The following is a 1,153,433-nucleotide window of genomic DNA, read 5'->3' on the forward strand; positions in this document are numbered from 1 at the left end:
GACAAACACAAATTTCCAGACTTCTTGTTACTTGAAGAAAATTACACTTTTTTTGGTTTCAGCCACTTTCATGAAAGCATGCCTAATTGACAATGTGCCATAAGACTATTACATGAAGTATTTTATATGTCTTACTTACTAATAGTGGCTGGGACTTAACTTTTTCCTGGCATGTAGTAGATGTTTAGTAAATGAGTATCAATGTTCTTTATGTCATGTTATATACTTTATGAAGCTGTTAACATCTAACCAATGCAGGCTTAATTATTTTGCCAAAACCCTGAGTACATATGGATAATCCAGCAAGAAAATGTTTTTATGATCTCAGCTCTGGTGGCCATTAGTAGTAGTCCCCAAATATTTCATAGTCCACCATACAGGCGCCATGGCAGAATTGCACTTGTCTACCCTATTTTAAATTAAGCATATGTATAGCACTTGCTTCAGCAAATATGAGTGGAAGTGATGTGTGTCACTTCCAGGCTTAAAAGCCAGTGCAGGATTTGTGACTATCTCTTTTTATCTACCCTGGCAATGGCAATGCTGCCAATGTGGGCTCCCTAGGAGCCTGGGTCCCAGGATAAAATGATACGAAGCAGAGCTCTTGGCTGACACCTGATGGACTTTTGATGTAAATGAAAGTTGACTTTGTTCTAAGCCACAGAGATTTTTGCTTCCCAGTAGTAACCTAGCCTGACTAGTATATAAAACAATCTTATCTTCTGAAACAAGACTGCAGGTTGATCTGAACACTAAAACCTCCTATGACCACCATTTTGGCTTCAGTGATCTGTGATTTAGGTCTTTTTCTATGCCTTTTATTAACATTCATATAGTTTTGTAATACTACATGGTTCTCACCCAGAATGGTTATGAATAATTTTATTAACCCAGGTCCTGCCCTCGAGGCACTTACAAGATCTATGGTGTATTGAGTTTCTCTATAAATATTCAGTACATGCACAAACCACTGGCAAAATGTAAAGCAAAAACAGCATTAAAAGAAAAATTACCAAACACACTTGGAAACTGAAGATTTAAGGAAGGAAAAAATGGGGTAAACAATTTATTTTTCAACACTTTCAGCTTTCAATTCCATAAAACACTTTATTTTTACGTGTTACTGTAAGTGTTATTAATAGTCATATCTGAGTTCAGAGCACCTCATGGCAAAATTGCAAGGTCAGTAAGGTTTGTGTTATGGCCGCAAGCGTTGGCAGTAGGAACTGTGTCTCCATTTTCATAAAACTGCTTTCTCCAAACTCTATGCCCCATTTCTAGTCTCTGTTTCTCCTAGTATCTTTTGCTCTTCCTTTATCAAAATCCAATCCAGGAACAAATATGTTATTCATGGCTTAAAATATATTATAATGGCAGATAATTTACATTTTGAATCTTTCCTGCAATCATGACTTGATGGGCTCTGTTACCATTTCAATGATCTAGAAGACTGATGATCTGGTAGAGATGAAATTGTAAGTGTTGTTGGACAAACTTGCTTCTTATCTCTGAAATCATATACTAGAGTTGCTTTATCCAACATATAAGTAATTAAGATTTCCTCACACTACACCAACCAGTGGACACCACAGTCATAACAATAACTAACAACATTCCTGAGTACTGACTATGTGCTGGGCACTCTTCAGGGTATGTCCCATGAATTAATTTATTCAGTTCTGCCAACTATTCAATGGAATATATTACAATATTTGGCCCTTGTTACAAATCATTTAAGTAAATGTCCCAAGGTTGTGTGATTAGTATGATGCAAATATAGGGTTTAAATTTAGACAGTCTGGCTTCAGAGCCCCCCACCTCACTTCTCCTTCTTTCTACCTCTTTGTTATTTTAAGCATAGCTTAAATAGAGAACTGCTAGTCTGGCATTATCCATGAGGCTTCATCTAGGTGTACCTGGAAGATGAAAGGCAAGAGAAAGATTGTGTTTATTGCATTTTTTACTTCCCTACTCATCTCCTTACCCTTACACAGACATAAACATTTCAGGCTAGAATGTGTAGCACCAACTGCTCTACCATCTCCTTAGAGGCCCTGTTGGCATTTTGTATTGTTTCCACACCTGTTTTATTGGACTGAAGAATAAATTTAGTCCTTATCTTCACATTCATTGGCCAATTTCCTAACTGAGATTTAGCTACCTGCCTCTCTCCCTCTTGAAAGTCAGTTTTCTTGTTTTCCCATCCTATCACTACTTTTCGCAAATATGAAACAGAATATTCTGATTTGAGAATAATGCCTTACATTTGTGATTGGGCTATCCATGTCAGAATTTTTATTTTTACTGTTGAGAGTGGTGCTTATAGAATTCTCAAGATACAAAAGTTTGGAGTAGGTGGGATGATACCTTGAAGGGTTTTATGTATAACCATGATGGTCATAACATGGTTTAGAGAAAGACTGCAGGCTTCTAGCCCTCTTACCTCCCACAACGATGTTATGACAGGGCGGGGCATACAATAAGAAGTCAATACATGCTATTGATTGACTTCTTAAATTCTTTGCAAAATTTTTTGAGGATTCTTTCTTCTTTAATTGTGGAACTCAAATTTATTTCAGGGAGAGTTAATTGTGTATTGGTCTGATTTATTTGCAATTTATTTTTTGAAGAAATTATTTGATGTCTAAGGGCCTTAAAAAAAGGAAGCCATTTCCTTTTGAACAATGAAATCATGTTTCACTGGCATAATTGGACTGGAACACAGACAGGCTCGAGTTTAGCTCTAAACTCAGAACCCATGAAGGTCGATTGGAAAAACGCAGTCGCCCATCCCAGTCTTAAGTGGCACTTTTTTTTTTTTTTTCAAATTGTGTCACAAACATGCATACAAAACAAGAGCTAAGTGTTACGGATTATAACCTAAAGCTTTCCAGCCATGCCAGTTAGGAGAGAAAATCAAAGGAAACTTGTGACACTTCAATTTAACTTTCTCCGTTCACAGCGTGTAGGAGGATGAGGGGAAATCAGATAGATTTAAGGTATAGCCTACAATATGATCAAAAGAAAAAAAATCTACTACCATGCTTTGCTTTCATTTCAGAGTCCTATCATTATGGCTACAGCCTGAACAAACAAAATCTGTCTAAGAAACATCTATTCTCATAACTACCTAATAAATCAGCAACAATAAAAGGTGTGTCCAGCTTACCGACCAATGTTCAGCAATTGTATCAAGCTCTCTCACCTCGTACCTTCTTTGTTCAGCTGTCCGCACTTACCTAGTTCCTACTGCTTACAGCCCTGTCTTTATTGCCTCTGCCAACGCTATCTGGCAGGTGATTTTACTGGCCCTAAGAGCTCTGTGAATACCATATGCATCCTTTGACTCTTCCTACTTCTGGGTCTGAGAAACTCTCCCCTAAATTCACAATTGCCTATGTGATTGGCTTGTCTATCAGTACCCCAAAAGGATTTTCCTGACACCTAGCATGGAGAGATTCTACCGGACCAAAAGAGAAAGAAGCTATATGAAATGATAGAAAAGAGATAAGTCAATAGGATTAAAGAGACCTCTCAAGGAATTAAGTGGCAACACTGGCAGTAAGTGCCTTCAGGGTAGACAAGTAGAACAACTAGACAAGTAGACAAGTAGAAAGACTACACAAATAAAAATAAATGTGCATATATATACACACACACATATAAAGATAGATGCATAGATATATGCATATATCTATGTATGTGTGTATGTATCTTATATACAAACATACATAGATGTATGTATATATCTTATATACATTCTAGCCTGAAATGTTTATGTCTATCGAAGGGTAAGGAGATGAGTAGGGAGGTAAAAAATTCAATAAAGACAATCTTTCTCTTGCCTTTCATCTTCCAGGTACATCTAGGAGAAGCCTCACGGATAATGCCAGGCTAGCAGTTCTCTATTTAAGCTATGCTTAAAATAACAAAGAGGCAGAAAGAAGGAGAAGTGAAGTGGGTTGGCTCTGAAGCTAGACTGTCTTATATAGATATGTGTCTCTGTGTGTGTGTGTGTGTGTGTGTGTGTGTGTATGTGTGTGTGTATATATATATAAAGATTGTTACCCTTAGGAGGGCCCTAATTTAATCTGGTCCAAATGTTTTATTTTATAGGTATTGATATTTATCCCCTAAAGTCAAGAGAATTAGTGAAGTTTATATAGTGAATTAGTGACAAAACTGAGGTTAAACCTAAAGTATCCTAAATTAAAGGCCAGAGTGCTTTTCTTCCCCAGTTCTCCAGGGATCCTTGTACCATTTTGTGCATTAAAGGGACTCTCTATATATTGAAGGTAGCAAACTAGGAAAGCAGAGATTGAGAGAGGAAGTAAAGAAGGAAGATAATGTATTCTGGATTCTTGAAGCAAAGAAGAAGTATTTAGATAATGCTGTGTTTTCTGGCATAGCAGGAAGTGGAGCAGAGTCAAACAGTGAAACAAGAAATACATACCAAGACTCATTCTTCAAATGCAAAAACCCAATAGGAACACACCTGGAAGCACAGGAGAAGATATCATCAAACAAAGTGGGGATGCTCCCAATCATGACTGAGAATGAAGGACAAGAATTAGGGAAGAACAAGACAAGATAAGAATTAGGACAAGAATTAGGAAAAGAAAACAGTTACATAAACCAAAAAACAAAAATATACCACAGTTGCTAAAGCAAAGTGACCAATTCTGTCTAGTGTGGCTTTTTGCACTTCTGGCCCATTGTAACAAGCCAGATCTTGCCCCACAATATTTGAAAAGTTGCTCATCACTTCATTTTCTGGACAACTTCAGAAAAGTAAGTGGAAGTTTAACAAAAATATGAATCAAAGTATGGGAAATCTGAAAAAGTATTCTGGTGTGCTGTGTTGCTTATAGTATTTCAAAAATGTAAGATGAAATTGTAGAATATCAAGTTCCTAAAGTTGCTTGTAAGTGCAGATGAAAGTAAGAATCCTTCCACTGGACAGCATCTTGAAAGCCTGCAGACATTTTTCTTTTTGCTATTTTTCTTTTATTACTATACTTTAAGTTCTGGAGTACATGTGCAGAACATGTAGGTTTGTTACATAGGTGTACATGTGCCATGGTGGTTTGCTGCACCCATCAACCCTTCATCTACATTACATATTTCTCCTAATGCTATCCCTCCCAACCCCCAACCCCTGACAGGCTCCAGTGTGTAATGTTCCTCTCCCTGTGTCCAAGTGTTCTCATTGTTCAACTCCCACTTATGAGTGAGAACATGTGGTGTTTGGTTTTCTGTTCTTGTGTAAGTTTGCTGAGAATGATGGTTTCCAGCTTCATCCATGTACCTGCAAAGGACATGAACTCATCCTTTCTATGGCTGCATAGTATTCCATGGTGTATATGTGCCACATTTTCTTTATCCAGTCTATCGTTGATGGGCATTTGGGTTGGTTCCAAGTCTTTGCTATTGTGAACAGTGCTGCAATAAATATACTTGTGCATGGGAGACATTTTTAATGAGGAAAGCAGAAAGAGCAGTAGGAAACCAAACATAATCATATGTGATGCCTATATAGTGCCCAGCCAATGGATGGCTCAATTTTGATGTGGTGCAGTGCACAAAGAAAACAAAAACAAAAACAAACAAGAAAATCACACACACAAAAGCATCTGGCAAGCAAAATAACTTAAGAAAACAATTTAATGTTTATTATATTCCCTCATGAAAGTACTAAATGGAAAAATATTCATAATAAGGAGTAAAACATTTAAATCTTTCTCTCTCCATCAACTCTTGGGCTACGGTAGAGGCCCAAGGAATAAAAAGAGAAGAGAATTGCCACATGCTGCTCAGAGTGTCCAAGCTTGTCTGACACCCCCCAGCCTCAGTTTTCTATGATTCTAAACCACTGACTCTGCCCCTCGTGCCTCAGTGCTTCCCAGTCTCTGTAATTTAAATCCAAAAGCAACATACTTTCATCAAAGATCATCCATCACTCCAATCAACAACCTTTCAGCCTAACCATGCACTATAAACTTCACTCTTGCAGCTCACTGAAATTCTTGCTATTCTTCAGAACTTGACCTGCACACTCCCACATCATGGCCCCAAAATCTTCCCTTGGAATACCCTTCTGCCATTTTCCAGTTCTTAATAGTTTGCCTTAAATACCATGCCTTTTCTGAAGGTGCACTTAGTGCCCCAGTCAAATCAAATTATCTCTCTTGTGTGGCTATCCACACTGTGCTCCTACATTACAGGCTTATATATTTTTCATCTCATTCAAAAGAGACTTGTGGCACTTAGTAGCGCTATTTGTGAATATGCCTGTCTTTCCCCACCAGGTTCTGAGTTCCTCATGAAAATGGATGCAGCTTTATTTATCTAAAGCCTCTGTAAAATCCATTAAGGGCCCCTTGAAACAATTATGAACCTAAACAAAGTTTATTCTCTCGAATGACCTGGCCTTATCTTACCCAACTTACATTCTGTAATCTCCTAAGTGAATGGCAAGAGTTGTTTTGTTAAATGAAATTAATGCCATTAAGGTGAAATTAATTTGTTCATGGGAAAAAAATGTAGTCTCCAGGTTGTCTCCAAGCCAGTTGCCAATATTGGAGAACCACTATTTAACAATTACCAGTAAACTAGATCAGGACTGCCTAGAAATTACCATCTGCTACCTTAGCATGGTCAAATCAGCATTTATTATGGATTTGGATGCATATAATGATTGTTTTCAGGTTAAATAAAGGAAGAAGAAAATTAAACAGAGTGGAAGAGAAGTAATCATGGTCAACAAATGATGCCTCCAAAGTAACATCAATATAATGTAATTAAAGGTCAAGAAGAAATCTTTTCATTCTGAATGTAGTTAAATTCCTTATCTCTTTGCTGGTTTGAAACATTTCATCAAACTTACACAGCAGCTATTCCCTGTGGGCCTTTACAGACACATAATAAATGTGAGGTTTGAAATTTCTGCTCTTTTGAGTTATTTTAAATACTTTTGGTTGTTTTGTGTGTATGTGTAAGCAAGCATGCATGAACACACAGACACATGCATACACACACACACGCACACATACTCTGGAAAGAGCAGTGAACATTCAGTCAGAAACCAACACTGGCTCCACATCTAAACCTGACTCACTGGTGAAGTACCTTGCCTTCATGAATGGATGTCTCCTTATCTTTATAATTGGGACACTGAAAAAGATGATGTCTACATTATTTTCTGATTTTTAGATCTGTGGGTTCTATGCAAATGCACACCATTTAAACAACTGCCTAATGTTGAACAGGAAAACACTTTTTTAAAATTACACCTAGTAAACTCTCTGGTAGAACCCTTAGGTTCCATGGATGGCCCTTACCCATGAAACTGTAAAAAGAGCAGGAGGAATGTCTGCTCCTCAATCACACAGGAAGTCTGATGTCTAATCTAGATCAGAATTCAGAGGATGCTATCTCTGGCCCTAAAATTAATCAGAGTCCATTGCTCTCAGCCATAAGATTAAAAGGAAGGATGTTTTAACTGAAACAATACTCTGATTTAATCTCATATCAGGGGTTGCCATACAATCTTATTTTGTCTTCTCTCAGTTTGGTTTCACACATGAAAAAGAAAGCCCTTGCAAAATGTGTGCAAATTGTTAAATGTCAGCTGAATGTCATTTTCCAAGTTTGGCACTAAAATAGGGCTCTCTGAAAATTGGCTGTCATCTGCTGAGACTTAAAGGAAAGATCTTTGAAAAGGTCCTGGGAGGCTTCATTTCCAGAGGTTTTTAAGGTCCCACATGAGCTGACTGCTTCCTCACGTAAGTCATTTCCCCGTGGTCTGCAATGTCGCAGTTCTTCCCGCCTCTGTGCCTTGGATTTTGTCACTCCCCTGCCCATGAATGCTCTCTCTTTGCACTCTGTCTATCCAAATGTGACAATTTCTCAAAGACAACGCTAAGGTACTTCCTCCGCAAAGCAGTGTTGACTTCTTCTGCCATACACAATCTTTCCACTCTACAACCTGACCGCCTGTATTTGAACCCTGCACCAGTTGGTCCTGGTTTAGACTAGTACCGGTCTAGATAATGTTTGCATATACTACGCTGTACCCATTTCTCTTGTCTTACTACTTGTTTGAAAATTCTTTAAGTAAAAACCCAATTTTATTCTACCATTTGTATTGTTCACCACAAAGCTGTTCATACAAGAGATGTTCCAACACACAATACTACTTCTATTTCATCTCCTGTTGTCCTCAAAAAGTAGAGAAATTTAAATGGGCTTGTTGCCTTTAAGGGTAGACTTACATAGCTGTTATTATTTTTTTAAGTTGATGGGTTACAGAGGCAGGGAATGAAGGCAAGTAATCAAATAATCAAGAGCAGAACTTACATGAGCATTTCAGCACAAAGCAACATTTGGACCTAAATTACCCCCCAAATTAAACTTACACTCCCTAGAAGCATTTTCTCATACCTTGACAACCTAGATAGAGCTACTACGGCTCACTGGGAAACGTAAATATCACCAATGCCCAAACTGAGTACCATTAGGGAACGAGGTGTGAACTGCCTAAGGACAGACACGAGTGTCTGATGGCACTATACCCTCTCAAAATCCTGGGCATTTGTCTTACTGCCAGACTGACCTTCTCTTGAGAAATACAGTTATTTTTCTCTCATTGAGGTAGCTTAATCGGTGTGTTGACTCTTGTTTTTCTTCCAGGTAAATGGGACAGAGACAGATGAAGAAAAACACAGAGGGAGCTTTGATGAATCTATGCAGTGTTTTATTGCTGCTGTAGGCTGATTCCATACATTTCTGGAAATATAACACTTTAGAAGAAGAGAGGGTGGGGTCCTGATTGAGTGAAGGGTGATGTAATAGAAGTTGATGCATCTTATCAGTAGTTGGGCAGACACACTTACTCTGCAGATGGACCTCGTCACATAGGAAAAATCAGATGACATAGAATAGAGCCTAATGTTTTCATTAAAGTGAGAACAGACCTTTACTAGCCTAAGAAAAATGTCTTAACTAAAAAATAGATTTTTCAAAGACCACAGACAACAGCAAGGTAAAATGTGTCTGATTTATGGCAGGTTTAAAAGGTCTTCTTCCCACATGTGAGTCTAGAGCCACAGTAGGTGCCACAATAGGATGATAAATGAAGAAATACCTCAACAGGAAAGCAACAGGGCAGTGGGCTCTGGGGTAGTGACGGCTGCACCACTCAGCCTCAGAGTGGGATCTGAATGCTGAAGGTGAGCAACTATAGTGTGAGGTGGAAGAGGTAGATAAAGAAAAGAGGGTGACACTAGGAATCAGAAAGCTAGAATTTTTTTCCCAAGTTTCCCACTAATTTTTTTGCATGACCTTGGAGGAAATCACTTTACCTTTCTCTGCCTGTACTATTGCATCTCTGAGTGAGAATAACAAGAACATGTCCCACTACTCTCTGGGATGTTATAAAAAATAAAACACAGTGTGATAATAGATGAACTAGTGCTTTGAAGAGCTCTAAAGCACCGCACAAATGTAAGGTATTAATTATGTTCTAAAGGTATCATTTCAGTGAGAGAGATAAAAAAAAGAAGGAGCATATTATTAAATTACATATTTGAAAAGATAAGAGACATATTGGGAGGGCTGCTTTCAAGAGATATTATAGAAGCTGGCATTCGATCTTCTAGACACCAGCCAGTCCTCACACAAAAACACAGATCTGAGATGAGAAAGAAATAGATGATGGTGTACAGGGGATGAATCGTGTATTAAGGTGAATTGCAGAAATGTACTGACAAAATAAAATTGGTGACTTACATAATGAGTATCAAAAATTAACAAGCATACAAAAGACTTAACATTACAAAGAGGAAAAGATAGAGGTTTAGGGTAAATTCAAAGCTACAAAATGAGCTTAAAAGGACAATTACTAAGAAGTACTTCTTCCTTCCCAAAGAAGGGGAGCAACAGAACAACACGTTGTGAAAAGCCAGGCCTTTAGGAAGTCCATCCTGCCAATGCCTGAGCAATAATTTCAGAAGATAACTACCCTCAGGACCAAGAAAACAAATCATTTAGTAAATGACTTATGCATTGGGCTTGGGGGAGACAAGAGAAGGAAAATCTGGGAAATTCTGCCCTTGTGGACACTAGAAAGAAAGGATGAGAATATAAAAAACAGTGAAGTGAGGCTTAATTGCTAAACACAGGCGATGAACATTCTAGTTGGTTAGAAAAGAAATATAATGAGAGGGTTTGCTCTACAAGATATAAAAACATTTCTAGTCCTAAGATTCTAAAATTCTAAGAGCATTTTCTTTGCTAGAAATAACATTCAAAGACTTCTGCCTCCTGGCTCTTGAAAAAAGACTAAAAAACAACTCTGAAGAGGTGGAAGCTGTGTGCTTTGTATTCAGGAATACCAGGCCCAGCTAAGAGTGAGAGTTCATGTTGAAAACAAAGAGAAAGTAAATGAAAGTCCATATACTGAAAACTGATGTCCCTCTCCTAGCTTTCAGAACACTGGCAACCAGGCTTATATCCCCTCAAACTCATCTCTTTTGTTACCTTCAGAAAAAGAGATTGGAAGATACTTTTGGGGGAAAATTCACAAATCCAAGAGGAAATGTATATGCATATATATAGATTTTGGCAGATAAGGCTCAAGACCTGCTTTGGACCTTACAGTAGAGTTCACTGCTAGTAAGGTTCATCTATACACAGTCTTGACAGCTGTAGATATGAGCAGATAGCCTGGAGTTACCAGCCAGCAGAGGACAGCCTTCACCAGAAAAGGTAAAGGCCAAAACCAAAACTCAAACAGAAAAAATTAAAGGAAATAGAAGATAGCAGAAAACTTCAGGTAGAAGAAAACTTTCTTTAAAAATCATTATAATTAACATTCTTAGAGGTTAAAAAAATAAAGTTGAACCCCCTTTGAAAGAAAAACAATGATTATGAAAAATTAGCATGGTAGCTCAAGCCTGTAATCTCAGCAGTTTGGGAGGCTGAGGTGAGAGAATTCCTTGAGCTCAGGAGTTCAAGACCAGGCTGGGCAAAATAGAAAGACCCCCATCTCTACAAAGTAAAAAAATTAGCCAGGCATGGTGGCACTAGCCTGTAAACCCAACTACATGGAAGGCTGAGGCAGGAGGGTCATTTGACCCTGAGAGGCCATGGCTACAGTGAACTATGATCATGTCACTTTACTTCAACCTGGGTGACAGAATAAAACCTTGTCTCAAAAAATGAAAAGAAAACAAAAAACAAAAAAACAGAGACATATATCAAAGGAAAGAGAGTAATATAATGGACCTTGCGTACTTCCCAGCTAGCTTTCAAAATTATCAATATATTGTCAATTTTTTACCTCTAAAACATCACCTACTCTCTATCCCAGATTATTTGAAATAATTCCTAGATTAATAGCATGTCATCTATAAATATTTTATAAGTCTCTAAAAATTTAGTACTTTACAAAGTACATACCTACCACATAACTATCACACCAAAAAATTATTATTATTATTTATATCATCAAAAAAATCAGTCAGATTTTGGATTTTCCTAATTGTATCATTTATTTCATTTCAGGTTATTTATGGGTTGCTCAAGTCAGGATTCAAATTGTGACATTAATATTTTCATCAGATTGACTAAACCCTTAATCTACAGGGTTCCTTTCCTTTCTCTCTTTCTCTCCCTTTTTACCTCCCTTGCAATTTATTTTGGCAGTTATTGGTTTATTTTCCTATAGAGTATTTCACAGTCTAGATTTTTCATCTCTGTGGTATCATTATTTCTGATAATTCTTTCTTTCTTTATTCCTGATAATTCTTATTAATTGCTAATTATATTTAGAGACTTAGTAAAACTTAGGTTCAATATTTAGGCAAGAATTTTCTGTAGTGGATTATAAGTATTTCAATCAGCAGGGACATGTTGTCTGGTTGTCTATCTTTTTGTGACATTTTAAGCCTTGAAAATCACGCTTAATCACTAGAACTAAGTGTATTATTTCATTTAGGGTTACAGAATATTCTAATTCTATAATTCCTTTATCATTTTATTAACTGGAATACTTCTATGAAGAGAGACTTCTTTTTATCAAATATGTGTTCCCTGAGATACCTTTGCAGAAGAAAGGCATAATAAGTATTTCACTTTTACCTCTATTAATGAACTTTTACAATAAGTTGGTTCTCTAGCATTCTCTAAAATGATGAATGAGGTTTTTTATTCAAATATCATTATAAACACACAGAATTAGATGTCATTAATTTGCAATCCTCAGTCACATTTGCTGTTGTTATCAGTGCTCAAAACCTCTTCCAGTTGGCCTCTGAGTTGATCTGACATAAGATGGAAGTCTCTGCTTTTTGATTTGGTGAGGTGTTCCAGGCTCATCTTATACATTCCCAGCCTCACACCTACATTCTTTTCACTCTCCAAAGTCATCTGGTTCTTTTCAGTGGAAAGTGGTATTTCAAAACCATAATTCTTTTTTCTCATGTCAGCTCTTTTTTTTGCTTCTCAAGGATATTTAAAAATGTACTTATCCAGAATGTTTGGTTATTTGAGAGAGAGGGTTGGCCCAAATAACCTAGCCCACTATTCACACCAACTCATACTGAGACCTTTGCTAAATCCGTTCACTGGCAAGTGCTTCCTCTGGTTATTTGCATGGCTTATTTCCCTAATTCTCTAAAGGCTTTGCTTAAAATTCAGATTCTCAATGAATAGTTCCCTGATTGTACAGAGTGCAAAGAAGTGAGTGTTGAATGAAAGACTAAATAGTGCCTAAATAAAACACAAGGGAAGTTTGTTAAAAAGGAACACAGAAAGGTCAGAAAAAGAGATCTTAAAAAATTTAGGTATCATAACAAAATGAAGCATTCAGATTTATAAATCTAGAAGCACAGTTATCTAAACACAAAGAAACAAATAAAAAATCTAATGATAAAGAATTATACAAAAGGGTTTTAAAACATCTTAGACATAAAGAATACTAGTTTCTAGAAAGTATTAAAAGAAAACATAGGAACAATTGAATGCCAGCATGATGGATTGAAATAAAGACTCCCATCAAAGCATATTATAACAAAATTTCACAACACCATGGACAAAGCGATGACCCTACAAGTGCTTATGCAGAGGCAAATGCGCTAATTAACACATAAGTTCAGGAGTTACAATGCCATCCGACTTCTCTATAGTAACATACCTTTGCTAAATCTTGAGAAGAATGATTCTTAATCTAGAATATATTATTTATCAAGTGTAAGGAAGAGAATAAGGACATATTCAAACACAGATTCTCATGAAGACAGATTTCAGAATGACAGCAAGCATAGGAAACTATGAGCCTGAATAGTAGAGTAGGATGAAGACTCACGTGGAATATCTCCTAGCAGTTAAGAACAGAGGGAGAAAGGAGGGGGGAAAAGAGGAAAAGAGATCTTAAAAATTTTAAATATCATAACAAAATGAAAATTTCAGGTATCAATCCAGAAGCACAAATATTTAAAAACAAACAGACAAAAAACTACCAAACAGAAAAAGTACTACCTGACTCAGTTGAATTGATTGAAAGATTTCCACAACTTTCAGATTATTCGGCGATGAATCATTGATACATAAAAATGAAACAAATAAAAAATTATTCAATACAAACAAAAATTTAAAGAGGATGTCAAAGAAAGGAAACAAAACTAGTATACCACATGACTCAGCAATGACAATGTTTACAAAGTCATAACGAAGTAACTATTATACAATGATTTCAGAATTATGGCTTACTTATACTGGGAGAATTGGGAAAGAGAATAGTCTGGGCTGGTGTGTGTATACAAAGAGTAGTACATAAAAAAGTTCATTTTTGGAAAATGAGGGAGGCATCAGAAAATACTGTATTTAGCTGGAGATTTTAGAAATAACAGAATAAAAATGATATCTCTAAAAGTTAAAGTGAACACTAAAAGACACAGTTAAAACTGTTAAAAATAATACTTTGGGGAAGCAGAAAGTAGAGATGAGGAGATACTTTATTAACTAAGAAAAAAAAGCTATATGACTTTTTAAAAGTTTATTTATTTATTCATTTGTTAAGAAACAAGGCCTCACTCTGCTGCTCAGGCTGGAGTACAATGGTGCAATCATAGCTCACTGCAGCCTCGAACTCCTGGGCTGAAGCCAACCTCCTGCCTCAGCCACCAGAGTAGCTGATACTACAAGCGTGTGCCACCATGCCCAGCTAATTTAAAACAAAAATTATTTTACAGATGAGGTCTTGCTATCTTGCCCAGCCTGGTTTCAAACTCCGGGCCTCAAGCCATCCTCCTGCCTCAGTCTCTAGAGTACATTGATCCCCCTGCCTCAATCTGTAGGTGTGAGCCATCACAACTGGCTTCTTGGCTTTTTAAACTAGGTAAACGTACATCTTTAAAGAAAATGATTTTTAAATGTGTTTTAGAAAGTGAAAAGGTGTCTAAAGTGTGCATTAAGGAAATGAATTAGTCTGCTTATTAACGATTTACATAAGGTAAACACATGTCCTGTAGTCCAGGAGCAGGACGGTGACAGCTTGAACTATGTGGGACATGTGCATCCAGAGGTTTTCACACCTGAACTGATGTGTGCAGTTTCAAACACAGAAACTGAAATTTCCTGTTGGCTTGGATCCCCGGGTCTCTCTTGATCTTTCCAAAGAATAACTTAGCAGTCAGGAGAAGTTCCTTACAGGTTCAGATGTCCCCGGAAAACGACTGAAACTTCTGGGACATTGTCAATCTGGAGAGAAAAGTAGTGTACAATCATGAACACTGGGTATAGCGACACTGATTGAGACCAGGTCAGTACAAGAAGTGATAGGCAAGGGCCAGGCCCATGACCCAGATTAAAACATAGATGCAAAACCCTTCCTATCATCCAAAAGGTAAACTCTTCCCCTTATATCTTTAGTCATTACCTCAACTTCCTCCCAAACTCTACCATGCATCCTCGTAACTCTTCTATGGTAACGAGAATGTAATGTTATAAAATCTCCTTCCCTTTATCCTTATGACACCATTTATGTATATTCAAAAAACTTATCACCTAAGATGTTCCTCTAATTCTATATATTTAATATATTCTCTTTTTGCCTGCAAAAAACACTACATAAAAATTATCTCCAAATATTCATGAGCATACATAGAAACCCTCAAAATGTACCTTTGTTATATATATGTGTTATTGATATTCACGTTTCTTGGGTTTTAACACAATAAAATACTCCCTTGGTAAGTACTCTTTCTCCCTTTTGCTGTCATCTTTAAAATCTTCTGGTCTTCTTAAAAAGTGGGGCCCACTTCTGCATTTATCCACATCCTTCTTGTCTACTAAGAACTATCCTTCAAAATTTCTATGAAAAACCTGAATAAAAATTATTACCTATTGAGAGTTTATCAGTAACAAAGGCAGTGCCATACATAAACTATATTGGGTGGAGGATTTCAGCAGCATGATAGAAGGAGATATTGTGAAGTCTCCTGCAATCCAACAAAGTCTACATGTCCAATGTGTCTGCATTTTCTCAGAAAGATGATTATATTTTGGAATTAAAGAAGAGCATATTTTATAACATGCAATTTTTATGCATGCTAAGGGTGAATATAAAACTCTCAGACTTTTATCTATAAACAAATTTGAATAGTGGAAGGAAAAATAAATATAACTATCCCAGGTAACTAGGCAGGGGCAAGTATTACCAAAGGGATAGGAACTTCAGGAGTTTGAGGATGTTGACCATAATTTGCAACCCAATGTTCACGCATGTCAGCCACAGTATAAGAAATCTGATTTCTGACATGGGTGGGAGCACATGCAGAAAGTAAGTTACTGATTTCACATCTGTCATGCTGATATATGGAGACCAGTGTCACGTGTCCAATCCTATAGTGACTATCTTGGGTCTGGTCTCACAAGGACATCTGTGCTGATGCCCTTTCTTTATCCTCCTTTGCACATGGCCAAACTCAGGCTCAGCAACACAGAAGGCTAAACGAATCAAACACATCTATTCACATATGGTGAATGACTGGCAGGGCTCAATGGACCCTTTGCATAGCTGTTTACAATTTATCAGTGAAAACAGAACCATAAACTATAATTTTTTGAGTTACTACCATATGGTAGGGACAGTTCTTTCAATGAATTGTTTAAACTCAAACATTGCCAAGTCAATTATTTCCCCCATTTTACAAGAGAGGTAACCGAGTCACAGGATCACCCAGCTAATAAATGGCACAGATAAGAATCACAGCCAGTTCTGCTCAGCTCAAAAGCTCACGCTGCGTCTACTGTGCTGGTTGCTTCTCACAACAAAGCACAATTTCTAACCTCAGTGACAGACTAGTGGAGAACATCATTTGGAAAAAGTGGCCCTCAAATCAGACCAAAGTGACAATTATATAAACTGCCTTATGTGTAAGACTAGTCCTAGAGAAGAGGGTGTGTACACATATGTAGATGTGAATGCATGTAAATACTGCAAATCCATGAGTGCATTGTATACATTAAACTTTACTATTCACTTAATAGATAATAATTTGGGGCTACTTTGTAGGATATTTAAAGCCCAACTCCCCAAATTTCCTTCACCTTTTCCTCCTTTTTATTGCTTTCACACTGTGAATGCAGCATGTGCGGACCCCTTGAGCTACCTAGATTAGTTATCTTCCTGCATAAATCCCTTAGACTTTGGACTTGGTATGGGATTTAATCCTGAGAGCCTAGAGCTAAAATAGTGAAAAAGAGATAATAAACAATAGTAAATAAAGAAAGAACAAAAATATGCCAATACAAGAAAGCAGCAATTTCTGCTTCTGCATTAACACCGTCCAATATTGGAAGCATTACCCTCCTTTAAAGTATTAATCAGCAGGGAGATTTTTAGAACTCAAAATTAATAAGTTTTTTTTCCAACCTGACATAAAGAACAGTCTCCCCACCCCTATGTTCATGTTGCTGACATTCGGTAACTTGATGGACATTAATAAATAGCCCAAAATGATTAACTCAGAGATTTCCAGACAAACTTGGCAGGACTTAAAGTACTGGGCTTTGGATGGGCAAGAAGAATATTAGACCTTCTGGGGTGTTATCCACCCAGTCAGAACATTTTACCATTCATCCGTCATTACTTATTTCCTCACTCCAACATGGCCGCTTGCCATGACAGCCTGCCACGAGCCACCTGACAATCGTTTCCATACACATTGCACCTTTGGCAGGGAGACTGCCATTTTTGTTTAAGGCAGTTATTGGTCTCACATTTGCGATAATTTATCAAATGTCTTGCTGAAATTCTATTTTCTATGAGGGTATATAAAAGACTCATAGCATCTTTTCTCTATTTGGCGAAAATTAAAAGCTTTGAAATTTGGCCTCTTTCGAGAAGGAAGCTTAAGGCAAATCCATTCCTCATATCTTCTGAAGGGATTGGCATCACCCTCAGGGCTGTAGGGATTTCTGATGCCAAGGTTGGCATGCTGAATCGTTATTTTCTGTAATCTATTGCATTAAAATATGTAAAATTCTGACAGTTGCATTTGGAATTGGGTTGTAGTCTAACAGGCACTACAGCACTCCTAAGTAAGTCACTCAACTTCCAACCCCACCATCTAATACATGATTGCTGTCAACTCATCTTGTACTAAGTGTGTCTAAATGCATGAATATAGAGAAGAAAAGCAAGAAAGGAGAGAGGTCTAGGCTAGGCATCAGGAGAGTGATGGGGCCCTCCAATAAAATGAAGATTGACCCATATTAGAGATGGGTTAACTGAGTCTAAGAAAAAGTAAATAATTACAAAATGATCACAAAAGTCAAAAGTGTCATGTTTCATATCAGGACTCTCTGGCTTCAAAGACTATCTTATGTCCACCTAGTGATGTGTGGGAAGAGAATATATACATTGTTCAGAGTAAATGTCAAGTCAAGAAATCTACATTTTTACACAATTGCTTGACATACAGTTGAAAAAGATTTAAAGACACCCTCCTCTTCACCGTCAATTTATGCTGAAAGAATGCATTTTCACACACACACACACACACACGCACACATATTCTAAGTACCAGATTAGTAACAGGGAGAAGCAGCATCGCATAGCCACGTTGTATAACTAATGCAACAGAAATTAGCATTAAGGACAGTATAACTGAAGAAAAAGTTTTCTATAAGCATCAATTTCTAAAGAATCAGGACACATACTAACAAAAACTTGACAGCCAATCTACTTTTAGAACATGGAAAGACATTTTCTTAATTTCAAAGGCACAGCCACGTTACTAAAACTGAAAATAGTAAAACTTCTATTCACTGCTATCCAATATAATCCACAAATGCGGATCACAAATAAAATTTTAGATTTCATAGTAGTCACATTAAAAAATTAAAAAGAAACAAGTAAAATTAATTTTAAGAATATGCTTTTATTAGCTTAATATGTCCAAAATACTATAAACTTCAAGACATAATCAATATATAAGTTGAATAAAATATTTTACATTTAAAAATAAATTTAGTCTGTATTTTATACTTTAAAGACATCTCAATTCAGATTAGGCACATTTCAAGTTCTCAGTAGCCACATTGAGCTAATGGCTACCATTGAAAAGCACAGCTCTTCACTCTGCGCCAAGAAAAAGAGATAGATGGGTCAGAATGCTATTTATTCTTTTCCTAATTGGTCCTTGGCTTATGAATAAAAGATCCAGACTAATTAGAAAACTGGGGAGTGGAAGAGAAGTAGAAGGGGCTGGGGAGAAGTTTCAAGGATAACTACAGGCAATGGCAATTGGTAACTTAATGACAGAAATAGTCCATTTACAAGTAAAATGCTGACATGGATGGGTGAGTGGGGGAGAGAAAACGAGAAACCTAGGAACCAGGGCTTCTTATAATGTGCAGATTTCCATATACCTAAGAGTATCAGTGAACTAGGCAGTGGAAAAAGTCAAAGAGCCTTGAATGACCATCTGTCTCCAAGAATAATAGAGTAGGAGCTAGGCACATGCCCTTGAGGCTGAAGTGTAGATCCCGGAAGAAGATTTGCCCCCTGCTCAAGTTGATAAAGCCATACCTTTGATTGACACGTATTTTGGTTGACAAAGATTTCTTTCCAGAAAGCAAAGCAATAAAACAAAAAAACTGCACAGAAACAATAATAGCAATAATTTAAAAATAAAAACAACACTATAAATCAGTAGCAAAATAAAATATTTTTTTTTAAAAAGTGGCATTGAGAACGTGAATTAGAAAAACTCTATGTATATCAAAGTGTTAAACTTTTCTTTTTAATAAAACAACAAAAAGCCAGAACAAAATATCAATATTTTCTCATGACAGGAAAAATGTTTCTAAGCATAGAATTTATGAAAGAAAACCATTTGGGGGTGTGAGAAATAATCAATATGTTGGTATCAAAAATAGAACATCTCTGAAACTCAACAAACACCCTAAGCCAAATTAAAAACATGATGGGCCGGGCACCGTGGCTCACACCTGTCATCAGGTTCAGGAAATGTATCCTTTCTACAGGGTCTCCACCTTCCAAAGAGAGATCCAAGCCATGAAGGAGTTTTGGTTTTTTGTTTTTTTCTTGTTTGTTTTATTTTGTTTTTTTTCAGTCTGGATGTCTTTGTATCTAAGGTTGGGTAGTGGAAGACAAACTGTATCAAACTCTTAGACTTGTAGTTTAGAGACTCTGGTATCTTTCAATAAAAGAATTATCCTCTAGAAGAAAACTTCTAAGAATAAATAAGCAACAATTTCAGTTTAGTTCATTTAATTCATTCTTTGCTTGAGTCTTAGCCAAACACACAGATTACTTATTTGGCCAAAGTCTCAGGCTAAATAATTATTGTACTTTAATTGACTTCTTCCTGGACAGAGGCTGGATTCAAGTTATACTATTAATATTTACTTCTCAACTTCTAAGAATGTGTTCTTACTGAAATAGACATTCCAGTCAATTGCACACAGTTTGATTTTACTTATCTCAATCATTATTTTCATATCGCAGGTGTCCATTCCCTCTCTTTCATTTCTGTACCACTTGCATTCCCAACAACTCTTCCTCTTGGAGATAGTTTTCTCTTTGTACCTAACTCTTTCACTTACTTCAGGGAATTGTATCTGTCTAGTATTTATCTCCTAAATGTGACCCACACTGCAACCTAAGGAGTCCTCAGCCTACATTAGAGTAAATAATCCAGGAAAAAGTCTTCTTCAAGGAAGTATCTCTATGCGAACACATGGCACATTTCCCTTTGGTTTGGGACACTGAGAAATGCCAAAATAAAAGAACACTTTTATTTCTAGTAAATCCAGAGCCTAAACCTTACTGTTTGCCCATTTCCAGACACAAGTATCCTGTATGTTCTGCTGTTACAAAACCTTTTCCCCTGAACCAATCCTCTTTCAATTAGTTGCAAAGCAGATTTCAGAGGTATAATCCAAGCAACACCAGGGACCTAGCTGGGCACCCCAACCCTTGTAACTTGTTGATTCCTCAGGTGAACTTGAATTCTCTTCCTGAAGGTGAAATCTGTCTTCAGAGTCCACCGAGCCTTTTAGTCCCTTGAAAGTTCTTACAGTGTCTATAAAAATTTCTGCTCTTAACCTTTCTTGTGTTATAAAAAGCACAGCCACGTTCCTCATAACTATTTGATGTCTTATATAAAACCCTTTATAAAATAAAAAAAAAAAATCTCCCCAGATAGCCTCAAAAGAAAAGTTGCCCGCCGTTGTCTTAAAACGGCATGCTTATTTAATATCGGCATGAAGACAGAGTCAGTGCTCTGAATTCTGGACTGCCCATGCTGGCATTGAGGAGCACTGTTAAAACCTGCCAGTTGCTAAAATATCCCTTCTACTCCGTGGGGAGATAGTGTCAAGAGTAAAAGCCAGAAAGGGAAAATTTTGGCCGGCATCCAAAAACAATTGTAGAAAAGAAGGTTCTCTCTCCGACAGCATTCTGACATGCTTTCTTCAGTCTTGCCACGAAGTTGAAATCTTTCCTCAGGAGAGATGAGTGTATATATAAAGACAGCATGCACGTGGTGGGCTCAGGAATTTCAAACATGGCCCAGTCTGACATGAAGGAAGGAAAGGGAGAAGGGGTGGGGAAGAAATCGCTGAAGTTCCAGAAAGGCTTGTCAAAAAGTAAGCCATTTCAACAGGTTTGTCTTTGAAATATTTCTTCTGAGTGATTCTAATGTAATTTGGACCCAATCCTTGTATGATTTTATATGAGGCTACTTGTTTGCTTGATTTCTGAAAGTCTGAATTTATCATATACATGAAGATATATGTGACATACATGATAAAAATAATTTTGCATTTATGCACTCATTAGAACACAACACATTAGCATCCAAAGAGCAGCTAAGATATACAGGCAAAATTTTAAAAGCACAACTAGAAGGAAGAAATGGGAAGGGATAATAGAAAAATATACAGAAAAATTCCTCCAACCTCAACTGGCAATGCCACTGTCACAGAGAAGACGATGGTAGGCCTTTGTTATCACTTGGCTTACAGAGTCTGTGAGGAGGAGGATGGCAGGAGGGTATGTCTGTGCATGCACATGCCAACATATACAGGCAGAGAAGGCCTGGAGAGCCCTTCAAGCAAAATAAAACTTCAAAAAAGATACATATGCACCTATTTTCTACACTCAAGGCTATATCTCTACAGAGTAAAGAATACAAACTTGGCAATCATCTAAATAATTTCATGAATAACTTTAATATTAATAGCAGGGAATGAGTATATTAGACCTTGACCAACGGTGAAGGTTTATTGCAGCTGTATTTATTTCATGTTTTCTTATGTTTTGAATTGTAAGAAAGGCCAGAGGTTCTAATCTTAAGGACCTTCTGAATAAATGTTAATAGGTAAGCAAAGAAACAGGCCATTGTATAATTGCTAAAAAATATTAAATATTAATTAAATTAAAAATATTAAGAGTCAACTTCTAAATAAGCCTATGTAGCCACCAAAATCCACAATAAAAATATAAAGCGTCATTTTCTCGATTTGCCTATACAGTACATTTCTAATCTCGTCTTGATTCTTTCTCTGGCTAGTTGTTGATCTTCTTTATGGAAAACAATTCCTCTGAATGTCAATTTCCTCACTGGTAAAATAGAAATAACAATAATACCTACTTCTTAGTGTTATGTGATTTCAAATGGTACAATGTGTGTATCTTTAGCAGACTATAAAATGCTGGACACATGTTGATCATCATGAATAGTAGTAATATCTCTGATCATTTCACCCACAAGATTGAAGAGAAGGGTTATTTCATAGTTTCTTAGATTTTAATCAGTTTCTAATGAACTCATTTCATGGTCATAAAATATTAGAACTGAACGAGATCTTAGATATTATCTCATGCAAACTTCCTCATTTTTAAGGACCACAGAGTTTGTGGCATCATGCTTAAAGTCAAACATCAGCATGTATGGAATACAGATAGTTTTAGGATACATATATCTGGAATGCAGGCTATTGTGAGCTTGCTAAGTATTTTCTTTGATAAAATTCTCTGACTGTTTCAAAAATATTAGGTTAACAAATCTGGCCTTAAAGGAAATTTCTGTAAACTGAATTTTCTGTTTACCATTAGTTCTTATAATGCAATTTAGAAAAAAATGATCCCATGGGAACAGCAGTCAGAGACATCTTTTAAAGCTATAAATCCAATCCTCTCATACTCTTGCTTAAATCTTTCTATTGACCCTCTCTGGTCCTTATTATAAAAACCCCTCACCATCTTCTGTAAGGTTTATATGCTGTAATTCCTACTGGTATAGACAAATTCATCTCTAATGAAACACCTCCTTCACGATTACACTTTGACTATACCTGCCTTTTTTATTTTCCTCCGAAATCTGAGGTTTGGGCTGTGATTTTTCCTTATATCATTGTATGCCAAACCTTTTGTCAGCGTAAGCGTCATCTCCTTAAAGAGAAATTTGTGACTGCCCCAGTCTCTTACCTATTTCTCCTTATTTCACTCATGGTGCTCAGCCCATATGGAATGGTCTTGTTTAGGGATATTTTGCATGTTTCAGATCAGCCTCAGCCACTGGAACATAAGCTTTATTAGGGCAGCAATTATTCTGTTTCTTACACACCATTGAATCCCCAGTATTTAGCTAGACTAGCCAGGACTAGCTACACATAATAGGCGGCACTTAATAATTAGTTGTTGGATGAAAGAATAAACGGATGAATTAATAGATAAATGAGTCCACCACTGTCACTTTTGATATGAAAGATGCTAAGATGATGATTAGGATTGCTTTCATAGTAGAATGCAATACTGACCCAATTAAAACACTTTGGCAACCAGGACTGTGTTGGAAGAATTCTGTGAGGAAGCGCTGGCACTTGATTGCAAGATGAAAGAACACCAAAGACAAACTTCACTGGCATCAGAATTTCACAGGAAACTAGGCCTCAGTATCAGGTAGAGTCATTAATTGTATGAAAAATAAAAATGTTTCAAGCACTGTATTCTAGCTATATAGCATACAGGAGAGTTAAAAGGAAAAAAGATATGTAAGACACACTCTTTGACATAAATTTCAAATTTGCTTTGTGATATAAAGTATAAATGTAAAAGAAATTGTTTGAGAGTGAGTCAGATAGAACAGCTAATAGGTACTCTGAATTTAAGAGAGAAGTTTTACCAACTTGCACGCTGGTAAGGTTTTATTTTGAAGGAATGTTATTAAGTCATCTGCATTCATCATTTTGGGAAATAAGGGCTGTTTGGACCTCCTGATACTTATTTTAGTCAGATACATAAAAGCAGAAGTGTTTATTTCCCTTTATTTCACCATATACAAATATACCCAGTGATTATCCAAAATGACAGTAGAAGCCATGTAGGTACAGGACACAGAGCTTGTTTGTGAAAAAACTGAGACATGGGTAATCTGTATGTTTTATGGCTCTTATATTACTTTTTGGGGTTTCCTATCTCCTGGTCTATTTGCAAATAACAGAAGGACTAAGGTGATCAGATGTGTTTAATTGTAGGTGACCAATTAACAGTATGAATGAGACCAGAATGATTTCCTAGCTAGAATACGAGTAAAACTAAGTCTCCTTACAGCTTTCTTCCAGTTGGTTACACTTCACATGTGATAAAGGAATAGTAACAGAGATGCAGTAGAGTATAATATTTTAGCCCTTTCCTCCAATATTATCTTGGCACATCTATCACAAATGGGGCTGGGTTGCACTGGAAGCTTCTGTCAGAGATCAAAGCTTCAGGTCTCAGAAACACTATATCTGGCAAAGGACAAGCATCCACAACTGTAGGGTCAGGGCCCAATTCTGCTGGCTTGGGTTCTGATGACCCTTTCACCTTTGCAATTCTGAGTCCTGCCTGCTAGATCTGGGTAAAATGTAGCTTGGTACAAAAGTAATTGCAGTTTTTGCCATTACACCAACCTAATACATAGTCTTCTTTACTTTGGCTCAGTTTTGTGAGCGAGCACTTTTCGTGGTATTATATATCAATGGTGTTCATCAAATATTTGGGTGGTTAGATAAATGAAGGAATGCTTGGATTTATTTACAACCTGACCTATAAATACATACAGTATCTGTCAGATAATTTTTTTCCTAAGCTATAATCCCTCTTTACTTTAGAAATCTGGGGAAATGTAGTTGAAACATAGGTATTGGAATGACTTGAGGCTTGGATTTAATGCCTGCTCACCACTGCTAGCTTTGAGATCCTGAACAAAACCATTAATAACAATGAATCTCAGTCTCTCTATTTTTAAAAAGCAAGATCATACATTTACTTTCCCGTTAAGACCAATAAATGAGATGTTGTACATAACATACATTACTTTTCTTTTCCTGGCTATTTGACAGAATTTTTTTACTCCTTGGTCTTAAAATTGGACTTTTGTTTGTTGGTGGTTTTACTTTATTTTTGTTTTCCCAAATCTAAGATTGTATTAAAGTATCTGATGCTTTTATCTACACATAATATTGTCTTGCTATTTTTTTTTCTAACGCTGACCTCTGCTGGGGGCAGGAAGCCAGGCAAAGCACTGGAGTAGGGGAGTCATCTTATCCCACACCTTAATATATATAACAATATACTGCCTTTTGGTATAATACGTCATGAATAAATTTGAAAATGAGATTTTATTTATTTTCTATTATCTGCATTGTAACATTAATTGTGTAAAAAATATTCCCCCTAGTCACTGTTTACTGTTCTCTAAAATAAAACTGCAAAATTGGAAAGGTGGTTAAGCTATTTATTTTAAAGCTAAGACTCTCTCATCATTCATATCTTTCTCCAATTTCCGTCATTCTATGACTCAGGATCTTTCTCCTTATCACTGTAACACGGCACCCAGGCTTGGGGGCCGTGAAAAATCTCATCACTTCCTGGACAAGAGCATCCATATCTCTTAGCAGCAGAACTAGGTTGGATGGTTCATTATCTGAGGAGAGGGGAATGAGCACAACATTTATAAATGCTACTGTGGCGGACTCCGTGCAAATCAAAGATTTGTGCAAATGATCACACTTCTACCACTCTCCTTCCCTCCATGGCACATTCTGCTCATTAATTCATTAATCTTTATACCACCCTGCAGCGAAGGTAACTATTATTAGCTTGGGTTTTTAGATGGAGAAATAGAACTAAAGTACAATGAAGTTCAGCAACTTGCCCAAGATCACAGTGGGAGATGTTGTTGGGAGTGGGATCTGAGCCCAGGCATTTTGTCTCCCAAGTGCCTGCTCTAACACGGAGAAATCCCCCACCTACCCTGTCCATTAGCATAATGGTTAAGGGAAGCTGTCATTTTATTTCCTGGAGTTGCATTCACCTAAGCTGCTGAACTCTCCTGAACACACATACAGTTGAGTTGTTCTAACATTTACACTGCCAAACGTCTGCATAATTCCTCTCTTTTCCTTGCCTAGCTGTCAGCAGCTGCCCTGCCTGACAGAATGCAGCCACTTGGTCAGGAAAATATAATTTTGAAAAGAAAAAAAAAAAGTACTGTTACTTTTCAGCCCAGTGCTATGAAAGAAGCATGATATTGTCACCTAGTGAAACAGCACATTTCCTTCTGAAAGGAAAGGCATATCATATTATTTTTACGCACTGGCCCTTTCTGCGCATCCTATCCCGAGGTGCAAATGACATTTTGGCTTATCACCACGATGCTGATGATGAAAATGATCTGACAGTCAAGATGTTTCACCTGATCAGCTTGTAACCCTTGATTTGATTTCAGGAGACCTGTAAAGATATAGATCAGAGAGGAAACCACTGGGGGCTGAGGGCCTGTCATGTGCCTACCACTGTGCTGGGCTCAATGATTGTCACAAAACTACAAGGTGGGTACCGCTGCTCTAGTTACATAGCTGAAAAAAAAGAAACTTTGAGAGGTGAACTAGCCCCTGATTGCTCAGCTACCAGCTGCAACCAAGATTTGAACCCACTTCTATCTAAATCACTCTAAATCATGTTGAATATATATATACACACATATATATTCATATTTCATATATATTTTCATATATATATATAACATAAGCAATAAGCATGTATCAATGATACTTTTATTTCAGCTGAACTCACCTAATAGAATCTTTACTTCTGAAAGAGAAGGCCTTTGCATTGGAAATTATTTGCTGAGCATGAGCAGATGGCTGTGCTGGGTTATTGGGATTTCGTGGATGTGTACATAGTTGATTATCAGGTCAGACTGTAATAACTGTTATTCTTGAGGTAGAAGCAAAATGCACTAAAAGCGAGGTATCCCAGCCTAGGCTGCTGAGTAAATGAATCTAGAGGCTGGATATGTGGAAAGGAATTTAGGGTTTTGGTCTATTAGAATCAAGGTATCCAAGTAGACAAATGTGTATTCATTACCTACCAAGTGCCAAGCAATGTGACAGATCATCTCTCCATTCAGAGATGTTGAAACAGATCAGAGGGAGGAGGTGAGTTGTTCAAGTCACTAAGTTAGCTAGTGACCAAGCTAAGGCTGAGTCCATGTTGTCCTGACTTCTCAGCATAATTGTCACTGTGTCTCATGGTTCTGTCCTCTATAACACACCTAAATTTTCTGCACATCTGCCACCCAATTAGAAACCGTTCTCCTTTCTCTATCTTTCCTCTTTGTTTCTCTGATAAGCATACTGTGAGAGGAAGGACAATTAGTCATTCCTGGACAATTGTTTTTAATTTCATATGTGAACTTGGGTGAAAAAGTTACTAAATGTAGTGATTTTCAGGATATTTATTTGAAAAACACATTCAGAAACATTTGTACGCCTATTTTACTATTTAGCATTTAGATATGAAGCAAGCACCATTGTAACTGCAACTCCAGTTAAGAAAATACAATAAGTCTTTTTCAGCACCTCAAAAGTTTCCATGTCACTCTTTCCTTTCCTGATAAAGGTAACCATTTTCCTGACATATCAAATAATACCCCCTATTTTTTTCTCACAATCCTAATATTGAACAAAACTGACAATATACCAAAAAACTTGTACAATGCAATTCTATTCATAAAAATCAAAATATGAAACTCTCTGGTTTAGAAGCATATATGAGGGTGGCAAAACTACAAAAAAATAAGAAGTGATGTTTTAAATAATGTAAATCAAAACCTGTCCTCTCTCTGCTATAGTTCATCAGCAACTTTTCATTACACATAAAATAAAATTGTATTTCCTTACCCTAACCCAGAAATGTGTGTGAAATCTGGCCCTGCCCACTTCTCTGACTTGACCTCAATACATGCTCCCTGTCTAGTCTTTGCCTTCCAGAAACAACTTCAGACTGTTCCAAAAACAGAGCAAACTCACTGGTGCCCGGGGTCTTTCCCAGCCACATTCTGAGGACCTTCACATTGCTGGTACCTGTCACTCAGTTCTCAGTTTAATGTCTCTACCTAAGAGGGGTCCTCCCCCTCCACCTCCCATCTAAATTACCATCTATTCACCTTCCAATATTTTCATCATAACATTTATCATTACTTAATATTTTGTGTTTTGGTTATTACCTATTTTTTGGATTATGTCTGTGTAACTCCACTGGAACATAATTTTCATGAGGGAAAGGTCCACATCTGTCTTGTCTGATGCTGTTTTCTTAGCAACAAAAACATTGCCTGACCCATAGTACATGCTGAATAATGCCGGTTGAGTGAATAGTCAAAGAACAAATCGTTCCCTGCTTAGACTGAAATATGGTTAGGTTTTATGTCCCCACCCAAATCTCATCTTGAATTATAATCCCTGTAACCCCCATAATCTCCACATGTCAAGGGAGAGACCAGGTGGAGGTAATTGAATCATGGAGGTTATTTCCCCCTTGCTATTCTCATTATAGTGAGTGAGTTCTCACAAGATCTGATGGTTTTATAAGAGGCTCTTTCCCCTTCACTTGGCACTTCTCCTTCCTGCTGCCTTGTGAAGAAGGTGGCTTGCTCTCACTTTGCCTTCCACCATAATTGTAAGTTTCCTGAGGTCTCCCCAGCCAGGCTGAACTGTGAGTCAATTAAACCTCTTTCCTTTGTAAATTACCCAGTCTTGAACAGTTTTTTATAGCAGCGTAAAAATAGACTAATACAGATGGGAATCAAACATCAAGAATACATACATGCTTCACAGAATTCTGAACTTTGGGCTGAGAGTTGGCCAGTGAGAAGAATCAGCCAGATGAAGAGGACGAGGAACACTCTCTAAGAAACTGTGCGCCGGAGGTGAGGCTGGGGCATGGAATCTCATCTTAGGATTCACAGGCAAGTAACGGATTCTACCTACTTTTTATAAGTCTCAATCCCACTCCCACCTTCTCGGTTATGGAAAGAAGCTTTTGATTATACCATCCCCTGCCCATTCTTTCTCGCCTCGCACAGCAATAACAGGGAACGGGGAGCTAAGGAATAGAAGAGGAATGTAAGAACTCAGTCCAGGCGAGCTGGGACTTTTGAAGACTCATCCTTCTCTGTGTCTGGTCCTAACTCATGCTGCAGCCGTCACCCAGCTGTGTTATCAATGGACCACAGGTCCTATTCAGGGTCAGGTGACCTTGTGAAGCAGAAATAATATGTCACAAAGATACAGTGTAACAAAAGATGCGTGCAAGGCTTGGCTGGCAAGCCAGCTTTTCTAAATAACATTCTGATTGCATTCGATGCCTCAGCAACCCCTCTATTCTTGCTGCCCAGGCACTCTGCAGCCAATATATGCACTGGATGATGAAAAGCCCGGGCACCCACTGGGCAAAAACCAAATCACATATCAGCAACATCGGCATAAGAGCATATAAAGCAATCCTGTTAAATATTTAGATGTGTAGGGTCCCAGAGCATGACACACACTCAACTAAAAATGTACTATTTTTAAAAACCAGGAAACTTGAGATTATAAACCAGTATAATATTGTGCCTTTAAAAGGAGAGTGAATATAAGAAGGATTTGTTGCATATTGACCTATGGGATTTAAATCATCGCCACCAAATCACACCCTGGTCTGGGACTGGGCTCATTGAATCACAGAATTAATCCCATACATTTACATTTTACTTTTTTGTTGCAAATCACTTTCACAAGCATTATGTTGTCTGATGCTTGAAACAAAAATCCATGGAGATAAGTTTGTTAGCAAGTTTATTTGATCCTTTACTCAGGACTAGGCACCAGATTATGCACTAGGAAACATACAAAGAATAATTCACAATTTGAGAAAGAGGACACATGTAGAAATAGACAGGTATTATCTCCTTGAGGGAAACTATAATGAAATAAGCATCAGAAGCATATCTAAGATAAAAGTAGAGTTTAACAGCAAGAACAAGCATTCATCATATGCCTGTTATCATCAAGAAACAGTCCCAGGTTTTAGGCTTACAACTGACACCCTACACTGACACCCTGTATTTGTGCTCAGGGCACAAATGAAAAGATAGAACACTTCAATAGCAGAATAATTACAAGTACATTAATATAAGTAAGTGCCCACTGAGCAATCCAAATTATGAGCATGTAAGCATTTGGAAGAAGATAGGCTAAATAGAAGAATTGTAGAAGAATTGGGATTTGAGTTAATATTTGAAGGAAAGGTGATACAAGAATAGAAGTGTGAGTCTATGTTTCTGACAATGTGTTAAGGTGTTTTATTAGTTGAGAGCTTACTTTTCACAAGGAGAACAATGTGAGTTTTCAAGGATTATAAAGCTAACCAGTTAGAACCCAAATACATTGACATCCCTGCTACAAAATGCTACCTCCAAATAAGTGACATGACCTGTTCATTGCAGAAATGATAGTCCCACTGACAAAGTAGGAAGCAAGAAACCTCCAGGGCAGGTAGGTGGAGATCCTGGATGAGGTATCTGAGCTGATTTAGAGCATCAATAGGAGTCAGCAAGAGAAGACACGGAATAAGGGGATTTCTGATGGAAGAAAGAAAAAAAAATGAAAGAAGAAAGTCTTCCATGTGAAAAGCAGGGCACCTTCCTTTTGGTAGTAAGTACTATCCAGGCACTGAGCCCAGCAGGGTCTTAATCTCTCTGCCTTTGTGGTAAGGTAAGGAAGGAAGGTCACTATGCACAGCCCACCATGAGTGAGTGCTGCAGGAATCCAGAAGCAATTGTCAGAACCCAGCAGAGGAAATTACAGCACAGGTCCTCCCATGGCCTTAATCACAGGGGCGAACCCTGAGGACTGTGCTTGTGACAAGATCCTAAGGATGCTGCAGCTGGGAGCACAGCTGGGGCCTCTGTGAGGCTCCTGTCCTCACCAGTCAGAACTCCCTGGGAAGGTCAGACACACTGACCCCACTATGTCCTCCAGGCCACACACTTGATCACACTTACCTTGGTCCAGAAGATGCTGCTCTTCAATTTCTAGTCAAGGTCAAAACAGAGGTTTAAGAGTATCTGGGAACTGACAGCAAATAATGAAGATGAACTTGATATAAAACCTCAAGTATAAGTACATTTCTTCAGCCTTCTGTATTCTTCCTTTATCCTCTTTAATTTTCTTTGATGGTTCTTGAAGCTTTGGTCAAATAATTAAGGGTAAGTATATTAGGTTTCATTGAACCACTTTTGTTCAAAGTTAAAAAATGACAGTTATACTTCTCGAACTTCTCTTACTGAACCGGCTAAAGCAATGCTTTGAAGAAAGGGAATAGTCTGTAGCCATAGCTCACCACTAGGGACAATTACTCACCGAAACTTTCTTTGAAGAGAAACCCTCGGATGATCTCACCTCTTATGTTATTGATAAGACATTCAGAATTAAAAAAGTGAATAACTCATGTAAATAAATGTGACACTGTTATTTTTCCCCCATTGTAATGTCAGAGAAACAGTTACTAGATGGACACTAAGTACAAAAGATATAAAAATTAGGAAAAATCTGAGCAATCCATTCAGTCGAACATCACTAAGTACATCAGAAGACACAGAGCAGGGCACTAGATTCGCCACTTCTAAGTTGTGACTTTCTCAGAATCATCACTGTTTAATGTGGATACCCTAATGGGAGCAGATCAATATGAAACGTGTATGCATGATCAGAGTGTGCTGAAGGTCTCCCACAACCACCAGTGTAGTTATCGCTAAGCTATTAAGCCAGGGCCCCAGTGTTAACAGAGTCCTGTCCAGACCCACACAGGAAAGCCAACTGACTGACAGATGGGGCTAGGTTAGTTTAAGACAAAGAGAAAACATAAAATTGTGTATTATTTTTACCTGCATGAAGAAAAACAACTTCTGAAATTGCCATTGTAGAAAATAATGTAACCATTTCTTCAGACTGGCTTTCATTTCTTTTTCTCTGTCTGAGGTTTTTCTGTAAATGGATTATTCAGGTAAGTAAAAAAGCAAAAATAAATAAATAAATAAATAAACACTGCTACTGTTTTCAAATTACAGCAACTAACATGGCTGTTAGTAATCCTTGATCAGTGCGGCCACACTTCAGTAACAGTATCCCATACACTTCCTTCTTACCAGTAATCCTTAAAGTATGGGATGCATATATATGTATAATTTTTATCAGAGCCTTCAAAACTGCATTTAGGAGAGAAGAAATCTGCTATATGAATTTGAGGTTTAGCTCTCCTGGCAAAAACACAGGAAAAAAAATAAATCTTAAAAAACAATTGTGACAGTATTGTTAAAAATATTGAATCCAGTTGACGTCCTTTCTTCTGCTTTTTTTTTTCTCCAAGCACTGGGATAGGATACGGCTGTTGAGTCTGTCAACTGGAAAATCCTTCCTAAAGGGCAAAATGCAACATTATGGATCACAGTCAACCAAAAGGGGAAAAAATAAAGTAGAAAATTGTCCTCCGAGCTGATAAAAACCCACCTGCCTCCCATAACAAGGCAGGGCCATTCTTCACCACCTCCCATCCTGAAGACATTTAGAGGGTCATAATTTTCAGTTCCTTTTTCTCTTCTTCTTCTTTCTTTTTCTTGGTGGGAGGAGGCAGGTCTGAAAGAAGCTACTTGCTGAAGACTGAGAGAAGATGGCCTGAACTAATTCATCTTGTGACCTTTTAGTGCCTTCACACTAGGGTGATTTAATAGCACTTAATCTGTCAAAAATCTGAAGCTTTGTAATAACTGTATATTAAACCAGTTTTTATGGAGCATTAGTGAAAGTCCTTTCAGTTTACAAAGAAAGAGAGAAAGAAGAGAGAAAACTTGCAATGTTTGTCCTCATTAAACTTCCAGAGACTCCCTACTGTATTCCCGGGCCATGCAGTGACTGACCCACAAGGCAGTCTTGTCCCTTCATTATAGGGTGTCCCAAGGAGGGCTGGACCATAACTGGCCTGACCAGAGTAGTGTAGGCTGGGTCATTCTGCTGACTTTGAAAATGAATTTCTTATTAAGAGCCATTGTGAAGAGGCATGGGCAAACTTCACACCATTGGGCCTTGTGACTGTTTTCAATCCAGAGTACTTTGCTGCAAACTGAAAGGTGTTGTGATTGGTTTGACTTGGTGTGTGGTTTTTTCCAATATTAACAACCAATTCTCCAACACCAGTTGGGTGTCCAATAATTCAATTTCATTCTGACATTATCTAATGAGAGTTATTGTTAGAACCCACAAGTTTAAGAGAGAAGTACCACAACACTGCCCTTACTTTGGATGCCAGCCACAAGTCCAGGTGACCAATACTTTCCCCCAGCTGACTACAAATTTGGGGGTTCCCATGATCCTTCCATAGGTTCAGTAGTTCACTAATGACTCGCAGAATTCGGGGAAGTGTTTTACTTACGATTACTGGTTAATTAGAAAGGACACGACTCAGAAGCAACCAAATGGAAAGACACATGGGGCAAAGTACAGGGCTGGGGGGCACAGAGCTGCCATTCCCTCTCTAAGTATGCCACCCTCTCAGCACCTCAATATGTTCACCAACCTAGAAACTCCTTAAATCCCATTGTTAAGAGTGTTTATAACCCAAACTCCAGCTCTCTTCTCCTCTCTGGAGTTCAGGGCATGAAGCTGAAATTTCCCAAACTCTAGTCACCTGTTTGGTGTTTCTGGTGACCAGAACCATCCTGAAGCTATATAGCAGCACCTCCCTCAACCCCACCACCTGACTCTACTCAGGAATATAAACTCACGTGTAGTGAAAGGATTAGAGGTTGGGAAATAAAATAAAATAAAATAAATATTTTATTTTACCACAGTCTGTGCAGTCTGAAAAAGCCAGGTTAGAAATGTTATCTTGAATGGACCTAAAATTTTACTTCTTAAAATAGTGCACTTAAATCCACCTTCTGTTCATGCTCCTGTTTGTCTCCTTGCCGTTAAGCCAGATTCTTGTTTCCAAATCTGTTTAATACCATCTCTATCAACCATCCCCTAGGATTCAGATTCAGCTCACCCTTCATCCCAGCCTTCTTTTCCTGACCTCCCAAACCTTACCACCTTTACCTCCCTTCCCCTTTTCTGAGTTCCTGTGTTACCTGGAATCTGCAACATTAGCTCCATTCACGTTAGATTGTCCCACTTGAATCATAACTTCTGTCTTGTTTGATGTCAAATTAGTAATAGATGGCACATTTAAGTCAGAATAAATTGAGGAAGATTTAATAGAATAATTATTTTAAAAAGTGGTGATCAGGTATGGGAAATCCAAAAGGACACCAAGGCTAGCAATGGTCCTGTTACCATTCCTAGGCCTGAAGAGATGGAGGAAGGAACTAGTGCCAGACCTGGACAAAGAGGGTTATACAGAGACAGATTCCTTTAAAGGTGTGATTTCTGCTAGAGAAATAGAATTAACCCCAGGTAATACCATAAAGGGGGATGAGGGAATGATTATCTCAAACCCATTCTCTAATTTCTCACTAGGGTTTGCCATTGGCTGAATCAAACACGGAACCATGGGCAAGTAAGCCCACTGATGAGTTCGTACAGGTAGGTCAGCCCCAAGGACAGAGAGAAGGCGGAGAGCAGCTCTGAAAGTACAGTATCACAGAATAGTTTAATAAACAGTCTCTGAGGCATAGATGCAGAGGCCTATAGAAACTTCCCAAATCCAGATAGACTCTCTTCTATGGTTGTCATGCCCCAGTGCATCTTTGTATCCTCTGTCTGCCTGGATAGCAGAAAGAAGCTCAGCAGAAGTTCAGCTTGCAACACCATATTTTCATATGACTCTCTTTCATCTTTTTTTTTTTTTTTTAGAGAAAGAGTCTTGCTCTATTCCCTGGGCTGGGATTTTAGGTATGTGCCACCACATCCAGACATTTCTAAAGAATTTTTGTAAAGATGGGGGTCTCACTAAGTTGCCCAGGCTGGTCTCAAACTCATGGCCTCAAGTGACCCTCTCATCTAGGCCTCCCAAATGATCTCTTCATTGACTGACATTTAGCACAAAGATCAAAAGCAAAAGGGTCTATCAAGGATTTAAAGTAGCACACACAAAGGCCAGGGAACAATACTCTGCATGTCTTCTGTCTTTAAGATGCTTTTTCTCTTAGTTTCCACAAAGCTGCCTTCCATTTTTTCTCCTTCCTCACTGCAACTCCTGAGCTCTTCTGCTAGTTCCTTCTCCGTCATCTTTGGGCTCTTCTTTTTGTTGCTGTTTTGTTTTTTTAATTCTATATAGATATTTTTTCTTTCTTTCTTTTTTCTTGAGACAGAGTCTCACTCCCACCACCCAGGCTATAGTGCAGTGGCACAATCATGGCTCACTGCAGCTTCTATCTCCCAGGCTCAAGTAATCCTCCCACCTCAGCCTCCCGAGTAGCTGGGACTACAGTTGTGCACCACCATGCCCTGCTAATGTTTTGAACTTTTTGCGGACATGGAACCCCATGTCATCATATTGCCCAGGCTGGTCTCGAACTCCTGGGCTCAAGGGATCCTCCCACCTCGACTTCCCAAAGTGCTGGATTACAGACTTGAGCTACTGTACCATGCTACACTTTCTTTCTAAAAGAGGACTCAGTTGTCATGACTTTATTACAATGGATATGCTTATACCATGGAAAATTTTTAAATCTCAAATCAGACCTTTGTGGTAAATTTGAAGCAAGTATATAAAGCTCCTGACCTAGTAGCTCTTGTTGAATGTCTCACATACATCTCAGGACTCATCTTTGCAAATAAACTAATTCTTCATTTTTTTCCTAACTCATTTAACACTAGCTCTAGACAGGGAGCTGTCCAAGCCAGAAGCGGGGGTCATATTGTGTCCTTCCTCCTCTATCTCCCACCTGGAAACTATGCCAGATCCTGCAAACTCTCCCTTGCTCAGAGGATACATATTTTTTCTATTCCAACACAGCTGTTTTCTCATTCAAACAAACAGCATCTCTCACCGAACTAGCAACTGACCTATCTTTCTGCTTCTTCTCTTTGTTCTCTGCAAATCACTGTCCTCACTGCTGGCAGAATGTGCATTTTAAAGGGCTAATCCAATTCTGTATTCTTCTTAAAGCCCTTTACTGGCTTCCCCATGCACTTGGAATCAAATCCAAATTCCTTCCTCTGGTCTACAAGACCCTACATAATCCATGATCAGGCTCTGCCTTTCTCTCCAGACTAACCAGCCTGATTGGTCCTGTAACACTCTATCTACTCTTCTCTCACTCTTTGACCTACCAAACTCATTCCTCTCAGAGAAGCTTCATTGTAGGTGCTGAATGTTCTTCCTGAAGAACATTATAGGTTGCAGTTCAATGTTACCTTCTCAGAAAATACATTTACTGATTGTTTCATGTAAAATAAATCTCTATCCTGTTGACTCTTAAATCTCCTACATGAGAAAATGGCTGTGTTGGAATAGAAAAAATTATGTATCCTCTGGGCAAGGGAAGATTTGCAGGATTTGGCAGAGTTTACAGGTGGAGAATAAAGAGGAGGATGGGGACAATATGACCCCTGCTTCTGACTTGGACAATTCCCTGGCTAGAGCTACTGTTAAATGGGTTAGGAAAAATGAAGAAGTAGTTTATTTGCAAAAACGAGTTCTGAGATGTATGTGACACATTCAACAAGAGCTACTAGGTCAGTAAGTTTCATTCTTTCAGAGCCTTGTCACTAACTGAAATTATGTAATTATCTGTTAATAATCTTCTCAGCTAGAAGGAGAATCCCTAGAAATCATCAGTCCTCACTGCCTAAGTAAAGGCTAGTGCATAATAGTTCCTGAATAAATAAATATGTCTTATTCTGAAATTAGTAGATGAATGAATAAAATAAGTCAGGAATAAAAGGAAGTCCTTTCTCTCTGTAGTATTTCTTTAATTCAATTAATTAAGCACCTGTCTATAATAACTTAGTATATATAGCTCATATAAAATATGTATTTTTCCCAAAAGTATTTCCAAATACAATGAAAGATTTTGAAGGCTGGATAATGTTTTATATAAATTTCAGTCCTTATGGCTTTCAGCATATTATTTGCAGCCTAAGTGTTGCTGAGTAAATATTTGTTGAATGAATAAGTGGAAGAATCAAATGGGAGGGAATGAAGGAACAAAGTACCTTTCTTTTCATGTGATAATAAACTCAGCATCCAAAATAAGCAGCTCTAGCCAACAGCAGCTTGAACACATCTGCTCATGGCTACAATCTTCTTCATGCTTAATATTCTCCCCTGGTGTTCCTTATTTCTTTATCATTTTAGCCTTTGCACAAAATCCAAAGAAACAAAGAGGCACAACTTAAGCCCTCAGAGAAGCTTGGTTAAAGAGTAAGAAACAGAGGTAAGTGGTGGATATGATTTAAGACAGGTACTTCAGACTCCATAAATTTTCTCAGTCAGCATTAGAGCTGTTTAATATTTTATACAGCATTACTTGCCTAGGTGTGACATCCAGAAAACCTCATAAATGCATAAGCTTTCTCTTTTGATTTGGTTTTTTCTCCTGGCGTTGGGGATGATTTTTGCCCAAACTACCTAAATTCTCCTTCTTCCCTTTGTACTTGTTCACCTCAATTATAAATATCTGCAGTTTTCTTTGATTACAGTTAAGAAAAATATTCTAGATCATTATCTTTGTTAATTTAAAGTAACACATGGAGATTACAACAGAGATAATTGCTTTATGCCACATGAACATGGGACATCTGATGAGCCCTGCATTCATTTACTCATCCCTCAGTCAGGATCTACTGTACTAAGGGTGTCGAAATAGAAACAAAGATTAATAAAAACAGGTCTACCTGCATTTTCTTCTCATGACATAAGTGTTGGACAAAGATTTCAAACTGGATTTTAACACAACATCAAAGTCCAGTTTGTAAACTTGAGGCTTTCTTTTTCCCATAACCAACCCATATTCAACTCTATCCTATGTTCCATGCTGGTTTCTTACTAAGTGGGAGAAGTGTGTGTATATGGTAAGTGTACGTGTGTGTGTCTGTGTGTGTGTGTGTGCGCGCATGTGTGTGTGAGAGAGAGGGAGAGAGAGACAGTTCTGCTTCCTACTGGACTTTAAGTTCCATTGAAAGAAGAGGTAATTCCTGCACATTTTACATACCTCCTGCATGTTTCCCAAATACAGTTTGGATATGTGGTAGGCACAAATAATTCTGTAACATTTCATTACATTTATATATTTTTGCAACTCAATTCAATTTGACTTCAAGCTTTCATTTGCCAAGTTGGTGAGCTCCATTAGCAGCCACGTTCTATGCATCAATTTTACTCTCTGAGGTCCTCATAGGACCATGGGGGTTACAAAGTTTTGGAAATGAGGGCAATGCTCTGGTCATCAACCTAAGCTCTCAGTACTCACTGAAGGTTCTATTGCTAGTTGGACCCTCACCGCAGGGCTGGCTATAGGCCCCCTTGTACTGTTCTATTAATTCTAGTACTTGTGATCATCCTCCATACGCATTCACCAGACCGAAGCATTTCCATCCAATAACCTGCTCCACCCTGTAAATGCTGCATGTAAGCAGGCCACATGCCTCTAGTAAAACAAATAAATCCCAGTTTTTTCCCTCAATCTTAAGAAAGTCAGCCCTTGGAGATAAATACTCTCCTCTGATACTCTAACATCTCCCCAGTAGTCCAGCCCCTACCTATTCATTCCAAAAATTACCTAACTGTTGGTTCTCAACCTTATCAAGTCTAACACATCGATTTATGAGAAATGATACATTATTATTTGTAATAAATATTTTATAATGCATCATTTTTATACTGAAATAAAATTCATAGCCTACTTGTTCACATGATTTCACATAAACCCATAATAAAGTTAAAAAATCAAAGATTTGCATTGACAAAAGGCTAGACTTGGTCAGATAGAGATGTAGAGAAATGCAAGATAACTCAGGAGAAAATACTTTGATTATGGTAAACTGTAGTGAAAAGATGGAAATATAGCATAGAACATAAAAGGCATAGAAGACACAGTAAGAGGCATACATGCTTTCAACTTGAGTCCCGGAAGAAGAGAAATAATATTGACAAGAAGTAACATTTGTGGAGAAAATAGCTGAGAATTTTCTAATACTGAAACACACACACACAAAAACACGTCACATAAAATTCAACAATTGCTACAAACCTCAAGAAAGATAAGTAAAAGAAATAAACCCTAAAAACATCATAGTAAACTGTTAAAGAAATAAAAAAGAAAAAGAAAAATCTTAAAAACATCTAGGCAAACGAACTCTACTACCTTCAAAGGAGCAACAGCCGATCTCTCTTTCTCTCAGAGAAAGAAAAGTCAAGAGAGAGTGAAATGATATCTTCAAGGTGGTGGAACAAATCCTAATAATTCATAACTCTATGTCCATTGGGGAAAAAATAATGCCCAAGAAATGACGACCAAGTAAATAAATTTTCAGAGAACCGAGAGCTAATAGAGTTTGTCACTGTCAGTCTCCTCATAAATAAAATATTAAAAGCAGAAGGAAAATAATCCACCTTACAAGAAAAATTGCAACACATTAAACAGCTTAAATATATGGGAAATATACATTATATATATATATATAATTTCTTTTATCTGTGTGTATATGTATATATATATTTGTATAATATGTATTGTACATAATATACAGTATGTAGGTCTTAGGTTGATGACCAGAACATTTCCCTCATTTATTAGACTTTGTAACCCCCTGGTCCTATCAGGACCTCAGAGAGTAGAACAGATGCGTAGAACATGGCTGTTAATGGATCTCACCAGACTTGTCAAATGAAAGCTTGCAGTCAAATTGACTTGAGTTGCAAATATATGTATATATTTAAACACACATACACATATACACATGTACATGTATATATACATATATACATATATATACATGTACATGTACACACACACACACAAAGAAACAGAAAAATGTATGAGAGAAATGTTGGTAACTGCCATCAGGGTCAAGAAAGCCCTAGAAATCAAGAACTCAACGGGCTTCTTGCTTGTCTTACAAAATGAATAAGAAAAATTGATTTTCATTTTTTTAGTTGACAATTGCATGATGAGAAAGAGAAAGAGAGAGAGAGAGATCACTTAATTTCTTATAAAGTTTCACAAATGATGGTTAAATACATAAAATAAAGCATTACTCTTGCATTCAAAGAGACTCAAGCCTGGAAGCAATAAATCACAGCCAAAAGTCACTGAAATAGAATAGAGAACAAGTGCCATACAAAGGTAATGAAAACAATTGCAAGTGGGATTAAAAAAAATAAAGGTCACTCTTATTTTTTGTTTTATATATATATATATATATATGTATATATATATACACATACATACACACATAAACACACACACACACATACACATACTCCCTGATTAGTCATAAGTATTTTTTAAATGTCACAAAAATGTTTCTAATACAATGTGAGCGACTAGAGTCAATGCTTTCATGTTCTCAAGTTGGAATATAATTGTGCACTGGTATCCTAACTATATAATTTTTACTTAAAACTTTATGCCACAAAGGTTCTTAGTATGAGGTTTGTTAAAATGGAGATCTTAGGTGCTACACAGAGATTCTGATTTGATTAATCTGGAGACTTATGCAGAAGTCTTCATTTTATAAGGGCAACAGAGAAGTTTGATGCAGGCAAAACTTAGGACTACACCTTTAGAAAGGCTTTTCTGAAGATACTTAGCATATTTATTCTGATAAGATGTATTTCCTAACTTAAATGAAGAGGGGTGGCTCCTCTCAGAAAAGCCAAGTATGTGGAGTGTAGAGAGAATCATCTATAGAGAATGGTTTACTTTAAGAGGGGAGGTGTGCATCTTCAGCCCTAATCTGGTGAGATGCCAGGCTCACTCTAGTATTGCCGAAGAGCAAAGTAAAAGGAGTCTATTTAGGGAATCAGTTCTTGGAGAGCTTCACATGTTGGGGCCTGTGAATATTGAAAGTTGTGCCTTCTTTTTTTTTTTTTTTTTTTTTTTTTTTTTTTTTTGTGATGGAGTTTCGCTCTTGTTGCCGTCTGGAGTGCAATGGCACGATCTCAGCTCACTGCATCCTGTGCCTCCTGGGTTCAAGTGATTCTCCTGCCTCAGCCTCCCTGGTAGCTGGGATTACAACCTGTGCCTTCTTTTCTGCAGCAGTCTGAAGATGGGAAAAAGAGGGTGGAGGGTGCTATGCCAGTTTCCATTTGCCTGTAATGCATTCAAAATAATTCCTCTGTGGTTCCTGGAGCTGATTCTAAAGGGAGGCAGGTCTAAAAAAAACCATAAGTTGGGAGTGGTGGGGCTGCCCGGGGAGCTATAGGCCAACCAAAACTAAGACCCGGTAGGAGTGCTACTGGGGACATGGATCGCTTCATAATAAAGTAAAAACAAGATAATACTCTGTGATAGAGATTCAGTAATAGCGAGGGCTAGGGTGAACTGGACCCTGCACCAAGGAAACTCATATGCCATCTGAGCATAAGTCTACTCACTGGCAGAGAAAAATAGCCACTTACAGACACAGAACAAACTATAGAGAGACTGCTGTGATCTCCACACCTCTGAGTATGTGACCAACTTTGAAAGATCTCAGCCTCCCCATTCCCTTTACCCAGGTCCCACTCCAAAAAGAGGTAGACCCAGAGTCCGTCAAGAAATGAAACTGGAGACCATGCTCAGAAGGAAAGTCCCCCAGAGCAACAGTTCAAGTCTCTACTAATGGGAAGGTGAGGAAAAAAGTCAAGGCTGGGGATTAAAACCGTTCTGATTTAATTTTAATAACAAAGTGACGATGAAGTTTTGGAATCTGCTTCCCAGAGGGAAGGGAGTTGAAACAGAGAAGAGTTGAAAGAAGTATGAGTTGGGTACCACTCAAGTGAAAATTCGAAATCTGAAAAGCTCCAAAATCGGAAACATTTTGAGTGCCAACATGACACTCAAAAGAGATGCCCAATGAGGCATTTCAAATTTCTGATGTTTGGATCATCGGATTAGGAATGCTCAACCAGTAGGTATAACACAAATATTCCAAAATCCAAAAACATTCAAAATTCTAAACACCTTTGGTTCCAAGCATTTTGGATGAAAGATACTCAGCCTGCATTTGGATAAACAAAACCTTTTTAGTATTTGAAACTCCACTTAGCTGAGACCCCTCGATATATTGGTTCATAGCTGTTCAGTGGCAGAAGTGAGACTTAAAACTGACCTGAATCCCTCCCTCCAAGTGTCTGGACACTTTCAGGTCTCATTTTCTTCTTAGGCCTGAGTAATTCCTCTTATACTCATACCCCTTGTGATTTCAAAAACAAAAAACTATCTTCAGCAGGTCCTGAGTGGAACCTGCCTTTTCTTTTGTTTTCATCCTTGTTATCTGAGAAAGATCTTGAGCCTAAATTTCAAGAATACAACAGAGTCCATGAATTGGCAAAGTCTTGAAACACCACTGACTGCAACTGACACCAATTTGGAGCCATGGGATCACCAGATGACTGACCTTGGCTTTTCCAACACAGGCAAAGTTGGGCTAGGACTGGCTGTCCATCAACCTGGCTTTCTTTTCTCTTGCACTCCTCGGGGTGCTAAGAGCTGCCTTGCAGGTGGGGAGCAATTGCATTACCATAAGCCTCCAATTAGAGAGCCTCCCTGGCAGGCTGATCTGATTCCTTTCAAGAGCTACTGATGATGGCCAAGTTTTGCCACCACCGATCTGCATATTCACTTGCACAGAAGACACAACAAGTAGCAGAAAAGAGACATGGGAAAGGCATTCTGCTGAATGAATTTGGTACCTAAGGGTTGCTCACAGACCTACCTCCTAGATATGGGAAGGATTAGAAATTAGTAAGCATCTCACTGTCCACTTTTACTGAGAAGACACTAATTCTCCCCTTTCTGAAACTACTTTGACTTAGGGATACTCAGAATCATCCGGGACATTTTTAGTTCTGTTGTTCCTAAGAAACTACTTGGAAGATCAGTGGGAGGACAGCCCAGCCTCTAGAAAACTAATCATACTTCTCTATTCATCATTTTCCTTATACATAAAGAGCTAATACTGGTAATGTAGTCTCTACTGAAATAATAATAAGATCAGCATTTACTGAAAATTAAATAAAGTTTCTCTTCCAGTTCCAGCTATTTGATTCTAAAACTTAGATTCTACTATATCATAAACAAGAGTTTGTGTATAAATGTCTAAACACACATAAACCTACACACACTTTAATAAATACATACATGCTTTAATTATTTTTAATTATTAATTATATTTCATTATTAAATATTGCTCATTCATCACCTCATGTGTTTCAGTGCAATACAAGAAATACATATGAAGTGATGAATGAGGAATAACCCTTAATGTATATCACAGTAGGTAACAAATCATCCAAATTCAGATGTAAAGGTCAATGACAACATTTTCTATTTTATTTCCTTAAGTCCAAACATACCTGATGCAATAGTTAATCTAGAATAGTCAAGAACTTATCAAATCCCAGCGTTTAATAAATGTGTGCTTGAATGATATAAATCTTCCGTGAGCCCAGGGTCACTTTGATCCTTTTAGTGGCTCGTAAAGCAGCATGTAACCTCGTGCAGACAAAGGAGGCAGCCACCAAGTCAGAGGAGAGAGCTGCAGAAGGGTCTTTGAAGGGAAGAAAGGGATTTGGTTGATTCTCAGATTGCCTCCAATACTGAGACTGCAGTTTTCTACACTCGGTTTGGAAGAGAAAGACAATGAAAACTGGAAATTTTATAATTTGAACTCATCTTCTGATCCTACCCCATTGCTATCTACACGTTGGGGGTATGACATCTAATATTCAGTGTGGTGTTCTGATGCAATCAAATTCGTTGAATGGAGCTTAAGTGCCCACTGAAGGATCGTCCACCTAAGGTCAGAAACTGAATGGTCAAAACAAAGGACTGTTGAGGGGGAATACACATGGCCTAAGCTATTCGGAAAGTGTTTTAGCAAAAAAAGGTTTTCTCATTCATTTGCTGGTAACTAATTTGTTTGATACTTTTTTAATTTCTAAAACTTGAGGTAGGTGCAGTTTGTAAAAGTAAATAGGACTTTTACATTAAGGACTGGTTCAGATCTGAGCTGCCAGTTATCTGAGGAGACTGTGACACAGGCCAGTTAAGCAAAAGTCTAAACTGTCACACAGGCTGCTGGGAACCACACTCTCCTTGCTTACATGTAAATATGAGGTAAAGAAGCCATTTTTGCTTCCCAGAGCCCAGAGGAGGAATGATGAGATAGTGGATTTTAAAAGCCTTTTGTTGTTTTTTAGTAAAGACAGTGTATGAAGCCAGGGCATAAATATTATTGTTCTTCTTATTCTGATGCCTACTGAATAACACAGCCTTGCTGAAGGCGTGTTCTCTTAGTAAACTCCCTCTAGAGATTCCACCAAGGGTCTGATAGGTGAAAGGCCAGACTTTTCATTAGATAACCCCCAAGCAAGGTTGGAAAACATGTTTTTAATAAGATGAGCCTTTTCCAGTCTAAGTTTTCAGTATGTTGATGTAGTGTCTCATATTGCAATTTCAGAATAAGTGCTTCTGGCAGGGCTGTAGCCAGAAAGTCTCCCTCTACTATTCTGGAAGAGGAACAGTGATAAGCAGCATATCATCGCAAAGGCAGGATTCCTTCGGTCAAGGCAGGGTGAGGTGTCTAATGCTTCCGGCAAATCTACTACCAGGCAAGACAAACTTGCTATGTTACTAACTTTTCTAAAACTGGATAAAAGTTGTTATTGATGTTTGTTTCTATCCATTGATTTAACCGTAATTTTTAAAAATATAATGATTTCAACAATTAAGTGGTTCTTGTCACCATTGCCTCGTGTAAGAACTAACATACAAACATGGAAAGAGATGAAGAGAGAGTCTCTATGTGGTGTATACATGGTTAGAAAAAAATCATATGCTCATAATGCTTGTTTCATAAAATATCTAGAAAGCAGGAACTCTATGAATCCATGCATTTCACTGTATGCATTTTTAATTTTTATTGTAAAAATAAATATCCAAATAAGTGTGTAAGATTTATCAATAATCAGTGATTTATCACAAAATTAATGTGTTACCACCTCCCAGATAAAGAAAGCCCTCTCTGACCCCTTCCAATCATTACCCTGCTCTTCCAGTAACCACTAGCCTGGTTTAAAAGTAATCATATTAGTGTATTTTTTTCTAGGATTTGTCCTAAGCATGCATCTCTGAATACTATAGTTTGGGTTCATTTGAGTTTTGAAATTCATGTAACTGAAATTATTCTGTATGCATGGAATGCCTGCGTAAGTTCCCTTAGCCACCCTGTCTTCAGTTCTTGCAGAAGCGAAAAGGATACAACACAGATCAAAGTTTCAGGCATACCAAAATAGGTGTTTGCCATAAATCACATTGTTAGCATAAACAACATGGTGCAGCCTGAAGCCTCACATACACAAAACACTCTTATCACGCAGGAGGGGGTAAATGGAGTTAAATCTAAGGTTTTTGCACTTTCTGGGAAGATGGTAAATTAAAAAATTAAAGATTTGGATAATTTCACTCCACAGATCCCTAAAACACCATTGCAATGCGAAAGACAGATACCTTGGTACTCTTTAGGGAGGTTGTGGCCAGGAGGGATTCTTACTTCAGTGGGGTGGTCTGTGAAAAATGGAGAGAGAGGGGCAGAAAGAGTATTGGTGGATGCCTATTTCTGTAGTCCAGGCAAGCCGATCCTCCCGGTCGGCTCATATTTTGGGTTTGGAATTTGATTTCTGGGTAAAAATATCAGGGCAAAGTCAATATGTGTTCTTGCAGTATGTATCTGTGTGGGAGTGTTGGAGCAGAGAGCATGCAGCAGGTGGGGGTTAGGAGGTATACATGGCTGCTGTCCAGTCGATGAGGACACCCAGAGGTCATCCTCTGAATCTATGAGCAAGGACAAAAGGAGTTGGCAAAGAACTCAACAGAATTTTCAACCCTATGCACCTAAATCATTGCTTCCTGCTGGAAGTTGTAGAATGTCAGGATAAGCATTATGAAGTAAATATTGTGCACAATGGGGAGGGAATTAGCTGTGCAATTCCCATTAATGCTAATGAGACTTTGGTGGTTAATTTCCCATGCCTTGTGCTGAATATTTGCCCCAATTAGTTATGTCAAGCTTGTGCCACACTCCAACCAAGTTTTCACTTTTGGGGAGGGGTGACAAGGGGAGTGGGTAATTGTCCTCATCATTTAAGTTCAGATGGTGAAGGCAAGGCTGGAGTCATCTAATCTTATGTTTGCTTCTTCGGATGAAAACCCTCTGAGAAGCTAGCATTTTGCCAAAACTTGTGAAATGCACAACCCCTTGGAAATCATTGTTTTCATTAGTAAGCTACCTGCTGGGGCATTCTCTTATAGGAGACGGGTTTATTTTAGCTTATTTATTTTACTCCAAAGAATAATTTCATCTCTATTCTCATTAGACCTACAGTTTGGTTTAACATCCCTATTACTTCCATGATGATGCTCCAGATAATAGGAAATTAGAGGAGATGTAGGAGTGATTTTTACAAGAGTACAATCAGATGGATCAGTCCATAATAAACTTTGATTCTGTGTGCAAAATCGGGTTTTCTTTTTTGTTCCAAATAAATGTGTGTATCCCTCATTTAAGGTACCTCTCTCACACTTGCCTTCTATACTATATATATTTCTCATACTTTACCTACTGAAGTGTAAACTCCTGAAGAGTTGAAACAGTGTTTCATGTGCCTTCACATCTCCTACTAATATCAAGCAAAGCATTAGACACTTAGTTTACATTTACTAATGAATGAAAATATACACATACATAACAGATATAAGTATGGAGTAACATCAGATGGTGTCAATATCCAATAGAAATTCCCTTTAAATCAAATCTTAGAGTACATATTAGCCACATTATACACATTTTCACAACTCCAAAAAATATGTTCTTATGAAAATTGATCTGGGAGTAATTTGTTAAAAAGGAAATAAGAGTGTGTTTGAAATAAAAATCAGAGTCAGAAATGAGGGTGGAAAGAAGAGACATTTTTGCAGTACGCTTTTGGGAAAGATATATGGAAATGAGGAGAAATCAAATTCAACTTTTAAACTGGATTCAGATGGCTTTTGTGGAGTGAGGAGAGGCTAGCTTATCTATACACTACAATGGCACAATGCCACAATGGCAGGTCTTCTGTAACAAAGAGAGTGAGAACTATATAGCCCTGGGTGTTGAGGAAAGGAGTTGATGAATATAAACTCAAAGAGGCTGCCTCGAGGCTTTCAATATATCAAACCTCCCTGTTAACCCTCATAGTTCTTCTGTGGGAAGGAAGTAAGACTTGGTAGACATAAGAGAAAAACTTCTGGTCAAGAATCAGAAAGGAACTTTTAAATTTTAATTAAAAAACATATGTAGGCAGAAAACTATAAACGATTCCTCTGTAACAAAACAAAACACCCTTTAAGTGTTCCATTGAAGCCTGAGGAAAGTAAATCCCAAAACAATATTAATAAGTACAAGAAAATAAAACTAATAGCACAGTATCTCATCTTATAAATGTAAGCTATTTAAAATGTCATGAATGCAGCCTTTAATCTTTACTCAGTAGATGCTCAATATATATGGACTGAATAAATGAGTAGATTGTCCCAAAGCATTACCACCCCTACACTGGTCTTGGAAGATATTAGATTTTCTGTCCTTCAAAAGTAGGTTAAGAAAAGTAATCTTCCTAAGAAGCAACTTCTGCCTACCAGGAAAGAAGTATATCCATGTCCTAGCCATCGGACTTTCCTTTTTGTGTCATTGTGCATAAAATAATCTCAGTGTTTCCTGTGTTCCAAGTGATACTGTAAGCATCTTATGGGTATTAACTCATTTAATCCTCCCAATCACCCTATGATGCTAATATTAATATTACCATTATTTTACAATTGTAGAAAATAAGGCATAGAGGGTCTTGATAATATCCCCAATGTCACTAGTCATTAAAAGGACCAGGATTTGAACCCCAGAAACCTGGTTCCACACCTTGCTTACGTTCTGTCCCTTTTTTCTTTCTTTTGTTTTTCTTTCCTTTTCTTTCTTTTTTCACAAAAAAATCTGTAATTTCTTTTTTCCCTTCTTTCCTTCCTTCTTTCCTTCTTTCCTTTCCTTTCTTCCTTCCTTCCTCCCTTCCTCCCTCCCTTTCTTCCTTCCTTCCTTCTCTCTTTCTTTCTTTTCCTCTTTCTTTCCCTTCCTTCCTTCCCTCCCTCCCTCCCTCCCTCCTTCCTTCCTTCCTTCCTTCCTTCCTTCCTTCTTTCCTTTTTTCTTTTCTCTTTTCTTCTTTCTTTCTTTCTTTCTTTCTTTCTTTCTTTCTTTCTTTCTTTCTTTCTTTCTTTCTAACTTCATTGAGATGTAATTCACACACTGCTCTGGGTTTCGTTGTGCCTTCCTCCCAAATTCATGTGTTGAAGTTCAAACCCCCAGTACCTTAGAATGTGAGCATATTTGGAGATAAGGTATTTACTGAGGTGATTAAGTTAAAACTTAGGTCATTAGGGACAGCCAAAATTCAATATGACTAGTGTCCTTATAAGAATAAAAGAGGCCAGGTATGGTGGGTCACGCCTGTAATCCCAGCACTTTGAGAGGCCGAGGCGGGCAGATCACTATGTCAGGAGATCGAGACTGTTCTGGCTAACACGGTGAAACCTGGTCTCTACTAAAAATACAAAAAATTAGCCAGGCGTGGTGGCGCCCACATGTAACCGCAGCTGCTCTGGAGGCTGAGGCAGGAGAATTGTTTGAACTCGGGAGGCAGAGGTTGCAGTGAGTGGAGTTCGCACCACTGCACTCCAGCCTGGGTGACAGAGCAAGACTCCGCCTCAAAAAAAAAAAAAAAAAAGAAGAAGTGATTTGGACACACATAAGTACAGAGGAAAGAGGATGTGAAGATACTGGAAGAATATGTCCATCTACAAGGCAAGGAGACAAGCCTGGAAGATTTTTTCCTCATAGCCTCAGAAGGAGCCAACCCTGTTGACACTTTGATTTTGGACTTCCAACCTCCAGAACTGTGAGAAAATTAATTTCTATTGTTTAAGCTGTTCATTCTGCATCATTTTATTACAGCAGCCTTAACAATCTAGTACATATACCATACACTTTACATAGTTAACTTTGCCTATTTAACATGGACAATAAGTGGTTTTTAGTATATTCACAAAGTTCCGCAACCATCACCATAATGAATTTTAAAATATATGTCATCTCCTGAAAACTCCATACTCATTAGCTGACATTCCTCACACCTTGCCCCTGGCAACCACCAGTCTACTTTCTATCTCTGTGGATTGGCCTATTCCAGACATTTCATAAAAATGAAATCATATAACATGTGGCCTTTTGTGTGTGGCTTCTTTGACTTAGAGCCCACTTACTTGACCCCTATCTTACTGTACTATATTATTTTACTATCTTACCTCTTTATTCTTGTTTTAATCAATATATAAAAATCTAACAATTACTTCTAATTCATATAAATTCTCGATAGCACTCTGAAACGGTACATTTTAAGATAAATTACTAAAACATATAACTACATGGAAGAATGGTGGTGAACTACAGTGAAAAAAATGCATTAAAAGGTAAAAATGCACTATAAAAAGGAATTAATCTAGCCAGGCACAGTGGTCCATGCCTGTAATCCTAGCACTTTTGGAGGCTGAGGCAGGCAGATCACTTCAGGTCAGGAGTTCGAGATCAGCCTGACCAATATGGCGAAACCCCATCTCTACTAAAAATACAAAAGTTAGCTGGGCGTGGTGATGGGTGCCTATAATTCCAGATCCTCGGGAGGTTGAGGCAGGAGAATTGCTTGAACTCAGGAGGCAGATGTTGTAGTGAGTCGAGATCATGCCACTGCACTCCAACCTGGATAACAGAGCAAGACTCCATCTTAAAAAAAAATTAATCTAGATAATATTGTTCCTTTTTCCTATGAATTATGTAAATAGTTCTGTCTGCATTTCTTTGGCCTTTAAATGTCTCCAAAGCATTTTTCCATGCCTCACTTTCTGTTCAACACATATCAATGATGTAAACAAAAAAAAAAAAAAGAGAGAGACATTTCAACCCACCATTTTAAAAAGTCTTTCCAAGAGCCTCCTGGAAAAGAGAAACAAATGAAATATGTCGTTTATAGATCCTTAGGTTCACCTTGGGTAGCTCTGCCACTGCAACACTTCTATCCTCCAAAATCTAGCACTTAAAGATTAATAAGCATCCCAGCATAGAGGAAGTAAAGTAAGGCATTAGCTCTGTGGGTGTTTCTGGACTGGACATGAGGCAGAAGGAAATGAATGGTACCCTGATCCTCAGCATTGGTTTCGATCCCATTGCATCAGCCTTGCATGAAGGAGCATTCAAATGTGATGGTGCTCCCAGAAAGAGCTTTGGTTGCTCACTGGATAAGCATGTTTCTGAAAACATGAGGTGAATTCGAGTGCACCTTGGAGGGACCTTGGGACCTGAATTGAAAGGGCTTCTGTAGTTTCAGGGGTCCACCAGGAAACTGAGGTCCATTCACCCTGCAATGTAGTGTGAATAGATAGATAGATAGGATAGATAGATAGGATAATTTTTAAAATTCATTTCAAAAGGGTAAATAGAAAGATATTGGTGTGTGGGAAAGAGAGACACAGATGGCCAGGTAATGTAGAGAATTCAACCATATTGCTTTGATTCAAACTTTCCCTTTTTTAAAAATACATAAATGCAAGTTCAAAAATGTGTATTGAAACCAAGCCTCCCACCCCATCCCCACTATATACCTAGATCTGTGCTAGGTACTCAGTGAGTGTTTACCATAGCAAAAAGGCAGCAATGGAGCATACATACCCTAAGACAGGTTTCTTGTCATATGCAGATCACCATCTACTTGAAGGTGCAACTGCACACAAATGAATCAATGCACAAAATAGATGGTGCATGAACCAGAAATAAATTACATAGTTCAGATTGCACTGTTAAAGGGCTTCTTGCCTTTATCTTTATTTGTTATTGCCTCTAATTCGCTTCCAAACATAGATTATAATATTCTCCTAAATACGTGCCTGTTTCAAAATTGTTTTCCTTAGATTATAAACAAACAACTGTACAGGATCAAGTTTTTATTTTATTCGTGTTTAAATTTTAGAATCACCTCATCTGAGTGTGAAACTTGCACCTAGATTTAAAAAACTCCGTTAGGAGCCTGGGTTTGGTCACGGTGGGTGAGGCATGTAGCCAGAGTGTTCTCATCTTATCTAGATACATAATAAAGTCATGGGCATTAAATTCCATTAGCAAAAGTGTGGGAGAAAAAAAAAAATCTAGAACACAAGATACAAAGTAAGGAACCATTGCTATTCTCATCATACAGCATCACATAGTTTATGTCCCAGAGTTTACAGGGATTAGATTTTGCCATCTTTATTACATAGAAAGAGTTTCCGAGTCCTACCCTCTAGAATTAGTATTAACTTTTCTAGTCCTCACTCTCAGGAAATGGCATAACCACTTAAGCAGCCAAATCTCTATTGGACATTTATTATATAACACTGTCCCATGTCAGAAACCAGGCCAGAGACAAACAGTTGAGAAAAGACTGTCCAAGAACTTGAGGATGATGGAGAAAACACCAACACATTCAATACAAATAGATAATAATTACATCAAAAGAGCAAGCCAGAGAAGGAATGGAACCTTATAAGCTGGACAGTGGATCAGGGAAGGCTACAGAGAGAAGACAGATGAAATTTGACACTGACATTTGAAATGGTCAGGAGTCTTTCAGTCAACCAACAAAACCAGGAATTTATTGGTTGATGAAAACTCCAGGCATGGTGCTGATTTTAAGCATGCCTCGGTCCAAGTGCTCAAATAATGTTTTTCTCGTTTTTTGTCACACTGTCTCCTGCCTGGTCTCAGCACTCCTTTCCTAGGAGTTTGTTTTCTTTCTCAGGCAACTCTTTTCACAGAAGAAAGAGGCCCCTTCCAGCTTCTGGTTTCTATCAGTCCTCACTGTTTGGTATCCCAGCAGCAAAGCATTTTTCCTCTCTGGTTTCTGTCTGTCTAATGGAATCTCGGTAGGACACCTATTGGCTCTGCATGGCTGGGAGCTCACCTTGTAGGCAGAGTACCATGGACAGAGGTGCCACAAGTATCAGATGCCCACCCCTGAGGCTGGGAGTGGCGAGGTAATATGAGTGACAGTCCTCTCGTAATCCATGAGATGGGGAAGGGCAGTCACCTAATAGAAATGAGAGTAGGTAGGTAGACATGAGCAATGACTGTCCCTGCATCTTCAACAACTGAAAAAGAATGTCCAGACAGAGAGAAGAGGTGGAAAGCTATAAAAATGTATTGATAATATATTAATTAAGTTTTACAGAAGGAAATGAGCATGGTACGTGTGTTTGGGGAGGAAAGGAGGATGTGGTATAATATATGCAGAATATATTGATTACAAAGCAAAGTCTAAGCATGGATATCATAACGTTTCTTCTTTCTCCCACTTTCCACTCCTCCTCTCTTTACAGAGTAAACCAAGCAACTCTTTGTGGAATGCCTGATGAGAAGAAAAACTAATCTCGTTGATCTGATATAAGATGTGATTTCAAACTTCGTGAGTTCATGTCCCAACAGTAGAGGCAATATATATACACATAGAAAGATGTCTAACGATGGATGCTCACAGATTAACACACAACCAAGTCCAACATTCCAAGATAAATCTGCCTTTACAAGGCAGCCCCCGGGCTTGGGGTTGACACTTCAATATGAAGAAACCAGGTCCAGTGAGCTCCCCGTAGGGGTCCCGCTAGACCAAAGTTGGCCTCAGATTGCAGCCTCTTCCTCACCCTGTGAAGGTCGGATTGTAGCTCAAAAGGAATCCTGGCGACATAAATTATGTAAAACAACCACTTCAGGGTGTTAAACTGAACTGAAGTCTGAATTTAACTGCCCAGCAAATCACTGAAAAGGGACTATAGCAATATCTTTAATAGATGATATAAATACTTGGGGCATAAAACTGCCTATTTTACTTATTTCTATTACAGCAATTCCCCTCCCCTCCAAGACCTGACTAGGACAGATAAACAGGCTACCAAGCTACTGTTTTCTGGGTATGTGCATTTTTCTTAAGTTTACCACCATCTTCCACAACACCCAAACTTATTTGTTTGGGTTTTATCTGAGATTCATACCTGGGAGACCAGAAGCAGGGGACAAGACCTGCTGTTTTGGACAGGATACTTGGATTACTAAGGTTCGTAAATTCCAGTGTTGGGCACAGTTTCAGTCTGATATAAAACCTGTCAAAATCTAGTCTGGTTCTATGTCATCCTTTAAGCTCCATATCCTTACTGCCCAACCCAATTCCCACCTCCTTTGATGACCCCTGAGCACATGAATCTGTCTTACCTCCTGTTGTGACAATGATGCCTGTGTGCTCATTTTCCATGTCTGCATCTTTTCTCTCAAGTTGAAAGAGTAAAGGTTTCTCTGAATCAGAGACCACCTTTGATTTTCATTCTCCAGAGCACAGCAAAATGTCTTCAGAGGCAATATGAGGAGTTGGGGGGATCGGCAAGCAGTGTTTTGAAACCATAGAGTTTCAGGGATGAAACCACCTCTGCCACTATTTTTTCTGTGCCACATTTGCTCCTTCTGTAAAATAAGGATAACTACCTAACTCCTAATTGTTAGAGTTAAAACAAAAGAGTAAATGTTTGCTTCTTTCTTACTGTTCTTTTTCCTTTTTCTTTTCTTCATGTTCATCAGTGTACCTTCTGGATCCTTTGTGATTGTTGTTGACAGGTCCAGCTGTTCGTCCAACACCTGGAGTCACACCTCACATCCTTTCTGCCTCTCAAATTCTACCAGCATTTCAAAGTCCAATTCAAGTTCTGATTTTCTCATTGTCTAACTGTTCTCACTGTTACTATTTTCTGTTGTCTCCAAGAGCCCTTTGTACTCTATTTATCCCAATAGCTAAGTACTTACTAACTTTTTCACATTTGTTATTTTCTCATTCCCTTCAATCTCCTTGATAGCAGGGGTGACACTTTTTTTTTTTTTTTTTTTTTTTGCCTTTTTTTGTGTGCCTCCTTATAAGTAGCGAAGTACTGGCCTATTAGTAGAAACAACATAAATAGGTGTTGATAACATAGACAAGAATGATGCTACAATCAATAATGTAGCAAGAAGAAAATGATCAATTATAACAGTAAGGCTACAAAAATCTGGTAGGAATCAAACAGTCTTCTAACACATTTTGCACATATTAACTTACTGAAATGAAGGCCTAAATGTATGTTTTTCAAAAACATACATACTCAGGAAGGGGAGATAGTTGAATTACTTAAATTTCTCCAGAAAAAGCTTCTGTACAAAAAACACAACTTCTGAAGAAATTCAAGTGGTTCTAGTGGCAAGGCTACAATTAGAAAAAGCTTGCAGAGGTTGGATAATGTTATTTTCCTATAATATATGGTCTATCAATCAGCCAGAAAATGTGTAAAATATGACTAATTCCTCAGGGGCCACTTCTCCGGCTTAATTATGGTGTTTCTTGTGTTGCTGTGATCCCTCCCATCTGTGACCACATAGATAAGCACTTCTGTGGATACTTCTGCCTTCTTTGTGGTTTCCTGTGTGTGTGATTTTGTTTCTAACTAAATCTTAACTTTCTTTCAGAGAGAGACATTTTCCATCTTCAAAAAACCTAATACATACCTGAGAATACAGACAGCATGCAACACATTTTTTCCATTAGACTCACTCAATTTCATCCATTCCAAATATCCCTGCGAAATCCAACTACATCTCCAAAGCCTGCTATCTTTCAGTAAGGAAACACATGACAGAGTGCCACTACAAACAGCAATTCCTTTTCTAAACTCCTCTAGGAAGTCAAACCATGTTGCACAGTAAAGCATAACAATTTGAAATCCTGAAATACAAAGCAAGGCTGCACACCCAGAAATGAGGTTCATCCCCCACACTGTGGCATCTGGTTACTAACAGAGGACTAATTTCTGTCCTTGGATGCCTGAGTACACCTCCTATTACACTGACTTAAATGAAAACCCCCAGGGGGGAACTTGACCCTAACGATTTATCTGACAGTATGGCCATATTAGATCCTTTCAAATCCTTTAATTTGCAAAAAGTCCCAAAGTCAGTGAACTAAACAATAGCAGCTCTCTCCCCATGCTGTGTAACTTGGGTGATATTTATGGACAGGGAAAATTCTGTGTTCAGCAATTTCCTAATCAAGTAAGAACAAATGGAGAAAGCAAATCCATGAAATAGGAAAGGGCAAGCCCACCGAGCTATGACTCAAAAGGTGGCAGAGAAAAGTTAGTGCCATTATGCTGCTGAACCTCCTGCACCAGTCAAAATGCATCCATCAGAGATGTTACAGAGGCTGGAACTTGGGGAAATGGCTGGACTATGTTTAAGCTAGAGCCGCGTGAAGCGTCCCTGTGGAAAAGGGCCCTGCAAATCAAAATGGGCCTGCATCTAACCTCAAATATCAATTGCATGTCTCACTGGATTCATTTTTTTAATAGAGTATAATTCATCATTGGCTGTTTCTGAGAATCTCACAAATTCAAATCCGACAAATCTTTCAAAAATACTTATTATTTGTATGTCAATACCCGGGAGAGACTGTGTAGAACCTCCCAAACAGAAGAAACAATGGTCCCCATGAAAATGGAATATTCTAGGAGCTGGCTTTTGTTTGTGACGTTGCTGTTGCTTGTGCCTGCAGATGATGTGCCCTTCACTTGGAAGCCCATCTCTCTACTTTTCTGCCTTCAGCGGCTTTACATATGAAGTGCTTCAGGCCGATGAACCATGTTCCCTGTTGTTTTCCAAAAGCTCTTGCAAGACCCGGTTTCACACCATGAAATCCCCACTGCCAAGAAAATCTTCCCTGAAATATGACCGAACTGCCTCCATGCTGAATTTCCCATTGTTTCTTCTCTTCCTTTCATTCACAGGAAAGAGCATAACCCGTCTTCTTTTTATGACTCTGTTTATATTCACAGACTCGGACGTATGGAATCATACTTCTGAATCTATAACTGCAGAATTTCTCCACAGTGAGCACCAGAAGGTAAAACAATGGGAGAAAGTCAGTGCTCAAGGGATTGCAGAGTGGCTCCCTTTCCGCTCAGCTTCCTGCTGTTTCCCTCTTGGTGACCGGAAGTTTGGGTCATCTGCACAGCATCCAGTTCTCTCTTCCTCTGCAGATTCTGGCAGTAGAGAAAGGTTGGCCCCACAGACCCTACATTAGTTTCTTTTCCTCTTCTTCCATTTCGAGCAGTTTACAAAAGAGCTAAGACAAGTATGAGTTGTCTCTCATGAAAGGCAAAAACAATCTTAGAATAAAGCAAAGCTGTCAATGTCACACTGAACAGATTTTTAATTTTCTTTGAGACTTATATGCATGTATTTCAATTTTATGTAGATTACTTTGAAACCTATTTCTTCATCTCTTTTTCTCTTGTTGGCCCTAAAATCCCAACTCCAACATCCCTATCCTTAGACTTATCTTTCTTAATTTCTTGATTTGATATGCTTATGAATCAGTACATTTTCTTGACAAGTTTCAGCAGTGCCAAGGTTTCTAGACTCTCCATGAAAAGATGTGTCTGATTTCCTCCTGGCCTCAAATAATTAAAATAGGAACCAGGTGCAGTGGCTTATGCCCGTAATCCCATCACTTTGGGAGGCTGAGTTTGGAGGATTGCTGGAGGCCAGGAGTCTGACAACAGCCTGGGCAACATAGTGAGACCCCATATCAACAAACAACAACAACAACAAAAAGCTGGATGTGGTGGTGCATGCTTGTAGTCCTGGCTACTAGGGTGGCTGAGGTGGGAGGATTAGTTGAGCCCAGGTGTTTGTGGTTACAATAAGTGATGATTATGCCACTACACTACAACCCGGCCAACAGAGGGAGGTCCTGTCTCTTAAAAAAAATAGTAATAATAATAATACAAATAAAATAAAATAAGACTAGGCTATTACCCAAAACTTCCATGGTAATATCTAGTCTGCTACTCTACATGTTTGTTTTTATGGAGGGTTGTAGGTGGAAGCAAAGGGATTCAAAACATGGCTACCTTGGTGAAATAATCAGTCAGGTTTTCTGAAACCTCTAGACCAAAAATGCTTATGGAGATGGAGCACAGCATCTCCAGTGGACTTGGATCTAAGCAACAGTGAAGTTCAAATATGAAAGGTCCTGAAGTGAAAAATAGTGGTAGCAGTCACCCAAGATAAATGTTTGAGACTGGAAATGTTTAGACGATCTGGAAACCTAGACAATAGCAGAGCCAAAGATTCTCACTCATCCAAATATAAAGATCAACCTCATAAATTCCTAAAAAATTAAAACATATTGAAAAGAAAAACAGGAAAGGGTCTTAATTATAAGAATGTTTTAAAAAAATGTTTAAGGAGCTTGGTAATGGGAAAAATATAATAAAATAAGGTATTGTGATGAGGAAAATAGAAGCAAAGTCAGTTATGACCACAGACTAAAGTAAAGAGAAGCTGGTAAGTACTGAGCTATGGCTTCCCATGTTCATGACAAGAGCACTCCAGCCACCCAAGGTTCCTTCCCTCCTCCAGATTGCTCAATTATCTCATGACCTGGAATCATGGTTAAGGACACTTGGTCACCAGGCTAAGGATAGCAATTTGCTACACTTCTTATCTCTGATTTTAGTGGCTGAACATTCTGACCAAGGCATGTGTGTCAAGGAAAGCTATGAACAGAATCATGATGGACATCTAAAAGAGTTCCACAGAACAACAGAAGCATTTTCTAAAACAAAGGTTATACTATAGGACTAAAAGAGGTATTGTGATCCCTTGCTTCATCAGTTAAGGAATTGTCATGTTATAGCTGACAGCAGCTAAAACCCAGACATATTCACAGGGTGAAGGATGGAGAACAGACTAGAATCAGAACATCCCACCACTCGGTGGAGGCCAGAAAGACTTCCCAGAATGCCACACTTCCCCATCTTAAGTGTGTGGCAAGAAGTCCTCCCAACATTTACAGAAACTTTAAAATCAATTAGTGTGTTGGCTTCTGAGAAGATATTGTAACCTGTCCAGAGTAATAAAGTCAGCAATGCACAGCATTACTTTTCTCTATGAAGAGCTTGAATAAATAAGACATTTATAAAAATGAATGGAAAATCTGAAATGAATATCCCAAAAACCATGAAAAACTAAGCTAAAAGAAATTGAATTTTCTTTTGAGTCTCTAAGAGAGAGGCAGCAGTTGAGTATTTTTATACATAATTTATAAGGAAAATTGTCCCGTTCACTCAGGTATACACTGTATCAGTTTGTGGGAAAGATTAAGCAAGCTGTCTTCTTTTTAATTGAAATCAAATATAGGTGTGGAAGAAAATGAATTCTGACTGAGGCAGAATGCAATGAGTCACATGACCAAAGGCTTTCTGGAGTTTACATGAGAGTTCTGTATGTGAGTGTGTGTGTGTGCGCGTGTGTGTTTAACAGAGTAACTTTAACCTTATTTTACCTTCTTTATAGATTACTAATAAGAAAAGGCCCCAAAGTGAAATCCTACTTCATGCTAAAGCTTCCTGTTCTTATTTTCTTTCCATTCCAAGGAAAGGTGGGCCTTAGCAACACATTTCTCACTGGATGCCTATGATTTTGAATGGCATCAATAAAATACCCTGGGATGTTTATTATTGTTTCCTAAAATGTTATTATAAACTATTCAGTCCTTGGAATTTCTTACCCAAAGATAACTGTCTAAATTGTGAATACTCCCAGAAACACCACACTAACTCCTAGTAATGCAAGGTAACTCCCTCTAAGCATCAAAGTAAGAGGATTCAGGGAGGTTGGGCCGACAAAAAGAGAACAATTTTGGGCCAGGTGCAGTGGCTCATGCCTGTAATCCCAGCAATATGGGAAGTTGAAGCAGATGGATCACTTGAGGTCAGGAATTCAAGACCAGCCTGGCCAACATGGTAAAACCCCATGTGCACTAAAAATACAAAAACCAGCTGGGTGTGGTGGCAAGCACCTGTAATCTCAGCTACTCCTGAGGCTGAGGCAGGAGAATTGCTTGAAACTGGAAGGTGAAGGTTGCAGTGAGCCGAGATAACTCCATTGCACTCCAGCCTAGGTGACAGAGTGAGACTCTGTCTCAAAGAAAGAAAGAAAGAAAGAAAGAAAGAAAGAAAGAAAGAAAGAAAGAAAGAAAGAAAGAAAGAAAGAAAGAAAGAAAGAGAGAGAACAACTTTGGGGGAAAGCCCTAAGGCAGTGATGTCACAATTTTGCTACCAGGATCCGGGATAGGCCAAGAAGATGGATTCTAGCAACCCCTATAAGAAGCATTAATTATATTCTGTGTGTCTCTTTGCCTTGAGACCCCCTGTCATGACTTTTCCTCATCCCGAGAACATCATTCTGATACGCTTTGGATCACAGTGAGTTCCTCTAGCACCAGTGGCATGTAGGCGTTCACCTATGTACCGTTCTTATGTCACATGTTCCCTTGCCATTGTTTTCTGGGTATTCAGTATATTTTTGTTCTGGGCCCCAGTGTGACGGAAGAGCTAATGCATCTCTGTTTTTGAGAGCCCTACAGCAAATGCAACAAACCTACTCCTACTAAGCAGATTCAATATTAATAATACTAAAATGAAAAAACGGATGCAGTGCTTTAGTTTCCAGAAACCATTTATTTCTGTAATTGTTTACTTATATAAACTAAGAAGGAAATTAAGCAAGAAGGTATTATTATCCCAGGTTAACAGAGGAATAACCATTGAAATAACAGCCACCACTAGCTAACTTTCGTAGAAAATTACACTATGTTAGACACTCTCTTAGGCAACCTTTTGAGTACATGATAATATTAACTAATTTAATAATTTCAACAGTGCTGTGATGGAGCTATTGTTATTATTCCCATTTTATTAAGGAGAAAACTATAGCTTTAAGAATTTGAGCTATTTTCTCAAGATCACACAGGCAGTAGGTGGCAGAAATTGTCCCTTGAATCTAGTTCCATTGAATCAAAACTCAATTATCTTAAATACTGCTACTCTAAAGAAGTCTTAAAGTATAGATGTAATTGGTCTCAAGGTCATATTTCCTAAGTGGCAGGATATGGACTCCTTCTGTATCTAACTTTTTATCAAATGCAGTTTCAACACTACCTTGATATTTATGAAAATTCAGGCAATTTGGCTAAGGAGCAGAATGTTAAGGTACACTTGATCCTGTACCAAAACTTCAGCAAACACTAGTTCCTCACCTAGAGACTCTGCTTGACAGTGGAAATTTCCTATGGCTCTATTGGATGGCTTCAAGACATTCTATCTACAAGAAATGCAATGGATTTAATGGTATCCATTAAGCTTATGGTAATTTTAGCCTTTCCAACTTCTGGCAAAAGAACATACATTGTGAGCACAGGGTAAATTCCAATCTAAGGCTGCAATTTTGATCCTCCTATGTTATTAGCAGAGTGAGTCACTCTAAGCAGCAGTTACAGGGTACATTTATTCTGGTAACTTCTTAGAATATGACAATGAATGGATGTGAACCCGAGCACACTCAGATTTTAGAGTTCTACTCCTAAGTATTTAGACATGGCAACAATGTTAAGATCTGGTCATTTCCTTAATTATAATGATTATTCTTCTTCATAGAATAGTTTTCCTTTTTCCAGTACATACATTTGGTTAAAGAAGAGAAAGCTGAATTAGATTTATATTTGTTACTTTAAAAATCAAGTCAACATATTTAACCAAATTGCCAAGTGGGGTGCTGTGTTCTAGGTCTATGCTCGAATTTGAAGAATTGGTGAATAGAGAAAGTTTAGATCAGGAGCCTCCTCCCACTTATGCAATGTTACTTTTATTTGTTCATAGGGAAGATATTTTTTGTACAGTTAAACCACAGGCTGTCAAGTGCTAGTTTGTACATTGTAGTCTGAGATTACTCCAAAATATGAAATTCATCTACATAGCACCAAAGAGAAGAGACGAGAAAGGAAATTATTTAATAAATTATATCAAATTATCTCAACTCCCTGGTCCAAATACAAAATTTGGAATGGTGAGTCTAGTGGTATGATATAAATTCACTTATGGAATTGGCTATTTTTTCTTAGATGAAATTCAGTGTTTGGTTATACTTTTCTGTCAATAACATCATTCAATAAAATTCTATGAAAAAAACAAACAAGAAAAAAAGCAGAGCTATTTATAGATGTAATATCAATGGCTCTTTAGGGCCTAACAGTATTTCTCAAAGTGTGACCCTAAAAACATTTACATTAAGAATCACCTGGTGGTGGCTGGTCACAGTGGCTCATGCTTGTAATGACAGCACTTTGGGAGGTCAAGGCAGGAGGATCACTTGAGTCCAGGGGTTTGAGACCAGCCTGGGCAATATGGTGAGACCTGATCTCTAGAGAAAAAAAAAAAAAAAAAATTAGTCAGGTGTGGTGGCAGACACCTGTAGTCCCAGCTACTCAGGAAGCTGAGATAGGATCACTTGAGCCTGGGAGTTCCAGGCTGCAGTGAGTTAGGATCCACTGCACTCCAACCTGGACAACCTTTATGGGAACACCCTGACATCGACATTTGTGACATACTCTGTAAGTGATGGCTTTATATTATAGTTTGAGAATCACTAGTCAGGTTCCTAAGAAAGCTAGATATCTATGGAGCACAGAGAGGCAAAGGAGAGGGAAGGCCGCAGCGGCCACAGTGGAAGAGGAAGAAGGAAAGGCCTCCTGGCAAGAATTCCTCAGTTGTGTTGGCTCTGGTGTAACAGCTGGCCCAGGATCTTGGAGCCCTGTGAAAGGGGAGCCCCTCTGAGATAGGAACACAGGCGCAGGGAAGCTTTTGTCTTTGGGAGCATGGATGGTGAAAGGAAGAGAAGAGGAAGAGCAAGGTTAAACTCTTTGCTCAGCTCTCCCCATCCTGGGATTCCTCCCCAGGGAAGAGGCGAACTGCTTGTTTCCAAGAGAATGATTTTGAGACCAGGTAACTTGGGCCGTGCCCTGTATTTGGAGCTCTGGAAAGAGGTCAACTATCTGGTTTCCTGAATAACCTCTTATGGCCATTACCAGATGTACTCAGCAGCACGATAGGGTCAGTCAGAGGGAACAGGGTAAGCATGTGGAATGGTGCCCTGAGTTTCCTCTTTGCCTGTGAGTGGGGCATAGAAGGCAACTGAATGGAGAGCAGTGGCCTTGCCCTAAGCCCGTCCTGGTTTGAGGCATCATTTCCTACCCAGGCAGCTGAGACCAAGACAGATAAAATGAGATAATGTATATAAAGCATTTATGAATGTGCTATTTTAAAAGTTAGCTAATAGTATAAAGTATTTTGGGACTCTATAAACTGAACAAATGAAGTGTATAGAATTAATAGAGAGAAGTTTGTAGTTCCAAGAAAATTTAAAATTGCTGTTCATCTACCGAGTTTACAGTGATTTCAGAATTGAGCTTCATAAACCCTAGCAGTTTCTCTGAAGTCCCCTCCTACTACTTCTTTTGTCCACTGTGGGGAGATGAGGCCCTAGGAGAGACTTCTCATCATCCACTTCACCTCTACTTTACCATCCTGTTGCTGGTCCTACTTCTTACTATAATTTGTTTGATGAAAGTTTCTCAACTAAGAAAGCGTATGAAAAGTATTGTTCTCGAAGATAAAAATGATAAAGTCACCGAGACTTCAGTAAGAAAAGTAGTAATATTCTAAGATACATACCAAACATAGGCAGCCTTAAAACCCAGAGCTGTTGTCAGTCTTACCCATAATTTCTTTCCTATTTTATTTAATAATAAATGGAATTGGAATCTCCAACTATACCTCCATTGCATGCAATAGTTTATAATGCCATCAGCCCTCATCTGTTTCCAATAAAGAAAGGACACTGCATTGACTCCAAGAGTTTACAATAAAACCCACTGAATCCCTGGGTTCCCTAAGCACTGTCTTGTCACAAGCACAATGAATTGCCTCACAAAGCACTAATACTTTGAATTACTGTCAGCACCAATTCTTATCTTCTAGAAACTGATAAAACAATCAATAGAGGTTTTTTTGTGTGTATTTGTTTCCAAGGAGATAATGATGTGCTCAGGGTTATAGGGAAGGCTTCCTGGTCTCCAGAGAGGAGTAAGAACTATAAGACAAAAGCCGTGAGAAAAACCATTGGCTGTGCTTGGTATCCTTGGGTAATTTTTTCACCCTTCATTCAAAAGTTCTCAATCTGTAAAGTGGGATAATAGTTGGCCCATTTTCCCAACACAGAGATAGGTCAAATATAAAATCTAGATTCATAGAAGACAAAAGGGCCCTTAATTATTTAGATACCATTACTTTGTGATCTCAATTAGCATCAACACTAGATTTTTATTATTCTCCACCACTGTATATTATAGTTATCCACTTACCTGTATCACCCCTAATTCAAACATGATTCTGTTGAGATTCAGGGTGATGCCTTAATCATCTTTGTCTCCACAGCACCAAGAAGATAGCATCACATATCTTAGAGACTCATTTATTACTAATCATTTATTAAATGAATGAAAGAAGAAAATAAATTAATGTATAGATTAATACATAAAGGTATTGAGCCATTTAGAATTCCACTCACACATCAGAGTTTTTATAAAATATCCACAAAATGGTCCCTAAGCCTTGAAACATGTGTACCAAGGAAGATGACCAGGATGGCTGGGGCAGATGTAGGAACAATGCCAAAAAGCATAACATTCCATTATTAATGGAGTCAAAACTGCATATATTTGTTATTGGTAATCATATCCTATTGTCATACCAAAATTAGGTAACGTCAGCCAGAACGCCCCAATATTTTCCACGTGTTATGAATTCATTTCAGTTCAGGTACCTTTTGAGTCCAGAAGCAGAAGTATCTATGAGTCCGTAACACACGTTGGTATGTCAGCTTGGGCCCATTTTTAACTTTATATTGATATATGACATACATACAAGAAAGTAAAAAATCAGGTGTCCAACTTGATGAATTTTCAATAGAACAACCCCAGTAACTAGTACCCAAATTAAAAAAAGAATAAAACATTACCAGCACCCTAGAAGCTCATTTTTTTGCCTTCTTCCTGTCACCATCCCAGCAAGTGCAAATGCAACCTGTATTCTGACATTGCGCATTAACTCAGCCTGTTTTCAAAAGGTGTACCCATGAAATAATATTGAGTGAATTCTGATGGCTTCTTTTATTCCTTTTTTTCCTCACTCTTCACCACCACCTTTTATTCTCATTGCTGGTATAGTATTCCATTGTGTGAATACCCTATAACACAGTTAGTCATGCTAGTGTTGATGAATGTTTGGGTAGTTTCTCATTTGGTGCCAGTAGCAATAGTGTGCTATAAACATCTTGTGCAGGTTTTTGTGGATATATGCTTAGTATTCTATTACACTCAATAGCTTTTTGAATCATAAATCTATTTCAGTCTTATCAGCTCCACCTCCAAACATATTCAAATCTATCCACCTCTGGCTTCCCTGCTCCCAAGTTAGTCTCAACAACCTCACCTCTGATTGTGGAATATGGCAATAAATCCTAACTCATCTCTGCTTTCATACTCCACGTAATCTGTTCTACACAGCCAGACATTGTTATTTTTTAAATAATGTAAATAAGATTATATCCCATGACTGCTTAAAACTCACCAGTGGTTTGTATATTTTTTATTAAAATAAAAGAAACACACCCTAGCATGTCCTATAAGGCTCTATTCGAATGACCTCTGCCTACATCTGTGGATGGATTTGGAATATTTTGAATCGTTCTCTCTCTCCTCCTCACTCTGCTCCAGCCACGCTGGCTTTCTTGCAGGAATCGACTAGGCTAAATGTCTTCCTTCATTCTAATGCACCTGACCTAGAATCTTCACATAGCAAAATATTTTCCTTCATGCAGGACTCATATCAATGTTATCTCCTTCGAGAGACCTTCCCTGACCCTTCCTACCAATCTAAAACAGCGCCTCCCTCTAGGTCTTTTTCCATCTGGTTAAATGGAGCTCATTTCTCTGCCTAATGTGTCTGTTATCTATTTCCTTGCTTACTGACTCTCTTATTGTTTATAACAGTTTTATTGAGATGTAATTTACATACCATAAAATTCACCCTTTTAAAGTGTACAATTCAGTGGGTTTTAGTATATTCACAAAGCTGTACAAGCATCATCACTATTTAATTTCACTACATTCCTATCCAAAAGAAACTCTGTACCCATTAGCAGTCACTCCCCATTCTCCTTCCCCTCAGCCCCTGGCAACCACTAACCTACTTTCTATTAGTATGAGATTGACTATTCTGGACATTTTATATAAACAGAAATATATAATATGTGCCTTTGTGTCTGACTTCTTTCACTTAGCATTATATTTTCAAGGTTCATCATGCTGTAGCACATAACAGTACTTCATTCTTTTCTTTTGTCAAATAATATTCCATTGTATAGATATATCACATTTTATTCAACCAGTTTTCATTAGATGGACATTTGAGTTATTTCCTTTTCTGGCTATTCTACATAATGCTGCCATGAATGACTTTGTATACATTTTTCTATGAATGTAAGTTTTCATTTGTCTTGAGTATATATCCAAGTGTGGATGACTGTCTTTTGATATTAGAATAACATCTCATCTCTAGTAGCAGACAGTGCTGGCACTAGCATATGGGAGGTACCCAACACATTTTGTTGAATTAATTAACCTAGGATCTCAAAGCAGGATTAACCAGAACTAATTAGCTTTTATAGTTCCTCTTAAAAATACGGTATCACTTAGGCCTCAACTGCCTAATAAAAATGGGCCAGACGTGGTGGCTCATGCCTGTAATCTCAGCACTTTGGGAGGCTGAGGTGGGTGGATCACCTGAGGTCAGGTGACCAGCCTGGGCAACATGGTGAAACCTCATCTATAAAAAAATACAAAAATCTTCTGGGCATAATGACTGGTGCCTGTAATCCCAGCTACTTGAGAGGCTGAGGCAGGAGAATTTCTTGAATCCTGGAGGCAGAGGTTACAGTGAGCCGAGATTATGCCATTGCACTCCAGCCTGGGTGACAAAGCAAGACTCCATCTAAAAAAAAAAAAAAATTCAGGGAAAAGCTAGTTTTTCCATGCTAGTTTTCACATTAATCAGCACATCCTGAGAATCGTGTGTTCAGAAGGATATTTAAACTTAAACACACGGTACAATTTGGAGGAGGGAGCAGATTCATGGGTAAAATAAAAATACAAAAGAAGAAAATTTAACTATGGCCACTTCTATAGATGAATTTGCTTGCAGGAACCTTGGTAAAGATTCTCTGAGACCAAACAAAAAAATTACTCTAGGCCAAACAGGTCACATCCTTTAGAATGCGCTGATCCAGTTGAGAAAATAAATGAAGCAACTGACTTTAAATATCTGGGGCTGCTGCTTTTATCAAAACTGGAGTCAAATGTTTTTATCTTCATAGCTGTGGGAATGTATCTCAAAATCCTCTTGGAACCACATTTATCTCTCAGCAAGGTTGTTTAAGACCATCAAAGCACAAGAATTGCCCCAGTGGAACCAGACCAATGGCCCATCCAGCCCAAGATCTTGCCTCTGAGAGTAGCCAGTGTGGAATAGTATTTAAAGAAAAAAAAAAAAAAAAGTAAAAGTCCTTACTGAAATGCACCTAATTGTGCAATGTCAGAGCAGGGGGCTTGGAGCAATCTCTTCTGAGCCCAGCTGGTGACCAGCTTCTGCCCTGAAGCAGAAGGTCTGACGGCCCTTGTAAGACTTAGCCTGGCAAGTGTAACTGCCGGCTCCATTTCAGATCATGATTTCCTTCCCCTGGTGTCTTTAGAAAAGAAGGTTGGATATTTACCACCCAACAAGTTTGCTGCTATCACATTATGGTGGGCCATTAGAGTTAATCCATTAGCAAAGGGAGAAAGATCTTCAGGGAACTGGGGAGTTTAAGTTGAACATTGAGATAATTTGCTGCCATTTCTTCTAAAATAGTTATTTTATTCGTAGGCTTTTTTTTTTTTTTTAAGAGAAATACTCTTTTCATTCTGCCTTGCTTGGATGTGTTCCCTTAAACAAAGCTGATATCTTCAGCTATCTGTCTGTGCATCATAAACAGGCCAGCTAGAATAGGCAAAGTAGTTAAGATTTGGAGCTGAATGGTTTCTCTTTAGCTTCCTGGCTGACACAATGCTTGTATTTCCAGTCTTGATGAAAGAAAAGCAAATTATTCATTCATTAATTCTTCATTAAAAATTGAGTACACAGGCCAGGCACAGTGGCTCACACCTGTAATTTCAGCACTTTGGAAGCCCGAGGCGGGCATATCACTTGAGGCCAGGAGTTCGAGACCAGCCTGGCCAAAATAGTGAAATTCCATCTTTACTAAAAAAGAAATACAAAAATTAGCCGGGTGTGGTGGTGTGTGCCTGTGGTCCCAGCTGCTTGAGAGGCTGAGGCAGGAGAATAACTGAAACCCGGGAGGCAGAGGTGGCAGTCAGCAGAGATTGTGCCAATGCACTCCAGCCTGGGCAACAGGGCAAAACTCCATCTGAAAAAAAATAAAAATAAATAAATAAATAAGCACGCAGAGTTAGGCTAAACCCTGGGAGTACAATGGTGAAGGAAACAGATCCTATGCTGTAGTTATAGGGTTTCTATTATAGTGTGATGACCTGAAAAATAAATGTGAAGAGACAAATTAAAAATATATATACTTACAAATCAGAACGCAATTACATAATGGAAACAAAGAAGGCATTGAAATAAAAAGAATAATTTGGCAGCCAGGAGAGGGCTTTCACTTATGTTAGAGGTTTAAACAGAAATACTGCAATAGTGAGGAGTGAGCTCCAGCAGAGAGAAGCATGGACTGGGCTGTGAGGCTGCAATGAGGTTGGCATGCTCCTGAACTGGGCAACCACACATCTCACAAGAGCATTGTCTATGAAGAAGCAACGTGACATGAGAGTTTCAGCGATTTAGGCAAAGCCTATATATAGTCTTCTATGTAATGAGAGAAAGTTTGAATTGTATTTTCATGCAATGGAAATGTTTAACTCTTGAGGCCACTATTTAACAAGTTAACAGTTACTAAATAAGTACTGACAATACAGTCAGGTTTCCCTGGGACCAGCTGACCAGACTGCAGAGCAAACCATGCATCTGACCCTTCTGAGGTTCTCTGGGTGTGGTCCTGCTAGAGAATGACCACGGAGTAAGGTGAAGACTGCTGAGTCCATACAGCTCCTTTATGTACCTGAGATCTTGATCTTTGACCTGGCTTGATATGCCGCCCTTCTGCTTGACATGACCCTTGAACTTGATCGATGTCTCTGTTGGATCTTGCATTTCATTCTCTTTGTTTAATTGTTTTCGTTTTGTTCTGTTTTGTTTTGACAAAGTTTCATTCTTGTTGCCCAGACTGGAGTGCAGTGGCGCAATCTCAGCTCACTGCAACCTCCACTTTCTGGGTTCAAGCGATTATTAAACCTCAGACTCCCGAGTAGCTGGGATTACAGGCATGGGCCACCACGCCCAGCTAATTTGTATTTTTAGTAGAGATGGGGTTTCACCATGTTGGTCAGACTGATCTCAAACTCCTGGCCTCAAGTGATCCTACTGCCTCGGCCTCCCAAAGTGCTAGGATTACAGGCATGGAGCCATCACACCCGGCCTTGTCTAATGTTTTAGCAAGGGTATCACTTCCCCAAATCGTTCTCCCTCATTATTAGCCACTTAATTTGGGGCACCTAATCCTGATGGGTAAACCCTTTTAACGCCATGAAATCTGGCTTCCTCTCTGGGGTAATCAGTTACACCATGTGGAACACATCATTTTAAGCTTTGGAATCGTCAGGGAAAGTTGCATTGAGATAGAACCCAGGGTTAGAGATAACAATAAAAGAAGAAACTTCAGAGACTGGGAATTTGGCTAACAGCATGATAAAGTCAGGACAGCACTGATTGAGTGCTTACTAAGTGCCAAACTCTATGCTATAAACTTGATATGCATCAACTTATTTAATGCTTCCTAAAATTCTATAAGAAAATTTTCAATCCATGTTTTGCAGAAGAGAAAACTGTGGCACAGAAAGGAGATGTAAAATGTTCAAGGTAAAAAGATGTTGGAGCCAGGATTTGAACCAGAGAGTCTGATACTAGAGCCATTGTTTAGTAGGGAAAGAGCATGGAATGAAAAGTTGGGCGACTTCGGTTCCAAGAGCAGTGCTGCTGACTCACTATGTGACATAGCGTCATGCACCCCACAGCTCTTTATAAAGAACATAAAAAATTCTGCTGATCTCCATTTCCCAGTGACTTGGGGATGTGTCTTCATAGTATGTATTGGGCACCTGTGAGCAACCATTGGCTGTCTCTGCATATTTGGGAGGGAAGAGAAAAATCACACACAAACATTCACCAGTCAAGTATTTAGTGAGTATTTGCATAATGCCAAACACTTTGTTAAACACGGGGAGAGACATGTCAGTAACTTAGAAGACATTCCATGTGTCCCAAAGGACTTGCAAAGTAATTGGCATAGTTAATGATATAAAGCAGGATGAGGGATACCAATGATGAGAGATATCGAAGATCAAAAGAGACAGAAATTAATGCTACCTGGGATACGCAGTGGAAATAGCAGCAGGGCTGAGCCTCGGAAAAATGAACAGGCCTCAAACAAGTGTGGAGGAAAGCAAATTCTGATTTCCTTAATTAAAGAAAAAAAGAATTTACATGTATTATTACTTTCAGATTTCTGTTATCAAGTGACTGAGACCCAGAAAATAATTCAAAGTATACACACACACACACACACAGGCTGCCCATGCTGTCTTATTTACTATTTGAATTATTAAACTAGCCTATTGCATACAAACATATTTCTCAGGGTTTAAAAGTTGGGAGTGAAGGCAGGAAATGGAGGGACGTAAAGCCACTCTGTGGTTTATACATCAGGGCAGTTGTCTTTCAACTCACCAGAGGTGCATCAAAATCACCTAGGGAACTTTTTCCAGATATAGCTTCCTATACTCCACCTCAGGCTTGAAAAGATGAGCCTGGGAATATGAAATAGATTTCTAGAAGATCCCAATGACCACAGCTCTAAGAAAGTGCTGTTCTATGAAACAATAGTGGGAGGTACGCCATAGAAGCCTGAAGACCCAAAAGACAAGAAATCAGAACCTGTCCTCATAGGACTGCCTCTCAAAGGAGCTTTGATTGGAAACAGGCAGTATTTAGGAACTGAATTTTCAAAATTTGCAAAGCAGGAGAATGTCAGAGACTATGGAAAACCGTATCTCCCCATCTTTCTGTCCTTCCATGTACCATACAAATATCAAATACAAATTGGTATATTCCAAGCATCTAATTTCACATTCCAGGCTTCTAATTTCACATCTTTTAAAACCAGGAATCAGTCCTGGGTCCAATCATACAAAATCCTACAACAAAAGTCTAAAGAGTATAAAGGAAAAAACACATTTCCCGCCTTAAGGAACTTAGAAATGGGGCAGAAAATTTGAGTATATGAGATATTTAAGTAACAATATAAGTGACTGAATGACACAGTAAATGGTTATCAGTATTGCTCTGTATCAAAGATCATAAAATGGTAGCCTATAGATCTCATTCACACATGTTTTGTTTAGTCTGAATGGTGTTTTAAAAATAAAAAATGAATTTCTGTTTAAAAATTGGGAGTTTTCACCTATTGATCAAGAATGTTTAACTTCTCTTGAAAACGTTGAGGGCTCTGGCCTCATGCTGGGATCTGCCATCTTGCATGGTCACAGAGATGCTGAGTAGTGGTGGCAGTTCATTAACCAACCTTAGAGTATCCTGTTGGCCATAGTCTCCGCTACTTTTCCATGCTGTCCGATCCCACCTTCCTAACTCATTCTTGTTTCTTGCCTCGCCTCTGTAGGTATTTGTGTCTCTGTGTCTGGCTACATAAATTGAGAGGAAAGGGAAGGCATTATGTGTCAGAATGTTGAATTCCTGAAGGACAGGAATCTAGGTCTTGAAAGAGAATAAGGCACTGTGTAACTGGACTTTCGGTCAATGCAAAGAAATAGACCTTAATGTCATCACTCCCAAATAAGAAAATGTTTATTTCACCTATCCTATTTCTTCTTGAACTCATGTCAGCAGGATTCATTTACAGTCATTAAAGAATACAACCCAGGCCCGTCATGGTTGCTCATGCGTGTAATCCTAGCACTTTGGGAAGCTGAGACAAGAGGATCATTTGAGCCCAGGAGTTTGAGATCAGCCTGGAAAACACAGCAAGATCTCATTTCTATAAGAAATTTTAAAATTAGCTGGAAGTGGTGGTGCATGCCTGTAGTCTCAGCTTCTCAGGAGGCTGAGGCAGGAGGATCACTTGAGCCCAGGTGGTTGAGGCTGCAGTGAGCCATGACTGCACCACTGCTCTCCAGCCTGGATGACAGAGCAACTGTCTCTTTCAGAGCTTATAACTTTAAGAATTCAGGAAAGAAATAGAAATGCTTATGGAAATGTGTTCTGAGATTTGCCATCCTCTACACACTTGCATAAGTGAAGGGTACAGGCATTGTTAAAGGAGATGGTATTCATCCATCCAGAGAGTAAATGGTTGGGTAGAAAATGCTAATACTGAGACCTGACGCCCTGGAGAAATTGAGATTCACAGTGGGAAAAATGGCCAGCAGGTGCGTACCCCTCTGTCAAGCCCTTAGAAAGGAATTGGGGAACAGGTAGCTCTCACAGGGCTGGAACTCTAAGACATAACTACTCTATTTGCTTTTGACAAAGTGTAATCTAATTGTAATCTAATGACCTCAAAGGGGACTCTTCGATGATTAAATTCAGGAGTCAAGAACCATGTACCTACTTTTTCCTTTTCGTTTCCAAACCCTAAAACTTAATGAGGTAAATTCAAGACCTTATGGAGGATTAGAGTTAAAAAAAAAAAAAAAAAAAAAAAAAGCCTTAAAAATAAAGAAGAAAAGCCCAGATGGTCTGATCTGGACTTTTTAAAGTTGGCTGCAGACAGCATTGCTGAGGACCCAGCCATTATTTTTTAATCTCTCATTGACAAGGCAAAGCTTCCCTGCAGACTGGGATTTGGGACTTGTTATCTCCATTTTATTGGCCTCTTTGCCAAGAATAGCAGGGCCGATAAAACGCAGACTTCAGTCAGCAGGGAAAGAGGAATGGACACTGAGGCTCTGGGGACAGCAGAGAGCAGCCGCTCACATTCCCTGTGGAGTCGGGGAAGGTTGCTTATTTAGTATCTGGCAGTGAAAAAGAATAAAAGGAAAGAAGGGTTGGTGTAGTGCAGGAGAAAGAAGGTAAGACAAAAGAGAGACAGAGAGAGAGAGAGAGAAGGAAAACCAGAGGGAGAAAGAAAAGAAAAGAAAGGGAAGGGAGAGAAAGTGGAAGGAGGAAACAGGAAGAATGCGGGGAGGAAGGATAGAATAGCTTTACAAATGGAACAAAATTCTATCTCAGTTTTTTTTTAGCTGCCTTTATTTAAAAGCAAATTATCAAGTGACACTGTAAGACAATTCTTCCTCACTTCTCCTTGTGATGTTTATAAAGAAAATTGGAGGGGCTTCCTGTTACTCTTAGAATAAAGTATAAGACCTCTATATGTTTTACGAGGTACTGTAAAATTTCTCTCTAACCAATCGCACTAGACCTTTGTCACATAGTGTCCCCATGTGAAACCCCAACCTCTGAAATTCCATTAGTTTTTCACGTTAATTCTACCCATTCTTGCCTTTCTGCTTTATTTAAGACATTTCCTCTGCCTGGAACCCACTCCCCTTCCTCTCCAATATAACTACATTGCTTTCAATGTCAAGCAGTGGGTTTCTTCTGAATGACTGAGGAGGGCTGGTCTTTCAGGACAATGAGATATTCTTCTGAAATGTATAGGCAAGCATTATCCTTGGATGTGGACAACATGCTTTGGGAACCAGAGAATTAAGGGAAAGGCTAGGAAATGGCGATGGGAGAAGGACTTGGGCAGGATATCTCTGAAACAATCTGTGAAATAAAGATAGGTCCGGAGGCAGAAAACATGTTGACCGTGTACAACCATAACTGACTCTAACTCTCTACACAAACGTTCTCCCTTGATCAGAGATGCAACTATGTGATAGCCACTTGTGTGACGGTGGTAGAAAATGAAAATAAAAATTGTATTTTCTATGCTTGGCCAGACTTCCTGCAAGACTATCTTGAGGACTCTGTTCATGGCTTATCCAGTAGCCTTTGCATTTTCCCAAGGAAGTGGCTCTGGGATATTCTCCTGGTCAGATGGTGCTTGTGAATCATCCATTGGAGGTTGCACAGTAAGTTCTAACTTGGCGTCTTGAAATCTGTAAGAGATGTCCCTCAAACTCAAACACCTGGGACCATCTGTATTAGTCCGTTCTCATGGGGCTAACAAAGACATACCCAAGACTGGGTAATTTATAAAGGAAAGAGGTTTAATTGGCTCATAGTTCAGCATGGCTGAGGAGGCCTCAGAAAACTTACAAACATGGCAAAGGGGGAAGCAAACATGTCCTTCTTCACATGGTGGCAGCATGGAAAAGTGTCAAGCAAAAGGGGGAAAAGTCCCTAATAAAGCTATCAGATCTTGTGAGAACTCACTATCATGAGAAAAGCATGAGGGCAACTGCCCCCATGATTAAATTACCTCCCACCAGGCCTCTCTCAGGACATGTGAGGATTATGGGAGCTACAATTCAAGATGAGATTTCGGTGGGTACACAGCCAGACCATATCAGCATGTATAGGAGGCAGTAGCAAAACAGGGTCATCGGGCCTTAGGAAAAGTGGTCATCAGCAAAAATGGCAACAATCTTCTAAATCACAACCTGGAATATCCTGCTCTCCTGATGAACTAGCTCACCTGTTGAACTGTTCGTTAAAAACAATAAATCTGCTTTATTCAGTTTTCTAATCTCTTGGCTTTCTTTCTATCTGAACTCTCCTGTTTCTACTTTCCCCCAAACCTTCCTAGAGTCCATCGCTCCTCACTGTGCTGACCTGCTTGCAAAGAGCCCCAACTCCATCACTTCTTTTTCCCTCATTCACATTTTTCTCCCCAAATCCCAACCCTAGATAAACTGAATGCTCTTCTCTCCCCTTTTGCTCTCATAAATCATGTAACTTGAAAGACAATTTACTATGAAATCATGATAACCAACTTCAAACATATATCCATCTTCACCTGCCATTCTCACTGCATTGCTCTACAATGCTCACTCTTTCATTCTCATCAAAAATTTCTTTGCTACTTGGGAGGGAGAAGTGGGAGCACTGCTTGAGGCCATCAGTTGGAGACCACCCTGGGCAGCATAGTGCACATAGACATCATCCTTCCTACATTTAAAACTAAAGATAACAATTAGCTGGGCATATGTGCGTCACATAGCTCTATAGTTTCCCAGCATACTACAGTACGTTTTCTTTGTTTTTCTTCTCAGGTGAACTTGTGAACAGAATTGCCTGACACACAGTGTCTACTTCTTTTTTATTATTTTTAGAGACAGGGTCTCACTCTGTCACCCAGGCTGGAGTGCAGTGGCACAATCATTGATCATAGCCACTGCAGCGTTGAACTCCTGGGCTCAAGTAATCCTCCCACCCCAGTTTCCCAACTAGCTGGGACTACAGGCATGCACCACCATGCCTGGCTAATTTTTCCTCTTTTTTTTTTTTTTTTTTTTGTAAAGACAGGGTCTCCCTATGTTGCCCAAGGTGGCCTTGAACTCCGGGCCTCAATGGATACTTTCACTTCAACCTCCCAAAATGTTGGGACTACAAGTGTGAGCCTATAGTCCCACACCTGCCCATGCCTCCATTTTTTAAGCTCTTTTTCATTTTATAATCCACTCCAGTGTGACTTTTCTCCCTATCATTCCACTGAAACTGCTCCTTGTGGTGGCAGCATTGAACACAGCTCCTTATTCCTGTGTTTTTTCTCTCTTGACCTTCAAGACATCATCCTCCCATTGTTTTCCTCCCTCCTCCCTAGCTGTTCCTTCTATCTTTTATAGTTTTCTCTTCCTCTCCCTGACAGAAGAGTGTTGGAGTTCCTTCGGCACTTCACCCCCCTTTTCTATTTTTTTCTAGACCCTTTTCCTTTATTCTCACAGTTTTAATTGACATTTATATTTTGATACTTCCCAAATTTATATCCTCAGTATGGGCTTCTCTGAGTTTCACACCCATATATCCTGCTGCCTACTTAACGTGTTTGAGACAGAATTTTTGATTTTATCCTAAAAATTGTTCTTTCCCCAGTCTTTCCCATCTCAGTAAATGGCATCACTATCCACACATTTTCTCAAGCCAGAAATCTTAGAGTGTGGCATTCCTCATCCCGCCCCCCTCTGAATTTACATCTGATGTTCCTTCCACAAAACTATACGTTAAATCCTTTGAGCTCTCCTTATTCCCTCACCCAATATCCTCATCCCAGACACCATCATTTCTCCCAGAGCTACCATAAGAACCATCTTACAGGTCTCTCAATTCTTTTGTGGTATTTCAAATCCACATTTTCTCCACACACATTTTAAAGTTGCTCTTTAAAACAATATTAATTGTATCAGGCCACTCTCAAGATGAAAAGCTTTCAATAATTTCCCATTCCACTTTGAATCCAATGCAAATTCCCTATCGTGACGCACACTATCCTTTTTATTGTCCGAATCTTATTGCATGCTACATTCCACTTTATCTTAAGAGTTTCATTCATGGAGCCCTCCATCCAGTTTCCCAAATATTCAATTATTCTTTAAGATCTCCACATCCGCCATTTTCTCAACTGGATATCTCTTCTAAATGGCTGCCTCTTTTCATCCATTCAGCTATAATCATTGCCTCCTTGGAGGTCTTCCTTTACCAATATATGTAATATGATAGTAATAGTTAACTGTACATTGTTCAACCAATACACAACTAAGTACTTTAAATTGATTATCCTACTTAATATTCTTAACAAACCTATAAGTAATGCATTATATAAAAAATTAAGGCATACAGCATACAGAAGTGAAATAACTTACTCAAAGACAACATAATTTATAAACAAAGGCTCTAGGATTCAAAACTAAATAACTCTAGAACCAAAATCTTAACCACTGTAGTATATTAATTTATGTTTCCTCCTCTTATTTCTCACATTTTATAATGTCTAATTAAGCATTAATTCATTTACTTCATTTATTCATACAGCTAAAATTTATAAGGACCTACTATGTGTCAGGTCCTGTCCTAGGTAGAAAAGGAAAGATCTCCCACCTTGTGGGAACTGTGTCTAAATGGGGATGATTGACAGTAGCCAAAGAAACAAATTTATAAAATATGTGAGGCCAGGAACATGCTTTGAGATTCATGTGCCTGCTGTATTCCTGGTACATGAGAGACAAGTGCTTAATAATATTTTTATTAAATGTGAGTTTTGAGGAAGTCTTTGTTTGGTTTAAATATCAGAAGGAGAGTATTAGTTTTCTGTGGCTGCCATAACAAATTACCACAAACTAGGTAGCTTAAAGCATAAATGGAGTCTCTCACAGCTCTGGAGTCAAGAAGCCTGCAATCAAGATATGAGCTGGACTGCACATCCTCTGGAGGCACTAAGGAAGAATCCAGTTCTTGCCTCTTCCAGCTTCTGGTGGCTATCTGCATTCCTTGGCTTGTGGCCACATCTTGCTCAGCTCAGCGTTCATGTCACCTTCTCCTCTGTGTTTCCGTGTTCCCCTCTTGCCTCTCTGTTAGAATGACGCCTGTGATGGCATTAAGACCCACCTGAATAATTCAGCTAATATCATCACATCAAGACCTCAACTTAATTATCATTTTTTGCTGTATGAGGTATTCACAGGTTCTAGGGAGTAGGATGTGGACATATATTTTTTGCAACCACCATTCAGCCTACTTCAAAAAATATAGGTCTATCTGCTCTTGTAAAGGATTATCTCCCAGTGAGGTACTATGATCCTGTTTCCTCAACTGTCTACATTATTGGAAATAAGTTCAGATCTTATCAAAACCCAGATTCACTTTTGAAACTATTAGAGAAGTGGTCTCAAACTCCAATGTATTTAAATATCATTTAAAAGTTTATAAAGTTTCTATTGGTACCTTTGTACCCAAAGATTCTAACTCTACAGTTGTCTGTTTGGCATTGCATTGTAACAAATACTCAGGTGATTCTGGTGCTGAAGATCACACCTTGTGGACAGTGCCCAAGAGAAAAATGTAAGATGGATTCAGACAGAGATCTCTAGAGATGACATCCGTCTTTTACTATAAGATCAATAGGCCCAGACATTCTAGCCAACTCTTCAGGAAGTTAAGACTTGTTTCCTGAGTAGAATCTGAAATGGCTCCCATCTCTCAGGTACCTGAAGCACTTCGTTTCTTTGGGGACACACTGATGGCTTATTTCATTTTTTCTAGAGTATAACTAGTGAGAATGTATTCTTCTCAACTTTCTATGAGGCCTCTCTCAGGAACTTACCTTTTGTCTTCTCCCATCAGGTTGTGAATCTCAGGTGCATTTGAAGACCTACATGTAGGATGAAGGGCACAGCTTCCAAGAATTGTAATGATAAATTTTGTGCTATTAGGTAAAGAGAGTATCATTTGTGTCATTAAGCCAAATACATTATTTTATTTGGTTGTATAAGTGGACACAGTATCAAATGGTTTTTCAAGTGTCTGTCTTCAAGAGTCTTACACTGGTCCACTAATGCTATGTGAAACATTATCCTAATAATTTTTCTTGGAATAACAACCTCTTCTCTCCATGCAGGTAAAATGGGTGTATGATCTTGTCTAAGGTGAAATACTTGCCTAACACCTTTAAAGTCGTATTGTATGTCTATTTTCAAAAAGGAAATAAAGAAGCTTAAAAATTAAAAACATATAAATGAGATAATCAGTTTTTGTGTACATTTGTTTGCTTTTATAATTGCAGATAAATTAGGGATTAACTAGTTTGGAGAAATAACTCTTTAGGTTTATTAAATCCCCCCAAAGATATCAGAATTTCATTCAACCTAAAGATTGTTTTCCAAACTGTTACAGTCTGTTTTTCCAGCCCCTTCAGTGGTTCCTCTGCTCATAGGCTCTAGTTCAGACAATGATGGAAAGTCCATAATAAACCACTAAAAAATGGAATAACCCACATATTTCAGTTGCTTCACAGAGCTCAGGTGAAGTTGTGCCTGCAGAGACACAGGTGTGTTCTCTATGCTGTAGAGTGAATCAATGTATACATAGGCTATTTTGGAAGTATTCCATAACCCAAATTCCTGTATGTCGATTTAAGTTTACATCCAGCTGGGTAAGCAGTTTACTAAATGGTGCTTGAAGAGATCTGATGGTGAGAATCTCCTCACTCCTCTGGCAAGGGCATGGAATAGCATCCTCCATTTCCCTCCACTACCTCCCATCAAGAAGCAGTCTGCTTATTATATATGATGACCTCTCTAAATTCTCTTTCAAAATTCTAAATCGTCATTTTGATTTGATTTATTCTGGCCTACACATATGGCAAGAGGCACACAGAATTTACTTTGGCACCACACATACCCTGATAAGAGTACTTTCATTCATTTACTTAGCAAATATTAGTTGAATATCTAGCATCTTTCAAGAATACAGCTGCTCCATGATTTACCTGTAAATAAATTGAAAGCCAGAGAGTTTATTTTTTCTTGGCTATACATTTATGTATTTATATTTGCATTAATACATACGGATAGAAAAGATTAATTTCAAATTTAATGTTAGCTATCAAATGTGTGGATGAAGTATATATTCACAGAGTTATTCAAAATGCTAGATATTAGCATCTTTAATTAAAAGTGTCTACTTTCACAATGGACATTAAAAACGAAAAGTGTGTTTTTATGGCCCTGTGGATGAATTCATACCACAACATTTGGTATTTCACTCAAATAACCAAGTTAGGAAATGTTACCATGTGTTAGCAGCACTACGTCAGCAAGACCACAGACCTTAGTGAAACAAATATTTAAATTTCAGCACAGAGATATAGATTGATATTTTTTCATGCTGTAGCTAGTAGTTGTATTTGGTGATTAACTGCACGCTTCCTCTCTCTGTTTCACACACACACAAACACACACACACACACATACATCATGTGCCTATTATTTTCCCACAGATAACCAGAGGACAGATATTTGCCGTCAAGATAGCACAGGCTTTTGGAAGCTCAGCAAGGCAGTTTGTGTGATGCCTGTGATTCCATTTGTCACAGGAGACTTTATGAGGGAACAGAAGATACAACTTTGCTTCATTTTTCATTTCCTGTTATCTCTCAGATTTTGGTCTTCAGCTGCTCTGTTTTCCTGTACCTCAACTGGAGTCGATGTTATCAGAGCACCACCTGCTACCACCGTTGCAGCTGAGGCTCTGTCAGCAGCTCCAGGAGGAGAGTGCTTCCTTCCAGAGCAGCTGAGAAGCTCCCTCTGGGCCAGAGCAAACCAAGTCCATGATGAGGTCTCCATATGCAGAGCAAAGTGAAAACACTCACTGATTAACTAAATAATTCTACCAGAGAAACATTCTTAGATTTGTAAAGCACTTTCCATTTTATGGAGAACTTTCCCATCTATATTTCACTGGATATTCAGAGCAGCCTGTAAGACAACTGGGCTCGTACAATTATGCCCATTTGCACTTGAGTGGAGATCATGTTTTCCATATCCCCTGAATTTTGAAATGCCTAAGCTGTGGGGTGCAATTCAAGGATAAGTAATGGAGTCAGTGAGTCCGTGGTAAAGAAGTCAGGCCAAAGATACACAAGAAAAGGTAAATGGTTGCCGTGAGGCAGGAAGAAAAGAATGGTGAACTGCTGTGATTCAGCTATAATATGACTCTCAACATGGAGAAAGCTAAAGAACAGGAGAAAAGAATTAATGGGGAAAAGGAAGACAAAGCACATTACTTAGGAATTGTTGGAGGCATGCATTACGAGGAAGGACAGGAAGTTGATGGCAGTGGACTGTCCCAGCCTATTCTTCTCTGATGCCATTTCTTAGAGTTGGCTCCTCCAGGCTGGATCCTAACAAATCTTTCATTGGCTTCTAGGTGCCATTCACTGTCCGCCTCCTTCTCTGGAAATTACTTTCCCCTTGGTCAGAGTTCTTTTGATTGGAGATTCTCACTGCCTCCCGAGACTGTAAAAACAGAGTGAGAGGAGGTGTTATGGGGTCTTGCCTAGTCCCAGTCTTGACAAACACATCTCTTCATCCTCCCATCACTGCTCCTCCTCAGAAACACAATCTTGCTCCCATATCCAGTGATAATTCTAACCTTGTTTTAGGATTGCTATTCAATGATATGCCTCAGTCAGATCATTGGATCCCAGTCATTATTATATACCCATACCTCTGAATCATTTAGGACCGTGGCTCTGAATAATTCCCAACACTCCCAACAGTAACCATGGGAACCTGCAGCTTAAGGAGCTGGGATTCACCAACTACCAAGAAATGATCTCCTGGTGCTGGCTGCCTGCCAATCACCTCATCCACCAAAACTTTAAATGTCATCTGCTTGTCTTCTCCAACCTGATGTTTCTCCAGCTTGTTGGGAGACCTTCCCATTTGTTTTAAATCTCTCTAAAATAGATGTCTTGCTTGGATTGTACCCCATTGCCCTACGTTTTCAAGTATCTAGTTTTACCTACTCTAGTGGAACCTATAGCAAAATTTATTCTTACCAGCACTTATCTAACCTAAGTGGGACCTGGGCATCTAAGTTTTAATCTTACTTCTTCTAGTCTCCCCAGGCTCTTGGACTTAAGCTTTGTTATATCATATGAAGGTTATAGACCATCACCAGAGTGATTGGAAGAAAGTCAACATTTCAGAGAATATGTGCCACTAAATAGGTTAGGCCATGAGCAAGAAACAAGTAAGACCTGAAAAAATGATATTTTAAGAATCCATATTTGGCTGGGCACAGTGGCTAACGCCTGTAATTCCAGCACTTTGGGAGGCTGAGGCGGGAGGATCACAAGGTCAGGAGATCGAGACCGTCCTGGCTAACACGGTGAAACCCCATCTCTACTAAAAATACGAAAAATTAGCTGGGCGTGGTGGTGGGCACCTGTAGTCCCAGCTACTCAGGAGGCCGAGGCAGGAGAATGATGTGAGTCAGGGAGGCGAAGCCTTCAGTGAGGCAAGATCGTACCATTGCTCTCCAGCCTGGGCAGCAGAGTGAGACTCCATCTCAAAAAAAAAAAAAAAAGAAAAAAATCCGTATTCATAGAGCCTTGAGAAACTACCTTACAGGTACAGGTGGGTAAAGTCTGGCAAAGGGTATGACATGGGGCTCACTGGGATATCCTTCCATGCCTACGGTCTCCAGAAGTCTCAGTCCATGTGGCTGCTATAATAAAAACACTATAGACTGGGTGACTTACAAACTACAGAAATATATTACTCACAGTTCTGGGAATTCCAATGTCAAGGTGTCCTCCTGTGAGAGCTTGCTTCTTTGCTCATTAATAGCTATCTTCTTGCTATGCCCTCATGGTGGAAGGGAGGGAGGAGCTCTCTGGAGTCTCTTTTATAAGGACACTAATCCCATTAATGAGAGCTCCACTCCCGTAACCTAATGACCTCCCAAAGTCCCCACCTTCTAATAACATTGTATTGGGGGTTAGGATTTCAGATTGAATTTTGCACGGACATAAAAGCATTCAATCTATAGCAGCAGACTTCTGTAAGCTGTTAACATTTTGCTTCTTTGAAATGTATTGGTTCTATTATCACACATGCTACCCTCTAGTTGTACATAATAAAATTTATGACTAATTGTGGTTTGATGCACTACTGATATTAAAGATATTTGACAACTTGCTATAGAAAGGGCCCAAAAGGAATAATTCTTTAATGAAGCATTTTGCAAGGTGCTGAAGGCTTTGGAATGATGATGAAGGAGAGATTATATGTATGGGTTGCACCCATGATAAGGCAAGAGGATGAAGAGAAAAAATATTTAGCACGGAGGAGCTATAATTGAACCTTCCACAGAAGTGACTATAACCATTAGAAGCTCCACTCTGTGATGGCTTTCACAAGATACCCTCCCTGAAACAGAAGGGCCTCTTGATTTCCAAAGTGTGCTATTTATTCCCTCCAGTTGCTTCATTCAAAATCATTCCTGGCTGGGAGCAGTGGCTCACGCCTGTAATCCCAGCACTTTGGAAGACCAAGGCAGGTGGATCACCTAAGGTCAGGAGTTTGAGACCAACCTGTCCAACATGGTGAAACCCTGCCTCTACTAAAAATAAAAAAAATTAACTGGGTGTGGTGGCACGCGCCTGTAGTTCCAGCTACTCAGGAGGCTGAGGCAGGAGAATCTCTTGAACCCGGGAGGTAGAGGTTGCAATGAGCCGAGATAGCACCACTGCACAGTCTGGGTGAAAGAGTGACACTCCATCTCAAAAAAAAAAGAGTTTTTTCTTGGAACTTCTGATAAGTTTAGAACTCTGGTGACTTAGAGCAACATTTTCCCAAGTGTGAAATGCTACAGATAATTTTAGGTGGTGCACGAGTTCGGCAAATAAAACTGAATCACATAGTGAGAAAGTTATTCCCTTTTCAATTCTCTTTTGATCCTTCTGATGACACCAAAGATAAATTCTCAGTCTGGAATTGTACATCTTTAACACCTCTCTAATGCTTGCTTTTCTCCTTTTTTAGCAAAGAAAGTACATGTTTGAAGCTCAGAGCCTTTGACAGGTAATATGTTTCCAGAAATTAATAATGTCTAGTTATATTGTATGTATTTTCATACTTACTGTCCTTTAATGGAAAATAATATTGGTCATATATTTGAGATAATGAAATTGAGATTTCTTTTAAAAATAAGTTTCTAAGTTAAAAAGAGTGAATATATTTAAGAAAAAAACTTTAATAGCTGATAGTACTGATGTTATGTGGCAATAGACATTGGAAAGATATTAATGGTGATATGCAAATGACTAGTAGTCAACACCAGCTTGGGTCATACTCCCAACATTTTCACTGGGCTGCAGAATTCCTCTTTCTTATCATTCCTTACCTTTTTGCTATCCTTTTGCCCAACATAATATTTTAGTTGAAGTGCACCTTGATTGACTGGATGGCAAGCATACAACCTTCTAATGTTTATTCATTTCATGGTGGTACTACAAGTCTCACCAAAAGTTCAGATGTAGGCAAGGGAATGAGAAATTTAGTGAAGGGAAAGCCAGCATCCTCTGCCTTCAGCACGGGGGATGATAGAACAGGCATAAGGGAAAAAGCATGTCAACACAGGATGGGATATATATGCCCCTTGTAGCCTCCCCACCACCCTGCCCCTTAATGTCTCCTATTGCACAGGGGGACAGAGGGAGAGGAGAGGGAAACCATACACCATGTATTTGGGTAATTGCTTTCTCAAAATGAAATGGCATCTTCTTTTTATTTCCCTTACTCTCGCCTAATAACACTAGCATATTATATTCCCCACACTGAAATCTGGGTATATAAATCTTTGCAGGCACAGTGAGGCCTTGTTGGGTTTGGCTGTTGTTTCTGAATAGAGTATAAGGGGACATAAAATGTAAGTGAATCAAGCCCTCAGCTAGCATTTAATTGATAAGAACTAAAGCTAATATTAGATAACAAATAAATGGTCTGTTGCACAGGCATTTAATTAAACACCAAATTAATGCAGTAATGACCTACTGGAACTAACAGCCAGGAATGCTTTACTGCACTCCAGCATCTGGACGCTTTCACCTTCCAGTCCCCCTCCTCCTTCCCCCGCCTCCACGGACAGATACATTATAAAGAAATACATTCACTCATAGCCCATGTCCTCATGTTTTCATGTCCCAACTCATCACATATAAGAATCTACTTTGCCCAAGAAAGCTTGACTATTTAGTTTACTCTCTACCTCATCTTTCCCATCATACGTCCCAAATCTCAGCACTTGAGACTATTTGAAACCCTAGTCTTGTAACCCTTGGCTGATTACATGCTGCCTTGAAGATTAATTGCAGACAGTGTTTTAGTTAATGGTTTCAGGGAAGAGCATGCAAAATCATGAAGGAGAGTTGAGGAATCAATACGTGGCTTTGTCTGGACCTATCCAGGAGCTTTCAGTCATACAATAAAACACATAATTAGAACAGGAGATTAACTCCACTCAGATTTACTCAACTCACCCTTGTTGACTCATCTGGGCTGCAATCATACAAATCAACATCTTCATGTTGACTCATATGCACAAGTTAGAGATAAGCACTGGAGACATTTTGTGAACACCTTTTGCATACAGTGTCCACACACATCCATGTGAATGCTACGTCTTTCTTATGGTCCATGAGACTTTGCAGTTCCCTGCTGGACATGTGAACAGACCCTTTTCTTTTTCTTTTTTATTTTTTTATTATACTTTAAGTTTTAGGGTACGTATGCACAACGTGCAGGTTTGTTACATGTGTATACATGTGTCATGTTGGTGTTCTGCACCTGTTAACTTGTCATTTATATTAGGAACAGACCCTTTTCAAAGATGTCCCTTAAGGGTTTCTGTTTTCCTACACTCCAGTGTGACTTCAGTGAGAAGAAAGTGCTCTCTCGGTGCCAGCAGCCTTGCATCCATGCATCATTCCAATGCGGGGCTTTAAAAGTGAATGCAGGTGACTTTACTGGAACATTTCTATAGAATTCTTCAGCCCCATATGGCTTAATTCCTCCTGCTCTGAATGCTGAGAAAGCAAACCTGTACTGTGTGGCACATGCTATGCACTTACAAATTTGGAATCTCTATCCATAATTCCTGAGGTGAGGGATTCCTGTATCAAAGTAGTTTTCAATGAGTTTGGAATATTATTTTTCCTAAACTAGCACCCATCCCCTTCTCCAACATGATTGTAAATCAAACTGATTTTGACAAGCTGAGTTAAACCCTATTGACTCTAGAAGGACAATATAGAAAAATCTATATTTATATCTATATATCTAACATATACACATATATTTTATATATATATATATACACACACACATATATATATTTACAGGTTTTCATGTTAGATTTTCTTTCCTGCAGGATTCTCCTATATACCTTACCATACTCTACTCCTTTTACATCACAATATCTCTTCTAATCCCACCTTTACCCAATTCCCATCTCCATCGCCTTTGTGGGACCCTCATTATCTCATCCTTCCTCAGAACTCCCCATGTATATCTCCTCATACGTACAGACCATTTCTGCCTCTGGAACTTGTGAGTCTGAAAGTCAATAGCAACTTCAATGAACTCTTTTAAGGTTTTGTTTTCTTTTGTAAGGAAACTGAAAAAAAAGTAAATCTCTAATGGTGAAGTTTCCTGAAAAATTCAAGGTGAATAGGGGAGATATCAGGGGCCTAGGATAGAGCTTTCCTGCATTTTTTAATAACATCACACATGTTCCCCTTTCCATATAGGGTCAAGCCTCTGTGGATGGGACAGATAGATTCAAGGGAATCTTATCCTACAACTTTTGGTACCATTTGCACCTGTAGTATGTATGAAGTCTTCTGAGTGACCTAGAATTTATAATAACAGCTCATATTTATTGAGGACTTACAGTGTGTAGGACACTGTTTTAACTTTGTGAGAAATGTATTTTAAAAAAATCTATGTAATATTTCTGGATATTTGCCCAACATCTTGCTTTCTCATTAATGCATTAATCCTAAGATTTATTGTGCCATTAAATAGCTGACTAAAAGATTTCCCAAATTATTCTCCACATCAGTTGTTGTATGCAATACTCTTCTCACCCCTGTGAAATAAATTGGGCCGGTATAACTACCCCTTTTGAAATGAATGTGTTAAACTCGGAGAAGTTGAAAAAATCACACAGCAATTTAGGGCTGGAACTAGAGAAGAAATCTGACTTTCAGAACAAGGTGTTTTTCATGATACCACGTTGTCCCTTTTCTTTACAGGCTGCTATGCACAGTGTTGAAATAAACTACCTGGGAAAAGACAACCATGCAATAAACTTTAAAAATAAATAAAGAGATATTAAATTGTCTCCTCTAATTTTTGTTCTTCAGTCATATGTTTTATCCCGGGATAGCAAATTGTTTACAAGCAATTACAGTAATTAAGCATAAATACACCCCAGCGAGGCAAATATTATTATCCACTTTTTAACAGATGGGAAAGCAGAAGTAGAGAAAACTGGAATGACCTGCACAAGGCCAAACAGGGTGTCTGCTACAAAAAGAGAGAGAGGGCCTGGAACCTCAGACACCCCAGCTTTATCCTCAGACTTCTAGATGGTCCACACTCTTTAAGGAGGTTTTGACATTTTAAAAAAAGAAAACAATAAATAAAGGATGAAGGTGGTTGGTGACAATGCCAGGGAGAGAGATGGCAGAGGTAACAACGCCAACAGGGAAAAGGCTTGAAAGACGCGATGTGACATAGCCCAGTGCCTCAGAGATAGCTGAGACAAGGTCCAGGTTCATGTTCAGGCTTCCTAGGTTTAGCAGCAACATTTATAAATAGAATATAACAGTCTACTCTTAGAAATAAGGTGGCCAAGCTTTTTTTTCCTTTACATGTTCAGAATGAGTCTGAGCCCATAAAATGAAGATTACTGGAACTACAGAATAAAACAATGTGGTCGTGATGAAGACACAATCACCCTTTCTGAAGGACTTTGGGATTTATGAGTCAAATGCAAAGTTGCATTAATATTAAGAAAATTACATCCATGGGAAAATGCTGAAAGACAAGAAGGCTAGCTTCTCATGCTGCATCTTTCTGCCCATTATCACATTTGACAAACAGATTGAATTCAAGCAGGAAGTGGATGGCCAAATGGAGTTAGACAGGATTGAAACAATGGCATTAAGAGTTAACAAAAATGCATTTGAAATGAAAAGTTGGCAGACGAGGTTCATGTCACATTCCCGAAATCCAAAACAGTAAAGCCAAGACAAATACTTGTTTGATTTTTCTGTTGAAATATTTAGGAGATTTTTTTCTATCCTATTTGTCATCACTTATCAATGTAAGATGGATTCGGCCTGCAATAAAACAGAGGGGATTTTAATATCTCCCTCAGACAGCTTTATGAAGTTGTATGTATAGGACAGAAAAGTATCCAGACACCCATTCCTGCAAAGAAGCAAAAAGTTATTTATGGCACTGGTTATTTCTAGGAAAACTTATATAGTCACCATGTACCAACCACAAGAGAGTGAGAAAGAGAAAGAGAAAGAGAAGAGAGAGAGAGAATACAAGCTAGAGAGTACAGCACTTCATTGTCAAAGTTACTGATCTGCACACACCTCAGGACAGCATCTAGGCATCTCCAATTTTCTTAGAAGAGGCAAGAAGATATTGAGAAATGTATGCACCTTCTTGGAGAATTCTTCATACAAAAACATTTTGGCCACATTAGAACAATCATGGAATATCACTACGTATAATGAGATGATGTTAGTTGGTTCCAATAGATTCTGAAAGTTTGCTGAGGGAAAAATAACTTCAAATATTGGCTGAAATAGGCAATTCTAAGTCCTTTTTTATTGTGACTCTTACTCAGAATATTAAAAAATTATGTTTCTATTTCAGTGGTGCAGGTCTTTCCTCTCTGACTTCCACCATTCATGAGATATTTCTACATGAATCAGCTAATTTAGGAATAAAAAAGAATAGAGAGACAAACAAGACAGTTAAGCTGTGTAGTTTATCACTAATTTAAAAATATTTCCACTCAATAATAAATCTTTAGATGTTAAATGAAAATGCTCTCAAAGACCAAAATGTGAATAAGTAGGGCGAAGTAGGATGTTTGGAATAACAGAAGTTGACTGTCAGTTCTTTTTTTTCTATTTTTTTGCCGACTTGTGAACGTGGCTATTAAATTCAGCAGTGTGAATTCCAGTCAAACAAGGCCACCAGCCTGAATGAAGGGATGAATGAATGAACGCACAAATGAATGAATTGCATGTAACTTATACCAATGTTCTATTTGCATTAGCTAGTCATTTTAGGAAGTGTGATGTTTAAAATCTGAAGTTTTCTTATCCCTGTCTTAGACTGTTCAGTCATCCCACTCACAGGTGACATGTCAGTTGGTGGTGTGCAGACTGAGACATCATGCAATTCCATACAACATTCAGCTATGGTGTTGGTAGGCCAAAATGTCCCCACAGACTATTATCACTCACAAGTCTAGATTTAGGCTGGTTTTGATTTTCACTTTATATTCTACCCACCAAATAACTTCTGGGTAAGAGGATTCATCTGCCATTCAAAACACTGGACGCTGGTCTGGATGGCATCATTTTTCCCATTTTGAATACAAGTGCTTGATGAGTAATGGTGTTGCTGCCTTCCAACACACCGGAGAAGAACAGGCCCCTCTGGAAGCAATTAATAATCCTGGTGGTCAGTAGGTGAGCTATAGCTCCTGTTCTCAGACCTCTAATTCAACAATATGACCAAACATACCTGTTCTGTAGAGTTTGCAATCCACTGCATGCTTAAAAGAGAATAGCCTGGTGAGGTAGTATTTAATGACCTCCCCAGCTGATGAATCTCCAAATTTTCAATATGACATTTGAGCAAAGTCACATTTGTACTCTGGAAATTTTTCCAGGTCCAGATTCTAGTTCACAGGTCAGTGAGTCAGCTTTATTGGGTCTCAAATCTCTCTTGTACTTTCCTGCTTCTCCAAACACTCTATAATCATTAAAATCACATAGTGACACTATATACTTTATGGACAACAAATGAAAGAAACTACCTATAGCAAGTTGCTAAACTATTTCTCTCAATCTCCCAATTTGACATCCAGAGGATTGAGGTGTTGTAGGACAGGTGCCACTGGCTAGGTAATTATTAGGGTTTAATTAATTTATTTCTAAGCCAGCTGCCACATCCTCCTTCATTGGTCAGTATTTTAAACTTCCTTTAAATTCCTCCTGCCTTAAGCAGCAATAACAGGGATTTAAGGAAATAAAAATTAATGTTTAATTAGGAAAGAAATAGGATTTGTTTGTTTGTTTGTTTTCCTAATGGGAACACAAGACAAAAGTCCTTTGTATTTTTTTTTTTATGACTCATTATCTTTCCATTTTTGAAATGTGAGCATCAAGTGCATTTAGGATTCTAGTTTCTTTTATAGTTTTAGCAGTTCTCCCGCCTAGACAATATACTTCTCTCCCAACTTTGATGGAGAAAACATCAAGATGATTTTCAGTAATTAGCCAATGCATATGGATGGTTTGAGAATATTACACCTTTTCTTACATAGTAATAGTTCTTTCCAAGAAATGTGATACTAGTCACAAGCCCTGATACCCTAGATGGATGGACATTGCACCTAAGTGGATTCATGACTAACAGTGTCATGGCCCACACACCTCAATTGAGAAAATAAGCCAAAAATACCCACCACAGAGAGTGGTCTGAATCCAACCCTGACACCCTCCACTACAGGTTGCAATGATTTTGCTGCTTAATGGGGAATCATCCAGGCTTCTCTTGATTTGGCTCCTGCCTCCACTTTGGTCTTACAGCTCAAGGTTTCTCAGTCCTACCTCTGTGTGCTAACACCACCAAACTGCACACAACCCACTGCTCCTCCAACATCCCTAAACACCCCCGCCCTGTACCCTCACATGTTCCATGCTGCTTCCACATCTCTGCTCTGTTGAACTGTCCCTTCAGTCTGGAATGTTCTAAGTGCGTTTCATTTAGGTAGTGATAATGCACATTGTGTGTGTTGCAATTTACAGTCCCTTACTAAACAAAGTTGATACAGAACTCCATGAGGTTTGCCTTAAGAAACACTGAAAGCCTACTTTTTGATATAAAATTCAAGTTTCCATATCATATGGATCTATAATTCGAGAAGCAAACTTTTAATAAAAGGTTTCTTGAATATAAAATTCAAAATGAGCTTTCTCAGCTCATAGCTTTTTAGGAAGATTTGTTTGAAAGTACCAAAAAAAAAAAAAAAAAAAAAAAAACTCGACTGGAAGGTTATTAAACAATTATTTGTTCTGTCTAATCAATGCATTTAATAGGCAAATTGAAAAACACAGAGCTGAAAGCCATAGACTGTGCCCTCAAAAAGCTTAGTCTAGCTAAGATAAAATTCCCATTAATTGTAATGGGAAATTACATTATAAAATGGCAAACTTGAAGTGCCAAATGGATGACAGGCAATCAATGAGTGCAACTGGAAGAAATAGAAAAGAATTTAGGCATTCCTTAATGGAGGAACAGCGTCATCACAGATGAGGAAATGTTCCCCTGGTAGCCTTTTTGAAAGGAGTGTGGATGGGTTAATGAATTTAGAACACATCACTCTAACTAAGCAGAGGGAATGTGTTGGGAAACAGTGATGGTAAGTTTGGAAAGAAGAAACGCGACTGTCCCTGTTTATTTCATGCAGTGTCTACTCATATTTTTCTATAAAATAAGACAGTACACACTGAAGATTATTTATAATTCCACTTTTGTCTAGCTTTGACCTCAAAATGCACCTTCTTACCAGCATGTGATTGCTTAGGCGTGTAACAACTGCATGTTCACTAGCTGATGACTCTGCTGCATCTGACCATCTCTAAGGGTTAAGTTGATTATTACTAAGCAACCTGAAGGGCTTAGCAGTCACAGCATAACAATTCGTGGAGGAGGGAATAGCAACAACTTTTGCCCTTTGCATTTTTTCTTCTCTGTTTATGGGTTAGTTCAATTTACCATTAGTTTCCCCGAACTAATGTGCCTTCTAAGGGTACACTGAGACTAGCCATGTATTTCAAGTCCAGTTATGTTTTTGTTGGTCACCCCATCTTATTACCCAACTTTCTAAATTTCCAGGATGAGATAAAGCAAATATACATCAGAAACACAAACACTCAACTATACGTACATGGAGGAAAAAGAATGTCAGGTGAAGAGTTTTGACTACTGGTTGAAAAAACTTAACTTAGAATCAGGAGCCCTCTATGAGCTAAATGTACTTTAAATTAAAGTCAATAAAATGCACTGTACTTTTCTGCAAATATTGACAACTAATAATCTTTAGTCACGTTCAAAATATGGACTGAATACAGAGCCAGTGAAAGTGAGTCAGCACCTATGGCATGATGTTCATGATCTGAATTATGGCTTAAATGTATAACTTTATATTTCCTAATGAGACAAAGAACAGGAAACTAACATCTGTAATGATGCATACTATTACTTAGTATCCAAAATAAAAATGGTCTTAGTTTTAATGCTACTCTTTTTTTGCTCTGAGATCCTTTTAAAATATTACATCATATTTCAAGATACTATATTTAAATTATTTTCTTAAAGTTTGTAACAGTTGGGCACAGAGGTGTGACTCTTAGAATTTTCTTTCCACTATCCCATTTTCCATTTTCCAGGAGTATTTCACATCTGCTTCTTAAGATTCCTTTTCAGTACACACTACAAAGACGTTCTTGAACTTGTCCACAGCTATTTCTAATTTGTCTGATCTTCATCAGTCAGTTTAAAGGGGCATAAAATGTCATCTGCCTCATCCGTCACTGTGTGTGTGTGTTAATGTATTTATCTGATTCACTTCCCCTGAGTCGTCTAAGCTTGATGCAGTTCTGAATCTTTCCCATCTCCTAATTTATTTCAGTCACTCCTCGGGTGTACTGGAGCTGAATTTTTCAGGTAGACTCATCTGAAAAGATGCCATGCTCTAGCAATTCTATAAGCAATTATCATCCTAATAGCTTGCAAATCCTACATTGTATATTCACTGTTGGTCTACTGCCAGACAGAGGTCCATTTTTCCCTAAGCCCTTGACATAGTATTTTCAGAAGCCTTCCCAATGGAGGAGTTGTTTGACTCCTTTGGGATGGTTAGAAATAGTTAATGATGCTGTATCATCATAAGAGATTGGTAAGAACATTTGGTGGTAGTATGACCACAATTGCTACTACTGAAAATTTCAGCTCAACCTCCTACTGTAGCTGACATGGCATAATGGAATGGTCAAACCTACTACTTTTCAGATAAGGCTAATATGGCTCAATACAGCGTCAAGAGAACCTTCTTCATCACCACCATCATCAAAATCTATTATGATCATAATTATTTCATCAGAATATAACATTTACTACAGGCTTATATCACTTAGAGTCTTACATTCGGTTTTATGCATACTAATGGGGGAGTGATATAATAAGATAAATATCAATTTAAAGTAGCAGATGTTGTTTCTCAAACGAGTAATATGATAGTGATTCTCGGACAGTAATGGAACAGTAAGAAAAGACACCAGGACTGTTGGGTGTTGGGAGCTGTTGGAATACCAGCTGGGCCTGAAAAGACAGGCATGAGTATGCATAGAGAAGATTGGAGAATGGCCTGGTCAGTGGTGTGGCAGTCATTTTGTGCTGGGAATAATCTAAGCCAAATCAACTGATATGAAGGGCTCATGGAGAAGAATGTTGAAAATTAATGCTGTATACTGAAAACTCAAGTCACAAAAGGTTTTGAATTGTGTGAACTTTTACTTTAGGCTAGAGGAGAAACTGAGAGCCACAACATTCCAAAGAGGCCCCTTGTTCAAAGACTACTATTTCCTTGATATGATTGCTTTTCTATCCTGTGTCTCATTCAGTCTTTTATTTATTCATTCAGCAAAGGGTTCTTGACTGTACACTATATGCCAGGAACCTTTCTATATGTCATACACACAGCAAGAAACAAAATACAAACTTCACTGTTCATTGTGGAGAATATTAGTTTGCTAGGTCTACTACAGCAAAATACCACAGACTGAGTGGTTTAAATAAAAGAAGTGTATTTTTTTTTTTTTTTTACATTTCTGGAGACTACAAGTCCAAAGTCAAGGTGATAACTGGATTGATTTACTCTGAGACTCCTCTCTTTGTCTTGCAGATGGCAGCCTTCTTGCTGCCTCATCACGATGGCCCTTTCTTGTGCATGTGCTCCCCTGGCGTCTCCATCTTTTAATAAGGACATCAGCCATATTCAATTAGGACCCCCTCTCAAGGCTTCATTTTAACTTAGTCACCTCTCTAAAGACATTTTTTATAAATACTTTTACAGTCTGAATACTGGGGTCTGGAACTTCAACATATGAGTTGTGCAAGTGCATATTTCAGCCCACAATGTGTAGCTAACATTCTAGTGGGGAAAACAGATACCCACTCTCATAAAAATGAGCTCCTTGGGGACCTCCTCGAGGGTTTCCCTATCACACTCACCATTCATGAACCCAGGAGTGGACATAGCTGATGCTCAGCCTGAGCTCCCTGTTACCTACACACATATAACCCCTCTCCCACTTTCCTGGCACCATCCAGGCAAAGGGAAGGGGGCAGCAAGGACCTGTCTCTTCTATGATGTGCCTGTTGTGACTTAAATTCTCCAAATCCTTCTCGTAACCTGATTTCTCTTGACGATGATAAGGACAAAGAACCAACACAGTGAGATTTGGCCTTAGATCCACATACCCCCGGAATGGTCCTGATCAGAAGGCTCAAATGAGAATATAAAAAGAAACAAAAATGCTTAGAAAAGAGATATACTATGTGTAACTTGAATTTTCCAGTCTCAGCAGTCTGTGGGTAAAATAAGGTCACATTAATATTAATAATCAAATTGTCTGGCCTGCAGCCACGCCTGCAAAACCACAGATTCTCATTCTTCATTCTCCTGGCCTACACCCCAAGGTCTTTGATTATCTCTCAGTTATTTCTTGGAGGCCCCAGGGTGAGTCTCACCTCATGTTTGTTCAAGAATAAGTGCACATCTGTTCTTTCTCTCTAAGAGCCTTGTAGAAGTCCACTGACCGGGACATTTGGGGGCAGCACTTCTCTAACACCACAGCTGATGATGCCTTCTGAGAGAGCGCAGCTCCCTACCACTGTGCCTCACCACTCCCTAGTTTCTGCCAAGTTTGGCCAGGCTGTCCCTTAAACTAATGCCCTTCTCCAACTTGGCTTGCCCTTCTTCACCTGGATACTCTCAGGCAATACTGCTATTGCCGCCAGTCTCAAATTCTGCTAAAAGTGACCCCTGGAAATGGAGAAATGATTCATTCCAGTCCCTGAATACAACCCGTCAAGCATACCAATTCATGAAAGCAGAAGACCCCACCAAGAGCGAGGCATGGTGGATCAGGCATAACTTGCTCTTACAACCAAACTTCACTTGGATCCACTGACATTAACCATACCATTTTCCACAGGAAAATAAATGTCATCTTCATTCGTGAAGATGAACAACAATTATTTGAATAAATAATGGTAAAATTGATGAAAAACATCAAAATTACAGATCTAAAATTTCTGTGAATCCCAAGCAGGGCAAACACAAAAAGAACCACACCTAGATCCATCAAAATCAAACTGCTGGAAACTGGAAATAATCATAAAAGCAGCCAGTGGGAAAAAGACACATTGCAGATAGGAGAATAGCAACGCAAAATGATGGCAAACTTATTATCAGAAACAATGAAACCCACAAGACAATGAAATGGCAGCTTTAAAGTGCTTTAAAAACAACACAAAACAGAAGAATCAACCCAGAATTCTCTATCCATTAAAAATAAGGATGAAATAAAGACATCTTCAGATATATAAAAGTTGAAAAATTTTATTGTAAGCATACCTCAATGACAAGTAATGCAATAGAGTTATTCATCCTGAATGCAAATAACATCAGATGGAAACTCAGATATATAGAAAGTTAGTAAAAGATGATAAATATATGAGTAAATATAAAACGTTATCTTTTTTTCTTTTGCCAATTTCTTGAAAAGACAACTATTTACAGAAAAAGTAGTGTTTAATGTGGGGTTTATAATGCATGTAGATGTAAAATATTTGACAATTATAACACGGAACATAGAGTGGGGGGACAGAATAAATGAAGTAATACTTCTATAAGATTTCCACATCTTACTTGAAGTGGTGTGGTATTAATTCTAGGTAGACTGTGACAAGTTGAGAAAACATATTATAATTCTCATCAACCACTTAAAAGACACAGAGCTATAGCTTAAAAGCTTGTAGACAAACAAAAAAGAAATACTATAAAAGATTATATTAAACTAAAAGAAGCCAAGAAAAAAGACAGAGGAATAGCAATAGATTAGTCAAATAGAAAACAAACAGCCAAACAATATCAACAACGACATGAAATATAGTGGACTAAACCCTCACCTCAGTTATATGGTTAAGTGATTTTTGGCAAAGTCTCAAAGACAATTCAATGAAGTCTTTTCAACAAATGGTACTTACATAATTTGAAAATACATGTGCCCCCACCCCCAAAATAAGAGCATTATATCACATACAAAAATTAGCTAAAAATGAATTGTAGACCTAAAGGTAAAATATAAAAATATAAAACAATAAATCTTCCATCAAAAAATCATGACAGAAAATCCTTGTGACCTTAGTTTTAACAAAGATTTTTTTGCTTGCAATACCAAATGCACTATTCATAAAAGAAAATAAATGAACTAATTTGACCTCATCAAAATTCAAAATTTGTCCTCTTTGAAAGACACTATAAAGAAAATGAAAAGATGGCCAAGTGCAATGGCTCACACCTGTAATCCCAGCACTTTGGGAGGCCAAGGTGAGAGGATGGCTTGAGCCAAGAATTTGAGACTAGCCTTGGCAACACTGTGAAACCCATCTCTATTTAAAAATAAAATAATAATACAGGAAGTATTACGAGCCCAGGAGTATATACAGAAAGGATCACGAGCCCAGGAGGTCGAGGCTGCCGTGGGCCAAGATCATGCCATTGTACTCCAGCCTGGGTGACAGAGCAAGACCCTGTTGAAAGGGAGGGAAGAGAAGGGAAGGGGAGGCAAGGGAAGGGAAGGGAAGGGGAAGGGAAGGGAAGGAAGGGAAGGAAGGAAGGAAGGAAGGGAAGGGAAGGGAAGGGGAAGGAAAGAAGGAAGGAAGGAAGGAAGGAAGGAAGGAAGGAAGGAAGGAAGGAAGGAAGGAAGGAAGGGGAAGGAAGGAAGGAAAGAAGGAAGGAAGGAAAGAAGGAAGGGGAAGGAAGGAAGGAAGGAAGGAAGGAAGGAAGGGGAAGGGGAAGGAAGGAAGGAAGGAAGGAAAGGAAGGGAAGGGAAGGGAAAAAGAAGGAAGGAAGGAAAGAAAGGAAAGGAAGGGAATGGAAGAGAAAAAGAAGAAAGAAAGGAAGGGAAGGGAAGGGAAGGGAAGGGAAGGTCTTGTTGGGGCTAATGCAGATGGTCACCTTAAGTTGAAGCCAATGCACATTTACCATTCTGAAAATCCTGTGGCCTTTAGGAATTATGCTAAATCTCCTCTGCTTATACACTAGAAATGGAACAAGGAAACCTGAAAGACAGCAGATCTATTTACAAGATGGTTTACTAAATATTTTAAGCCTACTGTTGACACCCACTGCTCAGCAAAAAGATTTTTTTCAGAATATTACTGTTCATTAACAATGTACCTGGTCACCAAAGAGCTCTGATGGAGATGTACAAGGAGATTAATGTTGTTTTTATACCTGCTAATACAACATGTATTCTGCAGCCGATAGATCAAGAGTAATTTTTACTTTCAAGTCTTATTTTTTAAGAAATAAATTTTATAAGGCTATAGCTGATACAGATAGTGGTTCTTCTGATGGAAACGGGCAAAGTAAACTGAAAGCCTCCTGGAAAGGATTCTCCATTCTTAATGGCATTCTAGGTGCCACTAAGAACATGTGTGATTTATGGGAAGAGGTAAAAATATCAACATTAACTGAAGTAAGTTGATACTAATCTTCGTGTATGATTTTAAGGGGGCTCAAGACTTCAATGGAGGAGGTCACTGTGGATATAGTGAAAATAGCAAGAGAACTAGAATTAGAAATAGAACGAAAAGATGTAACTGAATTGCTGCAATCTCATGATAAAACTTAAATGAATGAGGAGTTGCTTCTTATGGATGAGCAAAGAAAGTGGTTTCTTTAGATGGAGTCCACTCCTGGTGAACATGCTGTGAACATAGCTAAAATCACAGCAAATGATTTACAGTATTACATAAAGCAGCAACAGAGTTTGAGAAGATTGACTCCAATTTTGAAAGAAGTTTTATTGTGAGTAAAGTGCTATCAAACAGTGTCACATGCTACAGAGAAATCATTGGTGAAAGGAAGAGTCAATTGACACAGCAAATTTCATTTTTGTCTTATTTTAAGAAATTTCCACCGCCACTCCAACCTTCAGCAAACACCATCCTTATCAGTCAGCAACCATCAACAATGAGGCAAGACCCTTCACCAAAAGATATGACTTGCAGAAGGCTCAGATGATCATTAGCATTTTAGAAATGAAGTATTTTAAGTTAAGGTATGTACATTATTTTGGGGGGTATAATGCTGTTGCACACTTAACAAACTGTGGTATAATATAAAGGTAACTTTTATATGCACTGGGAAACCAAACTATTTGTGTGACCCACCTTATTGTGATGATATTCACTTTATTATGGTCATCTGGAATAGAACCCATAATATCTCTAAGATATTCCTATTCTACTCAGCAATAAAAATGAATGAACTATTTATACACACAATAACATGAAGGAATCTCAAAATAATCATGCAGAGTGAAAGATAGGCAAAAAAAGTGCATGCTATATAATGCATTTGTAAAAAAATTTCTAGAAAACGCAAACTAATCTATAGTGACTGGAAGCAGATCAGTGTTTGCATGATAATGGAACAAGAATGGTACAGAAAAGAGTGGGAGGGAAGAATTATAAGGCCATAAGAAAACTTTTGGGAGTGATAGATATTTTCCAAATCTGGATTGTAACCATGGTTTCATGGGTATATACATGTATCAAAACATCGAATTTTGTACCTTAATATGTGCAATAGCTATACTGCTTGCAAAAGCAGAAATATAAGCAACAGAAATGTTCATCAACAGTAAGACACATATTTTGTTTTATTAAATTTATTTACATGCAGCAATAACAATGTGAAAAAACCCACAACTACATGCGACAATATGAATGAAACTTCAGAACACACTTAGAGTAAACATAGTAAATCATAGAAGCATAAACAATAACATTATTACAGTTGTCAAAATTGGAAAGATAGCAGACTAAATGATATGTTGTTTTGGAGCACTTCCAAATGTTATTAAACAATAAAGAGAAAATCAAAGGTGAAACGACAACCACACAACTCAAGAGTAGTGGCTCTTCTGGGCAGGTGGAATGGAAATGGAACTAAGGAAGGGCACTCAGAGTGCTTCCAAAGGTAATTGTGATGTTTTATTTTTAAAATTGGGTAGTGACCAACCTGGGTGTTCCTTGGATTGTTATTCTTTATGCTGTAGAAATGGTTTGTATATATCCATTTTTATCTACTCAGTATTTAATGAAATATGTTGGGAAGCCTTAGAATACAAACACTCCATTTGAAAGGTAGACATTGTCAGATGGAATAAACAAAGCATGGCCGAGCATACACGTCTAGAAAAGGTGAATTGAAAAATATATAGACTAAAGAGGTTGGAAGTACAAGAATGGGGGGGAAATCACAGAAAAAATAAGCATAAGAAAGCTGGTGTGGCTACATTTCTACCAGTCAAAGTAGACTTCAAGAGTATCATCAACAACAAGGAGAAACATTTCACAGTAATCAGAGTCAGCTCAACAAAGTTATGAGAAATAAGTGAAATAATCATCTGCAAAAGCCAAAGCAAACTCACTAAATAGTGGGGACCCTGAGTATATTCTTTGGTATCTCTGAAGTGGTGGCATGATAGGACTCTGGTTCTTGTCAACTTCATAGACCGTCATTTCAGTTCTGAATTCCCTTCTTCCAGAATTCTTTTACTTTCTATTCATAAACTTCTATCCTTTCCAAAGAGAGAGAGGGGAAAAAGAGAAAATCATCAACAACAATAACAGGAACAAAAAACAGCAAGAAATAAAAAGTAGGGTTATTAATAAAGCAATCAATGTTACACCTATTAACATTAATAATTCACAATGATGCCTTAATATTTTCTCAAATTATAAAGACAAGTTGTTTAGGCTATAAACTTTTTATTTTTGGCTCTATTTGCAACTTGCTTTTTTGCTTAGCTATGTTTTCTCTATTTGATTTTGTTTGCACTTAAATCAGAAATACAAATATTGAACTTAAAAATAAATTGATACACGGTTGAGCCCATGTGTGATCAGAAAAATCGAAATCATTTTTCTTTTCAGACAAAAGTATTAAAATGAATTGCCATCCTGACTAACTGGAGACATTACAGTGACATGAGTAATATTCCAAGTTGCTGCAAAAGGCTGCAGTGTTTGCTGATTACTCTATGGTAAGTGTGTCAGAAACAGAGCTTTGGGACAGATTTCATTTTCTAAAATTATTTGCACTCAGGAGGAGAAGCAGGCATCTTGATGACTGTGAAAGAATAAACAAAATAAAATATCTCAGGCAGCTGACACAGGCTGGAGACCAGCACAAACTACCAACTTTACTGGCCCTTGTCCATCCCTCCTTCTCTCTTAATTTACTTGTTGATTTATAGCATAAATGGATTTATTCCCTTTTTTCCCCAGCTTGTACTTCAGTTGTACAGAGTAAGAATATGTTTGCTAGTTCCTACTCCCTCAGGTAGGAGCTGCAGATCCACTTTGCCTGGGGTTGGTCACAGAGGGATCTCTGTACCCACAGGAATCTCCTTTCTTCAAGCTTTTATGACTGTGACAATCTGAAGGACTATAGGCTAGAGCTGAGGGTGTTAGTAAAACATTAACATTATTTCTAGAGTGAAAATGTATTTATTCAGGCAGTGCATAACCATTGTTTAAATATTTTCTGACAGGTGAGGTATATAGGTTTGTGTGTATTTGTGTGATTTGCATAAACCACACACAAAAATTCATCACATCATTTAATGTTAGTACACACATGTGCTCACATATGGAGAGGAACTTTAGCAATATAAATATTTTCACCATTCATCATTTCAACAAACACTGATTCATTAAATATTTATTGAGCATCTATGATATACTAGGCCATGAATTAGATGCTATGGGAGCTACGAAGATAAATCAATCATAGACTATCCCCTAAGCAGCTTATTACCCAGGGTCAGAGATAAACCAAGGACTCGAAACTTTATTTCCAAATACAAAGTGATATATTCGACCAAGAAGACAAAAAAAAATTGCCAAGGGAGTCTTAGAGGGGGGAAACTAACTCTTCAAGTACAGACTGTGGAAGAATAACATCAAATAATGCTTTTAAATGGGCCAGATAACCTGGTCAGATTTTGATAGGGGCATGTGGTGCAGACAATAGTTACATTAAAGCAAACTTTGTGAACCAGAGCTGCAGAAATAAGAGAGTGGGGTGCATTGTCAAACAATGCATAAGCTTACAAAAAGGAGTCTTGAGATATGAAGTCTGTGATACAAGGGTTGCAGTAAATGTAATGGACAATGGAGAGTCATTCAAGGACTCTGAGTATGAAGATGACATGCACTGAGATGTGAGCTTCTTGTTTCATTTACTTTCAAACATCTCAGTACTCAGTAGAGAGCTATGCTCTTAGCAGATGTCCAATAAAGAATAATAACATTTATAGTTTCCATTTATTGAGCTCTTATTATGTGCCTGACTCTTTTCTAAATACTTTAGATGTAGAACTTAATTTAATCCTCACTACAACCTTATGAGGTTTTTGACATAATTAGCTCTGTTTTATAGATGAAGTAATTGAGATGCAGCCTTTAAGTTAAAAACGTAACCAAGGTCACACAGCCTGTAGATAACAGAATGAGGACATAAGCCAAAGTCTCTACTAGGTTTCTCTATTCCTCAACAAACAAATATCTATCAAATAAATAAGGGCCTTAATACACTGAAGAGCAGAACATTACACTCTTTTATCATATGATTAAATGGCAGATGAAAGTAGACACAACCCACTGAACTAAATTACAGCTTTAGTTGTTACGTTCTCAGGGACATAAAAGAGGAACTGTTGGTTTGGGTCAGGTTTCTGCTGTCCTCAGGGGAATGTGACATGTGGTTTTGTCCCCGGTGCTACTGCCAGGCAGCAGCCATCAAGACCTGGCCACCCGTTATGATGTGGCTGCAGCATGTGTCATCCCGTGCTGGGCACTGTGCAGCTTTGAGAAAAACATGGCAGAATCTGCAAATGACCTTTGTGTGGAAAGGAGAGTAAAACAGAACCGCTGGGGTCCTCAGGATGTGTGAAATTGCCTCCTCTCCTGTAAGCAGAATCAAAATACTTCCTTACACTAGGATAATAAAATTATTCTGCAATTCATTGAAGAGCTGGGAGAGGGAAGTGGGTAGGCTATAGAGTCATTTGAGGTTGGTCTACACCAGTCAGGCAAAGGGGAAATAATTATGTGCTCTTCATAATTATAAAGACAGCTTAGCTGTAATGTGTGAAGTTCCAAAAAGTCATCTTTGTCTTTGAGGTTAATTTTTCTCTTCCCAAATGATATAAATGCCTTAAATCTTTCTATGAAGACAAGGCCTTAGGGTTTCTGAAAAGTGACATCAATCCAGTCTGGAAGTACTTACTAAGCACTTATTACGAACCTGTCCAGGACCACCATGTAGGGCATTAGAAGACCATGAGGTAGCGTGTGAAGGGAAGAGAGTGTGCTTTGACACCAGATCAATCTCACTCCTGCCTTTAGTGGCTGAGGGGCCATGGTCCAGGCATTCCACTGGTCTGAGCTAATTTTTTTCATCTCTAACATGGGGACAGCAATAGCATCTATATAATTGGGAGGTGGTTGGTTGGTGAGATAACATAAATAAAAAAGTCTTATATAACCACTAAAGTACTCAATACATCCTTGTGTGTGTGTGTGTGTGTGTGTGTGTTTCTAAGCATCAGTTGAAATATATTTCCAGTTAAGCTATTGCTGAAAATATGTTTCTTTCACATTTACTCAGATTACAGAGCCAGGTCATCCAGGTTTAATATAATTCCAGATGCACTCATTTATAACACATTCATTGGTGGAATGGATTATCCTTTCTCAACTTTTAACAGTCAGAAGGATGAGTGAGTCAAAATTTCCCCAATTGTTTCTTACTCTTTTTGTGGGTTCATTGGAGAGGACGAGATAAGACTAAATACATAATAGTAAGGACACCAGAGTCTTTCGGGGAGTATTAGTTTAGAATTTTAGAATTAATTTGGATGAGATTACACAATAGGATGGCATTGTATAGTGATTCCACAGTTCTAGTTACATGTTTGTTTAAAGCGTATTTATGTATTAGTTTGCTGTTGCTGCTGTAACAAAGCACCACAAATGTAATCATGCTTTCTTCTATAGTTCTGAAGGTCAGAAGTCTTATTGATCTAAAATAAAGGTGCAGGCAGGGGTGTGTTCCTTCTACAGCCTCTAAATGAGAATCAATTCTTTGCCTTACCTGGCTTCTAGAGGCTGCTCACCTTCCTTGGCTGGTGGCCAAAGCCAGCAATTACATCATCAATTTAGTCTCTGCATTTTTCTCTCCTGCCTTTTTCTTCCCCTGATAAAGATCACTGTGATTCCAGTGTGTCCACTCAGATAATACAAGATGATCTTGTCTCAAGATTTTTAAGTCAATCACGTCTGCAAAGTGCAAAGTCTATTTTGTCAAGTAAGGTAATGAGGGATTAACTAGTTTTCTTTACTGCCGCTTAACAAATGTCCATTAAACAAATAGATACGTGGACATCTTTGAAGGCCATTATTCTACTGGTAACAATTTCGTGTTGTTTTCCAGCCCTGACCTCCCTCTCCCGAGGCCAGCATTGTCACTGGGCCACAGAGATATCATATTAGCCTTTGAAATAACTCTAACCATGAGCAAAGTTGCTCACCTAGGAAAGGAAGTATTCTGAGGATGCTCAGTGGTAGAACAGGTTTGGTCCAGCTACATAGGTTTGCAGAGCTGTTTCCCTTTGTATCTCAGCTAGGCAAGTCTTCACACTGGCTTTCTAAAAGCGGCCCCAATTCAGGCAGACATATAATACATTTTGAATTGTTCAGTTTGAAAATGTAGCCACCCCAAAGGACAGAGATGACAGTGACCTGCTGTCCTTCCAGAAAATTGGACTTGTGTGCAACACTGGCGCTCATTGAATATGGGTTGTTTAATAAACCAGAATGGTCGTGTTTCCTTCAGACATATTCCTATAACTGCGGCCAAAGAAAAATAGTGCTGAAGAAAAGGCTTTTATTATCTTTTATTTTACCCTCTAAAATCTAATTCGGAGCATGAGGAGAGATGTATGCACAGAGCCAAATTTCATGTTCATTAATGTAATTGGACATTAGTGCTGTAGCCACGTCCTCTCACTCAGCAGCGAAAATGACCCTCTTCCTGTATTATCATCAATAATGGCATGGTGATGGCCTGGCTGGGACTGACCAGACTGTAACAGAGCTCTCAGTCCCTTGGGCAACGGGATGATTTTTATTTACAGTGACAAGATGATCTTTACACTTGTTTCTCTTTGGACTGTACACACACAGCTCTATCCATAAGCCAAAATACAGCCAGGCTGGCTCTTTCTGCCCTGCACTTTACTTAACTGACGAGGTGTCAGCATTAATTTCTTGACTGTTGGAAAGTCTCATCTCTCTTGCCCTAGGGATGTTTTCTTGACCTCTCTAGTCCTGTGATTGGAAGCGGTTTGGTCTTTTCTCATAAGCTCCAAACATTTTCTTTCTCTTCCATTGCAATTATTATCTCCTGTGACATTTACAAGGACCGGTACTGCTGTAGCTAGAGCTATAAACATACAAGAAGTCTCAGCGACCCAGAATTCTTTTCTGCTTGAACATGCCAGTTAATAACTTTAGGGGCTTTCAGCATGAATTTGTGATTGGAGCTCTCTAAATAAGTATGTAGCTTTAAAAGCAGTCTTTGTCAGTAGAAATTTTCGAGAATATGTTTGAAAAAATTGTAGTCAAGCATAGTTCTGTAAATAAAACATTTAATTATTCAACTCTACAACCCTCATATAATTATTGTTTTTTTTTCTTATAGCTGCATGAGGTTCACACAACAGCTGGAAATGGCTTTGCACTAGAGTTGATTTTGAGACCCAGGACAATGGTGAAAATAGTGCTGAGCTAGAAATGGGCTGAACCTGGACCACTAATGAGTTGTATCATCTTCAGTGACTCACCCACTTCCCTAGAACTCCATTACCTTAATTTGCAAATAATAATAAGAGTTATAAGCTTAGTTCATCCAAAAGTTCTCTTCCAGCTCTAACATTTGGGAAATAAATAAATAACCACCCAGCACCTCTCAACCTTTATTAATATTTTTCTGTAGGAGTGCTGCTTGCTTGCAATAGATGAAGGATTAAGCAGAAGGCTACCCCTTTTGTGCTTAGTGCTGCTGACCTCAGTTCTCACATATTTTCACCACCTGACTGTAGACAAGAAGAACAAGCTGGAACCAGCAGGTGTTTGTCCTCTTCCATGGAGAGATTCATTCAGAGGCCCAGAGGTTTTGAAGCAAAGTAACAAGAGCACCCGGTAAGTCTCTATTTTCTAAGGTGGGTTCTCCAAGTTGCAATGATATCAGTTAACTGCTAGATAATTTTTAATATTCTGAAGAGATTTTGATTTTAAGTTTTGTACTTGGAGAGTGAAACTTGGTGTTCAAGCAAGAAAAACATTATTTGTCAAGGCCAATATAGCTATCCATTTTCAAAATATCTGCTGAATTTCCCTGTCACTGCTTTATTTCTCTTAGGTTCTCCTGAAGTTAAAGCAGAAATTTGCCCATATCTGCTATCGGGAATTCACAACCAATAGAACTCACTCTGGTCCTTGGCCCCTTCTTCTGAGTGTTAATATTTGTTGTGTCCATTGCTCAGGCAATATAGATCCTGTCCCTTATGCAAGGCCCAATGAATCTCTGGTTTGCTTCCACTCTGACCCCAGCCTCTATGAACTCCATGCTCTCATCTATAGCAGAAAGACATGCACCATGCAATTTAACTTCTGATATACTTTCAAAATATTGCATTTTAAAAAAAATTCTTTTCCATTAGATTATGAAGGCATTGATAACAGACAACATACTGCACTCTTTCTAATTTGAAAATAGTAAGTGATCAATGAATATTTAATGGACACTCCATAATTTCTGCCATATGGGAGGGATAATTGTAGATAAATATTTGTCGATATTGTTTTCAAAGTGGGATTCCTGAACCAGCGGCATCAGCATCATCTGGGACCTTGTTAGAAACAGATTCCCAGGTTTACTGATTCAGAGATTCTAGAGGTGTGACCAGCTCTGTGTTTCAGTAATTCTTCCAGATGATTTAAATGCATGTCAATATTTGAGAATCACCGTCACAGGCCAATTTCTAAGTCTCAGAAGTCTATCTTCTGAGATAGACTTCTCAATACAATACAATTTTGTTACTTGTAACACATATGCAATGCATTTATTTGTGTTTGCATTCATTAATACATTCATTATGTTGGTGGAAGTTTATTTATGTGGATGCAATGTTTGCCACCCAGTCCCTCACCTGCGGTAGAGTGCACATAACAGAAATCAGTAAAGGTTTTTCTCCCCACAAAAGATCATTGCTTTTTATAAATGAAAAACATGACTAACATCATCTTGCTAGAAAGTTAATTTTTATTCACTCTCCTGTCGAATGTGGCTAAAGCCACCAAGATCCAATGCTATTCTATGGGTTACTGCGTGGAAACTGAGGTGGTTCGACTGACTTAGGTGGAGAGGTGGATGCTTCCTCTTCTCCTTTTAATCTTGAGATTTGTTCCCACCTGAGCACCCTGGAAAGAAGACATGACATGTGGTCACCTATAAAAAAAATCCCAATATATGATCAAAGTCCATTGTTCAGAAAATATTGAATTCTCTAGATTCATCCTAATGAGGAGTTGCATGTAGCATTTATTACTTTATTTTATTTATTTATGCCTTTATTGTACAGATTATCTCGTTTCTGCCAGTGAATCTTTATTGATGTACTATTAGGGCCAATGACCCCGAATAATGAATATAGTTACAAACTGAAAAGACCCTGAGAATGTGTGGGTTTAGATTTGTGTGTTTGTGCACGAACAAACATTATTAAGGACGACAGTGAAGAGAAAGATTTATTCCCCTAGAATACATCGCCAAGATTCCTGAGGTGTAATTACTTCTTTTGAGAAATTAGCTCCAATCTGTCACTGGCTTACTGACAGGCACTGATTTCCTCTGGTAAACACCTGGAAGCAATTGCCTTCAGCTGCTTACCTGTGATTCAGGTATATATAGGAGTATACACAACATAGGAGTTTCTACTTAAAGTTATGCAAATTTATTAACTGGGCAAAGCACATAATGCTCGAGAGATTTGAGAGGTTTCTACAAAAATCAAGGCATTAATTGATACAACATGTTTAAGTACTTTTCTACTCACCCCATGTTAAGCAGACAATAGACACTTTCTTCCCTGCCATTCTGGGAGCATGCCATGTAAACTGGGAGTGCAGACACAAGAGGCACAGGAAGGAGGAAAGGAAAAAAGGAAGAAAGGAAAGGAGGAAGGAAGGAAAGAAGGAAGGAAGGAAGGAGGGAAAGAAGGAAGGAAGGAAGGAAGGAGGGAAGGAAGGAAGGAAGGAGGGAAGGAAGGAAGGAAGGAAGGAAGGAAGGAAGGAAGGAAGGAAGGAGGGGAGGAAGGAAGGAAGGAAGGAAGGAAGGAAGGAAGGAAGGAAGGAAGGAAGGGAGGAAGGGAGGAGGGGAGGAAAGGAAGAAGGAAGGAAGGAAGGAAAGAAGGAAGGAAGGAAGGAAAGAAGGAAGGAAGAAAAGAAGGATGGAAGGAAGGGAGGGAGGGAGGGAGGGAGGAAGGGAGGGAGGGAGGGAAAAAAAGAAAGAAGGGAATACATGAGTAGAAGAAACTTAAAGGAAACAAAAATTAAAGAAATTGTATAGAAAGGGTTATATATAACACAGAAATTCAAGGAAAGAAGATTTTGCATAAGGTGAATAGACGGGTAAAATTTCCTAGAGCAGTGAGACTTGAGTTGGTCCTAAAGGAAGAATAGATGGCAGCAAAAGGAAAATGTTTTCTACCAAACAATGGCCTCTCCAATAATCTGTTCTCTTCTGAGTAGGCTGGAAAATTAGGAGAGCAGACACACGCATCTTTTATTTAAAGCATCCTGACTATTTAGCTCCTGTCAGTGAACAAATAAATTATATCACCATTTATTTCCAATCTCCCAGTGGATTCAATACTTCAGAAAGGACATTTTTACTGCAGGCAAATTAATCCATTCCATTTTTAAAAATAATAGGTTTATATTGATATATTTAAGGAATCTGTCAATTCCTGCACAAACTGCCAAATCATGTGTGAAATTTAAAAATAGAGCTGAATACTTAAAACTCTTCAGACAGTAATAAATGGGCTTAGACTTGAAGACAGAAATATGAATACATGGAAGGCATGAAAACTAAGTTAACCAGATTTCCCTAATTTTGTGGATCTATGTGGATTACAAACACTTTATGGAATGGAAACCATACATGGCTTTCCACCAATTATGCCATGACTGGCACAATGCACAATGAGAAAATTACATTTCTGTGATAACTAATACAGTTAGAAATGGCAAATAAGAAGTTAGGCAAAATTCTTTCTCTTCCATAGTGCTAGAAAACTATGGGACTCTACCTACTTCAGAAATAGCAGGTGTTTCAACATTTCTAAGATCCTTTGGTATAGAATTTAGCAAATTAGTACCTTTCACTATAGAATTTTAACTTGAATCCCATAAAGATGGTCAATATTATATTTCTTCCCTCTATCTATTCATTGTGAAGTCACTCCCTCCTCATTGCCTGGTCAATAAGATAGCAAGAAATAGGATTTTAACTTAGAGTCTTAGTTTTTTAAGAACAATAACTCATATTACTTTATAATCAATTACTAGTATTAGCATAATTTATCTATTATATCAACTAACATAAGAGTTATTAGATGCCACCTCTGTGCAAATCAAGAAATGGTTACACACGATCTTCAACTTCACAAGATTTAAAATTTAGTCTTGGAAAGTAGGTTAGTACTTATGAGACATGTTAAAAATACAAATGAAATTGAGTAATAATTTGTGATCTAAAAGCTACAAATTGTATTATAGATTAAAAAGTTAAGTGACTACATAAGAGCTTTAAGAGCAAGCATCTTTTGCAATGCTTTGAACATAGCATGCACTCATTGAATATGTTTTGAATGATAATACCAACAAAGATGCTAATGCAAAAGATAAAACTTTTCTAAGTAAGCTAAAATGATCCAGGGAGGCCTCATTAAGGAAAAATGACCTAGACCTAGGAAGAACAGTTTTTTAACAAGTAGAAGTTAGAAAACAAACAAACAAACAAAAAATGCCAAAATAGGAAGCATAGATGAGAGGAAAGAAGGGGAGTGAAGCCTTGGACCTGCACTGTCCAATTCCACAGCCACCAGTCAGATGTAGTTCATTTGGCCACATGAGCCACACTTCAAGTGCTCAATAGCTACTCTGGCTAGTGGCTACCATATTGGAGAGAGCAGATACAGAACCTGCACTTCTATCATTGCAGAAGGTTCCATTGGGCTGAGCTGGCTTAAACTCAAAAACACACTGAGAGAGAGAGTGTGTGTTGAGAGCAGGGAGAGTTGGATCTCTGTGAATCTATTTTCTTATCTATAAAGTAAGTAAGAAAATGATATAAACTTTGCCACTTACAGTTCCAAAATTCTGTGTCAACATATAAATTCAGCAGAGCAGCTGGTGTACATAAAGGAGAGTGAAAGTGAAATTTTAGAAAGAAGAATGAAAAGAGATTGTTGAGGGTACTTAACAAGGCTTGTATTCATCCTGTGGGCAATGATGAGACATCAGAGGCCTTTGAGGAGAGAATTGATAGTCAGTGTTGCTTTCATTTGCACTTTAAAATGTACCTTTCATTTATGTAACAGTTTTTGTCTCAACCCTCAGCTATCATTGAAAAATCTTATCTCCTTACTTTAAGCAATGATATGTTCCTAATTTCCAGATGTGTCAGTTGCATCCTCTGGGAAGCAGATACTTAGACTGAGCTAAGAGTATAAGCAATTTATTAGGGGACTAATACCTATGAAAGATAAAACAAAAGAGAAGACAGAACTAGGGAAAGCCTTCAGATTGTGATGCGCCTGTGAAAGAAAAGAGCAGTGAAAGAAGAATGGGGCAGGGAGAGAGCCTCAGATCATGATACACATCTGAGAAATTCTCAGCCAACCCAAGGGGGAGCTCAGAGCAAAGTTGGACCATTAAAGGGGTCCCTCTCTGGGCAGAAATAGCCAGGCCCTAGTACCTCTGCTGGGCTCAATTATTGGCTGGGTAGTATGTATGAGGAGAGTGGTCTTGGTTCAAAAAGGGAAGCAGATCCTGCTGGTGCTGCAACTCAAGGATGTTTGGTAACTGCACTCCTTGCAGTTGAGTGGTCAGTTCCGTAGGAAGTGGTATCTGAGTGGCACACCTCCATGACTGCAACCCTGGCTTTCAATGCCAACAGGCCTCACAACTATTTCTCCATTCTGAAACCTCCCATTTGATTCTGTTTCGGTTCATTCTTTCCCCCAGAACAGCAAAAGGAAGGACAGATTGAAAATAGGCTACTGTTAACAAAAGATGTGACATCAAAGAAGGAAAGGATCTTTTGGAGAATTCTCATGCCTGTGGTCCCTAAGCCATTCTTGTTAACTTGTGGTGAGCCAAAATTTTATACCCATAACCTTTGCTCTGCTACTGGGAAGTCCTAGGTGGATTGTTATAAGGAGCAAAAAGTACATACGATGTGAAAACGGTTTAAAATTTAGTTATATAAAGGCATACCTCCTCTCTATTCACATTTATGTAATAAAGCCTTCCGTTTCCAGCAAAATGCCATAGCTTCCAAATATCCATTTCATTTGAACTGCTTTTTAGGTGATAGAGAATAACTCTTCCTCTTCCAGTTATCAAGGAAAGAAAAAAAAAGTCACAAATATGCATTCCTAACATTACACCAAGGGTCCAACCTGGAAATTTTAATACATTCAGACTTTGGGCATTATAAACAAGTTCCCCAAACATAAATGAGATTGCACAGTATTTTTTGGTTGCCTTCTTTTACATAACATGAGTATCTTGAGATTCATCTACATTGCTGTGAATATCAATAATTCATTCTTTTTACTAATAAGTAGTATGCCATTATATGTTTTATTACAGTTTGTTTACCCATTTACTTATTGAAAAACACTTGATTTGTTTCCAGGTTTTGGCTAAACCTAAAAACAGGTGACTAGCGACTAATGATGCTGATCATTTTTTTCACATACTTGTTAGCCATCCATTTATATTCTTTGATTAAAAAAAACTATCCAGATCTTGTTTTTATTTTTTAATTTGGTGGTTTTTTTCCATTATAATTGAAGGTTGAGAGTTATCACTTTATTCTGAATACAAATTCTTTATTAGATCTGTATTTTAAAACATTTTCTCCCAGTTCATGGCTTATCTTTTCATTCTATTATCAGTGTCTTTAAACGTCAGAAATTCCTAATTTTGGTATACTTTATTTTATCAATATTTTTATGTCATAAATTACGTTTTTAGTAACAAATCTAACCCAAGGTCTTGACAATTTTTTAGTATGTTGTCTTCTAGAAATTGTATCGTTTTAGGCTATACATTAGGTCTAAGATCCATTTGAGTTAATTTTTGCATAAGATATAAGGAGGTATAAATTAAAATTATATCTTTTCCTTTTTTCTTTTTTTCTTTATTTTTCTTTCTATTTTGCAATATCCCATTATGCCTTCATCCACTTGTTTTAAATGGATATCTACTTGTTTTAAAACCATTTACTAAAAAGGATAAACTTCTTCTGCTGAATTGCTTTTGTAATTTTGTTGAAAAGCATATTAATATGTGTTTAGATGTATTTCTGGAATCTATATTCTGTTCCATTAAACTTCTTATCTATCTTTACTTCAATATCACCATGTATTGAACACTTTTGTTTCATTAGAAGTCTTGAAACAAGATAGTACTAGTCCTCCAACTTTATTCTTTTTTTCAGTTATTTGGGCTGTGCTGATTTAAACATTCAAATTAAACTGAATAAGAAAAATTTAAGAAATTACTGAAAAAATATGAATATGTAGAGCAATTATAGCTCAACGATTTGTTTAAGAAACTTTTTTTTTTTTTTTGGAATATCAGTAATAACATGAAGAAGAGTTTTGTTATCAAAACCCATTGTGAAACTCCTCTTTAAGTGATGTAAACATATTTCCTTGCAGAAAGACTTCTCAGGACCTTTAACAGGGTAACACATGTTAGGACTCTCCAAGAAAAAGATCCAGTAAGCTGCATTTCACAAAGATCTTCCACTACTGGTGCTTTAATAATCTGATGAGACAACATTCCACAGAACTTCTTTAGGAAGCAGTTAGTAGACAACAGAGAGTCACACAACATATAGTTGCTGTTTCTGGAGAGCATCTAGTTGGATTAGCCCAGTGAGAGAGAGAGACTGAGCTGGGTAGAAAAGACAATTTGAGAGGAGCAGAAAAAGGAACAATAACTTAAGCTTTGGAAACAGGAAGTAGAACATTTAGACACATGTTATATCTCTGGTTGTTTGTTCTATTTGCAGACAGATCATTCTGGCCTTTGTACCACAGGAGCAGGTCTCTTCTGGACACACTTCTCTGTGCCTCTGGCCTTGTCACTCTTTCCCTATCATTATGAGCCTAACAGGTTTGCACTGGATAATTCCTTCATTTTTCATTTTTCTTCTGTTTATCCTTCATACCTTCTCAACCCTCAGCTTCCATGGTGCTTCAATATGCTGTAAGGGTTGGGTTTAGAAGTGCACAGAGGATGATTTCCCGTTCAGGTATGGGGTGGGCTAGATTCTCCGTCTGTGGCTTAGTGGCAGCTAAGCGAAGGGAAGCTTACATTGATCATAACTTTATATAAGTAAGAGAATGTCTTTAGTCTTTATCAGGTTCAAAGCAAAGTTACCCCAAGTAAGAGAAACAAGAAGGGATCATAAAATACCATGATATGGGGAGTGTTAGAAGCTCAGTCCAAGAAGGAATGGAAGAATTCAAAACTTTGAGCTTAACTGAGTCAGACAGGTAATATTAAACACACAAAGGGAATATTAAGGGCTGTGAAATACTCAAGAGCTCATGCCTAGCCTAAAAGCATTTCATTTCATGTTGTAAAGCCCTCCTCCAGTGAAAAGAAAACACCTCCAATGGCTCACATCTCAGGTCAGAATTAAAAAGAGCTGGGCAACAAATCCGGTCAGAACCTTTACCATGCCATCCCATTCAATAAGCAGGCATTTATTAAGCAAGATCTGTGTCAAACGCTAGGGATCTAATGTTAAATAAAACCCAATCCCCAACTGCAAATAGCTTACAATCTACTTGAGGGACAAATATCTGTCTGAGAAATTAAAGTGAGACTTCCAGATGAGATGACACTTGATGAGATTTTATATAACTAGGACTTTCTTAGCCAATCAGATTTTAGTATTTAACAGCAGGTATGAGAATTGCTTTGCAGACAATGGGCTGTGATAACATTGTCCCATTCCTTGTGAGTGTTCCTATACTGCTTGTTTTGCTACAAAAATATCCTAAGAGCACATGAACACACACACACACACACGTTCACATGATCCAATAAATATCTAGGCTCCATTGGAAGTGTAGCAAGGAATACCAAACTTTACCTTTTTCATAATTTCTTCTATATCTAACCATGAAGCGCATGAGAAATGTGAATATCAAGAATGTGAAGTGCTTTTTTCTTTGACACCTTCAGAATCTAAACAAGACAATGAGTTTTGATATATTGGATAGTTATATCTATAAACAAAAAGTAGACTTGAAATTCATGATGGTTTGAGCACACCAAGATTAAATTGGATCTGACTTTTCTTATTCTTCCCATCCTTCTCTGCCTTTGACCTCCAATGCCATGAGGAATGTTCTGGACCCACGCTATTGGGAACAGAGTCACAGAAATGCCTCTGGACCCTTATAATGGCTAGTGAAATATTACTACCGTTCTGCTGAAGATATGAGCTTGTGAGGAGGGGTGGACTTGCCTGAGAACTTATTTTGTAACTAGAGCAGCTTAATAGACATACAGGAATTACTGTTCTCCTAAACAGTCTCGGAAAAAATTGAGAAACCCTCATTCTCCTTGTTTGCCTCTTGTCCTCATGGATTTTGAGCAAACTTTTTGCTCTTGCCTTCCACTCAGGTAAAGTCTTGGCAACTCTGCTGCCGTTTTGCCATCTTTTCACTTTGGTTTGGGGTTGGGGAGCAAATCCAAATTATAAGGATGTGTAAAAACAGAGCATAGCACATTAGCATTTCCAGTGTACCACTCCGGGAATCTCAGCATTTTCAATATATATTTAAAATAACGGAGTGAGACAAGCTGCTGCCTTCCCTCAAAATTGCCAACGTATGCTCCGAGATCTCCTGCATTTTGCATTGTGTCAGTCTGTGTCAGAGGTTTCAGGAAAGGTAATATAGAAGATGAATGAAAGTCTATCATTGCAGTGCCAAGATGAAAAAGTGACAGCTCATAATGAAAAGAAAAATAGTTTCCATTTTGGGCCTCTGTAAGTAAGAAAGTGACAGAGTCTTGGGAACTGTGAGCCTGAAAAATGGTCCCTTTGACAGACATGCCTGTAAGTGAGAGGGCCCCGGATATAATACCACCTATAATAGAGGGAATAATGATTATTTTAGGCATTGCATGATTTTGAATAAATCCTTGACTACTCCCCAGAAAATGGAGTTGAAAGGAGTCTAGCAAGAGTGGTGGGTTAATTTAAGGAATAAATGACCACTTTTTTTGTCTTTTATGCCTAAGTTGGTTAAATATATTTTTGTCAAAAATGACCAAAAGCCAATAGTATTAATAAAAAAAAAATTTGCCTCCACAGGGATAAAAATTTTCCTTCAGGGTTTTGTTTCTTTGTGGCCAAATCTTTTAGAATTAAGTTCTAGATTGGCTATTGTAATTCAGTGTTTGCAAACTAATTGAATTGAACTAAATTCAAGCTGAGACAACAGTGTAAAATACTAATATATTTTTAAGTTCAATTCCAAATTTCAAGATGCTTCGTATTATCTGAGAAACTATTTTCATTTTTCTTTAATAGCTGGTATTGCTTGGATGTAGCCTCAGATGTTAGCCCATTTGCAACATTTACAATTACTTACTCTGCATAATTTCTGTATCCGTCTTAAAATAAATACAACCAGAAACACACTTCCAACTCATTTAACAAATGCTAGGTCAGTGGCTCTTCCCTGTACATTTGCTCTAGTGAGAGCACAGAGTATTGTATTGATTTCTTAAACTAGGCTATACAAAATCTATCTAGGAATTGGAGCTCCGAGACTTTCCACTCTCTTGGTTTCAACCATCAACTAAAAGAAATAAATGATCACTAAAAAAAAGTGATTGCTACCCATTGAGAGCTCAAAGTGGAGCCTGAGGGAGAATGTGAATTTATTTATCACAAAGCCTTAGACCTGTAAGGAACTATAGTGGCCTCCAGCCTGGGCTCTGCTCAGCACTCCTGGTGGCAGGGAATTGGATGCTTCTCACACGTCTATTCCATTTCAGAGCAGCTCTAACTATCAAAAGAGCTTCTTGATTTCAAGTCCATATCAATCTTCCTCCAACAGGTGTTTTTTGTCCTGTCTGCCCCCCTGAAAATACAGAGAAAGGATCTATCTTTGTTCTGAAGAACAGCCATGTGCCTATTAGTAGATACGTTGTCCACCCTGGACAACCCTCTTACCAATCTTTTCCCCAAAGGAAAGTTGAGTTATAAAGATCACTGAGAGGAGCCACAGAGGAGAAAAGACACAGCTAGGCCGGGTGCAGTGGCTCACGCTTGTAATCCCAGCACTTTGGGAGGTTGAGGCCAGCAGATCATGAGGTCAGGAGATTGAGACCATCCTGGCTAACATGGTGAAACCCTGTCTCTACTGAAAATACAAAAACAAAATTAGCCGGGCGAGTTGGCAGGCTCCTGTAGTCCCAGCTACTCAGGGGGCTGAGGCGGCAGAATGGCGTGAACCCAGGAGGTGGAGCTGGCATTGAACCGAGATAGCACCACTGCACTCCAGTCTGGGTGACAAACACTCCGTCTCAAAAACAAACAAACAAACAAACAAAAAACAAAAAACAAAAAACAAAAAACACAGCTCATGTCTTCCCTCAGTGTTCTCCCCATCCGTTGTTCCCTCCAACACTCATCGTGCTATGCAGTGACCATGTGCATATCCACGTGGTGGCCTTGGCCACAAAAGAGTGGAAAGCACAGGCTTTCTGAGGAACTGAGTTGCCGTCCGGGTCAGCCTCTTGCAGTTTTTGTAGTCATAGTCCAATTATTTTACTTTCTGAGCTCCATCTGTAGAATGGCAATACTTTCAATCTGTTCCAGTTGCAAAAATTAAGTTAGTTAGAATGTATAAAACTCCTGGAAAATAGTCAGTATTCAATAAATAATAGTTCTTGTTTCCCCAAGGCTTATGGTTGAATTTTAGTTACCTTTGTTTTCTGGATAAATGGTGCATAATAGATACTCTGAAAATATTTGGGGAAATGGGAAGGGAGGAAGAGATGGAGAAAAGAGGTTTCAATTTGTTTCACAATGGGGATTGTGGAGACAGGGCAAAGTCATAGCATATAAATGGGGCTCTCAGCTTTCTTTTATTTGGCTTTTAAATACACCATGTCCCTAAGTCACAGCAGTGTTGGGTGCTTGAATACAGTGTCTGGAATAATCACTGCGGTCCATCTTCCCAGAGACTACTTCTGAGCAAAAGTCAAAATAGGAAAGTTCATGAATAACACTGGAGAAAGTGTATTTTGGTATAATAAGTCTCAGAAAAATAAAGTCTAAAATTCTGACTTAGTACAAAGAAGCAGGTCCTGATGCTAAGATTTATTAGTAAAGGACAATCTGTCCAACTAAGTGCAGGCAGCTTCCGCTCTCAAAATAAAAGACCAGAATGGACAAAAGGCAGAGGAAGAGACTGTATTATTCTGGGAATAATGCAACTCTGAAAAGATGGTGAAGAGATGCCCTAATAGATCTTTCATTCCTCACACTCATTCACCAAGAACAAACAGCACAAAGAGAACCAGCATTTTCTCGGGGTGCTGAGAATAAGGAGAATAATTTCCTGCATGGAGCTTAGTGTTAATCAAAGCAGCTTTTTTTGGGCACTCATAAGGATATAATATGCAAAAGCACTGGCTTATGATTTTGAGAGGGAAAATGAGACAAGAATATGTCTCAAATACTTGGTTTTTGCACCATAGTCTACTGTCTGCCTCCTATTTGTTTGCTCATCTCCAGCCCGTAAATTAGTTCTTGTACTCACCACTATGCACTCTGCTTTCATTGTTTAGAAATGAGAACCACCTTACTATCACAATCAGCACACACACACACCCCCCCTTGTGAGAGTACACTCACACATGCACAAACTCCTTTCTATCAAAATTCAAATCACTTGCAAAGTGTGCCTCAGATTTAAATATCAGATCCTCTTCATAAACTTCTAACAGAATCAGTGAATTCGCAAAGCACAGATTGCCACTTCCATTGAGCATGACAGTTACGGGACAAGGTGTTTATTTTAAGGAACCAACAATCAGATTGGTGAATGAAAACTTATTGAACACACACAAAGGCACACACACACACACGAGAGAACAGTGAGAGAAAGAGAGAGAGAGAGAGAGAATGAATGAATGAGAGAGAAAGAGAGAGCAAACTAGGCTTTTTCAAATGGATGGTAATGAATAAAAACACCATAAAAAAAAGAGTTGTGTTGAGGGAGAGATGATGTCAGACTGAGGAGGGGGATAGGATTTCAACTGAACCTTAAAGCAAGGATCTGACTTAGATAAGCAAAGAGGAGAGGAAAGCAATTTCCTAGGTTTCTACTTGAACATTCTGCCCACAGACAGGGGAATTTCCTCTTGTTGATTCAATCAAGATAGACTCCATATTTAGCAGCCTTTCAGTGTAATGAATCATACCTGGTGGAGGCTCTCAAGACTCATATAGAATATCCAAAGCCGCACACATTGCTGCCTGCAGTTTCAAATTTAATCAAATGTATGGATTTGTATTTGTCTTGAATTTTACCCCTAGATGACAGCTTAAATGGTAAAATGGCAAGACTTAAACTCTGCCAATGAAAATCTAAATTGCTAAGCTTCAGCAGTGTGCCAGTTATTAATTAATTGCTTCTCTGCTGCAACCCCACCTTGTTTTTGTCTTACTTCATGATATTTAAGCTGTCAGCCTGCAAAGGACTTCATTTCCTTTTCAGCTGGACCAAAGAGGCTGGGTCTCACCCTCAGGAGTCCTCCTCTGAATTTCCAAGTTCCTTCTTGACCACTTTTTCTTCAACCTGAGAGGTGGTAGTTAGTTACTTTTGAGATCGGAGTCTCGGCCTCTGTCGCCTGTTGAGGTAGGTGGGCGTATCCTGGCTCACTGCAAGCTCCGCCTCTCCTGGGTTCACGCCATTCTCCTGCCTCTCAGCCTCCCGAGTAGCTGAACTACAGGCCTCTTCACCACGCCTGCCTTTCCAGGGCTTTAGTAGAGACTGGGTTTCACCCATGGTCTCGGGATCTCCTGACCTTGTGGATCCTCACTCACTGCCTCCAAAGTGCTGGGATTACAGGCTTGAGCCACCGCGCCCGGCCTAGTTAGTTACTTTCTACAGTTGCCACCTCTGTTAGCCGCTAGAGCTCTTCTTCATCCCTTTTAGTAGTGAATTGCTTTTACATACTTATCAATCCTTCATATTAAGTTTTGCCTGGTCAAATTACTTGTAGGTTTCTGTCTTCTAACTGAACCCTGACTAATAACAGAACTTGCTTTTCTTTAGGGGACAGCACCCTTCCTTTCATCTGTGAGATAGAGGTAAGTATGGAGGTAGTGATGAAGAGGAATGGGAGAGAGAAAGTTTTAGCCATTAGTATAATCCTCTAACCTCTTGGGCATGTTATTTGTTGGTATTAGAGATATTGTGTTGCTAATTCTAGCTGTGCCATCTATTCACCTGTTTGCTCTCAGATTCATTTTCTGCCCTTCTCCTTCTCTAGTGTGTTTCACAGGGGCTTATTCACAATTTTTGCAAACCAGTTTTTTACTAAGTTCAGTCAGTGGTGGTAAATGTTATGAAAGGAAAATGGAAAAATTCTGGTCACACCCCCAGCCTCACCACCTCATGCCCCAAGGCAGCCATTTTGAACGTTGTGGCCTCTGCCCTTTGTTTCAACTCTTAGCATAAGTTCAATTTCGGTCAGACAGCCCTGACCCTTAGTCTCTGATAATACCACCTTTCCCTTTGGTCTCTCCAGTCCTAGGGATAGTAGCATCTTCTTAGCATCTTCTTACAGGTAGTAGCCTGAAATAAATTTCTACTACTGACCTACCTGGTAGAAAGGCTCTGTTTTGCTAATTGCTAAGTAGAAAGGCTCTGTTTTGCTAATTGGACTCTGACTGATAATGCTATAGAGGTACCGCTCACATAATCTTTATCAATTCATATATTTGAAAGTTTTCTAATATAACCAAATACATTCTGTTTCTTACTTATCTAGATAGTATCATGGTTGTGACACTGACATTCAAAAGAAATGTCAATTTGTTTCTCATATAGGTCTCCTTTCTTCTTCTTTCTAGCTTCTTGTTTCAAGGATTGTGAAAATGAGTAAATAATGTAGTCGATAAGGGTGTCTTCATGAAATTCTACATCATCACAACACACCTTCATATGCTCAAAGAAAATAAAAATATATAAGAGTCTCCATTAAAGCCACCTTTGTCCTAACATGTCTAGGTAATTGGGGCAAATACATTCCTTCCTCTTTCATTTATGCATCACTGGTCTAAATTCTCACTTAAGATATAAATTTAAAAAGGGAAAAAAAGAACCGGAAAAGAAGGAGAGTAGGTGGAGGAAGAGGACAATGACATCAACTAGAATTAATTGAATGTTCTTCATATAAGTTCTTCCTTTAATTCACACAGGAAGCCATGAGTTGGATATGATTCTTATTCTCATTTTACAAATAAGATAACTGAGGTATAGAGATGTTAAATAGCTTGCCCAACGTTACACACTGGGTCAGTGTGGTAGACCTGGAGTTTGAATACAGGTCTGCCCAACTTTAAGGCCTAATTCATACACTTTGAAAGAGGATCAGAAAAAGGGAAATGCCTGCGGCTGGAGAGAGAAAGTAAAGTCCTCAAAAGCCTTTATGGGTCATTGTGAAGGCCTAAACATGCAAAGATGAAATCCAGAAGGGAGAGTCCTGAAGGAGAGGAGGAGAGGCTGAGAGCAAATCCTGCCTACTTCCAATCTTTGTCTGGCTGCAAGTGGTAGGGAGAGAAGAGGTGAAGTGATAGCAATTGCACAGAAAACCTTCTGAACCGGAGAAGTGGTCACACGTGAGAAATGAGCTTGAACTCCAAAATGGCATCCACAAGGCCAAAGTGTCTTTTTAGCATATGCCATCCCCCTAATAGGCAGGTAATTGCTTCGGTACTCTGGTGGAGAGGAGCCTTCAGTTTGGGGTACCTTATTAAGATATTGACAGACCCTGGAGAGTTCAGAGAGGATCAGGGAGATGATTACAGGGGCTGGAGGGGTTGATTTATGAGGCAAAATGGAAAGACTGGTGCTGTTACCGCTTGGAAAAATGATAGCTAAGAGAGGCATAATGATATCTATAAATATTAGTAGGGCGGAAGCAGAGAGAAGAGAAGGGATTCATGTGCTACAGATGGAATACAATACCCTCTGTTTCCCTTTGCTGAACTGCCAGGAAAAACTTTCTGACAGCAATGTCATCAGAAAGCAGAAAAATCAGTCACAGGGGAAGGGGTGAAAGTGACAGCCCAGGAACACTGAAGACCGAGCTCCAGAAAAAATCAGTGTGTTGAAGGGCATCCTCTGCCCTAACTTAGGATTGGACTGGAGAGGCCATTGTAGAACAAGGAGGCATTGCAGAGTCCAGGGTTCATCTTGTTCTCCAACCTTCCTTCTCATCCATCCCCTTCACACCAGTCAGGTTTATGCATTGTGCCTTTGTTCAAACTTTCCCCTTACTGTAGAAACCTCCTTACTACTCTGAATCTACCCATTCTATGTCCACATTTAACGAAAGCCTCCAGTAACCATGGTACTGAGGTAAGGGGATGGATACAATGGCAAGGAGAAAATCATGATCTTCAAACTGATGGTTAGCTGGAAAGCCAGTCAAGTAATCACATAGGTAAATATAGTGTAATGAGTGGGATGATTGATGTAGGGCCAGAGTGTTCTGGAAATAAGGAGGGGAGATCCTGATACAGACTGAAGGCATGGAGTGATAATTGCCAAAATGTGACAATGTTAAACTTCACCTGAGCCATAAAAAGACAATGGTCAAGAAATCTCCCTACCCTTTCGTGTTCTGGGAAGCCAAAGCATCATCCTTTCCCCTATGACTTGGAAAAGACTTTTGGTCCACTCTTCTCACAACTCCCCATAAGATTCACAAACAACTCTCTTGTTTATCTGTGACAAAGCCAAACACAGACCTTTCTTATTTTGCCTGAACTTGCTGAAAGGTCAGAAGCGGACCTTGCAGCTTCCTATTCTTCTCATGAATTAGTAACTGAGGTTAAAAGTTGTCCCCATGAAAGTAGAAACATTTCGTGTTTGGTTGACTAACTGAGACTTTCCATTGCAAATCACCCCACCTGTAACTTGTCCACTCCTTTCTATAAAAATCTAAGACAAAGTCACACTGCTGAGGCACTCTGATCTTCAGATCTGAAAGGTTGTCCCTGTTGCAGTAACCTGAATAACATCAGTTTCCTTATTAATCTGATATTTATCTCTGACAAAAGAATCTGGAGTAGTGAGTTACAATTAAGGAAAGAAGAAGAGGAGGCATATGGAAGGGAGTTACACAGAAAGGAAGCAACTCATACACAGGCCTGGAGATGAGAAACAGAAGACTATGTTACTGCACTGCCGTGGCTGAAGTGGGAGAGGGGTAAGGTGAGGAATTAGACTGGGAGAGGGGTAAAGGATAAAGAGGAGATGGGTAAAGTGAGGAATTAGACTGGAGACGCATCTTTTGTCACAGAGCACGACCCTAGCCAAAAATCTTTCCTGACTTAGATTCTTTACTATAAAAATGAGGAAAATAATAATGAAGGAGGTCACGAGGGCCAAACTCTTGGCACGTGGTAGATGCTCAAGAACAAAGTGGCATTCTCAGGACAGTGCCTGGCATGTGGTGGATGGAGAAGTACTGCTTCCTAAATGGTTGGTGGACTGATGTTCCCATCTTACCTCCTACATTCAAGTGAATTATTGTAGCCAATTCTGTTGCCAAGTGGATTAGAAGCCAGTACAGATGTTATCTCTTGATGTCACATTGTGTATGATGATAATTCCATCCTGCCTTAGGAGGCATCACCATAGTTTAAGCCTCTTTGAATAGAAACAAAAGCAGAGCATGTTTCACTGGAGAGCATAAACCCACAGTAAACTCTCAGAGCAGGTTGGTCAGATTGTGCACCTTAGAACCTGAGCAGGGCTGATGTAGTATGCAGACCCAAATGGTGCACACTGGATGTGATATGGCTCTGGTAAGCCTAACGATGCTGCAAAGCCAACCCCAGCCCACCACACAGCCACCTGTGGCAGCCACAGTTTGTATGGACCGGTTCAGAGGGATAAAAATGCATTTCCCAAACCAACAGTACTCAATGCAACGTATTTTTCACATGTCTAATGGAACAGAAATTTTTATTTTAACTGACATTTATGGGCATTATAGTGTTCTGTGGAGAGAGCAGAAACCTGGTGGGGAGAGATAGCAAGTATACGAATCATATTATTTTTATCATAAGATTAGTGTGTTCTGTGTTTTCCTCCCTTAAGGCTCCTTTTTCCCCCTCCCAGCCTAGAAAAGCAAGTGATTATCTACGGAGGCTCCTACTATACAAAGCCCCAGCTTAGTTAACCCTTTCTCCATTGCAATCCAGGCACCAGAGATTCCATTATTTAATGCTAATGTATTGTTTTCCCACTGCCTGGCTCTGAGAGATCCAGATTCTTGGCGCCACAGACTCAAGCATCAGCCAAAGCAATAAAGAGGAGACAATTCTTCATTATCATCCCTGGAAGCTACACAGTGACAATGAGGGTTCGCTAGTGTTTCTGTATACATTCAGAAAGCATATCCTAAAGTTGTGGTTTTAGTGACAATCAGCTTTAACTATTCTGGCCATCTTCTTCCCATGTTTTGCTTTTAAAAACTGGAGCAGCCAGGCTCACTGACTCATGCCTGTAATCCCAACACTTTGGGAAGCTGAGGCGGGCAGATCACGAGGTCAGGAGATTGAGACCATCCTGGCTAACACGGTGAAACCCCATCTCTACTAAAAATACAAACAAATAGCCCGGAGTGATGGCACACCAGTAATCCCAGTTACTCGGGAGCTGAGGCAGGAGGATTGCTTGAACCCGGGAGGCGGAGGTTGCAGTGAGCTGAGATAGCGCCACTGCTCTCCAGCATGGGAGACAGAGAGAGACTCCATCTCAAAATAAATAAATAAATAAATAAACACATACATACATACATACATACATAAACAAACTGGGGCTTCCAGGAGGTCAACAGAGATAACAAATTTGAGAAGGAATAAGGGGTCTTTGAGACAAGTATGCCCTTTCCTAGTTCTCTTTTTCCCTTTTGTTCCCACTACACCCCAGATTAATCTCTTTTTCTTGTCTCCTCTTGTCCTGCCATCTCTGTTTCAACTGTTGTTTTTCTTCAGATGTAAGGAAAACCCTGGCTGTAAATCAAGGTTCTAATCCTTGCTGTAACCTTACCAAGCTGTATAAACGTGACTATGTCAATCAAGCAAGGCTGCAGTTCCCTCTCCTATGGAAGTGGTCCTGAGACCTTTCCAGGTTCTCCACAGACTAAAATTCCATATGCTTCCTGTGTTCCTCAGTTTCCATGGCTTTAAAACCAATTCATACACTGAGTAAGAACTTTTATGTCATTACTTCATTGCTGATAAGACAATGTAAAGTAATGTCCAAGTTTCTGGTGGTGCAATTGTCTTTGTAAATTGCATAATTCAATATGCATCTCAAAGTTTAATTTCTAAATAGTGTTTAGTATTTGCACAGCATAATTTGCTAAGCTTCTATGCAGCTGGCCAAACACACTGAGCTGACCATTCTCCTTGACATTGTAAATAAATGACAATTATGAATCAAAGAAATATGGACCAGTACTTGAAAAGCCCGGGGCAGTCCTGCTAGAGCAGTATCATATCTGTAGCAAAATCCAGATAAATGTTTCCTATGATGAGGACAGGCAAGGAAGTTTGTAAGACTAGGTTGGCACAAATGATAAAATCCCGTGGACACCCCATCCTCTCAGCCCTGTTCCCATCATATTCTGCTCTTTTTACACGAGTTTCAATCAGGATGTGGAGTCACAAAATATACTACCTGGCTCAGAAAACTGCAGAAAAGCAGCCTAAGTTCTTTTCAGCCTGGCTCTGATGCTTGAAAATTATACCTATTGGAACTTGTGAGCATATCACAGATGCTGAGCAGGTGAGCTTTAAAAAATGGAGTTTCATCTGAATAATCTGTCAGGCTACTGACAACAAAGAGCTATTTCTGACTGTAGCTGGAATGAGTGATTACTTTGATAACAAATTAAAACAAGCTTGGAAATTGGAAATTACCAGAATTAAGCTATCTCCAGTGAATGACTGAGCTCCCCACTTCAGTACATTTTCTTCTGTATTAGCCGTAAACATGAGCTCTTCATTAATAGAAATTGGCTCATTGCTACTAACCACAAGGGGAATCTATAGGATGTGTGGCACTAACTTCCAACCTGATCAAGAAGACAACTTGTTCTTAATGTGAGTGCTTTCTTGGGAACTTAAAAATTCTTTATGTCCCCTTTGGCTTCTTGCATATGAAGCCAATTGTAATGTTCAACTTTTAAATGTTCAAATATTTTCTCTGCATGGGATGTCTATGACACCAAATAATTTCTGGATGATTACTGTTTTTAATAACCATCTAATTACCGTATTAATCAGAAATGTCCTTTTGGCTTATAGAAGGCACAAGGGACAGAGGTAAGAAACAAAGATATTCCTGTTGCAATCCACTTGTACAGAACTTCCAAGCTTCCTATTCAGATGATACACAAATGTTGCTAAATTCTGGGCTCAATCTATGGTAAATAGAAGATGTTCCAGTCTTCCTGTACCAGTTATTCAAAGCATTCCAACTAAATGGGTGTCTCATGACCTCCCAAACGCCTGTATGCCTTGAATACTTAATTGAATCACCCTTTTGTATTTTAACTTTATAAAGTGAAAAATGTTGTCACTTGGAGGAAATTTTATTCAGATATTTTCTGTTGACTGCTTTTTCTCCTGATCCCTGATCTATACATGATGACCTTATACAGCAATGAATCGGAGAGGTTAACATTCCAAATAGGCTGTGTTATTTCTTTGCATTTATCTTAGCTTTACCAACCTTCCATTTCATCAAATGACCCTTGCCACCTATTTAGCTAGTAAATTTTGTGTAAATCACAATAGACGTCTTCTCTGCTGCCCTCTCATCTCCTCCTCCCCTAGTGGTTTTTCTTGGAAGAGATGGAAATGCTAGTGATACCTGTCTCAGCTCTTCTTCATCCCTCACTTACTTTTCTGGCAGGAGTGTGTGTGTGTGTGTGTGTGTGTGTGTGTGTCTGTCTGTCTAAAGAAATAATGAAAAATAGCCAGAGAGAATTTTCTGAAGTCTTGGGAGTTTCATTAAAAGAATTGCACTGATTTTTTTTTTTTTTTTTTTGCATTTGATGAAATGGTAATTTTCCTGCCTCTCTTTCATACTGAGCTTGATGGACAGGCCCTTCTTTCATGTACAAATAATCTTTATGACCCTTGTAAGCAGGTCTGATGATACTCAGCTGAGTAATGTACCAGAACTGAAATTTCCATCTACTTGATGTTTTGCACAGGGGTTTTGATGAAGTCACTGTCACCTGCTATTAACTTAATATCAAGTCTTAATAGGGTCCCTTTCTCACCATCTCCACGCTGTTGGGGTCCAAATTAATTACAAAGTAAAAATTCTGCCACATAAATCCTCACTTCCCATGGAGGAAAAAAAAAGTTTCTAACCTCATTTGAAGGGCTCAGAGAGCAGCCTGTGCAAGAAAATTTGCCTTCAAGACACGTCTATAAAGTCTGTACACCAGTGTGAAAAACAGAGGACCCTGCAAAATGGGGCTCACTTCCTTCCGCTCAAGCACTGTGTCTTCTTTCTCGGCATCTCATATTTATTCTCCTAAATTGTTTGACTCTTCACATAGTGCTCCATGGTACTGAGCTATGGCTGGAGATAACAAAATCTTCCCTAAAAATAACCTATTCTGTAAGTTTCCAGTGTATCAAAAATATTCCTATATCCAAATGAATATAGGATAAAATGAGCTAAATCTATTCCAATCCTTATGTTCTGTAGAAAGTTGTAAAAAATAAAAAATATAAGAATTTTTTTTAAAAAAATTCTACTCAATAGTCATCTGGTATTACCTAAAATTTTGCTATCAGAAATAAATTTGTTATTAAATGATAACATCTCTAAAAGGTCAGGAGAAAGGATGAAGAGTTTGAAAGGATCAAAAGAACTTAATCTCTATTAGGCACATAAAACTTCACATGAATTTGTTTAGGATATCACTGTGAGTGAAGACAGGGTGTCATGGTGTTTGGGAGAACATGGGGGCGAGGGTCATATATACAATAATAGTTGAAAAGATGGGAGGATCTTTCCAAAGGTATGGTAGAGCATGAAAGATAACTCTGCCTAGGTCACAATTCTGTCTGCAGATATCCAAGGGCAACAGAAGAAAACAGGAGTAGGAGTAATATTAGTGTCTAAACATTGGAAAAATATGCAAAGAGAGATAATAATTAAAAGCTCAGATATACTTATACATTTCATTAATATACAGAACCCTTAACTTTAATTACTTATTAGACACTAAAAAACAGATTATTCATTTCACCCTTCCTAAAATCAAAAATTGTACTTTTGAAGCTTCCCTCAGATTCCATCGTATTCCTTTTGCTGTTTCTAGCCCCCAAGTTCCTGATTCCAGCTTACCACACCTGCAGCTCTTCTTTAGCTGCATTTATATACTTGGTTCCTAGAGTAAATTTGCCAGTTCAGGCAAACCTAAAAGTTTGTGTTCCCTAGGCTCTTAGCCAGCGAGTGAATACTAGGGCTACTCGAATATGAAAACCTGGCACCCTCACTTCCTGTAGAATGAACACAGAGGCATGACTTAAAATTCAGAATTTTCCTGGATCAGATTGAGGTTATCCTCCACAGGTCCTTAGCTGAAATCTCAGCCTTGCTTGGCCTCTTTCCTTTTTCTGTGCTACTTCCCCGCTTTCTTACTGGATTATCTTTAAAAAAAAAATCATTTGCACACCATCTCAGAGCCTTCTTCTGGGTAACCCAACCATGACATGCCATTTCCAGATATATCCACCTGAAGGTCTGGACAAACTCGAATTTATCATGGCCAACACCAAATGCATCATCATGTCCCACTTACCACTTCCAAGAATCATTCTTGTTAGGAATGTAACATTCTCATAGTTACTCAAGCACAGAGGTTTGGAGGAATGTGTAAATGTTTTCTTTTTACTCCATGATTTAACTAACACCGGTATTACATTTTACAGTTTACAAAACGTTTTCATTTACTTAATATAATTTGATCCTCAAAATAAACTTTGTAAATCTATAGGTTAGATTTGATCATCTCAGCCTCAAAGGGAGGTTTCAAAGGATAAAGAAAATTAAACAGTGAGTAAATTGAGTAATTGGTATGAGGACCTGCGCCTTTGACGTTGATTGACTACTTTTCAACAAAGCCAGATGTTCTTCCTTCAGGGTATCTTTCAGATGCCTCTCTTTTTTTCTGTGTCTTTGATGTAACCTTGGTTTAGACCCTTGCTATCCTTTCTCTGATTATAACAATTATCTCCTAAATGGTTACTCTACCTCTACCTCTCCTTGTTTTATGCCTGCATTCCCCTGCTAAATCACATCTCTTTCTCACTTTACTGTGATCTGGATCCTGCAGTCATTTCTAGGTTTAACTCTTGCTTGTCCCTTCTATCTAATTCTAGGGTTTATTTGTATACTGAATTATAGCATAGCTATACTCATGTACAGACATGAGTACCTTTAAGTGAGGTGATGCTATAACAAACATCTAATGTGTGTGTGTCACTGACTTAGAAACTGAATGATTAAAGGCAATAAAACTAATAAAGAAAAAGAAATTTAAAGGATTGGCCAGGCACGGTGGCTCACGTTGAGAGGCCAAGGCAGGCAGATCATGAGGTCAGGAGATTGAGATCCTTCTGACCAACATGGCGAAACCCTGTCTCTACTAAAAAATACAAAAATTAGCTGAGTGTGGTGGTACATGCCTGTAATCCCAGCTACTCAGGAGGCTGAGGCAGGAGAATTGCTTGAACCAGGGAGTATGGGGTTGCAGTGAGCCAAGATTATGCCACTGCACAGTGGCTATGCATATTACGCAGTGAATAAACTTTGGTAGAACTGTTGCCTGCTAGAACTTGGACGTGAGATTACATGTCTAATTAGCTTATTGTACTGGGAGAAGAAGTTGAAAAACTGAGCTAGTACAGTTGACCATTGAACAATATGGGAGTTAGGGGAACCAACCTCTGTGCTGTCAAAGATCTGTGTACATCTTTTGACTCCTCTAGAACTTACCTACTAATGGTCAACTATTGACCAGAAGACTTACCAATAATGTAATCAATTAACACGTGTTTTGCATATTACATGTTACATGCTTTATATACTTTATTGTTACAATAAAGTAAGGTAGAGGAAAGAAACTGTTAAAATCACAAGGAGAAGAAAATATATTTGCTGTTCATTAAATGGAAGTGGATCATCATAAAGGTCTTCATTTTCACTGTCTTCGTGTTGAGTAGGCTGAGGAGAAGGAGGAAGAAGAGGGGTTGGTCTTACTGCCTCCAAGGTTGGAGAGGTTGAAAAAAATCCTTTGATAAGTGGACCCATGCTATACAAATCCATATTGTTCAAAGGTCAACTGTAGTGTGTGTCGGAAAGGTGATTAGGCTTTATTCAATAAAATGTTCACAGAAGCAATGAAGCTGCCTCTAGATCTGCACTGAAATTCACCCTATGCAGCCCTCTAGCTCTTTTCCTCTACAGGAACCTTGGAGATCCTGTGTAGAAGATAGCAGAATCTAGAGACAGTAGGACATTGGACCTCTAACTCAGTGCTAGAGGATAGTCTCCAAGAAAAACAAAAAAGGATCTACACAGGACTCTGAAATGAAAGAGAAGTAATCTGTTGTGTTACGTTCTGAGACACTGGAGTTTATTTTTATACAAAGCATGCCCTAGAGTGTTGTGTTTGATAGCCCACGATGTCTACACCTTCGATTCCAGCACCTAGCACAGTGCTATGCATACAGCTAAATGTTCAATGCTTATTAAATCAAATAGAAACAAAAAAACTCATATTTGGAACTGATTTTAATGAGTAAAAAGTATACAGCCATTCATAGATACTAGTGCACAATTACTATATAAATAACATAAGAAATAAACATCAAGGAAGAAAATGGTAATTATGTTTAATATCTCAAAATCATTATTCTTAACAGCTATGAGTTGAATTGTTCAATTATAACAAAGTGAATAGAAAATAATAATTAGTTGAGACATTTTCAGAAAATACTCATCACAATGCCCCCAAATTGTTTTTTATTTACATAAACCATTAAGTGGATGAAATATATAGCTACACTCTTTATTACAAATTTATTGTTTTCTTAGTTAACACAATTAAAAAATCCTGGTGATTATTTATTTCCTCAGGGGGTAGAAAATATTAGTCAACAATTTTAGCAAACAGTTTAGAGCAAGGGAAGTCAGGTTAACTGGGGTTTGTGACATTTACAGCACTAGAGCCTATGTTCACAAATGGCTTCTTCGCTTCTTCAATTGTTCTGGTCTATATTGTCAGGTTCTGGTGGCCCCATCCACTGCATTAGTCAAGGTGAATTCCCTAAACATGACAAAGTCTGACACAGTGACAGTGTTGCAATCCATCACACACTGTGGATCACAAACTTCTAAAGTGGCTTTTAGAGACAGAACCTTCCCCATCCTACTGGCCTCCACCAGGTGCCAGTTTTGACTCAGCAGAATGTATCAGCCTCCTTCCCCAAGTCCCACTGCTGAGAATTCAAGGATCACTTGTAGTAAACTCAACCTAACACATTCTGGGCCACTATCATATGACGTCCCTCTACTCACACCCTCTGAGTGGCCTCTTCTCATTCCGTTCATATCCTCATGTCTATCTGGTTCATTTGTACCCATGTAATGAGATCATGGCTCTGTGTCAGTAGAATCTCTTCCAACTTCTCTTCAAGCTTCCCTGCTCAGCCTCTGGAACATTTAGAATTCACCCTTTTTCTGCTGCTTCCACTCATCCCATTCCTCCAACAGTATGACAGATCTCCCATCACTGCTGCAGGATACCTGTATGGAGCTGTCCAGAACCAATCCTGGCTCCAGAATGCTGATCCTCTGCCTCTGCTCAGACCTCCATTTAATCCTCTAACATTAAAATTCTTCATAGGCACACACCTGTGCCTCACATTCATGTCCTTTTTGATGTAGTTAAAGCAAATACTTAAAACACAGAACATCAAAGCCAGTCAAGAGGATGGAAATGGATGGGTCTACTTCTGAGCTGTCCCTTTCAGTGCCCCAAAGCAGAGTCACTGTGTCAAGCAAGGTTTCTGCTACTCTCCTAAGACACTCTCCTAGGCCCAAATGCAGGAAACCCCAAGCCTCAGTCTTTCCTACATGTTTCCCACTCAGTCTCCAAATGCAACCCCTGTCCCACAAGATACTTGGTATTTCTTATGTAAATGGCATTAGAGAGGGGACAAGTGTGGAAATTATCTCAAAATTTGACTATTAGTAATAACAAAATACACATGAATCATCTTAGCGGAGAGATAAAGAATGATGCTATACCAATTTTGTACACAATTATTTATTCCAAGAATTAGGGAAGATAAAGAGGTAAATATTTTCCAGAATTTCTGGAAAACTGTCTCCATAAACAGCTGAGCGACTTCAGCCTAGGTAATTAGCCTGGGGGATTAACCTTAATGGACATAGCACATTACTAAAGCTCTGAAATGGTCTTAAATTTATTTCATCGTGCTTCCCATTTGTAAAAAGTTTATGTGCGCATATCGCTCCTCTTTTATATTTAGAAATAATATCCAGATACTACTGTACAAATACATTATGTACACTATAAAATCCCCATAACAAATAGAAATTTTAAAGGATGAGATGAAAGAGAAAAGGAAAGAAGTGGGAAAAAAAAAAAAAGAAACTCTCATATTTTCTCCTCTCCCAGTTGAGAGTCCTATACATTGCCTCAGTGACAGAAATCTCACTTTGGCAATGACTGTACTAAGAAAAGCATGTGGTAAGCTCACTAAAAGGATGAGTGGTATGACATGGTGAGGAAGAGATATAGGTGGGCAGAACTTTAAAGGCCTAGTTCTGAATTCCTGCTCATTAAATTTCTCTCTGCAGCTGGAAGATGCATTACTTGTGTCTTTATTTTATGAATATAAGACAGTGTATATTGTTATGGATGCCATGGATGGATCTATCGTCATAAAGAAACCTATGGGATAGTCAACATTTCCCAGTTGACTTTGTTCTCTGATTCTGTGGCCCGAATTGTTCTGGTCTGCTTTGCTTCCTTGAAGAATTCTTCCTCTCATTCCTTACAAAACTTCCTGCTTGTGGATCCATCTACAGGAATCCTTCTATGAGAAGATGTGGAGGTGTTTGAGGGGAGAGAAGATCCAAGTGCCTTGGCATTTTTGTTTCCGTATACTAGGCACCTACTAAAACCAGCTAAAGGGCATCGTGAGCTGTCCTTGACTCTCTAGAGCACAAATAGCATTTATCTCTGGGCAGCGGGCAGCGCCAACGCGGGTTTTTGTCAACCTGTCAATTTTTTTTTCCTTAAACAGAAAGCAGAGTTCAGTAAATAAAGATAAATGATTGTGCTCCTTCTCTGCAGACCCTGGAGCTAAACTGAACAGGCCTCTTATGGTTTGGCCCTGCTTCATTGACTGTTCAGACAGCCCAGTAATACGACAGATGTACCCAGCCGTTCCCTCTTCCCCGCTGTCCATTAGATTATGTTCATTTTGTCTGAGATGCCATTAGAAGTCTCAAGGTCAAAGAAGTCGCAAGGAAGAAAAGAGGATGACTAATTTTTTCCTGCAGCCCTTCATTGCCCGAAGAGCCTCCAGACAGGTGGGCTCCTGCTTTGTGAGGGGCACAAAGAGGGGGCCTCATGCAATTTACTTAGAATAAAGGTGGTGTGTGCAGTGTAGCAGACACACTTCCTTCCAGCCTTGACTTGGCGGCTTTCAGGAGTTTATTTGAATCAGGGGAGAATATTATTTGAGATATTTTCCTAAATGACAAATGAATGATTTACCTGCAGCAATGTGTTAAGGAGAAAGAGTTTGTGGAGCAGAAAAGGCTTATATTTTCCTTTCTGTCTTGTCTTTCCTTTTCTTTCTGTCTTGTCTTTCCTTTTCTTTCTTTCTTTCTTTCTTTCTTTCTTTCTTTCTTTTCTTTCTTTCTTTCTTTCTTTCTTTCTTTCTTTCTTTCTTTCTTTCTCCTTTCCTACTTTTTCTTTCTTGAAAAAGTGGTAATAGTGTTTTGCTCCTAAACAGTGTTTCCCTTGGGATTTCTTGAGAATATCATGCAAATAGGGAATTTGTCCCTGCTAGCAGCTATGATTATGCATGTAATGGTCCTTGAATTTATATAGTGTGTTATTCCTGAGCTCAAAGCACTTAACGCACACGGCCACATCATTAACACTTAGAGTCACAGAATGTGAAAACTGGAAGAGACTGTGAGGATTACCTGCTTCAACACCTCCATAGACAGGAAAATACACAGTGCTGTTATATGGGGTCCTCTACTTGCTTTGTTCATGTGAGTCAGGTTATCCTTCTAAATAGGGATAGGGACTATATTGTCTTCATCTCTAAAAGCCCTCACAGCATCTAGTTTAAGCCTGAGTACAAGAGAATCAGAGAGCTGTATGTACACTGGCAATTAGAATTATATAATCAAAAAGTTAGAAACTTAAACACCTAATCTCTTCAGAAATGTAAGAATTCTGCTCAATGCTTAGAAAGAGGCACAAAGAAAAAGTTATGTAAGAGGACTCCGAGTTCCATCACTATTAACAGATCCACTCTCATTTAATTTTTAAATATTTTGTGAGATGTGATATGAGAATATTATTTGAAGAAAAGTTTTCCATTGCTTAGAAAATAAATTAGATAAATTTTTATATAGCACCCCAAGATTATCATATAACATTTCCTTAAGCAAGCCCATGAAAAACAACAGACTTTAATTCCTATTTCACAACACCTTGTTGAGTTGGGGCCATGAAAGGCAACAGTATGTATGACACACCAGCAGAGTGACCACATGTAAGTTTGTGATGCTTTTGTTTCTATTCAATTGCATTCAACAATTATGTATTGAGCATTGTCTTGTGGTTTTCATTGTACTAGGCTGAAGGTTATGTTGAGAACAAAATACAACTCTATGAGCTTTTCAATTTATTTCAGCAGAGAAAACTCACAAAATCCATAAATGACCCTACTTTTAAGAATATGAATGTCAATAAGCACAGTTAAGAACATAAGAGAATTGTAAAATGACAAATCAGATGAAAAGAGGAAAAACTTGAATTGGAGCTTATTGGAGTTATAAGAGACTTTGTAGACCATTTCTTTAATGGATGAGTAAGCTGAGGCCCAAAGAAATAATGTGACTTGTCCACAATTGCCCAAGTCAGAGGAAACATAATTGATACTGTTCCACATATCTCCTCAACCTCCAGTTTACTGTGCTTTTGTACATTGTGCTGTCTTCTCTAGACTAGGGAGAATTAGACTATTAGAAGAAATGAGGGTTAAAACCAGGAAAGGAGAGAGCAATTATCCTTCGATATAGTAGGAAGAACTAAGATATGGTGCTCTGTGGGCCATGGACCAAGATACCTGAGACAGGAAGGTCTTACATTACATTTAGCAAGCAAACATTGAGTGAGTTCCCAGTAAAAAGCACCATGCTAGACTCAATGGGAGTGACAAAAAATAGATAATACAGTTTCTGAGCTTAAGGAACTCTCTAGAGTAGGGAGATGAGAAGTACTCAGAGATGTCTATAAATCTGATAGAGGGGCAATCACAATGCTTCAAAGGCTGAGAGAATTTACATACAAATGACTGTCAAATCTCTTCTAGATTTAGCTTCTGTGTTCCAGATCCATACATTCACCTGCCTGTTGGCATTCCCAACCGGATGTCTCATAATCTCCTCAGGGTCAAAAATTCAAAACTGAATTCATAACTCCCACCCCCCTGCATCTTCCATCTCCAATCCTCCTTCTGAGTTCCCATCTCAGCAACACACTTTAGTTTTCCACCTTAGTAAGTGGCAACGCCACCGTGACACCACCTCCCATGTTACTCAAGCCAGAAACCTGGAGGTCATCCTTGACTCTTCCCATCCCTTCATGTTTTACATCCAGTCAGCTCTGAGTGGTTTCCTGTCTTAGATGGCTCTAAAAATTCAGGACTCAGTGCCAATGACCTAGTCCAAGACCCCATTATCTTCCTCCTGGATGATGGCATGAATGTACTAACTGCTATCTTTGCTTCCTAACTCTTCTCCTCTTCCAATTAAATATATAATATACACTCAAACATAAATGAACATTCTGTAACTCACATCTAGTTGTATCTTTCTTCTTACCATTGCTCTTAGCATTAAGTACAAAACTGCTTAACATCTTGCAAATCTTCTTTCCCATTTTTCCCCTGCTCATCTTCCCAATCTCATCTCCCACCGATTTTCTATCCCCTTACAATATCCCATCTTCTCCATTAATATTGGGTTCTCTTGACTCCTTCATGTTGTCATATTTTCTTCCTTTTGTACATACTGTTTCCCTATCTGAATCCCTGTTACATCTTCCCACCCAGTCACACAGCCATACACACGAAAACAATGCAGACATGCATACACATTTCACATGGCTAGCTTCAACTCATCTTCAGATTTCAGTGTAAGCCTCACTTCTTTTAGAGTTTCCTTGACCCCCTAGACCTTGTTTCCATAGTATTTTATTTGCTCAGACCCTGTTTCTATAGCATTTTATTTGCTCCATCACAATATGTGCCTCACTTTATACTAATTTCTTAAATGTCTGTCTTCTCCATAGAACTGAAAGGTCTAACTTGTGCCTCAAATTGTCCCTGGTGCTTAGCACAAAACATGCACATGATACTGAATAAATATTGAATAAACGAATGATTACTCAATGATAACCAGAGAATTTAATCTGAGGCAAGCAAGTTCCAAGAGATAGAAAGGAGGACACTGTTTAAGTAAGAATTAGGCATATTGGAAGCAATTTAAAAGGTCCTTAACCCAGCAGGATGGTGCCACGCCTGAATCAGACCACGGGTGAGATCATCATTTTCCTGAGCATTAAATTCATTCACAAATGTTAATGGGTCTGATAAAAATAATTACAATGGTAACAAATTAGGGGTCTGTTACACTAACTAACTTTTCTCTATTAACACAGAATTTACTTTGAAGAACAGAAAGAGCCAAGTGAGCAGATTTCATAATTGCAGAACTTTATTTTCACTTTGCTCTAACTTTCCCAGTGAAACAGAACATAAAGAAAGCTTTTCGCAAATGGATAATTACACACCACATCTCTGGATTATGAGATACTGTGTAACCTTTTCTCCTCCTTTTGTAATGTGATCGAGCACCATCATAGAGCTATTTTTGCCCTTATGGGGAAAGAAAGCACTTCAAGTCACTCTTTATGTCTACTAGCATGATTTCAGGTTTATTAACACATACCCACAAAATTTGTAATTTTTTGCAGTACCTGAAAAGATTATGTAGATCAGCTAACACAAACTTCTATTCTAAGAAGCTGAAACTAAGGTCAAGAAAAGTTAAACAACTCCTTGTGACCTGAAAATCCTGGAATAAGAGAAACTTACATCAAATGAACAGTAATGGCTGCCTTTGTAGAGACATGAAATAGAGTGTCAGCCTTAGGTGTGGGAAGAGAGGATGTAGTGGAGACAGATGTCAAATCAAAAACAAATAAAAATAAATAGCAAAAGTGTACTTATTTAGCTCGGATGGCTTAAGACAAACCATTTATTTGACACTTAACCCCTGCACACACAGAAAAGTAAGTTACCATAATGTAAGGAGCACAGAAAACGGAATCATACAGACTTACCTCCAACCCAAAATGCATCCCAACCCCACAACTACAGAATTTCTCTTAGTGTATGCTCCGAGTACTCATCAAGCCCACCAATATATCATGTTTGGGCAACTCTGGCAATTAAGTCCATTTTCATAACTTAAGTGTTCAGAACTTAATCATGCATGTGGGAAAACCCCCAGACAGCTCTGTAATGATGACTTTTCATATGGTTTCTTTTCCTGTCATCCAAGTGCTAAGAACTATCTATTTTGAGTCACTTCAAATATTTAGATTCAACACCCTGTCTCTCAAGGCCTTTGATTTGTATCTGGGTGATGGCTACCTGGATCATTGTGGGCAAATATGTGGTTCAATTGGTCGTTTGAAGTGATACAGACCAAACAACAGGTTGACTACCTCTTATCTTTTCAACATGTATTGTTTAACCTCATTCATTTGAAAAGTTTTCCACAGTCAAGGAAATTAGTTCATATGTCTTACTAAACTCAAAAAACCAAACCCCGATCAAAGATTTTAGAAGATTCATCCACAGAATTCAAGGAATGAAAGATTCTTAAAGGATCTCTGTTTCATTCACCTGTTTAAGGAAATAACATGCATATTTTTTACAAAGTAATTCAACTTTGAAAACCTTTGATAAATCCACTGAAAAAACTCTTGCTGAAGTCAACAATGTCCTCTGTGTTGCTAAATGCAATGATCAAATGTTAAGCCTTGATCTGGCCCCTTCCATCAGTAGCATTTAAAACAGCTAACCACTCCCTTTTCTATGAAGCCCTTTCTTCTTTTGTCCTTTGCAACACTGCTCTTATTTCATCCTGGCACACTGGCTGCTCATTCTCATACTCCTTTTTGAATTTGTCTTCATTTACCAAACTTTAAACTTTGGGCTGCTCCATCTAAGATTTTAGATATCTTTATTGTTTACACACATGCCCTGAGCAGTTTCATCCAAGTGTATGACTTCAGATATTATCTAAATGTTCTTGACTTCCATCGCATACCTCTATACTAAATTCCATAATCTTATAACCAACTGCCTTCTCAAAATCTACAACTGGAGAGCTAAGAGGCATTGGACTTTAACCTGTATAAAGTAATAATACCGATTTTACCCCAACCCTGATCCTCCTGCTGCCTTCTCCATCTCTAAAAATGATTGTTGCATTTTTTCATGCACTCAGGTTAAAAACTTGAATTCAACATCTCATCCTCTATTGAACTCATAACTTACCTCCAACTCAAAAGAAAATCCCATCATCTTCACTTTCAAAATAGAAAACAGAGTGTAACCATTTTTCTGCCTCCAACTACTCAGTCCAAGTTATCATCATTCCTTAGCAAAAACATTGCCATAGCTTTTTAGTTGATCTCCCTATTTTTACCTATAGAAACTCAAATAATTTTTTTAAAAATTTAATTCTGGTTATAACTGTCCTCTACTCAAATTCTTATAGGGGTTCCCCATTTTATCAGAGCAGAAGGTAAGTCTTCCCATGACCTATAAGGTTCTGCATAAGTGAGCTCCCCACTATCTCACTGGACAAATCTCTGACCTGTCGTTCTTTACCCTTCTGTAGCCACCATGGCTTTTCTGCTATTTTTCAAAGGTACTAAGCCTTCTCCTGCCTTGAAACTTTTCTCTTGCTATTTTTTCCTGGACAAGAAAACAAATGTTTCTTCTCCACTTCTCTTCGTTTCTCCACTAATCTTTCCCCCAAAATAGCATGACCTTATTCTGAGTTCTTCCTATCCTCATTTTTCTGTTATATTTATCTCCAGACTCTTGTCTCATCCAGTTTACTGCCTGTTATTTATGATCTATCTTTCCTCGTCGACCCCACTAGAAGGTAAGTTCCACATAAGCAAGAAATTTATTTTGTTCACCATCAATCCTCACTGCCTAGAATAGTACCTGGTGCATAGTAGGGAGACAATAAAATCATCATATTTGAATGAATAAATAAGTAAATAAATAAATGGTAATTGTATCAAATAAGTGGTAAGTCTCAAAAAAAAACATGGCTACTTTATAGTTGATGGTACAAAGACTCACAGGAATAGGGGCTCAAATTATTAGTCAAGATACCAGTGTTATAATTTGAAGAAAGCTAAGCAAGTTATTCAGCACAAGAAAACCCCTTAAGTTGAGTGGTATTGGAACTTAATTTTTTGCCTAAATATTAAAGCCCCAGTGGAAAAAAAAAACAAAACAAAACTGTATCTCACTTATGAAGCCACAGGAGCAAAAACTGACACGTTGCCCCACATTCTAGTGAGCTTATCACTACTTATACCAGTCAGGAAAAAAAAAAAAAAGTCAGGGAGGCTGAAGCAGGAGAATGGTGTGAACCCGGGAGGCGGAGCCTGCAGTGAGCCCAGATCCAGTCACTGCACTCCAGCCTGGGCAACAGAGAAAGACTCTGTCTCAAAAAAAAAAAAAAAAAATCTAGTTATGGTCCCCCCAAAAAAATAAAAATTTAAAAATTTTCAAAAAAATAAGACCTAAAAAAAAAAAAAAAAAAAAAAAAGAAAAAGAAAAAGAAGAAAAAAATTTTTTTCTGCTTTTTCAAAGCTGGTAATCTTGGTTAACTTTGTATTTATTTTTCTTTTAGATATTTCTGTCAGTTGATTTGGTGAGCAGGTTTTGCAATCTGATTCTCTTTATAAGTAAACATTTCCTTTTCTTTTCTCTGAGTCATCTTATGATCAAGCTTTCCCTGAGAGTGGTATCACCATTAATCAATCATTCCTCTGAACCCCTCAGCACCCTGGTCAGTACTATACAATTGAGTACCTAATAATGTAACTTTGATGTTATTTGCTGTAATTTTATACATCCCTACCACAGCAGTTAGCACATTATGCTTCACATACTAGACATACAATAAATGTTTGTTACTTTATAGGCACAATGGTATTATTTTACAAGTCCTGGATATGAAAGTTGAAAGAACCACATTTACATCCAGGGTTTGTTGCTTATTAGCTAGAAAATCGTGATCAGGCGGCTTAATCTCTCTACATTGAGTCTCTTTATCCATAAAAGGTAATAATGTCTCTCTCCCTTCACAGGGAGGAGAGTAGAGCAAGTCATTCATGGGAAGCCCAGAGAGCTGCAGCTTATATATTGCAGATGTCTCTGCTGTTGGCTGGATCTGAATCCAAGTTAGTTTCCCGTAAGAGTGCAGCTTCTGGAGCCTGAGTTCACAATCCTTACCAGGTTGTAGAATCACCTGAAAGGACTTAAAAAAAAATCACTGATTTCCAGGCCCCATTCCAGATTAATAGCTCCTTGGAGAAAAAAATCTAATCATGGGTAATTTATCAAAATTGTCCAGGTGATTCTAATGTACAACCAAGATTGAGAATAGTATCTCTGAAGTAGTTCTGCCTAAATTCAGATCCCAGCTCCACCACTTATCTTTCATGCAACTTAAGGCAAGTAAATTAATCCCTCTAGGCTTCATTCTCTCAGTCTGTAAAATGGGGTTAACAATGGTACCTTTCTCACCAAGTTGTTATGAGGATTGAAAGAGATAATCCATGGAAGGTGCTTTGAATACCATCAAAGACACAGTTAGAGCTCAACAAATGAAAGCTAAGGTTATTAATAAAAATCAGTTTCATATCATTCTCCTCAAGGGCAGGGACTATGCCTTATGTTCATGCCTCATCACAGAAATGAGACTGTATAACTAGTGCACACTCCATTCGTGCTTATGGATCAGTTAGAGCCTTCTTTCAGCTGTGTTACAATGCAAAACCATGCAGAGTAAAAATCATAACCTAAACCATTATCCACTCACAGCTTGAAAAAACCAACTGGGCACCACTTACAGCAAAATATACACCTGGGGAAAAAATGGGAACAAGAGTATCACAAAGAAAAATTAGATAACATGCTACTTAAGTTTTGCTTTTAGCTGGTCTTTATAGGGAGCAAATATGAAGAAGAGGAAAGTCTGGGTTTTAACATATTTAAATTATGAAAAAGTGCAACTTGGAGGAATCTCAGTCTTTAAGATGAGAGAAATATCAACTGTGGGGTGGGAAAACCCTGGCAGCTTACCTGTACCTCTTTGACATAAAGATTGAGTATTCTATTACATAAGTAAAGTATTAAAAAGACAACATTAAAAATCCAGTGGTCATTTGTGCTTCAATCTTCAGAGCAAAACTTATCAGAAGGATAAGCTGTAAAATGGCTAAATGTTTTCTTTATTATATTGGCACTTTATAAATTCAGAAAGCAGCACTTACCTCACATCATTTATTTTCCTTAGACAGTTCTAAGAAGAAAAATGTTAAATATTTATATTCTTGTTACTCTCTAGAATTTTCATTTGATATTCAATATGAAGAGTAATATGTGAAGATGAAAAATAATTTCTTTACCTATCTGATATAGTTTACTTTTATTACCCAAGCTCTTTATTGGAAATTTAATAATCTGCTTATAGCTTACCTTTTAATCTATGAACTTTTCATTTTGTTAATTCCCACATTAGCTATACAATATAGGGAGAGAGATTTTCAAAAAATGAGTTTGTAGTAACAATAACTAAGCTGACATACAGTGAATTGTTCTGTTTTCTGGCATTTTTAATAGAAAAAAAAAACATGATACTTGCTACATTATAGTAATGATGATGATTATTTCCAACATATTTAATAAAGTGCTTTAGATTTGAGTATTTCTATTAAATTAACCAGATGGTGATAGCACATAATTTCACCCAGAAATGTACATTAATTATTAACAATAAATGTAGGGCAAAACAACAGACTTCAGTAATATTACTGCACATCTGCAAAGGAGATTGTTGGCGATTTGGAAATGCTAATTCTGTGATTAATCTTCCATTTGGCTACTGAACAACATAAGTCATGCAAAAAAGAGTGCTAAGATTAATAATAGAGCATGCAGACTTCAAATCAGATTCGGATCTCAGACACCAGAAGGACACTTTGGTAGGCAGTAGAAACTTCTCACCAAAAAATATGTGTATCTTTGTCGTAAAACAATTGAGAGAAAGTTGTGTTCTTTTGTCTTTATTTGAGGCATCTGGTCCTGGTAAAATAAAGGATACCTTTTCCTCCTTCTTTTCAAAGATCTCAAAACCATCATCCTACCACCTCTCTCTTTACAGAATTACTACTGTCATATAGCCTGAAATCGCTTTTCCATAACACAAATAAAATTATCATCTACTGTTCCCAAACCACGGCATTTTTACATCTGGAATACAGCATGCAATTCTGGGCACTCCTCCTCAAGACAGACATAACATGATGGAAAAGTTCCAGATAATCAAGGGGACTGATTAAGGAGCTTCTGTGTGAGGACAGTTTAAAAGAAGAGGACTGAAGTCCGTAAACCAAAACAGAAGGGAAATACAAGCAAAGTCTTTAACACTAAAAATGATAATAGGTGAAATCTGTGTTGAATGAACAAGTCTCAGATGTTAAGGACACAAGGAATCAAAATAGAGTTCATATTGTTAGTCTTTTAAGATGGACATAACATGATCTATAGCTTAAAAACGTGGATTGGGGCAAATTTAAGAAAGTCTAGTTTGTAGAACTTACTAAATTTGTAACCCAAGAAATAATATAAATTAAAAGTATAATTTTAGAAGTTTTAGTTTTAATCTCCAAAGAATACATCTATGAGTTGTGAGCTGTTTTAGGAAAATGGTTGGCTAATGATAATAAATAATTTACTTTTATAAGGAAATAGGTGAACATGTTAGGCTCTGACAGTCAGTCATAAGGGATATTCCACAAAGTCTCTGCATTTCTTACTAAGGAGAAATCTTGATAATAATTACAAGCAACAAAATTGACAAAACTATAGCTGAGCTGACCAATTTAAAGAGATAAAAGACTCAAATTGCTAATATCATAAATAAAAGAACAGACATTACTACCATTCAGTAAAAAGAGTTCAATGCCTATAAAAAGAATGATAAAGTAATATGAAGTACAATTTTATATCAACAGATTAAATGACCTACATAAAATGAATGAATTCATAGAAAGAGAAAAATATTAAAGCTGACTTAAGACGAAATAGAAAATCTGAATAGACCTATAACAAGTCAAGAAACTGAATTAGTCATCAGAAAGCTTCCCACAAAACAAAAACAAAAACAAAAACAAAAAACAGCCCACGACCGATGGTTTCACTGGTGAGTTTTACCAAACATTTAATGAAGAATTAAGTGCAATCCATCACAAACTCTTGCAAAAATAATATAGGAGGGAAAACATACTAACTCAAATTAAAGCCAGCATTATCCTGATATCTAAACCAAAGATATTGCAAAAAAAAGAATACTATAGATAAATATCCAATATAAATATAGATGCAAAAATTCTCAACAAAATACTATCAAACCAAAGCTAGCAACATATAAAAAAGCTTGTACCCTATCACCAAATAGTATTTGTCCCAAAATGCAACATTAGTTCACCATATTAAAGTTAATCAATGTAATACAATTATATTGTAAAATTAATCAATGTCATCAATTTTATTTTATATTAATATAATAAAAACAAAAAAAACAAGATAATTTCAATAGATGCAGAAAAAGAAATTTTAAAAAATCCAACATTCTTTCATAACTTAAAAAAATAAAACTCAACAAACAGAAACAGAATAGGAATATCCTCACCTTGATAAATGACATCTACAAAATCCCACAGTCAACATCATACTTAATTATGAAACACTGTAAACTTATGATTGAAGATTAGCAACAAAATGGACATAAGAATGTCCATTTTCATCATTCTGTTCAACATTGTACTGAAGCTACTAGCTACTAGCCAGAAAAACAAGACAAGAAAATTAATAAAGGGAATTGAAAGAAAGAAGTAAAGTTATCTCTATTCGCAAATGACATACTCTTATTTATATAGAAAATTCTAAAGAATCCACAATAGTAATAACACTTTTATATTAAAAAGCAAGTCCAACAAGGTTGCAGGATACAAGATCAATATACAAAAATCAATTGTACTTCTATATATTGTCAATGAATAACCTAAAGGATAATTAAGAAAGCAATTCAGTTTATAATAGTATCAAAAAATAAAATATTAGTAATAAATTTAACCAAAGAAGTTCAATACTTGCACACTAAAAACTACAAAACATTGATAAAAAGCATTAAAGTCCTAAGTGAATAGAAAGACACCCAAGTTCATGAATTGAAAGTCATAATAGTGTTAAGATAGCAAGCCTCCTCAAATTGATTTAGGGATTCATTGCAATCTCCATTACAATTACAGCTTAATTTCTTGCAGAAATTGACAAGCTGATTATATAATTTATACAGGCATTCAGGGACCCCAAAAAGCCAAAATAATTTTGGTAAAGAATAAAGTTGGAGGACACACATTTTCATATTTCAAAACCTTCTACAAAACCATGGTAACTCATAGAATTTTATACCACCATAAAGATAGGCATCTAGATCAATGAAAAATAGTTTAGAAATTACCCTGAAATAAACCCTGACATTATGGTCAATGATTTTCAACAAGGGTGACAACACAATTCAATGGGGGAAAGAATAGTCTTTTCAAGAAAACAAAATGAACGACAACAAAAAAAAGAAGTTAGACATGTACATAATATAGAAAAATTAACTCAAAATGGATCATAAATCTAAATGCAAGAGTTAAACTATAAAACAGTCAAAGAAAATGTAGGAGTAAATTTTTTGACCTTGAATTAAGCAATGACTTCTTTTATACGACACCAAAAGCATGAGAAACAAAACAAAAAATACATAACTTGGACCTCATCAAAATGAAAAACTTTTGTGTGTGCTTCAAGGGATACCATGAAGAAAGTGCCACTATAACACAATGAATCACAGAAAGTATTTGCTAATCATATATCTGATAATGGTCTAATATGCAGTTTCTACACAATGAATTAATATTTGGCAATCAAAAGGGATTAAGTATTGACACATGCTATATAATAAATTAACATTGAAAGCATTATACTAAGTTTTTATAAAAAGCAAAGACTAAAGTCTAAATAAAGTATAGTACCATTTATATGAAATATTCACAGTAAGCAAATCCATAGGGACAGGAGGTGGATTAGTAGTCACCAGTGCTGTAGGGATGGGACAATGAGGAGTGACTGTGAATAAATACAGGATTTCTTTTTGGGATGATGTAAATGTTCTATAATTACATAGTGGTCATAGTTGTATAACACTGTGAATATACTAAAAACCACTGAACTGTACCCTGTAAAGTGGTGAATTTTATGGTATTTGAATTATATCTCAACTTTTAAAAATAATCTCATATTACTTATGCTGTTTTCTAAGTTCACTGTTTCATGAGTACGAATAGAACTGCAATTCCTTTCAGACCATTTATTACTACCACCACTTCCTCTTTAGGCAACTGGGAAAAAAGAGGCTTGTCCAAAGTCCAGCTCTCTGAAGTGGCCTGTCTTTAAAGGTGTCTGCTGCAATTGCTATAACCAATAAGAGTGACAATAATCACACCCAATTACAACTTTTTACATTAGGGACATTGAATAATAGAATTCCTGTATCATTGGTTACAAAATAGAAAATATTTTAAAGTGACACAATTTAAGACATAAAGACTTTAGAATATCTTCTGCCTGTATTCACTTTTCTTCTTATAAATTTTAGGTACTCTAAGGGGAATGAAATGGCCCATATTGTGTTGTTTTGTGTTGTCATAGTATGGGTCATCAAATCTATTGGCTCATATAGCAAAACAGTTTCTTTGACTTGCTTTTAAAATTTTTCCTAGGGCTCCTGACAAGTGGCTATTAATACACAGTTCTTGAATAGAAAGGGTAATAGAAGGGAGGCAAAAGCTACAGTTATCCCAAAACACCTGTTAAAACAAAACTGTAGGCAATGTTATGTTATCTGAGCCTGGTTAAGACACAGAAGTTACTTCTGTCACCTCTCACCCTTGCATCTGGCCCCCTCTCCCTGTTGTTCAGGGTTTAGTAAGGAAGTTCTGCTTATTGCTGGAGTGCTTGGACTAGAGACAGAAGAGTCAAGCCATGTATTACTTAAAAGACACTAAATTATGCTGCAATATTGGACAACCTTAAAATGTCAGTAGCTTAAAACAACAGTTTATGTCTTGTACATGCTACATGTCCATCACAGATGAGCAGAAGACTCCAATCATTATAATAACTCAGAATTACAGGCTGATAAAGATACTGTCTCAACTCATGGTTTCATGATCACAGGAACAAGATTTTAAAAACAAAGAAAAGAAAAGTGATCAAGCTTCCATTGACACCTAAAATTTGTTCTGAAGTCAGTTCTGCTCACATTCTACTGGTCAAATCAACTTTTGTGGGCAAAAAGAGTGAAATAATGTTCTTTGCAGCAACATGGATGCAGCTGGAGGCCATTACACTAAGCAAATTAACACAGAAACAGAAAACCAAATACTGCATTTTCTCACTTATAAGTGGAAGCTGAACATTGGGTCTGCACAGAAACACAGATGAGAAACAATAAACAGGAATTCCAAAAAATGGGAGGAGGGGGACAAAGGTTTAAAAACTACCTATCAAGTACTATATTCACTACTTGGGTGACAGGATCATTAGAAGCCAAACCTCAGCATCACACAATATATCCATGTAACAAGCCCGCATGTGTATCCCTTAATCTCAAATAAGATAATTTTTAAAAGAATATCAAAGATGTCTTTCTACTTTTGAGTGAAGCAAGCAGATTATAGGCCAGTATATATGGTATGATCACATTAATATAGAGAAAACAACAAGAATAGTATGTTGTAGTAAAAGCTTAGATGAAAAAAAGGACTAAAATAAAAAATTTTTTTAAAGTTTCAATGTCAAGAAGAGGAACAGATATTAATGAAGAATAACACTGGATACCATGCCACTAAGAAGCCTACACAATATTTTTCTTAAGTCCTGCTCTGTCCAGTGGCCTAGACAGAAGTTCTAGCACTAACTTCCTTCCTCAAGGTCAGAAAATTAGTTGGTGATGATGCAAATGGGGATTGAGGTGACCACTTAATAAATGCTAAGCAAAAGTAAGAAACTACTGCCTTTTTAGTCATTTATTCAAAAAATGTATGTATGTGTACTATACTTCAGATACTCTCCACGTATCTTTAGCTGCACTAAAGATATTAGATAGTCAAATATCCCAAATGTGGTGTAGTAATGGTTGATTTTTTTAAAAATTCTCTAGTCAAGATAATCATGAGTTTTCTACATTGCTAGTCTTCCGGAGTTGAAGATAAAGGACTGTCTTCCTTAATTGCTAGAAAACCCCCATGATGTTTTATAATGCACATTGTCTTTGGACAAGAAACATCAGGAACAATGCAGGAAAAAGAGTAATATAAGGACAAGGGGAAATTAATTAATATAAATGTTGATCTCTCTGAGGATAGTCAGCAGTTCAGTGAGTTGTGTTCTAAAAAGGAGGTAGGTTTTGTACTGGTTTGGCTGGCTTCTATTTTTTCCATCTATCCATCCAGTCAACTAGTCATTCAAAATCTCACTGTGATATAGGCACTAAACTAGAAAAGGGACATTCAGTGGCTAAAGAAATAAGAAAGATATAAAAGGAGACATTGTAGGAGGAATGTAGGTAATTATTAAGCTAGGCATACGTAGATCTAAATAATAAATGCCTTACTGCATGACCATGTCAATAATTGGCAGCCAAAAAATGTCAAGCACTGTGCTTGCTGCATTTTATACATTAACCCATTTAACCCTTACAGAATGTGAAATGGACATTATATTTTACAAATAATGAAACATGATTATTATGTAAGTTAAGTAACTTGAGATAGTGATTCAACTTGTAAGAGACAGAATATGGATTCTGATTCCAAAGACCATTATCTTTCTATCATTCCATGCTAGGCACAAAATTCCCCCATGCCGCAGGGCAGGCAAACCTAGCCAATCTGGAGTTCAATACAGAGCTATAATATTAGAAGGAAGAAGGAATGCTATGTAGTAAAAATGAGTCCATCATCCTATAGATTACCTAGCATAGAAGCACACCAGAAATCAGGTGCCACCAACTGGTCAGCCACCTAAAGGCACTGACACAAGCCTCTGCTTGTCCAGATCATCTCAGGAACCAAGTAGAGGTGATCTTGATGAAATAGGGGCATCATTAACTCCAGCTGAGGAATGTTGACACGGTGGTACTACAATTCCAGCTGAGAAACAGAGCTTGAGATATAAGTTATTCAGGGTCCATATAGCATGTTTTTATATTCTCAGGAGAAGCTGAATTTTTTTTAACTGAAATGTCTTCCAATATTAAGAGGACCATCTACCTTTCTGTTCCCAACATAGAAACAATGCGTCTTCAAGCTGGCAGCCAATGAGTAAATACAAACCTATTTTATCTCGTTTCCTGGGTACAATAAACATTATTTAATTTGAAAACTTCTAATGAGGACAGCACACATCAGTGATACAGACAAACCATTGGATTGAGAACAGAAATACCAACATAGGCACAATCTCCTAATTTTCTCGTCTTTGGTGTACATTAGTTGTTTAATGGACTCAAGCCAGGATATCTACACAGACAAAACAAAGTGGATAATTGCACAATTATCTGATGAATTGAAACACCAAAGGAAGTGACTTTAGATAATTAAGATTTTGTTCTAAACTGCTGGAGCAGCTTTCTTTGGAGAAAAGTTGTGGAGACAGGAGTAGAAGTATGTTTGTGGATTTGCCTTTCACATTTGCACTGCATTTTAGAGCTGTGTAGAGAGACTTAGCAGAGCTAGGAGAGGGACCCAGTCTTTGGGCTATTTGCTGTAAGCTGCATGACTAGGAATGCCCCCTCTGCTGCCATTATTAGAGGCTGGTACATAAATAGAAATAAAACATGACCAAATCTTAGCCCTAGCACTTTCCTGTGAGCTTAGCGTTCATGATTTGAGAGAAAACCAGAACCTACCCTTTCGCAATCTGGGGTCCAAGCTTTGTGATTGCACTGACACGATGTGCTAATACAGTGATAGGGTTCATCAGACAAGAATCCTTTGTTGGAGAAACACAGCCCCTTTCATGGTAAGACGGATGGAGGTAGGGAGAGCAGTTGTTGGGACCTAAGCCTTGTTATATGGCACTGGTCCATAACTGATTTCCATGAGGCTTTGAAGGCAGCCAACTGCTTTGTAAGGGATCAGGCTTGGGCAGGTTAGCACTTATCTGCAAGTATTATTATCTATGTTTGATAGATGAGAAAACTGAGACATAGAGAGAATGAATAGCTAGCTCAAAGACATATATTTAAAAAACAGGTAGATCCAGGGCCAAATCTGAAGTCTATTTGACACCAAAATTGCTGTATTCTAATGACCTCGTATACCCTTAAAAATCTTATTCCACAGAAATGAAAAGGAACTGTGTCTTTTAATTTATTACGTCCCTAAGGAATGTTTTCATGGGATAAGACAATAAGCTTAGTATGCTAAAATAGCATCCCTCTAATCCCATCATAGAGTATCTTGTCATGACTGGCTCATTGAACCACAATGATTCAAAATATTAAAAAGTGTAGCAGAGATTGTCCCTCAGAACTCAAGATAAGAATTAAGAATTGAAACCAGATAGAGATTATGGAATATGCTAACATTCTTATAGAAGGCAATTACTTGAATTATTTAAGTATACACAATCATATGTACATATTAGTTAAATATTCAAAATATATGAAAATATATATCTAACCATATTTTCATGGGTCAAAACAGATTGAACATTGATAATTCTATGTAATGAAACTGTATGCTTAAAGGGAAAATTTAAGTATCTCATTCTCAAGGCAGTTTACAGGCAAGTTCAGCTCTGTGGATACGGCCTTCACCAACACAGCCAAGATTCCTCAAAGTTTGCATACCCCTCCAAAACAAACAACGAAAGCCTAAACAAAAAAGATAACACATGACATTGTATTTATGCAACCCTTTAATAAAGACTTTTTGTATCTTCAATAACTAATAAGAAATCATGTAACAAAAGTAGTGAAAAGTAGTGAAGGTAGTAGTTAGAGCTCAATATTAATTCTGAGAAAAAAGTTTTCTACCTTCTATAACTTCCTAGGGAGTAAAAGTAGCTCCAAATGGCACAAGTATATGTCTAGCACCAAGTATAATAAATATCAAAGTGCAAATACTTTATTTAAAATTGAGAAATGAAGGGTTTTGAGTGATTATAATAACATAGGTCTTTTCATATAAAGGAGTCATGTTATAGAACTTCTACATTAAAATCTGCTTTCTAATAGCTCAGTAGTGCTCTCATTGGTAAAATATGGGCAATGATTTCAGCAAAAATTAAAACATTCCTACTTGAAAAGCAAAGCAAGAAATGAATCACACATAAATTTCAAGAATGAGACGAAATTATGTGTCATATGTAATATCAAGTGGCAATACCAGGACACTAGACTGGGCAAGAATTACTATGAAAAATTGCCTGGTTTAAATAGCAATTAAGGATTTAATGGGTGAAAGTAATCAGGAATATGGGTGATCTAGCCAGTAAAGGAGCATTAAGTGGGTAATACAGTACTCAAAATATGCCCTGTGAATATTCATGAGTTGATCTTATTGTGACTTATCTACGTGGTGACATTTTCCAGTAGGAAAACATTTGACTATAAGAAAATAGCTCCTGAGCTTCTGAACAGTATAAAATTCATATTGTAAAGGAAGCAAAACACAGTGCTATGCGTAAAGCTATGAGTAAATGACAGACAGTTAGATAAAATGCTGGAGAATAAGGACTTTGCGATCTGAAATGATGATTTACCAATTCAGGAAAATCCATGCAGTTTTTATGTTCTTTCCAATAAATAGAAAACACCTGAAAAGTGATTGGTTTAACAAGATGGAAATATCTTCCTGGCTTAGTTCTCAGCATTTTTGCGTATGCTTATTCACTTGAGATCATTGCTTTCATTAAAAATTTTTTTAAAACTACAAAGAAGTTTCAGAATAGAAAAAAAAGTTTAGGTCCAAAATAAGAAAAGTCAGCTCTTTGTTCTTGTGAAGCTACCTGGAAGGAAACAAACAAATAACAATAACAGCAACAGGAACAGCAACAAAAATCCATTCAGGGAATAAAGGATCAACTTAGTTAAATGATAATTTCAGAACCCCCAGTGGATATGGAAATCAGAAGAACTAAAATATGTGTGTGCAAGTGAAATGTTAGCTGCACTTAACTCATACAAAAGAACCTGCTGAGAAAATGCATTGAGTTTGACCTGAATTAGCCAGATGGCCTGTCTAAGGCTGTTTCTGCACATCACCAAATAGTAAGAGAAGATTAAATAAATACATATGAATTTTGTTGCCATAGAATTTCTCATGAACAGACTGTCAACACTGTTTTGTTTTTTTTTTTAATATATATCTATTTTGGCCCGCAACATAACCATCAGCCAAACTGAATGGATTTCCCATACACAGTTTTTCGTCTTTAGGTGGTAGCTGAGCATGGTTTCAGAATCTGCAGGAGGGTAATCCCCCTGCTTTGGTCTGTTCACAAACGCAATACCTGTTTCTGAAACTTCACCTTACAGAGATGATAATGGCTACTTTCCCTTTCTGGCATCAAAAACATGAATACATTCAGCATCCAAGATTTAAACAAAGAAACACTTCTCCAGCTTCTTAATAGGAAGAAAAATATTGATTCTATCCTAATAAATTTTGCTCCTTTCAGCCACCAAAGTCCAAATTTTACCCATTCAGATTAACCGAACTTTGGGTTCACCCCAAGTTCTGTGCAGTTCCATGAGAAAAAGGAAGTGCACATTTTCCACCTCTGCTCTTTTTATCTCTAAGTTTGAGATATGCAGATCTCTAAAGTTAATGTGAAGATGAATTTAACTTAAATGTATTGAAACTTAACAAGAACTCCAAACATTCTTCATTTCCATCAAAAGTGAAATTTTTGGTCAGCTTGCTTCCTGGGGAAAAAAAAAGGACGTGATCACTAGGGAGATGGATACTTATAATTAATACACCCTGTGAATGTCAGCTTCAGCATAACTTTTCCCTCCACACTTGTCATGGTGTCGCATTCATCCTTGAGGGATCCATCAATTTACACAGAAGCATCAGGAGACCAGAAGGAAAGTTTGTCTTCATTTCTACCTTCCTTCCAAGGTTAACTACCATCGGATCACATTCAGACTAAAATAAGAAACACAATTTTTTTTTCCTAGGGTTTTAGTTCTTTAATGTAAAAAAGAAAAGAAAGAAAAATTAAGCCTAAAATGAGTGTGATGCATATTCATAAAGGTCAAAGCAATACTCAAGCTATTGCAGTGTTGGTGACCTTGAGCTATATCAACTTACTAACCTTGATCTGTAAAGGATCTGAAGAAATGTACAACAAAGATAGTGAATACTTGCAAATATAAAGATATATCTATACACCTCTACTTATTTAAAAAAAAAAAAGTCTGTGTAGGCATACAATTATACAGGTATTGAACACAGCAAAACAAGGACGGGGCTATGTCGCTATACTGAAGATCACAGTCTAAGGAGTGAGTCTAAGAATGAATCTGATAGTCAAAAAATGTGAAAGGCAAACAGAAGCTGAGCAAAAGTCGATCTTCACTTGCTATCTTCTACCTTTTTATTTTTGTCCTCGAGCCTTACATCAGCTCTTTCCTTACTCTTGATTTGTATACAGCATTAAAAATCCTGTATACTATTTTTTTAAATATTACTTTTTTCAGCCTCAGTTTAGCCTGGGATTTATGTATCCTGGGATTTTTAAAAATAATTGTGTGGTTTTCTGTTGCATTTGTTCTTAGTCGTGTGTGTGTGTGTGTGTGTGTTTTCTTCTATCTTTTTACGTTTGGGCTTCATCTGATTTTAAAACCAGCACAGTTACATTTTCTCTAAAAGAATCTTCATGCTCAGAATGTATAATCTTAATTTTATTTTTAAGACTTTTCCATCTCCTTTTTACCCACACAACTTTCTCAGTGATGTTTGTTTAGTCAGTATCAAGATACTCTTTTAGTTCCTTCTCTGCTTTATTATTTTTCCATCTTTTTTCTCTAATTGTGCTTTCTCCTGTTCTTGATATTCCAACACCAGCAGCAATGGCTACAGCTGCTCTTCCTGGATCTATCTTTGTCCTTGATGTGCTCTCTACCTTGGCGATATTGTCCAGTTCCGTTTCTGCCTAGATACCCACCAGCAACTTAAAATTCTTATGTCCAAAACCTAGTTTACCAACCCTCTACCCAAATTATCTCCCCTTGTAGATGATCAAATATCTTTTGCAACTGGCATAAATAGCTCCAAAAAAATCAGGTTACAAATATGTTCAAATAGGGAGGATCGTAAAGAGCTCCAACATGCTTGCATAAAGAGAAATTCAGCATTTCTGTTTTAAGGTTCCCTTTTCCTACTGAATAGTTGAAAAATGCCCAAGGGTATTTAATGTCCAAAAACTGTATCATTCCAACTTGCACTCCCATTGGAATCTAATAAAACCTAATGCTGACATTATTTCTCTTGTTTATTTTGTTTGTACAGAAACCTAAAGTTAGGTATCTCCAAGCAAGTGTTTGTTGTAGCTTCGATCAGTAAGACAGAGAGATCTGGCATTGTGGAATCTCTAAGAGAGAATGAACTCACCTTCAGGTCTTTCTTTTGCCCTTTGCCACCCCAGAAATTCAGATACATTATCAGTTAAGCATGAGAAATGTATGTGTGGTCTACTATGCCCTCTGAGTGATTCTATTTTTACTTTCACTTTGACCCGCCACATTTGGCACTTTCAGTTTTTCTTTCCTCTTTATTAGAAATTCCAGGATGCCATGATCCCTTTGTCCCAAGGTTTTTGTTACTCTTCTTAAAATCAAAAATAGCCCATAATATCAGTTTCCTTTAACATCTCATAAAAATTAAATGATTACTACGTTATATTAAGTATGTAGTTTCTACTTTTAGCAAAATAAGTTATTCCACATATATGTATATCCAATATAGACATTCTATGATCTGTATTTGAAAATCATTTCCTACTTAATTATCTGCATGAGTTTTACAGCATACTACTCCTACACCACTGATTCTTTGTTTTATTCCTCTTACTTTAGTTCAAATGCTCCCCATCATTTCTATCACTGCATTTTTATTGATTTTCTCAGTTATAGACATTTTGAAGCTATAAAACTTTTTCTCTTCTCTAAACATTAAACTATCTTAAGAACAAATTATGTCCTTTCTTTCATAAATCTGGCCCTGCTAAGTCTCAACAGAAGCTTTGGCAATTATATTTTGTGTATGTGTGTTTAAATATAATCCTGGTTCTCTTCCCTGTGCCGCAAATAATTTATTTACCTTGAATTATCTACATTGTCTCAGATTAATCTTATCTCTGGTTTCCCTCATCAGTAACTTTTTAAAATTTAACTTAATGATACTTCATTCTCTCAACCATACTGGAATGCAGATAGTCTCCAAGTCCTTTTAATATTTCCTCTAGCAGAGGGTACAATTTCACTTGTAGCAGATTAAACTAGTATAAAACTTGGGGTAAAACAGACATCTTAAATATATGCTTTACACATTCCTACAGCAGTCCTCTAGTTTCCAGTATTTACTGGAGTGTCAGATGAATTATATGTCTTCATTAACACCCTGTAAACATCACCTACAAATTTCCATGAAGATTTTCCTATTTCCAAGGCTTTGGGATGCAGATCCTAGGAAAATAGAAGGAGGGAGTTGTTCAATATATGCAATTTCTGGTTCCCTCTCCCCTTTTTAGGTTGCGATAACATAGTTTACCAGGCACTCAGGGCAGGATGTTTAGTCAAGTATTTACTTCAAGTTGTCAAAGGCAAGAGGCTAAGGAACAGATTAAATTTGTTGCACAAAGGAATGTTTTTACATAATCTAACTAGAAATTCCTTGAAAACAGACACATACTGTTAAAAACAATAACAACCACACAAACACACACAAAAATACTTGAACAGAAGACATTGGCTGCTTCTTCTACAACTTACCCCAGCATTTTCTCAAAGTGAATAGAACCATGGGCAAGTTTGCAACTAGGCATCTAAGATACATTATCATGAGCAAGTTAAAGTCTGCAAGTCAAAATTCAAGTCTTCAAAGGTCTGAAGCAATCACCATGCCTATGGTTAAAGAAAATGTATATCTTGATTCTTGGAGATTAGATAAGCGAGACACTAACTCCAGTCATCACGCAGAAGAAGTGAGTTTAACCCCAGGGTAAGGCTGACTTCCTCTTTGACATCTGATCTGTCATATATGCTCTCTGCCTACTTGTAGATGTCTCAAGGCCTGAAAAACATACACCTAGGTAGGCCAGGGTACTGTTGCCCAGGCACATTCTGTCTATGGATAAGGTGGGCATAGAAATTTTATATCCCCAGAAATTTTGTATACAATTACTCCTTGTCATCAAGGGGATTTATGTCACTATTTGGTGAAATAAACAGCACACATAAAACAGAATTGCTACTGAAGTACTAGTTTTGAATAGGTTCAAAGAAAATGATGAAGGTGGTCTGACATAAACACAACAACAATAACAATAATATTTACTGAACACATTCTATATGCCAGACTTCATACTAAGTGTCTTATATCATTTATTTCTCACATTACACCTGTGAGTCAGATACTATCACTTCTTTTACTTACAGATCAGGAGAGCACATTAGATTAGATTACATGAAGTTAGGCAGGTAGTAAGAATTGGCACAAGTCCTGTAACCCAGAACAGTTGGACTCACAACTTGAACCCTCATGGACATCCTCAGCAGGATCCTAAAGGTAGACAGGTAGAGAGAATAGTAAAGCCTGTATTTTTAAAAAGCAGTGTCTATTAAAGGTCTATTACAATGTCTATTACAGGTCTCCATGTTGAAGCCTTCTTGATAGAAGGGTAAAATAGACATCTTAAATACATGCTTTATACATTCCTACAACAGTCCTTGTAATTTCCAGTATTTATTGGAGTGTCAGATGAATTGTATATCCAGGCTTCTTGATAGAAGGCTTCAACATAGACCTGTAAATGCAGAACTTCATAAATTGTTGTCTTCCCCACAGATTCAGCATAAGGAATTGATAGAATTATTTCCCTCACAAGTCCAGCGGGTACTCCTTATCGGACAAACCTGAATTTAATCCTGGTCTTCATATTTCAGGATAAGACCTTTGAGAGGCCATTAAACTATTCTAAGCCTCAGTGTCCACATCTGCCAAATGGGCATAATAATAGCAAATATGTCATAGGATTATCATGAGGATTAAATATTTCCTACAGCACATTTAGCTCTGTGTCTAACATACAGCAATCACTCAATAAATACTAGTTATTTACACTGTGCAAGGCACTGTTTTAAGAATTAAAAAACACAAAGTAAGATACGAACCCTTACATTGTTTAAGTTGAGAGGGAGAATAGAGATGTGAATGGATACAGATAGAATGACATAGGAGAGTTGGTTCACCTTTTCCATGAAGGCTTCTAGTAATTTCAATCGAGCGAAGATTCTGTCCCTTCTTGGAATCTCATAGCATTCAGTAGGTATAACAATATGTTTATTTGTTATACCTGCAAAATGAAATATGTTCTGTGAAAACTGGGCCTGCCTCTCCTCTGAGCAGGTTACTGAGGAAAGCAGAAAACAGCATATCAAAAAGAAAAGCAGGTTTGATGCTAGAGAAGGTGCTACCCAGGGAGTGGAGGGAGATGAGAGAAGTTTAATGTTGCATCTACCAAGTTGGCAATGTTCCCCTGGGAATAGTCTCCAACGGGGAAAGGACAGAGTTAAACTAATTTAATTACATCAATTAGATTGGGGTATCCCAAATGCCTATAGTCCTCCTCCAAAATGAGAAATTTCAGAAGTTGGTTTGGAGTGACCTCTCTTCTATTTCCACACACGTCTCCCTCCTTCTAGTGAACTCACCACTATATTTTTCCAGACACTCAATACCCTCACAGTCCTTTGTATAGAGAATACTTTTCAGTTTGCTTTCTTAGAGAGTTACTTGCATAAAACAACTTTTTGCTTTCTTACTAATTTCCTCTCACCCAACTGATTGTTTTCCAGATGCATTGAGCTATAATTGACAAATAAAAATGGTACATATTCAAGGTGTACAATGTGATGATTTGATATACATATATATTGTGTATTGATTATCACGATCAAATTAATCAACACATCCATTACCACACATAGTTACTACTGTGTGTGTATATATGATGAGGACACTTAGAAGGAGATGTTGGTCAAAGGATACAAGATTGTCTCACACGATTAACTGCATTTTTCAGTGTAGCGAGTGTCTGCTGTACATCAGAAGTGAAACGATGTAATTAAACACATTTTTCTAAGGTATGAATGAGTGATGCCTTCTTGATCTTACCAGTATTATACATACTTTAAAAAAGGTATGCTTAAAATATGTATGTTGAATCCTAGGGTATGTTTAGAATCTAAATTAAGCCCTAGTTTGTAGAAATCAAGCTCTTTTGTATGTTGAAGGGAAAATGAGATTTTAGGCAACATGAGAGATTATAGAGTTTTTATGGCAATGTGGACAAGTATCCATTCTTGTGGCATGCTTGACCAAGAGCTTCTCTGTTTTATTGGGAAAGACCATCTTATAGAACACTGTTAAGTAATGCATGCATTTACAACTATAAGGAATTCTGGTTTGAAAATATTTGCCAATGGTTTTGAGTTTCCTTCTGGGAAGATGGTGACAATTCCAGAAAAAATTCAGCAACAAGAAGGCACAAGAACCAACGCCATTTGAATTGGTTTGACATAAAGAAAACCAGGTAGATGGAAAAATTCTGACTTTTCATCTCAGCTAGGGACTTACAGGCCCCCTGATGAAAAGGACTCAAGCTACAGGATTGAGGACTGCTCAATAAAGATGTTTTCCCAGTATGTGGCAGCAGTTAAAAAGCAAATAGGTTTCCGGGATATAACAAAAAGGGTTGGAAGATACAGTGGCACAATGAACAATGAAGGCTTTCTCTTCAGAAAGACTGGACGCCTGCCATCTTAGCACCTGAAAGCTATGAGGCAGGTTGAAAGAATCCTGAGCAATGCGTCGGAGACAGCTTGAAGTGAGGATGATCTATTTTGAATGTCTGGGAAGGTGAATTACTGGCAGTCAGATGGAAGGATTCACAATTATGAAAGCCATGGCAAAAGCTGATCAGATTCTGCTTTCTACTAGGCTTCATGCTTCAAAACAACCAGAACTTCATTTTATTAAAATGCTCATCGCTGTCAGTTAAGGAGACAGGAGTCTGTTTGACAGCATTGCCTAAAAGGCATTGTTAGGGATGCTGGCAGGACTCTCAGGCCACCTGACCTAGACAGGGCTCTTACTTATGCATCCTCATAGCACAGCCCTGGAAGCTAAACTACATTTCCAAGACAAGTCAGGCTGATTTCTAGATTAAATTCCCCTGTCCACTGCTGTGTGCTTCACCGAATGTGGTAAGCTGAGCGTGAACTTGAGCAAAGGGCTGTTGAGCAAATAAAGGCAGATAAAGAATGTTAAAAGGACTAAAAAAAATTATAAATTGCAAACTGTCAGATCATCCATAGCCTCAGCCAAGTCCAAATGGCTTCATTTCTCTTTTCTACCCTGGCCCTTCCGCTTGAGTCTCTCCCGCTGGTGTTTTTGGGATACAGTCCAGGCCATTATGAACAGATCCAACAATGTGCAATGATCTTGAAGCTTGCAGAAAAGTTCGAGACTACTTAAATTACACCCTATTTATCTTTACCAGGGGATCTTGTAGTTCTGTCAAAAGTGTCTTTAGGCCCTGGTGAGCTAACTTGCCATAGTTCTACCATTTGGGAAATATTTAGAGGTACAGCTCATAACAAATGCTGAGGATTTAGTATTTCTTTTTAGTTGAATCTTCTGTCTACTCCCATTTCAATGACTGGAACCTCTTTCCTTCCATAAATTATGCCTATTTTCCCTTTGGTGTCTTTTCAGCTAGATGTGAAAACATACCCCTTTGACAACCTTGTCCTTCACCCAAACTTAAGAAGACTCCATACTCAATCAAGTCATTTATTAAATGTTTAATTGCCTGGGGTATAGGTGGTTCAGTTCCCCAAGTTTCTTCATATGATGTCTTTCCCTCTCCTATTAGCATTTAATAAAACAATGTTTTAGGGAAACTACTGGAGTTTCCAAGAAATCAAGTAAAAGAGTGTGTGGTGGTATGACAAGAACCCTGGATCTAGAGTCAGCGGAGTTGAACTGGACACCAAGCTCTACCCTTAAAAACTGTATTTTTTTAGAAAATCTGTTTGGCTCAGCCTTGGTGTCTTCATCTGTGAAATGAGGATAATGTCCGCCCCCATGATGTTTGCTAACTACCTGATGTGATACACATCAGAGCTATTTCATCCAATGCCTTGTGTTGAGTAATTGATATTTCCTGTTTCTCTTCCTTTGCTTCACTTTTTAACTTACTGCCTCTCCACTCTCATGCTCTACCTGTGTCATTCCCTCTCTTCCTTTCTTCCTTCCCTTTTCTGTAACCCACTATATCTGCCATGTTTCCCACCTGCCCCTTCTGCTCTTACCAGGAAGGTAATTAACATAGTCTACACATGCAGTGCACTTTCCTGTAGATTTTTTGCTTGAATGTCCCTAGATCATGTCTACAATCACCTCTCCATTTTGGTGCTCCAAACATGTTCCAAATACCAAATGCTGTCTGTCCTTCAAAAGATTCTACCTCAGTTTTTCCTTCACCAGGACCTTGTCTGTTAATTCTACCCAATGTTACTGTGTTTTTGTTGTTGTTTTTGTTGTTTGGTTGGTTGGTTTTTTTTTTTTTTCAATTTTACTCTACTTACTGTATTTTCCTTTAATATTTTATTCGGGTTCTGTCTATTTAGTTACATTCTAAGCATTCTAAGCTCTCAAATGGTGAGTTTGTATATCTTTTGCATTTCCTAAAGTACCTATTATATTTGTGGGTATAGTTTAAGTTTTATATAAAATATGTTAAATGAATGGGGACTATTAGTCCAATTCTCTTAACTTTGGTTCTATTTATTTTAATAGCTCCCCTTACATTCCCAGGTGAAAAGAGTCTCTCATTCTCCTATAAGGGCTTCACTTCATAGGTCTATCATTGTCATGTCTCTGTTTCATAAGCATATATTTTACTGAAATGATTTTTGGAGAATAATTTTAAAAGGAAGTCAGGTGTGGTAGCTCACGCCTCTGAAATCTTAGCACTTTGGGAGGCCAAAGCTGGTTGATCGCTTGAGGTCAGGAGTTTGAGACCAGCCAACATGGCAAAACACTGTTTCTACTAAAAATAGAAAAATTAGCCAGTAGTGGTGGCAGTCGCCTGTTATCCCAGCTACTCAGGAGGCTGAAGCAGGAAAATCACTTGAACCTGGGAGGCGGAGGTTGCAGTGAGCCGAGATTGCACCACTGCACTCCAGCCCTGGTCCAGTCTGGGCCACAGAGAGAGACTCTGAGTCAAAAAAAAAAAAAAAAGGAAAAGAAAAAAAAAACCACCTTCTGTATAAAATGACTGTTATTGTCTGTGGTTTTAATGTTAGGACACTATAATGTCCAGTGATATCTGGTAAATGTTTAATAGCCATCTTTCTGTAGAAAACAAAACAAAACAAAAAATTTCAAAACCTGATTTGTGATGTTTGCCAGTTCCCATGGTGTAAATTGTTCCATCATGGCTGATTTCAAGCTTCCAAAGTGATAACATAAAGCACAAAGAGAAGAGATGTGCACACTTAACCCCTTAATCCAGTGTGTGGCAACTCCAGCTCACTACTGAATATACTTCTATCTTTACTATGGGTGATTTTTTTCTGTTTTGAGATATTGTACAATCTTGTCTCTCCCAGGAGCCCTAAAATAGACTTATTCTGTAAATACCATTCAAATTGACAAATATAAACCAAGAACCATCAGGGACAAATTTGAACTTTCCACTTTAGGAAATTCATCTTTGGAATTCCTTCCTAGGTTTCTTCAAGAGAGATGGACATGTTCCTTCTTCAGCGAACTTCAAGAGAACTTTTTTTCCTAAAAAGGAGGCTGGCCAACTTTAGCTCATGGGCCATAGTATACCAATTTCTGCATAACATGAATATAGCCAAATTTAGTTATGATGAAGAATAGGAATTATCTCTCTTCATCTCCAGATCAAAGCTCATCTCTACAATCATAACTTTGCTCTATTAGGTCCCTAATAGATGGTGCCATTTTTATAAGCATCTGTTAAAGGAGTAGAATTCACTAAGCGTTTCTTCTATGTTGAATAGGTGTTTGGCATATAGTTTTAACCTGGCACATTTGCACAAGCAAACACTGCATTTTTCATTCCATGTATTAGTCCTTGTTACTGAAAGTTCCTCCATCATGGCCAATTTCAAGCTTCCAACATGATATCAATCAGCTAACAAAAATTCTGAAAATATGTGAGCTGATTCTCATGAGCTGAGACTCTAAGGCAAAAACAAGCCAGTTTCACCACATTACTGACCTAAGCGCACCTATAGTGGTACACATGGCAAAGTAAGTAAAGCCTTGCTTCATTTCTCATATTCCATTCAGGCCATACTTGTGATCATTGGCCAAACTTTAAGGAGCATTTGGATTGCACTCAAGGGTCCAAAATTCCAGTCTTCAAGATCTCCCATGGTTAGTTATAGGACTTTATGTCCATCCCTTAACCTTCTTTGTTAACAGCTTCTTCTTCTGAGGAAAAATAACTATAGCATATTTGAGGTGCTTTTCCAGCTCCAAGGTCCATTTTTCTAGTAGTCTAAGGATAGAGAAATGAGCTGTGCAACAGCAAGCAAGTAACTGCCTTTGGCATTTGTGTCAAGTCTTGCCATCTATAATATCTTCAAAGGCTATTTGAAACTCACCGAAAGACTCAATTGAAGTATAAATTGTCAATATATATTGGTTCATCAATTTGTTCTGTAGAAAATATTTCTAACTGGCATTCCACTCTCTTTCTGCTCACTTCTGCTGTCATTTCCATGACTCATTCCCAGTCAGGGCTGTTGTTTTGTTTCTCCCACTTAGACTCTCAGTGATAAAGAAAGACCTGGGAAATGGGTTTAATCAATTGCAGGAATCCATGTTACCAGCCCCCATTCCATCAGACGACTCACATGGATCTCAAAACATTTGGATCACTGCCTCTATCCTAAGTTTATATTTCTTACATACCTGGGTCTCCTTTGTCAGATAATTCTATTATTTAATATAATATGTACTAAGAGGGGTTTTTTTACACAATAAAATGTTTAAAATACTGGCTGTCTCTAGCAAATATAGAGAAATTAGTTGTTTTTAGCAGGGTTGGCATCACTTTATATGACCTCTTTACTTGCCATATAGCAAACAACAACTTTGGACTAATGCAAATCAAGAACTCAACTCAGGCAACTACCCTCATACTGTTCACATCTCAAATGTGAGCACAAGCAGCAGGAAACTGGCCTGCTCTTTCTAATTACAATCATGATAAGAGTTTAGAACAAGTCTACTTAAAATCGTAAAACCTTTTGGTGCAAGATTGGTGTTTTATTTCATTGTGTATTCATATGATTAGGTTTATTTGACTGCTCAGATTTTAAAAATGCCTCTCATTGTCCAACATCTTCTTGTTTAGGATGCTATGAGAAGTAACCCATGTGCAATCACACAATGTCTAGTCCTCATGCAAATGACACAAGCATGAAAAACAAGATGATGGGAAAGGCTTATTTTCCTCCTCTCTAAAATTAATCTCTTCATTCCAGGGGGACAACAAATCTCAGGTTCAAATAAAAGTCCTTTAATTGGGTAGAATTTCTATGCAAAAACTAATGCTATTTGGACTAGCAGGCAAGTGCAATCCTCCATCTCACCAGGGAACCGCATTTTCCTGACCAAGCTGGGTCCCATTGGCAGAGGCAAAAAGTGTTCCAATTAGTGAGGCTGATTTTTTTTCCCTATCACTCTTCTCTCATGTGCCACTGTGGGGTAAGTGAGGGTAGGCATGGGAAATTGCTTCAAGTCATTGATGGAAGAACCAACTGATTGACTGATATTGCGCTGAAACAATCTTTCTGTTCGTCCATTGGTTTGCTACTCATCAGGAAGCCAGGAGCACTGAAAGTGAGCCAAGCCTGTCAGATGTGCCACTGAGAACACTATTCTTTGCAGAATATTTTTGGATGCCAGATGCCAATCACTCATGGGACTTTGCTGCTCAATAAGAATTTCAGATGTGGACTTTAATTATAGTCAAGCAGAAAAAAGATGATGGAGGGAGCAGAAGCAGTTTTATTTTTAGCAAACCCAGCTCTTAGCCACCACAAACCCTGTGAATCTATTTTAGGGGCTTGTCATTGTTGTTCGGTGGTTTTCATCAATGTTGTTAAAAACTATCAGGTTTACAAATTTAAGGAGTTAACGGTCCTCACTCTAGGGAAACTCAGAGACATAATGGTCATATTTGGGAGGAGCCCTGATGCCCTAGCACCGACCTTACTGAGCCACTTCTAGGAGATACAGAGAAGTTGGAATTTCAAGAATCATCTGTTTGCTTTAAGGTCAGCCTCAAAATGCTTTTGGGAGAGAGAGAGAATTAGTCAAGTAGTCTACAACTGCATGAGAGAACTAAGTAGAAATTAAAGGACAGAAGAGTTCCGATTGTATTAACACTTTAATTTCCGTATGGACTCTTTCATGGACCAGTGATTTCTGCTGAAACAGACATTTGAGGATGAGGGAGTCAGAAAGGTATTAATACTGATTGAACACAAACCTCACCCTAGGTAAGAAGAAGAAAGAGACTATTGTGAATGGCTCTTTCCTCAGGGATTTCACGTATGAAATTTAAGAGCAACTTGTCAATAGGTAGAGATGTATAACATACATACTTCCACTACATCTTCAAGATATAATAGAAGTTTCACAGAAATGTTAACTGAGTTCAGCGAAATAGCAACCAATTAGTGATATTTAAGAAGTTAGTTTTAAAAATATAGCTATGAGATGTCCCACCCCCACCCTGTACACACACACAAACTCCTTAGCTAGGAGCTAGACTAAAGCCTTCTTTTTAGACAATGAAGCAGCCATCAAAAGATAAAGATGCTTTGTTCTTGTTGTTGTTGTTTTGTTTTTATGGATAATTTTGTATTATCCATAGAAGACCTAAAGAGTATGTTAAGGGGTTAGAAGAACAATCAAATTCTATTATTTAAAAAAAATCCATTTGATACTGGACAAGGGCCACTCATAATACATGGAAAGGATCTCCTATAAAATCTCTTTCATGGTGTTTATTTAATTTTAGCTTTATAAAAAAAATGTTTAATTGACCAAGATTTAAAATGTCCAATGCGATGATTTGATATGTGTATACATATATAATATAATAATGATCAAAATCAAAATAATTAAACATCCATCACCACCTATTTTGTTCATTAAATCCCCAGAATATGCTCATATTATAACTGAAAATGTGTACACTTTGACCAATATCTCTCCATTTTTCCCACTTCCAAAAAAGTTGAACTCATAGAAGCCAAGGTTAGAACTATGGTTGTCAGAAGGTAATGACTCGATACTTGCGAATTTTCAACCAACCAGCAAGAGATCCCCTCAGCCCATTACCATTTCCTGTGCTCTGCAGCTCACTTTTTTTTTTTTTTTTAGCTTAATGTGTTATTTCTGTATTTATTAGATTCAATGTGCTGTCTCTAGATAGTCCCTCATCTTAAAAACCATGGTCTTCATAGGCCATGGATATGTACTAAACCAACAATTCTTTGAGGTTATTGCTTTGGAATTATGAAAAAATATATTACGAACAGAGGGAGAGCCTTGAAAAGCTTGTCATCAAGTGAGAGGGGGCAATTAATTTAGTGCAGGCTTCAAAACAAATGTAAGGACTCCCACAGCTTAATCCATGTTTACTATTTATTTTAATTCAAAAATGAAACATTGAACACTTACTGCATTTAATCTGTGCTGAATGATTCTGGGGATATAAAATAGACACAAGATATAGTACTTGCCATCTACTGTAATGTACGAGATTATAATATACTACAAATACAATTACATATAACTAAATGTCAAAATGAGTGGTTCAAGTAATATGTATTACATGAGATCAAATGATAGTGATACCAGTATGGGCTGAAGTATTAATAAAGATTTCAGAAACTCTATGGAGATAAGTCAGTAATCTAGCTAATAGTATAAGAATAGATAAGTTGGAAAACTTACCCTAAATAATAAACTTTTTGGACTGAATTATCTACTTTACCATGGTGATTTGATCACAAAAATGAGATATTTGCCAATAGATTTCAGATAGTAGCAAAAACCACTATTAATGAGATGGGTTTAAGTTTGAAGACATTTCATCATATTATAATGGTAATAGGCCAAGATGGCCTTTGCTAGAATGCCTTCTCAGTGCTACCTAAATAAGAGATACAGTTCCCTTTCGTGAATGGGTCACTGTCATCTGAGGTGACCATAATGCGGAGTCCAAGTTCCACGGCTTACCTTTTAGCCATGCCTGGGATAGTTTCTGTTCTCATCTATGTCCACATGAAGTGAGCAAAACCACTACCATCTGTTCAAAACAGTTACAGTCAGCTCACAGCAATGAGTCCTAATGACGTGTCTCGATCAATCCATCACAAGTATTCACCTTGGGATGTATAAGACAATCTTTATAAGTGGTGTGGAATGCAAAGAAGATTTAGACAAGACCTCTACCCTCAGGAGCTTACAATAGAATAGGAAATTAAGATATGTATACATGAAAGCTAGCTAACTATATACAATGTGTTACCCGTGGAGAGTGTCCAGGTTCTTGGCGACTTAAACAAAAAATGCACAAAGCAAGGAAAAAAAGAAGCAACAAAAGAAGAGATTTATTGAAGTTGAAAGTACACTCCGCAGTGTGGGAGCCGCCTCAGCACAGGGGCTTAAGGGAACCTTTACAGAATTGTCTGGGGTTTAAATGCCCTTTAGAGGTTTCCCATTGGTTACTTGGTGTACACCCTATGTAAATAAAGTAGTGGCCTGCAATCAGTCTGATTGGTTGCAGAAAGCAACCAATCAGAGACTGAAGTGAAGTTACAAAATTACACTCCTATGCTAACGTCTGATTGGCTATAGAAAGCAACCAGTCAGGGATACTTTCAATTCTCCATCTGCCACGCAGAAAAAGGGTGGGGAGGGGGAGTGGGGACTTTGTAAAGGGAGTAGCCTCTGGTGCTTTTGTTACTTAGGTGTGGAAAGTTAGCATTTTTCTTTTGATTTAGTTCCAGGAAGTCAGCGTGAATTGCCCTTAGGTTCCCTGCCTTCAGACCGTATTCTCCTGCCTCAAATGTAGTAAATAATAAAGGCTACGTGAATAATACCAAATATACTAAAGTGAAGAAAGGGGCCAGTTTGGAAGAAATAGCTCTCCTTTTTCTAGCCCTTTAAAATTGCCAGCACATCTTGGCCCTTTCCTGCACAACAGTCAAAGGCCAGCTATAGATAGAAATTCATTTACTGATTATTGCCTAGGTTTGCTCTCAAATTGCTTTCCTCTTTAGCCTGATAAGCTGCCTATCAATATTTATTTCTACCTCCATAGTTGGGCAACTTGTTCAAATTCTCCTCTCTGCTTTAGTGAAATTGTTGCCTTCTTGACTTTCTATTCTTCACTCCCCCCTGAGTTCCATATCTTTTATATCTTCAGATAAGATACTATCATTTTCCAGACTAAGGGAGTCTAAAAGCAAGGTCAGCTCCTGACCACTCCTGACAAACAAAAGGAATGGAAGAATAAAAATAAAAGAGCAATTAATATGTGCACAATGTGTCAAGGCACAGGATGGCCAAATTAAAGTCAATATCAAGCTGTCAAATTTTGGATTTAGAAATGGACAGGATGATTTTTCCCCAACTTGATAATTTCCAAAAACAGTCAATGAGAGGAAACTCTAAGTCACTGTCATGAAATTCCTTTTAAAGTCATTTAATGCTGGTCAATGAGTATTTGTTGAGTTAGTTCCCAGGGCTTTGTGGCTCATCCACCTACCCCTGCTTCATTTAATCTATGTCTAATTAGCCCATGCCTTAGTTAATGGACATAGTGTCTATGGTCTTCAGCCTGCTGCATTCTCTGCCTTCATGGTTTTAACTCAGATTATTTATTGGTTCCCATTAAAGACAGAATGAAGTGGCTCCTAGAGCACAGCACAGTTCTTAGGCACTGCAGATATTCATGTCTTCTCAATAAGTTGTAGCTTCTAATGAAAGTAACTGTGCCTTTGGTTCTAAGTCTTGAGAAGAGGAGAAAAGTGAAATGAGAACATTTAATCTTATACCTTCGGTTACCTTTCTTTTATAACCAAATGTTGTTATTCTTAATCCTCGAGGACTTTAGGAAATTGCTATGGGCATGCTCACAAGGAGTAGGAGGGCAAGGAATGAAAAACCAGTGGGTTCATTGAAGTTGCTTTTAGGAGAATGGAATAAACACATCCCTAACTGTACTTCTCAAGTAATCAGTTATGGGTGATGACTGAAGGACTTGCTCTGTGACTGTCTTGTGACCACTCAGAAGGTAACTCAGGTGATCAAAGACCAAGAAGACAGATGCTGTAAGATATTCTAATATGTCTGGGAATATCTCTGGGGCCAGGTGCTCAGCATGGTTGATATGCTGACATAGTGCCTTAGAGTAACACCAACAGCCCCTGTCTCCTAAAAGCAAAGCCTCTACAACAAATTATTCGGTTATTTTGCTACAGTATATAGAGTCACATGGAAAAATAAAATATGTGATCCATTTTTACTTCATATTATTACTATTTTGATGACTTCTTATATGTCCTCTGTACACTTAAAAGCATATATTTTGGAGCCAGATACCTGCATTTAAATGTATGTGTGATAATCTCTTTGCATCTTTATTTCCTCATCTGTAAAATGAGGATAATAATACCTATTTCACAATTTTTAAGGATTAAATGAGATAATATGAGTAAAATGCTCAAAGCAGAGCCCGGAATATGATAATTCTAGTAAGCAGTAGCTATGAATATTATTGTTATTATTACATCCTGCTGGTTGCTTCCAGATAAATCCTCACAACACACTCTGCTCAGAAACCTTAAACAACCTTTCCATTTAAAAAAACTCCTAGTCCTTAGATGAAAATTGTATTCAAGCCAACAGACATTACTGAAGATCTCGTTTGTTCAAGAAAGAGGAATTGAAAGAAATGAACACAAACGGTTCTGAGCTGCTGCAGTCAAGGAAGTTTCCAGTAGAGTTTTTATAGGAGAGAGGATGCTGTCCATACTTGAAATCTTAGCAGTGCAAAACTCAATTTTTGAGTTATTCTTTTTATAGGAAGACACAATATAAGCACCCCTGCCTTTCATTTGCATATATGGACAAAATAGATGGGCATCTGCCTAGAAATGTAGGGTACCTGCAACAGAGGGATCAACAGTGAACCACAGCACCTACAAACAAACCAACAAAAAAAGATGCATTATCCTGTCAGGCATTTGTAGAACATGTTACAAAGAAGCCAAACCCTCTGAAGCTTTGCTTTACCTGCAAACAACTTTGGGCATTTTTACTTATGCTGCAATTGATTTTTCCTGCCTATGGGAAAAAGACCCCAATATCAATAAATTATACCCAATATAAAGTGCCATGGGACAAGGGCATAGAAAAGGATTAGCAGAATTTGAACATTGAAAATTTCAGACTGGATGTAAACAGAAAACAAAATGTCTTAATTATAATAGGCTAAAACTTCTCACAATTTTTTTCTTGGAGAGGTCATCAGAAATGAATATCAGAGCTGTGCTATATCCTATGTATAGATTACAGCATTCTCTCTGCTTAAGTGAGCAATAAATTAAGAGAGTTCAAATATTATGTTGTAAATTTTGTTAATCTCAGATTAACTTATGTGTGTTCTTAGGAAGTTCCAAATTATAGAACCTTCTTAAGGGGTGTTAAAGGAGCCATCTGAAACAATAGGATGCTTCCTTAAGACTGGAGCCAAGATCTTGATATTTAAAATGGATAAAACTATGTAAAAAGCATTGGCTACAAAATGTTCCCTTAACACTGTGGGAGCACTAACAAGGGACTTCCACAGAGGCCTTTATTTTCTTTCTGCAGTATTATCTGCCATTTTTCCTCTACTTCCCTCGTAAATTCTATAAAAATAAACTTAGTTCCCCTCTGTGGCTTAGGTCAAAATTTCTCAGGCCTGGAATATCCTCCCATAGTCTTTATCACTTACTGAAATATTCTCTCTCCATTGGTACCCAACTCCTACCTTTGCATAACATCTTTCTTGATCATCCCAATCTAAAGTTTCTCTTATCCTCTAACAATTGTGAGCCAGTTAAAAGAAGTCACCGTATTGGTTTATCTTTGCCCTTTCCCCACCAAACCTTGCATAATGATGTTTGTTAAATAAATTTTATCACTTAAGATAAATAAAGTTATCTTAAGTGATAACTTAATCTTTAAAATTAAAAATTGAAAATTTGCCTAGAGAGAATTTATAAACTAAAATAGGTCCTGTGTGAAGTTGTGAGCCAGCTGAAGTTATACAAATGCTACCACGTTGTGATCTTTTTTTTTTTTTTTTTTTTTGCACGTATGTATATCTCATTTTGCCAGAAATATGTAAGATCTTTGAGAACAAGAACCATTACTTAAGATTTTTGCAACAGTTCAGTCTTTGGTTCAGTTGGGTTTTCGTTAGGTTACTTTGTTGATAGCCCTCAGAAATGCTTAGGCCAAAATGTAGCAGTGAAAGACAAGCCATCTCATGACAAAGGTGAAGTTTAATAAATCTTGCATGTTCATATAAGAAACATTTCCTGGGGCCAAAATCTTGAAGGGCAAGGTCAAGGATGAGGTGTAAGATGAGCAGGCTATTGTACTTTCTGCACCTATAGCCCTGCCTAAGGAGAAATTCAACCCCAGCTCCTTGGAATAAATCGCCTGAAGCTGGCACATCTCCTGTTGATTCATTACTGCTTCTCAACCCCTGAAGTTACAGACAATTGGCTGCCCTGGGGTAGGGACTGGACCACAGAGCAGCCAGTTCATGAACTTACCAGTAACCAGTGGAAAAATTCCTGAGCTGGGGTTCAGATTCTCTTTCTCAGGAGCCTTTGAGAGAGAATCAGGCAGTTAATAGGAATAAATAAAACTGAAAGTTTACCTAGAGAGAATTTGTTAAGTAAAATAGGGCCCATGTGAAGTTGTGAGCCAGCTGAAGTTATACAGAAGCATAAACTGGGAAAGTAGGTGTTATGAAGAAAAGCTCAGTCGATAGCAACAGGAGAACAGAGGGAACACAGTGAGGTGCCACATCCCATTAATGGCAGAGTTGTAACTTAGCAATTTGAAAACTCTTGCTACCTAATTCCTATAACTATCTGCAAGCTCCAAACTCAGAGAGGTGCTGCCCTGAATGCATCTTCTTGGATGTCTATGAAACAACATATCCCTTGGAGCTCCCAAAGACTCTTTGAAGTGGCAAACTTCCCTGATCCCTTCTTCTTGAAGGAAGGCATCAATTGTTGCCAAAAAGCTTAGCTAAAATTTCTGGAAAAAACACAAGGCTGTTAGAAATTGTCTGTGGTGTCCCCGATGTCTGCCTCTTTGCCTTTGTCCTAATACAGACGTATCCTCTGTCTTCCATGGCTATTGTTTCCTACTCGTTATAGCCAAGAAATTTCCCATAGAAAAAAATCTTAAATTCATTCACACAAAAATATAAATGACTTAGGGCCAGGCACGGTGGCTCATGCCTGTAATCCCAGCACTTTTGGGAGGCTGAGACTAGAGGATCACTTGAGGTCAGGAGTTTGAGACCAGCCTAGACAACATGGTGAAATCCCGTCTCTACTAAAAATACAAAAACATTAGCTGGGCGTGGTGGCTGGTGCCTGTAATCCCGGCTACTCAGGAGGCTGAGGCAGAGAATCACCTGAACACAGGAGGCAGAGGCTGCAGTGAGTCCAAAAAGCACCATTGCATTCCAGCCTGGGCAACAAGAGTTAAACTCTGTCTCAAAAAAGAAAAAAAAAAAGTATAAATGGCATAAAAACAGCACCAAGTATTGGCTTAAAAATAACACCAAGTATTGGCATTTAAAAACAGAGCAGAGGTCTTGCATTAAAAGAGTGAAGTGCTTATGGTGGAATGCCAGATTCTCCCGAAGGTGTGTGCTGCACTGACTCTGAGACAGACATTAGTGTGCCTGGGGTTTAGGAGGCAGTGCTCCTGGGAACAGCATGTATGAAAGAGATGGTAAGGAAGCAGGTTTGGGCAGAGGGAGAAGTTGAGCCTTGATGAGGTCTCAACACAAACCTCAGACTGTCTATTAAGGGGTTATGAAGATATGATGCTCTTCCAGAGGTTGCTATGAGTTGGTGTGAAAAGACCAAGCTTTATATCACTTATTGATCAGTCATTGACACCCCAGTAAGCAGAGGTTGAGACAATCTCCAGCGGGGCTGACAAGTGAATATTGTCTTTCAACAGTGCTCTTACCAGCTGGAATAAACAATCCTTTATTCTGGAAGGGCCTCTGGACACCATGACTTCCATCACATCCAAAAAAATTCATCAAATATCTTGGGGTTGGAAAAAGGAGGCAGGCAGAAGGATCTTTATGCAGTAGCACTAGAAGATTGCCCCATTTACATTGCCTGTAAATATACGTGTAATAAAACTGTTTCCTGACTGTATTAATGGTCCAAATGAGTAAGATATAAAGAGAAGAAATGTAAAGGGCTTTAGGACCATTGTGATACCCAAAGAAGTTTTCACTTTTAAGCCACATGCACTGAAAATTGTGTACCTTTGACTTCATCCACTTTATCAGCAGTGTGATTTTTCTTTCTGTTTGTTGTTGTTGTTGTTAATGGCATCATCTTTAATTAATTAATGAGTCACAAAACTAATATTTTATCAATAAAACCAAAAGAAGAACTACTTTATGTTAGGTATAAAATTTTCTTTCATTTCTCCTTTGATGTCTCTATTTAGTTTGCCTTTTCTAAATGTGTTGGGCAAATTCTACCACTGTGAAGTTGAGGTTATGAGACAGAGGGCCTGGCCTTCTTCAAGTAGCCTTTGCTCACCCCAAAAAACTTATCTGGTGGTTCCAAGGAACAAATGGCTTTTGCTGGGCTCTTCAATAATATGATTTGCATGCTTGAAATGAGATCGCCAAAGTAATTGTAGAATATTGCTTGCCATTACCGTCATTAAAAACAGGCAGATGTAGGAGCACTCCCAGGGAAAATCTTCCTGCTGGGTTTTCATGGAGATAAGTGCACAAAATCCACTTTTGAAAAGATGTTGAATGGAATGAATTTGCCATTCACTGGCTGTCTGATGATGATTTGCTTGTTAATTGGAAGTTTAGGCTTTAGAGAAGCCTTAACAAATTTGATTGCTAAATTCAGGAGGTTTACTCCCTCCTTGCAAGTCATATTCAGAGGCATAAATCCTGCTTTTTGCATGTGTGTCTATGTACTCATTTAGAATCTCTGTGAAAAGAAACCAATCCCTAACCCTTTTGTCAGCGGCACTTTCCAGAATGACTTTACCAACAAACAAGGACAAAGCATTTTGTCCCTTTGTAAGCATCTCTAAGGCCCAAATATTTCCTGGGAGGGGAGAGGACAGACCTATGAGCTAAGCTGAGATAAAGGTTATCTGCACACATATGTCTGACAGTTGTCCCACACTATAATGCTAACAATGGTTAGGGTGGACCCCACTTGTGGACACAACTTCATTTTTATTCTAAATCAGCTCTACCGCAGTTAATAAATTCAAGTAAAACTTAAAAAAAAAAAAAAGCATGTTTGGAAACCCTGCTGTTTTCCTTCTCTGTTCAGACACAATGCTAAGTGTCCTCTAATCTAAACAATGCCAAGTAGCTGGCAAGGTTAGCAGCCCCCTAAGAAGGGTCTTACTTTATTTTTGATGGCCATCATTGGTCATCTACAAAGTGACTTTATTCATCCCTGTCATCACCTATCCAGATTAGTTTCCTCTATGTAATGACAAGTTTATTGCCAGCTAAGGAGAATGACAATTGCCATGTGGAACTACATGAGCAGTTATGTAAACAGTATATATAAGAGCACTCACGTGGTGTCATATAGCATTTCCCAGATCTTACAGTTCAAGAAGAGTAGCTACACAGCCCTTTCTTCTTATCATCCTCAGGAATTTCAGTGTGTGCATTGCCTAATAAACCTGTGCCAAATGTTATTTATATAGCCAATGATACTGGCATGGAATTATACATACCATAAATATAGGATGAATTCCAGGCAGAGCCCTACAAATAGTAACCGTGTTTTAAATATTTAGTAAATTAAAAACCTCTCCATGATCCTTGGTCCTCTGAATCTCTGTGTCATCTCAAACAGCACATGTAGGCACTCCTAGGCTGTAACAGCCAGGAGGAGGTAAAACTTGCCCCTCTGAGAATTTAAAACTCTAGTCTAAGACTCTTCTTCAGCGTATGAGACAGAGACCATTGCCGTTTCATTCATTTATTTAAAAGTATTTGTTAAGTGTCCTCTATGTACCCATGTTTTTGTAAATGCTGGGAATATAATGGTGAGGATGGCCTCCGCTTTCATGGAACCAGCAGGGATGAAACGCAACTGAACAGCTGTAGCAGTAAAGCTTAACAAGGACCCACTGTAGCAGAAGAAAATCCAATCTATTCAAAGAGGTTTAGGTTAAGCCTTCCTGGAGAAAGTGTCCATTCAGTGGGCACCTAAAGAATGACTACATGTGAGTTGAAAGGAGAGGAGGGGCAAAAGACAATTTTGGCAGAGAAACATCACGTACAGAGGCTCAGATACAAGAAAGCATGTGACCCATTCAAGAACTGGATGACGTTGGTAGAGCTGAAACATAGCATGGGCATGGGGAAATGGTGGTGCTGGTGATGGGGATGAAATGGGGGGTGAGGAGGTAACAGGTTGGTGCATGAAGAGTATTGGGTTGCATCATTGGCTCTTCACGGAGTGATTGTTCAATAAATATACGTCAAATGAATGCGCGCATGTGGTTGAATGAAATATCAGGACATACATGAGATTCTAGGAATAATAATGACCAAGAAGAAATGCTTACTGTGCTCAGGGTTTAGGGAGATAACCAGGTCCCCTACACACCATTCCCGTAACTCTAAAAAGGGACCAAAACTAATCCTATGAGGCAAAGCATGTATTTACATCAGAGATCTCAGTGGAGGTCAGTCATCAAACTGCACTATGAAGCTTTGCTGAGACCATGGAGACAATGCCTTAATGAAAATGGGACTCAAAGTCTTTGCCTCTGACTTGCCCTTAGCACATCCCAGAGTGCAGCTTCTCCCTGTAAGGACCCAGCTACTTACTCACAGAGTGTCCAAATGCATCATTTCTGATTATCACGTGGGAAGTTAAAACAGATAAGATAAACACTATTTCTAATTGTTTCTAATTATATAGGGAAATTGAAGATAATTTTAAAACCTTTTAAATTTTATAACTTAAAAAAGGGAAGAGCATTTTCCCAGAAGACTTGAAAAAAAGAATAAAAAACCCCACAAGGGTAGAGAATCACAGAAGAGAAAAAGAAAAGAATTTCTCCCTTCTGCAGGCTACCCCTCTATGTATCTCTAATAGACCGTTTCTTACACCACAGCTCTCTGAATGACGCTAGTCCTAAAACAAGGAATTTAATCACCTCTGAAGTCTCAGCCACACCCCAGAGGCACAGGGACGCATCCTATCACAGATACACACTGCTGCTTGCCTCGGATATGAAACAACCGATCACTGATGTGGTTTGATATGAAAATAATGCTAACGAGACCCTTGGCTGCAAAGCAGTGACTCCAGGGAAGCAGGGTTTGGAGACAGGGTCTCGTGCCATTTGAAAGCAAAGCAGCTCTCTGTCCCCTCACAGTAATTGAGTTTAGTTTCTTTTGAATTTCAAATTATAGGAAAGTAGTGCATAAGATTTTTATATTTATCAAAGAGAGGCGGAGTCTTATAAAGGCTGAGAAACCACACACAAATCGTGCAACAATCCTGGTATCCTTCTGAGTTTCTTTCCATGGAAGATTTTTAAATAGACATCAATGGCTCCCCAATACAACACATACACATACACACACCCCCCCCCCGACACACACACCCTGTACAATAATGCCATTTTTAAGGCATCGTTTGCTCCATATAATGCTAGAGCAAATTAGTTCATTCCCTTTAATTCTATAGTAGGTAGCTGCTCTCCTGTAGCCTATGGATTTAGGATAAAACAGAGAGTTTATTCACCAGCCTTGAGGGGTTTTTAATACAGCAAGCAGAGCTAGAAAAGAGTTACAAAGTTTTATCCAAGGTCAGCTTCGCCTGTTAGTAGTAGAGCTGGAAATAAAAGCCAGGACTCCCCTTCTTTTTCCTGTCTTGTGTCCATTGGACCAAACTGCTTTCAATCAATAGGCAGCCAGTTATGACGGATTCACATTCTACCCGGTGTCAATAAAAACAAAAATCAAGTTTTAATCAAAACACATAACCAAGATCTACATTTCTCTTGGCCTCAATAAATCTTCCCCAAAGGAAGCAGGCTAAAATTCTTTACATTTAAAAAATGAGCTCCGCTGGGACTCCAAATTCCAGTTCGATTTTTGAGCCAAGGCATTTTTTTTCTTTATCATGCACTTGGTGCTGTAGTGTGATAAGAGCCCCATGCAGACCATAAAACTAATTTATCATCTGTAAGGTGTACAAAGAAAATGGTAGCTGCCTACTTGTCTGCTTGACATATGAGGTCATTTTTGCCGCTAGCTTTCTAATACTGAGCAATTTTATCAGCTATTTATATACATTAATTGTGGGTACCCATATGCTCAATGTTGTATTTAATAATGCATTGCATTGAATATGCATTCCTTAAGTTTTAGCATGCAGTGAACATCTTGCATTTAACTATTTGATTTGCCTATTAAAGCCCATTATTCAGCTATGCCATGTTACCTTCTCTCTCAACTGAATTTATGTTTCTTTAAATCTGGCTCACCCTGCTGAAACCCATTGAAATGGACAAGGCCACCTCACATGTCCCAAGGGCTCCAAGCAAAAACAAGCAGCGGAAGTGCCATGGTCCACTTAATAATACTCAAGCAAAAGGATTATTTGATGAATCCCTTTCCCCAAAGGACGGCAGCATATTCACGCTTCGCAGTGTAAATATAAATACAGTTCTCAGGCAACAGAGACACAGAATGCTAGATAAAGTGTGAAAAATACCGCGGCAAACAGCTATGCCAGAGTGATTTCTTAACTAGCAAGGGGGAATCAGTTCAAACATCCAAAGCAATCCCAACTCCCTCCCCTCCCAGCCCTCCCCAGTTTCATCCCCCAGGAAAGAAAGCAAAGTCCAGTTCAGCTGGATCCTTGGCCAACTGATTACCCTAGCCATCCCTTCTTACCGTGAATACTCACTTCCTGATAGGAGAAAAGAAGCCCAAATCATCATCCATCTCAAGAGATATCACACACACAAGCTCCCCGTCACAGGTGTTAGCATTTGCATCATAAAATTAACTGTTTTAGAACAAGACCTTAAATGGCCCTGATCAAAGACAATTTTTATGGGTATACTAATCTATAAAGTAGCGTCCCTTGAATGCTTTGGCTCAGAATAAATTTTCAGAGAGGATTTTGTTACCCAGCAATACGAAGGAAAAATATAGTTTTTATCCCAAAAGAAAAAAAAAAGTCAAGGAAGCCAGGCTCCAGTGAAATGCAGCACAAGTTCTGGAAAGGGAGTGCCAATATAGGCAAAACCAGCTCAAGAGCCCAGATGGTGAGGTGGGCAGCTGACCAAACAGTAAAGAAGTCCTGGAGCTTGCGGCCTGGGCAGGCAGACAGTCATATTCCTCCTCTTGTATAAATCTGTGCTGTATAAGGTATGTATCACATAATCTGACAATAAAGTATGTATGGAGGTCCTGCTAAAACTGGGTAATTTGAAACTACACACAAAATAACATGGTTCCTTCCAAATCCTTCACTCTAGGTCAATGTATGTGTCCTGATTCTGTATCTGCTGCTGCCACCTATATGTACAGAAGACTGTCTATAAATTCTGAAATGTTCTCATTTTGTCTACACCTATAGCTTTCATGTAGGATAAGTAAGATATAAAGAGCAAACTGTGATGAACACCCATATGTATTCTAATTATGAAGCCACCAAGCAGGACTATCTCACTTTGCTCAGCCTTACCAGATATTCTAGTGCTAAATCTTTTTATTTGACTGGATAATGAGTTAAATCCCCCTTGGCTAGTTCCTGTGATACTGTTTTTATCAGCATGATTCATAACAGCCAAAAAGGGAAAGCAACCCAAGTGTCCATCCACAGACGAATGGATCCACAGTGGAATATTATTCAGTCTTAAAAAGGAGTTAAATTCTGACACATGCCACACATGGATGAACCTTGAAGACATTATGCTAGGCGAAATAAGCTAGACACAAAAGGAGAATTATTGTATGATTCCACTTATATGCAGTACTAGGGTCATCAAATTCAGAGAGACCGAAAGTATAATGGTGGTTTCCAGAGGTTGGGGGAAATAGAAAATGGGGAGGTAGTGTTCAAGAAAATGGGGAGGTAGCGTTCAATGAGAACAGAGTTTCACTTTGTGAAGATGAAAATTTTCTGATATAGATGGTGGTGATGGCTGTACAACAATGCAAATGTGCTTAATACTACAGAGCCATATGTGTAAAAATTATTAAGTGGTAAATATCACATTATGTATATTTTACCACAATTTTTTTAAAATTGAGGGAAATTAGGGCACAGACTCACAGGCCTAAGCTATGAGTCAATTCCTGTATTTTGATAGGAAGCCTGAAGATAAAAACTATAATCATTTATCATGGGAACATTGTGTCACTTCCTTGTGATTGGTGGACATTGTAAATCCCATTTTTCAGATAACAATACTGAACCACAGGAAGGCTAAATAACTTGCTAAGGTCTAATGTAATTTGTGATTCCTTTCCAGTATCCTTACTGGGAAAGCAACAGAAGCACTGCCAAACGTATTGTGCACAAACACTGGTCTATGTCTATGTCGTACCATGACACCCTCCACAGTAGCATGATCTCCTCCCTAGTCTAACTGCCCATTCCTTCCTCCCTTCCTACCCATTCAATGAGTAGATCCATTCAGATGTGTAATCTTTTGTCTAATCAGTTTGCCTTTTCTCACGTCTCCCTTCAGACTTAAGTCAAAACTGTACCTTCAGGGCCATTTTATGTGATTGTGGTATCTGAGAGCTAAAGAGAGTTCTTGCTCAATGACTGCTCATGATTCAGTTGACTTTGATCCATGATGCCCTTAGCCAATCACTTCCCAGAAAGGATGGAGAAATAGACGTGCACTTGCCTCAGAAATGATACCCCGTTCTCCAGTTTGTCACTGCAATCCATCCAGTACCATACAGAGCCACACTGGACCCTGAAGTAAAAGAAAAAATCAGTCATATTGATCCTGTCTTACTTTAAATTTTTGATATTTTATTCATGTTGGATTTTGGCATTGATTTTTGTTAAAATATTGCATTAAAACATTATTTTTGATTATTAGGGTTTGGGGTGCTCCCTTAAATGTATTTGAGACAAGTGTCCCTCATTCATCTCACTCTAGACCCAGCCCTAAATCCATTTTTCTTCATGACCAAAAAAGAAATGAAGGACAGAAGGAAGGAAAGAAGAAAAAAACAGAAAACATCCTTCCCTGAATCAGCTACTAAAGTGAAGTCAGGTGCCAGTCAAGTGTTCTGCGGATAAAAGATGAGAAAAGGATCAGCTATAACCCTAAGTAGAAAAGAGCCCAGCATAAATGTCTTTCATGTACATTTTTGACAAGATCGTTTCAACCTAAAATCAAAAGCTTATATTTAAACACCACAAATTGCATATCTATGAAAAATGAAGTCCCTACAGGCTAACTTTCTGCATTTTTGTTCTCTTTAAAGAAGGTATTAGAGCAATTTGGGTCGTCTTCTTAAAAGATTTTTATTGTTTTGTGATAGGTAACAGGAAGCTATCAACTGAGTATGTAGCCAACAGGTCAGAAAGAAAGCAATGTGGCTTGACTGCTAAGTATGTCAGTTCTGCCTTCAACTGACCAGAGTCTGTGTGAGTGTGTATGTGTGTTTTGCATCTCTCACCCCAGGCCTTGTTTATCAGCTCACAGCCAAGCAACCTGAAATAGCTTTGTTTTCTAAGCACTACAGAGCTTTTCTCTTTGACTAGGAAATCTGTCAGGAGACCTGGCAGAACATTCCCCCACTCAATGACAGTGGGGATGAGCAAGTCTGCTATCCCCTTTCCAGGGAATGAATTTGGAATCAGCTTGAGAACGCTCTGGTCAGATCTCAACGTGCAGGATTGTTGAGAGAGAAAAAACTGTCTCTTCATTCCTCAGGCAAGGCAAATGCCATCACATTGCAGACTCAGTGGGAGAGTGGAGATAATGAGGTATTTTGAAACAGCGGACATTGTCAGAAAGACAGAAATTGGGAAAAGGGCTGAGGTGGTGAGTGATTATTTCTCAAAGGAGCAATGGAACACAAAATGGGTCTCAGTTTGGGTTAAGCAAGGGAGATGAGAAAGGGAAGTGTGTTATGAATTATTTACCACTGGATATAGTTTAGCTTTGATCCTAGTCCTAATTGTGGAGTTGTCTTGGTGTGTAGGAACTGAAATAAAAAGAAGTTGCCAACTTTTCTGGCTGTATATTCCCATGGACACACACACACCCCGGTGTTCCTGAAAGGTTATCCATAAGCCAAGTTTAGATTCATTTATGAAGTGTATAATTCAACAGGCACTGCTAATGTGATCTACCTATAAATATTTTCTATATCCTGGAATAAAGTATCTAAAATTCTATCACTAGAGATGTGTCAATTTGGGTGAATCATTGTCTTCTCATTTGGTCTTTTTATTTGTGAGTTAAAAGGGCTCAAATCTAGAGGTAGCTCTTGTTAAATGCACACTGAAGTGTCTCTAAAAGACTATATATTTAATCTTTAAAATTTAGGATGACCATACACCCTGCCTTGCCCCAGACACTCTCTGTTTGTCTATTGTCCTGTAATAATTACTAGGAATTCATTTCATTTGTGAAAGTTATATTAAATAATGAATTATATACTCACCCTATGAAAACCATATTTTTAATAAAATCCATATTTTCAATCAGTCTGTTGGTTTGTTATTCTCAGTAACAGTAGATACTCTAGAGAAACACAACGACAACGGGTCCTTGGCTACTATGAATTTCTGGAAAGGGAGGACTAAGAGCACTGAAGATAAATGTATTCTATAATTTTGCTTTAGCCCTGTTCTAATCTGGAACAGTTAGGCTGTCCATATCTGGTTTCCAGCTTTCCTTCATCCCATGTGGAATGTAATGCAGCATTTCTCATGCTTCAGTAAAATCACTCAAACTATCAATTACAATGAACTGAGAGAAGCACACAACAATTAAACAACACAGGTGTGCAGGAGGCAGTACCCATCATCCATGAAGCAGAAACTCCTGAAGAGTTTACGAAAGGTCAGAATGGCCACCATTGCTGCTAACAGAAAAAGAATTAGGAGAAGCAAATGGGAAAAACCTGGAAAGTTTTCCCACAAGGAATGGAAGCTTGCTATTGACATTCATTCAGTGGCATTAATTGATGAGGTCTCATAGCAAACTTGATTTCCTTCAGATAGGAGGAACTTTGACCCTTAGACTACGTCAGGTGCTTCTGTGGGATTCTTCCATAATACTTACTCCATACTATCTTTCTCATAACCTTTGTCACACTTTCATGTTGTTATTTTTAAATTATCGATCCTTTGGCTAGAATTTACAGACCCCATGGTCATAAAATAATTGTCATATAGTCATAAAATCATTAATATGTAATAGGTCAGACAGGGATCAAAGCACTTTGCATGAATTTAATAAATTCTCCCCACCAATAACTTCTCAATGTTTTCTCCGCTCTCTTCTGATTTTAAAAAATTGGGGCTCAAGTAATTTTCTCAAGATTATACAGATTCTAAGTGGTAGAACTAGTATTCAAATTCACATTGTTTTGAACAATATGCTAGGTTATCTGCCTTGGATAGGAGCAATCAGGCTGTCCTATTCTTTACCGATGTTCCCCCAGAGCCTAGCATAGTGCTAATAAGGCTCAAAAATATTTACAAAATAAATGAATGTATGAGTACCTTTTACATGCTGGCTACTATGAAGGCACTATTCTCAAAGAGATAAATAAGTCATAGCTTCTGCTATTTGATAAACTCCCACTCCATCAAGTCCCAATGAAACAGGTAAAGCCTCATCAATAAAATAAAGATATTGAGTGGATGTTTTAAACTACTACCTCACACCACGTATTTTAAATTCAACAGCATTGTTGCTAGCTTTAAAATATTAGTATGATTGAGCTGAAATTTAGTGTGGTGTTTTGCAAAATTATCATGTTAGGGGGAAATACAGGAGAATTACAAGAAATGTACTAGGCTCAAAAGTTACTGATATTGCAATACAAATGCTGAAAAAATTAATAATTTTGCTGTTTGTTATTCCTCTTGAAGGTGCCAGTTTGTCTCTCAGGAGCAAGTAAGTAAGCAGAGGGAGTTTTGGACAAGAATCGTTGGGACAACTCAGGGTAGGAAGTGGAACAAGCCTGGATAGCTGGAAACAAATGATATACCTTGTAATGATAGCTGTGATACTTCAACACTTTAAAAATATGGTACATTTTCAGTTTTTTTAATCTTAAGTTTAATAAATAACTAGAAATTAGGTATAAGAACATTTATAAATGGAAGAAACAATACATGAAGACAAGATATCTATGTCTTTCAAGAACTTTGAAAAGGGCTGACTATATTCAATAGTAAAGAGTTGTGAGGGAGAAAATGAAATGATGAGAGTAATACTTGGCTTAAATGAATGAAAAATGAGAAGCCTCCAATTAGAGCTTGTCTGTGGGAAGGGGCTCAGTATTATGGCAGATGAGTATTCTTTTATGATTAACGTAAGAACTTTCCCAGTCATAAACATGCTGAGAATTATGTACTATGTCTTAAATCGTCTCTTGCTTGCCAATACTCTATAAGATGAATTCTCAACATTTAAGGAGACCTTTCACTTCCTCCAATCTCCAGCTGCATGTCAACTCCATCTCCACCACACTGACACCATGATGACTGACGTTGGTTTTGATTTGACATTTTAGCCGTTGAAATACACAGACACACTCACACTCACACGCACAGAGCCTTCAACTTGAGATTTGATTGGCATCAGTCATTTCATAACCTGTCTCTTGGGGATCGGACCAATGGACCTTTTTAAAGCTTGCCTTATTGAACTGACCCTTCTGATCTTGACGCATGATTCATACTTGCTAATCTTCTTGGGAGCCTTCCTTCCTCTTAACAAGCCTGCCATTTCTTTCTCTTGAAAATATTTTTCTCAAGGTGCGAGATGATTTAAAATGTTATTTTTATTCCTGTTCATGACTTTTGGGAGGAAAAAAAATCACATAAATGCATCAAAGAAGTAGCTATTCAATCTGATTCGTGAATTTTCCCAAAGGAATATAGACATCACCATATTTGTAGATTATATCCTAAAGGGACATGAGGATCCGATTCAACTCAACAAATTTGATACCATTAAAAAATGCATTTGGAAAGGTCTTCAGAGTTTAGTACAACTTTCCACCCAGTAAAAAAAATCTCTATGTCCTCTGTCAGAGTTAGCCTCTATGTGAATACTTTTTATTAATATAAGTTCATTTGAAAGCCAACCTTACTCAGCGTACTTCTACCTCTTGAAATTTCTTCCTTCGTTAATTTTGAAATCAACTTCCTTTAACTTCTTCCTCCCAAATGCTAGGTTTGTTTTTTTGTTTTTTGTTTGTTTGTTTGTTTGTTTGTTTGTTTTCATCTGGAACCACAGAAAGTTAAGTCCCATCTCTCCTCTACATGATACCTCAGGGCTGACCTAAGCTGGATGTCCACAGTTTCAAAGATGTATGTTTTTCTCTTCCTAAACCCAGAACAATTTTCTTCCTGCCCTCATTCTTTTTTTATTATATACTTAAATTTAATTCTTTCTAACTGAATTTTCTTTTTTTATTATTATACTTTAAGTTCTAGGGTACATGTGCACAACGTGCAGGTTTGTTACATAAGTATACATATGCCATGTTGGTTTGCTGCACCCATTAACTTGTCATTTACATTAGGTATTTCTCCTAATGCTATCCCTCTCCCTGCCCCCCACCCCATGACAGGCCCCCGGGCTGTGATGATCCCCACCCTGTGTCCAAGCGTTCTCATTGTTCATTTCCACATATGAGTGAGAACCCGCCCTCATTCTTTACCACCTCTCACGTTCTCCATGGAGGCTCAAAGACCCACCTTGTGAGAGGCTCTGTGACCATACTTATAGGTTCTTTTAGTACCCTCAAACATGGTTCATCTCTTGCTGTCTTGTCATCTTTATTATACTCTAACATCCTCTTAGTCGCAATGTGGTCTTCTTTAAATTCAGTTGGAAGATCTCTTTTTAAAGTGGAAGCAAAATATTGCCTGAATAGAAAAGATAATTGTCATTTATTGAGAAAATGTTTCAGAAACTGTACAAAATTCAAGGATGGTAAAGATACAAAGATGGGAGAAATACTATATCCACAAAAAATTTATACTATATTGGGGGAACAGAAACACCCTTAATATATAAGTAAATACAGGGCAAAATGATGCCATTCTCTCAAATGACTCAAGCTATGTACAATCATTTAGGAAGACAATGTGGTTTCTCTTCAATGGAGGAGAGGGAGGAGGAAAATATCCTCTGCCATGTGGAGTCAAATAGCAAACATAAAAAGCCACAACATGTGGAATTATCAATTACCTTTTATGTAATAGTTATACCATATATGCAATTTTGATATACTAATGGCCTCCCCCTCTATGATTCTAAATACCACCCCAGGCTATAATTTATCCCATAAAACTCTCTTACGATATTTCTTGCATGTAATGCACCCCAAATCAAAACCTATCAATGTGCCCTAATTTCTTAGGGGGTACAATACAATAATATACATTTTCAAGCTATCTTCATTCTTAACTGACTTTATTTTCCTACTTACGACTCTCAATATAGTACACTGAAAAAGATTTCAATTTCAAGGGGTTCCAGTTTTGTCTTTTATCCTTTTAATCCCTGTGTGCTAAAATTTCCAAATTATTGCCTCTCCCACCTCCTAAGAAGTTGCCTCCTCCTGAGAACCTGGAAAGGGCAGCTCATAACTCTAGCCCAGGGGATGAATATCCAGATCATGCTAGCAATGCAACTGTATCTCGTCAGAATTTAGACAAAAGTCAGTTGGAAGGTAACTGGCTCTTACACTGGGAAATTGCGTTGTTAGGAAACAGTAAGCAATGAGGTAAATGGAAGGCAAGCACAAAAGGAAGTTAAGGGGAGTAGGCAGACCATTGGTACTGTAAGCCAGCTGAAACAAGTAACAGAATGGTTTAGGCATGCAAAGGACCTAATAGAAGCAGAGACCATGTGGCTCCACCAGTAGCTGAGCGAACACATTCTACTCATATCTTGTCTATTCCGATCCTTGTGTGTCCAGAATTGGTGGGTTCTTGGTCTCGCTGACTTCAAGAATGAAGCCATGGACCCTCGCGGTGAGTGTTACAGTTCTTAAAGATGGTGTGTCTGGAGTTTGTTCTTTCAGATGTTTAGGTGTGTCCGCAGTTTCTTCCTTCTGGTGGGTTCGTGGTCTCCCTGACAGGAGTGAAGCTGCAGACCTTCATGGTGAGTGTTACAGCTCACAAAGGCAGTGTGGACCCAAAGAGCGGCAGCAAGATTTATTGCAAAGACTAAAAGAACAAAGCTTCCACGGTGCAGAAGGGGACTTGTGCAGGTTACCCCTGGCTGGCTCAGGCAGCCTGCTTTCATTCCCTTATCTGACCACCCCCACCCCCCCCACCACACACACACATCCTGCTGATTAGTCCATTTTACAGAGAGCTGATTGGTCCATTGGTCCAGCTGATTGGTGTGTTTTCAGTCCTTTAGCTGGAGGCAGAGTGCTAGACAGAAAAATTCTCCAAGTCCCCACTAGGTTAGCTGGATACAGAGTACTGATTGGTGCATTTACAAACTTAGAGCTAAACACAGAGTGCTGATTGGTACCTCCACAATCCTTTAGCTAGACACTGAGTGCTAGACAGAAAAGTTCTCCAAGTCCCCACTAGGTTAACTAGATACAGAGTACTGATTGGTGTATTTACAAACCTTGAGCTAGACACAGAATGCTGATTGGTGTGTTTACAATCCCTTAGCTAGACATAAAGGTTCTCCAAGTCCCCACTAGACTCAGGAGCTCAGCTGTCTTCACTCAGTGTATCCTGCACCCGGGCTGCAGGCCAAGCTGCCCACCAGTCCCCAGGAGTGCCTGCACTCCTCAGCCCTTGGGCAGTCCATGGGACTGGGCCCCACAGAGCAGGGGGTGGTGCCCATAGGGGAGGCTCCACTGTGCCGGAGCCCACCGCAGAGGGAGGAGCTTGGCCACGGAGGGCTGCAGGTCCGAGACCTCCACGGTGGGGAGGCAGCTGTGGCTCCTCAAGAATTCCAGCGGGGTGTATGCGGGCGGCAGTGCTGGGGGACCCGGCACAACCTCTGCAGCTGCTGGCCTAGGTGCTAAGCCCCTCACTGCCTTGGGCCAGCAGCGCTGGCCCGCTGCTCTGTGTGCGGGCCCACTGCCCCCATGCCCGCTGGAACTCGCGCTGCCCTGGTTCCCGCCCAGGCCTCTCCCTCCACACCTCTCCACAAACAGAGGGAGGTGGCTCTGGCATCGGCCAGCCCAGAGAGGGGCTCCCACAGTGCCCCTGCGGGCTGAAGTGCTCCTCAAGCTCCTCCAGAGTGGATGCCGAGGCCGAGGAGTCCCCGAGAGTGAAGGCTGCTAGCACGTTGTGACCTCTCACTTTCATGGATGCCTGAGCAAGACTTAATTTTATGAACTTTGCTAGCTGCAACAATGCCTATTATGGCCTTCCATTAAACTTCTTTTCTATCTGAGCCAGTTTTGGTGGGTTTCTGTTCCTTGTAGCAGTCTTCCTTGAGGAAGAAACAGCTGTAGGTTCTCATCACATTTCTCTTTGAGTCCAGCTTGCTGTTAACCACACTATACCAGCACAGCTTTGAGAACTTTGTACAAACCAAAAATTATGGGTAAGTTTATACAAATAGTAATATTTTGGTTTTAAATTTTTTTTATTCACTGCTTAAGGTTAAGTAATAAGGGAAGGAGAGTTGCGTGTTATTTCTTTTGCATAACAAAGAAATGGAAGTGCTTAAATCTAGAGACTGATGAAAAAAAGAAAAAAAATGAAGTTGAGAGATCTGTAAATGTTATCCCTCAAAGAAATAAAGTAAGTAGGATGTTATTTGAGTGTTTAGATATAGCGTAAGATAAAGTCAGGTGAGTCCTGAGCTACATAAAGAAGTCTTGTGCTCTGCATGTACCTGAAGTGATAACTAATCCAAGTGGTCAAAAATAAAGTCTTAAACCAGTGGATTTTCTTTTTTTCTTTTCTTGTTGGCTATGGTGTTTACTTACTGCAAGCGTCCCATTAGAGAGTCATCATAAGCCAAAAGAGAAAGCACAAGTGAAACAAATAGGAGGAAAAAGGATTTTTTTCACCAGAAGATACAAGCTTATTATGGTTCCCTCATAAATTATTCCATACTTCTATCTTTCCAAGCAAGAAGTCAGTATACTCACAAACACACATGATGGAGAAAATTCATTCCAGTAAAAAGTAGAAAGCAATAAGTAAAAGTCAGAGTCCAGGGTCATACTCTCATTCCTCATCTGTAAAAAAAAAAAAAAAAAAGAAAAAGAAAGAAAGAAAGGAAAGAAAAAGAAGAAAATGAGAAAAATGCCTGCATGGCCTCTACCCATGGGTTGAAACCTACAGGTTAAATTAGACTCAGATATGAATGTGAAAGAATTCTCTAAAATTAAAATATGCTTTAAGAATGTAAGGTACTGTTAAATGTTAAATATGTGCATGTGTGTGTTTGTTATATATAGAGAGAGAGAGAGCAAACCAGGAAACAGTAGGTAATAAAATAGTGTAATATGCTTCTTTTATCCTCACCCTTTCCCACTTCCTTTAAAAGTTTGAGAAGTAGTTATTAAAACTTCAGATGAATTCAAAGTTTGCTCATCCATAATGTCTTCATTGTCTCCTGGCTCTTTGAATGTCAATGAGTATATACCTCAAAATTACTCCTGTCAATTATGAAGGTCCTTATCTTAGCATTGATTTTTACATGCTCAAATCAATAGCAGGATATGGCCCAATAATTAATATTGGGAAACTAAATTGTTTTTTCCCAGGCATTTAGCTTTAGCCACAGAAATATTCCTCTTTTACTAACACTATGTCTTTATATTTTTCTCCTTTTCTTTATGTTCTTAAGCCAAATGCTCCCAAATAACAATATTAAATATTTTTAACTCGTCAAATGGTACCTACTGCATTTTTGTAAACAAGGCTGACACCTGAGTACTTATGAACACAGTATCATGTATAAAAATATTTTAAATGTATATTAAATTCTTTAGTTAAGACTGTCAAATTCTCTAGTTTTCCCTATTCATTCTCTAATTAACACAAAAGTGATATTGCTTAAAGAATTTTTTCAATAAATATTACTATATGCCCACCGTTGTTCGAGGTGGTAGGGAAACAAAAATGAACAAGACATTGTTCTTTCCTTTAATATCTTCATAACCCCTTATGTTGGAAAGAGACAGGCATAATGAACACATTGTGATCTATACAGTGAAAGATGTAAGCACAGCATGCAGTGCAGGTAGTTAGGGGTGCAGCTGGCTCGTACTGACTTGAGAGAGCTAACTGCATTTCTCTTTCCAACTGTGTTCAGTGACAATGAGATCTTGAAATTGGCTATGGTGACAATATTTACACTACAAGAATAGGCAAATGCTACAAATCAGCATTTTTATTTCCTCCGGAGAAAACCAGTTGTTAAACATTTAACCACAAACTGTCCTTACCCGTTCCCGGGGTAATAAGGAAGGGTAGGGGCTGAACAGGGAGACTGACCTTAAAATCCCTTTTTTATGGTGGGTACCATGGTGTGATTGAACAAAGCCTTTTATAAATTAAACTTTTGTTTATCTGTAGCAATTTAACAATTGTGGGACAAGGTCAATTGTTTGGAAGAACAGAACTGTGTTAACTTTAATTCTTTGAACAGATGACCACACTGGCCAAGAGGCAGTGTTAACTGACCATTTAAGTGTACAAATAAATATAATAAGTACATGTTCAACAGATAAGTTTTATCATTGAGTTAATTTCTATTACAGCATTGTCAAAAAAAATGACAATAATATTTTCTAGTGCTTTTAAGGCTTTACGTTATGAAAGTTTGAAACGTGTAGAGAATTACTGCAAAACAAACTTTAGTGATATTTTGTCTTTGAAGAGGCACAATCAGGTAGTTAAATAACAGACTGATTGTTCAAATTCAAATGAACTCCCATTAGGATAGAAAATCAAATACAGGTCAATAGATGATAAACCTCTGAGTTTGCTGTAAGTCAAAAGTCATGAGTTTCATGTGCACCCTAAGAGTAAGCCAGAATAAAAACTTCACCGTGGTGATCCAATTTCCTCTCCCTAGGGAGCCACAGCCAGTGATCTTGTCCGTGCCACCAAGTTTTTATTATTTTTTGTATTATTACAAAATATAGAGTCAGTTCCAAAAACCTGAAGAAGATAGTTCAGAAGAAATAAAATAGGAGTATAAACCTGTCATCCATACATTTTCTATAACATTATAATGTACTTTCATTCACGCCTATATTTATTTCTATGCTTATGTGTGATTATGTTTCTGTAGACGTAGACAACACAGTAGAGTTAAATTTGAAACAGCGTTTGTATATTGTACATATCTTTCTGTATTATTATACATTATAAGTTAAACAAGTTTTTATGACTCACAAATTTTTGAGTGTATCAGTCACTTGAAATTCTTTTTTTTTTTTGGTGCCGCTTTCTGTTTTTAAAACATTTTTAATTTTTATTTCCATAGACTTTTGGGGAACAGATGGTGTTTGGTTACATGAATAAGTTATTTAGTGGTGATTCCTGATATTTTGGTGCACCCATCACCTGAGCAGTGTACACTGTACCCAATTTGTCCTCACCCCATTCCCACCCATTTTATCCCTCATCCACTCCCACCCATTCCCCCGAGTCCCCAAAGTCCATTGTATCATTCTCATGCCTTTGCATCTTCATAGCTTAGCTCCCACTGCCGAGTGAGAATATATGATGTTTGGTTTTCCATTCCTGAGTTACTTCACTTAGAGTAATAACCGCCAATTCTATCCAGGTCACTGTAAACGCCATTATTTCATTCCTTCTTATGGATGAGTAGTATTCCATGGCGCATATGTATGTGTGTGTGTGTGTGTGTATATACATACACACACATACGCATACGCGTATATGTGTATATACACACACATACACGTATGTGTATATGTGTATATGTGTGTATACACACACATACGTGTATGTGTATATGTGTGTATACATACACATACGCGTATGTGTATATGTGTATACATACACATATGTATATATACATACTCTGTATAATACATATATACATACGTATATACAATTGTGATATATACATACAAATACATGTATACATATATATGTATATGCGTATGTATATATGTGTGTATATATATCATAATTTCTGTATTTCTTTACTCGTTGATCGATGGACATTTGACTGGTTCCATATTTTTGCAGTTGCGAATTATGCTGCCATAAACATGCGTGTGCAAATATCTTTTTTGTGTAACGACATTTTTTCTTCTAGGTAGACACCCAGTAGAGTCACGTGAAATTCTTTGTGAATTTTCTATTCATGTTCTTTGTTCAATTTTTTTTGAGAGGGATAAGACCTTCTTATCTAGTAGGTGTGCAAATTATTTTGTTTATATGTTACAAATATTTCCTTAATGTGACATCCTAATAAATTTTAGGGTCAATCCTGCTACAATGTTATTTTCCTTCAGACACTTCCCTATTGTAAAACAAATTCATTTGTTCTCTCTTACAGAAAAAAATCACCTCCTCAACTTATGAATTTTATTAGTAATAATGACAACAGGGATGCTTATTATGTTAACTTGTGTTTCTACAATGCATTGAGCTTATAGTACATTTATAAAGTACCAGTGAGCCCTTAGCAGTGTTATGTTCCCCATGTAAGTTGACATATATTATAGGAGTATCATAAACTAAATACACTTTATTATACTTAAAAATAATTTAAAATTATCTCTCAAAGTTAATGTCTATTATAGATGAGGCAGTTGAGACACAGAAAAGCTACATGACTTGCTCAAATCCACAGAAAGTTATTGAAAATAATCTCTACTAACTCCAGACTCATTATAGTGTTATTATTTTTACCCTACCACAAGATGATCCCCCAACTGGACCCAATCTGTATTTCTGGCATTATTTCTAATTTCTCCCAATGAACAAGTCTGATTTCTCATCAGCATGACTAGGACTTTAACACCATTTTTGTTTCCAGCAACCTGAACTTGCTCAGGCTGCAACTATTCCTCTAGCCATGCCTTCTCACAACCTCTCCACATACCTGTACCATTCATTTTTACAGATGATCTCAAGTTCAACTGTTTCCGTAAGGTCTTCCCTTATTTCTTAGATCTGAAATAACCTAGGACTTATTTTTATTCATTTTACATACAGTTAGGTGAGGAAATTGAAGCACATTACATATCATAGGACTATTTTAGGCTCTGTATATGGATTGGTATAAACCTTACAGAAACATATTTTGGCTTATTTATGTTTCTCTCAGCAACAAGGACAGTATTGCACATACCCCAGACATCTTATAAATGCTCGTTGAGCAAAGATTCTCTATGCTCACTGTTACCAGATTATTATTTAGCTTCTCTATCACCTGCATAAACATATTCATTATGTGAACCAGTTAATGATTGTACTATGGCAAAGATAATAAACAATAGTTTAAAATCCTTTAGTTTGTTAACTACCATTATCTTATTACCCAAGAATAGATTTATCTATGTTTAATATTGGGATAATTTAGTTATATGATTAGCATAAATTTTCTCCATCTCTGCCCTTGCTAGAACTACCCTATGAAAATTGATCACTATAAGCAATTGCTTGTTCATATTTGTTTTTGTGAGTCATGGGCAAAGTATTTCCCTTAGCTGATGAGAACACATCATAACTGCCCCAGATATGTTGTTCGAAAGAAGTTATATCAGTTTAAGTTTCCACAGAGGATGCACTAATCATATAAATAAATTATACATAGGTACAGGAAATTGCATTATAGCAAATTGGACAAATTGAGTTTAAGAGAAGAAAACATAATTGTGTAATTTTAGAAAGAAATAAATATTGACCAAAATGAACATTTTTACAAGTAATGTTATCTCTGATCAGCAACAAACATGTTTCTGGATCAATATTTGTAGTTTGATTCATTTCCTGCCATATAGAACTTGATGGGCTTGTCAATATATCCAAAGGTTTAAAAAAAATAAAAAGAGGGTTGTTTTTAAAATAAGCTTTTCTAAAAGTTTTTTTTTTCTTCCTTTAATAAGTTTTCTAAATATCTACAGAATAATGAGTGCAGTGGGAGGTGGAATCTGCTGAAAGAGAGGAATTTTCTTAAGACACGGTTAGGGACAGGAACAGTGGCATTCTTCTCTGGGTGAGCAAGACAGCAAACTACAGATTTTCTTCAAATGTCAAACCAGCTGAGAGATGGGTAGACTATCAGCAGAGAAAGAGGGCCAATTAGAAACAGTTTGTTATTGAGTAGAAGGTGAAGAAATTTTAAATATCTTGGATTTGCACATTGCTTTCTATTTTTCAAGGTGTTCTCTTGCCCATTCAATTCAAAACTCATTTGGTATTCTGCATCAGCAATGTGATAGATGCAATTGGGGTGGAACCTGAGAGAAGGCACAAAAATGGCAATGTATGTTTCTGTCTGCAAAAACCTCATAACCTAACTAAGAAAACAGACATGTATGTATCTTATGATGTTATAGGCATGGTTGCCAAAGCACTAGGAAGAATGCAAAAGCAAAATGCAGTAGGGAAACAGAACAGAGAGACAGTCATTCTGAATGGTGAGTTCTATAAAGGCTTCCTGGAGAGCAAAAAATTTCTGAGATTTTGGACAAGAAAGGCTTCCAAGATTTTGAATCTTGGTGAAGGATATTTTGGACTAAGATAATAACATGGGACTGAGACTGAAAATATACGATCTCATTATAAAATTGTGAGGAGTCTGGTGAATGACGTATCCAGAGAGTATAAGAAAAAAGATGGATGGGAAGTTTTTGAAATTTTTAAATGCACTGCATTGATGATAAGACCTTATTTTTTATGAAATGAAAAGCCAGAGAAAAAATAACTAGCACAGAACCATCAACATCACCACAGCCCCAGGAAGTATGTAGATTTCTTTTTGTCTGCAAATATACAGTATAGGGAGGTAATAGACCCAAGGACAGCAAAAGAATAAAAATTATATAGAAATTTCCAGGCATCTGGCTTAGTACCTCTTCCAAAGGACTATAATTCCCATTGATTTTTCCAGAATCCAGAGTTTCAGTGTTGAGAAATAATTTGATGACAAAATGCAAACCTAATTAAAAACGAATGACTTTTAGAAGTTGTCTTCAAGCATTGAACCAGGTATCCACTAAGGTCCTATCATATCCATCTGTGAACCAAGACCCATGATTAAAATTCCTTTGTTAGCAGAGATTCTTTGATCGATACAATATTTCTTTAAGAATGGGGCTCAGGTCCAACTCATTGGGATTCAAGGGAGAGGCTGATCACTATCACCATCAACATGCATGTGGTGACCTGTGGACCCCACAAGCAGAGGAATTTCTGCTCAGAACAAGGGGCAAGAATGGAAACTCACCTACAAGTCAAGCTGTAAAAAATCATATTGATTCCTGTAGGGATATAAAACTTAACATCAGCAGATACCATACAATAAAGAATATAGAATTATATAGGAATTTTAAAAAATAGTCCCAACATATGAAGCTCATATGGGGTGATCTCTGAGCATAGTTAGCAAACCCTAGCATCAGAGGCAGTTCAGCATGTGAGCAGAGGGTAGAAGACAGACAAAGCCCTGGCAGAGAATCCCACAACATCTGTCCTCATTAAATTGAGTATAAACCTAAACCTGACTTGAGCAGCTGAAAATCTGCTTGTTGGACACTATTTTTTGTGATAATCTGTCTCTAATTTTAAGACTACTGAAAGTATCAAACCTGTTGGAGCCCAATAGTTTAGATGTGAGATTTAAATTTTTTTTTTTTTTTTTTTTTGAGACAGTGTCTCACTCTGTCATCCAGGCTGGAGTGCAGTGGTGCAGTCATGGCTCACTTGACCTCCTGGGCTCAGGTGATTCCCCTACCTCAGCCTCTTATGTAGCTGAGACTACAGGTGCATGCCACCAAAGCCAGCTAACTTTTTAAAGTATTTTTTGTAGAGACAGGGTTTCATCTTTTGACCCAGGCTGGTCTGGAACTCCTGGGCTCAAGCAATTCGCCTGCTTCTGGCCTCCCAAAGTGCTGGGATTACAGGCACAAGCTACTGTATGCACCCTGCAGAGCAATTCAGTAGAGAGAGCTCCTTCTTTACTTGAATCTTCTTTGTACATTTGAAAATGTTCATTTTCGAAATGAATGTTCTTTGTATTGAGATGTGTTGGCTTCTTTATTGTAAAAGTAGTTACGCTCTATAAAAAATTTGCAAGACACCGAAAAAAGTAAGGATGGAATTTAGAAAATAACCTCTGATTTGATCACCTAGAGATAATTGTGGTAAATACATTGAGATGTTTTCTTCCATTTTTTAAACTTTACAAATACCTACAATTTCTAGCAGATTTGGAACCTTGCTGTTGTGCCTTCGTTTTGTTCACTTAACAGTGCAATGTGATTTTCCTCTATCATTAAACAATCTTCAATAAAAGTGAAAATCAAAATATAGTTATAGAAATTTTGGGCAAACAACCAAATGAGGTTGAGCCTGCTTTGGTGCAGCATGACTGATCTACCCGGGATGTCATTTCACCCTTAAGTTAGTCTGGTAAACTCCTGTCTCACCTCTAATACTCAACTAACCCTTCAATTCTGAGAGACTAGCTGACAGACTTCCCGACAGCCTCTCTCACCTCACTTGGCCAAGCAGAGCCAGTCGTCTATCCTTTGTGCTACATCTGTACCTTGCACTTTCCTTAATTAGAGTGTTCCCTTCATGAGTTAGGCACTGTGTTATGAGCTTTCCTAACATCTGCTATCTCATTTCTCTCTCATCCCAATCTTAGTGTTGTGTTGCATTCGCTTCCAAATTTTATAGATGAAGATAGTGAAAATCAGTATGTTCAACCTGACAAAGTCTCACACCTCTTAACTGGCAGAGCCATTATCCAAACTCCTATCTAACTGTTGCTAAGGTTCTATCATTCATAGCTGCTATACAGTCATGTGCATATGAAACTGCATTACTTACCTAAAAATTTAGAATTTCTGTTTTTTAAAGGCTATCATATACTCTGGTTATCTACTGCTGCATTATAAAAGTATTCTGAAATGTAATGACTTAAAAAGACATTTTATTGTAGTTCATGATTTTGTAGGTCAGGCATGCAGGAAGGGCTCAGCTGGATAATTCTTCTATTTCACATTAATTGGATGAATTTATTTGGTCGTACTCAGCATATAGGCTGGCCAAGAGAACTTCTCTAAATTGTCTGGTGCCTCAATAGAGATTGCTGGTAGACTTGGCTCAGATAGTACTGGTAACCAGAGCACCTGCATGTGACCTCTCCAGCTCTGTTGTTTCAGAGTAGTCAGACATAAAGACCCAGGGCTCCCAAAGAGATTGCTCCAAGAGACAGAAAGTAGAAGCTGCCAGTTGAGTATATCTTTCACCAAAGAAACTTACATAATGTCACTTCTACCCTATTCTATTGGTAAAAAGAGTCCCAGATCCAAGGCAAAGGGATATACACTATACTTATTATGAGGATTGTCAAAGAATGGACAACCATCTTTAATCTGCCACATCACAGAATCAGTTGATAGACTTGGAGAAAATATTAATCACGTCTAAAACAAACAAGAAACTAATATCTCTAGAAGAGCACTGTCCAAAACAACTTTGTATGGTAATGGAAATATTCTGCACTATGCAATATGGTAGCCATGTAGTAAACATATGTGGCTATTGAGAATTTGAAATGTAGCTAATGTGAGTAAGGTACTGAATTTTAATCTTATTCAACTTTAATTTAAATTTAAATAGTCACAAATGGCTAGTTGCTACTACAATGGATAATATAGTTGAATATATGAATGATATTCCTGAAAATCAACAATAAAAAGACAGGAAAGTTAAATGAAAGTGGCCAAAAAATGTACAGATAATTTACAGAACTGAGTTCTAACTGATTATCAAATATATGAAAGGATATTCACGTTCAAAAATAATCAAATAAATATAAATCATAATGATGAGATACTGTACACTTATCTGCATAACAAAAACTAGAATGTTTGACAATACCAAGAGTTACTGGGACTATAGAGAAAGAAGTACCCGCTCGCACTGTGAATGTGGAGAGATGTTAAATTAAGTAAACCTATAGTCTATGATTCAGCATAATGTCTACGACACCTATAAGGATATTCATTGTAGCAGAGAAAAGGAGACAACTTAGGTTTTCATAGCTAGAGGAAGAAAAAAGTAAAATGTGGTTAATGCACATTATGGAATATTACGGTGCCATTAGAAGCAATGACAACAAAAGTACATGTAAGCAAAATAGATGCATCTTTTAACACAATGTTGAGTTTAAGAACTGAGAAACATTATCAATTCCATAGCACAACATTCTTGAAAAGTAAAATTGCATATGCAAATCAACAATGTGTATTCTACAAAGATGCAAATTTAAGGATATTTAATAAATACTTTTTCATGGTTGCCTAGGCAAGGGAATAATGTGAAAATGAGGACAGTTGGAAGGCAGGAGGGAAGGAGGGAAGGAAGAGGAAGAAAAGAAATTTGTGACAATGAATTATGACAGTTAATAATACACTAAATAATGTGTTTATTGCAGTCTTCTGAATTTGAGGTCCCTAAACTTTATGTTTGTATTCCAGTGCTTACACAATACTGTATGTTCATACTTGACACAGAGTGAGTGCTTCATGAGTGACTTCTGGTGGGTGGGTGGATGGATGGATGGCTGGCTGGCTGACGGATAGATTAGTGAATGATAAATACTATTTGTAAGCCCAGATGAAGAGGATTAGAAGAAATTAGATTAAAACTATTGGCAAAAGAAGGCTCATAAACAGCTATTATTACTTTATTCTTTTTCTTTCATTTTACCTTGAGAGATTGAATTCGTTTCCATGGCTGCTGTCACAAATTACCACACACACAAAAAAAAATGCATTGGGTTACAGAAATAAATTTGGGGGACCTCAAGTTCAGGCGACTGCAATAATCATAGTATTTAGAGTACCACTAACTGTCACAATTCATTGGTACAAATTTATTTCCTTCCCCTTCCCTTCCTACTTTCTTTCCTCCTTCCCCTTCTTCCTCTATCCCTCCTTTTCTTCCTCTCTCCCTCCTTCTCTCCCTCCCTTCCTTACTTCCCTCCTTCCTTTCGTCCGACACACATTCTACTCTCTCCCCTAGTAGGTATGACGATCCCTACTATCCCAACATCCAGTACTTTCCAGCAGCTCCGTTCCCATCACTTAGGCAAAATTGGAGGAAGAAAATGGTTCAGGTGAGTTTCACAGTCTGAGAAGGCATCTGCTTAACAGATGGGGAAATTCTGAGCTAAATGATCAAATACATTAGCCTTATATGGCATAGCAGCAAAAAGAACTCATAGACCTCTGTGGTAGACTACGTAATGGCCCAAAAAATATTAGATCCTAATCCCTGGGGTCAATTAATATTACTATATATGGCAGAGTCTTCCTTTATGTGATTAAATTATCTTGTGGTAGAGAAGATTATCCTGGACTATTCACATGGGACCTAATGGCAATCACATGTATCCTTACAAGAATAGGCAGGAGGAGGCCAGGCACGGTGGTTCACACCTGTAATCCCAGCACTTTGGGAGGCCGAGGCGGGCAGATCACGAGGTCAGGAGATCGAGACCATCCTGGGTAACACGGTGAAACCCCGTCTCTACTAAAAAAAAATACAAAAAGCTAGCCGGGCGAGGTGGCGGGCTCCTGTAGTCCCAGCTACTCGGGAGGCTGAGGCAGGAGAATGGCGTGAACCCGGGAGGCGGAGCTTGCAGTGAGCTGAGATCGAGCCACTGCACTCCAGACTGGGCGACAGAGTGAGACTCCATCTCAAAAACAAACAAACAAACAAAAAAGAATAGGCAGGAGAAGTGACATACACCCAGAGAAGAAAGCAATGTGAAGACTGAGTACAAAGAGATTTGAAAATGCTGGCCTAGAAGATTGAAGTGATGGGGTCATAAACCAAGGAATGCCAGTAGCCACAAGAAATTGGAAGAAGCAAGGAACAGATTCTCCTCTAAAGCCACTGGAAGGAGCATGGTCTTGCCAACACCTTTATTTCTGTCCAGTGATACTTACTTTAGACTCTAGCTTCCAGAATTGTAAGAAAACAAATTAAATGTTTCTAAGAAAACAAATTGTGACCAGCCATAGGAAATTAATAAAATCTCCCAAGATAAAACAAAGGATATCTTGAGAAATTAAGGGATTTTCTGAAGTTCAAATGCACCTACCCCAGACTGGTCTAAGACATGAGCTCATTAATCAGGGCGGCATTTCCTGGTGAGAATTACCCAATGATCATATTAGACATTTCAGAGGTACAGTGGTATAGAATCCAGAACATTTCAGATATTTTCACCCTTCTCACTCTAAACAAAGAGATCTGAGTCCCCTCTCTCACTCATCTAGGACTCTCTTTCCAATACTCAGTTCTTAACTCTAGTCTAAAAAATAACTATTTCCCTAAGCCACTAGCACAATAATTACATTGCCTTCTAATAAGCCTGCATTCTCTGCAAACTCTCCCTTTATCTCTTAGAGAAGTTCAAAAGTATCACATTAAAGCACAAAATAATTATACTACAGGCATATCTAATTTTACTGTGCTTTACTTTAATACTTCACAGATACTGCGTTTTTTTACAAATTGAAGGTTTGTGGCAACCCTGTGTAAAGCACCTCTACTAGAGTTATTTTTCTCAACAGCATGTGCTCACTTTATGTCTCTGTGTCACATTTTGGCAAATTTTATTATCATTATTATTATATCTGTTTTGGTAATCTGTGATCAGTGATCTCTGAAGTTACTATTGCAATTGTTTTGGGGCACCACGAACTGTGCCCATTCAAGAAAATAAACTTAATCAGTAAATGTGTGTGTATTCTGACTGTTTGACCAACCAGCCATTCCCCCATCTCACTCCCTCTCCCCTGAGACACAATAATATTGAAAATAGGCCAGTTAATAACCCTACAATGTCTTCTAAGTATTCAAGTGAAAGAAAGAGTTGCAAGTCTCTCACTTAAAACCAGAAGCTAGAAATGATTAAGCTTAGTGAAGAAGACATGTCAAACCAATATAGGTTGAAAGTTGTACCTTTCACACCAAACAGCCGAGTTCTGAATGAAAAAGAAAAGTTCTTGAAACATGTTAAAAGGGCTATGCCAGTGAATACACAAATGATAAGAAAGAGAAATAACCGATATGGAGAATGTATTAGTGGTCTAGATAGAAGATCAAACCAGCCACAATATTTCCAAAAACTGAAGCCTAATCCAGAGCAAGGCCGTACCTCTCTTCAATTCTGTGAAAGCTGTGAGAGGTGAGGAAGCTGCAGAAAAAATGTCTGAAACTAGTGGAGGTTGGTTCATGAGGTTTAAGGAAAGAAGCTGTCTCCATAACATAAAAGCACAAGATGAAGCAGTAAGTGCTAATGTAGAAGCTGCAGCAAGTTATCCAGAAGATCTAGCTAAACTGATAAAGGTGGCTACACCAAACAACGTATTTTCAATGTAGACAAAACAGCATTCTGTGGGAAGAAGACTCTGTCTAGGATTTTCATGGTTATAAAGAAAAAGTTGGCCAAGCACAGTGGCTCACGCCTGTAATCCTAGCACTTTGGGAGGTTGAGGAGGGTGGATCATGAGGTCAGTAGTTCAAGACCAGCCTGGCCAAGATGGTGAAACCCCATCCCTACTAAAAATATAAAAACAACAACAACAACAACACAATTATCTGGGCGTGGTGGCAGGCACCTATAATCTCAGCTACTCGGGAAGCTGAGACAGAGAATTGCTTCAACCTAGGAGGCGGAGGTTGCAGTGAGCCAGGATCGCACCATTGTACTCCAGCCTGGACGATGGAGCAAGAGACAAAAAAAGGAAAAAAGAAAAAGAAAGATGGAAGGAAGGAAGGAAGGAGAGAGAAAGAGAGAAAGAGAGAGAGAGAACGAAAGAAAGAAAGAAAGAAAGAAAGAAAGAAAGAAGAAAAGAAAAGAAAAGAAAAGAAAAAAGAAAAAGTAAAGAAAAAGGAAAAGACAATGACTGGCTCCAAAGTTTCAAAGAGCAAGCTGACTCTAGTAGTGGCAGCTAATGTAGCTACTAACTTAAGTTGAAGCCAATGCATTTTTACCATTGCAAAAATCCTAGGGCCCTTAAGAATTATGCTAAATCTACCCAGCTCATGTTCTGTAAATGGAACAAAGCCTTAATGACAGCTCCTCTGTTTATGCCATGGTTTACTGAATATTTTAAGCCTTCTGTTGAAATCTACAGCTTAAAATAAAAGATCCCTTTCAAAATATTACTATTCATTTGCAGGGCACCTTGTCATTCAAGAACTCGGAAGGATATGTACAAGGGATTAATGTTGTTTTCATGCCTGTTAACATGTTTATTCTGTACCCCATGGATCAAGAAGACTTTCAAGTCTTATTATTTAAGAAATACATTTTATAAGGCTATAGCTGCCATGGATAATGGTTCTTCTGATGGATATAGGCAAAGCAAATTGAAAACCTTCTGAAAAAAAATTTACCATTCTAGATGCCATTAAGAACCTTCATGAATTATGAGAGAAGGTCAAAATGTTATTAACAGGAGTTTGGAAGAAGTTGCTTCCAACCCCCATGGATGATGCTGAGGGTTCAAAACTTCAGCAGAGGAAGCAACTGCAGATGTGAGGGAAATAGCAAGAAAACTAGAATTAAAAGCGGATCTTGAAGATATGACTAAATTGCTAAACTCTCTTGATAAATCTTGAGCAGAGAGCATTACTTCTCATGAATGAGCAAAAAAAAGTAGTTTCTTGAGATGAAATCTACTCTTGGTGAAGATACTATGAACATTGTGGAAATGACAGCAAAGAATTTAGAATATGACTTGAACTTAGTTGATAAGTTAGCAATAGGGAGATAATTATTAGCATTTTTTAGCAATTATTTTTAATTGAGGTATGTACATTGTTTCTTTAGGTATAATGCTATTGCCCACTTTGTAGACTTCAGTGTAGTGTAAACATAACATTTTTTTTTAGATGTAGTTTTGTTTTTGACGCCCAGGTTGGAGTGAAATGACACGACCTCGGCTCACTGCAAACTCCGCCTCCCAAGTTCAAGCGATTCTCCTGCCTCAGCATCCCAAGTAGCTGGGATTACAGGCAGGTGCCACCATACCCGGCTAATATTTTTTTGTAATTTTAGTAGAGGCAGGGTTTCAACATGTTGGTCAGGCTGGTGTTGAACTTCTAACCTCCAGTTATCCACCCACCTCGGCCTCCCAATGTGCTGGGGTTACAGGTGTGAGCCACTGTGCCTGGCCAAACATAACTTTTATATGCACTGAAAAATGAAAAATTGTGTGACTCACTTTATTATGGTGGTCTAGAACCAAACCTGCAATATCTCCAATACATGCCTCCAACGTATCTCACATGCTGTTACAGGAGAGATGCTCTCTTCTAAACTGTTTTTCTCTCTAGTCCATCCTTCTCAACCTTGACTGCACAGCAGAATCACCCAGAGTATTTTACAGTTTACTGATGTGTGAGTCCCACCCTCAGAGATTCTAATTTAATTGGGGTGGGGCACAGCCAGAGAACAGGGAGTACATATATATATATATATATGAACTTTTGGGTATATTATTTTATTGGTATATGTCTTAGAATACTATGGTCCGCCAATTACACTTCTAGATATATATCCAAGGAAGACCAATGCATGTGACCATCAAAAACATGTACAATAATGTTTACAGCAGTTTCATTAACAATAACTAAAAGCTAGAAACAACCTAAATGTCCACCAACAGGAGAATGGATGAATAAATGGGATAATATACAGACAGCAGCAACAATAATAAAATCCCTACTGATATGGATACACATGGAAAAATCTCACAACCATTATGTTGAGCAAAAGAAACTTCACATAAAGATACGCATACTTTGTCATTCTATTTATATAAAGTTCAAGAACAGGCAAAATTAATCTTGTGGGTCATCTGACATCCTTCCCAGATCAGATGGCACCTAACGTCTCAAGAGATAGCCATTCGTGAACCCAGGAGGCGGAGCTTGCAGTGAGCCGAGATCGCGCCACAGCACTCCAGCCTGGGCGACAGAGCAAGACTCCGTCTCAAAAAAAAAAAAAAAAAAAAAAAAAGATAGCCATTATGACTTTTTTTTTTTCCTTCCTGAGATGGCGTCTCACTCTGCCACCCAGGCTAAAGCGATCCTCCCACCCCAGCCTCCCAAGTACCTGGGACTACAGATACATGCCACCGCGCTCAGCTAATTTCATTTTTTTTTTCTTTGTACTTTTAATAGAGACAAGGTGCTGCTTATGTTGCCCAGGCTGGTTTCAAACTCCTGAGCTCAAGTGATCTGCCTGCCTTGGCCGCTCAGATTGTTGGGATTATAGGCATGAGCCACCACACCTGGCCCTGATTTTTATTACAAGCTTAGGGAGTTTTGTTTTGTTTTGTTTTATTTTCTTTGAGACGGAGTCTCGCTGTGTAGCCCAGACTGGAGTGCAGTGGTGCGATCTCGGCTCACTGCAAGCTCTGCCTCCCGGGTTCACACCATTCCCCTGCCTCGGCCTCCCAAGTAGCTGGTATTACAAGCGCCCACCACCACGCCCGGCTAATTTTTTGTATTTTTAGTAGAGATGGGGTTTCACCGTGTTAGCCAGGATGGTCTCGATCTCCCGGCCTCGTGATCCGCCCGTTTCAGCCTCCCAAAGCACTGGGATTACAGGAGTGAGCCACCGCGCCCAGCCTAGGCACAGGGAGTTTTAAACATTCCCTAGGTGATGCTCACTTGGAGCCAAGACTGAGGATCACTGTTCTAGCTTCTCTTTCCCTTCTAAACTAGTCTTGAAGAGATATGCTCTCAATTCAGTACACTTAAAAGTGGAAAGAATTCACCACATTTTTTTTCCAAAAATGTTCATGATTTCAACCTAACTTTCATTTGTAAGTTGAACAGCTTTGAAGCCCATTAAAAGATGCACAAACCCTCAGTAGATACAGAAAGACAGGGGTCATCTTGGAGCCTTCTGGTCATGCCATAACTGAGAGGAAGCCCAGCTTCACGGAGAGCTGCTTTACCTGAAAGCGTGTCAATGATGCTGAAAACCCAAAATCACGCTGTCTGATGCAGCTAAGGTTATTTACTCAATAGGAAATCCACCTCCCTTTCTCTCCCCAGCCTATTGTAGCCATAGCCATGCAGCATGAAATTTTCAAAAGGAAAACAGCTTGCTACCTGGTTTGCAGCACCAATGACTTAACTACATTTACAAAGGGTTGTGGAACTTAACATCTACATTTTCCCTCCTATGTTCTGATTTCCTGTTTCTCCACACTGTTTATGTTCACCTATTACCCAATTAGCACCCCAGTAAGCTGAACTCCCATAGTTGTTTTACCCTAACAATTAACCCTCTCCAGCAACCCCCTCTGAAAAGAACTCCTGATTAAAATTAACTGCTCAATTATTCTCCTAACAACAGGAAGCGAGCCACAGTAGACCAGAAGGAGAACGATTTATTTTTTCTTAGATCTCTAAATGTGTCCAGTATTGGCTTAGAAGAAAGATTTCCCTGGAATAGTCTAGAGGACTTGGTTGAGGTTTATGGTAAGGGCACAAATTTATAAAATGTCAGCACCTATCTACCAGTTTCCAAACTATCAGCATCTCCAGTTTAAAGAAAATGCTAAGACGAGAAAGGAAAATCACTGGTTCTCCTTTTTTATTTGATAAACTGCTGACATAAATTTCTCATTAAGAACCACAGTGGCGAATAGGAAAGACATAAAGAGAAAAGTAAGGACAAAGGGAAGTTAAAGAATGGAAAATAAAAGAGATGGGAGGATATTAAATATCGAGTCACCCAACATCTTTAAAGAATAGGATGTTCTGTGTAAGCAGTATTTCTTTACAAATGAAAATAATGTGCATACTATGTATAGCTTTCCTATTATTAGAAATATAAGATATTTAACAAAGAAACTCCAATTAATATAACTTTGTCAGAAATGTTTGAAAGAACTTCAAATCTCAAGTGCCTGAGATATATTAATGACTATAAGAAACAATTTCGCAAAGCAATAAAGGGAAGAATAATATTGAGTTGATATTATTAGTAAAATGTAAAACTTGTGGTGGATCAGAGATGTGAAGACAACATAATTTTCCAGAAAACACCTTTATGTAAAATATCGAAGTGGGTCATAACCATATTTGCACATGATGTAGAACTGCATATAATTGCCTACGCATTTCATATGTAGGTTTTAACGGGGAAGATCGTTTTTAAATCTAGATTGCAATTTATTGGGGAGCTTTTTTGTTTTATTTTTTCTACCCGTACATTATTCCCAAGGCAAGAACCAAAAGAGAAGATGGCACATTCAACCACAAAAGCCTGTGGGTGTAATTAGACTGAGGAACAATCAAGAATGTAACTTTACTTTTATCTGAAAAGAAAATACATTAAAAGCTACAATTTTTGGTACAGGATTGCCTGCCAGGCAACTGAGGCAGAAGATGCTGTAAAGAATCTCATTCTGAAAATGTAGTCAAACGGTCCTCGGCTTGCACTGATTTCCTGAAATCTTTCCACTGCAGAAAACTGCAGAATCCAGGCATCTTGGAAGACTGCTAGAATCTCAGTTTTCTCTGCCATGAATGGAGTCACCATTTTTCAGAAGCCTTCATTAACTGAAATTCTAATCCTGCTTAAACTTGAATAAGGAAAACAAACAAACAAACAAATGAAAGACCTTCCTGCATACGGAGTGTGTAAATCCTGGAAAACGTTTACAGACAAGGAGTAGTCAGCCAGCTCATAGCTGTGACTTTTCTGTTCCGAGAGAAAGCAGCTTGCGAGCTGCAGTGTCCAGGAGCAGAGAAAAGCACAGTCACTGCTCCCTATGAAATTTTAACAATTCATTAACAGAAAAGGGCCGCATAAAGGGATGCAGGATCAGAGGCAGTTCAACAGCATCAAATTCTGAGAGAATGAAGACTGAGAAAGGGGAGATGTGGAAATTCAGACCGAGGAGAAAAGGGAAAAGAAAGACGAGGGAGATTTGACAGAAATAGGAACAAAGACAGGAGAGACAGGAAGGCAAAAGAGTAGGAGAGATTAGAGAACAAGGGAGAGGAAAGGGGAGAAAGGATTTGAATAAAATTCAAGTCTCTAATCTGGTTTTACTTTTAATCTTCCTTCTGAGGGAGGGTATGAATGTAAAATGCTTATTGTTCCACTTTTCTTTTTTGAGTTTCCCTAACTGACCAAACCGTGTGTTAAAAACAGTTTCCCTCCTGAAAGGGATTATGCCCTTTGACTTTTAAAAAACATCCCTCCCCTTCCCAGCCTCAATAAGGCTGGGTGGTGGTGTGTGTCCTGGTGTGGAGCCAGTGGGGTGTGCGGAAGGACCCGATCTCAAAGAAGTCAGCCAGGTTGGCAGAGGGAAAGCATTGTTTCATAAACACCCTTATCTCGGACAGTGTAGGCATATTTGTTTGTAAATATACGTGTTATGTATGTGCTCATGTAAATAAATAAGTTTAAATATAATTTCCAAATGAACAACATGAGAAAAATTGTCGATTTTTGAGTGTGTCAAATAATGACTGCAAACAAGGTGTTTCGCAGCCGCCAGCAGTGGGTCCATCCCTGAAGCCACCCTGCCATCTAGTGGGGTGCTGCCCAAATGAACGCCTCTTCCAGCCACAGTTGGCCTCATTTACCCTCACAGCTGGAGACAGGGAAGTGGATTCTCCTAAATGTGTTAACTTAGCAGTGCTATATGCTAGAAACAAATTAATATATAATTCTTCTGTGTCTTAAGGTCATTACTGTCAAAGCATAAATTAATAGAGCTATTCCAGTTAATTCATTTTGGCGTTTCCTTCTGCATGTCTGAGCACATATGTGAAAATAGGCCTCCCCTCCATGCCAAGGGGGGAAGAAGGAAGGAGGCCTAAAAGTAGCTTAGCCAAACAAGCAGACTATCTGACCTAAAAGCGAGTCAAGAGCAAGGCCTTTCAAATGCTGCTGCTTTGCCCTTCTCACTTGTTGGAGCCCAGACTAACAAATCCTCAGAACAGCCAAGCTCAAAGAGGAGTGGGTGGTGGATGGTCTCTTGGGAGTCTAGGAGGAGGTCAGGGGGCACTGTTATCAGAAGGCAGTGTTTGGAAAAACACCTGGTTCTGCTTTCTAGGGCGAAGGGGATCCTGTTACAGGAAAATAAGGGCTCCTCTTTCTGACCAGGAGATGGCATGTCCATGCTCACCTGACCAGCCTGGTTGCAGAAGAGACTGTGAGAACGGTCCCCTGCCCTTACTCCAAAGATGGCTGCATCTTTATCACCACTCCCTAAATCAATGGGAGATCATATACAGAGGAACACAACAATGCTCTGCTACTATGAGAAGGAACAAAACAACCCACAGCAATAGAAAGGGAAGACCAAGGCGTGCCGGGGAAGATGACATTTTCCGCCACCCAATCTCAATTCTTTTAAGAATCCATAAGGGTAGAAGGCTTGAAGAATGGGCTACACCCACTGCTGTTTACCTCCTTTCAGTCTATTCTGAGATTCTGATAAGAATCTGAAATGCCACCTTTTTCTGAAGTAAATCTCAAACAACCAGGGTTAAATGTAGATTCGAAGATCAGATCATCCTAGATTTTAATTTTCATCAGGAGTTATTGTCATGCGTATAAATTCTGTATTCTCAAACAAAAATATCTAAAAATGCCTTCAGGCTTCTGCTGCTAATAAAACAATGTTCTCTTGGTGTGTGTGTGTGTGTGTGTGTGTGTGTGTGTGTGTGTGTACGCATGCACTTGTGTGTGTCCTGAGAGAGCTGGGGGAAAAGGGAAGTCCTTGCATGTCTGTCCTGATAAGAACTGCTTGATAACCACCCTAGAGAAGCACTTCTGGGGTCAGAACCATATCTTCTCCCAGCATCTCTGCAAAATGTATTAACTGAAGCAATATACTATACTATTGATAATGCAAATGCTGTGAGAGAAAATTCTCCACCATCACTGCAGTGCCTCCTAATCTAGTTACAAAAAAGAGATTGACTCACATAAAACAAAAATAGGCAATGATGCAGAACATATCAAAACAAAATTTCTGAACCTTAACTATGCCTCTGAATCACCTGCAAGACTTCATACAAGTGCAGATCAGGCCACCCAAAATCACAGTCTCTGGGTGCAGCTTCTCTATTTTTGCAAAGTTCCACATCTAATTCTGATGTGGAGTGAAGTTGAAAGCCAATGACTCAAAATTTAAAAATAAAAATAAAAAATAAAAAGATTCTTGCATGGGTGATTCTTTTGAGCAGTCAGAAATGAGAACAAGCATACAAAATGCAATTGCAGATGGTGCAGCAGGACCTTAGCCACTGTGGGTGGTTGAGAAGAGAAACCAACAAGAGAGGGGGTTAGCACAGACACAGAAAGGTGTCCTGGAGAGGGCAGACCTTCAAGAATGGGTGGGACATACCTACAGCAAGAACATAGGAGAAGATATTCCAGGTGAGGATATCAGCACTTCTGCTGGAAAACATGCTGCAAGTTTTAAGGATCACAGAGACCTGCCTGGTAAAACTGAATGAGTATCTTGGAGAACAGTGAGTGCAGCTCACATCTGAGCCAGAAAATAGCCAAAGAAATAGCTATCGAAATAAAACGAAGTAAGTACCAAGCAGTCTCAAACATGGTCCATGTTCTGTCCCAACAAATGTCCACATTTCCCTTTTGTCCAAGGCCTCCCTAATTGCCCCACTTCTGCATATGTTGAATCTCTAAGAAGTACATGGTTGGTTTTTCCCGTTGTGCTCCTATCCGAGAGTTAAAGATTTCCACTTATGAGTAAAATAATGCAGTCAGCTGCATTAAGTAATTAATTTATCCCCTTGGCTGCCTACTACCCATCCTTAATGTACTTTAAAAAGGAAATAATGCTTACCTTGCTTTAACTTGCACAGTGTCTGGAAGGAAAAAGGCATGCAGGAGATAAGACTAAAATCACTGCACTAAGAATCACCCTGATCATCATTGGATCATCATGTCAAATAGAACTTCATAATATTGTTACAGAGACATCAAAGCAGATGGGTAAGAAAGAATGTCATGTGAGAAAGTGGAGTGTTATTACTTCATTTCATCTTCCTGTACTGCAATTATAAAATGTGCTGAAATTCAGCAGGGTGACCAGTATCTCAACCTCTGACAAATGCCAGGCTTTTAAGTGTCTGAGGTAATCAAAGATACCCCATAAATGTGTCCAAGATAAACATGGCTAGGCCCTGATTCTTGAAAATTTGATCTGTTCAAGTGGGATTGCAAAGAGTCCACATCTTAATTGAAAGAACATAGTAATCTACTTGGCTAGGGAGTTAGAATGTTCCACAAGAAATGCTATCTATCCTGGTTGGTATAATACTTTTTTATATGAGGACATAGGCTAGAAGGTGATGGTCTCACAAGACTCCTATTAGCTCTTCAATACATAATCCTGAATCATTTAACTTTATTTTACTCAAATAAACTTTTTTTAAAATTATTTTTTATTATTATACTTTAAGTTCTAGGGTACATGTGCATAACGTGCAGGTTTGTTACATATGTATACTTGTGCCATGTTGCTGTGCTGCACCCATCAACTCGTCAGCACCCATCAACTCGTCATTTACATCAGGTATAACTCCCAATGCAATCCCTCCCCCCTCCCCCCTCCCCATGATAGGCCCCGGTGTGTGATGTTCCCCTTCCTGAGTCCAAGTGATCTCATTGTTCAGTTCCCACCTATGAGTGAGAACATGTGGTGTTTGGTTTTCTGTTCTTGTGATAGTTTGCTAAGAATGATGGTTTCCAGCTGCATCCATGTCCCTACAAAGGACACAAACTCATCCTTTTTTATGGCTGCATAGTATTCCATGGTGTATATGTGCCACATTTTCTTAATCCAGTCTGTCACTGATGGACATTTGGGTTGATTCCAAGTCTTTGCTATTGTGAATAGTGCCGCAAGAAACATACGTGTGCATGTGTCTTTATAGCAGCATGATTTATAATCCTTTGGGTATATACCCAGTAATGGGATGGTTGGGTCATATGGTACATCTAGTTCTAGATCCTTGAGGAATTGCCATACTGTTTTCCATAATAGTTGAACTAGTTTATAATCCCACCAACAGTGTAAAAGTGTTCCTATTTCTCCACATCCTCTCCAGCACCTGTTGTTCCCTGACTTTTTAATGATTGCCATTCTAACTGGTGTGAGATGGTATCTCATTGTGGTTTTGATTTGCATTTCTCTGATGGCCAGTGATGATGAGCATTTTTTCATGTGTCTGCTGGCTGTATGAATGTCTTCTTTTGAAAGCTGAAACTGGATCCTTTCCTTACTCCTTATACGAAAATTAATTCAAGATGGATTAGAGACTTAAATGTTAGACCTAATACCATAAAAACCCTAGAGGAAAACCTAGGTAGTACCATTCAGGACATAGGCATGGGCAAAGACTTCATGTCTAAAACACCAAAAGCAATGGCAGCAAAAGCCAAAGTTGACAAATGGGATCTCATTAAACTAAAGAGCTTCTGCACTGCAAAAGAAACTACCATCAGAGTGAACAGGCAACCTACAGAATGGGAAAAAATTTTTGCAATCTACTCATCTGACAAAGGGCTAATATCCAGAACCTACAAAGAACTCAAACAAATTTACGAGAAAAAAACAAACAACCCCATCAAAAAGTGGGCAAAGGATATGAACAGACATTTCTCAAATAAACTTTTAATGGACTCCTATAATCTGCATGGTATAAACTTCTTAACAAGAGATTCAAAGCCCTTAATCATCTAGCTCAAATCTAGTCAGGCAAACTTTTTTCCACTGTCCTCCCATGTAAATTCTGTTGCATTCACGTTGATCTGCATAAGGCCCTCTGAACACACATTTCTGAAACTTGCCCCCATCCATTGCACGAGATTGGCCACCCACTACAACATTTTACCATAAAAAAAAATGTAACAACAAAAAATAACAACATTTTACTCATCAGCCAAATCTTCCCCAACATCCAAGTTGGTCCCTTCCTCTCCCATGGAGTCTTCCTTGAAAGTCTAATTATGAAATATCTTCCTCTGAGGATTGGCAGTGCTTGATATCTCCACTGCTATGTCACACGCTACATTATCTGGCTAATTATCTGTTTCTATGAATAGGCCTTTCTCCCTTTCTAAATGACAATTTCATAAGATCAACACCTGTGTTTTAAAACTTTCACATTTTTACAGAATCTGGTACTGTACCTGCCCTAGACTTGATGCTCAGCAGGGTCAAGAATCAGGTCATGTGTTTGCTACTATATTCCTAGACCTTGGTGTAGAATCTAGGGAGCTGTGAAAAGGAGAGCAGCACTTTTCCTTTTGGATTCCTCAAATACAAAGAACATCTGCTCCTCTCGACTCTGTACAAGTGCAGGCCACGTTAGATAAATGTCAGGAGAATGGAAGTATCTACAAGTTATTTTAAGTATGTTAAAAAAGAAAACCCCATTCATCCTTTAAAGAGTAAAACAAACATTATAAATACAGTGAATTTCTATTTGGCTAACAGTCTCCAATGAAATATAGAGATAAAAATCAAAAATAATACAGAAACATAAAAATAGTTTAAGTTGTGAGATTTATTCAATAATTGCATTTGATTTTAGGGTGTTTTTGTTTTGTTTTGTTTCATTTTGTTTTGTTTTGTTTTTCTTGAGATGGAGTTTCACTCTTGTTCCCCCTGCCAGAGTGCAATGGCACAATCTCAACTCACCGCAACCTCCGCCTCCCAGGTTCAAGCAATTCTCCTGCCTCAGCCTCCCAAGTAGCTAGGATTACAGGCATGCACTACCATGCTCAGCTAATTTTGAATTTTTAGTAGAGAAGGGGTTTCTCCATGTCGGTCAGGCTGGTCTCGAACTCCCAACCTCAGGTGATCTGCCCGCCTTGGCCTCCCAAAGTGCTGAGATTACAGATGTGAATCACTGTGCCTGGCCAGGTGTTTTTTGTTTTTTTTTTTTTAAGTGAAATAGTAGTTCATAACCCACTAAAAGTTACTCTTTCAACTAATCACTGTTTATGGGACCTATCCTATACTGGGGACTGAATATCAAATTCATATTCTTTGTAACATACTGAGAACAGCCTTAGCGGGAAAAAAGGGGACGAGGACAAGAATTTTTTTTATGAAAAAGTTGAAGGAAATACTCTGAAACTGAGCTCAACTTTGTACCAGTCACCAACTGCGATGGCTTTCAACATATTTCTTACAAAGTGTATCGGCATGGATTTTGTTGCATCTTTGGTAACTATGTAAATGAGAAATTTTATGTAACCCACAATAAACACAAAGCCATGATATAGTAATGTGTTTTCTTTTCAATCTAGCCATACCTCTTTCACTGCCAGAAATGAATTTCTGAAAGAAAGTATACCCGTGATCAGTGGGTCTGCAAACCAAGACCTTGGTTATGAAGGTTGCAATGCATTACAGGAGCCAACGATGCTAAAATCTGAAATTGGGATGTTCTCATCACATTTTAGATCTTCAAAACAAAAAAGAACACCTGACTCTTATGCCTTTTCTCCTCTCCCACTCTCTCCCAACCTCCGCGCACTGGATAAAGAATTTGTAATGTTGCCAACCTTTCCACTTAATGATCTGGATGCATCTACATAATGGCCTCCTGATACTGGCCATTATAAATGAGATTCACGTTATTTATAAATTAGCTCTCTTGTTCTGCATATTCCTGAGTTTATCATCATTAAGGAGCAGAAATGTTTCTCAACAAAAGGCCCAGGTACTATGGTGATAGACACAATAGTAACGCTTAGATACACAGATAGGCATGTTGCCGTTTTGGTCTTTTGTATCCATCTTCACTTGTCCCAGATATGCCATTTTCTGATTCTCAGGGTGTAGAATGTTTTGAAATACATTTGCGTATTCATGGATTGTTGGCTGTATTCACATTTTTATATTCAGCTAATATTTAAATGTATTTAGGAAACAGGCCTCAATTTAGATTTGCAATGTGGTATGAAATATCATAAAGGGAAATCACTTTCAGGCTGTTAGATCTGGTGCAGCTGGGGAGATAGAGAGGTTCAAAACATCTGTCAGCCCACAACATTTTCACAAACCCTTTCCATACTCAACAATACTGAGCAATACGCCTGCTAACCCAGAAACATAAAGACCTGTAGAAACACTAGAGTGAGGGAAGAAATATGATTTTCAACCATTTTATTTAAATTCTTGTTGGTTCACAGGCTGAGTTCTTTTGGGCAGACTAATGATGTCCAGGTGTGGGCCTGTGTCTGTGCCAGTTTTAAGACTGGTTTAGTCTATGGCTGAAAAAGACAGAGAAGGGCTTCCTATAAAGAGGAAATACATGAAGAAAGGTTTCAAGGGAGCAAGCTGTTTTGAGAAGATATCCAGTGCCTTCATCAGCACCTAATACATAAACTGTCAGTTCCTTATTTGCCTCTAGGCAATTAGCCCAGTGGATTCATGTACAGAGCGAACAAGATCTAACCCATATAAAAGTATAGGTCCCAACTTTACACATGTTATATCCTGTGGCCTCAGGCTAAGCTCCTTATCCCAGTTAATCATCTTGCAAAGTTAGCTGGACAGGAGCGCAACCCACTTCTACTGCTGTCAGAATAGTCTATTGATATAGAGATGGCATCTCCTGTCCATAAAAGATTCTAAATGTCTCCCTTTTATAGAGAACAAAGTGTCCTAACATAAACACTACTTATGGGTAGTACTTAGTAAAGTTTTGATAATGATGTTGATAATGATAGAAGTGATGATGGTATTGATGGAAACAAAGATGAAGATTTTTTTTCAAGGTTCCCACCAGCAAAAGGCAAGCAATTTATTTGTGGTCCTGCCCAAAAATAAAATAAAACAAGCAAAACACAAAAAACAAAACCAGAGCTGTCTGTATCGTCAACGCGTTTGTGTATGTGCGTGCACACATATACGTGTACCTACTGATAAGGAACTAAACAAAATTAACAGCTGATATTGGTCAAAGCACCCAAATTCCAGCTGTGACCTGAGATAAATGGGACATTGTGGTAGTGTTCCGCTCTCATGATATAGTCAAACAATGAAGTCACTGCCCGTCTCTGGCAAAATTTACATTGATTAGAGAAGCAATCACTCAACAAACATCCCTGGCCAACTCACATGATTCTGGAGACACATAATCTGTATTCATAAAGCATTTTGGGATAATTAAATATCGGGTTCTAGGACAGTATAAGATACAATTAATTACTGAGAAAAACAAAGAATCTCCATTCAGCTAGATGTACGGCACAGGTGAGGAGAGAGGGGGACTTAGGAGATTTTAAATCCACTTCACAAATCCACTCAGGGTCGTGGGTTTGAAGCACTCTAATTTACTATATAATGCCCCTTTTAGAAGTAACAACTTAGAAGTCAGCTAATAGATTACAAACTGAGAACAAAGAGACAATCTCGTAACAAGCCATTTCAGCATAGAAGATTCAAGATTTCACTCAATAGAAACCAAAATAAGGATTAACAGTGCCACTATTTATATCAATTATAAAATAACTCAATAGTTCATTATCTTTCTTTGAATATGGCATTTGTTTCCTTAACCCGAATGTAGGATCTTTAAATCAGGGATTATGTGATATGTTTCTTTTGTACCAAACCAGCATTTAGCACAGTGCCTTGCAATGAGTAGATACTCAATAAATTTCTGTTCATTGATAGCTTCACTAGTATTCTCGACACAGGGCTCTGATTATTATAACATTACCATACACACACACACACACACACACACACACACACACACAAATTGTCACTGACTCCCTATTAGCTGTACATTACAGTCTAAGCCTTTGAACTCATTCCACACCTTGTAACTGAGCCCAAACTGACCTTTCCAACTTTAGTTTCCTGCTATGTCCCCATACAGCTCACAGTTTTCTATTTATGTGCCTCACTTCCTTGCATTGCTTGGTTCAGTTTGTTTTCTTCACATGAAATATTCCTTTTCTCATCTTTTCATATTTTCCCTGGCCAAATGTTACTTCCTTCCTGTGCCCTTCCCTATTTCTCCCTGAGACCTCCAAATTGAAGCAATCACCGCCTTCCTTGAACCTCCGTAGAATATTAGACATGTCTCTCATGTGGATTCGCACATTCTGTAGAGTCATGCTTGTGCTTGTCATGTTTACTCTGCCATTCCGTAAATTCTCTGAGAATAAGATCTCCAAAAGTTTGATTCATCTTTGAAAATTCCTAGGCTTTTAGCATCCTTGAAACCCCTACGGCACTTAACACAGAGAGGTTCCCAGTAGATATTTGCTGAATTAATTTGCTGTTGATTAATTTATTTATAGAAGAAGTAAAACTCCGGGTAGAAATTCTGATGAAGTAAATAAAAGTGATCTCTTCTCTTTGATACAAATTATTACAATCACATTCTGAGTTGTTCTGAATGGTGATTTAGCTCAGGAGGCATTTACTCAATACTGTGTTTAGTAACTTTAAAGAGTCATCCTAGCCACAGCAGACATATTTATATCCTAACTCACACTCATCTCATTTTGTGCACACCCTACCTCACCTGGTATTTCATAGTTTTTCCTTCTTCATGCCTTTCACCCAACTTCCTTCCTGTCTGGCCTCACACATACTCTAACCTTTTGCTTTTTGGTTAACCATGTAATTAAGTAGCTCATAACCTGGTTAGCTTTTTGACAACTGTTTTGTCTCCTCAGTTTTACCCAACCCATTGGCTGCTTGACTTCCAAAGAAAATTTTTAAATCATAAGTTCACTCCCAAGATGCATAAGTTATCAGTCTTCTGCTTCCTGGCAGAGAAAGGAAAACAAAGGCAAAAAACACAAAAAGCACTTCCAACATAGGTAGTCATTTTTACATCCAGTGACAAGAAATCTATCCCTTCAAAACAACACACTTACTCTGCTTAGAAGATGCCTTATAGTTTCCCAAATTTCTAGACTTTTGGAGGATATATGACTATTTTTTTTTTCCAGGAAGACTTTCCAGAAAGTGGTAGACTGACATCTCCATGAGGATGACTATATATTATTTACCACATCCTGTATGTCTAGTGCAATTCCTATAATACAATGGGTCCTCTGTAAATATCTGATGAATGGGTTTATATATAAATGAATGCACAACTTTCCTCTGTAGTCCCTCACATAAATGAAGCTGGTCCAAGTGGTCCCAACATTTCCTTCTCCTGATGAGCTCTCTAAGGGGTCTATGAGAGCTCTACGATCTGTTTGTGACTCACTCCTCGCAGACAGATGTAGCTCTATATGAAATGGGAAAATGTTGAACATAGAAGAGAATACAGGAGGAGAGGGCTTAGAGAAAAGACAAGCAACAACAAAAAAAATTTAAAAGCCATAAAATGTCTCTATTTACACAGCAATTTGCTACATTTTACAATGATCTTTCATGTGCATTTTCTCGACTGAGCTTCTTGATACTTCAGCAAGGCAGCCAGAGTAGGTATCATCCCCACCTCACCACTGTAGCTCCATGCACACAGTACATGTTATATTACAGAAGAGAAACCTAATGTCTATGGAGAGGATCCAGCTGGTGGGTCACAAATCTCCTAATTCCAGCATCCAAATCAATATGTGAAGTAAGCTTATTTTTCAGCTGTAAATCTGACTACAATTCATTGCGCTAAACAGATATACTATGTGGAACCTTCTCAGCTCATCTCTTCCCAGTTCCTCTTTTTTCCTCTTAGTCTAGATAGATGAGGGTTTCAAAACAAACACCACACATCCTTCCCTGAAATACTCTTATTTTTCCTTACAGCCAAGAATCTTTTCAGTTGTCTTGCCTGTCAATTCTGAGGCAATGACCCCCCATGTCTACCCCATGTACTCCCAGTCACTCAGCTCATTTGTTGGGAATGAATAATTGAGTCCAATTACTACACTCTTGGCTAGGCAAGTTCTGAGCAATCCCAGTGAAGCGTTTGTAGCCTAGCAGTCAAGCGCTGTCTTTAGCACAGTGTGGTCAAAAAGGGTTTGGCTAAATCAGGCAGAGAAAATGCCTGCTTTCCACAAGAGTACTATGTTCTCTAAATGAAATTTCTGAGAAAGTCTCTTCAAACAGTTTTGAAAGAAGAGCATGGGTTCTTTGCCTTGCATCCATTTTGCAATTATTCTGGGATGCCTAGTGGGCAGTAGCAGATGGAAGAAACACTTGAGGGTAGACTCAGAGTCCAGGATCTTGGTTCCTGGTCTTGAGCCTCGCTCTTACTAATTAGGAGACCCTGGTTGTTCAAAATGGGCCTGGATAGGGAAGCCCATATGACCCGTTTGCCAAGACAAAGACCCTCTCATTCCAGGGCTGTAGCCTACCTTAGGGAGCCAGAGTGGCTGGCATTCAGTCCCTGCTTAGCCGCTGTCAGGCACCTTTGCTCAGGATACACACACCACCACCATAGGAAGTAGCCTTGCCTGGTTGTCCTTCACCAAGCTCCCCTTTTTATTTTTATTTTATTTTATTTTTGAGACAGAGTCTTGCTCTGTTGCCCAGGCTGGAGTGCAGTGGCACGATCTCGGGTCACTGCAACGTCTGCCTCCAGATTCAAGAAATTCTCCTGCCTCAGCTTCCTGAGTAGTTGGGACTATAGGCATGAACCACCACACCCGACTAATTTTTGTATTTTTAGTAGAGATGGGGTTTCACCATGTTGGCCAGGCTGGTCTTGAACTCCCGACCTCGTGATCCCCCTGTCTTGGCCTCCCAAAGTGCCCGGCACAAGCTACCCTTTTACAACTTCAAGTATACCCAGGTGGCTCTAGGAGCCTCTGGTATTATAATGATAATTGAGAAAATTCTTCCTGATCTCTCCTTTTCACTCCTCCTCCCCTCTTTGCTGGGCTGCATGTTGCAGACCCCTCAGCTTTGCCCCGACTCATCTGGCCCCATTGAAACTTGGCATCAAAAAGATGCTATTCCAGACTGCCAATTTTTACCCCCAATTTTCAGGCTCTGGAAATCACTGTTAATTTTTATCCCCAGTTTCCAGGCTCTTCAGTATATAGCACTTCTCTCCTTTCAAACAGCTGAGAATCTCTTCATCCGATGCTTAGGCCAATGACCAAAACTAAAAAAAGGGGAATGTGCTGTGTAAAGGAGTTATCATGAAGACAAATATCAAATTGTAGCTATGAAATTATTTTGGCAAATATATAAAGGTGTGCTATAGCAATGCAATGCATGGAATTCCAGGCAGATCAGATCTCTGGAAAGTACCCTAGGTGAACAAGTGTCCAAATGCGCTTGCATACTTCTACACCACAGCCCTGGAGAGGCAGGGAGCACCCAGATGGCTGCTGGCCTTCCCGCATCCCTCCATTTCCTCACCCACATAGTAAAACAGCAAAGTTTATATTCTTTCCATTTGTGTCTGTAAAATTCCCAAGGAAAGTACTTGGCAAAGGAAGAAAGACAGCTAAAATCAAACATCAATTTTTTTTCCTCCTTCCTTTCAGATCTCCTGATTTATTCACTCCAGAAGACAAGTGGCATTTGGAATTTAAACCTTCAAGCCCAGAGGAATAAAGACTAGGAAGATGGGAAGATAAGTCAACCAAAATAGAGTAAGCTAGAAGAGGTAAAGGAGGGGGAAGTCAGGTGGAGAAAAAAGAAAGAAATGAATGAAATAAGAGAAGGAGGGGTGGAGCTATGGAGAGAAAGAGGAAGAGAGTTGGAGGGAAAAATGTGGGAGAGAGATCAAATGCAGGAGAGAGGGAAGGGATAAAGGAATGAAAGGAGATGTAGAGGAGTGAAAGCAGAAGAAGTAGAGGAGGAGGAGAAAGCTAAAGGAAACAAGGAGAAGGAGGGGGAAAAGAGGGGGAAATATGATGGGTGAATGATGCTTAATTTGATACAAAGGTAAGCTGTCATTGAAAGCACCAGATGTCTTCATTTGCCACAGCTAAGATTTAAAAGACAGAAATTCAATTTAGTTGTTCGTTTCTCTAATAAAAAAAATATGTTTTATCCCAATGGGAAAACGTGTTTCTTTCTGCCAATAAGTGTCAGCACCTAATCTGAAGCCTTCAATAAAACAATGCCATTAAATAATTTAACATGGAAAAAAGCCACGGATGTCTGTGAAATAATGTATAGATTTCAGATGGATCAAACTGTAAAATGGAAAAACAAAGTGTAAGAAATGAGCTTTGGGAAACAAAGGGGCATCTGCCACCAAACAAAAAGGAAATGCATCAGGCCTAGAGCATTGGAAGTAGCCACAGCAAGCATCTACACTAGCACAGCGTTGTGTTAAAGCACACAACAGCCTTCTTTCAATGCTCTGAGAAATATGTGCAGAACAGAGAGCATGCAGAATGAAATTCGGGCACCAAGTCAAATTGATTATTCTTCCCCCAGAATGCAAACATTCAGTGAGATCTCTCAGAAATGTCCATAGAGGGTGGTCACCACATGGGGGCGTCTTCCAGGATTTCCAGAATAACAGAGAAAGAACCTGGATTAGATCTTAGCAGTCTGAAGTTCTAATTCAAGCTTGCCACTAACTAAAACATAGTCTTTTTAAGGTATTTATTCCCAAAGGATCTTCGTTTTTTTTTTTTTTTTTTTCCATTGGTAAATTTTGATGATGCTACTTTAAAAACCATAAAAGTGTCATGGAAACACACAGTGAAGTTACTCTCCGCACAAAACTTCCCTCTAGTTACTCATTTGCTTATCCTTTCGCTCATTGGTGTCTCATCAACAGCAATGCAATTATCTCTACTAATTCTGAAGAGACCTATTTCCTTCAACACCCCCATAAAATGGTCTATAGACCAAAAGGTTTGAGGACCACTCACTCTGGAGCTCTCTCTTTCCTTCCCTCCATTAGTACCCCTATTAATCATCTAGGCCAGTGGTTTTCTACTCAAGCTCAGCATTAAAATCACCCAGGGACCAAAAATAAATAAATAAACAAAATGCAGCAAAACAACGACAACAACAACAACAACAAGGAATACCTTGATGCCTGAGTCGCACTCCGCACCAATTAAATCAGAATCTCCGTGGATTGGCACAGGCTTTCCTAGTTTTTCGGGCTTCCAAGGTGATTCGAATGTGTAATCAGTGTTGAGCAACACTGCTTCAGCTATACCATGGCAGTTTACTGATAGAAACACGTTTGACCAGTCCTTTCAAAACAAGAGGCAAATCAAAGGTGGACGTGGAGAATCTTGTCATGAATAAAAACTGTACCTTTAGAACAAAGCAGCTAGGGAAAGAGGATAGGGAGAAAAGTTAAAGTTATTGAAACTCTAGTCATCATCTGCCTAATGATTGAGGAAAGACTCATCTAGCATAGCTTCAATTTTTGCAAACTTTGGAGTTGGCCCTTTATAGTCATTACCCAAATTGAGGTAGTGGATGAATGATACCTGAATTCATGGTTATAGTTTTCCCAAACAGGGTCTGGGAAGTAGATAAATACAAACTTCCTTCAATGGCACAGGAAAATCAGCACAGTCCTCTGAAAACAAAGCAAAACAAAACAGCCTTTGGAATGGACAAAAGCAGCTTTGAATTTATTCTGCCACCTTCCAGCTAAGTGGCCTTGTACAAGTCATTTCACTTTTATCTGAGTCTTAGCTTCCTTATTTGTAAAAAGGGGATAACAATAACTTCTTTGAAGTATTGTAAAAATGAGAGACAGATATAGAGACCCCATGTGTCAACAGCACAATTAAATGTTGACAATTAGAAAGATGATGATAATCACCATCCTGACTGAAAACAGAAAATTGCTGGGAAGGCAGTGTACAGGAAAATTGGTCAGCTTCTTGGAAGAAATCTTATGTTTGCATTACAGTGCTTCACCAAAAAGGAGATACACAAGGGAAAATGTGAATATTTATAAAGTTATTTGAAATTATAAACCTTGGATGAACCAACCTCAGTTGGTTGCTATGTAAAACTAACATGTGGGCATTTGGGAGCTACCATAGGCTTTGTTTGTACAGGTGCTTTCACATTTAAAAGATACAACAAAGCTTTTAATCACTAGATAAATACCCAGATGATCATAGCAGGTATTTTTGGCAACAAAAAATCTATTTCCATCTTTTTTCTCCATTTCCATTCCATACCTCACTGAATTGGCAGGAAGCCAGATGCCACCTTTCCCAGCTTTCTCTTTGACTAAGGAAGAAGCAAGACTTCTTGTCCCAATCTTGGCATTCTCCTTTCTCTTTTCTTTCTGACTTGATTGCAGATATAATGGCTAATGCCAGCTTGAAACAATAATGGAAAAGCCAAGAGAATCACAGAGAATGCAATCCCGACATCACTAAACCACTGACCCTATACCCGCTTAACTCTAGATATTTTGTTATGTGAGAAAAATTTAATTCTATTTGCATAATAAGCCTCCATAAGCAAGTTGTGTATTACTTGCAGCTGAATACAATCCTCACTGATAGAGTATAATTGACTAAATCTAAAAAATTCACAACTTATAGAGTCTGAGTAGCTGTCACCCACAGATCTCAAAATCAGTAGAGTTGAACACATAATGTTAATCTATACTCAAAGAAAGGACCTTTTATACAACACAGCAGAAATGAATTGGAAACTGTTTGTGAAATGCAAAGCAAACTTTACTAAGAGAGAAAATGCATGCTCTCCAGCTTTGAATACTCTAGCTTACTACAGCAAAGTAAACTGTAGTAAGAAGAGGCATGCTCTCCAGCTTTGGATCCAGCATCAACTCACAGGCTGCTTTTAGCCTGTGTGCTCAGGACGCCAGTCTTTCATCCTGCTATGTAAAGCCTTTCCTTAACTGAGACTTTTTACTCAATTTTGATATAATTAGGGTTTCCCAACTGTCATCTGTGCATACCATGACTTTTCATGCCTTCGAGCTTATTCCTACCTTTCTCATCTGGAGGAATGTCCCACCTCATGTCTCTCCATCTGTTTAAACTGTCCATATTCTTCTAATGTTATGCCTCCTCCCTGAAGATATCCCTGATTTCTCAAATGCATAATGCTCTCTTCTTTTAGTTTTTAATTAAAAACACATTTATGAGTGCTCATGCATATTCACACACACATGCATACACAAAGTCTTCTACCTTTGTCATACATCTAAATTTGCTTCCCCCAGGTTGTGACTTTGCAAAAAAAGCAGGGCCCATCATATACTCAGCATCTCCAATCTTACTGCCCATATTTATTGTTGGATCTGCACTAAAGTTACTAAAGTTAATGAAAAACTTTGAGAACTCTCAGGCAAGTGATCAGAATTTTTATGGAATCTTCAGAAGATACCACCCCTGAATTTATCTAATACGTCTGTTCAGAACATCAGACATTCAGGGCAGTCCCCAGGGAGACATTTTAGAAAGGTAGAATTGACCTGGCAACTCTCACTCTTGCGTAGCCTTAAAGAAGCCAATTAATTGAAGCACCAGAAGAATCAGTGTTATCTGGTCATATGTGGCACACTGGCCAAGCTGTCACTCTGTGACAAAGAGAGTTCCCACCATCCCGGGGAACTCCAAAAGTTTCCACTGCAGAAAGTCTTGCTTCTCATTCTTATCTGTTCCTCTTCTACACATACTCACCCACTTGTTTTCTTTCTCCTTTCTTTTTCCTCCTTTCTTTCTCAATGCATCCCATCTCTTCTGTTTGCTTTCCCATTTCCCTAACATTTCTGGTTCTGCATTGCCTTTGCTTTTCTCTGTAAACTTTCACTCATTGATCATTGCTTTGAATATAACTGTGGGTTTTTTTCCATTCTATGTGTTCTCATTTGTTCAAAATTCTCAAGTTTGATTTAGCAGTCTCTTATTTACCTGTTAGATGGGGAAGGACAAACTAGGTTTTTTTATGATGATGAAAACTAAGGCCCTGGCAGGAGAGGCATTTGCTCAAGGTCACAGTAAGTTCTTATCAATGAGGACAACCACACCCCATGAAGTTCATGGCACCAACTGTACTACCTCAGATGTAAAAATCAATTATCTGACAGAGAGCGACCAGACATCACAAACTTCCGAATAGTGATGGAAGACCTGATTAATTCTTCTCACAAAGAAATGACAATAAAAAGAGAAGAGAGTTAAGAAACTTAGAAAGAATGAAGAAATGAAGAACAAATGCCTCTTTTCCCAAAAACAGTGTTAGCAGGATATTGGATTTAGTAGTGAACGTTAACATCCATTTCTACACCTGCCCTACCATGCCTTTCTGTTAGCTGGGGATTTATTTCAAGGCCTTACCAATCATATGCTAAAGCTGGAACATCACTAAAACATCTTCTGGGAGGACAGGGAGAAATCCAATCTAGGATTGAAAGCTGCAACTGTCATAGATAAAAAATGCCCTCTGAAGACTGCTATTGAGTCAGACAGGTGGAAGAATTACTACAAAGTTGTCTGAGCTTCACGTAAGTTACTGGCTAGTACTCAGCCCAATGCCAGGGGTATCCATTTCTAGGGACCCTCAAGAAGAATGTAATTTTGGGCTCTTCGTATAATCACTTTCCAATGATTCAACAGTGCTCTTAGCAGGGACCCCAGAAGGAATTGGCTGAAAAGACCAGAGTTGTAAAGAGTTAGACCTTTTTACTCTGAATTGTGCATTAACAAAACTCCCAGCACTGTTCAGAAACGTTCCAGCCAGAGAAGAAATACCTTTTGAATAAACTATTCTGTATACTTCCACATACTAAATTCATGATACCATTGTCATCAATAAACTGTTACATGAGCCCATGGTTCAGTAAGCATGCATTTGTACATTTATGTCCTGTTGACAAGAAACTCCCAGTTTTTAATCATATAATCTCAATTTTCCTCATTAGAATCCCATATGCCAACTGACAGCCCCAGTTAGGGCCGTATTCCCTAGAATCCTCAGCCTTATAATCTCAGTATCTCACACACACACTCACAAATACTCACACACACAAGCACACTCATACCTCACACACATATACAGAAATGCTTACTAGTTATATATTCTGTATCAAATTATCCAGGTCCAGCTGTTGCCTATGATCATGGATACTTCAATATGTAAATCCTTAATTCACGTAGAACAGCCTTACCTTTATTCAGTAAAAATTATAATTGTATGACTTTAACAAGAGACTAAATGATTCTTTACTTCCTCTGGTAGCTGAGTGGTAAATCAGAATGCTCACTCAGGGACATAGCCTCTGGACAAAATTACCTAATATGCAATTACAAAATCTCTCGTTGAGGAATTTTATTGTAAAAGGGCAAGTCACTCACTGGGAATGCAGACTCTTCAGAATGCTTTCTTTCATAGTCAGGGTCATGGCTTTTATTGTTCAAGAAAAGCAGAGTGGCTTACCTCTTCAAGTAAAGAGTAGCTTAACCAATTATTAAAAAGAAAGAAATGTTTTTGTGTATCTTTGAAAGAGATTTTTTGGTATCTTTAAAACCTGAAAGAATATGTGGGGCTGCATTTAAGTCTTTAAACTGACAGCTCCAACTTGAAACTTCAGTATTCTTAATATAATGTGCTATGCCCTCAAGATGTTAAACACAAAAGGACCTTCATGTACTTTCAGCTGTGAGGTCTCTCTCAACATACCTATATACCTTCACTTCCTCCCTCTTTTTACTAACCTACAAATGCCACAACCTTTCCTTTTCCTGTACAAAAGGATATCAAACAAATTGCACTTCTTGATATATGTTGGTCCCTTCACTCAGGAAAAACGACATGGTTATTTTATTAGACAGGAGGTCTCAAGAGCTCCTGAACCCCACAGACAGTCTCATAAATTACCAAGAGCCACACCACTAGAACAACAATAAACTTGAAATGGGTTAAGTGATTTTGTTCCTGGCTTGTCCCTCCCCCTCCGCCATCTCTCTGTGGAAAGGCCTGTAACCATATAACTCTGTGGATGTGTAATCATTGATACCTGGATACCTAATACCCGGATGCAAGAACAACATCACCCCGACCTTGATCTACAATCAGCAAATTGATTGCATCTTTGGATAATATTCCCTAAAAAGAATTGATAGTAACTATCCATGGATTTACATGTCCCTGTAAATACATTTCACTCCTTGAAGTTATTCATATGTTCTACCTCTACAATGATGGCATTGTGTCTAAAAATATGTAACCTTTTCAACTTTTGTGTGTAATAATGTTTTCTTTTATTTGACTTCAATGTATACCTTTAAGAAATGACCTCTGGTATGAGTATTCTGTATTGATCTAGTTGAGATCGATCAAGAAGACAGCTGGAATCAGATCAGCAATGTTGCAGTCAGTGTGCCTGCTGGGTACAACTGCAACTCCAACTTAAAGAGCAAGCACAGGATTTGCAGAAGAAAAGCTCACCTGTGAATGCTGAGGACTTCCACTTCCTCTCTTTGGCTTACCCCTGAATATGAGAGATGTGTCTGCATTCAGACCTTAACTACACATGCAGCAAAAGACAGCCCTATGAAATACGCAGTGATCATAAGACCTCTAAATCGTAATTTTGTTTTCAAATTTGTGGCTCTTGCCCACTGCATTCATTTCCAGCCACAACAGTGTAACACACAGAATTCATCTGGAAAAGGATGACCATTTGGTTTGCTAGCAAATAAATGAACCACACCGTAGGACATGTGCTAACCTTTCAGATGTTTCTTTTTCACTCTTCACTTTCCCAAAGCTCAAAACTTACAGCAGAAAGTCACTTTATGCAGGGACATCCTCCTTTTCCTCTATGTCCCGAAAAGGATAATTTGGTATGATGGGATTTATTGAAAATGAGTGATGCAAATGGAAAAAAAAATTGAAAATAATAAGCTTTGAAAAGAATTGGGTCGGAATGTGAATACCACTTCTACCTTGGTGCTGCTGAGCAAGTACATCTATCTCTCTGAGCTTCTGATTCCTCATTTGAAAAACTGGAGAGACTAATAATACCTACAGTGGTGGGCGGTTGTGAGAATGGAATGGATAATGCATGCAAAGTGCTTCCTCACCCAATGCAAGCACACGGTAGATCCTCACAAGTGTCTTCCCAATTTTGTTTCACCCACTTCTTCCCCTAGCAGAAGTAGTAACTCAGACCAGGCAAATTACTAACAGGCTGAATTTATATTTCGATCTGTGTATTATGTAGCAGAAGGTGGGTTATTACACCAAACTTTTGTAAAATAGTAAGACTTTTCCTTAGCAGATGAAACAGGGTCTCCACGGAGCTTTCCCACACAGCATTTTTGCAACTTATTCATCCATCATTTATTGAATAGTTATTATGTCTAAGTAGATCACTAAACATAAAAAGATGAATAAGACACAAGTTCTCACTCATCAAAAAGTTTACATACACCCTCTTATTTCAAATTTGCCAAAGAACTTCATTGCCTGTTTGTTACATCGGGGCTAGATAAAAAAAACTGGGGAAAAATGCATATGCCCAGTTTTATCTGAAATCTCAAGTACAGTACATTTTGTGAACTATTTAAACCAAACTTTACCAAAATCAACCTGATCCTCAGTCTTGACTCTTACAGGAAGAAACATTGAATGCCAGCCCATGTCAAACTAATGAATCCATTACTGTGTTCCTAATTTTGGATCTCGTAAGCCTGAGCTTTGGGAAAATTAAATGATTATATCTGTATTCAAGTTTGGAGTTAAGAAAACAGACAAAAGAACAAGGAGAGAGCTTTGAGGCAGCTGGGGAGATAATGAGGAGCAAATGCCAAGTAACAGTCACAAAATTAAAAGAAAATGTTCTTTCATGAATGTGACAATGGGATCATTTAGGTTTGCAATATCTTTTTTTTAAATGCAATAATTTGGTGAAGATGAAGTCACAGGGCTTTGAGGGGAGCATGGTGGCCTGCAGGAAAGCACAGATGGCTGGAACCAAGCTCAGCAAAGGCCCAGCCCCACGCAGCCACTTCTCTGAAAGGCCGCAATCACCTCGCACCAAGGCCAGTCAGACTTGTCAGGCAGATGAGCGGGAAGCAGCTGGAGGAGCTGAGATTAATGAGGAAGCACAAAATGAAAAAGAGCAACAACTGGAAACCCTTGTGGTGACATCAGGAACAGAGCCAGAGAAGACAACCTTGTTATCACATCTGCTCCATCATTATAATTAAATGGTAATGCGCCTCTCTTGTTGGGTTACCAGGGTGGAATTCCAAGTGAGGGAGCCCCTCACCACTCACCCGGACCCCCAGCCACTGCCCTTCTCGTTGAAGCTGAGGAATCATTCTGGGGCGCTAATAGGCTGGGTGTCTGGAGCAAGTGTTAATTTTGGATTACATCTGAGTGGAAATAAGATGAAGGTCTGGGGAATGCTTTGCCTTCACTCGGATGTTTCATTTCCATTTACTAGCATTGCAGGATACCCAGGGAGATGTTTCTACTCCAATTTAGAAGATTTCATAAGCCTTCAAACTTTTAGGTATCGATCCGAGCTCTTGAGCTTTGGAAGTGCGCAGGCACACTCTGTGGAGGAAGAGGGTAGGTGTCACAAAGCCCACCTGAGAAGAGCTGCCCACTCTCAGGTGGGCACACCTCCCTGCTCATGCCGAAATTCGCCCTGCCTGACCCGGAGGCCCATCAGAGGCACTCAGAACCATTAGCTCTGACTGGCTCTGTGCTGAGTAAATACTCTCGTGTCCTAGTAGAAACTAGGGCAGCTGCCTGGGCTTTTTTTTTTCCCCCTTCCTTCCTTTCTTTCTTTCAAAATCAGCAAAGCATGGTTCTTAACCCCAAACGACTCAAATGTGCCTCTTCATGAGTATACTGGTTTCTGTACTCTGCTAGTAGGGGTTAGCCTTAATTTGGCTACACTCTCAGTTCTTTTTAATTTGGTTTTGAATAGCTTCAGTTTTTATTTGATTTTGGACAGACTCATTTGCAGGGAGTATGCCAATAATCAGATTTTCACCATTAGAAGGTAAACTATCTGTACCTGCAGGAGAAGGCCACTGTCGATCATCTTTGGAATCTGTGAGCTAAATAGCTGTTGTTTGTGAAGCCTCTCAAAGGAGGTTTTGAAAAACAAAGCACTTCACTCAATGAGAGCAGGGAGGTTATGGAGTGACGCTGTGCTCATGCATTATTCAGCTCAGCCTCCACCAGTGAGTATCCGGTTATCACAATGCCCCAGTACCTGGGCGTTACATGCTATATCCTCAGGGCAAGAAACAGATATAACTGAACCTAAAAGGGATTTAATTAAGAAATAACATTTGTGTTTTCCTTTACATTTAGGGTTAATAGTTTAGTGAATTAGACAATAGAAAATCGATTGAAGAAGTTTTCCTTTTGATGAAAAATTATCCCGACACCTTGGTGAGATTTAATTACTGTCACAAAACAATGACACACCAAGTGGCACAACCATGGGGTACCTTACCTGTTTAGTTTCTAGCTAGCATTTAGGCCTGCTGTACTAGAAAAGGTGTGTTAAAATTAAACACCTAGACAAGAGTTGGGAACACACTGAGCGCTCAAAAAATGCTGATCGTATTGAAATTCGGGGGGACCCAACGTAGGTTCTTTGATTCCCTCTACACTTCTTCCCCTACTTTTATACCAGTGTCCTCTTCAGAAACAACTGGGGGCAGCTGGGGACAGTGGTTCATGACTGTAATCCCAGCACTTTGGGAGGCCAAAGTGGGCAGACCATTTGAGGTAAGGAGTTTGAGACCAGCCTGGCCAACATGGTGAAACCCCATCTCTACTAAAATACAAAAATTAGCCGGGCATGGTGGTGCATGCCTGTAATCCCAGCTACTTGGGAGGCTGAGGCAGGAGAAGCGCTTGAGCCCAGGAGCAGAGGTTGTAGTGAGCAGAGATTGTGCCACTGCACTCCAGCCTGGAGAGACAGAGCAAGACTCCATCTCAGAACAAAACAACAACAAAAAGAAATGACTTGGGACAAAGTCATATTTACTCTTACCATAAGTGAAATAAACAGATCACTGGCAGAAACCATTCTAGATGCTCACCCGTCCCATTGCCTTTTTGTGGACATACTGTTAAATTATATTTCCCAGTCCCCTTGTGTCTCAGTGAAGCAGAGGTATGTACGGAGAAGTGATGGGTCACTTCCAGCTGAGGTAGCCGAGAGCAGGTGGTCCTTCTCTCCTCCTTCAGTGGAGAGCTGAGAGATCACAGGTTGAAGATGACAATGTCAAAAGATGGTAGAGTCCTGAGTTCCTGACTGACCACGTAGAGCAGAGCCTTGTACCTCACCTCCCCATGCTAATCAAGAATAAGGAATAAACTTTTAACGTTAAGCCACTGAGAACCAGGAGATTTTATTACAACCACTGGCATGGATTACCCTGTATGGAGTAATCCATTGAAATGGAGTGCTGTTATAACAAAACCAAAAATGTGCACATCGGCTTAGCAGTCAGGTAGCAGATAACAGTGAAGCTGCTACCAGAGGCTGGAAAGGTGGCAATTCATGTTATACAGCATCAACAGATGCCATAACCTGGAAGAAAGATCTTATTCTACCTCTTGAGCCTGTGGCTCTAAGGAAAATGGTTGGAAAGAGAGTAGGGTATTGGAATATGTTTGCAGTTATTGCTAAATTTGACTAGTATTATAATAAATGGACGAGTTCAAGAGAAAACTGACCAGCTTATGAAAATAAAGAAAAAGTAATAGAGTCCAGCAATATGGGGTTTTGAAATGTTACAAAAATTAACATCTTCTACACCCCAAGGGGCAGGATTAAAAAAAAAACAAAAAACTAAGCCTTTGAACAATAGAATCTCACTAAAATTCAGCTTTGTGGGATGAGATTAAAAGTAGAAAAGAAAGAAATCCTGCAATATGCAACAACATGGATGAACCAGGAGGACATTATGCTCAGTGAAATAAGTCAGTCACTGAACAATAAATACGGCACGATTCCACTTACAGGAAGAATCTAAAATAGGCCCACTCAAAGAAGCAAAGAATAGATTTGTGGTTATCGGGGATGGAGTGGGGAGGAGAAAATGAGATTGCTAATCCACGAGTATAAAATTTCAGTTGTGCAAGATAAATAAGTTGTAGAGATCTGCAGTACAACATTGAACCTATAGATAACAATATTGTATGCTTAAAAATTTGTTAAGAGAGTAAATCTCATATTACATGTTCTTACCGCAGTAAAATTAAAAATAAATAAATAAATAAGTAAATAAATAAAACCAAATAACTTCAAGGTGGCTGTCATTAAACCAAAAGTGGGAGACATGACTGGAAAAAAAATAGAAAATAAATAAATAAAAGCACATTTGGGCTATATCTAGGAAAGAACCTTGGGCACCACAGTCACCGGCCTGTGGAACAACTGACTTTAGGCAAATAGATCAGAAGCCTACTAGGTTTTCAAGGAAATTGTGTTGCGACAGAAACTATAAACCGGTCAATCCCATGACTATTAAGGATTTAAAGCAATCCTTATGAGCCCAACCTTCTAAATTGGCTTGAAAGTTCCACGGCCCTAAGAAGGATATATTTCCCAATGTCTATTTCAAATGTGGAAGGGAGAATAATAAACAACAAGAGGCGCTGTCTCCAGGGAGTGGTGACAGCAGCCATGAAGATACATTAATTGAGAAAACACTCTCAGAGGGCAGGATCGTAGAGTCTTATCAAGGGACTTCGCCACTGCCAGAGCAGACAGTTCCAAACACTAGGCCTAGAGAATTTTAGTTTACTATGAGCCAGGGATATCTGCATGTTTTCTATTTCATTCTTTCTCCAAAAAGGAGTTTTAATTAACGCAATTCTGTTCTTATTCCATCACTGTGTATCGATCTGATGTAGGTGGGGTGCAGATACTGTTTCTTTTCATATACAAAGAAAAGCCCTATCAATACTGAGGGGGCTTAACTAGGCAACCAGTTATGGTTGCAATAATTGTATGGGGCTTGGAATTGCCTTCCTTAAGAAAAGGTATCATAAAACGAGGGCACATGACCAACCACCCCCTACAAGTAATTGTGCCCTGAAATTGGCAAAAACTCCTAGAGACAGAGGCAGTATGAGTGGTAGGTACTGTAGCCTCTTCATTCTAGGACAATGCATAGACATTTAGCAGGACCATAAATCAGACACTGGGAAACACCAGATTCTTTCCAATACGATCAGGAGACAGCAAACAATTGCAGTATGATATGGTAGATACTTGGCCACAGCCGTTTCCGGCCAGCTTGACATTATTCATGGTTGAAAAACATTGGCTCCTTTCTTGGGGTGATTGGGGTCCTGGGTTTCTAGCCTTGGAGTTTTAACAAGATTAATTCCCCTAAATCTTCAGAGGTTTTGAGAGGCCAACCTTTTTTTGTGGAGGGAGACAGTGTTGTGGGTTGAACTGTATCCCTCAAAAGATATGTTCAAGTTGTTAAGAGGGTAGATCTAGTATCTGTAAATGTAATCTTATTTGGTAATAGTCTTCACAGTTGCAATCAAACTATGATAAGGTCATAGTGGATTAGGGTGGGTCCTAATACAATGACTGGTATTCTTAGAAGAAGAAGAAAATCTGGACACAGAGACAGGGGAGAAGGCCAAATATAGATGAAAGCAGAGTTTACAGTGATACTTTTGTAAGCTAAGTAATGCCAAGGATTGTCAGTGATCATCAGAAGCTATAAGAGGCAAAGGATTCCTTCCTAGAGCTTTCAGAGGAAGCATAGTCCTGCCAGCACCTTGATTTCAGGCTTCTAGCCTCCAGAACTGTGAAAGACTACATTTACATCGTTGTAAGCCACCCAATTTGAGATATTTTTTTATGGCAGTCACAGAAAACTAATACAGTCAGCCAGCAAGCAACTTGTCTTAGACAGATTACCCCTCCCCCTTAAGACAGAATATGTTTTAGTATAGGAGCGGGTGAGACAGCTGGGCAGATAGGTTACCAGAGGTCAGTCTCTGTCAGGGACAATGCTATATTTCTGTTTACTGCCGAGAAAACAGCTAGACTACGCTTCCCAATCTCCCCTACAATTATGTGGTCATATAATTAATTCATGGTCAAAGGAAAATGGGAAGAAATAGTGTTGCCACCTCCAGGCTTGATAGGCCAAAGGGGCCATAATCTCCCATGATCTCTCTTGTCCTCAGCCTTACAGCAGGATGTTAACACCCTATATTACCTAAGGGGCAACATGCCGAAAACAGAGCTTCTGTCAACCTGGATCTTTGAATGGTTGCAAGCATCAGAGCCCCATTCTGCATCACACTCACCACATTGAACTGAGACATGAATGAGAAATAAATTTTATCATTTGGCCCAGTGGTGTGTGGGAGACAGTCTTACCAGTTCAGAAAAGACAATTGTTAGCCTCTCTTCCCAACTCCACATTCAGTGACATGACATTGTTAAATCTTAAAATCAGCCATAGGGGAAGTATTTACACCACAAAAATCAGCAAATGTTACAAGTCAAGTGTTTTTCCTCGCATTTGTTAGGATAGTTAGTTGTTAAATACTTACCACCACACAACTGGTTAAGCCTTGGGAAAATAAAGGTGTCTGTTACAACAGCTAGCATCAATCACACGAATTAATGAAACTCTAATTATTTTAACTCTGGCAAGATGGCTTTTGCATCATTGTGGCATCCTTCCATTTGGTCTGACCAACATTCACATGTCCTAAACTTCTGTCATCCAAACAATCTCTACTGAGTATTTACTATGAAAAAGAAACCGTCCTCAGTGCTAGGAAATCAGCAGTGAAGGAGCTGGTCATTATCTGCAGATTACTTTATCTTGGACAAGGCAGGAAAGTGGAAACAAGAAACTAAACAAATACTTATTAAATTTTGATTATGAAGAAGCAAATCAGAGTGGTATGAGAATCATACCAGATGAGGACTTGACTTAAGAACCTATCCCATTGAACAACAGCATAGATGTTCATGAGATGTTCTTAAAGAAATTCTTGTTTTTAACAGCGAAAGAAATTGCAAGCAACTTAAATGGTCATCAGTGGTGAGTAGGCTAGTTAATTTGTGATGCACCCGTATTTAGTCTGTTATTTCAACAATTGAATGCCTACTGTGTGCCAGTAATTGTGCTAGTCATGTGGAATGCCAGAAACATATGGTCCTTGCCCATATGGAACCTAAATTCTACTGAAGCAGGGAGGAAACAATTATCAGATGAATAAATAAATGCCAAATATAATCAATTTTATGAAGAAAATGAGAGAATAATCACAGTGTGATTTGATATACCTAGATCAAGTGGTAAAGATACCTTTCAGAAACAATGGGTAATACAAAAGCAGAGAAAGAAACTAGCAATGAATTAAGTCTCAGAAGATAACATGTGGAAAGCCAAGAGGAAAGCAAGAACTTCTCAGACTTTGGGAAATTATAAGGCCAGAGTGGCTTGGGCAGAGTGAAAAAATGGGAGTATGATAAGAGCTGAAGTCTGAAAGACAGACAGGGCTGGGTCATCCATGAGCAGGGACCCTTTAACGAGGATTTTGGATTTTACCCTAGGTGAAATGAGGAGCTCCACACAGGTCTTCAGCAGGGAAATGACATAATTAGATTTACATTTAAATTTAAAAGAAGGATTCTGACCACTGGTGGAGAACACATTGGAGAGGACCAAGGTATAAGTGAGAGACTGGGTAGGAGGTTACGGTAGATGCTGAGGTGAAAGGTGCTGGTTACCCAACCTTGGATAAGGCACCAGAAAAGGAGAGAAGGAAACAGGTCTGAGATGTGTTTTGAAGTCAGAATCAGCACTCATCATGCTTGATTCTCTTACTTGCTTACAATTCTACATTCACTGCTGGAGGTAACTTTTAGGGATGCAAGAACCAAAAGTAGCTAGTAGAACTATGAGCTACTAGAACCATGAGCTAGTGGGGCTTAACAGGTATCTTTGGTGGGTGGCGTGAAAGCTACCCTGATGAGCAATCAAAATTAAACCCTACCAAGTGACTGATACTGTTTTATTGCCTGCTATGTTTCAGGGATTTTAAATATGTTAGTTCTAACTAATGAACAGACCCAAAGATAGGTATTAACATTCCCATATTGAAGATGAGAAAACTGAGACTCAGTAAACCTAATTTGTTGAAAGTCACACAACTACTAAGTAGTGAAGCTAAGATTCAGCCAAGGGTCATCTAACCCGACATGTTTTTATATTATAGTATCACCCTCTTTACAAAGAGTTTTCATTTCAATCAAGACTAGAAGGGAACAAATCAACCTAAGCAAGAAAGTTTACAAGAGAGAGATATATCAACAAGTGGTAAAACAATGAGAGGAATATTGTTAACCTAAGTATACAAATGCACCTTTTAAAATGTTATGAAATTTCCTTTTCTTTTTACAATAAATGTGATTATACATAAAAGTATTCTATATATGTTGACTATTGTTCCAATTTTAACAATAATGAGATTAGAGAACACTATCAACATTAACTATTCAGACTAGTTAGCAATTAACAAAATACTTCTCTTTCTTTTTTTTCTCACTCCATTCAAAACACATAGCACATCATCAAAAAAAAAAAAAAAAAAAAAAAAAATGTAACTGTCTGGGTTGTCTGCTAGGGCAGGTCCAGATTCATTAGCAAACGCACATGTACCCAGTAGCCTCTCACCCTAAAGTAATGAGCCATGTATCATCTAGATGTGAATGTAAACACATCTGTGACTATCTAACCTGGGAACTACCCAGTGCAGTTCTAACTCCATTTCTTAACTACGCTTTCCTTCTCCTAGTAGACAGAGGATGTAGCAGTGGTAGCAGCTGGGCACTAGATTTAAAAGCTTGGATTCCTCAAATTTTGCAGATTTTCTTTTCTTCGCCAGGGTTCTGAGAGCTACAGACCACCTCCTGAGTGTTCACACCTAAGGTGTTTGAAATGTACACATAGTTTGGCAAAGTAGAATCAGCCTGAGCTTCAAAGAACTGATGCCAGATAATTTTTTGAGTGTTCACAAGATGCTAGGCACTCTTCTAAATGTGTTACTTGGGTTGTTTTATTTAATTATCACAACAACTCAATGCAGTGAGTGCTATTAGTAACTTTATTCTACAAAGAAAGAAATAAAGGTTAGACAGATGGGCCACTTTTCTAAGCTTTACGACTAATGTCAGGAGCTACCCAAGGTGATCTCCAGATGTACCATGTAACCCAGTAGTCCTCCTCCTTATCTTGGCTCTAGAAACTCCACGTATTCCATCTCCTGCTTCTCTCCCCCTCCTCTCTTGACAATGCCTTTCCTTCCCCAGTGCCTAAAATTTTCTATACCTCTAGAAAGCTAAAATTAGGTCTATAAAGTTTTATTAAGTATCACCTTTAGATTGCTTTATGAAAGTGGGCTTTATTAGCCCTTCTCTGCAAAGTTATTATAGATTTTTTTCCTGAGACTATTTCTTAGAAGGACAGCAATAGCATCCACAGCCCACTATGTTAATAATAAACACATAATATTAGTATCAATCAGTCTTAGTATCAATCAGCCAGTATTTACCATAACCCATGGCAAACACTACTCATAGACACAGGAGAAATCCACCAGGAAAATAAGGAATGGGTCACACATAAAAACACAAAGTAAATAACAATGGAAAGAAATACACAACCAAGTACATTTTTAGGAGAATATTTTGAGAGATTAGCATTTTATGCAAATTGTTTTGGAAAAATTTGTAACCAATCAGCATTGTATTAATACTATAAATTTAACAGACTGGGGCTTAAGGGTGGTGAAGGAAAGGTTGTAAGGAATATTCAGTCAGTCAGGGGAGATTTCCAGATCTTCTTCAAGTCACTCTGTAAACATGATATGTCTTTCTTTCCAAATGTACAGCAGTCTTCACTCTGTATGGTGTTGGAGGAGATAATTGGATAGAGTTTCAAGCTCCCCTAAAATTTATTATTTATTTTAATCCCAGGTGCCTTTGAAGAACATATTGGTAAAGAAAAAGTATTTTCTGTATAGTTGCTCACAAAACACCTTTGATGATTCCTTCCAAATGCAAGACACTTTGTGAAACGTCTTTCAAACCCAAACCTGTCCCAGTTTCCCAAATTACTCAGGAATGATTCTTTTGTTGGCTCTTTCTTGATCATGTACATTAAACACAAAAAGATAAAGCATGCTCTCAAGCCTTGCATAGTGGATAATTCTATTTCTAAGGCGCTTCAGTTACATTATTTTAACATCTGTGTAATTAAACCAAAGTGCGATTCTCCATTAACAGGTTTTCCTTTAGTCTCTTGGATGTAATATCTTCATGAACAGGAAAGTGTTTCCCCTCTTTGAGCAGCTATATTTATGCCCATTAATCCAGGGTAACTGCTGTGTGGTCTTTAATGAAGAAGTCCATCCATGAGGCGGTGAAGCCGAGGGGAAGCATCGAGGTTGTCCATCAACCCCTATTGAGCACTGCAAAGTAATAACGCTTTCTGGGGAGAGACTGACAGCAAATAGCAAAGGTGTGAAATAAGAGATGAGATTTTCTTTGGAGCTTGTCCAGATTTTGATACTCTTCTAACCCGCCTCTCTCCCCTACCAGTTTTTCCCCATCTGTAGACACTGACCTGGCCAGCCGTCAATGTTATTCCCCAAGAGCATGCCTGATGATTAAACACCTGTGGCGTATGGAACCTCCAGACTTTCTGCCACATTTGTCTGAAATTTCCTTTCAGCCATGGCAGAAAATTAAAGTCTAAATTTTGATACTAACCAAATGATCCACCATGATTATAGGAAGCATAATATTATATTTTGATAAGCCTGCATCCACTCCTTCTGATACCTGCAGTTTTTATTGGAAAATTACTGCATTAAAGGTACACGTCTTCACTAATTAATGACTTTGAGGCAGCTGAAAAAATAGAGATATGACTTCTGAGAAATGGTAGAGCATACAGTTCAGAGAGTTATTGTCCCCAATCTTATCAATAACTAAACTAGTTATTAAGCAAGGGAGGGATTTGATTGCAAAGATCTTGCATACACCTACAGTGCATTTTCTTGTTTTGGTGAAAGAGAAGTAGTGTTCAACTTTTTTGTCCCTTGAGATGAATAATGCTGTGTAAATTCTGGAATGGAAAAAAACATTATCTATTCCATGCCAGATCATTTTCAGGATTGAGGCTTGTAGCCTTCACTCCGTGAATAAGCTCTGGGAAATGGCTTATTACAAATTTTCCCAAAGAATTCTGCATAGAATGCTAATCTCTGAAAACAGTCTGTTTAAAAAAAAAAAAAAAGTCTATGGGAAAATAACTTTGAGAAATGCAGGGATTTGCACAGAAATTTTCTATGCGAAATATAGAAAATTGAGAAGTTCAATGTGTTTAAGCTGCCTTTTCAAACTTATTTGAGCCCCAGGGGAATATATATGTAAATTATTGTCTAAGTAATACTTTTGTAAAATCTTGCCTCAGAATCTATCAGACTTGGTACTAGAATTTGATTTCTGATGAAGCTAAATATTTGTGAAAGGTAAAACCATCTGCATTCAATTATTAACACCACCATAGCAACTATATCTTCAGGTTGTCTCCAACAGGACAGCCAAGTCCATGTAAAGTGGGAAGGTGGGTGTGGAAGAAGATGAGCAGTCAACCTTCTGAACCCCAGACAGAAGGGATTAGAGCCAGGGCTTGGCTGGGGTACTGAGCAGGAGTCAAAAATGTATTCCCTTCTCTTTCCTACTCTTCAGGTCCCATGCAGGAGCGTGTCTCTAAAAAGAAGAGTCAGAACCAAAGAGTGTCCTCCATTGGGCCTTTCTGCTCCCTTCCATCTGGCCTACCTTTCTGACATTGCTATCTTGTTACCCGTCTTTATTTATTCAAAAAGTAAATAGTAAACACCTGCCATATTCTAGACAATGTGTGTTACTTAGAATACAAAAGCAAATTAAGACAAGATCTCTTCTGTTCAGTCAAGAGAGAAAAATGATTAAAATCCATAACTAAACCCTAGTCCATGCTTTCCAGGGTCCTCTCAATGTCCAAGAAATAAAATACCTTTTTGGGGACGTTAATAAACAACATTTCTTGCCTCTGCTTCTGTTCCTGGCCCTGCTAGTTATTATATTTCAGAAACTCTGATTTTTTTCTTTTAAATTATTCATTCCTCAAAATAAAAGCATTTGGAAATGGTTTCTTTTGAGATGTGAGCATAAACCCATTGAATTAGGGACTCAGATTAAAAGGATACTAAGCATCATCTTTATAATTTCAGGCGATATAAAGGTGCCTGAATGAACTGATCTAGGATGCTGGATTTGTTTATTAATTCACTAGTACATTCATTTATTAAAAAGAGACTTATGAAGTCCCACTTTGTGTAAGCATGGGTTCTCTGTGGTCTCATAAAGATGACTTCACTATTACCCCTTAAAAGAAGAGGCTTACGGCTAGGTGCAGTGGCTCACGCCTGTAATCCTAGCACTGTGGGAGGCTGAAGTGAGCAGATCGCTTGAGATCAAGAGTTCGAGACCAGCCTGGCCAACATGGTGAAACCCTGTCTCTACTAAAAATACAAAAAACTGCTGAGTGTGGTGGCGCACACCAGTAATCCCAGCTACTTGGGAGGCTGAGGCAGGAGAATCACCTGAACCCGGGAGGCGGAGGTTGTAGTGAGCTGAGATTGCGCCACTGCACTCCTACCTGGGCAACAAAGTGAGACTCCATCTCAAAAAAAAAAAAAAAAAAAAAAGGCTTACAGTGGAAAATCACAGGCAGATGGGCCAAGTTTGCTTAGTCATTAACCAGTGTTCTTTTCCATGCAACCAAGTTTTCTTGATCTGAATAGTTGGCTCAAGTTCATCTGGATTACTAACACAATGACTTTGAAACCATTTGGAAACTTAAAGTGGATAGAATTCCCTAATAGGTAAATGGGCAGGAGAAGCAGTTCAAAGAAAATAAATAGACATCATGTGGATTTGGAGTTCACCTTTAGCAAAAATTAGCAGACAGACTATGACTATTTCAAATACCTTTTCCCTGCAACATGCTGTGCCAGAATCATGAGTGGCCCCAAGTATAACTTGGAATTCACAAAATTAAATTTTAGTTTGAGATATTAAAAATACACACAGATAAAGAAACAAGCCAACAAACAACTGCTCTAGTTCTGCACTCAAGCTGCAGACCGGGAGTTAGGTTAAGCAGAACCGGAGACACTTAAAAGAGGAAAACAGTTCTCAGGCTGGAGAGATCAGAGGCAGTAGTGGTGGGGTGTAAGCTGGAACTTCAGAAATGAAGCCTATTTAGAGAAGAGATTGTGGCATTTGATTCAGAATAGTTGACCAGTCATAACAAAATTGCTGTGGTTCCAGTGATTTTGCATTGTTTGTAAATCACTGTGGGGAGTTCAAGGAGAGTTAAAAAAAGCCTTGAGACCTTCCTCATACCCACTCAAATCATAGTCACTGTTTCAGGAGTGACAAGTGAATTCCCAGGAAATAAAGAAATCCTTTTTTTTTTTTTTTTTTTTTTTTTTTTTGAGGCGGAGTCGTTCTGTCGCCCAGGCGCTGGAGTGCAGTGGCGGGATCTCAGCTCATACGGCTCGCGCCAGTTCCACGCCATTCTCTCTCAAGCCTCCCATTAGCTGGGACTACGAAACCCATACACCTCACAGGCTGGTTATTTTTGTATTTTTTGTAGAGAGGCGGGATTTCACGTGTTAGCCAGGATGGTCTCCATCTCCTGACCTAAGTAGTCCGCCCGTCTGGGGCCTCCCAAAGTGCGCTAGGATTTACAGGCTGAGCTTCCTTTACTGACCAAGAAATCCTCTTTATCCATTAGGACTGATTATACTGGAAATAAAAGCAGAGTGACTTCATCCCTGGCTTTCTTAGAGTCACCACTGAACTGATTGACCAGGTGTCCCAGCAAATAGCAAAAGGTGGAGAATGAAACTACAAGAGAATGAGTTCAGTCTCTCTTTCTCTCTCTCTCTGTTTCTCTACTTCTCTTTTGTTCAGTGTCAGCACTTTTTTCTTTCTCTCTGAAGAAACTTTATTTCCCTTTAAGAGTGGCCTCAAAATTACTGTTAATTTTCTACAAGGAAACTGTTCTTTGAAATACATCATATACCATTTTCTTTTCTTTTTATTCCTCCGTCTCTTTGTGATGATGGCAATGCATTGGCTGTGAACGTGTAAGTATAGTTGCTTTTGAATGCTGCAAGGTAAATGCAGAAAATGACAGTTTAAATGGAATCATTTAAGTAGATGTAGGTAATATCTGAATGCTACCAAGCCTTCTTTGCAAGGCAATTTTTTTCAGTTTTGGTGCCTTGCACCTTTTCAGGGAAGCTGACAACCTATCATTTCTTACTTTTTTCCCCCATTTCCAGCATGAACTCAGGGGCCTCATTTCTATCGTAAGTTACAACTTGTTGATTGGTGGAAAAAGCAAGAAATGTATACTGTTCCACCCTAAATGGTTATTTCCCGGCAGTACAGCAGTGAGCTCTGTCAGCTCATTCAAAGACATTAAGTGTGAGAAAGTCACAACAAAATTGCTACCTGTTCATGTGCTGGGTGAACCACAAAGTACAAGTTTCAGAGTGGTTTAGGACAGTCCCAAGGAACCGCATCCCAGATTTGAAGAAGGCCAGACGTCCTACAAGGGAATTATAGTAAAATTTTGCATTTCTTTAAATTTGTACCATCTACTACAGTTTTTATTGTACTTTCCTAGCCTCCTCATTAAGAAGGCAGTGTGGATGTTTTTATCTCCAATAAGGATCAGGAAATGGCAAATTATTAAAATATTATTTTTCAAAAATACATTAAAAATAATTTGTTGCAATGTTAGGTATTCAGAACATGTCATTGGTTTTTCTGTTGTTGTTGCTGCTGTTGTTTTAATCAAAGACCTATATAGCACTATGCACCAAGCATTTTCAAAGTTCTTTCCAATATCAGCTCATATAATTCTTGTAGTAACTCCCTAAGGTCAGTACTATTATTATCCCTCACTTTATAAATGAGGGAACTGAGGCCCAGTATCATAGAGGTGGACGTGTTATGGAATGAGGACTCAAATCCACACTGTCTTATCTCCAGAGTTCATTCTCTCAACATCTTCCCTATGCGCCTTTCAACATACTAGAAGGTATGCTACAAAAGAAGGAGAAATAAATCCAGCTGTTGCTCTTTGATTCTGGGACTGCTAACTCTTTCATTCAACAAACTTTATAGAGCAATTATTACCAGCAAAGGACTGTGTTCAGTGTCTGGAGCATCCAAAGTAATATGACAAATGGTCTAGCCTCATTATTCACGAATTCTACATTTGCAAATTTACTTGCTGTTTAATTGTATTTGTAACTCCGAAATCAGTACTTGTGGAATTTTGCTGTCACTCATGGACATGTGCGGACAGGCCTGGAGCAGCAAAGAATTTGAGTTGAGGATCCACTTTTCCCAGCTGAGTTCAAATAAAACGATGCTGTGCTCTCCTATCCTGTTTCAACTTTCATACAGAAATGACCAGAGGATGAAAATGGTAGGCAACAGTGCAGTGTATAAGCAGTGTGGGAAAGAAAAGGTGGGTCATGATATTGATAATTCAGAGTACTCCCTAAATCACTTTGACCACAATGACATAAATATTTCAAGCAAGAAATACACAAACACACACACACACAGACACAGACACGAGAAAGAGAGAGAGAGGAGAGAGAAAAAGAGAGAGAGAGAATATGCATGTAGGTGCATGCACAGCAAGTGTGAATGCAGGTCATGTAACTAATTCTTTTAATTATTTAATCAATTTGTTAACATAGATCTTCTTTCGGTATGCTGCTATTAAGTACATAAAATAAAGTATGGGCACAGAGGTATGGTCCTGGCAGAGTAGTCATAATAGAAAATGAGGTGATCTACTGATAAAACAACATTGTGCCCGAAACAACAAATCAGAATCACAGTGCAATTACTGTTTTCAAACCATGTACAGCAAACCGGTTCCCCAGCAGCCAACAGACAGCGCCACATCATTATCTCCTCCGCTCACTTGGCTACCGAGTATCAGCATCATGTCTTACAACCCTGGAGACTAAACCAATTAAGGTACAATTTAAACAAGGCACTCATAAATATTGTACCAGGGTGGTATTGACACATCTAAATATTTTAAAAAATAGAATAAGGCTTCCAAAAATAGGCAATCCATCTTAGGAGAAGAGGTTCCATGGAGTGACTTCTGCATTATGAATAAATATGCATAATCAAAACAGTAGCCCAGCTCAAATCTCTCTCCAGCTCATTTGATATACCTCTCCATGTCAGATCTATTTTCGTATAAACAACACAATAATATAACATCTGCATTGCTAAATAACACTACTATGTTCTAATTTCTTTAGGATGGCATGAATAAAATCTTTCTACTCCTGTTTATTAGAATTTATTGTTGACAATCCCTTGCAAAGTAGCAGAAGGTGTAATTAATTCTGGTACAACCCTAAGTTGGATATAGAAACTCAACAGGGTTTCCTTTTGACTTCAAATGATCCATCACTTGATAATGTGGAGAGGAGGCAGCAGGAGGAGGGTGTGAGCCTCCATAACTTCACTCTAAACTGCTGCCATGGTGCCCCATGCAGTTAATGTTATATACACACACTATTAGTTCCATAATACAATTGTAGTTTTCTTTATTCTGTGTAGATCTTTGGATACAATGTTCCACAGGGAGAAAAAAACAAAACAATCTTTCAAGATTTGGGCAGAAATTGTACTAAAGCAAGTATTTAGAAATCTCCCTAACTCAGCATGAGGCTCCTCCACTTGCTCCTACTATAATACATTCAATTCTCTTCTTTCTGGACATCTCCTAAATTGGGGAAAGGATAATTTCACAGTTATGCTAAATTAAAATTAAGGCATCATTTCAGGAATTCTCTCACATAGGCTATTAATATATGCACACTTCTCATCAATAGAAGAATTGATCTAATTATGTTAAATGTACAGTTACTGATGAACTTTTAGCTCATTATGTGGTTGCTCAGAGGAGGATAAAGCAAAGAGGGAAGTTGTTATTATGGGCTTGATTCTGACCAATGAAAATAATAAACTAATAATTCAAAAAGAAGCCAAAACAGAAGAGAAAGTGATTGTATCAGCCTGGAATTCATGACATGAAAGAGAAGAGCACTTGGATATGAATTATTGGGAGGGGAAAATTTAATATCAGGAAAATAGAGATATGGTACCCTGGTGAGTGGCTTTTTAAGGGAATAAGACTTGCAAGAGGTGGAAATGTCCTTAAATTGCAATTTATTATGTCTTTGAGAATTATCTCAGTTTTAAAGGTGAGCAAGCGGTACAATCCAAAGAAAAAGGTGTAGCAGTAATGATGACTCTGATAAGGGCAGATTACAAACATGAAAAGAGAGACACATTTCAACTCTCTAAAAACTATGCTATCAAAGCATGAAATGGGCTGTCTCGGAAAGTGTAGGAGGAAGAATATGAAAGTGGTCTATAGAATTTGTAAGGTTTCTTTCACTTGGAAGATTCTGTTATTCTGAGTTCTGTGGAAATCGATTTTCATTCAACATTTAAAAAGTGTTTTTAGGCAGTGATGTTAAATAATAATAACTTACATATTGAGGTAGTGCCTCACAATTTATGAAGTGCTTTGACAAGTATGATCAATTCTCATCACAGCCCAGAGAGATCATGATCTTCATCTTATAAATGAGCAGACTGAGTCCTGAGGAGGTTAATTTGCTATCCCAGGGTTACATATTTGCAGATTTCAGGGCAAGAGTACAATTGGAGGAGCGCATACTTTATGTCTTAATATCTAAAATTTATAAACCAAGTAACAAACAGTTAAATATGTCCAGCCTCCTACCTCAGATAATATAACTTCAAAGAACATTTTCAAACAATATGCTTTTTTATGACTAAAAGTTGGCAAAATATAAAAGATGACTAAATTTAATTATTTTAAATAATACTATTGTAGGGCTGGATGTTCTATTGATGGGATTGTGGTGTTTAAAAATAGATTTATAATTTATAATTTAGAAGTTATATAAATATTCCCCAAATTTATTTTCTTTATTTAATAAAATCACAAATTATGCTGTTCCCATATTTTATATAACTTGGGTTTTATTAAATGTATGATCTATAATTTTAAAATAAAATATAATTGTATTCAAATTATATAAACTTTGTATGCATTTTGATAAAATGTAAATAGATGTAATATAAAAAGCAAAGACAAATTATTTTCATATATTCTTAAAGTTTATTTTCGCCTACAATATGAAAAAGTAAGAGATTAAGTATAGATTATAATTAATGAATTAAACATTTGGAACTTTTTTCTATAAGCTCAATTGTGTAACAATTTGAAAATATAATAAGATATTATTAAACATTTTTCTTAAAAAAATTCACTGTACTAGTTTTCAATATCCATCTAATTGTCAGCATAAAGAATCAGTAGTACCCTTCATGTGTTTTACACCTAGCTAAAACCATATATATACAAATTTGAAAATAAGAAAAATTGTTTAATGTTACAAAACTCCTCGGCCACCATGGCAATTTGTGAATACCTCCAGAACCATGAAGTGGAACATGAAGAACAAGAAGAAATGGACCCAACCTTATTGCAGGAATTGTTTGTCCCTACGCCCTTTGAGAGAAAAGATTTGAGACATTAATTAATTTGTCTTTCATCTTAGCTACATGCTTTCTCTGCTCAAATCCTTCCCACACTCCAAAGCACTGTCTGGCTCGGGCTTCCACAGTGTTCAACCACCAGGTCCTCATGGCACTCAGATACAGGTGTTTGTATTTTGAGTGTTTAGGAAAAGAAATGTGGAAAAGACATTCCCTGGGGCCTGAATGGTGTTAGTCATCAAGTGGATGTTTAGAGTTATAGGTGATAGTGCGTCAGCACTAAGCCCCAGATCCTAAGAAACAAAGGCACTCAAACACTTCTTTTAAATAAATGCATTATGTTTGCGTATATGTGATATATAAATCCCTCTAAAGCACATGGCCTAGGCCAGAGGCCCCTCTTTCCTGAACTAAGAGTGATATTAATTGGTAGAGTCAGGAGTTAATCTAAGTGAACACCCTTTTAATGAAGTCAGCAATCTTCAGGGATACAGAGATCCCTTTAATAGATATTAAAGTAGAATTTTTATTTAAGAAACTTATGGAATCAGTAAACTGATTTTTATTACTTATTAAAAGAACTGAATTTATTTTATATGTATATTTTTGTTTCCCCACCATTTCCATGTCTGACCACCACTACTACTATGTCACATCATAGTGTTTTATATATACCAAAAACCAAGCAAAGAGTGGAGTTCCATCTTTAAAAACTAAACAGGCATTTTGAACAACACATTTTTGGCAATGGAACCTGGACAACATTTATCAAACATGGTAGGGAAAGTTCTCACTCTGCGTTATAAAAAGAACAGCCAGATATCAACTGTTACAGAAATGAAATAAGATAGAAAATTTCAACAAGCTGTTTAAACTATTTTCTTAAAGAAACTTTCTTCATTGCCAGAGATCTTGAATAGCCTCCTGCTCAGTCATCAGGAAGGAATTCTTCACATAATTGATTAAGTTGGCTTCCGTTTTGGGAAGAGAACCACTTTTTTCTATACTTGCTGTCATTTTTGCTTTAATGTCTTCTACAGAACTAGGGCCTTTTGGTGTTAAGGTGAATAATGATGAAAATGGGCACAAGTTGTCTTTATGAATGGTTAGTTTAGAGGCTGGTCCAAAGGATGAATTGCACATGGTTGAAGCAGAGGCAATGAATTATGAAGAAGACAGTCCAATTAAAGTGATTTCTAATTTGGGTTGAAATATATGATGTGTAAAGACCCTGAGATGCTATGATTAAGAAATAGTTTTAAATGTTTTCATCTCATCATCAGAGAATATATGCTTGTATAACTCACATTGAAAGATAATTTGGATTAAAGTTCTGAATTAATTCAGTGGTCACCTACAACCTAGTATAACAGTCAAAATGGGAACATTCACAATTTTAGTGGACGTGGACCCAGTAGAGCCAATGCACTGAGTTGGGGAATTCATTTTTCAGGTTGGACATCTGAAGTAGATCCTGCTTCATGGAGAGACTCTTCTAATCTATACTTTATCCACTTACATGGAAATTCTTCTGAGCTGAAAGAGGAGTTTCAGAGTGGACCTGAAGGACCCTTTGTAGGGTCCTAAGGACCTGAAGGACCCTTGTAGACCTGAAGACCTGAAGGACCCTTACTTAAACAGATAAAAACACAGTTCACTGAGGATCTGTCTCATTAGAGCAGGAGAGTCAACAGAGTCATTTCAGAAAACTTTCAAAAACATTTGTTACAACAAAAAGTTTTATGATTTTCAGTACCCAGAATGCCTAACCAAACAAAATCTTCTCTTTCCCAGATTCTATGAACTAGAGAATAAAGAGGCAGTATCATGGGGGAAGCTCACGGAATCTGGAGCCAGGCCACCTGAGTTTGAATGCCAGCAGGTATTACCTGCAGCAGTGTGAGGTTGGGCAAGTTACTTAACCCCTCTGATTCTCCATTTCCTCATCTTTAAAATGGAAGTGATGCACGGATCCAGAGATGCTACTCACATTGCCTCTGTGTTAATGGTGGCTTGCAGGGATGCAGTGCATGCCAGGAGAGACTATTCTCTGCTGCCCTGAATAGACCCTATCATATAGGGGTGTAGTGCGGATTCCATGAGTTAATCATGTAAAGCACTTAGACTGGAGGCTGGCACCCATTAAACACTCAATGAGTTATTGTCAATCCATTTGATAAGAGAATGGTGAGGAGGAGGAAATAGAAAATAGCAAGAAAAACAAAACCAAAAAAGAGTCACTGCTCTAACTGGACACCTAAGAGAAAAAAAATAAACGAAGTTGCTTATCTTTTCTAATCTGTCAAAGGTCAATTCACAATAAGCATAGAAAGGAGTTTGTGCCCCATCATGAATGATCCACATTTTCCTCTGAGAATACAGATATGTAAACCCCTAGGAAATCAGAGAGCCTCCTGCTAAAGTGAAAAATCAAATGACCAAATAATGAACTTTTTAAATCATAAGAGCAGAAAGTGGCCCATCTGAATCTCCAAGACTTGGGGAGGCGAATTTGACCGCTACAGCTAATGGGGAACGATTTATGACCAGTGCCCATCACCGGCAAATTATTCACCAACTGCTGACAGGGCCAACCCTTGACAGTGAAATGAGTGGGGATGATATCAGTCACTCTGTCACTGGAGTTGCAAATCTTCCAGTCAGAGTGAGAGACCTAGAAGCAGAAACGGAAAATGGAGACGCCAACAAGTTCAGCCATGGCTGGAGGCGCCCCTCATAGGAGGTCAGCGAAGTGAAATGGAGACAGCATCATTAATTGCGCCAGTGTTGAACGTACGAGTCAGTACTGGCCGTGAACTATACCAGAGGATCTGAGGAGGTACACCAGGAGACAAGCAAGGGCTGGAGTGTCAGAGAAAGCTGGTTTCAAATCCTTGCTCTACCACTTAACAAATGGCCTTAGGCAAGCTACTTAATATCTCTAAGTCACCATTGCCCATCCCTGAAATAAAAATAATACAATCCCCCTTACAGGGCGGGGTGCAAAGATGTATAAGATAATGAATAGGACACATCTGGCACACAATGTCTGGCAAGTAGAAGGTACTCAGTGAACCTGACTCCCCATTCCAGAAGCTGCCTTAGGGGATACTCACAGCCAGGAGAGTAGGATGGAATGCAATTAAATAAGTAGTTAACAACTACCATGCTAGAGATAAGAACAGGACCTCAGGAGACACAGGGGGATACTTCCTTACCCAGCCTAACAAAGGCAGGAAACAGCAGAGAAAAAAGAGATGCTCAGGAAAGGCTCAAGACTAGGTGGGTGTAGACCATGGAGTTCAAGGTAGCCAGAAGGACAGAGAGCATAAGGCACAAGACCAATGCCAAGGCCTAGAAACAAGAGAAAGCACTGGACTGGCTGGATCTCAGACCTACTTCAAATTCTTGAAGTCACAGCTCCAAAATCCACTTTTTCTCTCCTTGACTTTCGTCTAGCTGATTTTCTCTGTTGGCTAATTAATGTTTAACACACTGTTAGGAAGCATTGCCTGTCCTTCTACCACCCATAACACAGTATTACAATGACAAACGCACAAAGGTGAGGCCGGTGGGCCATGCTGGGATGGCTTAGACTGGGATGAGGGTAGCAGGCTGGGGTGACTTGCTCATTGCTGGACAGGAAAAGTCCCATGATTCCAGGTCATAGTGCTGCTGCACCCTAAGGATCAGAAAATAGCTGCTGCTTTCTCTATTCTCCTTCTCAAACAAGAAAAAATATATATAAATGAATAAATATGGTTGATCTGCAAGTTGACAGGGAAACGCCAGATATCCCCACGTTCTGAATGGAGTCTTCAGCAAGCAAAGACGAATATTTGGAATGAGTACTTATTGTCAAGGATAGTTTCACCCAGGCCTCTATCCATCATCCTCATTAATTTCTAACAAGGAAAGAGAAGCTCTCAGTCTGATTATTAAGAGTCAGAGACATAAAGCCATTTTTTAGAAATGTCTTACTAGTGGTTGAGGTCACCATGTGTTACACCTCAGTGTCCAGGTATAGAGACAACATTCCCACTTCCTGCTCCATGTGCTAAACCCTACAGGACTAGGTTTGTTCCTTTGCAGCCCAACCAGTCATCCTGTATCTTGCCTACCTTTTGGACTTTCTACGTGGGTAGTGTCTATGCAGTCATATTCAGGGCCTGCTTTCCAGAAACAGGCCTCCTGTCCTTCTCCAACTTCTTTCACTGTATCTGCTACAACCAGGGAAAGGAAGGAGAAAATTGGGAAATATCGTAGGTACAATATCACCTTGACAATGCTTGACCATTTGCTATTCATAGAAAAGAGGGGGAGAAAAAAGGACTTCATTGGCCCAAGTCGTACTTAGTGTTTCTTAGACTATTACACTGGAAAAAGAAGGGTGTAGGAGCCTAGATACCTACAAAATAATATTTTGTCTTCTATTCTTACTGTGATTTTTTGTGTGTAGCTCTCTTTTTCAGTAATTCCAGAAAGAAGAGAGTTTAGAGTTATAAATGAGACACAAATACTGCACCCTGCAATCTCTAACAATGATACGGATATCTTAAACTCATGGAAGTTAAGCACGAAGAACTGGAGGAAGAAAATGTAATGTATATATTTAAAGAGATAATCCAAAGCCTAGAAAAAAGAGTGATAATAAACAATGTTTTTATGATTAATAATAGAATATGTTGACTTTTATGAATAGCCAGTATATGCACCTCAAAAATGTATATCTGTGAATATTTTTAAATTACGCAGAAAACTCAATAAATGCATTCATAAATTGATTTTATTTAAATAGGCACCAATTTTGAAATCACTGGGATATTGGAGAACACAGAAACAGTCAACAAGGATGTTTAGATACTTCCTATATGCAAGGTGCTATGCTAGATATAAATCATCCAAAAGAACAACTTTTTCCTCTAGTAGTATGCAAACTGTTTGGGAACAAGAGCAATTGTTTTGGTGTCAATAGACTGTGTATCAAGTCCAGATAGTCTCACACCCTATGAACTTCAGTTTTCTCAACTTAGAAAGGGGTTAATGAGGCCGGGCATGGTGGATCATGCCTGTAATCCCAGCATTTTGGAAGGCCTACGTGGATGGATCACCTGAGGTCAGGAGTTCGAGACCATCCTGACCAAAATGATGAAACCCTGTCCGCACTAAAAATACAAAATTGAGCCCGGTGTGGGGGCACACACCTGTAATCCCAGCTACTCGGGAGACTGAGTCAGGAGAATCACCTGAAACCAGGAGGCGGAGGTTGCAATGAGCTGAGATTGCACCATTGCACTCCGGCCTGGGCAACAAGAGTGAAACTCTGTCTCAAATAAATAAATAAATAGGTTAATGAGACCCACCACATCCAGTTGTTGTTAGGATTAAAGAAGATAATCTATGTGAAGTTCCTGACACTGCCTGACATGTGGTAGAGGATCACACCAGTGAGTTTTTTTCCCCTTTTCTTCCCTAGATACCTTAATCTTACCCATGTGAAAGCTGATGAACGGTGCAGTACAGAACATGGCAAGGGCCAAGATTACCAAAGCAGAGAAGTCAGAGATGCAGAATTTGACAATGCCAGTCCATTGGGAGCAGTAAGGAAAGGATTCTGCAAATTGGTGGAAACTGAACTAGGAATAAATCAGGAGAGAGGGTAAGAAACTTGTGGAGATAGGACAAACCCTGTAGCTCTTAGAGAGAGTTGATCCAAATTTAGTCTGTTTGAAGCATCAGGGAATTCACATTGTTTGTCATGGTTTATGGATTAAAGGCAATCATCATCAAGGATATCATGACTGCCTGCCATGTGACTTAGCAAAAAGGGAGGAGAAAGAAAAAAAGGCAGTAAGAACAAAGAGGAAGAGAAGAAGAATGAAGAGGAGAGGAGGTTTAAGAGGAAGAGGAGAAAGAGGGATGGGAGAGAAGAAAAATGATTAGTGTCACAGACACCAAAACTATAGTTTGAAAGGGTAAATCTGAAATGATGTCATTAAATCCAGTAACTTCATCATCAATGCCACCAGATTGAGTTGTTCTAAGCAATATTTTGTTATGATATATGAGCTGGGTGAAGCTGATTAGCTAAGCCTATATCATACAGTACATGAAAACTCAACAAAGGTTTACTCATTTGAAAAGAAAACATTGAGTCTTGGCCAAGTTAGAAATGAATATTCCATGTGAAAAAAAAGTGTTAAATACAGTAATGATGGAAGAAAATCTTGCTATAATTATTGCTCCATATGTTACCACCTTCTAGGGAAAATATACACATATAATCACCCATATGAATTTCCAGATCCATTTTTTAAAGTGAGCAACCCCAGGTTAAAAGCAAAGGAGCATTATTCAATGATTGTCAGTTGCAAGTCTTGCAGGGGATCATCCTTAACTCCAGAATAAGCCTGGAGAAAACCAGGGAAAGATAATCAGCTCTCTGGGATTCATGGATCACAGAAGGCTGGAGAGCATCATGGTTTTCTCAGGATGGAAGGAGCATTCAGAGATCATTATATCCATTCCCCTTCCTCTAGGCAACTCCATTTGCTCTTTCATGACAAGATAATATTTTACATGCAAGATAGAGCTAGAGGCACAATGAGTATTATAAATAGGTGATGGAAAACAGGAGGAATGTAGAGGTTTCTCCCATTTAGAATTATGAGAAGTCCCAGCTGCATCTGTCTAGTACATTTCTGCCTCCCCAGTAATTACTGTAGCATCTGACACTTCATAAGTACTCAGTAAATATCTGTGACAGGAGTGAAAAAATGTCCTATGCTGCCTGGAATTTCTCTTCACTTTTGTTCTTTGAGATCTCTCAGGAAATTCAGGATTCAACTAACCTCTCTCTGGACTATAGTTTTCAAATTTTTTTATAAATGTTCAAAAATTTCTTCTGTATGATGAGGATTTTGTGTGTAGGTCAGATTGCCACATACCCCAAAGGCCACATAAAATTCTTTGTGTCATTCTGACAAAGCATGTTCTATTCGTCCATCTGTATTTCATCAATGCATCTATAATAAAACTTTAGAAAATCCATCAGCCATCCAGATGAGCCAATGCCACTTGTTACTAAACATCTGAATGACACTGAGGACCTACAGCTCACCTTCAGAGAATCAGGACTGGCTTCTTAGAGACACTGGAAGATGAAAAATCCTGAAGATGAACCACAGGGGAGCCAGGAAGCCCAAGTGAAAGTAGTCAGAGGGTGCAGCATTCTCAGATACTCAGGAAGGAGACTTGAGAATTTGGCTGGGGTAAGACAAAGTGGAACAAGAGAGAAAAGGAGGATCTATTATGAAAGAACAAAAAATAAAATAGATTAAGCCAATTAGTTCTTTACATTTACAAAGATTATTAAATCAAAGAGTTCTCTATCATTTAGAAATATGAAGACTAAAGAAGAGAAAACTCACATCTGCCATTAAACCATATTTTTGTATGAGATAGAATATAAATTGATAAATAAAATATTGTTGATAGGGAGTTATGACAGATAGTGTAGAAAATTTAATGGAAACTCTAACAGATTTTCCCTCATATTTGTTTGAATACTAGGGAGCAGCTCACCTACTCCATTTCAACTGAGACCATTTTAGTTGATAGACTTTTTTTTATTTTGAGATTAAAGTGTCCCCTGGGTCATACTGGTCCTGGTTCTGTCTTCAGGGATTATTCAATACAAATTCACAAAGTGGTAATTACTACAAACTTTCTGTAAGAAAGGCTCTCTCCATTTCTCCACCAAAGCATTAAGGAGGTACTTCTAGGGGAAGCAGAACACGGTCATTTTAACCCCATCATTTGACTGCACCCTACAAGGCCTTTGACCAATTAGGGCTTTTTATTCCAAGAAATAAATAAGTACTGTAAGAAATAATCAACAGAGATAAATTGAGAAAAGCTAAAACGGCACTCAGCAAAATTAAGAGAAAAATTGAAGAATCCCATCAAGTTAATAACTTCCAAAACTACAAAAATTGACCTGAAAGTTTTAGACTTAGAAGAAATAATCATTGCAAAATGAAAATGGCAATGGCTAAAACTGCATTGTGAAAAAAAAAAATGTGTTATTGACTGAAATTGACACAATTATCTAATCTTCTTGCCCAAATTTCGATCTGTAGAATCTGATCTAGGACAATTGGACCTAGTAGAAATAACTATCCAGAAAGAAAATACAGACTGGTAGAAGCATTCTTGTAACATTTTATATAGATGATTGATGAATCAAATCATGTTTCTACATTTTATCATGAAGAATTGTTTCTGAATGAAATAATTTTAATTACATAAAATAAAATTGGATAAAAAGGAAAAGAGTAAATAGTTTAATTGCACATAAAGAAAGTTGGCCAAGGCATTAAATTGGCTTAACTGAGTTCAATCCTAAAATATTTTTCAATGAAAACTCATCCATTAAAATCTATTATATCAGCATTTGTATAATTCTAATTTAGCCACTAGGAGTTCAAATGTTATTACTGCCTAAATGTTGAGGTCAACAAAGCACTGGATTGTCTGCAATGTTCTTCAAAGAACACTAAAAACTCATATTCCTATAAACAGGCTTCTAGCAAAGTTTAGACCTATCTATAATAAATCCAACATCTATGTTAAGGGAATATTAGGATCTTTGACATCTAACTCTTATTCAAAAAGAGAAAGTTATATTAAATAGCACTAATACTGCTCCAGGGTGGCCCCTATAATGTTTCTTATATTTGAATACCACATATTCAATAAACAAATATTTACTGTGTATCTACTTTATGGCATATCCTGGATTAAACACTGATGATACAGAATTGAGTCATGCAGTCTGAGCCTTGCCCTAGGAATTTATGAAGAAGCTTGCTCCACAGAACAACTGCAAGAGATAGCCCCAGGAACATATGAACTCAGAGATGTCCTTACCCAAGTCATGCTGTGTGAGTCTCCTCCCACCCACTCCTTAATAAGAAGAAATATCTGTGCAAATTAACATCAAGAGCAGGCTCAGTTGAGTCAAGGTTTCTAAAGGAGAGAGTAAGGCTTCACTAGACATGAGCACCCTGAGGACAGAGATAGGACAGCAGAGCCTGAGAGTGAACCAGAGAGATACTTTCACCAATGACAAAGTCTGCTATATAGTAAACCTGAAATCCCCCATTGGTGGTAGCTGCTTTGGTATGATGCTGGTGGATAGGCAGTTAGGGACCTGCATATTGTACATTCTGAACTCAATCCCATGGAACCAGAATAAGTGTCAGTTACATAAATATCTCTGTCATGCCAACAGAAAGCTATAGGATCTGCTCACAAAGCCTATCAGTAACAAAGGGAGAGAAAGAAATTATTCGCAACTCTTATTTATTTAAAGTCTTATGGGGAAGACTGCCAGTGGTTCTTCATTATCCATTCTCTTCTTCTTCTTACATTATAGTTGATTTTTTCAGCTGGGCAATTGGCCATCTAGCTGGAACTGCATTTCCCAACCACATGGCTAAATTCTGGGCAATGGAACATTAATGCAATAGATATTGGCAACTTCTGGGTCATGCTATTAAAAGAAAGTTAAAGCCCATTCCTATGGCAGTAATAAGAATATAGATGACTGGCTTGAAATATGTGGATGAAAGAGATAACTTGTATACAGGGACAAATATGCTTTCTCAATAACATTTCCCAGTTACAGGGACTTGTCCCAATCATTCTAGGCACCTTGCAGATTTGTGGATAGTCTAAACTCCCAGAAGACCTTAGACTTTCATGTGAGAGAGAAGTTGACTTCTATCTTCATTGAACCAAAGAAAGTTTGGCCCCTTGTTAGAATGAAATGTATAGAAGATTCAATAAAGACATATTGTATTTTTTAATGGCAATGATTATATCTGAGGAAGTTTTTGTGTAAGGAAGAGGATATTGCAACGTTTCCATATTTGTTCCATCTTGTTCATATGCCACCTGACAGGAAATCTCAGCGCTTCAGAATTTAACAAACTCCTCATTGTTTGCACAGTTTGTTTGGAGTGAACTGTTTCAGTTCATCAGACTTTCTAGTTGACTGAATTATTTTATGCTCTTTAGGAATTAAAAGGCCTCAATAAAAGATGGATAATACCTTTTCACCCAGATATTTCACTGGATATCATTTAATCTTTAAGAAATCATGTAATACTTCACAGACTTGTTATACCACAAGAACATGATTTTAAACAACAATAATTTTTATGTTATAATTAGTAGGATTCTAATTTTTAAAACAGTAGAAGAATGATGAGAACAGAGTTAATCCTACTGTATGCACTTGTTAAAGCTGCTAGTTTATCAGATATTTGTTGAGTGTTCAATAGATCCTATGTCTGGTTTTACCACTTAACTCCTGCACAAACATGGGCAGCCTATTCATTCTTTTTGGAACTTCTGATTTTTCTTCAGTGAGATGAGAGGGCTGGGTTGATAATTCTGAGCTGAAGTCATTCTAGTTTTGAAAGACTATGATTCTAAGAATGGGGCTAAGGCCACAGAATGATGGCTCCTGTCGCTGTCAGACTCAGCCCTCTTCTTCTGAACTTTTTCCAGAACTCTTTCTGGAACCAGATGTCCACAGTTGGAGATATTTCCCTGGAAGCAACGTCCTATAATGGCTCCTCCACAGCTTCCTCTACAAGTTTAGTTGACAGCAGTAGTGTTGCCTCAGGGCCAAGCCTTTCTCCTGCTGAGGCTATAAATGGGTGTCTAAGCCACCAGCCCTCACTGGACACTATCTCCTTACACACGCATGTGTGCTCTTGGAATGGAGGCATTTTTGAATTCCAAATTCCCTCCCTCTGTTAGAGAAATTGCTCACCAATAATTCTGCTGACCTCCAAACAAGGCCTTTCCAGGGTGCCCAACCTCTTTCCTGCATTTCAACAGGCCGGAGGTGCTTCTCTGCTCTGCCAAGGCTGTGTTCATCTGGTCACAGTGAGAAGACTTGGCAGGTTAATTAGATACTTCAGATGGGGTGGGAATCCTGCTGCTGAAGATGAAGCGGATTTGCGGGTGAGTCAGCCAGACTCCTCTGTTGAGGTTTATTATTAAGATCAGAACTTAATAATGCACGTGTTGACAAACTGGATCCATCCAGGCCAGAACTCTGCCTCCAAGAGTAGCCCTGCAGGGCGTGTGGAGGGAAGAGTGTGACAGTTGCACAGCACAACAGTGTTGCCTCAAGATCAACATCCCTGTAAAAACAGTTTGCAGAGTTATAATTCACCAATTAACCAAAAGTCTTTTAAACACATTTACGTTTCTGGACAATAGCATCTTTGGAATCCCAACCTCGCCACTTACTAACTAGGAGAATTTAGTCTAGCTATTTCATTTATGATTCTTCATCAGAAAGTGAATATTATAACTATCTCATAGAGTTATAAAGATTAACTGAGTTAGTTTATGTAAAAAGCTTAAAATGCAGTCTATGCAGCAGGTATTGCATGTTGGTTTTGTGTTTATTAATGTCAGGTAACAATGGCATAATTCTGAATGCATAAGTATGGAAGGCAGGATGGGAGGTAGTGGGCTTTGGGTTTAGACAAACCTGAATTTGTGTCTTACCTCTGGTACTTTCTAGTTACGTGATTTATGACACATTCTTAATGAATCTGAGCCTCAACTGTTGAATCTGAAAATTGGGATATTAATGGCTACTTGAGAAAGCTGAACATATACATGAAACATCCAGCATGTAGTACTTACTAGGAGATCCGTAGCTATGATTACCACTCAACCACCTGCATTGTCTCTGGAGGAGTCTGAGCTTTACTGTGGAGTGAGTATGGCTTATGAAGGTGACACCAGCTTTCTTAGGATGCAAGAGCAATAACATTCCTCAGGAGATTTTTTTTTTTAATGACATTCACATTCAACTAAATTGACTTCTTGTTTCCAAAATTGGAAACAATTTTTTAAATCCTGGTATTAGAGATTCACTCTTATTAGAGATTCTTTGTGATTCTCTCAGGAGCCTATTGATGTCAATAGAAAAACTGAAAGAATAACTCAGAACAGTAAAATGGGACTATAGAATGGAATTAGGGCATTCTATTTTTAGCACAAAGCAGGTAAAAGATAACTCAGACCTGGAGCATGTGGTTAATGAGCAGAGGTATTCCTTAAGTGCTACTGAGCGCCTTTCTTACTCTGACAACCTTGTCCTCTTCCAGCCAGCTTCTGATAAAGATTCACATATGCTAAATAAGTATGCTAACATCCCTAACCTTTAAAGACATCAGCAAAAGCATTTCCCATTCTAACCACGAGATTTAATTTCTGAGCGGAAAATTAAAAACATGCATTTAGATGACATGAAACTGGTCAAGGTATGAAGCATTTAAGCATTTAAGAATGTAGAGAGAAAACATGGGCCAGCAGGCATGAGCTCGGGGTCTTTTCTGATTATTTACTTTCCCTATTTTTATGTAATATCAATAGATTAAATATTTAAATATTAAAACAAAGCCATAAGTAACATTGGAAGAATATAGAGGAAAATATTTGGGTAGGAAAGATCTTTCTATGAAAGAACAAACCCAGAAGTCATAAAGAACACCACCACCTGTGTCTTTATAATACGACTACGTGAGGCAACTTACAAACTTCTGTAAGACAAAAGACACCATGAGCTAAGTTAAAAGACAAGTAACACACTTGGAGACAAATAGAACATAGATGATAAAGAAAGGATTAATATCTGTAATATATTAAGAGCTCTTTCAGCCTATAATAAAAAAGAAAAGGAACTCAATAAAGACCAAAATATATTAGTGAATAATTCACAAAATAAACACAAATGGACAGATTCAAAAGATAAAGCACATACCATCCATCCAGAAGATTTGTGGGTGATGGATGGGATTCATCCATGCATAGGAAGATCTTTCCTACACAATATTTCATTGAATGGATACAGTCAAGGAAAAAGACTCAATCGCTCCAGAAATCAGGGAAATGCAAATGTTAAAACAACTACCAGAATCTGTTTTGCACATTGGATACGCAAAAATCAAAAATATTTTTGCCTATGAAGACACAGAGAAACAGGCCCTCTATACACTGTGGAAACACAGTTTAGTACAGCTTTTATGGAAGGCAATTTTATACTATCTGATATGTATAGCTTTTGGCCCAGAATTCTATTTCTAGGATACAAGTCTACAGAAATACACAGATGCCCAAAATCACATGAGCAAAGATATATGCTGCAACATTTCTAATACTGACCAAAAGGGGGACCATCAAAATATCCACTAATAGGCAGAAGGTCAAATAAATTATAGCATATGGGTAAGACGGAATACTATAAAACCATTTACAAACACTCTACAGAACTCTGAACTGATATGGAAATACATCTAAGCTATTGTAGCAGATTTGTTTTCTCTAAATGTAGGCAAAAATATCTTCCATTCCACATGCTTCCCTCGCAATATAACTGACTTTCCTCCTACGTAGACATGGAGTTTGTGTTCCCTCCCTTTGAATTTGAGTGGATTTGTGACTCTTCTAACCAAGAGTTTATGGTGGGAGTGATGCTATATGACCTCTAAGGTTAGGTTGTGAAAGAAGACATGGCATCCACCTGGCTTTCTCTTTTTGTGGGGTACACTCAACCTGGAGAAGCCACCATTATCCTGTGAGGAAGCCCAAGCTAGCCCACGCAGAGAGACTAAATAAAGAAGGCCACATGAAGAATAACTAAATCCCCCAACCCACAGCCATACTAATTCTCCAGACACGTGAGTAAACCAACTTGCAGATGATTCCAGCTTCCAGCTTTCAAGTCCTTCAAACTCCAGACATTGGGAAGTAGACACACACCTTTCACAATGTGGACTTTTCAAATAAGGGCCAAAATGTATTAGTGAACAATTCACAAAATAAACACAAATGGACAAATTCAAAAGATAAAGCAGATACCATCCATCCAGAAGATTTGTGGGTGATGGATGGGATCCACCCATGCACAGGAAGATCTCTTTTGTGGCCTTTTCCAATTACCTGATCCACAGAATTCATGAACATCATAAATAATTGTTTTATGCCACCAAGTTCTGGAATAATTTTCTATGTGACCAAATAACTAGAACAGATACTTTACGCAAAAGATATAAAGTCTTATGGAAATATATGTGGTATAATTCCATGAGAGAGAGAGAAAGAGAGAGAGAGAGACAGAAAGAGAGAGATGTGTTGGGCTATGGTGCTCCCCGTCAAATTCATATGTTAAATCTAACCCCCAAAGTGAGGGTATTAAGAGGTAGAGCCTTTGAAAAGGTGATTCAGTCTTGAGAACAGAGCTCTTATGAATGGGATTAGAATCCTTAAAATAGGCTCAAAGGAATTAATTCATTCCTTCCACCATGAAAGAATGCAAATAGAAGGTGTCATCTATGAGAAAGCAAACCCTCACTAGACACCAAATCTGCTAGTATCTTGATCTTGGACTTCCCAGTCTAAGATTGTGCATGTATGTGTGTTTATGTGTGTGTGTGCATGTGTGTGTGTGTGTGTGTGTGTGTGTATTTGTCTACATGCACGGACAGTTGTTTGGAAAGGGACACTAAGTTGCAAAGTGTGATCCCAAGTGACGGAGGGAAAAAAATGGGGCAAGTAGGAAAAAGATACTTGAAACTCTGACTCTATATATTTCTAGATTGTTTGAATTTTGTGCCAACAGCATATAATTTGAAGGGAAGAGGAAAGGAGGAAGGGAAGAAAGCATAAAAAGAGAAAGAGCAGGCAAATACTTTTGTTCAGGAGCTAAAAAATCTAGTTAAATCCATGAACAAATAAAATATACATAGGATTTAGGGCAAAAGGAGAACATGACTGAACCTTGATAGAGATTTGGGATCCTGACTCTACCACTTATGAGCTGTGGGAACTTGAACAATTTATTCAATCCTTTCTAAACCTCACATTTTCCAACTGTAAAATGGGGAATGAACTACTTCATATTTTTAGGGTGGCTTAAAGGATAAAATAAGATGAAGTTTGTAAAGCTCCAAGCACAATGCCTAAAACATATGTTTTCAATGAAGAGGGAGTTTTCTTTACCTTCTGTTTGAAAGAATGGATAAAAGGGAATTCAACTGAGCAAAAGAGGCAATTCAGGTGACAGGTCCAATGTACAGATCAAAGTAAATGAAATGAAGCTGATTTAAAGTATGTCAGAGGGTTAGAAAGGAAAATTTGAGCTGGCCATACACAGATATGTACATACCATTGTAACCTACCCTTTCTTCCCATGCAGCGCAGCCATGCTCAGCTATAATCGCACCTGTATTAGTCAAGTTGTAATTGTTAGTTGGTGTTGCAGGGTGCTGAGCACATGGCTTTCTTGATTAAGGAAAAATTCACATTTATTTTTCTCTTACACACAAATCAGTACTTATGGCATTCCTTGGTTTCTGACCCCCTCACAATAATACAGCAAATTTCAAATCTAGGTATTCTGATAGAGACATAATCTAGGGGGAGCAGGATGTACTTGAAAACCCATTAGAAACACATGCAGGGTGTCCTTTGAAGGCTCAGCTCCATCATCCCCTGTTCTGCCCTTATTCCAAAAGGTTGAATGAAAAGGGAAGGTAGACTAATGACTGAAAAAAAAAATCAGATACAGCCTTGCCCCGATAGCCCACCCATCATACTTTCAAATAAGCTGATCATTTACAGTAGAGGTTATTTAGAACAAAGTGGAACTCCAGAGTCCATTTATTTGAATGTATTTCCATTTCAATTACCCTGTTTCAGAAGTTGCCTCTCCTTCCCATCACATAAGGTGAACAGATGTGATTTTAAGGACTTACTTCACAAACTCCTGCTCTGAAAAAAAAAAAAAAAAACCCAGAGCTGTCTGTAGAGAAGAAATATTGCCACTTTTGGGGCATATAATTCAGAAATTTTTAATAGTTCATTTCTAATCCTACTTTTGTGAGGGAATCATACTAGTTATCTTTCAATATCCTTAGTCATAGGTTCTGAGGTGAGTGACTTTTTTTCCCATTCTGGGCTTAAATAGAATTAAGCTGCCTATTCAAGTGAGAAAGCAGAAATCAAGACAACTTTTTGAAATTTTTCATTTCAGTTATCATAATCATTGGTATACAAAGGAATCCCTCTAACATGCGTTGAAGTTCCTTTTCCAGAAATTAGGAAAGGACAGACAAATCTGAAGAGAACCAAACACATAATTTCTTGTGCAATATGTACTCTTGTGACAAACAGTACTTTATTTCAAATGATTAGCCAAGATGAGGGCTGTTGTCTGCCTTGAGAGTAAATATGGATAGGGTTATCATGCATTGTGGACATTTTAGCCATTTGTTCTTTATTTGCAGTGTGTCATAAGAACAGTAGAGACATCAGAAAGCAAGATACAAGAAAAATAACAATGTCCCATAATTTCTCACCTTTTCTACCACTAAGAAAAAGCAATGTCTTTATCAACCAGCATATCATTTTTAAGCACTACTTATGCACTAGTATCACCTTGGGCACTCTGCAAGAAGACAGGACTCCTACCCTTACTAGGAGGAAAATAAAACTCACACACACAAAAATGAAAGCTCAAAAAATGTGATGGTGTTCTTATTTTTTTAAATGCGGTGCATATGTGGGAACAAGGGATGTAGGGGAACTATCTGTATCTTCTGTTCAATTTTCCTTTCAACATAAAATTACTCTTCTTAAAGAAAGTCCATTGTAAATAAACAAATAGGAAGATAGAAAGTCTTCTAGAATAAAACTAGGCAGAGGGTCATAGAAGGCTTTCTAGAGGTAATAAACCTAGAGATGGACCTTGATTTGGTGCTTGAGACAGGGTTGAATGAGGATGCACTTAGTGGAATCAGAAAACTACAATGAGCAGAGGCCAGGGGCCCAGAATGTTTGGTCTTCCCAGAACCCACCGTCATTCTACCAAAAGGAGCATGAGGGAAAGTACTTGAAAATAAGTCTGAAGAATGAAATAAGTAGACGATAAGGTCCTTGTTTTAAATTATAACAAGAATCATCATGCCTATATGATGATACCCATATATGCTACATATATGCATATATAGCTATATGTTATATGCTATAACATGCCTACTCAATAGATTCAAAACGAAGGACTAAGTAACTCCGAGACTGAAGCTCTTAGAGTCAAAGCACGTGATTTCAGAAAACTTGGAAGTAGCCTTGCACAATACTCACCTTTGACTCTAGGTGCCCAGGCCAGCCTGCGACATCTCTAGCACAATAAAGTTGAAGATATATAACGATCACATTTCTGTTCAGCAGTCCCAAGGAAACAAGGTAGTTTTTCAGAGGAAAGAAAAAAGAAAAATAAATCCTGAATCCTGCAGAACTTTTGCCTGGAGGGAGGGGTTTAAGAGGAGAGGTGTCAGGAGAAACTGAAGCAAACAGGAAAAAATAACCTCGGGTAATGATAATTTGAAGAGTAGAAGGAAAGTTTGTGCATTTAATTATGATAACACCAGTTTGTCAGGAAAGCTAAACTCAACAAGAAAATCCATAATCATTAACACTGTCATCCCCAAAAAAGCACCTTCTCATAACTGCCTGTTTGACAGATTCTGGAGGACAAAGGGAGCCTGCAGACAGGAACCTGTCAATCTTGCTGCACAGAACATCAGAGAATTCCCACAAATAAGGTTAGTGAGCATGAGCATGCACCTGTGTGTGTGTGTGTGTGTGTGGTGTGTTGTGTTTGCAGAGTGTATATTCATTTTTCCTTTTGCTTACCTTTTGTCCTTGAAGATTCTTTCCTCTAATTCTGTAAAACAAATTGGCAATACCCCATTTGCTCCATGGCACTTTCTCTTCTCAGTGCCTTCTGCTCACTTTCTTTCCCAGAAGGTTTTAGTCATCCTCACGGTCAGCTTCCAAGGGAGCTATGTTATTGAGAACTATTCTTAAGCCATGGTTTCTTTCCATATGCCCTTCCACACCGTCTTCATCTAACCTCAGAACAGAAGCTTCGAGACAAGGTGCATAGGTTGAGAAGTAGTTAGAGGCCACGTGCCTTGCCCAGATACCTGCAGCCAGGACCCATGCTGGCTAAGAGGTCAGACTCTAATTGGTCTCTTGCTGATTCCTGCCATATCTCCCCTCCTCACCAGCTGGGCAAGATGGCAGGTAGTTCACCAGACACACACAAATCATTCACCTCTGCTGGCTTGCAATTCACTACTCTATATCAACAGCCATTTCTTGTTCCCTTCCCACTTCTGTCAGCTCACAGTCTTAAAAAGTAACCTAGTGATTTGGAATTTGACTTTGGAAAGTTTATACTAATACCAGAGCTCAGGCATCGAGATGGGGTGGCAGTGATGGAGAGGGGAGCATGGGCAAACATTGAAAGATCACGAGTGCCAGAAGAGGTGGGAAATAGCTCTATGTCACCCAGGGAGGTATTAGAACAATGAAATGAAATTGAGAAGAAGAAAACATAAGCCCTATGGCAAGAGAAGGGTTCCTAACCAAGAGTCAATTCGACTGTGGAATGGCTTCCATGCGGAAATGGCCAGAATGGCAGTAGCAGTCATTGAAAACCAACCCTACAAAGTGCCCAAAATAAACTAAAAGAAGCATTCTATATGAAGGGCCCAATTTCATCAGCACGTGGTAATGAAAGACATTCCAGTCTGGACATCTGTCATTCTTAGATTTTAACCAGGGGAAAAACTGCTATTCATTTTCTGTACATTTGAGGAAGAATCCCTGATACTTGTGAGAGGAGAAATGTTTCTTGCTGTCATCTTCCAAAAATATATTTCTAAGATAAAGTCTAGTTTATCACAGAATCACAGGTCTTTGCTGGTTCTTTGCTTTATTTGGATTCATAAGACATTTGACAGTTAATCATACCCTGGCTTGTACCATCTTTCCAGTATACAAATATTTTACTTTTATATTGTTGGTTATTTGTATTTCTTAGCTCCTTCACAAGTTAGTAAGTTCTCTGAAGACAGAGGACACTTTATTCCTCAAAACTTTTAGCACTGAAATTTCTGTATAGTAGCCAATCACAAATATGTTCATAAAATCACAATCATCAAATGCTATTATAAATCAACATCAATACACTTTATTGTCCATGTGCTGTATATCAGATTCTGTGGTAAGAAATTTATGTCATCATTTCATTTAATCTCTGGGACAATGTAATAGGTTTTATTGTCCCCATTTTATTAAAAAAAAAAAAAAAAGACCAACCTAGAGAAATAAGAAAAAAAGTTACTTAGAATCACCCAGTTAGGCAGTACGTAACTGCCTAGGCAGAGCCAGAATTTCAACCCATCTAATGCCACTGTTTCAACGCCAAAGGTCAGAGAGTAAAAACTTTATAATTGTATAGCACCTACTAATAGCTAACTTTTTTGAACGTTATACAAGAGGCATTGGGCTAAGTGCTTCACATACGCTAGTTAGTACATAATGCAGTCACTATTATTACACAAACTACATCCATGTTACAGATGAAGAAACTGATGCACAGAGACATTAAAGAACAAGGCCATACAGCTAGTGAGGAGCAGAGCAGGGATTTACACCTCAGTGTTCTCCTTCTAGTGCCCAGGCTCCTCGCCATGTGTTGTACCACCACTCAGATGAAGGGACTGAAAATTCCAGAGGAAAACCCTCTGCGTTCAGGCATCTAGCCCCATGCCATGTTCACAACTGCATAATTTGTCGATTCAATCTTTGTTTGGAAGTGGCTTTTCCTTGAATCTCGTTTAATGTCTGCCCCTGAGTCCAGAAAAGCCTCATCCAAACTTACCAAAACAAATCAACACTGTCCCTGTACATTTTGAATTCCAAGGTACACTGAAAGTGGTCTTTGATGAGGACCAGCAATAATGCTACTGTCCAAGCATTCCTTCCAGGAATTGGTGGTGAGCTCCAGCAAGGCCATCCCTGAAGCCCTGCTCAGGTTGCATGAGAGAAGATGGAATGGAGAGTGTGTAAACTGAAAGGTTGTGTTTGAAACTTCCAGTTACAAACTAAATCATTAATTCAAAAAAACACAAAGTCTATTTTCCAACGTTTCTGACCATTTCCTTTGTTGAGTCGTATCATGAACTAATATTGAATCCTAACAGGGCAAACTTTAAAACTAATACACTATAGAAAGAGCATTCCATTGAGCAACAACCAAACCACAGTCTCCTTCAGGGCAGGCATCGTGTTCTCTGGCTCTCTTTTGCGCCCATCAGAGTCTTGGCATAGCAATAAACACATAGAAAATGCTTGACCAATGAAGGCTGAATTTAGCTGAATGGGACTCAGTGGAGGCAACAGAACCCGAGGCCCAGGATAAAGGAGGACATGCCCCACTTCAGTTCATGCAAGGAGGTCACAAATCTATTGGGCACTAGCATTGACTATAGCCTGAAGAAATAATCTATCTTGTATATACATTTTATGATCATTTTTCTTCAAGATAATATAGATGTGGAAATGAACAAAATTCAGATGCATTTGGCAATGTCACTGAATTCACAGTTGCTTTTTGTAATTATGAATTATTATTTTTTTTTTTTTGAGACAGAGTCTCACTCTGTTGTCCATGCTGGAGTGCAGTGGTGCAATCTCTGCTCACTGCAGCCTCGACCTCCCAGGCTCAGGTGATTATCCCACCTCAGTCGCCCGAGTAGCTGAGACTACAGGTGCATGCCACCATGCCTGGCTAATTTTTGTATTTTTAGTAGAGGACAATTTCACCATGTTGCCAGGCTGGTCTTGAACTTCTGGACTCAAATGATCCTCCCATCTTGGCCTCCCAAAGTGCTGAATTTACAGGCATGAGCCACAGTACCTGGCTGTAATTATGAACTTGTAAACCATTATGAATGCAACTGTTACGTGGGGAATCTGGGACATTTTGTGGCACTTTTACAGAAGCTTCATATTGGAAATATTAGACTAGACAACTCATATATTTTTTTTTTCTATTCTAAACTTCTTTATTTTATGATTCTCTGACTTGAAGTAGGGTGAAATGATTTGACAATGCCTTCCACCAGTCGGCTTCATTCTTAGAAATTGCCATGCAATGGTGACAATCTCCGCAACTTACCATCAAAACATCAGGAATTTTTCATATTTCCATATCTGGTTCTATAAACATTGTTTTCTGAAAATTTCCTGAATTAGAAAGGTAATTATTGTATTTAATTAGATTTCCTTGTCTTCTTCCAAAAGAGCTAGGTCTTTGAAAGGACACAATGAGATTTTCGACAGTGATGCAAATTTATCAGTCCCATCTGTCATTATAGTCCTCTACACATTATTTGCTCTTATCACACAAAACCATTGTTTTTCTTTTTTCTTGCAATTGCCATTCACCTTCTCACTCCTGCTGATGCATTAGCTGGGGATACAACTTCACCTCTTCTCAGCCCAACCTAGCTACCCTTGGATCTTTTTCCCATTGCATCACTACTATTAGTCACTCTTTCCCACAGCACAGTGGTGTGTGTCTAACCCCGGGCACTCACTCTGCCAGCTGTTTTAGTTCTTCTTTTGTATGGCTCTGCACTATCTGGCCCGAAAGCCACTTCAGTACTAGAACTGCCTCTCATGTGTCTTCTTTCCTCCAGATAACCAAGCTAAGGTGATCTTTAAGTGTTCATTAAATGTCCTGAATGAATGAAATGATAAATGCAGTCACCATGGAAGGCAAATATCTTTGATTATGAAAAAAATTACACTTGAATTCAAAAAGTTCAAATTGGTTTCCAACTTGTACCTGACATGGTTTAAAATAAGTTTAAATTAAAAAAAAACTTAACCTCCTACTCCTAATTACCTGATGTTCTTTACACTTTATCGAAAGAAAAGTGAAAGGATATAAATTCTTTCTGCAGAGTTTCTACAGAAAGAATTAATAAACCAATATTATTCCTGGAATTAAAATGATATAAATCGATGGCTTCAGTACCCAGACCAAGATGTGCTGGTAGGATAAGACTCTGAGAGCATACAGTTTTGTTAAAGGGAGAAACTACCTTAATTATATCACCACATATAACAAACCAAAAATTAAAAAAAAAAATAGAAAAGAAAGAAAATTACATTTCCTTTGTTGGGGTGAGCATAGACAAGGGAGAAAAAAATACGTTTGTTCTTTTAAGTGGTTTCTAAACCAAGCAGAAGAAATTAAAATATACAAATAAGAATGAAGACATTTGCTAAAACAGAGTATATTGCATTGTTTGTTCTCCTTCTCTAACCTGCAGAGGGATAGTATACCATTCAGCAGAGAGTCCAGGACATAGAGTTGATAACTGCTAACATGGACAGATTACTTCATCTTGGTCAGGTACTGTGCTAAGCTCTTTACCTGCTTATAATATTTCATCCTTACAATAGTTCTATGAGCTGTAAATTGAGTACTTGTATTATCTCTATTTTACAGACGACCCTTAATAAGATTAGTTTGCCCAGGACGTCAGAGTTACTAAGCAGTGAAGCCAGGATTCAGACTCAAGTAGTCTGATTTCAAAGTGCTAACAACTTTCTATTTCCAGTATGGCTGGAGAATAGAAAACGGGGAATCTAATCTCAATTTTATATTTAATCTAGATTTTGAATATTAGGCAGAATATTGACAAAACTGGATGAAGGATAAGATTTTCCAGTTTGAGAGACCAATGTCCTCATAGATGTGTGTATTGTGTGTGTGTTTTTAAATTTCCTATGTATTGTAATATATTGACATTTTATGAAACATTTCTGGCTGGGGAAGAGCCTGCTCATCCAAGAGCTAGCCAACTCTTAGAGATAACAAAGTACCAAACAATGATGGACCACCTCCACAGCCCAAAGCCCACTGAAATTCTTCAAACTGCCAGTCCTATGCTTCTCTTGCCCTGTGTTGCCTTTTTTGGGAACCCCAGTGAAGGCTGCAGCCTGAGGGCTCCCTGGGCTTGTTTTCTGCCTCCTGTTTACTCTGATGTCTTTCCCATGTGTCATGTCATGCCTCCTGTCTTGAGGACCTGTACATATAATAAACTTTGCTTTCCTGAGCCTCTCCTCTGTCTGCACTTGTGGCAGCACCTAACTGACCATCATGTAAAAAATAATAATAATAATAATAATCCAAAACAATGTAGCAGTGAGAAAACAAGAGGTATCCCCGGGGTATGGAAGTGGCTCAGTGGGACAAGAGCACAATATCTATGCGGAGCAGAGGCTGGTAAACTGGGCCATGGGCCAGATCTGGCTTAACACCTGTTTTTGTATAGCCTGTGATTAAAGAATGAATTTTATAGTTTTAAGTGACTGGAAAAAAAATTTAAAAAGAAAAGAATGACATTTCATGATGTGAAAATTATATAAAAATTTGTAAACTTATATGAAATTTCAGCATTCAATAATCAAGTTTTATGGGAACATAGCCACAATCATTCATTTTCTATTGTTCGTGTCTGATTTCAGAGAATTGAGTAGTTATGACATAAACTGTGGGGGCTGTGAAACCTAAAATGTTTATTACCTGGCCATTTACAGAGTTTACTAACTCCTCATTGAGGGAATTAACAGGGGGATATTCAGAAGGGTGGGTAAATGGCAACCAGTCTTCAAAAACATGCTTGATGATTTATAATTGGAAAGGCACTAGAGAACATTGAAAGACTTTGAGGGATATGTGGCATAATCAGGATACTAGGCTTTTAAAATTGCAAACAAAAGACATTCCCAGATGCCCTATGTAGTAATAACTTATTATAAGGTCACAAAGCGAAGCAGGACAGGTGGAGCCATTCTGAGCCCCAGGACTTCCATGCCTCAAGAAAAGTAGCTCATCCACTGCAGGAGTCATCACGACCTCAGGGGAACCACCAACAGAGACTGTCTGGCTAGACTGATTTGACACCCTGTAATATGGAGCATGCCTTATTGCACAAGGTATGATGGCTGGCCTCTTGTATGCCCAGCCTGTCCATGGTCAAGACAATGGTAGAAGAGCATGTTCTTTCTTTCTCAACACTGAACTGGAGCCCCAGCAACTGTACAAGAACTGTTTGAGGGGATTTTCCTTTGAAGGAAGATGTGAGCACAGTAGCTCCTTAGCATTTAAAGGATTCTTTCTCAGTGTTAGAGTAAAAATCCTGCCCCCATAGGCCCTGGTGCTACCTTGGGGGATACACCTACCTTGGCTGGAGTGGTGGGGGGAGCTGGGAGATGGGGAGATCTTCACATCAGCCTCTTTGCTCTCATTATCCTGCTCTAGGCTTCACAACTACTCCAAGTATCTTGTTGGTTCAAAGGATCCAAAGGTAGGTATATTAGTCAATTTTCATGCTGCTGATAAAGACATAGCCATTTAATGAATTTGCAGTTCCATGTGGCTGGGGAGGGCTCACAATCATGGTGAAAGGTGAAAGGCATGTCTCACATGGCAGCAGACAAGAGAAGAAAGCTTGTGCAGGGAAACTCCTTCTTATAATAGTTATCAGATCTCATGAGTTTTACTTATTATCAGGAGAACAGCATGGGAAAGACCTGCCCCACAATTCAGTTACCTCCCACAAGGTCCCTCCCACAACATGTGGAAATTCAAGATTGGATTTAGGTGGAGACACAGCCAAGCCATATCACTCCACCCCTGGCCCCTCCCAAATCACACGTCCTCACATTTCAAAACCAATCATGCCTTTCCGACAGTCCCCCAAAGTCTTAACTCACTTCAGCATTACTGCGAAAGTCCACAGTCCAAAGTCTTATCTGAGACAAGGCAAGTCCCTTCCACCTATGAGCCTATAAAATCAAAAGGAAGTTAGTTACTTCCTAGATACAATGAGCGTGCAAGCATTGGGTAAGTACAGCCATTCCAAATGGCAGAAATTGACCAAAACAAAGGGGAAACAGGCCCTATTCAAGTCCAAAATCCAGTGAGGCAGTCAAATCTTAAAGCTCCAAAATGATCTCCTTTGATTTCATGTCTTACATTCAGGTTACACTGATGCAAGGGGTGAGTTCTCATGGTCTTGGACAACTCTGCCCCTGTGGCTTTTCAGGGTACAGCCTCTCTCCCAGCTGCTGTCACAGGCTGACATTAAGTGCCTGTGGCTTTTCCAGGAGCACAGTGTAAACTGTCACTGGATCTACCATTCTGGTTTTTGGAGGACAATGGCCCTCTTCTCACAGCTCCAGTAGGCAGTGCCCCAGTAGGGACTCTGCATGGGGGCTCCAACCCCACATTTCCCTTTTGCACTGCCATAGCAGAGGTTCTCCATGAGAGCCCTGCCCCTGCGTAAGACTTCTGCCTGAACATCCAGGCATTTCCATACATCCTCTGAAATCTAGGTGGAAGTTACCAAACCTCAATTCTTGACTTCCATGCACTTGCAAGCTCAACATCACATGGAAGTTGCCCAGGCTTAGGGCTTGTGCCCTCTGAAGCCATGACCTAAGCTCTATGTTGGCCCTTTTCAGCCATGGCTGGAGTGGCTGGGATGGAGGGCACCAAGTCCCTACACTGAATGCAGCATGGAGACCCTGAGCATGGCCCACTAAACCACATTTTCCTCCTAGGTCAGTGGGCCTGTGATGGGAGGGGCTGCCATGAAGACCTCTGACATGCCCTGGAGACATTTTCCCCATTGTCTTGGGGATTAACACTCAGCTCCTCATTACTTATGCAAATTTCTGCAGCCAGCTTGAATTTCTCCTCAGAAAATGGGATTTTTTTTCTATCACATTGTCAGGCTGCATATTTTCTGAACTTTCCTGCTTTCCTTCCCTTTTAAAACTGAATGCTTTTAACAGCACCCAAGTAAGCTCTTGAATGCTTTGCTACTTAGAAATTTCTTCTGCCAGATACCCTAAATCATCTCCCTCAAGTTCAAAATTCCACAAATCTCCAAGGCAGGGGCAAAATGCTGCCAGACTCTTTGCTAAAACATAACACGAGTCACCTTTGCTCCAGTTCCTAAAAGTTTCTCATGTCTATCTGAGACCACCTCACCTTGGATTTCATTGTGCATATTATTATCAGCATTTTGGTCGAAGTCATTCAACAAGTCTCTAGAGAGTCCCAAACATTCCCACATTTTCCTGTCTTCTTCTGAGCCCCCCAAACTCCAACCTCTGCCTGTTACCCAGTTCCAAAGTTGCTTCCACATTTTGGGGTGTATTTTCAGCAGCACCCCACTCCTGGTACCAATTTATTATATTAGTCCATTTTCATGCTGCTGATAAAGACATACCCATTTAGTGGACTTACAGTTTCATGTTGCTGGGGAGGCTTCACAATCATGGCGGAAGGCAAACGGTACGTTTCACATAGCAACAGATAAGAGAAGAGAGCTTGTGCAGAGAAACTCCCCCTTATAATAACCATCAGATCTTGTGAGAGTTACTCACTACCACAAGAACAGCACAGGAAACACTTGCCATCATGATTCAATTACCTCCCACTGAGTCCCTCCCACATCACATGGGAATTCAAGATGATATTTGAGTGGGGACCCAGCCACACCATATCAGTAGGTAAAAGCTTCAGCTCTGAATTCTAATGTTGTGTCATAAAAACCTAGTCTGTTTTATCTGTTGCTTTAATGACTACTTTGTCTTGTAGAATTCTGTGTCTTTTAATGCAGGCACTTCTGTTCTTTTTCAAAAAAAGGAACAGGAATGAAGGAGAAAGGAAGAGGGAGGGAGGGAGGAAGGGAGGAAGGAAGGAGGGAGGGATGAAAGGAGAGAGGGAGGGAGGGGAGGAGGGAAAGATGGAAGGAAGAAGGGAAGGAAGGAAGGAAAGAAGGAAGGAAGGAAGGAAAGTGGGAGGGAGGTAGGGAGGGAGGGAGGGATGGGGCAGGGGAGGGGAGGGGGGGAGAAAGAGAGAGAGAGAGAGATGCCCTTCAGAGAGTATCTCTGCATTAGCAATTAAAAGCTGGCAAGGAGCTGGTCATCTATCCTCCTCTGAAGATATTTATTTGTGTCACAGTTACTTTGAATAAAATAGTAAAAGATTATCTTTTTAACCAGCTTAGCAAGTCCCAACCATTTTCAAATCTGAGTTTCTGAAAGGTCTTTGTCCTTCTCTTTTCTAAAGCATTTTCATTATACGAATAGAGTAGCCAGAAACCAGAGTTTTTCAGGAAACTCAAAACCTGAAAAACGAAATAGTTCTTATATAATTGGCAGGGATCCTATACTGAGTGTTGAGAATTATAGAACATGCTCTTCTACCATTTTCATAGCCATGGACAGGCTGAGCATGCAGGAGGCCAGCCATAATACCTTGTGTAATAAGGCATGCACCATGTTAGAGGAAAACAAATCCATCCAACCAGACAGTCTCTGTTGGTGGCTGCCCTAAGGTCATGACTCATCCTACAGTGGATGAGCTACTTTTCTTGAGATATAGAAGTCCTGGAACTCAGAGTGTCTTCACTCCCCTGAGCCAATTGCCTTGCTGTCCCGCTTCCACAGATGGAGAAAATAGTAAAGTGAACGTGGTGAAATAACCAGGGAGAGAACCTGAATTCTTATCCTTACTCCATTACTCAACCTGTGAGATCTTGAGTGAAATCAAAACCCTTCGGGGACTCTAATTGTTCTGATAGGAGATATGAATAATAACACTTCTGTGACATACATCACAGCTGGCATTGGAGGTCAAGTGGAAATATATACCTTCCAGGCTTTAGAAATTGTCAAATATAGGATAAATCAGAATAAAGGATGTAAACATTAGTATGCAAAATGATATGGTTTTGCTGTGTCCCCACCCAGATCTCATCTTGAATTGTAGTTCACATAATCTCCACATGCTGTGGAAGGGACCTGGTGGGAAGTAATCGAATCATGGGGGCAGATTTTGTCCATGCTGTTCTTGTGATAGTGAAAAAGTCTCATGAGGTCTGATGGCTGTATAAAGGGCAGTTACCCTGCACACCCTCTCTTGCCTGCTGCCATGTAAGACATACCTTTGCTCCTCTTTCACCTTTTGCCTTGGTTGTGAGGCCTCCCCAGTTATGTGGAACTGAGAGTCCATTAAACCTCTTTCTTTATAAGTTACCCAGTCTTGTGTATGTTTTTTAGCAGCATGAAAATAACTAATACACAGAATAAATGTGACCACATTCATATTGCCAGAATAAGTGTTCTTAGCTGCAGGAGAATGAGCCCTCATGCCAGGCCAGATTGATGAGGGGTTACTTTGTGATGATTTAGAGTTTCATGAGGGTCTTGAAGACAAGAGAAAGAGAAAGCATTCTAGGCTACAAGAAAGGTGCGGAAATAAACTTGGACGCCAAAATGTTTGATGTATGTTTAAGGAGCAGTAAATAAACTAGATTACTGGCTGGAGCAGACCAAGTGTGTTAGCAAAGTTGTGGGACATGAATGTGGAAAAAGTAAGTTGAAAACACACCATTGGAGGCCTTGAATGGCAAGTTTAGATATTTGGGTTGTTCAGAAGAAAAGGGCCAGTAATTTTAGAGTAATGACTTGGCAATAGTGTGCAACTACATCAGGGAGAGATGGGCAGCAGCCAGACCCTACTAGCAGCCATTGCTTTCATGCATCTAGGGACAGGATAAGGAATTAAGCTGAAGCTATCATTGTGTTGGCTGCTCTGAAGGACCTGGTAGCTGAAGAGGCTGTAGGGAGAATGAAGAACCACTTCCTCTGAGTTTGGCTGGTATAAGGAAATGAGATACTATTGTTGGAAATGGCGAACATATAAGAGGGAATTCTCATCCTGGGAGGAAAAATTAACTCACTTTTCAGCCTCAGTGTTTGAGGGGAGGAACATATGGGTCTTGAAAGGATTCTAATTCACCACACAGAAAAGGGCTTTGAGGAAAGAAGGGGCATGAGGGGGCTTGGACCCCCTCCCCCGCTCCCAGAGAAAGACAGGTGGTAACCATTGCCAAACATTGATAGACTGAGAAGGCTCTCCAAGAAAGGCATGACGAAGGCTTAGAGAACTCCAGCAAGGAGGGAGACAGCTTCCAGAGGAACCTGAATAAGGGAGAAAGAAAGGCTGAACTCTCACATTCAAACCCTTGGTGGTCTGAGCCTGACCTTCCCTGTAGGTCTCCCACACAGAGGAAAACTGCAATTCAAGACAAATGTTTCTGAACTAGGCAAATGGGGAGTCAGACACCAAGGAGTGCTAATTTATATTTAAATACAACATTTTTATTACTTTTCTAGAAATTTGACACCAACCCTCATTTTAAACTAGACAAAGCAGCATAACTTTTTTCTTTCAAAATGATTGACACTCAAAAGGTAATACCCTTTAAATTCCTCCAATTAAAGCAAATTTAATTTTAAGTTTAATTAAAGGAAACTTTAATTAGAAAGAAGATTAAATTTTAATTAAATTTCTCTAAAATCTTCATACCGGCCTTTACAGCTAATATTTCTGTCAGAAATCAAATCCCTCCTTAATATTCTAAAATTCTTTTCTAGCATTTTCCTTCGTATTAAAACAGCATCTCACCAGCTGTACCTGCCACTGTGAAAATTATTCCCATCTTAAAATACTGGAAATACAACGGAGAAACCAAAGTCTCCCTGGGCAGAGAAGGAAAAACAACATATTCTATTATTGATGAGATTTTTATTTTCCATCTCCTCCCAGTCCTTTCTGAAGCGATTAGGTGTGATGGGCCTGCTGTGAGCCAGTTGTACTGCATCCACAGCATCAACAAATATTTATGGAACACCTACTGTGTGCATGGCCCTGCACTAAGTTTCCTGTCTAACAGGGAAATGTTAAAATCCTAGCTCAGCCAGAGACACTAGCCGACAGAGCCTAGACGACAAACTACACCTAGTGGTTTCTTGACGGCTGCTTCGTTCCCAGAGTCAGGAAGAGAAATGCCATCTCCTCCCAGCTGGTCCAGCATCTTCCCCCTGCCCCAAGCTGCTTGATGCTAGCGAGAAAGGCCTTGAATTAAGAGACATAAGTCTCAGATTCTAGACTTAAATCGTCATTAGATAACAATATTATCTTTGGGAAAACCCTAAACTTTCCATTTTTCACATTTCTCTTTTGTAAAATGGGGTAATAAAACCCAAGGATGTCATAAGGATCAAATGAATTAACATAGATAGAAAAAGATTCTGAGAACGGCAAATTGCCGGTTGGTGTAACTTATGAGGATATTGCTGACTGGCCTTCCCCTTCACCCCGCAGATTCTGCCTGCTTTAAACACTCTAGCTGGGTCCTCAGCCGTCCCCGGATGTCTTCCGGTTCATTGCTTGCTGTTCTCACATTCACCATGCTGTAAAGGTGGTTCTGTTAATCTTCCTTCCCACAACTACCTCCTGTTACCACATTGCGTGTCCTCATTCCTTTCCTCTCAAGACCTCTTCTTGCTCTCTGTCAACCCATAACCAAGCTCACCTCCTCCCAGAAGCCAGCACTGAGCAGAGCCCCGGACAGGGAACATTCCCTTGCTCCTGATACTCCTTTAGACACGCACCCTCCCCCAGACTGCTCTACGCTCTGGATACTGACATATAGCAGAGCCTCTGCCTCCAGAAATGTGGAACATACTTCAAGACCCCCAGCAGAAGAGTGAAGTTAAAATAAAGTGAGAATAACGAATTTCATTAAGGCCTCCCCAGGCAAGGATGCCGGGGCTTGGCAGCGGGCTGAGGCAGCTCAGGGCAGCATTGAGTACTCGGGGCTCCACTCGGCTCCCTCTTGGCACCAAGATGCAGAGGAAAGCTGGCGCGATGACGAAGGGTAAAAGCCAGATCAAAGAACCAGAGAGACCACTTCCTCCCTTAGGTCCTGTGGCAGTTGTTTCTGAAGGTTGTGTCACCATAGCCATCCATGCCAAACCTGGCTCCAAACAAAATACTGCAACAGATTTGACAGCAGAGGCGGTACATGTGGCTATCGCCAGCGCCTCCATTGGAGAGGGAGGATGATGCTGAGCTTTACAGCGTATCTGTCCAAGGTTTTAGAACTCAGGAAGAGTGAGGTGGTTTTGGATAAGGGTGGTACCTCGCATGAAAAGGTAGTGAAGCTTTTGGCCTCCACAAATCTAGAAGAAATCTTGAGGAAATTTACAAAGAAAGCTGAAAACAAAGCAAGAAATGGAAACTACATCCTTGAGAAACTTTTATTACTAATGATGAAGAAGTCGTTACATGCACATTCAAATACATATATGACTCCAAAAAGTAGACATTTGAAAAATAATATATATTGAACATATATATTATGTTCAATATTGAACATAGGTTCTAAAATCCCTGACCCCAAACAGCCTGGAACCTGTTACTCTGATTTCATGGCATTATAGAATAACAGAGCTGGAAAGAATATTCAAAGTGACCTGATTTAACACCTTTCATTCTCTGGTGGGGCTTCTGATATCCAGGAGTTGACAGACTTGTTCAAGATCATAACATGCAAGATGGCAACTCAAACCCAACACCCGTGACTCCTTGTTGAATGCAGTTTATCCAGCTTGTAAATTAAAATGACCATATCTCCACGACAGTTCTGGAATTCTGGGGATTGCCTTCTAATCCTGTTTACAAGTAACAGAAAACCTGTTACACTGTTCTGTAGTGTTACCTTATATTTTAAAATGCTTATGTAAATGAAAGAAAATAATTTTTTACATCTTTTAAAGACTATATTGACCATTTTATTAAAAAGTAATGAATAATCATGACTTGTAATTAAACATGAATTATATGTTTGAGAAAAAAAAAGAATTTCATTAAATGAAAGGTATCATGAATTTACTTGACAGGAAGAAAAATCTCATCTTCACATGTTTCTAGGTTGAGTTTCCCATCCCTGTAAAGAAACTGTGCTAAGCTCTGTGCCCTGTACTCCTTGTACATGTCAATCACACACCCCATTTCCTTCAGTTCTAATACGTGCAAGGGCCTGTGATGCATGCTCTGGAGAGAAGTTTTCTAACTTTATGTGTTATTATCCCCTAACACGCTAGATGCCTCCTCCTCAGGGTGCCTTTCACCCTGGACCTGGAACACCACTGTCTCCTAAATCCTATCCTCACCCAATCTTCAAGATCTCAACCAAACCCAACCTCCTGGAAGTGTCTGACTCCTCAGCCGTTTCTTCTGAATTCTTGAATTCCTAGGGTTTGGTGACACAGGATGAAGTATTTGATACAGGATTTGGTGTTGTTCTTTGCTATACCCTGTGAGTCCTGTCTGTCTCCTCACCTCGCTACAGCTTTTCCAAAGAAGGATCTGTGTCTTTTGCTCTTTCTGAAGCTCTTGCTGTGCTCAGGCTGCTTCTGCAGGCATACTAGGGAACCAATAAACACTTCTTCCTTAACTGTTTTTTAAAAGGGAATAGAAGCCGTATTCTATTTTGTCTACTGGTGCAGGGTACACCAGAGATGTAGTAATTCTCACAAAGCCGCAGAGACAATGATGACATGAGCCTAGAAGCAAGCAAAAATGAGTGATAGACGGAAATAGAAAATGGAAGAACAATGAAGGTTGCTTAAATCAGTAAGTTTAGCACAAGATAGAAGTGAAAATACGGAGGCTGACTTCTTCTAGAAGTGTGTGGGAGTTTAAGAGACCCCCAAAGTGAGATATATAAGCCAAGGGCAGAGACCACAGAGAAGATTGTGTTTCCATGGCCAGCTCTTGGCCTGGAGCTCCATCATTCAACTGCGAAATGGGTACAATGTCATTCTCACAATCCTACTTTAAGGACTTTTGCAAGACCTAATTATTTATTATTCATAAAGGGCTTTGAACTCTTCACATGAAAGACACCAAGAGAAGTTCAAAGAGTGAGTCAGTATCATTATTAACTATAGTTCAACTCAAAGCGAGAGGAAAAAATATGACCATTTTCAGTGCACCTGTCAGCTTGGTCTTTTTTATCATTTGTAAGATTTTTGTGGCTAAATCAGAATTGCTCTTCATTACTTTTTCACTGGCAATTAAAAAAAGATCAAAATGGGACTTGTAACAAGGAATCTGAATGCTCATTTTTGCTCTCTGTAAAAAGGTAAAACATACGTCTCAGAAATATCTTGGGAATACTTTTCTATTTAGACTATCAAGCATTTCAGGGAATAGGTGACTTTACTGCCTCGGAAAAACTGGAGCTCAGAGAACTGGAGGAAGAAGGTAAAACTCACCAGTTTTAAATGTTGATTTTTTTTTTCTTTTTTATACCAATTGCCAAACCTCCAAACTGCCAAAATTGTGGAACACTTTTGTTTAAGCTGAAGTTCTGAATAGAACTATCGTTCTCATTATCATAATACTGCCAACAGTAAGTCCTGACATATATTCTCTCTCTCCTTCTATCCACCGTCCCCCTGCCCCTGCCAACAGCACAGTCTTTGGGAGGTGAGTTTCTCAAAGTTCCAATGGCACTGGAGTTTGATCATTTTCTTTGCTGTTCCATCTCAAGCTTTCTTTGGGGTTTGTTTTCCATCAGGGGCTCATGTCTGCGGGTCATGTCCTTCTCTTGCTGAGGTCTCTGTTTGCCTCTGGCTTTCTTTATTTCTTGCCTTTTTCTTGACCTGTTTGCTTTCAGGAACACTTTTACTGAGAATCTGCTCACTTCAGTCGTTAACAAAGTGAGAATTAGGACCAACCACAGTCATTGCTCTCACTTCTTTCTAGCATTTCTCCTTTCTCTCTGACATACATTAGTTCATTCACCAAAGTGAACATGTGTGTTGGAGTTGCAGATGGAGATTAGGGATGAGCAAAATGTGCCAGTTACTCAAACACCCTATTTTCTTCTCTGTCTTAGATTAATCCTTCCTGGGAACCTGAATATGAATTTTTAAATAATGTTTAAAGATGACAAGTGGAGAATAAGTTGGCTTGAAAATAAACTGCCAAACTAGAAGACTTTCTGCTTTGCCTGCCAAAACTGGGAGTTGAGATGGCTCTGCGCATCATTATCCTTCCACAGTAGCAAATGCTGTCTAAACAACAAAAGGAGGTGAGGTGGCCCACCTGGATGGACTGCTAGGTAACAATCCATATTGTCCCTGACCCAAAAGAGTCGTAGGATCTTGAACTGTGCTGTGGGCTTATTAGTAATTCACTAGAGGCTTTGTATCCATATTCAGGGTATTCACAAGTATTCTTTAAGGAGCTTTTCATCCCATAGCAATAATTGGGTACCACATGACTACTCAATCTAAAATATCTTGAATATGTGTTTAATAATTTCTCTCTTTCTATAAATTATTTCTCCAGAATTTGTTGTTGTTGTTTTGTTCTTGTTGCTAGGGAGATTTATATAATATAAACAACAAAAAGACCCCCATTTCCATAATACTTCCTTAAACATAATAATTTAAAAACAACACTTAATGCTCAGAGAGATACCAGGGATAGTAACAATGAGAAATGGACCTTTTAAAAGACTCCATGATATTCTTCTTTCTTTATTATCTGGCTCAGAATTCTATTTCTAGGAGAATCTCTATCTAAATGTTCCACTTTAAACACACATACACATGCAAATACCCTGTCCACTCTCACACCCTATACACAGATAAACATGGTACTTCTTATTAGCTTCATTTTTAATACCAGTCCTTATTTTCAAATTTCCTCAGACATTATTTGTTCCCTTACAAAACACTATACTCATCTCCGACTTATCATCCATAACCAAACATTTGAAAAAAAGTTACTCAACTATTATATCCAGCACTAGACTGGAGATGGGTGACCTATATTCTGATCCCAGCTTTGCAAATAATTAGTTTAGTGACCCAGAATAATTTACTCTCACTAAGTCTAATTTCTTCATCAGTAAAATACAGAACTTAACTGTCTTGTCTATTTACAAGGTTGTTGTAAGAAATACTTGAAAACTGAATATAAATTTGAAGTGGAATGCTTATTATTGTCCATATCTACCTTATGGCATCTCTGCTTCTGCCATCCTCTCTGATAGTGTCTCTGTTGATTGCTACTTCTCCCATTTATTATTCACTCGTTCATTTATTCAACACACGTTTATCATATACTAACTCTACGCCAGGCAGTGGGAACTCGCAGGCACATGGAGAAGACTGGTATCTCAGCTGAATATGGCACCCCTGTATGAGAAGTACCCAAAGTTCTGGAAGGCACCTACCCCAGAGGATGAAAACATAAAAGAATTCGAAGCAGTTCATCATTATATATATTACGGAACAGACATGTGCCTTATCGTGCTTTCCATCTCAGTCACTCACCATTCATTCCTCTTTCCTAATAGGATTTTCTTTTGAGGAATTTGCTCTTTCTTCATTGGCCAAGGAGCAGACTCAACCAATGCTAATTGGGTTCTGACCTAACACACAAAATTTGTTCTATGGTGGTAGAGAACCTTCAAATAGTAGTAATTTACTGATTATTGACACGGCCTTTGACCCAGCTTTCTCTGACATGAGACTGTTGCAATCATTACACATCTTGCTCCTCCAGAACTGGCTCCATTTCTACCCTCTTCCAAGCCTGGTTCTCAGTCTTTTATGTGAATTAGCAACATACTCCACTAAATATGATTTTTCCTTTAGGAGCTGGAGTTGCCTACAACACAACAAAATTATATGTTAAAAAAATACACCTATATGCTAAATGTACTGTGTCTTTGTGAATATATCTGAAATATACAATCCTAAGGGCTCAATCCATATTTATCCATTCAACCAACAAATATTCATTGAGCATAAACTATGCATCTGGCACTGTACCAGCTCACGGTCAGGAGAGGAGGACAAACAGTTAACAGGTAATTAGAAGGATAATGTGTGGGAAGAAAAAGAAGCTCCTATTGAAGATTGTGGTGGCAGACTGGAACTGAGAGAAGGCTTTCCATGAAGAAGTCATGTTTTTCCTCAGACATAGGGGATGAGGAGGAGTCTGCTGGTTAGAGGAAATGGGGATGGAGTTCTAATGCGAGGGAACAATAGCTCCCCCAAGGTAGAAAAGCATGCACACAGCTTGCTCCTCTCCATTTCGTGCATCACCAAGCTGCAAAGCAAAGGGATATCAAGAGGAAGCCAGGAAGGAGAGTGTTATTCCTAGTCCTACAGCTAATTCACTGTGAACTTGAAAAGACAATACTTTTTCAAAAAAATTGCAATAGTTTTGGGATACCAGTGGTTTTCAGTTACTTGAATAAATTCCTTAGTGGTGATTTCTGAGATTTTATTGCACCTGTCACCTGAGTAATGTACGCTGTACCCAATAGGTAGTCTTTTTTCCCTCAACCCCTCCCAAGCTTTACCTGCTGAGTCCCTAAAGTCTATAACACCACTTTTATGCCTTTGCATCCTCATAGCTTAGTTCCCACTCATAAGTGAGAACATAGATATTTGGTTTTCCACTCCTGAGTTACTTCACTTAGAATAATGGCTTCCAGCTCCGTCTAAGTTGCTGCAAAAGACATTATTTTGTTCCTTTTTATGGCTGAGTAGTATTCCATGGCGTCTATATACCACATTTTCTTTATCCATTCATTGATCAGTGGGTACTTAGGTTGGTTCCATATCTTTGCAATTGCAATGTGCATGTGTCTTTTTCATAATGACTTCTTGAATACCCAGTAGTGGGATTGCTGGATCAAATGATAGTTCCACTTTTAGTTCTTTAAGGAATGTCCATACTGTTTTCCATAGTGGTTGTACTAATTTAGATTCCCACCAGCAGTGTAAAAGTGTTCTCTTTTCAGCACATCCAAGCCAACATCTGTTGTCTTCTGACTTTTTAATTATGGTCATTCTTGCAGGAGTAAGGTGGTATTTCATTGTGGTTTAATTTGCATTTCCCTGATGACTAGTAGTGTTGAGCATTTTCTCATGTACTTGTTGGCTGTTTGTACGTCTTCTTTTGAAACATGCCTATTCATGTTTTTGCCCAGTTTTTGATGGTATTATTTTGTTTTGTTTGTTTGTTTGTTTTGCTGATCTGTTTGAGTTCCTTGTAAATTCTGGATACTAGTCCTTTGTCAAATGCATAGTTTGTGAATATTTTCTCCCACTCTGTGGGTTGTCTGTTTACTCTGCTGATTATTTATTTTGCTGTGCAGAAGCTTTCTAGTTTAATTTGCCCTCATATATTTATTGTCATTTTTGTTGCATTTGCTTTTGGGGTCTTAGTCATGAATTCTTTGCCTAAGCCAATGATCAGAAAGGTTTTTCCAATGTTATTTTCTAGAATTTTTATGGTTTCAGGTCTTAGAGTTAAGTCTTTGATCCATCTTGAGTTGATTTTTGTGTAAGGTGAGAGATAGGGATCCAGTTTCATTGTTCTACATGTGGCTTGAAAAGGCAATTACTTTTTTATGCCTGTTCTCTTGTCTGTGAAATTAGGTTGGAGAGAAACATAATTTGGATGGTTTCCACTATTTTATGATTTCGTATATTTCTAATGTCTAGTATTAGATGAATAAAGGATGGGGCGTCAGTCTCCTTTCTGCTGCTCCCTGTGACATAAGAAGGTAATATAGGTACAGAAAATTTGCAGAAGTAAAAAGAGGACACAAAGGTTAGGATGAGTGGAGTGTAAAAGGAAGAAAGGCAAAAAGTTGTCAAAGATGCCTGCACTGGTTTTTGGTTCATCAATAACTAATCCTACATAGTATTTGTTTCTTTCTTGCTTGCTATTCATTTTAAGACAGCACCTCTTTCATGCTGCTTACACAATGCATTATATCTCTGTGTGGTGTGTCTCTGTGTTTGTACTCCTGTGATTTTTTTACCACTAATTTTTAAAATGGAATGCAGTTATAAGTAGGCCCAATGCCTCAAATCATATCCAAAAATTGGCAGAGTTGGTGATTCAGCATAACTGATGTTGATCCCATTGGATGAATTAATTACCAAAAATCCTACCTACCTGTTTAGAGAGAAATTCTCTGGGAAGTAGGGGGCATTCAGCCAAGAAATCTACCTATTGGTCATCAGTGAGGATGTGCATTTTCTCAGTTCATAGTCCTTTATCCCTAACACCATTCTCCTCTGAACGACTAAAGAGATCTGAGCAATGGACAGGCCAGAGCCGGAAGATGAGATAAGTACACGCCAGGGAGGACAGCCCTATGACCAGAGAAGAAAGAAAATGGTCTGAAAAGAAACCACCCTAATAAGATCTGAACTTCCTTTGAGTTCCAAGACATAAGAAATCCTTGCAAATCACTTCCCTTGTAAAAAAATGTAAGCACAAGACTGTAAGGAAGTCTGCTTTCCAATAAAATTTACTGAAAGAAAAATGAATATTTAAAAAGCTTTGTTGATAGCTATGTACTATTCCCAGGTGTAAGAAGTAAAATCGAATTCAAACACGAGGTGAGCTGAGTTCCTACAAGGAGTTGATATAACCTCAGTAGTGTTAAGAAACACAACTTCCCAGACTGTGCAGGAAAAATATCTCACCAGAGGTCAGGAAAGCAGTGCCTCTCCAGGCATACTGTGGTGCACTCAAGACTGGGGAGCAGGACCTGTGGGGTCTGAAATGTAGCTTCATTCTCACTGCTTTCATTCTCAATATTGCTCTTCTCATACACAATACATATCACTATCATTAAATCTTAGCTCACCCCTTTCCTACATGTTGGAACTCCCTCTCCTTTTCTTCCCACTTGACTATGTACTACCCACCCCAAAGGTCAAGTTGATGTTTGGTTGGCAACCACTAGGAAGCTTTTCCAATTCAAACTAACCCTGTGTGGCATGTTTGCATCTAAATTCCTATGGCAACCACTGTATAATTCACTTATTTGGCACTTAAAGCTTTCTTATTTTATTATTTTGAATTAAATCAGGTAATTAATATGAAAATTCATTGAAACTTATAAAGTGATAACCCAGCATTTTTCAAACCATATTCCATAATAAAACAAATATTACTTTTTATTGAAAAAAAAAGGGTTGCCTAGTAAGTGTGAGGAACGGGCAAAACTATTTATGGGGATAGAAATCAGATTTGTGACTGCCTGTGAGAAGGGAAGTGAGGGGGAAGAGGATTGACTGGCAAGGATTATGAGAAAACTTTAGAGAGTGATAGAAATATTCTATACGTCATTTGGGGTTTTGGCTACAAGAGCATATCCATTGGTCAAACTCACCAAACTGTATATTCTTCTGTATGTAATTCTATCTCAGTGAAAAAGTTAAAAAGGTGTCTTTCTCACAAAACTTCAAAAAGCTTCTATCAGATTATTATACATTATAAACCTCCAGAAAGTGGATGCAGCACCTTATTTGTCCAAAGTACCCTTCTTTTCTAAAGTGTTCTTGAGATAGCAGTAATCTATGAAAAGCTCTATTCTATTATATCACATCTATTTTCTATTACTCAACTTGATTCTCCAGGGCAGAGACTGGTTTCACGACCCTCTGTACCCACAATTCCTGGCACAGGATCCCAGGGACATCCAGTAGATGTGCCTTGTTTCTGCTCTGGCTGAAGATGATGATACAGATGATGATGCAAAGTCTTATAATAAAGGTAAGCATAACTAGCCCCAGGTCACAGCCTCAAGACATTGACCACAGGCACATGCTACCATGCCCAACTGATTTTTTAACTTTTTTGTAGAGATGAGGTCTCACCATGTTACCCAGGCTGGTCTCAAACTCCTGGGCACAAGCAATCCTCCTACCTCGGCCTCCCAAAATGCTGGGATTATAGGCGGGAGCCACCATGACTGGCAAGAGCAAAACTATTATCTCATGAAGTAAGCAGTGACATTCTGAGGCCACACAAAATGTGCTTGATATGTATGTCTTAATTAATGCTAATACTCTTACCTAGCTTCTTTCTAGATATCTTAATAGCATTTACAAAGTTTAATACTGTCACATTATAAAGCAGAGATCAGAAATCCTAGAGCACAGGATTTTGTATTTTATACACTTTACAAAGAGACATAGTTTTTATTTTCTGAAAGCCTTTACATTCGCCCTGAGAACATATAGGTGGGTCACTGTTGGAGAAGACTAGGTAGTGAATGAGAAGGGCTGCCAATCAAAAGGTCAAGGTGGAATTGGGGAAGAGGAACCACTTAAGTGCAAGAGATCCCAAGAAAGTATATTATAAGGCAAGGAGAAACAAGAATGTGGGGAGAAACTAAAAGTTGGCAGAGGGAAAAGAATAGGTAGAACTGATTAAGATGATCTTGGTTAAAGATCTATTTACTAGTGAGTACAAATTCTTCTTCTGAGACCAGGAGATTTAGTGTTCAAAGGAAAAAACGAATACACAACTAAATTGAGAAAAATCAATGATGACTTTGTAAACTATTTAAGACTTGACCTGAGTGAGTTATTTTGTTTTGTTTTCTTTTGTTAATCATTGCCTATAAGCAGAAACACATAACACAAACACACTTGGATTCTGATGTACCTCGGCCCCTCTTAGGATTCACAAGCCCTGTATATTGCCCTCTAGGCCACACAATCCTTCTTCTCCCTCACGAAGATAAATTTCATATCAGTCCGGCAGTCAGCCATCATCTATTCTCAGGGGAAGAGTATATAGCATGACCTCCCTTGAAATATTAGCTCTATTTACACGGGTTTGCGTGGACCAAATTACTTATGAGTCACCAAGGGGAAATGGGGCCTCCAGTAGATAAAGTGATCAGCACAAACCTCTGTAAATAAATCGGAGATTTCAATGAAGGTCATGCCAGGCCTGATTTATTCCTCAGCACCCTATGAAATAATGTTGACCAGGTAAGTGGTTTTCATTTTTTTCCTCCATCCACATAAGGGAGAACTTTTTAGCTCTAAGGAGCTTGTCTTTCGTGTTACAATGAGCATCTCGCTAGAGAGATAATATACCCTGAAGGAAATAACCTTTCATTATTATATTAGATACTCAATAGTGAAAGGCCAGATCATCTAGCAAGAATTTTGTTAATTCAATCTGGTGGTACAAGTTCTCATAACAGAATTTTATGGAAGAGCTATTGCTTAACCACAGAAACTGTTTTTTATTCAATAAACAGAAGTGGAGCACCTTCCTTTAGGAAGCATGTAAAGAGTATGAGGTTAGGCAATGTAAGGAAGATGAAGACGGCTACACCACAGTCCCTGAAAGCCTCCCCATGTGTCCATTGGAAACCCCCAACTATTCTGAAACGTCAAGAAAATGTCTCTGGCATGTTGATAAACCAATTTGCTAAATAAATAATCATTCAGTCAACCTACATGTATTGGGCGTTTCCTGATCACAAGACTTTATGTTAAGTATTGGGGCAAGGAAACAGGAGATGTGAAATGAAAACTGAAGAAATAATTTCTTACATTCAGAATCCTACAAGGCAGTCAAGTTTTATTGTATAAATAATCATTCCAGTGAGAAAAAAATAGCCAATCAAATTAGGTGTTGTTTTTGTTTTTGTTTTTAATTTTGAAGCTGAAAAGCCATGTATCTTTTTTAAACTGAATTTTCTACTTTTCCATCTGTCTTATTACACATTTCCCATATGTAGCAAAGAGACTTCAGGACTCCAGAGAATTGCCTTCTAAGAAGGAAAAAATAAATTCTTGAGAGAATTGTTGAGAAAGGTAAAGAGAAGCCTTGAAAAATCAAAGATAAGAACTAGACATTAATTAGTTCTTCACAGAAGAAGATAAGATGTCAATAATGCTGAAAGTATGCATCAGGAATTCTCATTCTCTGTATGACTCTTCCAGGTTTGGTTGGAATTTGTAGCATTAATGGTAACAGCCCCTGCTTTGATTTATACCCAGAATCATGATAAAAGACATCGCTTCAGTATGTGAGGGTGCCATTAGAAACTATAGCTTAGGAGAAAAGGAAGATGTCCATCCACCCAGCGTTCATAGAAACACCAATCAGACTCATTTTGAGAAAGAATTCTCCAGCTCCCTTTTAAAAACTCATTTATATGCAAACAATTGATAAGTTCCTTGGAAGATGCTTCTATCTGTTCACAAAACCTCCTCATATTAAGGAGCTCATTGTGTACCCAAGAATTAAAAATGTGGATTTTGTGGCACAGGCTAGTTCTTATTTATACAGACTTTCTTATCTTCGACCTCTCTTATAGTTTTCTAACTTTGTGCAGTTTCACTTTTCTTCTAAAAAATATCTCTTCTGTTGGGGCACGGCCTCATACCCTGTAGAAAAAAGCACAAAATGTTGGTCTTTCTGTCTGTATCAACTATGATGTCCTGTAGGGTGTGAGCACCTATTCTGGATTTTATATATATAGATATATATCCTCTCATATATATATATATATATATATCTTCATATATGTATATGTATAAAATCCAGGCTATATATATATTTATATATGAGATATATATCATATATATATATGATAATTTTGTTGGATTTTCAGTCCCTGCTTACAAAGGTTTCAGAACATTTTAACCAGTTAGGACATTAGCAGAAACCTGAGGGCTGCTAGTTGTCATGCTGCGGCACTTGCCTGTATCTTCTGCCTTTTTTTCCATTCGATCAGGCTTTATGTGTGCTTTGATCCAGGCAAAACATAACAAAGATATTTTTCAGTTTCAAAACTCCAACTATATATCCACCGAGGGCAAAGCTGAAAACCATCATTAGGCAACAATGACGCTTTGAAATTCTGGCTGTAGAATTTTGTGGAGCATACTCTCCTTCCCCTTTATGTGAATAAAACTCTTTATAATGCTTCAAATTCACGATGCCTCCCGGTTTCCCTGTAATGCAGCCTTGCTTTGTTATTCCCTCCTTGCTGCTAAAGAAACAGAGGACAAGAGTGGCTAAATAACTCGCCCAAAGTTATTCACATGGATTAAAATGAGAGTATTAAAACTATTGTAAAGAATGAAGTGAATGTTCGCTACAGTCACAGATTCTTCCTGTGGCAATGCTAATATCTATTACCTGAAATAAGTATTAGCATCAACTACCACCTGCCAGTTCAAACCTCATGCCTTCTCTAAAACTAGCTCAGGTCTCACTTCCACAAGGTCCACTTCTTCCAAATTGGCCTTTGATGAATCTCTCTAAGACTTATTAATGTCACAACTGAGCTCTTGAGCCTTTACTATGTCTCTTTCTATAAAGTCCATATAGTCGAAGTCTTAAAGTTAGTAATGTATCCCCTATTTCTTTCATTGTCTACAATGATACTCATCCTACATTGTGGTAACAGTAGTAGCTCAATAATTATTCCATTGATTAACCAAAAGCAGTAGATTAAAAGTGGGAAAAAAAAACATGGACTTGAATTGCCATTGATACACTCTTTTGTACAAGTCTAAGTTTCAATTTTCCATTCTATAAAATGAAAATGTTAAATGATACGCTTTCCAATAGTGATCCTAAAAGTAAAATTCTATGATTGTATTGTTCTGCTTGCACATACCCTTTGGAAGTGCCCAAAGGAGGGAAGTTTTCTTATGTTTTCCCATTTCTTGCCCTTCTGCATTCCACATATTCCTTCAACCCTAACCCAACTAACTCACCACTTCCAGAAGGGCTTAGAGAGGTGTTACTGAATGACTACTAAATTAGCTACTTCTAGTGTATTTAACTTGTCTACATTTTAAAACATATATTTCAAGACATACTGAAGCAAAGCTGAAGACTCTAAACAGGGACTCATTAGTTATATGTTGCTCCCTGTCTCCAGTATATGGAGAAGGAGCAGAGCCAAATACATTGTTCTAGAATCTGGAAATAAAAATAGGGCAAACAGATTTTTTAAAAGACATTGAAATTGCATATAAAAGTCCTCAGTCATTGAATGAGGAAGTTTGTCTCTGACATTGGTTATTTCATGATACACAATGTGCATTCAATTTGACATCATGAGATCTGACTTTTGGTTCAACTTCTGCTATCTAAACAGATATTTGGCAAATTGAAAATAGTCTTTCATCTCCCTTCCAGCACTGACATTGTAACATTTGAGAGTCTGATGCGGCCTCCTCTATCTCCAATAAATAACTCCAAACCTAAGTTCCCAAGATCCTCTTTTCCTCCTGGGTAGTGTTCTCTTCCTATAAAGCATGCCCTCCTAAAACAGCTTCTAAAGGATGAACCTGTTCTAACAGATTCCATCTATATCAGTGTCACACGCATGTGCCTCGGCTCTTCAAAACACTGATGTAAAATACTTGACACATGAAGTAAGTTCATGCTGTCCATTCACATGCATGTGCAAAAATACAGGATCTCCATGAAATCTGTCTAGCATGGAAAAAAAAGCGACTGTTGGATCACAGGAAGGAGTCACCCATGTTCCCTCTCTGTTGACCAACTTCCTCAGTTTTCACCATGTATCTGTTTTGCCTTATAATCTGGTATGTTAAAAATACCAAATGGTGTACCAGAATTAAGAAAACCCACCTCACAAAACATTTTGCCAATAATTTTCTATCAGTTAAAATTCTCATCTTCCATAAGAAAGTGATGACATAGGACAGGTGCAGTGGTTCACACCTGTAATCCCAACACTTTGGGAGGCCAAGGCAAGTGGATTGCTAAAGCTTGGGAGTTTGAGAACAGCCTTCCAATATGGCAAAACTTCACCTCTGCAAAAAATAAAAAAAATTAGATGGACATGCTGGTAGTCCCAGATACTCAGGAGGCCGAGACAGGAGGATCGCTTGAGCCCAGGAGGCAGAGGTTGCAGTGAGCCAAGATGGTGCCACTGCACTGCAGCCTGAGTAATACAGTGAGACTGTCTTAAAAAAAGAAAGAAAAAGAAAGAAAGTGATGATGTAACATAATGCATGGATTCACAAAGACCCAAAACAAGAACTCAGTTTCTTCATCTATACAGTGAAATGGTTGCCATGTCCAAAATTACAGAAATGATTTACTAACTTAAGGTGAATCAAGATAATAGACTATCATGCAGCCATTAGAATAAAAATTACAAAAACCTTGTAATAACATGGAAAAAAAATTTCTAAGTCAATGTTACATAGTGGTAGAAAAATATTTTATTGCATTTTTGCTTCAGTAACCACACAAATAAAAATGCATACACTAGAAAAAAGGTGAGAATAACTATTTTAGAGTAGTTTAATAATGGGTTATTTATATGACTGATAGCAGCTCGAAAAATCAGCCTTTTCAATAAATAATGGAGTGGTTAGAATGATTGCTGCAGTCTCATCCAGCTATCGAACTCCATGATCCTTTGATAAACGCATTCATGTTAATGTGTTCAACAAGTATAAATGAGATAAGGAGCTCCTCATCAAGATAAAAGATCCATTTAAAAGATCTAGAGAAACTGCCTTTATGAAAATGCCAAGACTATATAGATTTGTTTATTTCATATAGTTTTAAAATAAGGGAAAGATCATATGTCCCTTCTCCAAAGTTTTTCCTGAATCCAGGAAGGATTAGGCACACATAGTTCCTTCTTTGTATCTTTAGTAGAGACATCACTTAACACATGGCACGGGGACTGTCTGTTTGTATGTCTGACCTTCTTTGGAAACTGTGACCCCCATGAAAGTAAAGATAGGACTTTGTTCAATTTTGACTCTCCAGAACCCAGCACAGTTCTTGGCATACCGATGGGGCCAAATTCAATGTTAGCTTTAAGAAATGAATAAATGAATAAGAGAAAATGAGTATAGGTGGATTAGCATCCTTCCTTTCAGGACAGATATACCACAGGTGCTGAAGGACTTGGGTCCTATCCCAGTGACAGTGGTTTTCTTTCTGTTTGTTTTTGCCTCAAGCCATTTTCATATACATTGGCCACTAGGGTATCTTCTCATTGCCGGAGAAACATGATTTACACTTCACCTCACAGGCTGAAGGTTTCGCAGACCAGACTCATTAAACTTGAGAGTGTTACATGTTCCCCTTCTTTGCTTATTGTTTTAGTAGGCATTGCTAATAAACCACCCTTGCTCCTGTTGACTTATTCTCTAGCTGGGCTCATCTGTACAGGGTATACTAGAAGGTCCTCCAACAACCTCTTTCACTCCCATAGAGAGGAGCATGAGTATATTGGGGGCTGTGTTGGTCCTTTGGTTCTCTTCAGAGAGAGAAACTATATTCCCTTAAGCACATTAATATATCATTTCTATCAGTGCCTCTGGGGCACCAAAAGAAGTACTCCTAGACAGGAGTTCAATTGGGTTTCTAGATACAGAAGCATATATAAAAACAATTGGATTTTTAACTTATTAGCGTTTTTATTTCATAATCTTTTTTTATTACTCAGAATACTCCCCCTCCATTCTTTATCTTTAAAAGTTCTACTTGTGCTGGGAACAGTTGCTCATGCCTGTAATTTCAGTGTTTTGGGAGCCTGAGACAGGAGAATTGCTTGAGGCCGGGAGTTCATGACCAGCCTGGAAAACATAATGGGACCCCATTTCTACAAAAATTAATTAATTAATTAATAAACTAATTAATTAATTAAAAAGTCAGGCACAGTGGCACGTGCCTGTAGTCCTAGCTATGCGGGAGGCTGAGGTGGGAGGATTGCTTGAGCTGAGGAGAATTTGAGGCTGCTGTGAGACATGATCATACCACTGCACTCCAGCCTGGGTGACAGAGTGAGACCCTGTGTCTAAAATAAATAAATCAAATTAAATTAGAAGTCATAAATAAATAAATAATAAAAGTCCCCCTGCTAATGGCTTTTCTAATCAGCATTAAATATTCCCAAATCTGTTTTTTCTAGATATGTCCTTGTCTCTCTCTTACTTCACAACTCAGCACATTCAAACTGTTGTCCACAATCACTGTCTTCATTTCCTCTCAGCTTTCACCTTCCATTCCCTCTTTAACTCGCTGCTCCACTGACACTGTTTTCCCAAAGGCCAGTGATGATCTCTGCTAGTAAATCCAGTGACCCTTTTACTCCACACGTATTATGTGGCTTGTGCATCTATGGACACTGTTCCCACTCCCTCACTGAAACATTTGTGTTCTCTTTCCTTGGCTTCTGGGAAACTCCAGTCATTTGGTTTTTCTTCTACCTCTCTAGTGATTTCTTCAGGGACTTTTCTTTTACCCACACCTTAAATGTCAAAGTCTATCTGAGTTCTGTTTTTCTTTACCTTTGTCTTCCTGGGTAAGTTCATCTATTCCCATGACTTCAGAATTTCCTATGTGCTGAAGATTTCCACCCTGGTCTTTTTCCTGAGCTCCAGAACCACCATACAATATAGTGAACACCTCCATTTGAACATCCTAGAGGCAACTCAAATTCAACATGTCAAAAACAAACCCATTATTCTACTTCCACAGACATTTACCCCTTTTATATTCTTCTTTATCTCTGTGAATGGTCAGACCATCTACCCCCTTACTTGAACTAGAAACCTAGTAGGCTCTCCAATTCTGTCTTTTCCTGCTCGTTTTTCTTTCCTACATCCAATCGCCAAATCCTGTTACTTCACCTTCTTCAGTAGCTCAAATCCATTCACTTCTCTTTTTCCCACTGCTGAAAACTTAATTCAGGTTACCATCACCTTTCATCTGTACAATTTTGCTTATTTTACCCCTAAGATTAAAATATACAGTATGAGGCCGGGCGCGGTGGCTCAAGCCTGTAATCCCAGCACTTTGGGAGGCCGAGGCGGGTGGATCACGAGGTCAGGAGATCGAGACCATCCTGGCTAACATGGTGAAACCCCGTCTCTACTAAAAATACAAAAAACTAGCCGGGCGTGGTGGCGGGCGCCTGTAGTCCCAGCTACTCGGAGGCTGAGGCGGGAGAATGGCGTGAACCCAGGAGGCGGAGCTTGCAGTGAGCCGAGATCGCGCCACTGCACTCCAGCCTGGGCGACACAGCGAGACTCCGTCTCAAAAAAAATAAAATAAAATAAAATAAAATAAAATAAAATAAAATATACAGTATGAGACCCATAATACAATAATTACTTTCTCCTTATAGCCAAATTTTTTCCATCAGCCTAAGTGTACCATAGTTCCGTGTGGTTACTTTGTCTTGATCTTCACATTGGTTACAGTTTTAAAATGTGGTCTTTCCTAGAAAAACATTGCATCCTTAAGTATGCAGTACATGGACTAGATACTCAAGAATGCCACAATAGTGCAATAGTTTTCTCTACTCCCTGCTATCCTTAACTTTGCAATTGGAATTCACTTTCTGCCTCAATCAAAATTTCAGCTCCAACATGGTATTAATCAACCAGGACTCAGAAGTACAGAGTATTACAAGTGCAGGCTCTAGAACCTATATGCTTAAGCTAGAATATTTACTGCATGACTCAGGGTAAAACATTTAACATCTCTTGGCCTAGTTTACCCATCAGTAATATAAGGATATTAACAGCATCTATCTCAAAAGATTATTAGGAGGATAAAATTTGTCACAAATGAGCACCATACAAGTAAAGGAATTAGGTAAATGTCTGGCACACAGCAAAATCTGTTGGCCTTTTCTATAATTTTTTTGATTGGCTTATCTCTTCCCCTCTAGTTTTCCTGAGCCCACTGCTCATGCCCACAACTAAATTGCCCTCCTTCTATCACTAGGAGCACATATTCTGGCATCCCCTCTTCTCTCCAGGCCAGCCTCACATCTGTACCCAAAAGTAGGTTTTATGATCTTCTTTTAGAAATGAAATCAAAGAGTTGAGGCACAGATGTGATCCTAACAGTGAAGGAGTCAGTAAATGTCAGTGATATGGTTTAGGTCTGTGTCCCCGCCCAAATCTCATGTCTAATTTTCAGCCCCAGTGTTGCAGACAGGGCCTGGTGGGAGATAATTGGATCATGGAAGTGGATTTTCCCCTTGGTACTCTTACGGCAACAGTGAGTTCTCATGAGAACTGGTTGTTTAAAAGTGTGTAGCACCTCTCACCCTCTCTTTCTGCTCTGGTCATGGGATGTGCCTGCTCCCCTTTCACCTTGTGCAATGATGGCAGGTTTCCTGAGGCCTCCCTAGAAGTCAAGCGGATGCATCTTGCTTCCTGTACAGCCTGCAGAACCATAAGCCAATGGAACTTCTTTTCTTTATAAATTACCCAGTCTCTGGTATTTCTTTATAGCAGTGTGAGAACAGACTAATACAGTCAGAGACAGGACCAGATCCCAGCAGCTCAGAAATTTGCATTTAGGGCTCTTCTTAGCTCCTGGAGGAGATTTTTCTTTTTTGTTGAAAAGAGAATACTTCCGTGTGCTCTGCATGAAGCATTATTTCTAGATGAGAGAAAAAAGGTGGCTGTCAAATGATGGCTCCATCCTGCCATGGTGCCTGCAATTCTCATCATTAAAGAAGCTTCCTAAAATATCCTAGAGAAACTTTCTGAAGGGAGGTCATTCTTACTATCTTCCTTCCATGTCACTTTTTTTTTGTTACCTCAGAGTACCTTATCTAAATTTCCATGAAAACTTAGCACATTTTATTATAGTGAGTTGTTTCTGTGTCTCTCCCTAAACCCCATCCAATAGATTGTGAACTGAGAAGGGAAACACATCTCACTAATCTTTAAGTTCCTAGAGCCCATCTTGAGGCCTATCCCACGGGATATAATTCAATAAAAGTATATCTTATGATTTAGTAAATATATTCTTGAACTGAATCAAAACACAAAGTATTGGAAAAATGGCAATATCCCAAGGGAATGTTTTAGATGCTGCTGCACAAACCAGAATACATCAGAACTCTCATGGGATTAAATCTAGACCAGCTGGTTTTGATGGCAGGACATGTTCGGCTGCAAATAACAAAATATACAACTAAAAGTGGCACAAATTTTAAGGGTGCTAGATATTGCTTATTTAACAAGATGTTCAAAGGCAGATGGTCCCTGGGCATCAGTGAACCAAAGAAGAGATGACAAGGGTACAGAAAGATCAACTTTTTCTTCTCTGAAGCATAATCCAAATTGCCTTGCCAGCTTTTTTCTCCTCCTTTTAAACTTCCATGGGCTGGGCGTGGTGCCTCCCGCCTGTAATCCCAGCACTTTGGGAGGCTGAGGCAGGCAGATCACAAGGTGAAGAGTTCAAGACCATCCTGACTAACACAGTGAAACCCTGTCTCTACTAAAAATACAAAAAAGTAGCCATGCGTGGTGGCACGCATCTGTAGTCCCAGCTACTCAGGAGGCTGAGGCAGGAGAATCGCTTGAACCTGGGAGGCAGAGATTACAGTGAGCCGAGATCGTGCCACTGCACTCTAGCCTGGGCGACAAAGCCAGACTCTGTCTCAAAAAACTAAAATTAAATAAATAAATAAATAAATATAAAAAATAAACTTCCATGAAACTTTCTCCTAATACTACATCTCCATAACTTGCTTCTGTTTTATGTGCATAGCTCATCTTCCCAAGTGGATGTTCAACTGGCGAAGAGGAAGAATAGTGTCTTATATGTATTTGTATCTGCCCCCGTGATATTTATTCTGCCTTGGTTGGCATTTACAGCTTAGTCATCATTTCAGTAATTGATTGATTCAAAGCTTTACTCATGTCCCACACACAAGGGATTTCCACAACAAGTAATGTATGTCTCTTATTATGGAACACAGGCATGAGGTGGTGAGGGGGCAAAGTGTGCAACTGTTCACCCAGCAAACTAACCCAAACCCACTTTCATTTTCTTGATCCTCTGGATGAATCTCTAGTGAGGATGCATTTCTGGTGAGCTCCTCGGAGCATGCCTTTATGCTGCCAACATTGCCACAATTTTATCTGGACTGAGTTGAAGCCTTGTTGATTTAATCCAGAAATTTATTTCTGACAGACAGCTGGGTAGCATTTGTCACTGTGTTTTGAATCCAAAGTCAAAGAGATTGAGAGTCGGTGTCATCACTGTTTGGGTGGTGGTGAACCACAAACATGGTTTATTTCCACCATAAATTGTTATTTGTTGTTTCTTACAATGCGCATAAACCCATAGGCTAAACAACAATAATACTTTGTACATTTTACAAATAAAGACATGAATGCTCTGGAATGAATACTACGTTGCTATCCGAGTTTGGGTGCTTCATTCAGACTAACTGTTCTCTTTAATCTAAACATTTTCCCCACTTATATCAGTCAATGGTGCAAAAATTAAATATATGTGCCATCGAAACATCTCCCCTCTCTCGGCACATATTTAGTAGAGGACACTGCTCTTGGCCTCACATCTCACAGATTCCCTGACAGCCTCAGCAGGGAAGATATGTGAGACTATCCATAAAAAATGTGAGGTTAGTGTAGACATTCTGTCAATGAACAGAAAAGTAATTCAGAGCTCCTGCCAGAATTCTGCTCTCTATAATATTTACCAACTGAAGTCAATTTGGAAGAAAAGTCCCCACGCAGAGAAGCCAGGAGCCCTAACCACATGAGCACATGATTTTTCAAATAATTAGATGTTTCATAACCCATCACAACCACCACCCATTATTCAGGGTGAAGGCAAACCAAACATGTTTTATCTCACCTTAAAGATTAATGAACTTGTATCTCAAGTTCAATCTCAAGGAGAGAGATTGTAAATTCATAATTTTCCAGTATTCTTAGGAGGTTGATGTCCATATGTAGAGTCAAGCAATTGTTGCTGTAAAGGAAATCTAAAAAAAATCAAATTGAGATTAGTTATTTGGGTAATTATTCATTTCTGTACCTGTTTGTCCCTAGAAGGATTTAAAATAGAATTCAAAAGTATATATGGTATAATACGGTGCATTTATTTGGAGTAGAAACACAAATTTGTCTCTATGCTTTCAGAGAACGCAACAACAAAAAAGAAGCTAGCAATCACATCATTCAGTGTTTGAAAGATAAAAATCAAGTCAGATGCACAGGAGAAATGTGATATTTTGATTCTAAGAGCAGAAGAAAAACAGTCTCATGTAGTGAACAAAATCTTTTTTAAAAATGCATCCAGAGTATGACTGCATTAATGATTTTACTAGGGTTATTTCTTAGAAAGTCTATGTGGCCATTGACATGACAATGAAGTTAAACATAGTAGTAACATTTTCTGCTGTTAATTGTATAGATAAATTAGGCATCTGATTGGGAAATTAGCGAGTGATGACATTTGTTTATCACCTGTCAGGGGAGCCTGCTGTGTAATTTTCATTACAGCTTAGAGGTGGGCATAAAAATCGAAAGCAATTTTTCTTTTTAAAAAAATACTCTAAAATTAAGAGACAGATGGGCTGTTACTGACTGTGCTGTGGCTTTTTGAAAAGCTTCCTAAGATTTCTTGGACCCAGAGGCTGTACCTATCTAAGTATCCTAAAGTAGAGATATAATTATTCAGAAACTTTGGCAGGAGAAAAAAAAGGAACTTTTCACTAAAATGGCAGTTGCATCTAAATTTATATAGTCTGGCTATGTCATCAACCAAATCACTATATAGCTTTCTTAAATTTCTAGCCCCTCTGCCAATGCATTAGCTTCTCCCAGGGTATCAATTACTGCAAGCCATTTTTGGAAGATATTCAGAGACAGCTATCCTAGCAGTTCAGTAAACTGTAACCATCACCCAGTGCAATCTGTTAGTTCCATAACCCCTACCTGTGTACTAAATTTCAGTGAAATCTATCAAATATTACAGAAGATATGCGTGTTTGATAAGTTTGCTCAGTTTCCATTTTGTCTTAAGATGAATAACACTGATAAAAATACATCTTGATATCCATCCCATCATACACTACTAAATTTCAGCAGAATAGGTCAATGTAGAACAAACTCATGCTAAAACAAAAAGTTTCATGGAATTCAAAGACAGCATTATTTCAGCAGGATGAAAAACCCCATGAATCGCCTGCTGATAGAATGTTACACCTTTTAGTAAAACTCCAACGAGATTGTGCACTCAAAGATCTCTGGGCTCAGGTCAACCTTCGATACTGTGGAAGAGCCCATATTGCCCTTTCTGTAACATACACAAACTCCTTATTTTTCCCAGGAAAAAGCCTACGGTAGGGTGTATTTTCCAAGACAGCTGCAGCAATGTCCCCCATCTTTTTGTCCTTTCACAGTTTGATTTTGACCCTCCCCAACAAGAGGCAGGGTCTATTCCTCTACTCTCTAAACCTGGTGGGCTCTATTGTGGCTTTGATTCATAGAATAGGGCAAAGTAATGCTGTGCCCCTTCCTGGTATAACCTTTAACTAGCCAGGCATCTTCCAACTCCTGCCTCTTGGAGCCCTTGTAAGAAGCCTATGACAGATAAGCACTTGGAGGAATACTGAGGCTCCCGACACATGAGTTAAATGTTCACCCTCTCATACATCCTGCTCCACTAAGCTTTCAGGTGATGTAGCCCCAGCTATTCTGAGTACAACTGTTTAAGACACCCCAGCAGAGCCACGTCAACTCACAGAACCATGACAGATCATTCTAAATTGTTTTTGAGCCACTAAGTTTGGAGATAATTTGAAACCAGCCAAATTGTCTGGCTCTGTGCTTCTTCTCATGCCGGTTCCAACTGCTTAGAACTATATTCCTCCTTATTTCTGTCTCTTGAAATCTCACCCACTCATCAAAAGTTAACTAACTCAATTCCCCTAGCCAGCAGTAACCTCTCTCTCCTGTCTAGGTCCATAATAGTTTGTTCATATTTCTCTTCTATGGGTTTTTCACTGACAAGATATAAAACTCTTTATTCATGGATTCATTCACTTCAAAGTATTTACAGAGTGCCTCCCAAGTGCTAAGCAAAAATGAATACAATACAGTGCATGACATCAAAGAAATTCCTGACTCAGAGGAGTGACACAGATACACAAGATGGAGGTTCAGTGACTGTGGTACATACCGACAGCCTTACATTAAGAAACTTTGAGAAGGGAGGGCAGGAAGAGAAGTAGGGAAATCCTGCAGGGAATAAGTAAGCCCAGCAAGAAGGGGCAGAGCATTCCCTATAAAAAAGACCACATGTGCAAGTGAAATTTCCTAGAGGTAGGGGCAATGCGGTGCTTCTGGAAACTGCAAATATTTCAGCACTACTCAGGTGCAAAACAGGAATCAGAGTGGTCGGAAGAACAGAGAGGAAGGGCATACAATGATAGAGAGCCTCCTACACCACGTTAAAGAACTGGGATTTTGTCCCCAAAGAGACACCCTATGGAGACCTTCAAGAGTTGCTAGTGTCATGGTCAGATTAGTTTTATAATTTATTTCTTAGAATGTATATGAAGAGTGAAATTGAAGAGGCCAAGTATGAGAGGAGAGAGTTAAATTAGTCATCCATGGCGATAGGCCATTCCAGAGATGGCACAAGCCTGTTCTAGAGCAATGACTATGCTGGTGCATAAGAGAGTTAATCAAACCCAACTCATGCATTGTAAGAGAAAAAACTAAAACTCTGGGAAAATAAGAACATTTCCTCATACTCTGGCAACAATTTGGACTTTTTTTTTTTTTTTTTTTTTTTTGAGACGAAGTCTCACTCTGTCACCCAGGCTTGAGTGCAGTGGCGCAATCAGGGCTCACTGCAGCCCCAAACTCTTAGACTCAAGCAATCCTCTCACCACCTCAGCCTCCTGAGTAGCTGGGAGTACAGGCACCCACCACCACAACTCGCTAATTTTTTATACAGACAGCGTCTTGCCGTGTTACCCAAGCTAGTCTCAAACTCCTGGTTCAAGCTCTCCACCTGCCTCAGCCTCCCCAAGTGCTGCGATTACAGGCATAAGCCACTGTGCCTGGCAGTGAGGCAAAATTTGAAATAAAATTCAGGTTAACTGATTCCTCACTTTTTCTATAATCATATTCTAAATTTAAAAATAATATTTTTGAATGTAATTTAAAAATAAAGTGAATAAATTTTAATTTAAAAACTTAATTTTAACATTACAATTTTAAATTATATATATATTTAATTTTAATTTCAATATCTTTAGTGATACAAGTGGTTTTTGGTTACATGGATGAATTATATAGTGGGAAAATTATATTTCTCACCTCCTAGATTATTTACTGTTTAAGTGACCAAGTACTACTCATCTTTATATTTCTTGTAACATGTGAAATACACAATGGGTGTTCAAAAGTGTTTATTGAACTTAATTGATGTTTATCCCTAAAGCAAAAAAACTATGAATGCATATCAGTTTCAAAAGACATGATTCTGATGTGAAGAGTAAAATTTTTGGTGACAAAACTGTGTTGTGGTGTTTTCTAATTAATTTATTTATTTAAAAAATAAAAATGTGTAACATGATGTTTTGAAATATCTATACATTATAAAATGATCAAATCAAGCTAATCACTATGTACATTGCCTCACACACTTATTTTTAGTGGTGAGAACACATGAAAACTATTCTCTTAGTGATTTTCAAAAATACAATACGTTGTTACTAACTATAGTCGCCACGTTACAAAATAGATCTCTTAGACATATTCCTCTTATCTAATTGAAAATTGAGGTTTTGGCCAACATCTCTCCAGTTGTGTTCCTGCGCCCATGCCCACTGCTAGCCCCTGATATCCACCATTGTATTCTGCTTCTGTGAACTTAACTTTTTTTTCATTTTTGAGACAGAGTCTTACTCTGTTGCACAAGCTGGAGTGGAGTGACGCAACTTTGGTCACTGCAACATTTGCCTCCCGGGTTCAAGTGATTCTCGTGCCTCAGCTTCCCAAGAAGCTGGGATTACAGGTGTGCGCCTTTAAGCCTGGCTAATTTTTGTATTTTTAATAGAGATGGAGATTCACCATGTTAGCCAGGCTGGTCTCGAACTCCTGACCTCAAGTGATGCGCCTGTCTTGGCCTCTCAAAGTTGCTGGGATTACAGGCGTGAGCCACTGTGCCCAGCCTATGACTTTTGATTATTGCAGCATTATTATAATTTACAATAATGTAAATAATGTAATGTAAATTACGTTATTGTAATTTAAATAATGTAAATTGCAATATTGTAATTTACAATAATGCTGCAATGAACATGGGATAGAAGACATCTCTTCAACACACTGATTTGATTTCCTTTATTTACCCAGTAATGAGATTGCTGGATCATGTGGTAGTTCAATTTTGAAATTTTTGAGGGACTTCTATACTGTTTTCCACAATGGCTACACTAATTTACATTCCCATCAGCAGTAAACAGGATTCTCTTTTCTCCCCATCTTTGTCCACACTTGTTATTCTTGTTATTTATTTTGATAGGTGTTAGTTGACATTTCATTGTGGTTTTCCCTGATGATTAGTGATGTTAAGCATCTTTTCATATACTCGTTGGCCTTTTTTATGTCTGCTTTTGAAAAATGCTGATTCCGGTCCTTTCCCATTTTTAATTGGATTATTTGTTTGCTTGCTATTGAGTCGTAAGAGTTTCATAGATACATTGGATATTAACCCCTTATCAAGTGTATGATTTGCAAATATTTCCTTCCATCTTGTCGTTTGTCTCTTTACTATGCTAATTGTTTCCTTTGCGACATGTGAACACTTTAGTTTGATGTAATACTATTTTGTCACAGCATTTTAAAGGAAAGTGTTTATTAATGCATATTTTCTCTATCAATAAATACAAATCTGCCAAGGACCAGCTCAGCACCAACTTTACCACCCAAGTTCAGAGCCACCTTTCACTTCCTGAGTTCCTATAATACCAAATATCTTGGGTACTTTATTACTTTATTCATTCTTTCTTGCATTTTTCTATGATGGTTTCATGTATGTTGATCTTATTTCCTCAATGAAATTGTAAGTTTTTTGTGAGTAATAAGGATAGCAAGCATTCTTTTGTACTCCTTTCTCTTGCACACAGTGAGATCACAAAACATAGTTAGAAATACTTGACCAGGCGGTTTGCAAAACAGTCGTGACCTTATCCTTTCTTTTGAGGTATTTGTAAACAAAGACACGTGAAACTAATACAGAGCGTCATTTAAATGAAAAAGATGGCCAGGTATGGTGGCTCATGCTAATAATCCCAGAATTTTGGGAGGCTGAGTTGGGAGGATCCCTTGAGACGACAAGTTCATGATCAGTCTGTGCAGCATAGCAAAACCCTGTCTCTATAAGAAATTTAAAAATTAAAAATAAAGGAAAAAGGTATAATGTCACAATGGGAGGGGAATAGTGAATAAATTAATATGATTTATTGTATTTATACTCTAAACAATAGCAAAGTCTATGCAATATTAATGTTTATAAGGTGTCATATAGTATACAAAGCCATCTCATAAACATTACCTTATTTACCTTAGAAAAAGATATACTAAGGAACATAGAGTAAAAAATCGTTGGAGCTGTATATCAAGCAATGAGTTACCAACTTTATGTTAATTAGTCAAGGAAGGCTTCAGAAGTAATTGTGTGCCAAAATGAAGTTTTGTAGAGTTAAAGTGATATCATTTTATTGTTTTTGTCTATGAGATCTATAAAGGATTATATCTTCTCTGAGAAAATAAGATGGATCTTGAAGATTTCAGAAAATTATTGCAAACCTGGCATGGAATCCTGAAAGGCAACAAAAGGCAAAATGAAGACACAAAAGGTTTTCTTCAGTACCACTGCCCTGAATCTGGAAGAAAATTATTGTATATACTTTTCCACAAATAATTAAATTTGATTTCTTAGAAAGAGAATATTATGGAACTTGTAAGACTCAGTTCCATTGTTTTTCTCTTTCTCCTCACACTTTCTTGATGACTAATGAAATGGGCAAATAATTATTTTTCTTCTCTTAGGACCTTCTCTGCATGGAATTTGAGAGCTCATGTAGCTAACCACTGGGGATGGCCAAAGAAAACAAATCAGGTAGAGGAAGCGGAGAACTGGATGGATCACAAAAATACATCACAGGGCTTTTATTATGACAACATTTTAAAATAATAGATCGTGTTCTAGTTCCTTAGTCCCCTCTCTACCACAAAAACAAGGATTGCCTCTTGTGCACAGTCTAATAAAAATCAGGTAGTAGATTTCCAGTATATGAAATATACTCTACTACATTTTTCCATGTTTTTTAATTCCATTTTTATGAGTTTCTGTGGCTGAGGGAAATACGGCTAAAAGAACAGAGAGTTCTGGATGTTTTAACTGCAGGCTGATATATGCTCATAGAATTACAGAGATGGAATGGACCTTGGGAATCAACTTACCCAATCCTCTTGTTTCATTGGAAACTGAGATCTAAAGCAGTACTCCCCAACCATGTTCATGCCATGACAACATAGAAAGTACCATATTTTAATGACACACTGGGACAATCTATAAAGGTACGGCCACCAAGGAGGTTATGGGGGATCAATATCTTGGCACAAACACCTATTCCCAATACTTCAGCATATCAAGGACACATCAACGGGAACCTCTGGTCTAGAGTGCCCACATTAGAATAGCAGATTTACAAAAGAAGCAGGAGTAACATCTAAATTTTGAACTCTCCACAAAGTCCTTGTATTATCTTGGCCAAGTGGTCGGGGCAGTGGTTACAAGTAGGATGGTCCAGAATAGAGGAGGGTTTGTGGGATGCTTAATGTCACCATTTTTCAGATCCTTCTAAGATCTTGCACCTTAGAAACTGGCAAATTGAAATTCATTGCTCTATCCCACTCTCCCTGAAGCATCCACTAACCTTATTTCTTATACATATAGCAGAGGAAGATGAACTGGGATATTGTTTTTCTACTGATATCACAGTCTCTGTGATGAGAGCCAGATGTGTTGCCTCAATTTATCATACCTGAATGCAACATAGTCAATTAACTGACATATTCATTACAATGAGCTTTTAGTCTTTGTACTGATGTTTACACAAATAATCTGTTTTAGGAATTTCCAACTGAAGTACAAAATTGTATTAAGGGTAAAGTTCACAACAACAGTTGGCTTCATTCAGTTCTTTTTCATAACTATACAGAATGGTAATTTTTAGAATAGAAATAAATTAACGTGAATAACTGATACAAATTCCACACACACAAACACACACACATGCGTACGCAAGTATTCATAAAAGTTCATCTTGAAAAGTTAACATCCTATGATGTTGCAAGCCTCATATTTATTCTAATTTGTAAAAATGTATTTCACTGTACCATTTTCTTGAACACTTATGCAGAGACAAAGTGCTTGCTAAGTCCACAGGTGGTCAGATCTCAGCCTTAGTAACCTTCTCTAAGCCAGTCTCAAAACACCTGACAAGCCCAAATAACCTGAATTATTGGTAAACTTTGTGCCTCACTAGATTAAAACCTATATGAACCATATTTTACTTTTGTATGGTGCTATGGCAGTGGCAAAATTAAAAATTCCAAGGCAACTGGGCACTGGTGTTATTAATATTCTGTTCATTAACCTTCCTTTTCTGCCATAACTGTGTCCACATTGAATTCTTTTCTGAAATTGGAAAAGATGAAAGAGAGAGGCAGAGACAGACACACAGAGAGACTACACCTGCTTCTGGAATGTCTTGCTGTATGTTACATATTTGAGACTGTAACAAAATCCTTACCATGCTGTTAAAAATTATTAACTAAGTAAATTTCAGGTTGAAAATAAAATGACTATAGAATGATTTTTTTAAGCATTTGGAAACCTTGCATTTTAAATAACTCCACTTCCATTGCACAAAGACTTGACTATTTATTCATTTCATTTGACTACTTTTTAATCTCAGTTTTTATGAAGACACTAATGACCCTCACAGATTGTTACCCTCCAGTGAAATAACAGAGCTTTGGCAGCGGCTGGATTCCAGTTGAAGAGTTCTGAAACTCATTGTAAATCTTCCTGTTTTGTTGTTCTTCAAACTAGGCTTTGCCATCTGCCTTATGAATTGAATTTTTGTTGCGGTATTTCACATGATCTAAAATATGGTTATTGCCATCCATAAACTGAGGTTCCTGGAGAGTATTAATTAAGTCCAAAATATTGCACCAATGTGCACAATGAAATACAACACAAATGTCATGGCGTGACCATTATTATAATCCTGTCTGAATTCCATGATGGCTGTTCCCTCAAAACCCAGAGACAATTTGGTTGTAGCAGCCAACAAAGTTAAATCTGAAGACTTAAATTCAGGTGGATGAGATAAATTGAAACAGATCTTATTGCTCCCAAACACTCTCTTGGAAATAATGGCATCTTGACATTTTATCAGTCACTCAAGCGGTCATTCTCAGCGGTATCAGTCGGAGCTTGAAGGATAGAGCTGTAAAGAAAGGACTGTCAGCCATAAACATTCCTCAAAACCATGAAAACCACAAATGAGAGCTTAAGTAATGGAGGACGCAATACCCTTGATATTTCAACAATTACCTGCAACAACAGGCTTTGTTCAGAACCATGGTCATTTTTTCAAAAGCCTTACTTGTCAAACCTGGACTTGAGGGGGGAAGGAGAGAGATGGAGAAAAAAGAGAAGAGGGGGAAGAAAAAGAGGGAGGAGGGGAAGATCCAATTCTATGCCCTTACGTTAAAAAGTGAACTTAAGTTGGCCACATATTTAAGAAAGCTTATGAAAATTTTTCAAGAACAACAACAACAACAACAAAACCCACTAAAGATTGATCCAAGGACATTCATATTATTAGGCTCAAAGTGAAGCTTTGAGATCATTAGAAAGGCATTTACACTGCTCAGTTATTTTCTTCGTGGCCATTCCTGATGTCAAATTACACAGGAGAAAAATAGCAGAGAATGCAGTGCAGGGAAGAGAAAGTAGTAATGGATAAGAATGTAAGTGTGGGAAGGCAAAATGAATTTAACTTCATGACACCACAGGAACATATTGCTGTGTTGTGAAATGAGAAAGACTAATTTTAAAAGGACTTGGTGCTATTATCTTGGCAATTGGGACTCAACAAAACTAAATGAAATTGAGTATACACCAAAACCAAGTCACCCAAACTCAAGAGACAGCAAACGTGGAAAGGTTAAATGCCTTAGAAATTGCATTTGTGGAGTTTCTCAACACAAGAGATTAATGGTTACTCAAAGCAATGGATAAATATTAGCTGAAGACCATTAGCTGAGGAAGACACATCAGTGCATCACTGTTCTCGGGCTTATCAGATCAATTTTAAATAGGTTTATCTTGGACTTTTCTAACATTTAACGAGGAACAAATTGTTTTTTTTCTTCTGTTTCCTCTATCCATGTTGACTTTTTGATATTACCTAGGAGAGAACAATTAAAATAAATGGGTCTATGACAAAGTATTAATTTGGCTGTCTCAGAAGCAATTGCAAAAGGGTCATTTTATTATTGTTTCCTCCTATTACACAGTTTATCGTAAGCATTTAGATTGAATAGTGGATTTCTTAAATGAGAAGAGAGTTTGAATGGTCGTTTGGTTCGTTCCTCAGCCTTCAAGCAACACCCACCTACACAATTTCAGCTCTCAGTCCATATCAATCAGAATCAGACTGTCAGTCTATTCTATTTATATTTAACAATAACAAATGAAAACAAACACAAAGTATATATTATTGAGTGTCTGTCTAGTGCCAATCATTATGCTGCTCATTATGCTAGCCAATCATTATGCTAGTCATCGTGGGGGATTCAAAAAACAAATAAAGCCCAAGTACTTATCCTCAAGAACCTTAGCACCTTGTAAACCTAATTCACTCACTTTATATAAGTCCATTTCTTCTATCTCTAGGAAACAATGAGGAGAGAAAGCACAATTATTTTTACCCATAGCTTCTGTATTGCGTACAAGAATACTGAAGTCCAAAGCTTCCCGATTAGGTTTTAACAACAACAACAACAAAAAAAAACCCAGAGAGCAGAAAGTAGTGCCTGAGGACTGTGGAGATCTTATGGCCTTGCATTTGGCCTTAGTCCCTCTTTTTCCTCTAGCTTAACCTCAAATTGTGACTTTGTTCCCCCACCAGTAATGGGGCCTGCTTGACAATTTTTAAAATTACAAAGACTTCTAGAAGTAAATTTGTGTCTTAAAATTTACATATATGTACATATTTTTTTCTTTATATATTTTTCTTTCTTTCTTTTTCTATGGTTATCCCCACAAATTCAGCTTATGAATTTGGAATATCTTTCAATAGGCAGCAAATAAAGCAACACAAATGTTCAGTCAAATGGTCCGGTTTTGAAAGTAGCAAGTGACATTTCTGCTTCCTTCAATGAACCATGCATTTTGTCTTCATTAAAAGAATCGTTTCTTTTTATTCTATGTCAGTATCTCATAATAAGGCATCAATAGAGTAGTGCTTACACACTATGGCTTGCCTGACCTGTAAAACAACTTCTCGCGACCTCAATATTTCCCTTTGTGAACAATACAGCATGAAATAGCCAAGTTCCACCCATATGGAAGGCTGCGATGTCACAACAAGCAAAATAGCACAGTAGACGACCATGCTCACTTTTCATATATTGAGAACTCTTCATAGATTTGAATCTGAGTACATCTGTGGTCTGAAAACACAGGTCATGAATAAAGGGACCTTTGAGGAAACTATTTCATGAGAGAACAAAAGACAAGTTCCCTCCAGTGATCAGAAAAGAGAAAAGAAATATGTCCTCTCTTGGCACCAAATAAATGGATATTCTGAATCTTCGAAATAGTGACATTGTTGTTAACAGTGGAAGCTCTGCATAAGAGAATTTGATTGGGGTAGGAGGATACCGAGATAAAGAAGAACTTTTTACTCTATATATTTCTTTCATTCTTCTCCCATCCGCCCTCCCTCTCACACACAAACAATTTATCTATTTATAGCTCTTTGGTTTTTGTTACAATAAGTATGCATAATTTGGTGTTTTTAAAAATGTTTAAAAGAGGGCAAAAGCCTCATATAGCTTTAATACATAGTTTGCTTTCAATAAACATTTATAAAATATATTCTCTTCAAAAGGGAGAGTGGCCAGTATATATCCTATCCTGTACCCTTTCAGCTAGGACATAAATCTTCTTTGTCCTGCTCATAACAATAAACAAAAGCAAACACACAAAAATAATGAAAAACAATAAGTATCCTCAAAATTGCTTGACATCCATAATATCCACTTTTCCCTCCCAACTAGATCATCTAAGTGGCATTTTCTCATTTATCTCATTTCAGCATTCTCAGCTCCATAACCTAATTCAAAACTTGCCTCTGATCTGCTTTGGTTCTCTGCCCTCCCAGTCCGGATCTTTGTATTTCTACTCTTCCATACTGTTTTCGTTTTTCTCAGAGCTCTTAATTATCCCCCGGCCAGAACCTCCACCTCTAGTCCCCAGTTCTAGGGAACCCTATCACCAAAAGATCTAATTGCTGGAATCTTCCTCTTACCCGTCCAAAGAACATAAATCTAGCAAGCTGGAAAGAATAGTTAAAATAATAACAACAATTGTTACTACTTTTTAAAGAAAATGAGAAGATCAAGTCTCAAGGATTAAGTAGTTACCAGGAATGTCTTCAAAATCCAAAACCTGGTATTATTATGGAAATCAGAGAAAGGGACTAAAATCCAAATTTATTGACTAAATGATTTCATAGAAATAAACAGAGAGAAAACGCAGAATGGAAAATCTGGAATTCAAAGGAGGTTGCAACCAGATACTGACCGTGATAACATAACTCATTCTTGGAAATGTCAAAAAGTTTGAAAATCTCAGGGAGGGCATTAGATTTTAACACAAGGTATGAAACAAGTTTAGGCCAACCTAGATCTTAGGAAGAAACAAGATCAAAGCTTACATCTGGGTTCTCCATGTAACTAACCATATGATGCAATGTATATGTCAACCAAGCAATAAACACCCAAAAATGCTTAAGAGAAAGGACCAATCAGAACAGAGGTTCAAGAAAGGAATTTAGAGAAGGTAGAGTTCAGAGCACAAGCTTCATCTTGATCTCACTAGCTAATAAAAAATATGGCCCTTATGTTGATGCAATGTTATTTGAAAGCTGTGTCCTGGTCTCAAAGACTTTATAAAGACACCCAAAGCCCCTGGACACTGGTTACATGCAACCCCAAACCTAAAACCTGGGGTAAATAAATTTTTTTCAAAGCGTCACCCAGGAGAGCTATAGCTTTCTTTGATCTTTTCACCCGCGGTCTAATGTTAGGGTCTTTCCTGTGAATTCTCCACATAGGGAATGAAGAATACAATTTTAGTATTGCCCACTTCTTATCTGGGAAAAGCAGCACTTCTGATATTGACAACTAGTGCAACCCTGAAAAAGTAACTTGACTCTCTGAGCCCCAATATTACCATCTGTAAAGGGGGGATGAGAGCAGCTACTTCATACTGTAGTTATTAAGAATTGCATGAGTCATCGAAAATAAAGCACTTGACACAGTGACTGACACACAGTTACATGCCCAATAAATTGAGACTCTTTTTCTTGTCATAAGCCACTGTCACATAACATTACTTTCTTTCAAATGTGTGTTCATTCAGTTCTGAAAATATTTTACTTTTGGGTTTTGATTCAGCATATTAAGTCCAAACAATTTCAAAACTTTCCAATAGTGTATGGCTTCTCATTCACTCTTCTCTTTCTTTTCTTTTCTTTCCTTCCTTCCTTCCTTCCTCTTTCTTTCTTTCTTTCTTTCTTTCTTTCTTTCTTTCTTTCTTTCTTTCTTTCTTTCCTTCCTTCCTTCCTTCCTTCCTTCCTTCCTTCCTTCCTTCCTTCCTTCCTTCCTTCCTTCCTTCCTTCTTTCCTTCCTTTCTTCCTTTCTTCTTTCTCTTTCTTCTTTCTTTCTTCTTTCATAAAACCTTGATTGTGTCATTGCTGTGGACTGGTGCTTCACAAACTTTAATATGCACAAAAATCACCAGAGACTTTGTTAAAATGCAGATTCTGATTCAATAGGTCTGGCTAGATAAGGCTGTAATTCTGTCTTTCTAAAGACATCCCAGGCGCTATGTTACTGGCCAATGGAGAACACTTTGAGTAGCAAGGCATTACTTGTTCTCAAAACCCTTTACAGTTCTTTGGTTCTAAGTATTTCCTTAAACACATAGACATAGCCGGGGAGGCAGAGGGTGAAAGACGCAAGAAAAATCGTTGCCTGCTTCAATTTGTTGACCATCTAGTAACAAAGGTTAGCAATTACTGAGAACTCTTTTTGACCGGCATTGTTCAATGTGCACTGCATTTTTATTTATTTATTTTTTATTACACTTTAAGTTCTAGGGTGCATGTGCACAATGTGCACGTTTGTTACATATGTATACATGTGCCATGTTGGTGTGCTGCACCCATTAATTCGTCCTTTACGTTAGGTATATCTTCTAATGCTGTCCCTCCCCACTCCCTGCACTGCATTTTTAAATCTGATTTCATCCTTACAACAACACTGTAAGGTAGGGACTATTCTTCCTATTTTAAGATAAGGAAATTGAGCCCAGAGACACTAAATAATTTGTTCGAGGCCACATAAACTAATTAATCGATGGCCAAGATGGGAACTGAACAAAAGCAGTGTAGCATAGAGTCTAAATTCTTCCCATTCACTATATTATGTCTTTTTATACTCTATTTACATTGCAAACTATAACTACGTTACTTCTAAGGTAATAGATTAATCTCTTGTTTGTGTATTGTCCTTACGGGCTGGAAATGCTGAACAGCTTCCTCCTGTCTACCAGGGAAAAGTGAGATACAGGTGATTTATCAAAGATGCCCCCAACAAGCTGCACTTTATCGCGGAGGATATTTACTAGCTAAATTGTTCATTCCCTAGGTAACTCACTACCACCCACTAGCTATTAGCTATCATCAGCTGATTCCTTTCTTGTTTCTCCTATTTCTGTACCCTATAATACTTGTTTTGTATTCATTTAGCTCCATGCTCAGTCTCTGAAAGCCAGCTCTGCCCAGTTTTGAGACCTCACCCTCAGACTCATCCCCCAAGACTACTCTTCCCCCACCAATCAAGAAGGGAAGCTTGGACATTGAACCAGTCGATGAGCCACGAAAATAAATTCAGGCTTATTAATTTGTAGTCTGGAAAGGCTTTAACAAATAAGGGAGCAGTTTGCTTAGGTAACCCCATCTTCTATTTGTACCCTTAATGGAGAAACTGAAATTGTCAAATCAGTGGAATATGTTGCTTCCTTTTGCACACAAGTAATTTATTTTAAGACTTTTCATGGCTTCAGGGTTCTCTTTTCCGGGTCACAAATGATAAAACACACAAAATTTTATTCATTTCTATCATGGTTCTGGGGATGTTAAAAATCACATTTTGCTTTTAATAGCTTCTCTATCAATACAGGTAGTAACCTCTTACTCAGCCTCCTGTTTCTAACTGCTGTTCATCCCAGTCTGTCTTAACTGTGGAAACAGTTCTCTTGTGTGAGCTCTCATTTATTAAGTGCCGACTATGCTAAGTGCTTCATAAAATATATACAGCATTAGCACTTTGTAGGATTCACTGTAGTTTTGTAAATTGATGACAATAATAATGCCTTACATTTATATAGCTTTTATATTTTTGAAAAGGTTTTTTGTGTTCATTATCTTATTTAATCCAAAACTTTTTTTTTGAGGCTGGGTATGGTGGCTCATACCTATAATCCTAAAACTTTAGGAGGCCAAGGTGGGAGGATCACTTGGGACTAGGAGTTCGAGGCTGCAGTGAGCTATGACAGTGCAACCTCAGTCTAGCCTGGGCAACAGAGTGAGATCAGATTCAAAATAAATAAATAAATAAAAATAGAAACTACTTTTTGAGAGTAGAATAAGTATTATTCTGCCAATCTTACAGACTTGAAAAAACTGAGGATCAGAGAGGTTAAGTTACTTGCTTCGAGTTACACAAGTTTTGTCAGTGTGATGTTGGAACTTGGCATCCCCTAATTCGTTCTGTTCCTAGTTTTTTTATTTAAATACAGAAAAGAAAATTAAAACTATGTGCTAACTACCCAAAATTAATAAATGCTATCATTTACAAGGAAGGAAGGAAGGAAGTTAAGAAGGAAGAAAGGAAGAAGGGAAGGGAAGGGAAGAGAAGGGAAGGGAAGAGGTATTTCGGTATTTCTGGCTGGTTGGTTCACAAAGGAGATGAATTTTTTTTTTTTTTTTTGAGATGGAATCTTGCTGTGTGGCCTAGGCTGGAGTGCAGTGGTGGCACTATCTCGGCTAACTGCAAGCTCCACCATTCTCCTGCCCCAGCCTCCCAAGTAGCTGGGACTACAGGCATCCCCCACCACGCTTGTCTAATTTTTTGTATTTTTAGTAGAGAGGGGGTTTCACCGTGTTAGCCAGGATGGTCTTGATCTCCTGACCTTGTAATCCACTAGCCTCAGCCTCCCAAAGTGCTGGGATTACAGGCGTGAGCCACCACACACAGGCAGGAGATGAAATTTTACCTCACTCTAGAAGGACAGCTGAAATGTCAATGACTAGTAGGAGAAGGAATTGGCATGAACAAAACTGTAGGTATATGACTACCTGGGAATGTGCAAGTTGAGTTTATGAAGCAATAGGGACAAAAGTTTGACTAGAGCAGAAGATCTGAGAAGGAGAATTAGTAAGAAGCAAACTGAGATCAGGTGCTAGAGAGTTTTGAAAACTAAGCTAAGGATAGGGAGTTCAAAGCTATTCATATTGCATAACTGAATACTACACTAGTGTTCACTTAGCTTATTATACTTTTCATCAATGCACTAATCTCAACAATAACTACCAGACTCAGTGCTCAGCAAAGTACAAAGGGTATTGGCAGCGAGAGCTTTGCATCTGAGGTTCCACTCCCACCCTTAAACACTTCTTGCCTAACCTTTGATCTGAATCTTTATAGTCATACACATACAGTGCAAGTTTAGGGTTACATTTTCAATGCCTGACCATCTTTTGTTAAGAAATGTTTTCAAGAAGTATTAATACTGCTAATAAGTAAAAATCCATTTCACTGGTTCCTTCAATTAATCAGACTTCTTTTTGTTGCAATCTAAAACTGAATTTAGATATTAGGGAAATACAGGAAAAAAGATACTAAAACATATTATGGTCATTTTTTTAAACATTGAACTCTACACACTGTGGGATCCATTTACATTTAGCTCAACTCCAGCATCTTCTTGGTCCCCATTTCCCATTCTTGGTGATGAGAATTCAAGTTGAGAAAAAAATAGCGCCATTCTGTAGAAATTCCTTGGTAAAAATATATTGAATTATGTTCCCTGGAGCCTAGTGAATTGAAGAAATGCTTATCAACCCTGACACAAGCAGAAGTTTAGGCCTAGCAATTCTTTGTTTTGGGGGGCTCTTATGTGCAACAGAGGCTTTATAGCAGTATCCATGGCCTCTACCCACTAGATGCCAGTAGCAAAAATATCTCCAGGCATTGCCAAGTGTCTCCTGGCTGGCAAAATTGCCCCTGATTTAGAACCACTGGGCTGCAGCACAAAAATAACCTCAACTCAGAGAATCCTAACAATTGGTTTGAAACAAAATTAAGAAAAATAAATTAACTAGGCTGTAGTCGGTTTCCCTAAGCTTCCCAGCACATCAAACTTTGCTATATAATCTCATTTGCTCAGGTAAAACCTATCCAGACCCATAATAGAAAAATTTAGCAACAAAAACAAAAACAAAACACAGACAACACAAAATAAATCCCAGCTCTGAACTAGTTAACTAATATTCCACAGGAAGTTATAGACAATTTCCCCCAAGAAATTAAATTCCTGTACAAAAGTACCCTGAGGACTTTAACACAAATCACTCTTCTTACTTGAGACTATTTATCATTTTTTAGAGCTTATAAATTATATACACCAAGCAGCAATTTTATACACCAACAACCATAATAATCCAGACACAAAGCAGAGCAGTTGAAGGGTACGCTGTTCCAACAAGGAGAGGAAGAAGTAGAAGGAGAGGGGCATGAAAGGAGCAAATAGTGCTCTCCTCTAGAGCACTCTTCCCAGGGACGTAGCTTTTCTTTTCTGTCCTCACTGTCTTAATAGATTTCATCTTCCTTTAAAAGACAAGTCACAATCTGTCCCTGAAGACAGCGTTATCATTAAAATGCTCCACTGGGGGCAGAGGGGCAACATTACTCAGTGTGCGACAGGGCATTCGAGAAGACGGGTGACACTTTTCCTTCAGGGCCAGCATTTTGGAGAACAGAGGGGCTGAGACAGGACTCTCAGAGGTCAAGTCTTCCTCCTCTTGCCTCTGGTTGAGGCTGCAATCTATGCCATTCAAGAAGAAAAGAAGTCAATTCTTTCCATTTACATTTCCAGAATGAAGTAGGTTTTTTTTCTTTTTCATTTTACAATAATTACAAGAGTGAGGAGTCTGCTAGAGCAATAATGCTCCTCTCCCAGTTATCATCTATACTCACCTCAGCTATCCTGATCTGAGCATCACTTATAATGATCAAGAATCAGGTGCCAGATATTCATCTGTGCAGCACACAGAAAATACATCACTCCTGCCCTCCCATGTTGGAGGTGAAAAGAAACAAGATGAAGGACACACACAGTGGTCAACTTTCATTGTGTTGTTCTTATCTCCCTGTTATTTTCAGTAGTAACCTACATATCATAATTAAGCCGCTCACCATCTACAGAGCTGAATAGATAGAAAATAAAGTGATTACATTATTTAAAACTGGAAGGCACCTTGAAAAACCTCTGTATCCAAACTCATTTTATAAAAGGAGAAAACCATATGAATAAGCTTTGGAGATAAAATGTACAGCATGGCGGCTATGGGTAATAATACTGTGCTGTGTACCTGAAATTTTCTAAAAAATAATATCCTAAGTTTATTCACCAAAAAGAAAATAAAAAGCTAACTATGTGAGGTGATGGATATGCTAGTTACCTTGATTGCTGTGATTAGTTCATAATGTATCCGTATCAAAACATCAAGTTGTACACCTTAAATCTATAAACTAAAATAAAGGGGAAAGAAGGAAGCTGAAACCAGAGAGGTAAAATGACACTGCTCAAGGTCATTCAGTTTATCCATGACCTGTGACAAAAGAACGTGTCCCCTAATCCTGCTTCTCAGGAGCAATGACAAAATATCCAGCTCAAATTATCACAAGAAACAAGAAAGCAAAACAAAAACAAACAAAAAAAAAAACTTTAAGAGCTTTAATAAACATATCAGAAAGAGTATTTGGTTTTTTTTGTTTGTTTTTTTTTTGTTTTTTTAAGACGGAGTCTCGCTCTGCCGCCCAGGCTGGAGTGCAGTGGCCGGATCTCAGCTCACTGCAAGCTCCACCTCCCAGGTTTACGCCATTCTCCGGCCTCAGCCTCCCGAGTAGCTGGGACTACAGGCGCCCGCCACCTCGCCCAGCTAGTTTTTTGTATTTTTTAGTAGAGACAGGGTTTCACCGTGTTAGCCAGTATGGTCTCGATCTCCTGACCTCGTGATCCACCTGTCTCGGCCTCCCAAAGTGCGGGGATTACAGGCTTGAGCCACCGCGCCCGGCCGAGTATTTGTTTTTATTTTATTTATTTATTTGTTTGAGGCTGCCCGGCAGCCATTTCTCTTCCTAGTAGCATCCCAAATTCCTTTTAAGACACTACCCTACCCTCATTCTCAACTACGTGCTTTGGGTGGATTTGGCTTCACCAAGAGCTCATGCATCTTTCTTTAGGATTCACGAGAAGCTGCATTTAGTTGTAAATGCTTCAAGGTAAATCAATTTATCAGATTGCTTTTGTATTAGTCCAGTCTCATGTTGCTATAAGGACATACCCGAGGCTGCGTAATTTGTAAAGGAAAGATATTTAATTGACTCACAGTTCTGCATGCCTGGGAAAGCCTCAGGAAACTTACAATCATTGGTGGAAGGCAAGAGAGAGAATGCGTGCCAGCAGGGGAAATGCCAAACACTTATAAAACCATCAGATCTCATGAGAACTCATTCACTATCATGAGAACAGCATGAGGGAAACCAACCCCATGACTCAATTACCTCCCACTAGGTCCCTCCTATGGCAAGTGAGGATTGTGGGAACTACAATTCAAGATGAGATGTGGGTGGGAACACAGCCAAACCATATCGGCTTTTCTCCCAATGAAAAACGTGATTGACAAAACAGTAGGCAAGTTGAAGGCGTGATTGGAATTGGCAACCCCAAATATATACTTATTTGAGGGGAGCTGACCCTAAGCATAGTTTCTATTTTTATAACCCCCATGAGACCTGGAATAGCCCAAGAGTGGGAAGACCAAGACTACTCACCAGAGGTCACCTGACAGTAACTGCAGAATAGAGCTCCAATTTACTACTCAGTGTCCTCCTGATTCTACCAGGAATTGACAAAAAAGGTCTCAGAATTCTGATAAAAAATAGGACATTGTGATTACATTCCAAACCACTACAAGTAAACCCTCTAAGCTTAAATGAAACCCATATGTGCTGAAGGCCAATGACTCTCTTTGTTAGTGGTTACAGGCTTATGGGGCTCTGGCTGTTAATGAAAAGAAGAATGGGTCTCTTTTTATGTCTTTGTTTTTTTAAAAAATATTGGCCAAATAATAACAATAATCATTCTTTTTAATTTTTTAATTATAAAGGCCATATTTGACTATCAGTTTTAGCTTTTCAAAACACAATAAATACTGTCCCATTTGATACTCACAAGGCATTGTGTATCCCTATTTTATAGATAAGGAAAACTAAACTCCAGGTTCAAGGGGATTATCCAGGATTACACAGTGAGAGCATGATAAAGCCAGGACACATGGCACAGCATTAAGACATATATATTTTATAAAATGCAAAGTATAAGGGTCCTTTGTTCATTTTCCTTGAAACGGCTCCAAATATATAATTCTTTTCTGTCTTCAGAGTTTTGAAGGTTTATCTCATCTCCATAAAGAAAGAGATAGGTAGGTCCTAAAGCAGATCACAAAGGAAATGCTTTTGAAGTAATAAGACATTATGAGGATAGAGGACTCTATATGGTAGTGTGGGTGTGTGTGTGCACATGCACAGGCATACTGACGTGAAATAACAGGAGGGTAATGTGTAATAGATCATGCTATGAAAATGAAAGTCAGATGATCACATTTATTTTTTGTGTGACACTATTAATTTTAGACTGGGATTCATTGTTTATGTATCCACTTGGGTCAACTGAAATTCAAAGTGACTCCTTACCTATGAAATTTACACTAAGATTCTTACTCTCCCCTTCTGCTGAAAACATAAATAAGTAAATAAGCATTGTAGACTATAATAATGATATTGTCACTATGAATCTGGTGATACTTTTTAAAGGCCCATGCTCTGGGAAGCAGCACTAAGTCCATCAGAGGCATTTAACTCTGTCATCCAGATATTCATTCACATGGATCTTCTTCTTATGTTTGTTTGTAAAACATCTTCATCTAAGATGAAGAAGATCGGCCACTCCATTGAAGTTTCAGAAGATTGAGTGGGAGATTTTGAAAGAATTATTTTCCAATTCATGCTGGAAAGATCAAAAAAGGCAGCAGAGGTGAACAGCAGCTGAGTCCTAGAGTCTGGAAATGGAAGAGCGGTCACAGGCACTGTCATGGCAGGAAGAACAGATGGGAGCAGAAGAGACGGGAGCAGAAGAGAGGTACGAAGAATACTGGACACCTCCGCTCAACCCATGCCTCTGTAAACAGGACTGCTCCACATCTATTTGTATCACACACGGGAATTTTGCTGAAAATTTGATTTGTCAAATTCTGGTTCAACAGACACATCCAAAAATGTTTGAAAAATGTTAGGGCCACTCAGGCAACATCACTTGGCCCTTATCATCCAGTCACTGAGAAACAAGGATTCTGGGCCAAGTCATCTATATCCCAGTACAGGTTCTCTTCACTAATCCATCTCCTCTTGACTTCCTACATCTAACTTCATTTAATCCTCACAGCAACCAGGAAAAGTAGGTATTACTAGCTTTCTTTTATAAATGCAAAAGCTGAAGCCCAGAACTTTAGAGGACCTTGGCTAGGGTTGGAATGCCGGCACCTCCTGACTACAAACTTCATGTTGTTTGCGCTACATGCATCGTGTCTCAGTGCAAAAGACACTGTATTTTTTTTTTTTTAATATGTGAATCATGCTAACTCTCTTTCCTATTTTAATTGAAATTGCCTTCTTCAGATACCACCTTGTCTCTTCTGAAATGTTCTTTGTCCTTTAGCTTCAAGTCTGTTTCTTCTCTGTGAAACTGATTGTGTCTGTGGTGCCCTTCCAAGATGACCTCTGCCTGGCACAGAAAGACATCCAACAGGCTATTTGTCACACCTCATCTCTTCCCTTTTATGAAAGGGACACAAGGCTGTCTTTGAGCCCCCTTTGGAAGTGTTTTCATGCTAATCCAAGAATTACTGTTGTGTTTGTTTTCTAGCCGGTGCAGTGTGAAGCCATTCATGGGGCCGCATGGACCTTGTCTAGTCACATTCCAGGCCATTCTTGGAACATTTTGGGGAAACGCATCATCGCTCTGCTGGTGGGAGACAAGTCTGTGTCCCTGCCTGAGGCTGGCAGCCAATGCATCTCTGTCCTTGATTGCACATGAAAACATCTCCTGCCATCTCTGCCAGGCAGCCCACTACACACACAGGGAGTGGGGGAGAGCAGAATTAAACGTTCATCCAAAAAAAGATCAAAATCAGGAAGAAAACAACAACCTCCTAAATAGTTATCTCTGGAATATACGGAAAGAAAGTGAGCTGAGCACTTTAGTCAAAAAACTTAGGCTTTTTCTAAATATCTTAAGCAGCTACGGGTAACAGAAATGGATCCAGAATAGGAATCTGGAGACATGAATATTAATTCTGATCCTGCCGCTAACTAACTATGAGATTTCAGGCACATGCTTTTATTTTGCCTCATATTAGTCCCTAATATTTCAAACACCATGGGACACCGATAAAAATTAAAGGAAATACTTTTTGTTAATACACTTGGTAAACAACAAAGAATAGTCATTGCTATTGCAGCTGCCTTCTGGACCTCAGTCTCTTCACCTGTAAAATGAAAATACTGAGATAGGTCAATGTCCCCAAAGCCAGCTCAGTATCAGAAACACCTAACGAGATTCTGAAAAATCTAAATTAAGGGCCTCACTAAAACCTTGAGGGTTAGGACCCACGATTATGTTTTTGTTTTAATTTCCCAAGTTTTTTGTGTATAGCCTGCCCTGAAATGGTTTTTAGGGACTCCTAAACTATCCACTGAAGGTTACCAGCCCAATGTTTAGTGGTTCTCAAAGAAGACAGAATCCCTGATATAAGCTGAGTTTGCCTGTAATTTTACCATTAAAAATATGGTTCTGAATTATTAAAAGCTCATTTTCAAAAGTTCTCCATTAAAAGAAAACATCCTTAATAGGGGCAACATCCTAATTCACCACAGCTTATTTGCTGATTCTCAGTAACTGTACTAACTGATTAAAAGCATACTTAACACAGTGGAACACAAGAAATGCTTGTGTATGTTGAAGGTAGCATTTTCTACAACCTTCTCTTTATTTTCAAATATGGACATTGGCCCCAGATAAGTTATAAGTATAGTGACCATATAATATTTAACCAAAACAGGATACTTTTGAAAGTGAGAAGAAAATTATTGATAGTTAACTTTAGATATAAAGAAGGACTCTCCAGGGCACACAGGAATAAGTCCTTATCCTAGTTAAAAGTGACTTGTCTGCATTGCAAAGAAAGCTAATATTGAAAAGAGGGGGCTGGGGGCTGGCCGGGCACAGTGGCTCATGCCTGTAATCATAGCACTTTGGGAGGCCGAGGAGGGTGGATCACCTGAGGTCAGGAGTTCAAGACCAGCTTGGCCAACATCGTGAAACCCCATCTCTACTGAAAAATACAAAAATTAGCCAGGCATGGTGGTGAGCACCTGTAATCCCAGCTACTTGGGAGGCTGAAGCAGGAGAATCGCTTGAACCTGGAAGGCAGAAGTGACAGCGAACTGAGATTGAGCCACTACACTCTAGCCTGAGAAACAGAATGAGACTCTGTCTCAAAGAGAGGAGAGGAGAAGAGAAGAGGAGGGGGGGGGGGGGGGGGGGAGGGGAGGAGGGGGGGACCAAATATCAATGCATGGGACTAAAAAGAAATCAATGAATGGGACTAGAACTTCAGCCTCCAGGCTTCTTCTTTATCAACCAAAGGTCATAGGCTGTGTGATTCAAATTCATTTCACTTTCGGTCCATGTTCACTCTTGTTTCTCAGAATCAACCTAAGAATGTTTATCTTTTTTCTGTACTTCTTTCCTATCACCATATTCTAGATGGCCAACCTTGGGGCTTGGACCCCACCAGACTGGTAATAATCCATTGATTCAGTCACTGACACATCGGGGGTTTCTTCCCTTTAAATGGGCAAAGATGGCTGCTATGCAGGTAAAACATAAGCTCATGTGAATATCAGAGACTACATGGGGACCCTTAGAAACCCCTTCAACTGAAGAGGAATGTTCCTGAGGTTATCTAATGACCCTGACAGTCCTGTAGCTAACCGTGGAGAGATGCTGTGCTTTTCCCCTCTGACTTTTATCAGCGGTCCCATAGCTAAACCCAAGCTGCCAATCTGTCAATAACCATCAGACAGCAGGAAAAATGTCTCATCCCAATATTAGATTTTCTAATGTTGCTTGCCTGACGAAAAGTTATTTTGTTTCTGGTTTTATTTTCAAGAGATGATTCCTGGGCTCGTAATGAGCCTTTTCTTAGACCTTTATTCTCAGTCAGCCATATTAAAAGGTACCGAACACCAGACTTGAGATTAAAAAAACAAAAACAAACAAACAAAAAAAATCTGGTTTCCAATCCCCTTTCATGCTTGAAAGGAAATTTGTAAATTGTCAACTTGACTTAATTTTTCCTTTGGACTCACACCTATTTGCTGTAATAAGAATTTTCCCCCTGGATTTCACTCATCTGCAGCATGTGGCAGGAAAAAGGGATTCGGATTGTATTTGTCGTCTTTTTGGAGCGGATTTTCTTTGAGCAAGTCTGCTATCAATTCTGTCTGCCAAAATAGCATTTTAATGTGTTACCTGCCAGTCAAGCATGTTCTGTAAAGTTGACTTCTGCCTCTGCTGTGTTTTCTGATGCTGTTTACCATTAATTTTTCCTCCCGTTTTTGCTGTGCTTATTATTTTTAATACAAATGTGGATTGTGCTATTTTGATCATGTGTCTAGCTCTACAAAATATTAGTTTAAATGAAAAAAGAGAAGGGTATGGGGAGGGTAGCAAACAGGGATTTCTCTTGCTGGAAAGACTATTTTAATGAGTTTTATTCTATAGTTGGGGAGATGCTCTTAACCTCCTTGGCCCAGTAAGATGTGATTTCTTGACACTGAGCGTATTGCAAATGCATTTTTATCAGAGCTGCGTAAGGTGGACACAGAGGGGATTTCTCCAGTATTTAACAAAGCCATCTATTTGCAACACAAAGTAATGCTTTGTTTACCCTTCCTCTTTGTCCTGGGTATGGTATTATTCCAGAGGCATTGCTTCTCCCTTGCAAACTGTCAATGGCCAAGGATACTTTTCAGCGTGTTTTGGATCATAATTGGCAAAAATGTCTGCCCAGTAGCGGAGAAGAAGTAAAGGTCAGACATGACCCGATGGGGGTCATTCTCCAGTTTGTATGACACAGACACTAAAGTGTCTTGCCCATTCTCCAAAGTTCACAAACCCTTCTCCGTATTCCAGGGACACACAGCCTTTCCTCCCTGCCAGATAATTAGCAGCAGTGGCAAGCCTAGCTGACTTGTCATTGGGCACTCAATGGTGCTCCTTTCCTCCAAGCTCATTTCCTTGGAAAGTGAGAGTCATTATCGTAAAGAGGGATATTGTAAAATTCTGTTCCTTCTGCTAAACCATGACTTTGAACAGAGAAATTTGTGTTTTCTGCCAGGGAGAAGAATAACATTTATTTAATGGATGCTGAGCAAAAGGTATTCACATTTCATGCTTTGGGGCTTAAGCCTATCCGAGATCAGAAGGGAACTTTTCCAGTCTCCAAATTGTACAACTGGGTAGGTGCTTAGTGCTAACTACCATTCTGTCCCTGTCAGGCATGATCTGAGGTCACCATCTCAGGAGTGCCCCCTGCATCCCCTCAGCTCTTGAATTTGTCCACAAACCATGTTTTATACCCCTTCTCCCACCAGCTTCTCCCACCAACTTAAGCTTAACAGTACTTCTTATAGATGTGGCTCCACTGAATTCCAGTTATGCTTCACCAGCATCCCAGTCCCTTCAAGGGACTTATCTACAGTTTCAGAGTTGTAATACGTAAGTGTTTTCTCTCTCAACAATGGGAACAGCAGAATGGAAGAAGCTTGGTATAGTAGAAAGAACACAGCTTTCAAGCTAGAAAGATTGATCCAAGTTCTACTCATTCTTGAACCCTAAATAGATGGTTAATCATGAATTGCCTATTCACTGATATTCAATTTCCTCATCTGTAAAGGATAATAATAGTAAAGCTTACCTTGCAGCACTGTTGTGAAGGCCAAGTGAAGTCACATGTCAAGTGTGTGGTCCATAAAGAAGAGAAACTGGATCACACCTTCCTTTTCTTGGGCAGAAATTGAGTCTGGTTGTAACACTAACTAGCTAAGTACCTTCTGGCAAGTCATTCAGACTTTCTGTGAGTTCATCTACAAAATGAGCGAAAGAAAACCCTCTATCCTGCCTTCTTTTAAAACAGAAATTTTATAATCCAAAAAAAGTAAAAGTATTGCCAAACAATATGGTATTATTATCATGCTGATGCTTACTCTTATTATCTTTAAATTCTAGAAATATTATGTTAAAATATTATCCACAATTAAGTAGGCCTATCTAAAAATATGTCTGTACCTATCAATCACAGGTAGATAATAGTCATAATGCTCTGATAGTGGAAAAGCTGACACAGTATTGTGTCTTAAAAATAGATCTGCTCTGGCCAGGCAGGGTGGCTCATGCCTGTAATCCCAGCACTTTGGGAGGTCGAGGCAAGCGGATCATGAGGTCAGGAGATCGAGACCATCCTGGCTAACACGGTGAAACCCTGTTTCTACTAAAAATACAAACAATTACCCAAGCGTGGTGGCACACACCTGTAGTCCCAGCTACTCAGGAGGCTGAGGCAGGAGAATCGCTTTAACCTGGGAGGCAGAGTTGGCAGTCAGCCAAGATCACACCACTGCACTCCAGCCTGGGTGACAGAGCAAGACTCCATCTCAAAAAAAAAAAAAAAAAAAAGAAAGGAAAAATAGATCTGCTCCCAGAGCTACGACAAAATCATTTCTAGTGGCTTGGTCTATACATAAAATGAATACGTGATTGGAAATATTATTGTATTATAATTAGGCCAAAGCCCTTCGTGTAAACATGTGAAACATGTAACAGATGCTCACTAAATGTTGCAAATCTCTGCACATTTTCTTGATTTGAGATTTCAAGTATCTATGGTGTGCCTGTTAGCCTTGACCTTTCCTGTCACCCTCAGCTGATAGCCTCTTGACCCTTTTCCACTCTCTCCTCCCGTATATTCCACCCCTCCTCAGTTCCAGTTTATCTGGACTCGTGAAAGATAATAACCAAGCATTTCCAGCTACACACTCAACCCTTGCTGCTAGACTTCCTTGGGCATAAGTTTCCAGTCTCCTAGTTAAGGTTCTGCTCCATATCTTTGATTCTACTAAGGGGATTTTGCCTATGAACAAGGCACTGCCTTTGTTCAGGAGTCAGTGTATCTGTTGCTTCCATTTCCTGCATTTCTCAGTAGACATTTTTACTGCTACAATGGACTATTTAAAGAGACAAAGTGCTTGGCATAGAAATAGAAGGAAGGCTTCTAGGCTTCTACTCTTTTCTTGTGTCAAAGTCAGCGGTGTTTCAAATACAGGTTTCTTGTGCTTTCTGTGTTACAGAGGTTTAAGGGGAACCACTTTGTCTGTCTTTTATTTGTGGCCCTCGGCAGCTTTGCCACTGGGTCAAAATCATTGTGCCTAGTTCCTTTTTCTCCTCACATAAATTTTCTCCCAAGAGCCCATTTTCTCTTTCATGCAAATGTCTTCTGACATGTCCTCAAATCCAGCTGTTGGGTAGGCATGGGCATGTAGGAATCTCATCTTAAACTGGGATCTTGCCACCATCAGACTTAAAGAGAAGTAACTGGACTAGTGGTGAAACTAAAGTTTAAGGTTAAATAAGGATTTTCCTCACCAATGAGATTATCCAAATTATCACTCTCTGTCAGTCTTATTGCCTGATCTGGTCAACTTTGTTTTTGGAAGCAGTCTCTGACAAAGAGGAAGTTGTACCCAAACAACTTTTTTTAATACTTCACAATAGATCTGCCAGACATGGGAGTAGTTTGAAACTGGTTATATTTCCAGTTTGGACACAATAAAAAGCTGGTTCACTGATCCTTTCTAAGGCAAGGGAAGATGGTGTATTAGATGAGACTGGGACAGGGAAAGAGGGAGAGGTTGAAGTTGAAGAGCTGCAGTAAAATACTGCAGAATGTTTGTGTCACTGCAAGCTTCGTCCTGAGCTCCTTCTCCCTGAATGCTCTGGAAGAACTGACAACTGCCTGGCCTTTACAAAATGAAATTGACATTTACAGGCTTAGGTTCAACAGAAACTGAAAGGGAGGGCTGGGCGGTGCTATAAGCAACGCCTGGGCCCAGTTCCCTGGATCCAGGGCAGCAGGCCCGTAACTCTGCTCTGAGTGATGGGTCAATATCCAATAACTCGAAATCAAAAGCTGAAGTCTTCTTGAGTCAGCAGAGCTGAAGCCTCCTTCAGGGGATAAGAATACAGCACCAGCCCTTCTGACAGAGCTGGAGTTGCCAGTAGCCTTTAATCTAAGGAAACCACAGGCAAAGCAAACTTGGCATATAACTTTTCCTACATTAATTAACACCCTTCAGTTTAAAGGGGGAAAAATAATAACACTCTTGGGAGAGCTGTGAGAGCTCAAACTCCACTCATTCGGATTCTGCACACAAAGACTCTGGGGGAGGGGGACGATGGGGAGGAGAACAGAACACAGTCTTGGAGAGGGAAAAGAGATTGTTTTCAGGTCAGCTGAACAGTGGCTTTCAGAAGCAGGCCATTGTTTGAATTGTGTTTCATGATATTGATTACGAACCGTCCTCAGCAGTTTTTTGCCTTTTTGGTCAGGCTCTGCTTGTCCTACTGGAAATAGGAGGCAGTGTGTCCTGGAGCTGTGCTGTGTTTTTTTCTTAAATGCAATGAGCCAGCTGGGAGGACAAAGTCTGATACAGTCTGAAAATATATTTTTAATAGGTCATTGTCTAGTTAAGGGGAATTAGCTAAATATGTATATCTCTGCAGACTAGAAATCAAAAGCAAATCAGAGTGAACAAAATGATAGAACAATATGTATTGTGTACTATTTATAGGAATGTTAAAGACTTATAAAACAAATGATTTTTCAAAACTAGCTGAGGATACACACACATCAAACTCACAGATGTGACTCCCTCTGTTGAGGACAAAGGACTAGAATTGAAACTGGTAATCAAAGATGAAAGTAAGTTTTTTCTTATTATTCTAATTTTCCTTTTTAAAAAGATGAATTGAAATTCACAAATCACTTATATAATGATTTTTTTTAAAAAGATAGACATCAGTATATCCTTCCGGTTTTCTTTTTTTTTTCCTTTCCAAAATTACAAAGAGGAATTGGCAGGAGGTACTTATTTTTTCAATTCACTTCCGATCTGTATATGACATTCAAGAACTGTTCTTCAATAAAACATACAGGCTGTTGATTCTGAGATTGTGTCTAAATGCATCCTGTTTCAATGTGGAGACAGGTTTGAGCCTGCCCTCCCTAATTCTGCTAATGAGGCAGCAGGAATCCGGCTCTATTTGGGCAACAATGGCTTTTTCTTCAAGTGCACCCTTGGCCAAGAAGCCCATTGGCCTGCATCCATCCACCAGGGCTCAACTTCCTTTTATTTTTGTGTTTTATATTTACCTTTATTCACCAGCAGCATATTTCAAAACAATAATTTTAAAATATTTTTGAAAGCTGCAGACATTCAAAAATGAAAACAACTATTTAAAATTATATACTATTCTCCAGTTACAAAGTATGCTTACATCCATTATTTTATTTCATTTCATTATCATCATACACTCTAAAATGTACTAAGGTCAGCATTATTTTACCCATTTTGCAAACAAAAAAAAAAAATGAGGCCCCAAAACATTCAGTAACTTCTAAATCATATCCACAGTAGTAAGGACGAGAGTTCAGATCTTCCCATTCTAAACTGTCCATCCATTCTATTCATTCATTCATTTAACAAATATTTATTAAACTCCTTCTCCATAGACTCTTTTCTATAATTCTTGTCAGTATATCAGGTACTTGTGTTTCCATAAGTCTTTATTCTGTCAATATAAGCTACAGTTATAGGCTATGTGATTCATTGTTGTTTCATTTCCTGTGCCTCATCCTTCAACCCACCTGCTCAGTTATAAAGTCCTTGAGTAATTCTATAGTTTTAAGACATAAACTTTTTTCACATCCCACAAGGCTTAACATAGTTCTGGATAAATGCAGAAAACCACTGTTTCTTGCTTAACCAATTTACGGATTATCCTATAGATATAAAAGCCTAGATGTTAAAAGAAAAACTCACAGAGCTCCATTTATGATAAGGAGATAGAACCCAACACCCTAATATCCCATCTGCTCCAGAGATGTGGAGCAGATACTAGGACCCAAGAACTGGATAGCAGCTTCAGAAAACATCCTCAGTCCCTATATTACCCTAGGAACTATTCTAAGTTTCTCAGTTTCATTCCTATGTAGAGCTTGTTATATAACATTGAAAACACAATCGGACAAGACCTTTGGATTAGGGAAAAACGTTAAAGAACACATCATTGTCATTTATCAACTGGTGTTCAGTGAGCCCTTATTATATGCACAATACATTAGATGATCCCGTGAATAAACAAAGGAAAGTGCATGGACACCTTTCTTCTTCTCAATGTAAATTGCACTTTAGAGTTTATATGTTATCTCATTTCAAACTTTATAGTCCTGCATGGCAGTTATATGCCTGTGTTCTGAATCAGACATTCTAAATTTAATTCCTGGCTTTACCACATTCCAGCTGTGTGACCTCTGGCGATTTGCTTAATCTCACCAAGCCTCAATTTCTTCATTTGTACAACAATGATAATAGGGTTCTAGGGAAGATTGAAAGAGATAATTCATGTAAAGCACTTAACACAGTATCTGGCACAGAGAAAGCCCTCAATAAATGTTAGCTATTTCTATCATCATCTTTACAACTACCCTTCGAGGTAAATAAGGCACACATTATTTGTACATTAAAGAGAAAATCTGGGCTAAGAGAAATTATGTTGGTTGCAAAGGGTAACAGTGCTAGTAAAGGCCATCAACCCCAGGCTTTCTCACTTGCCTGCTGCCAGCCCCATATCATACAGTCCCCTAACAGCATAAGTGAGGAAAAAACACACAAATGTTGGGAAATGTACAAATATTGAAGACGATTGAAGGAAATATGACTGTCCTTCCTAGCTGAGCACTCCTCTGCTGTAATTAACATCTGATCTGCTACTTTACCAACAGATGAACACACACTTGGCATTAGGAAGTTGTCTATTTAAGCTTTTTTTTCCATCTACGCCAGTTATCTGTATTTTAATTTCACACAAAGTTTGATTGTTGGCTTTTTGACATCACCCTGTGCCTTCAGATTGAAGTAAATAATACAAACACATATTCAAAGAATAAATGTTGATTCATTGATGTGCCCAGAAGAATTGTGAAGGAAGCACAATTTATCTCCAGACCCAAGATATCCCCCAGACTTAGTTATCAAACTTTACTGAGCATTAGAATCACAAATTCTTGGGCCCATTCCATAGGTTCTGATTCAGTACGTCTAAGGTAGATCCTGATAATTTGCATTTCTAACAGTTTTCCAGATGACCCTGCTGGTCTGGAGAACATGCTTTGAGTACTATCATAGGTCAGTGTCTCCCAAAAGAGTCCCCAGAGAATCTATATTCAATCATTTTGGGTGATTATCAAAATTCAGCTTTCGATGTCCCACTCCAGACTTGTTGAATATGATTCTTTGGATGGGTCCTAGGAATCTGTATTGTCACAAGTATCCCAAGTGAATTTTAAGCCCATAAAAGTTTGAGAATCGTAGGCCGGGCACGGTGGCTCACATCTGTAATCCCAGCACTTTGGGAGGCCTAGGTGGGCAGATCACTTGAGGTCAAGAGTTCAAGACCAGCCTGACCAACATGGTGAAACCCCATCTCTACCAAAAATATAAAAAATTAGCTGGGTGTGGTGGCATGCCCCTGTAATCCCAGGTACTCGGGAGCCTGAGGCAGAAGAATTGCTTGAACCCAGGAGGTGGAGGTTGCAGTGAACATAGATCATACCACTTGCACTCCAGCCTGAGCGACAGAGTAAGACTCTGTCTAAAAAAAAAAAAAAAAAAAAAAAAAAAGTTTGAGAACCCCTAATTTAAATTCTGAATGTGTCCATGATTTAAATCTTATTGTTGCACGCCCAGAACCTAATAGAGTGTTTGGACTGTAGTAGCTACTCAATAAATATTTGTATTTAAATATATCCCTTTTTGCATGTCCTACTCCCTCCCTACTTAAAGGCCTCCCTCCTCCCACTTGGCCCTTCTTTTAAAGTGATACAGGCAGCTCCCTCTCTCAGGAAAAGCTTAGAAACCCACTCAATCAACACACACAATACGTTGTCTTAAAACAGCTTTCTAATCATCATTTTAATTATTTCTCACATTGTTATTAAACCTTGTACAAAACTGTTTAATTAATGAGATTATAATCTCCCTGAGCAGAGTGACCAGGCTCCTTGCCTCTTCCATTCACAGAACCCCAATCTCCATCAATACATCGTCATTTCACCCCAAAATAAAATACTCACTTTGCTTTATATTTTGCTTTATTGAATTGGAAACCTATATTTTTATTTATTCAATAGTTTAATTAATTACCTATGAGGTGCCAGACACTTAGAAAGATGTCAGTCTATCAATTAACATAAAAGGAAATCATCAGTGAATGAATGAGTGAATATTTAGCAAACACTAATCCTCTTTCATTTTCTCAGTCTCCCCTATCACAAAACACACACACTTCTAGGGGGCTGGAAACATTCACTGAGAGCTGAAAGTGGGCAAAGCTCTGATAACAAGTGATTTCACAGGAAAGACCAACAAGCTCATCTCAATGAATATCTATGCAATTCTCATACCTACCTCACCCCAGAGAAAGAAGAAAGCCATTCATTTTTCCCCCTCCAATCTGATGACAGACACTTTCATATCCCCTGTATTCAATCAATGTTTTATCATATCAAACTACATTGTTTTTTCACTGTGTGGCAGGAAAATGCTATAATCAGTTTTATAGAAGACTCTCCCGGAATCAAGTGGCTATAGGCAAGACTGGCTGGCAGCATGACTTAGACATTTACAGATGCGGATCTAGCTGTGAGGAAGAAAAAAGCAATTTAAAGAGACATTGTCAAATTTGAGAGGCATAGATATTTCATCTTTAGTTTAGTAATTAGTGGCTTGAAAAGTACCCAATTAGAAATATTTTCATAAACAACTTAAGCAAATAGTTCAAGGTTTTTTTTTATTTTTATTTTTTTTTTGAGACAGAGTCTCGCTCTGTCGCCCAGGCTGGAGTGCAGTGGTGCGACCTCGGCTCACTGCAACCTCCGCCTCCTGGGTTCAAGCGATTCTCCTACCTCAGCCTCCCGAGTAGCTTGGACTATAGGTGCCCGCCACCACGCCTGGCTAATTTTTTGTATTTTAGTAGAGACGGGGTTTCACCATGTTGCCCAGGCTGGTCTCAAACTCCTGAGCTCAGGCAATCCGCCCTCCTCGGTCTCCCAAAGTGCTAGGATTTCTGTAAAATTATTGCCCAAATTATAAAGCCAAGGAAAGCTAATGTGCAATTTAAAACTGCCTTCAAATAAACATGTTTATTGCTGGAAGAGTCCTTAGAGATCAAGCAATCCACACTCCCTGCAACCCTCACCCCACCCCTCCACCTTGTGATGAAGCTGAGGTTCCAAGAGGCAAGATTTACCAAAACTCAGGAACCTCCCTGGCTACCACTTTATGTGTTTCTCCAATTAGCTAAAATTTCAATGCCAGGGACTCTTAGAAACCTTAGCCAGATTATATAGTTTACAGCTGAGACAACTGGAGCACCCAATAACCCCGATCACACAGCCAGATCCCTTCTCTTGTAGCCCTGTCTTTTCCTACGCCCTCTTATTGCCTCCCAGAAGAGACGTTCCACAAGTGTCAAACAACTTAGGAAAAAAGCAGTCTATGTACACAAAGGACTTAGATTGGATATAGAAACCCCATTTTCCGTGATAAATATAGCTACAAGGAGTCTCTCCTTCTACACCCCTTCCTATTTTTCCTTAAAAGGCTGAAATGGATGCGGTGCCACTTTTGTACTCTGGCAGATGCCTGTGATGTACAATTTATAAGAACTAAAAAAGCACCCGTGTGCCTTGAACTCTCCCTATCATTTGCCCATCATGATGCCTTAAGTTCTCAGCATTAGAAAATTATTCCCAAAACACTAAAATTTAAAGCATTGTATCTTCAGAAAATCCCAGTACAATGGCTACCTCTAGGAAGGTTAACACATGAACCAAACAGCAGTCATTAATTCACATAGCAAGACACTGAGGGATTGAATGCGACATAGAGCCCATGAATGGAAGAGTAGAGTCTGAAGCCATGGGTGCTGACCAGGGAGGGAAAGCATAAAGATTGCTTAAAGGTGGATTCTAATGGAGCCAGATTACAATTTGAGGAGAGCAAGTAGCTGAATTTCTGAGAAAAATAAATAGATATATGAAAGAAAAAAAGAATGACCTATTTCATAATTTGAGCTATGATTAACTTTGAATGATTCCTAAGAAAAGCACAGGCTAACGTAAGCCTAATGACTCATCCAGCAAGAATGTATTGCACACTGATGTGGTTTGGCTCTGTGTCTTCACCCAAATCTCATCTTGTAGCTCCCATAATTCCCACATACTGTGAGAGAGACCAGGTGGGAGATGACTGAATCATGCAGGTGGGTCTTTACTGTGCTGTTCTCTTCATAGTGAATGGGTCTTATGAGATCTGATGGTTTTAAAAATGGTAGTTTCTCTGCACAAGCTCTCCCTTTGCCTGCTGCCATCCACACAAGATGTGACTTGCTCCTCCTTGCCTTCTGCCATGTCTTGGGTATGTCTTTATCAGCAGCATGAAAACAGACTAATACACACACCTACTCTGTGTTACATTCTGTAAGGGATAGAGAAGATAATTTGATGTGTTTCTTTTCTTAAGAAGATGGCAAAGGAGTAAAGAGATAAAATTAACGGAAACCTAGCAATAGAAGAAATACAATGGCTATGGTTTAGAAGTATGGCCAATCAACAGTCACTAAACCCTAATACGATCAATGGTATGCATTAGGTGTGAAGGAAGTCGTGATGCCCTCACAGCCTGAAAGGGAAAATGGCCTATGTACAGAAATAACCCTACTAGGATAGAAAATAAGGTCCATCCTAGAAGTATAAGCAAACCCTAAGCCATAAGGATATGTGCTTGGGATGAGGAGAGAGTAGGTTATTACTTCTATTGTAGAAAGTCTTCATTGTGAATGTGTCTCTAAACCTGAACCTGAAGTAGACCTCAATAGTTGAAGATCAGGGATGGTGCATTACAGAAGGACACAGAGAAGATAAATAATATATGTTTCTGGGACTATAAGCAGTCCTACAGACTGGAGTAAAGCAAACGAAAACTCAGGAGGTAGTTCTTGTACAAGGTCTGCCCAAAGGTCTTGGCAATCTTGACCTTTTTCTACTTTTAGGCATCAAGAAATTTCAGAAAATCTTGAAGTGCTCTTAAACCCTTGGCCTATTTCTCTAAAGGAGCAGAGTGAATTAGATACAAATTCAAGGCCTGGCTTCATCATTTAACATGAGAGTAACTTGGAAAAATCATGTAACTTCCCTTAGCTTGTTTTCTCACCCATAAACTGGGAGAATTTTTACTACTGACTTATTAAGGTTATGAGAGCCAAATAAGATAAAGCTAAAAAAAAAAAAAAAAAAATCCTACGCAAAGCTTCACAAACATTAATTATCATCATTATTATGTAAATGTGGCCACCATGCCTGGTGGAAGCCATCCAATGTCAGTGCATGACATAGAATTAAATTTGTCTGTCCTGAAAAGACCTTATATTCTGGGAAAGTAAAGATATTACCTAAAATTGAAAATTAAGACCTAGTATATATGTGACACACATCTGGCCCCTGGCATAGAAACTCTCGCTGTGTATTTATTACCTCTTCTTGTTTGTTTGTTTGTTGGTTGTTTTTTTGAGACGGTCGCCCCCACTGGAGTGCAATAGCCTGGTCTCGGCTCACTGCAGCCTCGACCTCCCAGGTTCAAGCGATTATCCTGTCTCAGCCTCCCGAGTAGCTGAGATTACAGGCATGTGTCACCACACCTGGCTATTTGTTTTTGTATTTTTAGTAGAGATGGGGTTTCACCACATTGGCCAGGCTGGTCTCGAACTTCTGACCTCAGGTGATCCGCCTGTCCCGGCTTCCCAAAGTGCTGGGATTACAGGCGTGAGCCACTGCGCCTGGCATATTACATTGTAAGTAGTGGATAAGTTAGTGCATAGGTTGGGAGCTCACCTTGACCCTTCTAGAAATCAGAAATCAACAATGTTTAGATACACAAAATGCTGTGACTGCTTTCAGAAAACACAACTATGGAATGTTTTTCTGTACATCTGATTGGTTAGAATCCCCTCATATGTCATAATACTAATAAGATTGCATGTTTTTTGATAGAACCAACATATCTTCTAATTACAGCATAAATACAATGTACAGTGCATCATATTTTCCTTTACGCATGCCTCAAGGACATTACCCGTGGCTCTGAAATGTCTTAGAAGACCTTACGGCTCGTGAATGACCACTTTGGGTAAGCAAAAAAAATAAATAAATAAATAGATCGGTAATAACTGAGGCAATTTCAAGCTTATCATAAGGATATCCCATAGGATCAAGCTAACAATGTATTTAGTTTTGATGTAAATTTCTCCTGTTGCCTTAATTAGCCCCATCTCAATCCTTCCTAATGAATACTATTAGCTGTCTGCTTCCCATACATCTTTAGAACCAAGGAGAAACCAGCACCACAGTCAAGACAGTTTTTCTAGGCAACTGCACAGGATCCTCCTCTAAGAAAGACCCTATACTTAGTTTAATGTTCTTCTTCTTATAATGTTATCTTTGAACTTGTGTTTTATAAGTAAGTCTGATGGGATAACGGAATATGTGTGTGAGCAAACAAATTATAAATAAAGAAAGAAAAAGGCTTTATAGTTTAGTAGCTGTCAGCAGTACATTTGGGCCTGCACCTGCCAATGACTGTATTTGCAGAACCCCTCTTAACAGAATACATGGACAATATGGCTGATACTGCAGGTGCCGTTTTTTTCAACTCCCATTGGATCTTGTTCTTAAGGCTCTAGTGTGCCTCCAACCTATTCTATTGAAGCAATGACAATTTGTCACACTGTGACCCAACTTTCATCTTCTTTTAACCACAAAGCTATGCTACAATTTTAAAAATATCTTAGAACTGGGCACAATGGCTCACACCTGTAATCCTAGCACTTTGGGAGACTGAGGTGGGCATATCGTTTGAGGTCAGGAATTGGAGACCAGCCTTAGCAAATGGTGAAACCCTGTCTCCAGAAAAAAATAAAAAAATTAGCTGGGCATGGTGGCATGTGCCTATAGTCCCACCTGCTTGGGAGGCTTAGGTGGAAGGATTGCTTGAGTCTGGGAGGTTGAGGCTGCAGTGAGCCAAGATCATGCCACTGCACTCCACCCTAGGCAACACAGCAAGATCCTATCTCATAAATAAATAAATAAATAAATAAATAAATAAAATATTAGAATGCTGATTATGTTAATTTTTATTAGTCTTTTGAGTTGTAAGAATGGTGTTAATTTTCTATTTCAGTCTAGGATGAAGAAATATCCCCTACCAAAATCAATCCAGCCCTGTTTTCTTGAAAATAAAAGCCAAAGAAATAGTAACTTGTTCAGAAATTCAAAGTAAAAATAATAAGAGTTAAGATTAACATTCCAAAATGTCGAATTGGCTTCTGTTTTGGCTTTTGCATATCTGACTCTGCATCAGGACTGTATTTGGATTTCTCTTTCATTTTCAGTACTTTAGTACAATCTGATTTGTTTTATACGGGTGCAGGGACACACATACACATACACACACCAAAATGTCAAGAAACATATTTGTTAAATTCATAGTCTATACATATTGATGTTCTATTTAGAAGGAAGTCAGACAATATATAAAAGCTTCAGGGAAAAGTTTCTTTGCATAACAAAAGAGCTAATGCATCAAGTTATGGTTTGTTAATGGCATTCAATTAACACATAACTGTTGTTAGTTGATTAAAAATTAACTGTGAATAACTGTTTAACATTTAGCACTTACAACTGTTCCTTGATTTATTAAAATTGTAGAGCAAAGGAGTCTGGGGGGAAGCTAGAAATATTTGGTTAGGTTTTTAATGGAAATTTTAGACACATTGTAAAATAGTTCTTCCTCATAAATATACATTTGTAAATCAATCTTCATGTTTTAACCACTTGTGAAGAATTTTGCAGACTTCCTGTTTTAAAGGCACTTGAGAAATAAATATCTGCCAGGGAGAGAAATCCCATCAGTTTTCTTGCTGTTCCTATACAGATGGTGGACCATACTGTGAAATTTGCTGTTCTTCGATTGCTCCATTCTGCACACGCCCCAAGGAATCTCAGAATTGTAGAAACTAGAGATGTAATAGACTAAATAGGTCATCTATTCCAATAGAAATTTTACCAGATTTATACAAGACTCTTGAATTTACAATACAACTCACTTCCAAGGGGGTCCAAATGTTGAAGAGAAAATTGGCTTTTATTCTCCAGCCATCCTAGAGTCATATATTATGTTCTGCTATTAATCATGTTCTTCTCTTGGTGAAGATAATACACCATCAGAATGTGCACGCAGGATTTCTTTTCCAACAAAAGGATTAAGTTTGCAGTGATCCATTTCCAGGCTCTCATTAGCACCCTGACCTCTGCCCCCAGACCAATGGCTGTATTTGTAAGACAGCTGTCTGAGGTCTGAGGAGTAACCCATGGCCCTGAAAGAATGTGCGAGTAGGTGGCCCTTGTGAGGGTAACATTCAACAGATTGGTCTCTTTAAACCATATCCTGACTAGGTGCAGTGGCTCACATATGCAATCCCAACACTCTGAGAAGCTAAGGAGGGAGGATTGCTTGAGGTCAGGAGATTGAGACTAGCCTGGGCAACATAATGAGATCCTGTCTTTATACATTTTTTTTTTCAGTTGCCCAGTGTGGTGGTGTAAACATGTAATCCTAGCTACTCTAGAGACTGAGGCAGAAGGATCATTTCAACCCAGGAGTTCAAGGATGCAGTGAGCTATTATTGCACCACTGCACTCCAGCCTGGAAAACAGAGCAAGACTCTGTCTTTAAAAAAAAAAAAAAAAAAGATCATATCCTAACCAACCAAAATAACTGCATGCAGATACAATACATGATTACTCTGAAATCATTTCAGTATATTTTTGAACACCAACATGTGTAAGGGATAGTCAAAGCAACAAAGGAATTTGAGTCCCAAACCTTAAAGGTCTGCATTCTTGAATGGAGGGAAAACCATTCAATACATCAGAACTTTATACTACTAGGTATCATGAATGTTATTTGTTTTTGCCTACCTTTCTCATTCTTTTGTTCCTGCAGGGAACAGTCTCTGTGATTCAAATGGCACTGACTCCCCAGTAGCTCATACTCCTGGCCACAGTAATTGGTGCAAAAATGATCAATGAATTAAGTTTGGCAAATTAGGGTTCTCCCCAGGACTTCTATGCTAGAGGTCTCTCAGAAGATTCCTCATTCTCATCACGAAGTGCTAAACTAGGAGAATGAGGGCCAGAGGCTGCCAGTGGCAACTTGCCCAACACACAGAGAGGCTGTCTCAGAAAGAAACCAGGGTGAGAGAAGTAGAGAAATGACAAACCCCGATAATATCACTGAACAACTAAGTTCAGCTGCCCCTGAGGCTACATCCACATTTTAAATTTCTCTGGTCTAGGACTTCCCTCCCAAAATGTATAGTTTTGTGGTGGGTTTCTATCACTCATAACTAAAAGAGAACGAATTAATACGTAGAGACACCTGCCAAGTGAGATATATAGATAATGAAAGGAGAATTCGGGATAGGAGTTCAAGGGAAGACTTTCCAGAAAAGATGGAAATTTGATCTATACTTTTAAGAATTTAGGAAGATAGAAAGGTAAATGAGGGCATTCCAGGTAAGATGATATATAAAAGTACAAGCCAGTTTCAAGGGTCAGAGACGATCAATTTTGGGTGAAGTGGTGGCTACATATAGGATAAGAAGTAGGCAGTTAGGCAGAATAATAAGAACAGTCTTAATAAATGTGGAATGTAATTGATAATCTAAAAGAGACACAATGTTTGTTAATAAGAATAAAGCTCTGAACACACATCATTTTCATCACCATTACACACACTCACAAATCAGTTTCACTCACAAAAGCTTCATTATGGACTCTGTTCACCTAGAGAGGATCTCGGACTGGACACAAGCACAGGACATAATCCTGTTATGCAGAGGAGTCAGAGGGCACTGCGGTACCAGCATTGCACACGCACCCTGACTCATCTACAGACCTCAGCATCCAGGGCCATCCACCCAGCATTTTTCATGATGACATAATCCTGTTAGGAAGACCAACAGAATCGACTATATATAGAGATTGCATTTTTCTCCTCTCCTGGTCTCTTATCAATGGGAAATTACTGAATTACGTATTCTTTTTTCTCCCTCACACCGTCCTGAGCTTTTGTTTGTCTACTTCTTACATCCCATACCCTAACTTTATCTTCGCCAAATGTGCTCTTGCATACATGATACAGAAGAGAAGCCCTCACAATGCTTTCTTGAGCTGTATCTGAAAAGTTATTTTGTACTCATGTACAGGATGGAAAACATGTATCAAATGTCAAGGGAATTATCTAAAAACCCTGATTTTGGGAGAGTAGTGGTGAGGAGTTTTCAGTAATTTATGAAGATAAATTTTGTAAGCAATATTATCATGAATAAATTTAGATATATTTAAATGTGGATTTGGATAGGGGTATGAATTTAGATGTGTAAATATCTAAGTATAGGTAGAGATAGAGAATGCCGATCATCTGAGATCACCAAGGCCATTTATACTGTTTTGTTCTGATGTTCCCCTTTCCGGTGACTCCTGGTCAAACCATGCTCCTTTTAGTTCTATAAGAACTGCTAAATAACCTGTAGCTTTTATTGAGTGAGACCCCTCATGGAAGCAGAGCATTTTCTGTATGTTAGCAACAATTGGTGAAAATATCACAAAAATCGATCATTTGAGCTACCTTCTAAATGCTAGTTAGGGAAGGGCAAAAATTTGACTATGACTGTCTAAGAGAAGGAGGTTAAGTAAAACCCCTTTCTATGTCATTTTCATCTATTTATTTGGAGTTTATACACAAATATATCATAGCCAGAGAGAAATGAGTGTTCAGTGAGGGTAGAGATTATGATGAGGAAAGGAAGCCAGTCTTATAACTTCTAAATAGTTGAACACTAATTATTTAATTGACAAACATTGGGTACTTACTATGTTCTAGGCATCAAATTATCTGAATCATAATGACACATGTCTTTGTGTGCCTGAGTTCTAGACTCTGAGCTTGCTGAACAGGGACTGCAGTTTCCCTTTTCTGTATCATAGAATCAAAACCAATGGCAGATATGTGATAGATGCTTAGTATTTGTTCAATGGATTAATGTTATGATGATTAAATTGAATAATGCATGCAAGTCATAGAATAAGTATTCCGTCAATGTCACTGTGTTTATTACCATGATGTTTAAAAAGCATGTAGACGAAGAAGAACCTGCAAAGACTGAGAAGGAAGCAAAAGTTAAGAATGGAATTTGATATTTGCAATAAGTCCAGTGGTACCACATGAACCATACCTTCTGCCCATAATATTTTTCCTCTTATGAATGCCCTCATAACCCCTTTTGACTGATTGATTTCTAGTTGTCAGCTGCAGTTCCAGAAACCATCAGCCTGGATTACATGTTCTTTCTTTTTAGTGTTTCCAGGTTCCACACTCACCACCCTACACTTAATATTCATAGTCTCTGGAAACCACCAGAGTTGAGATGATGAAGCAGGAGTCCAATGAGTTGAGCATTACTTAGATTCTCTGCTGACTTCATTTATTTAGTCAGCCAGTATATATTGAGCACCTACTATGTGACGAACACCAGCATGTAGGGAGTGACTGATATCACATCTCAAAGCCAGCTCAAAAAGTAGGCTTTTTAAAAAGTTATAATGAACTAAGCTTACCTTCACACGGAAATATATTTTGCAAGTCACTCATGTCTATAACTGCCCAAGTTCATTAACATCAGTGCAGCTTTGTAAGGACATTGATAAAATCTGGCCAGTTTTCCTCAGGCATATTCAATAAGGTTAAACACTTCTCAGAGATCATGTAAGATGAGGTCTAAAAAGTATGCTAGATTGAGTTTCAGATGCCCTTCATACTCTCTGCCAGGAGTGTGGAAGTGTAGAGCGGGAATGGAAAGCAGAAGGCATGGAAAACCTGAGTGTGTAAGCTCAAGAAGTTTGGCTCTTATCCAGAGAGAGAAAGAAAGGATCATTTCTACAGAGAGGTGTGGAGTATAGAGAGGTAGTTTTGAGGATCTTTTTGTTTTATAAGATAGAAGGGGCTTAAACATATTGAGAGAATAAAGAAAAACAACCATTAAAGAGGAAGAAGTCAAAAATGAGGAGAAAGGCTGAAAATGACAAAGTCATAGGGGAGAGGTCGGGGGGGATGGATCGTAAGAGGCTCTGGAGAGATTCTTCATCTGTTACCCAGGACAGGACAATAGACTGGATATAGGCATAAATTTCTCAGAAAGTAAAACTTTAGGTCATCTGCTATAAGAGGGGTAGACTGGGGGCTGGGGTTCTTTGGATATGAAAGTGGTCCTTCACAGGAGAGCAGAGATTTGTGGAGGCAGAGACTAGGCCTTACCTGAGATCGATGAGAACCATGGAGATAAGTAGGCTAACAAATAAGATAAAATGATGCTAAACAGCAGCCTGGAATAAAATGAGGGAATCGGGAAGTCCACTCTGCTAGGAAGATAGAATAAGGGTCAAAGGCCACAGAGCCAGTTTAAGATGTTAACTGATTAAAAGAAACACACACACACACAAAAACAGAGTGTGATCTTGAAATTATGAGCTCGAATTAGAAGAACAAATATTGCTTTAAGTTTTAAGGCTGGTACAGGAAGGTCAACTATATTTTGTCTCATGAAGTGCTGTGTTGACAAGGATTCTAAGAATCCATCTAGGTTTAATGGAAAAGAGTGTCATAGTCAATGAGTGATATCTGCACTGAGGTAGTAGGAGTAGAAACATATGGCGTGTTTTTGCCACTTCTCACTTAGGCTGTCTATGTGAATACTGAGGTCACCTAGGACCTTAGAGAGATTCATATGGGGAGGCAGTAACCATAATCCTAAATAAAAAAGGGCGGTGAGGGGTAGCCACCAGTTGCATGAACCTAAAATAAGAGGGATTTTTTTTATGATAATGGCAGAGTAAGATCTGGAAGTGGCAATGGGGAATTTAAAAAATGATAACAAAATATCAGAAGACAAACCTCTCTGTTAACACAAGGGCAACTTTAGAAGGAAGCCAGGTTTCCATTAAGAACTTTGTTTGATATCCAAAGAAACAGAGTCCCAGTTTAATCATGCAGTTGTTCTCTGTAATATACCCTCTTTGGGCTTACCATGGTGAAAACCTAGTTTAGTTGGGTGCATACATCACTTAGGTATATATCTTAGGTCATTCTTGCATTGTTATGAAGGAATACTTGAGACTGGCTTATAGATAAATAAAAGACATTTAATTGGCTCACAGTTCTGTAGGCTTTACAGGAAGCATGGCACCAGCATCTGCTCAGGTTCTGGGGAGGCCTCAAGTAGCTTTTACTCATGGCAGAAGGTGAAGTGGGAGCAGGTACATCACATGGTAAGGGTGGGAGCAAGAGAGAGGAATGGAGGATGCCACACACTTTTAAACAACCAGATCTCATGAGAACTCACTCACTTTCTCAAGAACAGCACTAAAGGGAAGGTGCTAAGCCATTCATGAGAGTTCCTCTCCCATAATCCTACCAGGCTCCACCTCCAACATTGGAGACTACATTTCAACATGAGATTTGGTGGGGACAAATATCCAAATCGTATCAGTATATCTGAGCATTGAATGGGATCTTACACAGGTAAGTAGATAAAAATAACCTGTGACCCCATTCAGAAAATGGCACTCTCTGATTCCAAACTTCCATTGAAAGGCTATATTCCTTAACTTAGTTTCAACCAAGTTTCTTGTTTACTCCACAACTCCCCTATCTAATTTTCTGTCCTAATCAGGCTGGTATGGTCACCACCAACACCTGTTCCCATCTTTTCAGCCTCGCGCCCCTCTTTCTGCATCATTCCAAAGTCAGATGCCCTCTTTGTTCCTTTCTGGCTATTAAAATCTTTCATGTCCTTCCAAGCTCAGCCCATTATCCACTCATTTCATGAAATCTTCCTCTGACATGAGAGAATTACAACTTTTTTTTACTCTCCTCTATCACCATTTGTACTTTCAGTTGTGATTATTTTTCTATCACCCACTCTGTTAGAGCCTTGCATGCAAGAACAATTTATACCTCCTACTTCTTTTCAGCCCCCACAGTACCTGACATACACTAGATACTTAGTAAGTAACTGATGGATGAACGCGTGAATGAATCAAAGGGAAGTTCATGTATTGCTTTCTTCCTATGTGTTTTTACCTTCTTAAGGGGGTGTGCTGAAGGGCTTTGAATGGGAAATTCTAATGGGAGATTCTAGACCCCAGACAATGACTGCATCATTATTCCAATACAGAGGGGTGGCAGAAATTCCACCTTAATCCAGACACCTGCAGAGAGGTTGGCAGTGGGAAGGTGTTAAAACCACCTGAAGGACAGAGGTGGGGAGCGGTGCACCCTCTCCTCCAAGGCTTGAAGGGTATCTCTGTCGTCACTCACAAGAGAGTGTGCAGCAATTCTGGCAAGTTCCCATTATCCCATCATTCTCTCAGATGGTGGGCAGTGGAATCGATATTCCCAAGGCTTTAAAAAGCTCCCAAATGTTGTGCTGCCATTCATTCAACAACAGGGGGAGAAATAAGGGAAGAAAAAAACTGATGTTGGCTTCTTATTTTGCTTATGTTGTTAAAAGCCGCTCTGATGCTGTGGTTCTGGAGTAGGTCCCCTCTTTCTTTGAAAGCATGCTGTGTGATAGACTGTCATTTGTCCCCTGCCTCCAGAAGAGCCAGCTGGCAGCTAAGTGCTAAAGCCAGTGACTTGCATGTGTTTTTCTGACATTTAACAAATGGGAACAGCTTGCAAATCTGCATTAACTCACTCTGTCTCACAAATAATCAGGGCCTACGCAGTGTAGACGCTGGGAACATTAGCTCCGACACAAAAGAGTGAGAGGCTGGGGGGTGGGGGGCGGCAGAAAACAAGTCAGCAAATAACGGATGTTTTAACGAAGGGATGAATGTAACATTCTGGTTCAGAGGAAAGAGTTTTGAAGTCATTTTTGTTTTTCAACAAGCCACTGCTAATGGTGCTAAATCCGTCTGTCAAGGCCCAGCTTTGCAGCTTGAAGTCATCTTGCCTGCACCTCACAAATGCTGATCTGTTGGTTGCTTTCATCCTGCAAATACCATTTCAAATTTCTTATGCTTCGGAGCCAATGTTCTCTCAAAGAGGCAATGTTTGACCACAAGTGGACTTTTGCAAAGCCACACCACACAATCAGATTGCTGTCCCTACACTGATGTTGAAAAGAAAAGATATCATACACACACAGCTGTACATTTACAGGAAAATTGTCGTATGTATGTGTGTGTCTGTTGTGAGACTTCCTCACGCTAACATCCTCCCATAAATTAGGGTATAGATCCAGTTAATGTTAGCACTGTGGATTGAAGATAAATTTAGAAGCCTATCTCATTCAGGGTGATTTGGCATTTGGGGATAAGCACTATCAATCTCTAAATGTTTCATTCAGTTTATCCAGAAGATAGTTATGCTTGTGATGTTCCAACTTCTAGCCTCAAATCCCCAAAGAAAATAAGTCCCTAAGCATGAATAAACAGAGAAATAGGTACACTGGGGAGTGTATTTGGCACGAGGCTTGGGAAATCTGTCTTCTAGAAGAGGCAAAATGAACTTGTACTTTTCCTTAAACTTTCAGGATGGAACAGCATAATCACCATCAACCCACTGGGACTCATGAGACACTGCAGCAGGCCCTAAGAGGCATGAGGGGAATTGGGGGCTCATAATTAGGTCCCTGGACCTCAGGACTATGGCGTTTTCATGAAAGAGAAGGGATTTTCACAAAAGAGAAGAGAATGCTCTTAACCACAGGCATGGATGCCCAGAAAGGCTGTCATCTAGCCCTAGCCCTCACAAAGCATGGTCCTGCCTGGGGCCTAGGTCAGTCAGAATCATTGAAAGGACACCTCTGCATTACCCAAGGACACAAAAGAGATTCCCTTCCTTCTGAGCAGACTTGATAGAAGGCGCAGTTACCCTTAAGACCAAAATCAACTTTTAAGCATCAAAAGGGCTGGAATTAGAGTACAAATTGAGCACTGCTGGCTGAAAAACTGCCGCACTCAAAGACAAAGTGGCAACTGTCAGTGGACCAGATAGCCATCTGCGGCCCCTGTGAACTGAAGCTGAGGTCTTTTGGCAACAGCTCAGCCAGGAAGCAGGAAGAGAGCACCAACTCAGACTGAGGTTCAACAACATGGGGCCAGTCGGGAGTACGGGCTCTGCCACCTTCAGACTCTCTGGCCTTGTCTACAACCTTAACTGAGTTGCTTGTGAGTCTGGAGACAAAAAAAAAAAAAGAAAGATAAGAAGAAAATGTGCCTCATTCCTCTAGCACAGAGCATCACACATGCAGCCACCATGGGATTGGACAGGACCCAGAGTCCTCTCTGTGTATCACATGAATCCTGATTTACCCCATAGCAGGGGACTGGGGAAACCAAGAATTACAGACAATTTTAAACACAAAGGATTAGCAAATTATTTGTGTGAAACGTCAGAGTGCTAAGGAATGAATCCCTGCACCTGAACCAAGAAAAGATCATTACCAACGTAATACTATACTTCAGAAGTAGTATATCCTAAACAAATACTTTTAGGCCCCTATTTTTTTTTTTTTTTTTTTTAATTTTCCCTGCCCTTACTCTGGCTCCAAACCTTGTGTTTTTATGGCTTTTCTCTTACATAATATTACTCAATTTCACCCATCTGTTTTCATTTCTACTCACTATAAGCCACAATCATTTTACCTCCTCTACTGCAGCAGCTTCTGAATTTGTCTCCCCCAATTCCATTTTTGCTTCTGTCCAATCCATAGGCCAGTATAGCCTCTGGAAAACAGTATAGCCAGTGTGTGGCTGGGCATGGTGACTCACACCTATAATCCTAGCACTTTGGGGGGCCAAGACGTGTGGATCACTTGGGGTCAGGAGTTCAAGACCAGCCTAGCCAAGTGGTGAAACCCTGTCTCTACTGAAAAATACAAAAATTGACTGGGCATCATGGCACACGCCTGTAATCCCAGCTACTCGGGAGGTTGAGGCAGGAGAATCGCTTGAACCCAGGAGGCAGAGGTTGCAGTGAGCCGAGATTGTGCCACTGCACTCCAGCCTGGGAGACAGAGGGAGACTCCATCTCTAAATAAATAAATTAATAAATAAATAACAAAACCAAAAAAAAAAAAAAAACAGAAAACAAAACACAGTGTGTTCATATGAATCTCCTGCTTCAACTTCAATAACAGTTCTCAAAATGGACACTAAGGTGTCTCAAGTCTCCATTTAGATTCATAGGAGTTCTCTGAAACATTTTTAATTTTTGAGGAAAACAATAATACTCCACATCAGTCAGACACTGCACAGTTTCAACATTAGATTGCACTACATTTCTTTCAATATCATTTTTTTGTGTGAAGCTTCGGCTTTCAGTGACTGCTGTGATAAGACGGGCAATTCCACATAATAATCATTGTGGAACAAGAAATAAAGGTAGAGGTATCCAATCTGATTCCAAGATTTGAGAAACTGTGCAGTCCCTAACAGGCAGACATGTATAATTAGTAAGCAATTGTAGTTATTTAAGAATGAAATAAAAAATACTGTTTTCCATCAATTTACGTATAATATTTTTTCAAAGAACTTTTAAACTGTTAGATCATAAATATTTAGCTAACTTTTTAATTAATGGGACTTTTAGTATTTCTGTTGGCCTAGGGGTGCTATGAACCAAGAAGGTTTAGGAATGTTTGCCTTGAATAGTTTCTAATTGTTCACAGGATAAAATAAAAAAATCTTGATCATGACTCAAAAATCCCTGTATGGTAGCCATCTCCAGCTTTATCTTATTCTCCTCATAATGTGATCTCTAGCACTCCTAGGACCTCTTTTATGTACCCTAACTTACCTCATTTATTCTTTACTCAAGGCCTTTACACACTGTTCTCTTTGTTCACGAAAATCTTCTCTTCCGGTCCTGTTCCCCCATGCCCCACCCACAAACACCCACTTCCCTACTTAACACCATCTCAGCCCTAAGATCATTTGGTCTGAAACCTATTTTCCCGTGGAAAGCAAGTTTATTGTATGTTCTTCTTTCATGCTATACCCTTTCCTTCAAGTCAAATTTGCACAAGAGGCAGTATAGAAAAATGGTTAACAACACAAACCCTGGATCCAAACTGCCAAGTTCAAATCCCAATTCTGCTGCTGGCCGAGTTACTTAACTACTCTGTACCTCTTTCCTAAAATGGGGTTACTACTTCACAGGGCTGTTAAATGAGTTAACATATATATATGAGATTAAATGAGTTAACATATATGTACAGTATTTAGAATAGTACACACTGTAAAGGCTTTTTCCCACATCTTTTCTAGTGGATGATAAGCTCCATGAAAACAGAAATCACTTTTTTTACTAACCATTGTATCACTAACATCACACAGTATCCGACACAGGAGACATGCAATAAATACTTATGAAAACAGAAAAGAAACATAATCTTAACTTTTGGTCTTGGCTTCTGACTCCCTTGACCTCACAATACCTACCCATGATGCACCTGATGTAAAATAATAGCATTCTAGGAGATGGGAAGGAAGAGTACCCAACCTATTTTTTAGCTTACTTTTCCTCATGTTACCCACTCCAGTCCATTTCTGCAGTGGATAAAATGGTACAAGAGTAACTACTAAGATTCATTTTTTTATCCTCAGTTATTATTTTCTTCTATATGTAATATTTTATCAAAATTGAGTAAGGGCCGAGTGCAGTGGCTCGTGCCTATAATCCCAGCACTTTGGGAGGCCAAGGCGAGCTGATCACTTGAGGCCAGGGGTTCTGGACCAGCCTGGGCAACATGGCAAAAATCCATCTCTAATAAAAAATACAAAACATTATCTGGATGTGGTGGTGCACGCCTGTAGACTCAGCTACTGTGAAGGCTTAGGCAGGATGATCTTTTGAGCCCTAGAGTCCGAGGTTGCAGTGAGCTGAGATCATGCTGCTGCACTCCAGCCTGGGCAACAGAGTGAAACCTTGACTCAAAAAAAAAAAAAAAGAAACAATTGAGTGTGCGGTAAACAAAACACAGAACTTCAAGACAGGACACCAAGATTATAGCACCTATACTATGGGTCTCCCAGTCAAAATATCACAGTCTGTGTTACAGTGTCTGGTCTCTGCTCTGGCACATGTAACCACAGCGGATGTGGAGGAGCACAAAAGAACACAACACTGGAAGAGGCCTTGGGTGAGTGGGCAGGGGGAGAGAGGGGCAGGGAAGAAACTAGGGAACTATCTTCAGTTCCTGGACAGAAAGTATTGAAAGACTTGAAAACCCAGCCACCCTGGGGGAAGCCTAAACTAAAAACAATAGGCATTAAAAGCTAATAAGATGTTACCTTTGTAGTTTTGCTAATTGTACTATGGCTATGCAAGATTTAACATTTGGGAAAGCTGTGTGAATGTTATATGAGAATAATTTGTACTATATTTTCAATTCTCTGTAAATCTGAAATTTTTTATTTAAATATCAACAAGAAAATATCAAAATATATTTAAATAAAATGTAAGTGCTATTTAAATACTATAAGAGAGTTAAGTATTGTGTTGTGGAAATTCAAGGAAAAGAAAAAAAATCACTGCCTATGGAGAGCTCATGATAATAAGTAGCAACGGGGCTGTGTTTCAGGACAAAGATTATTTGTGTATGTGGAGGTAAGTGGTAAGGAGAGGAATACAGTGTGAACAAAGACATGAAGATGGGGCACGACTGCTGGAAAAATCCCTCAAACAGAGCTCTGTCCCGCTGAGGTAGTTTGAATACTTGTCCCTGCCCAAACCTCATGTTGAATTATAGTCCCCAGTGTTGGAGGTGGGGACTGGTAGGAGGTGTTTGCATCATGGGAAGCAGATTCCTCATGGCTTGGTGCTGTCATTGCAATAGTGAGTGTTTTCTTGCAAAATCTGGTTTTTTAAATGTGTAGCACCCTCCAACACTTTCTTGCTTTTGCCATGTGAGACGTCTGCTCCCCTTTTGCCATCTGCCATTATTGGAAGCTTCCTGAGACCTCCCCAGAAGCTGAGCAGATGCCAATGCCATGGTTCCTGTACAGCCTACAGAACCATGAGCCAATCAAACCTCTTTTCTCTGTAAATTACCCAGTCTTGGGTATTTTTTTATAGCAATGCAAGAATGGCCTAATACATCTTCTATTTGTATGCTTGTCCTAGCAACCTGGAAAACTCCCATTGATAACAAAGAATATCACCTCTGTGGGATCCCTATTTCTAGTCCTATTACATTCTAATTCCAAGCCAAGTAATTCTACCAAATCTTTCCTAGTAATCTGTGGGCAAATTCAAATCTCAATTTGGGAAACCCTTTACAGGGCATTTCAGTAATCACCATTTCTATGCTCACTCTGAACTAAATTCACAAAGAGGCCTCTAGTGGCTACTTGAGCCAGCTTCTGAGTCTTGTGTGCACTGGGCTTATTTAATAGTCTCTCTCTTACTGTGAGGAGTCAGGACCTGCCACGTGACAGAACTGAAGGCTTATCTGAACATTCTTGCCACCTCACAGGCCTGTCCAATATAGCAGTCTTGTTCAACCAACATTAAGTTTGTACCAGGCCAGGTATGTGTGTGTGTGTCGGGGGGGGGGGGGGGGGGGGGGGTGGTGTCTATATACCTCTGTGGGGTTTTTTCTTGTGCTTATTTCACTTTTAATCAGTTATCAAGCCAGAAGAATGAGCTTTTGACTTACTTTTGTCACTTCTCTAAGAGTTTAGTTTCTTGTTTCCCTGCCCCTCTGATGTATATGAAATGAGTCATCACTGTTTTCCAGAGTATTCATGCATCTTTTCAGCTTATATATTTATTGAGCTTCTGCTATGTTCCAGCCACTGTGCTGGATTCCAATAAGATTGCCAGCATCCCATGTAAACAAACAGTCAACATAAAGGCCAGAAAATACTGAGTTGAGAAACTTACAAACTTCAGTTGGAGGAGCAGCCTGGTATTCTCATCCAGGGGACCGTGTTTCTAAATTTGGATGTGCCTTTAAAGATCTGTCTATATTTTTATTTTTTCATGGAAAAATTAGAGAACAGGGTTGAATGAGTAATGTTCTCTCCAGCCCTGAAATTATAAATTTAGAAATCTATTGAAGATTCTTTGAAACTGGGCATGTTCCATCAACATTATATTAAAAAAAAAAAAAAAACCTTTACTTAGAATTTATCTCATCTCATATTTCTTCAAAAGACTTCTCATTTTGGCTACCAGTGTCCTCTCCAACGTAATTCTATTCTGTCTTTCTAATAAAATCTCCTATGACTTACTTCTTAAAATATACAACCTAATTCCTAGGCAAATTTGATTCCTAACTATGTCCTAAAATCACCCACACTCTTCCACCCAAATGTCTTTGTATCATTGTTCTCTTGCCCTGAAGTGTCTGTGCCTACACTCTCTACTTATCAAAAGGCTATCTTTTTCTCAGTCATAAAAAGGAACAAAATAATGGCAATCACTGCAACCCGGATGGAGTTGGAAACCATTATTCCAAGTGAAGTAACTCAGGAATGGAAAACTAAATACCATATGTTCTCTCTTATAAGTGGGAGCTAAGCTATGAGGATGCGATAGCATAAGAATGATATAATGGACTCTGGAGACTCACCAGGGAAGGATAGAAAGAGGGTGAGGGATAAAAGGCTACACTGAGTACAGTGTACACTACTCAGGTGATGGGTGCACCAAAACCTCAGAAATTACCACTAAAAACTTTTCTATGCTACCAAACACCACCTGTTTCCCCAAAACTAATGACATAAAAATAAATAAAAAATAAAAACACTGAAAAACACACAAGAAACAGATGAAAGAAAAAAAAAGCTACCTTTTTCCTGTATAGCTCAAGGAAAATATTCCCTAATCCATCAACTTTGCCCCACTTATGTCAGTTAACTATGATTGTTTTATACACTGACCTTCCTAGCTCTTTCTACCTTCCTTATTAAACTTTTTCTCACACCTTTTTAAGAGTCACATTTGTTACTGCCTACTAACATAGGTACATAACCAACTCATCAACATTCCCCACCCTGTCCCCAGTCTTTGTGTTCTCCATAGTGTCTTTTTTGGTGAATGATAATCTTAGAGCAGTGATGTGCTGGTAAATGTTTAACAACTGGTTCTCTAGGGGAAAAAAATTAATTAAATATTAATCAGTAAGGTGAAAGTGAAACAATGGAAATGCTGGCCTTTGCTCATTGGTCAATAACATGAGGGACTTCTTTGCTCAATTAGATAATAGATTTTAATATTTGAGGACTATTTCCTCAAATTTTGTTATTTTCATAATGTAATGGCTGCAGAGAAAACACATTTTTGGGTTATTCTGCATTATTAGCATTTTTCTATCAATTTTGGAGTCTCGACAATCAACAAAATAAATCAGGGCCTGATTTGTAGTGTTCATTTATTTCCATGGTATAAATACACCCATGATAGCTCATTTTAAACCACTAATGTGATATCAGTACACATGGAGCTCATCCTTCTGGATTCTACTCTAGTATCATCTACTCTAAAAAGGCTTTTCTGATCCCTTATGCCCATCTCAACTTTCCAAGCTACCTCTGTGTTTCTTTTTTTTTTTTTTTTTTTCCTGCAACCTCTGCCTCCTGGGTTCAAGTGATTCTCATGCGTCATGCCTCACCCTCCCGAGCAGCTGGGATTATAGGTGCCTGCCATGACACCTGGCTAATTTTTGTACTTTTAGTAGAGACAGTTTTCACCATGTTGTTCAGGCTGGTCTCCAACTCCTGACCTCAAGTGATTGCCCACCTCAGCCTCCCAAAATGCTGGAATTACAGGCATGAGCCACTGTGCCCAGGCTACCTCAGTGTTTCTACAGCACAGGACTTAGAGTATGCCCCTTAACTTAGGTTTGAATTTCAAAGCTCAAAATAAGGTTTTGCTTTATAAACATAATAAAGGTTTGTTCTCCATCTCACCCTCCAAAAGAAGTTAAACGTTAAAAAGAAAAGAAAAATAGAGTAAGACTTCAAGGAGAAGGGTAGTATAGTTGTGTAAGGCCCTTTCACCAGCTCTTGTCTCCCTTCTGTTTATGAAGAAAGGCATTCTCTCCTTGCTCTGGGTAACAGGAAAGGTCACTGGGCTCTTGAGCATTTAATCAAACAGTAGAAGTGCTCCTCTCAAAATCTGAGGTGGAAGCTGCTCCATCTTCAAGAGGTCTCTTCTAAATGCCCCTCCTTTCAATTGGGTGTATTATAAGAAGTAGTTAGTAGAAAAATGGAATATTGAGTCAAGTTGTATCACCTATCTGAATGTGACGGAGAGTGGGGGCTTTTTCTCCCTATCAGTCTGTGGGAGACTTCTCTAGTCATATTAATAAGGTGACCCTCTGCTTTGATTGATAATTCTTAAGTAGCAATATGGTTGAGTTATCTCTGGGCACTACCTCAGCCCTTAATTTACTCAACATTTTTGGTGATGTCCTCCGCTGTCATCATATTCAGCAGTTTACAGGGAAATTTATACTTTATGATACATTGATATTATAGTCTGAGTAATCTAAATAACTTTTCACTTCATAATTTTCACTCACAATGATTCATTCTCATAAACAATACTTCTAATACTTTCCCAAGACTATTGGTAGTAATGAAACCACCATTGCAAACTTATGACAGTGGGAGAAATCTGTCATAGCTATCTCCATCTTGCTTCTAATCTCTAAACTGTCCTTGTTAATTCCAGGGCATAGACCAACCTTACTTTGGGAGGAATTTAGTTTGTAGTTTAAACCTTAAAACAAGGATGATAGCCCTTCACAAATGTACCTCCTCCTTGTTCGGAGACTGAAACCACACTTGTAAACTAATGAGAGGCCACAAGATTAGGAGTATGAAAGGGGCCAGAATTCTGCTAAGATGTAGGCGTAATTAAACAACAACCAGGCATTGCTCCAGAGGTCACAAAATTTGTAACTTCCTTAAGTTCTACAATAACATCGATATTGTAGAGCCTAAGATTGGTCTTTTGAAATCTTTTTCAGACTTTTGCATTTCTGGTGACCAACTGACTCCACCTGGACCCAGGATCCATGACTCAACCAGTCCTGTGGCCCCTACCCAGAGGCTGACTCAGTGCATAAGGACTGCTTTTCATACTCCTGTGATTTCATCCTCATCCAATCAGCAGCACCCATTCCCTAGCCCCTTGTCCACCAAATTATCCTTAGAAATCCCAGCCTTCAAATTTTCAGGAAGGCTAATTTGAGTAATAAACTCCTTTTCTTCCACACAGCCAGCTTCTCGTTAGTTAAACTCTTTCTTCACAACAATATCGTGGTCTCAGTGAATTGGCCCTCTCTATGCAGGGGGCAAGAAGAACCCATTGGGAGATTACAGTAAAAATATACATGCATGATGGTGAGGTGTATCAAGTAAGGACTATAAAAACACTGTTATATGCATAGTTGACCTAAAAAGGAGAAGCTGAGGCAAAATTAATGTAAGCAGAGAATTTATCTGGGACAAGCTTAAGAACTGACTGAGGGAGCATGGATTCAAATTGCCGTGAGTACACTAATTTTGCCTCAGCTTCTTCCATTTAGGTTGACACCATCATATGATCTAGTTCTGCCTTTCCTGTAAAACAGAGAAGTCAAGTATGTTAAGCCCGAGTTTTCTAGACCTCACAAACCTGAGGAAAATGTATCCATAAAATGTCTAATTTAGAACCCCTGTCAAGTAAAAGATTGAAAAACCATACCTACCTCTATCATTTTCATATCCTTCCCTCACTCTTCACTGATTATCTCACAGGTGCTACGCACAGTGAGTAGAGCATGCTGCAGGACCAAGATTCTTGAAGAGAGCAAGATACGCAAGTGTCAAATCGTGCAATGTTAAAAATCATCCCTGGGCACCAAACCGAATCATCATTCTGGCCCAGGCAAAGTCAGCACAGCACACCTCATCATCTGCACTCAAGTGAATCCCCAACTCCCCATTATAGGAATGTCCATTTTACCCATTGATTGCTTGAGAATTTCAGCCTGAGAGCTAAGCTGTGAGTTCTACCTTTTCTGGTAGATCCAGTTATCCCCCACACCAAAGTACTCCTGAAGGTCTGGATGGTGACAGGAGTCTACATTGTTCAAGCAGAACCCTCTTTGGAACTCTCCCTAGATTCGTTCTCTCATTGCTGCTTAGCGCCATAACATACGTTCAGAAAGGAGAAATGGTTTTTTTGGATGAAAACTGAACTGTATCTCTTAAGAGGCAATTAATGTTGGCTTCCAGCACTGCTTGTGCAGCACTCAATTACCAGTTATAAGGCAACCCAAATGACCTCATCTTTCCTTGCTATACAAATATGACTGTGCAGTATCTAGGAACTTATTCCCCCTTCTCCGAATCTTCTGGAGAAGTGAAAAAGAGAGCATTTCTAAGATAGGAAATGAAAAACTAAGTAGAGCATACCATTCTCTTAGAATACCTACTTCCAAAAGTCTTCATGTTGTTTGGAAAGATCCAGAAAACATTATTAGGATTTTTAAGAAAATGGTAGTTCCTCTCTCTCTATCTACAAAGATCCAAAGAAAGTGCAAAGACTAACATGATATGATTGAAATCAATAATATTTTCATTATATCTAATATTAGTTTTACTCATTACAGTTTACCATATAGTTTCATGTATGTCATTACTTTCTCAACCCACACAGAAGACATAATTTATCACTATTTTTCAGAGGTGAAAACAGAATCAGAGAAGTGAGATTCCCATGTTTATCCAGACATATGTTGGTGGAGCCAAAATTAGAGGGCCTTCTTATTCTTAAAACAATGTGTTTCCATCGCACCTCAAATTTTTTTCACAAAAGGTTTGCAATGGTGTGAGGGGAAGGATGTATGACATTGCAGTATGTCAGAATTGGGAGAGGGAGTGGAAAGACATTTAAAAATTGGAAGAAGCAATTTTAAAATGAATGAAGTTGTTATTAAGGCAGTTTAGCATAGTTGTCATACAGACAAATTCTGCAATCAGAATACCTGAATTAAAATCTCAGCTCTAAGGCAATAAACCTTTCAAAAAGCCTCAGTGTGATCATCTGTAAAATGGAGGTTATCAGAGTATCATTCCTTTCAAGGTTGTTCCAGGGATAAAATGAAATAACACATGTGAAGCATGTAGTATAGTAAAATATAATAAATACTTGAATTTCAAGTTGGAATATCAGCTAGAAATTTTAAAGTAGCTCAAAGTGATTGATATGAATGCATAGATAGCAAATCTAAAGCTGTTCTTGAGAAGAGTCAGGGTATTTAGGGAATCCTCTTAACTCCTTGACTCCAAGAAGAAGAGCCAGAGGCTCCCACAACCTCTCCTTTTGTGCCTGGCTAGAATAAATTCTATGTGGATGGAACACATATGTATTTATAGAAAATTTGTGTCTTGGTTAATACATCCTTAAGACTATTGATTTTCAGGGGGCAAGGACTGAGTCTTCTTTAGATCATCTAAAACCTTCCTAAAGACCAATAGACTGCTCTGCACTCAATAAAATAATTTTAATCCCTTATTTATTGATGGAAAAAACATGAGGTATTTGCAGAGATTTGCCAACAGCAATTGATCTTGGAAAACAGCAATTAAACTTCATCAAGCAAAGTCAATGGCAGGCAGGAACCAAGGAAATAAGCACGGAGAATATGGGAAACTGAGGCAGCATATGCCTGGCATAGAAAATATCCAGACATCTATTCTGTAATTTTACATTAAGCATTAATTTTATATTTGGCGTTACAGATGATCCTCTTGACACCTCTGAAATTTAGGGAGGTATTTTAATTTATGATAACTCAGATTCAGATAGATAAAATGGCTGACTTTAAAGCACACAGTTAACGAGTTAACACACAAAGGTAAAGCCAACACCCTGAATTTAAAAGAGAAAGAAAGAAAGAGTAAACAGCATTTGGGGAAATGATCCTGTTTTAAATTTCTTTTTTTTTTTTTTTTTTTTTAATTTATTTATTATTATTATACTTTAAGTTGTAGGGTACATGTGCATAACATGCAGGTTTGTTACATATGTATACTTGCGCCATGTTAGTCTGCTGCACCCATCAACTCGTCATTTACATCAGGTATAACTCCCAATGCAATTCTTTGTTTAAAGGCAATTATATTGACAATGATTTTCTGGCACTTTTCTCTAGCTATCAAGATAATAATACTTTTAGACTGTAGGTGAGTTTTGATTTTTAATGGCGCTATTGTTGCTAAGATGTAACACCTGATTATTTTATGACATAAGCCCTAAAAAAACATGAGCCCATAACCTGAAATTTTTTAAATTATATACATATATATAAACATATATACATACATTCTCATCTAATACCAGTTCAGCACAGCATTAACCTGATAGAAATTAGATCAAGTAATAAAAGAAGGCTGTGAAAAACCCAGAAGGCCCTCAGTAGGGTAACTTGAAGAGCAAGGCATCCTGGCTTCCCTGGGAGCCTTCCTTTCTTCTTAGTTCCCAAAAACCTCTCCCATCTCTAAGCTATGCACCTCTCAGTGCTGCACCATTCAGCACTCAACAGAATCCCCCCAATCAGTGCCGGGTGAGAGGACCTGTGCTGATCTGAACTGATCTGCCCAATTGTCCTAAAAATCCCTTAAGATCAGGTGCAATTACTTCTTCTTGTGCTTACCCGACAGCAGGTGCTTGCTAAATATTTACTGATGAATGTATTTGGGCTAGGGAATTATAATGCAATTTAATAACTGTTTGAGGATAAATATGAAAAAAATCCATAGAAATACACAAAAGGAAAAGTTATTTCTGACTAGAGAAGTCAGACTAGACAACATAATATTTGTAGTAGGGCCATGATGGATGAGTGCATCAGGACAGAATTAGGATAGTTACAGTTAGATAAGCAGAGAGCTGGTTGGAAACTCAGTGGTAAAGTAGTCCAGCAATCCTTTTGGTACAGTAAAATCCTTCTGTAATTTGAAAAGTGCTTTCAAAAATTTCAATCACATAAAATGCCTAGGTGCATCATTGTAAAATTGATGAAATGACAAGTGTGGCATTTCATTTGCTGGTTCAATCTGGATCTATCCAGATCCCAGTTATGGTTTAGTGCCACCTGATGGTGGTTATCTGTTTCAGATTAATATTGATGGGGCCTATCAGGGCTTCAGGGCTGGCTGGGACTTCTAAGATTGCTGTAGCAATTCCAAGAATTGTTTAATTAGGCAGCACCTGCTTCATAGGCCTGGTCAGGAGAGATTGGTCCAGGACCTGCTTCCCCAGATGGGGCTGCCTACTATTTCTCTACTTAACCTCACTCCCCTGTTCATATTCCAGTGAGCTCCTCCATTCCCGTCACTCCTGAGAATATAATAAATTTAGCCAACTCCTTTTGAAGAAGGGAATGGATAATGGAGCCAGTTATCAAGTATGTTATATGAGAATCCCTATTATCAGGGGGCTCATTATCACAGGATTTTACTTTATTTGACTCCCTCCAATGGGCTGTAAGAAGTCAGTCCACTGATGCTGTGCACCCTAGTTGCAAAAGCCCATTCCATCCTTGGATACTTTTAATTGGTGGAGAGTCATGGCTCAGACACTACTCTGTGTTAACGTACATACATTAGCACTAGCTCTGTGATCACCCAGAAGGATGCTATGCCATTCAAATATTGGAAAATAGAAAGCACATATTTACCAAGTTTTATCTTCTACAGGCTAAATTCCCTGAGTTCCCTTATTTGTCTGCCTTTTTCACTAATGTGTCTTAGGTGGCAAGGGAAGTACCTGGAGCATGGTGGGCACCCAGTAAAGATCTACTGAATGAGTGAGTGAATAAGTGAAGGAATGATTCCCAATGTTTTTGTCCCATGGTGAGCATGTCCTCATGCATTTCTGTCCGTCTTTAAGTGTAGCCCCCAAAACAGAATCTAAAACTTCAGGTATTGTCTAAGAAGCACAAAGAACCAGATTGATCACTACTCTCATCCTGGATGCAAAACATCCCTGAATGTAACCCAAAACTGATGTCTCTTTTTGAACAATCCTATTATTATGGATTCATATCAAGTTTATAGTCAGTTAAGAACCGCCCCCCCCTCCACCGCCTGAGATTTTTCTTCACAGATCTACTATTAAGCTACATCTCCCCAAATTGAGTTTTCAGTCTGAAGTTCAAGACCTCACATTATTCCCTGTAAATTTTGTTTTTATTGGATTTGGGCCATTGCTCCAGCATCTGAAGACCTTTTTGAGCCTTGATTTTGACCTCTGACATATTAGATATGCAGCCTAGCTTTGTGCCACTTACAATTTGATTTCACTGTCCTCACACAAGTCTTCAATACGTAGTTGGACAAGGTCCTTTACAGAGCCCTGAGACTTGCTTCAAGAGACTTTTCTCCAGATTAATGGTCATTTATCTTGCAGTTGCATTATTACCTGAGGCCACACGGGAAGTAACAAGAGAGAGAAATAATATTTCATTAGAGCTTAGACAGACCTACTTTGTAACCTGAGCTTATCATTTACTAATTGTGTTCCTTCCAGCAAGGGATGTGTTTTGAACCAGACCGAGGAGTAAGGAGGCTATTCCAACAAATGCAAACAACAATAGTAGCCACACAGAGTTGATAAACTAAGGCAGGCCCATGGGACAGAAAAAATCAAGATATGGTGTGATGGTGCTTAGAAAAAAAGACAAACTACAAATATAGATGTATTTGCTTTTATGTTTTTATAAAGGTTGCCTAGCCCCTTTCTTCATCTGCTATCTGGGACTCATTAATGGAAGAAAATAACCATTTTAAGTGCTGGCGTAAAGTAATTTCTCTTAGAACAAGTATTTACATGTAATGTAATTTAACATATCTAAAGAGGACTAGGAATCTGGGTTCCTCAGGAACTTGCTTTGTGACATTGGTTAGGTCATTTAATTAACCTCTTGGGGCTCCTCATCTAGAAAATAAGGGAGTTGGACTAAGGTTCCTGACGTTTCTTCTTTGGCAGGAGAGTGTGGAGGGCAAGAGGAATAGTCTATGGGACCTAAAAGCAATAAGTTACACTCTAGTTTATGCTGATGTTTGTTTTTCCTTCCCCTGATCTCATTGCTGTCAGGCCTAAGCTAGCTTAGAACTCCAAGAAATCTTTCTTTCATTTCACTTTCTGTCCCTGTTAATAGAAAATATAAGAGAAGAATTTTGACCAGAGCAGTGCCCTACCAGTTATTGCAGTATTTAAGAAAAAAGCTATGAGCTGGTAAAAATTCCATTCACTATAATTTCTCCTATTAAAAAATGTGGTAAATTGTTGTAAATATTATCTGATTCTGTCCTAAATAATACCTTTTTCAGGGATAGCTAATACTTGTGCTTCGGATCATAAAAAGATCATGAGTTAGGATAATCAAAATTTGAATTATAGTTATATTTTCTTCCAAAAATTCTACTATCCCTATTAGAATCAGATGGCAAACTAAACTAGAGCTGGAAATGATTTAGTTAATTCCTAGAAGCAACACATGTGCCAAATTAGGAAAGTCAGTTGGACTGTTTGGGGAATATACTAGTCAAGATTCTCATGGTTGCCAGTGACAGACACCAGCTCAAAACAGATGAGTTATTTTATTATTTCTTTCTCTGCTCAGCTCACAAATTTGCCTCTTTCTGCATGTTGGCCTCATTTTCTATGACTTCAGATAGTCTTTCTCCACGTAGTAAGGAGAGGAAGGAGCAAGGCTACCAAAAGTTCCAGGCTTGAGTCACCCCAGTTTTGCTGTTCCAGACAAAAAGACAGCATTTTTCCATACATACAACCCAGGGAAGAACTCTGGCTGGTTTTAGATCATAAATGAATTATATGCCAGATACTATGTTTGATGAGACCTGATAACATGCTTAATCTATAACTCGAAGACCGAGAGGCTATCTTTGGCAGACCCAAAAGAACCACATGGAGTAGAAAAAGGTCAATTCCTTTAAGGAAGGAACATATTCCTAGCAGAAGGGAAAAGAGTAATAGCTGGGCAGGGTAAAGAAGCCCAATATAGGAAGCCACTGGACCTGAAGACGACCATTTCTCATCAATGATCAAAATCCACTTAAATATACTTAGGAATCTTCTGGTCATCTTTGGTTTGCTTCCAGCAATAGTAGCATGGATCAATGCTATGATCTGAATATTTGTGTCCCTAAAACTGCATATGTTAAACCTCATCCCCAATGTGAGGGTAGTCAGAAGTAAGTCCTGAGACATGATTAGGACATAAAGACAAAACCCTCATGGGTGGGATTAGTACCATTATAAAGGAGGTCCAAGAGAGAGCTCTCATCCCTTCTGCCATATGGAAAACACAATGCAAAGAGGCTGACTATAAAACAGGAGGCGAGCTCTTACCACACATCAAATCTTCCAGCACCTTGTTCTTGAAACTTCCACCCTCCAGTATGCTAAAAAGTAAATTTTTGTTCTACCCAGTCTATGGCATTCTGTTATAGCAGCCCCAGTGAACTAAGACAGACAATTGGAACCAATAAGTAAGGGTACTGCTATAACAAATACTTAAAAATGTAGAAGCAGCTTTGGAACTGAGTAGAGGCTGGAGAGTTTTGAGGTGCATGCTAGAAAAAGTCAATATTGACTTGCAGCAACTGCTAAGAGCAATTCTGAGCTAACACACACAAAAAAAGAGGAGAGATGTAGAGAAGCTTCAATCTTTTTAGAGAATACCTAAGAATTCTCTAAACAGAGTGTTTAGAGATCCTAAACAGACTGTTGGTAGAAATATAAAGGCCGTTCTGATGAAGTCTCAGATAAAAATAAGTAGCATGTTTTTAGACAGTAGGGGAAAGTTCATCTTTGTGAATTGTGTTTGTGTCCTAGTGTTTTGTGAGAGGTAAAACTTGCAAGGGATGAAACTGGATCTTTGGCTTAGGAAACATCTAAGCAAAGTGTTGAAGGGGTTGTCTGGTTCCTCATCACTATTTATAGCAAAATGAGAGAAGGCAGAAATGATTTAAAGATGGAATTGTTGAAGGAAATGAAACAGGAATTAAAGATATGGAAAATTCTCAGCTTATCCATATTGAAATGAATGAGAAAGGCTGTTCCAGAGAAAACATGAAGAGTGTAGCCAAAGATCGTCTGATAGGGTGAGCCAGCCACCTAAACAGAAGTCAGCAGCTCTTGTCAAAGACAACAGAAAAAGTGATCCTAAAGGCAACTAAGAAATAATCAGGACTGTCCCTCCCATCACAGACCCAGAGCGCAAAAGCCCTAGCAAGCACAAGACCGCCACAGAAATCCTGCCTTGGGGAAACATGCAGAGAAATCACAGAGCAACCTACACTTGATTCCAGACTAAGCCAGCTATGGGCATGCGACATAGGCACAGAGTAACCATGGAGGTGAGACCACTGAAGAGAGCCACCACAAGGGTAGAGCCCAGGTACAGAGCCACCATAGGGGTGGGACACCTGGGTGGAACCCCCACCCCAGTGGGTCAGAAGGCCCGATCCCCTGCCCCAGTATACCTAGAGGGAAGACCATCAAGCCAGAGGATTATTCTCAAACCTTAAGGGTCAATGTTGTTTGCTCCATTTGGTTTCAGATTTGCTCAGGATCTGTTACTCTTTTTTCTTTCCTGTTTCTTCCCTTGGAAATGGCAATGTCTAATCTATGTTTGTCCCTTCCCTGTATTTTGGAAGCACATACATGTCTGATTTCACAGGTTCACAGCTAAAAAGCAATTTGTCTCAGGATGAATCATACCTTGAGTCTCACACATATCTGATTTAGATGATATTTATATGCAACTTTGGACTTTGGATGGGAGTTGATGCTGGAACAATTTAAGACTTTTTCAGCTCTTTGGATGAAAATAATGTATTTTATATGCAGGAAGGACATGAATTTGGGAGGGTCAAAGTTGGAATGCTATGGTCCAAATGTTCATGTCCCCCAAAATTCTTATGTTAAAATCTAATCCCCAATATAAGGGTATTTGAAGGGGGGCCTTTGCGAGGTAATTAGGTCATAAAGACTGAGCTCTCATAAATAAGATTAGCGCCCTTATAAAAGAGGCCCCAGAGAAATCCTTTGCTCCTTCTATCATGTGAGGATATGATGAGAAGAGGCCATCTGTGAAAGAGGAGGCAGGCCCTCCCTAGACATCAAACCTACCAGCACATTGATCTTAGACTTCCTAGCCTTCAGAACTACAAGAAATAAATTGCTGTTGTTTATAAGCTATTTAGTCTGTGGTATTCTGTTATAGCAGCACAAACACAGTAAAATATCCAAATCTTCAGATTTCTTTCTGGCATTGGTTAATGCCTCCAAGTTCAGGGCCACTGTATGAGGGAGGACTACTAACAGCAGAGAGCAATTGAACCCTTACTCTTAGGTCAGTACATGGTGTCTGCCGTCTTAGACAGTGCCTGCCATCAATGGAGCTCTGTCTCACTCTGATCTTGCCAGCTCTGGAAGCAGATTGCCTTTTGGACTTGTGGCTCTTTGCCTTACCCTTCCATGAAGGGTAACCTCTTTCCTTCATAGTGTTTAGGAACCTTTCATGCTCCTTCAATTCAGCCAGACTCTAAGCCACTTTGCTGCTCCTACCTCCAAATGATCCTCTAGCTTCTTAGGCACACTTACTGACGTGTTTACTTTTTTCTGTTCTTATGTGTGGCCCTCCCCAAATTCTAACTCCAGCACTTTACCAATAATTTGCCACCATTTATTTCCTCTACAACTTTAACATATTTGGTGCTGTTGAATGCAGGAAGCTAACTAGGTTTCTGGTTATACATTAATTTATGTGGTAAAGATTAATTTTTTAAAAAACACAAACATAGCCTAAACGGTAGCTTCACAAATGAGAGGGAGGTATCGCAGACACTGCTTGTCAAAACTTGCATTCTTACCATCGGAATTTGATTCCATTGCTTTATCAAACTCATGCTTTGTTTCCTATGAAATGACCATCTTCAGTTGGAATTAATTTATCAATCCTCTTCCTGAGGTAGGATTTCATAAAAAGATATGGAAGGGAGCATACAGGCTCCAAGTGACCAAGGAGAACACCAAGAGATGCCATCCTGAAGGCCAGAGGCATCAAAGAGGGCTCCTATTTCTGGTCTTGTACCTCCCCAGCACTTGCCTTTCTGTTTCTGATTTTTCTTTACTCGTATGACCCAATCTGCTGTTTTCTTGTTGCCCTATTGAGATTTCCTGACCCCACCCTAATCTTCTTTAGGACAGATGTCCCTTTTATATCAGATCTAGTGGTACTTCAAAACGTGCGCTTACAGCAGCTTAGGCTAAACAGGAGAAAGCTGAGGCTACTGAAAGGCCAGATTAGATGAGCCCTGAAAGAGATCAGGATCAGCACAGTGGTGACAAGCTAACAGGGTTGACAAAGCTGGACCTGGCAGATTGCCAGTATCTTACCTCCCAGAAAAAGAGTTACAGTTTGCTGGGTAGTTCTATATATTGATAATAGTCCCAGGATCAGAGAAATGAGGGGCACAATTAGGCAAGATTGCAGTTCCTCTAGACTTGCACTGGAATGTATTGAATTATGGAATTTTTGTTTGTTTGCCTGCTTGCCTGATTGTTTGCTGTTCTTTTTTCTTAAGATTTTTCCTACATTATTCTCAACACTACGGTTGTGGATGATGTTCACAGTTGCTATCAACCTTTGCATCATCTGAAAATATCCAGATGAGTTGGAGGCAGCAATGAACAACCAGGCAACCAACTCTCATAAAGATGAATCAAACTATGGTGATCTGATAAGCAGACTTGTGAGATCCATTTTTTCACCCAAAAGGGTAAGAGTTATTCTATCTTCCAAAATTGTCAGTGTGATAAAGTAACCAATTGGAAGACACAATTCATGCTTCCCCCAAATGCACTAACTGGGTAAATAGAGAACCACGGCTCATACTAGCAACCATAAATTTAAAGTTAGTATTTCAGGTCTATATCTAAAGAACGACAGAACATCATCTCTCCTGATTCATCCGGCAAGAATGCATCATCCTTTTTCTCGATCTAATCAGGAACACTTCTGCCATCTTCGTTTTTCTTTATAAGTCAAAAAGGCGCAGAAGAGATTTAGGCCTTCTCTCCTACACCCCTCCTGACTTCGCGTGGGGGAGGAAGTGGGCTGCATAACAGCAAAACCTCAGATTCTATTCTGACCACACCACAGGTACTCTTGTTTTCGCCGCAATCAATTTCAAATACTGTACACAAGTGCCATCTAGTGGCTAGCAATAAATTAACATGTCACTTTAAGGAAGAAGAAGAAAAGACTTTAAAGCCTTTTTCATAAATAACCAAACATGTTTTTATCTTTTTTATTAAAACAGGATGATTTTTGTGTATTCGCATCTTTCTGAGGAAATTATTTCTTCCATCTGTTTCTCTTTGGTCAAGATAGAAGTATCTTGGCTCATCTTCTGTCAGTGTGCTTCAAACCATAAAATGTAGGCTGGGGTTTATGCACAAGGAAACACATTGAGAAAGAAAGCCTTCTTTATGGATAGTCACTACTGTGTGAAATAAAGTTGAGTTGGTTCTCTTGCTTCTATATTCTATTTTAGCAAGCATTCTAGGGTTGCATGATGGCTGAAATAAAAGAGAAATGTGAACATTGGGGATGGAGCAAACCACAGTCATCACTTCTAGTGGTTCTCAGTTACTCAGAATGATAACAGAATCTCCCATCCCAAAATCAAAGTCTCTCCAGCCGAACCCAACATCACCTTCTTCTTCTGTGCCCTAGTATAAAGTATTATTGGCCAGGCGCGGTGGCTCACGCCTGTAATCCCAGCACACTGGGAGGCCGAGGCAGGCGGATCACGAGGTCAGGCGATCGAGGCCATCCTGACTAACATGGTGAAACTCTGTCTCTACTAAAAATACAAAAAAATTAGCCGAGTGTGATGGCGGGCGCCTGTAGTCCCAGTTACTTGGGAGGCTGAGGCAGGAGAATAGCCTGAACCCGGGAGGCGGAGCTTGTAGTGAGCCCAGATCACCCACTGCGTTCCAGCCTGGGCTACAGAGCGAGACTCCCTCTCAAAAAAGTATTATCTACACATTCACCTATTCACTGACTCCTGAATATCAGCCTCTCTTCATTTTCTTATCATTGCCCCTTCTTCCTTCCTCTGATATTCTTCCTTCCCCTCCTCACACATTCAACCTTGTCCATCCTTCAAATTCTATATTACTATAACAGGATTCCAAAATGGAATATCGGTTTTCATTGAGACTTGTATTAATCAGTTTATGCTGCATAATAAATCACCCCAAAACATAGTAGCTTTAAACTACACACTTTTATTATAACCACAAGCCTATACCGTAGCTGGGTAGTTTCAGTCTCCAGTCTTACCTAGGCTTACTCACGTCTTACCTGTGGATCAGATGGGCAGCTCTGCTATTCTAGGTCCAGCTCTCCCATATGTATGTTGGTTAAGCTGGTTGTAGAACTGGTCTAAGATAGCCACAGCTGGGACAACTGCACTCTTCTTGTAGTCTCTTGGCCTCCAGTGTACTAGACTGGGATTGTTCACATTGGTGGTGCAAGGTTATCCAGAGAAAGCAAAACCATACAAGACTTCTTGAGGACTAAGCTTGGAACTAGCACTCCACTGCAATCAGATGACCAAAGCAAATCACAAGATCAGTTCTCATTATGATGAAATAAACTCCACCTTCAGGGTTGGACGCCGTGGTTCATGCCTGTAATTCCAGCATTTTGGGAGGCCAAGGCGGGTGGATCGCTTGAGCTTAGGAGTTTGAGACCAGCTTGGGCAACTTGGTGAAACCCCGTCTCTACCAAAAATACAAAAAATTAACCAGGCATGGTGATGTTTCCCCGTGGTCCCAGCTACTCGGGAGGCTGAGGCTAGAGGATTGCTTGAGCCTGGGAGGTGGAGGTTGCAGTGAGCTGAAATTACACCACTGCACTCCAGCCTGGGTGACAGTGAAACTCTGTCTCAATAAATAAACAAGTAAATAAATAAAATTAAAAACAAACCATCCACCTTCTGATAGGATGAAGTAAAAGTCTCATTGCACAGCATTTGGATAAAAGGATAAGCTTTAAAAGAAAGTGGGGAAGGCCATTTTTGCAATCTACCTCAAGCCTGAATAAATGCTACATTTCATGGTGAGGTGAGAGTTCCTCCACAGAACTGTAAAGGAGCTGACTGAAACTGGATTTGTAGTTATTAAACCATCACGTTCATCACGAGCTGGCGATTAGGTGAGGTGCCATGCTTTGAATATAACTAACACTCCCCCACCAATAAACACACCAAAAAGAGTAAGGCATGCCTTAAACTGAAGTCTAGAAATAGGTAATGCAGTGAAACCTCTTAAAGAGCTTCATATGTAGGCCGGGCACGGTGACTCATGCCTGTAATCCCAGCACTTTGGGAGGCTGAGGCGGGCGGATCACGAAGACAGGAGATTGAGACCATCCTTGCTAACATGGTGAAACCCCGTCTCTACTAAAAATACAAGAAATTAGCCGGGCATGGTGGTGGGCGCCTGTAATCCCAGCTACTCAGGAGGCTGAGGCAGGAGAATCGCTTGAACCTGTGAGGCAGAGGTTGCAGTGAACTGAGACTGCACCACTGCACTCTAGCCCAGGTGACAGAGCCAGATTTCATCTCAAAATTAAAACAAAAACAAAAATAAATAAATAAAAATTAAAAAAAACAAGCTGCATATGTGTTTCCTAAAATCTGAAGGATGCCATGAACTGTTGTCTGACTCACCGTGGATAAAAACAGGTGGATAAAGCACTACGGTTTGTGAAGTCACTGTACTCCCACCAATGACAGGTCACAAATTCAAGGCTGCCTGTGGAGTGGATGAGAACCAAGAGCTTTAGAGAGATAGTGTGGGTTTGTCTTGGATCCTTATCAAGAGGGCAAGGAAAACCTGAGCAAGAGAAGGACTCAAGCGAAAGGAAGCAAAACGTGTACCATGGGATACCTGGAAGTCAAGTGACCAGCTGAAAAAGAAATACACTTATCCATTTTGAGAGGCCTAATGCTCAGAAATGCTTACACTGGGGGAAGGGAAGCTGGTGGAGTTCTATAGAACCACAGAAGCACCTCCAGGAGAGAAAGAATCAGCCTTTGGTACAGGAAACTCAGATCACAGTGATACCATCAGTCAAGTAAGAACTTTCTTGCTGCCACTGACTCTCCTTTATCCCCTCCCCAATTTCCAGCTCCACTGTTATAACTCACATTAAGGAAGGTGATCAAAAAGCAGTGGCACTCACTAGGTGGCCGGGAGGGGAAAGACACACAGCTCTCTTGCAATTTGCAAGGCTTAATCTTGAGGTAGAGAGGTGAGAATGCTGTAATTTCAAGAGAAGTTTTACATTTTCAGTGTTATTCTAGACATACTCATTACTGAGCTGGAACCATGCCTCAGTTTTAACTTAAAGGTGAAGGCAAGGATTAGTCCTGCAGCATATGTTTGAATAGGCAGTGACAAAATAAATCACGTTGTTTTCTAATGACACCACATGAGTTTTGCAAGTTCAGGACAATAATTTCCTTAAGTTCCTCCTTAGTGCAGCTGCCGCAGGTGCCTCTCCAGCCACTATTCTGTCTGGATTGATTTGGCCTTTGCTTATAAGAAAGCATGAGGTTAATCTAGAGCTAAAGAATCTAAATTGGAGTTGTAATTTTACAGTTCACTATATGATCTCAAGTGTGTCCCCTAACTTTTCTGTTTTTTTCTTTTATGAAAAGTAAAATGTGATATTGCTTACATCCATAGTTATTGAAATATTAAATTACATAATATAAATCAAAAGGATTTTTAAAAATATCTACTATATTACAAAATAAAATGAAAGTTTAAAATATTTATTAATTTTTAAAGTAAGTATTTTTCAAAACAAAATAATTTAGGGAAATGAATGGCATTGTTTGGGGTTTTCATTCACAATTTTTAAAAAATATCTGCCTGATTAGAAAACAGCAAGATTCACTAATGACTTCAGACAGTTTTCATTTAATACCCAAGATATCAAACCAAGACCCATGTCTAATTCCTGTTTTGATTTTTTTATCTGCTTGCTTGTAATAATTTTTTTCTCATTTTCTATAAACTTCTAATTTTCATTCGACTAAAAAAAAGAAAGAAAATGATTAGATTCTTAAATCTATTTCTGCATTCAATCTATTGCAACATGTGGTTTGAGTACAGAACATGAAGAAACTCTGACTTCAAAGATATGTCATCAAAAGGGACTTAAATTTTAGTAGTAATTTCAGATAATTGTGGATAGTCTTCTTTGATGCTACACCAAAACTCAGCAAGTATAAATTTCTTTAAAGTCATTTGAGGGGTGAAATCTGAAACCATATCAATAACTTTTGTACTTCGTTATGTAAAAAATCTACTGATTTATTGTGTACTTTGACTGGATCTCTTATTCATGCATAATTTTTATAATATCAATGCTCATTTGAAATTGCTCATTTGGAAAATAATGACTCACTATGTTATACAGATCATTCAAATGTTGACACATTTCATTATATAATACCCCCCCAAAAAAATCACATGGTTAATATCACTACTGGCCTCATCAGAAAATTCTTTTAAGTACTGGGAAGCTGTCATGGTTGTGTGGCAAGTACAAGTGGTCCACACTGCTAATTTTTGTTTAACAGTGCAAATGTTCTCATGAACAATAAATACTGTTCATTGTCCCCTTGAAGTGACAGACTTACACTGTTAATTTTCAAAATGTCTGCCAAATACTCAAGTCTGAATAATCATAGTTTGTCTTTCAGTATTTGAGTTCAAGCAAAATGGTGTTCATGAAAATAATTGCTAGTTAAACAACTATAAAAGTGCTTTTCCAGTGGGGAGGGGAGTGTCCATGATGTTGGCCACATTGTCTATGTCTCTTGGCCAAGTTGAGAGTAGTAGCTTTTATTCATATACTTCAACAGGAATTTTATTTTGGCCTGAATCATCCAGAAGAGCCATAGAAATAATGTCAAATTTAGTGAAACCTAGTGTGACAATGTTATATACTAAAATATATGTTATTTGGTCTTCATTCTGGGTTCCTGGCACAGAGCTTTGAAAATCTTTTTTATTTTCCTGAATGATAGGGGTGACAGGAACATCTTTTGTTTTACTATCTGGTGCTAGTTCCTAGTTCCTGAGCCAATAGCATCTAAGACCCTTGGAATGTCTGGAGTCATGAGCATCTTTGTGTATACTAATGAGATGACGGTAGCTGGGGGCCTCTAGATAGCTCCAAGATGGTCCTGATTGCCAAAAAGACCAATGCATGACTAGAGGGTTGGAACTTTCAGTTCTACCCCAACAACATCAATGGAGGGGAGAGAGACTGGAGATTGAGTTAATCATAAATAGCCAATGATGTAGTCGATCATGCCCATGTAATAAAACCTTTATTAATACTCCTAACCTATGGGGAGTATTAGGTTACCTGAGAGCTTCCAGGTTGCTGGGGGTGGTGGGAGAGATGGGTGGCATGCCCCTTCCTACCTACTTTGCTCTATGTATCTCCTCCATTTGGCTGCTCCTGACTTGGAGCCTTTATAATAAACCAGTAAGAGTAAGAAAACCGTTTGACTAAGTTTTGTGAGCCATTTTAGCTCACAAGGAAATTGTCAAACCCAAGCTGGGAGTCATGGGAGCTCCTGTTATAGCCAACTAGTCAGAAGTACAGGAGGTCCAGGTCTTGCAATTGGCTTCTGAAGTGGAGGCAGTTTTGCGAGACAGAGCCCTTAACCTGTGGGGTCTGACACTAACTCCACTAATGTCATAATTGAATTTAGTCATTGGACATCCAGTTGGTGTCCAGAGAGTTGGAAAATTGATTGTTGGTGCGAAGAAAAAAGCACATATTTGGTGTCAGAAATGTTGGGAGTAAAAACAGTTCCCCTAGAATTAGAAAACATTTTAGACATCATCTAGTCCACTCTAAGAGGAAATTTTCTCTACAGCAGTCTGGACATGAGGTCATTCAGCTTCTGATCAAGCACTTCCAGTGATGTGAATCTCAATAATTCTCTAAGCAGCCCATTCCACCATTCTTGGATAGCTTCAATTATGCAGATCTTCATCATATTAAGCCAAAATATTCCTTCCTTGGTTCTGTGATGCAGAAGAGAATGAATCTACTCTCTCTTCCATACGGCTAACCTTCAAGCATTTAAACTTTAAATTTCTTTGAATTTTAAAGACCACTTTAATCCATACCTTTTCCTACTTCAATTCACACACACGCACACATGCACACACGCACACACACACACACGCATACCCTTCCATCATCATGATACCTCGTCTCTAGGACGGAACATGGTTTCTACACTACTTGTCCTCACATGACATAGTTTCTATATCTCTGTTACCCTGTCATCCTAAACCCTTTCTGCTTACTCGTGTGCCTCTTAAAAATAGAACCAGAACACTATTAAAAGATCTCGAATTAAGTCTTTCTAGAACAGAATTCATTTTCTTCCTGTACACTGGTATTGATGCAGCCTATAATTATATTCACTTTTTGTTTGTGTGTTGGTTTGTTTTTCTGGAACCACATTAAACTGTGGGCACATGTTGAATTAGTCTTCAAGCAAAACTTCCACATCTTCCTCCCACATGAACATTGTTAATCTGCCTTTACTGTTCTCTGTATCTGCAAGTAATTTTTTAGCCTAAATGAAAGAATTTATATATCATCCTGATACATTTTATGTTAGTTTAGATCCATTTAGAATGATCTAGACTGTTTAATTTTCATCAATTTTAATTTTATTTCTGTAACAAAGAATGCATGCTGGAGATCAAAATCTACTATTTCCTTCCTGGGCACATGATCAGATTATCTTTCCCACCTCCTTTGTAGTTAAATGCAACTATGAGGCTGATTTTGGCCGATTGAATATAACATAAGTAAATAGGATGTATACTACTTTAGTGGGGAGTCTTAGTCCATTTGTGCTGCTATAACAACATACTGAAAACTGGGCAATTCATAAACAACAGAATCTATTTCTCACAATTCTGGAGGCTGGGGAGTCTAATACCAAGGTGCTTGTAGGGTTAGTGTCTGGCGAGGGCTGCTGTCTGCTCCCAAGGTGGCACCTTGTTGCTGCATCCTCCAGAGGGGACAAACACTGTGTCCTCACATGGCAGAAAAGATAGAATGGAACAAGCCCACTCCCTCAAGCCCTTTCATAAGGGTTCTAATCCCATTTATGAGCGCTCCACCCCTATAACTTAACCACTTTTCAAAGGCCCCACTGCTTAATACCATCACATTGACAAGTAAGTTTTAGTATTTGAATTTGGGGGGGACATATTCAAACCAAAGCAGGAAGCTGTAAGGCAGAAGCATGTCTACTTCATCCTCTGCCTCTCCTCCTGATCCCAAACCTGGATATGATGACTCAGTCTTAACTATTTTGTTGACAAGAAACCCTTGGCTATATCAGAGTCATAGACAGAAGTAGCCAGGTTCCCTGTGAATCCAGAATCTCTGTGCAGAGAAGAGTTACCTTCTGCCCTGGAAAACCTACTCTGGAATCACATAAGCAAGAAATAAACTGTTCCTTAAGCCAGTAAATTTGGGGTCTATTTTTTACAACAGCTTAGCTTACATTAACTTATGTAATATGTCACATATTTATGGTAGATATAAATATGTCGATATATGTCTTCATCTATAGGTGGATGTGTCTTCATCCACATTGATTATTTTTGTTCTGTGGTTAGAATAGTGATGAGAAATATAATATCTACCGATAAAATTAGGCCTTTCATATTTCTATGATTGATTTCAGCTCAATAAACCTATTTTATTTCCTAGAAGGTACCCCAAGTTTCTGGTTCTGGTCATATTATGCTTTTTTTCACAAGTAACTCCTTCTTTGAAGTCCTCTCCCTCTTCCCCAGGCAAAGCTAAAGGTAACCTCTCTTAACTATGCTCACACTAAAACCATGGCCAAGTGTCATGACTTGTAATTCCATTAGCAATGTTTGCCTGCTATCTTTTCATCAGAGTATGTGCTCCTGAGGATAGGGACCAGATCTTATTTATCCATGCATTCTCAGTGATGTATCAGTGTCTGATATGTAGTGAATACTCAACAAATGCTTGAGAAGGAATGAATAAATACGCAGATACCTTTAGATTCAGACCTATAAGAAAAAGAAATCAAGAGATAGTGTTGCAACATCACTAAACTTCTATTAGTGATAAATAAAGGCTGAGTCTCTAACTACAAATGGATAGGAACAGAGAAATTGATTATCTGCAGGATCTCTCTGGCATTCTGAATTCGGTGAGTTCTTTTATAATCCTATTTTTGCCTTCATTGTCCAGAACTAGTCATGATGTCATAATCATCGACAACTAGTCCATGTTCCACATTGCAATATAGAAGCCTCTGAAAACCAGAGTATGATTTTTAAACCTTGCTCATTTTTTTAAACTCAACTAAGATGGAACCTACTGTCTCTTTATATTTCTTACTTTGGGTTCCATTTATTTAAGACTATTCATGACAGCCAGATGGCCCACTCTAGTTTCAGACGATTTATCATAGTGCTCAGCTGTTGCATTAAATCTATTCCTCAAAGGAGAAAAAACATTTTTATTATAACAGGAAGAGAGTAGGGGTCCAGACCTCTGGGATAGCCTAGATGTCAGCTCATGGCTCCCTGATCTTAAAAATCTTTATGTAGAACTTATCTAAATAACCCACATTCTATTCTATGTCCTTTGGAAATCCACTTCACCAGATTTTCTCCAAATTCTAGGGAATATGACAGTGAGTGGGATATACAATCCTGATGACCTCTTGCTTAGAGGTCTTACTTCTCACCTTCTCAGGTACACACACCCTGCGTTCTATACCACATCAACTCAAGTATAAAACTAAGCCCCTTTCACAGTTCCCTCTAAACACTTGTCAGATATTCTTGATATTTGGGGGGAAAAAGAAGGGAATCTTACATTACAAAATTGCAAACAAGTTCAAAATGAATGGTAGCCTTTCAAGTAGCCTTTCTCTTAAATCTGTTTCACCCCACTCCACAGGGACCCTTTTCCACTGCCCACTTCACCTGTGATACCTTAGCCCTGCATCTTCTTACAGCCTCCCGTCTCCTTTCTTCTCCTATCTCTCCTCTCCTGTCCTAATTCCTGTTTCTTTCTAACTCAGAGTAATACAGCTATCTCACTTGTGACTGATGTTTCTATAGATTCAGTAAGATCTCACCTTTCTCTTTAAATCTTACTGAGGTACCTAAATAATCCCATCATTTTTAAGTGGAATTCTAGTGCCAGCTGTTAGACAAAACACTTTAAGCCCCAATACAAACACAGGTCAGAGGTGTGGGATAGGGGAGAAAGATGGCTGATACCTATTAACAGATCTCAGTCATTTTGTATAGAAAATGTTCCAAGGGTCTACAGTACATTAGCTGATTCCCAGTCACCCTGACTCCTAGTCAAGTGTCCTCTTCACCACAGCCATATTACCAGCCTCTATAGTATGGAGTGAGCACATTTCATCCTATTCCCCACACTGAATAAACACCCTCTACCAACCTCCCTTTATTCCCCAGTTTGGTAACAGTTCACCTTTCTTATTCCCTGGTCCTGTTTTCTGTCTTCACAATCTGCCATTACCTCTGTGCATCCAAGACTGGGACTCTGATACCCCAATGCATCTAAGACTAGGACTGCAATACCAGCTTTCAGTATTTTACTAGAACAGTATTTTTATAATAATTCCTTGTACTAAATTACCATATTTTGTTCATGTTTTTAAAAATCTCAGATCTGTTTTACATCTTGAGCTAAGCCTTTAAAAAGCATCTTGACCATATCTGCCTTCTGTTTAAAATCTCTACAATGTATCTTGTTATTTTAATTTACATTTACTGTTACTAGAGAGAAACTAAGTGTTTTCTTATCTTTATCAGTCATTTGAATTCACTCAGAACTAGATAACCTTGATAAAGTTTTAGAAGTCGGGATGGAGACAGCGGGAGTTAAGAAAAACCGAGGTGTGTATAGTGTTAAATTGACCATAACAGAGACGAAGTGTTCAATATTCGATATCCAAATAGGGTTGGGCTTTAGATAATCAGCATTCATAGATGTCCTGAGATAGAATTATCAACACTTTGTCACACGATCAACACATAATGTGAACTACACTTAAATGTTCCTCTAAACTACAATCAAGCATACTTTATCTCAGAGTTGGGTACTTCAAGAGGGGTAATAATTGTTTCAACGTGACATCAAAATATCTCCTTAAAAAGTTCATACACACACGCATACACACACATGCACACACGTATATACATTCATTCCAGATGTGCCATCTTCATGTTCCAGGCACCTGGTTGTTTCCAAATAGCTGGGTGTGTGGCCTCCTGCAGGAGGAACATCTGGGTGATTGACTGCATTCTTCCCTATTCATCCAAAAGTTTTGGCAGCTAGTTGCAGACAGATTGAAAATCTTCTCCTGAAACAAGCATGAGTAGTCTTTGTCAGCTGAATATTGACAGGCTCTGCGGTGGGGGTTTTTTCCCAAGTCTGGGCTACTATCAAAATGTTATTTTCCAGCTGCTGAGTGCTGGTCTTTTATATCATAACTCAAGATCAATTATATTCAGAATGCAACATAAAAAAATACATTTAGTAAGATTTCAGTTCTGGCAGAGGTGTTTAGATTACGATAAAAGTACAGAATGGTACACAGGACAATGTGCTTCTGAATTATCAGACTGTATTTAACATTTGAAATTATCCCTCACGACTAATTTGGGCTTTATGTACCCAGAAAGAATGAAGCTGATTATCTATTGGCAGTTAAATTTACCTTGGTTCAGACCTATGGGTGCCCATTTATTCTAATGAACAGTAGAATATCAAATTAAGGAGCTTTAGAAGTTCCAATAGAATAAACATGTGGTTTAATTTGTTTACAGATTGTCTTGTTATTAGCAACCACAAATGAATTATTTAAAATATGCCCATATAAAAGGTATGTGTACTTATTTTTCCTATATGTGCATGCATTATTCAGCTATGTGGCTTGGTGGGTAAGAAAATCTGTTTGGGCTATTGGGTTGCATATAGATTTTGGTTGTACCACCTACTATCCATATGGACTTGAAAAATTATTTATTGTCTGTGATATTGCAAACTAAATAAAAATACAGCCTAGACCATAAAGTTATTGTATTAGGGTTAAATGAGATGATATAGGTAAGGTATGTAGAAGGTGACTTGAACACAATAAGCTCTCAATAAACATAACAAAACTGTGTGAGTGCAAATGAGAGTGTGTGAGTATATTCATGTGTGCTTAAAGCATTTGGCACTGATTTTCTGAATTTTTTTCTTAAAGAGTTGTCATATGATTCACAGTTTATAAGAATACAGGGGGAAAAAACAAACCAAAAGAACTAATGGAAATTTTGTCCAAAGATAAAACATAACTGTTAGGTTTCACTACTCTAAAACCTTCAGTAGATTTTGACCAAGTTAGTGTTCAATTACTTACAAATTATTTGACTTTGGTTCATGTACTCTGTCCTCATCTATTAATGAGAATGGGAATTCCTGTGCTACCGGCCTCTTCAAATTGTTGTGTGGGTCACATGGGAAACTAATGGACGTCTATTGCTCCTATCTGCCTAACTCCTGCCTTCCTTGGAGGAACTGCCCTCTTTCTCCAGCTGCATGTCTCCAGCAGATTTGTTGGTCGCTGGGATATTGGAAGAGGCCTGATTAATTGTGGTGTTCCATTCCCATGTTCTCAATGATTGGTCCAATGACAGGCATCCAAGAAGAATCAGGAGTAATATATCCATGAATATACATATGAACAGAATCTGGGTGAGAAAGAGCCTCCTCTTCTTGGATCACTACTTGTATGGAAAATATGGGCTGGAGCTTTTGCTACTATCTTCTCCAACCATGTAACAGAAGCTGTCTATGACAGCAGAGAAGTGGATAAAATTTGAGGTAGAAAGAAGTAAATATGAAGAAAAAGAAGAAGACAGAGGAAGCCTATAGCAAACACAACATAGCAAAACCACTTTTCCAACCTTGTTATACGTCTGTAAACATTATTTAAATTATTTCTTGCTGTCTTGTATCACGGAGCCTCTAAGTTCACACCCTTACTTGCATTGCTGCATTGCCACTCCTCTGCCCACCAATTTCAACTCCTAAATCTCTTTTCCTGTTTCATTTTCAAATCTTGGGTCCTTTAATTTCCAGCTTTCTTTTACTTCCCCATCCCTTACTGATTTCCTTCTCATTTGAAATGTTACCAAATATTACCATGCATCTCATATTTTAGTACTTAATGATATGCTATAATGATACTTTGGGGTGTTTCAATATCAGTCTGGATTTCGGAACCATACTTTCTTCTGTATTCCAACAGTAAATAAGACTTCTCTTACTCTATATTGGAATCAAGGCTGTTTGCTTGCCAGCTGCTTCCTAGCTTCTAAATATCCAGTGAATTTTCAGTGCAACGTGAACAGATCTTTAAAAGAGAATGCTAAGTACAAAAGTAATAATAATAATAGTAAACCAAAATGTTATGTTCACACCATTTATAGACATTAAAAATACAGACAAACACATCTAATAAAAACATATGCAAACAAAAAGGTATATCTTAGATAGAATAAAGTGGTGGTGGAAGAAAAACAGGATTATAGGAGTGGGGTACAGAGATAAAAGGGGTCTTGCTTGAAATATTGATGCCAATATTCTATAAACAGGACAATTTTTCAAAAGTCAGTGCTGCATCTGAGTTTCTAAATAAATATGTAAATATATGCTCGTATACTGGGTCACAAATGTTACAAGATTCCTTAACAGTTTTGAGAATTGAAATCAGAACTGTGCTAAAGCACAGGTTTTGTTACATATAAGCTGTTTGTATGATGAGGCAAAAGGATTACACATTGAATGGGTATCAAACTTTAAGAAAATCCAATATAAGAAAATATGAATAAAAAAATTCTAAAACATATTTTTAAAAGGTTGGAAAGCAATTATTTCCATTGTTTAAAAAAATGTATTCTATTTAACAGATAACTTGCTGCAAGGTTAATTTAAAATTGAGCAGTCAAGGTTCATGTAAAAGCATGTTTCAATTAAAACTTTCTTTTATTTACAAAAATTTAACTCACACCAATATTGCATAAAGAGGAGCAGCTCCATTTTTGTATATGTCATTGAATGTCTGCTTTTTCCAACCTTGATTTGCACGTTACATGTCTTAATAATGAATGGAATATGCAGTATAAAATACATAATAGAAGTCTGAGAGCATTTATTTAAGAGTAAATTAATCAATTTAAAAGTGTATTTTCCAAGTATTTGTTGAAAAGGTCTTTTTGTGCTTTGTTTTAATACTGACAACAGCAATGTAAGGACCTTAGGAGCCAAAATTCATAGTGACCTTTTTTGTAATTCCCAGATTTTCAGGGTCTGATGATGGCAGTGATCAAGCTAATGATGTTAATGACAGTCATAATGTTGATAGCAGAGGTATTCAAGACTGGCAAAATGAAAAATCTTACTTTTGAAATGAGCCCTTTTAAACTGTCATTTCATCCTTTTCCCCCCTTTCTCCATTGGCAATAATAGGTAGAGAATCACAAATAATTTCAAACTACATTATGTTCCTTGACACAGGAGACTATATCCTAAATCACCAGTCCTGAACCAAGGTGTCATGACATACTCATTTGTTCGTAACAGCTGTGAAGTACTTTAAGATCAGTCTTAGTGTGGGATGCAATTAGATATTAATAGAGAAAGTACTTTAAAATGTGGTTTTTTAAATAAACCAGTATTATTTGAGGTTCTACCATGAATTATATTATTTTCACCCATTTGCTTTCGAATTATGCTCTCTCACAAGGGGAAAAATCAAGATGTGACTAGTATGCTAAAAATTGCACATAAAACCCTTCTATTTTGCTCATGCCACAGTCCCACGGTGAAAACCTTCATGTATCCTCACTTCCAGTGTTCTGTCTTCTCATAAACAAGGAAAGAGCCCAACATTTCAAGTCTGGGATCTATTCTAAATCTAATCTAAATCTAACAATATGCTTCTTAAAGGCAGAATTGGCACAAAAATCTTTTGTCGAATTCTGGATCCTGAATTTTGGTTTGAAAAATATAGTCATCATAGAAATCTGCTAAAAAAGTGTTTTTTAATTGTCAAATAAAAGAGAAACAGAACCAGAGAACCATCATCCAGATATTTACTTAGGTATAACTCAGCTACAAACCAGTAATATGAAAACCCAGATAAATGAAAATCATGTGTCATCACAGCAATTCATTTAACTGATGATTTTAACACTTTTCCTCTCCGAACTCTTTTTCACTGTGTCTATTAACAAAAGGAAAAAGAAAAAAAAAAAAAAAAAAAAAAAAAAAAAACAAGGAGAAACTGCAAAGGGCATCCAAGCTTCTAAGAATTTATAAGACCAAAAAGGGAGACATTTGGTTATATTCGTACCTGCAATAGATTGCCAGTCATTTGCAGTGCACTGAATAAAGAATTGTCATTTTCAATTCACACTGGGGAAAGAGAATGGGAACATTCTATAGGTAAAAAGGAAAATGCCACATTCACACAAAATACTAAAAATACAAAGTTGAGTGAGGAAAAAGAAAAGTGATTAGGAAGAAAAGGAGAAAAGGGAAAAGAAGAGTGTGGGGGTTTGGGCAGGACTGATAGAGCGGTGAGACTGAACTGAGTTTTTAATTTTAAGAGGCGTAGGAATTAAATTCTCCACCAGAAAAATAAATCAAGGGAACTTTTATAGGGTGACTAATACATTAATAACCTACAGAAAGAGCTGAGCTCTCAGGTGAAGCCGGTTCAAGGACAAAAGGGCAAACTCCCACTCTCCGAACACTGTCAAGGGATCTTTAATGAATTCACGGAGCTGAGACACAGAATCCAGAATTCTTAGAGATGCTCGTCCACATTCAGAAAGTCTCTTGTGTACATCTCTGAAAGGCCTTATTATTGACTAATGAGCTTGTCTAAAACACCTATTTGCTTTATTATTTGCAAGCAAACACACAATTATGCCTGAGCTAATTTGAGATTCTAACTTTTCATTTTTAATGCTGCTTAGTTAATACATAAAACCTTTCACAGTGTTCATGACAAAGAGGTTACTCTTTCTTCTTTTGTGCCAGTCAGTTTTTCAAAGCTAGCTCCACCAGATGTCATTTTCTCTAGAAACTTTTTTCCCTTTTTCCATTAGTGGAACAGTCTAATTACTGCATAATCAAAAAGAGAAACACACACGGCCGCCTGGCTTCACCACATCCACACAATGGTGAAGAATGCATCTTAACAGTCCAGTGAACTGTCAGCGGCAAAAGTAATTGGAAATTGGGGGCTATTTCTTCATGTGCTAGTAGTGGGAGTTGTTCTTGAGCTTTGTTAATAGGCAAATCACTCTCGGGAGGTTGGGAGCCTATAGCTAGTTTGTAAAGACGCTTTATAATGTTAAAAAAATTAAGACGTTGCAATACTCCCTCCAAATTTTTTTTTTCAATTACACATTAAATGACTTGGCATTTGAGGTAATGTTATCTAGTGTTAATTCACCTGTTAGGAAATTGCCTTTTTCTAGAACCTGGGGTTAATAGAGTGCAAAAGACCATTCTTATCAAGGGGTGGGAGAAAGGCGATTAATTTACACTATAAATTAAAACATAGAAAATGGAAAGAAAACAGATTCTGAGTTTAGGCCTAACTCCTGAAAAAGCTATTATGTTTTGTTGTTTTTTTTCTGTTTTAACTTGTTATTTTTATCCACTTTTGCAGGCCTCTAATCATTCCAGGCAGAACACACAGCATGGATGAAACTATACATGAAAGAATATGCTTCAGGAAGCAAAATTAATTGACATTGCAGGAAACATATTCAGAGAGTATAGAGTTACAGCTGTGTGGCTTCTATTCACATCACAGTAGAATCATTTGTCTGGTTAATATTTGCAAAAGCACATTTGAAAAGGAAAACTATGAAGTGCTAAGTAGGCTTGTTGACAAGCATTAATCCTCTTTGTCATATTTCACATTAAATAAAAATAGTGATGCTGGTAATGATAAAATCCATTTGTACTATATTCAGAATCCATTGCAAAGCAATGTAGGTCAGCTTCTAAACAAGTAAGCCTGAAAGTAATTGTTTATGGACCACTACACAGTTCTTTGTGAAGATCAGTTATTATAAACAAAATCACTCGTGAATTAATAGTATAAATTAATAAATAAATAAAGTCATTCATTTTCATTTCAGGAGCCAGGGCTTTGTTCTCTACTTTACCTACCCACAGCATCAAAAGGTAAGAGCAGGCCTTGTCGCATGTAAAATTTTAAGTAAACTTACCTTTCTCATCCCCAGCTTCCAAGCTCCAGCATCCTCAGGACTCTGGGACAACTACTTTCCCAGGAGCCCACACTTAGATGCCTCAAGTTAAACCTAAACATTTTCCTTCTTCTTCCCCATTGGTACTTATTTTATCCTCTTCCTTTCTTTCAAGACTCTAACATACGTAATCAAACACAATAATTTTGCCTAACAACTGCTTGCTATAAAAATCAACTAAGTAATGTGTGTGACTGATGAAGTGTCCAGTGCTTATAAGTTCTGTAACCTTGGCATTATTGCCCAGTTTCATAAACATCAGCTTCCTCATTTGTAGAAATGAGCTGATAACCCTATAAAGGGTCTGGAGAAGATGCATGTGAAGTTCCTATCCCAGTGCTTAGCACATAGTAGATACTCAATTAGTATGAGATATTGGATTATTATTCCCAGAGCCAAGCACGGTACATATTACACAATTGGGACTAAATCTATGCTTGTTGAATAGGGTTAATTCACAAAGATAGGTTAGGCCAGATTGCCATCAGTACCTGAAATAACAGAAGTCACTAATCAAGTAGCAATTATTTTGTGCATAAAATACTGTGCAAGCATCAATATGGTTTACAGAAGAACATCGCATTTTATACTGGTTTAGCTTCCTCCTATGCTAAAGCATAGATTACACAAAGGAGAAATATTACATGCTTTTAATAAAGTGTTAGAAGTTATCACAAATGTTAACACTCAAGAAAACAAGCCATTGTCTCCATCACTGCTACTTAGGATGATCTGAATTAGAGTTATTTATAAATGACTCACTCCTCACTTGACAATTTTAAATGGTGGCTCAAATGGCTCATCGTTGCTATCCATTTAATCAATCTATTTGTATAAAAACAATGACCAATTTTTAAAAAAAAACTCAATACTGCAATTAAGAAATGTCAATATATCACAAAGTAATTATTATTTTAGAAAAGTAGCTTTAAAAAGTACAAAATCAATGGAAACAATGCAATATATTTAGAGACAATAACTAAGGAGAAAAACTGGATAGAAAAAAATAGGGAGACAGGGAGAAAAAGTGCTTTTAGAAAAATGAATTTAAAGTTGAATAAAACTCTTCTACTTTCTAGTTGTATAACTTTACATAAATCACTTAGTCCCTCTCAAACTCAGTTTTCTTATCTTTAAAATGGAAATTATAATATATCTCTGCATGTCTCTTATGAGAATTAGAGTAATAAGTATTTCCCTCACAGAAGAACCAGTCAGAAAATAAGCAGTAAAGGAGCTATCAGTGGCGGCAGCAGGAGAACAACAGTGGCAGTAGGAATAGACTAGTCTTTTGGAAATCATATTTAACTACGGGCTAAATAAAAAGCAATAATTTCATGCTGTAGAAAAAAAGAAACCCACACTATTCCAAAATACATTTTTAAGTATGTAATGGAAGGGGGAAAATACTCAATAAACATACAGAAAAACAATTCAATTTTGCTAGTGATCAGGGGAATGCGAATTAAATAAGATGCCATTACACACTTATCAGATTGGCAAAAAATTTAGTGTGACAATATCAACTACAAATGAGGATGTGAAAAGCAGGAGCTATGATAACCACTTTGGAGAGCAATTTGCAACATCTAGTAAAAAAGAAAAAAGCAAGTCCTCTGCTGCTCTACAGTGGCATTTCTCCACTGGAGATGTGGTCACATCTGAACACAAGGACACACGTACAAGCATTGCTTACAATGGAAAAAAAATGAAAAAACCTAAATGTCTCTCAACAAGAGAATGGATATATAAAAGTTATACATTCATTAAATGACATATTACAGAACATTTAAAATAAATGAATCAAAACTATAGGTATCAACATAAATCTTTAAAACAATGTTGAAATGAGAAAACATGTTGCTGAGTGATTTTAAAAAGTATGCTATTTTGTGTTGGCTCTGGAAAAGTATAAAAACATGAAATTATACATATTAGATTCAGAATGGTAGTTTTTCCTGGGATTGGAATGAGAAGAAGAGAATCAGGCAGCAGTACACAGTCTATAATGTTTGATGTCTTTCAAAATATTTGAAGCAAATAGGACAAACGGATAAGATTTCTTAAACTTGGTACTATGTATGCAGAAAGGCCCATATAATCACATCATGTAGACAAATCTCTGGGGCTTAGAGTCACCATCTGTAAAATGAAGTGACTGGACCAGCTAATCAGCAAGCTCCCTTCCAGCTGAGAGATTCCATAATTCTGTGATAAGAAGGACTTATAATGATGAGGCAGGCTAGTAAAGTTGTTCTCTCTGTCATAGAAAGAAGAAATCAATTTAAATTTAAGTAGCAATACTATAAAGCTCCCACAATCAAGACAGTGTGGTACTGGCATAAGGCTACACATATAGATCAATGTAGTAGAATTGAGAGTTCAGAAATAAATCCTTACATTCATGGTCAATTGATTTTCAACAAGGTTGCCAAGACTGTTCAGTGGGGAAAGAATCATTTTCAACAAATGATACTGGGATAACTGGATAGCCACATGCAAAAGGATAAAATTGGACTGATACCTCAGTTACACCCAAAAATCAACTCAAAGTAGATCATAGACTAAATGTCAGTGCTAAAACTATAAAATGCTCAGAAAAAAAAAATAGAAGTAAATACTTGTGATCTTGATAAGGCAATGTTTTCTCAGATATTAGACAAAATAAAAAAGCAAAAGAGATAAAATAAAAATGGATCATTAAAATTAAAACTTTGAATTTTATGCACAGCATCAAGAAAGTGAAAATATAACCTCTGGAATGGGAGAAAATATTTGCAAATCATATGTCTAATGACTTGGATCAAAAATACATAAATAATTTTTACAATTCAATAATAAAAAGACAAATACCCAATTTTAAAAATGGAGAAAGAATTTGAGTGGACATGCCTTCATATGCAAATACACAAATGAGCATTAAAAAATGCTCAACATCATTAGTCATTAGGGAAATTCAAATTAAAACCACAATGAGATACCATTAGCATGTCTATAATTTTAAAAAAAAGACAATGACAAGCATTGTCAAGGATGTGGAGAAATTTAAAACCTCGCACATTGCTAATTGTATTGTAAATTGGTACATCCACTATAAAAAACAGTTTGGCAGCTCCTCAAAAAGTTAACCATAGCATTACCATATGACCCAGCAATTTCACTTCCAGGTGTATACTTAAAAGAATTGAAAACATGTCTCCATAAAAACACTTGTACACAAATGTTCATAGCAGTATTATTCATAATAGCCAGATAGCAGGAACAACCCATATGTCAATCAACTTTTGAATGGATGTGTAAATGCATTTCATCCATATAGTGAAGTATTTTCCAGTCACAAAGAGAAATAAAGTACTGATACATGAATAAACATGAATAAAACTTGGAAACATTATGTTGAATGAAAGAAAGCTGGTTAGGCACGGTGGCTCAAGCCTGCAATCCCAGTACTTTGTGAGGTCGAGGCGGGGGGATCATTTGAGGTCAGGAGTTCAAGACCAGCCTCACCAACATGGTGAAACTCTGCCTCTACTAAAAATACAAAAATTAGCCAGGCATGGTGGTGCACACCTGTAGCCCCAGCTACTTGGGAGGCTGATGTGGGAGAATCACTTGAACCCAGGAGGTGGAGGTTACAGTGAGCTGAGATTGTGCCGTTGCATTCCAGCCTGGGCAACAGAGCAAGACTTTGTCAAAAAAAAGAGAGGAGAGGAGAGGAGAGGGGAGGGGAGAGGAGCCAAACAAAAAGGCAACCACTATGGTCTGAACGTTTATGTTCCCCAAAACTACCAAGGTGATGGTATTAGAAGGTGTGAATCTCTGTGAGGTGATTAGGTCAAGAGTACACAGCCCTAATAAACGGAATTAGTGTCCTTATAGAAGAGGCCCAAAATAGTCCCCTTGCCTCATCCACCATGCCAGGACACAGCTAGAAGTTGCCATTGATTAACCAGAAATCAGGCCCTCACCAGACACCTTATCTACTATTGCCTGGATCTTGGACTTTCCAGCATCACAACTGTTAGAAATAAATTTCTGTTGTTTATAAGCCACCCAGGTTATGGTATTTTATTATAGCAGCCCAAATGGCTTAAGACAGTCACATATTGTACGATTCCATTTATATGAAATGTTCAGAATAGGCAAAACCATTGAAAAAAGAAAGTAGTGATTTTTGGGAAATAGGGGAAGGAGAGAATAGAAAGTGACTGCTGATGGGGATGGGGTTTCTTTTTCAGCTAATAGAAATGTACTAAAATTAAATAGTGGTGATGGTTGCACAACTCTGAATATTAAAATGCACTGAATTATATGCTTTAAAAAGAGTAAATGTTATGCTATGTGATTTATATCTCAATGAGCTGTTATTTAAAAATTTAATGGGGAAAGTCTGGAGCTAGGTTTTTTAAAGAATAATTTGATTATTACAATTATTAGAATTTCCTTGGAAAGCTCCAAGAAGATACGTGAGATCATTATTATAGGAGGGTTCCAGAAGAAAGTGTGTTAAAACCTGTCATAATGTCTTTAGACTTTTTTTAAAATCTGAAGTCATGCGGTTGGTTTACACAATTTTCTGAGATTTTTCCTAGTTTGTTCAACAGTGAATCTAAGACTTTTGTTACCAGATATTGATTTTTCTTCTGTTTCCCTCTTAGACTTTATTTCTAAATACAAAGTATATTCTGCCTCTCATCAGATTTGTGGAAACCCCTTTGTAGTAATTAAAACTCAGTGTTGTTACCTTCACCTGTCCTTATGAAGGAAGGAGTTGCTGCACATAGGTAGACATTACAAAATAACTGAAATTTACCTGCAGCCAAGCCCCACATTGTAGTCTTCTTAATCCTACTTGATGAGAAATGCCTAAAAAAATGTTATATTTCCGGAGGGCGCCATGACTCACACCTGTTATCCCAGCACTTTGGGAGGCTGAGGTGGGTGGATCACCTGAGGTCAGGAGTTCGAGACCAGCCTGACCAACATGGGGAAACCTCATGTCTACTAAAAATACAAAAATTAGCCAGGCATGGTGGCAGGTGCCTATAATCCCAGCTACTCAGGAGGCTGAGGCAGGATAATTGCTTGAACCTGGGAGGCGGAGGTTGCAGTGAACTGAGATCTCACCATTGCACTCTAGCCTGGGAGACAAGAGCGAAGCTCCGTCTAGAAAAAAAAGAAAAAAGAAAAAAGCTGTTATTTCCCTGACTTCTGAGGCGGAGAACAGTGAAAATATTCACCTTTTCTTCATGAAACAGGTCAGCATTATAACAAACCATTTCTTGTAACACACAACTATGCTCTGCATTGGTTTTGGGTGTCATCTCTTCCTGGTCTGTCAACAGTCACTTCTGCTGTTATTACAAAATAACATCTGTGAAGGCTTTTCATAGAGTTACAGAAAGATTGTTTCACTTCTCACTAACCCTCCCTTGTGTTTTAACCAAACAAATTCTTTTTTTTTTTTTGGAGATGGAGTCTTGCTCTGTCGCCCAGGCTGTAGTGCAGTGGCTGGATCTTAGCTCACTGCAAGCTCCACCTCCCAGGTTTACGCCATTCTCCTGCCTCAGCCTCCTGAGTAGCTGGGACTACAGACGCCTGCCACCTGGCCTGGCTAGTTTTTTGTATTTTTTAGTAGAGACGGGGTTTAGCCAGGATGGTCTCGATCTCCTGACCCCGTGATCCGCCCGTCTCGGCCTCGCAAAGTGCTGGGATTACAGGCTTGAGCCAACACGCCCGGCCCCAAACAAATACTTTAACATCAATTGCTTTTAAGGAAGAATAAAGGGATCTTCCATAGAGAGAAAATGAAAATAAAGGTCAGTTACTCTAGTATCCCATAACTCTTCTTCATCTCAGCTTGACTGAGAGGTGGAAGGCTCTTGAGTTCTTGCATAGAATCATTCTTCCTCTTTGGATAGATGGCTTATGATGGACTCAGGGTTAAAGAAAGAAAAGAGTCCTCATCTTGACTGCAGTCCCAGGAAGAGCCAGAGGAGTTAGGATGGGTATCAGGACTTTATCTTCATAAAATGCCACTCCCGGAAACCCTATTCTGTAATAAGAACCCCTTCGCCCATCTCATTTCCTTTCTCGCTAATGTCATTTCACTAAGGACAGTGAGGTGGGAGGGAGGAAAATTTTAGGTGGTATAGTGGCAAAAGAAAACAGAAGCAGGGTTCTCTCCTTTACTTACTTCCTTCTAAAACATAAGCAGATGTCTAGGGGATAAATTATCACAGTATTAGCTTCTTAATCTTGCTTAAGGATACAACTTAAATAAATTAGCGTATCTCTCTGACTACATCGTGTTGACCAAATAGGAATATTTTTAATTCACGTAGCAGTTTTCATCTTTGAATACTGAATATTGACAGTGTTGGCTTCTATTTTTTCTAAAGGAAGGAAAAACATATCTTTAGGAAACTTTTCACCAAAATTGGCTGCCACTTGTCCTTGTTTTGTCTTCCCAACATTTTGGTGTTAGAACATTACAAACAAAATGTAATAGCCTTTACATCTACTTGGGCAGGAAATACTTTGTTTGTTAAGTGCTAGAATGCCATAACAGATGTTTTGGAATCCCCTTGTTTCTATTCACTTATTTCTGGGTTCACAGATAGGCCATATGTTGGGTATACCTAAAGTCTTTTTTCTAAATAACTGGGATAGTATATTCCACAAATTATTTAGAAAGAAACAATCTAATCTCAGTAATTGAGGTTACTGTGTGTTCCACAAAGAATGGATTTTTTTTTCCAGTTGGAATTCATGAATTGGTCCCTGAATGACTGTAAAAGACTCCAGATGACCCTATCAGAATTGTAGCATGAGCAAGAAATAAGGATTTGTTTGATGACTCATATTTCAAAGTAATTTGTTAACACATCTTACCAATCCTGACTAATATAAGCTATGAGCCTAAAGATGGAGCAAATCTGTCTCAAAGGTTGTTCAGTTTGAGCTATGTCAAGAATGATTATTATTTGGAAAAAAAAGAAAAACATTCTGGACTGGGATATGCAACTTGAGTAAAATGAGAGATGTGGGTTTATGTGAGCAAAAGAAGGAAATAACAAATGTAAAGAATACATTCAAAAATATTGGAGACAATGGCTTGTCATGTAGTATAGGCCCAGATCTTACAGAGTCTTTGAAATCCAATACATTGCATAAGACAACTTAATTGCAAGTAACAGAAAGCAAGTGAGTAAACATCAGCCAAAGAGGAGAAATTATTTAAATGATATGGGAGTACTTAAAGGAATCGAAATGCAGAGACACTTTCAAGACTCAGAAAATGTTGAGAATCAGATCTGGGAAGGCTGGTAGAAGCACTTTCTCTGAGCATCACCTTTACTTCTTTGACTTGTCTTTTTCATTCTTCTCGCTTGCTCTCTCATTCTGCAGACTGGTTTTCACAGCTTTTGTTTACATGTGGTTCCAGGCACAGAATGGTCATTTCTAGTTCCAATATCAAATCCCCAGAGAGATAATAACTGGGTTCTGCTCAGGTCAGATGTCCCCCACCAACTCAATCAACTATAGGCCAGGAGGCTGGATGACATGGTACACATAGGGCTGCTGGGAGGTCACCCTGTGAATCAAGGGTCTCCTGAAAGAAGGGACATCCTTGTGGGCTGAACTGCTCGCCGGTAGTTATCCACTACAGATAGTGGGTGAGTTAAAATATGATACCTTATATAATCAAATAAGGAGAAGGTAAATAATATGATAAAAGATATTTTAGGAAAATTACCCTGATAGTATTGTGCAGAACAGGTCAACACCAAAATAGATCAGGGACAGATAGATCAACAGACAAACACAAGTGAACATGTGTCCTAGTAAAATTAATTACCATTTGTAAGCAAAGGTAAATATGAAGAAAAATTCAGGGCCGGGCGTGGTGGCCCATGCCTATAATCCCAGCACTTTGGGAGGCTGAGGCAGGTGGGTCACGAGGTCAGGAGATCGAAACCAACCTGGCCAACATGGTGAAACCTCATCTGTACTAAAAATACAAAAATTAGCCGGTCAAGGTGGCATGCATCTGTAGTCTCAGCTACTCAGAAGGCTGAGGCAGGAGAATCACTTGAACCCAGGAGGCAGAGGCTACAATGAGCCGAGATCGCGCCACTGCACTCCAGCCTGGAAACAGAGTGAGACTCTGTCTCAAAAAAAAAAAAAAAAAAAAGAAAAGATAAATTCAGTTAAATCATATCAACACTAATGATTGTTTCTTGTTTGGTATTATAGGACCTGAAAATTGTTTGGTGTATCTATTTCTTATTCAGGTTAAGGCATATGGCACATGAAGAAAGAATATTTTGTAATGGAGCTGATCAAGTCAGTTCCTCAAATTTTAAAGATAAATACACATAGACCTCATAACATTAGTAAATGAAACATTGATGCCTTCTATATGGTCAATAATGGGAATTTCCCCTATCTTTAAACATTTAAGCTACAAGAGTTTGCTGTTTAACTTTTCAAGCTATGAATAATACATTTTCTCATATTTTTTTCATTCAGAATTTACATCCACTTTGAATTCAATCCTTCAAGGAATGATAGTTTGATGAGGCAGAGAGGCCCCCAGCCTGATGGTGAGAAGACTGCTGTGAAATAGTAATTCCACCTCTCTTGGTTTTGAGTCCTTGAGCGAAGGACTTAGCCTGTCTGAACCTTTGTTTCCTCATACAGATATTGATTTTAAAAATATTTAACAAACAGGCTTTCGAGCATCACCAAAAGGCATCACTTGGTTCACGCTGGAGCCCTGAGGCAGAGGGTTGGCAGAAGTGTGTCTCCCCAGCTCTTATGCCACTCTGTGGAACAATGTACTTAGTTGAGTAGCACTGGTTCCACCATGAAGCTAGGTTCCAAGAGAAGGATCCTGGCTTCTGTGGTGACGTTCCCTTTGGAGCTCCCTCTGTGGTGCTCCACATTGAGGATGTCACATAATCTAAATGTGGACACCAACGAGTTTGAACTTGGGTGCAGTCTTTCTGAGGTTGCTGAATGCCATCAGCCCTGCAGAAAGCCACCTTAAAGGAAGCTGGTCTGTTCATGAAGCCAATCCTTAATTATTTACCAATCTGAATAATCTTTCTATTCCGGAGTAATGTCTGTCACTACCCATCAGCAAATAGAAACGTTTCCACACATGAACTATTTTGCTTTGCTACTATCACCTAATAATAGGTTTAGCACCATCATTTTCAAATAAATATATGTTCTCCTATAAGAACCAAACCAAATGATGACTCCATTTGGCACAACGTCTACTGACATCTCTTACCACATGGTCATATCGATGCTAGTCTCCCTACTGAATTCTGAAATCCTAGAGTGAAGGTACTTTATCTTTTTCCCTTCTGTGTCACCTGAACCTCCTGCCGTGCCTAAAACAGAATATAGTAGACGTTCAGTCAATGCTTATTGGTGAAGAAAATACAAAATGCTTTCTTGTAAATCCAAAAGAAAGAAAAAAAGGGAAGAAGGGAAGCAAATATTTGAAAAATAAGCATGCAAATAGGTAGCTCAGAAATGGCTTTCCACCTGGCCAAGGGTGTGTTTTTTAATGAAAAGAACAGTAGCAATACAATGTACCCTTTCTCTCTAGCCCTTTTTAGCTAGTACCTGTATCAGAGTGGGTGTGTGAACTTATTTAGGGTTCACTCAACTCTAATCTTTCACAAAAACATTTATGTGTTTCAGAAAATTCAGGAACATTTCAGTCATTTCTTTGAAAATTTTTCAGTCCCATTCTCTCCTCTCTTTTAGAGACTAATGATACAAATGTTAGCTCACATCTTTGAGACTTTACTTTTTTCAGCCTATTTTCTCTCTGTTGTTCGGGACGGATAAGCTTTATTGATCTGTCCTCAGGTTCACTGATTCTCTTCTCTGTCATCTCTACTCTACTTCTGAGTGCATCCAGCAAGCTTTTCATTTCAGTTACTACATTTTTCAGTTCTATTAATCTTCATTCAGTTTTTAAAAAAAATAATTTTATTTATTTGCCGAGATTTTCTATTGTTTCACTTGCTTCAAGAGAATTCACAATTGTTTGTTGAAACATTTGATGATGGCTGCTTTAAAATCTTTGTCTGATAATTCCAACATAGCATTCATCTCAGTTGGCATCTGGAGATTGTCATTTCTCATTTGGGTTGTGATTTTCCTAGTTCTTGGTAGGACAAGAAATGTCTGAATGCATCCTGGACACTTGAGGTATTATATTGTGAGTCTTGATTTTACTTGATCTTCCTTTTTACAAGCAGTCCAACTGTTGAAGTGTAATGACAGTGCCAGGTGGGTGTGCATATTCTGCTTTGCTGGGCCCCACCTCTCATGTCCTCATCCCCAATACCACTACTGCAAAAGTGGAGTGCTAACTCCAGCTGCCTCTGCAGGTTGGCAGAGTGAAGTTCATCTCCCACCTTGGTCAGGCTGACATCTTCCTGCAAAAGTGGGACAACACTGGCACCACAGCATTTGCCTCCAGTGAAAGTGTAAACCTGGCCCCACACTGGACCTCCTCCTGACACCAGGAGATGGGAGGACAGGGGGTGAAGCGGCAACTACTCCTGCTTCCTATTAACTCATTCAGCCTTGTTAGATGCAAGATTTGGGGATGCAGGGGGCGACAAGTGCAGACTCACCCTGCTTTGCACTGCCTCATTCAGGCTCATTTGGCCCCAGTGACAACTATCGGGCTAGGGAGGAGCCAAGCATGGTGGTGACTGTATCCCCTCCCCTGCTATCTTGTATATACCCTGAGAGTTGTTGCTGCCCAGTGGAGGTGGAGGCTCAGCCTCTTATGGGACCCTGCTGCAGTAACAGGAGCACTGACTGCTTTGCTGGAGGGTTGGGGTTGGGGATGGGACATCAGTTCCCCACTCAGTCCTGTAGAACAATGAGAGCACTACTACTTGTTTCCATAAGGTGAGCTACAGGAGAGAGATGGGGCTGGGGTGAAAGTTCAGCTCCCTGCTAAGCCCCACCGAAACCATGATTTACATGCGACCTATGGCTGTTCTCAAACAAATTTTGTATTTGACAATGTTTTTCCTACAAACTATTAAAGAATGCACACGGTATATATTTTCTCATGATACCATAAAGACCTAAAACAATAAAAAAACAACAATCATGTGTTTAGGTATATTTTAAAGATGTTGTTGGCTATTTCAGAGTAAAATGTCAACAGTTTACTCAATAACTGGTTTTTCTGTTCTGTTAAGCCACCCTTTCTCAGTGCTTTGGCTAGTGTAAACAGGCTTTTCTTGGAGCCTTTTTTGTTTGTATCTGTTGGTGATTCCAGATTGAGGGCTTCTGCAAAGCCCCATCCAGGATATATGAGAGGCAATAAGGAAATCCAAGTCTTGAGGTCCTTACACAATCCATCTCTTTCTTTCCACCATTCAGAGTATTCATATATTTGCTTGTTCTGTTATGTATGGGCTTTTTTTAAATTGACCTCTATTTGGCCCAGAAGTTTAGGATGTGTTTCTTTCATTCAGACAAGTGAGACACTCCCCAGATTCACAGGTAGGAGCCAGCCCAACCAGTAATCTTCCTAGGCAAAAATGTTTGGGAGAAATGAATGAGTTAAAAAAAAAAAAAGTGGTCATTGCCACTTGATTTAAAGAGAATTTTCCTCTCACTGTCATCCATTTCCATTTGATTTAAATATAACCACACTTTATTTTCATTTGAACACAAAAAAGACATTTTATTAAAACAACTAGACAGATCAACATAAAACATTCTGTATTTAATTATGATATGCGAATTTCAAGATTTTAAAGAATGAATACTTATTCATTAATATAGTGCTAGGCTTGTCCTCAAATCTGACTTTAAAAATCTTTTTTCCTTAACTTTTAAAGAGCCAATTTTAATTTTTATTAGAGAAGTGATACATGCTTATCAAGGACAACTTTAAAATATGGGAAATTTTAAAGAAGAAAATAAAAATATCTTTGATCTTATTACTGTCAATATTTTGGAATATTCCCTTTCAATATTTTCTTTTTTTTTTTTTTTTTTTTGGTCTACCTAGATGTGTTAATCATATAATGTGTACAGTTTTAAATCTTGCTTTTGTCATCTAACACTGTCCTGACCATTTTCTTATGAGATTAAACTTACTAGGAAAATTAATTTTATTGGCGGCAGATTAAAGACAAATCTTAATTCATTTGGACAATCTCTTGTTATTAAACATATTTTTTACTACTATAAATAGTGCTGCAAAAAGTAGAGTTTTTTGAACAAATGTTTATATAATTGTGATTATTTTCTTAGAATAGTTTTCTTGCCTTCCAACTTTATTTCTAAGGAAAACCTATCTCATAAAGTTAATGCCAGTAATTTGGTCTGTTCAGTAAACTTGGAGAAACAGCCAACTTTCTAGTTTTAAACTTTGCAATACACTACAAAAACATATGAATATGTACTCAGTTATATTGAAAGAGCTCTGTGTTTCCAGAGCATATTTATATCTTTATTATTAGATGTTCCAATTGAGCTTGTGATTTTTTTCACTAGGCTCAATAATTACTCTGAATTAGTGATAAATGATTCTTACCTGACATATCTAATTTTCCCACTGTAATATGAAGATTGCATTTTACTCTGAAATAACCAACAACATATTTAAAATATACCTAAACACATGATTGCTGTTTTTTTTATTGTTTTTCCAGTTTAAAATCTTTATAGTATTATGAGAAAATACATGCCATGTGAATTCTTTAATAGTCTATAGGAAAAACATTGTCAATTACAAAATTTGTTTGAGAACAGCCATAGGTAACATGTAAATCAGTGGAATCTTTAAACATCCTTGACTTATAAGAACCAGAGAGCTTAAAAAATAAGTGAACCTGTTTATCATTGTAAAGAATAATAATTAAGCTTCAATAGAAAGTGGTACACGAAATATCACAAAAGATGAAAAACAAATCGTTTGAATTCAGATGATTTGAAGATAAAAAGAAACTGATTGTAGGTAAAGTTTTCTAGTTCCTAAAATGTTCAATAGTAGACAAATTATTCGTATAAAAGAGTGTAAAGATTAAATTGCCCTAAATTGCCTTTTCTTCCTTTAGAAAATAGACACAATATGGCCCTTTGTAGCAACACATCTCTTCAGTAATTGAAATGATAAATAAATAGAGCCGGGCAAAACCGGAGGTGGTTTGGAGTTTGAGCTGTGAGTATTGCATTTACACTTTCCAAGTTTCCTTTCTTAACTTGTGACTCTGGGGCTGAAATAATAATCTCTTTTTTTCTCCTTTAAAATTAATCTTTCCCTGCTTCTAACTACCAGGGGAATATTATGAAAACATATAGAACTAACATTGCAGAACTAACACAGCTAAAAACGGTGCATCAGCGTTGTGAAAAGGCCTATAATCCCAGTGAGAGAAAAACTCCAAACATTATGAGCAGCACAGGGCTCTTTTACCGAGAAAACAGTAAGTTTGAGGTTCTTGTTGCTCATTTAACAAAAATAAACTTACAAAAAACAGGAAGGAAAGGAGGGAAGGAAGGAAGGAAGGAAGGAAGGAAGGAAGGAAGGAAGGAAGGAAGGAAGGAAGGAAGGAAGGAAGGAAGGAAGGAAAGAAGAAGGAAGGAAGGAAGGAGGGAGGGAAGGAGAGAGGAAGGAAGGAAGGGAGGAAGGGAAGGAGGGAGGAAGGGAGGGAAGGAAGGAAGACATACACAGAAAACCCACATAGGAAATAATTCCTTGTGTTACTGTTCACCTCAATATCTCGTGATCAAGTAATCTGTCACACTCTCACAGGAGGAGAGTTCACATTGGGAAGAACAGACAGGGGAGGGTGGATACCATGAGAAACAGAGTACGAACTTGCAGTTTCTGAGGTGTCACCTCCTCCTCTGTGCAGCTTTGTTCATCTAGAGTGGACTACAGAAGGCAGACACCAGTTTTGTTTTTTGGAGTTTTTTTTTTTTTTTTGAGATGGAGTCTTGCACTGTCGCCCGGACTGTAATACAGTGGCGCGATCTCAGCTCACTGCAATTTCTGCCTCCCAGGTTCAAGCGATTCTCCTGCCTCAGCCTCCCAAGTAGCTAGGATTATAGGTGTCTGCCATCACGCCCAGCTAATTTTTTGTATTTTTAGTAGAGACAGGGTTTCACCATCTTGGCCAGGCTGGTCTCAAATTCCTGACCTTGTGATCTGCCCGCCGTGGCATTCCAAAGGACTGGGATGACAGGCGTGAGCCTCCACGCCCGGCCCCAGGCACCAGTTTTATTCCACTTGCCTTCCCAGTCAGTGTGGGACTGGGCAGGGAATCACAGCTGAAGTTAAAAAAGCAGATGTCCTTAGAACAATTATGGCTGTCCCCACACATACACAAAGGTAAATGAAATGCCACCATGTAATCAAGAGGTAGGCTCCTTTTGCTATTTAAACTGTAGTTTAAAAAGGCCACTGTGCATATCTGTATCCCAGTGTGTACAACTGTTTTTGGAGGGGCTGGTGGTGGTGGTAATTCTTTGTTTCACTGTCTCACCACTTGGTTATGAGCTCCTCGAGAGTTTCCTCCAATCCCTAAGACCTTGCAGAGTACCTGGCATGTGACAAGTATTCAACAATAATTATAATTGCTATACTTATCGAGCAACTGACTCTCAAAATTTATGTTAAATAATTTTACATGGATAATAAACAGAATTTAAAAAAACTAAGTAACTTGCCCAGGATCACTAGCTATTTGGGGCACGTCTAGCCCCAGGAGCCAGGCTCCTGACAGTCAATAATGTCTCCCACATTTGTTAACTAAATATGGGAAAGTCTCTTGATTCTCTCCCCATTGTGATAACAAGTTGTGACTACAGATAACTGATATTTTTAATAGAGGAAGCTAAAATAATCTTTCCTTTTACTATTATCAGAACAAGTTAGGACTTAGATTCTGAAAAGTTGCCTTAGACCTTGTTCCTGCCCTCTAAGGAAGCTAAAATCCAGGGCACTTACATTACAGGAGGCACAAATACATAAAGGACACACTGCCTGAAGAATGGAAGCATTACTCTAATGTATTAATGAACCTTAGACTAATATTCAGAGAGTCTTACTTTTCAAGTTGCACTGAAAATTAATATACCTACATACATACAGGCATACATATATACATGTATATAAATGTATATGTGTGTGTATACACATTGAGAGAGAAAGAGGGCCATTGTTGATGAGTGTCCTTAGGGAGGAATCCACCTCTTTATTTCTCTGGTTTTAAATCTGTAATGCAGGTTGTTGTGAGAATTAAATAAGATAAAGAATAAAATTGTTTTGAATACATTCTGTACCCTGTTAGTCATTACATAGATCATCACGGCAGGAGGTAACAATTCCTCTGAGGCTAAATTTAGCATTTCAGGAAACTGAATTCTCAGAGTAGAGCTTTCAGGTACTGTCCGCCTACTTCTAAATCATGCCCATGACTAAGCCAAGCACACCAAACCTCACATTCATGTTTGCCCCGATGGGATTCAGGACACATTATGCCAAAATACAGCACCTTGATATTTGAGAAAACAGCAGGAGCAGGAAGTTCTCCCTCATCTTTCCCTGCTTTTCTCCCTTAAAGCAGGTCATAAAAATCTAGGAAGTGGCTGGGTGTGGTGGCTCACGCCTGTAACCCTAGCACTTTGGGAGGTCAAGGCAGGCAGATTGCTTGAGCCCAGGAGTTTGAGACCAACCTAGGCAACATGGCAAAACTCTGTCTCTACAGTTTTGTTTTCTTTTTTCTTAATTAGCTGGGCATGGTGGTGCATGCCTGTAGTTGCAACTACTCAGGAGGCTGAGGTAAGAGGATCACCTGAGCCTGAGAGGCAGAGATTGCAGTGAGCCATGAGCACACCACTGCACTCCAGCCTGGGTGGTGACAGAGCAAGGCCTTATCTCAGGAAAATAAATAAATAAATATATATATATATGTATATGTACATGTATATATAGAAAGGATCTTCTGGCTTCCCATTGAAGGTCATAAGACCCTCACATGAAAGGTACCCTCCTTATGCCTATAAGAAAGGAGCATCCTTATCTCTGAAGACAAAAGGTCACAGAAAAGAATCTGAACCATTTATTTGGGTCTTTCTTTCTTTATGAAGGTTCCCATTTCATGTAGAATTTACATTAAATAAAGTTGTATGCTTGTCTCTTGTTAATATGTCTTGTTATAGAGACCTCAGATACAAAGCTAAGATGGATAGAGGAAAAGATATTTTTCCTCCCCTATACCTTTTACCACCAGAAATCCAGGTCATCCATCATTACCTAAATTGTCATTCCCATTTGTCCATACAGCCGCTAATCTGATTCAATTTCCTCCCTGACTCACTCCCATTCCTTTCACTGAGCCTTCTGCATTCTGAGATCAGCATGGTAATCTCAGCCTCATTTCTGAATAATTTCTTACCTGTGTGTGCCTTATAAATATCCATGCCCTGATGATCACATTCTCCCTTCCAAATGGAAGCTGTTTCTTTTTTCCTCTTATATACTACCTACTTCAGGACCATGCGCTAGATTAGACATACATGTGGCTCCCACTCCTGCTTCTAACCATTTCTCCTTCATCCCCCTTCAAATGAGGGCCAATTTATCCACTGGGCATGGAAGACACAGAGCCCAAGGCCCATGATACTTTCAGGAGAGCAGCAAAGTATTTTTTTTTTCTTTTAAAATCAGAAGAAAGAAAATATATGTCTAACCTGAATTATATTTATGTTTTACTAATGTGGTTATAAAACACACTTTTTAGTATTTTTTCTATAAAGGAAGGGGCTAATATGCTTAGTACCCAGGAGTCATAATGTGTCCCTGCTTCAAACCCTTAGCTCTTTCTTTCTTGTAGAAGTAAACCAGGAAAGAAAGAAAGAAAGAAAGAAAGAAAAGAAAGAAAGAAAGAAAGAAAGAAAGAAAGAGAGAGAGAGAGAGAAAGGAAGAAGGAAGAAGGAGAAGGAAGGAAGGAAGGAAGGAAGGAAGGAAGGAAGGAAGGAAGGAAGGAAAGAAACCAGCTCTTTCCAAGATCCTGACATTGGAGTCCAATACCTCTACTTCCCTACTCACCCACCTAAGAACCAGGATTTGCCCTTATTTATTAAGGAATGGACTCCAGGCCACTGTTTTTCTCTCCATCCAGATATGATATCTGGAGTCAGCCAAATTGTATACTGAAGCATGAATGCAAGAGACCACTAGATCAGTGTAGTTTCTCCACTGGATTGGAGAAGGTGTATGTATGTGGGTTTGGGTGGGTGCAGGAGTGAGGAGTGTGAAAAGGGTCATTGCTAGGGCTGCAACATTGAATTTCCTGTTCATTCTGGATTAACTCAGATATTGGGGAGTAATTGAATCTCCGAGCAGAATGCCTTGGCAGGCCTGAGGAAAGGGTTAGGGAAAGCAGAGAGAGGCATAGCAACTGAGGCTAGGACAACACAATCATTTGAGTTTTTCAGCATTTATTCTCTCCCTCTCTGTAGCCTTGGTCAATCTCATTTACCTAGCAGGGCTGGATGAAGGAAGAGGACAGGATGCAGATCAGTGTGCTCATGGCTCAATATTTCTAAGAATCTCCTTGCATTCCACCTTTGGCCTAGCAGACCACATGACTTCTGCCTGAGTGTGCCATTCCCTGAAAGAAGCTTGCGAGTTTTCAAAGTATTTCAGCACATCCTGTAGGGAAAGCAAATGCTCATCAAAATGGATGTAGAAAAAAATCCTGAATCCTTATTTCCCCTGAAGCTTCCTACATTCTTGAAGTGCAAAGTAGAGAGAAGAGCTCAATGTGTGTGCAGAGGGTTCTTGATGCTGTAAAAGCCAGCTCGAGAGAGTGGCAGGCAGCACTCATTAGACAGGCATAGGAGAAAGCCTTTTCTTCATAAGGCAGGAGACAAGTTAGCAGCTGATGGGGCAGACATGTTTGTTTAGCTGGCGCTTGGTCCTGGGACTGCTCTCAGTGAAGGATGATTGCCTGGGATCAGAGAATGACCCTGCCCCAGGCATCTGTCTCCCCTTCCAGTCCTCTCTCTCTTTCTCTCTCTCTGTGAAAATAACAATTTACATCAGGAAGCAGCCCAGCTTCATAATGATGTAGACTGCCTCTGTGCAGATATAATCTCTGATTGATGGGGTGTAGGGAAGGAAGGAGAAAGACAAAAAAAGTTTACGAATTCACTCTGAGATTCAAATCACATCAATGACCCTGCCAGCCTTCTTAAGCATAAAATTGGGCATCACAGAGATCAACATTACATGTGTTGATATTTCTCTTTTTCCACATTTACTTTGAATCTCTGTCTAATATCCTAACAACCTACCGGACTTACAAAATCAAGCTTCATCACCACCTGTCCATGCCCAACCTTCTTACACAAGGTAAAACAGAAATGGAGATTCTTGCTTTTTTTTTTTTTCTCCTAAATCATCACTCTCCTGGGACACTAGAAAAATATAACTTATTGGCTGACACTTGAAGAAATTTTTATCCAAGTTGCTTCTATGGGATGACCCAAGGTCATTTATTTAACTATTTGTCTCGGTATTTAAAAGGTTAGCATATTAATAAAACAGAAATTTGCAAACATTATCACCCACCTGAAGCAATTAATCAAAAGATAAACAATTTAGCATCAATACGTTTGCTTTTAGTATCAATATCTGTCAGGCACTGTTCTGGAAACTTCAGTAAATATATAAAAACATAAATCATATTCCATGCTGATCAATGTGGACTGAAAAAGCAAATACATGTGTGAAAGGAAAAAAAAAAAGGCAGCATACTAAATAAAAAAGTACCAATGGTTTTGTAGCTCTGGTCATCTCCATCTCTCCCATATAACATGCAAGTCCCAGGTTCAAATGATACAAAACACGGTGAAGGCCTTTTCCTTTTGATCTAAGATCATTTGTGAGGCTGAAAAAAATAATCAACAAATCAAAGACAGGATTATTCAAATCAGTATTACAAAAACCAGCATTTTAGAATGGCATCTTCTATAGAAAAGGGAAATCTGTCCAGGTGCAATGACCCACACCTGCAACCCCAGTTCTTTGGGAGGCCAAGGTGGGAGGATCGCTTGAGCAAAGGAGTTTGAGACCAGCCTGAGCAACATATGCAGACCACTGTCTCTACAAAAAATTAAAGGGTTAGCTGGGCATAGTGGCACTTTACTGTAGCCTGTGTTCCTAGCTACTTGGGAGCCTGAGGTCGGAGGATCGCTTGAGTCTGGGAGGTCGAGACTAAATGAGCCATGACTGTGCCACTCACTGCACCCCAGCCTAGGTGACAGAGGGAGACCCTATCTCAAAAAAAGGAAAGGAAAGGAAGGAAGAAGGAAAGAAAGAAAAAAGGAAAGATGAAAGAAAGAAAGAAAGAAAGAAAGAAAGAAAGAAAGAAAGAAAGAAAGAAAGAAGAAAGAAAGAGAAAGAAAAAGAGAGAGAAAGAAAGAGAAAGAAAAAGAGAGAGAAAGAAAGAAAAAGAAAGAAAAAGAGAGAGAAAGAAAGAAAAGGGGGTATCCACAGCTTCTGTGCATTGCACTGAAAAATACTTCCAATACAGTGATACTAAAGTTGGCTGGGGTTGTAAATACTAAAGTGCAATCAACATGTATTCATACCACACTAAATAACTATGCATCAAGAACCATTAAAGACAAAAATAGCATGCGGTATAATTTTACCTTCAAAATATTTCTCTTTCTTCATATAGTTTTAAATTATTTTAGTTTAACTTATAAATAGTTAAATCCACTAAGACAATTTTTTATTTTTATCAGAGGGTTATAGTGCAGACAGAAGTCAATCCCTTTGCAGAGGGCCCAAATGATAATATGTTTAATCAATAGATGTAAAAACTCCAGAATGAAACTACAACTAGCCAAAAGGAAAAGGGAAAGCAAATAGACTACGTTGAAACTGAAACAAAGATTGAAGAGGAAATAATTTCACTGTATCCACAAATTGTCAACTGCATCCTAGACTTCTCTTCAGATCTGTTTGAAGAAACTTGGAATATGGGACCCAAACAACTAAGAAAATTGATCTTTTCCAAAAACTTTATTTATTTATTTTTTAACTACATTTTGTTGTCAACTGGATTTTTTTTTAAGTGCACCTGGAACTGTTACTTATTTGTTTATTTATTTATTCATTCATTCTTGAGATGGGGTCTCACTATATTGCCCAGACTGCTCTTGAACTCCTGTTCTCCAAGAATTCCCTTGCCCTGTAACTGAGATTACACGCACACACCACTTTGCAGGGCCAGAAAACTGATTTTATTTAGGCTACTGCAATAGGGAGAACACCCAGAGTCTGAAGACCAGAGTTTCTTGGTAGAATGGTTTCACCTTGGACTCACATAGGGAGGATTAAACAGGTTATAGATGGGGTGATTTTACAGTTGTAATTATTTTATAATCAGGAAGAGTCTCAGTCAGCATAGGGAGAAAATATTTATCTCTGTGTCTCACTAATTTGGGGAAGACAAACAGTTTAATCATTTATGAGACAAACAATGGGAATGTGAAGGGTCTGTGTCTGGTCTTGTGACAGTTAAAAAGAGGTTCATTAGCAAGTTTTATGTAAGCCATGGGGGAAGGGTTGTTAATGGCGGCCATTTTCCCAGATCACAAAGAGTGGAAGTCTTCTTAACCATCCCTGTTTTCCAGGAACACATGGCTCAGATACAGTTCAGAATCGTCATTCTTAGTTTGGTTGTTAACTATAACTAAACTGTCTTGTCTCTTGAGAGTTCACCTACTATGCAACCTGACTTATTTATGCAGTTGTTCATTATATTGATATATCACTCATTGAAGACTTCATGTTGCTACAAAAGATAATTCTCACAAAAAGATAAAATGACTACTTTCATACATATATAAACATGCATATGTATTAACAATTTTATTCTACTCATTAATCAATAAGGGAACTGGAACCAGGCAGATGTCATGAAAGTCCAAAAGGAAATTCAAAGACTATTCTTGATATTTTTAGATCAGGAATATTAAAATGATATAAAAATTAAGGCAAAACTGGTTTTTCCAAAGGTAATGGAAACATCAATTGGAATTATCTATAGGAATTATTTTGTGTTGTTATTAGTTGTCTACAATTTTACAAAGTGACAAAATAGCTCAAAGACTATGAAAGACTAGAATCATACAAGCTAAAAGAGTCACTAGGCAATGTATAGTTCCCTGCCGAAGCACATTTTTATTTACGTTACCTTTAGGGCTATAACCTAACACAGGTCTGGTTACTGGCTGCTTGCAGAGTCCAATTAACAAGTGTGAGGTCTGGTAGAAAGAAGGTGACTTTAATTCCAGAGCTAGCCAACAAGAAGTAGTATAGGCTCCTGCTTTGAGGGTACCACTTCAACTTCTGGGGCAGAAAGCAGGGGCTTTTAAAGGGGGGCTTGGTGTGAATGGCATGCAGGGGAGGGGTGAGGAGGTGCAGGGTCTATGTGACTTGCTTAGGATGCCTTATCTATGGAGTGATATGTCTTGCCCTATCATAGGCAGAGCTAGGTTATAAACTGAGACAATCTCCTGGTGAGAGAGTTCCAGGGGCACCTGGTTTGTTTCAAGGCTTGGTCTTTGGAACTCCTAAGTAAACACGTACACAAACTTGACATGGAGGGAGTGCCAGGTGGAGAGAACGTAAAGGTTATAATTGCATTCCTAAAGAGCTAAGTAGGAGGTGGGAAAAAAGGAATAAAGTAAAAAAATAATAATTCTGAAAAAGCCAAAGAAAAATAAATAAATAAATAAATAAACAATTTTTTTTTTCCCTTTTAAAATGGGTTACTCAGTTACAGGGTGAAATCCAAAATTTTTAGAGTTATTTCCTAACCCCTCACACCTCTTAACTTTCCACCCTCTTTTGTGGTTTCCTCCCTCTTTGAATTATGTCCCCTTTCGAATTTTTTATAGTGAAGTCCTAATCTCAGTTACCTCATAATGTGACCTTATTTAGAAATAGGATCACTGCAGATGTAATTAGTTAGGATAAGGTCATACTGAAGTTGGGTGGATGCCTAATCCAATGTGGCTGGTTTCCTTATAAAGAGGGAAAATTTGGACCCAAGGACACACAGAGAGAACACCATGTGCAGATGAAGGCAGAGATCGGGATGATGCATTTATAAACCTGGGAACACATAAGATTGCCAGCAAACCACCAGAAGCTAAGGGAGGGACATGAAACAGATTCCTCTTCATAGTCTCCAGAAGGAATTGACCATGATAATACCTTGATCTTAGACTTCTAGCCTCCAGAGCAATGTGGCAATACATGTCTATTGCTTATGGCACTCAGTTTATGGTACTTTGTTGTGGCAGTCCTAGCTAACTAATACATTCTCTTTCCACTGTGTTGTATTTCTTTTGAGTCATCCTCTGTTGGTGTATCCAGGCTATTTATTCTGCCTTGAATGCTTTTCTTTCTTCCTCCCCATTTATGTTTCTCCCCAGTCATCCAGTTAACTTCTACTAATCTTAAGATCACTGCTTCATCCTTTCTTTATTTGTAAAACCTTCCTTGTTGCACCTGCCCCCAACAAAAGTAAAGTACCACTCTGATGTGCTCCCATGGAATATTGTATCACCTTCCACACTTATCATAACTAATTATAGATGGCTCTGGTTATTTGTGGTAGTTATGTTCTGAAAAGTAGTTGTGAATACTGAATTAGTGAATACTGAACCATTGCTCCGAGGAGAAATACACAATCAAATTCCTGCAAGACTCTGGTCACAACATTTTCATTAAACAATGAATATGTGACCTCATTTCATGTGTGTTTCTGTTTACATGCACCTTACTTAATATATATTTTGGATTTATTAACATCAAGCTCATGGCCAACAGTAATATAACTCATGCCTGAATGAAGGTTATCAAACACAAGTATTTACTTTGTAAGGCACATCACAGCCTTCTTACCCTTAGGTACACCAGACAGCATTTAAGTAGTACATTTGAAGGTTATTTTGAACAGTGAAATCACCAACACAAAGTACAAAAATGCAAAGAAAAAAAGTGGCACTAAATTGACTGCTGAAAGTACACCTAAAGTGAAAGGACGCTTAGAGTATGAGGGCTGAAACAAGAAGCTAGAGCATCGCCCTGTTTGACCTCAGCTAAGAATATGCATGTTGGACTAAAACTTTTTTGCTGCTCTGCACATATTTGTGAATGACCCTGAAAGCACTGTGAGTATTAGTTTTGGGATTACAGATAAACTTTAGTGAGCAGGCAAATTCACAAATACAGAAATCATGAATAATAAGGATAGACTATACTTATTTAGCTTTCTGTCTTCCCTATGAAGCTGTAATTCAGAAATAGCAGAGGCTATTTTTACATGTGTCTATTAAATATTTTCTTTCCAGTTCTACGTCTGGCCCTTGGCAGATTTGAACAAATAAATGTTTGTTGAAAGAGTTAATGAATGCAGGTACAATAATACATGTGCATGTTACTATGCTGTGGAAAACACAAAGACAAATTAATTTTGTCTCCAGGCTACTTATACAAGACAACAAATGTACATACATATCCATGCCAATAAATGTAGGATTTTTAAAGATATCTAGTAGTTTTGAAAATTTGTGACGAAGATCCAGGAGAGCTGAATGGAATGAGACTGATTCTTGACGTAAGTGGCACTAAGAGGAAAAGAAGATTTTTTTTTTTAGGGAGACCATAGAACATAAGCAACAGATATGTGGTGAAATATGAGTTGCACAGCTAACTGCAGTGGGTTAGAACACAAGCAGAGAGCCCAGGCTGAAAAGCTGCAGAAAACAATACCCCAAATGGGGGCTAAAGAAAGAATGTGGAAGATGAAGAGGTCCCAGCAAGGAGACTTAATTTCTATTCCATCACGTGTGATTAGCCATTGAAGGGCTTTGAACAGGAGAGGGTCAAACTCATTGGTCTATGTAGTAGAATGTAGGCATTATGGAAAGAATGGAATGAACTCTTATCTGAGATTATTAGAAATCCTATCAAAAAACTGCTTCTTTTATGTTTTTTTCTTTGCCACATCGAGTTGTTGAAAAGAACTCTGTTTCTTTTAAAGAAGTCTTAAGACCCGCCATATCTTAGAGGTAGCCTTCAAGAAACTCAAAGAGATTTGGAAAAGGAATGGAGAAAGAAAAAGCAGAGAACAGCCAAAGCAGGTCACAGCTTCCTAAGATGCCCTAACCATTAATTTAACTTGGTGCCTGTTAGCATCACAGAGGTCCATCTCCTCTATGAAGTCTTCTGGAAAACTGTAGTCAAGTTTCAACTCTATTGTTATCAGCATGACCCCCGACAATTTACTTTAATCTCTACAGGATTCAATTTCTGTGTCTCTAAATGAAAAGGAATGGGAAATAGAGATTAGCACTACTCAAGGCAGTTTTCGTCTCACTCATTCGAAACAAACTCTCAGGTCTCCTGAATAAGCCCACACCTACTGAATAAGAATCTTCATTTCAGTCGGATTCCCTAGTGAATCATAAGCACACTGGTCTAGAGAGCTCTTTATTTCTCTCTAAGAATAAATATAGTCGATTCTCAGTATTCACAGATTCCATAATTGTGAATTCAACTGTTCACTAAAATCTATTTGTGACCCCAAAATCAACACTTGCGGCCCTTTGTGGACATGTGCACAGAGGCAGAGCAAAAAATTTAAGTCTGATGTGCATGTTCCCGGCTGAGGTCAAACAAGGTGAGATTCTGCCTTCTTGTTTCAGCTCTCATACTATAAATAAGTATATTTCGGGAGGTTTATTCAATGCTATATATTTGCATTTCTTTTTTTCTTTATTTTTTATTTTTTTGAGACGGAGTCTTACTCTGCCACCCAGGCTGGAGTGCAGTTGTGTAATCTCAGCTCACTGCAAGCTCTGCCTCCAGGGTTCACGCCATTCTCCTGCCTTAACCTCCCGAGTAGCTGGGACTACAGGCGCCCTCCACCACGTCCGGCTAATTTTTTGTATTTTTAGTAGAGACAGGGTTTCATGTTGTTAGCCAGGATCGTCTCGATCTCCTGACCTCATGATCCGCCCGCCTTGGCCTCCCAAAGTGTTGTGATTACAGGTGTGAGCCACTGTGCCCAGCCATATATATTGCATTTCTATGCTTTTCGTTTAAAACATCCTCTAAATGCAGTGATAGACGTGCTCTCTGGTGTTCCTAAGTGCAAGGAAGCTGTGATGTGCCTTATGGTGAAAAACTGTGTTATACAGGCTTCATTCACGCATGAGTTATGGTGCTGTTGGGCATGAGTTCAATGTTAATAAATCACCAATATATATTAAATAAAATGCCTTTAGATGAAGACAAAGAAAACAACTTTATGTATTTATTATTTAATGAAAATGTTATTGGCAGAGACTGGCAGGAACATAATCCTATATCCCCCTAGCAGCAGTTCAGTATTTGCTAATTTAGTGTTTACTGTGACTTTACAGAATATATCTACCACAAGGAGTAAGAATCAACTATACCACCATAGGTGAATATAGAGACACAATCTGAATATAGCATAAGAGAGAGGATATTATTCAGATTAAACTAAGTCTAGAGAGCTTGAACAATGCCACACGAGCCAGAACATGAAAAGCCTTTTAACATCATATTAGGAATTATATGCTTTCAGCTGTATGTAACAGAAAGATTTTTAAAAAATGAAAGTGGCTTAATTTGTAAACATAATTATTGCTTACACAATAAGAAACTCAGATTATTAGTCCATTTCCACATGCTATAAAGAAATGCCCAAGACTGGGGAGCTTCGTTGTTATATAACAGAGGTATTACAAAGGAACACATATGCAAATACAATTTTATTATTTTTCAGAATAACTTACGCTATTATTCTTTCCCTTTTGCAGCTATATGGATTACCTTTATGAATGGACCCCCCGCCTAGGACTTGGGGGTTCCTGCATTAGGATCATTCATGGATATTCATTAAACCCGTCTTTTTTCACATTGTCAGCTGAGACATGGCCAAGACTTTTGAATTATGAGTTAGGATTTTTCAAGTGCCTTAGCACTCTTGTCTGTTCTATCACGTGATGGAGTTCTAAAACACAGTTATTAGAAAACTTACAAAGGCGTTTTTTAATTAGAAAAAAAGGAATTATGAGATATATTTAATCTCACAGTATCATACTAATTTATTCTTGATGGGAGCTCAGTAATAGACGATTGCTTTGTAAAGCTGTAAGTGCATTAAAACAAATTCCAAGCAAAGAGAATAAATTGGGTCATAGAAACTGGCAAAAATAAACCTGATTATCATTATGTCAGTCCTGGGCAACTGAAGAAATGGAAGTTGGGCATGGTGGCTCACATCTGTAATACTAAAACTTTGGGAGGTTGAGGAGGGAGGAATGCTTGGGCCCAGGAATTCGAGATCAGCCTGGGCAGCATAGTTAGACCCTATCTCTACAAAAAAATTAAAAAAGTAGCCAGGCACGGTGGTGCATACCTGTAATCCCAGCTGTTCAGGAGGCTAAGGTGGGAGGATTGCTTGAGCCCAGGAGGTTGAGGTTGCAGTAAGCTGTGATTGCACCACTGCACTCCAGCCTGGGCAACAGAGCAAAACTTTGATTCAAGAGAAAGAAAGAAAGAAAAGAAAAGAAAAGAAAGAAAGAAAGAAAGAGAAAGAAAAAGAAAAAGAGAAAGAAGGACAAAATTTAACAAATGGAGCGCAATCAACACATTTCTAAGCCATCATTAAAACTGGTTACTAGAATAATTAAAACAGAAATTGAAACAAGATGGCAAAAGAAGCACAAAGCCAAAACTGCAACTCCAAAGGAAAATTAAATATGGGATCACATAATAATCATTGGAATAGCCTACCACACCAGGAAAACACCTATTTCTATAAGTTATTTTTCTGCAGACAGGCCTCCGTGGACTCTTGCAATGCAAATTGTATCCCATAATTATAAGTGTATGTTATATTTACGATTTGTGAAAATCACATGGGAAGGAAAAAAATCATTCCTCTCCTTTCAAAATAAGCTGCCTAAGACTTCCTTTTCTCTTATACAGATGGCCTTGTTAATTGAATTCTGGTACTCACATCTACCAACCAACACTTCTCTGACTTATGGTACAAAAGGCATTGACAGTTTTGGTTTCTATAATAACTCTTTCCATGCTTCCATGACTTACCAAAATCTTGTTTCTTATTGAAACATTAGTTTTCCCTGATGTATTAACATATTTAATACAATTACAGTCAAGTTTTCTGAGATCCCTCCATAATACATTTTTAATGTTATTTTTTTCTCTTGATAATCTTTAAAAAGTTAAATCTGTCTTGGGTTCTGTGAATGAGTATCTTGTAAATAAGTACTGACATTTGATTTTCGTGCTTTTATCTGTGTTGTGTTTGCAACCGTTTTGGAAACAATCAGTATTACTTTGTTATGAGACAATGAGAAAAGGACAAAGTCAGGCTTAAAAAGATGTGTTGTAGCCCACATAAAGCCAGAATACATCATGGTGGTTATGCAAAAGAAGAGTTCATAGTTATTTGAATAGAAAAAAGGGGCTAGAAAAATGAATTATCATGCAGAATACAGCAGTATAGATGTGCTGAATTTCAAAGAATCAGTCCTGTAAGAGTAGTCAACACTATATTCCATAATCATTTTACAAGCAATAAAGTTTCTGTAAAAAGCCCACTATCTATTATGTTAAGATTGCTAATTTGAAGTTTTTATATTTGTAAACTTGTTTGGTTGCGTATGTATATAATATTATCTTAGGTTTATACATTAAATACCATTATATAGTGAAAGTAATTTATTCACCACTGGGATCAGATAATGTAGTCCTTTACACGTAGTCAATATTTTATTCAAGATTGAGGTTTCACATCAAATCTCACACTCATTGCTGGAGTTATGCCCTAAACAGAGCACTTGTGACAACAGTGTTACTGTTGAATGGCTCTGATAATTAGAAAGTTCAATTTGTATTGTTTGTTGAAATTACGTTTCCTGTAAGTTCCAACCATTGGTGGCAGTTATTCTTAGGAACAAATCAAAGGTGCTCTCTTTTTGTTTAAACTTTAAGTTACAGGAGGATGACTATCATGTTTTTCTTTATTCTACTCAAATCCTTTTCTTGCTTCCATAAATATTTTTGAGAACTTATTTTGTGTAAAACATTGTGCATTAGGTATTTTTTTCCCCTTTCCAGGTTAAACAGCTCCACACCTTTCACCCTTTCTTTGAAATATTTTTTTTTCTAATCTTTCAACATTCTAATTATGCTAATTTGCACATACTCTAGTGATGTCCGTCTTAAAATGCAGCACTTAGAAATAAAGACATAGACAGCAATTTGGGAGGTCGAGGCAGGCAGATCATCGGAGATCAGGAGTTTGAGACTAGACTGGCCAACAAGGTGAAAACTCGTTTCTACTAAAAATACAAAAATTAGCCAGACTGGCTGGCGGGTGCCTGTAATCCCAGCTACTTGGAAGGCTGTTGCAGGAGAATCACTTGAACCCGGGAGGTGGAGGTTGCAGTTTGCCGAAATCGAGCCAGCCTGGGCGACAATAGCAAAACTCCATCTCAAAAAGAAAAAAAAAAAAGAAAGAAAGAAAGAAAAAAGAAATAAAGGCATAGAAAATGGAGACTTTCATTCAATATCATCAGTAACAACCAATAAGTAGGAAGTATTAAACTCAGCAATCTATTAGACAGTGAGGGGGGCAAGACACAGAAGTAAATGGCACACTAGTCTTACCTTCCAAGAGTTTTCAATCTAATTGGAAGTGAATATTACAATTTTAGATTATAATAATTATAAAAGTAAACATTATAGGAGCTCACAGGGTTTAGAGATCTGTGTTCTAGAGTTATTACAGGAAGCCTCTAGGTTCTGACTTGGGTTAGGGCTTGAAACTACATTGAATTTGAATATTCCCAGTTTAAACATGCACGCACGTATTACGTCCAAAGTAGCATCAATATTGACAACACCAAACATGAAACTCAGATTTATTTGTTCTCTATTTAGTCCTTTCCCTATTGTTTAGAGCAGAAAGAGAAAATCCTTGCTTGCAGTAGCAAATTAGTGCTACAATTTTGGGGAAGGCCACTGGAATTTAAACTTGGCAAAATTCCAATTTTTGTGCTTGTAACCTGTTTAGACGGCAGCCAGTGAAAGCTGTTGTAATTCTTTTTGAATTGAATTTTCTTTTGTTTTGTTTTAGGTACAGCTCAAGCTCAAATGATAGCGTCTCTTTTTCTTTAAAAAAAAAAGTGCTGTCAAGACAGGAAAACTGGAATGTAATCGGATAAGCCGTTTCCCGTATACATTTACCCTTAAGCAAGATGGTGGGCGCCTTGTGCACATGCGCAGAAGAGTTGTTTCGGCCGGGAGTTCCGCCGCGTCGGAACTCGCTCCAGGCTGGGATTGGAGGCGTGCTAGCGAGGGCGGAACCGGAAGTTCCTCTGTTGTGGGACTCAGCTGGTCCATTTCTGTTGTCTTTCCTGTACTTTTTCCGCTATAGGTCGTACCCTCGCCGACGTTGCGATGGGGGAAGCAGAGAAGTTTCACTACATCTACAGTTGTGACCTGGATATCAACGTCCAGCTTAAGATGTAAGAGAATCCTCGGGACAGGGAGTGGGATTGCTGGGGCGTAGGGGCGTGGGGGTAGGGGCTTGTTGGGAGTGAGAGGGAGAAAGTATGTGACTCGTCTCAAGGCGCGGACTGGGGGCGGCTGGGAGGGCTGTAGCCAGGGAGGCGCGAGAGAGTGGATCGTGGAGAGGGGCTTTGTTGGAAAAGGATTTAATATGTGGTCTCTGTGAGAAGCACAGCAGTAGGAATAGCCCTTAAGTTCCACTGTATTTTACAGTCTTTAAAGTTTTTGCTGTTCAGCCTTAATTTATTGTAAATTAAGAAATCGAGCCTCTTCGTAAGTAAGAGGACGATCTTTATTTTGGAACGGGGTTTGTAGGGTGGAATGAAGGCTTCAGAAATTATGGAGAGGTAGGCACAATCAGATGCGATAGTCGAGAATAAGATGAGCACATGGTATATTAGCAGCACAGGAGGTGATAGAGGCCTAGGGTGAATCTTTGGGTAGTATGGCAGTGTTTAGTCAGGGAAGTTGGGAATAAGTCAAAGATGAGGGTGCCAGTTGCAAGGGTACCAAGAAGATAGGAGGAAAGAGTCGTTGCAGGAAAACTTTGGAGCACCACGGCTGAAGTAAAGATCAGGAGCGTGATATCTTGAGATGAGGATAATGGAACTGGTATAATGACGAGGGACGGACAAAACAGAGTTGGAAATTTTATCTCTTTTAAGGTGGTCATATAGAAGTGTTGTCAAAGCTATCACAAATTATTGACCACAGCATCATCCATAATTAATAAACATTTCTTGTGTATGTTCAGTTAATATTCAACAAATATGTGTTGGTCAAAGGCCTGCAGTAAGTGATAAATAAATTTTCTCAGTTGTCAGATGCACCTTTGAATGATCGTTTCATTTTATTTTCAGAAGTCCCTTATTCGCTGACAAATCCTTTACTTTTTAGTTTGTGGTGATGGTGCTAAAAGTAATATGTCAACAACCACGTTGTACCTTTGTATGATACTTTATACAATCATTTAAGGTATTTTCCATAGCATACACCACTAGTAGTTTATACAGGATCAGTATTGATAAAGGGATTTCCTTCAGCTTGATGTTCAGTATTTCTTGAATATACGAATGCATTTTTTGTAATGTTTGAACATTAAAAATAAAGAAAAACCAAAAAGCGGGTCCTTTTTTTTTTTTTTTTTTTTTTTTTTTGAGACAGGGTCTCGCTCTGTTACCTTTCCCTTTGAGATGACGTTCTGCATCTTTTGCTCCAACTCTCATGCATTGTTCAGGATCATTTCAGACATCTATCTGGGGTACTAAGTCCCTTCCCCATGCCAGCCTAAGTACTCTTGAGACTCTGATTTATCTTGCTGTAATGGGAAGAATATTGGCTTTGGCCTCCCTGCCCTAGTGTTTATTCTCAGCTCTGTTACTTTGTGACTTTGGATAATGAGTTTAGTTTATAAGTCTCTGTTTCCTCATTTATAAAATGAGAATATGGTGAAAATTATGTAAGAAAGAAAATATAAAATTCTGGCACAGTATCTGATGTAATCTTGATGTCTAAAAAATGTTCCTCCCTCTGATAGTATCCTGTGCGTATCTTTTATGACTTACACCACTAGTTTTTAAAGAAATGATCAGACAGTGCATATGCGTAGTTAAAAAAAAAAAAAAAAAAAGGAAAGAGTAGAATAAAAACATGAAGTTAAAAGTAAATTTTTCTCCCCAGAAGCAATGACTTAATATTTTATTGTAATACCGTATTGTTTATCTTTTCTTTCTTCTGGACTTCTATGCCCACAATAGTAAATGTTTCCTGAAAGAACAGATGAATATGTGATCAACTTGAAATGAAGAAAATGAAACCAAGGTCTAGAAAGCTGGTGACTTCTGGAGGGTAGATCAAGGGTTGGTGGCAGGGTTTAAAATTCAGAAGTATAAAATAGAGAAATGTGTTGATGAAGATAGGGCTGATATTAGGTATGTTAGGATTTTAAGAAACCCTTACCATATATAAAAATGACATTAATTGCATATGCAGGAAAATGTTGTTTAAGTAGCATACCTTAACTCAAAGGTAAACTCTTTTTATACTTATGCATATGTATACATGCTTAAAGCATATATGTACATGCTTAGTTGTTATGCATATATGTACATGTTTAAAAAATTCAGGTCTAAAACATTGTTGCTCTTGTGCTTTCAGAGGAAGCTTGGAAGGGAAGAGAGAACAAAAGAGTTATAAAGCTGTCCTAGAAGACCCAATGTTGAAGTTTTCAGGACTATACCAAGAGACATGCTCGGATCTTTATGTTACTTGTCAGGTTTTTGCAGAAGGGAAGCCTTTGGCCTTGCCAGTGAGAACATCCTACAAAGCATTTAGTACAAGATGGAAGTAAGTTTTTTTCTGGCTTATGGTATGTTCCAGACTGTTCTTACCTTTCTTTATGGATGCTGCCAGTATAATTTAGTAGAATTATAGAAGAATTTCTTAATACCTATAGGCATTGATCAAATCATTTGAAGTAGAAACATACTCAGATAAAGTACTATGCATATCAGTATTATAACTGCAGTTGAAATGGAAACGGATTTATGTTTGTATTTAGCATATCGACATTTTGATAAGCACTTGATTGATTTACATGACCAAACACATCTGTGGCATTTTACCATCTTCTGCTCTTGAACGCATAAATACTTCTGGATAGTCTGAAATATTGTCCAACCTGGTGTTTGGAGCTCAGATCTTTAGAGATAGCTCTGTTGCCATCTGTTCAGTTAAAATTTTTATTATTATTTTACATATGAAACTAATTTATTTAGATTCATGGTTTATTCAGCATGGCACATTAGCAAAACATTGTCAAGATGCAGGGTAAATATGATGAACATGAAGTTCCTGTTTTTTCAAAAGAGTATTGTGGATCTTTAATATGACTTCTTGACACTTCTTATTTGATAGACTATATAGTGCAGTTCTGATGTTTAATGAGTGAGTGTTATTTAGCACTCTGGTAGGCTCAGTGCAGGATACACAGGCTGTATGCTTTTAAGGAAAGCGTATTCTTTGGGAGACAGGATGTGATCACATGGACAGCCAGACTGTGCCATAGAGGGTTCAACCCTGTGTGTCCCAGGTGTCACCAAGTGTGGCTGGAAAGGGTTTTCAGAGAGCAGAAGCCTGAACTCTGGTGATCTGGCTATGTCAAAACCAAATATTTTAATGGTGTAGTTTCTTCAGTAGTCTTTTGTGGAGAGAGATCTGTCTGCCTATCTAGTCCATCTGTATTTCTATATATATCTGATATATCTGTGTGTATATATATATAGAGAGAGAGAGATATGTGTGTATGTAGATATACACACACACGTAAAAAATATGTCTCTATATACTTAATACTTCTTATTCTGGAAAATTTTAAACCTATGAACATAGAATAATACAGTGAACGCCTACGTTTCTGTTATATACCTAGTGTTAACTCATGGCCAATCTTGTATTCTCACCATTTTGAAACAAATCTCAAACGTTATAACAACTTAACTGTGAGTATTTCTGTATATCTGTTTTTTAAAGCATAACTATAGTACCATCATCATCACATTTAAAACAATGGAGCCGAATTCCTTAATTGTATCAGAGATTCTTAAACTGGAATCAGGAAGTCTTCAAACCCCTGAAGGTGTATGCAGAATTTTGTGTCTTCTGTATTTTTTCAAGGACAGAGCTCAAAGCTTTAATTAGATTTTTGAGGTCACCTATTACTCACAAAAGAGTTAAAACAAATTTAGGTCTAGAAAGTCAAAAACATTTTGGTGAGGAAAAATGTATGGTGGGTTTTGTTGCATGACTTGACAAAAAAGGAGATTACAGCAAAAGCAAATTCTCAGTTAAAAGATAAAAGATTTTCTCCTCCTCTTCCCATTTGCCAACTCTTCTCTGCATTAATTTTTATATTATATATTTGCAAGAATGTGAAAACTCCCATGTTTGATCTCTAAAAGTTTGAATTTTAAAAATTTGTAATTTTTAAATTGTGAAAGTACTTAATAAGGAAAGTACTTAAAATTATTTAAAACTACTTTGAAATTAAAATGTCTAAGCTATGTAGACAATAGATTTAGAAAAACACCTTATTTTTGGTAAAATACCATGAGAATAGACTTTTTAAAAAAATACTGTCTGGGTGGATCACCTGAGGTCAGGTGTTCAAGACCAGCCTGGCCAACGTGGTAAAACCCCCTCTCTACTAAAAATACAAAAATTAGCTGGGCATGGTGGTAGGCACCTGTAATCCCGGCTACTTGGGAGGCTGAGGCAGGAGAATCGCTGGAACCCAGGAGGCAGAGGTTGCAGTGAGCCGAGATTGAGCAACTACACTCCAGCTTGGGCAACGGAGCGAGGCTCTGTCTCAAAAATAAAAATAAAATAAAATAAAGTAAAAAAAAATAGTCTTTAGAAGACTAAGAGAAAACATTTGCACATTTTATACATCCTGCTCTTTAGTGTTCAAAAGTTGAATTTATTGGTAGTTCATCAAAACAAAAATTGCCATCCTAAAATGAATGGAGGTAAAAACTTTAAATAGTCCTTATTCTTTGTAAGTATTTGCTTAAAAGAGATACTGTATAAACCTTGGAAAGAATAAATTAGGTCATAAAGGGATCTCTTGCTGTCCAAATTTTTGCATTCCTTAGTTCAGATTGTGTTTTAGGGCCAGTATGAGATTTAAATCTGTTTGATTTCTGACTTTCTGATAGTGGGTTGTGAGAGTTCTAATAATGAGGAACTCATTCAAAATTTATTCAAGTCTATCATAGCATGTCCTGTTTTGTCCTACACTAACAGATCCCATGAGGGACACTTGTACTTTCTTTAATTACACTTAAGGTAAATTCTCATCTTTAGGTGTATGTACTGCAAATTTCTAAGTTTTTTCTTATGTGAATATTATTCTTCAGGGAAGTAGTTTACATTTTTAAGAACGCTTATATTTCACATTGTCTCATAAAGGTTTTGAAAATGGCTTTAGAGAGACATATTAATACCATCTAATTCAAAAATTACAAAGTTAGGATACAGAAGTATTTTAATCAGATTCGAGTGCTAGCACAGTGGTATGCGGTGATGGGGGTACTTGGTGGGGATTGGACCATCCAGATTTAGGCTTTGCAATCTTGTAATGTTTTGATTGTTGCCAGGTGAATGTAATCTTAAGGTTAATGAGGGTTAGCAGATGGGATAGGGATGGGATAGGGTTGCATGAAGAGGAAGAAAACAAAGTGGTGTCCAAAATATATACCTTTTTGGTGTCTGACTAGATTTTTCTATAACTTCTAGAATATCTGGAGCAGTTTTCAAAGTTTTTAGCTGAAGGATTTTTTTTTTTTTTTTTTTTGACATGGAGTCTCACTCTGTCGCCAGGCTGGAGTGCAGTGGCATGATCTTGGCTCACTGCAATCTCTGCCCCCTGGGTTCAAGCGATTCTCCTGCCTCAGCCTCCCAAGTAGCTGGGACTGCAGGCGCGCCAACACGCCTGGCTAATTTTTTTTTGTATTTTTAGTAGAGATGGGGTTTCACCATGTTGGCCAAGCTGGTCTCGAACTCCTGACTTCAAGTGATCTGCCCACCTCGGCCTTCCAAAATAGCATCATTTTTTTTTTTTTTTTTTCAAAAGAACTCTTCTGCAGAAGGCTAGTATATAAAACAGATTAAGTGCAGTTGCTTTGATTGAAAGAGGTGTTGTTGCCTGGTGTTGGATAGCAAAAGGTTTGAGACAAATGATTAGTTGGTCATTGGTATTGTCTCGTTGTCATTAAAGGACAGAATAAGAAATTTCACAATATTTTCCAAAAAGAAATTGCTTATTGTTGTCTTTAACTTTAGCTGGTGTGTGGTTTATTCATTGGCAAAAGATGGCACTGCTTAGTGTTTTTCTTTTTAGCCTGCCCTACCGTGTGGCTAGTAATGAAATAATTTCATTTAGTTGTTTGAGCCTATCTATAGTAGATACTGGCTTTCTTAAGCTTGTGATTTTTTAAAAAAAGTATTTCGTAGAAGAAAAGGATTTAATAACTCTTTTTCTTGAAATTGATAGCCATCCCTAATTTATATGGCATATAAAAATGATTTGTTGTTTAAGTTTTGGAAATTTTGTTAAATGTTTTATCAATACAGATGTATTTAACATAGACTAGGGTATGTCCTTTAGATAATAACTTTGAATGAACAGAATAATTTTGAGTAAACAGAAATAGAATTCTATGTGTCTGCTAGGGAATAGTTTGTATAATGTTGGCACAGTATTCTTTTGGAATTTAAAAGCCAGCTTCTCTTGAAGAGGGTTGAAATTATCGAATACAGTGTGAAGTTTAAATGTATAAGAAGATTTACATAAATATATAGAGGGTTTATCTATATACATATACACACACACGTTTATTCATCTACGTACATATATACACACATATATATACACACACATGCATATGTATATTTCTGATTTATGTTAACTTTATTTCCATAGCTGGAACGAATGGCTGAAACTACCAGTAAAATACCCTGACCTGCCCAGGAATGCCCAAGTGGCGCTCACCATATGGGATGTGTATGGACCTGGAAAAGCAGTGCCTGTAGGAGGAACAACGGTTTCGCTCTTTGGGAAATACGGGTAAGCATTCTGTTGGTCTCATCTGTAGGAGTGCAGCTGCTTTCTGACCCTTTTCTTTTTCAGAATGAGGGAAGGCTTTAATAGTTTATGCCCAGGCTCCAGTGTAAACCAGTTAGGTACATATGATTTGATCATTCCTTATACTGAATTTAGCATGTATTTCCTATAGGATATACAGATAGATAAAGAAATCAATTTATATTGCTCTACTGTTGGTGATTGGTAGTGTGATTTCTGCTAGAAAATAGAAGTCATTGGGAAATAGAATCTTGCTTTTAGGGAAAAGTGACTTTGACGTATACTATAACTGCTTTGTTATAGGGTTTATCTGCTTTTTTATAATATTGATAGAAAGGATGAAAAACAGGATTAAAAAGCATTCATTTGCTAATGATGGTAATGATTGTGATAGAAAAGATAATTCAGTTTTTGAAACATGTACAAATACAAATGTTTATTGTAAAAAGAAAAAAAAAAAAAAAACCCACCGTTCCAAAGGATATTTTCGCTATATCCTTTTTCTCCAGGGACAGAGGACTCAGTCTATCTTTAGAGAATTTGTGACTTTCTATTATTATTCTGCATTTACTAATTGGAATTTTTCACTAAAGAACTTGGTCCTTCATCAAGTACTTAGTTAGTTCATATAGGAAAGACAGATAAATGTTTAATTTTCTTTCCCTTTATCAATTTCAAGACTAATGAGTTTGTGCCCTAGTAACTTGTAAAGGTGGTGATTGATGGCTTTTGTACATTCTGTTTTTTATATGTTTCAGTCCATTGCTGTCTTTACTCTTTATAATGCTCAAAAAATCCCATTTTTGGTCAGTAGGAGCTCCTTCAAGTAGACCCCATGTCCTTTGGACAGTACACTAGTAGTGATTGGTAGCTTCTTTGCTTTGTGGTAGACAAGTTTTTCCAGGATCATTTGATAATTTTCTGCTCCAGACCTGAAATCTCTGAAAGAAGTTCTGGTTCCTTTCAGTGTGAAATGGTATAGATCTTAATCTGTCTGGATATTACAAATGCCTTAATTTTTGTCTACTTTAAAGTTAAAAAATGTTATTTAATTTTTACGTCATTAAGGATGAGGAAGATCATATTTTGGAGTGTTTATTGACTATTTGTGTTTATGTTTCCATGAATTGCTTTTCGAGGTACTTTGTCCTTTTTAGAAATTGAGATATAATTCACATACCATAAAATTCTTTGCTTTTTTTTTTTTTTTTTTGAGTTGTCGTTTTCTTGTTGACATATAAGGAGTCTTTGTAGATGAATGAAATTAGCCCGTTGTGGGTTATGTTACAAATACTGCTTTTCTGGTTTGGCTTGTTCTTTTGACTTAGTATGTATTTGTTTGCTCTTCATGTATTTTAAATTGTTATCTTGAAGCTATCAGTTTTTAGTTTTTGGACTGTGAATTTAATGTTTTAGAAAGTTCCCATTTAAGGTTCTTTAAAATGCTTTCTTCTGTTATGCTTTTATTCCTTTACATTAAAATCTTTGATTTATCTAAAATTACTATTGTGAAAGGAAGGATATAGTGAGAATAGCTTTTTAGAGAAAACCAAAACAAATGCTTATTAAATAAGCCATCTTATCCAGCTATTTTAAAATAGCATCCTCAATTCATCTTGTGTTGAAGTCTAAGAGAGGCATTTTAGTGTATAGTGCTATAGTGGTTAGGAAAGCAAGTTGTAGATTATCTGGCTTCAAATCTTGGCTTCTTTGCTTAGTATCTGTGTATCCTTGGGCAAATTACTTAATCTTATGCCTCAATGTCTTCATATGTTAAATGAAAGAACAATAGTATCTCCCTCATTAAGTAGTTTATCATTATTACATTACTAAATACATTTAATGGTCCTGATAAATATTATATCATATATTTATGTATTGAATACATATTAAAATGACCTCAGTAAATATTAGGTATCATTCCTGGGCTATTCTGTCAGTTAGGATAGTATTATAAAATGTTTAAATATTAGATAGGGGTAATTCTTATTAGTCTTTCTTTTAAAATATTTCCAGGTTTGTTTTGGCAGATAAATTTTAATATTATTTTCTCAATTAAACTCACTGTTATTTTGTTAGAAAATCTTACTGAATTATATATGTTAATTAAAGAGAGAATTGATGCCTTTATAATATTAAACTTTTCTATCCAGAAATAGAGTGTGTCGGAAAGGCTTCTGAGCTCATCCATGAAATCTAGATGTAATCCCATTTGGAATAGCTTGGTTGCTTACTAATACCTAGGTATTTTAGTTTAATGTGGCTATTAAAGAGATATTTGTTATTAAAATCCGCACAGGAAAAATAATTTCAATATAGTCTGAAACATTGTAACTTTCAGTTTTAAAATATACTTCTTGATAAAATAGCATGTTACAGCAGAATGGACATATTACTAAATCAGTATTATTTCTTTTACAGAGTATTTACCCCTTATTTTTTGTTACTAGGGAGGGGCTTGTTTGCAACAGAGAAGAAAAAGAAAAATGTACAGCTCTTTTTTAGTGGCTAAATGTTTTTGAGAAATAACTAGACGTTCCTCTTAGTTTTTCCTCCCAGATTCATCACAAGTGGTTTTACCTTCTGGAATATCAGTAGGAAGTTCTCTCATAAAAACACCTGTTAGTACTCGTGCATTTTAGAGGACTTTAGGATCTAGTTTCAGGGGATTTTCTGAGTAGGATATAATTGTGGGACAATTGAAATGTCCACAGATGCAGTGAAATGACCTGCCTACATCTAAACAAACTCTCAGATTGATTTTTGGTACTGTTTTGTTTGGCTTCTGGCACTTTTTTTTAAGGTACTACACTAAATCAGTAGTAATCAACCTGTGTTTAAGAATCATCTGGGAAGCCTATGAGAAAAGCATCTTCCTGGGTTCTCACTAACTCATTGTGTCTGTGGTAGGGCCCAAGAATCAGCATTTTAAACAATCTTCCTGAGTGATTCTGTGAAAGGGAGCCTATGGACCACATTTTGAGAAGCACTGAACTGACCTTTGTGATAGTAGTTTATTAATATGACTTATACATACATTCATGTGTTCCTCTTCTTTACTCCTTCCCTTGGAGCCCACTTTATTTGTAATTCTGTGTATATCCCAGTGAAGGGAAAATTCCTTTACCTCCCATCCAAACCAAGCTGCCAGCGTGCTTAAAAGATAAATCAGTAGCACTTGTTCTACTTTAAAAAAGTCATTAAACCCCAAGGATTTCTATAAAGGGAGCAGTAGCAATAAGTGAGTGGTTACTTAAATTTGTTTTCTGCCATTAACTAAAATAAGACTTTGAATCTTGGAAAGTCATCTGTTTTCTCTTAACTCTAACTGGAAAATAGGTCATCCTACTCCTTCATGTCGCGAACACATCAGATGCCCGATATGAATGAAACCTGTTAGAGAGAAGCACTGATTGCGTGAAATTATCTCGCTTAAAGCTTGATTTCTCCAACTTGAGTCATTTACTTATCACTTTTAGAATTCCATTCATATCTCTTTACTAAGTATATTATCCTTTTTTTTTGAGATGGATTCTCACTCTGTTGCCCTGCTGTGGTACGACCTCAGCTCACTGCAATCTCCGCCTCCTGGGTTCAAGCGATTCTCCTTCTTCAGCCTCCTGAGTAGCTGGGATTACAGGCACCTGCCACCACGCCCAGCTCATTTTTGTATTATTGGTAGAGGTAGGGTTACACCATGTTGGCCAGGCTGGTCTTAAACTCCTGACCTCAGGTGATCCGCCTGCCTCGCCCTCCCAAAGTGCTGGAATTACAAGCGTGAGCCACCGCACCTGGCCTATTGTTCTTGATATTTTTATTTAACCCAACTTACTTTTTTAAAACTTCCACTTATTTTAAAAGAAAAACATGATATCCCTGTTGTACATGGAAAACAGGTATTATTTAACATTAGTGGGTAATAGTAAGACTAAATATAATGACAATAACTATGCTATTAAATTTTAGAAATTGAAGTAAAAGAATCCCTAGTGAATACACATGATATGGAATTCATTTGATTTGCAAAATATGCATACAGTATCTGCAAAAAAGGTCCTTTAATTAGAATGGTTCTGTTTTCCATAGTCAGATATACACGGGATATTCAGCTCACTCTCAGCTTAAGGTGAAGATCAGGCTTTACATCATTTTCATTTTTAATCAGTTCAACTCCTATATAGTTGTAGGCAGTTATCCAAACATAACTAACATAACGTAAGATTTTAATACAGGTCTAAGATATTTTGACGGGGTGGAGTGAAAAAAGACTAAATCACCAACTTGTATTCCCCCCTGTGCTGGCGCTTGTACTGACCTTCACCTCAGAAGAAGGAATTCTAAGAAACTCTATGAAATTAAAACAACTTTTTGTTTTTTTTCCTCTCTGTCCTGCAGCTTTGCCCTGCGGGTGAGCTGCCTCGCATTGAAGAAAAGCCAGGCATTCCCTAGTCCTCAGCAGCTACAGGTCTTCTCGTGCAGCTTTGATTAGTGAAAGATGATGTTCAGGATGTTCCTGGTGCTACGGCAGAGTGCAGACATCTCCTTGTGCTGCTGGCTCACAGCTACTTCCCTGCATGGTGCTGCCATCCAGGGAGACAGGGCAATATGAATATTCTGGGTGGTCTCAGTAGGAAGCACGTGCAGATTTTCTTCCACCTGTCCTCAAAAACCATGCCATGTGCCACTACCGTTCTCGCAACTTAGGGAAATACTGCCTTAAACCATAGTTTCCTCAGATGTTTCTTATGCAGTGAAATAACGCCAGCTGTCCCTCGCCTTTTCCCCTAAAGGCTTCTCATGTGTACTTAATACTGTTAAATTGATCCTCAAGACATCTAGTATTGTAGTATTAGTAATCTTGTGACTATCAGCTCTTGCTGTTTGCTAATATCTGTTTTGTTTACGTGAGTCAGTGTGAGGCAGAACTTCTTGGAGAATAGTCTAATAAATAATTGAAAGACTGATTTGTTAGGGATAAGGCTAGAATAATGTATCATCCTTAATTTGAAAGCCTAGCTTGTGAAATTTCAAAGTAGCTTAAGATTGGATTGATTGTTAGGTTGAACTGGCAAAGAACCACATGCAAGCTGCGGATTTCTCTTGCAGTTTTTTTTTCTAAGTGTGAATCCTGGAATTCAAGGCAGTTGGTGCTGTAGTGGCTTGGCACTGCAAGCTGGAATATCAACAGCAGCTGTTGCTGGGGCCTCTGCTGGAGTCAGAAGGAGATCCTGCTGTGCTGTTTCTTCTGTCTTGCCTGTTTGGCTTAATTTCCCAAGTGGACACGATGCTCTGAGCATCTTCTGCCTTGCCACCTGGAGGCTGTGTAACTCTCTGCAAAGTTCCATTAGTGTCAAAAGAAAGTAATACGTTCACTTGCTCATTTGAGTCACTTGGCATCACCCATACCCTCCACGTCCCCTATCCTTAAATCTCTTCTCTAGCTCCATCCCAAGGCACCTAAATCATTTAGTAAACTGACTTCTTGCCAAATGTGCTTATTTTTGATTCAGTTAAGTTCAGCCAGCCAAAGTATTCACTGGGGGTTGGGAAGGTAGAGAGAAGGAAGGGAAGCCTTCTGCTATTTCTGAAGGTACATTTAAGGATATTTATTTAAAGTGATATTATCTCACTGTACATAGTTCCTTAGAGACTGCTCTAAGCAGGACTGCTTAATGTTGAATCTGTATCTCAGTTGAAAGAGAAAGAAAATTAACTTTATAAGAGGTGTGTATATGTGTGTTTTTTGTACTGTAACTTTCTTTTGATGTTTAACATGATAAATAAATATTGAGAATTTTGATTCATCACAGCCAGCTGATGCATTTTGTATGGGCCCATAAGGTAAGCTTTTGCAAATACAGTTACTAGAATTACCTGGTTTATTGCCAACTTTAGGACCTTTTAACAGATACGGTCTTTGATCTTATTGTGCTCATGAGTTTGTAACTGTCTTTTATAGTTCCCAATCTAAATGTTTATGGCATCATTACTTATACACATTATATAATGTTTAGCGAAAATCTTTATTACCTTAGGAAAATCTATGAAGGAATTTTTTATTAGCCAGAACATTATCATAATGATTTGAAAAAATTTATGTAAACCACTAGCAGTTAAGGAGACAGTTTATTTTATTTTATTTTTTAATTTGGAGATGGAGTGTCACTTTCTCACCCAGGCAGGGGTACAGTGGTGCAAACATGGTTCACTATAGCCTCGTCCTCCCAGGCTCAAGCAATTCTCCTGCCTCAGCCCCCCAGAAACTACAGGCATGTACCACTGCACCCAGCTAATTTTAATTTTTTTTTTTTTTTTTAGACGGGGTTTCGCCATGTTGCCCAGGCTGGTCTCAAACTCTTGAGCTCAAGTGGTCTGCCTGCCTCAGCCTCTTAAAGTGCTGAAATTACAGGTGTGAGCCACCGTGCCCAGCCTGTACCTTGTTTTTTTAAAAAAGTATTAAATGTGAAAGTGTATGAAATGCTTTAGATGTGCCTGTTCATCTACACACACTTAGAGTTTTTTTCTTTCTGTTGCAATTTCTATAGTCTTTTTATTTCTAAGAGTAAGAAATAACTTATTGAGCTTTGAGTAGATGCTGTTTGAGTAGACTTTATGTTTGAAAATTCTTGTTCAAAAATATTTTTTTAAAAAAGAAAACACATTAACAGAAGAACATCTTTAACCTCCCCATCAGAAAGAAACATGGAAACTTGGCAGCAGCATAATTAAAACGCATAGTTGTCTAAAGCTCTTACGAGTTTGTTTCATCTTTATATCTTCTTGGTAGCTTTTTGACAAAAACAGGACAAAGGTTATATATTCTTTCACTTTGAAGCGGGATAACCAAGCTTAGGCTGAATTCTGGCTATATGCTAAATTTTGATTTATACACATGGGAAATGTTTTTGTGTGAGTCTACTATTCAGTTTTAGAACATGCCTTTTATGGAAAAGAAAGGAGAAAAATCAATTTGTACAGCAAAAAGACTAGTAATAGCTAACATTTATTGAATACTTACCGTAGGCCAGTCACTGTTCTAATGACTTTTTACTTGTACTGATTTATTTAATTTTTCCAGTAACCTTGTGGGATACAAGTCCTTTTATCCTATTTTATAAAAGAGGAAACTGAGGTTCAGGGAGGTTTAAGTAGTTTACCCTAGGGTTATGTGGGTAATAGCACAGCTGTGATTCAAGTACAGGCAGTTTGACTGTATAGTCTACTGTAATATCATTTAAAGAAAACAGTTATGTAATTATTTAAATTTTGATTTTAGTCATTGTAAATGTGACATTCTTCAATTGGTTAGAAGTTTGATCTCTGTTATTCCTTAGATCTTCACCAAAGTGATGAAATGTGTGTGCTCATTTCTCATCCTTCTCCTTCCACTCTGTATGTAGAATTCTCTGTCATAGTTCTGACTGCTTGGAGGAAAAAAGAATGGCATGTACAAAGCAGTGTGACATGGATTTTAGTTGCTTGGTTAATTGCTTTACATTCCACTGGGGGCTTAAAGCTTGGCAGTGGAGATATACATTTCCATGTGTAGAATTCTCTTTATTTTTAGGAATCTAAAATTTCCTGTAATGAACTGTATTAATTTACTTCTACCCTGAACATTGTCTTTTTCCCTAGCATGTTTCGCCAAGGGATGCATGACTTGAAAGTCTGGCCTAATGTAGAAGCAGATGGATCAGAACCCACAAAAACTCCTGGCAGAACAAGTAGCACTCTCTCAGAAGATCAGATGAGCCGCCTTGCCAAGGTAAAAAAAAAGTCATTTGGAACAGGTGCAAAGCTCTGACTGATGTCTATTGTAGTATATATACCTTGACATTATGAATTCTGTCAGATTTTTAAAAAATCTAAATCTAACGTTTAAATAATTGTTTTATTGAGATATAATTCACATACCATAAAATTCACCCTTGGAAAGCATACAGTCTGATGGTTTAGTAAATTTACAGACTTGTGTAATCACCACCACTATATAATTTTAGTATATTTTCATCACCCCTGAAAGAAACCGTGCGCCATTAACAGTCACTCCCATTTCCTCCTCCCTGCAGTTAGTTCCAGGCAACTACTAATCTACTTACTATATCTATGGGTTTGCCTGTTCTGAAAATTTCATATAAATGGAATCATACAATACGTGATCTTGTGTCCGGAAATCTGTCAGGTTTGAAAATGTAGAGCGTTGGTGACATTTTCAAGATGACCACCCACTTTTTCTGGTGACATAGCCTTAAAGTTGTAAGTGTAACATGCTAGAGAAGCTTATGCCATTTGGAAGTGAAGATGACTTATACAATTAACTGGTATAAAGTTTCTTTGTACGCGGATGAAGTTATTATCTTTTTCTTTCAAAGTTGTTTTAATCAAGTGTTTTCACTTAGAAATATAAAAACTAAACTCTATTCTGTGCATAAATTGCAACGCTGTCATTTATTTTGTGAACCTCCTTTCACAAAGCACTGTATTAGATACTGTTTAAGGATCCTTTTGCAGTTACCTGGTTAGGACACTTTCTTGTAATTATAACGTGTACTTTTCTTTTGCAGTCTTATTAGTAGGAGTGCCTCTTTAATGTCTGGAGGAAGTTTTGATGCTAAGCTTTTAACAGCTTATTGCCTTTACTCACATATAGAAAAAATCTTCAAGAATAAGTACTTGAGTTGGCTAGGCTTCGTGCTTCAACATAGAATTTTTGTCAAGTTCAATTTGTCTTTTTGTATTGCTCTTTTAAGGAAGAATGATGTCGTAGCAACCTGGTAACTGTATTGACCAATATACTATTGTCTACTTCTCCCATCCATAATTAAATAAAATTTAATATTCGTTTCTTCTACTCATTCTGAGATTTTGTATGCATTCTAACATGGGATGTAGGAAAGGTCTCAAGCTTTTCATATGTCTGCCTTTAAGACTTTATCTTAGTGATGATCTTTCATTTGAGCTACTCTCTGTCCCTTTTACAAACCTGGAATAGTTAATGTAAATTTTATTAGAATCAATTCATTTATAGCCTGTGGATCACTATAATATGAAAAAGGTTGAATTAAAAAAGAATAAAAAATAATATTTTAAAAAAGCTCTCAAATTGTCTTTTAAGAGTAGCCATTATGATTCATATGGTAGGTGAAATTCTAAGTCTGAGGGGGAATGGCCAGAGTCAAGAAATATAAAGCTTTATAGTTGCACAATGTAACTACATTGTTTCTCTGTTAAACACATTATTTAGGCTTCTGTTCACAGGTTTCTAACTTTTTTCCCTAATTATTTTTGATGGAAGGTTTAAAAAATAATTTTTGTAACAACTGACATTTTTCAGGCTTCATGTATGGAGTATAATCATTGGAATTAGTCCCAGTTGGACTTCTGGTTTTTTAATGTAGCACAACGTTAATAGTATAGATTTCTCATTTTAATCTTTTGAATTTTATAGAAAAAAGATGTGACTTAATAATGATCACCTTTTTAATGATTGAAACAGTAACCCTTAATACTTGTTCGTATTTTTCTTTTAGTTATTTGTGCACATTAGCAACTCTAAAAATGATGACTAAGCATGTGCAGAGGTCAGTGAGGTGTAGGAAAGAAGTCTTCTTAATGTTTTTGTTAATTGATAACAATCATCACCAGTCTAAATTCTTTATATTAGAGTATTCCAAGTGGATTCTGCTTTTTCAAGAGGTAGTTATTAAAATTTGTATGCTGTTTGTATTGTTCAGAATGGTTAGCAGTTTTCAGGTAAGTTTTTATTGGTTTGTAAAATGGGAATAAAAATTAATGAGAGTGAGCAGCTTACAGTCCTCCTGATAATAATTGGAGCCTAGCTCTTTCCACATCCTTTCATCCCTAATAGAACTGTACTTTTAACTTCTGAATGGAGTAGAGACATCTGAGCTTGCTGTGCTGTGACAGCTTGCATTAGTATTAACTTGTGTTCCCCAAAGACTAAACAGAAACCATCAAAATGAGTAATTACTCTTTTAAAGGGGAAAAAGGTGTCCTGTTTGTAGCATTGTTAAAGAATTCCTCCCTCTTTGAAGGAAGCTCTTTTTATTTCTTGACGTATTGGGCTAACTCGATAGTCCCTTCTTCTTGATATAGCAGTTGCTTGTGGTTTTTGAAGTTTCAGAACTGTTATCTATCCCAGCTGCTATCGAAGAGAAATGTGTTTTTAAAATGATGTGTTAAGATTTGACAAAATTGGAAGGTTGGGCACTTGGAAACACATTATAGTGGGAAGAGCAGTGTACTGTGAGTCAGAGTTTTGGCCATTCTACTAACTTGGGGAAAATAATTTTTAAGTTTGCAAAATCAGATGTTTAGAATGGATGAATGACTTTTATGGTCTCATGTAGCTCTTTATATTTAATTGATTCTAAAAGTACTGATATAGGAAATAATTGAGATTATCTACCTGGGTTTCATAGTGATTATCTTAGTAGAGAATAAAATCGTGGTTATTCATTTGCAACTTTGAATGTATTATTTTCAGGTCATTCCTTTTTTTCTGCAATATGTATGCCTAGGGTAAAGTGTTACATAGGGCTTGCCTAATGTGAATAATGGGGCTTTGCTCTTAATTTTGTTGTTTGATTAGTGCTTGCTTCTTACATTTTTAGACAGCGTTTCTGGAAAACAACTCTTCCTCACCTAAAACATGGCCTTGCCTTATACTTGAGAAAATATATTTTGATGCTTCTATGGTCTTAATTTACTCTCTTACTAGGGAGTAAGAGAGTAAGTAAAGTAAATTAATTTAGTTAATTTACTAACTTACCAGAGGGAGTATACTTTGGTACTTACATTCTTAAAATTATATCCTTAACTTAGAATTATTTTGACTAAATTTATTATTATTATACTTACATTCTTAAAATTATGCTTAGATGCTTAAATTGTTCTTAGAGTTGTGCCACAGTAGTGCCTGCTGTCTTTCACTCTCTCTTTTTCTGATTACACATTGTAAAAAATTGTTCGGTGAGAGGGTCACTCTCTTTCTCAAAACATTTTGAAATTGTGTTAGGTATAATAAACTTTTAAACATGGGAAAGTATTTGTATGCTCCCTGTTTCCATTTTCGTACAGAAGGAACAGAGATGGTAGATGTAATGTCTGTATTTCTCACGCTACCATTTTAAGAAAAGAAATTAGTATTCAAATTTATGAATGTTAAGTATGGTTTATTTCTTGTTGCACTTTTATTTTCCATCCAGTGCATTCACCATGATTGTTTCTAATTTTTTAGAAGACAGTTGACTTAAGACCAAAAAGATATACATAAATCTTAATAATAGCAAAACATTTTTACAACGCATGGTATCCATGAGCCTAAATAAGTAGCATAGTAACAGTCTTCAAACTGCAGGATAAGAAAGTTTAGTCACTTCTAGAACTACTTCAGTCTTGGTTATCTAGGGATAATGGACAACAGGACTGTGAAATGAAGATTAACTATTTAATGGCCTGTGAAAAGACAGTGTTAGATAATTATTGAGCAAAGAACTTCCACTACAAGCCGGACTTAACCCTCTTCTGATTTATTGCTCACCTATTACAGTTGAATTCCGACTACAGTATGAATAGCTGAAGTTTAAAAACCTGCTTTTCAAGTTTGACAATTTTTCAAAGTCCAGTCCTTTCAGAATGAGTTTAGCAGAATTAACCTTTTCTCATGATTTTACATGATTTTGTGAACATGCCTAATTTTGCTTTAAGGAAAAATGAGTATGAAAAAAGGAAGCAAAACCACTTTCCTTAATTTAATTCTTATTTTTTGTAACTTGAATTTTTTAGACTTCTAGTAGGGAACAGAAAGAAATGAATATATTTAAATAAACTACCACCCTCCCACCCCCTGCCCCATTTTCTTCTTTTTCCCATTTCTGAGTTTCCCTAATTAATTTTTAGTAATACGGTGTCTTTCCGTTTGAATTCATTTGTGAAAATAATAAAAGACCAGACTTCTGGAGCATTTATTAAACTTTCATTGTCCATGACCCAGGCTTTTAGTGGTTGTGGGCCTTACTTGAACAAATTTACCCATTGTTCCCATCTGCTCTGTTTTTTAGCCTGTCATATTGTCAGAGTTTTATGACTAGAATGCATACCCACCTGGGATTTTGGATGTGACTACCAAGCTTTAGTGTTTGATTTATATTTGAATCCATGTCTTTAGACATGAAAGGTTAGTGCAAAAACATGCTTCTCCACTGTCTGCTTTTCATTTTAGCAGCTCTGCTTGATGCCTTTGGAATGTGCTTCAGTTTCTGTCAATTTGATTAAGGGGAGGCAAAGAGAAAGGAACGATTAGATGAAAAATGCTTTGGGTCTGTGTGACACAGTTAGGTATGGGAATGTTGTTGAGTAGAATATAGAGGTGAACACTGTTGCAGGGAAGATGTGGTAAGGTGTGGTGGTGTTTCAGGCTGAACCACAGAGTGCCTGTGTGGAGTCACTGTGGGTCCAGGGTCCAGACCTCAAGTTTAAATAGGAGCTGGATTTTTTAAGTTCATTTAGAAATTGTTGCTTGAGAATAGGTTCATGCCAACCACTTCTAAGAGTCATTTATAATCTGGAGTTGCAGTGTCTAATATGACAGCCACAAGTCTCGTGTAGCAATTTAGATTTGGGTTAATTAAAATTAAATAACATTAAAAATTCAGTTGTTCTGTACTTTAACCACATTTCAAATGCTCAGATGCCCCTTGTGGCTAGAAGACATCTGTGGGACAGTGCACATGTAGAACATTTCCATTATTGACAAAAGTTCTACTGACAGCACTGATCTAGAGTGCCAATTTACAAATTTGTAGTGGGTGAGTACGTCTTTCTGGTAACCGTATTACTTGTGCCTGCTATCTAGGACACCACATTTCAAGGTACTTTGGAAATTTAAGTAGTCTTCATGATATTGTTGATTTCTTAGTTAACCATGAAGGAGCTGGAAAGGTTTCTGAGATATTTTTCTCAGTTTTGGGAAATCTAAAAAAGACTTTTTTTTTTTTTTGAGATGGAGTCTCGCTCTGTCACCCAGGCTGGAGTGCAGTGGCGTGATCTTGGCTCACTGCAACCTCCGCCTCCCAAGTTCACTCCACTCTCCTGCCTCAGCCTCCCAAGGAGCTGGAACTACAGGCGCCCACCACCATGCCTAGCTAATTTTTTTGTATTTTATTTTATTTATGTATTTATTTTTATTTATTTTTATTATTATACTTTGAGTTCTAGGGTACATGTGCGCAACGTGCAGGTTTGTTGCATATGTATACATGTGCCATGTTGGTATGCTGCACCCATTAACTCATTATTTACATTAGGTATATCTCCTAATGCTATCCCTCCCCTCTCCTCCCACCCCATGACAGGCCCCGGTGTGTGATGTTCCCCTTATGGTGTCCAAGTGTTCTCATTGTTCAGTTCTCACCTATGAGTGAGAACATGCGGTGTTTGGTTTTCTGTCCTTGCAATAGTTTGCTGAGAATGATGGTTTTCAGCTTCATCCATGTCCCTACAAAGGACATGAACTCATCCTTTTTTATGGCTGCATAGTATTCCATGGTGTATATGTGCCACATTTTCTTAATCCAGTCTATCATTGATGGGCATTTGGGTTGGTTCCAAGTCTTTGCTATTGTGAATAGTGCCACGATAAACATACATGTCCATGTGTCTTTATAGCAACATGATTTATAATCCTTTGGGTATATACCCAGTAATGGGATGGCACACATCTCCCACCCTCTGATCTTTGACAAACCTGACAAAAACAAGAAATGGGGAAAGGATTCCCAATTTAATAAATGGTGCTGGGAAAACTGGCTAGCCATATGTAGAAAGCTGAAACTGGATCCCTTCCTTACTCCTTATATAAAAATTAATTCAAGATGGATTAAAGACTTAAATGTTAGACCTAGGATCCCTTCCTTACACCTTATATAAAAATTAATTCAAGATGGATTAGAGACTTAAATGTTAGACCTAAAACCATAAAAACTCTAGAAGAAAACCTAGGCAATACCATTCAGGACATAGGCATGGGCAAGGACTTCATGTTTAAAACACCAAAAGCAATGGCAACAAAAGCAAAAATTGGCAAATGGGATCTAATTAAACTAAAGAGCTTCTGCATATCAAAAAAAACTACCGTCAGAGTGAACAGGCAACCTGCAAAATAGGAGAAAATTTTTACAATCTACCCATCTGACAAAGGGCTAATATCCAGAATCTACAAAGAACTTAAACAAGTTTACAAGAAAAACTCAAACAACCCCATCAAAAGGTGGGCGAAGGATATGAACAGACAGTTCTCAAAAGAAGACATTTATGCAGCCAACAGACACATGAAAAAATGCTCATCATCACTGGCCATCAGAGAAATGCAAATCAAAACCACAATGAGATACCATCTCACACCAGTTAGAATGGCAATCATTAAAAAGTCAGGAAACAACAGGTGCTGGAGAGGATGTGGAGAAATAGGAACGCTTTTGCACTGTTGGTGGGACTGTAAACTAGTTCAACCATTGTGGAAGACAGTGTGGCGATTCCTCAAGGATCTAGATTTTTTTGTATTTTTAGTAGAGACGGCGCTTCACTGTGTTAGCCAGGATGGTGTCTATCTCCTGACCTCGTGATCTGCCTGCCTCGGCCTCCCAAAGTGCTGGGATTACAGGCATGAGCCACACCCCCCGGCCAAAAGAACTTTCTTTATAGTATCCTTTTAATTTAAATTTACTTGAATATGCTGGTTGTACTGCATCTTTTGAATAAACATTGACAAATTATCACAATCACAAAATAATCCATGAAAATCAAGATTAAGATAGCAAGGAATTTTCTGGTTACATAATTAATTTTCTAAAGTGGGATTAAAGTAGTTTGACCCACTATAATATTTACCCTTGAAAGAAAGTATTTTGCATTAATCCATTGCATCAGATGGGTACTTGTCCTAAAGCACTGGTTAGAGGAGCCTTGAGATTTTAGGTTTTTGTACACGTACAAGTCTTGTATCTTCACCATTGTCAAAGGCAGACTTCTAAATGTTGAAGAGCAAAAAAAAAACTGTGTTACTAAGTTCCCGATGTCATTGTTGTTAGTGTTATTGTGACTAATAATAGTAACTACATTTATAATCACTTTGCATATGTAAAGTGCTTTAATATCAACAAAACCTCTTAGCATAGATTGCAAACTAAAGTAGAGAAGGGATTAAGATCATGGCTTTAGAGACCATTTTTTATTCAAATCCCAGCTGTGATCTTCAACTAGCTATTTAACCTTTACTAAGTCATGAAATCCTCTTCTGTAAAGTAGGAATAGTAGTTGTATCTGTTTTTGGAGATTATTGTGAAGACTAAGTGTAAATGATAAAATATTTAAAGGATTTAGCATACTGCTCAGCAAATACTGAGCACTAATAAATGTTAGCTGTTGTTATTACTTTTTTACTTGCTTTTATTTGATTCTGAGAAGTGTAGGATTAGGACTTATACACTACATTGTTTTTAAATTCATGAAAAGATGAAAGCATAGAGAAGTTAAGCTGTTTATTTGTGGTTACATATTTGGTAACTTGCAAAACCAGCACCTAAAACCACGTCTTTAAATTCTTTATGGAAATCTCTTTCCAAAATAAGTATCAGTGACATATGCTTAAGATTTAAGGATTGAGAAGAATGTATTTGCATGAAGAGTGTATTGTTCTTATTTAGAAGATTAAAATTGAAAACAGGAGAAAAGGTAACTAGAATATGAAGCAATGTCTACAGTGCATGTCCTCAAGTATGGCATAAAATATGATGCCCATTAAGTCAGTAAACAGTGACCTGCCTATGGTAAGCACCCATTACATATTTGTGCTATGAAAGAATTGGAGTTATGAATTATATATGGCTCTAGTTGTTACCAATACATACTTTAAAAGCAATGAAAAAAAACAGTAGATCTGCCTCAGCCTCCTGAGTAGCTGGGATTACAGGTGCATGCCGCCACGCCTGTCTAATTTTTGTAATTTTAAGAGAGACAGGGTTTCACCATGTTGGCCAGGCAGGTCTCGAACTCCTGACCTCAAGTGATCCACCCGCCTTGGCCTCCCAAAGCATTGGAATTACAGGTGTGAGCCACCATGCCTGGGCTGGAAATGGCTATTTTCTTTGTGTGATCACAAAAAATGATGCAGCTAGAAAGTTAGTAATGATGGTAATGAAGTCTCATTCATTCAGCTCAGGCTTTTGTCAGATTATTGACTTGATCACAGGATTATTTTTCAGAAGTTTGAGAAAAAAAGGACACTGCTTCTCTAGGCCAATTTTTTGTTTTTGTTTTTGTTTGTTTGTTTGTTTGGAGACAGGGTCTCGCCCTTTTGCCCAGGCTGGAGTGCAGTGGTGCATTCACAGCTCACTGTAGCCTCAGTCTCCTGGACTCAAGTGATCCTCCCACATCCTCTGGAGGAGCTGGGACTACAGGTGTGCACCACCATGTTCGAATAGTTTCTTTTATATAGAGATGGTGTCTTACTAGGTTGCCCAGGCTGGTCTTAAACTCCTAGGCTCAAGCAGTCCTCCTGCCTCAGCCTCCCAGACTGCTGAGATTACAGGCATGAGCCACCATGCTGGACCTCTAGGCTAATTTACACCGCTATAAAAGAAGTGATTAATGAAAAGGGAGTAACAGGAATTTTGGAAAGAACTAAAGATGTTATATTATACTTGGGATTGCGATTATAATCAAGGAGTGCAATAATGGACCAAGTTAGGGATATGTCAGTTCTCAGAAAGTTTGAGAAAGGCAAGATGTTCCATTGATTTGAGAACCTAAAAAGGAAGATAACCCAAAAGGACCAAGGGGTTCCTTGGTTCCCTTGGTCCTATTCTCAAGGGGACAGTTTGGCATGGACTTAAGAAGGTCTTGGATTGAAATTCTAAAGGAAAAATCCCTAAAGATAACAGTATTTTTAAATATTTTTTACTTGTTTTGAATGCATTAAAAGCACATTGAAGAAGCAGGTCTGTGTTAGACACCAGATTGGTTTAGTTTAGTTGAATCATAATCTTCATCAAAGTGCCCTTCAGCCTAGAAGAGTTAACCAAATAATTTAGCTAAGTAGTAATTGAAAACCAAGATTGTTGAGAAGGGGTAGCATAAAGGCACTCATTGATTTATTCAGTTTTCCTAGTCCTGGGAAGTTAACTGTCGGGGTTTTAACATTATGTATTTAAAATTTATATTTTTATCATAGAACAATTCAAATAGAAAAATACACAGAAGCATGTAATAGATGTCCATGTATTCACTATCCGGATTGAATATATGTTAACATTTTGCCTTGTTTCACATTTGGGAAAAAAAAAGATTTAAGAATCACATAAGAAGTTCCCTCTTTTGTTTAGTTTGTAATTTACTTTTTTAAGAAAAAAGTTAATTTTTTCTATATTTATCCTTATTAATCTGTATGACTCATGTGCTTCCATTTAAACTGCTATATATTTTTCCAATGTATGAGTAAATCAGTTTGTTTATTCTCTCAACTTCAACTTTTTGCTATTTTTAGTGGGTACAATGTTTAATAGAAACTGTTGATTCTGGAACAGTGTTTAATAGAAACAGTAGTAGAGTCATCCTTGTTTTGTTCCTGAGTTTAATGAGAGTGCTTCTTACATTTAATTCTTCGGTAAGATGTTGGCTCTTGGTAAATTTCTTCTTTCAGGTTAAAAAAAAGTTCTGTGGCCAGGTGCAGAGGCTCTTGCCTGTAATCCCAGTACTTTGAGAGGCTGAGGCTGGAGGATCGCTTGAGCCCAGGGGTTTGAGACCAACTTGTGCAACATGGCACGATCCCGTCTCTACAAAAAATGACAATTAAAAAAATAAGCTGGGAAAGGTGGCACATGCCTATAGTCCTCCGTACTCTGGAGGCTGAGGTTGAAGGATCGCTTGAACCCAGGAGTATGAAACTGCAGTGATCCTGGGCCAGGGAGTGAGACCCCATATTAAAAAAAAAGTCTTCTGTTATTTTTTGAAAGTTTACATGATGAATGAATATTGAAACTTACCCCCCAAAAAGAAAAAGTTGAGATTCTTTTGATCTTACCTTTTTTCCCTTTTAATTTGACATGTGGAAGAGTTAACAGCTAGGCATGTTGGTGTGCACCTATAGTTTCAGCCACTCAGCTACATGGAAGGCTGAGGCAGGAAGATTGCTTGAGTCCAGGAGTTTGAGACCAGGCTGAGTAACATAAGAGACCCCGTCTCTTAAAAAAAAAAAAAAAAAAAAATTTCACACGGCAGGCCTAAGGCTGCTGTCCTCAGAAGGGCCTCCTTGCAAGGTTGGCCCTCGGCTGATGTCTGAGAACTGATTTTCTGAAACAGTTCCTAACTGATACAGATGTTTCATTATGTCTAGACTATTTCCACATGTGATTTACGATGAGCACTTGCTTTCTTTCTGGAAGTCTAAAATTTTGATAGTTGTAAGGCAGAGATTGCCGTTATGACCAACTCCCAATAAAATCCCTAAACTCTCATTCTGAAATGGGCTTTTTAGAGCTGCATGTTTCCTGCCAGAGATGTGAATATACTTGCATGTTACCTCTGAAAGACTAAGATCAGTAAAGGTTTTGAGTTTAGAGATATGATTTAAGAAGTGATTTTTATTATATACTGGACATCAGTTCTTGTTACAAATTCTATAATGGGTTAGCAACTTGATGATTTCTAAATCTGTACCCATGTAATGATATTCTGTAGTTGGATTTTAGAGAAATGAGAAACATGAAACTATCCAGGGAGGAGGTGTTTTGAAAAATGAAGGCATTATGTTTTATTTTACACTTTTAAGATTAGTAGAACTATCAAAACTGATGAAAGATTTAAATAATAATGGGATACATTATAACTGGGGATGAAGACTGGCATCAAGATTCCTGAGTTACAGCTCTCACTGTAAGTTACAGCTTATTGAATTACTAGCTATTTCTGTATTTCTGGGTATTTTTCATTGTTAAAATATGGTCAGATCTCCATTATCTCTGCTGATTATAGGAATCATGCCATTATTATTATTATTATTATTATTATTATTATTCTTTTTAGCTATTCTGAAAAGGAAAATTAACCTCAGAGACTATTTTGTTTATAAATTATAGCAAGTTGATTACCTGTACTTCTCCTGGATTCTGAATACACTTCCGCCTTGAATAAATTATGTGAAGTAATGTTCATGAATAAACTGACATTCTGGATCAAATTAATTTAACAGAATAAATTGTTTAGAAGGACCTATTAGTAATTTTTTCCCCTTATTATTGTTACATAATTTATTGTTTTCAGAATTTAACACTTAAGTTCCTAAAATTGCTTTCCATTGATTGTATATGTTAGCACTCTTCTTGGGAAGTTGGTATTCTTTGTAAGAAATATCTATACTTGGTTAAGTCTTCACTTGGTTAAGTATTCACTTGGTTAGGTATATCACATAAAGAAAGTGTCCTTTCTCCATAGCTGAATCACTTAAAGATTTAGGTTATAGCTAAAGTAGCTTGATAATCTTCAGTTTTCTGTTTTCTAATCAACTGCCCTTAGTTATGATGTCAACAGTACATGCAGTGCAATATTAGACTAGGTATAGTAATTTAGGAGGGTGAATCTATCATCCCTAATGATGTAACCATTACCCCATGTAGGTAAATGAATATACAAAATATATACAGTGTTCTGTTAATATGTATGTATATTATATTTACTTTTTATCCACAATATAAACAATTCACTTTGGGAGGCTGATGGGGGAGGATAACTTGTGCTCAGGAGTTTGAAGCCAGCCTGGGCAACATGATGAAACCTTGTCTCTATAAATAAAAAAACAAACAAAAAACAATTGAGACTTGACCATTTGTAATAATGACTATAGTAAAAATAATTTCATTTTCTCAAAAACAGTAAGAACACCCTTATTTATTTATTATATCTGAAATAATGTACTTTTATCACTAGGAACAAAATAAAACTTCCGTCTTTTAAATGTATGTGTTTTAGAGGAAGAAAAATGGTGTCCTAAAGTGTTGGAGAATACATTTGTTACTTTACAAATGAAAATATAGGATCCTAGATATAACATTTGGGTTGGGCAGAAGTGTCTTACATTTTTTTCTTCCTCAAATGTTTTACAAATGACAAGAATAAACAACAGAATTATGATAAATGCTGAAATTATTCAAGGCTATCAAATTTATTCAGTGATGTCATTGATATCACCAAGTATACCTCTTAGATACAGGTTTTTGTATAAATATGTGGTATAGCTTTTATAAACATAGCTTATTGCTTTGATTCTGTGTCGCCATTGAATTGTGTTATAACAAGGTTTTGGGAATATCTCGTAAATTTATTTTTAATGCTACATGGGTAGCATCTTTTTTATTAATCACTTTGGTTTGCTTACTGCTAAGACTGTCAGAACTTTTGGATTTGTCTGGAAACCAATGATAGCAAGTAGACTAAATTAGTTTTTGCCAGTGTAAAATTGAGCCCTAAAACAGTATTGATTTATGTTCTGTAAATCTATTTTCTGTCTTTACAGTTACAGTTTCTGCCAGAAAAAATAGTAAGACACTTTTAAGGCTAGATTTATCTTCAAGAAGTTTAACTAAATGAAACTTTTATGAAGCAAATACTACTCTTCCTGAATAATAAGATTTACATGTACAGTTTGAAAGTAAAATTGAAGATTTGTGACCAAGACTTTATTAATCAGGAAGATAGAAGAAACTAGAAGAAACTTCTTTGCTTGCCAAGAATTAAATACATAAACATATGCAAACTCTCTAACACGCACACGTACACGATTCTTTTTCTAATCTCAGTAGTTCAAATAAATTATGTTATACAACTGCATTTGGTCTGAAGTTATAAATTACTGCATAGCTTGGCCGGGCCTGGTGGTTCACACCTGTAATCCCAGCACTTTTGGAGGCCGAGAAGGGTGGATCATTTGAGGTCAGGAATTTGAGACCAGCCTGCCCAACATGTTGAAACCCCTTCTCTACTAGACATACAAAAAAAACTTAGCCAGGCATGGTGGTGCATGCCTGTAATCCCAGCTACTCAGGAGGCTGAGGTAGGAAAATAGGAAAATCTCTTGAGCCTGGGAGGCAGAGGTTGCGGTGAGCCGAGATCACGCCACTGTACTCCAGTCTGGGTAACAGAGTGAGACCCTGTCTAAAAAAAAAAAAAAAAAAAAAAAAGGTACTGCATAGTTTATATTTGATTTGAGATGCTTATTGTCTTGTTTTTTTTTAAGAATTACACTTTTTTAGTAATAGAATTTTAGTGCACCATGCGACTCTATTAGCAGACAAATAATGGTACTCTGTTCAAGTATTCATTAATTTAGCTCAGTTCTATTTTAGACTCAAGAGAGGCATTAGAGTCAAATGAGTTAAGCTATGACCTTTAACTTGAGGGAGTTTAGAGGAACGAGATGGGAGGTAATTGACAAAATGCAACCCTGTGTAATCACATAAAGGGTTACTGGAAAAACAGTCTCTTGTATATAGTAGTACCAGACATTATTAAACACCTATTGAAAAATAGTAACATCTTCTAATTTGTATGGTTTTGTAGTTGTATGTAGGTGAAAGGCCCTTGGAAGAAAGTGAGAGAGCAATCATATTTATTTTATTTCAGGTGGTTAAGTTAAATTAATGAGATAGGGCTTTATTCTTTGAGCTTTTATTATGAAGTAAAATTGCTTTATTTAGCATTATCTTTATAAAGGCTAATCTTTAGTGGTTTTCCCAACAGAGCTTTCTCCACAATTAATTGTTTCTTAAATTACTTTAGCTTTTAAATGACTGATTTTTTCTTACTACAAAGATAATATACATCTTCTACAGTGGTAGAATATTGTTAAAGCGCAAGGAAGACTATGAAAGTCACCCCAATCTACCTACCACTCAAAGATAATCACTGGCACTTTAGTTTATATGCTTTCAGTAAATTAATAAATGTATGTGTGTTATAGATGAATATGTGTACATTTATTTTAAAATTAGAATCATACCATATCTGTGTGTTTAATTGAACCTTGCTTTTGCATTTAATGGTGTCTCAAAATTGTTCCAGGTTATTTAAGATACTTCTGCCACATAATTTGTAAAGGCTGGAGGGTTTTGCATAGTGTGGATAAGTCATAATTGATTTCAGCAGTCTTCTATGGTTGGATATTAAAAATGTTTGAAATTCTTGGTTCATTTTCTGTTGATTTGAAAAGTGAGGATTATATTTTTAAGTTGTTTTTAGACAACTTACTTGATTTGCTCATATCCTGTATTTCCAAGTTATCAGTCATAAGGTACTACTTTCATATCACTGTTCCAATTTATAGTTACACTTTTAAGTGCTTACTGTATTGAATGACTCACTTGTTTCCACCTTGATGTTCTGTTAGGGCAGAGAACTTGCTGCTTTTGTTCAACATTCTATACTCATCTCAAGGACACAGGACATGATGGAAGTTTGTTACTTAATAGCCAGAAAGTTACATATATTTGTATTGAGAGTGTATAAGGATTAGGGAAGAGTGACCAAGAACAGGAATCTTTCTTTTTTTTCTCTCTCTCCAGCTGCCACCTCTTCCCCTGAAGCCCCAAAGCTCTTTGGGTAGAATATCAGTGTGTACTTACATTTGTTTTTCATTATGTCTATCATTCTTTCACATAGAAAGTCTTTCAATAAGTATAAATTGGCATTGAATGAATAAATGCTAGCTTCTAGTGACCATTCATAGCTCTTGCACTCAGGAACCTTTTTTGTCTAGTAAAGCAGAGAAGAATATGGAGCAATGAACTGTGAGTTCTAATGATCATGGAAGTCTCTCTATTTCCAAGGATCACTGTCTGCTCCGAAATTTGTTTCCCTGCTGGTCTTATTCTTACACAGTGCAGCAAGTTGGCCTACTTTTGGCTCTGTCCTTTATACTTTTATTAGACACGTACTAATCTGAGACATCTTCCTCAAGCACATCTTTTTGTTCTTCTATTAAATATGACAATACAGAATTAGTACTCCAAGAAGTTTCCCAGGCGTGTTGTTATTTGGATCTCGTGGATTCTTTTATTTAAATACCTTTTAAAACTCCTTGCTCTTTAATTCTTGGAGAAGTTAGGGCTAAATTATGCCATTTTTTGTGTGTGTGTGTGTGTGTGTGTGTGTGTGTGTGTGTGTGTAACAGTGGACTTTTCTTCCTCTTTGTGACTTCCTGTGAATTCTGTAAGAAACCTGTGTTCCTTTAAAAAGAGAGAATGAATTTTTTTTTTTCTTTTCCTATTTCTTGACTTGTCCCCATCCTAGAATGGCCATCCTAGTGAGGATTATTTCTTCACGGGTAATTGAAACAGATTGCCCTACTTTTACCCTGCTGCTTAACAGAATGCAGGTTTTCTCTTTGGAAAGATCCAAATCACTGACATTTCAGATCCAAAATGAAATATAAATTGTTATGCCACCTGTGTTTATTGTTCATTTTTGGTCTTTAGTATCTATAGAAGTGCCTGGATTGGGGATAACTAGAAGTTGCTTTGGACTGATGAAAACCTCTCGAGTATATCTACATTGTTATCAGCACCCATAAGAGATGAAGTGACATAGGTTATGGAGTAATTAGAATAGGTGTTACAGCTTACATAGTGCTTTATAGTTTTATAAAATTAATAAAAATTAATGTAATTATTAATAACTATTTCACCTGCATTAAGCAGTAAAGGTAAACGGCTTTATGGTTTGAAGAAACAGAAGAGACTGTGTTAGCTGGAGTTTGGTGAATGTATTGAACAGTTGAAGGAGATTATTCTGAAGAGGAAGGCAGCGATGGATCATTTAGCAATTGTAATAGCTAGTTCTAGACTTTTTCTGCTGCCTAAAGTCCAGCCAAGAGCTGACTTTGCCATCTCTAAACTGTACACACCTGCTCCATTGCAGTGGAACAATTAATTGTACTATGTGCTTGGACTCTCTGATAAGTAAGCACTGTGGTAGCTAGTCTCTTAGGAGACTAGCTCGATGAAATGAACTATGAAATGAATGTGCTTTCTGATAGTCAATGAAATATGCCTTCTGGTAGTCACACTCTTCCACATTATATCTGTATTACCCTGTGACTCATTTTAACTGATGAAATGCAGCAGAAGTGACGCTGCATCTGTTCTAGGCAAGACAGTGTGACAGCTTTGGTTTCTTCACATGTTGGGAACATTAAGCCATCATGTAAGAAGTCCAGCTATTCTGTTGGAGTGACCAAGTTGAAAAACCACTTGAAGAGGGAGCAGCACTGAGAATACGTGGGGAACGAGAGGCCCTACCACCCTGGTATCCCAGCTAAGCCCACCCTTTATCACCAAGGTGTTAGAAATGTGAGTCAAGCCAGCTTGGATGTTCCAGCTCCAACCATCCAATGAATACAATATTGTGACTACCAATGAGTGAGACTACAAGAAAAAATTACTTAAATGTCTCTCAAGAAGATGATTTTGCCAAAAAAGTAAAGAGAAACAATAAAATGAATGTTGTTTTAAGCCACTAAGTTTTAGGGTGGTTTGTTATGGAGTAATAGGTAAATAGGACAGGCAGCTAGGAGACATTTTGAGTGGTAACTGTTCGAATCTGTGAAAATCATAAAATTAACTCAGATACACAGAATTTTTGCCATCAATCTCAAAGTCAGGTACAGGAGATAGACATGCAAACAACTTCCATAGCATAAATGGTACCTTTAATTTCACAATCAGTTTTGCAGTCAACAATATCTTTCCTATTAAGACATACAGATTTTTCTCATTCTTTCTGATTATAGTATTTCATAGTGTGTGTGTAGTTTACTTAACAGTTCCTACTATTGATGGACATTTTCATTCTTTTGTGTCTAATTTTTCTGTACTGCAAATAATGGTGCACAAATGTGAATTTCTCTAGTATAATTTAAACTTATTTTCATAGTGACTGTACCAATTTTAGTACTGGCATGCTGTCCATACATTCTTTAGTGGCTCTTGTGCAATCGGTCATATTTGGTATTCAAATTAGAAAGCTAATCATATGCTATATGGGAGATAATATATATTAGCAGCAAACATAAATTCGTGAGCTAGTGAAAATGGCTTTAGAACATTTCTAATTTGTCTGAATAGTTTTAGTAAAGGAGGAAAAAGTTCCCACCACATTCTCCCTCATCTAAACTTAATTTACCATTGCCAATTCTTTGCTCATAGGAAATTAGTAGTGGATCAACTATTGCATCATAAATACAAAACTAATATTCAAGAAATGACAGAAATGAGTTTCACTTAAAATTCATCGTACATCAGTAGAGAGGATAGCAGAGACTGGTGGTAGGAGTATAGGCTTTAGAATCATATAGACCGGGATTTAAACCCTAGCTTGGCCGCTTCATAGTAGTAGTTGATAGTCATCTGCAAACGGGGGTCAAAATTGTCTATGAAATAGTGTGGTTATAAAAAGTGCCTATAATTTGGCATGTAAATAAATGTTATTTTTTTCTCCATTCCTCTAAGAAGTATACAAACTCTTATTACTAATTGTTATTTCATTCGTACAAGCAAAGGATGTAAAATGACCTTTTATATTTTCGTTTATTTGGAAAACCAATTTGCAGCATATTGCGAAGTGAGTGAGAATAGAAGCTTCCAATGACTGCATGAAGTAATACCACCTGTTATATTTTGCATTTGTTATTTTATTTGAGTTTTGGGAGTAAGAATAGACATTAATACTTTGATTTTATTTATGTGGGTTCAGAAAGGACATAGTTTGAAAATGGAGTATTAAGGTTGGAACTCTGGTCTTCTGGCTTCTACTCTATCACTCTTTTCTGTAGGTCACATTGCCTGATCTTCTTTTGGTTTCCTTGTGACTATTTCTAGGTCTCTTTCCATGTTGCTAGCATATTTGTCTATTATTCCACCAGAGCCAACACAATATTTAGTTGCTGCTTTTTGTAATCATGCTAAGCTTATTAATAACTTTTCATACAATTTCATACAGAAATTACCTCACGTGAGAGGGAATTATTGGAAGAAAGCTAAATTGATAATACTTTTTTTTTTAATTAAAATGAACTTCAGACTTTTTGTGTGACGTTAGTATTTTTATTTCTGAAATAGTGTGACCACATAATTGTGATGAGTTGAGGAAGAGAAAAAAGATTGATAGTGAAGATTTTTAGGTCTGCAAGAGAGAGAAAATTGATGGCAGTGTTTGCTGTTCTTGTAGGAATGCTGTCATGATATGGACAGTGAAGTGGAAGAAACTGATATAGATAAGCTACTATGTAAAACTTTCATGTCCAGTTTTGCTTTATACTGTCAATTTGTTTAGAAGGAATGAGAGGGGTGTTGATTTTTAGTATTACACATTCTAATTCAAAACCTGGTTCTAATTTGAGGACCTTGGAACTTACCTGGAAATCTCTATGGATTGAAGGAGTCGAAGAATTATTATTTAATTTATAAAACTAAGGTTAGATTGGTACATAAGACCTCACAGGACTCTACCAACTGCTATTCTAGAAAACTGAAGTCTTTTATCACCGTTCCCTAAAATTAAAGCATACATGAATATGTGTAAGCTTAAACCTTAGAATATTAATGTATAAACCCAGAAAAATGCCTTATTACCTGTAATTGTCATTTATTCATGTTGGTTAGATACATTGAAAGCTGGGAAGAAAAAACTGATTTTTTCCCATTCATGAAACTATTTATATAATTCCATCTTTTTGTAATAGTCAAAATATGAGAAATATAGAACATGGAGATAATTTCAGGAACAACTTCATTATTCTTTATCATGTCAAAATATGGCAAATTGTGGACCTTTTTAAAAAAATGTAATTGTTTTTCTTTAAAAAAATAATGATTTGTCTCTTGCCAACTTTCTTATCCTGCTAGTTGCATATGGTTTCTCTTGTGTATAGGTAAGTATCATGTGAAGCGGACATTGCCATTCTGACATTTTGGTCCTTCTTTCTACTCGATCTATATTAAAATTCTCATCATTGTATTTATTCTGCAGCTCACCAAAGCTCATCGACAAGGACACATGGTGAAAGTAGATTGGCTGGATAGATTGACATTTAGAGAAATAGAAATGATAAATGAGGTGGGTTATATCCCTCTTTTATTTTAAAATATTTTCTGTAAATTTTTAAATTAACAATTTTTTGATAAGAATTGTTTATTATTAGGTATCTTACAAATGTAGGATTATTAGGGTTAACCCTTGTAGCTGGGAATTCTATACTAATAACTGGAAAATTTGAGGTATCAGCCTTCCCTATATTTTAACGTAATGTCAAACCATGAAGTAGTTAGTGGCTATTGTAAGATGTTCTAAATACCATATGAGTGAAACCTGTGCAGGCTTAATGCCTCAGTGGTGGGTTCTCTGTCATATCAGCTCATGTTCAAGTCAGTGTTGGATAAATCTTCCATCAGCACAGTGCCAGCTTTTCACTTCAGTTACCATAAATCATTTCAGCAAGTTCTCTCTTCAATTAATTTATCGCTTGTCTATAGAGGGTGCATATAGGACTCTGCACCCTCTGTAAGGGTGCATGATTTAAGTGATTTTTTTTTCTTGACCTTGTATATGAGCCAGTGTATATGTTTAAATAAAGATGGCTTCAATGAGAGTCCTGCCAGAAGTTGTAACAAGAATAGTTTCCTTTTTTGTATATTTGCTCTAAAATACCAGATGTTAGGCCTAATGTTCCACACCTAGAGAACAGAAATAATAATTATATTTTTAATCAGATAGGAGAGAAGGACATCAATTTGTGATTTGTCTAATTTATAATGACCATCAGCCACAACTTACTTAATTTATATTCTCCAAATAATTTTCAGCAGGTAGAAAGAGAGAAGTTTTTAATTTTACAGTGAACCATTGTAAAAGTTAGATTTTAGCGTTCTTTTATTTTAAAATAAAGGTAGTGATGTTGAACAACATTTACATTCAATTCTCGTATTTGGTCCCTTTTCTAAATTTATTCATAATACATTCTTATATACTTAAACTGGAAGAAAGGCTTACTTTTTTATTTTTATAATAGTCACATTTCAAAAAGTTTACTCATAATACTAACTTACGTTTTTCTCTTAAACTTAGATATCACTGGGTGTGGAAAATGTAATGTTAGAGTGTTCTTTGCCCAGCCTTTTTCATATTTTCACATTTTAATTTCTTTAAAAGAAATTACCATTACCACCCTATTACCATTACCAAAATAGACTATAATATGTTTTGTAAAGCTGAATAATGTAAGTAACCTCTTCAGACCTTTATTATTTATTATCATTTCTTTTTTTTCTCTTTTGAGACAAGGTCTTGCTCTGTCACCCAGACTGGATTACCCTGGTATGCCCAGTGCAGCCTCAAACTTCTGGACACAGGCAGTCCTCCTGCCTCAGCTTCCCAAGTTGCTAGGACTACAGGCCTGGCTAATATTCTTAAAGATTTTTGTAGAGTCTAGTTCTATTGCCCAGGATAGTCTCAAACTGGCTCTATTGCCCAGGATAGTCTCAGAGTTTTTTGTAGAGTCTGGCTCTGTTGCCCAGGATAGTCTCAAACTCCTGGCTTCAAGCAGTCCTCCCACCTCTGCCTCCCAAAGTGCTAGGATTACAGGTGTGAGCCACCATGCCTGGTGATTTTACATATTAGATCGCAAACCATTTATACAGGTGTTTTGGGTCAAGGCTAATTACCCCTTTAGACTTCATTGTATTTTCACTTCATCATCACCCTAATACAGGCATGTGCCTCATCACATCATTTCGTTCAACCACAGATCACATGTACAGTGGTGGTTCCATAAGATTATAGTACTTTATTTTTACTGTACCTTTTCTCTTTTAGGTATGTTTAGATATACAGGTGCTTAACTGTTGTGTTACAGTTGCCCACAGTATTCAGTACAGTAACCTGAATTAACCTGAAGTAACAAGTTTGTAGCCTAGGGGTAATAGGCTATACCATATAACCTAGGTGTGCAGTAGGCTATACCATCTAGATTTGTGTGTTTACATTTCATGATGTTCACATGACTAAACTGCCTAATGATGCATTTCTCAGAATGTGTTCCTATTGTTAAGTGACATATGAGCATGTTTGCTTTTTTATTTTAAAGGGGACACAATTATATAAATAATTTTTTTTATATTGGAACAAGAAGTTATTATTCCGCAGTATATTTAAAGTGTGGATAAAAATTTACAAGTGACAAATCATTTTAAGACCATTTATAAATTGTGAGAAACTTGTAAGGGCTATACTTGGTAAACTCAAATGGTCTCTTTTCTTAGGTTGCACACTTTTTTTATTTTTTATTTTTGTTACATATATTGATTTCTATAGTTTAGTCATATAGGTTAAGGGCGAACTTAGCTTACAGTTGTTAGAAGGACAAACCAGTCTTTTTTTTTTTTTTGAAATAAAATAGTTGTCATGAACATGTGTGCAAAATACCTTCAAGATTATAAACCCAAAGTACTGAATACACCAAAAATGTTCAATTTGAGAAAGCAGTTGTAAGTGCATGGTAGACACCACTGAATAAACAGTAGTGCTGTCTGTAATAAAATAATAGTGCTGTGTAAAACACACTACATCTATATAATAAAATAAAAATGTGTTATGTTTTGACTTGTATTTGATAGATACGTGTGTTACTGAATTGGGAAAAATGATGCATACTGATCCTTTAAGAGAATGTTGAAAATAATCATTTTTCATGAAAATCATTTTTTTCTTTTTCAGAGTGAAAAACGAAGTTCTAATTTCATGTACCTGATGGTTGAGTTTCGATGTGTCAAGTGTGATGATAAGGAATATGGTATTGTTTATTATGAAAAGGTATTTGCCTTGGAACTGTTTTTGGTCTCTAGAGGGGAGAGGAAACATTAAAAAGTATTACTGTTGTTCCTGCTGGGATGAATTACTTGGTTGCAGGGTAGCATCAGACAGCTGTCAGCAGCAGCTGTTTATGTATACACAAATCAAATCATATAACTACAACAAGATTACAAAAGCCGATCACTCATGTAATGCAGTTCTGGGTTACAGAATTCAGTAAGTATGCAAGTGATTAAAAACTTTGTGATTAATTGTTCTGCAAATTGGCAAGTAGGACACTAAGTAATGACTTTATTTACTAATATTATTTATTGAGAAAATGAAAGGGGGAAATTATATTTCTAAGTGGTAGGCTATTTATTGAAAGTTAAGAGTCTGTTTGTTATTTGAGGGTATGTGTAATGTCTGTATGTGGCCCTCACTAACGTATACTTATGAAATACTTCAGAAATGTTCATTTATTTGTACAGCAGATGCAAAATTAAGGCAACAATTTTACCATCAAGCTGGGTAATAACAAATATGCAGTTATAGATTTGCTTTGTTCTGCCCATTATGCTACAGAAAGTAGTTCTGTGTTTAGTATGTACCCACTTGAAAGTATCTTCCTTATATTTTTGTAGAAGGTGCTTCATTTGAGTACTACAGAAATAATTATATATTTAAGTACTACAGAAAATAATTGTATGCAGGCCAGGTATGGTGGCTCATGCCTATAATCCCAGCACTGTGGTTGACTGTGCGGGAAGATTACTAGAGCCCAGGAGTTTGAGACCCGCCTGGGCAACATGGCGAGACTTCATCTTTATTTAAAATAAATATAAAAAAAATTTTAAAAGTATGCATAGTTTGAAACCACATAAAATGTCTTCTGTTATTTTGTTAATAGTCGACAAATGTTAAATCAGCGTAAATGATGACAGACTTTTGATACATGGCATAGTAGTAGATTAATAGATTAATATTTCTTCTAGCATATGACCACTAAGCTGATATGCAGTGTATTTGTTCATTAGAAGCAGTCCTTTTAAATTAAATTTACATTTTATTGTTGTTTATTAAAGCTGTCACAAGTGATTTTTAAAATGTATATACTTTTATAAATTACTGTTGGAAAGGTTTTCATAATGAAGTTTTGAGTTTTTACCGTTTATTTATGATCTTTTTTCAAGTTACTGTTCATATTTTTGTCTTTAACTTAATATCCCTTCCATGTTAGTGAAAGACTAGGAAGTGTTAACTTGTTTCTGCCTTTTATTTTATAAATGGTACCCCTTGGATAGATTATTTAACACTGTTTATTAATTTATTAGAAAAAATAGATCAAAAAAAGGGAAATGTGAGTGAAACTGTTCTGTCACCAGTGCATTTTAATAAAATCGTATTTTATATTTTATACTATATATCATTTCATTAAAAGCAGTATTTTCTGCCCACATAGAGTTTGTATTGCAAAAACATGCTAATGGAGAAGGTACTTTGAAACGTTGTAGATGTGAAGGATCCTTTGAAAGACAGCTTTGATAGCAGATGAAATAATAACAGAATAGAAATTAGAAGAATTTCAAGTATTTTTGAAAAAGTTCTTGACCCCTTTCTACCACTTCCTGAAAATTGCTCATAAATTAATGCCCGTCTACTCACCCTGTCATATTTCCACTTAGTGTAAAGATTGCTGGGCCAGTGTATTGAATCTAATGGAAATAGACTTTCTTGTCACCTGTCTTTTGTGACAGATAGCCTTAGTGAAGATTACTTGTCACAGTTGGGCTGATAAATGTGTTTTCTGGTGTTGTGACTGAGAACAAGCCTGTTAAACAACGGCTGTGGGAATTTGTGGTTTTCTGTAAGACTCAATTACTGAACTGAAGTCAAGTCACAGTGCTTCCCTGCTTTCAGTCTCTCCTGAGTTTGTTGCCCGTATTTAAAACTGAAAACATACTAGCATTTGGAAATTGACAGAAAAGCTTGGTGCTAGATATACAATCATGAGAAAGTGAATTTTGACCTTAATTAGTTTAGCCTTTTTCCAGTATATTTGGCAGTGACATTTTTATGTTGAATTACCTTTCTCGCATTGGATAAAAATAAAAGCCAACATTCTTCAAAGGTGATAATACCAACAAAATAGGATGGCTTTATTTCTGAAAAAATGATTGATTGATTTTATTATTCAAGTTTAGATTATGTCGAGCAGGTGTACCTTTGAGAAACAATGTTGGTAATTCTCTGGCTGTGTATAAATTTGAGTAATATTAACTCCACACTTAAAATTCTGCTCCTTTGAATGGATCTCAGTTGTGATACCTTGAAAAATTACCACTTAGTTTTTGCAAGTGGTGCAACACATCCATTGTGCCATATTTTACATATAGTCTGTGGTTTTTTGTTCTGAGTTTGAAAATTAGCACGTTTTTAAAAATCCACTGTTATTATATGAACGAAGTTTAAAAGAAAAGGAACAACTCAAAACAATCTAATTTCCAGACCTCATATCTCTAAAACTTTAGTCACAGTTTTGCTAAGAGTTTTTCTCAAAATAATTTCATAATCAACCAAAGAAAGGTACAAAGTGGATATGCATTTTATAATATTGTTAGAAGAAGATAAGGATTTCTTTAGAGGTAAGAATGATGTTCATCAAATAGAATTAAAATACATTGGTGTGTACATCATATACTGTTTCCTATTGGATTAAATTTATTAAAAAAATTATTGCTCTGTAATCTAGGACGGTGATGAATCATCTCCAATTTTAACAAGTTTTGAATTAGTGAAAGTTCCTGACCCCCAGATGTCTATGGTAAGTTATTGTGCAAATTTTTTTATGAAAGTACTTTTCTTCAGAGTAATTGTGAGTTAGCCACATCATGTACTTTCTTTAAATAAAGTTATATGTAACTGCCTCTGTTACCTAAAAGTGATTCATAAATTCACTTTAGCGTCTAGACTCTGTTTCTGATGGAATTTTATGAAGAATATCGACATCCTAAAACTAAGGTCTAAGGTAAGGGTAGAGTAGGGTTGGGCATCCATTTTATTTGATTTGATGAAAGAGCTAGGCAGTATAGTCCTTTTTCTTTCTTCGGGTTGGAGGGATGTAATCTTGAAGTGAAGACTTGACAGAACTGGTATTTGAAAGATTGTCATCATACGGAAGGAGAATTTGCATGTTACAGGAGGATTCTATAACTAGAATGAATGCATCAAAATTTTAGGGAGACTCATTTGTTGGAAAGTAGGGAAGATTGCTGTATCCCTAGAACTATTCAATTTGAAACATGATAACTTGGATGATGGTGGGATACCTTCTTATTAACGAATTTTTGAGATGATAGCTTTCAGGGATATGAGGATAAGAATTTATACAATGCAAAAGAGGTTTAATTAGATGACTTTAGAATTACAAACTTGTAGGCACAAACTCCTTTTAGCAGCACAGTAGATACCATGATTTTCGCAGTTACAGTTCATTTACATCATTCCAACTCTGTTTGTTCTAATTTTATTCATTTCTAATTAGATTAGTTACCTTCCTCATCAGATCAAAGTGGATTAAAATTGGGACATTGGATGATGAAAACATGATGATTGAGATAAGTACAGGTCATGAAAGCAAGAATGACTGGCTGATGGCCTACTATCAAAGGAAGAGATGGGCAGTGGGGAAAGTAGAGTATAAAAAGTTAAAAAGAAAAGGCCATTTGAGGATCTAGTAGGAACATTCTAAAGACCTCGACAGTTCCTATGCATAGTATAGTAGAATCCAGTTAATATATCTCAAATTGGCACTGAATTTTCAGTATAAAATCACATTATATTTTACATTTTTGATATTCAGAGCACACACTAAGTATGAAGAAATTCAGTTCAGCCTGTAGTCATAGTTATTTGTTAAACAGAGAAACACATTTTAAATGTAAACTTTGGATGGGACTGAGATGATATACAGCTGTATCTGACAATAAAACAGACTATAATTACAATAATGTGGTACTGACACATATATGTACACCAATATACTGGTTGAACAGAATTATAAGCCCAGAAATACATCCAAGTATGTATGGAAATCTAGTATATGATAAAGGTGGCATTTCTTCACTAAGTCTTCAGGCTGAGGAATGGAATTAATTTGGGAAAAAAACCTAACATTATATCCATACCTCATACCATACATAGGAATAAACTCCAAATGGATCTGTAATGTAAATGTTAGGAAATGAAACTTGGCCAAGCATGGTGGCTCATGCTTGTAATCTTAACACTTTTGAGAGGCCGAGGCAGGAGGATCGCTTGAGCCCATGAATTCTAGACCAGTTGGGGCAACTTAAGGAGACCCCATCTCTACAAAAAATAAAATAGCCAGGCAGTGGCATGTACCTGTAGTCCTAGCTACTTGGGAGGTTGAGATAGGAGGATTGCATGAACTCAGGAGGTCAAGGCTGCAGTGAGCTGTAATCATGCCAGTGTACTCCAGTTTGGTCAACAGAGTAAGGTCCTGTCTCAAAAAAAGAAACCATACTAGTATTTTACTGTCAGGGTAGGGAAAGACTTTTTTTACTGTGACTCAGAATCCAGAGACAATAAAATAAATGATTGATAAATTTAACTAAATTTTAAAAATTACATGGCTGAAGAGACCAACAAAGCCAGAGGACAGTTAACAAACTGGGAGAAAATACTTAACTACATACATTACAGATATATTAAGGCTGGTATATAAAGAACTCTTAAAAATGAAGGACAAAGGACCATAAAGCCAATAAAAAAATTAGGAATATGGTGTAAATAGACAATTCACACATGCAATAAGAAATAAATAATATAAATTTATATCTTGTTTTAGGCAATGATAGTATGGTTAAAACTAATAATTTTGTCCATGGGTAAAATAGCACCAGATGTGTATATTTAAGCGTTGTGATTATTGTCCTTGCCCTCAGTGACTGATAGTTTAAATAACTGCTACGGTGATAATACAGTGACATCACAGGGTCATTAGTAGCTGATAGGAGGAAGAAATGCTTTAGTCTGTGTTGTCAGGGAAGATTTTACAGTGATGGTGATATTTGACTGGTTAGAGGATATGGAAACCCTGAATATGTGGAGAGTGAAGGGAAGATGTTTTAAGAAGCTTTAATGACATGTGTATATTATGGGACTAGTGGAGTTTAAGGCATACTTAGTTTCCCAGTCTTGAGAAGGATACATATTTTTAAGATATGTAGAAGACTGCTAAAGTTGGATCAGAATAAAACATTAAATATTATTAAATGCTTCTAAGTACCTTTTCTATTTATGAATAGCTGTTGAAATTTCCTTTTGGTGAAGTTTACATTGTCAATATTTTAAAATAATTTATAGGAGAATTTAGTGGAGAGCAAACACCACAAGCTTGCCCGGAGTTTAAGAAGTGGACCTTCTGACCATGATCTCAAACCCAATGCTGCCACAAGAGATCAGTTAAATGTAAGAGAATTATGCAATGTTAATTTAAAAATAGTTAAACGGATGTTTTAGTTGAAGCTGATAGCTATCACCTCACTTAAAAATTATTTAGATGCACATTTTCTCCCCTGCATCATGTTCATAATTTCACAGATCAGCAGTTCTGTTATCATTTGGGGCTTTCCATAAATTTATTATCTCTGGAGACAGAACTGCAAATACTATATTCTTTCATGTCAATAGATAGTATTCTTAGAAGCTGGCCCTAAGACATTGCCTGAGAGAGGACTTAGTGTGTACACATGCCTTGTTGTATGCATTGACTTTAAAAGAATTTATTGTGTGCACATTTTTCCTTTTTCTGGTAGGGGACATTGTTATTTTGCTATGTTTTGTTTCTGGTTGAATTAAATGAACTCTCCAGTTAAATATTTACCTATGGAATATGACCTTCTGTTCGTCTCCTTTAAACTACATTTTGGACACATAATTATAGCAAATTTAAGGCCTACTTGACTGTGTTTACATTTTCCTTGTTTGTATAATAATTGTAGTATAGAATTATTTAAATAAATGAAAAATATTAAGTGAAATGGAAATATATAGGACATGTATGGTTGACAAAATTAGTTCTTTTTCTTTTTCTGTTTTAGATTATTGTGAGTTATCCACCAACCAAACAACTTACATATGAAGAACAAGATCTTGTTTGGAAGTTTAGATATTATCTTACAAATCAAGAAAAAGTGAGTGTCTTAAATACTTTCATATATCAAATTTATCTACCAACTTTGTTATTAATGATCAAGATGAGGAGAATGCCATGGAAATCATTATTGTCACTTTAAAGTTACAGAGCAGTGTATATGATACTCCATTTTGTAAAAAGATTATAAAAGTCTGCATACAAAGACACATGTACCTGTTTGTTGACTCATAGGCAATGTCTGAATGGGTTTTGAAGTCAGAGAGACTTGGGTTCATTTTCCAGAAGTATATCTTAACGCTTGTTTGGTAGGATGAGGCAACTTACTTTGGCAGCTTAGTGTCCTTATTATTCTAGTGGAGACAGTTCCCTCTCACAAGTAAGATAATACAGGTAAGTAACCTGGTAGAGTATCTGATGCATAGTAGGTGCAGAGTAAATGCTGGTTCTCTTCTTCTTACCTCTTTGAACCTGGGTGACTAGGAAAATATGTATGCTATTATAATAATGAAACTACAGAATTCTAGTTGAGATGTGGCTAGAGAGAGAGTATGAGAAATATAATTTGAGTTGTGGGAATTCAGTTGGTGGAGTAGCATAGAGGTAGGCATACGGGATAACGGGTAGGTCAAAGCTAGACATTTGCTTCCTGTAATAAAACCATGGAGTGGATAAGGTTTCTGGAGAGAGAATTGTGGTGAAGTAGTCATCACTAACCTGAAGTCTTTGGACACTTAGTTTTGAGTTTTACTATTGCCCCCAAGAAGCTTTTTGACTACAGGCAAATTACTTTGCTTGTATAAGCTTTAGTTTCCTCATATTTAATGTAAAACGATCATGTGATTGTGAACTTTGTCTCCTAGTTTTTAGAATAGTCTGTAAAATCTTAAAACAGAGAGCCAAGGGGTACCTCTTAAGGTATCATAATAATAGCCAGCATTTTTTAAGCAGATACTATGTACCAGGAATTCTTTAAATCCCATAACAACCCCACAATGTATGTATTACTGTAACTGTTCTACAGATGAGGAAACTTGAGCCTGAGAAAGATTAGGGGGCCTATGCAGACTCACAAAGCTTATACATGCAGCCTCTTAATATGCTTGCATCTACGAATTAGAAGAAAAGAAAGTCAGTGAAGACATAGAAAAGAGAATTATAGAGAAAACATTTTCAACATCATGCACATGCCTTGGCAGGAACCCTGAAATGCATTAGGGGAAGAGCAGAGAAGCATTAGGGAAATTAATATCTGTTCAGGAAGCTGTTATGTATTTATATGAGAATGAATGAGTTGGTATGTTTTATAATCTTGTGATATGGTCTTTAACTACTATTTTAAGTTGTTTTTTGGAACCAAATGTCCTTTCTTTAGTTTCTAAAGTAAAGATAAAAATGCAGTTGCAGCTCATCTTAACTCTTCAGCTTTTCTGCTTTGTCATTTATTGATGCCTTCAGAAGTTCTTTGTAAATGAATCATATTTGTTCTTCTTTATATCCATAATAAGAATGAGAGAATAATTTTTAATTTACTGTAGCTTTGAGTATGATTCTCTTAATCGCTGAACAAAAGGAAATACCAACAGAAACACAGATTTGTGATTTGTGTTTTATTAAAAGATTGAGTTATTGTCATGATACTGTGTTAAATGAAGAATAACCTTGGTCACAGAAATTGCATCTTGAATGCAGCTCTGTGTCATTTAAAATACACAGCTAGATATTGAATTGAACCTGTTAGAATGTATAGGTTTAAGAAGCATATAGGAGTAGATTTACAGAGCAGAACTTTTTTAGATAGAAAGGTTTGCAAGAAAAATTATTTGTTTAAACAAGTAGTCACTTCCCACCGAAATTCAATTACTTCTATATATGTGCAAAAGAAATAAAATGTTCAAGTGATATAAAGTGTGTGACAAGTTTCATCTAACTAGTTGATTTTAAGTTTTCGAAAGGCGAGTGATGAAACTTCAATTCTCAGGACATATTATAGGATTCTTATGACCATTAGAGTAGAGTGAACAATATGTTTTAGTGTTCAGAAGTCACTTTGGAGTAAACCAAATATATATAGGCCTTGAAGTGACCAAAGGAATTATTCACACAGCCACATTTGTAACCTTGTAATAATTTCAAATGGATTTTGTGAAAAACGGATACTCTCATACTCCATCCATTAATTTATTTACAGAAAGAAATTCTTTTAGCATCAGAGTCTCAGAAATTGTGATTTCAGTTACTTGACATTTGGGCCCTGGGGCTGAGAAGCTTTCCTAGAGAGAAGGCAGTGCTCAGAAAACACATTGGTGGAAATTGGTTCTTACAAAGTTATACTTTTTATTTTTTAATTAAATTTTGTCTTTCTGCCCTTTTTTTTTTTTTTCTTAATGACCTGCCTTAAGTATTTCAGATGAAAACCTTCTAGTCAGGACTTGATGTTGTACCCAGAAAGTTCATAGTAATAACTTTGTTCAATTAAATTTGTTACCATTTAAATTTATGAAGTATTTTCCAATTCGTAGTTTATAGCATATAGGAAGTGACTCATTTCTGTGGAACCTGAAATTTGAATGTTGTAATTTTTCAAAACTATTTGACAAAAACTGCAGTTACTTTTGCACGAACCTAATAGCTTTTACAATGGACTTTCTTCTTATAAAAATACTAATTTAAATTAATTCCATGCCTTTTGATTATGCTTGAGGGGAAAAAAAGCAGTTGAAAGAGTCACATATAGTGAAGGTAATAGTGATGTACTGAGTGTTCTTATAAGGCTGTTTCTGAGACAGTGACATGAGGACAGTTATCATATTTGTGTCTCCTGACAAGAAGTTGATGGTGACTCATGGGATAAATGAATTCAGTTCAGCAAGTATTTATTATCACCTCTTGACCTAGCATTTTATAAGACTATGAGGTTTCAGGTATCATGTCCTTGTATTCAAATAAATTAAAACTGTTTTGGGGTAAGAATATTTACACATAATTAAAATTAGGAAGTATAACATAGTAATTGATTAAGGGTCACTGTCTTAATAAATATATAGGATATTAATATAATAGAAATGTGGAGGATGACAAGATCAGTGTGCTATGATATGAGGAAAGTTTCACAGAACAAAGATTGCCCTTAAAGTGTGAGCAGACTTTGATAGCATTTTTTACTTGGTGATCATTTTTTTATGGGGAAGGAAAACATGAGTAAGGTAGGCTGTTAGGTTCAGGAGACAGAGTTTTGCGTGAATGGTTATGAAATAGAAAAGATGGCATCAGATTGTGATGAGCCTCAAATTATACCCTTAGGAATTCAATTTTACTGGCAACAGGAAGCTACTAAAGCAGGAAAATGTGTATTAACAAGTGATAGTTTATTTCTCTCTTTTTTTTTTTCTTTGGAGACAGAGTTTCACTCTTGTTGCCCAGGCTGGAGTGCAATGATGCGATTTCAGCTCACTGCAACCTCCTGCTCCCAGGTTCAGGTGATTCTCTTGCCTCAGCCTCCCAAGTAGCTGGGATTACAGGCATGTACCACCACACCGGCTAATTTTGTCTTTTTAGTAGAGATGGGGTTTCACCATGTTGGTCAGCCTGGTCTTGACCTCAGGTGATCAACCTGCCTCGGCCTCCCAAAGTGCTGGGATTACAGATGTGAGTCAGCACACTAGCCTAACAAGTGATATTTTAAGGAGTACAAAGTAGGGTAGATTGGAGCAGAGCAGAAAATGAAAAAAGTGACATAATTAGGAGGCTCATATACTGACTGAGAGAACAGTTTTGGAGGGCAAGGGATGGAGAAGGAGCTATACAAGTAAGTTGACTCGTAGAAAATGATCAGGGGTTAGGCCTGAACCTGATGGATTTGTATCGTTGTGCGTTCATACCCCACTTCTGGTACCAATTTACTGTATTAGTCCGTTTTCACACTGCTAATAAAGAGATACCTGAGCCTGGGAAGAAAAAGAGTTTTAATGGACTTACAATTTCATGTGACTGGGGAGGCCTCACAATCGTGATGGAAGGCAAAGAGGAGCAAGTCATGTCTTATGTGGATGGCAGCAAGCAAAGAGAGCTTGTGGAAGGAAACTCCCCCTTATATAGCCATCAGATCTCATGAGACTTATTCACTATCATGAGAACAGCATGAGAAAGACCTGCCCCTATGATTCAATTACCTCCCTTCAGGTCTCTCTCACAACACGTGGGAACTGAAGATGAGATTTGGGTGGGGACACAGCCACACCATATCAATAAGGATATATGGCAGGTGGGAAGAAAAGAATGAGGTGTTTTCATGTTTGAGTATTTGGAATCAAAAGCATTGGAAAAGCAGCAAAATAGAAATTTCTAAGAATTTAATTGGTAGAAGTTTAAATTAGAAATATGTATACGAGATATAGTATTTTCAGTTCTGAGGTGATTATGATTCTAAGAATAGGCGATAACAGGTGATTTTCAGATCAAAGGGAATAAAACATAGTAATACATATAGTAAAGCTAAAAATTGATGTCAACATCAGAAATAGAATAAAAATAATGACTGATAATAAACTAATTATTTACTCTCTATATAGGATACTGTCACAAACATTTTATATTCATTAACTTAATCTTCACAGCAAGCCTATGAGAAAGGTCTCTTGAAAGTTAAATAGTGTGCTTCAGTTTAATCAGGTAATAATTGATGGAGCCAGGAATTATAATTGGAACCCAAACACCCTGGCTCTACAGTCTGTGCTCTCCAGTAATCTATGGAAGTTCCAGAGAGAGAGAGAATTGCTCTTTAATCCTGCATGGATCAGTAAAGCATCTTTAAAAGACCTAGGGTTATTTAAAAAGGCCATTATTATTGCTGTCTTCAAATTCTTACTTTTTGTCTTTCTTATTCTTTGACCCCTTGTTTTCTTCTTCATTCTATTGGCTCCCTGTTTACATTTGTAACGTTTAACATTAAAAAGTTGTGAAATTCTTTGTACAGTGCCTTATGTTCTTTGGCAGCAGCATACTCCATAAATCTTGCTAATAAGTCTATAAATCGGAGGATCTAGGTTTTAGATTGTTTCAGTTATTGAATTGAGTACATCGGCATGCTACAAGATTTGCTTATAATAAGTACATACCCGCACATTTCTATTAAGACTGCTGATGTACTGTGAAATGGAAAAGCTTTCACTGTCATTATTTAAGAAGTATTGCTTTGTTTCCACATTCAACCTAGAAATACATTTTAGAAGTGGAAAATAAATTCATGGAATAAGTTAGTAGGGCAATCTGTGTTCTATACAGAAAGGGAGCATTATACTAAATGGTGTGCAGGAGGTGTAGAGGAAATGGACAGCTGTCCTTGGGGGAATACAGACTCCAGCTATAGAGATAAAAATGCCCACAAAAACTTTGGCAGTTAGAAGAACATCATTTAAATGACAGTAGTAAAATTGAGCCAGCTTCTAAAGGAATAGCTGAAAGTTACTGAAATCTTCCTGTAAAACTTGAGTTTTCGACAAGATGGCTGTAGAGTAGATGATACCCTATTTTGATGAAGAGTTACAGGGGTTAGAGAGACATTGTTCATATAAGTTAACTGGGCTGAAGCATGGAAGGGCAATGAGAGTTTAATGAAACAGGTTTGCATTGTGGTAAGTGGTGGCAACGAAATGTTTTGAGAAAGAAGCCAAGGTTATTTATTTGTTTATTTACAAACTAGAGTGTCCTATCATCTAGTAAAAACCACTTTGTAACAATATTGTTAACTTTTCAAATATTGGAAAGGTTGTCCACATCATATGGAGCTAAATTTACTCTCATTCTCTCCAAAGAATGAAACTAACCAATTGGAAAAAGCAATATGAAGACATTTTTGTCTTTTCGTTCATTATAGTTAAAATCCAAACAAAACAAAACTGGCTTAGCTTTCTATGAATATAATGGCTGTTGTGGAAATTAGTTCCTCGAGTCGCTTAAGTAAATATTGGGTCTCTTTTTGGCATTCGTGTTGTGGGGTATTTCTGCTAACAATAGGAAATTTGTGCTAAGATCACTTCCAACTTGAGCTTCTCTAAGAGTATGTGTGAAATGATTAGAAGAGAAACCGGTATTTAGGTTCTTAGCTAGAAGGTTCTGTCCAACTCCAGATGTGTGATATAATGAGAAATCAGGCTGAGGACAGATATAGGAGATATTGCTAGGAAATAATTGAAACGGACTGGAATAGATTCAGGAGATTAGTGTTGGCAGAGTAATGGCTCCAGGGGGAATGGGGCTAACTAGGGGATGGAGCGCCTTAATGGTAACAAAGCACCGTCTGCTGGAAGAAGTGTGGGGCTGAGAATTGGTGGACCTGGGTTCTACATCTAGCTCATGCACCATTTTGAGGTGATGGGCAAGCCATTTATCTTTGCTGAGGTTATATACGATTTAAACATTGAACTAGACAATCTCCATAGGCCTTTTTTCTTAATTTAGTAAAATCAAGAATAAGTTAGGGGATGGCTATGAAGGTTCATTTAGCGTCATACTAACAGACATTGTGTTTTGTTGTCCAAGTAGACATTTTCTTGAGGAATTGATTAGTTTACTAATAAAAATATTTTGGTTGGGCAGAGCAGGAGTCTTACATTTTCAAGTTACCTATTTTTCAACAAATAGCAACAGAGGAAGACAAAGAAGAAGAAAACATCTTGGGTTCAGCCAGGAAAGTGTTGCCTTTGAGACCCAGCAATAAATGTTGCTTTTTATGGAAAGCAAGTATATGCTTTTCTTTATTTTCATTTATTTTTGTAGAGATGGGGTCTTGCTATGTTGCCCAGGCTGGTCTTGAATTCCTGGCCTCAAGCAATTCTCCTGCCTGGGTATCTCAAAGTGCTGGGATTACAGGCATGAGCCACCACACCTGGCCAAGAAGTGTGTACCTTTCTTAAAAGAGCACTTACTATGCAATGAGTGATATACTCCAAGACTATTGGCTTAACTGACAGTCTTGTGAAAACTTCCATGTGCTGCCTATTCAAAGGAGTGAGGTTCCAGAAAGATGTACAACCAGATGAATCATAGACTGTTTGCTGCTGTTTCTGGTTTCTGTACTTACCCATTTTTATGCTTGTGCTTTGAGGTTTTGTTGGATTGCCTATCTTTTAAAGTAGTTACTTCACAGAGATACCTACATATTCCACATTGTTTGAGTCTTCATGTTTAAGTATCTGTGAAAGCCGGTGGTCATACTCTAGGGAGGTGGTCGAGAGTGAAGCTAGTGGTGGGAATTTCTGCCCTAGAATGGTTTCTGGCCCTTTCATTCAGTGGTTGCAGTATTTTCTATTGTAAAATGTAGGTTTTCTCTAAGGCATGTTAGAGTTGGTGAGAAATGCCTCAGCTATTTCCATGTCTTGAGATCTGCAGTATTTTAAAATAACAATAACAAAATGAAGAAAAACCAAAACAAATTTAAAAATTCATAGTGCTCGCAAATGATTTGGCCTGGAAAATATAAAGATACAGGGAGCATGCTTTTTTTCTGTCCTGCAGTGCTTCTGTAAGATCGTATGTATACCTGATGTAAATGACGAGTTGATGGGTGCTGACGAGTTGATGGGTGCAGCACGCCAACATGGCACAGGTATACATATGTAACAAACTTGCACGTTATCCACATGTACCCTAGAACTTAAAGTATAAAAAAAAAAAAAAGATCGTATGTATAACTTCATTTGATGTTTACACAAGGAGTCTATCACTGAGTCCGTGGCTCTGTCATTAGGACCAAGTGGAACTCTGCCTAGTCACCTTCTCTATCCCAGGAAATAGGCTATTTCTAATTTTTAAATATTTTCTGATTTTAGGCCTTGACAAAGTTCTTGAAATGTGTTAATTGGGATCTACCTCAAGAGGCCAAACAGGCTTTGGAACTTCTGGGAAAATGGAAGCCGATGGATGTAGAGGACTCCTTGGAGCTGTTATCCTCTCATTACACCAACCCAACAGTGAGGCGTTATGCTGTTGCCCGGTTGCGACAGGCCGATGATGAGGTGCATTATTTATTATTCCACTTCAATGGGTCATTTTAAACTAGAGCCTAATTATAGACTATGTGTGTATGTGTGAGTGAGAGAGAGTGCGCACACGCAAGAGAGATTTTTAGAAGGGAAGAGGATATACTAGGTGTGTTTTCAGAAGGAAAATTAAAATACGCCTCAAAGGACTCCTCTGTGAAATGAAAATTTACTTCCTGATCTGTTACGGGATAGAACAGTATCTCCCAGGACATTTACCTGGCAGCAGAGCTTGTATTGCTCTGTCTGAAAGAAGGAATTCTAGTGAAAAATGGTTTAATGCAGCACCAGCTAGGGAATAATTCAGATCTCCTCTATCAGTCAGTATACAACAAGCCACATTTTAATTGTAGCCTTGAAAAGCCCTTGGGGCTTTGAAAGCATAGAGATGCGTGGTCATCTTCCTCTCCTTCAAACTCGCCTTTTAAATTTTCAGCTGATGACAATGATATGTATATGTAGATTTTCTGAAGGTAGTTTTGAATCCTTGGAAAGCAAAGATTGCCAACTATATGCTGGCTATTTATATATACAGTTATACATCAGTTAATGACAGGGAAGTGTTCTGAGAAATGTGTCCTCAGGGGATTTCATCTTTGTGCAGACGTCATAGAGTATACTTACCCAAACCTAGATGGTAAAGCCTACTACACACTGAGGCTATGTACTCCTAGGTTACAAACCTGTACAGCATGTTGTCATACTAAATAGCTTAGGCAGTTGTAATGCAATGCTAAGTATTTGTGTATCTAAACATAGAAAAGGTACAGTAAAAACACAGTATTATAATCTAATGGGATTACTATCATATATGTGGTCCTCTCTTGGCTGAAGCATTGTGATGTGGCACATGGCTGTACTTCTAAGGCCATCAGGGAAGGAGGAACACTTTTTTTTTGAGAAAAGCATTGCTGGATTTTGGGCTTTAATAATTCTTTATGAGATGGACTAATCCAGCATTTGTTTTCTTAATTTTTATAGGGTGAATATGTTCTTAAACGTAACCTAACGTTTATGCTAGCCAGCAGTACTTTATGGGATGTGGAGTAACTTATCAAACTTCTCTCTCTCTCTCTATATATATAGCAATGTTGATTGCATAGAACAACTATTATCAAATACCTTTTTAAGAGGGAGGGGACAGTGAGATCATTTTGAATTAGTGGCATCTGAATTTCAAGAAGCAAATGAAATACTAAAGTTGATAATTGTATGCGTGTATTTAATTATGGTGAAATTTAAACACTAAAGTAAATAGTATAATGAACCGTGACATACAATTCATCTGTCTTCAGCAGCTGCCAACTTATAACCAATCTTGTTTCATCTGTAACACTGCTTACTCTCTCCATCCCAACCCCCTAACCTCTACTAGATTACATCTTTCTGACTTCTGGCCTACTGGCTTTAGCAAATGAGGGGGCTCCCACAACCCTCTCCTTGGGTGTGATAATTGGCCAGAATGACTCACAAAAGTCAGGGAAACATTACTTTACTAGTATTGATTTATTATGAAGGGTATCCTAAAGGATACAGATGAACAGCTAGTTGAAATGACACATAGGATGAGGTCCTGAGTACAGGAGCTTCTGTCCCTATGGAGTTTGCAGTATAGCACCCTCCTTGCACGTGGGTGCATTCTTCTTCACCAACCAGAAAGCTCTCAGAATGCTGTGCTTTTGAGTTTTTGTGAAAGCTTCATTACATTGGCACGATTGATTAAATCATTGGCTGTTGGTGATTAAGTCAGTCTTCAGTTCTCTGTTCCCCAGAGGTTGAGGGGATGGAGCTTAAAGTCCCACCCTCTAATCATATGGCTGGCTTTTCTCTCAGCCAGCCCTCATCTTTAGGGGATTTCCAGAAGTGACCTCATTAACATAAACGCAGGTGTGGTTGAAAGGGGCTTGTTAGGAATAACAAAATATAAATGCCAGCGTGCTATATTTTGTCCTTTCTATTTTAGCATTTCTATTTCTGAATTCTGTCACTGTAGATCTGCCTTATTCTTTCTAAATAACAGCATGATATTTTACCATGAATTTTTGTGTTAATTTACTTAACCATTGGGCCTCTTTTATAGTCTGTTGTTCCCATTCTTTTCCTGTCACTATAGTTTAGTGAACAGGTGTGTGAGGGAGGGTAGGTGGGTATGTTTTAAAAGTCATATTCTTTTGGTTTTTTTTGTTTGTTTGTTTGTTTTTTTGAGACAGAGTCTTCACTGTGTCTCCCAGGCTGGAGTGCAGTGGCCTGATCTCGGCTCATGGAAAGCTCCGCCTCCCAGGTTCACGCCATTCTATGGCCTCAGCCTCCCAAGTAGCTGGGACTACAGGCGCCCGCTGCCAAGCCCGGCTACGTTTTTGTATTTTCTTTTTAGTAGAGATGGGTTTTCACTGTGTTAGCCAGGATTGTATCAATCTCCAGACCTCGTGATCCAGCCCCCTCGGCCTCCCAAAGTGCTGGGATTACAGGCATGAGCCACCGCGCCAGGCCTTAAAAATCATATTCTTGAATAAATTGCTTGCATTAGAATTATTCAGCCAAAAGATACCTGCTTTTTACATTTTGCAGACAATCCCCGTAAGTCTCCTCTTTTTGCCCTTGTGTTATGCTTTTAAAAAATGAGTTCCTTTATAATACTTTAAATATGTGACTAGACAAATCTTTTCCTCCTTCCTTTTTAAACAATTTTATTTATAATTTTTTTACATTTGTTCTTTCCATGAATTTTAGAATAATTTTATCATTTTCTTAAAACTGCACCAGAATCTTAAGTAGAACTACATTATGCTTGCATATTATAAAAAATTGATACCTTTATGACATTATATCTTCCATCACAGTGGCATATGATTTTTTATTCACGCACATCAGTTTTATTACAGTCATATACATTCTTATAATTTTGATTTATTCCCTGGCAATTATATTATTGTTACTATTATAAACTACCCCACCCCATTTATCTTTTATTTACATTTCTTAGTTAAAAAAGAAACTGTTTCTGTTACAATATTTGTGTTATCTTGTCACTTTATTGATTTTTCTTATTCTAATAGATGTAGATGTTCGGTTGCTGCTTATATTTTCTAGGCATAGCATTATGCTAGCTGAAAAGCAGTGTATTTTTTCATTGCATTAGCTGAAAGCTGCAAGTAATAATGGTGAATAAAAGTAGTTCAATATTCATCTTTGTCTTGTTACTCATTATGGGCATGCTTTTAGTATTTCACTCTAATGTGTGTTACTTACTGGTTTCAGTCAAATGCTCTCATTTATGTTTAAAGTTTCTCCCTGTCTCTGTTTGTTCTTTTCTTTTTCTGTGTGTTTAAATCAAGAATAGCCATTCTTAATAGCTTGAGCGGTGGCTCAAGCCTGTAATCCCAGCACTTTGGGAGGCTGAGGCGGGCGGATCACGACGTTAGGAGATCGAGACCATCCTGGCTAACACGGTGAAACCCCGTCTCTACTACAAATACAAGAAAATTAGCCGGGTGTGGTGGCGGGCGCCTGTAGTCCCAGCTACTCCGGAGGCTGAGGCAGGAGAATGGCGTGAACCTGGGAGGCGGAGCTTGCAGTGAGCCGAGATGGCGCCACAGCACTCCAGCCTGGGTGACAGAGCGAGACTCCGTCTCAAAAAAAAAAAAAAAAAAAAAAAAAGAATGGGCTTCTATATATTATCAAACACTCTTGACGCTTGTTCATATCATATAGTCTTTCATTTTTATCAATCTACTGTAAGTATGCTGATACATTTCTTAATGTTATATCAGCCATACACTTGTAAAATAAATCTCAATACCTGTCTGAATTTGATTTGTTAATATCTTATTTAGGATTTTTTTAATGACTATTCTTTATCTTGCATTATTTTGAAATTTTTAAATCATGTTTCTTACTGCCGTGTAGTTCAAAAGGAGAGAGATTCCATATTAGAATGTAATGAAGAAGTGGCATTTGAGTTGAAGGAAATGTAGAATTTTTACGTTTGGAGTTTATATTCCAAGTAGAGAAAGCAATGCGAGCAAGAGCAAGGGAATTGAAAGTACAGGAAGAATGGAAAGTATGTCACTTCCACAGGAGTGTAGGATGTATGTAGCAATTGAGAGGCAAAATCAGAACCCATGTCTCTAGCTGAAAATGCCTCTATGGAGAGTTATTCTTAATTCAGTAGGAAATGGGAAGTCACTGAGTGATTTTGATATGGGACTTCACATTTGCACTTTGAAGCATTAGAATTAACTTACTCTGGAGAAAAATGGTGATCACTATCTAGAAAAATTTCATAGCTCTTGGGAAATATTTATAGAATTGCCTGAGATGGAAGCCTGATTTTTTTTTTTTTTTTTTTTTGCGCCTTGTTTTACTCCAATGCTTATGTCCTTCACGCTTGGAGGACTTTTATTATATTTTTCAAGATGTGACTATATAATGAGAAAACAGACTCTACTTACTATTGAAGTTAATTCATTTTCATACAAATGAAGGAAAGTATCGTTTGAATATAGAATATGAAATGACCAAGAAATCAGATGATGATAAGTGACTTAGAAAAGTTTTCTACTGAATTTCCCCTTCCTGGGGAATTTAATACTGCAGCCTTTTTTATTTTATATGGTTAACTCCTTTCTGTAATTAGGAAGGCACACAGGCAATGGATCCGGCAGCATTCGGAATGAAGGCTGGCCGTGAAACTGAATTACTGGTACCTCCAAAGAAGGATACCTGTCATTAAATATATTGTTTAATTTTGTTACATAATGCTTTTTTTCCTTAGGAAACAACATGTAATTCTATGTATAGTTATTGGATGCCATGAATCTCAACTATGATAATAGAAAATCAGATGTTTATTGCTCCAATTAAAAAGTGGGTTTTAGAAACAACACTGTAGAGAGACTTGATTTCCCTGACTCCTGACATTAACATATTTGAATAAGAATTAATAAGCCACATAATCTTTCATCTAATTTATATTGATGATGAAGTCGTATGTATTACTCTTTGTTAGTGTTTGCCTAATGACCTTTTTAAAAATTATTTGGTGTGAGGTACAAATTCTGAACAAAAGAGAAATATACAGTCATACCTCAGAGATATTGCAGGTTTGGTCCAGACCTCTGCAGTAAAGCAAATATCACAATAAAGTGAGTCTCATGAACTTTTTGGTTTCCTAGTACATGTAAAATTTAGACATATAACTTTGCTGTATGTTTATATAGTAAATTATATTATACTATAGTCTAAGTATGTAATAGCATTATTTCTAGAAAAACAATGTACATATTTGATTTTAAAATGTTGCTAAAAAATTTTAACAATCATCTGAGCCTTTAGCAAGCTGTAGTCTTTTTGGTAGTCAAGGGTTTTGCCTTGATGTTTATGACCACTGAATGATCAGGTTGATGGTTGCAAAAGGTTGGGGTAGCTGTGGCAGTTTCCTAAAATAAAACAAACGTAAACTTTGCCACACCCATTGACTCTTTTTTTTTTTTCCCACAAAAGATTTGTCTGCAGCGTGCAGTGCTGCTTGCTATTATTTTATCCACAGTAGAACTTCTTTCAAAATTGAAGTCAGTCCTCTCAAATACTGCCACTGCTTTAACAACTACGTTTATGGAGTATTTTGAATCTTTTGTTGTCATTTCAACAATGTTCACTGCATCTTCACCAAGCATAGATTGCATCTCAAGAAACTACTCTTTGCTGCTCATCTATAAGAAGCAACTCTTCATCTGTTCAAGTTTTAGCATGAGATTGCAGCAATTCAGTCACATGTTCAGGCTGCACCTCTAATTCTAGTTTTTTTTTTTTTTTTTTTTTTTTGCTGTTTCTGTTACTTCTGCATTTACTTCCTCCACTGAAGTCTTTTTTGTTGTTGTTGAGACGGAGTCTTCCCTCTGTCACCCAGCCTGGAGTGCAGTGGCATGATCTTGGCTTACTGCAACCTCCGCCTCCAGGGTTCAAGCGATTCTCCTGCCTTAGCCTCCCGAGTAGCTGAGATTACAGGTGTGTGCCACTGCACCCGCCTAATTCTTAGTAAGAGACAGGGTTTCGCCATGTTAGCCAGGCTGGCCTTGAACTCCTGACTTAAGGTGATCCACCCACCTCGGCCTTCCAAAGTGCTGGGATTACAGGCACTGCAGTCTTCAGCCCCTCAAAGTTATCCATGAAAGTTAGAATCAACGTCTTCCAAACTCCTGTTAATGTTGCTATTTTGACCTTCCCCATAAAGCTCCAATGTTCTTAATGACATCTAGAATGGCGAATCCTTTCCAGAAGATTTTCTGTTTATTTTGCCCAGATCCATGAGAGGAATCACTGTCTATGGAAGATATGACCTTACAAAATGTGTTTCTTAAGTAATATGACTTGAAAGTCGAAGTGACTCCTTGATTTTATGGGCAGTAGAATGGATGTTGTGATAGCAGGATTGTAAACAACTTTCAACTTCTTCTGCATCTCCTTTGGAGCTCTTAGGTGACCAGGTACCTTGTCTATGAGCAGTAATATTTTGAAAGGAATCTTCTTTTCTGAACAATGAGTCTTAACAATGGGCTTAAATATTCATAAGCCATGCTCTAAACAGATGTGATGTCATCCAGGCTTTGTTCTTCCGTTTATAGAGCACAGGCAATGGAGATGTAGCGTAATTCTTAAGGGCCCTAGGACTTCTGAAATGGTGAATGAGCAGTAGCTTCAACTTAAAGTCACAACCTACATTAGACCCTTACCAAGAAACTCAGCCTGTGGCTGTGAGAATCTTAGATGGCATCTTATTCTAAAACAAGGCTGTTTCATCTGCACTGAAACTTTGTTGTTTAGTATAGTCACCTGCATCAATAACTTGTTGCAGTCTCCATCAGTACTTGCTGCTTCGCTTTGTACTTTCATGTTATGGAAATGACTTCTGTCCTTAAATCTCATGAACAAACCTCTTCTAACTTCAGATTTTTCTTTTGCAGCTTCCTCTCCTTTCTCAGCTTTTGTAGAAATGGAGAGAGTTAGGGCCTTGCTCTGGATTGGGCTTTCGTTCATGGGAATGTCGTGGCTAGTCCCATCTACCCAGGCCACTAAAACTTCTCTATCAGCAATAAGGCTGTTTTGCTTTGTTTTCATTTGTGGTTCCCTGGAATAGCATTTTCAGTATACTTCAAGAACTTTTCCTTTGCATTCATACTTTGGCTGTTCGGTACAAGAGACTTAGCTTGCAACCTATCTTGGCTTTTCCTGTGCCTTCTTCACTAAGCTTAGTCATTTCTAGCTTTTGATTTAAAGTAAGAGACATGCATCTTTTCCTTTTACTTGAACACTTAGAGTGCGTTGTAGGTTTATTAATTGACCTCATTGCAGTATTACTGTGTCTCGGAACAGGCAAGCCCTAGGAGAGGGAGAGAGATAGGGAAACGGCTGGTTGGTGGATTAGGCAGAACACATTCAAGATTAATTAACTGTGCCATCCTATTTGGGTATGGTGTGTGGCACCCCTGATTACAATGGTAACATCAAAGATCACTGATCACAGATCACCGTAACAGATAAAATAATGATGAAAAAGTTTGAAATATTATGTGAATAACTAGAATGTGACACAAAGACAGGGAGTGAAAGTATGCTGTTGGAAAAATGATGCCAATAGACTTGCTTGGGTGGAGGGTTGCCACAAAACTTACTCTGTAAAAAAAAAAAAGCAATGTGTGCAAGGTACAATAAAATGAGTTATGGCTGTAGTATTAAATAAGGAAATACGGGTTGCTGGCAGGTGGTCTCTGTCCTCCTGGTTTATAAAATAGTGGAAAACCAAGAGTAAGTTATTACAAGTGCTATAGGTGTTACAAATAGGAAAAAGTGGACCATGAAATATTTGCAGGAGACTTAACCTGTTTTGTGAGCTTAAAGAGGAGACTGAAGTTGAGTTGGTAGTCCCGAAGTCAAAATTTTCTAATTATGACTTTCAAGTGTCTAACAGGATGAATGACAATTGGAATTGGAAGATAATAGATACATTTAAAAATTTTTTGAGTTTTGCGGTTTTCTTCACTTCTTAGTTATTTTTAAAAGTAAAATTTTAAAAAGTACGTACTTGTGAAGAGGACAACCTTTATAGAGAAATACTGGAAGCATTTCCATCCTAAACATTAAAGAGTTTTATTATTATTATTATTATTATTATCGTTATTTTTAAGGGACAACTCAGTAAAGTAAAAGCTACTTTGTTGACTGACACCTTTTTAGTCCAGGTTATCTCATTGGTTGTCACTTATGGAGAATTTAGGCTTAGCAATTTGTTTTGTTCAAATCTCTTGGGAGTTGGCATGTCTCTTAATCAAATGTCTCTTAATCAAATGTTTGTTTTACAGCATCTTTCATTTAAGAAGCAATCCAGATTCTCTAAAACCTGATGTTTCAGGAAAAAAGAAAACACATGAGTTTTAAAGATTCTAACCAGAAAAAGACATTAAACAGAAGTTCTTTGAAAACTTGAAAATTTGGAATTTCTTGTGTAATATTAAACATAGAATGCACTCTTCTGATCTATTACTGAAAAAAGGATCCTTCTATAATTTCTTTTTTTTTTCTTTTTTCTTTTTTTTGAGACAGAGTCTTGCTCTGCTACCCTGGATGGAGTACAGTGGCGCAATCTTGGCTCACTGCCAGCTCCGCCTACTGGGTTCACGCCATTCTCCTGCCTCAGCCTCCCTAGTAGCTGGGACTACAGGCGCCCGCCACCACGCCCGGCTAATTTTTTGTATTTTTAGTAGAGACGGGATTTCACTGTGTTAGCCAGGATGGTCTCGATCTCTTGACTTCGTGATCCACCCGCCTCGGCCTCCCAAAGTGCTGGGATTACAGACGTGAGCCACTGCGACCGGCTATAATTTCTTAGTTTTACGCAAAGCATCTTGAATCCTTCCCACTTTTTTTTTTTTTTTTTTTTTTTTGAAGCTACTACCTGAAACACATCATTTATTGGCCACTTAGCCTGTGCTGGACACTATTCTGTGACTTTCTTTTATTAACTAATTTAACCCTCATTCTCTTCTCTACAATTTATATTATGATGTCAATTTTAAAGATGAAGGGGCTGTGGGGTACAGGGAAGTTAAGTAACTTGGTGACATGTCAAAAGTAATACAGCTGAAAAGTAATAGATAAAAGTGAAATGTTTAGTTGATATTTAGGAATAAATAATGTCTATAATCATTTTGCATTCTTTTCCTAATATGACTTTACTTTTTGTTTGTTTTCCAGGATTTGTTGATGTACCTATTACAATTGGTCCAGGCTCTCAAATATGAAAATTTTGATGATATAAAGAATGGATTGGAACCTACCAAGAAGGATAGTCAGAGTTCAGTGTCAGAAAATCTGTCAAATTCTGGAATAAATTCTGCAGAAATAGATAGGTATGGCTATCCAGGGAGAACATATTTTCCAGTTTGTTAATTTTTCCCATTTCAAATTGTTGTCTGTTTTCCTTTCCTTAGATGTACCACACCCTAGTGTTACTAATTTTGAAGTTTTACTAGTGAATATTGCGTGTGTACTCACAGCACACAAGTTACTGTGTTAGGAAACAGTGTTTTGCAGGCTATCAAGTCTGAATACCTGACTTAAAATCTTAACTCTGCCACTTCCTAGCTGTGTAAACTTGTATAAATTACATATTCTCTATGTGTCTCCAGTTTCTTAAGAGTGGTGATAGCAATAGTAACTCATCTTTAAGGGTTGTTTAATCATTAAGTGAATTAACACTCAGAGGAAACTGTTTAATACATAGTGCTCAGTGTTAGCTACTATTACTTATTTATGTTAAAATGAAATGACAGGGGCAGGTGCGGTGGCTTATGCCAGTAATCCTAGCACTTTGGGAGGCTTGAGGTGGGTGGATTACTTGAGGTTAGAAGTTCAAAAACAGCCTGGCCAACATGGTGAAACCTGGGAGGTGGAGGGTGCAGCAAGCCGAGATTGCGCCATTGCACTCCAGCCTGGGCAACAGAGCAAGGCTCCATCTCAAACAAACAAACAAAAAAATGGATGAAATGGCAGGACGGAGCACTATTTGAGGAGTGAGCTCAAGTAGTTTAATAAAAAGTTGTATTTTTTATTAGCTGTTTACACCTCTTTAGTAGTTATACTGAAAAGAATAGCATATTATTTGACTTAAAAGTTAGCTATTGACAATATAAAAATGAGGAGTTCCCAGTCTGCACCAGGTGGTTCACACACATTATCTTGTTATAACTGTCTTCTCAGGTACGTATTCATGTCCCTAATTTAGAGATGAAGGACTTGAAGCAAATTGCTCAAAGTCTTGTGTATCTTGCAAATGGTAGAGTTGACTCCAAATCCCACATTTTTTTCTACTTTTTACTTTTCAGAAAATCTTAAAATTTGAAAAAAGTAGTAACTGTTGGGTGAAAAATCTTAGGCTTAGTGATGGAAAATGGTTTTGCGAAGATCATGCGGTTTGTTATTGACAAAACCAGGTCTAGATTTTAGACTTCCTGAGTAAGTCCAGTCATTTCAATTATTATATGAGCTCAAGATTGGATTTTTGAATTTTTCTTTATGATTATGGTTATGCTATGCTTTATGTTGTGTGTTTTATTTGGAGAAGAACCAAAAAAGATGACAAATAATTTTTCTTTCCCTGACTACTTTGTATTTTTTTGTTAATATAAAGATGCTCTTTATATCTCTCACTCTATATTGGAGGTCTTCAGTCTTAAGTCATGCTCATTTACTTTCTTCCTTATGCCCTGTAGAATGTTTTATAAGTAAAAGTCTATTCAGAGTTTTATGATGGGGTGAAAACTGTAACCTAGTCTTTTCCAACTTATGGTGTACTAGTCACTAATTTTGTGTGTGTGTGTGTGTGTGTGTGTGTGTGTATGTTTTTAGTTCTTTTTTTAAGCTTTATTTTGTTTTAAAAAAGATAAAAAAAGAGGAGATCTTGGCCAGATATGTTTGGGAAATGCTGGTTTAAAGCCAAATGACCTTAAACAAACAAACAGCACTTACCCAAACCTTTAATATGCAGATTTGCACATAAGTCTCCCAAGAGGCATTAGCCATCATCTTTGACCATGCGCTTTTTCCAGAGTACAGTGTGACTCTAGTGTTGCACAGAACACACTTGAGGAAGTGTTGCATTAAACAGACACAATTGAAGTGAACTGTGCTTAAAAAAAAAAAAAAAAGCGTGTCCTCTCTTATGGACAGAGTATTTTACATCTCGGTGATCTCTTTTATTTTTCAGCTCCCAAATTATAACCAGCCCCCTTCCTCCAGTCTCTTCACCACCTCCTGCATCAAAAACAAAAGAAGTTCCAGATGGCGAAAATCTGGAAGTGAGTACAAAGCTTTTCCAGCTTCCTGTAGGAGAGATCCTACCGCGTAAACATTTTATGCTTGTCTTTAAATCTCAGTTTTGGTTAAATAACTAAATATTACAACTTTATTAAATATCTTACTTTATGATGCATGTTTATGACTTTTCCCCTCAGCATAAAGTGCCAGATAGTCCTCAATTCAAGTCATTTTATTGGTGCTTTGGGCATATAAATGGATTCATATGCAATATGAAAATAAACTAGGTTTAAATATTTTATTAGGGAAACTCAGAATATTTACCGTCAATGTATTTATGAACCTCACTGTAATTGTTGTCAGTGCTTGTGATTACATTGTAGAAATGTATGACTTTGATATTAGAGATAATACACTAAGCAACTTTTTAACTCTACATATAAGTAGACACATTTTTGAGATAAAACAGGCCTGTTAGACTAGTGCTAATCTGAAAAGTGCTAATCTGCATTGCACTTTGGAAAGTGCATTGTAGAAGCTGATGTAGTACATATTTTTGAATTTGTCTATAAGACTTCTAATTTAAAAGAAATCATTAATATCTCTGATATTGAAAACAAGTAACACATGTTTTATTATTAGAAAAGTTCATGTGATTTTTCAGTGTGTGTATATATATTGCTTTTAGTTAGATTTTAGGAGGTAATGTTAATGACTGAATGAATATTTTAACTATTAGCTATTGATTAAAATTTGTATGTTTGCATATCTCTCGGTATAACAAAATATTCAATTGAAAGAAAGAATTTTTAAATCACAGAATCATAGAATCCTTAGACAAGCCCTTTAAGAAGCCAGTCTGCTGCAGTAAAGTTTTCCCTTTCAAAGCTAAGATATTGATTCATTGATTCAATCATTCATTCATTCATTCACATATGTTTTTTGAGCTCTTAACATATAGGGAACTGTTTTGCATGCTGGGTTGATGCAGCAGAAAACAAGGCAGTTAAATGTTTGCCTTCGTAGAGCTTATGTTCTAGAAAGCTCTTATAAGTTACTTGTTACTAAAAAGGTAACATCCCACTAAAAGTGAAGCAGGTGAGGAAATGACCATATGGCTATCTGGGGAAGAGCATTTCAGAATGGGAGTAGCAAGTATGGAGGTCCTAAGACCAGAGTTTAAGTGTGTATGTTTGAGGAACACCAGAAACTAGTGTGCCTGGTTTATCGGGGAGTGAGCAAAAGAGAACTTGGCAGAAGATTGGATTCAAGAGATAACTGGCCATCAATTGTGTAGGGCTTGTAGGCCATTAGTCTGAATGAGTTTTCCATGTTGGTATCTTGAACAAAGGATAATTTACATTCTAGATGCAGTGAAGCGATTAGATTCTGAAAACTATGTTCAGAATATTGATTTATACTCACCCATCGCTCAAACATTTTAGGCTAAAAATAATGATAGTTTTTATATATTTCTGATATTTCTCTTGTGACTGATGAACCTATCTGTTGTTATTCAATGATTAAGCCATTTAACTTTTTGTCAGCTGAATTGTTTTTTAAAGGATTCAGGTATCCGAAAAAGAGTGACAATCATTCTGAGTGATATTTCTGTCTTCCCCTATCACTTCCCCTATTCCCATAGAGGGTATTGTACAAGCCATGGTCACCTTTAGGTTAATACACAACCAAGCCGAATTACCTCTCTTATCACAACTTGAGATACCAACATTCCTGTCTCCTTTTTGATACCTGAGCAGTGTCTTATGTCCTTCCTCGTTTTATTCTTGGAGTTTCAGGAGAACATTGTACGTGTCTGGCCACATGTTTGAATGGAGACAGAAACTCAATTATTCCCCAAATCTGCTCATATTTTATGAATTCCATGGGTTCTTGAAAAGAAGGTATATTTCCCAGCTGTTGGGTATAGCATTGTACATAAGTTACTAGAGCAAGCTTATGAATTGTGTTATTGAAATCTGTACTCTGTCCTAACATTTCTTTCTGCTTTATCTGTGAAAGAATTAGGGCAAAATTCCCCTGTATGATGGTAGAATTATTAATTTCTTCTTGTATTTCTGTTAGTGTTTGCTTTAAATATTGTGAAGCTCTCCAATTAAATACATAAATTGCATCTTTTATCACTGTTCGGTAACCCTCTTGATACCTAATAAAGCTTTTCATCTTAAAGCCTGTTTTGTCTGATGTTAATAGAGCTTTATCTTGATTAGTGTTCATGTTGATCTTTTCTTCTCAATATTTTTGTTGTCTTTGTTTATCTTTTCCTTTGAATTTTTTTGTAGCCTTATGTTTTAGGTTTATTATATTTAGGTCCCTTGTAAATGTCACGTAGCTAAATTTTGTTTTTTAATCTAGTTTAACACTCTGTTTTGTAACTGGAACTTTTGCCCCATTTGTTTGTATTGTGGTTGTAGCTGTATTTTGACTGATTTCACTATCTTATGTAGTACTTTCCATACTTTCTTATGTATATATAAATTATATATTCTTGCTTGTCATTGGCTAAATCCTTCTCCCTCCACTCCACCCCGTCTTGTTATTTAACTTCCTTCAGATTTGATAATATTATTGTTATTATTGTATACACTCAGTAAATACTTAGAGATACTTTTCTTAAAGGATACCTGCACCTTCCTCACCATTTCTTCTTATGTCTGTGACCTACAACATGTGATCTTTTTTTATAAAGCACTTTTTTCTTTAAACTGTTTTAAAATCTTAAAGTCTTGCTTACTCAAATTGAGTTTTAACATTTACAATACATACTTCCTGCTTCACAGTTTTTAAAATTCAACTTTTCTTTATGTTCTGTAAGTAATTTTTTTAATCAAAAGGGCATAGTATGAAATGAAATGTGTTTGCTATTAAAATATATACATCACTGTACAAAAGTACAATGTTCTTGCCAGATAGTCAAAAGAGAACTTTAGGTCTATAGTCTGCCTATTAAACTCATGGACTCAGCTTTATATAATGGCTTCCAGATTAAGGAGTTTTTTAAATTGGATTTTTGGTGCATATTTAAAATGTATACCTAAGCTTTAAAACTGGAGATAAAATTCTTACTGAAAGCATTGGCACATCTATTTTGTAATAACAACCTCTTATTACTCGGAATTACAAAAGGACCCCTACTGCATTAAAAGTTCTAATCTGTTGATCCCTATCCTTTTCATTATTCATCACCTCCCTTCAATGTTTGCTTTTCTCTGAACATAGCTTTTATCCCATGGCTGTCATTTTAGTTATTCTTTTAATAGTACCTGCAGTTCCCCTGGCAAACATCTCAGCTCTTGATAAGCCTCATTAATTACCTACTTTCGCCATGCCTGAATATTGCTGAAGAAAAACACATAGCATAGCATGTTGGTGTCACTATAAATTCACGATCACAAACCTCACATGAGCACTCACTGCTCTCTGCCATCTTCCATGTCCCTAGACGTGTTGATCTTCCTGCCCTGCAGTGATTTTTCATACCATTTCCACTCTGTTCTCATGCCCCGCCTCCCAGTCTCCAGATGACAATTCTGCCTTATACTTAATGGAAACAATAGAAACCTCTAGGTAGGAATGGTCTCTTTCCCATCAGTGGTTTTATAGACATGAATTTCTCCCCCATACTTTCCTTCTGTTTTCTTACACAGAAGAAACATAACTCTCTTCAAAGATGTGTTATTTTCTTTTCCTGATAGAAATACTCAAGTATGTGTTAGAATTTTCCATGTTAAAAGTTCAGAAAAAACAAAACTCTCCCTTGAAACCACATCTCTTGAAACAGCACCTTGTTTTCTTACTTCTCTTCTCAAAGGAGTTGTTAATACATACTCTTTTCTTCCTTCTTTCCAGTCTTTACTCTATATCATTCTGGCTCTTGCTTAAAACTTAGTTTGCTAAGTTACCAAATAACCCTAATGTTTTTGGTTGTACATTCTTTTCAGCTTCTTCAGAGTATTCAACAAAGTAAATAATTTTCTTCTTGAAAAACTAACTCTTCTCATGGTTTAGGTGATACTGTGTGTCTCTTGTTTTTCTCTTCATCTCTCTTGCCATTTCTTCTTAGTTTCTTTTGTCAGCACTTTCCTCTCTGCCTGACATCTTAATGTTCCTCAGGCTCCTCTTCTAGTCTCACTCAGTACTCTTGCCCTAGGTTGTATTAATAAACTCAAATTTATATTTCTACCTCAGATCTTTCACCTGAGTTTCAGATTCCTGTATTCAAACATGTATTTGATCTCCATTGTGTATCTGACAGGCATTTTGAACTTAATATTTCAAAATACAATTCTTTCCTCTCACTCTGTAGATAGGTAGCTTTTTGTCTGAAATTTCCATTTGTGCCATAACAAATCAATCCAGAAATTTGGGAATTACTATTAATTCCTTTCTTTCCTTCCTAATTCCTCTCCACCAGCAGGTCCTGTTAATTATACTTCCAAGATATTTCTTTTATTTGTCTGCTTTTCACCATCTTCACTCTCATTATTTACTCTCCTAGTCTACCGTAGTAGCATCTTAACTGATCTCAGGTCTGTACTTCACAGGACAACCAGTCATTTTCCTAAAATGTAAATCACATCATCTCACTCTCCTCTTAAGATCCTTTGTTTGGTATCCATTGCTTTTAAAATAAAATTCATACTCAATAATAACGTGACCTTAGAGGTCTCACATACTTTGACCTTTGCCTATCTTTTCAGTCTCTTCAGTGTTCACTGTATTTTATTTACGTTACTTAAAATTCCTTGAACAAGCCAAACTTAGAGTCTTCCAGTGTCATTTTGGTCTTGCCTGAATGTCATGTCTTCATTGCTGCCTTTTCTAACCTCCCAACCTAAATTATTTCTATGACCATTTCTTTTAATGTCTCTCTCCTCTACCAATATGAAGCTCCAGGAGGACAAGGAGTTCTCTGAACTGCAGTATTCTAACCACTTGCATATTGTCTGATTTAAAGTATTTTTGTATGTGTGTATGTAAGGGTAGGTAAATGTCAGAAAATCTGATCCGTTACATAAGATATACAGATGAAAACTGATAGGCAAATGTAGACTTACTTATTTTCCCCCCTTAATAGTAGATGGTGATGTATAATACATTTATTTTAATTCTTTCAGCAAGATCTCTGTACCTTCTTGATATCGAGAGCCTGCAAAAACTCAACACTGGCTAATTATTTATACTGGTATGTGAAAATAATTTTCTGTTTATGTTCTTATTACCCTTAAGAATTATTTTTCTCACGCTGTAAACACAAAGATGATTTAAAATAAGATACGAGCAATCATCAAATGTCTAGATACAGTATTTTTATATCTAGCTGTATTCCATGACAGTTGGGTTCGTGGAAACGCTTCTTGGCACCGCCGTTTCTCTCCCTTTCACTAAGGATATAACTTTCCAAGAGCTGGGATATACCTGCGGAGGGTAATGGGTGCTTTCAGTTTGATATCTGTTTGGCATGTAAAGTAGTTGAGTATGATATTTCACAGTTCTTCAGGAGTATGTATTTTCACATTATTTACTAAAACATTGGAATCATTTAAAAAGAGAAAGTTGCAATGAAAAGTTATGGCATTTTAAACATGAGAAAACCAAGGCAGAGGCTTGCTGTAGCTGAACTTGGTAGACCTTGATCTAGGATTAAATCATTTCTCTACTGCTTTGTCATTTTCAGGGTACTTTCAATGACCTTTTCTCATTTGTTTCTATGAAGTTAAATGGGCATGTGTAAATGTCTCTAGTTCACATTAAAACGATGCCCTGAGTCACTTGAAGGAAAGAGAGAAACTAAGGCACAGAGTGACTAACTGACTTCTTGAGGCACAGTTAATATGAAGCATGGTTTCCTTTATTTTCCACAGAATCCTGAAGAGAAAAAACAAGTAGCTTAAGCCACAATCAGAAATATTTTGCTTCAATAAAAAAAAAAAGTACTGGGATTAAACACTAGATAAGAGGGCTTCATCTAGCTTTACAGAGCTCACAAAGGGCAGAGCCAGGGGGGTAAGACCTGCCTAAAGCCTTCTTTACCTTTGGGAGAATCTTTAAAACTACTTACATCACTTTTTAAACTTCTTGGCATGAGACTTTTTATTGTATAAATGATTTCTAATCTAATCTTACTGCTCAATTTATAGCCTTAAACAAATTACAAATTAGTAGAGGTCCATCGTAAAAGCTCACTAGAGGTTGAGCATACCAAATCCAAAAATCTGAAATCTGAAATGCTCCAAAATCCAACACTCTATGAGCATTGACATGAAGTGCAAAAGAGATGCTCTTCGGAGCATTTCGGATTTTGAATTTTTGGATTTAAGGTGCTAAGTATAATGCAAATATTCAAAAATCCAAAAAAAGCTAGAAATCCAAAACATTTCTGATTCCAAGCATTTTGACTAAGAGATGCTGAACCGGTACTTTTGAATAATGATGAAGTATTTTGCTTTTTGTGAGAAAATTATACAAAATACTATTTTGTTTTAAGACTGGATTTGGGAAGCTGTCCTTGCGGGTCAAGTCCAGCCTTAACTTCATTCTCCCACTCTCCAGAGGTAACGCTCTGCCGGATACTGCCCCTGTACCTAAGAAGTAGGTAACTAAATTGGAGCACTCTTTTTCTTTTTTTCTTTTTTATTATGCTTTAAGTTCTAGGGTACATGTGCACAGCGTGCAGGTTTGTTACATACGTATACATGTGCCATGTTGGTGTGCTGCACCCATCAACTCGTCATTAACATTAGGTATTTCTCCCAATGCTATCCCTCCCCCCTTCCCCCCACTCCGTCACATCAGTGTGTGATGTTCCCTGCCCTGAGTCCAAGTTCTCACTGTTCAATTCCCACCTATGAGTGAGAACATGCGGTGTTTGGTTTTCTGTCCTTGTGACAGTTTTCTCAGAGTGATGGTTTCCAGCTTCATCCTTGTCCCTACAAAGGACATTAACTCATCGTTTTTTATGGAGCACTCTTTTAACACACAGAGTTTTCAATTTACATAAACAAGAAATATTTGTTTAGTTTAAGCCTTTATGGTTCTCTTTACAATGAAGAAAAACCACTGTCAACAATCTTAAGTAAATCAGTGATTTTCCCCCTTTGGAACCTGTGTTTATTTTTTTTGGTGGTTGTTTGTTTTTTTTCTGTTGGCCTCTGTAGTGGGAAGAAAAATAGTTTCCTACTTTTACTTTAGCAGTTTAATGTAATATTCATAAAACAACATTTTCCTCATGTTAAATTTCATTATGTCCTTGAAAATATAGGAGGTTTTGACTAATTGTTAATCACTATTTTTTCTTTGAAAGGTTTACTTAGAAATTCTCATATTGCTAAATTGCTACTGTTTCCTTTAAATGTCACCTTTTACCTCTAATGTTCTCTATGTTCCAATCTGAATACTTAAGGGTATGTCTATTCACTGGTCTTATGGAAAAATATTTCCTCATGAAAATCTAAATATTTAAAAGGAAGTAAAGAGAAAAAAATATTTGTGGGGTATGTTTCTTGAGTTTTTGAGTAAATATTTCGAAACTTCTTAGGTATTTTTAAATTAAAATTTTATATATTTTTTAAATCATTTGCTAAGAGTTCATTTATAGATATTTTTGTTTCCTTGCAATATTCACAGAAACTTTTCTCTGGCTCAGAAATTATAGTCTAGAGTATTCACTATGGTAAGAGCTATATGTATATATACTGATTATGTAGTGCTTTCAAGTTACATATTCTTTATGTTTGATTGTAGACCAGATTTCATTATTAAATTTGAAATGAGTTTTGATAGAATCTTTGATCTCTTATTTCAAGTAGGAAGAATTTTCTGAAAGCATCCAAACAGTAGGAAGTCTATTAGATGAAGTTTCCAACATAGCAGCTGTTTCTGTTCACAAGGAGCACACTTTTTTTTCCTATAAACAAAGTACAGCCCTAGTTCCCAGTCTTATAAACATTCAATCAAACTTAGATTTGATTTGTGTTTTCCCACTATATCTCTGATTCATTGAATCAATAGCATATGCTGTGTCTCTTCATTCCCTAAGGAGTAATTGTTTTTCCCATATTTACAGTCTGCCTATTACATATTCAGGAATACTCATGGGGAGAAAAGCTATTGATGTGTGGACTCTTGCCTTTAATAGACACTGCTTTTGTGAATGTAAGGTAACAATAAGGGAAATAATTTCAAGTAGTTGGTTTAAAATGATCATTCTTCTCTTCCTTTGAACATATAAAAATAACAAAATGTGAGAATATAAATGCTTCTGTAAGCCTACTCTATTATAACAAATGTATTAAAATAGAAATTTTAATTGATTGTGCTGTTTCCTTTGAACATTTGAATTTCCTTTTTTCATTTGTTCCCTTTCTGGTGATTTAAACAGGATTCTTGCTGTAGCTAAATCCTTAGGGGCCTATAGGTGTGCAGACAATCCTTTTAAAATGAATAGTGTCAACCTTTTAAGCCACAGAGGGGAGTTACAGTCTCCACTCTGTAAAATGTTGGGCATCAGAATCTATAAATCATTGAAGTTTTTTATTTTTATAGCCATTCTAGAATGTTGAAGTTGAAAGTAAACTTTGGATGCTTTGACATGTTTTCTATAACTTTTAAGACCTTTCAAGGTAATAAAGGTTATTTACTCCACAAAATAAAATTGCCAGGAAACAGGTAGCCCACTGATGTCATCTTACAATGGGTACCTGGACAATTTTGTTTGCATTCCTACTTTAAGATGACAGCTTTCAAAGAAATACCTTAGAGTGTTTTATAGAATCTAGTTTACTGATGTGAACAGAAACCTCAGAAATGATTCAAATCTAGGTCTTCTAGTCTTCTTTTTTTTTTTTTTTTTTGAGACGGAGTCTCGCTCTGTCGCCCAGGCTGGAGTGCAGTGGCCGGATCTCAGCTCACTGCAAGCTCCACCTCCCGGGTTCCCGCTATTCTCCTGCCTCAGCCTCCTGAGTAGCTGGGACCACAGGCGCCGCCACCTCGCCCGGCTAATTTTTTGTGTTTTTAGTAGAGACGGGGTTTCGCCGTGTTAGCCAGGATGGTCTTGATCTCCTGACCTTGTGATCCGCCCGTCTCGGCCTCCCAAAGTGCTGGGATTACAGGCTTGAGCCACCGCGCCCGGCCGGTCTTCTAGTCTTGATAGCTAACCTTATCTCTCATATTTGGAGATGACAGTGTCTTTTTTTTTTTTTTTTTTTTTTTTTTTTTTTTTTGAGATAAAGTTTCGTTCTTGTTGCTCAGGCTGGAGTGCAAGGGTGCGATCTTGGCTCACTGTAACCTCTACCTCCCAGGTTGAATCAGTTCCCCTGCCTCGGCCTCCCAAAGTGTTGGGATTACAGGCATGAACCACCGCGCCTGGCCGGCTTGAATGATTTTTGAGAGGTGTTTGATACTTGATGCTTATTATAAGCATCAACATATATTTTCAGTAACAGAAAATAGCTGCAGCCATAGTGTTTACTTGGTGATCAGAAAGAGCAGGACACAGCAGTGGGCCCCTACATTGTGGTCAGCTATATGTTCATTTGGAAATAAGTTTACTGCATAAACACAGGAAAAGATTCTGAATACCCTAAGGTGACGGAGACAATCAAGGACTTTAACTATAAAGGGTAGAAGGGGATGGATTGGAGTTGAATAATACCATATTGACAGTTTCACTGTTTAGAACTGCTGTTTTTTGTTTTAAAGTACAGTGTTAGATTCATGGACCACAAATTGAACAGAGGGCCAAGGAAAGTTTTAGGTAGTGCTGTGTTCTCTGGTTTGGCTACAGCCCTACCTCTCTCTCTTTCCTTCTATTTAAGTGAGTCAAACATTTGTTTCCTGCCTGCTTTTTGAGAAAATTTGAGTTTGTGAACCCTCCTACATGAGAATTCCTAGCCCAAATACCTGGGATATTGTTAGTACCTTCAATAGAGGTAGAAAAAGATGCATTTAATGTGATAAGTTTGGTTTTATACATGTTCAGTTAGAAATGACAAACAGTGTCTTGAAAAGGGGATCTGGTCCTTGAAAATTAGGGTACATGAATGTGAAAGCAGGTCATGTAATGGAATTCAAAATTAGACCTTAGATGTAAAAAAGGAATGTGTATTTATATTTGAAAATTATCAATAATGAGATAGTAACCTAAATCCACAATAGTGGAATTATTCATTCAACAGTAATATGTTAATAATATGTTGAGCCTCTATTATGAGCCAGACATGCTGAAGGTATAGTGGAGAACAAGACAGGTAAGCCCTCTGCTCTCATGAAGTCGACCATCTGAATGGCTGAATACAGAGTATACTCTCCCAGAAATAGTAGAAAGGATGATAATAAGCATCCGTGACTTGAGATTTGGGAAACATTGATAGTTAAGAAGATTGAAAAGTTTCGTATGTGTTTTAAGGATAAAACAGTGTGAAAGTCAACTTAGTAAAATCAAAAAAGTCTGACCTGGGAGCCCAAAGTCCTGGGTTTCTATCTCAATTTTATAATCAATCATACCACCATAGACAAGACACAGCCCCTCTAAGTTTCACTGTTGATAAAGCAAGCAAGTTGATTGAGATTGATGGTTTTCAAACTACACATCATCATGATCCACTGAAAGCAATTTAAAGTTTCAGTCTAGCATTTGTTATTTAAAGAAAAATAAACAGAATAGCAAATATTAACATATTGTTCACACGATGTTGCTTTGTGAAACTTTTCAGTTTTATGCATCTATGTGCATATGTGGCGTGTGTATCAAGCTCTGATACCTTTTTTTTTCTTTTTAAGAGGTACCATCTCCGTTTGTTGCCCAAGCTAGAGTGTAGTGGTACAATCATAGCTTACTGCAGCTTCACATGTGCTCAAGCTGTCTTCTCACTTCAACCTCCTTAGTAGCTGGAACTGTAGGCGGTGTCACCACACCTGGCTTATATGTAATTTTTTTTTTTAAATGTAGAGGCTGGTCTCAAACTCCTGACCTCAAGTAATCCTCCTTCCTAGGCCTCCCCAAAACGCTGGGATTATAGGCGTGAGCCACCATTCCCAACCTGTTATTTGCTTTGGTTTGTTCCCAGTGGAACATTTAGAAACACTGGATTAGAAGACCTATAAAATCTTACTCAGATCATTGCTTATATGATTTTTATAATTGTATAAGCAGATTAGGTTTAAGAAAACATTTAAAATGTTTTTTACTCTCTAAAACCATAGTTTTTTAATTGGGAAGTTAAAGGTTATGTATGAATCTTTGAAAAACGGGAAACTGGATGGGAAAGAAAAAATTACTTAAAATTTTATTCATCTTTCAAAAATGTAAGTGACAGGAATAGCTTCAGAGAGGTTTTCAGAATCAGAGAGCCTTACGTAATACCAAAGTATTATGCAGATTATGAAAATAATAGTTTTTGTTCTCCAGTTACTCAGTAAATATGTGAGCTTAGATGATTTCTGAGGATGTTAATACTCTACCTCATAAATAGGAGAAAATGCTTGTTTTGGTGGCAAAAGTTTTAGAAAATTTGGGATATTACACAAATTAAGGCATTATCACTCTTAATTTACCTTTTATTGATGGTTGTATGTGTTCCTCTGTAACTGTTCACTTTTAAAAGAGATGATAAAATGTGTTTCATTACTCCAATTTGATTATTTTTGCATGTGTAAATTAACCTGTTTTAGTGAAATGATAATGAGTATTTGCAAACTGAATCTAAGTTTCGTTTCACATCACACGAATGGCTCAAACATATTTTTAAGGTATGTGATCGTGGAATGTGAAGATCAAGATACCCAGCAGAGGGATCCAAAGACCCATGAGATGTACTTGAATGTAATGAGAAGATTTAGCCAAGCGTTGTTGAAGGTAACCATTAAATGTGGGGGTTGGCAAACTGCAGTGCATGGGCCAAATTCAGCCTGTTGCCTGTTTTGGAACATCCCATGAGCTAAAAGTGGTTTTATATATTTTTTTAATTTTTATTTTTTTGAGACGGAATCTTGCTCTCTTACCCAGGCTGGAGTACAGTGATGCCATCTCGGCTCACTGCAGCCGCCACCTCCCGGGTTCAAGAGATTCTCCTGCCTCAGCCTCCTGAGTAGCTGGGATTAAAGGCACCCACTACCATGTCCAGCTAATTTTTGTGTTTTTAGTAGAGACAGGGTTTCGCCATGTTGGGCCAGGCTATTCTGGAACTACTGACCTCAGGTGATCCACTTGCCTCGTCCTCCCAAAGTACCAGCATTACAGATGTGAGCCACTGCACCCCACCTGGTTTTTATATTTTTAAATGATTGAAAACCAATCAAAAGAAGAAAAATAATTTATGATACATGAAAATTATGTGAATTCAAGTTTTAGTGTTCATAAATAAATTATTGGAATAGAATCATGAACTCATTTGATTTTATATTGTCTGTGGCTACTTTTATACTCAATAGGAGTTTAATAGTTGGAATGAAAACTGTGTGGCCAAGAAGACCTAAAATATGTTATCTTTGACCCTTTACAGAAGTTTTCTTGATCCCTAATTTAATGAAATAAACCTGTACATGGAGTTAAAAAAGAAAGAACTTTGCTTTTTTATTTTTCTTTCTATTGTGTATCTTTCTTATCAAAGCTGTGTATATTTCCAGAAATCTGGCAATGGTCATATTGCAGATACTTTTTATATAACGTATTTTTGCCTTTTCAACAGCTTTTAAAAGAGATTTATTTTTTCTGTGTTCTTTTGATTCTTAAAGCAGTGTCACAGTTCGGCCAGCAGAGGGTGCAAGGGCAGTGAAAAGAAAGCTGCCACACATTAATCTGGGACTTGCCGCAGAAATAGTCTATTTCATGGCATCTTTCATCTGTTGCATGTTTCATGCTTTTAAAAATTTAAATCACATCTTATTAAACACTTTGAGACTAAGCTTTTGTATTCATTCCCAGAGCTTCTCAACATCAAACTGGTTGGCAAATAAGCCCTTGGTCCTCTCTTCTAATCTCGTTTCTGTTACAACCTTTGTCACCCTGTGAAGACACTTCTGTTTCTTCAAGTTTAAATTTCCTCATCTTCGAAGTGAGAATGATAACATTTACACAGCTTCCCTTACCAGGGTAATTGGGAAGATTAAATTAGAAATATATTTTATAATATTTTATGAACTAGGAGTCACTACATAAGACCGTATAGCATTTAGTTTTTATGACTTATATTTTAAGCACATATTGTGGTGCTATTTGAAATTTTCTTTTTTTTAAAGTTGATTTTGGTTCCTTGAAGACCTATATCTTTGTTTCTGCCATATTTATGTATATATGTCCAGCACATTTCTGCATCAAAAGCCATTGGATATTTATTGAATCAAATAATGAGTGAATGTATTTTAGGATGAATGAATTCCATCTTGTCACATGGTTTATGTGGGAAAAAAAAATGCTGTTGTGGATAGACCAGTATTTGCTGAAGACTCAGATAATTTTCAGTTGTGGATGGATTAGTGTTGTCAGTAACTAAGATACAGGGTTTCTCGTTGTTTTTGAATCAAGATAATGTTTTTCAATTTTGCTTTCTATTTAAGTTTACAGCTATGAGAAATATAAATAAGGATTATCCATGCTGTTAAAGAAACCCTGATCATTACGCTACATTGAACTAATTTTTTCTCACTTTGAACCCTTCAGGGTGATAAGTCTGTCAGAGTTATGCGTTCTTTGCTGGCCGCACAACAGACATTTGTAGATCGGTTGGTGCATCTAATGAAGGCAGTACAACGTGAAAGTGGAAATCGTAAGAAAAAGGTAAGCCTATGGGGTATGCTTTTGTTCATAATTTAATAGCGTCTTAGCATCAGAAAATACTGAATTTTCACTGTTGTCTTTTTGGGTTGATATATTATGTGAATTATTATTATTATTATTATTTTTTATTTTTATTTTTATTTTTGAGACGGAGTCTTGCTCTGTCGCCCAGGCTGGGGTGCAGTGGCACGATCTTGGCTCACTGCAACCTCTGCCTCCTGGGTTCAAGCAATTCTCGTGCCCTAGCCTCCCGAGTAGCCAGGATTGCAGGCACCCGTCACCATGCCCAGCTAATTTTTCTATTTTTAGTGGAGATGAGGTTTCACCATGTTGGTCAGGCTGGTCTCGAACTCCTGACCTCAGGTGATCCACCCGCCTCAGCCTCCCAAACTGCTGGGATTGCAGGCATGAGCCGCTGCGCCCGGCATATTATGTGAACTTCTTATCATGAAATTATAGTAATAGGGATGGTATATGAGTTTATATATATTGATAGGATATTTAGTCTTCGTAACAACCCTATAAGTTAGGACCTATTATTATCCCAATTGTGAGGAGAAGAAAGTAAAGAGAGGTCAATTAATTTGTTTAATGTCATACAGCTAGTAAATATTGGAGTGGGGATTTGTACTCAGACATTCTTAGTCCATATTGTTATCCACAGTGCTTTACCACCTCTCATTTTAGCAAATTAGAATATACAATATATTTGATATGGAAAGAATCTGTAGAGATCATTTAGACTAGAACTCTTCTGAGAAAACAAAAGTCTAGAGTAACTTGCCCAGGGGTTCAGAACTGGTTGTTAGTAACAACACTAGCTTTGTATCTCTTCTCTCCTGGCTAGTACATCAGGCTTTCTCTCAACTATGAGGTTTCCACTTGATGGGTAGAAGTAGATGAGTTCTTCACCTGTCATTTTTTCTGATCAGTAGCCTAAATGATATGAAGGATTCACTTGGTATGTGTTCCTAATTCCATTAGATAATTGGCAGGCCTTTCTTGGTGACCTTTGTAAAACAACACATTTTACTGTTCTTTAGACTTTTAAAGGAAAGCAGAGAGAGGAGGAAAAGATGAAGATTTGAGTCAGTGGTTCAAAGGCAAAGAATCAGGTCTAAAGAGGAATGGTAGCAGAGCCGTGTAGAAGAAGTAATGAGTAATGCTCAGCAGGTTAGAGAGAGGAAAACAGGCTGAGAGGAAACACAGTTCTGTTGAGTTGACATTTTCTTTGTGGTTGAGAAGAATCACAAACCTTGGTCAAATAAATACATTTCTACTGCTGTTCCCGCCGTAGCACCTCTCCCCAGAGGTGCCTGTGTGGGAAACAGTGTGATTCCCAAATGCCTGCCAGCAGAAGGAGTGTCTGCTGCTCTGACCTGCAGTTTGGAGCTTATATTTGAAACCAGTTTGTTTTAGTGCCAGGAGCTCTTCAATTTAGCAGACACAGGAACCTTGGCAACACCTCAGTTTTAGCTCTTCTGGAGGCTGACCACCTATTTGAGACATCACCCAGCGTCTCCCCAAATAAATTTTGTGTTTCTCACATAGCCTATGTTTTAAGCCAGACCATCCCAAATGTAGTTTCCATATTGGCTGAAAATCTTTATAGGCATTTTATCATGATACGGTAAAAAACAAACTTAATTTTATTTACATATATTTACTAGAAACAAGCCCTGGCACCATGAAGAAATGCAGAGAGAGCTCTCTACTACCATTATTGGCGTTAATACTAGTAATATTGAAATAGCCACTAATCATATAAAATCATATGTAGCACTTTTTCATCCCTCATAATTTATTTGCGAGAGCTATATCACAGTGGGTATAGCAGTGTTAGATCTGTGGCAGAGTAATCCCTGAGTTAAGTGTCAGATGAGTGAAGAAAATGATAATATTGTTGTTGTCTTCTTTCCTTCGTTGATCTCTAGTTTAGGAAAAATTATGTTAGAAGAGGTCTGAGTCTACATATTTGAAGAGTCTACATATTTGAAGTCTACATATTTATATTCTAGTAGAATGCCTTTTTCATCTACTTTTTTTTTTTGAGACGGAGTCTTGCTCTGTCGCCCAGACTGCAGTACCATGGTACCGTGGCATGATCTCGGCTCACTGCAGCCTCTGCCTCCCATTTTCAAGCAATTAACCTGCCTCAGCCTCCCAGGTAGCTGGGACTACGGGTGTGCACCACCACGCCTGGCTAAGTTTTAGTAAAGATGGGGTTTCACCATGTTGGCCAGGCTGATCTCAAACTGACCTCAAGTGATCTGCCAGCCTCGGCCTTCCAAAGTGCTGAGATTACAGGCATGAGCCACTGTGCCTGGCCATCTTTTCCATCTACGTTTAAAATATATTAACACTTTCACTGTTAATATTATAAGTAGTCTCTCTTCACTTTATGATTTTTTTAGGGGATATTACACATTTATGTGTTCTACCAATATGAAATATGTATTGCATGCCTACTCTGAGCAGAGCACTTTTCTAGTTCTTGGGATACAGCAGTGAATATAAAAATCTCTTCGCCTTTGGGGATCATATTCTCACTAAAGAGAGTAAATGCAATAAATAAGTAAAATATGTGTAGTGTACTAGATCGTGTTATGTGTTATCTAGAAAAGTAAAACAGAAAGGGGGAATAGGCAGTACTTGTGTCCAGTAGTAAGGCAGTGTATCACTTCTTAACAGAGTGGCCAGGTTAAGGCCTCCCTGAGAAATTGACATTTGAACAAAGACCTGAAGCATGTAAGAAAGCAAGCTGGTCTTCTGGAGAAGATTGTTCCAGCCAGGGGAATAGCAGTGCACAGCCCCAGAGGTGGGAGCATGTGTGGCAGTTGTGAGAAATAGGAAGAAACCCAGTGTATTTGGAGCAGAGGGAATGGGTACAGTAATAGGAGATGAGGTTAGAGATAATTGGGAAATGGATGAAATTTATCCTTGTAAATCATTATAGTCAATATTATTTTGACTGGAACACTGAGTAAGAGTAGAAGCTGTTGAAGATTTTGAATTGATGGGTAACGTGAACTGGCTTTCATTTTAGCAGCTGCACTCTGGTTACTTTTGATAAGAAACTAGGAGAGTGAAAAGTTTGAAGAAGAGGAGCAATCAGAAAGGAGGCTATTGCAGTAATCAAGATGAGAAATCATAGTGGCTGGGTTCTTAGGGCTTATAGTGGTAGAGGTGGTAAGAAGTGGCGAGATTTCTCACCCTGTTCTTATTTTACTTTCTGATTATTTATTTATTTTAATCAGCACGTCAACTAGAAATTTGTTAAGCTAAGATAACTTTACTCTCAAATTAGTTGATATTACTTCACATTAGTAGATCTGACCGTCCATTTAGTTAAGGAGTAGATTTAGTGATTTTTGTAACACTTATGTAGAAATTCATACCAGTTGATTTTCAGTTGATTTTAACTTGAACTTTTCATCATTCAGGAGGAGATGGGATTTTTTTTTTTTTTTTTTTTTTTTTTTTTTGAGGAGTCTCGCTCTGTCGCCCAGGCTGGAGTGCAGTGGCCGGATCTCAGCTCACTGCAAGCTCTGCCTCCCAGGCTTACGCCATTCTCCTGCCTCAGCCTCCCGAGTAGCTGGGACTACAGGCGCCCGCCACCTCGCCCGGCTAGTTTTTTGTATTTTTTAGTAGAGACGGGGTTTCACCGTGTTAGCCAGGATGGTCTCGATCTCCTGACCTCGTAATCCGCCCGTCTCGGCCTCCCAAAGTGCTGGGATTACAGGCTTGAGCCACCGCGCCCGGCGGAGATGGGATTATTACTGAAGGGAAATAATTTAATTTTACATCTTCTTTGTCCTTGAAACATATTATTTTTTCTGAACTTCTTTCACTGATTCCGGAGTTCTCTCCTTTGAGGCATACCCAGCAACACAAAGCACTTCAACTTCCCAGTAGCATCATAGTTGAAGTGTTTTATGCTGCTGGGATTGTCATGTCGAGTTTTCCCTCTTGAAGAACAAACTCACCTATTTAGGTGAGCAAGCCCTGCTCCTCAAGATTGCAAGACTTTCCCAGCTTTTAAAGGAAATTGATTGTTCTTTTGAAATTGAATAGAAGGGGTTCTTTGAAATAGTATAGATGTTGCTTAATGATGAAGCTGTTTCATCATGACTTGGATTTCTTAGTTTCTGAAATATTAGCTTAATGCGTTATGTATATGAGCTGAAGAAAATGAATGATGATATCCTAGGAAAAGTTTGATCATACAGACTCAGTGAAAGTTAGAAAGTAGGGTTATAGTTCCTCCAAGTGAATTAAGTTTCCTTTTTAAACTCAAAAAATGCACTGGGGCAGCCTAATGAAATTTTTGCTTAATATTTGGTCATGCAAGATTAAACTTCGAATGAAATTTCAGTTTCTGTCTGTGGCTTCACAAGTCCTTGGAAACAGAAATTGAATCTTTAGGTCCAACTTGAATAAATTCCTGATTCTTTGTCAGCTTTAGCAAGTGAAATGTATTCTCTGTCCTTCTTGTGAAAGTTCAGCCTTTCACAGTTAGGGATTGTTTGGTTTAAAGCATGCTACTGCTGTTGTTAGGGATTATTTATACATGCTTTTCTCTCACATACAACACTATGTCCTTTATATTACTTTGGTGCTCTGCAAGTATTTGTAAGTTAATAGAATCAATTTTTATGTCTTTACTGTATGTTTTATAAACTACTCTTCTATTTTAACCTAATTAATCCTTTCTGATTTGTTCTAGAATGAGAGACTACAGGCGTTGCTTGGAGATAATGAAAAGATGAATTTGTCAGATGTGGAACTTATCCCGTTGCCTTTAGAACCCCAAGTGAAAATTAGAGGAATAATTCCGGAAACAGCTACACTGTTTAAAGTAATTGTGGTGGATATTTAATGTGTATGATTGGAACCTAAATCTTAAACTAGATCAGAGATACTACCTTGGAAAATTACTACATTGCAGAGATCACCTCTGTAATTCTAGTTGATTTAGTAAATGCTAAATCAAAGGGTACCTTTCATTTATCAGTGTGTTTCGATTTAAGATCTTCTTTTGTTACAGTACATGAGCATTTTTATATGATATGTGAAATACTTTTATATCTCTGGGTTGTTTTTTAATATTTAATTTTTTTATTGTTTTATTTTTGTAGAGATGGGTCCTCACTTTGTTATCCAGGCTGATCTCATACTCCTGACTTCAAGCAGTCTTCCTACCTCAGCCTCCCAAAGTGTTAGGATTACAGGCATGCGCCACCATACCCAAGATAATATTTAATTTTTTGAGCTAATTGTTAATCAGATCCATAACTACTTTTCTTTATGTAAACATTTTTTTTTTACAGGGCAAATTGCAGACATATCATGTGTTCATTCAGTTCATGAGTTCAGATGGTTAGATACGAGTCCCAGTTGACCTTTTTAACATTTCTCAGTCTGGCATCTGTTCCTATTGAACCTTAAGTTTTTTCTTATATTTTCACATGGCAATTCTCTTTAGTCCTTAATCGCATACCAGGCTTGGTGTTCTTTCTATTGACTGGCCACCAGTTCAGGTAGAAACAGCTGATGCAGCTGCCTTCTCTAATCAGGCTCAAAGGGCCAAAGGCCAGAGCATCATTATCTGTCAACGTCATACTGAAAGATGTTTGTGAGACATGGTGTTTTATGTTTTGTGGTTCTAGTGGTAGAAAGGCATAGTTGCATTGAATATTAACTTCGCATGAGTTAAGAAAGGGCTCATAGAACAACAACTAATGTATATACACAGGGGTGTAATTATAGTAGCAAATAGTTCATATTTTTTAAAAAGATATGTTTCAAGGCAGCCTCGTATTTGGTCATGGGTTGCAGCCCAGCTCATAACAACCAAAACATGAGTTTCATAAAGCAATACTTAACCTTAACTGGGTGTTATGGACGGATAGTTTCTATTATTTTAAACATTATTCTGTTGCTTTAATTTTAAATGTTGCTTATAACCTATTGGTTTTAAACCTCTCTACAGATTACAACCTACAAGTTAAAAATACTGGTATTACTATATGCAATTTGAAAATACTGGTATAGGAGATACAGTGCAAATTTTTTTAGTCTGTGCTTGCAATCTACTGGAGACTGAAATGTAAAAAGCTATACACAAGGTAATATACATATAACAACTGGCATTCCTTTGAGCTAGAACTCCCAAAGAAGACCAGCTTCTAATATTCTTGAACACTAAGGACTCATCAAGAGCAGTGAATCAAAAAAGTAATTTTACCATTTTTTTCCAACCATGGTAGAAAAGAGTATCTAAGACATATAGCAGGGGTTTTAAGAGTGGAGTATAAGAAGATGTATCTCCCTCTATTGATAGGTGGATTCTAGACTCATACTCTTTTTAATTACAACATATTATAATTATGTCTTATGACTTAAAATATGGGAAATCTTTTTGACCTGAATATTCAGTCTTGATTATTTTTATTTCAACTCTTAAGTATATGGGCATTCTTAAAAATTTTGAGTTGGAGTTTAGGAATAATGGTTCTGAGGCAGTTGCTATATAATATTAGTTATGTAGAGAGAGCTGCTACTTTGGCTCATGGATGCCTTTGAGAATCTGATGAAAGTGATGGATTATACACTTTAGAAAATTGCCCATATGCTTACAAATACACTGAAATTTCTGCATACACTTGCAGAGGATCTATGGACTCCTGTCGTCCTTGTATGAGCTCCTTAGAGCTGAAAAGGTTAAGGACCCTTATTTCTAGTAGTTTTAAAAGTAATTTTGTACACCTTAATGTAACAGCCAAAGCTGGATATTCATGAGGAGTGGACCCCTTACGGCACTGGGATAAGTGCTAGTTATCCTGTGGTTGTCTTCTTGCTTTAAATTTCAGACAAAATCTAAATTAGATGAAATCTAATTGAATCTGAAAAAAGAAATCACAACAAAGATTCTCCTACCTGTCATTTATCTTTAGGAAGATTTCCAATTACTAGGGCTCAAGGTAATTTATAAAATAACATTTTCACCAGGAGTGATAAAAGAATATTCCAAATTTAAAGTAATTTAAAGTTCAGAATTTTATTCCAACTAGAGTTTGTAAGCTTTAAACATACATTCTCTGAACCATTTTCCATGGTTTTTTCCCCCCAGCATTTTATAGGAAAGTTTTCAAGCATACAGCAAAGTTGAAGGAATTTTACAGTAGACAACTGTGTATCTACCACTTTAATTCTGTCGTTAACATTTTGCCATTTGTTTTGTCACATCTATTCATCCTTCTGCATGATGTTTTTTGCGCCATTATTTCTCTTGGTTATTACCATTTTTTGTTGTTGTTGTTGTTTTTAAATTTCTTTGACTCATTTTTTTTTCTCTGGATTAATACGTTTCTCCAAATTTTTGTCTTATATAATTTCTTCTCGATGACCAAACTCAATAGGGTGTCTCTCTCTCAGAACAATTTTCTAACCATTTATATCCAGACTATCCATCTTAGCATGCCACTTCATGTGAGGTTTTGTATGGGTCTCCCTTTCTAAAGAGAATTTAATTTCTTTATATTTTTGTTGTTGTTATTGATTTAAACATATACCTAAACTAATTTAGACCTACATATAATTAAGGAAAGGACTCTGGGGAAAACATAAAATTATTCCAGGATAAAAGATACAGGTATTTGAGACCTCTTCTCATTTTATAAATGAGGAATTTGAGTCTTAAAGCTGCACAACTAGTACAGATTGAGCATCTCTAATCCAAAAATCCAAAATCTAAAATTCTCCAAAATCTGAAACTTTTTGAGTGCTGACATGATGCCACAAGTGGAGAATCCTCCAGCTGACTTTATGTCATGCATTACAGTCAAAACAGGGTCAGAACTTTGTTTCAAGCACAAAATTACTAAAAATATTGTGTAAAATTACTTTCAGTCTATGTGTATAGGGTATATGTGAAACGTAATTGAATTTCAAGTTTAAACTTGGGTCACATCCGTAAAATATTTTATTTTTGTATATGCAAATATTCCAAAATCCAGGGAAGTCCAAAATCCCAAACTTTTGCAAGCATTTCTGTTATGGAATACTCAACCTGTGGTATACTTGCCATTAAAAACCAGGGCTCTTGACTTTACATCTGGTACATTGTTATGCTATACTGTTTCATCTTGTTTATTTCAATATACCTCTAAAAATAGAAAATGATGATAGGTATATATAGAATGTCATCTCTGTATTAGGCATGATGCCAGACCTGTACAGTTTCTGATTGCCTTAGCAACTCTGCAGACAAGATGCTATCTATATTTTACAAATGAGGAAACAAAGAATATACACGGGACTGTTCAGCGAGTACGTGGCAGAGCTTGCAGTGTTCTAACCACATGACTGATTGCGGAGCTTGTGCGCCTTCTATCATGTAGTCTTCTGACAATTAGCTAGTTCACTGTTCTTTCCAAGATACCCTAATGTATCTCATTGAAAACCCAACTTGTTTTTTAGGTCCTGTTTACCTGTGTATTTATCTTATATATCAACATTTTCTTGTATGTATAATACACCTATATGCATTAATTCATGGCCAAATTTGAAATCAATATTTTTATTTTCCAGAGTGCCCTTATGCCTGCACAGTTGTTTTTTAAGACAGAAGATGGAGGCAAATATCCAGTTATATTTAAGCATGGAGATGATTTACGTCAAGATCAACTTATTCTTCAAATCATTTCACTCATGGACAAGGTGAACATGACCTTATGTTGGTGGGGAACATTTTTTTCATTTTGGAAGACTGTGGCTTAGTACATTTGCTGTTTATGAAACAGAAGTATTTGTAACGTTCAGGTACGATCCTAGAAAGCTCAACAGTCTCTGCTGACCTTGAAAAAATTTAGTTGCTTTTATACACTTCAGAATGGCTTTTGTGTTGAGTGTAAAGTGGAACTGCATATGTTCCATTAATTTTTTTTTCCAAATTAAGTTCTCTAAATATGGGATTTAGTAGTTTCCTTCCTCTTAGTCTATTAAATCTTTTTTTTTTTTTTCATCTTTTTAATCCCTGGCATTAAAAAGTACGTGTTTGCCCTATTTCCCTTTTACTGAGCTCTGAAGTACTCTGTGGCCAGAAAGGACTGCAGGAAGTGATAGGAACAACCCTATTGTTCATTGAAAACTGCTAACAGAGATTTAGAGTAGATGAAAAATTTGACATACCATCATCTGAGTTCTTAATAAATTTAATTTTGATGATCAAAGTTAAATTAACTAATTTTTTTTTTTTTTTTTTTTTTTTGAGATGGAGTTTCGCTTTTTGCCCAGGATAGAATGAAGTGGTGTGATCTTGGCTCACTGCAACCTCCGCCCCCTGGGTTCAAGCAATTCTCCTGCCTCAGCCTCCTCAGTAGCTAGGACTACAGGCATACGCTACCACACCCAGCTATTTTTTTTGTATTTTTTAGTAGAGACGGAGTTTCACCATGTTGACCAGGCTGGTCTTGAACTCCTGACCTCAGGTGATCCACCTGCCTAGGCCTCCCAAAGTGCTGGGATTACAGGCGTGAGTTACTGTGCCGGGCCTAAATTAACTAATTTAAACTTAATTTAGGTTAATTTCCTAAATCTGTATTATATTAAACTGCTATACTATTTGCCCACAAAAGTGTCTTTTAACAGTCTGTACATTTGGTTAATATATTTTACCTTTTGATTAAAAGCTGTTACGGAAAGAAAATCTGGACTTGAAATTGACACCTTATAAGGTGTTAGCCACCAGTACAAAACATGGTAAGTATATTTTACATCATTATTTTACTTTAGTGTACATCATGTGTACTTTTTCAAATTGAAAATTTTTAAGTATGTTAGAGATACAAATAATTTCCACTTGTAACACTGAAGACAAGTTGGACCTTCCTGCCTGCCTCCCTCTGTCTTTCCTTCTTTCCTGTTTCTCAGTAACTACTGGTTAATTTAACTACTGGTTAATGTAGTTACTGAGAAACAGGAAATTTCAGACATTCCCGACAATCCTGTAGACACACACACACACATCCACATGCACAAACCATCTGAGTCTTTTTGAGATGAATAATCTCGGAAAGTTTGGTAGAAGATTCCCTAGGAATGCTTGCCTAATGCTTACTGTAAATTCCATAGTCTTGCTACCCTTCCTACTTTATACTAGTAGTTACTGAGAAACAAAATATATGCTTTAGGTTTCCTATCCTTCCGCTGGCCACTCCCAAATCTTTTTGATGCCTTAATTACTCTTCTCAGTTTCTTCTCAGAATGATCTTTTAAAAAGTGCAAATGTGCATCTTTACGATCCTGCAAAAAATCATTTATTAGCTTTCATTTTCTCTTGGGACAAAGACCCCAAAAACCTTTACCTAGCTTCTAAGTGCTTGCATAGTGTGACACACCCTGTATCTATCTTTCAAGCCTCTTCTTTTTACCACTCTTCCCCTGCATCCTGGGCTTTAGCCATACTGGCTACTTTCTGTTTTATCTAATGCATTGTGCTCTAAGGCCTTCACATACACTGTGATCATTGTCTCGAACATTCTTGTCTCCATGGCCTACTAACTTTATTATCCTTGAAAACATGGCTCAAATGTCAGATGTCCTTCGATCCCTACTGTAAGTTAGGTGTCCTTACACTACTTCCTTTCATAGTACCCTTTATTCATAGTATTTACCCCAGTGAAGCTTGTAAGCTTTAAGATCCATGTAGGCAGCGTCAAGCATCTGTTTTTACTTACTTGGCAAATTTCTTCCGACATGGTCAAGAAACAATAAATACCTGTTAAGTGAATTAGTGCCAACTATTCTGTATTTATGATGCGAGAATAAATGAGATATTTCTTACTCTACAGGGGTATAGAATCTCCTAATTTGCATGCAAATTATTGTCCTGCAGGCTTACCAGAACCAGATCATCATAGTTTATGATCCTGAAATATTATTTTCTTTTTCCAACTTTTATTTTTTAAATATATCCATTGTTTTATGTTTCTTTTGTCTTCAGATTTATCAGACTGACTTTTTCTTCTTCTCCCACATACTGTCTGTCCCCTTTCCCTTTTGGTTTTTTTTGGTAGTTTAAGGGATTTACACATCTGTCATTACCAGGAAATGACAGAAGATGGAATATTAGACAAAAGGAGCCATTACATACAGTTTTACATGCAGCTTTTAGAATTAGGTGATTGTAATCCACAATTCTAGATTTCTTATGGTGATTTTAAATTTGGAATATTTTAACTGGTATATGTTGTAAATCTATAGAAAGAAGAAATTTTTGATGCTAGATTTAAGAAGCTTACTATTAGTTTTTATTCCTCATGTTTTATAATAGAAATCAGCCTAGAGAAACATACAGACTAAATCAGCTTAATTTTTTTTTAATGTTTTCTTATAGGTCGTATGGCATAAATGCCAGTACAAACTTAATATAGTGTACATAGATCTTTTTAAGTTGTTCAGATATGGAATGCATTTATTCACAGATGAAGATTATTCTTAGCAGAACCTTTATTTTTCTTTCTTAACCAGTAGCTATGCTTAATGCATTGCATACGTTTCTGTGTAGGCTTCATGCAGTTTATCCAGTCAGTTCCTGTGGCTGAAGTTCTTGATACAGAGGGAAGCATTCAGGTATGGTATCAATAAAGATTATGCAATTCGTGAATATATTCTTGTCATAAAAAATTCAGTCTTTATAACAGAGTTAAAAATGAAAGTCTTCTTTTATCATTTTTCTTTCAAGTTTTTTTCTTCCTTTATTCAGAAGTAAGCATGTTTGCAGTTGAAGATTCTTCCATTTGTTACCTGCAGATACTCAGTTCCTTGAACAATGCATGTGTGTCAAGGGATCAGGCATTAATTGGTGAACACAGCCTGACCAACATGTTGAAACCCCGTCTCTACTAAACTCACAAAAATCAGCTGGGCACAGTGGCACACACCTGTAGTCCCAGCTACTTGGGAGGCTGAGCCAGGAGAATTGCTTGAACCTGGGAGGTGGAGGCTGCAGTGAGCTGAGATCACATCATTGCACTCCAGCTTGGGTGACAGAGTGAGACTCTGTGTCAAAAAAAAGAAAAAAAAACAAAAAAAAAACAAAAAAAAAACCACCAGAGTTAATTGGTGAACAAATTAAAATTTGTTAACGTTTGTACTTGCATTATATTCCAAAGAATGGAAACGTTATAATTTATGTGATATTAATTGATGAAACTTTATTTCCAGTTTTTGTTACTCAGAACACTACCACAATGATATTGTTGCTCATCTGTCTTTTGTACAATTATCTAAGACCCCTGTCCTCTCCCTGCAACCTGTTGCTCCCCTTTAAATATGAGAAAAGGTCAGTGGTTCCTATGACAAAGTAATGAATATGTTTGGATTTTTTTTTTATTTTTTACCCTTTAAATACATGGATTAGTTCTTGTAACATCTTAATGGTTTTTGTTTTTTTTAAAATATAATTTTCCTGCCTCCCTATGTAAAAAAAAAAAAGGCATGTAATTAAAACAAAAATTGACACACCCGAGATGAAAGAAACAACATAGAAGGACTTGGCAGAAGATATTTGATACAACGTGTTTTTGTCTTTCCCTATTTAATTGTTCCATTTATTCAGTATGGGAGTCAGATTTGTAGAAAAGTATTACTCTGATTCTTTTGCAAAGCAAGTGCTTATTCTGTTCTTTGATTTTGGGGTACAGTTATGTGCAGTGGTTAAAAGCTCAGGCTTATGACATCAAACTGCCTGGGATTGAATTCCACCCATGTTACTTTCCAGCTCTGTAACCTTGAGTGAACTGGTTAACTCTTTCTGCAGAGAAGAGTTAACATGGTAGCCCTAAGGTTGCTGTCTTTAGAAAGGCCTGCTTGCCAGGAGATTGGTCACTGGCTTTCAGCATGTTCCCTTTGCTTCCTAATTGATAAGGGTGGTTCACTGTGCCTAGATTGTTCAAATAATATGCTTTATACTAAACAACCCGCTTTCCTTCTGGGAGTCTGGAACTTTATAGTTGCTTGACAGAGGTTGCCTGGGTGACCAGTTCCCGTTAGAACCTTGGGTTCTAAGTCTGATGGGCTTCCCTTATCAGAAACATTGCGCTCATGTTACTGCTTTTTATTTTTTATTTTTGGCTATTGGAAAAGAAGCTCACTGTGTCTCTTCACAGGACAGAGAGGGCTAGGATGCCTGTGTATGAATTTCTCCAGATTTTTTCTGTGTGTGTTTTCCATGTTGATTCTACTGTGTATCCTTTCTCTGTAACAAATCTTAGTCATGATACAGCTACATGTTTAGTCTGTAAGACCTTCTAGCAAGTCAAACCTGTCAGTGGTCCTGGGGACCCCTTTAACATACCCTTCAAGACACAGTTTTTGCATCTGTAACATTTCCGTAATAACCTATATTACACTAGGATTGTTCTGAAGAGGACATGAAGTGTACTTAAAGTTTTTAGCATGGGTCCTAATTGCCAACGTTGTTTCATAAAGTTTTTGATTACTTATGTTGTTTTGTGTAATTATGATTTTATAAAATGAAAACGGTGACAGTTTGTATACTGACTCTTGGCTGCACATCTGATCTGTGTAAGTCATTTACCTGGATCATAGATCACATTCGGCTTTACTTGATAATTAGAAGTTGTTTTTCAGTAATTAAAAGTTGTTTTCTGAAACTGTTTTTCTCCTTGTGTTTCTCCTTGCTACACATCTTCGCCAAAATCGTAGTGTTGCCAAACTTCAAATTCTTCGTATCCCATTTTGGTTTGTTTGCATTTTCCTGATTATGTGTAAGGTTGAACATATGAAAATTTATGTATAGGCCATTTGTTTCTTCCATGAAGTGCATGTTCGCATCTTCCTATGGCCTATGTTCCTGTTGTGTTGTTTATATTTTTTGTATAGATTTATAGGAATTTTTTAAATATATTCCAGATGCAAATCCTTTGTCGGAATACAGGGTATTCAAAATAGGTGAAAACATAGGATAAACTTTTTTTTTTTTTTTTGAGTCTCGCTCTGTTTCCTTGCTGGAGTGCAGTGGCATGATCTCGGCTCACTGCAACCTGTACCTCCCGGGTTCAAACAGTTCTCCTGCCTCAGCCTCTCAAGTAGCTGGGACTACAGGTGCCCACCACCACGCTGATTTTTTTATTATTAGTAGAGACTGGGTTTCACCCTGTTGGCCAGGATGGTCTCAATCTCTCGACCTTGTGATCTGCCCGCCTTGGCCTCCCAAAGTGCTGGGATTACAGGCGTGAGCCACTGCCTCTGGCCAGGATAAACTCATTTTCTAATAGTACGTTAATTGTATTTTCAGATAATATGCTCTGTGGTGGTTTTTTGTTTGTTTGTTTTTTGCCTCTAAATGTAAAAGAATAGGTGCAATTGGTAATCTGGGGTTGAGCGGGGGAGGGGTGCACTATACACAGTTTCCCCTAGTGGAAACTCTAGTGTATTTATTGTACTCTTACAATTCTTTTGTTCAGTCAGCGTTTCTCATACTATATTTTGATTAAGCTTTATACTAGACACTTGTTGGTCATTATTTATAGTTTCAAAACGCCTAATTTGTTTGTTTGTCTTTTCAGAACTTTTTTAGAAAATATGCACCAAGTGAGAATGGGCCAAATGGGATTAGTGCTGAGGTCATGGACACTTACGTTAAAAGCTGTGGTAAGTGTTTCAGGCTGTTACTTTCCATTGATCAAATAAAGAAGAGCAGGCCATCCTGATACTGCCATAATCATAAACATTTAGAACATGTTAATATTTAAATGCTCTGTAGGAAGAGTAAAAGATAAATGTTGATTGAAGTAGTCATTAATGCTTTGACATAATAGTAGTAACAAGATGTAAATTGTATTTAGTCTTCAGGGATATATCTTTGCAATCACTGAACTATTTTATAATTGCAATTTATCTCTTCCTGGAAGCTGTTAATTTTCCATTAGATTTTCTCCATTTTTGAATAACAGAAACTAAGTAGACCATGGGAAAAGTCTCAATCAGAAATAATTGTGCTTTAGATAAAGTTTAAGAGCTAAGATAATGGTGCTTCATTAAGAGGGTGCCCTCATGGTATTTTAGAGTCAGTTGTTATGGTCCATTCCTAGAAATAAGTAAGCAGTAGTAGTATTTCCTAAATATATATAGTAAGTGACATAGGGATTAATTTTTAGTCTTCAGGCGTTTATGCCTAACTTCATGAAGCTTATATTCTAGAGAAGTTTTTTTTTTTTTCATTTTCTTTTGTTTTTTCTTTTCTTTTCTTTCTCTTTCTTTCTTTTGCTTTTTTTCCTGGATACAGGGTCACATTCTTGTCACCCAGCCTGGCTAAAGTGCAGTGGTGCAATCACAGCTCACAGCAGCCTGGACCTCCCAGGCTCAGGTAATTCTTCCACCTCAGCCTGCCGAGTACCTGGGACTGTAGGAGGTGTGCACCACCATACCTGGCTGATTTTTTTTGCATTTTTCTAGAGACAGGGTTTTGGCATGTTGCCCAGACTGGTCTCAAACTCCTGGGCTCAAACGATCACCTGTTTTGGCCTCCCAAAGTACAGAGATTGCAGGCGTGAGCCACCATCCCCAGTGTGTTTATTTTTTTTATTTAAATGTTTTTTATAATTAGATTATTTAAGGGAGGATTGATAAAGGAATTGGCACTAGAGTTGAGCCCTGAATGGCATAGGGTATATGATATATTATAACTTATATAAGTGCTATATTTATGCTTATGTCCATATTTTTGCCTATACTTAAGCTGGGAGAGCAAGAAGAGAGCTTTCTAGTTAATTGTTATACTGTATTTAAACTTGCATGTTGTTTTCTAGTTTAAAAGTTGCTTTCCTATACATAGTATTTTTGTGTTTTTCACAACACCCCTGTGAAGTCACCTTCCAAATTATTTTGGATCTTATTCTGAAATTTATTGTTGATGATACATTTTTGTCTGAAAAACAGAAAGAAAATGAAGTTTGAGAATATGGAAATAAAATTGTGTTTGTATATATTACAATCCTTTATAGTTTTAATTCTTGTATTTACTCTAGGAATATAAATGTATGTTACATGTAACTGAATTTGCTCATAAACATGATTACATGCAGTATTTAAAGACTTAAAATCACTGAAGGTTTTGAGAGAAAATGTTTCCCCTTGTCCTCTTACTCTGTATTTCTCTCTCTCTTCCCTCCCTCCTTTCTTGTTTTCCTTCTTTCTTTTGAATGCCCCTTTTCTGTTCTGTTTTTCTCAGACCTTCAAGTCTATGTTTTCTGTGATCTAAAAAATTACATATCATCTAAAGGCTCAACTAGGCTGAACATCTAAGATGGATCATTCACACGATTGGCAGATTATACTGTCTTAGCTAGGCTTATAGTGAATCACCTACACATGACCTGTCCCTGGCTTGGGCCTCTCAGAGCTGGGTTCCAAGAGCAAATATTCAGACAGACAGGAAATGGAAAATACTGGTTTCTGAAGGCTGGGGCTGGGAAGTTGGTACTATATCACTTGTGTTATATTCTGTTGTTCAGAGCAGTCCTAGAGCCTTCCTGGATGTGAGGGGACAGAATATATATAGATCCAAGCTCTGGATGAAAAGGATGTCACAGAATTTGTGGCCATTTCCCTTAGTACCTTATTACATGAGGTGTTTTACATACCCCCAAATAATTATCTTTTACGTTTTTACTTGTAGCATAGTTATTGTAAACCTTTTAAAGTCATAAGTCTGTTTAATAAAGAAATACTTTTTCCACACAAAGTACATGCACATACACTTGCCCTGTCAATATTGACTAAAATTTGAAAATTCTGCTCATTTAGTAAAATTATCAGAATGGTATGTTACAGGTACGTGCTTAATGTCATACCACTGTGTCTTTTGTGTAATGGTCCATTTTTTCCCCAAGAGCTAATGAAAATATGACTGACTTTTTCATGGGGAAAGAATAGCAATTTAAATTATCTTACCTATTGGACAGTTAAATTCACATTACATCTTATTTCTCCCTTTTTTCCCAGCATTTCACCTGTGTTCATCCCTCAATAACTGATTTGATGGCAGCTCTTCTCTTCATCTAGAATAGCCTTCTGTTTCCTATATGGCTTCCTGTATGACAAAATAATCTGTGTGTAACTTCCATTTTAGAAAATAATGTTTTAAGGTTTTTGCAGGGTGTAAGAAAAAACAATTGATAATAGTTTTGGTGACATCTTTTCCAGATTAAAGTCTCAAGTCTGTATCATGCAGCTAAATGTGGGAATACTGTTTATTCTCACATACACACATATCTTTACTAAGTAAAGGGAAATAGGATCGGTGGTTTATTTGTCTTTATAATTTTCTTTAAGTCAAAGTTTTTTTTATAAAAACAATTTCAAGATGTTTTGCGTCTCACATGGAGTAAAAAAACTAACAATATTGTTTTAACAAGATTTTCTTGGACAGAAATAGTGTTTCCGTTATTGTGTAAAGAATAATTTTCCCTAAAAATTTTCTAGCAAATTTATTTCAGGTCATCTTAAATCATTCTGAGTATTTTCTTTTTTTTTTTTTTGAGATGGAGTCTCGCTCTGTCGCCCAGGCTGAAGTGCAGTGGCGCGATCTCGGCTCACTCCACCTCCTGGGTTCATGCCATTCTCCTGCCTCAGCCTCCCGAGTAGCTGGGACTACAGGTGCCCACCACCATGCCTGGCTAATTTTTTATATTTTTTTTTTTTTAGTAGAGACGGGGTTTTACCCTGTTAGCCAGGATGGTCTCCATCTGACTTTGTGATCCGCCCTCCTCGGCCTCCCAAAGTGCTGGGATTACAGGCGTGAGCCACCGCACCCAACCCAAATCATTCTGAGTATTAATTATCTCTTCAACATTTCTGAGGATTGTCCCATTCTTACCTCAAATGTTTTGTTGTTGTTTTTCAGGATGTAGCCTTGTTTGAAGTGCCCTGCTGAGTATTGACACTTTAAACTATTGAAGCACTCTAAATTTTCATCTTTACTATTAAATATGACCCTATGTTGATACATATATTTCACTTGACTAAACATATTTATCAGAATGACCATCCAACATATTTATGACCATAACCCAATGAGGCAGGGCAAAAGACCCTTATTCATTTTCCATTTCCATGTAACAATGAAATATCACTCTCAAATTTGATGATGAGTCGTTTATATAAATATTTTGCTTTATAATTAGAATTAAGCATAATTCATGTATATCTAGTTACATGAAAATTTTAGGTCAGAATTAACTGTTGCAACACGGGTGAATCAGTATTCTGTAGAGATAGCTAAACAACTTAATTAGTGACAAAAACCAATTGTACTTTATAATTTAAAAAAAAATGAGAATAGTGAGTAGGTCTGGATTGAACAACTCAGCTGCACAGATGTACAGTGATGTTATTTTTGAAAATTGCAGGAGTTTCTCTTGTCTTCATATGCACGTTATCAGTAGTTTAGTACCCTTGAGTAGCAGCTAGATTTCTAAGAATCACATATTAGAGAACCTAAGTGTACTAAGTTCTCGTGTGTTCTCAGGGTACTCTACTGAGTTTCTCTTTAGGGATATCTAATTTAATATCCCTCAGTAAGTCACTTAGTTATTTTTCAATGGGGAGTCTTTAGTCAGTTTTGAAGTTGTATGTATTGTGGCAGTTTTAGAGCAGTGCTACTTAAAGTGTGATATGTGGACCCACAGTATTGGGTTTACCTGGGAACTTGTTTGTATTACAGAATCCTGGGCCTTGCCCTGATTCTGTGATCAGAATCTGCATTCTAACAGGATTTTCAGGTGATTCTTATGTTCATTAATACACTCGAGTTTAGAGAAGACTTCTCAACCTTTGGTGTGCATAGTAATTTTTGAAAGCTTGTTACAATGGAATTGTGGCTGCTGCCACTAGAAATTCTGATTCAGTAGGACTGAGGTAAGATTGAAGAATTTACATATTTAATAAGCTTTCGGGTGATAGTGATACTGCCAGTCTGTGGGATCATATTTCGTGTAGCAATGCTCTAGATCAAGGGTCAGTAAGACTTTTCCCTAAAGCTTTGCAGGTAGTATTTTAGGCTTTTCTTTTTTCTTTTTTTCTTTTTTTTTTTTTTTGAGATGGAGTCTCGCTCTGTCGCCCAGGCTGGAGTGCAGTGGCCGGATCTCAGCTCACTGCAAGCTCCGCCTCCCGGGTTTACGCCATTCTCCTGCCTCAGCCTCCCGAGTAGCTGGGACTACAGGCGCCCGCCACCTCGCCTGGCTAGTTTTTTGTATTTTTTAGTAGAGACGGGGTTTCACTGGGTTAGCCAGGATGGTCTCGATCTGCTGACCTCGTGATCCGCCCGTCTCGGCCTCCCAAAGTGCTGGGATTACAGGCTTGAGCCACCACGCACTTTTCAAGTCAGATGATCTGTGTGACCGTTCAACCCTGCCATTGTAATGCTCAAGCCAGTATGTAAATGAATGAGTAAGACTGTGTTCAAATAAACTTTACAAAAACTGAAGGGAGCCAGATTTGGTCAACAAGCTGTAGTTTTTTCTCCCTTCATCTAGATACCCTTTAAGTCCTCCTCAGTGGACCACTAAATGTTATCATTGCATTCCGCTGCAGTTAACATAATGTACCTATAGTGACTTAATCATAAGAGTTTATTTTCTCTTTTGTGACAAAACTAGTTGTAAGAGGTTGCTGTTGTTCCAACTATTTAAGGTGGTTAGGGCAAGGTGAAGGCTCTGTGATTCTCTTGCCCTTTTCCTTACGGTCTCAAAATAACTGCTGCAACTACCGTCATCGTGTCGCAATCTAGACAGGAAGGAGAAGAGGCCTGAGGGCTAACCTCCTAGTTGAGTCAGCCCTTTGCTTACTGCATACCTGATGTAAATGACGAGTTGATGGGTGCTGACGAGTTGATGGGTGCAGCACACCAACATGGCACAAGTATACATATGTAACAAACCTGCACGTTACGCACATGTACCCTAGAACTTAAAGTATAATAATAATAATCAATAAATTAAAAAAAAAAAAACCTCTCCATGCATCTACATTTGCTTACATTTCATTGGACACAAATTCCAGCCCAGTGACTTTGGACAATACCATTAATTCTTGGAACCTGAAGTTTTTCATTTGAAGAATGGTTATCATACTTAACTGGTATCATTAAAAGGGTTAGAAATGATGAATATGATATGCCTAGCTAAGAGCCTAGCCTTCAGTACATTGTAACTGTGATTATTATTAATACATTTTTCCAATAATGATACATTGCTTAAGTTGCTTTTGGACTTCTGGAATGGCCTTCAGAACCTGAGTCAAATGAACCGTATTATTTATTGAATTTGAGCAAGGTTATAAGTTCATTAGCAGGTCGTCCCATCTTGTTTTTACACATGGGCTATAGTTTTATATGTGTACAAGTTGTATTTATTGTCAGGCTATTAATGGTAGAAATAAACATAGTTAAAAAAAAAAAAAAAACCTCCATAAAGGTGCTATTTGCTAAATTCTGTGTAAGTAGTTTCAATAAATGCTAAATTTTCAGACTTTTTTTTAAAAGAAAAAGAAAACAGAATACAGCTAGAGCCAATGCCTCTGCCTTTAGTCTTGATCATATAATTTTTCTTAATGCTTTAGAAGATTATTGCGTGAACTTCATAAGTGTCTTTACCACTCAAATGAATGCATTTGGTTTTCTATCTGCTTCCATGTCAAGATTATTTTTCCACAGACTTAAAAAAAATTTAACCCTGCATTTACTTATGTTATCTTATAGATAACATGGTTATGAGTTATGAGATAATTGACAGTTGACTTTATTATGTGTATTTCTGTAGATACTTCTTTTTTGATGTCACCTTTAACTGTGTCCAATTTGATATTAGAATTGCTAGGCCCATGTTATAATTAAGGTCTCCTTAACCTAACTTAAGTTTTGATGCAAGTGACTTTTGTAATTTCACAGAATTCTGCAAGATTTTCTGTTTTAAATAGTATTTTAAGTTTCAAGTGACAGATATAAAGATTGCATATTTGAGAATTTAGGTGAGAAACCAGAGACATTAGAAAACAATTGATAATAAAGTTGCACAAACTGCTTTTATATTCAGTAGAATGTATAACCTGGTTTGCATTTGTTTTCACATTTTTTTAACTGTTATTGCAGCTGGATATTGCGTGATCACGTATATACTTGGAGTTGGAGACAGGCACCTGGATAACCTTTTGCTAACGAAAACAGGTAACAATTAATGGCTACCAGTAGACATACATTGTATTTGCCCATGGTTTTTACCCCGAATCTATTTACTAACAAGATAAATTCTGGCCGGGCGCAGTGGCTCACGCCTGTAATCCCAGCACTTTGGGAGGCCAAGGTGTGCAGATCACCTGAGGTTGGGAGTTCGAGACCAGCCTGACCAACGTCGAGAAACCCCATCTCTACTAAACATATAAAATTATCCGGGCGTGCTGCACATGCCTGTAATCCCAGCTACTCTGGAGGCTAGGACAGGAGAATTGCTTGAACCTGGAAGGCGGAGGTTGCAGTGAGCTGAGGTCGTACCATTGCACTCCAGCCTGGGCAACAAGAGCAAAACTCCATCTGGAAAAAAAAAAAGAGTTACATAAGTGAAGATATATCAGTGAGTCTTAAAAATTCCTTTAAATGTTACCTTGGAAGAACATTTAGGGATAGTCCTTTCCCTTGTAAGAATTGCTTTAGTAATAATCCTACAGATGGTCATTTTGCACACACTGCTATACTGGAAATGCCTCTTTTTATGGAAAGCCCATAATGGATACAAGCAGCTTAGTCTCTTACTGTATAGCTCTAGTTAGATTGTTAAAATGTCCTTTCTCTTACAAAGTGTGCTTAATTCACTTTAATATCTACTTTTAATTATTTGCTTTTCCCCTTGGGGTTCTGTGGGATAATCATTCTCAGCGCCCTTTGTCCTGACAACTCTTTAGCCCTATGTGTTTATCTTTATGCAGACAGCTTCCAAACTCACAGCTTTTTACCTCAGTCCGTTTCATTACCTTCAAATTGAAATATCGAACTGCTTACTTGAAATTGTCATTATATATGGCCAGTTGTAAAAGTTTATCCTTTCCTCTACTACCTACCTAAAACCTGCTTCTCACCTCATTTTCCCGTTTCAATAGATAGCAACATCACCTACACAGTTGTTCAAGCTCTAGACCTCAAAGTCATTCTTAATATGTCTTTTGGCCTCATCTCATATACTGAACCTATTAACAAATCTTGTCTACTCCTCAACTCCAAAATAGATCATGAAGTTACCTACTGTCTCTTCATTTTTACTACTTTCACCCCACTTGAAGCAACCAATACATGTTGCCTAAACAATTTGAATGAAATCTGAACTCTTTACTGGGGCCTTGTGGCTTGTCCAGGCAGGCTTTTGTCTGAATGTCAAACCACTCCTGCCTCAGACAAGAGCCTTTGTTATTTTCTCTTTCTGGAAAGTTCTTTATTCAGATCTTTGCAGGGCTGACTTAAGTTGAAATTCTAATGGCATAACTTTAGAGAAGCCCTTTCTAACTCTTTGATCTGTAATAACATATCTGCCTCTTCCTCCAATGCTCTCTACTTATTACTGTTTTGTTTATAGCACTTATCACTAGCTGAAGTTACCTTTTTTGTTTAATTCAACAACTATTGAACACCTAGTAGATGCTGGGAATACCAAAGTTAACAGAACAGACAGAAATCCTTGCTCTCCTAGAGCTTGTTGAGTTCTTATCATTGTCTTCTCCCATTTAGGATGCAAGTTCCATGAGAGCAGGAACCTTTGTCCATTGGGGTTACCCCATGCCTCCGGACCTTGAACAACACCTAGCTAAGGTGTTCAATAAGTCAGTGTTGAATTAATGATGAATAAATACTTGTGTTCTTCCATGATCCTTTTTCTTTTCTGGCCTAAATCAAGTTTCTTCAGCCTTCTGCAGAAAACAGATGTTTACATTGCTCTTTAAATTGGTCTCTCAAAACATTTTCTGTTTTGTTTGTATTTCTCCAAATTGTGATAATAATTTAACATAATACATCAAGAATAGTCTAATTATTAATATAATGACCCTATTAATTTATGTAATTTGGAATGTCATATATTCAGTTTTTAATTATTACATATGGAAGATCATCTGATAGAACTTGCATGTGTGATGTCGTGTCTGTGTCAAAGCCAGTCAATCTCCTTAATAACCAAGACCAAAAGAATATAATCCCATTTTCATGGAGATTCTTGGCTGATTTGCTAATTTAGCAGAGGATATTTATAAATAAACATTATGGTGTGTTTGGAGAGAGCTGTAATTTGAAAGTTTCATGTGTTATTTTCACTAGCTCTTTTTATTGGTGGAATCTTTTAACCACAAGAATTAAGCAACAAAAATGATTCCATTTGTTTCTATATTGTAATCATTTACAACTACAATGAAATTCTTTAATATAAAAAGTAATATTACATCTGTAATATTATATTCAAAAATTCTACTTGGTTTTTTTTTTTTGGAAATTGATAAACAGTGTAAAACTTTTTCTCTTGGACTTTGAAAAGTGCCCTCATGTATATGTATGTATGTGTGTGCGTGTGCGTGTTTTAATGGGGGTATGTACGAGTAAAACCAGAAGGAAGAGTCTACGTAATATACTTTTTTGGCCCAGGTCTCAGTTACTTGTTTAATGGAAATTGAATTAAATCTTAGAAACAGAAGCTTTAAGCTTTTGTTAACAGTTTTCCACTAGAGGGTGCTCCAAATTTGCTTTTTAGAAATCAAAACTTTAGCCTAAAATGTGCATAAATAAGATGCACCTTTTTTTTCCTGTTAAAACAGCAGTTCATTTTTTCTTAACTGCTCTGTAATTCTTTCATCCAGTTACGTTATGCAGTTAGCATTTTAAATCTTTGTTACTAAGATACATGTTTTCAAATTTTTAGTTTTGGTTTGGATGAAATTAGATTCTATAAGGAGAGACTGAGTATGTCAAGACAAATAGAAGTATAATGCTTTCCTCAACTTCTCACAATTTAAAATATTTTTTTAAAATTTTGTCTCTCTAGTCATTTTTACTGAGAGTCTGTATTTCAAAGCGGTTTTAAGTTACATTTCATACATGTTGTAAATAGACTTTGTATAGTTCAAAGTTAATTTTGAATGTGCCTCATTGCAGGAAATATATTCCAATGTTGTTAGTTTAAAAATGCCTCAACTATCATGAAGATTTGTCCATTATATATTTTGAGTTTATTATGCCTTCAAATTGAAAACTTTGGGTTCTCTTATGTAACTGTCCAATCTTTCAATGGCTGATGGAGCATTTTTTGATAATCAAGTCACATTTCTCTTTTTCTGCAAAACATAATACCTTTGTTTTCTGTTCTCATTTGCCAGCACGAGCAGGTTTAGAGTCTAAGATTCCGCTTTAGATTAAAGTGGTTTTGAATTGTAATCAGACTTCCACTGTATCATCTGTGTCTAGTTTTTTGGTATGGGGGATGGAGCAGAAGAAGGAGACATGCAGATTTCATTTCACTGATATTTTTGGGGGACTTACCCCAGACAAACTATTCCACCCTGTAAATATAGATTAAATAGAAAATGATCCAGCTAAGAACTCTGGGCGTGTGAAAGAAAATGATTCACTGCATATAGAGAACGTCAAAATCTATACAAGAGTAATGTTCTGAAATGCAAAATATTCATCGCAATTATGGATTTCCCAGACTTTTTTTTTTGGCCCATGCTTTGTTTTTGAATACTTTGAACTTGGTTGATGTTTACTCAGCTTGTGCAGCAGAGGGCGCTGTGTATCCACCATAAATGTAAAAGTGTAGAGTCAGTGTATTGTCATGTGATTAATAATAACGCTGTTTTCTTGAAACAAATATGGGGTGAGTGATATTTTATTAGTACATTACTATCGAATTCTTATTACTATAGAATTCTTTGGACAAGAAATTACAAAGCTAGACTGTGATGTGGGGTTGAAAAATAATAGATCCCCCCCCCCCCCCCCCCAGAGTTATTGTCCTTAGGAGAAGCTTTAAAAACCTTACTTAGGGCAATCAGTTGTGGCAGGATTCAAATGAAACGTAGTTTGAGTTTATCCCAGCTCTTTGGAGAAAGGTTAATTGTTTTGTTTTTGTTTTTGAGAGTTTGAGGAAAGAGGGAGAGGCAGTATAACTGAAAAATATGTTCATTGCTTATGGTATACTTTTTAATACAATCAGTATTTGAAATTCATTTGTAAATGACTGAAAAACCTTCACAAACGTAAACAGGGAACTGCTATCTGTACTAAATGGAAAGATCATTTTGAGTCCTAAGGATGGCTCTCCTGATCTTGAGTTGCCATTTGTGAGAGAGGTAGTAGCTTTTTTGTCTGCCTTCCCACTTTAAAGTAATACGCTTTGAACCTTTTGTCAGAGAGCTCAAAGTAAAGAAAAATGGTTATTCTTGTTGTTATCTTAATTGGACATTTTCTTTCAGTATAGCTCCTGTAATACAGCGTTCTCTAGAGGGACAGAACTAATGGAATATGTGTGTGTGTGTGTGTGTGTATATATATAAAGGGGAATTTCTTAAGTATTAACTCACACGTTCACAAGGTCCCACGATAGGCCATCTGCAGGCTGAGGAGCAAGGAGAGCCAGTCTGAGTCCCAAAACTGAAGAACTTGGAGCCTGATGTTCGAGGGCAGGAAGCATACAGCGTGAGAGAAAGATGTAGGCTGGGAGGCTAGGCCAGTCTCTCTTTTCACATTTTTCTGTCTGCCTATATCCTAGCTGTGCTGGCAGCTGATTAGTTTGTGCCCATCTAGAGTAAAGGTCTACCTTCCCCAGCCCACTGACTCAAATATTAATCTCCTTTGGCAACACCCTCACAGACACACCCAGGATCAATACTTTGTATCCTTCAATCCAGTCAAGTTGACACTCAGTATTAACATCACAACTTCTATCCTGATTTTCTGTATTTAATTTTATGTGAAATTGATTATTTTTTAGACCAAGAAACAGTCTTTCATAGTGGGTAATTTGTTCGGCTCTAAAGGCAAATTTTGCATTTATTTTGCCCCTCACACATTGGGTGATTTTGGATAAGTTACATAATATACCAGTAACTCAGTCTCTTCTTCTGAATCTGTAAATAATAACAGAACCGCTCTCCTAGTGGTGCTGTGAGTTTTGAAAGAGATAAGTAGACTTTTGCTTGGTATTGAGCACATACTACACATTCCTTAAGGGCTATTAGGTTTTGTTTGCTTGTTTCTTTTACCACCGTGAGATGAATAATGCCTTTTTTTTTTTTTTTTTAACTTATGTGGTTGTTATTTGGACTCATGCTATTAGAGAGAAGAAAATAGTTAATATATTTCAAAAATTTCTTTTTCCCACTTTCTGTAATTTGGGTATTTGACTCCTCCAAATCTCATGTTCAAACTTCATCCCCAGTGTTGGAGATGGGATCAAATGGGAAGTGTTTGGGTCATGGGGGTGGATTCTTCATGAATGGCCTGGCACTGTGCTGGAGGTAATGAGTGAGCTCTTCTGTTACTTCCATTGAGAGCTGGTTGTTAAAAAAGAGCTTGGCACCTCCCCTCTCATGCTACTATGTGATCTCAGCACATGCCAGCTTCTCTTTGCCTTTATAGATTATTGATCTTTGATACTGAAAACTCTTATTGAAAAATATTGCATCATTGTGCTTTTAACTGAGTGAAAACTGCTAGTATATTGTAAGGGTTTAAGTAATAAGTATTGGGAACAGTGAGTGGGAGTATAGATATCGGGAACCTTTTTAATTCTGAAAATACAGGTTTTGCTATAAGAATAAATTGCTGTTTGTTACCTTCTTTTATTTCTAGGTGTAGCAGTAGGGCAGTAGGAAAGATACAACATTCACATAAGACAAAAGGCATTTTAATGGAAAAAAATGGTAAATAAATGTCAGGTTATATAAAAAAAATTGAAGAGTAGGAAATTCACTGGAGTAGCGTGTCAGGGAAGATTTTTTGAAGTTGGGAATTATGTGGAATCTTTAAAAAATAGAGTTTGGATTATAAGGAACAGCAGAAGAAAGTCAAGTATAAGGGGGAAGAGTAAGAAGAGGTATGAAAAACAGAATGAATACAGTTTTGACATTGGACACGTTTAATTATTAAACAAAATAGAAATTTAAAATAAACTTTACCATTAAATACTGTCAAAGAGAATAGTTTATATTCTCTTTAATCCAAGAATTACAAATGCCTTGAACTACAATTTTAGAAATAAGTTCATGTTATTTATGCAAATAACAGGAAAATTTAATTAGCACCTCTTACTCCCTGTGTTTTGCAAGTTGGAGACAAAAGGAGGTTAACCAGTTTATTTTATGTATACTTTATTTCTTGACTTTTTAAAGTGGTACATTTGAAAAAGATCATACTCTTTGAACTTCTTAAACATTTTTTTAAATTTCATTATGTGTATTTTTTGAACCTTTACAAATTTCGTTTTCAGATATTAACTTTAAAAAGAAACCATTCCCTTCAGTATCTATGAAGATGAGTTTTCTTAAAACATTACATTAATAGGCTTTTTTGGAAAATACATGGCTATTTAACTTGTAAAGCATAATAATGGTTTCATTGTTAGATACTGAATCTTCTACGCCTTTTAATTAAGTAGTAATCCTGTTCTTTGAGAGTGTTCTGACAAGAAGGATAGAAATACACTCTTCATTTGTAAACAGTGATACATAGCCAATATTGGAATTCCAGTACTTCCTGTAATGAAATGAAGAAAACTAGGATAGGTTTCCTATTAAAAGCATGGAGCCCTTTAAATAAACCATGTGTGATGGCAGTTTTGTATCAAACATTGACCAGATTGGTCATCTGTTCAAGTGTACTGGTAACAAAGTATTATTTAAATAATTAAATAAAACTAAGGAAAATTTATCTACATCTGTAATATTGTGAGCTTCTTATTTCTTTACCTCTTATGGGGCAGAATAGTGTGTGTCCAACAAGGTAAAAGATAAATGAAAACTTCAAAATGAGAATAAAGTACCAAAAGAATTGCTTAGCTTAGTTGAGCAGAGGACACATACTTAGTTGAAGGTGGTAAAATGGTTAACAGAAATTGATCCTGGACTTTTCATCAGATGTGGAAAACTGAAATCATAAGATACTCCCCTTGAACCTTAAGAGACTATAGGGATGTTGCTTTTCCAGTGGGTACTGAAGTTATCAAATTCACTTTTGTGAAACTGGTTCCTCATATTTGTTGAATTATGGACTTTATTTGGGAATCTGGTGAAGTGTATTGATCTCCCCGCAAAATCAGTTTCATTGTACTTAGAGACCATCGAAGCCCGTTTTGGGATTCCGAAAGAGTGGTTTTTCAGTCATAAATCATTCAGTGATTTCTTTTAATGGAAATGAAACCCCCCCGTGTTGACATTTTATGATCTTAAATATGTATAACATGAAACCTCATAATTGTGCTTACTCTTATATACTGTACAATGAAAACAGATTTATAAATCTATGTTATAGATTAGTAAAGTTTAACAACATTAAAATGATAGGTGATATATTATTACAACTGAATTGCTATTTATGCTAAGAATATGGTTTTTTAAATTTTTCCTTTCTAAAATTTTTTTTTTGAGTAATGATAAATTAGCAGAAGGATTCATATCAGGAATAAAGAAATGATTTTCCGTTATATGAAGGACACTGTGCTTAAACTTTAGCACAAAAAATTTGCTACAAGATTCCAATTTCTGCTGATACCTTAAAATGTTATCCAGGCTCTAACCGTCTTTGATTCTGAAGACTTATAAATAGGATTTAACATAGGTTACCATTACTTTGACACGATTTTAGGCATCATTTTGTCTGAATGAATGAGTTAAAATGAGTTAATTATGTTTCCAAGGCCACTCTCAAACTTGCAGTTAGAAATATCGAAGAATTTAATAGGCTTCATCTTGAACTAATATTCTTTATGAAGAGACATCTTGAACTAACATTCTTTATGAAGAGACAATTGTGTGACATATCCCCTACCAATTTCTTTAAGATAATTCTGGTAACAAATGAGTTTCTTGTCAACATCCAGGCAAACTCTTCCACATAGACTTTGGATATATTTTGGGTCGGGATCCGAAGCCTCTTCCTCCACCAATGAAGCTGAATAAAGAAATGGTAGAAGGAATGGGGGGCACACAGAGTGAGCAGTACCAAGAGTTCCGTAAACAGTGTTACACGGCTTTCCTCCACCTGCGAAGGTAAGTTGATTTGCTTGGCACAGAGAATTTGGGTAAATTTATTTTATTTTATAGAACAAGAGAAGGAGTTGTTTAAATGTATGCATTCTGTAGCATTGATCACTTTATCAAAATGACAAAGGCAACAGTATTTCCTGTCTTATATTTAATACCAATTTTGATAGACTGTCAAATATCAAAGGAAAAAGACATAAACTTTTTCGCTTTCCCACTATCTCATTATTGTATCCCACCAGGCAGGAAGCTGGCGTCACATAAGATGAAGCAAACATGGAGGCTTCCAACTCAGTGGGTTGATGTCACTTTATTTAATAAAGTGTACTTTGATAGTACTGAGATAGAGAAAAGGTTAAGAAACTTCATACCATTCGGATCTGCCTGAAGACAGTCCCACAGTAGTACAGTCACCTCCTGGGTTCTCTTCCTTCTCTCTAGCTGACTTCCTATTTCTTTATCAAAGAATGTAGGATATAACTTCTTTAGAGTGATATTAGTTCAATCATTTTTATTCTTTAGCTTCCTTAGTTTTGGGTACTTTTCAGGAATATTGAAAAGTTTGCTCAATGATTGAAGCAAATGTTAAATATGATTTTTATCTCTTTTTAACACATCATCAGTCATTCTGCTACCAAAAAAATGTTTTTTCTCCATCCTTTTTTCTTCAACGCCACTATATCTGTGCCTCCTTCTTCCTAATTTACTTAGGACTGACTATCATATGTCATCAGGAAGGAAAATAAAAGTCATGTTTGATAAATTCAGGATATGGCTCTGATGATTATTGGTCAAAAATGACAGGATCATTTGACTGTAATGTTGTTTTCAGCCCAGCTATGCAAAATGACTTTTTCTTAGTCCAGCAGAAAATCCCAGTCCAGGAAACATATATACATGCTCTTCCAGGTGAAAATATAACTAATAGATAGCAAGTTGCCAGTGCATGTGGGTTCTGTCTCCTTTGTCTTCATAACCTTTGTAACCTCGATTACTCATACAGTGTTTAGTACATAGGCACTCATTGTATGTTTATTCATTGAGAACTCTTCGTATTTGTATGAGAACCCTCAGAATTCCTGCTTCTGGTCTAGTGTGAGGCCATGTTCCCGGTTGATGTTGATGTGCTGGTCCTAAAAAGACTGGTTTTCTTATAGTAGTCGGGTTTCATTTATGCAATGACTAGGTCTTCGTTGTAAACTCAGTTTTTTCCACGTATCACAAACCCTGTAACAGGCGTTTTACAAATGGCCGTGTTATTTATCCTTTGGGTGGCAGAATGGCTCAGTTTTACCCTCCAGAAATGCTAAAAGAATAATGAGAAAATCAGTGCTCTTTAGATTTGTTTGGTGATGCAGAAGCACTTTCAGAGAGATGAGAGTGCCATTTCATATCTGGGATTTTTAATTTAAAATAGTCAAAGCCCGTAGAAAACTAAGTCAAACCATGGATATCTCAGGGAGGTGGCAGACAAGATGGTAAGGAATGATAACTAGAGAAATGTCAAAGGTGCTCTATCTTATTGAAAGCAGAAGGAAAACAATGTGCTTTATAAACTGTCATTGGTAGAGGATTAGTAGCAATTCAATAGAATGAGAAAACAGGCAGGTTTTTAATGGAGAGCCAAGGTTGACTTCCTCGCTACAAAGAAAAGCCACAGAGAGATTACATAATTTTATGCAAAGTTTTAATGAAAACTGTGTAACTTTTAAAAATTTCCCTGTCCTTCACTTTATATTATCTGGACCCAAATTGTTTGATCAATTTTTTTGTTTGTTTGTTATTTTGAGACAGGTTGTCACTCTCTCACCCAGGTTGGAGTGCAGTGGCATGACCATGGTTCACTGCAGTCTTGACTTCCTGGGCTCAGATGACCCTTCCACCTCAGCCTTGCAGGTAGCTGGAACTACAGGTGTATGCCACCATGCCCAGCTAATTTTTTGTGTTTTTTTGTAGAGACGGGGTGGGGTCTTGCTATGTTGCCCAGGCTGGTCTTGAACTCCTGGATTCAAGCTATCTGCCCACCTTGGCCTCTCAAAGTGCTGGGATTATAGGAATAAACCCACCACACCTGGCCAACATTTATTTTTTAATGTTGTATTTTAGAGTATGTTTTAGTTGGTTTTAAAAAATGCCTTCAAGGATGTAAGAATTAACCTGATAATTGTTTGGAGCTAAGGTTATCAGTACTTTTATTAGGCTTTATAGGTATGACCAGCCCTGTTATTTTATAGTTTTTCTTGATAATGGATCAGTTTCTTCACAAAGAAACTACTGAATAACATCGTACCACATAAGCAGAGTAGGCCATTTTGAACTTAGTTATAAATGGTTGCAAAATAAATTATCATCTCTTATTAATCAGTACATATTGTCTTTCTCCCAACCCACACTTATGCCAAACACCATTTTTAGACACTGATGTTACAAAGATGTTCTTTCTACATTTTTTGGTAAAGATTTTCAACAGTGAAATAAGGAATGCATTTAACCCGCTGGGCATGGTGACTCACTCCTGTAATCCAAGCACTTAGGGAGGCTGAGGTGGGTGGATCACTTGAGGCCAGGAGTTCGAGACCAGCCTGGCCAACATGGTGAAACCCTGTCTCTACTAAAAAAGAAAATACAGAAATTCACCGGGCGTAGTGGTGCACGCCTGTAATCCCAGCTAGTAGGGAGGCTGAGGTATGAGAGTCGCTTAAACCCGAGAGACAGAGGTTGCAGTGAGCCAAAATCACACCACTGAACTCCAGCCTGGACAATAGAACAAGACTCTGTCTCGGGAAAAAAAGAAAAAAAAAAAAAGAAATGCATTTAACTGTATCAAGTAAGGTTCTCATATTGTCTAAGAGATGTTTGCCTAGTCACGAAACATCAGTGACTTTATTGGTCACAAACATCATTAACGACATTGCTTCCCCTCTTTGAAGTAGTACACTTATTAAATGACATTTTCACAGGAACTCTGATTTTTGTGTCATGGAAAATAGAATGTAGAGGAAATTGACCTTTGAAATACTATAAGAACCTCAGTGTAGTTAATGGATTTCTGTTTTCAGTAATGAAGGTTTTTCCTGAAAAATTTAAATTATCTTTGTATGACTAGAGTGTAGCATGATAGTTGACATGAACGTGGGTAAGAGAAAGAGTTCAGTTTCCTTGAACGTTACATGCAACTTGCTTCTTTCTAAAAATCCTAATTATATCACATTCCATCTTGCAATCTTTGCTAGAATAGATTTTGCACACTTTCCTGCCCTATTATTATTATTTTTTAATCTTAGGTTGTCTAATACTGGTTTGTTGGCCAGGCAGGGTGGCTCATGCCTGTAATCCCAGCACTTTGTGAGGCTGAGGCAGGCAGATCACTTGAGGTCAGGAGTTCGAGACCAGCCTGGCCAACATGGTGAAACCCTGTCTCTACTAAAAATACAAAACTTAGCCTGGCATAGTGGAATGTGCCTGTAGTCCCAGTTACTTGGGAGGCTGAGGCAAGAGACTCGCTTGAACCTGGGAGGCGGAGGTTGCAGTGACCCAAGATCGTGCCACCATACTCTAGTCTGGGTGATAGAACAAGACTCCATCTCAAAAAAAGTCAAGTGGCCTTTAAATTTGTGTTTCTGGATAGGACATTAAATGACTGCCCTGTTAAGTAAACACTTGCTATTTTGGTTCACTTATGTCTTAAATGGAAAATTCAGGTTAATGACAACAGATGTACAAGATTAATATCAAAGGTAGTGACAAATTATTCACAAAGTATGTGGAAGTCTAACCTTTATGTTTATTTCTGTTTCCCTTTGCTATAATAATAGAAGCATGGATGGTTAAATTTAAATCAAGAGATAATCCAGAAAGCATTAGTATTTACCTTTTTTAAAAGGAACATCACATTCGGCATCCATAAAAGCAGATTTTTAACATTGATCCTGGCTGCCCATTGGAATCACCTGGGGAGCTTGTAGATGAGGTGGCAAGGGGAAAGATCTGGGCTCCCTCATATTTAATTGGTCTGAGATTGGGCTCAGGCATTGATACATTTGAAAAGCTACCCAACTGAATCTAATGGGCAGCCAAGTTGGAGAACTTCTAATATATCTCTTTCAAAATTGACTTTGTATTCCTCTCCTTATATTACCTTCTGGTAGATTTCCCCATGCCAAGATGGGAAAAAATTATGTACCTATATAATCAACAAAGCGGAGTACGAATGATGGAGAGTTAGTTGAAAGAGCACCTTTTTTTTTTTTTTTTTAAATAATATGTAACAGTTGATTTGCATGCTGCTGGCATCGCATTCCTTGCAGCCCTCTCAAGTGGATCATCTGTATTTCCATAGAGAAGGGCTTATCTAACCCGTGGCCCCCAGGCCACATGCGGCCCAGGAAAGCTTCGAATACAGCCCAACACAAATTCATAAACTTTCTTAAAACATTATGAGATTTTTTTTTAAGCTCATCAGCTATCATTAGTGTTAGTGTATTTCATCTATAGCCCAAGACAATTCTTCTCCCATTGTGACCCAGGGAAGCCAAAAGATGGTACACCTCTTATGTAGAAGCTTCATTATCATTATACAGGGTTTCATTCTGGACCTTTATTTTTGCTCCCCCCCACCCCTTACCATTTTCATCCAGTCCTGTGACTTTACATATGATCCCATGACTGATGACTTTAATATCACTAGCCTTCATATCTCCTCTGAGATATATCTGACATCTTTACTAAAAATCTAGTAGGCACCTCAAACTCTACATGTCTAAAATGAAATTCTTGAGTCCCTGTCTAAAATCCTGTTCCTCTTCCATTTAGCCTTTCCTGTCTTGGTGAATAACACTAGTGTCCCATTAGGCTAAATCCTTTGTGTCTTTCAGTTTCTCTATCCTCTCACCCTGACCTCCATTGAAACCATCAGCAAGGATCATCTATTTCATCTCCAAAATATAGCCTGATAGCCCCCATGTAGTTTCTTGTCCACCTGGAAGTCCGTGATACAGTTTCTCTACTTCGATTATTATTCCCTTCAAGATGGCCAGTGTGAACTGTTAAAAATACGTATCAGCATGTGTCACTCCACTCCTTAAACTCAGTTGCTTCTCAGTGCATTTCAAATAAAACCATACCGCCTTAAGATGCCTCTTTCTCTCTGACCCATTTTCCTGTTGTTGTTTTTTCTCTTTTAAATCTTTTAATCAAGCAGACATAACATTATCATGTTTATCAGTTTATTATATTAGTTTCCACCCTCCTCCAGAATGTAAACTTCATGAGTGTGGGGACCTTGTTTGTTCAGTTCACCACTGTCTGTATCCCTAGTGCCCACAACAGTGGATATAGTGAGTACTAAGTAAATATTTGTTGGTTGAACGAATAAAATGATTATATGAGTAGGAATGGAATAACATCTGTGGTATGCATTTATCAGTTCCCACAAATAAATTAGTAACTTAAAGCTAGGTTAAAGCTGTTTAGCTATTATCATAACTTTTTTTCCCTAAGAGTTTAAGTGGGTTAGGGCCTGATTTGATTAGACTACATCAAGGTAGAAGTTTTTCATTATAGTTCCTCTTGATTTTTATGAGGAATATAAAATTCAGAAATGAAGATAAAATAGATAACTTGAAACTCATATGGATAGTCATTTTTCTATACAAGTTCCATTATCATTACAGAATAAGTATTAAACAGTTTTTAACAGTTTGTATTTTATTATTATTATCATCATTATAGATAGGCACGTAGCTGGGATAAAGATCCTGCATCATCCAAATTCTGCCCCCATCCCCTAGAGAAGACAATGCAAGGCACTTGGTTGACGTTTTTACTGAAACAGCTAAAAACCTTCATTGCTGAAAACCAACATCCTTACATCCATCCTGAAGATCAAACCTGAATCTCTTTTTATCAGTGCTAAGGAGGGGCCACCAAGAGCCAAAATGGAGAGGTCCCAGTGGAGATTTATTTAAACCTTCCCCCACAAGGCCCCGCCTCTGGAAATGACCATTCAGAATAGTAACATTGTTCTCTTTGGAGGAAGAGGAAGAGTTTGAGGATTGGTGAAGAGAAACTGTTAGTTGCTGCTGGAGGCCAGCATGCTCTGATGATATTTATTTAGATATCTTGCCCATTTTTAATGCAGCAGAGTACTAGCAGTTTTTTCTTCTAGAATTATTTTTATCCAGGTCAGTCACTGTAGTTCCTGAAATGATGATTGGTATATCTGGAAGATACAAGTGATTCATGGGATGAAATTATTTCCCTTTCATTCATTTAGCCATGACACACTGAGGTCATCTTAAAGTAGCAGATTGTTACCTTCATCTAGCAAAAGCAGATAGATCTTAATTGTTACAAAATGGGAATTAGACATAAAGTAGATCTTCCTCAGATCCCTTCTAAAAATATATATACTTACTAAAAAATGAAAAGAATGTCATTATTGGATGATTACTCCAAAGGTCTGCCCCATGATATAGGATTTAGAAATGGTGTTATATGAAGACCCCAAAATAAAATATTTGTCAAGGCTTGCATTTCATTGATACCAACTGATGAATTTCCTGCTGGAATAATAGTAATCACTGTAAAAATCCAAGTACCACTACTTCTAGAAATTTCTTAATATGAGAAAGAAATGCAGAATTCTTAATTGTTGCTATTTTTTTTTTCCTTTTCTGCTCTTCTTTAGGTATTCTAATCTGATTTTGAACTTGTTTTCCTTGATGGTTGATGCAAACATTCCAGATATTGCACTTGAACCAGATAAAACTGTGAAAAAGGTAATTTTTAAATAACATAAATGAAGAGCTCTTCTGTATAATTTTTCCATATTCCAGAGTACAACAAATTCTCAAGTCTCTGCAGCCAGTTTTATCCTCTTATTTGTTCATGCCCACAGTTACATGAATAGGTTCCCATATCTGGAGAGACAGCTTGCTGCTCCAGCTCTGCAGTCACAGGGAGGGGGAAGCAGCAGCCCAAAGCTTAAAGAACTGAGCAGAGTTTTCAGCTGTTGTCCATCATAGGGAGGATTTATTTAAAAACTGAATTTACTCAAGTTAATTCCCAGCCACAATGAATCTTCACAAGAACACAATGGAATTCATAGTCTCTCTAATGTATCATTTGGAATGTCTATTATCTCTCTTTTTTTAAAAAAAATATAACTAGATGTGTGAATTAACAGAAAATGTGATACTAAGCCAATGAAAAAATAAAACAATCCGTAGAAACACCCTGAGATGACCCATGACCACAGAAAAGGACTTTAAAACGGCTGTTATAAGTATCCATGCACCTAAGGGAAAATAAATGCATAATTACGGAACAGATAGGACTATCAATAGAGACATTAAAACTAGGAAGAAAGAACAAAATGAAAATTATGGAACTGAAAGTACACTCGCTAAAATGAAATATTAATTGGGTAGGCTTAATAGCAAATTGGATTATGGCATTAGAAGTCAGTGAACTTGAAGATAAATCGATAGAAATTATTTAATTTACTTCCACACCTTTAAAGTAATGATGTGTGGAACAGAAATGTGGAGGAACAGGAATGATGTCAATCACTGGCAAAATAAACTAAACTAGATCTTCTCATATATCTCCATTCCTATAGAATTTCCCTGTATCCTTGCAAAGGACTACCTGAATAGGTCTGTAGTTTCCAAAGATGGGGAATTTTTTTTTAGTTTATAAAGTTGTGGTTGATTTACAATAGCCTTAACTACTACAATTAATTAGTATATGTGTTAAGAATCTTAAGAACCTAGAGGACAACCTAACATAAGTCAGTAAATCTGATACCAAATAACTATTTATATACAGTTAACCTTTTGGTATAAAAGAGAATATTTTCATATTTGGTAAATAACATTATATTTTTATGCCAGGTGTATACCTTCTCTTTGTAATGCAGACACTTATGTAAGTATGTAAGCTTTGATAAATTGGGCTAAAATTTATTTTGATTCTCCTATTCTGTAGATTTTTTATGTCCTTAAAAATAGTTCCAAAATTGTCAGATATTCTCTCTGTAAGTAGAAGTTAAGGAAATCAAAAGATCAAACTCAAGGACTATGTTTGTTATTATCTGGGATCCAGGAAATGAGAGAGCTAGTTCATTGAAGATACAGCCTTAGATGTTCCTCTACCAAATTGTTCTTGTCTTCACTTTTTACATTTACTTCTCTTTTACCTCCCCCTATCTTGAGGCTCAAGCACTCTCAGATCACCTGGTATACCTCCAGTACCATGAAGAGACAAGGGCACTGAGTTGGGGTTATGGGTTGTTACACTGTCCTTTCTTCTTTGTAGCTTTCTAGTAGTGAAACCTTATACTTGAAACCCTAAATGTGGGCCACACTTTGTCCACTTGGAAACCTCACTTTCTCCTAGCCTGTCTTTGAGAAGTATATGTGGGTTATTTACAAGAGAAAGGAGTAGTGTGTAATGGTTGTGTGGTGGCGTGGGATTGTCTGGAAGCATGTACCAGTTAAGGGTCCCTGAGCTGGCTTCATGAATTCTCTGTGCCTCAATTTCTGCATCTTATTGATGAGATACTATCTACTGTATGTTTGTCATCAGTCAGATGAAATGTTGCATGTATGATACTTGTCATGGCGTTTTGCACAAAGTAGTTCTTCAGTAACATTGACTTTTATGTATATATAAAATATACACACGTAAATATAGATACTAATTTTTCTAATACTTAATGCTACTGAAAATCAACTGTAGCTTTAAATAGGAGTAAAAAAATTCTTTTATCTTTGGAAATTATAGACCTATTGACACAGTTTTGTGCTGGGATATAGGGAAATTCAATAGGAAAGGAAACCTTAGAAAATCACATTTAGTTTATTTTGTCAGTGATTGACATTGTTCCTGTTCTTATGTAGACACTGAAGGTATGGGAGAATATTAATATAATCTCACCTTGCTTCATCCATTTCGCAAGGAATAACAGGGATAAAGTGGATTATTAATAAATATGCCACAAGTTAAATCATATATAGTCACTCAAGATTTTAGATTAAAAAAAATAATAAGGCACACCTTTAATTAAAAGAGCAGTTTATCTGTTTTTAAAATGTAGGACCCTAAGAAAAATTTCTTCTTTTCTTTTTTCTTTTCTTAAAAGCTGTTTACAGCCAACAAGAACGAGGTGATATGCAGAGCATATAACAAAAACAGCAAACTTGTACACTCCAAAGAATTGCATTCAGCATTCTGATAAGTTACAGGTCATTTATTTGCCATAGGAATAGCTCATGTTACTTTATAATGTCTGTATCAGTTTGATTCTGTCTGTTCAAAATGTGCCCTATTTTTCTTCATTGTAAAGACTAAAAGTATTATCTTATAGGTTCAGGATAAATTCCGTTTAGACCTGTCGGATGAAGAGGCTGTGCATTACATGCAGAGTCTGATCGATGAGAGTGTCCATGCTCTTTTTGCTGCAGTGGTGGAACAGATTCACAAGTTTGCCCAGGTAAGTGCTCTGAGTGCAGTGCATTTTTCTCGCCTTCCGTGTACTGCCCCAGAGTCCTTGGAGAGCCATACATTTCTCCTGCCTGTTGACATCTTTTCTGTTCTTCTGTCAAGCCTTTTTGACATTTCACCAGCCAGCTGAAGTGAATCGTGTTTCACATGGTACTAATTCTAAAACGTCTGCTTTTCTTAGTAATGACTAACTTTTGGAGCACCAGCATAGGTATTTTTTTCTTTGTAGTCAGTGGTGATTATACATCCTCTTGAGAATGATTTTGGATCCAGCAGAGGCCTTGGCAATTGAAACTTGGACACTTGTTGGGTTTTGGTGAATGATGAAGTGCTGGGAAAGTTTAGAAGCTAAGAAAAGCAATCCACGTCACACACCAGAAAGGTCTATCCATAGACTTACTATTAGCAGTATCCACAGATAAATGAGGGATTACCCCTTCATGGTAAACTTCAGATTTAAAACCCATTTTAATTATGAATTACATAATAAGAATGACTTTGAAAATGGTTAGCCAATGGAAAAATGAGGCTGCTTTTTTCTTCTGTGCCCTCACCTTCTCTCCTGTGAACTCCTTCCTGGTGTTACACATTCACTTAATGATTTGCCTAATCTTCCAAGCTCAGAGCTTATCTGCTTTGAATTTTTCCTCAGCCATTGACCAGTATCTCACCAAGCCGTGTTTGTTTCTTTAACCTTTTTAACCCATTTTTTTTAAACTTTGTCATACCTAGGTATTTGCAGTTTCCTCACTGCCTAACAACAAAGTCCAATATCTGGCAACTTGAGGCTTTCCAGAATATTGTGTTCTGTTCTGCTTTCCAAGCTGTTGTCTAATACTCCCTTTCTCTAAATATTTTTTTCTGTTTCATCATAGTGACAACTTTGCTGCTGTCGTTTCTTTAGCCCAGAAATCACCCTTCTTAATAATGTGTCTTCTGTAAACTTCTACATGCCAAAATCCAATCTGTCCTCCAAGAGCTCTTAATGCTGTTTGATTCATCTCTCTCTAAATTTCCATATATTTTCTACATTTATTATGACTTGCACTTACGTTTTTCTTTTTTTTTCCTTCCTGCCACCCCTCGCTTTTCCCAAGTTAGCTGATGTTTTGCTTTTTATTATAGATATTTAGATTCCTAGGGCTGGGCACGGTGGCTCACGCCTGTAATCCCAGCACTTTGGGAGGCCGAGGAGGGTGGTTCACGAGATCAGGAGATCGAGACCATCCTGGCTAACACGGTGAAACCCCATCTCTACTAAAAACAAAAAATTAGCCAGGTGTGGTGGCAGGTGCCTGTAGTCCGAGCTGCTTGGGAGGCTGAGGCAGGAGAACGGCGTGAACCCAGGAGGTGGAGGTTGCAGTGAGCCGAGATTGTGCCACTGCACTCCAGCCTGGGCAACAGAACGAGACTTCGTCTCAAAAAAAAAGGAAATAGATATTTAGATTCCCTTATAACTCCTCAGATACAGACTTCCTGAAGGCTGGGCTTTGTCTGTCACTCACCTTGTAGTACAATGCCTTATATACTTAAAAAATGTTTAATGATCATAAAGGAATTCTTGCCTCTAGATGTTAGCTTGTACTCTTTTTCTAGCTCAATAAAAAGGTATTTTTCTCTGAACACCAGTCTTGATCATATTTTTATTACAAGGGCCACCTCAGGGTCTGCTTCATGGGTCATTAATTGGAACCAATCATTTGTTGAGAATAAATTGTGATTCAAATAGTATGTGACTTGTCAAAGTCAACCAGCTTAGCTAATGGTGGATCTTACTCTACATATAGCAGGGCAGAATATTTTAGAGCTATAGGGGAAAAAAGGCCAGAGAGATATCATGACTACTTGACAAGGGAGAAAACCAAGACTTAAACCCAAATCTTTTGACTCCCATATTTAGTATTTTTTAAACCAGATCTTTTCAATGTCTTGCTTATCACTATACTACGTTAGTGTCAGTGAAACTTTTCCTGGCCACAGCCCATCTCTCTGTGTGTACACCTTATTTTTTTTCTTTTTTTAAGCTCAACTGGTTACAACATGCTTGCAGAAACTCTTAACTTCTGTGTCTTTGCATTTCTATAGCAGGGGATTTACTCATCATAGTTGGTCATTTATATTTTATCTTACTCTGTCTCTATCTACAAGTGTAGAAATATCTCTCCTTCATGGGTTTTCTTTATTCCATCCTTAGAGATTCTGGTTTTTCTCCTTTATTTTCCTGGGGAATTATATAATGGAGCTAAAACTCCAAACTTTGAATTAGTGCTGCTGGCTAACACTCATTTCAGCAATCTGTAGCTACACAAGCAACTCCAGACTTAGCAGCTGAAAAAGCAATAATGGTTTGTTATTTCTTACTTAGGATGCTTCAGTCAGGAACTTAGCTAGAGCCCAGCTATGAGGTTTCTTTGCTTCCTGTAACGTTAACTGGCTTCACTCCTTCAGCTGTATTCGACTGGTAGTTGGGTTTGTCTTGGACCTCCACTCGCTTCACTCAACAGGTCTGGCCGTTAGGTGTTCTCTACATGGACTATCTCTCTCCACTTCCTCTCGCATCATTTCAGACTCCAGCCCAAACTGCTGCTCTACAGCGTGACTGATTTCCCCAAGAGGATATGAAGGCAGAAGTGGCAGGCCTCTTAAAATAAGTCGCAAGGGCAGCCCAGATTCACGTAGAGAAAAGATACAGTCTGCCTGTTAACGGGAACAAAGGGTTGCATATGCAGAAAAGAGAGGAATTAAGTGTAGCATCTTTGAAGATTTAACTGCCACTCTGCTAATGTGCTCCAGCTTAAAGTTGAGCCTTCAAGTTCTGTAAAATGAATTAGTGGCATGCTTTATTTTAGTGGTCTAGTTTTGAAATTCTAATGTTAATTTGCATAAGATGCCCATTTTGCTAGCTGGATCCAAAAATAGAAGGACTGTTTTTCTTAATTATCTTTATGAAAGATGGAGGAGAAAAAGAGGTTGATAATAAAGTAGTAGTTTTTAGGGGACCATAGTATTATTTAGGGGAGCTGCTAATAGAAGGACTTTGGTTTACCAAAGGCTCTGGGCCTCAGTTTTCACACCTATAAAATGATTGACATTGAGGTTAAAACATCCAGTTTTGATATAAATTTAATGTAATGTCAAAGGTTAATTGCTTTACAAAGCTAATGTTGACTACTGCAAGGTTTAGTAAATGAAATCTGCCTCTCCCCTCTCCCCATCTTAAGGATGGTTACATTGTGAAAGTTGCTGAGAACTCTGAGTTATTGGCATGTACCTATTCTTCTATTTGTAGAGAAAATGTAATATGAACGGCAAAACGAATTGGTAAAATTGCAATGGGCATGCTCTTAAATTAGACATTGGAGGGATCATTTTATACACATTAACAGATTATTATAATTCTTGAGAAGAAACATTAAGTCTGTTTCCTAGGTTCCTGTTTTCTAGTTCTTCATTGAAATAATAGATACGATATAGAAATCCTGTAAGTAACATGACTTTAGCCTTGGTTGTTACAGGCTCTTTTGGACTAGGATAGATTGTCGATAACCTTGATAATCAAGGTTATTGCCACATGAAAATAAGAGTTAAGAACAAATATTCGAATTATTCTAACAGTCTAAGGATTACCATCTTCTTAGATTTGTAAAAGTGGAGGTTTATTGCAGCATGAATATCTATGTAGATGAACTTTTTAAAGATCATTTCTTAGCTCTCCACTTCATAATGATTGACATAGTGTTTGGGACAATAACAGCTTCACCGTTTATTGGAATGTATTTCATCCAATGCTTCCCCATTTTTAATTAAATAACCATTACTGTGATAATACAAGTATGTTTTAGTGTTATCCCTATTTTATAGATGGGAAAACTGAACCACATAAAAAGTTGTTTTCAGCCGGGCTCAGTGGCTCATGCCTGTAATCCCAGCACTTTGCAAGGCCGAGGCAGGCGAATCACATGAGATCAGGAGTTTGACAGCAGCCTGACCAACATGGTGAAACCCTGTCTCTACTAAAAATACAAAAATTAGCCAGACGTGGTGGTGGGCACCTGTAATCCCAGCTACTCAGAAGGCTGAGGCAGGAGAATCACTTGAACCCGGGAGGCAGAGGTTGCAGTGAGCCAAGATCACTCCACTGCCCTCCAGCCTGGGCAACAGAGTGAGATTCCGTCTCAAAAAAATAAATAAATAAATAAATAAATACATAAATAAATACATAAATTTTTTTTAAAAAGTTGTTAGTTGTTCTAACTTATCAGATTCAGTTCTTTTTTACCAGAACTTGAAAATGTTCGTGATATTTCTTAGATTTCCTTAAATATATAATGTGTGCTCCAAAATAAGAGTTACCTATAGATGTTTAATTTTACTGGAACTTGTTTAGGCACTGAAGCATACATGGGATACTAAATAAGGTCTTAGCTTCATACAAATCTTTTCAAATAACAATTATAAAAGCATAGTTGTTTCTTAATCTCTGGAGTTTATTTTCTCTTTGAAACTCACATGTCTACATATATTGTCTAAGTATTGATACTAATAAATCATATAGGCATTCAAATTCAGATGACTAGCATCTATTTTTTTGTCACTTGTAGCCATCTATTATAGTGATGCAATATTGTTAATCGATTTATGGTAATTTTAGTACATTCCCATTAATCATTATGGATAGTAGAACCAACTTTTTAAAAAATGGGAGTAGATTGATACGTACTTACAAGAATTACAGGTATTTCAGCATAAAAGAAACAACATTCAAAAAGAAGACTAAGAATTACTAGACACAACTCTTGTATCTAAACGCTACAAAAGCTTGTTTTCTTTCATCATGCAATTCCTTAGGAAGAGTGGAGATTAAACACTGCAATATTTGTTGCCTAGCAACACCCACACGTTAGTGATAAAATTTTTCCACCGGAAATCACTTTTATTTTGGTCATTGTCTTTGAAATTGCGTCATTGTAACCCATCTTTATGCCAAAATGATCTTTTTTGGCATCTTGCTCTGTTGCCCTCCCCCCATTGGAGTGCTGTGGTACAGTCATGGTTCACTGCAGCCTTGACCTTCTGGACTTGAGTGATGCTCCTGCGTCAGCCTCACCAGTAGCTAGGAGTACAGGCATGCTTCACCATACCCAGCTAATTTTTAATGTATTTTTTGTGGAGATGAGGTTCCACTATGTTGCCCCAGCTGGTCTCGAACTCCTGGCCTCAAGCAATCCAATCCTCCTGTCTTGGCCTTTTGAGTGCTGGGATTACACATGCGAGCCACCACGTCTGGCCTTGATCTTTACAGTGCTTTCGAGTCTTGTTATACACGGGAAAGATAGAGGTCATATAGTTTGGGTCATGTACAGTTGCACAAGTAGGCCTTTCAATGGTTATCTCTCACACTGCAGTCCATTTCCTATTTCTGCCTTTCCCTGTCATCCTTCCTTTTCATTTATTGATAGTAAAAATCTTGAGGAAGGGGTGTGGTTTCCAGTAATGTTAATACATACTATATCTAATTAATTAGATCTTGGCAGATTAACTAGAGACAGAGGTTTTTGTTTTTCATGATGACAGAAAAAAATAATAATAACAAATAGATTGGGTTCAAAAGGTTCAAAAATTCCTGCTCAAGATACTAGGAACATAGCACTGCTGTCCATTTAAAGGGAATCCTTACTTAGCACCTGTGGTGTTCAAGGAGGAAAAGCACAGATCTAGGCAGAGAGACACCTGATTCTATAGTCACTTATTCTTAAGTTAGACACCACTTGCCTTTAGCTCGAGGGAATTCAACTGTATATATTAGGGGGTATTTCAAAACAAAACAAAACAAAAAAGAAAATGGAAGGAGGAAAATGGTTTGGTTATTCTGCTTGAATTTCCCCTAAAGAATACATGTCCTCTAAGGAATGTGACAGTGGCTCTCTCAAAAGTGTTTCAGATATCAGGTGCCTCTCATGCATAACATGGCGTCTTACTATGCTGAATGTGATCCCAAAATTGAAAATTCTGAGGCTTGGTATCTATATCATAGTTTCTAAGTGCAAACCATTTGCTTAACCAACGAAATAGGGTTTTCTTGTGTCATTGATGAGGGAAAAGCTTCCGATTTTGGACTTTGAAGAGATACAGGTCTCTAATGTGCTGCCTCCTGGAGGGCTTTTCTTGAGTAATTTTTTTTTTTTTTTTTTTTTTTTTTTTAATTTGTATTCCTGTTTTTCCTTTCTGTGTTGACTTTAGCACCTAAACTCAGTGTAGAGTGATTTCACTTTATCTGCTGTCCTCTTTCATCTTTAATAAGTCAACTTTCTAGGTCAGTGAGTGACTCTCTTGGTTTTCAGAATTGGAAACTAAGACCATTCAAGATCATTTCTCCTTTTATTTCTCTAGGTAAAGTACAAGCATTTTCTGTGTTCAGAGTGTGTATAAAAAGGTTTATGTGTATATTCACAGCACCTGTGACAGTTAAGAAACTGGTGTTAACGCTTCCATTTTTTAGTTACTTGAAGGTCGCTGTTTCGTAGGTCAGTGGAATTTTGTTTTTGCTTTCATTTTTAAGCCTTTGAATAGTAAATGGAACAATAGTAAATGTTTAGATATACTTACAACCCTAGTCTGTTAGTCTTAAATAAACCATAATGTATTTTCATTTGATGAACTTTGTTTGAAATTTGATCTTACATGATACATTAGCAAAGCTAGTTCTGTTTTAGGACCATACATAGCTAATACTTTTTTTGGAAAAGGAGAACTATCACACACAGGAATTTTTGTTTATGTTTTTTTCTTTAATTTATTTAAAGTCCTGACTCCCAGACTTGTAGTATAATTTTGGGTCTTGATTTCAGGTGAACAGATAAGTAGAAAATAAACTATACCTTAATTCTTTAATGAGAATATAGTGCCCTTTAACAAACACATAGTTGCCTTTAATAATAAAAATATTGATAGAACCCTAATTCATGAATTTATTCCGGCTGTAAATATTAAGTGGCATTTAATATTTAGCTGTGACATCGATACATAAGTATGTAGATACAAAATAGGACTAAACTATTGCAGATTTAAAGCATTACTAGCACTTGTATGTTATAAATATAAGTACAGATCTTTTTATATGTGTGTTTTGTTTTTATAGCATTACTTTATTCATACTAACTTTCCATTCTTTTTTCTTTTGGTGACCCACTTTTGCCTCATATTCTCTCTTTGTACTTTTTGAACTTCCCTTTTTATGTAAATTGACCAATAACACTGAATTCCTTTTTGCAAATTGAAGCTCTTTCCCCTTTCATGTTCCCTCTTACGTGCCAGATTAGAGAACATGAATGCTCTCTAGTTTTAAACTGTGTTTTGCTTAAGTACCTACCCATACTTCCCATGAGGGCGAAAGCCATGTAGCCTTGAGTACGCAAATAACCATGTGCAAAGGTAAAAAGTTCATGTCACGCAGTATATGTAATTCATATAGTCTCCCTTTATATTTAGTAGTTCTTTTACCGCTTTAAACAAGTGTGACTCATTTTATAATAACTGAAATTTGTTTGAAACACCAGGTTTTATCCTAGTTTATGGATGCAAAATTATGACCTAAAAAGAAAAGAAAAATCATCATTTCTGAGTTTCCATTTATAGGGACCTCATTTTATAATTAGGAATGAAGAATAGCAGTGTTATATATTTCAGTGAACAAAACAAAAAGTATTGATTTTGGGCTCAAATAGAAATTGCTTTAATCTAAAACAGATTATTTTTAATTTAGTAATTAATTTTCTACAGAATGAGATGATTCCCTTACCAGTGGCTTAAATAAATAATGTAACACCAATATATCACACACAGCTTCTTTTTATTTTGTGTCCCGGATCTAATTTATTTGAATTTTTCTTGGCAGAAATAACAACAGGAAAAAAAATCATTAATAGCAAAGTATAGAACATTTAAATGTGCCAGGAATTATGTAAAGTTCTTTCTCTGCATCAACTCTTAATTCTCACACTTGTGAAGTAAGTGCACCACAAGGTGTGTTTTACAGATGAGAAAACTAAGGTTAATAGATGACAAAACCCAGATTCAAATTCAAAATAAAATATTTTGAGTCCCAGATCTAGTCCTATATTTATAAGTAATTATATGTAAATATATAACATGCATTTGTATATATATGTATTTTTATATAAATGTTTATATATAAAATATTTAGTAACTAGTGTCTATTTCCAGTCACCAGCTGCATTAGCCCTTACCAAGAAAGTCAGCCTGTCCTTTGAAGCCAGACTTTGACTTCTCTGTCCTCTGTGGCGTCTTATTCCATCAGAAGTCTGTTTCATCTGCATTGAAAATCTGTTCTCTAGTGTAGTCACCTTCATCAGTGATCTTAGCTAGATTGTAGATAACCTATGTGCAGTTTCTCCATCAGCACTGGCTGCTTTATCTTGCATACACACACACACACACACACACACCCCTCAAAGCCTTAATTTATAGACGTGAATAGCTTTTGTTATGAGTAGTGAGTTTTTAAATTTTTAATCTTTTAACTTTTCTTAATCTTTCACCTACCCGTCAAAGAAAGAAAAAGTCAGCTGTGCAAACAGACAAGTAAGTGTGATATATAAAGGAGTCGCCAGGAGCTGTTAATCCAAGATAAATAGGATAAATGTGGGATAACATTTATTTTGCACATTGGCCAAAACTAGTCTTGAATTTCATTGACCCACCTGTGCTCTCTTGTTCCACTGCAGTCAGCATTGCTGCATAACTACCCATTAAAACCCATGATATTTAAAAAACAAAGAATACAGGCACTTGCTATATGACAAATGTTTGCAAGTTGTAAGATTAATTATTGTAATAGCAGGAGTCAGCAGAATGCCCCATAATTTTCAGCCCAAATGCCTTCAGTTGATTTCTCATTCATACAAATTTAATTTTCTTATCTTCTCCAAAGAAGATTTTTAAACACTTGAATGTCATCCTTGATAGGGTGAATCCTTGATTCACCTTGGTGTTTGCTTCATTAACTGCTTTTAGTAAGGTTAGTTTTATACTGTTGTTTTCTTTCCCTCTGTGTTCTGTCAAACCCTTTTATAAAAATTCTTCAAATGTACAGTAGTTGAATATTTTGGGACTGTCTCTGCTCTATGTTTTTTATTTTTTATTTTTCCCTAAAGACACAGACATTTCAAAATATTTGGGGAAAAAAAGGCATACCTTAAAGATTTTTTGAGCTCAAGTCCAGACCACTGCAATGAATGACTTCTTTGTTTTCCCAGTGCATATAAAAGTTATGTTTACATGATACTATGCAGTAGCATTATGTCTGTAAAAACTATGTGCCTATCTTAAAAATATTGCTAAAAAATGCTTAACAGTCATCTGAGCTTTCAGTGAGTTGTAATCTTTTTGCTGGTGGAGGATCTTGCCTTGATGTTGCTAGCTGTTGACTGATCAGGGTGGTGGTGGTTGCTAAAGGTTGAGTAGTTGTAAATCTGTGAAGTTTGCCACATCAGTTGATTCTTCCTTTCACAAAAGATCTCTCTGTAGCATGTGATGCTGTTTGAAAGCATTTTGCCCAGAGTAGAACTTTTTTCAGAATTGGAGTCAACCCTTTCAGAACTTGCTGTTGCTTTATCAACTAATTTATGGAATATTCTAAATCCTTTGCTGTCATTTCAACAATGTTCAAAGCCTCTTCACCACGAACTGTTTCCATCTCAAGAAACCACTTTGCTTATCCAGAAGGAGCAACTCCTCATCTGCTCAAGTTTTATCATGAGACTGCAGCAATTCAGTCACATATTCAGGCTCCACTTCTAATTCTTGTTCTCTTATAGTTTCCACCACATCTGCAATTACTTCCTCTACTGAACTCTTGAACCCCTCAAAGTCATCCATGAAGACTGAAATCAACTTCTTCCAAACTCCTATTGATGTTGATATTTTTACCTGCTCCTATGAATCTCAAATGTTGTCAATGGCATCTAGAATGGTGAATCCTTTCCAGTAGGTTTTCAATTTGTTTTGCTGAGATCCACCAGAGGAATTACTATCTCTGGCAACTATAGCCTTACAAAACTTACTTCTTAAATAATAGAACTTGCAAGTAGAGTGACTCCGTGATCCATGGACTGTAGAATGGATGTTGAATTAGCAGGCATTAAAGCAACATTAATCTTTTTATATATTCCATCAGAGCTCTTGGATGACTGGGTACATTGTCAATGAACAATATTTTGAAAGGAATCTTTTTTTTCTGAGCAGTAGGCTTCAACAGTGGGCTTAAAATTTTCAGCAAACCGTATTATGAACAAATATGATGTCATCCAAGCTTCTGTTTTATTTGTAGATCACAGGCAGAGTAGATTTAGCATAATTCTTAGGGGCCCTAGGATTTTCAGAGTGGTAAATGAACATTGACATCAACTAAGTCACCAGCTGCGTTAGCCCATACCAAGAAAGTCAACCTGTCCTTTGAAGCTTTGAAGCCAGACACTGACTTCCTTTAGCGTGAAAGTCCTATGTGGCATCTTATTCATTAGAAGGCTGTTTCATCTGCATTGAAAGCCTGTTAGTCACCTTCATCAGTGATTTTAGCTAAATGGTAGATAACTTGTGTGCAGTTTCTTTATCAGCACTGGCTGCTTTACCTTGCACTTCTATGTTACGGAGATAGCTTCTTTCTTTAAACCTCATCAACCAACCTCTGCTAGCTTCAGACTTCTCTTCTGCAGGTTCCTCATCTTTCTCAGCCTTTATAGAATTGAAGACAGTTAAGGACTTGCTCTGCATTAGGCTTTGGCTTATGGGGATGTTGTAGCTGGTCTGGGCTTCTATCTAGACCACAAAATCTTTCTCCATATCAGTAATAAAGCTGTTTTGCTCTCTTATTCGTATATTCACTGGAGTAGCATTTTAATTTCCTTTAAGAACATTACTTTGCATTTAAAACTTGGCTTTTTGATGCAAGAGTCTTAACTTTTGGCCTATCCGAGCTTTTGATAATCTTTTCTCACTAGGCTTACTCATTTCTAGCTTTTAATATAAAGCCAGAGATATGCAACTCTTCCCTTTCACTTGATCACCTAGAGGCCATGATAGGGTTCTTAACTGGTATAATTTCCATACTGTTGTGTCTTAGGGATTAGGGAGGCTTAAAGAGAAGAAGAGAGATGGGGGAATGGCCAGTTGGTGGAGTAGTCAGAACACATGTAATATTTATCAATGAAGTTCGCCGTCTTATGCAGACACTGTTCGTGGTGCTCCAAAACATTTACAAGAGTGATAATGAAGATTGCTGATCACAGAGCACCATAGCAGGTGGAATAGGAACAAAAAATTTTGAAATATTATGAGAATTACCAAACTATGACACAGAGACACAAAGTGAACACAAGCTGTTGGAAAAAATGGCTCTGATAGACTTGTCCAAGCAGAGTTGCCACAGGCTTTCAATTTGTTAAAAAAGGATCTGTGAAGTGCGGTAAAGCTAAGCACGATAAAACAAAGTATGCTGGTATATTAGAAACCTTTGGTTCTATAGCAACATGTTTGTCATACATAGACGCATACATGTGTACATATGCGGTTTTTCATTGCTTCCAAATTACTTCCAAGTTATTTAGACTCCCTCGTATGTCAGTGTAGACCCTTTGCAGTTTGGCTTTTACCTGCACTTTCAACCCTTATCATCTTCAGAAACCTTCAAAAATAACCTTCTTTGTAGCTCTGATGATTCACCCCCGCTACCTCCAGGCAATACACCTCTTCTCTTTGCATGGAATGAGTTCCCTCCTATTTGCCCAACTTTTGAGTGTGTGTAAGTGTGTGTGTGTGTGTGTGTGTGTGTGTGTGTGTATGATTCTGTCTATATTAATTTGGTCCTCGGGCGTTTTGTCTTAATTTGAGATTCCCACAGTATCTGAGACACTTCCTGGCACATAGTAGGCACCAAATAAACATGTGGTTTTATATGAGTGCCAAGTACCATTTCTTTAGGAAGTTGATTTTCTCTGATAATTGCCTTTAGTAAAAATATTTAAATTGCTTCTTAAATTCTAAACTACATTGTTTTTATTCACACGAAAAATAAATCTTGCCGTATTTTTTCTAGAGTGCCACTTTAAAATGTATCAGATTAAAAACCATCAGCATCTCAGCATTTTTCACATTTGTACATGTATACATGCATGTGCAGACACACACAGACACACTTATCGGCAAGGTTGTTTGCCTTCACTTTTTCTCTGAGTAATAATGAAGTGAAGGTCTTAGAAACAGAATTTTATGACATGTAAACAGCATTCATAATTCCTCCAAGAGAATGCCAGTATATTTGTATCAAACAAAAAGAGCAGGAGTTATGGATGACTCAGTGTATATTCAGCCAAACAAAGAAATCTTCGTTGATTTTATTCCTACTGGACATACCTCAGTATTGAACACCATTAATAGTGTTGGCCTCAAAACAGCTCTTCACTAGGCCTCTCTTCTTCTTTCAGGACTACTTCCTTTGATTTGATTTCCAGACCATTTCTGGAATGAAGTAGTTGCACTCTGGAATAAGCTACAGGTTTTCACAGCCTCTCTCAAAATGTGGCACCGAGAACCAAGCACACTATTCACAATATTACTCATCTAAATCACTTTAGAATTCAGTGGAATGTTTGCCTTCCTAGTGCTGGGTGAGATGACTTTTGCTTGTCTCATGTTAATTGCATTCATCTTGAGCTTACAGTCAGCAAACACCCTCTACCTGAATTATTTTCTCATATAAACTGATTTTTAAGTGAAGCCTCATGAATCCTATATGGTATAGTTAATTGCAGTCCTCTTGGTAGCATTTAACAAACTAATTTACACACTTTTTATTTTATTAGTAGTCTTTTTTAAAACTAGACTATTGTTTATCTTTGTGAATACTTAAAGTATTTTCTGTTTGTTTATTTCTTTTTAATTTTTGTAGTACTGGAGAAAATGAAACTGGGAGTGACACATCAAGATGCTTGGCTCAATAAGAAAACCACGTTAGGAGCAACCTATGTATATTGGAGACTTCAGAGTAACCAGCAAGGAAGAGAAAACTTAATCGTCAAGTTATCATATTTTCCAGATATTACATGGTACCTGAATTCTACTTCCTTGGATGTCATTGCTTAGATATAGTCCTGAAGGGTTTGTTGTGAAATATTGTATATATTTTTTCAAATGTATACCTTGTTAATAAATTAAGAAATGAGAAATATTCTTATTTATTTACATGTTATGAGAGTTCTGGAGGAAGTAATATGTTGAAATAGCAAAACAGTTTAGTTTTTGAGTTTAAAATGTTATGTTTTCCTCTTATATCTTCATATCAGGACAGCAGTAACCTGAATTTAGATTGTCACAATTTACAAGTTTTTGTTTGTTCCTTCCTTCCTCTCTCTTCTCCCACTCACTGTTGTTTGTTGTTTTTTCCTAATTTACATGTTTAAAGTTCTACTTAAAAGTTTTCTTCAAGTTTTTACATGTTACGGCTCATTCTTTTGCAGTTCAAGAATTGCTTATATTTTTAAAAGATATTCATTTTCTCTTATACATAATTGATTTTTTGTAAACTACAGTTCATAGTTCTTTTAGCTTGTAAGTATGAATATAGTAGAATATGAAAATGTGGCTATTTAGATAACTAGCCAAAAGGTCGTCTGACCACCAGTTTTAGTATTGAGCGTAAGATATTTTTATAGATTCATGTAAGGCAATGTAAATTGTCTTTCTACAATAAAATTTTTTGATGCAAATTTAGATTTCAGAAACTTTTTGATGCTATAAAGGAACTGAGGAACAAAAGGTTTTTTGAAATAGCTCACCTAGACCTGTTAATGTAATATATTCTTTCTGAGTTAACCAAATTAATTTTTTGTTTTTTAAGACTAGATCTAATCCCTCTAGCTTTTTTGCTGGAACTTTGGGGAAAAAGAACAAATACAGATATACAAATGATATGAACAATATAGTAATAATCTTTTGCAACTTAATATGTTACATAGTCATATGACTTGGTCTTGGAAGACAAAGAATTGTTTTGGTGCTGAATAAATATTAAAAATCAAGTGACAGAGAAAATGAAGGTAAAATTGTGGCACAGTTTCAGAGAGCGCCATTAATGATAATGTGTATTTGTCTCAAATTCTTAGCCCTGAGCTTGCCTCTTTAGAGTGGTGTTACCAGCGAGAGGGCAAGCATGTAATTAAGAGACACTCTAGAGGCATATGGAATGTGATTTGTATAAAACATACCTGCTGATTAGAAAAATGGTAAGAATGAAAATACCTTTATACATCATCTTAAGAGAGCGTATATCTAAACTAAATGGGCAGGCTTCATCCTCTACCTTTCTTTTTCTTTTCTTCGCGTGTTTATGTCTTTTTTGTTGTTCAGACATTTTTATCCCTCTGCGTGCTCATTCTTGTAGTTCCGTTTCTATTGGCACTTCCTCCAAAATTTTTCTCTGAATTACCTTTGTTGAAAGTGACCTTTCTTCCTTGTGAACTCCTACACTTGCATCTCCTATTTCAGGGTTTGGCATACTTTTTCTTTAATGGGCTAAGAAAGTAAGTATCTTCAGCTTTGGGGGACATATGGTCTCAATAGCATCAACTTAACTCTGCTAACTGGAAGGCAAAAGTGTATCATCTTACTCATCCATAAACTCCACAGCACTCTGCATAGATAGGAGCCTGTTTATAAGGAACTCAACAAATAATTCTGACACAGACATGAAATTCTCTAAGGGCAGACACTGACAACTAGTAAGAAAGGTTGATCATGAGTAACTTTGTATTCAGTGCCACCTTAGCAAGAATTGTAAAGAGGATAAACCTTTCTAGGAAGGGTGACGCGTGCTGGGTGAGGAAGGAGCATCTCTCAGGAGGGTAAACAGTAGCTGTGGATTTGCTGAGAGATTTTGGCTGTGAGTGACAAGCCTATATCAAAAAGAAAAGTGACTTATCAATCTCAGTTTTTATTGCTCAAAGCAATTCTTCACTCCTAATTTTTCCAAATTCCATTGTTTTTACTCTTTAGAGCTCTATCTTGAGTGTAGTCTGCATGTTTCTTTATTGTCATTGCCATGTGACTTCTTTGGTGACAAGTTCAGTAATATTTCAAGCATGATGTTTGTTTTGAGTTTGAGAAATGTGTTTGTGAGGACACATCACTTTAATTAAAAAGTGTGAATACCATGGTCATTAAGTTATTCAGAGTGAGATTTCTGAGTGGGGGAGAGAGAATGTAGATGGCAGTTATTGAGAGTGGGGCTATAGGAAAAAAAGAAGAAAAGTATGGTTAACATTCCCAAATAAAGGGTGATACAGCTTTGCTTTTTGCTGGGGTTAGCAAAAATCATTCTCCATATGCTAGTTTTAGATGTTCCCCAGTTCATTTGTATTATTGAGTTTTCAACTGGGTATATATTGTTATAATAGCAGTCAACATGATGTAGGGGCTCGGTATTACATGTCAGGACTATATTAATTGCTTCATGTGCCTTATCTCATTATTCTATGAGATAGAATTATCTCCTCATTTTTTAGTTGCAGTAATTGAAGTTTAAAGCAATTGAATCATCTGCCCAAGAATAAGCTGCTGGTGAGAGCACAGTTGGGATTTAAGTTGAGTTAGGCCCCAGTGATCACAGTCTTGACTGTTAAATTCTTCCAGCCTTCATTTTTCACTGAGATAATGGTAATGATAGTACTGACCTCTAATGTGTGCGTTTGTGGGTGTGTGGTCCATTCAGCTTTAATCCCCAGAAGACAAGACTTATTCCTTTTCTTATTTTTGGTCATGTTTTATTTTTCCATTGCTTTTAACAGGATTACCAAAGGCACACTCAGTAGTCAGTAAACACATTTCTAAGAAAGGTGTTGTGTCATCATGCCACATATTCATACTTGCCTTGAGTTGGAAAATATATCATTCAGTAAAAACATACAGGTAAAATAAATCTTGCCAATGCAATTGTTAACCTACAATCCTAATATACCTTAAGTATATCCTTGCATATAAATATAACATTGCCATTTAAAACGATAAACCAAGTTGAGATTCTTAGGAGCATGTTGTAAGTAATTACTAATGTTTGCTTTATTTTAGATAGATCACACACCTTCAAATAAAAACTGATATAGATTCAACACCCTGAGAATAAACCTTAGTGCCAAATGGAAAATAATTTTTTACAAGTAAATTTGAAGAACAATGTGGACTTTCTATAATTATATACAGAAAATATACTGATTTACCAAATGAGTAATTTTGATATATTAATATTTCACTTATAAGAATGCATACCACCTGATCCAGGATGGGAGCAAGGAACAGAAAAAGAACATTAGGTAAAAATGAAAGAAATCTGAATATAGTATGGAGTAGCTAAAAACAAACCCCCCAAAAAAGGAAAAACAGAATAAGCCTTAGAAGATAGTGAGCATCCCACTTGGGTGACCACTTACAGAAGCTGAGGTGGGACCCCTGCATCTGATAAGAGGTTGCACTAGACCACAGGAACCACATTCCACTATAAGAACTAGGGTGGGACTGGACATGTCAGAACCTCCTGGGACCTCTATTAAATGTGCACATTCCCAATCCCCACTCCTGAGCAGCTAAATCAATCTGCAGGTGGGCCTTATGAGTTTTCCCAGGGGATTCCGATGCCTGCTAGATTTAAACAGTAGATTAGATGTTAAGTTTTCCTGTAGTCCAGAGGTTCCATAGGCCAGTGTCAGGGAACAGGGGTCAGGGCTGGGAAGGCATTAGAACAGAAGATATATTTGAGGCTCTGTTAACGCTGGTCATCCAACCCAACCACATATCTCCTGTTATATGCTAACCTCATTTTCTCTTTATTGTCTATAGTGACAAAAAATAAATTTTATGTAGCCAAAAAACCTAACAAAAAGCACTTTTCTGTATAATGAGTAGTTTATTTTAAGAATGGGTACTACGTAAATACTGGCAAGTGAAAGTTCATTTTGTTCAGTGCTATGGGCTGGTGCATTACATTTCAACACTAGCTTTTTACTTTTATCTACCCTGAGGGTAGATAACCCATATTCCAAAATGCAGTATCATTTTCATTTACTGTTAGTAACATTTTAAGACATATGTAGTTTCTAAAACTTCATATACTTTATATGGAATATGAACAACTTTAATATGAATAGTCTAGAAAAAAAATGGTTTTTTTAGGAAAAATTGCCACGAAATCATGAGCTAAGTCAATGGTTATTTTAAGCCACTTAATTTTGAGACTAGTATTTCATAGAGAAAAAGCTAATACTGATATCACATGCTAATTGCGTATAAAACACTAGGAATGTCAAAATAGAACATAAGAAAATGAATCTAGTGGACCCACTGCATAGTGTAACTTTGGGATGAATTTAAAAGAATATTTAAGTCACAGTCAATTTTCTGTTGGTCTGATTTTACCAAATAACCCCCTAAATAAGGAGTCTGATTTATCTAAAATAGAAGTTAACGTAGCATCCCAGTATTGCCATTCTAAAACTCTGGCGTGTAAATGGGAGAAATAGAAATAAGCTCAAACTCGGTAGAGTAACCCATTTCTTCATGAACCATAGCATTTAACTAGAATTTGGCCAGCTCATGCCTGTAATCCCAGCATTTTGGGAGGCCAAGGCAGCCAAATCACTTGAGCCCGGGAGTTCAAGACCAGCCTGGACAACATGGTGAAACCCCATCTCTTCAAAAATGCATATATTTGTGTGTGTGTGTGTGCGCGCGTGTGCACAAAAATTACCTAAGCGTGGTGGTGCACGCCTGTAATCACAGCTACCTGGGAGGTAGAGGTTGCAGTGAGCTGAGATCGCACCCTTGCACCCCAGCCTGGGTAACAGAGTGAGACAACTCTATCTCAAAAAAAAGAATTTCACTAGAATTTATATCTTCAATGTTTGCATTAGATCGTCACCAGCACTATCTGCCTTGTGACTGTCAGGACTAATCTTTACATTGTTTATCTTATGTCTTTTACCTCAATTTATGTCCATCACCACAAGAATCCCAGACCTCCATAATCATACCTTATGCCCTGGTCTTACCCACATATGGCTCAGTACAACTGCATCTCCCCAAACCTCAGAACTCCTTGGGCCATCATCGTCAGAGACATTTGAACCAGAACAACTCCATCTTGAATAGGGGCTGAGTATAATGAAGCTGAGAGCCACTGGGCTGTGTTCCCAGGAAGTTAGGCATTCTTAGTCACAGGATGAGATAAGAGATTGGCTCAAGGTAAGGTCACAAAGACCTTGCTGGTAAAACAGCATGTGGTAAAGAAGCCAGCCAAAAGCCACCAAAACCAAGATGGGAATGAAGGTACCTCTGGTCGTCCTCACTGCTCATTATACGCTAGTTATAATGCATTGGCATGCTAACAGACACTCCCACAGGCACCATGACAGTTTACAAATGCCCTGGCAACATCAGGAAGTTATCCTATATGGTCTAAAAAGGGGAGGAACCCTCAGTTCTGAGAACCACCCTTTTCCTCGAAAACTCATTGAATAATCCACCCCTTGTTTAGCGTATGATCAAGAAATAACCATAAAAATAGCCAACCAGCAGCTCATGCTGCTGCTCTGCCTATGGAGTAGCTATTCTTTCTTCATAAACCTGCTTTCACAATATGGACTCCCCCGAATTCTTCTGCAGGAGATCCAAGAACCCTCTCTTGGAGTCTTCATCGGGACCCCTTTCCAGTAACTTCAGCAGGATCTGTGAGTGCCAGTTTCCTTCTGTGGGGCAAAACTAAGTGCTAAGTACCCCCCCCCCCCTTTTTTTGTTTTTAAGAGAACTTTCTGCCTTTTTGAAGTGGCTACATTGTCTGGGGTACATACCCTGGAGTTCATTGTCACAGGAGAATTTAGGACAGACACACGAGGAGTTTAGGAAGTGGAGGTTTAATAGGTAGAAGAGAAGGGAAAGAGAAACAGCTTCCTCTATAGATATCTGCACTCACACCGTGCATACCTCCAGGCTTTAAGGCATGGCCCATAATGTATCTCCGAGTGGAAAAAACCGATGGTCTCCAAGTGGAAAAGACCAGTTGGTGGTGAATGCGCCAAATTTTCTAGTCCGGTTTGAGAGGCGGTTTCTGATTGGTTCGATCAGGTATGACATTTGGATAGTGCATGTGGAAGGCTGGTCGCCCCTCTCTGATCTTGTGCAAATAGGCTTTCCAGTTGATTGGGCCCATCTTGTCTAACACGTGGCTGGCAGAGAAGGGAAGATGAAGCCACCATCTTGAAAATGTCTAGTCCTTAGTTTCTGCTGGCATTCACCCATGCAAGCTCCCAGCTTGTTTGTCTATGTCTGCAGCTCAGCTTTACAGACTGCTCTTTGTTAGAAAATGATTTGGAGCTGCTTTTCGTTAAAGAGAAAAGCCTTACCGAGGACTCCCATACCCTTACTATCTGCTTAAGTGATTTCTTCTTAACTCCTGTATCACTTTTACACAGCACAGAATAATGATGTGTCCATAAATGAGCCTTTGCAAGATTACCATTTATCAAACAAAACCAGTGATGTTTAGTTAACTGTTTGTAATAGTAAATGGTTGGTAGAATGTCTAATTCAATAAATGTTTCATAGATGAGTAAATGAATGGTTTAATTTCAATAAGCTCGATTCTTGATCATATGTTCCCTTTTAAATCTAATTTTAAAAATCTGAGTTTGATATTTTTTAAAAAGGTTAATATAAACGTAGCATACAATACTGCAATTTCACTCCAGGTTATCTGCCAAGAGAAATGAAAATATGTCCACATGAAGACTTGCACACAAATGTTCTAAGCGTGATTCATAATAGCCAAAAAAAAAAAAAAAAAAAACAACTCATGTGTCCATCAATTGGTGAATGGCTAAAAATGATGTGATATAGTCACACAATGGGATACTGTTCAGCATAAAAAAGGAACTCCACCTCCTCCCACTGCAACTGGAATAGCTGGTTCTGTGGCGGCTTCCACCTGGCTGCAGCTTCCTCCTCACCTCCTCTTGGTCTTCACCTCAGATCCCCTTCGTCCACCTTCACCCATGCTGTGGTCACCAGCCCTGTGGCAACCTCCAAGCCTGGACATTCTCCTTCCCCTCTGGCACTGCTTACCAGAGTCAGTTTTCCTCACATCACTGCACTGACACCATGCATACCTCTAGGCTTTAAGGCATGGCTCATGATGACCATAAGGAGCAGTAGAGCCCAGGCTGCTGCCTGGGAACACAAGTAGCCCAAGAAGCAGTGGACTAACCTGAGGCCCCACGTGCTTGCTGGGCTGCAGACACCCTTAGACACTGAGTTCATCAACAGTTGGCCTGACTGCACCACAACAAATCAAGTTTGCTAAAAAGAATCGTGATCTTGAAAGAAACTAGGATGCCTTATTTAAGCCTCTGCAATGATTTGAGATGAAAATGACCAACTCAGAAAACTGTTGTGATAGTCTTATCGAGCAAAGGGGGCTTGCTGCCTGATGCATTAAAAGCCTATACTGTGACATCAGGTTTTTGAGAAAAGGAAAGTTTTATTTGAAAGTCAGTACTCAAGGAGACAGGAATCAAGCTCAAATCTGTCTCCCTGTGCTGGCTTTAAGTTAGTAATTGTATTACAAAAGGTTTAGAGGATGAATACTGGCATTAGCAGGTGATTGGTGGTAGGAAAGAGGAGGCCTGCAAAGTTCCGGGGCATATGCAGTTATCTCTTCATGTCTCCTCATGGGTCCCATGTGCAAATTTGGGAAGAGTTAGTATAAACCGTGTGGTGGAAATTTAGGCTGTGACATTAGCAAGCTTGTTCTGTACAAACTTTAGTTGGCCATCCTGGTTCCAGCTGATTGCAACCAGTTTTTTCATCACCTAAGCAAGGAGGTTTCTGTGTGTCAGCAAGTGGTTTCTTTTTCTATCTGGCATTCTACAAACTCGAAAATTTCTGTTAGTCGTTGGTCTCTTTAACTCTTTGTGGTATTGTTTCAATTTTCAAATAAAGCATGAGGCAAACATCAAACAAGCAAAGCTTAAAGAAGAAAAAGGCTGGAGTAAAGGAAGATTCCAAAGAAATAACTGGGGCAAAGCTGAAGAAAAAGAGTTTAAAGGAATTTCTGATGAGGCTAAAGAAAATTTCTGGATTTTAGTTCACTGTTTTAAAGAATATTGTTTTGATTGTGTGATTAAGAAGCATTAATGAATTTGTTGTAAAAAATTTGGAAGATGTTGAACTAAAACTCAGTTCCTGGCAAGCCCCTAAAAGTTACACATTTGAATTTCACTTTGAGCCTGGTGAGTATTTTAAAAACAAAGCGCTAACAAAGACATATAAAGTCTTGACCAGAATTTATATCAAATCCTTACCTTTGTCAGGGAGTTGAAATTCAAAGCTGCATAAGATGTCAAGTAGATTGGAAGAAAGAAAAAATCTATCACCATGAAAACCATTCAGATGGCTGGGCGTGGTGGCTGACACCTGTAATCCCAGCACTTGGGGAGGCTGAGGCGGGCAGATCATGAGGTCAGGAGATCAAGACCATCCTGGCTAATACAGTGAAACCCCATCTCTACTAAAAATACAAAAAAGTTAGCCGGACATGGTGGCAGGCTCCTTTAGTCCCAGCTCAGGAGGCTGAGGCAGGAGAATGACGTGAACTTGGGAGGCAGAGCTTGCAGTGAGCAGAGATCGCACCACTGCACTCCAGCCTCGGTGACAAAACAAGACTCCATCTCAAAAAAATAAAAAATAAATAAATAAAACCATTTAGAAGAAGAAAAGCAGTGTGAATGGGAAAAAACAAAGTTACTTAAGTAGTTTCAGTGATTCATTCTTTTTTAGTCTTCCTATAGTTCCTGAACAAGAATACCTGGATGAAAAAGAAGCAGTTATGCTTGCTTAGAACTTTAAAATAAATCAGATTATACATGATGATGAAATCGCCAAATCAGTATCTTACCTTACAGGAAGTGTTTCTCATGTTTCTGAAGAGGATCCTGATAATAAATATGACAGGACACTTGATGAGGATGAGGAGGATACATTTGCAAAAATTACTAAAAATATGAAGAATATCTGACTAGAATTGTGTGAACTGTAAACTATAATGTGTAACCTTGATTATTATAACAACTTAAAGCCAACAGCATTTATAGTCTTACTGTACATAATTTTCTTGGTGGAGATAGTTTTAGAGAATATGCCAAGGAAGTTTTGAAGTATTAATTAATTATCCTTAGCTTGTATTAGTATCAGTTTCTGCAAGATGTGGAGAATGAAGTAAATTCCATAAAGCAGATTAATTTGTTCTGACATATTTACTTTGTGTGAACTCCTTTTGACAAGTACTTCTCGAACTGCAACTCCAAACATTATTTGAACTATTAGCAGATATATATTTACATATATATTTTGTTTTGGCTCAGTTGAAAGTTTATTCTGCTAGAGCTAGAGGTATTTTCTTTATTCTGCTGAAGCAATGCAGTGACTTATTAAACTATAAGGTAGTTTGCTTTTTAAATGTTTTAAATCAATTACTAGTCCACATTTAAGAATTTCTATTATAGTGACAATTAATGTTAATTACTGCTTTATTATGGTTTTCTTAATGACAGTAATCTATAATTAAACTGTCATAGTGAGATATTTACCATTATAGTATTAATATAATGTTCTTAAATGTTTGCATAATGGTAGGTAAGATGAATAAGCACATTTTCTTTGGGGCAGAGCCCATGTTATATTTCATTGAAATGTTCAAAAGTACTATTCAGCAAGCTTTGTTCACGTTCTTTTGTTACTTGGAAGTGTCAAAAATAAAAACGGAACAGAAGAAATATTTCTGTGAGAGAAGATACATTATAGTAGTTAAATAGAGAACTTTTAGCTTGGCAAACTAGGGATTTTTTAATAGCATGTATAATTAAAATTTGAGAGATTTTTTTTTTTTACACTGCTGTTCCACAAACATTTTGCTTGAGTAGATATAACATTTTGCTTTCTTTTGGAAACCCAAATAAGAGGGATATGATCAAAAAATAAGAAAGTGGTAAGAACACACAAACTGAATAAACAGCTGAACATACTAATAAGAGAAAATGTGTTTGTTGACTTCAGAAAGGAATTAATATGAAATAAGAGAAAGTTAACATAGTCTGTCTCTTTATCATCATTTAGAGACTGTACTTTCTGACAGGAAGTTGCTGCTAGGACAATATTAGAGATTATTATTGTTTTCATAAAGACAATTCAAAGATGAATTAGTAATATGTCAATAATAAATGAGTAATTTATTAGTAACCAATTTTGTTATGAATGAGAGTGGGGAACTATTAGATTAAAGCCAGAAAACTGTATGATTGAATTCAGAATGGATAGAGAAGTTTGCATAAAGGCCTGAGATCCAATAATATTTGAATCCTACATTGTTTTCAGGAACAATATACAAAGGGGACATTAGCATAATGGAAATGAAAGTATCAATAGTGCCCTATATGCCAATGTTTAGCTCTGTTTTAAAAAGGGTGAAAAAGCTAAATTGAAAACAATGGTTTGAGGACTAAAAGCATCTTCCTCTTAGTTCTAAACTACTGCATCTTGCCCCTCTTGCTAGATACATGGAGGAAAGAACCGGAAGGGAGTTTGCTTGGAGTGGGTGGGGAAAGAAACACGAAGGTAGAATCTGTATCAGCCCTTGATTAGTTTGTCCACCCATTTCATCCTTGGAGATGATGGAGTGGGAAAGAGTGTTGTCTGTACATTAGGTTCCTATGACTGCTGTAAAAATTTACCCCCAATTTAGTGGTAAATTTACCACCAACTTATCTTACAGTTTGGAGGTCAGAAGTGCAAAATGGATCTCACTAGACTAAAATCAAGAGGTCAACAAGGCTGCATTCCTTTCCTTTCTTTTCTTTTTTTGTAAAATATTTAAAGAGGTTTATTCTGAGCCAACTATGAGTGATCAAGGCCTGAGGTACAGTCACAAGAGGCCCTGAGAACATGTTCTTAAAGTGGTTAGGTTACAGTTTGATATACATTTTAGGGGGACAGAAGTTACAGGCAGACATTAATCAAAAATGTTAGGTGTGTATTGGTTTAGTCCAGAAAGGTGGGACAACTCGAAGGCGAGATGCTTCCAGACCATAGGTGGACTCAAAGAGTTTCTGATTGGAAATCAGTTGAGAGAGTTACTATCTTAAGACCTGGAATCGATAGAAAGGAGTGTCTCAGTTAAGTGTTTGTGGAGACCAAGCTTCTTTTTCTTTTTTTTTTCCAATAACTCTTGGGGCACAAGTGTTTTTTGGTTACGTGGATAAATTGTATAGTGGTGAAGTATAAGATTTGAGGCTGTAGGGAAAAATCTGGTTTTTTTGCTTTTTTTTTTCAGCTTTTAGAGGCTGCAGATACTACTTCCATCTTCAAAGCCAGCAATGGCTAGTCATGTCCTGATTCTTCTGCCTCTCTCTTTCCCCTTGAAGGACCCTTGTGTTTACATTGTGACTACCTGGATAATACAGGTAATCTATTTAAGATTAGCTGATTAGCAACCTTAACTCCCTCTTGGCTTGTAACCTAGCAAGTTCAGGGGACAAGGATGTGGACATATTGTTGGTTAGTGTGGGCGGGGAGCGCCATTCTCCCTTCATACAGTGTAAGACTCTTTAATGCAGGTGATTCTACCAAATAAGCTGACTGAACAGAGTTGCAACTTCTACCTAGGGTTGGAAACTAGGAAGGCCATGGAAAGAGGTACCAGCTTTCTGGCACTGGGAGAGAACAGAAATGTGCTTGCCCTTAAATACTTATTTATGTTCTCTATTTTAACCCATGGACTCTGAAAAGGGCATAAATAGTATACTTTAAAATAAACTTCAAGAATGTAATATTTTAGCCCACATATTCATGCCCCTCATATTTTTCATTTATCAATACTCCAAGTACCTTATCCAGAAAAAAATCCTGAGAACTGTGCAATAAGCACATGACAACATAATAGAAAGCCAAATGTATTAGGTAAGTGAGAGCCGCTATCATTAAAATGTAACATGTCTGTTTTCCAAATAGCTGCTTCAACTGTGTGGAAGTATTCCATTCTTACTGGGTAGCAGACAATTTCATTTCATGACTTTTTGGAACTTTCTAGTCTGATTTTGGCTTTAAAGACCCAAACTAGCTTTTTTGTCTGTTTGTTTGTTTTATTGATCTCCTGTTTAACTTAAAGTCTTTTCTCAACCCTAAATGCAGCCTCATCTTGAAGCAAAAGATGTATGTGTAAGATACCTCCAGCAGATGATTCCTTTTTCCTCTGCTCATCCTTCCAGGTCATCATTCCCAAATGCTCTTTTCTTTTCCTGTCACCATACCGAATATATAAGCAGACACCTCCAAAGTTTTAAGTAGTTCTCCTGGGGTCTTTCTCTCTTGGCTTGAGAAAGTTCCACCTTGTTCACCATGAGGAGGGAAAGAAGGTCCTCTCTGTGAACCTTGCACTCTCCTCAAAAAGGTGACCCTCTCTCTTTCAGTGCTTTCATATGCTAGGTGCGGGTAGTAATAGTGCCAGTTCTGATAACTTTTTGCTTCTTAAATTATGAGGGGGAAAATCCAAATTGGTATTCTGAGATACCGTAACTCTATTTCTTGGTTCTATATGAGGAATCAGTCTATTATCTTAAGATATACTCTAGGAATGTGCAGGGGTTCTAGTCCATTTCATAGAGCTGTTGTAGCAGCTACCATCAGCAGGCAGGTAGAGGTTTTTGCTTATCTTTCCTTAGGAAAAAAAATTCACATACGTGTGCTACCACAGAACCAGCATCATTTCCCAGCCCTCAAACATCTGGTTGGCATGTGTACAGATATACAACTCAAATCTCAGCTCCCATGAACATCCCTCTGAATCCAAAATCGGCCCAGAACTTGCTTTTAACTGTTGTCACGCTTTCCTATGAGAGATTAATATTCTATTCCACTACAACTAAATGACCTACCTCTATCATACCTACCCACAGTCCCGGCAGTTATCCCAGAATCTATTTCAATAGTGAGCCTCTTCGACGAACCAGTGCCATCCTACGTAGTCTGTCACAAAATGAGAGCCCCAGAAAATGCAGTTAATAACATCATGGCCAGATGCCCATTGAACGTCCCAAATCTGAAAATCCAAAATCTGAAATGCTCAGAATTCGAAATGTTTTGAGTGCCGACATGATGTTCACAGGAAAAACTTACTGGAGTGTTTTGCACTTCGGATTTTGGGATTTGGGATTCTCAACCAGTAATTATAATGCAAATATTTCAAAATCCAAAGAAGAAAAGAAAAAATCAGAACTCTAAAACATTTCTGGTCCCAACCATTTCAGATAAGGGATATTCAACCTGAATTTCTTCATATCATGCCCTCTTACCTCCGTGGCTGCTCTTTCTCAGTCTCCTTTTTGAACTCTTTCTATGTTCAGCCTCTAAGTTTTAGACCACCAGAGTTCTTGTTGCTGGGACTCTTTGTTTTCTCTATCTGTACTCTCACAGTGATTTCATCCAATCCTGTGGCATTAGATGCCATTCACACATTAATAACCAGGAGTAGCTTCATGGGCATGCTACCTGTGAAGTTGCACAAGACCTCACATTCTGAAGGGCCCTGTGTTTAGTTTAATGCAATGATGTTGCTATCTTAAAAGCTTTAATAATTCATTTGATCTTTGAATCTATATTGTGTAAGTGAAGACTGATGGGAAATGGAGCGCGTACACAGCAGAGGATATGCCGCCATGTATGTGTCTACCACCACTCTTTGACAATCCATTTGCCTCATGAACACAGAATTCTGGTGGGCCTACAATACATGTGGTTCAGTGAGACTCAGAGAGAGAAAAAGGTACCGTTTACATCTACAGTGGAATAAGTGGGGATGCTGACGTTCTCAAGAGGCCACATTTTCCATTTGAACAAGAACTTGTTTGGACATAGAACACAAAAAGCCAAGAAACCCTATCCACACCCTGAGCTCAGTGTGCTTATGTGTGCGCTGTGGGGGCAGAGGTAATAGTATGAAGGTTAAGGTCCATCCAGTGCATAGCAATGGCCACGATGAGGCTACCATCTGGCCACACTTTTAATTTCACATACCCCTGGGCTTAGTCATTTTCTCCTAAGACCAGCACCTACACCTGAAAGAGGTGACAGCTTCAACTACCTACCTGATATTGACCCTAGATTACCAGCCTAGACTTCTGATTCACTCAATAATATTTTATTTTGGGATCCTTGATGTCTTCCACATCACTGGGCTTTTGAGAGGCACCTACTGCTATACCATAAGACTTCTTTATCTCTGAATCTTAGAAAGAGTTGCAATAAATGGCTTTATAAAAAAACAAAAAGTTCTCTGGTATCCTCACGCCACTTGCTCCATCCTTCCTCCCAAGATCTGCATGCAGAGACAGGGCCTAGAAGAGAATGCCAGCTTCCCTAAGTCAGATCAAAAGTCCCCACCCTCCTTTTCTATGGGAATCATGACTTTCTGGTATATATCGGTGTAGCCTAGTGGTCATGCACATAGGCATCAAACCTAGAGCACCTCATTTCTAAATCTATGTTTTCTCATATCTTACCTGGTTAACACTGAGGAAGTTGCTTATCTTCCCGGTACCTCAATTTCTTCATACACAAAAAAGCATATAATAACAGAATTTACCTTATGAAGTTGTTGTATCTTTTAAATAAATAACTCAGTTTACAGGGCTTGTAACAGTGTCTGGCCTACACAGCATTATGTAACTGTTCTGCATTTTTAATTTTTTTTCATACTTATAAGTTCTAGAGTACATGTGCACAATGTGCAGGTTTGTTAAATATGTATACATGTGCCATGTTGGTGTGCTGCACCCATTAACTCATCATTTACATTAGGTATATCACCTAATGCTATCCTTCCCCACTCCCCCCTCCCCACAATAGGACCCGGTGTGTGATGTTCCCCTTCCTGTGTCCAAGTGATCTCATTGTTCAGTTCCCACCTATGAGTGAGGACATGCGGTATTTGGTTTTCTGTTCTTGCGATAGTTTGCTGAGAATGATGGTTTCCAGCTGCATCCATGTCCCTACAAAGGACACAAACTCATCCTTTTTGTGGCTGCATAGTATTCCATGGTGTATATGTGCCACATTTTCTTAATCCAGTCTGTCACTGATGGACATTTGGGTTGATTCCAAGTCTTTGCTATTGTGAATAGTGCTGCAATAAACATATGTGTGCATGTGTCTTTATAGCAGCATGACTTATACTCCTTTGGGTATATCTCCAGTAATGGGATGGCTGGGTCAAATGATATTTCTAGTTCTACATCCTTGAGGAATCACCACACTGTTTTCCACAATGGTTGAACTAGTTTACAGTCCCACCAACAGTGTAAAAGTGTTCCTATTTCTTCACATCCTCTCCAGCACCTGTTGTTTCCTGATTTTTTAATGATTGACATTCTAACTGATGTGTGATGGTATCTCATTGTGGTTTTGATTTGCATTTCTCTGATGGCAAGTGATGATGAGCATTTTTTCATGTGTCTGTTGGCTGTATGAATGTCTTCTTTTGAGAAGTGTCTGTTCATATCCTTTGCCCACTTTTTGATGGGGTTGTTTGTTTTTTTTCTTGTAAATTTGATTGAGTTCTTTATAGGTTCTGGATATTACCCCTTTGTCAGATGAGTAGATTGCAAAAATTTTCTGCCATTCTGTAGGTTGCCTGTTCACTCTGATGGTAGTTTCTTTTGCTGTGCAGAAGCTCTTTAGTTTAATTAGATCCCATTTGTCAATTTTGGCTTTTGTTGCCGTTGCTTTTGGTGTTTTAGACATGAAGTCCTTGCCCATGCCTATGTCCTGAATGGTATTACCTAGGTTTTCTTCTAGGGTTTTTATGGTTTTAGGTCTAACATTTAAGTCTCTAATCTATCTCGAATTAATTTTTGTATAACGAGTAATGAAAGGATCCAGTTTCAGCTTTCTACTTATGGCTAGCCAATTTTCCCAGCACCATTTATTAAATAGGGAATCCTTTCCCCATTTCTTGTTTTTATCAGGTTTGTCAAAGATCAGATGACTGTAGATATGTGATATTATTTCTGAGGGCTCTGTTCTGTTCCATTGGTCTATATCTCTGTTTTGGTACCAGTACCATGCTGTTTTGGTTACTGTAGCCTTGTAGTATAGTTTGAAGTCAGGTAGCATGATACCTCCAGCTTTGTTCTTTTGGCTTAGAATTGTCTTGGCAATGTGGGGTCTTTTTTGGTTCCGTATGAACTTTAAAGCAGTTTTTTCCAATTCTGTGAAGAAAGTCATTGGTAGCTTAATGGAGATGGCATTGAATCTGTAAATTAACTTGGGAAGTATGGCCATTTTCACAATATTGATTCTTCCTATCCATGAGTGTGGCATGTTCTTCCATTTGTTTGTGTCCTCTTTTATTTCACTGAGCAGTGGTTTGTAGTTCTCCTTGAAGAGGTCCTTTACATCCCTTGTAAGTTGGGTTCCTAGGTATTTTATTCTCTTTGAAGCTATTGTGAATGGGAGTTCATTCATGATTTGGCTCTCTGTTTGTCTGTTACTGGTGTATAAGAATGCTTGTGATTTTTGCACATTGATTTTGTATCCTGAGAATTTGCTGAAGTTTCTTACCAGCTTAAGGAGATTTTGGGCTGAGATGATGGGGTTTTCTAAATATACAATCATGTCATCTGCAAACAGGGACAATTTGACTTCTTCTTTTCCTAACTGAATACCCTTGATTTCTTTCTCTTGCCTGATTGCCCTAGCCACGACTTCCAACACTATGTTGAATAGGAGTGGTGAGAGAGGGCATCCCTGTCTTGTGCCAGTTTTCAAAGGGAATGCTTCCAGTTTTTGCCCATTCAGTATGATATTGGCTGTGGGTTTGTCATAAATAGCTCTTATTATTTTGAGATATGTTCCATCAATACCGAATTTATTGAGAGTTTTTAGCATGAAGGGCTGTTGAATTTTGTCAAAGGCCTTTTCTGCATCTATTGAGATAATCATGTGGTTTTTGTCTTTGGTTCTGTTTATATGCTCGATTACGTTTATTGATTTGAGTATGTTGAACCAGCCTTGCATCCCAGGCATGAAGCCCACTTGATCATGGTGGATAAGCTTTTTGATGTGCTGCTGGATTCGGTTTGCCAGTATTTTATTGAGGATTTTTGCATCGATGTTCATCCGGGATATTGGTCTAAAATTCTCTTTTTTTGTTGTATCTCTGCCAGGCTTTGGTATCAGGATGATGTTGGCCTCATAAAATGAGTTAGGGAGGATTCCCTCTTTTTCTATTGATTGGAATAGTTTCAGAAGGAATGGTACCAACTCCTCCTTGTACCTCTGGTAGAATTCGGCTGTGAATCCGTCTGGTCCTGGACTTTTTTTGATTCATAGGCTATTAATTATTGCCTCAATTTCAGAGCCTGCTATTGGTCTATTCAGGGATTCAACTTCTTCCTGGTTTAGTCTTGGGAGAGTGTAAGTGTCCAGGAAATTATCCATTTCTTCTAGATTTTCTAGTTTATTTGCATAGAGGTATTTATAGTATTCTCCGATGGTAGTTTGTATTTCTGTGGGGTCGGTGGTGATATCCCCTTTATCATTTTTTATTGCATCTGTTTGATTCTTCTCTCTTTTCTTCTTCATTAGTCTTGCTAGTGGTCTATCAATTTTGTTATTCTTTTCAAAAAACCAGCTCCTGGATTCATTGATTTTTCGGAGGGTTTTTTGTGTCTCTATCTCCTTCAGTTCTGCTCTGATCTTAGTTATTTCTTGCCTTCTGCTAGCTTTCGAATGTGTTTGCTCTTGCTTCTCTAGTTCTTTTCATTGTGATGTTAGGGTGTCAATTTTAGATCTTTCCTGCTTTCTCTTGTGGGCATTTCGTGCTATAAACTTCCCTTTACACACTGCTTTAAATGTGTCCCAGATATTCTAGTATGTTGTATCTTTGTTCTCACTGGTTTCAAAGAACATCTTTATTTCTGCGTTCATTTCATTATGTACTCAGTAGTCATTCAGGAGCAAGTTGTTCAGTTTCCATGTAGTTGAGTGGTTTTGATTGAGTTTCTTAGTCCTGAGTTCTAGTTTGATTGCACTGAGGTCTGAGAGACAGTTTGTTATAATTTCTGTTATTTTACATTTGCTGAGGGGTGCTTTACTTCCAATTATGTGGTCAATTTTGGAATAAGTGCGATGTGGTGCTGAGAAGAATGTATGTTCTCTTGATTTGGGGTGGAGAGTTCTGTAGATGTCTATTAGGTCCGCTTGGTGCAGAGTTGAGTTCAATTCCTGGATATCCTTGTTAACTTTCTGTCTCATTGATCTGTCTAATGTTGACAGTGGGGTGTTAAAGTCTCCCATTATTATTGTATGGGAGTCTAAGTATCTTTGTAAGTCTCTAAGGACTTGCTTTATGAATCTGGGTGCTCCTGTATTGGGTGCATATATATTTAGTATAGTTAGCTCTTCCTGATGAATTGATCCCTTTACCATTATGTAATGTCCTTTTTTGTCTCTTTTGATCTTTGATGGTTTAAAGTCTGTTTTATCAGAGACTAGGATTGCAACCCCTGCTTTTTTTTTGTTTTCCATTTGCTTGGTAGATCTTCCTCCATCTTTTTATTTTGAGCCTATGTGTGTCTCTGCATGTGAGATGGGTCTCCTGAATACAGCAAACTGATGGGTCTTGACTCTTTATCCAGTATAACCGTCTGTGTCTTTTAATTGGACCATTTAGTCCATTTACATTTAAAGTTAATATTGTTATGCATGAACTTCATCATTGCCATTATGATATTATGACATTAGCTGGTTATTTTGCTCGCTAGTTGAGGCAGTTTCTTCCTAGCATCGATGAACTTTACGTTTTGGCATGTTTTTGCAATGGCTGGTACCTGTTGTTCCTTTCCATGTTTAGTGCTTCCTTCAGGATGTCTTGTAGGGCAGGCCTGGTGGTGACAAAATCTCTCAACATTTGTTTGTCTGTAAAGGATTTTATTTATCCTTCACTAATGAAACTTAGTTTGGCTGGATATGAAATTCTGGGTTGAAAATTGTTTTCTTTAAGAATGTTGAATATTGGCCCCCACTCTCTTCTGACTTGGAGAGTTTCTGCCGAAAGATCTGCTGTTAGTCTGATGGGCTTCCCTTTGTGTGTACCCTGACCTTTCTCTCTGGCTGCCCTTAACATTTTTTCCTTCATTTCAACTTTGTTGAATCTGACAATTATGTGTCTTGGAGTTGCTCTTCTCGAGGAGTATCTTTGTGGCGTTCTCTGTATTTCCTGAATTTGAATGTTGGCCTGCCTTACTAGGTTGGGGAAGTTCTCCTGGATGATATCCTGCAGAGTGTTTTCCAACTTGGTTCAATTTTCCCCATCACTTTCAGGCATGCCAATCAGATGTAGATTTGGTCTTTTCACATAATCCCATATTTCTTGGAGGCTTTGTTCATTTCTTTTTACTCTTTTTTCTCTAGACTTCTCACTTCATTTCATTCATTTGATCTTCAATCGCTGATACTCTTTCTTCCAGTTGATCGAGTCGGTTACTGAAGCTTGTGCATTTGTCACGTAGTTCTCATGTTATGGTTTTCATCTCTATCAGTTCTTTTAAGGACTTCTCTACATTGGTTATTCTAGTTAGCCATTCGTCAAATCTTTTTTCAAGGTTTTTAGTTTCTTTGCGCTGGTTATGTACTTCCTCCTTTAGCTCTGAGAAGTTTGATTGACTGAAGCCTCCTTCTCTCGACTCGTCGAAGTCTTTCTCCGTCCAGCTTTGTTCTGTTGCTGGCGATGAGCTGCGTTCCTTTGGAGGGGGAGATGCGCTCTGATTTTTTGAATTTCCGGCTTTTCTGCACTGCTTTTTCCCCATCTTTGTGGTTTTATCTGCCTTGGGTCTTTGATGATGGTGACGTACTGATGGGGTTTTGATGTGGGTGTCCTTTCTGTTTGTTAGTTTTCCTTCTAACAGTCAGGACCCTCAGTTGTAAGTCTGTTGGAGTTTGCTTGAGGTCCACTCCAGACCCTGTTTGCCTGGGTATCAGCAGTGGAGGCTGCAGAAAATAGAATATTGCTGCACAGTGAGTGTTGCTGATTCTTGCTCTGGAAGTTTCGTCTCAGGGGTGTACCCTGCCATGTGAGGTGTGAGGTGTCAGTCTGCCCCTAATAGGGGATGTCTCCCAGTTAGGCTACTCAGGGATTAGGGACTCACTTGAGCAGGTAGTCTGTCCGTTCTCAGATCTCAACCTCTGTGCTGGGAGATCCAGTGCTCTCTCCAAAGCTGTCGGACAGGGGCATTTACCTCTGCTGAAGTTTCTGCTGCTTTTTGTTTAGCTATGCCCTGTCCCCAGAGGAGGAGTCTACAGAGGCAGGCCAGCCTCCTTGAGCTGTGGTGGGCTCCACCCAATTCGAGCTTCCTGGCGGCTTTGTTTACCTACTTAAGCCTCAGCAATGGCGGGCGCCCCTCCCCCAGCCTCGCTGCCACCCTGCAGTTAGATCTCAGACTGCTGTGCTAGCAATGAGGGAGGCTCTGTGGGCGTGGGACCCTCTGGGCCAAGTGTGGGATATAATCTCCTGGTATGCTGTTTGCTAGGGCCGTGGTAAAGCGCAGTATTAGGGTGGGAGTGACCCGATTTTCCAGGTGTTGTGTGTCTCAATTTCCTTTGGCTAGGAATAGGAATTCCCTTCCCCTTTGCACTTCCCAGGTCAGGTGATGCCTCGCCCTGCTTCAGCTCTCGCTGGTCAGGCTGCACCCACGGACCAGCGCCAACTGTGCGACATGCACCAGTGAGATGAACCCAGTACCTCAGTTGAAAATGCAGAAGTCACCAGTCTTCTGTGTTGCTCACGCTGGGAGCTGGAGGCTGGAGCTGTTCCTATTCGGCCATCTTGGGTGCGTCCCCCGGCATTATTAATTTTTTGAAGATGGGTAAAAAAGAGTTATTTATTCAAGTAATAATTTATTGAATCTTCATTGTATGCTTAGTGTTGGGGGTACGGTAGTGAAAGGAACAGACATGGTTCCCACCTGCGTTGATTTTACAACCTAGTAAGGCAACAGTTGGAGAGACAGACAGGAAGCGATCATACAAGCAATTTAAGTAACAGTTATAAAATGTAGTAGGTGCTTTGAAAGAAGCAAAACTGTATGTGGTTAAAGAAGTTACAAGAGGAAAATCTAGCTTAGATATAATCACCAAAAAAAGTAATCTGAGGGGATAATACTTTAAGCCAAGAACAGATGATGAGAGGAACCATGCATGAAAGGCTGAGGGGTAAAGGCAGCAGGAGGGGCATTTTAATTAGAGGGAGCAGCATGTACAAAGGCCTTAAGCCATGAAAAAGCTTGTTTTGTGCAACAACCTGAAAGAAAGCTAATATGTCTGGAACCTGGTAATCAAGGTGAAAGATTAGAAAAGGAGTGTCAAGAGGTAGGTGGAATCAAATCATACATAGGCTTATAAACCATGGGAAAAGTTGGCATTTTATTTTGAGTACAAAGGAAATCAGTGAACCAAATGATTAGCTTTAACTTATTAAATTATCACTTTGTTTATTTTATAGAAAATGGACCTTTAGGGAAATATCAGGAAGACTAATTAGTAATCTAGGAGAAAATTCTGGTGGTTTGGATTAGGGTGGTAAAAGTAGATATAGGGAGAAAGAAAATGAATTTTAAGCATGATTTGGAGAAAAACTGGATAGGACTTACTGATGGATTGACTGTGGGAGTGAAGAAAAGGGAGGAATGACGATTGACTCTCAGGGTCCTGGCGTGAGCAATAGAGTGAAGTGTGGGGGCACTTGCAGTGATTAAGAAGATAGAGGAAAGATGGAATATTATAGGGGGAGATAGAGAGATGAATTTTCAGTTAGCTTATACAATTTGAGATAGCTCTGAGCCTGGGCTTCCAATTAAAAACATAGCTTCAATAAGAGTCACAACTTCAGAAAAGAAATTTGAGAGATATAATTTTGAGAGTTATCTGTTAGTAGGTGGTATTCAGAACACAAAAATTGACAGATGCAAGTGATGAAGAATACCCAAAAGAATATTGAAAGAAAAAATTAGAGAATTCAAACTCCCTGTTAAACTTACTACAAAGCTACAGTAGACAAGACAATGTGGCACTGGCTTAAGGATAGACACACAGATTAATAGAATAAATTTGAGAATCTACAAATAAACCATTAACTTATGGTCAATTGACTTTTGACACTTTTGGCAAGGGTACTAAAACAATTCAAGGAAGGAAACAATAGTCTTTTCAACAAATGGTACTGGAACAACTGGATAGTCACATGTAAACCAATGAAGTTGGAATTGTACTTCAAGAAAAAATTAAAATGGGTTTAAAAATTGATGCAAAATGCATCATAGAAATTATTCTGAGGTGTAAACCTACTTAAAACATTTAGAGAAAAATATAGGCAAAATCTTTGTGACCTTGGATTTTTAGGTACGTTTTTTATATATAACAACAAATGTGCAAGCAGCAGCAGCAGCAACAAAAATACACAAGTTCAACTCTGTCAAAGTTAAAAACATTTATGCTTGAAAAGACACCCTCAAGGAGGTGACATACAACCCATGGAATAGGAGAAAATATTTGCAAGTAATACATTTGATGTTGGTGATGGACTTGTTCCTAGAATACATAATAGAAAACTTACCACTCAACAATTTAAAAAATCCGATTGAAAAAATGGGTAGAAAATCTAAATAGACATTTATATAAGAGGATATACAAATACCCAATAAGTACATGAAAGGTTGCTGAACGTCATTAATCATTAAAAAGATGCAAATTAAGGCTACTATGAGATACCACTTCATACACATTAGGATAGCGGCCATCAAAAAAACAGCATGTTGGTGAGGATGTAGAGAAATCAGAACCCTTATACACTGCTTCTGGGATTGAAAAATGGTTCTGCTTCTTTGGAAAACAGGTTTAACAGTTTCTCAAAATGTTAAACCTAGAGTTATCATATGGTCTAGCAATTCCACTCCTAGATATATCCAAGAGAAATGAAAACATGTCCACACAAACACGTGAACCCAAATATTTGTAGCAGCATTATTCATGATAACCAAAAAGTAGAAACAACCCAAATGTTTACCAACTGATGAATGGGTAAAGAATTGTCATATATAATACAATGAAAATTATTTGTTAATAAAAGGGAATGAAGTTTTAATACATGCTAGAAATGGGAACCTTGAAAACATGCTAAGTGAAAGAAGCTACCCACAAAAGGCCGTATGTTCTATGATACCATTTATATGAGATGTCTGAGATAACCAAATCTATAGATAAAGAGAATAGATAAGGGATGGGGCAATAGGGAATGGGGAATGGGTGCTAGTGTGTATGAGATTTTTGGGGGAGGGTGATGAAAATATTTTAGAATTAAGTAGTAGTGTAAGTAGTAGTGATGGTTTCACAACTTTGTATTATATGTAAATATTTCAGTAAAATTGTTATAAAAATTTGTAAGGTCCTCTAGAGAGAAAGTTTAAAAAGGTAACAGACAAACCATTAGATTTGGTGACGTAGCATTATCTTTATCTCCAATATATTAAACTGTAAGTTCCTTGAAGGCAGGTTGATAAGAGCATTAATTTATGTGGAATGGAGCAGAGACAGAGCAGAATGGGTGGGGGGCACTCATCAATCATCCTGAAGGATTGGAGACAATAATAATTGTGGACCACAGTTTTCTGCCTGTTGAAGAAGCAGTTACGTGATGGGATAGCTACTAGAGGACATTGGATAAAGGGAGCAGCTTTTTTAAACATAGAAGATACTAGAACCATAGATGATGATGATGATGATTCAATAAATGCAAAGGGGGCTGTACGTAAAGAAGTGAAATCCCCAAGAAAGTGAAAAGGCATGTCATCCCAGAGACTAGTGGAGAAATGTACTTTAGATAGGAAGAGAGTATATCTTCCATTGTAATAGGAGGGGCATGGAGCAAGATTCCAAACTCTCCTCCTGGGATGTACAAGTGGCTTAGAAAAAGGAGATACAGGTTTTTTCAGCTTGGTATGCAGGACCATGTGAAAGCTGCGTTTAATGATAAAAAGAATTTTCTTTCCTTTTTTTTGGCAACAGTTTTAAATCTTACTTCAGATCCCCCAGGTTCAAATGTTCAACCAGAGTGGCTGGCCGTCTTTAGTATTTCAGCCAATCAGATAGCAGCTCTGCGCAAGGTCCCAGCCAATCCAGTTTCTTGGCCCATATGTAATTGAGCTCAGCAATGAAATGACATGTTCTTCATTCCACCTCTCTAACGACCTCATTTTGCAACCCTACTCGTGCCCATTCTGGTAAAGAGGAAAGAAGTTGTAAATGGGTTCACACACACATTATTCTTGTTCTTATATACCAATTTTCCTTTGTACTTCGAAAAGATATGTTCATATTATGCTTTATGAGAGCTTTTATGATGGAAAGGACAACCATCTACACCCTCCTCTTTCTCTCATTATTTTCCTAAAGTTAACATCACTGATTTCACACTACTACATATTTCTGCTTAGTTGAAAATACTCATGATTAAAAATGAGTGTTGCCATTGAAATGTATCATGTTACTAAAGTGTTTCTTACAAATTACATAAAACTTATTTTCACTTCATCAGTAGGATTTAAAATATTTTTTAAAATCACGAACAGCTGGGATCTTGAAAATAATGTTTCAAAATGAATTTCCCATCATTTTCCATGGAATGCAGGTGGCATGTCTGTTGTTAGGGAAAATATTTTAAAGATGCTATTTTCTTTTCATAAGATTTTATAAAAGGGCAGTGGTTTGAACAAATGAATCTTTATGATCCATAATTGCAATACTTGAAATCATGAAATGATTAGAAATTGTGGACTCTAAACGCTTTATTTTATGAAAGAAACTGAAACCCAGAAAGGTCGCATGAATGCTCTGTGTCACAGGGGATTTTTATGGGGCTCAGACTGTTTGCTGACTTCTCAGCTCCTACAATGCCTCCTCGTGACGAGGAAACAGCAAGACCTTCCTTATTATGCTAGTTGGTTCACTGAAGATGGATGTGATTCCACTTTCTCATCTATAAAATAAAATGGTTGAATTATAAGTCTAAGGTTGTGCCTGGCTAGAAAACAAAATCATTGTAGTCTCTGAATTTGGACAAAAAGAAATGCACGTTGCTGGAAAAGAATGTGCTAAATGCAGATACTCATCAGGATCTCAAATTGTAGTCATCTTTTTTTTCTTCAAAATAACAATACAAAAATTCCCTGCACTTTTGTATCATTCCGTACAGTTCTAGGGGTCCTTGCAGTTCTGGTCCATAGCATCCTCAGCAACAGTATATGTATATATACAGCAACTATATAACTCACACTTGCCCTAATCATGGTACCCAGGCACGTTATATACATATGGAATTTTGTGTGCAAAATTCCCATCTGATAGTGACTACTGGGAGAGAAACTTAAAAATTCTTTGCTTTGAGGTTACTAGCTGGGATGACATAAGCCTGGAACTATCTGTAGTCTCATCCCTCCATGCCTGCACCGCAGCCTCTAACCTCCTCAACAAGGAGGAAAATGAGCAGAGGAGGAGGTACAGTGGGTGGGTGGTGTGGGGCTGAGAAGACAGGAAAATGAGAAAGAGAAAGAGAATCACCAGATTCTTGATTTATCTATGTCTGAAGTGTCTTCCTGGACTTCCAATTGTGTGAGGCAATAAATTACCCCTTTTCTGCTTAAGCTAATTTGAATTGGTTTTCTATCACCTTTATCTGCAAGACTCTTGACTAACGTAATTACCTTTTACTCAACAGGGAAATTGAAAGCAGTTTTCAAAATAAAAGGCCTCAAACTCAATCCCAAGGATAGTAGGTAATATTCCCCCAATTATTAGACATGATCCTGAGTTATTTTCATGTATTCATTCATTTACTGAGCACTTTACATATGCAATGTACCCTATCTTAATCCATTCTGGCTTCTACAGCAAAATACCATATAGACTGGAGTGACTTATAAACAACAGAAATTTATTTCTAACACTTCTGGTGACTGGGAATGCAAGATGAAGGCACTAGCAGATTCAGTGTCTGGTGAGGGCGCATTCTCCGGCTCATAGATAGTGTCATTCACTGTGTCTTCACTTGCTCACGTAGACTCCTTGGACTTGGACTTTGAATATGTTGATGAGGGGTTAGCATGCTGTGGTGGGGAAAGATAGAATGACTCTATCTAGTCCACAGGAAAAGGTCATAAGCTGAGATGGATGTTATCTCTTGGGTGGAGACCACTGACTTTGTCATCTTGTTCTTGACTTTGAGAAAAATACAAAACACACTGACAGTCTGAAACAAATCATCTAGAATGAGAGAGTGTGAAAAACAGAAGCAACATTGAAAGGGGAGGAGGAATTGCCAAGGACTCATTAGGACAACAGATACCAATTGCTATGTCTCCAGGTACTTGAAAAATTAGTTGAACTGCTGGTGAGGGAGCGTTTCTTTTTGAATATGACTGATGAAAAGGATCAAAAAGCAAGAGTTAGCAGAGGTTTGTGAATCTAAATAAGCTGCTTAATGTTGCTGAATAGAAAAAAAATCTAGATAAATGTTTTAAACTTGCTTCTTAGAAGGTTCAAATACAGAAAAAAGACAAATGAGTAGTGACAACTTTCTGTGGACTGAATCCAAACAAGGCAACTCATCAGAAGAATTGAAGTCCTAGCAATAAAGTTTTCTATGAAACATTTTTTAAAAATGAAAACTAAAAGCTTAAATGTTGGATCTGCCTTTCAATTAATGTCCTTTGGAACTGGTAAGTATGTAAACCTTGTAAAAATCCATAATTATCAATCCATGGCAAAGTCTCATAAAGAGTTTACTTTTGGGTTGCTGATCATGTGTTAGGAAGAACAAGGAGAGCTTAGTTGTAGGGAAAACAGAATGTGAAGGCTGGGTGCAGTGGCAGATACCTGTTATCCCAGCACTTTGGGAGGCTGAGGCAGGCAGATCACGAGATCAGGAGTTCGAGACCTGCCTGGCCAACATGGTGAAACCCCATCTCTACTAAAAATATAGAAGTTAGCTGGGCATGGGGGCGGGCGCCTGTAATCCCAGCTATTTGGGAGGCTGAGGCAGGAGATTCACTTGAACCCAGGAGGAAGAGGTTGCAGTGAGCTGAGATCGTGCCACTGCACTCCAGCCTAGGCAACAGAGCAAGACTCTGTCTCAAAAAAAATGTTTAAGGTAAGAGTCTATGATATCATAATACTAGTTGGAAAAATACTGTAATGTTTGTTAGCAGTACATAATATAGTCAAGATGAAGCCTTGATAAGTTAGTGAATGAATAGAGCTGGGGTCTACGTAACTCTGATGGGATAGACCCCAGACCTCCCTTCCTTCAGCTGCTGCTCCAGCCCCTCATTTTCCATGACGTAGTAATAAGTTCAGGCCCTTGCACTTGTGTGCATGGTTGGGAGCCAGTGTACACCCAATTCATGTGCCCTCTTCAGTTGTTTTCATCAAAAAATGCCTGTAGTCCAGCCCCATTCAAAACAGTCCAGGAGGTAAAACTCTTGACTGTCTTCCCAGGGACTCTGGCTTCTGAATTTTATTCCATCCTATGCCAAAGACCTCCATGTTTCTGGCAAGAAAGCTCTTGCTCAAGTGTGCATTGTCACAGTGCTTAAAAAGGTGGATGGCATTCACATCACATGCAGTAAATAACATCCTGTGAGAGTTTTCTGAGTAATCCATGGTTGGTGACATGTTTCCAGTTTCCTAAGCACAGTTGGACATCATCCTGCTAGGGAAAGGAAGGTGACTCAGAATCAGCCTAGAAGACCACCACGAGTGGCCTCTGGAGTGGCTCTGCCACCTCATTGCATTTAACTAAGGGCCCTTCTTTTTGGGGCTTAAGTTTCTTCATCTTTGAAATGAGGGAGTAGTATGAATGGTGTACAGTTGTCCATCTTGTTCTAAACGTCATTGAATCAACAAAAACAGACTCCCCCAACTTTTCATTTTCTTAAATGAATAAAGGTTCAGCACTTGTTTTAATACCAGAAAAAGTGAAGTTGTTCTTGTGTTAGTAAAGATATAACCAGAAAAACAGAACAGGTAGGAAATATATTCAATTTATTGCAGGAAATTGGCTTATACCATTGTGGAATCTGGCGAGGCAAGAACAAAATCTGTAAGAGAGGCCATCAAGAAGGGCAGACTGGAAGCCAGGCACAGTGGTTTACACCTGTAATCCCAGCACTTTGGGAGGCCGAGATGGGAGGATCACAAGGTCAGGAATTCAAGACCAGCCAGATCAACATAGTGAAACCCTGTCTCTACTAAAAATACAAAAAATTATCTGGGCATGGGGGTGGGTGCCTATAATCCCAGTTACTCAAGAGGCTGAGGCAGGAGAATCACTTGTACCCGGGAGGCAGAGGTTGCACTGAGCCAAGATCATGCCATTGGACTCCAGCCTGGGCAACAGAGCAAGACTCCATCTCAAAAAAAAAGAAAAAAGAAAGAAAATTAAAAAAGAAAGGCAGACTGGAACTCTTGGACATGGGTTGATTCTGTAGTTTATAGGCAGAATTTCTTCTGGAAATCTCAGGTCTGCTCTTAAATCTTTTCAACTGGATGAATTTGGACTGTCTAGGATAAACTCCTTTACTTAAAGTAAACTTATTGTGAACATTAATCACACCTACAAAATGCCTTCTTGGCAATGCCTAGAGAGTATTTGATGGAATAACTGGGGACTAGAGCCTAGACAGGCTCACATAAGGTTGACCTCACAGTATGCATCGCAGTAACAGCCCCCATGGGACATTTATTTCTGAGGTCAGAATTTCCCTGGTATGGAGTGTGGCTTCTTTTGTCCTCACCTTAGTGAGCTTCACAGCAGCATTCAAGACTGTTGGCTGATGTCTGTTTTTCCCACCCAGTCTCCTATTTTGATTTCCTTGGCATTGCTCCTGCCTAATTTTCCTCTTACATCTCTAACAGCTTCTCAGATCCTCCTCCTCCACTTAGCCTTTACTTCCTTCTGTACATTCCATCTTTGCATAACTTCATCTCTTCTGCTGCTATTGAATACCATTCTTTGCTGGTGACTTTCCCAATTGCATCTCCAGCTCAGAACTTCCCTTTGAACTTCAAATGCATAACCAACGCTTATGTTCCTTATCACCACTCCCAGGAATCTCAGAGTTAAAACCTTCCAAGTATAACACACTGTCTGTCTCCCACCACCAAACCTACTCCTGCATTGTCTTTCCCATCATGGCCAATGGCACCATCATCCACCATTTTTCATGTCAGAAATCATCATTCTAGATTTGATTTCTCCTTTTCCTTCACTCGTTACATCTAAACCAAGCCACAGTCCCATTTTTCACATCTGCCTGCTCTCTCCACACAATTGTTCCTGCCACTCTAGCAAAACTTTCTCACTTCTTGTCAGAACAATTACAGTTGCCTTCTAACTCATCTGCCTTCTTTACTTCTTGTCTTCCTCCAATTCATTCTCCAGAGAACACTTTTAGTGGTTTTAAAAGATGTACATCAGATCGATCACTGTGCTTGGAAGCACTTCCTGCTCTCACACACACACAGAGCACAGCGCTTCTTATCAGGCCGTTTGTTCTCTGGGTCTTGATCCATCTCAGTGCTGTTTCTTGTCTTGTCTTTCTTTAGAGACAGGGTCTCTCACTCTGTTGCCCAGGCCGGGCTCAAACTCTGGGCTGAAGCAATCCGCCCACCTCAGACTCCTAAGTAGCTGGAATACAGGCAAGAGTCGCACACCTGGCCTCAGTGTCATTTCTACATACTGTATCTTCTGGAATGCCCTTCCCTGGCTTTTTGCATAGCTGTATTCTCATCTTTCATGTATCTGGTTCAATGTCACCCCCTCAGAGACACCTCTTCTGGCAAACCTGTAATAATAGGTCTTCTTTATTATCCTAGACCTCAGCTCTCCTTGGTCTTGTCTCACAGCACTTGTCAGTTCAGTACATACATGTGTGTCCGTCAGTTTTACTTGTTTGTCTGTATTGTTGTGCCTTCTCTTGCATTCAATTACCTTGCAGTGCTACTGCAGAAAATTAGAAATTCAACTCTAAAAATAGAGGATAAACACATATTACCAGTTAAGATATACATATGAAATAGTATTAGCATGAATTCTAGGAATTACAGCTTTCAGTAAATGCTGAGTTGATTTAATTCCTTCTCTAAGCAATGATTATATTCTATAAACTTCTCTTCATCTAGTTTTTTGCAGAAAAATGGAATCCATTTTTCATGCTTTCTTTAGTTCAGTGCATGAAGTTGGTCTGAATATTTCATAGGCACCTCCAGGTGGTTAGCTGTCTGGTCCCCTGCTTTGCTTGCTCTAAACCACAAAAACGAAAAACATGGAACTAGAGAAGAGTTTTAGTCTTAATTCTGCTTCTTTGCAGTGTAATTAGGAGCCTGTCAGCTCATTGTCTAAGTGACAGGCATTGAACAAGCTGTACGCATGGGGTGAAATCGTAAAAGCAACTTTATTTGCCTCCCTCAATCCCTTTACACTTGCTCTGTTGGGAAACTCCTCTGCTGTCCTTGATGAAAATTTAACAGATCCTTTGGGCTTTCATGTTTAGGTAATAAAATTTCCTACAATCCCTTTAAATCACAGAACATGATTGCAGTTTAATACTTAGTCCCAGGTAACAGCCAAACCTTCCAACTTTACTCAGAGTTATAGCTGTTTCCCTTCGTTCGGTGGGGTCTCATGCAGGCACAACCTTATAGCCAGGGAAGGGGATGGGAGGAGAGATCATTATCCATCTTCTCTCCCCACCTCTCCTATCCCATCTTGCTAAGGTAGGTTTTTGACCCTTCAAAGGTAAGAAGGTAGAGGAGAGAAATGGGATCTGGAAATTCATTACCTAAATGGTACTGTTCTGAGATCACTTTGCGATTTGGGGGTCCAATAGGCATTTAAGATGGTCTCTTTCTCTTGTCCATACCTCAGTGGTCTTTCAGAGGCTTCCATGAGGGACTGCCCTATCAATGACCTCCTCTAATTTGCTGCCTTGCCCTTAGGCCTGCTTCTTGGCAATTTACTTCACAGGCCCTCTGTTTCTGGCAGTTTTCTTGCATGGGATTTAACATGGCCCCAGGACAGCTCTCTCCCATGTGGCCTGCATCTGGTCCTACATTAGAAACTTGTATGTATTCTCTGCTCTAACAGAGCAGTGGTTCTTCCTCACTGTCTCTCCAAAGCCACACACCAGCGTTCTCTTTTGTTCTCTGGGTTTCCTGGATTTGAGTCTCTCCTCAAGCACTCTCCTTACCGCATAGAGTTTTTTACTTGTGGGCTCTTCTCTTTTTTAAAAAATAAATTTTACTCTGTGTACTTAAAGTATGCAAAATGATGAAGCTCCTTCTTTTTAACACTTGGTTACAGGGTTGGACCTAGAAGACGCTGGACCATAAGAGAAGCTGAAGCTGGGGTCAGAATCTCTTCTTCCTTTCAATCTTGAGAAAATATCTTTGAACTAAGTGTCTCTTCTCTTCCTCTTTTCCTTATATAGTTCCCTAAGGAGGCCACTCTGGAGACCTTCTAGACATGTAAAAAGAGGATAATAATAGTTCTTACCTTATAAGGTTGTGTGAAGGTTAAATGAGTTAATGTGAGTAAAGCACTTACAACAGATCTTAGCACACAGTAACTGTCATGTAAGTATCAGCTATTATCATAATTGCAGTGCCATGCTGATGAACCCTCTCGTTCATCCTTATAGTTGCATGGACTTTAGGCAGAGAGGTGGCCGTGGAGATGGGAGAAGCAAAGAGAATTAGCCTTGAACAGGAGACTTGGGACTATAAGTGGGGAACTTAAGTATTTGAGGTTTATTAACTTGACAGGAAGTAGCTAATTTAAAACAGTATTATTGAAATTTCTTTGAGCTATGCTTCATGAAAAAGAAATGTTGAGCAGACTGACAGTGAAATATTAAAATTATGCATTTGGCTGAAAGGAAAAAAAAAAAACAATTGATGGGACATACTACCTCATTAAGTAAATGCAGCAATTAATTCTTTACTCAGTAAACTAGATAAACTTGAAAAATCCCTATTTATATTTCAGACAGTGTCTAAATGATTTAGCTGATATTTCAAAGGGACACTGAAGCTCAATAGGAAGTAAGATGCCAAATCATTAGCGCAGGAGCAGTCAATACCTCTGTCGGCAATTGGGTTCTTGTTCATTTTAGGCATTGAGTTGCTATTGTGTTCTGTGTTCTTAGGCTAACAAAAGGCGCAGAGTATGCATACCCAACACAAGTAGTGCCTGGTAGTGACTGCTCAGTAACCATGCATTGGATATAGAACATTCACCTCCCTGACTGCATTCGCCCATTCCACAAAAGCCCCACCATGTTTTAGGAGTCCTATGTTCTCCAAATTTTATAAAATTAGTACATTGTTTACAATCAGAAAATAAGTCCCCTGGAACTTGGACGAGTGAGCACTGTAATCAGCGTTCACCTGCGTTGGTTTTTCCTTCTACATGTTTGTGTGTCTGGGTTCTTATGAGCTCCTGCTGGCCTCCCTGTCTGCCAGTTCCAGGAGGCTTGCTGACCAGCTTAGCCTGTCACGCTCTCTCAGATCCTGCTGGCCGTGTCTCCTCTCTCCCAAGAGCTACGTGTAAAACATGGTATGTTCTGCACGCTTTAATTTAGCCACATTGATTCCATTGATGTCTTGTCAGATACCCTGAAGCCTGAGGCCTCATCAGCCACACAGGACAGATCAGAGATGGGCCCTTTGACTTTTTGACCCTGATTATTCTTTCTTTTTATTCTGGTTTTCTCTTGGCGTTACAGAATGATGTGGAAAAGGAGATCTGGGGAAGGGGAAAGGAAGGGAACAAGAAGGAGGGAGTAGGAGGTCAGAGCTCACACATACACAAGAACAAAAGGACTGCAAATTGGGATCTCTCTCCACAGCCACCTTCCCTTCTTCCCTTTGAAAAGTCGATGCTGAACCATCTGTCATCTCTCAGGGACTCCAGCTCTAGGCTGGCTTGTACCAAGTGAGCTGCCTAGCCAGTCACTCATCAGTCCCTCCTAGGGCTGCCTCTGTGCATTCATCCTGCCTTCCCCAGGTGGGACATTCCACTGCCTTTGGGGCCTTCACTCCCCAATTATTTATTAAGGAGACAGAAAAGAATTGTTGATAAAGGCCGTGGCTGGACAGCAGGAAGTAACCATGGGCTGCTTGCTGCAGGGGTGGGCTCCTGCTTAGCAAATGTTAGACCAGGTTTGTCTTGCTGCTGTTTTTATTTTGTTTGGATGCTTTTGACTGTTGTTATTTCACACATCCAAAGATGATATGTTCCCTAATTGCATTTCCTAGCACCTTTGACAATTCTGAGAATCTATTAGTTTTTTACATTCAAGCCTTGGCATTAGAGGTTCCTACAATATTTGAGTCTGGTTTGTATGCGAAGGTGGGTTGGGGTTGGGGAGTCTGTGAATAATATATGCAATTTATAACTATCTGTGAAACTGAAAATAAAATAGATTGTATGTGCATGTCTGTGTGTGTGTGTGTGTGAGAGAGAGAGAGAGAGAGAGACAGAGAGAGAGAGAGTGAGTATGTCGGGGAGAAAGAGAGACTCTGTGTTTACATCCTCTATTTGGAATTTAGACTTTTAAGGGAAAGTTGGTCCCTTTATCTAACCTGTCAACATTATAGATGATGCTGTGTATTTATAAAGATATTTGCATATCTTTTATCAGATGGATGCTCTTAGTTGATTTAGTATTCCAGCTTCTATTTGGAAGATAAATTAATATGGAAAATGAACATGAAAAGCTCAGGGAATTTGACTCACTGCCAGTACCAGGGGTCCTCTTGCACTGGCATGTGTGACCTTCTGGGGTTAATGCTGGATGTAGTCAAATTAGTGAAATAGGGGCCTTCTCCATTCTTTTTCTCTTTTGTACCACCCACCTTCAGGCTTATCCTGTATCCAAATCCTCAAAGGTTTGTTCTGGTCTCTACTGTCTGCCAATCATCATTTAAGATGAAACCTTCCTTCTCTTGTGTTTTAAACAGACATTCCTGAAGACCTAAAGTATACAAAATTAAAAAGAGTAGTGTCTTTAAGAATTTCCACGAAAAAAAGCAAAACTGGTTGACAAAGTGCTTTTCAAAAATTGATACATATTAATTCTACATATTTTGGGAGTACATGTGGTATTTTGATACATGCATACCATGCTTAATGATCAGATCAGAGTAATTGGAATGGCTATCATTTCAAACACATATCTTTTCTTTATGTTGAGAACATTCCAATTTTTCTCTTCTAGGTCTTTTGAGCTGTACTTTGCATTATTATTAATTACAGTCACTCTGCTATACTATTGAAAACTATCTGAATTTACTTTTTTTTTTTTTTTTTTTTTTTTGAGACAGAGTCTCACTCTGTCGCCCAGGCTGGAGTGCAGTGGCATGATCTTGGCTCACTACAACCTCCGCCTCCTGGGTTCAAGTCATTCTCCTCCCTCAGCCTCCTGAGTAGCTGGGATTACAGGCACCTGCCACCACGCCCAGATAATTTTTTTGTATTTTCAGTAGAGATGAGGTTTCACTATGTTGGCCTGGCTTGTCTCGAACTCCTGATCTTGTGATCCTCCTGCCTCGGCCTCCCAAAGTGCTGGGATTACAGGCGTGAGCCACCGCGCTCGGCCCTGACTGTAATTTTGTGCAGATTAACCAACCTCTCTTTATCCCCCTCATCCTTCCTAGCCTTTGGTAACCATGAATCAGCTCTCTACCTCCAGGAGTTCCACTTCTTAGCTCCCACATATGAGTGAAACCATGCAGTTTTGGTCTTTTTGCGCTTCACTTACTTCACTTAACATAGTGACCTCTAGTTTCATCTATGTTGCTGTAAATAACAGAATTTCATTCTTTTTATGGCTGAATAGTATTCCATTGTGCATCTATTCCACATTTTCTATATACTTAAGTGTATGAAAACTTAGGTTGATTCCATATCTTCGCTATCATGAACAGTGCTGCAATAAACATGGGCGTGCAGATATTTCTTTGATATGTGGATTTTCTTTCTTTTGAATATATACCCGGCACTGGAATTTCTGGATCATATGGTAGTTCTATGTTTAGTTTTTTGAGGAAACTCCATACTGTTTTGTGGTGGCTGTACTAATTTACACTTCTTCCAACAGTGTATGAGTGTTCTGTTCCCCCTTCTCAGTACCCTAACAAGTGCTTTTGCATAAATTATCTCATTCTGATTTTTCTTTCTAAATTATAGAAGTCCCATTCAACAGGAAGGGTAGATTTTATTGTGCATATTTTAAAGATCATAAAGCTGATATTCAGAGAAATTATTTAAAGCCACCGTGAGCTCCAGTTCTAACATATGAAGGTTTATTTTAACTCCCTCGAAGCGCTTTCTCCCCCTGTGATATTGCAGTGTCTATCTTCTATGATGGAGTGTCAGGCAATAGAATGGAAAAGGAATTGAGACTTTTGGCTAGAAAAGTTTAGCCATAGTCTTGAGAATGGGCTTTTGCGCTACCTGTCTTAAAGATGAACATGGTAGACTAGACCCTACTTGGAGTCAGACAGAATTTGGTTCTTAATCCAGCTCTGCAACTTGCTAGTTGTGTGATCTTTGCAAGTTACTTAATGCCTCTGATTCCTAGTTTTACCTTCTATAAAATGGAAAAATTTTGAAGAATTGTGACAAACTGAGATGTGCATATAATTTTCTTGGTTTATGGTGGATAACCAAGACATGGTAATTCTGATTATTAACACCTCACACTCGCACTCTCCATTTTGGGGACAAGGAAAGCTCAAATAAGAAGATAATTCAGGCTATACATACAAGTGTTTACACACAGTTTGGCTTGGGGTTAAAAAAACAAAACTGGTGTAATTCTGATAAGCAATAATTTTTCTGTTAACAGCTTATTGATCCAGTCAAATTTGGGTTTTCCAAACAGGGGTTTATATGAAGATAAAGTCTCATTTCATTGAGTTCTCACACCTGAGTGTCTAATACACTCATCTGGAAGGTTCCTCTGAGGGACTAGAAAACAAACGAAGCAAGAAGTGTGATGTCAAGAAGTGTGAAAGGTCTCATCAGAGTTTTACCCTAATTGCAAGGTGGCAAATTGTTCTACCACAATTTCATGGGCACTGACAGAACACATGAGTCTCCTGAGTCAGAGACAAAGGATTTTATTGCTCACAGCAAAGCTAGCAGCATGAGCTTCATGTTCATGTCAGTTTCTCTTGGCCCTCAAGTTCAGAGGCAACATGGAATAGCCTAGGTAGATTCTGCACACATAGTGAGTGTCACAGATGAGAAACCTTGAATTTAGGAAACTCCAATAGTTTATTAATAGACTGCAAGCAAACTTGCTCTTCCTTTTTGCAGGGAGAATCATTATCTTTATTTTACCAAACTACAAACAAACTTGCCTTTGGCTCTGGAGGGAGTGATCCTCTAATGCTGTTGACTATACAAACATATTTAGGAGGATAGTCAAGAACAAAGGGAGTTGGGCCTCTATTTCTAAGATATGCAGAAGCAAGAAAGACCCATAGAGAATTGTCTCACTGCAAATGTCATACACATTCTTTGCTGATGAAATAATATCCACTAAAAGCCTACTGTATATTAAGCACTGTTCGTTTTACAACGGCTCAGTGACAAAAGTCAATACATTGCTGTATTAGTCCATTGTCGTATTGCCATGAAGAAATACCCGAGACTGGGCAATTTATAAAGGAAAAGGTATTTAGTGGGCTCACAGTTCCACGTGGCTGGGGAGGCCTCACAATCATGGCAGAAGGCCAAGGAGAAGCACAGGCATGTCTTATATAGTGGCAGGCAAGAGCATGTGTGCAGGGGAGCTGCCCTTTATAAAACCATCGGATTTCATGAGACTTATTCACTATCACGAGAACAGCATGGGAGAAACCCGCCCCCATGATTCAGTTACCTCCCACCGGCTTCCTCTGACGACATGTGGGGTTATGGGAGCTACAGTTCAAGATGAGATTTAGGTGGAGACACAGCCAAACCACATCAATTGCCTAGAATCAAAAGTTATTTGGTAACATCCTCCAGAATTTCTCTCCTTTGAGAATACTGATTAACTTTTCTAGATTGAGCTCACTTTCTTTTCCTGGGAAACTTGCCAGACTTAATGTTTTTAAGGTTGCTTCCTCCCCAACTTTTAAAAATATTTGCCATTGAGCGCTTACTATGTGCTAGGCACAGCTGAAGCTTTTCATGACTTAGTGCCTGCCTATCTCTGTTTTACAGATAAAGAAAATTCTGCTCAAGTGTTAAGGCAGCTTAACCAGGGTTACCTGGGTGTAGACTGTTTTCAGTCTCAACTACAAAAAAAAAAAAAAAAAGTGTGTCTTTGATGCAATTTTGCCTTCTTGAAATATATTTGCCTTCTTGAAATACTTGGAGAGGGGAGGAATGAGTACAAGTGGAATGGGGAAGTGAGAAGCAGGAACAGAAAAACTGAGAAAAAAAATTCTCTTCACGTTTTACAGTCACCATTTAAGCTGCTATACATACAGAGTGTGCTTGGGGAAAGCTGTAAAATAATTAATAGTGCATAGGAGGAACATTTGTATTTCAGTTGTCTACATTTAAGAAACACTTTGCATATCTGTTCAAGGCTTCCAGTCGTGGCCTTTAATATGAATGAAGGAGGAGGAGACAAAGGAGCCCCAGAGGCTAGAGAAAGCCTCAGGCAGGGCACATCAATCGCCATAGAATCCCAGACCTGACCTTGCTGCCAAGCCTGGAAGTCCAAGTCTGGTTATCTGTGTTTTCTCACTGAGAAATGAAGTTCTGTTTGTGGCCTCTTGTGTGATTTACCCATGATTGCACAGAACGGTGCCCATAATTTTCCTTTATAATTGGCTCGTGTGGGCCACATGCAATAAAGGTTATTGGACTCTAACCAGTCACTTCATAAACTTTCAGATGTACTAATTAGGTTTATATGTGCCACAATCCTGGAAGGAGAGAAAACCAATAACTTTCAGCCAAACTTATCTAAATTCTCAGGGCCTAGAGAATTCGGCTTTGTTAGAGTAAAAATTAGCTTTCATCTTTCAAGTGCAGCTATGAACTAATAATGAAGACCCTGAGGGTTTTCAGTACTTCATATTTTTCACCCCTGTAGCTAAGAAAGTAGACAGAATAGGCACTATTATCTCCAATGTTATGCACAAGGCCGCTGATGGCAGTTTAAGTGACTTCCCAGAAGCCATTCAGCTAATTGTCGGTAAAACTGAAACTAGGAACAAAGTCCTTCCACTAGATGGCGGTGCTCACTAAGCTAGAGGCTTGGGTGGTCCGGCCAACTGTCTAGGGCTTGATTCTCAGCACAGAAGCCTGAGACGTTTCTTATTTCCTTCCCCCACCCCTTAAATAACTAAAAGAAGAAAGCTACATTATATGTTTTAAGATTTTCCATAACTTCTCTCCATTCCGCTATAATTTAATGTGGTTAGTATCATAGTGCATATCTGAACAGGGTGTTTCTGGAATAAGCTGCTCTTTTTATAGAGGATGGTGTTTTGGAGTCAGTATTTATAAAGTAAATTTCTGAAGATTGGATTGTATTTTGTACTTTAATTTACATGATTAAAATGGATATGGGCATCAAGAAAAGAAATCCTGCGTCTCATACAAAATATGGACTTACAGAAACAAAGATAAGAACTTAAAATAATACTGTTGAAAGAAAATCATACCATTTGGATACAGTCTAGATAACAAGAATCACTCAGAATAAATTCCAAGGAAAAATATTGTCTTGAAACTTCATTCCCCCTGATTTGCAGTTGTACAAAGAACAATGTAATAATATGTAAAATTCTAGTTTCTCTGTGTTCAGTTAATATTTTTTCTAAATATTCTTTAAAAGCAACCCTGTTAAGTTCATCATATAAAAAATATCAGCCATGTGCTGGGTTTAATATGTGTTACTTTGCTGCTACTCCTTTCTTGACAGTGTGCATAATAAGTATTTCTGTCCTGGTACTGTTGAGACTTGCTTTTCAAAATAACCTTGTGTTTTCTGTTTAATAGACTTATTTTTTAGAGTAGTTTTAGGTTTACAAAAAAAAAAAAAAAAAATTACACAGAAAGAGAGCTCTTTATCCTTTTCCCCCAAGTTTCTTCATTGTTAGCATCTTACATTTGTGTTGTACATTTTTATTAGTCAGTTCTCACGTTGCTAATAAAGACATACCCTAGACTGGGTAATTTATAAAGAAAAAGGGGTTTAATGGACTCACAGTTCCACATGACTGGGGAGACCTCATAATCATCGCAGAAGGCAAAAGAGAAGCAAAGACACATCTTACATGGCGGCAGCAAGAGAATGTGTACGGGGGAACTGACCTTTATAAAACCATCAGGTCTTGTGAGACTTACTCACTATCACAAGAACAGCACAGAAAAAACTGCACCCAGGATTCAGTTACATCCCACTGGTTCCCTCCCACAACATGTGGGGATTATGGGAGCTACAGTTCAAGATGAGATTTGGGTGGGGACATGGCCAAACCATATCAATATTTGTTAAAACTGATGAAGCCATATTGATGCACATTGTTGTTAGCTAAAGTTGATAGTTTAATTAGGGTTTACTCTTTGTGTTATACAGTTCTGTATTTTTGAAAATGTATAGTGTCATATATCCACCATTATAGCATCATACAGAATAGTTTCACTGTCCTAGAGGTTCCCAGTGCTCTATCAATAGAACACATTCCACCTTCTCACAGCCCCCAGCCCTTGGAAATCACTGACCTTTTCACTCGCGCTATAGTTTTACCTTTTCCTGAATGTTGTATAATTGTGATCACAGAGTAGTCATCCTTTTCAGACTGGTTTTTTTCTTTTTCTTTTTTTCTTTTTCTTTTTCTTTTTATTATACTTTAAGTTCCAGGGTACATGTGCACAACGTGCAGGTTTGTTACATATGTATACATGTGCCATGTTGGTGTGCTGCACCCATTAACTCATCATTTACATTAGGTATATCTCCTAATGCTATCCCTCCCCGCTACCCCCTCCCCACAATAGGACCCGGTGTGTGATGCTCCCCTTCCTGTGTCCAAGTGATCTCATTGTTCAATTCCCACCTATGAGTGAGAACATGCGGTGTTTGGTTTTCTGTTCTTGCGATAGTTTGCTGAGAATGATGGTTTCCAGCTGCATCCATGTCCCTACAAAGGACATGAACTCATCCTTTTTTATGACTGCATAGTATTCCATGGTGTATATGTGCCACATTTTCTTAATCCAGTCTGTCACTGATGGATATTTGGGTTGATTCCAAGTCTTTGCTATTGTGAATAGTGCCGCAGTAAACATATGTGTGCATGTGTCAGACTGGTTTCTTTCATTCAGAATATGTGTAAGATTCTTTCATGTCTTTTCATGTCGACTAGCTCTTATTTAAAAGTTGCTGAAAAATACTCCATTGCATGAATGTACCATAGTTTATCGATTCATTTAGTGAATTGCTATAAAGGTTGCTTCTAATTTTTGGCACCTATGAAGAAAGCTGCTATAACGATTATATGGACATAAGTTTTCAACTCACTTTGATAAATATTTAGGAGCGTGATTGCTGGATAGTATGGTAAGAGAATGTTTAGTTTGATAAGAAACTGCCAAGCTGTCAAAGTGACTACGATTTTTGCATTCCTAACAGCAATGAATGAGAGTTCCTGATGTTCCATATCCTTACTAGCATTTGGTATTGAGAGTGTTCTGGATTTAGTCATTCTAATAGGTACGCAGAGGTATCTCATAGTTTTAATTTGTAATTCCCTAATGACATAAGATGTTGACTATCTTTGCAAATGCTCATTTGCTATCTGCATGTCTTCTTTGGTGAGGTGTGTCTGTACAGATCTTCTGCCTTTTTTTTTTGAAACGGAGTCTAGCTCTGTCTCCCAGGTTGGAGTGCAGTGGCCTGATCTCGGCTCACTGCAAGCTCCACCTCCCAGGTTCATGCCGTTCTCCTGCCTCAGCCTCCTGAGTAGCTGGGACTACAGGCACCTGCCACCACGCCCGGCTCATTTTTTTGTATTTTTAGTAGAGACGGGGTTTCTCCTGTTAGCCAGGATGATCTCGAGATCCTAACCTCGTGATCTGCCCACCTTGACCTCCCAAAGCGCTGGGATTACAGGCTTGAGCCACTGCACCTGGCCCTGCCCATTTTTAAACTGGGTTATTTGTTTTCTTATCGTTGAGTTTTAAGAGTTCTTTGTATATTTGGGGTACATGTCCTTTAATAGATACATCTTTGTAAATATTTTCTCCCAGTCTATGTCTTGTGTTTTAATTATCTTTAAAGGACTTGTTTCTTAAGACCTATTTGAAAGCTAATGGGAACATTTGACTCATTTGACATAGGAAGAGATCTTTTCCTATGACCTCTTCATTTGTAAGAAACCTCTGGATTTCAAGTCAGGCTCTGCTTCAAGATAAAGGAAGACAGTTTCCTTTCTCAGCATCAATTTTCTTATATATAAATACAATAACTTGAGTTGGGTTATTTCTAAGATTGCCTGTAGCTTGAATATTGTATGATTCTATTTGATGACTACAGATTATGAGCAGACAAGGATTTTTTTACAGCTGATATTCTCTACAAGAACGTTATTATTGGGGATCTTTCTAATTCTCCACATACATTGATGTCAGAAATGGAGATTTCATTCTTCCTTGCACTGGATGCTATTTAATCCTATGTTCAAATGTCTATAATTTTGTCTAAAGGACTTATGCTGTCCTACAAAGCAAAATTTACAGACACACCAACAATGAAATAGAACCTGACTTGGTAAGGCTGGAGCAAGCAGAGTTAAGGGCAATTAGAAACTCTGGAGTATTCAAGAAGTCTGTTCTAGGAAGTGTGGTGGAAGTCAGCCTTGAAGATGATACTTAACATTTAGTTTTGGAAGGAAAAAAAACGAGGCATTTTTTCTGCCTTTCACATCAAGATATTTGGGGTTAGGCTAACACTTACAAGTACACATGGAATAAACAGAGACTTCGGACTTGGAAATCTGAAAATGAGAGACTAAGTCATGGAGAGAAGAACGATCCATCAGTGTATTCAGAGTATTATTATTATTATTTTTTTTGAGATGTCTTGCACTGTCGTCTGGGCTGGAGTGCAGTGGCACGATGTTGGCTCACTGCAACCTCTGCCTCCTGCGATTGAGAACCCTCAAGAGATTCTCCTGTCCCAGCCTCCCGAGGAGCTGGGATTACAGACGCCTGCCACCACACTCAGCTAATTTTTTGTATTTTTAGTAGAGACGGGGTTTCACCATATTGGCCAGGCTGGTCTCAAACTCCTGACCTCGTGATTCGCCCACCTCGGCCTCCCAAAGTGCTGGGATTACAGGCATGAGCCACAATGCCCAGCCTCAAAGTGCTTTTTCTTAATTTTAGTTGGCTTTGAGTATCCTCTAGGGTTTGGAGTTAGCTTGACTTTGGAGTTTACTTCCCATTTTTCCGTTTGCCTGAAAGTATCCCATCCCTAATCCTGTATCATCACCTGATCCCAGTGCCATCTCCTCCACCAAACCTTCCTAATACCATCTCTGTAAAAATAGTTATTATTTCCCTGAGATCCTAATCTATTTTGTCTGTCCTTGCCTGTTTCTTTGAAATTCCCACACATTCCTCCCTGTACGAGGCTCTTGTCCACAATCAAGCTCATCCTTTTCTTAGGGCTTTTTCAGTAGCTCTTACAGACTTACAGAACTCTGCCTACAAAGTTCCTCAGGCCTGGCAATTTTTTGTCATGAAAATCTCAACCGGCTGGGCATGGTGTCTCATGCCTGTAATCCCAGCACTTTGGGAGGCTGAGATGGGTGAATTACCTGAGGTCAGGGGTTTGAAACCAGCCTGGCTAACAAGGTGAAACGCTGTCTCTACTAAAAATACAAAAAACTGGGTGTGGAGGCACGTTGTTGTAATCCCAGCTACTCAGGAGGCTGAGGCAGGAGAATCACTTGAACCCAGGAGGCAGAGATTGCAGTGAGCCAAAATCACGCCATTGCATTCCAGCCTGGGTGACAAGAGCAAAACTATGTCTGAAAAAAACAAAAAACAAAACTCCTCAACCAAAATCTGTTCCTTCAATGAAGCTTTCTCTGACTCTGAAAACTAATGTAGACTCTGTTACTCATTTTTGCTCCCACCATCCCACCCCATCTCCTTTTCCGACTTCTGTTAGAGTGACTGAGACTCTACAATTCCCTTTTTACTTCTACGGGTTTGAAAGTTATCCACGTGATTCTCATTCTTCTGGTGGTTGCTGTTACATTTTAAATATGTATACTTAGTCTAAGAAAGGTTAAAATTTATTAATGTCTTTCTCCTCAAACACCCTCCGAAGTTTATTTATCATCATCTTTTTATTCTAAATCCTCAATACATATTTACACTTCTCAATGTATTTACTATCTTTGCTTCTTGCTTCCTGCAATCTTCCTCTTGGGCTTAATTTCCTTCTTGTGGAAGCATATCTCTTATATAGTTATTTCATTAAGGATTTGTAAGTTGTTAACATTTCCAGTTTTTATATTTCTAAAAACGTTTTTATTTTGCGCTTTGGTTTTGAATTCAGTTTGAAATTAGTTGCCTGTTGAAATCTCTTCCAACAGTTATTTCCATGCTACTTTGAATGTGTTAGTCCTTTGTCTTCTGACATATATTATTGCTTGTAAAAATACATATCGTTGATCTAATTATCATTTCTTTAGGAAATTTATTTCTGGTAGCAGTTGGAATTTCTCTCTTTTCTATTACATTCTGAAGCTTCACTGGGAAATAGCTATGATGGATTCATTTTTATTTGTCTTTCTTCAGATTCATTGTGCTTAAATATCAGAATTTATGTTTTTTACTGATTTTGGTATCAATCTTTATTATTTCTCTTCTTCTGCTTACATTGTGGTTCATTTATATTTTTATTCTAGTGTCTTAAAATGGAAGTTATAATCATTAATTTGAGAGCTTTTTGGTGCTATAAATTTTTTTCTAAGTACTATTCTAGTTACATCCCACAACATTTGATATGTTGCTTTCTCATTTTTATTTAATTCAAAATACTTTCTAATTTCCCTTGATTTCTCCTTTAATCCATGGGTTATTAAGAAGTGTTTTACTTAGTTTGAAAATATTTGCGGGGAGGGTTCTGAACATCTTTCTCTTATTCGTTTCTAATTTATTTCCATTACAGTTAGGGCAAATATTTTTATTTTTGTTACTGGTTTTTGAGAAATGTGATTGTTATGTGCCTTGGGTTAATTTGCCTCATGTTCTTGTGCTTTGGATTTGTTGAGCTTCTTGGATCTGCGAGTGTATAGTTTTTCATCAAGTTTGGAAAAGTTTCAGTCGTTATTCCTTCAACTCTTTTTGTGCCCCTCTCCCCAAAGCCTCCAGTAATAGATGCATTAGGTCCCTTGGAATTGTTCTAGAGGTTACTGATGCTCTTATTATCATTTAAACATTTTTTAAATCTGTTTTTCCTTTCAGATAGTTTCTATCTGTATGTCTTCAAGTTCACTAATCTTTTCAACTGCTATGTCTATTCTGCCACTAGATACATTCTCTGTATTTTTTCTTCTCAGACATTGTAATTTTCAACTTTAGAAGTTTTGGGGGTCTTTTTTTCATATCATCGCTATGTGTAACTAAGTTTTCATGGATATCTGGAATATGGGTTTCTATTTAATGTTAGTGCTTAAGTCTTCTATTTTATTACTTGTTTTCTATTTGTTCATTCTGTTTTTTGTTCCTCACAGTATCTTTTTCGTGATTTTCTTTGAGTTACTTGAACTTCATTTTAGAATTCTATTTTCATTTATATCTAATATTTTACATATATTGTTATATTTATTAATTTTTTTAGAGACAAGTTCTTGCTCTGTTAACCAGACCAAAGTGCAGTTGCATGATCATAGCTCACTGCAACCTAGAACTCTTGGGCTCAAGCAATCCTCCTGCCTCAGTCTCCTGAGTAGGTGGGAGTACAGGCACACATCACCATGCCTGGCTAGTCTTTTAACTCTTTTTTTTTTTTTTTTTTGTAGAGACAGGGCCTCATTATGTTGCCCAGGCTGGTGGTCTCTAACTCTTGGTCTCAAGAGATCCTCCTGCCTTGGCTTCTCAAACTGCTGGGATTGTAGGCATGAGCCACTGTGCCCACACTGTTTTTTTAAATATATTATTGTGTAGGATTTTTTTTTAGTGGTTGCTCTAGGTATTAAAATATACATATGAAACATATTTCAGTCTACCTGTATCCTGTGTGCATTTTACTACTTTGAGTGATATGTAAAAACCTTTATTTTAAAACATAAATGTTTTTATTATCTTTTGTATGCACATTGAGCACAACATTAGATGATGTTATAATTTTTGCTTCATTCATCAAATATAATCTAAAAAACCTCACTAGGAAAAGGATAGTCATAGTCATATAGCCTCACTAGGAAAAGGATAGTCATAGTCATATAGCCATATTTTTACCATTCCATTGTTCTTTTATCCTTAAGTTTGAGACTCTATTACCATTTTCTATCTGTCTAAAGACCATTCTTTAATAACCATTTATGGGTAGTTTGTACGCAAAAAATTCTGTTAGTTTTTTTTTTTTCTCTTCTGCATATGACTTTATTTCCTCCTTCATTGCTGAGGGCTATTTTCAGTAACTATAGCTCAGTGTTCACAGTTCTTTTCTTTCAGCACTTAAAAAATGTTGTGGCATTTTTTTGTGCCACTTCCTTCTGGATTCCATGGTTTCAAGATGAGAAATCTGCTGTCATTCGAATAGTTTTCTGTCCTCTGTAGGTTAGACTAACTTTCTGTCCTCTGTAGGTTAGACTAACTTCTTTAAAAAAAAAAAAAAAAAAGTCTTTAGTTTTCAAAAGTATGTCTTGGTGTATATTTCTTTAGCATTATTCTGGTTGGGGTTCTCTCATCTTCTGAAATTAGGTTTATCCTTTCACCATATTTGGGGAGTTTTTCAGCCATTATTTCTTTGAATATTTTTTCAGCTCTATATGTTTCCTCTTCTTTTGTAACTCAAATGTTATGTTAGATCTTTTGTTATTTTCCTACCAGCCTCTCAGGCTGCCTTCATTTTTTGTTTTGTTTTGTTTTTCAGTCTCTTTTCTCTCTGTTGTTTATGTTGGGTAATTTTTATTGATTCTGTCTTTGAGTTCACTGATTTTTTCCTCTATTGCCTCCAATCTACTTTTTAGCCTGTCCAGTGAGTTTTAAATTTTGGTTATTATATTTTTCATTTCTATATTTTTTATTTGGTTCTTAAAATATCTGCTCTTTGTTAAGAATTTTACTTTCCATTTGTATCAAGAGTGTTCATAATTGCTATTAATAATTGAAGAATTTTTGTGATGGATGCTTTAAACCCTTGTCAGATAATTCCAATATCTGAGTCATCTCAGTATTGGCATCTATTGACTATCTTTTATGATGAAATTTGATAGTCCTAGTTCTTGGCATGAATGACTTTCAATTCTGTCCTGGGTATTTTTGGCATATTGTTATGAGACTCTGGATTTCTTTACTCTTTTTTTTTTTTTTTTTCTTTTTTGTCAGGAAGTCACCCTATTTAGATACAGTACATAGGTTCGGTTGGGAAGAGAATATTTAGTTCCCTCCTAGGCCATGCTGACATTACTCTAGCAAAAGGGAAATGCTTACTCACTTGCCTCATTGCAAATAAGTGGGTGAAAGTTAAGTTTCTCATTAGGCCCTACTGATAACTCCCTAGAGAAGGCAAATTAACAACTTGTACCTCCTTGTTACTGCTTCATGAAAATATAAGCCCAGTTCCTTACTCAATCGTGCCAACACTACCCTGGTGGGAGAACTGCAGTGGCACCACGTTATTCCACTGGGTGGGAGTTGGATGATCAACTACCTGCTAGGTAGGCCCTACTGAAGCCACAGTGGGGAGGAAATAAGAGTGTTTTTTCCACTGGTGTTTGACTGAAGTAGGGTGAGTATTATAAAAACGTTTTTTCTGTTTTCTTAGGCTAACTTTTTTCTAGGCTTCTCTAGCACCCTCTCTGAACTGTATGGAGGACAAAAAGGAAAATCCAGGGAACTCACTATCATGTTCTTTCTCAATTTTCTGTATCCTTTCCACCTTTCAGAATCTTCATATCATTGCTTTGTGTACTGTGTCAGGGTTTTCTATTTGCTGTAATGACTATACTAATGTTTTTGTTTACTAAGTGTATTAACTGTGTTGATGAGTTATTTTCAATTGGTTTTTTTTCTCCTCATTAGGGGTTGTATTTTCTGGATTCTATGATTGGATGCCAGACATTGTGGATTTTATTTTTTGAGTGCTGAGGATTTTTGTATTCTTTTTTTTCTTTTTAGAAAGACAGTAACTACCTTTTAAAAAGTTATTATTTTTATTTTTACTTCTTGGGTACATGTGCAGGATGTTTAGGTTTGTTACATAGATAAATGTGTGCCATGGTGGTTTGCTGCACAGATCATCCCATCACCTAGGTATTAAGCCCAGCATGCATTAGCTATTTTTCCTAATGCTCTCCCTCCCCCTACTCCACCCCCCAACAGGCCCCAGTGTGTGTTCTTCCCCTCCCTGTGTCCATGTGTTCTCATTGTTCAACTCCCACGTGGTGTTTGGTTTTCTATTCCTGTATTAGTTTGCTGAAGATAATGTCTTCCAGCTTCATCCCTGTCCCTGCAAAGGACTTGATATCATTCCTTTAATGGCTGCATAATATTCCATGGTGTATATGTACCACATTTTCTTTATCCAGTCTAACATTGATGGGCATTTGGGTTGACGCCACGTCTCTGCTGTTGTGAATAGTGCTGCAATAAACATATGTGTGCATGTATTTTGTAATAGAATGAATTTTATTCTTTTGGGTATATACCCAGTAATGGGATTGCTGGGTCGAATGGTTTTCTTCATTCTAGTAATTCATCACATAAAAAGATCTAAAGATAAAACCACATGATTATCTCAATAGATGCAGAAAAGGCGTTGGATAAAATTCAACATCTTTTTATGTTAAAACTCTCAATAAACTAGGTGTTGAAGGAACATACTTCAAAATAATAAAAGATATTTCTGACACACCCACAGCTGATATCATACTGAATGGGCAAAAGCTGGAAGCATTCCCTTTGAAAACTGTAACAAGGCAAGGATGCCCTCTCTCACCACTCCTATGCAACATAGTATTGGAAGTTCTGGCCAGGGAAATCAGGCAAGAGAAAGAAATAAAGGGTCTCCAAATAGGAAGGGGAAAAGTAAAATGGTCTTTGTTTGCAGACGACATGATCCTATATCTATAAAACCCTATCATCTCAGACCAAAAGCTTCTTAAACTGATAAGCAACTTTGGAAAAGTTTTGGAATACAAAATCAATGTGCAGAAGTCACAAGCATTCCTATACACCAACAACAGACAAGCAGAGAGCCAAATCATGAATGAACTCCCACTCACAACTACTACAACGAGAATAAATTACCTAGGAATACAGCTAACAAGGGAAGTGAACGACCTCTGCAAGGAGAACTACAAACGACTGCTCAAGGAAACCAGAGAGGACACAAACAAATGGAAAAATATTCCATGCTCATGGATAGGAAGAATTAATTATGAAAATGGCCACACTGCACAAAGCAATTTATAGATTCAATGCTGTTCCCATTAAACTACCATTTACATTCTTCACAGAATTAGAAAAAACTATTTTAAAATTCATATGGAACCAAAAAAGAGCCCAGATAGCCAAGACAATCCTAAGCAAAAACAACAAAGCTGGTGGCATCACACTACCCAACTTCAAACTATACTATATAAGGCAACAGTAACCCAAACAGCATGGCACTGGTACAAAAACACATAGACTAATGGAACAGAATAGAGAACTCAAAAATAAGATCACACATCTACAACCATCTGATCATTGATGAACCTGACAAAACAAGCAATGGAGAAAGGATTCCCTATTTAATAAATGGTGCTGGGAGAACTGCTATCCATTTGCAGAAAATTGAAACTGGACCCCTTCCTCACGCCTTATACAAAAATTAACTCAAGATGGATAACACTTAAATGTAAAACCCCAAACTATAAAAACCCTAGAAGAAAATCTAGGCAATACCATTCAGGACACAGGCACAGGCGAATTTTCATGATGAAATTGCCAAAATCAATTGCAACAAAAGCAAAAATTAACAAATAGGATTTAATTAAACTAAAGAGCTCTGTACAGCAAAAGAAACTATTCTCAGAGTGAACAGGCAACCTACAGAGTGGGAGAAAAATTTTGCAATTTATCCATCCGACAAAGGTCTAATATCCAGAATCTATAAGGAACTCAAATTTACAAGAAAAAAGCAAACAAACCCATTAAAAAGTGGGCAAAGGACATTAACAAACACTTCTCAAAAGAAGACATTCATGCAGCCAACAAACATATGAGAAAAATCTCAACATCACTGATCATTAGAGAAATGCAAATCAAAACCACAATGAGATACCATCTTACACCAGTCAGAATGACCATTATTAAAAAGTCAAGAAACAACAGATGCTGGCAAAGTTGCAGAAAAATAGGAATGCTTTTACACTGTTGGTGGGAATGTACATTAGGGCAACCACTGTGGAAGATGGTGTGGCAATTCCTCAAAGATCTAGAACCAGAAATACCATTTGACTGAAAGATCTAGAATCAGGATTTTTGTATCCTTATACCTATTTTTGAACTCTGTTTTAGTTAGAAGTTACCTGGAAACTGATCCTTTTGGTCAAGGTTTTTAAGATTTGTTAGACGGGGCCAGAACTGCTTCTTGTACAGAGCTAACTATTCCCCATGAATGGAGAAGACTCTTATGAGTAGTCTCCACGTCATCTTATGAATTATAAGGTTTTCCAGTCTGGCAGATGAGAACAGGTACTATTCCTAGCCCTATAAGACTCCTGGGCACTGTTTCCTCTAATCTCAGATTGCTTTTTCTCTAGCCTCAGCTAATTTCCTCACATTCATTCTCACATGATGAATACTCAAAGGAATCTCTCTACAGGTATTCATAATTTTCTTTCTGTGCAGCTTTGTGTTCTTTGTTACTCTGTCTTGTGGACTCTAGCTGCCTTGGTTTTTCCCAGATCCTCAGCTTCATCTCTTCAATGCAAGGAGTCCACCAGGTTCCACCCAGGCTCCACTTCCCTGTGCTGCTACCTGAACAGTCTCATGTAGCAAGCTGAGACAGTCCCGTTTTTAAACTCTCAGATACCACTCTCCTTTGGTGTTGGATGCCCAATCTCTTGAAAACTGCTCTTTTATATATTTCATATTTATTGCCCTTCTAAAAATTGTTCCATGGGGAGAATAAATCTGGTTCCTGTTACTCCATCTTGGCCAGAGCAGAAATCCCATGGATATTCTTAAAAGGGGGAAAAAAAGAATAAGAAAATTCAACTTTGGGTAGAGGTGTGAGGAAATGAGAAAAGCCTATGTTCAGGGGAAGTTGGAGAAGTTCATGATAATCTGCAAAAATACTTATCACAAAACAACCACACTGTATTTTTCTTCCATACTTGGCTTCACCCCAAAATTATTATTTAATGCCAATAGTGAGAGGGCCCTAAAATATGCAGCTACGACAACGGTACAATGTCTGTTTTTAGCTTTCTTCATGGGACAATGGAAAGAAACTAACTCTTTTCACTAATTTCCACCAAATCTTACCTTTGTTCAAGGACAAAGTCAGTTCCTTCTGGATTCTTTCTGAAGCTAAACTTCCTTCCACCTTCATACAAAGTTCCATTCAGCCAAATCTCAGAATGATTAATTTTACTTTCACAGACCTAGACAATGTTATAATTGGAAGGATTTTTAAAGATCAGAAGTCTCTCATTTTACATATGGAAACAGGAAACTGAGGCGTGGAGAGAATTGATCCATGTAGGCCTTCGTGTTAGATACAATACAATGAAATCACCAGAGAAGATACTGCTTTTCATGTGTCGTAGATCTGGATACAGGCTGTAGACATCAGACTTGCAGACATCAAATAATTTACTCCATGTTACATGAAGAAATAGAGCTGGGGTCATTTGGTTGTAAAATGTGTGCATGTGGATTTGCATACATCTAGTCCTTTCTCAAAAAAGGAGCTCCTAGTTTCTGGTCCTAGAGCTAGAACTGCCTTTGCAGTAGGCCTGGAAAAATTTATAGAAGTCAAAAAACTCTCTGATTCAGAGGATTCTGAGAAAAGTTAATGTCATAATATTATGATGTAGAAGCCAGAGTGTGGGCATCTCCATCCTAGCTCTGAAACAGAAATTATGAACAAGGTTAATATAAGAAAGAGGAAAACCCCTTCTCCCATTGCAACGTTTCAAAATTTCCTTCCAGTTTCAACCACTCAGTGTGCTATATTATGAGAACTTAACTCAGGGATAGTTGCACTGGGGAGTTCTTCATAAACAGTGGGAGAGTGGGGCTTTTCTAGACTTTTTGGCACAATTATAGGCACTTAAGGCTTCACTCTCATGTCCAACATCTATAGTCTTGGCAGATATCAAAATGCATTACAGATTTATAATATATCAACTGTGTTGGAGGGGGGCATAAATGAAAGCAAAACATTCCAAAAGAAGGGAAAATTGCAGGTTATAAGTAGGTGTCTCTGTTTAATAGATTAAAAAAAAAAAACAAAACACTGGCAGAATGTGACAGAAACTACTAATTAAACTGACTTTGATTCCAGATCCCTGATGTTTGAGCAGGGACCTCAGAACTCTCCTAAATCCCACTGCAGCCACTTCATTTAACATTTTACACTGTTCAGGTAATCCCATTAGAGCAAATGGTTTGGAAAAAAACAAAAACAACAACAACAAGAAACCCAGAAAACAGCAAAGATAATTTTTGAATAATGAAACGATCTCTAAGTGTCAATTCCATTGGTTCATGGATTCATAGGTTCAATATTAATTAATTAATTAAGTTATTTGAGACATTATCAAAAAACTAAATTGTTGAGATAGCTTCTTAGAGTTCTTACGACTAGACTTATATTGGCCAGGAGATTTAATCATTGACTCCCTGTATGCCTGATTCCGTGTTACTCACATACTAGGAGTTTGGGCCATTTTGTGGTTGATACAAATGTCATGCGATAAAGGGTTCTTACTGTCACATAAGAAGACTGTTCCAAACAACTGATGTCATCTTTTTGGGTTGGTGGTATTTGAGCTGTGATGCCTATGCAGAGTGCAAAGTGAGACGCAGAGCTTTCACAAGTCTGACATATGTTTGCTCTGACAACTCTGACATAAACCAGCAATACGTCCTTGGAGTGCCTGAGGTTTATGTACCCGTTAAGAGAGGAATACTAGCTTATTTCTTTTTTAAAAAAATATTTATTTATTTCACCATAGTAATATATGCAACTATTTTAAGAAGTAAAACAGTTTCAAAATCTGCCCCCAATTTTTCTCACCAGAAGCAAACATGACTCTTAGACTCTCTTTTCGTGCTCTAATATTTTCTTTCTAAATAATAAGTGTGGAAAACTATATTTTTCAATAAGATCTCCATCTCATGTGCTCTTTTGCAATGTAACACTGATGCTCCTCCCACTGAGGTGTGGTGTCTGTTTCTTCTCCCTGAATCAAGGTGGGCCTGTGATTATGGTGAAGTGACACTTGGTGACTTCAGTAACTAGGAACCATAAAAAATGGTTCAGCTTCCACATGAGCCTCCTGGGGCAATTGCCTTCAGAGTCCTGAGCTATCATGTAAGAGGTCTGAAGCTGCTATACTATACAGTAATTCACGCAGTGTAGAGAAGTCACTTGTAGGTGCTTCAGCCAACCATCCCAGTTGAGGTCCTGGCTAATTGGCAGAACCACTTCCATACAGGTGAGATAATAATAAAATGATGACTATTGTACTAAACTGTTGAATTTTGGAGTAATTTTTATATTAATAAATAACTGAACACATTCATGTACATGGCAATCTTCTATTTCATTAATTTTAGATATACTCTATTATGTATTTTTTAATAGTACTTGATCATAAAACTCTCTTATGCTTCCTCTCCCTATACTTCTGATATAGTATTATATTATACATTTTTGTTAATCATTGCATTTGCATCCTTATGTCTATAGTGCACTTTGGTTGTTCCTTTTCATATTCTTGTATACCTTAAGTGATTAATTAGTAACTTCCTTGATTTTTAATCTGGTTAGTTTTCTTTGTATTAAATTTTTTTTTTCTCTCATTTCAATAGTCTTCAGTACAACTTTTCATTAAGTTAACTATAGAAGGTAATCTAACAATTTTTTTTTTTTTTTTCTGCAGTCATCCTACCTGGAAACTTCCATTTTCCTTTTATTTTGGCTTGTTGTTTTCTAGGAAATTATTTCCAGCCCTCATCCTGAGACTTTCTGCTATCATTTTGGAAACCTCTTTGATGTTTAGCAAGTGTAGAGTCCCTATTTCTCAGATATCATGCTTTCTTCTTACTTGGTTTAATTTTTTATTTTGGTGGAACACATCTTTCATGTTAAAAAAAAAAAATATATATATATATATACACCCCCCACAGCAGAAGACCTGACAATAATAGCCCTGAATAAGCCTGTCTCTGCAGTCCAGGTTGGAATAGGTACATAAAAATTTTGGGGCCCAGCGCAGTGGCTCATGCCTGTAATCCCAGCACTTTGGGAGGCTGAGGTGGGTGGATCAAGAGATCAGGAGATCTAGACCATCCTAGCTAACACGGTGAAACCCAGACTCTATTAAAAACACAAAAAATTAGCCAGGCATGGTGGCGGGCGCCTGTAGTCCCAGCTACTCAGGAGGCTGAGGCAGGAGAATGGCGTGAATCTGGGAGGCTGAGCTTGCAGTGAGCCGAGATCGTGCCACTGCACTCCAGCCTGGGCAACGTAGCAAGACTCCATCTCAAACAAAAACAAAAAAACAAAACAAAACAAAAATTGGGGGGAGCTTTCATACCTGAAAATATCTTTTTAGAACTTGGCACTTGAAAAATTAAGGTTTCTTCACAACAACTTTGCCTAAGTTTGAATGGTAATTTTCAGCTTTTGGGCAATTCTGTGAACTGCTTGCTGTAAGTAGGCACATGCATTTCTGGGAACAAGCTTGACTTGTATAAGGTAAGTAAAAAAAAAAAAAAAAAAAAAAAGTGACAGGCACCTAATACGGAGCCTGAAAAGAGTACAACTACTTTCTAGACTAGGGACAGGGAAAGTAGATAAATATATTTGTAGGAATTGTAAGTGAAATAAAATTGCAGAAATTGAAGAAACTCAAACCCTTGTACATTACTGGTGGGAAAGCAAAATGATTCAGCCACTGTGAAACACAGTTTGGCAGTTTCTGAAAAAGTAAAGCATAAAAACACCAGGTGACTCAGGAATTTCACCCATGGGTATATTGAAAAGAATTGCAAGCAGATATTCTAATAAATATTATACAGAAATATTTATGTCTGCACTACTCACAATACAACCCATGTTCATCAATAAACAAATGGATAAATAACATGTGGTATATCCATATAATGGAATATTATTTAACTATAAAAGAGAATGAAACACTGACCTGCTACAAAGTGAATGAACCTTGAAAACGATTATCTAAGTAAAAGAAACCAGACACAAAAGGTTACATGTGGTATGATTCTATTTATGTGAAATATACAGACTACATAAATTGATAGGAGCAGAAAGCAAATTGGTGGTTGCCAGAGGTGGGGAAAGGGGGGAATGGGGTATGACTACTTAATGCGTATGGAGTTTTAGGGTGATGAAAACGTCCCGAAACTAGATGGTGGTGGTTGCAGAACATTGTGAATGCATGAAGTTCTACTCAATTATTCACTTTAAAATGGTTTATACTATATAAATTTCACAAGCTTAACTCAAACAAGTGAAGTAGAAAGAGGAGTTACTGGACTGGCTGTAATAATGAGCCTATAAGAAGTATCACTACTTTCTTTTTGTGTGTGTGAGACGGAGTCTCACTCAGTAGCCAGGCTGGAGCACAGTGGCGTGATCGCGGCTCACTGCAACCTCCGCCTCCCAGGTTCAAGCGATTCTCCTGCCTCGGCCTCCCGAGTAGCTGGGACTACAGGCGCGTCCCTCCATGCCCAGGTAATTTTTTGTTTTTTGGTTTTTTTTTTTTTTTTGAGACGGAGTCTCGCTCTGTTGCCCAAGCTGGAGTACAATGGCTCGATCTGAGCTCACTGCAAGCTCCGCCTCCCGGGTTCAAGCGATTCTCCTGCCTCAGCCTCCCGAGTAGCTGGGATTACAGGAGCCCGCCACCGCGCCCGGCTAACTACTTGTATTTTTTAGTAGAGACCGGGTTTCACCATGTTAGCCAGGATGGTCCCGATCTCCTGACCTCATGATCTGCCCACCTGGGCCTCCCAAAGTTCTGGGATTACAGGCGTGAGCCACTGTGCCCAGCTATTTTTTGTATTTTTTAGTAGAGACGGGGTTTTGCCATGTTGGCCAGATGGTCTTGATCTCTTGACCTCGTGATCTGCCTGCCTCGGCCTTCCAAAGTGCTGGGATTACAGGCGTGAGCTGCTGTGCCGGGCCAAGAAGTATTACTACTTTCTAGGCTGGCTGGGAAAGCAAAAAATATATATATTTGTAAGATTTGTGTGTGAAAGAGAAAAAGTGAGCAATGGCATGTATATAAATGAAATGTCTATTTTGACCTTCTAGAAAATTACCTTCCTTATGTAATGCTTTTTAGATAATATGATGTTTTGGATATGAGAACATTCTAGAGAGATGAGTTCTGGCTAGATAAATTGTTCCTGAGCCACACACATATGTTTTGTGATAATAATCTAAACATTTGTGATCAAATGAGAATACAGAGAAGACAGATATTTAAAAATACTAAGTACAAGGCAATGTTCAAGAATTTCTACCTCTAAAGTTATGTTTGCCAAATAATTTCCTTAAAAAAACTATAATTAAAAAAATTAAAAAGAGATAAACAAATGACAAAGTGAGTGAGAACCTCATCTTAGAGGGCCTCCCTTTGGCCAGCCTGATGCGTCTCCACCTCACGGAGTGCATTTATGTGCACAAGAGTGAGTGCTGCTCTTCTAGAAACATGCTCTGAGTAAGCGCTTGCGGAGAAACCCAGCCCAGCCAGCAACAGAGCTGTTATGAAGCTGTAGCCCTAGAGCCTCCCAGTTTTATTTTATTGTTTCTGGGATGCAAGTGCTGTGGAGTTCTTAGGCAACTCTCTTTCCAAGCAATTAAGTCCCCCATCTCAGAAGCCACAGAAAGGAAGTAAATACGAAGGGGGAGGAGGCAGCTTGGTGGGGGCTTTCAGGTTATTTATTACTTTAATAAATCTGGGCTCCTCCCAGCCCGCCTCAGATTCTTGTTTCTGTCAAGCTCCTGAGGACAAACGATTGCTTAATCGTAGGGTTTGTGGGCCGAGGTGGGCGCCAAGCACAGTTTATTGTGCAGGAAAAACTGTTAAGTAAGACGATGTGATAGTGCCCTGCCAATAAGTCATTAAACAGAAATTAAAAGCAGAAAACTTCCCAGTACCTTCTCTGTCACTTGTATTAACCTCTTAAAGGCAGAGTCAATTGTGTTTGGAGCTGAGGATAAAAGGTAGGCCCAGGGAGAAGGTTCTATCAGTGAAGAAGGAGAGTAGAAGAGGCTGACTGGCTTTAGAATCATCCAGTGTCCTGCATTCACAAGGGCATAGCCCCTAACCAGTTCAATCTGACAACAGCTGCTCTGCCTGAGAATGGGAGGTTGCCAAACTCCTGGCTACAGGTTCATCTGTTATCTTACTTGAACTTTATTATTTTTTCATTATTATTATTATTATTTTTATTTTTTTTTTATTATTTAAGTTCTGAAGTACGTGTGCTGGATGTGCAGGTTTGTTACATAGGTAAACATATGCTTTATTACATCCTTGAGATGTATGGGGTACATTACTAACCACCACATGAGAAGGCAGCTGGAGCCATGACACTTCGTTAGGTTCCCGTCAGGTGAAAGCTGGGCTAGCCTGGAATATGGGCCACGCTGATCCCAGCTGCTGTGTTTCACGGGGAGCAGAAAACTGTGACCTCAGGGAATCGGTCTCAAACTTGAGCTTGAGTTTGTCCAGACAGTGTGATATTCTCTGCTGGACCAGATTACTGTTTCTCCCCTCCAGGTTGAAGGAATAAAGTAATCGAACAACTTTGAATAAAGGCCAGTCACCTGATCATTACTTCTAACTGTGACAAAGAAATCCAGAACAAGTGAACAACAAGGGAATGGAAATTTCAACTTGCCTTAACTTTCAGTTCTACTGAATTATTCTATCTTTGCCTAATCCTTCCTAGTACCCACTCTTTTAACCTCATCTTTCTCTCCTTCACTCTCTCTCTCCCCTCCACTTAATAAACTTTTAGAGAAGTTTCAGGTTCACAGAAAAATTGAGTGGCAGGTATGGAGATTTTCTATATGCCCTTATCCCACAACTGCACATCAACATCCTTCACCAGAGTGGTACGTTTGTTACGATTGATGAACCTACACTGACATATCATTATCACTAAAGGCCATTGTTTACATGAGGGTTCACTCCTGGTGTAGTACATTCTATCGCTTTGAAGTGTAGAGAGGCAATAGTTTACCTCCACTCTCTTAGGGTCTTTGGCTGGGTATGAAAATGAAATAGACATGATATATTAATAGGAGAAAAGCATACAGATGTGTACACATACATGGGAGCCCCCAAAGAAAAATGAAGCCCTAAAGACGTGGCAAAACTGCAATGCTTACATAGTAGTTTGGACACAGTGGCGACTGTGGAACAGTGACTGAAATATATGGGGAGGCCAAAGGAAGAAAAGAGTTATTTTAACAAAGTCTATTTGTACAGATTATTTTTTTCAGTCTTGACTTCCCGTCTCTGGAGACAAGCATGCTGCTGCTGCTTTTTATTATTTATTTATTTTTTTGCTGCAAGAAGGGCATCCTTCACATAAGAATTTGCTCCTATCTCTAGTGATAAGGATGTTTTTTTCTCCTGATACAGGGAGGGCAGAGTGAACTTCCTGTGTCTACTGTTATTCAGGTGTCTTTAGTTTAAAATAACTCTAAGTGGCATATTTTAAGACGATATATCCTGCCACCCTTCAAGACAAATATATGATGACTCCATATCCACCACTATAGTATTACACAAAATAGTTTCAATACTCTAAAAAGCCTCTGTGGTCCACCTGTTCATCTCTGCTACCCCCAAACTCTGGCAGTCACTGATCTTTTTATTCTCTCTATAGTTTCATTTTTTTTTTCCAGAATGTCATATAGTTGGAATCATATGGTAAGTAGCCTTTTTAGATTGCTTCTTTTACTTAGTAATATGCATTTAACTTTCTTCCATGTCTTTCCACAGCTTGATAGCCCGTTTGTTTTTATTTTATTTAACTTGTACTTTAGTTTCAGGGGTCCATGTGCAGGTTTGTTATATAGATAAACTTGTGTTATGGAAGTTTGTTGTAAAATTATTTTTCTCACCCAGGTACTAGTTACTTTTTTTGTGATTCTCTTCCTCTTCCCATCCTCTACCTTCAAGTAGGCACCAGTGTGTGTTGTTCCTTCTTTGTGTCCATGTGTTCTCATCATTTAGTAGCTACTTAAAAGTGAGAACTTTACTAAAGTTGTTTATCAGCTAAAGGAGCTTTGGGCTGAGACTGTGGGGTTTTTTAGATAAATAATCATGTCATCAGCAAACAGGGACAGTTTGACTTTCTCTCTTCCTATTTGGATGCACTTTATTTCTTTCTGTTCAGGACTTCCAATACTATGTAGAATAAGAGTGGTGAGAAAGGGCAGACTTGTGTTGTGCCAGTTTTCAAAGGGAATGCTTCCAGCTTTTGCCTATTAAGTATGAAGTTAGCTCATTTCTTTTTAGTGCTAAATAATATTCTACTGTCTGGATGTACCACAGTTTATTCAGTCCCCTACAGAAAGGACATCTTTGTCACTTCCAAGTTTTGGCAGTTTTGAATAAGGCTGCTATAAATATTCCTGTGCAGGTTTTTTTGGTAGACATATGTTTTCAACTCCTTTGGGTGAATATGAAGGAGCACAATTGCAGGATCATATGGTACTATAGACGGAAAGTTTGTCCACAGAACAAAAAATTCAATTCATGTGTTGAAGCACTAATTTGTGTGATGGTTTTTGAAGGTGGGGTTTTGAGGAGGTAATTAGATCATGAGGGAGCATCCTCATGCAGATGGCATACATCAGAAATGATCTCTCTCTCTCTGCCATGTGAGAGTACTTTAAAAAGGCAAAGGTCTGCGAATGAGGAGGAGGGCTCCCACCAGGAACCCAAGCATGCAGGCACCCTGATCATGTAATTCCAGCCTCCAGAACTTTGAGAAACGTATGTTTGTTGTCCAAGCCACCAGTCTGTGGTATTCTGTTACAGCAGCCCAAAACTGCTTAAAACGTATGGCAAGGTTCATTTCATAAGAAACTGCCACAAAATGTCCTCCAAAGTGACTGTACCATTTTGCATTTCTACCAACAGTGAGTAAGAGTTCCTGTTGCCCCACATTCTCCCCAGCATTTGGTGTTGTCAGTATTCTGGATTTTGGCTATTCTAACAGCTCTGTAGTGGTATCTCATTGTTGGCTCATCTCTTTTAAAATCTCTATATGTTGCTTCTTCCTTGTCCCTCTTTCTTGATAGTTTGTGATGTTTTCTGATTCCTCCTGTCTCAGCCACTCCTTTTCCTGGTTTCTCCTACTCTTCATTTTTGTTCCTTTGATTCCTGTCTGATAATCTACTCATAGTTTTCTTTCCTGTCTTTCACTTCTTTGCCTTTTCCTACATTTCCTCCTTCTTTCATTCCAGTTGGCATAAGCATGAATATAAGAGTAATATATATTTTCAGTATATATTGGTTGTATTGAATACATTAGTTCTTAATTAAAAACAGCAAGTGCTGTCCATTTTAGATTTTTCTCAGGTAAATAGCACCAAATAAATCAAATTTCTTTTCATATGTAGCTCTTTATTTTTTTCAATGGGTTCAGTAAATCTCAAAAGTGATTTTCTACCACATTGTTAGTCTGCTAGTAACCTACCCACAATAATTTTTAGTAATGAAAACAAATGATTCTCAACATATTTCTGATTGTGTAAAAGATTATATACTCAATACTGTATTTCTCAGATTGAAACTGAATCCTATTTTCTCCATTCAGTCTACAGCTAAGAGTGTTGTTTTTCTCCTAATTAATGTACCTAAGTGAAGGACTGAATAATGACCTTTCCATTCTAACTCTTTCTTTTGTTTTATTGATTTTTGTTTTCATGTTTGTTCTCTGCCTATGTTCTACCATTGTCCAGGAAAATTATCCAAAGTTTAAAAAAAAAGGGAGAATCATTCTGTATGCCCTTTCAATGTCATCCTAGAGGATTTTACAACAAATCCACCCAACAAATCTCTTGAGGAAGGTAACTTTGTTTGGCTTATTATTTATTTGATTAGGGCTCACGTTCTGCAAAGTTTGATGCTGGATTATAGAAGATTGATATATTGCAAATAATTTTTATTGGGTAAAAAAGATACCTCCAAATACTGTGGTTTTATTGCCTGAGAAGACATTGCCAGTTTTCAATCTATGTTTGCAATCTTATTTTTTTCCCCACTAACATATATCATTTTCTCACATCCTTCATCACATCAGCTTTGTCATAATGCTGATTCCTTCATTAAAGGACTAAGTACATCTTTGACTCATCTGTCTACTCACATGACAGTTAATTTTTTTTAAGTCCTGATATATTCAAGTTTAGCTCAAGTGACACCTCATTCAGGGGCCTTCACGTATTACTTCTGCAACGATTATCTCGCTTTTCATGAGGTTTGTGCAGTTGATTTAAGTGAGTTACTATCTCTATATTTACAAACAGTGTACTATTTTAGAGACAGAACCTATGTTGTGTATTTCCTCTATACTTCATTCTCAGCTATCCATGGAAACAGGGACAGGCTCCTTAAAAGTGTATTGGATTGAATAGAATTGTACTGAATCTGTCTCCATTGTCTTCAGCCTTAGGCTGCTAACAATAACTGCATGGAAAGAAAGCTTTTGCTCTCACAGAATTTTAGTTATTCTAGATCTTTTTTATCATCTCTTGGGAGTATTTATATTGGCTGGTGTTTGTTCTTATCACAGTCTATCTCTTCCCAGTTTTGGAGACTTCCCAGGAATCTCTTGGTAAGCAGAAGAACATATCTGAATCAGATAGCTCATGCTAGTCAAATAGCATCCAGGTTCCACGCTGCAGTATTGGACTAAAGCTTACTGCATCATTCCATCCTCATCTATGAGTTTTATCCACACTGAGCTTGGTGCTGCTTGAGAATTATATCTATAAAATATAACATTTATGCCCTTCTTTTTTGTTTTCATATGCTGAAATTAATGTGTCATTGTGAAGATTCTGAACAGATGGGGAAAGGTCAAGGTTTCTTTGTTGCTAAGTGTGTTTCCATGGCTACGGCAATATGTGTGCATTATCACAAAGCATCATTTGTTTGGCTGCCAGTGGCTCATTAGAGGAAGGAGGAGCTCCACCTTGATGGTTCTGGGTACTTTATTTCTGTTTTACTTTTCTTCCTGTTATGAGAACCCTAGTGATAGGTTGGAACACAAATAAACCTGGTGGCTGTAGGTGGAGAATACTCACAACAGGTCCACACTTGCATATAAATGACCCAAACAATTTAATTGGAATAGCAGAGTCCAGATTGAATAAGCTTTGAGTAAAATGAAGCAGTATCTAAACAACCATATATCTGGGTTCTGCTTTTCTCAGGGGCTCCACTTTGTGTAGTATCTGCCCATCCTGTTCTACTTCCTGGTACTTTGCAACCAGTATCCAGGGAATCCTTATCTCATTTTACCTGTTGTTTTTGTTCTGTCTCAGGTGATCTTGCTCTAAGGCATTTCTGAGACTGCAGCATAGAGCATGTAAAAGAGAATACTTTGGATCAGGCAGTATTAGGACTGGGAGAATTGACCAAGTTAATCCCTAAATACGTGGCCTATAGTGCAAATGCTTGGATACAAATATGTGGCAAATTGAGATTTAATTCAAGCAGAATCCAAGATATTCTGATGGGGTAAAATACAACAGTGAGTGTCTTTGACCAGTAGGGATGCTGGAAGTCAAACCCATGTCAGGTTGTCGGTCTGGTTTTGAGCAGGGCCCTAAGTCAGTAGCTGTAGATTTGTGGGAAAGATCAAATTCCTAGAGACAACTTACAAGGTGGGGTTTAAAAGACCTTCTCCAAGGGAGACTGAATTTCAAATCAATGTTTTGACCCCAAGAAGCACATGAGATGGGACAATGCCATGGATAGCATTTCAGACTTAACAGCAAGGGGAATTTCCAATTCCTCTAGCCAGTGGGTCCATGCTTGCGGATTTGCTGTTCACTTTAGCAAAGTGTTGCTCACCTTGACAAGGACTCATTTTAGACCTATCACAGGCCTGGGATTTATTTGTTCTGTATTTCCAGCATCTAGCACTGGGGCTCTTTTATAGCAGGGTTCAGTGAACATTTGTCAGTGAATGTTTGATCTGAGCAGGGTTCAGTGAATATTTGTCATGGAATGTGTGCCTGATGGATGAAGGATTTGTACTTCTCCCTATGAGAGAGTAGAAGAGCCATAAACTGAGAGCTTCTGTCACTTCTGTCAGGTGCAGATCCTTGCTGTGTATCCTGGTCTCTTTTGAGGATTACTGATAGTTTCTAGAGTATAATTCTGGAGTCACAAGAGGAGTCTTAGAGTCACAAGAATGGGGCTATTTTCCTTTATCTACCACTGTCCTCCCCACTTTGTGTTGCTGTAACAAAATATCTGAGACTGGGAAATTTATAAATAACAGAAATGTATTCCTCACAGTTATGGAGACTAAAAAGTCAAAGATCATATTGCCAGTGGATTCAGTATACGGTGAGGGCTGCTCTTTGCTTCCAATATGGCGCCTTGTTGTTGTATCCTCACATGGCAGAAGGCAGAAAAAGGAGCTAGCTAGTTCCCTTGAACCATTTTATAAAGGCACTAATGCATTCATGAGGATAGAGGCCTCATGACTTAATCACCTTCTAAGGGCCCTACCTTTTAATATTATTGACTTGGAGATTAAGTTTCTATCATATGAGTCTTTGGAAGGGCACGTCCATTTCAAACCATAACAACCGCTAATACTGCATAATGTAGGACAGGTGTCTGTCTTCTCTGGGCCTCAGTCTTCTCATTGGTCCAATTCAGGGCTAGGCTTAATGGTCAGCCTTCCATGCTTAATCACTGTAATGATGATCTTTTCCATGTATGCTGAAGCATAAACAGCAGAAAATTGCTTAATAACAGAATTTCTATATGAAATAAATTTTTCCCCCAAAATGATGAATTAGAGACTTTTAATATGCCCCAGCCACTTGGAAATAGCAAGACAGTGTGCAAAGATAAACTTTGCGAGATTTGATTAAAGAAGGAAAATGGGAATCCACTGGAATTCTGAAGGACACCCCAGATCCTGGGGAGGAGAATGCAGGCAAACAGCCCCAGTGATGCTATCTGGCTGAGAAAAGTGAGCAAAATCTCAGTATGTGAGAGTTAGAGAGCCTCTTTTATGATTCAGCTTTCCACTGGGGATCTAAGCAACTTAGGTCAAGGGATACCATTATGTTTCTGCCAAGCCCTGAAACTAACTTGGAAACAGCCTTGGAAAAGTTGTAGGAGAAAGACACTGGGAAAAATTGCAGGCATGTTCCCAAGTCTGGAAACAAGAGCAGGAAAGTGTTTTAAATCTGGGCACATACAAAATCAGCCATTCTTTGGTGACCTGGCAGCATGGCCATGCATGAATTTTAGTCTTAGGTCAGAGATTGGGGCACCTTCTCTGCAGCTGGGTAGGCACCTCCACAGTCAGAACTGTGGAACGTATCTCACAGTAGGCAGTGGAATTGTGCCCTCCCCTGTTGCAGGCCTGGGGTGGGAGGAGAGCTGCTACAGCTGCATTTTCTCCTGGACAATGAGACTTGCAGCCAGGACCAGCTTGGCATCATGGAACTGGTCTGTGTGTGCCATTGCTGGGTGCCCCAGCCTGCTACCCTAACGCAGTGCAGTGGTCTCCTCTCTGCTCCACAACTAGGCATATGTCCAGGTATCCAGGTTACCCCCTCACCCAGATCAGTAGCATGTGCTTCCTCACTCGTCCTGTGCATAGATCATGGTACAGTGAGGCTGTCTCCACTTCATTCTGTGGCAGATATCTAGGCATTTGGAGCATGCACTCACCTGGATCAGTAACCTAAACTGCCCCCTTCCTTTGCAGAGATTCTGGTGCAAGAGGACCCTCTCTGCTTTATACCCAGGGAGATCCCCAGGCATTCAGACCATCTGCTTGCCTGGTTCAGCAGCCTAAGTCACCTCACCCATACTGTTCAGAGATCTTGCAGCAGGGGGGCCCTTTCCACTCTATGCCCAGGCAGATCTCCAGGCATTTGGAGCACTGGTCGCCTGAAACAGCAGCCTGAGCAGCCCCACATTTTCTTTGCAGTGATGCTGGTGCGGGGTTGGGGGAGGGAGCCCTCTACACTCCATGCACAACAGATTTTCAAGCACTTAGAGTACCTACTTTCCTAGATCAGGGGTTTAGGCTGACCCCCGTTCCTGTGCAGAGAACTTGGGGCAAAGGAGGCCTCCCAGCTTCACATCTAAGCACACCTCTGGGCACTTGGCGACTACCTGCTGGACTCTCCCTTGGTGCTGGTGCTTGTGCCTGCCATTGGTGGACTGGAAGACAGACCTGTCTGGTCCAGCCCTGACCATCTTGTGCCCTACCCCTCTAGGGCTGAAGAGGGAGCTCTGACCACAGTGCACCTCATGAATCAGCCCATTCCCTGAGATAACAGAGAGCTTCTGCCAGTAAACAAGGATTAAGTAGATACCCAGCTGCTTTGGCAACATTTGACTCTTACCCACAAGCTTCATCTTCTGGCTTGTAGGTCCAACTGCACAGCCCAATATAAAACTGCTGAAAGACATTCATAGGGCTATGGAAGCAAAGCAAAAGACCCACCCAGCATTCTCTAATGCAGCAGTCCCCAACCTTTTTGGCACCAGGGACTGGTGGAAGAAAATTTTTCCAAGGATGGTGGCAAGGGAGGGGAGATGGTTTTGGGGTGAAACTGCTCTACCTCAGATCATCTGGCATTAGTTAGATTCTCATGAGGAGAGCACAACCTAAACCCCTCGCGTGCACAGTTCACAATAGGGTTTGTGCTCCTATGAGAATCTAATGCCACTGCTGATCTGCAGGTGGTGGAGCTCAGGCAGTAATGTCTGCGACCTAGCAGCTCACTTCCTGCTTTTCCACCTGGTTCCTAACAGATCATGGCCGGGACCAGTATTTGGGACAGGGGTTGGGGATCCTTGCTCTAAAGTCATATCCTCTGTAGGGAGGGGGGAATGGGAAAAGGAAATAAGAAAAAAATAATATTATAGGGAAAGAAAGAAAAAGAAAAAAATCCTACCTGCACAAAAATAATTACAAAAATCAGAAATGCCAGCATCCCCAGATGAGAAGGAACTAGCACAAAAATTCTGGAACTGTGAAAAATTTTAATGTAGTGACATCACCAAAGGATCACGCTAGTTCTCTAGCAATAATCCACAACCAAAGCAGAAACTCAGACATAACAGATAAAGAATGCAAAGCATGGGTTGGAAAGAAGCTTAATGAGATCAACAACAAGGTTGAAAATCAGCACAAAGAAACTTCTAAAGCAATCCAGGAAATGAAGAGATAAATATCTTCAAAAAACTTAATCAGAGCTTCTGGAACTGAAAAGCTCAAGGAATTTTAAGATAGAATTGAAAGCTTTATTAATAGACTGGACAAAGAAGAAGAAAGAATTTGAGAACTTGAAGACCAGTCTTTTGAAGTAACCCAGACAGACAAAAATAAAGGAAAAATAATTTTGAAAAATAAAGTCTTTGAGAAATATAGGATCATGTAAAGTGACCAAACCTACAAATTATTGACATTCCTGAGAGAAACGGAGAAAAGGGAAACAACCTGAAATACATATTTGAAGGAATAATTCAGAGGTAGATATCCAGATATGAGAAATCCAGACTAAATATGTGAGATGGCATACAAAATGAACATTGTTGAGGCATATAGTTGTCAGACTGTCCAAGGCTAACATTAAAGAAAAAAATCTTAAAGACAGCTAGAGAAAAAAGTCAGACCACATACAAAGGGAACCTCATCAGGCTAACAGTGGATTCCCCAAAAGAAACCTTAGAAGCCAGGAGAGATTGGGGGCCATTTTCAGAATTCTTAAACTCCAAATAAGAATTTCATAGCCTGCCAAACTAGGATTCATAAGCAAAGGAGAAATAAAAGTTCATGCAGACAAGCAAGTGCTAATGGAATTCATTACCACTAGAACAACCTTACATGAGATTCTTTAGGGAGTTCTAAAAATAGAAATGAAAGAATGATACCTGCTACCACAAAAACACCCTTAAATGCATAGCCCACAGACCTTATAAAGCAACCACCCAATAGAAAATAAAAAGCAACCAGCTAACAACTTCACAATAGGATCAAAACCTAATATATCAATATTAACCATGAATGTAAATGGTCTAAATGCCCCACTTAAAAGGCAGAGTGGCAAGTCAGATTAAAAACAAAGCCCATCCATCTACTGTTTCCAAGAGATCCATCTCACACGTAACAACCATAGGCTCAAAGTAAATGGCTGGAGAAAAATCTGTCACACAAATGGAAAATAGAAAAGAACAGAGGTCACTATACTTACATTGGATAAAACAGACATTAAACCTGTAATAGTGAAGAAAGACAAAGAAGGGTGTTACATAATGATAAAGGTTTCAATTAAACAAAAAGACTAAACTATCCTAAATATATATACGCCCAACATTGGAGCATCCAGATTCATAAAACAAGTACTTCAAAACCTATGAAAAGACTTAGACATGTATATTATTAATAATTGTGAGGGACTTCCATACCCCACTGGTAGCATTAGACAGATCATTGAAGCAGAAAACTAACAAATTCTGGACTTATAGAAATCAAAACCAAGAAGATCTCTCAAAACAACAGAATTACATAAAAATTAAAGTACTTGCTCTTGAATGACTCTTGGATAAACAATGAAATTAAGAAAGAAAACAAAAAATTATTTGAAATAAATAAAAACAGAGACACAACATACCAAAACCTCTGGGATGCAGCAAAAAACAGTCTTAAAAGGAAAGTTTATAGCAATAAATGCCTATCTCAAATAGTTAGAAAGATCTCAAATTAGCAATCTAACTTGACACCTAGAGGAACTAGAAAAACAAGACCAAACTAACCCCAAAACACACAGAAGAAAATAAATAACTAAATTAGAGCAGAACTGAATGAAACTGAGAACCCAAAATCCATACAAATAATCAACAAAACCAAAAGTTGGTTTCTGGAAAGGATAAACAAGGTCAGTAGACCACCAACTAGATTAACAGGAAAAAAAAAAAGAGAGAGAGAAGATCTAAATAAGCACAGTCAGAAATGACAAAGATGACATTACAACCAATCCCACAAAAGTACAAATAATTCTCCAGAGACTACGATGAACACTTTTGTGCACCCAAACTAGAAAATCTATAGGAAATGAATAAATTCCTGGAAATACATAATCTCTGAAGATTAAATTAGGAAGAAATTGAAACCCTGAATGGACCAATATTGAGTTGCAAAATTGAATCTGTAATAAGAAACCTACCAAAATAAACAAACAAAAGCCCTGAACCAGATGAATTCACAGCTGAATTCTACCAGACATACAAAGAAGAGCTGGTACCGATTCTAATGAAACTATTCCAAAAAATTGAGGACAAAAGACTCTTCTCTACTTCATTCTATGAAGTCAGCATCACCCTGATACCAAAATCTGGCAAAGACACATGAAAACAGAAAAGAAACCTACAGGTCAACAGACTTGATAAACATAAATGCAAAAATCCTCAACAAAATACTAGCAAAGTGAATCCAGCAGCACATCAAAAAGTTGATTCACCATGATTAAGTAGGCTTAATTATTGAGATGTAAGATTGGTTCAACATATGCAAATCAACAAATGTGATTCATCACATAACCTAAATTAAAAACATAAACAATATGTATTAGTCTGTTCTTGCACTGCTGTAAAGAGCTACCTGAGGCCGGTTGCGCTGTCTCATGCCTGTAATCCTAACACTCTGGGAGGCTGATGTGGGTGGATCACCTGAGGTTAGGAGTTAGAGACCAGCCTGGCCAACATGGTGAAACCCCGTATTTACTAAAAATGCAAAAATTAGCCAGGAGTGGTGGTGCATGCCTGTAATCCCAGCTACTCAAGAGGCTGAGGCAGGAGAATCGCTGAAACTCGGGAGGCAGAGGTTGAAGTGAGTCAAGATTGCACCACTGTACCCCAGCCAGGGTAACCGAGCAAGGCTCTGTCAAAGAAAAAAAAAAAAGAACTAGTTGAGACTGGGTAATTTATGAGGAAAAGAGGTTTAATTTGTTCATGATTTTATGGTTTCATAGGGTGTACAGCAAGCATGGCTGGCGAGGCCTCAGGAAACTTTCAATTATGGTGGAAGGTGAAGGGGAAGTAGCCACATATTACATGGCTGGAAGAGGAGAAAGAGAGGCGGAGGGGGTGGGGGGAAGTGCTGTACATTTAAACAACCAGATCTCATGAGAACTCTATCATGAGAACAGCACTAAACAAGGAAATCTGCCCTCATGATCTAATCACCTCCCATCCGACCCCACCTTCAACATTGAGGATTACAATTCAACATCAGATTTGGGCAGGAACAAAAATTCAAACTATATGACCCTATGATCATCCCAATTAACACAGAAAAAGCTTTTCATTAAATCCAACATCCCTTCATGATAAAAACCCTCAAGAAACTAGGCATTGGAGGAACATCCCTCAAAATAATAAGAGCCATTTATGACAAACCCACAGCCAATATCATACTGAATGGGCAAAAACTGAAAGCATTCTCTTTGAGAACTGGAACAACACAGGGATGCCCATTCTCACCACTCTTACTCAACATATTACAGGAAGTACTATGACTGACCAGAAGGAGGCAGACTGGAGAAAGAAATGAAAGGATCCAAATAAAAAAAGAAGTCAAACAATCTCTCTTCACTGATGATATGGTTCTGTATCTAGAAAACCCTAAAGAATCCTGCAAAAGCCTCCTGGAAATGATATATGACTTCAGTGAAGTTTCAAAATGCAAAATCAATGTACAAAAATCAATAACATTTCTATACAGCAATAATGCTTAAGCTGAGAGCCAAATCAAGACTGCAATTTTATTTCCAATACCCACAAAATATAAAATATCTAGGAATACGTCTAAGGAGGTGAAAGATCTCCACAAGGAGAACTACAAAACCCTGCTGGAAGAAATCATAGATGACACAGACAAATGGAAAAATATTCCATGATCATGGATCAGAAAAGTCAGTATTGTTAAAATCACCATCTGCCCCAAACAATCAACACATTCAACACTATTCCTATTAAACTACCAATGTCATTTTTCATAGAACTAGAAAAAACTAAAATTCATATGGAAACAAAAAGAGTCTGAATGATCATAGCAATTCTAAGCAAAAAGAACAAAACCAGAGGTATCACATTAACTGCCTTCAAGCTATAGCATAAAACTCGAGTAACTAAAATAGCATGGTACTGGTACAAAACACACATAGACCAAAGGAACAGAATAGAGAACACAGAAATAAAGCTGCACACCTACAGCCATCCGATCTTCGACAAAGTCAACAAAAATAAGCAAAAGGACTCCCTATTTGACGAATGGTGATTGGATAATTAGTTGGCTCTATGCAGTAGAATGAAACTGAACCACTACATTTCGCCGTATACAAAAATTAACTCAAGATGGATTAAAGATTTAAATGTAATGCCTCGAACTATAAGAATCCTTGAAAAAACACTAGAAAAAAAAAACATTCTGGACATCAGCCTAGGGAAAGAATTTATGACTAAATTCCTAGAGGCAGTTACAACAAAAACAAACATTGACGAGTAGGACATAATTAAACTAAAGAGCTTCTGCACCTCAAAAGAAACTATCAGTAGAGTAAACAGACCACCTACAGAATGGGAGAAAATATTCACAAATGATGCGTCCAACAAATATTTAATTTCCAGATCTATGAGTCACTTAAACCATCAAGCAAGCAAAAGCATTAAAAATGGGCAAAGATATGAACAGATACTTCTCAAAAGAAGCCATACAAATGTCTAACAAACATATGAAAAAATGTCCAACATCACTAATCATTGAATTAATGCAAATCGAAATTAAAACAAAATATCACCTCATACAAGTTAGAATGGCTACACACAACAGATATTGGAGAGGCTGTGGAGAAAACGGAATGCTTGTACACTGTTGGTGGGAATGTAAATTATTTCTGCTACTGTGGAAAGCAGTTTGGAGATTTCTCAAGGAACTTAAAAGAACTACCATTCAACCCAACAATCCCATTACTGGGAATACATCCAAAAGAAAGTACATTGTTATACCAAAAAGACACATGCACTCATATGTTTGTCACAGGACTCTTCATAGTAGCGAAGACATGGAATCAACCTACATGCTCATCAACAGTAGATTGGATAAAGAAAATGTGGTACATATACAACATGAAATACTATGCTTTTATAAAAAGAACAAAGTCATTTCCTTTACAACAGCATGGATGCAGCTGGATACCATTATCCTAAGCAAATTAATGCAGAAACAGAAAACCAATTACTTCATGGTCTCACTTATAAGTGGGAGCTAAACATTGTGTACTCTTCTATGTAAAGATGATAACAATAGACACTGAGGACCATTAGATCAGGAAAGAAGAATGGTAAGGGTTGAAAAATGATGCTTGGTACCTGAGTGATGGGACCCTTCATACCCCAGACCTCAGTTACATGCAATATACCAAGGTAACAAACCTGCACATGTACCCCCTGTATCTAAAAGTTGAAGTTATAAAAACAAAATGAATGTTTCCAATCACCTACTCAGGTTTTTGTACCATCTGTAAAACTCTTGGATGCATGTAAAGGCAATTTTGCCTACTTTCTAAATGATTATTTTAAATTTTAATTTATTTTCAACTAATAGTATAACAACTGTTCCAGTTTGCCTGGGAGTGAGGGGATTTCCCAAGACAAGGGAATTTCAGTGCCCAAACTAGAAAATTCTGGGCACACTGAGATTGGGGCCACCCTAGGTAATAATGCCTGCTGTCGCAGATATGGCTGGTGTCCCCCACACATTGTACCATATTCTTTTCCCAGACTCCCTTGTATCTAAGTGTGACCACGTGGCTGGTTCTTGTCAATGGCTATAATGTGAGCAGTGATGCAGAAGCAAGCTCTTTTCTTCCTTTGTGATCTGGACTTCAACACCCAAGGTGGTCTTGGAAATAGCATGTATTGAAGATGTCAAAGCCTCTGTGGACCCATGTTTGTGAGTAACTGCCTGTGGCCAAGGATCTCATCATCTGCCCTACCGCCACCATCATGGAGCTTCGCAAAAACAAGAAACAAGCTTTTACTGGGTTCAACCACTGATATGTCAACAGATGTTTCAACAGTTGGTGCTCTCATAATTAATATATATCCATCCTTTCAATCCATATTTTTACTATTTTGATTTTATATTATTAAAAGACAAGGGAGTTTCAACATAAAAAAAATGAAATGTTTATGTTAGTTAATACATTCAATTGATACTATGAAAGAATTTCACCTCCATCTGATAGATGAGAAAAATATGTCTGTTCACCCAATTTCTCCTGCCTATTTTAGTCTGGGTCATCACCATTTTCATCCTGGTTTATTTTCACAACTGAAGTCTTCTCTATCTTGGTACAGCCAACTTACTGCTTCTGGAAGTATTCTTCTGAACACTACCATTTATCTGCTTAGAGTATTTCATTCTATATCCTATCACCCACAGGATAAAGAATAAACTTGTTAGTTTCTGTTGAAAGCATGCACAAGCCATCTGTATTTTTCACTACCACCAATAAAACATATTGGCTGGCTCTTTGCACTCCCCTAAACTGGCCATTTTTCCTCCCTGCAGATTACATGTCCTCATACAAGCTGGTGCTTTGGTCTGAGATGTGATCTACATCTTCATATCACCTGACTAACATTTTGCATATTGACTGACTCACCAGCAACACCCTAGGCACGCTTCTCTCATGGGATATACCACATTACATTGACCTTGTTTACCTACAGGGGCAGAATCTATATCATATTCATCTTGGTTACTCAGTTCTGGGCATATATATTTGATTGAACTGAACTTATTATAGTTCATGCTATTTCTCCCTTTGGAATCTTCTTAAGTCTCTCTTCCAGCCATTCCTCTCCCAGTCCTGCTGTATTCTGTGACTGGTGAGCTACTTTTTATCTTTCAAGAACCTGCTTTTATGACACCTCTTTTGTGAAACCTCACTTACCTCTCTTCTCCCAGTTTGCTTCGTTGCAAGCAATTGGAGGGAAACAGCCAGGCTATTCAAAATTGTGCCCCATGATCCAAGCCCAGTCTCTCAATGTGTGCTTATGTGATAAATGTTATTAATTTTTATTATTTCTAGGGCCCTCTAAAATTTATAAAATTCATTTATGTCAAGTATCGCTTTTGATAAAACAAGACCATTATAAAAGTATGGCAGGTAGGCCAGGCGCGGTAACTCACACCTATAATCCTAGCACTTTGAGAGGCCAAGGAGGGTAGATCACCTGAGGTCAGGAGTTTGAGAGCAGCCTGGCCAACATGGTGAAACCTCATCTCTGCTAAAAATACAAAAATTAACCGAGTATGGTGGCAGGTGCCTGTAATCCCAGCTACTCGGGAGGCTGAGGCAGGAGAATTGCTTGAACCTGGGAGGTGGAGGTTGCAGTGAATGGAGATCCTGCCACCGCACTCCAGCCTAGGCGACAGAGCAAGACTCCATCTAAGAAAAAAAAAATTAGCCGGCTGTTGTGGTGAGTGCCTGTAATCCCAGCTACTTGGGAGGCTGAGGCAGGAGAATTGCTTGAACCTGGGAGGCGAAGGTTACAATGAGCTGAGATTGCGCCACTGCACTCCAGCCTGGGCAACAGAGCAAGATTCTGTCTCACCAAAAAAAAAAAAAAAAGTAGGGCAGGTAATATTAACCTTTTTTCAATGCATAAAGGGATTGAGATTTATAAAAAAATAGAGCTAGTCACAATCAAAGTTTAAAAGAAGGGAAAGGGAAAGTGAGATTCAAACCATTATTTTTGACTTAAATGATATTATTATTATTACTTTTTTACTGTTTACGTAGTGAGACAATTGCCAGAGTTCCCTGGTAATGGACTTTAGAAATCCTACCTACCTATGTGAGATCACCTCAAGCCTTCAGTATTGTGTTTCCTACCTCCCCAAGCCTATGCCGATCTGCAACTTCTCTGTCAGTTGACAGGGACAGGTGTTTGATGTGTATGAAAAGAAAGAGCTGGCATTTGTTAAGTTCCTGGGTACTAGAGATTTTCTGCTTGTTATGTAATTCCTACAAAACTCCTTGCTCTACTTATCACCTTTCATTAATTCATGTTGCATGTTTTGTAAGTTCTTCAGTAGAGAGTGCACGTCTTCAGTCATTATTTGCATTGAACTGTAAATAAGAGAAAAACTGGACTCAAATTTTTATTTCCGACTCTGGTTTCATAATTGGTATTTTTATCAACCACACTATCTAATATAGGAGAGTTTTATGGCCTCTTGGACGTGAGTTATCACATTCTTGATAATATACATTGGAAAAATTTCTTTTATTCTCTTCACCTTTTAGAAATTCCATTCTTCTCCTAGGGAACTAATAAGTAACCAAGCAAATACAGAAATGAAAGAACATCTGGCCCAATTTGCTCTCCATAAAAGCAGAAAAGCATTACTTCTCTATCACAAAGTGCAATTATTTTTTATTCCTGTGCACACTGCTATGTCAAAAGTAACTTTTCTTTGCAGGAAGAGTACTTTTGGCACAAACACTGTATTCTCAGGTAAAAACCAAGCTCTACCAGGGGCAAAATGGTAAGGGGGGAAAAGCATTCTCCTGGAAATACATAATCAATACGTTGTGCTTGAGTGTACCTTCTGTCATGGGCAGTAGTTTGTTTTGGGAAGTTGAATTATTAGGGAAAAGTAGACTTTCACTAACAACAAGGAAAAAGGCAGAAAATTTGAAATAAAAAAGCAAGGGCATTTCAAAGCTATTCAACATGTGGTAACTAATGGAAGTCAGTAGACAGGATGCAATAGAAGTAATGTGTGCTGTGATCAAAATTACCCCATAAGTGAGTATCTTCTGGATCTGGAAGGTCACTTTCACCATCCACATGATGACAAAAGGCCCAACTTCAAACAAAGATCAAGTAGAGGACCACTTGCTTGGAAAATCTTGAGAGATGAGAGGAATTTTAGAGTGATGGAATCATTGAATTAAAAGACTGAAAAAAGCCCTAGAGTGTATCCCCTAGAATTTTTCTTTTCAAACCAATAATCATCATAAGCCTTTAGTTAGTCATGAAATCCATTCAACAACAGCATTAAAACATAGAACAGAGCCAGGTAAAATGTCTTTTCTAAAGTTATAATTTGGGTTAATAATCGAATCAGGGATTCTTGGTCCTGGGTCATTTTAAAATGCTATCTTCTCCACCCTTCAAAAAATTACTGGTATAACTGTCATTACTTTATTGACTTAAACAATTTTTCCATGATTTGATCATTTCCAGATCCCCCTGGGTCTACTCACCATTGCTGTTCTCCTTTACCTTGGAATAACTGGCTCAGAACTTGATACCTGTCCTCAGACCATTTGTCATCATTCTGTTCATAGTATCCTTCATCTTGCCCCCGTCATGTAGTCCTAAACTTCTAACTCCACAACCTAGACATGCTCATCGTTAACTCATCATTTTTCTATTCATTTTACTCAGTTATGATTGTACCACACTGATCATTTTGCATTCCGCTTTTTTCTACGAGTATTTTGAATGATGGTGTGTTTAATGACAATGAAATGCCTGTGGAAAGAAGACTCAAAAATAGCGTGGCTTTTCAGAACACCAATTTGATAAAAGAAATTGAGTTGTAGGAATCACTATTTTATTATTTTTTTTGTAAGAGCAAAGGAGATAGTTGTTCATATCGGTGTTGAAACCCAATGGCTGTTATATATCAGAGTAACTTACAGAGAAAGCCAACAATCGTCTTTCCTTAATTGTTGCTGCTCAACATGATGGCTTGGTTCAGTCTGGAATCCCTCTCTACTTCCTCTCAGGGGTAAGCAGCTGACAGCTGTAAGGGGGCAGAATGGATTCCCATCAGATAGCAAGGTGGTATAGTTACTTGTGCTGGTGGGGGAATGCAATCTCTGCTTTGTATTTGGTTCTTGTTTCTGGGACTGGTAACTTCTTCCTGTTTTGATAAATATATAAATAACTCTAAGTATCAGGAGAGACAGTAACTTAGGCTTCTTAAAGAACAGAGGGTTTTTCACAAGAATTAAACATTTTTTTAAAAAAAGAACAAAGGATTTTTACTCAGAGATGAAAGAAATGTTTGTTTCTCAACTGAAATGTCACATGGTAATTTTAATAAAGGGCATCAGATTAGAAGTAAGGGGATTTGAGTTTAACTCCTGGCTCTGTCTCCTGTGGATTTGGGACCCATCACTTTCTATGTTTAAACCTCAGCTTTCATATCTGCAAAATGAACGTTTGACAAGACCATTGGTTCTGAACCCTGAATAAACATCAGAATCACCTATATAATTTAAAGGAATAAACTGATTCATGTGTTCCACTTAGAGATATTCTGATTTAATTAGATTAGAATGGGGTCCAGCATTTGGTATCAAAACCAAGTTGCTCAAGTTATTGCAATATGCAGTAAGGGCTAGATGACTTCTAAAGGCCTTTCAAGCTCTAATATACTATGATAATTACAGTGAAAGCACTATTAGGTATTAGGCAGAGAACTTTTTAGTTGTGGCAGAAATACAATGCAAACTAGAATAAGGGGGAAAAATGATATTTAGCAGCTTCTAACTTCAGGACTCCCTTTTCTCCCCAGTTTGAACTTTGTTTTCTTCTGTGGTTTGGTCATATTTTCTCCTTGATGTAATTTGGATTCTGCATGTGCTAAGGAAAGTTGACAGCCCTGGATTCACCTCCTTCAGATTCCCTGGTGGAAAAAGGAGCTGGTTCCTGCTAATGTCTGCATATCAACTCTAGAGAAATGCTTTGATTGGCCTTGCTTGGATAGTTCCCTCTCTTTGTGAATTGGGTTGTATGACTGACAGTCCCATTATACAGCAGTGGTGGAAGTGTACCATTCAGATCTCTCTTTCAGAGAACCTGCTGTAGGGAGCATAGCTGATTGACAGACTTTAGCTGCCACACTAGGGACCCACTGTGTCTTTCACACCAGGCCATGTTTTCATTGGGCTGCTCCCAGCCAATGACTAAGCACGGTGGAGATACTCAAACCCAGTCATTCCCGCCCGATGTGGGATTCCTTAGCAAATTCTCATGAGTCCACGGACTTTCCCACTGGCCTAACTGAGACACTTTCATAACTTCACTGTAGTCTAAGGTCCTTCCTATCCAATCCCTCCTCCTCTTTCTGCTTTTATAGATGTCAAACTCATGTTGTAGTCTGAATGAAGGTTCTCCCTGCCTTATTCCTGCTCTCTCTCTTAACCTTCAGAGGTATTTTCTCCAATAAATACCTTGTTTTCCATTGCTGGCTTGATGTTTGCTTCATAGAGGACCTGAGCTGATGCTGACTAAAACCATATGGCATGGGGATGAGACAGTTTATCTAAAGAAGGGATGTTAGATGTTTAAAAGAAAATACATGTCCACTATAGGCTGCATCTGTGAGTCTCTGTCCAGTATGGATCATTCTGTAGAGAGGATACAGAGCAAGTACCAAGGTATCGAGCAACTAGGCAGGTTTCAAGCCTTCAGATGATTTCTTGGAGATGACTGACACACTTAAGAGTCTGTGAGGCCACTAAGGATCAAGACAAGACATCAGGTCTTGGTTTGTTGAAGAGTTTATGAAGCAGAATTAATCTAGCTTCACGGCCAGAGTTACTACATGTGTCGCTCTGAGCTCTCTACAGCCATCAGCCATAGAGCCACTTGTTTTATTAATATTGTGCTGTCTTTTTGATGTTTTCACAGAACATTTTACTTATTTTTTAATTAAAAAATATAGCCTTCTACTCACTACTTGGAATTGATAAAAGCTACTATATATAATCTTAAAAATAAATATATATTATATGATAAAGAAATATATATAATATATACGTATATACATACATAAGTTGTATTTTTTGATTGCTGTTTAAAGATTCTAATTTTTAAAGGAAACTATCAGAATCAAGAAATGAGAGGCTTTTAGTAGAGAATTCTTCTTAATTCTACTTAAGACTTAGCCTCAAAATAGCAACCCTATGATTCCATTGATTGTTTTGGAGGTGATCCATTTGGCATTCATTCATTCTTTTTTTTTCTTTTGGTAAAGTTATTTAAAAGCCTATTGTTAATGTACTAGAATTCATGAGAGGAGTTACTTTTCAGTTTGATTGTCTTTTATAAGCTCTTCAGTGCAAGCTACTTATCAGCTCAGACTTCCAGCTGGCAACTTGCTGAGAGGAGGATGAAAAGGGGGTAGTACCAAGTCAGTGAATTTGTGGGTGAGGAACGGAGATGTCTGTGGCACATGGTGATATCTCCACAGGCTAGTCTGGGAGGTCACTAGAGTCAGGCTTGTGGCCCATCAGGGGCCACTGGGCATCTCTGGAAAGTCACTATGAGTTGAGGAAATGGGAATATTGAAGAAAAAATGAGGAAGAATGAAGGCAGAATTTTTTTTATTTTGTGATTTTTCCAAGGGCCTGGCTTGGACTTTGTCTGCCTGTGTAGGAAAATGTGCAAGAGGTACAATGACATTCTGAGAGAACAGGTGGTCACAACCCCCCACTGCTTCTCTCGAGCCAGAAGGAGGCTAACATCCAGCCCCTGGTGAGGCCCACTCAATTCACTAGGCAGAGCACGATGATCTGAGGATCCGTGCCAACCCTCCTGCCTGGCCAAGCTGTGAGACCAACTGTTCCTTATTTTCTAAGCATTGAGCTGCTTCTGGACTTTGCTTCTTTGTTTAGGAAATGGATCCAAATCCCTCTCCTCTGGACTTGCTTGATCCCCGAGCCTGAAGTCAAGCCAGTATTGGCTACCATCTATTCTTTCAGCCACACATTGAACAACCATAATAAACACACCACACATTTATGGGTTCACACCTTGTTTTCAAGGGGCTTCTACATACTCCACCTGATTTGATACTAGAAAAAAAGCTCTACATTGGATTGGGCAAGTGTCATCACATATTTCACAGGTATTAGGCCTGAAGAAACTGATATAAAGCTAGTGTCAAATCCAGGAGCCCAGCTTCAGCCTGTTCATCTATGGTCCTTCTGTGATGCATTCAAAGGTGCATTAACGCTTGGGGAGAAAAATGCACGTTTCCATCTCCTATTGGGCAAAGCCTAAACTCCTGTATGACTTTTATCTTCAGTCTTCATTCTCAAGTAGCCAAATGAAGGAAAGGGTGCCTCAATAAGGTGGGGCCCAAGACCCCCAGCTTGTTAGGACAAATACAGGAACTTGTAGTGGGAGCAGATGGTCATATTTGTGATTTAATAGGAGGAACACAAGAAATAGGAATAAGAAAACCTGAAGGTTAATCCTGACTTGTTAATTAGCTCTTCAATATTTATTAACCTCACTTAACCTCTCTGAGCTTTGCTCTCCTCTTCCTTTAAGCAGGAAAAATGCTACTGTGCCATGTGTGCCCCATCAAAACAATTAAATGAAAAAATTTAATTGTTAAATTAAAAACAATTTAACAATTGTTAAAACAATTAACTGAAACTATAAAATAAAACGGCCTTTAAAATGATAAAGCACAATTCTAATAGATTTTTTCAGCATGTTTAATTATTTGCACATAAAGGGGCTAAATAAATATATGATAAAAGATGAAATATTTGGTTTTTTGAATACTATACATCTTCATGACTTCTTACAGTCTTTTACCCCCTCCAATCCTTTCTTCTTTCCAGTTTCTCACTGATTGATGGTAGATTGTCTTCTTTACCTTTAGCTGAGTGCCAGATGGACAGACACAATCTTCACCCTAGAGGTATGTGTATGTCACCAAACCCTATTCATAGACTCTAATATTAAACAATCACAGCCCCCTACCAAGCTCTAAAACATTGAGAGAGTATTTCTGAACCAAGTCCCCTGCTGCCTTCATTCTTCCCTCCACCTAGCAGTTTCTAAGAAGTTGTCACCAAGTTTGGTGAATCATTAAACTCTTGGACATCCTGGGGGAGGAGAATTATTGATTCAAAGGACCTTAGAGCTCAAAAGGTCCTGAGAGACCATCAGAACCACCCTCTTTATTTTACAGATACAGTTGCTGAGGATCACGAGGATGAAAAGCGTGAATCGGGCTCACACAGCTAGTAAGTAAAAGAATCGCTGAAATCTAAGGTGCTGGATTTATCAGTGCAGTGTCTTTCCAGTTGATATTTCTGAAAGAAGGCTGTGGAGAAAGAACGCTGAAGAGTCCCCAGGATTGTTTGTACTTGTGGCTTTCCAGAGATGGAAGAGTGAATTTCAAAAGGTCTATCTCTGGTATCCTGCCTTCCCAGTTATGAAGATATGTCTTTGAAAACTTCCTCATCTTAGCAGTGCCCTCTAGTGCTATATCCCATCGAAGCTAACTATTCCAGGTCTTATTATTTTTCTGATTTATACTTTAGGGATTCAGGATTTAGTGCTCACCTTTTTTGTTGTTCGCACACTTTTTATGTGCAGTTTCATTAAAAGGTGAATTCAGTTGATGACTTACCTAGCAAGCTTATTGAGGAAAATCCTAGACTGTTGATCCCAACTATATCGAGTCATGTGGAAACAATGAGGGTTTCTTAGGTTTGATCAACATGGGACAGGCTGGGAGAAAGCTCAGTAGTCATATTTCTAGTTTCCAAGAATTTGAGTTTTTGAGTGTGCACGTTAGCCCAGGGAACATCCTAAATTGTTTTTTGGGGAGCTTGGACCTCTAATATCAATTACACTTGCAAAATGTTTCTAAAAGTACAGGTGCCAAACAGATATTCATTCAGAAGTGGCCAGGTATTGTTAAGGGGTCAAGGGCAGTCCTTTTCTCATTTTCAGGGTGACTTAGTCAAGGTTTTCTATTACTTATTAGGTAACTTTGGTTTCTTTTTTTGCAACATAATTCCTAGCTCATGGCAGTACATAAATTGCACCAAGAAGAATCTTCAGACAGAATAAGTGGTTGCTTTGGAAATGGGGTAAATTTAGGCTTCAAAAGGAGATTCCAAGTCATAATCAAATACTTTGCCTTAGTCATGGAAAAGTGTAATTTTACTGTAATTCCATGTTGATGGAGTATAATATAAATGACAATATGATTTATATTTGTACTCTCTCTTAAGCATCCTGTTTTATTAATTTATATGAAAGCTGTTCTTGAGTTCCCATTATGTCCCTGACATTGTTGATAAGGATTTTATAGATCCAATGAGGGCTACTTAGCTAAATAGAAAGGTACAAAAGCTTGAACTCATAGATTCAATGATCTTTCTGATCAATCATGTGCCAGGTCTTCTAACTTCTGCTATAGGCTTTGTTCATCCAGAGTTGTACTACTCATAGCATAAAACAGTCAAATAGATGCAAAAGGACCAACTTGGGTTTGAATATTTTGGAGTAAGCATGTGGATAATTGCTGATTTCTTCACTTTTTAAGCACTTGTGTCCATGCTAAGTATTTTAAAATCATATTTCAGGCTACTTTGTCTTTTTCCTGAACTGGCGGCTCAGCATTGGGAATGTGTTGACCAGAGCTATTCCAGACCCTTCTTAGCTCAGATGTAGTTTATTGATTGACTCCTTTATTTGAGTGTACCCAGTCCCATGCTAGGCCCTGGAGATGGGTCAGAGGCCTGGTGTGAGAAAGCAGTGCACAAACCTCAGTTTTCTTATCTCTAAAACTCTAAAATCTGATTTCTAAATAATAAAGTTTATTTCACAGAGTTCTTCTGTGGATCAATCAATATAAGGCTAGCAGATGAACCTAATAAATGATAACACATGAGAGAAATAAAAGGCAGTATTATGGGTAATTATGGGTATATTACAGGATAATATAAAAGACAGTGCATGTAGCATCCTATAATACATGCACATTGATCTCTAAGCTTCTGTTGTGCAGGAAGTGGGTGTTATTCATTGTTGTATTCTTGGCCTCTTGAACAGGATCTGACACGTGAAATTTAAAAAAAAAATTAGTTAAGTGATAAAACAGGGAATTACATAGATTTTAAAGGAAAAATACAGAATATAAGTTTTATGAAACTGCACAGAAATGAGAAGATTCAGTTACATGGAGAGATGATGCAATACCTTTTGTGTAGTATTAATTTAAGAAAGAACTTTCTGAAACTAGAACTGATAACCATGGAATGAATTACTACAAGATTGTCACAAATAGAAGTAAGTTTTCTACTCTAAGGTATTCAAAAGAGAACTGATGAATCTTCCTATCAGAAATGTTCTCTACTACATGTAATAAACCTATGTGTGTTCTGCCAGATCTCAGAAAAATAAAAATAAACATGTGGGAACTTGAAATAGTTTGTGGAAAAATGAAATTAAAAGATAAACTTTATTTCTCAAAATAAGTTCCATCAAGGTGAAGATGCGTTTGTAAGCAATAATACTAGTCATTTAGTTCATCCCTAAAGAACTGAGAGTCCTAGGAATTTAACCAGGCCAATGCAGTCTTTTTCACATTATTAACTGAAGATAAATGGGTGCCTTCTATAGATTTTTTTAAGTTAGGAAACAAACAGAAGTCAGAAGGAGCCAAATCAGGGCAGTAAGGTGGATACCTAACAATATCCCATCAAAACTCTCCTCAAATTGCCCTTGTTTGATGAGAAGAATGAGCAGGAGCATTGTCCTGGTGGAGAAGGACTCTCTGGGAAATCTTTCCTGGGTTTTTTTCTATTAAAGTTGTGGCTAACTTTTTCAAAACACTCTCATAATAAGTGGATGTTATTGTTTGGCTCTCCAGAAAGTCAACAAGCAAAATGCCTTGAATATTCCAAAAAAAAAAATTGTTGCTATGATCTTTGCCCTTGATCAATCCACTTTTATTTTGACTAGACCTCGTCTATCTTTTAGTAGCCATTGCTTTGATTGTCCTTTGTCTTCAGGATTGTATTGGTAATGACATGTTTCATCTTCTGTTATAACTCTTCAAAGAAATGCTTTAGGATCTTGATCCCAATTATTTAAAATTTCCGTAGAAAGTTCTACTGTTGTCTGCAGCTGATCTGGGTGCAATGATTTTGGCACTCATTGACTGGAAGATTTCTCACCTTTAATTTTTCAGTTACAATGGTATAAGCAGAATCAATTGAGGAGTCTATGGTGTTGGCTATTGTTTCTGCTGTCAAATGTCAGTCAGTTGGGGCAGGGACAAGATTAACCTTTTCCTTGAAAATTGATGTGGGTGGTCTGCTGCTGCAGGTTTCATTTTCAACATTGTCTTCAGCATAGCTTGTAAGTGGCAGAGCCAGGATTTGAAGATATGGCTAGTACCATTCAGAGCCAGGATTTGAAGATATGGCTAGTACCATTTGAAGATATGGTAGTACCATTCAGGACATAGGCATGGGCAAAGACTTCATGTCTAAAACACCAAAAGCAATGGCAGCAAAAGCCAAAATTGACAAATGGGATCTAATTAAACTAAAGAGCTTCTGCACAGAAAAAGAAACTACCATCAGAGTGAACAGGCAACCTACAGAATGGGAGAAAATTTTTGCATGTCTACTGTTGCCAGATCTTCTGAATTTTATATAGCATCACTCAGTTTTAAATATGTCAATTAAGTAGATATGTTCTTTAACATATGTATGTATATGTGTATGCACACAAATATACATGTATATGTATATCAAAGCAAAGCTCACACCGAACAAACACGTAGGCTATGTTTGGTTTACATACTCTGCATTTGGGAATTCTAACTTTCTGAAACCTAGGAACAATCTACATTTTCTAACACACACACACACACACACACACACACAGAGAGATTAGATGACTTGTTCAAGGTGATAACAATTGGTTAACTCTGGGCATAAGAAAGGCATAGCTTTTAATCTTACTACCATATCTATTCTATACAGTGTTTATGTAAAGACCAGGTGAAAAAAGCAGCAGCTAAAGAGGGAGTTGCCAGCCCTTCACATAGAATGCATCTCAACAAACCTGTGGTAGATTAAACTGGTAACAGATTCTTTGCTATTCTTGTCATTGAGAGCGGAGTCTAATTCTGCTTTCTTGGTGATTTGCTTGACCAACAGAATGTAGCAGAATAAAATTCTAGCATTTCTGAGATTAGTCGTATGAAGTCTTATAGCATCTTGCCCGACCAAGTGTCAGCTCTCCACCTGACAGCCACAGCTGAGCTCCTAGCCGTCAGAAAGACTCAACAGTCAGGCATCCCAGCCCAGGCTTCAGGGAAGTAATTGAAGATACCATATTAGATGTGCATCCTCCTGCTTCAGCTGTCCCAGCCCCTTCAACCACCCAGTTGAACCTTTTCTAAATTCCTGACCCAAACAAGTGTGAGTAAAATCAAAATTAAATTTTAAACCACTACAGTTTGGGGTAGTTTGTTATATAGTAATAGATAACTAGACCAATTCCTTTAAGCAATTTACCCAGGAAAATGCTCCAAAGCCATCCCCTTTACCTTCGTGTTCTCCCTAAGGAATTTCATTTACTGCTTGGACCTCACATAAGTGTGGGTGTGCAGAGAAGTCATTTTTATAAAAGCTGACTTGGGAGGTTCCATTTTCATATTGAATGCATTTGTCATTTGGACACAGCTAGCAGGTAGAAACCTTCAGACAAAGGAGGTGAGTGACATATGAGTGTATGTCCTTGCCCATAGGATTTATCACTCCCTCTCTGTGGACCTTTGGAAGACAAGTAGAGTTGGAAGGATGAAAGGAGTCTCTGTAATGACTCTGGGCCCTCTTAGGATTCCACCTGGGTTCACGGTGTTGATTGGAAGTGATGCTTGTGGAAAAAGAGAGCAAAGTGTGGGCCCTGAGTTGCTGTGTCTGATGGCTGAGACTTGTGTATGCTCCAAGTAGTGACATTTCTGGCCTTAGAGACAGCTCTTCATCTTCATCTCATTGCAAGTGGGTGACAGAGGCTGAGGATATTAAAATGAACAAATACGCTCCATTCCTCAAAAAGCTACAGACTATATACTTTTATAAATACAAATGTATAAAATTAATTTATTACTTGGGCTGAGCTTTATAGAGTATAAACAGGAAATGGCTTTATTTTTCTCTCATTATTTCCTTCAATGTGCTTTGTCTCTTTTCATTACCTTTCCTTGCAGTTTGATGACATCTTGAGCAGATTCCATAAGTGTTCAATCCTTTTAACCACTTTTTTACAATATAGAGTCCCTTCTGGGTTTAAAAAGCCAAATTCTGACTTTTTTAAAGCTTCAGGCTCATGTTTAATTTGAAGCTTCTTTCCTTCCTTCAGATTGCACCTTGAAGACCAGAGTGGGGTCCAGTATGGTCTCTCCTCGATCTTCCTTCACTTTCTCCCACTCCTGCTTCATATTCCTTTAAGTTCTGCCCTGTGGGGGATGGGAAGGGGTGTGAGGAAACAGACATTAGAAGAATAAAGGAAACAATGACTCACATGGCTAATGGCTTGTAATACAGGCGTCTGTGCTCCTGGCTCCAGCAGGTGTTCAGATACTATGGTAAGCTGTTCATAGGGTTTTACTGCACAGCACCTTACCCTCAACATGGGGATTTCTGCAGTGTAGTTTCCTGACACAGGTGGCACATTTTCTCGCTGACCCTTTGGAACCTCCTTCTAGCCCCTGCCCCTCTGAGATCAATCCCAGGCACAGAGCCCTCTTGGGTAGGATCCCTTTAAGTTGTCTTAAACTCAGCCATTCTCTACCCATTAAGCCATGCACTGAGTCCAGAGGAAATTCACATATATTCTTCAAGCCCAACACTGCTCTCCTGCTACTGCTGCTCCTCCCTGCCATCCTGGACTGCTCTGGCAGTCCTATGCTGCCAGAGTCTTGCCAGTGGGAAGCAGGCTCCAATCTCTCTGTCCACATATACCCCCAAACTCAAGCTCTCCCATAATCACTCACTGCTTGCTTCACTGGAATCCTGAGCTGCCATGAGGCCTGTGATTCATGACACAGTAAACATTCCTCTGGGAACTGGGCCTCCAGCCTGCCTTTCTTGCAGCCACCCCCAGGATCTACAAAAGACGCTCTTCAAACTTCTTCCCCAACTTTTTGGTTGAGAAAAGCCAAGTACTTTCAATTCCTTCCTGAGCCTCCTCTCACATTTCTAGTGTCTTTCACACAGCCTGGAGGATGTAGTGGTCTTCAGCTTCTCTTTCTTTAGAATGTGTGAAGACTCTGTTGCCCTCAGTTTTGGTCCAGATTCTAGGACAATTTCATTACATACAAATGATTTTGAACCATGTTGGTAATTGTTGAGATGGAGCCATGCCACTGAACAGATTCAGAGGGAGAAAGATCAGGAATACCTCAGGCAGCCAGGCATGGCGGGGACTGGGCTCTAGGAGAACAAATGGAGGTTCATCAGGAAGGGGAGTGACGGGGAACACTGGGCAGAGACATGAGAACATGCTTGATGACAAAAAAAGGCTTGGTGAACTCAAAGCACAGCACAGTGGCTGGTCATCTGCAGGAAGAGGGGACTCAGGACTGCAGAGGTAGCTTGGAGGCAGAACAAGGAAGTGGGGACGCTGAAGAGCTTCTCGGAGGGGAAAGGGGTGAAGTCATTTTCTAGTCAGAAGGGGCAAAGGGACACAATCAGGACCAACAATTAGAAGGCACTGGGTCCTCCAGGTAATCTCATTTATCTTCAAAATGTTACCCTCTTACATATTCTTTAGGTACTCAGTTGTCTTGTGTCCCCAAATCTCTTTGCCTTCCATATTCCCTTCTAGAAGATTAACAGCCGCTGGTAAATGGATGACAAAGGATTTATTTGGTAGTGGTGGAACAGGGTCATATGGCCACAGTCTATTTTTAGCCACCTCAGTAAGACTGAATGAAGTAAGATGTATGAAAATGTTCTATAACATTCTAACCTTAGAAAACATAGGGAACACTTATTGTTAAGCAGTTAATGTTTGTGAAAGTCATTTGGCAATTAATTATGAATTACCTGTGACATTTCTTCTCTAGTTTTCTGGAATTGTTATTTAAGTCTATAAATCCACTTGCCTCATCCCTCAGGGCTCTATTTCTCTGTTTCCAAGGTGACAGCTAGCTAGCAGGTGGATTAACCCATGCTAATCTGTTAGTTGCTACCAAAGGAGGCAACACTGAGTGACGGCATGCATTTTAAGCCTTGTAATGTTCAGATTTCTTTTTAAATAAAAAAAAAAATTATCTCAGATCCAAAGTATTGACCTAGATAATTATTGATTATAATATTAATTATATAGGTATGTAGACCATTTGGGTGTGTCAGATTTGTACCATTACTTTGTATACTTACCTTCAGATTGAATAAGATTGAACCTTCATCCTCTCATCAGGCTCACAGGAATATTAATCTAATTATTTTAGGGTTCCCTGAATCTCAACTGACACATCCACTAAAGGTTGTCCAAAGGTCTTGGGAGGGGTGTCTGGGGCAGTGCCACAGGATGTAGGCCATTGGCTCTTTAATTATTAGCGAGACAGCCTTATCCTCTTTTCAGAGCAACTTAAAGTCTGCTGTTCTGATCCCTTTAAGACATGCTTGAGGCCCAGGAATTGCATTCTAAAAATCTCTAGGATCCAGTTTCCTAAGGTGAACTAAGCAGCACTTTATCCATCTCCCAAGCTTGTGCAGAGAGGGAGTAGGACGTGGAGGCACCCTCAGATATTCTTCTCCTTTGAAACCTGGGTAAATCTGCCATCCCTTTCTCTACTTATTCTCTTACTAGCAATAATCATTGCCTTTTTTTCTCTCTTTTTGGTGTACTTAGCATGTCTCCTCCGTCAGCAAAGTATTCACAAAAAGCCCTGTATGATACGTTCCTCCAGTAGTTTTGGTTGTGAACCTGCAAATTCTCCTGATATGACAGAACATAGGTAACTGACTACCTCCTGGAATGAAAGAGGGGAGTGATGCAGATCCCAAACGCAACCTAACATCTCAATCATTTCTTCTTTGCCCATATATAGACATAAAAGTGGATATAACTTTTCAAATGACTCTAAATCTTAACAGAACAATAAACATAATCATTATTTTTTAAACACAAATATACAACCCAATAACATTTATATTAACAATATTACTCACATGTAATGATGATATTTGTGAAGGAAAATCATTGTTCCTTACATCAATGTAGCTCTGATTATTATTGCATGGGCCTTTTGAGGTAAGCATGGGTGTACTATTATGAATTGTGTGACGATGACTTGACTTTCCCAGTTTTTCTGCTTCAACTACTTAGACCTTTTTTTATTTTTATATGATCACCTATGATGCAGTTTAGACTTTACGTCGTGCCAAAGTCATTATTTTTGCAAAAAACATACTGTACTCTATTTAAATTATTCTGGGACAATTAAGGTAGTAATAATTGGTATAGGCTCTATCACCAACACAAACATAGGCATGGATATGGAAATTGTGGCTATTGTTTGAATTAAGATAAGACCATATACACTTATCATTTCTGTAGTACCATTGAAATGCAAATGGAAAACTAAGAATTTTTGGGGTTGAATGTTTGGAACCTCAGGCGTGTATTTTTGGAACTCCAGGGCCCATGGAAGCTAGTTTGGAAACACTGCTGCAGTTGCTTGAGTATGAGCTCTGGAGTCAGATGGAGCTGAATTTGAACTCCACCTCAGTTTCCACATTTGTAGCATAAATATGGTAATATTACCTTCAGTATTAGTTTCCTAGTGCTTCTGTAAGAAATTACTACAAACTGGGTGGCTTAGATCAAGAAACAATTATTACCTCACAGTTCCAGAGGCTAAAAGTCTAAAAATTAGGAGTTGGTAGGGCCATGCTCTCTCTGAAGTCACTGGGAAAGGATCTGCTTAGGTGTCTCCTAGCTTCTGGTAGCCTCAGGCATTCCTTGGCTTGCAGATGCATCACTCTGATCCTCTGTCTTCACCTGGTGGTCTTCCTGTGTCTTCACATTATCTTTGCTCTGTGTGTGTCTGTCTCTGTGTCAAATTTCCCGTTTTAATAAGGACACCAGTTATATTGGATTAGAGCCCTCACTAATGACTTCATTTTAACTTGATTACCTTTATAAAGACTCTTATTTCCTAATAAGGCCAGATTCTGGGATACTAGGGGTTAGGACTTCAAAACATCTTTCTTGGGAGGAGGCACACTTCAATCCATAGCACCTTTCTTTGGTGTTCTGAGCAATAGAGATAATGGATCAAAATTGCCAGGCTCATTTTAAATGCTCAATAAGGAGTCGTCAGTATGTTCATAACAGGATGGTTCATTGCCCCTTTCAGATACGTATGTCATGGTCACATTTACATTTAGCATTCCAACTGTAGTTCAGAATTTCTGGCATTGCAATGTGTCAATGAGAGAAAGGCTCTTTGCTAGAGACTAAGTTTCACCAAAATGTTTACGTACGCTCAAGGCTAAGGCTGTCAGATTTCTTTGTTTACTGCGTTAGTTTTCAAAATTCATTTTGGACCAGACTCTGAGTCTTTTGATCACATTTACTGCTTTATCTTCTTTGTCTAACAGCTGCTTAGTGCATACTCAGCCCCTCAGTCCTTCCAAGTTTAGGTTGAGTTTCTTTTGCTTGAAGGAAGCAGGCTGCTATATGTTTTTTCTTTGTCTTTACTTTTTTTTCAGTTGAATTTTGGGGCTGAGCCTGACTCTCCAACAATGAAGAAAATTAATGCCAAGCTAGAGGCAGTGATAATGAGGAACATCTCAGAAAGAGGACTTTGAAGGGAAGGGGATGTGTGTGATATGCTGTCATGGGCATGGCTGACTGCATCAAAAGACCTTAAAAGTCTCTGCATTCCAATACTGAGTTATCATATTCTGTGCAGATTAGATTGCCAAAGAGAATCTGAACAGTGACTTTTGCCTCATGGACATAAAAGATTTTTTTTTTTTTAGTCTCATGCCCATTACAGCAAGGAATGGAACCTGGCTCATCAGGCTGGCTGAGGCTTTTTCTGTGGTGGAGGGAGAGCGGGAGACCATCTTTATAGAGTCCTCTATCAGGTAGATACACATTTGACACAAGAATGCTGAGTTATCAAGTTTTCTCCAAGGGCAATCATATATCTTGGGAACCCAGAGCCAAATTATATTTGACATTTCATTTAAAGCCTGAGACATCTTGATGTTAAACCAGAGTCTAAGAGTGCTAAAGCAGGAGTCCATTCAATTTGACAGAGCGGATGTTTCTATTCCTATCTCACCTGCATGGGTAATAGACAAGTCATGATACTTCCTTATTTCATCCAGATGAAAATCACTGAGTTAGCTCCCCGCCGAAATGATACTAGCTCAAAGTTATTTTCTCTTCACATCCCTGTGCAATGTGAAAAGAGTGTATCTGGAGTCATTTGGAAGTTGAATGGTGGCTGGTATTATTTATGCCGTGGGTAACAAAGTTATATTTACTTGGTTTACATTCCAGATTGAAGAGGTATGGGAAGCTTGTGTGTGGGTGGAAGATACATAAGCACAACACCCATCAAGTGACATATCCTTCAGATGTAGTAGGTGGGGCTGGGGGCTTGGAAAACTGCCTTTAACTCAGGTTGCTGCAATTTCCATCTCTTCCCTTTTCATGAGAATTTTGTACTTGTCCATGAGGATTTAGGAAGGAGGACCGGGAGGAGAAAAAGAGGCAAAAGGAAGGCTAGTTTAGTCCAGTATTTTCCAGAGAGTGTGCAAATAAATATCATCTAAAAATAAGAAAAAAAATATGTTGTGTTAGCGTAATGGTATATATATATAATTCATAGAGAAAGAAACGTACATATGTTGAGAGACAATGCTCAATTTGTATTTATTTTCTTTTTCTATTTAGGAGATTACATGATTTAAAATGTCTGGAGATAACCAGTCAATGGCTTTTACTGGTTAGTATGTTTAATTAGTCCCTTACGATGTTACAAAAACAGTGAGTCCACCTTATAGTCAGTAATTATTTTATGAATTCTTAGTATGTAAATAGTTCTGTGCTAAACTTTGCAATAGAAGCAAAGAAGTGTAAATGATGGCCCTTGTCTTCAAAGCACTCCCATAATGGGGAAGAATAAGAAGACTGTTGAATTCCAAGTTAGTTGCTGTGGGCTGGGATCATGCATCCATATTTTCATGCCAAGTTGAGCTGTGTTGAGCTTCACCAAGTAGCTTGGGATACTTAGTGAAGGGATGAAGAACAATCGGTGGAGTAAAGGAATAAAGGACTGAGTGAAAAAAAGCAATGAAAAAGTGCTTTGGCAGACTAAAGCTGAGGGAGGACTCACAATGGATTGGGCTGCAGTGGTCACAGAGGACTCAAAAGAAAGAAGAAAAACCTGCAAACTGTGAGTTCCTACTTTATTTGCAAACTTCTGCAAGTGCAGCCAGTTTCTTTTTAGGGGTCCCAAATAGGTCCTCTGGCCAAAAAAGGCCCCTCCAAGGATAAGACAGATGGATTGATCCCCCAGACACTATCTATTAGCATACCTCCCTGCTTCAAAATATATGTTTTTGCCTGATTGTCATCTCCCTTTTAAAAATATCACCATAATATTACAACCAAATGTTATAGTGTTGGTGGAAGTGCCTTAGAAAATTTTAGAAAAATGAAAAAAAAAGCATATTCTCATCATCCAGAAGCCACCACTGTTAGCACCTTGTTGAATATCCACCTTAGCATATTTACAACGTTTTACATCAAAGTGAGAACATACTATACACACTATTTCATATCCTGCTTCTTTTTCCAGTAATGATGGCTACCTCTCCATTTTATTTTATTGTAAACTCATCAAATATTCTCCCAGATGACATTCACATGACCTGTGCAGTTGGTTTCTGCTGTATCAATCTAGGACCACCCTGAGCCAGGTTGTATTGTCACTTAAGCAGTGACATGTTGCAGCTGACTTGTACCTCGCACAAGACTCAGTTGTTAAGCTTTCAGAGATTTTACAAGTGGGTTGATGTCACATTGGTAGCTTGCAAGTGCCATGGTGGAAGTATTTACAATATGGAAATCAGCAAATATTGCAAATCAAATCCTCCTCATCACTCCAAATTGGCTGTGAAACATTACTAACACACCTTTGCCCCTATTTGCCACTAGTCGCTTTTAATCCATAAGAGCAGAAGAGCATCCCCTTGCTTCTTTGCTCGTTTAGTTTTTGTTTTGTTTTGTTCTTGTTTTCGTTTTTGTTTTTGAGATGGAGTCTTGCTCTGTTGCCCAGGCTGGAGTGCAGTGGTACAATCTCGGCTCACTGCAACCTCTGCCTCCCAGGTTCAAGTGATTCTCATGCCTTACCCTCCAGAGTAGCTGGGACTACAAGCATGCAACACCAGGCCCAGCTAAGTTTTTTCTATTTTTAGTAGAGACAGAGTTTTGCCATGTTGGCCAGGCTGCTCTCAAATTCCTGGCAATAAGTGACCCACCTACCTTGGCCTCCCAAACTGCTAGGACTATAGATGTGAGCCACAGTGCCCAGCCTCATTTTTTTCTTTTATGGCACTGACTTGTTAATGAAAATAGGTCAGTTGTCCTATGTAATGTACTATCTTCTGTATCTGTCTGGCTTGTGGTGTGATTTAGCTCATATGCTTCTTACATTTTACACGTGTCCCATAACCTAGAAATTACGTCAAAAGGCTTATTGCATTCAAATGAAACATTTCTGGCTGATTTTCATTGATTTTAGATATATAGGATTGTAGTACACTGGAAGACACATAATATTTCATTGACCCATCGTTAATGACACTAACACTGACCTTGGATTACTGTAATGACAATTCACTCCTCCATTGTAGCATAACACTTTTCTTTTGGAACCAGACAGTAATCTGTATAGTATTAATTTGCACTATATCAAAGTATTACTGTGCAAACCACTCACCTAGTGGTTGTGACACCAATTGATAATCCTTGCCTGAAGCAGTTAATTTAATTAGGGTTTCTCAAATGCTTTAAAATCCCACCACTCTTTCTTCATTTATCAGCCATGATTTCTATGTAGAAAACGTTTCTTCACCAGGTGGGCAATTTTGTTACCCTAAAACCCAGTTACTAGCAGAAAGGCAGAAAAAAGACAGATCGGTTCTTTCACTTTATTTTCCAGTTTTGAAAGACTTGTTTTAATACCTACCTCAAATAGTGACAAAGGAGATTTCTATGACTTTCTTTTTGAAATATCATTATGGACTCATTGACTTTTCATTGATTCAATCTGTTTCAATCCACTAAACTCATTATTCTTTTTGAGGTTCAGATTGTCACAACTTTGACCTGTGGACGGCTCCACACTGGCTCCTGGTCTGTTTGTCACAGCCCCACTTGTCTGCAGGCGTCCTTGCTCTTCGGTGCAAGAAGTCCTAAGCTCACACTGCTCTTATTCCACCCCAGACTTGAAATCAACCATTTCTCTGAGGAGCCTTGTTTTTTTGGTTGGTTTGGATGGTTGGTTGGTTGGTTTTTGTTTTGTTTTGTTTGTCTGTTTGTTTGTTTTCCCCCATGGGGAATGGTAATCGGGCCATACCTGGATATGAAGAATATTAATTGCTATTGAGGTTACATTGCTTCAAGGACCTTTCAGGGTCTTTAAATATATATTTGAAAAATCACGGAGTCATATTTATAATTTAAATAAAATATTAACATTTGAGTGTTTTCACTTTTAAAAATTTTATATTTCTATCATTTTTTGCACTGAAAGTTTTGATACCTAATATCATTAAAATAATTATTTGTTTTCATATTTATTATGAAAAATATTTTGAAAATATCAATATTAATTTTACAAAAAGCAGTACAGTTACAGAGGCAGTTTAATTTTTTGTTTATGGTTCTTTTTGCCTTAGAATATCTCATACCACATACTGACAATCAAATTACTGCACTTTTTAGTTATTTGAATGATATAATTTTGCTGTTACCAATTTGATATACGGTTAGGTTCTTTTAGTTCAATTTGTTTTCAACTTGGGAAGTTATCTTCCTAATATAATTTTCTCGAAAAAGTTAATATATTTGCATAATTAAAAGGTCAAAACAATACAAAATGCATGCACATAAATATTTTGCTTTCATTATTTCCCCCTTGCCAATTTGTGGAATAATTTAATAATTACTTTCTTGTGTATCGTTCTAGTCTTTTGTTTACATAAATAGAGTTTTTCATATCCTATGTATCCTATTCTGTGTCTTGCTGTTGGTTATTCTATGATAGTTATTGTGAGTTTGCTATGTCAGTACATAAATATTATTCTCACTTTAAAAATCTTTGCAAACATTCTTTATTGAGGGTGCACCATAACTATTTAACCTGTCTTGTCTTGCTGCATACTTAGATTCTTCCCAGTATTCCCTTATTACAGTGAACAATCATGTATAAATGCCATTTCATCCTTATGCAGCTGTATATGTGGTATAGGGTCCTGGAAGTGGAACTGCAGGGTGAAAAAAAATCCACTTGTCATTTTGTTAGGTATTGCTAAATTCTCCTCCTCAGAAGTGGTGTCATTGTACAACCTCACCAGCGATATAAAACCATGCACTGCAGTATCTATACTCTAAAACTTTACAGAATGTGTTGTGAAATTTTAGGTAAAAAAAGTAGTGTCTTATTAGAGCTTTCATTTGCATTTCCTTTAGTGTATGTGTGATATTGAAAGTCTCCTCGTATTTTTAAAGGAAACTTGTAATTTGTTGTTGTTGTCTGTTGCCTATTCTCTGTTGGATGGTTGGTCTCTCTCCTCTAGATTTCTAGGAACTTTGTGTCATTGTCTTAGATCTTTGTCTGCAATGTAGGCTGCATTTTTTTTTTCTGTCTCTCATTTCTCTTGGCTGTCAGTGATGCTTTTTACCAAACAAAAGTTTTTATTTTTATGTGTTCACATTTGTCATTCTTTTCTCTTGTGGCATCTGGGTTTTCAGTTATAGTTAGAAAAACCTTCTCTTCTCTAAAGTTTTACAGGCATTTGCTTTTTTTCCTGGTATTTACATAATTTCATTTCATTTGCATTTAGATATTTGATTCATTTAGCTTGTTACTTTCCATCTGTTTTCAAAGCCCTTGATACTTCCCTCTCACACCATTGATATTTTTCACTGATTTTTATGGTACCCTAAGTTATGCCTCACTCTCTTATACTTTAGTTCCTCTATACCTCTGCTCACACAGTTCTTCTCCTCTAGTACACCGCTTTTCTCTGTGCCTTTCGAAATCCTTCTTTTTCTTGGCTCTAAGCAAGTCATGTCTTCATTGACGATGTCATTGACTGCTATAGCCAATGTTTGCCTCTGTATCCTCTGAAGTTTCTGTAACATTTACCCACTGGCATCAGTGGCATGATGGAAGATTTACTGCTTTGTATTTTTAATTGATGCCTATATGAGATACCTTACAATTAAATGGTAAGCCACTTGAAATCAGGAATCATATTTTATTTTTCTATGCACCCTCTTCACCTCCTGAAAAGCCACCTGCCTCAGTGTCCTATCCAAGACCTCTGGCCATTTGAAACATGTCATTCCAAAAAAGCAAAGGCATTCTCTCTCAGGCCTTTCTAGTTGGCTGAGAAGCTAACTGTCACTCCTACTTTGTGTAGAGAAAAATTGTATTAAATAAATATTTGGTACCATTTATTAGTGTGAACAGAAAAGGATATAAACATAATACGTGAAAATCACAATCAGTAGTTCTGATTTCCCCATGAAGGCCATTGCTGCTGGACAAACCATGGGACCAAGATCTATCCTCTGAGACAGGAAAACACAAGGCCCAGACCAGATTTTCTGCTGATTGGGCAACTCCAGAAAGTTCTTCCTCAAAAAAAATGACACCGTACAAAGGTATTCATTTTTACTCTATTTAGAGCCCATCACCGTCTAGTACCTCGGACAGCAACCCAAGCAGGGAAGCAGTCAGCCGTTTATTGGCTGTGGTTGGTAGACTTGGGTCTATCACAGGTAGAGAGAGAGTAAAAGTAGAAGGGGAGTTGGGAAAGCAAAAACCCACCCTATTACTTGGGAGAAATCACAACAGAGCCAGAGACAAGGAAAAGGGGAAAAGACCAGATTGATGCCAGGTGGTAAGAAGGGCATGTTTGGGGCTGAATAATGTTTCCTCAGCTTACACTAGATAGCTGCCTTCCTTCTTAGAGGCTACACTTTTCTTCAATAATTGACTCTTCCTTACTCAGTATGACAAGGTGCAGACCTGTCTGTGCTGTAGTGAGCCTGCAAATATGAGAAAGGCCAGCCTTCCTTAGACAATTTCAGGGACTTCTCCAAAGGGGTCTGATGACCCAGGAGGGGCTGATGAGTCTAGGCTTTGTATCCTGTATAGAAGGAGGCTGATGATTGCTGTTGCTGAAGTTGTTGCTTATGACTGGGTCCTAAAGTTTTGTTCTTAACTGGTGAAAATTTTCTCTTACATGGTAGAAGAATACAAAGTTCATAGCTGTTTTTATTTATAACTTCATTCGTTCATTTATTCAATATACACTATAGACTGTCTACTACTTTCTAGCAACTTAGGCTCTGAATATGTAAAGCAAAAGAAGATAGAATCTTTTTTCAAGGATTGTTTGTATAGAGCAGTGGTCCCCCAGTTGTTATTGTTTTTTAAATCTCAAGCATGAGCACTAAACACTTTCCAATACATATCCTAATTATTCTCAATTTGTTTTTTTATGAGACAAGTTGTTGCTGTTTTCCAGGCTGGTCTTGAACTCCTGGGTTCCTGAAATCCTTCCACCTCAAGCTTTCAAGTAGCTGATATTACAAGCACACGCCACTGCATCCAGCTCTTCTTAGTTATTTACAACAACATATTTTACTATCCTAATATTAATGTTATAAAACTTACACAAAAGCAAACATTACAAAGGGGTTATAAAGATACAAATCGAGTTTTAATATCTTTCTCTCTTAGAATGATTTTGTGAAAATTACTAAATACAATACAAATGCAATATGGACTATTAAAACCTGTTGCACATGTAAGCATGGATTAGGCCAGTTAAAATAGAATTTGTCAAGGGTCTCGTTACTTGTTTAACCCTATCTAGGCACCAGAAAATCATGCTTCCAATGTCACCATGGGGTTGTCTAGCTCAACTAAACCAAAGGGACCTTTTCTTTTTGATAATAAGACTTATGAAGACAATAAAATATTCTTTGGGAGAGAAAGGAGTGATAAATATGCAACATGTACCACCTAGTTAAAGGCAAAAAGTCCTGAAACTGGACCCCAGTTCATTCACCATAAAGAACTGGTACTGACTGAAGTGATGTGGCTAAGGGGCCAGTTTGGATCCAGACTTTATTTTCTTCTGGTTGCTCCACAGCGTTCTTCTCTCTAAAGTTGGATGCTAACACATCTTACTCTTGGGTAATGGCACTATTACTAAGGTATAGTCTATGCTTAAACATTTACTGAAAATAAAGGAGTTATATATGTAACTTCCGTTAGCTGTTATTTGTGAAAGTGTTTCTGCCACTCCAGTGATCTCTGAGCATAGCTGCCTCTAGTTATGGAAAACTGCAACATTTTGTGACCTGCGTCTTCTTGAAGTAATTTCTATATGAATTGTGGTGTTTGAGGGTTCAGGTGGTGTGATCAACTCCATTTTGTACAAAGACTTACTTCCTTCTTGAAGTCCTCGTTGAAAATGAGTTCCCTCATTGTACAAAACATAAGCAACGTGAGATTCCCTGTAAACATTTAAAAAATTCATTATTTTTTAAATTAAATTGATACATAATAGATGTACATATTTATTTTCAGGGTCCTGTAGAAATTATTAAATATCTCTATGGGAACAGTGAATTAGGACACTACATTCATCACACATGTTCAATATTTTGTAGGTAACAATAAGATAATAGTTACCAGTGCTGAATATGACATGTAAACTATTTTTAACTTCAGGCTTACTACCCTAAGTTCAAAGGAAATTTTTTTTTTTTTTTTTTTTTTTTTTTTTTTTTTTTTTTGAGGCGGAGTCTCGCTCTGTCGTCCCCAGGCTGGAGTGCAGTGGCGCGATCTCGGCTCACTGCAAGCTCCGCCTCCCGGGTTTACGCCATTCTCCTGCCTCAGCCTCCCGAGTAGCTGGGACTACAGGCGCCGCCACTACGCCCGGCTAATTTTTTGTATTTTTAGTAGAGACGGGGTTTCACTGTGTTAGCCAGGATGGTCTCGATCTCCTGACCTCGTGATTCGCCCGTCTCGGCCTCCCAAAGTGCTGGGATTACAGGCTTGAGCCACCGCGCCCGGCCTCAAAGGAAATTTAAATGAAATATTTTCCAAGTGTTCCATAGGAAACTTGTTTTAGAAGATGCTTGCAAATCATTTACAAATATTTTAAAAATATCTCACTCCAATTCCCAGCATTTTACTTTGCGATATCAATATACTTAGCAAAACTCCCCTCACAGACAACTTAGAAAAAGACTTCATCCTGAGTCAGAATTATTCAGGTTTCAAATGGTACAGTTCAAATTACTGAAGCCTTAGTTCACTTTAAGACTGGTTTAAGGTTAAGTTAAACCAAGAGGAAGTCATGCTTGGTGGTGAGACCCTTCTGTGGGCAAAAGATAGCCTCTGATGGAGAGTGTTGGCAGGTGCTCTGTTCTCTCTTTATGGGCCTACTTAGCCCTAGCCACATTGTAAACAAAACAATTGATTTCCTTACCTCTGGGGTGGAAAGCCTCAGTTGTCTCCAAGCTACAAAACTACACAGAAGATAAAAGTGACTGCAATTATGTCATTGTTTTAAACAACAGACCAACTGACAGATCCTTTAACACAACTTCTGGGATTACTGAAAACGAATTTGGAAACTTAACATTTTATTAGGAAGCATTTGGTCGTCCATATGGTATTAAACAGCAGAGAAGCAGTGCCTTCATTGAGATGATCATCATGACTCATTCTTTGCAGCAGTGTCCAAGAATACTTATTGGTTATTAATTGAGTATTGTGTGATGCATATACATGTCCTGAACACTCTGCACCTGCATCTTCCCTTATAGTCCTTTAATATTTGCACCTTATGTTTGAGTGATTATTTTATTAATGTCTATATTCCCTCAGGCTACCCTGAATGCAGAGACTACTTCTGATTTATACCCAGGCTCTGTACAAGGAGTGGCAAGTAGTAGTGCTAAATGCATATTTTTAGAAGGAAGGAAGGAAGGAGGGAGGGAGAAGGAAGGAAGAAAGGAACAAAGGAAGGAAGGAAGGAAGGAGAGAGGGAGGGAGGGAGGAAGGAAGATAGATGAGATAGAAATGAGAGACAGAGAGAGGAGAGAGAGAGAGAGAGAGAGAGAGAGAGATGGGATTTGGAAATAGCCTAAATATTCTGATGTTTCATTGTTTATCTGATTATTTTCTCACCATATATAGCTAGTAGTCATCTGGCTTCATACTTCCTTGGGAAGGATAGCAGGGCCAGACCTGCCAAATGTTTAATTGCAGCTCATTGTAAAAAGAATTAACACTCCAGTAAAAATGGACCCACAAGCAAGCTGCTCAGATCATTGTAGATCCTGAATTTCAGACCTTTGAGGAACTTGGATGCTTATCACCTCATTTTGGCCTTGAGGATATTGAAGCTCATAAAGGCTAGGTAACTGGCTGAAGGTCACACAGCTGGTAGCAGAACAGTGTCATCTCTATTTCATGCTGCTACTTGGGTAGACTGCAGACAAAACATGTACCAAACTTTAATTTCTATTGCTGTCAGTGCTGCGGGGATGCCAGAGTTCTTGCTTCACAACGAGTGTTCAGAAGCAGAATAATTGAGGAACATCACAGCAGGCTCTGGGAGGAATTTGTGGTCAGTCATATGAAATTTGAGTGTCTGGCTGAAACTGACTCTAGTCAATCACTAGCTGTTTCTCTGGCTATTGAGGAGGTAGTGGATTTTTTGGGTATTGCTTTAGTTGCTATTACGGGGTGATAGTTTGAACAAATACACCTTTTTTTTTTTTTTATTTCAAACCTCTATTTCTGGTAAAGTTAAATTCAGCACTTAATTTGTAGTATTCAGCACCAGGGAAAGATTAGTAACTTCTCCCTTCAAACTCAAATGTGGTTTCCAGCCCTGGTATTTAATATACTGCAGGCCATGTAGGCCATTCATCTTGATTATGAAATTATTAAAAAGATTCCAATATTATCTACTTATCAAAGGTCTCTGGAATACATACCACACTCCTCTGATTAAGGGTGATTAGAGAAATACCTGAGATCAAGCTATTTTCACATTTCCTTCTCTATTGATTGTCCAAAAGGTGATTATTGTGGCTGCTCAGCAGGCTGTTCTCATTAGGGCTCCATTGATCGTGAGCTGGTTATGGTTCCAAATGCCAGGCTAAGTGTGTTGCTTTGAACTTGTAGTGTGAGGCACCCAGATAAGAAAAAAGAAAAATTAAGGCCAGCATGTTATTCTCCAAGTTCTGGTTAAATTGTTCCACCTTCATACAGCTTCCCCAGATCCCTGGCCCAAAGAAACAACACTAATTAGTCTTTTCAGCTGTGCAGTCTTTGGAAGCAATACTCTTGATCTATTGAAGGCTGCATTATTAAAATTATCTGCTGTGTCTGTCCTTAATAAGGTCAAAGAAGGAATCTATGAAAGCTGATTCATCACAAAGACCCTGGGGATACACATCATTGAGAAAGCCAATTTTATTTTCCCTACTGCAAGACAAAACTGAATTGCAACTTTCCTTGCTTATCAGGAAGGCAAAGCTCAGAGAATCCACTATTAATTTGGAGAAACACCTAATCAGGACATCTGGCCTTCTTTGTGGAGGATTCCTCATGACCAGGCTGCAGGTGTAGGATGCAGTGGTGAGGGAGGGTTTTAACTGTCTAAATGAATGATAATTCCTCTCAGGAGATGCTTGTCGGAATAGATTTCCCTCCATGATCTCAGCCTACATTTCTTTAATAGTTATTAATGCCACTGTATCAGCAATCCTCTTCTCCTGCCATGATAAAATCTCCCCAAAGAGAATTGCTATTGTGTACATTTAGCAGGATTTAGGAAGACAAGATGCAAGGGAAGAAAATTGATTTTTCCCTCTTTCAGTAGAAGGCAATGATGGGGACATCAGTGTGTCGTGTATCACACAATCTGTAAATTACTTCAGAATTGCACGGGATGTTCTCCATAATACCCTCAAAATGTAAAGTCTCCCAGCTTGACCTATTTGGCTTAATTTGTGCTTTCATTTTTCTAATGAAAAATTGTAGTTCTGGAATTCTGGGGGCAGCCAGCATAAGAAAATAAAATCGTGTTTGGCCTTGTATTGCACAAAACATGTAGTAAGTCACCTGTGAATATTTGCTGAATTGTGGATACGATGACAAGATAAAAAGCTACAATTTCCCATGAGTTAATTTCAATACAGTTCCCATTTACAAAAAGCAATTAGAGCTTTGTCTTCAACATAATATATTTATTAAATAAATGTAACTGTGTAATCATGGAATCTAAGCACAGGAGGATTTCCAAGCTCCACTTCACATCAAAGGCAGGCATCATATAGCCTCTAGGTCTTGGGTTATGTCAGGGTTTTCTGCTTTCCACTTACAGACTTGCAGTTGTCTTTCTTAGAAGACATGAAACATGTTGGTCCCACCTCTAGCCAAGTAAAAACAGGTATGTGAATAAAATGAGTGTCAAAACAGGTTCTTTTTCAAAGCCTTGGAAATACTGGATTTCTCTTGGCTATGAATGTAGTGGGAGTCTTGATGACTTTGTCATATTAGAGAGCTTTTTATTCTGCATACTAAAAACATGTATCTAGCAATTTCTAGAGGGTTCCAGATCTTTTCTTGGGGTTAAAGGAATGAAGAAGACTAAACAATGGCCTCTATCCAATCAATGCAACTGACTAGATTAGCTAAATGTTACGGGGCATGGTGGTATAAAACATTTCCCAGAAGAGGGAAGATTTTGTTCACCACATAGGCAGTCATGGGGTAGGTGTTCTACAACTAGTTGGATGTGTCAAGGCACAGTATCCTACAAAAACATAGTCTGTTTTGAAAAATTCAGTCTGCCTGAAGATGGGTGGCTGGAGAAAATCTTGAGAAGTTGGGAGGTACCAGGTCACCCAATACCTGGTTAACCAACCAGGAGAGATTGAATGACTACCTGTATAGCCAGCAGGAAAATTTAATGTGGGATACAACATCAGCTTTGCTCTTTAGGAAGTTTGTAGTCATTCATAAATCCAAAGGAAAAAGCAAAAATTCAGACCATGTTATGCCTTACATGTAAAATATCCTGCTATCCAGCCCTGGGCATGGCATTATTCCAGTAAAGCCTAATGTATATTCTTCCTAACTATTTCCATAAAAAATGTGGAGGATAGAACCAAGTTGAAAGATCACTTATTTGAATTTTACCTTTTAGTGCCAAGATTGCAGGGAAGAATATCATTTTTGAGCCTCTCGGAAGGTTGGCTGATCTGCAGATGGGATAAAATATCCTGCATGTACTCTTCATTTTAATTTACATAGTATCTCTTTGTTCAGCAAGGAACACCCTGCATGACTTCCTGACACTGACCTGGATTTTACTTATGGCTGCCCTAAATTGTGTTATCATGCTGTACCAGTTGTTCAGTATTCAGCCTTGCTCCTCTGTAACTTAATATTATGATTTATTTCTGACTTGGCTTTTCTTTATTGAATGCTGACTTTTTCTAAGAGGTTCATGTGGAAATGTGCTACATGAAAGAAAAAAAAAAGCACAGTTTGGCCTCAGGGCAAAAACATGAATACTGACCCAGGGACATGAATACAGGGCAGAAGAGAGAGTGGCACTGGCAACAAAATTAACTCATTCCTTTGCCTTTTGTGTGTTCCTAAGTGTGTGGAATGACTCAAATTTTAGCACAGAAAGTAAAGTTAGAAAGCAACCGCCGTTTGCCAGCAACCCATTCTTTAATTCTTAAGGATCAAAAATTTGCTTGAAAACTGACATTTTCATTTTCTCCTGGCCCAGTGAACAAAGTTTTAAGGTATGTGGTTGCTCTGATACCACCTAAGAAGCAAATATTTCTTGTAGTCTACTTCTAGATGTGAATGAGCTCAAAGTAAATGACTCAGAGATGGAGTAAATGTCCCTTGAAATACACCTAAACTTAATAATTAGGAGAAGAGTGCTTGAATAAACACATTTAGAGTGTTATTGAGCATATACAAGCTTAGACGGTCCATATTTCCAAAAGACAGTGAATCTATAGCACATACTTCGGAGATGAGAAAATTATGCCATAAATAAAACTGGCAGTGGAGGCATTTGTTTTATCATTCAGTTAAGTAGGAGGAATTCTTTCATACCTAGAGGGACTTAGGTAAAACTAATGAACAGACATACTTAACAACAAGAACAACAAAAAAACAATAAAACATTACCATTCAAGAGTGTGAAATCACTTCTCTGAGAGTCTTTTTGGATTGAATACTTTTTTTTAACTGATAATGTCAAACTAAGACTTTACCTAAACACAGATAACTAGGTGGCTGTTAGCATACCTTTCAGGCTTATGGTCTCTAATTATTCCACTCACATCCCCCTATACATTTCCAAATTACCTCTTTCAGTGTCTCCAGTGTTTAAACATGAACTGCATAGAGTGTTGCATGGTACTATTAAATAAAATTTAGCCTAAAGCTGTTTCCTTACATATTATAAGTTCTGTCTAAAGATTTCTCCGTGCATAGTGTACATGTAATTGGATGTGTAAACAGACTATAATCTACTCTGATATCAATCACTGAGTTTTGGCCAATCAAAGGTGGCCAATTGCTCAAACCACATTCAATATGGCAAATGCTGAGCTGTAACCAATCCCGTTGTTTATGTACCTCATTTCTGTTTTCTCTCTGTCACTTTTCTTTCTCTTTCCATAAATCTTCTTCGACCACCTGGCAGTGCCAGAGTTTCTCTGAACCTGTTCTGGCTTGGGGGATGCCTGATTCACAAATCATTCTTTGCTCAGTTAAACTCTGTTAAATTTAATTTGTTTAAGGTTTTTCTTTTAACAGTAGAGATAGGAGTACAACACACTTTGAAGTGTACAGGAGTGAGTTCAAATCCTAGCTCTGTTATTGGCTTCATTTCTCATCTTGAGCAAGGTACTTAGTTTCTCTGAGCTTTAGTTTCTGCACTTGTAAATGTGGAGAAGTAAAACACCAGACTTGTGAGGCTGCTCTGCTCTCTGAATGAGGTGTCTGGAAAATGCTCGGCCAGTGTTGTCAATCTTCTTACCCAACAGTGAGCCCCTTGGGCACCCAGACCCAGACTTGCCCTTCTAGTCTCACCTCTTGCACTCTCTGGCACATCTCACGTAGGCTCTGTTGCCTGTTGTGTTTTCCAGTCCACAAATACCCTTGGCATGCTCTCATGTGTGTACTTGCTCCATATTATTCTAATGTGAGTACGTGAAACTTCTAATGACAGTGCAATCTTTCTAGGCAATCTCTGAAGGAGAAATATTACTAGTCCGTGGTGAATATAAAAATAGGCTCATAGGGAAAAAAAGTGTGATTGAAGATGTAATTCTGCATTTCCTTGGGACATACATAAATAGCAATTAGTCATTTTTTACTTAAAAAAAAAGAAATCTACAGAAAGAAAATTTAGCTGTCTTTCTGTTGCTAACCATCCAGGAGGCTGAAGCTCGTTGGTGATAGGTTAGTGCTGCTCATTTTCGTGGCTTTCCCAGAAGCCATTCTGGAAAAGGCAGAAGTCTTCCCCTCCCATTATGCTGAGTCAGACACAGCATCTACATGACTCGTCACCAAGTGGTTCTCCAGAATTCACTTTGCTTGCTTTTCCCCAATCCAGATAAACCCCGGGACTGGTAGCCCACCCAACTCATTCTTGCACACTGCCCTTCCTCTTTGGAGGCACCCACCATGCCTCTCTGATGCTGCCCCTCAGAGTCACATCGGAGTCTCCTGTACCTACCTTGTCTATGGCTACCCAACTCCATATAATTTCTGAAGCTGTTATAACACCCAGATGGTCTATAATGTAATCTGTGTTTAAATAATCCTCAGGCCAAAACATCTTTCCAAAATTTGACTGTAAATATGTCACTTCCCTGGGTTATGTTAGTCTTTTCCATGTTCCAATGGCTCTCTGAGCTCCTGGGGAGGGGAAGTCACTCCTGGAGTTTTCTCTCCATCATTCGTAGTGTGACTCTCACCTTGGGCTGGGAGGAATTTGTGATGGGCATACAAGTGAGAAAAAGGGTGCAAAGCGGTGAGATGATGTATTAGTCAGGGTTCTCTAGACGGACAGAATTAATAGGATAGATGTATATACAAAGGGCAGTGCATTAAGGAGTATTAACTCACAAGATCACAAGGTAAGGTCACACAATAGGCCATCTGCAACCTAAGGAGCAAGGAAGCCAGCCAAGTTCCAAAACTGAAGGACCGAGTCCAATGTTTGAGGGCAGGAAGCATCCAGCATGGGGGAAAGATGTAGGTTTGGAGGCTAAGTCAGTCTAATCTTTTTTTTTTTTTTTTTTTTGAGATAGAGTCACCCAGGCTGGAGTGCAGTGGCGCAATCTTGGCTCACTGCAACCTCTGCCTCCGCCTCTCAGTACCTGAGATTACAGGTGCATGCCAACACAGCTAATTCTTGTAATTTTAGTAGATACAGGATTTCACTAGGTTAGCCAGGTTGGTCTGGAACAAACTCCTGACCTCAAATGATCCACCCACCTCAGCCTCCCAAAGTTCTGTGATTACAGGTGTGAGCCACTGTGCCCGGCCAAGCCTAATCTTTCTCCCTTCTTCTGCTTGCTTTTATTCTAGTTACACTGGCAGCTGGTTAGATGGTGCCCACCTAGACTGAAGGTAGATCTGCCTTTCCCAGTCCACTGGCTCAAATGTTAATCTCCTTTGGCAACACCCTTACAGACATACCCAGGATCAATACTTTGCACCCTTCAATCCAATCAAGTTGACATTCAATATTAACCATCACAGATGGCTAATATGGGAGATATTCAGGAAGGGTCTGGGAAGGAGATTTGGAAGAGATATGGACACAAAGGAAGGAGGAAAGAAAAGGGGAGGTGAGACAGGAACCAAACCAAACACCCTGTATTGCACGATTGAGCCTGGAGTTGGCCTGCTCACCACAGAGCAGCCACAGGTTTTCAGGATGCTTTAGTGATAGCAGCCATCAGTACCTCTCATTAGGAACAAAAGCCCTGATTGGTAATAGTATATTCTACTTATTTAGAGAATAAAAGTTCCCTGTTAGAACCAGCCTTCTCAGAATGGCATTCAGGTTTTCAGAAAAGCACAGCACCAGCGTATTTCTTATCTGCCTTGAAGGTTATAATAAATCCCTCCTTCCATTAATTCATAAATCCTTTAGCCACATGCCATTTTGGAGCCATATGCTTTCTTTCCTCCCTCTAACCCTCGGAAAGATCTTTCATATCCAATCTCTGTAGATAATCTGAATGTGAAATCGGCTATGGTTATCTTATCCCTCTAATCAGAAGGTCAGCAGTTACCTGCAGCTTTTCCATCTGTCCTCCAGCTGAATGCTGCCGTTTAGTAAAGCGAAAATTGGTTACAAATTAGCAAAGCTGACTGGCTCAATGAGATCTAGCCTGGAGTTCTTGCTGGAAGGGGAGAGGTTTAAATATGGTTTGAAGGGAGATTTGAGGTGAACTCTATTTGTCAAAGCTGTGGAGTAGCAGCATAAAGATGAGAGATGTTCTCCTGGGTAAAAATGTTAAATCACATGGGAAATTGGAATCTTTCACATGGTGATTACTGAATTTTGAGCACCGCTCTGAGTGGATTAAGTATATATATGTGTGTGTCTGTGTGTGTGTGTATATATATATATATATTTTTTGATACAACACGGTAGCTGGAAATAATTGTTGTCAAATTGATTCAGCCCTGAAATCAATTGAGAAATCTCCCACAGGTGTCCAACACTCTGCAGCTATTAGCATGATACAGGATAAGTCTCAAAGTACAAAGAAACACACAGGTGAAACAATTTGCAAACAATGAAGTGCTAACCTGTGTGATGTGAATTACAGATGCATTAGGACACCAGATGAGGAAGACAGTGGCAGCTGAAGACATTTCAGGAATGTTTCATTGATAACCTAAGTCTTGTTCTGGGCCATAAAGAAAAAGGGAGGGTGTGGTTTCTATACCAGAGATAAGAAAGGAGAAAATTGGACGCAGAAGAAACAATAACTAATCAGAATGAACAAGGAAGAGCGAGTAAATCTCTCCAGCTGGAGTTGAAGGTAAGTGCTGGAAAACGGTGAGAGAGGATGTGTAGGTTAGGGGGACACTTAAAGATAGACCAAGACATTTGGAGTTGATATTTGATATGGTTTGACTGTGCCCCCACCCAAATCTAATCTTAAATGGTAATCCCCATCATCCCCACGTGTCGAGGGAGGGACACGTTGGGAAGTGATTGGATCATGGGGGCAGTTTTCCCCGTGCTATTCTCGTGATAGTGAGTGAGTTCTCACGAGATTTCATGGTTTTACAAGCGTCTGGTATTTCCCCTGCTTGCACTTCTGTCTTCTGCCTCCTGGTGAAAAAGGTGCCTGCTTCTCCTTCTGCCGCGATTATAAGTTCCCTGAGGCTTCCCCAGCCATGCGTAACTGTGAGTCAATTAAACCTCCTTTGTGTATAAATTACCCTGTCTCAGATAGTATCCTTATAGTAATGTGAGAATGGACTAATATAATATTTTAGATCAAAAGGACTCACTGATGTTTCTCAAAAATATTATAAGAGAAAAATATAGTTGATGGTTTAGTGTCCATCTACCTGGCCCCTGGGGTTGAATCTGGGAAGCAAGGCCAGGAAGGGTTAGCATAAGAATCTAGGCATGATTTAATGGGACTGGCCTGTGATAGTGAGGTGGAAAGAATAGGCAATGTGACGTGAAAAATATAAATGAAAACCAACAGGACTCCATCACAACAGAAAGATGACTTTCCACCCTGCAGGGGAAAAAAAGGTTATGCCTCTGGCCATCAGGAGCATTCAATTGTAATGTCTCCATTTCAGCCAAACTGCTGTGCACACACGTGAAGCCCGGGCCCCCTTTAACAGCAAGGGGTCTCTTGTTCCCCTCCTTGTGCAGGTGGGTTCAGCTAGTCAAATCGAGGTGTTGATGTAGCCTGGGGCTGCCACTCTCTGTGGAGTCGGATGGGCCTGACGGGTAGACAGGTGCTGGTGGTGATATAGGAGCCTCAGTGGTCTGAGATTTAACAGTCCTGACCTCGTGTTTTCGACTCTGGGGCTCCCTGGCCACTTGCACCAGGTTTAAGGCACAAATTTGAATTGTATGTGCTGAGAGCCAGGTGTAAAAGTTCTAGCAGTGATGAGCTTGAGTGTGAACCTAGCTGACCACCTAGCATTTGCATCTCAGAATAGCCAAGCGTTTCCTTTCTTACCATTTTACTGTACATAGTAACTCTTATTGAAGGTCTGAATGGGGCACTGAATTTTTTTCTTTTAGAATTTTCTGTATTTAATGTCAGAAATGATATGCTAAACTATACTTTATAAATCTAGGTAATAATAAACATCTCTGAACATATTCATGAATATGAAATAAGCAGTAGAATCATATTGGGGCCTGAGCCTGTTCAGTCTTGGGGTTGCCAAGATGTGTGGGAGTGGAGATGTGGGAAGAGGCAGGGCAGATGGTATTCAGGGATGCGAGGTCAGGAATTCTAAGCTGGAGAGTGGGAAGGCAGCTTCGGGGAATGCCAAGTCAAGAGGAAGAGAGTTTCTTTGCCTGCAGCTGTAGGTCTAGAGCTACCTTTTATGGCAGCATTCGCTCATTTAGGAAAGAGAAGTGAGGGGCCAGCAAGAGCTCCTTTGGAGCCAAGATTGGGCCCTGCCATTGATGAGTTTTCTGAGCTAGTGACAGAGGCAGTTCTTCTTCCTCAGTGTGGCCTGGCGTTTCTGAGGCTGTCAGAAAGAAACTGAATTCTTAAATCCCCAGGGCCATCACTGTCTTATTTGGTCCCTGCAGCAGGGGCTGAAGGCTCTGAAATGGGGCATGTAACTAGGACTTCTATTCCCCTTAGCAGTCATTTTCACACTTGCAAAAAATGATGTATTTTCTCAGGCGGGTATGTGGCTGCCTGTAGCAGCCTTCAGCTAAATGAAAGCATTTTCTTAGTCTCTGGGGAACCAGATGCTGACAGATGGACTTCCAGGATTTAAAATCTCCTAGGTTTGTTATTTGAACCTAACAAAAGAGAAAAATCCATCCTAGATACAATTAGAGCATTTTTTTCTTTGTCTTACCATCCCACTCCCAGTGAAAATAGAGAAAGAAATGTGAAGGACATACTTTTAGTGCTGTTATTGGTCATTTTAAGCTCAGTGAGGGTGAGATGATATCTGATAACAAATAAGTTTGTGTGTCCTTTCAGCTCTCTGAAAAAGCTACAATGTCATGAGTATACTCTGAGCAAGAGGGAAATTCTCAGTATGTTCAAATAAAGTAAAGGATAGTTTTACTGTGACACATCATGCAGTAAGGCTTTTGTGCAGGCTAGAAGCTCCCAGAGGAAAGCAGTTTCCGAGCAACTACCATTGACTGGGAAGGGCACTTTGACCCTGAGGGATATAGCAGAAGGGAGTACACATTTTCATTATACAGCTTCATAAACGGGGTGTCTTTCCTATAGGTATGTGGTAATCAATTGTGAGCTGTGTCCTCCCGGTCTTGTTACTGATAAAAACTGGTATATTTTTGAAATTATTTTTTGGTAACTGGTATATTTTTGAAATATTTTGTTGACTTATATTTGCCTACAGTAAAATTTACTAATTTTACAAGCGCCATTCGATGAGTTTTGACAAATGTGTGCAGTCTTGTAATCTCTACCATAACCAAGATTTAGAATATTTCCATCACCCTAAAATGTTCCCCTTTGCCCTTTTATAGTCAGTCTCCTCCATTCCCCCTACTCTGGCAACCAGTGTTCTGATTTCTATCACCATAGTTTTGTCTTTGTTTCTCCTTCACTCTATTTCTGAACTTACGTTCTAGGTAATTACCACACTGCTTCTATAACTATGCTGATATTATTCCATTTTTGCCAAGTCTTTGACTTTAGAACCATTAAGTCTCTTTAAAGTAAATTGTAGGTTTCCACTTTGATCCATAACATGTGATCCATACATTATTGTAGTTTAATTCTCATTTCCCCCCACCTCCCCAGTTTCTTAGTTGGGGGTACCCCTTTGTCACCTTTATTTATACTTCAAAAGTTGTGAAAGGAGATCATACATATGCTGGGAGGCAGGGTGGGGTCAAGAGGAGGGGCAAACCAGGAAGAGGCTGAGTGGAGAAGTAACTCTGGCCTCACAAGAGGGGCGAGCATCATTGATGGAACAGATCCTGGAGGAAGGAAGATGGAATATGCTATTGGTCTGTTGGCAATTGGTGGGTGGGTAAGGGAGGCGATAAAGACACATCTTCTTCCTAGACAGCAACTTACAATAGATAGATATCGTCTACAGGTTAACCGGAAGGTGAAGAAAATGCCGGCAAGTCGTGTGATGACAATGACTAGAATGGATAGTTAGGGATGCTAAGGAGGGTGCTGAAGGTTTACAGATACTGGAGAAAACGTAACACAGCAATGGCTTAAATAAATAAATTGCTAAGGAGTATAGAAGATCAGTCAGAGTGGTGGGAGAAGCTATAGGGAAAGGAACAGGCCTTCTGAAAGGTCAGAAGGCTCTGCATAGCTTCAGGGGAGAATAAGCTGAAGGCAGCTGCTCTCTGACCTTGAGGCAGAGGGTGAGGAATAGGCACAAGGGAGTGTAGTGGAATTTATCTTAAATAGGCTTGTTTACTTACGTTGTCCGGAAACTGACCTTTGATCATCTGCATGCCTGACTGCTCCTTGAAAGGGGGAACAATAATGTTAATTACCCACAGATTGTGTTTGCTCCAGGCTTTCAACATTTTGCCTGTACTGAATAAAAGCAAGCAGCTCCAGCTTTTTGGGACTGCTCACTCTTCTGCCACTAGTGCCAGGCACTCCCCTAGCTGCTCTTACACTGCATACCTCTGAGTACTCCTTTCATCCCTCACTTGGCCAGGGTCTATGGGACAGACCCGGCAAAGGGGCATTCAGGGGCCAGTTGCTCCTTTAGGCACCACTTGGGTACCATTTTCTGTGGGTGCTTCTTTGGTCGGGCAGATCCTTAATCCTGTTCAAATAAGTTTTTTATTAAAAATTTTTTCACACGTAAAGTTTCCAGAATATTACACTGTACTCCCATATTCCTTCACTGAAATGCAATGCATTGTTAACGTCTTGCCACGTTTGCTTTATCTCTTTCTCTGTTAGGTAAAACATCCACAATATTTATTCTCATAATTATTGTAATCTTGATGATTATTATATTATTATCATCTTGCTTTACCATTTGAGAGTAATTTGCAGAGGTCACGACTCTTCATCCCTTCAGCATACAATTCATAAGAAAACAAACCTTTTTTTTTTTTTTTTTACATAACCACCCAATAAAATTCATCAAATTAAAAAAATTTACATTGATATAATGGTACTACCTAACGTATAGTTCATATTCAGTTTTGTCCAATTAAAGGGGCTTGCATTTAAAATGATTTTCTTGGAGACCAAAATAGACTAATGACTCAAGAAATGATGCTTTTGTGGCCAAGAAACAGGAAAAAATGCTCACATCACCAATCAGAAAAATACAAATCAAAACTAAAGTGAAATATCATCCCACACTAGTCAGAATGCTGTCATTAAACAAGCCCAGATGCAGTGACTCCCATCTGTAATCCCAGCACTTTGGGAGGCCGAGGTGGGTGGATCACTTGAGGTCAGAAGTTCTAAACCAGCCTGGCCAACATGGTAAAACCTCATCTCTGCAAAAAATACACAAATTAGCTGGGCGTGGTGGTGCATGACTGTAATCCCAGGTACTTGGGAGGCTGAGGCAGGAGAAACACTTGAACCTGGGAGGCAGAGGTTGCAGTGAGCCAAGATCATACCACTGCACTCCAGTCCAGGCAACAGAGCAAGACTCTATCTCAAAATAAATAAATAAATACAAATAAAATAAATAAAATGGAAAATCAAAAAACAACAGATGTTGGCGAGGCTGTGGAGAAATGGGAATGCTTACATGCTGTTGGTGGGAATGAAACTAGTTCAGTCACCATGGAATAGAACTATCATTTCAGGCAGCAATCCCAGTACTGGGTACATACCCAAAGGAAAATAATTCATTCTATGAAAAAGATACATGCATTTGTATGTTCATTGAAGCATTATCCACAATAGCAAAGACATGGAATCAACCTAGGTGCCCACCAACAAGCGATTGGATAAAGAAAATGTGGAACATATTCACCATGGAATATTGTGTAGATTCAAAAAGGAACAAAACCATGTAATATGCAGCAACATGGAAAGAGCTGGAGGTCATTATCCAAAGTAAACTAATACAGAAACAGAAAACCAAATACCATGTGTTTTCACTTATAAGCGGTAGCTAAACACTGAATACACATGAACATAAAGATGGGAACATTAAACACTCGGGACCATTCGAAGTTGGGGGAAGAGACAGAGGCATGGGCTAAAGAACTATCTTTTGGGTTCTGGGCTTACTGCCTGGGTAACTGGATTACTGGGACTCCAAACCTTAGCATCACACAATTTTCCCCATGTAACCTGCGTGTGTACCTGTTAATCTATAATAAAAGTTGAAGTTAACTTAAAGAATAAAAACACAAAAGAAATCAATATATTTGTAACTATTTGTAATAAACAGTTCATTGCTCTATTAAAAATGATGCTTTTGGGGAGTAATAATTGATGCGGGTTGCTATTTGAGAGCAGAGGGGTAGCCATTGCCCACATTTCAACCTAGTCTTGTAGAAAGTGTGCAAAAATGTCTTTGTTTAATTGACCTGAAGTATTTGTACATTGGTTAAAAAATCGTTTGCCTATTTTTCATTTTTTAGTTTTAGCTTTAGGGACCCTGCTGGTACTGAGTGAACAAGCCCAAGCCATTAGCTATTTGGAATACTTCATCTCAGCACCATTTCTCTGGCGACTTGTAACAGGCAGGACTCTACAAAAGAAAATCCTTTTTACTACCCCAATTCATATCAATCAAAGACAAGGAAAGGATCCTAATATCTTTTTAAAATGTTTTCATTTATCTTGGAGTTTACTTGTCATAAAAACCGCATGTTTAAAGTGTCCGTTGGGTGTAAGTGGTCCCATAAACTCTTGAAACTGAGTGACACGTGATAATGAAAGTAGCTTCACAAAGAACAACAAAATAGATCTCTTTTTTTATTGTAATCATCAAATAGTGTGCCCCAAGGTATTGATTGAATTATACATAAACCTGATATGGAGCTATAAAAAGGATGATAGCATGCTGCTTCAAAACAAACCACAAACAGATTAGCTTTTGAGAAATAACCTTAATTCCAACAACATTCACAACCTTTGCTGGATGAATCACAAAACAAAAATATTTCTGGAAGAAGATATTTCCTGTATATATGTAAACTAAAAGTGCAGTGTGAGAAATTTTAACAGCCAAAAGGTAGAAATCTGTATCCAAACAAGGAAGAGACATATTTATTTAGGAGGCAACACTAAATACACAGGAGAATATCTGGTATCTAATAGTCCAGGTGAAATTCACAGTTTCACTTTTTGTGGTTTCTGAAGTCAACCACAGTCTAAAAACATATGGAAAATTCCAGAAATAAACAATACATATGTTTTAAAATGGGTGCCATTCTGAACAGCGTGATGAAATTTCCATTCTGCCCAGCATGTGAATCATCCCTTTATCCAGCATATAGGCTGTAGATGCTCACTGCCCATTAATCACTTAAGAACTGTCTGGGTTATCAGATCAGCTGTCATGGTACTGCAGTTCCTGTGTTCAGGTAACCCTTATTTGACCTAATGATGGCCCCAGGCCACAGTAGTAGTGATGTTATAATATTGTTATAATTATCAGTTATTGTTAATCTCTTATTGCGTGTAATTTATAAATTACATTTTATTATAGGTGTGTAGGTATAGTAAAAAAGCAGTATGTACAGGATTCCTTACAGTCTATAGTTTCAGGCATCTACTTGGGGTCTTGGAATGTATCCCTCTTGGATAAGAGGAATTACTGTATCTTGATAAGATGCTGTAATTAAGTTGTTAGTGTTCGGAGAAGCTCAAGGTCTGGAAAAAATCTAGGGAAGACTTTGTGGAGAAGGGTGGTTTGACCTGGGTCTCTTGTTTTGTATACTTTTTACCTGAAATGTTAAACTGTTTTAAGGAAATAAATTATTTATTTTCTTCGAATTTTCCATTTTAAATTGATTGATTGAATGGGTATGGTGGACTGGTCAAGATATTAGAATTTGGAATTCTGTTTTTTTTGTTTTTTTGTTTTTTTTACTGTTTCATTTTCCTTCAGATAAGGTAACTCTTTAAACATCCTTAGCTGCAAAGAATATTCTGGAATGGAAAGCATACTATTACTCACATTTTTCTTCAGTTTACATTTTATTCTTGTGATGTGCCCCATGATTTTTTTTTGTCTTCATGCCTCTGCTCATGTATTTTATTCTTGCTAGAATTCACTTTTTCTCCCTTCTATGTGTGCAAATCCTACCCTTCTATCCTCTTCAGTGAGAAGGCTTCCCTGAATACCCTAACTGGGAATTTAAGAAAATTATTTTCTAATTCTTTCACCTTTCTTAATGTCTTTGAGTACTTCTAACTGTCCCTCTCTTATTGCCCTTACCTGCTTCTATTTGGTGTGGTGGGTATGAATTAATTAAGTATGCTTCCTATTCCTTCTAGCCTGTGGACCCCTCAAAGACAGAACTTGAACGTGCTCTTTGATGAACAAATTTTTGGTGCCAAACTTGTGAAATTATTAATGAGCATTGCAGATTCAGATTCAAAGCATAACAGTCATGTCAACACATCTTTTCAATGAATTATTCTATAATACATTTAAAAAGTTGCTGTCCTGTCTGATATTTTCACAATCTGTTCTGTAATTTTAAAAGTACCTTAGGGTTTCTCTTTGAAGGCAGATCCACATATATATGGTTAATTTATTTTTTACAGAGGTGCCAAAGAAATTCAATGGGGAAAGGATAATTTTTTCAACAAATAGTGCTGAAATAATTGGATAGCTATCTGTAAAAGAAAAAAAAGGAACCTCAATCCTTGTCTCACACCATATAGAAAAATTAACTTGAAACATATTGTATTCTTAAATATGAGCTAACGGTATAAAACATTAAAAATAAAACACAGGAAAACATCTTAGTGACTTATAGTTTAGTAAATATTTGTTAAACATGATACAAAGACACAGCCTACAAAAATTGATATATTAGACTTCAAAATTAAAAAAACATTGTTCAAAATACACTGTTATAAAAAGGAAAATACAAAGGCTAACTTTGGGAAAAACATAGTAAAACATACATTGAACAGAGAACTTGTACTAGAATATATAAAGTGCTCATACAACCAAGAAGAGGAAGCGAAAACACCCAATTTTAAAAAAATGGGCAAAGAAGTTTAGAGATATTTCACCATAGAAGATGTTCAAATGGCAAATAATCATAATATTATTAGTCACTAGGAAAATACAAATTAAAAGCCATAGTGAGATACCACCATGCTCTGTTGTAACAACTAAAATAAGAAGACTGACAGTACCAAGTGTTAACAAGAATGTGGAACAACTGGAACTCTCCTATATTGCTAGTGGGAATGTAAAATGGTGTAACTATTTTGAAAAGCAGTGTGACAGTTTTTTAAAAAGTTAAAAATCTACCTCTCATAAGACCTATTATTCTACCCTTAAGTATTTAACCAAGAAAAACAGGGAACATAGATTCATACAAAGACTTACCTATTAATTTTTATGTAGCTTTGTTTTCAGTAACCCTAAATTGTAAACAACCTAAATATCCATCGACAGGTGAATGCATAAACATATTGTGGTACAGTCATACAATGGAATATTCTTTAGCAATGAAAATGAGTAGACTATTGATACATTCAACAACATCAATAAATCTTAAAATAACTATGTTGCATGGAAGATGTCAGATTAAAAAAAATGCGTACATATTGTATGTCTCCATTTGTATGATGTTCTAGGAAATGAGGACTACTGAGAAAAACACAGATCAGTGATTGCCTGCAGGTGGGACAAAAAACAGGAGAAAAGAATTTCAAATAATTACAAGGAAATTTTGGAGGTGAAGATTTGGGGTTGCTCATTTTTTGATTGTCATGGTGATTTCACAGGGATGAACATATGTTAAAATTAATCAAATTGTATACTTTACACATAATGCTTTTTTTTTTTTTGAGGGGATGTCAATTTTACTTCAATAAAGATATTAAGAAGATTGCTCCCAAACTGATATTTTTGCAATCTGTTTTGGCGAGTCAAAGTGATCTTTTGGTTTCTTTTTAGAAGGCAGATATGATGTAAAGCAAATGGACTGCTGAGTTATGGAGATACGAACTTGTTACATTGGTGTGCATTTTCCAGATGAATTTAGAAAATTAGCTCCTTCTCTTCTAGAATTCTACAGGAAGGCTCCAGAGAAGGAACTGTCTATGCTCAAGCATGCACAGGACTGTCTTAGTTTATATTGAACTTTGAAACTTAGTTCTTTCTCTTCTGGAAAACAAACATGATAATAACTACCACATATGATTGATGAGAAGATTACACAATGTAGGCAAAACACACAGCACAGTGATACACGGCCCTTCCCTTTCTTTTTCCTTTGTTTTTCTCTCTTTTGCACAAAGGCAAGCACAGGTTGCCTGTGTAACAAGTGTTCAATACATCTTGAATTATTCACCATTTACTGTTCCAATTCAGCTAGTTAAGGCATATAAAAGAATAAAGAATTTTCCAATCTACTTTTTTAAGTCTTGGAATAAAACAACAAAAATTTTGAGTATAAGCAATTAGAGCACTTGGGACAAATTTGATGCTTGATATAATATTCACTAAGGTAGTTATAGAAATTTGAACCACTGTTTCACACAAAGCAACTAGTCAAGATTTAATGAATTAATTGGCTTTGAAAAACTTACATAATTATTTTGAAAGTCCAGTTACCTGACTTTGTCAAAATTATACAATGCATATTTCTTTTATTTAGAAAACAGGGCAGGCACGGTGGCTCACGCCTGTAATCCCAGCACTTTGGGAAGCTGAGGCGGGTGGATCACCTGAGGTCAGGAGTTCAAAACCAGCCTGGCCAACATAGTGAAAACCTGTCTTTACTAAAAATACAAAAACAAAAATTAGCTGGGCAAAAATTAGCTGTGGCAGGTACCTCTAATCCCAGCTACTCAGGAGGCTGAAACAGGAGAATCACTTGAATCGGGGAGGAGGAGGTTGTGGTGAGCCAAGATTGTGCCACTGCACTCCAGCCTGGATGACAGAGTGAGACTCAGTCTCAAAAAAAAAAAAAAAAAAAAAGTTCGACTAATTTAATCAAGCAGACATTCAGGAATGCAAGCAACAAATGCTTTCTTTAGACTTTAAGAGACTCTCTATATGGAATATGCCACACTGATGGAATTTCTTTCAAGCAGTTGCTTATTGCCTCCTCAGTCTGATATGAACGCCCAGGAAGGTACTGGGAAAGAAGGACAAGTATTCTATTTTTAAATATCTTTAATAAGGCCATAGAAAAACTTTCATGTTAGCCTCAGGCATTCTGAAACTGTGATTGACACTTAAAGGCATGATGATAACTAACACAAATGATTGATGAAAAGATTACACAATGTAGGGAAAACACACATCACAGTGATACAGGGTCCTTCCCTTTCTTTTTTAAAGAAAAAAGAAAAGCCTGTAAAATCCTGTTTTCCAGGATTGATCAGATTAGATGGAAAGTCCTTTGTATACCATTAGGTAGCCAAGAATGAGTTACAGAAAGCTGCAATCTGGGCAGAGACAATTTCTAAAAAACTGCATTAGCAGTTGGAAAAATGTAAAACTAAATTTCTGTGAACTACTGTGTAGTGACCATTTAAAAAGTTACTGTCATATAGAAAAGCAACAGACCAACCAACAAAATCCTTTACAAATTCGATATTGGTTAGTTGGTATTTGAGGTGTTCAAATAGTGCTTGGGCCGAAGTTTGCATCTGTTTAGAAAATTCTTTTGTCAAAGATTGCTAATCAGATTGTGTTTTGATTATAATGAAGATCCATAAACTATTCAAGCATACTTAACCTCTTCAAGAATCTATATATAGTTTAAAATTTCTCACTGTTAGGAGGCTTTTAGGCTTATTACAAACCATGCAATACGATTTTATCTCATTAAACGTACGTTTGTGAGATTCAAATCACTTTTTAAAGGAAGCAGGTAATTAATGAATAAATCAATAAGAAATAGGACCCTTTAGCTGACATTGTCAATTCCCTACCCACATGCCCATGGCAATGATGCTTCACACATCACTTCCAAACTTCAGTCTACCTGGACCTGCAGCTCTGCCTGAGTGTTATCTGACTGTTGAAGCCACTGAGCAAGCCAACATAGACCATATATTCTCCAGTTCCCTTTGGGTGGGTAGTAAATACCCACATTCCTGTTCTTATGAAGTGAGATGGCTTTGAGGCCCATGTTCTAAACTGTTTTTTAGTTCCCAAGATAAATTACGCTCCAGTTGTCTACAGTGGCAACTTTCTTGAGGAGACACCCTTTGTTAGCCCTTTTATTTCTTACTTCACCTGCCTACTCTCCTACCAGTTTTCTACAATTGCCTTTCAAATAAATTCTTACACTTTAATCTTCATCTCTGGATTGTCTTCTGTTGGAATATAAACTGAGACAGAACTGTGCACACTGGAGCTTACACAGTGCCTTCTCTGGAGCATTCTTGTAGAATTCGCATGCCTCTAGGAAGGGGAATTACTCCCTAAAAACTTTATGTGGGTCCATTCTCAAGGAGTAAAGCAATATACTATTAAACAGGGCACTTCTGAAGAAAGAGAAAGTTAAGAAGGAGGGTTATTTTCAAAAGCCATATTTCCCCTTTTCACAACTCTTTGGGTGGGGAAGACTGACTATGGACATTAGGAAACCCCTTCACTAAATGTGGGAAGGGCTTCTGAAAGGGGCACATCTGCTTTCCGTCTTGGCAAGTGTTGCTTGTAGCATATTTCCTGACATTTCGGTAGAGAATGGGGCTCTGTGTAAATTCAGAAGCAGCCCCAGAACTACCAATTATACAGATAATAATTTGTGCTCAATAATATGTAAAAATGCTACTTAAAGCTAACCCTCAGTTATAGCCTAAAAATGATGACAAACATATTTCTCTGTTGTGGCAGGAATTAAAGGCTTGCTTACTACTTAAGACATGATTTATTTGATGGGAAAACAAATGACAGTATGTGGTCTTCCTTTAGTAACTATATTTTCTGTGGGGTTAGCATCATAAGAGTGGGGAAGGAGGCAGGGTAAATAAATATGCATATGTTGTATGGTAAAGGCAAGGCAAAAGGTCTATCTGTGGATGAATATGGGGCTGATGAAGCCATGGCCAGTAGGTCAATTTCTACTTGGAGAGGTGAATTTCACGGCAAGAGAAAAGTGGTCCTGGAATACCAGCTAGGAATCAGAATTCCAGCTTGTCATGCCATGCAATGCAAATAACTTCTACCTTCATCTTCTTATAAAAATATGAATTGTTAGAAGGATACTTTAATTTCTAGTAACACCATGGGCTGTTTGCCTGCTTCACCCCCAACTCCAATTATAGGCTAGAACTCTTGTGTGTGGATGTATTAGTCTATTCAGGCTGCCATAATAAAATACCATAGTAATGGGTGCTTAAACAACAGAAATTTATTTTCTCTTAGTTCTGGAGCCTAGATGGGCCAACATCAAGGTGTGGTCAGGGTTGGTTTCTGGTGAGGGGTCTGTTGCTGGGTTGCAGATGACCACCTTCTGGCTGTATCCTTACATGGCCTTTCACCTGTGCTTGTGCAGAGAGAGAGCTAGCGAGCCCGATGTTTCCTCCTCTTATAGAGACATCAGTTCTATTGCATTAGAACCCTTGTGATTTCACTTAACCTTTGTTACTTCCTTGTAGGCTCCATCCCCAAATACAGTCACATTGGGGGTTAGGGTTTTCACATATAAATTTTAGGAGAGGACACAGTTCATTCCATAACAGTGGAAATTATTGGCTTAAGGGTCACAGTTCTAAAAATAATTGAATCGTGGGAGTAGTTTACCCCATACCATTTTCATGGTAGTGAATAAGCTTCACAAGATCTGATGGTTTTATAAGGTATTTCCCCTTTATCTTGGTTCTCATTTCCCACTTGCCTGCCACCATGTAAGAGGTGCCTTTTGCCTTCCATCTGATTGTGAGGCCTCCTCAGCCACGTGGAACTGTGAGTACATTAAACCTTTTTTCCTTTATAAATTACCCAGTCTCAAGTATGACTCGAGACATACTTATAAATTACCCAGTCTCAAGTATTTCTCAAGACATACTTATACCCAGACATACTTATAAATTACCCAGTCTCTAGTATGTCTTGAGACATACTTACAAATTACCCACTCTTGAGTATCAGCAGCAAGAGAACAGACTAATACAACCAGTGAGTTTACAAAGGCTTTTGGTTTTGAGAGACAGAACAGTCACCTTAGAGATAGCAAGGTCAGAAGTCTAGTAAATAACATTTTAATTACAGAAAAAGCAAATATTACCTATTCCAATTGTATTAGTATATTAGGTAATTGCATGATTGTTTTTAAAGATTGAAAACTTGAGCTTTAACATGACAATAATTACTCCTCCTAATTTAATACTTTTCCATTTCAAATATTACTCAACTGCTGTGGTGTGATACTTATTATCTTCTTTATTTTTATACTCACATTTCTTTTCTATGAATAGAATGAGATTAGAATCAGTAGACTAAAACTTTAAAATAAAACTGTTTTCTTCTGAAGCATTTTACTTGAAAGACAGTTTTGTTTCTAAGTTTCAAAGGTAATCTTTCTATTGAAGTTTAATATTAATGCAGAAAAGTACACAAATGTGTACATTTCCAGTTTCCACAAAATGAACACACAGATGTAATTAGCAACAAATAAAGAAATCAAAGTTAACTAGTTCCCAACAAAGGTCACCACCATCCTCTAGCACAATGGATTTGTTCTGCCTGTTTGTGAAATTTATGTAATAGGGTAATGCAATATGTACTCTTTGGTGTTTGGTTTCAAAAAGTGTTTTATAAGAAATCTCCGTAAGTACTAAGAATGCATTTGACTATTTCTTTTCCCAATAAAATTCTTTTGCAATTGTATAAGCCATGCATGATGATTACAGTAAACTTAAAAAATATAGAACAGTAGGGCAAAACAACAAAGATTTATAATTCTGTCACTCAAAGACAACCATTTAGGCATATTGCCTTCTAGTATTTTATTTATACATTCATTAACTGATAAGTGTATGCATCAAATATTTATGGAACATCTACAACATGTAGACATTGTTCTAGGCACAAGAAAAACACAGGCAAACATAATTGTTTTTACATAGTTATAAAGAAACTGTTCGTAAACTCTTATACCATATCTTTTTCTTAACCTTATATTACCGGTCCCATGCATTTTCATGCTGGCTGTTTAAAACAAAGGCAAGAGGGAGGAGATCTCACAGTTATGGGTTAGTGCTCAGATCTTCAATATGTTATATTTGGATCTCATCATCTTTCAGAAAGAACAGATTTCTTGTTATCCTCCTGATGCAGGGAGTGGAAGGAGATGTGATGGAAGGGAATAAGGGAGAGGTTCCAGTGACAGAGTGACATCTCTTGCACCATGATGGTGGGCAAAAAGAAAGGGGTTTATCTGGTGATTGAGAAATAAGTGAATACAAACTTTGGGGCTTTAAAGTTAGGGGAAATCCAGGGGTTGGGAAATCTGGAAATTAGGGGAACAACTAGGGAGCAGCTAAGGAGTGAAAAACAATGAGTCAGGGAAGGTAGTCAACTATTCTTAGAAGTAGATGCAAGGAGAGTGAGTATTCATAAGGGCGTGAAAAGTAAGAAACAACAGAAGAAAAGTGCTATGGTCTGAATGTGTTCCCTTAAAATTTGTATGTTGAAAACCGATCCCTAATAGGAAGTGATTAGGACATGAGGGCAAAGCCCTCATGAATGGGAGTAGTGCTCTTATTAAAAAGACCTAAGGGAGCTTGTTTGCTCCTTCTGCCATGTGAAGACAGCAAGAAGGCAGCACCAGTGAGGGACGTGGCCCTTCTCAGACACTGAATCATCTGGCACCTTGATCATGGACTTCCAAGCCTCAAGAACTGTGAGAAATATATATTTCTGTTGTTTATAAATTACCCATTCTAAGGTATTTTGTTATAGCAGTCCAAATAGACTTAGTCAGAAAAGTGAAGTGGCCCTGAGTCAGAAGCTTTCGTAACTGGATGTGAAGGTCAGTGGAGCAGCCTGCTGCTTAAAGGATAGGTTATAAACTTCAGATGTATCAATTCAGCCCACTTCAGGAAAAAAAAAAAAGAGGGCCAATATTACAGGGAGATTTTTCTGGCCTCATCCCATTAGGTCATAAGGGATGAGGAGGAGAAAAGGAAAGAAACTAGTGATAAACTCACCTGATATTTTTAGGCCTAAAAGAGAGAATTACAGAGCCCATTGGTTTGATGAGAAAATTGTCACATTTATTTACACACACATTATCTTGTGACTCTATCAATCCAGGTAAAAATAGAACTTTTGAAACTAGTTAACAGTTTAAACGATACTTTTAACAATTTAGTTCAAGAAACATTTATAGTAACTATCATTTTTATTGGTTAAAATATATTGAAGACCTTGCAGTATTCCTAATGAACCTTATTCTCATGAATCTTTACAAAGACCATATGACATATGTAAGTCTATTCCCATTTTAGAGATGAGGAAACAGTTTCAATATGGTTAAGTACTTTGTCCAACAGACTCAGCAAATACATGGCAGAGGGAATCTATATGCCATCTGACCTTTCTACTAAGTATTATGAAAAAAATAGCTTCTTTCTTCAAGGAGATCTCGAGACTCCTCCATAGGCAAGCACCCCTGCTTACATAAGGGGAGGTGGCAGTGGGTAGCAGGAACTCTCATTCCCTCACTCCCTCACTCGCGGGGTGGCCCATATTCACAAGGGCTTATGTGTAACTAGGACCCCCAAGCTCAGTGGGAAGCCGCAGAATACTTGTTCCTTTTTTTTTTCCTCTAAAGGGATAACCAGGGTGGTAGATGCTGCAGATGTGCAGCAAAATTCTAGGAAGGCAAGGATTTTATAGTTGGAATAAAAACAAATGCCTCTTCCCCAGTATAACTGCCAGGTACTTGCATGTGCCTTGCAAGGATCTTCAAAGAGAGGTTTTGTCAGGCTCCAGGCAGTCTACCTGGCCTGTCAAGTTCAAAACCGGATTCCCTATGCTCAGCTGAGTTTACCTTTTAATCTGGTGAGAAGTTACAACTTTAAACATGTCTTCATGGGAATGATGAATATTTTAAAACATTTAGAAAGGCAGGGGGACTTTAAAGCTCTCTGTTCTTCCTTGGGTAATTTTTTTTTTTTTTTTTTTTTTTGAGACGGAGTCTTGCTCTGTCGCCCAGGCTGGAGTGCAGTGGCCGGATCTCAGCTCACTGCAAGCTCCACCTCCCGGGTTTACGCCATTCTCCTGCCTCAGCCTCCCGAGTAGCTGGGACTACAGGCGCCCGCCACCTTGCCCGGCTAAGTTTTCGTATTTTTTAGTAGAGACGGGGTTTCACCGTGTCAGCCAGGATGGTCTCGATCTCCTGACCTCGTGATCCGCCCGTCTCGGCCTCCCAAAGTTCCTTGGGTAATTTTGCAAGCTCCTGTTGTATTGTCTCTTCCAGAAACCCCAGGAAAAGCATGAGAATATTTGTATGGCATTCTGGGATATGCTGAGGAGATTTAGGAAATTCTTACAGGGCTTGGCTAAAGCAGTCATTACCTTTTCTTCATATTATATAAGAACACTAAATACAAAAAATGAAAGAAGATAGTATTAAATATTTACAAAATTTTAGATGAATTTCTATTTATTTTATTATGAAAACTGAGATTTCTTCCATGAACATACCTTTTTTATGCAAAGGTTAATGCTTGAAAGGACTACATACAATTTCTGAAAGGTGTTTTTAATGATGTCTTCAAATTCTTCATTGTCTTTGTAGACAAAGAAATGTTATTCCACAAATGGTTTTACAAAAAACTTAAAAGTTTTTTGTGATCATTCTACAATTTACAACAGTTGACATTACGTTGAAGGATCTAACAGCCCTTCCTTGTCTTTCATGGACTAAAATGTTGACATTTCCTGTGATAATGTGAAAAGATTCCAATCTAATTGAACTTTTTCATATCAAGTGTTGAGAAATAATGATGGAGTTCTAATTTGTAGAATGTGCATGCATTGTTAGAGCTGTCACACTGCAGATAGTTTGGATTCTATTAAAAGGGCACATTGGCTGCAAATTGATAGAAGTTTTGACACCTATGAAGGCAGGGAGTCAGGGTTCTGCCTGGCACTTAGCATACTAGGCACTTGTGCCTGGCCCTCCATATCCTCTCACGCCCCCACCACCACTCCTAACTGGCCACACCTTGGGCTGGATAGTACTCCTTGAGCACTCACAACATGACATTTTCTAGAAGTATTGTTGGCTCTTTCCTCCATTTCCACAGCAAGGCTGTGCTTTGCAGCTGGCTTCTGAGGTGTAATGCCAAGTAGTATGGCACCTTCCTGTCTGCATTTAGCCTTACTGGGCACACAGCAGCAATGACAGACATCACTTATCTTGTCAGTGGCCTGGAGGTGTGTAGTACCTCAGACCCTACTTCTCCCCAGTACACTCCAAGGAGCCTGGAAGAGGCAGATTGGTGTTGCAGTTGACCTGGCTTTGGCTACCCTAGACCCCATCTGGCTGCTTCAGGGCCAAAGACATCGATATCTCCTGAAACCTGTTGCAGCATTCATGTTTTGGAAAGTGCTCATTTACAAGGACAAATTTCTTGTTTTCCCTGAATCCTTAGGAAATTGAAGGGGATGTGTGTGTGTGTGTGTGTGTGCGCGCGTGCGTGCGTGCGTGCTAGTCCTGTTATTTTGCTTACCATCTTACTCAATGTTCTTGCAAACAGCCGATCTGGCAAGATCAGAGGCCGCAAAGTATAATTCCTCAGAAGGGAGATTCTGGAGCCAGACTGACAGGTTTCAATTTTAGCTCAGCCAGTTGCTGGCTTCATGCCCTGTATTCCTCTCCTAATCTATATAAAATAGAGATAATAATAGTGCTGTTTTTCTAGAGTTGTTAATGAATTAAATTAGCTGATACATGTTAATGTCTTGCAGTAATGCCTAGAATAGAGTAAGTGTCCAATAGTAGTCGATGATGTTATCATTACTACTGTTGTCTGTGATAATGTTATTGGTGTTATTAAAAAGTTGACTGTTATTACAGTAGAGAGTTGTTTGTTTTTACCAGACAGTAGTCATTGCTTTGGGTTTCTAATATTTTCCATTAACATTGCACTCTTTGTAACCAGAATGGATATTATCTATTCATTTTAATCACTTGCAATAGGACAACAAAGCAGGAGTAGGGGCAGGGTTTGAGGCATGGAACAGTATCAAGCTGCTTACCTCTAGGAAGACTGAATCCTACATTCAGTGTCAGTGAGTTGGCTAGGGTAACCTGTAAGCTAATGCAAAAACTCATCTGAAACAATGACATAAGTTTTAGAAACTGTATTATGCTCCTTGGTACCCAGAATCATCTTGATTTTTCACGTTCTTTGAACCTTGGACTCTTAAGACTAGCCACAATAATCAGGAGACCACTTACAATTTTAGTCTTAACTGAAGACATAAGTTGGCTTCACAATTGAAATGGAAAGTCTACAGAGGGAACAGACATTATGTCTTTCCCCTATTACAGGTTTTGTCACAGAAAAGGGAATTAATATAGTAACACTTCATTGTAAATGGACATTAATGAATGCTAAATTACCACCAAATTCCTATGGAACTGAACATAACGGCTACTTTTACATTCAAAGAGTTTTTCATGATTAATGTTATTGTAATGAATACCAAAGAAATTGATAACCGTTTGTCACTTTAAGAAGTGTTGCCAATTAATTTTATGCTATTTTTTTATTCTCATTTGTTATAAGAGTGAGGACCTAGAATTTTAATGTCTAATATGTGGTGTGAATTAAAGAAGTGGCCTTGCCATGCTGACCTTTTCAGTATTCTAATCTTTGCTTTGCTGACCTCTCAGACCTCTTCCTGGCAACATTATTAGGCTTTTGAGAGGAGGGAGAGCCAAGCCTGTTGGGTAAGTGAACAGAGTGAGGAAATATTTTAAGACACACTTTCATCATTCACTGACTGTATTGGAAATTCAAATTTTCAGACCATTCATTATCTTGACAAACATTGTAATGTGTGCAGAATATGGCACCACATAAATCCATTCTGGTGACAAAGAGTGTAATGAGAATGGGAAATAGTAGAAACCCAAAAGCAGTCACTTTACAATCTGGAAACTGGTTCGAGTTAAACTCCCATCAGGTTTCACAGCAGTTCTTTTTTGGCCCTCATAACAATTGCTTTTTACAGAAAGCACAGCATGGCACCACCACAGCCAAGTACTCATAATGGGAGTCTGGACCCATTTATTTGGAAAGCAGTCTTCATCCATGTCGAACATCAATTTAATGAATTTATGTTCTGTACTATCTGTGGGGCAATGATTTGACAACATCATTGATTTATAGTAAAAATGATTCACCTCTACTTTGACAGGACATAAATATTTTCATGTATTAATTTGTTCATTTATTATTTAACTGTCCACTAAATATCAAATAACTGCTGTGTGCACACCATTGTGCTAGCTAAGAGGCTTAAAATCCAAAAAGATTGAATATAGATGAATGAATACTAAAATCCAAATAGCTGAGTATAGATCCCCTTGTAATGAGACATTGTGGCTATGTTTTTCTGGAAAATATGAGGGGCAAGACTCTGGCCCTGGGGAACCTTGGAAGTGGTGAGTCAATAAATGTTTACCTGGTTTCTGAAAATATGGGAATGGCCCGTTTGCATGAGAAGGGTGTCTAAAGACATGAGAAGAGCTGAAGAAACATTTGCACTTTTAGCAATCTTATAAACAATTTGGTGCACCAGTATAAGGTTTTACAATTTTTCCCAACAAATTTTAGCGAGTCAGAATTAGCATAAACATAGCACCAACAAATGTGCCTAGCACCGATTAGAAGACCTCATCCTAGAGAATGTTTAGGGAGGTAGAAGCCAATGAGCTATGGTGTTTGACACTATGTCCCACTCACACTTACCAATATTTTCATGCCTTTGATGATCACACAACCTTATACCTAGAAGAGCAGAAATAACCCAAAGTGACCAGGCAAAAACATCATCTTAGACTAGGGTAGGCTTTAAATCCATAAACAAGAATCTTTTTAAGAAAATAGAAGGGAAGAAGATAGATAGTAGAAGGCAATGTAAAGACAGAAGAAGAGATGGGGTAGCAGCGACTTGGAGCTAGGCAAGAGGAGTGAAATGTATTCTTCCCGAGGGACATGGAATTGAGTCTAGGAACCCATCTCCAATTTTAGACTTCTGGACATCAGAGCCATGTACAAATAGGATGTGTAAGCGACCCATTCTGTACCAGTTTGTTATGGCAGTCTTCAAAATCTAATACAGATAATAATGCTAGTGGAGACATTGTGTGTATTAAAGGTAAACTCTGAGTTAGAATATAACAATGTCAGTGAAAATAAAACGTCACCATTTTCAAGGTAGCTTATCCAGTGTAATGAACTTGTCACCAAGACACTGTTCTACTTTAGGTTTGGTATCATACCAAAGTATCAGCATTGGCCTCTATTGCTGAAAGACTGGATATTTATAGTGACTAGATCAGCCTTAGTGAGATCATACTGTGAGCCATCATGGCCCTTGTATCTGCCACTTTAGCTAATTCATTCTTTTTCTTTTCTTCATTTTTTATTTCCACAGGTTTTTGGTGTACAGATGATGTTTGGTTTTATGAATAAGTTATTCAGTGGTGATTTCTGAGATTTTAGTGGACCCATCACCCAAGCAGTATACACTGTACCCAAATTGTAGTTTTTAATCACTCATTCCCCTCCTCCCCTTTCTCCTGAGTCTCCAAAGTCCATTGTATCATTATTATGCCTTTGTATACTCATAGCTTAGCTCCCACTTACGAGTGAGAACATGTGATGTTGGATTTTTCCATTCCTAGTTACTTCACTTAGAATAATGGTCTCCAGTTCCATCATATACTCGCACATACATACCACAATTTCTTTATCCACTCATTGATTGAGGCGCATTTGGGCTGATTCTATATTTTTGTAATTGTGAATTCTGCCATAAACATGCATTTGCAGGTATCTTATTTTGCATAATGACTTCTCTTTCTCTGGGTAGATACCCAGTAGTGGGGTTGCTGGATCAAATGGTAGTTCTACTTTTAGTCCTTTAAGAAATCTCCACACTGTTTTCCATAGTGATTGTACTAGTTTATAGTCCCACTGACAAGCAGTGTACAAGTGTTCCCTTTTAAGGGAACATCCAGGCCAACATCTATTATTTTTTGATATTTTGATTTTGACTATTCTTGCAGGAGTAAGGTGGTATCCATTGCAGTTTTGATTTGCATTTCCCTGATCATTAGTGATGTTGAGCATTTTTTTCATGTTTGTCATTTGTATATCTTCTTTTCAGAATTTTCTATTTATGTCCTTAGCCCCCACTTTTTGATGGGAATTTTTTTTTCCTCATTCGTTTCTTATATATTCTGGATATTTTTCCTATGTGAGACATATAGATTGCAAATATTTTCTCCCACTCGGTGGGTTGTCTGTTTACTCTGCTGATTTTTTCTTTTGCTGTGCAGAAGCTTTTAAGTCTCATGTATTTATCTTTGTTGTTGTGGCATTTGCTTTTGGGTTCTTGATCGTGAAGTCTTTGCCTAAGCCAATGTTTAGAAGGGTTTTTCCAATGATATCTTCTAGAATATTTATGGTTTCATGTCTTAGATTTAAGTCATGGATCCATCTTGAGTTGAAATTTGCATAATGTGTGAGCTGGGGATCCAACTTCATTCTTCTACATGTGGCTTGGCAATTATCCCAGCACCACTTGTTAAATAGGGTATACTTTCCCCACTTTATGGTTTTGTTTACTTTGTCGAAGATCAGTTGGTTGTAAGCATTTGGCTTTATTTCTAGGTTCTCTGTTCTCCTCTATTGGTCTATGTGCCTATTTTATACCAGTACCATGCTGTTTTGGTGACTATGGCCTTACAGTATAGTTTGAAGACAGGTAATGTGATGCCTCCGGATTTATTCTTTTTGCTTAGTCTTGCTTTGACTGCATGGACTCTTTTTTGGTTCCATATGAATTTTTGGATTTTTTTTCTAGTTCTGTGAAGAATAATGGTGATATTCAGATGGGAATTGCATTGAATTTGCAGATTGCTTTTGGCAGTATGGTCATTTTCACAATATTGAGTCTACCCATCCATGAGGATGGGATGTGTTTCCGTTTGTTTGTGTCGTCTATGATTTCTTTCAGCAATGTTTGGTAGTTTTCCTTGTAGAGGTCTTTCACCTCCTTGGTTAGGTATATCCTAAGTATTTTATTTATTTATTTTGCAGCTATTGTTAAAGGGGTTGAGTTCTTGATTTGACTCTCAGTTTAGTCGCTGTTGGTGTATAGCAGAGCTACTGATTTATGTACATTAATTTTGTATCCTGAAACTTTGCTGAATTCATTTATCAGTTCAAGGAACTTTTTGGAGAAGTCTTTAGGGTTTTCTAGGTATTCAATCATATCATCGGCCAACAGCAACAGTTTGACTTTCTCTTTACTGATCTGAATGCCCTTTATTTCTTTCTCTTGTCTGATTGCTCCGGTTAGCGAAACCAGTACTATATGAATAGATGTAGAGGTGGTAAGAGTGGGAATCCTTGTCGTGTTCCAGTTTTCATGGGGAATGCTTTCAACTTTTCCCCATGTCATAGATGGCTTTTATTACATTAAGGTATGTACTTTCTATTGCCAATTTGTTGAGGGTTTTAATCATAAAGAAATGCTGAATTTTGTCAAGTGGTTTTTCTCCATCTATTGTGATGATCATTTCACTTTGGTTTTTAATTCATGTGGTGTATCACATTTATTGACTTGCATGTGTTAAACCATCTCTACATCCCTGGTATGAAACCCACTTGATCATGGTGGATTATCTTTTTTATATACTGTTGGATTCAGTTAACTTGTATTTTGTTAAGAATTTTTGCATCTATATGCATCAGGAATATCAGTCTGTAGTTTTCTTTTTTTGTTATGTCTTTTCCTGGTTTGGGCATTAGGGTGATACTGGCTTCATAGAATGATGTAGGGAGGGTTACCTCTTTCTCTATCTTGTGGAATAGTGTAAATAGAATTGGTACCAATTCCTCTTTGAACGTCTGATAGAATTCAGCTGTGAATCCATCTGGTCCTAGACTTTTTGCTGGCAATTTTGAAATTACCATTTCAATCTTGCTGCTTGTTATTGGTCTGTTCAGAGTTTTTATTTATTCCTGCTTTAATCTAGGAGCATTGTATATTTCCAGAAATTTATCCGTCTCCTCTAGGTTTTCTAGTTTACACGTAAAGGTGTTCATAGTAGCCTTGAATGATCTTTTGTCTTTCTGTGATATCGATTGTAATATCTCCCATTTTGTTTCTAATTGAGCTTATATGGATCTTCTCTCTTCTTTTTCTTGGTTAATTTCACTAATGGTCTATCAATTTTATTTATCTTTTCAAAGAAGCAGCTTTTAGTTTCATTTATCTTTTTTATTTTTTTGTTTCAATTTTATTTAGTTCTGCTCTGATCTTTGTTATTTTTTTTCTGCTGCTGGGTTAAATTTGGTTTGTTTTTGTTTCTCTAGTTCCTTGGGGTATGACCTGAGATTGTCTATTTGTGTGTTTTGACTTTTTGATGCAGGCATTTCAGGCTATGAACTTTCCTCTTAGCACCACCTTTGCTGTATCCCAGAGGTTTTGATAGATTGTGTCACTATTATTGTTCAGTTCAAATAATTTTTAAATTTCATCTTGATTTCATTGTTGGCCCAATAATCATTCAGGAGCAGGTTATTTATTTTCCATGTATTTACATGGTTTTGATTGATTCCTTTTGGAGTTGATTTCCAACTTTATTCTACTGTGGTCAAGAAAGTACTTGATATAATTTAAATTAAAAAAAAATATTGAGACTTGTTTTGTGGCCTATCATATGGTCTGTCTTAGAAAATGTTCAATGTGCTGATGAATAGAATGTATATTCTGCAGTTGTTGGGTACAATATTCTGTTAAGTCCATTTGTTCTAGGGTACACTCTAAATCCATTGTTTTCTTTATTGACCTTCTGCCTTGATGACCTATTTCTGTCAGTGGAGAATTGAAGTCCCCCACTATTATTGTGTTGTTGTCTATTGTATTTCTTAGGTCTAGTAGTAGTTGTTTAATAAATTTGGGAGCTCCAGTGTTAGGTACATATATATTTAGGATTGTGATATTTTCCTGTTGGACAAGGCCTTTTATCATTACATGATTTTTTTCTTTCTTTTTTAACGACTGTTGCTTTAAAGTTTGTTTTGTGTGGTATAAGAAGAACTATTCCTCCTTGCTTTTGGTGTCCATTTGCATGGAATATCTTTTTCCACCCCTTTACCTTAAGTTTATGTGAGTCCTTAATGTGTTAGGTGAGTCTCTTGAAGATAGCAGACACTTAGTTGGTGAATTCTTATCCATTCTGCCATTCTGTATCTTTTAAGTGGAACATTTAAGCCCTTTACATTCCATGTTAATATTGAGATGTGAGGGACTATTCTATTCATTATGCTATTTGTTGCCTGAATACTTTGTCGTTGTTTTTAATTTATTGTTTTTGTTTCATAGGTCCTGTGACATCTATGCTTTCAGGGGGTTCTATTTTGGTGTATTTTGAGGATTTGCTTCAAGATTTAGAGTTCCTTTTAGGAATTCTTGTAGTGCTGGCTTGGTAGTGGCACATTCTCTCAGCATTTGATTGAAAAAGACTGTATCTTCCCTTAATTTATGAAGTGTAGTTTCACAGGATACAAAAGTCTTGGCTGATCATTGTTTTGTTTAAGGAGGCTGAAGATAGGGCCCCAATCCTTTCTAGCTTGTACGGTCTCTGCTGAGAAATCTGCTGTTAATCTGATCGTTTTCCTTTATAGGTACCTGGCGCTTTTGCTTCACAGCTCTTAAGATTCTTTCCTTCATCTTGACTTTATATAACCTGATGACTAGCTGCCTAAGTGATGATCCTTTTGCAATAAATTTCCCAGGTGTTCTTTGAGATTCTTGTATTTGGATGTCTAGGTCCCTAGCAAGGCAAAGGATATTGTTCTTGATTATTCCCTCAAATAAAGTTTTGTTTATTGCACTAGTTTTGTGCTGATTGGCCTCCTGCCAGAAGCACTTACAAGTTTTCCAGATTTCTAGGTTTCTCTTCTTTCTCAGGAACACCAATTATTCTTAGGTTTGGTCATTTAATAAAATCCCAAACTTCTTGGAGGCTTTGTTCATTTTTTGGATTCTTTATGTCTTTGTTGGATGGGGTTAGTTTGAAAACTTTGTCTTTGAGCTCTGAAGTTCTTTCTTCTGCTTGTACAATTTTATTGCTGAGACTTTCCAGTGCATTTTGCATTTCTCTAAGTGTGTCCTTTATTTCCAGAAGTTGTGATTGTTTTTTATTCATGCTGTTTATGTCACTGAAGATTTTCTCTTCATATCTTGTGTCATTTTTTGATATCATTAAGTTGTACTTCACCTTTCTCTGGTGCCTCCTTGATTAGCTTAATAACCGACCTTCTGAATTCTTTTTCTGGCAATTCAGGGATTTATTCTTGGTTAGGATCCATTGCTGGTGAGCTAGTATGATTTTGGGGGGGTGTTAAAGAACTTTGTTCTGTTATATTACCAGAATTATTTTTCTGATTCCTTCTCATTTGGGTAGACTATGTCAGAGGGAAGATCCAGGGCTCAAGGGCTGCTGTCAGATTATTTTGTCCCGTACTGTGCTCCCTTGATGTAGTGCTCTCCCTTTTTCCCTAGGGATGTGGCTTCCTGAGAGCCACACTTCAGAGATTGTCATTTCTCTTCTGGATGTAGCCACCAAGTAGAGCTATTGGGCTCCAGACTAGTACTGGGAGGTATCTGCACAGACTCCTGTGAATGTGAACCACCTTCAGGTCTCTCAGCCATGGATAGCAGCACCTCCTCTGGTGGAGGTGGCAGGGGAGTGAAATGAACCCTGTGAGTATCCTTAGTTGTATTAATAGTTTTGTTTATTGTACTAGTTTTGTGCTGATTGTCCTCCTGCCACGAGGTGGCACTTACAAGACAGTATCAGTTGTGGTGGTATAAGGAGAATCAAGTGGTAGATGGGTCCTTAGAGCTCCCAAGAGAATATATCCTTTGTCTTCAGCAACCAGGGTGGGTGGAGAAAGACCATCAGGTGGGCGGCAGGGTTAGGCATGACTGAGCTCAGACCCTCTTTGGGTGGAACTTGCTGCAGATGCTGTTGGATGGTGGTGTCATTCCCAGGCCAATGGAGTTATGTTCTCAGGGGGATTATGGCTGCCTCTTCTCTGTCATGCAGGTCTCCAGGGAAGTGGAGGAAAGCTGGCAGTTACAGTCCTCACCCAGCTCCCAAACAACCCCAGAGGCCAGTCTCGCTTCCACCATACGCCCCCTCAATAGCACCAACTTTGTTTCCAGGCAGCAGGTGAGCAGGGCGAGAACTTGCCCCAGACTGCCAGCCTCCTGGCTGTGAAAACAAGCAGGGCTTTTCAGGTTCAGCACCTCCCCACCTGCCATGGCTTCAGTGCTGTGTCTGGACTCCAGATTCACCTCCTCGCCTAAGTTCTGTATGGGAAACTTCACATGTGGTCAAAATTGTGACAAAGTTCAGCTGGAAGTTTCCTTCTCCCTGTGGTCTTTTCCAGTTTGTCTGGCAGCCTTTCCCAGGGCCCTCTGTGAGACAAAGTCAGAAATGGCTTCCCTGGGATCTGACCACATAGGTCATCCTGCTGTTTCTTCTAACCCTGTATTTCGCTCGGATATCCGAAATTGTTTCAGCTCCAAATAAGATCAAATTCTTCTGTGACTTGGACCTTCAGGTTCCTCAGTGACGATGTGTGTTTGGGATGGATGATCCCTCTTTCCCACTTTCACACTTCAGGTACTCACAGTTTTTGGAATGTCTCCCAGGGCCTGCAGAAGCAATCTGCTTCCTTCAAAGGGTCTCTGGATTTTCTCGGTTTTCCTAGTATGTTCCTGTGATAGTTCTTGGAGAGAAAGTTCACAGTAGGAGTCTCCATATGCTGCTCTGCCCATCCAAGTGGGAGCTGCAATTTAGTCCTACCTCCTATCTGCCGTTTTCCTAACCTCCTGTTGTTGCTAATTTATTCTTGATTGCATTGCACAAGTCCTTGGATGTCTGAGGAGAGAGGCTGATATATACTAGTAAGGGCATCTTCTCCACTTGGTTGTTTCAACCTCTTTTGCAATTGATGATTTATCTGGGGCATTAAATTCAATATCAAAATGCTCACACTTTGTGTCCACTACCCCAAGTCTAACATTTGCCTCTATCCAAGACATTCTTGTATTAGATTTCCAATATTTTAACTTCAAGGCCTCTGGGCAGGTAGGCAAATCGTCTACCACCTCACGTAGTACACGTATCGTCTTCCTTTGGGTCACTTCACATTCTACCCAAAGTGAATGGCAAGTTTCTTTACCCAAATGTCTGCCATTGAGAGGACTTCTAATCTTTTTCTTGCAAAGCCACTCCTGAGTGGGGCTGTCATGAAGCAGCAGTCTATTTTTGGTTTCTACCTATATTTCAAGCTGATTCATCCATGAACCAAGGTTGAACTTCTTTCTTTTCCATCAAATGGTCATAGTGAATGTCTCATAAGACCATAGGTGTGAGCCCCATGGATTTGCTCAAACCTAACTTCTGATATAGCATTTCCACTTTTTTATTTATTGTGACTGGACTTGCCCAATCTCATGATTTGATGCATCAAATAGTTTGGAGTATACAGTGGGCAGTTATGATCTTAGGGCTCCTTGATTTTTTTTTCTGTCTTCGAAAGTATCACTAGTCACATTTTTTTTCTCCCCCAGAATACGATACTATTTTAAAGAAATTACTATCTTCATTGAAGGGAGAAATTTCAGATGCTTTCCATTTGACTTTTCCTACACATTAGCTTTTACTTTTCAGGTCAAGGAGCCAATATGAATTTTCTTAACTGCAATGTATGTCCCTTCTAGTTTTATGGTTTTTAACTAAGAAATAACTACCAGATGGGCTTATGGAGTTATCAAACCCATTGTGAGATAGCTCTGGGCCAATACTGCATATATTACTGGAGACCTATACTCTATAAGGGTACCATAAGGAGTTCTGTGGATATCTGCTTCTCAGCATTAATTTCATATCCTATATACTTGGAAATAATCTAGTTATTCATCTTTCTCCAGAGCAATTCTCCTATCTAAGTAAAAAGCAATAAATTCCATTTCAAAAGGTCTCTGAAGAACACTATTGTGCCTACTTCCTGTGGTGTTACAGAGTCCTTCTTTGTCAAGACCTGGCCTCTTCTTCAGTTGATGGATTCTGAGTCTGAGAATTGACTTAGGTCTGGAAACTGGCCAAATCCATTAACTGGATTAGCTCAGCTCTGCTCATCCATTGTTTATCTTTTCTCATTATGATTTGTTAAGCAATGGCCTTAATGGTTGTCCATCTTATTCCTGGGCACACTATATTTTCTTACCATTTTCACTGAATAGCCCTGCCCTAGCTGCTATTCCAACCTTGCTGCCTATTATGGTAATTTTTACCACCTTGCTTATGATTATTAAGTGCTGCCAGCCACCTGGCTTCTGCTGTTCCCAGCTCTATCATTCCCATCAACATAAGTTCAAGATATTTTCTAATTCTCCTTGTGATTTTTTTCTTTTACTCTTGGGATACCACTTTGGTAAAAAAATCGACTAGCTGCTGATTTGTTTTAAGACTACGTTTTTGGCCAAGTATGGTGGCTCATGCCTGTAATCCCAGCACTTTGATAGGCTGAGATGGGAGGATCACTTGAGCCCAGGAGTTGAAGACCAACCTGGGCAACAAAGTGAGACCCTGTCTCTACAAAAAATCAAAAAGTTATCTGAGCATAGTGGTGTGCACCTGTAGTCTCAGCTACAGGATAGACTGAGGCAGAGGATCACTTGAACCCAGGAGGCTGAGGCCACATTGAGCTGTTTGCACTCCAGCACTCCAACATGGGTGACAGAGAAAGACCCTGTCTCAAAACAGAACAAAGCAAAACAAAAAACAAACAAAACATACAAAGTTTTTGGAGTTCTTTTCTTAGTAGTTACTAGAAAATACAGTATACACCTCAATTCATCTCAATCTATTTCAAGTAAGTACTGACCTAATTCCAGAAAAATATAGCAGCTATGTTCTAAAATAGCTCAATTTCTTCCAATCTCCCTGTAAGCTATAAACTCCTAGTACAATACTATTCTTATTGCCCTATACAATTATATTTTTTATTATAAAAATCAGAAAATATATTTATATACTCTTTTACTTACCTATGTTTTTACCATTTTTGTGACTCTTCATTTCTTCCTGTGAATTTAAATTGCTATCTGGTATTTCCCTTTAGCCTGAAGGACTTCGTTTAGTGTTTCTTTTCATACAGATCTGTTAACAATGATTTCTCTCAGTCTTTGTGTATCTGGGAATGTTTTATTTTGCCTTCCTTTTTTAAGAATAGACTTGTTGGTTAGAGAATTCTTTGTTGACAGTACTTTGCATATGTCCTTCCACTGCCTTTTTGCCTCTATTGTTTCTGATCAAAGTCAACTTTAAATAGTACCAGTAATTCCTGGGCACAATGAGTCTTGCTGCTTTCAAGATTTTCTTTTGTCTTTGTTTTACTGCACTTTGCCTATGATGTGTTGAGGTGTTTATCTCCTTGTTTTTAGTCTATTTGAGTTTCATTATCTTGGATCTGTGGAATAATGTTTTTAATCAAATTAGGAAACTTCGATGATTATTTCTTTAAATGTTCCTGTTCAAATAAAATTTATTTTTAGAACAGTTTTAGATTTACAGAGAATTGTGAAATACAGAGAATTTCTATATACTTGATACCCAATATTTCCTATTATTAACATCTTACATTATTATTTGTTACAATTAATGATCTTATATGGAGACATTATTGACTGAAGTCTGTACATTTTTCAGATTTGCTTATTTTATGCCTAATGTTCGTTTTCTGTTTCATGATTCTTTCCAGAATATCACATTACATTTAATCACCATGGCTCCTTAGGCTCTTCCTAGCACTGACAGCTTCTTAGACTTTCTTTGTTTTTGATGATCTTGATAGTTTTCAGAGTTAATGCACAGGTATTTTGTAGAATGTTCCTGTATTGGGATTTGTCTGCTGTTTTTCTTATGATTAGATTGAGATGATGTATTTTTGGAAAAAAGATCATTGAAATAAAGTGCCATTTTATCAAAGTATATCAACCAACATAACTTATCACTGTTGGTGTTGACCTTGATCACATAGCTAACACGTTTGTCAGACTTTACTGTAAAGTTATTTTTTTCCTCCCTTTCTGTATTATATTATTTAAAAGAAACTCACTATGTGTATCCTATATTTGAGGAGAGGTAAAGTTATTCTCTACAACCTAAGGGAGGAGTATCAGTAGAAATTACTTGGAATTCTGCATGAAAAATTTGTCTTATTTTATCCCAATTATTTAGGTATTCAATATTTTTTACATCAATATGGACTTATTTATTTTATGCTTTGGGTTATAATTTGGTATTATTTTCTTGCTCAAATATTTCCAGTTGTGGCCATCGGAAGCTCTTTCAGTTGTTCCTGTGTCCCTTTGATAATATTCCACCATTATAGTTTTGTTGCTATTTATTTTCTTGTTGTTGTTGCTCTTATTTGGTAAGAACATTTTCTTATTTTCTGGCATTGCAATTGCTCCAAGTTCATCTTACATATTTCCAGCCCCAGTCCTAGAATCAACCATTTCTCCAAGAAGCTCTGGTTCCCCTTTTATGGAGAATCCTATCCGAAACAAATGCTTGGACGTTAAGAGTGCTGGTTGCTATTTTGATGTCATTGTTTTTAGGCCCTCTCAGCTAACAGAGAAAGGAAACATATACGTGTATACTGTCACGAGTATACATATATATATATATCTGGAAATATTTCCATATGTAACCATCTGTATCTTTATTAAAATAAACACAAATCCATGCTGATGTTTCCAATTCTAATCCATTACCACATGGATCATTCTAGCCTCTTCCATGTGCTGATTTGTAAACTCTGATGACAATATTAGGAAACCTAGCTCCCACCATCCACAATTCATTTGCTTAGTTGTTCAATTCCAGTATGTATGTATCAGAATCATTAATTCATTCCTCCATTAGGTATATGTTCTTTTTCAAGTAGAGTATAGTGCTTATGCACAGCCATACTTTTTAAAATTAATACTATTGTGTATATTTAAAGGATACACCATGAGGTTATAGGATACACAGAGATAGAAAAAACGTATCTAACTGTAGTATTTAACTATAGTGAAGCAAATTAATAAATTCATCTCACATGTTTACTGTCTTTTTTTTTTTCATGGCAAGGTAACTAAAATCTATTCATTTGTCATGAATCCCAAATACAGTATGATGTTATCACCTATAGTCCTCGTGCTATACATTAGTTCTCTACACTTTTTGCCTATTGTTTCACAGACTACTCTAATTTCCAAAGTTGCTCAGGTCAGCATCCTTTCCCCAGCTTTATTCAGTGAGGTTGTATTAAATAGCATACATTTGTAGTTAGATTGTTTCATCACATTCAACATTCCATCCTGGGATTCCTCTAACATCTGAAATTTTTTTTACATTGCACCCATTAAGGTTTACTCCTAATAAATAAGGTTACTCCAAAGAGTAAGGTCTACTCCTTTGTGTAAAGTTCAGTTGGTTTTTAAAATGCATAGTGTCATGTGTTCACAGTTACCTATCATATGGAATAGTTCACCACCCTAGAAATTCCCTGTGCTTCACCTATTCAACCCCTCCTCTCATCTCTGTGGACTCCTGACAAATACTGATCTTTTCATTGTTTCTATAGTTTTTCCTTTCCTAGAATGCCATCTAATTGAAATTATAATCTTTTTAGATTCTTTTCAAATTATTTCACTAAGCAATATGAAATTTGTAATTCATCCATGCCTTTTCATAGCTTGATAGCTCATTTCTTTTTATCACTGAATAATATATCATTGTGTGAATAAACCACAGTTCTATTATCTACACAACTTTTGGAGGACATCTTAGTTGCTCTTGGTTTTTGTTTATTACAAATACAGTTGCTACCAACATTCACATGCAGGCTTTTGTGTGGATGTGTTCACTTGAAATTATTCTAGTGAATACGTAGGAGTAAAATTGCTGGATTGTAGGATAAGCCTATAGTTAGCCTCATAAGAACTGTCAAATTGGCTTCCAAAGTGGTTGTACCATTTTGCATTCCCACCAGCAAATGGAAGAATTTCTTTTGCATCCTTGCCAGCAACTGATTTTATCAATTTTTAGATTTTAGCCATTTTAATAAGTGTATAGTAACATTTTATTTTGTTTTGTTATTTTATTTTGTTTTGTTTTCTTGTTTTAATTTGTATTTCCCTAGTGACAAATAGTGTTGCGCTTCTTTTTCATGTGCTTATTTGTCATTTATGTATGAGATGTCTATTTGAATCTTTAGTTCATTTTCTTAAACTGGGTTGTTTGTTTTGTTATTGAAGAGTTTTAAGAGTTCTTTGTATGTTTTGGATACAAATCATTTATTAGATAAGTGTTTTGTGATTATTTTATCCTAGTCTATAACTTGTCTTTTAATTCCTTTTTTCTCTTAACAGTCTCCTTCACAGAAGTTTTCAATTTTAATTAAATCCAACTTAACAATTTTTTTCATCAATCATATTTTTGATGTTGAATCTGAAAACTCATTGCCAAACCACAGTCACCTAGATTTTCTGTTATCTTTTCTTCTGTAAGTTTTATAGTTTTGTGTTTTGCATTTAGGTCTATGAATCCCTCATTCTCATTAATTTTTTTTAAAGATGTAAGGTTTTTATCTAGATTGTCTAGATGATTTTTTTTCATGTGTATGTCTACTTGTTTCAGGACTATTTGTTGAAAGGCTACCTTTTCTTTATTGAATTGCTTTTGTTCCTTTGTCAAAGATTAATTGATGATATGTGTGGGGGTCTACTTCTGAGCTCTATTCTATTTCATCCATGTGTATGTCTATTCTTTTGTGAATAGCATGCTATCTTGATTACTGTAGGTTTATAGTATGCCTTGAAGTTGAGTAGTGTGAATTCTCTAATTTTCTTCTTTTTTAGTGCTGTGCTGGTGATTCTAGGTCTTGTGCCATTCCCTATGTACTTTAGAATCCATTTGTTGATATCTAGAAAAGAACTTATTGAGATTTTCCACCTTTAGGTGAGTCCCAAGGGCTAGACAGGCCTGTAGTTAGGGATAGAGTTTTCTCCCAGGTAGGATAAGGTTCTGGTAGTCTTTCTCCCTTGAAAGCATAAGCCTGTGTTATTGAGAGCACTTTGGGTATATTTCACAATGGTTACTTTTACCTTCTTCTTACCAAAGGTACAAGGGGATTTTTGTTGCTGCTTCACTGTGAAAGTAAAATCAGATTCCTAGTGGTTAAAATAAAAAAGTATGTATCCCTAAGACTGCAACCCTTAGGATAGTCTCACTCTCAAGTTAGTTTCCTGGCTCTAGTAATTAATCAAAATTACCATTTAAATATTTGTGCTGGTTCATTGCTCCAGTGACTTCTCCTCCAAGGCAGCAGGTATTGGCTGTAACTCTTTGGATGAAGTTGTCTTGCCAGATTCGGTGTAGCAGTTTGCCTTTAGATTTCGGTTCTCTAACACGTCTAAAAAAAGTCATTATTTTTCAGTATGTTCAGCTTTTTTCTTGTTGAAAGGATAGGAGTAATGACTTCTATTATTTTTTGATATCAGAACTGAAAACAGAAGTTCATGTCAAATATACTTGTCTGCCACTTTCTTTCTTCCGTCTTTCTGGGACTCTCATTACATGTATGTTTATATCATGGGAAAGGAAAAAATGTTTTCATCTGCCTTGCTAGGCTCTGCAACTAGGCCTAAGAATTTGGCCTGAAAATTAAGCAGACATAAGACCAATTAACAGGAGAAAAGCATATACATTTTATGTAATTTTTTATGTGTATTTGGCAGCCTTCATAGAAAAAAAAAGATGTGAAGAAGCAGTTAACAGACTGAGAGCTTATAAACCTATTTACCAAAAGAATAATAATTTTGTAAAGAAGTGATAGGACAAAGGAAAAGGGATTTAAGTTTCTGTGGTGGTAAATTGTGGGAAACTGACTATGAAATATATACAAGAAAATAATAGAAAATAAGAATTATTTTAGTAGATTTGTACAGATACATTTTGATGTTGACTCCTAGTGTGCAGTGAGTAGAATATTCTTCTCTGTGGTAAAGGGAAGACAACTTTCTAATGAAAAACTTTATGACCTACTTTTAGGTAGAAAGGAGGAGGTCAGAAAGCCCCTCCTGCATTTGCTGTTTCTCAAGTACCTTCAGTTCAAAACAATCCATGTGCCAAAGTGGAATATTTTGGAGTGGCACATTCTGAATCCCTTCAGTATGTGTATAATTTTCTGACAAGTCTCTGAGTCTCCGCTTATTTTTCTGTAACTATTTTCTTTCTACTCTTAAGGTGAATTAATTTCTAATTTTTTCTTCAAAATCATTGATGATTTTTCTGCCATCACAAATTTGGTATTAAATCCATCTAGTAGATTTTTCATTTTTGTTATTATATTTTTCAACTTAAAGATTTCCATTTGGATTTTTTTAGTCTTCTATTTTTCCACTGAGATCCCTTATTTGTTGAGTCATTGTTCTCAAAATTTTTTTTAATTCTATGCAATATATTCAGAATAGCTATAATGAAATTTTTGCTGCAAAATCCAACTTCTTATTCTACTTACAGTTCTATTCAGTGCTTTTTTTTTTTTTTTTTCCTAAATCTGGTCTATACTTTCTCTAAATATGGTTTCACATTTAGTATTTTTTGTGTACTCTAATATTCGGTTGGAAACTGGACATTTGAGTTAATATAGTAATTTTGCGTTCTGATTTTACTTTTTCTTTCTTTTCTCTTTTTTTGTAACTCACTTGAACTTTAACTGTGGAATTTATCTCCCCTGTAGCATATGGCAATTTGTATATATGCCAAGATTTTTTATTTTTGTTATTTAGCCTGCTTTCCTAGGGGTCACCCCAGTGTCTGCATAGCTTAGTGGTCATCCAGTGATTTGGAATGGGCTCTACTCAAATTCCATGCACCCATAATTCTTCCTCCCTCTGCTGACTGGTCTTTGCGTGTGGGCACAAAGTTGTCAGTTTTCAAGTCTTCTGTGACTTTGACTTTAAACTCAAACTTTCTTGGTTTTGCCCCACACACATGTATAGCTTCCTAGTCAGCCAGGTGTTCACGAAGAGCTTCTCTCATCACTTCTATGCCTCTCTTATTTCTAAGAGCTCTCCACTAAGTTTGTGCCTGGTTTACTATTTGCCCCAACCAGTACCAAAAATTTAGGCTACTAGACATGTCAGTCACCCATTTATTTTCTACTGATAATGCTGCCTGTTGTAGGTTTCTGTCCTATGCCTGAAATTGAGCCCACCTGGTCTGGCATCAAAGTTATAGGTTTCCTGGCCAGCTGCACACTAGCAATGCTGTCATTGTTATTGACCAAGCTGGGATGGGTGGTGAACATTAGCACCAGGCAAGATTACTGAAGGACTAGCAGTTTTTCATAAATATATATTTCTCAAATTGTTCTTTGCATTTAGTCAAGTTTTAGAGTTCCAAGATGGTTGTTTTTGACAATTGTGTCCAGTTTTATCCTTTTTTTGTTGAGGTAAGAAGATTTGTTGATATCTCCACTCCTCTATAGCTGTAAAGCTCACTCCCTATTTTTCCCGTTTTTGTTTGTTTTAGTAGAAAAGTATGCTTATAGATCATCATCTGGTTTCTAGGGAGAAGTCATTGCTACCGCTTTTGGTACTTTTTAAATGTATATGATAAAATACATCACAAATTCACCTGATAAAAACTTCAGATTTAAATTTAGGATTACAAATTTTTTTTAATGTAATCTCTTTGATCTTACATATGTATCTTTTTTCTTATATGCCAAAAGTCCTGGTTCTTCATTATATCAATGTAATTATTCATTTTGCCTAACAATATACATGCACCAGCCTCAGAATAATAGTGTCAACATTACCACAAATATAGTTACTTAAAATGATTTGATGGTCTTTGCGTGTGTGTGTTTTTTACACTGCACTATATGTTTTATAATATAATGGTGATAATATCTTTTGCTGCAATGTATTTATTTTCTACAGGTACCAGATTATGTCTGCTTGTCCTGGGGAAAAAAAAATCTGTACATTCTCTCTTGTCAAATCCATAAACATGCTGTGCTTTATATCCATGATCAATGATACAACACATTTCAATGAAATTCAGAGCTATTTCACTGTCCAGTTCTGCTGCATGTTTTTATTGCACCATAATTCTGCTCACAACCTGATTCATTTTACATTCTGACTTTATGTCAGATGTACTAATGTACTTTTAGAATAAGGAATATTAAAGATTTTCAAAAATAGTTGTAAAATTGAGTATTTTCTGCCATTTCACAGCTCCTTCCCATTTGTGAGAGAGCCACATGCCATCAGCCCATAGGCTGGGGGGAGTGTTCCAGATCTGTCACATTTCTGCAATTCCCAGAAGGCCGGTCATGAAAATCTTCCCTCTTCAGTTTATATATATGGCAGTGATAAGCGGAGGCACCTAGATAGAAAATTTTACTCTGGTCAATTATATCTTGTATATTCTTCAAACTTAAAAGAATAAAAACAAACTAAATGCTAGAAAACTAATGAACAAACAAAACCTTCCAAATACCCCTTCTCACCATTACATTTATTTGCAAAAAATACATTTTTAAAGTATCATGAAATTTTTCAATCATATGCAGATGTAGAAATAATAGTAAAGTAAAACTCCATGCACTCCCTACCCAGCTTCAGAAATTATACAATCATGACAAATACTGTTTCATCAATACCTCCATTCACGTGCACTCATTGAGTATTTTTTGAATCTAGTCCCAGACATCAAATTATTTCCTTTGAAAACAATTTCAGTGTGTATTTCCAAAACCTATGATACTTCAAAAAAGAACTACATTTGCAGTCACAAGGAAAAATAATTTGTTAATATCATCAAATACCTAGCCATTATTCAAATTTCAAATTCTCTTACAAATATTATATTTTTGTAACAATTTGTGTAAATCAAGTCCAAAAATGTTTAATTCTTTCCATTGTTGAAGGAACCAGGTTATTTATCCTGTAGAGTTTTCTGCCATCTGCATTTTGATAATTGTATCACCACAGTGTTGCTTAACATCTTCCTATAGTCTCTGCTTTCTACTCTAAATTGAGCATTAGTGCTAGTGGTTTAATCAGATACAGGTGGGTTTATTTGTAGCAATTCTACTTGATAAAAGTTGCTGTGTTTTTCCTTATTAAGCATTTACTGTCTGGTTGCCTCTCTTTTAGCAGGTGGTGATGATCAATGACTAGATACATCAGTACATTAAAGGTTGCAAAAGGAGGCTGTTCTAACTCTATTCTTGCTTTATACATCTATTAGATGTATGTAGAGGTGTATCTATGGATATATTTCTGAAATAAGTTTACCAATAGAAATTTTATAAACCAAGTAACGCAGTTTGTATAGGAAAGGTGGGATAAATGCAAAATATTACAGTTCACAAATGAGTCATAAGCATAAAAGCATGTGGTACAATGCCATAGGAGAAGGAATTATCTCCAAAAAGTTTCTATCTTCCTCAGATTCTAGAAAGCCCTTTGCAATTTCTCACTCAAAAGTTCTAGTTACATATATTCCTAATATTTTTAAAAAAAGTTTATAATTGTTTTCTGTCTAAAAAGTTATGCATGCTTATTTTAGAAAATATAGATCTATCTGAAGAAGAAGGGGAAATCTTCTCTAATTTCATTGTCTGGAGAAAACTACTGTCCAAGTGATTTCAAAGATCACTATTCTATAAGGGTCCCAGAACCTATTAAAGAATCAAGTCAGTAAACAATGATAATACTTGAGCTGCAGAATGAAAACACAAATGATGTTAAAAAGTACTTCAGTGGGATTTTTTCTGGAATTTTATATTGTGAGAAAATACATACAACATAAAATTTGCTATAATAACCATTCTAAACTGTACAATTCAGTAGCATTAAGTACAATTCCCATTTTGTGAAACTATCACCACTATTTAAACCCAGAACATTTATTTTCCCAACTGAATGTCTTGTGATAGGTCTACAACTCTGTAAATATACTAAAAAAAATTGAATTGTATATTTTACGTTGTTGAATTTTATAATACAATTATATCTCAATAAATCTTTAAAAAAAAAAAGTAAGAGATAGCAGAGACTAAAATAGGAAAAAGTCCCTTGCCCTCAGGGAGTTTGCCTTCTAGAGATAGTCATTACCATTATAATTCTCTGATACCTTTAACAGAAACACAAAGTGATAGCCATTACCATTATAATTCTCTAATATGTTTAACAAAAACACAACTAATGAAACAGATTGCCTCTAGAAGATAAAGATTGGATATGTTATTCTTATAGACACTCTTGGATTTCCTGAATATAACCTCTAGTTTACTTTATCTGACCCTAGTTCCCATGCACAGATGGCCAACCAAGGCTGCAACGGGGCAATTAATCCTGTATTTTCCTAAGCTCCTACATTAAAATTTGCAAGATACATTATAGAAAGATAAAAACAGCATCTTACAGAGTGATGCTGATGTGGATTTTTAGATCCGGAAGTAGCCTTAGAGATTATTAATTTTAGCCTAATTATTTTACAAATAGGCAACTGACACCCAGGCAGATCAAGGACTTAGCCATAACCAATAAAGCACCATCTGACTCTACAAAGCAGTTATGTCCAAGGGCAGTGCTGTTCTGTTCTGTTTTGTTTTACTTTGTCTGCGTGTTTTTCAGAAGTGTTGTCTACTTGACAAGGTATTTGTAAAATAGACTTTCCTTTGCTATCGCAGAAAAGATGGAGATTGGGTTAATACAGTGTATCAAATAAGCACTTTTAGTTTAGATTTTTTGATGTCAATTCATAATGGTGAACAGCAAAGCTGCAGAAGAATGAGAGGCAGAATTAGGAATCATACTGAATTTTTACCTATCTCATGCATGACTGTCCTGGGGTATGGCGGGTTCCCACATGAGCTTGAAGAACAAACTTAGTCTGAAAAGTCTTCATTTTGTCCAGTTATCTCAGAAAAATGTGTACATACAGAGAAAGTGATGTCCCTGAGTGGTGAACCTCTTCCTTTTGTTCTTATCTGGTGGCAGAGTCAAAACAGACCTTCAGGCACCCAGTTGTGTACTCTTTGGTTTTGATACTTTGCAATAGGAATAATTTCCAAATGACTAACACTCACTTATGCCTCAATTAATCTAACCTAGTGAACATGACTGAAGCTTTCCTTGACAATTAAAACCCTTGCCAAACCGCAGCGCCCTGTTTCTGATATTTTTGTTTTTGTTTTTTTGTTTGTTTTTGTTTTTTGAGGCACAGTCTCGCCCTGTCACCTAGGCTGGAGTGCAGTGGTGCGATCTTGGCTCCCTGCAACCTCTGCCTCCCAGGTTCCAGCAATTCTCGTGCCTCAGCCTCCTGAGTAGCTGGGATTACAGGTGTGTGCCACCATGCCCAGCTAATTTTTGTTTTTTTAGTAGAGACGGGGTTTCACCATGTTGGCCATGCTGGTCTCAAACTTCTGACTTCAGGTGATCTGCCTGCCTCAGCATCCCAAAGTGCTGGGATTACAGGCATGAGCCACCACAGCAGGCCAGGGCTCTGTTTCTGAATGTGAGTACTCCTTCACGTTGTGAAGTGTGGATTGTGGATGGAGAGAAAAAAGGATAAGGAAATTAGGCTGAAGCTATCAATACTTAAAGTGAGACTTTTCAAGCTCCAATGGGACCACTGGCATGACTTTCAAGGAGGTTCCCTATAATTGTGGGTCACAGAGTATGGCTTCTATATTGTTTTGGTGGCAGGACCAGAAGAAGGCAATACTGAGCTTGGCCTTCCCCTCAGAGGTTGTGGGATCTCTTAATCAATTTTCTGTTGCTTACAACAGAATACCTGAAACTAGTAATTTATAAAGAAAAGGAATTTCTTTCAGTCCTGGAGGCTGAGAAGTTCCAGGTTGAGGTGATACATCTGGTGAAAGCCTTCTTGCTGGTAGGGGCTCTCTGCAGTCCCAGGGTGCTGCAGGGCATCACATAGTGGGTGGCTGAGAGCACTGACATGCTAGCTCAGGTTTCTCTTCCTCTTCTTACAAAGCCACCAGTTACACCCCATGATAATCCATTAATCCATGAATGAATTAATCTATTCAAGAGGGCAGAGTCTTCATGAATGATCCAATCAACTATTAAAGGGCCCACTTTTCATACTACCACATTGGGGATTAAGTTTTCAACACATGAAATTTGGGAGACACATTCAAACTATAGCATGAGGTAAAAGAAGCATGAGTATTTCCTTGGATTAAATGTGGAGCCCAGGAAAGGGCGGCACTGAGGCCTTTGTTTCTGAAGGGTGAGGAGATCTCAGCAGAAAGAGGCAGATGGACATGGCACAGATTCACAGTGCGTCAATTAGAACAGAAAGGAGTCTGTCAAAACTTTAATGTAGGATCTCAGATTTTAGTCCTCTAACGGGGTGGTGGGATAAAAATGTAAATTAAACTGTATGTTGAAAAACAAAATTGCACTTCGTTTCCATTCACTGTAGAGCTTTTCAACATACAGTTTAATGAGAAATTATGTTGCAAGCCTAGGAATGGGGAGGAAGAGGGAAAGGGGTGGCAGTGAATGAAGGGTCCATAATTGTTGCTGAGAGCATGCTTGCTCTTTTTTTTTTTTTTTTTTTTTTTGGAGTCGGAGTCTCGCTCTGTCACCCAGGCTGGAGTGCAGTGGTGCCATCTCGGCTCACTGCAAGCTCCATCTCCCATGTTCACGCCATTCTCCTGCCTCAGCCTCCCAAGTAGCTGGGACTACAGGCACCCACCACCATGCCCGGCTAATTTTTTTTTTGGATTTTTAGTAGAGACGGGGTTTCGCCGTGTTAGCCAGGATGGTCTCGATCTCCTGACCTCGTGATCCGCCCGCTTCGGCCTCCCAAAATGCTGGGATTACAGGCGTGAGCCACTGAGCCCGGCCGCAGGCTTGCTCTTTTAATGGGTGCAGGCTGCGTGGTGTCTGAGTGGCTGGCATGATTTCATAAGATCAATTTGGAGTCATTATACATATATTTTTCTTTTTAAAAAATCATCTTAGCATCATAACAACTATGATAGATAGATTAGGCATATATTACCTTCATTTTAGGTGAGGTGGTCCAAAAACAAGGTGATTAGCTTTCCCAAGGTCAAGGATTTGTTTATTCAGGGGTGTGAGTTAGTTGAAGTGGAGCAAGAAGTCAGATCTAAGGGTGAGCCAGGTGGCCTTATACTGATACCCTTTATCATGCTTCCTTTATCATGTCCATGACAGAACCACGTTTCTTCTAAGGACCCTCAGATTGCTAGGGCAGATCCTATATTGAAATATCTTGCTTTTGCCTACTGCCTTTGCATCAGTCTAAGAATTTGCTTGAAGGCATCTATCATGCTGATGGTTAGAACATAAACCTGTTTTGGGGGAAAAGATTTGAGTTGCCTACAATAATTTGTGGTTAATGAATTGTCCTAAGGGTTTTATGTGCCCCTCTCCCACTGCTTTGCATGGTAGTTGTCTCATCCCCATTAAAAGACTTTTCTCATTTGAACTGTTTTTATGAATAGAGGCCTCTTTCATTTTCCACAGCCGATTTCCTTTTATTGTCTTTATTGCATTTTAACAGGGAGACAAATGACACCACAAACAGAGGCAAGGGAGACTGACTCCTCTCGCCTTGCCTTTATGTGTTTTTATTAACCTTTGTTCATCCCTTAGTTCAGGCTGTGGGATGTAGACCTTTAGTGCAGGTCATAAATGAACAGCCAGATTTGAAACTTGATGGAAAAGCTCTCTCATGAGACAGAGGAGTCCCTGAAACAATATTTGTTTTTAAAAATTGTGTGTGAAGTTATGATGACAATGATAGAAATATCAATTATAGTAATAAACGTTGTAACACTGAACATTGAGGTATGTAGGCAGAAAGAAATATTTAGTATCCTCTATATGCTAGGCATTCTATATATTTTTCTGCTATACAAATAATATATGAATACATTTATATGATACAAACTTTAAAAGATATGGGGGTACATGTGATAAATGGTCAAAATTATCTTTCTTTTTTCCCTCAAATACCACCAATTTCATCATATATATCTATTAACAATTTCATCTACATATACATATACACATTCATATCTTAATGTTTTGTCATGCATGAGTTCAAAACCTCTGCATATTATTCAATGACATTCTAATTTGCTTAACAAAATCTACTCTGCATATTATTCAATGACATTCTAATTTGCTTAATTTTAAAGGCTTACTATTTGCACTTTATGTAAATCTTCCTTACTTTTTGTTTTTTGTTGTTGGCAGCATTTCCCTCTTCAGAGAGATTTAATGTTTTTGGTTGTTAACACAGTGAAATCTTCAATAAACATCCTTGAACATACATGTCTTCCCATAGGATACATTTCTAGAAATTGAATGCATGTGTGGAAGGATTTGTACATCTCATGGTTTGGTAGGTAGTGATCAATTCCCTATAGTGGCTAGGCCACTTCAGGCAGCCACCATATTGTATGAGTGTGACTCCCAGCTCTCTGTGTGTTCTTTTACTCCTCAGAAAACCCTGACAAAGGAAAACTCTAATCCTTATTTTTATCAATAGAGAATAACAAGCTTCAGAAATGTTAAGTAAAATTGCCTGAGGTTACACAGCTATCATGTGGAAGATGAGCTTCATTCCCCACAAAGGCCCGTGCTCTTTCTGTATTCAGGACATTTTCAGCATGAAGTCCGTAATAGCTAGCTTTGCTACTAAGTTGGTTTTATGTGTTTGGGAAGTCATATCATCTCTCTGGTTCAATTTTCCTTTTCTATAAAATGAAGTAGTTGGACTAGGTGCCTTAGACTCCTTTGACTTTGAATTGTAAACCTGTTTTGGGGAGTATTTTATAAATGCCAGTGCCAGTATCATTTTTAGCTGGATTTTGAAAGTATTTCTTCTGCTTGGGATTTCACTTTTCAAGGGTGAAAGGACTTGAATTGAGGTTAACATTAGGAATATTAATAAGGTTAATATTCATCATCATAAGTAAAATTGTTAAGCATGGCCTATGTACTAAATACTATTCACTTTTCCAAGTGCTTTACATTCATTATTTTGTACCATCCTCCCTGTATTCTGGTGAGCCAGGTATGGTTATTGTCTTAATTTTACAGATGAGTGACAGGGTGAGGGAGGACAAGACTCTCATCTAAGATCACACAGCATGTGGTGAGCATTTGAACTCAAACTTTCAGAGACTGAGCTGAGAAGCAAATGTTTTGTGGTGTGGGAGGGGGAAGCATTTTGTGGAGGAAAAATACAGTAATTCTTCCTTGGACTATGATTAGGAAAGGAAGGGTCAAAAAACAATGAATTTTCTAGACAACTAAAACTTACCCTCTTTAGGTTCAAAAGTTAACCTTTAACAACTTGGGATAAAAATCCTTTTATAATGTGTTACATGCTCTTCTGTTTACTTTTAATTTGTTTAATTTAACCCTTTCTTTTTGGGACAGTGTCATTGTATAGGTATTTATTAGTTCCTTAATAGATTCCAGCTCTTGGGAATAATTAAACTGAATAAATCATTCTTCCTTTTGTCTGAATGGTCTCGAATTGGCATGCATTTTGAGTATTTCAGGTTCTTTTTTACAGTTACGCTTCTCTTGCCTCAGCGTCAAGGCATCAGCTTTGAAGGCCACTATTGTGTGGAGAAGGTGCGACCAACTGACTGGAGACAGGCTGTGCCCTTTGGATAGGGGACCGCATAACTCAACATCCAAACTGGGACCCTGTTATTATTTAAGCAGGACAACAGGAATAAGATGAGACTGCTTATTCAAACTGGGATTTACAGTCACTTTACTTAGGGCCAGGTCCACATTCTGAGTCACTTGCTTGCTTGTTAAGGAATCTTGTCACAAATTATTTAGTTTCTCTGAACCACATTTTCGTCAGTTGTACATTGGCCACAATAATGCCAACTTGTAAGAATTAGAGAGAATGTCCATAGTAGGTGCTTATGATAGAGCTGCCGCATGGGTTCTTGAGAGGATTGAAAGTCAAGGGCATAACACAGTAACTACTTAAAAAACAAAAGTGGGCTAAGGATATGAATAGACAATTCTTAAAAAAAAGATATAGAAATGGTAAATAAACATAATGAAAATATGCTCAGCTTCACGAATGGTCAGGGAAATAAAATTCAAAACCATAATGTGATACCACCTTACTCCTACAAGAATGGCTGTAATCAAAAAATCAAAATATAGTAGATGTTGGTGTGGCTGTAGTGAAAAGAGAACACTTTTACACTGCTGGTTGGTGGGACTGTAAACTAGTACAACCACTACGGAAAACTTAAAGTAGACAAATTGTAGTCTACAATTGATCCAGCAATCCCATTACTGGGTATCTGCCCAGAGGAAAAGAAATCATTATATACAAAAAAGATACCTGCACACATGCATGTTTATAGCAGCACAATTTGCAATTGGAAAAATATAGAACCATAGAACCAGTCCAAATGCCCATCAATCAACAAGTAGATAAAGAAAATGTGGTATATATACACCATGGACTACTCAGCCATAAAAAGAAACAATGGCAGTTGGAGCAACCTGGATGGAATTGGATACCATTATTCTATGTGAAGTAACTCAGGAATGGAAAACCAAGCACTATATATTCTCACACATAAGTGGGAGCTAAGCTATGAGGATGCAAAATCATGAGAATGGTACAATGGACTCTGGAGACTCAAGGGAAAGGTTCAGAGTGGGTCGAGGGACAAAAGACTATACGTTGGGTACAGTGTACACTGCTTGGGTGATGGGTGCACCAAAATCTCAGAAATCACCACTAAGGAACTTCTTCATGTAGCCAAACACCACCTGTTCCTCCAAAATATATTGAAATAATTTAAAAAATTATAGTTTTGTTGGCAGGAGATTTTTAGTTATTAAGATAGTTTAGCTCAGTAAGGTTTAATTTCCCACCAGCTTGCAGGGAGGGAGGGACTTCTCCAAAGCAGTGAAATTGGGTATAAAATAACTTTTATAGTATCTGATAATTTGGGAGGTAAAGTTCCAGGTGTGAAAGTAGGAACAATCTAATTTTTTGCTTCATAGAAAAACAAAACATAGTAATAATTGTTAAGAAGGAAGTGAACTTAACTGTCCTTTTTATACAAAGGGAAAGAATTACAGGAGTTTATAACATGTTTATAATATGAAAGGCTCATGTAGGATAAATTAAATTCTGCTGTTATTTTCCTCTGTTGTTTAAAAATCAAAATAAGGAGTTACTATTTTTTTCTATTTGCTCTACTAAAATAGAAGCAGAGACCATATATGTATTACTACTTTATCCCTAGCGTTCCACACAGACTGTGGTACATAGTAACCTCTCAACATTTAATTATTAAAAAGAATATATCTTAAATGCATATTGACAACATGAAGTCTAGATAATTGCAATCTAGTAAATTAAGTGTTACTCTCCTCAACAGCTGTGTAAGAATATATGCAGAATAAAACGACTTTTGCTTCATTCTGCATCTTTTTCAGATAACCTGGTGACCTATTCTTAGTAGAGACTGATTATTTGGGGGATATGGAGATATCACTGCAGTGTATGTAACTAAACGGTAATAGTATTTTTTTCCTGAGCAAGAAAACATCTGTCTAAATAAACTAATGGTCCCACTGTACTTATTTATTTTACACACACTAATTCAGACACTCAAACATTTAGAGTACTTGCTATATGCCAGGCACTGTACTATGTATTAGCCATGGCTGGAAAAAAAGTGGGAGTGGTGAATAAGTCACTTTATAATTATTTGTGATGAGTATGAGTATTTTGGCTCTACTTACAAAAGCTACCCAGTGTGTGTGTGTATAGTTACTGGTCATTTTTTCTTGTGTGTGTGTGTGTGTTTGACAAGATGATAGCCATTGTTTTGTTTCCCTGTGTTTCCCATTTCTAGTTAAATGATTGGGCATCTTTGTTCTGCCCCAAAAGATAAGAGTCTATTATATGCCTCATCACTGTAAGATGAAGTACACTCTAGACAGCCATGGTGAATGACTAACAGAAATGCTGGATGCTGGGATAGTTAATATTGACTGTCAACTTGATTGGACTGAAGGACACAAAGTATTTTTCCTGGGTGTGTCTGTGAGGGTGTTACCAAAGGAGATTAACATTTGAGTCAATGGACTGGGAGAAGCAGACCCACCCTCAATCTGGGTGGGCACCATCTAATCAGCTGCCAGCACAGCCAGGATAAGAGCAGGCGGAAGAATATGGAAGGAATAGACTTGCTGAGTCTTCCCGCCTCCATCTTCCTCCTGTGCTGGATGCTTCCTGCCCTGGCTCCTCAGTTTGCGGATGTCGTTTTGTGGGACTTCACCTTGTGATCCTGTGAGTCAATATTCCTTAATAAACTTCCTTTCATATATCCATCTATCCTATTAGTCCTGTCCCCCTAGGGAACCCTGACTAATACAGATGCCCTCTTCCTTTTTGCCAGTTTTTGTTGTGTTTGGATGGAAATGTTTGCAAATACATCCATGTTCAATTGTTTTCATTAATGGTGGTGAACAGAATGTGGGTGCACAAACTCAGCAGCAAACGTTTCCAATGTGATTTTTGGGTTTGGCATGTGGTCAGACTCTGCACAGACAACCAGCCTCTCCTCTGCCTTCTCCCTCTACCCAACCTTCCTTTCTCTCCTCCTGCCCCCACCTTAAATTCCCACTCTTTTAAATTTTTGATGATCCTTTTGTTGCTCATGTATTTTACCACCGTTTGCTGAGCCCCAGCTTATGGTAGCCACTGTGTCAGGGCCAATGGCTCTAAATGTGGTTTCTAAGCTTTAGAAAGCTAACAGTCCAGTGAGGAAGATAGATACAAAAATAGCTAGCCATGTGAATATGTAAACATTTGTGAGAAGAATTATGAAACCCCTGAGGAGGGCTTGATTGTGCTCTCTAGGGAGTAGGAAATGGCTTCATAGAGGCAGTCAAGGGTGGACATCAGGGGCTCTGTCATTTCCAGGACCAGTCTCAGGCCATGTGTTGGGATATTTAGGCTCAATTTCAATTCTTCTAAAGAGCTGTGTGAGTTAAAGAAAATATGTTAACTTCTTGGTGCTTCAGTTTTCTTATCACGGACAGCGGATAAGAATCTTCACTGCTGTGAAGACAGAGTAAAACAATATTTGAGAAAGCTCTATGATAAGTTCTAGGCAATTCCAAATGTTATCTTCATTTCGCTGTTGTAAGAAATAGCCTGGGCCATTGATACTGATGGTTCTTCCTACCCAGTTACTCTCTCTACATCTTTCTGGAAGAATCTGTGCAAGACCAGGGCCCTTTCCTGAAAGATACAACAAAATGAGACATAAGGGCTTGAATTCCAGCCCTTCAAAAAGCTGAAAGTTTTAAAAATGATGGTAATGATGACATTGCCTTATTGTCTTGGAACACTTAGAGCATATCCAAGCACTTACCCAGCCAGGATCTCATATGTCATTTAGGTTAGAACAGGTGTCACCATCTTTGCTTTATAGACGTGTTCACTCACTGTGGGACAAAAAACAAAGAGGATTGATTTGTGCTAACATCAGAGTAGAGTAATTGAGTGTCAACATCCTAAAAGGCAAGAGATCTTAAAAATAGCAGTGTAACCACATATAAAGAAAACAATGTGGGCATAGATGTAATAACCTTTGCAGGGTCACATAATTAATTAGGGAATAGAAGCGGACCTCCAACCCAGGGCTCTTCTGACTGTTGCTGAAACATACTGAACCACATCTTCATCTTGAATTCATCTTCAGTGGTTGAGCTCTTCAACCTTTGCCTTTAAATTTGATGTTGCATACTCTTCTTTCCTACCTCACAGCTTTCCTATCAATTGACTGATAACCTTAAAAACTAGGACTTAGTTGTATTAAGGGCACTTACTAGATATAGTAATCCAACATTTCGCAGATGAAATAACACATTATTTTACCATTGATAGGTCTTCCTTTGTTTTACCAATTAGACTATTTTGTAAAGTTGAATATTCTGCTCTGGAATTTACCTAAAGCACTCTCGGCATGCCAGGAGTTGCTGCAGTCTCTGTGGACTTCAGACTTAGCCCTTGATTCCATCTTGTGCTCTGAACGACATAAGGAGGGCAGTACATCTGCAGAGCTTCAAGTGTTAACTCTAGCTGCGCCCCTAAACCAATTTTGGCAAAATTGACACTAGGCTCTACTCCATCAGTAAATATGCCAGACAAAAATAGATTCAATTAATTTCCTCTCATTTAGATCACTGAACTGACCCTTAAGAAGACACCAGTGTTGCTTTACATGACTTTTCGTCCTGTGTTCATGTTCTGAGATTCTTCGGCATAGATAGTAAATGGCTAGGTCTTGGGTAGTCCTCATTTCTGGGGAAACAGATATTTCCCCTTACTTCCCTCCTTCTGCAACAACTGGTCACAGGAAAGAGGGGACTAAAAACTATTTATTAGATATTGATAAAGGATGTAATGTCAATAAAATAGAATGAAGATCATTAACATGTCAGATAGAATGGCCCTGCAGGAGGGATGAGCTTTATCCTATGAGTTTACTGCAAAGGAAGAGCTTGTATTCCTCTTCCTCAGTTGCAAGCCCCTCTTAATGAAAGTGATGGTATGAAATTTTCCAGTCATTGAGGACCTGCTGCAAGCCTGGCCCTGAATACAATATTAGAGGCTGAAGATTTTAAAGAAAAATGGCATCCAAGTCCCAATGTTACTGGGGGGTGGGGGATCCTTGTTCTTAGAGCTCCCAAGATGCCAAGATGGTGACGGGATGCTTCCAAGATGGCGGCAAGCCTCATGTTCTCTGACCTGGGGTTCTTGGCCTCATGGGTTCCAAGGAATGGAATCTTGGGCCATGCAGTGAGTGTTACAGCTCTATGAGAAGCCGTGGGTCACGGAAGAGAACCGTAGAACCCAGTGACTAGTGTTCAGCTTGATTAGTACGAACCTGGGCACTTAGCCTTGCAAGAACAATGGCAAGCCTTTAGCCTGATTGGGAGTGGCAATGGGTGCCTTACTGCATCGGGAGTACAGCGGACACCCTGCGGGATCTGGAGGGATGGAAGTCAGCGGCCAGTCTGTGATGGCAGCAAACAGCAGTGGTGGATGGTGAGCAAAAGCTCAGCTCAAGCCCTAACAAACATGGACCAGAAGAGAGTGCAGTTGCAAGATTTAATAGAGTGAAAACAGAGCTCCCATACAAAGGGAGGGGACCCAAAGAAGGTAGGCCTTGCCGGCTCCAGTGCCTGGGTTTATATCCCGATCATTGTCCCTCCTGCTGTGCTCTCAGGCGATAGATGATTGGCTATTTCTTTACCTCCTGTTTTTGCCTAATTAGCATTTTAGTGAGCTCTCTTTACTACCTGATTGGTTGGATGTGGGCTAAGTTGCAAGCCCCTGTTTAAAGGTGGATGTGGTCACCTTCCCAGCTAGGCTTAGGGATTCTTAGTCAGCCTGGGAAATCCAGCTGGTCCTGTCTCTCACCAGCAACCAAGATGCCTATAGTGAAATTGGAAGAAAAAAGCAAAAGACAAAGAAAGAGTTAACGAAGTTTCTTGGAGGAGGTGACACTGGAATACAGCCCTGGAAAAGGCAGAAAGAAAGACATGAGGTGGAGGGGAAAACTGATTGTGTTTGAGAAAACATCGATGAGATAGTCAATGATTAAGAACAAATTGTGGGATAAAACTTTCCAGGTAATCTGTGTATTTTAACTAAAACAGTTTTTAGTGTAACTGCCTTCCTCATTATTTTATTTTATTTTTTTTTTGGCTGACCAAATATATTTTAATATAAGACTGTGAAAAGTTAATTTATAGAAGAGAATAAATAAATTCTTACATATAAAACATTAATTTACTAGTAATTTAAAATACAAAATAAAAAATGAACTACTTTTTGCCTATCAATTGGCAAAGATTTAAATAGCAATAAAATATACTGCTGGTGAAGATGAAGACAAGCAAGCAATCCCATACAAGGAAGGGGAGAAATTTAGTAAAATTGTTGGGAAACCATTTGGCAATATGTATCAAAGTCTTAAAAACCCTCCAAGGCACTAATCATGTTTAAAGAAATAGTGTTTTTATAGGAGTAAATAAAAACATATATTCAAGGAAATTCATTGCAATGTTCCTTTTTTAAAAATAAGGAATATTAGGAAAAAAACCCCTACATTTAATAACAGATGGTTAAATATGCTGCATACTTAGGATATTATTCTTGCATTAGAATAAGATTTTGGCAATACTACGTAGTAATAGCTACCATGTGTTGAGGATTTACTCTGTATCAGGCACTATGCTGGTAACATTGTCTATAAATCTTACTTTTAATCATTAATACAATAGATTAATTTCTCATTAAATTTTATTTATTTAGTATTTTTATAAATTTATGGGGTACAAGTGTAATTTTATTACATGCATAGATTTTACAATGGTGAAGTCAGGACTTTTAGGGTATCCATCACTCAGATAATGTGCATTGTACCCATTAAGCAATCTTTCATCATTGTCATCCTCCCACCCCTTCACCCTTCCAAGTCTCCATTGTCTACCATTCTATATTCTACATCTAAGTGTACATATTCTTTAGCTCCCACTTATATTTGTCTTTCTGTGTCTGACTTGTTTCACTCAAGATAATGACACCTAGTTTCATCTAGTTTTCATTTTTTTATGGCTGAATAGTATTCCAGTCATCTGTTGGTAGACATTTAGTTTGATTCCATATCTTTGTTATTGTAAATATTGTTGTGATAAACATACAGATGCAGGTGTCTTTTTGATATAGAAAGTATTTTCCTTCCTCATTGAGTTTTATTATTGTTATAGAGGAAATGTTCAATGAGAGTTGAGCATTAAGATGTTTCCAAAACTGGCCCTGACCTACCTTGCCAAGCTTCAGATTTTCTTACTTTAGAGATGAGAAACATGAAGCCTAGAAAATTATTTAAGGTCAAAGAACAAGTCAGAGGCAAAGTCAAGAGTGAAGCCTCCAGGTCTCGATGCCATGTCAACGAGTATGCTCTTCTGGAATAATTACATCTCACCTTACAAACATTTATGGAAAATGTATCATATGCCAGGAACTAGTCTAGGAATTAAACACACAATAAACATAAATCCTGTGCTCTCAGTTTACAACCCATGGGGAAGACAGTCTCACTAAAATAAATAAAATAATAAATAAACTAGCTGGGTACAATGGCTTATGCCTGTAATTCCAGCACTTTGGGAGGCTGAGGAAGGCAGATCATGAGGTTAAGAGATTGAGACCATCCTGGTCAACATGGTAAAACCCCCATCTTTACTAAAAATACAAAAATTAGCTGGGTGTGGTGGCACGCACCTGTAGTCCCAGCTCCTCGGGAGGCTGAAGCAGGAGAATTGCTTGAACTGGAGAGCAGGAGATTGCAGTGAGCCATGATCGCACCACTACATTCCAGCCTGGTGACAGAGCAAGATTCCATCTCAATAAATAAATAGATAAATAAATAAGCTAGCAACTGAACCACAAATCAAGTCCTTTTTGGATGAAAACAGGGTATCAACTGACAAAACGCTGTCCAGTGTGACAGAAGTGATAACAAATGGACATATTGAGCCCAGTGGTGGCAGAGAGGAGGGGCTTATTGACCTACCACAAGTGGGTTAGCAGAGACACCTCGGACTGATGGCTAACATTTGTTCAGAACTTATCAAATCCCATGCACTGTTCCACGTGCCCTATGTAGGTTAACTTAGATAATCCTCGCAGCAATCCTGTGAGGGTAATACTATGATTAGTATTATTTCCCACTTTGCAGAGGATTAAATCAAGGCAATGAGAGGCTGAGTGACTTGCCCAGCGAGTCAACAGGAGCCAGAGTTTGAGCTCCAGTCTCTATTGCCTGCTTGTCTCTCTCTACCCAGTATGATGCTTGGATTGGCAATCGAAGGATGTAGAGAAGAAACTAATTCTAGGAAGAGAGAATGAGGTGTTGGCTGGAGGGTGCTGAATTTGTTTAGAAAACTTTAGGAAATTCGCTTTTGGAGGTGGAGGTGATCTTTGCACAGTGGGGGTGAGGTGTGCTCAGCCATGAGGCATGAGCCTTGCCAGGCCTTACTGAGGAGCTTGGCTCTGCTCCGTTAGGCAACTGGAAGCCATTGAAAGCTTAAGCAGGGAAGAAACACGATCCAGCCTGCCTCTTTGAACAACTTCTCGTTCATCAGTCCACAAAGTGACTGACATGGGTTCAGTCAGCTTGTAGATCCCTGACCTGGTAACCAGGGTTCAGTTGTACTCTTCTTCCAGTAAAAAAGGAATGGCCCCAAATGGAAACCGTTGCTACAGGGGGTTAATAAAATTGGCCAGGGCCAAGAAAGCTAAACCACCGTTTAAAAACCTTCCTGCACAGCTGGCGGCTGCAGTGCATAGCTTTCAGGGGTGGGTGATCTGTGTCGTCTTCCTTGACAGTATATTGCTTTGCATACTCCTCGTAAACCTTTCTGTTTGTTTTGTGGGAGGGTAAACTGCCTAACAGAACTTATCCAGGAGGAAAATAAAGAAACAGTGCGCCTTAAATCTTCATCAAGTTTCAGAAACCTTCAAACCAACACAAGAAACTCTCAGATTTGGGACTTGGAAAACTGGGGGCTCTACCTGCCTCCTGCCTCCCTCCCATTCCTCGTTCCTGATTGCATGACACCCCTTCCCTTTCTCAAGTCTTGTCTCTGAATTCCACCTCCTAACAGACCAATGTTCTTATAGTGCCAAAACCTCATGCTGCAGTTCCCCAGGGCAAGCCTGCCCTTTCCAAAACTGCCCACCTTTCAAAATTACTTCCTTACATTTCTAGTTATAGCTATTAAACTCCTCATGGGGCTGAGCTCAATCAAATATGTGTTAGGAAGAGACCAATTTAATTAAATTGCATCCCACTAAGGTGTAAATAATGTATAGCCCCAAACCCATCCCTACAATCATCCCAGGTATGTGGAGGTCGTATTTCAGGATCCCTTAAAACACACCTCCTTTCTAGACGCCTTTGCCAGAAGCTGAGGCAGACTTGCTCCTTGTGTACTCTAGCCTCTATCCTGCAGTTTTTGAAACATTTGTCTTTACCTTCTAGTTAAGACCAGCTGCTGTCCCTTCCCCCGAACTTGGGGTCCCCGGCCTGTTCTGTACAAACCTGTGTTTGTCTTTGCTGTGTGGATCACATTCAGTCTCAGAACTCAGAAACAGGAAGGGTAGACAAATGATTAGGAGACAGGGGCCAGGCACAGTGGCTCACGCCTGTAATCCCAGCACTTTGAAAGGCTGAGGCAAGTGGATCACCGAAGGTCGGGAGTTCGATACCAGCCTGGTCAACATGGTGAAATCCTGTCTCTACTAAAAATACAAAAAAATCAGGCAGATGTGGTGCCGGATGCCTATAATCCCAGCTACTTGGGAAGCTGAAGCAGGACAATCGCTTGAACCCAGGAGGTAGAGGTTGCAGTGAGATGAGATTGCACCACTGCACCCAAACCTGGGCAACAAGAGCGAGATTCTGTCAAAAAAGAAAGAAAAGGAGAGAGAGATGTCACTGAGAATGAATTATGTACATCTGAAAGAGAAATGCAGTTTTCTTGAAAAAACAATTTTATCAGATGTGATTAGAAGAGTTTGCAGTGACAATCAAATGACGTGACAAAATACCCAGCAAGTTTATGTTTGGGTGCTGAGTTTGGACTAGGAGATGGAGGACTCTCTAATTCCAATTTTGTTTAAGTTACCTACCATCCTTGGGTCTAAATGTCATTATCTGTAAAATGAGTAGGTTGGGCCAGGTAGCTTCAGCTCCTTTTAGATCTAATTGTAATTATCAAGTATTGGATATCACATGAAGACTTTGGACTTGTGTGCTATAACACTGACTTCCTGTTGTGTGGACCACTAATTTCTCTGCTGTAGTGCAGATGAAAGGCCACACTCACAGAAAGACATGGTAGAAAGGACACTGAACTTAAAACCAAAAGGCTGGGTTCTAGTTTGGGTTGGCCTAGTAATGTAAACAAGTGGCATTTCAGTTTCTTTGTCTATAAACTAGGGTTAGCAAGTCCTCTCCTGTTTTTTCTTTTTCCATATTGGAAACCACACAGCTACATACCTGTTGACTCTTTTTATTATTTTCAGAAATGGCTCTGAACTGTGTGTAGTGGCTGACATGTGTAATTCCAGTTCTTTGGAAGGCCAAGGTCGGAAGATCAAATGAGCTTAGGAGTTTGAGGCCAGCGTAGGCGACATACAGAGACCGCGTCGGAAGGATTGCCTGAGTCCAGAAGTTTGAGGCTGCAGTGAGCTATGATCATGCCACTGCACACCAGCTTGGGTGACAGGGGAAGACCCTATCTCTAAACATAATGAAAACAAATTAAAAATTGAAAAAAATTAAAAAGAAGCCACAGATATGTATTTAAAAAAGAAATCATGGCTTTGGTTCTGAAAGTCATGTGTAACCAGAATTTGTGTTACTTGGTGGCTGCTGCAGGCAGGGACAGGTGCAGGGATGAAGATAGAGTTTCCTGACTTGGGTTTAATAGACCTTTGTGCCCCAATTACATGTAACTGGATTTCTCTTCTGTAAGCCACAAAATGGAAAATCATTGATTACATGCCTGAAAATAAAGAACACTAATAATTAAATAACATGATTGCATAGAATAATGACATTTCAGTTTTATGAGAGAAACAATTTAAATGTTTTCTTGCCTTAAATCTCTAAGTAAAATGCTGAGGAAAAACAAGAAGACAAAAGATCTCCCAAGCAAAAGGGAACACTTTCAAAAGCAAGCTCAGGTCCTGGACTATCAACTGTGTCAACAGGAAGACAATAGAGGTGAGGTTAATGGCATTTTTCTTAATTCCATCTGTTTCAGGCATGGATGATCTTTGACCTTTCTGGGTTTTATCTATCACTGAAAAGATTTTCTTGGACTACATGGGTTTAGTGTCTTCCCTGATTGGAACACATGATTGACAAGCATATATTTCCCATCATAGCTAAAGGTGCTGGTTACAGGCAAGAATGAAAGGAGCTTCGACCTCAGCCTCCTTCAAGGGCAGGACCCCCAGGGAGGTCATGTTTGCTTTGCATGGTTGGGAATTGCTTACCAGAGCTTCTGCTTCCTTTGTGCTTCACATTACACAGTTTGAACGTCATCTTGATGTTATAAAAGTCACCCGGGTTAGGACTGTCTCTGCCCTTATTCACACTGTGTGCCCTCCCCCTGTTTACTCATCTTGGCAGAAAATCATTTGTGATCTCATATTGCCATCTTTTTGTGTGGCTATGCCAAATATACTGAAAGAAATTATAAGCTCTTTTGGATGTGAAGCTCTATTTTGTACCTCTTTATCCCTTAACTATTGAATTTCTGAGTCAGAACATACACCCCTCCCTGGTTTAAATTTCTTTTTTCATCTTTGTACCTTCAGTACAGTTCAGTTGGATACAGAGTAGGCACTTTAGAAATTCTTATTGTGAAACTTAATAGATTTTTTTAAAATTTAATGAAAGCCCTTTATCGGTAAGAATATAATTCAATGATAATTCAGTCAGCAACAAATAGGGAATCTCTTTGATTTGAGAAGTGCAAAGAGATTGAGGATATCTTCAGAAGCTATACCTCTCTAAAGTTAGCCTCCTATTAACATAAGACTATATTTCTACATCTCTTGCAAGAACCCAGGAAGGACAGAGGAGGGAAGAAACCAAAAAGTCAGTTTGGTGGTACTGAAGATATTAGCTTGTGGTCAACCACTCATTTACTGCAGGGAACATTAAACTACAACAATCTCAGATCCCTGCAATTGGTGCTTGGCAGATTTTCAGAAATGATCTAATTCAATTTTCTTATTTTACAAACAAGGACATTGAGGCCAAAGGACTTAGGAGATAACTAATTTAGAAAAAATTGCTTTGGGAATAATTATATTTAAAAAAATAATTCCACAGCTTGACAAAAGTTGTTTCTGTGTTCATGTTCAGTGTTTGTGTGAAACACTTGAAATTAACTTATAACAGCAGAAACACAACAATGTATTTCTATGGCAGAGACCTCTATCCTCCAAAGATTCCTTGTTTCCTTCCATGTCACATGCTTGTTTCTAGGAAGTAGATTCTCAGCTAGGGACATTTTTTCTAGCTGTCTTCACATTTACTTTGGACCTAGGATCTAGCCTGGACCATGAGATGTAGGTAAAATTCTTATATTTCACCTGCAGAATTCACCTCTAGAAAGTCACACCATCCTCCACAATCTCTTCCCTCCATGGTCTTACTTCATCGGGAGTTACCATCATTGATAAACTGGGAGTTAAGACAATTAAGGAATAAGGATCTAAGCTCAGCTGAAATTTGCCTGTCAGATTAAGTTCCTATAGGACAGTATCACCTTGCCTGAATCCACATTAGCTCATGGAACCTTTTTTTTCCCCATCTGTCAGATTATCAAACTCAAAGTTTGAAATGTTCTTTGCTGGTGAAACTGTGGTGAAATAGGCTCTTTGATGTATTGCTGATGAGAGCGTGAACAGATACAGCCCTTGTGGAGAGCAGGAAATATGTATCAAAATTAATTATGGGGCCAGGCATGGTGGCTTATGCCTATAATCCTAGCACTTTGGGAGGCCTAGCAGGAGAATCACCTGAGGTAAGGAGTTCGAGACCAGCCTGGCCAACATGGTGAAACCCTGTCTCTACTAAAAATACAAAAAATATCTGGGCATGGTGGCAGATACCTGTAATCACAGCTACTAGAGAGGCTGAGGCGGGAGAATTGCTTGAACCCGGGAGGCAGAGGTTGCAGTGAGCTGAGATCACACCATTGCACTCCAGCCTGGGAGACAAGAATGAAACTCCATCTCAAAAACAAAAAAAATTATACACTAATTTAACCTTTGACTTAGTAAACTCGTATCTGGAATTTATTCTTTACACATACCTGTACATATTTTAAATGACATATGGGAAGAGTTATCCATTTTAGCATTATTTGTAATAATAACCTGTGAGAAACAGTCCAAGTATCCATCATTAGAGGGCTGGTTACGTAAACCGTGTGTATTAGTCTGTTTTCTCATTGCTGATAAAGACATATCCCAGATTGGGCAATTTACAAAAGAAAGAGGTTTCATGGACATACAGTTCCACATGGCTAGGGAAACCTTGCACACCTTCCACATGGCTGGGGAAACCTTGCAATCATGGTGGAAAGCAAGGAGGAGCAAGTCACGTCTTATATGGATAGCAGCAGACAGAGAGAGCTTGTGCGGGGAAACTTTGCTTTTTAAAACCATCAGATCTTGTGAAACCCACTCGCTATCATGAGAACAGTATGGGAGAAACTGCCCTCATGATTCAGTTATCTCCAACCAGGTCCTTCTCACAATATGTGGGAATTATGGAAGCTACAATATAAGATTTTGGTGGGGACACAGAGCCAAATCATATCACCATGGCACATCTGCACAATGCAATACAGCACAGCTGGATGAAAGAACAAGGAAGATTGCTATTTATGGGTATGGAAAAGTCCCCAGGATATTCTGGGAAGTATAAAAAGCAAAGTTCAGAACAGTGTATGTACTTTGCTACCATTTGTTTAATAAAGGAGAAGGGATAAGATATATTTTCACATGTACTCCCAGCTGCATAAAGAAATTCTGTGTTTGAGGAGAGCTAAAAAAGGAGAAGATAGGCACAGGAGTGACAGGAGGGTTTCTTAACCTATACCTTATTATATCATTACTTTAACCTGTTAATTAATTGCTTATTAAAATACAATTAAATCAAAAATAAAATGGGAAAAAAAAAAAAAAAAAAAACTACAGAGCCTGTCCCCGTTGGGTTTTACATAAAATGGCAGAGAAGCAGGAATTACTAGCTAAATCAATGTTAAAAAACGATTTGTTATTAAAGAAAAGACAAACTTCTCTTTGGAATGATTGCTATAGAATTACAGCTATGCTTCTGTCTGTTCCAACTGGGTCAGTATATTGCATTCATTGACTTTTGTTTTCAACTCTAATCATTTACTTGATTGATGCTTTCCTGCCTTCCTTATATCATTGATGCCTTTCAATAAATAATACATTTTGCTCCCGTGACCTTATGTGTTTAAACTTTGTAGTTCTTAGGAACTACAAAGTCTCCCACATGTCAGGTGCTATGTTTGGAACTGGAGATACAAAGACAATAAGACATGGCCCTAAGAGATCATAGTTAGAGGGAGTGGGAGATAAATATCTTGTTATGGGCAAAATTGTGTTCCTCCAAAATTCATATGTTGAAATCCTAACTCCTAGTAAACCAGAATGTGACTATAATTGGAGAGAGCATCTTTAAAAAGATAATTCAGGTTAAATGAGGTCATTAGGGTAGGCCCAATCCAATAGGACTGATGTCTTTATAAGAAGAGAAGCTTAAGACACAGACATGCAGGGAGGAAAGATCATGTGAAGAAAAAGGGAGAAGACTATCTTTGAACAAGCTGAGGACAGGTGCCTCAGGACGAAACCAATCCTGCTAACACCTGGATCTTGGATGTCCTGCTTCCAGAACTGATGAAACAAATTACTGCTGTTAAAATCACTCAGCTTCTGGTACTTAGCAAACTAATTACATCTATAATCCATTTCAGTTAGAGGTGTGATGAGGGATAAAGAAGCACAGCATAGGGACCCCTACTTTAACAGTTCGGACAAGGCAGAAAGATGGTACTTGAACAGAATATATGAGGCAACCCTGTTGCTATCCTACTTTACAGGTGAGGAAACTGAAATACAGAACTGTTATGTAAATTGCCCAAGATTACAAGACTAAGAATAGGGCCTTCATTCACATTAAGGCAAATTTCTCTGAATTGGTGCTATTATGGGTATACTATGCTGTGTCTGATAAAATAAGTTATCAGGAAAAGTGATGGAGGAGGGAGAGCACATAGAGTGTTGAGGGAGCTACATGTATGTGGCTTGAATATAAAGTAAAAGGTTAAATGGCAGCACATATGTTGGGGTGGGTCCTATAGACCTTATATGTGATACTAATTTTGCATTTTTTAAAATCCCCAATGCATTAAATCTAGAAATCAGTGAAGCCCCATTTTTGTATTGCAAAGTAGGAATTTAAGCCCCTGTGCCCAAACCGTAAATATTCAACTTAGTGAATTTTCAGAAACTGATACACCCATGTAACTGGTACCTGGATCAAAAACCAAAACATAAGCCCCTCCAAAGTTTTCTCCTGTTCCTTTCATTTACCTTCTCCAATTATAACTACTATACTGACTTCCATGTGCATAGATTCATTCTCCCTCATTTTGATCTTTTATATAAATGAAATCATACAGAAGGTACTCTTTTGTATCTGGCTTCCTTTGTTTACTCTTATATTATGAGATTCATTCTATTGCATATAGTTATAATGATTTCATTCTCTTTGCTATATAGTATTCCAGGGTATACTTGCCTCAGTTTACTTATCCATTCTGTTGTTGGTTGACATTTAAGTGGTTTCCAGCTTGAGGCTCTTTTGAATAATGTTGCTATAATCATTCTTATAAATATAGTGAACATATGCACCTAGGGGTGGAATCACTTGTTGATAGGATATGCATATGTTCAGCTCTGCTAGATACTGCCAAATAACACATGTACCTAATTGTGAAATACTGAAAGGTTGCCATGTTGACTTTCTATTTACTGGTGACACATAGGAAACAAAATTTTTTAATGACACAATTATCCATAGCTTCATAAAGCATCAATTAATAATTGGTTGATTAAAAGATATACATTATTTTCATACTGAAAAATACAAAACATCATTAAGAAGAATCTATGGAAGAATATTTCATATTCCTGAGATAGAGGAGTCAATTCTATAAAGAGGTCTATTTTAACTTCCATAAACTTCCATTTCTGTAAACTCACACCATGCAGGCTCTACATGAATGAACACACTTTCTTTTCTTTTATGGAATGCTTGTGATGACAGCAATCACCAAATAACTTGATAGAATTTTTAAAAATTGACAAGAACAAATTTAGTTCAGTCACCTGAATTCTGTGCAGTGGTGCATTTTGAAAGGACTAGGAAGATGCCATATTGGAAGCAGGTACACCATTTCTTGATAAATCCAGTGCTGCTTATTTTTTTCTTCCAGCTTTGAAGCATACAGTTATTTCTTTAGTTAAGTATTAGATAAAGTGGTCAGCTTGCACTTAGTGCGTATTGTAAAAGCTGTGTCTGTTCTCATTAAGTTTTTCACTTAAGGAAACTAGGACCAGACTGAGAAACAGCAGATTGATAACTCCCACCTCAAGTGCACTCTGAGGCATATGCTCAATGGAGGAGAATAGCTGGTTGGGTCGCCCACACTCTTTAAATTGTTGGTTCATTTTCTCACCCTTTTTTTGGTTTGTTTGCCAAACATATGTGGGTAAATTGCAGACGTTAAATGCCTATGTGCTGAGATTGCCCTATATCTGATTACATATTCTTTCTTTAACCCTTCCTACTTCGTTATGATTGCTAGCACCTCAACATTCCCTGGCTACAGGGGTTTATGATTCATTTTGGTTTACAATTTTCATGGGTATGTGTCCCATTTTTTGGATAACAATATAGTTATTTCTTCAAAATGGAAGAAAACAAGATGCTGGTAAGAAAAGGAAGTAACTCACTATTTCTTTTCGTGAAAATAACAGGTTGTTTCCTTGTTAAACACTTTTAGTAATTTATCAACAAAATTACAGTATTTCCCCCCCCTCATCTAACAGGTTTTTACATGCTACAGTTATGCCCGGCCAACAATGAGGCTTCTAGATTCCTCATCTTCTTGGTTGCCTTGCATGTCTGAGCAGGACAAAAAAGTTAATGAGGAGCCGGGCACGGTGGCTCACGCCTGTAATCCCAGCACTCTGGGAGGCCGAGGCGGGCAGATCACGAGGTCAGGAGATCGAGACCATCCTGGCCAACATGGTGAAACCCTGTCTCTACTAAAAATACAAAAACTAGCCAGGCGAGGTGGCGGGCGCCTGTAATCCCAGCTACTCAGGAGGCTGAGGCAGGAGAATGGCATAAACCCGGGAGGCGGAGCTTGCAGTGAGCTGAGATCGCGCCACTGCACTCCAGCCTGGGCGACAGAGCGAGACTCTGTCTCAAAAAAAAAAAAAAAAAAAAAAAAAAAAAATGAGGAAACAGTTAATGGAGCTGAAAAAACTGAAGGAAGTAAGAAAAATAAAATCTTGTGTTGGAGAAAGAAAAAGTGAGTGAGAAAAAGATTAGATGCAGCTACCTTTCATAGTTTAGGACACAGAGGAATTATAGAACTTAATTACTGTGTGAGAACTTAACCATCATTCACAATAGATAGTTTGACTTTTAACAATTAAAACCAAGTAAGCATCGTAAGGTCCAAGTTTTTGAAATTTCTTGGTGCAGATGCACACAGTTTCTCCCCATGCTTCTGTTTGGTATTTTGTTAATGTTCTATAGCAACAAAAGGACTTAATTCAAAGTACTGAAAATGTAATATCTTGTGATTTACTGTTGCCCAAATTAGGGATGGTTCATTGATTTGGAGAAGCATCTTTGTGATCTTTCTCTACTTAATGCCAAACATTCCTTCAATTATTTAATTCTGAGGAACATGGTTCACCAGATTGGTTACCTGTGTCTTTTTGGAGGCTGGAAAAAGGTGTTTTGTTTTTTATTTTAAATGTTTATTTCAAGTTCAGGGGTACATGTGCAGGTTTGTTATATAGGTAAATTTGTGTCATGGAGGTTTGTTGCACAGATTATTTCATCACCCGCGTGTTAAGCCTAGTATCCATTGTTTCCTGATCCTCTCCCTCCTCCCACCCTCCAGCCTCTAATGGGTCCCAGTTTGTGTTATTCCCCTCTATGTGTCCATGTGTTCTCATCATTTAGCTCCCAATTATAAATGAGAACATGTGGTATTTTGTTTTCTGTTCCTGCATTAGTTTGCTAAGGATAATGGCCTCCAGCTCTGTCCATGTTCCTGCAAGGGACATAATCTCATTTTTTTTTTTTTTTTTTTTTTCAGACAGAGTCTTGCATTGTCAACCAAGCTGGAGTGTAGTGTAATAATCTTGGCTTGCCACAACCTCTGCCTCCTGGGTTCAAGTGATTCTCTTGTCCCAGCCTCCTAAGTAGCTGGGACTACAGGCATGTGCCACTACACCTGGCTTTTTTTTTTTTTTTTTTTTTTTTTGTATTTTTGGTAGACACAGTTTCACCATATTGGCTAGGCTGGTCTGAAACTCCTGATCTCAAGTGATCTGCCCACCTTGGCCTCCCAAGGCGCTGGAATTACAGGCATGTGTCACCACACCCAGCCTCTTTTTTATGGCTGCTTGTATTCCATGGTGTATATATATCACATTTTCTTTGTCTACTATTGATGGGCATTTAGATTGATTTCATGACTTTTCCATTGTGAATATTGCTGCAATAAACATATGTGTACATGTGTCTTTATGATAAAATAGATTTTAGGTCTTTGAGGAGCACAGTGATTGAACTAATTTATACTCTTACTACCAGAGCATACTGTTCCTTTTTCTCTGCAACCTTGCCAGCAGCTGTCATTTTTTACTTTTAAATAGTAGCCATTGTAACTGGTGTGAGATGGTATTTCATTGTGGTTTTGATTTGCATTTCTCTAATGATCACTGATGTTAAGCTTTTGTTCATATGCTTTTTGGCCACATACGTGTCTTCTTTTGAATAGTGTCTGTTCATGTCCTTTGCCCACTTTTTAATGGTGTTATTTGTTTTTTTCTTATAAATTTGTTTAAGTTCTTATAGATGCTGGATATTAGATCTTTGTCAGGTGCATAGTTTGCAAATATTTTCTCTCATTCTGTAGGTTGTTCACTTTGTTGATAGTTTATTTTGTTGTGCAGAAGTTCTTTAGTTTAATTAGATCCCATGTGTTAATTTTGCTTTTGTTGCAGTTGTTTTTGGTGTCTTTGTCATAAAATCTTAGCTTGTTCCTACATCGAGAATGGTATTGCATAGGTTGTCTTCAGGGTTTTTTATAGTTTTGGGTTTCACATTTAAGTCTTTAATCTATCTTGAGTTAAAGGAAGGGATACAGTTTCAGTCTTCTGCATATGGCTCGCCAGATAGCCCAGGACCATTAATTGAATAGGGAATGTTTTCCCCATTGCTTGTTTTTGTCAGCTTTGTCAAAGATCAGACATTTGAAGGTATGTGGCATTATTTCTTGGTTCTCTATACTATTCCATGGCGTATGTGACTGTTTTTGTACCAGTACCATGCTGTTTTGGTTACTATAGCCCTGCAGTATAGTTTGAAGTCAGATAGTGTGATGCCTCCAACTTTGTTCTTTTTGCTTAGGATGACATTGACTATTCAGGCTCGTTTTTGGTTTCATATGAATTTTAATACAGCTTTTTCTAGTTATATGAGGAATGCCATTGGTAGTTTAAAAGAAATAACACTGAGTCTATAAATTGCTTTAGGCAGTATGGCCATTTTAACAATGTTGATTCTTTCTATCCAAGAGCATGGATTTTTTTTTTTTTTCCATTCCTTTGTATCATCTCAGATTTCCTTGAGCAGTGTTTTGTAGTTCTCCTTGTAGAGATCTTTCACCTCTTTGGTTAGCTGTATTCCTAGCTATTTTATTCTTTTTGTGGCAATTGTGAATGAGATTGTGTTTCTGATTTGGCTCTCGGCTTGACTGTTGTTGGTGTAAAGGAATATTAGTGATTTTTTGCACATTGATTTTGTATCCTGAGACTTTCCTGAAGTTGTTTAGTAGCTTAAGAAGCTTTCAGGCTGAGACTATGGGGGTTTCTAGATAGAGGATCATGTAATCTGCAAACAGGGATAGTTTGACCTCCTTTCTTTCTATTTGGATGCCTGTTATTTCTTTCTCTTGCCTGATTTCTCAGAGTTCAAATACTATGTTGTTGAATAGGAGTGATGAGAGAGGGCACCCTTGTCTTCTGTCAGTTTTCAAGGGAAATGATTCTAGCTTCTGCCCGGTCAGCATGATATTGGCTTTGGGTTTGTCATAGATCGCTCTTATTATTTTGAGTTATATTCATTCAATATATAATTTATTGAGACCTGTTAACATGATGGGGTGTTGAATTTTATTAAAACTCTTTTCTGCATCTATTGAGATAATCCTGTGTTTTTTGAGTTCTGTTTATGTGATGAATCACATGTATTTATTTGGGCATGTTGAACAAATCTTGCATCCCAGAAATAAAGCCTATTGATCATGGTGAATAAGCTTTTTCATCTGCTTCTGGATTCAGTTTATGACTATTTTGTTGAGAATTTTTCATAAATGTTCATCAAGGATATTGACTTGAAGTATTTTGTTGCTATTGTTGTGTCTCTGCAAGATTTTGGTATCAGGATGATGCTGGCCTTATAGAGTGAGTTAAGGAAGAGTCTCTTCTCCCTCAATTTTTTGGAATACTTTTAGCAGAAATGGTACCAGCTCCTCTTTGTACTTCTGGTAGAATTCAGCTGTGAATCTCTCCGGTTTTGGTTCTAGGCTTTTTTCGTTTGGTTTCCTTTTTTTTCTTTTTTCTTTTTTTTTTTTTTTTTGTGGGGATGGTGGTGACAGGCTATTTGTTACTGCCTCAATTTAAGAACTTGTTATTGGTCTGTTAAGGAATTTAATTTCTCCCTGGTTCAGTCTTGGGAGGGCGTATGTGTCTAGGAATTTATCCATTTTTTCTATATTTTCTAGTTTATGTGTATAGGAGTGTTCATAATATTCTGTGATGGTTATTTGTATTTCTGTGGAGGTCAGTGGTAATATCACCTTTGTTTCTGATTGTGTTTATTTGGATCTTCTCTCTTCTTTATTAGTCTAGCTAGCACTCTATCTTATTATTTTTTTTTTTTTTTACAAAAACCAGTTCCTGGAATTGTTGATATTTTGAATGGTTTTTCCTGTCCCAGTTTCCCTCAGTTCAGCTCTGATTTTGGTTATTTTTTGTCTTCTACTAGCTTTGAGGTTTGTTTGTTCTTGGTTCTCTAGTTCTTTTAGTTGAGATGTTACGTTGTTAAATTGGGATCTTTGTAACTTTTTGATGTGGGCATTTAGTGCCATAAATTTCTCTCTTAACACTGCCTTAGCTGTGTCCCAGAGATTCTGGTATGTGGTATCTTTTTTTCTCATTAGATTCAAACAAGTTGTTGATTTCTGCCTTAATCTCATTATTTACTTAAAAGTGATTCAGAAGCAGGCTATTTAATTTCCACATTATTGTATGATTTTGAGTGAATTTATTAGTCCTGATTTTTAATTTGATTGTGCTCTGACCCAAGAGATTGTTATGATTTCAATTCTTTTGCATTTGCTGAGTGTTTCATTTCTGACTATGTGATTGGTTTTAGAGTTTGTGCCCTGTGGTGATGAGAAGAATATGTATGTATTAGTCAGGGTTCCCCAGAGGGACAGGAATAATTGGATAGATGTATATATAAAGTGGACTTTATTAAAAAGTATGTACTCATACGATCACAAAGTGAAGTCCCACAATAGGCTGTCTACAAGCTGAAGAGCAAGGAAGCCAGTCCAAATCACAAAACCTCAAAAGTAGGGACACTGACAGTATAGCCTTCAGTCTGTGGTCAAAGGCCCAAGAGCCCCTGGCAAACTTTGTAAGCCCAAAAATCCAAAAGCTGAAGAACTTGGAGTCTGATGTTCAAGGGCAAGAAGCATCCAGCACAGCCAGTCTAGTTCCTTCCATGTTCCTCTGCCTCCTTTTATCCTAGGTGTGCTGGAAGCTGATTAGGTAGTACACACCCAGATTGAGGGTGTCAATCCTCTCTCAGTCCATTGACTCAAATGTTAATCTCCTTTGGCAATACTCTCACAGACACACCCAGGAGCAATACTTTGCCTCCTTCAGCCCAGTCAAGTTGACACTCAGTATTAACCATTGCAGCATATTCTGTTGTTTTGGGGTGAAGAGTTCTGTGTATATCTGTTAGGCCCATTTGATCCAGTACTCAGTTCAGGTCTTGAATATCTGTGTTAATTTTCTGTCTCCATCATCTGTTTAATATTTTCAATGGGGTGTTAAAGTCTCCCACTATTATTGTGTAGGAGTCTAAGTCTCTTTGAATGTCTCTAAGAACTTGTTTTTTGAATTTGGGTTCTCCTGTGTTGTATGCTTATATATTTAGGATAGTTAGGTTGAATTGAACCCATTATCAATATGTAATGCCCTTCTTTGTCCTTTTTGATCTTTGTTGGTTTAAAGTCTGTTTTTTCTGAAACTGGGATTGCAACCCTCCATTTTTTACCCTGTTTTCCATTTGCTTGGTAGATTTTTCTCCATCCTTTTATTTTGAGACTATGTGTGCTATTGCATGTGAGATGGGTCTCTTGAAAACAGCATACTAGTGGATCTTGGTTCTTTATCCAGCTTGCCACTCTGGGTCTCTTAATTGGGGCAGTTAGCCTATTTATATTCAAGATTAGTATTGATATTTATGGATTTGATGCTGTCACCATGATGTTAGCTGGTTATTTTGCAGACTTGTTTATGTGGTTGCTTCATGGTGTCACTGGTCTGTGTACTACATGTGTTGTTGTAGTGGCTGGTAACAGTCTTTCCTTTCCATATTTGGTGCTTCTTTCAGGAGCTCTAGTAAAGCAGATCTGGTGACAACAAATTCCTTCAGCTTTTACTTGTCTGCAAAGGATCTTATTTATCCTTCTCTTATGAAGCTTAGTTTGGCTGGACATGAAATTCTGGGTTAGAATTTCTTTTTTAAAAAATGTTGAATATCGGCCCTCAATCTCTTCTGGATTGTAGAGTTTCTGTGGAAATGTCCACTGTTAGCCTCATGGGCTTCCCTTTGCAAGTAACCTGACCTTTCTCTCTAGTTGCCTTTAACATTTTTTCTTTCATTTCAACCTTGGAGAATCTGATAATTATGTGATTTGGGGATGATTTTGTGAAGCATCTGACTGGGCTTCTCTGCATTTCCTAAGTTTGAATGTTGGCATGTCTAGCTAGGTTGGGGAAATTCTCATGGATGATATCCTGAAATATGTTTTCCAAGTTGGTTCCACCCTCCCCATCTATTTCAGGGATATGTAGATTTGTTCTCTTTACATAATACCATATTTTTCAGAGGTTTTTGTTTGTTCCTTTTCATTCTTTATTCTCTCTTTCTTTTTTTTTTTTTTTTTTTCTTTTTTTGAGACAGAGTCTTGCTCTGTTACCCAGGCTGGAGTGTAATGGCACAATCTCGGCTCTGCCTCCCAAGTTCAAGCAATTCTCCTGCCTCAGCCTCCTGAGTAGCTGGATTTACAGGCAGGCACTGCCATGCTCAACTAATTTTTTTGTACCCAAAGTGCTGGGATTACAGGGGTGAGCCACCATGCCTGGTCTCTTTTTCTCTATACTTGTCTGACTGTCTCATTTCAGAAAGCCAGTCTTCAAGCTCTGAGATTGCGTCCTCCACTTGGTCTACTATGCTATTAATATTTGTGATGGCATTATTAAATTCTTGCGGTATGTCTTTCAGCTCTATCATGTTGGTTACATTCTTCTCTGTACTGGCTATTTGTCTCTCAGTTCCTGAATTGTTTTATTATGATTCTTAGCTTCCTTGAATTGGATTTCAGTGTATTCCTGTAGCTCAGTGATCTTCATTCCTATCCATATTCTGAATTCTATGTCTGTCATTTCAGCCATCTTGGCCCAGTTCAGAGCCCTTGCTGGAGAGGTGATGTGGTCATTTGGAGTAAAGAAGGCACTCTGACTTTTTGAGTTGTCAGGGTTCTTGCACTGGTTCTTTCTCATCTTTGTGGGTCTATGTTCCTTCAGTCTTAGAGGTTGCTATCCTTTGGATGTTTTTTTTTTATATTTTTTAAAATCTTATTTGATGACCTTGAGTGTTTGATTGTGGTATAAGGTGAATTTAACTGAGGGACTTCATTTCTAGAAGATTTTAAGGGGTCAATGCTCAGTTCCCAGCTCCTGAGCTGTGTCCTCTAACTCTGGGAGACTTGTGTTGGGCCCCAGCTTTGTTCTCTTGCTCCTCAACATTAGAAATCCACTGTGCTGGGGGGACCAATGTGCCCTCAAACCTCTGGTTACTACACTCTGATGGGTGGTATCAGCCAAAGTGTATTGTAGTGTGGTGTGGTGACCACAGGATTCATCCTCATTCACACCTGCCAGCAGCCATGGTAACAGCAGTGCAGTGGGTTGCACATTTGTCAGCTGCAGCAGGGTGCTCATGGGTTCTGGGGTGCCTGCCTCCCTGCAGCTGTTCATCACAGTGACAGAGGCAATGCAGCTTTGCAGGGCGGGGGACTGTGGCAACTGTGTGCATGATCATGCTGGTGGTGGTGATGGCTTGGGGGTGGGATGCTGTCTCGTGCAGGTCTCTGTGCCTTCTCTGTTTGCTGCAAGCAGGAGTGATTGCTCAGTGCAGGGGAGGATTCACTGTTCTCTGCACCTAGTTTCACTACTGTGGCAGTGTTAATGCAAGATTGGGCCACTGGTGGGGGCAGGGCTGGCTGGCTCTGTGCCCATCAAGTCTCCATCTGCAGTGACATTTGGGGAGGGATGGAGGTGGGCTGCATTTCACTGCAGCAGTAGTAGAGTGGTGTGCACACATACTTGCACAGTGGTTGGACAAGGAAAGCAAAACTTGTCTGCACAGAGATGTGCAACCAAAGCATTATGGGGAGTTGTCATGAATGCAGGGTGGGGTGAGTGGGAAGCTGCAGTGTGGGGAAGAAGCATGCATGTTGGTACATGGCTGTGGGGACTGCACCACTGGCACTTTCCACCTATCAGGCACAGTCTGCCAGTGCAGATGCTATGATACACAACCTCAGGGCACACATGGCTTCCATGCTAGCAGATGTGGTCAGGCTGGGCCCAAGGAGAGACCAGAACACCAAAGAGCACTCAGGTCAAACCAGCCCTGTCTGATGGGCAAGACCACCCTGCAGAGTTCAGGCCTGACATTTCCCTAGGGCTAAAATCTTCTATGGGAGCAAGTCAAGTCTAGAAGGATGGCCATCCCTGGCCATGTACTGCTGCAAATACTGCACCAAATCCTCTGGGCTCCACATCAGCTGACTTGCTCCCCGTATGACTTCTCTAAATAGCTAATTCTGCCAACTTGAGTGCCTGTGGTGATGGAGGAATCTCCTCCTGCTGGGGTTCCAGAGGCCTGTGGTAAAAGTGGGTTGCTCCTTGCCAGTTTGACTCAATCATTCCCCAAAGCTGTTGGGGGGTCAGGAATAAGTCCAGGCGTGCAATAGCCCTGTGTAGGATTCCCAGCTTTCTCCTGCTTCTGCTCAGCTTCTGTGCCTTCCCTCTGGTTGCTCTTGATACCTTCCCTCTGTAGATCTGTTAGGAGTATGCCAGTCATCTTAGTCCCTCCATGGCAGCTGTTCCACCTGGTTATGTCTAGTTGACCATTTTGCCCTCCCTTGTCTCTGGATAAAGGTTTTTATTGAATTTAACTACTTGGTAATTAACATTGGTGGATATTTTATACTATCTTTTTTGAAATTGGCACATTTCAAAAAATTTAGAATGCAGCAGAACTGTCCCTGTCACAAAAGTGTTTTCACTCTGAGTAATAAGTCTATGTATCATATTGATTTGTGAAATAGGTCTTCCTAATATATAGTCACACTGAATACAATGTACATATAAAACAGAACAGAAATTCAAGTTTTCAAAGGGAATTTCATTCAGAAATGTTTAATGGATTTTATGATACAATGGAAGAGAGTGTAATAATATAAATGCATTAAATATTTAAGTCTGCCATTTTAAAACTCAATAGGCATACCTACTTATTCTTCTATTCATTGATCAATTAAGCAAATATTTAATGAGCATCTCCTAAATGCCAGGTATCAAATTAAATGAATAAAAACACTATCAGGAAGCCAATAAGAAAGGACTACATGTAATTATTACTTGATCCCAAAACTTGGGAGGGCCGGAACATGGTTCTTTGAGGTCAAGAACAAAAAAACCTTGATGTCACAGGACTAGGATTGGGGTAGGGACATGTATGAATTTGAATTGGCAGTGGTCTGGGGCAGACAATTGCAGAACCTTGCAGGCCATGTTAAGGATTGTGGCCTTTGCCTAACAGCTTCAGAAAGGTCTTACATGGTTTTATATGGATGGAGATATAATCTTACGTTCATTTAGCAGAACAAATAAGAGGGATCTAAGAAGACTTTTCTTAGAATCAGTTACTAGTTTATTTTTGTGGTCCAGGTGAGTGATAAGGAAAAGGTATCTTGGACCAGTGTTGTGGTCTTGGAGATGGAGAGGGAAAAAAGAGATGTCCAGGAAGAAAATCAAGAGGACTTGGTAACAGAGTCTTGGGAAGGAGAAAGATGTCCAGGATCACTTGTAGGTTTCTGCCTTAATGATTCTGATTTACACTATCAAGAAGGGTTTGCATGTTCATATGGGGAGACAGATGATCAGCCTCACTTTATCCTGCATAGGTTTTGCGGCTCAGTGAATTATTAGCATAAATTCATAGGTCATTGCTCAATATTAACAAAACCCGCGTCATAAGTTTTACTTGACCCCTAAACAATTTAGTTAACTTTACTGTCTTGCTTGACCACAAAGTCTATTCCTCATTACCACTTTCTTGAAAAGCGTGTTGATCACAAATGACCTCGGGAGGAAGCACGAAGCTGTTTCATTACAAATGTGTCTTTAAAAACAACTGAAAGTGTTTGTTCTACTGATACAGACAATGAGTTCCTTCAGAAAACTCTCAGTGCAGAAGGAATTAGTGCATCCTGACTAGCCTAAGGTGAGAGGGGTGGCAGGTGAATGTATGTTATAGATTTGTCTCTCTGAGCCTACAAACCCTTAATAAAGTATCTCAGGTGAGAGGTAATATTGGAACTCAGTAATAAAACCAGAAAAAGGGAGGAAAAATCTGGGTCATGAGATGTTCATGGGGATTAGAAAATGGCTTGGTTGACTGTCCTCCAGGGGTAAAACCCATTAGTAGAAAGCAGCCTGTTCTTTGATCCTGTGTGAGCCCTTGTAATTACTGAGGAAACCATCATTCTCAGGACTTACATCAGGACTTTAAGCTTAGTGATGGATATGGTTTGGATCTGTGTCCCCATGCACATCTCATGTCAAATTGTAATCCCCAGTGTTGGAGGTGGGGCTGTGTGGGAGGTAACTGGATCATGGGGGCAGAGTTACCGTCAGTGCTGCTCTTGTGATAGTGAGTGAGTGCCTATGAGATCTAGTTGTTGAGAAATGTGTAGCACCTCCACTGTGTAGCATCTCCACAGAAATGTGTAGCACCTCTCTTTCTCTTGCTCTGGCCATGTAAGATACTATCTGCTTCCCCTTTGTCTTCTGCCTTGATTGTAAGTTTCAGAATCTGTACAGCCTGCAGAACTGTGAGCCAATGAAGCCTCTTTTGTTTATAAATTGTCCAGTTTCAGGTGTTTCTTTATAGCAGTGTGAGAATGGGCTAATACGGTGATGGAAAGAACCAACTTCATCCTGCTCACACTCAAATCCCCAAAGCACAGCCACGTGCCTGACTTATGGTTGATGTGTAATAAATATTTTATGAGTGATTGAATGAAAGTGTTCCCAACCACAGTACCCAAGAGAAAGTAGACCTTAGTCATTGATTACTGCCTGTGCTCTTACCTGCTGAGGAGCAGCTACAAATTTAACTAGCAAGCCATATTATAGAAGCCAGAGACAGTTTGGGCAGTCTTTTTCTAAAGCTCTAGGGACCCTACCGGCATCAAGGTATAAAGATAATAGCCTAGACACACAGATAAAGGGCTAGAAAGGACCTAGACTAGCTATCAGGATATAGACTAGGTAGTCAATAGAGGCATGTCTTTCCAAACATAAAAAAAAATACGACTCTTGGGTTGACTGTTTTCAGAATTTCAAGGCTGAATGTGGTGTCTCATATCTGTAATCCCAGCACTTTGGGAGGCTGAGGTGGATCTAGAAGTTCGAGGCAAGCCTCAGCAACATAGTGAGACCTTGTCTCTGCAAAAAATGAAAAACTAGCCTGGTATGGTGGTACATGCCTCTAGTCACAGCTACTAGGGAGACTGAGTTGAAAGGATGGCTTGAGCCTGGTAGATCAAGGCTGCAGTGAATCGTGATTGTTTGTGCCACTGCACTCAGCCTGGGCAAGAGTGAGACCCTGTCTCAAGAAAACAACAACAACAAAATTTCAAAATATAATAGTTTCTTTTTCTAGAAATAAATGTCCAAAGAAAACATACAAATAAGGTTATAAAAGTCATATAAAACCCAACTTCTCAGAGACAATCATTGCAAATATCTTGGCGAATACTCTTCTAGATATCTTTCCATATGTATATACACAGAGATACATTCATACAATTTTACTAAAAAAAGAATCATACCAGTATGCTGTTTTTTTCTGAAAGCTGCTTTTGTCAACATCATCAATTTTTTAATGGTAATAATTAGAGATAAATATCATGATTTTAAATTACTGCAAAGTTACCCATCTCCTGTATATCGTTATTTATTTACTGATTCCCTAATGATAGATAACTAATTTGTTTCTTAGTATTTGGTTTTATAAACAACATACCAGTGAACATAACAATGGTAATTCGTCCATCATTTTACATTTAACAAAAGTTAAAACTTAACTCAGACAAATAAAGACTAAATCCATGTCAAATATTTATTTAACTCAATTATGAAAAAAAATCAGGATAGTAAAGCTGGTTCATTAGGCATTTGCACAACACATATTTACATATTTAGAAAGAAAGGGCATGCTTAAGTTTGCTAAGTTAGAAACACCATTTCAGTGCAACACAACTATAATTTTGAGTTCAATCTTATCTACTAGACAAAAATCATTTGTGCCTCTACCAGACAGGAATCTACAAATTAACATGTAACTTAAGAATGTCTGGATTGTAACAATAATACCTTCTATATCAAAATAGACCCGTTATCTTAGAGAATCAAGTAATCTTGGGTAACACCTATTAGATGTTGCTCTAGTATAAGATTGTAAGGGCTTGACTTTTTTTCCGTGTATTTCCAAGTTTTATATAATATTTCTTAGGACATATGTGTTGTCTAACTTGATTCCATTTTGAAAGATGTGGATTTTGAAATATGAGAAAGATGAGATTAGGCAGACCAAGTAGACAGGGGTGAGAAAGGCTGAAGGTACCTAGAAGGGTGACAGAGATTTCCTCAGGCAATCTGTGAAGAAGGATTTGATTAACTTCACTGTGAATTAATTAATCTTTGATTACCAACTAAATTGTAAGTTTCTCAAGGGTGGGGACTATGTCTTAATTTCTCCTGTTTTCTTCAGAGCACTTACATGGGCTCAGTAGAGAGAAGCAAATTCAAAGCTATCTCTGAATATGCATTTTAATGGAGATGAGTGAAGAGTTTCCTTCTATACAAATTTATAAAATAAAGTTTAAGTGGCTTTTGGGCATTACTGGAATGGTGGAAGAGAAAAAACTCTTTTTAGAATGTCTTAGTCCTAAAAGACTGATTGTTCTGGCAAGTAAGGGATTAAATGATGGACTCTGACATCACAAGAGGTAAGTCCTACTTTGCTACTGGCTTCATCATCAATTCTTAACCTGGACTTTTCCCCAGTTCCGGGGCTGGAATATGGAGGCCAGTTGTCAGCTTTCAACCTTTGAGTTTCTCCTTCAAATTTTGGCTTAAGTTTGGTTTCCAAAACAGTCTCTACCCAGACAGTTGGAAGGAATTAAGATGGTTGTTTTGAATTGCCAAGCTCCCTTTACTAGAACAAGAAGAGTTTCTACGTGATGGCAGTTTTTCACTTCCCAGCTTGATCTTATTAACTCTGATCTCTGGTGATGTCTGGTACATCATTGCACGTCTATTGATAGTATTCCTTCTACTGTGTTAAACAGGATGAGTTTTTTCTTAGTGCTTTTGATTTGTCCAATTGGATGAATATTAATAAGGAAGTTTTTTGATTTTAAGAACATTAGTGTTGCTCATTTCAGTGCTTTTCTTTTTGAGTTAAGCCATTTAGAAAATGAATCAGTGAATGCGGCTGGGGACTGAGGTAGAAGATTCCAGCTCAATTGTCTGCCTCTGTCTCCTGCTGAAGGCTTCAGCAGAGAGTTTACAGAAAGTTTTCAATAGGTACAACAGTATCTTTGCTTAGAGGCAGTGATAGCATCATTGGTTTTCTTTTAACATTAAACATTTTATTGGATAATTTTCACATCCCTTAAGGAGGATGTGTGACTCCTTTTAAAATAAAGTAAGAAAAAAAATCACATGATGAAATTGACTTGCCTCATAGAGCCATTCTCCCTGAAACCACTTTGAAGAAGAGTAAATGCTTTAAAGTTTATTATAGGGATTTATTAAAAAGGAAAACATGCTTTCTGGGTATGCCTTGGATGTCAATATAGACTCAGGCCAATCTGCAATTCTAATTCTAGCCACAGTAGAAAAGCCCATCTAGGCAGGCCACCGTGTGGGAGGATCAATGAGCAAGGGAAATGTCCTGTTTTGGACTGACCAAGACAGGAAACTGTGCTTAGATATTTTAGTACTACAAATAGAGAAGTGATATAATATTAAGGATCAAAGAATGTGGCGGTTTGGGTCAAGCCATATGACTTTGGGAAAATAAAATCTCAGAACCTCAGTGTTCTATAGTAAAAAATAAGAATGAGGATTGTGTGATCTCAGAGGAAAAAAATTGAGTTGCCTTTGTGATGTGATTTAAGAGTCCTAGAAAACCTCCTGGTTCCGAGTCCCTCTCCGCACTACTGTATGGACTTCTAATATTAATAATTCATTTCCTGGAAATCCACTGCCCTCTCCTCCCTCTCTTGTAAATTTGAATACTCTGAAAAGGGTATAGAATGCAGTTGTTTTCCCTCAATCTCAACAGCCTTATCAGTTCATTTATGCAAAAGGGGGAAAAAAACTTTTCAACAAAGGAAATTTGGGTATCCTGGGGTGGGTTTGGGGTGGGTGTGAAATCTGCAATAATGCAAAAGTGATGGGAGAGGAGCACAGAAGTCAACATTTTTATACTTTACAATTTTGTATGAGTTTAAGAGGCATGCCCTGTCTGAAAGCATGTGTGTCTTTTAAAATATACTTTGGAATTATCCCATTTCCCCTGCTCTTATGTACTCAGATTTTCCCTCCCATTGCTTCTGTTTAGTTTTCTAACAGTATTGTTTAACTTTGTAGAGTACTTAAAATGCTGAATTTTGCTCTCAAAGACACATTATAAAATAAAGCCACAGGATATTGCATTATAAGTGAAAATGATAGGGAACCACTCAGATTAAATCTGTAATGTACTCAAGTTAGAGTCATGGGAGTTTTCGGATGCACTGTGCAAAGTGGAAGATGTGCTATTAAATCTGCCTCCATAAGGTAATATTCCCAGGTAACTTGCAATAAGAATCTCCACTCCTGCTATCAGATCACAGGGCAGAGCCAAGACCTGCTGAAAAATATGCAGTCCTCTGGCTGCTATTATATCGCACACTTGACGGGAGATAGAAAGATGTTTCCAGAGAAATGTTATTAGAAATAAACTCAGGATGAGAAAAATAATGGAAATAGCATTTTTTTCTGGCAAGTACTTTATTAATGTTTAATATTTTCAGTGTTAGCATAACAGCTGTATTCCAATTGGAAAGACAACCAGGGAATTTGTTTAATGAAACGCAGAAAAGTCAAACCACCTCACAAGCTTATTTGTTACTCATAAAAATGATGACAAAATCGTGTGTATGCAAAAGTGTTTGGAACAATGAATAATTATGTCCATGAAGAAATGGAATCACTTATCTCAAAATTTACCAGTAAATGTTAAGACATTAGAGCTAGGCATTTTTTGTTTGCTTCTTTTCTTGCTTGCTTGTGTGTTTTGCTGTTTTTTGCCTTGTATTTTGAAAACTTTAATATTTCTAAATGTTCAGTGGCGAAAGAACATTTGGAACATTGACTTTTGTTTCCTTTGAGGGCAGTCATGTTTGTGAGGGAAGAGGTAAAGAAAAAAAGGAGATAGAGGAGAAAAAGGGAGACAGACAATCTGGAATTATCCTACTTTTACTGATACTAGCAGTTTTCCAAAAACTCACATCTATGCTGACCACCCTGCTCACAATCTTTTGTTTATTCTGGAGATGAGCAAGCCTAATACAGTATTAAAATATCACAGGTATATGCTTATTGGCTTCCCTTCAGTATAGTTCAACTTAGTTTCGTTCATCAGTTGAGTGCTCAATCTTTGCCACGTATGGGGGAATTAAAAAATGAATAGGAGAAGGTGTCTGTGAAGAGTGGGTGGATCAGACACATACACAGAGAACTGCAATGTAAGGTACCAAGTACATGGGGCCAGAGAAAGCAGGCAAGTCAATTCTGCCTGAAAGGGAGGGAGAAGGCTTTGTGGAGGAGGTCACAGCAGACTTACATTTATTTATTTATGATTTATTATTTACAGATTTATTGGTTTATTTAGAGATGAGGTCTGACTCTTGCCCAGGTTGGAGTGCAGTAGCATGATCATAGCTCACTGAAGCCCTGAACTCCGGGGCTCAAGCAGTCCTCCCACCTTAGCCTCTTAATAGCTGGCATTACAGATGCATGCCACTACGCCCAGCAAGAGTTATGTTTTGAAAGGTAAGGAAGCATGACATGATGAAACAAATCCAATTATGTAAACACCTAGAGGTGAACAGAACTTGCTAATATTGCAGAAGGGCTGTCCTGGGGTGAGTGACACAGAGCAGGATCCTGACTCCATAGCAGTGCTGAGTGCACAGTTAGACTTGAATCTTGACTGTGACTATAGCATTGGTTCCATCAGCAGCAAATACGAATTTTTTTCCCCCCAGGAAAAGTGCTTGTCAATAAAGCAGATAAAACTATTCTAATGCAGGTGGACCAAGAGATACAAAAACAAAATGTAACCAATTGACTGAGAGAAGAGGAAAAATATAAACAATGTAGGAACGTGTAGTATTATTGGAATAGAAGTTTACAGGGTTTTTTTAAGTATGTAAGCAATCGTTGAGTACTTACTGCATACCTATATGGTACCTGTGCCTGGGTGGGGCACTGTGAGGGCCACAAATGAAAAAGTTCTGTCTCCTGTCCTTCGGGAGTTACGTGGTTAAACTACAAAGTGCCTGGTGGGAGAGGAGTACACATTATAAGAAAGGATCTATCAGTCTGCTTTTAATAGGTTCCACAACTCAACGAAGTTATACTTAGCAATCTTTTCAACTGGCCCTGGCTACAACGAAGTTCTTCCCCATCTTTTCTTTCTGAGTGTCCTAAGGAACACCTTTCTCAACAGAAGACAAGAGAAAGTATTTTTTAAAAGCTAAATTCCTCATATAAAAACACATGATTTAAAACAAATATGTTTAGTTTCCATACCACACTCTTCTTCCCTGTCCCAACTGGATAGGAAGCTTTGTGGAAGCAGGAATTTTGTCTATACTGTTTGCCACTGACTACATGAATTTTAAATTTGTTTGTTTTTCTCAAAGCCCACCAGTTCATATACTAATACTTTACTATCAAAATTTTTATCGTTGCCCATATAATTGATGAAGCATGTCTTGTTGCTTTTTTATTATTTATGCTTCTTAGTGTGAGCACCTTTAATTATAGAGCAATCTTCCTATGTGTCTGTTAAAAATTATCTATATTATTATCCTGTGTGTCTTTATAAAGTCGGCATATAGGGCATTCATTCTTCAGTCAGCTCTGTGCCTGGAGGGGATACTGTTGAATACTATCTCATTGACATGAGATCAATCCAACCATAGATGCTTAGAAGCCATAGAAGCATAGATACTTCTCATCACCCTACACAATTCTGCTGCTTTAATTTCTCTGTCTCATTTTTGAGTGCTAGGGCTGCTTTCTAGACACATGTGTCTGCTCTTCTGCCAGCTTCTCCATACTACTGGGCCACTTCTTTCTTCTTCTCACCTTAGAAGGGGTAAAGGGAGAGAAGTGAAAGGAGGGTCTTAGACTCTTACTTCTGCATTTCCCCTAGTCTAACAGCTTGAGAGACTGTTTAGCCGCCATGAGGAAGCTTTATCCAGCAAGGTCTAGCCCTTCTTGACACTAAAGTCTAGGGACAGATGAATGCAGGTGATTTCACCGAGATGCAGGACACCTGACCAAGCTGATATATTCCAACACCAGAAAGCTGCCTGTACCTCCGTATCACCCAGACTTCCAATACCGGAGCAATCCTTCCTCACTGACCCTCACACTGCTCAAGCCACTGTCCTCTGAGCTTTGAAGGGCACATGAAGATTACTTGAATGGCTTTAATCATGCTGCTTCTTCTGCTCCATATGCAAGCCTTCTTTAGCAAGATAGGCAGCTCTTCTAGAACTAGAATACAAAATGTCTTCTGAAAACCCTGAGATATCCTAGACTCCTAGTTGTATATTCAGAGAAACAACCATGTAAGAAAGCATAAAACGAGTCCAAGATTGCATGAGCTCATGCTTCTTTTGCAATTAATAATAATAGTGATGATAAAGAATAAGTAACTTGCTGAGATCTAAGTGCTAGCAGGTGTGCCATTGTTATTATAGACACTACTTCCTTTAATGCTTCCAGTGACCTCATGTATTAATATTATTTTTGTAAGGAAAGTAAGACTTAAAATAGAGAACTAGAACCCAAATCCCTCTGAATCTAAAGCAATACATTTTCACCTCAAAAACAAAATAGGTCCAAACATTTCCCCCAACCATCGCCTGGTAAAATTCATCCACTAGAACTTCAGAGGTGCCTTAGTTTCATCTGTCATTTTCATCTCTGAAAAGGACTCACCAAATTATTACCAGAGACAACTTGACCAGCAAACCAAGTGGCATGGACTGGAAGTTAGGGAAGGTGTTCTTTAGGAAAAGGGACTTGAGCTGTACCTGGGTGTGGAAGAGAGATTAGGATTTGTGTGGAAAATAGGAGACAGGAAAGTGTTTCTAATGGAAGTAGAAGAAAGCATAGATTTAGGGAGATAAGGATGAGTGAGAACAAAGAAGACATGTCATTTTTTAAGATTTTTTTTTCTCTTGCATCTTGCAGTGATAAAAAAAAAATATTTAGAGCCATCCTGGAATGAGTATAAAGATAAGTGATTCATGTCTCATTCACTTAAAAACAAAGAAAACAGTTCTAATGGAAAGTCAAAAACGAAGCATCAGTAGGAAGAAGAGTTAAAAAAAAAGTGCAATTTTCTTCTGTGAAGCCTCTGATCTACTTAAAAAGTAGCTCTTTTAATTATTTCCTTTAGGCAAAAATACCCAATTAGGTAAAATCATGAATTGGTCAATGTTTGAAAATACTTTGAAGAGGAAGAAAACAATAGCTCACCAATGAATGACATTATTATTTCTATTTCCCCATATTTTGTTTTGCAACTAGAAATTCAAGAATTAATTCATGTCACCAGTTGGAAATTTCATCTCCAGTAAAAATTATTTAAGGGGAAACGAAGAATCCATTTGAAGTAGCCTCATCATTTGTGTTCACTTTTTGAATTAGCCTGTATATATTTACAGTCTCTTTGGATGATTAGTGACTAATATGTAAAAAATAGCTAAACAATGATGTTTCTTCAGAAAAGAACATTAAGGAGTTTTGTGAGACAAAAAGACACAAATGTCACTGGACGATGACTTATGTCTTAGTGAATACCTGTACTATAGATAAGATCTGATCTGAAGTCTTTCTGTCTCTCTTTAATTCTGGGTGAAGTGTGACAGAAAAGGGCACATTTTTGTAGCCATTTATGGAGAGGCATCCAGGAAAAAAGTGTCATCTAGAGGAAAGATGGAATTTTAGCTGTTTAGCCTAGAAAATGTAAGACAGATGAAGACAGACCTCATAGCCATCATCCAACCTTTGACGAATTATTATGTTAGTGAGAGTCAGATGTATGGTTTTGAAAACTGAAGGTTGGAAGTTACTGAAGAATTTCCTGACAATTAGAGCTGTCCAACAGTGGAACTGCTGCTTGATGAAGTAGGATGTTCCTCTTCGATGAAGTGTTCAGATACAGGCTGGAAGACCATCTGGCAGGCTGTCATTTGCTGGGTCTGTCTCCACCACCAATCACAGTGTGTGGAAGGGGGAGGGCTGCATACTTCACTCTAACTGCAAGCTCTCAAATGTTGCATTTGAAATGAGACTTCATCTAGGAGGGGGATGATGAGGTCTTGATACAATGAACTCTCACAGTTTCTTTTCATCACTAAGATTTTTTGCTTTCCAAGGATATTGGGAAAGGATAAAATCAAAGACTTCTAAAAGAAATTTCAAAATCTTTGGAAAATAATTTAGTAGAGAGAAAATAATTATCGCACCTTAATTTTCAGAGACACAATACTTCTAGGAACACATAAAGCTGGTTAACATTGTCTTTGTTTTTTTTTTTTGAGTTGAGTTTCTCTCTCTCTCTCTCTCTCTCCCCCAATTTTACCTTTTGTCACACCCATAGATTCCTTCCTAAAGTCCATCCCACCAGGTCTGTTCAATAACCAGATGACTCCAAATTGTACTTTCCTTAATTGTGTCTAAAATTCTAAAGATAGAACCCCAAGATTTTAATTAATGGTTATTAAATTAAACATGAATCTAGGTACCGCTGTGAAGGAACAGTGCCTGTAGTCCTTACAATTAGTAAATTGTGTTTAATCTTTCAGGATTTTTTTTTTTTTTTCTTAAAAAGAGGACCTAGGCTGGGCTTGGTGGCTCATGCCTGTAATCCCAGCACTTTGGGAAGCCGAGGTGGGCGGATCACAAGGTTACCAGATAGAGACCATCCTGGCTAACACGGTGAAACCCCATCTCTACTAAAAATACAAAAAAAAAAAAAAAAATAGCTGGGTGTGGTGGCACGTGCCTGTAGTCCCAGCTACTTGGGAGGCTGAGGCAGGAGAATCACTTTAACCCCAGAGGCAGAGGTTGCAGTGAGCCGAGATCGTGCCACTGCATTCCAGCTTGGCCAACGGGGCAAGACTCCGTCAAAAAAAAAAAAAAAAAAAATACAGACAAACCATTAGGCTAGTCTGCCATAAGAAGGAATAAAATAATGTATTTTGCAGCTACTTGGATGGATCTTGGAACTGGAGGCCATTATTCTAAGTGAAGTAACTCAGGAATGAAAATCCAAATATTATATGTTCTCACTTATAACTGGGAGCTAAGCTATAAGGATGTGAAGGCATACGAATAATGTAATGGACTTTGGGGACTTGGGGGAAAGGGTGGGAGGGGGATGAGGGATATAAGACTACATACTGGGTACAGTGTACACTACTTGGGTGACAGATACACCAAAATTCCAGAAATCACTACTAAATAACTTACCTATGTAACAAAAAACCACGTGTACCCCCCAAAATATTGAAATATAAAATAAGAAGTAACTTTTTTAAAAAGAGGATCCAGTAGGAAAAAATATGTTTCTATTGATAGAGGGCACAGGGCTGAAATTTTGAGAGGCGGAAGCTTCCTGGCACTTCTTGCTTACTCAGGTTTCCGTGGATCCCAGGCCACACCGTGGCATCCCTCACAACCTCACACAGCAACCTCACCTCTGCCACATGGGTACATGGGCACGCACAAACACAAGCACACATAAAACAAAGCTTCTGGACACCATACTCTCAATGCCTACTGAGCCCCTAGTTTGATAAAGTAAATCGATATATTTGCATAATGGTTCCCTGTGTAAGTCTATGGCCATTCCACCTTCCCTGTGTAAGTCTATGGCCATACCACCTTCCCTGTGTAAGTCTATGGCCATACCACCTTCCCTATGTAAGTCTATGGCCATTCCACCTTCAGTGCACTTGATCTCATTTGATTTTGGAAGCTAGAATCAGGCCTAGTTAGTACTTGAATGGGAGATTAAAATAGTCAAATAAATACCATGTGGAGACAGCCTCTAATGAACTTGCATTCTTATTTTATAAAAATAAGCCACCATGACTTTTCATTATGTTTCTTCTTTATCCAATTTAAAGATTTGATGTGAAATCTTAATACAATTTGACAGCTCTAACTTTTTAATCAAAATTGGTAACAAACAATAAGTGTTTGTAGAGTTTTATGTATTGTATTTATTAGGTGAAGGAAAAGGACACTTTTGGGTACAGGCCACAATTCTACTCTCTTAAGATTTTTAGTATACTGATGTAGGTGGTGCTATATTTTATGGAATATGAAATAATCATATTTTATTAAAATGTTTGTCAAAAATTAATCATTCCCCCCCCCCCCCAAAAAAAAAAAAAAACCCTGGCAGAGTGAACTGTAAATCCTATCAACCTAGTGCCTTATGGTAGTAATACTTCACTGGGTAAATTTCCACTACTCTTCGTCAAGATGAATAGTAAATTCAGCAAGTTTGGTTTTTAACAAGGTTTTTGGAAATGCAGGCCTTTGCTTGTAAAAAGATAGTCACAACAAGGCAGGATTAAGTGCCCTTAGGTGTGCAGACAATAAGAACCTAGAAGGACATTGATGGAGTACATTAATAAGAATAAGAATAAAGTCCCCTGAGGACTTTATGCCCCAAAAGACATTGGACAGTCAGTAAAGAATCCAAGTCATTCCAGTGGCATAAGGAAAGAGAAGAGACATTGAATGTGTACATGAGTTGGGAGAACATTAGGAGACTAGCCTGGCCAGAGTAATGTTTGCAGGTTGGTGGAGCTCTTGTCTGGCCTGAACCATTTTCTATGTTCAAGAGGCTGTGTCCTGTGTGATAGCACTACCCATCTGTCTCTAGACTCCTCTGTCCCATGCTAATCCTGAATACCACTCCTAATCTTGAATATTTATACATAGATGAGATTTGATTAAAATAACCTAGGGAAACCTCAAAGGAGCGATACAGTCACAAAAGAGCTATCACATCAGGGGTTATGTGAAGGGGAAGAGGGAAAGGGAGTGTTCTTGCTAACCCCTGGCTTGCGGGAGTGTTTCTGATGATGGTGCAGCTATGTTTGAGCCTTGACTCACTGCATATTCAGAGCACTTCACTTAGGATGCAACGTCTGTGTCCTTTTTACCTGAAATACTGCAACCCACCCAACCATAACACTAATAGCTGTGAAATATGGTGACAACATCAGAGTGATTCCTGCATCATACCACAGGCAAGTTAACCTTAAGCATGGGGGGCAAAGGTTTCTGCCCACAGAATAGGAATAGTTGAAAGGCCAGATTAAGCCATAAACATTGAACATTTCTGTCACAAGAAACCAGGATGATCTCTTGCAGCTTCCTATTCTACCTGAGGTGCCATGGTTGGTATTAAACAATATGAGATTAGGCTCTTGTCAGGGAAACTAATGAATTTTAGATTGATTTCTGTCTTCTGCAATGCTAGCGACATTTTTGACAGCTGTGATTTATAAGACCTTCCTAGGGTCTATTCATGAAAGGAGTTGTTTATTTTGGTTGATGGGAAAGCTTCTAATGTTCCCAGTGGGACATGCTGAGGGCCAAGACGATGGCCATCTTGAAGGGGCTTTCTGACTATCTAGGGCAGGCCTCTTATAAATTTGTAATTAAGCGCTCAGAGAACTAATGAGGGCAGGTTGGCTTGGAAATTGTTTTGATGACATTTGACCAGTGAAATGCTCGTGGAAAATATATGTCTGCTGTTCAGATACAGAGCCGTAAGGGTAAAAATTCTACATTGTGTGTCATTTTATTTGCTTTTTTCTTTTTTTTGAAATGCCATAGTTAGTATTTGCAGCGTGCAGCAGGAATTTTAGTTCCTCAAAGTGGTGGTGGAGAAACAATGTAATTCAAAGATTTAAACTCGGCTCTTTTTTTTTTTTTTTTTTTTTTTTAAGACTTCTGTAAAGCTCATTGTAGAATATTTTTCTATCAGCAATAATTTGAAAATTTGCAAGTGTAATGGGTATTGTGGTGGACCTCCCAGAATTACCTTCAGGACCAAGACACTCATTTCTATAAACAGGTCCTGGGAATGATAACTCTTGCTAGCTCACAGATAGGTCTCTTTCTCAAAATTGCCCTCTGCTGAAGAGAACTGACTTGGCAAATATTATATTCCCCTCTATGTGAGTTTGCATTCAATGACTGGTCGAGACTAGGTCAAAAGGCTCCTTTTCTCTCTTCAGGATTTTTCTCTTGGATCATTCCAACACCAAGCTCCCTATAGGGTCAGCTGGAGCCTCTATTGCAAGTATATCATGGAGCAACTGCTTTCTCTCCCCAACCTTTTTTTTCTCTCGCTCCTTCATGGATGTTGTTTTTAAGAACACTTGTCAATCAACTTCCATAATGCAAATCTCAAAGTAGAATTTGTTTCCCAGGGAACCCAGCCTGCAACCAGGAGGTAAGGTTGAGAGAGGTGGCCATGATTAAGGAAAAGTGAGCAGGGGCTGACCACAAATAGGATTTCAGGGATGCGAAAGGAGAACATTCAGGATGTATCAGAGCTTCCAAAGCTGGAGACCTTGGAGGATGAGAGGAACCCTACTTTTGTTGCCTTTTGAGGCTTATAGCTCAAGCAGGTTACAGGAAAAAACAGCCCCATATCACCTTTCCCAGAGGAGAAATATGGAACACCTGACATTTCAGAGGTAGAGTGTGCCTGTGATATAAAACAGAGAAGAGAATGAGGTCACGGTTGATAATAAGGGAAGAAGCAGAATACACACAACCAATCTTATATATCAAATCTTTTGATAATATTTCTGAACAGTGGAGAAAGTTGGAAGATAGAATGTATGATTAGGGTAGGATCACTTAAAAAATATACAGCATCTACCAGGACGTATACATGACAAGAAAAAATATGACATGCTCCGAAGTCACCAAAACCAACCGTGATGGTTAATACTGAGTGTCTACTTGATTGGATTGAAGGATACAAAGTATTGATCCTGGGTTTGTCTGTGAGGGTGTTGTCGAAGGAGAATAACATGTAAGTCAATGGATGGGAAAGGCAGACCCACCCTTAGTCTGGGTGGACACCATCTAATCAGCTGCCAGCATGGCGAGAATATAAGCAGATAGAAAAATGTGAAAGGAGAAGACCGGTCCAGCCTCCCAGCCTACATCTTTCTCCCATGCTGGATGCTTCCTGCCCTAGAACATTGGACTCCAAGTTCTTCAGTTTTGGAGCTCGGACTGGCTCTCCTTGCTCTTAAGTCTGCAGATGGCCTATTGTGTAACCTTATGAATGTGTGAATTAGTACTTAATAAACTCCCCTTTATATATATATATATATGCGTGCGCGCGCACACACACAGACACACACACACACACATTCCATCAGTTCTGTCCCTCTAGAGAACCCTGACTAATACACCAGGAATAAAATTAACAGTTTGACTGCATGCATTTTTATATGTATTCTGGCAGTGATCACCAACTAGTGCAGGCAATGGAAGATCTCATGAACCAGGAGCCAGCCTTCTTTAAGACCAAAGGGACATTTTTCATGTCTTTTGTATACATTAAAGAAGTGGCAATTTGTATTAGGACACTTCTGCCCTAGGAATTCCTGGAAATTCCACATTTGTTACCTTTTTTCCTCTAAATATGATAGGTCTTGATTTTATTTTTTCTATCTGTCTGAGCTTAGCATAATGTAGCTATTTTATTTTCATTTCTCTTTCTCCCTGTAATATTAAAAAGATCATAATTACAAGATGTCAACAAAATTTCAGCAGCAGGAAAAATCTCAGGAGTATAGAACAATAATCTGTTGAAGTGCCTTCTCCCAAAGCAAGTAGCCAAAAAAAAAAAAAAATAGTGGCTATCATTTATTTAATAGTTGGAAAGTAATTTTCTTTATCACAAAGTGTTGGACTTTCATTTGTAAAGGGATAGGGAGTACATATGTTTATCCAGGCTAGGTCTCACAGATAAACCAACTAGGGTAACCGCTGGTGGGTATGTTGAAGGCCTCTGAAGAGGTTCCTTGTCTGTCAAGTCAGAAGTTAAGCAACCTCCATGAGTTAGAATAATAAGACCCAGACTTCTCTCCTTCTGACGTGTCTGATGGGAATCCACAGTAGGATGAACTTGCTTTTGTCACTAAGTGGCTCCCTGGAACACTCTGGTAAGTAACTTTTTCATTGAGGCAGTCAGGAACAGCAAGGTTTTAATGAGCAACTTGGCCAAGGCTTCTCAAACTGTAATGTACATATGAATCATGTGAGGGGCTTGTTATAATGTAGGCTCTGATGAGGTCAGCCTGAGTCTGAGAGCCTGTAGTTCTAACAAGTTCCTGGGAGATACCAATGCTGCTGGTCCACAAGCAATACTTTGCTAGGCCACAAGCAAAATAAGTGAGTAAGCAATAAAGGGCTGCTTGTTCTGTGACAGACATCTTAGAAATAATTGGCTCACTTTGTCATATTTCAGTAGGTTGGTTTATTAGATTACTCAGCTGTAATCTAAGGATGATGTGTAATCATAATCTAAGGATATAATGTGTAATCTCAGGACAATGTGTAATGTAAGGACAATGGTGGAGAATGGGTAATTTGAAATTCCTTTCTATGTCTTCCTGATTCACAGGAGCTTTTCTCTAAGATGGGCACCCTGTGCAGGCCAGTCTGGGCATAGCAGGAGGCATGATCAATGAATGCATTCAGGTTTCTATACCCCTCTTTAGGGAGGAAGCAGGAAGACAAATGCAGCTTATTTTCTCCAGCTCAGCATCTCTTTGTGTAACATGCAGGAGGGAGAATGTGAAGGATAGAAAATATTAAGTGGGGCAGAATATGCTAAAGTAGGTCAAGGGAGAAAATGAAATAGAGTATTTTTTCTATTCTCAGAAAATGCTGTTAAAATTAGAACTGACACAGATCACAAGATCAGTATTGTAAACATTTTTTTTTTTTTCTAGACAAAAGCTCTCAGCTACCAAAACTTTGATTATTAGATAAGGATTTGAACAAAGATGTGTGTCATGTACTGTGCAAGATGTGTGTGGTGCTGGTTTGGGAGCAGAGGGTGCCCATATCTTTGGCCAGGCCATGACCTTGGTAAAATATACATTGACTCAAACTGTGTCCAGCAGCTGCACTTTCTGTAACTCCTCTCTTCACACTCTTTCACACATGCCTCTTTCTCTTTGTTTAAATTAATTCACACTAAGACGTTAATGACATGACATATTACCTTTCATAGGAGTGTTTATATTTATCCTACTTTCTAAAATTAGAAAGCAATTTACTTTTGCTGTGGTATTTGTAGTATTCTGAGGTGAGTAATACTTATTCCGAAGTACTAGGGGCAGACTTCTAGATTTGATGGCATGTTGGTTCTGCTGTTCTGAGAATCCTTTCTTCCTAGCACTATGAAATCATCACTTGTGCTCTTCCACATGAAGAGCTTTCTTGCCTTCACACACACACACACACACAGACAAAGACCCACCTTGTTTCTTAATGGATCATAAAAATGATTCTATAAAATTCTGGGCTGACTGACCTACCTTCCTTCCTGCCATCCTGCCTTCCCTTCCTCTCTCTCTCTCTGTTCTCTCCTCTTCTCTCTCACTCTCTCTCTTTCTCTCTGACAGCATCTTGCTCTGTCATCCAGAATGGTGTGCAGTGGCATCGTGATCATAGCTTACTGCAGCCTCCAACTTCTGGCCTCATATGATCTTCCCACCTCGGCCTCCCAACCTGCTGGGATTATAAGCATCAGCCAGCACACCCAGCTCTGGAATCCATATTTAAAAGGCAGTTTTATTATGTCAGTTCTAACTCTGTCCATTTGCTTTCCTTTTATTGTCCTGTGGGTTCCTCCAACCCCTTTCAGGAAGCCTGACAGCTGGACAGGTGGGACATGTGTCATTAGACTCAGAGTTTGCATTTCGATGAGAAGATGATATAGAAAATTTCAGTATAATACAATACACCAACCACAATAATTCTTGCAAATGAGATGGTCAGGGAGCAGTACATCCACCATCAGGGTTCTCTGTCTAATCTGTTTTTATTTTTAGTCTTTGTCTCATTTCCTTATAAATGAATACAGGTGACATCACCATGATTTTCTCGTACTGAATCTGGAGACTTAAAGCTAGAGTGGGTCTAGATGAACTTTAAATCTTCCTGATGAAGCTTGGGGAGTGATAGCAGGACTGGAAGATCAACTGGGGCTGAGGAATGCTGTTAGGGTTAGAAATTGAGAAAACATAGTTTATGGGACCAGGTTCTGGGTTCCTAGATGAGTGAACAAAAATTAAATCATCAGCAGTAACAACACAAGAGATTTACTGTGGAATCAGATATGTTTTGATGGGCCCTCTATTGCTCAGATGATAGACACACCCCAGTAATTGGATAGCTCAGTTGGAAACATCTTAAGAGAAAAGTTATCCTTGTCTCATGAAGTTCTGAGTAGCAGGATGGCCTCGGTAGGAAAAAATGCATCTCTTGACTACACTTTGCACAGGTGTGAACATTACCCACTGGTGAGTAATGTCAGGTGAAAATGGCTCTGTTGTCAGTGAGCATCCCAGATGGAAGTCTTGAGTCCGTTCACCCTGGCTTTTGAAAAATATTTTTCTTTGAAAGACATTTTATTTTTAATAAATAAAGAGCTGTGAGTCATCTTGCTTTAGAACTGGAAGAGAAAATTTACGTCTGCTATAATTAAAGAATAATTATTATTCTTTCCTCTGAGGGAGAACTCTGGGAGATAAACAACTTCCAGATAAATAAGGCTTAGGGAACATGGGCCAAGGCTTCTGTTGATTCACAATATATTTATCTCTATCTTCCTCCCAAATAAAATATAATGATAGTAATTATTTTTAAAAATGATTCCCTTTTTTTAATCATTTAAAATTGCTGTTTTCCACTCCACTGAAGCAGTAATTGCTTTAATGGCCCTGATGTAACTTGTGGAGAGGATGGGGACAGAATAAGCAGTTGAGAAAATCTACTCCCTAGGCAGCAACTCCAAGACACCAATTAGTATGAGCTGACCTTGAACTTCGTGTGCAGTAGGAGGCAAGAGAACTTGACCAGGGTATGAAGACTTGGATTTGGCCACTTCTTACCTGTGTATAGATTTGGTGGCAAGTCATTTAATTTCTTGGAGGATGGTTACTCTTTTGACAAATGGTTATAATTCTTAATTTATCTACTTCATTGTGTTTATCTTAAATGACTATTTTATTTATATATATATATATATATATATGTAAATTACAGTAAAGCATACAAATTAGGGTCATGGAACTTTGAGATTAAAAGCATTCTACAGGAGGCCAGGCACAATAGCTCATGCCTGTAATCCCAGCACTTTGGGAGGCTGAGTCAGGTGGATCATGAGGTAAGGAGATCGAGACCATTCTGGCTAACACGGTGAAACTCCGTCTCTACTAAAAACACAAAAAATTAGCCCAGCGTGGTGGCGGGCACCTGTAGTCCCAGCTACTCGGGAGGCTGAGGCAGGAGAATGGCACGAACCTGGGAGGCGGAGCTTACAGTGAGCTGAGATAGTAGTGTCACACTACATTCTAGCCTGGGGGACAGAGCAAGATTCCGTCTCAAACAACAACAACAACAACAACAACAACAACAACAACAACATTTTACAAAGAGAATGCTGGCCCTAAATATTTTCACATTTTCCAGTTTCCTTCAGTTGGATGCAAAGCAAACTAACCCTGGAATTCCTTCCTGAAGGAATTTGGAAGTGACATTTCTGGGGATACATAAAGAGAGAAGGAGTCATCTAAAATTAAAAAGGCTTCTTGAAGTTTTTATGACACGTGCAGTGCTGTCAGCTCTTTCTCAAGTATGGAGACAGAAAGGAGCTACATCACATTTGGGTAAAAAATGGACTAAACTGCCAAGGCCTTCATTAGAGCATAAGGTAGTATATTGTAGTTATTAAGCAGGTACCTGGAGGGGTCAGTCAATCCAAAGCTTACTCATTACCTGGGGATGATATTAAAATATCTACCTAATATCCTATGAATAAAATAAGTTCGTCCAAGTAAAGTACATAGGAAATTGCCTGGCATATAAAATATACTTAATAAATGGTTCATAGGGATGGCTCTATTAATTTTACAGAGAGTACATTTCTGACTTCATAGTATAATTTGAGGAACATTGAAAAACCTGATGATCCAAATATTTCCCTTTTCAATATTTCTCAGTGCTTTCCCCTACTTTTTTCCCATTCGAAATCTTCTCATTCCAAGAGAACTAGCTATGATCTGACTTCCTGAGATCAGGTACTGTGCTTCTTTTGCTTACTACTGTGCACCCAAGCCCTTCAAGGTGCACTTGGCAAATATTCTTGCTGAGTAGACGTATGTTAGTAACTTTTTGGAAGCTGTAATCCATGTGTTCCAATCTCTGAGTGATGCCAGAGTTAAAGAAGTGTCTAATTCCAAAGTAATGGCAAAATAAGAATGTATTTGTTTACATTTCTTCAACAAATGGAAAAGGATACTACTATGGACTGAATGTTTGTGTCCCCACAAAAATGTATATGTTAAAGTCCTAATGTGATGGTTTGGGGAGATGGGGCCTCTGGGAGGTAGTTAGGTCATGAGAGTGAACCCTCCTGAAGGGATTAGTGTCCCTATAAGAAAAGGAAGAGTGCAAACCCCCTTTCCCTGCTCTCTGCCCTTTGAGAAACAAAAATATAGTCATCTGTTTGCAGCAGGCCCTCACCAGACATTGGATCTGCCAGCACATTGATTTTGGAATTTCCAGCCTCCAGAAGTCTGAGAAATTAATGTTTGTTTTATAAGCTACTCAGTCTATAGTATTCTGTAGTAGTAACCTGAATTGGTTAAGACTGATACAAAGTTTACAAATTACTTCTTAAAATGTTACTTTTTTTTTTTTTTCCTCAATTAGCTTCTCTCACAAAAGACAGCAACTCTTGTATCTTTCGCGAATTTTTCAAATTATGTTTTGCTCATTCCTAATCCAATGTATCTTTATCTATGTCTCTTTCTTTCCCATTCTGTACCATAAACCCTGGAAGAGCTTGCCTGATAAGACAGAACCCTCATTATAGGGCAAGAGAGGTTAAAAAAAAAAGAAAAATCTCAGTGCAAAGCCAAAACTTGCTTTAGTTGGCAGTGAGGAAAAGCTGGAGACATTTGTATGACGATGTATTGTTGTTGATTTTGTTAACTGAACAGTTTTTTAATTAAAAATTAATTTTTAATTGGAAAAAAACCCTTAATAAACTCTTCTTGTCTTATACCCAGAAGCAATTGACATACGTGAAAAGTACTTGAAAATTAATCATCCACTGCTCTTTGACAGATCTGTTTTTGTCTCTATATGTTACTTAAATCTCTTATTTTACTTAACATTTGTCCATTATGTCTTTTCTGCCCAATTAGTAGATTTTTAAGAAAATTAATTTTATATATAATACCTAACATGGTATTTTATACATAACAAGTGTTTAGAAATATTTGTGGAGATATTTTGAAAGACCTATCTATAAAACAAATTTTATCTAAAAGGGATTTTATTCTGAGCCATTACTAGCCTTTATACTGATAAATTATTTTATTATTCAAATTCAAGGTGTTTAAGAAGGGATGCTTGAGGCTGAGGACATGAGGGAATAAAAACAAAATAGGGTGAGGCAAGTTGGGGAGTGTGGCTGCGAGTTGAGAGATCACTGGATTAGAACTTGCCAGAAAGAAGGAAGATAATGCCAGCAAGGAAAAGAGAGGGGCCTATTAGAGTAATATAAAGTCTTTTACATCATATTATTGTTCCATACAATTTTCTCCTTCCCTCTTCTTGGTGAGCAGATTATAATTTCCCACTCCACTGGCTTTTTCATATGGCTTACTTTGGCCAATGAAATGTGAATAAAAGGGATATGTTTTGCTTCCAGGCAAATCTTCAACAGACATTCAGGGATTTCTCTGTTGGTCTTTTCTCTCTGCTACGAGCCTGGCCTGATGCATATGGGGCCTGCTCCTTCAGGCTTGTCTCAGGAGAAAAGGTAGGGAGAGCTGAAGCTACACAGCAAATACTTAATAATGTTAACATTTTAAAAATAATGTTTTCTAGAGAGAGATTTGTGCCATGGACCACTCCCTTGGTTTAGCCACATTTGTTTTACAAACATGGAACCATAGATAGGCATAGCATTCTCCAACTTCCGGAGATAATCTGCAATTACCTGTATTAAAAATATGTAAATACGGGAGGCTGAGGCAGGAGAATGGCGTAAACCTGGGAGGCGGAGCTTGCAGTGAGCTGAGATCCGGCCACTGCACTCCAGTCTGGGCGACAGAGCGAGACTCCGTCTCAAAAAAAAAAAAGGTAAACAGATATAATGAAAATATTGATTGTATATCTATAAAGAAAACAATGATTAATTATGAAAATTTCTTTTGAAGATATTCTACTTCAAGTTATAGAGTATATGGAAAGAACTGTAAATCATTAGGATTCTGGCATGTAAAGCATTCAAAGCAGTGAACATTATTTTAGGTAATGATATACTCCCTCTCATTCCTGAACAATTTTGATTTTTAGGAATAATCAAGGAAAACCTGTTGTTGAACCTGTACAGAGTTTCATAGATGTTGAGCATTTTGAGGAAAACATCTTTTGTCTTTTGCAAGCCACCTGCACTTGCAAATCATTCACCAGAAATCAGAATAGTAGCTGAGACTGTTGAACTTCCTCTGATGCAATGAGTGGACAGAAAGTCATTAGTGGAACTCTAGACACAGACAATTGTCCAGACTTCAGACTGTTTTGGAGGCAGCTTCTAGGTCAGTAGAAGGAACAGTATCACTCAAGCTAGCCCACGTAGTCTCTAGCTGTGTCTCTATGAGTGCAGAATTATTTCTTTTTTTCCCCTCTGTAGTAATTATTATTAGATTCTGCCAAGAAATTTTGTTTTTCCCTGGTTTATAATAGCTAATATTTATGAAAAATTTTCCACGGGTCAGCATATTAACTATGATTCCTTTGGTTACAAGTGATAGAAATCCCAACCCAAGTTACTCAGGTACAAAGTTCTCTTTTTGTACCTTTCTCATGTGTACCTTTCTCATGTGATCCAGCTTGCACGTAACAGAGGACTAGCTGGCTTTGAGGATGATTCAGACCAAAGACCAGCACTCTCTTCTCCTACCTCCACCTCTTTCTGTATATTGTCATCATTTTTCTTACTGTGTTCTGGCTTCTTCCATAGGCTGTTTGGGGCTCATATCTTTCCAACTGCGACCAATAATTCCCAGTTTGCCTGAGACTTTCCTAGTTTCAGTGCTGAAAATCCTGCATTCTGAGAAACCCCTCAGTCCTGGGACAACTTGGACAGGTGGTCTTCAGCGAGGACAGAGGCTTTTTCCTTATTCTGTAGTTCAAAGACGGTCTAATTTTGTCTCGATTGATTCCTCTTTCCACCCTTGAGGACCAGTCACTGTGGCTAGAAAGTGAGGTCCTATGGTTAAATCAGCTTAGATCAGGTGCCTCCTGGAGGCTCTAATCAATCATTTATCCATCTCCAAATTTCTTCTTCTTATTGTTATACTTTAAGTTCTAGGGTACATGTGCATAATGTACAGGTTTGTTACATATGTATATTTGTGCCATGTTGGTGTGCTGCACCCATCAACTCATCATTTACATCAGGTATAACTCCCAATGCAACCCCCACCTCCCCCTTCCCCATGATAGGCCCCGCTGTGTAATGTTCCCCTTCCCGAGTCCAAGTGATCTCATTGTTCAGTTCCCACCTATGAGTGAGACCATGCGGTGTTTAGTTTTCTGTTTGCTGAGAATGATGGTTTCCAGCTGCATCCATGTCCCTACAAAGGACACGAACTCATCGTTTTTTTCTCCAAATTTCTCAAGGCTGTTTCAAAGCACTTGCCTCCTGGAATTAAGGGAAGCAGGGTGAGTAACTTGATGGCATCTTCCATTCTAACCCTTGTCAAATGACAACTGCGGGGCAAACCTAACATTCACTGTTGACCAGAGTTCGACGCAAAGCTAAGTGCTGCATCCAATTTAGTCCTTAGCAACCCCGTGCAGCAAGTACTCTCATTATCTCACTTTTACAGATGGGGGAGCTGAGATTTCTTCAAGAGGCAATGAGACAACAAATGAAACCTTAAACACCCTTATAATTCTTTCTGGCTAGCTGGTTCGGTACTAATTCCTAGTTTGTTGTTTATTTTGTTTTGTTTTTAAGATTTTTCTCTCACCACTACATCATGCACTCATCTCTTTCTCCCTTGAACTTCCATGGCACTAATTTGGATTTTTAAATTATAGTTTTACTATGCATGTGCCGTTTTGCTTAAAAATAGTGTCTCCTCAAGAAGCTTCTATTCTATTTGAGAGCAGATTCTACATGGCCCATCTCTCTGATCATTCTGTTTGTTTGTGAGTGTTCATCTTATGTCCTACATGATAGTTCTGGATTTTTTTTTTTTTTTAACCTTGCACCTAGTTTTTTTCCAGTCGTGTGTGTGCATTTATTATACTTAGAATCTTGTTGGAATTTAGATACTTGTAAATTAAAATGACTTTTATTTTTAGCATCTTTTTTTTTTTATTGCTTGGCCTTAGGTATGGTGACCATTAAATGTGCAACCTAAATGTGTGCAACAATTGCAGAAAAAGCCTGACATGATAATTAAAATAGAATCAGTACCACATACTCTGAAGTTAAATAAATGGGAGGCATAATGTAGACAGGGATAAAAAACAGTGCAACTTTAGAAAGATATTTAAAGGCTACGTATAAATGCTGAAGCAAAATGAGAAATCTGGGAAAAGTTTTTATGCTAAATGTTTGCAGAACTTAGAATATTAAAGGAATATTCATTGAAAAGTCACTTGACAAAATGCTGATTTCCAACCTGCTTACATTTTTTAGTGTCCTATAATTTATTTTTAGATGACATGTTTTGTTTTTAAATCTAAAAAGCAAGTGTTTTAAAATAGATGTGTGAAATTTGAAGATGAATAAAAAATAGTAAGGATTGTCAATTATAAGTTGTTACTTGAGGCCAGTTACTTAACTTCTCTGAGGCTCAACTTTGTTCTCTGTAAAGTGGTGGTGATAAAGTTAGGCCCAAACAACCTAGGATTGTATCTTCCCACCCTAACAGTTTTTGGTTTATTTTTTATTTTATTTCTATTGTTGGATTCTTACATTCATTATAACTGGACCAGAACCTTTATAAGAATATTAAGCACTGTTTACTGAAGACAAGACATGATAAAAATAGCTATCATTTTAAGGCCTTAACTAGATGTTCATTAATTTTATCACACATGAATTTTAGATAGCCATACCCATAATTCAATTAAAAAGTGATGTTCATATTCTCATATAGATGAAGCCTAAAATAGAGGCAAAAATAACAGAAACAGATTCTATGGGTAAGGATAATCTGATGGACTTTTAGGTTTCATGATTCATACTTCCTGCCCATAATTTAAAATTATGGGAATAATTATTATCTTAAAATATGAAACCAGATGCCTTGTTTTATTCTGTTAAGAGATGTCTACCTATATGCAAGGTGCTAACTTACCTTCTTGGTTTTCTTTTAACCAGGATCTTTCTAAATTTGACATAGATTTAGTTAAATAGGTTAGACACAGGAATTTCATTGTTTCTGGAAAGGTAACTCATGAAATTCAGTACTTTTCATGAGATATAATTTTAAGCCCTGCATACAACCTAGTGTAGTTCTGGGGTCATGATATGTACTTCTATATGGTTAACTCAAAGATAATCCTTTATCCTAATATGTCATACCTGCTCCCAATGTTTGCAGCATCCAGGGAAGAATAAAAATGGAAGCTTACATTCCATATGTCTAAATATTTAAAAGTTATACATCAAGCTAGTGAATTGTTGAATCTAATGCATTCTATTCTCTCCCTCCTTGGCTAATGTATCTTTATAATAAACTGGAATGACAGGTTTGTGTTTAGATACCTGAACACACCCCTCTGGCCTAAGATCACATCTTTTGTCTTCCCACCCATGTTTCTGTTCTGCACTGTGAGGGACCTTACAAGGACATGAGTAAATGCCCCAGATTAAGCTTTACCTACGCCCTTCCCACAGCCTTCCTGGAGCAATCCCTGGGCCCAAGGACATCTACACCAGTCACTCAATCCACCCTGAATCGAACAGTACAGAGAAGAGGTTCCTGAAGAGGATTCTGGGGAATGTGGGCTCCAGGTAGACACATCCTCTTGGGTTTCTGTGGAGGGCATGGCTAGAGAAATGCTCCAGTATGACTGGAGAGGCATCTTTTGCTTGATTCAGACTCTTTCAGTTATGATAGAAACTCAAGGAACCATATTAGATGAATCCACAAGGATAATTTATTTCAAGTTTACCGGGAAGACTGAAGACCTGGAATGTGTTGGGTGTTGGGACCAAGGACAGAATCTCCCTTTTCTCTTGATACTGTGCCTCTGTGCTTTAGTCTGTCTCCCTGCATGTAGTTTTTCTAGGTCCACATGGCTGGAAATCTGAGTACAGGCTGTTCCTAGCTGTACCTGTTTTAGTCTGAACAACCAAAAATACGCTTTTGTTTCTCATTCTAAAATTCTATGGCAATGAGTTTGCTCTTGGTCCAGGTTGCTTATCCTCAACAAATCCACTATGAACAGCTGGGCACAGTGGCTGATGCCTGTAACCCCAGCACTTTGGGAGGCCGAGGCGGGCAGATCACCTGAGGTTAGGAGATTGAGACCATCCTGGCCAACATGGTGAAACTCCGTCTTTACTAAAAATACAAAAATTAGCTGGGCATGGTGGTGCCTGCCTGTAATCTCAGCTACTCGGGAGGCTGAGGCAGGAAAATTGCTTGAACCAGGGAGTCGGAGGTTGCAGTGAGCAGAGATCCTGCCACTGCACTCCAGCCTGGTGACAGAATGAGACTCCATAAAAAAAAAAACAAAAAACAAAAAAACAATGCTATGAACAAGGAAATGGAGTACAGTGGTTGGCAGAGAGTTTCATGGCAAATAACACAAAAGAAATTTCATGAGAAAAAACAAACTCTTGAAAAATAAAATTTAAAATGATAAGTTGATTTTATGTTGTAATTGGAATTCTGAGCTAATTCTTGTAAGAAAAATAAAGAATATGCAACAACTTAACCATCCTTTGCTTTACATTTGGCTTTTCTAGCACCTTCATGGAGAAAGTCCTTTCTGTATAAATATTTGAGGGCTTCACCAGATATACTAAAGAGCCCCCTTCATTCTTTGTTATTTAAATCTTTCTTTTCTGAAGCACCTATTCTGTCTTTCGGTTTTTTCTTCATTTTTGTTGTTAACTAGTTTAACTCTACTTTATTCTGATTTTTCAAGGGCTTTTGTGTGTTCTAAGCAGTTTTCTATGATCATTTTCATAGACCTCAGGAAATCTTGAATCTTCTGCAAAATGTGTGATTTCACTTTGCAGTCATTTTACATTCCATAATCATATGTGAATGCAGTGCAAATAAACAAGAGACACCCACCAGAATGGTAGAGCTGGAAGGATGGGTAGGTTGAGGCTAGGTTAAGAACTGTGGGGAAGTAAAAGGATCTACTTGTGTACATAGTTGGCTTATTAGTGAATCTTTTCATGTTTTAAAGAATTGTTCCTCCCTAAAATATCATTACTGTGGGAATCAGATAATAAATTTTCAGCAAATGAGGACTCCGGAATAAACATGTGACTAAGAGTAGGATTTTTTAGTGGGGGAGGAATTTGAACAGTTTGGGGTATGGCTCTGCCAATTATTTGTGGTTTCCTTTCATGCAAGGAGCTTCTCTCCAGTCTGTAGTTTCCTCCTCTATAAAATGGGGTCAAAAGCCTCCTTTTCGTTGTATAGTTGGACAAATTAAAAGGGAAAATTATCTGGCACTAGTGTTTTCTCAGTAAGTGGAAGCTATTGATGGAGACACATTTCTGGTCCTCGAGGAGCTTACTTTAGAGGGGATAAAAACAAGAATAGTTAATTACAACATATCATGAAAAATGAAATAACTGATTTGCAATAGCCATTCAACAAACGTTTAGGAATGATAAGTCATCCAGGAGAGGGGTGTCAGGGAAGGCTGCCTGCTGGGGTGATACCTGAGCTGATACCTAAGGCACAGAAAGAGTTATCCAGATAAAAGAGGGTGGGGAGGTACTGCTAAGAGAAGGGGTCCAGACCAAGGCCCATCAGGAGCGAAGGCACAGGAGTGACACAGAACCCACATTCAGACAACTGCTAACAGGTCTTTGAGGCTGGAGTCAGATGAAAAGGCAAGATGCAACAAGAATTCTTTGTAATTTTGTGGGGAGAAATGAATTTCAAGTTACAAATATCTATTCACAATCAACCTTGCAACTAACTACCTTATAAGTTATATTACCTTCTATATGACCATGTGAACATCTTACCTCCCCAAACACCAAAAAATATAACATAATTCCTAATTTAATACACTCTGGTATTGGTATGGTTAAATAGAAATATTTATATACCTTTATAGAGACCTTCATAATATATATTTTTTTAATGGAGTCTGATTCTGTCACCCAGGCTGGAGTAAAGTGCCATGATCTTGGCTCACTGCAACCTTCTCCTCCCGGGTTCAAGCGATTCTCCTGCCTCAGTCTCCTGAGTAGCTGAGACTACAGGCACCTGCCACGATGCCTGGCTAGTTTTTGTATTTTTGTAGAGATGGAGTTTTGCTACATTGGTCAGGCTGATCTCGAACTCCCGACCTCAGGTGATCCACCCACCTCAGCCTCCCAAAGTGCTGGGATTACAGGTGTGAGTCACAGTGCCCAGCCAGCCCTTTATAGTTTTTAATGTACACTTACATTATCAGATATGAGCTTCACCATAACCTTGTCATGCAGGTGAGTTAACTATTAGTTTCATATTCCGGATTAGAAAACCCAGACTTAGCAATATTAAGTGACCTCCTCAAGGACACATTAAGCTTAGTGTGAAGACAGGATCAGGGTCTTCTGAGAACTGGTTGAGTGCCGTTGCTTCTTCCTCTGTAACAATGGTCAACAAACCTTTTCTGTAAAAGGCCAGATTGTACACATTTCAGGCTTTGTGGACCATATGGTCTGTGTCACAACTATTCACCTCTGCTGTTGTAGCATGAAAGCAACGATACACAATGTAAAAAGAAAAGCAAACAGGCATCACTGTGGTCCAATAAGCTTTTCTTTCTTTCTTTCTTTTTTTTTTTTTTTTTTTACAAAAAAAGGATGTGGACCAGATTCAGCCCACAGTTTACAGTTTGCCAATCCCTGCCCTGCCCTTTTAAAATTCTACGGACTTTTTTTCTATATTAAGTAGTGGAGAATTTTAGGTATGTGGCTCCAATACATTTTTCATGCATATTCATCCCTAGTATCTTCTATCTGGATAGCACTTATTGTGTTAGTATTACAATCTCCCCTTTGTTCTCTCCTCCATAAAGATCACCTACCTCTGGAATAAGCAGGGTTTTTTTCCCATTGGTTCCTGGGTCAGTTCCTACAGAAACCAGCTCCTCTTTTCTCACTAGTGTTTTCACAATCTCTTTCAGCTGCCTCTTGGTGCTCTCTACCTTGCTTCTGATCGTTGCCTGGAATTTAATGTTTCCATTCTCCCTATGGCTATTGTTATATGGGCTTCCATGGAAAGGAAATGGAGAGGAGTTTCCGTACACTAGCCTCAGTTTCCCAAAGCGCCATTGCCACAGGCTGTCATGGGTAACATATTTTACTGAAGGAGTCTCACCTCCATCCCTTATGACAAACGATCATGTAGAAAAATCCCACTTTTCCTTTAGGAAACCCCCTCGAAGGGTCTGTTCTCACCACTGGGCCTAGCCTCTTCCTGCTTCCAGGACAAGTTGCAGCATACACACTGCAGAGCCTGTGCTATTCAGCCTGGAGTAATACACACCTGGCCACATGCATCCAGGCTCCTCTCTCTCCCTCACTCTCAGTGTCTCACCAGCCAGTGAATTCTCTTGCTGTCACTGACTTAATTAGCCCTCATTCTCTCTCATTTGGAATACTGTCTCCTTCTTACCAGCCTCCAGGCAATTTTTCATTATTCTCTCATTGGTCTGGTCTTCCCATCCCCTCACAACCTGAGCCATCGTTCCTAGAAGCAATGCTGATCACATCACATCCCTGCTCAAAATTCTATTCATAGTCCCTTTTACCCACAGCATACAGTGCACATTTCTTAGCTTCACTCAAGGCCTTTCAAAATCTGGCTCTATCTTTACTTACTTTCTTCTCCCACCCCTAACTGAAATAGGTCCTCTCTTCCTACTATATGTCTAGTAACTCCCCATTCAGGAGAGGTCTTTCCTCAAACTCATGCCTTTAAAAACCCTTTTCCTAAGCTAGTAACATGGGTAGACAGTCTGCTTTCTTCTCTACTACAACTAAAATACGGTAAATAGCACTGTTTAGCAACAGTAGGCCTGGGATAGGATGGTAAGGTATTGATGCTGTCTGTTCCAAACACCTATCCTAAACACTACACACACACACACACACACACACACACACACACTACATAGACATCAGTTTGGCCTAAAATATGCTAAACACACCACATGGTATTTAGAAGAAGAAATGGCTTACAAATGTGATTTGTACAGATTGACTATTACCTATGATTATCCTCATTAGATAACTCCTCAACTCCATTGTAACTGCCTAATTTGTTTCTAGACAATACTCTGGCTGGGCGTGGTGGCTCATGCCTGTAATCCCAGCACTTTTGGAGGCCGAGGTGGGCAGATCACGAGGTCAGGAGATTGAGACCATTCTGGCTAACACAGTGAAATCCTGTCTCTACGAAAAAATACAAAAAAAAAAAAATTAACCGGGCACGGTGGTGGGCTCCTGTAGTCCCAGCTACTGGAGACGCTGGGGCCAGAGAATGGCGTGAACCCGGGAGGCGGAGCTTGTAGTGAGCCGATATCACACCACTGCACTCTAGCCTGGGCGACAGAGCAAGACTACGTCTCAAAAAAAAAAAAAAAAAAAATGGTTTAATTGCTGAGTCTATGAAATTCATCACAAAATAAGATTGTGTTGACTTGGTGGGTTTCCCTTCCTCCCCTCATCACTCCTTCCCTTGTTTTCTTACTCCTTTCTTCTCTCTGTCTTCTTTCTTCCCCAATTTCATTAGTTTTGAGTTTCTCCTAGATGCATAGCATTGTTCTTTTGGTTGTGAAAAATTCCAAGAAGTAGATGTTGTCCTGGTTGATGGATGAATATTGAGGCCCTCAGGTACATAAAGGTAAGGAAAAGATGATAAAAGAAGCTATGTACTTGATAGAATAAGGTTTAGAGAGGGTCAGAGGAGAGAGAGACTGCTTCTGAGAAGCAATCTTGAGACATGGGAGCTTGAAGCAGAAACCTAGAGAATAAACAGCATTTCAGTCAACAGAGGGCAGAGAAGTGCAGCTTCACAGGGGAGGGGCACTGCATGTCATGGGGGCAGTCATGTGATGTGTGTTTGGGATATCAGTTTAGTAATGTTTAGGGAGAGAGGTAAATTTGAATCAATCTGGAATTTGTATTGTAAAGAGTAGGTATGTGAGGTTCAATTTTTCTATACATAAACATATCAAGAGGGATGTTTTCTTTGCTTTTGAAATTGTACTTGAGCTCATTCCTCAATCCAATAGAGATGAGTAAAAATCTTCCTTTGGTTTTCATTTGTTCATCAAGAACTGTTGATTGAGTGCCCATGTTTATCAAATACTGTGCCTTACTCTGTTCACCTAAGATTGTACATCAGACTTAAGTATGAATTGTATGTGAGATTGTGGATTAAATCTCCAAACCTGTATTTAACGCTGTTTTCACATTTCCACATACTAGTAAATGAGAGCTTTCCAGTCCATCTATTATTGAGGTTACCACTGCCTTGACTAAAGATAGAGAAGAAAAATTCAAAACTTGATTTTATTATATGAGCTTTGCTAATTGAATTGATTTGTGAAGTTATCTACTATCTATTTTAACCATGAAGGATAATAGCTGTCACATGCATCAGTGTCACATTTATTTTGTTATGGCAGAGTACAGAAGTAAACTGACTATTTTCCCTAGAGTTTTTGCACAAAAGGGACATGGTTATCTGCTCCTAACTGAACTGCATTAGTGGATCATTCCTTATATGTATCCTAGCAACATTGAAAACAACCTAATAACTACCCAATTCTCCTCATCAGCAGACTGTGCAGTTTTCCCTGTGTTCACAGACACAATCTCAAGGTCATTGCCAAATCTCCAGTTAACTATACTATTTGAAATGATTCAATTACGTTTTCCCAATTAAACAAAAGGCAAAAAACGATCAGGAAGTAATCATGTGTCCTAGGAAATAGTGTGTGTGGGAGATTGCGAGGAATATTTGTTTCAGTTATTATCTTGTGCTGAAGAGGTTTGATCCAAGGTTAATCATCTTCTGCTTAGCTTCATCCTTCCACTTGGCTAGGTGCCTGCCTAGTGCCAGGAGAGCGGAGTGAGACTGGGGGACAGATGAGGCTGGGAATGATTGAGTATGGGTCTTCTCTTTCTACTTTTTTCCTATTTATTTGTGGAATGGCACCTGGCACTTTAAATAGCATCTTTAGTCAGAGTGACTTAAAGTGCTTTCCAAATAGACGCATTATCCTTATTTTATAAACAGAGGAAGACAGAGGGACAGTTATGTGACTTGCCCAAGGTCATAGAAGTGACAGAAGAGCTGGAAATAGTCCTCAGAGTATTGCCACACAATCTCAAATCACGGGTGTCCTGATGAGATGCAGTGGAGGCCAGGGAGTCACAGGACCGGTTCGCTGCTAGCTAGTTCTGTGTGACGGAGCACAGTACTCATGCTCTCTGGCTTTGGTTTTTCTTATTTTTAGAATTAATAGGGGACAGGTTTTCTCTGAGATTCTTGCTAGCAATAAATTTCGACGTCATGGTTTCAGAAACATCCACCTCTTCACTTTCAAGATAATGGTAATTTGGCAGAGCTCAATTGACATTTACCTCTGTGGGTTTTTTTTAAAAGAAGAATTTTCAAGTTAATGACAGTTTAAATTAAAGAAAAAAAAAAGCCCACTTGTTTGGCGCCCTTGGTATCACTAGTTAGAGGCAAGTGAGTTTATTCAGTAGCATTGTCTCAGGGGAGGTCTAGCTGGTATTCTATTGGCCATATATTTTTATTTATTTGGCACAGTTTTTATTGAATACTATATTCAAAGCCTATGTTAGATGCTTCTGGAATGCAGAAATGAGTAAAATATAATCCTTGCTCTCTATGTCCTTACAATGAGTAGGAAAGGGTTATTAAAAAAAAACAAAAAAAACAAAAAAAAACACACACACACACCTCAATCATTAGAACCCAAGGAATAATTAAATAACAGTGAAATAAGTTAAAACTAGAGGATTGAGGCAATGCCCTGATAAAAATGGAATTTTGGAGTCAGGAAACTTGGATTTGAATTTCAACTCAACCATTTATTTGGTCAGTATATAGCAGTTCACATAGATTCTATAAACCTTGGTTTTTATTGTCTGTAAAGTAAAACTAATAATAATGCCTATTTCATGCAATTAAATGACATAATTGATGTGAAAATTTTATACTAGATAAGTTTATGTATAAAAAGGAATTAGGGGCTGGGAATTAGAAAAAAATCTAAAAGGGATGGTATTTGAATGACGACTTGAAATCTCAGATAAATATCAATAACTGAAAAAGGAGCAATGAAAATTAACACATTAAAAAGCCACACAAATGAGCAAAGGCCTGGAGACATTCAAGAATCTATAGTCGGTAAGGATATTCACTTCTAGAGTTGGTGAGGTTGCATGCTTTTATAAACAATCACTCTTATTTTCAAACATTTCATTATAATTCCTTCTTACTAATTCAAATTGACCTCTAAGAGTAAAGCCTGTGACATTTTATTATATGTTGTATGACTAAAAAGCTATAAAACTAATTTTCATGTGCAGTCTGACACCCCACAGACAACCTTAAAGTCACAACCTTAAACTATTTGTTATTCCTGTGTAGTTATTTACTTTCTGGAGTACCTATTTCAATACTTTCTTACTTTTCTTTTTGTATTACCCTAGACCCATTGGGAAAATCACTTTGAGGGTGTTGGCTGATTATTTCTTTGCCTCCTCTTTGCCCTATGTAAAGTGAAAAATGATACATATATTCTTGGAGTGCTTTTTGATGAATAGAACGTTGACAGGGTATTCCAAAAAGTATCTTTCTTAAAATAATTTGATTTTGAGGAATTTAAAAATCTATCTAGGAACTCATGCATTACTGATGGATATGTAAAGTGGTGCAGCCACTTTGGATAACAGTTTGGGAGTTTCTTAAAGGGTTAAAGGTAAGTTTATTGTATGATCCAGCAATTCCAGTCTTAGGTATCTATGAGAAATAAAAACATATGTCCACACAAGATCTCTACATGACTGTTCATGGCAGCATTGTTCAGAATAGTCAAAAAGTGAAAACGACTCAAATGTTTATCTATTGGTAAATGCATAAACAAAATAAGGTATATCCATAAAAAGGAATATTACTCAGCAATCAAAAGGAGTAAGTACCAATACATGCTACAAGGTGGATGAACCTCAAAAACACTGTTGCAAGTGAAACAAACCAAACACAAAAGACCACATTTTTTTTTTTTTTTTTTTTTGAGACGGAGTCTTGCTGTGTTCCCCAGGCTGGAGTACAGTGGTGCGATCTCGGCTCACTGCGAGCTTCGCCTCCTGGGTTCACGCCATTCTCCTGCCTCAGCCTCCTGAGTAGCTGGGACTACAGGCACCCACTACCGCGCCTAGCTAATTTTTTGTATTTTTAGTAGAGACGGGGTTTCACCGTGGTCTCGATCTCCTGACCTTGTGATCCGCCCGCCTCGGCCTCCCAAAGTGCTGGGATTACAGGCATGAACCACTGCTCCCGGCCAAGACCACATATTTTTTGATTTCATTCATATAAAATTACCAGGGAAGGCAAATTTATAGAGATAGGAAGTAAACATAGAGTTGCTTCCGGATAGGAGTATGAAGGAGGGGTGAGTGCACATGAGCACAGTTTCTGTTTTGAAGTGATGAAAACTTTGAATTATGTTATATAAAAGTTGCACAACTCTACCAAAAATTAAAATGGGCAAATTTATGGTATGTAAATTTTACCTCAATAAAACTAATAAAAAGCTATTTGGAAAGATAAGATACATTTAAGGCAAAATACAGGGAGCATTAAAATTTACTGACATGTGTAGTGTGTCTTAATTTTTAAGAGATTAGAAAAGAAAGAAAATCACTTTTGGTTGAGTGTTAGATAATTCTTTATGGAAAAAGTAGCTTTCTGAAGTGACTATAAAAGAGTTTGCATTTGAATTGAGTGTTGAAAGATAAATAGAATTCATTTAAGATCCTTTAATAATTTGACCCAAAGGAAACTGCTTTAAACTCATATTTTGTTTTTGGGACACTTTAGTTTTGATTAGAATTTCTCACTCACTCTTTGTTAAATACTAGTTGATATGTATCACTCTATCTTAGAGTTTTACTTTGCCTTTTAGAAGTCCCTTTACAAAAAACAATAATAGCTTATTTCTTTGTATTCACCAATAAGGAATCTATCAGAGTACATGGTTTAGTTAGTGCCCAATAAAAATAGCCTTTGGTTGCTTAAGTGACCAGCTGATACCATGCCAGGCAGGTAGGTCAAAATGACAGGGTTAGGGGGTGATAAGCCTTGTACTTGGCAGAGAGTTGATAATTCATTGGGGCCCAATTAGGAGGCTCTTGAATGCCAGGTAGAGAAGTTTGGCAATCGGGTAGCAAAAGAGTGGCTAATACAGATGGTATAATGAAAAGCAAACCTGCCAGCAGTGTGAGGGTCAGCTTGTGGGAGGAAGGCTTGGCATCAATTAAGACATGATAATTTTTTTTGTGATCACAAATTTTAAAGCTCAGTTCACCTTATTGAGCATCTGGTGATTGTTTGCCTTACTTTAAATTCTACTTCCTGGAAATCATTTGTTTTTTTTCGGTTCTCCTTTGACAGTAACTTGAGGAGGCTGAGTTTATTTGAAAAGTTCATCCAGCAGCATTCTTTGGAACAAGGCAACTATTTTTTTTCCCCATAAATTTTATTCCTGTTCTGCTATCATTGTTTTGAGAGGCAGCTATAGGAAATAAAATTTCTTTAAAAATATTGACCCAGACTAGATATTGCATTGTATTTTGTTAAATAAGATATGTTTGAGTTGAAAGCCCCTTTGTGCTACAAAACTTGTTCACACATGAGACTTTAATATCATGTCCACAATATTTTATTTCTTGCTGGATAAAGGAGAAGATTCCTTGGCATCGCAGCAGCCCACAAAGTCCCACTGTTAAGAGCAGCACTGTGATTTAGTTATTTCTAGTCTGACCTGCAACATATCTGATAGCCCCAAATGAATGCCCTGAGCTCCGCAGGGCCTGAGGACCAGAAGGAAGTGTGATCTTGAAGTCAGTATCAATAACCATAGCACATAAGCTCACATCCAGTTGTACATTTTCCTTCATTCTCCTTATGAAATGGTGAGTTCAATACTCTTCTATTTTGAAGGGAATTGAAGTTCATGGAACAAAAGGGCTATTAATGCTACACAAATCACACTGATGTTGCAGTGGACAGCTCCTACAACTCCAGCTGGAGCTCATAAAACTCTGAAGTCTTGTGCTCCTTAAGACCAAAAGGTGGAAAGATGCACATTAACTTATTTTAAGGTGAAGGGAAGAAATGCATCAAATCAAAAAGCGGACAAAACAGCTTCCATACATGTACTCCCCATATTTCAGTGAGAGCAGAATTTGGGATGGACTTAAATAGCCTCTTGCAGAATTAGACAATTAAAATGCTTAGCAATGACAAAGATACATGAGCAGGCTTTCCAGGAGTGAAAGCACTTTCATTGGCTGGACTTTTGGCAGGTCATTTGAGCTGGCATATTTTTTCAAACAAATTGATCATCACTTTCTCCTCCCAGTTAAGTTTGGCAGAGCCACAGAAATCAAGGTCGGTTTATTAAACTGAACTGTCCTTATAGAAAGTTTTAGATAGATTAGTTTGACCCACAGTAGAATTGTTCTTGAAACACGCAAATATCACTCACTGAACACCTCAAGATTTAGTCAGAGAAAATTCTAGTGGTTTCGAATCGTGTTGAAACCAGCTGTCACTGTTAAAATATATTATCTAGTTGCAGTGCCAAACTAATATCACATCATGTCTACTGTTTTGCATCAAAAGCAACAATTGTGTGGTGAATTTTTGGTGTGGTAGACCTCAAATACATAAATAGGCTCCAGAGAAATGAGGTCTATGATATACTATGATTCATGTTAAATTTTTCCTCAAGGAACCCCAGCTACCAAGATATCACAGGGATGTTACTGGAAGATTATACAGAGGGAAGGCTCCCCAGGCTTAGCTGAGGAAGGGAAGAAATTGGTAACTATGGAAACAAATGAGGTGTGTGGGGGTGTGAGAGATTTGGTGACCAGGTGCAGGAGTCTGTTGTTCCAGAAAGAGCAGTGCTCCATTCATCAAGCCTTAAGCAGCCAAGGAGATCCATAAGGGAGTGGTCACATGGAGTGATCACTCACTAGCAAAAATGTAGTAGGAAGGGGGTTAACCCCCAATCTCCAATCGTCTATTTCACTGAGACCTGAAGACAAAAATGTAGTAGGAAGGGGATTAACCCCCAATCTCCAATCGTCTATTTCACTGAGACCTGAAGACTTACCACAAATAATTCCTTTCCTTGTTGTAAGCTTTGCCGTGCTATGTGTGTATGTATGTATGTGTGTGTGTATATATATATATATATCTCACTCTGTTGCCCAGGGTGGAGTGCAGTGGCATGACCTCGGTTCACTGCAACCTCCTCCACCTCCCAGGTTCAAGTGATTCTCCTGCCTTTGCCTCCTGAGTAGCTGGGATTACAGGCACGTGCCACTACACCTAGCTAATTTTTGTGTTTTTAATAGAGACAGAGTTTTGCCATGTTGGCCAGGCTAGTCTCAAACTCCTGACCTCAAGTGATCTGCCCACCTCGGCCTCCCGAAGTGCTGGGATTACAGGGATGAGCTACTGTGCCTGCCCCTGTAATACTTTTATATAGATAAAAATACTTCTGGGAAGGGTAACACTAGAAGTTAAAACCCCAAGAGACTTTGGATATGATTTAGTGCCATGTTTCACTTTACAAAAGAGGAAGCTGAGGCCCAGAGAGTTCAAGCAAGAGTTATAGCAAGTTCACAGTGAGTCCAGTACTAAAACTCACTTTCAGGCTTTTCTGCTATATTGAATCACCATATATGTGTGTTCATTAACATTAAAGCAATTTGACTTCATATGCCCTTCCTGTGCAGCTGTGGTTCTGATTTAAATATCATTTCTTGAGAGCCACATAGGTTATTGACTCATGTTTCTACCTATTGCCAAAAACAACCACAGTCGTTTGGGGGGAAAAAAAAAAAAAAAGTTTTGCAGAGATACTTGCTATTCGGTTAATTTGAAAAGCATATCCTGGATGATTTCCCCTTAACTTAGAACTTCTTGTAAAAGATTCAGGAAGTTTCTGGCATTTTCTCCTTTTTTAACTTTTTCTTCTTTTATCCTGGAAAAGAATAGAGAGAAGATTGGTATATAATGAATGTTGAATGATGAGCAAGAATGATTTTCTTCCAAAGTCAGGGTTGGCAGCTGGTCACTCGCTGAGTGATAATAGCAATAAAAACAAGAGCTAACACTGATGGACCGTTTACCATGTGCCGCACATATTTTTCAAAATGCCTTCATTATTTGATTGAACTTATTTTATCCTTATGATTTTGCTACAAAAGGTTGAGCAATTTTCCCAGCTCTTAAGGGCCAGATCCAGGATTCCAACTACAGAATCTTCCTTTCAGAACCTAGGACACTAACCACTTAACCACACATAAATTTTTTTACAGAATGCAGCTGATTTCCCTGAACTTTCTTCTTGGTGATCATTGTTACAGTTGCTCCTGTCCTCCATGCTGAAGGGTACATATGTAATCTGGATCTCTAACATTTTATATGATATTAATTGCTTTTCTCTGATGTACAGAAATATTCAGATAAAGGAGGTCCTGGGGTTATGAGACTAAGATAAGGTGATGGAAAAAAGTCCAGGACTTCTCAAGATTGGTGACCCCAATGGCAAAAACTTTCCAATGGCTAGAAGCACCTCTCTATTTTGTGACAAAGGAAAAGTTTATTGTGAGAAATGTTGTCTAAGAGACCAGAGACTACCCTGTACCACTTGTGTGCTATGAGACGCTGGGCAAATTACTTTTCTTCGAGAGATCTGATTGGTCAACTTCATATTCATCTTTGTGTTTTCTTCTTTCTTCAATCATTTAGGAATTTAAACATTGTTTTTCCACATGACTCTTCTTGGAGAGTAGAATAGCTAATGCTACCTGCAGATAAGAGCCAGGGCAGGCTTGAACTCTCACCTCCATGTCCCAAGTGAGCCCTCCTCTTTTTGGCTTTATAGTGGGTCAGTGCTGAATGGCAAAGCAGACAGAGCTGCCATCACTGGCAGGAAATCATTCTAGTTCCTGGCATTACACCTACACATTCTCTTTCATTGCCCCTTTCTCCACTCCCAGTCATAACAGATTCGGGGGGGTCCTTGTCCTATAGTCCGATGCAACTAGGAAGGTCTGGGGAGTGGAGACAGGGATGGGGAAAGAACTGTCAGAATGGTCCTCAGAGCTGCTTTTCAGCTAGTGAGACTGGATGCAGAGGTGGTCCATGGCCATGGTATTAAAGGAAATATGATCGTCATCAGCTCAGCCACCATCACTCACCCCAGGTCTCACCACCAAATACAAAAACAGCACCCATTTCCATACCTTGCCCTCTTTGTTGACACTTCCTCCTTGCTTTCTTTTCCTGTTAATCTTTTTGTACATGTTAAATAAATTTAAATAAGTTCCACTAGCATAAGCATTAAAGTGAGAGAAATTTCACTATTCAATTTACTTTGGACTGTCAGAGATGTCAGTCAGGATTGTTCAAGTAGATGAACGGTGTAGAGATGGGCTTGGGTGGGTGTCACCTGAGGACCGGAAGAGGAAAGGGCAGAAGGAGAAATCAACACCCAGATCATCAACCAAAACCCCCATCTTTTACGTCACAAGAGTCTCTCTTTCCCATTTTCTAAGAAGGATTCAGTGTGGAAGAGGCCATAAAAGCATGTTTCTTTGGCATTCTTAAGTCTAAATAACGTGGTTGGGCTGAAAACCTGTGTCCAACACAGTCGGTTTCACCGTGAAGATGTTGAGAGTCAAACCCAGCACGGGGGCATACGCCTGCAATTTAGCTGCTTGAGGCTGAGGTGGGAGGATGGCTTGAGGCTGGAGTTTGAGACCACACTATGCAACAAAGGAAGACCACATCTCAAAAAAAAAAAAAAAAAAAAAAAAGGTACAGAAGTCAAAACCACCACAGAGCCTCAGGTTTCCAGTTAATATAGAATGTGAGAATGAGACTTCCTCTCAGTTCCCCAATTCCCCCCTCCTCAGTCTCTGTTGTTTGATTCTTTGGGTATGACAACTTAGCACATAGAATAAGCTCACTTAATGTTAGTTAAATGGACTTATAAAATTCACAACATTGAGAATTTTGAGAAAATAGGGGCAACAAAAAGAGTAGGAAGGTACCATGCAAAAAGCCTCCCCACCTTATCCAGCTCATGCACATACATAAAACACAAGAAAGTTAAACAGAATTTCATGATATAGTTTTGTAGTTTGTCTTAGTGAAAGAAATTAAATGATTTGCAGTGAATTTCAACCCGTTGGCAGAATTCACGGACCTATTGCTGTGCAGACACTGCTGCTTGAGGGCAATGGAATTGGAAATTTCCATGCACCAGGGCTCCATGGCCAGCAGATGGCGATGTTTCTCAGTTTTACAGGAAGATACCAGGCCAGAGGCCGTTAGTTATGCAGGGCGTGTTTATCAGATGGCTGTTAAATCGGTTCAAAATCTGTAAAGGATGACAGATCAGCTCTTATTTATTTATTTTTACTTAGAGTTGATGAATTCAGTGAAATTTCATGATGGGAGAATGAACGCTGTGCCTTCGTGTTGGGGATGGGAGCAGAGGACGACCCGCATCCAAAATGGTTGGGTAGCTGCGTTTTATCTCCCTCAGTTGCTTTTTAAAATGAGGTTCTTCTCGCGCTGCCTTCTGGCAGCCTGGATTTAGTCAATTGGGACCAAAGGGCACACCGGCAGCAGTTTTGTTCATTTTCTTTTCTATTTCTTTATAAGTGGGCTTGTCTTCCCGGATCAACCACTTGGCCCGCAGATCCTGGGGCAGAGGCAAAATCTGGGTGAGGCTGGGTCGGGAGCCAGAGCAGGGCTGCTCAGAGTTGAGGGATGGGAGGGAGGAGAGCTGCTCCTAGGCTCGCTCTCAGCCACGTGGGAGAATTGGAGACGGATCCACTTTCTCCTCCCTGAGCACAGCAGCTATTGCACTGAGAGCCAGCATCCCTCTGGAAAGAGGCCGAACCGTTTTAAGCAGAGGGAAAGAAATTTGTGGACTAAATTGGTCTTAAAATACTGCCTCCTCTGTGTGCTGACCCATTAAGGGACATGGCACCACCTGGGATCCAGGGTATTCAGTTTCCTGATTTGGAGGTGTCACTAGCCTACTGTGTGATGTTGAACTTGTTTTTTCGTCTGTAATATGAACACTTTGATGGAAATCTTACAACCATGCTTAAAATTGTATTCTTCTGAACTAGCAACTCGTGTGATACAGGAGAATTTTTAGATGCCCAATTAAGTCAGAATATTTAGGGGTGGGACCTCGGCGTGCATCTTTTTTTAATAAGCTGTCCAGGTGATGTGAATGTTCAGCTGGGCTTGAGAACTATTGCTCTAACCAGGGGATCTCAAAGGAAAGTCTCAGGACAGCAGCATCAGCCTCACCTGGAACCTTTATTATTATTATTATTATTGACACAGAGTCTCTCTCTGTCACCCAGGATGGAATACAGTGGCATGATCTCAGCTCACTGTAACCTCTGCCTCGCAGGTTCAAGCGATTCTCCTTTCTCAGCTTCCCAAGTAGCTGGGATTACAGGCACCTGCCACCATGCCTGGCTAATTTTTGTATTTTCAGTAGAGACAGGATTTCACCTGTTGGCCAGGCTGTTCTGGACCACCTGACCTCAAGTGATCTGCCCCTCTCGGCCCCCCAAAGTGCTGGGATGACAGGTGTAAGTCACCACGTCTGGCCCAAAAACTTTTCAGAAAAGCAAATTATTAGTTGCCCTGATCAGAATCAGAAATTCTGAGGGTGAGACCCCAAAATCTGTTTTAACAAGCACTCAAGGTGATTTTGATGCAAGCTAACGCTTGAAACCTACTGTCGCGTTTGGGAGGATGAAACTTCCCCATATCTTTTGCATAAGTGAGGCCGGGGATTACTTCTGGGAATGGGATGTAAACACAGTGCTGTATGTCATTTCCTGGGCTAAACGTTTAATTGTTCGTGCATGACCTTCCATTTTCTCATCTGGGTAGGTTGTGTGATTTTAAATAGAAACGCAGCATGCTGGAGCTTCTGCTAATTTGGACCCCAGAGTTGCTACATGAACATCCTGTAAATGAAAGACAACAAAACAAAAATTTTTATGTTAAATAACCGAAATGTGGCTATTTGTTACTGCATTATAGCCTATCCTATCCTGATGAATGCAAGTACTAATGCTGTAGTTTTGACAATTTGGTTTGATTAGTGCTGATAAGAAGAGAAGGGACTTCCCCATCCCTCCTCAGTCACCAAACATCCATTTCACAGTTCTTCTAAGAACATATATTTAGGTTTAACATACTAGGATAATTTAAGACAAGCTTCTATATCTGGTTGTGGGTTGCATATGCCAAAAATGGGAATGGAATTGAAAAAAAAAAAACTCAGTCTCATGTCCTGATGTATCCAAATATCTATATTTGGTATTATAGTGTTCAAATATTGGGGTCCGAGTTTGCATCCTTGAAAGTTCTTTCTATAGCTCCGGATTATTATGCTGATACTGAGAATTTGATATTGCTTCTTCCCATTGCAAGAGCTCAATTCTGGGAAGGCATTCTCCTTCTCTTTAGACCTTTTCTGAGTAGACTACTTTGTCTTTCTATGACAGGAACTGCACATTTTGTGCTCCTTTACTGAGGCGAGCGTCCCTGGGCTTGTCCTCTCCCCACCATTGCTTTTTCCTTTATGTATTTATAACCATCACTCTATTAAGACTGCTTCACAGGTTGGCTACCTTCATTTCCAGTTTTATATTCATTAATAGAAACTTTCTCAGACCTCTGTTTTCATCATTTCTACCATTAATCTTTCTTGACTATGATTGTTTTGTTTGTCAGACCCCATTACTGTTGTCATCAAAATCATCATCACCACCATCATGAATATTGACAGCACAGTCAACATTTATTGAAATTTTGCTACGTTGTTAGGGCCTGAACTATTGATCATTGATCAAGGCATCATGTCTTTGACCGTCCTTTTGCCACATCAGTGTGCTCTTCTGCTCTGCTTTGTAACTGTCTCTTACCTTTTCATACTTCTGCGACATGAAATTACTGCCCTGATCCAAGATCCTTTATGTATATTTTTCTTATTCCTACCTTAGTTCATTTATTAAAAATTATAATGCTCTCATTTTCTTCATTAAGATATAGCCCTTAGGATCTTGATTTATAAACAGCAAATGCCCAATTCTCATTCCTCTAGGGATCTCTTTGTGACTTAGTCCATTTTTAAATTGGGAGTGCTCAACAAAAGCTGCTGTTATATCTGCATGAGTTTTTCCCTCTGGAGTTAGTGTTGACGATCTCCCAAGAGTTGATTTGATTGGGTCATTAAGATGGATGAAATAACCATATTGACTGTTTAGTGAGCTGGTTATTACAGTAATCTTAATGAGAGAATTAGATCGATCCCAAGGTACTCCAAATCCTTATTTGATGATTGACCTAGAAGTAATCAATTGCCCATGTTGCTCTATATGAATTCTCTGCTTCCATCAACCAGTCTCACACCCCACACCCCCTGCTAAACATGAACTCTACAATACTCATATACACATGTACATGCATGAGAAAACCCATGGGCAGATGCCTCATTGGAGATCAGGCTGGAACACACAAGTAAAAATGTGCAAGGGGATTTCATTTGTGTTTCCGAATGTTACTAGGACTCAGTCCAGGGAGGGCAAGAAGGGGAACTGGTGGCAGAGTGTAACCTTATCACATGATGCATGTGGTCACTGGGGCAGGGTGCTCAAAGCCTGTTTGTGTGGATGTTGAAGCAGGAGGGAAATATGAAGCTTTAAAATTTACAACACACTCTAATGTTTGTGCTGCTATAGCAAAATATCACAGATGGGTAATTTATGAAGAATAGGGATTTATCTTTCACAGTTCTGGAGGCTGGGGAGTCCAAGATCAAGGGGCCTGCGTTGGTGTCTGGTGAGGGCCTGTTCCATCAATGGTACCTTCTCACTGTGGCGACCTCTCTTGGAGGAAGGCAGAAGAGAAACAAGGGGCAAACTCTCTCTGAAGACTTTTTTATGAGGACTTTACGTCTTAATACCACCAGAGTGGAGATTAAGTTTCAATGTTAATTTTGGAGGGGACATTACATTCAAACTCTCCTTCCAACTCTTCTCTTTGGGAAGTTCATCTATAAGCTGGGAATTGTGACCCTAACCCTACCAACTGTACAGGACTTGTGCTTACTAGATAAGACCCAGATGGAAAAAAAACTTTGAAAAGTATAAAGCATTGTAGGAATGAAGATGCTCATACTCAAGGCCTAATATCGGCCATCAAAAGGAACTCAAATGTGGGAGATAATTTGTCAGCAATGACTAACTTAAAAAGTAAATGTTTTCTCTAATATTTTGGTAACTTCCTTGACCTCAGTTACCCAGATAATAGCCTCATATCTCACCCAAATGTTTGCTTTGCCTGTGTGCTTGCATTTTGAGTTTCCCTCTAAAGATAAAAAAGAATTTGTGTGTTTGTGTGCACACATATGTGTCTCCGATGGGCAGAATTTGGGAGTGTGTAGAATCTTGGAAGGGCACAGGGGCTTCAAATGAATGATCCAATCTGGCTTTGAAGCCATTTACAGGACTCAAAGCTCTAGACTATCCTGCTGAGACACTCACACAGAGCAAGAAGGAGGGATGAGAAATGTCCATAAGTATTTTCACTCAAACCATGATGCAGGAAAGAAATGCCACAGACTATCAAAGAAACCACTATTGATGTCTCCTGTTTCTGAAGCGCTACAGAATTTAAAGTACTAAAATGTAAGTTTGGTCTTTTCTCATCATCTTTTATAATTGTCTTGCTTGTAAGGGGGTTTGTCCTGTTTCCCCAACTATGTTTTAATGTCTTTTTTTTTTTTTAACCAAAAATGCCATCCTCTGTTCCCTAGAACCTATCATTTAGGACACACGTCAGGTCTTTTTTTTTCCCCTGAAAAACTTGTCCCTAAATAATTCAGTTAGTCTTAATGCATTTGCTTTTACACAACTGAGCTCTACCATGGTTTTGAATTAAACTACCTCATGGTGTAACACTAGACAGATCTCTGAATTAAGATGGCAGAACTGAAGGAAATGTTGGGGGTTCGCAGATGTAAAACCTTTATTTCACTCATGAGGAAGCTGCAATCTAGAAATCTGGACTCCTTAAAATTTACACATATTTCTACCTTGACAGAGCTTAGAAAAGAATCAGGTCCCTTGATCCCAGCCCAGGGCTCCCTCCACTATACCATTTACTCTCAGCTCTCGTTCTGACATAAACCTGCTGTGTGGCCTCGGGCATTTCATGTGACCTCTCTTTGCTTAGCTTTCTTGTTTTTAAAAAATGAGGCTAATATAAATCTCAGTCCTTATGTCTCAGATATGCTTTGTGAATCACAGGAGACATGTGAATTCACATTTATGTGACTAGACCTAAAATCACTTTGAAATAACAAATTCTGTCCTAAAGTAATACAGTACATTATTCTATTGAGATAGTCATGGACCAGGCTTGTGTGGAATCGATACTAGTTGATGCTAATGATATTGATAATGTGCATAGATGTCAGAGTGTATGTGATGCTGGTACTAGCAAAGCGAGGAATACAGCTTTAAAACGGGAATGTGAGGGCAAAGGAAAAAACAGAATACAAACCTGAACACCTTGAAATGACTCCCCATGGACCCAAGGAATACGAGAGTTAAGGAGATTTCATTACAAGGAAGTAGAGGGGCTTGTAAAACAATAGCCAATATGTGGTAGATTAAACATCTGCTGCAGACATAAATCGAATCCCACTCGGAAACAGCTGTATCCTCTGTAGAAATAACGCTGTTCATAGGAACATTATATACGGTACAACCATGGTAAGGAGAAGACACATTAACCCATTATCTTAAAGGTTTCAATCTCATTTTTTTATTTGTATTTCAGTTTTTAATCCAGCTATAGTCATTACAAAGTATTTAATGACTGACTTGCTAGTTGTGTATCCCAGGATGAAGCTGAGAGAAGTTAACACACAAACTGGTCATTAACTATGTTAATGATCAAGTTCTTTGGGATTATGACTATTATAAGCCATAATTAACAGTTTTTAACAATTTTTTTTTTTCTTTTTAGTGAAAAAAATAAGAAAGAAATATTCTTGAGGCTCAGACAGAAATAATGAATGCAGGCCTCACTGTTATTTCTTCTATCATAAAGAACAGCTTCTGGGACAAGTTCTTGTTTTCTTAATCATTATTCGAGCTCTTCAAAGTAAATGCTGGTTCTGGTCAACTGAGCAAATAGGCTCTGTCCTGTCCTCACTAGAACATCATGAAGGGCTTATGCCTGGACCATACAGCCTCTCAGCTTCTAGAAATGTTTCCATCAATTCTCACGTGGTAAAAATAAAAGAATTTAAAATGGTGCTGCAAACTGCAAGCTTGGGGCGCAATTTGCTCCGTGGAAAAACTCCTGGGCCTGATGAAGGCTTGCAAAACTTTAGCTGTGTTTGTGAAATTTATCTTTTCCACACTGTACCCTTTCTTCCCCACATGAAGTATCTTATGGCCTCTCATTCTCTCTCTCATCAAAAACATTCTTTCCAGAATGAAACTAATGAACATCAGAAGATAAAAATGACTGATCAATAAAGTTTTAAACCACAGGTGAAGTCAACTAGTAGAAGGACTGGCTTTATCTCCTTGGCCTTGGAGGACAGAGCTCTAAGAAATAAGGGCAGAGTTGGTGGAAGGGCACAATTTCCTTCTGGAGCTCCATCCTCATAGGTTAGGACCCCAACACAAACTTATTAGTCCATTATAGTTCTACTGCCTAGTAATTTCTTTAAGCTTTTCTTAAAACACCTTGGCCTATAAAATGAGGGGAATTAAAATATTTATTTTTATTTTAAATTGTTTTTCTTTAATTTTCTTTTATGAATAGAGATGGGGTCTCACTGTGTTGCCCAGGCTGGACTTAACCTCCTGGGCTCAAGCAATCCTTCCATCTTGGCCTCCTAAAGACTGGTATTACAAACATGAGTCACTGTGCCTGGAAAAAGTTTTTTTTTTTTTTTTTTTTAAACGGAGTCTCACTCTGTCACCCAGGCTGGAGTGCAGTGGCCGGAGCTCAGCTCACTGCAAGGTGCGCCTCCTGGGTTCACGCCATTCTCCTGCCTCAGCCTCCCAAGTATCTGGGACTACAGGCGCCCGCCACTTCGTCCGGCTAGTTTTTTGTATTTTTTTAGTAGAGACGGGGTTTCACTGTGTTAGCCAGGATGGTCTCGATCTCCTGACCTCGTGCTCCACCCGTCTCGGCCTCCCAAAGTGCTGGGATTACAGGCTTGAGCCACCGCACCCGGCCTGGAAGAAGTATTTTTAAAATGTCATTGAACTTTAAAAATCTTTATTGGGGCTGGGCACAATGGCTCACACCTATAATCCCAGCACGTTGGGAGGCCGAGGTGGTCGGATCAGTTGAGGCCAGGAGTTCGAGACCAGCCTGGTCAAAATGGTAAAACCCTATCTCTACTAAAAATACAAAAATTAGCCAGGTGTGGTGGCGTGTCCTGTAATCCCAGCTACTGGGGAGGCTGAGGCAGGAGAATTGCTTCAACCCAGGAGGTGGAGGTTGCAGTGAGCCGAGATCGCACCATTGCACTCCAGCCTGGGTGAAGAAGTGAGACTCCATGCCCCCCACCAAAAACAAAAGTCTTTATTGGAAAACAAATATTAACATTAGTATTAACAACTATTTTGTGTTTTTAAGTTACTCTAGAGAAAAATATTTCAGATAAAAAATAAATGTTTCCAAGATAAAAATTAGATTAGAAACTTCCTATGAGAACAAAAATTTAAAAATAGGGACTACTATGATCAATGATATATTTTATTTGATGTTCAGCAAACATACACTGCTGTGTTCCCGGTGTAGCTTGATGGTGATGGTTACAACAGGAACTGGACGCTGGCACCTCTTTCATGGTACAGTACGAGAGACTACTGTTGACAAACTATGATGAACGTGGAAGCTTTGGGTCCTGTGGGAGTCTCTGTGGGTAGGGGCGGGTGGAGTCTAGCCTAGTCCAGGGTGCAGGGAAAACTTTCTGGGGAAATGAAGTTTTGTCAAGAGGCAGACCGACTGCCTCTTTTAATGAGAACTCCTGAAATCCTGGAAGAAGGCAGGGCTTCTGCTAAGCGCCATGTCAACAGCACTGTCACAAAAGAAACAGAGGGTCATTGGATGATCAGGTGCTAGAAACATACCTAAAAGTGACTGCCTATAATGGAGGAGTGGTGAGAATACCTAAAAAGGAAGCAACGATGTATTTGAGTCACAAAACTTCTGTATTTATATGGTCTGAAAACTGGGGCACAATGTAAATGACGAGTTAATGGGTGCAGCACACCAACATGGCACATGTATACATATGTAACAAACCTGCACGTTGTGCACATGTACCCTAGAACTTAAGTATAATAATAATAAATTTTTTAAAAAAATATTTGAAATCAGAATAAAATGTTTTCATAAAAAATGCTTTCTACTGGAAGAGTGGAGGTTTTTGCTGCTAGCCTTCTCTTAATGACATCAGAGAAGTTGGGTCTGATTAACATTGTGTTGCATCATTCATGGAGATGAGCTCATGGTAGGTAATGGAGGCCCTGCTGAACTTCACACATTGTAAGAAAGATAATGGTTCATAGAAAATGGCCAAACCTTTTTTATATGAGTCACATTATCAGAAGTTATCCTTTCCTGGAATTCACTTCTTTCAATTAATTTTTTAAAAATAATAACTCACAAAAGTTTTTGCTAATACATTTATGAAGGATGTCCTACATGCTTCATAAAGCCTTCCAGAAATTTCCTTTTCCTAATGTTTTTCTCTCATGCACTTCAATAGATATGGCATCTCTTGACAACTAATTATCTGACTTTTGAATATAGCTATTATTTACTGGGTAGCGAAACAGCGAAAAGTTAAATTATGGCACCCAATTAAGCAAATCTTTTGCTTTGGTCAGCTAAAGGGAATGGAAAATTTATTTATTTTTTCTCTACTATAACTTCTTTTTATCAGTAATTTGACAAATGGTGTCACTAAGATGGTAAGTTTTTTATATTGAAATGATAAGACTGAATTTTAGAAATTGTTAACTTTTAAGAAGTGTACATAATTGGATTCTTTTTATTTCTCTAGTTTTATTCTTATATATTCTGTATTTCATGGCTTTGCTTTTTATTGCCTTCATTCTGAGTTAAATATACAGTCAGCTTTGTGTGGAATTAATATCTAAGATGTTGGGATAATGTAAGCTGCTCCTAACAATGGATCACAATTCATTGTAAATTAGTGAGTTCATTTAAATGAAATAATTGGGTCATTATTTACATATACACAGTTGTTTCCAAATTTTATTGGGAATAAAATAATAAAAGAGTTGGCACTGACAATTTTGACATCTCTATAACTCAGGACAAGAGATGACCCATTTTCTCTCTCCTCGTATTATAGTCCCATAATTTCCCCAATTACTACTGCATTGAAACGTCGAGTTGGTGTTGAGTTGTTGGCAAATAAATGAGAGTGCTTGAATTGTAGCATTGTTCAGCTCAGAGATAACTGCATTTTATCATGTGGAAAGGATCTGTGTTGCTAAAGTGAGGGTAACACAGAAATATCAACCAAACCCACAATAGAAGAGAAATCCACACTCTTTTAAGAAGACTCATCCTCTCCTCTGACTTGACATTCATCAGCCTCCTTGATCACTCCAACCTTTGCTCCTTGACTCTGTATTCATAAGACATTTACTGTGTTAGTTTTTATTTAGCTGATGTGAGTTGGTCTTTGCTTTTCCCCAAATAAAGTCTTTAAGAATAAGTACCATTTAAAAATATTTTCTTTTATCTCTCCCAGTCGGACTCAGCTAAATGTAGGCAAATGTAATGGCCAAATAATCTAATAACCAGCATGTTATGGGAATACAGGAACTGACTCTGTGTACTTGAAGCCTGCAATGGAACAGGCTCTGGAGGCTCCTACTGTGCCTGGTACTCACCCTTTAGTTGCTGGATTGTGAGAATATCCAGTAAGTGCCTGAGAACGGGCTGGAATAGCCAAAGACAGTGGCTGTTTCCTAATCAGTTTGGAAATATTTCAATATTTTGGGTAGACTAACAACTCTAGCTATGGGAAAGCATTATGGTTGCTAGAACTCAGATGTTTCAGCCTTCAGCAGACTGTGACTAAAACTAAGTTTCCTTTTGACATCCAAATCATCATGTTGCAAGCCTGTGAAAGCTCACACATTTTTTTTGTTTTTCTTCTCAGATATCTCTGGACATGTCTAGGATGGCTGATAAGTTGGGTTCCAAAGATCCCTCCAGGTAGTGGTTCCTACTGCTGCTAAGTACCAGCTGCAGGCCATTGTACCATTCTTCTGAAGTGCTACAGGTAAAGCATCTTTCCTCAGGCACCTGTTACTCCCTCTGCACCTCTTTATTTAATGTGTGGGTCAAGCCTTGCCCATAATTTCACAGAGTGATGGCTAAGGACAGCTTCTAGTGCTTAGACTTTATAAAAAGTTGAAGAAAAAATGGAGAAATCCAAACCTGGAAAGTGATATGACTCTTCTAAAAGTCCATTGGTTGTGGTCCCTCCTTAAGGAAATTTCCAATGGATCCCTTAGCTCTGGCCTATTGCAGGAACCAACTGCACCTACTAGGTAGCTTTTGATCAAGGCTCTTCTCAAAGCCTAAGACTCAGTTTTCTGAAATCCAGAGGGAGAAAAGTCTTTTAAAAAATTCCTATCCAAAGCTGACTCTTCTATCTGCTTTACTTATCTCTTCCCACAACTCTAAGGCCATTCCCAGCTTCTAAAATTTTCTAAGTTAGGGTCACTGGATTAGTCCATTTTCATGCTGCTGATAAAGACATACCTGAAACTGGGCAATTTACAAAAGACAGAGGTTTAATGGATTTACAGTTCCACGTGGCTGGGGAAGCCTCACAATCATAGCAGAGGGCAAGGAGGAGCAAGACACATCTTGCATGGATGGCAGCAGGCAAAGAGAGCTTGTGCAGGGAAACTCACATTTTTAAAACCATCAGATCTCATGAGACTTATTCACCATCATGAGAATAACATGGGAAAGACCCACTCCCATGATTCAATTACCTCCCACCAAGTTCCTCCCATGACACATGAGAATTGTGGGAATTACAATTCAAGATGAGATTTGGGTGGGGACACAGACAAACCATATCAGTCACTTAGTCCTGGATCACTTTAAAAATGGAAGGCTAGAACTCTACTCCAGATTTCCTTAAACCCAACTCTGTTCTACCCTCATATTGTCTTCATTTCAGCCTAGAGAAAAGGAGCGAATGTACTGCATATTCTTACTAAGTTCTCTCACAACTTCCTGATTGCAGCTATTGAGCAATAGCACATGTGCATGCATCTCAAAAATTAACTTTCAGTTAAGGGTGGGTTTAAACTCTGATTTAGGGGAAAATGTAATAAGCAGATTTGCATAATTTTGCAAAAGCTAATGCCTATTTTATAGCACCCGAATAAAGAGAGCATGATATCTGAGTTTGAAGTGCCTATGTTCAGATTCCTTCATAACTTTCAATTCTCCCCCCAAATAATGGGAGTAGTGATCGTAGATAGGAATAAATAGGACCATCCATCAGAGTGACCACTTCCAGAAAAAATGCTGTTTCTATTAGCAAAAATGACTTCCTCAGCTTCCAAATCACTCCTCCAACAAAAACAGAAGTTCCATTCTTTACCAGGTATTTTGATGAATTTGATTTATTGTTAAAGAAAGTTAAAATTGTAAAGAGAATTATTAATAGAATTATTGTCTCTCTGAGTACATGTGACTGTGGAATAGTGGGGTCTGTAAGTTACTGATGGCCTCTAAGAGTGAAAATGTCAGAGCTATGGGGCTTTATAATGAAAACAGAATGGTGGGGTGGAGAGTTATGAATAGGTAAACTTGGATGGAAAGTTGTGAATAGGTAATGTGCGTGTAGAGAGTGTGACAAGCCTGTGCTGTTTTACTGCCTGAGATATATTTTAGCACATACATTAGGATGAAATTTTCAGATATTAACAGGGATTCCTGTTATTGAACTTCTTTAAGTCTTTCTCATCTCTTGGGGAACAGTGGGAGCTTTCTGTAGGCACTGCCCTCAGGGGAAAGGCAGATTTGGTGAGTATGAGGAATCTTTGGTCAGCTTTGAGGTTGTAAAGCCCACAGCAGAAACAACAGTTTAGAAATCTATGCTTTCCATGTGCAAGAAGCAGGATTTTTGAAATTTTTATAATGGTTTCTATACATAGGTTTCAAAGAGTCAGATCTTGGAGGACTAAGTACAGTTTTACTTATTCGGTTTTACTAAAAGCTAAAGCAAAGGGCAAAGGCAACTTGATAATCTACGCATTGGCACTCAGTCTGCCCAGCAGTGACCTACAGACACTTCCACTCATATTCCAGTGGCCAAAGTGAGTCATGTGGTCCTGCCAGGTTCAACCACGGAATGGTGTCTAATCCTCTTACAGGTAGGGCACCACAGAAGAGGATGCCAAATATGGGTAACTAGACACACAGTCTGCCACACAGACAAAGGTACATTTCAGCAACGCCCTGTGGAGAACAGAGTGGGCACACCTCTGTGGACTGCTCAATCCCTGAATGCTTGACACCCCTGGAGTTCAGATCAGTACTGTGTTTCTGATTAGACCTGGGAGGGCTGAGGAAACCACAGCTTATGTAACTCCTCCTACAGAGAAATTTTCCTCTAGAAATATTTCCAGTGAGCTTCGTTTTTTTCCCACTTCTGTCAAGAAGAAAACAACCTGACAATAACGGCAAGGGGGACAGGGGAGAAGCACAAAGTCAAAATGACAGGCATGGAATGAAAGAATCAGGCCAGTAGTGATGTATGAAATGTCCTACTTTTGATTTTTCATGTAGGAAACACTTAAAATTGATTTGCATTATCTCCGTCAATATTCTTAGCTCCTATTGTCTATTTCTTGTGACAGGATGGATATCCCGTCTCCCTCCAGTCTTCTGCCTCCCTATTTTCCGTCCCCACTTTCCCATGTAGTTAACACTAGCCATCCTTTACATGTAGTATAAAACATAGCCTATTTACATATTAATCCAGCAACCACAGAGGACATCAGAAAACCTAAGGATGGCTGCATTTAGGGCTCAGTGTAACAAGGCCCTTTGAGTCTTAGACTGTGATAAAATGTGAAGTGACATTTCGCAGAAGGAAAAAGCTTCTATTTTTACCTTAGTGTTTAGAAATGGCCCCTGGGAGGAATTGTTGCTCCATCTCAGGGCTTCCCAGATGTGTCAGATTAGAGACCCACCCACTGGAAACACTTCAGGAAGTCAGTCAGCCACTCCCTGGGGCTTTCCTAATGACTGGCCATCTTGTCTGAGTTGGTTAACTCAGTTGGATGCAGTGTGTGGTGTTAATTCAGTGGGGCTAATTAGACCAAGGTCATGGGTTTGATTTTCTAGTTTTTTTTGTTTGTTTGTTTTGTCTTTGTTTTCTCAGAGAAAATCATTTCTAATCTCTTATTGGCTAACTTAAAAATATGTATTATTGTCCTAAGGAAAGCAAATTAACATATAGCTGTACAAACTACAACTCACCCCTCCCTTCTAGAATACAAAGAGTATTTCAGTATGTGTGGTGTGCTATGAATAAACATTAACTTCAGTTTAGTAGGATAGGCAAAGGTAAAGAGTTTGCAACATGCTTTGGCTCATTTCAGCTGCTACTGTGCAGTGCTAACAGTGGCTATGTTACTAAGCCGTGCACTGCAGTTCAGTAATGATGATCATTGAATGTAACTGGTAATGGTCAATGAGATTTCTCATTGGATGATGCCGTCAAACCACAAACTCCTCTAGATGGCATTGGTTGGGCCATCTGCTTCAGTGTGCCTGGAAACTGTGGTGTGTGGCTTCCCTTATTTCATTAGCAGCAGGTTGTTTCCTATGTGTCTGGCCTTTCTAGCTCTTCCAGGGCATGACCTTGACTCTGCACCAACTTCTAGAGTCTACCTCACTGAAACGCTCCTCTGAAAACCTTAGGCCTTGAGAAGTGGCACAATCTATACATTAATATTACCCCCCCACTTTAGTGACTGTAGCATCACATTTCGCCACGTTGTTTTGAAATTTTCATCTGTGCCATGAATAATTTGATTGTTAACCTAGAATAGGCACAACTCAAAATAATTAGCCAAATTTCCCCCAACACTTAGTATGAAACCCTTATGACAGGAGATATTTATTGAGTACTAATCTACATTGTCAAGAAGGGCTTTGCCATTTCAAGTTTCTTCTCTCTCATGTTGCATTCCCCTCTGAGAATCATCATCATTGTATTTATGATCTGGACTTGTTGTTAGAGAGACTAACTCCAACAACAAGTCGCCAAGACTTATATCTCATGTAGTGAGTTCATTTCTCCAGAAGCCAAGATTACTTCTGAGAGGTCTTACCAATCTGTTGGCCTTAGAAACCAGGAAAAACCCCTCTGTTTTGTAATCATAAAACATTTGGACACAACCAAGTCACTTAATGATATTTTCGATTAGCCTTTAAGAGAATCAGCCCAGGGAGCACTAATGCCTTGTCCTGTGCAAGGGTGAGCGAAGCTAGTGAGTGGAAGGTTGAAGACATTAACCTAGGAATCAGGAAGTCTAGGATTTGCTGAATCTGGCACAAATCTCTTTGTGCCTCATTTGGCAAAGTGACTGATGCATGTAGTAGTTAAAAAATTAGATCTTTTCCTTAAAAAGATTCAGAGAATAGTCCATCCTTCTTATCCACAGATTCAGCATCTGTGGATTCAACCAACTGTAGATTAAAAATATTATGAAAAAAGTAATATAAATTACAATACAGTAATTAAAAATAATACAAATAAAAATGCAGATAGCATTTACATTGTATTAGTTATAAGCAGAGATGATTTAAAGTATATAGGAGGATATATATATATATATATATATATATATATATATATATATATATATGTATTCTTAACAGTCCTGAAACCAATCTTCTGTGGATACTGAGTGAGACTGCACTGAGTAACCGTAATATTTAATATGCTTTTATTTTGCCTTGTTAGTAGACCCACCACAAAAGCCTATCTGATATTGTTGATGCTTGGCCCTCAGCAAACACTCTTCTGCAAGGGCAGTGAATTACCATGCTCCATTGCTGTGTTACTCTGTTTTCACACTGCTGATAAAGATATACCCAAGACTGGGCAATTTACAAAAGAAAGAGGTTTAATGGACTTACAGCTCCACGTGGCTAGGGAGGCCTCACAACCATAGTGGAAGGTGAAAGGCACATCTCACATGGCAGCAGACAAAAGAAGAGAGTTAGTAGAGGGAAACTCCCCCTTAAAATAACCATCAGATCTCATGAGACTTATTCACTATCTCAAGAACAGAATGGGAAAGACCTGCCCCCAGGATCTGATTACCTCCCACTGCGTACCTCCCACAACACATGGAAATTCAAGATGAGATTTGGGTAGGGACACAGCCAAACCATATCAGTTTCCCATTTGAGACGACACCTATAGATGCTAGAAACACCAGCCCACCTTTTTCCTTCTGCCATCACTTCACCAAAGGAAACAAGAGTGTCAAAAGAAAGTCTTTTACATATAGCTATTAGGTTATCTGTTTGATCTATTTAGTAATTTATTTGATGTTTAGTTTAACCTAATTTCATGTGCTTGAATAATGTTGTGGAAGAGTTGAAATAAGGTATACAAAAGTATGAAGTTCGAATGTGGAGGTCAAAAGAAAATGAAAGAATAGAAGACCGTAGGTTGCAGCTACGGAAGGTTTGATTTATCAAACCTTCCAAAACTCCTGGAAAGCCCATCACATTTTTCAGTGAATACTGAATCCAGTAACATTTTAATGCTTTGAAAAAGCCAATCAGCTCTACAGGGGACCAGTCTCTATAGCCGTGCTGCCCAGTTGAATAGCTGCTAAGCACATGTGACTATTTACGCTTAAATAAAATTAAAAATTTAGTTACTCAGTGGTATTAGCAACATTTCAAGTGCTCAATAGATAGATATGTTAAGTGGCTAGAGACTTGGTCAGTGCACATATAGGACATTTTCATCATTGTTCGGAAAGTTCTACAGGACAGCATTCTAGAGAATTTGAGAATCAGAAAATTCACTCAGATGATAAGTGCACGTTAGATAAATATGCAACACTTTTTCAGGAAAGGTTTTTTTACTTGTTGGAGTAAGCAACTGCTGCTCAGGTATTTATGATATACTGCATGACATCGAAATGTTTTCTCATATTGATAAGAGATGTTGGAAAGGGAAGATTGTTAATGTTATTGAAATACCTTGTATGTGTGCTAGACATTTTGCTGCGTGTATTAAATATCACCTCACTTATGACACAGCCAACCTTAGTAAAGTTTTACAATTAGCTGGATTTTTACAAATGGGAAGAAGACCCAGGTTCTACAATTAATAAATGGAGAAAAAGCAGTTCGTCTGACACTAAAATTAGTCCCTCTAACCATCTCTCTCTCTCTCACACACACACACACACACAGAGAAAGAGAGCGAGAGAGAGAATTACTGTGTTAAAACAAATTTTACCCTCATTAGAATTTGCCAGATCCTAAGCATAAAGTACTAGACTTACTTCTACATGAGTTGTATGGACCTAAGAACTGGATTAAAAAGAATTGCTATCAAAGCATGAATTGAACAAAATTTGCCATGATTAAAACTCATTTTTCCATTTGGAAAATCTTCCCTTCAGGACAAGATGAAAAACATTCAGAATAAAATGCATGTAGATTAATATAATCTTCAGAGACCGAGGCAAGAAAGATGTAAAAGAGAAAACAGAAAACAACAACAAAAAAAATCAGCCATTTGCTCTAATTTTCTGGTGATGAGGAGCTTTCCTGTACTTGTTATGCATAGCTTGATAAATTCATTTCTCAACTAGACCAGCTGGGATACATGGGGAACAAAGACCAGTACATCTCAGATGTGTATAAAGGCTCACTTAATTTCCAATGACTACATTCCTGACATGCAAAGATCATAAAGAAGCACGTAGCTAGTCAACTGTTGTCTTACAAACAAGGTAATGAAAGATCCTTTCACCATAAGATGTCAGGCATGTGAAGAAATAATACTTATTTCTGCAGTAATGAAGTGTTTTTACAGAGTCCAGATGCAGCCTGTTTGATTGTTGAGAAGCTCTACTATGGCCCTGAAGTCAGACAGACTTGAGTTTGAATCTGGATATGACTCTTTAATTGTGTGGGGTTAGGTAAATGACTCAATTTCTTTAACATTTGGTTCTCCCATTTCTAAGGATGGAGATACTACAGTTTATTCTACACAGAGTTGTGGCAGGAACCAACTGAGAGAATACCTGTAAAGCTTTTTGCACTATGACTGGCTACCTGAAATACTCAGGATAAGCTATTATTATTAGAATTATTAGCAAATCCTTTTTATTAAGACTAAACTGCCTCATTTATCTAAAACCCATTAATCTTATTGGGCCCTCAGGATTCAAAAAGGACAAACTGACTCTACTGTATGGCAACAAAGTCTAACACACCAATCAGGTCTAGGTCTCTCAACAATTCCTCATATGACAAAATTTTCTAATATGATATTATTCATGGTAGCCTACTCTTCTGTGCATTAATGACTATTGTTCTTTTTTAAAATGTGATTCTGTAAATAAAATTCAGCACCTTAGATATGGTGTGACAATGCCAGAGTACAGTGGAACTATCACTTTGAAGGACTGATATGCAATATGTTTGTTACTGACAAATCAGTTTACTTTAAAAGTTAGCCATAAGAGGCCGGGCGCGGTGGCTCAAGCCTGTAATCCCAGCACTTTGGGAGGCCGAGACGGGTGGATCACGAGGTCAGGAGATCGAGACCATCCTGGCTAACACGGTGAAACCCCGTCTCTACTAAAAAATACAAAAAACTAGCCGGGCGAGGTGGCGGGCGCCTGCAGTCCCGGCTACTCGGGAGGCTGCGGCAGGAGAATGGCGTAAACCCGGGAGGCGGAGCTTGCAGGGAGCTGAGATCCGGCCACTGCACTCCAGCCTGGGCGACAGAGCCAGACTCCGTCTCAAAAAAAAAAAAAAAAAAAAAAAGTTAGCCATAACAGATCTCTTGCATCTGGGAAGATGGAGTAGACCTATTTCCAAATTCCTCCCACTAATTGTACTAAGTACAATTAACGACCCCAGACATTATGCATATAAGAAACAAAAATACTTAAAAGTAGAGGGAAGTCAGATCAACTGAGAAATCGGGGAGCCACAGATTTATAAAGTGGTGAGTTCTCTGGGTTTTCTGCAGAAGAAAACTTTTATATATCCCAATGGGTGTGCACCCATTGAGGGATAAAAGTCTACTCTCTCTAGCTAAAGAACCAGGAAAACAACAAGAAAACTCTCCCCCATCTTGCTGAGATAGCATTAGATAAAGCCTAGTGGAGAGGCAAAACTTTTACCATGCCCCAGTAATAATGGGGCTACCTTCCCCTCTGCTCTCTGGTTTTAGCGAAGGCAGAATGGTGACTACAAATGAAGCACTTCTACTCCTCCTAGCCAAAAAGATATCTGTAAAGGTATAGCAGAGAGCTAGAATTATCACTTCTACCTAGTGGTATTGAGGAGCTTCTCTCCATTTAGGTGTTAACGGAGGTTGAGTGGAAACCTGCACTTTTGCCCCTACCTGGCAGTGTTGAGAGTAAGGAGCTGATACCTTGTTCCCTTCCCCTGACAAAGTATTGTCAGGACAAGGCAGTTGAATAAAAAAAAATTAAATAAGATCTACAACCTCATAACATAATATCTAAAATGTCAAGGTTTTGATTGAAAATCACTCATCTTACTAAGACCCATAAAGGAGTCACACTAAATAAAACAAGATAATCAATAGATGTCAACACTGAGATGGCAGAATTGTAAGGATTATCTGAGGGAAAAAAGTAAAGCAGCCATGCTAAAAATGCCTCAACAGCAATTACAAACAAACACAGAACAAAAAATAACCTCCGAAAAGATATATGAAGTCTCAACAAGAAACGGAAGATAAAAAGAAGAACCAAATAAAAAAATTAGAACTGGAAAATAACCAAAATAAAAAGCCTAGTAGATAAACTTTACAGCAGAATGAAGGGAGGAAGAGTAGAGAATGTGAAGACAGAACAATAGAAATTACATAATCTGAACATCAAAGGGTAAATAGACTAAATTTATGAAAAGAACAAAGCCTCAGAAACGTGTGGGAAAATAGCAAGAGACATAACATTTCTGTCAGTTAAGTCCCAAAAGGAGGAAACGAGGACAGAGACAAAAAGTACTCAAAAACCTAATGGCTGAAAACTCAAATTTGGCAAAATATATAAATGCATAGATTGAAGAAGCTGAGTGAACATTAAACAGAATATACCCAATGAAATCCAACCAGGAAAATTTATAATCAACCTCCTAAAAACTAAAATCAAAGAAAAGGTTTTTAAAAAAGTGATAAACAACAGCTTATCTATGGGGGAAAAGCAATGTAGATAACATTGTATTTATCATCAGACATTGTAGAGGCCAGAAATAAAGAGGCACAATATATTTCAAATGCTGAGGAAAAAATGGCTTGCAACCCAGAATTTATGCTCAATAAGACATATCCTTCGAGCAAGATGGAAAAATCAAAACATCAAAATATTCTCAGATAAAGGATTACTAAGAGATTTTTTTACCAGCATACCTACCTTAAAAAAACATGACTGAAGGAAGTTCTTTAAACCCAAAGCAAATGATAAAAGAAGAAGTCTCTGGAACATCAATAAAGAAGAAAAAAACAATTAAACAAATGACTAAATACAATAGATTTTTCTTCTTCTCTTCGGTTTGCTATACAATGTTTGACAGTTAAAGCAAAATTATAACAATATCTGTGCTTCTAAATGTATATAGAAGAACTTTTATGAAAAATGAGGGGGAAGAGATATAAAGGGAATAAGATTTCTGTTCTTCACTCAAACAGGGATGATGACATCAATAGACTGATAAGTTATGTATGTATAACGTAATACATAGCACAACCACTAAAAAAGTCATCTACCAAAACACACTCAAAACATTATTAATACATAAAAAAAAATTTGAAAAATATTTTGTAAGCCACAGGAAGACAGTAAAAGGAAACAAAAACTCAGAACAAAGAGAAAACACAAAACAAAAAGGCACACTAAAACTGTAGCATATCAATAATAACACTAAATGTAAATAGTATAAGGGGCATTAATGAAAAGACAGACATACAGATTAAACAAATATGATTCAACTACGTGTTGTCTACAAAAAATTCACTTCAGATACAGAATGCAGGGAGGTTGAAAGTACAAAGATGGGAAAAAATACATCATACAAGCATGAATTAAAATAGAGTAGAATTTACTAAGAAGACATAGCAGTCCTAAATGCCTATACTCCAAAAAACAGAGCCTCAAAGTATGTGAAATAAAAACAAAAAGAAGAAATAGGCACATCCACAATTTTAGTAGTTGCATTTCAACACTCTTCTATCAAGAATTGATAGAACTACTAGATAGGAAATCAGCAAATATATAAAAAAAACTCAACAGCACCATCAAACAGCAAAATCTCAGCGTAACACTCCATCTCCAAAAAGCAGATAAATATTGTTTCAAGTGCTCAAAGAAGATATACCAAGGTAGATCACATGCTGGACCATAAAGCATACCTAACACATTTAGAAGCATTGAAATCATACAATGCATTATCTGATCACAATGGAATCAAACTAAAGATCAGTACAGAAAGATAACAGATAAATCTCCAAACCCTTTGGAAATATACAATTTATTTGTAAATAGTTCATGGATCAAGGAGGAAGTCTCCAGGTGAATAACAAAAGGATATTGAACTGAATAAAAATGAATTATCAAAATTTGTAAGATACAGCTAAAGCAGTACGGAGAAAAATATTTTGGACCTTAAATGTTTACATTAGAGAAGAGGGAAAAAAACTCAGATCATTAATTTAAGCACCCACTACAAGTACCTAAAACAAGAGAAACAAAATAAATCTAATGTAAGGAGAAGGAAAAAAATAAAGATAAGAGCAGGAATCAATAAAAACAATACAGAAAATTAGTAAAACAAAGAGCTGGATTTTTTAAAGTCTGAATAAATCAACGAATCTCTAGCAAGACAGGCAAAAAAAAAAAAAAAAAAGACAAAAATTACCAATATCAAAATGAAACAGAGGATATTACTACAAACCTTGAGTATGTCAAAAGGATAATTCTTAGAGATTGGTATGACCATCTCTACAAACATATATTTGACAACTTAGATGAAATCTATCATTTCCTCAAGATACACAAACTACTTCAACTCACTCAATATAAAATAATTTCCATATCCCTATGACAATTAGAGGAATTAAATTTATACTTAAACAACAACCTCCCTCTGAAAATATCTCAGATCCATGTGGTTTTATTGGTAAATTTTATCAAAAATTTAATGCAGCATGTAATGTAAATTTTCCATAAAAATAGAAGAGGAAATAATTCATTTTTTTGAGGCTAAAATTAATGTAAAAAAGAAAACTACATGTAAATACAAGAGATCAACATCGCTCATGATGTTAGACACAAAAATTATCAACCAAATGTAGATGATTGAATTCAGTGATTAGGTGGGATTTATTTTGGGTATGCCAGAATCCTTCCTTCACTGGTTCAGATATGCAGTGCCTACATGATTCTCTCACTCCTTTTTTTAAAAAATCCATCCCTCTGCAAAAGGTGACACCAATCATGTACTTTGGAGGATACTTTTGTTTATGGTCAATTGCCATTTCAGTTTTGTCACATTCTTCTGCCCCCTGCCCCATCAGGACCTTGGAGAATTCTCTTTCTCCTGCTCATCTAGAAGAGAAGACACCCTCCCCAGAATACCATGTCCTCTCTTTCAAATTCGGGGTCAGTCCTGTTTATACTTTAGTATAGTGATGCTCAGTTGCCATTTCAGCCTTGTCTTTAATTCATAAAGAAATGGCTTGGCTACCTTGACAAAGTGAAGTCAGGCATATGTGAACCAGGAGGAAGCTGACTTTTGAGCAAGGGGCCTTCCTCTCCTGAAACCGGAATTGGGTATTCTAGGTGATTGGACCCACTTGAAGAGTCAACAATATGTAATGTTCATATTGGAATCTAAAAGATTCTGGCAGTCATGCTTTGCATCTTTTAATTGCTGAGCCTATGATACTTACATTTAGTTTTATTGCACTTTGGGATCCATCCCAATTACCCATTCTATTTAGTCAACTCCAGCCTAGGCTTCATAACTTGCTTGCCTTTGGTGCATGATAGCTTATTAGAATGGCACATATAATGATAGAGACTGAGGGAAATTCTCCCACTTCTTCAATCCGCCTTATCACTTTTGCAGGCAACATCACTTTATGAGCACTTCAGCCTTAAGTCAGTGGCATCTCCTAGATTTAAAAAATCAGACATCACTCAATTGCCTTGCTATGTGAAGAGAAAACAATCACTCCAGTGTAACGCTGTTTCTTCCAAGATGACTGTTACCTCAGGCTGCCAAGAATCCTCTCATTAAGAAAAAGTGACAGCAGCTGAGTACCTCCATCTAAGTCTTGAAGCACATGCCTCTTCATCTTTCCCAACCACCAAATCCAGCACCTTGTTTCTTGCCTCTGATGTACTGCATGGTACGGTAGCTGGAAATCTGCTGTCATCTCCTATTCCTCTGAGAAGAGAGACAGTTCCTGGACAGAGGCTTCTGATCTTTACTAAGCCTGACTTGAAACTCACAGGGTTGTGGTGCACTTCTGGCTTATCAGAAGAAAGTTACAATAAAATCATTGTTTCTCCCAAATTTCTATTCTTAAAATATCTTAAAAATAAAAAGAACGCTACAAAAGAAGCAAAATAAGACAAACCATAAAAAGGTAGATAAAATCAAACTTCTGTCATGCATTTGTGCTTAATATATATAAGTCTCAGGGAATTGGGGCATACCAAAGTATAATCAAGAATGACTCCAAGTTTGGAAGAGAGAGAACATGGTGTTCTGGGGAGATCTCTTCTCTAGAACAGCGGGAGAAGGAGAATTCTCCAAGGTACTGATGGGGCAGGGGGCACCATGAATGTGATGTCACTTAAGGAACTTTCTTTGACCCTTGAATACACCTTTGCCAAAGCAAAACAAAGAAGATGTACCACTCATCACTTTTGAAAACATTTGTGTTAGGATTTCAAAGCACAAGTGAAACTGCCATTGCAAAATTTACCACAGAGACAGTGAAAGAAATCTGACCTAACCAACTCCATCCTGCTTCTAACCTCCAAGCTGTCCTTGTTCATTCCCCAGTGTTGGCTGAACTAACTTTGGGAGAAACTTAGTTTATAGTTCATAGTTTAAAACAGACAATAACAGCCGTTTCCCAAAAACAAAACCCCTTCGTGCCTGGGGACTAGACAGCCTTTGGAAGACTAACAAATTAGCAACAGGATTAGAAATTATGGTTTAGGAATCATGCAGCTGGAGACTATGAGATTCTGACCTTCCCCAAATTTCTCCTGGGGATAACATCACTGTTGTAAAACCTAAGATCAGTGCTTGAGATATTTCGCAGGCCCTGCACTTGATGGATCAGCTGGCACCACTCAGATTGATAAACTGGCTCATCTAATTGTGACCCCACCCAGGAACTGACTCATTACAAGAGGACAGCTTTGACTCCATGTGATTTCATCTCTGACCCAACCAATCAGCACTCCCGACTCACTGACCTCCCCCCACCCACCAAATTATCCTTAAAATTGCTGACTCCCCAATGCTCACAAGACTGACTTGAGTAGTAATAAAACTTGGGTCTCCCACACAGTGTGAATTATTGTTTCTCTATTGCAATTTCTCCTGTCTTAATAACTTGGCTCTGTCTAGACAGAGGGCAAGGTGAACCCATTGGGCAGTAACACTAGTTAAGTTTTTATTTTATTTATATTTTCATTTACAGCTTTCTTAGTATAGACAGTTTTTCCTTGAGAGTACCTAAATACCAAAAGCACAAGGCAGATGGACACTTCTTTAGAAAATGTTTATTTCTGGCACGACATGGTGGCTCATGCCTGTAATTCCAGCACTCTGGAAGGACAAGGAGAGATGACTTCTTGATGCCAGGAGTTCAAGACCAGCCTAAGCAACAGAGCAAGACCCCTTCTCTCTTAAAAAAAGAAAAAGGCTAGAATGGTGGGGCATGCCTGTAAATCCCAGCTATTCAGGCAGCTGAGGCAGGAGAATTGCTTGAGCTCAGGAGTTCAAGATGACAGTGAGCTATGATGATACCTCAACACCCACAGCTTGGGCAACAGAGCAACACCCTTCCTCTACAAACAAAAAAATTAGGCTGGTGTGGTGACATGCACCTGCAGTCCTAGCTACTTGGGTGGGATAATTGCTTGAGTTCAGGAGCTTGAGATGACAGTGAGCTATGATCGCACCACTACATGCCAGCCTGGGCGACAGAGAGACCTTGTCTCCAGGACAAAACAAAACAAACAGACAACAACAACAAACAACAACAAAAAGGAAAATATGTATTTCTGCTCCTTTACCTAGAAAAGAGCAACAGAGGTTGGGGACGGAGGTAGTGGCAGGTCACATGTTATTCTAATTCTTGAATTGAAAGATGAAGTCTTCCTTGTGGAATCTCTGTTTTTAGATGATGTAACAGGCATATCTGAGCAGGTTCTTTGGTACTCACTCTCAAGGGGAGAAGCTGTCTCTTGTGGAGTCCTGTGTAGGAGGTTACCGGAAAATTTTATCCCTTCAGCTGAGTGTTGAATGCTGTAAAAGAGATAACCAGGAGCTTGGATGATAACTCCCAGTTGTCAAACCCTGACCAAAGGTATTTCTTTCGTCTATCAATGCAGCTTCTTCCTCCTTATTGGTACTCTGTGTCCTTCGATTTGACAGGTGGTTTATATATTTGATCTCATAGACAATTTTGTTTTTTGGTCTTAGCTTAACATCTTATTCAACACCTTCCTATGTCATTATCTTGTTAGCTTATAGAGCCAACCTTTATTTCAGACACATACACACCCATACTCATATATAATAAACAGATTCTATTAATACAAGTTATTTTCCACCTAACAATTTACACACATTACTCCATACTCAAAAGTGTTATTTCTACTGCATACCTCACCCAACAATGGTGTCCTTAAAATATGCAATGATTGAAAAAGTGGAAGTCTACACAATTTGAGGATTTTTCTACAAAGTCTCCAAATTGTTGTAAAAATGCATTAAAATAATTTATTTGTTTGTTTATTTTTTGAGACAGAGTGTCACTGTCTCATCCAGGCTAGAGTGCAGTGATGTGATCTTGGCTCACTGCAACCTCTGCTCTCCTGGGCTGAAGTGATCCTCCCAATTTAGCCTCTTGAGTAGCTGGGATCACAGATATGTGCCACCACACCTGGCTAATTTTTTGTATTTATGTAGAGTCGGGGTTTTGCCTTGTTGTCCAGGCTAGTCTCAAGCTCCCGAGCTCAAAGCGATCCACTCACCTCGGCCTCCCAAATTGCTGGGATTACAGGTGTGAGCCACCATGCAGGCCCAAAATAATTTATATTTTGATATGCTCTTTTGTAGTTTACATGCATTACTTATGTGTGTGTTATGTTGACTGTTTTCTCTGAAAAATCAGTGTGAGAGGCAGAAATAAGCAAATTGAGTTTCAGAGAAATTGAATAGCTGGTCTAAGTTCTCAGAATTTGAAATTGACTAGTATCCCCAACTTCTGATTCTCAGTCCAGCTATTTATCCATCAGATGTCCTCTACGCTCTTTCAGCTATGTATTGTCAATACATAATCAAAATCAGTTTGGGGACATAACGTAAAGGCCAGGAAAGGAACCATGTGGACCCCTATTCCTGTCTTTTTTCAATATCTGGTTATGTACCAGTGTACTCTTTTATCTTCCTTAAAAAAAAAGTTCAGTATCTTATGTATCTTATACTTGACACATACAAAACAATAAATATTTTAATGAATAAATGTATGAATTACAAATTAGACTTCTTAGAAGAGGTGGCAGGTGAATGGAGACATTAGAGTAACTATTAGACCAATAAAAAAGCAATATTGTCCCCCATGTGTTATCTCTCAATACCCCATCTATTTGTTCTCTGCCAGATAACATCAAGCTCAAAAAAGCACTGCCAGACCTCGTAAGGGAATGACTCTTATAAACACACTTCTATGTTCAAGTTTATAACACATCTGCCCAAGAAAACTTACGTGCCCTGCAGATCCTGGGAGAACTAAATTGTTTAACATGTGGATCTAAACAAGCCCTTTACAATTTATTTCACCATGAAATGAACAGTAGATATGAATTCAGAATTTGGACTCTAGCCCAGTTTCTTTGTCACATTAAAATATTTTAAAAATTACCTGGGCATGGTAGCTCATGCCTGTAATCCCAGAACTTTGGGAGGCCAAGGCAGACAGATCACTTGAGCCCAGGAGTAAAAGACCAGCCTGGACAACATGGAGAAACCCCATTAGCCAGGCATGGTGCTGCGTGAATATAGTTCCAGTTACTTGAGAGGCTGAAGAGGGAGGATAGCTGGAGCCTGGGAGGCAGAGGTTGCAGTGAGCTGTGATTGCACCACTGCACTCCAGCCTGGGTGACAGAATGAGACCCTGTCTCAAAACAAAACAAAACAAAAAAATGAAAAATTAATATAGAAGTAGGTATTCATCATAAAATGTTTCAAGCTGTAGAGAGATACATACAATAAAAAAATAAAAGGCTTCTCCCTGTTTAAAAAATACCTGTATAATATTTTATAGTATAGATGAAATATGACCTACACCATTGTACTTGCCATCATTTTTCTTATATGGCAAACGATGGCATAATAGACATTCTTAATATTTGTCTTTGTGTACATGTATAATTATTTTTATAGGACAGATTTCTAGAAGCAGAAGTTCAGGGTCAAAGAATATGTCTGTGAGTAATTTTGATAAATAATACTAAATTTCCTCCTAAAAAAAACTGTATCCCTTTAAAATGTCACCATTTCTCACATCCTTTTCAACACTGGATTTTGTCTTTAAAATATTTAAAATTTCTATCAATGTAGCATAGTCTTCCACAGTAATGCTTCCCGAGACCTTAAACAATCTTTTTGTTTTGTCTTGTTAGAAGATTCGGTAAAAATGGGTTCATAAATTCTACTTCAGGAGAGCTGTGAAGCTCCAAAAGGGAATCACTGTGTCCTGTCATTGTTGCATATTCTCATGAAAACCAAGGGAAAAATTGCATTTACCAATGCAGCCGAAAGCACTGTTTTTAAACATTAAGAGATAAAATTGTTCTTCATTCAATACTGTTCATGGGGAATCAATTGTATAGTTTGTCAGAAGTACAAAGGTATAAACCAGAAATGAAATTCTAGGGCCACCACCCCAACCAACTGAATGGACTCCTTTTCTCAGCTGATGGCATTCCAAAGTTAACCTGAAACAAAAGTTCAGGCCGTGATGGGAATGGGTGGTCAGACATGCCTCATTATGCCGTGCACCTTTTGAATTCAGAAACAACTCACCAGCATTAACGTTAAAACAGACCTTAAAGATTATCTATTCTCTTTGAAGCTTGTTACCTGGAGGCTTCATCCACATAATAAAAACCTTGGTCTCTACAACCCCTTATCTTAACGCAGGCACTCCTTTCTATAAATTCGAGGTCTTTATATAAACTCTTTCAACCAATTGTTAATCAGATTTGTTTTTGAGACAGAATCTTGCTCTGTCAAGCAGGCTGGAGTTTAGTGGAATGATCTCAGCTTACTGCAACCTTCACCCCTCTGGGTTAAAGCTATTCTTGTGCCTCAGCCTTCCAGAAAACTTTTGCCTCTACCTATGACCTGGCACCCTCCCACTGACTCCTTGCCTGCCTTCAAGTTGTTCCTTTTTACTGGGTGGAACTGATGTACATATTACATATACTGATTGATGCCATATTTCTCCCTAAAATATATAAAACCAAGCTATCACTTGAACATCTTGGGCACATGAACTCAGGACCTTCTGTGACTGTGACAGGGGCATGTCCTCAACTTCAGCAAAGTGAACTAAATTCATTGAGACCTGTCTTGGATACTTTTGGTTTGCAGACCCCTTACATGACTCTATACATGTAATCATCAAATATGGCATGGCGCATGAGGTGGGGCTATAGAACCCATTCCAATTTACTCAGGTTTCTTGGGTGTCCTGTGAATGGGCTCACATTTTCCCTCTGGAGTTTTTCAAAGCACCAATGCTGTGAGAGTTCTTCATAGGACCATACGCTCCTCTTTGTGGAATGTAAGAGTAGACTAAAAATACTGATGCCCAGCCGCCAAACATTTCCATAAATGTTTCCACTTCTTATCTGAAAACATTGGCATTATGTGATCATAGTCAAAAGCAGGGCACCATTACTTGCTCTAAAATTTAATTTAGGAGACTGTAACCACCCAATGGGTTTACCTTGCCCACTGCCTAGACAGAGCTGATTTATCAAGACAGGGAAATTGCAATAGAGAAAGAGTTTCACTCATGCAGAGCTGGCTTTATGGGAGATCAGAGTTATATTATTACTCAAATCAGTCTCCTTGAAAACTCGAGGATTGGGGATTTTCAGGATAATTTGGTAGATAGGGGCCGATCAGTCAAGAGTACTGATTGGTCTAGTGGGATATAAAATCATAGGGCATTAAAGCTGTCCTCCTGCACTGAGTCAATTAACCTGAGTCAGGGCATAAGACCAGATGAGCCAGTTTATTGACCTGCGTGGTGCCAACTGATCCATCAAATGCAGTGTCTGCAAAATGTCTCAAGCACTGATTTTAGGTTTTATCATAGTGATGTTATCCCCAGGAGCAATTTGGGGAAGGTCATAATCTCATAACCTCCAGCTGCATAACTCCTAAACCATAATTTCTACTGTTGTGGCTAATTTGTTAGTACTACAAAGGCAGTATACTCCCCAGGCAAGAAGGAGGTTTGTTTTGGGAAAGGGTTGTTATTGTCTTTGTTTTTAACTATGAACTATAAACTAAGTTCCTCCCAAAGTTAGTTGGGCCTACACCCAGGAATGAGCAAGGACAGCTTGGAGGTGAGAAGCAAGATAGAGTTAGTTAGGTCAGATCTTTTGGTGTCATAATTTTCTCAGTTATAATTTTGCAATGGCAGTTTCAACACTCCAATGCTACAAAGAATCCTGGCATTCTGCCTCCTCACAGCAAAGGAAGCAGGATAATAGCTGTTGAAGTACATTTTTAGTCTGAATGTGCCAATATTTTAGAGTCTTCACAGAGGAAATTTTCTAGCAGTGATCTTTGATGTGTCACCATGACTCTGACTGTAGCCCATTCTTTGACTGGAATGGACCCAAGGAATACCCTTCTTTATTGCCTATTGAAGAGGCTAAGCAGGAGATGGGTGCTTTTCATGTTAGCCAGTCAAGAGATATTTATAGAGATCTGTTTTGTGACCAATCCTGTGCTACATGGGGTTGCGGGGAATAGTCTCTCTCCCAGAGTTATTTTGCACAAAACATTTGGCAAACAGTTTAACATTTTGCTAGAATGGCTGGTACAGGTAGGTCGGAGTTGTTTTTTGCATCTCTGCCTGACATTCCCATTGCTACCACTCTGGTTTAGGTGTTGTATTTTCTTAAGTCTGTGGACATCATTTGCAGTTTTCTTTTACTTAAAAATATATATTGCTACAATTTTAGTCTTTATGTAACTTCTGTTCAAAAGCCTTCAAAGGCTACCCATTTTCCCAGAGTTTAAATCCAAATTTTTAATACTTTTGATTCAAGGTGTGAAGGGAAAATGTGGGGGCCCCAAAATTACTAAGCTAAAGGGAAAAGTCAAGCTGGAAACTGCCCAGGGCAAACTTGCCTCCCATTCTTTTCAAAGTCATCCCTCTGCTCACTGCGATAGATGCATCTCTGATTGCCTCCTTTGGAAAAGTTTAGCAGAAACTCAAAAGAAGGCAACCATTTGTCTCTCACATACCTGTGACCTGGACGTCCCCTTCTTGCTTTGAGTTGTTCCCATCTTTCTGGATGGAACTAGTGTACTTCTTACATGTATTGATTGTTGTCTCGTTTCTCCCTAAAATGTATAAACCAAGCTGACTCCCGACCACCTTGGGCACATGTCATCAGGACTGCCCGAGGCTGTGTCATGGGTGTGCATCCTCAACCTTGGCAAAATAAACTCTAAATTAGCTGAGACTGTCTCAGATATTCAGGGTTCACAAAGGGTATACATTACCTGATTCTCACCATGCTTTCTAGCCTTCACTACCTTTGTACTCAAGTTTGCTCAGTCTACCTATTTTAGTCTACTCACGGTTCTGCCAACATGCCACCAACTTCCCTCTGTAGCATTACTCATTTTTTCTAAAGAGTCCTCACCTCAAGGCTTGTCAAACTATTGCCACCTCCAGGAAGTCTTTCTTGATTATTTACAACAGCAATTCTACCTCCTATTTCTAAATTCCTATGGCATTTGGTTTGTAAGTCTCATGATACTTAACATCCTTTTCCCTTGGGTAGGTGTTATAGGCTCTGGAATGGGGTAAGAACCTGAAGGGGAATGATAAAGTGTTCTTCTTTGTATATTCTTTCTAATAGCAGAGATTGGTAAATAAATTTAGTAATGATATAAAAATATAGAAATTCAGATAAGAGGGCTATCAGTGTAAGCTGAGGTAATTAGTGGAGCAGTAAACATGAACATAAATTTTTCAGGATTCCCCACAGGGTCAGCCACCAGTCTCTGTAGGACTTCTCTGAAGGCATCTGAAGTCTTTCCTAAGTATTTTTGGAGACAAGTATAGCCAAAATCCTATAGCCACCTAAACTCAGCAGTTGATATTATAGGATGCTGCATGAGATCTATTTGCAATTTGTTTGAGGCCACAGCACAGCAGCATAACATTTTATGGGCCCATTTTATACAGTGGGGTTTCTCATTTTCGAATAGACCCATTAAAACTCTTATTAAGCTATTAAGTGTCTACAAGGTGATTTCACGGCTCTCATTACAAATGCTGTCTTCATGGCAGACACTTCGGCAGAAGACCACTCGCTCCCACCTTCACAGAGCACACTTTGCTTTTAGCTTCTTCCCAAATGTAACTGCCTATTTCAATTTTGCCTTTTTCAGGGGGAAAAAAATTCAAAATGTTTACTATTTTTAAAGAAGAAAGTCAACTTGCTCAAAGGAAACTTGGGACTCATATGAACTCTTGAAACATTTCTCTTCTTTAGTGCACCAGTTTCAGAGGGGTGACTGTGGACTTTCTTTATACTCGAAGGCAGGCATTTTCCCAGAGTATCACAATGCTACCACAACAGGTTCCTGTCTGTATTGACCCAAGAGCAGGAGCAGAAGGCAAGTCAAGGAATATGGCAGCTTCCAGATTAGCCTCTGGATGCTGTCCATTTCAAGGCATGTGGGGGCAGATTGCTAGTACATTTCAAGCCCACTTCTGCCTCAGAGACTTTGTACTTATTCTTTCTACCTAGAGTACTCTGCCTAGATATCTGTGTAATATACCTCCTATCTTGTTCTCCTCTCTGAGGTGAAATGACTTTACCAGCAAGGACTTTACTGACTACCCCAAATAAAGAAGGATTCTGCTTCCTATCCCATCGCTACTTCCAGAATTCCATACCAGATTCCTTTTATTCTGCTTAATTTATCTTCACAGTACTTTCTACAATCTAACTTGATACGTATTTACTTATTTTCTTTTGTACTGTCTTTCTCCATCCATTAGAAGTTAAGCTCCTGGAGGGAAGGGTCTTTGTTTTTTTTTTTTTTTTTTTTTTTTTTTTTTTTTTTTTTTTTTTTTTTCTTGAGACGGAGTCTCGCTCTGTCGCCCAGGCTGGAGTGCAGTGGCCGGATCTCAGCTCACTGCAAGCTCCGCCTCCCGGGTTTATGCCATTCTCCTGCCTCAGCCTCCCGAGTAGCTGGGACTACAGGCGCCCGCCACCTCGCCCGGCTAGTTTTTTGTATTTTTAGTAGAGACGGGGTTTCACCGTATTAGCCAGGATGGTCTCGATCTCCTGACCTCGTGATCCGCCCGTCTCGGCCTCCCAAAGTGCTGGGATTACAGGCTTGAGCCACCGCGCCCGGCCAGGGTCTTTGTTTTAAATCAAAGCATTCCTAGGGTTTAGAACAATGCCTGACACATGTTAGGCACTAAATAAATGTACACTGAATTTTTAAAAACTATTCTTTAAAGCTCAAGAAAATAATTTAATTCTAGTGACCAAAAACATCTTAGAAATGATTTAGGGCAACCCTCTCCCTTCACAGAGGGAGAAACTGAAGACCAGATTGGTGGAATGACCTGCAGGGTGACTTGGTGATCAGTTGTAAAGCTGGGACCCACTCAGTTTGTCTGATTTCCAGACCACACCCTTCAAGCACATGGCCATCTCAATTCCAAATGAGGCGATTTCTCACATTTTAAATGTTTCAGCAAGAAAAGGAAAGAAAAGGAAAAAGCTAGAACAGAATCAAGGTGGGTCTCAGGGGATTTGGTCATTTGCCAGGGCAATGAGCAAGTCCCACATTATTGAGAACCCAAAGATAAACCTTCTGTATCTACTCTGCGTATTTAACATATGCACTGTTGTTGTTGTAACCAAAGCAATTGAGCAAGTAAGAAACATACTGAGAAATCAATATCCCTTGCCACTTAATAACAACATATCATTTTGTAAAGTAGCATGCTACAGCCTAGTGGCAGCTGATGCCATTTGTTCTTCATGGTGACATTCTGTAAGGTATAAGAACTCATTATGCCTAGTTAGCAGATGTTCTCTGAGTTCCTTCAAACCAGTTGATAGAAAAATTTGCCAAGAAGCATCCTGTTTTGGACAAATTATTGTGATCTACTCAAATCTACATTGTGATGTTTTACTGTAATTATCATGTGACTCATTTTCTTTGGTGCTGGCATCAAACTCAACCAGACCCCATCAGCCCTGACAATGCTGTGTCTCTGTGATGGTCATGACCATGGGAATCCCTGCAGACACCTTCTCCTCCTCCTTTGTGGTTCTGGGGGCCATTCTGTGCCCCTAAGGTCCTCCTTTTTTCTCACCAATACATGTATTTTCTGTCCTTCATAACTCTATTAAACCTCACATTTGATAGTTGTTTTCTTAAGCTTCCTTTACTTGGCTCCTGCATTATTTATTCCTTCCCAACACAATCCATAGTAATGACATTCCTATTACATTCCTCTCCATGCTTAGTCATGAATGTTCTTTTGCCATATCAGCATCTACCGTACATTGAGAGGAAAGAGAGAAAAACGTGTCCTTGTCTTCAAAGGAGTTTGAAAATTTCTTGAGAGGGAAGTCTAACATCATGAAGCAATAAAGGGGGCAATTAATGGCAAATTGTGTAGCACTGGCAAGATGCTCTGCATAGGGGGGCCTGCAGTATAGTGGAGAAGAAAAAACATTTTGGCATGTAAATCTGAATTTAAACTTTTTTTCCTCTTACTAACTGTACAACCTTGGGCAGGTAACTTAATCCAAGATAATAATGGGAGAAAAAGCACAATTTCTACTTTACCTGATTGCTGTGGAGTCTAAGGAGGAAAAATATGTGATGCATGTGGCACAGTGCAAGGCCCAGAGATCTTTGCTGCTAATGTGCCTCTAGTTAAATAACAGGTCCCCCAAAACCAAGAGCCCCCAAATTTTGTCCAATTCTTGTTACGATTGGATGTGACATGGGGATCCTGATTAAAAGGAAAATGGCTGCTGATCAAGAAAAATGTTAAAGGCACTGGTGGAACAGGAATAATACGAGGTGGTTGCAGGAGAATAGAGAATTCCAACTGGGTGCAGTGGTTTATGCCTGTAATCCCAGCACTGGGAAACTGAGGCAGGCAGTTCATTGGAGCTCAGAAATTTGAGACTAGCCGGGACAACAATGCAAAACCCCATCTCTACCAAAAATACAAAACTTAACCGGGTGTAGTGGGCATGTACCTGTAGTCCCAGATACTCAGGATGCTGAGGTGGGAGGATGACTTAAGTTTGGGAGTTCGAGGCTGCATTGAGGTGTGGACCTAGCTGGGTAAGACTGACTGAACCTAATATGGCACTGGATTTGACCTAGGTTTCACCTAGGATCTCATTATATGTTCATTAACATACTAAATCACACACACACCAGTACCATGACAGTTCCAGGAACATCCATATTTGGTGTAAAAATGGGTGGCACCACAGTTCCAGGAAACCTCCACCTTCTTCAAGGAATTTTCATGAATATTCTACCCCTTGGTAAAAGAAACCCATAAAGGTAGCAGCTCCAAAGGCCCTTGGGCGTGACTGTCTCTTGAGTATGCCCACACTCCCTTTATTGAGTATATACTTTTCCCTTTGCAATAAATCTCTATACTTTCATTGTATTTCCATTGGTCCTTGAATTCATTCTTGCAGTGGTCTCAAGAGCCTGGACAGCAGCTGGGGTTGAGGTCCCACTGGTGTTTGAGGACCTCCAAGTGATACCCAGGTAGTGATACCTGCCCACTGGTATCACTGAGACATCCCATTAGCCTACAAAAGTTTTCTGCCATGTGACTCCTGAAAACACACCTTAGGTATTGACTCCTTTGATCTAAGCACTTGCCTCTCTTTGAGGGTCTTCTCTTCAAATGTGCATGAATGAGAGACTCTTCTATTCACAGTATAGTTGGATCTGTTCACAGCCTGAGGCTTGTTCCTGCAAAGTATTGGAAGAGGAAGATGGGAGTAGGAGGACCCAGAAAAGCAAGGAAAAGAAAGTCACCCCTGGTGAAAACAGTCCATCTCTTCTTAATTCACAAATTTTGTTCAAAACTATCCCAGCATATATGAATTTTTCAGAGAACCACATGTGCTGCTTTATGCCTTTTTAATAGGGTGAGCAAGAAAAGAAATACTTAACTACATTTGGGGGTGTGGATGCTTTAATACAGGAATATTTATTGTTTAAAATAATTTGTTTCCTTAGAAAAGGTTTAGTAGTTTTTCTGAGTTTCAGAAATGTCAGCCTTGCTCAAATGGAATCCGTAATTGAGACATGACACAATCACTCCCAAATGTTTACTGGGAGTTTGCCTCAGAAAATAACTGCCTAATATCACTTCAAGATGTGCAAACAATGCAAAGCAAATTGGGTTTCCTCCCGATGAAGATATGTATGTAATGCAGCATGAAGAATGATGGCGCTCAATCTGGTGTAAAAGCAGCACCAGCAAAAGGGCCTGGTGATTTGTTACGAGGCAAAAATCCTGTCTATCCTGATGATTAAATTAAAACGAGGTCCTACATTGTCACTGTTGGTAAAATGACTTATCTGCTTGCTCCTATCCTTCTCTGCACAGTGCTAATGTGTGGGATGGACATGGAATGAGGTGCTTGAAAAGAAAGACATGAGCAAATGTTTCTCCTGTCATTGAAGTTTCATTGCTAATCTTTCAACAACATGGAATGCTCCTGTTGGAGCCAAAAGCCCAATTATCATCTCTGGAAAACTGGAATAAAAGAAGAGTTCAAATCACAAGGCTCTTCCAAACCTACCCTCTCTCCCTTGCTTGTGCTCTCTTCTTTCAAATTATTTATCTTCATCAACACTTAATGCTGGAGGCAAGAGGGTTCTTGGCTTGGCAAGAACAATGCTATGGGACCTTAAAAAACAATGCTATGGGACCTTAAAAACAAATGGACTAGCTGCAGGTTTAAATAATGCTACAGTCCTCAGATGCTGTATATTATTCATAGATCTTTCAGCTCTATTATCTCATGTGTTCCTCTCAGTGGCTCTGTGAATTACCCAGGACAGGAAAGAAATGATAGAATGTGAAGATAGAAGAGTCAGTAGAGGTCAGAACCCTTCCCCAGCCCCTGAACTTTTTTTTTTTTTTTTTGAGATGAAGTCTGGCTCTGTCACTCTGAAGTGTAGTAGTGTGATCTGGGCTCACCGCAACTTCTGCCTCCCGGGTTCCAGCGATTCTCCTGCCTCAGCCTCCCGAGTAGCTGAGACTACAGGTGCATGCCACCACGCCCAGTTAATTTTTGTATTTTTTAGTAGAGATGGGGTTTTGCCACATTGGCCAGGCTGGTCTCAAACTCCTGACCTCGTGATCCGCCTACCTCAGCCTCCTAAAGTGCTGGGATTACAGGCGTGAGCCACTGCGCCCAGCCCCGCTCTGCTCTTCTTATTGAGGAGCCTGAGACAGAGAAGGAAAATAACCTCCCAGAGGAGGTTACAGACAGGACCAGAAATCACATTGCCCAACCGTCAGTGCAGGTTTTCATAACTGAAAACTGATGAAAAGGCAAGCAAGAAAACAGGCAGACAACATATGTATGCAAATAAATTATGTTGATTCGTGGTTAATTAGGCAGGGAGAAAGGGGCCTTCAGAATCTTGGGCAAGGAAGATAAAGGAAGCTTTATATTTTGAAAAAATTGACAGAGGATGTTAATCCACACAGTCCTCCCACTCCCCTGCTGTAGAGGGGAAAAAAATAGCATTTCATCCTTCTGCATTTTTAAATGTCTATCCCAAGTTGTGGAAAGGAAAAAAATGCATAGGAAATGTGGGAGGAAGTGGGAGAAGGGCTTACTAAATGCCCAGTGACCAGGCATCCACAAAGTGCTGGGTAACTGAGGACTGACATGATGCTGTAAGAACTGTATTTGAGGTAGGTGAAGGCTTGGCTCTCTGATTTCTCCTGTCTATGATCACTTTTCAGGCAGCCTCCAGGTTGTCCTCATGGGAGACGGCACACATTACATGGAAAATTATGAAGTTTGAAGTACAAAGAATTGGATTCCAACCTTATTGGCCATTTACTAGCCCTATAATCTTGAGAAAGTTATGGTCCCATTTTGCCTCACTTTTGTCATCTGTAAATTTTGGAGGGTAATACCTTCCTCACTGGATAGCTTTGAGGAATGCATGAGCTAGATCTGTGTAGTGGAGGTTGTATTTTCAGGCTGCCTAGAACTTTTAAACACCCTCACTATGCATGGGGAATGTGTCACCTTAATAATTCCTTCTCTTATAGAAGGAGCTAGGAATTATATCCCGGTTTTCATGCAAGCAATAACACAAGCTTTATCAGTGATGTGCATTTTGTGGGCCATCAGTAGTTGTAAAATCCCGTTTCTGGTCTACAACTGGTATCAGTGCTAACAACATTTGTGGTTCCTGGTAGTTATTATCCAACATACTGGTTGACTGGTTGACTTAATCCAGTCTCTTTTTTAAGGGTGGGTTAAGTTTTTCAGTCTTTTTTTTCCCTGAAGAAATGTATGTAAGTATATATGAGTGTGTGTGTATATATATGTTTTATTCTTGAGCCTAGGGCTCAGTCCATTTAGGTTTATATCAAAAACAGTAGGAAGTAAGGTGATTCTCTTGTTAGAATGTTTCCTAAAGGATCCTTGAGGGGCCTTGACTTAAACTGAGTGACTATGTGGACTTGCCAATTTAGGTTTTCATATTCCTAATCACTGAACATTCGATTTTGGTCTTCTTCCCCATCCTGGTTTTCAAGGTTTTAATTTTTTTTTCTTTTCTTTTTTATTCTAGGATGATTACTTACTTCCTGCATTCTAATTTGGATTCTTGAACCCATCATTTCACTCCCATTTCTTTTCATGTTTTATAGCTCCAGTGCCATGACAGTTTTAATCTTCTGGCTCCATCTGCATAGATTTCAGTCTCTAATTGAGGAAAATCATCTGTTTTTCTCAGGAGCCCCTTGATTCAAGTTTACACAAAATTTGCCTTTGGAGACTATCCTGTTAATTAAAACAGTTCAGATCCCACTTGTATGTGAGACAGATGCTTCTCTGGCCACCAGACAGGTACCACTAAAGGAGGTACAGGTAACAGATCATTTAATTTAATTACATTTTCACATGTTAGAGAAAGGATGTATGAGATAATATTGCACAGCCCCTGCCTGCCTGCCTTCAAAGAGTCCATGGTTTAAAGGAATTACACATAACAAAAGTAATGTGGCCATGATAAGAATGCACAGAGAAGGGGCATTTTGTTCAGCTTCAGTGTGTGGGGCTAGGGTGATGTCAGTAAAGGCTTTCTGGAGATAATGCCTGAGAGGAGGCTTAAAAAGTAAATCAACATTTTCCCAGGGAAGATGGGAAGCAAAGATACACCGGAGTGGTAGAGCTGGGGACACTACTGTGACTTAAGGTGCAGAAGCATGAAGCAGCCTGGCTGGCTAGGATACTACAAGTAGTACTAAGAGGTAAAGAAGATGGCAGAAAGTGGCCATATGGGCTGAGCAGTTGTTGAGAAATATGAAACAGAGGGTCTTCTTTCTGATCATGGGCACAGATGCTTTTCTATGACATGAGGCAGACCTGAGTGAAGACAGGGTTAAGTGGAGGCAGGCATAGCTTACTTCTTGCCCTTGAACTAAGGGCCAGTGTGTTAGTCTGTTCTCATACAGCTGTAAAGATACTACCTGAGACTGGGTAATTTATAAACAAAAGAAGTTTAATTGACTCACAGTTCTGCATGGCTGGGGAGGCATCAGGAAACTTACGATCATGATGGAAGGCAAAGGGGAGGCATGGCATGTCTTAGATGGCAGCAGGAGATAGAGGGAGCACAGGGGAAACTGCCACTTTTAAAACAATCAGATCTTGTGAGAACTCCCTTACTATCATGAGAACAGCATGAGAGATCCGCCCCCATGATCCATTTACCTTTTACGAGGTCCCTCCCTTGACACAAGAGGAATACAATTTGTGATGATATTTGGGTGGAGACACAGCCAAACCATGCCATTCTAACTCTGGTCCCTCCCAGATCTCATGTCCTCACATTTCAAAACCAATCATGCCTTCCCAAGAGTCCCTCAAACTCTTAACTCATTCCAGCGTTATCCCAAAAGTCCAAGTCCAAAGTCTCATTTGAGATAAGGCAAGTGCCTTCTGCCTATGAGCCTGTAAAATAAAAATAAAATAAAAAAAAAGTTAGTTACTTTCAAGACAGAATGAGGGTACAGACATTAGGTAAATGTTCCCATTTCAAATGGGAGAAATTGGCCAAAAAAAAGGGGCCATAGGCCTTATGCATGTCCTAAACCTGGCCAGGCAGTCATCAAATCTTAAAGCTCCAAAATCTCCTTTGACTCCATGTCTCACATCAAGGACACACTGATACAGGGGGTGGATTCCCACAGCCTTGGGCAGCTGTGTGCCTGTGACTCTGCAGGGTACAGCCTCTATGGCTGTTTTCACAGGCTTGTGTTAAGTGCCTATGGCTTTTCCAGGTGCATCATGCTAGCTATCGGTAGATCTACCTTTCTGCAGGGCCCTCTTCTCACATCTCCACTAGGCAGTGCCTCAGTGGGGACTCTTTGTGGGGACTCCAACCCCACATTTCCCTTTTGCATTGCCCTAGTAGAGGCTCTCTAGGAGGACTCTGACCCCAAAGCAGACTTCTGCCTGGACATCTATACATTTCCATATACCCTCTGAAATCTAAGCAGAGGCTCCCAAAGCTCAACTCTTGTTTTCTGCGTACCTGAAGGCCCAACACCACATAGAAGCCACCAAGGCCTGGGGCTTGCACCCACTGAAGCCATGGGCTAAGCTGTACCTTGGCTCCTTTTAGCCAGGGCTGAAACTGGAGTGGCTGGAACACCAAGCTCCATGTCCAAAGGGTGCACAGAGCATCAGGGACCTGGCTTGGCCCATTAAACCATTTTTCCCTCCTAGACCTCTGGGCCAGTGATAGGAGGGGCTGCCTTGAAGATCTCTGAAATGCCCTGAAGACACTATCCCCATTGTCTTGTTGATTAACATTCAGCTCCTCTTTACTTATGGAAATGTATTCAGCCACCTTGAGTTGCTGTGCAGACAGTGAGTTTTTGTTTTCTATCACATGTTCAGGCTGTGAATTTTCCAAACTTTTATGCTCTTCCTCCCCTTTAAACATAAGTTCCAAATTCAAAACATCTCTTTGTGAGCACATATAGTTGTATGCTTTCAAGAAAAGCTAGGTCACCTCTTGAATGCTTTGCTGCTTAGAAATTTCTTCTGCCAGACTCTCTCAAGTTCAATGTCCCACAGATCTCTAGGGCAGGGGCAAAATGTCATCATTCTCTTTGCTAAAGCCTAGCAAGAGTGACCTTTGCTCCAGTTCCCAGTAGATTCCTCATCTCCATCTGAGGCCACCTCAGCCTGGACTTCATTGTCCATATCACTATCGACATTTTGGTCAAAACCATGCAATTCTCTAGGAAGTTCCCTACTTTCGCCCATCTTCCTGTCTTATTCTGAGCCCTCCAAACTGTTCAAACCTCTGCCTGTTGTCCAGTTCCAATGTTGCTTCCACATTTTCAGGTTATCCTTATAGCAGTGCCTCTCTCTGCCAGTACCAATTCTCTATATTAGTCCATTTTCACATGCTATAATGATGCTAACTGGGTAATTTATAAACCAAAGAACTGACCCCCAGTTCCATATGGTTGGGGAGGCATCAGGAAGCTTACAATCATGGTGGAAGGCAAAGGGGAATCAAGGCACATCTTACAAGGGAGCAGGAGAGAGAGGGAGTACAGGGGAAATGGCCATTTTTAAAACAATCAGATCTCGTGAGAACTCCCTCAGTTTCACAAGAACATCGTGGGGGAACTACTTCCATAATCTAATAACCTCTCACCAGGCTCCTCCCTTGACGTGGGGGTATTACAATTTGTGATGAGATTTGGGTGGGGACATAGAGCCAAACCATATTAGCCAGCCTCTTGGTGGGAACTTATTTCTTTTTGCAGGTGCCTCTCTATTCCTGGCTTACTCAGAATACCCTCCTTCCTCAAGCAAGTGTGACTTAGGTCATCTGCATCATGATTTCTCACGTCGCTAAGATGAGAAACCTCCAGAGATTACCCACAGCAAGGCAGCAACCTGTTGATGTGACTTTACCTTTCTCTGCCACGGGTAGTTTGTCTACTTTATTCATTTACTCTGAGGACACAAATCTTTCTTGTCATCTTTGGGGTGGAGGGATAGGGTAATTCTACTTTTTACCATTAACCACTTTCTGCCTAATCAATACTTCAATCTCCACCCCAGAAAGAGTCATTGATTTTTTTTCCAGATTATCCTCTGACTTGTTTGAGGGTCCCCTATCATGTTTTATATCACCTCCCATCTAGGGCACCCTCTACAATTCATGAAACATTCTAGACTTCTACATTTTAGTAGGATCTGGGGAATCAAATTTAAACCTTGGATGTTTCAAGCCTACCAGGGTCAAAAATTAACTTTACAATTAGAACCATGCTTTGACACTTGAATGAGTTCTTACTGCAGGAATGCCTTTGAAAAGCTATCTGGCTTCTTATGATTGATATATGCGGTGGAGCTTCTTAGCAAACTACTTCCTTTAGAAGTTAATGGAAGAACATCCATGTTTGGGAAATCACTGTTTGCTGGTAATTGAGACAATCAGATGTTTCAAAGTAGGTGAACTGTGAACAAATGAACTCCTGAATGACAGCAGGTGACAGCGTGTGGCCTCAATATTTATACTGTGTAACCATGATCACCAAAGCACTCTCATCTATTTTAAAACAGAAGAAACTATCATCAGTGGATAAAACTGGATTTAAAAGCAAGCCACCAAAAGCTCATAATTTTTTGAACTGAGCATTTTTCAAGGATGATAACATAAATACAGTCAAGCTACTTCTATAAATTTTTTAACTTTGATACCTTTTTGGAAAACAGATCCCACAGAACCATCTTAGTAATATGGATTATTTTTATAGGGGAAAACACCAACAAAAACCCCTTAACCCTAGACTCTCCACTTGTAGCTTAATATTTATCAATTCTTTTTTATTATTTATTTTATATTTTCCCAATTATTTAGATTTTAGAGCTAGAAAGATTTATTCAGTAATGACATTTTAGTGGCATTTTAATTAATGGGTTCACAGTTCAGGTCAGTGTATTAGGTAATGGTTGTAGGTTGGAAGCAGGCAAAGGCAAACATCAGCCCTAACTCATGTGATATCTGGGTTAAGAGAATCTTTGTGTATAAATACCCCTTCTGTGAAGTAGGTATAACAGCATGAGTCATGCTTTTTTTCTTTCTGGGACTCTGAATGATTTTGTATAAATGTTAATGAGTCCCCAACAATTCAAGTTTTCTTTAAACTCCTTCATAAGTATTCCTAACTTCAGACTCTCCTTTTTTCAACTATTTTGCATATTAATAGCAATTATCCCACACAGGGAGAGGAAACAGCGTGCCAAACCCTGCGTTAGAATCATTAGCTCATTGTAATATTAATCCTGCATACAACCACAGTTACTACATCAACTTCATTTAAAAAAAAAAAAAAAAAGTCTCAGCGATGCTAAATAACTTGCTGAAGTTTGGACAGCTATTTTGAGGCTAAGTTAGGATTCTTTTCTTTTTTCTTTTTTTTAAAGGCACTGTCTCACTCCATTGCTCAGGCTGAAGGGCAGTGGCACAATCATGGCTCACTGCAGCCTCGAACTCCCAGGCTCAGGTGATTCTCCCACCTCAGCCTCCTGAGTAGCTTGGACTACAGGTGTGCACAACCATGTCCAGCTAATTTTTGTATTCTTTGTAGGGATGGGGTTTTGCCGTGTTGCCTAGGCTGGTCAACTTCTGGGCTCAAGTGATCAGCCTACCTCGGCCTGCCAAGTTGCTGGAATTACAGACGTGAGCAACTGCACCTCATCCCTGAGTTGGTATTCAAAAATAAATTCTGATGAACACGCTGCTGTTCTACAATATTTTTCCTTCTGTTATGGTGAGTTTGCCTGATTTTTCTTATTTAATTTAGGGTGGTTCCCAATGATTGCCTTTAAAATCTACTTGTTTAACAGCCAGCCTTAGAATTTTGCCAGTGAGGAATGTTAAGCTCCCTGAAGGTAACTGGATATTCTTTCCATGTTTTCTGTCCTGGGCTTATACTTTAATAGATGTCCTGCACATTCTTGTAAAAGATGTTTTTTATTTTTCTTTCTTTCTTTCTTTCTTTCTTTCTTTCTTTCTTTAGAGAAAAGAATAGCTGCAGGATAGGGTTGTGTCCTGCCTGTTCTCTGTAACCTACCAGTATTACCTGATTTTGAGTTGCTGCCAACATCTGTGACTGTAGCATTCCCAGTTCTCTCCCCATGCACATTACAGGGATTTCTCCATCATTGTCCTGCTGACATTGGACTTTGCAAATCTGTTCAAGTTCACATTTAGGTTGAGCATCAAGAGTAAATACGTGTAGGGGCCAAAGGAAAACCTTCCCTTTGTCGTCTAAAGGTTTGCTGAAAAATCAACTGATAAAGAGTAGATTAATAGGAGAAATGACGTACAAATGTATTAGTATGCATGAGCGGAAATTGCAGAGCGATTGCTCCATCTCCCAATAGGGCACAGATACTTATATAATTTACTTCTAAGGGGAAAGGGAGACGGGGAAGTGTGGATAATTTTACAGGGTGGTAAATAATTTTTAGGATAATTCAGTGGGCTTGAAGAACATACATTGGCCTGCGACAAAATCTGTTGAGCCTGCAGAGCAGACAATGGCTTTTGACAAAAGTCTGTTGACAGACTTTAGCCTTTCTTCCTGCAATATGAGTTCAGTTACTGAAAACTCAGGGAAGGGACCAGAGATGATTGTTTTCTTCCTTGGCAGGTCCAGATGTTAGGCAGATAAGGGAACTTCAGATAACAATTTTATCTTGTCCTTTGGGAGAGACAGGATTAAGAGATAGTGGGAGCTGGGGTCAGGGGTCAGGGAGTGGAGAACAGAGAGACCTTGAGGCTTCTTTTTCAGTTGAGCATGTCAACATGCCATTTTTGGGGGGTATTAGTTTCTGAACCCCAACACATGGAAGTGGTACAGTTGATAACTTGTGTCAGATTAATGTATTTAAAGACAATCCTAAACAGGGATTCCATTCTCTCCTTGGAGGAACCTTTCTTGAAATAAGGCAAATTTATCTATCTTCTAAGCATTTTTATGTTAGCAAGAGACTGAATGTAATATTCAGGGGAATATACTTACTTTTATTATTTTTTCTTCCTGTATGAAACACAGGTTGGAAAGGACATTTGTCATAAGAGGACTTTTTCCCCAGGTCGTTGTCTGTGCATTAATCTTCAGAATGTGATGGACCATGTGAAACATTATAATTTGTCTGTGGGATAAAATCCAATGGGAATCCAGAAAGCCATTCATGCAGAAACACTCTTGGAGGCCTTGGTAGGCCAACTTTGAATACAGACTTCGTCCTTTCATCTTTGGCAACAGCCAACTGCTCTTTCATGAAGCGCCGCCTTGTTATGTTCAAAGAGTTTATTATTAAAATAGAGCTAAGCACAGTTCTGTATTCACCATCTGCTGGAAGGTGGATTGCTGCTGGTATGTTTACAAACTACCTTACATACTCTTTATCACTGGCTTATATCTAGAAAGAAAATGTATATATATATATAATCTTTTTTATTGTTTTTATGTAAACATACTGGGTGGCAATATGGTATTCAGCTTGGTCAACATTTGGTGTAATGAATCAATAGAAAAAATATTTACATTTTTCCTAGTGGCTAATGTATAGGCATTTTTACAACTTCTGACTAAGTCAAACCAATTGATTGTACTTGTATACACAACAGTATTTATTGGTGTATGGGTTCAAGGGACCTTTTCTTATCTAACCATGTGATGCCCAGATATCAGTTTGAATGAAAAGCCTAGCCAATATTAGGGCTCAGAAAACGATACTGGAAAGTATGGTGTTTTGGCATGCTGAGCACTTTGTTTTTTTTTGTTTGTTTGTTTTTTAATTTATTTATTATTATTATACTTTAAGTTGTAGGGTACATGTGCATAACGTGCAGGTTTGTTACATATGTATACTTGTGCCATGTTGGTCTGCTGCACCCATCAACTCGTCATTTACATCAGGTATAACTCCCAGTAATCCCTCCCCTCCCCTCCCCATGATAGGCCCGGTGTGAGTGTTCCCTTCGAGTCCAAGTGATCTCATTGTTCAGTTCCACCTATGAGTGAGAACATGCGGTGTTTGGTTTTGTGTTCTTGTGATAGTTTGCTACAGAATGATGGTTTCCAGCTGCATCATGTCCTACAAAGGTCCTGGCTTCATCCTTTTGTGGCTGCATAATAGTATTCCATGGTGTATATGCCACATTTTTCTTAATCAATCTGTCACTTTGATGGACATTTGGGTTGATTCAAGTCTTTGCTATTGTGAATAGTGCTGCAATAAGCTTATAGGTGTGCATGTGTCTTTATAGCAGCATAATTTATAATCCTTTGGGTATATCCCCAGTAATGGGATGGCTGGGTCATATGGTACATCTAGTTCTGGATCCTTGAGATGTCGCCATACTGTTTTCCATAATGGTTGAACTAGTTTAATCCACCAACAGTGTAAAAGTGTTCCTATTTCTCCACATCCTCTCCAGCACCTGTTTCCTGACTTTTGAATGATTAAGCCATTTCTAACTGGTGTGAGATGGTATCTCATTGTGGTTTTGATTTGCATTTCTCTGATGGCCAGTGATGATGAGCATTTTTTTCATATGTCTGTTGGCTGTATGAATGTCTTCTTTTGAGAAATGTCTGTTCTTATCCTTTGCCCACTTTTGATGGGGTTGTTTGTTTTTCTTGTAAATTTGTTGGAGTTCTTTGTAGGTTCTGGATATTAGCCCTTTGTCAGATGAGGGGTGCAAAAAATTTTCTCTCCCCATTCTGTAGGTTGCCTGTTCACTCTGATGGTAGTTTCTTTTGCTGTGCAAGCTCTTTAGTTTAATTAGATCCCATTTGTCAATTTTAGCTTTTGCTGCCGTTGCTTTTTTGGTGTTTTTAGACATGAAGTCTTTGCCCATGCCTATGTCTGAATGGTACTACCTAGGTTTTCCTCTAGGATTTTTATGGTGATAGGTCTAACATTTAAGTCTCTAATCCATCTTGAATTAATTTTCATATAAGGAGTGAGGAAAGGATCAGTTTCAGCTTTCTACTTATGGCTAGCCAATATTCCCAGCACCATTTTATTAAAATAGGGAATCCTTTCCCCATTTCTTGTTTCTCTCAGGTTTGTCAAAGATCAGATGGCTGTAGATGTGTGGTATTATTTCTAGAGGACTCTGTTCTGTTCCATTGGTCTATATCTCTGTTTTGGTACCAGTACCATGCTGTTTTAGTTACTGTAGCCTTGTGGTATAGTTTGAAGTCAGAGTAGCGTGATGCCTCAGCTTTGTTCTTTTGACTTAGGATTGTCTTGGAGATCTTGCGGGCTCTTTTGGTTCCATATGAACTTTAAAACGTTTTCCAATTCTGTGAAGAAACTCATTGGTAGCTTGATGGGGATGGCATTGAATCTATAAATTACCTTGGGCGAGTATGGCCATTTTTCACGATATTGATTCTTCCTATCCATGAGCATGGTATGTTCTTCCATTGTTTGTGTCCTCTTTTATTTCACTGAGCAGTGGTTTGTAGTTCTCCTTGAGAAGTCCTTTACATCCCTTGTAAGTTGGATTATAGGTATTTTATTCTCTTTGAAGCAATTGTGAATGGAAGTTCATTCCTTGATTTGGCTCTGTGTTTATCTGTTGTGGTGTATAAGAATGCTTGTGATTTTTGCACATTAATTTTTTGTATCCTGAGACTTTGCTGAAGTTGCTTATCGGCAAAAATTTTGGGCTGAACAATGGGGTTTCTAAATATACAATCATGTCATCTGCAAACTAGGGACAATTTGACTTCTTCTTTTTCTAACTGAATACCCTGATTTCTTTCTCTTGCCTGATTGCCCTAGCCAAGAGCTTCCAACACTGTATTGGCGAGATAGGTGGGGTGAGAGAGGCATCCCCAATCTTTGTGCCAGTTTTCCAGGAATTTTTCCAGTTTTGCCCATTCAGTATGATGTTGGCTGTGGGTTTTGTCATAAATAGCTCTTATGATTTTGAGGTCACGTTCCATCAATACTGAATTTATTGGCGTTTTTTAGCATGAAGGGCTGTTGAATTTGTCAAAGCCTTTCTGCATCTATTGAGATAATCATGTGGTTCTTGTCTTTGGTTCTGTTTATATGCTGGATTATGATTATTGATTTAGATATTGAACCAGCCTTGCATCCAGGGATGAAGCCCCTTGATCATGGTGGATAAGCTTTTGATGTGTTGCTGAATCCGGTTTTGCCAGTATTTTGTGAGGATTTTTGCATGATGTTCATCAGGATATTGGTCCTGAAATTCTCTTTTTATTGTGTCTCTGCCAGGCTTTGTGGTATCAGGATGATGTTGGCCTCATAAAATGGGGTGGGGAGGATTCCACTCTTTTTTCTATTGATTGGAATAGTTTCAGAAGGAATGAAGGTACCAACTCCTCCCTTATACACTCTGGTAGAGATTCAGCTGTGAAACCATCTGGTCCTGGTTTTGGTTGGTAGGCTGTGGTGTGCCTCAATTTCCAGAGCCTACTATTGGTCTATTCAGAGTTCAACTTCTTCCTGGTTTAGTCTTGGAAGTGTAAGTGTCAGAAATTATCCATTTTTTCTAGGTTTTCCAGTTTATTTAGTAGAGGTGTTTATAGTATTCTCTGATGGTGGTTTGTATTTCTGTGGGGTAGGTGGTGATATCCCTTTATCATTTTTAATTGCTATTTGATTTGATTCTTCTCTCTTTTCTTCTTTGTAGTCTTTAGTGGTCTGTCAATTTTGTTGATCTTTCAAAACCAATTCCTGGATTCATTGAAGTGATTTTTTGGAGGGTTTTGTGTCTCTATCTCCTTCCAGTTCTGCTTTCAGTCTTAGTTATTTCTTGCCTTCTGCTAGCTTTGGAATGTGTTTGCTCTTGCTTCCTCTAGTTCTTTTAATTGCGTGTTAGAGTGTCAATTTTTGATCTTTCCTGCTTTCTCTTGTGGGCATTTAGTGCTATAAATTTCCCTCTACACACTGCGCCCCAAATGTGTCCCAGAGATTCACGTATGTGCTATTTGTTCTCATTGGTTTCAAAGAACATCTTTATTTCTGCCTTCATTTCGTTATGTACCCAGTAGTCATTCAGGAGCAGGTTGTTCAGTTCCATGTAGTTGAGCGGTTTTGATTGAGTTTCTTAGTCCTGAGTTCTAGTTTGATTGCACTGTGGTCTGAGAGACAGTTTGTTATAATTTCTGTTCTTGCACATTTCTTGAGAATTCTTTACTTCCAATTATATGGTCAATTTTTAGATAGGGTACGATGTGGTGCTGAAGAATGTATATTCTGTTGATTTGGGGTGGAGAGTTCTATAGATGTCTATTAGGTCTGCTTGCTGCAGAGATGAGTTCGTTCCTGGATATCCTTGTTAACTTTCTGTCTCGTTGATCTGTCTAATGTTGACAGTGGGTGTTTGAGATCTCCCATTATTGTGTGTAAAATTCTAAGTCTCTTTGTAAGTCTCTAAGGACTTGCTTTATGAATCTAGGTGCTCCTGTATTTGGGTGCATATATATTTAGGATAGTTAGCTCTTCCTGTTGAATTGATCCCTTGACCATTATATAATGGCCTTCTTTGTCTCTTTTGATCTTTGATGGTTTAAAGTCTGTTTTATCAGAGACTAGGATTGCAACCCTGCTTTTTTTTGTTCTCCATTTGCGGTAAATCTTCCTCCATCCCTTTATTTTAGGGCCTATGTGTAATGCTCTGCGTGTAGAGATGGGTCTCCTGAATACAACAGACTGATGGAATCAGTTGACTCTTTATCCAGTTTGCCAGTCTGTGTCTTTGGCATTGAGCATTTAGTCCATTTTACATTTAAGGTTAAAATTGTTATGTGTAGACAGTCCTGCCATTATGACAGTAACTGGTTATTTTGCTCGTTAGTTGATGCAGTTCTTCCTAGCCTCGATGGTCTTTACATTTTTGGCATGTGTTTTGCAATGGCTGTTGCGGTTGTTCCTTTCCATGTTTAGTGCTTCCTTCAGGGTCTCTCTTGTAAGGCAGGCCTAGTGGTGACAAAATCTCTAAGCATTTGCTTATCTGTAAGGATTTTATTTCTCCTTCACTTATGAAATAGTTTGGCTGCATATGAAATTCTGGGTTGAAAATTCTTTTCTTTAGGAGAAAATGTTGAATATTGGCCCCACTACTCTTCTGGCAGAGTTTCAGCTGAGATCTGCTGTAGTCTGATGGAGCTTCCTTTGTGGGTAACCGACCTTTCTCTCTGTAGCTGCCCTTAAGATTTTTTCCTTCATTTCAACTTTGGTGAATCTGGCAATTATGTGTCTTGGAGTTGCTCTTCTCGAGGGAGTATCTTTGTGGCGTTCTCTGTATTTCCTAGTTTGAATGTGGCCTGCCCTACTAGGTTGGGAAGTTCTCTGGATGATATCCTGAAGAGTGTTTCCAACTTGGTTCCATTTTCCCCCTCACTTTCAGGCACTGATCAACCTTGAGCCCAGATTTGGTCTTTTACATAATCCCATACTTCTTGCAGGCTTTGTTCATTTCTTTTTCTTCTTTTCTTTTGGTTTCTCTTCTCACTTCATTTTCATTCATTTGATCCTCAATCCTTTGATACTCTTTTCTTCCAGTTGATCCCGGTGATTTGCGAAGCTTGTGCATTTATCGCGTGTTTTCGCCGTGTCATGGTTTTCATCTCTTTCATTTGGATTTGACCTTCTCTGCATTAATTACTCTGGCCGTCAATTCTTCCACTTTTTTTCCAAAGTTACATAGTTTCGCTGCGCTGGGTAAGTAATTCCTCCTTTAGCTCTGAGAAATTTGATGGACTGAAGCCTTCTTCTCTCATCTGCGTCAAAGTCATTCTCCGTCAACTTTTGATCCGTTATGGCGATGAGCTAAGCTCCTTTTGCGGAGATGGCTCTTATTTTGAATTTCCAGCTTTTTCTGCCCTGCTTTTTCCCCATCTTTGTGGGTTTACTATCTGCCTCTGGTCTTTGATGATGGTGTTGTACTGATGGGGTTTTGGTGTGGTATTCCTGTTTGATAGTTTTCCTTCTAACAGTCAGGACCCTCAGCTGTATGTCTGTTGGAGATTGCTTGAGGTCCTCAGAACCCTGTTTGCCTGGGTATCAGCTTGGCAAGAGGCTGCAGAAGATAGAATATTTCAGACAGCCGAGTGTACCTGTCTGATTCTTGCTTTTGGAAGCTTCCTCTCAGGGGTGTACTCCCGCCTGTGAGTGTGGGAGTGTCAGACTGCCTAATTCAGGGATGTCTCCCAGACCAGAGCTACTCGGGGGTCGGGACCCCTTGAGCGAGCAGTCTGTCCGTTCTCAGATCTCAACCTCGTGTTGGGAGATCCACTGCTTTCTCTTCAAAGCTGTCAGACAGGTGGTTTTTAGCGTCTGCAGAGGTTTCTGCTGCTTTGTTGTTGTTGTTGTTGTGTGGCGTGCCTGTCCCCAGAGGTGGAGTCTACAGAGACAGGCAGGTTTCCTTGAGCTGCTGTGAGCCACCCAGTTGGAGCTTCCCAGCAGCTTGTTCTACTTAAGCCTCAGCAGTAGGGCACCCCTCCCCCATCCTGCTGCCTTGCCGGTGGATCACAGACTGCTGTGTGCTGGCAATGAGGCTCATTAGTGATGGGACCCTCCCTGACCAGGTGTGGGATATGATCTCCTGGTGTGCCTGTTTGCTTTAAAAGCGCCAATGTGGGGTGGGGTACCCGATTTTCCAGGAGTGTTGTGTCTCAGTTCCCCTGGCTAGGAAAGGATTCCCTTCCCCCTTAGCTTCCCAGGTGAGGAAGTGCCTGGCCACTGCTTCAGCCTCTCTGGTCGGGCTGCAACAGCTGACCAGCACCGATCGTCGGGCACTCCCCAGTGAGATAGACCCAGTACCTCAGTTGAAAATGCAGAAATCACTGGTCTTCTGTGTCGCTCGCGCTGGGAGTTGGAGACTGGAGCTGTTCCTATTCGGCCATCTTGCTCCGCCCCATGCTGAGCACTTTGAATGAAAATAAATGGGGATGTTAGGGGCTGCCTCAGAACTAAAAACTTTCTATTCTTCTCTTGTTTGTCCTCTCTCAAACTCACGAAGGTACTCTGTCTGGAACTTCCTTTTCTGACTGAGGAAACTTCTTTCTAAAAGAAGTGCCATTGCCCTAAACCTGGTTCCCACAGAATCCCATTGCAAAAACAGGAAATATTAATCACAAAAGAAAAGAAGATACTAAAAATCCTCAACACACCCAGTCAGATTTTTCATCTATTCTTCTAAGGGCATCTTCCAGAGATTACGTAAGAGACTTTATCTACATAATAAGGCAACATTTGTTCACAGGGCACTTCCACCCCTCAACTTCCTATAACTTGCCAGTCGCATTCAGTTTCCAAAGGAACCATTTATAAATTATTGTCTGTATTTTGGGCCCATTAAACTCTACTAAAAAATCATTTACTATGCCTGAAAATTGTCTACATACTCCCATTTCCCCCTCACCTATGAAGAGTGCATTTAAACCTCAGCTATCTGACCCTTCTTTGAGTCTCATATTTTTTATGGTTCCTGGGCTCATGTACATTAATATATTTGTATGCCTTTTTTGCCTGTTAATGTTTCTATTGTCAGTTTCTTTCAACAGAGTTGAATTTTCAGAGGGAGAGGAAAAATTCTCTTCATTCCTTTACCAATCAGCTATATATTTTGTTGATATAGTAAAAAACAATAAATAGTAAAAAATAAACTTTCATATTTTCAGGAATTTGTTTAGGAAAAATATTGGAATAAACTGAATATTTTGCTTAATTAGCAATTATCACACTATAAACATTATATGTATCACACAGATGATTATTTTCCAGATAAATAGAGTACAATGGAATTAATGTATGACTAAAATTCTGTTAAAAATCATTGACAACCTGATTTAAAATTTGAAGACCTTTCAAAGCTTTAGGCTCACCATTCTAAATATATATTTAATTACTGAGAATCTTAGATAGAAGCAGGGATTATGTGGAGGTAGGATTTTATTTGCAAAATCTGGAATATATCCTGGAACTTGCTTTGTTTCTCTAATAAATTCCACAGATCAGGTTTGTGACTTGATTATAAGAGCCAAGTTATGCAAGAACAAAATCAAATCAGATATTTGAATTCCAGGTTGAGAGAGAATGATATGAGAATAATTTTGCTTTATCTTAAGATATAGATGATTTGGACTCTAACCAGAGCTCCCACAACAGGATGTGAGGTGAGGTGTTTTCTTTTTTTTTTGCTGGTCATAAGCACTTATGAAAGATAATAAACCCTAAGCTTTTCAAGGACAGTCACCAAGATGTAAACAATTGTTGCTGTTTTATGTATTATCCATGAGGAAAAATGAGATGCATTACAATAGGAAAAGCTACTGCATTCGCCTTCCAGACTGCATCTTACAAGACCAGTCAATCAAAATTCTCAGGGAATAGCACCTCTTCCAATGTTCAGCTTAAATATATGTCTGCGAAATGCATTTGAAAGCTTAATGTGTGTCTTTTGGAGTGACCATCCTTTGAATTTTCACTGTCCATTTCATTTCCAGGAATGGTAACACTTCACTTTATCTTTGTAAGCACTGCCCCATCTTTGGTATAATTTGATTTGCATAACTAGGTACTGTGGGGATAGAGTTATAATTCCTATGTACTGGTAAAAAAAAAAAAAAAAGAAAAAGAAAATGTCTCTGAATCCAGTACAGGCAGGAAAGTTGTGTTTGAGAACCTACCAGGTAAGAAAGAGGCAGGTTAGCCAGCAAGAGAAAGAAATAATCACTTATGATTTCGTTAATGACTCACAAAAATGGCATTGGTCATTAAAATGCATTATACAGGTGTAGTTTTATTTAAGCCACATGTCAGGTTATCTTCTTTTTGTTATTTTTTTTCAAGATTTTATTAACCAAATATTACAGGCTAAGCATGGTTCTCATCACTGGAATGGCTACCACCTGTGCTGCTTTTGCAACTAGAGGAGAACCATGATCACTCACTCCAACCATGAGTACCAGCATAGAAACTCCTCTCCACCATTGCATCCAGATGCAGGGGTCCCTGTGGTTTGTAAGAATAAATAGGAATACAAAATAAGAGGCTCAATTATCTTTGTCAAATATAAGGGAGGAGACTTCTCTCTGCCTCCTTTAGTTAGGTGATTTACTATAGAAAACTTGTATATTCTTTCTCTATCTCTTTAAAATGTATGTTCAGTTTCTTAGGCATTAAATAAGGCTCCTGCCAGCGTTATGACCTAGGAATGTCTTTTTCAAGAACCTGGGGGCCCTCTTTTTGATATGGAAATGTCAAGGGAGACAGTACCCCTGTATCCCGATTTCTGTGGGAGGGTAGGAGCCTAACTTCAGTGGGTGCCTGGCTCCAAGCTGCAAAACTACCTTCTGTCAAAAAGATATGGAAAGTTTATTTTTCCTTTGTATAAAACCAATTAACTAACACAGATGGTCACCCCAATTAACAGGTAAATTTAGGATAAACTATATGTAATAAATGGCACTGTCAAATCCTCTTACTTGAGGACTAATTATTGTCTATTTAGAGAGCGTGTAGATAATGAGTTTTATCCGGTTGGCTTTATAAAAGGGTTAGATTTCTTTCTGTCTTTGCAATCTCTTAGCAGATTGCTTGTGATGTGTATCACATTCTGGTTTAATTCTTATTCAATAATAAAACTGTTTTCTTTCTCTACTATCTTATGGAGAGGTTTTCTGGGTTGAGGGAAGATTTTGTTTTAATTGTATTTATCCAACAGTCTTACATGCAACTTTAAGGCCTTGTGGGAAAACATCCTAATTAGGAGGTCAAATGAGGTAGAAAGAAACAATTCCAGGTCAGAGCAGGCGTTGTCACTCAGACTGAAGTGTGAGTCTTGGCTGACTGGTGGAGGCTCTGGGTAGAGGTACTAGTTACCACTTACATGAAAATGACAAAGCTAGGTAGCAAGTTCTCCTTAGTTTGATTCCTTCCTTGGGCATTTAAAACATGTCCCTTATACATGCTCTCTCTTTAGTCTACTTTTTCAAGCACTTCTCAGACTATCAAATCTATTCCACAAAAACTCTTCAGAACTGGGTTCCAGACTTCTGGGCCTTTCCACTCAAGACTTTAGCACCTACTTTACCCCATAGTTAAATTAACTTTTTCTTTCATTTCTCAATGCATTCCCTTCTTATTCCCACAATTGCTCTCAAATGATCTTTCCAAGAGAGTTAATGGCCAAATACTTCTTCTGACATCTGTTGAGATGATCATATGGTTTCTATTTTGTTGATGTGGTGTAAATTAAAACAGAAGTCAAACTATTAGCAGCACAGGACTCGTTTGAGGCTTTGATTTTCAAAAACCAATAGGACCTTGACAATGATAACGGTGGTGGTACTGGTGGTGTTGGGGACAATAGGGCAATTTTTCCAGGTACAGGTAAATCATAAACAAAATTAGACATTAAAGTGTTATGTTTTTTAAAAAGTTGAAATTTCCAAGCCTTTTCCAAGCGCATTTAGATAATTGCTTTCCTTTACCTGAATCCTCATGGGACTTTCTGGAACAGGATTTGTGTGCCTTGTAATTCACCCAGTCAAGACACTTCACCCATCTTCCCTTCTGTGATAGTGTTAAAAGAAAACCTTAGATAAATTAAAGGTAATAGAGTTTAATTGGGCAAAGAACAATTTGCCTGAATCAAGGAGCCTCCCAAGCCAGTGTAGGCTCAGGGAGACTCCAGCGCATCCATGTGGTAGAAGATTTATGGACAGAAAAGAGAAAGTGACATACAGAAAATGGAAGTGAAGTGCAGAAACAGCCAGATTGGTTACAGCTTGGCATTTGCCTTATTTGAACACAATTTGAACAGTTGGCCACCTTTAATTGTCAAAAGCTTGGTGATTGGCACAAGGGTAAGTTAATCTGCTTGCACATTTAGTTAGGGTTACTATGTACAGAGGAACCTTTAGGCTGAATGTAAAATATGAAATGAAGCAACTTTAGGCTAAACTTGATTTTACAATAGTATATCCTGAATTCAAGGCAATCTTCACAAATTTGGGCACTTCCTTACCTTGATGCTGTATTACATCTCAATACAATTATACCTAAATATTAAAAAGCAATAAATTATGTAAGCAGTATTTGTGCCATTTGGATAAAGTATCATTTTATTGTGTTTCTCAGTGTGACTTTTTATTATTTCATTTGTCTCCAATGCATTTCATACGTAACAGTCAAGAAGATTTTCTCTCTTAGCATCCACCTCCAAGCTACTTCATGGCTTCCAAATTTTGCTTTGGTGTTTTCCCAGCCATAGAATGATACATTCTTCTCAATACCTTCCATATTAGGAGCTAGCACTGGATAGCCTTTATTAATGCCATTGTTTAATATTCACATTGACCGTTTAGATATAGTGTTTCCGCCTTTTTTCTACATGCTATAACATATACCAGTTTATAATAACGATAATGATAACAAAAGTATAATTTGTCATTTTTTTTGAGCTTTTATAAAGTATAATAAATTTCATGGTCATTTTATATACATGAGTTTATTTGAATTCTAAAACCATATGAAATAGGTATGATTTGTATCTCTACTATCCAGAAAGAAAAACTGAGGGTTAGTAAGTTGAAGTAACTTGCCCATGCTTACACAGTGAAGTACCCTATTTTGGATACTTAGCCCCACAGCTAGACCCTTTAGTCATGTTGCCATACTACTGTAAAGTAGGTAGAGTTTTTGTTTAGTTACTAACCTTCCTTCAAAAGAGATTCAAGATAGCATTGTTCTTCTTTTATTAAACAGATAACAAATCTGTATTTCATAATAATTAAGGATGTAGCTTCTCTGTGTGAAGGCCTGTGTTAGTTGTTTCTATTACGGTTATGCTATTAATAATGAATAAGAAATTTTTTAAAAAAATTATACTTTGAGTTCTAGGGTACATGTGCACAACATGCAGGTTTGTTACATATATATACATGTGCCATGTTGGTGTGCTGCACCCATTACCTCGTCATTTACATTAGGTATATCTCCTAATGCTATCCCTCCTTGCAAGAATAAGAAAATTAAAAATACTCCTTAAGTTTGGGTAAGAGAACATTTCCAGTCAGGAGTGGGTCTTTTAACCCAACAGAAAATTTTTCTCTAGACTGTTGCAACAGAAGGAACAATTTTGTTATTTGGAGGCTGTTATCCACAGAGCCATCCCAAATCACCAGCTTCATCCATTAACACAAAATCAGTAATCTGAGAAGCAAAATGTATTTGGTTTGTCTAATAAAGGGACAAACTTATGATAAAAATATGAAATGAGTTCAAAATAGTACCAATGCAGACATAGACCTATTATATTTTGACATTCAGTAATTTGGTAAAATCCAAATATTGTGTCATTTCAGTTAATACTTTTTTTTTTTTTTTTGAGACAAAGTTTCACTCTTGTTGCCCAGGCTGGTGTGCAATGGTGCGATCTCAGCTCACCTCAACCTCCACCTCCTAGGTTCAAGTGGTTTTCCTACCTCAGCCTCGCGAGTAGCTGGGATTATAGGCATATGCCACCATGCCCAGCTAATTTTGTATTTTTAGTAGAGACGGGGTTTCTCCATGTTGATCAAGCTGGTCTCAAACTCCCAACCTCAGGTGATCTGCCCACCTCGGCCTCCCAAAATGCTGGGATTACAGGCATGAGCCACTATACCCAGCCCAGTTAATTCTTCTGGTGTCCTAATTTTAGACCTTCAGACCTCATTCCAGGGATATCATATGGCATTTTAAAATAATAGCCTCCAAGAATAAAATATTTAATCAGAATATTGAACAATACTGAGTAAGAATCTTTAATGGGCTACTACCTGAATTTGAAAAAAGGAGGAATAGGCCGGGCGCGGTGGCTCAAGCCTGTAATCCCAGCACTTTGGGAGGCCGAGACGGGCGGATCATGAGGTCAGGAGATCGAGATCATCCTGGCTAACCCGGTGAAACCCCATCTCTACTAAAAAATACAAAAAACTAGCTGGGCGAGGTGGCGGGCACCTTTAGTCCCAGCTACTCGGGAGGCTGAGGCAGGAGAATGGCGTGAACCCGGGAGGCGGAGCTTGCAGTGAGCTGAGATCTGGCCACTGCACTCTAGTCTGGGCGACAGAGCTAGACTACGTCTCAAAAAAAAAAAAAAAAAAAAAGAAGAAAAAAAAAGAAGGAATATCAGTCAAAGATATATGAATAAAAGAAAATTGGTAAAGTCCATGAAAGCAAGAAATTGTCGTCTAACACTCAGGACTTACATACAACCAGTTAGCCCTATGCAAAGAAAACTCTCTGTCTTATCTGCCTAGTATTGATAGAGGCAGGAGGCAGAGAAATTCTAGGCAGACAGGGGCAGGTCCCTAGTGAAACCTCACCTTCAAGTCAAAGTAGCTTGAGACCTGCACCCAAAAGTGCGAACCTCTATCCCTGTTTGCCCACTTTCTCCTGGTTGGTTCTTTCTGAATAATGTCTTTTTTACCAATTGAATGTTGCCTTTTCCAAAACCACCTCTGGCTTGCCCGACCCCCATCTTGTGCCTATAAAGACCCCAGGCTCAGTTGGTAGAGGAGAGATGGCTTGACTTTGGAGAGAAGACGACTGGACTTCAGGGAAGACTACCAGCTGGACCCATACTCTTTCCAGCTCCCCTCTCTGCTGAGAGCCATTCCCATCTCTCAGTAAAATTCTTCACCTTCACCATCCTTCAAGTGTCAGCAGGACCTGATTCTTCTTGGACGCTGGACAAGAACTCGGGGCCCACCGAGTGCAGGTACTCATAAAAAGGCTGTCATAATCACCATCCTTCAAGTGTCAGCAGGACCTGATTCTTCTTGGATGCTGGACAAGAACTCGGGTTCCATCCAGTGCAGGTACTCATAAAAAGGCTGTCATAATGGCCCTTTGCCCTCGCTGGTGGACAGCTGCACCATGTGACGAGGCAAGGGGCCAACTGAGCTGTTAACACACAGCTGTCTGTGGAAGGTGGAACTAAAGAATCGTTGTAATACACCCTGTGGGGCCTTGGGGTCACACGTACCCCCCTACACAGACACCTGGGCACTGCCCCTTGGAGCTTGCTCCTGCTGGCGCCTAGAGTGGCTTGCTGGTTACTGCACTATCTCACTGGTGTCTGGTCTGGCCATGGGCCCCATATAGAGCTTGCCCCTGCCAGCACCAAGACAGAGAGACCCTGGCCAGATCCAACATTCACTCGCTCATGTGCTCCCTCCCACTAGGGGTTGAGCATGGAGAGCTGAGTAAATGGAGCACCCCTGTCACGAGTCTGATGATGAGGCTGAGAAAAATACTGCATCAGTATGATGACCAACCCTTAGCAAAATACATCCTGGTTTTCAACAGCAAATTCTCTTTGATGCCTTACAGGGGTTTTGCTACACTTCATTTTTAAACATAAAACAACAAACATACTAGCCTGGAGAAAAGTTCATTTTTAGCTAAGCTGCCTTTTAATTCAGGTATAACACAGTGCCCCAAGACTCTTCTAAATTTGTCCTGGTAGATATTTGCAGATCTATTTATCATGGTCACAGCATGAAGTAGTTTCGGATTTATGTGGAGAGCTTTAGACTTTTGGTATTTTCTCTTGTGGCCTCAATCTATCAGAAAGCAGCCTGCATCACATTTAACACCAATATAGCAGTGTTGATAATGCTCAAGCAAACAGCATGCACAGCAAAGAGGACTCTGGCGGAGATGGAGAGCTTAGAATGTTAGCTAGAAGTCTAAGCAGCATAAACTGAAAGATTTTCAAATCTATAGGATTTTTATATATTTGGGGGGGGGGGAATAATGTGTGCTGCTGAATTAGAAACCTGGATAAGATTTCACATATAAGTGGAAAATTACAGTTAAACTCTATGTGTTTGGTATGGTTTCAGCAAAAGGCTTTCAGAAGGTTTCAATGAGAGAGAAAATGGGTTTCTCAGAGGTCTGGGTCAACCAGACCATGAGCCTCAGCATCATCACTTTCCCACTATCTAGTATAGAACCTGCTGTAGTAAAGGTGATGATAACTACAGTTTAGGTCTAACTCAAAGTCAGATCATGCTATAGCTGCTTGTAACCTCTAGATTCCTAACTTTCACCATATCATCACTTCACACCTATGTTTTGCTTTGGATGGCACCCAAAATATTTCAAGCTGCTTTCCTATCCAATTTCTCATTTCTGGCTAGGGAGCCATGTTATGTCCAAATCCTAGTAGAGGTTATTTTGGCTGAAGAGAGCCATGAAACAAGTTATATATTTGTAATTGAGTGTAAATTCACTTTCTGAAGCCTAGCCAAATTTTTGTCATGCTATTACATTGTATCTCTGCACATGCTAGATACTAGGTGCTCAGTAAATTTGCTGACAACTTTAGACAAATGAAATGGAAAAAGAATGAGGGGCTGTCATGTGGATGCTAGAGTGTTTATAACAAACATTGGCCAGAAAACATTTATTTCTTCAACAAATATTTACTGAGTATATAGTATGTGGCAGACACTCGACTTAACGCTGAGATGTAGGCTTGGCACTGGGAGCTCAGAGTCTATTGTAGATAACACCCACATTAACAGAATAATTATGTTCTGGAGTGGTGGAAGCTGTACCAGAATGTGAGAAAACTCGGAGGACAACAAAGAAATGGTGTGGGGGTTTGGAAAGAGATTAATATAAGAAAGCAAAACCAGTCTCATAGAATTGTTTACCTCTTCTTGTAAACTTTTATTTTGGTGGTGGTTGTGAGATATAACATGCTTATACAAAAGTGTGTAGAACAAAGATATACCATGTAGTGATTTATCATAAATTGAACATTTATGTTAAAAAGTGCTTTTCAAACGATCTGTAATGACAGACCAGATTTTGTTTTTGTTTTGTTTTTCCTAATCCATCAGTTAAAAAATACAATTAAAATGAAATACTAAAAAAGGAAAAGAAAAACACATGTTTTTATAAAGACACAAACTTTTGAATAAACCAGTAGAAAAGAATTACCAGAAAAATAAAAGAGAAGGAACAAAGATAAACAAAATCCATGTCAACATTTTAAATTATTGTATCTAACAGGCATAAAATTACTTGGTAAAATAAAGTTTCTGAATATCTATTGTGAATTCTTGTACTTATGTGAACCCATGGACTAATCATGGCAATTAGGCAAGGTTCAACTGCTAAAGAAACTGACAGGACCCAAATTGACAAAGTTTACAAAAATGCAATCTGTTCCAGAAGAACATACAGTATTGCAGTAGCATTAAAGTAAAGCTACACATCATGGCCAAAGGCTGTCTCCCAGCAAGATGTCCAGAGAGACCAGATGCAGGTTCCAATTGTCTTACCTCTGTAGCATCATACCGGACACACTTTCTTTTGGACCATTAACATACACATCAAATATTTAGGTTCTGGGGTCCCCAGATGGAGTTTTGCTGGTGCTTCTTATGGTCATATAGGCATATTCTTGCTATTAAACCAGTGCCAGTGACAGAGCTCTTCAGTGGTCATACTGGAACCAACTCTAAATCATTAATCTCAATGTTCACAATGAACAATGCTGACAAGTTGGTACAAACCACCCTAAACTCCTTAGACTCATGTTAACAAAAAAAACACACCATCATCAGTACCTTGGTCAGCATCTTGAAGGTACTTTAGCCAAACAGCTCAGGCCAATTCCAGGCCTGTTGGAATTAACTTCACAGTGTTGGAGCCAAGGGAAGACTTTCCTTTCATTGTCTCAAGGTTCACTGAAAATCACTGACAAGAGGTAGATTAATAGGAGAAAAAGGATATAAATGTATTTGATTCTAGTTTTATGTAACACAGAAGTCTTCAGAATGAAGACCCAAAGGTACAGGGGAAATTATCCATTTTATGCTTAGGTTCAACAAAGTATGGGAAACTATTTTTAAATATGATTGGACAAAAGAGTCTGATCTGATCTTAACAGACTGAGCAGGAGAACCCAGCAAGGCCTGTCTGTCTAGTTTTTCTTGGCCTCTCTGAGCACGTATTTCTTCCTTCTGTGCATGGGGCAGGACTCTCTCTGGAATGAGGGTCTTATGACCTACAGTCAAACAAGGCACATCAGATAATTTCTTTTTGGCCAGGTTTTTTTTTTTTTTTTTTTTTTTTAATACTTTAAGTTCTAGGGTACATGTGCACAACGTGCAGGTTTGTTACATATGTATACATGTGCCATGTTGGTTTGCTGCACCCATTAACTCATCATTTACATTAGGTATTTCTCCTAATGGTATCCCTCCCCATACCTCCCACCCCATGACAGGCCCCGGTGTGTGATGAGCCCCTCCCTGTGTCCAAGTGATCTCATTGTTCAATTCCCACCTATGAGTGAGAACATGCGGTGTTTGGTTTTCTGTCCTTGTGTTAGTTTGCTCAGAAAGATGGTTTCCAGCTGCATCCATGTCCTTGCAAAGGACATGAACTCATCCTTTTTTATGGCTGCATAGTATTCCATGGTGTATATGTGCCACATTTTCTTAATCCAGTCTATCATTGATAGACATTTGTGTTAGTTCCAAGTTGCTATTGTGAATAGTGCCGCAATAAACATACTGTGCATGTGTCTTGATAGTAGCATGATTTATAATCCTTTGGTTATATACCCAGTAATGGGATGGCAAATGGCCAGCTTTTACCTGAAAGGTGGTGGTGGGGGGAATTAGAGTATTTTTAGGTTTTATGATGACTTTTGAAGAGAAAGCTATTTGGTTTTTATGACCTGTCTTGGGGAAGAGAGCTTCTATGGCTAACCTTCAAGGGGAAAGAGACTCAAAGATAGGAGGGTGGGAGAAGGTCAGAGAAAAACTTTTGCTTCCGAGGCTGTTTCTGAGGTCTTCATTTTGGTGTATGATTTTCTGAGTCCTCAAAACATCATAACTCACAGCAGTATATGGATGGGTACTAGGTTATGGACCACGCTTTGAGTAACAGTGATCTATGGAACATTAGAATGGAACTAAAAATAGAATGGAACAAAAAACAGAATATGATAAGTACCTCAGAAGTCTTTATTATGCCCTTACAATTATTAATCTCTCCTTGTCTCAAAGGTAAACCAACTATCCTGAATCCATGATGATTACTTTCTTTTCTTTATAGTTTTTCACATCTGTCTCTCTTTTTACATTTTAAATAAATAGAATCATAAAGCATATATTACTTTGTGTATGGATTCTTCTGCTCAAAATCATATTTACAATATTCCTTCAATCTCTTAGGTAGTGTTGTAGTTTGTTAATTTTCAGTGCAGTAATGAACTCCATTTGTGGCTCTACTATGATGTATCCATTTGAATATTGATGAACGTTTGGGTGGTTTTAAATTTTTGACTATCATGAATAGTGATGCTGTGACCATTTGTGTTCATGTAAATTTTGTAATTCTCTTGCATGTATAACTATAGTTCAACTGTAAAGTCGCAGGTTATATATGTTTAGCTGTTGTGCTTGCCGCCATATAGTATATTAAAAGAGTTGTACCAATTTACTCTTCCACTAGCAATATAAAATTTCCTTTTGCTTCACATTGTTGGTAGTAACAGTATTATTAATTTTTAAATTTTTACCACTTTAGAGAATGTAGAGGATAATTATACTGTGGTTTTCATTATATTGCCCTGATTATGGAAAAGAAAAGGTTGAACATTTATTGGCTATTGAAATAGCGGCTTTACCTATTCAGGTTTCTTGCCCTTTTTTCTACTGATTTCTATTTTTTATTGACTTGTTGTTGTAGTAGTAGTAGTAGTAGTAGTAGTAGTAGTAGTAGCAGCAGCAGCAGCAGCAGCAGCAGCAGCAGCAGCAGCAGCAGTAGTAGTTCTTCTTCTTCTTCTTCTTGTTTTTTTTTTTTTTTTGAGATGGAGTTTTGCTCTTGTTGCCCAGGCTGGAGTGCAATGCCGCGATCTTGGCTAACTGTAACCTCCGCCTCCCAGGTTCAAGCAATTCTCTTGTCTCAGCCTCCTGAGTAGCTGGGATTACAGGCGCCTGCCACCACACCCAGTGAATTTTTTGTATTTTTAGTAGAGACAGGATTTCACTATGTTGGCCAGGCTGGTCTCGAACTCCTGACCTCAGGTGATCCACCCACCTTGACCTCCCAAAGTGCTGGGATTACAGGTGTGAGTCATCATGCCCAGCCAGCTGTTCTTTTTATATTGTGGATATAACTCTTTCTTCAGATATATGTGTTGTAAATATAATCTCTTATAGTGTGGATACCTTTTAAAGGCATCTATTGATGATAAACATTTTTAATTTTAATGTAGTAGCACAGTATGTAAGTACTTTCCCTTTACAATATAAAAATGATATTATGCTATATTCACCTTTTGCCATCCCAAGATCATCAAGATTTTACAGAAGCCTCGTTGCTTTGCATGTCACACATAGATATGTTTTTTATTGTGTGAGGTAAGAGTCATTTTATCATATTTTTCACTTTGATATTCAGTTAATCCAGAACCATTTATTGAAAGGAATATTCTTTTCCCATTAGTCTATAGTAGCAACTTTGTCATTAACCAATTACTTATTTATTGTGTGGGTCTCTTTCTGGGCTCTTTCCTTTATTTCACTAATTTAATTTTCTATCTTTGTTCCCCTGTTACACAGTCTCAGTGACGAATTTTATGGTAATTCTTGCTACCTGGTAGAGTAAGTCCTTCTACTCTGTTTTTCTCCATTAGTATCTTAGCTATTCTTGACCCTTCACATTGTCATGTAAATTTTAGAATCAGCTTGACAAGTTTCACATAAAAAATTGATCAAATTTGGGGATCACTGACTATCCCTCCATTTATGCCTGCTTTCATGTGTTTTACTTAATAGTATTTTATCATTGTGAGGGCTTGCACACATTTAGTAGATTTATTCCTGTGTATGTGTTGCTGTTCTGGTACTTGTTCTAAAATTTCATTTGAAAATGCAACCAATATTTGTGTTTTGATTTCTGTATCCACAAACCTTGTTAAACTCATTTATTAATTATAATGATTCATCTATCTTTTGAGTTTTCCATATCTACAGTCATATCAACTATGAATAATTACAGATTTATTCATCTTGCCTATTGAAGGTTAGATTCCCCATACATAGCCTTGAGACAAACATTCAGGTGTAAGTGGTTTATATGGAACTTGATCTCAGAAACATTGGAATGGGAGTAAAGAAGTGAAAGAGGATAGCTGATACAGGGTTCACTCTCAAGAAAATTACCTTGAAAGCTCAATCCAACTGGGGAATTAAGTAATCAATGTAAAAAATTTGCATCCGAGTTTTCACATTTAAGGGGTAAGCCATGTAAAGTACTTATTGTAAATGTTCTGTGGACCTGTGGTTGAGAGATGTTACCGGGAGTGAGTTAATTCTCTGGGGTGAGCCATTTCTAGCCTGCTAGTAAGACAGGTGAAGTGACTCCAACAGTGAAAGAAAGACTTCAGAAAAGAAATGAAGGTGCTAGTAATTGGCTGGTGTACACTGAAGTGGTAAAGTCAAGGTGGTATAGATGCAGTACCAATAGCACCTACCATAGTGTTCAATTCTTACAGAATTTCTTTCTTTTTCTTACATCGCTATACTGGCTAAACCCCTAGTCCATATTGATTAAAAGAAGTGATAAAAGTCATCCTTGCATGCTGTCTGATTGCAAAGGAAAAGCTTCACCATAAGTTTAAATACCTTTATCAAATTATGGAAGTTTCTTCTATCCATATATATTTTTAAATTATGAATGAGTGTTAAATTATATCAAACATTTTTATTTATCTAAAGAGACAATAGTGTTACTTTTCTCATTTATTCTGTAAATGGGCTAAATTTCATTGATTATTATTATTTTTGAAACCTGGCCTTGCTCTATCACCCAGGCTGGGGTACAGTGGTGCCATGATAGCTCACTGCAGCTTGGAACTCCTGGGCTCAGGTGACCCTCCTGCCTCAGCCTCTTGAGCAGTTAGGACTACAGGTTTGAGCCATTGCACACATCCTAATGTTTGAATACTTAATTAATATTGCATTTCTGGAATAAACCCACCTTGTTTGTTTTGGTTATTATATTACAAAAACATTTTGGTAATATTGAGATTTTTGCATTTATATTCCTGTATGAGATTGGATAGTACTTTTGTTTCCTTTCTCTTGATTTGCCCATTAAATTTTCCTAGAAAGGTTATGCTGGTTTACTGAAATGATTGAGAGGTATTTTTTCTTTTGCTATACTCTTGGAGAATTTGTATATATTGAAATTATCCTTTCCTTAAATTATTGGAAGTATTTGCTGAAGACATCTGGGCCTAGCGTTCTATATGGAAATATTTAAAATTATATATTTGATTTCTTTAATAGTTATATAAATATTTATACTTTTGATTTCTTCTTGTTTCAGTTTCATTACACTGTATTTTTAAAGAAATTTTTTCATTTTATTAACATTTTAAAATTTATTCACAAAGTATTTCATGAGAAATTTTTATTTGGTTTATAATAAAAAAGACTTCTACATTCCTAACATTGGTTATTTGTATCTTTTAACTTTTATTTTTCCTTGATCAGTGTCACCAGGGATTTATTAAATTTATTGGTCCTTTCAAAGAACCATATATGGCTTCATTGACCCTCACTATTTTATGGTTGTTTTCTGTTTCATTGATTTATGTATGTTATTTGCTTACTTTTCCTGTTTTGATTAACTTTACACAACCTTCTGTCACCCTCAGGAAGAAAGTATTTCTAAAAGTCAGTCTCTGCATTTTGGCCTGATAATTATTTACTATCTTGTTAGTGCTTCAATATTTTCAAGCAGATTTTTTAAATTTTTGTATCTAGCTTTTCTAGTTGTCCTCTGAGAAAGTACTGGCCCAATTTAGCTAATCCACTATTACCCAAGGGGAAAGTCTCCACTGGTTTATTTTTTGACTTTTTTTTTTTTTTTGGACAAAGTGTCATGTTTTTATCTGAAAGCCTTTCCAGCAGTCTTTGGATAGAATTGAATTCTCTAATTAAAACTGCATTAATTGGTAAAATAAAACCTTTTACAGGGAATGCAGAGTAGAGGAGGGGAATAAGGGCCTGAGACAGTAAGGTATTACCTGCTGTAACTGGCTTGCATCTGTTCTTAGGCTCACCTTTAGGTTCAGGACCTCATCTAAAGTGTGATGGGAGCTATTACATGTGAGGAGGAATAACATTCTGAGTGTTCCCATACCTTCTTCCCCTTTCCTTTAATGTTTCTTGCAGCTCTTTTTTACATGCCAGAACGAACTGATAAATATGAGCCACCCACTATAAAGTATAAACAAGAGCTGTAAATATTGGTACCTGAAACAAACTTATGGCTTAAGTGTAAGAAGAAAAACTTCAGATGCATACTTACTGGGACTAGATAAAAAGACAATGGCTGAAGTGACGACAAAGGAGTGTGATAATGTGGATAGCAGAAGGTGGGACTGAGGAACCATGAGATCCACTGGGGAAAAAACCATCAGAATTGGGAAGCTTCATGGAAGCTGGATCACTATAAGTGGTGTCTTTCATCAATGTCTGGTGAGACCAGTTGCTGATAATGGTTAGTGTGTTGTTTGTTTCAGTTGAAATAGTCTTACCTGCATTGTATGATTCTACCTTACCCTGGTGCAATGTATGCCTTGTGAACAGCATTCCATTTTTTCTTTTTTTTTTTTTTTGAATTGCACATTTATTTCTCAGCATTTCCCCGACAGCAGAAAAGAGAGGTCTTGAATTCTTCAAGGGATGTTGGTGACATTAAGGTAAAACCTCACTGCTGACCAAATTGTGCCACCAGAACTAATTTGTAGCAATTGTGTGGTGGTAACAATAAAGCATATGGCCTTCCTTCTGTATGTATAAAATGTATACTTAAATGAGCACTCTTATATTGGTAACTCAGTTTTTACCCTTGCAGGATTTATAGCATAGTTCAGGAGTAAAGACACACACACACGCACACACACACACAGAGAGAGACACACACATGCACGCACACATGCACGCGGGGGCGCAAAGAAAAGCCATTGGGTTAAATATCCATCAATAGCACAGAAGTCGAAGGCAGATAGGTGTGGGCTGGAGTTGTAAGGAAGTGTTTATGCAAGATATGAGATCATCTAGGTCTTAGAGGTTATAAAAAGATGAAGGACAGGAGATTAATAGATTAAACAAGATCAACATCTTGACCTGTACCCTATGAACAATGGCCTTTTACTCAAAATAGCATATATCCTTTAGCTTACTACAGATATGACTCTCACTGCTACACTATTTGAAATAGGATTAACTCATGCATCTCAGTTTAGTTCTTTCTTCTTTGATTTCTCTACATTCTTTTTAGAGTTATTTTAGGTCTAGAATATAATAAATACTTAATTTAGATTGGAGATTTTAAGCCAGCACAAAGGATATTATCTTAGAATAACATATTTTCTATAGAACATTAACAGAATAGGTTGCCAAGATCTAAATACCTGTAGTCAGGTGAATTGTCAGATTGATTTCTCAGTGAGTCATTTTTGGTTGGTTGATGAACCATGGCTGCCTTCTATAGGTGGAGATTTACAGAGCTATAACTTCAGACGTTCTCAGTTTTATCCTAGGTCGGGAAAGATAAGTCAATGGTAGATATATAGACATAAGTCTATTTTCTTTTTTCTTTTTCTTTCTTTATTTTATTTTTTTTAGATGGAGTCTCACTCTGTCTCCCAGACTGAAGTGCAATCGTGTGATCTCGGCTTACTGCAACCTCTACTTCCTGGGTTCAGTCGACTCTCATGCCTCAGCCTCACAAGTAGCTGGGATTACAGGCACATGCCACCGCAGCCAGCTAATTTTTGTGTTTTTAGTAGAGATGGGGGTTTCACATATTGGCCAGGCTGGTCTTGAACTCCTGACTTCAAGTGATCTGCCCGCCTTGGCCTCCCAAAGTTCTGGGATTACAGGCATGACACATCATGCCCAGACGACATAAGTCTATTTTCTTCTCTTGGCTCAACCGTAGCTCTTGTTCCACCAAGATTATTAACACCTCAAGATCTTTCTCAACAAGATCACTGAGGCATTTCTATCAATCCATTAAAACTATAGTAAATTTTGTCTTTAGGATGGCAAGCTTAAAGCCATAGCAAACAATAAATTTATAATTCTGGGGGCTTCAATCAGTAGATAATAGTAGCAAGAACCTATATGTTTAGGCCCTGAGCAAGGAAAACAGAATATAATCAAGGTGATTAAGTTTTTGTTCTATAATGTAACTCAGTGATGATAATTTGGAGTTTTTTTTTTTTAAAAAACATAAATATCTGGGATAATATCAAGTAGTTTTTTTAATGAAGTTTCTATCATTATTTCATGTAATCTCAATAAATATCACAAGGTAGATATTTTTAGTATCAATATAATTTTTACTAGTTTGGAATAAATTTGGTTGTTTGTAATAAAAATTCCACTGAAAGTGGCTTAAATAACAGAGTTCAGTTCACAAAATCTCTCATAATAAGAAGTTCCAAAAAGGTGGCTCCCAGACTGACTGATTCAGCAGTTCAACTCCATCAGGTCGCATTTCTCTTTTTTGCAGTTCTTTTATCTTTCTTTTCATGGCTGATGGTTGGACAATATTGGATTCAAACATGACCTTCTCACACAATAATATTCAATGCAGGTAGGAAATGGGGAGTGTCTGGGGATGGTCTTCATATGCTTCACTCTGTTTGTCAGGGAGGCATGTATTTCTAAGAAATCTTCAGCAGTATTTCTCTTTGGTTTTATTTAGTTTTGAGCTTTCGTCTTGCTGTTGGGCTGAGAGACAGCCTTTGAGTGGATTTGGGCATTTCCAACCAGAATAAAAAGGCAAGGGGAATTGTGACCAACAGTATAGCTGCCGTATTTACCAAGACTGACAGAGAGGATATGATCTTTTAATATTCTTGTAGGCTTTATTTTGAAGGTGTCTCATCATGGTAATAGAGAAGTAAGAGAGAGAAATTGTTTTTATATTAATGACAATATAAATTACAACATTAATTGCTCTCACTTATCAGCACCTACTTTCTCCTAGGAACTGTGCTACTTGGTATTCTTTGCATAGATTGTTTCCTTTAATCTTTTCCCCATGAGACAGTAAATATAATTCATCTCAATTTATAGATGAGAAAACAAAGACTTAGAAAGGTGAAATAATTTGCCCAATATCTCTCAAGTGGAAAAGAGAAAACTGAGTTCAAACCCAGGCAATCAGTTTTCAGATTATGAATTCCTAATGACTTACCATTCTACTTCCCTGTGAAATAATAGTGTTTCTCCACGAAGTCATTGGTTTTCTCCTCTCTGAAAGGATTGGAATGTTCAGAAAAAAGTTCAGGGCCCACACTGACTGCTTGAAGACTTCTGTTTCCATAAGCTGTGATTGAATCTATTTCTCAGGGTATGGTCCTGGCAGAGAGAACAGAAATGACCATGTGCAAATCAATTGCTGAGATTTGAGGGGCTCCTGAAAGTCTGCAAGAAATAAATCTTGCCTCTTTTGTTCAGAATAGTATTCCCAGTGCCTAGCACAGCACCTGCTAGGCTTCTAAACTATATTTATTTATTTATTTATTGTTTTTACTAGCAATATATATATTGCTTCTCTGACACCTCACTGCATGAAATGATAGATGCAAGCATTTAAAGGTTTTCTTTTTTATTATATTTTAAAACTACTAACAATTTAAAACAATTGAAATACAATAAATAAGCCATTTTTAGATATAAATTAATTCGTTAGGTCTCTCTATCTTTTTCTTTAGGATATTTAGTTGAGACTTAATACTTAATCAACATAACAGGAAAGATAGTTATGGGGCAGAAGTAGAGGGGAAGTATGAGGATGTTTAGAGGTTGAATATTGCCCAACAGGGGTGAGTGTGGATAAAGCACTAAACAAGGTGGCTCAGTAACATTAAGGCCTTGGATTAATGGGGTATGTGTCACCAAGAGAGGAGAGACCACAGTTATTTTGATCAGTATTATTTCTACCTGAACTATGAAACTACCAAAACTTACTGAGATGTCATAGAAAAAATTTCAGATGGAAAGTTAAAGACCTTTAATTTTAGACCTGATTCTATCAGAAACTTCTTTAGTGACTTTTATACATTTCTCTACTGAAATGGAATTAAAAGGTTTTTTTCCTGGGATACAAGAAGCAAAACTGATATTCTATGATTCTGAGACAATAGCCTAATTTACCCATTCTAACTAATCAGAGATGGCAAATGTGTGACTAACACACAGGTCACCATTCCTAGCCCTACTCCTGTTGTGAGCATCACTAATCAAGTGCTGCACTGTTTCCCACTTAACTGGGATTTAACCTCAGAAATCAACACAGAATACCAAGAGACCTCTGCTTTTCAATCTAAGCTGGCCACAAAGAGCAAAAAGAAAAAAAAAAAAGAAAAACTCACCGCTGGGCCAGGCGTGGTCGCTCATGCCTGTAATCCCAGCACTTTGGGAGGCCGAGGCAGTGGATCACCTGTGGTCAGGAGTTCAAGACCAGCCTTGCCAACAAGGTGAAACCCATCTCTAATAAAAATACAAAAAATTAGCCAGGTGTCATGGCGGGTGCCTGTAATCCCAGCTACTTGGGAGGCTAAGGCAGGAGAATTGCTTGAACCCAGGAGGTGGAGGTTGCAGTGAGCTGAGATCGTACCATTGCACTCCAGTGGGCAACAAGAGGGAAACTCTGTCTCAAAAAAAAAAAAAAAGAAAGAAAAAAACCTCACTGCTATATGACTTTTGTAGGTAATAAATTTATTTCAATGCTGATATCACTTATTTAAAATAATTAATTTTTTTTCTTTACAAATACAATCTCGCTATTTTTCCCAGGATGGTATTGAACTCCTGGCCTCAAGCAATCCTCCTGACTCAGCCTCCCAAAGTACTAAGTGTATAGGTGTAAGCCATCACGCCTGGCCCTCTTTAAAATAGTTTTTGTTGCAATTTCAATTTTCTATTGCTGCTCTAAGAAATTACCACAATTTTTGTGGATGGAAACAACACACATTTATTACCCTACAGTTCTGAGGTCAGAAGTCAAAAATGTAGGTGTGTCCGCAGGCAGGGCTGTGTTCCTTCTGGAGGCTCTAGAGGCAATTCTATTTCTTTGAGTTTTCCAGCTTCTAAAGATCACCTTTGTTCTTTGGTAGTGGATCCTTCTTTCATTTTCAGAGCCAGCAGCGTCGCATCTTCAAGTCCCTGTGACTTCTGCTTTCATATCTCATTTTCTGACTCTGCCTCTCTCTTATGAGGACTCTTTAATTACACTGGGCCTACTAAGATAATGCAGAATAATCAGCCCCTCTCAAGACTCTCCACTTAATCACATCTACGAAGTCCTCTTTTTCATATCAGGTTCTGAGGATTAGAACAGGGGCTTTTTGTTTTGTTTAGTTTTGTTTTGTTTTGAGACAGAATCTCGCTGTGTTGCCCAGCCTGGAGTGCAGTGGTGTGATCTCAGTTCACTGCAACCTTTGCCGCCCGGGTTCATGTTATTCTCATGTCTCAGTCTCCCGAGCAGCTGGGATTACAGGTGATGACTCCCACACCTGGCTAATTTTTGTATTTTTAGTAGAGATTGAGTTTTACCATGTTGGCCAGACTGGTCTTGAACGCTTGACCTCAAGTGATTTGCCCACCTTGGCCTCCCTAAATGCTGGGATTGCAGGCCTAAGCCACCGTGCCCAGCCTGAACAGGGACATCTTTGAGAGGGCATTATTCTGCCTACCACAGTGATTAAAGTCTTTCCAGAGCCCCTCTTTTATATGTTATTTACTGCCTCTAGCATATTGTGTTAAATATTCTCAATTATAGAAGTGCATGTCATGTCACCAAATATCTTTCAGAATCAAGTTTGATCATCAAACTAGGCAAAACTATTTTAGGTCAAAAATGAGATTTACCTACGAAGTAATGAGACATTTTCTTTTGGAGCTACGAGTCTGGTTCTGAAAACATTTCCTGAGGGGGTTACCCAGCAATATAAGAAAGAGCACTGCTGTTAAAATAAGTGTAAATATCCCAAACTGAGTGTTTCAAATGGCGTAGTCATGCAGATGGCATATTATAGCGCCAAGGAAAATGACTGAGTTTAGAGAGGTTGAACCGCTCTTCCCTGTAAAATCAGCACCTATCACAGTGCCTCACTCATACATAACACTAAATGATTGAATTAATAAAATAATGGTATAGACACCCAATATACATGGAAGTGAATTCACAGTTCTAAAACTTTATAAAAATGGAAAACATCTTTATGAGCATCCCAAAATATTAAGGATGGCCATGATATTAATATTCAAGCAGATAAAATATATTTAAAACATTTCCTAACTATCTTGTCTTCTTAAACGTCTTGCAACTTAAACGAAGGGAGAATAACAAGGATTAGCTCACTTCTATTGTCTGCTTTTCTGTCTTAATCAGATTTCACAGTGAAAAAAAATATATAGCATCCTTTAAAGGCGGAAAAATAAGTGCAGTCCTTGGTGATTTTAATCACTTCTTAACTGCTTTCCTGAGAAAGCCCCATCTGCCCTTCCAGTCCATCTGCTGGTTGTTAACACTTAGTCAGTCACTTGACAAATCCAAAATCTGAACTGAGATTGGGGAGGGGGATGTGAGATCATGGTTTCTGATGATTACATGTTGTGATTGACACACACACACACACACAAATCAAGATGCCTTTGTTCAGGCTCAGCTTGAGCAGGACCTGGAGCCAATTTTGCCCAGGAAAGTAATGTCAGTGTGGCTAAGGGAAGATGCACCATTGCAAATGTTCATGGTTCTGCTGGACATTCCTTTGTTCAAGAGTTAATTTTTCTTTGTCATGAAAGCTGGTGATCAAATTATTTAATCATTTAATCACCAGTACAATAAAAAAAGAGATGAAATTTGATCCAGTTTCCTGATAGAAAACGTGGCTGTTGGACTCCTTAGACTGATTTATTTAACACCAATATCTGTCAACATTCAGAACAGATTCTTGAACAGATGGCTTGAATGTACTTAGAAAAGGAAAGGCTGTAGACTCTTCTATTTGAAAAGGGGCATAGTAACTATCCAGGTGGGTCTTACTTTACAGCCAGGAAAACCAAAGTCTAGCAAAGTTGAGGGAGCTACCATGGGACATTTCTAATGCTTATCAAACACTAGTTACACAGTAGCCTTTTGTCTGGTGGAGTAGAGCACATTCTTCCATATAACCCTTGAATCTTCTTGCAGTCCACATTTCTGAGCTGTGGAAACTCCACATGTGAAGCTGATGTACCACTTCACCTGACATATTTTCACTTTAGCTTGAAGCTTTTAGCAATGAGATAGCTGTCAACTTCAGCTTGAACAAAATCAGTTTATGTGATCATCTCTTTGGGGCAGTACATTTTATTGGATAAGTTCAAGTTGCAAACACCTGACTAAATAGTAACTTGTGTGGAAAATACTTGTAGATATTTCTTTAATTTGAGCCAAAATGATAAGTGATATTAAATATCACATTATATAATATATTAACATAAACTTAGAGTTTATTACTAGCAATATAATGCCATGATTAAGAAAACTAGCTATTCCACTCAAATATGCATTGGTGGTATGACATTTAGAGTATTGTGCTTTGATCTGATGATCACAATCAAGAGAACCTTTGATAAAATGCTTAGAGTCCAGAAGGAGGCCAAAGGAATGACCAGGTTGTCTGAAAACCATGTTACGTGAAGAACAATACATAGAATGAGACGTGTTTGACTAGGAACAAAAACATGTTAAGAGAAAGACATGGTATCTGACTTCAAGTAAATGCAGTACTATCAGTTAAAATAAGTTGGAGTTGGTTTGTGTCACTTCAGAGAACATAACTAAGACTTGGTTGGAAGGTGCTGCAAAGCAGATTTTGTCTTAGTACAAATAAGAAAGAATTTCTTGAAAAGTAAATCTGCCAACAGCATAATGTTTAACTGCTTCAAATAAAGGCCAGAATGCCTGGCATGAGTAGAGATGTCTTTTGAGGAAAGAGTTCCTTTAAGTTTCACCCAATTTAGATGCTAAGATAAGGAATTTCCAAGGATCTACTATGTAAAATGCACTGTTAGATTGTATGGAGTTTCAAAAAGAAGTATACAACAAAGTTTCTTTTTTAAGATGCTTGTACTCTAGTTTGAGAATTAAAATATGAAAACATGAGCATCTACCGTAGCCTTCTGGAGAATATGTGTTATCTAATTAAGAGAATAGGATAATCACAATAGACAGAGTCAGAAAAGAATTTGTGGGAGAGGCCTTAAAAAAAATGGTAAGAGAAAGAGTGATGGGAATTGTGAGGCAGATAGATTGTGAAAGTGTGACTATATATGCTGTGATCAGAGAAACTTTGATCAGGTTACTGGGTTGTTTTGGGAGAGTTGAGACCATAACAGAAGAGAGATGATTGTGAATAGATTTCAGTATAACTTGAAAGGCATATTTAGGAATTTAAACTTTTATTCTTATGCAGTTGGCAACCATTTTATGCCTTTACATGGACAGGGAAATCGTATGATGAATATGGTATTGAAAGAAAAAGACTTGGATGTGCTTGAATAAGAAAAAGCCGAAAGCAGCAAGCACAATGAAATAGGCTGCATCCTTGGAGAAACACAGACAGCATTCTTGGAATGGCAAATATGCTGTAGGTTGCTTCAACCACTTCAGGCATCAACAATTGCCTTGACACTCATTTAGCAACTTGTCTATGTCAAATAATGAGAGTTACCTCTTTGGAGCCTTTAGCAACCTAGCAACTACAGAGCCATAACAATGTTGTTTATCATCTCCTTGTCCAGCCTAATGATGCATGATTCTGTTGCTGCTTAGACTGAATTGGAAAAAAAAAAAAATTTCTGTTGGAACACACAGGAATTTTACATTTTTCAAAATAGACAAGGCTATTAGCCTCCTAAGTCTGAGAACTCATTTTCATTTCTAATTAGTTTCTGGAATCGTCAGAGAACACACGTCTTGCCACTTTACTATATTTTGGGGCTGAGTAAATTTAACAAGGGCATGAAAAAAACTTTCTTTCCGCTCATCATAATTTCTGAGCATAGGTAAATAAGTAGGATCTTTACATTTACATTAGCTATGGAGATATAAATGTCAGTAATAGTCACATACTATTCCAGCTCAGTCAAATCATACCGTAACCATCATATAAATCTTTCTTGCTTGAGAAATGGTTTTCCACTTGTTTAATTTCATATTAAATTTCCAAGATTCATCTTCTTTGCAAAATCCTTTCTCATTTTATCTTCACAATAATTCCCTAATGAATTCAGATAGAAACAGAAAAAAAAAATTGGATTTTGAATCAGGAATCCAGAATTTTAGTCTTGTCTCTGCTGCAAACTTGCTACAATGCCTTGGTATAGTCATCTAGGCTTTCTTCTTCAGTTTTCTCTCTTTTTACGTTAAAAACAGTGACATTACTTTTTTTACATAAAAGTGTACAAAAACTTTTTATGTTAAAAAGCTCAATATGCAAACACCCGAATAAAGAATAATTTCTGTGGAAAATACTTATAGATATTTCTCTAATGAGAGCCAACCTTATAATGCCCAAGCAAACAAATAATGCTGCTTTATCTATTTCAAATAAAACACCCCAAGTAAACAAATACTGTTGCGCTATCTATTTCAAAAGTGGTTGTGAGCATCTGAAGAGACAGAAAAAGATAAGGGAGCATTTTAGTAACTATTACACCTGTGCTTATGACTGTCATTATTTTCAGAATTAACACCAGTGTAGGAGGAGAGATTATAAGTATGAGAAGGAATCGTGAAGGTTATCCTGAATTCTGTTTTATTCCTCACCTACTGCACTGAAAATAGCTAAGCAGGTCATTGAAGTTCTTGGAAACTTCACATTTTAAAATCAAAGACAACAGAGTGGAAGAAATAGGTCTATGCACATGTACAAAGTGAGCGGGGACATAAAAACTGGGATGGACTCATCAAAGGAAGTATTTCAATTATATTTGTTTTATTAAAATTACAAAGCCCAAGCTGTATGACTTGTATTAAAACATCCAAAAAAAAAAAAAAAGGAATATAAAAGAAAAAAAAAAACAGATGAATAAATTAAAAAAAAAAAAAAAAAAAAAAACCAAACAGGTCTATGAGAATTTATCTTGTTACCAGGAGCATTGCCAGCAGCTAGTATAGAGTATTTGAGTGTGTGAATCTCATAACTATGCCCCTTTTATGTATTTAGGGGGATCCAATTTGAAGAAAGATATTTGCATCAGTTTTCTATGCTGTATCACATATTACCAAAAATTATTGGCTTAAAATCATACATATTTATTATGTTGCAATGTGCATGAGGCAGGAGTCTGGACGTAACTGAGTCTTCTAATTAAGGTCTTCAATACTAACTGGGCTGTGTTCTTATCTGGAGGTTTGACTGGAGAAGAATCTGCTTTCAAGTTCACTCAGTACATTTATAGAATCCATTTCCTTGAGGCTGTGTGGCTGAGAGCCTGGCTCCTTATTGGCTGTTGGCTACCCTCAGGTCTTAAAGGTTTTGACTGTTTGCTGCCACATGATTCTCTCCATATGCAGTTCCCAGCATGGTTGTTTGCTTTTTCAGGGTCAGCAGGAGAATGTCTCTCTCCAGTTTGTTAGGGCATTCTTATACAGCATAAATAAATCATGGGGGCGATATCCTACCACCTTTTGCCTATTTATTGGGTAGAAGCAAATAACAGGTCCTACTTGCATTTAAAGAGGGGGTTATACAGGGATCTGCACCAGAGAATGGAGAGCCTGAAAACATCTTAGAATTTTGCTTACCATGGCACTAAGCCAAGCCTAAGTAGCTTTGATTCACATTGAAATAAGTTTTAATTTCTTTCTTAAAGATTGCATTTATGGTTTATGTATTATTACGTAATATAATATGTATATTATAATATATTATGTATTATATATTATGTTATAAATGGCATAAAAATCCCTGATCACATTGGAGTACATACTGCCAGTCCAACATTTGTCATAGTGAAGTATTTCCAGGTTTTTGCACCTGTCATGGTCAAGATAGTATACAGCTACAAAATACCAAAATGAGAGAGAGAGAGAGAGAGAGAAAGAGAGAGAGAGAGAGAGAAGACTACCTAAAGGGAGTAAGAAATAAAAAATGCTGTTGAGATAAGAACAACTCTGTTTGCCAAAGTTTCCCACTGAAGTTGCCCACTTCAGTTTTCCAACTTGATCTCCTCTCTCTTCAAGAATACAACTTTCTTTCTCAATACTTTCAAGCCAATTTAATATAGCTATGTCAAGCTGTATACAACAGAGTAGCTGATTTAATAGATTGAATCCTCTAATTTGGAGAATTAAGAGCTTCTTAACTATTTCAATATGGATTTGTTTTTATTAAGTTAGGTTGATTTCCTAACTCTGCCACTGATGTATACATGAGTAATACCTTCCTCTCTTATCTCTCAAAACTCCAAACAGTCTTTACTTATATTAACCCCAATTAAAGTCTGAATGGTGTCTTTTCAGAAAAATATGAAGGAAAGTTAAAGATAGGCTAACCAGGTCAGCAAAAAGGGAGACAAAGATTCATCAGGCAGGGCTCTTCTTGACCTATGTGGTTCCCCAAGTCACTCTCTCACTCTCTCCTGCTCAGTTGGAGTCAGGTACTATTTTTTAAAAAAATTATTTATTATGTAAGAATTTCCAGTACAGGTAAAATTACAGTGGGCTGTGTAATAGGAAAAAAGGAAATTCTCTCTTTCCTTTTCAATGAGTGTTTCTAAGAGTGTTCAGAGGAAAAAAAGTGAATTTCTGTCTAAAAATTTTTTCCACTTTTATAATCCCAGAAAATTAATTTATTAATTATATGATTAATTTAGGAATACAGCTATATTTGTAATTTAAAATTATATTGATATTTTCCTTTCATAGATTGGGTGAGAATAAACCTGAAATATGATAAATTATAATATTTTTAGACTCCTGAGCCCCATTTTTTTTTACATGACCTGGTAGCAATATTAATACCTGATTAACCACCTTCCAGGAAATATTCTGCATAGTTCAAATTAATTTGGTTATAATATTTGTTTAATTACAGCACTTAAATTTATAGTTGGTTATTCAAAATGCATGCTTGTTTGATTTCAATTCAAAAGGAAAGAGAATATTTATCACTCAATTGACTTCTCTTGTAGTCATTGTGATTTTACAAGGAAATTGTTGTGATGCAATTTTCCAGAAGGCCCAGTGGCTTAACTAGAAATTCTCTCCCATATTGCTTCTTAGAATAACTGAAATGCTGTCATTAATCATTCATGCATTCACTTATTCTTTTCATAGAAATTCAATAGTTCCTTGATTATTGTATGTGCCCAACTTTTTGCTAGGAGCTTAGAAGTGGTGACAGTGGGAATGGGTACACAGCATGGGTTAGATAGAGACCCTGCTACTAGGTAGCCCAAATTGAATAAGGACGGTAGAAACATAAATTACCAATTATAATAGCAATTAGTTATGTAACAGAGTTATGTGAAGAAGACAATGGTAGTGTAGAGGAAGAATCAGCTCCCTCTGTCTGGGGTAAATAGAAAGGCTTTTTTGAAAAGGCCATGTTGTCCTTGTAAATTTTCTTGGAGAATACCACCAAGGCAAAGGCACATGGATGTGTTAGAATCAGATATATTCCATGAGTAGGAAATGATTTTGTGTGGAGGTGGAAATTGTAGGGGCAAAGGGAGGACCTCCCATTTGCCCTCTGAAGTTTTGCTAAAAAATCAACTGACAAAAGGCAGATTAATTGAAGAAAAGGCATACAAATTTATTAACATGCACATGGGGGAGAACCACAGAGTGATTACCCCAAACTCCCAATGGGGTTCAGAGCTTATATACCATCTTGAGGTTACAGAAAGAATGGGGGCTTGGATCATGGTAAAAACAGGTTTTGATGGCAAGACATGTTATAGCAAGGGAAGAAGAGGGGGTCTGGGTAGCAAAGGTGGTCTTGTTATGTAGATGAAACGTCACAGAAAGCAGCCCTCTGAGATAAGAGATGGTTAATGTTTGTTTTAGATCTTTAAAGGTGTCAGACTCTCAGTTAATCTTTCTTAAATCTGGACAAGGGAAGGCCTCAGAGAAAACCTGGCTACATTAATGCAAATTTTCTCATCAGTGCAAATCTTCCCCATAAAAGTAACTTTCAGGGCTAATTCTGTTGCAGGCCCTCTGAACAACCACCTCAAAATAGGTCAGACAAGAATATTCTGAGGTGAAATATTTTTATTTCCTTCAAAACCAAGGGAGGTAGGGAACTTGGCAGGTTTGATACAGGTTGAGTCCAGCTTGTGGAAATCTTGAGTATCGTGGCACCATGAGTTTGTTTTTTAGCTGAAAGAGAAGGATGCCTTGAGGAACAAATGGAGGAATCAGTAGGATAAGGTTAATTGAAGAACAAAATGTTCGAAGAGGTGTTATAGAGTCCTGGTTGTAAGAATGAAGGACGTGAGTCACGAAGGAAAGAAGAATGAATAGAGATAAAGATGAGTTTTGAGTTGGAAAGGTGAGAGCTAGAATAAGATTATAATTTGGAAATGTGTTTATATGCTCTATAGTAGCACCTTACTAAAATGCAGATCCTTTTTAGGTGTAACAGAGAGCTCTTTCTAATTAATATGTTAGTAGGGAATTCACTTAGCCACTGAGGGCGAGGCCCTTTGAGAATGGGGGATGGGACAGTAACTGGCCATCATCAGGGATGATAGAGAATGGGAGCCAAGGATGTGGCAGAGAGATGAGAGAGGGACCTGGGAGTAAAAACTGGAGGTCTGGAAAAGCCAAATTAGTCTCTTACAAATCCTTTCAAGGGCTGGTTCTGTAAAATTGGTGCAAAAGTAATTGCGGTTTTTGCCTTTACTTTCAAATGTAAAAATCACAATTACTTTTGAACCAAACTAATAGTTCTTAAAATACAGCATTGCCTATGGTACCAAGTGCTTAGGCATTTCTAGACTAGGGTGTGGGTCCTTGTCTGCTCCTCTGAAGCATCAATGGCCCATTAAGCCCTGCTGGACCATAGGACGACAGTCAAGATGTTTGGGTATTAAGAGAGTTCAACTTGCGTGGTGAGATGAAAAAAGAACTTTTATCTGAGGAATGTCAGTCCTTTTAAGTCACTAGGCCTAGAGAGGATTTAAAATGAAGTAGCAATCATGTTCTACTCCCTCGCTTTTAAGCTGTAGAATCATCTCTGGAAACTGCTATTGCCACAAGTGGTTATAAATTTAAATTTTTAAAATTTGTATTTTAATAGTTTTTGGGAAACAGGTGGTTTTTTGGTTACATGCATAAGTTCTTTAGTGGTGATTTTGGAGATTTTGGTACCCCCATCTTCTGAGCAGTTTACTCTGTACCTAATGTGTAGTCTTTAGGCCGTCGCCTCTCTCCCGCCCCTGAGTTCCCAAAGTTCATTATATCCTTCTTATGCCTTTGTGTTCTCATAGCTTAACTTCCACTTATAAGTGAGAATATATGATATTTGGTTTTCCATTCCTGAGTTACTTCACTTAGAATAATGGTCTCCAACTCCATCCAGGTTGCTGCAAATGCCATCACTTCATTCTTTTTATGGCTGATTAGTATTCCATGGTGTTTCGTATATATATATCACATTTTCTTTATCCACAAGTGGTTGTAAATTAACCTAATAATGCCATATTAGACATTGTAACTCACACCCTATAGCTTAACAATGTATAGTCAATCAGTAGTTTATGTTATATTAATGTGAATTATTGGTAAACAACCCAGGAACTGCCTCTTCTTTCCCTTTAAAAGTCCACTTGTAATTGTTACTAATTGCAGTGTATATTCAGAGAAACTTGAATCTATATATCCATGTTGCAGTCCTCAAGCTAGGCCCAAATAAACTCTCTATTTACATTAATTCTGCCTCAACTTCTTCCTTTTAGATCTATACCAGCTTGCCTTAACTGTGATTTCCACTGATACTGGGCCCTTGCAGGGTTATACTATGATTGGGGAAGATTATTTCCACTGATACTGGGCCCTTGCAGGGTTATACTATGATTGGGGGGTTTTATTACAGCTTGCATCATTACAGAACTATGAGCGAACAGGACTTAAATGACTCTAAATGCCCTCTACATCGTATTGTGAATTCCTGGGATTTCAAAAAAAGAGAAAAATACTCATCAACTAAACTCTAGATGTTGCTTGGTGTTGAGGGAGGAAGGTATAAGTTAGTACCAATAGAATAAGTGTGATTAATTTTCGAGTGCTCTAGTTTTGCCAGAAGGTCTGAGCTGGTGTTCTAGTTTTGTCAGTTGCTGCTTTCTAATTTTTTTTTGAAGTAGTGAGAACTGAATAAGATATTGTTTCTGAAAAACCTTTGTAAACATCAAAGAGTTGTACATGCATAACACATTTTAGTAATACTGCTTTTGTTTGTGAGACACTCAAATAGCACGTGCCACATCTAACACATATGTGTGAGAAATTGTCAGTCTCAGACTTAAATACAAACAGAATTCATATTTCACATATTCCATATTTTAAAAATCAAGGTTATTTTTATTATAAAAGTAATGCCTGCTTATTATAGAGTTTACCACATCAAAAGTAGAGAAAAAAGTTGATTGTCTATCACTCAAAGCTAGCACATTTGAATGTTTTTCTTGAGAGATTTCCTGTGAAAATGTGTAGTTTGTTTGTTTTATGTAGTTGTAATTATACTTTATAAGTTTTGAGTCCTGACTTTTTCATTTGACAGTGTAGTATAAGGATATTCTCATGTTATTTTAACCTTAAGGAAATATTGTTTTTAGTCATTTCATAAATTTCAACCATTGGATATATCATAGTTTGCTCATGAGTCTCATAAGAAGTTTAGCAGTCTGTGATTTTTGCCATTATAACTTGCTCCTATGGTAGCATATCTTAAGTTATTCTTATGTTAGTTTATATCTGACTTTACAAGTACAAAACTCCAGAATGAGGTAGGTAATTATGGGAAGAGTAAAAAAAAAAAAGAGGCTAAATACAAATACTTCCGTTCTTGTTGTCTTGACAACAGAAGAAAAGAAGACTTTCTTTTATTAAATGGAATTATCAAGATCAAAGGTGGGCAAAGAGGCCTGTAAAGAGGCAGATAAACAGTAAACATTTTAGGCTTTGTAGACCACGTAACCCATTTCTCAATTACTTACCTTTGCTTGTGGTGTGGAAGCAAACAATATGTAAATGAATGGATGTGACTGTGATCCAATACAATTTTATTTACAAAAATATAGGTTGGGCTGAATTTGGTCCCTGGGCAGTGGTGTGCTGACTCCTGCTTGAAATTGTGATTTCAATTATGTACATTTTGAGTGTGCTATATAGACTTTAAAATGTGAATTTCAAGCTGAAAAATGTATTGTTTAAAGCATAACTAGAGTAAGGTCTTTGGAGTGATGGGCCTTGTCAGTTATTCTTCCTCGAGGAGTGCAAATTGAGGTAGGGACAGTCTTCATATATTTATTCCATGTAACAAATACGTAGCTCTTTGTATATGCCAGGTACAGTTCTTGGTGCTTGTGTTAGTCTGTTTTGCACTGCTCCAAAGAAATACCTGGGACTGAGTAATTGATAAAGAAAAGAGGCTTAATTGGCTCATGACTTCACAGGCTATACAGGAAGCATGGCAGCATCAGCCTGGCTTCTAGGGAGGCCTCAGGAAAGTTATAATCATGATGGAAGAAGGCACAGCGGGAGTCAGTACTTCACATGACAAGAGCAGAAAGAACAGAGAGAGGAGGGGCAGGCATTAGACACATGCTTTTAAACAACCAGATCTTGTGAAAACTCTACCATGAAACCAGCATGAGGGAATGATGTTAAACCATGAGAAACTGCTCCCATGATCCAAGTACCTCCCTCCAGACCCCACTTCCAGCACTGTGGATTATATTTCAACAAGAGATTTGGGTAGGGACACAGATCCAAATCATATCAGTACTTTAGGTATATTAATATAATGAAGCTTGGGTAAGACTGTTGAGTTCGCTTAGTGTCAGGTTTACTTATTTGCTCTTTTTGATTCCTTGAAGATCTTTCCTCCTCTGCTTCAATACTCCAGTGAATGTGAGTTGTCCTGACTATCCAAACTTACTATTAGGAAAGAACCACGTAAGTCATTTACACTAGAGGTCGTGGTAATGAACATCAGGAAATAGTATCTCTTGGTATGCTTTCTCACTTACGAGATTTGAAACAATCTCTCTTTGTCCCTAACTCTAATTTACAAAACGGGGACTGTGATTAGATGGATGGTTTTTACAGCTCACTGTAGATCAGAATTGAAAAAGGATTGAAAAGTATCTCTATTTTAAAAATATCTCTTACTAAGTGTTTACTAAGTGCTTGGTAAGCTTAGTGCTTATTGTGCTTGTTAGATTCTTATGAAGCCAGCCCAGTGGTCCTCAATCTTGCTGTACATTACACTGACCTGAGAAGTTTTACAGACACTGATACCTCAGTCAAACCCTTAGAGATTCTAATTTCATTGGCCTAAGATATAATCTGGGCATGAGGATTTTTATAAAGTTACACATGATTCTACTGTGCAGCTGCTGAGCTAGTCTGAACTTAATCATCTGATTTGTGTTTGCAAATGGGTTTGGAAGAATTTCAACATATTTTCTTTTCCCCGTTATGAAGAGTCCAGAACTTTATATTATTAACCCAATATAATATAGAAGAATATGGTAATTGGGTTATTATAACCATATTTATCCAAGGTTATGTTCAAATTACTGTTTCTTTAGAGTATACCAAACTTATCTAAATGATTTTGAGAGTGCTGTATTACTGCTCAAGGCCTTAATAAATTGTTTGTAAAATATTTGAAGCGTAACACAAACTAATGTAAGTCAAGATGTTCTCATGGAAATCAAAATGTACATGTGGCATGTTGAATAACTATTTTTAGATCACTTCAAGTAAAGTCCTGAGACCATGTTGAAGAGCAGTGTCTGTCGCTGGTTGTTTAAAACTAAATTGAATTAGAAGACCTGGATTTGGCATTAGAGGCTGGAAGATTCAATGATTAATCCATCAAAAAACTAATTTATATCCTACATTGGTGTAAAAAAGGTACCATACTCTTGGCTTTGGCAGATGCCAAACTGAAGAAAATATAATCTTTAACTTTGGGTAATTTGTAATCTTAAATAAAACTTAAACAGAGAACAGGATAATAAGTGCCAATTTGTAACTGCTATATGAATTCAGAACAGCAAAGCTGATAGGTAGACAAGGGGTAATTAGAGTGGCTTTCAAAGTGAGACCTGTAGGCTACTTGCACAAGAACACTTTATACATGGTAGCATGAATACATGGCAACACCTTATACCATGGATTCCTGGCATTCTCATCCAGGACTACTCAATTAGTCTCTGGGACAGGGAATGGAAATCTGCCTTTTAAACAGATTCTTCAAGTATTTATTATATATACTCAGCTTGAGTACAATAGATTTAGCAGGTATATGAGCCAGGCCTTAAAAGATGGTTTGGAGCTATGTAATTATGATAGCAGTTAACATTTGTTAAATCCTAGATACTTTCTAATATTATACATGTATTACATCATTTAATCCCCATAAAAATGTTAGTCACTTTATTTTTTATTATAGACCCAGAGGGTACATGTGCAGATTTTGCAGGTTTGTTACCTGGATGTATTGTGTGATGCTGGGGTTTGGGTTTCTGGTGAACCCATCACCCAAATAGTGAACACAGTGCCCAATAGATAGATAGTTTTTCAACCCTCACCCAACTTTCTCTCTCCCCACTTTTGGAATCTCCAGTGTTTATTATTCTCATCTTTATGTCCATATGTATCCATTGTTTAGCTCCCACTTATAAATGAGAACACACAGTATTTGATCTTCTGTATCTGGGTTATTTCACTTAGGATAATGGCCTCCAGATCCATCCAAATTGCTGCAAAAGATAGGATTTCCTTCATTTTTATGGCTGTGTAGTATTCCACGTGTATATATACCACATATTCTTTGCCTGATTCACTGCTGATGGGCACCTAGGTTGATTCTATGTCTCTGCTGTTGTGAATAGTTCTGCAATAAACATATGAGTGCAGGAGTATTTTTGATGACAATTATTTCTTTTCCTTTAGGAAGATACCCAGTAGTGGGATTGCTGGGTTGAATAGTTGTTCTATTCTAAGTTCTCTGAGAAACCTCCATGCTGTTTTCCATAGGGGTTGAACTATAAATAGTTTACATTCCCATCCACAGTGTATAAGTGTTTCTTTTTCTACGTATCCTCGCCAACATCTGTTGTGTTTTTGACTTTTTGCTAATAGCCATTCTTACTGGTGTGAGGTGGTATCTCACTGTGGTTTTAATTTCCATTTCTTCTGATGAATATTAATGATGAGCCCTTTTTCATATGTTTGTTGGTGTTGGTATGTCTTCTTTTGAGCAGTGTCTGTTCATATCTGTTGCACACTTTTTAGTGGGTTATTTGGTTTTTGCTTATTTATTTGTTTAAGTTTCTTATAGATTCTGGATATGAGTCCTTTGTCAGATGCATAGTTTGTGAATATTCTCTTCTATTATACAGGTTGTCTCTTTATTGATTGATTCTTTTGTTGTGCACCACCTCTTTAATTAAATCCCATTTGTCTATTTTGGTTTTTCTTGCATTTGCTTTTGAGGCCTTAGAAGAGTTTTTGCTAGATTTTCTTCTAGAATTTTTATAGTTTGAGGTCTTACATTTAAGTCTTTAATCCATCTTGAGTCAATTTTTGTAGATAGGGACCCAGTTTCATTCTTAGGCATATGGTCAGCCAGTTTTCCCAGCAATATTTATCGAATAAGGTATATTTTCCCCTTGGTATATTTGTGTAGACATTGCTGAAGACCAGTTGGTTTTAGGTGTATGGCTTTGTTTCTCAGTTCTCTGTTCTGTTTCATTGATCTGTATGTCCATTTTTGTACCAGTACTATGCTATTTTTGTTACTATAGCCTTTCAGTATAGTTTGAAGTTGAGCAATATGATGCCTTTGGCTTTATTCTTTTTGTTTAAGATTGCTGTAATAGTCCGTTCTCATATTGCTATAAAGAAATACCCGAGACTGGATAATTTACAAAGAACAGAGGTTTAATAGACTCAGAGTTCTACATAGCTGGGGAGGCCTCAGGAAACTTATAATCATGGTGGAAGGTGCCTCTTCACGGGGCAGCAGAAGAGAGGATGAGTGCCAACAGGGGAAATGCGAGACCCTTATAAAACCATCAGATCTGGTGAGAACTCATTCACTATCACAAGAACAGCATGGGGGATACTGCCCCCATCATTCAGTTACCTCCCGCTGGGTCCTTCCCACAACATGTGGGGATTATGGGCATTACAATTCAAGATGAGATTTGGGTGGGGACACAGCCAAACCATATTAATTGCTTTGGCTATTCAGGTTCTCTTTTTGTTCCATATGAATTTTAGAATAGCGTTTTCTAATTGTGTCAAAAATAACATTGCTAATTTGATAGGAATTGCATGAATCTTACTTTGGGCAGTGTAGTTATTTTAATGATATTGATTCTTCCTGTCTATAAGCATAGGATTTTTTTTTCACTTGTTTGTATCATTTACAATTTCTGTCATCAATGTTTTATAGTTCTTCTTATAGAGATCTTTAATATCCTTGGTTAGATATATTCCTAGGTATTTTTTGGAAGGGGTTTGAGTTCTTGATTTGGTTCTCAGCTGTAGCTGTTAGTGTATAAAAATGCAACTTGTTTTTTGCACTGATTTTGTATCTTGAAATTTCATTAAAGTCATTTATCAGGGTAGGAGTTTTTTGTCAGAATCTTTAGGATTTTCTAGGTGTAGGATCATGTCATTAGTGAGCAAAGATCATTTGACTTCCTCTTTTCCTTTTTGGAAGGCTTTATTTCTTTCTTTTGCCTGATTTATCTGGCTAGGACTACCAGTACTATGTTGCATAGGAGTGGTGACAGTGGACATCCCTTTTCTTGTTCCACTTCTTAGGGGGAAATGCTTTCAATTTTTCCCCATTCAATATGATGTTGGCTGTGTGTTTGTCATATATGGTTCTTATATTTTGAGATATATTCTTTCAGTGCCTTGTTTGTTGAGGGTTTTTATCTTGAAGGAATGTTGGATTTTACTGAATATTGTTTTTTTCTGCATCTATTGAGATAATCAATAGATGCTGCTATTCTATTTGGAGGAGTTGAATAAACAGAATTGTGCCATCTGGAAACATGATATGAACAGCTTTAATACAATTATAGTAGAATCAGGAGAGTGGCCCAAATATAAACACCAAACCAATACAATTTAATGATCAATACTTCCTCTTTTCTTGAGGCTAGAATCAGGTAAACTTATGGTAAGGAAAGTGAAGTTTTTCTTTAGGTGGTGGAAAATACATATGTTGGAGACATTATAGGCTTTAACAAATGTTGTATTCATTGGGCATTCTGGAAGTCATCATGGGAAACAATGATGCAAGTTGTGCAAACAGACAGAAGCAGAGGCCTGAAGATGGTTAGTGGGTAGAGTGGCAGCTAGTGGCAGCAGAAAAGAAGCTCAGACAGTCCCAGGCTAGATCAACACTGCTTTCAAATGTTAGGACTGGCAACATAAATCATATCTGAACAGGCAAATGCACCAAAGGGGTGGGATAGAGCCAACAAGCCTTGGTAATGAAGTGAGAATATTAAAACTTTTAACTCACTGGTTTGCAAGGACCCTTCTTCCTTTTTGGGTATTATAGTTGACCTCTCAAATAAACCCTTTAAGTATTCAAGAAAAGGTTATTATAAAGTCCATGTGAAACATGGGTACATCAAAACAGAAATTTGTTGGCTAAAGTGACATTTAGCATTGCTCTTGGTTTTATACAATCAGGACCCAAAAGTAGGGATTATCTGTAGTTGTGAATGTTGAATGTTTTTGTTTAGGACCTAATGTCAACAATAAAATTATTTGTTTAGAATGACTAAACCAATGAACACTGTGGTAAGACTTGATCTTTTTGCATAGATTTTAATCAACCTGTGGAAAGGATGGTTTATCGTATACTCTAAGAAAACAGCCTAGTGACCACTCACCATCCACATTTCATTTGAACTGAGCTGCTCCTTCCTCTTTTTTCATCTACAATTGGGAGAACTTCAATAAACTCCAGGCATCTGAATTCATCCTACTGTATGCTGAAGCTGTGAGTGCTTGAGTTTCCTGATTATAAACATTTATGTTGAATGATTACTAGATAAATGATGCAATACAGTTTGTCTTAGTCAATATACATTTTACTAATTTTATAAAATAATTTTAAAGTTTCATAGAATTATTAAGGATCTGAAAGAGTCACTTAATTTGTTTGTATAATACTCTATTGTATTTTAAGAGAAAAAATAAATGACTCGGATGTTATTCATAAATTGAGAATTCCCCAGTATCTCAGGGACACATCATATGAGATTATCAAGTGTTTAGTGTCTATAGGTTTTATTACCTAGTACCTTAAAATCATTGTATAAAACATACTACAAATATTTTAATACGGGGTTCTTTTTTTAGAATCTTAATTTGAATTGTATTACAAAGGAAACACATACTCTGTAGAAAATGCTTACAAGTAAAACAAATCTCAAAGACAATTACTTCTTAAAATTTTAAATGTATCATTTCAGATATAAAATATTTTAATAGACAACTGAATCACTCCATGGGTGCCCACTATTTTTAACACAGACTATTTCATTTAATAGTATGTCATGAATATACTTTCATATCTAAAAATAGTTACTACATGTTAATGGCTAACATCTCCTTTTATGTTTACACTAAGATTTATTTAAGCAATCCTCTATTTTAGGGTGTTTAAATTATTAAATATATCATTAACTTCCTTTGGCTGAATGATTAGAACTGGGATTGATGAATCAGGGAAAATTCATTTTCAATTCTTTTAAGGTATATAAGTCAAAAATGACTCCTGGAGAATGATGTAATTTACACTCACTTCACAAATACAGAAGTATCAATTTGATAAAAAGGGGTAGTCCTTGTTTCATTTATATTTCTTCCATTACCTGTAAGTTCTATCTTTTTTCCATGTGTCTGTTTTTAACATAATGCCTATCCATATCTTTGCCCTTTTGTCTTTTAGTCGGCTTATAATTTGTATTTTCTAGAATTCATTAACTATAGCAAATTTTTTTGGGCCCTGCATCATGCACTCTTGACCTGCCTCTAATTTCAGTCATAGCTGTGGATGACAATCCTGTTCAAGGTCAAATTCTCATCAGCATGCATGTCATATCTTTCTGCCCTCCATTTCTGGGCATTCTCCAAAGTCTTGCAGTCTACTTGGTTAGAAGGAGGTAATACTCAAGCAATGAGGGATTGGAAGCCGTGGATCACAGCCCCAGCACACCTACACTGGATGCTTAATCCTGGGAAACATGTTGTGTGCTTCTCAGAGGTCTCAGTGGCTCCTGTGGCCTTCAACGGTGACTTTGTTCAATGCCAAGTGTATTAGTTTCCTCTTGCTGCTATAATACATTGATACAAATTTAGTGGTTTAAAACAATCTTAAAAATCCATCTAATAGTTCTGTAGGTCAGAAGTGCAAAATGGGTCTCACTAACCTAAAATAATAGTGTTGGCAGACCTTCATACCTTTTTGGAGGCTCTAGGGGAGAATCTATTTCCTTGCTCTTATTTTTTTTTTTTTTTTTATGTTCTAGAAGCTGACTACATTCTTTGGCATATGGCTGCTAACTCCATGTTGGGGTTTGTGTATCACTTGCTGACTGAGTACCTTGAAAAAGGTGAACGTTATTGATTTTATAAGATTGAGTCATGTTCTGCCTTTCACAGTACAGTAGTAGGCTTAGTCTGTGGAAGATTCAAGTCTGTAACAAAGCTGGGTATGCTGGAGTAGAGGGAGAGAAAGAACATCTTTGGAGTTAAAGATAAATTTAAAGTCTAGTTCTTGGACTCACTTTCACGTGTTCTTAGATAATGTGCTTCACTTCTCTGAACCTCAATTTTCTCATCTGGTAATTGGGGATGTAAATAACATATTTCATAGTAAAGGAGTAATTAGGAAAATCATGAAATAGCATTTATAGTAAAGCATCTGTCATGGGCTTGATGAATAGTTGCCATTTTAGAACACTACTCCAGCAATTCTCCCCCTACTTCTGGCACTGTAAACTTTTCTCTCCCTACTGCCTCATTTAAAGCAGCATAAAAATTGGCAGTATTTCTTCTATCTATAAAAAGGCTCTAACTTAAGCCCACTCTCCCCTTAAGATAACACTCATTTCTCCACCCCTTTTTAAATTCACGGTAACATTCTCCAAAGAGTAGCCCATACTCTGTTTCCAGTTGTTCTTCCTCCCTCTTTGGGTCTCTATTTCCCCCTAAACTATAATTTATACGCCATAACATTTACTAATTTTTCAACTACAACTCAATGATTTTAATGAATACTTGCTCCTGAAGGGATGCTGTTGAATGGTGTAGAGGACACTTTTCTTGGTCCGCTCACATCACCTTGGATCCCTTTTAGCTTATCTCTTAACCTGCCCTCCAGCTTTGGTGAGGCTTTGCTGCTAACAGAGGGCATCTGCAACCATGACAGAGTCATTTCAGGGTACTGGAAACATCTTGATTCTCTGGAGAGCAGGAAGTACCTGAGGCTTCATGTTAACACCCCAACCCTGAAACCCAGGCCGTAAAGGCCAATGGCTAGCTGCTGTGGGAGGACAAAAGCCTGGCTTCTTCATCTCAAGTCAGGAAAAACTCTGAGGTATGATTTATATTCCAGAGCTCCCCAGGGGATGAGGCTGAGACTGAGACACATGTAGCTTCTTTCCCTTTATTATTCTGATCCCCTTGCTCCTTAAATGCTTTTTTTTTCTGGGGATGCTTCTTAATAAATCACTTCTACTTAACCCCTTGGCTCTGAGTCTGCTTCTGGAAGAACCTGACCTCCCCAGATGACCCAGTGTCAGAACTGGTCACCCCCACAAGCAGAATTTATGTTATATGCATGGAGGGAGCAGACAGGCATCACAAAAGTCTAAAACAATGTGGCATCCTGTAGTGGGAGATACTTAGGGGAGATAGAGAAGACCAGGGTCTCAGATGAGCAATGTGAAGAGGTCCTCTGAACAGTGAGTCAAGCGGACAGCACTCTGGCCTTACACATCATCTAGTTTCATCATCTCTTCCTAGACCTAGCTTTCTGTCTCTGAGACCAGGCTTTGTTAGTACATGCTTAGGTCGCTGATGTAACTTGCTGCCCTTATAAGTCTAGTAACAACCTGTATTTGTATTTGGGCCTTCTCCAAGGTCCCTATTTTGTGACTGTGAGGAACTGAGAAGGAGACCTATAGGACTTATTTCCCAGTTCTGATAGGATAAAGTAAAGAAACTGGCAGGAATCAGCAGATGGCAACCAAAACTACCCTGGCTACCCTCACTGCTCATCAGCATGAGACACTGTCACCAGCGCCATGACAGTTTACAAATGTCATGGAAACAACCCGGAAGTTACCACCTCTTTCCTAAGAAGTTCTAAACAACCTGCCCTTCAGTTTGCATTAACTCCACCCCTTAATTTGCCTGTAATTGAAAGGGGTATATTGTACAATTGCCAAGAGCCCATAGGCTGTCGACTCTGGGCACACTGCTTATGAGCTATACCAGTCAGTAAAAAATTGCTGTCTAACAACATTGGCTCACACTTGAATTCTTTCTTCAGCGAAGCCAAGAACCCATCTGGGCTAACCCCCAATTTGGGGGCTTACTTCTTCCTGCTTTGGAACCTCCTTGGAGTTCCTAGATCCCTTCTTTAAAGTCTTTTTCCCTCCTCAAGATCTGTATTCCCTGACCTTGGCCATAAGAGTTACCTAGTTTCAGATAATGCGAGTCATCTGTAAGACCTTGAGTTCAACTTTATATTACATAAGACAATACACACAATGGCAGAAGAAGAGGACTTGCTGGAGAAAGAACAAACAAATATCCACATAGCAGGTTGGGCCCTGTCCATCTCAATAAGTCACAGAGTGTCTTGATTTTTGACTCAGTCACAGTCAGGCAGGCCTGAAGTAGGTCTAGTAGGTTCTGTTTCACGTGGTAGTGTGAAAGGAAAATAAATCTTGGGACAGAAAAATCACGAAGCCAGGGGAAAAGACAGGCTTGGCATAATGTTAGGCAAACTGGCCACCCATTTTATTCCTAAATAAGATAGCTACAAAGATAAAGAGCTACTTGCCTCCCTCATGATTTACCCACAAAGAAACTCCTTGTGGACAAAGTATAGACAGAACTCAAAGTCATGCCTCTAAGGCTCACCTGAGACAAATCCATATCTAATTGTTTCCTCTGCCCTATTGTTTATGTAAAGTGCAGATTCACTGAGCCAGACTAAATTGTGTATTCAGTGGAGGGCTCATTAAGAACTCAAAAGAATGCAACTTTGTGTTTCTTATCTACTTAAGACCTGGAAGCCCCCTGCTTCAAGTTGTCCTGCCCTACCAGAGTGAACCAAAGTACATCTTACACATATTAATTGATATCTCATGTTTCCCTTAAATGTATGAAAGCAAACTCTAGCCCGGCCACCTTGGGCACATGTTATCAGAACCTCCTGAGGCTGTGTTATGAGCATGTCCTTAACCTTTGCAAAATAAGCTTTCTAAATTGATTGAGATCTGTTTCAGATATCTTTGGGTTTACAGTAGAAAAACATATGTCTTTAAAACATTGCCAATGAATTTGAATGGGTAAGTATCTAAGGATTTGAAAGTCAGTTTTGTGGAATACTTACTCATGGACATTAATTATATTTTGATTTTTACTATTTTCTGTGTGTTGAGTTGTACCCAAGAGTGTATTTGCTGGAGTTGACCCTTTAGGAACTTATAATTTTTTATTATCTGCACTGTGCTGTTTGCATTTGATAATTACTCATTACATGCTTATTATTAGTCTGGCTGTGTCAAAGTATCATCTTGTGTTCATAGGAGTTGACCTTCAGAGGCAGGGTCCTGTCTAATGATTCTCTGACTTGTAGTTAATAACCATTTGTAATAACTTATCAGCAATATTTTCAATTAATGCCCAATCCTTGTTATCTTAATTTGTGGCCTCTTTCTTTTTAGTAAAATCTCTCATTTGTAATAAATTATTTCGATGTTAATAAAGAAAGCCAACCTGATACCTGCCGAGTGTTTGGGCAGTGTCTTTTCTTGTATTTTCTCTCTGAGGCTTCAGATGACTGAGCAGCCCCACCTCTGTCAGAAGACAGGATATCCTCTTGCTTATGTGGTCAGGGCGCAGATGTCTCCTTGACAAACTAAGGCTTAGCAGTGATGATCAACCAGTCCACTGAGCTCCAAATCTCCCTTCCGTGTCATAGCATCTTTCTGGAGCCTATGGAGGGTGTTGTGAAAGGGCAGAAGTTTCTGACAAAGTCAGGACCAAGGGGAGTGAGGGAGTGTATCTTGTCATTGCAGTCGTACAAATAAAGAACGCTGAAATACCGATGTCCTCATTAGTGGCACAGGATATTGGGAAATCCGCAGCTGCTTCCTCGTGAACCTCATGTTGGTTGTCTGTGAAAGCTCACTGTTCCCTCTGCTCCATCATATCTACTCTCTTTTTCTTTTTGTTTTTGCTTATTTCTTCTTGGCAGTTGTTTCCTATGTTGTCTGAACTTCTTGAATAGTGCTAGGAAAAGAACACAGGTAAGATAGAGCAAAAATATGATTCTGTTTTAGACAGTCAGGGAACAGTGGAGGAGGCGTCTTTTTTTGTTGTTGTTGTTTTATACTTCCTTCATATTGCATATTCAGCCAATATTTTACATATGTTGATTCATTTAGTCTTCATAACAGTTAAATATTATTTCCCACAATATGATGGGCAAATAAACCATGGTAAGTACTTTGTCCGTGGCTCTACATGGACAGGATTTTCTTATTGCAAAGCCACTAGTTACTTAGTATTTCCTGCCATCTCCCGTGCTGAGTTTTGATACAGTCTCATGAAGAGGGATTTTCCTGCCTGATAATCAAGAAGCTATGTAGTAAGAAGATTTGGCTACATTGCGGTAAGAAGCAGACTAGACCTAGAATTAGAAGACTTAGGTTGGAATTCCAGCTCTGGCACTCATTATCTGTGTATGCTGGATAAGATAATGCAAGATAAATCTGAAAGCAATGGGCACATGCAAGATAATCATTTATTCAAAACAATCTGTTGCTGTGTAGCTTTGAGTAAGTCACTTAGCCTGTTATTTTCAGTTGCATCACCTCAAAAGTGAGGTTAGTTGTATTCCTGAGTAAACAGGTTCAGAGATACTTAGATGCTTAGCCCTTGGCCTTCTGCAGGACTGTAGAGTGAGAAAATTTGAATGCCGAATTTCTCATTCTCTCTTTTTGATGGCGATATGCTCTTGAGGGACCAATAACCCTATATCCCCTTGTCTTTCTTTTTACTTGCAAGCATTTAGTTTTAACTCTTTAATTCCCATTGAAATTTGATTTCTTTTAAGGATTACGCATTTGAACAAGGGTTGTTGTAAGGGAAGACTTTAGTCTTGAACAATGGGAAAGGTGCTCTTGAGAGCAGCAGCCCCACCTTGGTTTCCCCAAATTATTCCAGGTGATTTGATATGTGTAAGGCTGAGTCTTACGGCTACTATTTTGATATCAGGCTGAGAATCACTGTGAGCTGAATAATGACAGTACCTAGCACTTCTGTAATGTTCACTGTGTGTAGGCATTGTGATCATACATCACATGCATTACCTCATTCAGTTTTAAGAGACTCCCATGAGATGGGTACTAATATTTATTTCCGTTTTCTAGAAGATGAAATTGAAGCCTAGGGAAGTTAAGTAACTTGTTTAAGGTCACGGACTAATAAGAGACAGTGGCAGGACTTACCCTGTGCAGCCCCAGTGCATACTGTTCACATTCTGCTTCACGGTCTTGGGATAAACTCAGATGAATCACTGTATTGGCATATTTATTTTTGTCATCAGCAGAAAGTAGAGCTTAGGAACTTGGAAGAAAGGGATACTTATCAGTGGGTATTTTCCCTTGAAAGACACTTACAGTACAATATTAAATTCTCTCTTTGAAGTTCATCCATTTTAAATAACATTAAGAATAAATAGGGATCCACCATCTTTTTTCCATAATGCCAAAATCAAAAAACTACCCCACACCAAAAGTTTTCATAAGTTTATGGCAGAATGATTTGACAGCCAAACCTGATCTGAACTTGAACAGGGTCGTGTATAACTTTATACCACTTAGTTTAAGTATGTTTATGTTTTGCTGCATAAAATTAATACATTTAATGTGTTTGAATCAAAGTTATATATTATGTAATATACAGCATATGCACAGTATTGTCTTTGTAAAATAAAAAGAATTCAGAATCTGAAACATAAATGTCTCAAGTTTAGAAAAGGGCCTCTGGGTCTGTATATTTGGTACAAACTGGCCCCGAGTAATAATTTTTCTACTTTATGATGGTGCAAAAGTGATGATAGCCAGTACACTCCTCACCTTACCATGATAGGTTTATCAGGAAATAGCCTCACCGTAGGTCACAGACATCGTGTAAATTAGGCTGAAGGATCTCATTGTCGACTGCGAGGTGCTGCAAAGGTTGAATATGATGTAGGTTGTCTTTGTCTGGTATGACATTGCATGGAATCACTAAACAGGTCCTATTAGAGAATGATGCATACTCTATCCCTTCCCTCATACCCCAGTTCACAACAACTTTCACTGCTCGGTGTATCTACTGGCAGTTGAAAATGTTGGCAGCATCTGTAACAAAACTGGGAAGATTCCCCAAGAGTTTACCTTTCTCGGAATGCACAAAGCCATCTGTAAATAATCTGTTCTAGAAATTTGCTGGGGTTTGATGTCCACCCAGAAATACAGAATTTGGACTTTTCCTTTTTGAAAATTGATACTTTCACCCCTACCTTGTTGAGTTATTTTCTCATTCCTGCTTCTATCTATCCTTATTTTCTCTTGCCTCTTACTTTCTTCTTTCCACTCCTCTCTTTTCTCAATCTGGGAGGATGGGGAGATAGATGGCATTTTCTAAGGGAGCCAGATAAAATCTAGAACTCAGAAGTAAAGTAGGGTCTAATTCTAGGACAGACCAGGAGCAAAAGCTGGAAGATTAAGTAGCACATATAACACAAAATGAGGGAGAGCATTACCTTCAGCATTACTTCTCTCAGGCTCCTATCTTTTGAAGTAGTTCTTTAATTCCCTTTCAGGAGAATGGAGCCATAGCTCTGGAATTGTAAAAGCAGAGGCTGATCAGAGAGAGAGTGTAAGTATATGAGTATTTGTCAGCTGCATGAGGAAAATCACTCACATTAAATCACAGATAAAGTTTGTGTGTTTCCACAGAGATAGGGATGTGGCCTGAAGGCAGAAGATGGAGCACTACACATATCTGAAATCCTTCAGGATGATGTTATTTTTTAAAATATATACTTTAAGTTCTAGGGCACATGTGCACAACGTGCAGGTTTGTTACATAGGTATACATGTGCAATGTTGGTTTGCTGCACCCATCAACTTGTCATTTACATTAGGTATTTCTTCTAATGCTATCCCTCCCCCTGCCCCACACCCCCTGACAGGACCCCATGTGTGATATTCCCTGCCCTGTGTCCAAGTGTTCTCATTATTCAATTCTCACCTTTGAGTGGGAACATGCAGTGCTTGGTTTTCTGTCCTTGTGAGTGTTTGCTCAGAATGATGGTTTCCCGCTTCATCCATGTCCCTGCAAACGACATGAACTCATCCTTTTTTATGGCTGCATAGTATTCCATGGTGTATATGTGCCATATTTTCTTAATAAGGTCTATATCTGATGGACATTTGGGTTGGTTCCAAGTCTTTGCTATTGTGAACAGTGCCACAATAAACATATGTGTGCATGTGTCTTTCTGGTAGCATGATTTATAATCCTTTGGGTATATACCCAGTAATGGGATCGCTGGGTCAGATGATATTGCTAGTTCTAGATCCTTGAGGAATCGCCACACTGTCTTCCATAATGGTTGAACTAATTTACACTCCCACTAACGGTGTAAAAGCGTCCTATTTCTACACATCCTCTCCAGCATCTGTTGTTTCCTGACTTTTTAATCGCCATTCTAACTGGTGTGAGATGGTATCTCATTGTGGTTTTGATTTGCATTTCTCTGATGTCCAATGATGATGAGCATTTTATCATTTGTCTGTTGGCTGCATAGATGTCTTTTTTTGGGAAGTGTCTGTTCATATCCTTTGCCCACTTTTTGATGGTTTTTTTTTTTTTTTTTCTTTCTTGTAGATTTGTTTAAGTTCTTTGTAGATTCTGAATATTAGCCCTTTGTCAGATGGGTAGATTGCAAACATTTTCTCCCATTTTGTAGGATGCCCAGTCACTCTGATAATAGTTTCTTTTTCCATGCAGAAGCTCTTCAGTTTGATTAGATCCCATTGGTCTATTTTGGCTTTTGTTGCCATTGCTTTTGGTGTTGTAGTCATGAAGTCCTTGCCCATGCCTATGTCCTGATTGGTATTTCCTAAGTTTTCTTTTAGGGTTTTTATGGTTTTAGGTCTAACATTTAAGTCTTTAATCCACCTTGAATGAATTTTTGTGTAAGGTGTAAGGAACAGATCTAGTTTCAGCTTTCTACATATGGCTAGCCATTTTTCCCAGCACCATTTATTGAATATGGAATCCGTTCCCCATTGTTTGATTTTTTTCAGGTTTGCCAAAGATCAGATGGTTGTAGATGTGTAGTGTTATTTCTGAGGCCTCTGTTCTGTTCCACTGGTCCATATATCTGTTTTGGCATAAGTACCACGCTGTTTTGGTTACTGTAGCATTGTAGTATAGTTTGAAGTCAGGTAGCATGCTGCCTCCAGCTTTGTTCTTTTTGCCTAGGATTGTCTTGGCTATGCGGGATCTTTTTTGGTTCCATATGAACTTTAAAGTAGTTTTTTTCAATTCTGTGAAGAAAGTCATTGGCAGATTGATGGTGATGGCATTGAATCTATAAATTACCTTGGGCAGTATGGTCCTTTTCATGATATTGATTCTTCTTATCCATGAGCATGGAATGTTTTTCCATTTGTTTGTGTCTACTATTATTTCATTGAGCAGTGGTTTGTAGTTCTCCTTGAAGAGGTCCTTCACATCCCTTGTAAGTTGGATTCTTAGGTATTTTATTCTCTTTGTAGCAATTGTGAATGGGAGTTCACTCATGATTTGGCTGTTTGTCTGTTATTGGTGTATAAGAATGCTTGTGATTTTTGCACATTGATTTTGTATCCTGAGACTTTGCCGAAGTTGCTTATAAGCTTAAGAAGATTTGGGGCTAAGACGATGGGGTTTTCTAAATATACAATCATGTCGTCTGCAAACAGGGACAATTCAACTTCCTCTTTTCCTAATTGAATACATTTTATTTCTTTCTCTTGCCTGATTGACCTAGCCGGAACTTCTAACACTCTGTTGACTAGGAGTGGTGAGAGAGGGCATCCTTGTCTTGTGCTGGTTTTCAAAGGGAATGCTTCCCGTTTTTGCCCATTCAGTATGATATTGGCTGTGGGTTTGTCATAAATAACTCTTGTAATTTTGAGATACGTTCCATCAATACCTAGTTTATTGAGAGTTTTTAGCATGAAGGGCTGTTGGATTTTGTTGAAGGTCTTTTCTGCATCTATTGAGATAATCATGTAGTTTTTGTCATTGGTTCTGTTTATGTGATGGATTGCGTTTATTGATTTGCATATGTTGTACCAGTCTTGCATCCCAGGGGTGAAGCCAACTTGATTGTGGTGGATAAGCTTTTTGATGTGCTGCTGGATTCGGTTTGCCAGTATTTTATTGAGGATTTTCGCATTGATGTTCTTCAGGGATATTGGTCTAAAATTCTCTTTTGTTGTTGTGTCTCCGCCAGACTTTGGTATCAGGATGATGTTGGCCTCATAAAATGAGTTAGGGAGGATTCCTTCTTTTTCTGTTGATCAGTATAGTTTCAGAAGGAATGGTACCAGCTCTTCTTTGTATCTCTAGTAGAATTCGGCTGTGAATCCATCTGGGCCTGGACTTTATTTAGTTGGTAAACTATTAACTCTTGCCTCAATTTCAGAGTCTGTTATTGGTCTGTTCAGATATTCAACTTCTTCCTGGTTTAGTCTTGGGAGGGTGTATGTGTCCCGGAATTTATCCATTTCTTCTAGATTTTCTAGTTTATTTGTGTAGAGGTGTTTATAGTATTCTCTGATGGTAGTTTGTATTTCTGTGGGATCAGTGGTGATATCCCCTTTATCCTTTTTTATTGCATCTATTTGATTCTTCTCTCTTCTTTATTAGTCTTGCTAATGGCCTATCAATTTTGTTGATCTTTTCAAAAAACCGGCTCCTGGATTGACTGATTTTTTGAAGGGTTTTTTGTGTCTCTATCTCCTTCAGTTCTGCTCTGGTCTTAGTTATTTTTGCCTTATGCTAGCTTTTGAATGTGTCTGCTCTTGCTTCTCCAGTTCTTTTAATTGTGGTGTCAGGGTGTCAATTTTAGATCTTTTCTGCTTTCTCTTATGGGCATTTAGTGCTTTAAATTTCCCTCTACAGACTGCTTTAAATGTGTCCCAGAGATTCTGGTATGTTGTGTCTTTGTTCTCATTGGTTTCAAAAACATCTTTATTTCGGCTTTCATTTCATTATTTACCCAGTGGTCATTCAGGAGCAGGTTGTTCAGTTTCCATGTAGCTGTACATTTTCAAGTGAGTTTCTTAATCCTCAGTTCTAATTTGAATGCACTGTCGTCTGAGAGACAGTTTATTGTGATTTCTGTTCTTTTATATTTGTTGAGGAGTGCTTTACTTCCAGTTATGTGGTCCATTTTAGAATAAGTGTGATATGGTGCTGAGAAGAATGTATATTCTGTTGATTTGGAGTGGAGAGTTCTGTAGATGACTATCAGGTCTGCCTGTTGCAGAGCTGAGTTCAAGTCCTGGATATCCTTGTTATCCTTCTGTCTCTTTGATCTGTCTAATGTTGACAGTGGGGTGTTAAAGTCTCCCATTATTATTGTGTGGGAGTCTGAGTCTCTTTGTAGGTTTCTAAGGACTTGCTTTTTGAATCTGGATGCTCCTGTATTGGGTGCACATATATTTAGGACAGTTAGCTCTTCTTGTTGAATTGATCCCTTTACCATTATATAATGGCCTTGTCTTTCTTGATCTTTGTTGGTTTAAAGTCTGTTTTATCAGAGACTCAGTTTGCAACCCCTGCATTGTTTTGCTTTCCATTTGCTTGTTAGATCTTCCTCCATCCCTTTATTTTGAGCCTGTGTGTGTCTCTGCATGTGAGATGGGTCTCCTGAATACAGCGCACTGATGGGTCTTGACTCTTTATCTAATTTGCCAGTCTGTGTCTTTTAATCAGGGCATTTAGCCCATTTACATTTAAAGTTAATATTGTTATGTGTGAATTTGATCCTGCATTATGATGCTAGCTGGTTATTTTGCCCATTAATTGATGCAATTTCTTCATAGTATTGATGGTCTTTGCAATTTGGGTTGTTTTTGCAGTGGCTGGTACCGGTTGCTCCTTTCAATGTTTAGTGCTTCCGTCAGGATCTCTTGTAAGGCAGGCTTGGTGGTGACAAAATCTCTCAGCATTTGCTTGTCTATAAAGGATTTTATTTCTCCTTCATTTATAAAACTTAGTTTCACTGGATATGAAATTCTGGGTTGAAAATTCTTTTCTTTAAGAATGTCGAATATTGGCCCCCACTCTCTTCTGGCTTGTAGGGTTTCTGCCAAGAAATCCCCTGTTAGTCTAATGGGCTTCCCTTTGTGGGTAACCCGACCTTTCTCTCTGGCTGCCCTTAACATTTTTTCCTTCATTTCAACCTTGGTGAAACTGACAGTTTTGTGTCTTGGTATTGCTCCTCTCGAGGAGTATCTTTGTGATGTTCTCTGTATTTCCTGAATTTGAATGTTGGCCTGCCTTGCTAGGTTGGGTAATTTCTCCTGGATGATTTCCTGAAGAGTGTTTTCCAACTTGGTTCCATTCTCCCCATCACTTTCAGGTACACCAATCAAACGTAGATTTGGTCTTTTCACATAGTCCCATACTTCTTGGAGGCTTTGATTGTTTCTTTTTACTCTTTTTTCTCTAAACTTGTCTTCTCACTTTATTTCATTAATTTGATCTTCAATCACTGATACTTTTACTTCCACTTGGTTGAATTGGCTGTTGAAGCTTGTGCATGCATCACAAAGTTCTGGTGTCATGGTTTTCAGTTCCATCAGGTCATTTAAAGTCTTTTCTACACTGTTTATTCTGGTTAGTCATTCATTTTTTCAAGGTTTTTAGCTTCCTTACAATGGATGAGAACATGCTCTTTTAGCTCGGAGAAGTTTGCTATTACTGACCTCTGAAGCCTACTTCTGTCAGCTCATCAAAGTCATTCTCCATCTAGCTTTGTTCCATTGCTGGTGAGGAGCTGCGATCCTTTGGAGAAGCGATGCTCTGGTTTTTAGAATTTTCAGCTTTTCTGCTCTGGTTTCTCCCCATCTTTGTAGTTTTATCTACCTTTGGTCTTTGATGTCTACGGATGGGGTTTTGGTGTAGATATCCATTTTATTGATGTGGATGCTATTCCTTTCTGTTTGTTAGTTTTCCTTCCAACAGTCAGGTCCCTCAGGTGCAGGTCTGTTGGAGTTTGCTGGGGGTCCACTCCAGACCCTGTTTGCCTGGGTATCAGCAGCTGAGGCTGCAGAATGGCCAATATTGCAGAACAGCAAACGTTACTGCCTGATCCTTCCTCTGGAAGCTTCATCCCAGAAGGGCACCCACCTGTATGAGGTGTCTGTTGGCCCCTACTGGGAGGTGTCTCCCAGTTAGGCTACACGGGGGTCAGGGACCCACTTTAGGAGGCAGTCTGTCGATACTCAGAGCTCAAACGCTGTGGTAGGAGAATCACTTCTCTCTTCAGAGCTGTCAGACATGGAATTTTAAGTCTGCAGAAGTTGCCTACTGCCTTTTGTTTAGCTATTACCTGCCCACAGAGATGGAGTCTAAAGAGGCAGTAGGCCTTGCTGAGCAGCAGTGGGCTCTGCCCAGTTCAAGCTTCCTGGCCCTTTATTTACCTACTCAAGACTCAGCAATGGCGGATACCCCTCCCCCAGCCAGGCTGCCACCTCACAGTCCAATCTCAGAGTGCTGCACTAGCAGTGAGCAAGACTCTGTGGGTGTGGGATCCACCAAGCCAGGTACGGGAGAGAATCTCCTTGTCTGTCAGTTGCTAAGACCTTGGGAAAAGCACAGTATTTGGGCAGACATGTCCCATTTTTCCAGGTACAGTCTGTCACATCTTCCCTTGTCTAGGAAAGGGAATTCCCCCAACCCCTTATGCTTCCCAGGTAAGGTGATGCCCTGCTTCAGCTCGTCCTCTGTGGGCTGCACCCACTGTCCAACCAGTCCCAATGAGACGAACCAGGTACCTCAGTTGGAAATGCGGAAATCACCCATCTTCTGCATTGATCATGCTGGAAGCTGCAGACCAGAGCTGTTCCTATTCAGCCATCTTGGAACCCAACTCAAGGATGATGTTCTTGAGGGATGCATTCAAGACTTCCTCCACTGCTATTTGTAATATGTTGGCACATGCTTCTCCCCAGAGCTATTCTATGTGCATGTAGTTTCTCTCTAGGTCCTGGTATACTTGCTTCAGTCATGTTGTGCATTGGAGTCTGCCTGACTTGCTTCATGCACAAGCATGGGTACCCATGGGTGTGATGGCTTTTGGGCTCTAGGTTTGCGTCTTCATTTCACTAAGTATAACTTCTACTCATGCATCATGGTCTGACAAATGAAGGTGAGCAGTAAGCTCAGGATATGATATTTGAGTCCTTTTTTTTTTTAAGTTGATCATGATAAGTATACAGAAAATGTCATAACCTTCTGGGTGTATGTTACGCTGGCTTCCCTTATCAGATGCAGTGTCTTGGAAACATAAATCCCAGGCTTGTAGCTGAACTAACAATACCAAAGAAGACTTTTGATCTCTGCCACTTTACATGTGCACAGTTGTTAATCAAACTTCTTTACCTCTTTCAGCTTCACTTATAAAAATGGAGATTGTGAACTATTTGAGCTCTAACATTTCTGTGTTGCATGTTTAATATTCTAAAACAAAGAGCTTGAAATTGGCACAGTTACCTGGTAAAATTAGAATAAATCTCTATCCAACAACTTCATCACTATGGTGATCATATACTCTGATTAGCCAAGGCAGTTCTGATGGATGTCTGTTGTGCTGGTATAGTTATTGACACTATACCCATAAAGGGATATAGTAACCTCTTTATTCTCCAAGAGGTCTCCAGTTTAAAGGACAATTTACATGGTCATTCTATAGATAACACCCATTGTCCCTAGTCAGACTTTTTTGTCCCTGAATGTTCATCCTCATGAATGTTCTCTAAATAAGGCCAAGTTTTGGATGCATTGCTGAGTCCTGTGTCCTATTAGGTTCCCTTTTCCTTCTGGCCCTGACAGGTGATAAATAAGCAAAACAAATGGCCTCTCGGGAGCTGTTGTCAACTTTGCTCCTACCCAGCCCCAGTTTGAGGTGTTTTTTGTTCCTGTTCCCATCACTCAGGCCTTGAAGGCTGATAGATTTCTGATTTCTTCCTTGAAACATGACATGATGAATAAGGCTGCATGCTTTACTGCACAGTCCAAGAGAGAGAACTATAAAAAGTGATTGTCCTATACAATGGGAAATTATTTAACAGGGTTGGCCTTTTGCATGGGGAAAAGTAGGAGCATGATTTCGGAGTTCAGAAAAATTTTCTTCCCCAAAAACATCTCTGGGGAATGAACAGTCTTAAAATTTTCTTGAACTAATGTCAAAACATCTGCAATGAGAGAACTGGTTTAAATTGTATACATTTTTAGGAGAGTAAATTTCATGACATTCAAACTGTTATTTTACCCCCAGCAACCTAGGTCCCATAAAGAGAAATAGAGTATTCATATCTCCAGAGGTGAGATGCCAGTTCTTCTGTGCTCTGCATTTGTTTGGTACACAATATCTAAAGTAGTGTGATCAATTTTAGGTGTCTCATTATCTACAAATACTAAAAATGTCCAGCACCATTTTTTTCTTACTTTTTATAGTATCATCCCTATGTCTAGGTGTGTTTATTTTTGTTTTCTAATTTGTATTAATCAGATTGCTTTTCTCTCATCATCTGACATATCTCAGCATAATGAGGACTGGGAAGTTGGAGTTCTGAAGAAGCAGTGCGGGAGATCAGAGAAAGGACAAGAATATTAGTTTGAAACTTGAAACCTTTGAAGAAAGTTGCCTTAGTTAAAATATTCCAATGATATAATTGAGTGGTCTGGGGACAACAAGAGCTACTGCCCAGAATTTCTCACTGCCTCATCCGTGCTTTGGTGTCTGTCGACTTTCCTCTCTATTGCCTCTACCTTAATCATAAATTTATTGAGCATTTTACATGTAATAACTTATTTAATTCTCATAAAAACCCTGGGAGGGAAATTCTATTAATATTGCTATTTTATAAATTATGAACTTGAAGCTTGGACAGGTGAAGCAACTTGCCCAAGATCTATGTTACAGCTTGTATGCAGGAGAGTCAGGATTCCAGCTCACACATACATTCCAAGCCCACACTCGTTTTGTTTTGTTTTGTCTTTTGTTATTTTATTTTTTCTTTTACCTTTTTATTTTTACCTAATTTCAGACTTACAAAGAAGTTGCAAGAGAAAAAATCCTATATACTCTTCACTTGGATTTCCCAAATGTTGACATATCACCATATTTGCTTTATTATTTTTATTCTCTGTGTTGTAGTTGTGAGATACCTCTTTGCCCCTAAATACTTCGGTGTATTTTCTAAGAATAAGGATTTCACTTACATAACTATCGTATAATTAAAATCAGGGTATTAATATTGTTGCAATAGCTAATCTAATCCAAAGACTTTATTGAGATTTATATATTCTATAATGCCCTTTTATAGTCCAAGAAAATCCTGCATCACACATCACATTGAATACTCATTTTTTTTAGTCTCCTTTGATTTGGAACAGTTCCACAATCTTTTTTATTACATGAGATTAACTTAAAAACTACTGTCCAGTTATTTTGTAGAAAGTTCCTTATTTTGGATTTGTTTACTGTATTATCAGGCTATGCATTTTGGCCAAGAATACCAGAGAAGTGACCTTGTATTCTTCCCGGTGCATAAACATGTGATTTGGCTCTGTCCTATTACTGCTAATGTTAACTTTGGTCACTCAGTCAAAGTGGTATCTTCTGAGTGATTCCATTGCAAATGTTACATTTTTTTTCCCTTTATGATTAAGAAGTATCTTGTCAGGAGATACTTTGAGACTATATAAATGTCCAGCTACTAAACAAAGTTTCACCCACTATGTTGGCATCCACTGGTGGAGGGTGCCACCCTGGTCGGAGGGAGGGAGGGATCTTCCTTCCATTCTTCCATGGTTATCCAAGTTATTCAATATTCCCATTTGGTCATTCCTTTCCCTCCACCTTTTCCTTCCTTTTCTTTCCTTCCCTTATTCCTTTCTTTCTTCCTTCAGAACTCCCTCCATCTCGTCATTCCAAGGCTATCTCCCCTTCCTTCCTTCCTTCCTTCCTTCCCCTTCCCCTTCCCCCTCCCTCCCCTCCTTCCCTCCCTCCCTCTTCCTTCCTTCCTTCCTTCCTTCCCTTCCTTCCTTCCTTCCTTCCTTCCTTCCTTCCTTCCTTCCTTCCTTCCTTCCTTCCTTCCTTCCTTTCTTCCTTCCTTCCTTCCTTCCTTCCTCTTTCTTCCCTCCATCCTTCCCTCCCTTCATCTCTTGTTCTATCATTATTTCTTCATATTAATAATAGACTCACAGGCCATGCACAGTGGCTCACGCCTGTAATCCCAGCACTTTGGGAGGCAGAGGCGGATGCATCACGAGGTCAGGAGTTCAAGACCAGCCTGACCAACATGGTAAAACCCCGTCTCTACTAAAAATACAAAAATTAGCTGGGTTTGATGTACCTGTAATCCCAGCTACTCAGGAGGTGGAGGCAGGAGAATTGCTTGTACCCAGGAGGCAGAGGTTTCAGTGAGCTGAGATTGTGCCACTGCACTACAGCCAGGGCGACAGCGTGAGACTCTGTCTCAAAAAAAAAAAAAAAAGACTCATAACGTATTATTTAAAGGATTATAATCCATTGCTATTGCTTTAAAGAAATTGATACTCACTTGTCCTAGATTTGGACAGAGGGTACTCCTTTAAGCTAATGCCTACATATGAGGTATTTGTCAATACTCCATCATTCTTCAAGCACATTCTTACTTTGAAGGTGTTCTAGGTTTGTGTTGTATTTCCCCAGCCCTGGAATCAATAGTTCTTGTTCTTTCTGGTGGATAATGCACTCCAAACCTATATTTGAGCATTAGGTTTGTAGAGTCTGAACTCCTAACCACTGTGATCACTGTGTCTCCTAAGTTCTCTTGTTTCTTCTCTGGACTCTGTGACAGCATGCTGATGATGTCCCCGGAGCCACCTTGCTCCACTCCAGTTTGTTTTCCACACTGTAGCATGATGTTCTTTTCAAAATGCCTCCATGATCTTGTAAACTTTCTGCTTACAAGACCTCTTCATGGTGTCTCTTTGTAATGAACTAAAAATATGTTTAATCTGCTTCCTGAGACTACTCCTGGCCTCTGAGACAACTCCAGCCTCTTCTCACTCTGTTCTCTTCCTTACTTTCTGCCCTCCAGGCAGAGAAAGACCTCCCTGGTCTTTCTTTTGGTTACCTGAAACTCCTATGTTCCTCCTAGTTCAGGGCTCTGCTTGTGTTCACTTCTTGTTGAATGCTCTCACATGCAGCTCTCTACCCAGCACAACTCCTCAGATCTCAGCTCAAATGTCACTTCATTAGACTTCAGCCTAGATTAGAGTCTCTCACTGGGCCCCATTTCTTTATGTCTGTTTGTGATTATACACTCAATACTGTGATATTTTGATTAAATTTTCTTCCCTACTCTTCACTCTAAGCTCCATTCTCAACACTGTTTCCTTAAAAACCTGGACAGGGTTTGGCACATAGTAAGAGTTTTATACAAATTTGGTGAATAAAGTATATACTGCACACATAGAAGCAAGGATTGACTGAAATACCACTACATTGTAAATGCCCAGAATTAGACTCTTTTTGTTGTTTTTTATAATAGTCTTGAAATAATTCTGTTGCTATAATGAGGTTGCAGAAATATTAAAAAGCAGTGTAATTTTAGAAATCAATATACAGAGGGCAAATATGATGCTTTGTGTTTTCGATAATAAGACTGTGCATTTGGCTGAAACAAGCTTTTGATTTGAAAGAGATATCAACATTTTAAGTAACAGTTCTTTGAGAAAACAATAAGTCATTCTAAGATGAGATTTAGAATGGAAATACCTTTATTTTCAACCTACTTAAAGACAATAGTTTGGCTGTCATTGATATTAGATTCCCAGCATTATTGTTAGAAGCACCATAGTATTAATTTGAATCAATAGTACCTTAATTACAGTACAATTTTCTAAGTAACATCGTCGTCCCCCAAGTCATTGTGATCTCTCTAGTTAAATGTGTTTTTCCATGATAAAATAATCATCAAGCTATGTCCATCCCCTAAGACTCAGAATGTTATTCAGTCTGCACCTTATTCAGCATCAAACCACTATTACTGTCAATTAAGTTTCACTTTAAAATGGTAGAAGTGGAAGTAGTCAGTTCCTTCGACACTTACAAAGCTTTTTTAAAAAAAAAAAAAAAAATCCTATTCCAGCACCATCCTTCCTAAGGATTTTTAATTTTCTTCTATACCAATTTTTAATAAACTAACAACCCACAGATGAGAAATAAAAACCCATATAAAAGGTGATTAAAACATAATGGAACATTATTCATTCTCACAAGTATCCTGAATTCCCATGGCAAATTACCAAATTTTACAGTTTTAAAATAGGGAAATGGATATGAAGTTAGTAGAAAAATTTGCATTGGTGATGAAAATCATACATATGCATAATACCCATAAGAAAGACAATTACTGCAGCTTTGCTCATTGGCCAGTGGGCATTTGCCTGATATGCACTTAAGTTCTGTGGAAGAACCAGGCTTATTAGTCAAATGCCATCTGATGAGAATAAGGATTAAGAGTTTACTGAGGCATTTGTTTCCAAGCATTGTGTAGAGTCTTTGTCTTTAAGAGCCTGCCTGCCTTCCTTCCTTTCCTTCCTTCCTTCCCTCCCTCCCTCCCTCCCTTTATTTTTTGAGACAGAGACTTGCACTGTCACCTGGGCTGGAGTGCAGTGGCGCAATCTTGGCAAACTGCAACTTCCGCCTCCCAGGTTCAAGTGATTCTCCTGCCTCAGCCTCCCCAGCAGCTGGGACAATGGGACTACAAGTGCCCGCCACCACGCCCGACTAATTTTTTTTTGGTATTTTTAGTAGAGTCGGGGTTTCACTATGTTGGCCAGGCTGGTCTTGAACGCCTGACCTCGTGATCCACCCACCTCGGCCTCCCAAAGTGCTAGAATTACGTTTGTGAGCCACCACACCCAGCTGTCTTTAAACTGTTCTCCCTAATTGAGACTTGAGTCTTCAAAGGAAGCCCTTAAGCAAAGATGGGAGGTGAACGTGAATTCTATTCAGTTCCTGTGTTTAGAATTATTGTTACCTTTTGACACATTAAAAAATTGATATAACACTACGTGGTTAGCATATGTTGTGTGCATAGAAAATTACATAAAATACACTAATATTATGAATAAAGCTCAATGAGTATGGACATATGTACACACTCATTTATCTACTACCCAGAAGAAGATATGGGACGTTTCTAGTGCCCTAGAAGGCTCTCTCACGCTCCTTTCCAGTTGGTGGCCCCCCTCCAGCCCATAATTACTACTCTGATTTCCTTAATGAAGTCATACCTTATACATCTTTTGCATCTAACTGAAAGTTACCCATATTGTTGCATGCATTAGTTACATTTTTAAAATTGTTATATAATATTCAATTTCGTGGAAAACTACCATTTATTTGTCCATTTTCTTGTTGATTGACATTTAGATGATTTTCTTATTTTGATCATTATAAATAAAGCTATTATGAACATTATCGTACACATCTTTTGGTGGCCACATGCACTCGTTTCTCTTGGATATATGTCTAGGAGTAGAACTTCCATTTAATGGGTAAGTGTATTAGTTTGTTTTCATGCTTCTGATAAAGGCATACCCAAGACTGGGTAATTATAAAGGAAAAAAGGTTTAATGGACTGACAGTTCCATGTGGCTAGGGAGGCCTCACAATTATGGTGGAAGGCAATGGAAGAGCAAAGGGATGTCTTACATGGTGGCCGGCAAAAAGAGAATGAGAGCCAAGCAAAAGGGGAAACCCCATATAACATCATCACAACTCATGAGACTCATTCACTACCATGAGAACAGTATGGGGGGAATGGCCACCGTGATTCATTTATCTCCTACTGGGTCCCTCTTACAACAGATGAGAGTTATGGGATCTGTATCGCAAGATGAGATTTGGGTGGGGACACAGCCAACCTGTATGAATAAGTATTAAAAATGTTGCATTTAAAGGTATTGCCTTTTCTATGATAAAGGCAATGATCATTTTCCATGATAAACTAATCATCAAGCTATGTCCATCCCCTAAGACTCAGTCTTCCAACTTGGTTATACCATTTTACATTCTTGTAAACAATGTGTTGACACTTCCAGTTACCTCAATCCTTGCTGATATTTGGTATTGACAAGTCATTTTAGTTTTAGCCATTTTGATGATGTGCATATATATTTTTTGGTAACTTCTGGCTTTAGATTTTTGTATGGTTTTTAGATCTCCAGTTTCATTCTCAGATTTAGCACCTCGGATTTAGCCCATCTTTGTATCTAGTCCTGGTGTAACGGAGTACCCCCATCTTTCTAGAGGTGATTTAATTATTTTTTTTTCTCTCTTCCCCAACTTCCTGTTTTCTACTTAGCCCTTCTGAAATGCAAATATAGGCTTTCACCTCCCCGCTGTCACCAGACATTCTTTACAGGTCAAGTTCTTCTAACTGTGTGTTCCAAGACAGATCTCTCTGGCAGAGTTGACAGTCAATCTGCAGACCAAAGCATACTGCCATGGAAATTTCATCTCCAGCCAGTTGTCTCAGAACTTCCATCCTCCCCGGGTCACCTCTGAACTCACACTCACTAGCAAGGCTTACCTAACGCATGCCCACCTGTCCACTGTTATGACTTACTTCTGCCCAGGAAGGCACCAATTCAAAATCCTGTAGATAAAAGGTAGCAGGGGACCCCTGCCCTTGCTCCTTTCCTTCCCTACCTTATAAAAATGTCTGCTTTCTGCTCCAAAGGTGAAGTAGCACCTTTAAAGGCAGGATGCTTTGTGTCATCTTCCCCTTTCTGAATAAATTCACTGTTTGTGTGTGTCACGTCTTACTCTTGTTAATTGAGCTATACATACAGGGAGCAACTAACCTGCTTTTCAGTTACACCAGTCACCTTCTCTGATGTTACTTTTCCTGATTTCCTCCAGTGTATGTTTGTTTAGAATCTCATTCTATAGCTACAACACTACCCCAGTTTTATTTTTATTATTACCTAGGCATTAAAAGGTAGCAGTTATTTGGATATACCTGGAAAATAAGGTAGACAACTTACATAACTGCTTGCTTTTTTAATTAAAAGATCAGATAATACATACAGACAAATATAGAGAGAAAACAAATGTGCTACTGCATGCCAGCACCATCTGCTTTCCACACAGCTAATCTGAGATCACTGGAAAGAATTAGGCTGACATTATTTATATAGAATTGAGTCGAATAGAAACTGGTCCTTAAATGACGGATAGGCTTTGTATAACTGATCCAAAGGCTCATCCCAATGGATAGAGATGGAAATACTTCAGTGTTTTTGTTTCTGATAGCAGAGCTAGAAAAAAATAGAAATGACCATAAAGATTCAGTTAACCAGCACATGCAAGGTGCGGGAAATTTGGTCAATAATATCTCATGAGGAATCAAATATCTAAACCAGATTAACACATTTTTGTCAAACTTTCTGATGGGCATAGTCTTAGTGTCCACGTTTGTTTTATGTCTCAGTAAGGAGAGGCTATTGAACGTGATTGATTTTGTCTCTGCAGACTGGGGACCTTAAAGAGCTTTGGCGACATCTCAATGGCCCTGAATTCTCAGTGCGCTGTATTAAACATAGAGACAGAGAATGAGTTCACACCCAATCTATGACCTTAGGATTTGCAGTGCATTTTTGAATTAAAATGCCCCATGTTGGTTTTCTTGTCTACTGCTTCTTTCTCTTAATCCGTTGAACTGAGAACAATATTACATTTGCCAGGTGGTTACTTCAGTTTCAATTAATTGAGGCTGCACCATCATTTGCTAATAAATATACTTTCCTAAGGTGGGAAGCCAACTAGAAAAGAGACATGAAAATCAAAAAGTCACACAAGAACACACAAAGTCAATATTGTGTTATGACTCAGTGAAGTCCACTTTATTAGGTAAAAGGAACAAGTTCTGAACTTATCTCGGGACTGGAAGAATTAACTTGATCTTGATCAAGTAGGTATATTTTCTTTTCTTTTTTTTTCTTAATTGAGATAGAGTTTCACCCTGTCACCAGGCTGGAGTTCATTGGCGCAATCTCAGCTCACTGCAACCTCCACCTCCCGGGTTCAAGCAATTTTCCTGCCTCAGCCTCCTGAGTACTGGGACTATAGGTGCACACCACCATGCCCAGCTAATTTTTGTATTTCTAGTAGAGACAGGGTTTCACCATGTTGGCCAAGATGGTCTTGATCTCTTGACCTCGTGATCTGCCCACCTCAGCCTCTTAAAGTCCTGGGATTACAGGTATGAGCCACCGTGCCCAGCCAAGTAGGTATATTTTCTTGAAAATAACATGTATTTTTGAAGTTCAGTGGTCAGGGTCCAAGTTCCAGATTTAGTGTGACATTTAGCATGATGTTAACTTTTTTGTGAACCAGTTTTGCCAGCCAAAACAGGAAATAGTAACAATAATACTTAAAAATTATTGTGAGAATCAAATTAGAGATACACATGAAATATCTGTATGATTGGTGAAAGCTTAGGACAACAGAAGATATCATTATGGTATCGAATGAAACCATGGAGTACGGAGGGGTTTTGATAGCGTGTGAGGTAGTGTCCTTACTGTGCTCATTTGATCATATGTATGGAGGTGAGATGATGTCACTTTTAGTAATTGGTGAATTACTCAAAGTCTCCTTGAGCTTGTTTGTTTGAGAGAAAGCAGCTGGGCTTACCTTCCAGTTTGAATTCTAATTGCTTTGGTTGTAATAAAGAAACTGAAACTCACCTGTTCAGGGGTTATATCCGATGAGGGAAACATTACCTTAAGTTATCTGATTAAGCATAATTTGGGTGAGAGAAACTGGCCATCAGTGACTTGCTCCAAGGGCGGGAGGATGCCCCTTAGCTGTACTTGTAGGCTGAAACAGATGAAGACCTGAGCAGTACAGATTTCCAGGAGAGGAGAAAGGAAGGTTTGGTGCACTGAAAAGAATGCTGGTCTGAAAATCTGGAAATCTGGATTTCAGCAGCAAGGAGGTGGAAGACCTTGGCAAATTGGCCTCTCTTCTTTTTTTTATTCCATCCTGTCTGTCTCTCTGTCTCCCTTCCTTCCTTCCTTCCTCCCTCCCTCCCTCCCTCCCTCCCTCCCTCCCTCCCTCCCTCCCTCCCTCCCTCCCTCCCTCTCTTCCTCCCTCCCTCCCTCTCTTCCTCCCTCTCTTCCTCCCTCCCTCCCTCTCTTCCTCCCTCCCTCCCTCTCTCCCTTCCTTCCTTCCTCCCTCCCTCCCTTTCTTCCTTCCTTCCTTCCTTCTTTCGTTTTTTCAAGATAGGATCTCAGTCTGTCATCTAGGCTGAAGTGCAGTGGCATGATCACGGCTGCAGCCTCAACATCCTAGGCTCAAGGAATCCTCCCACCTTAGCTTTTATTTATTTATTTATTTTCTTAAGAGAAGGAAGAATTCACTGTGGTCCTCATCATTATTTCTCACTGTGTTTCCCATGTTGGTCTCAAACACCTGAGCTCAATTCTCCCATCTCGGCTGCCCAAAGTGCTGGGATTACAGGTGTGCATGACTATGCCTGACCTTTCTTCTTTAGACCTCCCTCTTATGTGTGAAATGGTTGGGCTGTCCTCACATTCTTCATTCTGGTCTACTCCCCAGTGTACTATCCTTATGGTGTCTTTTTGCCCTCCATTAAAATCGATCAGGAAAGGATTTAAAAGCCATCCATACTAAACTACACACAACTGATGAGATTTCCACTGTAGAAGAGATGGAAGTTTTAAGCTTAAGGAATGAAGCACCAGCTGTAGAATTCCAGGCATTAATCAAAAGGTAATTATTTTGGAAGCAAACAGAAACTTTCTGAGAGCCTACAGTCAACACTTGGAGGTAACTGTGCTTTTTTTTCTATGCTGTCATCTGGCATGAGTGGAAAGATAAATATGAGAGAAGCAATGTGTTTGGGAAGTTCATCACAGCGTGCAGGCCCTGTATGGATGCCAAATAGGGAAAAACAACTCATCATCCTGCCCTGCTTGGCTGGTTTGTGCCCCGACTTCCTTCTTAGGGGTTGCAGAATATTTTATTTAGTTTCAATGTCTCGTTTTTGAAACTTATACTCTGTAAGTAAATAAGATTGTACCATTCTGAAAGAGAAGAGGCTTGACTAAGTATGTTTGGTCCCTGGACAGCAGTAGCAGCATCACTTGAGAGCTTGCTAGAAATTCAGAATCTCAGGCCCACCCTGGACTCATTGAATTAGAATCTACATTTTAACAAGATCCCTAGGTGATTTGTGAGCACATTAAAGTTTGAGAAGCACCGAATTCATGTATCAGGACATTTATTCCCCAGTAATTAAAATCCCTGGTGAGTGTCACCAAAGGCCCCTTTCTCTAATTTAAGCGGTTCTTCTTGCAATGCTGTTTTCATCCTCTGGCTACTAATATACAGTTGTCAGATCCCTCAAGCCCGCTCAGAATTGCTGTGAAGCCCAGCCTTACATATTTAGTTCTTTTAATGTTTGCTCATAAATCAAGTCCTCCGTCCCCTTAATCAATCCAGCAACTCTCCACTGAATTTGCAGCAATTTGTCAACATCTTTCTATATCTGAGAAGCTCTAGGCCTGAATGTAATTTTCTATGAGGAGACACAGGTATTATTTACAGGATTTAAAATTCCTTTAAGATATGTGGTCAAGGCTAATAAACAAAGTGAAGGCAGTGTATGTGCAAAGACTAGACAATCAATTAGAGATACATTTGATAGTAGCATCATCACCATGGTCCTCATCATCATAAACTGCAATCAAACGATATCTCTCAAACTCTTATGTGTAAGCATGGTGGCAGGTACTAAGGATAAACAGAGGTATCAGACAGGATTCTATTTCTTGGAAAGGTTTGAGTCTCAGAGACAAAGGTTTGCAATAAAATAAGTAATAGGAAGTAAAATAAGTGATTGAGGCCCAGTAAGGAGAAGAGAATTATTGTGGACCAGGGTGCTTAGAAAAGTTTTGGGGAGGTCTTAAGAAAATGTAGCAATCTAGATTAATGAAAAAAAGTAGAAAGAATATTCTAGGCAGAGCAAATAAATTGAAACTATGGTTTTAGACAAACAAAAATTTTAACTCTTAAAAGTAGACTCTCCACCCACCACATTCTAGATTGCCTATTTCTTTTTCTCTCTACACTTTTCATATCTTCTAAAGGTTTTTATTAATCATGTATTACTTTAAAAAGAAAAGTAAATGATACTTTATGAAGCAGAGAGAAAAAAATAACTTAGTTTATATATTTTTAAATCTTACTATCTCTTTCATCTAAGAGAAGGGAGAATTCAGCAAAACAGTGTACACAGAGGAAAAGTCAAGGTTCCCTTAACTGCCCTTCTCTCATCTTCAGGCTGGCATAGGAAGGGAATGGATCTGCAAAAACAGCCTCCAACAACATTTTCCAGTGAAACATTTGAAATCAGGCTCGGGAGCTCTGAGTTCCACAGCTAGTCCGGTTGTGACTGAGTTACATGATGTGGGGTGTCACTTACTCTTTCATATGCCAAATGGGAGTTGTATTATGTTTATCATGGGTTTCATAGTAGTCTTATTAGGATGATAAGACCTTAATAAGGGCTTCTAACATCCGAAGCTAAGTCTGTAATATAGTGGTATCAAATAACTGTGTGATTTATTGTCCAAATTCAGATGTCTTTGAGAATGAGAAGGGCTTTTGTTAATATTCACACCACAGCAGCCCGTAACAATGAGGCCTGTCCCCACTCATAGGTCTGTTTGGTCAACCCAGCTAGTACAGACCAGAGTATCACTACAACTCTGTTGTGAGAGAAAGAAATGTTCTTTTCTAGTAACAGATTGTTTGGTTTTTGTGAGACTAAGATTTCCCCCCCCCCACCCAGTGTAAGCAGCTCTGCCCAGAACCCATGTTTTGGGTGAAGAACACCCTTAGTCTATGGAGTGAGCAACAGGGATTTGCTGGATGTAACAATTTTCCAGCCTCTCCCTCTCACCTCTGCTATTGAAGATTGAGTTAGACCTGCTCTCAAGGCCACAGAATAGATTGATGCATATTCTAATTCCTAATGCCTGCTGGGCAATAACTCAGGCTGATTCCTTCAGCTACAATAACAAGGTTTATTTTATTGCAGTTTGAAAGCTGTTTGGGGCCTCACTAGGAGAACATGTCCCCTGGCTCAAATAGGTTAAACATCTGCTAACTTTCCCCCCAACTTTCTCCTTAACTTTGTTTTATTGTTATTGCCCTCATGAGGCCACTAAGCAGGAGTTCATGGGAGGAAGAATGGAAGTGACATTTCTATTATTATTCAGCACATTCAGGCAGTTTATTATCTGGAAACTCATTCCTCCTCAACCCCCAAGGAACTTAATATGAAATAATATTAACACATTAAGCATGTAATGTGAGGCTGCATTAATTAATATAATGTGCAGATCTCTTACAAATTGTCACCCAACTGTACTCCTATTACTGAGCTCAGACATGGAGGCGGGTGTTACGTCCATGTTTTTTTAAGAGAAAACATGGTGTCCAGAGGGTGACTAGGCATGTGAGATGCCTAAAAACAACCTTGTTCAGTGTGCAGGAGAAGAGAGATGTGGAATTTCTTTTCTGGAAACTGAAGGCTTGCCATGGGGAAAAGAAGTGCATTTATGTTAGTGATGATTCAGAAGACAGAATGAAAGCAACCTAAAAAATAACTTCCTGCAAGGTAGATCGGAGGCCAGCCTATGTATATGGGAGATATTTTAGAAAAGGCTAGTTATTAGGGGTGAGGCAGTTTTCTGCCCTGGATAAGTGCAAATCTGTAAAGAAACTCAAAATCTAGGATTCTGTGGTCTGTAGTTTGTACTGTAACTTGAAGTTTATTAGTCCTTCTAAGCTAGAAACCCACTTGAACTTAAAGCAACTGCATGTCAACTTTTAGGTTACTATTCTCCACATGGGTTCTTTCTACTCTGTGAAGTAGTAGTTTGCTTTATAGTAATTGCTTTCAAATTTTGAGAATATTTCTTCTAGTTATAATTGTCATGAACATTTCCTGTTGCCTGCCAAACATAAATTTTCTCCCTTTTGGCAGATTTTACTCAGGTTTCTATCTTTCTCTTGTGCAACTATGTTAACCTAGAAAAGCTGAGCCCATCTCTAGTTTCAGAGATGGGCTCTGATTAGTTGAATTAATCGTGGTAATGACTTACCAGTCATTGATCTGGGAATAGACATATGACCTAATTCTGACCTGTGAGACTTAAGATGAAAATGGTTGGAAGCATTTGCAAAGATTCTACTTTTATGAGAAAGGAAAAGAGGGTCTTTTTTTTTTTTTCTTTCTCAGAAAAGACAAGAGGCATCTTGGCCTCAAAAACTGATACCCATCATAAGATCATGATGAAATACAGCCTGAAGCAAGTCCACAGTGAGAAGAGAAAAGAATCACAGAAATGGGGCTGGAGTTTCAACTGTATTAAGCCAGAAGGCTGCCTATCTCCAAACTTTCAAGGCACCAAACTTTCAAGTTTCTGACCGTTTAAACTAATTTGAGTTGGATTTCTATTGCTTGTATCTAAAAGTATCCTAACTGGTAAGATAAACCTTCTGGAGTTGATAGTTAGGGACTTTATTTACTATTCACCTTTACTTATTATTATTTTACTTTTATTTTAAACTAATTTTAGACCAACAGAAAAGTTGACAAAAATAGTAGAGTTCATATAAACTCTTCACTAATATTACCATCTTACATAACCACAGTATACTGATCAAAACTAGGAAATTAACTATAGTACAATACTGTTAACTATGAACTTTATTTGAATTCCACTAGTTTGGCCACAAATGTCCACTTTTATGTTCAAGGATCCTATCAAAGATCCCACATTGCATTTAGTTATAATGTCTCCTCAGTTTCTTCCAATCTGTAACAATTCCTTAGTCCTATCTCTTTCAATATCTTGACACTTTTGGAGTGTACTGATCAATTATCTTTCATGATTACTGGTTGCAGGTCTCCTCAGCTCTGGTTTTGCAAACTAAAAAGTCTTGTGATTTTTAATGCATTCATGAATATAAATTACTCAGAGTTTTTGGCTTCTTTTGTAGTAGTCTCTCTTGGAAATATTTCCTTTTCATGATTATATTTTAAAGAGGACACCATCAACACAGTGTAAGAGTTTACTTGGGATTGTCCTCTGGTATTATTAACAAAAGGGTTGCTGTTTTAATTAATTTGTAGCTTATTTCCAATGGTCATTTTGAAGGTTTTTCAAAAGTTTGTTGGACTTTTAGGCCACACACAGAAAAAGACATTCAACAAACATATATTAAACACTCACTTTGAGCAAGAAATTGTACTTCTTGTTTGGAACACAAAGGTGATATGACATAGCCCATTCTCTCAAGAAAAACAAAATATTGGGAGACATCTTCAGAGAAAGGTAAATTGTGGTCCTTAGATGTGTTTTAGCAATTGTGGTTGAAAATCTGTAACCTGTTATTTTCATCAACATGGAATGTGTCTGGGCCAGTTGCTTAGGGAAGAAACATGGTCCTAAAAGAATAAAGGGAGAGCATCTTACACTTCATTCTAATATACACACACACACACACACACACACACTATATATATATCTTAATGTATAAATACATATTCTATAAATATATCATAGAAATATAGATGCAATTGAGAACAAGCATATCTACAGTCACCAGAACCAAGAAATCTGTTTACCTTTCATGCAAGATTTAAGCAGATTAAATTTTCTTCATATAATCTCTCCAATATTTTGCAAATTTTGTGTCTGGTGGTTGGACTGTCAGATCTTATGACCATTTACTGTAACAGTCATCACCAGACTATTGAAAAAAAATGTGGACTTAACATTATTATAGCCTTTACGAAGGCAAGATACTAATGAAATATACCTTGTAATAATTTTGGGCATTCAAATTAATTAGAATTAAAATGAACATGCTATTTTCCTAGAAACAATAGTCACTCTCCGAAGCTCTACAAATACTGTAGTTATAAAAATCATAATTTGTTCTGAAATAGCTAAAATGTGTGAAGCTTAATCTGTAATGCCTTGTAGCCAATGAAGCTGTGTCAAGTTTCTGCCATTGATTAAATGTAGTAGCAGAGCTGGAGCATTTAATCAATCATAAAAGCCACTTTAATGCATTGTATCACTCTAAAGCTAGAGCGATTAGGGCAGTTGCACTGCAGGCCAGAATGCAAAATGCAGAACAATAAAAGGGAAGGAAAAAGAGTCTATGTCCAGGTCTTCATGTTTCAAAACATGCAAAAGGATAGTTTTGTATGCATTATGTGTGTCATTTTACTGGCACAGATATGGCAAAGCAATCATTATTTGCAATGTGTAGAGCTATGTCTGCACACATATAAGTGAGCATAAACAAGTATAGTAGTTTGAGAGAAAAAATAATAATGGATTTTGAACAATGATGAAATTTTATGCAGTATGTCACTTCTGAAAGTTACTTAATTCCCACCTAAATGAGAATTTCTAACTTTACACATACCACTGCCATAGGAAAAAAGAAGGTATTGACAGAAGAAGAAAGAAGAGGAGAAGAAAGAGGTATGGGGAAAGAGAAAGGAAAGAAACAGGGAGAGGAAGAACTGAGGCCACGTGACTGGTATATCAGATTTGATATAATAAGATGGTCAGTGTAGGGATCACCATGTGGCATGGAATGATAAGACCAAAGAAAGTAATGATGGGGTGAGACCATACAAAGAAAGAAGGTAGATGAATTATCTATTTACATGGATGAATGAGGATTTTTCTTGGTCCATTTTGAGGAAGAATTATAGTGAATACCACAACCACGTGGTATTGATAAATTGCTATTTGTTTTACCTACATATATAACCTATATATATATAATATTATAATTTAGTTCAGAATTAATCTGTTTATATCATAGTATTCGATTATTGTACATATTCAATTAATTCCTTTGTGATCTTTGTCAAGTCTTGAGGCAATAGAACCTCAGCATTGCTGAGGAGAAATTCCTGAAAGAGTTGGATCCAAACTGACATTTGAAGTTGAAACTATGGATTCCAACACTGATAGAAAGGCAAATTATCCCTGACAATGATCTCATGTTGTATCACTCTGCAGTATTTACTGCCAAAATGTTTACCCATTTGTACAACTAAACTGAAGAGGAGTCTGGCTTCGCAGCAGTTCCATGGAGCCTGACCCTCACCTTTTCTTCATGCTCAAATTTTAGCTTTAATGTTTTGGAATATATTGTGAGTTTTGATTATTGATCATACCTGTGTACCTTCATTATTTTGCATGGATGCCAACAACAGCCGTACAATAAGCACCATATACATACTTAACAAAATTACCTTCTCAAGTTTGAAATTTTGAGCTGCTACTGAGCATATTAAATGACCACTGTCTTCAAGGAATTGTTAATATTACCGAAAAGCCAATGTTAGTATGTATGATATTACATGTAAATATCTTGTATAATAGGGCATATAAATGCAAATTGCAGGCTAAAATTATTGTAAGATCTGAGAGAAATTCAAAGACAAATATGGCCAGTGAGAACCAAAGTAATCAAGGAAGACTTCAAGGGGGAGGTAGGATGAAGCCCAAGCCATCATGATAAATTAGACTACTTGAAATAAGTAGAAAAATTGATCAAGAGAATTTAGAAGCATCATAGGCTTAAGAAGCATCCCATAGTTTCCTGTCAAACACCTGAGGGAATACAGACTTTAGGGGTGGATCAAAACATTAGAGAAGACAAGAACCTGAGCATAAGTGCTTCAGAAGACAGTATTTTCCAAAAAAAGTTTCAAGGTGAATATTTCTAATGTGGCATCTGTTCATGCATTTCTTTTGTTGACACAGTGTAACCATGCTGAGGAAATTCCTGAGAGAGTGGGACCAAGGAGGGCACTTGGTTTTTATTCAAGTTAAAGAGTGGCTTTGAGTGTGCACAGGATTATCCTAAAGGCGCTGAGTGTTTGAAGACAGTATGGGGTGGTGGGGGTGGGCAGAGAGAAGTACTTGGCTTTGGAAGACTGACATATTTTATGCAGTATTTCATAGCAGGCTCTGACTATCCACATACATAGCTGAGATGCTGTTTATCTCCCAGTTTTTATCCTCTATCTTTTCCTTTTAGAATTAGAGCCTCTAAATTTTAACTGGACACATGCTACCCAAAATAAAGTCTTAAACTTCCAGACTTCTTTGTACTTAGTTGCAGCCATTTGTCTAAGTTTTGGCCAATGGGATGTAAACAAATTCATATTTTGAGTTTCCAGGTTATGCCCTCGTTGTGGTTTGAATCTCTATCTCTGCTAAATCTTATGCTAAAATGTAATCCCTGGTGTTGGAGGTGGAGCCTGGTGGGAGGTGTTTGGATCATGGGGGAGAATACCTCATGAATGGTCTACCACCATCCGCTTGACGATGATGGAGTACATGCAAGAAACGGTTGTTTAAAAGTGTGTGGCACCTTGCACTCTCTCTTGCTCCCACTAGTTTCCATGTGACATGCTGCTTCCACTTCACCTTCCCCCATGATTTTAAGCTACCAGAGGCCTTCCCAGAAGCTAAGCAGATTCTGGCACCATGCTTCCTGCACAGCCTGTCAAACTGTGAACCAATTAAACCTTTCTATATAAATTACCCCATTTCAGACATTTATTTATAGCAATGCAAAGAACAGCTTAATACAGCCCTTAAAAGAGAATGGACATGATCTTTATGTCCTCTTCTTCCCCTTTCCTGCCGGGTTGAATGTGAACGTGGTGATGAGCTATCTTGGACCATGAAGGACAAGGGCAGCACACTAGGAAGGGCAGAGCTGAAAGATGGAAGGAAGCAAAATCTCGAACTCTGTTGTGTCATCATGCTAGCCTTCGACTACCTAACATACTCATGTAAGAGAGAACTGCACTGCTGTTTAACTTAGGCCAGTATATTTGGGGGTCTTTTTCCTTCTGCAGTTGTTGGCAAGATGTAAATATTTTGATGATTGCTTACTAAAGGCTTATTGATTACTTGGGTAAATTAAGAAGGGCTGTTTCAATATTCACTCATAGCATGTGCTTTGATCACATTTTACTTGTAAGGAATTTGGTTTTCTTCTCAGCCTTGGACGTAATTCACTCTGCAGGAAGATAGGCAGCTATGTGGCCCCATCTTTATTTTCCCATATTCATTCACATTGATAGTGGAGCAAGGCACCATGAACATGTAGCTGGATGTTTCTGAGTGTTTTGTGTCACTGCTTTTGTCACTAGAATAAGACAGCTGCTTATTTCACGATCCTTATTTTGGAGGTTCTTTTGAAATTAGTTTGAACACATTGAAGCACATACCATTTTTACAAAGGTTATCATGTCTCTACTTTGAACTTTGAAAAGAGTCGAAGAGATGTAATCATTTGCAAGCAGCTGTTGTGTGGGGTCCTTCATGTCAGCAGGTTGTCACAAGCAGAGACACAGAGGTTTGTTCTCTGTTGGGTTTCATAATTTCATTTCCCTGACTTCATTAATACCAGAAAACTGATGGCTATGACATTTAAAAACATGTGGGTGTCGAAGTCAGGCCTGGGTGATGTTCTCAAGAGAACAAATGCTTTCCAAAAGTCACTGGGTGTTACCTCTTGCTTCGTTACCTCTGCTGCTACCATCTGCGAATTTCAGAATCATTTCTGACTGAGGCAAAGGATTAGCACCTTTGCAACAGTGCCCTTCCAGGCCAGCAGGGTGAGCCCTCCCTGTACTCTGAAGGAGAGAAATGTGGTTTAAATCAGGTTATAAACCCACAGACTCCGAACTAATCAGCAGTGGGAAATTTCTGGGAAGGCAGGTCCAGGGTTATCAAACTCTATTAGAAGCAAGAGCATCGGTTATGCAAATAGCATCATATTAACAAAGTCAAAATCCCTGGGGAAAAACATTTTTCTTTCACACTTCTCATCGAGATATAAAATGCATTAACATTTTAAAAACAGCATTATTGAGCTATAATTGACATATGATAAACTGCACATATTTAAGTGCACATTTTTAAAGTTTTGACACTTACATATTTGGGAAGTCACCACCACAGTCAAAATAATCAGCATGCCCATCAGTCCCAAAAATTTTATTTTTAAATTATATAGTTTTTTTTAGTTTTATTTTTAGTTGACATATTACAATTTTACACAATTAAGGGATATAGAGTGATACTTCAATACATATGCAATGTGTAATGATCAAATCAAGGATATTAGTATTTCTATCACCTCAAAGATTTATAATTTGTGTTGTATACATTCATAATCCTCTCTTCTTCTAGCTTTTTGAAAACATGCAATAAATAGTAGTTAAGCATATTTACCCTACAGTGCTGCAGGACCCTATAACTCATTTCTCCCATTTAGCTGTAATTTTGTACTCATTAACCAATCTTTTCCTATCCTCCCCTCCCTACTACCCTTCCTAGCCCTAAGAACTACAATTCTACTTTCTACTTCTATGAACTCAAGTTTCTTTAGCTTCCATGTGTGAGTTAAAACATGTGGTATTTATATTTCTGTGCCTGACTGATTTCACTTAACATAATGTCCTTTAGCCACATCCATTTTTCCACGAATGACACGATTTCATTCTTTTCTCTCTCTTTTTTTTTTTTTTTGGCCGAATAATGTTCCATTGTGTATATATACCACATTTTCTTTATCCATTCATCTGCTGATGAACATTTAGGTTGATTCCATATCTCAGCTCTTGTGACTAGTGCTGCAATAAACAGAAGAATGTGGATATCTCTTCAACATACTGATTCCTTTACTTTGAATAAATACCCAGTAGTAGAATTGGTAGATTATATAGTAGTTTTATTTTTAGTTTTTTTTTTAAGAACTTCCATGCTGTTTTACATAATTGAATTTCAAATTTACATTCCCACCAAGAGTGTGTAAGAGTTCTCTTTTCTCTACATCCTTGCCAGCATTTGTTATTTTTTTTTCTTTTTGGTAATAGCCATTCTAACTAAAGTGAAATGATATCTCAGTGTAGTTTTGATTGCATTTCCCTGATGATTAGTAATGTTGGAAAAATTGCATTTTTGCTTCTGCTTATTTTCTTACCTTTCTTTCTTTCCTATGTTCTACCATTCTACCTTCTTCTTAATGAAGAAATAGTACTTACAAGGTCACATGGGAGGTGAACATAGTAGGATGTGAGGAAGTGAAGGTTCAGTAAGAGTTCTGTGGTATGGAAAGATAGGCACACATGTCTGCAGAGCTGCCTATTCTTCCTGCTCCAGAAGCAGCCCTGCTCAGTCTCCATACTTAGCAAGGTGCCCGGCAAAGATTCAGTGACATTCAAGTCTATCAAGCAGATTTCCTAATTTATGTATGTGGGATTTGCAAACTTCACCATAATATATTCTGAAAGTTTTGCATTCTTTCGACAAGATATATTGAATCTCAGGTCCTGGTCTCTGATTGATCCCAACACTGGGGTCATATGTTAGAATGTTACACGGTTCTCTGACAAGCCTTTATTATATATTGTAAAAGGCTAGCATCCTGGGTGAAAATCCTCAAAGGTCATTCCTGAAAAAGGGCTTTAGGCTTTTGAGTTGGGTGTGAAATGCGGAGCTGTTTCCACTCACAGTGTTGGCAGTACCAGATACGTGCTCCTGGCTCCAGCTGCCTTTATCAAGGTGTGGGATGCCTGTTTGGAGAGAACTGCCTTAAACCAAGGTCATGACATTCATTCTCAACATGAGAGAAATTGATTTTTTAAATTTCTGTTTCATAGCTTTAGAGTACTTGTAGCCTAGGCTAGGCTACTCCAAGTAAATATCCTGGGAACAAAGAGGACCCCAAAGGAGCGTTGATGTGGCATGCCACCAACAGCTTCCCTTGGAAAAATCGGGAAGTCAGCAAAACTTAGAATTTTGCCTGTCATTTCACTCAGATTGCTTCCTTTCTTGGGTCTGTATTGGATGACCAAATCTTAGAAATGTCCGCAAAGGATACTGGTAATAACACAACTTGTGACTACTAACAGAGATTTAATCAATGTCTGGAGGTTTAAAAGCCCCAAACCTCAAAGGAATAAAGCTGTAATGATTGAATGAAAGCCTATTTGTTTAAGGTTTGGGGAAGGAAACTAGGACACAGGCCCTGTAAATTAAATCGCTGACAGGCTTCCATCCAGCCTGGATGACCCAGTTCCTCACCTGGGGTAAAGAAAGCAAAACACCAATAGTAGATCAAGAATACCAGCTGCATGCAAGGACATTATATGCATTAAAAAATTATCTCAGGGCGGCCGTCACGGGCCCTTTCTCCGACTTGCTGACTCACCTTAGAAATATTACTTCCCCATTGGTTTGCCGAAGAAGTTAGGATAGATGATTTCATCTAGCCGCTTGAAGTGAATCTCTTTTCCTCTCTGTCTCCTGTGGCACACAGGGGAATCAGTGAGAGAATGAGGGTAATGGTAACTACAGAAGCACTGGTAAAATTTTCTTAGTGTATGCCAGTCTGTGTGAGAGAAAAAGATGTCTTACTCAAGGTTACTTACAGGGAGACGTTGCTCCCAACACTCTAGGATTTATGACAGTCCCACTCACTATTCTGGAGAGCAGACTCTAACCTTCCTCATTGGATACAGTTTGTGGAATTGCTGCAAAGTGTTATTCTTTGCAACAGATGGCATTCCAGGCATGTGGCAAAATTACTCTATTTTATTTGGGCATCAATCAAATTTTAGAAGGGTGAAATGAAATGATTTGGAACAAATGAGGTATTTTTCCCCACTCCATCAGGTACAAACTTTTTAAAATAAAATTGTTTGCTGGGAAATACATTTTATTTAAAGTTACAGAATACTAAGAGAAAGCTTTTCAGATTGTGTATCCTCTGACTTGGAAAGGGAGAAGTGGCACAAAGCTAAGCAGCGATATTATCATTGTTTAGCCTGGGGAGAAACTTAAAGCCTAGGAGTAGAGCTACCAGTTTTAGAAGGTAAAGAAAACCAGCTTCTTCCTCTGCGTGATTTGAGAGGTGATAATAAGGTCCTACTAGACGAAGATAATTTGTGAATTATAGGAAGTTAAGACTTTAACGGTCCAATTGAGTTTTCACTGTGGGATGATGGTATGATACTAAACACATGAAGATGCCTTAGAAAACCACTAGAGACATGCTATCCATTCAATCCATTTCAGTTTTCATCATTGTAGTGATTATTGTTGCAATCACAATGTTTCCCTGTGAATGTTTCCCCCTTTGCACTTTCCACAATAATTTACCATTGTTTATTTATGTGACTTTCTCCTTATTTGACTGGAGCTCCGTGAAAGTAGGAGCTGAACTTGAAGGCATTTCTTAGCATTCCATGCTTATCTAACCTTGAATATTAGAGATAAATAAAGCAAGTGTTATTTTGCACATTGAAATTTCCTTCTTTCTGCAGACATTTTTCTCTTTTCAAAGAAAAATAGCAGCCACAGCAGCACTAATAGTCAGGGTTCAAATAATAAATAAGTTTTATATTAAAACTATATGTGAATCAAAAGCCACTACATATAGGTAAACATGACTCTTGCAGAATCTGAAGACTGATTTACTCAACACCACTGCAACTCTGTTGTAGTATGTTTCCTGTAGCCAAATGCTACAATTACCAGACTCCCATAAGGTCAAACTATTGCTGTGATCTGAGTCAGCCAGTCAAATACACCTGGATGAGACTTGGAAAGCAGACATAAATATCAGAACACAGAAATGTACAGTTTTGTAAAAGTATATTCATGGAAATACTTGTGTTTTGTTTATTTCCTTTTGTTCTGTGGCAGTTGTTCTGGAACTTCTGGTGTTTAACACCCTAGTTAACAGCCTAACTTTTTGGGTGTTAAGCAGTAGGTGACACTATCACTGGCATTTTCATTGGAATACCTCAGTGATGTATATGGGTATCTATCTCTGCTTAAGTTAAGCTAAGAATAGACTGTGTTGCCTGCAACTAAGAACACTGACCCATACAATAAGTGGGAACAGAAGTGGCAGGTAGGAGATCCAAAAAGGAATGAAAATCTGAAATGGGAGGCCGGGCGCGGTGGCTCAAGCCTGTAATCCCAGCACTTTGGGAGGCCGAGACGGGCGGATCACGAGGTCAGGAGATCAAGACCATCCTGGCTAACACGGTGAAACCCTGTCTCTACTAAAAATACAAAAAACTAGCCGGGCGAGGTGGCGGGCGCCTGTAGTCCCAGCTACTCGGGAGGCTGAGGCAGGAGAATGGCGTAAACCCAGGAGGCAGAGCTTGCAGTGAGCTGAGATCCGGCCACTGCACTCCAGCCTGGGCAACAGAGCGAGACTCTGCCTCAAAAAAAAAAAAAAAAAAAAAAAAAAAATCTGAAATGGGTTCTCTAATTTGGAAGGGGAAGGATTCAGTTACTGTTAGAGGGTGGGGTATTGGTATTATTCCATGCCACTCAATGCAAACTGTGATGTTTAAATTATCTCTTTGGGCCACCAGAAATGAAAGAATGGTTTTGATAGACTGAAAGAATTCTACAATAGAACATTACAAAGAGAACAATAATGATGGAAAAGACTAGCTACTTCTATTCATATTGAATAATTAAAGAGAAAAAAAAAATAACAGACTCAGGATCTTAGATTCCAGGCTAAGTTAGAAAACAAGAAAGTTTCTGTGACCTACCTAAAACGATGTCCTGTAGGTCCAGGGTTAATGTGTGCACCAGTAGTCACAGGACCTGATCATATAGGTTGCTGAATTTAAAATACTTAAATTTACAGTTTATCAGGTCTCCCAGGCAAATGTTAAGTCATTGATTGGTAAAGAATTAGATTCCACTGGATTAGAATTGGGATGCTTGGGGAAATTTCAATAACTCCGAATCCCCTGTAAGTCCTAGGGCTGGCAGAAGCAGTCCCCATCTCCTGTCAGATAAGACTGATCCTGTGATGCTTGAAGACATTGTAATGACTTCAAAGAACAGGGTGCTAAGACTCCCCATGTCTTGCTCTACTGCTTCACCTGGCATCTGAAGGTAGATCCCACTGTGCTCTTGAGGATCAACTAAACAAACCAAATCTGGATGTTGACTTATACATTTCAATATTTTACATCAGCAAAAGACCTTGGATATGTGTGTAGGAATTGGTCCTAAGGGTGCTAGACCAAAGAGGGGAAATTATATTTTACATCAGGTTAAAAATGTCTATATTGGTACACTTATAATAAATTCTGGACTTAATGTGCTAGGTCAAACTAGCCCAAATAGCTGGAAGTAAATTTTATAATTTTCTTGTACTTCTTTTTTCTTATTAAAGATGGATAAATGGTAGTAGTCTATATCAAATGAAGTGAAGATATCAGAAATGTTTTGGTTTAATATAAATCAAGAAATCCAAAGTCTTAAGAAAATATTGAATTTTAGGGTAGATTTATTACGTGTGACTTATTCATCCTTTCAAAACATCTAGTCCTTCCTGAAAAACAGCCTAGATGTTATTTCTTTTCATTCAGCATAGAAAAATACATTGGTGAGAGAAGCAAAAGAGGCCTTAAAACGTACTTCAATGACTCTCCTCTTTAGGGTGCGATAAAGGTGAGAAATGTAACCATTTAAATGGCTTCCTGATCTTAATGATAAGGTTGGGTACTCAGAGTAACAATGACAAAGTAATACTTGTTAATGCCCAGAAGCAAGATGGGCATGCTATGTTACCATTGAAAACAGCAGGCATAACTGATAATCAGAATAATATGACCTACATGAAATTTTGGCAATGACTAATTAACCATGGGGTTCCTAGAGTTTAAATGGGTAGACATTTCATCAAAATTTGACTTGATTTGCATACCTAAAAGAGAATAACTCAGGGCTTGATGAATGGAAGCTTGACTTGAATCAACAGTATAGACTCTTGTAGGCCCTCAATCCTGACCTAGCACCAGTTGAATGAAGGGAAAGTTGAACATGCTTAAGGAGGGACTCTGTCTCAGTCTGTTTTGTGTTGCTATAACAAAATATTGGAATCTGGGTAATTTTTAAGGAACACAAATTTATTGTCACACAGTTCTGAAGGCTAGAGAGTCCAATATCAATGTACCTGTGTCTGGTGTGGGCCTTCTTGCTGCATCATCTAAAGGCAGAAGTGAGAACATGAGAGAGAGCAAGGGGAGGTAGAACTTGTTCTTTTATAATGGCACCAATCTCATCCATGAGGGTGGAGTCACCATGGCCTAATTACCTCTTAAAATTCCACTTTTTAATAGTATTACAATGGCAATCGTATTAGTCCATTCTCTCATTGCTATAAAGAAATACTTGAGACTGGGTAATTTATAAGGAAAAATGGTTTAATTGGCTCATGGTTCTTCAGGCTGTTTAGGAACATGGAACTGGCATCTACTTAGCTTCTGGGGAGGTCTCAGAAAACTTATAGTCATGGTGGAAGGCAAGCTGACATTTCAAATGGCCAGAGCAGGAGAAAGAGAGGGGGAGATGCTACACACTTTTACACAACTAGATCTTATGAGAACTCAAGACAATACAAAGTGGGAAATCTGACCCATGATCCAGTCACCTCCCATCAGGCTCCACCTCTAATATTGAGGAATACAATTTGATATGAGACTTGGTGGGGACACAGATCCAAACCATATCATTCTGCTTCTGGCCCATCAAATCTCATGTTTTTCTCACATTACAAAATATAATCATGACTTCCCAATAATCCCCAAAAGTATTAACTCATTTCCAGCATTAACTCCAAAGCCCAAAGTTCAAAGTCTCATCTGAGACAAGGCTAGTCCATTCCACCTATGAGTCTGTAAAATCAAAAACAAGTTAGTTACTCCCAAGATACAATGGATGTATAGACATTGGGTAAATACTCCCATTCCAAAAGGGAGAAATTGACCAAAAGAAAGAGGCTATAAGCCCCACATAAGTCTGAAACCCAGTAGAGCAGTCATTCAATCTTAAAGCTCCAAAATAATCTCCTTTGTCTGCATGCCTCACATCCAGGATATACTGGTGTAAGGAGTAGGCTCCTAAGGCCTTGGGCAGTTCTGCCCTTGTGGCTTTGCATGATTAAGCCCCGACGGCTGCTCTCAAGGGCTAGTGTTGAGTACCTGTGGTTTTTCCAGGTGCAAGGTGCAAGCTTTCAGAGGACCTATCATTCTGGAGTCTGGAGGATGGTAGTCCACTTCTCATAACTCTATTAGGCAATGCCGCAGTAGGGACTCTGTGTGGGGGCTCCAACCCCACATTTCCCTTCTGCACTGCCTTAGAGGAGGTTCTCCATGGGGCTCTGCCCCTGCATTAGGCTTCTCCCTGGACATCCAGATTTTTCCATACATCATCTGAAATGTAGGTAGAGGCTCCCAAGCCTCAACTCTTGCACTCTGTGCACCCTGGGGCTTAACATCACATAGAAGCTGCCAAGACTTCAGAGGGTTGCACCCTCTGAAACAGTTGACTGAGCTGTACCTGGGCTCTGTTGATCCAAGGTTTGAGCTGGAGCAGCTGGGACACAGGGAGCAGTGTCCTGAGGCTGTACAGAGCAGTGAAGCCCTTGGCCTGGCTCACAAAACCATTCTGTCCTCCGAGGCTTCCAGGCCTGTGATGGGAGGGACTGCTGCTAAGGTTTCCAAAATGGCTTTGAGGCCTTCATCCCATTGTCTTGGCTATTTCCCCTTGGTTCCTTTTCACTTATGCAAATTTCTGCAGCCTACTTGAATTTCTACCACCCCTAACAAAAATGGACCTTTTTTTTTTTTTTTTTTTTTTTCCTACCACATGGCTAGCATGCAAACTTTCTAAAGTATTATGCTTTGTGTCTCTTTTAAATATAAGTTACAATTTCAGGTCACTTCTCTGCTCACACATATGAGCATAGGCTCATCACCTAAATCATCACTCTCAAGTTCAAAGTTCCACAGATCCCTAGATCAGGGACACAGTGCAGCCAGTCTCTGCTAAGGCATAGCAAAAGTGACCTTTATTCCAGTTCCCAATAAGTTCCTCATTTCTATCTGAGACCTCCTCAGCCTGGATTTCATTGTCCATGTCATTATCATCGTGTTGGTCACAACCATTCAACAAGTCTCCAGGAAGTTCCAAACTTTCCCTCATTTTTTAGTCTTTTTCTGAATCCTCCACACTCTTCCAACCTGTGACCATTACCTAGTTCCAAAGTTGCTTCCACAGTTTCAGTATCTTTCTAGCAATGTTCATTCCTTGGTACCAATTTTCTGTATTATTCTGTTCTTGCCTTGCTGTAAAGAAATACCTGAGACTGGGTAATTTAAAAAGAAAAGAGGTTTAATTGACTCACAGTTCCACAGGTTGTACAGGAAACATGGCAGCATCTACTCAGCTTCTGGAGAGGCCTCAGGAAAGTTACAGTCATGGCAGAAGACAAAGATGGTGTTGGCTTTTCACATGGCTGGAGGAGGAGGAAGAAAGAGAGAGGGGAGGTGCTATACATTTGTAAACAATCAGATCACATGAGTACTCAGGACAGTACCAAGGGGGAAATCCACCCCCATGATCCAATCACCTCTCAGCAGGCCCTCCCTCCAACACTGAGGATCACAATTCAACATGAGATTTGGTGGGAACACAGATCCAAACCATATTAGTAATTAAATTTTACTATGAGTTTTAGAGAGGGGAAGCAAATCACTACAGACCCTGTAATGACTTTTCAAGTATTAATTATACATTTTTCTCTTAGCTTTTCCGAAAGAGATTGCTGGCAAATCTAAGGTTAACTTTGCCTTAATTGCCCCCTGGTCTTTGGAGAAGTTACTGGACGTTGACTCTATGACCATACTGTTCACAGGTAAATCACAACAGTACTGTGGTCCAGAGGTCATAGTTGAGACTTATGAGTGAATATCAGGTGGTTATGAGAATTTATGCTTGATATTATGTTCTAGTGGGCCCAGAGGATTCACAAACTCATCCTGTGGCTACTGTGGTATAGATGGAAAAGATACATACTCAGCAATAAGCAGCAGTTCCATGTTAGCCTTGAACTTGTGGAGTGGAAGCTATTAAAAGACAAGTGGATGTAAATGACGAGTTAATGGCTGCAGCACACCAACATGGCACATGTATATATATGTAACAGACCTACACATCGTGCACATGTACCCTAGAAATTAAAGTAAAATAAAAAAATTAAAACAATTAAAACAATTTTTAAAAATTTAAAAAATAAAACAATAAAAAAAGACAAGTGGAAGTCCTTGTAATGGAAAGAAATATTCCTAGAATAAATGCAGAGGTTGGTTCATAATCATAAACTCAAAAGATACAAAGATGGTTGTTTCTATTATATTCCACTTAACATTGTGATGACTGTGTAGTGAAAGAAGAGCCTTGGTAATGATAAAAGATTATTAATGTAAGTGTAATTAAATGATGAATCCAATTGTAATTTTCCAGATATATTATCTTTGTTATTAGCAGATAATTCCAGCTTTTGGCTCGTGTTCTTTAGCTATTTAGTTTGAGAGGGTTTTTAATGCCTCCTCCACCCCATCCTAATAAACAGAAAATGCCAGAAAAAGATTTTTCTGACACCTGGAAGGAACACCAGTGTACCATCACCATCTTTATCTGGGCTTAGTCAATGGCTACATGCCTTGATTTTGTCCTCAGCAACTTTCTCCATCACATAATTTCTCAGGATAACTTGTTGGTCTACAAAATTGATGGCATCATGTTGATAGAACCAGGTGAGCAGGAAGTAGGGTTGTCTTAAATAGTTCAATAGGAGTCATGTGTGCTTGGCACCCCAGTGAAGATATCTGGTGATATATACTTTAACGTTCGAGGCTACATCTTCCAAAGAGAAATACAAGTTGCAGCACATTTTATCTTCTCTCATTAGGATAGAGGCATGATGTCTAATGGTCCTATTTGAATTTTGGAGGCAACACATATCACATTAAAGTGTACTGTTTCAACTTACTTGCCCAAAATGCCTATAGCCTTGGGCAAGAGGAAGGTCTTATATATAAGCATCCATCTTGTATATAAGCAATGCTGCTAGTTGGCTCTCATGACCCAGAGAATCCAATGGTGCTAAAAACATCTGAGGCAGATCAGTATGTTCTGTAGGCCCTTTGACAAGCTCTCTGGGGAATTATAGTTGAGGCTCCGGTTTTGGAGCAAAGTCAAACCCTCTTCTGAAACAATTTTCCTTTAAGAAATAGTTGTGAGCTTGCTAATGAATCATAATGTAGAAGAAATCATAGGACATGTTTACATTTAACCTAAGTTGCTTATCTTTAACTGGGTGTAGTCTAATCTACTGTGTCATAAAGTCAGATGAAATCAAGAGCTTTTTATCAATAAATTTAACTATTAGTTAGAATATTATGCAAATTACATAGGATATTGCTGGCCCAAAGCCAGCTGCTAAAAGTGATGCCTCTCACCCCAATATGTCTGAGTGGTTGATGTGACTGGTACTCACTGGGATGGTTTCCTAAGACGTAGCTCTCTCTCTCCTTGGGCTTTGACTTCCATTCTCTGGAATGGGAAATACCGGATACTCAGTTTACCATAAGCCACATCCACGGGGGAAGGGTATGCCTAGATCTATTTGTTTTAGAGAATACGTTGTGATGTGTCTTTTTTTTTCTATTTATTTAGACACATGAGGAACTGAGAATAAGAAAGGTTAAATGAATTTCCCAAGGTGACAGTTTTAGGAAACAGTTCAGCTGATGCTAAAGTTCTCTCATTCTTTATCCAATGTGCTTTTCACTATAATTCTGTTTCACTTGGGCTTTAACTGTTATTACTTTAAGAACTCTCAGATGATGCCTTTACATAGTACTAAAAGATGTTACAAAAAATCCTTATTCTTTTCATTTCCCAGGGACTTCTCTTTTTTCCAATCCCAAAATTACCTTCCGCCCTCCATCCCAGTCTGTCACTGCTCCATCTTACTCTAAATGCATCAGTAGTTTGTTTTCTGATTAGGCTACTTTTATCTTTGGAATTTTGCAGTGTAATTTCATCATCATCATTCTTTGCCCTTGCTCTTGCCAACTTTAGGCGTACTGGTTTCTGTCCATTGTTTACTTTACATCATAAAAGTCCAGCAATTGGAAAGGAAGATTCAAAGAAAAATTAAGCAGACCAAACCTAAATGATTAGACTATAATCCTACAGAAAATAATGATCCTTATCCCAAGGCAATACTCTTTCAAATATGTGAAGACAATAGTTATTTTCCCCTTTGAGTCTTCTTTTCCCCAGGCCTTCCTGCCTTTGCAGGACTTACTGCCTTAGTCCTTCTAAAGCATTTTCATAAGCCCTAGTTTTGCTTTCTGTTTACTAATCTTGTGGATGTGCTCCCATTTTTTTTATATAGACAAGTTGACCAACTATGCCACTGCCAGTATGGAAGAAAAAGATGATATTTTCTCTTGCTCTGACCTCTATATTTCTATTAAGAATGTCCAGTTTTATTCTCACTTTTTTCCTCAGTAATGTCACACTTTGTATCTCTTTTGTTCAGCTGAAACTTTCAATGTATTTTTACCTTGTATCTTCCTTTAGCATTCTTGAGTTGTTTCACATTCCTGCTACATAACTAATATTATCACCACCCATTGTCTTGCTTTATCCTATGGGGATGTGCTCTTTATTACAACTACTGGTAAAATTTCCCTACTGTGACCTCTCTTCCAGTTCCAGAGTTATGTAAAGATACTTGCTTACAAGCCTGGATGTGGTCCAATCGGCTATCTACACTAATGTAATCCTGCTTCACATCAAAGGCACAATATCTGCAAATTTGCTTTACATCTATAGCTTGAAACTGACATATTCTTATTTTGGTTTTTTGGGAAGGCATTTAGTTCTTCTTGGTCCTGTCTGAACACTGTCAAAGAGAATTCCCTCCTTCCCCTACCCCATGACTTTCAGAAAGTTATTGTGACATTTAGACAGCTATAATGTTGATAGTATGTTTCCTTTATTTCCTCCTCTGACTTAGGTAGAACTCTACAGAGCATTGGAGACTCCTGAATCAATGGTGCAGATATTCATTTTTCACTAACTTTAACAACTGTCTTGTACGTTTCCCTTCCCCATTTGGCCCAGAGCTAACCTGTGCCTCTCTTGCTGGAATATGGGGACCTGGACGTTTCACAGGCTGACAGGGTGAGACAAAAGCAAATGCAGCTGACCTGATGGGGATGTTGTCAGATGTAGTCAACCCCACTGGAGGTATACTCACTCAGAGAGGCTGGTCCTGAGTGCTCCTCCCATCTGCCTCCCGGTCCCATGGTTGTGCCCTGGCTGCCCCAGGCTGACAGTGGGGCTAGCCAAGCATAGCTGTTGTGAATATCTCAAGACGATTCAGAGAAAAAGCCCAGACATCATTTTGCAGAGGATATTATACATACAGACTTGGAAGCAGTTTTAGGAAAGGTGGATAAGGTCCAAGGCAATTTTTTTTAGCTCTATTTGAGGGTGTAGGGGGGTGAGTGGGAGTGAGGGTGGGGTTGCAAGTCCAGGGAAAAGATACCTGACTTGACTGACCATCTTGAGTGCAAATTATTAACTATAAAAATCATGAGTGGTTGGCAGCTACTGTTTTTGTTTGTTTGTTTTTTGAGTCAGAGTCTTGCTCTTTTGCCCAGGTTGGAATGCAATGGTGTGATCATAGCTGGCATCAGCCTTAAAACTCTGACTAATTTATTTATTTATTTATTTTTAGAGATGAGATCTCACTATGTTGATCAGTCTGGTCTCAAACTCCTGGTTTCAAGCTATTCTCCCACCTCAGCTTCCCTAGTAAATGGGAGTATAGGCGCAAGCCACTCTGCCTGGGTCTTTTTTTTTTTTTCCAAGCCAAATTTTTCCCTCGGTAAAGAAGTTCCTCCCACTTTCCACCAAACCTGGACTTCGTGGTTGTCACTTTTATGCATTGTGGAAGGGACAAATGTGAAGGGAGTGAGTATATTTTCATATATTTAAGAGAGTGTCTATCTTTTATTGCATTATGAATATGGCATTTGGTCAGGGAAGCTGAGTCCCCTAGACAGTCAAAAAAAAATGACCTGTTGATACTGTTCCAGGTCCCAGGCCTTCTTCAGGCTGCCAAATATTAGCCTTCTTCAAGGCTTACTTCAAATTCCACCTTATTTTGGAAGCATCTGCCTATTAACTCACCCAGCAGAAATTATTCTCCCTCTGAGCTCGCCAGAGCATGCACATTGTCTGTGATGTCACTTACTTGGTAGATTTTGAAAGAGGCAACTTGTTTTGCTCCTGTGTGCTTCCAGTCTTGAAGCTTCCCTGGCTACCTGTGTGGCCTTGGGGAAGTTAGTTAGCCTGCCTGAATCCATATGCTCTCATCTCTCCCAGAAAGATGATAACATGGCCCCACTGTTCTAATCCTTGGGTATTGTCATGATTCACTGTTACTATGTTAGTGCCATTGCTTCATAAGCTGTGAGGAATTCCAGGAAAGCCAGTAATGATTATTATGACATCATATAATTTCTAAAGTGGAGGAATCTTTATTTTTCCCAACCATACTGACAACTACTTGAGATCAAGGATTAAACATTATGAATCTCTGCTTTCCTAACAGTGTAATGCTATGAACATAGTAGAAAGTTAATAAATATTTATTGGGGGCCAGACGGGAGTCATGATTCCTTTGAAAAATTACAAACTGTTGACATATCATCACCAACTTCTTTCCAGAAAAAGAGTAAGCAGATTAAATGATGATTTATTTTGCAACATTGTAACTTTAAAGTCGTTGTACTGTGGAATTTGTGAGTCACAGCTTCTTGTCTACAGTATCAACTCTAAGAAGAGACTATAAAATAATGACACCAGTTAGACAAACTTGCCAGAACTTTCCATATCTAAATGCTTCAAAATATTTACTTTAGGAGGTTTCTCAGTTATTTCAGAAGCCATTGCTCACCATAACCAAATCCTAGTACAATTCAAAATAAAAACAGACAAACAAAAAGCAATCATTGCTCTGCCCAGAACAATGTCTACCCATCCAAATTCTTCAGTCTTCCAATCAAGGCCCATCTCAAGCTGGCTTCAGCCCGCTTTTCCTCTCTTACCATTCACTAAGCAGATTTAGCATGGTGAAGGTAATGTTAGATTTGTAAGAAATGTAGGAGCAAAATCTAGCTCTGTCTCTTATTTTTCTATGACCTTGGAAGAAGTGTCTCATCTATCCTGAGTCTTAATTCTTATATCTGTGAATGAAGATACTGATGTTTTTCTGTCTCAGCATAAGGATTAAATAAGATGAAACACAATGCATGTAAAAGTGTCAGTTTGGGAAATATAGTAGGCTCCTTACAGGTCCTAGTTCCCTTTTTTGGCATTCTTTAGACAAATTCCTGATTTTCTCCATACTCACTGATCTCAACATTGGGAGTGTCCACCCAATGTCTCTCTTCCTACTTAACTTTTACAGACTAATTCAAGTTAGTTTTACTGGGCAAAACCTCTACTGTCCCCTCTGACCAGAAAGGTCTCTTTTTCTCTCAACTTCTTTAGTACTTGTAAAACTAATCATGTATTTGCCCTTTGCTGATCCATATTATTAAGTAAAAAAAAATTCTTTTCCTCCACAAGATTGTAAGTTACCTAGAAGACATGGATTTCTCATATATATTTATATTTCCTCTATTCTGTAGGAAGGTATCATGCCTATAGGGAGGCAGCTCATTGTAGGGGAAAGAACCAACGCTTTCACATGAGGCAGACCAATTTCCAACTACAAAGTGGACAAAGTACTTGAAAGATGTTATATTCATATACACAGTCAGGTAGATGAATGTTTGATTTCTCCTGTTAAGCACATATGTGTCCATTAAGTATAGCTATACATTTTTCTTTACAAGTATAGATAAGATTGGGTATAGAAAGTTATGAGTAAATAAAAAAGTTCTGGTAAAAGTCAAAACTGAGCCAAGAACAGGAATTGCCAGGCAGCACCAGCAGCCCTTAAGAATAAGCAGGATGCTGTGTAAGATGATGGATCAGACAAAAATGCCAATAAAAGAATTGACTGAAAAATTATCTTTTGCATCTCTTGAGTAAATGTCATCCTTGGCTCCCTCCTGCTTCCACTCCTCATATTTAAATCCATTCTCAAAATATGTTCCCAATCTGTCTACTTTTCTCTGTTTCCACAGCTGCTACTCCACATGAAGCTACCACTCTCTATCATCAGGATATTTTACAGTCTCTTACCTGTTCTCCCATTTCTGTCCATTTTTCCTTTCTTTACAGAAGAACCAGATGACTCTTTAAAAACATAAATCAAATCATGTCATTACCTGCAAAAATACCTAATGGCTTCCCTTTGAAATAGAATATTTTAATCCTGGCTTACATGTTTTTTAAAGCCAAACAGCTTTTTTACCAGAAGATGGTATTACACATGGATGACTGGCAGATATTTCTCTGGTAGAATAAGATTTGATGCTGGTGATTTGATATATGGCCAGGGGTCAGAGTTCAGTCAATACTGCAATTTGTATTTAGAAAGAAATGATATTCTAGGCATTCAATATGGAGGACATTTTTGTTTCAACATGGGCCATACCATACATATACTTTGTATTGATGCAGGAGTTTTTCTTGACATCTTCATCAGCTTGCAATGGGAGTGCCCTGCTTACTTGGGCTGCTGTGCTGCACCTCTTGCAGGAGGGAATGCATGAGCTAGTGAGTGTGGAATCTAGCTGGCCATTTTGGGCACTGGCAGGAACAGGCTCCATGGGCGGCCCCACGGTAGTGCCCAGCTGGGTGTGCCTGCCACCCCTGAAGCCCCAGAGGGTGTGTTACAGTGGTATCTTAGCTCCACCATCCATGGACGGCCGTGTGTTATCAGCTCAGTGGGTCCCTTACCTCATCGTGTAGGGCAGCTGCCCTTTGCCAGTGAGGGCAAAGGGCCAATGTGACAGACATTTTTCAGTACCTGGCTAGGTGGGTCCTGAGCTTTTGTCTGGTGTCTAAGAAGAATGAGGTCGAATGGATACTTGAAGGATGGTGGAGATGGAGAATTTTATTTAGTCATGCTTAGGGCTGTCAGTGGAGAGGGGAGCTGGAGAGGGGACAGGTCAGGCAGATAATCTTCCCTGAAGTCTGGCCATCTCCAGCCAGCCCTTCTCTGAAGTCCAGTCATCTGGACTTCATCTGAAGCCATCTCTTCTCTGGAGTCCAGTCATCCCTCTGAAGTCAAGTTGCCTCTCTGCAGTCAAGCAGCTTCTCTCCCTCTACCAGCTGAGTCTGGGGTCTTTATAGGCACAGGATAGGGAGCGGGACAGGCCATAGGCAATTTTGGAAAAGCCAACACTCAATTGGAAAAAATCCATTATTCAGAAAGAACCAATGGGAAGAGAGCAGGCAAACAGGGATATAAGTTTTTACACAGGGCTGTGGGTTTCAGGCTTTTCAGCTCGGAGGTGGGGTTTTGCCAGGGACCTGCCCATATCTGCCTAGCATTTCTCTGCCTCCTGCCTCTGTCAGTATGGAGACAGTGAACAAACCAGAATGATAAGTAGCCCTTGAACCTGGCTTTCCTCTCTCAAGTCCTTCCTACTCTGTTCCAATGAAATCCTCCATTGTGTCTATAAAAAGCAGCTGAGTTTTTGTTTACATGTCTAAAAGCCAAGAATGAATAAATACTGCAGTGTGGTGAAAACTGCAGGTCACTTTGTGGTATTTGTTTTATCTGAGTTTTACAAAGCTTCCTGATAATTTCACAGAAGACAAAAAATCCTGTGAAAGCTGAGACCTTTACATTTTCTGAACTTATAAAATGTCTTTATTTGGTTCTAATTGACCTCTAATAACATGCTCATGGCAGGAGTTAAGATTCTATGTACACTCTACCCACCCCCTTCCCAAATGCACTAAAAGTTCTTCTTTGATAAAAATTTATAGTTCTTGGAATTTCAGCGACCTACCGTCCTACCAGATCACTTTCTTGGCTTTACTGTCATCTATATTTAAAAGCGGTTCCTCTTGTAGCCACAAACTGCAACTTGAAATGTCAACATAATATTTTATGAATGTTTATTATAATAAACAATGAAAGAAAAAATACAAGCACAGGGTTATACTCTAAGGATCACAGGATATAAATAAGCATCGTGGCTTACAGAAGGAGAGAAAAACGGAAGTGCCATGTTTGGATATAGAAAGAGAAGATTTCTTAATAAAAAGTGATTATAAGACAGAATCACCAACTATGTATTATTGAATGAATCCAACATACCCTAACTAACTGTGTATATCTTTTAAAGCAGTATAATTAACAAGTTAAGTTTTAAAATAATGTAGACCTGTCACTGTCACTGTTGGAAATAGTCAAATAATCTTTTTTTTTTCTTTTACAAAATACTTTTGCATAATTTGTTCTGTAAAGTAGACTAAATCATGTTAAAGAAAGTCATATCAATAAATATTTTGAGCTCCTACCATGTTTTCTGTTCTTGAATAGGTAGTAAATAACAAAGGACTGAAAATATTTTCTTTGCTTTTCAGGAGCTTGCTACCTTCTAGAAGAGATAAGTCTGTAAACAAGGCAGGAAAGCATCAAATGCTAGAATTCTCGGAATAGATTTCAAATGCTCTAGCATTTTCCATTTGTAGGGAGTCATATTTCAATAAAGCAGATGAAGGCCATTCAAGGTTTGGGCAAAATAATTAATGTAGAAAAGATGTTGTCTGTGGGGTGTATCACGATGTCCACCTCTCTTTTCAAGGAATGATATTATATGACCTATATGGCTGTGAGCTCAAGCTCCACAAATGATCTCACAAATCTTTTCCAATATTCTATCTGAAAGTATTCTTCCTACAATATACTGTATGGAAGATGCATGTAATGATTTGATAAATACAATTACAGATGATTTTTATTCTCAGTGGCTTTTTAAAGCAAGTCAAACGAAAATTATTTTCAGTCTAACTGCAGCAATTTTACTTACTGTAACTAAATCTGATGGTAACCTGACATACAATGTGAAGGAAAACTTGAAATCGTTATATTATCTTTCTTTTATTTGTGTCTCTCATTCAAAAAAAGAAGGGATTTGTACTAGATTATATCAAAAGTCCTTCCCTAATTGAAATGTCTCTTTTAAAATCTTGTATGTTTGAGATATTCTCTAAATGTCTTAATGTTTTATCATTTAAAAAAAATCTACTGATTATATATATGCATATATATGTACAGATGCATATATATGTGTATATATATGTGTGTGTATGTGTGTGTGTGTGTGTATATATATATGGTAAATGGGGTACCCATCGCCACAAGCAATTATGCTTTGTGTTACCAACAAACAATTATACTCTTTTAGTTATTTTAAGATGTACAATTAAATTGTTATTGACTATAGTCACCCTGTTGTGCTATCAAATACTGTCTTGTTCATTCTTTCTAATTATTTTTTTTTGTGTGTGTGTATATATATATATTTGAGACAGAGTCTTGCTCTGTTGCCCAGGCTGGAGTGCAGTGGCGCGATCTCGGCTCACTGCAACCTCTGTCTCCCAGATTCAAGCTCTTCTCCTGCCTCAGTCTTTCAAGTAACTGGGACTACAGGCCTGTGCCACCATGCCTGGCTAAGTTTTTGTATTTTTAAGTAGAGAGGGGATTTCACCATGTTAGCCAGGATGGTCTCGATCTCCTGACCTCATGATCCACCTGCCTCAACCTCCCAAAGCGTTGGGATTACAGGCGTGAGCCATGGCACCTGGCCGATATATTTTACAGTTATATATATTCTCATACTTCTGGGTGTCTTTTAGGTATTAAATTTTGAAAGATTCAGAAGACACCAAGTCTAGTAATAAACTAACCATCTAACTTTTGACATAATGCTAGGACATATGTCCAAATTCAAAACTCAAAAAGACTTTGTGGTTTATTTTAAAATAGAGTCTATGAATAAGGTAGTATCTATCTATCTATCTATCTATCTATCTATCTATCTATCTATCTATTATCTAACATCTATATGTCTACATATATCTTATTACTCTTAATTGCCTATATAGGAAAATTGACATTATAAAAACCTGAAGAAGTTTTTTTTTTTTAATTTTAACGTTTGTGGGTACATAGTACATGTATACATTTATGGGGTACATGAGATATTTTGATACAGGCATGCCATGCATAATCACGTTAGGGTAAATGGGGTACCCATCACCACAAGCAATTATGCTTTGTGTACAAACAACTCAATTACATTCTTTTAGTTATTTTAAGATGTACAATTAAATTGTTATTGACTATAGTCACCCTGTTGTGCTATCAAATACTAAGTCTTGTTCATTCTTTCCAATTTTTTTTTTGTACCCATTAATCATCCCCACTTCCCCCAGCCGCCATGCCCCCACTACCCTTCCCAGCTTCTAGTAAACATCCTTCTACTCTCTATCTGCATAAGTTCAATTATTTTAAATTTTAGCTCCCACAAAGAAGTAAGAACATGAGAAGTTTGTCTTTTTTGTGCCTGGCTTGTTTGACTTAAAATAATGATCTCCAGCTCCATCCATGTTGTTGCAAATGGCAGGATCTCATTCATTTTTATGAGTAAATAGTACTCCATTGTGTATATGGCCCATATTTTGTTTATCCATGTATCTGTTAATGGACGGTTAGGTTGCTTCCAAATCTTGGCTCTTGTGAATAGTGTTGCAATAAACATGAGAGTGCAGATATTGCTTTGATATACTGATTTTTTTTTTTTTTTTCTTTTGGGTAGATCTAGCAGCAGGATTGCTAGATCATATGGTCTCTATTTTTACTTTTCTGAGGAGCTTCCAAACCATTCTCCACAGTGGATATACTAATTTACATTCTTACCAACAGTGTACAAGGGTTCCCTTTTCTCCATATCCTCACCAGCATTTGTTATTGCATGACTGTTGGATAAAAGCCATTTTAACTGGAGTGAGATAATATTTCATTGTAGTTTTGATTTACATTTATCTGATGATCAATGATGTTGAGCACATTTTCATATACCTGTTTGGCATTTGTATGTCTTCATTTGAGAAATGTCTGTTCAGATCTTTTGCCCATTTAAAAATCAGATTATTAGAGTTTTTCTTATACAGTTTTTGTTAGTTCCTTACCTATTCTAGTTATTAATCCTTTGTCAGATGGGTAGTTTGCAAATATTTTCTCTTAATTCTGTGGGTTGTCTCTTCACTTTGTTGATTGTTTCCTTTTCTGTGCAGAAGCTTTATAACTTTGTGTGATCTCATTTGTCTATTTTTGCTTTGGTTGTCTGTGCTTGTGGTGTATTACTCAAGAAATATTTGCCCAGTCCAATATCCTGGAGAGTTTCCTCAATGTTTTCTTTTAAGAGTTCCATAGTTTGAAATCTTAGATTTAAGTTTTTATTCCATTTTGATTTGATTTTTGTATATGGAGAAAACTAAGTGTCTAGTTTCATTCTTCTGCATGTGGAAACCCAGTTTTCCAGCATCGTTTACCAAAGAGACTGTCTTTTTCCCAGTGTATATTCTTGGCACCTTTGTTGAAAATTAGTTCACTGCAGGTGTATAGATTTGTTTTTGGGTTCTCTATTCTGTCCCATTGGTCTATGTGTCTAATTTTATGCCAGTACCAAGTTGTCTTTGTTGCTATAGCTCTGTAGCATAATTTGAAATTAGGTAATGTGATTCTTTCAGTTTTGTTCTTTTTGCCCAGGATAGCTTTGGCTATTCTGGGTCTTTTGTGGTTTTGGAAGAATTTTAGGATATAAAAAATTTTGTGAAGAATGTCATTGGTATTTTTATAGGGATTGCATCAAGTCTGTAGATTGCTTTGAGTTGTATGACTTTTAACAATATTTATTCTCCCATTCCATGAACATGGAATATTTTTTCTTTTTTTGTGTGTTTCTTTCATTAGCATTTTACAGTTTTTATTGTAGAGATCTTTCACTTCTTTGGCTAAGTTAATTTCTAGGTATTTTATTTTAGTTGTAGCTATTGTAAGTGAGATTACTTCCATGATATTTATTTATTTATTTATTTATTTATTTATTATACTTTAAGTTCTAGGGTACATGTGCACAACGTGCAGGTTTGTTACATATGTATACATGTGCCATATTGGTGTGCTGTATCCGTTAATTCATCATTTACATTAGGTATATTTCCTAATGCTATCCCTCCCCCATCCCCACAATATGCCCCGGTGTGTGATGTTCCCCTTCCTGTGTCCAAGTGTGTCCAAGTGATCTCATTGTTCAATTCCCACCTATGAGTGAGAACATGTGGTGTTTGGTTTTCTGTTCTTGTGATAGTTTGCTGAGAATGATGGTTTCCAGTTGCATCCATGTCCCTGCAAAGAACATGAATGCATCTTTTTTTGTGGCTGTATAGTATTCCGTGGTGTATATGTGCCACATTTTCTTAATCCAGGCTGTCACTGATGGACATTTGGGTTGATTCCAAGTCTTTGCTATTGTGAATAGTGCTACAATAAACATATGTGTGCATGTGTCTTAAGAGCAGCATGATTTATAATCCTTTGGGTATATCCCCAGTAATGGGATGGCTGGGTCAAATGGTATTTCTAGTTCTGGATCCTTGAGGAATTGCCACACAGTTTTCCACAATGGTTGAACTAGTTTACAGTCCCACCAACAGTGTAAAAGTGTTCCTATTTCTCCACAACCTCTCCAGCACCTGTTGTTTCCTGATTTTTTAATGATTGCCATTCTAACTGGTGTGAGATGGTATCTCATTGTGGTTTTGATTTGCATTTCTCTGATGGCAAGTGATGATGAGCATTTTTTCATGTGTCTGTTGGTTGTATGAATGTCTTCTTTTGAGAAGTGTCTGTTCATATCCTTTGCCCACTTTTTGATGGGGTTGTTTCTTTTTTTTTTTCCTTGTAAATTTGATTGAGTTTTTTGTAGTTTCTGGATATTAGCCCTTTGTTAGATAAGTAGATTGCAAAAATTTTCTCCCATTCTGTAGGTTGCTTGTTCACTCTGATGGTAGTTTCTTTTGCTGTGCAGAAACTCTTTAGTTTAATTAGATCCTATTTGTCAATTTTGGCTTCTGTTGGCATTGCTTTTTGTGTTTTAGACATGAAGTCCTTGCCCACACCTATGTCTTGAATGGTATTACCTAGGTTTTCTTCTAGGGTTTTTATGGTTTTAGGTCTCACGTTTAAGTCTCTAATCCATCTTGAATTAATTTTAGTATAGGAGTAAAGAAAGGATCCAGTTTCAGCTTTCTACTTATGGCTAGCCAATTTTCCCAGAACCATTTATTGAATAGGGAATCCTTTCCCCATTTCTTGTTTTTGTCAGGTTTGTCAAAGATCAGATGACTGTAGATGTGTGGTATTATTTCTGAGGGCTCTGTTTTGTTCCATTGGTCTATATCTCTGTTTTGGTACCAGTACCATGCTGTTTTGGTTACTGTAGCCTTGTAGTATAGTTTGAAGTCAGGTAGTGTGATGCCTCCAGCTTTGTTTTCTTGGACTTCCTCTTTTCCTAATTGAATAACCTTTATTTCTTTCTCTTGCCTGATTGCCCTAGCCAGAATTTCCAACACTATGTTGAATAGGAGTGGTGAGAGAGGGCATCCCTGTCTTGTGCCAGTTTTTAAAGGGAATATTTCCAGTTTTTGCCCTTTCAGTATGATATTGGCTGTGGGTTTGCTACTTCCGTGATTTCTGTTTAAGATTCTTCACTGTTGGCGTGTAGAAATGCTATTGATCTTTGTATGCTGATTTCGTATCCTGCAACTTTACTGAGTTTATTAGTTCCAATTGTTTCATGGTGGAGTCTTGAGGTTTTTCACAATGTAAGATTATATCTTCTGACTTTGGGAGGCTGAGATGGGCAAATTGCTTGAGCCCAGGAGTTTGAGACCAGTCTGGGCAACACAGTGAAACCCCATTTCTACAAAAAAATACAAAAAATTAGTCAGATGTGGTGGCATGTACTTGTATTCCTCACTACTAAGGAGACTGAGGCAAAGGAATAGCTTGAGCCTGGGGGGCAGAGGTTGCAGTGAGTTGAGATTGTGCCCCTGCACTCCAGTCTGGGCAACAGAGCAAGACCCTGTCTCAAAAAAAAAAAAAAAATTGAACAACAAGAAAAAAGATTACATCATCTCCAAACAAGGATAATTTGATTTCTTCCTATCCAATTTGGATGCCTTTTATTTATTATCTTGTCTGACTGCTCTAGCTAGGACATCCAATACTATGATGAATAGCAGTGGTGACACTGGGCATCCTTGTCTTGTTCCAGATCTTTGAGAAAAGGTTTTCAGTTTTACCTCATTCAGTATGATACTAGTTGTGGGTCTGTTGGATATGATTTTTATTATGTTGAAGTGTGTTTCTTCTATACCCAGTTTTTTTTAGGGTTTTTATTATAAAAGGATATTAAATTTTATCAAATACTTTTTCACCATCAGTTGAAATGATTATGTGGTTTTTGTCCTTCATTCTGTTGATATGATGTGTCACATTGATTTACCTGGGTATGCTGAACCATCCTTGCATCCCTGGGATAAATCCCACTTGGTCATGATGAATGATCTTTTTAATGTGTTGTTGAATTCAGCTTGCTCGTATTTTGTTGAGGATTTTTGCATTAATATTCTTCAGAGATAAAAGCTGGTAGGGTTTTTTTTAATGTGTCTTTTTCTGGTTTTGGTGTAAAGGTAATACTGGCCTTGTAGAATAAGTTTGGAAATATTCCCCACTTCTTGTTTTTCAGGGTAGTTCAAGTAGAAATAATATTAGGTCTTCTTCTTCCTCCTCCTCCTCCTTCTTTTCTCCTCCTCCTCCTCCTCCTCCTCCTCCTTCTTCTTCTCCTCCTCCTCCTCCTTCTTCTTCTCCTCCTTCTCCTTCTCCTCCTTCTCCTTCTCCTCCTTCTCCTTCTCCTCCTTCTCCTTCTCCTCCTTCTCCTTCTCCTCCTTCTCCTTCTCCTCCTTCTCCTCCTCCTCCTCCTCCTCCTCCTCCTCCTTCTCCTTCTCCTCCTTCTTCTTCTACTCCTTCTCCTCCTTCTCCTTCTCCTGCTTCTTTCTTCTTTCTTCTTTTTTGAGATGGAGTCTCGCTCTGTCACCCAGGCTACAGTGCAGTGGCATAACCTCAGCTCACTGCAACCTCCACCTTCCAGGTTCAAGTGATTCTCCTCCCTCAGCCTCCTTAGCAGCTGGGATTACAGGCACATGCCATCAAGCCCAGCTAATTTTTTTATTTTTAGTAGAGATGGGGTTTCACCATGTTGGTCAGGCTGGTCTCAAACTCCTGACTTCATGATCTGCCTGCCTTGGCCTCCCAAAGTGCTGGGATTACAGACATAAGCCACTGTGCCCGGCCATATTAGTCCTTTCAGTGTTTGGTAGAAGTCAGTCAGTGAAGCCATTAGGTCCCAGGCTTTTATTTCCTGGGAAACTTCTTATCGTAGCTTCAATCTCATTATTGTCATTGGTCTGTTCAGGTTTTGGATTTTTTTTTTCAGGGCGAAATCTTTGTAGGTTGGATGTGTCTAGGAACTTATCAGTTTCTTCTAGATATACCAACTTATTGGCATGTGGTGGCTCATAATAGCCACTAATGATCATTTGAATTTCTGCGGTATTGATTGCAATGTTTCCTTTTTAATCTCTGATTTTATTTGGGTCTTCTCTCTTTTTTTTCTTAGTGTGGCTAAAGGTTTGTCAATTTTTCTTATCTTTTCAAAAAACCAACTTAATGTTACCTTCGTCTTTTGTATTTTTTTTTCCATTTCCATTTCATTTATTTCTGCTCTGATCTTTATTATTTTTATTCTTCTACCAATTTTGTGTTTGAGTTGCTCTTGCTTTTCTAGCTCTTTAAGATATATTGTCAGCTTAATTATTTGAAGTTTTTCTTCTTTTTTGACAAAGGCTCTTATTGTTATAAACTTCCCTCTCAGTACAGCTTTCACTGTATCCAATAGGTTTGGGTATGTTGTGTTCCCATTATCATTTGTTTCAAGAAACTTTTAAATTTTCTTCTTGTTGTCTTCAGTGACCCACTGGACATTTAGGAGCATATTGTTAAATTTGCATATGTTTGTATAGTTTGCAAAATTCCTCTTGTTCTTGATTTCTACTTTTTCTATTTTGAATTTTTTGTTTGAAAGGTCACACATCTGTCCCGTCTTGGTCCCTTGTGCCTTGTGTAGTTCATTTTGTGAGGTCATGTTTTTCTGGATGATCTTGATGCTTGTGGATATTCTTTAGTGTTTGGGCATTGAAGAGTTGGATATTTATTATAGTCTTCACAGTCTGGGCTTGTTTATACCTGTCCTTATTGGGATGCTCTCCCAATATTCAGTGGGACTTGGGTGTTGTTATCTAAACTGTATCTGCATTAGGGGGCACTCCAAGCCATGTAACACTGTGATTCCTGTAGACTTATAGAGGTACCATCTTAGTGATTTTAGATAAGAACCAGAAGAATTATCTGAATTGTGAGGCAGAGACTCTTTTTATCTTCCCCTACTTTCTTCCAAACAGTCTCTCTCTTTGTGCTGAGATGCCTGGAGCTGGGTGTAGGATGGCACAAACAACCTTGTGGCCACCACCACTGGGAATGCACTAGGTCACAGCTGAAGCCAGCAGAGCACTAGCTCTCATCCAAGGCAAGCTGTATTCACTACATGGCTACCATCTTTGTTTGATCAAGGCCCTAAGGCTATACAGTCAGCAGGTGGCAAAGGCAGGCCTGTTTGCTTACTTTTAGGATGGTGAGCTCCAGGCAGCTTCAGGTGGGTTCAAAGATAACATCCAAGAGCGAGGGATTGGAGTCAAAAACCTAGAAATCTATCTGGTGCTCTATTCTACTGTTACTAAGCTGGTGCTCAAACCACAAGACAAAGTCCTTCCCATTCTTCCCTCCTCTTTCCACAGTGAGAGGGCCTCTTCCTATGGCTACCACCATCACAAACCCATGGGGAACACTGCCAGCCTATTGCTGATGTTTACTACAGGCCCACGGGCTCTCCAGTCAGTTTGTGGTTAATGCTTCTAAACCTGGAACTCACCTTTCAGGGCAGTAGGCTCCCCTCTCATCCACACCAGGTCAAGAAATGCTGCTCAAGAGCCTAGGCCTGGAACTGGGGACCCCAAAAGTCTATTTGGTATTCCACTAATCTGTGGTCAAGCCGGCACCTAAGGTGAAAGAGAAAGTCCCCTTTACTTTTCCTGCATTTTTCAAGCAGAAGTAGTATCTCATCATAACTACAACAACTGGGAATGTGCTGGGTCTCACATGAAGCCAGCATGTCTCTGAGTCTCACCCAAGGCCCATGGTGTATTGCTACTGGTTCTTCAGGGGCCAGAAGTTCTTAAGTTAGCAGGTGATAAATCCTGCCAGGACTGAGGCCTTCTCTTCAAGGAAGTGGGTTCTCTTCTGGCCACCATGTATCTATATGTGTTTTCCAGGGGCTGGGGCCTGAAATGGAAGCCTCAGAACTCTACCCAGTTCCCTATTCTACTGTGACTGAGCTTGTATCCAGGATGTAAGACACATTTCCCTTTATTCTCTGTCTCCTCTTTTTAAGCAGAAAGAAAGAGTCACTTTCATTGCTGCAAACTGCACTGCCAAGGGTTGGGGCAGGGGTAGTACAAGCACTCAGCCTTCCAGCCGATGTCTCAGTAGGATGTGTGCCCCCACATCCACTGATTCTGTGTCCAACACAGCACTCAGACTTGCCTGGGAATTCTGGTCCTTGTGGCCTAAACTGCCTTTCAAGTTTTATTTAGAACCCCAGAGCACTTTAGCCTGCAGTTGTAAGTCTGGCCAAAACTCAAGTTCTGACAACTGGCATGGGCAATGGGCAATTCCCTTTGGCTAAGGCTGGTCTAAATGCTCCCTCTGTGGACGAGCAGCAGCTGAGTTTAGCCTGGTTTTACTTTCCACTGTGACAGGGCAGCACTGACTTCAATACAGGACCCAACAATTGCTGCACTCTTCTTCCCCTAAGTGAACAGATTCTCTGCATCATGTGGCGGCGGCTGCTGCTAGGTGGGAGGGCTGGTGTTAGCTATTCAAGGCTATCTTTCCTATCCTCTTCAGTTTCTATTTCTGCAATATGAAGTAAAAACAAGGTACTGTGATTGCTCACCTGATTTTTCGTTCCTATGAAGGTGGCTTTTTTGGTGTAGTGATTAAATTTGGTGTTCCCGCAGGGAAAATCATCAGTGAATGCTTCTATTCAGCCATCCTGCTCTGCCCACCTCTGAAGGAATTTTTGATTCAGTTATTGGCTTTCCACACCCAATCCTGGCCATTTGTCTGCAGTTTCTCAGTACATATATTCATCCTCCTAAACTGTTCCTTCTACTTAACGGTGTCATAATCTATTGCTCTTTGGAACTAGAAACCTTCTTATTTACTCTGGCCACTTACTTTCTTATTCAATGTCACCAAATCCCACTGATTTTAGTTCAAATCTTCATCATCAATCGAACCTTCTGCACTGATAGGTAAATTCCACTGCTAAGCAGTTCTAGTCCTTAGTAAGCTGCCTCACTTCTCAATGTCTTGTTTCCTCACCTCTTAAGTGGAGATGATAGTAAGTTCTTTCTCATTGGTTTATTATACGGATTAGGTGAAATAATGCAATAATATGCTTAGAAGAGTGCCTGGCACCTATTAAAATAAATTCTATTTATGACTATATTATCATAATTTGCTAGACTTTTAAAAATACCTTCCTTTATCACTGGCTTGGCGTCCGTGTTTGAATTGAAACTTGTCTTCCTGAATAAAACTAGGATTCTCTTTGTAAAACCGGGTTCTAATTATGCTACCATGGTCTAAAAGTCCTCAGTGGTTCCCATGCATGTATAGTAAAGTCTGAACTCTTACCAAGGTGAGCAGAATAATAAAAACTGAAATTATTGCTCCACTCTTATCTCTACATATCAGTCAACTTTTCACCAGGGATGTTGTTTACTTTTAGGACATGTGGACAGACAAGACTCATGCTATCACGAGTTTCATGCTGTGCTGGGACTACACTGCATCCTCATGTACTTTCTCGCATCTAAGCTTTTTCACAGTCCTCTTTCTGCCTTGAATATCCGCTCGCCTCCTTTCTGTGTCTGGTGTATGTGAACTCAACCTTCTAAGACCTATTTAGATGACCCCTTCATTTTGAAGCCTTTTCCATGATTCAAGTATAGGCAATTGTTTGGGCATTAGAGTTTCCACAGCACTTTAGATATATTTTTATTATGGCACTGAACACCCTGATCCATTCTTGCTTGTTTGTTCTTTACTTCCATTATCCTGCATTATAAATCCATTGAAAACAATGGCCTTGGCTGGGAGGAGGGTAAGGGTATGAGATGAATCTAGGCTATGCATTGTTCCAGATATTTTTCTTATGCTGTTCCATTTAATCCTCACAATTAGGCTATAAGAATTAATGAGCCCAAAGTAACTTTAGGAGGTTAAGTTACTTGTCACAGTTATGAAGTATAAAAATTCAAGCTAGTTGTGAACTAGGGAGGCAACTATTCTTTCAAAATTACTGAATGCATTGCATTGATAAACAGAGTTTTTTTGGATAATTGACATCTTTACTTGTCTTCACCAAAATCTAGCCTTTTTATCCTGATGATGAGAACACACATTTATAGTAACTCCTTCATACAGAGCAGAACTTTTTAATGTTCATCCTCAGAAATCCAGGATTGTACACATCTGCCTCTGAGCCCGCTTTGGAAAGTAGAAACTACAGCCTTTTTGGCTTTAATCCTCTTTAAGTGGAGAAACTATAGTCTCAAAGCCAACCACAAATAAATGATAAATCAATTTCTAATTTAATTCAAACTCAGTGTAAGTTATGCCAAACCATTGGGAAAGGCCAGAGGGTAAAATCAAAGGGTTGGGGAATGAAATTTTTTGACTTTCAATTTTACCCCAGACTTATTTGGAGCTCCAAAAACAGGGCAGCTGTATGGCGGAGGGAAAGTGACCACCTAGATCACCAGGGGGAGGAAGGAGGACAGCTGGAAGCTCATTCACCCAGACTCCACTTTTGATTTTTGGGGAACTTTCAGTATAAACTTAGCGGCCACAACTGAATGCAGTACATGTAGCTTTTGCAGCAGGGCAGATCATCTCTCTGGATCTATTTTCATGGTTTCTGCTTACTTTGCCATGGACAATCCTTCTCTTTAATAAATCTGATGTTGCTGAATAGGTGTTCAATTTCCCATCTCCCATCTGAGGCTAGCTCAGGAAGAGATTTATTCCTGTCTATGTGGTCAAGCAGCCCTGCAGACAGTGTCAATAGGAAAGGTCACCTGATGATTGGCTGCCACACAGCTAGTTCTTCAGGACATATCTGCTGCTGCTGCTACATTGAAATGTGTTCAGCACCTCTTCAGGGACAGAGGCATTAAAGTTAAATGTTACAGATGTGAACGGATGGCAGCGAGTAGTTGGGTTTGCAAAAGAGCTCTGACTCGGGATGAAAATGTTGCCTGTGGTGACAGAATTTATTTTCAAAGCAAAAGGAGTTTTTAAGGATAAAAAGAAAAGGAAATTAAGAAAGGAAACTTGCCTCCCTCTATAATCTGACCCCATCCTACCTGTCCAACCTTGTTTTTCCTAATGGAGATCCTCATCTCTGGTCTCCTCTCTGAAAGTCTGTATGCATTTCATATCTGGCTGAAAGGCCTCCTCCTCTGCCTCCTTTCTGTCCATAAGCTAAAGACTCAATGGGTATTGGTAACTTGATTTGTCATGCAATTCTTTGTTGTTGCTGTGGCTTTTTTTTTTTTTTTTCCAAAGTCAAGGCTATTGATTTTTTCTCATTTTAAATGCCTACCTTCCACAGAGCTTTCTTTATTATTAAAGTTATTATCATTTTTTAATGTGAAGATTTATGGGGTCACATGGCCCAGGAAAGATATAACTACCCAGGCCATGAGATTCATATCTTAGGACCCACTGAGATCCCATATTGCAAAAATAGCTAATAACATGCAACTGGAATTGGCAATTTATAGAATTTCCTTGTCAGCGCTGTAAGAGACCACTGATACAATCTTTTCTAACTGTCTGGTGTGATTAATGAGCAAATTCTTTTATGTCCAAAAGGAGATTATCTGCCCTTTATGAATAGGGTATACACTTGGTCTGATTTTCTAAAAATAGAGATGGTTAAAACTAAGAAACCCATAGACTGTTACCTAGGTATTTTTGTAATCAATACTTTAAATTTGTAAAGTTAATGATTGGGATTTTCCAAAATAGAGGTAAAATTATAGAGGAGTATACTGATAAATCTGAACCAAACTTGTTCAGAGTCCCAACAGTAAATATTAAAAGAAAGTCTCCATGGATAAGAAGTGAGTATCCATAAGTTTGAGAAGCTTGTACCATGGATACAACCAGAATTAATGGTGTTCCCAGCAGGATTCTTGTTTTTGAAAGTAGGTATGAGAATAAGGCTGGGGCCCAGTTCCAAAGAAGCCAGGATACATTCAGGTTTCACAGTAAGTATATAAATGCTCCAAGTAATAAGAAATACACCATTGCTAGGGATAAATTATGACAAGAACATTCATCAAGTTTGTAATTTCCACATAATCCCTACTTTATGTGCTGGCATAGTACAGTCCTAGACAATACATTGTATGGTGGCATATTCAATTTTACAGAAAAGACAAAGATGACTTTTTGACTTTGGTTAACCCAGTATTTCCCAAACTCATCTTTAACCATGGTTCTTTTGTGTGTGTGTGTGTGTGTGTGTGTGTGTGTGTGTGTGTGTGTGTGTGTATGATATGCCTATTAACCACTCACAGACTTGGCATGCAACTAAATCACTTTGGAAATGCAGATCTACAAGTCCTATGTTTTAACTGCCTTGTGGTCTGGACTGAGAAGGCTTAATGGCTTCAGCTATGGGGTTACAATGCACATGGGGCAAGGGACTAGGCAGACTGTGAGATGAACTGAGTAAAGGTATACCTGCAGAAATTCATATACCTCAGTATACATTGAAAAGGAGATATAAATAAGGGAAGTAAAGATGATGAGGAGAAAACAGTATTTCTCTATTGATAAACTGAATAGGTAAACCTGGTGGATGTAGTTGAATGTGGTAGGAAAGAAGGGTTGTTATTTTAAACATGGAATGGTAAGTATAAAATTGTATTAAAGGATAATCTACTGTGATGTCACATATGATGAACTGTAGGAAGAGAAGGTAGAAGATAAGGCAACTGAATGACTTGGTTGAACTAATAAAGCATGGAATGATATAGATCTGAAATTGGGTGATGACATTGTGAATGGAACCAAATGTAAGAAGGAATGAATAAAAGACCAGATATGGTATCTACCATGACAGTTGAAGAAAAAAGAGTTAAAAATTATTTTGCAATTTACACTTCCAGTGATGAGAGAAGTGTATTGGGGGAACCCACCCCCAGTATTTCAAAGTAGGTTTTTAAAATTTTTCCCTAAGTATTGGCTGGTCTGAGAAATAAAGAGAAAGAATACAAAGAGAGGAATTTTATAGCTGGTCCGCTGGGGGTGACATCACATATCAGAAGGTCCATGATGCCCACCTAAGCCACAAAACCAGCAGGTTTTTATTAAGGACTTCAAAAGGGGAGGGGTTGTACAAGCAAGGAGTAAGTCACAAAGATCACATGCTTCAAAGGGCAAAAAGGAGAACAAAGATCATGTACTTCTGCCAATAAAGATCACAAGGCAAAGGGCAAAGCAAAGATCACAAGGTAAAGGGTGGAATCAAAAACTCCTGATAAGGGTCTATGTTCAGCTATTCACGTATTGTCTTGATAAATATCTTAAACAACAGAAAACAGGGTTCGAGAGCAGAGAACTGGCCTGACCTCAAATTCACCAGGGTGAGGTTTTTTTCCCCACCCTAATAAGCCTGAGGGTACTGCAGGAGACCAGGGTGTATTTCAGTCTTTATCTCAACTGCATAAGACAGACACTCCCAGAGCAGCCATTTATAGACCTCTCCCTAGGAATGCAATTCTTTTTCCAGAGTATTAATTATCAATATTCTTTGCTAGAAAAAGAATTTAGCAATATCTCCTACTTGCACGTTCATTTGTAGGCTCTCTGCAAGAAGAAGAATATGGCTCTTTTTGCCTGACCCCGCAGGCAGACAGACCTTATGGTTGTCTTCCCTTGTTCCCTAAAAATTGCTGTTATTCTGTTCATTTTCAAGGTGCACTGATTTCATTTTGTTCAAACACACGTTTTACAATTAGTTTGTACAGTTAATGCAGTTATGGTGGTCCTGAGGTGACATACATCCTCAGCTTATGAAAATAACAGGATTAAAAGATTAAAGTAAGACAGGTGTAAGAAATTATAAGAATATTATTAGGGAAGTGATAAATGTCCATGAAATCGTCACAATTTACATTTCTCTGGCACGGCTCCAGCCAGTCCCTCCGTTTGGGGTCCCTGACTTCCTGCAACAGGAGTGGATGGTTTTCTAACAGAAATGATACTGTTCCACAGGCAACCAGAACTCGAAATCTCATATATAAGGAATGAAAAAAGGAAAAATCACATTTTTCTGAGGACATCAGCAAAGATAAATAAGTATGTTAGTAAACAAGTTCAGAGTAATAATTATAATTAAATGTCTGCAGCATCTATATAAAAGTGATACATAAGCAATGTTATGTGTTGGTTAAGATTATCCAAGGTTTTTCTTTTTTTTACTGTTACAAAATGTCTGTGTTGACCATATGTTTATGCCATGAAGTGGGAATTATAGCCAACTTCTTCTTTTTCTTCTTTTAGAGTAAACTTCTTTCTTTTTCATTTCTTGATATAGACCAAGGATGAAATTTGGCAATTGTTTTTGAACACATTCTTGTGCTTTTATGGGGTATAGCTTGAAACATGTCAGAGGGATGTACCATCTTTGCAATCTTTAAACAATAATGTTAGAAATATTTTCATCCACTTACACAATTAATAAGCTAAAAAATTTTGAATATAACTAAATTTCTCCAAATATTTAAACATTGATTGAAAACTTAATTAAATGTCATATAACTTCATATATCAGTTTCTCTTAAAAGCTTTAAACTGCTTAAAAGATTATAAAAGCTGATTTAGCTAAATTAATTTAAAAATTCCAGTAGTCATAATGGAATTATGACCATTTAATTTATTTGCCATAGAGAAGTTTTGATAAGAGGGTATCTGTCAGATGGGTGGGGATTTTGCTCTTTAGTATGTGGAGTAGTAGTATTTTTGCTCTTTAGTATGTGGAGGGCTCCCCAGGCATTGGTGAGAGAAGCTACACTCTGGGTCTTTTCCACATTGATAGTAAGCTTCTGAAGATACGTTAAGCTGGTTTTATGCTTAGACCCCAAAGTGGTGTGAAATCATTTAAAAAACTTAATTTAGTCAAATAATTAGTCGAGAATAGACTTTTCTTATGATTGTTAAGTATCTGATCATTTGCAGATATTTAACGTTTTCATTAAAAATAAATGCTCATTTAACTGAAGCACATTTATGTAAAACATAATTGAATGTATTGGCCTTCCTAAGAATGGATCTATAATTACAAATTGTATAAAATGAGAATGGTGAGTTAGAGAACAGATAAAAGCCCTTCTGCCAACAGATGCATAGTGAAAATTATTCCGAGATTGAAAATTACTATATATCCTGGCTCTCTTATCACTTCCTGGTTGCCTTTTGGTGTGAAACTTCAACATTCAGAGTCCTGATCCCTCATCTGTAAAATGAAATGATAGCTAATGTCTTACATGGTGGTAAGGGTGATTAAATTAGATAATAAATGTAATAGTACCTGCACAATGCAAGTCCATATGTTATCCTCTGCTTTGGGTAGCTAACATGTACAAGTATGACTAGATAATAATCATAACAGCTGATGAGACTTTATTTCTCCAAATTCAAGATGAACTTGAAGTGAATATGAATGGATAAGAACTATTTTATTATAACATAAGATGACTTCTATGGAGGGTGAATGGTCAGAAGTAACATCACTAATTCTTCTTGTTTTTTTAGGTGTCATAAACTTTCTAAGATAGTACCTTTCCTGAAGACTATGAGTTTCTGTGCACCCTAGGACCTCTATAGAAGTTAGATAATTCTTGATGAAGTTAAACAATCCTATTGTAAGAAACTCCTCAAATCAAGAGTAAATAAAAACAAGAGTAGCCTTAAAATTTACTGCAGAGTACATTAATACAGTCCAAATCTAAACATCTGCTCTTGCATTTCTGTGACTTTTCGTGCCATGCTGAAAATCTGGAATGGAAACTCTCATCCATCTTGGTGATTTCCTAGTGCCCTGAGGATGGTTTCATTTAAAAGCATTTGAAGATTTAAGTTCTTTCTGAGATGTGCTCTTGTTTTCAGGAATAAAAGTGGCATTATGATGAGTTACTACGAAGTCCCTATTCATTTACCAGTTTTAGGCTTCCGAAAATTAGCTGTCATTTTCAGCATTTAAATTCTTAAGCTTATAAAATGGACTTGTGTGGGACTCAATGATTAGTACTGTGTAGTTTACCTCCCACATACTTGCTGCTCTCCCTTTCACCTATGCATGCTGTCTTTTCTGCCTCAGATGCACTTCTGCAAAGGTTCAGACAATCATTGAGGTAGTAGAGAAAGGTCATGTAAAGTCCTTGAGGGTTTTGTCAGAACTTTGGCTTTTGCTTTGAATGACTTGAGGAATCATCAGATGTTTTTGAGCAGAAGAGTGAGATGATCTTCATTTAAAACTGAAACTCTGGTTACAATGTAAAGAACAGATGGTGAGGGACAAGGTTGGAAATAAAGACTAGTTGGGAAACTACTGAATTAGCCCAGCTGAGAGACAATAGTGGCTGAAGTTGGTATACTATGGAGATTCTGGATGTATTTCGGAGTTGGGGCCAAAAATACTGACAGATTGGATGTGAGAATGACTTGGAGATTAACATGATTAAAAATAATTTTGGACTAAGAAAACTGAAAAGAATGGAATTGTGGTGTACTGACAAGGGTATAACTGATGAAAACCAGGCCTTAAGAGGAGGATGTCAAGAGTTAGGATTTAGATGTGTTAAGTTTGAACTGCCTATTAGACATCCAAATAAGGCTGTCCTGTGTGTTTTGGATATGTCTGGAATTTGGAGGGTAAGGTACGTAAAGACGACAGGCAAGGGTGGGCAGGGTGCTATTTTATATAGGATTATAAGGGAAGACTTCTTTGCCAGTGTAACATGTAAGAACAGATTTGAAGAAAAGAAATAAATTAATAACTAGAACTATCAATCTGGGAGTTTTGGGTGATCTATGTAGTATTTTGTAGCCACTTGACTGGATGAGATTGCCTAGGCAGTTAGTGTAGGTACAGACTAAAGAAGTCCAAGGACAGAGCCATGGGACTCTCCCACATTTAGAGGTTGGAAAAATTAGAAGCAATCAACAGAGGAAGTTGAGGAGCAGTCAGTATAGTGTTAGGCAAACCATGAGGGAGTGATGTCCTAGAAACCAAGTGAAGAAAGTTTTTCCAGAAAGAAGGAGTAAAGCACTGTGACAAACACTACAGAGAAGTTATATGAGAACTGAGAAATGGAAATTAAATTGGGCAATGTAAAGATCATTGTGATTTTGATGGAATCTATTTCTGTGATCTGGGCTCAGCTTACGAGCCCAGGGAAAGCTTCTTGTTTCTGATTGTATATGATTCCTGATAATCATTATTCTTCATCTTTAGCTACTAGGTTATAAAGAATAGTTTTCTTTTACATCACTTAAAGGGATTAGAGTTGTGGGTACCCTTGGTAGACTAGTAATTTGATGCCCTTTCAAAATGATATTATTGAAATAGTTAAGATGAGAAGGAACTTATTTTAATGTACCATATAAATTGGCCCCCAGACAGCTACCCATCTAGCTCACTCCTTAACAGAGCTCTCACCCAAATGGCCACTCATAGTGACAGATGGTTGAAGTAGTATATAAAGGCATGGGAGGTGGAAGGAGCAATGGGCCAATAATCAAGAGATGTGAGCCCTGGCCTGGGCCCTGTCACTGCCCAACTCTTCTATCTGCAACTATTAGCAAGTTATTTGATCTTTATGGATAGTACTCTTCTTAGAATTGAATTAAATAATCTTTAATATCATCTTTAAATTCTAAAAAGAAGGCACTTTCATTATCAATCATATACGCATATTATTGAAAGAGATGTAGCTACAGGAAGAGGGGAAATAACACACTGAAGAAAAATGCTGAATGTCTCTTATATCTAAAATGAATGCTGGGCCCATCTTCCCAGCTGCTGCCAGCCCAGAACACCTGAGAAACATTAGTTCATTTAGCAGAGAGCTTTACATCACCTCCAGGTGTTCATTGTGAATCCCCTCTGAGATTGTTCTAGTAAGAATGTCTTGGGCTCTTTCTGGGAGAGAGAAGAGTCTCTGTCCCTAGGTTATTCTTGCCTGGAAGGCTAGTTTTAAAGTTAATAGAAAGATTTTCCAGATGCAGCAGTCTCTGGTTTTTCTGACTGTCTATGCAGTTCTAGGTGTGGAACTATATATTCCTGCATCTTTCACCTCAGTCTGCTGCTGACTGCTCAGAGTGACCTAAAGGCTTGCATCCCACTCCTGGCCAAGCTGATCGAAACACTAATTTTAGTTATGACATGAGCCAGTTATGGCATAAACAATCCTTTATCCACAAAGTATATTTAAATCTCCTGAGGATGACTATATGCTAACTTCATAACCTAGAGAGGGCAACAATACATGCTGTGTAAACACATCACATTGTAATGAATCGAACTGAATTTATTAGAATCCATTATGTCCCTCAGGACCAGAAATGTTCTGGCTAAGAAGCAAGAGTCACATAGGTGATTTTGCCAGACCCTAGCACAAATAGAAATCAAATAATTTGTGCGAATTGAACTGTTAAACTGAATTTCTTCCATGGAGACCTATTTTATGTCTTAATTGGCTCAAAATAAATGTATTACATCATTGTCTCGGTAAAGATTCTTTGTTAATGTCTACTTTTCCTTATGCCCTATTCTATCCAAACACATATGATTCTTGCCCATGCATTTAGCAAATATGAGAATTGACCATTTTCAATTGTTTTGGCATTCATGAGGATGTTGATAAAGGTAGGGGTTGGGGGCAGAGCTGATTCTTTAATGATTTTCTGCAAATGAACGTTGGCTAAGTTACAACAGAATTAATGTGAAATTAAATATTACAGTAAGGCTATTATCAAAAGAGGTCACGGTGATGAATGGCATATTTAAATGAGACCACCAGAAGGAATTAGAGCTGAAGCCTATTAATCCCAGTCAGTCTGCAAGACTCCATTTTTATGTAGATTAAGCTATATTTCAGGTTGATAAATCATCATGACGTACTCTGTGACAAGAGCCAAATTTCTTTCCCTTTCTTTATTTCTGTGTGGTTAGGGCTACAGCTGGGTGGATACAGTTTAGTGAGAACTTCCCTGTAATGGGCAGCACTGATTGAGATGAGTGGCAGATGATGATTTAGTTCATATTGTTGGACCTCTGGTTTGACTTCCTTTCCTTTTAGCCAGTGAATTTGGAGCTGCCAATAATTGCGGAATTATTTATGTGTTTTTTCTTGTGTGTGTGTGTTGGCACTGTGTGCTGTTCTTATTCCTGCTGCTTTTCCTTAGAAATCCAGTTGCACTTCCCAGATTTTCTTTTTCTCTTTGGAAAACTTGGTGCAATTAATGTATTTTCCCTTCCTTAAATTAAGTGAAATTTAATAAAATATTTCTGGAAAAACTGGTGTGCTTTATTTTTAGGTTCCAATTAAACCACTGTAAACATAACACAGATAAAGTCCATGTTACTCGCCCAACTGAAAATGGTTGCTCCAGAACATGTGATGGAAATGGGATGATGGATAACACAGCTGGGAGCGAGGGCACCTAGCTTAGCCCTACACTAACCAGCCCTCTGACCTTGGACAAATCACTAAAATTAAAACATACAGCATAGTACATTGTGCATGATAGGTTCTCAATGAATATTTAGTATTAGGTGGAGTGTACTGAACTCCTCTAATTCCAGACTTCCTTCTAAATTAAGCATCATATCTTGCATGGATGGAAAATGTGACAGCTGCAATTGACCCACCTGCCTACAAAAATGAGCCTGCTGGTTCTCACTGGTCTCGACAGATTCACGGTATGAACAACTTCCTAGCTTAATTTAGCATTATTTCGATTTTTAAAGTTTTTGAGAATACTTTAATCTCTTTTATAGTAGTAGTCCCTGCAGCCTAGGAAGAACAGGCATTGTTATTCACCTGAGGAAGAACCAGAGCAGCAGATATTTGTGGCTTCTCCAAACGGAAGCACAATTCTAGTGCTTCAGCTCTCCTGAAGTACAAGAACTCTGATCCCCAATGTATAGGGCTGTGTACTGTCCTGTGCTGCTACTAACCCAGGTTGTAACTGTTTCCTTGCAAAACAACTTGGGGGGTAATATTATTTCATGAGAAAAAAAAAACGTGGTCAATGAGAATTAATTACCTTTTGGTCCTGAGGGCCATGGACATCTGAGAGGGGTTGAAATTGGGGTTTGCCACGGTATTCCTTACCATCATTGTTGCTTGGGTGTGCTTCTTGTCATTTACCATACCTCTAACTGACCCATTGAGCAGTGAATGGGCTGGGGAAGGCAGGAAACTGGCTTGTTCCCCAGAAGCATCACATTGTGGTTGTAGCATGACCCAGTTATGTCATGAGCAGCATGTCTCACAGAGGGAAATAGCTTGGAGCCTGGCCAGGGCAGGAGAGAAGCCACATGGTCGGTGAGTACTGGATGCTCTCTCTGTGGCAGGAAGCAGCCTCCTAGCTGTGTGCCATCTTGGGAGCTTGCAATATTGCCAAAACAAAGTAAGGGCCTTCTTGTTTATAGAGGTAACTTTATAAGGACTGTTGTAATTCTCCACTAAATATATATGACCTTCACCTGATATGGGTATCTGAGATTCCCTTGTTGGAGAACAAAGACTTTTGATTCTATTGCTGGAGTCTAGGCATAGAGTGCAAAACCCCTGGTACAGAGAACATGTTGAGTTTAAAGTTATTCACATCAGGGAAGTGTACATGACTGATTGCACTAATTTCAGAAGGAGGGTGAAAGCTGGGATTCTCATGCATGTAAACACACACACACACACAGACACACACACTTCTACATACTCTTGTTTTTCTTAAGCTGTTTCCTCTGCCTAGAATCTTACTATGCCTAATTTCTAGTCATCTCTCCAGACAGGGCTCAGAGCTTACCCACCTTGTGATGTCTTCCTTCTTTCCCATCTTGTTGCCTGGTTTGACTTTACCCTCTTCCTCTGGGCTTCTACTGTACCCCATGCATGTTTCTACTGTGGCATGTATTATGCTATATTTTCATACATGATTTTTCTCAAGCATGTTCACAGATGTACCTTTATAGAAAGCATTCTTTTTTGTTTAAGTTTTGAGACTGTATTTGACTTATTAAATTTAAAAATGTAAAAATCTACTTCTGGGAACATAATTTTTAGAGTTAATGGAAAGGAACACGAGACATCTATATATTCATTAACTGAAATCAATTTTATTGTCCTTCCTAGATTTCATAATAAGGTTTTCATAACATCCTGGATATTGATAAGATTCAGGTCCCAGCGTTCCCATGCTACTCTGAGCCATTTGCTTATGTCTTGCACCCGTATGATGCAAGGAGTCATGTCTCACATGAGGGGAACTCATGAAGACTTGTCAGTGGGACAGAACGACCCTCCAACCTGAGAGCAAGGTTCTCTTTTACTCCAGTGTCAGAGGTTGCTTGGTTCTCTAAAGAGATTCAGCTGGACTTCTAGACAGTTTGTTGGAACACAATTGAAATTAGAAACATTTGGAATATAGCTATGCAGTGATATGTGTAGGGAAGAGATAGCTGTTGAGATGCTTATGGGTGAGGTAGCTGTTCCTCTGAAAGAGTAAGGAAAAGGAGCAGCCATGGGGATGGGGAGGCAAATTCAGCCTCACACAGAAGCCATTATTCTGTCCCTTCACAATTATAACTGTGATACCCACTGTCCTAATGAGTCAGCTGAGTCTCTGTCCTGCAAGTTCATAGATTTGACTTCCTCATGCCTGGGTACCAAGGCATTCTCAAATTGTGATTCTAAAATTCCTAGGAGTTCAAGGCTTAACCCTGATCACATCACCAGTGCTAAATTAACATGACATGATTGATTCTTCTAGACCTCTGCCCTTACTCTAAACCTAGCTATTCCACTAGCCAACCCATCACACTACTGTCTCCTCTAGCAGATGATTCGTACTCCACTCACTGATATTATTCTAGAATGTTGTGGAGAGGAGATCTTTAGCTCAAATATAGGAACTAAAAAAGTCCCATTGTTGGTCCTCATGTCACTTGTCTGTCTACATGCATCAATTTTAGAAGTCCAAATCTTACTTGGCTCTGAGTCTTTGTTCCCTCACTTCCTTAACTGAACTTCTGATCTGTGTCTTAGCTCACTTTCTGGACATGATATCTGGCCTATCTGACATACAGGATTTTTATAAACTCATGTAAATATCATTAGAAACTAGTAAAGGAGAGAGAGAATTGGTGAGAAGAGTGGGTCTCACAGTCTGGAAACTAATTTTCAATTGGCTACCATAGTTCCTTGATTCTGAAAAGCACACTTGTTTTCTACAATTGTGTATCTCTGAAATCAAGGTGTCCTGTAAATAATAATTAAATCTAATGCAGAAAGTATCTTTTCTTTCTGAAAAACTTTTAGTGCATCAGTGTGTTGAATCTGTGCTGAAATCTAAGAATGAAGAATGAAGGAAGTATTATATACCTGCAAGTATTTTGGTTATGTTGATTTGCTAGCCCTAAGGGCATTAAGGTATGTGGTACAGCTAGGAAAACTGAGATGAGTAAAGAGAAGAAAATCAGGGATCAGCCAGGGAGCATAAGGCTAGTTTTTCATTTTGACCTCCAATTCTTTCTTAATTATTTGCTCTGAGCATGTGAGCCTCCTTCCTGGATCTTGCATGCCTCAGGCTGCTTCTTTGTCTTTGTGGTTGAGGTTAGTGGAGGCTGTGTCTGAATTTAATATCCTGCTTTCTTATAGTGAGCTGATCCTTTCAAGGCACAGGTAATTCAGCAACACCTAAAATATGATTTGCCTTTGTGGGGGTTGGCGGTAGAGTTCCTATATACCAGAGCAAGTGCTTTATGGGTGTGTACAGTTTATAATTTAATTCTCAGAACAAACCTATGAAGTGGTAACTATTTTCTCAATTTTACATGTAAGGGCAGCAGGTCTAAAGATGCTCAGTACATTACCTGTTTTTGACCCAAGGAATTTTCAAAGAATTTAATGATGTTAGTCTCTGAAATCCATTTTATGGTCATTATCCTGACCCTCAATAGACCTTTATAGCACCTTAATTGGATATAGTGAAGATGAATATGTTCGCAGTCTCTCCCACATATGCATGACACATACACACACACACACACACACACACACACACACACACAATTTATCAGCAAATTTATTGAGAAAAATTTAGGTCTGGAGACAGGAGGTAGGGATACGAAAGTACCTGGTACATAGATATGGAGAAAGGAATTGAGTGCAGGCCAGAGAGCCTGCAATCTTCAGTACTGAGTCAGAACAGCTGTGTGCACACAGGATCGGAAGCCATTGCAATGCTGAAAACTGAGGAACAAGAAAGGATCCTGGGAGGTCATCTAATATCTTTCCTGTTTTCAGACAGTTCCAGATTTAAGCTATTCTGAAAGCATTTATGTGGAATTTGAAATGAAATGTAGCTGCTTAGTCTTTAATAGAAGACAAACAAAATGCAGGAACTTGTGGGTCGATTCTGAACAAGGTATCTTTTTTTAATGCATCACACTGGTGGGTGAACACATATTTGAAAGGGCTTAGAATGCACACAAAGGCTCTGTGCTTTGACCTTGACTAATGTCAGAGAATGCAAATCCCCACAGTAAGAAACTACCACCCAGAATTATAAATAAAAAGGAAATGAGAAATAAATGAGCTACATTTTGGTATTTTGTGACAAATTCCCCAGATTGATTAGAAGAAAACCACACAAACCGGTCCTGGAATGTTGAGATCCATAACATGTGTATAAAATGCAAAAGTCAAGCTTCTTAATACTTCTTTACGGGCTGCTTCTCTAAGGACTGCTTCTCCATGGGGTTGTCCCCCCAAAAAGTGTGTTTTGGGAAGTAAAAGAGAATCTTCACTCTAAGATCTTAGTTCTGCAGTGCTTAAATCCTTCTCACAGTGACAAACAGAGACCATAAATGATGCTTTTGAAGTTAGGTTTAATCTAAGAAAAGATTCTTAAGCTTTTAATAAGACTCTGGATAGAATAGCTGGATCAGGATTTTTTTTTTTTTTTTTTTTTTTTTGTATATCATCTGAACGTCACTGAACAAAGCATTTGGAGACAGAGGAAGTGTAGGGCATTATTAACTGGAGGAAAAGTGATGACTTTTCCCTTTTTGTTCATTCTTAATAAATTATGTGCTTTCAGCTAAAATAAATGGGCTCAGGATTCATAACCATTTCACACTTCATGTTAACTCTTTTTTGTTGTTCCTCAGCTCCCTATGAGCCAAGTTCTTTATGAAGACTTGCTTTTATTACCTGAATTAATCTAGAGTTCTAGGTAGTAAGGATTATCCCCTGAAACCATGAATGAGAAAATGGATATAGGTGAGGTGCTTTTCCTCTGCTGCTTATCATAATTTACACTGATCTGGATTGCAAGTTTTAGGGGAGAATTTGTTCAGTTGTGTATTGGTAGATGTTTAACAACTGGCTCTCCAGAAAAGAAAAATAAATAAATAAAAAGAGAAAAAAATCCCCACTGATAACCGTGTTTGGCCATTTCCTTGGTATAAATACTCTCACCAGTGTTGAATTAACCTACCAGTGCTTTAATAACTGGCCAAACTTTGCCAATTGAGAATTGTTAGAACTGACTTTGACCTTTCATTACCTCTTTTAGTTTTGCTTCTCAAAATTCTCTCAATTAAAATTTGAAAGATCATTCCAATAAGCGGAAACCACCACCGCCATCACCACCACCACACTACATTAAGTCAAGCAAAATCACTATGTACCCATAGGTATGTGCAATTATCACGTCACCTACAATTTTTAAAAAATAAAACATGCAAAAAAAAAGTCAAACTGAATATTGAACCTTGCAACACATCACTAGGGAATACAGTATGTCTTATTTAAACTTGCCTATAAGTTTTTGGATATACTGTATGTTATAGAAACTTAACTCTTGTTTATATCAATTAACCCTATGGTAAAATTGTTTCTTTAATGCAGTACATTGTTTCCCTTGAAGTCAAACTTTTCAAAAACCTATTGACAATATTAAGTGAGGACTCACTGTATACCCTAGTTTACTTTTATGTCTATTTAAGGGCCACAGAGAGTATCAAAAATATAAGCCCAGTCCTCACTTCTGGATGGCTGTGAATAATAAAACATATCCTCTTCTTTATTTTTTTTTAAGTTCAAGCAATTTTTACATAAACAAAAGTGATTTATTGCCTTTAACCAAAAGTCTGTATTTTGGCAGGAATATTGAGTTCATCGTTGTACAGTTCTAACCCCTGAGTGCCTGCTTACTCTGCCTGAAATACTCCCTTGCACTTTCTGCCTGTCACAGATGACTCTTCTTCTTGGTCATCAGCCAAAAAAGAACACAAGATGCTTAGCTGGTGAAGTAACCTGTTGATTTTAGCTTTGACCTTTTAAACCTCAGTTAGTTTTTATTATTTGGTTTGTTCAGGAATAGGGCAACATTCTTGATGACCATACACTCAGTGGTCAGCTAGGGCAATAACATTGATGCTCCTGTAATTGCCAAGCAATGCAAAGGAAGTGATAAAGAATACTCATGGCTAGACTTCAGGCAGCTAGGGCAGGAGGGTACAGTTTGGAAATGATGGCTGCTTGGTTCGTGTTAGCACAAGAGTCAGGCAGAAGAGCATTTAGGGAGAAATTAGAGGAATAAGATTGCATGTGTCAGTCCAGGATAACATAGTCTAGATAAACTTTGTATCTCTAGTCCTAATTATTAACTTAATGGCTTTACATTATCTCTTTGGCTTAGAAACCTGGTTATTTCCATGGAAACAGGGCTAAAATATCAGGGCATAAATAAGGAGAGTCTATATGTGTTATCCTGATAGGATGGTATATGAGTTTATTCTTGCATTGCTATAAAGAACTACCCAAGACTAGAGAGTTTATATAAAAAAAGAGGTTTAATTGATTCACAGTTCTGCAGACTGTATAGGAAGCACAGTTGGGAAGGCCTCAGGAAACTTCCAATCATGGCAGAAGTTGAAGGGGAAGCAGGCATGTCTTACATGGCTGGAGAAGAAGGAAGAAAGGGAGGGGAGAGGTGTCATACACTTTTAAACAACCAGATTGTATGAGAACTCACTCACTATCATGAGAACAGCAAGGGAGAAGTCCACCCTTGTGATCTACATTATCTCCCACCGGGCCCCTTCTTCAACACTGGGGATCACAATTTGACATGAGATTTGGTTGAGGACACAAATTCAAACCATATATTTGCAACCCTGCCCCTTCCCAAATCTCATGCCCTTCTCACACTGCAGAATGCAATCAACCCTTCTCAACAGTCCCCCAAGTCTTAACTCATCTCATTATCAGTATTAACACAGAAGTCCACAGTCCAAATTCTCATCTGAGACAAGGCAAGTCCCTTCTGCCTGTGAGACTGTAAAAATCAAAAACAAACAAGTTAATACAAGATCAATGAAGGCACAGTGATTGGCTAAATACTCTCATTCCAAAAGGGAGAAATAGACCAAAACAAAGGGATACAAGCCCCATGCAAATCTGAAACCCAGCAAGGCAGTCATTAAATATTAAATCTCCAAAATAATCTCCTTTGACTCCATGTCTCACACCCATGTCACACTGATGCAAGGGGTGGGCTCCCAAGGACTTTTGCAGCTCTGTCCCTGTGACTGTGCAGGGTATGGCCCCTGCAGCTGTTTTCAAAGGCTGGAATTTAGTGTCTGTGTCTTTTCTAGGTGCATGGGGCAAGCTGTTGGTGGATCTACCATTTTGGGGTCTGGAGGATAGTGACCTTCTTCTCACAGCTCCTCTAGGCAATTCCCTAGTGGGGACTTTGTGTTGGGGCTTCAACCCTACATTTTTGCCTCACACTGCCCTACTAGAGATTTTCCATGAGGGCTCCATCCCTGCAGCAGACTTCTGCCTGGATATCCAGGTTTTTCCTTTCATCATCTGAAATCTAGTTGGAAGCTCCCAAGCCTCAACTTTTGCCCTCTGCCCGCTCACAGGCTTAACACCACGTGAAGGCTGCCAAGGCTTATGGTTTGCACCATCTGGAGAAGAAGTCTGAGGCATATCTAGGGCTGTTTTAGCAATAGTTGGAGTTGGAGCAGCTGGGTCACAAAGAGCAGTGTCCTGAGGTTGCACAGGGCAGCAGGGCTATAGGCCTGTCCCTGGAAACCATTCTTCCCTCCTAGGCCTCCAGGCCTGTGATGGGAGGGGCTTCCACAAAGGTCTCTGAAATGCCTTCAAGGCATTTTCCCCATTGTCTTGGCTATTAACATTCAGCTCCTCTTTACTTATGCAAATTTCTGAAGTGACTTGAATTCCTCTCCCAAACATGGGGAGAGGAATTCTACATGGTCAGACTGAAAATTTCCTAAGCTTTTATTCCCTGTTTTCCTTTGAAATATAAGTTCCAGTTTTAGCTAACCTCTTTGCTTATGTATATGACCACACATGAAGCAATCACACCAAATCTTGAATGCTTTGCTGTTTAGATTTTTTTTCTACCTGGTACCCTAAATCACCACTCTTGAGTTCAAAGTTCCACAGGTTCCTTGAGCAGGAGCAGAATGCCACCAGTCTCTTTGCTAAAGCTTAGCAAGAGTTTCTTTTACTCCAGGTCCCAATAAGTTCCTCATCTCCATCTGAGACAACCTCAGCCTGGACTTCAATGTCCATGTCACTCTGAGCACTTTGGTCAAAACAATTTAACAAATCTCTAGGAAGTTCCAAACTTTCCCTCATATTCCTGTCTTCTTCTGAGCCTTCCAAACTGTTTGAACCTCTGTCTGTTGTCCAGTTCCAAAGTTGCTTTCACATTTACAGTTATTTTTACAGCAATACCCCACTTTCTAGTATGAATTTTCTGTATTGATCTGTTCTCACATTGCTGTAAATAACTAACTGAGACTGAGTAATTTATAAAGAAAAGAGGTTTAATTGATTCACAGTTCTGCAGGCTGTACAGGAAGCACAGCTTGGGAGGCCTCAGGAAACTTACAATCATGGCAGAAGGTGAAGGGGAAGTAAGCATGTCTTACATGGCCAGAGAAGGAGGAAGAGAGAGAGGGGAGTGGTGCCACACACTTTGAAGCAACAAAATCTTGTGAGAACTCACTATCATGAGAACAGCAAGGAGGATGTCTGCCCCCATGATCCAATCACCTCCTACGAGCCCCCTCCTCCAATATTGAGGATTACAATTCAACATGTGATTTCGGCAGAAACACAAATTCAAACTATATCAGGTGACCAACTTGTTCCTGTTTGTCTATAAAAATGGAAAATATTTTTCCACATCCTCTCCAGCACGTGTTGTTTCCTGACTTTTTAATGATCGCCATTCTAACTGGTGTGAGATGGTATCTCATTGTGGTTTTGATTTGCATTTCTCTGATGGCAAGTGATGATGAGCATTTTTTCATGTGTCTGTTGGTTGTATGAATGTCTTCTTTTGAGAAGTGTCTGTTCATATCCTTTGCCCACTTTTTGATGGGGTTGTTTGTTTTTTTCTTGTAAATTTGTTTGAGTTCTTTGTAGGTTCTGGATATTAGCCCTTTGTCAGATGAGTAGATTGCAAAAATTTTCTCCCATTCTCTAGGTTGCCTGTTCACTCTGATAGTAGTTTCTTTTGCTTTGCAGAAGCTCTTTAGTTTAATGAGATCCCATTTGTCAATTTTGGCTTTTGCTGCCATTGCTTTTGGTGTTTTAGACATGAAGTCTTTGCCCATGCCTATGTCCTGAATGGTACTTGACGAGTTGATGGGTGCAGCACACCAACATGGCACAAGTATACATATGTAACAAACCTGCACGTTATGCACAGGTACCCTAGAACTTAAAGTATAATAATAATAAATAAATAAATAAATAAATAAATAAATAAATAAATAAGTAAGTAATGGAAAATATTTTTCCCATTTTAGAACTGAAAACACCTTGTTCTGGAAATGCTCTCCATTCACAGGAAAACAGGAACAGTTGATACCCTAGATCCTGAGCATTCAGATCACATTCCCATAGTAAGTGTATGTTTGCATGTGCATGTGTGCACTTATTGAATCAGATTTATAAACTACTATATGACACATCCATCAATTAACATTTTGGGGTGTACAATTGTTTAATCAGATATTATCTATATGTTTATGCCATAATTAAGTCCATAAATTTTCAACTTGTCAAAAAATATGTCATGAGGGACTTGTTTTTCTGACATCAGGATATAATAAATCAATATATCAGTTGTGCCATTGCAACAGACACATTAAAAATGACATAAATGTCATAAAATAATATTTTTGAAAATTTGACAGAAATTAATATTAAACTCTCTGTTCAATAGAATATAGAACCTCCTAGGCCTATAGGCCTCTTTTCAATTTGCTATCATTTACTTTTTACTTTACTATCAGTTTTGTGCTTTTAAAGAATACGTGGCTTTGCAATTTAGGCAGAACTTGTGTTAAATCTTGTATCTTCCACTTGTACAAGTCATAACCTCTATTTCAAACCATTCTATCTTTCATTTCCTCTATAAAGTTGTGCTTTTTTGAAGACATATTTAATTGAGATAATACATGTAAAAGGTTTGATCCATAGTATATGTTCAATAAACATTAGTTTACTTCCTTCATTTTTAAAAAGCTAGTACCATGTTTGGCCATATCCTGTTTTGTAATCTTCTCATAATTCTTTTGTAATAATTGACGATGGTTTTGTAAAAATATAGGTCAGCTAGTGATATGACAGATAGGACAGTAATTTATAAAGCAAAACTTTTATTCTCATAACACTAGTGCATAAAATACTAATAACAAATGTATCTGATTACTGCCCAATGTGAGACTAAGGATTGAATACTATTCTGTGCTCTTTCATTTTCATTCTGAAAATGAAAACATTTACTTGAGATGTGAATATGCTTTTGATGACAATAATGAATCCTTTCTTTCATGTTCATACTAAACTATTTTTTAATATTATTTAAATACTGGTGCATCTTAACAAGCTGACTCTAATTACAGTACACTAAGTCAAGGTACCAGCCCCTGATTGATTAATTACTTGGTTGACTTGACTGAAGTTTGTCAAAGTTAACTCTCAGTATATTTGTAGAGCCAGTAATGAAAATGAGTGGGGGATACTAAATACAAATACTAAATAAAATAAGATATTAAAGATATGTTTAGTTTATACAAACTTCTCATTTTAAAGAAGAAACAAAAAAGTAAGTGTCAGAAGGAGCAGTTCCAAAATCACACAGAGATTTAGCAACAATTAGGAAAAAAATTAAGAATCTTGGCATCCTAATCAACACTGTCTCCACAACATTTTATATTTTATAAAAGAGATTCAGTGAGAAGCTTGAAAACAATGTCTTTTTTTTCCAATATTCAGAACACATAAATTTTTTTCAAGAAAATATGTATTCTAAAATTATCAAATACAGGGTCACTAATTAGCAGAGTGGAAGGAAACAACTACATTCTCGTTGGAACAGAGTTACTCTACTAATTGGGTTTTAGGGGTTGTTGCCCTGGCCAATTGACTGCTAACCCCTGCAGACAATGGTATTATGTGATAGGTATCTATTCTTACTCCGTGTCCAGTTACATTAATTGACTGATGTTGATAAATCTTTATTTAATCACATCACAAGAAATAAGAAAAATGGTCTATTTTAGAATATCAGAATAAGAGCCTTTTCCCAATGCAAACCAAGAGGATTGTAGCTCAAAATATCTATCATTATCTTAAAAAGTGATCTTCTTAATGAATATTGTAATTGAATTTAGTACCAATAACCAGAAGAAAATTATACAAATTTAGTTATTAAAGGAGATTATGTTTACATTCTCCAAGAGAGTTGTGCAAAGTTGCAATGAGAACTAAGAAAATACAGAGAGAAGAAAAAAGGATGCATTACTGAAATTCTCAATAGAAAAAAAATAGACCAACCTGGACCTGAGAAGAACAAGATGAAGGCTGAGGGACCCATGAGAAGGATGGCGTTGGGGGGATGTTGGTGAAATTCACCAAAAAAATGGATTTTGGGAGGCAGAGCAGCTTATTTGAAAAGGTTGGGTCATAAGGAGTATGTATTTTAGATGTGTTAAAATCTTATCACATGAAGTTACATAAACATATTACTGAGGTGGGAAAGTTCAGTAGACAGTATAAGTCATGGGCATTGAGATTAAGGTAGAGAATGCAGTTGCAGCAATATCTTCCAGAGTCATTGATATTTGCATGATACCATATTCCCACCATGTATCAAACCATGTATGTTATAATAAATTACCTTGTCCAGACTCTCCAGGGATTTGCTCATACTTCAGTAGAGGAAGCAGACAAATCAGTGAAAATAGAGAGTGATAAAAATCATGATAAAATAATATATAAATGTCCTCTGGGATCCAAAGGGAGAAATTGCCTCTAATTTGATATTAGAATGGAGCATAGAAATTTGTTCATTGCAGAGTGGTGGAAGAGCAGACCGGGGAGAAGACCAGAGTTGGTAAAGCCATGGAGGTGGAAAAGAAAACACAAGATTTTGAAGGAGCTTATTATGGATTCATCATGGATGGTAAAGAGTAAATCAAATAACATGAACTGAAGAGATAGCCAGTAGTACCTTGTGAAAGTTGTTGTTAGTCCTATAAAGAATTTGAACTTGTTTTTGTTGGGGCAATCATTAAATCATTTTCATCAGAGAAGTGACATGATCAGATTTGCATCTCAGGAAGTTCAGTTAGGCTTTATGAGAAATGAACTAGAGGGAAACAAGCAGAAATTAGAAAGACTAGACAAGAGACCATTGCAAAAATCTAGGCAGGTGGTGATGATGGCTTGAAACAAGAATTTTGATAGTTATTTAGGGGGTAGAATTAGTAGACTAGGTGAATGAATGAATATAAAGACCAGAGAATAATAATAATTCACATCTAACACACAGGTTGTGGCATGATGGGGTCATTCATCGAGATAGTGATAACAAGTAACCAAGTAAAGAAAGAAGGATGTGATCTTGAACATACTGAGTTTGAGGTACTCATGAGAATCACGAGTTATTACCTTGACATATGCATTTGGAACAAAGTAGAAAGGCATGAGATGAAGTAAAGACTAGGACTTATTACTAAGCTTTAGTTTTTAGGGTTTTTTAAAAGCCTCAAAAGTAAATTAAATCTACTATGAAGAGCATGAAGAATGAGGAAAGAAGAGGTCTTCATGCAAAACCCCGAGAAACCCTAACATTATAGGCAAAAGTAGAGAAACATAACCTGTAATGGATTTAGAGGAGCCATCTATGTAGGAAGAAAACCAGAGACATGTGGTGGTACAAACTTGAATGTAGATAAAGTGGACAGTTGACTCTACTTTGAGGTGGAATAATATTGGGTAGATGTAATAAAGGAAATCAGGGGCAAAAATTTAAAAATTATGGTAAGATTGTTGCAGTGATCAGAAAATGGTAGCTAAGAGAGCCAAAGAAAGACAGACATGAGGCAATAAAAAAAAAGTGTCAAATCCCAGAAATTCTCAATAATGTCAAGATATAGGTAAAGAGAGTAACAGAGTATAAGAAAGATAAATATTGTGGTAAAGAGTTTTTTTCATATATATGCATTTAAAATTTCTACAAATAATGTATACAGACATTCTTATTGAAAGCAATTCAGGACATACAGAACTACAAAGGATGAAACATTAAAATGTCTCCTTATTGTCCTCATTATTAACCTTTTTCCCAAAGAAATCACTCTCAGCACTTTATCCTTTTGGAAAATTTCTATACATTTATACATACACACAGCTGTAAATGTTTTATTTGCACAAAAATGGATTGTAATATCCTGATAAAAGTCCATTAAGGTACATTGTTAATTGACTTTTTTCATTTAACAATATGTTTCAGTAAACTTTCATATCAGTATATTTTTATCTACCTTATTCGTATAAATAATTGCATGATATCCTGTATTATGCAATGCCAATAATTTAGCCATTTCCTATTATTGGGCAATTAAGTTATTTGAGAACTGAATTTAAATGAAATGTTTCAGAAGTAAAATAACACTGGGTAGTAGCAATGTTTGGGGTGAGGGCAGTGAGTGGATGGCAGAAATAGGGTGGGGGAGGCATTGGTGATAAAAACACATAGAGGAAGTTACCAGTTGTTCAGTGGCTTAAAACAAGGGGTACTGAGGGCACCTGGGGTGAAGACAGAAATGGAGCTGGGCCAAAGGGTGGTATGCTCTACACTAAAGGAAGCAATGGAGAAGGATGAATGACCAGGCGTATGATAGATATTAATGATGAGGAGGTATTCAAATTATATGATTAGGTAAAAAGAGCTGCAAGAGTTATTTTTCTTTGTTATTTTTCTTACTAAGGTCTAAATAGAAATATCCTAGAAAAATCACTAGAGAGAGGGTAATGAGAATGATGACCACTTCTTTGACCTAGAGGCAAGGAAAATGAAGGAGAAGAAGAAACGTTCATTTGAGACGCATTTATTACAATTTTTATCCTTCAGGCACTTCCAGATATCTTTTAAGGCCTGGAAGGGGCAAAACAATTCAGGAAGCAGTTGAAGATAAAGAGGTTTACAACGGAAGAGAAGATCCAGGTGCCTTCAGAGAAATGCTTGTGGTTAAAAAGAGATGAAGATGAGTATCCCTGGAAAGAGGAAGAGCCAGCCAGGTATGGTCGCTCATCCCTGTAATTCCAGCACTTTGGAAGGTGAAGGCTGAGGCAGGAGGACCACCTGAGGTCAAGAGTTCAAGACCAGCCTGGTCAACATGGTGAAACCCTGCCTCTACTGAAAAAAAAAAAAAAATTAGCTGGGCATGGTGGTGGCTGTGTGTAATCCCAGCTACTCAGGAGGCTAAGGCAAGAGAATCACTTGAACCTAGAAGACAGAGGTTGCAGTGAGCCAAGATCGTGCCACTGCACTCCAGCCTGGGTGACAGAGCAAGACTCCATCTCAAAAAACAAAAACAAAGAGAAAGAACCAAGCAATGTGGAGTTGAGAGAAGAGGCAGGATGTGAACAAGGGTGCTGGGAGTATGTGGGAGTATGAGGTGGTAGGTTGAGACAGCCTGCTGATTCCTCAACTTAGTCCTTCCATTGGCCAAGGAGGAAGTGGGAGTGAGCGGATTCAGGCCTCTTAAATGTTATTCATGACCTGGAGAGAGGGTGCTCATGAGAAAAATTCCGGTTACAGCAAAGAGGCTGACAATTGAAACCAGTCCCTGCAACTGCCACTTTGCACTAGAAATAGCGCCTCTCTCCCGCAGGCGGCAATGATATAGGGAGCAGTGTCTCCATACCAGGGTCGTCTCTGCAAGTGATTCTCCCAGTCTGGGTGCAATTTCCTCATTTTAAAATAAGTGATTACACTAAATTATATCCATAGTCAAAAATAAAAGATTCCACATATTATCCTTTAGTGCATAAAATTTTCTTTCTTTTCTTTGTTTAGGAAAATTATACCATCAGCAAGACTGGCATCAGCAAGTAGTTCGCAGTGTTGATTGTTCTTGGTTTCGTAGGATTTTATAGGCGGTATGGCACTTATTTAAATGGATTTGTTTCTTTGCTACTCCTATTCCATGTTGGCTAGACAGCTTGCCTTGGGGTCTCTCATCTATTTCAGTGCCATTCCATTCATCACTCACTAATCATTAATTTGCCTGTGTTGTGTTACCTCCTGAGATTTTCTGTTTCTGAGTCAATAGAGTTGAGAGCTAATGTACATTTCACAAATATTGCTGGGAAAAGGGCTTGGAGCAAGAATTGAAGAGACTTTCTATTTTAGTATTGTATGTACCATAATAACTCATTCCTTTTATATGAGCGTGGAAGAAGGGAACTGCCAGATTAGAGGCAAGTGCATCAAAATCATTCCTCCATGTATTCAGTCAGACAGAGTTATGTTCAGCTGAACTTAAATCATAAGCAGTTATTGAGCACCAATAATATCCTTAGCATTGGGCTTGGCTAAGATAATGGAAGGAACATGAAACATGGTTTTTCTCTCAAAATAGTCACAATTAGTTGGAGAGACCATAAACAACCATATTAACAGATAAATAAAGATCAAAAGTAAATAATATTAATTGTTAATAAAAGAAAAGGTATTACAAAGCAGAACTTAATGAACAAATAAGTTATACAGATAGGAATTGCCATAGACTTTGAAAGGAAATGGGGATATTTCAGGCTATAATAAATAGTGAAGATTTTAAGGTAAAGTTTAGTGTTAGATCTTAGTGTCTTGAGTATATAGCTTAAAGTATAGGCAGGATTTGAACATATGAACAGAATTAGGAAGGAGCTATGCAAGGTGGCTGTTTGAGAAAGATCTGAACAAACACATTACGGTGAGAAATAGCACTGTACATTTGCAGTAGAGGACATATGAGTGGAAGCATTAGGAGTTGGAGTCAGATGATGGAGGCTACGGGAGATAAGCCTGAGGGTTTTGGTTTACTCTATAAGCAGTCTTTGTTCAGGACAAGGGAAATAGAACTCTGATACAGAAAGACATTGTGAGTGTCAATAAGGAATGAATAGGGCTTGAAAGCAAGAAGACCATAAGATTGATGAGAATAGAGCAAAGTCCAAGGGAATAGGCCTGAACAGATGCAGTACAGTGGGAAAAGGTGAAAGAAACCCTGGGAAGAGGAGGACTGACTCACTCACAAATGCCTATCCTCTTTCTGCTTCCTACACATTATTCTCAGAGCCATTGTACTAGCTGATCTCTCCATCTGCCATAATCTTCTTTCATAGCTTTGCATAGTTTTTTTTTTTTTGTCTTTCATGCTCTCAAAAAACTGTCTATAAAAGTGCCATACATTTTCTATCACATTCCACTGTCTTATTTTCTTCCTTATTCTTCATTCGTTCATTTTTTTTGCTTGCTTATAGTAATATGGCTCCCTTGAAAAAGCGTAAGCTCTTTGGGAGGCTGAGGCAGGAGAAGCACTTGAACCTGGGAGGTGGAGGTTGCTGTGAGCCGAGATCATGCCACTGCACTCCAGCCTGGGCGACAGAGTGAGACTCCGTCTCAAAACAACAACAACAACAACAAAGTGTTTTTAATCACTGCTAGTCACCTGGAGTACCTTAGTCATGCTGTTCTCTTCTTCCTACCCTTTTGTAAGGAAGTCATTCCACCTGTTGCAGAAACAGGATAACCATGCTCTCATCCTCCCATAAGCAGAGGGTGTGGATGGTCTTGAACTCTAATTCTTCCAAATAAGGTTGCGTTGGTGGCTGTTCATGAGACTAAAACACAAGCGTACTGAGGAAAGTAATTTCCAGATGCCCTTCTATCCAATGGCACATTTTGTAACCTGAAAGAGATGTAAATGAAGCTGACTTTTATCTTAGTTCAGTCCTCCTCGATTTGTCTAAATCTACAAAATCACAAATGCAAGAGTTCAAACAGAACTCTTGCCTACAAAGATTCATAAGCACAACGATCTACACTTTTAAAATAATAGCTGGCACACAGTAGGTGCTTAATAAATACTTGTTGATGAAGGAATGGCAGTGAGAAAAAAAGGTGCAATGATGTAAACATCATTTCTGAAGGCTGTAATTCACATTATTATCATATGTGTAATGTGTAATGAGTCTGTGCTTAAAGAATTCCAAATTAGAGTCTTGATGCCAATGACTAGCCGAAAATATTACCCCTAGGAAAATTAAATGTTGTGCGAAAATGATCTTTATTCCATTGGCAAGTGCCCATAGGACTGATGTAGAATTCCTTCAAATTTATTGAAAGAATGCTTCAGACAGGTTCTATATACTAGCAGCAGTATCTCTAAGGTCTCCTTCCTTCCAATGCCAACACTCTTATGATTTTAAGTTACTGGTTTCATAATCCAAATCAATATTCTTTTTATATAAGTACTCAGCAAGGGTAGCCACACACTTATTCCACTAAAATTTCAAATATATAATATTTATGAATGTTACCATGGGGAACAATATTCCTTGCGCCCTGTTTCAGAGCCATAAGTATTTTCATGGCTGTATTTGGTTTTGTTTGAAGTTTTGTGGGAGAGCCATGAATTTTAAAAACACACATTGAGGCACTTGTTAAGACTGAATCAAATTTCTTTAACATAATCTAACATTGTGCAGTGATAAGTTAGAAGTATAAATTGAATTTCATGTTAGACTGTGCATTTGTGATTAACTGAGAGTGACTGAATCAAGATAAAAGTCAGTTTTATTTACATCTCTTATGCAGGTTACAAATAAAATATTGGATAGAAGGCATCTGGAACATTTCAGCGTAAGCGTGTTTTAAGTCTCGAGCAGCCACCAAAGCATAGCCTTATTTGAAGATTAGGAGGTTGAGACCATCCACCCTCTCTAAGCAGGAGGTTGGGCTCAAGTTATCCTGTTTCACTACCGCAACAGGTGGAATGACTTCCTTACAAAAGGGTAGGAAGAAGAGAACAGCATGACTAATGTACTCCAGGTGACTAGTAGTGATTAATAACACTTTGTTGTTGTTATCGTTGTTTTGAGACGGAGTCTCACTCTGTCGCCCAGGCTGGAGTGCAGTGGCATGATCTCGGCTCACAGCAACCTCCACCTCCCAGGTTCAAGTGATTCTCCTGCCTCAGCCTCCCAAATAGCTAGAATGACAGGCATGCTCCACCACACCTGGCTAATTTTTGTATTTTTAGTAGAGATGGGGTTTTGCCATGTTGGCCAGGCTGGTCTCGGACTCCTGACCTCAGATGATCTTCCCGCCTCAGCCTCCCAAAGTGCTGAGATTACAGGCATGAACCACCATGCCTGGCCAAAAAATTGCCACTTAATCTAAGCAGAACTAAATTAGGTAGAAAAGTCAGAAACCTAATTTTGATCGCAAAAGAGTTTGCTCTTATTCATTCACTGCTATATGAAATATTTTTAGCAGAATTCTAAGCATGCCAGGATGATGTTTAAAAGGAAACTTAAACAATCCTTTTACAGAGATAACTGTGAGCTAAATTCACAGAAAGCTGTAATCGAGTGGTATGAGCATCTTCACTAAGAACATTATTTGAGAAGTATGGAGGTAGGAAGAACGATAAAGGAGAAAAAGAAAGAAATAGCTCAATAGGAAGAGAATATGGAACAAGCAAATCAGGGTTGAAAAAGGACTGTGTTTAACTTTACAATTTCGCTTCTAAAAGTCACTTTCTTTCAAAAAACAAAAACAAAAAATAAGGAAAATAACTATAAGCAGTGGTTCTCTTCTCCACTACAAGGTTCTGCAGTCTAGCTTAAGAAAATTCCCTTGATCTGGAAATAAGTTAGATAAAAATCCCATGGGGTAAAACTATTGTGAAGTGATTATGAGCTTTCTCTCCTAAAAGGACCAGCCACCAAAGTGTACAATAGCACAATCAGCTCAGCCTCTGTGAACTGCTTCAGGCGTGTCTCAGTGGATCCAGTGTAAGTGTTTTTACCATCGGGGAAAAAATGGTATTCCTTAGAAAATGAGGGTTCCACAGACTATTTAACATAGACATGAGAAGTGCTACAAGGCAGAAGAAGAAGTTATGGCTTGACCCTGTTAGATGATCTTCTGAGGTGTTTATTAATAAGTGATAGGTTGTGTTTTTTTTCAATGATACAGCAAGGATTTTTATCTTTTACAAGATATCAAAGGAGTTTGACTCTAATTTTCCCTGTGGATATTTGGTGGAGAGTCTCTAGATTATGGTGATAACAACACCTTAGATATTTATTCAAGAAGTGCCCCTTGTCCCTTCCTTCAGAGAATTCACAAATCTTTATTCAATTCTATCAGTCTCTGGCAAGGGAAATGCCATTTAGTCCAGTGAACAATTAATAAATGGTGCTCAGTAAGTGCTAGTTGATGATAATGATAATAATGATGAGATGATGATGATGATGGTAATAGACATCTTGATTCAAAAATATGTGTAATGTATCTGTATATATGTTTATGTATATATGTAAATATACATGTTTCAAATGCTCTTCAGCCTTGAAAATGAAGATTGCACATTTTTCTTTACCATATGTAAAGGAATGCTTTCAGTTTCTGGTTTTCTATATAAAAATTCTAGAATATTTTATCATCAATGCTTGCACTTAGTTTTAATGAGCAGTCATTTCTCAGCTGCATATAAAATGCTTCAGTAAAATAAATAGAAAAAGTTATTAGTCTGTAGTTCTTGGTGGAAAAATGATTTTCCCCAAAATTGTAGGGATTAGAAAAGTATGGTAAAATAGTAGATTTTTAACTCCTATCCAAGCCATTAATCTCTTCTCAATCTTTAGGATTCTGTAAACTTTAACATGTACTGAGTTTACTCTTGAATACTCACAGTCACTTACTCTCCTTCAAGCTCTCTCAGCCACAAATAAGATAGACAGCTTTCATGTGTGGTTGGGAAATTTCCTCTTGTAGGATGGAGTTGTGCAGGCAAGAAATAACTCTTAAGACAGTCTGGGGAATGAGCCTAAAACATGGGCAGACAGAGGGTAATGTGAGACTGTATAGGGGGATGTTTGGGGGCATAATAAATAAAGGCAGAGTGGTACACAGACATATTTTTGTCCTAGGAAAATAATGTAATGTAAATTTAGTAAAAATATGTTTGCTATTTATTCCAATATATCTCACAATAAGCTAAGAGAAATACAAAATTTGATGTCTTGTAGTTAAAGAGTAAACAACAAGGACTGTAATTTTCATCTCCTTCAGTCAGCCTGCATAATAGGGAGAGCTATTACCAATTCATTCATTCATTTGACAACTACTAATTGAGCTTTAACTATGTGTCAAGCTTTGCAATAAGATCTGCTCTTTCAAGTCAGAATCAAACACTGTCCTTATCTGAAAGGAACTCCCAGCTTGAAGGGGAGGAGGTGTATACATATGCACTTAGGATATTGAGATAAGTGAGGAGGTGGTTTGTAAAGACCCCGGGAAGTATAAAGAATAAAAGCACCCATTTGTAAGATGGGGCATAAAGTGTCAAGGGCATCCACAAACAGGAGATGATAACTAAATTGAAGGATGAGTAGGAGTTTATCAAGCAGAGTGGAAAGGCCATTCCAGAATCAGAGGCTTCTGGGCACAGGCATGATGCAGTGGGGATGATTCAGGAAGCTACAGGGAGTCTGGTGCAATTGCAGTAGGTGTTGTCTTGAAGGCAGTGATAGGTTTTGAGTTTAGAAAAATAGGCAGGCACCAATTCACAGAAAACTTTTTTTTTGTAAAGCTATAAATTTTGAGTATGAGGCAGTCCTTAACTGTATCAAATGTGAGGATATTTCTTAAAACCACATTTTTTTCAGATGCACACATGACAGAATAGTTACTAAATGAGAAAATATATAATGACATAGGACCACAATTAATCATGCACTTAATAAATGTATACTTTACTGATCACTACCAAAAAATGTACTGAACACTTATGTTTTGCCCTTCATGGTACTGGGAAAGGAAGAGGTGCAATTTAAAAGAGACAGTTCTGGTTCTTGAATTGCTTAGCATCTATTGAGGGAACAAACAGTTAACAACCCAAAACAATACACTGTGCAAATTTCAATAATGGAGGGACCTGTAGGTGTAAAAAGGATTGCAGAGATAAGAGAATCCTAGGTTTTCTTAGAGGTGTCAGGGAAAGTGTCACAGAAGGAGGCTTAGCTTACTTTTTGCAAAAGGAGTAGGAATTCTCTAGAAAGAAACATTTCTATGAAGGAGGCAATAGAGCATTTTAGGTGGGGGAAACAGCTTGTGCAAAGGCGTAGAAGTTGGGAAAGGCAAAACATGAACTTACAGGAATGGCAACAAGGTCAAAGGGCTAAGAAATTATGACTGTGAAGATTTCTTTTTATCTAATTTGGAAAATGAAAAGAGTTAGTTATCCAGCGTGTAAGAGGTAGGCAGATTCTCGACCAACTAGTTTGGCATTGGGACTCCTGGGCATAAGAACTTTTAATTAGAACATCTAGTTATTACTGGAATCTACAGCGATTCTCTGCTTGCCTGAAATATCACAGTGAAAACAATAGAGGAAGCAGCTTTGTAGGAATTATACAACATTATAAAAATGGAAATAAAACTGAAATTATATACACTTCTAATTTGAAAATGCAGATCAGAGAGAAAATATCAAAATGATAATAGCTGCATTTTAAAAGCACTATTTGTCACTACTTTGCAACCTACTATTATTGGACTATTACCTCGATGATTAAACTTTTCAATTACATGTTGCATTGTATTAGACTTTATACAATCATTAATTAGTTCACTCACATAAAACCCAGTGAGGAAGCTGAAAGATTTTATTACCCACTGTTTTACAGATGAGAAAACAAAGGCAACAAGGTTAAGTGGCTTCCTGAATTTTTCCTATTGGGTCTGAGGCCTGCAGGATGGGAGTCTGGCCCCCTGTGTGGCCTGCCTGGCATGGCTCCCTCAGTTCTGCTCCCAGCTTCACATGCTCCACTAATTGGGGATGGGTACCCCTGGTGTTCTCGAAAATTAATTATATTCAAAGCTACAAGATGTATCTGTTGTAGTCTATGTTTGTTTACTTGTGGCAATTAGTGACCATCTGCTCTGGAGGTGATGGTATTAGACCCTCCTTTGGAAATGGTAACTTCTAGGAAGGAGAGGCCCAGGCTATTAGGGAAGGAGGACTGACAAATGAATGGGGTCTTGGGTTCTCCAGAGGGTGGAAAGGCTGCATGTCAGACGTGTAAGAAAAAAAGCAAACTGAGTCATTTACTCTCTTCTCTTGTGGCCTCTCCTTTTTCTCTATCTTCTCTCATCAAATCATGGTTATTTGCCCAGAGTTTCTGTCAGTACTCTGAGCCCAAGCTAAGCCATCATATCCCCTGTGACCTGCACATATACCTCCAAATGGCCTGAAGCAATTGAAGATCCACAAAAGAAGTGAAAATAGCCTTAACTGATGACATTCCACCATTGTGATTTGTTCCTGCCCCACCCTAACTGATACATATATTCTCCCCCTGCCCTTAAGAAGGTACTTTGTAATATTCTCCCCCGTCCTTGAGAAGGTACTTTGTAATATTCTTCCCTGCCCTTAAGAATGTACTTTGTATGCCTATCCCAAACCTATAAGAACTAAAGATAATGCCACCACCCTTTGCCGACTCTCTTTTTGGACTCAGTCCGCCTGCACCCAGGTGAAATAAAGAGCCTTGTTGCTCATCAATGCCTGTTTGGTGGTCTTTTCACACGGACACGTGTGACAGTTTCTATTAGAGTAACAAAGAGCTGCTGAGACACAGTGTGATCCCCTCGATTTTGGCCCTTCTGCCCAAACAACTGCACATGGCAGAGTTCCTAGGATGAGCCTGTATCCACTGTGCACTTGCTGTGCACCTAGAGGTGGCCATGGGGGTGACATGGAGAAGCTACATGAGAGGAAAATGTCAGGACCAGATGAGGGATAGGAAATTAGAAAGGAGTTGCATGATTATAAAGAATGTCCCTGGTGATTGTTTTATGGGAATCTTCTGTACCTTTTGGGATGATGAAGTTGTCACTTGGCCTCTGTCAGGGGCTCTCATGCCTGCAAGAAGGCCTAGCCAGCCTGGGAAATGTAAGAGAGTACTTTTTAAAAAAGAAAATTTAAGCTGCCTGGCTGATCTACAAGATAACAAATCCCCAGGTGTCCTGGCTCGATTTCCTCAAACAGTCTGCCAACCTGAAACGTGACTCTGGTGAAGCTTTGACTCCCAGGCTTACTGCACGGGCCAAGATCTTGTTCTCGTTGCTTGAGATTAGGCATTTTCCCTTTTTAAAAGGATGTTTTCTTCCATTCTCAAGTCTGTCTGTCTTTTTTTGCCTGTATGCCTGGGGTCTCCTTCTTGAGTCTGATCACTCATTTACTGACAAGTAAAACATACCTGTCCCATGTCTCCTACTCATTATTGGTGCTGTTTTCCTCCAAACTTTTTCATTTGTTGTAAGAAACTAGCACCAGGGAGACCACTGGCCTTAAATCTAATATTATAGGAACTCTGCTGCATCCTTCCCAGAACATTTACACTTATAAAGATAATGGTGATGGCCAACTCAACAAGATGCTTTTTCAGGAGAAAGGTTCAGAATTTCTGATGATTTCTAATGGCCTTGGCAGTAGAGTGCTGGGCCAGTTTCCATTGGTTTACAAGAACTAATTGTACATACCTCTTTCTTTTTCCATGTCTAGTAACCTCACCCTGGTAGCCTAAAGTTAGCTATGGTGGGAGTATTTACACAATGGGAATTGGTAAACCCTACACATCAGGGCTTCTTTTCTTAGAAAGCCAATTTACCAATACCCCATTACCTTTAGGCTCCATTGTGTAGATGATGTCCTTCTGTGTGGGTGATTAAATGTGGTCTTGTTTGCTCACCCTTTTGTATCTCATAAATCAAAGCTGTAAAGTGTTCAATATGTTGAGCTTCAGAACTCATAATGTTTCTGGCCTGAGTTTTACTGGAGGCAGGTTGTAGAGTGAGCTTGAGGAACACAACCTAGCCGAAGCCACATTTCAGGTAGCTGGTTCATTCTGGGGAAGAAAACTCAGGCTTGGAGTCAGGAGCCCCAGACATTTGTCTTTCTTCTCTCATGAATCACCAGCATAGAGCAATTATCTGTTAGATGGGGACAATCATTTGTTCTCACATGACTCTTACTAGCTTATCCTAAGAAACACATGGAGTGATGTCTTTTAAGTGAGCAGGTTGCACATGGCCAGGGTGAAGAGCATGGATTTAGGAATAAGATGGACTAGGTTCAAAATCTGGGCTTGTCTATGAGAATGAGCTGTGTGACCAATTCCATCAGTTCTAAGGTGCAGCTAATGACAACAACTTATCAAAGTAGCTGTAATGATTAAATGAAGTAACCATTTAAAAATGTTCAGGGCTCAATATATGGCTGCTACTATTATGAATAGTAATGCTTTGAAAATACTATACACATTTGAAGGCATGACTATTATTTTATTTCAGTACATGGAACATCTGTAGTGATCACTTGCTCTGCTACATGACTTACAGTGAATGTTTAGTAACTTTTTAAAGGATTTGTAAAATTAAACAAGGTTATTTTTAGTACATTTCAAGTTCAGGTGAATTACTTTCCTAAGTAACCACAGTCCTCAGAGTGGGGAAAAAAGAGTCTTTGCTTCAGACAAAATATTTTTGGCAAAGTGACTGAAAGTTGTCCTTCAAAAATCTAAAGAACCTAGGTAAGTGAAACTGGCTGGTAATAAACTGCCTTAATAGATATGAGACATTGTAGATTTTATCATGGGGACTTGAGAGTTGTCATAAACATGGCACTTACATTCTAATTTCTTTAGGGGTTGTTTGTAAGATTCTTGTAAGTGTTCCCTTGGGAACTAACCTGTTCACATTCAGGCTGAAAACAGAAGTTTGCTTGGCTGATTCCTTTTAGAAATGTAAATTGAATAGAGTTATACATTTATACAATCCCAGGAAGGCAGCATCCTTTTCCCATCTCCCCCAGAGTAGAAACAAATGAGGATTTGATTTGTTATTCTCTGTGCGTATACTACTAGGGAACAGCGAGGCCCATATATGGCAAGAAAAATATTTCACTTATCAGGGTCATTTATTCCAGGTTAGCATCTGACTTCTGAAGAGAAAATAATCAGGAAATAGTTGCTAGGCTGCCACACAAAAGGCTTTCATTCTCTCTGTTGAGCTGGAGGAGCAATGCTGAGGGTTCCTTTGAGGAAGGGGTGGAAATGTTTGGTGGAATGAGCCTTAGCTTTGAGGTCCCCTAGAGCACTGGGGAACCTTGGGCTGGTTGTTTAGTTTCTCTGAGTCCCAGTTTCCACATTTGAAATACAAGGGAGGCATTTGCTACTTTCTGGAGTAATGATAAGGATTAAAACAGCTAATGTATATGCAATAGAATGTCTGACACAGATCTGGAACCAATATTAATCTTTACCCCAACAACCAAGGATTTTAGTTATTAACACCTTGGGTATATTTGTTACTGATTTCTGAAATAATAGCAGATTCCCTCAAAGAAGGACTGAGGTGATAAAAAGACCCTGAGCTAAGGGTATTGCCCTGAGGGGTGGAACTGTGTGGCAAGGCTTGAACCTCCAGGTGGCCTGATTGTGTCAGGGGTGGGTACAGCAGAAGAGGGAGGAGCCTAGGGAAGTTGAGGGTAATCCTCCCCTACTTTGCAATTTTGCCTGGAAGAAGTCAAGGAACTTGGAAACCTCCTGCTCCTGTAACTGTTGCAAACATTTCCTACAATTCTGCAATTTTACCTGGATTATCCTAATTATTGTTATTATTTATAGTAAGGTGTTCCTCCTGAACCAGAGGAAATGAATCCTGTGATTGGCAGTTTCATCCTGCAAATTAAACATAAAGGGAAACAGAGCTACTTTGTTAAAGGCTTGAGAAAACATAATTCTTGTTTAAAAAAACAGGCAAGACCAGCCAGACGGATAAAGATGTATGGGTTAATTGCTGAATCTGCGTCTCACCTGCATCTTTTATGTGGCAGATATGAATACTTTATAGGTAATGAGGTCCTCAACAGGAGAATTATGGCCTAATGGCCTGACATTTGTAAAGCTGTAAAATGCAAGAGGAGATTTAACAAGCAAGATGAGCTGCCCTTCCGCATATTAACACAACTATGTACCTGAGCACACATCCAGGTGTAAATAGTGTATTTATAGCATTAGGATTCTCCGAAGAATATTAAGTAGATGAATGTGCATTTTAGTTTTTTGTTTTGTTTTGTTTTGTTTTATTACAAGAAAACCTTTCTGTTTGTCTGGAAACTTTCGGGGGCTCTGAGTCTTTTTCACTCTTTCAGAGGTCTCTGCCTCTGTGATGTGTTTTGTAGCAGGGCTAGCAGGACTGACAGTGCACTCAGATTCCGGGAACTGAGGCTGGGCGGTGGGTACTTCAAGCTTTCTAAGATAAAGATGCTGCTACCCTGGAGGCCAGAGGGCCTGGAAGGCCCACCCCATGTAACTGACTTTGCTTGCAATATTTGGCTTTTCTGTTCCTTGCCTAACTTTCTTTCTTAAAGCTTTTGGAGTTTTTAACAGTGTGAGATTAGCCTAACTCTTGAAATATTTTTGATTTAGAGTCTAAGAGGAAAGTGACATTGTTGGACCACCAGCCAAAATGAAACAGGTTACGAAGTAAGTGTAAGAGGGAAAGAATATTTCAGCACTGCTTTTCCCTTGAACCGTGGTTTTCTTTCATGAACCTATAGCCTCTTACCTACCCAAGTAAGCGCCACTGAATTACACAAACTAAAACATGATAAAAGAAAAACTCCAACCAAATTAAATTTAAAGGAGTTTAACTGAGCAATGAATGATTCACGAATAGGGCAGCCGCAGAATCACAGCAGATTCACAGAGACTCCAGCACAGCCATGTGGTGGAAGAAGATTTATAGACCAAAAAAAAAAAAAAAAAGGTGGGGGGAGGGGGAAATGACGTACAGAACTAGAAAGCCAGGTACAGAACGGCCAGATTGGTTACAAGTTAGCATCTGTCTTACTTGAACACAGTTTGAAAGCTCAGCAGTATAGGAATGGTTGAAGTATGGTAGCCGGGATTGGCCAAGACTCACCTATTGTTACAGGCGCATACTGTTAAGTTAGGTTTTCAGTCTTTTCCTGCCTGTTAAGCTAGGTTGCAGTTCATCCACAAGTACTCAAATACAGAAGTGAGGAGTCCTTCTCAGGATTTTAGTTCACTTTAACAAAGAATACTTATTTTCTCAAGTCCCAAATCAAGGTGTCACGAGGTCCCTGATCCCTTAAAGACTTAAAGAAAATATCCTTTCTTGCCTCTTCCTAGCTTCTGGTGGCACCTGAAAATCCTTGGCTTTCCCTGACTTGCAGCTGCCTCACCCAAATCTCTGCCTCTTTTCTCACATGGCTTTCTTCCCTGAGTGACTGTGTCCCTCTATCTATAAAGAAAGACCCCCTAAGAATCCCTGTAAGAACCTCTGCCATTAAGAACACTTGTCATTGAATTTAGGCTCCACCCTAATCCAATATGACCTTATCTTAGCCTCATTGTATCTACAAAGACCCTATTTTCAGAAAAAAATCACATTCACAGTTTTCTGGGGTTAGCATTGTAATATGTTCTTTTGGGAAATACAACTAAACCCACAACTTTTGAGTAATAAAAATAAATTCATGATCTACTTTCAGTATGAAACATGAGTTGTGAACACATGTCCACACTAATATTTAACATTGTGAAGCAGCAGCCAATTTTAGAGATGGATGTGTAGTTTGATAAGCTCCACAATGTTTCAGCAGGCATTTTCTTTGCTAGAGAACAGTTGCTTAAGGATGGAGAAAATCAGGGTGAAAGAGTTTTACAGTTCCTGCTAAATCTGGACTTCATTCCCAATCTTCTCTCTGTATTTATTTTTTTCCTCATTAAATAGAGAACCCTCAGTCCAGCCATGCGGTATTCTCCTGTAGTCCTACCCCGATTCTGTTCTCATATTTTATTATAGATTTAAATTTCTGATTTTTTTTTTCCCAGAGTAATTTCCCACTGAAAACTTCATCTCTAATGAAAGGAAAGGCTCTATTCTTCCTCAAAAAAGAATTGTAGACATGAGTTACAATGAGCAGATTAGGACGGTGTTTTGAAGGGAGGTTTGTTTCAGTGCTCTTATCATCAGCAGGAATGCCAGTTCTGATTAATGTCAGTTCTTTGTGCATAGATACACACTCAGAGGTGTTTAAGTAGACTTTCTCCTTTGCTTGATTGTCTGAGTGATTTTTTTTTTCTCATCTTTCATCTGTTCGAGGTAAGAACTAGGGTATCCAATTGCAGAAAGCCAAAGCCATAGACAATGCCATAGTTACGTACTTCTAGCTCCCTCTTGTATCTCAAAGAGCTTTTCTGCTCACCAAACAGCACTTGTTCCACTTACGGGACTCAGTTGAGAGAATGGATGAGCAAGAATTTATTGGCTGAGTTAGAGCTTGGAATAGAAAGCTGCCTTATTCACCTTCATGAATCCAATGAGGGTGGGTGCAGGAGAGAGCAATACATCATCTTTCCTTTTAAAATTCTGTAAAAGTAAAGGCCATTCTGACAAAAGTTTTCTATAACAAAACTTTGTCTTTATTTCAGAGCGTAAGCCTTGGTGAAAATTTGCTGATCTGGTTATAGCACATTCACAACAATGGAAATACATATAATTAATAATCACAGGACTTTACTCTTGGTCCAGCCCATGAAGCAGTCACTGTCTATAGTACAAATTTTCATGTGCTCTTGGCACTGTTTCACAACAGAAGTAAAAGAGTCTATGGCTCTGTAACTCTTTCACTTTTTTAAAAAGCTATTTTATTCATTATTCTTAGCTCCTCCAAATCCAATATAAGATTTTCCCAAATTTACTATTTCTTCTCCAAATTGGGCCCCTAAATATGGTAAATTTTGGCTGGAATAATTTTTCTATCTTATGTAGAGTACATCTACTCACTCATACAGAGGCATAAACAGAAAATTATTACTTTTTCAGTTTGGGAAGCACTTACTATTAGCTAGGCAGTATATTACACACTAAAGATAAAATGATTAATGCTTGACAAAACCCTGTCTCTGCTAAAAATACAAAAATTAGGCAGACGTGATGGCACATGCCTGTAGTCCCGGCTACTCTGGAGGCTGAGGCATGAGAATTGCTTGAACCTGGGAGGTGGAAGCCAGCAGTGAGCCGAAATCGGCGCTGAACCCAGCTCTCGGTGATGGTGAGGGAGACTCTGGTCTCCAAAAAAAAAAAAAAAAAAGAAAGAAAGAAATATGAATGCTGCTGGTCCATGTACCTTGGTAGCTCAGGGGTGTGTGTGTGGTGGGGTTGGGGCAAGAAGAGTTGAGAGTGGGGGAGTAGGGTATATAGAAAGTGTAAGGATGAAGATGGAGAGGAGACATGTTAAGTAGAATTAAACAAATGGTGTAAGTGACACACATGGGAGGGAAAATGTGTTGTGTACAAAATAGGCCAGGGAAGGCTTCTGGAAGAAAAGAAGGCCCGAAATGAAAAATGCCTTACATATAACCAGGCCAAGCTGTGAAATGGAGTTTTAAGAAACAGCATGTACAAGAGGAAGGAGCTATATTCAGAGGCTGGCAAGTGGTTCAGCTTGGCCATCAGTAGGTATTCAATTTATAGATTGATGTCTAGGGAATCCCTCATTCTAGTCCAATTCCAGCTTAACAAAAGAATGTGAATGCCCAGTGGGGTTCATTAAAATGGATGTGAAATATGTTGCATGCAGAAGTGTGAATGTACATTACTGTAGGTTGTAGTACATTCACATATATTTAAAGAAATGGAAAGAAAAACCTGGTCTTCTGTGATGAGCTATGTCACTCCCTCCCATTTAACGTGATTAAAGTCAACGTTCAATAGGTCCATGGAGCTTTCTGTGCTGATCCATATCTCCTGGGTAGCAAGCATTTTCTTTTATCCTGCATATTAGGGTACAAAACAGCAGTGTGACATCAGTTATAAAAGAGAATCTAGGTTAAAAACAAAACCATGCAGTCCTGTGATTCTTTGAGTTCAGGATTATTAGGCATGTTTTACACAAATGTCCCTGCATTTCCAGTTAAGAAAGGGAAGTGTTCTCTGTTGGCATTGCTGTGATCTGCTTCTAAGTTCAAGATTGGAGGGTCAGCAGCAATGCCAACAGTTAGACCTTTCACTGCCCACTGTGTGTGCCTTCTAGTCTCTGGACAGTGTGAATGAACTGCAGGGGGCGGTGTGTGTGTGTGTGTGTCTAGGTAGGTAGTAGGTAGGTAGGTGGTTTAGGAAGGTAGAGTATCCCAGAGGCTTATTACCAATGGAACCTGAAGAGAACGTCTGTGTGTGTGTAATTTCACATGTAGAATGAGTCAGCCAGCCTTAGAACTACTAGATGGAAAAAGATAGTCTGGGAGAAGTGGTATGAGAAGTGATGGGAATTGCCAGAGAAGTATTTTAAAGGTAAAATAAAATATGTTTTTCATACATAAAAGAAAGGACCACCTAATGTGAAGATACATACATTTAAAAAAGGTATTAATTTTGTCTTATGTATTTGGGAGGATTGCACCCCTGCACTCCAGCCTGGGCAACAAGGTGAGACCCTATCTAAAAAAAAAAAAAAAAAAAAAAAAAAGAAAAGAAAAAAAGAAATATAGGAAACAAACCAATAAATATAAAGGATGATCATTTGAACTCCTTCTGTAGGTTTGTGATAGCCAATTCAGGAAGATAAGGAATAAATGGGGTGGGAATATAACTTCCCAGGGTCAATGGTTGCTATCAAAACTTGACATGTGCCTCTGGAAAGTCCTGCTTCATGGTCTTTTTTCTTCTTTTCTTTTCTTTTCTTTCCTTCCTTCCTTCCTTCCGTCCGTCCGTCCGTCCGTCCCTCCCTCCCTCCCTCCCTCATTTCTAGAAGATGCTTCTGAATAATGCTGTTTCATGTTATTCATCCTGTGAATCCTGATGGTGGCAATTAACTGATTTGTCTTTTTCTATCTTTGTTTACATTCAAAGAAGAGTTTATTATTAGTGCGCACTCTGTGTCATGCAAATATGTGGGTGTAACTTGTTGGATAATAGTATTAAGAAAGCTGCTATTTGTTTATGGAGCACTTTGAAGTTCTCAGTGTGTGTATGCCTCCGATATCCCTTCTGATTCTTATGATGCCTTTAAGAATTGGAGGACTGGTTAGAATTCCATTTAACTACAGATAAGGTTGCAACAACTCAGGTGAAGTTATTTGGCCAAGGTTATACAGCCAGTTCCACTTAAGGTCTGGATTGCAAATCTAATAATTCCAACATTTCATATTTTTTCACAATTTCTTAAATTTCTTAATTTACTAAAACAACTTTTATAGATTTTAGTAGATAAAGAAAGGTCAACTTCTTTGTAGAAGCTAACATTTTAAGGATGACCTTGCATGCTTTAAACTGAGAGAGTCATTTCACAAATAAAGTGTTCCAAGTGTCATAGCACACTTTAGATGGCATGATGGTGTCAGAAAGTTCTTTCCTCATACACTTGGGCTATTACTTAAGTCCTGCTTATAATCTTACTGATTTCAATCATGTGTTCACAAATTTTCCATAAAAAGAGTGTACTGTATGCTAGATTTATAGATGATTTCAGTAAAGTAATTTACATGAACAATTTTAGTTAAACTTACAGGGCTGTTAGTATCATTCCTTACTACCACCACCCCACCCTGACTTTTTTAAGAGCTGGTGTTTTGCTATGTTGCCTAAGCTGGTCTTGAACTCTTGGCCTTGAGTGGTCCTCCTGTCTCAGCCTCCCAAAGTGCTGGAATTACAGTTATGAGCCACTGCACCTGGCCCAGTATCTCCATTTTTAGGATAAGACAACTGAGACCGAGAGATAGATGTTAATTAACAAGGCATCAGGCAGCTGGCAGATTAATTTTCACATTCAGGTCTGACTTGATCAATGCATGGAAATGCTTGTTACACTTCTGATTAGTTCATAACCTCAGTTATTTTCGTGTGGCCCAGAGCTGGTGTGCATTACCTGAGGCTGTTTCAGAATCATATTTCTCCTACCTGCTCTGCTGGTGGTTGATAATCCCTTGTATTCTCTTGATGTCTTTCTCTGTTGTCACCTGGAGCAGCCACATCAGTGGGGACAGAGTCTGCACTCGGAGCCCCTGATCATCCCAGAAATGTTGCATAATGACCTTGTCTCATGGGACTGGCCTGGTCCCCTCTGTCCCTGCATACCACAACCTTACTTTCCCAGTCCCAAAGGAGAACATGAAGTCCGGGTAGCTTTTGATAGCAGGTGTACCTTACATCAAAGTCAGCCTGTTAGCTGCAGCTGAATGGTTCTCTTTAACAGAACTTATTGCAACTACCATCATGCCTCTCAGATACTCCCAGCTTTTGTTATGTTTAAAGTCGTATTTTTCCACGCAGAAGAGTGACATTCTCATGTCAGGGTCTGTCTCTGGCTCCACCGAAGCATAACAACCTTTAGCTAGAGGACAAGACTTCCATGGATTGCTCAGCTGCAGTGCTCAATTAGTCTTCCAATGTATATTTTTTCCCCTATTTTCCCCTAACATGCTGTCAAACATGTCAAACACAGAGCAGCTTTTTGATGTGGACACTGCCTCATTAGGCCCCAGCTGAGATCATTAAATTCTGTTTCTTTAAGGCTGATGGAAAGGGCAGATTTATGTTTCCTTTGATAGAGCTGGTCTTAAATTTCCTCCCTATTGTGAGACGGATAGCTGGTGATGAATCAGTGAGATTTCAGACTCCACTGGGGGCAGATTGGCTGTTCATAGGATTGAGGTTTCTGGGCTAGAACAGTAAATGGGAATCATTGAGTGAACACACATATTTCTGATGTTGCCTCCTGCCGTGGGCCAGTCTTAGTGGCATTACCTGTCACCTTTAAGACAGGGTTTCTCAACCTTGGAGGTATCAATGTTTTGGATCAGGAAATCCTTGTGACGAGAACTGTTCTGTGCATTGCAGGATGTTACCAGCATGCCTGACTTCTACCCATTAGATGCCAGTAACACACCCTCCAAGGTGTGCCAACCAAGTGTCCCCAGACATTGCCAAATTTCCCTTGAGGGCAAAATCACCTCCAGTTAAGAAACACTTTAAGATATTCCAGGAGTTAGCTCCCTCAAGTCAATTACCTAAAGAGAATAAACCATGAGTCTAAGTTATACGGTGGTAGGCATGGAAACATCAGATGGTGCTCGAAAATATGGCCAGATGAGCAGACTGGGAGTCAGGAAGAAGTGTTTGTAATGACTTCTGACTTCTGTCTTGTTTACCTCTCCTTTCACTCTTAACCCCTCTTTACCCTACTTGGTGATACTTAGTTCTCATCTGCTATCTTGTAGCACACAGAATTTGCTGCTATAGTTTGGGCCAAAGTTGGATCCCCTGGTGACTCTGTACATTCTCCGGGCTGTACTTTTCTTCCCACAATATCTATGAAACATTACTTTTATATGTTCTGTTCTCCAAGAATCCTGCTGACTAGAGAAACAATATACATATTCGTAATTGAGTATTAATAGTTGTTAAGGGTTGGATGGTTTCACTCTCCCTGTGTGTGTGTGTGTATAATTTCAGTATAAAACAACTGAAAAATGTGTGAAGAGATATTTAGATACCATAGTAGGACTACAAATAGGTTATATGACTAGCAAGACTCCAAATCACAGATCTACCTAACTATGAGAGCAATCTTGGGTTTTGTAGTTCAGGATTGGGGTATCTTTAAATAGAGTTTCTTTACTTCTGATCCTATAGGACAGTTCTTCAAACTGTGTTGATAATGCAATATCTCAAAAAATTGAAAAAAATGTGTGGGCCTCAGTATGTGTATCATTTGTAAATTATATAAATAAACTATTTTTAATCATACTATATATTAAGAATTAAATTCTATAATTTTTGGATAATTTTTACAAGTTGACGTTATATATTTTTTCCATTCCCCACAAATCATCCTATTATTCTGAAAGTGCTTAAACCCCTACACTGGAAACCTCTTCTTGGTCCTCCATGGATGAGGTTCAGGAGGCCTCAAACCCTCTGGAATTGGGTATATAATTGTGTGATCCTAGGCACAAGTTGCATTTTTGTCCATGGCATTCACACCATTTAAAAAGAGGTCCATACTCTAAAAGTTGTTCAAGACCATATATGGTGACCTTTGAGAGTAATCAAGCATCCATTCAGTGGAATGTGGTAGAATTGACATCTTTATGTAGGGATGTAGGAAACAGAGCAGCTTTCTCTTCAAACACTGGTCCTTCTTGGCCCCTGATCCTGAATCAGGGGAGTTTTCTCGGCCTCCATTCTTCTGTGGTCATCATGAGCTAAGTCTTTGAATTTTAATTTTTCAAATATGCAATTACCCTGACATAAAGCTAGAGGCAATTTTGGATATCCTATAGTTGTCCTTTCTATTTTTAGAGATGAGAAAAGCATAGCTTCCAAGGTCATCCAAGTCTTCTGCTCATGTACATATATGTTACACTGGTGCTCTCCGGGGATTATTTTTATAGTTGCTTCACTCTGTAATCATTTTAATATTAAAAAAAGAAAGTTGCCACAAACCAATGACCTCTGGTGTGCAAATGTTAAGAAATATTTAATATGCTTCTGGAATTCATCTTGAATTTCGCTGAGGTCTGGGCATCTGGACAGAGTGACTGAAACAGCAAACTTATCATTAAATGGATGGAAGTATTTGTGGAAGTATTTGAAGGGAAACAAGTGGAAATGATGAGTAAAACAATGTCTTTAGTAGTTAAGAGGAACTTATTTAGTCTGTGATGAAGCTGTTTTAGGGATTGCATTGCAAGTGTGTGAGTGCATCTACACACACATACGTATTAACACATCAGAACTGTATTTTAAGTTAAAGGAAATGAGGAATGGCATGAATATTAATTCCCTTTTCTAGATACTGCCATTGAAAATCATGGGACCTGAAGCTTAGAGCATTTTTGCTCATCTGTGAGACCTGTTGCTCATCTCGTGTTTCAATCTCTGTCCCCACAGGTTATCCCCACAGGCTGTAGTTGCTCTCATATCTGCTCCTCCCCAGGGTCAGAAAAATGGGTAGTGTTGTGTGTGATTATACCCTCACTACTATGCTGCATTTCACTCTGCTCAGATGACTATTGCTCCCATGGGAAGACTCCTTCCTGTGAGCTAGACATCCATTACCGAGCCCAGAGCCCATGCCTTCCTTCTTCCCTAGAGCCCTGCTCATACTGAGCACAACCTGGGGATGACTGTGGGTAGCATTTTTCTCACTGTGCTTCTGAGAGCCTCTGTAAGGGCTGATAAAGCCATGATACTCTTATCGGTTGCACACATTGGGCTTCTGAGTGAGCCTGTCCAAAGTTTGAAAATTATTGATTTCGTCTACCACCTTCGTTACCCAGAGACAGAGAGTGACTTCTCTGTGGTCACTTCCTGTGGCCACTCCTCTATGGTCAGAAGGAATTCAAGTTCTGCTTCCCATCAGGTCTTTATTCTATTAATCTCCACAGTCTTTCTCTGTGTTTTCCTATTCTAATTATGAAACTAGACAGTGGGTTTATATCCCAGATGAACCAGTTTCTAGCTGGAACAAGTTATTTAACCCCTATGGTTCAGTTTATTCACTTGAAAGTTGGGGTTACAATGGAACCCACATCTTGGGTTTAATGTAAAAATTAAAGAAGACCATGTGTGTAAGCACAGGCATGGGCAAATTCATTTATTATTCAGTTAATTTATTCAACAACTAGTGATTTTGTATGCTGAATGAAATTCTGCTCTAGGTTGTGGGAAAAGAAAAAAACCTCTGTACTCATGGAGCTTATATTGAGAGGGGCAAGACGAAAATAATAATGAAATATTTACATAAATGACATAATTCCAGACAGTGCTCTTGAATACAAGATGCAGGGATGGGGAGAGATGGATGGGGAGAGATGGATGGACGTAGGTGGGAGGAGTCACTTTAGATGGTGGTCAAAGCTCTGAAAAAGTACAGTTGAGAAGAGACCTTGTATTACTCTGTTCTCACACTGCTAATAAAGACATACTTGAGACTGGGTTATTTATTTAAAAAAGAGATTTGGGTGGGGACACGCCAAACCATGTAAGGCCTGCATTATGTGAAGGAGAGAGCTTTGAAAGGATTTGACCTGAGAGCAGTCAGGTTGTGGGACGGAGAGAATGGAAAGTCCTTGTACCTTACTATCTTCTAGGAACAAGAGACCAGTGTAGTTGGAGTGAAATGAGTGAGGGGAGGATACTGTGGTAAAATATGAGACTAGAGATAGCAAAGTGTACAGATAAGAAAATGTTTCAAGTCCTGGTCTTAAAACAGTCACTTTTCTTACTAAATTCTAACCATGAAATATAACCTCTCTGAATTGATTCAAGTGTTTTTTTCCTTACCAGCTCAAACTAGAAGAATGTATTTTATTGGGTTTGCTTAATTGTGGAGTCATCATGATGTGGTTGCCAAGGTTGTCTAGGGCTGGTGCTATCAATGTACTTCCTCTTTGAAGGTGAGCCGACTGACCTGGACATGTGTAACTCTAGGGCTAGAGAGGTACCATCCACACTACTGACTCTAAATAATCTCAGTACTGGCTTGAGTCCTCTCCATAACTGTTCTAAAATTTAACATCTGTATGCTCTCCTATGTATAACTCATGGTATTTTTATTGTGTAAGATGTTGACAGTGGAAAATATTGAATAATTGGCCATACAAGTCCATCCTACCAGATCATTAGTAATCGTATTCTTCACATCTTTAATATTCATGGCCTGTCAGCTCACTGGGGTCACATAATGACCAAATCTTCCTTAATATCATGTGAATTTTTTGATTTGGCTCAAAGTATTAGCCTGCAGTATAGGAGTAGGCAACATGGCATCTTGAGCCTGAGTTTATGTGTTTATAAGGAAAAGGACACTTTAAAGAATCCAGCAAGGGTATATTCCATGGTGTGTGTGTGTGTGTGTTTGTGTGTGTGTGTGCATGCACACGTGTGCATGTGTGTGTGTTTGGAGAGAGAATGGAAGGGACCGTGGGGAAGAGAGAGAGAGATTTCTTTAAACCAATTGTGTATACGTATATGTTTATCTCTGCATGGACAAGGGTTGAAATAAACAACAAAACACACTTAGTTTCAAAACAGATAATTTACTAAAAGTATCTCCCATTTAGATGAATTCTCTGATATGTGAATAGACTTATGAATGACAAATTTCTGGACAGAGAACATAATAAAAAAAAAAAGCTCCGCCAAAGTTGGCATATTCTGAAATGCTCCCTTCAAATGTGACCAAGGAGTATAATGGAGAAGGAGTAAGTTCTCAAGAATGGAGCCAAGAGTCTTGAAAAGCTGTGGGCTGGGGAGGTATTCTCAGGCAGCAAAACTGAAGCCTAATCAAGGAATATTTTCTGTCCCCAGGTACTATCACAACATTTCATCAGGGGAATTTCAGAATTGCTATGGACTAGTAATTGCTCAATGCTGCTCAGAATTCTCCTTTCTGAATCAGCCTCCATTATGGAGACTGTTCCCCCTTTGTTTATTAATTGTGTGTGTGGAGGGAAACAACTTGTTGCTCTTATTTTTTTCCCTGTTTTTCTCCTTCCTCCTCCTCCTCCACTGCTTCCTTTTCCTCTTCCTTACTTTTCTCTTCCTTACCCCTGCCCTTTTCTTTCTTTTTCTCCTCCTTTTTCTCATCCTTCTTCTCCTTCAAGTTCACCTTATACTTCTGTTTCAACTTCTTATCCCCCTCGTTCTCTTCCTCCTTTTTCTGGTTGATGATTCTCCAGATTAAGAAGAGCCATATATAGAAATATTGTTGCAGATACCATCATAGGAGCTAAAACTTTGAGTGTGATGATCTAATAGGATAAAACTTTGGGGATTCTTCGTTGAAGATAAGGTGAGTATATTTGTGTGCAAGATAAACAGAGGAAACATGGTGAACAGGAGGGTGACTGTGATAGATTGTATTATTCAGCAAATAGTCATCTCTGCCTCTCTGCTCATTGATTGTGAACTTGGCCATGAAATTTATTTTTTACCAATGGAGCATAAATGGACAAGACATTCAGCATATTCAATCCTGGATCCCATAATGACAAGACATAAATGTAGACCTGATCCTGACCCTTGACCTGGAACTGAGCCCAGAAAATGCTACCAGGAGTAAAGCCAACCTGCAGCAAGCCTAAAGATCTATGAGTAAAAAATAAATGCTTTTTGTTATTAGCCATTACATTTTTTAAAAAATCCAACATATCTTCTTTGAAAGTTAACTAATATAAGCACTTATTAGTGTCAAAGTCTGTTCTGAATGGTAGAAAAATAATATCAAGCAAAACAATCAAATATTTATCCTCCAAAGAAATATTCTGTGTGTGTACACCTACGTGTGTGTGTGTGTAGTGTATGTTCATTAGTATTTGATATATAATATATAGATACAAATGTCTTCAGTTGCGTGAAATGTAAGAAGACGTGCTCACTTAACATGTCAGAAATAGTTGACCCAGGGAGGTGGAGAGAAAACAGTAATTAAAACATCGAATAATTTTTAAATCAGGTCTTCCAAACTTCAAATCCTGTGCCTTTTTCTCTATATTATCCAGCTTGCCACTGCTGTTTTTTCACACTTTTCTGATTCAGGGAAATTCGCAGGGCAGGGAGCCAATAAAGATTTTACCATTTAAAATGTTCTAGAAGGGTCCTCCCTCACCCACATGACAGCAAGCACAGCTTGCAGTCAAGAATAGCAGAAGTAACTTCCATCCAAAGACAAAATGCTCCCAGGTTTCCTTCTCTACTTGTAGCAGCCTGGGTATAATATTGTTAATCTTTCATTACCGGGTAGAAGAAAAACTTTAGGAAAATGTTTGCCCTATACAAGTGACTTAATAAGGGCTTAATATACAGACGAAGACTTTTGTTCCCAGGAAGCTAGTAAGCATGCATAATTTTATATTCCTGAGAAAACTTCCCTCTACTGATCAAGCAGGTTTCAGTCTACCTGTATTTATCTACACAGTTGCAAAATTACCACAGGTCAACCATGGCAGTGTAATCATTTGTGCCCTCACAGAAAACACAGAGGCTGACTAAAAACAATTATGTAAATGTTGTTTCTATAGTTATAGTTGTATGTTTCTCACACTTTGACATACTTAGCACATACATAAATATGTCTTTTTAGAGCATATTATAGTTTTCAACCATTTTTACATATATCACCTCATTTCACTTTCCTAGCAGCCTTGCCATATAGGTAGAACAGGGTTTATTCTGCAATTCGTAAGTGAGCCCAGGAAATTCTAGTGGTTGACTAAAGTCAACACAGCTACAAAACACAAGGTTGGAATATAAACCTGTTTTCAACCTCATTTGTCTGATAGCCTTACCATTTTTAAATGCCTAGCCACCACTTCCTGTCCGTTTTGTAAATATCTGAACACTTTACAATTGAAAAACAAAAGCAGTTTCCTAAAAGAAATAAATAGTTGCTATTTTATAGGTGAAAGGCACTACTGAACTCCTTTCCCTGTAGAAAATTTATAGAATGAATTTGAACAGGGTCCAAAATAAGAGAAAGGATAGAAACTTAGCCCTGGAGGGTAGCAGCACAGTTTTCTTACATTATTTTATGCTGGGTGCCTACTGCAGAACCTGGCACAGGATGAGTACTTGGCACATACTTCCTTGAGTGAATGAATATATGCACGAATAAATTTTGTAATCCAACTACACATTGTGATAACCAAATGTAACTCAAGTCTCGTGGGGTGCATACTTAGGAAAAATAAGGTCCTATTTGAATAGGGTGGCAATCTTTTATAAAAAAAACAAATGCGTCAATGAATAATCTTAACCAGCTTCTGTCTTAGCATCCTCACCATTCTCCTCAACGTCTTGCAACCTGGTTTTCCTGCTGTTGAACGGTTGTTGCTGTAGTCAACAGTGACTTTTTTTTTTTTTTCTTTTGAGATGGAGTTTCGCTCTTGTCACCCAAGCTGGAGTGCAATGGTGCAATCTCGGCTCACTGCAACCTCCACCTCCTAGGTTCAAGTGATTCTCCTGCCTCAGCCTCCCAGGTAGCTGAGACTACAGGTGCTTGCCACTGTGCCCGGCTAATTTTTTTTTTTTTTTTTTTTGAGACAGAGTCTTGCTGTGTCGCCCAGGCTGGAGTGCAGTGGCATGATCTTGGCTCACTGCAAACTGCCTCCTGGGTTCAAGCAATTTTCCTGCCTCAGCCTCCCAAGTATCTGGGATTACAGGTGCTTGCCACTAAGCCTGGCTAATTTTTGTATTTTTAGTAGAGACGGGGCTTCATCATGTTGGCCACGCTGGTCTGAAACTCCTGACCTCACGTGATCTGCCCACCTCGGCATCCCAAAGTGCTGAGATTACAGGTGTGAGCCACCGTGCCCGGCCAACAGTGACTTTTTTCCTCTTTAGGGTTTCTTGCATCTGCCTACTCCTCTCCAGCCCTATGGCCACCACCTGAGTTCATTTCCTCAGTAAGACACGTCTGAGCTACTGCTGGGGTATGACTTCACCGGCAGCCCACCAAAGCTGTGAGCTACTGCTCTCTGAATGATGAAGGTTGTACTTGAGTGTCTGTTCATTGGCAATATATCTGTTTTGCCTGCTTTTAACGCATTTTCAAGGCATCATTCAATCCACACATAAAGTTCCTCTTCGTTTGCTAACCCTCCTGAGTGATTCTGAGTCCATCAGGGCAAATGGAAAAGAAAGAAAACCAGAACATCTGATGCCCACTCAGTTGTCACTATTTGCTAGATGTTGGTCTCTGTGCAGCCAATGAGCTCCTCAGGCCCTACTTGAAGATCAGGTTTGTGGTATAAAGAAAGTATTTTAGCACTTTCTAAACTGTAAAATTCTATTTAAATGTAAAATAAAAGTTGCTATATTGAACATCTACCCATATGGAAGCCAATTTGGTTTTTTAAGTCTATAATCCTAAAATCCTAAAATGAAACTTCTATTTTACAGATAGGGAAACAGAACCGTCTCATAGAGGGCTTACCCAGCTCTAAAATATTTGATCCCAACCATCACATGCTTCCACTTATTGAAAATATGACTCTGCTCAGGTCCTTTAATATCTCCTCACTGAACAGCTGATCCAAGTTGAGTTTCTTGGTCTAACATACCAGACCCTTATATCAACTGGTCAACAACTTTTATGCCTGACTTCTGAACATTTCATGATATTTTTTTCTGACTCTCGAACATCTACCCTTGGTTCTGGCTACTACAATTTCTTTATTATGCCTTCTCCCTTCCAAACATATTGTAAGCCCCTGCCTAAGACTTCTACAATATGTTTGGATTTCTGGACAGAAAACAGGATGAGAAAACTGCTCTGCCAAGGTGGGTATATTCTGAAATGCTCCCTTCAAATGTGGCCAAGGAGTAAATCCAGACATATTGTAATCCCCTGCCTAAGACTTCCTTTCTTCCTTAAACCTTCACAGAATAACACCCTAGTCTGGTCTCTTACTCATAAAAAAGGTGGCAAGAGAACTCAACTAATTCACAAAGACATGCTGTTGTTTCAATCATTTTTGAGAATTGCCCTCTGTTTGTTTTATGTGTTTATTTGCATGTTTCAAACTAAATAAACTGTAAGCTTTGAAGAGCAGGGGAAATAGCTGATTTTTTAAAAAGCTTTCTTAACACTTTACAGAGAACTCTCAATTTTAGACAGCCTTGCTCAATGAATTATTTATCTGAACATATCTTGAAAGGTGGATTTTCCTCAGAAATCTACATTTTTGACTCTCCTTTGATGGCACCTACTTACTTCCTAAAGCTGTTTAATAGTAACACATACTGTAAAATATTCCACTTTCAAAGACCCTTTTTAGGTAATTGTTGAACTCAAACTCACAATCACCACATAAGGCATCTACTGTCATTCCTATTTTGTAGATGAAAAACCTAAAGCCTAGGGTCTAGACGGATTGACCAGGGTTAAACAGAGAGTTACTGAGAAAGTCAGAATCGGAAGGAGGTTTCCTGATACCCACCCAGTTCAGCATGTTTCCACCATGATGCCTTTCTACCTCCCGTTGCCCTGCACCCAGCTGGAGCTTTATCCATCGGCACCTTTACATTATGGTGTTTGTAAGGATGACAATAAGAGTATGCACATTAGCATAATAAAAAGTGATGTGCAATGGCTTGACAGATCCCACAGATTTCCTAATGAGAAAGGGATATTGAATTTGAAATTCATAATTTTGATGAGTGAAACCATTCTACCCTTTTGTGTAAACAAGGTTACAAGAAATATTTCCTGATAAGCATGGTGATGCATGGGAACCTGACAGGGCTCGTATGTCATCTACCAGTTATAACTTTTTGACCTTAAACCATTTCTTTTGTGTCCTGGCCCTTATTCTGCTCCTTTTTAAAAGTGCAATTCATCTGTAGGATGCATTTAAACAAATATAGCAACTAAATATAATATAAAATGCAAATATGCTTATTTGTTTTAAAGATGCTTCTTGATTAGTGCATCCAACAGAAATATAACATGAGCCAAATATGCAATTTTACATTTTCTAGTAGTCATATTAAAAAAGTAATTAATTTTAATAGTATGTTTTATTTAACTCAATGTATCTAAAATATTAATATTTCAACATGTAATCAATATAAAGATGTCAAGATATTTTGCATCTTGGGGGCCGGGCGCGGTGGCTCAAGCCTGTAATCCCAGCACTTTGGGAGGCCGAGACGGGTGGATCACGGGGTCAGGAGATCGAGACCATCCTGGCTAACCCGGTGAAACCCCGTCTCTACTAAAAAATACAAAAAAAAAACTAGCCGGGCGAGGTGGCGGGCGCCTGTAGTCCCAGCTACTCGGGAGGGTGAGGTAGGAGAATGGCGTGGACTCGGGAGGCGGAGTTTGCAGTGAGCTGAGATCCGGCCACTGCACTCCAGCCTGGGCTACAGAGCGAGACTCCGTCTCAAAAAAAAAAAAAAAAAAGATATTTTGCATCTTTTTTGTGTGCTAAGTCTTCAAAATATATTGTGTATTGTATGCTTAAAACACATTTCAGTTTGGGCTAACCATCCCAGTGGAATGCTGGGGCCAGTTCTCATTGGATTCTAAGCGCTAAATTTTCAGAATTTCATGAGCTAGTTGATGGTAGGTTGAAATTGCCCACTGTTTATGCCAGAGAACTACCAAATGCTGCAATTTCTGATTGTGAGTGGGATTGGGGAGCATACTGTTTAAATGTTTACTAGCATACCACCTCTCAATAGTCACTGTGGCTAGTGGCTACCATATTGATAATAGTGCATGCCTAGGTAATAAAAAACATTATATATTTATTAGACACTATTCTTAAGCATGCTTAGAACTTTCTTTAATGTTTTCTAAGTGTGGTGACAAAATGGTGCATTTCACAATGGACAGCAGGAATAATAAGCATGACTGAGTGTCTATTAGCAGCAAAAGCCACACTGCTCCACTGCTCCACACAGTCCCAGGCAGGGTTCGGTCTGGGGAAAGATTGCTTCTTCTGTACTTTAAGAATAAGTCTATTCATGAGTGCTGGCATTGTTGAGGAGACAAGTAAGAGAAGCGGATTAGCATAAAAACATGAGCAAGACACTTTCTTATAACGTTGTAAGCAGCAGTTCTTCCGTTTTATGAGGAAAATAGAGATTTTATGTAAAGATATTAGCTTATCTATTTAAACCTCATAAAGAGTTATTAAATATTATTTATTAAAGAGCACATAATTCATTGGGTTTTAAAATTACCTAATATACTTCTAATAAATTAAATTTAAATAATTAAATCTAATTTTAGTGGAGCAGAATATGTAGAAGGTATTCTAAGGTGTTCTATTGCAGAAGTGTCTGATATATGTAACAAATATATACTCTTCCATAAAACAATAATATTTTGCTTTCATTGGGTGTGTAACTATGTGCCAGAGACTTTAAATATATATTTCAGTTGATTTACACAACAGTCCTAAGTTGTGGGATTAATTATATGAATTTAAAGAGTAGAAAATTGAAGCTCAGGAAAGTTAGTGAGTTCAGCCAGCCATCAGGTAAATGGTAGATCTGAACAATGAATTAAGGTCTTTCTTATTTCAAAGTCTGGACTTTTTCTCTAGATCATATTGCCTCCTTAGGAGTTTAATTCATGTTTATTGGATTTTTCTGTTTTCCTTCATTGGGAGGATAGGAGTAAAGGAAGGTTGGAAGCCTCATGATGTTATAAATACTAAAGCCTCTTATGTTCAAATGATAAGGTTGTCAGGAACTGAGGAAAATAACAAGCTCAAACATGTAAAGCAGAATATGAGCTTTATCTTGTTCACCCTGGTATCCCCAGTAAATATCACAGCACTAGGGCATGATGGGTACTAAATACCTATATGTAGAACAATTGTGTGCTCTTACAGAAAAACAAAATAAAACAGAAAACAATAACAATAGCAAAACCCTTACTCTCCAGGAATGATCATGGCAGGCGGCATTTCCCTAGCACATACCAAACAACAGGCACTGTTCTAGAGGCTTCACTTGCATTGCCTCATTTAATCCTCACAACAAGTATATGAGGTTAAGTACAACTAATATTTCCATTTTACACATAGGGAAGGCTGAGACACATGAAAGATACAAAACTTCCATGCTACAAATATATAGCATTATTGAGATTTAAACCCAAGGAACCTGAATCCACAGTGCACACTCTTAGCTACTACATCCTACATCTGCTTTTTATTTATTTATTTATTTTTAACTGAGACATGATCTTGCTCTCTCACCCTCTCACCCAGGCTGGAGTGCAGCAGCATGATTCCAGCTCACTGCAGACTAGACTTCCCTGGCTCAATTGATTCTCGCCTCAGCCTCCCAAGTAGCTGAGACCACAGGCACATGCTACCACACCTGGCTACTTTTTGTATTTTTTCTAGAGACGAGGTCTCGCCATGTTGTCCAGGCTGGCCTGAAACTCCTGGGCTCTAGTGATCTCCCTGCCTTGGCCTCCCAAAGTGCTGGGATTACAGGTGTGACACTGTGCCCAGCCACCTATATCTGTCTTATTAGTTATATAGCAGACAAGTCATAGGCACCTCAAATTTTAACAATAACATGATGAAAATACAAGTTCAAAGTGACTATGAAAAAGAGATATATGTGATTTCATATATTAGTTCAATATTAATTTGCCATACTAGAAATAAGAAATGATTGTGGGGAGAGAAATCACTTCACACTCTCAAACTATGGAAGATAGCAGAGCTGGAACTTAGGTTATTGAAGGATAAGTGGGATTTGTATAAGCAACAGAAAATTAAAGCCTATCTAGCCAGAGAAAACAGCATGAATATATACATAAGTAACAAGCTCTAAATCATATATGGGCCTGCAAATTTTGGAAATGTTGGAGTGGACAATAGCAATGGAAAAGTGGTTATGGGTGAGAGCAGGCTTAGGTCTACCTCATATGCAGTGAGGAATTCAATTTTCCACACATTAGGCACTCCTATTCATGGAACCTCCATCACAGGCAATATGAGGATTTTAACACCTCCAGGAAGGTATTCATATTCTAGTGTGCTATATGACCGATAACTCTAACATAATGTAAAGTAAGGTAAGTGGTCTAGCAAGCACAGTGCTGTGGAAGAAAAGAAGAATATGGGAGTTTAAATAGGGAGATGCATATGGTACTGAAGACTGTAGGAACGGCTTCACAGATCATGCTGTATTTGGAGAACATCATTTGGTTCGTTAATGCATCATATGTTATGTGATGAGGAACAATGGTAAATGACACTAGAAAGATCAATTGAGATCATAGTGTGGAGAATGGCAAATGCCAAGTGTGAGGAACTTTGCTTTATCAATAGCAAGTGAGTAGGTAGCCTTGATGGGTTTCGAGCTTCACAGTCTAGAATTACATTTCCATTTTCGGAAAATAAATCTGACAGTTATAATGGGACAAAGAATAATAGCAGGATTTGTAGGCAGGAATTAATGTTGGTGGTTATTCTAGAAGGTTGAGCTAGCGATAATGACATTTGCAGATAAGATAGTGGCAGTAGATATAGAAAGAAGAGGATGTGTGAAAGTACTTTGGCTACTAAAAAAATTGTTCTCAGTATAATGAGGACAAAAACAGGATTTGAGAGCAGGGAAATGGCAAAATCAAAAGTATATGACTTAGAAATTCTCTTGCTCTGTTCTGCATTCTTTAGTATGTGCTGAGATTCAGATAAAACAGGAATGGTGGAAGTTTAAGAGTTTAGGGATGGCAGATAATATCTAAAACATTTGCCCTCCTTTGAGCAGTCAGAAAGAAAGTTGATTGCCTAATATAGGTGTGGGGACAAGGGAAAGCCATTTTTCCAAAATATTGTGTGAGAATGTATTAAACAATTCATCTTTTAAAAGGTGATATCACTGTATTCACTAGCAGAAATCCTACACAAATGTTATATTCATTTTTTTCTTGGTCGACTTTAGCCATCAAAGTATTTTTGCAGGGTAGACATCATGTCTGGATAAACTAATATTGCCACTTCTCATATAATCTGTGCTGAAGGATCTCTTTCTTTTTTATAAAATTGCCTGCCCATCACTGACCAATACTGGAAATTCATAGACAAAATAAAATGAATAAAAAACTGACATGTAACTTCAACCCCCATTTATTATTATTTCATTCAATCGACACCAAATTGCTCCATCAGATTGCTAAAAATTCTAAATTACTCCATTGAATAACTGTAAAAATTTCTAAATAGTTTCAGTTTCTGAGCTTGTCTCATCGTATCAGTAACCAACATCTCAGGCACCAGCACCTCCCTGCTCTGCCCATTCTTCCAATCACTCTGGTGTGTTCATCGCTACAATGTGATTTCAAAGATTTTAGGAAGACTAAGGTTCTCTTTTATCCTGTTCTAATACTCTAATTCTACTTTGCCTATCTTCTGCGTATTGTGAGGGAAAATATTACACTTTTTGTCATCTATGTTTTTAGCTTAAAGAATAAGTGAGAACCCACATACCTTTGCAATGACATATACTTTGTACCACCCTCATATATACTTTGCTGAGAAGAAGTGTAATCAATAACTGATGGATAAAAAGGAAACAAGACAATGCCACTACTCTACACAAACAAACCACTCAAGCCTATGTCGCTTGTTCACTATCTACCAAATTATCTTTCAGCCATTTGCTTCTTACACTACTTCCATTTAACAAGCTCCCCATTTCCCTCCACTTACTAGAATTTTATCCTACTTCAATGCCTCAACCAAGTCATAGCTCCTTCATGAATACAATCATGGCCCAATGCAACCCATAATCATCTCAACCTTCTCTGACATTTTTAGAATGACTGTACTCTCACTTGGTATTATTTGTAACATATTGCCTAGTGCTTATTCTTGCTCTCTTATTGTTTTCTCTATTTAAAAAGACACATATTTCCTACATATATTTAAAGTTTTCTTTTTACATACCTATATGCACACAGAGGGACAATAATAAGTCAAGCAACTTTCAAAGAACAACCAGGTAAGAAAAAAAATTACTAAGACTATGCAGAAGCCCCTGCATGCGTCAGCATTTGCATCCTCCTACCTCTACCCCAAGAGACAACTACCATCCTGACCTTTGTGATAATTAATCTCTTTCTTTTCTGGACAACTTTTCTACCAATGAAAATATTTACAAATGAATTATTAAATATATACAAATATATGCACATAAATTTATGTATATATTTTAAAATATAAATATATTCCTATAATTATATAAATAAGTATACATACATATATATGTATGGTGTATATTTACATATTTTTACAGTTCTGTTTTTTATGAACCTAATAGGAATTAAATCATGCTGTAGGCATTTTTCTTTCCTCAATATTATATTTATTGTATTAATCCACGTTAATTTGGCTGACTTAGGTCATTTACTTTCACTACTCTATAGAAATTATGTGCATGAATACATAATTTACTATCTATTATATTGTGAATGAATTTTTTGTTGTTTACAAACCAAATTTTTGCTGTTGTGAACAATGATTCTGTAGACCCATGTGCACTTTCTCCTGGTACACATGAAGTATTCTATAGTATAGAACCATGGGTGAGATTGCTGCACTGCAGGGCATGAGCATGGTTCATTTAACTAGATAGTGCCAAACTTTTATCACATTAGTCGTACCAATTTGTACCTTCTCCAACAGTGTATGACAGTTCCCATTGATCCATAGACTGGACATCATTTGGTGTGATAGATGTTACTAGTGCCCATCAATATTTCCAGGACACCTCTTCTTTCAGGGGACAACAAGGCTGATCACACTTCCTCACCTCTTTAAAGCTAAGCAAAAGCATGTGACCATGTGACTTAGTCTTTTCTTTGGACAATGGCATTCATTTCTGGGCAGAAGCATCGAAAGACCTTACAAGTAATTCTCCATGTTGTTTTTCTTCTGTGGCAAGTCCAGATGGCAGTGTCATAATATGGTGAAACGTCTGTCAGCCTTATTTACCATAGCTTTATAATGAGTTGTGATAGATAATGAGTACCCAACCTCAATCTCTCTTTTTAAAACATTTGATTGTTCCTGATCTTTGCCCTTACAAATATATTTTAAGATCAATTTGTCAAATTCCGTGGTTAAGTCTGCTGGAATTTAGATTGGAGTAACGTGAACTTATAGGTCAGTATGGGAGAGAACTGAAATCTTTACAATATTTTATCTCCTAATGTAGGATCCAAGAACAGATCATTTTCCTTTATTTAGGTCTCATCTAGTGTTTTTCAATCAGGTGTTATAATTTTCTTCATAAAGTGTTTGCAACACATTTGGTAGATTTGTCTTAAGGTACTTCATATTTTTGATGCTACTGTAAGTGCTAATTTTTAGATTTTTCTTTTTTTCCAGGTAGTTGTTTTTGACATATAGTTACATAATTTATTTTCTTGTGGAATAATGGAATAATTTTGTGCCAGCAATCTTGTTAAATATTCTTATTAATGTAAACATTTTATTTACAGTCTCTTTTGGGCTTTTTAATACAACAAACATATTACCAATAATTGTCCTTTGTCCTTTCCAAACTTTATGCCTTTTATTTTAATGTTTTAAATTCATTATTATGCTGGCTAAATAGAAGTTGTGATAAAAGTCATATCACAAAGGCTTTTCTTCAAAGAAAATGCTTTCAATGCATTTTGTTATTCATTCATTGCAGGGCATGAGCATGGTTCATTTAACTAGATAGTGCTCAAATTTGTTGAGTTTTTCCTTCTTCTTTCTCTCTGTCTCTGTCTTTCTTTCTAGATACCTGTATCAGGTTAAACATTTTTCTTCTTTTCATAGTTGACCAAGAGTTTTTTCATCGTGAATACATGTTGACCTTTAATAGATATTCCTCCAGATTTTTTTGAAGAGGTCTTATAATTATTTTTAATGGTGTTCAGTAATTCATATTAATTTTAACTAACATAAATTAATTAATGTTAAATCAATCTTTAATTCTTACGATAACCCAACTTGGTCATAGTTTTCATTCTTCTCATATCTTGTTATATTCAGTTCATTAATGATTTGCTTTAGATAGTAGTTATGTTTATAAGTCATTTTGGGCATATTTTTCATTCACATAATCTCCTTGCCAAGATTTTGTATCAAGCTAATTCTAGACAAGCAGCTCTCATCTGGGACTTATTTTTGCCTCCCAGGTTTCACTTGGCAATACTCAGAGATAATTTTGATTGTCACAACTTGTGGTGAAGGTACTATTGGCATTTAGTGAGTAGAAGTCAAGGATGGTGATGAATATCCTGTATTGTACAGGACAGCATTCCAAAACAGATCATTATCTGGTCAAAAATGTTAATAGTGAGAAATCCTGTTCTACCTTCATAAAATTGCATAATATATCTAAAATTGAAATTATTTGTTTTATAGAACTCATCAATGAAGATATAGAGGCTAAGAGTTTTTTTGTGAAAATATGTTTGTCCTTCTGTTTTTCTTTGGTTATAGAAGAAGTCTGGTTTCTTTTGGGGGAAGTTTTCATCAATCATATTTTCCTGATAATTAGTTTGCTTCATCTAATATTTAAAATTTATTGTCTAAAGATGTTTATTGTTTACCTTAACAACTTTTAAATATCTACAGTACCTGTAGTGATTTCTCCTTTTTATATTTCATATTTTTTCATTTGTCTCTATTATGTTTTTGTTTATTTGTTTCTCTTGTCAATGTAACTAAGGTTTCTCTGTTTTATCAGTTTTTCAAAAAACTGTTGATCCTTTTGTTGCATATTTATTTTCCATTTCATTGTCTTTTCACTTATGTTTACTATTTCCTGTTTACTGTCCTTTTAAGATTTATTTTTCTTTTTTTTTAAAGTTCTTAAGATAGATACTTGGTTCACTAGAGTTAACATTTTATATTTTCTACTATAAGTATTTTAAGGCTATAACTCTCCCTCTGGTTTTACTTATAGTTGCATGCTATTTATATTATACATTTTTAGTGAGCTTGAAAATATTATGTGTTCTATAACTGGTGTACAGTATCATCTATATCTCAGTAGCTCCAGTATATACTAATTATACTATAAACTCTTCTAAATCAATAACTCTTTATGATTTATATAACATATATGTCATCTCTCATTGTGATTGTGAATTGCCAATTTCTTCTTGAAGATATCTCAATTATTTCTATACATATTGAGACTGCATTATTAGTTATATTTTAAGTTTAAAATTATGTCTCAAACTGATAAGCAACTTCAGCAAAGTCTCAGGATACAAAATTAATGTGCAAAAATCACAAGCAGTCCTATACACCAATAACAGACAAACAGAGAGCCAAAACATGAGTAAACTCCCATTCACAATTGCTACAAAGACAAAAATATACCTAAGAATACAACTGACAAGGGATGTGAAGGACCTCTTCAAGGAGAACTACAAACCACTACTCAAGAAAATATGATAGGTCACAAAAAAATGGAAAAACATTCCATGCTCATGGATAGGAAGAGTCAATATTGTGAAAATGGCCAACCTGCCCAAAGTAATTTATAGCTTTGATGCTATTCTCATCAAGCTACCATTGACTTTCTTCACAGAATTGGAAAAAATTACTTTAAATTCCACATGGAACCAAAAAAGAGCACACATAGCTGAGACAATCCTAAGCAAAAAGAACAAAGCTGGAGACATCGTGCTACCTGATTCCAAACTATACTACAAGACCACAGTAACAAAAACAGCATGGTACTAGTACCAAATCAGATACATAGACCAATGGAACAGAACAGAGGCCTCAGAAATAACCCCACACATCAACAACCATCTGATCTTTGACAAACCTGACAAAAACAAACAATGGGGAAAGGATTCCCTATTTAATAAGTGGTGTTGGGAAAACTGCCTAGCTATATGCAGAAAACTGAAACTGGATCCTTCCTTACGCCTTACACAAAAATTAACTCAAGATGGATTAAAGACTTAAATGTAAGACCTAAAACCATAAAAACCCTAGAAGAAAACCTAGCCAATATACCATTCAGGACATAGGCATGGGCAAATACTTCATGACTAAAACACCAAAGGCAATGGCAGCAAAAGCCAAAATTGACAAATGGGATCTAATTAAACTAAACAGCTTCTGCACAGAAAAAGAAACTATCATCAGGGTGAACAGGCAACTACAGAATTGAGAGAAAATGTTTGCAATCTATCCATCTGACAAAGAGCTAATATCCAGAATCTACAAATAACTTAAACAAATTTACAAGAAAAAAAATCAAAAAGTGGGCTATGGATATGAACAGACACTCTCAAAAGAGGACATTTATGCAGCCAACAAAAATATGAAAGAAGAGTTCATCATCACTGGTCTTCAGAGAAACACAAATCAAAACCACAATGAGATACCATCTCACACCAGTTAGAAAGGCATTCATTAAAAAGGCAGGAAACAACAGATGCTGGAGAGGATATGGAGAAATAGGAACACTTTTACATTGTTGGTGCGAGTGTAAATTAGTTCAACCATTTTGGAAGACAGTGTGGCGATCCCTCAAGGATCTAGAACTAGAAATACAATTTGATCCAGCAATTCCATTACTGGGTATATACCCTAAGGATTATAAATCATTCTACTATAAAGACACATGCACATACCTGTTTAGGTGGCACTGTTCACAATAGCAAAGACTTGGAACCAATCCGAATGCCCATCAATGATAGACTGGACAAAGAAAATGTGGCACATATACACAAAGGAATACTATACGGCCATAAAAAAGGATGAGTTCATGTCCTTTGAAGGGACATGGATGAAGCTGGAAACCATCATTCTCAGCAAACTAACACAAGAACAGGAAACCAAACACTGCATATTCTCACTCATAGGTGGGAGTTGAACAACGCAAACACATGGACGCAGGGAAGGGAACATCACACACTGGGACCTGTTGCGGGGTGGGGGACTAGGGGAGGGATAGCATTGGGAGAAATAACTAATGTAGATGACAGGTTGATGGGTGCAGCAAACTACCATGGCATGTGTATACCTATGTAACAAACCTGCACGTTCTGCACATGTACCCCAGAACTTAAAGTATAATAAGAAAAAAAATTATTTTACTTATGGATGAATTCAACTTATTATTATTAATATTATGAACTACCTATATCTAGTAATGCTTTTGCTTCAAAGTATATAGTGATAGGAAAATCATTCCTGTTTACCCAGTCACCGCACTCGGCCTGTATCATTAGGTTTTAAACTTATTACAAATCACAGGTGGTTGGATTCTTTTCAGTTTGGTTGATTTTTTCGAATTAACCAAGTTTTTATTACTTTAATTGGAATATAATATCTAATATATTGGAATTTGGATCAAACATCTTATTACAAGCTTCCCATTTCCAAAATATTTTGTGCCATGTTTTTCTTCCTGTCTGCTTTTTGAAATTGTTGAGATTAATTTGTTTCCTTTCATGCTTTCTGCTAGCAACTGGGAAGTATTGTATTGCTTTATTTAGTAGTTACCCTAGAAATTCAAACATACTTTACTTAGGAAAAGTCTAAAATTGTTTAGTATCATTAGCATCCTTCTAAATAATAGAGGACTTAAAAACATATAAACTACTTTTAGCCATCTCCTGACTTATCCTTTCATGATTTTGTACATTATTTTTTTCTTTTTTTGAGATGGAATCTAACTTTGTCTCCCAGGCTGAAGTGCAGTAGTATAATCTCAGCTCACTGCAACCTCCACCTCCCGGGTTCAAGCAGTTCTTCTACCTCAGTCTCCCGAGTAGCTGGGATTACAGGGACGCACCACCACACCCAGCTAATTTTTGTATTTTTAGCAGAAATATGGGGTTTCGCCATGTTGGCCAGGCTGGTCTCGAACTCCTGACCTCAGGTGATCTGGTCTACTTGGCCTCCCAAAGTTCTGGGATTACGGGCGTGAGATTTTGTACATTTTATAAGCAAATATCATCAAACATGGCTATGTTAAGCAGTTAATGTTTGTTTAAATTCACTAACAAATTTATCACATTAGTGTCCATCATTTTTTTCATCTCAGATTTGATTGTCCATCTGTTATCACTTTGCTCATTATGTACTATTTACTATTTATTTATTTATCTTTAGTTAGGGTCTGTTGATGTAAACTCAGCTTACATGTTTCAGAAAATATCTTCATATTGCTATCATAAGATATTTTTACTCAGCGTAGAACTTTTAGTTGACATTCCTTTTTTCTCTGGGCATATTGAAGATATTATTCCGCTGTATTTAACTTTTAGTTTTGCCAATGAGATGTCAGCTGTCAGTGTGTTATTTCCTGGAAGATAATTTCTCTTTCTCTCTTTCTCCCTAGCTGTTTTTTCTTTTTATTATTGGAGTTTTGTGTTTTAATTCTATTATGTTTATATTGTTTAGTATTTATTGGATTTGTTAAATATATATACAGATACACACACACACACACATATACACACACACACACACACACACACATAGATGTCTTCGATTCTGGAGAATTCTCAGCCATTTTTATTAAAATATTGTCTCTGCCACTTTTTCTTTTCTTCTCTGGAATAAACATAGATATTTTTCTCTCTATCCTCTATGCATCTTAGCTTCCTTTTATATTTTCATCATTCTGCCTCCTTTTACTTTATTCTTGATAATTTCTCAGATCCCTGCTCCACTTTGATAACTTTCTCTTCTGTTATGTACACTAAAGTTTTAAGTTTCAAATAATGTATTTTTTTAATTTCTGGAATTTATATTTGCTGCTGCAAAATCTGTGTTTTTCTTTAAGGATGTTTGTTCTCTGCACATATTCAAGCTTGCATTTTATTTTGTTTTAAAATTAAGCAGTTATTTTTTACTTTCCCTACTGCCTAGTTGTTTTGCTTTTGGTTATATTTTATTTTGACTTTAGAATGCACATTTGGTTTTGTATGCTTCTATTTCTTCAGTGAAATTTCCTGTTATTTAAGTTGTCATCACATCTTTCCTTTAATTCACTCAATAGAGCTTACTTTAATTCTTTTACTAAATTTATAATAAGTGCTTAAAATGATTGTCTGCTAAATTCATTATCTGTGTCCCCTTGGAGTTAAATTTATAATGGCTGATTTTTCCCTGAGTAGTGTAGATCATTCTTTTTATTTCTTTGCCTGATATATATGCACTTTGTTAACTGGACAAAGCTAGTCAACCAGGAATGTGTGAAGAGCTTCTCTCTTTTCTTCTGTGGCTCTCACAGGATCACCCCATAAAATATATGATGGCCCACTGCCCACCCCCATCAGCATCATAAACTTCGGCTCCCAGAACTGTAGGTTTTTCTCATTCATTTGGTAGCAAGTTTGTTACTTTCACTGACAATACTACTGTGCATGTTCACCCTCCATTTAAAATTGGGCCTACTCTTGCTGGAAGACATAGCCCTAGTTTTCCTGGCCAGCCCACACTGGTAACTCTACTGTTTTTGTTGCTGGAGCTGGTAGAGGGTGGATGGCAGCAGCTCCATGCAAAAGGATTGCAGACTATGCAGCTCCTACTCAAAGTTCTAGCAACTTTTCATGACTAGCCAATGCTCAGGATTTTTTGTTTTTCTTTGATAAATTGCTGGAGCTGCAAAATGGTTGTTTTGACCATTTGGACCAATTTGATCATTGCTTTTAGGGGTGGGAATTCACCATAATCTTCATTCTACCATAGTCTCACATTAGATATCTAAGTTGCTTTAAAAGTAAATAGTTATTCTGTAAACTCATTCTAGTTATTTCTATATCTGAAATCTTTACAGATCTTTTAAAACCCTCTGTTCATTTCTGCTGGTTCTTGCTCATGGTATCCTGTGTATTTAAAAAATGTATTTTTGTCTTTGAAATATTTCTTGGAGGAAATTACTTGGGGCCTTAGACGAAGATTGTTTCTTCCAGAGATTTGCTTTTGCTTTTATTGGATATCTGAAGGTACCACCAGCCTAGTGACACTCAGAGTTAAGTTTTTTGCCTGAGGTATTTATGGTTCATGAATGGTATGAATTTTGGATATAAATCTATGTAAGGGCTGACTTGCATGTCCTGCTTTCAGTAAATATTTTCTCCATTCTGCTCTTCATCAATGCTGAGAAGCATTTACTTTTATGACCCTCAAGGTGGATGGGAAAAGGGTTTGGTTACCATACCAACTTACAGTGAGGATGTAGTTGTGTGGGCACCTCCTTTTAGATTCTAAACTAGGGTAGATTTGGGACTTACTGTTGTTGTTTTCTGTTCGGTCTGTAAGAGCCGTCTATAGGATCTAAAGTTCAGCAAATTGGCAAATGGCAAAGGCCGACTTCAAGTTCCCTTTTTAATTCTTTGAGTTCTTATTTTACTCTATTTTTTTTTTTCACTTTTTGCGTAAGAATATCTTACACTTTTGTGACATTTGGATGAATTTTAGAAACTGTGTATGTATTTGTATTTATAGTTATAGTCCAGAATTTTTATTGTGTCAGCGGCAGGATCAGTGCAAGTCTCTAGTCTACCATATTACTGGAGTCTTGCCTTTTCTACAAAAGGAAAAGCAAATGAAAATATCTATGTTTTTAACTACTCACCTATAGTGCCTAGCATTATCTGTTATGTGTAATTGATATTCAGTATACATTTTAAAATACATGAACTCTTTTACTTCTTATAGTCAGCAAAATATACCTTTAACGTCAATGTATAATGTCTTTTATTGTAGATAATCTAGTCTCACCTTTATATGATTCTTAAATGGCCTCATTAATATTTGTATCATAAGCACTTATAGCCTCTGCTTCTGTTTGTGAATAACTCCAGTGATCAGTAACTCCTTTCCTCCTTTAGGGGCCAATTCTATTTCTAGTTAGTTCTACTTTTTGAGAAATGCCATTTATGCTGATCTGAAAAACCCTGTAAGAAAGATGTAATATACGTAAATATCTGCATTTCAAAGCAATGCATACATGCAATTGGTAAGATAAGAACTAAGTGCAGAGGCCAGAGAAGGCCCATTCTGGTTGAGATGATGAAGAAAAGTACAGTAGAGAAAGGATGAAGTTTGGTATTAAAAGATAAAAAGTTCTTCAATAGAGAATAGAGATACAGAAAGGCCAGGTCAATGAGTGAAAGCAATGAAAGAGTAGTGGTAGAAAAATGTTACTCATGTTTGGAAAATTTTAAGTAATGTGAAAAATTTTGTGTAGGGTAAAGTTGGAAAGGTAGTTCCAACTGCTTTAGAATCAACTTCATAGAGAACTTCGAAAGTTTCCAATAATTGTTGTTGTTTGTTACAGTAGAAGGGTCTGCTTTAATAATACTAATTACCTATTGCTGTCTAAAATACATTAGATCATTGAGAGTCTGAAAACAAGAAAACATATTAGGAATAGTTATCAGAGTCTGAGCTTGAGGTTTTCAAAAATTGGATAGAGGCACTTGTACTGAGAATTGAAGTAAAGAAATGGATTTAGGAAATACCATGATAGAGGACATGTCTTGAGTCCTGATTAGATGTAGAAAGGAGAAAGAGAAAAAACACTAAAATTTAACTGGGATTTTGGGAGGAGTAACAAGAAAACATGTTGTCTCACAGCTAGAGAATACAAACTTGGAAATATTTTGAGAGTGAAGATGATGAATTCAGCTTTTATATATGCTGAGTTCAAGACACATAGATAAGAATGTACACTTCTTCTGTAAGAAGACATATAAGACTGTAATCCATGAGAGAGGGAAGTCTAAGATGACATGTTTGGGAATCCTTTATATGGACATGATAGATGAAGCCAAAGAGAACAATGAAATGATTCATGTTGAGTTATTTGACATTTTAAAAAGTATATACGTATTTTAATAGTGTGACCATTTGTGTCTGGAAATTTTGAAAAGCACAAAGAGCTACAATGATTTATTGAACTCTATACTGATCCGTAGGAAGTTTTTGACATGGGAAATTGTGCTAATGAGTATTTGGAAACAAGAAGTGTATTAAGTAAGGATTTACAAGATCATTAGACTTTCATTTTGCAGACTCAATCAGATCTGTTCACCATAGTCTCCTGTTGGCATAATTGGTTTCCTGAGGACTTATTACCTGTAGATGCACAATTTTTCATTCCAACAATGTTCTGCATTCCTTTTGGACTTTCCTGTCTTGAGGATCTCTTTAAAGAGCTAAAACCTCAGGAACTTCTTCTACTTGTTTCTTTGAAGTCAGGATGAGAGACAGAATAAGGCATCCAGCCATGATGGTTTTTCCCCAGGTTCTTCTCTCATGCTAAGCCCTTTATGGTACGATGTACCTCTCAAAGAGAATGCAGATCTAATACTATTGCACCACTCTGAAAGAAGTAAGAGGAGAAGGCAGAAGACTATGAAGAGAAAAACAATCCTGATACTTTTATTATTCACAACAAAGGAGCATATTTTCTAGAGTAACCTAATTTTGTGTCTTTGGTTCTTGGCAGAGAGTAATGTCCTGGGTTCTTAGAAGTAGAAGGTAGATGGATATAGAGTTAATAGGGATACAGATAGAGATGGAGAGATATTATTTACCTTTATGACTGTGTATTAGGGAAATAGCAGTGTTGAGAAAATATATCAGTTGATGCTGTGAGTCAGTAGTTGACAAAATTGGCCGCCTCCTGGAGTAATTTGCATAGCTCTTCAAATAATAATCACATGGACCACATTTCTGAAGAGTCTAACTCAGTAAGTCTAAGCTGGAGTACTCCCTGTGAACAAGGTTTCGCCTTGTCCACAGGTAGTACATTCTAAGACCCTCAGTGGATGCATGAAACTATGAATAGTACTGAGACAAAATGTACTACGCATTAACTTCTTTTTCGTTTCTTCACAATTTCATGGATAGTAGATTTGTTCTTATGTGGATCTTAGCAACCTCAGCATTTATGTTTTTTCTTTCCTTATTAAGTTGAGAACTTTCACCTTTTCATGTAAAGAAAGCACTTAGCAACTTCTCTTCGGCATATCTGAATTGCTAGCATCACTACTCTTGTGCTTTGGAGCCATTATTAAGTAAAATGAGGGTTATTTAAATACAAACACTGAGATACCTGCACTGTTAATCTGATAAATGAGACAGCTACTAAGTGACTAATGGGCAGATAGCATAGACAGCATGGACATGCTGGACAAAGACAATCCTCATCTCGGGCAGGATGGAGTGGAAAGGAGAAGGACATTGTGTGATTTCATCACACTACTCAAAATGATCCACAATTCAAAACTTAGGAAGTGTTTGTTTATGGAATTTTTCATTAATATTTATAAACTGCAGCTGACCACAAGTAACTGAAACCGTGGGAACAAAAACCATGGATAAGCAGAGGACTCCTGTAGGTGTCTAAGATAGACATGGAATAAACCAGTCTACCTGACACACAAGCTTCCTGAGTGATTCTGAGGGGCAGGGCTCCTGTTAACTTACAGGGCATCTTTGTGCAATTAGAGAGGTACATGATCCTCCATCCCCAGGGCAGATACAACCTTATACCGAGATGCAGAGCTTGGTGAATACAGTATTGACTAGATTTAAAGTCTTATCTACCTCCTCCTTGACTGAGTACCTCTGTACCATGCATACACTGTACAATCAACAGTATCAGCCCTGCTCATGGGCACTAGTTGTCAGATCTGCTTCTAAAGGTCACTGAATATTAAGGAGTTTCAAGTATAAAAGTCCCCTATGTCTTCCCAAATATCAGCCACAGCCTTGGGATTAAATTCCCTTTGGCAGTGGAAAAAGTCTTTTTCTGTGTCACTGTGCACCGTTTCCCCTATCTAGCTTCATCTTTTCTCACAGACTATCCCCTCTCATGCAATACTCTGACTATTCCAATTGCTGAGATACTCGCTGGGAATGCTCTCTTACTCCTGCCAGCCATTTATCCTGAGATTAGCCTCTCTCAAGAGATAAAGAGGAGTTCATTGGCCTTCTTTAAATGAACTTGTAAAATAAACTTATCATATTTTGTTTAATTTGTAGGACACCAACAATAGACTCACTGTATTATATTGTCCCATTACTTTGTCAGGTGCAGATGAGCTCAGCAGGAATCATGTTTAAAGTGATTTACTGGCACTGCCAAGAGAAAATGAAAGAAGAGTGGGCACTTTCACTATTTTCAGTCAGTGATACCGATTGTTCCTGAGGGAGATAAAGGTGGCCCGTGCATCAACCACGTAGCGATGTTGCTAAGTCATGAGTCACCTTTAGGCTGATGTTATAAAAAGGATTATCCTATATTTGCAAGTAAGTGATAATGCTTATATTTGCTTTCACTCAACCCACCTCATCTGTGAGAGAATAGAAAGGCCTGTGTCATGATAGTAGAAATGAAATGAGACTTGCTCAAGTTTTTCCAAATGTTCCCATGTGTTCTTCCATTGAGTCCTGAAACTCTGCCCTAAAGAACTGATTTCTGAATTATAAAGTATTCTAGATCATATTTCATTTGAAAAAACTACGGCTCAGAGGAGTGAATTGCCCAGGGTCATACAGCTACCTGTCCACGAAGCTAAGGCAGAACTCCTGGATTCTAGTCCTATGTACATTTATTATGTCATGTTGCATTTACCCCATTGCTCTTGCTGGTATTCTGTTTAGCAATCAGATAATCTCAGGAGAGACCACATAGTATGTTCTTAACACTTCAGTCTTAATGAGTTATAAACTTCATGATAAAAGAAATCAGAGTAAGACAGAAGAAACCAGGGTAAGATACTATTGGATTCTACGAAACAAAAAGGAGTAAAGGGGAGGAAGAGTTGAGGAAAGAGAGATTCAAAGTGAAACCTTGGAGTGACAGAGGGAATTTTTGTCCTACCTGATTTTCAGTTTTGCTTTGGGTCAAACTGGCCTTGTGAAATCAAGAGTTGTTCATTAAACTGCCTGCTTCCCAAGGCCAGTGTATTATCACTATGTTTATTATCTGTGAAGCTCTGCGTTACCAGTTCATTTTATTCCTATCCTTTTTATTCTGAGGAAGACAAACAATTGTGCTATCACCCAAGTAGGCAGTGTCATCTGTGAAAATGTGCTGCTTCCAGGAGTCGGGGATCGGTGCTCTTTTTAAAAGAATTTTAAATCAGAGGAGACTGTCAACCATCACAAAGAGGAACTTTTTATTTCCTTGAGTTCCCACTACCTTTTCTAACATGCCACAGCAATCTTCATATAGCTGAAGGAAGTCAGGCATGAAATGGTGTTCTATTTAGTTTAATGGTTAACAGACAGCTTCAACAGCCACATTCAACACATTAGCCTTGTGTTGAAAGACTTGATAATTTTTAATAAGGTCAAAAAGTGTTCTGTATATAACCCTACTGTATAGCAGAAGTATCCTTGGCTGTCTATTTCTTTTCTTTGTCACAAAATATATTGCAGAGTGAGGTTTCATAACAGTGTTTTTCTAGCTTTTGCTTTCACGAAGGGAGTAGCTCATGGTTCCGTGGAGTTCAAAAAGAGAATTAAAATGGAAGAACTTCCTCCAAATTTTGAAAAGATCTTAGCTATCTTCTAGTCCAAGTCCTTTTATTTGTTAAAGAAATCAAGTCTAGAAAAGTTGAGTGACTCCAGTGACTCAATTTATTAATGCATAGCTTATTTTTTTCTCCTTCCCTCATTTTCTCCTTTTCCTTCACCTTTTCTCGCTCCTCTTCCTTTTTTTCTTCTTTTGTGCCACTCACCCTTTCATTTCCCTTTCTTCCTCTCTACCCTCCTTCCTTCCTCTTTCCCTCTTTCTTTCCTTTTTATCTTCTGTCTTTCCTTCCTGTGTTTCTTCTTAATGCTATGATATTATTTTTTACCTCTCTTTCCATTTCATTTTTGTTTTCAGTATAAAAGGCTGCTTCTCCTCACACCCACACAGTGGCTGTTTTCCTACGAGATGAAACGCCATTTTCCTGGAAAAGAAGAGAAAGCAGTGTGTAATACCTGATTTTCTCTTATTTTCTAATTATTATGTTTCCTAGTCCCAACATGTCTAACTTCTAAGTTTAACTCTAAACATCTAAGTTCTCAGGGCATCATGTTTCTTTTGGTATTCATTTATTTACTAGGTGAATAAATAGTTTGCTCTAAGATTACATTAAAACTTCATCTTCCATCTGATAGAATTAAGAAAACTCGAAGAAAGAGCATAATTATTGATTATTTTGACTAAACCATGAAATATCTTTCAAATATGAATTATTACAATTATTTTCCATGGATGTTTAGCATTATTATCTCATGCAAGTCTTGTTATCATCTTCTGGGGATAATATAAAGAATATAACATTATCTTAATTTTCATAAATGAGAAAACAGATTTCTAAGATTTCACATGACTTGGTAAAGGTCATATGTCTCAGCATTAGACCCATATTGGAAATCAGACTTTCTAACACCCAGCTCAATATTCTTTCACTGTACCAAACACTTCTCCTCATGACAGTAACTTCTGTTTGATTATGTACTTAATCAGAAGCTGTGACAGAGAAACTGGGCTGAGAAAGTGTCTTGAGAGGGTGAGACATGGGACAGCATTGTGGAGGAGAATGGAAGAGAGGATTGTCTCATTTAACTTTAGGTCTGTACAGAGATAGTGGCGAGATAGAAGAGAAGTACCTGGTTTATACGAGAGGCTCCACATCATTATGAAACTGCAGATTCGATTAGTCCAGAAAATTTATTTCAAGGTTGGAGGTAAGCACCATAGACAGCTCAAAACAAGCAAAGGACTGAAGCAAAGGGAACCCATGATACAGATCAACGAATCTGACAGTGGGAAAAATAGTAACAACGACAAATAAAATTATATAGTACTATGGAAGGATTGGATCTTTCTGCTTTTTGGTCTTAGGTAAATTGCCTATTCAAACAAATTTTCGTGTGTGTGTGTGTGTATATATAATTTATTTTCTTCTTTTGCATAATCTGCATCAATTAAGGACTTCCAATATGTTCAGTGCAATATGATCAGTTCCATGAATGATATCCTTGCATGCCGCATTCTCAGATTCTTCTCATTCTAGGGCTCTGTGTCAGAAACTGTTGTGTGGAACAAGACCCACTAACTTGGGACCTAACAAGTGTTTACTTGACTTTGCATTGGCTTCATATAGGCTAGCATCTTGTAGATTAACAATTTAGTCCAAGAACAATGACATGTCACAGCACTGCTTAAGATGCAAGTAACATTTTCCTTCACTTGGAGGGCCCATTTAACAAGATGGTCTAAGGATATGGTTTGAGTGTATGCTATCTCATGAGCTATCACTGTAGGTTTATGTACTAATTTTATTAAATATACAATAATTAATGTTTCCAAAAGGTATTAGTCTCTCTTTTAAAGTAACAATCATGGGAAGCTGTAAGCAAGTTTAAATAATATATTCATTTTGGGAACTCTTTTGGAATAATTTTAAAAATGTACCAGAGTGCTTTTATTGGAACTTGAACTATAAGTGCCCACCTAATGCCTGTTGGTTAATATAACTTATATCATAGGACCATAATAAGGAGGACAATAGATAAAGTTCTTCCAAAAACTCCAGTGATTCTACTAAACCCTGTTCACTTCCTTTGTTGCAAGTCAGAGAACACAGTTTCTGATCTAAACTATTTCATTAATTAACTGTGTAGTTTGAGACAAGTGTTTTAACCACTCAATATCTTTATCTAAAAATTGGATTACATGATCTCTTAGTTTCCTGCCAGTTCCATCAGTCTGTGTTTCTGTGGTCCACTTGATGTCAAAGTCAGTATTCAAAGTCAGGTTCACTTTGGGAAACTGTAATCTATTTTTTAAAGGTTGTCTAGGTTCACAAGTTTAATGGAACCCTGCCTGTGCCTTGGAAATACTGTCTATGATGGTTAAGCCATTTTATAATATGCAGGTTTAAAGTGATCTAATAACTTCTCACAATATAAAAGAACTTAAAAATATTTTTTTTAAATTTTGAACATAAGGAAATTTACCAACTTTAATTCCACTGGGTAGAATTAAATCTGCAAATAAGTGGCTAATTGTATGTACTTATTGTCAATTGGGACTTCAGTAAAGAGCACTGCCAAGCTGTATGCTTTGGATAAGACAAGTAGTGTGGAAAGAAGGAGCAGGGGAGCAGAAAAAAAATAAATAAGAATAATGGAATGATTGACGAGTTTTGAATATCCAGGAGAATTATTCAAATAAATAGCACTGACACATTTTTAAACAATCATAGATAGATTCAAGTAAACATGAACAGAAAAATAAACAGAAAGGAGAAAACTCATCCTGTGACAGTCTGTACATTTTTTTAACCTAAAACATCATTGGGAATAAACACAAAAATGGAATATAACTTAAATATTAACAGAGGTCATCGTACCTAATGAGAATAAAAAATAACAAGCTCAGTTAACCCACTCCCTACCCTCCATTCTATGAGATGCCTCATGTCTTTTCTAAGACTTTGGGAACATTTCAAGGTCTTATAATTTCCAAAAATTCCAGGGTTTTGCAATTTCCTAAGAATCTCTGGCCTGGTGTCTCCCCTTCAGCCAAGCTTGAACAGCGTTATAATGCCCATCTCTTGGTGTATCTCCTTAGGCTTTGTGCTCATGCTCAACGTGGAGCTCAATCTCCTGATGTGGCTATCCATCAAAGCCATTCCATGAAATGTCTACATATACAAAATATTTTGGGAAATATAGTGTTCATGGCAGCAACAACAAAAATTTAAATCTTTCACATAGCTATTGTGGTGTTTTGGAGCCGTGCCACCATTTTGGAGCTCTTTCTGTGGTTCTTGGGCATACATTAAGCCCTCTCACTTTCAGGAAAGATCTCCCCCTGCTCAATTCCCCTTCCTCTAACTAGCTACTCTGAGGGTGTATGTCCTCCCTTTAACAAGAATGCAGATTTTAACTTCATGTGGTTGATGGTCAGGTTTTCCAATATCAAATAAAACCTTGCACTGAGTTTAGAGAATTTGATCAATAACAGCATTAGCTAAGTAAACAAAATAATATCTCAGACTGTTGAGTTTGGGAAATGATTCTCAAGTTTGCCTCCTGCAATCTTAACAACTGCACATGGCTATCAGACCATGAAACTACTAGAATGCTTATTGTTTAAACATTTCCCCTCCAACTGCACACACATTTTATCTAGAGATGAATTTAAGCATGGAAACTTTAGTACCGAAATGAAACACTAAACACAAAGTGCAAAGAAGGCAAACACTACTCATCTGAGGAGAACATGGCAGTAATTTAAAATCACATGTTTTTGTCAAATAAATCTTTAGGCCAAAGTGCTGAAGTACTCTCTCATTCTTTGATCCTTTGCAAGAAGACTATAAATGTCAGGAATGCCAATGACAACAGAAAAAAAATCTACATTATTATGCCTAAATTATCATTTGATTCTTTTAAAATGGTCTTGCCATGTTATGTTATTTCTTAACACACCCAGATACATGCTACATTGGATTATAAATTACTTTGAATCTCAGAATCCAAATTTGCAAACTGCCGTGAGTTGTCAGACTGCTATACTGATTAAATGAGCAATCTAAACATTTGCATGAAGAAGAATTCCTAGGGCAATACTCAACTAGAAAACAAGTTAGAAAGAGAATAACATGACTAAGAGCTGTGGGTGGGGATCACCACCAAGAAAGTGGCAATGCTGTGTCACAAATTTGGGGCTGTGGCTATGTATGAAAACCAGCAGGCAGGTATTAGAGAGAGTGAATGGTGAAAGAAAGGAGGGAGGGAGAGAGTGAGACTTAGAGGGTAGAAGGAGAAGACTGGAGGATGAATGTGGTTCTGAGTGAGAACATAATTACCATGTAAGTGGTCACAGCCTCCCTTCCTCAGAAAGAATTTTGAGTGTCAGTATAGATTCCCTTTCTTCTCATATCATTTCCCAACAATGTTGCCAGTATCTTCCTTGCTCCACTCATTTTCTATCCAAATAGTATGTCAAGTTAGAGTGTCAACTTTTGATACATGGCCCCTAGTGGAGTTAGTTCAGTTGGCAAGACTAAGAAAGAATTGAACAGCCTGTAATCCCAGCACTTTGGGAGGCTGAAGCAGGGAGATCATGAGGTCAAGAGATCAAGACCATCTTGGTCAACATGGTAAAACCCCATCTTTACTTAAAATACAAAAATTAGCGGAGAGTCCCAGCTACTCAGGAGGCTGAGGCAGGAGAATGGCTTGAACCTGGGAGGCAGAAGTTGCAGTGAGCCGAGATCATGCACTTCAGCCTGGTGACAGAGTGAGACTCCATCTCAAAAAAAAAAAAAAAAAAGAGTTGAATAATTCTGAAAAATTATTTAATTGGACTATGAAGTGAGTAAAAAAAATACAACAGCCTCAGGCCACCGTAATTTTACCTGTGAAAGCCACCAGCCTTAAATAAAAACAGGACTTAGAATAGAACATCTGGTCTGTTTGCATCTTTTGACACACCTGGAGTAGCTAATATCCTTTACCCACGATGTTGATGCCTGCAATCTTAATGTTTCAAGGAAGAGTTAGAGTGAGAAATGTGAGTGGCAACAAATCTGTGCTGTTTTTCATGGAGCTGCAACCAGGCATTCTTTTGCCAAAGGAAGAACAGAGTTAAGTTAATTAAAATGGCTAATATTGACTAGAGATAAGATTTTGTACTCCAGCAGGTGCTCTTTAAATTTACCTACTTATACGTTATGATTAATCATCTTCTCTAAAGAATCTATATATTTCAAATTGCAATTACCTTTATATATTTGACTAATTTTATACAATATCAAATTATGGATTTTGTACACATTGTTCTCCAAAATTGCTAGACAGATGTGACAAAGTCAAAATTATTAAACTTAATCTATCTTAAATGATCAAAAATGATTACGTTGTAGGTTTAATTGGAATTAGAGAAAGGGAATTTCATAAGTACACTATTGTCTTAGTCAGTTTGGGCTGTCATAATAGAAAACCTTAGACTGGATAATTAATAAATAACAGACATTTATTTCTTACAGTTCTGAACACTGGGAAGTCCAAGAGCAAGGCGCCAACAGATTCAATGTCTGGTGAGAACTACTCTCTGCTTCCAAGATGGCACTTTCTTACTGCATTCTCACACAGAAGAAGAGACAAGTACTGTGTCCTACCACGGTGGAAAGGCAAAAAGGAGCCAAACAGGCTCCCTCAAGGCCTTTTTTTTTTTTTTTTTTTTTTTTGACAGAGCCTTGCTCTGTCTCCGGACTGGAGTACAGTGGCGTGATCTCGACTCACTGCAACCTCCACATCCCAGGTTCAAGCAATTCTCCTGCCTCAGCCTCCTGAGTAGCTGGGACGACAGACATGTGCCACTACACCCGGATAATTTTTTGTATTTTAGTAGAGACGGGATTTCACCATGTTGACCAGGATGGTCTCGATCTCTTGACCTCATTATCCTCCCACCTCGGCTTCCCAAAGTGCTGGGATTACAGGTAAGAGCCACCGCACCTGGCCCTCAAGACCTTTTATGAAAGTACTAATCCCATTCCTGAAGGCAGAGACCTCATGACCTGATAACCTCCTAAAGGCCTCACCTCTTAATACCTTCACACTGAGGATTAAGTTTCAGCATGAATTTTGGAGGGAAACAAACATTCAGACCATAGCAGTTACCAATCTTTACGGGGCTACTGCCCTCAAAGTGCACTCAATTTACATCATATCAATTGCTATACCACTTAATTGACATTGTTTTCATCATGTAATTTTTTTTCACTTTTCTCTGCTTTTTTCCTGCCATTATTTTTTAGCATTGCTATTAAATATATGCATTAAAACATCATTATCATGTTACATTTCTTTTAACAAATATTTAACGAATTTCTCCCCTTCATTGCCTGCAGGATAAAGATCCATTACTTGGCTTTTAAAACTCTACAGGACATAGTCCCATGTGAAACACCATCTTTTTATGGGTTATAGGAACAAAATTGGTACAAGCCTCGTAAGAATGCTGACCTGAGAACCTAGTCAAGGTAACTTAATTTTTTTATCCCATGGATAAAATATAATCCTATATCTCAGTTTTTAAGTTTCCACATGATTGCCTCCTGCCTAATCCTTTATCAGCTGTGACCCAACTTCCCATACTTTATCCAGTACACTTATGTGTAGCATTAATGACATTTTGGTCAATTACAGCCCACGTATGCAAAGATGGTCCCATAATGTTATAATGGAGTTGACAAATTCCTATTGTCTAATGACATCATCATTGTCATGTCATAGTACAAGACATCATTAACATGTTTGTGGTGATGCTGGTGTGAATAAACCTACTGTGATGCCAGTTGCATAAAAGTCTAACATATACAATTAGGTACAGCACCTAATAATTGATAACATACATAAACAACTATGTTACTGGCTTATACTTTTTATTGTAATTTTAGAGTGTACTTCTTCTACTTATTAAAAAAAAAAAGTGTTAAATGTAAAGCTGCCTCCAGCAATTCCTTCAGGAGGTATTCCAGAAAAAGGCATTATTATAGGACATGAAATCTCCATGCATGTTACTACCTCTGAAAATCTTTCAGTGGGACAAGATGTGGAGGTAGAAGATAGTGATATTAATGATCTTGACCTTATATAGGCCTGGGCTATGGTGTGTGTTTTTGCCTTAGTTTTTAATAAAAATGTTTAAAAAGTAAAAATACGTTTTATAAATAGGAAAAACCTTATAGAATAAGAATATAAAGGAAGAAAGTATTTTTGGACAGCTGTGCCATATGTTTGTGTTTTAAGCCAAGTATTATAACAAAAGAGTCAGAGTTAAAAAATTAAAATGTTTACAAAGTGAAAAAGTTACAGGAAGCTGAGGTTAATTTAGTACTGAAGAAAGAAATTTTTAAAATAAATTTGGCTTAAGTGTACAGTGTTTATAAAGTATACAGTGTGTCCGGTAATGTTCTAGGCCTTCACATTCACTCACCACTCACACACTGACTCACAAAAAGCAACTTCCAATCCTGCCATTTCCATTTATAGTAAGTGCCCTATACAGGTGCATCTTTTTTAAAAATTGTCTTCTATAGTGTATTTTTACTGTACTTTTTCTGTGTTTAGGTATGTTTAGATATACAAATACTTACCATTGTATTACAGTTGCCTGTACTATTCAGTACAGTAACATATTGTACAGGTCAGTAGCCTAGGAGCAGTAGGCTGTACCGTATAGCCTAGGTATGTAACAGGCTATACCATCCAGGTTTGTGTAAGTACATACTATGATGTTAGCACAATGATGAAATAATCAAACGACTCATTTTTTTGGGGGGGAAGTAATCCCTGCTGTTAAACAAAGCATGACTATAGTTAAAACTTCTATTGTTCCCTTTTTGCTCTGGGGCCTTATACCTGCTGATCCCTCTGCCTGAAAGTTTTTACTCCAAGCCTCCTTGTTAGCTCTCTTATTTTAGCCTCCCTCCTACCCCTATTTTATGTATCAAACAACTTCCCCTTTCTCTGAGAATCTTTTATGGATAGCTCAGCTTGGACTAGGTGCCCATACCATGTGTTTCCATGCCATCCTGTGCCGCCTTTATTATACAAAGATATTGTCACACTTCATTGTAATTGGTTCCATGCCTTCCCATAGACTGTAAAAAGTTTGGAACACCTTCATTTTATTCATCATTTTATTCCAGTATCTCTCTGTATCCCATCGTATCTGGCTTATAGCATATGAATAAATGCAATTTCCAAGTTAAGGCTATGAAAAAATATTTTTGAGAGCAGAAAGACGTAGCAAAGTCAAAGTGATAAATGCAAATTATAACATCAAAAAAGCAATTTTTCAAACATTGTTTTTGAGTGGAAAGAGTGGCAATGAACAAAGTTCTAAAACCAAGACGACTTAGCCAAGAATTCTACACTCCATCCCAAAGCAAAGTGGATCTGTATTTCCTCCAGGTTGTTTGAATCCCTCTTATACTATGACTGTAGTTTCTAGTTTATTTCTTTGCTGATTTTGTTTTTCCAGTTTTTAATATTTCGTTTCCTCCATTTACCTGAGTTCTAAATGGCAAAACCACAGCAATTTTCGTTCTTGCCAAATATCTCCTCTGACACAGCTATCTTCCCCCAACCTTAAGTTACTTTCCAAGTATTGATTTTATTGTTGATATTCTTATTATCTCCAGTTTAGTTCTAAGCTCTACCAAGGAAGGAAGAGTGCCTTGTGCATTTTGGGGTTCTCCCTTAAATTATCTTGGGTGCTGTCCAGCTCATGGTTAATAATCAATAAACAAACAGCCTATTGGACTTGCCAGTTTTCCTGGGAGAAGGCGTCTTATATGTCAGGAACAAAATATATTTTACAAGCAAAGAATGCATAGATAAACTTATTTTAAAAGTTCTATATTTTTATGTTACTTATTTGATTTGTTAGTGTTATTCTCTGCTTTATTCCAACAGAATGTGATGTGGGTGAGAAAGGATGATAAAGTCAAAGCTACCTTGGACACTAATCAAAAATTTAGGTTAAACTGTATAAGTTGTCTGAGCATCAGTGAGTTATGCAAGCACTCTGGGCTTCAGTTCTCTCACTTGCAAAATAAGAGGCTTGGGTCAGAGAATTTCAATATCTCCACTAGCTACAACAATTCTATGATTACTTTCGTATTATGCAAACAGAGATCTTTACACCTGCCGAGAATCTCAGTGTTTATCCATGATAGTTAAATAATAATCCATTGATAGTCAAATGCTCTTGTTAAAAGATTTCAGTATGTTTAATGAGTATGTTTATTACCAATTGGAAAACACTGAGTGATATAAAAAAAATTCTATCACTTACCATAGAACTTCCCTTCAGCACAAAAAATCAACCACCAAAACTCTAGTATTATCATGTATCTACAACTCGAATTCAATTTTACTCTGCTGCTGCAAAGAGTTCTACAAAAACACACTTTGCTTGGCTAACCTCTGGACACATAGTCACACCTATTTAATGTGGAGGAGTTTGCAAGTGCCACTTTCCAAAGTACATTGTGGGAAAAGCTTTCAGCAAGATAAGTCACAGCTAAATGCATTCTTGAAGATTAATTATCACTTGGGTCTTTTCAGCTTTCAAATATACAATTGCATTAAGCATAAATTAACTACCTTGGAGCTGCATAATGGACACTGGGTAGAGGACTTTCACCTTTATGTCTTTGGTTGGAATCTATCCCCAGCTTAAGATTGACTGAAAGTCATTATCCTTTGTCAACTGTTCGGTGACTTATGAAATGAGTTATTGGTCTTAGTTAAGATCCTAGCGTAGCCAAAAAGACCTTCACAATTGATGATCATCAGGAACTGCTGGGACTTGAGAAAGAGGGTCAGAGATTGAATTGGTCATGGAAATTGAATTAGCGTTGCCCGGTCCACCTTCCAAATACTCATTGAGGCTGAGTTTTGCCTTCTCTGGAAAAGAACGATTTCAGTCTTTAGGGTTGCTGACTGGACGTCTTTCATTAGCATAACATGATGGAGACAATTTATGGCTTTTTCTTCTAGTTAGGGCAGCATAATTCTCCCCAATTCTTTTCTTCACATAAAGAGATATCTGAAGGCTTAGTCAACTGTGGAAAAGATTTTATTTTGTTTGTTTTAAGTATCACAGAGTACAGAAAAGCTACTGAGATTCCATAATATATCTCATCATTATTGTGTCTACGGAGGCAAGAACATGTTGGCATCAGATTATTATTTTTATCTGTCTAGAAATAACATGGTTCAGGAAAAGGCGTCCTTGTTATGTGAAGGCTTTTGTTGTCTGAGTTTTTTGTACCTGCCCTGCATCTGTCAGTGAATGGAGTTTGAAGCTTTGGTTTCCCCACATATGAAGTAAAGGATATGAGACTGGATTTTTCAAAGTCTCTTCTGACTTTATTGGGTTCTAGGATTGACATATTTTCCTTTTCCTGAAGGGCCTTCAGTAGTCCTGGGACTATATGGAAACCTGGGGCTTTTCTCTTAGGAAGACACTATTATTTTAATAGTTGAACATTAGATAGGACGTAGCTTCATTTGGAAGTCATTAGCTGAGGAACATAAAAAAAATTTATATTAAATGAAGAGTGGGAATTATTAACAGTGATGATAGAGAACAGATAAATAAAAACTAGAGTTAGAGTGTAAATGGGTAAACAATGCTTTTTATCATATCCCAGGAGGGTGAGAATGTAATTCAGAAGGACTGCAAGAATCATTTCAAGTGTAAAGATGACAATCAGAGGCCCAGCGTAGAGACAGCAGCTGAACCTGTGACAGTCAGAGGCCAAAAATTGGTGCCTGGGAGTTCAGAGTTCTTTCTCTTCTTCCTTCCCTCCCCTCCCCTCCTGTACCTTCCCTTCTCCTCTTCTCCCCATTGTAAAATACATATTTAAAAACCAGAGATTGGCCAGGCATGGTGGTTCAAGCCTGTAATCCCAGCACCTTGGGAGGCTGAGGCGGGCGAGTCACCTGAGGTCAGGAGTTCGAGAGCAGTGTCGCCAACATGGCAAACCCCCGTCTCTATTAAAAATCCAAAAATTAGCTGGGTGTGGTGGCGCGTGCCTATAGTCCAAGCTACTCAGGAGGCTGAGGCAGGAGAATGGCTTGAACCCTGGAGGCTGAGGTTGCAGTGAGCCAAGATCGCTCACTGCACTCCAACCTGGGTGACAGAGTGAGACTCTATCTCAAAACAAAATAAATAAATAAATAAAATAAAATACAAAACCCCTGAGATTTATACTTGATTCTTGAATTTTTCTTCACTCTGCTCATATAGATTCTACTATTAAGTTCAGTTGATTTAATTGAATTTTCCTATTACTCTTCATCTCCACTGTCACCATTTTAGTCTAGACACCTGCCATCTCTTATCCAATTTACAGGGATAAATTTCTTTCTCTTTGATTCCAGTTAGCCCACTTTCCCATCTTGAATCTTTTCTCCACATAGTTGTATAAATCATCTTTTAAAAAACATATGTTAGAAAACAACTTATGTTCTTAAAACCTTTCATAGTTTCACATTTTCACGAAATCCAAATTATTTACCATGACTTAAGTATTCTGCCTTGAACTTTTACATATCTCCAATATTGCTTTATGTCACTGAGGTCGACAGAATAATGTCCCCCACTTCCCCACCAAATGTTGACATTCTAATTCCTCAAACCTGTAAATATGTTACCTTACCTGGCAAAGAGAACTTTGCAGAGGTGAGTTAAGAATGTTGAGATAAGATTAGCTTGAATTATGTGTGTGGGCTGAATGAAATCACAGGGGTCCTCAGAAGAAGGAGGCGGGAAGGTCAGAGTCAGGGAAGGAGAGGTGATGACAGAAGCAGAGGTTGGAATGATGCGATTGCCAGAAAGGGGGACCATAAGCAAAAACAGGCTGCCTCTAGAGGCCAGAAAAGGCAGGGACGTGGACTCCTTGGCAATCTTGATTTTAGCCTAGGGAGACTCATTTCAAACATCTGACCTCCAGAACTGTAACTTGTGTTGTTTTAGGCAACTAAGTTTGTGGTATTATGTGACAGCAGCAATAGAGAGCTAATAAAATCACTCTTTTCATTTACAAACAATGCCCTACCTGTGTGTCTTTTCTCAGTTCTTGGAATACAACATGGTTTGCAATGCCACGGGGCCTTTGTACAGACTATTAGACTGGACTTGTGTAATTTTATCCATAATTATGGGCTAATTTCACTTATTCCTTTTGTTATCATCAGTTTAAATGACATCTCCTTGGCTAGATCTTCCCCAACCTGTTCTTTTATTTTCTTTCAGCTCCTTCTTTTCGTTTTTGTTTTAATAGGATGCCTTTGTCCTGACAGTTGTTTTGTTTATTGTATACTACTTGGGGCTTTTTGGTCCATTTTATGGGTTTTTCCCTCTTTTCTTGGTCTACTGCTTTCTGTAGAACTAAGTTCCATGACAGAAGAAACTGTACCTATCATGGTTAGCCTCGTATCTTTAGAACGGTGTCTGGCACATAGTAAATACCAAATGAATATTTAAAGTCTTCTTGGCAGACAAAGTGAATGATTTAGGGGGAAGCAGCATATTAGGAAGAGACTCTACTCTAAGAAAGGAAAGCTACTAAATGCTAGCCAAGGATCCCCAACCATTGCTAGATTTTAGGCTTGATTTTGTGCCACAGTGGAGATCAGGCCCTAAGGACAACAGGACAAATGCTAAAGGGGAGTTGTCAGAGAAGAAGCCCAATCCAGGAAACTAAGCAAATCTAAATGGGACTGGTCTGCAAAGGTGCTGTATGGGGCTTAAATTTCAGACAGGTGTTTGTGCCTGAATGTTAGATCCTTGGTCAGGTGAGGCTCAGAGGCCACACAGGAACTCAGCAAATGGAGCAAGTTGTAACTCCTAGGATAAGGGAAAAAAAGATGAACCTAAGTGGAAAAGAGGGCAGAGACCACTACTCTCTTGTCCAACTTGGAATCCTGAAAATTTGATTTAATGCCAGGCACTTAATAAATCCTTAATAAAAATAGGACAAATACGAGTGACGGATGAATGAATGATGAATCTATGTATGTAAAAGTAATTACCGTAATACTTGACGTATTAGACATTCCCGCTCTCTTTCTCTTTTATAAGTTGTAGCAAATGATGGAGCTGGTGCTGCTTTCTATCTTGTCAGGGATGGCTGTGGGATTGGGGATGGGCTTTTGAAACGCCAGCAGGTCCCATGGTGGAAAAACTGGAAAGACAAAGACAGAAACAAGGCAGGGTCAGCAGCAGCAACCGATTGCTTCAGGGAAGAGGCTGCTTAGAGGAGATACTAATACTGTCGCTGTTTGAGTGACGTTTCTTCAAGACTTTCCTCAGTAAAGTGAGTTAGATTAAGCTTAGTATAATTAACCCAAAGAAATTAGCTTTAATCAAGTATTCAATTCTGTAATTTTCTTGTCTGCTTGATCTCTCTATTCCTTCCTAATCCTTTTGGCATTCAATCCTATTTTATTCTAGATTGATATCTGTTGAATCAATTTCCCTGGCTATCTAAATGACATTTGCTCCAAAGAGAAATAGCAGGCCTTAATTCCCCTAGTGTATTAGTTTCCTTGGGCTGTCATAACAGAACACCACAAACTGAGTAGCTTAAAACGACAGAAAATTATGTATTTTTTAAGGTTATAGAGTCTAGAAACCAAGATGTCAGCAAAGCCACGATCCCTCTGAAGGGTCTAGGAAAGAATAATTTTGTCTTCCTAGCTTCCAGTGGTTGCCAGCAATCATTGGCATGCTTGTTCTCATGGCTGAATAATTCCAGTCTCAGCTTCTCTCTTCATATGGCTTTTTCTCCTTGGTTGCTCTGCTTCCAAACTTCCCTCTTCTTACAAGGCCATCCATTATATTTGTTTTAGGGCTCACCCTAGTCCAGTATGACCACATCTTAACTTGATGACATTTGCAAGGACCCTATTTCCAAATAAGGTCATATTCACTCGTTCTGCATAGGCACGAATTTTTTGGGGAAAACTATTTAAGCCACTACACACAGAAAGAAAGAAAAGTACTGATGTGGGATATGCCTAGGTTGAAGACTTTGTTGAGGAAAGCCTGGGGAATTTTTCACAGAGAGTTTTGTTTCCTGTATACTTTCTCATAAGGGACTGTCCCTTAATCATCTTTATATTCTCTGTTTGTTTTTTTTTGAAACTTGTTCTATACACAGAGGTATTTATTGAATAATACAAAAGCAGTCTTGAATAAATGGATATTAATAATGATCCTCTTGGCTTACGACCCCAGCAGTCCTCCAGTACTAATGAACTAGCTTTGTATTGACTCAGGATCTAGGCTGGGGAATGCCTGATTCACATGTCTTGGCCTCCTGGGATCACCAAACTTTGCTCCTGACATGCCTGTCACCTGGGTGATATGTTCATGACTCCTTTTGACACCTGAATTTTGAGCAGTGCTTTGAGAAATGAAACCTACAGGATGAGGAATTTTTTTGTTCAACAATGTTAGTAATAGACTGGTGCTTAAATGAACTATTTTAAAGATAATATTTATACAGACAATCTACTTAAAATAAGAGGTTGATACAAAAGAGTTGTTCTTCAATTTATAACAAGCTGTCTGGCTAAATTCAACTATGTTGTTTCTAAAAAAGCCTAAGAAGTATAAATCTAAACTTTAAAACAAATGAGCTGGTAGAAACAAACAATGCTAAATAATATGTTACATTTTCTGATTGTTTCATTTGATCAGTACCTAGTAAATAAGACATGAAATATTTTCTTCTCTTACCAAACAGGAAACTGAAGCTCAGAGAGGGTAAGTGGTGATGTTAAAGATAACAAGGGAACAATGAGTGGCAGGGTTTTATGTCTCCATATTCTGGTCCCCTTCCATTTTCAGTACATCACTGCTTCCCATCACCTGGGGTTACAAGGTTCTTTTCACAATGTCTACTCAGCCTGTAGCTGTATGTTACAGCCCACTTCTCCATTTAACTTTGTCATAATATGGATTTTGTTCAGAGACTACTAGATTTTTCATGTTCAATTAGTTTTAACATTATTTTCTTTGTTTACAGTCTTTTAAAAAATTACATCTCAAATATAAACATAAAATTAGAGAACAGAGAAGTCCTGTGTACTTGGCCCTAAAGTATCCAATTCATAGTCTGACAGCCTGGGTTTAAGTCCTGTGTGATGTAGGGTGAGCACTCAGAGAGAGAGAGCAGTCATGCTGAGCCAGTGTGGGCTCCTGAATTTGCCAACCCTGCGACATGCCCACATCTGGATATGAATGAGGAGAAGAGCTCCAGCAGGAAGTATTTGTAAGTAAATTGGTCATTCTGGTTGCATTGCCAATTAGACTTTGCTCGGCACGTGAATGACTTTGGGCCTATTGATATTTGCTGTGACACTTAAATGTTCAGCACATTATTGATTCTGAATGTCAAGCCCTCTGCTTAGATGCTGTTTCTATGTGATGAGCAGATTACCACAGAATACTAATTGAACCAATTAAACACACACACACACACACACTTTTTTTGTGTGCACAGTGCTGACAAACAGCAATTTTAGTGCACATTTTATCAGAGCCTCTTCTCAACTTTAACAGAAGCAAACAAAAAGCAATATTTTAAGTGTTGCTGAATGGTTTGTGGTTATTTCATCAAGAATGAAATATATTTAAAAGATAAATTGCTTCCTACCAGCATATGTATTTCTATTGTTTCCTACTACAAAATAATTGATGAGAATATTTCATAAATATAATTTCAAAGAGTTAAAAGACTGTTTTTGGTAAGTATCTAGCAAAGACATTTCAGTTGATAAGTGTTAGTCTACAGTGTTGTAAGAATAATTCTTAATATTCTGCAATTGATGATTTGGCATCTTGGAAATCATAGGCCAAATTAACAGCTAAAGTAGTTTACATTCCTACCATCTTGTGTTTGCACAGGTGCAGAAAAATCATATTAAAAATCTTCCAGCCACAAACCCCAACACCTATATTTTGCTTCCTGCCCAACAGGAGGTATTTCCACCTAACAATGTCCTGCCACTATAGAATTAAAGGCTCTCATTCACGCCTTCCCCTAACTCTTTTCTCCTGATAACCCTGGTGCTTGCCCACGTGGTCCCACAGGATGGTATGCCTTCTGTTTTTGGGTACTAGAAGTAATAAACTATTCTTTCAATGACATTGACTTCTCTATGTCATCACTCAGTCACCTTCAAAGTAAATTCCAGGTACATTTAAAAGAGCTATTTAAAAAGTACAATTTTAAATGATTCAATTGTAAGCTATTTCTCCTTTTTGACATACCTACATATATAGATACATACACATACACATATCTAAAATCATTTTAAGTACATACTTCTAGAAGCTTAATTTAAAATTAGCAAGAAAGTCTTTAACACACATTTACTTGAAATAATGCAAGCTCTTTACCTCAAAGAATCAGAAATCTTTTGATTAAAATTAGACTAACTTGTTTTATGATTTAAGGAATTAACAGTGAAGTTCTACCAGGTCTATAAATCATATGAGAAGTCATCTTTAGCCTCAGTCTCTTCTGATTCTGACATAATAATCAGGACCAGAAGGACCTACCAATAAGAAATGAGTTCTTTTTTGTCTCTCAGGCAAAATTGCCCCATGTTTTTCCTAAACATGGATTCACTAAAATATCCTCAGGCTTTTGGGAAGGGAAACATTATGGCTTACTATACGACGACAAAGATAGCCACCAGGAAACACACCTGACAACCAAAAAGCACACCAGCAAAATTATTATCTCTGTTTGTTTAAGATCTATTGTCATAAACCATGGTTTCAAGTTCCTAGTTTCTGAAAGCTGAAAACAACATTGAAACCTTCAGTGGATTTGTTATAAAAAAGACCAATTCAATGCAGACATTTTATGGAAAAATAAATGCCTTGTTGTTATGGCTAGTGGAGCATCATCTACAATAGTGACATGATGGGTTTCACCACTGTAGCATCAAATTCAACCCTCACATTAATAACACAAAACCACGAGCTGATATTGAGTGTTAAGGGTGTCCTTTCATGTTCCCTCATGAAGATGAGGATTAACTGTGGCTTGCCAAGCATTTACAGGATAATCTTGTCTTTAACTTCAAAAGGGATGCTAAATGTGATAAAGCCAGATAGCATAGCACTCTTATTTGCAATGTTATCTACTTTGGTGCATACACACAGCTGATGCACTTATGCCGTCAGGAGACTTTAATAGGTCACACTCTCAGAAAAAAAGATGGAGTTTCAAAGGCTGTACTGGGACCTGCTAAGTGTAATCCAATACAGTAGGTCTGATCTTGTCAAGTGTATAAGACACTCCCGAAGTTGTCAGGCAGTCTGACAACTTCAGGAGCTCAGGAAGAGCCCCCTGAGCTTCCTTGCTTCTGGTGCTGTGTGATTGTAAGGCCAACAAGACAATGGCATCCAATCAAGTATCACCAACAAGGCACCAACAATACTGTCAACAAAATAAGGCATTTCTTTCAGCTCCAAAGACTGTGCAAGTCAGTGCAGTGGCCCTTGCCTATGATCCCAGCACTTTGGGAGGCTGAGGAAGGAAGAGTCCTTGAGGCCAGCCAAAACAAAACAATTAGACCCCGTCTCCACAAAAATAAAAAATAAATAGCCAGGCATGGTGGCACACACCTGTAGTTCCAGCTACTGCAGAGGCTGAGGCAGGAAGATCATTTGAGCCTAGGAGTTCAAGACTGCAATGAGCTATGATCAGGTCACTGCACTCCAACCTGGGTGACAGAGTGAAACCCTGTCTCTAGAAAAACAACAAAAACTGAGAGGTGCTATTAAATGAACCTCCCAATTAGCTATTTGAAAAACAACTGCTTATTTGAATTAATTAATTTTGTTTCTTTGTTTTAAATAAATTTGTAAGTAAATCTAGCTATCAGGAAAAAAAGTCCTTTTGGATGTCATTAATAGTTGAGTCGTTAATACCTGACTTAGAGAAAATGAAACACTTTTCTCTCAGTTTCTTCAATGTGATGGGTACAATTTTAAGTTCATAAATACAGTTTGCAAGACATATGACTTTTATTTTCTTAAATCGTGTAATTACCAAACCTGAGAGTTTGCCTTGCGGAGGTTGATGGGAAAATTCGCTTCAGGTCATTTGAGGTTCAGGCCCCACAGCCTTGTCAAGGGTTATGCCAAGGTTCCATGTTTGTTCCAGAGAGACCCCTCCGGTCATGGGTCTTTATGTCCATGCTTGGAATCATGGAGATGGCTGTTGTCTTAGCTCCCATGGATCCTTAAATCATGGATTACCACTCTTTTGGTGTCTTGAAATAGATGTGGGCATTTTTTGTGGTGTGGGGTCTGAGATGTGCACGTCAGAGACTTCAAAGTCCTCCCCTCTTCCCCAGGACACCTCCACAGAATAGGGAGAAGACACCTGTTTCACCAAGAACCCAGGCTCCTTTATCGTCAATTCTGCTCAGAAGTTAGCCTTTCCTCCTCAGGTCCAATTTTATTAATCATCAAGTCAAATTGCACTCAAGGCCAAAGAAGTAAATTGCTGAGTGAAGTGAGTAGGCAGAGACCATCCATGATTCTTATGAAACGAACATTGTCTTAGCCAGTGTGGGGTGAGCCAATCCCCTTATGACAGGGATATGGGCCCAGTGTGGCCCAAGTGCTGATGTCTGTAAGAGATTTCAGAAGCAGATTGTTGTGTGAAATTCACCAATTCTTAGTGCTGACAAGTCTCATTTTAAAATAAATTAATTGATTGGCCTTTAAGACTATCTGCAAACTGTCCAGGTCTACAATGACCTCTGCCCAGGATGCTTAGGTTTATCTTTTCAATTAAGTGGAATTTTTTATTGTTTGTTTGTTTTGGAAATGAAAGAGAGAGGAAAGTATCTTCCCAACAGATTCTGCCTTCTACTCAATGACAAATCCCCTCCACTACAAATTCATTCCTGTCCCTCAGGACAACATGCCAGGGCCTGAAACTGTTGTGTAGAGGAATAGATAAGGGAGAAATATGAGAAAAACAGCTCTGAAAGCAGAAATGTATCTGCTACACTCTCCATGATAGAGCACCACCCCTCTCTGATTCAGAAATGCAACTTTGGAGTAACATTTCATTTCTTTATTTTTATCTGGAGTTGTATTTTACTTCCCAGCTAAGCTTCTGCTGGGTCTCTCTTAGGTCTCCGTCTTCTTAGTTTTTGCCATTCTTCCCTGCCTTATACCCCCAATGGCCTCATACTGCACCGATTCCTTACTGAATTGAAGTCTTGGAATTGAAACTGCTCAGAAAGAGAGGTTTGGGTCTACAATCCAAGTGTGAGTTCATGATGGTTGCCTTGAGGGCTTGGACGTTTTCTATTTTTCCTCCTGGCAGTCCCAGTGCAGGTCCTTTTTGTTGAATGAATAGATTTTGCCACTGTTCAGGGCAACATGATTGGAGTGTCAGGATGAGCCCACAGAGGTTCATGATTTCATGCAGCCCTTCGGACACATCTTTACAAAGTTCAACTCCTTCAGTTCGTATAAATCCAATACCATTTTAGGTGCTTTACATGTACTTTTCCTAAAATGCAGCTGGGGTTATGACTGCCTCCCTATAGCAGCTGGACTCTAATTGCTGCACGTAAACAAACATCATCTGGAACAGGGCCACCTTATAACACTGGATGCTATTCATTTTCAAGACTACCAAGGTCATTTATCACTAATGGCAGGAGTCTGTAGCTGGCTGGAGTTGGCAGAGTCCTGTTTCTATGCAAGCTGCATTTCATACTGGCTGCAAGCATCTGGGAAAATGAACAGTCTAAACTTATGGCTCTCAAACCTCTATCCAATTTCCATGACCTTGTCTTTGCATGATGTCTTCATATGTCACAGTATCATCCATTTGTTGTCTACATAACCAATTAACATGCAGTTGTGTATGAGTGTCATATGCTGCTATTTACATTCTTGTATGTCTATATCATATATCTTTAGGATATAAGTGGGATCCCTTTGGGAAGCTTAAAGTATTAAAAGCTATAAGCACAGAAATTTGACATTGTTGAATGTGTAGAAATTAATAATCACTGAAGCATAGGAAGGGTCATCTCATTCTAACCCTTGAGTTGACAGTGAAGGAGGGGCAGAGCGTCAGTGGAGCCCAAAGAGGAAAATGATCCGTTTGTTGGGCCCCTGAATGTCTTCCTTTGCAGAAGTCAGGGATAACTGGCCCAAATTCACACACTCAGCCCTACATACACATACTCAGTAATATGATTTGTTTTTCAAATTAGAATAAATTTAAGGAAAATTATGGCACAGAATTCAGTATTCTGGTGGCTCAGTCTTAACCTGGACCCACTCTAATCTCATATCTAAATTTTTATGACTTACAGTTTTATTTTCTATGCTTCTTAGACCAAAACCTCTTAGTGTGTATGCTACAGCTCATAACAAGTTACTGATTGATTTCCCTTTGTAGCTCTAGATGATATTTTCTGGGGATTTGTACCATGTACCAGATAGCATTTTAAGTACTTTACACGTACTTCCTTCCTTGAGCCTCCAAAAACCCTGTGAGTTATGTAAGATGGCTCCATTTTATATTTGAAAATCTTGAGGCAGAAATAGGTTGTGTTTTTTCCAAGGTCTCACAGCCAGTGAGACCCAAGATTCAAAGCCAGCAGCCTAACTTCAGACCCCGTTCTTATAAACACCCAATTTATGTCTCTGACTTGATTTATGGAAATATTACTAGTTGTTGCATCAACAAACATAATTGGACACTGTCTAGTTCCCATTGCTGGAGTCAGGGTACAGATGGCTAGGAGGTCAGTCATTGAGGGCTTGGCCGAGGGAGGTTCCAAGGCTGGTCCTCAGTTAAAGGGAATGTTTTTTTAGTGTAATGAAAGAAAAGCAAGATCTGACTGTTGATATGGATCACATTCCAAGACAGAGGATAGCAGTTGATGTTAGAGGAAATGCTCCTTCTATTAGATCTGATGAGTTAGTGCAATCAATAAGCACAAGTTTAGAAAGGGGATTTGATCCAGCACTTTGGGAGACCAAGACAAGAGGATCGCTCGAGGCCATGAATTTAAGATTAGCCTAGGCAACATAGCAAGACCCTGTCTCTATTAAAAAGCAAAGCAAAGCAAAGCAAAACACAGCAAAGCAAGAAAGGAAAGAAGGAAGGAAGGAAGGAAGGAAGGAAGGAAGGAAGGAAGGAAGGAAGGGAGGGAGGGAGGGAGGGAGGGAGGGAGGGAGGGAAAGGATTTGAATTAATAACAAAGAGAAGTAATGAAAACAGCATTAAGAAGGTGGCTGGAATGTGACTTACAAGGGTGAGGTGGACTGACCGCAGGAAAACACAGCAGGTAAGTAGACAGACATAGCATGATTAGCAAATAATTTTGCTGGTAAGAAGCAAGGTCTTTACAAACTGCTGGTTTCCAGAGCTAACTCCAAGCCTTTTTGTCTGTGAGGAGAGGAGCAGAAACAAAGTAGGAAGGGCTAAGAAACCATAAAAAGATTTGGTCAGACAAAAGCCAGACTTAGAATCTTCATGCATCTGCTTTTTCTCTAGAGTACATTTCTCCTGGCTCTTTCCCATCCTCTAGAGAGGCTTCGTCTGATGCCCAATCTATGGTAGTTATCTCTATTTCTCTTTTTCATGGCAACGCTGCTTCTTTTTCCTTGTATAAGGTTACACAAAATGTGTACTGTATACTCATTTATACCCATTTATTTGTTTATTGGTTGTCTCCCTGTCTCAAATACAAAATGTATGAAGTTAGCAATCATTTCTGATTTTTTCAAATTGTGCGCTCAAGGACTGTTCGTAAGTAAGCACTGAATAAATGAATGAATGAACAGGGCTCAGGCACAGGGATAAAAGAGATGAGCCATGTAATGTACCAAGCCTAGAGCTAGGGAGGAGACTTTGGAGGGAAAAAATGATCACTTATGTTGAATGACCACCTGACTATTATTTAGCGTTGATGAACTATCTAAGATCCCTAGTACTAAATGTTATAAGCATGTAATGAAGACAGAAGACAGACACGTCTGCAATGGCCCTTTCACAATGTCATCACTGGGAGGAGCTTCATCCTCGATATAAATTTTTGGAAGTTCTGCTAACTAGTGTGCTACTATAGAATATTCACCAGAATGGATGTATATTGAACTAGTATTTTCAGTAAACCACCCCTGAAAGTACAGAATAAAAAGTTTAATGGGGTAACTTATTCCACTTAAGTGTATATGACATGAAGTGTAAGAGTATTACATTCTTTCTATCTGTTCCTCCAACCTAGCATACACACTAAAGCTTCTCCTCCTCCTCTCCTCTCTTCCCCAGAGGCTCTGATCTTTTCATTACAGAAAAATCTCACTCACAGGGTTCTGCTGAGGGTGTGTGATTACAGATGATGCCAAGGAGCACTCCGGGAACCTCTAATGGGGAGGACACAAGACAAAGCAGATGGACAGTCATTTTTCCAAGAGATGGGCCCCCTGTCATGAGGAAGCTCTTCAGGCTGCGTCTCCTTTTTGTGTTTTTATTTGATGTTTAATAAAGACTATTAAGACTGAGCTGACTGCCTGCTACAACCCTCTGAACACAGACTTACATTTGAGAGGCTGAAGGGAGGAAATGACAGCCCCGTGATAAGCGGGGAGCTAAGAAAACAATATGCAATGAACTTCTCACCTCTGCTCCCTGTCTTGAGGCACAGTGAAAACAGGATGCCTCCTATTAAAAGGTTGTCTGCTATATGGGGTCTTGTTAGAGGTCTGCGACTACAATTGGCAGGCCTGTGCCGATCTTATTTATCTATTATTGATGCTTGCTTTCACCTTCTTCCTTCTCAGAAAGTTTCTGCTTTTGCCAATCCTAAATCTCAACCTCTTTTTATTAAACAAGGGCCAGAGTTAAAAACAAAGGTTATGTCAACAGAAATAAGCAGCATAAGGCTTTATAGTTATTCTGCCACTTCTTAACCTCGCATTTGCAAGGATCGCTTATATACTTTCAGATTCGAATGAGACAATCGTGTGATAACTTCTGAACTTTATTATTTGTACTTCAGTTCTTGTTTGTAGAACTACATCTAAGAGGTAGGAAGGATGGTGATCAAAGTGTTTAATAGTCGTGGAGATGCAGTCATGTCACCTGACCTTAATTCCAGCTCCATTCCCCTTAAAAAGAACTGTTGGTTTCAAGAATTAGTGGCCAAACTTTGGAAGACATTTTCCCGGGGAAGGGGCTTGCCTCTTAAGCCCTTGCCCAGACTTCCCCAAGTCTCTTCTAGTATGCATGTCACTTGATAACTTATACTTGCAATTTCATTAGTGAAAACGTCCTTACATTGTTCTGGTGGACAGTTTATCCACCAAAAGCTGCCCTTAGATATCCAAAGCTTAGTGCAAATGAATTCCTAATGCTTTGCAAAAAGCAGATCTTAGAGAAAACAGAAAGGAGAGGGTCTCTGGACACTGACCACCATAGAAAGTTAAAGAGGACAACAGCCCATGGAAAAAAACAAAAAGATACGAGAGGGCTACAGACCTGAGAGGCTGTCACTGCCAATTAGGATGTTGGCTTAATTGACACTTTACCAAAGATCCTCTCTTCCTTTATTCTAAAATTCAAATTGGGCAATAAGCCCCCAGAACCGTCTGTTCGGTGCTGCTGGTCGAAAAATATATACAGATACTATCTCGTGGCTGATGCAGCCTAGCCTGGAGCCAGAGCAAGAAGGAGACAGTGAAGGGCACAGCAGGAGCTCCATTATAGGATGATATATAGTATGACATTTAGATTTTGTTTTTAAATAGATTTACAATGCTCCCTGTAGTTTTTTTTTTTTTTTTTCTTCTCACTTGCACTTTTTCTTTCTTTTTTTCCAAATATGCTTACACATTCTCCTCCAGACTGGGTCTTTCTAATGTTAAGGTGGGTGCACAAATACTAGATTTTTTTTTTTTTTTTTTTTCCAGTTCATGATGAATGGAGTTCAGGAGCAGATGCCAGAGAAAAAAATGACCAGATAATCAGGTTTTGAATTGGTGCAGTCTCCCTGCGACACTGCTCAGCCTGTCTCCTGTTTCACATTTCAGTGTCTGTAACAGCCCCCACCTGTTTCCCAGTGCCAGGCCTGCCTTCTCAAGATAGCTGAGCCTGGAAGATTGTACCCACTAGAAGGATAAGGAAGTTCATTCCTCAGCCAAGTGTTGGTGCAAACTCCTGCTATAAAATAACACTGGGAAAATGACTGATTTGGGAAAGAACAGTAGATACAGAGCCACTTTCTTAGGTTGGCTACTAATTAGAGACCTCGTCCTGGGGTAGTTGCTTATTGTGGGAGATGATTAGGCTTATGTGCTCTCATGAAGGAGTAGATTAAGACAAATATGCTCTAATGTCTCCTCCTCTTTTGTGTATGTGATTTTGTGAGCTTTCATGGCAGAATAGCATTCATTTCTGTTAGTTCTACCAACATCCCAGAACTTAACACCCATTCTCCCTCCTCTTCCTACATGTCTGTGGTGGGATAAATTCTCAACCCACTAGCTCGTGCAGTTAGAAGTCACTACCCATAATGAAATACTATGAAAAGAAAAGCTATTAACAACTTAAAGAACTACTTCTCATTAAGATATTTGGACAGTATTATGATTCTTAAGAATGGTTCTGAGGAACGACTTTTGAGACAGTGATAAATGGTGGAGTAGTTATTTCTGATCGGTTACCATTTCATATTAAATCACAAATGCTCTACTTCCTGCAAAAGTCAGTCTTACTTAAGTGACTCAACCACATTTAGCCCATGTCTCCATTTAGACTAGTCTTCATTTCTTCATTTGTTCTTTTGAATACTTTTATTGATTACGGAGGCCCGGTGTTCCTGTCCATGTGCTTGGTACCTGGTAGGGAAGATACAATCCCTGTCCTTAAGCAAACTGCATGTTTTCAACAACAGCCTCTTCTGAAATTGAAGGAGAGACGCATTGTTTTCCTGTTTGGCCCAGGTACTTTTCTGAATTATCAGGAAAAAAATGATGGAGGATGGGGACAGTATTTTTCTGAAGGAAAAGAAAACAGAAAGAGGATCTAAATCAATAAAACGTTTTTAATCAAAGGAGGAGATTTACTGGTGGCTTACCCTGTCTCTTAACTTGTGAATTAACAAGGGTGGCATTGATCAAAGGTCTAACTGGGACATTGTCTTTGGCCCTTTGCAAAACAGCCTGATCAAGTACTGCTTTGTGTGGTGTTATCTGAGTTCACAGAAAAGAGAAATCCGAATTAGCCTTGGTTGCCTTGGGAAGTTTCTTGGTGAAGTGGGACTTGAAGTGGTCAGACCAACACTAGGCAAAAAGGAAGTCATTCCAAGAGGACTAGTGGCATTAGTGAATGCAGGATTAAATGTTGCACATAGATGAGATGAATAGTATGGCCAATGCTCTTTGCGTCTTGGGAGCAGAAAACTCAAACCTCTGCCGAAATTAGGAATGTCATATAAATGATTTAAGAGCAGAGGGTGAGAAATAGAGGCTGATTTAGCATTCGCAGAATTTCGGTCCAGCATAGAGAGAGAGTTCTATTGGTCAAGAGAATTTAGAAAGCTGCCTTTGTCTTTATGCATGTGTAATTTTAACTGTTGACAGTTTAGTTATGTTTTTAAATCCATGTGGTGCAAATGTAATGCATCTGTTGGGTAGATCTTTTCTAAACACTACCAGCTTGCAACCTCTTCACAAAAGGATTAAGATTGGATTGGCGGACTTAGCAGTCTTTTCAAGAGATCTTTGAAGAGTGGGAGACAACATTGTGCCCATAGTTAACGATACTTGACCACACACTTAAAAATTTAAGTGGATAGTAAGTGAAATAACTCAGGAACAGGAAGTCAAATACCTCATGTTCTCACTTTTAACTGGGAGCTAAACAATGTGTACACATGGACAAACAACATGTAATAATAGATACTGGACACTCTAAAGGATGGGAGGGTGAGTGGAGGTGAGGAATGAGAAGTTAACTATTGGGCACATGTACACTGTCTGGGTGATGAGTACACTAAAAGTTCAGACTTCACCACCGTGCAATATATCCATGTAACAAAACTGTACTTGCACTCCCTAAATATATCAAAATTTAAAAAACTAGAAAAATAGCCTTTAGAATAAAAAAATTAAGAGCATAGGTCTCATGTTATCTGTGCTTACCACAATTAAAAAAAAATAAGTATGAAATCAATTAGCATGATGCTACCGGAATCTGTTTATACAATGATGAAACAGAACAAAAATGAAAACTCCAAGGAAAAAAAGTGTTCTATTGAGAATGCATCTTATATGTACTATGTGTGCTATTTCTGAAAGTCACAGTGATTAGCTTTGAGGTTGAAAACAAAGACAGTAAGAAGCCTATTTGGATATGTTAAAGACTTTCTCTCTCTTTAGTTTTCTAAACAGTATCAAGTGATTTTATGGTATCAATAACTCTTCATTATTCATTTCTGAACAGTGACCTCCTGGGAAAGATAACATTTATTTGGGTGAAGTTGTAAAATGCATAATTTGTATCTGAAAACCAAAACTTGACAGCAAGTTGTTTGTATCTTTTTTTTTTAAAATCAAACATTTCTGAACTAAAAAAAAAGAACATTTCTCATTTTTATAGCTAGAAACAGTATCGCATAATGAGGATAGTGCTTTTCCATTGTGAAAAATGATGCCAAGAATGACTAGAAAAGATAAATTCTCCACACACACTCACAAAATGTTACAACTTTCATGTCATGTATATCTATTCTTCTAAGATGGCCTTAAGCTACAAGGAAATATATGTTTTTCCCAGAGGATAGGGTCCACACTACTTGAGTTAAATATCAGATTTTGCTTTCTACAAGGTCCTGCAGTCATGAGTATTCACCATAATGCCATGAAATCACACCATAAATCTATGTAACCACTTCCTTTTACATTCATTATTTGAGAGCAGAAGCAACTCAGAATCAGAAGCAGCATCTATATGGTCAGGAAGGAAAGGCTTGCCATACTATTTTTTTTTTTAATAAACTTAGCACAAACTTATAAACACATTATTCTGAAATGGGAATGTATTAATCTGATTATAGCAGACATAATTTGAAAATATTTCTTAGCTGATAAAAATGCATTTAACTGATAGTTGATGTATCTCTATATCCACACAGTGTAATTATTAAAGGAGAAATTTCAATGATATAAGAAAAGTTCTGATGCATTCGTGTTGTCAGTCAAAATTTAAGTTTGAGATACAGTGGGATACATAATCAAAAGTGTAGGATACAATTGCTACCCTCAGGACCAGCTTCCAAGCAAAATCATGTTTAAGCAAAGTTCCCCTTGACCACCCGTGTTTGCATTCAGACTCCTTTTTCTGTGTTTTGGGGGCCAGTCTCTGACTCATGCCTCTGTTCTCAGATACCCGTTAGGAGAGAACTTGCCTCAGAATCTCTCACCCATCTTCCCTGTTCCTATGGCTCTTTAAATGGGCTTTTAGATTGTTAATTAACAATCTAAAGGTTGTTGTAAATTAATTCTATTTAATTCAGTGGTGAATCTTTGTGCACTTCACTAGGCAATTTCCTACCCAGTTGAGAATATTCTTCCAGAAAAAGAATATATTCAGACACCAAAATAGATATCTTAAAGATGCCAGAGTTAACCCTATTTTAAGTGTTAATTACATTTATCAAATGTCGTACATTCCATTGTTTTATTGAGGGATTGAAGAACTAATGCTCCCAAATTGAAATGATGCTTACCATGTCATATACAATCAACATAGTTAGGACAGACAATAAAATCTCTTTTAAAAGCACATATGTAGAAGACTGAGTTGTTTGGTCTAGCAATGAAGCAGGATGCTTATCTCAACATTTTTACTCTTTCTTGTCTCAAAGACAGTTTGTACTTGTGTGTTACATGCATGCAAATGTGAGTGTGTGGGACTATGTCTCTAACTTTTTATTATTAATATTAATATTATTATTATTATTGAGATGGAGTTTTGCTCTTGTTGCCGAGGCTGGAGTGCAGTGGCACAATCTCGGCTCACCGCAACCTCCACCTCCCGAGTTCAAGCGATTCTCCTGCCTCAGCCTCCTGAGTAGCTGGGATTACAGGCATGCACCACCACACCCAGTGAATTTTGTATTTTTAGCAGAGACAGAGTTTCTCCATGTTGGTCAGACTGGTCTTGAACTCCCAACCTCAGGTGATCTGCCTGCCTTGGCCTTACTTTTTAACCATACCCGATTCTTTTCTGTTTCTTTTTTTTGCAGAAAAAAAAATCCATATTTCTTATGCTAATAAATGCAACGGTATTTATCTAATACCAAAACAAATACTATATAAAATGACAATAATTAAAACTATCCACCCTTACATTTATTTACTAAAAAGCACAGAAACAAAACATATGCTTGTCAAAATTTAGATTTGTAAAAATTTGATTAAGAGAAATTAGGTATAATGAAAATGGCAAATGCAAAAGTAACAACATAGGAAAAAATATCTTTACATTATGGTGTCATTTTAAAATTTAATCATATTTATTCCAAATTGACATGAGTTTTTAAAAATTAATATAAAAAAAGATCGAAAACAGTTTGCTCTGTGGAAAATTAATCATGGAATTCAATTGAGTTCATGCAATTCAATCTGGAAAAAAGAACATGTAATCAATATTAGCATAATTCACATGAAAATGTTTTTACAATGCCCTCAGGATCAATATGAGCAACGGCAGAGTGGATCACAATATCCTCACAAGCTCAATTTGAGATGGAATACAGATATAAATATAGAATAACAATAAAGTTTTTAGAAGAACAAATTTTAAAAAACCATCATTGTGACCTTGTAGTAGGCAAAATTTCTTTTAATAGAATACAAAAAATTAATAATCATAGAAATTGAAAACAACTACTGTCAAAAGACATCAAGAGTGAAAAGACACCCCATAGGAAAGAGAGAAGATAATCATAACGCATATGTCAAAAAAAAAAGATTCACAGCCAGAATGTATAAATACATAACTTCTACCAATTAACTAAAAAAACCAATGGAGAAATGAGAAAAAGGCTTGAACAGGGGCCTAGGAAAAATGGATATCCAAATGGCCAAAAGCACAAAAATTAATTTTGAAGAAATACAAATTAAAACCATAATGCCATAATGCCATACACAAAAACTATTTTTTTGAAAATAGTTTTTCAAAAAAAACTATTTTATTTTTTATTTTTAAAAAGAGAGATAATACCAAATTGCTGGCATGAGTATGGAGTGACTGGATCTCTCATGCTTTGCTAGTAAGAATCTAAATTGGTATAATTGCTTCAGGAAACATTACGTAATATCTACTAAAGCTGTACATATGCATATCCTATGATCCAGCAAATCTACCTGAGAAATATACCCCAAAGAAATGAGTGCTTATGTCCAGCACAAGACACGCAATTTAAGTATTACCAATGGCCAGGCACGGTGGCTCACATCTGTAATCCAGCACTTTGGGAGGCTGAGGTAGGTGGATCACGAAGTCAGGAGATCGAGACCATCCTGGCTAACATGGTGAAAACCTGTGTCTACTAAAAATACAAAAAAATAGCATGGCATGGTGACACACGCCTATAGTCCCAGCTACTCAGGAGGCTGACGCAGGAGAATTGCTTGAACTCGGAAGGCAGAGGTTGCAGTGAGCCAAGATTGCACCACTGCACTCCAGCCGGGGCGACAGAGCGAGACTCCATCTCAAAAAACAAACAAACAAACAACAAAACAGCAACCAAAAAAAAAAAAAAAAAAACCACGCACACAAGAAAGTATTACCAATAATATTATTGATATGAAGCATAGGATGGATAAGTATATTGTCATGTACTCCTACAATGAAATACCATACAGCACCCAAAATGAATAAACTCCAAGTACATGCAACAGTGTGGATAAACCTCTCAGACATATTATTGAGTGAAAGAAGCCAGACGTAAATGATCTGACACAGTTGGATTTCATTTTTATAAATCTCAAAAAGAGGAAACATTAATCTATATGATTAGAAATGAGTGGTTTCCCTCAGTTGGAGTAGCAGATAGATAGCAACCAGAAGGGACTTTAGGGAGATATGCCTTCTGGAGTCTGTTGATATTCTGTTTCCTGATCAGGGTGTTAATTACATGACTGTGTTCACATTTTGGAAATTTCATTGAATATGATTTGTGCATTTTCTTGAAAATTAAATGTGATGTGTGTACTTTTTGTATATGTATGCGATATTTCAATGAAAATTGAAAAACATATTAAGATTAATACATTCTAAATGTCTCCCTACCTTATTCCCAAGGTCTGTTTTATGAGAAAGTAAGAGTAAAAGTGCATCACTGAAAAAGAAATGTTCTGTACTACTTCCCTTTCCTTCTCAGTGTGAAGGTGCCTTGAATTTAATATGGGAAGTATGCAGTGGGTGGGTAAACATTTCCTTTGCTGAAGGGGTAAAAGTTAGTGATAATCTTCAGTGATAAATTTTCTGACATTTCCCCAAGAGAACGGGTTGTACAGCATCTTCAGCCTAGAAAATATGTGGCCTTCAATACAACCTCTTTTATTGTCATAATGAGGAGAATAGAGTACATGATCTAGGAGCTCCAGATAGAAAATTGCTTCACATTCTTCAACCAAAACTCACTGTGCCACTGCAAGGTAGGAAAGGAACCAGAAGAAGAGGTATACAGAAAGAAGTCTTCTGTGGAAAACTTTTGAAATGCTCACATGTAATGAAGCAACCTAAATTTCTTGGCTAGTGGAGCTCAGCTACAAACCAATGGGGAATGTTGTAGGGAAGCACTCCTTTCTTTCAACCCACGCTGATCTCCACTGTGTGTAAACTCTAGTAGCGTATTCTAATGTATTTACATCTGAAAATAAAGATGTACAAATCATTTGAAGCATATATGTGAGTACTCAATCAAATTCTTAAATTGTGGCATTTTACATTTGTATGTAGAGAAACTTGGTTTGTATGGCTTACTTTTTTTTTTTAAGTTCTTATCAAAAATTTATTTTTGAATATTACTAAAATTTTGATATCTTTTGGGGTACAAGTGATTTTTGATTACATGGATGAATTACACAGGGTGAAGTCTGAGATTTTAATGTACTTATCATCCGAGTAGTGTACATTGTACTCAATATGTAGTTTTATATCCCTCCCTCCTTTATTTTTTTAATATAATACTGTTTATTTAACTTCAAAAACATTTCAGCATTCTAAACATACAAAAAAATGGAATATTGCAAATCATGTTTAAGTACAGAAGGTTTTTGAACTTTCTTTTTTTATTATTATACTTTAAGTTCTAGGGTACATGTGCATAACGTGCAGGTTTGTTACATATGTATACATGTGCCATGTTGGTGTGCTGCACCCATCAACTCGTCAGCACCCATCAACTCGTCATTTACATCAGTTATAACTCCCAGTGCCATCCCTCCCCCCTCCCCCCTCTCCATAATAGGCCCCTGTGTGTGATGTTCCCTTTCCCATGTCCCATGGGAATGAGATTCCCATGATCTCATTGTTCAATTCCCATCTATGAATGAGAACATGCAGTGTTTGGTTTTCTGTTCTTGCAAAAGTTTGCTGAGAAAGATGGTTTCCAGCTGCACCCATGTCCCTACAAAGGACACGAACTCATCCTTTTTTATGGCTGCATAGTATTCCGTGGTGTATATGTGCCACATTTTCTTAATCCAGTCTGTCACTGATGGACATTTGGGTTGATTCTAAGTCCTTGCTATTGTGAATAGTGAGTATGGCTTACTTTCTACAGTGGCTGGCACAGGGAAGCCATTGCCTGCCATCTTGAGAATCCAGTGTTTTGGCCACACAGGAATCTTATAATCATGTATAATACTTTCTGAAAAAAGAAGCTGTCAGAACAAGAGAGTTCTTTATAGAGAGTTTTCCACAGAAACCTAATCATATATTTATAATTAAAAATATATATGTGAGGCCGGGAGCAGTGGCTTATGCCTATAATCCCAGAACTTTGGGAGGCTGAGGCAGGTGGATCACGAGGTCAGAAGTTTGAGACCAACCTGGCCAATATGGTGAAACCCCGCCTCTACTAAAAATACTAAATTAGCTGGGTGTGGTGGTGCATGCCTGTAATCCCAGCTACTTGGGAGGGTGAGACAGGAGAATCACTTGAACCTGGGAGGCTGAAGTTGTAGTGAGCCGAGATCGTGCCACTGTACTCCAGCCTGGGCAATGAGAGCAAAACTCCATTTAAAAAAATATAAAATAAAAAATATATATGTATGTATATATTATATAAAATATTATATAGTATGTTATATAATATATAAAAAATATAATTATATATACCATATATTACATAATATATATATTGAACTACCAGGATACAAAAATAATATTAAACAATATGATATTATCTATTTTCATTTTCTGGTAACATCTCATCCTCCAATAGTCTACTTCATCCCCCTTTTGCTGTCTCACTAGACTAAGTTCTAATAGCTACTAGGTGGAGAATTGGAGCAGTAATTCAAATAATTCAGGCTCAAAAGACAGGACACAACACTGTTGACTGATTCATTATTTCTCACAATACTGATTTTATTGGCCTGAATAACCTTAATAACTGTCCATTTGGCCTTGATATTCACATACAAAGACAGCTTTCAGCAATTATCAAACAAAAGATGAAATTTAAAAATCTTTTGGAGTGTTCAATTTCTTTTTGTCCTACAGCATGAAAGCCAGGCTTTATTTTCATGGTCATGTCAATCACTGTGTTTCAGACAATATGGCTTAGAAAATGCAGAGGTGGGGTAGAAATTATCCTTGAAACTCTTACTATTTCTAGACCATAAAAGATTTCTTCGTCTGAGCCTGATCAGCATTAACTCAGAAGAGACATTTCTGAAAACTAATGATAACATCAGGTATGCTTCAACATTTACATTTCCTATTCAATTGAAAATTAAACACCTCCTCCTCCTCCTGAAAATGCTGGATATGTGCATATTTAGATAAGTTTTATTAGCTAATGAATTAGATTCCAGGAAAGTCAGCATCTTCCAAGTCACTAGTTTACATACTTAATTAAAACTCTATTGACTTCATTTGTTATGCAAAATAATGATTTTGGGATTTGGGGATTAGAGGACTTTTGTTAGGGAGCTAGAATGTGCTGATTTTACGGGCTTCCTTCATAGATTTTGTGACTCACATATATAGAAACAGTTGTCATACATTTCATAAAGCTTTGAGGCAAAGAAAGAAGAGATCAGGGTTTGGGGAAAGTGTTTTTTTGCAATATTTCTCCTTTTATAGGTCTGCGGTTAATTTTAGTTTTCAAGAAAAACAAACAAAAGTACAAAAAAAAAAAAAAAAACCTCTTAAATGAGGTCCTTTCTTTTTGATCAGGAGGTAACAAGTTACCTACTAGTTACAGATAGGGACTTCTGTATTGGAGACCAGCTCATAACATGAAGACAGACTGTGCAGTGTGGGTCTCTGTGGTTATTTTAGGGCTTCACACTTAAGAAGAAATGTGTCTTCACTCCTTCATCTATTTCTTGGCTTTGTTTAATGCTTTAAACAATTTCCAACGTATTTAAACACACATGTTCTTACATTCCTCATTGCTGGCCCATGGGCTAGGGAGGGTAGCTTATGAACTCTATTTTTAAGTGGGAAAACTGAAGTCTAAAGGTCCTGAGGTTTCCAGTCTCTGTGGTCAAATTTGCACACAGAGCAGAGGTTGTAACTCATGGCTGGACACTGTCCTTGGTCTCTGTGAGTCTGATGTCTGATGTCTTAACAAAACACCTAAGCATGACTCACTCAATTGAGTCACATGTGGCATATGTGAAGGGAAGAATCAAATTGCATTTCAGGGATAGGAGGGATCTCTGACTGTACTCAGTAATGACCCTTCAGAGGCAAGAGGAGGAATACTGGAACCTTCTGTATATTTTCTTCTTTAGCTGTAGTTATGGATGCTGATGTGTTTTTATTGTGGTCGTTGTTGCTCTGTTTTTCAAGTCATACTTTTTTGATGCCTAGAAAATATGCAAAAACATCTATTTTAGTTTCATACAGAAAATAATATTACAACTTATATACATCATGTTGTTTTCTCTGTTTGATTACTTGCTTAAATGATTAGAAGTTCAATAGATCAGGACAAGAATAATTAATCATTCAAAATGTATTTATTTAGTAGTTACTCTGTGCCTTGTTCTGTATTACCTATTCTACAAGATACAGAAATTATAAAACACTGTCTCAGTCTTGGCACTGACTATGTTTTATGAGGTGATACACTCATACATGAGTCCAATAACCTTTAAATTATTAAATATATGAGTGACAGTAAAGATGAAATAAGAAATCAGTATGGTGACAGACACTATTAGACAGGGGCTAAATGCAGGCACCCTGCAACTGGACTATCCAGATTTTAAACCCTGGTTACACCATCCACTAACTCTATGGCCTCACTCTTTTATTATTATTATTATTATTAATTATTATCCTTTAAGTTCTAGGGTACATGTGCACAACGTGCAGGTTTGTGCCATGTTGGTTTGCTGCACCCATCAACTCATCATTTACATTAGGTATTTCTGCTAATGCTATCCCTCCCCCAGCCCCCCATCCACTGACAGGCCCTGATGTGTGATGTTCCCCACCCTGGGTCCAAGTGTTCTCATTGTTCAGTTCCTACCTATGAGTGAGGACATGCAGTGTGTGGTTTTCTGTCCTTGTGATACTTTGCTGAGAGTGATGGTTTCCAGCTTCATCCATGAACTCATCCTTTTTAATGGCTGCATAGAATTCCGTGGTGTATGTGTGCCACATTTTCTTAATCCAGTCTATAATTGATGGGACATTTGGGTTGGTTTCAAGTCTTTGTTATTGTGAATAGTGCCACAATAAACATATGTGCACATGTGTCTTTATAGTAGCATGATCTATAATCCTTTGGGTATATACCCATAATGGGGTCACAGGTCAAATGGTATTTCTAGTTCTAGATCCTTGAGGACTCACCATACTGTCTTCCACAATGGTTGAACTAATTTATACGCCCACCAACAATGTAAAAGTGTTCCTATTTCTCCACATCATCTCCAGCATCTGTTGTTTCCTGCTATTTAATGATTGCCATTCTAACTGGCATGAGATGGTATCTCATTGTGGTTTTGATTTGCATTTCTCTGATGACCAGTAATGATGAACATTTTTTCATGTGTCTGTTGGCCGCATAAATGTTTTCTTTTCAGAAGTGTCTGTAGAAGCTGTTTAGTTTAATTAGATCCCATTTGTCTATTTTGGCTTTTGTTGCCATTGCTTTTGGTGTTTTAGTCATGAAGTCCTTGCCCATGCCTATGTCCTGAATGGTATTGCCTAGGTATTCTTCTAGGGTTTTTACAATTTTAGGTCAGACATTTAAGTCTTTATTAACTTTTGAATTAACTTTTGTATAAAGTGTAAGGAAGGGATCCAATTTCAGTTTTCTGCATATAGCTAGCCAGTTTTCCCAGCACCATTTATTAAATAGGGAATCTTTTCCCCATTTCTTGTTTTTGTCAGTGTTGTCAAAGATCAGATGGTTGTAGGTGTGTGGTGTTATTTCTGAGGCCTCTGTTCTGTTCCAGTGGTCTACATATCTGTTTTGGTACCAGTACCATGCTGTTTTGGTTACTGTAGCCTTGTAGTATAGTATAAAGTCAGGTAGCGTGATGTCCCTAGCTTTGTTCTTTTTGCTTAGGATTGTCTTGGCAATGTGGGTTCTTTTTTGGTTCCATATGACCTTTAAAGTAGTTTTTTTCCAATTCTGTGAAGAAAGTCATTGGTAACTTGATGGCGATGGCATTGTATGGCCTCACTCTTAACTTCCCTCTGTCTCAGTTTTCTTATCTGTCAAATATAGGTAATAATAACTATTAGTACTACCGTGAAAATTAAATACATTAAAACATGTAATTTTCAGCACAGAGTACATGACCAATTATTGTTTGCTATTATTATGGGCTGGGACATACCTAGAGGTCTTAGACAGGAGATGAGACTTGGAGTAAATTATTTATAATAAAATAATTCGAATGAAGGAGAGAATGGATTCTGGGTCAGGTTAGTGACATGAATACGTAAGTAGCTATAGTAGGGATGGAAGTAGCTAGCTCATGGATTATGGAAAACCACATCATCAGTAGAAGAGGAAGCAAAAAGAGGAGAAATAGTGCTGAATAGATGAGGAGGTTTGGAGGAACTGACTGAGGTTCATGAAGAGCTGGCCTGTCAGAAAGCTGGAGCAGGAACTTTGCTCTGGCTACTGCCTTCAGTCTCTCCTTGGATTCAAGGACATTCATTTACAAAGATAAGCCTGGCTGCATGGTTTTTTATTTAATTGTGAACAAAGTAACATAGTTATTTCAAATAAATTCTAAACTGTAAGAATTAATACTTTAGTCGTTTTTCCAGAAACTTCCCTGGACAACATTATGAATGAAAGAAAGAAAGCATGAATGAATGAATGAGATCTTTAGTTCATGGAAAGCTATCTTCATGTAGAGTGTTCTGTTAGCACAGGGAACCTCACAGTGTCAGTCCTTAAAGGGGGAATGTGATATATTTTAGAAGTAGTCTAGGTTATGTACAATAGTTTTTCTTCTTGTTTCTTCTGGCCACTGTCACTCGTTATGAGTGTGTCCATTGTTCCAGACCTTTGCATTATTTACTATTGTTTCTCCTTCTCCCCCGGTCAATCTTTCCCCAAATTAAACATTTCTGACTTGTGTCTTAGTCACCAAGGTCTTTCTGGGAAAATTAGCAAATAATATATACAGCAAACAGGTAATGATTCTTTATATTTATTTACATTGTTATATATATATGTATCTATATATATATGTGTGTATATATATAACACATATATATAACAATGTAAATGTGTGTGTTTGTGTATATATATAAAACATTATATTAGTTTATTTCTACATCCTGTTCAATAGATTTTATGGGGCAAACCTAGAAGCTACGTATATCAATGACTGTCTGTGGCAATATGAGGAGCTTGTACCAGAATATAAATCTAAACATTGCTTCCCTTCTCAAGAAAGTTGTGTTTCAAAAAAGTAAGGATTTATGGCTTCAGCTCTGATATATAAAGAGCTTGGAATTCATCATCCCCTTCTTTACACCAAAAATGTACTTGAGCAATTTAAAAATCAACAACTTTTTTTTGGCCAGAGAACTGAGGTTGCAAAGCAAATTGGCACCCCAAAATCTGGAAAGGCAGGTATATCTGAGGAGTCACAGCTAAGATCTGCTTACCTGAAATGGAAGCCACTGGATCCATAAACTAGTAAGAGCACCAAAATGGTAATTTTGACAAATTGTTGGAAGCTGAGTGTGAACTAGTGTGGAAGTGAGAACATATGGGGTTTGAGAGAGTCACAGTCTTATGGGAACTCCCACAGTTTTGTGGCTTTACCCCTGGAAACTTCATGTTTTCAGAATGAATATCGAAGTAATATTTCCTCATGGCTTGAGGGAAAGGGTGATGATGTGAGGAGAGTAACTACTGTGAAATAAGCCCAGAGTGTTCTCCATAATGAAGACTTACTCTGCAGGGAAGAAGATTTTACCAGAGTCTTAGGTACACTTGGAGAAAGACATTCATTACAATCCAGCTCCCTTTAGACTTCCTGTCTCACCAAAGTGGGGAAATACAAAAGCTATACAACAGGAGAAACATCTGGAAAGTCATAGCTTGTATACAGTATAGAAGGCCACTAAACGACTGTTTAATCATAAGATTACAGAACATTCTTTCTCCCCCACTACCATCCTTACCACTAGACCAAAAAGGCTCCAGTACAGTAACAGTGAGTTAGAGCTGAAAAAGGTGCAAGACACAGACTGTCTCTGAGAAGGACAGAAGGATTGGAATACTCTTCTATAAGGCATGTACTTTATATAAAGTGGTACAGTGTTATTTGAGGGAGAGATTATTAGTTGAAAACGTGTATTGGAAGCTGTAGGGCAACAACTAAAATAAACAACAAAGGATTGTAATTGATATGGTAAGAGAGGAAATAAAATAGAGTAATATGAAATACTAAATTAAAACTAGAGAAGACAGGAGAAAAAATAAAAGCAACAAATAGAAAATAGTTACATACACGATACATATTAATCAAACCATATAGATGATGATATTAAACATGAAATGTCTAAATACACTAATTAAAAGATAGAGGTAAGCAAATAAGACTTAGCTCCATGTGGTCTGCAAGAAGCCCGCTTTAAATACAAAGACATAGATAGGTTAAACATAAAGGAATAGATAAAGATATACCATGCTGACATTAATCAAAATGAATCTGGAATAGCTACATCAATTTAAAATCCAAAGGATGTTTGGGAAAAAATTATTAGAGAAAAAAGGAGCACTGCATGATGGCAAACGGATAAATTCTCCAAGAAGACATAAGAATTCTAAATGGGTGTGCACCTAACATACATGTCAAAATACATGAGGTCAAAACTGATAGAACTGAAAGGAGAACAGAGAAACCCACTATTATAATTAAAGATGACAATACCCCTTTTTCAGTGATAAAATAAAGTGATACATACATAATAAAATAAAATAATGAATACACGCATAAAACAATAAAAATATTGTTAGACTGTAATTTAAAGTATAAAATAGACATCTATGAGTCCATGGTAATATGAATAAATGCTTGAGTAAATACCTGTGGAAGAGACTAATCTCCCATGAAAAATATTCTAATTGATTTATGTAGATACTCAACCCTGAAGGAAGCAGCACACAACCCTCCTCTGTTTAAATGTGGGCTGCACATAGTGATTTCTTCCAAAGACTCCAGTGTAGAAAAGGGGAAAAGAATACGTTTACAGTGGAGAAACCTTGCAAACATGATCTCAGCCAAGTGCCTGAGGTAAACTTCAACAGGGAAACCATGTTGTTAGCATGTACTCTTCATACGATGTGATACAAATGGTAGTTTACCTCTGTGATCTTTCTCCCGAAAACACAATCACAGTCTAGTAATGAGTAAAACATTAGAAAATCAAAATAGAGAGACTTTCTACAAAATATGTGACCAGCACTCCTCAAAACTGTCCAGGTCATCTTAAGGAAAGTCTGAGAAACCGTCACAGCAAGAGGAGCTTTAGGAAGCATGACTATTTAATAATTACAAAGTGATATCCTTCATGGGATTCTGGAACAAAAAGGATGTTAAAACAAAAACTAAGGAAATCTGAAATTTCCTTAGTTTATAAAATTATAAATTTTCGTAATAATAATGTATCAATATTGAATAATTAATTGTAACAAAAGTAACATATAAGCATAAGACGTTAATAATAGGGAAATGGGTATGGGGGGGTATGGGGTACATGGGAACTCTCTGTAAAATCTCAATTTTTCTAAAAAACCAAAACCGTTTGTAAACAATTTTTTAAAATAGTCAAACCAGTGCTGTTAATGACATGGAGGAGAGAAATGCTGGTGCAAATATGTTTTTATATTACCATAGACCAATAATTTGAATTCATTTTTCTGTTATCCCCACACTTTGGGCAACTCTTGTGCACATCACTTTTCACATTCCATGAAAAAAATGAACCTGATGGTCCCAGTGAAATTCAATGAAAGCTGCAGAACAGTTTTCCTGTGTGATCAGAAGGAAAATGTAGCAGTTTACTGAACTTATAAAATGTCTCTGCCACATGCTTTCAATGGATCGTTCTGGGGACTTTGGGAAAAGACTCAAGTGGAGGTCAGGGAGGAAGCCAGAAGCCTGTTTAGCATTCTCCCCTTGCTGCCTGAAAAATTCCTAGCTCGTGTCTGTGACTAAGGGTTTCTTCATCTGAAGGCTTTCCTTGACCTTCCTAGGTACATCTTTCTGTTTTACACCCTCATAGCACCGGACAACACAATTGCAATTTTACATTTCTGTGTATGATAGGATAATGTTTGTTTCCCCCATTAGATTATAAACTTACACAAATTATTAAAAACGTTATAAAATTATTTAACGTTTTATTAAACATATTAAAAATGAGGGCAGAAACTGGATCTGTATTTGCTGATTTTTTTAAACATTGACTGCATACCTATGGATGATCAATGCTCACTAAATATTTGCTAAATTAATGGATAGAAATTATTTTGAATGCCATATTACTTTGCTAGGGTTGACATACAAAGTATCACATGTTGGGTGACTTAAACCACAAAAAATGATTTTCTCACAATTTTGAAGACTAGGACCAACATGTTAGCTGAGTTGGTTACCTTAGGGAACTTTCTCCTTGGCTTGAACATGGCCACCTTCTGTTTGTTTTTTTTCAGATGGCCTTTGGGCATGACTGTGTCCTAATTTCCTTCTATAAGAACTCGGACAACCCTATATCCAAATACAAATTCTGAGGTACTGAGGGATAGGAGGTAAACATGTAAGTTTTTTGGGGGGTCACAGTTCAACCCACAAAAATGCATTATTAGCATTTGAGCCTAAAGACAAGTTTAAGAATCAGTGACCTGTTTAGGTGTCACTTAGATTCAGAGGGTCAAGAGTCCATCCCTGATTTTCTTACTTCTTATTTTATATTTCTATTATCTCTTCTTCCAATTAATTCTTTACCTGTTTACTTTGACCTGAGCGTTTGTGATGGGATCTTACACTTCTGAATGTCTTCAATGTTTGGATCAGTACTTTATCTTTAACAGATAAATATAGTTCACATGTGCACTTTTTGGAGGGCTTTTTCTTTATATCATGTGATAATGCATAGATATGATATTATTTTCCCCATTTTACTGATGAGCAATAGGAGCAAGTTGTTCACAGTCACGCAACTGTAATTATCCCATTAAGGGATCGTTATAAAAAGAAACATGTCTTCAGACTCTGAAACAAGGTCTTTCTAAACATTTTAATTGTTTATATAGTAAAAGCTTTCATATTCCTTACAGAGTGTTTCCAGAAATCCTAAAGTGAGTTGCAGAATAAAACTCACTGGAACCCCAAACTTTACTTACAAACATTTAATTTCTGTGGTATTAGTCCCTTTGCATCAATTTCTGCAAGAGCTAAAAATAACAAGATTAATGACAGTCATGCACTTGCATCCTTCCTTCTCAGAACCAGTCTGAGTGGGTTATATAAGAGGGGAAGGACTTTTTAGACTTCTGATTGCTCAGAGAAGCTAGAAGGCCAACCGTGCTGGGGTTTGTCCAGGGCTAATGAGAGCATACTGTAATGATAGGATTTCTGTATCTCAGTGCTGGCTCCCTAAGCTTCTACCCTTGAGGTTGTTTCCCTTCCCTACCAACTCATGGGGTGATTTATGCATCCCTCAAGTGTCTGTAGTCAGCCTCAAAGGCACAGGTGATGGGAGGGCCTCAGAGTCCAGCTCGGTGATAGACAGTTTCCTGCTGTTGGGCATTCCATTTATGTGAAACACTTACATGTGAAATACCATCTCACTCACAGATTGAATTATTTTCTTCTTTCTCATTATGATGACTAAGGAAAGAGAATGGGGTGATTAATTTTTTTTTTTGGAATAGCATGTTAAAATATGACTATTAAAATATTAAAATAGCATATTAAAAGTATTAATCTCCTCTCTAAATGGGGCCACTGTGTGCTTTCTAATGTCCATCTGGATATGAGAAACCTCCTTCTCACCATTTTCTTTCACCTCCAGGCATCAATCACCAATATTATTTAGAATCTGTGTGTGTGTGTGTGTGCGCGCGCGTGCGCGTGTGCGTGCGCATATAGGGTATGTGTGAGCATCTTTGTGTAATTCTGTTTGTGCATCTTGAGATATACAGAGGATTTCTATTTCTCTTTTTGCCTAAGAATGTATAATTAGTGTCATTTTATTGGGGAGAAACTTTTTTTGTCATTTCTCTGAAGTTGACATTTGATGATTATATTCTGAATTCTACCACTCCTCTGGGAAAAAAAAATCTCAAATGAAGATTGTACATTTTAAGTCTTGGTTTTCCCTCTTGAGGTATGCTATTTTTAAGGCCATTAATTCAAAATAGAAACATTTCTTTAAAGCACTAGGGTAAAAAATTTTAAAATATGGTGCTTTGATGTAATTATGAGAAAAGTACCTGAATCTTAAAACTAACTGTCTATAAAGTCCGTATATATATAACAAAGTAAAAGCAAATAGTGTAGAATATTAAAGTTCTCTTCCAGGACAATGGGTATTGTGGGGGATTAAACAGAAGCCCCTTTGCTCTGATCAACTGCAAAGGAGAGAAACTAAATATGATTCAGTGATAAACAAAAATAGCAAAGACTGATCAGGGCAATGAGAAAAAGCTGTGCAAGGACAGATGCTCATCAGGCCAGAGAATTTTAAGTGCTAGTAGCTTTACTTCTGCATATTCCATCAGTAGAATCAGCTTTGTTCTTTTAGTCTCAGTGACACTTTGAAGGTCTTTGCATTCATTACACTTTTATACACTGCTTTTCTTTTCTCTTTGTTCTTTTTATTTCATCCAACACACTAAGAAAGGAAGAAGTTTATTGATACATTGCCCAATAAAATACAAATCTGTTGCAACACAATGCATACATTTTATTAGCATTCTTGTTAGTTCTAAAAATCAATTCATCCATACACACTTATTCCCAGCCTTCAAATGGAAAGCTCTCTTTATGCAAGAGAAAAAGGTATTTAAAAGTGACCAAATTTTCAAATGAGGAATTGGTTATGCTGAATTTCTGTTCCAAGATCACTAGGTAAAAATTCCATATCTAATAATGTATTTTAGGAACAAGCCAAGGTTGGTTATTAAGACATAGTAACATTAAACTAATATTTAAAAATAGATTTAGCTATATTTACTCCTGAGAAAAAGATTTCTGTGGTCAGGACAAAACCCACCTTGATCTTAAAGGGACATTAGCAGTGCCCATATCAGAGCCTTCTCATATTCTTGGAATAAAGTAAACCACCCCAGAGAAGGTGAGGTCACCAAATGGATCATTCTTCAAAATGAAGGGCAGTCTCCTACTTTCTCTTGAGACATTTCTTCCCTATTTGGGGATTTTATGATTGCTGTTCTGGAGGACACAGATGTTCTTCTTCCATACAGGGCAAATCCCTCTCTTGGGTTTGGGCAAAAGAAGTGAATCCACCTAACAGCATTCTGATTGGATAAGAATATCATCGGATCTTATCCAGGGACAAGAAAGTGGCATGACCAAAGGCTCTCCTTATGTCTCTTTCTCTAAATGATTTCCTAATTTGCAAAATGGTACTAGATAGAGTAGTTTCTGATAAGGAGCTTTTTGCTATGGTGTCTGTTCTTCCAGGTTAAAGGCACACAAAGCCTTCTGTGGTTCACTTGTGCTTGTCTTCTGAATTCACTGAAACGTGGCAGAATAAATTTAAGGGAAAATGAATTTTGACTTTACATAGTTAAATGAGTAGGAGTTATGGCAAAAAAAAAAAAAAGAGATTATAAATAAGTTTTGACTTAGTAAGGGCTCTTTTTCAGAGGAAAAGTCAGAAAGAGACTTTTCCGATAGCGGTTTTAATAACCCTGAGCTTGAGAACCCATGTGCTGCTGAAAAGGATTATGGTTTTTGTATCTTAAAGACATTAGTTGCTAATTGGATTAGCCATCCTTATCAGTTTTGGATTGAGAAATACCCTTGTAATGACACAGCCCTCCATAATGAAGTACCATGTTAATGTCTATCGGGTAGTAGGTTAGAAATATAGTTTTGAAGAGTGAATAATGACAGTAGTCAGTAGTCACGTTCTTCAATCTGAATATAAAGAATTAAACTGAAAAATACTATTTTTAAATGTATCTACAAATATTTAAGATTAATGTATATTAGCAACGCATTTAATAAACCATACTCATTAAAAATAGAATTTATAAAACCAGAGCATTTTGAAGAAATCCAGACATATGGTAACTTTATGGTTGATGCAGTGAGTAAATATGATCCAATTTTTTTTATTTTTAATATCCCTTCTATTATAGATTGAGGGCTACTGGCCTTAGTTTGTTCAGGTCCTTCCTTTTACACTGACTTTGAGCTTGGTCATACTACTTGCTTGGACAGTAGGATGGAAGTAGGCATGATGCCTAGAGACTTGACATGCACTTTTTCATGGTATTTGCCCTATTCCTGTTCTTGGAATCCTGCTACCAAGTGAATGAGTCCAACCTAGTCTACAGGAGGATGAGCGTGCACACACACACAATCGTACTCCATGAGACATTTCTGTCAACAATGGACCACATATGCAATGGTGGTACCGGAAGATTATGAGATTATGATACTGTATTTTTAATATGCCTTTTCCAGGTTTAGATATGTTTGGATACACAAATACCACTGTGTTACAGTTGCCTACAGTATTCTGTACAGTAACATGTTGGACAGATCTGTAGCCTAGGAGCAATAGGGTCATGCCATATGTCCTAGATGTGTGGTAGGCTATGCCATCTAGGTTTGTGTAAGTACACCCTACAATGTTTGCACAACAATGAAATTGCCTGAGGACATATTTCTCAGAATTTCTCCACATTGTTAAGTAACACATGAATGTGTGTGTATGTGTGTGTGTGTATATTACATTTCTTTATCCATTTATTTGTTGTTTAACATAGATTGATTCCATATCTTGGCTATTTAAAATAACATTTCAATGAACATAGGAATGCAGATATATTTTTGAGATACTGATTGTATTTCCTTTAGATATATATCCAGAAGTGGAATTGTTGGATCATATGGTATGTCTATTTTTAATTTTTTTATGAACCTCCATACTGTTTTTCCAAAATGGCTGTATCAATTTACATTTCCACCAACAGCATACAAGGGTTTCCTTTCATAACACATCTTTGTCAACACTTACCTTCTGTATTTTTTATGATAGTCATTCTAATGACTGGAAGGTAACATTGTTGTTTTGATTTACATTTGCATGATGATTAGTAATGTCAACTTTTAAAAAATATGACTGCTAGCCATTTGTATGTCTTATTTTGAGAAATGTCTTTTCAGGTTCCTTTGTTTATTTTTAGACTGGGTTATCATTTATTTTTTTGCTATTGTGTTGAGTTTTTACACATTTTTGGATATTACCTCCTCATCAGATGTATAAATAGTCAATATTTTTTCCCATTTTGCAGGTTTTTCCCTTTACTCTGCTGGTTGTTTCCTTTGCTGTACAGAAAGAAGCTTTTAAATTTGATACAATCTCATTTGTCCATTTTTGCTTTTGTTGCCTGTACTTTGGGGGCCATATCAAAAAAACTGTTGCCCAGAGCAATCTCAGAAACTTTTTTCCCTTTGTTTTCTTCTAAAAAGCAGCGATTCTTAATGAAATTCCTTATGTTCTTCTCGGGAAGAAAAATGAGACTCTAAAGCAAAGTTTCTCAGTGTGTGGCCTGCGGGTCCCATACATCAGTTCTATATGACTATTGAAAATTCAGATTCCTGAATACTACTCCCATAAACTGAACTAGAATTTCTGTGGAGCACCTGGTGAAGGGGAGTGGGAATGAAGCCTGGGAAGCTGTATTATTCATTAAAAATCCATGTTGTGGTCGGGCGCGGTGGCTCAAGCCTGTAATCTCAGCACTTTGGGAGGCCGAGACGGGCGGATCATGAGGTCAGGAGATGTGAGACCATCCTAGCTAACACGGTGAAACCCCATCTCTACTAAAAATACAAAAGAACTAGCAGGCGAGGTGGGGGGCCTGTAGTCCCAGCTACTCGAGGCTAGAGGCAGGAGAATGGCGTGAACCGGGTGAACTTGCAGTGAGGCACAGGGGACTCACGGCCACTGCACTCCAGCCTGGGCGACAGGCGAGGCAGCTGTCTCAAAAAATCATGTTGTTGGGAACTTTTGGATGATGCTTTAGAGAATGGTGCAGCTGAAGCAATTAACATCACCAAATAAAACTGGCTACTTAGGTGCAGATGAGGAAAGTGCAAGAGCTCCCTCTATAGCTGAAGGGCAAAAGAAAGAAGTGGGGAGACAGAGTTAAGGGCGGCTCTCTGCAGACACATAATCGGCAAGATTTCCTGACAGGAGGACTGACAGAACATTTAAGCACAGGAGCATTTTTTCTCCAGCAAGTTCAAAGGCGGTGTGTTGCTGACGTGGTGAACATTCCCCACCTGGTATTTTCTCTCCATTTATTCAGTTACTGTCATCACAGTTTTCGATGTTTTCATTACTTTTTTTTTTTAATTGCTTTTGGTTCTGATAGTGTATGTGTTTGTGAGCAAGATCTGGCTTGGTGATTCACAGGTGAATCAGTGCCGTGGGGAACAGAGAAAGCAGGTTGGAAGGATACACTCGAAGGCGAAAGACATCCTGAGACTCTAAGCCTCGACAGAACTAGCAGAAGTCTAAGGGACAGCTTTGCATGTCCACACAGGGTGTATTAGTGTTTATAGTCAATATCATCTCAAGGATTTGGGAGGTCTGGAGGGTAATTAGGTCACACAATTAAACCATTGCCAGTAGCCATCTTCTGTTTGGTTTGTGTGGTGCCAGCCAAGGCCTCCGGGCACAGTTAGTGGATACTATTAACTGCTACTTCTTCTACAGATGGTGATACGGTTTGGCTCTGTGTCACCACCAAATCTCCTCTGGAATTGTAATCCTCATGTGTTGAGGGAGGGACCTGGTGGGAGGTGATTGGATCATGGGGTCAGTTTCCCCCATACTGTTATGATAGTGAGGGAGTTCTCATGAGATCTGATGGCTTAAAGGGGTCAATTTCCCCTGCACTCTCTCTCTCTCTCCTTCTGCCATGTAAGACCTGCCTTGCTTCCCCTTCCTCTTCCGCCATGATTGTAAGTTTCCTGAGGCCTTCTGAGTCATGCAGAACTGTGAGTCAAACCTCTTTTGCTTATAAATCACCCAGTCTCAGGTATTCTTTATAGCAGTGAGAAAACAGTCTAATACAGATGGTCTCTCTTGAATAACCTCCGGTAGCTGAGAGGCAACATGTTTGCAGCCCTGAAGATAAATGTGCCATTGTTCCTTTCCTGCATCCCAGTCACAATGCAGTATTGGTTAGTCCTAAATGTGCCATTGTTCTTTTCCTGCATCCCATTCACAGTGCAGTATTGGCTAGTCCTCTAATCTGACAGTCCCTCCATCCAGCTTTTGAATCAACAACCTCAGCAAAACACAGAGTGGCTCTCTCAGGGATGAGTTTTTTTAAGCAGCCCAGACATCTCAACTTCCTTTTTTCTGATTCACTAGAGGTGAAAGAGTACAGTACAAAGAGCAAGAAAGGTGAACAACTTTTTTCTGCAAGCCGAGAGCAAAGTCACAGGATTGTTGATATTCTTAAAAAATCATTCTAGCTTACAGATACTGCAAGAAGGTCTTGGGCCTTATTTACAATGAACATTGGAAGAAATTACTTCTATGTAGGAAGTAAATAAGCATGCTATGCATTTGGCAATTTGTACAGATAGCTTTGTAAAGGGAACAGATTTTTGAGATTAGGTTAGTACAATCTCTGTTAATGTTAAGAGAAACTGAGCTCCAAAGAAATTAATTACTTTTCTGAACTCACAGATTTGATTGTTGTACAGGTAAAATGATCAATAAAAAAGAAGCTCAGGTTATTTTTTTTCTCCATTATAAATCAACTTATAATGAGTCAACAATAAGCCTAGAGTTAAAACAATATGAACAAAGAAGTCAAGACAGTGAAAACATTTTCTTGATGTAAATACACTTAAATTTATGGCAACTCTATAAAGAAAAGATGTTTCAAGCAATTGCCTACATAATTCCAGCCACATAACAAAAGCCTCATTCTTTTGCATTTTAAAATCCTGATTTAATAGATTGTTTCCAATTTGTTTTGCTTGAGCTATATCTACACCATATTTAAAATCTGTTCTATTTTCTTAGCCATTGCCTTAGAAGAGTCTCTAATTTTCTTTTTTTCCCAACCATAGAAAATGCTTCCAGACTGGTCTGCTTGCTCAATCTGTGCTGTAGATTGTTGCCATTTTCTAAATCATTGCCTGATCATGATCTTGCCCTGTTCAAAGCCCTTGATAATTTTATTTTACTGAAATATTAGTATAAAAGCAATATTAAGATTAGTCCAAACTGCTCACAATTTCAGTTTGCTACCGCAGAATCTTTTTTTCATTTTTTTTTTGTGTGTGTGACTCCTTACCCTCCATTCCTTTCCAAACTTCTCTCTCAATATTTCATGCATTCTATGCTCCAGGCACAAGAAACTAGGCATGATCCTTGAATATATCAAGAGCTATTCCTTCTGTCTGTGAGATCCTTCTTCTCTTTCTCTAAATGTCTAAATCATTTCCATCCATGATCGCCAAGGTTATATGTTAACTTTTCTATTACTTTGAATCCCTTCTGCTTAAATTATTTGTCCTGCTTGGGTTTGCACTGCATATTTTGTTTTTCTTTTTGTGTGTGTGGAATGAAACTTACAAGAGTCTGATATAAAGTTAGTGTGGCATGCTTGTGAAGTGAAATTGCTTTCTTAGAAAAAAAAATAATTCTCAGACTTCCAAATTTGACAAAAGAACTTATGTATTCCTGTAAGGAACTGGTGTGTAAATGTTAAAAGAATGCTTTTGCTTCTAGAACCCCAGAATTCTGATGCTGGGGTTTAAGCACTGACTTTAACACCTAGCAGCTTTGTGAAAGTAGGCAAGTTCTTTGCAATTTTTGCTTCTGTTTTCTCATCTAAACAATACTAATTTCATCAGGTTTCTAGAAGTGTTAAATGTGTTGTACAATGTAACTCACTTACAATAATATCTAACAAGAATAAGTGCCCCAAAATATTATCTATTCTTATAATAGTAGAGAGTAAGCCCAACACACGAACAAAGGTTTTGTTCTAACAGCGACCCTTTTACTTGTTTTCTTCAAATATGTTTTAACCTTTAAAAATAGTTTTATTCATGAGCTGAAATAAGTAATCTTATCTTTTATCTCCTTAAGCATAGAATAAATAAATATTATTCTAAAATCTGTACTTAAAAATTCCAATTAACTAGATTCTTATAGGTCTAATTCTAATTTATGTTGTTTTTATTGGAGCTCATAGATGTAGTCTTGTGTTCTAATAAAAATCTCACTTGATTTTTGTTCATTGTTTGTTTTAGACATTGCCATTTACTGTATCACCAGAAATAATAAAATAGCTAGAAATAAATTAAGCAAGGAGAGAAAAGGCTTATACAATGAACATTACAAAACATTGCTGACAGAAATGTGTCAAGAAATGTTTTAAAGAAACATTTTTATGTTAAAATGTTTTAAAGAAGGACTAAATAAATGAAAATACGTGCAATAGTCATTAATTGGAAGATATGATATTAAGATATAATATTGTTAGTACACTATTAACCAAAACAATTTACAGATTTATTAAATGTCAACAGCATTTTCTTAGAAATTCAAAAGCTGATCCTCAAATTTATGTGGAACTGCAAAGGCCCACAGTGAGCCAACACAATATTGAAAAGGAAAAACAAAATTGATCACTCAGTCTTCCCAATTTCACAATTTACTACTATGGTAATAAAAACAGCATGGTACTGGCATAAAGATAGAAATACATATCAATAGAATAAAATGGAATGTTCAGAAATCCATACATCTATGGTCAGTTGACTTTTGGCAAGGGTTTTTAAGACTATTCATTGCAAAAAGAACATTTATTTAACAAATAATGTTGGGTCACTGGTATCCACACACAAAAGAATAAAATTGGATGCATATCTCATACAGTACACAAAATTTAAAAATCGATCAACAACCCAAATATAGAAGCTAAAACTGTAAAGCTACTGGAAGAAAACATAGAAGTCAACCTTTATGACCTTAGGTTTGGCATTGGATTCTTTTTTTTTTTTTTTTTTTTTTTTTTAGGACACATCTTTTCTTTTTTTATTTTACCTTATTTTCTAGGGTACATGTGCACAACATGCAGGTTTGTTACATATGTATACATGTGCCATGTTGGTGTGCTGCACCCATTAACTCGTCATTTACCATCAGAGTGAAACCGCAACCTACAGAATGGGAGAAAATTTTTGCAATCTACTCATGTGACAAAGGGCCAATATCCAGAACCTACAAAGAACTCAAACAAATTTACAAGAAAAAACAAACAAAAAAAAAAAAAAAAAAAGAAAAAACAAACGACCCCATCAAAAAGTGGGCAAACGATACGAACAGACACTTCTCAAAAGAAGACATTTATGCAGCCAACAGACACATGGCATTGGATTCTTAAATATGATACCCAAAATATTGTTACCATGAGCAACAATGACAACAAAAACAGGAAAATTGGACATATCAGAATTTAAAACTTCTGTGTATTAAAAAAGATTAACAAGAAAGTGAAAATATAATCTACAGGATGGGAGAAAATACAGGCAAATGACATAGGGTCTAATATGTATAAAATTACAGAACTGTTACAACTAACAAGAAAAAGACAAACAACCCAGTTCAAAAATAGGCAAAGAATTTGAATAGGCATTCTGTGAAAAGCATATACAAATGGCCAACAAACACATTAAAAAATGCTTAACAACATTAGTCATTGGTAAAATGCAAAACAAACTACAATGAGATACAATTTCACACCCAATAGGATGGCACTAATAAAAAATAGGAAATAACAATTGTTGGCAAGGTGGAGAAATTAGGACATTCATACATTGCTGGTAGAAATGTAAAATGTTTTAGCCACTGTGGAAAACAGTTTGGCAAGTCTTCAAATAGTTAAACATAGAATTATCATATGATCTAGTAGTTTCACTTCAGATATAAACCCCAAATAATTAAAAGCTGATGCTTGAACAAAGACTTGTACACTCACATTTAGAGTATCATTATTCACAATAGCTAAAACATGAAAATGACTCAAATATTCATAAATAAGTGAATGAATAAACAAAGTTTTGTATACATATAAAATAGCATATTATTCAGTTATAAAAAAGAGTTCATACTCCTATTGACTATTACATGAATAAGCTTCCAAAATATTTTGCTAAGTGAAAGATACAAAGGGTCACATATTGTGTGATTCCATTATAGAAAACAGAGAAGGCGAGTCCATAGATACAGGAATTAGAGTGGTGTTTGCCAAGGACTGGGGGCAGAGAGAAATGGAGAGTTACTATTTAATGGGTACAGTTTTTTTTTTTCTTTTGGGATAATGAAAATGTTTGGAAATTAAAATAGAGATCATGGCTATATAACATTGTGAATATCCTACTAAATTCTTAAATGCTTCAAAATGGTTCAAAATGGTTAACGATTCAAAATGGTTAAATGCTTCAAAATGCTTCAGAATGGTTAAATTTATTTTAATCTCAATAAAATAAATAAATAAGAAAATGTATTCATATTTATTTATGAAGTTTTTTCTAGTTTTTTTCAACATAAGGCTTAGACAGAATTGCCCAGTCAGCTTTATTTTTTATTTTTTGTATTTTACCAGTGTGCCTTTATTTATTTAATGCAAATTATTTATGTATTCTGCTTTCATTCAGGGTTCCCCAACCTTAGCACTATTTATATTTTGGGCCAGATAGTTCATTGCTATGGGTGATTGTTCTGTGCAATGTAGAATGTTTAGCAAGATTCCATCCCCCACCTACTAGATGCCAGGAGTATCCTCAACCCCAATTGTAGTGATCAAAAATGTTTCCAGGTATTGCCAAATATGCCCTGAGAGGCAAATGCGCCTCTGGTTGGGAATTCTGCTCTGAATTAAGATGTTCTTGGCCTTGTTTGTATCAGCTCCTAGAGCATGCAAGGAGTGTCTATGAAAACTCTACAGTTGTATACACCCAGAGGGAAAGTAGAAAAAGAGTTAGTAATTTCATGTGAAGAAAGGTTTAGAAAGTTAAAAACAAATTTGAAAATTGTTCTCCTTCAGGAGTCACAATACAGTGATACGATGAACATGTCCATGGATATTTCTAATGCCATATGAAAGAATATGATAGGAGTCTAGGATAGGAGGAAGCTCTGATTTTAAACACCAATGCTACAGCAGAGGAATTAGCCTCCTCCACACATCTGCCTTTTCGGCTGATATCCAAGTGCATCAAATTAGGGGAACCTGAATCACATCCAAATCCTGGTTGAAAGTAAATCAAGGAAATGTAGGTTTTTTCCTCCTTTTTTGTGTGTGTTTTCTAAATTTTCAACTAAGAGGAAGTTCAAATTTGAGTTTCAAGAACCAATTCAAGTAGCTACTGTGTAAAGAAATTCACTTAGATGATGGGTTGCATGAATGTCAATAAACATACGAAAAAAGTACCTAAAATTATTTTGAATTTTGCTTATATACCTTAACATTATTGAAAAATGGTCATTTTTACTAATGTGCAAATGAATAGGATCTGGCACAATTTTGTAGTTCAAACTGGGACAGTGTAAATTTCTGAAAACTAACATATCTATCTCTTTAAACACTGTCACATAAACTACAGATGTATTTTTTTGTTGTTATATCCCTGTGTCTCTTAACCCTCTCTATTATATCTTATGTAAACATTTACCTGAATAATCCAAATAATTTTTACATCATTTTCCCTATTTGAAGTTTGTCATGTAGAGCAGAGTACTAAAGCTTCTTGGTGAAAGTTAACTTGACTCAAATGGCCTGTCTTTCTCCATAGATAATAAAGTGTTTTATTTTCCAATAATCCTTACTGAAGTATATTTTAAAGTGAGAGAAAGCTGGAGAATCTTTATTTTATTGGAATTCTAACCTACTAATTTTCACACTGGGCAGGCAAGCTGCCACTAACCTCAGGCAAGTCAATTTTCCATTTGCCTGACTCTCACAGGTAACTAATGGTGGACAAGGGCTGACTGCATACTTGCTGTGCTGACTCGCTTTGAGGATTACCTGCTATGTAAAATTGACTTTAAGACACTTTATTATTATTCTCCTCTTACAGCAATATAATAACACCCCCACTTCTCTCCCATTAGATAACTCTTGTTCTAGTGAAGCCCATTGGTCCTCCTAAAACAGGTGAAATTAATCTTATTAACTAATTTAATTGTAAATTCTTATAGCTTGATGTGTTATCTTTCTTTGTCTTTATTTATTTATTTATTTATTCATATTTTTTTATTTTGAGAGAGGGTCTCACTGTGTTGTCTAGGCTGGAGTGCAATGTCACGATCATGGCTCACTGTAGCCTCAATTTCCCAGGCTCAGTTGATCCTCCCACTTCAGCCTCCTGAGTAGATGAGACTACAGGCATGCACCATCACACCTGGCTAATTTTTGTACTTTTTGTAGAGGTAGTGTTTTGCAATGTTGCCCAGGGTGCTCTTGAACTCCTGGGCTCAGCCACCCACCTGCCTCGGATTCCCAAAGTGCTAGGATTACAGCCATGAGCCACTGTGACCAGCTGGCATAATGTATTTTAAACTCTATCCAGCATTATTCAGGTGTGGTTGGGGAAGATGTTTTTGATCAGGACAACTGCTAAATCACATTTTATAGATTGCAGTATTATATCTGCCTGCTTTACTACATGAACAAGAGATTTATTGAGTGATATACGTAAAGATCAATTGTTTGTATAGGCAACTGAGGGCTACTCATCAACATACAGATTTATACTGATTGTAGTAATATCTTGGTTATATGGAAGACATAAAATTATTGCATTTTAAAGATATGACAGCAGAAATAGAGTATCTTTACAAGTTAACCAGATATTAAAGAATTCAAAACAAAGCAATCCAGTCTATGAATCAAATGAGATAGAAGGTGATTCTTTATATAACATATTGTTTACTAATGTATACCTCAGATAAATTTTTTTCAATAGAGAGTATGTCTGCAGTAGTAAATCTGCTTAAATATCAGTGAAAGCATTCCAAAACACACTCAAGCATTAGTAAATTATACTCTCATTTTTAAATGAAAAGACTGAATTTTTTATGAATTTTAAATGAAATGAAAAATTGTCCTGATCTTATGTTACAAGATTGTTTGTTTAACCCAATAAATATTCTGAGAACTGAGTGAGCAATATCTGCAAGTATCACTTTGTCCACATTGTGTCTTTGGATAAAGTAAATGGTTGATTGTCAGGGCCCTTTTTATGAAGAAGGAGATGTCAGGAGACAATGTCCAAACATTGACCAGACTTTCTTACATGGCATATAAAACTTTGGTAATATGTCCAAAAATGATATACTCTCAGTATGCACTAAGCTCCAGGTAACTAACAAAGGATGAGACCACCAATCAATACCCCAAATACAAAACACAAAGAAGAAAAATAATATATTGCTTATTTAAGTGAAAAAGCCTATGCTGGTCAAACATATGCTTTTAGAGCAGAGCAGGACTTTGCTCTTAAACATAAATTTTATGTGTAAGATTTTTAGGAAGGGAGGAATTCAGAGTCTGCCAGACTTTCAGAGGTGGGAGTGAGTTGTTTTTAACTACAGATGTATGCCTGATCAAGTGAGACTTCTTCATTAGTTAACATTCAGAAGCATGTTCGTAAGTGTTAATCTACTTCTGATTGCCTAACTTTTAGAAGCAAAGTGCTGTCACTGGTTGGTTGGCTTGCAGAAATATATTCATTGAGTTGTCCACATTGATAAATAATGATATGGCTACATAATTATCAGATTTTTTTCCCCTAAAAGTAGAAAATGTTTTTTCCCTTTAGCATAATTATCTTCAATAATGTAGAGAGTAGCAAAGTTATGAAAAAAAGCTGATCATCACTGGTCATTAGAGAAATGCAAATCAAAACCACAATGAAATACCATCCCATGCCAGTTAAAATGGCGATCATTAAAAAGTCAGGAAACAACAGATGCTGGAGAGGATGTGGAGAAATAGGAACACTTTTACACTGTTGGTGGGAATGTAAATTAGTTCAACCATTGTGGACGACAGTGTGGCGATTCCTTAAGGATCTAAAACTAGAAATACCATTTGACCCAGCAATCCCATTACTGGGTATATGCCCCAATAATTAGAAATCATTCTACTATAAAGACACATGCACATGTATGTTCATTGTGACACTATTCACAATAGCAAAGACTTGGAACCAACCCAAATGCCCATCCATGATAGACTGGATAAAGAAAATGTTGCACATACACACTATGGAATACTATGCAGCCATAAAAAAGGATGAGTTCATGTCCTTTGCAGGGACATGGATGAAACTGGAAACTATCATTCTCAGCAAACTAACACAGGACAGAAAACCAAACACTGCATGTTCTCACTCATAAGTGGGAGTTGAACAATGAGAACACATGGATACCTGGAGGGGAACATCACACCTCAGGGCCTGTTGGGGTGTGAGGGGCTAGGGGAGGGATAGCATTAGGAGAAATACCTAATATAGATGATGGGTTGATGGGTACAGGAAACCACCATGGCATGTGTATACCTATGTAACAAACCTGCATGTTCTGCACTTGTGTCCCAGAACTTAAAGTATAATTCAAAAAAAATTTACAAAGACATTTTCAGGATGCTTTATGCTGCAAGTAATGGAGACCAAACTCAAACTAGCTAAAACCATAAAAAATGTTTTTGGTTTACATAAGAGAAAGTACAGCAAAAAGTCAGATTTCAAGAATTGACTTAATTCGTCTGTGAATCTCTTTACCTAAATTTTCTAATTCTCCCCTCTACACAGTGTTGGCACCATCTTCAGGCTTTAGAGGAGAGATTAATTCCTAGAATAAGATGGCATCCAAGGAAAACAGTGTTAGCTTTATTAATCAGGAAGATTATTTTTCAACAAATATTGATCTTTTATTATTGATCTCAGTTGGATTACCTATAAAAATTTGAATCAGTCAATGTGAAGGGAGAGGAATTACTTCTAGACCAATCAGACTCACCCCCAGATTTGTGGATGGGTTCACCCTGAGGTGTGTGGGTAGGATTGATACTTGAATAAAATCATGGATCTACAAGGATAGAGGAAGAGAGAATAGATGCTGGAGGGAAACCAATAGTCTACTATATGTCATAAAATGAGAAATACAGTACCTAATATCTGTATTTAACATTTACTATATATTTTCCCTTTTTATTTTATTTGATGCTCATGACCATTATTGATGGTTTTTGGAACAGTTACTTATTTCTTTCAAATCTTTCAACTCCTTTAGGCCCACCCTGCATTTATCCTCATTAAAAAAAAAAAAAAAATCCAATAGAAGCCCATATTCCATTCCTGAAGATAAAATCACCTTGCTCCTGTATGCTTTTCTCTATCTTTAAGGCACTTCATTTATTTATCTTGGAAGTTCTATTGATTTTTTAAGACATTTCTTAGCCCTTCTAACTGTAATTTGTCCCTTTATCATAGTGGTCTCAGTGCTTTGTACATATTTCTGTAATAGCATTTACAAGTTTGTTTTATACTTACATATTTACGTACCTATTTCACAGCTATGATGTGAATCTGGAGGTGAATGGGCAAGGAAGGAAGTGATCAAGGACCTTATTTTAAATATCTTTGCATTTCTAGTAGCTAGCAGTTCCTGGAAGACAGACATTCAATAATCATTAAATGAATAATCAAGGCAGAAGACACGTAGTTGTGTAACTTTGGTAAAATCCATATATTTGTCCTTTCTTCACTTTTCAAATGGCAAAAATGAAGTTAATATGGAGAGTATATAATGAGCATTATTTTCCATGTTTATAAACTTAAAATGAGATGTGTGAGAAAATCTTTTGGAAAAGGAAACTCATGGAGGTAAAATGTAATACTATTATTGTTATTATCATTCATTCACTCTCTATATATTTATTGTTTATTCGGTTTCAGGTGCAGCACATGGAACATACTGCAACTTGAAGGAAATGGTCGCTCACTATTTCTTTTAACATCTCTGCCCCTATTGTTAACTGAGACAAAACAACCATTTGGAGTGTTTTTGTTTTTGTTTTTGCTTTCATTTGCAGATGGACCTTCTCCTACAAGTCTTATCTTTGAAGTCTCCAAAGTCTTGGCGTTTTCCAGGCCAAAGACTTAAAGGCCAAGTGGACCCTAGGGGAGATCTAGTGTCCCATCCAGACAGCCAAGCTCATGCATCCCTGGATTTGGATGTATGGTTTCCCATGGGGCCTTGGACAGATTGGACCCAGCACTGGCACAGGGTTGACTTGGAAGAATAAGCTCCTGGAAACCTCGATTAGTGTTTGGTGTATGAACATTAAACAATACTGAATCTGGAAACAATACATCACACAGCAGGTCTAAGGAAATAAGCAGAAGGCTGGCAGCAGGCCAGGGCCAGGGGCCAAATCGCTCCTCAAGGACAATTCTTCATGGAGAAATGACAGCAGGCTTGAGGACAGCAGGTATGACCTAACAAGATAATGATATTAATTACATTTTGAAAATGGAAAGAGGACAAAATGAAAGTGGTTTTTATTTGCCTATGTAATAACAGATTTTACTTCTTTTGCCCAGCTATCTTGAGTCTGAAAGAAATGGATTTAGTTTTAAAAAATAAGGCAATATTAACTTATGCTAAACATTATTACACCCCAGACACTGTTATATTTGTTTGTTTTAAATGTGTATTGACTTAATACACATAAATAACCTTTGGAATGGGTAGAGTTATTATCACCGTTTTACAGGGAAGAAAAAGGGAGACAAGAGAGGTTAGGCAACTTGCTCTGGGTCACACAGCTAGCAATGATGGAACTAGAAATCAAACAAAGGTAATGTGGTCCCAGAGACCACTCTTTTAAGCATGATGTTGTACTGCCTCTATATTCTGTCATAATTTAAGAGAGGGTGAAATTCACCTGGATGGACAAATAACCCAATGAAACATAAAATTGAATTCAGAAACAGGCTCTTGCACATACATACTCTTGCTATATGATAGAGGTGGAATACAGATCAGTCAGGGAAAAGATTGGACTCTTTAATAAAAAGTGATAAAGCAATTGGTTTTTCATTAGGGAAAATATAAATTTAGGTGCTTACCTCATGCCATGTGCAATAATTAAACCTAAGACTGAAGAGTTACATGTGAAATGCAAAACTTTTCAACTATCAGAAAAATGCATTTATTGCATTTGAGAACAGAATAATTTTTAAAGTATAAACTGTGTAGGTATTTTAAAAAGAATTAAGTTATAATTTAAATTTTTAATTCAACAAGATACATATTTTAAAATGAAAATACAAGTTTACAATTATAGTAAATATTTGCCACACATGAAATCAACAAAAAATTTGAATCTAGAATATGTAAAGCACTTCTATGAGTCAAATAAGTAAATATATACACAACTTAAAAACTGAAGCAAACATATACAGATATTTCACAGAAAAGGAAACATTAATGGACAACAAATATGAAGTAATTCTCAAGCTCATTATTAATCAGGCAAATTCAAACAAAGCCATAAAAGCTTTCATTTCACATTCAGCATTTCGGCAAAAGTTAAAATTTATGACAATGTCAAGAGTTGGCAAGGATGTGAGACAGAGGTGAATGTTATAGACTGCCCTTTGGGTAGAAGTGTATGTTTGTATAATCTCTCTATGAAATAATTTGTCACTACTTGGTAAGCTTGAAGATGTCCAAACTCTAAATTTGAAAGGACAGTTTTCTAACCTCTCTTGTATCTCTGTGTCTTCATTTGTACATTTTACCTAACTCACAAGGCTAGTGTAACGATTTAATGAGTTATACATATAAAGTGCTTTGCTTGGAGCTTGGCATGAAATGAGCAGTGTTATTTTTTTTTTCTGAGATCTTAGTTTGCACATGTCTGTACATCTTAATTGAGATTTAGTAGTCATAGCTTTTAAAATATTCTTTAAGTATGGTTTCTTTGTATCACTTGATCAGGATTCCCTCATGTCTATTATATCAGATTGGGACCTTCAGGATCTAGCATATCATCTTTATAGGAGTATCCATTCAGTGGATTTTATTATTGGCTGAAATTTTAAGTATTAATTGACTTAAATTTTCCTTTTGGTATTCCTGTATCTGGTTACTGTGAATGGTCTTTGTGATAGAGGATTGCTAGGTGGTTACTTTAGGTTGGATAGTTGAAAAATAGGAAAAGAACATTCAGATGGGGAAAGAGCTAATGTAAAGGATCTAAGGGCTCAAGGTGAACTTGTCAAAAAACAAAACAAAATAAAACAAAACAAAGCCAGTGGCTAGAGGGAAGTATATAATCAATTTGGAAAACAAGAACGGGATCATGTCACACTACGTAAGTTTATGTTTTCTTTTGTACAGGTACAAATCCACAAACAATTTACAGCAGAGGTCTATGAAAATATGATTAGCATTTCACAAATACTTTCATGACTGCTTTGTGAAGAATAAATTGCAGATGGACAATAGTGAAAGCAGAGCGACCAGGCAGAGCAATACAGTGATAACCTGGGCAAGAAATGAAGGTGGCTTGAACCAGTAGTTACGAAGTTGAAAGGATTGAATAGATTTGAGATATGTATTGCTGGTAGTCAACAGATGTGCTTAATGATTGAGATATTGGGGAGAATAAAAAAAGAAGACTAAAGGATAATGCATAGATTTTTGGTCTAAACACTGGTACCATCTAATAAGATTTGACAGCCCAATGTACTGTTGGGTAAGAGCAGAGGATGGATAAGGAAATCGGATTTTATTTTGGCATGTTAAGTTTGAGATACAAAGTAGATATTTAATTAAATATGTCATGAGGGCAGGTAGATATATGAGTTTGGTATCCAGTGACAGGTAAGGGCTGAAGATAAAATTGAGGAGCCAGCTGATTTAAACTTATATTTTAAATATAACTTGAACTATATTTTAAATCTATGAGTTTAAGTTTCAGTTTTCTTATTAGGTAACTTCCAGAGACATTTTTGAGAGTCAAATGAAGTAACAAATAAAAGTGTTTTGCAAATTACCCTGGGTACAAAGAACAATGGATTAGGAATTAGAAGATAGGAGTTTTAGTCATGGCACTTTCATTGGCTAGTTTGGCACTTTACATTGGCACTTGAGCCAAGATATGTAATTCATTTGGACTGAGTTTCCTTAGTTATAAAATGATGAAATTAGAATCATAAACTTATTGTTCTCTTTCTTGTCTCATATTTGAAAAGAAAAACTTCCCTCTATTGTTGTTAGTTTCCCTCCTTCACTGAGAAGAGCAGGGCCTATAATTATTTAGCTGCAAATTAATTAAACATGTAAACTTTATAATCACTTTATTGAAAAAACATTAAGCTTCTAAATGGAACATTACAAGAACATCTTAACTTTGAGCCAGAGAAAGGACCCAAGAAGCAGACTGAATTCAGTGTCTGTCTGTGCAATTTTGTACTGAAAGTAATCTTGCTTTTCTTATCTTGATTTGCAGTGGCCAGTTAATTTAGGCAAAGTGGATCCGGGAGTGAGGATAAATAATAGTAAGAAAAAGAAAAAAAAGTATTGGATAGATTTTTTTTTTAATCATGAACAAACAGAAGTCTTTATTTCTATAGTTAAGCAAAGCCTTTATGGGTGGAACAAACATTTTAGAAAGCATAGTTAATTTTGGCTGCATTCATATTTTTCTGTGACCTTGACATTTATATAATCTGGATGCAAATTTGTTATTAGCTTAGAGGACAGGTGAGTATGAACCGGCTAATGGGCAACAGTTTAGAGACCACACAAAGATATTACCAGTCTCTAAGTTCTACATGCCATGCACAGAATCACAAATTTCCAAAGACTAGTTAACTTAGAGCTCAACTTCTTTCCTTTAGGACCAATTATAGACGGCCTTGAACTGATATCTTATGAAAAAACGGATACTATTTTTGTACAATTCTAAATGATAGGTAGTCTCTTTTTCTTCCTTGCATTCTGTTTTTGTTCTTAGAGAAACAAATAGACAAAGAAGTAAACATGTAAACTTATTTGAATATATTGGGTCTTCTGAGAGCTATCTATTCATCTTCATGTTCTTCAAGTATTTGTTATTCAGCTTTCTGCAATACCTCATTAATACAGTTTATCTTTTTATGCATGAGTTCATTTTAGTATTTTACATTTTAAATATGTTAGCCAGAAAGAACTATGATGACTTAGATATTAAATGACAGTTGCAGAACTTCGTGGAATGCACCACCTTCAGGATTGACTCAGTGAGCTTGTGTGATTAGAAAGTCCCATATCTTTCTCTTAAGACTGTTGAGCCAGACATTACCAATTGTACACTTTTATAAAGTTTGAATTTTTTTCAGACTTAAATTTCGTAAGTTTCATATATGGCATTTCCTTCAACCTGACCTGTCTCTTAAAAGCTCTGTGTTCATTTGACTCCCATGATCACTAGAATGCAAATCTACTCTTCCTATTCTTTGTGTTGATGAGACTACTGATGGCCAGCACAGTATTCAAGTCAAGATGTTTTCATTTCAGGGCTTGTCATCAAATACCACTGTGACATATAGTGTCTTTTAATTCTAATCAAACACAAATTAAGCTTTTAGGCTTATTATTTTAATGCATGCATGAGTCGAGTTTTAGAAAACTCTGATCCCTGACAAGCATATTTAATTCTTATTTTTATAATGTAATAATTCCTGTAGTATTGATATCTACTCTTTTTAAAATGATAAAATTTACATTTTCTATGTTACATTTATCCTGGTTTATTTTTGCCTAGGTTCCAGCCATTATATATCATTTGAATATACAATCTGACATCTGTTGTGCTAGCTTGGTCGGTTCTTAAAGTCATACTAAAATGTCTTCTGTCAATCCTTAATGAACTATATAATGAAGAGAAAGCCAAGGAGAGAATTCCATTGACTGTTGAGAGACTTGTCCTTTGCTACTTGGAATCTTTGCTTATGTACTCAATCCTATTTCTGGATCTTATGGCAGAAGATCCTCGATTCTATGCTTCGTTTTCTGGTTTCATGATGTTATTGTGCAGATACTCTGCCTGGATATGGGTAAATTTACCTGCATATCCCTAAGGTACCATAGGGTTGCATCTCTGATGCAGACTCATTTCATAATTCTAACCATTGAGGAATATCTATCTTTAGATAGTTTTAGGTAACTCCTACCCTGCTCTTTTATTTTCTGTTCCCAGCCAATAACCTTATGTTTAAAGCCTACCTCTCCTTCTGTGACTAGTGTGCTAGTCTGTCCCGTCACATAGTTCATGCTTGATATTGCATCTTCTCTGATGATACATGAAGAATATAGATACTATTAAATTGTTATTGTTATCACTTCTTTATTTCTAAAAGATTAGATTCAGTCTTATTATTAACATAATGTTCATAATAACATGATTACCATCATCAGCTTGGTAGTAGTAACAGCATCAAAAGGTTTAATTAGAGCTATTATGTTTGCTGTTTTAATGACATGATGAGTAAAAATCACAAATACTAAGCCATTATTATCCCATCTTCTTCAATGTCAAATGAAGCCTTTCTCAAACCAACCATGCCATGTCCTCCATTGATTAGCATCACCTCTAAAGATGGTAATTTATTTGGAATTGATCGGTCATTAATTTAACAATTTAACATTTTTAAATGCCAAGATTTAAATCTGAATACTAAGTCAGGAGGCCAAAAGCTGCATTCATGTATACTGGCTTCTTAAATAAGGTTTAGAGATCCCAGAAATTCTCATATTCATATTAGTTGACCAAAACAGGCTTAACTGGCCAATTTGACTTTTTCAACTAGAGAAGAGCATTTACATTTTAAAACTGCTTTCATTGCTTCAGATGCTTTGTCTGTGCTTAATTCTCATTACAATTATGTAATTGTATATAATTATATAACTGTTATCTTCATTTTGTAGATAAGGTAACCAAAGCTAAGAAATATAAAAGAGCTACACTAAGGAAATAAAGAGTAGAATCAAGGTGTGCATAAATACATCTGACCTCAATGCCTGTTTTCTTTTTCTATTCTGCCTTACAGGAAGAAAATTTTCCTAGCACTTTACTAGGTATATTATCTTGAAAAACTTCTTTAATTCTCCTAACTATAACATGGGTATGAGAATAGTAACCATCCCTTAGAATTGCCTTGAAGATTTAATATAAAGTTCTTATTACAATTTATATCATGTAGGTGATTAAATATACATTATATGATAATGATAAAGATAATGAAGATAATTCTTGCTGTAGATTAAACCATTCAGAAAAATTCCAGAGGAAGTTATATGGTGTTTTAGAAATAACACTTTATTAGGAATGTACTCAAGGAAAGAAAGTACTACAAGGTGCTTCTAAGATTTCAAGCCTGGTTGAGGGAGAGAATTAGAGTGTCAGTATAAAAGAGAGAAATAATAAAAGTAATGATCTACTTGGGAGTAAAAAAAGATGGGCTTCATTATTGGCACACAGAGTTCCATGGAGTCTCTATCAGACTGTCAAGATGGGGATAGCCAACTTGGAATTGCATCAGTGGGAATCGTGATAAGGAGAATCGTGAGAGCTAAAAAACTATGTCTGTGAGGTCTCTGCATGCATCTCTGTTGAAGCTAATAGAGTCAATAAAATAGATCAGAATGAGAATTTAAAGTGTACAAAGAAAAGAAATGGGAACAGAAACCTCATAGCATCTACATTAAGACCAGAAATAAAGAACACATTTACCAGCAAGAAATAACCGAGGCCCAGGAGTTAATCTACTACCTAAATTTGTTGACTATAAAACAATTAGAGGTTTTTCTGGGGAGTAGTTGGGGGTGGTGGATAATTATAACTGACTTCTTGTTTGTTGTTTAACTCAATAATCAAAATACCCCTGCCCGTTTGAAACAAGTTGTGAAGATACTTTTGCCTCCTCAACTTTTTGTCCATACCACAGAAATTTGAAGCTGTAAATTGAAGAAAAAATGACTATTTTGTTTTATTTTCTGCTTTTTTATAGCATCAGGGTAATTTCTATATATTCCCTTTAACTTTCTTCTATTCAGACACTGCAGATATTAGGACAGAAAGCATAGGGCTGGAAGACTGAGGTAGGTAGTAGATATTTTAATCTAGGGATAGTCTTCTTGACTGACGTTAGGTTGTAACTCTACCTGCTTGACTGTAAATTTTGAGGACAGAGAATATGTTTTTATATATAAGCAATCAAATATTGTTAAGCAAATAAATACATAACAAATGAACAGATAGATAAGGGATTTTCCCAGATAAATAGCCATGCTTAGAATTCTAGTTTTTCATATATTTTAACCATTTAGAGAATGAGATAAGCAAGCAATGGGAAGTGAAAAGAATATTACCTTAGCAACGCTGAACTAGATAAATGAGTACTTAGCAGTGGGATTTATAGAGAAAGCTTTGCAAATCTAGCTGTCCTCTAACTGTGGTTCTGGAAAGTGGATTCCTCTATTACCTAAATAGTTGGTGAAGAAAGGCAGGAAAAATCCATATGCAAATTCTCTTTCTTTCCTCAGTCCACTGTCAAGTGTCCTGTCATATAATCTTACTTAGATTCAAGGGAAGTTTGAAATGCAGTGTTCTTGTGCACTCACAAGGTTAAATGAGATTGATGAACTTTTAGCTACTGTTCGGTTTTTCAACCTCTGAAACTCAGTAATTACGTGACCTGCTTTAGCAAACATTTTGCATTTAACAAGAATCTCCCCCGGACAAATCTGTTGTATCTCTTTCCTGTCAACTGATGCTAACTTCTAAGCAAATATCAGATGCTTTCGAATTTTGTTTCATTGGTACCTCGGTTTTGATACTAATTTTTGGATTAATTTGAACTATTCTGCAGCATCAAAACACTCCCCACCCCCAAATCTCATGACTTAACTCAGTTAAAAACTGTTATTACCTCATGTCTCAGTGTGCTATAGAGAAGGAGAAGAATTTCCCTGCTGACACTTCCAAGCAGGGACTCAAGGACCTCGGCTCCTTTTCTAGAGTGGTACCATTATCTCATGCATGTAGATGAGAAAAAGTGAGTAGATGGAAAATCATGAAAGATAGGTATGATCAGTTTCTTTTTGGCTACTGTGTGGACAAATAGGCTCTAAAAGGTAAAGGTAAGGAAGGCATAGACTGGTTGGGAGACTACTGGAATAATCTAGATGAGAGCTGCTGATGATTGAAGAGGGGAATTAGAGGGGGAGGTAGTGAAGAGACAGGATAGTAGATAAAAATTTAGAGTACAACCCATGAGTCCAAGTTATATGGCTAATAAGTAGCAGAACCCAGATTCAGTTCTTATCTAATGTCTGAGTTTATTGCACTATTCCATGTGGCTTTAACTTTACTCTTCAGCTTATGTGTGGAATAAGCAAATACTTAACAGTCTTTTTTTGTTTGTTTGTTTTTTGTGGCTCAAGATACACAATTCTCCCCTGCTGTGATGGATCCTGACTAGCAGGTTCACAATCTAGTCATTTGTGGGCATGGGGAGAGGCTCTCACCCATTGAGACTGCTCATACTTCTTGTTAATGAATAAGCTACACTACTCAATTGCTCAGTCAAGTGTTTTTTTTTTCCCCCCACAATCCTCATGGATTTGCTTGTTTCATCCATTTTCTTGTTTACCAAGAGGCAAGTCAGGTGGTCTGGGATTGCTGCTTTGCCTCTAGCTGGCTTCAAGTTGAAATGACTGAATTCAACACCACTGTTGAGACAATGTACAACCCTTGTTCTTTAATTACTCCTACTTACTTTCACCACATATTGTGATTCATTTGCTTAAAATCACTGCAATAGTTGCTGCCATAACAAATGCTTTCCTGAGAGTCAGATTAATGTTCCCCTTTGTTTCCAGCTTATCTGCAGCCTGTCTGCAGTAATATACTCAACCCAAACAAGCGTATTTTTCACTCACAGCCTGCCTTTTATGAGTCCCACTGACAGTTCCTTAATAAATAATGCATTTCTAAATGTTCCTAAGCTTTTCTCCTTATTAATAATTCCAGTAGCTTTCCCATGGCTGAGGGGTTTAATTTGGTCACTGACTCGATTTTATTCTTGCCTGTTTCTCTATATTTTACTTTTTGAAACTAGTGTCTGGACAAGAAGGAGGTTAAAACAGTGCTCTATCGTAGCTGGTATTCAATAATTGTGAGTTAGTACACACTACACATTCACATGTATAATGGAGACTTTCTTGGGTGTTTTTTTTTTTTTTTTTTTGTACCTCTGGTCCTTTTGCCATGAGAACAAAACAAAATCCTAGAATCCCATTGAAAGATACCTTCAGGTTGATTCTCTGGGGACGTATTTGTCACTATGTTTGCAAAATGCATTCAGATTAGCATGTTTAAGTATGAGATGTTTATTTTTGGTGTTTTCAACAAACTATCTTTCTTTGTGTTTATCTGTAATGATGTGGAATTGTAACTAATGCCTAAAGGAAGTCTTTGATCTTTGTTACAAAAAAAGTGTTGGTTCAATGCATAAAGAAACAAAAATAGTCAATTTGAGGAAAAGAAGAATAAATTCATGTAATTACTCATTCTTCACACTGTGTTTCTCTGTTCTGATAACGCTAACTGGGAATGTCCCTTCCATTCTTCTTCCGTAAAGCATTTTCTTCATAGCTGAGATCCATGTCTCCCTATTCTGAAATCACCAGTTTATGGCTACCCAGTGGATGAATTTTTAAGTACTCCCCTGTAGTATTCCCTACTGTTTCATCATTATTATTTCTTCCAAGCATATTATGAATTGAAGGAGGTGGGAGCAAGGCTTTGGCTTAGTTACATAGCATTTCATGTGAGATTTATCAGAGAAAGGACACTCAATATATGTATTATAATTAATTGATTTATTTACTTCTATTTACATGTTATCTTTTGTGTGTGTTTTGTATCTTTTTTTTGTATGCTTGTCAGGAATTGTCTTTTTTTGTGGAAACTACACAAGCCAGCAATTATGTTTCAGGTTTTTTTTTTTAATCTATGCTGACAACCAGATTATTCTGCATATAGTAGGAGTTAATAAATGATGATGTACTACAAAGAAAGAGACAGAAAATTTCACCATAATAAGAAAGTTGTTGAGTAAATTCATTTTTCTAGAAAAACTAAACAGTTTTAAATACTAACTATAACATATAATTTGCTTGATTCTTTGTGCTGTTGTAAAACCAGTTTAGCTCCTACACTACATATACTCAGGTTTTGAAAAGAAAAGTGGTGTTACAAATAAAGGTAAACAAGTTTGGATTCTAAGAAATTTTGATTTGCAATTCTGATAATCCTATTATGGCATGTGGAACCTCACAAAAGCATTCAGTCTTTGGAGGGAATACACTATCAATTTCCCACCAGGATTCTCTAGTCCTATCTTTTCAATGCACACCAATCAACTTCCAACTGCTACCACCTGTGCTTTTTACTTGAACACTTTCTCTTGTCACAGAAATCTCTAATTCTGCACTGGTTGGGTGGAACAATTCTGAGTTGTGTGCCCTACCCTCACTCCTACAATTTCCCTGTGGGCTTAATCTCTAGTCTTCTATAGTGGTAGTTGGTTTCTCATTTGCCTTTTATTGTTTACCTTTACTTTGCTGTGCTTCCCTTCCCTGTCCCAATTCCCAACTTCCATACCAGCATTCCTGTCACCCTCAAAATACAATCCTCACACTTGAATTCTTGAATTTGTGCCTATTTCTAGGGGAACTCAAACTAAAACACTGAGATATGCTTCTTATTTCAACAGAAATTTATTTTTTATTTCAATTATTTGAATTTATGCTTTACTGATTTTTTTTAATGGAAACCCACTCTGGACAAATATAGAATTCTTCATGTGATGGCCCTAAGATTGCATGAATATGTACATTTCACTTGAGAAATAGGAAGAAGCACCCTCCTGAGGAGAGCCTGCTGAACGAGCTTAACCTAAATCCTCCTTAAAACATGTAGTGTCTGTATTAGTCTCTTCTCATGCTGCTAATAAAGACATACCCAAGACTGGGTAATTTATAAAGGAAAGAGGTTTAATTGACTCACATTTCAGCATGGCAGGAGAGGCCTCAGGAAACTTACAATCGTGATGGAAGGGGAAGCAAACACGTCCTTCTTCACATGGCAGCAGCAAGGAGAAGTGTAAAGTGAAGACGGGGAAAAGCCCCTTGTAAAGCCATCAGATCTTGTGAGAACTAACTCACTATCACAACCACAGGATGGGGGAAACTGCCCCATAATTCAATTGTCTCCACCTGGTTCCTCCCATGACACATGGGGATTATGGGAACTACAGTTCAAGATGAGATTTAAGTGGGGACACAGCCAAACCATATTAGTGTCATTCGCAGGGATGTTGAGAAAGGCAAATAAAATCTTTGGTAACCAGCTCATATTTGGAAGAAACACTCACTTTGAAATAAAAGGGAAAATTTTAGTTTTTATGTTTAAAGGGAGTACAAACAAACCAAAGTTCTAATACCATGAGCATAGCAAAACTGAGATAAAAATGCAAACCTATTGATGTACTCACAGTCTCACATCTCGGGTAATGCTCTAAAGTTCCTTCATTTCCATCTGATGGCTAATCCAAAGACAACGTTTCTCAGGAATAGCTGATTGGTTGTCTGCAAATAGTCAGTCCCTGAAACTACAGTTTGGATGTGAGGCATTGGCTCAATGAAGCAGAGAGATGGCATGAAGTAGCCTGGAACTGATTTTCTCTTCTGACTGCATATATCAGAGCCTGATTTACCACTCGTTTATAATTAGAGTATTGATCAGTGTGCCGATTCACTAAGAACACAAGTTAACATATTATATGCTATCCAAAACGTCAATTGCAAATTCTTATAGCTTGTATTTGGGGGTCAAGTAGTTTTAAGTATGATTTTGTGTGTTGCCCATACACCAATTCAATTTCTGTAGCTTTGCTTGTGATGTGCCTTCTACCACACACCCTCCTGCTTTGGTGTCTACTGAACTTTATTTGCATTGCAATGCCCGAAGTCACATGGAGTCAGATTTCATTGCCCCACAAAGGCTTGTATTACATTCCAAGTTCTTCTGCAGTTAATGTCAAAACCACTCACTGGTTTCTCTTTTGAGGTAATTATTGTTTCATGCCTGCATGCATGTCCTTTCTAATATGATAGTAAGATAGTAAACAACTTGAGGGTTTTAACTTGCTTTTATTTTATTTTCATGATGTCTACCACTCTTTGGGCACTTAGCTTTTCTCTCTCTCTCTCTCTCACATACACACACACATTTTTCTTAAATAAATGAACCATTCATTATTTTAAAGAATTAGGTGGATACTTGCTAACATTTACCCTTGCTTTTACTTTCTGTGAACATTCTCTTTAACAATGAACAATGATTTTTGAAGTGTTCTCAGTCTCCTGAAACCCTTTCGTTAACTTCTACCCTGTTCCTGTCAGTGAGAATCTTGTCTTTAAGTATTTCAAAAACGTTGCTACTAAGAGTGGTCTTCCTGCCCAATTTATACAGACATACTTTCATATGCATCCAAAGATCAGAAGTACAGTTCTTCTCTAAAATCAGAGAATGAGGTGCTCAACAGCAACCTTTCCACCTGTGCATTTGGTTCCATGACTGAGTCTCTCAAGTCTTCAACTTTTCTAACTGTATTGACTTCCTGTTCAATCCAGACACACTCTCTAATCTCTCATTCTATTCCAACTACATACATTTTCTGTCTCTCATTCTCTTCACCAATTACTGGAATCTATTATTAACCCCACTTCTGGACTCATTCTATGAGGTTCTCATCAAAGATACTAAGTGCCAAATGCAGGAAGCATTTTTAGTTCACGTATTACTGGACCTCCTCTACTATATTTCATCTTGTTCATCACTTTCAATTTCATAAAAGATTCCCTTTTTTACTATTCTCCTGCATAGCTCTGTTGCCTAGTTCTGAAAGCTTCTTTCTCTGTGATGATCCTTTCTCCTCAGTGTTGCATCCCTCACAGATCTGCCCTCAGCTAATTCCTCTTCTCTATGTGTGTTCTCTTCATAGATTATTTCACGTTTCTTTGTATCAATTAATAGCAATATGCTGAATCTCAATTACTACCTCTACTAGAGAGCTCTACTTTAAGCTTTAGGTCTACATATTTGATTGCATGTTGGGTACATTCACAAATATTCTATATCCAACAAGTCCAAAATGTACTCACTAGTTTTCACCTTAATGAAATTGCCTTTTTATCAATCAACAATTGATATAGTTATTCTCCCAAATATCTTTCTAGTCCACTTTGTCTTCTCTATTTGTGTAATAATTCAAGCTCGCCATCTCTCAGTGGGACTGCTGCAGCCACCTATCAATTTGTCTACATGTCTACAGGACTGGTTCTTCATATCCAATGTCCTCTTTCACTGAAGCAATTTTTCTAAAGCGTAAATTGGTTCATTTTCTTCTGCTGAGAAAGGAAACATTTGCTCTCTTCCATAATAAAGTGTAGCTTACTTAATGCAGCTTGTAATGATCCCCACAGTCTGTTGCCAGCCCATCCCTATAGTCTTATTTCTCTTAACTCTTGTCCTAAACTATTATAGGAACATGGAACTCACTGTAGCTTCCCACATACCTGTCTAGTCATATCTATCTATCTATCTATCTATCTATCTATCTATCTATCTATCTATCTATCTATCTATCTATCTATCTTTCTATCTAGCTATCTATAAATATATCATCTATCTACCTATCATCTTTCTATATATCTATATATTTTGTCCTCACTCTGAACTTTTATTTATTTCTGTACTCTGACGTAAAATCTCCACCTCCTCCACCTCAATTAAGCACACTTATTCTCTACTTTAAAAATAGAAATATTTTTAGAGCAGTTTTAGTTTCACAGTAAAATTTTTAAAAAGGTACAGAGATTTCCCATATACTCCCTGCCCCCATAGATACATAGCCTCCCCATTGTCAGTATCCTGTACCAGAGTGATACTTTGTTCCTGATGAAACTACATGGCACATCATTAGCAACAAAAAAGCATAGTTTACATTAGAGTTCACTCTTGGTATTGTATATTTTGTGGGGTTAAACATACATAAAATGACATGTATCGACTGTTGTAGTATTATACACAATATTTCACTGCCCTAAAAATCCTCTGTTCTCTGCTGCTTCAGTCCTCTCTCCCTCCCTCCCTTCCAATCCTGGCAACCACTGATATTTTTACTGTTTCCATAGTTTTAACTTTTTTAGAATATCATATAGTTGGAATCATACAATGTGCATCCCTATTAGGTTGGCTTCTTTTACATAGTAATATGCATTTCAGTTTACTCTATGTCTTTTCATGGCTTGATAGCTCATCTCCTTTCAACACTGAATTATGTTACCACAGTTTGTATATCTATTCACTTCCTGGAGGACATCTTGGTTGCATGCGAGCACTGGCTATTATGAGTAAAGCTACTATAATCATCTAGGTACAGGTTTGTTTGTGTGGATATATATTTTCAACTCCTTTGGTTAAATACCAAAAACTTGATTGATGAATCATATAGTAAGGGTATGTTTAATTTTATAAGAAACGGCCAAACTGCATACCAAAGTGCACCATTTTTTATTTCTACCAACAATGAATCCTGTTGCATCACGTTCTTTCCAGCATGTCAGTGTTCTGGATTTTGGTCGTTCTAACAGTTGTAAAGTATTGCCTTACTAGAGTTTTAATTGGTATTTCCCTGGTGACATATGCTATGGAGCACCTTTTCATTTCCCCTTTTTACTTATGTGCCTTCTGTATGTTTTTTATGGTGAGATATCTGTCAAGCTCTTTGGTCTTTTTTGTCTTCTTACTATTGAGTTTTCAGTGTTTTCTCTTTATTTTGGGTAAATGTGCTTTATTAGATATGTCTTTTGCAAATATTTCTCTCAATCTGTGGCCCGTTTTTTTCATTCTCTTGACGGTGTATTTAACAGAACAGAAATTTTTTACTTTAATGAATTCTAGCTTATTATTTTTTCTTTTATAAGTATGTTGATACCATCATACCTAAACTTCATCACCAAACCCAAGGCCATCTAAATTTTCTCCTATGTTTTCTTCTAGGAGTTTTATAGTTTTGCATTTTTACGTTTAGGTCTGTGATCAATTTGAGTTAATTTTCATAAACCTAAGATCTGTCGAGATTCATTTTTTATACATGAATCTCCAGATGTTTAAGCACAATTTATTGAAAAAAAAAAAAAACTGTCTATACTTTGTTGTGTTACCTTTGCTTCTTTGATAAAGATCAGCTGATTATATGGGTCTATTTCCAGGGTCTGTATTCTGTTCCATTTTTTTTGTCTATTATTTCACTAACATCACACTGTCTTTATTACTATAGCTTTATGATAAATCTTAAATTTGGGTAGTGTCAGTCCATTCACTTTGTTTTTCTCCTTCAATACAGTATGGCCTATTGTGGATCTTTTACCTGTTCATATAATTTTAGAATCTGTTTTATCAATATTCACAAAATAATTGATGAAGTTTGAATTGGGGATGCATTGAATCTATAGATCAAATTGGAAAGAACTGGTATCCTCACAAAATTGAATCTTACTATCCATTAACATAAAATATTTCTCCATTTATTTAGTTCTTTGATTTCTGTGATCAGAATTTTGCAGCTTTCCTTATATAGTTATTGTACATATTTTTATTTTGTGGAGTGTTAATTTAAATCACATTATGTTTTTAATTCCAAATTCAGCTTGTTTATTACTGGTATATAGAAAGGTGATTGGCTTTGGTATATTAATATTGTATTGTACAACCTTGACATAGTCATGTATTTGTTCTAGTAGGTTTTTCTTATTGATTCTTTTAGATTTTCAACATAATTAGTGATGTCATCTGCCAAGTTTTATTTCTTTCTTCCCAATCAGCATATTTATATTTCCTTTTCTTATCTTATTGCATTAGGTAGAACCTTCAGTACAATGTTAAAAAGCAGGTGAGAGGAGATATCCTTGCCTTCTTCCTGATCTTATTAGAAAGGCTTCTAGTGTCTCATTAAGTGTGTTGTTAACTGCAGGGTTTTTGTAGATTTTCTTTCATAAGTTGAGGAAGTTTCCCTCTATTTCTACTTTACTGATAGTTTTACTATGAGGAAGAGTTGTATTTTGTCAAATTTTTTTTTGCACAACAGTAAAGTGTTCATTGAATTATTCTGAAGTTTATTTAGACATGTTCTTTTTTTTCCAGCTTTTATCTTAGATTCAGGGGGTACATGTGCAGGTTTGTTATATGGGTATATTGTGTGATTTTGAGGTTTGAGGTGTGTATGATCCCATCACCCAGGTAAGAGAGTAGTATCCAATAGTTATTTTTTTAACCATTTCCCCTCCCCCCACTTCTAGTTGTCCCCAGTGTCTACTGCTGCTATTTTTATGTCCATGAGCACTCAGTGACTAGCTCCCACTTATAAATGAGAACAGATGGTATTTGGTTTTCTGTTTGTGTGTTAATTTGCTTTGGAAAATGGCTACCTACTGCATCCATGTTGCTGCAATGCACATGATTTCATTCTTCTTTATGTCTGCATAGTATTCCATGGTATATGTGTACCACATTTTCTTTAGCCAATTCAACATTGATGGGTATTTAAGTTGATTTCATGTCTTTGCTATTATGAATAGTGTTTTGATGGATGTGCTAGTGCATGAGTCTTTTTGGCAGAACAATTTATTTATAAGTTCTTTCAGAAATCTCCAAACTACACTTCACAGTGGCTGAAGTAATTTACATTCCCACCAAAAGTGTATAAGACTTCTCTTTTCTTTGCAATGTTACCAACATCTGTTATTTTTTGGTTTTGATATGAATTTCTCTGATGAGTAGTGATGTGAAGCATTTATTTCATATGTTTGTTGGGTGCTAGTATGTCTTCTTTTGAGAAATGTCTTTTCACATCCTTTTCCCATTTTTTAAATGGGATTATGTTTTTTGCTTATTCAATTGTTATATTCCTCATAGATTTTTAATATTAGGACTTTGTTAGATGTATAGTTTGTGAATATTTTCTCTGACTCTATTTGTTGTCTGTTTACTCTATTGATAGTGTCTTTTGCTTTGCAGAATGTGTTTAGTTTTATTAGGTTCCATTTGTCAATTTTTGCTTTTGTCACAATTGCTTTTGAGATCTTAGTCATAATTTCTTCCCCAAGGCTAATGTTGAGAATGCTGTTTCCTAGGTTTTCTTCTAGGATTCTTACAGTTTGAGATCTTATATTTAAACCTTTAACCTAAATTGAGTTAATTCTTATATATGGTGAAAGGGAGAGGTCCAGTTTCAGTCTTCTACATATGGCTAGCTAGCTATCCCAGCACCATTTATTGATAAGGAAGTCCTTTCCCCATTGCTTATTTTTGTCGACTGTGTCAAAGATCTGATAACTGTAGCTGTGCGACTTTATTTCTGGGTTCTCTATTCTGTTCCATTGGTCTGTGTGTCTGTTTGTGTACTAATACCATGCTGTTTTGGTTACTATGTAGCCTTGTAGTATAGTTCAAAGTTGGATAATGTGATGCTTCTGATGACTTTGTTATTTTTGCTTGGGATTACTTTGGCTATTTGAGTTTTTATTTTATTCCATATGGATTTAGAATTGCTTCTTTTCTAGTTCTATGAAAAATGACATTTGTTGTTTGATAAGAATAGTGTTAAATTTGTAGATTGCTAAGAGCAGCCTGGCCATTTTAACAATATTGATTCATCAAATCCATGACCATGGAATGTTTCTCCATTTGTTTGTGTCACATATGATTTGTTTTGACAGCATTTTGTAGTTCTCTTTTTAGAACTCTTCACCTCTTTGTTTAAATATATTCCTAGGTGTGTGTATGTGTGTATGCCTATCATAAATGGTGTTGCTTCAGTTTTTTTTCCTCAAATTAATCTATTAATTTAATTAAAAATTCTAATAAATATTCAAGCACTTTTTTTGTAGCACAGGACACAGAAACCACATATTAGAGTAAAAAGAAAATCAAGAGCAACTAAGACAACCTTTAAAAACTGAGAAAGGAGAGGAAGCATGTCCTGTAAGGAGACACGAATTATTATAAATTATAGTAATAATATCTATGTGTATTGGTACAAAGTTATACAATTTGGCCCTCAGCTCGAATGTTCTTGGTGTATAGATATGCTACTGATTTTTGTACATTGATTTTGTGTCCTGAAACTTTATTGGTCATTTATCAGTTCCAGGAGCTTTTTGGTGGAGTCTTTAGCGTTTTCTAAGTGTAGAATCCCATTGTTCCCAGAGCTAGTTTGACTTCTTTTCCTGTTCGGATAACTGTTCTTTCTTTTGCCTGAATGCTCTGGCCAGCACTTTCAGTACTACGTTGAATAGGGGTGGTGCATTTTTCCATTTCTTAAGAGGAATGCTTCTAGTTTTTGCCCATTCAGTATTATGTTGGCTATGGGTTTGTCATAGACAGCTTTTGTTATTTTGAGGTATGTTCCTTCAATGCCTACTTTCTCGAGTGTGTTTGTGTGTGTGTGTGTGTGTGTGTGTGTGAATCATGAACTGTTGTTGGATTTTACCAAAAGCTTTTTCAACATTTATTGAGATGATGATATGGTTTTGTTTTAAATTCTGTTTATGTGCTGAATCACATTAATTGATTTGTGTTTGATGAAACAACTTTGCATCCCATGAATGAAGCATCCTTCATTGTGGTGATTTAACTTTTTGACGTGCTATTGATTTCAATTTGCTGATACTTTATTGGGGAATTTTGGGTCTATATACATCATGGATATTGCCCTAGAGTTTTCTTTTTCTGTTGTGTCTTTGCCATGTCTTGGTATCAGAGTGGATTCTGGTTTATATAACGAATTAGCAAGGAGTCCGTCCTTGCTATTTTGATTTTTTGGAATAGTTTCAGTAGGATTGGTACCAGTTCTTCTTTGTATGTTTGTTACAATTTGGCTGTGAATCTATCTGGCCTAGGGCATTTCTTTCTTTCTTTCTTTTTTGGTTGGTAGGCTTTTTATTATTGATTCAAATTTAGAACTCTATATTGGCCTCTTCGGGATTTCAGTTTCTTCCTGATTCAAAAATGGAAGATTATTTGCTTCCAGGAATTTATTCATTTCCTCTACATTTTATAGTTTGTGTGCATAGAGCTGTTTATAATTGTCTCTCAGGGCATTTTATATTTCTCTGGGGTCAGCTATAATGCCACCTGTGTCATTTTTTATTCCACTTATATGGATCTTCCATTTTGTTCCTCGTGAATCTAGTTAGTGGTCAGCTAATCTTGTTCATTTTTTCAAAAAACCAACATTTAGTTTGTTGATTTTTTTTTTTGAATATTGATCTCAATCTTGCTTATTTATGCTCTGATTTTAGTTATTTATTTTCTTCTGCTGGCTTTGGGCTTAGTTTGTTCTTGTTTTTCTAGTTTCTTTAGATGTGATGTTAGATCATTAATTAGAGATCTTTCTAACTTTTGTGGTAGGTGTTGAGTGCTATGAGCCTTCCTCTTAACACTGCTTTTGCTGCATCCCAGAGATTTTGGTATGCTCCGTCTCTGTCTTCCTTCATTTCAGGGTTTTTTGTTTGTTTGTTTGTTTTGTTTTGTTTTTGCTTTTTGCTTTAATTTCACTGTTTACCTAAAAGTCATTCAGGAGCAAGTCGTTTAATTTCCATGTAGTTGTGTGGTTTTGAGAGATCTTTTTGGTATTTATTTCTGTTTTTATTCCACTGTGGTCTGAAAGTGTGATTGCTATGGTTCTGATATTTTGGAATTCATTGAGGCTTGCCCTATGGCCAAGCATGTGGTCAATCTTAGAGTATGTTCTGTGTGCAGATGAGAAAAACGTATATTCTGTGGTTGATGGGTGGAGTATTATGTAGATGTCCATTAAGTCCTATTGGTCAAGTGTCAAATTTAAGTTTAAAATCTTTTTATTAGTTTTCTGCCTTGATGATCTGTCTAATGCTGACAGTAGAATGAAGCCCTCCACTATTATTGTGTGGCTAAGTATTTTCATAAACCTGGAAGGTCTAGTTTTTTGAACCTGGGTGCTCTTATTTTGAGTGCATATATGTTTATGGTAGTTAAGTCTTACTGTTGAATTGGTTCCTTTATCAGCATGTAATGCTGTTCTTTGTCTCTTTTTATTGTTGTTGGTTTAAAGTCTGTTTAATCTGAAATAAAAATAGTGATGCCTGCTTTGTTTGTTTGTTTTGTTTTCTGTTTATGTTGTAAATCTTTCTCCAGCCCTTCATCTTGAACCTGTAGGTGTCATCATGTGTGAGATGGATCTCTTGAAGACCATAGGCAGATGGGTCTTGCTTTTTTTCATTCAACTTGCCACTCTGTAACTTTTAGGGGGGGCACTTAGACTATTTACATTCAAAGTTAATATTGATATATGAGGCTTTGATTCTATTGTGAAGTTGTTGACTGATGGCTTTGTAGTTTCTATTGTGTGGTTGCCTTACAGGATCTTTGGGCCCTGCACTTAAGTGTGCTTTAGTGGTAACAGGTATTATTCTTTCGTTTATATATTTGGAACTATTTGAAACTCTCTTAAGGATCTCTTTTAATGCTAGTCTAGTGGTAATGAATTTTCCTTTAGTGCTTGATTGTCTAGAAAATATTTTATTTCTCATTCACTTATGAAGCTTAGTTTGGCAGGATATGAAATTATTGATTAGAATTCCTTTTCTTTAAGAATGTTGAAAATAAGCCCTCAATTCCTCCTAACTATTAAGATTTCTGCTGTGAAGTCCACTGTCAACCTAATGAGGCTTTTTACATGATCTGACCTTTTTCTCTAGTTCGCTTTAAGATTTTCTGTTTAGTATTGACCTCGGAGAGTCTGGTGACAATATGCCTTGGTGCTGTTTGTTTTGAATAATATTTCACAGATGTTCTCCGAATTTCTTGTATCTATATGTCCACCTCTCTAGCATATTCAGGGAAATTTTCTTGAATTATTCTCTTAAATATGTTTTCCAGGTTGTTTACTTTTTCTCCCTCTTTCTCAGGAATGCCAGTAATTGATAGGTTTGGTCACTTTACATAATCACATATTTCTTGACTTATAAACAAAGTATTTCAATTGTATTTTGAAATTCATTAATGAGTTTTTCAACTCCAGAATGTCTGATTGATTTCTTTATAAGATTTTATCTCTTCCTTCATTTTCTGCATTGCTTTAGAATTTTCCCTGTGTTGATTTTCAACCTTGTTTTTGAGCTTGTTGAGCTTCTTTGAAATCCATGCTTTGAATTCTTTGTCTGTCATTCCTGAGTTTCCATTTTGGTTAGGAACTTGCTGGAGAGCTAGTGCAATCCTTTGGTGATGCTTTCTCACTCATATGTTTCATGGTGCCAGAATTCTTGTGCTGAATCTTTGTCATTTGGACACATTTGCACTTTTAATTTTTGCAATAATTTTTTTCTGCGTAAATTTTTTTTCTTTCTTTCTCAATATTATTTTCTTTTCCCTTTGCCCCCCTCTTTAGGGGGTGTAGCTGTAGAACATACTGGGTAGGATCTTTCGGGTTAGCTTCCATAAACCCATGCATTTCTTTTGGCAGGTTTTATATAGGGTTATGCAGTTCAACCTACAAGCCAGTAGATGGCACTTATGGGTGGGAGCCTGCTTGCTGCGCCGGCGTGGCTGGGTACATAGTTGATCCATGTTTATTGGGAGCAGCTCTTTGTGGCGCAAGCTGGAGTGTAGTGCTGCCATCTTGGCTCACTGCAACCTCCGCCTCCATGGCTCAAACGATTCTCCTGCCTCCTCGGCCTCCCGAGTAGCTGGGATTACTGGCATGCGCCACCACGCCTAGCTAATTTTTGTATTTTTGGTAGAGACGGGGTTTCGCCACATTGGCTAGGCTGGTCTCAAACTCCTGACCTCGTGATCTGCCCGCCTCGGCCTCCCAAAGTTCTGGGATTACAGGCGTGAGCCACCGCTCCCGGCCAATGAGCTGCTCTTAGAGTGCATAGTGATTTGAGCTCCCTGCTCAGTCCTGGGAGGAGATGGGGACCAAGATAGATGGAGCCAGACCTGGCAGTTCTGCCTACAGGTCCACCAATGGCAGGCACAAGCACCAGCGCCAAGAGAAAATCCAGTGCGTGGGCACCGAGCATCCTGAGTGTGCCTAGGTGTGGAGCCAGGAAACCCTCTCAACCACAAGTTTTCTGCACAGGCATGGGAGATGGCCTAAACTCCTAATCCAGGTGAGAAGGTGCTCCAGATGCCTGGAGATTTGCCTCGGCATGCAGAAGAGAGGCCCCCACAGCACTGTGATCTATGTCCGTGAAGCGGGGGGGCAGCTCAGGCCGTTGGTCTGGGCAAGTAGGTGCTCTGAACACCTGGACCTGTGGCCCGAGGTGGAGCAGAGAGGGTCCTGCTGCACTGCAACCTCAGGGGAGCAGGCTGGGGCAAACAGCAATAGGACGCACAGACGGATTACAGGTTGCCAAGGTGGCCGTGGCTGCAGGTCTCACTGTTCAAGAGAAACTGTAGCTATAGCAACTCTCCTCCTAGGGAGCGCACAATTACAGCAACTACTGCTGAAGTGCTTTCCAGAGTTCTGGCTGTGGAGGCCCTTATCTTCGCTCCAGAGCAGGTGCTCCAATCTCTTGCTTGATACTAAAATGCTTGAATGGCCCTGCTGAAAGGTTGCCAAAGGAAGGCTAACTTTGTATATGCCCAGATTAAAAATAATGTCCTGCTTTTGGTACTGGGTCTGCAAAAACATCAGCAGCTTTTCCAGTGTCTTTCCCTCAGAGCATTTCTAAGCCTCCCTTCAAGTTAGCTCCAGACCTTGGGAGAAACAAAGTTCTCTCCCTCGGCCCCGGTTGCTCAGGTTCCCAGTGGAAAGGCAAATCACAGAGCGGGGCTCTGTGCTTCTCTCACGTACTGGAGCTTCACTCGGTTTTATCAGCAAGACAGCATCACAGCGGCTGTTTGCCAGCATTCTCGTCCCTGGGATCATGAGGTATCCTTCTTGATTGCAGTACATTCCCATTTTCCTTCTTGAATTACAGCTCACAGAGTATAGCCACTTGTTACTTCCAAATGACTGAGGCACGCTAAGAGTCTCTAATCTGCCAATTTGGAAAGAAAAAAAAAAAAAAAAGCAAAACCCAATTGCTTTTCTTAATCTATTAGCATTATTATGCAATTTTTCTTATTTAGCCTCTTGTGATGGATTTATCTGGGATAAATGCCACTTGTTTGGGTTTCATTCTATACATTGTTGAATTTTATTTGCTATTATTTTGTTGAGCATTTTCTGTATCTATTGTTTATTAGAGATGCTGGTCTATAGTTCTCTGTAATTGTAATGTCTTTGTCTGGTTTTGATATTTGGGTGATACTGGCCTCATGGAAGGAGTTAAAAAAGTATTTCGTCTCCTTCTATCTTCTGAAAGAGATGGCAGAGAATTAGTATAATTTCTTCCTTAAGTGTTGGTAGAATTTACAAGTGAATCCATCTGGGCCTCGTGTTTTCTTTAGTAGATATAGACATATTCAGATAGTTTTTGACTCCTGTGTAAGTTTTAGCAGATTGTGACTTTTAAGGGATTGATCCATTTCATCTAGATTTTTAAATTTGTGAACATAGATTTGCTCATAGTGTTTCTCAATACTAAGTCCTGAATGTTTGCGTCTCCTCCAAATTCATATGTTAAGATCCAAATGTGCTAGGCAGTGCTATTAGGAGGTGAAGGCTTTGTGAAGTGATTAGGTTATGATGACAGAACTCTGATTAATGGGATTATTGCTATCATAAAAAAAGATCTAAGGGAACTCCTTCACCCATTCCAGTACATCAGGAAATTGGGCCACCCTTACTAGACATCAAATCTCCTGATGCCTCCATCTTGTACTTCTCAGCCTCCAAAACTTTGAGAAACAAATTTCTATTGTTTATAAGTCACCCAGTTTACAGTATTTTGTTGCTGCAATCTGAATGGACTAAGATACTTGATTATCCTTTTAATGTGCATGGGCTCTGTAGCAATGTTCACTCTTTTATTTCTGGTATTAATAATGTGTGTTCTCTCCCTTTTTTTTCTTAATTAGCCTGACTAGGTGCTTATTGATTTTATCTGTCATTTTACACAACCAGCTTTTTATTTCATTGTTTTTCTGTATTGATTTCCTGTTTTCAATTTCATTAATTTCTGCTCTAATTTTTATTTATTTTCTTCTGCTTACTCTTAATTTGCTTTTCTCTTATTTTCTAAAATGAGAGTGTAGATTATTAATCTTAGCTCTTTCTTCTTTTCTAATATACGTATTCAATTCTGTTCCTTTTAAGGAGTAGCTATTTCTTTCAAATTTACTTCTGAGCATTGCTTTTGCTGCATTCCAGAAATCTTGATAAGCTATGTTTTCCTTTTTACTAAGTTCAAAAATATTTTTAAAGTTCTCTTGAGAGTTATTTGACCCGTGTGTTATTTACACATATGTTGCTTAATTTCCATGTATTTGGGGAATTTTCCAGTTATTTTGCTGTTATTAATTTCTACTTTAATTCCATAGTGGTCTGTGAGTAGACACGATGTTCTTTTAAGTTTGTTAAGGTGTGCTTATGACCCAGAATGTGGTCTAGCTTTGCCAGTGTTCCATGTGAACTTGAGAGGAATTTGAATTCAGCTGTCACTATATGAAATAGTATACAGATCTCAGTTTTATCCCAGTTGATTGATGGTGTTGTTAAATTCAACTGTGTCTTTACAGATTTTCTGCCTGATGCTTGTGTTCATTTCTGATAGAAGGATGTCGATGTCTCCAACTATAATAGTAGATTCATTCTATTTCTTCTTTCAGTTCCATCAGTTTTTTCTTAACATATTTTGACACCTACTTATTAAGTGCATACATGTTAAAGATTGTTATGTTTTCTTGGAGAATCGATTCCTTTCTTATTATGTAATACCATTCTTTGCAGTCTGCTCTGTCTGAAATTAATATAGCTGCTCCCACGTTCTTTTGATTACTGTTGACATAGGATATCTTTCTCCATTCATTTACATTTGATCTACATGTGTCTTTATATTTAATGTGTGTTTCTTCTAGACAATATGTAGTTGAATCTTGTTTCTTTAGTTCATGATGATAACTTCTGACTTTTAATTGATGTATTCAGACCATTAATGTTCAAAGTGATTATTTATATACATATTTTATGTATTTTATCTTTGTTATCTTTGTTCGTTGTTCCTGTTTTTGTCTTCTTCTCTTTTTCTGCCTTATGTATGTGGTTTTAATTGAACATTTTATATGATTCTATTTTCTCTCCTTTTTTAGCATATCGGATATACTTATTTCCCCCACTTTCGTTAGTGGTTTCCCTAGAGTTGGCCGTATGCATTTATAGCTATCTGGAGCCCCCTTTCAGAAAACACTATACTACTTTACAGGTAGTGTGAGCACTTTATAATAACTGAGTTAAATTATCAAAGTACATTATTAAAATTGATTTAACCTGTTTCTTTTTACTCTTTTCTGTGGCTTCTAGACAACTTAAAATTACATGGGCCACTCACATCTTTATTCTGGATAATGACGGTCTCAAGTATGCTTCCACTTGGGGAGAAAAAGTTATCTGTCTATCTAATCTATCTATAGCTATCTATATAAGCTAGATAAACAATGAACATTTAGTTTTATTTCTATTTTTTTTCTGAGTTTTATATTTGGTTCAGGGAATGCAGGTGCAGTTTTGTTACATGAGTAAATTGTGTGTTGCTGAGGTTTGGTATATGAATAATCTCATCACCCTGGTAGTGTGCATAGTACCCAGTAGTTTTTCAACCCTTGCCCCCTCCCTCTTTCCCCTTCTGGTAGTGCTCAGTGTCTATTTTTCTCATCTTTGTGTCTGTATGTACCCAATATTTAGCTCCGACTTATAAGTGAGAAGATGCGATATTTGTTGTTGTTGTTGTTGTTGTTGTTTCTATGTTAACTTGCTTAGATAATATCCCCTGGCTGCATCCATTGTTGTGGCAATTGAAATGAGTTCCTTCTTTTTGTAGCTGTGTAGTACCCATGACGTATATGTACCACATTTGCTTTAGCAAGTCCACTGTTGATGCACCTAGGTTGACTTCATGTTTTTTCCATTGCAAATAGTGCTGTAATGAACATACTAGTGCATGAGACATTTTGATAGAACAATTTATTTTCCTTTGAGTACATAGCCAGTAAAGGGATGGCTAGGTAGAATGGTATTCTGTTTTAAGTTATTTGAGAACTCTCCAAACTGCTTTTCACAGTGACTGAACTAATTTCAATTTCCACTAACGGTGTGTATAATGTGTTCCATTTTCTCCACAACCTCAACAACTTTTTTTTGTGTGTGTGTACTTTTAAAAATAGCCATTCTGACTGATGTGAGATGATATCTCATTGTGGATTTTATTTTATTTTTTTAATGCATGGAATATATCTGGAAGGACATACAAAAATCTAGTTAACTCCAGGAAGGGAAACTGGGAAGCTGTAAGTCAAAAGTAGAATGAAGATTAAGTTTTAAGCCCTTCTGATTTGTACCCTTTGAATTTGTCTTCCATATACTCACAACCTATTAAAAGTGAAAATAATAAACATATGTTTTTAAAACTAAGATTCAATCCTTATGAAGAGCTTTAAGTGTCCTTCCCTGAGCTGCTTCTCTAATCAAGTTGAAGTGTCCTTATTTCTTCTTTAATTCCCAATTATCACTAACATTACACTTACTGGATTGTTTTATAATTTCCATTTGCATCTTTATTTCACATATACTCTGAGCTTTTGATGCACAAGAACAAATAATTTTATTAATCTTTGCAATCTCACTACCTAAACTAATGCTATATATAATTCTTAGCAAGAATTTTTTTTTCATAAACAAGAGAGAATTAACAAATATTTCCTCTTTTTCTCCATTGACTGTAACCCTGATATTCTATGGTCTGGAACTAATGGAGAAAGAAGACAGAATTTTTAAAGTGTGAGAAAAAGAGAAGTTGAAAGAGGAAAGAGAAGTGAGGTTGCAGGTGGGAGGGAATTTCACTTTCCCATCACTCTCCTTGCTCTGTGGTCACATTATAGCCCTGTAATGTCACATTCTTGACTTCATTTATATAAAAGAAGAATAGGTCATGGATGGGCCCACACTCACTGTGGTCTGCTGGGCATCAGGCCCTGGAAGATCCAGAACAAATGCCAGGGGAGGACTGATCCACTCATTCCCTGGCCGGCTACCTCACTTGCTCTTTCACCTGCAACTCTACCTGTTGGCCTTTTTTTCTATTCTGTTTAGCCATGAAGGCACCATGCAATTTTCCTTTCATAAGGTGGCCCCTTGTACATTGACGAAGTTACTTTAGTTGAAACTGAGAGTTTGGTGGGCTTCCTGAAAATCTTATCCTACCTTCACTTTCAGCCAGAATATAGTCTTTTATTTGACTTCTTATAGATAGTTGACCAAAAAGAAAAAATCTAGCTTTGCTTGGAAGCACTTACCTTAGATAAAATTGAAACACCTTATTAAAATATATTGACCTGTGGCAGCTAGAGGCTGTGGTGCTAAAAATATTGTTAATAAAATGAATCACATTTCATAAGAGGACTGGGACAGCTAAAATTCTGAGAGAAATGGCAACTGTTTAAATGCAGACAATGTGTGTGTGTGTCTGTATATGTGTGTGTGCACATGTGTGTGAGTGTGTGTGTGTGTGTGGTGTGTTCCTCCCTTGAAAGCTTTTATCGTACTCTGGAAACAAATTGGCCCCAGTCTGGAACCTGTTAACTACCTTTTCAAGCTAACGCAGTGCTAGAAATGTGTGTCATTCTATTTTACTGAGGCAGGGCAGTGTATCTTACAGCAAGAATTATGAGTGCAAAATGCTCTTCAAGAAGGATTGTGTTCTCATGGTAGGCTAGGATTAAAGATCATTAGAAAGAGGTTATGGTTTGTGTCCTACTTGGTCATTGGATGCCAGGTCTTTTGCAGCATAACCCAGTATCTATAATATTCACATCTCTTCCTCTCTCTTTACCAAACTTAGAAAAAAAGGTATCAGAAAATCTATTGTATTGAAGCCAAAACCCACATTTTGTGCAATAGATTGATTCATATTACATCAAAATGCTAGTGATTCTTTTAGACTCAGAAAACTACCATGTGGGCAGACATGAGAGAACTGTTAAATCTATAACAGACTCAGACATTCTTTCCATCACATCCCCGTTTACCGGCCATTCAACTGCTCTTGAACAACCTCACAGAGACAGCACACCATGCTTTAGACAGATCCAAATCTTAAAGCCATTTTCCTTTAATATAGCTACATTCTGCTTCCCTGTAGTTTCTAAACTTAGCCTTTGTTTTATTCTTTTGAGCTAAGTAGAACAACTTTAATCTCTCTTTCTCATGGTGTCATGGTGGTCCTTCACACTCTAGGAAAGTTACTTATGTCTCTTTTCTTCAATTTTCTCTTTTGAAAATTGTGGATTAATATTAGTATCAAGTTCTAGCTTCATGACTGCTACTATCAGTAGAATAAGAAGGTTGTTAATGCTATTACTAAATAAGATCATATGTATAAATTGTGTTTAGTGTAGTGCCTGGAACAGAGTTAGCATTCAATAAATGTTATCTGTTTTTACTATTACTATTATTTGAAGACAACTCTATAGTAGCATTAAGTCTTCTCTTCTCTAGAATACATGTTCTTGTCACCCTCATCTCCGTATTAATTTTCTGGAAGGTAGGTATCCTTTTGAATAGAGCAACCAGATGTGAACACACCATCTTGGTTGCAGCTTGAATGACAGTACAGAATGCTTCTAGAAATGCTCTTCTGAGTACTGTGACTCTAGCAAACTGCTTTAACCAACTTTACACTTTTAAACAGTCACTGAATTCCATAAAGCATCCTTTGAATTGAAACTCCTGTCTTCTTCATATCAACTTCACGTGAACTATTGCAAAAACTGCAATTATGTTTGCACCAACCTAATAGTCTCTAATTTGTACCCTTTGCTGGTTTGTCCTTTAACTTAAGGATACAACTTTGCATTTATTTATAATACAGTTCATCTTATTTGATTTCATCCATTATATTTTTCAAATAGTTAGATTTTGGTGTGTATGTAAAAAAGGAGGAGATGAGCATGTGACTTATTTCAAGCATGTATTTCAAGTAATTTTTCATATAAACAGAACCTAAACAAAAGACTTTGAATTGTTTTTGAACTGTGTTCTCCATGACTGCCCTGTTCCTGTACTGACATCAGAATTTGTTCAGCTATCCAGAGATTGAATTCTTTGCTTCACTATTGGCAATATTTACTGGAATATTGTCAATATGAGGTGTAATAAGTCGGTCTTAACTTTGTAACTTTGATCAATCCATGCTAGGAGCTTAGAATGAAGCAGAAATCAAGAACAAATTATTGATGTGTCCTGAAAGGGGCTCAACCTTGTGTATCAGGGTCTACATTTCTACTTTCTAGGTAATGTGATTTGACTCAGCACTGGGAACTAGGAACACCTGAGTGTAGGTACCAATTTGCTGCAAACACTTTAGTGTCTTCCACAGGAAAATTTGGTTTTTCTTTATATCTACTTTGTATCATATTTTAGCAAATAAATGTCTCTGTGCATGCTTGTCTCTAGTCTGGCAATTCAGCACTTAAATTGATTTGCCTTTTTTAAAAAAGAAAAATTTCACTGGGAACAAAGGAAGCGATCAATTTTATGTCAATGAAAGAGCTAAGGTTTCACCTTCTAGTTGGATTATGTCTGCACATCACTTTTGAAAAGGTAATTGGAAAATTGTGCACTTAGGTGGTTAAAGACTTGTTCAGTGATGTGCTCAACCAAAAAGAAATATTTAATACTCTGTTTTTATGCAAAGAATTTGCTAGAAATTCAGAGAGAGTCTGGCATTGACCATAGGGATTTAAAAGAAGTAGCTTCTGAAGAGGTTAGGAGAGGAAGTGAGTCAGGCCTAGGCCTGGAATTTCTTACTTTGTATGTGGTATCTGCTATAGCTAATTTTTCTCAATTTCTGCAATAGAAGTGAAAGCATTGTAGTTCTAAGAATAAAATTTTCCTTTCATTCTCATCCTTTTCTGCTCTGAATAATGGAATAGCATAAAGATACTACAGTTCCACACCCTGACACCTCCTCTTGTATGACTGAGCTTTGTAATATTTTATTTCAAGAAAATATTCATAGTTTAACAAGTGATCTCAGAAACTAATCTAATCAATTTATTTCACTCAGCATTTTTAATTGCCTAATAGATCCCCAGACCTGGTATGCGTTTAATACATGCTAGAAGTATAATAATATTCATAGATTTTTCAAGACAGAAAATATTTGTAATAGATGTTATCTGTGTCCTGGTTGAACAACCAAGGACACTCAACAATTGATAGACTCAGCAAGTCTTCACATTGCACTGGTAGAATTTACTCGCATCAGATGCATAAGTGAAATACATGGATTTTATTGAGCAGTTAGTAGGAGAAATGGAAGAGCACTTTGCTTGCCGTGTCCTGCAACATAGTCCCTGATGAATCGCCATTTGCCTAGCTCTTCTTGCCAGTTGCCCCCATTTCCAAGCCAGTAGCCTTGCCTCTTTTTTGTTCCTCCTTCCTCTTATAACATATAATCTCTAGATTTCACTCCAACCTCTTTTTTATGCTAGACATTCAGAAAACAAAGAAACCTGCAGTGACCATTCTTCTTAGAAGTCTGATGAAAATTATTAAGAATAAAAAAGGTACCACAATGCATTTTTTTTTTTACATACAAAAATAGAAATTTATGAGATGGTTAAAAATCAAGGTGAACTTATCTAGTTAGAAAGCATTTTAAACCATATCACTGAATTATCACTTTCCCTTTGCAGCCTTTCCACTAGACTTAGTGCTGCAGGGAAAGGGAGAATAGATATCACTAGGTAAATTATGCCATTGCTCAGATATAAATTTCCAACAAGACAGCTTAGATTTTCTAATAAAACAATTGTTTTGGAGGCAGGCTTTTATTTCCTGGGAATTCAATACTGAGCTTTTACAGATCAAGAGTAACTACTGGAGGTTTTACCATACCGTAGCCAATGCATAGGAAGGACAAAAGAATTAATGATAAATAAGCAGAGGTCATTTCACACAGGGGAAGGGCAGTCTTTCCTGTTGTGGGAGGAGATGCCAGGAGAGAGAGGAAGTGATGGACAAGAGGCCAGAGACAGGCCATGTGTGGTGGTTTGCGCCTGTAATCTCAGTACTTTGGGAAGCCAAGGTGGGCGGATCACTTGAGGTCTGGAGTTCAAGACCAACCTGGGCAATATAGCAAGACTGTCTCTACAAAAAGTACAAAAATTAGCTGGGCATAGTGCATGGTGGCATACCCCTGTAGTCCCAGCTATTGAGGAAGAAGGGTCGCTTGCAACCAGGAAGGTTGAGGCTGCAGTGAGCTGTGTTCACGCCACTGCACTCTGGCCTAGGTGACAAAGTGAGACCCTGTCTAAGAAAAAATGCTGAGAGTTTGGGAAGAATCAAGGACATCATGCCTGATTCTTAGCTTCTCAGGTATAACCAGGGGAGATTTTATACTTCTAAAAAGGTCCCTATTTAGTAACTTGGTATACACAAGCCTATCTATAGCTAACTAAAGTTGAAGCAGTTATTAAATTGGAAATGAAAGACTGGTCATTGACTTTAGCAACAGCCTATATAATGTCATGCTCAAAGACCAGGTGGAGCCAGCCATAGCTCAGTGATACTAGTTAAGGGTAATATGGATGGGGTGGCTCAGATGGCACCAAATGCACACAAGAGCCTGAAGGAGAGTCCAGGATCCCTTTAGTGTGATTCCCTCGAGAGTCAACAATTTGAGTCTCCCTCTAACCTCTGAGCTGTAGAAGTTTCTCCTTGTTAAAAGATGGCCCTATTCTTAGAAGAGAGAGAAGAATGGAAACGTCTTAAGAGGATAAGGGAAATCCTGAAAGGTCAAAGAATTTTCCAAATAAGAGCACATTATAAATTGTAAAATGGAGATAACTTGAATTAAGATGAGAGTGGAGATGAAAGACATGGATGTGTTTAGACAAATAGCTTAATTAGAAAGTATATTTTTACAATCTGATTTATAGTTTATAAATTTTGATCCTGCCAAAATGCTTATAGTTAAGAGTCGAAATGTATTGTCAAAAGAAGCTATTATATGAGCTAGGAGTAAACATACTTTGACAAAACGGAGAAGTAGAGATAAAACAAGGAGGGGAATTGTGAGCTTGAGTTGTCGGTCAACTAAAACTACAAACTCAAAGCACCAGAGAACGTCAGAGAGAAACAAATTAGAAGTCAATACAATGAAAGCAGCAACAAAGTCATGTGAGAGGAGTCAGTGGTTGATTTTGCAAAAATCTCATGAATTTTTGAGCTTTCTTTTTCTTTTGTTTTCCAGGCTTGGATTATTACTCAACAAGCCAGGAAGAAGATTTTTCTTTTGTCTCACTCTGTTGCCAGGCTGGAGTGCAGTGGCGTGACCTTGGCTCACTACAACCTCCGCCTCCAGGGTTCAAGCAATTCTCTTGCCTCGGTTTCCAGAGTAGCTGGGATTACAGGTGTGCTCCACCCCACCCAGCTAATTTTTGTATTTTTAGTAGAGATGGGGTTTCACCATGTTGGCAAGGATGGTCTTGATCTCTTGACCTCGTGATCCACCTGTCTTGGCCTCCTAAAGTGCTAGGATTATAGGCGTGAGTCACCATGTCCGGCCCAGGAAGAAGATTGTTAAAGCAGCAAGGCCAAGCTTGCTTGAAAAAGATGACCTCATATGAAAATGCCTAACAATTGTTTGTTCTCATCTGTCAAAACGTGGTTCCTTTTCAAAATAAATTCTACTCAATTGAAACATAAATTTTATGTTTCACATTTTCCTCAGTGAGAAGAGTTCTTAAATCATCAAGGCCAGGCCGGGTGCGGTGGCTCACGCCTGTAATCCCAGCACTTTGGGAGGCCGAAGTGGGCGGATCACGAGGTCAGGAGATCGAGATCATCCTGGCTAACATGGTGAAACCTGGTCTCTACTAAAAATACAAAAAATTAGCCGGGCTCAGTGGCGGGACCTGTAGTCCCAGCTGCTCTGAGGCAGGAGAACGGCCTGAACTCGGGAGACTGAACTTGCAGTGAGCTGAGATCACGCCACTGCACTCCAGCCTGGGCGACAGAGCAGACTCCGTCTCAAACAAACAAACAACAACAACAAAAATCATCAAGTCTGGCAAATTTCCTTTAGGCTAAATAGCTTACAAAATATTGAATTAGTTTCTTAACAGTTCTACATAATTGTGTAAAATTATAAGTAATTTATGTGTTAGAAAAAGTTTCCCAAAGTAGGGCTTGTTCAAGGTACTAAGCTGAACAAACAATGGAAAACTATATGCTTGAAATCAAACTAAAAATTGGATTTTAGTCTGCTGACAATGATCATATAACTATATAACAGATTCACACCAAGTAGAAATATGACTCATTTTGTTCACTGTGTAAGTTGGTTTTTGTCACATTGTGTCATAGTAATTTCTCCTAATTCTAAGAGAATTGGTCCTTTAAAAATGAGATTATTGTTATATTCTTCATGTTTTTTTTTTTTTTTTTTTCTAAGCTGGTGTAAGACTTAGATTGCTGTTGACACTCAATGTACTACTCTCCAAACATAATTGAGTTTTCTAGAAGAGCTATTACTGAATGGCTCTCTATCACCAATGGCCACTGTTATCTCACTCTGAGTTTAGCCTTTAGTCTTTGACATCAGTAGCTTTTCAAAATTGCCCACTCAGGCCCATTCCCCCCAAAAGGTTTTTATTTTACATTATGGAATTCAAAGGATTTTGTGTGGATTTGTAGGTCTTTGTTCTTTCTTTCTTTCTTTCTTTCTTTCTTTCTTTCTTTCTTTCTTTCTTTCTTTCTTTCTCTCTCTCTCTCTCTCTCTCTTTCTTTCTTTCGTTCTTTCTTGCAGTAATTACTTTCTTTTGTCTACTCTCAAGCTGGTTAAAGAGGGTCTTACTTTTTACTGCAAATGAAAAATCAACTCATTTATTTTAGCCATGTCATGGTAGTTTGGTTCAACGATTTTTCAGAATGATTGATCAATCAATGAGTTGTTGAGTGATTCAACAAGTATTTATTAAAGACTTCCATGTACTACAGTCTACAGTGCACCTTCCAGGGGGAACAAATCAAAATTGAAGCACAGTTTCTGCCCTCAAGGTTGGAAGACCCAAGACTTGCAGTGTTATTATTGGATTGAGACCCTCAGGAAGTAGTTCTTGAAAAATATTTAGGGTGTACAAATCTAGAACGGATTGATCATCACAAATTTGGTGACTAGCATGAATAAAAGATTAACTGAGTCTAATGAAGGTTAAGAGTGATGAGAGTGACCTGCAGAAAGTAAAAAATCCAAAACGTGTTAAATATTGAGGTATGTTAAATATGCATATACATATATGTATATATGCATATATATGTTTATATGGGGGTGTGTGTGTATATATATATGTATATATATATGTGGCTCCCTAACAGATTAAGTTTTCTAATTATTCAGACTTTGCACCTGTTAATTCCCTATTGCTACTTTAAAAAACTACCAAGAACATGGTGATTTAAAATAGCACACAGATATTCTTTACAGTTCTGAGTTCTGAAATCAGTTACACTGGGCCAAAATCAATATGCCAGCAGAGCTGGGCTTTCTCTGGAGGCTCTCGGATGGAACTGGTTTTCTTGCCTTTTCCAACTTCTAGAGCAGCAGGCATTCCTTGCATCACTTGGCTCATGACACCTTTCTTAATCTTCAAAGCCAACGGCACAGCATCTTGCCTCAGTAGTTATACAGCTTTCTTCTGTGTCAAATCTCCCTGTGCCTCATAAGGACACTTGTGGTTGTACTTATGGCCCATCTTGATAATCCAGGATAATCTCCCCATCTCAAGATCTTTCACATTGGCAAAGTCACTTTCACTGTGTAAAGTAACATTGTCAGGTTTCAGGGATTATGGTATCTCTGGAGAAATATCCTTGTGGGCCATTCTTCAGTCTATCACAGACTTCCATTGAAATTACTTCATATTATAGCAGAAAATACTGAGAAAGAAAATGGATGGTGCCTCTTTTGGAAAGAGGTGAAATGTGAAAAAGTGTATTCAGATCTGGAAGTAGAGGAGTGGATAATTCAGAATGCATTATGAGAATGTATGTTTGGCCTCCTGTTTATCTCACAGACGCTATTTGTTGCTACCACTGAGGTTGTATAATATTGAGTCTACATATACATATGTGGATCTCTGGGAATACCCTGAAGGCATGAGCTCAGGCCATCTGAAGAGGTTTATTCAAGGAACCACATAATGTCTCTATTTGGCAACAGGAGCTACCTCCTTTGCACTCACAATGGAGTCCACCAAGTCACAGGGCCATCTTTTGCACCTGGCATGCTGCTCCTTGTCTGTGTATCCAGGAGTTAGAATAATCTTAAGGTCTAGAATTTCCATTTAAACAGTCATTCACTCTGCCTCCTGGACACATACTACTGTTACTACTGTAAATTATTATTTTTTTTTCCATGCTGCAGTCTAATTCATTCTCAAAGTGCAGTGCATCATGACTTACAATCTAATTCTTAGCAAAGTGCATCCGCATGATTTTTTTTTTTTTTAGATGGAGTCTTGCTCTGTCACCAGGCTGGAGTGCAGTGGCACGATCTCAGCTCACTGCAATATCCACCTCCCAAGTTCAACCAATTCTCCTGCTTCAGCTTCCCAAGTAGCTGGGATTACAGGCGCGTACCACCACACCCAGCTAATTTTTGTATTTTTAGGAGAGACAGGGTTTTACCATGTTGGCCAGTATGGCCTCTATCTCCTGACCCCGTGATCTGCCTGCCTCGGCCTCGCAAAGTACTGGGATTACAAGCATGAGCCACCACACTGGCCACGTATTTTTAATCATCCAGAGCCAGTGACCTCTCTTCATTTTTCCATACATGGTATATCAACTGATGGCACCTAAACTGCCACATGCTACTCCTATGATTTCTTATTGATCACTGCTTTCCCATTCCCAGGACTCTAAAAAATTGTAAGTCCTTCAAGTGCAAACATTTTTACATTATATTTTTATGTCTTTTTAGCTACTGACAACCACTTCATAACACCAAGCTGAATGTCACTCCACATCTTTGTATTTCAAATGAGCACCATTGTGAACAGAAACCCAACCTAGGACTTATGTAAAATTTCTGCTGTGTTTAAACATTGCTGTGGGACCTTTGATAAATCATCTTCCCACTTTGAGTTTCAATTACATTATCTGAAAATTCTCCATTATACCTACTGTCCAGGGTTATGGTTAGGGTCAGGGAAGGCCATGGTTGAAAAGGCATTTTGAAAGGTAATGTTAGTGTAGGGTATTATTAGCACAGGAATTATCACCATTAATTAAGTTATATGAATCTTATGAAATACTTCTGTATTAGTCCATTCTTATGCTGCTATGAAGAAATACTCGAAACTGGATAATTTGTAAAGAAAAGAGGTTTAATTGACTCACAGAGGCAGGGCTGGAGAGGCATCAGGAAACGTACAATCATGGCAGAAGGAGAAGCAAACATGTCTTCCTTCACATGGCAGCAGGAGGGAGAAGTGCAAGCAGGGGAGATGCCAGAAGCTTATAAAACCATCAGTTCTCCTGAGACCTCACTATCATGAGAACAGCATGGAGAAATTATCCCCATGATTCCATTACCTCCCACTGGGTCCTTCCCATGACACATGGTTATTATGGGAACTACAATTCAAGACGAGATTTGGGTGAGGACACAGCTAAGCCATATCAACTTCTTTAAGTTAAATCAAAATACTGTAGCTTTGTATGAGTATTTATAAATGAATAGAATTGTTGAGTAGGAAAGGATCGTAGGTATATGGTCTATATCCCTGAAGAAATAAGATAGCTTCACTATGGTCACAGTCTAGTTAATGGTGAATCTGGAAATGAAGTCCAGATTTTTTTTAGTTTAGAGCAATGGTATTCAACCACTCCATAATACTTACAATAAAAATATGATGACTTCTTTATTTGTTATGCCTACACTCTATGATTAGTGCTCTATCTTTGCTAAGTTTATTAAAAGTTATTAAAGTTTATTACTATTTTATTTCTAAGGCCAGATTACTATGTTGCTTTGCCTTAGCAAATTGCCATTTATAAGAATGTCTGCTTCAAAATCAGGATGTTGTTGTTGTTGTTTTAAAAGGTCAGTTTATTTGTTTCTTTTATTTGTAATATGTGCAGATGAGAATCTTGAAAATATAGCCTATGTTAGATTTCTTTTTCTTTTTCTTTTTTATTTCATTCATTTAGATTATTTTTTTGTTTTTCAACTTTTATTTCAGGTTCCAAAGTTACATGTGCAGGTTTGTTACATGGGTAAATTGTATGTTACTAGAGTTTGATACACAAATGATTTCCTCACCCAAGTAGTGAGCATAGTATCCAATGGGTAGTTTTTCAGTCCTTACCCTCCTCCCACCCTCTACCCTTAAGTAGACCCCAGTGCCTATTGTTCCCCTCTTTTTATCCATGTATATTCAATGTTTACCTCCCACTTATAAGTGAGAACATGTGGTATGTGGTTTTCTGTTCCTGAGTTAACTTGCCTAGGTTAATGGCCTCCAGCTGCATCCATGTTGCTGCTCTAGACATAATTTTATTCTTTTTCATGATTGTGTAGTATTTCATGGTGTGTATGTTTCACATTTTCTTCATTCATTCCACCATTGATGGGCATCTATGTTGATTCCACATCTTCGTTATTGTGAATAGTGCCGTGATGAACATATGAGTGCATGTGTCTTTAGTATAGAATGATTTATATTCCTTTCGGTATATACCCAGCAATGAAATTGCTGAGCTGAATGACAGTTCTGCTTTAAATTATCTGAGAAATGGCTAAACTACTTTCCACAGTGGCTAAACTAATTTACATTCCCACTAACAATGTAGAAGCATTCCTTTTTCTCTACAATCTTGCCAATATCTGTATTTTTTCTGACTTTTTAAGAATAGCCATTCTGACTGATACGAGGTGGTATCTCATTTGGTTTTGCTAGGCATTTGTCTACTGATTACTGATGTTGAGAATTTTTTTCAAATGCTTCTTAGCTACATGGGTGTCTTCTTTTGAGACATTTATGTCCATCACGTATTCTTTAAATGGGGTTGTTTTTTGCTTGTTGATTTGTTTAGGTTCCTTGTAGATTCTGGATATTAGAGCTTTGTCAGATTCATAGTTTGCAAATATTTTTATGCTCATGGATGGGAAAAATCAATATTGTTAAAATGGCCATACTGCCCAAAGCAATTTACAGATTCAATGCTGTATCTGTCAAACTACAAATGTCATTTTTCACAGAGTTAGAAAAACTATTTTAAAAGTCATGTGGAACCAAAAAAAAAAAAAAAAGAAAAAAAGAAAAAAAAAGAGCCTGAATAACTAAAGCAATCCTAAGTGAAAAGAACAATGCCAGAGACATCACACTACCCAACTTCAAACTATATGACTAGGCTACAGTAATGGAAACAGCGTAGTACTGGTACAAAAAGAGACACACAGATCAATGAAACAGAATAGACAGCTCAGAAGGAATGAGACACACCTACACACCTATAACCATTTGATGTTTCACAAAGTCAACAAAAATAAACTATGGTGAAAGGACACCCTATTCAATAAATGGTGCTGGGATAACTAGCTAGTAATATGCAGAAAATTGAAACTGGACTCCTTCTTTTCACCATATTAGAAAAACCAACTCTAGATAAATTAAAAACTTAAATGTAAGGCCTAAAACTATAAAACCCTTAGAACAAAATCTAGGACATCTCATTCTGCACATAGCCCTTAGCAAAGATTTCATGACAATGTCTCCAAAAGCAATTGCAACAAAAACAAGAATTTATAAATGGGACCTAATTAAACTAAAGAGCTCCTGCACACAGAAGAAACTATCAACAAAGCAAACAGACAATCTACAGAATGGGCAAAAATATTTGGTTTTAGAACTGATGACACCAAATTGTTACTCTCAGGTGACTGATTATATACACAGGGAACACCAAATAATTTGGATATAGGACACCTCATTCTCTCAAAAAACAACATTTTTATATGTCAGAACACAAAAGAATGTAGGGGAAATATTACACTTAGCAAAGAGAAAATAGCAATACAAAATTTGCAAGTGACAAGGAAAACATAGTTCTTATGGTCATTTTTGTAAAAGTTAGAGTTCCCACCTGGAATATAATAGCAAGATAAGGGGATGGGCCTCAGCAGGCAGTGCAAACTGATCTCACTGCAACTTAATGCATAATGAGAGTCTTCATACCTCATTGGTCTCATCTGAGGTCTGGTTGAAACAATAATTGTTTATTTTCATTGCTGACTAGAATTCCACAGGATGAATACGCATTGATGGAAGAATGGGCAAATAGGCTGTTTTGTTTTTGTGTCAACTTGGTTAATATTTAGGATTGTGAGGACACAGATAGGTGTATAATGCCCAAAATTTGAATCTGTCTAATCTCCTCTATTGCACAGAATACATAGCCTAGGTTGAATGATTTGTTTCTCGGGCTCTGTGGCTGCATCTCCTCAACTGAAGTCATGAAATCATGAATCACAGATTCTGAAATGTTGTTTAGAGACTTAGTTAATTAATTGCGGTAATACTTCAATCCATTTGTGTATCAACATACCTAGAAATCCCTACTTCTCTACCTTAAAGACTATACATTTGAACCTATATTTGAAAAATTGCAGTGCCAGGGAGGTGCTAAGTTGTATTATTATGTCAGAAACATATTTGGGACTGGTGTAAAAATTGTGATGATCCCAGAGTCTTTCAAGGAACTGAGGGGAATGGATAGATCTATTTTTTAATTGGTTTGGACAGCTGTCTACACAGCTGCATCCTGGCTATTTATCTTCACCCAGTCACATGGTCCAGGACATCTGTCTATGCTACTTTCCACCCCTGAGAAAACTAATGAGGTCTTCAGATACGCACTTTAGCCAGAGCTGGAAAGGATCAGCTAACACTGGGATGACTGCTGGTCTGGCTTTTCATGACATGGTAAGCACATGTTTTGTAAAATATCTCATTATTTTTAGAGGGGCAATTCCGGAACCTGTGACACAGGACACATCTTTTATTTGGAGTGAGCACAACATTTGTTTCTCAGTTAATCTCAAATGCTGGCTACTGCCATGTGAAAAGCTAAATGTTGACAATGAAAGCTGTTGGCTCTTCATCTACTCCTGTTACCTCTACTACTGGCCTTTCTCCCTAAGCCTTTCCTGTCCAAATCCTGTTCATTTTAAAATAACCAGTCAAAATGTCATCTCCATCGTTAAGCCTTATTCACTCCCGAAGTTCACGTTCTCTTCCTGCAGAGTTTCCGCTGAGCTTTGTTTTCATCTTGATTGGTATTTGTGTTCTGCATGTCTACTTTTCTTATACAAACGACTGAGATAATGCCATATTTATCTTTGTGTTTGGCATGTTACAGTATGATGAGTAACAAGGTCCTGATCCTTGTCGAATTATTTTATATTTCTAGATGAGTTATGGAGAATCCACTAAAATTATTAAGGAGGTCTTTTTGTGAATATTCTGAATAAAAAGATAATTAATGTTAGAGTATCCTTGGGCAGAAGTACACTAAATATTATTGTCTGCAAAATAATTGTATAATTATTATAAACCTAACAACTTAATATAATCTTACTTTATGAATACCGGGAATACATTGCAGACTTAGACCAGGAAATAGGCTGAAAAGGCAAAACTCCAAAGAATATTAATGCAGAATTACATATTCCTGGAGACAAGTTGCAATCCAAGCAGTGTTACAAGGGCAAGATGTTATCGAAAGGTTTCCTGTAGGTATGTTTTTCTATTCGTATGTGAGTTTATTTTGAAAAATTTATTCTGATGGATCTTTTGGTTCTGCACTGGTTCTCTGGAATGAAGTTGGTGTAGAAAATGAGACATTAATATGCACCTCATAATTCTATAAAAAGCTGTCATCATTGTAGCAGGGTGACATGTCGGTGGACTCAGCTGTAGCATAGCCTTGGAGTGGGCTGAAGAAAGTACAGTGAGGTAAGGGAGATTTACCTCCTTACTGCAACTAAAAGAGGTTTGAGGACCTATATTCAGAGTGGAGGAAGAGGTGGTCAAACATACTTCCATCTGTCAAAGATAAATTACTCCCTCCTCCCAACCTCTCATACATGCATAAAATATCAAACTATGTGGTGTTGAGCAGGAAGATAAGCAAGGAAAAGGCCAGGAGGAAGGCTTTGGTAGGGAAAGCCATGGCCAATAGACTTGGGAACTATATATATACACAGATGCCCAGTTGGTTTCATTTTCTTGCATTGTATTTCCCTTATTCCATCCTCAAATCTTTAGAAAGTTTTGCTAATATTTCAGTCTTGTGTTTGCTGTTTTGGGTAAAATAAAAGAAGGAGTATGTGGTTAAGTTTTCAGTCTGTTGTTTGCTGATCTGAGTAGATTAAAGGGAGGAGCTTGGAGTGAGGGGACAGGGGAGAGTCACAGCAATGTATAGTAGGAAGACAAGAGTGAGCCAACAAGAGAGGCCATGTAGAGATACCAAAGACAAGTAACCACACAAAAACTCTGTTATTTAGTAGGAGTTATATCCTGTGGTAACTGGACATACAGTGGCCTGCAATGATAGTTCTTGGATGTTAAAGGTAGGATAATCTGAAGGCTGGAGATGAACTCTGGGAACACTGAGTTCATTCACTTCTTTTCTCTTAAATAGCCAGGTCACAAGTAGGAAACATAAGACTAGCCAAGAAGGAACTAATGTAATAGTATGAACCGTTGACTTCAAGAGGGAAGGTGACATCATAGTGTATATTACTCTGAAAATGACATGGAAATAGACTGGAGTATGGAGAAAAGGGGAAAATGAGAAATATCTTTCTTTCTGGTGGGTCAAGGATAGCACTGGGTGAGCTGCACGCCAGTGAAAATGTCTCAGCCCTTTTTATCACTACAACATGATGTGAAAAAACAAGTAAACCAAAAACAATTTAAAAAACATCAAATATTTAGTCAATAGATGAGAAGATCATTTGTTTCCTTACTGCCTTGCTTTGAAGGATTATATATTTTATTGTTTTAACTAAAGCAGCAGGATTCACTCAACTAGGTAGGAAAATCTCTGATCACAGACTTCCTCTTGACTTCTATGGAAGCTAATAAGATCATTTACTTCTTTATTGTCCTGTTTTTGGGGATTTTTTTTTTTTTTTTATCGTTTGACCTAAAGCAGTTGGATTGGCTCAAATGGAAAATATCCAACCGCAGACTTCCTCCTGGATCCTATAGCCCATGTGTGAGCTTTGCTGTTGTAGAGCTTCCAGAACAGGCCATGGCTGGGGCTTGTAGGCACAGATGCTGTCCCCTGAAAGGGCTTAGAAACATAAAATGAAGGTGGGCCAAAGTAAGAGGCTCCTGGCTCGGCACATATGATGAGCCGGATGGAGGTGAAAAATTAGACATAATTGCCTCCATGTCATCCAAACTAAATGCCATTTAAAAAACTGCATATGGATTTTGTTTCCCTTTTGATTGTTATAATTTTTAGAGACATCTGTGAGCACTTGTGGATATGGAAAGCAGGATGCCAAGGGTGCAGTTTTGTAAAGGTTTTGTCTTACAGGAGAGAAAGCACGAGTTTGAAGTCTGGATTACCAAGAGCTTAAATGTTGGGTTAGAGTGCCATTTGTACTTAGGAAGTGTGTTACTGTTGACCAATTTCCATAATTCTGAACTTCAGATTCCACAAATGTAACACAAAATAGTAATACATTTTATAAAACCAACCAGCCCTACTGCTCATGTTCTCATAATTAAAATACTTCAAGACCATCAGGCACCTCCCTGCCTGCAGGACAAAGTCTGATGTACAACACTGATTAATGGGAACTCCCTGGTCCTCCATATCTCTCTCTAATCATATTTCTCACACTTCTTCCACTCTGACCCTTCACAATGCTTCCTTCCCTCCAGCCATCCTTGCTACTTGCATGTGACACTATTGTGCCAACCTGTCTCCTGTCTCCTTGCTTTTGTTTTCTAAAACCAAAAGTCTGTGTCTAAAATGGTACTTTGCTTTCCTAGTGAATTAACCAACTGAGTTTTCCCAGGTCCTTTTTGGAGCTTCAAATGTTAATTATTTTATGTAATTAGCCTCCCACCTTTAAAAAAAATTCCAGATAGAATTAAGCACATCTCTTTTGAGTTCCTTGAGACTTCAGAGTTTTTATGTTCCTAGCATGTAGCATGCAACTTAATATACATAAAATGCTTAATGCTTTTGTTGAATGGATGGACCAGTGAATGAGAAATGAAAAGTCATGAGATTGTATATTCATGATGTGGAAAGAAGCTATACTGATCACCAGTTTATATACCACCCTCACGCCCCAGCCTTCCACACTCACTATAGCATTTCTATCAAGATTAGAGGTCCAGCACCATCAGAAATGCTCAGAGAAAATTTGAGGCTTGAGTCAGATTTTGAAGGGTGGTATAGGTACAGGGGAGATTTGAGGGAGAACTAGCCAGAGATGACAGCATGAGTTCATGTAAAAAGTCACATAATTACCAGTCTGGTTTTGCTCTAAGGAAAAATTTTGTTTTACTGACAGCTTTAGCTACTTGGACGTGCCCATCAGAGTTCTGGCCTTGGATAAGGGGTGCAGAGTCTATCACTCACAAAACCCTATGTCATTCAAGCTCTTACCTTTTTCAAACAACCTCCACCTACTCTTCTCCATTGTGGGTAGGATCACTTCTGTTCCAAGCAAACTTCTCCAATACCTGCTTCTACAATCCCAGCTCACTGGTCTAAACTTTAAGGTACATAAATGTATTTTCCTCTGCATGGACTATGAAAATAACAAAATATTTCTCTCCTTTAATTGTGGGAGACTACAAGTCAGGCCAGAGGTAAGCACAACAATAGTGGGGGTGAGAACTAAATAATGCCTGCTACCTACGTATTTTCCCCTAATCCAATGTATATATATGCATCCATGTCCTGCTCACTTTAGGGTTATGTGTTGCCTTCTATGCTTTTGCTGAAGGGGTGGGCCAATTAATGGGAAATGAGGAGTCATGGGATCATATATTCATGATGTGGAAAGAAGCCATACTGATCGCCAGTTTAAGCACCACCCTCATGTGCCAGCCTTCAACAGTCGCTATAGCATTTCCATCAAGATTAGAGGGCTAGCACCATCAAGAATGCTGAGAGAAAATTCTTCAAGGCCCAAGAAGGCATTGAAGAATGTGTTTCCAATTTAGAATTTAAAGGTCTGAATATTGTCCTTCCAAGGAAGGAAAGAAGGTTGGAGAGGAATAAGTGATAGACAGAGAAAATGAATTTTTCACAAGAACAAAACAGAAATTGCAAATGCAATGTTCTTGTTACCATTTACACAAAGTTCAAATATATCTTTTTGAAATATAAATTGAAATGTTACAAAACTCCTGGTGCATTTTTTTAGAACTCTAGAGTTTAGATATTAAAACTTAAAATCCAGTTATTTATACCATCTCACCAAAGTGAACTCCTCAGCACTTCAGAAACAGACCAATGACAGTGTAAAGCCCTCTCTTCCAGTTGACAATTCCATTTTCTAGGATTTGAAGCAAGTCTTTGTAAAAACTAAGGCTATATTTCCACAAAACCAAAAACAACAACAACAACAACAAAATAGAAAAAGCTAGTCAAGTTAATTTCCCAGGAAGTCCCTTAAGATATTTACCTAATGAATTAAAAAGGCAACTTTTGATGGATATATTTGAACCCCACAGCAGGAACTACCGGTCAGGTAAGTGCTTTGAGAACTAAATGGCATGCCTGCCATTATTTTCCCTAATCAATGTATACTTCTTCATCCATGTCCTGCTCTACTTCTGGGTTATGTGTTGCCTTCACTTTGCTGAAGGGTGGGCCAATTAATGAAATGAGAGTCAGGTCTCATATTCATGATGTGGAAAGAAGCCATACTGATAGCCAGTTTAAGCACCACCCTCATGTACCCAGCCTTCAACATGATGCAGCTATAGCATTTCCATCAAGATTAGGGCTTGCTTATGGGCTCAAGAGAGAAATTCTTCAAGGCCCAGAAGGCATTGAGAAAATAATTTTTAATTTAAATTTAAAGGTCACGAATATTGTCCTTCTGAGGAAGGAAAGAAAGGTTGGAGGAATAAGTGATAGACAGAGAAAATGAATTTTTCTGAGAACAAGCAGAAATTGCAAATGCAATGTTCTTGGTACCATTTACACAAAGTTCAAATATATCTTTTGGAAATATAATTAGAAATGTTACAAAAACTCCTGGTGCATTTTTAGAAACTCTAGAGTTTTAGATATTGAAAACTTAAAATCCAGTTATTTATACCATCTCACCAAAGTGAACTCCTCAGCCTTCAGAAACAGACAGGTAGTGGTGTAAGCCCACTCTCTCAGTTGACAATTCATTTTCTGGGATTTGGAGAAAGCGTGTTTGAAGGCAAGTATTTCCCTAAACCAAAGTATATATACCATAGCAAATGAAAAAGCTAGTCCAAGTTAATTTTCCCAGAATTACATGAATATTTACCTAATGAATTAAGACCTTTCCCAGTGGTCATCTTGGAAACCCCTCTACTGGCCTTGTTATATATGGGACACATCTTAGAATTATGTAGATTTAAAAATTATGCCTGTAGCACCAAAATCAGATCAAGATAAATAGGTTGCAGGCACAGGTCGATCAACCAGGAAAACAAATGATGCATAGGCTTTTGGTGTTCTCCAAAGATCTGAAGTATTTGGAAGTATGACCTTGCGTGACCCAAGTCATACTGAATATCTACTGAGGCAATGTACACTTCTTAGTTTTATTTCTGGTATTTAGAAAAGGAGAACACAAATCCATCTCTTCAAATGCAAAAATCAGTCATGTAAATAAGACAGCTACTTCCATTACCAAAGTTCACTGTTCTGTTTAGTATGTTCAATGAAAAAATCTGGACTATATTTCAAATCACAATTGCTCTTACAGAAGTAAAGACTGACATGCTTCCATTCAGACTTGGGTTTGCTTTCACATGGTGAGAATACTTTGTTTTCCTTTTTTTTTAAAAAAAAAAAAGAAAAAAAAAGAAAAAAAACGTGAGCTCCAATGCATGCACACAGCAATTTATTTTGGTTAGGTCCATTTGCTTGTCATTCTTTTTCCTTAAAATGAATGATGCCAGGGATTCAGACCACATATTTCAAGCTGTAACCAGGTTTCACTATGCGACTTTCAGTGGCCTGACATAGGCTATGTGCACACTTCAGTTTTAAGTGACTCGTTTCAGAGTTGGAGTGCCAGCTCGAATACCATAAGTTTCATAGGTATCTATTAGCCTACTATGGGTAGATAACACCGATATTTTTTATTTACTTGAAGAGTAAAAACTGGCTTTGTGTAAATACTAAAATCTAAGGCTATAAGCATGTTTCATTGATCTTTTATTAGTAAAGCAGTTAGGTGTCAGAGGTCCCCAATCATCCTCTGAGAGGAAATTCATTTAGAGAGGAAGAGGGCATTTTATAATTGTCTAAAGCTGGATATTCCATAAAGAATGGGAATTGCTTTAAAGGGCTGATTGGAAATCTTCATGTCAGGGGTTAAAAGACTTAAAAACTAGAGTTTGGTAAGAGAAACTCTACGCCTGGTGAAATGTCATCCTATTCATCTCAGCTGCCACTAGGAGCCAGAGCTCTTATCTCTGAATCTCTGAGTGGCTTCTGTGTTCTGTTTTTTTTTTTGTTGTTGTTGTTGTTGTTGTTGTTGTTTTTTTGATTCCTTACTACTGTGTTTTAAAGTCACATTGAATCTGATTGCCCAATAAAGCTCTGTGGGCTATCTGAGTTTTACTTCTGTGTGTAGTGGAAAAGGTACGAATCAGGACTGCAGAGCCATGCTTTGACAGTTGTGTGATCTTGAGATATTGCTCAATTTTTAAAAATAGAGATGTCATAAGATTCAAATAAGCTAAAGCACATAAAAATGCAGCCTACAGAAAAGGTAGAAAATATTTAACATCAATATTTTAGATTGCAGCACCCCATGATAGAAAATGGGCAAAGTCCAACAAGGTGACACAGAAAGGAGGCATAGTCAGTGACTTCAGCAACGTGGGATATGCTTTTTCAGGCAACATTCAACTGAAAAGTTGTTCTTTCAATGCCAAAAGTCAAAGCTGTGAAAGTGCTTTTCAAAATATAGTCCACATCTAGTAGTATCTAGACTGGGTAGTATGGCTATCCTAAATGGATGTCAATAGTACAACTATTTCTATTTACAGGGGTCACTTGTTATAAAAGGACATTTAACACCATACACCTCCAAAAACAGTGTACAATGGGATTAGAATAAACATTAATGATTTCATTGAGTTGTAAGTCAATGGTGTTAATCTACCTCCTAGCCCTTCCCTAAAATAAGTACATGCTTTTAAGAAGAAATGTGTTATGAATACTGAAGCATTGAAAATATGATTGCATTTTTTCCTTCATTTTTTAAAATGATTCTTTTCATCTAACAATCTTATCATCTTTGCATTTCTCACATTGACTTGACTTTTCTGGGAGAGGAGGTGTGCATTTGCGTCAGTGTAGGTGGAACAATTTGCAGGTAGGGCTCCTCAAGATGGTTCATCACTTGGGCTACAGTGGGGCTACTCCCTGTCTACCTTTGGGTTTACCTGCACAACTGGGCAGCCCCTCAGTGGTGATGGTAGGTATTCTATCATTTACTCAGAAATAAGTCTAAGAATGGTAAATTTCAGAGCTCAGTACTGTAAGGATGAGGCTCAGTTGCATCAGACAACAAAAGGCTGCTTTTGTGCCAGAGTGGAGTCAGGGAGTGGCCATTTCACGGTCAGGCTGCTCCAGTTGTCTTAACCACTGAATCGTGACCAACTTGCAAAGATAAGATGAATTGCTAGGAGGCTGACTTGCAAATAGTCAATTCAGTCAGCCATACAGACACAGGCGGTATAAAATGGAGGTCAGCTATGCACACTCAGCTGGCAAGCGATGGAGGGTTTTGCAACTTGAGGTCATTTATATGAAATGAGTCCTAGGCTGAAGAAAAGAAGAAAATTGCTTCTTAGTCAAGAGCACTGAAATCTGGAGTTTATTCTGAAAAGAGGCTTTGAGAATATCTGGTCTAATCCCTTTCTGTTATATAAGTAAATTGAGGCAAAAGGAAATTCATAAATTGGCCAGTATTACTAGAGTTAAGGAGAGAGCCAGGATTAAAATTCAGGATTCCAACCTCCATTTTAGTGCTTTTTACCGTACCCAAGGGAAATGTACTCCATATTTCCTTTCAAAATGCCTTTCCAAAAAGTTGCAACAGAGGGTGTCTTATATTTTACCCTACTCTAAAGCTGGTGTGAATTCATGAATGGGTACATAAAAGGAGGGAGGATATCAGACTCATTCTTATGATATCCTTGGGATAGAAGGGCAGAAGAGAGACGTGAGGAAGAGTGTCCTCTTTATGGTGGGGATGTTTAGTTTTTATTTTATAGTTTAGAATTAGACACTGTTGTACTTCTCTTTCTGCAATTATATATGTAGAGGCTTTCTTAAAAATAGTTGGACCCATGCTTCAAAAGTACAGATGCAACTATTTTTAATATAAGGAAAACAAGTCTTCAAAAGTATCAGGAATGTTATGCTGTTTTTATTTTAATTAAAAGCCACCTAAGTGATATTTAAGTGCTAATGATATTTCTGAACAGTGAATTTCATGATATCCTGTAGGTAGAATTGGGAAGTAGCTGGTTCTGCTGTTTCACCAGGACAAATTAGAAGAAGGAACATTCTTTCCTATTATAAGTCATAGTACATTTATCCCCATAATATTCAACTTGCTTAATCAGCAGATAAGAAATATAAACAAAATGAAACAAACAAAACAAGTAAAAGTTACATACTATTGTCCATGTACCTTTCTTTAGTTATTATATAACATCTACAAACTTCCTTAAATTTTTTAATTGAAAAAAATTGTAAAACATGAAAATATTTGAAATTGCATTTATTTTTATTTACTTTTAGTTTTGCAAAATCATTGGGTGGAACAGATATCTTTTCAACTTCTAACAGCCTATGACTTTTATAAAGCTAGTTCCTCAACTGTATTTATGTTTTTCACTTGCCTAAGAACCTTAATTAAACATTTACTAAGGAATCAGAAAAATTGATGAATATCTGTAAGAAGAAAGTTCATATTGTCACGTAATAACTACTACTCTTAACTTGGGGTTTTAAGAAGGAAAGAACAAAAAACAGAACAAAACAAAAATCAAGACTATCTTTTATAGTTGTGCTGCCATAACTGTGTTTATCTTTAAGTGTCAGAATGCTATCAGTGATAACGTCTTACTGAATAAGCAGATAGCTTACCTGATCTCCATCTCCACAGCACCTAATAGATATTGTGGGAACACAGATAAATCTCATTTTATGTTCTGCTTTGTCACAAGAAAATTAGACTGTGTTCTTCTAAGGAGCATGAGGATATATACATATTCATTGTAATCATCCATAAAAATTACTTTAAGTTGAGCCACTATAAGCTTTTTGGGCACATGCAAAATCTGGATGACATGTTTTGGCTCATTTCACAGTGACTTGAAAAAAAAAAAAACAAAAACTATACTTTTGAGTGATTTGCCACCAGACCTTTAGAAATAAGACAAATTTGTGGATTTTCTTCCTCAGAAGCATATTGCAAAAGAGAAGTATTGATTTTATTTCATTCAGGCAAAATTGGTTATTTATTTTTACTTATGGCCATTGTAAAATAGAGCTGAGCGGTCTTGTTATGATCAAGTAAGAATGATCTATATTGTTTTCCTGGATATTGAGTAGAATCCAAACCATATTGAGGTCAGCAGTGTTAGACAATTTCCCAGCCTTGAGAGGTGGCAATAGGATGAATGTAGCTTGTGGACAGCATGTCTGAGTCAGAGCAATAAACTCTGGCCGTGCATGCACCTCTATTAGGAGCACAAAAGAATCAGAAGTCTCATTTCAGACATGATAATGATGTAGACTTAGATGGCCATAATAAATGTGTAATTATTTTTCAGTCAGTTGGTTTATTTGATGATTCCTGGAATGAAACACTCTAATGGCTCCACATTTAGCAGACACACGCATACAGGCACAACTAAATAAAGCAGCACGTTAGTGCCAAATGCCTTTGCCTTTTGATATCGCAAAGGACAACATATCTAAAACTACATAAAAGTTGCATACATATTCATTGAACATTTAGAATATCTGATTTTATAATTCAATACCATAATATATAGGATGATGAAACTGAGGCCTATTATTATGTCTATTATTTTTTCCTAAGTTCTAAATCAGTACTTACACCACTAAGCAGCACTGGTTTGTTCATGGTTCTATTAGAAATATTGTAGGAAATGACTTAGGGCATCTTTATCCACATTGCTTCCTCAGTCGGATTCCATATTACTCTACCTTGTTCTCTCACTTCAGGGCTCGGCCTGATTTATACCCCTCAGAAGGAACTACACTGCTAATCTTGTCATCCTTCTCTCTTTTACTCTATTGTGTCACTCTGCCTATTTTTCTCCCAGCATTTAGAAAAGAATTCTAATTATTTTGCTTATATATTCATCTGCAAATGTATTTTAATCTTCTCATTGTTACGAAAGCTACCCCAGGTAGGGTCCTCATTTGTGTTGTTCATCACTCCCTTGTTAGAACACGAATGTTGTGGCTCCATTCATATTTAATAGTTGCGTAAAAACGAGGGAGAATGGGGAAAAAACATTAATAATGTTTAAAGTTCAGAGGGGAAAGAGTCGAGGATATTAATGGATATAATAGTAAGTAGAATATTCGCGCACACTGTAGAGACATTAAAAAATGTTTTGGGGGTCAACAGGTGGTAGATTGAGGAGAAATTTAGAATGTTTGGAATAAATCAGAAGAGTTTGATAAAAGGGGGTTTGTGGTAGGTGGAATAAATGGCTCCCAAAGATGTCCACATCCTGATCTCCAGAACCCATAAATATGATGTGACTTTTCATGGCAAAGGGAATTTTGCAGATATGATTAAGTTAAGGATCATGAAATAGAGATCGTATCCTGGGTTATCCAGGTGGGTCATCCAGGTGGGTCCAATGTAATCACAGAGGCACTTACAAGAGTAAGACAGAGGCAGGGTGCGGTGGCTCACGCTTGTAATCCCACCACTTTGGGAGGCCAAGGAGGGTGGATCTCCTGAAGTCAGGAGTTCAAGAACAGCCTAACCAATGTGGTGAAAACCTGTCTCTACTAAAAGTACAAAAATTAGCCAGTCATGGTGGCATGTGCCTGTAGTCCCAGCTACTCAGGAGGTGAGACAGGAGAATTGCTTGAATCTGGGAGGCAGAGGTTGCCGTGAGCGCAGATCGTGCCACTGCACTCCAACCTGAGCGACAGAGCCAGACTGCTCAAAAATAAATAAATAAATAAAAATAAGGCAGAGGACAGTGAGAGAAGGAAATGTGATTATAGAGGCACAGATTGGAGAAAAGAAAAGAGGGAGACAGAGGGAGATTTGAAGGTGCTACCCTGCTAGCTTTGAAGGAGGAAGAGGCCGTAAGTCAAGGAATGTGGGTAACCTATAGAAGCTGGAATAGGCAAGAAAATGAATTCTCCTTTAGAGCTTCCAGAAGTAATATGACTCCGCCTATCCACTTTGGACTTTTTACCTCCAGAACTGTAAGATAACAAGTTGCATTGTTTAAGCCACTATGTTTGTGGTAATTTCAGCAATAGGAAACTAAGATTACTCTTTAATCCCAGTACCCAGAGAAATAAGTACTTCTTGACATTTAACATTACTTGTTTCCTTTTCATAAATGGACTTTTGATCAATGAAGACAGTGAAAGAGAATATTAGAGCTGACACTAAAAACCCTTTGTCATATTTGAAATAAATAGTTTATTTCTAAATTGCAAGTCATATTTAATTTAGCATTATATTCTTAGCTCTAAATATAATAGAAGTTAGTGTGATAAAGAAAAAGTATTAGGGCAAGCCCATATCTACTGCCCTCTTGCATATTTGGATAAATTTCTCTTTTTAAATTTCAGGGGCAGCAGAGATGGCATTATCCGCTTTGGTCACCTCATCCTCATGTCCAGTCTCAGGGAATGTGGTGAGTACCAGTCCAGAGTTTCAGAGTGAAGCCGCAGGCTTGGCGCTCAGCTCTGTCTCAAACAATCTATGAGACTCACAAGTCCTTTCTCTTTCCTGGTTCTCAACTTATGCATAAAATGTGTGTTAGCTTATGCTCAAGGCCCCTTCCAGCTCTAACTTTCTAGGCCCCAATTTAAGCTCTCTAAGAACGTGTGTTCTTTCCATTTTTGTTAGCCTTGTGTTGTTTTCAAGGAACTATAATGAACATTCATCCGTTTCTCCAAATCACATGGTAGGTGGATTTAATTTCTCAAGGAGTTAGAGAAAGAAAACACAACTTTCTGGGAGACATTGAGGAGTCTCTGAAGAAAGAAGATATACCACATATATTTGTCAGAGCTGACACTTTCATCTGATTATGAACCGGACATATTTTCAAGTAATCTTTCTGTTTTTATGATTTTGTTCAGAGAGTCAAACCAATGTCAGGATAAATGTTGAATTTAGTAACATTTCCTTTACTTACTATATTACTTAAGTTTACAAATGTGGGTGTGGCAAAAGAAGTGTTAACCCACAAATCATTCAGTCTTCCAGTCTTATCTGCGGAGGATACAATCCAAGACCCTCAGTGGATGCCTGAATCCATGGATAATAGCAAACCCTGTATATGTTAATTTTTTTCTATCCATATATACCTTTGATAAAGTTTAATTTATAAATTAGGCACAGAAAAATATTGACAAAAATGATGGATAATAACAGAACAATCATAATAATATGTTGTAATAAAAGTGATGTAAATGGGGTCCTTCTCTCCCTCTCTCAAAATATCTTCTCTTACTGTAGTCGCCCTTATTCTTGTGATAATGTGAGATGATAAAATGCCTACATGATGAGATCAGGGAGGTGAATTACATAGGCATTGTGACGTAGTGTTAGGCTACTACAGATGGTCGCCAAACATATGATAATATGATTTATGATTTTTTGACTTTAACATAGTGCAAAAGCTATATCATTCAGTAGAAAGTAGTATAATACTCTGTAATGCGGAACAGCAGCAGTGAGACCCAGGTCCTAGTCAACCATGCCCTCATGAGGCAACCAAAACTCCACAGAGTGCTGTGTTGTCAGATGATTTTGTAGTCTTATGCAAGTGTTCTGAGCATCTTTAAGGTAGTCTAGGCTAAGCCAGTAAGTTAGACGTATTAATGCATTTTCAACTCATGATGTTTTCAATTTGCAATGGGTTTATTCAGAAGTAGCCCTATCTTAGGTTGAGAAGCATTTATATTGACCCTCTGATGATGTGTCAGGAGAATTATCTGCTTTAGGTGATCCTGGATCATCAGGCCATAGCGATGTAAATAATTGGATGTCAGGAGCAGACAATGTTTATGGTTGGGGATCCGTGATAGTTGAAAGCTTTTTGCCAAAACCTTTTGGAAGAGCATTGTAACTGAACATTGTTCTCTCTTTTTAACTTGTCAAAGTGCTGCTTCATAAATTGTAATCTTGTGATGATCATAAAGTTGACTTTATTGCTGTGCTCCACTGGAGGATTGTATTCCAAAATTTTGTCCTTTAATGTCAGTGCAATTCGAACCACTTTGGCAAATTTTGGTAATGTTCACTTTACTGGTTCTCCTTCGGTCTTTTCTTCTTTATCTTCCTCTTCCTTTGCAGATGACTCAACAGTTCTCTTTATTACTTATTTGTTAACCATTCTTAATGGCCTTCAATACGTTCTTCCAATTCTTCATCAGACATTTTGACAAATCCTTCTCTACCAACTTGTCTTGCTGCATGAATGGCTTTTCTAACTTCTTCCTTGATTCCTGGGAAGCCTTTAAAGTTATTCACAACTTTATAAGTTCTTTCAGCAAGCACTCACAATTTCTGGTTTTATTTTATTCATTGTCACTTTAATGAGTCATTACATCAACAACAGTGAAGAATGATTTCCAGCACTACCTTATGCCAGCTCAGGCTCTGCATCAATTGCTGATCAAATCCAATCAAATAGATAGTGTGGGGGCAGGGAGAGGGCATACATGGCCTTGAGAAATTGAATGTTGCCCTAGTGAAGGAGGTAAAGTAATGTGGTTGTATTTAAAGATAAAAATACAACCTTGACGTTTTTATTTTCATAGCAAACAGATTGAAGATGGCCAGGTGCATTGTCTGTTATTAATACGACTTTAAGTTCCAATTCTTCCCCTTCCAAGTATTTTATTTTTAACTTCTGAGATGAAACATTGGTGGAACATAAACAAGATGGCTTTTACCGATGTTTTCTGATTATATTGCAAGGACACAAGGCAGATAATTTTTGTTTTTGTTTTTGAGGGCTTGTGGGTTCTTTGTTCTGTGCACTACTCCAGGCTTTATTATATCTTCACAGTGTTGCCACATAGTACCAGAGTTATTTGGGGCCTTCCATGGTTTATGCTCTGGTGCCTTGTTTGCACTTTTATTTTTTCTTTTTAAACAACTATAGATTCTATTGGATATCATCTTCCACAGCAGCCTCGTTTAAGCACAGTTGAAGACATACTTTGTATGGTATTCTTTCTCCTTAATCAAACTCTTCAATTTTGGCAGAAATATGGCAGCAGATTCTCATTGGCAGATGCAATCTCTCCATTAATTTTTATGTTTCAGTCCAAAGTTATTCTTGAATATGTGTAACCATCCCTTATTTGCAGTAAACGGTTTGGTGTCACTCAGTTCAGGGAATCCCTTCCTGAAGTCATTGTATAGGCACAATGCGTCCTGATGCAACACAACGCCATACATCTGGACACACTTTTCTGTTTATGTTTTTCATGCTCAAATGTAATGCCTTTTTCATCTTCACCAATCACCTGTCACACACTGTGACTGTAACTATTGCAGTTTAAGGTGTGACAGTAAAACTAACACAAATTTCTTTTTTCTTTTTCAACGATTTCATGGCTAGAAGATTTGTTCTTACTGTAGATCTTAGCAACTTCACAAAATGTTTTTTCTTACCTTATTAAGCCAAGGACTTCCACATTTTCACTTAAAGAAAACACTTTATGGCTTCTCCTTGGCATATCTGAATCACCAGCATCACTTCTCTTGTGTTTTGGTGCCATTGTTAAGTGAAATAAAGTTTCCTTGAGCACAAACATTGCGACAGTTGATCTGATAACTTAGATGGCTACTAAGTGACTGATTGACATGTAGAGTGTATAGTGTGGATGCATTGGAGAAAGGAAAGATTTATGTTCTTGGTGGGACAAAGCAGGGTGGTGTGGAATGTTATCACACCACTAAGAACAGCACACAATTTAAAACGTACAAATTGTTGATTTCTGGAATTTTCTGTTTAATATTTTTGGACTGTGATTAACCTCAGGTAACTGAAACTGCCCAAAGCAAAACCATGGGTAGAGGGGTACTACTCTACTTGCTTTTACCTGGGTTCCCTAAAATGGGAACTCCCAATGTAGATGGCCCTAAGCTTCTAACTCACATTCCAAGTCTACAAGGATAGAGAGAAATTTGAGAAACTAAACACATTTAGGTTGTGTCCACATATACAAACTGGTTTTGGGAGAACTAGTGATGAAACTAAGTTAAGCAATTATTTAGAATGGGATTATCAACATTTAATTTCTTACTACTGGAACTTGCTGAATCAGCTCCTCCTTCTCTGAATTCTGTGTGTACAGACTGTGACCTTAAAATTAGTGCTAACAGCAAAACCCCTTTACCCCTTGCAGATTTTCCTCTTAAGTCTTTCTTGGGAGAAGAATTGCTCCCATGGTGTGGCAAAAGGTAGATGAGTGTTTTGAAGAGCCATTCAGTTCATTATTTTCAACAAGAATTGAAACATTGAGTTGAATAGTTTAAAGACCTGAATGAATCATCAGGTTCAAAATCAGAATCTGAACAGCAACTATTTACAATTGGAACAACCCTAAGCTTCAAAATTTTTAGCTTGACTGGGTAAACTAGGGCAAGTAAAAAGTTGAAGGAGTGATACAGCTATTGGGAATAAAATATTTAGAAATCTGAGAGATATTCTTTGAAACACAGACCTTTATTTCATGGGTAGATAGATACATCAAGGATACTGCTGTTTGGGAAGAAAAAAAATTCCCTTGAAGTACAAGAAGGACTAACTTACATTAATCATCTTCTTATATTGAAGGACTTAACAACCACAGCACTGGATCAGTATATCTATGATTGAGTTTTGATGATAATGCTATTATCTGTGTAAGATCAGAAAAAAATGACTTCACTTTTCTTGTTTGTACAATGGGGATAATAGTAGCACATGATGGTCTATTCCTGGAAAGTTTTTGGGAGGATGAAATGAGATAATGCCTGTGGTTCTTGAAAAACACTAAGGATTCAGTGATGGTTAGCTCTTTGTATTATTAGTAGTATTTATAAAATATGTCTTAAGAAATTCTTCTAGGCTAGCAGTGAGCTAGAATTTGAAGACAGAGTGCCACTGAGTAGCTCATAGTTTAATGAAACAATAGCCACATAATAAATAAGAGCATTATAATGTGACAAGAAGCAAAGACAGGCATAGGTAAGGTATATTGACTGTATGGAGGAGGAATTAAATAGTGACATCAGGTAAATTTAGAAAACACTGTTTATGGGAGGTGATACTTGAACCCCAATTCATATGATAAATTGAAGTTTCCTAGGAGGGAAAGTATTGTGAGAATGGGTTGTCTGGCTTTTAGTTTTAACTGAAGCTGAATTTGAGAGTGCTTCAATGTAATTTTGTGATCAATTAATGGTACATGATTTTATTTATCTAGTTGTTACCATTCATGGATGTGGGAAGGGAATATAAGGGTATCCATTTGGAAAGGAAACAAGTGTGAGATTTTGAAAGACATAATGTAGCACTCTCAGGATTTCGGATTTAATCTTTTAGCCAACAGTCAGCCATAGAAACTTTAGAAAACTGAGGAGTAACATGATGACATATATTCTGACATTTTAGACAGATCACTGTAATAACATTGTTGAGAAAGGATTTTAGGTCAAAAAGACAATATGTAAGGGGAATGCATAAAAGAGTCTTAACTTTAAGTCTATATGAGAAATGGAAGGAGTTTTACCTAAGACAGTAAAAGCATGATGGAAAGAAAAATGTAAATCTAAGAGGATGAAATTTAGTTTCTTGGAAACATGTGAGATATAAAGGAGACACAGATGTCAAGAATGACCATATTGATGGTTATAAATTGAATTAGCCTATTTAAATACTGACACTGTTGTTACAGGACAGGGGTCCTGATCCAGACCCCAAAGGAGGGTTCTTGGATCTCGTGCAAGAAAGAATTCAGGGCAAGTCCGCAATGCAAAGTAAAACTAAGTTTATTAAGAGAGTAAAGTAGCGAAAGCTACTCCATAGACAGAGTAGGAAGTTCCCGAAAGTAAGAGGAGGAACACATCCATCCTAGTTACAACGCTTGTATATGCTGAGAGATATGTTCTGCTACAAGGGTTTGTGATAAAGGATTAATTTTCTGAATGACTATATTTTGCGAGAATCGATGTTATTATCTTTAAAGCAAAATTAGGAAGGCCTTTGTTTTCCAGATATGAGGATATTTGGACACTCCCAAGTCTGGGTCTGTTTAGTAAACATTATTAATTTGTTCCCTTCACAATAAACATCTAGAGGGTAGGAATGCCTAACTTTCTGAGAATGCATCCCAGTAAGCCCCAGCCTCATTTTTCTAGCCCAAAGTGCCCAAATGGAGTCACTTTGGTTTGAAAGCCTCTGACACTATTAATAAAGATAGGGTATACAGATGTGGCTTGGATTAACAAGTAGAGAGATTATATTCCATTTTGAAAATGATAAATGTGAGGTGCTTAGCTTACCTCAGAGTAGAAAGTCAGATGCCAAGTGTTATAAATGAGAGACTGAGGGGAGAGGTCTTGCATGACCATGCTTGCCTGGGGGTTGTCGGCCTGCAGGAGTTAGAGGAAACCCAGACAGCCACTGTACTTCCCCAGAGACAGACTTGAAAAGAAAGATTAAGGAGTGAGCATTATCTTTACCCTTAACTCAAAGGGAGTACCTAGATGCTCTACCTACGTTTAAACAAACAAAAGAGTTAAGAGTGGTGAAATGTAAAACAGTTGATGAATCTCCATAAAGAGCACACAGGAGCTTCTTGTACTATCCTTACTTTTTTTTTTTTTTTTCAAAGTTTAAATTATATCAAAGTAAAAATTTTATCAAAAAAATCTTTGCAACTATGTCAACAGAAACACTATTAAATAATTACTCTAAAAATTGGTGTAGAATGAAACAGATTGACAGGGTTGATGAGATACTTTTTAAAATTAGATTTATTAATTATTTTGCTAATGTTACTAGTATAAGACTTTTACTTCAATGTTAAGTTCTCTGATATGGATTAATAGAAATTTGCCTAATTCTGTGATACTGTGAAACTTCCTGGTAATCCATAGTGAGGAATTAAGTGAATGTGTTACCATTCCCGTCAGTGGGTAACAACCAGACCAGAATTCTTCATAAAAATGTAGGAGGGAACAGAGGGGTCAGTTATCCAGGAAGTGCAGTTATAGGAATCCAACTTCAAGGCTGTAAGTTTGACATGTGGGATGAATGTTCATATTAACAGAACTCAGATAATTTACAGTCTCTGACTTGGGGCTTTTACTTGGTGAATGCCATAAAAAATGACATAGTACATTTTTATTTTGGTAACACTTTCCCATTACCTTTATCTTGAGAAAATCTATCGAAGCCCAAGGGCTTAGAAGAACACCATACTCTTATCTGTTTTTGGGGGGAGGATATGTACAGAAACAAGTTATTTTAGTTCCTTGAATGTAGTCATAATGTACCAGCCAGGAGGGCTTTTTATGAGTCTTCCAATACAAGATAGAGTGGATTTTGTTATTAGAATATCAGTTCCAGTAGAGATACCTCCTAAAACCAGCCATTTAACGGTGTCTCAGACATTTGGCTTTTAAATGCAAATATATATTTGAAAAAAAATCCACAAAGTTAATTTTTAACGATTTAAAACATCCAAAAGAAGGCTTTCTTTTAAACTAAGAGTCATCAAAGAAAATTTTGATAATACAATTTTTATTTTATGTGAAAAATATTTATATAATTTACATTGGATCTTACCTTTCTTGTCAGTAACCTTGCTGTTTGATAATTGTTTTGTGTACAGTTTTTAGTGACATTCGAAGGTTGCACATACTAACAGTGTTCTCTTCAGCTACATGACCTTGTGTGAGTTATGCGACCGTTCTAAACCTCAGTTTCCCCAAAATGAAGATAATAACAGAGTATTTATCATCTGCTTATTATAAATATCAAATGAGATAATGCATATGAAATGTTTAGCATGGTGCCTCATCTATTCTAAGTAGTCAATATATGTAAGCTATTATTATCTTAAGATGAAAACTTAAATCATTTTGTTCTTTTGGACTAATGTATCTATTAGTCTATTGGCACAGAAAATCAAAACATTCATATTCATTAATGGTCTGAAATGATCATTTGTTTTTTATTATCTGGTCAATTTAATTAAACTCACAATGTCATTTTGTATACTAATCAATGAATTATATAGTCAGTCAATATTTGTTTTTGAAAACTTACTGTATGTCCCCTGTCTTAGCCATTGGAGAGGATACTATATTTATATGTCTCCCCAGGGTTATTCTTTAGCTAAATACTGAAAGCATGCCTAGTGTTTGGGTGTTTGTGATGAACTTGTACCTCTTAGTTATTTCAATTCTCTTTAATTTAACAAATAGACCCTGCTCTACTTTCACAGAGGAAGTACACAGATTATACAGATAGTGGGGAATATACGGATTACAAGGCTCAGACTCTATCCTTAAGAATCAGTCTAGTGGGTAAAACAAATGATCATAGTATAGCGTTGTATTCAGCACAGTAAGTGTTCATAAATGATAAAATGCTAACAGACAGTAATGGAGAAAAAAATGATCAGTTATATCTAGCAGGCTTGAGAGGACTAGATTGAAAATGGAAGCTTGAACTGGGATGTGAAGGATGAGTACACACTCAGTTTAAAATTCCAGGTAGAGTAAGGAGCCTGGAATACATGGAAGAATGAAAGAGCTGGCATGTAAGAAAGAATTATATGTCATTTGGTTGCAGAAGAAAAGAATTAAGTGAATGAAGCAGAGGAAATGGGAATAAATGGTATGGGCAGAATCACATGATACATCTTGGTTATTTCAATTCCTACCACATTTCTTCATGGGAAATCTAGTTCCCCCTTCTCTTTGGGCTTAAAATAAAATTCAAATGTATTTCTGGTATATTATTTCCCTTTCCATGTGAGATGATAATGTATATATTTCATCATGGGTGATTTTCTTGGGTGAAGAAATGAGAAACTGGAAATCTCAAAACAATAAAACATTTTTTTCCTAATGTCTCACTGCTGATCCTTAATGGAACTTCCTTCCATTATTCCAAGAGCTGTACTGACTGCTCCTACAGGACCCTGAGGGTTTCTTAGTCCCTTCAACAGCACCAAGTCAACTCTTGATTCTTCCTGAAGGGGTCACTGAGGAGCCCCAGGTAGCAGCTGCCTGCTACCTGTCACTTTTTGAGAAATTATTCAAAGTCTCCTATTCTTGCCTCTGGGAAATAGGCCTATGAAATAGCCCATGCTGTCACACTTCTTGTTGATTTTTAGGGTTTTTTTTTTTTTTTTTTTTTTTTTAAATTTCTTGGCTGTGTTTCAAGTTAGGTCATTTTACTGCAGTAGCTAAGGGAAAGTTCTAAAGTTTTCTAGAAAAACCTGCTGAGATGACTTCTTGGCAGCAAAAAATTCAGTGTTCTAGAGTGCCTGGCCAAAGCACAGAGTTCACTTGTAAATAGTAATCTCCCTATTCACAGAAGGCAGATGGTCGCCTGTGTAAATACCTGGAGTAATCCTCAGTTTTCCTAAATTGGACAGGGAAAGAAGGGCAGATTTCTGGACCTCATTCTTTCCTGACTGAATCAACATCTCAAGTGAGGGACATGGGATCTGCCTTTTAAGGCAGTGCCTATTCCATAGCAACTTTTTTTCTCACTAAAGTTTTAAGAGCTTTGATATAAACTAAAACATTTGAAGACACTGAAGGATTTTGAAAGTTGTGCTGCGGGAAGATTAACCTACTAGCGTAGTACAAGATAGATTAAATCAAGGAGAAATTGGAGGCCATGATGTAGTTAGAAAGTTATTGCACTTCTAAAACAGGTCTAAGGGCATGAGGACAGGTATTAATCTGGTGTTTGGGTGAATGTGTGGCTGTAAATCATGGTAATATGTAGAGAAGATTGCAGTATAAATGTTTTCTTTCGATGTGCTTAAAAGACATTTTCTGGCATAACAAACTCTGCCTCATCATTAAGAAATAGTGAAGAGATGGGCATGTGCTTTAACTTAAAAGGGCCAAATGTTCTCCGTGAGTGTTGACATGAAACTGGGAATTAAATATGACCATCCAACTTCTCCAAGAAAGACATGCACTGAATTAATAAGCTTGAGAAAGCTTCATCTCGCCCTAGTTGTGAATGTAACCAGATGGCCAGTCACACATGCCACTGAGAAACACTGAAGTGGTTTTGTCTTTTTTTTTAAACAAACTAGGTTTTGATTATTCCAAGATGAAAGCTATTATGGAAAATGTTCATTGAGATAGGACAACAATGAAGCCGACAAAAATAGCACAAGAAACAAATAAAAATGAGAGGTTTTGTGGGGACAGGCACAAAGCAGGTTTCCAATTCTGCTTTAGTTACTTAGGTAAATGGAATTTTATAGTACAAAAGCTGGACGGGACTACTGAGGCTCCAGTGTTCTTCACTATACAAATGAGGAAACAACAATTCAGAGATGAAGACTTTCCTGTGTCCTTTAACCTACATCACCAAAGCATTTTTATTTATTTCAAAACTGATGCAAGTCATGCCAAAATAAACACATTTATGTGTGCTATCTTACTGATTTTTTAAAAATAAACTTCTTTTTAAACTGAAACATAACATAGATTCAGAAAAATAACACTCACATTGTCAATATTCTAATTGATGAATATTTACAAAATGAATTATGTAAAAATGATGCAGTAAAGAAATAGGACATTATCAGTAACTCAAAGTTCCTCTTATCCTCTTTCCCATTTACTATTTACTCTAAGCTTATGAGCTCAGGTTGTTTTAAGTTTAAGCCTATTAAAAGCAATGCTATTTTGAAATATTTTTGTGCATGTCTTTTATAAATATACATGCTTTCCTAGAAGTATAAATCTTAGATTGTAATACGTGTATACAATTAACTTATTAGATTTTACTAGTTTCCTGGCAGATACTTGCATATGGACATTAAATTTAAAACCAAATTAGCACTGTCAAGCTTGGTGAAAGAAGAGTCTGTTAATAAACTTTGCTAAAAATAATTAGATATATATATATTTTTTAATGAACCTTGATCCCTACCTCACAATATAGACAAAAGTCAATGGCAGGTGAATTGTAGTAAATATTAAAATTTGAAAAATACAGCTTCAAGAAGTTATATTAAATAATATTGTCATATACTCTGATGACTTTTGGGCAGAGAAAAAAAACTTTTTATAAATTGATGAAATGGAGCCACATTATCTCTAAGACTTTCTCTTAAGAAATAAAAAGGTAAACAGAGTGAAAGATACTTGCAATACATGCAACTGGTAAAGGGAATGAATTCAGAATATATAAAAATCTCATACAACTCAAAGAAACGACAGCCCAGTAAACATTGTGCCAGTCTGGAATGGGCATTTTAGGAGATAAAATATCCTAATGACCAATTAAAATAAAAAATTAGCATTAAACTTAGAGTTAAATACTACCACACACACACTGAGTTGGTTAAAATTCATTGGAGAGGAAGACAAACACTGGGTTTTCTCACACACTGCTAATGGGAATGTTAATTGCCACACCTATTTTAAAAACTGTTCTACATTATTTATTAAAGTTATAAAGACTCTCCTGAGTTTACACCCAACAACATATATCCCATGAGACAGGTACTAGATTACTCACAACAGATTAATGCATAATATCCCAACGTGAAAACAATACAATATTTTATCCAAAATAGAACTGATTATTAATGTTATATATCAAATTATGGAATACAATAATTAGTATGGTAGGGGTACGCAAACCTTTTTTCTAAGAGAGAATAGGGAGTGGTGATAAAGAAGAAACATTGTTCAGAAGGTATTGGTGCTCTGCTTTTTTCCCTGGATGATGGTTATCCAGTTGTTTGCTTTGCGATTATTCATTGAACCATTCACACATTTTATACACTATTCTGAAATACATTTTTATTTAACAGTAAGAAAAACAGAATCAACCAAATTTGATAAAGAATTCTTATACTAGAAATAGAAGAGGAATATTGTGGGGTAAAAGCTAAAAAAAAGAAAAACGTAGCTCCAATACTAATCAGAGTGTTTGTTTAAATTAACATGGTATTTTCACAGTGCCTTAAAGAAATCATTATAGCACCCTGATGAAATAACAAGATTGGAGGTGGGAACTCTCTCTGCAAAAGCCCATTTCTTAGTAATAACACAACTTGTTTTAAACAAGGGATTAGGGGCCAGAGGATCTTTTTGAAGGGAAATTCAAAAGACTAAGATTATTTGAGGTTAACTTTTCTAATGTTGACATGTCCCAAATTGTAATTCCTCTGTTTCTTAAGGTGGCAGCTTAATTTAATAAAGTGGGAAAATACATGATTCTTATTCAGTGTTATGGAATATTCCTTCTTGTGTGGAATGCTCCTCCTCCTCTTAGGAGTGCTGGATCTACTGCTGAAGGTCATTTGCATATGAGATAGTCTCATCCAAAGCTGACTGACTAGTATTCTAGGAGGACTGCAGTTGAGACTGGGTCAGAAGAACATTTAGCATCAGGAACTATTCTTGCTGTGAACTTTTCTGGAGCCATCAGTATCTCTGATTCTTTCTGCTTCTGGAAATACCTTTACTGATTATTTTAATAAGACTTTCTACCATTCATCTTTCTCTGCGGTCGTAGCCTGTTTTCATGGACAATTGACTACTTGACTTGCTCTCTTCACTATGTAGCCTCATCCTTATTGTTTTCATATTTGTTTACATGAACTCTGGTATGCTCATTTTGTGTGTACTCAGCTTCCTGAATTTGACTTTTCACTTGATCATTTAAACTCCTGTTTCTTCTTACTTAGCATGAGCACTGTAGATTAACATGGATATGAATGTGGTAAACATGAAGTTTGAAAATAATGATTTTATAATAAACAGCAGAGAGAGAGAGAGATAGGAAAGAGACAAGAAAGGACTGGGGAGAAAAATAGCCAAAAAGGCATGTGAATAAATAATGAAACAAGTGAAGAGATATTTTAAAAGGAGTTTGCTTAGAGATGCAATGGAATGAAGAATACTGAAGAAGTGTTGCTCACTAGAGTAGCTACAGGAGATGAAAAGAGGAGCGAGTGTTAGAAAGGATAGTTTGCAGAAGGGTAATACATACAGCAAGCATTTAAAGATGAATAAATTGGTGTAGTATAAAGCCAGGTTCAATATCTGTTAAGAGCAAATAATCTACTTTTGTCCTAAAATTCCTTGGATTTGGGACCCAGAAGTAAATGGCAACAAGTCTTCAAATACTAGATCAAAGCATCATTTCATTGTATGATGTGTGTTAATAAACTGATTTAAGTATATGCTGTCATGATTTTACAAACAATAATAGGAGTTGAGTGAGAAGTGCAGAGCAGCAATTTGATAGAAATTGTCCATTGGTTAGGTGGTGTGAGAAGTCCTGCTGAAGATAAAATGAAAGAACAGGTTGTGGACTGCTCATGCTGAGACAAATCTAATAATCTGATTGAAATCAGTGTGTCACCGTTGATATCCCCAGACCTCATGGGGAGTAGTCTTCATTCACTTCCCTATGCCATCACCTGCATGACTCAACATCCCCACCATTGTTGCTTTCTCTTTTTCTTCAACAAGTATAAAGCTCTGCAATTAGATACACACAATGACTAAAAGCATGGAACTTGCAGTCAGATCTAATGGTGACACAGAAAACAAATATGTAGTTGGTCAGTTAATTATTTAAGTAAGTGCTATAAAAGAGAAATGCAGCTTGTTAAGATAGTGTATAATCAGGGTGGGTGTGGTGGCTCATGCCTGTAATCCCAGCACTTTGGGAGGCCAAGGTGGGCAGATCACCTGAGGTCAGGAGTTCGAGGCCAGCCTGGCCAACATGGTGAAACCCCATCTCTACTAAAAACACAAAAATTAGCTGGGTGGGGTAGTGGTGCCTGGAATCCTAGCTACTTGGGAGGCTGAGGTGAGATAATCGCTTAAACCCAGGAGGCAGAGATTGCAGTGAGCTGAGATTGAGCCACTGCACTCCAGCCTAGGCGACAGAGCAAGATTCCGTCTCAAATAAAAAACAAAACAAAACAAAAAACCTAAAACAAACAAGATAGTGTAGACTGGGAATTTGAGAAAGGTATTTATCCACAAGTAATGTTATTTATGCTGAAATAAGCCTACTTTATGCTTTTGGCATACACAGAGTTACCCCCTTCTTTCATATCTCACCCAGTCCTTGCCCTTCCTGTCCTCTACATGAAATTCTTCCCAGGGTTCCTCATGGTACATTGCCTGGTAACCGTTTTGAAACGTTTGACTATACCTAAGGCTTTGAACAGATTGGAAAGGCCCACATCTAAGTGTTTGTTAATATATTCCCTAAGAACACACCGTTTACTGTGTGCTCTCAAATATATCACATAACATTAGAGTAGAATGTTTTCGTCAAAAAAATAAAATATAAAAGCTTGTAACATACAATTGAAGACTTGAAGACTTGAAGTAGAGAAGATTGGGTATCACCTGTCGCAATCATCAATGTGTGGTCTAAATGACTTTTAATTTAATATAATAGCTGCAGCTAATGTAACTAGCAGTGAATTTTAAATATTTTCTCATTGAAGACTACTTAGCAAAATTTTTCTGTTCTTAGCATTATAGTGATTACTCAACAAGACTAAAGAAACAGCATGTGTAAAATACAAGGTTGAGCACAACATACTCAAATGGTGCCAAGAAGACTCATTTTGGCTGACATGGGGCACTGTCTCACTGCAAGGAAAATAGAAGGCAGTATGGTATTGCAGTTGGGAGACTAGGCTTTTGATGCTGGAAACTGAGTTAAATTCTGGCTCTTTCTCACACTGCCGACATAAATGTTCATAGGTTACTTATTCAGTCTCTGCCTCAGTTTCTTCATTTGTAAAATAGTGATACATATTATATCATCACAAGATTGCTTTGAGGATTTAAGGGAATATTGCAAGTATAACAGCTCAGAACAGGACTCTACTAATATAGAATATTACTGCTACAAGTGATTGAAGCCCAATTTAAGTTGGCTGAAACAAATAAACAAATAAAATATATTTTTGGCTCAGATAAAAGAGAAGGACGGGGGTGGGGTTGAACTTCAGGTCTAGCGAATCTAGGAAATCAAATTACCTGTCTCACCTTGTGCCATTGAGTCTCAGCTTCATTCTTTCCTACTGCAGACAGATCTCTTCTGCTTTTTGGAAGACATGACACGGATTCTTTTAGACTTAATCCCATCTTTCCTTGTCAGTTGTTAGGAGTGGCTTATAAATGTCCATGCTTTAGCAATATATAGATCTCCAGCAGGATTTTGTTTCCCCAATTTTGGGTCACAGGTGCACAATTCTGGTGGAGGAGTTTAGACTGGAATCCCTAGCAAAACAATTTACTGAAGTGGAGAAGGAGTAGTATCCCCAGGAAGAGCAGGAAGGTATAGTCCTAGAGAGGAGAAAGCAGGAAGATTGATAAGTGATATAAAGTGCTACTAGAAGATGAATGTTGAATAGATGTTGAGTTTCTGTTATGGCACAAATGAATTACAAAGTTTGAGGATCCTTGAGTTGGCAAAATGGGACTTACGGATGACTTCTTTGGATTAGAAAGGAGGAGTGAAGGGAGAAATTTCCAGCCAGTTCATCCATCCCTCATTCTCATTTCGTAATTCACAATTTCCCCAAAAAGGAAGGGTGAGAGAGCACATCTGTGGTAGACAGAATAATGGTTCCCCCCAAATTTTTGTTTCCTAAATTCTTGCAACATATGCATATATTATGTCTCAGAGTAAAGGGACCTTGCAGCTGTGATTAAATTTAAGACCCTGAGATGGGAAGATTATCCTGGATTATCTGTGTGATGCCATATAATAACAAGTGTCCTTACAAGTGAAAGAGAGAGGCAAGGATTTAGACTCAGTAAAGAAGATGCAATGAAAGCTGAGGTAGCAGTGATGTAGTTGCTGGCTTTTCAGATGGAAGAAGGGGCCCCAGCCAGGAAATGCATCTAACCCCTAGAATATAGACAGGGAAAGGGAATAATTTCCCCCTAGAGACTCCAGGGGAAGACATACTGCTAACACATTGATTTTACCCTTGTGATATTCATTTTGGACTTCTGATCTTCAGAACTGTAAAGTAATATTTTTATTGTTCCAAGCCACTAAGTTTATAGTACTTTTTCTACAGCATCCATAGGGAACTAATACAACATTTATACACTTACTCTAACTTCTCTGTTCCTTCTCCCACTCTCCTTCTCTCTCACTCTCCCCAGTTTGTTAGTTCTTCTTTGTAATTAGTGTGAAATTCATTGACTTGTATTCCCCTAGAGATTGGGGCAACAACTTTAAAATATGACCTCATAGTGGTGGGCTTCTCCTCCTTGTGGTAAACATCTCTAGACAGAGCCCAGGTTAAAGGCAAGTCATAGTTGACTTTATATTATCAGTTTATATAGCTCAGATAGGTAAGTTTATTTTGAGTTTTCATGCAAGTGTATCTAGAGATATCTCAAATCATAATTAGTTGAAATTTTTTTATTCGACTTGCAATTGGCTTCTCTAGTAGCAGAGGAACTTGTGGGAAGGAAAGGATGGTCTGCTACTGGCAGAAGAATGAGAAAGAATCACACTGGAAAGAATTACAAGCATATGTGGATGACGTGGGCTATTCTTCACCTTCATCCATCTCAAGCAGTCTGCTCTCAGAGCAACCCTTAGATCCCTTCAAGCCTCTGTTTTCTGTTACTCATTTGCACGTAACTGGTGTATTGAACAAGCAAGGCTCATTAGCGCAGTCAGAGTATGCATTTATTTTCTTTGCCCATTGTCCCAGTTACTTTACTTATGAGATAGGGAGCTGTTTGGGTTTTTTCCCCTTACTCTGGAGGAATATTCAAGGCAGACCCATAACTTTTCTGATTTTTTAATGTATTCAACATCCTACAGTTAATTTGAGTCACAAAATAGATAGCACTCAAAATGTTCAGTTCCATGGAATCGTCAGATTTATTCACAGTTACAGCTACTTTACCTACTTTCTCAGCTGACGATTACCGCTGTGGGTGGCAGAGGTATGGCAGCTTCTTATTTCTCCCCTCATTGCTCCTCCCAAACTTGCAATTTATGAGTCTTTCAGGGTTGACTCTTAGTAAAGGAGAAATATTAAGGGGAAAATGTTTGTACTTGGGGCATACAGTCACATATGGATTTTATGCTGAGTCTTGTTAGTGTCCAATGCTGATGTGAGTTTGCAGAGAGACAATGCCCAGTTAAATTTGAGTTTTGGATGAACAGCAGATTTGTTTGTTTGTTTGTTTGTTTGTTTGTTTGAGACAAGGCCTCACTTTGTCACCCAGGCTGGAGTGCAGTGCTGCAGTTATGGCTCACTGCAAACTCAACCTCCTGGGCTCAAGTGATTCTTCTGCCTTAGCTGCCCCCAAGTAGCTGGAACTACAGGTGTAAGCCACCACACCCAGCTGATTTTTGTATTTTTGGTAGAGACAGGTTTCTCCATATTGCCTGGGTTTGTCTCAAACTCCTGGGATCAAGAGATCTGCCAGTCTCAGCGTCCCAAAGTGCTGGGATTATAGGTGTGAACCAGCAAGCCCGGCCAAACAGCAAATTAAAAAAAAAAAAAATACGTAATGTCTCATGCAATATTTGAGACATATTTAGACTAAAAATTGTAGATAAATTTTTTACTTATCTGATTTATCAATAAATTTTTATTAATGGGTTCTTTGTATTCTGACAGAAATACTTTGAATATATTGCTGGGTTCTATCTTGCTAGCCTTTGTAGTACCTTATTAGATAAGATCTAAGACAATGCCACATTATTGTTCTATCATGCTTAACCCACATTTGAGCTATAAAAAATGCTTGTGCAATCTATGTCCTGGTTAATGCTGAGAGTGTAGGTCACCAATTTCCCCACCTCGCTTTGTTCCCACTATTTGTCTCTCGTCTTTAGCATTTTCAGTCTGCAGTCTGGCATGAGTTCACTGCACTTCTTTACCTGCAGGTGACACATATTACATATTCAAAGAGGTCATATTGGATTTCCATTCTCCAAGCGTGAGGTAAGAAGCAGACACTCTATCTCTACCCTTAGGAGAAGAAATTCTCAGCAAGGAAACACCTCCTTCCATGAAAGTGTTCTCCAAATTCTTTCCATCGCCAAACCAAATCCTTCTATTCTCTATACTCTTTTGATTTTTTTTTTTTTTTTGAAATTTGCATTGTGTTGGGAAGCTCACTTTGGTGCAATTTATCTTTTCTATCTTGATGCTTTCAACAAAGTTCCTAACTTAATATCCTGTCCATATGAAATAACACATTAGAATACATAATCTCTAAAATGTCTTCTTTCACTACTTTTCTACATTATCTGGGACAGCTTTCTTCTGTTCTGTTCTGAGTGATTTTTGTCCCCTTAAATGTTAGATATCTCATGTTTGCTATACAAATTTTTTCTGGTCTTGAAGTTTATTTGCAAATATTCTTATTGTAACATCAGAGGAGTTGTCACCTAGTAACTATAAGATCTACAAAGAAACAAAATTATTTTTAAAATATACAAGAGCATGTGAATCCACAGTGGATGCATCTTTCTAAAAAGCCATTTTAAAAAATATAACCTTCCTTAAAATTCTCCAGGAACCCCTATCGCTTACCAGATAAGGTATAAAATGCTAAATAGGACATGCATACATTCCATGATGTTGTCCTTGCTTATTTCTCTCAGTTTTACCCTTACCCCTCCTCAGTGTGTACCTTCTTTGAGGCCATTATATTTAAATGCTTTAAGTCACTCCATGACTCCATGCCTTTGCTTACTCTGTTTCATTGTCTTAAATGCCTTTCTTGGTCTTATTCAAGTGACAAAACTAGTCAGATTTTAAAACACAAGTTGAAAAATCATCTGTCCTGAATAACTTTTGTTGAGGTTCTGTCACCCCCTCTCTCAGAGAACTGTAGCCCCCTCTTTTCTGGTCTGTGGACCTCATTGATTCCTGCAAACACTACTGGGATGACTTTTTAAAAAATGACTTTAATTATTACTTACTTCTATTTGATTATAAATGTCTGTCTTCCTCTATTGGACTCTTAATTCTTTGAGCCAGAATCTATATAATTTTTCTCTGCAACCCTAACAGCTAGTTCAGTATCTTGCACATGGCATATGCTCATGTAATGTTGTTCAGAGAGTAAATTAATAGTGTGTGGGATCCCCTTCCATGTGGTCACTTTGGGATGGAACATCATGCTTCTGCTAATGTGCCAGTAGCCAAACTATTTGGGGAAATTCTATTTTGAAATTCAGAGCCACTTCAGAGCTATGCAAGAAAGCAATGTTGGTCTTAGATAGCTTTTTGTTGTTGGAGAGAAAACAAAATATACTAAAATAAAAAAAAAAAATCAAGTCCACCTAGAAGGTCAGAATCGACAACCTTTAAGAAGATTCAAGTAGGCATTAAACAAGAATTGTTTGAAAAGGAGGAAACAGCAGAGATGCCTTTAAAGACAGCACCCCACATTATATAGTGGACTACTGAGAATGGTTTTCCAATGAAAAGAGCAATATTTGTTTCTACAATTATAGAGTACTGATTTAATTTTGTTTTCTACATTTTTTGATTAATGTTTGAGAATATCTTAAAAGGTTACATCCATTTTCCACTAAGTATTATAGGATCTGAGTGCATCTTAATATATTACCATTTGCTTCTTGTGGAAATAATAAAATCAACTATAATTTTTTTATAAAACTTAAAAATATTGTATTCTTATTTTATAATCTCAATATATGAGAGAGATTGAATATAAAAATGGAATAATAGCCAGACCACATACAAAACTAGAACTCTGACTCATTGCCTGCAGGAATCTGCCTAGGAAACCAACCCTTTATCTACAATAAACAACCAGAGAGCCAACCTGCTATAAATCAGACTTGCAGGTAGCCAGATTGCTATCACTAGCAACAATACAGGAAGCTAAACAATGGTATCTATAACAATCAGCCCTGAATGGCCAGTCCTTGATTAATAACTGACAACTTTCCTGACTTTTGTCCCTGCTTCTAACTTAGGGCCAATCACAGAGAGCCATATATGTAGCTCCAAGCAATCACATAGGTTGGCTCACGTGTATTTGGCCTGCATACAACTTCCCCATGCCAATAGCTCCCACTGGGGCACACTGGAAGCCTTTCCCCTTGTTTCACTATAAAGCTTTCTTTCCCCCTCTTCTATCTGCCTTTGAATCTCTGCCAAAACACAAGTAATAGTGACTTACTCCCTTGCTATAGCAAGGTCTGAATAAATAGACTTTGTGTTTCTTACTTGGTTGGTTTTCACTTATTTCTATATATGTGATGTTCATATTTTTTTTCTCCTTCAGAACATGACAAATATTGGACAACTTATGATTATTCTACACATTTTTGTAATGAAGAATTGTGTGGAAAAATGACCACAATTAATAGAATGCTTCCTTTATTTTTAGACTACAGAAAATTATATTTAGAATCTGGTTGGATTCTGATTTAACATAATAGCTCTTCTCAGTTTCTTCTTTTGTCTTTTCACTGCTCCTGATTATCTACTTGCTAATTACAGTTTTAATTATACTCTCATCTCCAAGGATCAGGAACCTTTTTGAGAGAAGGAAAAAATAATAAGAGTAGTTAATATCCTGTTCACAAATGAGCCTCAAATGTGTTGCATTTTTTTGTGAATCAGCAGTTACCAGTTCTTTCTTTCCAGCCTACATTTGAAAATTTACCTGACAGATGAGGAAACTACAGTGAAGAATATTTTAATATGCAAGACACTAGTGCTGATCGATGGGAAATTACTGGGTAAACTGCTGTGATTTGCAATCCGCAAGCAACAGCAGAATAGAATGCCATTCTGGCTTAATTGTTCCCCTTGGTAGATGGTGTCCATGGGATGCTACTCTAGCTGTTTGAAATCACCTTATTCCTGGGAATTATGATCATGAGATCTCTTCACAGCTAGTCTGCTGACTTGTATATCATGTTTGATCAAACAAAATGCTGTAAATGCTAGCTAGGTTGGGGACTCCAGGCTGTTTGTACTCAATTACAAATGCTATATGAAGTTTTATTTTTCTTTCTGAGAATGTACTTAAGAGGAGATAAATACTCTTCGAACTGGAGTTGTGTAGCTAAGACCTACTATGGTGCTTAGATTATACTTCTATAGGTTTGGCCCTTGAGAATCTGATGTGGGCTATAGTCAACAGATTTTATATAAAAAAAGAAGTGAAAGAAGAAAAAGAAAAGAAAGAGAGAGAGAAAGAAAGAAAGAAAGAAAGACAGAAAGGAAGAGAAGAGAAGAGAAGAGAAGAGAGGGAGGGAAGGAAGGAAGGAAGGAAGGAAGGAAGGAAGGAAGGAAGGAAGGAAGGAAGGAAGGAAGGAAGGAAGGAATTATTTATTTTGAATCAACATTAATTTTCTAATTCCATCTGTCAGTGTGCCCTTTTGCTATGTCAGATCATAAAGGAATTGAAAAAAGTTTATTCTTTGAAGAAAGTCACCTGCAAATGAAACAAAGATAGAGGGCTGTATGTATTATATCTTTATGCAGTCTCCCCTCTTTCATTTTGACTCTTTAGAACACCTGCACATGCCCTCCAGAAACAAGCACCTCTCTCTCTTGAGGTTTTCCCTTCACTGTTCTGGCAACTGAGTCATTCAGTACCCTGACCACAGTGGTCCCTCTTGGGCAAGGCACCAGACACCAACACGTTTTTTCCTTCTCCCCGAACCAAAACTTAACTCTATTCCTTTGGGGGCATCTCCTCATGAATTTAGTTACAAATCAGTTTATACTTAGGTGTTTAGAGATAATCAAAGTTTTACTCATTATACATTAATGTATATTTTAACAATGGACTCTGGAGAAAGGCCATGGTTCTTCATAATGGGAATTTAAAGCTCTACTGAAAGCCAGAGAGGGAGATGTAAGAGGCTGTTGGCCTCCCCTGAAATGACATTTTGATGGGCCTTCTAACTTACCTGTGCAAAGCCCACCCTTGACCATGATGTCATAAAGAACCAAATATGATTCCAGAAAGTTTGAAGCTTTATTCTTCAAAACGTAACCTGCCAAAAAAAAAAAAAAACCAAAAAAACAAAACAAAAAAAAACAAAAAAATAACATCGAATACCCGCCATGATGCTTTGATGTGGTCTTATTCTCTCTGAGTTGTTTTTTCTATCTCAGGTACTCCATCTCTCAGTACTTCTTCTGAAGATAGCAAATCGTTCCAGAAAGGGAATCCCTACACACCCTCAGCAGGAGCTAAAATCATGTGCGTTCTCTGTTCCCAACACATTTGAGAGAGCTGAGGCCTTGGTTGTAGAATTAGGATTCGATTTAAGTGTTTCTGTTTTTGGTCCATCCCGTGCTATTTTTGCAGTGTGTACTGTACAGGAGACTAAGAGTAGATTTCAGATGCCTCCTGCTCTGGCTCTATACTGTTCTTTTTTTTTTCTTGAGACGGAGTCTCGCTCTGTCGCCTAGGCTGGAGTGCAGTGGCCCGATCTCGGCTCACTGCAAGTTCCGCCTCCCAGGTTCACGCCATTCTCCTGCCTCAGCCTCCCGAGTAGCTGGGACTACAGGCACCCACCACCATGCCCGGCTAATTTTTTGTATTTTTAGTAGAGACAGGGTTTCACCATGTTAGCCAGTATGGTCTCGATCTCCTGACCTCGTGATACGCCCACCTTGACCTTCCAAAGTGCTGGGATTACAGGCTTGAGCCACCGCGCCCAGCTATTCTGTTCTTTGTGCTTTCTATTCAGCACCAGGTCTATGGGATGCAAACCTTCCTTTTAAGCTAGGGTTGCTGCCATCTGCCTTCCTATCACATAGGGCTTTGAGTTACACAAAATTGAGATCTGCAGGTTCATGGTGTCACCCTGGCTAGTAGATTGCTTAAACATTTTCACCACTCTTTTGTTTTTATTGTTGATTTTCAAAATGGAGCTAACAATAGCTACTTTATAAAAATCTTTGCAAAGATTTAGAACATTGTAAAATGCATAGCCTGGTATATAGGCTTGGTGCTCATTAAAAATGTGGTCCTCCTGGCTCTGCTTTTCACCTTGCTAATCTCTTTGATTCTAAAGACAGATAAAAATTAACAAAGCATCTTTCTTATGAAACTAAAAGCACATAAGGTTTAAAAGTGTTAAGAAATTATAAAACCAGGTCAAAGAATTACTTCAATTTTTCTGAGTCATTACTGAAGGACTTAGGATACATGAATATGCTATGATTGAATTTATAGTTGGCATCGAAAGGATACCTGATCTTGCAAAAATGACAAACTATGTGTTGAATTTTGAGGAGTAAAAATTAAACCACTAGATGTGAAGTTTTTCCTTTACTGATTGTGAATCAGCTAAAGTCAGGAGTCGGTAGACTTCTGACTTATTGACTTCAAAGTTATGGAATTGGTGAAGCTTGTCTTTGGTATCTCTTCCTGATTTCTTTTCTTCTGCTACTCTTTCTGTTTTTTCATATGTACAATGGCCTAATCTCTCTTCTCTTTCTCCTTAAAATCTCAAAAGAAACTGATAACAGTTATTCAAATAGCAGTCATTATAAATCACTAGTTTTCATCACTCAAGGACCTTTACATTTTCAACATTATACATAGGAGTAGAAAGATTGGTCCCTAATTGAAGGGATTTGAGCATTTTCAAGTACAGTAAGAAAATACTTAGAATAAAACAGAAGCCCTTTCCCGAATTCCTGAAATAAACCACCAGTAATAATAATATTTGATTTTTCTTTTTTTAAAAACACTGCACTTTGAATCTGTCCCATTGAAAAGATTAGAAGATTTGAATACAAGCATGGGCGCTTTAAGAGCTATGCACGTCCCTGAAAATATTTAGAGAATAAAGTCCAGGACCTGTAAAAAGAACATACTGTTATACACAGCATGTCCAGATATAAAATAGCACAGTTATGTAACAGTTTCAGTAACTGTAAAATTAGGGTAAAATTATTAAATATAAAAATATAGGACAACAAATGTGAATACGCTTTAAAATCATTTCACGTCTATGGGACTGAAGCATTGGAGATTTCATGAATCAGATATGAGCCTGTCCAACTAACATGTGGATTTTTCAGGACATAGGAATAGCTCTTCCATCTTTTCACTTGAAAGTAAGTAAAAAGATAGTCAGCTTGTGTTTTTCTGCAATAAATATTATTTATTTGGTAATTTATGTAGTGAAAGTACACAGTAACAATAATTGCTCTGATGACTCACTGTCATTGTTTTGACACAAAGAAATCAATTGTTTTCAATAAAAAGAAATGTATTAAATAGAACTCAGTATTTCTAGATGAGCTCATTTAAATAAATTTGTGTACAATATTTAGAACAAACTACACACACACACACACACACCCCACATCAGTTTTTGTCCAGGATAAAGTTTGTATGACTGAAATGATAAACCCTGAAATATGATTGAATTGGATTTTCTAGTTGATTTAAGGCCTTACTGTTGGTTTAAGTACAGTCTTTTACTTTGATTGGAATTGTGCTTATATGCTTATATGGACATATCTGGTGCATATGCTTTTAGGTATGCACACAAGTCTTAAAAAACTAAATTATATTTGAAAAATGCAGAAGTACTTTTATTTATAAATGTATGTGTGTAGCAATAAGGCAAAGTTTCTTAAATAGATAATTAGCCTAGGAAGTGGATATGTAAGAATATGAATATTTATATTAAATTTCTCACTCTTTCTCTGCAATAGACAGTTGGCCACTAGCCTTAGATAGCCAAGACTATTTTTATACTCTATATTCTATATACCAAAGAGGTGCAAATGTGGGAATCTTGAATTTAAGACAGCAGGTAAGGCTACTTATAAACCCATAAGATTTTAAAGATTTTACTCTGTAATTATACAGACTTCTCCACAAGTAATTGTTTACATAAAGAGAGAGTTTCTTAGTCCATTCCTGCTGCTATAACAACATACCACAGACGGGGTAATTTATAAGCAACAGAAGTTTATTTTCACAGTTCTTGAGGCTGGGAAATCCAAGATCAAGTCGCCGGCAGATTCAGTGTCTGGTGAAGGCTCCATCTCAGCTTTTTTAGACAGCTCCTTGTTTCTGTGTCCTCAGATGGCAGAAGGCAGAAGGGCAAAAAGACATAGCTAGTTCCTGCCAGCCGTTTTATAAGAGCGTTAATCCCACTCAGAAAGTCAGAGCCCTTATGACGTAATCATCTCTTAAATGTTTCACCTTCTAATACAATCGCTTTGGGGCTGAGATTCCAACATAAGAATTTGAAGGACACATAACTTCAAACCATAGAAGAGGGTTAGTTATTCACTTACTCAATATGCGTTGAACATGCTATGACCCAGGCACTGTGCCAAATATTCAGAAGACAATGGTGACTAAAAATCCAATTCCCAACAATAAGGAACAGCATTTAGGGAAAGACTGATGAGAAAGGAGTGGTTACGGAAGAGATGAATGTTCTGTGATGATAAATAATGAAACATATAACACAGCTACTTTAGGGAGTCATTGAAGACATTCAAGAAGAAACAAAGGATAAAATGAAAAAAGAAGATGGTAGAAACAATAAAGTCATGAAGAAGGCTTTAGGCAGAGGGTGAGGATATGCTAAGGCTCAGAGAATTCCAGGGGATCCCAACATACTCAATAAATTGTAGAGTAAAGGGCAGGTGGTAAACAGAGACTGATGAGGAAAATAAGGGCAGGGTCGTGGAAGGTCTTTACACTGACCTAAATAATTAAGATTGCATGCTGTGACAATAGAAACCATGGAAAGATTAAACAGGCAAATGATCTGACAAGGCTGGACCCTTAAAAGATCACTCAAGCTACAGCTTGAAAAATATTATTGAGAATCAGGAATTGGCGTGGAAGATACACTACTTTGAGATTTTGTAATTTTCAAAAGAGTGTTGGTAGTCTGAAATCAGATATTTTACTTGTAGTGAAAGAAATGCAAACATTTTGGAGGTACTATATATGGCGGTATATTCAAAAAGGCTCTGTGAGATATTAAGTGAAGGGAATAAAAAATGGTAAAAGCGAAAACTGATGCCCGTTTTTTTGATTTAAGTAATTGGTTTTATAGTGGCATTGTTTAATGGAATAGGCGGGATTTTAACAGATACTTTATTAGTCAGGGTAATTAATACTAGCTGCTTATATTAAAAAAATCTTAAAGTCCAATTGCGTAAGAAAATTGAAGACTTGGTGTTGCTCATCTCATGGTTTTGATAAAGAAGACAGTTTTCCTTGTGGCCACTCAGGAAACTTGGCTCCTTCCATTATTTGCTTATTCTGTATCAGGAACTTTTGATTCTATTTGCACTGGGAAAAGACAGAGAAAGAGACATTTTAAAAATACTTTTATGCCACTGTTTTTTAAACAGTATATATTGTTATCCTGACTAATATAAAAGTGAGATCCTGACTAATATAAAAGTGGGATGATACCTTTGAATAACACTTTAAACATACGACAAATTTTAGTGATTAGGGAGCAAGCAGGAAGAAATGTGGCATCAGATTTTGGGAAAAAAAATGCCTATACATGTTATACAGTGGCAAAAAGATTGGGAAGAATAAAACATATTCCCTTCAATAATGTGAGAAGTGAACCATATGCCACAAGTAAACTGGCAGCTTTAGGTAGAGTTTGTTACATAGAACCTTCCTTGTATACATTTGTTGTCTGTGGCTGCCTTGAACAAGAATGTACAATGCAGAGGAGACCTCAGGAGACACTTGGCCATGTTTCAAGCAGAGAGAGAACAGAGAAAGACCAGTAATTTGGGGGCTTACAGGGTTGAAGAACTTGACTTCTTATAGACCCCAAATAATAAGACATGGAGTTTTAAATGGTATTAGCAACAAAGGACTAATTATATTTCTCAAGTGAATATTGAGGGTCTTAGAACAAAGGTAAAATTAAAGATTTGTACTCCTCACTCAAGGCTAATATACCCTCAAGATGGTCACCATTATGCTAAGAGAAATACATGTAGTCAACAAATCAAAGATATAAAGCCGATCTTAGAACTATGTTTTAAAAAAATCATAAACTGAATCCAGCAGTGCATCACAAAGCTAATCCACTACAATCAAGTAGACCTTATTCCTGGGACGCAAGTTTGGTTCAACATATGCAAGTCAGTAAATATGACTGTAAACATAACTACAAACAAAAGCATATTGTCATCTCAGTAGATGCAGAAAAGGCATTTGATAAAATTCAACATCCCTTCATGTTAAAAACCCTCAACAAACTAGGCACTGAAGGAATATACTTCATAATAATAACAGCCATCTACGGCAAACCCACAACCAACATCATACTGAATGGACAAAAGCTAGAAGTATTCCCTTTGAAAACCAAAACAAGACAAGGATGCATTCTGTTGCCACTACTGTTCAACATAGCACGGGCATCCTGGCCAAAACAATCAGGCAAGAGAAAGAAATAAAAGGCATTCAAATAGTAAGAGAGGATGCCAAACAATCCTCATTTGCAGACAATATGATTCTACACCTAAAACTGCTGAAAAGCTCCTTAATCTGATAAACAACTTCAGCAAGTTTCAGGATACAAAATTAGTGTACAAAATCACTAGGATTCTTGTACACCAACAATATCAAAGCTGAGAACCAAATCAAGAATGTGATCTCATTTACAATGGCCACAAAAGAATAAAATACCAAGGAATATAACTAACCAGCAATATGAAACATCTTTACAATGAGAATTATAAAACATTGTTCATATAAGTCAAACATGACACAAACAAGTGGAAAACATTTCATACTCATGGATAGAAAGAATCAATATAACTAAAATGGTCATACTGCTCAAAGCAATTTACATACGTATTGTTATTCCTGTCAAAATATCAAAAACATTCTTCACAACATTAGAAAAACTATTTAAAAATTTGTATGGAATAAAAAACGAGCTAGAATAACCAAGGCAATTCTAAGCAGAAAGAACAAAGCTGGAGGCTTCATGTTTCCTGATTTTAAACTATACTACAAGGCTACAGTAGCTAAAACAGCATGGTACTGTTACAAAACCAGATATATAGACATATGGAACAGAATAGAGAACCCAGAAATAATGTCACACACCTACAACCATCCAGTCTTCCAAAAAGTCAACAAAAACAAGTGATGGGGGATAGGACCTCCCATTCAATAAATGGATCTCAGATAATTGGCGGACCATACGCAGAAGACTGAAGCTGGACCCCTTTCTTTCACCATATACAAAAATGAACCCAAGATGGACTAAAGACTTAAAGGACAACCTAAAACTATAAAAACACTGGAAGATAATGTAGAAAATACCATTGTGGACATAGGGGCTGGTAAATTTCATGACAAAGATGCCAAAAGCAATCATAACAAAAACAAGAATTCACAAATGGGACCTACTTACACTAAGACTTTCACACAGCAAAAGAAACTATTAACAGAGTAAACAGATAAACTACAGAATGTGAGAAAATAATTGTAAACTGCACATCTGACAAAAGTTTAATATCCAGAATCTATAGGGAACTTAAACAAATCAACAAGAAAAAAAAATCTAATTAAAAAGTGGCCAAAGAACACGAAGAGACACTTTTCAAACAAAGACATACACACAGCCAACAAGCATATGAAAGAATGCTCAACATCACTAATTATTAGAGAAATGCAAATCCAAACTGCACTGAGATACCATTTCAGCAGTCAGAATGGCCATTATTAAAAAGTCAAAAGATAACAGATGCTAGCAAGGTTGCAGAGAAAAGGGAATGTTTATACACTGCTGGTGGGAATGTAAATTAGTTTAGCCATTTTGGGAAGCAGGTTGGTGATTTCTCGAAGAACTCAAAGCAGAATTACTATTCAACTCAACAATCCCATTATTGGGTTTGCTGAAGAATTAAGGATTATAAAAAGGAATACAAATTATTCTACCATAAAGACACATGCATTTGTATGTTAATTGTAGCACAATTCACATTAGCAAAGTCATCAAATCAACGTGAATGCCCATCGATGGTAACCTGGATAAAGAAAAAATATATATCTGTTCTAATGATTTTGCTGTTGTGAATGGTCATGTTTTGAATATGTATTGTGAATATATATATACACATATATATTGTGTGTGAATATATATTTGCTCTTGTAAATATATATACACACACATATATATCACATGGTGTGTATATCTATATATAGATACATATGTCTATGTAGATATCTATATATAGATACATAGACATATGTATCTATGTGTCTATATATATACACACACACACATAGACATACACACCATGGAATACTACAGAGCCACAGAAAGGAACAAGACCATTTTTTGCAGCAACATGGATGTAACTGGAGGCCATTATCTTAAGTAAACTAACATAAAAACAGAAAACAAACACTACATGTTCTCACTTATAAGTGGGAGCTAAAAACTGAGTACATATGGATGTAAAGAAAGAAGGGAACAACAAATACCACGGCCCACTTGAGAGTGGAGAGAGGGAGGAGGCTGAGGATCAAAAAACTACCTACCAGGTACCATGCTTATTACCTGGGTGGTAAAATAATCTGTACCCCAAACTCATGTGGCATGCAATTTACCTGTATAACAAACCTGCACATGTATCACTGAACCTCAGAAAAGACAACAAAAGAAAAATATTTGGGTATAATTATTGGTACATGGAACAGACATAAAGCAAATTAATCAGAAGCATAGTACATTTTTGAGATAAATGTATTGACAAAGAAACCGTAAAACTAATATGAAAAACAATCCGCTTGATTGTTTGAAACAAAAAATGATCTTTAGGCTTTCTACTTTCCAGAAGAAGGCAGTCTTTAAAGTCCATACAATATCCAAGTATGTGTAAAAGGAGGAACCTTTTGGGCAGACAGAAAAAAACATATTTCTCCTTCCTCATTGCATCAGAATGGGACCACGTGACTGAGTTCTGGCCGCTGGAGTGTGGCCAGAAGTTGTGTCTGCCTGTGGCGGTCTAATCGCTAGAATGTGCTATATGATGTTTAATGTGTGTGCTCTGACTCAGTTGACCATGTGTCAGAAACTAAAAGACCACAGGATGGATGAAGCTTACACTGGGAGAGCATTGATGTACATAAGAAAAAAACTTCCAAGTGTTAAACCACATGTATCAGAGGTTAGCTGTTACCCTAGCATCAATCATTTTTTTTCCATCAGTGTAGGCTTAAGAGAGAAATGATGCTTTCAGTTTAAAATATTTTGACTCAGCCACCCCTTTGGGATGTCTAGAGTCCGACATTTAGGGTCTATTAGAAATTGCAGGAGTAGAAAACATTACCCAGGAGTTGAGTATGTGGTGAGAAGAGAAGGGAGCCATGGGTCTTACCCCTGAGGAACTCTGTCACGTACAGATGGTCTGAAAAGAGTGGTTACTAAAGGAAGCTACTAAGAGTTGATCATACATATAGAATGAAATTTAGGAGCCTGTATTGTCACTAAAAATACAAAAAGCAGGTGCTTCAAAGAGGAAGCAGTTCACCATGCAATACTGTGCAGAGACATAAAAAAAAAGATAAGGGTTGAAAGATACCCATTGGGGTCTCATTGATGGTTTTCAAAACCAGCAGTTTTGTAGGAGTAGTGAGTGTGGCTCCAGATTTCAGTGGGTTGGAGCCTGAGTTGAAAGTAAAGAAGAAAAACGTGTGTAAGTGATTTCCAAGAATCTTGGATGAAGGTGAAGAACAAGATAATAATGTAACTAGAGGAATGTATAGGGTGAAGGCAGAATTTTAAGACATAAGAGGATAATAAATGGGTGAATGATAGACAGCTATTCATCTCTACTGGTGATTACAGAGAATCCCATCTGACACACATTATAGCTCCACTTCTAATTCCAGAACAATTTCCAGACTTTTCCTACATTCCTGTGAAGTTAGATTGTAAAGTTCTTCAAGTCAGGGGATGTCTTTTATCTCTATGTTTTCTCCAGGGCTAAATGGACATTGAGCACATAAGAGTGTCATAAATATTTTATTGATATTCAGCCACAATAGATACTGTCACTGCTTGATGAGAAATCAGATTCTGAAGAAAATTCATGGTATTACATTTCAGAAATAGGAATAGAATAGGAATTAGAAGAGAAACAAGATCCAATTTTCGAGAATTTTGATGGAATTTACTAGGGAGTTTTCAGAACATTCTTCTGTAAACATTTTTAATATTAGTTTGCCACTAGCAATTACTATAGCATCAAATATAAAACTGCATATATATGTTATAAAATACTTACATATTCCTATAATTGCAGTTTTAATGTGACCTTTTAAATTTTTGTTTCATTTATTAATCGTATTAATGCTAATAAACTACTAATAATAAATGCACCTTCACTTTTGTCTTATTTAACTTTCACATTAGGTAAATCTAATCCTGATGACATCTAGGAAGGTAGGCTAGAAGATATATTTCTTTCTACTTCGTGACAGATGGGATTCGAATTCAATTGCTTTACTTCCCAGTCCAAGGATTTTGCGCTATACAAGCTCAATACATGCATTTTTGATATTTATGTCTCAAATATTTGGCTGCATACACCTAGTCAGTTTTTGTGTCTACCTTCTTTTCCCTGGGTTCTTTGATCTTTGGTATGTATGAAATGAAGGATAATTATTTTATTTAAGTTGAAATGACTGTTTAACACATCTATCAAACATATATTTGTTAGATGACTTATAGATCATGAAGATTTGAGGACTACCTCCATCTGAGAAGCCCATTCAGGCTGCTAGAAACCTTTTTCATCTTACCGGGCTGGCACTTAAGATCTTGGCTCTGTATCCAATCTTAGGGTACTCAGAGAACAACAATACACTTGCTCGAATTCTCCAAATCTTATTAATAACGTTGCTCAGTGGATAAGTAGAAACTAGTAAATAGGGTGAGAACATTATCTGTGCCTTTGAAATAAATTGATGCTTTTTGTTATCCGTAACCATCTACATGTGAAGGTGATTCTGGCCACAGTAGAGAACTGATACCGGTAAAAGCAGTGGATCAGGAATGCAAATCACTTGAAACTACAGAACATTTTAATGTTTAAAGATTATCTCAAAAATACATTTAGTTTAAAAAACGACAGCTCATGCTACTAGCTGAAGTTATAATATGGTAACTGCACTGTGATTATCTTAGCAATGGTCAATCCACATTTTAATTGTCTCTTTGTCAAATTGCAGTTAATGACCTTTCCTTCTCATGAAGATGGAATAAAATATGCCTTTGGAAACAAACAGAAGGGAACATAGTCTAATGAGAAATTCAAATGAGTGATATGAAGCTGCCGAGCTTGCACCTAGTACTGTACTCTGAATGGCATGTTCTTAGTAATCAGATATTTCTGAAAATTATTTTAAAATTATGAAAAAAGATAATTAGTTGTCAGCTGGAGACATTTCAGAGTTTTGCAAGCCAATTTTGAACTAAGTTTTATACCCAACTTCCAAATACTTTGAAACTGTGCTTAAATTGGAGAGTTAATCTCTCCGAGAAAATATTATCATTAAATTTCCAAGAGAAGAATGCCCCTTAGAAATACAGACATGGTTTCAATGAAAGAGATCTGGACTGATTAATTGTGCATTTTATGATTAGGTTCACCAACAGATAGTTTTATATATACATATAGATATTTTGTAGACAAGCCATTTAACTTCTCCATATGTTAGTTTTTTTCCACTTATAAAATGGGAGAATAATACCTGTGCTTTTTGCAGTAATTCTAAGGTGTAAAATGTGTATATCCAAAGGAATAAGTATTTAGAAAATATCTATCATTTAACAATGCAAGGTTTATCATTAGTATATCCTAAATTCTGTATAATACTATAATTCGCTAGCCATTGTGGACCTATAGTACTTCAAAATATGATACGCTTTTCTTTTCTTTCCTTTTTTTTAGATTCTATTTTCAAAATTGGCTCACAGCTTGGATATATTTGAGTAAAGCAGCTCTTCCTTATGTCCCCAATCATATGGCTCTTGAGCATATAGGGAAGAGTGTGAAAGGAGAGGGTGGGAAACATTACATTAAAGATTCAAACTCCAGAGTTTTTTTGATTTTTAGGATCTTTACAAAAAATAGGGGGAAGAAAAAGAAAAAAAAAAACAGTCTATTAAGGCATCGTCTATGGTCAGATATATCTCTCTATTTTTTTCCTTTTTTACTTTCATTAAGTGCCACTAAAAAATTAGGTTCAATTAAACTGTATTAATCTCTGCTGAATTTTGATTGAGCGTATATATATGTATACACCTAGCTTAAAGCAGGTATCTGCCTTTAAAGATAAGAGACCTCCTACATGCTTTCTTTTATTAGTTACCTTGTTTCAGATTCAGCTTTGTATCTATATCACCTGTTAATGTGTGTGGACTTACGTAAATGATAATTGAGGGAACGCACCCTGTTTGGGTGTAAGTAGCTCAAGGAAGCAAACCTAGCAAGTAGCATTTGGTTTCCTAGATAATGGTGCCATCTTTTTGGCACTGATGGAGACAATGAAATATTCATGAGTTTCTTAAAGCCTTTTGGAAAGAATGTGTGCTGGAATGGAACATTAATGAGCCAGTTTCTTCTGGTTTCATGCCAAGCAGGGGCTGTTAAATAATTAAGGTGTGACAAGCCAGAGTCTACACAGGAGGAGGTGGGAAGAATCAGTCGCTCAGCATTGGAAATGTTCCCCTGCCATCTTGAAATGAACACCCATCTGGTCCAAGTTATCTTACATTCCTTCGGGTATTCTCTTTAAAAACCTTATGGTATCCAATGCATTAAACTGTTTTGATAAAAACCTGCTTGAGGAACATTGAACTACTTCTAACATGTTTGGAAATCATTTAATTAGCCTTTATTGAGTGTGATCAGCATTGTGTTAGGCACTGGAGAGAAAAACGAGACAATTGTGCATCAAGATTCCTACCCTCTTGTATCCCCAAACTAGTTGAGCAGCTATGGAAAAAGTTACTCTGTGAGCAACTGTTTAATTTTTTAGAGGTTACAATGCGTTAGGGAAAGATGCATTGACCGTTGAGTCAAGGAAGTTTTCATAGAAGATGAATGAGCTTGGGCCTTAGTGGAGATATTAGACATCCACGAGCAGAGGAGAAAATAAGGTTTTATCTTAAGAAGAATAAGCAAATGAACAAAAGTATAGAGGAAGAAATGCACAAAAGAGGAAGAGCAAAAATATTGTGTGATGGTGTATTAATAGCCCTACAGAAAGTAATGTCCTTGTTTTTCACACACTAAAATATATAAATGGTACAAGCATATGTTCTACAGGAAATGCTGAGTTGATGGGACAAAACGTTGACTCCTCAGGATATACAACCTCTGAAAGCGAAGGTGGGTTCCCAACAGAGATTGCTTTAGTCTTTCAGTAAAGTAGGCAAACTGAATTCTGAGGAGTTTTTCTGTGTACAGATCTCGTATATCAGTTCATGAAAACAGACATTTTCACAGTCTTGCATTAAATATGCAAAATCTCATGGTTCTTTCATAATAGAAAGTATTCATGCTGCTTTCCTTGGTCATTCATATGTTATCCCCAGAATTGTCAGTCTGCGGCCTTCTCTGCAAGGCTGGGCTTTGCAGATCTTTAATGACTACATTTGCCTGTTTGTATTTCTGCTTTCCCTTAAGCAACTGTTACTAAGCACTCACTGTGCATAGAATAAAAGGTTTTAAAAATGGTCTCTCTCTCTCTGACTTACAATCCAGTTTAGAGGAAAACACAAGTAAGAACATTTATAAACAGTCACCCAGAATCTTATCAAATAAATCTTAGCTAATATCTTTATGAATTTTCACTTAGCCTTTTTATCCTATATGGCATGTATAGATTATTTGTTCATTTTCTAGAATTATAATTCTGTCATATATACAGTTGATGTCCTAATTTAGCCCCCTTTGTGATATGTTAAAACATATCCTATTCGCTTGTAGAATCTGCTTTTAAAATATTTTTTGAGTCAGGGTCCCTCTCTGTTGTCACGCAGGCTGGAGTGCGGTGTTAACATCATAGGTAAGATCATAGCTCACTGCAGTTTCAAGCTCCTGGGCTCAGGTGATCCTTCAGCTTCAGTCTTCGAAGTGGCTAAGACTGTAGGTCCATGCCATCAAGCCCAGCTAAGGTTTTTTTTTTTTTTTTTTTTTTTTTGAGACAGGGTCTCACTATATTGTCCAGGCTGGTCTTGAACTCCTGGCCTCAAGCAATCCTCCCACCTTGGTCTGGCCTCCCAAAATGCTTGGATTCCAGGTGTGAATGACTGTGCCTGGCCTTTATTTGTAAAATAGACTTAATTGCCACATAGCATAATACAATTTATTAAAGTATTTCTTATTCTTGCACATTTACATTGTATGTTTTATTACTATAATTAATGCTTTGATAAACATTACATAAATCTATAATTCACTCCTTATATTCACAGGGTAATTTCCTAGATGTGAAATATTTGTTTCAAACTCTATCAGCATTGTTCGTGATTTTGGCACATACTACCAAACTTTCCTAAAAACACCAATTTATTATTCATTCAATATATGAGAAGGCCCATTTAGTTCATAAACAATTCCTTGTCAATTTGTATATGACCTTTTAAAAAGGTCTTTGTCTATTTCATAGATGAAAATCATGACATTGTTTTTACTTGTATTATGTATAAAGTTGAAAATTTTCTCATTTATTTAATGGATACTTATGTGGGATTTTTACTTGTGTGTGTGAGTTGTTTCATTATAACATTTGCCCACTCTTTTGTTTCTGTAAGTAAGCTTTAGTAACTATTAACAACAATAGTTATTTTTAAATTCTTCATAAAACTTTTAATAATTATAAATTTTATTTGAAAATTAATAAAAAATTATAGCCAGGGCTTGTTTATACCAAATGCAAGTATAGAAAGAAAATTGAAATCTTATTACTTTTTGTCATATTTAAGAATAGGTTTAAATTACTAGGCATGAGCTTTAGAGGCTGGTCATTTTCTTCTAATAAGTGTGTCTCATTTTCAAACCTAAGGTCCACTTGTTAGCCTTCATCACTTGATAACACACAACCTCCTACAGGGTAGGAGTTATTGAAAATCAGACATAGATTCTCAGGAGACGATATAATGGTATATTTTATTATAAAGGGTAAACTTATCTTTAAATGCATGGGAATATTTGCTAACCATTGTTCCGATTTGGGGTTTTTGAACTTGCTCATTTATCTCCCTGGTTTCTGCCAGCCAGAGGTAATAGCATCATTCTTGTTAATAAGGTATAATTTCACTCCTCCATTACATTCTTCTTGTTTTCCCATAGTCTTCCATAGCTGCAGTCCTTTTTTTTGTGCTAATCCTCCCATGTAAAAATCATGTTACTTGTTTTTTATATATAACTTGCAGCTTTAAAAGTATTATTTCCTCAAAGAAGAGAAAAAGTGGCTCTGCCCTCAAAATACTTTGCACAATTTTTAAAAATTTAAGAACAGCTAATTTGTAGAGTTAGGAAAAGGGAATCTTATTATTTTAGAATGTGCTGAATCATTCAATATAATGCAGCACAGAAATTCCAATTTTACCCTCAGACTAATTGTCCAGAAAGAAAAATAAATATACAAGAAAGTTAGCTATGTACAAAGTGCCCGGATGGTTAATAGATAAGAGAGGCATTTGGGAGATGATGTATTTATCTGTTCTTACCCCATCTCATTCTATTCATTGAGGCAACTTAGAATAAGAGAATGACATCAGTAGTGAAGGAAAAAAGATAAATAGAAAACAAGACTAGAAAAGGATGAAATTAGTACATATAACTGCAGGCAGGGGTTACACATGTAGCTTTAATCATCTAAATACTAAAAGCAAAGAGGGAATACAGTTCAGTTTAAGATTCACAGTGTCCGTGACAGCAAACAAGCTGATCCAAGAAGGAGGGCATTTCGTGATACTGAGATGTACACACTCTATCCTGATGGATTTCATTAAATATATATTTTTAATATAATAAAAACACTTGAATAAAGGGAAAAGATGCCAGGAGGACACACTGATCTCAGGCAAAGTAACTCGGAATACTAGTATATGATTTTCTAGCATTCCATATTTTTCCCTATCAAAGACTTTTACACTATAAATTCTTGCATAGTTTCCTGTTTTCTCTGCCAAGTGGTATACTCAATGATAGTTATTCAACTATTTTATTCTCATTGCCTGGTATGTGGTATAGCAGCAATAAATTTTGAGAACAAAAATATAAATACATATTTTTTTCAATGAAAGTAAAGACATTTTAGGACCTGGATTGAGACATGGTACATATTGGAGCTGGCTTTAGTGACCAAAGAAGGTCTGCACCAGGTTCTTGTTTAATGATCGTGGTATACCTACAAGTTGCAAAGACAATACGAGGTCATATTGAGTGAACCTCAGTCAATCAAATGACTGTTCTAGTTCTAGGTTATTTTGCAACGTTGCGCTAGCTCAAGGGCAGTTCTAGTTCTAAAGGTTAGTACATTGACATGAGAGAACTGAGTGCAGGAGTTAAAGTCAATAAGCATTCAGTTCTTATAATTATCAGGAATGTGACCTTGGGCATCATTAATGTGTTCATGTTCCTGGTTGGTGCCTATCCTCAGAAACACTGCCTTTGGGCCTAGAATGGGTATCTGCATGCCAACTCTGAATTTTGTCCTCTGCCTCTCTTGAACTTTGGTTACCTTCTTTTATTATTCCTTTATTGAGAACCTACCTTTTATCAAGCATTTCCTGAATGCTTGGGATAAAGTGGAAGAGAAATCCCCACCCTGCTTTCACATAGCTTGAATCCATAGGGATATAGACATATAAGGTTGAAGAACTGAAATGTTCCTATAGTATATGGGATAATTTATTAGTAATGTTTGGGATAAAATGACTTATCCTTTGGGAAATGTAAATGATGATATAGTTCTCATAATCATTGTTGTTTATTATCTTGTATTCATTTCACACTTCAAAATATGGTGAGTTAACTCTATGTAGAAACAAAAAAACAATAACTAAGAATCCTCAGGATAGGTAATTGTTTTGTATTCAAATCTGTTAAGATGTTTATTATCTTATCTTTGCATGGAACTTTGTAAAATATTTAGTGATTAAATTAAAAACTTCAGAAAAAAAGGTTAGCTGTAAAGGAGAAAAATATAGTTTCTCTCATTTTTTGCAATAATGCCAATTTGTGTGTGTGTGTGTGTGTGTGTGTGTGTGTAGTTTTGAATAGCAGTAAAGTTTAGAGTGTCATTGTACTTTCTAAGTGTTGATTTGTGTCTTAAATCCTCCAGCTGGTCTAGTATAAAGCGGCAATTTAGTTATATTTTTATTCAGTCAATCCCTCACACTTGCTCACACTTGCTCTTCCTAGGGCTATGAGCCTTTATTAAGGTTATAAAATGCTTCGACCTTCATCAAAGGCACAGTGACTTCCCTTGAGGTCCAAAGCATTAATGATGAGGTGAAATGCAAAATCATTATCTGAGGGCAGCATCTCTCCTACCTCAGTAGCTATTCAAATCATCCAATTGAAAGGCAAACCTATCCAAAAGCTAATAAAGAATTCTCCCTGGCAGTTGAAATATTGGACAAATTGCTTTTCAACTCATGATAGGATGTTAACTGGGTGACAGCCCAATGCTGCTTGTTCACTATATTCCACCTCTGTAAGCTGGGTAATTGATGGTCTTTAGGTCTAGAGGTCAACAGTTGTTGTTGAGTTTGCAATGAGAAACTTCACCATGGAAATGGGCCAGTGGTGAGTGTTTATGACTTGTCATTGTTTCAGCATCAAAGTCTCTATGAAGAAAGCCATACTCATTCAGGGGTAGTGTCACATTTGCATTCGACAGTTTATGAAAACTTGTAAGTGTATTGGTGGAAAATTGAATGCTGACAACATGAGAAAATGTTATTTATGTGAAAATCAGTTTATAAAGACTGGATCTCATTCCCTTCCCTTCAAAAACAAAGCAGTTTGCACCAAAGTATGTAACACTCATGGGTGATAGTGGTGACAAATAAGTGTCTCCAGTAAAATCAATCTGTTTATTTCATCCCAGATTTGAAGACTATATTAAAAAGGCTCATGTATTTAAGAGCTAGAATAAATCATGAAAGTTCATCTTGACCAGTTATTATCCCACTTTCCTATATATAAAGTTACTCATTAGTTACATGGTTAAAACATAGGGGAGTTCTTTAGGAATGTATCAAAATTTGGACTCCTTACAATGATCATATTTATAGTGAGACAGGTGTTCTTGGGCTTCGATTGCATAATGCAACCATTTGATGTATACTATCAGAAAGACAAAATATGTCCCAGTTGAAAGGGATCTAAATAATAAACTAGTTTAGGAGTATCTATCTAGTTCCTGTGTCCACAGAGAACCTGGATCTATATAGGTGAAAATGTAAGTTGCTAATTGTTGTCAATACATCATAATACTTGCTTGGAATAATACATTTACTGATAGATGTAAAGATGAAATTTATTTGCTTTTGATTGTTTTGACATAAACAAAGAGAAACAAGAGAGAAGCTATGATTGGGCTAAATTTGAGCTAAAAGCAAGAATCAGAAAGAGTAGTTCCACTCTAAATCTGAACACTAAAAATGTGTCTTGGTAGGTCAGAGCATACCTAAAAGTAAATGAGTTGTGGAAAGTATATAAAATCTCAACTTTTGGTTAAGGTTAGAGAACTAAATTTAACCCCTAATGTTCGTGTGGGTCTTGGTACTGCCAAAGCATTTCCTCATATAAACTAGGCATTAGCACATAATACACAGAGCACTGGACTGAGAATCAGAAGACCTGGCTTCTCAGAATGACTCAGACAATATCCATGACAAACTTAAAACGTTATTTTATTTTATGCCAAGGTCCTTAATTTTTTTATGATACCAGATAATCTTTAAGGCTTCTTCTAGGTTGAAACTTCATGATGCATGTACGTTCATTACTGTTAAATGTGTTGTACACAAGAAATCCATTAGGCCAGTGTGACTAGAGTTACGTACACTGGGACTTTGGGCATCTTGAAGGCAGGAGGTCTGCCTCCTAAAGACTCAACCATCTGTTTCCTCACTTTTGGAGGAGGAAACATTTTTAAGGTAGCAACTGAAAAAAAAAAGTCTAATAAGGAGAATTTTAAGGTAAATTTACCTTGGACCTAGTTAGCCTAGTTAGGACCTAGGTGCCCTACATAGAGTTAACTTCAGACTGGGCAGCATTGGGTAACGCCTTCTAAAGGCTACCCTACTCCAGACAGTGTTTGGACTCTGGTTTCTCATGGAAAACAGGAGTGAAAGGAGCAGCTGAAGAACTAGTGGAACTTGTGTCTGTGTCTTCAATATTTCCTATAGATGAATACAGAAAAAGAAGCAAGAAACAAAACTACGCCAAGCAATGCATTCAACATACTTGAAGGTAGAATATGGCTTAATTTTTAAATAATTGTAATCACAAAAGAAAGACAGACAAATGAAAACAAACGAGAAAACACCAAACTCTGGGAAGTTCTTTTATGAGCCTGCACATGGCACAAGACTTTGAGATCCAACAAGAGCAATCTGAGGAAAAGCGGAGGGAAGAAACAAGAGGGAAGCTGTGATTGTGCTAAAGTTGAGCTAAAAACAAGAATCAGAAAGAGTAGTTCCACTGTAAATCTGAACACTAAAAAGGTATCTTGATAGGTCAGAGCATATATGGTAGGGAAAGAATTTAACAGTGCATGTCACTTGACATGGCAGTCCCCCAGAGCTCCTGACAAAGAAAAAGACCAAAAGTGAGAGAGAAACATCTTTCGTCAATTAAGTGGCAAAAGAAAAAGCAAAAGGGGAGATAGCAGGGCTATGCAAGATAAAAGAGGACAAGAAAACAAACAAACTGGAGGACACCAATTTTTCCCTCAATTGTAAAAAGTAAAATGAAAATCACTAAAGATTCTAGATTTCGATACCATGACAGAAGAATATGCCGTTAAAAGTATTAATCTCATAAACCACCCCAAATGCACAGAAAAAACAGAAGAAAGACAAATAAATCTATACAAAATTACTGTAACATATCAGAAAATATGTTTTATCACACTTCAGCTGATAAAGATTATTTTTTTCCCTGTAGAAACATAAAGCAGGACTTACAGTCTACATTCCGGCATGAAAGAAGCTTGGAAGTCACTGCTCAGTTCTAACAAGTAAAAAGTTAAAAAAAAAAAAATAACTGAAAAATCAACTCTTCTTAGATCTGTAAGGGTGTTAAGGTCATAGGGCAAACTACTGCTCCCAAAATTGGAGAGACAGACAGGCTGGATACAGAAAACCACAACTTATTAGGAGCAGAAACCCATGAACAGAAACCTCCATTGAAACTAGAGCAGGGGTAGAAAAGCATGAACTGTAACTGATGAATTACTGGAGGCTGAGTACTGAAGTCGAAAGTAGAATAAACTTATTGATTGTTGTATAGGCAATAGGTAGGATTTAAAGTGTACCATTAAAAACCAACAAACCAGAGAGTAAAGTGTTAAGAAAGCAGGGGACAAAAGAAATAAAATAATAAAAAGAAGTTAACAAGTTAGATTATATGAAAACAGAAGTTGCATGTGTGTATGCGTGTGTGTGTGTGTGTGTGTGTGTGTATTGCCTGAGAGTATATTGGGGCATACTTGTAGGGGGTGGTTCAGTGAGACTGAAGCAATGTCTTCCTTCAGACTTGAGAAAATGCTGTTGAAAGCACAGGTATCACTAGTATAGAAAAATATATGAGTGTATGTGCACATATAAGTATATATACACATATATAAATTTATCTCTGCAATGCATTGCTTTTCAACTTGGAATTGAGAATGTATGTGATTTTTATTACATGAACTGTTGTTGCTTTGACAGAAGTGGCAAGTGGAACTAACACTGTGGAAAGCCTAAGCACAGTTGCTGTGTTTATCTCTGTAAGAGTGATAATATGATTAAGGGAATACAAAATATGTAGGATATGGACTAGCCACAGTGCTGGTGGCAAAAGGGAAAGAAAGGACACGCTCTTGAGCAAATGAGAGATATAGTCAGTGTCGGATTTCTTCCGGTATGTTTGGGTTTTAGAATTATATTCTGATAGCTTTCTTAACACCCACTATTTATTAAAATTCTTTCAGAGGAAAAACAATAAATAAGCCTGAAACACTTACTTTAGCCTCACACCCTCTTTTCCATGAAATGCCTTCATAAAATGTTTTATTACCAAAACAATTGCATCTTAGCAGAATAAACATTTTAATTGGATGGGTTGACAAAAGGTGACTCATTATCTTGCAGAATATTTTCCCAATCAGAGTCTGTGAACAGTTGCTCTTAGGGTTGAGCTCTTCTCTTACATATCAGAGCCCAACATATTGCATACTTTCAAAATAATTACAAAATAAGTATACAAAAGTGTGAACTATTTTTTATTTTTAGCAATTTATATGCAGATCCAGTTTTCCCTCTTTTAGACACATTACAGGTTGTCAATTCCCTTTGTTGTTTATAGCTCCATAAAATTTCAACCCTCATGAACAAAGGAATATGCTAGTCTACAGAACTAAGCTTAAATTATTTTGCTCCTACTCAGAAAAGTAGTTTATTTCATAAACTTCCCTCATTTAAAACAAATTTATTTTGTCTTTGATGCTCACTATAAATTGCAACCATGCTTCATTCTAATATATTCTATTACTATTTGGATCCTCAGAAGATTTAAAGGATGCCAATTTCCTGTACAGTTTATCAGAAAATATTTAGCAATTCTGTTCAGAGCAAACTTACAAAAACACAAGTAACAAAAGATTTATTACATTGTTTGCATTTTAGCATGTTTTCAGAATTGGTAACCTAGTTCCTTCTTGCTTCCTTTTGACAAGAGTAAGTTTAAAATTAAATATTAACCCTCCTCTCCATAAAAATACACATATATTATTTATTTAGGATGCACCAGTTATAAAATTATTGAGAGATTTTCATATTTTTCTGCAATGCCTACATAAGGATTATCCTTCCTTATTTGATTTGACTCTCTTTCCTCATCAATTTTATTTAGTAGCCCTGTCACCTACTCTTGTCTAAAAAGAAAATGAAAGACACTATTCCGTGGGTGGAAGAGGGAGGGTTAAACTTTCTTCTAGCATTTCTTTTTTTCCAAGAAAAAGGTACCTAACTAATCTGGTGGATCGAATCCCAGAGCATTGACTGGACCACGCACACTCAAGTGTTAAGTTTCTGTGTGTTAAAAGGCCATTCATATTGTGATGGTCAATTTTATGTGTCAACTTGACTAAGCCATGGCGCCTAGTTGCTTGATCAAACAATATTCTACATGATACTGTGACTATTTTTCGGTTTGAATAACATTTAAATCAGTAGGCTTTGAGTAAAGCAGATTACTCTTGATAATGTGAATGGGTCTCAGTCAATCAGCTGAAGGCCTTTAAGAGCAAAGACTGAGATTTCCAAAAGAAGGAATTCCAACTCAAGACTGTAACATCAGGCTGGGCGCGGTGGCTCAAGCCTGAAATCCCAGCACTTTGGGAAGCTGAGGCAGGTGGATCACGAGGTCAGGAGATCGAGATCATCCTGGCTAACATGGTGAAACCCCTTCTCTACTAAAAATACAAAAAAAAAAAACTAGCCAGGCTTGGTGGCGGGCGGCTGTAGTCCCAACTACCGGGAGGCTGAGGCAGGAGAATGGCGTGAACCCGGGAGGCGGAGCTTGCGGAGAGCCGAGATCAGGCCTGGGCAACAGAGCGAGACTCCGTCTCAAAAAAAAAAAAAAAAAGAAAAAAGAAAGAAAAGAAAAGAAAAAGAAAGAAAAAGACTGTAACGTCAATTATCAATTCTTAGTTCAATCTTCAGCCTGTCAGGAGCGCTCTCAATCTCTCTCTCTCTCTCTCTCTCTCTCTCTCTCTCTCGTCTCTGGAGAGCCTTGACAAATGTACCTGCTAGTGGGTCACTCCTACCCATTTTCTCCTTGTGTTTGTCTGGTGGAGTCTTCTAGGTACCTGGCTAACACAAAGTGATCCTTCCCCTAATGTGTGCGGCTCCCTTAGGACCACAGATAAAGCCAAATATCATCCAGTATAATCATAAATCTTACCTAATACGCCAACATATTCTAATGCCTAAATTTGTTGGAGATCGAGAGGGAAGCTCTATGTTGTCTGAATCTGTCTAAATCTTGTTCTAACATAATATAGAACCACTCTGGGCAAAAGATAGAAAAAAGAATGGCATAAAATCTCATCTGTTGAGGTCTCACTTTGCTTTCAACCCAAGGCATTTGTTTTACATTATTATATTATTTAACATCATTACATTCACACCATAATCCTGTGAGGTAAACATTGTCATGAGAACACTCAAGATCACAGAGCCCTTAAGTGTCTGAGCTGACAGCCACTCCAATAAAGGAACACCCACTCTCATAGCTGTTACTGTTTGCTCATCTGCTGACTAAGGTGATAGAGGTCCGTAAACCCACAACAGAGGAGAGGACTGGCCTTAAATGTTAATTTTCTGAAGGTATTTAAATTATATTCTTCTATAAATTTTATTCTAACCACATAATGAAGACTGTTGTCCACCAAAATCCATGTTCTTTCACAATTATGGAGTTGGACTAAGAGTCGGCTGTCTTATTGCAGACTGCATATCTTAGCCCTGTTAGCAACAAAGCATTGCCATGTAAATGAATTGACATGTGGCCTTTCAGATTTTGGATATCTTGCCATACTCTTTTTTCTCTCCCTACTGGCTGAGATGACCAGGGCATGGCCAATCATGAAGTCATTTTCTGCAGATGGCAATGCCACTGTCCACCTCTGTCTCTGCATCATGACAAAAAGGGAACAATCCACTCGCCAAGAACACCTACCCTGGACTATTACATGAGTAAGAAACAGACTGGTATATATCTTAAGTCACTGAATAATTGTTTGGTGTCTTATTGCAACAGAATACCTTAGTCTATCCCAACCAGGCATATTCTGCTTATATTTTTAGTTATTTAGTTAGCATATAACATTTTACTATGTAAAAATATAGTACCCTAAAATATTTCATTGGTGAACTCATTGAGATAATTATATAAATATATTTATGCATGACCAAAATTAACTGTCAAGTGAATCAATGGGGGAAAAAAGAAGATTACGTCAAATTGGTTGAAGGTCCATGTATTAAAAAAAAAAAAGTAATTGGTAATATTTGACTGTTTTTTCCTTTCTAGTGTATTTTAAAAGTAATATGTAGATTCAATGCCATATCAGGTGTGTGCTCACTCTATCATGCAGGAGTATTTTTATTTCTTTGCTGCTCTTCATTATAGCTATGTCCTAAGCTTATCTCAAGCAAATTGTATTTTCAAAATCATTAACAACAAAAAATGAAGACAGTGTCTCCACCATTTGCTTGTTCATTTAAATGATGTCATTGACTCAACTTCTCTGATGTCTTTTAATATGGCAGACCTTTATTACAGATGTTTGGTGAAGTCTTACTGAAAATTGGGCAATGGGATAGATGAATTCTCATAAGCATTTCTAACTTCCTATGACATGGTTATTTTTATTAAAAAATTATTACAGAAAGATGCCTTTCCACACTGACTAGTTTTTACTTCCTTAGATAACAGATCAATTTAGTGTCCTAACAATATGCTTCAATTTGTTTTCATGATCATGGAATAGGTGAGCACATATAAGAAATGTCAAGATTCATCAGTCTGGCTGAATATGGATGTTCCATGTGGTGATTTTCAACATGGTAAAGGGAAGAAAAAAAATTGATCTAGCAACATAGCAAAGGCAGTACTAGATAATTTCAGTCTTCATATCCCACCTTAGCCCAACTATAAACTTTTTTCTCTTTATTCATATTTTCTACTCTTATCTTTCTATGGTCCCTAAATTCTCATCTGTGAGATATAATTTATGAAAACATGCATTGGGTCCTACAAATATTTTTAATAAAAACCCATTACACTTGAGGAAAAAAAATACAAAATCCTTAACTTGGCTTCCAGTGAACACAATTTTTCCCCTGCTGGCATGACTTCCAGTTGCTCTATATATTTTCATCATTCCTAAGCCACAGTGACCCTTGTGTTTTCTCTGTTTTTTAAAACACTGAGTACTTTTTTCCCTTAAGGCTGTCTCGCACACTGTGTCCTTGGCAGGAAAACTTTTTTTATCCAGTCTTCTTTCTGCTTCAAGTTAAAAGACACTTCCTCAAAAAGGCCCTTTCCAACCCAGCTTCTGTGTTATAACTTAGCACATACCGGAATTGTAATTTACTTTTGTGTCTGATATTAATTATAGAAAATCTGTCAATTTTCTATAGTGAATGCCTATTGGTCTGCCTGCTCAGTATTTCTTCCCATTTTCTATGAGTAGAAATATCTTTCTGGAAATTTCTTTCTTCACTCAGCCTTTGTGAGATAACTCCTAAAGATGTCTTTTCTGTTATAAAATTGTAGCTATCAACTACAATTTTCTAGTAGAGAAATGGATGCCTAAATATAAGACTTTTCCGCTAGTCACAATTGATTGAAAAAAGACCAGAGTTTTTCCATAGGATTTTTAAAACATAGTTATCACAGTCAATCTTCTCTCAAGAACAACTCTGGTGCTCTTAGCAGCCTTGTTTCTACAATTTGAAGAAATACTAGATGTCTACAATAGAAGAGAATGAGGCTAATATGCAGAAATTAGATATGAGAAGGACACTGAGAGCAGCAGTAAGTGAGTTCCTGGGACTAGTTCTCCCGGAAACCAGGTTATAACACTAACCTTCTTACAGATGGACTGATTTTATGAGGCACTCCAGTGTCTAGATAGCTTAAGTTGGACTGCTGTTATTGATAATCAAGATTGCCCCAGGAGCTGTACACTTGACAAAGTCATGGTGTGTCTCTCTTAAAAGGATGCCCAATCTTTCTCTTTTCTTTGAAACAGATGTATTTGCATAATTTTACAAAGGAAGCTCTATCTGTTAAGGCCTATTACACTACAAAGGACTCACATACTAATAAGTAGGTTTCCTTATTTCTATTTAGACCTTCAAAGGTTGTGTGAAGGGCTTTCATTTTGTTTTAGGTTGAAATCCGAAAAATGTCCGAAGTGTGGAACTTTGTTTAGTACCTTAATTAAAGCCAACTATTCTAGAGTTTTTTTCCCTATTATGTTTCTTTCTTTCTATTCTCCCAAAACATAAACTCTTATTTAAAAATGTGTTTAAAATTGTATTTTTTTTTTTTTTTGAGACAGATTTTCGCTCTTGTTTCCCAGGCTGGAGTGCAATGGTTTGATCTTGGCTCACCACAACCACAGCTTGCCAGGTTCAAGTGATTCTCCTACCTCAGCCTCCTGAGTAGCTAGAATTACAGGCATGTGCCACCATGCTTGGCTAATTTTATATTTTTAGTAGAGACGAGGTTGCTCCATGTTGGTCAGGTTGGTCTTGAATTCCCGACCTCGGGCGATCTGTCGACCTCGGCCACCCAAAGTGCTAGGATTACAGGCGTGACCACTGCACCCGGCCATAAAAATGTACTTTTAATAAAATGTATTTATCTGATTTGCAGCATTTAAGATTTCCTATATTTGGTTAGCTTAGGTATGGTTGGGGGTGGGAAGGAACTCAGCTATTTTGGTACTTTTTCCTGAGACTATTTTGCTAATGAAGGTTCCATCGATCCAACTGAGTGGTGATGTAAAAATGTAGGCTCCCTTTGTCTCTCAAAATTCCCATCCTGGGACCATACTTTTGCCACCTCACTGTATGCTTAGAATATTTCAGGGAGTAAAGTCAAGTTGAAACAGCATTTCCTACTGTTTCACCATGATTGTTTGTACAACAGATGCAGGCAATCCATCAACGCCAGGAGGAACTGAAAGGAAAATGTTCTCATGACCATAGACACCAAAACACAATCTTAAAATGCTGTCTTAAAAAGCAACAAAGAGCAATATTGGGCCCCTTTTAAAAAATAAGTATATTGTTAATATTAAAATATTTAAGTGATCCATTTGGAAGTAGATTGAACACAAGCCCTATGGAAATACAGATTGGATAATTGGATAGGTGAATAATTGCAGTAATGACAATGATAACACATAACTAATTATAGATAACAAAACGCTTTCTGAGCCAGGCATGCATTTAATGTGTACAGCAGTTCACATGAGGCAATGTTTTTAGAGATGAGAAAAATAAAATTTAGTTAGGGGAAGTGATAGAACTAGTGTTGTCAGATGAAATACAGGGCATCCAGTGACATTTGAATTTCAAATTTTTTTAAGTTTAAATGTGTCTCAAATCTTGAGTACTTATCTGCATTCAAATTTAGCTGGGTGCCCTGCATTTTTATTTCCTGAATCTAGTAACCCTAGATATGATACAACAAGATCACACAGTTAGTAATTGGCGAAGCAGGTAATCCTTAACAACCAGTGGAAAAGGTAGTAGCTGACATGAACTTTGAAGTCTGTAGTGTATGCTCAGGTGGAATTTTTGTCATTGGCAGGGCATTGCATGAGACGTGACTTCACACCCCAGATTGCCAAGTGAGAAGCTAGTCTGAAATTGTCCCTGACCAGGCACATATTCTATTGAGCCTTTTTGAAATATGTGTGGTATGTTGACACAGATAGGGATATACATTAATTATAAAGGTTTCTTCAGTGACTACCACATCCACCAATTGTTGAGGGTTAAAGATCTCTTCAAGTACAGTGTGTGCTCCGAGATATTCATGAAAAACTAGCACATAATTAAAAAAATACTAACCAATGGGTTTCAAGTCTGAGCTTGGACTCTCTTAGGAATAGATTCCAGAAGGGACATTTTGTGGACAATACAGAAGCAAGGCCCTCCACTTTTCTGAACTTGTCAAGAATCACTGTGGCAAGTCAGTGAAGACTTTGGTGGGCTTCTTGATTCAATCTTCAAGGCAGACACTTATGGATCCTACTAAGTACTATGTATTGTTCCACTAATCACAGTTTTTAGGTTCTTGAATCTACATATGAGTGCAAAGACAAATAGGTAAGAAACCTATAGATTTTGTCAATAGAAGTTCAAAAATTTAAGTTGTTTCAGAGTGAGCAATCATAGAAAAATTTCAGAAATGTACATATGATTTTTTTTTTCCACATGTGGCCAAAACAAGAGTTCTATAGCTTATTTTATAAAAAAATAAAATTTAGTTAGGGGAAGTGATACAACTAGTGTTGTCAAATGAAATACATATCAAGCTAGACAGAAGTAGTACATATCAAACTAGACAGAATTGGATAGTGGTAGCTGGTTAAGTTAACTTGACTGTAATAAGATGCGATTTATAGGTTTGGGGTTAGCACAAATTTTTTTCCAGTGGACATATCTATAGAACACTAAAAATAAGTTCCCCTATAGGGAGTCAAAGTCATTAAGAATCCTAAGAAATGGGATCTTCTCCTTTAGGCAGCAGAGCTGAATTCATGGTGCTGTCTCCTAGGAGGAATTCAGTTGATAGTTATATAATAAACTAGTACTACTCTGTTACATTTTGGATGTAATCGCCCATTTGAGTATTTCTTGACTAAAGTGGCCTTCAAGTATCATTCCAGGAGTATGCCTCCAGTACCATGAGAAATGATGACATAGACTTCTACTGTGGAGTGAATTATACAAATGGGGGATTCAGCAAGCCCCAATCTGTATGTGTTCAAGCTAGGCAAAAAACATTAAGAGGCTTAACACTTGACCACAACGACAACACTAAAAAGCCATAAGCCGCAGTATTGTGTTCCAAGGCAGTGTTAAAATGTATAGATTCTTTTAAAATATAAACATATCTGAAAGGGAGAACACCACTTATATCTAAAGGAAACAGCCCCTATAAGTGATGATGGAAGAGCAGATCAAATTCCATATAGAAAGTGATGCAGATTTAATTAAGGAGAGACACAAACATCACTGTCATAAGAGTGATACGGAAAGTTTGGGGAAATCTCATTTGAGCCATAACTTTTAGAGATTTGGCCATGTGGGTGCTTTTCCATATTCCTAGAACAACAAGATCAATAAATTATGACCTTTTTTGGAATCAAGTTGCTGTTTATTCTCCCCAAATTGTGTACAGTGCACTATCAGATAATGAATAACATTTAAGCAACTTAAGCTTAAATGTTCTTCTTTTAGAAATTGAGATTATCTTTTTGATGCGCTGCTGGATTCGGGTTGCCAGTATTTTATTGAGGATTTTTGCATCGATGTTCATCAGGGATATTGGTCTAGTGGGCTTCATCCCTGGGATGCAAGGCTGGTTCAACATATGCAAAGCAATAAATGTAATCCAGCATATAAACAGAACCAAAGACAAAAACCACATGATTATCTTAGTAGATGCAGAAAAGGCCTTCAACAAAATTCAACAGCCCTTCATGCTAAAAACTCTCAATAAATTCGGTATTGATGGAACGTATCTCAAAATAATAAGAGCTGTTTATGACAAACCCACAGTCAATATCATACTGAATGGGCAAAAACCAGAAGCATTCCCCTTAAAAACTGGTGCAAGACAGGGATGCCCTTTCTCAACACTCCTATTCAACATAGTGTTGAAAGTTCTGGCTAGGGCAATCAAGCAAGAGAAAGAAATAAAGGGTATTCAATTAGGAAAAGAGGAAGTCAAATTGTCCCTGTTTGCAGATGACATGATTGTATATTTAGAAAACCCCATCGTCTCAGCCCCAAATCTCCTTAAGCTGATAAGCAACTTCAGCAAAGTCTCAAGATACAAAATCAATGTGCAAAAATCACAAGCATTCTTATACATCAATAACAGACAAACAGAGAGCCAAATCATGAATGAACTTCCATTCACAATTGCTTCAAAGAGAATAAAATACCTAGGAATCCAACTTACAAGGGATGTAAAGGACCTCTTCAAGGAGAACTACCAACCATTGCTCAATGAAATAAAAGAGGACACAAACAAATGAAAGAATATTCCATGCTCATGGATAGGAAGAATCAATATTGTGAAAATGGACATACTGCCCAAGGTAATTTATAGATTCAATGCCATACCCATTAAGCTACCAATGACTTTCTTCACAGAATTGGAAAAAACTATTTTTAAAGTTTACATGGAAACCAAAAAGATTCACATTGCCAACAATAATCCTAAGTCAAAAGACAGTTATGCGTACTTTCACAATTACCTGGACTTTAAACTATGGTCATACAAGGTTAAGTAGCAACTAAAAGAAATGTAAAAGAAAACAAAACAGCATATTATATAGACCAATGAACAGAACAACTCTCAGAAATAATACTGCCACATTGACAACCATCCGACTTTTGGTTAAACCTGACAAAAACATACAATGGGAAAGGTTTCTATTTACAAATGGTGCTGAAAACTGGCTAGCTATAAGTAGAAAGTTGGAACTGGATCCTCTCCTTTACCCTTATACAAAATTTATTCAAGATGGATTAGAGACTTAAATGTTAGACCTAAAACCATAAAACTTGGAAGAAAACCTAGTACACCATTCAGGACATAGGTACAAGGCAAGGGAATTTCCATGTCTAAACACCAAAAGCAATACAACAAAGCCAAAATTGACAAATGGATCAATTTAAACTGAAAGAGCTTCTGCAATAGCAAAGGAAACTGCTGTCAGTATGAACAGGCAGCCTATAGAATGGGAGAAATTTTGGTAATCTACTCATCTGACAAGGGCTAATATCCAGACACAAAGGGTAATATCCAGAACCTACAAATAATTCAAACAAATTTACAAGGAAAAAAAAAGAACCCCATCAAAAAGTGGGCAAAGGAAATGAACAGACACTTCTCAAAAGAAGACATTTATACAGCCAACAGACACGTGAAAAAATGCTCATCATCACTAGCCATCAGAGAAATGCAAATCAAAACCACAATGAGATACCATCTCACACTAGTTAGAATGGTGATCATTAAAAAGTCAGGAAACAACAGGTGCTGGAGAGGATGTGGAGAAATAGGAACACTTTTACACTTTTACAGTGGGACTGTAAACTAGTTCAACCATTGTGGAAGACAGTGTGATGATTCCTCAAGGATCTAGAACTAGAAATACCATTTGACCGAGCCATCCCATTACCGGGTATATACTCAAAGGATTATAAATGATGCTGCTATAAAGACACATACACATGTATGTTTATTGTGGCACTATTCACAATAGCAAAGACTTGGAACTAACCCAAATGTCCATCAATGAAAGACTGGATTAAGAAAATGTGGCACATATACACCATGGAATACTATGCAGACATAAAAATGGTTGAGTTCATGTCCTTTGTAGGGACGTGGATGTAGCTGGAAACCATCATTCTCAGCAAATTATCACAAGAACAGAAAACCAAACACCGCATGTTCTCGCTCATATGTGGGAATTGAAAAATGAGATCACTTGGACACAGGAAGGGGAACATCACACACTGGAGCCTGTTGTGGGGTGGGGGGACGGGGGAGGGATAGCATTAGGAGATATACCTAATGTAAATGACGAGTTAATAGGTGCAGCACACCAACATGGCACATTTGTATACATATGTAACAAACCTGCACGTTGTGCATGTGTACTCTAGAACATAAAGTATAATAATAAAAGAAAAAGAAATTGAGATTATCTGCCATTCAAAATGTAAGTTCCCTTAGCTAGTTGAGTGGAGATTTATGTCTTTGATGAGAAAATTTTTGATAGAAAAGCAAAAGTTTTAATAGGGTTCTGCCAAAGGTGGAGGTATAACAGGAGGAGAAAGATTGTGAAATTTTACCATAGCTTCTCTACTCTTTATCCTATAGGAAGTACAAAGACATCCTTGCCATTTGTTGGAATGCTGTACTGCTGAAGGCCATGGACACTGGGGTTGTTTGTCCCTAATCACAAGGGAGCAATACTAGATCTATTATCTCAGGTTCAGAGAAGTGAGGTGTCTGACCTTCACACAGGATCAAATGAAGAGTAAAATAATTCCAGATATGGTCTGGTCATTGCATGTAATACAGAGTAAAAGTTATTGTAAGACACTTTCACCAGTTTCTGTCACTTGGTTCCTCAAATGTTTGGTTCATTCTAATTACATAATCAGCCTTCTGATTCAATGAAGACTGATAGGATTGCTGACTTGCCACCCTGGAGTTGGCAGCAAGTAAGGGAAAAGGTGAACTGCATGAACAAGGTTTAGAAGCCCTTCTTTTCTTAACTCTTTATAAAACAGAGAAGATGAGAAAGGAGAAAGGCACTGTCATTAAGCTCTTAGCCAGGAAATCACACATACACACACGTGTGTGTGTGTGTATGTGTATATCACTCAATGTACAAGGACTTCTCAGCCCATAGCTCCTTTGAACACATTGTTTATCCCCCATAGCATGAAGGACTGAAGTAACCGGAGATTTCATAATCTCTGGCCTGTAACGTTTCTGCTGAAATATCTGCTGTTAGTCGAATGGGGTTTCCTTTAAAGCTGACTAGTCACTCTTCTTTTGCCAATTAACTTTTTTTTTCACTTTGACTTCAGACATTCTGAATATAATATGCCATGATGAAGCACTTTATGCAATGTATACTCCTGAGGATTGCTGGGCCTCCTGCAAATGGATATCTGACTCTCTTGCTAGATGTGGGACGTTTTCATCAATTATTTTCTTAAACAGGTTTTCTAAGCTTTTAAATAATATTTCTTTCCCATCAGGAATACCAATAATTTCTAATTTCAGTCACTTTATGTAGTCCCAGACATCTCAAAGGCTTTGTGCATCCCCTTTTATTCTTTTTTGCTGTTGTTATCTTTGTCTTACTGGATTATTTCAGAAGACCTATCTTCAAGTTCTGAGATTCTTTCTTCTGCTTGATCTACTCTGTTATTGAAGCTTTCAAATACATTTTGTATTTCCTTCAATAGATTTTTTTAGGTTTAGAATTTCTTCTTTTGCTTTGTGAGATACCTAGCTCTTTGATACATTTCTCATTAATATCCTGAGTTAATTTTCTAATTTCTCGAAGTTGACCTGAAGGTGGGATGCAGCCCAGTGTTAAAACTCTCAAAATTGTACCTTGGGCCTGTGACCAGAGAGAGCAGGTTTCTTCTCAAGTAAGTAGCATAGAAAAGAGAGATCCAAATAAACACAATCATAAATGAAAAAGGAGACATTATAACTGATACCACAGAGGCACAAAGATCATCAGAGACTATTATATATAAGTATATGGTCACAACCAGAAAACCTAGAGGAAACTGATAAATCCCTGGAAGCATACAACCTCCCAAGATTAAAGCAGGGAAAGCAGAACTCTTATACAGGCCAATAATGAATATTGAGATTGAAACAGTAATTTAAAACTCTCCCAACAACAACAAAGCCCAGGATGAGGAGGATTCACAGTGAAATTATACCAAACATGCAAAAAGATCTACTACCAGTCCTCCTGAAAATTTTTCCCAAAATCTAGGAGAAAGGAGCTCTCCCTAGCTCATTCTACGAGGCCAGTGTCACCTTATCCCTGATGAATATAGATGCAGAGATCCTCAACAACATACTAGCAAACCGAATCCAACAGCACATCAAAAAAAAAAAAAAAAAAAAAAAAAAGGTACACCATAATCAAGTGGATCTTATCCCAGAGATTCAATGATGGTTCAACATACACAAATCAGTAAGTGTGATATATCACATAAGCAGAATTAAGGACAAAAATCATAGGTCATTTCAATAGATGCAGAGAAAGCCTGTGACACAATTTAGCATTAGTTTATAATAAAAATCCTTAACAAACTAGGCACAGACAAGATACTCAACATAATAAAGGCAATATATGACAAATCTCCAGTCAACATCATTCTTAATGGAAAAAAGTTGAAAGCATTCCCTCTAAAAACTGGAACAAGTCCAAGATGCCCACTTTCACCACTTCTATTGACTATAGTTCTGAAAGTTCTTGCCAGGGCAATCAGGCGAGAAAAAAATAAAATAAAATAAAAGGCATCCAAATTGAAGAAAAGAGGAAGTCAAATTATCCGTGTACAACCTCTACAAAGATACAATATGGAGATTTTTCAAATAACCGAAAATAGAACTAGTATTCAATCCAGCAATTTCCCTACTGGGTATATACCTAAAGGGAAAGAAATCATATCAAAAAGGTAACTGCATTTTTGTGTTTGTCATAGCACTATTAACAATAGTAAAGATATGGAATCAACTGTTGTCCATCAACAGAGCATTGAATAAAAAAAAAGGATATACATGTATCATGAAATACTACTCAGTTATTTTAAAAAACGGTGTATATGTACAACTTTTTTTTTTCCATCTTATCATTGTTGGACATTTAAATGGATTCCATACCATTGTTATTGTGAATAGTGCTGCAGTGGACATACGTGTGAATGTGTCTTTTTAATAGAACAATTTATACTCCTTTAGGTATATATACCCAGTAATGGGATTGCTAGGTTGAATGGTATTTCAGTTTTTAGGTCTTCGAGATATCACTACACTCTGTTCCACAATAGATGAACTAATTTACACTCCCACCAACAATGTATATGCATTCCTTTTTCTCCACATACTCGCCAGCATCTGTTAGTTTTTGACTTTTTGATACTAACCATTCTAACTGGTGTGAGATGGTATCTCATGGTTTTGATTTGCATTTCTCTAATGATCAGTGATGTTGAGGTTTTTTTCATATGATTGTTGGTTGATGTATGTCTTCTTTTGAAAAGTGTCTGTTCATCTCCTTTGTCCACTTTCTAATGAGGTTGATGTTTTTCCTGTAAATTGGTTTAAGTTTCTTATAAATGGAATACTATGCAGCCATAAAAAAGAATGAGATGTCCTTTGCAGGAACATAGATAGAGCTAGAGGCCATTATCCTTAGCAAAGTAACACAGGAACAAAAAAACAAATACCACATGTTCTCACTTAAAAGTGAGAGCTAAGTGATGATAACACATGGACACACAGAGAGGAACAACCCACACTGGAGCCTATTGGAGGGGGGAAGGGTGGGAAGAAGGAAAGTATCTGGAAAAACAACTAATGATTACTAGGCTTAATACCTGGGTGATTATATAATCTGTACAATAAGCCTGTATAATGTTTATACAAATTTACTTGTGTAATGAACCTGCACATATACCCCTGAACTTCAAATAAAAGTTTTTAGAAAACAAGAATGAGAAAACTTTCTCTGTACAACAAGGAAAGATTCCCAAGACATACTGTTAAGGACAAAAAGCAAGTTACAAAACAGGTTATATAATGTGCTACCTTTCATGTACATGCATATGAGAGGAGTAAGAACACGTATTCACATTTGTTTTCATTTACATAAAGAAACACTGGACAGATATATAAGAAGCTATTAACGAAGATATATAATAAAGAGCAAAGTTTCTACAGGGTAGACCAGTCAGGAGTGGAAAATACTACTACTCAACCTGCACCTTTCAGAATTTTTTTTCATGTTTTTAATTTACCTTTACTACCTATTTATTTGGTTCAGGATTCCATTTCCTTCACTTTGAGACCAAGTAATCAGGCTTCAGACTTCTTTCTTCTGCCTGCCAAAGTCACTAATCTCATGACAGCCATAATTTAGGTTCGAAGAATACCAAAGTTCTTACTCAACTGTTTCCTTAGAAAAGAACAAACTGATAAAACATGTGGGCCCCTAAAATTTGAACATTATCTGTAAGACTGAGTTAAAATGTGTTCTAAAAACATCTTCTAAAAATGTAAAAACAGCAGAGGAATGACCATTTGCTAAAAAAAATACGGCCGGGGGACACTATGCTAAAAAATATGTGTGGAAAAGCAGTATAGAGAGTGGTCCTCCTTCTCTACTCCTTCTATAATTTTGATTTCATTCTTGAGTTTTCATAATGGATTTTTGTAAAGAGGGGAGATTTGCATTCAGGTCTAAGATTACAAGTATTTTAAGGCCACTTTGAACACAAGTATTTTTTTTTTACTAATCACTTCTGTGGTTCCCCTGCCCCAGACAAGAAGAAAAAAGAGAAATGGAAAGGGAAAGCTACGTTCAGGGCATGTAAGGGTTTTATCTAGCTTTAAGGGTTAAAAGAATTGGCACAAATTTTTAAAAAGTTAAGCCACTTGTCTAAAAAAATTAAATAAAATCATGTCTTTTGCAGAAACATGGATGCTGCAAAATGGAGGGCATTGTCCTAAGTGAAATAACTCAGAGACAGAAAGTCAAATACTTAATGTTCTTATTTATAAGTCAGAACTAAATATTGGGTATACATGGACACACAGAATGGAATAATAGACAGTAGACACTACAAAAGGTGGGAGGGTGGAAGAGAGATGAGGTTTGAAAAAATTACCTATTGGGTAAAATGCTCACTGTTAGTGTGTCAGATACACTAACGTCCAGATGGCACCACTACTCAACATATACATGTAGGAATCTGCACTTGACCCCCTAAATATATAAAAATTTTAAAATGAAATACTCAAAAATAAAAAGATATCTGGCATGGACAGTGAGATATGTCTATTAGTAGTTTAAGTTTCAGCTGCAGGACTGGTTAGCCTCACTGAGAATCCACACTGCAGGGGTGGTAGCCAGCAATGTATGAAAAAGTCCAAATTCTAGAAGCAGCTATGCCAAGGTATATTGATCTACACTTCATTTTATGCAAGTTACATTGGTGAGCGGTAGAAACGTTTTCATTAAACGAATTAGTTCTTTGGTAATTATGCTGGTAAATAATAAAAATAGATGTTATGGGTAAAATTGCAAGGTATTCAAAGTATATGGTTAACCAACAAAATATGGAATCACTTCCCCTGTTTAAAAACAGAGCATAGAAATTCAGTCAGAAGAGTAGTCTCTATGTTAGGAAAGGAACTGGAGACTATTTGGTCCTGCCATTAGTTTCTGAAAAGGGATAGTTACCCGATGATGATGATAAGAGTAACAGAATCCTACCCCTGGAAGGATGTGTGTGTTGTGTAGACCTTTTCAGGCAAGCTGATGGAGTATCACAAAGAAAGTGAGGAACTGCAAATTTACAGAACATGAAAAGGAAATAGTGTGTGCCTGCTTACAAATAAAGGAGTTTTTGTTTTTTAAATAAACATTGTTTATGTGGCAAAATTTGGTCTATAATTGGTTCTCAATGTAATTCCGATTGAAAGGTTCTGAGTGGAGCTAACTGTCACAGGGCATTACATAGTTCAGTAGCTCTTATTGCCTCCAAAAAGAGCCCAAGAGTTAGACACAATCAAATTGGCTTGAGTCCGTTTTCAATGCTTAGGAATAACTTTTAGTGGCTACTTTTAGCACTTTAGCTGACCAAGAGAAGAGAGATTTGAGGAAAGGGACCAATTTTTGATGCTACTTAGAGAATGAAGCCAGTGTCTTAAGGCATGTATCCCCAATGTGTACCAGAGCCCCCACTAAAAAGGTTACCTTTCTTCAACAGATATGCAGAGTTGAAGATGGGAAATTTAAGGGAGGTTACTGAAAAAAAAAGAGATGTTATTAAATGAGAATATGGATTTGAGGTGATAACAGTAAAGTGCTTTGGAAGCACTTTTGAGAAGCTCATTTTTGTAGGAGGAATATCAACACCTGGGAAAGTTGCATTAAATAAATAATGCTGCCAAAAGCACACCAGGAGCGTAGATGCGCTATGAACACAGAGACACAGAGCTGAATTAATGAGGACATCTTGTATTAAATCATTTGAAAACCTGGATGCCATTTGTCACTGAAATGCAACTAAATATACATTTTATATACTGTATAATGCTCACTTTCAGATAGAGTGTATTATAATGTGAATATATATACCATGTGGATGGATATATTTTTCTTTGCCTAATTCCCTATGGGGATGTGTGCTGTCAGAAGGATGCACCCTTAGATGCTGGGTAGGGAGGGCAGAACAATTATAGGCCTCCTGCAAATGGCACCTGGTAAACTGCTAAAGAATTCATACTCATGGGAAGGCCAGAGGGCTTTTGTGGAATGTGGAAACACTTTAACTCACTCCCTCCTCTCCAGGGTCCATCAGTACACTGTTGCCAGCTTCATCTTCTTCAATCTCCAAATTTATCATATCTGTCTCCGATGTATAACCCTTAAAAAGTATTTATTTCTCACAGATGAAATCCAAATACCTACACTTGGCAGTTCAGACCTTGCAGGGTATAGCCTATGGAAAGAAATCCTGCTTCGAATAAGCTGGGGATTTTCATGTTTGCTAGACTTACCTTAAACTAGATTGGCTGTGCTTTTCTCAAGCTTTTTCACTCTGTTTGCGTTGCCAAATTTTATTCTGAAAAGAATCAAAGGTTTTGTGTTTGGGGGAAAAAAAGGGTGGGGCTCTGTTCCCAGTTGATTCTGTAGGTAGTTCTAGGGAAAAAAGAAAGAGCACAACGATAAAGCCTTCCTTTCCATGAGAAAAGATTGCTTGCCCACAAACTCTGTCTAGGCATTCATAAGCAATTTACATAATCAACGTGGATTCCAAGTATCTCTGCACTTGACTGCATTAGACAAAAACAGTTTATGCAATATAAATTAACTTGGCTCTCCCAACTTCCTATTTATAGTTAAGGAAACGCTCTCTTACCTTAAATGGAAAGAGGGTGTTCTAAGAGCAGAAACTTGTATCAATGTGCCAAGACAGTAACACTGCAACTTGCCCCTTCTGAAATTATTACTTCTCCAGGCCTTCATTTCACCACTGGAGTGAGAGGCATCTAAGGAAAGTATTAAAAGAAATAAATGTCCAAAGAGTGGAGCAAAAGAGATTTGTGTAAGCCCAAGTGCAAAGGAGTCTGGCCCTGTGCCCCATGCCTGGTGCCAGTCATCCCATCTGTGGCCAGGCCAAATTAAGGTAGGATAAAAAAAAATCCGTGTTCCAAAATATGTGCCTATCAATGCTTCTCTTTCTTTATTTTTCTAGTGAAAGATGAATTGCAACCTTTGACTAACATGACGACATTTTTTTCCATATCTGAGACAAGTTTAACTGGGGAATGTTCCATTTGTGGAGGCTGCCTATGGTGAGATTAGCAGAAGAGGTAATTTAGAGACCCGGAATGAGTGTAGGAAACAGAGGTAGAGAGAAATGAAAATAAATGACATCTCACCCTTTACTTTCCCAGCCAATTGGTTGGAATGCACACCTGGCCAGGGTTACACTGAAGAGCATCCCTGAGTTCTATCTCTCTATTTTCATTTAGTACTTTCAATTTGTTTCCTAAAATCTTGGGTTAGTTTCACATGCCCTTTTCTTCTCTCCTACCCTCTTAGGAGTCTCAGTAAACATCAGGCACTCAGTGTTCTCCAGACTGCAGTGGTGGTGGAGGCAGAGAGGACTGTGTTTGGAGGAGTAAGTGTCCACTCTCATGCTATTTTATTTCTCAGGCCGTTTTTAATGGCCTTCTTAGTGGTAAGAGCTGGGAGGGTACAATTTGGTGATAGATGTAACTTTTGCCTTTGAGAGGTGAGGTGAAGTGAGGCCTGAGTAAAGATTCACCAGTTTAGGAAGGCATTGCAGTTTGTTTCTATTTGTTCAATTCGGTTTACTAGGTTAGAGAAGAAGATAGAGACTTCAAGCAAGGCCTGGCACATAAATAAATCTTTCCTTAGCTAGACAGTCAATCATTAAAATCTCTCTTGAGAATGTAAAACTTTCACTTACTTTCTTTCTACTTGCCCCCACCATAAAAAAAAAATTAAATAAAATAAAGAGTTGCTAATTTTGTGGGTCAGAAGATTCTAGAATATTGAATGGATCATGTTTTCTACTGAGTGGAGTTACTCTTCCCTCTGTTTTCTGTTCTAGTACACTTACTCCAGAGAGATAATGTTTTGAGCTTCCTCTCTCCCTCTCCCTCACATCTCTTTTTCTCTCTGGGAGAAGAGGCATGACTGATTAATGTATAATACATAATGCCAAATAAAGTGAATAATTGCTTTAGGTCAGTGGTTCTCAGACCTTGGAAAGTCCTGAATGAGTAAGTTTTTCAGGGACTTACATAAGCTTGATGATATTATTTGCCAAGATCAATACATAGCTTTACATAAATAAACATAAGTACACATACTACCTATCATCATCACAGTTTGATAAAACAGAGGATACTTTATCATCAGAAATGTAATCACATGTTTTGGGTTTTAAAAATAACGAAATTGGCTTTTAAAGAGCCGTATTGTGAAATTTCTCCTGGTCAGACGAGGATTTCATAATTTGTGTAGTAGAAGATCAAAAAAGGGAAAGTTTACTATTCACTGATGTTGAGCTGCTAATTTAAGCCTAACTCTGGATCATGTTTGGCTTGGAGACCTGAATAAAAGAAGAAGTGCTGATCATGTCAAAGCTCTCTGTATAATTAGTAACAGTTATATTGAAGCATCATTGCCATATAACAAACTACTCCCGTTTAAAAGGTACATTTTAGTAAGTACACTTTGACGTGTCTATGTACCTGTGAAACAGCATCTCAATTAAGATAGCAAACTCTCCATTAATTCAAAAAATTTCTTTGTGCTCTATTGCAGTCTCTTCATTTAGTGCTTCCCATAGTCCCAGGCAATCACAGGTTTTTTTTTTTTTTTACTATAGATTAGATTGCATCTTCAAGATATTTATATAAGTAAAATTGCCCAGTATATATAGTATACACTCTTGTGGGGGGATTGCTTGGCTTCTTTCACTCAGCATACTTATTTTGGATTTATTTATGTTGTAGTATATACTAATAGTTCTATTTTATGTTGCTGAATAATATTCCATTACATAGATTCACCACATCTTGTTTGTACATTCATTTGTTAATGGTCCTTGGGTTGTTTCCAGATTTTGGCTATCACTAACAAAGCTGCTATGAACATGCATGTACACATCTTTGTATAATGTGCTTTTTTCCTCTTGGATAAATACCTAAGAGCAGAATGGCTGGATTGCATAGTAGCCATATGTTTATGCGTACAAAGCGTTTCTACCCTTTTACATGCTGACCAGCAGCATATAATAGTGTTCTTTTACTCTTTTTATTTCCAAATTTGGTATGGTAATTTTTTTTTTCAGTTTTATCCATTCTAATAGATGTATACGTGTATTTATTATCATTTCAATCTTCATTTCTTTGTAAGTAATTATATTGAAACCTTTTTGTTTGTTTGTTTGTTTTGAGATGGAGTTTCGCTCTTGTTGCCCAGGCTGGAAGTTCAGTGGCGTGATCTCGGCTCACTGCATCCTTCACCTCCCGGATTCAAGTGATTCTCCTGCCTCAGCCTCTCCCAGTAGCTGGGATTACAGGTAAGCACCACCATGCCCGGCTAATGAACATTTTTACATATGTTTATTTGCCATGCATGTATCATCCTTGGTAAAGTGACTGTTAAATCCTTGACAACTTTTTCAAATTGGATTGTTTGTGTCCTTATTATTGAGTTTTGAGTGAACTTTATATATCCCTGATAAGAGATATTTTTAAAATCAGATATATATTTACATGTGTATTCTTCCAATTTGTAGCTTATCTTTTTATCCTTTTATGAATTTCTTTCAAAGATAACTAATTGACAAGTTTGTTTTTTAATGTCTTGTCTGCTGGTGTCTTATCTGACATCTCTTTGCTTAATCCACATCACAGAATATTGTCTTATGTTTTCTTCTAGAATTTTATGATTTTACTTTTTATATTTACAGCTATGACCCATCTTATTTAATTTTTATATAGTTTAAAAGGTATAGACTGAAGTTCATTTTTTTGCATGGAAGGTTTAATTATTCTAGTATCATTTTTTGAAAAGAGTTTTCTTCTCTTCTAAATTTACATAGTTATTTTTAAAAGTCAGTTGTACATATATGTGTAGGTGTGTTTCCGAATTTTCCATTCTGTTTCATTTATCTATTTGTCTGTCTTAATGGCAGTATCACACAATCTTAAAAATCTTGAACTCAGGTGATGTTAGCCCTCCAAGTTTGTCCTTCTATTTTAAAGTTTTTAAGGGATATTCTAGGACCTTTCCATTTTCATATGAATTTTCGAATCATTGTGTCACAATTTATACAGAAAATGTCTGCTAGAATCTTGATTAGGAATATGTCAGTTCAATATTACAGGTCAATTTGGAGAATATTTAATATCTTAGCATTATTGAGTCTTCTGACTCATACAGAAGGTTGCTTCGTTTATTTAGATTTTCTTAATTTTTATCAGCAATGTTTTATTATCTTCAGCATGCAGGATTATCACTTTTTTATTTTTTCTAAATATTTCAAATATGTTGAATTTATTATACATAGTTTTACTTTTAAGTTTCAAGTTCTGATTGCTTATTGCCAGTATATAGAAATCCAATTGAATTTTTATGTAGCCATCTTGTATTCTGAAAATTTTCCAAATTTTCTTATTGGTTCTGGCAGCCTTTTAATGGATTCCAAATAGATAGATATGGTGTGTGAATAGATAGATAATAGATAAACAGGTCTCTAAATAGATACATAATATTGTGTGTGAATAAAGAGAGTTTTACTTCCTTGATTTCATTCCTGTTTCCTTCCATTTCTTTTTCCTACCTTATTGCACGGAATTGACCCTCCAGTACATCTTTGAATAGAAGTAAGGAAAGTAAACAACCTTGTCTTTTTTCTGATCTTAGAGGGAAAGTATTTACTTTACATTATGAAGTATGATATTGAGTGTTGATATTTTTGTATGTGCCCTTTATCATGTTGAGGAATTTTTCCTACATTTCTGGTTTGCCATGTGGTTTTCTCAGGAATAGATGTTGAGATTTGTCAAATACTTTTTCTGTGTTTATTAAGACAATCATAATGTTTTTAAATCTATTAATATGGTAAGTTGTATTAATTGATTTTCATATTGCAATCAACCTTGCATTCCTAGGATAAACCTTACTTACTTTTAATCATAGTATACTTTTTACATATTGTTATATTCAAATTATAAAATTTTCTTTGGAATTTTTTGGTTAATTTCGTGGGGATCTTGGTTTATAGTTTTCAATATAATAATGGCTTTGTCCAGTTTTGGTATCAAGGTTTTGTGGAATGAAAGGTGATCCTCAAAAGGATATATCTTCATTCTAATACCCAGATTTTATGAATAGCATCTATACGGTAAAAGAGTGAATAACACCTTTTATGGGAAAAGATGATTAAGTTAAAGATCTTTAGAAGTGATGCTTATCTAGGATTATCTGGTTTGCTCTAAATCCAGTGATGAGTTTCTTCATAACACAGAGGCAAAGGAATATTTGAGACACACAGAAAAGGTGAAGGCAGAGACAAAAAAAAAAAAAAAAAAAAAAAAGAAGAAGAAGAAGAAAGCAAAGTCATCACAGAGGCAGAGATTGAAGGGATGTGGTCACAAGCCAAGGAAAACTTGGGAACACCATAATTAGAATTGAGATTTCAGGAAAGACACTAGATAATGAATCAGAAAATAAAATGAAGTTGTTGCAAGAAAAATCAAGCACCTTGGATAGGGTAATGATGAACTAGAGAATCCTTCTGACATGTGACTGTAATCATCACCCCACTAAGAAGAGAGGCATACTGTGGACATTATCCCTAGGGATTGTGGAAGACCCACAGAAAAGCCTAGACCCGAAATTACAAAAAATATCCATAGGATTTTTCCACAATACTTTTATAATTGATTTCATTCACCAATTATTTCTGTCTACGTATTGGAGTTTGCTAAGTGGTTGACATGTGAGGTTTAAAAGACAATTAACTAAGAAAATGGAATTCAACTGACAAAGTTTTAAGTATTCTATAATGAAGTCTTTTATGAGAGTATGAAATGTATTTCATGAAAAGAAATAAAAACTTTGAAATTAACCATTTCTTCAAAAATCAATGGTCACTCTGAAATTGATTGTTTAGGGTCTTTCTTTGGTCTTATATATGCTATAGTCTATGGTTGAGTAAGCCAAGACCTTGCCTTTTTCATGTGTTCTTAAATATTTGTCTACTAGAATACAAACATGTCATGATAGACTAATGTAAATGGAAAGCTTCACCTTGCCAAATGGATTCATTGCATGTAAATTGCTACCCCTGAATTCTTATAACTAATTTTAATTCTCTGAAAAAAATCCTGGCTTCATAGTTTAAAAATGATAAGCTCCTAGAAACATTAATTTTAGTTTCCTTTTTTCTCAGCTAATTGAGTCAAATGACCCAAGTGTAAAATTTGCCAGCAGCATTGATTTTATTTAATATAAAAAGCTTTCTTATCTACAGAGAACAGCAAAGAAAGCCTTGGGTATGCACATTTGTCTATGAAGCAGCAGTATCTTCACAGGCCTTGGCCTTTGGGGTGAAAAAAACGCAAAGAACAAAGAATAGTCATCTTGAATTTTGAGTAGATACACGTTTAGTTGCAGTTGTAGATTACCTACAGGCAATGTGTCTATAATTCTTTCCCGTTATAAATTCTAATTTGTCCTCCTGGGATTAAAATAAGAACGGATTAATGAACATTTTCAGGGAAAAAGACCAGACATACCCACTTAGCATCTTTCTTTGACATCTCACATAACCTCTCAGCATCTTCCTCATATTTCCTGTTTAATTTAACGTGGTAATTTTTATTAAGGACAAAACCCACTAGAGAAAAATGTAAATAAAAGGTCAGAGCTCTATCTACTTTGTTATAAAGCCATTTTTATGATTTATTGTTTTTTGAGGGCATTCTATTCTCTCGAAATTTAGTGTTTAAGTTTTGTCTGTCTCCATAGAGAACAAATACCCTGCATTCATCTCTACAAATGTTTATTAAGTGCCTATGTGTACCAGACATGTGCAAAATTCTGCAGATACTAAGATAAATAAGACATAATTCATTTCTTCAAGAAGTGCTCATCCCAGTTGAGGTGACAGATATGTTTACCATTAACAAAATACAGAATAGAAAGAGCAGTGTATGTGGTGTGAAAATTACTGTGGAATCTCAAAGAAAGAAACACTTTTCCTTTGCAATCTTTGTATTGCAGTTCACCACCACTTAAAAACAACAACACAAAATCTCATGAGTAATGAACTTGAATGTAAAAGATGGCTTCAGAGACAGTGAGCGGATATTTTACAATTTGCCCTAGGAAGGTACCCTAAGTTTGATTTATCCATATTTTGAAAATACAGCCAGCCAGCACAGCCTTGACAGATGCTATAGAGCAAGCACAGTGGGAATCTGAAGTCAGCCTCAATTCTAGGCTGAAACATGTTTTTTTTTCTTCACACATCTTTGCACCTATATAACTTGGTGCAACTTTAGAAAATTTATTATCTGGAAATTATCAGTTTTGCTCTGAGAAGAAGTTTACTGTGAGTTTTTGAGAGAAGGAGATATCACAATTGATGACAAATGACTAAAGAGAATATTTTAATCTACTTTATTTGTTTCTTATATATCCTTTGGAGATGGTTACGGAAGTCAAAATGCAGGTGAGCAAACATACTTTTTTGGTGTTCCTTTAGTTTTATTGATTTTTAAAGAAACAGACAAGAAAGGAAAACATGACTAGCTAATGAATTGTTTCTTAGGTATACTTCTATATACTACATTTAACCTATTTAAATGCATCTAATTTAGATTTAAAATAACAGAGCAATTTGTCCTCTATTTATATGGGATTTATTGATGAGTGGAGTTTTACATAGTTTTGGAAGGCATTAGAGTAAGGATTCAGGGTATAATGGCTTTTATAATAACAAATGCTCAATACCTTACAATGATTGATATTTCTGTGGTTGAAACAGCAGTAACAGCAGAAGGTTTTTATAAGAATTCCATTTTAGCTTCATTAGAGATCCCCAAATTATTAGAAAGTGATAACAACTGCTTCTGCAATTGTTATAAAACAGATTAATCTAGCAGTTCTCTTTAACAATTTATTTTAAAAGAATTTCAAATTCACAGAAAATCTGCAATAGAACAAAGAGCCTCTATATGCCCTTTACATAGTTTCCCTCAATGTTAACATCTACCAGATTTGCCTTAGTGTTTTCTCTGTATATTGCACTTTTTCTCTACCATGTGAGAGTGAGCTATGGGCATGACACACTATTAGCCCTAAGTGCTTCAATGTATACTTGCTAAAAAGAGAGACATTTTCATCATAATGAGAGTACAACCATCAAAATAAAAAAATTATCAAACCAATGTTACCATCTTTTCAACTGACCCCGTTCAAAGTTTACCACTTCTCCGAATTATATTTACAATCTCCTGAATCATGTGTTGCATTTAGTTGTCATAAACACTTAATCTCCTTTGTCCTTGAATATTGCCTGCCTTTCCTTGTCTTTCATGAACATTGATGTAGTATGTTTTATGTACTTTAAAACAGTATAGGCCTATTTTAAAGAGTATAGGCCTGTTACTATGTAGAATTTCCTTCAATTCACATTTCAGTGGGTTTCCTCATACTTTATGCATAACTTATATGTAAACAAATAAAAAAATTGGGAGAGGCAGCAATTCATTACAAGTGATGCTATGTTTTCTTCATTGCATTATATCAGAAAGCACATGATGTCAATTTGTTCCATTACTAGGGATATTAACTTTTATTACTTGGTTAACATAGTGTCAGCCTTGTTTCTCCACTGTAAAGTTAATTAGTAATAAGTATGATAAATTATTAATTAATAAGTGATAAGTATTTTATGAGAAGATACTAGGACTTATGCTGTAAGGTAGAGCTGTCTCTTCTGAATTTATTCAATTTTATTCATTTATTGATATCAGAATAAAATGATGAGTTCTTATCATGTAAAACTATTTATATATATATATAAAAATACAATAAAGCCTCACGTGTATGACGTTTTTACATATATATGTACTTGAGGTTTTATTTTGAAGGCTCAATTTATTTTTGTTTTAGTCAGTACAATAAGAGTCCCCTTCAAGATGGCTCCTTTGTCTTTTAGGTATATGCCCATCATTTTCTGAGTACTTTCCTACTATCTGGTACCATTTCTTCTGGACTAATCTGCTATTTTTTGTGGCCTCAGTTTTGGAGTCAGCCATATCTCCAAGGACCTTTCTTTTTTTTTTTTTTTTAAATTTTATATTTTAGTAGAGAAGAGTGTTTAGAAATCAAACACACATACATAAACACATACATATATTTGTTTCTTCTATTTATCTAGTTGTCTGTCTGCCAAATATAAGTTCACCCCACTCCCCCTAATTTCAACTCAACATCACAGTGTTTATTCTAGTATTCACCTTTTCATGTTTGTATAGTGAGGAGTCTAGATGAAATAATTATCACAGTTTTTATATATTTGCTAGTTCTCCCCTGTGTATGAACAGTTTAACAGTCACAGAATACAAAGTTCAGTGCTGGGCAAGCTTCATGACCTGCACTCTGGCACACCTTTCAAAAACACATAACCCAGAAGAGGAGGAAGGGAAAGAGAAAGGAGGAAAGAAGAAGGAGGTAGGGAAAGGTACTGTACTTATTTTTTTACATTAATGTACGGTTTGTATTTATGTTATTTAGTGTGTGTGTGTACATACACTAAATACTATATATATACACACACATATATATTATATATATACACACATATATATTTTATATATATATATATAGAGAGAGAGAGAGAGAGCCAGTTTTTAAACACAAGATCAATTAGGAATCAAACCCAGGGAGTGGTGGTAAGTCATGAACAATGAAGAACTCAGTAGATTTTTATACTCTATGCAGGCAACAATACAGATTGTATCAATGGTTTAGATAGTCTATGTATGTAACCATATATATATATATATATATATATAGAGAGAGAGAGAGAGAGAGAGTCTCACTCATTCTGCCACC

General features: G+C 37.8%; 1 protein-coding gene, 3 long non-coding RNA genes and 1 pseudogene across 9 annotated transcripts; all 5 read left to right on the forward strand.

Annotated features, from left to right (window-relative positions):
- Positions 1-272,610: 272,610 nt before the first annotated feature.
- Positions 272,611-274,531, forward strand: LOC110741798 (annotated as a pseudogene).
- A 131,275-nt stretch (positions 274,532-405,806) lies between these two features.
- On the forward strand, positions 405,807-535,941 carry PIK3C3 (phosphatidylinositol 3-kinase catalytic subunit type 3). 2 transcript variants are annotated; one of them, XM_031658795.1, is made up of 25 exons: positions 405,807-405,969; positions 408,170-408,358; positions 412,494-412,637; positions 420,291-420,420; positions 439,749-439,835; positions 442,491-442,586; positions 445,318-445,389; positions 447,954-448,058; positions 448,691-448,783; positions 456,573-456,758; positions 466,032-466,186; positions 468,043-468,133; positions 473,231-473,298; positions 479,862-479,967; positions 481,771-481,887; positions 486,614-486,745; positions 490,480-490,608; positions 491,580-491,649; positions 493,457-493,521; positions 496,482-496,566; positions 503,063-503,137; positions 511,038-511,206; positions 517,889-517,979; positions 520,571-520,696; positions 533,672-535,941. In XM_031658795.1, the coding sequence occupies exons 1-25, from the start codon at positions 405,902-405,904 to the stop codon at positions 533,684-533,686; spliced, it is 2,664 nt and encodes an 887-aa protein (XP_031514655.1). In that variant the 5' UTR covers positions 405,807-405,901; the 3' UTR covers positions 533,687-535,941. The 2 variants fall into 2 exon arrangements, with proteins under 2 accessions (XP_031514655.1, XP_031514656.1); XM_031658796.1 differs by lacking the exon at positions 408,170-408,358 and having other exon boundaries at positions 533,672-533,948.
- Positions 535,942-542,484: 6,543 nt separating this feature from the next.
- LOC103879693 lies at positions 542,485-930,592 on the forward strand. Of its 4 annotated transcripts, XR_001897354.3 has the most exons (9): positions 592,924-594,515; positions 613,386-613,465; positions 613,739-613,793; positions 762,852-762,974; positions 841,039-841,216; positions 923,307-923,402; positions 925,863-925,969; positions 927,923-928,089; positions 928,871-930,592. It is a non-coding gene; the product is annotated as an uncharacterized LOC103879693 (long non-coding RNA). The 4 variants fall into 4 exon arrangements; XR_004180058.1 differs by lacking the exons at positions 592,924-594,515; positions 928,871-930,592 and adding an exon at positions 542,485-545,276 and having other exon boundaries at positions 927,923-928,193; XR_004180057.1 differs by lacking the exon at positions 928,871-930,592 and having other exon boundaries at positions 608,980-613,465; positions 927,923-928,193.
- On the forward strand, positions 792,974-797,685 carry LOC116271470. The gene is made up of 3 exons (XR_004180059.1): positions 792,974-793,761; positions 795,429-795,611; positions 796,902-797,685. It is a non-coding gene; the product is annotated as an uncharacterized LOC116271470 (long non-coding RNA).
- Positions 930,593-981,109: 50,517 nt separating the features above from the next.
- LOC116271471 lies at positions 981,110-1,146,794 on the forward strand. 2 transcript variants are annotated; one of them, XR_004180061.1, is made up of 6 exons: positions 981,110-981,152; positions 981,564-981,695; positions 1,032,382-1,032,780; positions 1,084,757-1,084,821; positions 1,144,866-1,144,944; positions 1,146,755-1,146,794. It is a non-coding gene; the product is annotated as an uncharacterized LOC116271471 (long non-coding RNA). The 2 variants fall into 2 exon arrangements; XR_004180060.1 differs by lacking the exon at positions 1,146,755-1,146,794 and having other exon boundaries at positions 1,144,866-1,146,671.
- Positions 1,146,795-1,153,433: the final 6,639 nt, after the last annotated feature.

The sequence above is a fragment of the Papio anubis genome, chromosome 19 (genome assembly GCF_008728515.1).
Source record: "Papio anubis isolate 15944 chromosome 19, Panubis1.0, whole genome shotgun sequence".
Taxonomy (NCBI): domain Eukaryota; kingdom Metazoa; phylum Chordata; class Mammalia; order Primates; family Cercopithecidae; genus Papio; species Papio anubis.

What these genes read in the sequence shown, in the direction of transcription:
- PIK3C3 (XM_031658795.1), top strand. Translation starts at nt 405,902, where the DNA reads ATGGGGGAAGCAGAGAAGTTTCACTACATCTACAGTTGTGACCTGGAT. An exon ending in AATTCTGCAGAAATAGATAG is followed by an intron (nt 466,187 to 468,042) that starts GTATGGCTATCC and finishes TTTATTTTTCAG; the next exon opens with CTCCCAAATTATAACCAGCC. An exon ending in CCTTTTGCTAACGAAAACAG is followed by an intron (nt 503,138 to 511,037) that starts GTAACAATTAAT and finishes GTCAACATCCAG; the next exon opens with GCAAACTCTTCCACATAGAC.